The following is a 1,153,433-nucleotide window of genomic DNA, read 5'->3' as shown; positions in this document are numbered from 1 at the left end:
TATGGCAGGATCTATAATAGATTTGGAAAATTCAGTGTTAAACCAGGCAGCTTTAAAAAATCAAACGAAAACAGGCTCCACTGTGGGGGGCACAATATTAAAGAAAAAAACCAGTTCTCTTCATCCAGACTGAGATCAGAGAGATTGAACCTCAAAGGAACAGAGGAAAAAGAAAGTAAAAAAGGTAAAGAAGCCTAAGGCACTGTTTAGCTGGTGGTGTACAAGCAGGTGTAGTTTTTATAAAGTCTGGTAACTATTTACTAAATCAAAGTGAGAAAGGGTTAAATAAGAGGTAGCCCTCCTGTTGAAAGAGAGTTTTTCTGGCAATGGTATTCTGCGGGGTAATCCTGTTTACTTCTCTTTCCTTTTAAAATACAGCATGTGAGCTCCAATATGTCGGGAAACAAAGAAAAGTTATGATTGCAATAATATATTCATCCATGGTACAAAAAGGTGTGTACATTGGTGTTGGGTAAGGAGAGTCATCCTAATGTAAGGGAGCAGCTTCTGCCTTGAATGCACAGGTCACTAACTGAGACAATAGGATAGACGGTTCTAATAAAAGTCTTCTGTAAGTAGATGACCACATATTGACTTGAAAAAGTGAATGTAAAACACCAGAATCCAAATAAGAAATGCCTTTTTTCTTGATTGTCTGTTCCTAAGACAATATTATTATGTATAGTGTATGTAAATCTTGCATTGGCATAGTCAGAACCTGCTGCATTGGTCACATAACTAGCTATTAATCTGCAGTTCATCTAAAATTACTATTGATTCTATTTAATGATAGTAATATTTGCTTTTTTAATAGGATATATAGATATAATCTAATGAGTGATTTTAAAATTACTTTGCAAAACAATATTGATCCTTCTTCAAAGTATTGGCTAGCATAAGAACAATTTTCCCTGACTCTAGGATTGAGATCATACCCCTATCATATTTTTAGTTCATTTTAGGGGAAGAAAGTAATGTAAATTCACATTGAAAATCTAAATACACTGCTGGATATAACCTATAGAAATCTACGATAAAGCTTCTTTTAAAGTATCTTGGGACATAGAATCACAGAATCATAGAATGGTTTGAGACCTTAAATCACATCTTATTCCAATCGCCCCAACATGGACAGGGATGCTTTCTAACACAGTGATCCAGAGCTGAAAGATTCTTGTGTTAAAACACTTGAGATATTTTTTGCATTGTAATAATAAATCACTGTTATGTAGCACTGAAGAATCATTTACTCTGGACCCTTTTTAGAGAGAATTTTCTGTTGAAAACACTCAATGAACATTTAGTCACTGGCTACATCTTACATCTTTTTATATCCTGATGCCAACAATCATCAAATCATGTAAATGAAATGCTATATTTTGCACTGTTATTCCTGTACAGACTCTAATGATTCGTATTTGATGTATTATTTTCCCTAAAGCACTAAATCTTTGAAAACATTATATTTCTTTCACTAGTCAATAATCAGTCATCTTAAAAGAAAAAATAATACTAATATATAGTATTATATAAAATATAATATATAAAATAATACTTTTATTTTATTTATTTGTGTGTGACTTTCAAACTCAAATTTTTGATACCGATTATAACCATACCTACTGGTTTAAGAACTTTTGCATTCCCTGGAATAGTGTGTTGTAAAATTGTTGAAAACATGGCAACCAAACCATTCTCTGCATCTTGTTTTAAGCTTTTTCAATAAGCAGAACCTTAAAGTGTCTTGTAATATGATATTTTCTGTGAATTTCGAAGAGTTATTGTGTATTCTTTCACATACTTTTTCTGTTTTCCTTCCCAATACTATCTCTTAGTGTTCAAAAAATAACGATGAATACAGAAATAATCTTGTAACTATGTTTCTGGATTCCATTCCATTTTCAGACTCATGGCTGAGCAATATTGGAGTGAAATTCTGTGTTTGATAGTGATGATCTTACTTGGCTTATGGCCAGACTCAAATTATTCTTCAAACCTGTTAAAAGACCTAAATATTTGAATTTTACAGAGGGATGAAAATTGGTAGCTACAGTATAATTCAGTGGTTCACTATAGACAATTGTGAACCTTATGACCTCAATATTCTCTCAAACTTATTTATTTTTTTAAATAAATACTAGTACAACTTGGCTTGAATTACTTTCTGAGATATTCAAAGATAAGTGATCTGGAGTCACATTTATTAATTAGGAAATATTTTCATCAGAAGAACTGAAACAGTCAAAATATAGAGAGGTGGTGATAGAAGGATGGCTGCTCTCTACCATGCTTCCATTTTACACCTAGAACAAACCTACACTATTATGCAAGGAATCATGGTCTAATGTTCTTTACACTGCACACAGTATCACAAACTATAATAAATATAAATTCAGATTGGTAGAAATAAGTATTAAGGTATTTTCAAAATAAATCTTGTTCTGTGATGCCAAATCAGTCTCTTGATACAATACATCTATATGTGGTAAATATTCAGAGATGAGACTTTTAAATATTTTTCATAATTCAACAGAAAAATTCCTACCATGATGTTCAGTGTTAGATACTGGTATGGGGGCTTGGTAGATTTAAAAATAGGTAATCTGATGGTTACCTTTCTAAAAGACTGATAAATATGCACAACTCCAGTGTCTGTGACTCCAAGTAGACTGTAACTATCAGTGAGGGTTCTTTCTGGTCTCAGTACATACTAATTTAATACAAATGTCATACAGAATGACAGCGCAAAACCTGCTTAATTCTTGGGAGCTGTTACTTCCCTTTTTTTTTAGAGAAAAAAAATTTTGGACTCTAACTGTTTACAAATATAAATGTAACTCATGTTTAGAAAACGTTGCAACTATTTCATTTACTTCACTTTTCCACTCAATAATTCCCTCTTTGCTCTTACACAAGGTAAAATGTAAAAAGCAGACACATTTTGTCAGTGCAGACCGTGGGTTGACATTCTGTTCTATTCACTCTCCAGTCTGCTCTATTAACCTGCCTTATGTATTCGCAGCCTAGCTAATAAGATGCTTTTATTTCTTTCAGTTTTTACCATACTGGTCATCGTTCTTTTCCCTCACTATGCAAACAGAAAACACCAACATTTGCCATGCTTCAGGCCTAGAAAGTTTAGAAAAGACTCTATAAGGGAACTGAAGGTGAGGAAAAAGTCTCAGAATCACACAGATTTATTTTAGTCAAGATCAAAAATAACAACCAGAGTATTTGTAAAAATACTTGCAAACTGTTACTAGAATTAAAAATTTGCTTTTGAAAGCTGAAGCACACAAAAAAATCTCATTAACAGAGAAATGAGAGAGGCTTTAGACTTACCTGATTTCTCTTTATTGACACTTATTTTATAATTTGTGAGGAGAGTACACAAACACTGCAATAGAGTCAGAGGTTTTAAAGTCTAATTTGACTTGCCATCAGCTTGAAAACTTTTTACTAAAAAAAAACCCAAAAAAACTAGACTATGTCCTCAGCACCATTTGTTATAAACTTTCTATGAACACTTTTGGCAGCCAGGGTGGAGTACAAGACCTTCCACTGTGACTCTTCCTCCACTACTGCTTTGTTCCCATAACTGGGTAATGATACCTCTGCAGGCATCTAGCATCTATGGAACAATTCTAGCAAATTGTTCCATAAGAATTCGGTATTTCTGTTTTCTCTACAAATCCTTTGTGTGTGCTGAGATGCCACCTCACTGTGTGCTATAGGAACACAAGAACAAAGCTGCAGATTCACCTCAAATGAGTTGTAAAGTAAAAGATGCAAGGACCTGTGGGAAAGAAAAGAAGACATCAAAGTTAGGGTTGAGAGAAGGCAGACTGCAGTGCCCCAAGCAGTGGATAAGTTACCTTTTTTAGTTTCTTTTTATCCCCCCCTGGAGAGAGAAGTAGGTGAATTTTTGCAGGGAAATGCAAAGTTACCTATGCAGATTTTAATGGATACTCATCTCAGGTTTGAGGGGCAGGTGAAAGAATGCTTTATATTTTTCATTTGGATCTACCTGGCAATGACAGTTGGACTCTTGGAAAAACAGGCAGCAGGAGATAACTTCCTACATGCTCTAAGAGGACACAGATCAGGAAATACCTTGTAAAGGGTTAGAATCACCTATCCTATCCAGAGGAATGGGAAGCCCTGTTTATCTACCCTGTCTGATTTCTGATACATATAAGAAGATGTACACAGCTGTAAGGGACAGGGAAGGCTCATTTATACAGTTCCTTAGGTGAGCAGGGACCTTTGACATCTTCAGAATTTGGCATGACAGAAGGCATCCTCTGAAAGTGGCTGGAACCCAGTGTCTGGCAGTGAACCAGATGAATTGCATATCCATAATTCCACAGGAGGGGTTGAGATCAAGGGCTTTTGGAAATGTTGAAAATTAGCTCCTAAATGATTGGGTTTCTTAGCAATTGCTTGCACAGATATAGGAAAGAAACTCTGAAAAGGAAAGAAAAAGACTTCTGCAAGAATAGAGGAGTGGTCCTTAGAACTTATAAGAAAATGTTGAACTGTCTTCACAGGTGTTTCTCTTCTAATGCTGAGATTAGTGGGTGAGTTGGATTTCCTCTATTTATCTCCCAAAGTGTCTGTCAAAGACAAAGAGACATCTTGAGATGAAGAGGTGCAAGAGTGGCCCAGACTCACTCACTGTCCCCAGACCACAAAGATTTGAAGACAGGGAAGGAGAAAGCTGTGTCCATTTTCCAAGAAAATAAACCACCGTGGTAAATATTTCCATGTTCATTTCAAGCCTGAAATAAACTTGGTTTGAAAAAAGCTTTTAATCAGACCTTGAAACAAACACCTTATAACACCTTTAGATGTGAAAATTCTCCCTAAAACATTTTCTGTTATGTTTGTTCGCTTTGATACATAAGGATTAAGCCTGAAGGCAGCTTACTTTAAAAGCAAGAGGGGAAAGAATCAACATACTCAAGCTACAACATTATCTTTTGGAGCACATTCACTTTGGACATCTTTTTTGCTCATGTCTTTTTGATCTTTAGTATATTTCTTCAGGCTGCAGGTACACCTAGGAAAAAAATTAATGTGCTGAATATTTTTCTGAATCTTCACATTGGACGTGTTTTACTGAGAAATAAGAATTTTCATTTTTTTTACCTTGACTGAGGCTGTCACAGCTGTGATTCCTGTGCATAAGAGCAGAAGCAGTGAGATAGCTCTTAATATCACACTTTCTCTCCAGTCCAAGCAATTTCAAGGTGACAAGGCAGAAAAAGAGTGTAGGGAGATACCTTTTGCTTGCTACTTCTTGACAACTACATATCAATTTTTTGTATGCATCTGAGCACATTGCAAATATGCAAATCAGCACAATGCCCTTCAACAGCAGTTGCATCTATTTCCTTTAAATCCTTGGATCATGCTGTCTCACTGTCCATGTGTGTGCTCCTGGGATTGTCTGCCTGGCTTCAATGGAGTTTATTTCATCATAGCAGTGCATATAGTTCTGTGCTTTGCTTTTGTGGCTGGGTGGTGTTGATAACACACAGTGTTTTGGCTACTGCTGAGCAGTGATTGCACGTTGTCAAGGCTTTCTTTGCACGCCCTGGGGGTGGGCAAGAGGCTGGGAGGGTACACAGCCAGCACATCTGGCAGACCCTGACCAAAGGAACATTTCCTACATTCCCACGTTCTTGTGCTCAGCAAAGAAAGCTGAGAGAAAGGAAGAGAAAGCGGGGCTACTGGTTATCACTTAGGCTTCCCTAGCATGTGCACACAATGTGTACTGAAGTCCTGCTTTCCTAGAAATGGCTGGACATCTGCCTACGGGTGGAATGTAGTGAATCAATTCATCTTTTTACTTTGCTTCTGTGTGTAGTCTTTGCTTTTCTTATTAAATTGAATTTATTTCAACACATGTTTTTCCACCTTATTTTCTTCCCCTCTTCTGTTAAGAAGGGGCAGTGAGAGAGTAGATGCACCCAGCCAAGGTCAACCCTCTACATGGTCTTTAAAACTATATTTCACAGATTAGTAGATAAATAAATAGTCAATTCTGATGCTGTCCTGTGCAACACTTCTCTGAATTATGATTATTTCTGTCATTTGAATGTTACAACCTTTTAGTATTATTTTTCTTTGATAGTGTATCAATGACAGTATTGGAGCTTCTCAATACACAACTATTTCTGGTAACATAATGTGACAACATATTGTCACACCATAGCTCTGTGAGTATCCTTTCCACCTGTTCTTGCAGCTCCAGTCTTTTAAATCAATCTATTCTGAACTTAGGCCAGGCGTACTCTGTGAAACTCTATGCCATTTTAGTCTGGTCTTTTTTGTCTGTGATTTTGAAGATTTCTAAATTAAGAAATATTACATATATATCTAAAACTATCCACAATTAGATGTGTTCCTCTCTTAAGGATACATTTGCTTATGCCAAGAATACAGCCCACTTCTTCTTTATGATTGTTTTTTAAGGCTATAAAAGTATATTGATGTTTCTTGCTAATGAATCCTCTCTTTCATCATGTCTCTAGTGAAATATTTCTGTCTTGAGTACTGGCAAGCAATGAAGGAGGAGCTGATGTCTTAATTCAAATTCTGCATTGGAAAAAGGAAAAAAAATGAACGGGCTGAATACATTTAATGAAGCACAGAATTGCCAAGTAGAATAATGCTTGAACTATGAAAAAAGAAAAAAAAAAGCTATGTTCTTGCAGTCACTTATGGATGGGCTGTTCATTTTGCTCTGCTATGTTGCAATTACATCCTGCTGAGTGCAGGAAAAGTTAGCCAGCTCTCAGCCTCCCCAGAACAAAAATCAGCATGTTGCCAGTTTTCTTCTCTACCAAGATGTCGTTGTCAGCTCAACTTCCTGCTTGGTTCTTGGTTAAATTTTGTTTCATCTTATTCCTTGCATCACCCAGAGACAAACTGCACTTCCTTCCTTTCTTATCTTTTGCACAGAATGGTATTCTGAACTTTTATGATGTCTGTAGGGACATGAGTAGAAATAAATTAGGTATTTTGCTCCTTATACCTGCTATAATATACAGATTTAATGGAACTGTACAAGCTCATAACAAAAGCAGATAGAGTGCTCTAGGCCACATGAATTTTCTTTTTGTGTGGCTGCTGATTGTGTGGATGGCTTATGGCTTGGGACAGAAAAAATCTGACATGAGGAATTGCGGTATCATTACAAGTGTATTAAAGGAAGTGTTAGAGAAGTATTTTGGAGGTGCAACAAAAAGCAGCAAAACTTGGGGGGTTGGTGTTTTTTTGTTGGCTCTGTTTAGGGTTTCTTTTTGCATTAGGAATACAGCTCGTTTATATTAGTCAGAGCTTGATTTATTGTCGTATAGGCAAATATAGATACACTGCAAAATAGGATTTCAAAATAACTTCCACTGATGTAAGTAGTTTACAAATATATTATTATTGTGTTATTTGATCTAGAAATAAAAGTCTCAGAGAAACACCAATATTTTCCTCAGTTGTAATATTAATTATTTTCATAAATTATCATGAATATGAAAATGATGTCCTCAAGTGCATTTATCCCATGTCTTTAAGGTATTCCTACTACTTAAATAGGGAAACATGAGTTTGACCTTGCAATCACTGAAACAAGCTTTAGCTGTATGCTAAATGCTTGTTATTGATCTCCAACTGAGCATTCACATCATTAAGTTCTGCAGGTGCTTAAGTGTGTGCAGGGTTGGGGTTGATTTCCTTCCTTCTAATTCCTTAAAGAATAGATCTCTCCTTCAAGGTTTGTTCAGCTTTGGAGGAGTGTTGTTATAAAGGTCTGAACTTGCTATCAACTGCTGCTACTGCATACACTAACGTGTAATTAAGGAAAAATGCGTGTAAATATTGGCAGTGTAGGAAGCATGAGCCGAAGCATAGAAAAGTCTCATTCCTCTGTGTGTTAGGGGAAATTTAAGACCATGGGTAAGGTTTTCTACATTTTAAAAACCTGATTGCACATGAGATATTCCTACCTTTCCAGGCTGAGGTGAACATGTAGTCTACACTAGTAAATTAACTCTGTTGAATTAGTTAAACAAATTGCCACATACAGTAAGCTGCACTGCCAAATTCTGTTTGCCAGCATATCTGTTTTAGCAAGGGTAGGATTTTTTTTCAGTTCTATATTGAACAAAGCCTTCTAATGTGGAACAAGATTGGGAAATTCAATTTTCCATTTTAAAGGAAATAAGTGCAAAACTGAGAACCATGAGTCTACCTTGTGTAGAAAATAATCAGGACAATAATTTTTCTCATCCTTTCACAAACAGTGGTTTAATTCTAACAGAAGTATCTATGACATATGACAGAGGTCATGTTCCCAGAACAAGGAATAGCACATGGATGACAGATCTGGGGGAAGAAAAGGGGAAATTCAAAATTTATCAACTTTTTTTTTTTTTATCTGCTCAGTGCACATTTTAAAAGTTACAAGAATGTTTTTTGCATATCTTTACTTTGGTTTGCCACTACCATCACCATCCTCAGCATGTGCGTTTCTAATTAATTCCTCAGTAAAACCGGAATTTTTATTTTGTTTCCGATATTATCTTAAGGTATAATCTATTGCAATTTTTAAAAAAATTATGTAATATGCTGAGTCCTTCTTCAACACTTGAGAAGATACTTTCCCCCACTCATGTCAGCTTTTCTTTCCCAATTTTGCTCCATGATTACTTTCAGAATTGATTAACTTTTAGTTCATAATAATACATCTAGTGGTTGTGAAATAACCGAAATCAGCACTTCTTCCAATGTTGCATCTCTGTGAGCTGATGCAGTCCAATTTACAGTTATTGAGTTGGACATTTTCTCATTACTCAGGGGCTGCCAACCAAGGATTCTTAAAGAACCACAACCTCCAAAAAAACCTTTTTTCTCCTCCTATTGATATTTTGGTGGGTAATTATCTATATCAATATGTAATTTTTTTCTTTACTGAGGTTTGTCTTTGAAGGCCATAAAGTGAAATCTATGAGTACTCCAGAATAAAAGCTCCTAAAAGCAGTGAAATTAATTCTGCTCCAAATAGATAAATGAGCTAGGTAGATGACTTAACTAGATTCTGCATAGATTTCTGTGAGCAACAGGGACAGATGAGAATATTTATTTTTCTTGAAATATTCCAGAACAGAAGTTCACCATATAAAATTGCAAATTTGCCACATCTTAGGAAAGGATCATTACGTATTTGTTTTCCATTGTACTGGCTAGCAGAAAAACATAATGCTAAATACTATATATACTTTAACTTCTTTTCAAACATATTTTAGATTTAATTCCTTTACTGTTTCACTTTTTTTGCTATGGATGTTAATCCTAGCTCCCTGTGGAGTCTTGAGTGTCATAGCTCATTGTTTGGAAGAACCAGAGTCAGCTGAAAGGATCAATCACTTGAAGAGACAATAAACTTGTAGATACTGTTACAAGAATACCTGAGCAGAGCAGCTTCACTGAAAGCCACAGAAACCATTTGCTCATATTGAGTTACTTTGAACTTATGCAATTTTTATTAGACTAAGAATGGACCAAGGTCTTACTCTCTTTCTGACCCCCTAGGCTACAGAAAGAGTAAATGCATGGAAAAAATCATTAAGAAGTCTTTTTAGCAGAATTTGTTTAGGAATTCCTGTGAAGCCAGTCAGTAAAAGGAAAAAAAAAGTGATAATGCTTTCTATATGAAGCCACCAAATAAACTCTTGTTTTGTCCAAAAATCTTGGAATCAGGAGAAATTCAACACAATATTAATTTAAAAAAAAAAAAAATAAATTCTTTAAGTGTTCTAAAATAAACAATTTAAATTTTATTTTCTTCAAATTTGGATTTTTTAAAAACAATAATAAATGTTATAAAAATATTAGAAAATAAAGATTTTTTTTGTGTAAGATGAACTGAAGCAAATTAATTTTTAAATGATCTTTAGGGTAAAAATAATTTCTTTAACTTCTTTCTCAGCTGTTGCAAGACTAGAGAATTAGCTGTTTAGTGCTATAAACTGTGATAATCATCTCCTTGCTTGACTGACCATGGATAGTAGGACCTTCCACAGGAGCCACAACTTGTACTAAAGGTAAACAACAAGCAAAGCACTTCACCAATAACCCTGCCTTACTGCAAATTTACTCACAACTTTTTATCACAAAACTACTGTGTCATTTTTACTAAAATGTAAGAACTGGGGAAAGAGTGTTAGCTATGATTATTCAGCCAGAGCTAAAAATAACCCCTGGTGGAAAGCACACAAGTTGTTTTAACAAGATTATGCCTCTGTAAGGCAAAAAAAAATTCTGCTTTTCAGATGGTGATGAACATCGTGTTCTCTTTGCAGCTGATTTATGTTCAGAAAGCAGCAGATGAACAGGTGTCATGTTGTATTTTCTGGAATTTCTGTATGAGAGAGCAAGCATGATCAAAAGTTCCCAGGGAATTCACTAAACTTGAACTAAAGCATGATCCTTGGTCCCATTTGAATATTCAGAGAATTCAAAATTTATGGCACCATGGTTATAACAATTTGGACTACTATTAATATGAGCCTTGTCAGTTTGTTTAAAATCTGGTAAAAAACATTTACATCCAACAAAGCTTGAACTAAATTGAAGACTATGAAACAAAGAACACCACCATGGCCTACCAGTAGCTACTGACTAACCAAAATTATCTTAGAAATAAACTATCTGTGAACTGACAATTTACCTGCAAAGCAAATGAGAGGTTTGTTTGCTGCTTTTTTTGGTGCCTTTTATTTTTCCTTTTATTAATTTTTTTTATTTTAGACCTAAACTTGTAACTTCCAGTGCATAATTGCTGAGGAAGACCTGATGCACAATAAACAAGTCTTAAAACTTCAATGGAGCTCATAGTAAGCCCATAGACAATAAACCTAATTGCTTCTTCTTTTTTCTCAGCATTCTATGTCTTTATGTTGTGTAGAGAGAGGCACAAACATGCACACATAGGCACAGACTTTCTATGTAAGTACATGCACACCTGGTTTCTTTTGGTTTTCTTCACCTGTTGCATAGTTTTCATATAGTTATAATCTCACTTTTAAACAAACAGTTTTCTTCTATTCTGTTTTTAATATTTTCTTCTTTTTCAGCTTTTTCTTTAAATACACACAGGATCTTTAAAGAAATCGCAAGTCTCTTTAAAGAAATCTGATGGACAGGAGCAGAAATTGCAAGTTTTTTATACAACATCAGTATTTTGACAAATAGCATCATGTACATAATCCCAGTTTCTCTGCCAGCCAAACTACAATGACAACTGTAGTTTAAGTACAGGAGAAAAATAACCTTCTAAATAAAGACAAATATTTTAAAATTAAATAAGCATTTATTAGAAAAAGACATACTATCTTGGATGAACACTTGCAGTATTCTCAGAGAAACACAAGCTGAACACCTAGAGAAGCTGAACAAAGACTGCTAGATTATTTTATGCTCTCTGGAGCTATTCTAGCAAAGTTCTGAGTATTAGAGGATAGCCATAGATTCAAAAGATGTAATTTTGTATTCGATACCTTTTATATTTTTTTTTCTTTGTAAATAAGCTTTTACAGTTTCTGATTATGGTTAAGCCACTTTAAATCTGGATTTTTAAAGGATTAAGAGGATTTGAAATTTGTGTGCTCTCAGTTGTACTGAAGACCAAGAAACATGTTTTAGGCAGAAAGTTTCAGGTAATAATAAAGCACTAATAGTCTGGATTTTGCTGATCCTCACTATTAATTTTATTAATCTGTACATATCTGTTTCCTTTGCATAAAAAATGTTTTCTGCTTTTCTGATTATTGAAAATTGACTTTGAAATGTAAAATAAAATATAGATTCCAAATTTCTTATTAAAAAAAGCTTTTTGAATTAGGATTCCCTGATAAATATTTTAATTACACAATAAAATTTGATTATTATTTCCCATCCGTTTTCATAATATTTAATTGAACATCATAGCACAATCAATATTACTCTTAAAACTATTGCAACATAATCTCTGACTTCAACAGTAAAAAATATTCTTTTCTCAGAATAATTCACATTTTCTTACTAGCAGATAGGGCTGTCTAATCCATCAAAAGTATTTTTCCATTTGAATGTTATTATTTTAATATGCTCCCAAATGTGCTTTGGTTTGTTTTGGTTTGTTTTTTGGTTTCTGTTCTTCTGTAATTATTCTTGCTCAGTTTGCTCATTTATCAACATAGTAAAAAATGTTGCTCAAGCTTTATGTACAAATGTGAGTAACAAGCAAAAAAAAAAATTGTGCTGCAGAGATGGTGGAAATATAAGAATTTAATAGAACCAGAAAATCTAAATTATTTTAAATTGTACTATTCTTTCTCAAGCAGGCCTCCAATGAAGTAATCATATTTTAGCCATGATTACCACTTGATTGTGTTTGTAGTTTCAAATTGAATAAATGTTTATGCCAATGGTATTTTAATTCTGATTTTAAAACTCTCTATTAGGATACTTAGAAGGAAGCACTTAATGCTTCAGAACTAAACTGGTAATGGAAAGAAATATAAAATTTTATTTGATTGAATTAACCATTTTCATTTTTAATTTTTACATCAAGGCAGTGGCAAATGTGTGGCATTTCCATAACTGTGGGTCATTCTAAGGAATCCAAAGAAGCAAATAGAGATTTATAGATCCAGACACTTGTCCTCCAGTCTCAACAATATTATTCTGTATACAAAAAGCTGTTTCACACTGCTCCATTTAACATGCAATAGCATCAATTTGAATAAGTAACAGTGGAAGAGTTGGTCCTTCTATTAATAGAATACACATGAATTTCAAATGCAACATTTGCAGTAATCAAACACTCCTTATATGGCTTTTAATAAGTTACTTTTTCAAATGGTGTTAAATCATCACTCTAACCTGTCAAATTCTGTTTTCAAAGACCACACACATTTAGTGAAGATTAAAGTCCATGTAGGTGACCTTCAACATTTTTTAAGCTCATCTCATAGGCCGTTGTACATATATTACATATAAGTGAGTAGAAATAAAGGTCAAAGATTGTCTGGCTGAACATATCCTGAGAAAATCCTAACTGAGATGGGGGAAAGTCAAGTCAAGTGCTGCACTTGTAACAAAACACTCTGTGGGTTGTGTGCTTAGAATAAAGCCAGTCTTATTTTACATAAAACTGACTAGAAATGGCGTAAGAGTCTCTGGCCTGTGCTGTCCTCAAAACCATGTTGTAAGTCTGAGATGATGCTGGTGGTGGTGGTCCTAAATCATGCCAGGAACAGTGCCAATGAATCAACATTGCACAGTTGTATTACATCTAGATGTATTCACAAACAAATGTTTTGCCTGAACCCTTATCCTGCAATTGCTTACATTAGCAGAAGGAGTTGGGACATAAAGGCCAAGAACACATGCAAGATGAAATTACTATTGCTTATTGTCATGTTTTGTGTGCAGCCCACAATAAATCTTCTTGACATTATTATATTGTTGCAAGGTGCATCAGGCACTCCTCTGCAGCATCTGTCTGTCTTCGCCCTTGTCACTAGTCCTTGAGATCGGTGCTGATTTGTTCTTTGATTTTGTTTGCTCTACTCTGTCAGTGCAGCACTTCTAGGTATATAATTATAGCAGAGGCAATTGAGATGGAATTTCTGATTTTAAAGCTGAATTATCCCATTAAATTACCTATTGACTTTAAGGTATGCTGCAAACTTCACTCATTATGCTGGCTGTGTTGGGAATTTAATTTTTTTTCAAGAGAATCAGACTTTATAAGGATAGAGGTGCTACAAAGCTGACTGATTTTTTTTTTAACAGGATGTCTGGAACCTTCTTGCTCTTAGTCTTCACTGTATATTCATAAACAGCAAACAGAAAGCTAGTTGCAGCTACAAATGTTTTACGGGCTCCAAAACCATTTGGAATTATCACTTGCAAGTGGAACCTGTCCAACAAGATTCTAACTCTATGATTATTAAGGTATTCCAAACATGAAGCTCAAAGAGAATTTTTACAGGTATAAAATTTACAGGAAGTGAGAGCAAGAAAATTGGAAATTTTTCATCAATACATGGCAGTGCCAAGAAATGAATGGCATTTTGTTTTTCATTTGCACTCCTTTACCTTGAGCTGTTTATGTTCTACTAGGAGAATAGTCTTCTGAGATGTCAAATCTTTAATTTCTTTATTTTGATAGATAGGGGAAATTCCTGCCTCACTTTTATGATAAGCAGCTGATGTGATAAAAAACTGCATGGGACCATAAAATAAACAGTTTTTTACAGTAAATATCACTGGTGATTAAATGATCCAACTATTTATAACCCTTAAAAATGCCATTTTTACTTTCTGTTGACCAATTGTGACTTGACTAACTGTGACATGGCATGTGACAGACAGTGGAGAGAAAAGATAATGAGATTAATATGTAATTAATACAAGAGAATTAATTTATTTACTACATATTCTCTCAGGACCTGCCCACTAAAGAACTCGCAAGTAGATCACTGCAGTTAACATTAGATTCCACTGGCCTCTTGATCAAAATAATTATTAAAATGTGTTTGTGATTCTGTGGAAATACTTATTTAACATTGCAGATGTTACGTGGCACATCTTAGAATCTCAGCTGGCAGATATTACAGGTTCAGCATATATATTGTTTGGTGAAATTTGAAGTGAAAACTTGATTTCAAGATTTAGTCCCTCTAATTAATTGGGAGAAAAAAATAAAATTAAACAACATTTTCTCTACTTATATTTGATAAAGTGAATTAGTTTAACCATCAGGAATTCTCTCAAAGTACTACATAGTATATCTACAGTCCATAGTAGTATAAAAGAGGGCTGTACAGAAACTTAAGCAACAAAACTGTGCATTATCCTACTTTGGGTTTTATTAAGGTGGGAAAGGATAGTCAAGAATTTGAATGCATGCCATTGCTTTCTAAAGATTTGGTTTTTTCTTTCCTCAGATTCTTCTAATGATCTAGGGATATAAAGTACAGATATGCCTTAGTTTATCAATAGCAGCTGATGGAAGAATGGCAATTTAAATTAAAGAGGATATTGATCTGTAAAGGCTGGATTGTGTTCAGTCCTCAATGTTTAATTTTCCAGAAATGTGGGAAAACTGGATAAAAGAAGTTGCTTTCTATCATTCCACCCTAATTTCTTTCCTTCAGTACTTACATCTGAGAGCGTAAGCTCTCTCAGGTGATACACTGAAAAATCAAATGAATGCACATGCTCTACCAGTTTGCACTCAAAAAAACCCCACAACTGTATCTCTTAAGTACAGCTTAGCAGCAAGGACTTATGCAAGAAGAGGTTTTTTTCACTTCCACATGTTTCTGTTACTTCTCTAGGTGTCGCTCCCTGCAGCTGCTAAACAAAGGATCTAAAATAATTCATAATCTTTTTGTCTTTTTCAAATGAGTTTGAACTATTTTAGCTTTAAGCTATTTTCATTATGTTTGTTCTGGGCTAGGCAAAATATGACTGCAACTACAAAATAGAGTATCTATTTTTTAACTTGGCTTGTGGATAACAAATATAAACATTCTTAAATAGCCAAAGCAGTGGTCCTCACAGGCTGAAAAGCAGCATTGGAGCTTTACCATGTAGCTGAAGCAATATCTCACAATCCCTCAGTAAACTGAATTTCTTGCATGAACTCCTCCAGTGGAGAGACAAAACTGAAAAAAGAATGGCTCTGAATGGGACAGAAATTTTTCCTTTAGTGTGTGGAGGTTTTTTCTTGTATGTTCTTGGAAGAGGCAAACACTTAGTAATAATTTTTTCTTTTTCTTATCTACATTTCCTTTTAATGCAGCCTTAAATAAAACCCATGAACATCATCTTTTAGAAGTGGCAACATTGCTGCCTACTGCACCATGTCATTGCCTTTATTTTTCTACTTTGTCTTTGCAAGGAAAAGTGGATAAAGGCAAGTTAGTTATCTAGAGGTGCTTTTCTTTACATTTCCTTTAGTTTTACCTTTTTTACCTTTTCTTTTCTTCAAAGTATTTGTGAACAAATTCTTCTATTTGAGATATTATCCATTGCAGCTGAATTTGACCTTTTGTTCTTTTTAAGCTTCACAGGAGAGCCTGAACACCTGTTTTGAAAAGCCAGGCTCCACCTTTTTGTACAAAACAAAGAACACGTCCTTCCTAAAGGAATGTGGAATGAAAGGGAAACTTTCATGTGGGTGAGGGCAGATTACCTATGACGAGATATCCAGATAGCAAAAGATGCTCAGGGAAAAGTAATATCATATTTTCTGAAACAGTTAAATGGGAAATGGGAGGATGAGCATTTGGAAGCAGGAAAGAAGTGGAATAAAAAATATAAGATAAAGCAGACATGAGTTATATGCAATTGCAGTGGGAATAATATAGATGAGGGGCAAAAGTTACATTAAAGCAGAATTATAGAACAATATTAATGTTATTCAATAGGAATAAAGCATCCATGGCATCAGGGAATTAAAAATTAAAGAGAGCATTCCTGGTTATCTGCTGTAGCACATTAACAGAATTATGGAGAGAAATGTGAGAGGACATAACTTTTCAGATATGGACCATATAGAAAAATTGTCACTGATGTAATAGTTTGGGTGAAATCATAACCTTTGTAAAAAGGACCCACATTTGGGACTGGGATTGGCTACAGTTCTTAGACTAACCTTTAGCAGAATGTAAATCAGATGCAAAGGAAAGGTACCATACTGTTGATGAAAATGAGAACATGTGAAAATTTCTATGGCTTGATGACAAATATTGATATTTTCCTGAGATACCTTTAAGCATATTCATATACAACAATCACAAAATTATGTTTAAGTTACTTATACTCTACTTGAAATCCCACATTACAGAAAGAAAAAGGTGATTTAATAATGATAAAAAATAATAACTCTCTAACTAAACATCTCATTACATTTCTGCATTGTTTTTGGTCTTCATATATACAAATAATTTCAGGATATCACTGATTCTGTACCAAGGTGTTCAGTTTGCTTTCACCTTGACAGGTGATATGGGGGTATGAAATGGACAGATTTTAAAAAAGAAACCCTATTTGTATGTGTAAGTTAATGCATATTGCTGAGACAAGCACTCTAAGAGATCAGTTCAAATGTTATTGCCAGTGTGCATCACAGACTAGAGATCACAGCTGCACTAGGCAAGTGCCTACCCAAGGTAAGGCACTTCTGGAAAAAGAGTAACCATTCAAACCAGGTTTTAACATGCAAAAAACCAACCCCCCCACCACGCCCACCCCCACCAGATAAGGACATGTGCTTCATTGTAGGCCAATGATTCTACACTTGTAGAGAGATAAGATTTGTAAAGAGAAATAATGCACAAGTACACACACATGCTTGTCTTTATATGCAATTATAGAATTTAATCCAGTCTTTTGGATAAGCACCATTCCAGAAACAATCTTTAAATGAATTCCTATTGACTTGAAATAACATGGAAACAAATTCAGATTTCAGATGTAACAAAACCACACCTTGGCTATTCTGAAAGTGCTGGCAAATTCCACATGGTGAAAGACTATCTCTGTCTGCATATACTTGTAAGCTTTGCATTAGAAGCCAGGAATTTCACCCCTGAGCATGATTTCTTATGGACTGAAAATCAGAAAAGAGTTACCCCTTCTTATTGTCAAAGGTGTCTGCGTTAATATAAACGATTCCTCTCTGCATTTGCACAGAACTCCCTGACTCAGATATCATCATCCAGAATTGGATACTCATTTGGGAAAAATATTTTTCTATATATACTTTTCTCATTACCTATGCAAAAGTAAGCAGAGATACAGATATTACTGCCTTCTTCAATCAGAGTTGTGGAAATAAAACTTGTCCATTTCTGTCTTGGACAAAGGAAAAAGCCTTCATGCTTCCCATGAACAGGAAGCTTCAGGACAGCATTCTGATATAAATGAGTGTAATAAATTAATTCTTTACTCATTTCTTGTGATAGAAAGCCTCTCCAAGCATTCACATGTGGTTGTGTGTGTCTTTATTCATATGCTTATGTGCTTTGCTAGATGAGAGAGGAAGGCACTGCTATTTGAGGCTAAAGACACAGGGAATTTCTTAAAAAGGGAGAACGGGTTTCTGGGCTTCATGTAAAAGCACTTGTTTTCAGTCTTGAATATTTTGATAGAAGCATTTGTTATTGTATATTTCCACTGCAGAGGAAACTCCTACAGCTGAACATGTGGAGTGATGTAAAGCAGGAGGATGTATGTTCCAGGTATAATTATTTAAGATGTGCTTTACAGTCAGTTTGGCTGTCTGGCACAGGGCACATCTTCTGGTGTCTCCTCGCAGAAGTCACCCCTGAAGTCCTGCCCTGTCCTGGCCTGCTTTCCAAAACCTTGCCTCATAAACACAGCACAAGGTTCCTGACAATGAGCTATATTTTCCTGACTACTGAATCACATTGTTTCTGATGCTATCTTTATTCTGGGCAGGCTCACCTGTTCTGCAGGAGTCGTCCTTATTTAACAGGTGTCTTTTGCATCCAGCCTTCAAAGAAAAACAAAATATAATAATTCCCAAAAGTAAAATAAGGAAGGACAGAAATGTCCCAGTTGCAGAACACTACAGTCTTCAGATTCTTATAAATCTTGGCTAGTCCTGGATGAGACTTAATCTGAGCTACTAAAAACAAAGGGACAAAAGCTGGTAGAAAATGACGGGACAAAGGCATCTAAATTAATAGCATTAAATGAACTTTCTTTAAATGCTCTAAAAAACCAAAGAAACAAAAAGGTGTGTTTACACTTTGACGTTGAGATGTTGGCAAAGCAAAGATCCAGTTCATAGGCTGAGGAAATGCACTCTGCAGATGGCAGAAGCAAACCTTAGTCCCAGTTCATGCTCTAGCAGCTGGTATCCTAAGTTTTGTTTCTCTCATTGGTCTCGCTTCCTTTCATTTAACAGCCAGACTGTTTCTTATTTTCCCTGCTAACAAATGGGGCTTTTGTTCATGTCCTTCCTTCATGCAGCCCCTTCAAGTAATCTTTGTTCCTGAACTTAGGACCAGGTTGTTGAAACATCATTGACATAAAGCACAGCGAGGGTAATGTATGTGAAGCAGACCCCTGAGCCCAGTCCCTTACTGCTAATCCACTTGCATTTGTTCCTGAGAGGAAAACACAGCTTGCTAATGTTATGTGAGGCAGCAGAGCACTGTCAGAGGAATTGTAGCAGAGCCTGCATCACAAATATACGGGTACCATAAACATACTTGCTGTGATCCTTTGTAGGCACGGCCAGGCTTGGGAGGTGGGTGTTCTTTCCAATATCTCATGCTAACTCTTAGAAAAGGGAGCAGCTGCCTCTTCTGCTGCAGAGCAGCCTGGTGACAGCACACGGGAACAGATGGCAGAGCAAGTGTCTCTTTCTTCACATTTAGGCAGTCCCCTTCTCTCCTCCTGCTTCTCACAAACAGCCTCACTGAATTTTTTTCATGGTATAAAGATACTAAATCTTTTCTTTTCACTCCAGGAAACAATTACCCTGGCTCTTTGCAGAGAAAAAAAGAAGAAAGGGAGTAAAATCTAAAGCATTAATTCCACACCCCTCCACATCCCCCCATCCTTCTTTCACAGGTCAGTCAACTGAAAAAACAGAGATGAGCTTTAAGGGGTTTTTTTTTCCTGTTATTGTGGGTTCGTGTATGGGCAATATTCACAGAATTTGGTAGTTTGCTATATGGAGAAGAAATAGGATTGTATAAATCAAACTAGGAAAATACTAGTGTATTCATTCCTTGACTTATGCATCAATGCCAGAGTTTTTCCCTTTTATATCAATAATCTGAAAACATAAATGGCTAGTTTATAGACAGTTTATACTGATGTTTATAGACATAAATGGATAGTTTATGCAGATACAAGCAAAACTTTTGCACAGCATATATTATCTAGTGACTATTGCCTGTCAAGTATTGCTAGATGAGGAAAAAATGCAAGCATAAAAAACAGATTTCAAATATTACATGATTTCCTTCTGATTTAGATGAACAAAACAACTTATTGTCCATATCATTCAGTGACTTGCACCTGCCCTAATAAAAATGAATGTGGAGGTCATAGGGACTTTTAAAGTCAATGCTATGGCTGAACTCCACTGGGACCAAATTAACGTGGCAAGGTGCTCTGTTCTTTGCTCAGAGGAGTCCACCCAGCCGTTCAGAGGCTGCTGCTGACAGGAGTGCCTGGAGCAGCCTGGCTTGGATGGGAGATGCTGGTGGTAGGTCACCGTGCCGAGACTGATTGATTCCGATTGTCTGCAGCTCACTTAGTGCCACTGAGCTGGCTGCACCCTCTCTACCTTTCCAGTGGTAAAGTCTAGAGATGCATGTATTTTTAAAGGCAATTTTAGATTCTGACATAATTCCAAGCCCCCTGGGACCTGAGAAGCTCTGAAGTCACTGTAGTGCCTAGACTTTGATGTATGCTTGCTCTCAGAACCCTATTCCTGCAATTATAGCTGCTCCTATAACTCATACTACCCCACATTTTGAAAGCATTAAACAGCAATCTAAAGCAAAACTCAGAATCCAAATATAGACTGAAGTAAACCAGGGATTAATTTATTTTTGTACTTGAGTATTCCATTTCCTGAAAAGAAAATATTAATCACAATTCTTGATATGCAATGTCTTAATTGAATATAAATATTTTTCAATTCCCTAAAAGATCAGAATATAATACAATAAAATATTGCTCTACAGTGCAAAGGGAAAAATTAAATATTGAATATAGGCCAAATATTTATTTGCATGGAGAAGACTCGAACAGATTGGTTGAATAAATACTCCAAGTAGTGAAGTCTTGTATCTTAATATCAACATCTTTAGAAATTCTCTCCTGTCACCCCTCCCTGTAAACAAGCACTCTACATATTCCATTAATAGGTGTTTTGTATTGCTGCAGGTAAATGTGATGAAACTGGACCCTGGGAGATACTTTTTGTTACATGCTGGTCTCCTCAGGGCTTTGTGGAATGTCATTTTGAAAATGTGACATGATAGAAACTGGTGAGCTGTGCTCTCTCATGCAACAAAGTTTACATAAATATTTAAGTGTTTCTTCTGGTTGATATAACCCATAACTTCTATGACATTGTCCTCAAAGCTACTATTTTTTAAGTGAGAGAAAAAACAATATATCTTGCCTGTGTGGGGAAATAGTATAATGTTTTAAACTCACTTTTGTACTATTTAACTTGCCATTGAAGCAGCAAAACAAAACAAAAATCATCAGGCCAAGAAAGGTAACATTGCAAGTACCAATAAAATATTATAGCTCTGTCCCTGTTTATGGAACAGGCAATTATGTTTGGTTTTGGGGGTTTTTGTTTGTTTGGGTTTTTGATTAGTCATTTTTTAAGTAGTAAGGTTTTCTACATGTCAAATAACCACAGTCTTTAGCTAAGTGAAGGGGCAGCCCAAGAGATTTAGATAGAGGTGTACCTGCAGAAAAGACCCTGATGGCTTTCACTGAAAGCATCCAGAGTCTGAATTGAGGTAGATAGATAAACCAACTATAGATTTTTTTCTGAAAACGTGAAAAGTTATTAAATCTGTTTTCAATGAGCGGGTGGTGCAACTGCTCCTGATGCAGGCTAAAACTGTGTGAACTTCTTCTGTGTAATTTCACTGGCTTCTTGGACTCTGGATTATATTAAAGAACAGAAATAATTACACTGAGGGCCTTGTCCTGCATTCCTCACATAAGCAGAATGCTTATTGGATTTGCAGTGTAGGTCTGTCTTTTGTTTAGGAAAAGCTTTGAAGCTTTTTGAATAAGAACCAAGTCAAGGTCTTTGAATGAGACCCAAGTAGTGTTCTGCATTAATAAGAGGTACACTCCACATACACGAAGCATAATTATTTACATTTTTATGAGGATTCTTTGTAATCAGGTTTTTTTTTTTTTTTTTGTCATGCATTGATTTCATAAATGTGAACTTGCTTTTGAGATGGCAAGAAACACACCACTTCATACTGAGAAGTTGCTTCATATATAAAATATGAGTAATGGGCTTGCTGGTGTCTATATTCAGCACTGTCCTCTACTGGCTGAATATAGAAATGTGCAGCTCTATGCAGAGTAGCACTGGACAAACAGGAAAAGAATTTGCTGTGCCATTTATTCAAATTCAAGAACTAGTCCTGAATCCATCATGCTCACGGCTGTTTTGTGTTCATTCTCCCATAATGTTAGATTAAAATATTTAAAAAAAATAATTTATAATCAATTGCCAGGTTTATAAGAGTGAGATAATACCTTCCTCTAGGCTTGATGATACTGTTAGAAAAAATGGACAACATTTCAGGCACAGAAGAGCAAACAAAATATATAAGCAAAGCAAAGGTTAAAAACATGTGACTTAAGTTTAAGTCACAACTTAACACATCTCTTAATTTAATACAACTGCTAATTGTTTAGATTCCTCCGAGAAAAGAGAGAGTTGATACCTGCAGGTTAACGGAGCTGCAATGGCAGATGAAAGTTCCCAGACACCTGAGAAAATGAGAATACTTCCTGTGACTCTCAAATGCTCCACAGTGCAAAGGGAAAATTAAATGTTGGGATCAGAACATCTAGATGTGGAATTTTGTGGCTTAGATCACTATATAGCACGTAGGGCATTATGCTTTAATTTTGGTTGTCCATTTGGTTAATTCTGTGATAGCAACAGGAATATGCAAAGCTCTTTCCCTTACAGTCTTTTCCTCTAATGAGTATTAGTTTACCTGTTGCCATATTATACTTAAGTATAGAATGTGACAAAGATCTTTCTTTCATTGCAGCTTAAGAATTTTGAATAGTTCAGTGTCTTGATGATTTTTCTAGAGCTCAAGTTTGAAGGTAAAAGAATACAGCATTTTCCTTTTTCACTGATCAGTTTTAAGGACTTCTGTATCTGAAGAAGCTTGTTTTGTGTCCCTAGGGAAAAAAAAAGGAAAAAAAAAGGGATATTAACTTATTCCTTTAGTTTGGGAGCAAAAAGTTCAGTTATCACAGCAGTATTTGCTTTAATTGCATTCAGGAGGACAGTAATGTATGCTGCTGCATTTGGAAAAATGGCTGCTGGGAGACATAAATCTGAGAGATCCCCTGAGACCTCAGTGTGGTGGTGTAGTCTTGATTTCTGTTCTACAGATACAATACAATAAAATACTGTCAGTTTTAATACTGTCTCAAGTCCAAGTAGTATTTTATTTTATTTTATTTTATTTTATTTTATTTTATTTTATTTTATTTTATTTTATTTTATTTTATTTTATTTTATTTTATTTTTCCAGGGTGGCAGAAGAGGAAAGAAATATATTTAGGAAGGATGTTGCTTCAGAAATGTAATCCTGATTATCTGACACTTTTACAGATTCATTTCCATGGCAGAGCTGGAGCTAATTAAGGACCAGTGGCCAGAGGGTAGCAGTGTCAGGGCCACCCAGCCTGGCACCAGGCATCCTGCAGCTGAGCTGCTTCAATGTGGCAAAATGGAGGCATGTCTTCCTAGCAGTGTGCAGAAACCTCAGCAAAGAAGCAGTCTGGTTCTCATGGCAACCAGGATTTCCATATACTGCAGGGGTACACACAGTCTGACATCACTTTGCTGCAGGGAGGATTTCTGTGCATACTCAAGGACTAAATTAAGCCCTTTGTAAATGAAGAATGTGTGTCCATTTTCGTGCATGCAACTTATGTATGTCCTCCAGTGAAAGGGAGAAGAAAAGGGAAAGAAAAGAAGATGCAAAATTATATTTCTCTGAGTCAAAATAAAAATAGCCCTGACACACCCAGCTTCTCATTTTCAGTTTGCATCCCATTTTAAAAAGCAATGATAGCTTGCACAGCTGGGAAGAAGAAAGGATGGTAGCAGTTCCTTTAGGTGTTTCAAAAAAATTGCTTTGCTAATCAGAACATAGGGAAACAGATTTACTGAATGTTAGATGATGCTTTTTGCTGCAACACCATTTATACAGATTTTATCAGGGTAAGTCTGTAATGAAGATGTGATATTCATCATGCATGATACAGTGACATCTGGTGTAAGACATCCTGTGCTGTATGCTGCAGTTCCCAGCTAGGAAGATAATTCATGTGCTTCAGCTTTATCAGACTCTGCCATGCAGCCCAGTGAGAGGTTTCCTTACCCCTTATTTGAGATGACTCATTGTAATATCTTACAGGGCCCTATGTTATTCAATTCTGCATATATATTCTGTCCTGGGGAATCATAATACAAGAAAAACCTGACATGAAATCTCTATTGTTCTATTGCAGAGATTGGAGTTCCCTGAGTGTTGAAGGTCTAGAGTCCCTTTAGATAATTTATAGTATGACTCTGTATGGACCTAAAAAAGCTTAAATTTGGCTTTAGCTGGTTGAAGACATTTAGCATACTGAGGGATCTTTATTTTTTGGGTTTTTTTGGTTTTTTTTGGTAGTAACACAAATGCCAAACTGAAAACTCTTCTCATATAGGTTTTTCTTCTTTTTTTTGCTTGCATTGATTGGAATAATTTTGAACCCTTTCACTTGCAAAGCTTTAGTATGGATTTAGTATGGGTTTTTGTGAATTCTTATATATAGAGATCTAGATGTAGGGCTAAGGCAGATATCTGTTATTTAATGCAAAGCTGTGGTTTTACCCTTTTCCTCACTACAAACTCTCACTTTTTAAAATGAAGATCAGTAGAGCTCTGCATAGGCAGGACTTTCACACCACCATCTCAGCTACATAATTAAAGGGCCTTAGATTTGTTTAGTTTTTGAGCAGGGGTTTACTTTGCAATGTGTTTTTCTGAAGTGCCAAATATCTTTCCATATGATCACAAATTAAGTGAAAATTTTAAACAAACATCATTATATTTCTTGTGAATCTGGTGTATGATTAAATGCATTTGCATATTTTAATCAGCAAGTTTCACTCTGCTTCTGAATTATGGTTCTCTTCTTTCTACTTGGTTATGAATCACAATTTTATTACATTACTCTACTTGATGTTAAATGTGAGACATATTATCACACATCTAATGATAAATGTCCTTTCTTCGTCACCTATGTATGGGGAAGGAAAGAAAGAGAAGAGGTATAAATGAACATAAATGCCAGACCTTGGTATTTTACCTGCTCCATCCTCCAGTGAATTATTTTCATGTGGGCAGCTTCTGGTAAATGTGGAAAACAAAACTGGTGGTTATATAATGACTTCAGAGGAAAGAGAGCCTGCTTTGAACTGACAACAGTCTTGACAGCTTGAACATTGAAGCTAGAAATATCCTGTCAGAAATATTGTCTGGAACATTGCAGAGCCCTGCTGGAGCCCTTCACTCTAGCAAGGAAAGGCGGGTGGCACCTCTGTGTGAGACTCTACTGTGAGAGTGCAGGGCCACTGGAAATGGCTGGTGATAAATCCCTGAGCTCTGCATCCGCATCAGCACATCCCGTGTGCTCACTGCCCCTTCCATGTCCCAGAAGGAGCTGGGTTTTCTGGCCTTCATGTTGGAATATGGTGCCACCACAGTGACAATGAATCAAATGGATGGCTTCTTTTAAGAAACCTATCTATGCTTGGCATCAGAAGTCCTTTTCTTCTTTTTTTTCAGGTGTATCCAGATGTGCATGCAGAATTAATTATAGTTTTCTCTTTGATTGTATTTCTATAATGAAAAATATTTATCACACAAATGGGAGGAGACTTACCTAGGCTGATTGTGAACTAATAAATGAACATAAGTGATCATAAGTGAATTAATCCATTTTTGTCTACCCTTTCCCACATAATTTTTAATCACAATGGGTCATTTTTTAATATTTTTTAATTTACTTGTATGTAATAGTGCAGTACACAAATGCATCTTATTTATTCGGGTGTAATCTTAAATGAATTTCTAGGTAACACACATAGCAGAATTTGGTGGCATCAGCAGTGACCTGTAGATGGCATTGTGCTGTGGACACGGAGAACTGATGTGCTGTCTGAAATCACTGACTTAGAGAAACAGCAAGAGAGAAGCAGTGGGACAAGAGACTAATAAGAGAAGGTCTCATCACTTCATTAATAGAGGAAATATCTGACAAGGGACCATCAAAGTAATCCCTTCTGTTTTGTTTTTAAATATCTTTTGTGCCTAAAAAGCCTGGAATGGCCAAAGCCCTGTGCTAGGCACACTGCACAGTCCCTGGCATCCTCTCAGGGATGCTGCAGCACTCAGGTAACACACCTGTAACAACACCTGCAAAAGCAGCCCATACAGGCTGTGCCCTGTGTGGTGCTCCATCATGCTCCATACAAGATGGTATTTTGATTTGGTACACCTGGAGCAACCAACCTCATTTAGTTACATCCTGATTACTGATGTGCTTGTCTTCTTAGGCATCATGGCTCCTTTCTGTGGCTGAGAATAGGAATAGAGGGGAGATTTCCAGCTCTGGGAGGTTGAGACAAATAAAAATACTCAACATACGCAGTGCATGTGACAATGAGCCTCTTGCACAACAGACAGAACGTCAGCCTGTCAAAAACTTCTACTTACCAAAGCCATGTCACTGCTACCAGTATTGTCAAGCCCAAGTGTCAGCCCAGCAGCTCTCTCCTTGATCCTACCTGATTTTCTGCTGCAGGTATGTTGGACAGTGTTGGGAGCTTGGCAGGATTCCACCAACAATGGTGAAAGCAACAAACAAAATTATATACTGAAAGTACATATGTTTTTTTATATACAATAAGTACTTGGACTTCATAGAATGATTTGACAATATAATAGAAATGACATTTAAAATATTATGCAAATATAATATATGAACTATCTATATGAATATGTAAACAAAAGTATCTCAATAGATAAAGTTGAGACCCACATGAAGTACTGCCTGTCCACCAGAATCTGTCTGTTGTCAAAAGCTTCAGTCCACTCTTTGGCAGTATAGTTCCAACATTATTTCAGTCTCTAGGTCTTTCCTGCAACACTCCAGAAAAACTGTCCTCCATTAAAATTTTATTTTTTTAATCTCCTGTCTTGTTATAAATCAGGATGACAAGTTGAAAAGCTTCTCTATATCAAAAAGCTCAGTGTCTTTCTAATTAAATTCAGAGTTGTTTAACTTAGTAAGTTTTCACCCAATTTTAAATCTGCCTTAAACTTTGAAATGTATCCTTCACAAGTCAAAAATGAAAATTTTCATTCCACCAATATGTTGGTTTTTTAGTTATAGATAACATCATAGCTGAGTGCTATGTCAACACCCTGCCTAGCTGTGGCAAGGTAGATAATTTAGGCAGAAGCTCTGAGATCAACACCATCTCAGTAAGGAAAATAGGCATTTGAAGGATTGGTAGTTGTGTGCCTCATACACAATCTGCTGGGAGCAGCATATGGGATCATATCTCTCATTCCTCGGAAACCCCTCAGGTGATGCAGGCATTATGGACATAGCAGTGCTCTCACTGCCTCTGCACCTCCTCCTGGCAGATGATGGGACTGCTAATTACCTAAATTTCTATATCCTTATTGTTGGTTATAGCAGATTATTTATTTATCCTAATCAAGCCCCTTCAATGGTGCATCTTTGATGTATTTTAAGAATTAGGAAAAGCTGTTAAATGGTCTTCTACCCTCTCTCTCATAGCAGCTTGAGCTGTTCACTTTAAAATTTGATTGCAACCACAATTCTGTGTTATTAAGCTTAACCAGGGGTTGGCTCTGCAAGGTTGTTTGGCATTTGCTATAGGTGGGCTCTGCTCTGAGCTGTGTTCGTCTCCCTTCCACCCTGACCCTTCTATTTTGCAGCTGTAGTTTTCACTTGATCAGATCCTGGTTGTCAAAGTTCTAACACTGCAGTGTGTAGTGTGATCTGTAAAAATGGCCTTCTCTTTCTCCTAATCTCTTATCAAGTCTCTGACTCTTTATTGTTTGTTATTGCTTGGATAATATTCAGTGTAACATACAGCCTAAGGCACAATGATGAGCATAATACTTCAAATGTAGCTTTTACCTAGAAAATAGACTAAAATAAAAAAAAAAAAATCAATCAGTCTTGCCTCAGAAAGAAAGAACCTGTCTAGCAAAAAATACTCAGTAGCATTCAAAAACATCTCTTAAATGGTATTTCCTGGAATGGTCAGTTGGGTAACATATGAAATGGAGGTTTCACCAATTTTTTTATTTTAAATATTTCCAATTTTACTGTATTTATGCAGACAGTTTAAGTATCCATATGACATATTTGAGACAGAAATATGATGCAATTCTTCCAAATTTTCTTTAGACTCTCCAGACAAGGACTGAGAAAACCACATGAAACTTCAGGACCACTGTAGGGAACTGATTTTCAGAGCTTCTGAAGAGGTGTGCTGATCATGTTGAGCAGCATGCACAGGATGGTATATCTCATACCTGTAACTATAGAGTCAGAACTCTTTTTAAGTGTAGCAATTTTTTTAAATTTTTCTTTTTTTGTAGTGATTTCACCAATATTTTATGGATTCTATGATTACAACATGACCTCAACCACTCTCAGATCTGCACTCCTGATCACTTTGAATCCTTTCTCCTGTCTCTTCTCAGGACTAGTAACCATTCATGCCTCTGAATAATTTTTTCTAGGATTTTGAAATATCAGCATCTAAAGGTTAAAGCCTCATAATCTGAACAATTAATGTCCAGGGTTTCAGTGATATTTTTCGGACCATACACAGCTTACCACAGTAATTTTCAGAGTAGTTTTCCAGTAGAAGCAGTTGCATGCCTTGTTAAAATAAAAGGAGCCACATTCACCCTTGTGAGGCAGCTGATCCATGCCCAATTCAAAAGGGCCTTCTGTGTTATGAGCACTAATACCTGGTGATATTCAAATAAATCAAATGCAGCTGGAAGCCCAGGAAAATGAGATAATGAAATCAGAAATCAGTAATTCCTACAATGATGTTTGTAGGAACTGATACTCAGTTTTGACATCGTTATTGACTTTAACATTACTTCAAAACAACATGTGAATGACACAAAATCATCATGTAAATTACACAAACATGACATCTAAGTCCGTTTTTCACTTTTTTGTTTTCATTTTGGGCTCAGAGATTAAAGGTGCCTCTCAGATCATTTAATACGAGGCACTATGTGCAAAAGACCAGCCAAAATTACTGAACTTGTGCACATCTCAGTTGGTAGTGACAGAAGAGGAATTATATGTGCAAGTAGTAAAGAAACACCTTGTAAGGTTAATCACTAGCCTAAAATGCGTTGAAAAAAAGGTGATTACAGTACTGTCCAAAGCTGGAAATATTGCTGATATTCCCCCTCTGTGTTCCACAGCTCATGTTCCCCATGGTCTGGCTCTGGATCCTCAGAAGCATCTAAGGAGGAAACAGTCCTGAAGGTGACATGAAGCTTGGGCTGTGTGAAGTTGGGCTTGCATCCCAGGCCTTGCATTTGAAGCCAGATAGATAGCACAGCATCACAGAGCTGTGTGCTGGTACCTCAGGATTTGCTGTATGGGTAAGATGCACAGATCTCTGCCTTCTTCTTTCATTTAACAAGGGAACATTTGTATTATTGCAGAGACTGATGCTTAAATTTGGTTGATAAGCAATGGAAAGCAAGGACAAATGGCTGTGAGCCTCATCTGTCCAACCTCATTTCTTGATCAAAAGCAGCACCTGCAGACTTGTCGATAAGCCCCAAAGCACAGTCCTTCAGGAAATTCTGAATTCAGATACTGGCTGCCTGACAAACAGATGCCACAGTAACAGAAAAGGGTAATTTGGCACAGCCTCCAGTGGAGTAAGGCCACCTGGAAACTAGCCCTAAAAATCCAAAAGCATAATGGATTGTGAGACAATACCTGGGACAAGACACTGGTTTTTCTTTTGATATGTCCTGTAGCAGATGGTGATTATGGCCAGTTAATAAAGGGGCAAGGATGCAAAGTGAGCTCCTATAATATTGTTGCTTTCCCTTGGAGAGCTTAGACACACCTAGATTATACCTGTGGTTATAATATGACTAATTTCATCAGTCCTACAACTTAGAGTCATGTAGCCTGCACACCTATTATGCATACAGGAAGTGTTTACATTCCTTTACTATTGAGACTATTAGCAGTTCCTTCTGTTATAGATGGATAATGAGATGATTTGCTCTCACAATTAAAAGATAACTATTGTGTGAATATTAAGAAAAGCTTCAATGATGTTGTTGTAGTTTAGATGTCCTCTGTACTCCCCATAGTTCCATTCCCCCCCTGTATTGTGACCATCAGACAGCCAGGGTTGTCTAGGACAGGTAAAAAGAAGGCTGCACACGTGTCCCTTGAATGGGGCAGTTGGGAATGGCAAAGCTTGGTGCTTAGGGAGTGCAGCATGGCAACACCTGACCCTCCAATCAAGTTACAAGAAAGCAGTCTCCACTGATAAATGGCAAAGAAGAGCTGGCTGACAGACTTTGGGAAGGGCCAGGGCTGGCTGATGCAAACCCCAGGGGTATAAAACACTGAGCACCCATCTTGAAGATGAACTGGCCATGTGGTATGCACAAGGGGCAGTTCCCAGCGCTGCAGCTTTTTCCTTATGTAGTCCTTTGTTGTATATTTGTTAAGGTTTAATAAACCTTTTTAAATTTTCAAAGTAAGTGCTTATTTCTCACACTTTCTTGTTCCTCCAGCTTAAGTGCTACAGAGTAATCCTATGGACAGTCTAACAGCTCACTCATAGGAACTGACCACTGTAAAGGGAAGAGTCTCCTTTAGCATCTTCCTTCACAGACAAAATATGTTGCACTCTTCATGATGTCACAAAATATGTTGCACTCTTCATGATGTCTCTTGAAATTCTGTAGGGGTAATATTATTTGCTCTGATTTTCCAGCTAAGTTTCTACTCTTCATGAACTGGTTACCTCTCTATTCATTTTTAAAAATACAGAATAAATTTCTCTAGAAGTCATGCATTTAGATGTCACAACATTTTCCTTAGACCATCAACGTATCTCCTCAGCCCTGTCCATAGCTGTAGGAGGTTATAGAAAGCTAGAACACCTACATGTTAGTTAATCATCGAATTGCCAAAGCCACATTACATGTGGACAGCTTATTTGCTGAGAGGTATATTAACACAAACCCTGTCTTTTCAGCAAGGTTACGTGCCTCATGGCATGTGTTGAAATACTGCACCTAATCTCAGTGTTTGTTCACTTGGTACGAGCACAAGGTCCCTGCAGTAGGGTTTGATATTTGACGTAGAAAACCCCAAAGTATTCCCCAAAATGATAACAGGCCTCTATCTGCTGAGAAAGGAAAGCAATGAAAAAGAAGTGCAAAAATGCTTGTTTATGTTACTTCTGCAGGGAGAGTTGGAACCCAATAACCCTATGAGTGGCTGGGGGAAGGGGAGATCTGAGAACTACATGGAAGAGTGTGGTTTATAAAGGAGTTGGACACAGTTTGGAAAATATTGCCCTTGACTGCCGGCATAAAACTGACCATAATGGACTGGGAAAAGTTGTGGGATTTTGCCTCCACGGGGCCAACCTAATGCTGCCTGTTTGCACGTGTGAATTTAGCCTTCTGCAGTTAAGAGGGAGAATACTTCAGTGAGAGTTTGCATTAATATATCTTAATTTGCAAAGGAATGGCAAAAAGCAGTAAAAGCTGACTGCTACTGTGGCTGTACATGCAGTAATTTTTTATCCAGCTTTATTTGATTTCATCTGATTTGTATTTCTCTACCCTTACTGTGCAGTTAGTCTGCCCTTAGCAGGACTTGCCCTCAAAATATTCCAAGCACCACTGAAACCCAACTTAACAGTGACCATAAAAAAATGAGTCATGAGGAGCATTTTAGAAATGGAGCAAAGCCAGAATGATTTTTCTGAAATATCTTCTTGATACAGCATGCCAGCAAAACTCACTGAAGCCTGAAAATATATGGAGCTTGTTTATTGTAGTACAAGATAAATAGTGACACACCTAATGTGTTACACTGATGTGATAAAGTACAAGTGGTTTATTATAAAGAAAAAAAAACCTTTTCATCTCTGCTTTTTCTCAAGATAATGACTCATAATAACTTGCTAGCAATGCTAACAACAGGATCTTGTGCTTTGAGGAAAAGGAAATTATTTCTCATTAATTTTATTCTCAATTAAACAGCTGTTCCATTTGTTTCTTTTGGGATACATGTACTAAAATTTGCAAAGGTTCAGTGTAATTTTCACTAATTTAATATGTTTATCAATCAATTATATTAAAGTGTTCTGAGTTTTTCTGTCATTGTTCATTCCCAACCCTCAGTTATTCTTCTTGTAAATTCTGGGAAAGATGTTTTGTTTTGTGCTTTAAAATTGATAATTAACTGACCTGGCTGTTGTTCACCATAACTTAAAAAAATAATAATTAGAGAAGAGACCTAAAATATATTTTCTGTAAGAACAAGTGAGGAAGGTGTACAAAGTTGAAGACTAGACACCTGTGCCTAAACCTCAGCCTGCTGCTGTACTGGGTGTTATTTTAGCACTTTTTCTACTGCTGGTGCTTTGTTTAACCAATCTCTGTCTGCTCAGGGATGTCAGTTAAACTTTCTGCCTTCCTGTTTGCTCCTGGCAAGTGCTTCTGCCCCTAATATGGAGTCACAGAAGACATTTCTCCCTCTTCCTCTGGCCGAGAGGCACAGAGCAGGACTGCGAGGTGGTAGCAAGCTTCAGAGAGTGCCCTGATTTTGTTGCTCATTTTTTATGTCTACTTGAAGTAGGATCAGGTGGTCTGAGCAGTCTTGTTGGCTTCTGTGCAACTGTCTTCCACGAACAATATCTGACCTACAGTGTTGCTCTAAAAAGAGAGATTTTCTCTAGTGAAAGACTTGAAAGATCAAAGTTTTGTATAGTTAGGCTGGATAGCTGATGAGTTTTTGACTGCAGAACCTGTCACTTGCTAGAATTTTATCTCAGCTTTTAGGCAGAAGGTGTTTTAAATATTGTAGCTGCTATTTGTAATAGATGCCCTACAAAAAGTCCACAAAAATTTGATGTTGCCCAGGAATAAAGTTTAATAAGAAGTTAATTAAGGCTTCAATCTTAACAGCATTGTGACTCATGCAGGAAGTATTACCCAGTTGCCTTAAGACTCTTATTACTGACCAAAGAAACAAATTTACAGAAAAATGTCCAGAGATTGTCTGTTACCTTTCTAAGACTAACTTATGGTTTGTCACAATGCTTCCAGCTGCTCTAAACCTGAGTTTGTCTGACTTCTGAAGCATTCAGGTGAGGCTTCAAATACTAAGAGTGACGTTTTATTGCAACTAATCTAAACAGCACCATACAGTTCCCGCTACTGGTCATGATGAGAGGTCTAAGAAGCCTGCTTTTATCTTGTTACAGCTATGAAATACACTCTTTGATGCACTCTAGAGGAGTAGATTAAGCACTAATAATAGACATTCCTTCTCATTTTTTCTTTGAGGATTTAAATGCCAAGGCACTGAGCTTGTCAAATGGCAAAATTGCATTGTGCAATACAGTTCTGGAGCACTCAAAATTTTCCTTCCTAAATCACTGTCATTTTCCATTTAGTTTTGGTTATTTTCTTCTCCACCAATTTCCCTCCTGTCCCCATGCAGTGCTTCTGATTCATTATTAGTGGGGTACTGCACTGTCTCCTATCTAATTGCATAATTCAGCCTTTACTGTGGACAGACTTGAGTTGAATGTGTTCAATCTCTTGTCTCCTATGTGTGCTTGGTGATCCAGGAGGGGTCAGTTTGGGGGGCTTTGTGTTCCTTGTGCTTAGGAACATGACTTCTCAGTGTTCTCTGCTCATTTTGTATAGCCATGAAGTGGCTGTTATACAAAGGTGGCTCAAGGCTAGGCAGATAATCTCCTCAAAGCAGTTAAAAATGTTATTTTCTAATACTCTTCAACAAATCCCCATTTCAACAGCCTGGTAAAACAAATATCTTTTAACAAACTAATCCTAATTAAAAAAAATCCCACTGTAAACATTTCTATCACATTTGAAATACTAAAAATAGCAAACGATACTTTTTTAAGCAAAAGTGTTGTTCATTAAATTTTGTCTAGTGAAAAAGTTACGTTGACATACATAAAAAAATAATGATATAAAATTAACAGCAACTCCTAACCAGTCCTTCTTAATATCTTAACTGATGATCTAGATGAGGGGATCAAGTACATCCTTGGCCATTTTGCAGACAGCCCCAAGATGAATGAGGTCTGGAGGGTGAGAAGGGCTCTAGATCTGGACAGGCTCGATTAATGGGCTGAGGCCAACTGTATGAGGTTCAATAAGGCCAAGGGCAGGGTCTGGTCACAACAACCCCATGAAAGGCTACAGGTTTAGAGAAGAGAGGCTGGAAAGCTGCCCAGAAGAAAAGGACCTTGGTCAACAGGGTCTTGGGCAACAGCAGCTGAACATGAGCCAGAGTGTGCCCAGCTGGCCAAGAAGGCCAATGGCATCTTGGCCTGTACCAACAATAGTGTTGCCAGCAGGAGCAGGGCAGTGATTGTCCCCCTGTACTCTACACTGGTAAGGGCACACCTCAAATCCTGTGTCCAGTTCTGGGCCACTCCCTGCAAGAATGACATTATTGAGTGTTGGATTGTGTTCAGAGGAGGACAGTGAAGCTGGTGAAGGGTTTGGAGCACAAATCTTATGAGGAGTGGCTGAGAGAGCTGGGGTTGTTTAGCCTGGAGTAAAGGAGGCTCAGGGGGTCCTTCTTGCTCTCTATGAGTGCCTTAAAGGAGGCTACAGTGAGCTTGGGTGTTGGTTTCTTCTCCCACATAAGTGATAGGACAAGAAAAAAAGACCTCAAATTGCACCAGGTAAGGTTTAGTTTGGAATATTAGGAAAAAAATTCTTTACCAGAAGGGTTGCCCAACATTGGAACAGGCTGCCCACAGTGGTGATAGAGTCATCATTCCTGGAGGTATTAAAAAGACATGTAGATGTGGCACTTAGGGACATGGTTTAGTTGGGGACTTGGTAGTGTTAGATTAATGGCTAGACTTGATCTCAAAGCTTTTTCCAATCTAAATGATTTTATGAGTTTATGATTCTATTCTAATACCATGACTACTGAAGGTAAGAACCATTTTGCATGAATAGAAAGTCCTAATTTCTCTTTTATTTGTACTCATCAAAAGGCAGACTTCCATCATTCAGACACCTCGCTCAAGTCACAGATACTTTTCTTCAGTTCAGTAGTTTATTTACCTAATTTCCAAAAACAGCTGACAAGAGGAAGCTAAATATCAACATGGCTCCTATTTCTTTCCCAAATATCCATGCTTTCCAAATTTCTATTACTACTGTCTCCTGAAGACTCAAAGGTAAAAAATATTCTTGCCTGAAGAGGGAATTTTATGTATTGTGTTGAGGAAGAGTTCCTAGGAAGAGGGAGAAAATTCACTGGGTTTTTTCTCTATCAAGAGAAGGCCCATGCTTTGTCAAGTTAGATAAAAATTGGAATTAGAGATTCATGTTTGGGTCCTAGATAGAGGTTTTGACTCGCTGGTAAGATATGGTTTGTGAAAATCATAAGTTTTTAAGAACAGGGAACTGTAAAAAGATGCAGAGTTTTGCCACCACCTACTTGAACACAGTCAGATGTTTAACATACCCTGAGTGACAAACTTTTTGAAAGCTGACAGGCTGGGTGTACTCCATATCAAAAGGAGCACACTAAGCCTGTGTGCGTGTTCTTGAATTGTGAAGGAAGAGAAAGTGTTTGAGACTAAAACTGTAATGTATACTTCATGCAGCTAGTAGACTAACAAACCTTATAGGAAAGAACTTGTGAGGGAGAAAAAGACTGACAAAAAGAACTCTGTAAGTCTACTACTATTTCTTGCAAAAAACAAGAAAGATGTCTGGATCAGTCCAACATAGAAGATGCAATATTTTTTTTCAACTCCTTAAAATAGACCTCTAACAACAAATGGAGTCTCTTACTATGAAAGACACTACATTTCATGGTTTGAGACTTTAGGGAAAAAAAAGTAATCATCTAAATGTTTGGCATGCATATACCTGTTTAAATCTTTGTGAGAAACTCACACTATAAACCTTAGGATAAATATTCAGCAGGCCTTCAGGGGTGAAGCTGAAAAGAAATTACATCTATATGGTTTGTGGCTTCCATGTTATCTGTGGATGTCAGAATTAGCAGGTTAGAACAAACACTGCTTACATTATTTCAGTATTTGGAATTCGATTTCAGTGCTTTAGTTTTAAAATACAGGAGAGGGTAGGGGAAGATAGGACAATGTGCTTGGCTTTGATCTTGTGACAGTACCCAAAGAAGTGTGAACAAAAGCATGGTCTTGCACAGGGCCTCTAAAAGTCATGTTTAATTTGAGCTTTAGCTGTAGGCTGAGTCAGCAGCTGCTTATGGCAGCGCCTGCAAGGAAAATGCTAAAGCCACACAACAAGTCACCACTCTGGTATGCATAAATTCATCTTGCTGGTTAAAAATTGCAGTGGCAACCTGAGTGGCTGCAGTAATGCCTGTTTATGTCAGTAAATTTATCCTGGATGCTGTATTGACTCTCCTTCCTGAATCAACACAGTATCTCCAGGATGTGCTCTATTTCAGCAAAAATGCAATAGTTTGTTTGTACCAATACTGATTGAATTTGTCTTCTGAGATGGTCTGACATAGACAAAAATGGTGCTAATGACTGTAGCCCAGTAACTGGCCATTTCTACTTCCACCCTCCAAGACCATCCCCTAGAAGCAGCTGGGTTAATTTCACTCCCTCCTTTCCTTTACGTGGTAGGAATAGCTAAGCCTTAGTCAGGTATCCAAAGTTTGCCGGTGCACAACCAGTTTTGATTAAATTCCTGGGAAGCTGACACAGAGAATGCCAGCAGCGTAAGTCTTACTATCTGGCTTATATGTAATTGGCATATAGGCAAGCTGGTTTCAGGGGTTTGAAATGTCAGGATTTCAGTTAGGTAGTAGTTTACCCTCTCTGACCAAATATAATGTAAATGGAATATGAATTTATGGAATAAATATATGGAATAACTGTATAAATATGAAATATGGAATTAGGTCCTTGGATAGCTAAACTGTAGTTGCTCTGTCCTACGTGGGCATTATTCTTTACTTTGGTAATGGGTTGTGAACCAAGTAAGTATAAATCAAGATGAACAGGATAACGTAAAATGTCCTTTAAATGCACCTGTGGTAGATCACAACCACAGAGTGGGTGAGGTTGCAAGGGACCTCTGGAGGCCATCATGTCTAGCCACCATGTTCAGGCAGGGCCACCTAGACCTTGCTCAGGACCATGTCCAGCCAGCTTTTTAATATTTCCTTGAAGGGAGACTCCAGAACTTCCCAGAGAAAATTGTGACTGTACTCAGTCCCCCTCAGAGCAAAAAATTGCTTCCTGATGTTCCGAGGGAACCTGCTGTGTTTCAGTTTGTGCCCACTGTCTCCAGTCCTGTCATTGGGTACCACTAAGGAGAGCCTGGCTCCCTTCTCTTTTAATCTTCCCTCCAGGTATTTACATACATTGATGAGATTCCCATGAGCCTTCTTCACTCAGGGCTGAACAGTCCCATCTCTCTCAGCTTTTTCTCACATGTACAACACTCCAATTCCTTCATCTCCTCTGCAGATCTTCTCTGGACTCTCTCCTGTGCATCCACATCTCTTTTGTTCTGGGGAATCCCCAGCTGGACACTGCACTCCAGATATGGCCTCATGATGCTGAGCAGAGGGGAAGGGTCACTTTCCTGGATCCACAGGAAATATTATGCCTAATGCAGCCTACAATATCACTAGCCTTCTTTGTGGCCAGGGCACATTGCTGGATCATGTCCAGTAGGACTCCTAGGTCATTTTCTTCAAAACATCTTTCCAGGTTGGCGTCCCCCAGCATATATTGGTGCCTGGAATTGCTCCTTCTGGTTCAGGACTTTGCACTTCTGTGTGTTGAACTCCATGAGGTTCTTGTCAGCACATTTGTCCAGCCTGTTCAGATCTCCCTGGATGGCAGCAAAACACTCCAGAGCGTCAGCCACTCCACCCATGTTTGGGAGGAGTCCTGCCCTACACTGTGCCCCATCATCCAGAAACAGAACATTTCTTTCTGAAGAAATTCCACCCTATACCTTACCCTAAGACGAAACCAAGCAATGGTAGAAATCAATGTGAGCATTAACGTGCTAGTGCTTAGGGAGAAAATTGTAGGTCAAAAGTAGTTAGAGCATTTCAAGGATCTTGTTATGTCCTTGGATGAAAGTAGCTTGGACTACAGGACTGGCTAACTTCTCATTTATTTCATACTGATTTGTCCTTTTCAATTCTGTGCTCACACCTTTTTCTTTAAAGAGGCAAAACTAGAAACCTTCACATTTTTGCTTATAAAAACAATGGAAGGAACTCATCCCCAATGACTAATTATCTCTGCAATTTTTACTGGACAAAATGTGGCTGAAATGTTTATAGTTCTAATGAACTGCAAAGCAAAAGAGTTTCACACTCCAGTTCTTTCACTAGTTCTGGTATACAAAAACAAATCATTAAGTAGGAGGATGTGCAGAGGCAAAGGGAAACTGACTTCAAGATTTGCCCAAATTTTGATATGTGAAAGAAACTAGGTTTACCAGCCTAGATAAAATAAATTCTGCTATTTTGGGGCATGGTGTCTCCTTGTCTTTGTTTTCAATTTAATTAGATTGAACTTTATTGAAAACAATCATGTGGAAAAATTTATTCAGGCCAGTGAAAAGAAAACTAGTTAAATCATATTCAAAGAGAAAAGTGGTTGGGTCCATTTGAGATTTTGGACAGATTCTTAAGTGTACTGCAGACTGTCTCTCTTTCTTAACACAAGCCTCTGAGCCCAGGCTTGTTTTGTGGTTTTATAATGAATCAGTGTTGCAGAATTAAAGTTCTCTGGTTCTTGTGTTGTTTGTTTACTTGCTTTGAATTTAATAGTCTCTGAAACTTTTTTCTTTTTTTTTTTTTTTTTTGTAGGAATTAGGCTAGATTATTGTAGGAGCAAAAAAACCCAGAGAAAATTGAGCCCAGTATTTCTAAATGGGTTATGAAAGTGCATGGTGGAAATAATTAAATATACCTATTTCTAAAAAATTTGTAAAAATGCTTTTGTTTAACTCAGCAGAAGTTAGGAAATCAGTTATTCCTACTGTAAGACAATCCTTCTTTGGAAGCTCCCTAGAATTATTCCCTGGCATTTCTCCTAACTTCTCCTTTTGGGAATGTAACCTGTCAGTCTAACTCTCTGCTAAGGAGAGGAACACAAAAGAAGCACACTGGTTAAAAATCAGGCAATTACTTTATAACTCTGGGCTTTCTTTTTTCCCAGTTGCTCTCAGCATTAAATTAATAACTGAACATACCAGATCTATATTTCATACTTTTCTCTTTACTGTCTAAACCACTGAGAAATAGAAGACTACATTTTCCTGTGTACATAGCTGAAATGCCCTTAGAAAGGAGTTCTGCTGTGTAAATGAGGCCAAGTTTGAATAGCTGTGTGGGCAGGCAATGCATACTAGTATAAAAAGTGGCTCAGAAGTCAAAAATTTCATAAAAGGAGCATCTAGTCAGTGGAAATTCTCTTGCCCTTGCTGTACACATGAGTAAAATTGTTACCCAATCTCTGTACATCTTTCTCTGTAGTTCTTTGCCAAAATACTCCTACACCTCAATTTTTGTGTGTTCCCTGTCAATGTTAGTGCTTACTACCTACTATATAAAGCTTGTGTGTAAATGAATGTGCACTGAGACCCCCAGGAAAGATACACTTGATTTTTTTGGCAAAATACTTTCACTTTGGAATATTTCTATACATGCTTTTATCAGAAACAATGTCAGGTGAGGAGATTCAATTTTTGCATGAATAACAATTGTAGTATATGGTAGAGATAATTCATGCTATATATGTATAAAATATTGTAGAATCCAAGCTATGTCTTTGACCACCCTGGCTGGGAGCAGAGTCTTATGTTTATTCAAGTAGTTCCTGGACAACGTTAAGATAATATTGAGTCTGTTAAGGTATGAATGAAACCTTCCCCGACCATGAGTGCTGACTTCCCTGGAATGCCTGAGCCACTCACAAGGACCTGCACCTGGGAAGATTGCATCTACCATACTCAAGCACTGGGTGCCACTCTGCTACATGTGAATGCAGGCTCTTCCGAAGTGCTCAGACATCTGTCTGGACACCTGGACTTTCCTTTGTCTATTCCTGCACATGTATGGCCCCAGTTCTGCATGTGAAGGGACACATAGGAACATTCGTCATTTCTGCCTCAGGCAGAATAAACTGTATATAACCTAGCAGAGTGAAGCAGTCGGGGTGAACCACTGGGGAGACGCTGACACTTTGTTGGTCGGATCCAGGTTCACCCAGTGCCTGCACTCGGGGTTGACACTGCCTTGGCTGTGGTGGTTTTTCTCGAAATTCTATTTTTGTTAACAATCTAATAAATCATTGTTAAATTTTCTTATAAATTTGGCTGCCAATTTGATAATTTATAACAACAGTGTTTTCTTTCTTGCTTTGTTCTCCTGTCTATGGTCCACATACCCCCAAGAAACCCTCCTCTGCCAAAACCCAAATGTGGTGAGAGTCCTGATCTAGACTGAGGAGGAGAAAACGATGGAAGAAAAGAGGCTAAAGACAGAAAATTTTTTAAGAAGAAAGAATGCTATTTTGGATTCCTTTTAGCCTTCTGCCATAATTACTTCTGTCAGAAAAACCAATGAAAGATTGAATCTAATTTTTTTCAAGTGTTCATTAAATAAGTCCATTTTTATAGCTAATGTAGACCAAGTGCATTTAAATCTATTATTTCTAATAATAATTTACTTGTTTATCTTAGTGTTTAGTGGTTAAAGGACCTAGGCATAATAATTCATTGGCAGAACGTGTTTGTTTTTCATGTCTGGACCAAAAAATCTTTCTAAGTCATTCACTTTATACCTGAAAACCCATAGATGAATAAAATGGTGCAAATGTTTTAATTAAATTTCTCATAAATTACACTACACTACACTAAATATAACAGCTTTGGGATGTGCCAAGTTTCAGTGTTCCTGAATATGGAAAGTCTGAATACTTGGAAGTTCTCTAGCATGAATTATTTTAAAAATTAAGGCAGTGAGATCTATAATAAAGTATTTTTGGCTTATGGCACCTAATGTGTTGCAAAACTTCAAGGATTTTGCTTGCTACACAATATTTATGAACATTCTTTGTAATAAAAGAAATACAACTCTTTGGTGAGGTAAAAAAAAATGCACAGAGGGAATAGAAGTATTGTTTGTGCTTCCTGTTACTGTAAGCTCAAGAATGAACAGGGACAGCCAGAAGGAGGCCTTGCAGGGGATTCGTCCCAGTGAAAGTTTTGCAGATCAGGTTTAATTTTGATTTTTTCATACTGTGATCTATGTACCACTACTTTCCTCTGGAGCTGATTGAGGAGGATGCTTCTCTTGGCTGTTGTGAGGGGTGTGAGGTACTGTCATAAGCAGAGCTGCCTGGCACCCTCTGCCTCCAGGCTCTACTCCCCCACTACTGAATTAGATCTCATTGTTTAAGTGAGGCAAGGAGTGTCTTGTGTTTTTATTTCTGTCTGGGGAAACCTAATTTCCCAGGTGCATATTAAGGTAAACAGTTTTTGTATGGGGGGACTTGGTTGGGCTGTGCACCTCCTGCAATTCATCTTTGCTTCAAAATGGCCACTGGGCATTTCAGTAATCAGTTTTTCTTGAGGAGTGCTTAGTGACTGAACTGTATTGCCACAGCTTCTGTACAAATAGGGTGCAGGGCCTATATTTTGACTATTAACCAAAATTATATAATCCTATGCAAAAAAACCACATCAAAGGCATATGTCATACACAATACTGGTGAATAAAACTGCAGAATTTGTCCTCCCTGTCCCCATTCCCCCTTTGGTTTTTGCATTCTTGTTACCATGAATATCATAATTTGTCTTCCTTTTTCAGGAAAAATTTTCAGTTCTTTACAAAGACCTAGTTCCTAATATATTTGTATTTTTTCCATCTTAAAACACTGTATTAAAGATATTGTTTTTACGTGTATGTGAATAACACAGCATAAGAACTGTATTCTTTTCCTACAGAGCTCGCTTTCTAAGCAGTTACTGTTATTTTACGGCATTTGGGAAATATATATGTACATAGATCCTTGCTAAAAGCTAAAATTGTATTCTAGGTTTTCTGTTGAAAATTGTATTAGATTTCTCAGGTTAAATGCTTAGCCATTTACACCTTCAAAAAGCTCAAAAGCAGTGTTAAATTTTCTTGAAACCTTATGAAAGAATATGATGAAGTGATTTCTAAAGCACTTTTTTTGGCCAAAGTGTTTTTGTTGGGATTTATGGAAAATACTAGGGAAGATAAATACTGCTTAAAAAGTAATATTCTATAATGTTAGGCTGATTCATCCAGCACAAAAAAAAAAAAGAAAAATCAAAGAAAAAGGATAATTTGTTGTATATGCTGCATGAATAAACTTCATTTCAGAGAACAATTCTGGGGTTTTTGTTACAGTGGTATTCTTTGAGCAATTTTAGCCTACACTATTGATGTATACATATGACTACCTCTGCTGTCTGAGACAATAATGTTATTAAAAGAAAAAGAAGAAAAAGTTGAAAAAAACATAAGTCTAGGCCCTGGCCTGGGCCCTGCCAGCACCAGTTCTGCTTTTTCTGCTTCTGCATCATACAGAAAAACCAGAGGACCACAAAATGCACTACCATATGCATGAAGTTTTATTATTTTTTTTTCTTCTCAGGGTCACAGATTGATCAAAGGGGAAAAAATCCCCCAGACACAACCCCAAAGTGTCATATTCAGAAGAAATATTTGGGCAATGACTACATAATATTACTGTAGCAATCTGAATAAAAGGAAGCGAAATTTCTATGCTAAACAAATCAAACCTCAATTTGAAGTTTGAGATAAACTTTACTCTTTCTAAAAGTGAGTTCTGCATGATTTTATTCCGTAATTTCCATTAACTTTCACAGTTAATGTATCCCAGTTTTATGTTTCACTTTTGAGTGTTGCTTGTGGAACAGTAGGTATAAACCAAACAGCACCAGTCTTAGGAAGGCACCTCATTCCTAGTGAATTAGTAATTAGGCAGGACTAGCAAGTTGACTTCATACATAGACTATACTCAGCCACACAAGACACATGTGAAATATTCACTTCATATAATGAATCATAAACAAAAATGCCAACAAAATGGTCAATTGTCTGTTCTCATTGACGAGATCCCTGACAATCAAAGCACTACCTTTAAAATCAATCAATATGTATAAATACGTAAATCAATAGGTATAAATAGGCTCCCATGTGGTTACTCCATAATTCTTAAAAGTTCAGCAGTTTTTTTTCCCTTGAAAATATAATTCAATAAAAAGAATTTTGGGCAACAGAGGACTTACAAAATATTACACAACTGCATTCTACAAGTTTCAAGTAGATTCCACAAGTTTCCATAACTACAGAGTACGTTTTTTACATCACTTTGGGGCATGTTGGGTCTAATCATAGGGCTGAAAGTGACCTGAGTAAACAACCTATCCAATGGCTGCATCAAGGAAGTACCAAGTACACCTACATCATTCCTGAGGAAATGTCTGTGTAATATGTTCTTGAGCACCTTCAGAGATAGGCATTCTGTTCTTCTCAAAGAAATTGTAGTGATGCCGCTTGGTGTCCTTACATCAGGGATTCCATGGCCCAGGGTCACCATCACCATCTTTCTCTTTTGCTTTTTGCTCTTCAGTTCTACTGCTTGAAACAAGACACATATACTGCAAATAAAAAGGCCAGGCTGGAAATATTAACATCTGTAAATATTAACATCAGGATATGCCACTGTAAATATAAAAAGTTCTTAGGAAAGATGTCAATTCTTGGTATAACCGGGTAACTGGAACCCGTGGGGAACTGGTGTTGGAAATAAACTCACATCTCTGGATATTTTCTGCTCTTAGGGTGATGGTGAATTAATATGATCCAGACAATGAAAAAATAATCTCTGTTGCTCTTGTTGATCTGCAAGGGGGAAAATCTTGATGGTTTTCAGTAATCAAGTCTTTTAGCTAAGTAAGATTAAAGCAGGATGGGCTTCCACTGGTTATGAATTAATTGTGGAAGGAAAACAGACACCAAGCCTTGAAAAATGTGTTAATGTTTAGCAGGAAAATAAAAATAATCATTGAGGCTATAAAAGTAGTGAACTTCATTAAAAGTAAGCCTAACAAAACACATGCTGTATTATGTGCTAATGGGCATTATATAACAACTCCTTTTTCCCACTTCCTCTCCAAAGTAAAGTTGGAAAAAACTTTAGTTCCTGAGTATATAAAAAAATCTTTCATTTGAAATACTTGATTTGAAGGCATTGAGCCTTTGGTTGTTACCAACATCTTTCAGCTTGTGATTTTTTTCTGTTATCAGAATGGGGCCTGTCATATCCTAACAGATAGATTGCAAACTGAAATATCAATGAAACCATACCACGTTTTAAAAACTTCTAACAGGAGGTCACTGAGTTGGAAATTATGGAAAAATGTCCTGCTATCATTCTGTCTTGACTTCATCCATTATACTGATAGCAAAACTCAGCTGTAAGAGTTGAATTACAATTGACACTCTTATGCAAGGAAAGATGAACATTTTAAGTTTAACTGTGGGTACAGTTTTAGCTTAGCTGTTGGTAACATATTGGAACTCCATTTTCCTAAGAATATTGCTTTCTCCTTTCTGAATAATTTGCCTATATGGTGCACCAAGTAAGAAAATGGATGAAGAGTGATACAGAATGATTCAAAGAAAGTTGAATTATGAACTGACCTATCAAATGTAAAGCTAATTTTTTACACTTAGTAGTCTCTTATGGATCATTTTACAAGATGTAAGTTTTTCTGTCATACTTTAGAATAAATAAGGAAATTCTATTTATTTTCAGCATTTCAGAAGTGTACTTTTTTTTTTTTAAGTGTTAGAACTGTGCTTGTGCTAGAAATAAGTTTTAATTCAGGTATAAGTGAATAAGTGACAAGTTAATATAGGTTCCTGGTCCTCAGAACAGTCACACACACTGGTAGACTTCTGCTTCTGTTTCTGAACTTTGAATCCATTGTTATAAGTCAATCCAACATTACTGAAACAAATTTATATAAATTTTACAATTTGACTTTGGGCATTTATTCAAAGTAAGAGATTTTAAAAATCCAACAACAAAATCCTGTTCATTCCCAGGAGATAAACCAAATTTTGTCTGCAGTTAATGCAACCAGTCCTTGTTAGGTGGGCCCCCTGTCATAGAAAACAGCTAATACCCTTGATAATTACATGCATCAAGGACTGTAAGAAGAATCATATTTTGCTGAAAGGGTGCATTATTTGACAGTTCTACAATTCTGTAACAAAAATTATTTTGAGGACATTACAAATTTCTGTTCTAGCTGAGCTTCTCAGAGCTCCTCCTCTTAGGAGCTCTGAGCTAAAAAGGTAAGTTGATTTAGTGTAGTACAGTGCTTCAGGGTGTATCTGATGCCTTGGATATAAAGAGCTGTACAATCCAGTTTCTGGGGATTTTCACTTCACAGTCCTTCCTTTTGTTTTCCTCAGGGAATCCTTTCACAATGGTGAATTCTTAATGTAGTTGCTTTCAGGCCTGGGAACATAGAATCTCTCCTTGAGTGGTAGATGTTTTACTACAATCATCTTTTTATATACATAGATATGCATGTGTTTTAAAAAATAGAGATTGGAGACCAAAACTCTTTCAAGAAGTCTCAAAATTCAAAACCCCCATTTCCCTGTTCCCCTGTGCCTCTGGGGGTGGAGGTAGCAAAATCGGGAAGGAAGTTGAGCTTAGGGAGGAGAAGAGGTGAAAGGAAGGTGTTTTAAAATATTATTATTTTTTCTTATTGTTTGATTGGTAATAAATTAAACTAAGTTCCCCAAGTGGAGTCTGTTTTGATGGTAATTGGTGAGTTATCATTTCCTGTTCTAATCTCAAACCATGAGCCTTTTGCTGTCTGTTCTGTTCCCTGACCACTGAGGAGGAGAGTGACAGAGGAATTTTGGTGGGCACCTGGTGTTGCACTATGCAACCTGGAAATAAGTAGCTCAATTTCTACATAATACAGAATGGATAATATCACACCTTCCTTCTTGATACTAAGCAGATGAAACTCAACAAGAGCAAGTGCTGGATTCTGCACCTGGGACTGGCCAGCCCTGGATGGATGGACAGACTGTGATATGAGAGGATAGAAAGCAATGCCACAGAAAGGCACCTGGGGGTCCTGGCCCATGGCATGTTCAACCTGAGTCAGCAGTGCCCTGGCAGCCAGGAGGCCAATTTTGTGTCCTGAGGAGGATCATGCACAGCATCACCAGCTGGGCAAGGGAGGGGATTGTCTTGCTCTGCTCTGCGCTGGAGTGGCCTCACCTCTAGTGCTGGGGGCAGTTTTATGTCCTGCCCAAATATGTTTTTCATAAAAAGTGCAAAGCTAATAGAGACTGTTGAAACAAGAGCCATGAAGATGGAGAAAGGTCTGCATGGGAACAGCTGAGGTCACTTGGTCTGTTCAGTCAGAAGAAGAGGAAACTGAGGGGAGACCTCATTGTGGTCTGCAACTTCCTCATGAGGGCAAGAGAATGGACAGACATTGATCTTTTCTCTGTGGTGATCAGTGACAGGACCTGAAGTTGAATCAGGGGAGATTTAGACTGGATATCAGGAAAAGATTCTTCACCTCAGAGGGTGGTTGAGCACCAGAACAGCTCCCCAGGGAACTGCTCACAGCACCAAGCCTGGAAGAGCTCAAGATGCATTTGGACAATGCTCTCAGGTGCATGGTGGGATTCTTGAGGTGTCCTGTGCAGGGCCAGGAGTTGGACTTCAATGATCCTAGTGGATCCCTTCCAACTCAGCATATTCTGTGATTCTTTGATTCTGCCCTGGAAAAACCTACTAGTAAGAAGAAATACTTGCTAAGAATTGTCCTATTAAATATCCTCTTAAGAATGATTTATCAAAATACACTCAATTTTTTTTTGTGTGTATAAATGACATTATTTTGAACATTATGCTGATTTTTAGTGTGTTTATGATCATAACTGAATAAAAATATTGTTTGAGTTTGAAAAATATTCTCTAAAGTTGTACTGACAATCACAGAAAAAGGATCTGAAATAATGCACAGCAGTAAAAATAACTTATATGTGTTTATCTCTGAATTATTCTTCTTTTCTTTTACTGCTTTTATTAAATTTTAGCAAGATGTAAATAGTGAGATCATACCCTCCCTTTCTGATTGAATAATGGATTCTCTGATGAACACTGTATATTTTTTTACTATGAAGAACATATGAAAAATAATAGCCCTTTATGTGGCTGCACTAGCCAAGGTTATAAGTTGGGCAACATGACATAATTTGAAAAGAACAGATGGATGAAGCTCTCAAGCCCTTTCTTAAGCATGCTACAGAGCAAACATTAAAGTGGATAATTGCTCTGGATATCATTAAATTATATTAGTAAGCTAGGAGATATTGAGAATAACTGTAAGAAACCAGGAAGTAAGAAAAGGAAAGTGCCTATGTGCATGCTTATTCTGAAAATAGCTGCTACTTTCAGCATGTTGAGCTCTGGATAATAGGCAAAAAAATGGAGATGAATTTGAAGTATTTAAGATAGGAAGAAATTTCTAGTGTACTATCAAACCCACCATAATTTAGGTCAGAATTTCACTTATCCTGTAGTATTATACGTATTAGTAAGCAAATAAGCTCCTGGAAGTTTAGTATTGAGTTTTGGAAATATTTTTTCCCCCTGAGCTGAAGGCACCCAGAGTAATTCTTTCCAGTGTGTGCTTGACTCAGGTTTGAAAAAGGGCTTGTGTGCCCTAAAATCTTACTCTTTCCCTTATTCTGATGGCTCTTTTTGGTCTAATATAAACTGTTATCTCTTTCCAGATGTTGATTTCAAGGAGTGATGGATTAAAAACCAGAAGAGATGATGTTCAACTTTGTACCACAGAAATAATTTTTAAAATTACAACTGATACCTGTAGAAGCCTGGTTAGATCAGAAAGACTGTATTTTTTTTAATGCTGGGTGGTAATTATTACTGATCACAGGCATTTTCCATTTTCCAGAGTAGTTCACAGTCATGTGGGTATGTACCATTAGCCTGGATGCAACAGGGGAGATCAGCTGATGTGTGAAGCCTTTCCTGAGTTTAATTGGCTAGTTTTGAATTTGCAGATGTTAGATTTCCAAATCAATAATCCAGTAAATGCACACAAGCAGATGTGATGAGACAGGGAATTTGATTTGCTGCTGCTTTTGAAGACAAATCACATTTGCAATGGAAGATGTTGAACTTAAAGAGAATGTGCCCTTGCAAATTCTCTTACCCAAGGGGAAATTATAGAATTGAATGTCAAGGTCATCATGACAGGCAGCATGTGCCTTGCAGGAAATAAAATGGCAACTTTAGAGACTCTGGGTTTTAACCTTTTAAGGAGGCATGGGTTTTGGTTTTTCTCTTTTTTTTTTTGCTTTTTCCAGTCCACATGGCAACAGCAGCAGCTGAGGTGCACAGCTGCATTGGGCATGGGCAGGGACAGCATCCCGAGAGCAGGCAGCAGCCAGGTAGGGACATGCCATGGGCAGGGGTGGCTATTGCAGTGGCAACCAGCCCTGCACCACTGCTGGATATGGTGGCAGTCACTTCCTTTGGGCTCCAGCAATGAAAAAGGGTGATGGCTTCAATTAAACACCATGAAATGCATTTAGTTTAACAATTAAATTAGGTTTTTGGACTGCTTTTTGTCATGTGATTGAGCCAAATCAGACTGCAGCAGCAGGAATTTCAGCAAACACGTTACCTGGTGATTTTCAGGTTTTTTTTCAAAATAATAGATGTCAGTCTGCACATATTTCACACCATGTAATGTTATAATCTTTACACAAAACACTGTGAATATGGAATTGAAGGGAAGTACAGGGTACACACATGATAGCACTTTAATATAAGAAAATACTATTATTTGAACAATATCAGAGGATGAGCAAGATAGAAGGAAGCATATGAAAATTAAGTGATGACATTGAGCTAATCAACTGTTTAACAATTATCTAACAATGTTATTCTTTTGAAACGATGTCTGTCCTCAGTGTACATCCTAGAGTGCATTATTTTTATTCTCTTCTATGTAACTACTCACTACAGTACTGCACAAAATGGCTGGTGAATGTCTTTCATGTAAAAAGAAAGGAAGCATGAAAGTGCAATGGGATTTTGGAATTTTTACAAAGGATTGTACATGGAACCTACCACTGGTTTTATGATGTCCAGTGGACTTCCTAGAATTCCTATTCAGAAATGTAATCTCATTCAAAAGCTAGACTGGTATGTAATTGGCAATAGTAGTGCAGCTACTTCATAACACCATGCAATTCTTTGGTTATCCTATTCTTTTCACTCTTCCTTGTGAATCTATAATTTGCATAACAATTTTACAGTGACTTCTTAATAATGTGTAGCATGTCAAATGTTACTATCCGATTATGGGTAATCTGATTTCTTGAAATCCATGAACAATTGCACTCAATAGCCTCAGTATGAATGTACAGGATCCTTTAACCTGATTGTCTCCTAGGCTGAGAACACTCAGGCAGGTTGCCTGTGACTAATGTGCCTAGATTAGCTTCTTTACTCTCTTCCACTGAAGTCTGCAGCAACCAGAATTTACATGAAAGAGAAAGAAAATGAAACAATTCACCCTGCCTATGCTACTCCACCATTCTGGTATTTACAATGTTGGAGAGAAACATCTGTCTTGGCACGTGCAGAGGATGTGTCTGCATATGCTTGTGAGCCCCATGTCTATATGGGTATGCTGATGTTTATTTTTTAAAATCTCTGAAGACTTTCTTCTACATCTATGTAGCTGGGGGTGGGGGGTGGGAGAAGGAATATATCTAGACACCCACTTTCCCTTCACGTTATTAAAAAATAATTTGAGATCTATTAAAACTGTGTTGGGAGACTGTCCTAAGAGGAGGAAGCCATACCTCTCCTTTCCCTATCCATACACTGTGTCTGAGGGTGGTCCTGGATACCCTGCTGTGCCAGCTGTGCTCAAGTCATGTGTTTGATCAGCTTGGTCCAGATTGTTCTTTCTCAGAAGAGACCTAGGAAGAGATCTAGAGGTTTTGCAATGCTCTAAGGAGTTTAAGTTGCCCATCTCAAACACTCTTAAGGCCATAGAAGGGCTTTGCTATGAGATAAGCACAGAAGGGAGTGACAGGATAGTGTGAACTCCAGGCCTGGAGTTTTGCTCATCCTGGTTAATACATCTGGGCAGAAATTCACACTATGGAAAAGTGTGTAAAGTAACTGCTTGTACACGTATCCCTGGTCAAAGATTACCCCAAGTTATGGGACAGATGGTATCTGTGACCACCAAAGAACATCAAAGCCCACCCAAACATACCTGCTTGTGTACCTGGAACTTGGACAGAAAAAGAAACCCCCATAGCAGGACTTTGAGGTAAGATAAAGGTGGTACTGTTGTCTGGGTGTTATTTCTGCCCTAAGGGGAGGTTAACAAAACTGGGGCTGAGCAATATATCACTGAAAATGGACAAAGAAAGCCAACTCAGCAACTGTGCCAAAAACGGCTTGGACTGGATAAAATGTAATTCCAGTAGGGGAAGATCATCACCAACCAACTGAAGAAACCCAGTGACTCAAAATTAGAGAGCCTGAGCAAGGGAAAATTAGCACTAGAAGCGAGGGAATCATTTAACCAATAGAATAAGAGAACTGTGTAGCCAATGAGCATTAATTTTTTGTTTGTCTAGATGTATAAATAGTGAAAAGTTTCGAATGACCTCAGGACTCCACCACTGAGAAGTTCAGGATAAAGAAGGCCCAATGGGATGCTGCTGGATCCATGAATGGTGACTATCTTATCTCTCTTTCACTTTCTCTCACACACACATATACCCACATACCCACCACTTCTATTTCTTTCCATTTCTTAACCTCACATTCATGCTTAAATAAAATCTGTATTATTGCCTTCAGGCATTTGGTCTCATTTGCACCTTAATTTGAGCAGAGTAATCTCTCACTAATCGGACCTTAACAAATGTAATCAGCAGACTGTGCACCTGCTTGAACTAGCTCATTAAGCGAGCTTAATTGATAAAGAAACCACATCCAAACAAACATAAAACTAAATTATTTGGAGCAAATTATACATTCAGCTGACGTAGCACCATGACTTTTGTTAAAATTATTTCTCGTGAATGCCCCACTGAAACTGGGTACCTACAAAAGCCAAAATCTGAATCTGTATGTGGAACCAAGAGATACCCATCGTTCCTCTCTGGGCAATGTCTGAGATGTTAAATGTCCAGGTCAGTCTCAGAGTTTTGGATTGTGAATTGACATGTAATTACCAGTTTGAGAAGAGCATTAGGAGCTCAGTTACGCTGAAAGAAAGGCATTTTGTTCCAAGGTTATGACTTCTTGTTAACATCTTCGGAAACATCTATGTGTTTTTGGATATGGATAAGCCTAAAGAGTCCCTGTTTATCCTGAGAGTAGCTTTAGTCTAATAAATGTAGCTCTGGTCTGATAAATGTCTGCTAATATAATAAAGATATATATTCTTAATGAGTGTTTTTGTGTGTTAACATGAAAAAACAGAGATAAAGTATTCTCCTGTTGCAAAAGAAGTACAGTGCTTGTAAAAAGGCAGCCAATGAATAGAAAGCAGGCTCTTGTGTAATATCCAAGTCTTTGTTGGTAGTGAACAGATGCTACACCAGCAGTCCTGGAACTTTCATGGAACTGCTATGAACATGTTCACAGCATGAGAATACGGGCAACATGCTGTTCAAATGCTGCTTCCCAAATCCCAGGACTCCTATAGAGCTGTTGTAGTCTGCCTTAATTCAAAGGCATGCTTTAAAAAAGTCCCTTTATAGTGGAGCATTCTGCAATCATGTCAGTAGCTCTGTTTACAGCTGAAGGGCTGGGAAGGAAAATATGCATCTTGCTATTTCCTGACATATAAGAATCCATCTCTGGGTTTGAGATTCTTGGTTCAAGTACTAATAAAGATCCTTTTCAAAAATCATATAGTAACTTAAAGGAGTGTTTTTTTTAATCAGATTTTTCTTGTGCTGCAAATACATGCATTAAGAAGCTACCACTATACAGTGTTACAAGAATTTTTCTGTTTTCATTAAACACATTTTAAACACATGTGTTTAAACACATCGACGCTACTAGGCAAATATTCTTATACAGAATCTATAAAAAATGCAGCATAAAAGAAAAATTTTTGTTTGTTTTTGTTTTTGTAAAGTATTTTCAGGAGCATGTTGTACTACTTAATTCATTACTGCTTGCAATAGCAAAGGAAAATAAACTTTATTTAAATAGAAGGTCTAAAATAATGAAAGGGAATTACTGAGAACCATGATTATTTAGCAGAATATTAAACAAATTCTTCTTTTCTTCTGATGATAATATTTAATGATAGGTACAGTCAGTGTCAGTGATAACAAATACCTGCAAAATCAGGAAGAGGTAAGAAAGAGATTGTTAGAGCTCTGGGCATGTCTTAGATGGTATTATGTATTATGTGCTTTCAAATCCTCAAGTCCTCATGGAGGCACAAATCTAATCCTTAGTCCACAAAGAGAACATAAAACCACAAAGAAATAGTGAGAAAACTTGTTTATTCATTTTTTACAGTAGCAACCTTTTACAATGCATTTCTAGCTTAATGGTAGAGAAAGTATGTCTATATTAGTCTTTGTGCTGCCATTTTGAAGCTTCTTTGTACAAGTCTATGTTTTTTGTCTGTACTGCAAGAGTACAAATTAGGCAATTTCGGTACACTGTAATTACCTCTGAAGTGACTGCATCATGAGCATCAAATCAGAAAAATGTTTTTGGGAGAGAAAGAGATATCTACAGATGCCTTTTTTTGGCCCTGAAAAATAATAGCAGCTACTCTGCACTGTGGGTCACCTTCTAGGCATAGTTGATGGTACAACAATAACTGACTTAATATGCTACCAGAATTCTGGGAACAGGAACATTATGAGGCACTGGTCAATTTCTGAAAAGGCTCATTTAAAAGTATGCACAGCAAAATAATTTTTTTCACAAAGCCAGGACTTTATGTTTGAGTGATTGTTAATCATTGGAATAGGACAGGATAGTTCAAGCGCTTCCAGACTACTCTGAACCATGCAATAAATTACACTAAAATGAAATAATGAAATTTGTTTTTTAAAAGAAACCCTATAAAATGCTAATGTAAAGATGTCCTAATATATCTTCTTACACTGATTAATATGACAATCCCAGCCTATCATGATCAGACTCATAGTGTTGCTGTAGCTAGCTGTCATTTATGTCATGTATGGGCATTTAATAATAAAACATTTATTTTCCTTTGTTTACAGGCCTCAAACTATTCTGCAAGGCTAATTTTTATTCTGGCTACAGAATTATATGACCTTGTTAGATAGCCATTATATCCTTTGTTTGTGAATATGTTTAACACTCAAAGGCTTTGCAATAGAGAATTGAAGAAAACTTTTACCTTGGCCTCTCAAATTAAATGTCTTTCTCTTCTTTCTGTATGTAAAACATAGTTGAGAAAAAATGGAAATATTACTATCAGTGGCAGGACCTCTTTTGTGACACATATTTTCCTGTTTTATTTCTTCTCCCTCTTCCCAGAATAGTGAACAAACATGTCAAACCCCTTTTAATTAATCACAAAAATTACTGAAAATTTTTCCCATACTTGACACTGCTTCTATAACTTACAGCATGGGCTGAATTCAAGCGTGACATAAATAATTGTTACCTTTTTTTGTGTTTATTTAGCAGAGCAGCTGTGTATATCTGTGTACACATGCAAGCACAATACTGTATGCATGCTTTTTTGCTGGAACATTGTTGTGGGTTATTCCATACAGTCTCTGAGGGAGAATGGAAATTGAAATTGCATTGCAACAGCAATTTCAAAGAGGAATGGATCCCTGTGCCTGAGGCCAATTTTGAGGAAAGGAAAAGCTGCTTTGCAAAGCAACTTGCAGTCTATACAGAAGCCTATCATGCATTGCACAGGACTGCACATTCCCATAACCTCAACTGAACTTTTCAAATTTTCTTGGTGTTTTGAAAGCTTTACCTCTTAGAATAATGCATGTTTTGCCTAAAAGTGACTTTTATACTGCTCATGGTTGTACAACAAAAGCTTTGCAAGTCATTTGCCTACAGCTTAATTGTTAAAAGACAAATGAGAAGTACAACAGGACAATCTGTTTTTTTATTAAAAATAATTTTTTGGGTGGAGTTGGCTTGATCTGCTATGTTTGATAGGCAGAACACTTGCAGAACATAATGTTTCCACTTTTAAATCTTTTAGAAATACAGCAAAACTATCACTTGGTTCAGTGATGTTTTCTTGTTGCTTTATATCTACAGAAGTGTGGTTCAGATTTTTAAAGATCAGAAATACTTAAATTAAGACTGTGTACTTTTTACACCTCAGCTAGGAAGGGTCCAGATATCTTGGGGAAGACTTCAAATGAACTTCCAATGATCAGAAAAATTTGTCTTGTACAGATTTTTTGGTGTAACTAAGAGGGAAAGTAAAGCCGAGAAAGAAGCCAAACCCTAAGATGACAAAAGCAACAGTCTGTAAAATAACAACTGTTCCTTGTTCTGAGGAGTCCAGTCCAAACTTTAGAGACCATTACACCTAAAATTACTGGCTTATTTGGATGGTGGAAGTAAGCCTTTTTCACAAACTGTATAAAATGCCTCAAAATACCTTGGCAAGGTTTGTAATGAAAGGGAAAATATATTTGTTAAATGAATTGTTTTGGAAAGGAGAACCAGAGAGCATTTGAAGACAGAGGCACATCTTCTGATCTGCTACTGCAATACACAGCTGTTTTGATGTTACAACTTGTGTATCTCTGCTAATTACCTATAATTTTTGTCCTTTGTAGTGTAAAAAAGGCGAACTGGAGGTTCTTTAGATGAATGATATCCAAATGAAATATTGTGAGGTTCTGATTTTAGAAGTCTGATACCTTGTTCTGATCCAGATACAGATTTCTGAGATTTCTAAGTAATAGTTTGTAGCCTGTGGCTTATAGAGAATATCTCATTTTCTGTCTGCTCTGTCATTTTTTCTCTTTGTTATTTTTCTGCAACAGCTATTTTCTCTGTAAATCTTATTACCTTGTCTGCCAAAGAAGAATTCCCTATCATCATCATCCTCCTGGTTTCCTACTAGAGCTGTAGAAAGCCTGCATACTCTGACATCTATTTTTCAAAATCTACAAGCAAGTAGCTTACTACGAACCAACAAAAGTATTGACTTTAAAATTCAGAACCAAAAGAACGTCTAGTTGATATTTTCTATATATTCATGAAGCCATAAAACTGATAGAAATCCTATGTTAAAGATCTAATTTTTGTTCCCCACCCCAGCCTTTACTGGGAAAATAGATGCTTTTGGGTCAGCATTTTTGCCCTTAAGTTAAAAGCAGCTACTACTGGCACCATATTGTGTAGATAAAAGTATTTGTAGGTGTAATTAGAATCACTGGATGAACTGTCTTCTCATAGAAAGGAGAAAAGGTCTTGTTTCTGCTTCAGGTTCTGAAATAAATTTGGTTTTAGATGGAAGCCAATTGCAGAGAAAAAAGATTAACATTTACATTTTTGTGTACTTGGGAGGAGGATAGATTTTGCTTTGTTCTTGGTTAATTGTTTAGGCTAGGTATTAAAATATCAGAGGGAAGAACTTGTGGAGATAGTGCATTTGCTTTCCAGGATTAATGTGTCCCAGATGTAATTTGGGAACCACTTTAGTAGTGGTCCCTGACATTCTTTTGTGTAGGAAGTTAGCTGGTCAAAGTAGAAACTGACCAGGTCCCCACGATTCCCCTCATAAGTGCATATGACAGAAGAGATGTTAATTGATTACAGCAGGAGAACAAGACAACTTTACTACAAATGATTTTATAACTTTTGGAGTTATTAGATGTGAAAGCTTGAACTTCAGGGATCCCTTGGAATGTCTCAGTGAATATTACAAGCTCCATTTGAAGTCTTGCAGAAGTTACAAGGAAGGCAAGTATGTCTGTGGATTTTTCCTGTCTGAGAAAAATAATAAAAAACAATGTTATGACAACAAGCATTTACAGCATAAATAAAATTTTAACCCATTCTATTTTTCTGAGCTGAAATACCTGGGTTATACCTTAAACTAGGTAAGTGCAGAATTGTTGTGAGACAGGAAATGTGTCCCTGGATATATAATGACTGTGAGGAGAAGCACAGACTCCTATTTCAGTAAAAAGTAACATATTCAGTATATTCCCCTAAATTCCCATATACACTAACAAGTGGTGTCCCTCAGATGTCTGTACTGTTACTCCTCAATGTCTTTATTAGTGACATAGTGGGACTGAGTGCACCTTTCCCAGACTTGCAAATGGCTGAGTGGTACAGTTGATATATGTGAGGGATGGGATGCTATCCCTTGACAGGCTTGAGGTAAGGCCCCTCATGAAGTTTTGAGGCAATCACCTGTACTACCAGTGCCATTACAGACTAGATTTAGAGCAGCTTTGCAAAGGATTCAGGGGTACTGGTGGATGAAACCCCAAATATGACCCATGATTGTGGGCTTACAGCTAATCATATCCTGTGCTACATGAAAGGAGGAGGAGTGACCGGCAGGTCAAGGGAGGTGATTCTGCCCCTCTGCCATTGTGAGCCCTCACCTGGAGTAAGTCCACTTATGGGGCCTCCAGCACAGGAAAGATAAGGACCCATTGAATTGGGTCAAGAAATGGGCCACAAAAATATTTTGAGGGCTGGAATACCTTCCATATGAGGAAAATTTGAGAGTTGTGATTATTCAATCTGGAGAAAAGTAGGCTCTGGGAAGACCTTCTTAGATGACCTCTCAGTATTTATAAAGGGCTTGTAAAAATATGGAAAGGATTTTCACTAGGACTAGTATTGTTGGGGCAAGGACCAACCCTTTTACACTGACAGAGTGTAGATTTGGATTAGATGTAGGTAAGATTTTTTTATTATGAAAGGGGTGAGACACTGGAACAGTCTGCCCAGAGAGATTTGGATCCTCCTTCCCTGGAAGTGTTTAAGGCCAGAATGGATGAGGCTTTGAGCAACCTGATCCAGTGGAACCTGATCTACTCACCCTTGGGTGGGGGAGGTAGACGAAATGACCAGTGATTCCAAGAGTCCACCATAAAGGTCAATGGAAATTATGGAGTTATTCAAACTGTCCCATCTACACAGGGGACAAGTATATCCCCTGGGAGGAAGAATGAAGATTTTATTTTAGTTTCCAGTTAATCAGAGGTTTTCTCAAAGTCAAGTTTAGAATTCATGGGGATAATTTTCCTTTCTGGGAAGTTTCTGTCATTTGCTTTCCCATAGTTCAAATCAACCTTAGGGCTGCCTAAACGCTTTATTGTTTAAAACTTTAGAAAAACTTGATATGACCTTTGTGAAAACAGCAGAATTTTTTTCATTTTTTAGACTGTTACTGAATCTTGGGATTAATAAATAAAAATATTGATCTTTAATGAAAATTTCTGTGGGTAGTTTTAAACATAAGGCAGAAATTGCTTTTGTGCTGAATCACTTGAGTCTCATAATGAAATTTTACCCATTTTTCAAGAAACAAAAGGGTTTTGTCTCTACTTGTGCTGTCTCATAGTTAAGAAATTTCCAACATTTGCTGGAAAGCTAATATGAATTGCAAGTAACTTCTGTAAGAAATGATTGTATATAAAAAAAAAGTTCTGTACAACATTCAGTCATGTTAATTTCTGAGAATAAAATTTGCAGCTTTGTAAGTGGCAAGCTGCAGATTTTGAGTCTTTCTTCTAGTCCTGAAGAAGTCTTGCTTCAGGAGTTTATTAGCTAAAAATGTCAGTTTCCAACCTCTATAAAGAGTTCATCTCACCTTTTCTAACCCTCTCAGATATTGCTCCTGGAAATGTAATTTTTAGTGTTCAGGCTTTCAGCTTTAGATTAGAACTCAGATGTTTCATACTAGAAATTGAAAATCTTAACTGCACTCCTATGTCCCATTAAAGGCATTCCCTATTACATCTCATAAATCTATTACTCCATGACTTTTGAGACATTCACTCTCCACATTGGTTTTGCATAATGTGCTAGAGGCCAGAAAAAAGGATCTCAATTACTAAATTGCATATGCTGACTGTTTTCATATATGGTAGAAATTGATATCAAACGATACTGGTTGATGCCAACCAATCCGGTTTGGAAGAATCTCCAGAATTATGTGTGGTATTAATCTTCTAGCTGCCTCACCTCTCTTTGAAAAGGTTTACTCTGATATTCTAAGGATTAAAACTAGATTAACTCTACTGATTTTCATCAAGCTAAAGCTTGAATCAGCATATGGCCTGAGGCACGGGAGCGCTCGAGTCTCTAGATTTGGTAGGGATCAGTTATTTTCCATCAAAGAAAAGAAGTGTCATCGTGAATTGTGTATAATTTTTCATTAACAACTGACTCCCAAGATTATTTCTAAGTCTCCTGTAATCACTCTTATTTTTAACTAATTCTCATCAAATGATGAAAGGGAAGAAGTTTATTTCTTTGTGGAACTACTTTCACTGTATTTCTTAATTTTTCTGGCTTTAGAAGTGCAGTGTATTTGCCTTTCTGCTTAATGGTTAATACACAACTTCAAAGATCTTTCCACAGTTAATCAGCTGTAGGGAGCTGCCTTTCACTATGCTCACTTAGCAAACTGGTCTGATTTCATCTGGTATTCCCACTGTGGGGCAGATGGCAGAAAAGGCTGATATCTGTGCTACTCAGGCATGGTGTCTTCAGATGCCTGCGTCAGAACTGCATAATGTAGAGGAAGGCAATTTTTTGGCTGCTCACTCAAGATAACTCCCTTGAGTGATGAGGCATGTAAGCCTTCAGGCTCAAACCACAGAATTGTTTTGTTTTCCTTGTCTCTGCTCCCTTCCTCTTCTCTCCCTCCATTTCCCATTTTTGATGAATTAGGATATAAGCTTATTAATTCCATTCTGAAACACTTCTGAATGTGAAATAATATCGACTTAGTAATTTCATTCTGTTTCAACAATTGGAACAAAGCAGAATATTCTATTATGTAATACAAGTCACAGTGTATAATAACTGGCAAATGTTGACAACAATCTTACTGTGTTAAAACAAAACACGTAGGCTGCAATCAATCTCCTTTTTAGCTTTCATGAAACCTTAATGTCTGTGTTTCACAAAAAGCTGCAACTATGATTCTAATGTAAAAAGAAATCTTGAATGAGATTTCTTTTCTTTATGTTATTAATATTATTCTGCTTAGTCTTTTTAGCTTGTGTAGTGACAATAGAGAACACAGTTTGGTCTCATTTCTTTTAATATTCTTTCTATTCTGTGAATATTAGGTCCAAAGCAGCTCAAAGCAAAAAGACCTCTGGATTGCCAGATAAATTTCTATTGTAGAGTTCAAAACTTTAAAGGCCCTAAATGATTCTTTATACTTATTTGCATTGGATTTTAAGTCTGTATGTTATTTGCTGAACTTCATTTTTAAAATCTAGTATAAGATAATAGCTTAAATAAAGTACTGTAAAATAGTGAGGTTCTTGACACATTTCTTGAAGGACTGTGCACTCTGAAGTTTGACTTAGTTATGACTATGTGTCAGCTTTGCCTTTAATATTTACAGATAGTGGATGATAAAGACAACAAAAGACTTCTTCTTTTCTGAGTCAGAAAGAACATATTAGCTCCCTAGGTACTCATTATATAATCCTTCAAAGGTGGAGAAAGGTGTTAAATTCCAACCCCTCCTTCAGCTGAGTCATTTTGTCATTGATGTGCTACTAACAGAGTTACATCCAGTTAAACTGCAAGCAAAGTAATTCAGAGTGTGGTCTGGTGTGAAGGTTGTAACCCCACTCCAGAATGCTTGTGCCCCATGTCCTTTGAATGCGTATTTTTCCTGCTGTAACTGGCTCACTGTCCTTCAAGTTGCCGTCTCTCAAGGAGCTTACTGTTTTCAGCTTTAGGGAGCTAAAATAGCCTGCCAAAACTCCTGCAAAACTACATCTCTTGCCATGGTTTGATTTGTTTCACTGTAGGAAGTCTAAGAAAGGGACCTAAATGTCTAATTCCAGAACAAGTATTTTTTGTTGATTCTGGGATGTCTGATAGCTCTTGACAAACTAAAAGAGGTGAGGGAACAAGAATGAAAAAGAAAGTGGAATCCTTCCTGCATTTTAGAAAGTGTTTGCACTGATTGTAATTACAAGGGAATCTATAGAAATAAATAGATGAGAAATTAATCTGTAGAAATCAATAGAGGATTCCAGTTCTCTTTCTGACTCTCTCCTTTTCTGTTCGTTTTTCACAATCTTCATGGTATATAAGCAAAGATGGCCTTTCAGGTCATCTGCTTTTATGAAAGTTCCTATATAGAGAGAAATTTGGCCTTCGTTTCTGTGTCTTCCTTATACATCAACATGGGGAGAACAGATATGGTGGTGTCAGGGTATGGAAGAATTTTGTCTGCTGATGGAATGTGCAGATAGAGGGAAGAGGAATCATAGTTTGTAGAATACAGAGCTTTGTCATGACTAGGTGTGATTTTGAAGGGACCTACACAGACAGTTAAATTTTTTCAAGTCCAAATTCATGTCAGTGGAAATTCTGCCAATCAATCTACTGTCCCAAATTTGATTATTTTCTGAAATGTTCATTGGTACCTTGAGAATTCAGGAGAAATCAAAGGTCTCCATAATAGGAGCTGCTATAACTCAGTTCTCATTCTTTGGAGGTTCTCCAAGAAGAAAAGTAGCAAACCAGGTAAAGTGGGATTGAAATAACTTAGCAGGATTTATGGAGCTTGATTAAGAAACTAGGTTTCACATTTCATAATTTGGATTTCTGATTACATTGCTGTGAAAGCCATAATTTTATATCAAAAAGTCATATCTATGCCATATAATACCTAGAGAAATTATGAAAAGCTAATGCACAGTTGAAGTGAAAGGTGATGATATGAACAAACATGCATTATCCAGTCTAAGTTTTCTAACAGCATTTTTTTTATTAAACTACATATATTTAATGATTTTAATGTACTTGATTAGGGCTTATTTGTAACAAACACAGACATCTGGCTTTAAATGACATTTGTTATTTGCCATAAACTCTATTGAAGGCTCTTGAAGGTTTTGGGTTGAATTCTGAAAAGGAAGCTGTGTGTGAGACATTTGTCATTAAAAGCCCACAGAAAGTTTGTGTGCAAAAAGCAAAAGCATATTTATGTATGTGTTTCAAGAGTATAAACATAATGGAGATGGTTTGTAATTCACAGCAACTTTTGAGCTACGGGCAGAAATGGCATAAGAGCAAGTTAAATGGTATTTTTAGCTGAAAGGAATGATTACAAATCTGTCAGGCATTTTCAAGGCAAAAAAAAGAAAACTTGGATTTTATTTTAGAAAGACAACTAAAATTTGAAACATGAAAAATGAAATTCACATAGTTTTATAAGTAATCTAATGTGAAATTAAGATATTAGCATTAATATTAGCATGGGATGGGAGATATTTCTTCTGATTTTGATTTGCAGTCATCATTCTGCTGCTAGTTTTGTGTATGCTTAGGCTTTGTACCACATCTGGTGAGATTTGAAATAAAACATCATGGTTATAAAAGATTTGATGGCTTGAGACTCATAAATGGAAGTCATAGAGTTAGAAAGAAAATATAAACCACAAGCCTCCTCCTAATCCCACCCGTCTCCCCCCAAAAAACCCCTAAGCTTTCATCCTGAAGGTGAACATATGAAATATCCTTCAAGATCTGTAGATTGAACATTTCCAATGAGTATGTTGAAAATAATTGTCACAGCTGAGGTTACTTTTGGAAAAATATTGTATTTAGTATTTGTGACAAAACATGTACAGCAACTGGATAGAAAGTATAAACTGCAATATGATAACACACATAGAAATGAAAAATAAATTTAATTACTATGATCTCAAAAACACATAAATTATGTTCAAAAATACATTGCTTAATGGTAGCAAAATTATGTTCAAAAATACATTGCTTAATGGTAGCATAATAACAGAAATTAAATTAGAGTCACTTAAAGAAAACATAGATCAGTTTTCTTCTGAAGTCAGGATTGAGTTTGTTTAAAATTACAAATTACAATTATTACTAACTTCAAATTGTTATGAAATAAGAAGAATTTTATACTGCTGTTGCCATTTTGACTTTTTTACTGTGATGAATAAAGAACACTCCACTATCTATTCATTTTTGATTTTTCCCTTTTACAGCCTTTACATTTTAAGAAGTGAGGATGGGATGATAAAAAGATCATAAAAATTAGTATAAGAATATAAAATACAATATCAGAAACTGTTTTTGTGATTGACAAGAGCTGAGGATAAACAGCAAGTAAATTAGGAATTTGTGCAGAGCTGATTGGAAAGTAGTGTTATATAACTTTTTAAAAACATTGTTTATTCTAATTTTTATCTCAGTATTCTCAATTATCTAATTTCTTAGACTTTAATGAGATCTAGGATGATTATGGAAAGATACATCCATCAAAAACAAATCTAAACTTCTGTTGAAGAGACCTGTTACTCAAAAAGGAGGGAAAAAAGACATAGAGCCATGGCATATTATGCATAAAAGCCTTTTTTTTTTCCACTACCACTTTCCTTGTTCTAAAAGACATATTTGTGTATTTGACAGAAATAGGCTTCTTAGGTAGAATAAGCCAAAAGCAGATGGCAGGAATTTACATGAGACAGCTCCTAGCTGTTTCTTTTCATGCTATGCTAATGCAACTACACTGAATTTGTATCCTCTGCAGTTTGAAGAGCATTTTTGTTTTTTGCATTACTTGAGGAAAGAGTTTCTGTTAGTGTTAAATGTTTTCTGTCTGTTTGAATTCTTATTTTTCTTCACAAATTTTTCTATATCATTTCCCAAATGTTCAGAGTTCCTGTTTATTGATATTGTTTATTTCTCTGCTCTTATATTTCCACATTTTTTTTTGTTCTTGAAAGCTTTTGACTTCCTTTTCATGTCTTTAGGTATTTTACAGGTTATTGGCATGTACACGACAAGTACATATTCTGATCTGTGACGTATCTGGAGTGAAACCTTAAGATGAACCCTTTAAAGCTAATTATCTAAAAGGGGATATCTTGTTATGTGAAACCCAATAGTGTAGTTAGATCTTTATTGTCTTCCTTTAGACTGAAATATGTAAACATGGAAAATCCAAAATACATAAAATGCACTGAAGTTTCTTTTATTTTTAGGTCAAATTCTTTGCATTATCAATCTCTAGCATGTTGTCACAAAAGGAACTGTGAGATATTTATAATAGTTGGGGTCCTTTTTGCTTCATAGTTGGACCTTTTCTCACCTGAAAATGTTCCAAGACCTACAAATATGGTTTTTAGTACATTTTAGTGACAAGACAATATGTAACTGTAATAATAGTCATGCTAACAACAGAACATTAGAACTTTAATCTCAGAGTATTTTGTGGCCAGCCAATGAACATCTTCTGTTAATAAAGGATTTTTCTTAAATGCGACAACTTGTGTTTTTTTAATCATGCTGGAACATTTCATAGATCTCCTTTTTGTTAACAGCAAAAAGGAGATCTATGAAACTTTCATAGTGATAATTAATATTCACTTTCTCCACTGTTTTGAAATCCCATAATGTCAGCAGAGGTAAGGAAGAATCAAGATTTAAAAGACATGCTACCATTACCCACAATGTCACCTCTTTGCCAGCCTGTTGAAAGTGTCAAACTTTCATCAGCTATGCAGAGATTACAAGGGAAGTGTTTGCTTCCCTACAAAATAATATCAGCCATTTGTTCATTAGCACATTGTGGTGGATCAAGGTTGGGCATTCTAGTTTTTGGAAGACCCATAAAGCATGATTTGGAACTACCACTCAGTACATATGTTTTTTTCTTGTAGTGCAGTATTAGACTGTACACCTTGCTCTTTAAATTTCAGCAAAGTGAGTTTGCCATCCTCTGTATCCTTTCTATTTGAATAGATACAGATAAATACATTTACCTATATTTGTATTTTTTAAGGAGAAATTTCTGAAGAGTTCATGTTGGGGAAAAAAGCCAATACATAGTCCAGAAACAGGAAATTTTCTGAATTGGTGCTCTCTCTTCAGAAAAATCACATAAAGAAATGCAAATTGTGATGGTTGCATTGATTGCATATAAAATCTTGTGCAATCTTCAATTGCATATTTTCTATAAACATGTTTAAAAGACAGGTAAATTGTAAAAATTACCCAGTATGATTTAAAAATTTATTTATGAAGTAGCATAGGAAAATGTATTTTAAAAATATGATGAGATTGTTGTTGATCTTTGCTTTACAGACAACTTTGCTTTACTTTCTATATATCAGGTTCTTGTAGCAGATTTTAGAGTCATTCAACCAGCAGGAAACACGTTTTTCACAAAATGATGTGGTAATTGCATTTCTCTGCAAAATACATTGACCAACTTGCTTTAAAATTGCACAGTAATGTTTGTGTCATATGCCATTATATTGTACTCTTTGTGTGTGAATGAGAATGTGAAAGCTGAAGCTAACTTGCTCAAATAGTCTGGATATATTTGTGCTTCAAAAAAGTTATTATCAAAACCAAGATCCAATCTTCAGAAACTCAAACACCTTTAAGAACTCAATTATTAACTGTATTTAGTTAATTATCATTTACTGTACCTAGCTAGCAAGCTTGGAATTGTATGCACAAAAGAAAAATTAAGAATTTTAATAAAATTAGCTCTACAAAAGAATAGAACTACTCATACATGGTTGTCAAAATGTTTTAAAGTGATTAATTTAAAAGAAAGAAGCATCAGCACAATTTGAATTCTTTTACTCTCTCCTCCTACTCATTTTCATTCTTTTATTATTTCTTTTAGCAGTGTCTTTAGATACAAATGCCTTGACTTTCTGAGGTGTTGAAAATCCCCAGTTAACTAAAAAGAAGATAAATGGAAAAGACTAAACTCTGCTGTTTCATATTGTAGTGACGATGTCAGTGTTTAGTGTGGCTTGAAATAACATCTAAGATATGAAACTAAGAGGAGGCAATGACCTGAGATAGGTAATATTTCACAGATAGGGTCACAATTTGTCTTAAGGAATCATTGATTCATTCATCAGAAATGATCAAATTATGTAAATATACCCCTACATGATTTAAATCATGCATTGTGTAAGAAAACAACCAAAAAACTTCATAACATGGAACTTTAATGGATGGATCTTTAATAATAATTTAGCAAAATAGAGAGAAAAATATTTTTTTATTTCTGTGTCTTGATGAATTGTACTTTTGTAATACAATAAATTTTGGTTTTTTCCTGAGCTTTCTGTTTTCATGCTTCCTGAAGAAAATCTTACGCTTTTCTAGATAATGCAACTATTAGTTAAAATATTAATACCTTTTTTTTGTAAGAAATCCATTTTGTATTTTATAGGCTGGACTTTTATGATTTTATAAGGATAAGATAATAAAATAACATAAATAATTTTTTTCTTGTACTTTCGCCCTATTCAGATTGCATGAATACATATTTTAGGTGTTTAATTATTTCATTCTTGATAATTCTGAAGCCTTATTTTTGCCTGACTAAAACTTTCAGTAGCAAACTCAACTGGTTAGGAAACCAGAACAGCTATACTTCACAGAGGAAAACTCTTAACACTCTGTTTACCTAAATTCTGACTATCCTTAAGGCAGTTTACCTCTTTTACTGTCCTTTATAAAAAGGTGTGGCTTGAAAATACTTGCCATCTTATCAGGGGGCAAAAAAGAAGGATCCAGCAATTGAGGACTTCCAAGACATTTTCAGACAAATAGTGTGAAAGATGATAAAATTGTCAGTTTTTCTCTCAAGTCTCTTTGAAGAGCTTTCCTAGTTTACGACAGCAACAACAGCAGAAACCTATAATGACCTTTGATATTTCTGAAGTTAATTGTGTTCTTTGCAAGGAAATTATAAGTATGTAACATTTTCTTAGCTTCAACTTAATTTGCACTGTACTTGAGCAGTATATGCTGAAGTCTTCTAAAGGGAAAATAAAACAGGAGAATAGTTTACCTAATCAGTAGGTTAGTGGAAAGATGGATTTTAATCTCCATGGGCTTCTGAAAAACCTCTGCTTCTAAAACTCTACACACTGAAAATTGGCATGAAACAAATATCACAAATATAGGGATCACTGCCAAGCACAGCTAAAGGAGTCATGAGAAACATGAGTCTAAGTTTGCACCAAATACTTTTCACGTGTTATCCCCTGCTATGGATTTTTAAATCTGTTTTGAGGTTAAAATATTGTCTAATACTTGAAACAAATTGTTGTAAGGTTTTTGAAAATGTGAATACTATTTGCTCCTACTGAAATCACCAGGTAGTTTTAATATGGAGTGAGATTGCTCTGCAGATGGCTTTTTAGGGGCACATCCTAAGCAAAGTATAGTGGAACAATTTCAGAGAAAATATGTTGACATAAGCTTTGTGTTATTTACAAATGCACTGGTTTTTCTTTTTTTTATATTTTGAGATCTAATTTTTTCTTGCAATCTACTTCCTTGTAAGAAGGGAAGCATCCAAGTTCTTACCTTTTATTTTAAGGAGATATTTCCATCTTCTAGACTGATTGCAGCCTAGCTCTTTCTGCAAGCATGTTGCTGCTTATATACCCTTTTATGATGGATGGTATTGTTCAACATTCTAATCCCAGCTAGAGAAGTAATAGGTTCTCTCTCTCATGTCCATCTCTGTACATGCTTCCCCGTTACATACTCTCAAGTAACCAAGGAAGTTGTATTTTGGCACTATGGGAAGAAGGTGCGTACTCTATTACCCTGCTTTTCTTCAACATGCTCTTATGTTTTGAATGTGCTCTTTTTCCTATTTGCTGAAGAACCCTATTTACTAAGAAAAGAAACGAGTAGCTCAAGCCTCGCTTTAGGCTGAATGCAGGTATAGTTAAATGCAGGAATACATCCAGTGTATAGTGTTGGTCTAAAATTAAAAAAAAGAAAAAAATCCCCCAAAGCTGTACATGAGCACAAGGAAAGAAATCTGCACGGATGACTCTCCCTGAGAGCTGCAAATATTATAGGGTGAGTTACCATTCTCTCTGCACTGAAAGATCAGTGAGACCCTATCCAGAATGTAATATTTTAGGCTTATTTAAATAAAATAGTTTGCTCTTCTGTTAAGCAAAGGTGTTTTCATAATTTTGTTATCTGAAATGTTTAGTATATACTGAAGAGTTCAGTGTTTAAAATAGTTTTTCTGGTTTTACCTTTTGCTGTGTAAGGTAGAAAAAAATAAGCACTGGAAAGCAGGCATGAAAGAAAGGTCAGTAGTTTTGCATCTGCAGTTCTATATTTGCACAGGTTGCTAGGCAATGTGAGAAAATCATGGCTCTAAACTGCAAGTGTGTTTTCAGACACCAATTATTAAAAAGAAATCAACAACTGTATTTTGTAATATAGTTTAGTACATTTACCTTTCATTAATGATACTAATCTTTGACAATTATTAGGTGAAATTAATATTATACAGTCTGCATTTACTTCAGAATTGGTGGGCCCCTCCCTTGAAGGATCAGCTTATATTTGTCATACGATGAAAATTTCTTATTCCCTATTTGAACATAGGAGCTTGATCGCTTTTTTGCATTTTTGCTCCAAGAGCCATTGACTGTCACGATACATGTTGTGTGAGACTGTAAGAATGTACCTTTTTCTAGTTTTATGGCTACTGTTGAAACAAAAAGAATGATTTTTGCTGGCACTTGGCAGGTGTAAGCCATCTAATATATTTCTGATAAGGATTGAGGACGGGCTTTCAAAAGATTTACAGACTATAATATCAATGTATTAGGCCTGAGCTGTATAAGAAGGGAGTATAGAAAGAATGCAAATGCAAAGAAAGGGAAGAAAAGAAGACTGGAATCAAAGGAGAGGATGCTGCCTGCCCTGGGGCACTGTCTGAGGCTCTGCCTATGTAGATTTGGAAGCACAGTGACTCAGCAGGGCTCCTGGGGATGCAATCATGGTGGGGCAGAAGGTGAAAGAATTTTTTTTCTGCCTCACAGTGTCACTTCATATTTTACACAGTGGATGAACATGGAGAGAAGCACAAGATCTAAATGCTTTGGAGCCTGTGCTTCATTCCAGAATTTCTGACTCTGTTTTTGGCAATCAAGATCAATTCCTTAAAAATTGTAACAGTGAGAGAAAAGGAAGTGGTTTTATGAATTATATGCTAATTTGCTGTCTCAATATTTTACATGAATAACTAACTTTAAGACAGAAATTAAAGCATCAATTCAAGATTTTTGTTTCTCTGACGTTATACAAAATTCTGAATGTTCACTTTATCTTTTTTCTCTTAATATACTTCGTTCAAAACCACACATGCAGATGTATTCTGCTAATAACCTAGATTCTGCTCATTATAATTAAATGTCATCTGAGACAAACAGTCCCTTATGATTCCTCCCTGTTGCAGCCTGGAGGGGTTCGGTTAATGCTCTGTATGTTTATCTCTCAATGGCTCAGCTTAAATCAGTTTTAAGCAGAAAATCTCTGTCTGAATATGTGAAATGCTTGTGTGGCTACATAGGGTTAGAGTTTTCAAAAACTCGGGATTATGTTAATATAATCCAGGAGGTGAATATGTCTTTTTGTAGCTCACCTGATCACATCAGAAGGCACAGTTCAAAAAATTTGCACCAAGGGGCCCTGAGAGGTAAACCACCTAAATCATCTAAGCATTTGCATAAGTTACAGCTGAAGTGTGAATTTAGTTATTAAGGAAATAAAATGAAGCAGAGGTAAAAATTATAATGTGTTCTACTAAATGGCCAAAACTATTTTTAGAGTAGGAAAATTTTAACAACATAATATAAAGGAATACCAAATGAAACCTCAAGTCTAACATTAGGCTTTCTTAAAATAACAGCAGCGAAGAGAAACCTGGTTCTCTGGTTCTCAGCTCCCCAGGAGACTAAAATCTTTTCAGCTAGATATTATAAGTGCAAAAATAAATGTCACTAATGTTTGACTCTCTTGTACAGAGATAAGATACTGCAATCATGGTCAGCATAGTTTTGCAAACCATTTAAAATTTTGTTCTCTGTGAAAAAAGCAGAACTGCCTCTCCAAAATAACTTCCATGCTATGATAGAGCAATGTTTTAATTGTTTGATACTGCCATTGATACTCCCAAATGACAAAGTAGTTCTGTGTTCACATGCATGCATGCATAATCTAGGACACAAAACACTAATATCTTCTGTCTGATACTTCTTCATTTGGAATCACTAATGCTTTTATTAGTCACTACATCACTTACTTTCTTTGCTTTATTTAGTACTGCATCTCTCATACACTCAATGTAAAACAGAATGTAAAGGCTGCCTGACATTGTACACTTCTGTATTAACAGTGGTTGATACAGAATTCCTTGGTTGGAGTATTTATGAATGAAATGAAATGAAATGGAATGAATCCAATTATATTATATTAACCTAAATATAATCTATGGAGCTAATGCTTTATCCATACTTCTTATTTATTTTTTTCATTTCAATGACTTCAGGAAAATACCAGAGTTGATAAGATAGGAGAGAAGAGATTTCATGTAATATTATCCTAAGTAGCGTAAATTGTAATTCTTTGGGGCATTGACAGGCTGAAGTTTTTAAGCTGAATTTTTTTATCTTCACTGCCTGCTTCATGGCTAATGTGTTTTCAGTTGGTTATATAAGGAAACAAGACCCATTCAATCATGCTGTTGTAATGTTGTTGCATCAGTCCCCACTTGTTTTGCCTCCAAGTGCCGTTTTATAGGTTTAAAGGACATCAAATTATCACAGACTTTGTAAAAACCATCAGCTATGTAAGGGAGAAAAATTAATTTGCTGTCTCAGCTAAGGGGTAGCAGAGGAACTGAACAGACTTTAAACTCTGTTAGCTGCCAGCCAGCTTGCACACAGCTATAGAGCAGCCACAGTACTTGCTGTGCTTTCACCAGTCAGCATGCTAAAAAGGCAGGCAAAGGACCCAGCAGGTGCCTGGGATAAAGGATGTGCCTCTTGGCACTTTGATAAAAATCTACCCCAATTGTGCCATATTATTCTCATACTAGTGCAGTTTTCATATGTGCACATAAAAGATGTTCTGACCATAACTAGAGCTGTACATTTAACCAGGATGAAAACCTCATCCATTCATGAATCCATTAACTCTTTGTTGGCAAGAAAGGAGCTGGTTTTGAAGATTCTGACTCTGCTCATAATCTCTGTCAGATGTGATACTTTTATTACCCTATTGGCCTTATGTGCCCTCTGCCCTGTCCATGGATGGATCCTTGAAACTCAGACCAGGATAGCTGGGCCTTATACAAGCTTTCTTTGGACTCAGGCCTCCTTCACTCACTGGGTTTCCTGGACAAACTTCAAATCTATGTAGTGTAACAGTTTTGTCTCCTCTCTGGGCCTTGAACCTGTTTGGTGGGTAGCCTTGTCTCTTGAATGCACTTGCATCTTTGCTACAGCTTTGTGTCCTGACAGTTCTGACTCTTCAGTGAACCTTGAATGTACATGGTAGGTGGCTTTTCTCCAGCCCTGTCTTTCTGTCTTTGCCCACGTCTACTGCTATTCCTTCCTCTCTGGACTCTGTTGCACAGCCCCTGGGACTGTCTGGAGTGTTCCTTTGTCCTGTCTAGGGGTGCAGATACACCTTGTTACTGTGACCTGGTGTGGGATTGTGTCCTATTGGAGAGAGCCCTATCTGCAAGTGTTTCCCTTGGCTCCCGGGTCACCCTGTCTCTTCCAATGATCTTGTCTTCATTAGTCTCTGGTATGAAAATGTGGTGAAGCTTTCCTCCTTTAGTTTGCTTACCACTAAGGCTAGAAATCTCCTGACATAAAATGACTTTGAAAAAAAAGTTAAGCATGAAGGAATACTAGAATTAAGTTGTTTATGGAGTCCTCATTTGCCAAACTCTTGTAAGATTTCTGTCTGTGTCTGTTGCTATAATTACTATATTTTGCTCAGGGCACTGTAATACGTATTCAGCAAATCAGCAGGCACATTTTGTTGTTGTTTGCTGTATTGCTCAGACCTTATTTCAGTCACATTATTTGAACACAGAGATATGTGAGACAATTTTGCACATATTTTTCTGTGCTAATCACTGTTATACTGCACAGGCATTGCAATAATTATACTAGCTTTAGCCTGAATGTGATTATTTTACTAACATTTTTTCTTGCATATTAACTGTCCAAATGCACTTATTGGGAAAAGATTAAGCAAATTTATTTTTCTTTTAGTGGAAAATAAGCTGCTTAGGCCTACTGCACAGAAAAAGTCAGGTTCATGGACATTTTAGGTACGCATTGACATGCTGTAAGCTGTTGGCTTGCCTCTTCGTATATGCCTTCATGGTGCTTCCAAACCATGAATTTATCAATTTCTTAAGCACTTGTCTTTTTATCCCACTCATTGCCTTTAAAATCTGTCTCCCACTAACCTCATTTGTAGGAGTCAGTATTCATAGTTTCAGCAAACTGAAAATCAGAGTCTCAGTGGCAAGGAATTCCAAGTAGGGCCTGTATTGGCCACTTGTGAAAAGTTTTATTTGTACTCATAACCAAAACCCGGTCCCCAGACCTCTGAGGCAGAGCTAAAAGTAATTTGCCCATGAGCTCTTTTGCAGTGCTGTCTTTTTCCTTTGTCATATTCATGTTTCCAACACTTGTAACAAAGAAGCCAAGTCTTTTCTAGGAAGATTTGTATTATGCAATGCATATTTATTAATTTCTGAGGTAATTCAACCCAGGTTTGGCTCAGAAAAAGAACAGATGTTCCACAAGGACTTGGCCCTCTATAGTTCTTCAGTAGGTTTGCTTTCAAAGTGAAGCAATGTCTGCAGGTAAACATAACAGCTTCTGTTAGGTCATCTGCAGTTTTTTTTTGTTTTAAAATTATATCAAATAAGAAGAAAAAAAAAGGCAATGCATCACCACTGGCAGCTCTGCTAGGGGACAAAATTTATCTGTAGCAAGGCTTTCTGCAATAATAATTTCCAGTGACTTGCATGCAGTATTTTCACTAATAGATATACACAGTAGTTATTGCTGCTGTATGAGCCCTGAATTTACAGCTACTTAGCAGGGGCAGTAAGGGTTTTCTAAGGAATACTTTTGACAGTTTGACATATCTGACTAAATAAGATATGCCTGACACTAATGAGACATGGATTGTTAGTGCCAGCATAAGTTAGAATAAGTTTAAGGATGACCTTTTATCATAGCTATTTTGGAGGAGTTATCTCTGTGTTTGAGGTCAGTTCATGCTATAGCCTCACCCCAATGAAGGTGAATTAGTGAGGAAACTCCTACATTTGTGAGATGGGCATGAGACCATGCAACCAGACTGATGATCTGCCACCCCGATGGGTTCTTCTGCACCGATTCCATGAAATGAAGTTTCTCAAGAGAAATATCTCAGTCTGTGAGACTGCATCATTTTAAAAAGCCCTTGCTAAAAGGGCAGTGTTGAGCTGGGGTGCCCCTTTAGGAGAATGTCTCTGAACTTGGTATTGGGTACAGTGTAGGGCAGAAAAATCAAGATCTCAACAGTTTCTTGCCATTTATGCAGCACTAGTGGCACTTCTGCAATGGCACTTCTGCAAGTGGCACTTTTCATTCCCACCATAAAGCAGCCCCCAGCCAGAGAGTAGTCTGATTTCACAAATGGGAGGAGGACCAATTTAAAAGGTGTAACTTGATGTTTGATGCTGTAGAAATATTCTGAAGAAAATCATCCTTGCAAAACAAATTCGTTCATTTGACTATTGCAGGGGCTGCAGAGTATTTCTTCAGGGTTTTGAGAAATGCAGGTACCTTGTCTGGGACTTAAATAGCTTGGCAACAATAACAGGGGCCACATAGTTCACTATCTGCTTCCAGAGTTGATTACAAGAAGAAAAAAAATGTATCCACCTTATAATAAAGAGGTTCGACACTAATTGTGTAGTATACCTGCTGAATATTTTATAGAGGTGAGAGCTGCACACAAGTTGTCTGTAAAACTTATTTCAACAAATCATTATGAGAGGGCTGGGGAGGAAGTGTATTTGACAACAACATGGATTTTAGACTACCTGTGCTATATTTAAAATTTGGATGTTAGTACTTGTTCCATCACAGCAACTTTTATTACCCGCACTTGTTTAACTTTAAGGAAATATTTCCTAAGCTAATAAGAGACTTCAAGACTGGGGGCATCCTCAGTGGCAATGATTATGGATTGATGGAGTTTGTAGTCCTAAAGGATATGGATCACATATGGAGTAAAGTTAGGTCCCTGAACTTTAGGAATGCAAACTTCCAGCTCTTCAAGGAGATAGTCAGTAGGATCCCCTGGGAGACGGCCCTCAGGGGCAAGAGAGCAGAAGAGAGGCAGCAGATTTTTAAGGAAGTCTTCCATGCAGTCCAAGACCTATCAATCCCCAGGAATGAGAAACTGGGCAAGGATGGAAAGACCTGATATGGTTGAGTAGGAAACTGCTGATCAAACTAAACAGAAAAAACAAATGTATAGACAATGGAAACAAGGACAGTAACCTGGGAAGGACACAAGGAAGGTGTCCTTGTCCATGGCAAGGGGATTGGAAAGAGGTGATCTTTAAAGTCCCTTCCAGTCTAAGCCATTATATGATTCTTACTTCAGTAATTTTATTTACTGATGGAAAGGCAGGCAGTGTGCAATGGTGTGTTTAGATGTGTGCTCTTGCATCTCCAGCGATTATGAAGAGAACTGTGCTAGTAGGTGCAGCTTAGTTTTTTAAAAAATCTATATGCAATTTCATATTTTCTTTACCTGTCTGTGTTATATATTGATGCTTAGGTGGTTTAAAAAAACCCTGCAATTGTACATGGGTGGTTTTGTACTGAATAATCAGTCTGAAGGAAATGAAATTTTTTGTAAGACTTTTTCTCACCTTGACTCAGTTGTAATTCGGTAGATGATTTAGATGCTATTCTTAATCCAGATAATATTTATTGCTCCATTCTGCAGTAATTGGAAAATTCTCATTTCAACAGTGTTTATTTTATAACATAAGACATGTCTTGACCTACTGGTTTGTTCTTATTGAAGTATCTGGAATTCAAATCACATATATAAACTAAATGGCAAAGAACACAGTAGTTCGAGTTCTGACCTCATTCTGGTAGGTTACAATGACTGTGCAGAGGTGGAAGTAAACATATAAATAAAAACAATTTCCTATCTGCTTCTCATTTTCAGTAGGTCAGGATATAGAATATATCCAATATTACTGATTTATAGCATATATCTTTTGTTGTCTAAAGAAGTAAATGAACATCTGTACTCCAAGTTTCTCAGCACACTAATCCATTATAAAATGAGAAACTTGACAGAATATTTGCCCCAAGTGTAAATGCATGTGTGAGTTGTATGTAGGTGATGAAAAAAAGCAACTGAATTATCAAATAAAGATGAAAAAATGAAATTGGATGAAGTGATATACAATATATTTAATATGCTTAGGAAAAAATGATTTTTTTCTTGAATAAATACTTAGGTTAGATCAGTTTTATTTTGCAGTTTCAGTTTCGTACACCAGGATACTGTACCATTTAAGGTCACTACTTAATCTAAGCACAAGCTTATCCCTCCTTTTCTGTGCCACAACAAACATTTATAGGTTTAGAGAGATACACCTAGTGACTATCCATATCTGGACTAGATTTCTACTACCTAAGTTACCATTTCCTATCAATCAAAAAGCTGACTGAATGCATTTCTTCCTTGTTTCCTTTAGTTAGTGAATTGCACTGGTCAACATTGTACCTGTTGAAAGAGAGAACAATGTTTCAGAGAGAAACATATGTGGGAAGCCCTGAATCAAAACTTTTATTTACTGGAGAGGTGCTCATCCTTTTGTAGGTACATGGACTCCTGACTTATTACACGTTTCTTCAGATCAATCCTGTAAATATCTATTCGCCAGAGAACCAGCAGAAGAGACACTTCCAGTTCTGTGGAAGAGGTGAGCAGCTGTTTCAAGCTGCAATTTGAGCATTCTGGAGTGGGATGACTAAGTTGCTCAACTGGAGCAACCTTCTGCTAATAGTGTTAGCATTCCTAACACTATTAGCCTGAGTACAGGCATGTTCCTAATGAAAGAGAGAAAAACTTCTTCATTCAAAAATAGAGCAGTAAATGCTGATCTTTTTCCACTGCCAAAAAGAGATCACTATGCATGCTTTCTTGTAGTGAGATATTAGCACTTTACAATCTTGCACAAGATATGATACTGAAGAGGACAACTGGTATAGATGTCTTGTTTTTCTGGAGAATTCTTAGAAAAAACCAACAACAACAACAACAGCAACAAAAAACCAAACCAAACCAAAAAAACGCACAAAAACCCCCCAAAAAAACAAAAAAAAAAAAAATCCAAAACCAAAAAACCCCAAAACAACAACAACAACAAACCCAACCAAAAAAAATCCATACAATTTTTCCCCTGAAAAGCCCTGTCATTTTGCCACATTTTAGCCTTTGGACATTTTTCTGGCTGGCTAAAATTGCCTGAATTTCATTTTTGTGTTTTGGAGGACCTTTTTGCATTTTGCAATTACAATAGCAGAAGTAGGTCAGGGAGCAGATGCTCTGACTGTGGAGACTTTAATGGTGCCCTAGACAACTGACAGTTCAAATGTCTAAGATCCTGTCCACAAATGTCATGACTTAAACACTTCCTATCATGCTCAGTTTCATAAGCTGGTAAAAAAAAACCCTCAATAAGCAATTTTATGTCTCTAATTTTTGACAGAAGATGTTTTTTCTTCAATCTTTCTTAATTTCTTTATTCAGATAAGTATATTAAAGATGAATGTTGGAATTTTAGACTTTTGATTGGTCCTTTTGATACATCTAATTTAGGAGCTTTTCTTAGTACACTTGAAACAGTATAAATCACCTTTTTAAGCATTGTTTCTCACATGATGAATTTGGTACTTGGTTAGTACTGAAATTTATAATTTTAGGAGATTAAAAGCCTTTTGCTAATTCATAGCTTCTGGTCCACTCAACATTTTAAACAATGGCATAATTTTTGATAATGACTTGGTCAGTCAAGTATGTTCCATTTTGATTTTGAAATAAGAAATTATGAAACTGACTGTCAAAGCAATTATGTAGGAAAGAATTTAGTTTGAGGTAATTATAGCATAAGATTGGCTATCCAGGCAATTATTAACTAACTGCATCAACTTATGGGAAAATTAAGCATTTTTTTCATAATCCAGAAATGAATTTTCTTTACTCTGTGTATGCCTTGTCTATGATATACATTATTTTTCATTAATCTTCTTGCAAATAATCAATTACTGTATAATGCTTGAACATTTTCTTCCTGCAATACCTCTTTCATTTCTTTCACTCTCTGACATTAATATGCTTCCAATTCTTCATTTGCATGGGAGGTTGTTTGTTGGTAGAAACCAAAAAAAGGATATTTTTTGTGGCATGAAAAGACATGTGAAAGCTTGTAAGAACTGGATAGAACCAGTTTGTTTGTTTTCATTCCAACCTTTAAGCAACATAAGTGTTACAGCAGTGGTGATACATAGTGTTGAAGTTGTGTGTTGATGACTTCAACCTCCTAGTTGCAGGTGCTGTTAAGAAGGAAATTGTAAACATTTTTCCAGCAAAGAATCTCCTTCAGTTTTAACATGTGTTCTCCCCCCACACCCACCTTGGCAGTCTGTGAAATACCAGTTGAGATGTATCCATCTGTTTTTTTGAAAATAAAACCTAAATAAAACCTATTATATTTATGATTCAATTAATCTCTGGAAATAAGCTACATAGTCATATGAAATTAGAATGCTCACACTGTTTAAAAAAGTAAATAAATTTAGTAATAAGCACTTTCAATTTTAAAAGAGTTAGGTCAGTAGAAATCAGACATTGAGATGTGACATATCTGAGAGGCCAAAAAGTGACCCCTAAACTCTCCAAATCTGACTAGATAAAAAAAGCATGCACTGTGGTTAATCAAGCAGTGTATTACATGGACCTACCATACACATGATTTATTAGAAATGTAAACTCCTCCTGAAAGATGTGATGTGGGAAAATTTGCTTTTGAGACAGAAATTGTCTGTGATGAATATTTTGACTACACTAATTGAAGTTTGACAGGACATCTGATTTATATGTAATTCTGTTCCAAGCCTGTTGAAAGATGGAATACTGAACACGTAGGCTTGTGATCTGGGTCACAACTTGTAAAATCTCTTTACCTGACAGATATATTTTGTGCTAGCTGCAAGAATTTTTGTTAGCAAAAAACAAGAACTATTTTGCGTACCTCTTGCCTGATGTTTGGAACAAGGCTTTGCTGTGAAGTAGTTACTGACTTAAAAAGTCTATATTGTATAGAACAACGATTTTGTCTGTCCAGAAATGTGGAAAATATTGACACCAGAGATGAGAAATACAGTACATAAAGATGAAGCAAATAAGTTTATTGTCTGAATTTATAATTACTCTTTTGAGCAGAGGAACATTACTCACTTCAAAATACCTATACCTTTCTTTAACTCAATAAATGATTGATTTAGAAGGGTATGCTGTAATGACGTGAATAAATGATATCAGGAGTATAAAATAAAGTCTGGAATTATTGGTAAAAGAGGAATTTCATAGAGGGAGATCACTGAGATATCATGGTTGATTAAGTAAATTAATTAAATTTATTGAGATAAATACATATCCTGCTGATATGTTTCATGGTTTCTTCTTGGTGAGTGTATGAAGTCTGTTAGAAATTAAAAATTGATTTCTATTCATCACTTTTTTCCTTAGCCCAGCCTTCAAAAAAAAATGTTATTGCTCTGTGATTTAGACTACATTTATATGATGACTTTCATTTCAAATTGTGCTGTTAATACCTGTGAAAACTTAATCCTACCACGAAGCACTATGTATCATTTGCTTAAAATTAAAATTTGTGATCCATGCATAGTTTTGACTGATTTTTGGAAGCAGAAGTCATCTATCTAGCGCAAAGGATGATATGAACTCCAACATTCACTCACTATGCAGGAATGTAAAGAATTTAACATATGCAAACCTACCGATTCACAGAAAGTATAAAGAAAATGTTTTATATGTGAAAAAGATCCTTCATGGGAGTTGTCTGTTCTTTGTTGAGGTTGATATTATTTAAGGGTACTGAGGAATGGGAGCAAGCTGACAAACTTCCTTTTAAGTGTGTGGCACAGCTGACCCAGAAGATCCCAGAAGCCACGGTCCAGGAAGGTTTCCTGACAGTTTGACCACCTTTCTTCTTTTCAGACAGTCTACCAGACTGCTCTTGGTTTCTAGGGGATTTTCCATGTTATCCTTCTGAGAACCAGGATATGCCACATAGTAGATATTTAGATTCATTTGTAATTAAAAAATTTGAAATATGAAAATCCTCTTGCTGTTTGTCCTGTTCTAATTTCAGTTGCTTTTTAAATATTAAGATTCTTAAATAAAATAGTTCTAGGGATGTATTACTCACTTCTAATATGAAGTAGATTGCTTATGTCAATTAATATAGGATTATTTCCAAGAAACAAATATGTATCTATCTCAGCTAATATGCTGCAGGAGGTAAAATCCTTGGAATAGAAGGGTAACATGATATTTTACACATGAAGATTGTGGCAAAGGACAAAAATGCTTTCTTGACATAGAGAGAAGGCTGTGGACTATCTGCTTTTGCTGGAATATTGTCCTTCACTAAGTAACATTTTGTAAACTAACTTCTTTTCCTTTTGTAAGAAACATTGAAAGTCTTCCACGACTAATTTGAAGAAATCACAGAAGCATAAGTGCAGGCCATACAAATAGTGGTTTTGTTTACTTTTAATTCTCTTTGGATGCTTACCAGGGAAGCTGGGCACTGGAGCTGGCAAGCTAAAGAATGCTTTTTTCTCCGCTAAAGATTTTGCATTTCAAAATGAAACAAGCCAGGGCAAACAAGAGGACATAGATAGACACAGGAGCATGTTGACAGTACCATGTGGTCATTTAGTAGGGCCATATTTGAGTTGGTTTTATTTTACTTTGGTAGTTTGAGGCTTTTGAGGAGTTAGAAAGCATGAACTTTATATGAACTATGGTTTTCTGGGTGCCTGATGGCTGAGCTGCAAGGCTCTCAAGCTGCATGTAATTGAAAAGACAACATATATTGGTGTGTCAGGAAACATCACTTACATCTTTTGATGCTGCATTTAGATCTTATGGAAACTTAACAACAGACACTCCCTCAGGTCTAGAATAGCCATTATGAATGGACTCCTACAAACAAGTGAACAAATACAGACTTTTTAAAAAAAATATCCTCTGGAAAACAAATTTTGGTAAAGTCAGTGGAAAAGTAGAGCATAATTAACCCAGCATGTTTTCCATAACAACTAGTCCTTGACTTTGTGTTCAGTACTTGAGGTGAGGGGTAAGGGCTGAGGTAAATGACTCTCCTCTTCTTTAGTCATGCTTTAATTCCATAGCTACATGAATGGGGAGGAACAAAATGCTTGAATTTCAGAGTGTGTGAATTTTGACCAGCAAAACATTTTCTAACAGATAGTGCTTAACAGGACTCACAAAACTGCAGAGATCTTCTAAGGTCCAAAAAGTGAAAGGGTAACTTCTGCCTCCATGTTTTTTTTTTAAATAAAATAGATCTTTAACTCTTGGTTTTTCAGAATTAAACAGATATGAAGTAGATTCTTCAGTAGAGTTCACAAAGGTTTAAGACAACATAGGTTTATGACTGGTCTGAAAATTGCAGGATTAAGGGGATTAAAGGGTCTCTCTTTTTGCCAAGGTTGTTGAATTTGGAATGCCAAGAGTCTTTCTCAAGGCTGTCTTAAACATTTTTTCAGTCAGAAAATAAGTGATATTGAAGCTGTTTTTCTTATTGGCAGTTCCTCAGTAAAATAATTTTTAAAAGAAAAAGAAGACAAGCTTCTGCAGCAACAGAACAAAGGGATGAATACTATTTTTCTTGGAGAGGTGCAGCTGAGTTTCTCACAAGAACAAAACTAAATTTACCTTAGTCTAGTTAGTTGATTTTTCTTGACAAGTTTCTGGAATGTAAGACAGGTCTCAAACATGTTAGGGTTGATTGGTTTGTGCAAAAAGAAGTTTGCAATCAAATACTTTGTCCTTTCATATTTTGCAGAGGATCTTCCAGGAAATGGCAAAACAGTATCTTATTGATGAATTAAAGAGGTGTTGCAACTTCATAAATGAAGATCCTCTAACAATTAATTGAAGCTTAACTTCCTACTGAGGCAGCACACACTTTCATGGTACCTCAACGATACTTGTAGAGAGCCATCTGGAGCTCATTAACAGGAATTAGAAATATTGTGAAGAAGAAACATTAAAGAAATACCTGCCACTAAACAACTTGTGAGCAGCAGATGATACCATAGAAGTATTACCTCTCTGCCTTGCCTGGCACTTTCATTTCTGGACTAAGCAACAATCAAAAAGGATATACCTGATAAATGTTTTCAGAATTACATCAGTATCTTAACTGAAAGTGACTTCTTTCTGGATGACGTATTCTCTCTAACTTCTTCAAATAAAGCAGTAAAACCCTAAATCTTCAGTTCTCTCTCCCCATTTCTTTTTTTTTTTTTTTTTTGCATGTGCAGAAGTATTTAATAATCCACATGCTCTTAACTTTCCTCTGTATTTTCATTACTTATTTGTTCTGCTAAACAATGGTATGTGCAATAGAGAAATTGTTCAACCTTTCCAAATACTGAGAAATCCCACATTGGAATAGTGGCGAATATTTTTTTAATCTTTGTGAAAAAGAGTGGTTTAGAAAGAGCTTCTTCAGCTGTATCCATTTCATGCAGAACTGCAGGAGCTGGTTTTCAGCAGGGAAAAAAACAGACCATACTAGTTTTTAGCTTCCTTAACTCATAAGCACTGCAGGAAGTCAGATCTCCTGGTGTTACTTGAGGTCTATATGGAAACAACAAGAAAATGGTTGCCATCAAGCAAAAAAAAAAAAAAAAAAGAAAAACCAGAGCTCTTTCCACATAAGCAGTAACCAACTCTGCACACTTATCTAGCTGCAAAAATAATCATCTGCTTTATAAGTAATTTTTGTTCATTTTGGTTCTCAATAATAAATGAGTGATACATTTCACATATGACAGTTTTTTCTTAATACTCTATAGTACTAAGACATTTTTTTGCTTATTAAATTTTGAGAAAGTAATGCTGGAATTCAGAATGTTTTCAAAAGAGCGGTGGAGGAGATCTCAAGAGTCTATTTATGAGCCTGAAACAGCAGCATTTCCAGGTTAAATAAAGTCGGAATTTTTTATTTTGTCAGTTGCCAGATACTTTTCTAAAGCTGTAGAAATAGGATCCACATTGTGCTTTTCCAGAATGTCTAGATCTATCTGGTGATTTATTTAATTCTAGCTTTGCAATGAAACTTAACACTGATAGGCTTGACTGTAATATTGGGATGCTATTACTCTTACACAATGCAATGACCTTAAATTTAGGAAAAATTTTGACAGTAAAGGGAAAATGAGATCCAACTTTAGTACAGGTTTATTGAAGGTAGGTCATGCCAACATAAGTGGTAGGGGGAGTATGAAATAAAGCAAATACTGTAATCGACTGATGTGAGTAACACTTCATAAGGTGTCATAAAAATGGAAAAGAAATAATAGAAAAGGTCACCAACACTTTTTTTTAAGGAAGAAGACCATTGGTGTGAAGTTTCTGGCAGATTTTAAATATTCCTTCCTCATATTCACTTTGTTATTTACTTTGCATGTTATGAAATTTATTAGTGTATAATGTGTCTCAGGTGAACTCCAGGACTGTAACAGAAGTTCAGTGGTGCTTTGTGGTACAAAAGACACTGACATGAATGCAAAATCTAATTCTGGAATTTCTGCTGTCTGGAATTTACGCTCTGAAGTTAAAGAAGATCGATCTGAGTGTGATACGTTAACCTAAAATAAAAATGTTATGCAGCCATTAAAGAAATTAAAGTATCAGAGGGGGTATTGTCAGGTGCTGCTGCCAATATTCTATCAGTCATGATACCTTCTTGTCTGGGGAGTGGCCATCTGAACTCTAATAAGAGCAGTGGTGGCTGTGGGTAGAAATTGGGAGATTGAAGGAGCTCATCTCATACCAAAAACAGTGTGGCATGGTCAGATCAAGCCAGTGCTTTTTTGGCTTTGTGGGACAATAAGTCCTCTGTAGAAAAGCAATCCTTGGAAAATTGGAATAAATGGGAGGGGGGGAGGGAGAGGCAGGAAGAGTTATTAGTGATCAATGCAATACTTTGTGAAAACAGCATATATAATTTCTGAACATATGTGGGACTTTTGTATAGTGCCAGGAATTTAAAAAGCAATTTACAATGTGTCACATATGCTTGGAGAATTTAAGGAACCTAGTGGAAAGAGACAGCTTTGAAATATTTCTTGATAGTTCAGTAATCCATTGTTTGACTATAAAATGTTAGAAATACCTAAACTATTTGATGTTAGAAAGGAAAATTTTTATACTTTTCCCCTTATCTATCAAGATAGAGATGTAGCCAAAAATTTTAGTAATTAAGGTAAAAGAACACGTAGACTCATGAATTATACAGAAAAGTAAACAAACTGATCTCTAAAATGTTTTTCTTTTTAATATAGTTATTTTTTTTACTTCATCAAGCCATGAAATGAAATGAGGAAAGAAAGGTATTGAGGCATCCCACAGCAAGTCCAACCACAAGTTAACTTCTAATAATCTTTGAGAAGTAATCAAGGATGCTTTAAATACTGCTCAGTGCAAAATGCAAAATTATGTCACTGGAACAATTAATTACTTCTTTGGTCTTTTAAAACATAGCTACAGCTGAATATCTTACTAATTTCCCGGATAAATACTGCAGAACACTTAATAAATTAATTGGCAAAAAATGTAGCTTAGAATCTTATTCTTGAGCTAAAATTGTCAATTTGCAATTTATCTAGATATTAGGAAATAACTAATCTCCATGTGTTGTGAGATATTTGTTTGGTTTTTTTTTTCCCCTATTAATTCTAGTATTAATGAAGGTTTTGAGTGCTGGGTGGGAGAGGGGCATTTTTTACTGTTTATATAAACTATGGTATTTTCTGACATTTGCAGCAACTGCATACTGGTAAACTCTGGTAAACTGTCTGAGAAAGATGACTTTTAATCCTGTCTTTCCAAAGTTCATGCTCAAGTTTATATGGCAAGGGTCTGAGAGCCATTCAGGGGAGTAACATCTGAGTTCTAACTGCATACAATATGAATTGTCTGTGATGGATACTGCAACTGTTCCTGAAGTATGCTTTACCTTGTCGTATATAATGAGAAAAAAAATATTTTGGAAGAATAGACTTTCCTGATTTTGGGAAAGGAAGGCAGGAAAGAGTGAGAAAGAAACAATACAGTAAATAAAGATGATCAAGGTGCATTTTCCTTTTCTGTAATGTTCCTCAAAATAACACTAAACAACAATCTAACATCCCCTCAAAAATAAAAACCCAAAACCCAGAAACCCCTAAAATCCCCAAAAACAAACAGATAAACTGTTGACTTTTACTTTTTGTATTGGTTATATTTCACAATTCATTTAGTAACTTACAGTTTTGATTAGAAACATGAGTTTGACTGAAGGTTTTTCAAAGAGCTTCTTCTCAAAACTGTTTTCACTCTCAAAAGTAATAATAATTTAAGAAAAAATCTACCCCATCCAGCTAAACAGAAAATGACTATGAGTGGTTGTGTAACTATACTCTGAGGTATAAACTTTAAATGAAATAAGGAGCTATTTTAGCAGTAGCATCCAGCTAGAAGACGATTTATGAATTGATATAATATTATACTCTTTTCTTAGTTTTGGCTAAACAAACATGTTTGTTTTGGAAATTTGCCTTGATATGAGAAACAGAGCCTCAGATAATAATAAGTAATTGTCATAGAAGATAATTTCCATTTCAGAAAGCAAATGTTAACTCTAAAGCAGGATTCATTTGAAGCTTTGCTAAGTGGATTCATAGTGGTTCCAAATATAAAGAGCTCATTACTTGCCAGCACACTAACAAAGGAGAAGGAGACTTTGAATCTGCTCAACTGACTTAATACTCTCTTAGAAAGCTATATTACTTCAAGACTAACAACTTCAATATAATTGGGTTTTTTTATTCTAATCTCATTTGACTATGAAAAAATTTAGCTATTTAATCTGGAATTAATTGTTCCATTCTTGAAATGCTGGAAAATTAGCCTAAATTCTGTCTGGTTTGTGTCTTTCAGCTCCAGTCTCTAAAGATTGCTTAGAAGGGTCAGAATAAATTATAATATGAAAAGCAACTTTTACCAAGGTTTCTAAGTACCTCTGCAGTAAAAATAAAACCTAAACTAGCATATTACTTGGTGCATCTTCATATTGAGGAGAATAAGCATTTGTGTCTATTAAACAACAAATTGTAGTAATTAATAAAATATGGATTTTTATGACTCAGCAAGATTGATGTGTCTTGTAGCCAGTGTTGTTTTAATATAGGACAACAAGAAAAATGTAATGTACTCATTTCTCTGAAAAGTGCTCCAAGTTCACATAGTGATGAACTTGCTGGGTCATTTGTTGTTGAAATAAAAATTCTGTGTGGGAGACTGTCTAAACTAATATATCTACTGAAGACTTGCTATATTAACAGTACTTCCCATGGCTATGCTAGCACAGCAGAAAATAAGATAGCCGCATTGTCTTCAGTGCCTGTCATACTTTGAGAAACTTTGAACCAATTTACTTCAAAAAAACAACAAAAAATCTAAAAATCTATTAATTTAAAAATAATAGCACACCACAAATTGTTTTTGTCCATAGAGGACTAGGAAGTACAATACAAGTGTCCTGGTTCTGGACAGTACAGTGTTAATTTTTTGCAGTAGCCTGGGTGGGCATGACCAGGACCCAGAGAGTATTCAGTACCATTGTCATTTTTCATGGATCAGGAAAGAACTCTCTTCCTGGTCACAGAGCATGGCAGCACACTCGAGAATGATCAGGGGTTTCTCTATGGTGGCTTCCACTGAGTGAGTCATTCATCTCTTGAACACTTTGGTATTGATACTGTTGCTGCTACTGTTTGTTTTCCTATCTTATCGCTGTTTTCAGTAGATTGTTCTCATCTCAACCTCTGATCTTTGCCTTTTGTACCTCTAATTCTCCTCTCCAGACCTCCACAGAGAAAATGGGATGGGGAAGGAGAAGTGAGTGTGTGAGCAGTGCATGGTTTGGAGGGTTTCAGTGGAAACACTAAATTGGGAAATACCATTCCTGAACCACAGCATCAAGTTGCATATGCATTTGGATAGTGCTTTGAGCGGGGTTCTTTTTGTTGTTTTCCAAATGTTTTCTTGAGGCTTTTTTCATTTTTGGTTGGTTGGTTTGGGCTTTTGCTTGTGTGGTTTTTGGCTTTTTTTTTTTCTTGGTTTTGGGTTTTGCTTGTTTATTTTTTGTTTTGGGAGGATTTGTTGGGGCTTTTTTTTGTGTTTTTAGCTAGAAGAAAGGATGATGTGACTTGATTTTCATGAAATTTTCCATCCATGGTGTATTCCTAGGACATTTAAGTTAGTTTCAGATAACTTGTCAAAGCTTTGACCTAGATCTAGCCTTTTTTAGCTGTGCTATAAGAAAACCTCAGCAAAGGAGATGGACTGAGTCCCTATAGAATTTCCAGCCTGATTTCTAGTGATTACCAGATCAAAGGAGTGGTCAAAGAGAATGGCAAGTTTGCTTTATTCCTTCAGAAAGGCCTGCCATTTAGATATTAGAAGAATTGCAGCTTCTGAAACCTTCTTGGAGAAAGAAATGTCTTTAAGATCCAGAAATCTCAGCTTGCACTGACATTAAATTTTGGACAATGATGTTTTAAAGAATCACTGAAAATCAATTAGGATTGGAAAAGATCTAAGACATCACTGAATTCAACCTTTTAAATCATTCAATGATATTCAGAAAGTGGCAAAGACAGACCTAACACTTTTCTGTTCAGAAATGGTACTGTCCATCCAATTGTGTCCAACACAATTACTGTGTTTTCAGTATTTATTTTTCCTGCAAAAGAATAAATCCTAAAATATTCCCCCCTCGACCCCCCCCAACTTTTGCTAATCAACAGAGAGGTTTGTGGCTATCAGGCAGCTGCTCTTGTTAACTTAACTGAGAATTGCTTAAACTGCAATCTTTTCTTCAAAAGAAAAATCTACTGGATTTTTAATGTAAGTTGTACAATGGGACCAAGAAATTCAGTGATCTGGGAGGTATCAGTCTGGATTAGTTTTGCTTTCCATGAGCTGTAGCACATTGCAGCTGCTCAGAACTTGCTATACAGGTTTCAAAGGGAACCACATAACTGAAGACAGGTTACTGGCTGCATTGAATTCTAGATTTATTTGGAATACAAGTTCTCTACTGAACATTATGAACATTAAAATTCTAAGCTACTCTTCCTCATCATCCAGAGGAAAGATTTGACTATCATTTATCAAGAGTATTGTTTTCACTGCTTGATATATATATAGACTACTTGATTTGTATAACTATTTTGCTGTACTTCAAGGTATCCTACCCGCCTTTTCACCTTCACTTTGTACTTAAACAGAACTTATTTAATTCATTTACATTGCTCCATGGGAAATTGAGGGAAGGGAAACTGATGGGTAAAACCATTTATGTACTATAAAATATAGGCAGAGAAGAACTCTATCCTGCAAAGAATAATGTGATAGATTTTTGAAACAATCAATCTTTTGTTGCAAGGTTTGGGACATATTTTGCTTGTTGTTTAACCTTCAGTGTTGTCAGAATGAGAATATGGAGCTGTTTAAATCAAAAGTAACCATGGCGTTGATAGTCCTTGGTAATGTTTACACCAAAAGTTTCAGTCAAGTCAATAGTTTAGGTCATATTATTTGACTAGGGAGGTTTTTCTGCAGCATCCGCCGGCTCTCTGCAGCAGAGATGCGTGTAGCTATGGCATGGCAAACCAGTACAACACTAAAGTCAAAATTCCTGCTGTGATTTCATTTCCATGTGTAGAGACTGAACACAGAGAATAGTTTACAATGTATTTATTCCCAATATCTCACTGTTCAACTGCATTAAAGTGAGTAGAGATTCACCAGGTATGCTAAGTGATTTTCATGTGTGTCTCTTTTAAGAAAGTACTTTCTGTCATATTTTCACTGCTTCTTCAGACAGTGGTGGTTCCCTAAATGGTTATAGCATTCCTGAGTCAACAATTTTATAGAATTTGAAATATTTATTTGGCACTTTTGTCCCTAATGCCACCTAGTTCTAATAATATATTTGTCATCTATATAACATAACTAAAAATACAAAAATAACTGTAACCTCCAAAAGTATGCCTAATAGCAGAATGATGAGGCCAACTGTATGTGTTTGAAATTACCCCACTATTTTGTACATTGTCTTGCATGCCATAATATCAAGTAGAAACAGAGTATTTTTTTTTCAAAAATTTCAGGAACAACTAGAAAGTATAGCAAAGAAGCTTTTTTTTCCCCTAAATGTCTAGAGAATCATGATTTAGATAAATCTCTTGTGGAGACAGGTTTCTGAAGAAAACAATATTGAGTAGACAATACTGGAATAATGGAAATGTTTGTTGAATGCTGCACTATTGTATCAAAAGACATAAGCTTTAAATAATGTCCCAAAATTCTAGTACCTCTAAGGACATCCCAGTTCTACATTTACAATGTGTACGTTTTCTCTAAGAGATTCAGTATTTTTTGACTAAAAATAATTACTTTTTTTCCCCTGAAAGAAAATGTATTTTGGTACCAGTAATGATAAATTAAGGGTGGGCAGTCAAAGTTTCAATTTTATGGTCTTTATACTATTTTTAGGAATCCACTGAAGTCCTCCTGTGAAACCTAACTTCACTGATTGGAATTTAGGAGACGTAAAATCTGTGTGAAAACAGGAGTCTCAAAATGGCTTTGGTGGTCTTGACAAATACCTGTAAGTGTCAAACAGATCTCTGATGTGCTTTTGTTTTCCAGATGAATCAGGACTGTGTATTAGTGTTGTATAAGTATCTTGTTCTCTTTTGTTGTCAGTACAGCAATGACAAGATAAATATTAGGTAATTCAATTGACAGGGAATTAATGGAGAACTGCTATATTTCTTAGTAGCCTGTAAAATGAATTTTCTGTTAACATGTGGATGAGGATGGGAGGTGATTTTTTGAAAAGGTGGAAAAGTTTACACAATCTCTTCCTGCTCTAGATACAAACCGTTGTGTCATAGAGTTGGTTTTTACTGTGGTTCTGTTGAAAGGAGATAGTGTTGATGTCTGCTCATATAGCCATTCAGTGAGACAAAATATCTGTGCTATATACAATCTTCATGCTGTAATAGCTTTTTAAAAGAAGAGGCATAATTCTCTTTAAATGGCTTTGTTAGCAAGACTTCCAACAAAGGTTTACACAATAGGGGTATTAAAAACAAACAAAACTTCCGCAATCCCCTCCAGTGTTTTGGCAAGTATTTTAAAATTTTATGAGGCCAGCCGCTGTTGGAGAGGGGAAGGACAGAATATTTTAAAACAAGATTGAGGGCTTTAGTTGTGAAGAATTTTCCAGTGCTTTGTCTGGAAACTAATTTTTGCATCTCTTCTTGCTTTTGTTGCTCTATTAGTGAAAGTATCTTCTGCTCATATATTGAGACTAAGTCCTTCTTGTGTACTCTTTTCCTTTTTCACTTTTCCATAGTATGATTCATTTAGGCAAATGTGACAGACTGGCTATGATTTGAAGTCATATATTTTACAATGGGAGCCTGAGACTTTTGAGCAATATTTTTATTATTAGTTATGGATACCACCAAAGATATCTGTTCTGACTAGAAAATTTGTATAAAGACAAATTATCTCAGTTTCAATTTTGCCATTAATAGAAAAGCTGAGCTCAATGCACTGCCTCAAACAAATTTTTGAGGAGCACATTTATTTCCTGTTTCACAGGAATCAATTGTGAATTCACAGTGGATTCAATTGCACCTCTTAGATTTTTCTGCTTTCTGATTTTAAGATTCGAGAGGGGAGTGGTGATGCTACTCAAATGTGATGAAATTAATGATAAGTGCAGAATATTTCATGGGAAACCTTCCAATGTTTTGAGAAAGAGTCATGCTGACAACAAAGGCATAATTTTATTATAAATGACTTTATAATTGTTCTACTAATAATTTTTAAAGTAATCAGTAAGTTGATTCATAAACCATTGTAAAAATATGAAATTTTTATTGGCTAAAGAAAAGGATAAACAAGAATCTGTTCAGCATTAAAGAAAAAGGAAAAAAAAAACCAAAACAAACACTGAAACTCAGTCCAAAGCCAAATAATTGTTTTTGTATTTTTATCACTTTAAAAGTCAAAGACAAAAACATATTGCAAAGATTGCAGGCTGAAAATACAGTGAGTTTTCCTTAAAATGCCTAATTGTTCCTGATCTGGTTGGTGAAGACTTTCTAATAGACTGAGAAGCCACCAGTGCATGTCTCAGAAACAGGTCATTCAGGAAGGAAAAGAGATGTTTGTTCAGAAATATAGTAGTAGAGAAAAAAAATCTTTGTTAGCTGGGGAGGGCTGAGGACTACTTGTGGAGGAGTACACAAGTGAGATTGGTGGAAGCAAATCTTGTGGGTGTGATATGCTGTTTCAATAGGAATACTAGTGTTAATGAATAATGCAAGAATCTGAAAGGTCTAAATTTGCGACAGAAAAGGTGTTTCAAGGATAAGAATAAAAATAAATGAAGTTAATGACTTGGAGGAAAGATATTTGTAGCTGACAGTGTTGCAGTAATCAAGTCTGCCAGAAAAATATTTAAATTAATCAATAATATTTGAAATTGATTCATAGAATAGTGATGCAGAGAAGTACTGTATAGAGCTTTTAAAGCAGAAGATTATTAATTAGGTGAACCAGTTAAGCTCATAAACCAATTATGTAATAAATTAATTATGGGGAATTGGAATATGGAAATGCTGACAATTAATAATGGAGTCATTAATGCAAAGAAAGGGTTAAGTGAAAAATTCCAGTAAGATATTGCATAATTACATAATTACTTCATTGTTATGGTCTCAGGATGTGGCATGTCTTGCATAATGACAATTGATACCATTAGAAAAATTAGCAAGATTTTCATGTGAATGTAATGGTATAATAGTTAAACATGAGAAATTATTCCAAATCTACATATAAACTGAGTTTAGCTTTTAAGATCTGAAGAGTTGAATGCACAAAATTTTGTCCCATTTGGACTGATAATATCACTTCATTTAGCATCATTTTAATTTTCCTTATATGTCTTACTTATAATCAGTATCTCTGGTAAAGGAAGTGTGAATATATTTCTGAATGCCAGAAGTGTACATTTTGGCTTTATAGCTAATAATTTCTTTATTCAAATAATCTGGAAATTATGTGACAAGAGTCCTACTGTAAATATTTTGACTGTCCTTGCAGATGATTAACATAAATGTCTGCATAAATGTTGACACATTTCTGCTCTTTACCTTCATTTTTCCTTCCATTTTTCCTATGGGTGCTCTTCATGCTGATTAAAATTTCATTGTAGGCAGTTGCCTTCTGGAGTAAAAGAGAAATTGTATTGGAAAACTAAAGATATGGTAAGCTTACTTACTAGGAAAACAATGATAGAATTAGAAATTAATGAATTTTCTAAAACAGAAGACACGTCTCATAAGTTGTGCCCTTGAGACCTTTCTCCATCTTATCAGTCTTCCCCTGGACACACTCTAATAGTCCTTCTTATACTGGTGTACCTAAAACTCTAGGCATCCTGCATGGATTTGCATTTGGGAGTGGGTTTAAGGTATGGCTGAAATTCCTTGGATCACAAACAGACCTTGTGAATGGTGAAGTCGCTTCCTAGTCTTCCTCCCCCACTCTGACCCCAGAACTGCTATTGCAGTGGGGGTTTCTTGCATATTGCTGAAATCAATCTCCTCAGAAAAATGCAAATGTAGTACATCAATTGTCTTCCACTTTGGAAGCAACTTTGGAAAGAAGAAGCCCAGAGATAGAACCTGCTTATCAGCTAGGAAATACAGATTAATTTTCTAAATTAAAGTTTTTCTAGCAATAGTCAGACTCTCCAGTGGCACTCATTATACTACTGTTTCCAATATTTCCCTTATGAGTTCAAAATACTGTATACATGGTTTTCAAAATAGCAAGCAGTGACCAGTATGTGAAACCTGTGGTTGTCACTTGAATAATTTTTATTCATGTATCTTCTGTTCAGTGCACTGAAATTGACTTCAGCCACTCTCACCACAGTTTCACAGAATTATTGACTGTTGAACAATTACAAATGTTACTGGTCTAAGCACTTAAAACTCTCAACAAATTTGAAATTTGAAATGGACTTCTCACATTTTGAAGATGAGGCCATGGAAAAGGAGAACTTTCTCTTTTTAGGTTTTTCTTTATTTCTCTCTTTCTGATGTATTATCATTTCTCTTCCAACCTAAATCAAGGAGCAAGTGTAATCCTAAGAGAATCTCCTTGACCTATTTTGCGAGGAACTACTGATATGAGAATACAAACTATGTGCAAGAATTTCATTTTGCAATTCAGAATGAAATTATTTTACTTGGAATGAATTAGACTTTGAAGAAAAACAGGTGGACTGTTAGTGCTACTCAATTTTTGTGTAATCAAAATATAGCATTCAGTCTTTGAAGCCCTGTGTAATCATAATCTTTCTTTCTGAATCTCTATTACTGCACCTCTCAGGAGGCAAATGAGTCCTCAGGCTACTATCTAAACAAAAAGCAGTGAGCTTGAAAAAAATTAGGCACGGAGGACTGGGGAGAAAGCATGCTTTCTAGTCTATTGGTTCTCAGAAATTCCTGCTGTGACCTTTTCTATAGTACTGAGCATGTTCAAAGTAAAATACCATTTAAGAATTGTCCATTTTGCCCTACAAGAAGGAGTAAGGTCTCCCAGGTAATACAGTAGAGAAGGAAGCAGTGACAAGTGTGTTAGTGTGGTTCAATGTCTAAATCATATGTCCTGTTGAGCTTTCTTTACAATCCTCTAACTTTAATTTTCATAGAGTTATAGAAGGGTTTGGGTTGGAGACAACCTCAAAGATCATCTAGTTCTGACCCATACCATGGGCAGGGACATCTTTCATTAGACCAGGTTATTCAGAGCCCCATCCAACCATGGAAAGCAGCACGACCACCTGCTGATCTTAAACACTCCAAGGCATGGGGAGTCCACAGATTCTCTGGGCAGCCTATTTCAGTGCCTCATCACCCTCACAGTAAAAATTATTTTTCATAATGTCAAATCTAAACCCACCTTCCTTCAGCTTAAGACCTCTTGTCCTATTATGACATGTCCTTTTTAAAAGTCTCTTACCTTCTTTCATGTAGGCCCCTTTTAGGTTCTGGAAGGCATTCTGAGGTCTCTCTTGAGCCTTCTCCAGGCTAAACAGCCCCAACTCTCTCAGCCTGTCTTCATAGGAGAAGTGCTCCAGCCCTCTGATCAGCTCAGTGCCCCTCTTCTGGACTTGCTCTAAATCTTGTCTTTCTTGTGTTGGATACTCCAGAGCTGGATGCAGCAGTCCAGGTGGGAGCTTATGAAAGATGAGTAGAGGGAGAGAGAGAATCACTTCTCTCAACCTGCTGATGCAGCCCAGGGCATGGCTGGCTTTCTGGGCTGTGAGGGCACAGCCAAGCCATGTTGAGCTCCTCACCCATGAACTCCTTGACACCTTTCTTCCTAGAGCTAGTCTTAATCTATTCCCCACCCAGCCTTGCACTTGGCCTTGCTGAACTTCATGAGCTTTGCACTGGCCCATCTGTTAAGTTTGTCAAGGTCCCTTTGGATTTCACAAAACTAGTTCAATGTAATAATAATGACATAATATTCTAGCATTGAAATTGAAAGGATTTTAAGCTCAATCAAATCAATTTAAAAGCTGCCAAATTTCAGTGGAGTAAACCTAGTCTATACTGTTTCTTCAAACCTTCATCAAAAATTGTTCACTCTCTTATCTGGATAGGAATTATATTCCTGGAAGGTGTTTTGCTGTTGTCCTTGTGATTTCAGAGTGGGATTGGCTGGGAACAGAAGCACGCAGTAGATAAGGAATGTCTGCCATGCCAAGAGTTAAAATATACAAAAAGACTTGGAATATAGCTTTTTGTATTATTTGAATATGAGAAAAGCCAGGCTCTCTTGAAGGCTTTATGTATTTCTTTTCCTTTCTTCCACATCCACTTGGTAGGCAACCCTGTCAGAAACAGTACCTCTTATCTATCTCTGGTGACTTGTTGCCTCCTGAACAAGCCTCCACCTCACTTCTTTCTTAAAGAATTTCTTTCAGTATTCTGTCCTTTGAAACACAGAAATCTGTCTATTGAGAATAAAAACCAGTATTTTTCTTGCCATTCTCAATATATTTTTCTGAAGTTATTTGCTCTTTTCAAAAGTCGTTAGGATAAAAAATTTAAATTTATGTTTACTTTTATACATCTTTTGCATTTTATATACAAATGAGGAATTGCCTACTCTATGGCCACCTGCTGTTTATTCTACTCTAGCACCTGCTCTTACAGGGTTTGTTATCTGAGTTTAGGTTGTGACTGGCATTTGGATCTCATTTTAAAATGAAATGTGGAAATACCAAACTTGCTATCTCTCAGTATTAATTTTTAAAAAGTGATGGATTAACTCTAGTCTGTTAAAATTTTAGGCAGGAACCTGTTTTGGCAAGCAGAGAATACAAAAATACATGCTTGTGAGAAATTGTTCATGTTATCAGTCCATTTTTTCCCTTCTCCTTTCTTTGTAACTACAGGTATGATCATGTTTTCTACTGTCCAGATGTTTCAAAAAATTCTTTGCTTAGAAGCTGTGTATTGTAAATTCCAGCTTATTTTTGCTAATACAGAATTTATATTTACAATGTCTCTTTGCTAATTCTTCTACTACAAAAAGCCTAACTGTAGGCAACCTTCTGAGCCTTCTTTTTCCAGTGGTGAATAAGCAGTCTTTGAAAATATGTATTCTATACTCTCAGATCTCCTGATCTGATTGGGAAGATGGAAAGATATATGCCCCATTTTACAGAAAGGGAAAGAGATGGTGCATGAGAGAGGCACAGAATTGCTCTGATTTTCAACTGGAGAGAGATCTTGAAGGACAACAAAGGTCTACCAGTGTCTGGTAGAGGATTAAACCATCTGGCATGACATGGTGACGTCCATTACTGCACCAGTATCAAAACAATTGGAATGCACTGTGTTCAGTATAGGTATAAAATGTGCACTCGAGTGTGGAATCACAACTACTCGCGTCTATTCATGTATGGATGATGTGGCTGAAGCTGATGACAGCCTCACCAGTGTGGCAAATGGGAACAAAAACTAAGAATAGCAAAAAAGATTTGAAATGTGAAGGACTATTGCAAAGCACCCCTCTCTAATGACTCCACTGAACAGTATTCTGTGTGACTGACTTCTTTTAAATCAGTTGAAACATTGTGGGTAGCCGGTACATTTTTTGAGTCCTATTGTGATGATGAGGTAACAGAATAAGATGGAGTTAATATTTCCTAAATGTGCAAGAATTAGTATTTACTTATAAAAGTCAGTATTTTATTATAGAAAAATATGTATGTATTTACTATATGTATTTTACTATAGAAATAGATGAATATAAAATCTACAGTTTTGCTTTCAGGCTTCTATTGTTGTGCTAGTCCTCTAAATCTTTATAGGAAGCATAACATCAAAGCAAATTACAAAATATCTGAGAAAATGTGGAAAAACTCCTGCACATTCACCTTTTAGTAAGGCAAATCCTGCAAATCCTCTTAATGACCTGCAGTAATTCAGGCACTTCTTAATGCAAGAAGGATACAAATACAGCAGGACCTTGTAATTTTCTTATTGAAAATAATTCCAGATTTCATAGAAAATGAGATTGAATTGTATCTTGAAAACCTTCAGCCATGGGGGTTCCACCATACCTCTGAGGAGGTTGTTTCTGTAGATGATTATTCTTTCTGTAAAAATTTCTTTCTTATGTTGAGATGAAACTTTTCCTGGTCTGTACCTTCTCTTCTTCATGTGGCTCACTGCAAAGATTGGGTCTCTATCCTCTTTGAAGCTGCCCTTTAAATACCTGAACATCATGGAAAACACCCCAAGCCTTTTCTTCTTCAAGGAGATAAGACCTAACTCCTTCACCCTTTCCTCACAAAGGCATTCTCTAGCCCATTGCTCATCTTGCTGGCCCTCCTTTGGACTGTCTCTAGTCTGTCCACATCATTCTTTAAAATGGAACATAACTGGACATAATACTCCAGATGCAGCCTGAAAAGCACTGAGTACATGGAGATGACTTCATGTCTACCAGTGCTAGCAATCTACCTCTGAGAATGCAGCCCATGATTCAATTTGCCTTTGTTGCTGCAGCAGAACTGTGCTGACTTATGAGCAATTTTTTGTCTGGCAAGACCCCCAGGTGCCTTACAGCAAGGCTTCTCTCCAGCAGCACAGACCCCAGCCTGCACTGGGCTCTTCTATTCCTCTGTTCTGACTCAGCTGCAGAAGTTCATAGTCACCCTCTTCCAGTCATCATGGACATTCCCTGGACTTCAACACTGTTCAAATATTACAGTCAGTGGGTCTGTAACAGTGTCAGCCACTTCTCCTAAATCACTGGGGTGCATTCCCTCTGGACCCACAGATTTATGCGGGCTGAAATCTTGCAAGAAGCTGAAGACCGCCCCTTCTTCCACGACTGGTGGGTTGACATGTGCTGTATCACCTACCTGATCTTGTGGACTCCATCTATGCCACTAAAGACAGCAGAAAAGAAGATACCAGAAAACTCTGCGTTGTCACCTTATTAATAACAAGGTTCTCTGCCTTGTTTAGTAACCAGTCCATGTCTTCCCTGTGCTTCTGCTTACTGCTCCTATTTTCCTTAACAACTTTGACCAGTTTTAGTTGAACTTGAGGTTTATAAGCCACTTTTTAAGAGCAAAATTATGCAGTTTTCTTTGTGTGTTAAGCATTGGATAATATTTACATTCCTAGATAATCAGTGACTTAATACAGAGCTAAATTAGTGAATGCTGAACCATTCCCTGAATATTTTAAGCATCAAACTGAATCTTTTTATACTAGATTGGAACCAAAATCACAACTGCTTGAAATATTTTTCAAAAGATTTTTCAAAAGTTATTTTTCCAAAGTTCTGACTTAAAAAATGTTACGGCAAATGAAACAGAACTTCAGAAGAATACTGTCATTTTGGAAAGCAAAATAAAGTTTTCTTTTGGGATATGTTTCAGATTTAAATTTTTTTCAACTGACCGGCACTAATCTTTATTTGAACTTTTTACAAGTTTATGCTTGGCAGTCTCAGTTCCCATTAGAGGGGAAAATAAGCAAAAAGAGAGCCTTCTTCATCTAGCTCAACCTGTGAAATGAAGTCATTGGAGAAGTAATCACAGACGTAATACACTTCTGAAAAAAAAATAGGTGAATGTCTACTCATTTTTAATGCCGAGCAATGAAAAAACAAACTACCTAAACACCTTCAAACCTTGAGGAATGTTATTGATAAGACAAACCTAGAGTTAATTTCCCTCATGCCTCCTATTTTCCCTTGTGTCTATTAAAAATCTACAGCGGGTCACACTAGCTGTGGCACTGTCACACAGTGGTGTTGGCTGCAGTGCAGTTCCTGCAGCTCACAGCGACACACCTCCCAAGCCTCCAGCTTTTTTCCTTGGTTGCACATCTCTTCTTCACAGAGAGGGCTTCAGAAATTTCATTATAAAACATAGTCTTTTAGACTTTTTTTTACATTTTCTGTTTGTTAGTGAAGTCACCTGTATATATTACTCAGATTTCAGTTTCCCTATCTTCCTTTTGGTTCATTTTTCCTCCTGAAATTGGATTTCTTTCGGAATGTATGTGGGAAAAATTTGTCTCCCCCTATCTTATTTGTACTCTATTCCCCTCTTTATCCCTTCAATACTATCTATTGTCGTAATGAGGAAAGTGTAAAAGAAAAATGTTTCAAAGAAATTCAGTCTTGATGTTTACAAGAAGTTTTACACCAGCTTTCCAGGCAGTCATTCAGGCCACAGAAGTAAGATAATTGGCTACACTTTAGAATTTTGTAACACTCACAAGACCAAAATATGAAGTACTACTTCTATTTATAGGCAAAGAGGATCAAATCTTTTCTAAATCAATGAAACTAACTTTGAAATGCTCCACTGAGAGGAAACCTGTGAGAAAAGGTTGTAATTTGTAACACAAAAACTCCTGTTAAGTCACACATGAAGGCACTTCATACTTCAAACAGCAGGACAGAGTAGTATATTCCAATGAGGTATTTGAAAGTGCATTGAAACCTGATCTTGACTCAGTGATTCCTGCCTACACCTGAATTACAGCAGCTGGGGGTTCAAAGTAACAAAAGAAAATAAAACAACATTTAAAAGCAGCATAACGGTTTGTTTACCCTATTTTCATTGAATGTGTTCCAAATCTTCAAGACTGTGGTCATGTTTTACCTCTTAGAATGGTGTTACTGTATTATTTGGGAAAGGAATTCCATCCACACATTCCTGTTAGAGTTTCTACATTCTTGTGTTAAAAGAATTTTGGTTATCTATCATCAATAGAAACTACCTGAAATACTTTTCTGTAAACATTTTCAAAGCTATTACATACAATCTTTCATCTTATTTGCATACTTAGTACTGTTTCTTGGAATGATTTCAGGATACAGTTGTTTCTTGGTGGAGCCTGTACTAGACAAGTCTTTGCTGTTATTTAATTTTAAAATTGATCAAAAGGAAGGATCAGTGTTGAGTTCTTCAGCAAAACCAATGCATCACTCACAACATGGAAGGGGTAAAGAGGCAGAAGCCTGCCAAACCCAGCAGGCCTACTTTGGTTGTAAATTGCAGATCCATTTGCTTTGATCACCTTCTGTAAGACTATTTCAAAACAGTCCAGGTGTCTCATGTTTTTTCCATGATTCAAAATATAGTTTCCATGATTTAAATACAGTTCATAAAATACTACTTCTGCAGTCCTGACACACAACACAGAGGCAGAAAAGAGAGACAGAGGCAGCCTTTTTTTGTTATCACTACAAACAACATGTATTATCACATAAAGTTAGGTGGTTCAAACACTGATTAAAACTCTTGATGCATTTCAATGTGAGCATCTACAATGCTCTGTAGTTTGAAGCCTGCCTTCAATATCATTTAGACTATGAACTATCAGTATCTACTTTGCCTCCCTTTCCTCCTCCCAAATTGTGTGTACCACTTGACTCCTTCTTTTTGATGTATTTGAGGGTTGAAAAAATAATAGAATCATGGAGTATTCTGATTTGGAAGGGACCCACAAAGATGGGTTGGACCCACAGTCCAACTCCTGGCCCTGCACAGCACAGCCCCAGACATCCCAATTGAATGCATTGCCCAAATGCTTCTTGAGCTCAGTCGGGCCTGGTGTTTGGGAGGACTGTTACAACCTGGGGAGCCTGTTCCAGTGCCCAACCGCCTTCTGAGTGAAGAATCTCTTCCTAAATCTTCCCTGACACAACATCAAGCCATTCCCTTGGATCCTGTCACTGATCACCACAGAGGAGATTGGTGTGCCTGCCCCTCCTCTTCCCCTCATGAAGACATTGTAACTGCAATGAGGTGTCCCCTCAATCTTCTCTTTTGTAGGCTGAACAAACCAAATGACCTCAGCTGCTCCTCCTACAGCTTCCCCTCTCAACTTTCATCACCTTTTCAGCTCTGCTTTGGATTCTCTCTAATAACTTTATATAATTTTTTTCATATTTTTAATTCTTACATTGTGGCACTCAAAACTGCCCCAAGCACTCAAAGCCAGGCTGCCCCAGAGCAGAGCAGAGTAGGACAATCCCCTCCCTTGCCCAGCTGGTGATGCTGTGCCTGATGCCCCCAGGACAGGGTTGGCCCTCCTGGCTGCCAGGGCGCTGATGACTCACGTTCAATTTGCCATGGACCAGGAGCACCAGGTCCCTTTCCATGGCACTGCTTTCCAGGGTCATTTCTCAGGTTGTATGTAGCTAATAGATAGCTAGGACTGTTGGCAGTACAAAGGTAACAGTGTCTGACAGGAGCAGCAAATAAAATGAGTTGTTTGTTTTGGTGTGGTTTATTTTTAATCAAGAATATCTGTTACTTTTATGTGGTTTGCATTCAGGTTTGGAAGCCAACAATGTCTCTTTTTATGTTTTTAGGTAATTCAAATTGCCAAGATGGCTTTGGAAGGAAAAAGCACTTTTTAAATCTTAAATGTTCAATAATAGTTTGCCAAAAGTTAAGGAATTCTTTCAGTCTAAACCAAGCAATTAATTTCAGTATTTGAAATTTCATTTATGAAGTATTATTTTTATCAAAACCATATTTTTTTAACAACTTTCTCTCTGATTACATGGTTTTGAAAATTTACCTAGCTTTGAAAAAATGGGCTGCTCAGATCTAGAGTCTAATATAATTAAATCCTTGTTCCTTCTGCTATGAAACCTTGCTGTGAGGTGGAGTTTGTTTGCATTTAAAAATTAAAATTCTTGCTCAGACAAACTGGAGTGCCTAGAAGAATTAGCAGTTTTGTGTGTTCCTCAGTCTGGGTTTTTAATTTTGTAGATCTTATGAAATGACCTGGTGACTCAGTTAAAAAGTTTAGACACATCAGTAAAGAACTGAGGATTGTAGAATAAGATCTGTTAACCATTTTCCTAAAATATTTCTTTTATGTTCACTACAGCAGTAAGAACATCTTTGCATAGCAATCATTTTTAAGGAAAATCAATTTCAATTACTGAATCAGATGAGAATTAAAAGTTTTTAAAGTATTTCCTTTTCTTAGTTACCTCCTTAAAATAGAGGAAATTTCCTTTCGAGGCTCTACCACCAGCTATCCAAGGCTTTTCTCCTTTAGAAGTTGTTTTGCACTTAGTCCTTTGCTAGCTGCTAATGTGCCAGAGAGACTTTCCATATGTACAGAAAATGCTTTGCATGTGAATATGGGATTTCTATCTTTGTTGAGATATTCAGTTATATAAATCAATTATAAGTGCCAAAAATTGTTATGTAGCTTTTTATGTAGTTATGTAAATACTTCTACTTAAAAGGTTTTCTTTTGCCTGTGTAATTGAACTTTCTTGGCTTATTTTGCATGATAACCTTTCAGTGAAAAGTCAAAGGTAGCTCTGACCTGTTAGAAAGGGCACAAAGCAACTATGGTCCTGATGCTTAATAGGAAACAAAACATTTTGAAAAAGAAATGTGAAATACTGGTTTGTTGAAGCAGGCACAGATGAATCTGGATAGTTTTAACCTGTCATATTTTTAAATAACTGATCACAGAAGACAAGGTAGAACACCTATTTAATGGTGGGGTTAGTGCGGGCATTGACAGAGATGTTTTGTCTTGCAAAAGAGCTGAAGATACAGAGGGCAGATTGCAAAGTGCACAGAAATTAGTTTGGATTGCTGGATAGCAGGTAATAGAACACAGTTCTCATCTGATATCTCACTATTATCAACTTCAATCAAAGTTTTTCTTGGACACTCCTGTTTTGGTCTGGTGGCTCAACTGAGGTAAGTAACTCCTGAAGTATGAAATTGTAGATAGCAGCATCACTGTTCTGCTATAAGGGCAGGCTTACTCTGCTTTGTTTTGTCTACATACATGGCTTTGTTAATACTGTATAATAAGCTATCAGGAAAGGAGCTGATCTATAAAGATCATTGTTATAACTCATGGATTTCTTTTTACAGTCACAATACTATATACATAAGTTTAAATGTCTGTGAAGAATTGGTGACTTATTCCTCATTTTGCTTGCTAAGAGATGAAAATAACACAAATTAACATTTCAGAAGCAGTTATATGAGAATTACTCTGCTCAGTGTACATATATATATATATATATATATAGCAAGCAGAGTAATTCTGAACACAATTGTGTCTTCTTATTTGAAAATAATTTTTAAAAGTTGAAAAATTTGACACCAAGTGTACCTTCACCTAAGCAAGCCAATTGATCTTTCCTATTACTTTAAACTTCACACCTGAATGTTCTATTTCTTGAACCTAACAGGGCTTAATTTCTTCCTTTTAATGAATGATTAAATTGTAAAGATTTCAAATAGGGCATTCAAACTGATAGTGGTGACAAACTGAATTGTTTAATTTGAGATCACTTAGCTTCTTAGAGAACGCTTATATAATTCACTGTCCAGTCTATTGCTAGTAGCCATCAGGCATGTGTTCCTGATAAACAGTTTACATATGAAACTGCTGCACTAGCAGGAAGGGTTATACTTCACAGTATTTGCTATGAAATATTACTAACAGAAATAAAGAACAACTACATGTTGATCCTCAATATGTTTTTTTTAAAAGACCAATGTTCCCTATTCTTCATAAATCTATACAACTTCTTAGGTCCTCTGTGTGTGTATGTGCAAAGCTGTTTAGATGAAGCATTGATTAACTAATATTGAGCATTTGTTTGCATAATCATTGTTTCAGAAGATTGAGCATGCCTTTCTACATCCTGAATTCCTAGCCTTCATTCAGTCACAGTGGAAAATATTGGAGATATCTTTGCAGGCTGTAATTATACATCTCCTGTCATACCTTCAACATTTCTTTGCACACCCCTACTTTTCCTACACACAAAATGGTTGCAGTGAAGACTAAAGACAAAGGAGACCACATTCCCTCCTCCCTGATGTGTCAATAGGTGTAAAGCATTAGCGCCTCTCAGCAGAAAATAAAATTGTTTCTTCAGACCTAAGATATTTAAAAAGACTGAAAAAACTGGAAGCATCTCCTTCAGCTTTTATACTATGCACTGTAGTTTATTGTAAGAATGATGGTACTATTCCAAAAATTCTGGAATCTCAAATAAAAGCAAAGTTCTGGCTCCTGCTACAACTGGCTACTTGGAAAAATAAATATCGCAAAATTAGTAGATTGGGTAGGGGAAAGAAATAGAAAGGTGGTTTTCTTCAGGAGAAAATCCTAACCTAGATCTGAAATAGTAAAAAGGAGATAACTAGGTGTATGACCTAGAAAAGGTCATATTTCTTCTTTCCAAAATATTGTGGAAGATGAGAGAAGAAAGTGTGAACAAGAAATAATCTTGGACTCACAAATCCCAGAAGAATATAAGATGATACAAAGAAATAAAAGTAGATACCTCTTGATTTAGTCCAAATCTCTGTTCAGTTTAAGCTATGCAAGCTAAGGAGTAGATATAGGACCTTCTGAGAAAGCCATACTTGTATTATGGCTTAAAAAAAGAGATAAAATGAATACTACAAAAATTCAGGTAATGTTCAGAGATGTTCAAAGAGGTGTCTCATTTAAGTACATTATAACAGTGGTAATTTTCACATTGACACAAAAAAGGTAATTTTACTCTCTGAAAGCCATCATCGCTAAGATTTTGTGTTGAAACCAACAAAATATCATATAGCAATTTACTACAGTATTTTAAAATTTACATGAGAGTTTGAGTCCAACTTCATATTTGCTGCACTCTCTCTCTTAGGATAAAGATCGAATTTAATGATTTCACCAATATATACAATCTCTATATCAACTCCCTAATACGACATGACAGCACACCGGAAACATTCCTTGGAGAGAAATGCTAGAGAGTATTAGAGGATTTAAAAATAAAATGACTGACTCAAGTTGACAGACCAGTTATTTTTAAAACAACTTCAGATAAATTTTAAAATGCAAGTGATGCCCTTGCTGCCAAAATCTGTCCTGTATTAGTTATTTCGAGAATACAAGTTATTTGATTTCTTTTCTTTATCAAAACTTTGTATTCTTAAATTTTCCATTTTGTTTAATAAAACTCAGCTTGGTATATTTCTGACCCCACTTGAGTCAGTATCTTCAAGGAGAAATCTAGACTTCTGTCATTTTTGTCAAGGTTCAAATTTACAGGGATTTCTATATGGCTGATTGTACACTTATTTTTTTATTTCTTTTTTTTAATTATTTTTTTGGTCTGTGTGTGTTTGTTGGTTTTGATGCCTTGGACTGGCTACCTAAAACAGAGACTAGACAGAGTTAGAGATTAAAATGGGTATTTATTAAAGGCCTTTAACAGATACACCTTGGGCAATGCAGGAGCCTTGCAGAGGCTACACCCAAGATGGATGAAAGTCACAAGTTTTCAGACAGATTTAAGTTTGCTCTATTTGCATATCAGGAGCTAATTGTCCAATTATAGCTTCAAATAATGAAGTCACACTACCCCAGTTTATGCCTCCCCAATTCACATCTGTTTATACTTTTTGGGGCCTGAGGCTGTGATGGTCACCTTGGTTCTCAGGCTTGGAAGGATTTTTTTTTTCTGGCCAAACTGTGAAGAGAGCTTACTATCTAACGTTATATGATGTTCAGACTTATACACTACTCCAGTACAGGATCTGGAAAATATAAAAGCTAAAACTTAAGGCATCAGTTTTTTTTGGTGTGATTGTTTTTTGATGGTGTTGGGTTGTTGTGTTTTTTTCCCCAGAAACCCAAGAGACTGAATTAATGGAAAAATCCTGCTTGCAAAAAAAAAATTATGAGATAAAGTCACTGTTGTGGTTGCTGCAGATGATTTCATTTAAAAATGTGGCTAATTTGGTAGGCCAACCTATGAAGAGATAAAAGTTAATTTGTTGGCGATATTATTTATGGCAAATAATTTGCCCGCATCATTTTAATAATGCTTTTTAATCATTAGTTATACCCTACTTTAAAATAGGCAATTATGTACCTCTTGAGTTTTGTCCTTTCCCTTTATTGTTTAATATTTACCTGCAGTTGTAAATGGCCCAATGTGTTCCAACAACTGCCAAAACCTCTTTTTTTTTTATTTTTGTATAGTACATTTTAAGATTAATTCCTTGTTCACATTTGTTTTCTCTTCTTACTACAAATAGTTGGGAAAAAAAGAAGGCGTTTCAGATAACTGACTTTCCAAAAAATGGCAGATAAGTAACTGGATACTTTCAGTTGTCTTAAATGCAAATTCTTTTCTGTTATTTTTCTATGTGAGATATTACTGTAAAATGTCTAACATGACTGTGGAAACGTGTCCAAGGAAAAAAAATAAAGGCATTGTTTTTCTATATGTCTGTATTATGAAATCCTTGTAATGGCCTGTCCCCTTTTTTCCTGCTACAATTTTTTTAAACTTCTGCTTTTACTAAGTCTTGTGTTTGCAGTATTTGTTGCCATATTATGGTCATTCTAGCACAGGGGAACTGAGTGGGAATGGAGAGTGAGAAGCTCTCCTTTTGCCAAAGTACATGTGGCATTTTGATTGCCTGCAGACATCAAAGGAGCAAGGAATGACACTGATGGCTTTAGCAGGCAGCTGGGTGCAGCTGGGCACATCTCTCCTGACTTTATCCTTCTGATCAAGGACTCTGCTAGGCTGCTACTGCTCTGAAAAGGTTTCTGCTTCTGCTGCTCCCCTTCTTTTCTCACTAAGTACCTCTGCCAGCACTGTGAGAATCCCTCCCTTCACCATTTTTAGCTTAGAAGCTGCAGGGACAATGTTATCTGAAGGCTTCACAGCAGCACAGGCTATTTGGAAATTCTGCCTATTTTTCACCTGGCATCATATAATAGCTCCAAGGCATTTGAAGCAAACCTAAATGGAAATCTAGTTTTCCTTCCCTTGTGTAGTTCAGACTTTCAGTTTTCAGTCATTTAGAATAAGATCTGACCCACTGAATAATTATTGAAATTTTCAGATGTACAAATATTGTGTCTGATTATTTATTTATGCCATGAGTCTGACACATACTAAAACAAAGACATGTGCTTATGCATAGATGGAAATCAGGGCAATTGGCTGAATAAACATGAAGGCCTGAATGTGACCTCAAAACCCTCCCTTTTCTTCTCTTTGCATCATGCTTTAGCTTTCACTGTATTTGTGCTGGCTAAAAGAAGGAAGATGCATCTCAGTGTTTTGAGAAGGTGGACTCAACCGAACGAGCAGAAATAGGGAACACATCCTACCCCAACACACCAATGCTGTGCAAGGCTGTGTAGTGAAAATGAAAAATCCAAGGTAGCTTCTATGGCTGCAGCGTTGCTATAGTTACTTGCAGTTTGCCATGCTATACGTGGGTCAGAAAAAAAAATAAAATCCTAACATTTAAGATGCTTTTCATGATGATGTGTGTCCTGAAGTTACTAAAACCACCTATCTTAGTATCAAAGCAATTTGCTGTGGAAAACAGCAAACTCAATATCTAATGTTCTTGGCTGTTTGTAAAACACTGAATCAGCATGCAAATCTATCATTCTGCTGAAAAAATAATAAAAGAGCTGAAAAATCCTTTGAAACAGTGCTATTATTCACCAAATCAAGATTTCTTTGTGACAACACTGTCTTACCTTTCCTATAAGGATTTCTTCTCATCACTTTGGGAAAAAACATTATTATTTGCCAGTTCTCATCTTGCTTCTTAACTGCCCTAGTCTTAAATGGAATATAGTCATATGTTTGTCCAGCCCATCTTCCTCTTCTAGTTTGAAAAAGTTATATATAATTTATGACTCACTGAATACGTTAAATCTTGTGGTTTTAAAACTATATTAGTGATTGGGCACATGTCTGGATAAAAACATTTCATTTCTGATAGGAACAACACCATCTCATGAAAAAAATTGTTTGAGATCACTCAATTAGAAATTTATAAATATGGAATGTGTCCAATTTTAATATGAAATAATAAGCTGGGGGCAGGGGGGGGTGAGGTAAAATAGTATTCACAGCAACTATTAATCATTATAGGTTTTTTTAGCATTCTATCAATCTAGAAGAACTTGAACACTGAGAACACTAAAACTGATAACTATTCCAAGTTTGGCTTTTGAAGCTGACTTTATCGACTTATGATGTGTTATTTCATCAAATAGAAAACTATTGAAGAGTTCTATATGTTTACGCTGTTCCCTCCTAAGTTAAGGATCCAAGTAATTTGTTACTGGCTTGTGCTTAAACCACACGCTCTGAGAATTGCTACATCTGTTCCCCCCTCCATGAAACTCCAATGGAAAAAGGAGTGTGGAGAGATATGAGTGACAAGGGATTATAAACGTTAGAGACTTAATGAAACCAGAAAAGCTTCAGCAAGATTCAGGCTGGTAAACTTATATCTTCCTTTGCTGAACTAGGATAGGAAAAATTACTTTGGTTGCCTAGCAACTACATTGCACAAACTAACTCAGAGGAGAATCTATGGGGTTGATAAGTAAATTAAAAATGGACATTTTGTGTGAAGAGAATAAATATTCTTCAGAACTTTTGGTCAACTGAAAAATTAATTGCATGGTATTACCAATTAAAATGGCAATGGTTCGGGGAACATTTTGTCAGAAATTGTAGATAGTCAATATTGTTTAACATCTTGGTAGAAATAGTGAGTTGGCTTGCAATAGCAGGGTACTAAGCACATTCAAAGCACACAGTGTTTGTGGAGGAAAAACAAAGACTGAGAACCTTGGTGAAAAAAAAAGATTATTTTGGAAGATCTTGTTTGCATCTTGTAGTGTATAAGTGCATTTTGTACACTCATGGCATGTCAGTTTAGTGGCTTTTTGGAAATTTAGTCTTAAATACAGAAGGAAGAGGGAAATGGTAGAAAATTAACATTTTCAAATATCAGCTTCAGAGAACTATATTGCAGCAGCCCAATTCTGTTAATTGTTGAGCACACACTTGCAGCAGAACTTGCTGCTTGCCTGAGCTTCAGAGTGGTTCCCCATGTCCTTGAGAAAGAAGCAGCACAAGCTGCATTAATATATGCATTATATTAAGCATTATATTAACATTAATATAATGCGTATAACTGATATTGCATTTGCCACAGGTGTCTCTCTTCCACTTCTTTTCATTTAGAAAACAGAACTCTGTTTTTTCTTTTTTCTTTTACCAACCACTGCAAATAAGGAATGTTTCCTAGTTAGGGCACCTGCAGCAACCAATTACAAGGGTTGCAGGGCTTCTGTGGTCTGTGTTTCTATAATGGTAACAGGTGGCAGTGAGTCTGAGCCTGTGGAACCTGTTATTCTGCCTCCCAGATTCAAACTGCTTGTGGGGATAAACTGAAACACTGCTTCAAGAGCCATTATACCACAACTCTTCTGGATCTTCTAGGGAAGACTGATTTTTTCAAAGTTGCTGTGCATATGCCACTATTTAATTTAAAAAAATGCTAGTATTGAGTTTTTAGGTATTTTTTCACTTCAGAAAAGTTTGACCCGTGGCTTGTAAGCAGGTAAAGCTGGACTCATCCAGTGATGTAGGCAAAAAGCTCATTCTGCTAGTCCTCCTGTCTGGAATAAAGAAATATTTTCATACAATAAGAAGATAGCATATTTCTCTGCATGACAGCATCTTCTCTATGCTATATCACAGCCTTTAGCTCCTACAACCATTTCAGAAGTCAGAGTTGCATGTGAAGGACCTATTAGGGCTGAATTCTTGTGTCAGTGTTTGAAGAAGCATGCAGAAATACATGTATTTATGGAGTGAAGCTCAGAATCAGACATATAGGGCTAAGATTATGATAGGACCAAAGATAACTCCTAGCCATATGAAAACTTTGATGTAAAGTTTGTTTCTGGAAATTTGTTGCTGTATTTTCTATCTTTGTTTGTTTTGCAATTAAGATTTAATTTAAAAAATAAAAGAATTTTAGAGTTGGATTTTAGGGATTATGTGATCTGACAACAGCCAACACAAAGCAGCTCAGCTAGCCTTCTTTCTGTTCAATGCAAAGAGCTATTATTGCAAGGCTGTGTCTATATTATACTTTATTTTTAAATTAAGAAATATTTCCCTTTATTACCTGCTATGCTGTCCGGAGCAGCTACAGTGTACTCATAATGACTTTCATGTTTCAGACAGTGAATGTCAGTAATGTTAATAGCTAGCTGGATCATGCAATTAAGAGAGTTCCTAAAATGCTTTGGGGGCCTTTGGTGCAGGTACTTTAGACTTCCAGTTTATCTTCCATGAGGATTCCTAGTCAGAAATAAAACACAAATATTTTTACTTTGCAAGATTTATTTGTTTCAAACCATGAGAGACTCTTATTATTTATCTTAAACTATGTTCCAATTTAAAGTAGCAATCCCTCCGAGAAAACAAGTATTTTAAATAGATGTGCAGTTCACAGCTGATAAAAAGCAAAACTGACTGTACCCACATTAAATTTTTCAGAAAATCAAACTAAATGAGCTTTTAATAATTAGATATGTCTGCTCTCATATATTTTAGTAGCTGCTTTAAACAGTGTGATTAATCACAGAACAGCAGAATTCATTAGATTGGAAGGCACCTCTGGATGCCATCAGGTCCTGCTCATCTCTCTTGAGGCGGTGAGAAGAAGGGAGGAGATGCTGAGGCAGGTGGTTCTTTTCAGCCCCTGGGAAGGCCCCAGGCTGGAGCAGGGAAAGATGTGAGGAGCAAGGAGAGGAACTGTTCTGGACTGACTGCAGTCACTCATTCCCCACCCCCTGTGTAGCTTAGGGTGGGGTTTGAGGTGGTAGGGGAGTTAGAGACGGAGTGAAGCTGTGCCTGGGAAGAAGGCTGGGATGGAGGAAGGTGTTTTAGAATCTTTGTTCACCAACCTACCCTAATTTAATTGGTAACTAATCAAAATCATTTTCCTTAGGTCAAGTCTGGTTTGCCTATGATGTGAAATGATGATTGATTCCCCTGTCTTTATCTTGACCTCAATAAACTTTTTCTTATTTTCTACCCTGTCCTGCTGAGGAGAGGGGGTGAAAAAGAGAGAGTGAAGGACTGGTAGCCAGCAAAGATCAACTCACCATCATACTACAAACAGGACTAATTTCAAAGTCACATTAGGCTGCTCCTAGCCTTGTCTAGTTAATTTTTATTTTCTTTTTTTGAAATCTTCATTGATCAAGATGCCTCACCCTCTCTGGGGACCTCTTTTAGTATTTAACTTCTCTCCTTGCAAAGAATTACTTTCTTTCAGCATACTTCAGTTTTTAGTCATTTACTACAACATAATCATTTGAAGAGACAGGCTGGGTTCAAACATAATATTCTTATTTTTAAAGGCAGTTATGCAGTGAATCTATCAATAATTGCTTTAGATTACATATAACAAACTAGATGCTTTCTACTGTTATGCAACTATATTTTAAAACCTCAATTTCCATTTTTTCAGAGAATGCTATCTTTGGATGGAAATTTGTTCTTAAACTGGCTTTCCACTCCAAGAAAAATGAAATATTCCATATTTTAAGGGTATTAAACCCTTAATATATGGGGTTAAATAATAACCCTTAAAATATATAACCCCATATTTAACCATCTGGGTTCCCTGTCTCTTCCTTCTGTTCCTCACCCAGCAATTCCATCTCCAAATGCAGCAGAGGCAGGCCCAATGCCTTTTTAGACTTATTAGAAAACTACTTTGAAAACCTTTACTTACAAGAGCAGGTAAACATAAATTATGAAAACTCCATCTTGGAACTACAGCTCTCTGTTTTCAGGGTAAGTATCTGAAAACTGAAGTTCTCGAAAGCCAGTACTAAAGCTGGAAGCTATGTAAAATGTAATTGCAATTCTTTCAATGAGCAAGGTGGTTATTGAATTGGAAGCCTTTAACAAGTTAGGAAATTCTCTGAAAATTTATCCATCACTATTAAAGGGAAATGGATAATTAGTGGTGGCCTGCAGGAACATTTAGAGAGCTACAGAAAAAAACTGAAGAGTAATGTGGAAAAAAAGGTATTAAACTTAAAATAGACTAGAACAAGAGGACCTGAATTTTTGCATATTTCTTGTTCAGATTTACGTCCTACTGCTGAAACTAATTGTGACTTACTCTTTAAAACACATGACCCACCAGAAAAGGCTCAGGGAGCTGAGATTACTTTGCCTAGAGAGTAAAAGGGGAGGTGTGCTGCAAAGGCAATGTAATAGAAGCCTTCCAGTCCTTATGGAGGGTTATGAGAAGATGCAGACAGGCTCTTTAGATGTGTGTGTGACAGGACCACATGGGATAATAGACATAAATTGAAAGAGACAGAAGATCCAGTTTAAGGGCTAGGAGGAGTGGGCATGACAAGAAGACAAACAAGTGTTGGAACAGGCTTCCCAGAGAGGATGCAGAATGTCTGTACTGGAGGTTTTTAAGACCAGACTTTATAAAGCCCTGAGCAACCTGGTCTGACCTCAGAGCTTTAGTTGGATTAGAGAACTTCTGAGGCTTCTCCAGGCTGAATGACTCCGCAATTCATTATTTATTCTATCTTTAGTCTTGCCTCATTAAAAAAGAATTGATTTTTTTTAAAGAAATGTAAATGTTTAGTATGATTTCTGATATTTTTCTTCATATGGGGCTTAGTTTTGCAATAGACTTACTAACAGTGCTGAGGAGCTGCAGAAATGTAAAACTCATTTAAAACTACTTCAGTATAATTTTGCTGACCTAGGCATTCAGACATAGAGTCATACCATTTAGATGCAGCCAAAGACAGCCAGCATCTTGTACTGTCCTCTTATTCTCCTTTTCATCAAAGTTGTGTGATTGACTGGCAATTATAGAGTTAGTTCTCAAACAGAAAATTCAGATTTCTAGTAATTAAAGTAATCTTGTGTGCTGAAATGAAAATCCAAGAGGAGCCCTCCTGTAGAGAAGGCTGACTTCAGATTGATGGCAGACAGATTGCATTCAGTCTGAAAGAAAATGGTTTGTCTCTGTATGCTCCTAGGTTGACAAGTGGAGTGATGGATAGATTTACAGGAAACATTGGTGAAGGAAGTTTGGGCTGGATATAGGGCATTCTCACTTGAGAAGAGTCACACAGTGGAAGAGGCTGCACATGCAGACTGTGTAGCCTTCATACTTGTAGGTTTTCATGGCCTGACTGACTAAGGCATTTAGCAACCTAGTCCTATAGCTGACGAAGTGTAAAGTTGAAGGGGAGACTTCAAGGTTGGGAAGAACATCAGTCCTTACTACTGAAATATGAGTGGTCAGTGCAGGTGAAAAAAACCCATTAAGTGCATGCTATACAATACTCTGGGCTCTTATGGTTTTGCTCACACCTGATGACACTGATGCATTTCATTAAAGAAATCATTTGGAACAAGAATGTGAAACACAGGATTTTAGTTGCTAGGTAAGTGTGCTGTGAGTTAGAATAAACATTAAGATGTGAAGTCAGTCTCCCTGGCTTTATTTGCTTTATTATTACAGAAGAATAGGAAAACCAAGAATGAGAGCATGTTATATTGACTACCTAATAGTGGCACATTTGGGATACACTTAAAATGTCAGGTTTTAGACTGATGATTTGAATTCCTTTTTACAAGTCTTTTTTAGACTAAATGGTACCTATGTCAACTTACACCTAGACATTTTCTTCCACCAACTCTTTTTTACAAAAGGCCATTCCTGGTAAACAATACCTTATATTTCTCGTGTTTCCACAGGAGTTTTGTTTACCAAGCATAAAGAGGCCATATGTGTTCCAGCCTTGATGTGTTCCAGCCTTGATGTGTTCCAGCCTTTTATTTCTAATACCAAGAATTCTGAGGACTTGATGCAGAGATAAAAGCCAAACTAAAACAAAACAAAAACACCCCCACTCGCAGTGAGAGGTTGGTAACAGTAAGACACTGTAGAAATACTCAAAGCAAAATAAAATTATGTGAAAGTGTAATTTCAGGAAAGCCAGGGAAATGCACAGCTGTAAGGGCAGGGCAAATTAGTCCCACCCTTACAGGTTTAATAGAATTGTATCCTTGTACTAAAGGTTTAATAGAAGTCATGTATATGCCAGAAGGAAATAGTTTGAGGACTGTGCCTGGGGTACATGTAAAGAGGTGGCAGTGGTGAAAGCATCAAGTTCAACTGATGCCCTACAGGTGTGGCTCTGTGACACAAGTTACAGAATCTGCAGTCCATTGGCACAGTAATACAGGAGTGCAAGGAATTTTGATTGTTTATATTGATCATTATTTGTTCAAGAATTACCAAGAACTACACAGATTGATAAAACAGTCCACTACAAAAGTTATTCAATTGATGTATTTATTTAGTTGTGAAATGTTTGGGAATCAGTAAAAGTGAAAATAAATAACTGTGAGAATAAACATTTTTCAAAGAACTTGCTTGAAAAAAGTACCTAATCAGAAAGTCTTGCTTGAAAAAATCTGTCACCCAGATATTGACTGGACAGTCTAGGCTGAACATCAGTATTATTTTTACTGTTTTAGGAATTGCAAAAAGAAGTTCAGGCAAGTATCTGTTGACCAGAATTTCATTTCATGTTGCTGGTACTGTAGGCCAGAAGGGTCATTATGCTTCAATTATTTATTGCATAACTGTTGCTTAGAACTAATTGAATGCACTATTAGTTTTAGTGAAAACTCTTTTATGGTATTTGGCCAGACTTGAAGGAGAACACTGCCAGAATCACAAATTGTTGAATTAATAGACTGCATTCATCCAACTTAATACAAATTCTGTGAAGACTGAATTTCTGCATTAGCAATGAATAACTTGATACCAAGAAAAAATATAAAATTCATATGAACAGCAACTCCTGCACTCAATCTTGGAAAATAAATGCAAGCAAAATATACATAATCTTCTACATTCTTCCCTATGGTATTATCCGATTTAATGGCATTATAAAAGTAGGGAATGACAGAGAATATTAGTTAGTTATGAAACACTGAAGGAATCAGATGAAGCTGAAATTAGCTTAATATGTCATGCAGTCTCTGTAATGGGAAACGGAAGAATATTTTGTTGAGTACAGAGCTCAATCGCATAAACTTTTTTTTTAGTAGTGAAGTATTGCATGCATGGCTCTCAGCAGGATAATGAAATCTAACCCCAAACATCCATCATTAGACATTCAAATGAGAAGAGGGGGCTTTTTCCCCATATTACCCATTAGGCACCATCAAGCAAGTAAGCAGTCCCACATTCCATCTCTGCTTCAAATAATTTTGGAGTGTCGGATGATATACTCTAGAAAGAAATTCGTGTTGACATTGAAACCAGACAGTCATGCTGAAGGTTCAATGGACATCAGCTGTCTGACTATTTTGCCCAGAGCTGCATGCTCCTTTTTTATTTCTGAGATTTGTTTGTCATGTAACGTCAGCCCTTATTCGATTTTAGTCATGATTTGTCAAGTTTAGTAGCTTTTGGGGTTTTGTGTCTAACTTTGCTAAGTAAGTATAATTAAAAATTTTGAATGTGACAGAATGCAATTTTCATCCTACCGTAGCCTGCATATCAACAGCACTCTGTTCAAACCTGCAACTTACATGAACTTGAGTGAAGCAGCAGATAATGTTATTTTGATTCACAATTATGATTTTACAATGCAAATTATAAAGAGAAAACAGAGTTTAGGTAGACAGGCTGGTTGGTTGTGACTCAATGGTCATTTTCCATTTGTCTTTTACCATTCTTATTTATCAAGTTTTCTACTTAAGAAAGTAACGATCCTAATTTATTTTCCAGTAAAACTTGACTTTTAGAATTAAAAATCTTTCCTCTTCTTGTGCTTTTAGAGAGGACTAATTATAAAAAGATCTAGACGGATCCACTACAAAAACTTTAATTCATTCAGTTTTTCATGCTTCTGCAACATAGGGCAGTGCAATTACTTTTAAAATATTCTATGTTTTTTTAGTGTGGAATGTTTGTTAAAATGTGCTAAGACATATAGGTATTTATTCTATGTTGTGCCTCTAAGAAATGAAACTAGTATTAAACATCTTATTTATAGATCAGTTATATTGACCTGTTGTATTTTTATCTTATTCTCTTGTGTGTGAGAGAACACTGGAAAATAGAAGAGTAGAGCAAGTATAATTTTTTCATGTTGCAGGTGGAAATAAAGACATAAGTCTCTTTCCTTCATACTCTTTTATTCAGTTTACATACACTTAGCTGAAAGTAGAGTTTCTTTCTTTCTTTGCCATTCAGTAACTTCAGTGCAACCACTCTTAGTAGTACATTTAATTACATATATTTATAACTTGAGTTCTTTGCATTTTCTGCATCTTTATTTGTTTTGATCTTGGATTTCAATAGAAGGTATCTATTAGGATGGTGAAGAAAAACGTGTAAGATCTTTCTTCTTGAAGCAAATTCATTTTGCAAGACAAGTTCTAGCAAAATTATTTTACTTATGAATTTTTCATTGAAATATTGACAGTTTATACTACATAGGATGTATGTCATTTGATAGGTGTAAATTCACAAGCAGTAATTTTTTTTTTAAATGTGTACGTATTTTAAAGATCATATGAACTTATAAATGAACACTATGAGAAGCTTTAATATTTGTTTTCCTTTCTCTTGGAAAATCTTATTTTGCTTTGTCTCCAAAACATTTTCATTTTCACTCCTCAAATACAAGACTTCTGTTTATTTAAATTAAATTTGAATCAGAAGAAAATAAGCTTAAGTCATTAAAAAGAACACTGTCCATCTACAGTTTTATTATCCTTTTTGATTTTAATTTTTTTTTTGGCATCTTCTCTTTTAAAAATCCATTACTAGGCCTCCTGTCTGCTAAGCAGTAAAGATAAGAGTGGGGATAAGCACAGCTCTTGACTTGTACATTGTGTTTGGAAACATTTTTATTGGTTATCTGACTACATACACTTGCATTTGGAATGTCAAAAGCGGGCTGTTAAGGAATCAGCCAGGGTTAACCAAATTTAACGTGTTTAACATGACAACTAATCTCATGGAGATTCAGAACCTCCCAAAACAAGACTGAATGGTAAGGAACACTATACCTGCACCTCTGTTTTACAATTAAAAATGTTCATTGTGCTGCAGAGCTGCAAGGGAGATGTATGGAGATAGGTGTCCGAAAGGCCTACAATTTTCTTGAATTCTTTTAGAATAAATCCTATAGTTAATGAATCCCCCTGCAACAGGGCTGCTGGAACTGTGTCCAGTCAGTCACCACAGGGCTCAGCCCTGCAGCCCCCTGTGGCTAACACCTGGCCCCTTAGACCCAATCAGCCCTGCATCCAACACAGGTCTGCTCCATGCAATCATAATTATCATCTTTGTCACATTACTGAGAAAGGCTTCAGGAAACTTCATCACTTTCATATCCAGACTGTTCACCTCACAGTCAGCACATGGCTCATTTGAATGCACATTTTGGCTAAGAGATGTATACAACTGTACCTTTACACAGGTATTTTTACTTGAGTGGGTGTACATAGATAACTTTTTTTCTGATGAAAAAAGTACTTCTGAGCTATTGCAGGGTTTGGGGCAGTACCATGGCCAGTCACAGTCCAGATTTGTGTTGAATGCTTAAAGCCTAACACTGTTTCACTTGGCTGGGGCCATGAGGAAATGCTGCTTGGTGCCTCTCTGGCATATCCCTTGACAAATCTTGGAGTTTTAGTATTCTAAAATTTACTCCGAACAAACATCCCTTTTCCCCCTTCCCCTCCCCACTTCCAACGTTCCCTGCACCCTTCCAACATCAAAAATGCTTTGGCAGGAAGTATTCAGAGATGCTGTCAAAAGCCCAGAGGGACAACAAGTATTTGTGAAAGAAGGCCTGTCCTACAAGCACCTGAGACAGAAACCCTAATTAAAAATGTCATGCTCTACTGGACATTAGGAAACCAGTTATCAAGTTGATAACTTCATAATTGGCTTGCATTGTACTTAATGATGTTTTTTTTCCATTTATTTTTTAATTTAATTTAATCTTCCAGGATAATTCACAAAAATTTAATTACTGCACTAAGAGTATTCTTGGTGTTTTAGTTTAGTTGAGGGCATTTTTGCTTGGTTTTTATTTGGTTGGTTGGTTGGTTTTTGTTTATTATGTTAGGGTCACTTCATTTACACAAACATTAAAATTAATCTTACATTTTCTGGAAACTGCAATAAAAATATGTAGAGTCTGATTTTTGAATTGACACCCCAGTTGGAGGTGAAGCAGAAAATACATACTTTTCTATATTCATGTTAATTTTATCATGTTCTAGCTCACATCCTGTTTAAATAGAGTTTCAATTAATACTTTGTTATGGAGAACAAATATGGATCATGGAGTGAGATCTGTGAGATGAGTCAATTCCTGTTCCTACAATGAAGCTGCAGATCATCCATGTGAAGAACAGCAGGAGAATTATGAGTTTAATGTACAGCTGATTGTACCAGAATATGAGCATCTAATTCTCCTGCACACATTTGAAGATTTTAGCCTTAATCCCTTGCCAGCATTGCCTAATGAAATATTGATAGGAATTTGTCTGACTTAGAGTTCCTATCATTGTTACTGTGACATTCAATATGCAGATGCTTTCTAAATACAGCTTTTTTAACATTATTCTTTCAGGACCTGGGTTTCTCTTTATCAAAGGAATATTCCCTAGTAGCTATTTACAGAGTATTTTATAACAATGAGGTTTCTCTCTGATAGAGAAGTAAAATAATGTAGTTATTTCTTTATAAATATTGAATTAGAAAACTGACCTCTCATCATCACTTTCTGAGAATATTTCAAGACTTTTGGGAATCAAGTTTGATTGTTTTTTAAAAGTTGTACTGAAATAAAATGCTATGCAATAGAATTATAATTTTTTTCCAGCTTCAAGTTAATATCTCGTTCTTGGAAGAAAGGGCATCAACAACCCCCTGCCTTTGATTTCTAGCTTTTATTTTCTGTTTGATCGAAGCTTTTTATAATTTCAATTCAAGATGTAGTAATAAAACAGAGTCCAAGTTCCTACATAAAGAACCTGCAATATTGGATTTTAATTCTTTGTTGGCTTTCTAACATGCATCACAAAGAGCAAGGATTGCCTTTTTATAACAGTTTGCCATCTTTTGTCAAATAGTTTGAGCCTAGCTTCAGTGGGCTTCCACCCAGTAAGATCAGTATAAGGACTTCTATGTGTTACTAAGGGATTTTAGGAGCAGATCCTCTTTGTTTTCTGCTGACATTTAGCAGACGTGACAAGAAAACATAATCTCCAGCACTGTTTCATATTTATACTTCATTTCCCTCTGAACCTGAATATCTAGCATGTGATGCACTCTGGATATTTTTCCACATTATTTCCAAGTACATAAGACTATTTAATATGTTTATGTATTTACTCTTAATGCAGAACAGATTGAGGGGAATATCAGGAAAAAATCCATTCTTTTTTAAGGATACATGCTTGATCCCTTTGATGTACTTATTACATAGAGAAAAATAAATGACATGTTTTAATGAAAATAATTACCTTTCAGTCTGAACTGAATTTGGTACAAATTTGGCAATTAACAAGAATGCAAGAATTCATAGATGAAACAGAATTCTTCCATTTCAGAAACCCAGATGCTATTTCTATCTATGATGGTTAAAACAGTACCAGGATAATTAACTAAATAAAATTTCAAAGTTTTTTGTAAATCGCAGACTGATTTTAGAAATCAGTCAGCTTTTTGTTTGTGCAGTAGATGCCTGAGCCTTGAAAGGATTTAAGCTTTCATTTCTTAGTAGTAAAATTTAGTGTTCTGATATGAGACTCTTGGATTTATGCCAGTTTTAAAATTATCCCAAGATGTGCTGAAACAATTTCTATTACAGCTTACTTAAACCTTAGAAGGTTATATGCCAGATCAAACATGAATCCAACACTCCTCCAATTTTCCTTCCTCATAACTTTCACAAGTTATGACCTATATAATTTATTTTCATTCAAGTAAACAATTTTAAAAGGTAACTTAAAATGAAACACAATGAGGATTTTTTAAAGTAGTAATCATTTGCCTCTTCAGCTATCTGTGTTCAGCATTGAACACAAAATAAACTAAAACATTTTTAATGAGGCAGAAGAGACACACCTTTAATGCATAAATCTGCAGGATTTATGGCAATTATGCAGTGGACATGAGGTAATTGAATCAATACTCGACTCAAACTATGCTAATAAAAATTAATTGTTTTCTTAGGAATGATTTCATAATTTCTAAGCATAAAGTCAGAAGCTTCCTCAGTCTCTTCAGTAGAAGGAGAAGTCTAATGACATTTGATAATCACTTTCTTTAAACTTCAAACTAAATGTCTTGATGCTAAGTCCTAGAAGTTTTCCTTATTTTTCTTCAGTGAAAACATTCCTATAATCTAAGTAGACATTCTAAGGAAAGATTATATCTTGCACAAGTCTGTCTATGGACTCCCTCTGACTTCAGGGCTAAAGCTCAGATTAAATCCTCAATTGCTAATCTCATCAAATAGATTTTCCTTCTGGAATTTATGCCTCCCCATCCTGTCCACATCACAGCAGCCAGACTTTCTGCTGTGGGCTTAATGCTATGGTGAGGTTTGGATGAGAGGTAAAATGTGAGTATGATTTCAGTATGACAGTGGTCCCTCTCATGCCCATGTGAGTACTGCATGCAGCTTTTGCTATTATCCCATTCTGTGCCAAAAAAAGTAGTTTTTCCTAGGGCTGTCAATTCAACCTGGGTATTAAACGTGCTTAGTTGAAATCTTGAGTCCATTTTTGTAAATTGCTGGAATGCCCACCAGTTACTCTTTCTAACTTAAATATAGATCCTGAGATATCTATTTTATGTGAAAGTTGTTCCAGATTCTACTGAAGACTAAATTTAACAATATATTCTTTTCTTTTTTTTAAATCACATATGTACTCTGGGGTTCATTTGTTATAGTTATCTCTAGAATGAAAGAGGGCATATGTATCCTGGAGATGCAGACTCAGTTTTCAAAAATCTGATAAATCAAATAATATAATCAATCAAATAATCAAATGTATTCCTTTCAAAAAGTGTATGCTAAGCAACACATTTTAAAAGTATTTTTGGTTTACTGTGGAGCTTATTTCTTAAAACTGCAAGGGATCTGTGCATATCAAGGCTAAGATATGAAAAGTGGAAAATTGAAAGCCAGACTGTCATAGAGGCTTTGGACTTTCTATGGTGGCAAAGAACAAGATGTCAGAGAACTCATCAGGCAAAACTGAGCAGAAAGTATATGAAGATGATGAGCATACTTTTTTTTTTTTTGGTAACTCATGAGTATTTATTTAGTGGCTTTCAAAAGATATGCAGGAGATGGCAAAAAAAAGAAGATCAGACAACATAAGTTCACATTTTTAGTCAATGTCAGTGGCAATGTTTAGATGTTCATTTTGGGTTGTACTCTGATTTTTGCCTAGAATTCTATTCTTTATTATTGATTTTATTTAGAATCTTTCTTAGTCTCTGGTCTTGATATTTTGAAATATTTTTAAAAGCTTTATTTTGCCTGTAATAGTAATTTTTCTAATAATTATTTTTTATGTTACTTAAACATTTTACTTGATTTCCATTCCAAGATAAACATTCTCACAAAACTAAAAGTCATGCTGAGGAAGTTTAGAGTTTTTAAGAAATACTCATTTTTACTAGGGGCCAAGATGCTGGGGAAAGGTAAAGGAAAGTAAAAAGGTTAAATGCGAGACCAATGTTTTAGTTTTTTGTAACTTTTCTAATATACAGCAAGAAGGAATTTCCTGAAGACTCATTCTCTCTCTTCAAGGAAGAAAAAGAGGTATTCCTTTTCCCATCTAGATCTTCTGATGCAGAAGTATTGCAAATTACTAAGCAGTTTAAAAGCTATTAAGCTTCTGCCAAATTAAGAATGGGCACTTTCTGAATAGAAGGTTCAGAGGACTGTAGTCTCAGGATCAAGCAGCCCCTTGAAGGGAGTAGCTATCATTCCCCTTCATTGTAGTCACAGTGTCATTAGCACTTTTTGTCACAGTTTTTAACTTGTTTTAGAATGGTAGAATAAGGCTTGTTAATGGATAAAATTAAAACAAGAAGACAAGAAGCCAGCTGTAAAGTTGTGTTAAAACTTATAATTGTAGTGATAAATACAATTATTATCTATTACATATAGTGAAATACTACAGAAGAGAAAGGAAAATTATATGTTTCTGAGCATGGCCTGCACTAGGTCTTTCCATATTTTAATTGGTTTTCCCACCTGTTTAGCTATGCAATAGCTGTTTTTTACTCCAGGAACTTCAAGTGGGGGACTATAAAACTGACTGAAAGTCTTCCTTATCTTAGACACAGTTGCACAAAACATCCCTTCACACTTGGCCACCTGTATGGTCCTAGCTGTCGATACTGCATGTTTGCACCACACTTGTAGCCCAGAAGGCCAGACTCTGCTGTTCTGGGGAGGTGTCAGAGCAGGTTGTGCATGAATCTGTGGATTGCCCTGCGGTGAAAATTCCCTGCCAGTTAGAACTGGCATAGGCATTGGCAGTTCTCTGCATGACCAGTGCCCAGCTGCATGCCAGCAGGTTTTGGAGGATGTTTGCTGCTCTGTATGAAGTTGTACTTTTGAAATATTGTAACAAGAATTTCAGAAAATATTTTTGAGACAGTACTTTACTTTTAGGCTCTGTCACAGCTGTCCTCATAGTAACATCTAGCTACAGTCAAGAGTATACTTCATCATGATACTTTAGAGTGGCTTGAGATCAGGCTGAACTTTTTCTTTGAGGGTGAATTATTGGCATTTTTCATTTCAGAAAGCATGGCTTTGTTCTTCTATATCATTCAGGGCTCCTGTGGGAAAATGTCAAAGATTTTCCCTCAGTGTCATGTTCAAGGCAGCTTCGGAGATGCAGGTCCTGACACTGTCCATTTCCCTGGTGAGGCCTGGAGATGTTTGTGATGGAGATCTTAAAAAGAACATCTGCTCTATAGAGCATAATAATGAATTTATGCCCCAATTTACATCTCTAGGAAATATATGATCTGCATGAAACAATGAATTCAGGAGGTTAACTTGAAAAGCAAACAATGTATCCTTGTTAGCAGGAAATACAATCTCATCAATATGCTTTTCACCTTTTTGATATACTTTGAAGTAGTTTTTCAGACTTGATAGGCCAGATTTTGGGGTTTACGATCATTTGTATATTGCATCTTCCTAAAGTGTCTCTTATAGAGTGCCAGTTTCTTCTTCCATTTTAAAATATTTCTCCTCTTCAAAGAATTTTCTTAACATTGAAGAGCATAAGCTGTTTATTCTTTCTTGCTAGATTAAATTTTCCTTTGCAGAGTCTAGTTCTGCTGAAGAAACAAATTTTTTTATTTGAATTATTTCTTAGAAAAAAAAGTCAATGCACTCCATTGGCTCTTCATCACTTCAATGACTCTTTTGCAGCTCTAGAAGATAAATAAAACCCTTTCCTGCACATTCTTCTCCACTGGATCTGTGTGTTGAACCCTCGCATTTTTTTTATATTGTGGAAGACCCTGATGACACAGTTCCTCCTCTCAGTATGGCACAGTGCTCCTCAGTCTCTGAGCATCCCTAGCTCTGAAGGCAGCTTAGTGGTAGGGCTCTGACTTTGCACCACATCTGAGGAGAACTTGCTCTCAAAACATGAAAGAATCTCAAGTACAGTACCTGGTATAAAAACCTTCTCCATTTCGGAGACTCACTCAATATTTAACTCACTTGCAAAGGACAGGGAATGAACATTGTAAAACCTAGTTTAATGTATTTAGCAATTTTTCTGTTCTAGGCTCAACACAAGACCTGAATTTGAACTTGATCTAAACCAGAAGGACATTAATTTTGCTCACCACTAAAAGACCCTTTCCTGAGGTCATCAGGTCATGCCTTTAGTTTCCACTCATCAGATTTCCCAGTGTAATGTTGGTTACATTGTACAGACACCTGCAGAAGAAATGTTTGGCCATCTTCAACAATTGTTGAGCACGTTTATTTCCAAATTAATGAGTACCCTGGCTTTTTAAAAAATTCTAAAAGCCACTTCTGAGTTCAGGCCTCATGGCATACCACAGCCTATTTGCTGAACAGAAATCATCTTTAGTGTATTTTTCAGAGGGAGGAGCTAGTCTTCAGTCATTTCTCCTGAAAAGGCTCTTAGCTTTTAAGCAATATTTCTTATTCCGCTCTTTTAGTAATTTCTCTAAAAATGTATAGGTTTACAAAAGTCTAGTTTGTATTTTGTTTGTGTGATTGTATCTTTTTGAGATGTCATCTTGAAATTATGAAAGTTGTCACAGCAGATTTAAGAAAAATTGGAATACAAGAAAGATTGTTTTATCATTTTCATGGTTTTAAACCTAAATATAATTAAAGTCTGTCATTCAATGTATAGCTGAATTTAACTCACTTAGTTTAAAAACCAGACCAAAAAAAATTAATAATTTAAAAAATACACAAACAAGATCATGTGCAATTGTAGAAAAAACACAGATACAGCTTATGAACACAAATACATTTGAAGATAAATTAACTATCATTACAGATCTTAGTTATTTTGACAGAATTAGAACAGGTTAATTGAAATTCATCACTCTTTTTCTGCCTGTCCTTTTCTCCCTCATTAAAAAGTGATTGACTTCTGAGCCATTTAGTTCAAACCAAAATGAACGTTTGTTCTTTTTTGATTTTATTAGTTTTGCTTGATGTTACTCTTTCAACAGAGAGGTGGATGATCATGACAGAGTTTAGTTAAGTTTAATAATACTCCTGAAATTGTGATGGCTATGGTTCTGGGTACCTATCTTGTTCCATATTTCAACAAACTTCCAATTTTGTGCTCTAAATAATTTGGCAGCTTCTTGCTATGCACCAAAACCAACATTCTAACACAGTAGGTAAGACGATGCTGTTTCAACGCAGGCACTAATTTAGTCAAGCTCAGCTTGATATTCAAAATTTCACTTGGAAACTGTAATGCAAAGTTGTGCTTGTTTTCCAACAAGAGTGAAATTAGTCACAGCAGTAGTTCTGTTCTTTGAGACATGTATGCATATCTTGTCAAGAAAGATGATAAATTTTTTGGCATTTCACCATCTTTTAAATATCATTCCGTTGTTTTGAAAGTCCTCAAGGATTTTTTCCATTGTGAAATGTACCCACTTACTTCAGTGTTCTGAGCAATTTATTTGATTTCTTTTAATATCAGAGTTAACTATGTCTACTACTATTAGCATATTTTATCTGTGCTAATGCATGTCTGGCTGCTTTTAGTAGACATTAGAGACTATCTACCAGAAACTGCATCTCCTCATGGACTTTCTCATTTTATAAAATTGTATGCATACATGCATGTGTATTATTACTGAGGATCATCATACCTAGAGCTCAAAAATGCGGTAAGCATGCACAGATTTCCATAAAATCTGGAAGATAGAATGACTGCAGCAAACACCTGACTTTTGTACCATAATTATACATAATAGCAAGTATTATGTAATGTATTTTTGTATTAGCTGATAAACATATAATATATGAATATAAAATATTTGTGCCACCAGTACCTACACAAAGATATAGTGAAAAACACATATCGTATGACTGATGTACTTTAATAATTCAATCTTACCATTAAGTATTTGCATAACTGCTTTGGCAACAGCTCAAAAATGAGAATGTACTGAAATCTATCCTGTGAGACAAGGTGCACAGAAAACATCTTTCATCATGCCCACTGAAATTGGAGGAATTTGGGACAAAATACAGAAGCTAGTGGAGAGATGCAATTCTAGCTAAGGCTGTAAAGGAGAGGTTTTGCCCCAAATCCAATAGAGAACTCCCTTGGCTCAGTCATCTTCCTGCAAACAACACACCTTTTGGTCAGAAAACACCTCTATTGCAGGGCTGAATGCTATATTTGATACAAAGATATCCTAAGGAAGGAACTCTTTGAGACTCATTTCAAAAACTGCCTGGTGACCTTCAGGAACTAACTAATAAGAAATCATATTTTAAATCACAAAGACAGAAATCTTTGCTGAAGAATGAAATTTCCTTTCGGGAAGGGAAATGAAATCTTGCAAAACAGAAAAGAAAGTCTTGCAAACACTCTGGAAAGGAGATATGATCAAATGAAATGCAACTGAAAAAAACTCAAAAAAACCAGAAAATTGTGAGATTGAGTGACTACAAGAAAATGGTTTGGGAGGAAATCAGGTGCAGTGCAAAGGACCAAAACCGGCCAAAACTAACCTCACAGATGTTGTAAAAGCAGGGGAAAAAATCGAGAAGGAAGACACAACTTGGAGGGGAAGATATGAGGGACATGGCATGGATACTTAATGAAAAAAAAATGTATTTCCATGATGAACCCTAAAATTTTAATTTTATTTTTGTTATAATTAAGAAGTTCTAAGATAATGCATCAGTACTGGTACTTGCAAAATTGGCTTCAGTTTTGGTAGTTTTAGTATCTGATTCTGATTTTAAAATCACATTTGAAACTTCTAAATAATATAAGTAGAGTAACCTATATTATGAAATTTCTACATACCACCAGATATTTTCATTATTGTGTTGCTTATATTTAATTATCTAAGATTAGTGTTGAGTATTCTGTATTTCATACATTTAAAAATGGCTATTTTATGTCAGGACTTTCTCTACTGATAGTATATAGGTGAATAGACTTTCTGGAAGAATGCAAATGTTGACTAATAAAATAATGTTGTGTTGACAGTAAGATAATATTACATTATTAATAATACGTAGGTGTAGGTTCTGCCTCCAACACTGCATTTAGAGCATTGTCTTTCTCTTAATTGGAATTAAATTGTCATGGAAATAGAAAATATCACAAAATCACAGAAATTTCCACATTGGAAGGATCACATCAGGATCATCAAGACCGACTCTGGCCCTGCACAGGACACCCAAGGTGCCTGAGAGTGTTGTCCAAATACTTTTGGAACTCTTTCAGGCTAGCGCTGTGACCACTTCCCTGGGGAGCCTGTTCCAGTGCTGGAAGTAAAGTGGAGCCGATTCTTTAAGGGGATAAGAGTAGTTGAGTATAGCTCTAGTTTTAGACATAAACTTTGAATGTAAGCCCATGACACATTTGCTTATCCTAATTATAGCCTTTAGGAGCCTTAGAGGTTAAAGCCCAAATTACTAAAGGGTACTTGGCCCCCTGAGGTGCTTATTCCTTCCTGCAAGGAATATATCTGGTGCAGGCAGATTTGTGGTCACTCTGCCCATACAATAAGCTCATTGTAGAGTGACTGTGTTAGCAAAGCAGAGAGCTCGAGTTAATACATTCTGCCTGTTCAGCTTCTGGTTCAGTTCAGAGCTGATTCACATTTAGTTAAGTATGGGCAAAGGGAGCCTGCACCTTTCTCCAACATAATGCTGATGTATCCTGTAGCAAGCACTTAACAACCTCTAAGAAGTGGCTCCTGAAATTACAGTGTGTGAACCATTAGCACTGAGGTTACTTCAAAGCAGTCAGTGCATATTTTATGAGCAATAGAAACCCTCCTGCTAGAGTGCCTAGCCCAGAGCTAGCTGGAATTGCTCCTGTTGCTGCTGGTACGGGAATCCTTATCCCAGAGTGTGGGAGTCTTCTCAGCAGTCATTTTGAGCTGCATGTGATACCTTTCTTCTGAAGATGCACCACGTGTTCAAGCACAGTGATGTTCCTTATTGTAGCTTAAGGTGTTGAAATAAACATCTAAGCCTTTATGTCAGTTCAGTCAGTGAGAAATTTTGTGATTTGTTTTTCTTTTGAAGTGGATGCCCAGAACAGGACAAATATGATGATAAAAACCTGATATATAATTCTATGCTAAATTTTCTTAAGTTGCATTATTGAAATTTAGAGTTGATAAATGCTTGATATGACATAGAACTGGATTAATCACAGTAGAAGTTTCATTAAAGAAAATTGAGAAAACAGTTCAGAAGACCCTCCCCATTTTTTTTTCTTTATTCTCCTGACAATTATTTTAGTAACTTTAAAATCAAGAAAAGCAGAATATTTAGTGATAGGACAAGAGGTAATGGTTTTAAACACAAAAGAGAGTAGATTAATATTGTCTATAAGGAAGAAATTCTTCACTGTTATGATTTGAAGCACCAGAAAAGGTTGCCTGCAGATGTTGTGGCTATCCAATCATGGAAGTGTTCAAGGCCAAGTTGGATGGAGTTCTGAACCACATGGTCTAATGGAAGGCATCTGTGCCTATGGCAGGTGGTTTGGAACTAGATGTATTTTAGGGTCCTTTCTAACCAAAACATTCCATGATTCTATGATAAATTAAAACTATACTACTTTGCCAAACCATTCCATGATTCTATGATAAATTAAAACTACACTACTTTGCATATCATGGCACAGTATGACTCTCAAAAATAGTCTCAATAATTAATTTTGTAGTTTGGCTTAAACATAACTTGAGGTTGCTTTCATATAAATTAAGCATGCTTCTGCTCTCTTTCTTACACTATCATTGCAGTTCAAATGAGATGTCACTAAAAAGTTTATGCAGGGCAAAAAAATGCATAGGTAAGTTGAGTCTGAAAAACCAGGTTACTGCAAATTAGGCTTACAGAACAAGTTTCTTTTGTGTGGCTTGATATAGTGCTTAACTTCACTGTTAATTTGTGGTTTGTTCATGTCCATCTATTTTTGGACTCTATATGCAACTTATTCCTTTCCAGTTACTAATTCAACAGCTCAGCAGCTATATATTTCAACTGTATTACACCAACTGGTCCTGAATCCCAAATTGCTACAGCTACACTTACCACCCTAAGATTAGGGGAGGGATTGTCCTCTTGTACTCAGCACTGGTGAGGCCATGCTTTCAATCCTGTGTTCAGTTCTGGGCTCCTCTCTACCATAAAGAATGAGGTTCTGGAGTGTGTCCAGAGAAGGGTTCAGGTGAAGAGTTTGGAGCACAAGGTTTATGAGAAGCAGCTGAGGGAGCTGGGGCTGTTTAGCCTGGAGAAAAGGAGGCTCACTTAATTAATAAATTAATTTATTGCTCTCTACATCTACCTAGCCATGTGCGGGGTGGTGTTTTCTCCCAAGTAGCAAGTGACAGAAGGGGAGGAAATGGTCCCAAGTTGCACCAGAGGAAGTTTAGGCTGGATATTAGGAAAGATTTATTCATGAAAAGCATTGGAAAAAGCAGGTCAGGGAAGTGGTTGTATCACCCTCCCTAGAGATACTTAAATGATGTATAGATGTGGCACCTGGGGACATGGTTTAGTGGTGGGCTTGGTAGTGTTGGTTTAATGGCTGGATTCAATCTTAAAGGTCTTTTCCAGCCTAAATGATTCTATGATTCTAATAGCATTCTAACAGGTTTCTACTCCTGTATCTCCACTGAGGGGTCACCTGTAAAACAGGCAAAATGGAAAAAAAATTTCTCAGCATATATAAAAGTTGACTCAAATATTAATTTTATACATGGAAAATGCTATATATATATATGCTCTCAGATAAGTGCCATAATACCTTACAGTTGCTATGGTAACTAGAGAGCAGCTGAGGTTTGCTTTTTCTATATTTAGAAAAAATATCTAAAATGTCTCAACCACCTAAAACCTAATATTGCTAAGAAAATTGTACCTAGAAAGGACCTATCAATTATGCAATAAATCCCTTTAATTGATCCTTCTGAGGCATGTCTATATGGGGGCACATCTGAGTAAACCTCCTGACCTGACTGACAGAAGTGTAAGCTGTGTAGCCCATGAGAGTGCCCATGTATTTTGCTGTAGTTTCAGGCTGGCTTGGGCTTCTAGATTACAGTCAGCTTGGCAAGTCTGTCCAGGGCACAGGCTAAGTATGTTTATTTGCAACTTCACCTGCCTAGACACAATGCTGCAGTTTCAGCTGGACTTCTAAATTGCAAAATGGTTGGTCCCGTATGTTGTTGAGGATTGCAGATGTCCAAAATGCAGCCTTCATTCAGCACCATCTGCTGCAGAGAGTGACACAGAGCACACGGGAGAGGTTACAGGTCTCTGAAGCTTGGGGAATGACCGAAACCCCTAAAAATCGTGAAAAATCATGGACAGGCAGTTTAACCTCTAATTAATGCTAGTTGGTCTGGAGCTTAGCAGGGAAAGGCTGCATGTTAGGAGCATTTTAATCTTCACAACTAAAATGCAGAAAATACCCATATTAATGAGTATTCTGATTTTAAACCAGGTGTGAAGTGGAAATCAGTTTATGTGAGGCTGAAAGGCAGCACCAGTTGAAAAGCTCTCCTGTACTCTCTAGAAATCTGGTTGCCTACTTTTTCAAAGGCTACTTCATTGAAAATGTTTGTTAAGTATTTTGGGTACTAGTGTACTGAAAGACATACCTTGACTGAGCACTGATCATGCAACATCTCTTAGTTGTGAATAAACACTTTCCTAAAAATCTTGTATGAACTGCCTTTAAAAATTATATCACTGAGAGGTTACATTAGATGCTTAGTTTGTGAATTCAGTTAAACTTATCAGTACATAAAGACCAAGCTGAGTAAAATCAGGTTTCTCCCTTTAATTTTACTGTAGGTCTCCAGCTGAAAGCCTGCATAGAAGAAGATGCAGCTATTGCTACTTATTGGTACTTGTGCCTATCACCAAGAAGTTTTGAAAAACAGATGGGTTGAGGTTGAAAAGAAACAATATAAAATAAGCAAAGTGACTGCTTAAATTATAGTTATAGTTAATGCTGGTACCCTTAAAAAATCTCTGGAAAGCTGGCATCTAAAATATAATGACCAAATTTATCAGTCTGTTGGTCCACTGTGTTGACCCAATTGAGTTTTGTGAGCAGTGCTGTGGTAAAATACACAGATCTCTATCTTTTCTCCTTTTCTACATTTCAGACCCATGCATGCTTTATATATGACGAAAAGGTAGAGTGGATGCATGTGAATTTAAAAATAATCATAGCATCCTGTTCTGTTCTTTTCTTGATTTATAGCCTCTCTTCATCCAGAGCATTTTACAGTCTGTGTCTCCATGCTTTAAATACAGACAGATACTGAGTGGATGATGTGAAAATAGAGGGCAAGAAATCTGATTTTGAGAAAGGGGAAGGTGAATGGTTTTGCTTTACATGAATTCTGTGTACATTTTAAATGCAGTTTTATTCCAATACAATCTACTTTGTTTTTTTCCTAGAAGAACAGATAAGAAGAATATTCTATTATCTATTTATCTATTGTTCTGTTCCTGCATTAAGATGTATCATCTGCTGACTGTTATCTGAGAAGAATTCTACATTAAAGAGCATGAAAGTGACAGCATAATGTTCATATTCCTTTGTATGAGTATTCATACTTATATCCAGGATAACTGATCAATTAAAATACTGTATTTCAACTGTAAAAACCAGAAGAGGCCAGGGTATGAATCTTAAAAAAAAAAAAAAAAAAATAGATGCAATACTCTAGTATCTTATAAAATCATTCCGAGCCATTGTGTGAAAATGGCAGTGTCATCTACAACCCATTGTGTGCATGGGGAAATAATACCAAACTTAATTTCTGAATCTGATCAAAGCTGACATTTCTTAACTTATTTTATGGAAGGCTAACTTAAAATTATATTTGGTTTTTTACTTCCTCCTAGTCTCTACTAGCATTCTCAGTTTCATAGGGTTACCTAGGAAACTGACTGGGATAGATTTCATGATCAGTAAGGAATAGATTTGGAAAGTACAGCCGCTTTCCCTCCATAGCTGCTGAACTTGCCTTTCTCCACACAAATTTTTTAAATGGAAGTATTTCTCCACCTGCTGGCTCCAAGGAAGATATTGCAGCCTTCCAAGCAGAGAACTACATACAGGCAATGGAATATGTGCATAATAAAAGCCTGTTTGGGATCAACAGCATTTCTATGCTGATACTCTGAAACTGCTGCATTTGTAGTAAGTAGTTTTGAAAAAGTTAGCCTATTTTTAGCTCATTCTCTCAAGGGAAGTGGATGCAATCCAAGAGATAACATAGCCCCACATATCTCTATTATACCTGAGACAATTCTGTGAAGGCAGCCTGTGCTGTTCAATCTCAAAGAAATTTTTCAGGACCAGCTCTGAGGCTTTCCAGTGCCTTAGATATCTATGTGTAGACATCATGCATGGACACTCAATTGCACAACATGCAGAAATATTTACAGCTAGTAAGGCAATATCCATTATCTGATAGGGAGGATTACAGCAAGTGATGCTTTCAAGTATATTCTGAAAAGTGCAAAGCCTACAACACTAGACCAGAGACATGAAAATTATTTGTGCATCGAGAAGCTGCAAGTAGAAGATGAGACAATGAAAGTGGCTGTTACATAGACTTTCTGTGTCTCTGTGCAGATTTTTTTGTTGTTGGTTGGTTGAGGTTTGTTTTTTTTTTAATATTTTTAGGGGACTTCTCTGTTGCAGTACTTTTTATTTTCTGGCTCAATATTTTGAGATTGAACACACATTGTCCTGAAGGCGTTGGTATGTATTCACTACAGCAGTTGGTGCTCTTCACATCATACCAGGCAGTCTTTTATGATGCAGTACCTTGGGATGAGCTTATTTGGTTCAGAAATGATATTGCATGGAAAAATGCAAGAAATATCTCAGTAGATGAGACTTCCTATGGAAGCTGATGGAACTGTGTACATTTTGTTTTGTAACACATTTGTAACCTTGTGGCTTCTTCAGCAAGTCCTTTTGCTGATCACCAGTTTCCAACATATGAAAAAAGTACCTCCGTAAAAGCCCAATATCCTGCAAAACCGCCGTGCATGGTGCAGCAGGATAAAGCTACAGAATGCCTGTCTGTAAACCCTGCACTGTACAGGTGGTGAAAATCACCTCATTTTCCTCTTAGTACTTAATTTCTTGATTGACTTAAATGACTTTAAGCTTCCTGCTATTGAAAATCTTAACTTTCCTGCATATTGTGGACTGATGCTGGTGTGACAGTCAAAATCCGACTTGAGCTAAACCTGATTGGTTTGCTGTATTTCTGTTTGTTTCCAGCATATCATATCTTTAGTCTGGATGGCTGCATAGCTGCATGAGTGGAAGAGCTGGAGGAGGATGGAAAACACAGAGTGCTCAGGGAAGAATACAGAACCATTCCCTCCAGCAACTCAGGTTTAGACTGGCTTTTGAAAATGCATTCTTCTTTGGGCAGAAATGTGTGTTTAATAGAGAACATGTACATGCAGGCATAATTCTTTGAAATCAGTTGTCTATTATGTAGAGAAAAAAAAATTAAAAAAGCTTTTTTAAGAGGATGCTAGTCTTTATACAAGCTCATTTGCCTCATTGTTTGTCCCCTTCAGCAGAAACATAGTGGATAGTAGCCCCTCCAAATATGTGTGTACGAAAATGATGCAAGCATAAATCTTTCAGGTGAATGGCAGTGTTCATTTTCTACAGAGACAGGCAGCTATCTCATTCTCACATCTGGAATAAAGAATCATTATGCTTAGCAGTAATTGATCCCAGATGATCTTATTAACTAGGACAGTGTGTGGTTTTTGCTCAGAATATAGAACTCCTTTCTTCAAAAAATAGGAGAAAAAAAGTAGAGGAAGTCTTTTGTTATCTGTATTGGTTCTGGAATTTTTAAGTTGTCTCTGTGCTCATATTTAATTAGTTTCTGCAAGCCTGAGGTCAAATGAGGTGCAGTGCTGGCACATGAAAAGAAACACCGGAGGTCAATTAAAATCATTAAGTTACTATCAAACTCATCTGGAAAAACAGAAATAATTTTCTTTTCGTTTAGCAAAGACTTTTGGGAAGTAACCATATGCTGAAGGGTACACATTTCCCAGCACTAGCAAAGGGATAGTGCTCTGAATAAAGACTGTTTCATGACAAAACACATTGTATGTTAGTAGAAAGATAAATGGCAAAGTCTTGCAAGCACCTTTTTTTCTTAGCTTAGGTTTCCTATTTTTACTTTCTCATTAAAATCTCTCTCTTTATATACCTCTTTCTCTAGGATATTAGTTTACCCTCTCCTACATTTTCTCTAAACCACTTAATCTATTTTTGTGCAAGTGGAAGCTTCTGGTTGTTTTAAAGCACATCTGCTCATAGTCTTCTTAAATGCATGTGAAGATGTCAATAAGCCCACTAAAGCAGTGTCTTACCTCTTTCTGAGTGCCAGATAGTGACAATGATAGCTGTTCCTCTGGTGATAGCTCAAGCATACAGCAGATATCCATGCTCACCTCAAAACAGATGTTTTGTACCTTCAAATTTGAAAAAAATATGAGATTTTTTTCTGATTTTTCTGTATGGGCCAGACTTTGCTGCTTCCAAATTACTTTTTTCATTCTCCAAAAAAATGGTGTTGATTTAACAGGACTGAATTTCCTCTCCTTGTCTGTATCTCTGCCTTGGTTAGTGTATCTGCAGTTTCTCTAGATGCACGGTAGAAATTCAAAGACAATGTTAATTCATAAACAAGATTATCTTCACAAAAATAAGTTCATGCAATCTTTTGTAGATGGTATAAATTAGGGGGGTGGCGGTCAGGGGGTGTGAATAAAGGCCTAGAAGAAAAAGAAGTGGCATCGAATTGACCCTGGCTGGATATCAGGTGCCTGTCAAAGCTGCTGGGTAGGGGAAAGAAAAGATAACAAAATGTCCATGGGGCAAGATAAGGGCAGGTAGGGATCACTCATCGGCATGGGTAAATCAGAGTTGACTCAGGGAAATTAGTTTAATTTATTATCAGTCAAATCAGAGTAGGGTAATGAGAAACAATAAGTAAATCTTCAAACACCTTTCCCCCCCCCTCTGCCACAGGGATTGAGTTCTTCACCTCCTCTCATCAGAGGCTCTGGGGACTTGGAATCGGGGCTGTGGCCAGTTCATCACATCTTGTCTGTGCTGCTTCCTTCTCATCAGGGAGAGGACTTGTCACACTCTTCCCCTGCTTCCCAGTGGGGCCATGACATATTTTTGACATGGGAAAACTAAAATGTGAATAAAATCCTGTAGTAAATCCTTCCTGCAGCAAAATCAATATTTTGGGGTTTGGTGTTTAATTTATTAATTTATTATTCCTGAAAATATTTTGGCTTTTTAAAATTCCATCCTTGCAGTACAGTTTTCTTCCATTTTTAAATCTACATATCTCATAGAATTTTTACAGTTACTAGTTCACATAATTTCTTACTCATTTAATGGATTTTTAAGAATTTAAAAAACAAACATGGGATGGTATTTACAATACTTAAAAAAAAAAAAAACTCATGAGCAATTGCAGTTCTTTGAAATAAGTGCTTCTTTCTCAATTCTTGGTGTCCTCTAACACCTCTTCTAGTGCTGAACCGAGTGTCTTTTCCTTTTACTTGAAGACAAATGTAACTCCATCTGTTGCATAATTATTTTGGTGAGCATCTTTGAATAGCAAAAAAAAGCTGTTCAGAATACTTCTCATTTTACAGGACTGGTGAGAAGAGGACTGGAGGATGGAACATAAACTGCCTACATCAGTCTAAAGCCTGGAAAGCTTTTAATGGTTTTAATGTGGTGAGTAAATGGTTTTGTGTGAGTGCCACAGACTTGGAGAGCCTGTTTTTTGGTGTCTCTCACCTGAGCTATTTTCCAGGTTTCAATCTGTTCTCCTCATCCAGAAAGGCAAGCACTTAGCTGTACAAGTTACACCATAGCCTAAAACTTGTTCAACCTAGAGATTAGATGTTGCTGGAAAGCTGTTTTCTGTAGGTCACTATGTAGTCATTCCTTCTTGGATTTTGAGGAAAGCTTGCTTTTCTGGGAGGGATGAAAAACAACCCAACAAACAAATCAACCAACCAACAAATAAACCAAACCAAACCAAACACAAAGAACCAAAACCTCAAAACCACCCAAAAAAAATCAAGAAATATAAAGCTCTATGTTTTTTACAAGATCTTACAATAATCAATGCTACATTTCTTCTAAGAAGTGTCATAAAAGCGGTGCTAAGACCTATTTTGCTATTTTGGATCCTAATATTGATTTAATTTTTGTCTGTAAAAACAACACTGCAGGCAATGCGATCAATATAACCAACTGTATAGTGCTAAAATCCAGTTCACAAACTTTTTATGACTGCTGTAGTTGTAGGATTATCTCCCAAGGAAGGTAACTAATGTGTGGCCTTAGAGAGAAGAGATATGAAGATGTGCACAACCCTTTCCAAAATTTTGTCTTTTTTTAGACCTTTATATGTCTGGCTTTGGAAGAAAGTGCAAAAAAAACCTTAGTTAAATTTGAATCTTGGTTTGGGTTAGACAATATGACAGACCCCATTTTACAGTAGGTACAAAATCAGTATTCATTCAACAAAATTTTGTATAATCAGAAGAGTAGCTGAAGTAGGTTTTTAAAAAGAATTCTTGGTAGAAGGGTTTATAAAAAAATAGATTAGTCTTTTATTATCCATTTACACTTTGATTTGGAGCCCTTTGAATTTAAATATGCTAATTGTAAAACAATATCAGGATGAAAGAAATAATTTGAACATATTTATTTAAAAAAGAATGAATATCAATTTATTGTTATTTTGATATAAAAGCATATATCTCACTAATTTTAATCAGAGGACAGAATGAAAACTTGGTGTGTTTGACATACTGAAAAAAAGGCCCAAAGAGTTCCTTCAACATAATAATCTGAAATAAAACTTTAAACTAAGGAAAATTCACTGTTGATAAGTTAAATAGTTGGAATTAAGTCCCAGAACTGTATTCTTCATAGGCTGGAATAGGATAATCACATAGATGTAGCTTGCTACTCAGGAACTTGGAAAGAAACTCCTAAAGGTAATAAAGCTATTCTACTGAACTGAAACAAAATTAAAAAAAAAAAAACAACTGTTTGTTAAAATACTTTGAGACATACTTGGAAAAAAGAAAATAGTAGCTTTGATACTTTGATACTGTCTATAAAGAAAGATGGAACTATTCTTTCTGTAATGAACATTATTTTAATTTATCTGATTGCAAAAAGAGGGAATAAAGAGTTATATTTCTTCAACATAAAACTGCAGACACCTGATAACTCTACAGATGGAACAAGAGGTTTTCTGAAATCAGATTTACACGTTCACACATGAAAATGGAGTATTAAATGTATGTTTCTCAATAATTCCATGATCTGCTGAGATCATGAGTTTGAAAAATCATGTTAAGGGACATAGAAATAAGATTTGCCAAAAAGGGAGGCAGAAAATTTTGCAAGGATTCAGAGAAACTGGCAGAATCTGTTAAAAGTTTAGCCTTTCCCTGTACTATCAGATTTAGGAGATGCTTTGATACTTAACATAGAGATGAAAATATGGACCCTTTTAGGTCAAAATTGTCAATGCCATCTAGATCAGGTTAAGCAGGCAAGGAAGACTCACTGCAGGCTTATATTATATGATTAGTCTGTAGGCTACATGTACTTGCTTGTTGCCATGAGCAGTTCAAATGAGAAAATCCAAAATTTCTGTATTATGTTTCATGAAAAATAAGGGTTTAAATTCTGCTGTTATGAAAATTCTGATCTTTTGAAGATAGGAGTATTATAGTTTAATGGAAGCAGTGCGTTTTCCTAGGGATACTTCAGCATATATTTTCAAAAAGATCTTAACATCAGCATTTTCTTTGTTAAGTGGGCAAATTAAATATAGAAAACATGCACAATTCAGATGCAAAGGAAAAACACATAAGTAGGGAAATACCCCTAGAAGCAACAATTGGAGCTACAGTTGCTTTGTATAGAATTTTTTTTAGCATGATAGTTTTGTGTAGTTACATATCTATATCCACACTTGCATTGAATAAATATGCCTTAAAGACCTGTCCAGTTATGAAGGGAAGCTGTATGAATTGAGCTTCATCTTCTTACTGTTATGTAATTACTGTTGTGAGGAGAGAAATTATTTTTTTATCTAACAATACTTTTCCCCTCTTCTTTTATTTGTTCATTTCTTCCTTTTGTTTTGTTGAAGAGAAAGGTAAAAAGTTGACTGACTTTGTATGGAACAGAATCACAGACTCCCAGAATTAACTAGATTGGAACATACGCATTTGTTTTGTGTGGTTATATCTAGGTTTTGAAATATCTGTATGGAATTCCTAATATGAATCTTATTCTAAAATTTCTTAAATGGTAGTACTTAATGGCCTTGGTTTCCTTTGAAAAAACCCAGGAGGTAGAAATAATGAATTGAATAGATTTATGAACAAAAATCCATGGTGAAAGTTATTAGCCAAACACTTTCTGGGTTTCAGCCTGTGTGTTCCTAGTGCAGCTGAGGGAATATTTATGAAGGGAAAAGATAATTTCATAGCCCACAAAACAGAAAGTCGCAAAAGTGAACAAACTTACATCCCTTCAGTGTCTCCATCAGTACGTGCAATGCTAGGAAACCTGCCTAAACATTTTGGATGGTGTCCTTCATTTTAGGGTGATCAGTTTCAGATTCTATAGACTTAACTGCCAATAGCTGAATGCTCAGAGTTGCAATATAAGAATATATTCAAACTGGGATTGGAATGTATGTAAACAGCAATCTCTTTCAAAATGGGTACACAAAATTATTAGAAGCTCTTAGGATTCTATCTTCAAACTCAGATTAGAGTGCTTCCTCACTTAGAAGGTGTTGTAAAGATATACATCATCTGGCAAAGTCTTCAAATGCTATAATGATGGGGCAGTGAAAAGCCCCAGGGAAATCAACAATTCAGCAAGTCTTTCTTCAAAGTGGAATCAAACAGTGCATGATAAATAAGACTTAGGAATGACACTAAAAAAGAGAATAAACTATATAAAAGCTGCCCATTTAATGAGAAGTGTCCCTCTTGGGAATAAGAGGAAGTGGTAGTTCACTGGCAGATGTGTGCAAAAATATAATTAGAGTGAGTTGTGCACAAAAAATGAAATCACCAATGTTTTTAATACAGTATTGTATATTTTAGCAAGGCATTTTGAGGCAAGCAGACTCGATCATGGTGTGACTGCCAGCTCTAGCTAACACCACCTTGTATGGAAGAAAACAGCATCCATGAGTGCATGTTATGTGTTTTGCCAGATGTTATAAAACTTGCTGAACCCTCAATTTTTATATAGCCAGGCCTTTCTGCCTGCCTATCTTCTTTCCGTGTTACTTTCTTCATCACTATTCCATTGTTCTCATTTTGCAAAGACTGTTTTCCTCTTAGGCTGCTGTTCTAGTCCCTGTATGCAGCAAATCCTGTTTCAACTTAATGATGCCCCTTTTTCTCTGTCAGCCTTTCCCCCAGCATTCAACTGTCTCCTAGTCTGACTTATATTTACTTGCTCTTGCTCAATGCTTAACATCCATTTGGACCTAGGCCAAATTTCCCCCACCAGTTTTTGAGGTCTTCTTCCCCTTAAATAATAAGTCTCTTAAATAATTTCCCAGTATTGTTCAAGTATCTATTTATTTTCCAAAAAAGAAACTGAGTTCTGTCTTCCTAATTTTCCTCAACATATCCATTGCCTCTACTATCCAATGCCTGCTAGCCTGGGATCTGGGTAATCTCTTTATCCACCCTGCAAAGAATCAGGATGTCTCTTCAGAGCCAAGATCTGGGCCACCTGAAGGCCTGCAATCACTGGAAAAAAATCTGCAAGCATAAGTCTGAAACTTATCAGTAAGTATATTCCTTTAAAGAAGGCTGGGGGGAGGGGGAGCTCATAGGAGTTAATTTTTCAAAAGATTATGATTTTATTATGCTTGGGACAGTTTTTTGTTCATCATAAGACTCTACCTGTTATATATCTGTCTTTCAGATTCAGGTTTCAATCCCTGCTTAACAGTGTGGGAACATCTGAGCTTTCCAGGGAGACACCAAGGTTTTAATGGGGTTTTACTGGTGTTTTAAAAAGCAGAAAATAAAGGCATTCTCTCTTGTGTGCATTGCCACAGGTCTCAAATATTTCACTTGTATTTAACAAGGAAACTTGGAGTGCATATTTGCAAGTATAGCAACAAATGAAAGGAAATATTCCAGTAAACCAAGGTGTGATGAAAAAAGGAGGATTTTAATATTCTTTTTTTCTCCCTATATTTCTCATTATGCTTAGGACCCTTGATATGTATATTAAAATTTTTATTCCTTGTGGAAAAGCTCAGGTGTCTCTCTGAAGTTCTAGTTGCGCTATAATATTGAATTAGCAGATCAATTTTTATGATGAAAAGACTGGCTTGGTAGACAAGAGAAAAGCAGGGAATATTGTCTACCTGAACTTGACTTGACATTGTCTCCCCGTAAGTTTTGTATAACTCTTGTTTCCAGAACATTTTCAGCCCAGAGGAAACATTAATTTAAGATCTGGGCATAAGGAAAATTCCCATTTCATCATAAATATTTGCTATTGAAGGTTCTCCTATAACTATTATCTGTTTGCAAATAAGTTATTGCATTGATTTAAATAAGTTGAAATTACATTACACATAAGAATATTCTTAAGGATAAAGCAACAGATGATGCTATGATTTTATAGTTACTCCTTCTTAGGGAGAAAATTTTTGATGAGAAGCTGAACAGTTTTCTCTGACAAAGAATTTAATAGCATAGAAAAAATACTGATAAACTTGAAATTTACTAAAATTAAGGCAAGTGCCATGAAGCAACTGAATAAGATACTGCCATAAAAGGGTTACCACTATTTCCACCTTGGTCTTATATTCCTTCTCTCTCCTTGTTTCTGGCTAGGTGTTCCAGCCCACTTGTGTTAGCTGTAATGGATGTTTGGAAACACAATAAAGTAGATCCAGAATCTCACCCAGATGGAAAATTAGGACAAATTGACTCATTTTGAACCATCTGGCTACATGGGTCCGAGTACTGGCATAAAGAAGACAGGGGATGGGAAGCACCTCTGTCTTAGATAAAATAGCTGTAGAACTGTAAGTTTAAGAAAATGAAAGCAATGTGATAGAGTCTCAGAATAGCAGTGCTAAATAATGTTAGCAAAGCAAGTGCTGAGCAAGAGTTATGGTTTGAAATATTTTCCTACAAATACAGATATATAAAAGTACAGATACGTGAAACATACGACAAATTTTCTTTATTCTTGTTTTTGCCTTTGAAACAACACCTTCTTTTGAAGTTTTTATGCCAAAATGAAGCAGAAGATATTTTTTTAAATTCCATTCCCCCCACGGAAGTTTAGTTATTTGGGTTTTTTCTGTTTTTTTCCTTGTTTTGTTTGGTTGTGTTTTGTTGGGCTTTTTTTTTTTTTTTGCTTGATGGTGCCAATAAATTATTTGCACAGTTGTATTTTACATGTCTGCCTAAATGCCAATCATAAGACTCATCTAAGAGGGTTATGTTGTATCTGTCAGCAATTGTTTTTGTGTTATTTTATAGTTTGAAAGTTTGAGAATAGTCTCTGTTTAGGACAGGATATTAGACTTAATAGTGTGGTGACTGTGATCTGGAAATTCAAGCAAAAGCTCATATACAGACAATCCAGGTAAAATAGCATTAAATGAGGTAAAATAGCAATAATTGACACCTTTACCAGAATTTTTAAAGGTTACTGTAGAAACTACATACCTAATTGTTTTCACTTTGAAACAGTACTCTTAAAGTCCAGTGTGGTGGGATTTATTGGTGAGCTGATATTGCACTTTTCTTTCACCCCAAGATTTATAGCAAGCTTTGTACATACTTATGCAAAATAACCAAAAGTAGCTTCACCTAATTTGCAAAGTTTTTATTCGAATTAGTCTTGTCTTATCATACTTTTTGATTATATTTACACTTTAAATGCTGAAAATAGAGGATTGGTAGGCTGCATCTATAGCTCTAAATTAAATAGTGACCAGGAACATCCTGTATAACCAAACTGTTAGAACAATTTCTTGTGTGCCTCCTGTCCCTCAGACTATTTGTGGGTGCAGTCTGCGAGCTAGAGTGATCATTTCCAGGAATCATTGCCAGCTGGAAGTTAGTATGTGAACCTGTTTCAAAGGGGAAGTAAGTTTAATATTAGGTATCCATTTTTCAAACTACTGCCTTTTTCAGTAGCCTTATACAGTCACCATTTCTGAAAGATGGCTAAAGCAGAAGTCTAAGCTGACTCAGGTTTACTCTGCAGAGAGCACAGCTAGTTTAAGCAGTGGTATATAAGTGCTTTTGCTCATGTGCAGCCTTAATGGTCATACACACTGAGCTCTGAACATATTTTCCAGCAGTGATTTGTTGTTTGTTGGCCATGGCACTTGGCTGCTGCGGCAGTTGTGTGTTCACTGCTGCTACCTGAGTTAATGGCAGCCCCAGCTGGAAGGAGCCTCCTCCCACAGGGGTGAGTGATTGATCATTCCTCCAGCCCAAGTGTTCCCACTCATATTGCACTGACTGCTAATCCTGAGATCTGAAGGCTTCAGGTTTTAATCTTTTGTTTGATGTAAAAGGTCATGTCTTCCTTCAAACACCAAGGAGCCCTCAAAAATTTTGTGAGACTGAATATTTAGCGAATTACAGTGGCCTTGGGAAACTTGATTTGAAATTGCATGTTTTTTGCTAAAGCTGAGATTTAATTCCTCAAATCTATTTACTATTTGTGTTGTCACTCTGCAAAAATACTGTGAATATATATTCATATATTGAATGTATAGTATACTATATTGAATATATAGTACTTAAAGCATTCTTGAGTTATTCACTTTGTTTGAACTGTTCATTGTTGTGCTATATTATTCTTGATAATCTATTGCTCTTAAAATAGACATAAATAATGTTTTTGTTTTTTCTACATGGGGAAAAGAAATATAGAGGGAGGCCTATATGTTCAAACATGTAAGTTACATCTCTAAATAGTGTTTTAACCAAGTTGATACTTATTATATTTGAGTTTTGAAATTATTTTTTCAAACCTCAAATGTGAAGGTGTATCTGTTATAAATCCTCTAGATAGAACTGTGTCCTAGGGTGACCTTATGATGCTTGTATCCCCATTCATGCGTTCTGTTCATGCAGGATATTATGTTCTGTGCCTTTGAGACTGGCTCTGAAGAGTGAATGTTTTGTTTGGGTTTTCTTATCAGCCTGGTGGAACACACAGGGCAATACATAGTGCTGCTTTTGCTTTTTTTTTGCTTTGGCTTTTCACTTTGCTCTCTCGCTCTTGCTTCTGCTTTGCTTCTGCTTGCTTTTGCTTCTGCTCGCTTTTGCTTCTGCTCATTAAGTAGTTTAGCTAAACAGTACAAATTTCTTCCTGGACTGTTTCTCCTTTCCTTTTTTGAACCAACTTGAACCTGCTCCGGACTGGGACGTAGGAACACCGAGAGTTTGCACCTTGTGGCTGCAGCAGCTGCCCCAGCGCTGGAGGGACTGAGAACAGAGCGGCCATCCCCAAGAGAGAGACTTTCTGAATTTGTCATCTTTTTCAGAGCGGTGTCATCCGGTATTGTTCATTTTGTGTGCTGGGGGGGGTGCTGTGCCTGTTAAATAAACAGGTTCTTTCCACTTCTCTCCGAGGAATTCTTCCCAAACTGGTTGGAGGGAGGGGCTGTGTGGGTTTGCTTACTGGATGGGCCCCTCTTTGGAGATTCTCTACCAAATTTGTCCTAAACCAGGACAAACGGTCATCAAATAATACACTACTAAGGCTTGTGAAGTTTTCCTACTCAGTGCTGTGGGTAATGTTTTAGATTCTTTAACCTAATTATATTGTTTCTGTCATTTTACAATAGCATAACAACCTGCAGGCTGTTTTCGGTTTTGGGACTTTATCATCAAAAGTGTCACATTGCATACCTGATAAAAGCACAGAGCTCTGTGTAATTTGTTTGCTTACAAAGGTTTCTTGAGGAGGGTCACAAGAGCCTAACACGGTTGAGAACATGAGGTGTTGGCAGACAGCAAACCAGAGAAAGGGTTTGAGAAAGGGACTGCTTCACTGGTTCCCAAAATGTCTCACTGAAACAAGTAGAAGTAAACAGATAAATGTAAATATGTAGTTTTAAGACCCCAGAGCATGACTATGTAAACAAATTTTAAATTCTGGTTGGCCATATAACAAATTATTAATCAATCACTCCATTTTCCCACAGTAGAAATGACAGCTCTTATAGTATAACATTTCTCCTTACAAGAATATATTTTTTAATTTTCTTGTGCAGAAAGTTCTGTATTTTTTGAACCTCACAAAAGTTGATGAGATGCTTTCATACAGAATTCATATTCTGCCTTCAATAAACCTGTCCCCCAAAACTTTCATTTGCAGTGTTTATATAATGAGTTGGGATAAACAACTTGTTCTAATTCACAGATATCTCAAGATTCAATAATTTCACATTTGCCTCATGTTAGTAACAGAGATAAATGACTTCAGCCAGTGAAATAAGAAAATAAATAAAGAAAAATTCCAGGAAACAGAGATGTGATGACACTATACTCATGGAATGACAGCTTTGGAGAAACTGTAATTTCAAAAAAATCTGAGCCAGTGAGATTTGGTAAAAAAGCAGGTTAATTTTCTACCCTCAAAAGTCCTCTTTTTGATATAGATGGCCTTAATAAGTGTGTTAAAGGGTTAAATAATATGAATGAAGTGATCAAAACAGAACTATACAGGCAATTTTTAAGACTGACTTGGTTTAACACCAGCTAGCAACTAAGCCCCATGGAGCTGCTTGCTCACCCTTCTGGGTGGGATGGAGGAGAGAACTGGAAAAGTGAGAAAAAACTCATGGTTTGAGATAAAGAAAGATTAACAGGGAAAGTAAAAGCTACAGATGCAAGCAACAGGTCTAATTTAAATACTTTGAAATAGGAACATGATGTTGCATAATCTTGTCCTGTGAGACATACAAAGGAAAGTGTGACATCTGAGACAAATTAGACAAGCTTCAAATTTTGAATGAGATAATCTCATGTAAAGATATGCCTCTGAGATACATGTCTTACTTTACTCTTGAAACTCAAATGGAATGTACATAGGAAACACTCTGTGAGTTTCCCATGTGATGCATATTTCATGCTATTAAGTTCTGCAAGCCTTAGAATTTTACTGGATTATTGGAAAAAAAACAAACCAAAACAAAAGCGGGATGTTTATTTATGCTTCTTGCAGGGATACTGTTGCAATTTAATGAAGAAATATGTAAACGATGTGTAAGAACACCACTATAACTGTTTTAAATTTAAAAAAATACTTTTTTAGCTGGCTTATACACTTTGAGAAACACATTTGCATCATTTTTTTTTTCATGTGAATACCACACCATGTTTTTTGAATTTAGTTCAGCTCCATAATTTTTTTTCCTTTGCATGCCTGTTAACATTTTATATAAATTACTTATTGGCATCATTTGTTCTAAAATATTACAAACAGTCCCCATTGTTGACATCCAGGCCTTTCTTTCTGGCAATAAGAAATATAAATATGAACACTCTTTCACACAAAAGACAGTTTAGCATCTGAAAGGAGGTGTCTGCCAGTTCTCTCTTCTCCCATTTGAAGGTAGGTACATCTCTCTTCTTTTCAGACTGTGGCACCTTTCCATGATTTTGTCCATGGACTCCCTACTCAGTTTTTTAAAGCATTGGTTATGATAGCTATTGTATTTTTGTTGAATTATTATTTCTGAGGAATTAAGAGAAATCTATCTATCTATCTATCATCTATCTATCTATCTATCTATCTACTCATTTCTTTATATTTATGCCTATAACTCTGTTCATGGTTTCGTTACTTTTGTTTCAATACAAAGACCAAACCTCAACTGCAATTTTTCACATTCTTTAACCAAACCTTTGTTTTTCATTAAATAAATTGTCCTCTCAAATAGCCATCCTTTAAGAAAGGTTTCCATCTGTTTTGAGCAAAAGAGCTGGAGACACAACATGCACTCTCTTTTTCACACAGATGAATTACATATAGCCATTTCAACCAAATATTCAAAGCATTTTATGTTGAAATTCCTGAGTTGCCTATTGGCACACAGTAAATGTGAGCCGAAAACCACACATTGCTTCTCCAGAAGCAATGGACAATGTGGAGAAACTAAAAATCTTTCTTCAGAAAAGTTTGCTTTTTTTCTGGTCAAGTCACTTTGATATGGTGCTTTGCCTTACCTAACAAGATCATATTCACTTGTGGTTTGGTTGCTTTGGTTTATTTATTTGGTTTGGTTTGTTTTGGTTTTTTTTTAAACATAATGTGTTATACTATACCATACTCCACTCAAGAGGGTTCCTTGGGCGCATTCATTCCATCCTGGCTCATAATCTGAATGAAATTTTTGAAATGCTTATTCCCGTTGATTGATGACCCTTATTGCAGGGTGGGTTACCCTGTCACAAAAGGAAATTATGTTTGATAAGCAGTAAATACTACTACTGTCCGCTTAAGGGAAGAACATAAGTAATACTTACAATTATCACATTGGGATATTTTTTATTCAAAATATGGAGGAGGTCAGTTTTAAACCCATTCAATTTTGTCAAGGTATTAAACTCAAGAACCATAAAAGTTGAGAAATTCAATCTAGCAGTGTTTATAATAGGTCTCAGAATACCTAGCATTGTCCAGGATTGTAGGAAAGAGAGGTATTGATTATTGATGTGCTTACATTTAAATTATTACTGCTTTTAACAGCTAAACTAGTAAAGTAGGTATTGATTCTAGCCAAAAGTCCTTATGAATTGGATGAGTAAAATCTCCTGTTGATCTTCATATGTCAAGGGACTACCCAGCTATTCGAAATCACATTTTCAGGAAGTTCTGCCTCCAAATAAGATCTGAAGGCCTGGAAGTAATCTGAGACATCTCCCAGTTACAAAGATAAATTAGGAGAGATTTAACATTAGATTAGTCCATCCCTATTTAGGACATGCAACCAAAGCATACTCACTGAGATATATCTCTGGGTAGATGCCTTGCAGTTGTATAATCATTCTTTGAAATTGCCAGAGTATGGCATTTTCTCACCAGGGAGTAATATGAGATCATGTATTTCAAAATACGAGTTATTCAACCATAAGAAGATCAGAAAATGATAAGGAAAGAACTTATGAAGTCCAACAGAAACATTCCCTTTGCTGTGTTGAGCTTGTCAAAATTCTGGAAATTTTTTTCTCTTGCCGAAAATATTCCTCTTGTGAGGCCCTAAAGAAATCCTCCTAGATAAGTGCAACCAAAGAACGAAAAAAAATAATGATGTGAATTTATCCTCTTCTGAGCATACATTCTCATTTTACAGAAATTAAACAAAATCTGTCAAAAGAAGAAATGAAAGTTAGGAAAGGTGATTTAAATTAGTAGGAAGAAAGTGACTAAATTTAAAAGACACAATATTCTATAAAGTCATTAAAGTTAGTAAAAATAGAACTAATCTATCTAAGGTTTAGTCACACAGCTAGGAAATGCTGTGGCTTACAATACAAATAGCTAAGAAAAAACAGTGGCATCATCAATAAAAGTCTGTGCAATAGACTGTAAAGCCAAATAAATCCAAAGCAAAAAATTCAGGCTTACTTCTATAAAACTTTTTGTTGGTTTCTTAAATGTTGTGGCTGCATTTTGGGAGTTTGTTCTCATATATAGGAGAGAGACAAACCCAGCCAAATGTGTGAATTAGCTGCTCTACCATGTGTTAAGGGAAAAACTCCAAACCATAAAAGACTTCAGTCAGCAAATGTTTTATGAATTCATCAGTAAAGGCTCAAATGAAAAAATTAAATTATCTGAACATGGTTTTGAAGGGACACAGTACTGCCTCTTGCTAGAAGAAAGGTAATTAGAGACTCAAGAATGCCTTGGTGAGACTTGAAGAATAAGGTTTGGCTCGCCCTGTGATCTGTTTCCAGGTAAGTTCTGCATTGTAACAAAACGTATTCCCTCTTTACAGAAAAGCCCTTTAAACATGAATAAAAGCTTGAATAACTATGTTTTTTATTAACAGCTCTTATTTCCTCCCCATCTGTTCTGATTTAATCCCCAGATGCACAGACTCTAGGTGCTACCTACTAGTCTCTTGTGGTGAACTTGGTCTGTATGGGCAAAGAGTAATTGAGTATCCACATCTGTATAACAGATTAAAAAAATGAAAACAAAAAGGGTTTTCTTTTCTCAGGAAAAAAAAAAATTAAAAAAATGAAAGTTTGATGTTTTCCTTGAATTTCCCAAAGATGTTGGATAGAGAAAGAAATCATCTTCAGATTATGGGTTTGTTGATTACACCTCTGTAAAGCTGAGTAAATATTTTTATACTTCTTAGCATTAGATTTCAAGCTGTAAAAAAGAACTACATAAAATTTTACTAGACTTTCAAAGGAATGCAAAATATATAAATCAATAGCAAATATTTTATTCTGTAATTTTAAACAGTAATACTAAATAAAAAACTTGTAAAAGGGACATGGTTAAAAATCTATGGTGGAGTAGAGTGTAAAAAATACTTTTGCTGATTTTCTTTAGTTGCTACAGTACTACAATTCACAACTAGACAAAATAGTAACATAACCTGCCTAACCAGTACTACGCAAACCCAGTGTTTTTTCTTTCCTATGATAATTTCCTCTTGAAATTTAGTTAGAAAATTAGGTTTTTTTCTCTGATGGAAACTAAGATCTTGTTAGAGAGAGTATTTGAGTCTTTTATCCATATTCACCATTAAATCTTTCGGTTAAGAGCAATTAGATATTAGACATTAATTTTAGAAGCTTTTATGTTCTGAAGAAAGTTTTCCATGGTGAATGTAAGTGGAAATTTTATTTTGTGGGCTATGTTGACATACTTGTACATCTGAGATAAAGAGGGTTTTTTCCTGATTTTTTCAGAATTCAATGTGATATAAGTGATGCCACAGCTGAAGACTGCTCTCTAGAAGAGACAAAAGTCACAGCAGTGTTTGCTAACAAGGTTGTGACTTCACACAATTGGCACTGTAATTTTGAGGAAATTTCAACATGTTGGTCATTTCACAGGCAATTGTGAGTAGTTTTGTTAGTTAAATGTTGATCATTTGATCAGAAGCTAGCTAGCAATATCTATTCGGTATTCAGTCTTGCACTAGAGAAGACATTTATGCTATAATAAAACAAAGTAATTCTGAAAATCAATCTATTGTGATATGAAAATATGGGTGAACCTTATTCAATTCCATATAGGGAAATATCTTGATGACTGAGACATATTTAGTTGCCAAAATCCACTGAATTTCTGAAGCATCTCAGTAAAAAAAAGGAGACTCTATAGTGTGATTTAAAAATTTAGTAAAGCAAAAGGTGCATGTACCAGTGAAGATTATTTTTTGTATTCATTCATACATGAGCCATGGTCCTTAATCATGACAATTCTGAGACTGTAAGCTGGTATTCAGAGATAATGGACATACAACTGACATTTTCTTGCTAAACAGAACCAAATGCATAATCGGGAGTCTAGAAGACAAAGATGGCAAAGTATTGGGTTTGGAAAAGATGAAAGAAAATTAGAATAAAATCGTACATTCACACAAACAATTACATTAAAAAGAACTTTAGGAACCAACCATTAATCCAGCACTGCCAAGACTACCACTGAACAATGTCTGTAATTGCCACATCTACACGACTTTTAAATATGTGATGGTGACTCCACCACTTCCCTGAGCAGCCTTTCCCAGTGCTTGACAACACTTCCAGTGAAAAAATTTTTCCTAATATCAAATATAAACTTCCCCTGATGCAACTTGAGCCTGTTTCCTCTATCTTATTGTTGAACATCTGGAAGGAAGGATCAATACCCAGCTGGCTACAGCCTCCTTTCAGGTGCTTGTACACAGCAATAATGTCTCCACTCAGCCTTCTTTTCTTCAGGCTAAACTACCCCAACTCCCTCATACACTCCTCATAAGACTTATGCTTTAAACTCTAGGTCCTTTTCCACTGGGCCACTTTCCAGACACTGTTTCCCAAGTGTGTAAGCGCTGCCTGGAGTTGTTGTGACCCAAGTGCAGGACCAGGACCCAGCACTGTGCCTTGTTGAACCTCATACGAATGGCTTTGGCCCATCAATCCAACCGATCCAGAGGCTTCCTACACTCCAGCAGATCAACACTGTAGCCCTGCTTGGTATCATCAGTAAACTGACAGAAGGTGCACTTTATCCACTTTTCAAAATCACTGACAAAGATACTTAACAGGCTGGGCCCCAGTGCTGAGCCCTGGGGAACACCACTTGTGACTGGCCACCAAGTGGATGTAACTCCATGCCCCACCCACTCTCTGGGCTCCATCATCCAGGCAGATTTTTTACCCAGCCAACAGTAAGATATGCAGTATTTTGTGGGAAAATGTGTCAAAGTCTTTACCTGATGTCCACGGTATATGTCTAAGGTGACCCCACTCCATATTTGTCAGAGAATCTAAAAATGTCATTTTGTGATCATTGATGAAAAAGTGAAAAGCTGGTCAGCAAATGGAAAGCATTGAAATGTTTACATATTAAAAAATAGTCTTTGTTAGCAGTGTCATCCAGTGGCTATGTGAATAAACTGCAAGGGCCAAGAGACTCATGCAGGAGAGGATTGTTCTGGTAGGAAAGATTTTCCTGGTTCTATCAAAGTATATTTGAAGAATGGGAATCTCAGCTAAAACCAAACTCTCGGCTTTCTGAGCTGGCAATAACAGAGGTGGTCACTCTGTTCTACTTGAGGCTAAGGGAGAACAGGCTTTGGAATATATGTTTTTAATTTTGCTTTCATAAATAATTGATGAATAGCTTTAGTATATCAAAATATTTGGACCCCTAACATAAAGTGGGCTAGTTCAGCTGTCTTCTCACAAACCTATGAAACAGACAAAACAGCTCTGGTTTGTAATGTATTGATGTGCCTCTTCTGCTTTCTAATATTTGTACAGCTATTCCTGGAGAAAGATTAGGACCACTTTTCTGTCAGTCAGATATAACCAGACAGCACTCTGAAAAGTCTGTCCATTAAGTCAAAAGTAATCTAATATTGTAAAAGGAAAGACAGAACAGCAAAGGAGGGAAGGATGAACTAGTCAGCAGCAAGAATGTGGCTATTTTAGTGAACAGAACTACAGCTTCACATTTTGAATCAATGAGTTACAACCATTAGCTTCGCATTTATTCTGAGGAATCAATGTTGAACTGATTGAAGGCGCATATGACAGAATTCTAGAATGATTTTTAGCTTTTTTTTAGCAAGGTATTAAAGTTTTTTTAAAAGAAAACTTTGTCTAAACAGAAGCTTAAAAGGAAAAAAAAATTCTTCTCCCCAAAATTATTTTTCTGCCAACGGTCAGTAACTTAAAGGGGCAACAAGGTGCAAAAAAAAAAGTCATTCAACTAGGGTAATTATTTTGCTTTTTTCCTAAATCTGTAATGCACATCATTAATTACTATAATCTCAAAACTATACATCTTCATCACTATAATCTTAATCTATTTTTTCTCAATTAAACTGGTCATCTGTGAGTAACTAGAGGATTTCTAATCCAAATAAATTTAGAGAGTATTTGTGTGTATGTGTGTGATATCATCTGTACATCATATTTATGCTGTGGTGTAAAACAAGAAAGCCTTGATGAAGTATGTACTAAAAATCCTCTTCATAATATTTTTTTTATTTTAAAAAGATATAATTTCTCTACAGGTTTAATTTGCTGCTTTTGAACTTTTTCATAAAAACTTTTAAATATTTCTCTTAGTGGAGATGCCTATGAACACATGCAACCTTGGGGTGTATAAATAAAATTGATTTGTTTCCAAGGAAACTAAACTACAAGATGCAGGTGGGCTTCAAATGCTTTTCAAATTCTGGTGGAATTGTAAGTATCCAGCCCAAAAGTTGGTCCTGCAGGCAGTGTTGAACAATTTTTCTTTTTGTTCTGCAGACTATTTCTGCTAGTTAGGGCATTTGCTTTTTTTTCTTAGAAAAGACATGTGAAGTCTAACTTCTCAGGTAGAATATAATTATTCACATATAAAATATCTTTTCCTGAAAAAATTATTCATAGCCTTATTTTTGTGCAAAGTTATTCCATAATTGCTTGCTTTTGTTTATAGATTCCAAAATATTCACAGCAACTTAACTCTGGAGGGTTGCCGAGTGAATTCCTTGTAATATACTTCTGGAATATGTTATTTGCTGAAAAAGGCTTTTTCTGCAAAACTACTGGGATGGGTGGGTGGGGAACCAAACCATAAACTTATTGGGAAACCCAAAAGATTTGTTTGAAATTTACCAAGCTGATATAAGAAAATCTTCCATTGTCGTATCCCATAGCTAGCCACTTAAATCTTCTAATTCCCCAAAGATGTGCCAGCTTTCTGAGCCTTTCAGTCATTCCCAGCTAGCAGAACTGAGAAAAGAAGTGGTAGAGTGCTAACTCTTGGACACCACAGAATTGTAAATCCTTTCTAGCCATATCATCTCATTGTGACATAGCTAACACTTCTGATGTCATAGATTAGTTGTAGACCACCAGCATATCTCTTATTTTCATCTGAATCCTAAACCATGCATTTTTCAGCATTACTTGAAAGCATTTAGAAACTTTTATAAATGCCTGAAGTGCGCTGTTTAAAAAAAAAAATCTGGCAATCATCATCCAATAGTCATCGTGATGATTATTATCAAAACTTGAAGACATGAAAAATTTTGACTTAAAAAAATTGAAATATGTTCTTTTTGAAACAAGACCATCAATGGTAAGACCAAAAGTAGAATAAGATATAAGGAGATGAGGGAAAAGTATGTACAGAATGATTGCTGAAGTCCTCATTAGTTGCAAAACAAGTTTGTCAATAAAAGCTGTGCACCTGATGATCTGTCTGCATCACAATGATTAGTGTGTCACAGGATTTCTGGGAAAAACCTCCATTCATTGTTTATCCATATGCTTGAAATCACTGTTCACTATGGAGTGTACTACCACTTTTGGCAAAGAAACTAAACTTTTCTTCCAGCTCAAAAAGCTACATCAGCTTTGTGGCATTAGGAGCCAGAACAGAAATCGAACCCTCATTAATGTTTACTTGTCTGTTTCCCTCCTCAAAGCACATGCACCTTCAGGGAGCTAGTTCAGAATACAAATGTAAGAATTGACTTTGTATACTTATTTCAAACAATGTATTTTAAATTCCACCTTTCCTTATATAAAACTGTATCACCCAGTGGTCAAGCATGTGAAGAAGAAATTAGCTGCTCTATCTAGTTAGAACTAGTAACTGCTAGAATTAGTCATGGATCTTGAAAACTGGTATTAGAATCCTCTAATTAAATGCTTGATTGTATCAAGCCTTTGTAAATATCTCCCAGATTTTTAAAATTGCTGATGCTCGGTATATTTTTAGTACAATGGAAGCTGAAGTCGTTTATTATTATAGATAATCCATCATAGTTATTTTTACCACAAGAAACAATCAGTCCTAGGCCAAAATTACAATAAATAATTTCCTATAAGTAAAGAGCATTACCCCACTAAAATACAACTGTTATTTCTTAGCTGCACTAATTTTCTGAATTTCCCAAAGTTATTACTCATATAGGAACTTTCTTAATTTTCCTAAAAATATATTGTGCATTCATGTTGAAAACTGAGCTGAGATTTAGACCCTATTTGCTTTAGTTTTACTTGTACATGAGAAGTTATTTCAAAAATAGGATAGGAACTCAAAATCTCTGATGCCACAAAGGGGACAACCTTATATAGAAAAACGAGTCAGCACATAACATTTCAAGACAAGACTACCATCTTGTGGCCTTTGTGTACAATGACTGGCTGAAGGCACAGATTTTGCATAAAAATAGAAATAACATTCTCTTGTGCTCCTGTTTGTTTCTAACAGTGTCAGTCTCTGTGCAGACAAAGCTTATATATCTTTCAATAGAAGTTGTTTTGAATCAAACAAAGGCTTATTTGACTTTTTGTATGGCTGCCATAACAGATGCAGAATAATATCCAAAAGCACAACACAAATGCTTTGTGCAAATCAGTGCTGCTGAAGATGTGTCGTGTTAAAAGAGACTAACACATCAACACAACTGTGCTAGTCTCTCTGTTTGACACACATGGGATAACAGGACGCTGCTTCTTTCTCTGGCAACAATACTGTTTGCTACAAATAAGAAACAGGGCAAATACTCAGCTGATTGTCCTCATAAATGCTGCAATTTGTTTAGAATGGACTGCTATGGCTATCTAAGGTGGCTGAGCTAAATTGTTTACTACTTTGTGGAAATGTATTTAGGTGTATTTAATGTGGTATTGGAATGTAACTTTCATTTAGAGTGAAACTTCTGTCTACAGTATTTCATCTGTACTGTGTTTGAGAGATCGGCCTTCTTAGTACAAATGAGATCATAAACTCATGTGATTTATGAAAAATGGGGCAAAACTGTCTTGATCATACCCATAAAAATGCTTAGAATTATCCTTTTCAGGGCAGCGGAAAAAGCTGCTACTTTAGTAGATGACATTCACTACAACCTTACAAATTATATGTTTACAGTTGACATGCTTTACTACTTAATGTCTTTGCAAATTTATACTAGCAAGGCTTACTTCTAGTTAATAGCTCAGGAGAGATGCAAAATTTTTAATCTTATCAACAAGGGTATTGCCCTGCTGTAACAGCATCTAGTGATCTCTGAGTTGAATCTCCTTTCAAGAGAGGAAAGATTTCAGGCTTCTTTGCTCACTCCCACTCTGCTACCAGATGCATGCACCTGGGCATTCCAAGAGCAGGTCTTTCCAGAAACAGCTGAGGGGAAAGAAACCTTTGTGGCCCTCGGGCTTTTCCCTGTCTTTTGTCATGAAGTCACCAGGAGCCCCAGCTGTTCCTTTGTGTTTCACTGGTTGCAGATGTCACCTGAGAATCTTTTCTGGCTTCTTGTGACTTTACTGTGAAGCTGTGAGAAGAGCCTGGATATATCCTCTGGAGGATGTTGAAGGACAGCTGAACAGAGCAGGATGCAGCTTCATCGGCCATTCTTCTCCAGAGCGACTCAAGTCAGTTGTGCAACATTTCCTCACAAAATCCATGTTCTGTCTGCCTGCTCACCAGGGCCTCTTGGGCATTTGCTGAAGCTTGCTAATATCCTTGGTTGTGTGGTGAGTGCTAAACTGGGCTTAGTCCCCCTGCCATGGTCTGGCAAGTCTTAGAATTGTCTTTGCCGATACTAATGGCTTGAGTCTGATGAGCAGTATGGTGAGAGTGGTGAGTAATGGAACCAGAGTGGGACTCCTACCTGAAATCAAGGTGCCTTGAAAATAGTTGCCACAGGCTATAAGGATCTTCCAATAGCTACTGGAGATGGAGTCAAAATTTTTATTAAAATCCATAAAACTTATTTCTACTGCTTTCATCCCATTGAATGAGTCATTTCATAGTAGAGAGTTATCAAGCTGACCAGACTAGGTATAGTAACAGTTTTTAAACTCTCCCTTTATAGTACACAAGACAATCAAAGCTGGTGTAAAACTCTTATACTCGATCCAGATTCTTGTAGGAACATGAACGATTCAACTTTTGGTTGCTGTTTACCTTTTTCTTCTTTTTTTCCTTATACTGAGCCAAAGTAATGTGGGAGAATGTCCTGAAAAGTTTTAACCACTAGTTTGATGTCTTATTTATGAAGAGAACTGCAGTCTTGAGTGTGAGTGTGTATCTTTTTTGCCCAAAGATTTTATTGCTGCTTAGTCTTTGATAGGACTGATTCAAAAAGTATCTATCCTTACTATATATTTCATTTTTTCAGTATGACCTAAAAAGAGTAGGGAAAAATATATTACCAGAAACAAACAAACAATAAACCTTATTTTTAACTCTTGAAAAGTACTTTATATATAATAGAAGGGAAGACAACAGATGCTTATCAGTGTCACTGAAATATAAATTATTATTTTTAATGAAATATATAATTCCAGTTTTAATCAACATTAGTTCTCCAAGGCAAGTGATATTCGTAGGAATGAATTGTCACATGAAAAATTAACAGACCAATTATAATTGCTGCAAAACTGACATTACTTGTTCATAACACAGCATAATCTGAGATTTCATATGATTACCTCACTACAACTTAAAAAAAAATTTCTCTAAGTAAAATATATTGTCTACAAATCAAATAAATTGTTAACTATGTGGTTTTGTAGTTTCATTCTATCTGAAAGATATTCTTGTTTGTCATGAGTTTTTGTTTTCATAGATTTCGAGACAAATCATGATTGCAACCTTTTTTAAAAAAAAGGTTAAGCTAAAAATAAATCAAAAAACCCACAACAAAACCAACTAGGATAATCCAAAGAAAATAAAAGCATTTTCTCTGCACAACTTTCATTACATGCTTTCCTGTGTATTTTCTCTGTAGCTTTTTTAAAGTAGCTCATTTTCTCACTGAAAATGCTGCCCTAGTCCCGTATGATTTCATGTTAAATTCAGTAGTATCTATTTAATTCAGTTTCCTCTACAGAGACATAGGAAACATCTTGGGTTATCAGAAATGCATGACTGTGTGCGCTTTTTATAGGAAGATACAATTTCCAAACATTTAGCTATGTAAAGTGGATTTCAGCTTCTCTGGAGTACCTCTCATTTACCCCAGAGACTGTGTGTCTTGCAGGAATAGTACTGAGCAATACATCAAAAATATCTTTTTTCATCTGTGCTAAACAGATCCTATTAAAATAAATCAGGTACATGTTCACACCACTCTTCTGGGAGCATGAACACCAATTGGATTAAAAATAATAGTTTGAAAAGTAATTTCATACATCTATGTATCCAGAAAAACATCTAAATTAACATCCTTTAAAAAATGCAGTTGCTGGAAGACAGGTATAGTTGGCTTGGTTATTGGAAGGACTATTTTTAATGTAACCTTCCTAAACCTGAATCGTAAGTACATATAGATAACAATTTCTGGAAATGTTAATCAGAGAAAAATGTTACGCTGTCCAATAAAAGTGCTTTATATCTCAGAGGCATAGAGTCATGTTGGAAGGGACCTCTGCTGAAAACCGGATCAGCTAGAGCAAGTTGCGCAGGACTGTGTCTGGTTGGCTTCTGTGTATCTCCAAGGGCAGAGACTCCACAGCCTCACTGGGCTGGTGTTTCATCACCCTCACAGTTAAAATTATTTTTCTGATGTTTAAATAGAATTTTCTGCATTTCAATTTGTACCCATTGCCTGCATCAACATTGAAAAAATTGAAATATTGCCTTCCATTCAGATTTTTTGGTTGATTTTAAAGATGATAGATGCAGCAGCCTACCTGATTTGAAGTAGAGTGCATCTAAATGAGTGAGCTCTATATCTATTCTGAATTATAAGAGATGCATACACATTTAAGGCTAAGTTGTTAAAATGACACAAAGAAGTCATCATGAATTAGTGTTTTCATCTCACCTTCGCTCACACTGGCTTGTCTCTGGCTTATCTTCTGTAAGAATAGACTTGTCATGTCCACAATATTTAAATCTTTTAAAACCATCTGTTCTTCTCTGACAAGGAGAGTAAGTCTATTGCAAATGTTTTATTTATTGTGGTACATCCCTTGTCCTTCCTCCTGTCTTTTTTGTCACCTTTAAAACTAATTCTTCCTACCCATATCCTTCTTCAGATCCTCACACATGGAGAATATCATTGGTAAACAAAAGTCAGAATTTTACTTTTCTAGATACTGAAAGACTAACAAAATTGAAAACATAAAAAGCAAGGCAAAGGAACTTCCAAAGCAATATTTATGGATTTTTTTTTCTTACAGAACTGTTTTAATAGGCCATGGTAATTTTTTCTACAGCTGTTTTAACAACATGCAAAGGAATTATCAATCTTCAGTAAGTAAATTACTGCACTGACTGTTCCCAACCTGATATTAGCAAAAAATATAATTTGAGAATTATATTTCAAAGTTAGTTTACCTACAACAGATTCAGATTTCCAAATTAATTATCATTGATTATTGTGACTAAAGAGATAATTAATTGTCTTACAACCAGCACCTCTTATCTTCTAATGAACTTTACAGCTCTTCTTACTTTCAGCATACTAATCCATTTCATATGACTAAATTTTATTCTGTTGATGAAATTCTCAGGGTTAAAATGTCATATATACAGAAACACCATCAGATCAAATTAGTCAATGATAATATTGACCTGATCAACAGAGTGGAATTATTTTGTTTACTCTCTGTATTAGAGCCAATATTAAATGCTTTCCTCTTTCAGAAATGCCTGCTAACCTTTTTCCTAATTTCTTAGTGTTTGCTTATTTTGATGAGTTGAAAACACATCTATCCCATAAAGTAGCTTTTAAGTAGCATAATATATTTAGAAGAAAAAAAATAAAACTTTGTTTTCTGGCCTAAAATTCTTTATTCTTATAATTATCATTGAAGCAAGTATTGTGAACTGTACAAGCACCATGTGATGGAGTTTTATCTACAAGGATGATGTTAAGATTTTTTGTCTTACAATAATTGCAGTGAATCTTTTGCATTCCTGCTCAGGCTATCCTTTCTATTATTTTTGCTGTCAAAAAGATTACTCATCAGATGACTCTATTCTCCAGATCTGATAATTTCACAGCTACACTTAATTGATATTCTGTTCCTATTCCAAGATTGAAACTTCCTAGACTTATTAGGAAATGGTAGAGTTGGGAAGCTACTATAGGTAAAAGAGTTGAATTGACCGGTGGGCTGAGGTATTTCTGTGGATGCCTGGCCATCAGGATACTTTGTAGTAAAATGTATTTCTTTTTCATATCTTAAATTCATAGATCAGTCATCATTAGTACACACCTGTTTCCTAGTTAAAGCTGGATGAGTGGATGTAAATTTTGCTTCTCTTGCACATATTTCTGACCTGTAGATGTCACTCTAGGGCTGACCAAATTTTGCAAGCTTCTCTCTTACCAAAATAATTTGTCAAGTGGATGAGGAAGGTGCTGAAAATTTTAATTGTTTACTCTTGAAAAATTTATGTTCTTATATGTTAGCTTGAACAGACAGGAATTGCAGTAAAATTCTTGCACTGAATTATGAATTATGGATAGTGGAATAAACAACAGTTTTGCAGTACCTTACTTGACTGATATCTCAAGTATTTTTCAGGAGATACAGTTCTGGTGAATGCTAATTTTATTGCATTCAAAAGTCATCTAAAAGCCAGATAGATGGTTTAAAATTTTTATTTTGTTTTAATCTCCAACAAATCCAGAATTTTTTAACTATGTGTGCATTTAGACAAGTACTTTGAGATGACTCCCATGTGAGGTGTCTGAAGTTGAATGCCATTTAGGTAATGTTAGGCTTGCTGGATATCAGCCTTTGCATTCACTTATGTTCAGATATGTGTATTTACATTAAATTCAAAATTAGAGCACCAAAGAAAATCAATTGCATTTGATAATTTTAGAGCCCTGTGGAGGACAAAACTGGAACCCTGCTGGTATGGAGAGCAAGCAAATTACAGTGAGCCAATTAGCATATTAGCAATCTATTTAAAATAAAGATAGAATTTCCATTAGTCCAGTTAAAATAACACTAGCACATGCCAAAATATTAAGGACAGGCAGGTCCTGGTCCCTGAGTCATCAAGGCAGTACATGGGCTTGTCACACTTCTGCCAGGGCTGGGGCCACTCCTGGCTGGGCTTGGGACAGGTCCTGGCTGCCAGGCCCTGCTGTCACCCACCCAGGAGAGCCCCAGGGAACCACCTCAGTGCTCTGAGAGGTGTCACAGACAGTGCCTGTATTCCAAGGGCTGAGATGACATGGGGTCTGGATTATGAATGGGGTGGAGTTATGCCCTGGGCCCAGGAGAGACAGGGCCAGAAAGCAGCGCCCTCAAGAGCCTGGAAAAGCCACCCTGGAAACACCAGCTATTTAAATGAGATGGTAAAACTGGGTGTTGTGGATACTGAACCTGTTCCTTTCAGATGTTACCCTGCCATATGCCATTTATTAAAAAAAACATCAAATAACTTTAGGATGCATTTGCTTTTATACTGTTCTTCTAAAATCTTCTTTAGGAAAGAATAATATTCAGAGATTTTTATCCCTGAAGAAGACCTCGGGTATTATGGGTGCAGTGTTCCCCACTCCACACTTTCTCATTCCAATATCTAAAATTTATTTCTGAAATCTGCCAAGAGGGTCAGATCTGCTGTTAAATGCGTATCAAGGCTTTTGAGAAGAAAAGAGTTCATAGCAAGTTTAGAGGTCTAAAAAACCACAAAAAAAACCCAATTTGAAGCCTCTACTTAAACTGAAGGAAATCAGAGGTCTGGAAGGCAGGTGACATATTTTCTTAACTAAAATTGTTTGACAATTAGACTCATAAAAGTATATTAAATATTAGAACAGCTTTTTTTTTAACTACTGTACACTTACATGTTGATATATCTGAAAAAGTCACACTAGCTTTGGATTAACATGGTAGAATTTAAGTTTATAGCTTTGGTATAGCCAAATGGATGACTTTTCTAGAGACAAAATAGGCCTTTGGAAAGTACAAAATAGATATGCTTAGAAAATGAGTGAAGGTACTCTCCCATTTGAGTACACAAATACAGGAAACATTTATGAGTATTATTAATCTGAGACAATCTGTATTAATTTTTAATGGGGCAGGTAAAATAGCAGCTTGAAGAGAATATTCATCCTTTTTTATCTGGTTTGCCAGTGCCCTGAATAGTGCCAGTCCAATTGCTATGACTTCAATAACTTTCTGCTCTAAATCAGAACACATGATAAATACGACAACTTCTTTCAGAATACTTCCCAAAGAAAATCAGTGTCTTTAATTATTTATCTCATACAACTTGTACAGTGGTATAGGTTTTCTTTTTTTCCTTCTATAGTGGTCATTCTCTTTACAGTCAGCATGAACTCATTTCTTCTCAGTCCCTTTCTAAGCGTGATTAGATTTTTCAACAATTATACAAATCCTTAAAAAATTCATCCAATTCCATAGGATGAATCACAGCCCTTATTTTTTCCAGTACATCTTCAAAAATGCCATGCTTTTTGAAAAATAATTACTTTCATGCCCATATTTTCCAATAGGAACTCTGGGGGAAAAGCTGTTGCTGAACAGAAAACTGTTGGTCTCAGCATGAAGAGGCTGTGCTAGAAACTCTTTACTGAAAACATATTTGCTCCTCCCTGGCCAGGACTCCAAAGACATTGCTGAGGATCCTTGGTTTGACTGCCTGTGCTCCAGACCATCTGTGATCCAGCCCAGCTCTGGGCCTTTGGGTCTGCTGCTGGAGAAGCTTGCTGCCATGAGAAGCACATGTCTGGTTAATTATTCTTAAATGTTTATGTTGTATCTTTTATTTTGTCTGATCCTTGACCCTTTTAGGCCAAGTAGAAAAATCTGAAGATGAAATCTATGTTTTTGATTCAATTGCATGTGAAATCTTTTATGACTATGTTAACATTTCATGAAAATAAAGAGTCCTATGTAATTTCTTAAACTTTTAAAAGTGACAGTCTGTGTTGAATTATTTTACAATGTGACTTTAAATATACCTCCAGCAGACACCTTTACAGACAGTTTGTGAAATCAATGTGTTAGGTAAAATATCTATATATAAATTTTTGCAACTTTGCAGCTTGTTGCTGTGTGTAATGAAATTCTACACTAGGATGATTCTTTCTGAAAGTAGGCATTTGTACATATACATTGTGGACCTGTCAAAGATGATATTTAGCTGCTCTTTGTGGTGACTCTTGACTGATATGACAATGTAAATGCTAGGAAGTCTTAACATAATTTTCTTCTTAACCTATGTGTAGAGACATGACTTTTCTGAATATAAAGAAATCAGAATGGCATTTAAAATCAATGAGATTCAGGACATATATGCATCATTCTATTATCTACAAACACAATAAGCAACTTAGCTTCCCTTTGCTGCCAACATTTTTTGCTTCAAGAACAATTTAAAACTAACTAACTAAGGAATAGTTAGTTTTTTGGCCCAACAAAGATGCATAATCTTTACATCAAGCACTGGGTGATGAAATACTCACTCATTGCTGTTTTAATAAAAATAAAAATAGTAAATTACAGGAGTTCAGAATCCAGCATTCTTTAGTGCAGGATTGTCTCAGCTTAGTGACATTGACATCAGCTCCAAGTGGCATACTTCCCTGCCCCCACAACATGGGTTTTGAGTAGAACAAGCTTTTGACAGGACACATAGAGAGCAGAAAGATTCCAGCTATGGGATCCTCATGAAGATCAATAAATACTCAGAAAAAGTAGAGTATGATCAAGTTGGAGGTCTTTGGGAGAACTTTGGAGAACTTAACTAATCTTTTCTATTACAAGTCATGTAAATATCAAGAAATTTTTTTTTTCATAAACCAGACTATAACTTCTGAAGCAAATGGGGTACTAAGCATACTAGAAAGTAACATTACTTTGGGGGAAAGTTTTGTTGCAGTTTGTAAGTGTTTTCCCTTGGAGTGACATTTAAATCACTTAAGCAGTGCTTTGTTGTTTATTTTTAAACCAAGTTGAAGATTCATTACTGTAAATAAACTAAATGAAAGAGTAGCATGCACAAAAGTCAATAATTTAGGAGATATGGCATCAAGACTACAGCAAGTAGAATTAACCTATGACATTGTTGCTGTGGTAAACAAACTGCAGCAATCAATAATGAAATTAATCAACTTCAGATAAGTGAACAAAGAGATTTGCCTCAGATTTCAGGTCAAAACCCAGTCAAAGGATTCTTCCTTCAACTGATGGAAAAGTATGTAGGCTGTTAAATCAAATCCTGAATGAGCAAATGACGAGATTAATTCTCATGTACTTAAAAGATGGTGGAGTTCTTCAGCATGGGAACGTGCACCTCATGTCTAAGCTGATCTTACTAAAAATACAGGATCAATTATGGTTGTTGTGCTCCACACTGGTATGGTCCATGGCTATGGTGGGGTTACAAAGGAGGAAACGTTATACTGTGTCAGCTGTGTTTCTCCCTTCCTTCTTAAATATTTTGTGTGTGTTAGATAGGAACTGAGAAAGTGAAGAGGAAGCCCAGGGCACTGTTTGTGAATGTGATTGTGTGCAGATGCAAAGATCAATAGAGAAGAAAAGATAACTCTCACTTAAAGGCTTTGAAATAGAATTCTGTAGTGCTTGGGACTATAGTTGCCCTGCCAGCCTGTTGAAACCATCATGTCAATGGCAAGATGCACTTTTCAGTAAGCACATTTTTGTTTCCTACCCCTCCATTCTGTTCCTGTACTATTAGTGAGAATGCAACTCGGGAAGGCTACTGAAAACAACTCAAAATCTCTATGGGCCTTTCAGCTTTGCATTTGTACTGGGAATTAGGTCAAACTTTTAAAAAATGCTTCATAATTTATATTGGTGGGTTTTCTGTTCATACAGGCATTTCTTTATTGTTGTGGTGTGTTTTATGCTTGTTCAGTTTTCCCCCCATTGTTCTCTCAGAAGGTCCTGCCCTGTTACCAGTTTGTGTCAATCCCCAAACCCCTCCCCAGTTGTCTTGGTTACCAAATGTATCTTTCTTGTTCCCCACCCCTGGCAGCCTGCCTGTCACTCGACACCCCTGCCTCTTTTTCTAGAGAGTTCGGGCCAGGGTGTCGAGTGATTGGGTTAGGGGCCAGGGTCCCTCCCGCAACTGTGTTTGATGGGTTCTCCGATCATGCCAATCCTTAATGTATCCCTCTCTGATTTGCTATCTTTCACCCCTCCCACCCTCTGTAAAACCGAGGCTTTTTCCCTGCCTCGGGGCTCTCAGCTTCTTCCACCGAACCTGCACGTTTCCCTACCAATAAAACCACCCCCCCGAAGAAACTGAGGGTCGCCTCTTCATTTCATCCTGCGACTTCGGAGCTCTTTACTGCGGCCACACGTCCGCAAGGCCTGACATCGCCTTAGGCACAAGCCCCTGACTCCGGGTTGGGGAAGTGCCTGACTGGCTGGAGGTTGGCTGGACACTTATCTAGCCTGGGCGTTTCACTTTTCACCGGCCACTGCTCCACTTTATTTCTCCTAATCTTACCAAAGATCAGAAAGTATTTCTGTTTTTATCCCTGCGGTTCTGCAAAAGCCACAACCTAAAAGAAGATATTTAAGGCTCTCCATCCTCAAACTGAAAAATAGGTAGTAATACTATTTCAATATTATCATTGAGTCTCATATAATTTTCAGTCTTTTTAATTGAGTTTACAGACATTTCTATGTAGAGAAACAAGACACAAGTTTTCATTAACATGGAAGAAAGTAAAAACTGTAACCATACAGGAACCAAAATTGAGGGGTGGAAAAAACCCCTCATGGTTTCTGGTTTTGTAAGAAAAACTTTCAGAATTTTTCTGACTTGTGTTCTAGATCCTGGTTGAAATACTTTATGAATAATTTAGTGTAGCCTTACTATCTACGTTGGCTGACTAAGCAGTTGGCCTCACAAAACAGAGAATATCACCTGTTGGAGAAGAGAGCATAGTCCTTTCCAGTTTAACACTTGAAAGATACACTTGAAACATTTTGAAAATTGAAGGAACTGCAGCCCATTGGGACTCAGCTGGACCAGTCTTTTACTGAACGACTGTAGCCCAGGCTGCAGAGGTTCAGGAAGAATTGTAGCCTGTGAGAAGGTCCCATGCTGGAGCAGAGAAAACTGTGAGGAGGAAGTAATGGCAGAGAGGAACTCTTACAGAAAGACCACGGTCCACATTCCCGATCACCCTGCTTTGCTTCTGGGAAAGAAGGTAGAGGAGTCAGGAGTAAAGGGATAAAGTCAAGCCTGGGAGGAAGGGGAGAGCTTTGTCTTTGGTTCTGACCACCCAACTCAATTTCTAATTGGTGATAAATTAAAATAATTTTCCCCAAGTTGATTCTGTTTTGCTCACCACAATAAGTGTTCCAAACACACCAGAGTATGTATCCTTGTAATCAGTAGCCCTCAGTGAACAAATCCTTGAAAACAAAAGAAAAAAAAAATCAAATTGCTTTGCAACCCTTACAAGAATTTATTGCCTTCAGTCCCCTTTGGCTGTTTTCCAGAATACTTATCCATCATGTGAAGACTTTTGTTTGTAACTGCCATCCATTAGTTTCATCTGATATCACCTAATTCTTTTTTTGGAACTGACAGTGAAAAATGGATTTCTACTTTTTCACTGCCCCTCATGACCATGAAGACCTCTTTCATATCTCCTTTAGTCATCTGTTCTTCCATTTCCACTGTTCAGTGCATAGAAGCCATTTCAAGTCACTCTTGTAATCCCTTCTCTGTACATCTTCAAAAATTCCTTTGAATCCTTTTTCAGAGGTAGGGGATCAGTACCCATAACAGCACTGTAATCAGAATGCTACTGAACCATGGATTCATAGTGTGTCATAAATCCCCTTGTTTCCTTCTTCTTTCTCAATGGCTTCTGGCTTTGAAATGATTATTTTTGATAGCTTTTAAATAGTGAGCCAACATTTTATATCTATCTATTATAGTTCTAAGTTTTCATCTGAGCTGTCAGTAAAATCACCACCTTTTTATATGTAACATATCCAATGGACAGCATCTGACATTTATTTAAAATTAATTTAATCTGTAATTTTTAGAAAAAAAATTTGAAATTCTTCCCTTGATCCTGATTTACCTTTAGTAGCTTAGCATCAATAACAAAATTTGTCATATGATTCACTCCTTTTGAAATTATGTTGAATTGCACAGATTCCCTTGGTGATCTGAGATGCTACTGTTAAGTCCCTTTACTGAAAAAAAAACCCTCCTGTCCCATTTTTCCAAAGTTTTGATTAATTATTCATCCATTCTTCATCCTGAAACTGCCTACATAGGTCTTTATCACATAAACGTGCTGTAAGCAAGTAAATATTCACACTCTGCAGAATGGAGTAAGCCATGTCACAACTCCTGACTCGGCTGGGCTCCAAAACCTAACAGAACCTAGGGATCAGCTTCTGTTTCAAAAAACAGAAATCTGTTTTGACTATATGCCATTCAGCTGATGCACTGATCATGATCAAGTAACTAATTGCAGGGCCCTGTGTTTTCAGCTATATAGGAAAATATTTTCTATGGCAGAAAAAGTAAGGACCTCTTAATGCATTATTTCTGAAAAAAAAGAGACAGAATTAACACTTTTTTGTTAGTCAAAGATTTAGACTACTGGTCTGGCTTCTCCTAGAAAAGGAGATGTCTTAAAAGGAAGAATTTTCCATAGGTCACTGCTAGGTGTTGTAACTGTGTGTGTAGTTTCATAGCAGTTTTATGTGACAGAAGGCCAATTTTTCAGTCATTTTTTGGCATGAGATAATTTTTGAATAGTTTACAAAGCATAATCACTGAGGGAAAGTCATGTCTCAGTTGCCATGCAACTATGTAAATTGCAGGAGAAAAGAACAGATGTTAGTCTTCTTATGCAAAAAACATAGTTAATGAAAAACATGCTTCATGAGAAAAATGTTTGAATGTATGTCATTACTAATGAAGATGTAAATAATTACTGTGGCCTTTTTGTGAGACTTGTATTTAAGTTAAAATGTTAAACAAAACATAACACACATTTCAGTATGTGTTTCACTATGTGTTACCCAAATATGTTATCCAGTTCAAGAAACAGAAAGGCAAGAAAAATCTAAACTTGTTGTTCAGAATGCAAACTGCAATATTGGTGTAATTTGATGCTATATGTGTTGAAATTTGCTATGGATATCTAAGAATATGAAATTAGTGACTCAAACCCGGTTGATTAATGCCTTGTGTTCATGCAGAAATAAATTGACAGACTACAAAATTTTATAAAATAATGTAATACCATACAACTGCCAGCAGTTGTCATATGTTATAGCACCTTCTTCTAGTGTTGTATTTCAATCTGAATGCCATTGTTTGGGAACCAAACAAGTGAAGATATTTAAAATGTAACTTTTAGTTGGAATATATTATGCTAGAATGTAATTTTCTAATTTTAGGTCCAAAAAGTTTTACCAGGATCACTCTCTTCAAGTGAGTTAACACCTTAACAGACACTATTCTGCAATGCAAAAGTGTGGAAGATGAGTTTCTTTTGCCAGTTTAAGAGCCACATGCAGAGCATTAGGTATAACCATAATGTATTTTAAAAATTAACACGTGTGAACCATGATTATTCCACACATAGACTCTGTTATGAAGCAGAGGGAAGAGGAATTCAGGATCCATTTCTTTCTAGTTATTAAACAAAAATCAAACCTCTGGCATCACCTTCGAAGCCTACCATTCATCTCACCTAAAATTTTGGCAGAAGTTCTAAATTTTAGTCACTAGTTATTGAAATGTCTAAGTCCTTAGGTGAGAAGAAATGTCAACTTCAGGCAGAGAATTTTTCTACTTATCCTGGACATCAAATGTCTTTGAGAAATGATGTCTTTTTCTCAGCTGTAAAAGGAATTTTGGAAGCTAGTTTTAAATGGATAATGAAAATTCAGATAGCTGGAAAATGTAAAATCTATTTTGAGCTTTGCTATTTTCACAGCTCTAACCATTGTTTATGTAGATAAGTGTTAGAAACCCTGTGGGATAGTTCAAAATTATGTTTGAAGAGAGATAAATAAAAGTACAGTTCACATGTTCAGGGAACAGAAGATGAATCTCACTTTGAGAATTCCTTATATTGCAGCAGAGTGCTCTTTGGAAAAAAGTACACGGAAATACGAGGATGTGAATGTGTATAATCTGAAACATATTTCCTTAGGGTCTGGCTATGGTTAAAAGACATTTATCCTAAAGCACTTTTTTTTTTTTACTTGCAATTCTTTCTATGAGGTTTATTTGAAACTTTTGTTTTGTGTGCTTCACTGGTTGCACCTACAGTAGACCCATGTATTGGTAGGGAGGTATGTACATGCTCTTAAATGTTTTTCAGACATGGAGTTGAATATGACTGGAAAAACTGGTCTTTCTTTGAAACCCTGATAACTAGTCTTTTTTGCTGAAATGGCATATCTGAGATTTTTCTCCACAGTTTAGATAAATAAATACTTGAGCCTTACCAAGGTTTAACAAAAATAACTTCACAGTGCATCCTTCAATTATCACAGATTCATAGAATATGCTGAGTTGGCAGGAACTCACAAGGGTCATCAAATCCAGCCCCTGACCCTTCACAGGATCATCCCCAAAAGCCACACCATGTGCCCAAGAGCAATGCCTAAACACTCTTGAACTCTGACAGGCTGGTGTTGTAACCATGTCCCTGGGGAGCCCGTTCCAATTCCCAACCACCACCTGGGAAAACGAACCTTTTTCCAATACCTAACCTAAACCTCCCTGACACAACTTCAGGCCATTCTCTTGGGTCCTGTCACTGGTGACCACAGGGAAGACATTGGTGTCTGTCTCTCCTCTTTCCCTTTGCAATTGTAACTGCAATGAGGGCTCCCCTCAGCCTTCTCTTCTCCAGGCTGAACAGACCAAGTGACCTCATACAGCTTCCCCTCAAGGCCCTTCACCATCTTCTATATAGGGACTTGTTTATTCAGAAAGATTTTGATTTTAAGGCATTCCTTTCTTTAAGGAAATGACATGGCATTTTTCTACAATAACTTTTATGTTCTCAATTATTCTTAGGGATTCTATAAAAGAATGAAATGCCAGTGTTTGTATTTAAACAGTTAATAATTTGAAAAGTATAAATCTCACAGTTATTCACTGCTTTTGAGTCAGATTGTTAAATCTTAAAACTGACATTATATTCAAGGTTGGTGCTGTTACCTTTCATATTCTGCACATATTTTTTGCAGCATGCTACATCTTTAATCCTCTATTTTCCTTCCAGAGGTAAATATTTGACATGTGTTAATTCAGCTAGGGAGTTTTTAAGATATAGGATTTCTGAAAACATTGATTATTAGTTTCCCCTACTTCTTCCTGTGTCTTGCAGTTTTAGTTTTATATCTCAGGAATGCCAGCATTATCCTTGACCTGTGGTCAGTGAAAGACCTTTAGAATTCCTCAGCATCTATTGAAGAAGTCGTACGGATATGCTTGTTTTATTTAACCCAAGTATTTGTTTAAGTTAAAATAAAAGCACCTCTAAAAACATTTGATTGTCTTTTCTGGTAAGAAAAAAAGAGCATTTTTAAAGCAAAAATCAGGTTATAGTTAAAGTGGTATTTTTTTCTCTCTAGCTGTGGTTTAACACAGATATTTTATCATGTTAACAAAGAGATGTAAGAAGGTGCCAACAACAAAATTGCAGATAATAGAACATAACTATATGTTTATATAGCTGATTATAATGTTGCTCTTATCAAGCTGAAAGAGGAAGGATAAGCTTGTTACATACCATACCTGATGACTATGACTGTCTCACTGTACATGTTAGTGAGAAATGCCACTGTACTACATAACTTTGCACATGTAAGAATTATATTGAGAAACCAAAATAATGTATTATATCAATAAACTCCAAAGGAAAAATTCTTTTCCACTAATTAGTAACCAGGAAATTTTCCATCATGATTGGACATCCTGGTCAAATAATTAATTGGCTTGGGTTTTATTTATTTTCACAGGATGGAGTTGAAATTGTAGAATGGCTTTGCATTATGTTTTCATGTGTGCCAAATATACTACAGAAAACATATTTTTATTTGTCATTCAGTATCATGGTTTGTCATAAATGTAGGCAGGGCAATTTTCTAGGAATGGAACACAATGTGTGATAGCTCTGGAAGAGCAGGCAATCTGAAATATATCCTAAATCTTGCTTTGTTATCACAAGAGCACCTGGATTACCCTACGAAAAGCTGACAGGTATTATTGATTCAACAAGTTTCATATTTTTCATTCTGTCTATGTCTTGAAACTAATTTATTATGTTAGTGTATGAAAATAAAGGTTTGAGAGAATCAAGGAATGTAAATATTTAGTATTTAGCTTAAGAGGGAACATCTGCAGGGTCTTTGACTTTCAGAGTGATGCCATCAGAAATGAATAAATATTTTCCAAATAAATAATCAAAAATAATATATTAGTATTATATTATTAACATAATACTAATTATATTAGTATTTTATTTTTGTGGTTTCTGAACAAGTAGATATTTGCCAGCAGTGACTGGCAAGTTGCATAATCCAATTAATTTTTGTAACAATATTAAAATGTTGTCATTAAAATCATGTTGCACATTTATTAGTGGGGACACAACTTAGTCTACTCAAGCATCATACATGAGTAATTTAAATTGAAAAACATTTTTATACATTAAATGTATAAAGAAATTCTCCCTAATACTGCAGAACTTTTCATGTTCTATTAGAAATCATAAAATATTAATATTATTTGGGATAGGGTTATACCATCACTTTATAAAATAAATCAAATAAATATGATATTGTATTAGAAATTGCTTTCATTTAACCTTGGGGTTGCAGTTCCTTATTTGCCTTTTATAATAGGAGCGCATGGTATAACAGGTCAGGTAGGGACTCTGTTATTGGAGAACTGTCAAATAAAAATCTACAGTAAAAGAATATTTATTTATTTATTTATTCCTTTATTCTGATTCTAAATATATATTTATTCCTTTATTCTGATTCTTCATTACTTTACAGGAACATAGCATGTAACATTTCCTTTTCACTTAAGAATATATCTGTTAATATATTCTTAATTCAGAGAAAACAAACTTAAACCCTGATAGATTCCTAATGTTAATTTTCTTAGAAAAAATGAGGTTAATAAAGGGCCAAATACCATAAAACGTAACAGTGATTCAAAATATGGTAATCAAAATTATTTCATTAACTGTTTTCAACGTGTCCTTATTGATTTGTGCTGAGAACCATTGATAACATGCTGGAAAACATATTCAGCTCATGCTGTATACAAAGTGTGTCAATGTTTTACAGAGAGCAGCTTATGTAGCTCAGTGCAGAGTTCTACTTAAAAAAAATGATGATACCATATGGCTCTCTGCTGCTCAAAGCCTCAGCCTCCACTTCCACTGCTGAAAGTTGTTAATGTCAAAACAGATCAAGCACAATGTCACTGAAGCAAATTACCTTAAGGCAGAAGGCAATAGAAGGCATAGAAGGCAATCTATCATTTAAATTCTCTTATGCTTATTTAACATTTTTCTGATGTTTTGCAATTTGAGAATTTGGGATTGACACACTAAAGAAAGAATTAAACAAAAGAGTCCGAGGCTTATCTAATTAATGTTTTTCCATTACAAAGGGATTGTCCATGATCAGATGGGCATAGAAGAAGGGTGATGTCCATTCTCATAGTTTTCTGCATGGCAGAAGTCAAGCTAAATTTGTAGACAAGTTAATATGATGACCCCACTGAATGTCAATGCCAGCCCCTAAAATCCCACTCAGCCCCATAACAGAACTTCCAGTAAATGTTTCACACAAGTTTTTTATGGTTCAGTTATATTTTCTGTTAGGTTCAGTAACCCTTAATCATTCGCTGTCTTACAGAACCATGCAGAAGTTCTGCTTCAATGCCAAGCTTCTCTGTGCCAAAACATAGGAAGAAACAGCACTTGCCCTACAGATCAAACTTTCAGAGGAAAGGTATAAAAAATGAAGAATAAGTGACCATGAAGTCATACTATTATGCACTGAAATAGTGCAGTATTCCTCATTATTCTGCTCCATAAAGAACTATTTTTAATATTTCAGTCCATGGAAAGCAATAGATGTTAGCAATGCTCATAAATTACTTAAAGACAAGTTAGGTCTACCAGTCAGAATTTCTTTGAAGTACAGTTTTTAAGAAATGGGTTTCAGGTATGATTTGGCTTCTGATTTGTCCATAATGTACCAGAAGGCAAAGCTGATGTTCAGAGTGTGTAACATCATGGGTATTTTTTAATATATTAGTGCCAATGGAAAATATCTTCTATTCAAATATGTTTTTAGTTGTGCGCTGTGTATTTCAGCATTTCGGTCTTGGAATGCATTCTTGGTTGAAATATGGAATAGGAAAATCATGTTTCTGAGGGGAGAAATGTTTTACTCTTGGTATTTATATTTCTCCTTTCTGCATGACTCCATATTTGTAAACTGAATTTATGAACTTTCATCAATGCAGGCTGAAATCTCTCATATTTACAGTACCCTGAAATCTCAAACTCAGCAGTTGAGTCATGAATCTTTCGCATTTTGTATAATTTAGTCATCAGTGTCTCAATTTCTTGATTGATAGTTCAATATTTTATTATATGTTATATTAGGCTTATAAATGGAATCTTAGATCACTGTGCATAGAGTATAATATAAGTTCTTCAATTTTGATTACAGCAGCCAGAAAATGCTGCATAAATCATTTAAAACCCTGAAAATTAGGTTATATTTTCCCTTTTGAACTGTAAACAAAGATCTAGCACCATAAAAACCCAAAGTCATTTAGTTACAATGGTATAAACTGGACTATGTAGACTTTAGAGATAGCAGCATCAGTTTATAAATTCAGCACATCCTAGCTTTTAGAGGAAAGAAAAAAAGGATATTTATTAAGAGAAAGCAATACTCATAACCAGCGGGAAAAAAATGTGGGGTTTGAGTTAGGATAGAGCGGGTGTTGCATTTGGGACTTGGACTTCTCTTTTGGGCAAGGGTCTACACTTGGTAGGTGCTCTCTACCACCTTCTTGTCCTGGTTATCCTTGTGCATTGTTGCCAAGAAAAGTTGATGAATTTTTTTCTCTAGTAATAAGGTCAGGACAATTACCAATAGTTGCTCAGATCCTTCTTGATTTTCTTGAATGTAGACATAATTCATATCTCCTAGCCCTAAGGGAACTATGCTTTTAACCAAGACCTCACAGCATTTCTAACCATCCTGGGTTCCTTCTCACCATTGAGCTGATTTCGTGGGTTTGTAGAACTCCAGTTAGCTTAAGTGTCTTTTATTTAATTTTTCTGCTGTGGGTTGTTTCCCCGATGCCACACTGCCTTGAGGCTGAGATTTGGAAGGCTTGAGGGCAGATTTATCACCAGACAGAGACAAAGAACCTAGCAAGAACCTTTTCCATTTCTGTGTCTGTCGTCAAATAAAGTTCTTTAAGTATAGGAACATACTATTTCAGTCTGTCTGTGACAGGCAAAAGGACAGTAAAGGTCCTCCTCGTCCTTCCCTTCCACTGACAAATTCAACTCCAGTTAAGCTTTGCTGTTTGTTATTCCTTCTCTTCATGCCTGGGTGATGTTTCTGTATTCTTGGTAGAGCCTGGATCATTACAAACATGTTAGTTTGTGTGCAGCTATTCCAAGAATGTATCATTTGTAAAAAACTCAAATATATTTTATACTTACTCAAGAAAACTTCTATTACAAACTGATGATATTATTGTTGATTATTTTTGATGAATCAAAGCCAAGGATCTCTTAAATGAGTCATCTAATCATGTAGACTTTGTACATATAATGATATTTGTGTTTTGTTAATAAAAGACAGATGTGGAAAATTTATTATAAATATTATACTCACATATGTTCCCCTTTACTTCATCATGTCACAAAGATTTCACAGTTTTAAGTGGATTTAAGCAACATGCATAATTCACAAAGTAAATGAGCTGAATAGTCAGGATGCAAGTGAGATTTAGAAAATGGCTGCAAGTAAGGTTCAAATGTATGACCTGAGACTGTATGTTTAAAACAGTAGTATTTGGCTTGTTTCAGCAAATCTAACATAGAGCAGTGATTGCACTCCTATTTCTGTCAGTGGGCCTGATTCTACATCCATTAGTGGCATTTAATATCCTACTTTGTATGTAGCCTTTGGTGAAATTAAATCTGTATAATTACTCAGTTTAAGTAAAGGTAACGAATTTGAGCCCATTGGGATTGTCTCAAGAGACAGCCTATAATTTGTTGATGTATTGACACTTACTGCTTTCTGGCTTCCATCTGTTTCTCAGTTTAACAAAAAACTCTGTTTATGAAGCTTTTAAATGCTTAATTCTGCTAAATTTGTGAAAGTCAAATTCAAGACATGGCTGAATCAAACAACTGAAATGACAGCCAATTATAAAAGATGAACGAAGTATTTGCACTACAAGTAGTTGATGACTAGTAAATCTCTATTATCCTCAGCATGAGCTTGCATTCCTGACTTTACACTCTGTACAGACCCAAGATGGAATAATCCTTTTTTGCTGATATCTGTTTCTGGTTGTGCTGTATTTGGCTGTAGGCATTTCCTTCACAGTAGGTAGTATGGGGCCATGTTTTGTATTTGTGCTGGCAACAGTGTTGATAACACATTATTGTTGAGCAGGGCTTATGGAGTCAAGGCTTTTCTTCTCCTCATACTGCCCTGACAGTGAGAAGGCTGAGAGTCCACCATCTGTTGGGAGGGGACACAGCTGGGACTGCTGACCCCAGCTGACCAAAGGGACGTTTAATATCATGTGATGTCATGCTCAGCACAAAAATCTGTGAGGAAGGAAGAAAGAAAGGGACATTTTGAATGATGGCATTTGTCATCCAAAGTTGCTGTTATGTGTGATGGAGCCCTGCTTTCCTGGAGATGACTGGACATGGGAAGTAGTGAATTAATTCTTTCTTTTGCTTTGCTTGTGTACATGGCTTTTGCTTTGCCTATTAAATGATCTGCATCTCAACCCATCAATTTGCTCACTTTTCTGATTTTCTCTCACACCCCATTGGGGAAAGGTGAGTGATTGGCTGTGTGGTGCTTATTTTCCACCGGGGGTTAAATTGCAATACTGGTAATGTTCTCCTCTTGTTATAATAAACTTTGAAATTGTCAGATAGAAGACATTATATTGGATATTCATGAAGATACCTTAAAATCATGTATTACAAGACTGAGACCTGTTTCATCTCCATTCTTTTAAAAGACTAGAGATAATTTAACGAATGACCAGAGAAGATACATTGTTCCACAGGAATACTTTAAAATTAGGCTGAAGAAATTCACACATTTTGTGTCAAAAGCAGAGCAGGATAACAAAAAGTGAAATAAATATTCAAAACTTCCTCCTCCTCCACCTCCTTCCCAACACTACCTCTTCCCCTGCAGTGGCCCAGGGAGACAGGGGATGGGTGGGTGTTATGGTAATTGTTCCCGCTGCTGCTCAGGGAGAAGCGTCTTCCTCCTTCTTCAGTGCGGGATGTCTCCCACAGGGGATGGTTCTCCATGAACAACTCCAGTGTGAGTCCATCCCATGGGCAACAGTTCTCCATGGACTGCTGCAATGTGGTTCACTCTTCCACAGAGTACAGTCCTTCAAGGACAACCTGCTTACACCATGAGTGCCCCAGAGGGTCTCAAGTCCTACCAGGAAACCTGGTCCAGCCTGGGCTCCTCTATCCCTGGGTCTACAGGTCCTGCCAGGAGCCTCCTCCAACCTGGGCCTCCCACAGGGTCACAGTCTTCCTCTCAGGCATATCCACCTGCTCCAGAGTGGGTTTCCTCCATGGGCTGCAGGTGGATCTCTGCATCCCCACGGTCATTGCTGAGCTGCAGGAGGACAGCCTGCTATCAAAACTTGGCCATGCAAACCCAATATATAATCTTTCCATGGATTATGTAAAAGAAATTTAATAAAGGATAAAATGGTATTTATTTGGCCTTGATGGAAAAGGTTTGATCTCTTATCTGGAGTCATCTTTCCAGTAGTCTTTATGGAGTAGTTTTATATTTCAGTTTTCTACCCCTGAGTGGAATAAAAATTTTGAAGTTTTACTTTCATTTATAATAGTCCCCTGTATTTCTGTTTCTAAAAGTAAATTTTCATACAAAATTAGAATCAACAGAAGATAAGCAATGATTTTTTTCTGTATTATCTCTAAGGAAAAAAATAACTGTTTATAAAATAGATTACATTAAAATCTAATTTTAGACTGCTAAAATATTTTATTTGCTTTTTATTCCTAATTCTTTCCCCAATGTAGAGGGGAAGAGGTTCTTATGAAGGCAATATTGCATTCAGGTTAACTTTATCTCTCTTGTACTGCTTGTTTGCTTTAAGAAATACCATTCAAGGTGTCATATATCCCTGTTCTCTTTATCTGCTAGAAATCCCTGTTTGAACAAAATTTCTAAGGCACATCATAGGAATCCCTCTGGGGAAAGTGAGTCATCAGACCTGAACCGAACTGCAAAAGGAAGTAAGTATTAATTAGTGTCCTAAATGAACACTATGGCCTGAAATAAAATGTTAATTTTGGGTAAATTAAAATACGGAAATCTTACTAAATATTTTCTCAGTAGAAACGGACTTAATCGAAGCAGTATTTTCCATACAAATCTTGTGGGAAAGCTGTTAACTTGTTCTAATTATCACAGATTGCCTTACTCAGACATTGTTCTGAAACAACATATTTTGAAATAATAAATATAAAAGGCCTCTAATTACAAATTACATCAAAGGCAGTGCTTTGGATAGTGTTTAATTTATTAATATAGAGATTTTTAGCATAAAGGCAAGTGATTTTGCTTTCAATTTGGAAACAAGCATTCTGTCATTCTGTTGTTCTGAGAAGGACAAAATGAAAAAAAAATAGAGTATCATATTTGGACAGGTAGTAGATTTTCACAAGAAAGATCAAACATTCTGGAAAAATTAATTGTTGCATTAATTTCTGCAAGATCTTAATTGTCTTGATAGAATTCATAATTTGCATTTTCCTGAAATATGATGACTTATTAAGCTCCATCTGTCATTTTTGACCTTATTATTTCATAAAGCTGCTCTCAGTAAACTTTTACCTGTCTTCATGACATTGCACTAAAATTTCAATTTCTGTCTGAAACTTCAAAGAAAAAAATAAATCTATGGGCAGCTTGTCAGAGTTGATGATGTCAGCATTTCACATTTATGAGGGAGAAAGGCAATTTGTTGTTTTGGTTCTGGTTTCAGGGTTTTTTTTGGTTTTTTTTTCATTGAAATTAAAATCCATGTTTTGAGCATTCTGTTTATCTTCATAACAGGGTAAAGCAGTGTTGGACAGGTAGCATGGATCTTTCTTTTCAAGTACTTATTGAGCATTTCAACAAGAAATCCAACCCAAGAGACAGTATAGCTCCACATGTGTCAATAGATAAGGGAAATTCATCCAGCTGCACATTCTGACAGTGATTTCACCCCAGCAACACACAGTTCCTGTGTGGTAAACAGAGTGTCAAAATTGTAGCCAGCACTGTCTGCACAGTGCTCATATCTACCCTGCCACAGGCAGTGAGTTGAATCTGTTCCACATTGAGGAACTTCTGGTTTATTCAAACTTATTCACACTTTTAGAGCAATCCCTCATCTCTGTGAGTTTCTGAGTGTTTTCTTTCTCAGTGGGCTAGGCAGATAACTGATTTAAATTGTCAATAGAATACCATTGTTATTAAGAGAATTTTTTTTCCTCACTTTGAATATATGCAACCTTCAGATTTCGTTCTTTGTTTTCATCTTGCTTTTGAAACCCCTTGACAGAGATTCCATATTACAAAACTCTACCAAAGGTGTAGAACTATTTCATGTACATTTCTTATGCTTGATAAACAGACTATGCTCAAATAATCATATTTATGTATTTTCTTTTTAATACCTGTTCATCCGTAATAGCCAATGTTTGGAGCTGCTAGTGGGTAGATACGTGAACAGTTGGTGTGTAATTGACATTCAATATACACATCCGAGATACAACACTGAAACTCTTTTTCTATCTTAGCAGAAGATTGGATAACAATCAAAGCTAGTGTTACTGGAGGGCAAAGTGTCAGGAAAGCAATCAGAAGATGAGCAGATAAAATGGTGGTGGAACGGTATCACGTATCAGATGCAGCTGAGAATAATGATCAAACAAGGCTTGAGAAAGATGGAATGGACGTGGAGAATGCTTCTGTCACTGGCTCCTCCAAACAGCCTACACTTCTTGATACAAGTCTGCTGAAGAAAAACGGGAAAATTACTCCTGCCACAAAGACAGTTTTAGAACTACCCTGTGTGGCACTGAAGAATGCATGGTCTCATTTGGCAAGATTATCCTCATTAGGTGAATGTAACATTATTTGAACTATTTGCTGGTCTCAGAAGTCTGAGACTAACATGTATTACATATATTAACGATCGTTAGTACAAAAAAAGCATCTTACTCAGAAAAAGCAGTCTTAGAATTCTTTTAAAAACTGGAAAATAATTTTGAAAACTTGAATTAGTTTGAAAACTCACACTGTCTTCTTGGTGAAGTATTTAATGAAATGAGATGACTTTTTATATTCAAGAGGTTGATAAATTATTTCTGCAGATTTATTTTTTGACAGTTTGCTACAGTTTGCAATAATTAGCCATTTTGGTGCAAATTTTATTTATCTTACAGGTATGCAACTCCAGAATAATTCCAATCATTTTTTGTTGACTGACTCTGGACACAATGAACAGGCCTCAGCTGCTTTTTTTGAAATAAAGACAAGCAGCTGAACTATAATGAAATATTCTGGTGGTTTTTTTTAATTTCTTTTTTTTGTCTTTGCAGTCTTTTAAATATTAAATGGTTTATAACATATGACCTCAGGTAAAATAATTCCAAAGTTTTACAAGTCAGACCTATTTTTCAGATTTTCCTAGACCATCTGTTATTTCAGTGTTTTGTCTGGATAGATTTATTACAGTAGAAGTCCATGTATCAGGATTTGTACTGACACCTGTATCTTCTATTTTTTTTTTTAATAAATGCACATGAATGTGATAAACTGGTGAGTACTTATGCTTCATATGAGTACTTGAAAAAGACATGAATAAAGAAATTGTATACTACTGTTCCTGTATAATGGAATGTCTACTGGGGAAAAAAAAAGTCCTTCAGGGTTAGGTTGCAAAAACAGAGTAAATAAATTGCACCATAATTTATATACTGCAGTGTATTAAAAAAACTTGTGTGGCTAATCATTAGGACTATGTATTCATCTTTCTCAGTGCAACTCAAATTTATTTCACTTTTTAAAGAAAATACTTACAATATTATTAAAGAAATACCATTATGCTTATATTAATTAATGTTTAAGGCAAGAATCCAGAATATGAAGACATCTGCATGTTCCTAATCTACCTAATGCACATATTCAGTATAATGGCTACCATGATGTAAAATATTCTGGGAATGGGAGATCTGTAAAGAGCTGACTTGGAATTACAAACTATAGAGAAGCATGGATTTAGGCCTAACACAGCAATCACATAAAATCTGGTAGAGCCTGCGTCAGATCCCGTCCTCCCATCCAGGAACAGCACTTCTGAACTTGCAATCATAGAAACACATGCAACAATCCAGGCTGGAATGTAAGCCTAAAGATCATACAGTCCAAACTTTGATGAGAATGACAGCCTGGATGAGATTATCCAGCAATTCAACTCCGAAAATTTTCAGTGACAGGGACTCTATCAAGCTCCTGGAAAGGTTGCTCCAGAGGAAAATCCCTATGTCAGAACCATGGGTGAATTAAATCAGATTGAATGAGTGTGTCCTGCCAAACCTTTCTCTAGAAACAGGTTGTTTTAGGATGACATTTTAATCTCCTAAAATCTGTTTTCTGGATAGTTAACACTCTCAGCAGGTACATGATATGCCTGAGTTCCAGACCTTGTTCCAAGTAGTATTTCCTGATTGAATATATCAATATTAAGGTTTAATGATACCCTGGCAGGTAGTGCATTTTTCTAGGAGTCAGCACTGTGACTTCAAACTTTGTCAGAGGAGAGCATTCAGCTGGAGACTTTAATACCCTGGCTATAGATCCTGCTCAGTATTTATTGAGTGAACAAAAAGAGAAGAGACACTTCTTACCTGAAAAGGTAGTCCATGCCCTCCTATTCTTCCACTGAAAGGCATATCTCAAGTCATATCTTGTACTATGGATGAAAGCCTGTAGAACATAAGAAAAAACATCAATATCTAACATGTAAACTGTTTCTGAATTTAATTTGGGATAATAGTTTGTTATATTTTGGTTTGAATTATTGCTGACAGTTATTAACCAGATCATAAAATTTTAGTTGGTAGTGGTTTATGCATTTATGAGCAAAAAAGGGGAACTTTCCTGTTTCTCCTTCAGCCTTTTGAATGAATGTCTGCAGATTGAGAGCCTAGGGTAGGGAAGGAGCTGCCTCAGGCTTGGCAGGTTGCCTCCATCCTTGGCATGTCTCATGTAGCTCCTTTGTTTAAAAGGGGCCTGAGGACATTGACTGGAGTAATCTGAGAAACATGAAAGGCAGGTTTATCTTAAAATAATTAGCATTACTCCCTCCCAAACCTGTTTTTTCTCTGAAAATGCTCTATGGCAATTTATTTTGATGCTAAAGGTGTGCTTGAAGTCTCATAAATATATGAGAGTACAAATCAATGTATCTGATAATTTAGAAAAACATCTTTGATTTTTGATTTATTATTGCTAAGCGTGGGTATCAACTACATACAGACAGAACAAAGTTTTCTGTAATACATGCACTGAAAATATATTCTTAACAATGTCTTACAGATATAGAGGTATAATCTATAGAACCTACCTAGAATAGACAAGAAAGGCATTTTGAAAGATAAAAGCAGTCATTTAAAATTATATGGATATCAGTTTTAATTTTTCAGTATGACTAGATGGCTTTCTGGACTCATTTAGGATCCTGTATCTCTGTTTTGTATTCAAAGAGATTTGCCCTAAAATTTTTAATAATAACTTCCTCTATTAGATGTCCATTCTCTGACTCTGTAAATCAGAGGACACATGTCTACATTTGGGGTAATTTTTACTTAATAAATAAAACTCATGAATAGGTAGCCTTAACTTGTGCTATGTTGGATGCTGCTCTGTTTGTAGTGAAGATAGACTGAAGACAAGAATCTTTGGGAATGCTCAAATTTGGAAGTCAACTTAATTGTGTTCAATTTCAGATTTTCCTGTCTCAGAAATGAAAGAACAATTGCCCCAAACTGTGTGTAGGCAGGAATATTTTTCTGTTTTCAGTACTTCTCCTGTTCTGATTTTTCTGCTAAAGGAAGAATCTGCAGTTCCCAGCATGAATATATTAATTTGGAGTATGTGCCAAAACATCAGAAGTAATGCTGCTCTTGAGTAAAGGGCAGGATTTTCATCCCTCCTTGATCTCTTATCAAGATAAATTTACCACCAGTCTTCAGAACTACCACTGCTCTTTGCTGTTGGATATCCTTTGAGGGATGGCTAGAGACATCTGTAAGGTTTTTGCTCTTTTCCACTAAGGTGTGGACAGTGGGATTTTTAAATGGAAGGACTAAATGTTTAACTCTTCATTGTCTTATGACAAAAAATATTAATTAACAGGTCAACTGCTTTCAACAGGCTGTGTGTACCTGCACCCTTAGAAGCAAGTCCTCAATTTCGGTTGCCTACAAAAGAAATAGAGATATATTTGAAATGAGAGATGTTTAAAATTTCAAAGATGTATTATTTGATAATGTTCATGGAAGCATTTAAAATAAGCTTTTGTTTTACCATTTCTGAATTTGAGAGATGGTGCTTTCAATGGAAAGTAAATAAGACTGACAGCACTTCTAGAGTTCAGGAAAAAAAAAAGGCAAGCTGTTCAAGGATGTGAAATAATGTAGATTGACATAAATTGAGTCAATATTGCAGCAACCATTTATACAAAGCAAATATCAATCCTATGGTAAACAATATATTGAATGTAGGGGAATGACTATTTTATTGGTAGTGAGTCATACTATTCTTTTCTAATTGTTAGAATTGTAATGTATATTTGATTAAACATGGGAATTTTGGACATCATTTCAAAACAAAACCACTTGCTGTAGAGAAAACTAAAAATTAGAACTAAACTATGTCACTGAGATTGAATGGCTTGAAGTATGACAAAGATAAATTATCTTGATCAATGGAGCAATAGAAATTGATTTGTAGCATGCCAGAATGTCTGATGTTTCATTCTGCTTATCAGGTAAAAAGGAAAGATACATGGATTGAAGATGAGAGTAGAGTTCAAATCACAAAATTTACAGCCGATTGGGCCTGAGGTATTTCTCCAGGCTTTCAGTTTTTGCTATATAACTCTCTGCAGTTAGCTAAATGACTGTACTTCTTGGTACTAAATTTCACTGTCAGTTTTATTGCCAAGTGGCTTCCATTGTACCCTTTGTGGTGCTGTGATTGCTTTCACTGTCTTACCAGATCCTTCCACCTGTCCTCATTAGGGCTAATCCACTTATATCACAGTTAACACCAAAATTCTGGAAGGTTTGCAAAGACTTTCTAATTTATTGATAATGGAAATTCTCTCAAAAAATTACTGTGCTCCTTAACAATGTTTTCTAAAGATTCTAAAAACAGGTTTGAATAGGCCAATTTCAAAATGCCTCAGAAATCTGGTATTTTTTCAGTTTAGAGAGCTATACTTCACAATATTATTCAAGGAGAAGGAGATTAATTTTTTTTCTCTTCTCTATTTTACATTTTTTTTGCCACCAATGTATTTAATACCTGAATGTTGCTTATAGAAACCATTAATTTTTCACAATTGTTTTCTCTTTGGATGTCAAGTAATCTTTGTGATATCAGCAAATTTTGTTACTTTTCAGTTCTCTCTTATTATCCAAATCACTTCTATGTAGAACAGCATTGGTGTTGACATTTAAGTGATATCAATATTGATTATATTCTGATGAAAAACCCAACCACTTTATTCCTCCTATTTTGTATCTGTGAAGTCTTCTCTCAAAACAATTTTCTTCCATGATGTCTGCTTATTTTCCTCTAAATATGTTATAAAGTATTCCATCACGTTTCTTTGCTCCCCCACTAACTGCATCTTCTGTGATAAAATAATTGAAATAATTTGTCATTGGTGGGTTTTTTGTATTTTCTATTGCTGGCTTGTATCTTAAATTCCTGATAAATTTTCAGGGTATAAAACAGATTGCTGTGATAGAACTTAGATTTTTATGGCTAAGCAAGTAAGACTTCTATGGTCAAAGTCAAACTATAATTAGGTAGTAAGAATGACTGCATGTGTCCAAGTACTTTGTGTGTTGTCAGCACAAGAAAATTGTTTAATCACAATTTACAGTTGATGAGACATTAATGGTCTTTCACCATTAAGCCACATCCTAGCTAATGTAATCCAATGATTTACTACAGATATTGCCTGAAAAAAAGGACTACAAGGCAGTCACAGATGAATTCTGTTTGCCTGGTTTTAAATTTCTTCCATTTACCCGGATCTCAAATAGTTTATAATCTTAAATGTACTTCAAACCTGTTCAATCCTATATCATATTTCCATCTGTTTATTAAAAATTAGTAAAAATGAGGAATGGAGGATATTATCCTTCATATCTTAAAGACAAGAAAACTTATGCACCATGATTGCTCTCTCCAATCTCAGTGGGGCAATCTATGACAAATCCAGCACCAGAACCCATTATTTGTAACTTTCAGGGACCAGTACTAGCTATTATAAAATATTGCTTATGTCATTTAAAGCAAATATGCCAGATTTATATCCCACCACATATTTTAAAGGTATAATGAGAGAAGAAGTGTTTTTCTCACTGATAAAATATTAATACTGAAAACTGAGGCAACTCAGGAAAACATAAGAGGACAGTTCTCTCGGAAAACCATCTCAGTCACATTCCACATACCTTCTCTCTTACTGGTTACATTAATAAAACATCATTCAGTGCATTAAGCTTTATGTTTAACAAAAAAAAAAAAAAAAAGGAAATATTACTTCCTTTGTAGAATGGCCAAGGCAATGGTTCAAGAAAAGCATTGCCAGAAAACTTCCTGAATTTTCTGACTGCTGCCTATCTGTCCTAGGGTGACTTTATGATGCTTGTATCCCCAGTTATCTGTTCTGCTTATGCAGGATATTGAGTTCTGTGCTTTTAAGCCTGGTTCCAAGAGCCAAGGGGAAGAGAGGAAGCGTGCAGTTTGTCCGTAGAACCTGCACTTGCTGCCTTGCGCTCCTTCTCACAGCCTGTGCTGCCCGCTCGGACAGTGGGACAGAGACAAGGCTCTCACTGCTCTCTCGGAATTGTTGGCCTTTTGCAGAGAGAGAGAGAGAGAGAGAGAGAGGGAGAGTTTTTTTTCTTTTTGCACTGGTTTTCCTCATTAGCTACGGCAAGAAGGGGTTTTGTACCTTCTTTTTCTGGGACAGGACTTCAGGAGAATCTCCTGGGGACCCCCAAGCTGCACTCTGGGCCTGGCACACTGGGCCCAAGCCCCAGAGAGCGTGAGAGACTGAGCCACATCCACAGAAGGACTTTTGGAATTTGCCATCTCTTCAGAGCAGCGAGAGGTTTTGTTGTTTAATATTATTCTTTTTTTTCTCATGTTTGTGAGTACTTTGCTTGTTAAATAAACATTTCTTTCTGCTTTTCTCCAAGGAAATCTTTCCCAAACCAGCTGGGGGAGGGGACACTTGAATTTGCTTTCTGGAGGAGACCACTTCAGAAGTTTCCTCCCAAATTTGTTCCAAACCAGGACACTGACTCAACTGTATAAAAACCCAAGGTGTGTTCTTTTTTTTGCATTCCCACTTAAATTCCCGTCTTGCACTGGGAAGAAGGTAAAAGAAATTAAATGCTAAAATAATTAGCATACAATTCTTAGGTCCAATTGTATGCATGTCTGTCTGTAAGGTTCTGGAGTGACTAGTAACCATTGTCCCAAGCAAAAAACTAGCCTAGGACTGACAGATGTGAGATAATCTGTACTGTGTTTTATTTTTCCTCATTTTGTTTCACAGTACCTCTGATAGTAGACTATTTTTCATGTACATCTGTGCTTTGGGCAGCTTTGTTACCAACGTTAGTGATGTTAGTGCCATTCTGGCAGTTACCATTGTTAGCATCAAGGCCATTTTACTGCAGTTTTTCCTAAGGTTGTATTAAAGTACATAGGAATACCTTCCTTCATTACATTGCATGATGTTAAATGAGAATGTCTCTGTATTTGACTTAATGAAGTTTCCTGTTATTGGGCCAATTAATGATCCATGCTTAAACATAATTATTTTTATGAAGCTTTATTTTTATCAAACAATTTTCTATAAGAAAATATGTGAAAGAGCCTTGCTACCTACCAAAATCAAAGCTCTTAAAACCTAAATTTTTCACAGATCTCAAAGCTGAAAAGTAAATAATCTAACTAGGTTCTTTTTGCTCGATATTTTGGAGTGATAACTCTTGTCTTAATGAATTTGTACGGATATTGCTGAAACACCAGGAAATTACTGATTATCTCTAAAATACTATGTATGCTTTCCTAAATTAGTGGAAAACAATAATATTCATAGTTAGGTTGTGTTCTGGCATAGATCACCTTTCCCTTTTTAAAATGGATTAAGAGAAAAGACTTCCAATTATTGTTTTCTCTCTTATCTGTAACAAATATCGAATAAATGTAATCTTTTTTCAGGCATTAATTTTGTGTCCAGTGATTCACAACAAACTTCACTATCCTGAAAATTGCATTAAAAACTGTGGTTAAGACCACAAAAAAAAAAAATCAAAAATTAATAATGATTGAATCCTTCCTATGAATAAAACCCCAAGTTTGTGTTTCTAAAGAAAAATTGCCTTGGGAAAATAGGAATAGAAGATGATGGTAAACTGAAATTCCCAACTTCACAAATCTGTTTCTGTGTGTCACTTCTTTCTTTGAAATATCTCCGGGAGAAGACCTTTGGTAAGTAACTTCTATTCATGCTTCTTTATGAGAAAAATTACTGATACTGAACTAAGTAATGAATTAAATGCCTATGATAATTTTCTGTAACAGTAAATTTAGACATCTACCAAAAATACTATAAAAAAAGTAAGAATATCTAAAAGTCAAACATTGTTTATTATTGTAAGAAAAACTTACAAACAAAACCTGCATATTTTCAAGCTGCAATCTCTAAAAGAAATGCATCCATTCTTGTGGAAAAAGAGAATATTTTCTGTTGACTAAATGAGAAAGAAGACATTTACACAGACTTTCAATTTATAGCTTTTCAATCAGCCGCGCAATTGTAGTGTGTAAATAGATTTTCTGTTCTATTAAAAATTAAGGAAGAGTTTGGTGTTTGTTTTCTATTAATAATAAATTACTGTTGTTTATTAATTTAGGAATGTTCATAAACTAATCGCTTTACTAGACCCTAGAAAATTCATTGTGTTGCCAAAATATTTATATGGCTTGAGAGAAACTTGTAACGGGCATGAAATTTGTCAACAAGGCAAATAGCATAACTGTACTAAAATAATTTCCATTCTGTATGTCATAAATATCAGTTCATGTAGTCAGATAAGCTGTAATTAAGTGTCAGTGAACATGAATAGTCTTTTCTCATAGGCAGATATAAAATGACTATTGCAAATAAAGGATTATTTTTTGTTTATCTAAGCTGTAGGTTATTGGTTCATTTATTGGTTTTTGCATGCACTGTTAAAAATTCAGAGAAAGACAAAACTGCTCATTCTGCAGATATGTTCCCTTTTTTAATATGCTCATTTTCATATTTGAGACATAGAAAAGATATTTACATGTGGTATTCACATACTCTTTGAACAGAGAGAGACATAATTGTCTCTCCCAGGTTTTTTCCTGGGGAAGGAAGTGAAAAAGATCAGAAAGAGAAGAGAAAACAATTCTTATCTGTATTTGCTGCTCCTGTTGTTTGGCACGTGGAATGTGTTATGGAGATTGTTTACTGAAGAGTGATTTGTTAATTGGACACCGGTGATAAGGCATTTTTGTAGCCTTCTGAATCATGGAGTCATTGCATGATATTCCCTGGCTGGGGGTCGCCTTGCATTGATATTTAAGTAAACTCATGATTGCCTCCTGAATTTTCATTGTTGTAGACTCCACATTACATTTGACTTCTGCCAGAACAGATTTTGTAAAATAAACCAAAAAAACCCCACCAAACAAACCAAACCAACCAACCAACCAAGCAAAATTTCAAGTTTTGGGAAAAAGGGACTAAAAAAACCTGTAAATATCTTTCTTACCTCATTCTTTGTAGAACTGTCCAATAGTACACCTATTTGCCAATAAAAGCATTACTTTCACCATAGACTTAAGTTGTGGCAGTCTGCATATAGTAGATCAGCAAGCCAAAAATGATCTTAGCAAACCATGTCTTAGTAAGTGTTTTCATATGAAGATAAAATAAAATGTTCCTCTGTTTCAATTTGTTTTTCCTTTTTTTTTTGTCTTTGTGCAATTCTTCTTTTTCACTTCCATTTTCAGTAGTTAGTTAAATTTAATTTCCATAAAAGTTCTAAAACTCAACAAATTAACATTTCTTAAGGTAATCATGTATGCTACCCACTATTATATTAAGGGACTGCAGTTGTATTAACATAAAAAGTAAGAATGATGTGTTAAGAGATGAATGAACTTGAGGGAAGGATGCGGAAATGCTGCCAGAGTGTAATATCTCATTAGGACCCAAGGGCAGACAGTTCCCAAAGTCTGCACATGAATGGCAAGTCTCAAAAGAGATGCCACTATTCCTCACCTCATTTTGAGTGGAGTTGTTTTTACAAGATAATTTTGATCCTGTCTTGGATTATTGCCACTGGTAGCTTTGCTTCATTTTTGTGTGTGAGAAATACTTGGTTGCCTAGTTTATGTTTTACTCTGGCCTGGTTGGATCTAGGCTGAGTTCAGGGATGGAAAGGGAGACGTTTCAGTGATTCAAAAATATTTTGTTTTTGTTGTAATAAGGGTGTCAACATGTCATCTTATAAAAGTTCAGTGGCACTTTTCTGTTGCAATTGAGATGTAGCTAATATGTTTTGTAGATAAACATATGTAGTTAAAGTATGTTTTGTAGATAAACAAAAACAGTTGCTCATGAGCTGCATGGCATATCTACTAATTAATCAGACTTGGTGTGTTGGTTTTGCACAGCCTAGTTTTTGGTAGCAGGGGGCCAAGGAGGTGACTTCTGTGAGAAGCTGCTGGAAGTTTCCAGCATGTCTGGCAGACCCAATCCCTGATGGCTCTGAAGATGGACATGCTGCTGGACAAGGCTGGGCCAATTAGATATGATGGTAATGCCTCTGTAATAACAAGAGGTACTTATAAAACATATGTCCCTAGCCAGGGAAAAGAAGGAAGTGAGAACATGTGAGGGAAACCAGATGGAGACACCAAGGTCGGTCTAGAAGGAGGGGGAGGAGGTGCCCCAGGTGCCAGAGCTGAGGTTCCTCTGCAGGCTGTGGTGAGACCACGGTGAAGCAGCTGTGCCCCTGCAGCCCGTGGGGATCCATGGGGGATGCTGAGATCCACCCACAGCCCGTGGGGGAGGTTCCCATGCTGGAGTGGTGGATACCTGGAAGAGGCTGTGCTCCAATGGGAGACCCAGTGGAGAGAGGGGGCCCTGCTTCCAGCCTGGAGTCCTCCTGGACCTGGAGGACTGCACACTGTGGAAGAGTGACACACACAACAGCAGTTTTGGGAGGGCTGTGTGCCTGTGGGAGGGACTCATGTTGCAGCAGTTTTGACAGGACTGCTGCTTGTGAGATTGGAACCCCATTGGAGAAGCTGACAGAGAGCTGTCTCCCATGGGAGAGACCCCATGGTGCAGCAGGCGAAGGACTCCTCTCCCTGGGCAGTGAAAGAAAACCTTGGGTGATGAACTGACCAAAATCCCCAAGCCCTGTCTCCCTGTGCTGTAGATGGGAAGGAGGGAGGCTTGGGAGTAAAAAGGTGTTTTTAAGGCCGTATTTTATTTCTCATTATTCTGCTCTGATTTTGTTAGTAATAAATTCACTTCAAGTGTTAAGCATTTCTGAGCTGAGCCTGTTTTGCCCTTGAAGTGTTTTCTCCTGCTCGTTATCGCAGCTCATGAACCCTTCATTAAATTTTTCTCCCCTCTGCCCAGCTGTGGCAGAGGAAGGTGAGTGAGCAGCTTTTGTCAGTACCTGGTGTTTTGCCAGTGTCAAACCATGACACTTGATTATAAAGCCTTATACAAAAAGGAGTACTATATGGATAACAAGGTTGATGGGTTGCACAATGGCAGAATCCTTTCCATTTCACTACAAAGACTTCACAAGGCTGATTGCACCTTGCTGCACTTTAATAGAGTTGAAGGCTTTCAAATCCAGTCCTTGGTATGAAATTTGTTTTGTGCTTCCCTGATCCATTTTGCTACCTGCTTTCCCTAAGGGGAAGATTTCTGCTGCCTTCTCAAAGGCTTCCTATTGCTCCTAAAACTTCACAACTTCTGTTTAGGAGAAGCGGCTTCTAATGCAATCCATGACTAAGCAGCGCCACAGGTACCCTGCAGTTGTTAGGAGTGGCAACTGTTTCAGTTGTTTTCTTTAAATTAGAAAAAAATAAATTTGAGATTTATTGCACTTTGGTGTTGTTCGCTGTGTTCTTTCTGTAGTCCATTTTATTTACTAGACTCTTAATAGAAATAATTATAGGCATTATTCAGTTTAGGACTGTAATCTGTCATGCAGCTTTGCATTGATTGCAAAAGCATACAGTTTAGTCAGCTGTGCAGCTAAGATTTAGCATCAAGTGAAATGTGCACCAAGAGCCAAGAGCAAGCTCAAGTTGTACTCTGTTGAGCAAAAAAATAAAATTTTGAAGTACTGTAAAGTAAAATGGATGGGGACAGAGTAGGGGGGAAGTAAAGGAGGAATTGAGTGTCAAGGCATATAAACCAAGAAGTGATAAATGTGAAGAACAAAAAAAAAAAAAAAATCAAGACTACTTTTCTGTTTTACAACAGAGTTATGCTCAAAAAATTATTAATCTTTCATGACCTTGTGAGTACTGAGCCTTTGTAAATTTGCTACTGTGGAGAGCTACTCCCTTTCTTTCCTTAAACTCACATGCTGCTAAAGCGAAGTAGATAGAGGAGTGGGTGGGAGGCTCAAATTCTCTGGTTGTTCATGGTGAGCAGTGTAAAACATGGACAAGAGCAGTGCAGTGATACACAAAAGATGAAACCTAGATATAGAACAATCAGTTACCTTCCTTTAGGCACCTCTCAGGTGACTATGTTACATTTGAACTGAGAGTATGACTCAGCTCAGTTTAGGACTCTGCTGTGTAGTACCAGTATTGGCAATTGCAGCTCCTATGCCCTACAGATGCTAATGAAGTCACTGATGAATAGGGAGGAATCTTATATTTTCCTGGCCATTGCATTCCTCTGAAAGAACATGATCTGCCCTCACTTCAAAATCATAGCAAATACAGCCATTATGATTTCTACATTATACCTTCTGTTTCAATCTTTTAATTGCTTGTAGGGGAGGAGGAAGGGGAGGGAAATGCTGTAGTTCTGTGTTCTTTGAATTGTGCTGCTCCATGGCACCAAATTAATTGTTTCTTAATCAGACAACCCATATATTTTATTCCAATATTGTGACAGTATAGTGCTTTCTCGGGTGGAATGAAAACCACAATTTCTTCTCCTTAAAGATATTATTCAGCTTTGAGGAACGAGTGAAGAAGAACATAATTATCCTGTTAAGATTCTGTGACAGGAATTAGAAGGCAAATGAATATTAGTGCTAATAAGCTCTGAGTTACTCTATCTGTAGGTTACATGTACTGTAACTAATCCAGGCATAGAGCTTGTAATTTCAGGATAAAAACATAATTCATCCTTGGGTTTTTCTGTTTTCAAACTGCTTCATTTATAATATTATGTACTGTGTGAACACTTTACACAGACAACTAATTTTTAAAAAACTTCCTCTTAGAATAAAAAAAGTCTTCTGAGCTTCTCCTGCCTGCAAAATTTCTTCTGAAAATGCCAGTGCAATTTAAAATATTCTTTAAAATAACTATAATCCTGTGTGGATTGTGGTTGTGGAGCTTGTAAAACAAATGAGATTCCTAGATTAAACTCTTCAGTAGTGCTTGATAAATTTAATTTTAAATCTGCATAATTTGTAAGTGCTGTTCAGCTTGAATTATTTATTATGATGAGATGAACATTTATATTCATATACTGAAGAAATAAAAGATGGCTTAATATGCCAATTACTAATAAAGAATTTACAGAAAGCACTGATAACAGGTAGAATTTTTACATGACTGTTAAAACCTGTCCCTGAGAAATAACAGAAAGGTTTGTTGAACTAGGAAATTCATTTATTATAATAATGTGAATCTGACAGATGCAAACAAACTGTATCTGAAGTATTTCCTACCATCTCATTGAACAATTCTTCAGTGTCAGTACAGCAGATACTGCAGCATGCACTCATTCTCAGGCTGGCAGTTCTACAACAATTAGCAAACATTGGGTTGTCTGTGATGTTAAATTATATTTATTGAGACTCAGTTTCATCTGGGGGTAGAGTGTATACTTTTTCTTGAGAGTTCTATGCCCTTTAGGAATATTTCTTTAAAGAAAATTAGTTGCTAAAAGAGTGATATGACAGAAACGTATTTCTGCTGTCACAATTTCTCAAGAGAGGTTTGGGTTTTTGTCTGTAGTACCTAATAAATTTGAACAGAAAGGCTATAAAATGCATAAACAAAAGCTATAAACAGCATAAATTTTAACTAGCTTGATTAATACAAGATATAAGTTCTTATATTAATCTCCACACTGGAGACAGTGTTTATTGAAGCATTGGTTTCAAGTCCCTACTATCAGCTGGGGAAAAGGGAGTGAATAGAACTAAATTTTCTACTCTTTCATTTTCTTCTGAATCTTTCTTCAGACAAATTTTCTAAAACACATACCAAATCTAATTGCTTGATAAAATTTTGATAAGAGTCTAATATATATTAAAAGTCTGAATTAATTAAAAAATTGATTATGACCTCATTTTGACATTTCCAAAGAATATAGTAATTAAAATTTACCTATAGGCATGCCACAGAATTCTTTGTGAATATTTGCAAACTTTAGCACTTGTTTTCTATGAGCAGTAACAGACAAAATTTTGTTCACAGAATTAAATTTAATAACTTAATGTTCAAAACAAAGAAGCAACCAAACCACTTTAACATCAAAGAACTGTTATCATCAGGATAACAAAAAAAAAGTTGCTTAATCTCCAAGAATAGAGATTAAATATAACTGGGAAAATAAGCAACTTTGAATGGACACTTCTTATAAAGAAAATGTGAGAATTTAGCACAAAATCTTTATTGCAATGTAAGATATGTGGAAAGATATGAAGGAAAACGTAAGCATAATTATTGATAATACCATGTCTGAATTTCTCTTAATGTAGTATATATTTACATATTAACCTGTTGTGACCTTTTCTTTTTTATATCACAGTTAAATTGAACAGATAAGTGTGAATAAGGATATGAAATATATGATCAGCTACTACCTGCTTCTTTCAAATTTTCACGTAACTGACATTGTCATTTCCAAGTGATTGATTATGCCTCCTTTCCACTCAAAGTAATGTTAAGAATGAAAAAGTGAAGGTCAATATCTGAATCATCCAAAGTACAGCTATTGATACGAAGTCGACATTTTGAACAAAGTCCTCTCAGATAGCAAGAGAAGCAGGTACTCCTGAATTCAAATCCTGGTGAGACTAGACTCTGGTGTTCTGAGGTGGGTTCACACTAGATGAATTTCAGGGAGGATAATAAGCTCTGCTCAGGCCACAGGGGCAAATACCAAAGAGTCAGCAGAGCAGATGCTGAGGAAATATTATTCAAGGAATTCTTCAATTAAATCCCAGTCAAATTCCTGATCAGCTTCCTCAAGATATCATTCTCTTGTGAACAAAATAATTAGGATAATAATAAAAAGTGATCAAACAGCTAGAAAACCACCGTCAATGATTGCTAAATTGTATACTAAAAAGATACAGGGAAGCAAACAGGGACACACTCATCACACATTGCAGGATGAAAATTTTAGTTCATACAGATGCTCTTTTTCTTACAGAGTTACACACAGAGGAACCAAAATCTTGCTGAGTTGAAAAAAACAGCCTAAACCACGTTTCACTTATATAACAAAAGATTCAGGACAACAGCTCAAGATTTGAAGGACTGGAAGCACCAAATCCACATGATCATGCTTTTATGTCAAGTTAAATAATACCATAGCAAAAGAAAAACATCAGTAGGAATTTTAAAAGGGAAGGAACATAACAAAAGCTGAAAGGAAAAGTAGGATGAAAAATTGACCAAAGGAACAAATTCACAGAGGACAGAAGAAAATTAAATACAAATGACAACTGTAAAAAATGGGCAGTGAAAAACTTATTTTCTGTCCTCTTGAACAGATGAGACGTTCAGCTTGTGAACTATTCTGTTATACATCAGTAAAAACAGGTAGTGCTGCTTCGTCAAGGAAAGTAGAATTGGACAAATTACTTCCCTTCAGATTGTATCAAGAAAACTAAATGCTGGGAGAAAAAAATTTTGTTTAGAATATACAAAAGCTGGGAAAATAACAGCTTGAGCTACATAATGAAAATAATTCTATAGAAATAAGCAATCTCTATACCTCGATCAAAATGCACAATTTTTTTAAAATATGTCTCTATGGATACCTCAGCCTGTAAATTTGTTTCCTTTTTGAGGTTTATTACATATACTGAAGAATATGTGGCAATCTAGTGAAAGACTGAAAAAATACATGAGGATTAAACTAAAGTTATAGTGGAAGACACATGATTTTACCTAGTAATTTGCCCCTTGGTAGTCCAGATATTTGAGCATTCCTATTTAATGAAAAGTAAAAATTATGTACAGCATATGTTCTGGTATTGTGCTTAGTAAGTTACCTGATAAGAAATGAATTATCCTGAATAGTTTTTCCCTGACATTATCCTCTGGATTTACTTTTTTCAAGCAGATCCTGATATTAGCCAGGATCTTGATGTAAGCAAGAGATCAAAATATTAGCAAAAATAAGAAAATAAGCTATTAAACATCATGACACGTTCTGAGAAATTCTGAGCTTTTTTAAAAAGTCCCTTACCAATTTAAAAAGGCAAGTTATCACACAGTGCAGTGTTTTTAACCTGTGCAATATTACCTTCTAGGTTTTGCTCCCAAAAATCATATAGACCCAGGCAAAAGTAAATATAAGTAATTGAACATATTTCCAGTTATTAAATTTTAATTGGATCTCACTAGAGCATAGTAGTTGTTTAGTAGCTGCAGAATACAAAATATAAGCCTGATAGTAAAAGAAACTCTATTGCTGATTGGTGTTCTTGCCTTCCTTTCATTTTGTTTCATTTTCTGTCCTGCTGCTTGAGCATAATTTCTTATAATTTTCCATAAACAAACAAGGTTTTTAAAGCTACTTCACAGATATCTAATAATTTAATTTATAATTTCAAGATCTTTGTTTCAGTGCATCTATTGTGGCAACCAGTTCTGAAGCAATTATTTCATTTGCAGTTATACATCAGCTTACATAATATTTACATAATTAGCATGCATAAACAAGAAATTATAACTTCATGACTGAAATACTGTATTTCTGAGAATGATTAGGAATACAAATATTTCCTTTTGTAAAATGCCAAGTATATGAAAGCACACTGCTTATAGGCCTGGAGGACCAATGGCTGTGAGTTTAACTTGTTTACCATTGATGTACTCAATACTTGAACAGAATCAGATGAGATAATATTGTGTTAATGAATGACCTTTTGTCTGTGTTGTCTTCTAGAAGTTAATGATATATTGACAAGCTGAACTGTATACTCTGAACACAAAGAAATTATTTTGAGTAGTAAGAACTATGGAATTAATAGTTAAGGGCTATGAAGAATGTTTTAAATTTATCTGTGGTCTGCTGGTGCATTATGTTTTTTGAGTTTACTCAAATGGAGGACTTTAGTACCTAGAAAAGGATATCCAGAAATAGATCCATAAGGGGGAATATTCAGAACAGCTTCTTTTCAATCTCTGTATGCCTGAAATTTAGATAAAGGGCATTCATTAGAAATAAAATTTTAGTTTAAGGTAAACATATCCAGCCTTTTTCATAATCTCTATTATTTACAAGCCAGAGATTGTTGCTTGGGCCATTTCTGCAGACAGAAGAAAAGTTGTGTTATTTCTTCTCTAAACAGGATGTGGTCTTTTCATCTGCACAGGTGAAAAGATCTTATTTTTCTGATAAAAGAAGGTAAAGAAGATTACTCCCGGAAAACTTTTGAAGTGTTGAGAATATAGTCAGAAATTTATATTTGGTAAATATATAACTTTCACCATATTTAAGTAGCAGTAACATTATGGCACTATGAAAAAATCATTGAAGATGATCTTCAATTGTAAACTCATTTAGTTACATGTGTACTGTAGAAGTTTTCACAATGTGTCTAAGAGGAATTACAATATAAGATAGAGGCCAGAACATAAGATCAGAGTTCTGTGGAGCCTAGGACTGAATTAGTGATTTGCTAGGAGCAAGTCACATATAACAAGAAGGTTCAGTGCTCTTTTAAAAATTGTTTTCTATTATACAGGATAAGGATACAGTTTTTCTGCAGGCTTTGACAAAATGGATAGCATGCACTGTAGACAGTCATGGCAGGAAGATGTATTTTAACTGTTATTTTTTTACCAAAGTGTGGAGTGTTCTACTTTAAAACAAATCAAACTCTGAAGTAAAATGAGACTCATTTCAGTAGAGTGGCTGAAATTTTCTGTACTAGCAGTGGAATCATCTTCATAATAGAAAGTGTAGTTCCTTTTTTCTTGCAGAATTTACTTTTTCTGCTATCTTGCTGTTGTTTTTACCTTGGAAATTTAGATCTTCTTTTGCCCACACTGGCTTATTTTTCCTTTTGCTCTAAAATGGTTTTTTTCTTCAGAGATAACCTAACATTTGCTTCTGAATGCAAACACACATTCTGAAATGTCAGATGTCTGAACTATCTTAATTTTTAGATAATGTCTTCTGTAAACTTATGTAATGTTCATCAAGAAAATGCTTTAAAGTTCACAGAGAGTTGATATTTTAAATAACCTTTTGAATGAAACTGAAATCCCTATTTTATCTACTGGAAAAGTAGGTCCAAATAGTCGCATTACTTGTATGGCTGGTAATCTGTGCAAAAGAATGGCATCTTCTGATTCTCTGCTTTACTATCCTAATTTTACCATCCTTCCACTTCAGAAAAAGTATACAAATATGGCATTCATTCATGTCTCACATTCTTCCAAGTCAAATTTCCAACATTTTTATAGGGGGATCAGTACTTAGGAAGTCATATGGATAGTGTTTCATTTTTCCAGTATATTCCTTCTGAAAGGCCATGGTCATTATTAAAGAGGTCTGCAAACATGATAGACAGAATTTATTTGATTTGATAGACAGAATGGCTCACAGACTTTATGATTTTTTCATACTTATTTATTAAAATAATGATGTGAAGCCAAATCAATTGATTTTAATAGACCAAAAAAACCTGCAAAACTCTTCAGTAAAAGATAATGTTTGATCACAAGACCAGTAGGGACATTACACAGCCAGAACATGGTTCTAGAAATTTCACCAAAATATCCATTCTAAAGACTGGCCAGACGAAATAGTCATAGTAGCCAGATCAAGGTCATGCTAGTCAGAATCACAGAATATTCTGAGTTAAAAGGGACCCACAAGCATCATCAAGCCCAGCTCTTAACTGAATGGCCTGTACTGGGATTTAACCAGCCACTTTGATATTATTAGTGCCATGCTCTAAACCACCGAGCTACTTTCAGAGTAAAATAATCATTACTTTAAAGCTTAGTCTGTTTATAAGACAGTGTTCAGAATAATTAGTGACTTGGAGTCTTGTGTTAGCTAAATCTAATAAGATTTAATTGAGCTTTAAGAAGGAAAGATTACCATCCATGTCTCACAGAGCTTGATCATGTGGACAAGATAAGACAGGGAGTTCAAGGATATGCTACTTAAATGAATTGTAGGCAAATTATGACCTTAATTCAAATTTTAAAAGAATAAATTTTAATTTATTATGTATTTTATGTTTATATTACATTTGCATTTATCTTTGATAGAGATCACCAACTCATTATGTGCAGAAGTCGTAACTGATATATGCAAATTATATACCTGACACAATATTGAATGTAGGCTCAAGACTGCTCCCTCTCTGTTAAATTTGTATATATTGTTTTAGTAGGGCTCAAAAATTATGAAGAGAACCATAAGGTGGAATCACACAAGAAAATGAGTTCATGTTTTTTAGTTTCTTAAACAAGATAATAAAATGTGAGAACAAGGATTACCAACTTGTTCTTACATTTTATAAATTATGATTATATAAAAATTATAAATTATATAAAATATGATTATAAAAATATGATTTAAAATATAAAAATTATGATTAATTTTGGGAAATATATGGAATAATCAATTACTTTTTTCCTCATATTTTAAGTGAGATGAAATATAGTTTCTTTCTTTTAGACAAGATAAAGAATAACCCTTTTGGCATATTTACCCCCAAAAGCTCTAGCATTTTAACCTTTTCAGAGGTCAATGTGAACAGCCAAGTCACTAGTGTACTCTTGTTAACAAATGTACTGTCTCTTCTACAGCATTTCTCTCAATCCTTAATTAGCAAAACCATGTAACTGAGCTCCTACAATTATCGCCACATTAATCTGAGTTAATTTCTAAGCAGATATAGCTGTCTGGAGCCTTGTATCTGATTGTATGCTGTAGTATTATCTGCAATACATTTTCACATGAAGTAGCAATGAACCAGGCTGACTAATACAAGAGAGAAAAAATATAGCCATTGCTGTCATTTGGATGATAAGTACATTATTCCTATAATGAGCCTCAGTATTTATTTCTTTTCCTATACTGAATGACTTTATCATTCTATAGTTAGCAAAATGATTAAGAAGGATTAAAGAATGCTCAAGAAACTGAAAGTAGTAATCAGCGCTCAGTTTTAAAAGAACAACCACATTAAGCAAAAGGAAAAGTAAATTTCTGTGCCCCTTGAAAAATAAATTTCAGTTTGTACTGGTCTGACATGAAAATTCCCTCATGGTAGTTGGGGAGATACAGGGTTGGCTTCTGTGAGAAGCTGCCAGAAGCTTCCCCCATGTCTCACAGAGCTAATGCCAGCTTGCTCCAAGCTGGACCCACCACTGGCAGAGGCCAAGCCCAGCAACAGTGATGGCACCTTTGGGATAATGAATTTAAGTGGTAATAAACCCCACCCCAACTCCACAGCTGCTGCTGGAGAGAGGAATGAGAATATGTCAAAGAAACATCCCTGCCCATACCCAGATCAGTGAGGAAGGAGGGGAGAAGGTGCTCATGCCAGAGCAGAGGTTCCCCTGCAGCCCATGGAGCAGACTGAGGTGAGGCAGCTGGGCCCCTTCTATCTGTGAAGGACCATGGGGAAACAGTGATCCACCTGCAGCCCAGGAGGGACTTCATCCCAAAGCAAGTGGATGTGCCTGAGGGAGGCTGTGATCCCATGGTAAGCTGGCAGTCAGGTGCGTGGAACCAGACCAAAACCTCTGACAAACTTCAATTTGCAAACAAAACCAAAACTAACCAACAACAAGGGTGATGATGACATGCCAGAGACTTCTGACAGGTGATAGGTTAGGTGTACCCACTTGGGGGGATATTGTAACTGCACAGACCAGAATGATGACAAACACAGACCATGGGGGAGATTCTCACCCATGGGTACTCAGGAGATGGGTTCACCCTCAGAGTCAATGGATGTCCAGCAGTAAAATACCCAGAGAGTTGGAGGGGTGGGGTGAGGGAACTTCATCCCAGGAAGTCTCCCTCCTCAGGTGCCATCCCAGCCCCAAGAAGAGGACACCCCTCACAGACATGCTATAGGACAGTGTAAGGGCCTAAGTAAAACATTTGATTTGGTACTACATGTTAAATAATAAATCTAAAAATTAAAAGGTGGAAAATAGAACAAGAACTGTAAAAATTATCACATGGACTGAAAAAAGTATGTATACGAAAAGGAAAAATTGTTGAAAAGAAAGGAATTACTAGTAGAGTTCCTCAACATTTTATCTTGAAACTGAACTCGTGCATTCTTTAATGACTAGGGAGTGTCCTTCTAACTATAGGCAGTAAAAGCAGAATGAAAAACATCGTGAGTTCCTGAAATGGCCATTGCTTGTTTTTTAACTTTTACTGTTTATTTTCTGAATGCTCAGTGAGAAAAAAAATAAAAATTTTAAAAGTTAATCAGCGATGATAGAAGCACACTCTCTTTAATTAGAATAGAATATTTCTATAAAACAACCCAGAATGGAGTTCCTTTCAATCTTTCAATCTCAGAATCAACTTTCTTTGCTGGAAAAAAATAAGACTTTTCTTCTGAAATCACAAGTCCAAGAGAACAGAAGTATTCTGTTTTCTGTAGGCATGTCTAACCATATTCTCTAACTGTGCTTTTCAGTAGTTTGGGATCTGCTCCTGAAAGTCAATGTCTACCATTATATATGTCCTCCATACACATTACAGTTTGGAAATATGTTGGTCTCATAGCTATGCTACAAAAACTACTCATTCCATACTGTGATACTGGCACTGCCAATAGATGCAGAGTTGTCTGCTCTTGTTCATTTAATGTGCCCTTTAAGTGCTGCAGAGTTGACTTAATACCTTTGTGCCAGAGAAGTGCAGCAAGCAAATTAGTAACTGTCAGAGAAGAATCTATTGAAAAATTCTCCTCTGTGAGTCATCCAACTGTTAAGTGAAGGATTATCATTGCTTGCATGATGCTTACTCACAGAGCTCAGACATGCTATATGGATCAAGTTGACAACTTTCTGCAAGCTGTGAGCATCACCGGCTGAATCATTTTCCTTCCCACTTCTGTCCTGCCTGTATATTTTCAGGCTCAGCACGCACAAATAGGCCATTGTCATATCACTGGAAGTATTTCATTGCTTGTCAAACTATTTTTCATCTGGGCTAATGATCTGTGTGAGCTTGCATTGATCTCCTGGAAGGAGAAATGCAGTATGCCCAGTGAGAAAAAGAGAAATTAGGCAAGGAAAGACAGCTGAATGCCAGTCAGGCTGCAAATCTTCCTTTGTTTAATCACTCTGACCTGTGTTGTCATCAGTGACTTTAACAGGTACTTTTGTGTGCTACAAATAACTACCACACTGACCTTTTTTCCCCCCCTAAAACTGTTGTCCCGTTATTCTCCAGAATCACACAGTTTAAACCATCTGATTATGCAAGCACCTCACAGTTTCTTTATGGAAGGTTACCATAAGCCTTCAAAAGAAAGGATCTTTCCACTGCTTCACAAAGGGACGTTAAATCTATCAAGTGACTTGTCAGATTTAAACAAGAGGTCAGCAAAAGGAGTTAAGAGTTCATGTCTCACTATTTTCAGTCTAGTCTTTTTTTTCCACTGAATCCTTCTTTCGGTGAGCTTTTAAAGTAGTCACACCATATATATTAGAATCAAGGGATTTGGGACCACCATAACAGATATTGAGTTGTGGCTTGATAATAATTCTCAGGAGTTTTGTGTGGTTTTAGTCTAAAATGTTTCACTGGACAATGGATGGCAGTGCACTATCAGAGTTCATCTGATTGTAGCTACCTGTGTGCACTCAGTGCATTAGATATTAGCAACTTTGTTATAATGTACAGCACAAAGGGATCAGTGAGAGAGTAATGATGTCCAAATATTCTTAGTAATTAGACGTAAATAAATGAATTACTGATGGAGTTAGTAAAGTATGTACTTACTCTTTCCTGATACAGTGAAATAAATCTAAAATATTTCATATATACTTTAGTCAGAAGTGAAATAAAAACTTAGCTTATATTGCTGTAGTATATGGTAGAGATAATTCATGCTATTAATGTATAAAATATTGTAAGATCCAAACTATGTCTTTTGACCATCCTGGCCGGGAGCAGTGTCTTATTCATACACATCTAGTTCCTAGACTTCGTTGAGATAAACATGGGGGTTTTAACGTAAGAATAGAAGTTTCCAGGTCGATAATCGTTGGCTTCTCCCGGTCCGCCTGCCGGGTCCACTCAAGAGCGATTATCGCCTCGACGATTACATCTACCAAGATAATCGACAGCGCCACCCTGATAAATGTGAATACTGACTTCCCCGGAGTTGACTGACAACATCGAGACATCTGGACTGAATCTTTGTCCACCTCTGCACATGTAAAGCCACGGTTCTGCATGTGAAGAGACACAAAAAACATTCAGTCATCTCTGCCTTGGGCAGAATAAACTGTATAAGAACTCGCTGCGCGAGGCAGCATTTGTGAACCGAGGGAAAGACTCTGACATTCTGGAGGTCAGATCTGTGTTCACCCAGCGCTGATCCCGGGCTCAACGCTGAACTCTTTGGCTATGGTGGTTTTGATGACCAAACTTCGGTCTCACAGACAAATTAATAAATCTTTGCTAAATCTTCTTATAAGTTTGGCTCTCGATTTGATCATTTATAACATTGCCTTACAATTATTTCAAAGCAAAGATAAACCCCACTAGACTGATGTAAAAAGATTTGGGGTTTTTGCCACTACATGACAGAAAACAGTAATTGCATGACTGTTTTGAGAACGTTTGACACCAGCATGAAGAAAACAGTAATCGTGTGACTGTTTTAAGAAAACATTAATTGCATGACGGTTTTAAGAATGTTTGACACCAGCATGAAGTTGTGTGAAAACTTATATTTTGAAGGGATTTACCCCGTCACTGGAAATTTTAGAAACCTTTTGTTTACATGGGATAAATATCAGGTTATACGCCATGTTTATATGTTTATCTCACAAAATCCTACAGACATGTAAGGAAAGAGAGAAATAGGTTAAATTTTTAATTTCAGAAACTCTGTTGCTATGTGCTTATGAATTGATACAATATTCTGGTTTTCAATCAGAAAAATTGCCAGGAAACTGTCACAAAGGCAATATATACAGACCAGTTTCTTCTATAACTTCTTATTTTCCTGCATATTAGCATGCTAGCTTGGACTTCAAAAATTACTCAAGAGCTGGAAATCCACAGATAATTTTAGTGAAGAATCTGTCTTAAACAGACTGCCAGCAACAGATTAGCAAGTTATAGTACAAATACAGAGAGGTTTGCATATGCCAGAGTCACTGAACTACCAAAATATTGGTTGATTTTCCCAGAACAATGAACTTGCTTTGCATCTGCTTTCTCTTCCTTTTGCTGAAAAGTGTAACGAGCAACTCACAGGCAGGTGGATATTAAAGACAATTTATCAGGTTTTATTCTTATGAATCAGAAAATCATTGTTTCAAAGGCCAGTGAGACTACACTTCTCTTACTTTGTAGGGGAAAATGGATGAACCCTGAATAAACATTGACACATAAGTCCAAAGAGACAACATTAGTCTGCCTGATAAAAACCAAATATATTGTATTGTCAACCTAACCGCTACCAAGTGGATTTGCATGCTTTGTGGTAAGAAATTTTTATTGTCTTGAAGAAGGGCACTTTGGTAACCATTCTCTTGCAACCCAAGCAAGATTCTATCCATAGTGGGATTCTGTGATTCTGGTCTATGATCCTCTGTTCATGAGTCAAAAATATCAAAAAAGGAGATGGAGATACTTTGAATACAACAGTTTTTGAGACTTATGAAAATACAGATTTCACAGAGTATTTGATACAAGTAGAGAATCACACAGATTCTATTAGCAAAGCAGGACTGTGGCAACTGCTGTGATTCTAATGGGCTCAAAGACATCCCAAAATTTATATTCCATTAATTTCTGCTTTATTTACCAGATGCAAAGCCACACAATTATTTTGTTTTCAAAACCAGCGCTGTAATAGCACAGAGTTATGACTAGACCAGGTGAGTAGTGAAACATCAATACAATTTATATGTTCAAAGAAAGTTTGTTGTATTTAGGGAAGGAGCTGTTTCATAACAAACATTTACCATGTCTACATGAACATGGATTTAAAAGATCATGTTTAGTTTTTGTCCTGGTTGCTATTATGGGTGCTAAATTTTATCTGAACCTGTCTTTGCATCAGTGAATTTGAAACATGATTTCTCGCACCATTTCTCTTACAGGGGGTAAGAACTTTCCTGTATTGCAGCCAGAAACTTTTATGCCAAACAACTCTGTCTGAGGTCAGAATAAATACAAGACTTCACTCATTTTTACTACACAGCATAATTAAGTAATCTTGTTTTTTTTTTTTAATCTCTGTGGGTGAAAGTCCTTATGCATATGTTCAGATTCAGTACTGGAAAATCTCCTGAAAACTATATTTAATATTCCTTAAAGGTATAGTGACAGCCTTCCTAGTTTATTAGCTTGAGTAGTTAGTGAATTATGGTTTTTTCTAAGGAATTGATTTGTAACTGATTACTGTTATATCCTGAGACACAGCATATTAATACCATGCAGTTCTTTCTTATTTTCTCATGTTTCCTGGTCAGAGCCTATTTCAAAAGAAGCTTTACAGTACAGAATGATTCATGATTGGTTTGCTGATTTTTTTTTTTTTCCTTTTCTGGCCTTAAGGACTGGTCTCCAACTGTATTTAGCCCAGACTTTCACACTCTTTCAAAGAGTTAAGTTACAAAGGTAACTTTATAAAAATGTAAACCTGGGATGACTTTCCACCCTCATGAGCTGCAGTTCTTAAAACAGATTCGAGTCGCTAATCCCCGAGGGCCAGGCCAATGACAGAACAAAGACTACCTCTACACTCCATCTAGAGTGAGCCTGTGGACAAGGTTCAAGGTCTGGTTATCCACCTGTCATAGTATTACTTGCAGCAGTGCCTGTGGCAACAGTTCAGGGACACACAGGTATGACCTATTCATGAACTGACACAATTGCAAGTGTTTAAGTGTTTTAGAGGGGCTGAAAAATTCATGCAGCCTGCAGCTTTCCCCTCTGCCCTTGCCATGATGATTTTGTGTAGAGATGACAACTGGAGACACTTACTGCAGGTGCTGGTTTTGACACTGGCCATAGCAGAGGTGTGAGGAAGCAGCAGATAAGATTAATTCAAGTTGCCAGCAAAGGACGTGATGGATGCTGTGCATAGTGTCTTAGGGACTGACTGGACAGTGAAGGGCTTCCTGTATGCATTTTCTGTCTGGCACATTAGAGGTGCAGATAATAAACCCTGTCAGACAAATCCCTGCAATTTCAGACATTTCACATTCTCCCTCCAAGATACATCAAGAAAGATAAGGATCTTATTTATGTTCACTTTCACATGCATTCTGTTTTAGCCAAGTCTGAAATGCAGCCACTTATTTTTTTTTACTTTGTACAATAAGTGATTCTCCAATGATTGGAGTTTTTTTCAGCAGTTGTACATAAAGAAAACTCTGTGAGAGGAGTGGGGTTCCATTCACATATATAATGTATAAAAATGATACATGTTTTTATTAATTACATGGCTATTTGAAGAAAATATATGATAATGATATTTAAATAATAACTAAGTATTAAAAAATTACACACAAGCCATTTCTACATAAAATAAACATACCTTTAGAAAAACCTAAATTAACTAAGTAGATAAAATAACCTTAATTATATGATATGATGAAGAAGCTAATCCTAAAAAACATTTCTGGGCATATGAAGGACAATAAATTTACTGGGAGTAGGCAGCATAGATTCATCAAGGAGAAGCCATGCTCAATCAAATTGGGAGATTTCCAGGATGAAAACACTGGTTTGGTAGCTAATGGGAGAGAAGTGAGTATTTTTTTACCTGGACTTAAGTAAGACTTGGACACTGTCTCCCATAAGACCTTAATAAAGAAGAATGATGAATTATGGGCAGCATGAGCAGACAAAGAAAGAGGTGGATTGTGAACTGTTTAACAGCTGGGTTCACAATGTGGTGATCAGTGTACAAAGTCTAGTTGAAGGGCAAGAAATAGCAGTATACCACAGGACTCAATACAGGATTTATTCTTGTTCAATATCTTTGGGATGATGGAGGAGAGTGCTGCCAAAGAACGAGAAAAAACCCAATGAGAAAAAAAAAAATTTTTTTTTCTTTTATCTTTGGTTTACACGTATGTCATCTAAATAATTGGTGCTACTTGAAGATTTTGATATGTACATAACATTGAAAAAGTGATTATTTTATCTTAAGATTTTTATAAAATTATTCTGCTTATTCCAGAATATGTGGAGTTCAAATAATTATGGTTATTTGTAGAAACTTAGACATCTTAATCAAGTATCCTAATTTAATCTTATTAAGACCTCAGGGAGACATATTTCATACTGAACTATGAAATTGATATGAAATTGATAGTACTTTCATATAGATATACAGTTTTGTTTGCAACCTGAAATCACTTGCAAATATGATCTTTTTAGTAATTAAAAAAGATCTTTAAGAAGGTTTCAGCAGAAACAGATATTCCTGGGTTGTGATGAGATAATTTATATTAACTCTTCTCACTCTTAGCATTTGGGACAACTTCTCAGATAATGTATGAATCTTCAGAAAAATATGCAACCTCTGTACAACACCTCTATGAGTGTCTCACAGTCATTTAACTTTTCAGACAGGACACTCTGTCACTGTGTCTGTAACTGAGGCACAAGAGGTGGGCTTCAGTTTATAACCCTATATTGATTTAGTGTTTGGAGCTGGCTTTTAAGTAGCCAACCCAGACAGCCTGTGGACAGATCTGTCTGTTCACAGAGGAGTATGTCAATATGACTTAGAACTTGCTCAGGGACATTTTTGTCAAGATGTCACTGCAGCACTATTGTATGCTTATTATTTAAATAATTAACTTCATTTAACTACAAAACTTAATTCATATCATTCTATTTCAAGGGTTAAATTAAAAATTTTAAATATTTCTGATGGATAAATATTCTGGATTGTAATTTCTGATCAACAAGTCCCCCTGAACAGAAAAGTTTTTAGAAATTGAGGTTTTGTGAACTGAGAAAGGCTTGTCTTTAGTTTACTTTACATATTAGTTTTGTTGCAATTTATTATTGGTCCTGGCTGAAGAGGGAGGTCCCAGATGACCAGAGGTTGGCTAATGTAACACCCATCCACAAGACAAGCTGGGATGAGGGTCTGAGGAGCCTGCCAGTCTGTCAGCTTGACCTTGGTGACTGGCAAAATTGTGTAACAGATCCTCCCAAGTGACGCCACACAACACATGCAGGTCTGAACCAAGGGATCAGACCCAGCCAGCATGGGTTCATAAAAGTCAGGTCCTGTTTGACCAATTCCATCTCTGTTTATGACCAGGTGACCCACCTAGTGGATAGAAGAAAGGCTGGGGATGTTGCCTACCTGGACTTCAGCAAAGCCCTTGACATTTTCTCTCACAGGATTCTCTGGAAAAGCTGTCAGCCCACGGCTTGGAGAGATGCACTGTTGTTCACTGGGGTAAATACTGGCTGGGTGGCCAGGCACAGACAGGGGTGGTGAATGGACTTGAATCCAGCTGGCAGCTGATCACTAGTGGGGTTCCCAGGGCTCAGAATTTGGGCCAGCCTTGTTAAGTCTCTTTATTGATGATCTGGATGGGGAGATTGAGTGCAGCCTCAGTACATTTGCAGACAACATGATGTTGGGTGGGGTGTGGATCTGCCAGAAAGTAGGAAGGTGCTACAGAGGGATATGGACAGGCTAGATTACTGGGCTGAGGCCAGTTGTATGAGGTGCCACAAGACAAAATGCCAGGTCCTACCTTTGGTTCACAACAATCCCCTGAGATGCTATAAGCTGGCGGCAGAGTGGCTGGAAAGACAGACAGTTAAAAAGGACCTGGGGGTATTGGTCAACAGCCAGTTGAACATGAGCCAGTGTGTGCCCAGGTAGCCAATAAGGCCACGGGCATCCTGGACTGTATAAGAAATAGCATGGCCAGCATCAGGCCACAGGATCAGGGCAGTGATTTGCCCCCTGTACTTGGCACTGGTGAGGTCACACCTCAAATCCAGCATCTGTTTTTGGACCCCTCACTAAAAGAAAGACATTGAAGTGCTGGAGAATCCAGAGAAGGGCACCAAAGCTGAGGAAGGGTCTAAAAGGTTAGTCCTATGAGGACTGAGCAACCCCAGTCTGGGGTTGCTCAGCTTGGAAAAAAACAGGCTCAGGGGTAATCTCTACAACTACTTGACAGACGGTTGTAGCAAGGTGGGAGTCAGTCAATTAGTGACAGAAGAAGAAGACATAGCTTCAAGCTGCATTAGAGGAGATTCAGGCTGGACAACAGGAGGAATTTCTTCATGGAAAAGGTTGTTAAACACTGGAATGAACCACCCAGATTGGTGGAGTGGAACACTGGAAGTGTTCAGGAAATGACAGGACATGGCAATTAATGACATCATCAAGTTGAGAAGGTGTTGTCAGGTGGTGATCAGTCCAAGGTAGTGATCAGTCCAAGGATTAAAATACATGATCTCAGAGGCCTTTTGCAGCCTAAATAATTCTGTGATTCTCCTTCAGAGTTAAGTGTTGCATACAAGTAGAGATATTACAAAATGAAGACATTATAAAATATGGTTTAGGCCCTGCTACTCTAGCTAATGTAGCAGTCAGCTTGTGACTTCCCACAGGAATGAAAGCAGTTAGTACAACAAACTATTCTGGGAAGTCTGTCCCATGAAATCAGTGAACAAAATATGTAAACTAACCAAAAATAGAGAGATTTGACAGATGTGCACCCTGGTCATTTACCAGCCAATAAACTGAGTGTCTGTATTGTTAGCCAATTAGGTCTAACACAGTGCCTTCTGATTTTTCCTATAAATATGAGCTTTGTGAATAAACAATTGGCTTTCCTGCATGAAGAAACTGAGCCCTGTCTGCTTTACTGCTGTAGCAGTTAAGCACTTTGCTCTCCCAATCATCATCTTGCAGTCCACTCACTCAGGAGGTATGGGAAGAGAGGCTGCTCTTAAAGAATGAGGCAAAAAACTTGAGTACTCCACTCAGAAGTCTTTGAGCCTTCTCATCTGTAGCTACCAATTTGCCAGCCTTCTTTATCATAGGGAATATGCCTTTGACCTTCCTTTTCTGGCCAACATTACTTTAGAAGCCCTTCTTGTTTTGTTTCCTTACCTTTGTCAAATTCAGCTCCAGTTGTGCCTTGGCCTTCCTCACTTCATCCCCACACAAACAGACTGCACCCCTACAACTCATCCCCAAATACCTATTCTTACTTTCACTGCCCATACTTTTACTTCTTGCCCCTTAGTTTGACCAGCAGGCCTCATCCACTCATGCCAGTGTCTTGTCTTCTTTGCCCCGTTTCTTGTGCCTGGGCATCCCTAGCTGTTGTGTTCTATGGAAAGAGTCCTTAAAGATCTGCCAGCTCTCTTCTGCTCCCTTGTCCCTAAGAATAGTTTCCCAGAGAGTTCTCTGAGTAACTCTTTAAAGATCTGAAAGTTTGCTTTCCAAAAGTCCAGATTCTTACCATGGAATAAAATTCCTCTTCACCCACTGAACACAATTCCCTTCTTATATTGAGAGATTATACAGTATTCCTCATTAAAGTATTTAATAGCAAAACATAGATTTCATTGCTAGTCATAAATGGCATTATGTAAGTAATAAGGTAGGAAATCAAATTATCCCTCCAGAAGGAAAATTATATGTTTTCAAACATAGTAAGTAAAAACTTGGCCTTGATTTGACTGGAGGTTTGAATCAGATGAACCCTACCAGTCCTCTCCAATCCAAATCCTCCTATGATTCCGGAATCACGCACATGAAGTTTCAAGTAAGGAATAATTTATTATCTTTTCACCAAAGATTTTCACAAAGATGATTTGGTCATCTTCATGCTTGTGCCTTAAATAATGGGAAAAAACATTGGTGTCTATTCTGTAAACATGCATTCTATTAGCAGTAGTGATACTGTCTGCAGGTTAGAGTGAGGGTACTGTGAGGCTGCATCTGATATTTGGAGTATATGACTACTGTTACCTTGTGGACTAGCCTAACATAAGGAGGAGAAGTCCTGTGGTGTTGCTGCTACTCCTTCCCTCAAGGCATGTCTTCTTTCATATACATCAGGTCAGTCTTGGGCTGGAACTTTAAGACTTGCTGTGGAGACTTGTGCAATTCTATCCTGTTGCTATTTCCCAAATAAGTGTTTAGTCCTCCACTGGCAGATTTTCTCTGAGGAACTCTTCAAGAAACAAGAGCTGAAGTGAAAAAGATAAATAAACCTCAGTGGCTAATGCCTCTTAAAAAATGTAAAGGAGAGAGACATGGAGCAATACCTTTCTTATAAATTTTATATGAACTCTGGTTATCCTTACAGCAGGTATAAAGGTTATTCCTTACAGGAAAGTTGGCCTAATTAGATGATTAAAACCCCATCACTGGCAAAGGGAGAACTCACTTGGCTTGGATATGAATAAAATGCAGTTCTTCTTGAATTTCCTAGTTTCTTAAAAATAAGACAATAATAAAAAAAAAACCAAACCAAAACAAACAATAACAAAAAAAAAAAAAACCAAAAAAATCACAAGAAAACTCCACCCAAAACCAACAACAACAACAACCAAAACACAGAAAAAAACCCAACAAAAACCAAAAACAACCCAAAACCCAAGGTATTCTGTATTTAGAAACGAGAATGCTCTTTTATTCTTTTACAATCTGACTTCAAGAAGGCAATGTTTATTGGAGAAAGAGGGCAATAATGAGCTTGGAGATGCTTTATGTGCCTTGCTTTAAACTGTGTAATGTACTACTTGCCTGATTAGTATTAAATCAAAGGAGTTTGTTCAAGAAAAGCTAAAAAGAGGAAATAATGAGAGGGTTATTAAGCCTTACAGAGGCAGTGTAAAGAACTAATAGCTGGTGCATTTACTTTTTGCCTTCAGCTAGACTGTCTAGATTTATTCATTAAGGACTGACTCTAGGATAAGTCTAAACCCATGAAGATCCTAGAGCTGGGAAGACACTCATCATCAATTTATTTAGTTAAGGGGCAACCACACAGCTCTGCAATGTCTGATGCTTTATCAGCCCAGGACCAGTAACAGGGCTGATAAAGTAGCAGGATGCCCAAGGCAGACACGAAAAAAAATACCAAGAACAAAGTATTGATAGGTTGCTATAAAAGGTCCATCCACACATACGCAAAGGAAGTTTTATGTTCTAATAACCTTGTCAGAGAGGAGGTCTGTCTGAGTACCAGGAGCTGGACTGGGGTGTGGGCTCTAGAGTTTGCATACCCAAATGCCACCAGAGGATGCAATTATTGGAAAGACCAGCTACTGGAGGGACCTATAAGCTACACATGTGTATATTTTCCACTAAGAGGCTTCACCAGCCTGAGAGCAGAAAGGATGAGGTCATTTGTGCTGTTTGTGCTTGAGTGAGTGCTGTGTTTTGTGTTAGTGCTGATGTCCATGCATGTATATGTATATGTATATGTATATGTATATGTATATGTATATGTATATGTATATGTAAATGTACTTGTGGCGTGGGTGGTTGTGGCTGTGAGGGTGTGTCTGGGAATGCATGTTTGTAAGGACCTGGGAACAGGGAACTGGCAGCCTCCCACCTATTGGGCTACTATTTAGCAACTTTTGATGGGTATAAAATCCCTTTTAACTTTATCTTTAAAAAATACATACCTTTCATCAAAGTACTCAGGGAAGGACGTGGGTGCTGCCTTGCTGAAGTCCCTTCTGCTAACTTGCTATTTAAATCACTTTGTTTTAGAACCTCAGAAACACATTTGTGTCATGCTGTGACCAAAGAGATGTGCTGTTTTAAGAAGATACCCTTCTAATCCAGACACAAGCTGACTAGAATAAGAGAAATCTCATCTGATGCATGGGAACATGCTGTAGTCTCTCTCTGTCTGTGTCTCTTGTCATGCTCATAGAGAGGTGTTTAAATCAACTGCTTTTGCTTGAGTCTGGAGGGCAGACCTTTATTGTAAAAACCCCCAGAATATCAATACTGCTCATGAACAAATTACTTCAGTTCAGAGAGATGTTTGGTGAGATGGAGAAATTCAAGTCTGTAGCTTTAACGGTGCTCTTGAGAAGCGCCAAAAAATTGCCTAAATTTATGTATATCAATAGAGCGAGCTTTCCTCTATTCACATCACTGAGGCTTCTTTTGATATTTTATCATGGGATGCAGCTTATTCTTTGCTGAAATAATAATGCATGTTCATAACCAACAGCTGAAATACTGAGGTATTTCCAATCCCACTAAGCTCATCACTCTACAGTATCACACAACACTTCACTTCTAGCTTTCAGTGACTCAGATCAGCTGTTTTTGCTAGAGATTAATACACTTATGCAGTGTCTATTTGTTTAAAAGATCTGCTAAAATTGTACACTATCTCAGATAGGGATTTGGACCCAACTATACCAGATATATTTATGAATTTCCTGCTTAACCAGCAGCAGATGAATAGTAAAGACCAGGATCTAATTCATTGTTTTATTGCTTACACTTACCAAATACTATTACAAACTGTACAAAGCTAAAGCCATCTATTAAATATTTTGGCACTTATAGATATTCTTTGGGCTAGTTCTTAAAGTACTGAATTTTCTAACTATGTCAGCATTTGTTGAAAGAAGGATCATGGGATAATTTAATGGATTATGTGTTTGTGGTTATTAGTGTCATATTGCATTTCACTACTGGTTTTGATGGTGTCCAGAGCTTCCCCGATATTTAATTTAGTGCAATAAGAGCTATCAGGGTTAAGAAGTGATGGTCTTGATGTAGCAAAATATTGGTAGAGGTGTGTTCTACTTGTGTCATTATGATGTATTAGGGCCAAATATTCAGTCAGAAAAGAATGCTTCTGTCTTTATGCTAAGGGTCTGAGTAGCCTTCCTTTCCAGTATGGAAAACACACAACAGCATGGAAGAGAAAGATCCTTACAAAATACTCTTTATTTTCTGAAATGTTGATTTTGCATTATGTCCCCAAATCCTTGCTCTGTATTTAAGAGATTTTATTGAAGTCTGAAAATTACAAACTCCTCAAAAATTTACACTGTCATCAAGCTTCAAAATATGATTCTTCTAGATTCTTCTCTTTTGCTTTAGAGTCATGTTCGAAATATCTTATGGACTGTATCTCTGAACTCCAGCATAGGATCTATGTGTGACACAGTTTCCCTGGGATCAGAGGAAGCACAGTGATTAATGATCAGGGCAAGAGACTTCTATGCAAGAGAGAATTAAGGAAAGAACACTTCAGCCTGGAAAACAAATAAATGAGAGGAATATTGGAAGCATCTATGGATATATTGAGAAATAGGGATAAAATGTACAGGGTTTAATTTCTTTTTACCTTTTAAATAGAAAAACCAAGGAGAATTTAAGGAATTTATAAAGTAGCAAATTCAGAACAAAGGAAAAGAAGTAGTCTTTACCACAAATTTTAAGTCTGTCATGGAAATAATAGACATAGGATGCTATCAATATTGGTAACCTTCACGGAGTTTAAAAGGAGGATCCTGAATAAATTTATGAACAAAAAAAAAATCTATTCAAAGTTACTCAGTGCTTAGGAACAATCTGGGGAACAAATGCCTGAAGGTTATAACAGTGTATGTATCAATGCAATATAAACATGTAGAGTATCCTAATTCTCATGCAAGTATTCTTATACTCCACAGACTTGGGCTCTTAATCACAGTCTTGGCCTGACTCTCTGCAGATGCTGTTAGGTTCTTTTGTTTCTTTGACTGATATGTCCCTGCAGCCTTATTGCCTCTAGGATTAATATCTTACTTTCACAGGGTGTCTCTGTTTATTCTCTTGCCTGTTAGAGGACAGAGATAACAAAAGAAATATTCCCCCTTTCTTTGTGAACCATCAGGTTGAATACCCTGTCAGTTCCTTTACATATTTTTAATTGATACACACTTCGGCACAATACTAATTAGTTAATTCTTAACATGAATTATAGGAATCTTGGAAGCATTTGAAACTAGAATCAGATGACAGGGTTTTGTCCTTTCTTTTGTTCTAAAGAAAACCATATCCATGTTTGAGCTAGACTACTCTGCTACCTCTGACACTCACACAGGCAGACTGCTCTACGACTGTTCTTTCCATGACAGTAGGTTCTTGGATTTGAATATTTGCTGTCCTTTCCAGTAGCTATATTCTCATGTTTTTAGGCAGAGGTGCATTCCCTCTTCATTTAATTGTGCCAAGATGAATAAATTGAATTTTCTTCATTTCATTCCATGGACAAAATCTTCTAATCTCATCATGCTGAGAGCTATTTTCTCTTACTCCCCTCCTGTTTAAATTCATCTTCTTGAACCCAGTGTATCAAAATTGTTCGGTGTCCATTTCAGGTCATAGCAGCACCTTGTATTTTTTTCACATTAACAGCCCTGTAGATGTCTGTATACTTGACATACTTCAGGATCAATAAAAATTTTCAGTTCCATATTGTACCCATGACACATATTCACCCATTTTGGTTACTTAACACTCGTGGTTTTTCCCTTCCTTGGATTGCAGTGGAAAATCCTAATTTATAAAAGACAAGCTCGATATCAAGCTCTGACACCTTTGTCTCTATTGTCATCTTGTCATGCTATCTTTCTCCCCTGTTCCTTTCAGGTTCACCTTCTCATTGATAATTCCTCCAAGGTTTTTCCTCTTTATCAAATAATAAACTTCCAAATATATGAATATAAAAATTCTAATGCTTTATTTAACTCTTCCTTCATTCATTCAATGCCCTCTTTACAGTGGTCAGTAATTTCATCATGTAGCTCATTTTCAATCAAGCAGGGATGCAACCACCACTCATGTGACAGTTAGGTGAAAAGTGTATGTGTATCTTGCAGAGTTATGTTGAGGGTATTTGTCCAGTTGATTCCATAAATTGAATAAAATGCTCCATCTCAGCAAAGGCACATATGATGGATTCACCTAGTCCTATCTTTTCCCTTTTTATTGAAGCCTGCATAAATCTTTGTGAAAACACTTAACAAAGGCTGTATTTACAATGTATTATTTGACATTCATGAGTTTGACAAAATCTTTTTGTACACAAACAAGATTTAAGGTTGAAGCAAACAGCTTATTCTTTGCAATACCCAAATGCAGTCATGCAACGAATCAGAAAAACTCCCATTACTGAAAGTAAATTAGTAACATTTACATTGTTCTTAAAAGAGATGTTTAATTTGTTCAAGTGGTGTGTTGTCTTTCTCACTTGGCACATGAAGTGTTACAAGAAAAAATTGTTTGAGCAAAATTGAATTTGCTCTGTTTGTATTGGGAAGTGTCTAGTTTTGAAATGAATGCACGTAATGGAACTAGACAGGAAAATGTACATATCTTTCTCTCTAGAGAATACTGCTCAGAGTTTTACATAATTGCTTCTGGCTACTATTCTTTATTTACTCTCTCCCTATTTAAGAAAAGGATAGTTTTGTGATACCAACTGATAGAATATCACATTCTTTTGTATTGTGTGAACTCATAACTCTTTTTGCCAGTTATAATATAATGAGACAAAGGAGAAAATAAGGTTGATAGTACATTGTCCTTGTCTGTTGTCAGTGTAAGTTCCAATAAGATTGCATTGCATTTCCACAGCACCAAATGCTGTTCCATTTATTTAAATAATGTTGAGCTACAAGATGGTTTCATATACAGAGGCAAAATTAATTAATCAAATTAACCACTTTTTTTCCTTTCTCATGCATGCTTAACTTGTTCTATGTTTTAAACAGTAAAGGTCTGGGATTACAGAAATCATAGAAACTGCTTTACCCTCTTGATAACACCAGAAAGATTTGCCCATTCTCAGATAGTGGTTTGTCAGTTCTTTGAGGATAGCAGTGCATCCATTTGGAACAATTTTTTTTTTCGATTCAGATGTCAGATTCCACTTTCCTCTACCTTCCAGAAATTCTTAACTCCAGCCCCTCTCCTTGTCCTTCTTCAATCAAATGTAATCTTTAATTTCTTCTGACATTTGAACCTTTTGCTTCAAAAGCTGTGATCACGCAAAAAAATATTCTCTTAGTTGTTTTGACATGATTCACTATAACTTTAAACATCTTTTTTGTTCCCTTAGTAGACAATAAAATGTAAACCATTGCAAAACACCTATTTTAAACTCAAGTGCTCTCAGTCTTAACTAAATCAAAGCTCATAATGGAGATTTTATACTCCAGTGTACAAATCACCTTGCGTTTTACCTGGACAACTGTTAATAAGTCATAAGTGGAAAAGAAAGCTATGTGATCTGCAAAGCTAAAAAATAATTAACTATTTATGACCCTCATTTTTCATTTTATATTGGTAGTTGACTCACATTGCCAACAGAATTCATACTGCACCAGCTTAATTATTACATTATAAATCATTTTTAGTAGTAATATTAATGGCAAATCTGTGGTATCTGAAAGGAACTACAGCTAATTCAAAGAAGGAAAGTATGGTGGGTTAAGCTTGGCTAAAAGATGAGCTCCTACCTGGTTGCTCACTCCGTTCTCTGCCCTCAGCAGGAAGAGGGAATGAAATACTTTGAAGTGGATCACAAAGCTCCTGGGTCAAGATAAGGACAGGATTCCTTACTGCAACTAATGAACTTAACTTGAGGAAAATGAATTTATTACCAATTAAAATAAATATGTACATGTAGTGGTAAACAAAAGACAGATATTAAACATCTGACATATAAAACCGCATTACTTCATCCCATTCCCAGGTTCAGCTTCACCCTTCAGTCCTGACATCTCTACCTTCTCTCCCATGAAGGGTCAGAGAACGAGGGGTTGTGTTCGCTCTGTAACAGCTCATCTCCCCCGATCCTTCCTCCTGACGCTTTTTCTTCCAGCGTGGGCCATTCCAGGGGCTGCAGCGAAACCCCTGCCGCAATGACCTCCTTGCTGGGGCCGCAGGGCCAGCCCATTCCGGCCGGGCTCTCTCCCAGGCCGCAGGGCCGTCCCTGCCGGGTCTCTCCTGCCCCCGGCCCTGCTCCCGCTGTCCCCTCGGGGCTCGCAGGGCTGTTTCTCGCTCGCTTGCCCTGGCTCAGCCCTGGCTGCCGGGCAGCGTTTTGCCCTCCCTTGCCCAGGCTTTCCCCGGGGCTCAGGGGCTCAGCCGTGCCCTGCGCTGGGGCCGCTGCAGCCGCTGGCACCGCCTGGGGCCGGCCCGGGCAGCCCCGGCACAGCCCCGCCAGCAACACCTGGGCACGTAAAAACCCCTTCGGAGAAAGTAGGCCAACACTGACAAGAGCAACACTTACTTCTTTTTTCTTTTTTCTTTTTTTTTAACTAAACTTTACCTTTCTCATTTCAGAACATGAAATGAAGCTGGTATGCACAGCTCCTTGAAGACAGTTTTGCAAACGTTTCACTAGCTAAGAAGCAAACATCCAGATGAAGAGTTACCTACATATATAAAAAATGTGTATGTTTTGTTGTACTGGACACAAACCAAAAATTAATATATCCCGTCTGTATTACAGAAACAGAGATCTGTGTACTTTGAACCCTAGTGATTATTAATAAAAAAGGAAAGCTTGAAAAGTATGAAAGAAGATAAGATTGGCAAATTGATAGTTTTAAGCTCTACCTGGTTGCATAATCTTCTTTGAATTAAATACATTTTCAGATTAACAGCACATGAGAAAAATCCTTCCAGGGATAAGAGAAAAAGAATATTTTGTTTGAAGAAACTAACCAACCCAAAATTTGTTCATATTACAAAGAAGCTTCAATATCTCTTTAGTGAGAAAATTTTACTTGATGATATGTAAGCATATAGGAATTCTTGTTCTATTCTTGGCAAGCCATAAACATTGTAAGAAGAACAGAGTAAGAAGAAACTTTTCTTAGCATTCCTCTGGATTTTTTCAGCCTCCTATTTATTTTGAATAACTGGCTCCTAATACCATTTGCTCCTAAAAGTGTTCATATTTCTTTTCAGCCTTCAGATGAGTTAATTTTGATCTGCATGTGTTTCCCTTTAAATCTGTTTACTTCTGAGTTTCTGATGTATTCAAGAAAGATAATTTATCCATATTTCTTCTTCTAAAGATTATCCTTGAGGTCCTTTCTATCTTGTGATAATTTGAAAAGTGACTTTTGCATAAATTATATGAAAATCACCTAGTCATTCCTGATCTCAGAGATATTTGAAACACTGGCTCTGCAAATTGGCACTGTATGATAATTAGGGCATGAAGTTGTGCATTGTATATAACTTGGCCACTTTTATCAACATAAACTTTGAATGATTTATATCTAGCACTACTAACAGCTGGGAATTACATCTATTTGTGCTTGGAGGCAATTCCCAGCTGGTGCTAGAGCTAGAAGTACTTTAGACAGTGTGGGAGATCATAAACTCAGTGGATTCTCATTAAATAGTTAGATTTGAAGTTAGAATGTTATCCTGAATTACACAGAAGTAAATACTGAGCCAGGTTAAATTCTAGTAATGTCTGACAGGACTTACTGTGAATCAATTTTTCTCCTAATGAATGAAGACACCAAGGACTGAGTTTCATTAATAGGCTACTTGTCTTCTTCCAATTCTGTTAGGGAGATCTGTCACCATGGATTTATAAAGATATTATGTAAGAATTTTACATAAATAAATAACAGGTTAAATTTACCAGACAAAGTTCTTTATGATAGCCTCAAGATCTTGTTTTAGTTACTTGCTGTATGGAAGACTGCATGGCTAAAATAAGTTTGTGATTTTTTTTTTTTTTTCCCTACAGGAAGGCTTTATTTTGTCTTTTTATGTTGGGATGTCTTTTTAACAGACTGAGTGATTTTAAGGAATTCTTAGGCTAGAGAATGAGCAGTCTTAAGTGATAAAGGTGTTTCTTCTTACTTGTTAATGATTTTTTTCAGAATGTGCTTGTGGGTTGGGAAAGTATTAAGTGAATTAATTCAAATGTAACCCATTACCCTTAAGCTGATTTAATTTCAAGTTGAAAATCAAATTGCTGGCTTCATGAAGTGCCTGCATAATTACAAATATATTTATTGTTATTCACTATGGTACCCTGACTACTTTGTCTATAATATAGGCTGAGAACATAGGCTGTTGAACAGTAATTCAACAGCATGAAAACACAACTTTAATAAGGAAGTAAAAATCTAATTATATGTCTCACATAATCAAATCTAGTTTTTGATCTGCAGCCAGTCAAACAGGGATTAAAAGACACCTGAAAAACATTAAAAAAGGGTAGCTCCACATTAAAAAGGCTATCAAGCTTCCATGCCAGATTGAAGTGCTTGTCACTTCATTTTTGCTACTGAAGATGCAGTAATTTATCAAGAAAGTGTTTTTGAAAATTTTTACTGAAAGATTCTTCTAGAGGATATAAATTGATGAAGTGAGGTTGTGTTGTCAAAAAACAAAGCTAAAATTCAATTAAGTCATAATCATCAACTTTGTGTGTAGTGCACCATATAATTGATGAATGATGAGGAATTGTCCTGCAGATACAAATTTGGCTGCTTTGTTCATAGAAAGAAACAAGAGGAGTTAATATTGCAAGTGGGAGATACTCAGGGTGTCAAATGGGAAAGAACATCGATTTTATTAGGTGGTTAGGTAATATGCAATTTGAATATCTCTGATCAGTGTGAACAAAGAAAAAAGTCTGGTTTTTCTATTATAATATGGGATTTAAAAAGAAGATATGCTAACTTCTTTCATATCTAATGCAGTCTTCAGATATGAAGGCATAAACTAGGCAAATCATATTTTCAGCAAAATTGAAAACATTTTTAAACAATTATAAAATTAATAGAACTGGTGAATTTTTAGATAAAATGAGTCTGTAATTTAAATGCATTAGGAGAAACTAATCACAAATGTATTTTTCCTTAATCATTAATGTGAAAAATTCTTAAGATCCAATTTCTGGTAGAAGTAGGATTTGTATTTGAAACAAAAAGCAAGGCAAACACAGTTTTGTAAGTAAACAAATTTTGTACAGTCCTATATTAGTAGATTCTAATATATATTTTTCAAATCAACATTTTTACCTCCATATGGCTGTTCCATGTAATGTCCCAGCATTATGGTAAACACTGGCAGGAAAGAAAGGTAAAACCAATTCTGAAACACCATTATGATCACTGATATTAAGTGCCCTTCTGTGTACATATGTGTCATTTCTTTCAAAAGCACAGCTTGGCACAAAACACACGTGAAGGTTTAACTCCACATTTACTCTTATGCCTAATTTGTCAGTCCCATCTTTAACTTTCCCGGCCAGCATTTTTAATGTCTATTTCAAAGTTTGGGGTTTTTTTTTCACTGAATATGGTGGCTTTGCCCAGCAAAATACTAGGGTTAGTTATATATTTAGGAGAAAATAAAGAGAAAATCCAGTGAACAGATATATACATAGCTAATTTTTCTGTTTCTTTTTTTTTTTTTTCCTGTTTAGTTTTTATTGGCCATTAATAAAAACTCAAGATGTGTCCCTCTGTATCCAACATCTGACTCAGACATTGGAATAAATGAGATACAGGCCTGAGCCAAAGAGAGGAATTGTTGTTGGACTCAGGCAGAAATGTTCACAAGTTCCAATCTGGACAAAAAGAGTCATAAACAAGTTTTCTTAAATTGTTTTATGTTGCATGTTGGAATTTGTAAATGCAGATGATAGAGTATGCAACCACAAGTAAATCTGCTTATAGGGACTATTCCATCTTGCCTCTTGTGAAATCTTACTTCACATTAACTGACACTCAATATTGATACTTGATCTAAGTCCAAGTACCAGAAATAGGTTTATGTCAAGCAGTAGGTGTTCACCTCATACAGACAGAAAGAGATCTAAAATTTAAGAATTCACACAGATATTTTATTGTGTGCATCCTTTTTTCTACTCACACCTGGTCATCTATTTTGTATTGGTACCTTCCATAGTACATCCTGTGCCCCTCAGCCATGGAGAAAAGAGATGAGAAATGAAACTATCTGAATAAAATCCACCCCTGGGGGCCTTTGCTGTAAAAACTTTTAAAATGCGACTGCTGTAGCATTGGGAAGAAGGGATTAAGAAAGTCTGAGCTGTAAAATTGTCTTGTTCCTATCATTCTCACCACAGGATAACACAGAGAAAATTAATTTAAAATCAGTTGGAAAAAATAATAAAAAAGGAAAAAACAACTCAAACACATTTAAATAAAATCTGAACTTTGAAGTACTACTTTTTTAGAATAAACCCGTAATTTAACTAAAACATTCTATATCCTAAAAGTCTCTCTTTTGCCTAAGTTTAACTCTTTCCTTAATCTGACAGTATGTTGTTCTGAAATCCTTTTCCCTTTTTAATTTTGGTATCTATCACAATTTTATTTTTTCTTTATTAGATATTTATAGTGCAATAAGAAAAGATGCAAGATAATTGATACCTACATTTCTGTGAATATGATGCTCCTTGGAAAGAAAGAAAAAACCAGTAGCAATCAACTAAGTCAAGTAGAGAAAGAAGTCGAAGATAAGATAAAAAATGAGGAAAATTACTTTCACCAAAATATTATGACTTCCATTTAAATTGCTATATTTTCTGAAAAACATAGAAGATAAGATGACAATGTATCTTATATGCGTTTTAGATATCTCATTTGCTAAGTTTACATAGAGTGCCAAAAATATGACATCAGTAAGAATTCTCCTTGTCTAGGGTAAGGCATGATCCATTATTTTCCTGATGACTTATACTCCAAGAGCACAACTCTGAACAACTTTAAGAATAAACTTTCCTTTCCAAGCACATTTGAAGTATACAGGACTGAAGCAAAATTGTAAAAGTAGTTCTAGCTGACACCTCTCTGACTACTGCAGCTTGTTTATTTAATTCAAGTTTGCTATCACCATGCGGCTCTATTGAGTTTCATTTAATGATATACGTATAATAAAGATTCCTTTCACTAGAATCTTCATCTCTGATGGAAATTCCTGTATATTTCTTTCTTTTCTGTGCTTGGTAATAAATTATTAAATTAGGATGACAGAATTATTAAGAGTAATATTTTCTTTTTGTGTAATTCAATATTCCTTCTAATTTATCTTCCTGTGTTAGCACTTATAAAAATATGAATCCAGCTCTTCTGCTTCCAGATGATCAGTTATTTAGCATCTAGCTGACAGCTAAAATGATAGTCAACCCTTTTTGTTTTCAATAATAAAAAAGAATTTGTATGGGGCCACATTAAAAATAGCATTTTTTGTCCTACTGATATTCATTAAAGGATGCAAGATTAAAGGAAAGTCAGCTTGCTTGCTTCCTTCCTTCTTCCCACTTTTCTACAACAAAATATTTCCCTCTGTTTTTTACTACATATTAAAGACTAGTTTGTTATATTGTTGGTGGATAATCCATGAGGGAAGAAACCTGATTTGGCGGGATTATGCCCTTAATGATAAAATGTTTGTCACTATTTATGAGCAGTGAGTAGACTGAATGGACTCAGACACCAAAACAGTTCAATGAGTGTTATAAAAGGAGTTTTGGGAGTCAATAACTTCCATGTTCTTTAAGGAAGATGGCATGAGGCAGAAAGAGAACAGCAAGGTAGGTCTGCCCAGAGGCAGTATGCAGCTGGGACCTGGATGCTGGGTATGTGCAGAACTCTCTGGCCCTCTCCCCATGATCTGTCCTGAGCGTTTCTGTCTTTGATACCCTGGAGCCTCCCTCTGCTGACTGATGAAGTTGGCTATGGGATTGGATAGGGAATACACAACTCCCAGTTGGGTTACAAGTTCTCCAGGCACTGGACACCAACCAGGCTGTAGCTGCTCCAAGACTCTCCACAGCTTTGCAACTACCCCAGAAAGTGGTGGGATGTGTATGCTGCAGGAGCTCCTCTCTTGTACCGAATTACCTTCCCTAGGCTATAGGGTTAGCAAGAGATGATGTGCTTTATATCCTACCACAGTGCCAGCCAGACCTGAGCCATGACAACCATCACAGTGCTGCAGTGCCAGGCTTAGGATGTGATGGATATGTTTGATGGTATTGCCATTACCTGAACTATTTTTGCGACTTGTGTTCTGGAGATATTTAGTATTCTACCTTGGGTTCAGTAAAGCATTTTGTCTTATTAAAGGGAAAGATGAAGGTGGGACAGATAAAATTAATTACTTAGAAGTTAATTCTGCATGTTTTTGGTTATTTCTTTCAGTGGCTCAGATTGGTATGAGAATTATGAACCTTGATTACATGAGCTCCTTTGCTTTTATTTCTAAGGCAACCCTCTGATTTAGTGAGCTTGCTGTGTCATGCATACTCTGTTGACAAAGCTTAATGGTGAGGTCTTGAGAGAAAATATTCTTCTTCCTTTCCAGTGTTCTGTTTACCTACTTCTTTGATCTTTGAGACTCTTTGTCTCTCTTTCTTTTTGATGTCATGTGAAGAGGAGGCAGATCAAAGAAATGTCAAAACAAGTATTGGAAAATTGACAAAGTGGATCTACTGTGACAGAAAATAATATTAGATTTAATCAGTAATAGTATATACCAGACCCTTTCAGATGCTGATATAATGATTTTAATGGAGGGGATAAGAAGGACTGGGCTTGCGGCTAAGTAGGAGTGATCTAGTTGTTAATCACAGCTCTTTAAAACCATCCAGATAGATTTGCTGGTAGTATCAGCCACCTTAGAGTATGTACCTTCTTGTGCAGTGGATGGGTTGAAGTTAAAGGATAATTTTGAGCTGTGTTATAAGGGATTTAAGTAATTTTTGTAAGTAAGAGAAGCAAAAAGCCATTAAATATTAAACCTACCTAAAATTAGTAGATAGGATGTATTCATTAAGAAATAGAAGTATGTAGGAGATATAGGAGATGTAGCCGTCACTTAGGAGTAATTCAACAAAAGTGGTATATTTCCATTTCACACCATTAGTTTAACAGCTATAAAGCAGCAAGGAACTCACTGTCAATGTAATATTTGCTGCCATTATGTTTTGGGATGCAGGTCTCTTAAATCTGGGTTTACACAGCTTTGCTTTCAAAAATTCTCAGACTTAAATTCTTAGTGGAGGCTGTAATGAAACTGTCACTTTCTGTTTGAATTAATCCACAGATTATACTAAATACATTTTTATTTTAAATCTGAGTCATTTTAATGTTGAAATTACTTCAGTTGAAACAGTAGAATAATTTTTGAACCTCTCTTCCACTGTGTTCAGATTCCCATGGGAATTTAACCTTTACAAATATCACCATGTGAAGTGGGGGAAGCGTACTTAAACCACTAGAAAAAAAATCAGGAAGTCACAATAAAACAGTCATCCAGCAGCACTGTTTCATAATTCTTAATATTCACCTGACAGTCAAACTTGGGTTTCATAATTGGCTTTTGTTGATAAGACTGCTGTGCAGAGAAGAAGAAGACATGGGTAATTAAACAGGTGAAAGAAGCTTTATTGAGTTGCCTGCAGTTTCAAGAAGTGAAAGGCACACAAAAGTGAAAAACATTTTTAATCCACATACTCCTCTCTGAAATAAACCATGGTAATAATAGCGAAGAAAACCTAACCTCTAAAAGCCTAGATAGAGGGATTTTTGTCTGTACAAAGTACCTGAAAAATAAAATGGGATTTCTAAAAGAAATTATAAGACTGTAAATAGATTGTGAATTTACATTATCATATTTAGAAGAGTATACTTAGCAAATATCAAACCACATAAAAAATATAGTATTTTTTAAAGGTAATGCTAAATATAGGTTTTAAAAATGAGAGTGACAAAACATAAGTTATTATTTTTCAGTGGAGGTGATGATGTTTGAAATGTTGTTGTCTTTAGATAAATTACAATGTGCAGATTTGGAATTTGATTCAAAGGCATTTCAAATTAAAAGGCATCCTAACTCCTCATCAACTGCAGTCTTACAAGAAATAGAACTAGTACACTGTTGATTCCTTTTACATAGAGTGAGAACATATTCATAAAAAAGGGCAAATATTCCCATTTCATTCTCTGTTAGCAAGGTTACATATGATGGTAATATTATACATTGTATTCAGCAAATTTACAAATTCCTATGTATTCTGCCATCAGAGTTTTAGTGGAAGGGTTCTCCTTGTGCCTTCAGGAGGGGAGAAGAGAGGAGTCTGAAGTACTTGAGGTATAAAAACAGAAGTGTGGAAGGGAAATAAGATACATTCAGACTACAGCTCAATAGCTGCTAGATACAATAAACCCTCTGGCCTTTGGCTCCAGAGTTCACAGCTGCAGCAACTTAGCTGACTTATCTGGGACTTAGTCTTCCAAAGTCTTTGCCAGACTCTGCAAAAGGTTCAGGCAAAAGATTAACGTGTTCACGTTGAGTTTCACAAATTCAAAATAAAAATTTTGATAACCAGCTGTTATTAATTAGAAGTTGTTAATTTCTTTTTCTCTTCCATTTACAGAAATATCCTTCTCTTAACAATTCTATCTAATAATTATTCTGTTCATCTTGTATATATTCATGCATGTAGTGCGTCTAAACATCACAATTCTCCAATTCATTTCCAGCTCACAATTGCTACCTTTTAAATGCAATATTAATCTATTTGGGATAAAAAGCCCAGATTTTTCTTCTGTTCCTCAAGCTTTTCAGATGAACTGTACCTAAATCACAAGAAAGTGTACAAGTCCCCATATTAATTGTATGTGATATTGAACAATTAACAGAAACCAACCATTTGCATTTTAATAACATTCTAACAATGTGGCCAATGAATCCATTAATCTTTATTAGCTGGGTATCAGACACTGGACTGTAGAGCTCACTGATGTGTATAGGTAAAAAGAGGAATGTAAGTAATGTTTGGAATAATTTTTCCAGCAAAAACTACAAGTAGTAAGCCAAGCTTGACTAACATGATGTAAGATACTGGCGTACACTCACATTAAGAAAAAAAGCAGAAGCTATCACAAAAAACAAGTGGCTGGGTCATCAAAATGAAACTGATAATTACCATCTACCTTATGATACTAAAAGAAAATAAAAATTATGGAATTAGAATGAGGCTGTGCTCAGGAAGAAGGTCAGACTGCTGCTGATTTATCATCTAGAGTAAATCAAAGCTCAGCAGAAGAACAGCATGAAGTATATATATTAATGTGAACGAATATTATTTTCTCCCATAGGCCTTGTGGCTGGGTTTGCATTATCTTTTATGCATTATAGTCACAGTTGCACAACCAGAAGTTACTCATTAAATAGCCTATTTTAAGCTGAGGTCTTTGTTTCTGTAGAGAGTAGATCTTGATGTTTTGACCTCTGAAGATGAAATTTGACTGCATATATGATTGTTTACAGTGTTTGCAACCATACTTATTATTTAATTACTGATTAGTTCTCAATTAATCTTCTCAGAGGAATTACAGGAGCAGCAAATTTTCAGCACTTCTTCACTACCCAAGGGAAGCAACTTTAGTCCCATTTCTTCCCTGATACTGAGATGAAAACTGAAAAAATGGAGGACAACAGAAAATAACATAGCCTCACCTTTTTCCCTGAAAAGTTGTCTAGTCTATTTTGCTCATGACAATAATTAATAAGAGATCTCCCTCTGTTTATTTAAATCCATAAACTTTTCCAGTGGATTTCTCTCACCGTCCTCCATCCTGGAAAGGAGAGGGAGTGAGAGAGTGGCTGGGTGGGCATCTAGCAGCCAGTCAAGGTCAATTCACTGCGAAAGCTTGATATCTAATTTGTTTTTGAATAGCTATGGAATATGAAACTGGTATTTTCATTGAACCTAAGCTGTTAAACTCCCTATGTATCCTAACTGGTAGTGGCCTTCTAAAAGTACATTTTATGTGGATCTTCTCAAGCTTGAGAGGTGGTCCCATGGGAACTTCATGAAGTGTGAGGTCCTGCAGCTGGTCTGGGACAGTCCCAAGCACAAATACAGGCTGTGCAGAGAATGGACTGAGAGCAGGCCTGAGGAGAAGATTGATGTGACCCAGCAATGTGCACTTGCAGCCCAGAGAGCCAAATGTATTCTGAGCTGCATCAGAAGAACCATGACCAAATGTCAGGGAAGTGATTCTATCCTTCTGCTCCATTCTCAGGAGAACCCATATGGAGTCTGTGTTCAGCTCTGGGACTCCCAATGTAAGGACTTGGACCTGTTGGAGTGAGTGCAGTGGGGGGGCCAAAAAGATGATCAGAGGGCTGGAGCCCTGCTTCTGTGAGGAAAGCCTGAAAAACTGAAGTTGTTCAGCTTGCAGAAGACAAGGCCCTGGGGAGGCCTCTTTTCAGCCTTCCAGTACCTAAAAGGGCCTACAAGGAAGCTGGAAACAGATCTTTTAGAAGGACATGTAGTGACACAACTAGGGAGAATATTTAAACTTGAAAGAGGGTAGGTTTAAATTAGATATTTGAAAGAAATTATTTACTGCAAGAGAGGTGAGAGTGGAACAGGTTGTCTGGAGAAGTAGTGGATGTCCTATCCCTGGAAGTGTTCATGGTCATGTTGGATGAGGCTTTCAACGAGCTGGTATAGTGAAGGTGTTCCTGCCCATGGAACCTGATGTTATTTAAGGTGCTTTCCAACCTAAGCCATTCTATGATTCTATGAAATTAAGATTTTAATTTTTTTAAATTTTGTGCATCAGTGTGCAACTCTTAGGAATTTCATCTGCCTCTTTGCTTCTGAATAATAATCTTTTAGGCTCTTCCTGCAATTTTTCATGCCTGGTTTTCATTCTTCATACCCTGCATAATTCATTCATCAATACTTTTTTTGACATTGCTAGTGACTCATTTTTTTCAGGTTATCTAAAAGTTATTTGATATATCAAAGTTATTTGACCACATGTCTCTGGGAAGGCCAATAGTGACTTCATCCACTGAAAGAAAAGGCTACTTATTCCTAAGACTGGTTCCTTTCTTTTTACAGATTATTTCTCCCAGTTGAACACTTTTGCTATTTTGACATGACTGCCTATTTTGCAGGAGGCTTATGCATACTTGATTCCTTTAAGATTATTTAATAAGTTGAGATTTCAAAAATTATAACCTTTTTTACCTTACCACATGATAACCTTTATAACTAAAGTTTAACTTAAAACCAATTCATATGTTATTAACAGGTAAATAGTAACACATGACAAGAAAATAAAGCCTACATTATTTTCCTGCAGGTTTTAGGATGGTTTCCTCTTTTGTATTTATTTTTCTTTTATTTTTTTTCTAAGGAGAAAGAATGGGAAAGGTAAAGGCTCCCTTAATCATTATTTTTCTTCCTCATGCTGATTATTGCTATCCCTTCCAAAACAGTTACTGCTAAGTTTATATTTTTAACTTTTATATCCTTTGCACCCAAAAGTCATTGTTGTGGGCACATTGTGTAAAATATTATGCCCTGACCTAAAAGATTAAAGACAGGGATAAATACTTGTATGTATTGTTACTTAAAACAAAAGAGGCACCAAAAAACAGAATTTACCTGAAATTTTGGGTTGAGGCAGAACTGGGAAATTTGTCTCTATAGAATCTCACCAATCACTGCCTTCCTGTTTATATTTTCTTTCATATCAAACTCAGTATCATAATGATGTCAGAGCTTTAATATTGGGTGTTACCTCAGTTTTGTAATGCAGAAGCAAACCATAAATATTTTGAAGAGAAAGCAAGAAATAAAGTGAGAAGTGTAATTTCTTTGTTATCTGATGATAATATTGTGTTGCATGCACAATCTGCCCAAGGCAAACTACTTTGAATATATTATTTTCAAAGAAAACATAATGTCTTGCAGCATGAAAGCTATCATGAAATCTGAACTGAAATTTAAAACACTGGCAAGTAGCTCATTTTAGTTTTCACAGATTATGCACAATGCAACATTATGAGGAATTTCCTTGCAGGTGAAAATTTAATTTTACTCAATGCATGACATTTTCTAGCATCTTCCCTGACATAGTATTTCAGCACTTGGTATTGTGTTTATTGAATCATTATACGATTTCCTTGGGTAGCTTTACAGCACTTAGTGAGAGCTCAGCAAGAATGATTCTGATGCTAGAATGATCAGACTACTAGAATGGATGCCATGGCAGCTCATAACAGCTGCTGGGCTGTGCCACTGCTTGAGACAGTCACCGTGAAGTTGGTTTTATTCATCAGCATTCCTGTTGCAATTTTTCTTTATACTGCATCCCTGTCCTAGCTTTCTATGTCTGTTCTCAGTAATGCTTAATTTCTTTCCATGTTCTTCAGCAGCATTCTGATTCTTACATCCATCCATCTTGAAGAAGTCCAAAAGATGAGACATTAAATAAATGAGAAATTATGATGAAAGCACAATTTCCAGAAAGGCTGACCTTTCCAAGAACTGTCATGGTCATTCAGAAGAAGTTTCAGTAGATGTGACTGTCTTCTAAAACACTTTTTACTTTCTGAAACATTTTTTTCTTGTAATTGCTTCAAAGGTACTTAAAATTCAAGCAGACAAGGCATGGGATTCTGCTTCTCTCCAGTTCTGCAATGCATGTGAAAGAACCTGCCCTCAAAAAGAAGCAGTTTAATACATTATGTATGAGAAAATGTAGCAAAGTGGAAATTAGTGTATACAGTAGGAATGTTTGAAAATTAAAACACCTGGCCATTTTAATGAATAGGATTTTACATAGCTGTATTGGGAAAAGATGTATTAAACAGAATATATTTGTAATATTCAAGTACAAATGCATTTTATACAGTGGGACTATAGAATTATATGTTTCTATCTATTTTCTTGGTGGAATACTATGTGATCACATGGTTCTGTAGAAAATCCTGTCCCTGCTCAGGAGTCAGAAATATTTTTTGAAAAGAAAAAATAGTTTTATGTTTAATAGCAAAATTTTTCTCACGTAGAGGTTTTCTCGTGGAAATTTAAAACTTTTGGAAGATTTAATCCTGAAACAAGTCAGTGTTTCGACATGCTATAGATATAATGAAATTTTTTAGCAAGCCAGAAGGATAAGATATATGTAATTTATAATGCCTCTTCAGTTCATCCCATCAATAATGTCTGAAATTTTGTAAAAGTATAGAAGCACATTTTTCACACATTTTACAAGGCTTTTAATGCATCTTGCCTAAAAGCATCTAGAGAAAGGCAAATTTTTGAGAAATATACAAAAATGTTTAATTTAAGTATAGCTGCAAATTAAGAATGCTTCCAAAACAGGGCATCTTACAATTAATGTTTAAGAAGCCTTCATGATGACATTTGCTCTGTAGAATTTTTGTGGCCATATTGTCAGTAGTGTGTGAAGGGCTAGCATCTTCTTATCAAATTATTTCCTGAAGTCTGTAATTTTTTTAAGCCATGGTTATGAGCTCTTTGATCATAAGGAGAGGCCAGTTTTGTATAGCTATTAATTTATTTTTAGAAAGCAATTTGTGATCCTAATTTTCAATTTTGGCATAAAATTTTATGCTGATTTTTTTCACATTTTTTACTTTTCATCTTAATTTCCTAGTTTTCTGAGCTTGTTCTTAGTAACATAAGTATTGTAGTAAAATATGTAAAAATCAAATCACTGCTGAATATATTTAGTTTTATTACAAAGATGTGAGTACTTATTTTGGGGACTTTACTGTCTGAAAAGCCATCAGCCTATAATATTGTATAAAATTAAAATATGGTTAAAATTATCACTCCATTTCAGGTTATGTCAGTTTGTTTCCTTGGGAATGTGTGGGATTAAAAACATATCCATATATCTAACTGTTTTTCAGGAAGCTTATGAGAAGGGGTAACAATTTGGTAGTATTTGTAAAAAATATCTGTTGAAAAACACCATCCATTTCTTCCATGCACTCAAAACTCTCAGCAATGTTTGCACTGATTTTGATTGCACTTTTAAATGTTTTTGGACTGAGATCAGATCTGGAACATATCACCTGGAAAGTTTTTGCATGATAATGAAGCAGTAACTGAAAGAGTTTGATTATAATAAAAGATGAAATTCATCCATACTACATCCTTGTTATCACAGACGCTATTGAGATCTGACTACAATATTCTTTAGAACTCAAGTGTACCTGCTAAACACTGCATTCATTACAACCTGCATATTACTAATTTGATTTGAAGGAGGACTGATTCCAGTTATGATACCAACAGCTGTGAATGTAAAAGTACAGAGATGACTACCTCCATTACCATTAAAATTCATAGGAGGTGGGTTGAGCAGTTCGCATTTTCATTACATTGTTTTCCTGTAGCAATCAGAATACTGTTAGACTTGATGAAAATGCGATATAGTAAAGAGCCTTAAACTGCCCTAGTATTTCACTTTTAAAGGTGCCCAGTAAAATATTACAAAATTGATTTTTAAATTCCTTTTACTTTTCTAGACAGTAAATCCACAAAAGTCCCAAAATTCTTCCAATTGACCAGTGTATGAGTGAAATGGGTCATCCTAATAGTCATTGGTGAATATATATACACACATATATATATATTGTTTCCATGCACCTTCCCTGCAAAGTTCGGGTGACTGGCAGTGTTTTTTTCTATCTGCATTGGTGGATATTTTACATGTTTTAATGTTGAACGGGACTTGCTTCAACAAGTCATTTGTATTAACAGACTGATTCGTTAAGTTGGAAAACATCAGGAGAAAGCTATTTATTTATTTTTGAAAGAAAAAAGAGGCGTGTTATCACAAAACTCTTGATTCCTTTCACACAAGACAAAAGCATCTCTAGTCAGTTTCATTCACACCAGCTGTTATTTTGATTTTAGCCATTCCCATAACATTGCTCTCCTTCTTTTCCCATTTGCATTAAACTGTTTAATTGGCCAGGGATCAAATCACTGTCTCTAGGTCTATAATGCTAAACTGACCGTTCTCAGGATTGTTAATCCTGTGCTGCTGTCGTCTGGTGTGGAATGGCTGTCAGCCATGCTGCCAAGCTCTCTGTTGGGAATGGTCCTTATCTGTGACAGCTCTTGAGGCACAACCAGAAATGGTTTGAGAGAGTGCAAGCTTGTTTAGGATGAAATCATGACAGGGACTCTTGAAACACTCTGAACATACACATGCACATAAAAGTAACAAAAAAAAAAAATTGTGCCTGTTCTGGCAGAGTTTAATTTATTAATAGGGACATGGTAAAATGGCACTGAACTTAAGTGTCACTTGATCCCAAACTGAACCTTGCAGCCAAGAGATTTCCTCAAAGAACTTTGTCAATAAGGCAGAGGTATCAAGTATCTTTTCATTGAAAAAAGAAATCCTGAAGAGAGGAGCATCCAGCCCTGAGGACAGAAAAGATGCTCATTCACTGCTGTAGGTCTCTTCCACATTGCTTCCTCCTAGAACTAGACATCATCTTTATCTTCCAAAGACAGCCCCTTCTTCCCATTTATAAACCATGGAAGCAGCAAGAATGAAAATGAACTGCTGTTAAACCTCTATATCTCCTGTTTCATACAGCAAATGAATACAGCAAAACTTTACAATAGTGATTTCATCCAAATCTAAGGCAGATCAAAACACATGCCTGTCTTTTAATTAAGCAGAGTAGATGCCTGGTTCTAGAACAGAAATACATGGGCACAAATTCTTGACCAAATTCTGCAGAGAGTAATCCAAAGTTAACTGGGTGGAAAGAGAAACCCCCCTGATTAAGATATTCACATACAGAAAAGAGGGAGATCTGATACCTTGATTACATATATATATATCTAATGTCTAAAAGGTATAGGAATGGAGCATTTTAAGCTATGTAAAATTTTAAACTTATGGAAGCAACACATAGATCTTCAAAATATCCCTGCTTAGCAGAAGACAATAAATCTTTCACAACACGCACAAATAGAGGATGATCTATTGTAACTGCAATAAAGTTACATTGCTTTCAAATGTTCATGCCCTGTTAATGAATACAAAAGATATTTAATGTGGGATGTCATTATATCAAGTATTGTTAAATTCTATCAACTTTCTACTCTGGAAACCAAATGAGCTATTCCTCATTCAAGTTTAATCTTCCTACCCAGAATATCTCTTGCCTGAGACCTCTTCCTCCCTAAGGGAAGGAACAGAGACAACTCTTGCAGCGCAGTTCCTGTTGTGTTTCTCACACAAGATGGTCAAAACCCTTATTTGGCCAAAAATTAGAGCACTATCAATTAAGCCATATTTTTTTGTTTTATCATACCATGCCAGGGATTAACCAAAATGGAGTGATCTATTAAAACAGAATCATTGTTATATTAAATATCCAGCCAAGATCTTTGTTTTAGAAAGCAAGAGGACAACATTTCACACAATATCTGAATAAATCCAGGATAGCCTACTCAGGCCTCCAGCAAGGAATTTGAGCCAATGACAACTGTGAAATTCATTTTCCTCAACCCTTCCAGGTTTGTCCTTAGTACTACACTTATGACCTCATTAGAATTAAAGAACCAGTTGTTAGAGATAGAGAGAAGATGATAGAGTGAACAAGTAGTGTCAGGCTACGCAATCACTGTATAATGGTGCAGGTTGCTGAAAATGAGATGAATTAGCTGATAAAGACAAAGAATTAGCAGTTCTTCAGTGTAGTCTGTTTGTTTATCTAAAGGAAATGGCTTTAGACCTTTTTCTTACTTTTATTTTCTTCACTTCTTGAGTCTAAACAAACAAGGCTTTTCATCTTCATTTCTGTCTCCTGTCTTCCTCAGAAGGGGAGTGATAGAGGGGATTAGTGGACACCTGGCATCCAGCCAAGGTCAACTCATACAGAACAGCTCAGCAGCTCTTACAAGGTGTATAGGTTCATTCTTAGAAAACAATTTCAAAATGTACTTTGCATGCTTGAAGACAGTGCTTAAATTTTTGACTGTCTTGGAATTCAGTGATAAAATATGTAACACTATTCTCAGAAATTTTCATTTAGAACTCTTAAAAAAAAAACAACAACCAACCAAAAAATCCCAACAACAACAACGACAACAACAACAAAACCAACAAATAACCCCAACCCTCCCCCTCAAAAAAACTCAATGAACTTAAAACTCTTACAAATTCAGAGCAGAATATAAAAGTATGGAAGCTAACATTAGACCCTGAGATCAGCTCATTTGGTCTGAGCATGGTGCTTATGACACTAAGTTTGTGGGTTCAATCCTGTAATGGGCCATACACTGAAGAGTTGGACTTGATGATCCTTGTGGGTCCCTTTAGACCGTTCTGTGATCTGATAAGAAGTCCAACAGCAGATGGAGAATTTCTAAAATAATTTGCACTGTGGCTAAACTGAAAGCAAACATTTAAAAATCAGACACTTAGATTAACTTGAAAATTTATTCATAGATTTATAGAACTAGACACCAAAAGGATAAAGTTATTTTCATTGTGTTTGATCTTCTGTAGCTAAAGAATGACAATTCCTGACTTATACAAGGAGGATAATTCTTTGTTATATAAATTGGAGAACAATATTGAATTCAATAACTCATGATTATGGAACCTTGTGTCTTAATGCAATATAAATAATTTTGATTCTGGGAACATTTAATATAATTTATTTAATGCATAATGTTTGACAAGGGAAGATATCTTTTTGTGTCTTACAACTTTAGCTCTTACAAGTGCAAAAATGTATTTGCTTAGTCATAATATATTAATTCATTTAGTTAACACATTTGTAAGTCAACAGGCTCTGAAATTTTTTTGGGTAATGAGGGATGGAGTTTGCATATGCTGGACAACTTTTCCATTTAATGTTAACATCAGAGAGCTAAGAACTGTTCTATTGCACAAGCTGGTGCAATTGAGCTTTTAGTAATAAATTACTTTCAGTCCAATATAACAGTTTTGTTTGATCTTTGGTAATGGATAATGAGCCCAAATAAATAATCTTCAGAACTATCTGAGTAGCACAAACACAATCACATAAAAATAAGACAAAGAAAATGCATAATGGATTATTAGAAAATCAATCTTTTACTAATTTTAAGTCTATTTCTGTTAAATATGTTACCAAAAGAGTTAACTTGGGCCCTCAAGTAGAATTGTTTAATGGGCTGAATGGTAATATTCTCCCCTTATACAGTAAGGCTTATAAAGAAAATTCAAAGGATAGGCTCCAAAAGCTTGGTCCAATATTATAGGTCATGTTAGGAGAAAAAAAATCCATTGAATGGATGGGGTAAAATGCAGTAAATTTAGTTTTACTCTGAGGCTAACGAAATTGCTTTAGGCAGTAACGCAGCAGGGAAGATGTAAATAGGCACAATGACCAGCAGAAACCCCAAGGTCAATGCTATTATCCTTATTAAGGACTCATCCATTGGGACACTACATGGATGGTGCAAATGTACTGTGATCTGGCTACCATGTGCCATTTCCCTGTGTACTCTTAACTATTTCTTACTGGAAAAATTGTACACAAACTTTTATAGATAAGTGAATTCACTAGGACCATATTTACAACTCAGGCTGCAATGTAATGCAGGGATACTCAATCTAGCTTGGAATGAGCTGGCTTAATTACAGGAAACACTGGAGCATTGTACCTGGGTAGGTACAGGTCTGCTGTTAAAGGGGGAAAGTCCGAGGTTCTTAACATTTTCTAAATTCTCAGGAAAAAAAAAGAAAGAAATTGATCTTCAAATTGCCTTTGCTTTTCCACAGTTATTTTGTGGGAGATGTGGTGATAGAGGTCTTTAGAGAGTTAACAAAGTAGTATGTGGAAGGAAGATATGGCAGAAGTTTAATGGAGAATAGGCTAAACCATATTAAATCTGTTAAAAACAAGCACCCAACAAGTCCATACCAATGAGGTAGGCCAAAGGTCAAACCAGAAAATCAAGGAGACATTAGATAGGGATGAAGATAGAGTGGCAATGCAGCCTTTTCTTGTTCAAGAAATTAACTAATATATCTTTTATTCCTTTCATAAGAAGAAAAGGAGTGAAAGGAGTTTTTGGGTTCAAAAGCTCATCTGGTTGTTTTTGGTTTTTCTTTCTGTTTTTTTCACATTTCAGGTTTTGTTTTGTTTTTTTTTTTTCACTTCATTAGCCCTTGTTTCTAACAGATGTTTGTTGGGCCTTCTCACCAACAGCAGAAATTTCAGAATATTTGCAGCTAATTATTCTGCAATCTTCTAGTCTCAGTGAGAACACTGGAATGTTCAACATCTTGTATCCATATTCCTGTTATATCTGTTATATATCCCATATCATATTTGCTTTTTTTTTTTTTTTTTTGTTCAGCATTAGGTGAAGTTGGGGACCCCCTACAATACATGTATTCTTTTTCTTTTCCCTGCTCTGTATTAGCAAACTTGACTGTTTTAAGTGTATTAACTTCTCTCAGTTTCATTTGCAATACTCCCACCTTGTTATCCTAATGTTGTTAGTTCAGTGCTGAAAGTGGCTTTTTTCTTCAACTCAGGAGGGTGTAGGAGCCTCCTGTTTATGACTTAATATATGAGCTAATTTTAATTAGGAGGCACTATGCCATGCTGATTCATAGGTTTCAGCATCCCTGAAAGATCTATGTTTTTTTTCTTGTGATTGATACTACTTCTAGAATGTGACAGAAATCTCATTTTCATCCCCCCAAAAATCAATTCCATTTAATTTTGCATACTCTATTTCAAGCTTTAGATAATTTTGAATTCTAATAGTCCTTTGATATTATTACAGTCCTCTGGTGCTGCTATTTCTAGCAATCATAATAAACACTCCCTGAAAGATGGAATGCATTATTTCACAGATACTGTGTGAGGCAATAATTCACTTGTAACATAAACAAACCCCCCAAAACACAATACCTTAACATATGACCTGTATGACAATAACACAGATAGTATGTTGGAGGAAGTTTTAATGCACATTTTTAGCACTTTTTAGAGTGTTTCTGGAATATTGTATCTGGTTTCAGGTACCCCAAAAGAAGAAATATGTTAATAAATTGGAGTAACCTGCAATTTAGTGGGGCACAAAAGCACTGTTCAGCTTCAAGAAGAGATGGCTACAGAGGCACATATTGAAAGAAACAATCTAAGCTTTCTACTATGGTGCATTTTCAACAAAAAATATGAGACTACATTAGTAAATTTAAAGTAGTAGGTTCAGACTGGGCAGAAAAACAGATTGGATATGTTTTCCTGAGACTGGACTGGCTATTTTGGAACTTTTGGGGAATGCTGCACTTAAGACCTTCCATGTTCCCTTGTCTTCTTTACTCTTCAGTGCTGCTCCTGTTTGATTCCACCTGCCTGGTTCCTGAACAAGCCTCAGGCTGTTTCCTTGATGCCTGAGGTCTGGGATCTGCTGTTTTATTTCTTCTTTGCCCTTGGGATCTTCATATCAATTCTTCATGCTCACTATGGCCAAGGCTTCCACAGATTGCTGCAACCTCACGGTATCATTATTCAACTTTAAGCTGGAGCTCATCATAGTTGATGACCTTTGTGCTTTTAAAATTTGTACTCATAACAGAAGGAATATACTGAAGAGTATCTCCTGCACAACTTAATATTAACTTATTTTTGGGGAATGTTTATTCATTTGTAGAAAATAGAAAAAAAATGACAAAATGACAAGGTGACTGGAATCAAGATGTACACTTGTGGGTTTATTATTTTTTATTTGGCTTGTGATGGTTTTTTTTTGTTTGTTTTGTTTTGTTTTTGTTGTTGTTTTTTTTGTTGGGGTTTTTGTTAGGGTTTTTTTAAATTGATGGAGGACACTAAATGAATATTTCTTGTAGCTGATGTAAATTTCCTCATCTTTCTCCAGCTTTTCGAGAATGAAGTAGTAAGGCTCATAACTGTATGCATGTGCTGTTACAATGCAGGGGGTCTCTGGCTTCTACAGTCCTGTATCATCCTTAAATCATGTCTCCTTGAGATTGTGCGACCCGGCTCTCAAATAAATTGCTTTGTGTGGCAGGTAAAGCATGCTTGACATTGTTAATGATACATGGGGAGGCCATTAAGAAAGATAAGCACTGTTAAATAGACTCATAAATGGGTCTGGTTCATCCCTCACTCCAATTTTATTAATGTGTCAAAGCAGGAAACAATCTCCTACATAAAACAGTGAGTCACAGATCATAGAATGCTAAGAGGTTGGAATGGACTTGAAGATCACCTGGTTCCCACCCCCCCTGCGCTGGATGAGATGTTCATTATGAGTAATTTGCTTTCCTGTTATACAAAATTAAAACCATAAAATTATCAGAATAGAAAGGTTTGGGAAATTATTCATTATAATGAATATAATGGGATCAGGGAATAGTATGTAACTAAACTAGCTTCATGGCCACTTGAATCAGTTCAACACCTTCCAGCAATGTAGACAAATTGAGGGCAAAGTTAAGTTTCTTTCTGCAGTGTTAGCTTATACTAAGCTGTAACAGATTCTCTGTTATATATTGAGGATTACTGTTGTGGTTTAAATAACTTGTATATCATTAATTTCCTACAAAAATGTACTCTATACAACTTTTGCTATTTAATTGTAGAATTTACTACAAATTCATGTGAAATACCCAGCTGATATAAGTTCTTTTATGGTACCAAAACATCTGAGCATTCCTGATAAGAGTTACTCCTTTAAAACTCTGGAAATAAACCAAAACTATTCTCATTTTACAAGGGAGCTTCTGACTGACAGAGAAGTAAAGGGACTTACCACATTTTATATTAATAGGCCAAGGATGAACAGCCAGCTAAGCCAAGTTTTCTAAGGAATTCCAGTGCTCAACAGAGAAAAAGAACAGATCTTTGAACCATGAAAGAGTCCTTAGCAATATAAGATGTCATGCTGCAGTAATTTTGTAGGTATATTGGCCTATATTTTCTGCATTTTGTTAAAAGTGGTCAGTGCCCCATTCTGCTACTGTAGACACCTATCTAGTGGTTCAACTAAATGTTTGCTTATTATAGGAGTGCATTTATCTAGTGTAAAGGAATTGCACTGGTTTTAGTCATAATGTCCCCCACGAGCAACTCCTGGAGCAAAAAAGAGTATTTATTTCATGGCAAAACACTCCTGCACATCTATCTCAGCTTGCTCTGAGTGTACTTCTGCCTTTCTGGACCAACAGAACTAAATCCTTCTCTGAGAATAGCCTATGTGAAAATATTCTGTGCCAATTGCCCTACTCCATGGTGAATCCTTTGTGAACAGATGCTAAGTTATTCATCCGTGGGCAGCACTTTTCCCTCCAAGGTATTTCCTGATGATTTATGCATATTTGCTAGGATAATGCCACCTGCTTTCCTTGTATCCAGAGGGTAGGTAGGCAGGGTGGGCAGACCCCTAACTCTTTCCTCCACAACAACCAGGATATCCATTAGTATCACTTTTTTATCTATGTCCCTCCTTAAAGTTGCCACAGATGATCCAGAAAAAGTCAACTTGATGCTTAGGAGAGTATTCATGGAACTGAATGTGAAGAATTCCCTTTCTGTACAGGCTGCTGTGTTTTGCCTTGGTATGGCCAAAGGTAATAAATGAGGTACTTTTAAATAGTTTTCACATCATGGAGGCAAGGGGACTAGAATAAGCAACCAGTGTATAATAGAAGTTCCCAATTTTTATATGCTGTTTGCCACTGCCAAATAGGATGAGAAAGCGTGCATAGGAATGAGGTATGTCAAAATTAAACTGTGGTGTCAGAAGGTCATCATTACCAGTGACAGTGTTTTTTATTCTTGTTTTTGAAATTTTTCAGGAGTGGAGAGTGGAAGAATGGTTCTCAGGGAACAGTAGGACTGCCAGCTATGGATCATGTGCTAACTGTTAGGCTGGAATACAAATATACTTCCATTGATGAAGATCTACGTGTTTTCATTCTAATACTTAGAGGTTGAATTTTCTGAGTTTTCCAAGTTCCTGAGTTTCATTTTCCATTTCTATCACCAATTAAATACTCTTCAAGAAAGCAAATGGCTATGGTGGACTGTTGTTTTGCAGTTTTCCTCTAAGTTAGGCAAGTTCAATCTTCCAGCTGGGAAGGGAAAAATGAGGGTCACTGCTAATTGAATACATTATAAAGACAACCTCTGCTATGTCAGAAGTCTCTTTGCTTCTAATGTCTCACATGTGCCTTGCTCCCATGGGTTAATGAAAAAATTTTGCTGTAGTTGCTGAGCCTCAATTGTGAGGTGTTTCTTATCACTTTTCTATACAGTGTAATGCTTTATAACATTAAAACATGAAAATATCCCTCTAATGCTATCTGTATGCTTTCTGTTATCTGTAGCTCTACTAAATTATTTTGTCTTCAGCTTAGAAAATCGGTGGTTTTGTAAATATTTCATAGCAGTGAGTTGAGAATTATCCGAATGCAAATTGGAATCATCCATCACTGGATTCAACATTTGTTATCTGTAGAAGCTGGCTGTCTTATCTGTGAACTTTAAGGAGTAAAAGAGTTTAAGCAAACTGCTTCCTGAGATCTAATCAGTTTCCAATGGAGCTTTCCAAATTTCAGCTGTGTCCTCCATTTTCTTCATTCTAATTTAGCTGTGGAAACTAGCAATACCAGAGAGAAAATAAGGACATAGATCCTTCTTCTATTACATCTCCAGCTCATTTACTACTTCATTCACAAGACTATTTCCCCTGCCTCCTCTGCTATGTTTTGTTCAACTACTGTTCCTAGTTTAAAGTCCCTGAGAAGTGCATGTGTCAGAACTTTTGAAAATCAAGTGTTAAGTGGTTTACCCATCTTTCAGAGGAGCACAGTATCTACCAAAGTAATCTCAGAGACCAGCTGCATAGTTTTGAAAACAAACATCACTTCCCATTTGAAGGTTCCTGAAGCTTATATCAGTGAATATTATCTCATTGGATGGCTGCTTTGCAATTGGTAATTGCCTCCACAAACAACAGAAATGTCAGATGAGGCAGAAAAGGAGTCAATAGAATTTTTCTTTATAGGAAACTAAAAATTGAAATAAACTGTTACTGGACAAACTAGTCAACATCCCTTAACCCTTTCCACTTAAGATTAAGGCACTGAACAAATACTTTTCTTATCTTTCACAGTTATTTGCAAAGCAGAGTATTTTCTCTTGTCTTGTGAATATTGGTGTTATTAGAAGTGAGAAAGCAAAGCACAGGAAGTGAACAGTGTTTTCTCTTTAGATCTTATTGTTATATATGTTGGGGTTTTTTTATATAATGTTAAAGAGTTTTAAACAAAAGAAAATGTCTCAGTGACTATAGTATAGTTATCCCTGTCAGGGGAAGAAATTGCACTTCATCAAATACTTTCTCATGGATTTAGGGAATCTCTCACATTATTGTCCTTTCAGCCTCTTTAGCTGATAGTGAAATGATACATCTGGAGAGATGGATATTTGTTTCTAAGCTTTTCTTTAAATATGAAAACAGAGAAAAAAAATTGAAAATTGCTTTGTGTTTCTGTTGTCTTCAACATGAAGGGCTACATCCTTTTTCTCTCCCATTTCAATTGCTTTCTACATGGAGGAAAAGCTATTTAAAAGCTGGAGACATACCAATGTTTTTGCTGAAATAAGTTTGCATGGTACATTTGGCAAATGTATTCAAATTTCATTCCCTATGTAACATTCTGTTGTGTTTATCCTAACTAATATGTTATAATGTTAAATTTTTTTCTGAAAGTAGAATGAAAATGGTAGGAGAGGTAAATTAAGAAACGTGACAACTATTTATAATTTCATGTTGTTTAAGCATGAGCTAATTAGATCTTACTGTGCTTAATCCATCCATAAATGTGAGAACATTCACTGCTGATTAATTGCGTCTCATAAGCATTCGGTTGCTGCACATATGATTTAAAATGTCAAGGAACACAGTAAACATTTGTAAGTTTTCTTTTTTTCAACATGTACGCAATCGTTTTATAGAAGCAGCCAGAAGTTCTCTTTCATAGATAAAAGGACTACATCAATTATGTTTAGAAATATTTTTTAATATTATTCTACTCCTATCCTCTTTGATTAGCATATTGAAAGACTACTACCTTTGAAATATTTTCCTATTTTGTGATCGACAAAATACTGACTATGCTAATCTAATCTCCTTTTTATATTTTAATGAGGTTTTAGAGTGAGAGAGGTAGTAGACTAACATGGACATTCCTTCTTTCAGTTTAGAATAGCATATGAAAATGCTCAGATAGACTTCCTTATTGCGCTCTTGGGAATATAATCCTTTCTGAACATCTCCAGAAGTGGTGAAATACTGACTTACACATACATTCAACTCTTAGACAAACTATGTGTCCTAAGGTAATGGACTTCACTGTAGGAACTTTGTAAAATATTAATTTAGCTGAGAAGACTGAAAATTTATTGATTAGTGGGCATAAGGCTCAGGAATGGCTCTTACTAATTTTTAACAAGCTCTATTCAAGAACAAAGCTGTTTGCATATTAGAGAAAAAAGAGGTTTTTAGAGGAAAACCTCTGTGGAGGTTTTTTGGTTGCTTTAGAGTTAGTATGCAGTATTTGTGAACAATAAGGCCTATACCCTAGTTATAAGTGATGACTAGTACCCCACCTCTCCATTTCCGTGGTTCTGATGAAAAAACCCAGTCTTCTTCTGAGAGTGCTATGCATTAATGAATTCTAATTCAGAGATACAACTAAAAATAGTGATGAAAAATCCCTCTGTGGCCATACTTTCTTTACATGCATTCAAGTAAAAAAAAAAAGTGTCCTTCTAGATTTGTAGATATTGCCATAAACCCTAGAGTTATGGTGAAAAAGAATGCAGAAGCTGAGGTATTCCTCCTCATCATAATATTTAAATGTGTGGAACATAATATTTAGATGTCTGATTATTTGCTAAAGAAAATGTTTAATTCTACCAGACATGAAACTATTTTTTACTCTCAAATAACTTCTTTACACTGCTTTCAAAGATTAAAAATTAATGAAAAAAAGTCATTGGAGAGTTAAAATTGAATTTACAAAAGTAGTAAATTTAATTATCTGAAAGTATGCATGCTCTTGGAAGAAAGTATGAACAGCTCTTGAGGTTTTCACTGATTCATATGCATACTTGCAATGAAGTTTTCAAGAAAATTAAACCAAATTGATCATAGAATTATAAAATTACTTGGGTTGAAATAGACCTTAAAGACCATCTAGCTCCAATCCCCTACTTTGGGCAATAACAGCATTCACTAGACAACGTCACTCAAAACTTTTAACCTGACCTGGAACATTTACAGAGATGGGGCATTTACAGCCTCTCTAAGCAACCAGTTCCACTGCCTGACCATCCTTACAGTGAAGAATTTCTTTCTAATACCCACTCTAAACCTGCCCTCGTTCAATTTTAAGCTACTAACCTTGCCCTATTACTATGCATCCTTGTGAAAATTCTATCTCCAGCCTTCCTGCAGGCCCCCTTTAGGTACTGGGATGGGAGACCACAATAAAGTCTCCCCAGAGCCTTCTCTTCTCCATATAATAAGCTGAATAAGCCCAGCTCTGACAGCTTGTATTCATAGAGGAAGTGCTCCAACAGTTTGATCATCTTTGTCACGCTCCTTGGACTCACTCCAACCAGCCCACATCATACCTATGTTGTGGTTCCCAGAGCTGGACACATTACTCCAGGTGGGGTCTCATGAGATAGGAGTAGAGTTGGGAAAAACAGCTCCTTCACCCTGCTGGTCATGCCCAGCCTGTATTTAAGCCTGGATTGCCTTGATCCAAGTGCAGCACCTCACACTCGGTCTGGCTGAACTTCATGAGGTTCATATGGGTCTACCTCTCAAGCCTGTCATGGTCCTTCTGGAAAAGGGAACATCTAGGATCTCATACACTCCCAGAAGACAGAAGAGGTGTCAAACTATCTGGCATGTTGTTAGTATATGTTATATAAGAGATAAAATGGGAATAAAGCATGTCACTATATTCAGTCTGAAGTGCAGGACCTGGTCTCCAGACAGATGTTTCATATTTTCGCTACCTGTTTTACTCCCCAGTTTTCATGAAAGCTGTGTAAAGAGGGAGGTAGATGGTGGCTAGGTTTTCCTCCTGCTTATGATCATTGACAAGAGAAGCTCAACAAAAACACTTCTGGTGGTGTTATTTTGCTTAATACAGAAAAATTTGATCATGCAATAATGTGTTTGCACAGAAAATAAATATTTGTGGAAGATATTGTTGGTTTTGAGGTTTTAAGTTGGAAAAAAGCCAAAACTGTAATAAGTAGGGAGAAAAAGGAATTTGTGTGGATAAAAGAGAAAAACATGATTTTACATCTGTTATGAATATTACCAGTGCAAAAGGTTTTATGGATAATGCAGAAATATTACTTTTTGATGTGTAGGTTACTGCCAAATTGGAAACCATCACTACAAAATAATTTATTTTGAGCTAGCATTTTTTTATTTTTTAAGTAAATGGCTGAAGGAAATACTTTAAGAGAGTAAATGACAAATAATGTAAAAATACAGTCTAGATGGGTTTCAGATTTCAATGTGGATACTCAAAGTGTCTGTGGGAATTAAATCCGATTCATGCAAGCCTATAGAATGGACAATTAAAGTGACTAGGAGTACATCTCTTTGCAGAAATCTTTATGAACATTTATGTGCTTATGTGGAGTTAGAGTTAGACTAACTCTAAAGTTAGTCTAAAACTCTCAGTTGCAGAATGGCATAAGAAATATCACAAAACTAATGGTACCTAGCAAAGTACAACCTAAATTGACAGTACTGCTCTTCCTTAAATATTTTACTGCATCAAAAATTTTATGCAGTAAAGCACACATTTCTGAAGCTCTGAGTAACAGATTTTAAATCTGGAACTGAACACAAACATTTCCTTGAAGACTGCAAAAATCTTATTGATGTTTAGATCTATTCATGTTGAAAAGAAATGAGGATGGAGAGTATGAAAAACATCATTTAGCTCTGGTTGACTGTTTGAAGTGTCATCCCTCCTAAATTATGCAAAGTGGTGGAAAAGACAAAAAAAAAAAGTCAGTGTCAGACATGTTTCATTACAGAAAAAGCTTTTGGAAAAGGTGTTTGTGCCTTTCCCTGAGAGTAACTGAGCAAGCTCATCTCAGATGGACAAACAGACTAATTTGGAGCCTGCAGAAGGAGTGAAGGAAATGGTTTTTTTAGTAAGTAACATATTATCTGTGGTAACCAGACGGCAAGCAGTGGGGACTGGGTAAAAAACCCACTGTTTTTCTACACAGTTATCAAAGGGTAGACTTGATTTTCAGCTTTTCTATTCAGTCTTTTTCACTCTCATTAGGTTTTGGTAGTCTCGGTCTTAGGTGTTTAATTACTTGCGCTGAAAATCCATTATCTTTGAAAATTATCTCACCTCTAAACCTCACTTCTTGTGGAGTGTCTTGGAAGTTTTAAAGAAAGGCTCAGACAATTGCTGCTCAGGCCCTGAAGCTGTGAGTCTGTATTGCTAGGTCTGTTAGTCAAATCATCCAGAATGTCTTGGAGCAAATTAATAAATATCTCAAAAACAACAGAGGAATATTTTTATTTATGTTGCTGTTTGCAAACATATTAAAGAATTGTTCGGTGTCTGTCACAGACAGCAGTATGCACTTTAGAAGAGTAGAAGAAAGGGTAGCATCATCTTTAGCTTGGGGAAAAGCTTCAGGGAGAAGTGGAGAAAATCCTTCTTCGACTCTTCATAAAAGAAACAGAATTTCACAACTCTACTTTTTCTTGTCTGATCAGTCTTTCCATACACATAGTGCTTGTGGGATTTTGTTAACTGACTTATTATTTCATCAGACTTCTAATAAATTTTTTTAATAATAATTTGTCTTATTTCTGTTTTCATGTTGCGGAGTTCTCGACCTTGCTACTCTTTGTGGCTAGGTCTTAAATTTACAAGAAGTTAGACCATAATAGCTAAGCTGTCTTCAATAATGTTGAAAAATATTGTCTGCCACTTAGTTTAAAAAGTTGTTATAGTTTAAGAAGTTGTTATAGTATCTGTCCAGTTGTTGAAAACAATGAAGAAGTAGCTAAGCAAAAAATAACATATTGAACTCCACAGTGTTTGCTTAGAAACCACTGTGGATGTTTTTACCATCTTGGCTGATGGTAAACTGGATTTGATAAAAATAGATTTCCACTTTCCCAAACTTGATTTGGGAAAAACATCAGCAGTATCCCTCACATGCTTTTCATTCACTAGGACTAACCCTAATTTCCAGCAGTCAGGGTACCTTTATCTGGAATAGCAGCAGTTTTTTTAACACTATATTTACCTTGACTTCCCATGTTGTCCCTTCTAAAAATTTCCAGGTGATTTTGGGTAGGAAACCAAGATGTACTTTAACATTGTTATCTTCCCTATACTGGCAGTCTGGATAAAGAGCTAAGGACATTTTTTGGGCAGCCTTTCCCTCTTCTGACTGTGACAGTGGTCATTGCATACTACCAGTGCTCTTGAGGGATGGCTGAGCCAAAAGGTGCTACTATTTACCAAACTTAAGTATTTTGCTTATGGGCTTTTAAAGCTTAAACATAGACTTTTAGTCCTCAGATGTTTTAGTGCCTCTGCTAATTTCTGCAATTGCAGCAGCTGAATAATAGATAAAATGACCTGTGAATACACAGGAAAGGTTCTTTGCCACTCTGCGTCACATAATTACTCTTTAAGTAGTTTATGGAAGATGCGCGTCTTAAAGAAAAAAATAAAAAAGAACCCTCAAAAGCTGCACAAATAACTTAAACCTTTGTTAACTTGATCAAACTTTGAACTTTAATAGGTTTTTTTTTTTAAGTTCAGTAGAAAAGGAAATTAAATACAATGTAACATATAGCAGTATTAAAATACGACAGAATAAAGATCTTTGAGGCTTAGTTAAGCATTATCTGTTTGTTTTGGAGATTTTTTTCTGATAGTGACAGCTGAAGTTCAACCTTGAGAGAAAGAATAAAAGCCGAACTACAAAGGTGAGTTTTTTTCTCTGCCACAGAAACAGTTAATGTTGGCATTTTGAAGTAACTGGTAATATGATGAAGAAAACAGGTAGAATGCACTTCATGTTTACAAGGTACCTGTTCTCTAATTTTAACTCTGATTTTTTTAAGATATGCTTTCTATCTGTAACTTACCCCTATGTATTTGTAAGGTTTATATCAGACCTTGTCAAAATAAAGTTTTAGAAATGCTGTAAAACTACAGTATGAAATTAAACTCTTTAGGATGGCTGCAGTTTTACTGATAATGACATTTTTAATAGATGCATGAAATACTAGTACAGAGATATAACAGATGTGCATAGGAGGTCTGTACTTCTTTGACTACATCTGATATATTTGTGAAAATCAGGCATAGGTCAATTGCTTTATACACAATAGATAATTAATTATGTATTAGCAAAACGTAGGTTTTCCATTTTGGTTTTCCTCGCACAACTTTGTAGTGGCACAGAAATCTGCTGTTTTTCCAATAGGTCATTAAAACATATCTGAAATAAAGCCTTAAAGTATGAGCTAAAAACTTAGTCTGTAATTTACAAGCCTACACATTACAAAACACTTGCAAAGAAGAGAGGATCTCTTGTACTGAGTAAAGATTTAGTAATATGGTCTTAAATGTTATAAGGCTATGCTGGCTCTGGCACCTCAGGCAGCTTACTTTAAGTTGCAAGGATGCATTGTTGGTTGGAGTGTGCTGAAGTATTATTGAAAAAAAACAGCAGAACACACACAGAGTACAAGAAAGTGTGTTAAAAGCAAGTAGTTAAAACAAATTTATTGAGAAGTCACTGTTTTACCATGATGTAAAGCCCAGTCCAGCTCCAACTCATGCCTGTGCTTCACTTTGGAGTTCTGCTGCTTCTTTCAGAATAAATTCAAATAGGCACTCTGCATTAAGTGTTATTTCATATCATTTTGCATCCCAATTAATGACCTAGACCACGGGACTAGTCTAGAAACAAAATACCTTTCTCAACTGTGCCTCTCACATGCTGGTTGAGCTGAAATATTTTATGTTTTCCCTCTCATCCCATTTTGGAAAGCAATATTACTTTCCTGTATTACTGTTTTCCTTTATGAAATGATTTACCACATCTCAGTGAAATTTACGAGAATCACTGAAAAGTGTGTGAGTATCCATGTATTAATGCTGACATAAATATCAAAAGAGAATTGTGCTTCAATTTGTAATATGGGTTTAAGACATATGCTAAAAATATTGTAAAAATAAGGGCGGTTTTTAACCCTGTACTGGTGAAAAATTGCAAATAGTTCTGGGGGTCATTTGTTTGTTTGTTTGTTTGATTGATTGTAAGCCACTAAGAAAGTTTTAAGGGATTTTATTGGATTAACTTCTATTACCTTTCTAAAAAAATAATCAGTTAATTTACCTACTGATTAAACATCTTCTATGCCTCTCTAAATCATTCTTAATTACAAAGGCTGTTTCCATAGTTACAATTTATATCTTAATTTCATAGTAGATTTCTTTCCATTTATTCAGCTCATTTCATTTATCTACCTTATATTTTATTTGAATTACACATAAACTTCAGAGGTGCTTATCTCCTACAGCTTTTAGGAAGGAAAAACTGTATTAAGGCAGAGATAAAACTGTTTAGCATGCAGCAAGTTCAATTATCATGGATAGACTTCATTCCTTAATAGAAATACAGGCCTTTGAAGAGGATCTATAAGAAAATAAGCCAAAGAATCAATTAGATTCTCCTAGAATTGAATAAAGAGCCATAAGCAGCATTTAAAATGTGCTATAGTTTTTAATAAATAGCCATAATTTTTCCTGTTTGTGAAAAAAAGATTAGTCATGAAGGCATTTAAAACATTTCTAAACAACTTTAATGATCAAAAAAGCCCATAAATATTTTAATTAAAGTTGAAAAATGTTGTTCTTTTCCCCTTATTAAGCACATTTCTTCACAGAGGGCAAATATATTGGGAGCAAACCTGAGGAGAAAGAGTTGAGGGTATTTGTTGACAAAAGCTCAACATGACCCATTGTTGTGTTGTGTCTGTATAAGTTGGACTGTTCTGTTCCCCCTATCATGCAATGGTTCTGCCCTGGTTCTCCCTTCCCTCCCTTGTGCTGCCAGTTATCCCAACTCCTCCCCAGTTGCCTTGGAGACTAATGCGCCCTTTCTCAAATCCCTCCCCGGTGCCCTGTCCATCACTCGGCACTCCCACCCTTCTCTCTAGAACTCTCTAGAAACTTCCTGCTGGAGCATCGAGTGATTGGTTCAGGGGCTGGGGCCCCACCCTCAAGTTATCCCCACTGGTGTTCTCCCTAAGTCAATCTTTTGTATCCCACTCCCCTCTGAAACCCTATTCGTCCAAGGACTGACTCCTCCTTATAAGCTGTTGCAACTTCCCTCCCACTCTTTGGCTGTCGGGTTCTCCTGGGACCCAATAAACCTGGATTCCCCACAGCTGGCGAGCGCTCTCTTATTTCTGCTGACTGTAGCCATAAGCCAAGCCACATCCTACCACAAGGTCACGCTGCTGTCACAGCACAGAGCGTTTGCCTCAGGTGCTGTCCCGAACCACGGAGATCGGGATAGTGCCCCGTACTGCTAGCGGTGCTGGATAGCTGGCCGGGATGTTCGAGAAGGACAATCTTTCTCCAGCTGGACTGCTTCAACCCGTCAAGATTCGCCCACAGCCCAGGAGAGCCAGTGGGCATGACCAGCAGGGTGAAGGAGGGGATTCTGCCCCTCTAAGCCACTCTGGTAACTCCCCACCAGAAGTGCTGCATCCAAATCTGGGGTCTTCAGTAGAGGAAAGACATGGACCTGTTGAAGCAGGTCCAGTGAAGGGACATGAAGCAGGAGCTCTACTCCCTCAAAAGATGAACAGAATGCTGGAGTAAATCTGCTAGATTGAGACTTTCTAGTCCATAAACATTTAATAGAAATGATCCAGCAGCTTACTTGTGAATAAAATATTTATTCTATGGCTGCACACGAAACCTTTAAAATCTGCTTCATCCTTATTGTTACACTATCATAGCCAAAAGGCTTTAAGGTTATTTATTTGCTAAGTTTTTATACACTGAGTTCAGCTTTTGGCAGTCCCTGCTGTTTGCTATTGCAATGTTGAATTAGTCAAGAATGCTGGGAAAGAAGAGAAATGCCAAACTTGCAACAAACCTCCAACATTTTAAGCGACAGTTTATGACCAGTCTCATACTTGGCCAAAAAATAGACTGTGAAAACTATTTCCCACCATCCTTCTTAGTTTGAAAGTTGAATTGTTTCCCGGAATATCAAAACCAGCTGGGGCTAACCTTTTATCAATTTGTTGCTTCGTTAGCAGTGCTGAAATTACTAATGTCCTCCAGTATATCTGAAGGAGGGTACAAAGTAACTCTTTGGTTGCAAGTTTAAGGTGTGAATTCTAAATCTTCCCCTTACTGCTCAGCCAGTCCGTGGGGAAATCCTGTGCCCTGAAGCTTAAACTTTAGGAAAGGTACAGACTGAGCATTCACTGCAATCAGCAAACTGGCAAAACTGTGTAGTTCCAGAAGTCATATCAATCTAGCCGTAGCTAGAATGTTTTCAAGCTGGATTGATAAATGGCATGCTAGATTTTTTGTTTTCATGGCATTAAGTGACTGCATGATGTCAAAAAGGGTTTTCTGCACATTGATTGCAGAAAATGCCATTGTGATGTTGTCTAAACTACTTCAGTTTCCAGCACAGCAAATTGTATTTATTGTCTCTTTCTTCATTTTCCTCTTTATTCAGGTAGTTCATTCTGTGACACATTTATGAGAGCTTTCTTTCTTTGAAGTACCTAGATTTTGCTTTAGGATACATCCCAATAAAAGAGTAAAGCAGTCTGATCCCTAAACTGCTTTCTAGACAGCAGGGAGTAAAGGTGAGGCAAAAGATTTTATTTAAGATTGGCCAAAGGCAATGAAGAAAAAACAGTGCATGCATATTTTGCTGTCACAGCATCCATGGCATTCCCATTGGCATTCTCATGATTTTGTGTCGACAGTGATGTGTGTTCTAAAACTTTCTGGAGACAAATGAGGAATTCTTATTGGTTATGATGGCTTTTTAAATCCTTGCACTTTCAGTTATTCTTGTGATTACATCATGAAAAGATCATCTCCTTCTCCTGATCTTTCTTTCCCAAGAAGGAAAAAGAAGTAGTTTTCTCCAAGGTAAAACCCTATAACTGATAACTTTCCTGAGTAAATCTTTGAAGCAGATATTTTTATTCTCAGATATTCATATGACCATTGTGAGTGTATAACTTATAAGTGAGGTTAAATTCGATTTAATTTCCTCTTCCTTGAGATTTTACTCCCAGATTTTTTTTTTTTTTATTGATAGGATTTGAAAGACATTATATTGGATTGTCTGTAGCATGAAATGTAGGCAACACTCCACACTCTTTACCTTTCTAAATCTAGGTGACTTTCCATAATGAAGAGGCACTCTAAATCATCGTTCTTCATATATCTCCTCTCTGTGTGTTCATGTAATGTGCTTCTTTATGTGGATTCACATAAGAATGAGTGATGTACTGGCAATGGAGTATACCAGTGGGCAACAAACTACTTATATTGCCTGAGTCACCATCGAACATTGTTTTTATTGACTTGCAGTGAGGCTCTCTGATTGACAAAATGCAAGCTATGTGACTCAAATGTTCCTTAAAATAAAATAATCCAATGGAGGATAATCCATCAAATAGAATATTTACTTTAAATCCTCCAGAACTTGATTGCTTTTGTTTTGGTTTTAAAATCACTTAAGAAAAATAAGGGAAGAGCAATATTCCAAATTTGTCTCTAGCACTGCAAAAATCCTTAGATTTGATACTGATTTCCATGCATAGCAATTACTATCATTCTTTTATTTTTTTTGCAATGTAGAGTTGAGTTTGAATGTTACATGTGCAATACATATTTATTAAGGTAAGAGGTAGCATCTTGAAATACTTAGATTTGATCTATAAATTTATAGCTTTCCAGCTTCCTTTTCATTATTGATTTTATGTAAGTCTAGAATGTATGAGCATTTATCTGGTATTCTAATGAAACTGAAAAGGGGACTGGACTAGAGAAAGTAGCAATAGCATTTTTGAAATGTTAATATGTGTTGTGGGTTAATCCCTCTGGCAATTAAAACCCACACAGCTGCTTGCTCACTCCTGCTGTAGGATGTGGGAGAGAATGGGAAGGATAAATGGGAGAATTTTGGGTTAAGGTAAAGATAGTATTTAATAAGGAAAGCAAAAGCTGTGTGTGCATCGAAGCAAAATAAGGAATTTATTCACTACTTCACATCATCATATAACCCCAAAATAGCAGGGCTTTATCATCCATAAGAGTTAATTAAGGAGGGATACGCCGTAACTCTTAATATACCCCCCTTCTTTTTCCAGCTTTTATTGCTGAGCATGATGCCATTTGGTGTGTGATATCCCTGGAATAAAGCCTGTCTGCGTAAATGGAAGTACTGAAGCATGATCCTAAAACAATGTAATTCTCCTAAGGGAAAGAAAGGTCACATTTTTAGTCTCCTCAGCAAACCAGGTGGAGCCAGGTGGGCATCTGAGGTACAAAGTGTTGGGCTGAGTGTTGGGCATGTCCCCGGGGTGGGGGCAGAGTGTGACAGTATCCATGCTTGCAGGAGGTGTGGGCTGGCACACCAGGGCACAGGGCTGCAGGAGCAGGTATTGAGCCTCAGGGAGGATGAAGGCTCAGGACCAACACAGAGGCTCCGTGGAGATGAACTCCTTAACCCCCAGCATCACTGCACAGGCTCAGTCAGAGTCCTTGGCCCAGGTCCCTGCTGGGCTTCCCTGTACCAACTAAGCTGCAATGTGTGCCCAGCTGCACAGGCAGATGGAACAAAGGACCACCTGTCCCAGCTGTGTACTCTTCTAACTTCTTGCATCCCCCAGCCTACTCTATGATGGGGTAACATGAAAAATCAAAAAAAGATGTTGATGGGCTGTAAACACAGCTCAGTAACAGCTAAAATATCAATGTGGCAACAAAATGGCTAGCAAAGCCAAACCACTACTATATCAGCTGTATGAAGAAAACTAACTCTATCCCAGCCAAAACCAGTACAATCCTGCCCATAATATTGCATTTAATGTCTTGCAAGTAAAGTGCTTGCTTAACTTAGGAAACATTTCTTTACCTAGGGGGTGGTCAACCACTGGAACAGGCGTCCTGGAGAGGTGACTGATACCCCAAGACGGTCAGCCAGCCCTCCAGGAAGCCCGTTGAAGAGGAACTTGCTGAAGAGGCACCCCTAAGTAATGTATGCTGGTCAGCCCTGAAGTGTCAGGCAGTTGGACTATTTAATGTTTGTAGGTCTTCTCTGGAATTATTAAGTTCTGTTCTGTTCTGTGAGTTCTTTGCTTGGGAATGTCACCATTTAGTTTCTCATACAATGTTTTATTATTATTTATCTACACTATCAGAATGCTCAAAGCACTTCTATTGTAAAACAGTTCCCTCTAAATCAGCCTGAGTTATAATTAATGGACATTAAGGCAAAGACAAGTCTGCACCTCGGGTGTCAGTTTCAACTCTACAGGTCTGCAACACTCACTTCTTCCTGCTCTCTGGGGCTGAAATGTATGGAGTTACATAGTCAGTCCATAAACCACTGGTCTGTACTGCCACCTGATAAAGCAGGACAAGCTCAGGAAGAGAAAGTTTTCAGCAATTCTTTGTTTCTCAACTAAAGCATGTCTTAATGGTTTCCAAATGTATGCATTTGTAATGAAAATGGGGATTTCAGATTACATGAACTCAAGTTCAAAGGCTAAACTGCAGTCCCTATACCAAAAGCCAGATTTATTCTAATGGAGGTCTTCAAGTATTTATCAATCTTCCTTCTTGTTCACCCCCACTCAACCTTGTTCTTAAAACCTGAACTCTAACAAATGAATGAAGATGAGTGCCCCTCTTTCCTTCATAGACCTACACCTGACCCCTCTTCCCCTGGCTGCTCCAATTTAGCTTAGTCAATATAAACGGAAGGGCCAAAATATGTCAAAGTCATTACCAAACACAAATAAAACCCTGTAATGAAAAACATTAGACAATACTAAAACATGGTCTAGCTTCTTTTTTTTTTCCTCCTGCTTTTGGAAATCTATTTGAAAATCTATATTTGAACTGCTGTCTTATAGCCACATCACATTCTTTGCCATTCTGACTTCTTTTTATCTTTTTTTTCCCCACGGGAGTAAATGTGTATAATTCTATGTCCAGTTCTGTCAGTTCATTACTTTAAAAACAATTTATGTCAACAAGTTATGTATTTCAAATCATCAAGCCTCTTGCCTCAGAATGTAAGCACTTTTCTGGTCACAGACAGTCATCTTATACTACTTCCAAAGAAAAATCTGTCATATTGATCCTACTTGCTGTGATTGAAATTGAAATATTATCTGAAGAGGCTAAGGAATGAATATGTCCTTATTGAGTTGCAAGTAGCAATTATGAACTGTCTTTCCTTGTTTGAGCAGAATATATTATCAGAAGAAAAAACTGAGACTTATGCTCAAAGCAGCTATCATTAAAGTTTACTTCAATGAAACAAACTTTCTCTGTTACCTGCTTCAGAGTGATGGTCGTAGCCTTCATTGCATTTAACTGCAGGTCTTTCAAGTTCAATTGACAAAACTGACATCAAAATGACAAAGAGAGTACTTTATCTATTTTGAGATGTAAGTAAGTTTTTGGGTTTTTTTTGTTCTTATAAAAAAGACTTACTCTATGCTAAACGATCTCATAAATTCACTTTGTCTTATTCATCTTTTGCTATAATATTTTAAGCAAAGTGACATTTAAGGAGTCATATCTTACCTGCCAGCACAGATGAATTAGTTTAGAATGTACATTGAGCGGTTAATTTATGAAGGACTGCCTGTGTCACTGAAGAAAGTTGACTATCATCCAGAAGCTCTGTTCCCAGTATTAACCTGTACATGATGAAGTGTCTCATATTCTTAGCACATTAAGTTTCAGATATCATTCAACCTAATTCTCTTTTTCCTAACTTTTATAAGGATGTTTATAGGCCTTCAAGGTATAGCTGTCAATGTTCTCCGACATGCAGTGAATGGAAGAATAAAATGGAAATGTGTGGCTTGATTGAAATTTTCAGTCAGTTGCACTGTTTTGAATAAGGATGCTGCAGCAGCTGGTGGGTCTGGGTCAGAAAGAACAATAGGAGGAATTGTTTAATTTTGCATACAAATTCCATATATAGGAAGTGCTTTTATATACCTGTCTTTTTACTCTGCCTTGTGGAATAGAAATTTGAAATTGCTTTTACTTGAGTGGTCTCTACAGCAATTTGTCTGCTACTTGGTAGTATAAACTCTGGAAGATAAAATGAACTAGGGTCATGCCTGACGTTTTTCCTACTCAAGTGGGAGGGTTGAAGTATAATCTTGTCTATATTCCAGACGTATTATATGCATATATGTGTATTAGAAATGAGAAAAATAGTCACAGAAATTCCAAAATATTTCATAAGTCTTTCAAACATGAAGTGATATTTATGTGACAACCATTTATTTGCTTTGGCTTACACACAATAGCTGAGCTGTTTTATATGGTCGTCACCAACACAAAATAAAACATGTTTATTTTAAGCATTAAATTTCAGCTGACTAGTAAAAACTCATTAAGATGCCTGGAACATTATACTTCATTAAGATGTAGAAGATCTGATACTTCATGGAAGGGGCTATTGGCTTAATGGAGTGATTGCTGAACTTCCTTATCAACTTACTCATTCTTATAAACTGTCATTTTTTCCTGTTAAAAAAAAATACTTCTTTCCAACACACCTTTTGCATGACTTTGAAAATGTCTTATGGACTACTAAATTCAGCCCAAAAGTGATCATTCCATAATTGAGCATTGTTTGCTGCCTCTCTCTTTCAATAAATGTTTTAAAATTATGTTAAAGGTCCCTCCTTCTCTTAGTGGGAATGGCTGTTTACACATATTACTAAAAGTAAAATTATTGTTCCAGAGGAATAACTGCTTAAGATTTTAAATTTTCAAAAAATGGCACAAATGCAAAAGTAAGAATTTAATGAGAACAATAAAGACAAAAGTTCCATCAGAATTGCAAGTTATAATTTGTTAGTACAATAATATGTTACTCTAACAGGAGAATAAGTGCACATCTTATTCTTCTGGGTAGTATCTTATTCTTACTGGGTAGTAAACCCAGTAAGAATTATATTATTTTTTCAGGATGTCTCTGATATATGTCAGTTTTCAAAGAAAAAGTGCCATGTGGGAGGGTATTATAAATAATTTTTTCCTAGGTTGTTAAAGTGAAAGGACTAGATACTCTACAGCATCGAGCTTTCATTTCATGTTAGCTGTCCCAAAGGGTTTATTTGTCATGCTAGGACAAATAAGGCAAGTATCTAGTCTAGTATTTTTAAGAAGGATTGTGAAGTCCATTTAACTCCTATTGCTGGTATGTTTTCAGACCTGAATTGTCTTTTTGGCTAGTTATTTCCCTTAGCTTCCCACAGTCCTCTCTACCCACTCATGCACTTGGTGTTATTTTGGGTGTGCTCAAAAATTGTAGTGTTATCAACAGACAGGATGAATAACTGAACACTGAACAGCAAGTGAATTTTTTTTCACCACAAGAGATACAAAATCACTTAAAAACTGATGCTTTATTTTTCTACCTAAAAGTTTTGAGTTTCACATAGGAAAAAAAATGTTATTTTGTTCCCTAACTGAATTTGCTACTGGCTGACAGGAAACCTATCTACTGGGAAATAAGCCTATCTTTTTTATCTTATTCTATGTTTTAGCCACACTACTTAATGGCAAAATCTTTTTTAGTATAATGGAATTACATACTAAATAGTCTGTAGTAATTAATGTTTTGGCAGTACATATTTTGAATGCCCCAAGAGAGGTCACATTGTTGGGTCACAGAATAAATTAAAACTAGAACAGCACTCTAATCAAACCACTTCAATATTGGCCTTCAACATAGTAATATTAAGTGACCAGGTTACTGAGACTGTAAATTACTTGTGCAGTCTAAATGAAGGCAGATGAAATTTTCCAGTGCAAGGTGCCATCCATGTTTTGGTCTCTGAACACTGCAGGGAACTCTGGGAGTGCACCTGCCAGTGTTAAATAATTTATGCCAATCTGAACCTACACGGAACCAATGTGTGCCAGGCCCTTTCTGTCATTATGAAATTCTCCATGCAACTGCTGGCAGTGCAGTGTTGGAGGTACCTCCCTTAATTTCTAAGAAGCCAGCTCAAGAATGAGAAGCTGCATTCTGTGCACAAAATCTGTGGTTAAATTGCCCAGGAAGTATGTTCATAAACTAGTTCTCTCTTTCAAGCCATCTGGTTTACAGCAGACACTGGTATTTCTGTGCTACAGTTAAAATTACTGTGTGAGGCCATTAAGAGATGACAAGCTGAGCATTAAGGCAGTAATTTGCATCAAAGACTGAAGAATTTTCATGACCTTGATTTTGCATAATACTACTTGGAACAAACTGAAAATAAAGCCCAGGCTATGTGAAATAATTAAGAAAAAAAGTGAAAAAAAAACCCCAAAAAAACAAATTAAAAAAAATAAACCAAAAACAATGTTGTGTTTTACTCAAATCTCTCTATAAAATGCTATTTGTTAATCATCCCATTTTTTGCGGTTCTTTTGAGAGGCTTTACATTCACATGCATTCACATTTAATTATGAAATCAGTGGCATTTGATTAAGTCATTTCAGATTTCCACCATTTGACAGGTTCTCTTTTGCTCTTTGTAGAAGATTTTTTTTCTAAATATTCCATAACTGTATTAGTGGGAAACTGCTTCTATTTCAAGGTGTGTAAAGGCCAGTCTGTGGATGCTCAGAAAGCTGGGATGGGTGCTGGCTTTTTAAAGGTAAGTTGCAGATAAAGGGAGATGTATTGCTTATGACATTGACTGTACAGCCTGTTTAATGTATCATGTTTTTTTTTTACTGTATAGGGTTTTTTTTCTTAATAGTTTTGTTTATTATCTGCATGTTTACCATACTTTCTGGAGTTGACTGACTGCTCTTAAATTATGTTTGTCTCAGAAAAATAAAGAAGCTTGAAGATAGTTAGAGACTCTAATTTTTAAACTGACAAGAAGTAATTCTGTTTATTATAGCCTTGATGCTGTATGTCACTTTTCACTACTGGAACTGATGTTTCCAATGTTAGCAATGTTTTCTTTATATTTATTTTGGGGGCTTTTTCATTTTATTTCATTTGAGTCCTGTGCACTTAAAAACTTTCATGTTGTAGGGAAGTCTATCTTTTGTTATGCTTGTCTAGAAGCTGGTTTTCTAGTATCTGGGGGTGGAATCAACTTAGTATACTACCTTTATAAATCTAATTAACCGCTTGTCTGCTTGATGTGTACAATTACCAGGCTGATTCCATTTGTGAGAACTACAGTGGCCATTAGGTTTTTTGTTGTACTGATGTCTGTTGTATTTAGAAACATTAAAGACTTCTTCAGATAGATCTAAGACACCTTTCTTCCAGAGTTTCAACTCATGTTGATTCCTATTAGTGTACATGAAGTGAGAAACAGCTTTTATTTTCCCCATGTTTCTAGTGTTTCCTCTTAAACTGCAAACACCTGCTTCTAAGTGAGGTTTTATAAACTGAGGGAACTAAGGGGAAGAGTGAATTTCATGAAACTTATTTCTGGAAAGAACATTGCTGCTAAGTTCTTTTTATTTATTTATTCATTCATTTATTATTTATTTATTATTATGTTGAATGGAATATAACAGGATATTTTGATGGTTCCACATAATTCTAGGTGTTTTCAATTTTGTTTTTTAATTTTTATTTTAAATTAAACTGAGAATCACTCTATTTGGACATCTGTAATACACCATTTAGACTAGTAACTGACCAGCCATCCAACCTGGTTTTAAGGCAGAAGTTTATTTTGAGCTGTTCATTGATGTTTTTGACAATTGCATGTTCAAAAACAAACCTTTTATATTTGGTGGTGACTACAGGTAACAAGGGAATGCTTTTCCACACAATTATTATTTGGAAATATATCTTCCACTCATCTTCTAGCAAGAGTCACATTTAAATATTTGACTGTAACATTAGGATACCGTTGAATAAACAATGTATGAAGCAATTAAATTATGGTGCCTGAATGTGAATATCTGTCCTATTTCCTCAGTCAGCTGTCTTTTTCTGGGCTGAAGAAGCTTTGATGATTCTATTTTTGAATGTACAGTGTTGCCTGATATCAAAAGACAAAAACTCTTGCAACAGTATTAAAAAGGTAAGATAAAAAACCAGTTATTTATTGGAAGCCTGCAGGTGCCTCCCTAGTTATGGTTTGTGGGCACACATGACACTGGATTTCTACAGTCTTTATAAGTTTAACAAATCTGTATATTTTACAAATATTATCCAATTAGAACAGCACTTGGTTATGTAATTTGCCTGCCCCACTGGAGTTGATCCAGGGCTTCTTTGCCCCATTTCTTGTGTCTTAGACTCTGACTAGGAAACAGCATGTTCTCCTTGTAGGTTGTCTTCTTGAAAATAAGACTAAACAGTAATTCAGGAATGTGTTAGAAGGTTAACTTATTACTCTAAAATCTAAGAGAAAGGATAGGAAAAATACCAGCAGCTATGTAACCCCGTATTAATAATCTACAAAGCTACAAATATATGAAAAACATATAAAAGCAGAAATCTTTAGGCATCAACAGAATCTCTTCCAACTTTGGCTGTCCTTTTCCACTCTTCTCTAAGATTTATCCACTCTACTGCATCCTTTTGAAGGCCGGGAAGAGACTATTCACAGTTTAGAGATTGCAGCCACTGGAAACTTGAGCAAGCCCATAATGATGTTCTATCTCTCACAAAGTTCCTTCCTAATTGTCCCTAAAACCTGATTTGCTTCTTAGACCACTGCAGGATCCAGAGTTGATATTTCCATGAATATCAAGGGCTATCTAAGAGATCATAATCTTATTTAAGGGTAACATGACTTGGTGTTTTGGGGTGTGCATGTTTCTTTCACATTTAGGTATTTAGTGTTCTACTGAATCCTACAGAAGTTCTTTGCAGTTCTTCAGGGATGACTTGTATTGTCCCTCTTTTGAACTACTTTATCAGCAGGCATGATCTTACTCTTCCTCTTTCTCAGTTTTTTTACAGTGTGTACGACAGCCCTGATCCTAGCAAAAATTCATAACTCTACTGGTGACTCTCTCTATGGTGAAACAGACAGTTAACTCTCACTTTCTGTCTTTTAACCAATTACTTATCCATGCAGGATCCTTTCTTCGCAGGCCAGAGGCCCTTTACTTCCTAAAGAGCATTCAATGAAAGCTTTCAAGTACAGTCTCATAAATTCAGTCTGCCTCTAATAATTTTGATCTTCATTATTCCTAGACTTGCTGAAATTTGCAGAGGAATCCAGTGATTCTATGACAAATTATTGTTATTATCCTTTTTTACTAAAACTCATGTTCTCATCCCAAAATATAATTTTTAGTCAGGTGACCAGACTTCTGGTCTTTTCGCTCATACCTTCTATTAGGATTTTCCCACTGAGAATGTCAAGCTTAGAAACCTAGTGTTTCTTGAGTCTCTGACTATTTTCCAGTTCTGTGCTCTGAAAGGGAAGAGGTTAGCTGTTAAGCTATTTCATTTTTAAGATCCCTAGGTGATTACCACCTGGCCTTGGCAGTTTGTTTCCTTTTATTGATTTCTTCCACAACCTCTCCTGCCACCACTTCATCTTCTATTCTGCCCCTGCACATAAGGAAAATCTCAACAAGAACAAATACAGAAAGTACATTGCTGGTATGTATTTTCCTCTTACACATCAGCTTTTATATTGGGACTTTTTACTACTCTTCCAGGCTATTTGGTATGTTTCCCTAGCAATTACTCATTTTTTGTCCCACCTGGCAACTGGAAAATGTGTAAACTTACCCAGAAAAAAAAGAAACTTTAAACAGCCTCTGACATTTTATTCCAGGAAGGTGTAAGAACCACGACCAATACACAACTCTAATCTCTCCACTCTCCATAAAACTAAAACTGATTTAAGGTACAAAAATAAGATCCTATATAGAGGTCTGAGAAGTTTATTTTGCATGTGTTGTGGTTGAACTCTAGCTGGAAGCTAAGTACCCCTCAGCTGCTTGTTCACTTCCCCCATCCTCACCCATGCTGGGATGGGGAAGAGACTCAGAAAAAGGTAAAACACATAAGTTCAACAATAAAAATATCAAAATCAGGAGAAGCAATAATAATAGCAAGACAAAATAAGAGTTTCAAATAGTGTTTTTATTGAAGCTCTTTTGATTATATTTTATATGTGTTTAACAATGTAAATAAATTATTCCTTGTGTGTATGACTTGGAGTATGTCTGCATAAGGAATTCTTGGGAAAAATATTTTAAGTTTAAAAAAAAATAGGAAGCTAACAGAGGTGACAGTATTAACTAACAGAAGCTTTATCATCTTGCAGGAAATCCTATTAAAATATAAGAAGAAAAAAAACCCCAAACAAACCTGGTCAAATACTGGTACAGCTTTCTCAGGAAGATTTTGGGATCTTCATCCTTGGACATATTCATAGCCTGAGTGAACATGGTGCTGGTCAACCTGCTCTGGATGATCAACTTCTCAGTAGCAGGACTGGACTAGATGATCTCCAGAAATCCCTTACAACCTCAACCATTGTGTGTTTCTGTAGCAGCAAGTGAGATTACATTTCTTACATTGTGTTGTTTGTCTGATTCATGTTATAGGGACTCAGTTTCAGAATTAATTAAGAAGAGGAAATACAATTGAATGTCTTATCAAGAGAATATATTTCCTGAAAATGAAAAGTCTGAGAGAGCTTACAGCAAATCCATTATTAATCAAATTTTGAAATCTAATATATAATATGATTTTGACCTAAATCATGGAGAATTCATGTTTAATATTTCATTTCAAATACTGTAAATAATATTATAGTTTTGGGCAAAAGCTTTCAGTTTAGTGTTTTTATGCATGTAGTTTATTTTGGTATGGAAGTATAGATCCTGGTGTTATTTTCTGCCTTCAAGAGACCTGAAAGTTTGCTTCAAATATTTATTTAAGATTTATTTAATCAACGGAGGCTTTAAAATTATTTTTCCCGTATCTTTTTTCACCTCAATAAATCACCATGGACAGTTTGTATTTTAATGTGCCTTTCTACCAAATCTGGATTTGCGGGGTTTTTTAAGAGGAGGAAGGGAGAAAAGTGCCTCTAAGAAGGAAGGCTAAGTGGATTAGTAATGATGAATGGTAGTTTTTCTTTAATGTTGTGCTGTTTTTGAAAGTAAAAGGAACAAGGGAAGGGAACTACCATGAAATAAAATAAAATAAAAAGTTGAAATAAAATAAAAGTCTATAATGAAAACAGGGGAAAAATTGAGATTTTAATTTTTTTAGGTTTACAGACTTTTTTTTTACCAATCTTGGTCATAACTGATGCTAGATGGTTTTTTTTTCTTCTGTTGTAGTGTCTGAAATGCACTTTGCTATGCAATTGATGCTTTATGTGTGCCCTCTGCCCTTACACAAACTGAAGTATTGAATTAAAAGCTTTGAGAACCGTCAAGTTCTAATGGCATGGCAGGAAACGTTTTCTTCTTTTGCAGTCATGATACTTCTGTTACAGTGATAATGAATGCTTCTCCTAAGAGATGTTCAAAATTCAAATCAGAAGAATAAAAATTTGAAATCTTGTCATTTATAATTTAAACCACTTTGGCCATAAATATTAGGCAAGGGCTCTAAACTTAAATAATTTAAATTCCAATTGAACTACGGAATTTGATTTGTTACCATAGTAAGCAGAGCACATTTGAGTGGTTTCTGTAGTTTTGCTTTAGATAATGGTGATATGCTTCACTTTTTTCCCCAAGCAATGGGAAATTTTTGAACTCCCTGATTAGCTGAGTAGGTGTCTATAATGATAAAATGGTAGGTGTTAAGTGTATATTAAATGTATGACAATTAATGTGTAGGAGTGAAGTAGATTAAAATATGAAATTTGGAATTCTCTGATGTGGAAAAATATCTTATTCATCTGTATTCTCATCATATTAACATCAGAACTCAGCTGATGGTGATTTGTTTAAAAATAAAGATCAGGAAATATTAAACTAAAATGTTTGAAGTCAAGTTCTAACATTCTCTCCATTTGCCATTTTTGTTCTTTAGACAGACTCTTGTCGGCAAACTCTTGTTTGCTGCAAGGTAGTAGAAAAGATGTGAAAGGAAAGAAGAGAACACATCAGTGATCCTTTCCCTGGGCTAGGAAGCAGGGAAGAGGGCATCTGGTATCCAGGGGAATACTTTGTGTATACTTCCTGAGTGCTTTCCTTGAGTATCCTGTTGGTAAAGCAAACTCACTTGATACAAGAAATTTGGTGAAGGAACAAACCCACAAATCTATCTGTGTTTCTAGAAGTGATTTTCATTTCTTTATGGCAGGCTGTTTAATATATTAAGATGGACAGGATGTTGGCTTGGCTGCCAGTTCAGGACCAACAGACCTTTATTTTTAAAAGAGCCTTAGAAGATGTTTACTGTCACATACATAATAGATTTTTATTTAAGAGTATTTCTTTACAGTCTCACTCCTTAACTGAATTTTACCTAATTCTTGAGTTTACCTTGACATATCTTGGAAAAGTTCAAACTTCACTTTAGAACCATGTAAAAATTGTCTGAGATGAAGTAATGCAAAGAACAAACACAGTCAAAATCACAGGTGCTTTGATATTTCTTGTTAGTTGCAGGCAGGGTAGCAGTGTACTTAAGTAATCATAAAATCTTTGGAAGTCGGCATTTTCCCGTATATTAGGCACAAGTTTTGGCAGCAGGTTGGGTTCTGCCGGGGCTGCCCGGGCCGGCCCCAGGCGGTGCCAGCGGCTGCAGCGGCCCCAGCGCAGGGCACGGCTGAGCCCCTGAGCCCCGGGGAAAGCCTGGGCAAGGGAGGGCAAAACGCTGCCCGGCAGCCAGGGCTGAGCCAGGGGAAGCGAGCGAGAAACAGCCCTGCGAGCCCTGAGGGGACAGCGGGAGCAGGGCCGGGGGCAGGAGAGACCCGGCAGGGACGGCCCTGCGGCCTGGGAGAGAGCCCGGCCGGAATGGGCTGGCCCTGCGGCCCCTGGGACCGAGCGTGTCCCCGGTGAAGCTGCTGCTGGCAGCCTTGTTGGGGGAATTCTGAACGCACAGGGATATTCATGATGTGCTTCTGGCTGTTTGGAAGCTATGTGCACAGAGTTCTGTTGACCTAAACTCAGGGAACAGTAAAGTAACATGAAAGTAAAGCAAAGACCCTTCTTCAGAAATACGTGTTTTCTGAGGAAGGGAGGATAAAGACCAATGAGGGGCAGAAAATACATTAAATGAAACATCAAAATAACATCTTGGGGTGTTTGATGACCATTTCAGCAGCAGCTGTATCCAACTCTCTGTTTCAAGGCAACATGCTGCCAGTGTCAATATTCCATTCTGTAATGCTTTTCTGCTGCACGTTGCACTGGTAAAAGTTAAAGATAACACATTTCTTGCTTATTATGTCAATTGAATCATTTGCCTTACTGTCTCTCTTGTGGGATGGTTATGACTAGTGATGAATTAATGGATTCTTTTCAAATTAAGCAGCTTTTTAAGAAACAATTAAATTGTAACCTTCACCCTGGAAGAAAGTAGAACATTTTCTGTACTGAAGAAAGTGTACTCAGTGCTTTCAGAGGTGGCTTTCTCTTAATACAAATACACCAAGGAAATTACATTTGCTTCAGTGAGGCTGGAATCCCAGGGGAAGAGGGTGTCATATATTAAATTTTATGGGAAAAAGTACCCCAAAACCAAAAAACCCCAAAACCACCAAATACCAAACCATGGCCGGACAATAAATAAAAACCAAAACAAGATCAAGTTTTTAAGCTCCTGCTGGGAAAATTACTGTTTAAGCTTTCTCTTATATAGTTCTTGTAGCTCTATGAAGAGAGTATTTGCCTTTCCATTCCTGAGAAGTAGGAATTCGGTCATTGAATATAGGCAGTATTTTTGGTGGAAAGTCATCTGTTGTAAAATATGTACTTTTAAACAAAAACACTCCTAGCTTATTCAATGCATGAAATGGATGGAATAACAACTTTTTGCATTTGGGATTTATTTAATTTTTCTGTCTTGGAAGGATGGCTGAAAAATAAGTTCATTATGGAAAGTTCATGAAAACAGCTAAAGACTTAGAAAATTTGTCTTATAATTCAGTCTTTAAAAATTATGTGGATATATTTGCTATGATTAGTGGGTTATTTGATGATAGCCAGTACTTCCATGGAGGAAAAAAAATCATTTAAGAACTTCCCATTCTATCAGGAAAGAACATAAGAGAGTCAGTAATGAAACTAATGCTAGTTAACATTCCACATCAATATAGAATACAAAAATTTAAAGATGAGAGGAATAAAGAGAACAATGTTTAGTCAGTTAGATATCCTTTTGACTAACAGCTGATTTGAAGGAAAATACCGCATTGAAACACTTGCACTGTGACATTGATGTCTGGTAAAGCAGAAACAGATCCCAATTCCTCAAGTAGAAATTAGTTTGGAAAAAAAATGTTTTTCAAAAATTTATGCCAGAAGAATTTTTAAAATTTGATTATAATTACATCAACATAGCAAAAATAGATTAGTCACTGAGGGATCTTAGATTTCTTGCAAAGATAATGGTTCTCAAGTTAAAATTTTATTTTGCATTACTAATTTAGTAAAAATCTATTAAAACTGAGCATTCAGAATGGATTTTACTTTAAAACTGGATCAAGAGTTTCTGAACATTGATTGTGACTATTGTATCAGATAATGCTCTCCCAAAGAGTTGCTAATAACATAGCATCATTCTTTAAAATTATTCAATACATACATTTCCCCAAAGCAGACATTCTGTGAAGTATATTTGTCTGCAATATTTTAATAAATCACACAACTAGTTAGAGTCTAATGATTTTACGTAAGCAAATGTGTGCATGGAGGGTAGCCATGCAAAAGATATTTGGTCTTGCTGAATACCAATTCTTCACCAGGAAAACTTGGACTTCAAGCAGTGAAATTTAATGTGGCCTTTCCCAGCTGCCACTTGAAATCTACATTCCCTGGTACATGTTGGTGTCCTCAGCAACAAAATTTTTCTTCAGGATTTATAGTCATGATACACCCCCAGATATGTGATGTGCTGACAAAGTGTAATGTTGGAGCTATTCAGTAAATAACAGTCTTGCAAAATGTGCTGAAAATTCTCTATTGCTGGTAAAAGTGGGCTCTGCAGTGCCATTACTGTGTGATACATGCTGCTTGTCAGGTTGCGTGAAGAGGACAATGAAGACCACTGAAAAAAATGAGAAAAACCATAAACTGAAAATACTTTTTCATGATAGTATTGAATAGTATTGGTCTCCTAATCACAAGACTAATTAGCAAAAATAAAAATCTTGACAGTGAAAGTGCCTTAAATACAAATGGAGAACTGCCATGGATTAAGAATCATACAGAGAGATGGCAGAATATCTCTGCAAAATGAAGAATGTTCTCTTTCCCAGGATGCTTTCTGTGCCCAGCAAGGAATTTGGAGCTTGTGAAGTCAGAAAGAACAATATCAGTGATCTGGTTTTACCTCCCACATAATGCATGATATAAAAATGTCAAATACTAATTCCTGTTTGAAGCTGAACATATTTGAAAAGTTTAAATTTCTAGACTTATTTCAAAAGTCTGCAGCAGTAGAAAAAATTATAACAGTCACTGCCAGATTCAGGATTTTATGAGAAGAGGTTAACATAACTATTTAAATCTGCCTTTGCTATCTCTTGATTCATTTGTTAGGTCCTTTTGTTGGAAACATGTCTCTCCCTTCACTTAAGTTTGCCCCTGAAGCTCCTTACTGGCTCTGTCTTGGAAAACAGAGTTTGTTTTTCCTTTTCTTTTTCTGTTTGACCTCCGATTAAAAGTAGGCTATTTTGATCTCTACCTCTAAGCAAAAGTGTAGTGCACCAGTCATTGGTTTCCCTGGGTCTGGATTGAAGGCACTTGAGACAGTAGTTCATGTTCAGACTCAGGTGTTTATTATGTCTTATCAGTAAAACAGTCTCACTACTGTGAGTTTGGCAGCTTTTCATTGGAAGGCACAAAATGGCCAACAATCTCTTGTTACAAGGTCTTTTAAGACTAAACTATCCAATTAAGAACTGACACCTAGATTATTTTCCCTTTTAACCCAATAACTGATCCCACAGAGCCCCCAATGCAGACTTTTCTGCCCAATTACAAAATGCCACCCAAACCCATGAAGAAGGAAGAAGAAGCATGAAGAAGAAACCCAGGACAAGACCCTGTGCCCGCCATCTTGCTTCCATCCACAACATACTAAAAATCCAAAAACCTAAATTTCTCACCAAGTGATGCACCTACACTACTCTCTATAATCTATTTCACACTTTTGTGGAGTCTAGTCTACCTTGAAGTCTAGGGAACTTTCTCCATGAATGAGGGTCAAAGTCAGTGCTCCCCTGGGGGTCAGGGCACCCCACAGCAGAGAGAGAAATATTCCAGGTGCCCTGGGTTTCTGCACAAAAGAAATCATCAAAATGACACATTATTTTTAGTAAAAACCTCATACAAATTTTATGTTCTTTGATAATGCATGAATAGCTAGTCATCTATCCATTAATGCTGGAAATCAGGATTGAACATCAGATGAACCACTTACTCTTTCCTAATTAAAATTTCTAGACAAATGCTACCAAACAAGTGACATGAAGTTTTGTTTACATGGAATTAAGAAGAATTATACCCAGAACTGTTTGAAAATATTTTTAGTTTTAAGTATAATCACTAGATTTTAGACATTTTAAGTAGATTTAGACATTTTTTAGTAGATTTTAATCAGTAGACTTTAGATTTTTACTGTAGAGTGCAGTGAGTATCAAAATATTGTAAACATACTTGCCTTTAATTAATTCTCTCAAATACAGCATCAGCAGAGAAATGCATACATTTCTATCAGAAATACCAGAAGGAAAAAAAAAGTATATTTTTAAGGAATGACAGTGATTTAGCACACTTTTAATTTATTAATATGAATAATAGAAATCTTAAGGTTCACTTAGACAAGATGTGTCATTTTTCTGACAAATAATAAATCCTTAGCGTATAAATCTACTTCTCGTATCTGGAGAAGCATTTATGGCTAATATTAAACCTTTAATAGTTAGAGGTGCACAGTAGGAAAAGTGGTGGTGAAGTATATACATTTAATCATATACATTTTAATTGTAAGAAATTAGTACAGAAAAGATAATACTATTGCAATAGAAAGAATAAAAACAGATGAGAAAAAAATAAATTCTTTTATGCTATTGCAAAATATATTTTATAAGTAGTTTGGGGTCTGAATTCCATTCAGAATATGTATTCAGATGAAGAGTAGAGAAAATATTTAAAAGAATTGTAAAGAATTGAAATATTTTAGACTTTCTTAGATTTTTCTTATAAAGCCACATATAGATCTATGCTAATTTATTGTGCTTTGACATCACTGCATGTGAAAAAAAAAGGACAAAAAATATTTGAGGTTATTCAGGTCCTGATTTTTCTTTTTTCTTTCTTTTAAGGATATATATCTGAAATCAACACATAGGTATTGTTAAACTGAGTGAAAGAAATATACTAAATTTTCTTACCCCTGACCTGCAAGAAATGGCTGAGAAGCTGTTCTGCAGAATTCTATATTTTTTGGGTACCACTGGGACTGCTTAGCAGACATTTTGATGTAAAGGTCAGGAAAGTTCTCAGTCATTGTATGTTAAATAAATATTTAATATGTAGTATTTTGTGATCAAAATAGATTTAATTCCTCTATAATCCTAAGTTAGTCAGTCTTTCTAAGCCTTTGCATGCCACTTACAGAAGACAGCTTATGATTTTTATTTCTTTTAAAATTATTATTCTACTCTATCTCTCTGGCAGTTCAGAATAGGGATTATTAGTGCATATGAAGTGGAAGTGATCTTTTGATTCTAGTTTTCCAGCAATATGTCATTTAGCCCTCTTCTTAAACTTAGCAAATTCCAAGGAGCAGTCAGCTTTCTGCATGTCATTTACTCTTGCCTTTCTAGGTTAAAGGTTGCGTATATTCCTTCTGTGCTTAGACCTATTTCTGCCATATTTCTGTGTAGCAATTCTTTCCTGTGACCTTGTGTGTCTCCAGGTGAAAACAGTCCTATTCTTTTGGTCTTCACTTACAGGATAAGATTTCCCTTTTTCATATTTCTCTTTGATGAACATGCATACCCACACCTGGACCTGATATCCCAAATAAAACTCTCTAAGACGTCCTGCACTAAGTAATTCTTGCTCTCTGATGAAAATATTTATCCTAACATTAGGATTATATTCGTCTTTGCAACTGCACCAGAACACTAATTTACAGTCATCCTATGCCATGTACCATGTTCAGTGCTTTTCTGTAATTTTCAACTCTAGAGCTTCATAACTGAAGGGTTTTGTGTTAACCAGAAAAGTGAGTTTAAATTTATTGTAGTAGGTTTTTCTTTATTATTATTACAGATCCTGAAAGAAGGGGATACAAGAAATTTTGTGGCTTGACATTTTCCCCAAGCAAAGGAAGAAATGTTCAACACAAAGTCTAAATACATTTAATTGTTACTAGTGAAGTAATATTAAGTTTTACATTTAATGCTGTTGTGATAGAACAATAAACAAAATAGCTATATCTGATTAGAGATGAAGATTTAAAAACTGAAACATGCTCTTATAATATCCTATATCTTTATATAAATATATATGTAGAATTAAATGGTCCAACAATGCTCAAGTCTGGACCCTGAGTTCTTCTTTGGATATGAAGGGAGTAAATAATCTAGAAGAGTTTATTTGGTGCTGACAAAAAAAGTATTTTCAGAAACAAGCATTAATTCTCCAAGTTCAGGCTACTGGGCAGCTTTGACCACTGAGAGTTTTATGCTCTAGACCTACCATGGTTTGCTGATAAAGGTTTGGTTTTTTTCTGCCAATGCTTAATTCAAGAGCTCTAACAGATTAATTTAGCATGTTATATGTAAAGCCTTCACAAATTATGTTGTTTTCTAAATATTTGTATATTATTGTTTTCAGAATATGTTTGAAAATAGTAATTGTCTTCAGTTTTCTCCTACTGTCCTTAATATTTCTTCTCCAAAAAAAATTAAGTATGGTGACAAGTTGTATTCTTTCCAGATTATTTTGTCAATGTTTGTTCCTGAAGCATGTATCATATGCAAAGTGAAAAGTTGGTTAATTGATGTTTTCTTAATTTTTAATTGAAACATTCTTCAGTAACCAGCATCAGTGGTCTCCTCCTGACATTCCTGAATTATGACATTCTAAAACTCAGTTCCACATCCTATTAAAGTACTCATGTGTATCATCACTAGACATATTAAATAAGTTAATTTAGAAATAAGGCTTATCAAAGATGGGGTAAAATGTCTTATCCCTTGACTATTTAGAAATGAGTGGAGGAGAAAAAAGAAATTATGAGTATGTCCATAAGTTTTTTCCTTTGAGTTAAGATTCTCTTTAAATCTTCTGTAACAACTTATAACATCTTTATTTCATCTGATTTAAAATTTAATGTCAATATAAAATGCCTAAATGTCAAGTCATGGCCAAGCATATTTAACAACTGCACAACTGACAACTAGAAGATATTCCTATTTGAGCTCATTCTGAATAAATGGTCATCTGCACATCATAAACCAGCATCTCAGCAGGAAACAAAGCAAGCGTGAATATATCTGTAACTGTATGCTTGAAAGGTTTTTGAATAAATAACAACACTGTGACAGAAATGTTGAATGTTTTCAGCACTTAAGAATGTGGTGTGCACAGTAACTGAATGTGTGTGTGTATGTATTTTTATATTTATATGTGTATATATATATATATATATTTGTGTGTGTCTATGTATATATACATCAGAGATTGTGGGATTGCCTTGATGGGGTGCCTGCAAGACTGACAAATCAAACCATTTAAAAAAGTTAAAACTGGATTGATGTTCATTAAGGATACACATGAGCAATGGTTTGTTTTTAATGACCATCAGTCATTAGATTCTCAGAGAACCAGTCCTTAACTATCTTGCTTTGATCAGTACTAAGTAAAGCTCACCAGGATTGATGCTGGCTCTCAATGCTGACTGTTGTCTTTGGTCCTCATAGGTCTTAGCCATGAAGGTTGAGGTCATCAGGCCTGAGAGCTGGAAACAAAATGCACATAATTTTCCTTCATTTCCTTCCCTCAGACAGTGTAAGGTTCTTATTTGGTTGGGTTTTTCCTTTTTTTGGTTGATTTTTTGGGGGTGTATTTTTTGTTTGTTTTCATTTTGGTTTTTTTGTTGGGTTTTTTGGTTGGTTGGGTTTTTTGTACTTCTTGCATCCTCAAAAGAATAGAGGAAGATCCACCTGTTCCAGGCCTTTTTTTGCTTTTGCCAGATGTCTTTCTTGCTTCTTCCAACTCTTCAGTTCTTAAATTGCACATTTTGCAGCGTACACATTTTTCTGTGCTCTGCTTGTGTAGCTGTAATGCTTTTTAATACGAGTTACTATGAACTTGCCTAATCAACATCTGCTTAGAGGGGCACCAACACCCTGATTTTTCTGCACTTGCTTTATGGAGCTCCTGGAGCTCATTCTCTGTGCCAAGGACAACCAGGGACTACTGATGTGCCCAGTATGCTGTGCTGACCTTGTCCCATCTCTCCCAGGTCATGGCTACTCTGAATGTTGAAACAGAGGAAACTTTCATTCAGTAATGAAATTAATATGCTCAAAATCATCCACAGATTTAGAAACAGGACAAGAATTCCTCCTACATAATTTCAGTAGAAAGAAAGATTTTTTGGCCTTCACACACATATCTACTTCCATGCTTTTTCTTCTCAATTTTGTTTTTGTACTTATGTATCCCCCCGGTATTTTAATGTCTTATGTGGCATTTGAAGAAAGTTGCAAATAGATCCAATAGAGATATATAAGATATTCCTCCCTCAAAATACATTTCCTATTTAAGTAGTCTACTACTACTGGTATTAATGGTAGCTATGTTTCCTCTTTAATGAGCAGTATCTGTGGTTAGTGTCTGAGAAAGATTATGGAAGAATTTAGGAATGAATACACTACAATAAAGAACCTTTTACAGTAGAGACATGAAATAATTATCTTGATTTAAAGGATATTAGACTGATTAAATACTGATATAGTTTTCTTCACTCAAGAAAGCATAAAAAGCTTTTTATATAAGGCCAACTTTTTGAAAGTCTGCTTGAATTTCTTCCAGTCTAATCGGGTCCTTTGGAACTGTCTGACTCCTACAAAGAGAAATGTGTGTTGGATAATTTTTGCTTCCATGGTTCCATCTCCTCTGTAAAATAGGAGCGTTGCTTCTCTAGTGCTACATGTTGCCAGAACTTTACTTTTCTATGTTTTTAACTTGCTATGGTGCTACTCACTGCCAGAATTTTGCTGTGGATTTTAAAGACCGCCAGTGTCACTTGTGTTTCTAGCAGCTGATTATTATTTCATGAGTGAACATTAGAGAAAATGTTTTAGGTGATTCAGCCTTTGGAATCCAGTGTTGTTGGTATGCATATTGTGGTGATGTTCATTTAAGGTTACACTAACATTCTACAGAAAGGCACATGGATAGACATAGTAGATTGGCTAATGGGAAGGAATGCCAGGAGTTACAGTGCTCTAGATAAACAGAAAGTGAAACTGCCTTTTTCAAAATAGACAGGTTTCAAGGCTTTTTCAGGTATGTTATACACAGTAAATGCTAAGTAAAAAGCCTGGAGAATAAGAAGTCAACAATATTAACCTCTGTGGAAGATTTTGTGAGGAATCATCTATTATAATCAGGTTAGCTGACAGTGACATGCTTTGGTTTATCCCAAGCTGGGAAAGGATGGGTTTAACCCATCAACGCTTCGGCGCTTAGGGCATTCCTGTTTGTCTTCTGTTTCAAGTAACAATTTTGCATCATGCATACTGTTGTCCAATCATCTGGATGAAATTTAAACATGGAAAGGAAAAAAAAAAAGAAAAAAAAACCAACTTTACCTGTGTTGTCATTTGGAAACTGTTCATTATTGGTTTTGACAGACAGTGAAATTAATGTGTCAGAATGTTATCTGAATTTTTCAAAGCATAATTAAAGTGGTTTCTAGCTTTAAATTCCAAGATGCTGTAAGTAGTTCACTTTTAAAACTGACACTTGGGAGTATGAATTAATTAAAATTCAAGTATACTGAGGTTTTCCATGCAGCCTGGAATTTTTTCCATTCTCCTATGAAAATGCACAAATTTCAGAGGCGATCAATAATGTTTGATAAAGCTAAAAAATAAAATAAAAAAGAGATAGGTTTGATAAATGAAAATCTAGCTGATTAAAATATAAAGACTAAGGATAAAATCCAAGAGGGCTTTATTTCCCATTACCTAGAATTGTAAAGGATTATATGGAGAAATTCCTTTTCAAACTGATTTTTAAAGATTGATCATTCAGTCCTTTAGCTGCATTGTAACTGATTGTGTACTTTAATGACATCCCCACCTTTTTGCTGGTTTTATTCTTAGTTTTATCTACTGTTTCTTGTTACCCAGTGTACTTATTATCTCTTTCCTACAGAAACAGGCTTTTTAGATGAAATAGTAATCATAATTATTGTATGTTATCATAATCTATTATTCTTCTCTTAAAGAAACAGAATTGGAGCTACCATTGTTGAAGAGGCAGTGGTTGTGTATTTCTAAAGATAACATCACAATGTATATACTTAAAAAACATTTATGTCCATAATTATCTATGAGACTAATCCAGAAAAGTATAGCTTCTTTTCCTCATCTCTGTTCAGAAGGATTCTCATCTGGAATATCTACAGAAATACCCTAAATAATGAGGGAGACATGTTCAGTCGGGATTATTTTAATCTTAAAGTATGCACTTTCTACTGTTGTCTTTCCAAGTCTTCACCCAGCATTTCACTGGTTATGCAGTGGGATGTGTTATTCAATGGTGAGACAGGACAGAGTTAACCATCAGTTTTAATTGCAACAGCACAGATTTGTCACATTTCTGCTGATAGCTCATTGCTCATACTTGTTTTCTCCTGATATTACTAAATGGAAAATGCAAAATGATATAAAGGAGTTTAGAAAATGGGCACTGTATGCTTAATGTTTCATTTTTTAGGACATGAACATGTAAAAAGTAACTAATATACATATAAACTAATGAACATGTAAAAAGTAACTAATCTTTTAAAAAGTGTGTATATTCTGAATGAATGCAAAATTCTAGATCTTCTTAGGTCTTAAAGTGAGATCTTAAATGGTCTTTCATACTCCATCTTCAAAAGGAAACAAATAGACGATACTGAGAACCCTAAAATTATTAACTGTTAACTGTAATTTCAGGTACACTTTTTTCTCAAATACAATTCCATACAACATATACTTGCATTATGTATGAGCCTAAGGAGTAAAGATAACATTTGGTGTGTTTGGTAAGATTTTAAATCAGGAAAAGCAAACAAACAAGCATTGAAATTTGTATTATTGGATGAGATATAATAGTGGAAGAAATGGATGCCATTGATGTCAAGTCAGGAAAACATCCTAGGATATATAGTAGATAACCATATTTTCATTGAAGTATGTCTAATACTGTTTTTGTTAAAACATCAGGCTTTGTATAATTGTCTGTAGTGCTTTCCCCCCTCTTTTAATGAATAAACATCAAAAAGTATGCACTGTAACACATAACAGCTAGCAAAGTTTCATATCATTTCTTTTAAATCAGGGAGGTGAGTTTTTCAGAAACATACCTTTATAGTTAGAAAAAGTGTTGTGTTTTCAAATAATTTTCTTTACATATTTGATTCTCTTTTATTTAATACAGTTTATTGCTGAAAATGACATTAACAAAAATATTACTAGAACCTTTGATACAATCATATGCTTGCTTGGTTCATTTGAATTCTGACTGTTTCTAAATTCTATTTTTCTGTGGAGCAGAAACCTCTGTTCAAAGTCCAAATCTCTTAGGTTTTGTTTCTTAACTACTGCCAAAACTAATGCCTTCCCCCTTTAAAATAGTTTCTCTGTGGAATTCTATATGAAATTACTTAGGTATATTTCAGTAACATTTTCAGTCTCACTCAGTTGAATTTATTTGCAGTTTCTTTATAAGATAATGCCTTTAAGGTAAAGAAAATCATTGGACATAAACTTCATTCTTAATCTGTCCATAGGGATACTATATTAATTTATTTCCTTTAAAAATTATATTACAGTTATATTACAGTTTTACTACAGTTATACTACAGTTTCAGTACTGTTTATAACAATTTTAAAAGTACCATAATAAGAAAAATTTTTAAAAGGTATCTCTTTTACAAAAACTGTATCTGTCAGCTGTTGAGCTGATCTGATTTAGAGATCAGCACAGTTTGAAATTTGTTCAATATATTGGATGTATCAGACAACAAATGATTCAAGATTTACTCCATTTTCCTCAGAATCAGTAATTTCTATTTGCACAGAAGAAAGAGATATTTTTAATAATATATGTTTCTCAATGGAGATTTCTGACTCAGGGTATTTAGGTATGTATTACATTTTTTGCAAATAATTGGCATGTATCTGAAATTATATCAGAAGGCTGGTGTGAATTTGCATGCATCATTATAGGATTAGTGAAAGTTTAGTGGATATGCAAGGCTCAGTTTTAAATAGGAATCCAATATACTGCCCTTGCTGTCTACAGGTTGGATTGTGTTATCTTCTTTGTGTTCTTACTCCATTACCATTATCTCAATATTGAGGAAAATGCTTGTAATATGCATGCTACAAGCATCAAACAGTCTTTCTGAACTATCAGAAACTCAGTGGAAAACTCATAATTTTAAAAAATGTGATGGTTTACATCAAGAGGCAAAATGCAATTGTAAAGGTATTGTATGTTGTTGGATGTAATATTCAAATTAACAGAAAAATATTGCAACTGTTCATAAAAGAATGTTGAATAAATGCCTTTTAATGGAAACTGTCACTGACACATCATTTAAATTTTGTTCATCTTGAGGAACATGGAATCATAGAGTGCTTTGGGTTGAAAAGGGAATTAAAGATCATTTCGTTCCAAATTTTCTGCCACATGAAGGGACGTTTCCACTAGGTTGCTCAAACTCCCATCCAACCTGATTTTGAACTCTTCTGGGGACGGGACATCCACAGCTCTTTTGAGCAACCTGTTCCAGTGTCACAAATTCCTCACAGCAAAGAATTTCTTTCTAATATTCAACCTAAATCCATCCTCTTTCAGTTTAGTATTTAGTTTATCCTCTTTCAGTCATCCTGTACAGTTTATTATTGTTACATTTTCAGCGGGTTTTGGGAAAGCCTCACAGGGCTGTTTGGTTTATTTGTGCCTGTTTGTTCTCTGAATGTTTTATACTGAAAATCCAGAGAGAAAGTCCAATCTATAGAAAAGGTAATAGAAATAAATTACACATTGAGCAGCTTGCTCTTAAATACTTCAAAGAATATTTTTCATCTAGTCAGAAACTTTTGCTTGGAAATGGTTCCCAACATCATTCTATTAACTATTCCAGCCTTAATACTCAGGCATTATTGCTCGTGGCCTTTCCACCTTTTATTGCCTGATATGACTCTTCAAATTTCTTTTGGATTTAGAGAACTCCAGAGAATCCTAATGTCTTTGCAATTGGGAAGAAAATGATGAATCCCTGAAATTATAGTCAGACTCATGTTGTCTGCTTCTATCTTTTTCTAAAAAAAAAAAAAAAAGATTAAACATACATTTCTATAATGTTTCATGGTTTGAAAACTCATGGATAACACCTATATTGAGGATTCATATAGTGCCTGTATATTTGATTCTTTCAAAAGACAAAGTACTCTTGAAATTTCACACAAGACTGTGCCTCTTATATTTGTTAATCAGAGTATCTGTGAAAAAATTAAAATGTGTGAACAGGAGTTTACAGGCAGGAACCTTATAATCTACTTAACAACACAGAGTTTTAATCTGACAGTCTTCCCCTGAAAAAAGAAATATTGCATGACTATATGTGTCATCCTTAATCTCAATTTGATCCAGGTGATGTCTAACAAAAATCCTAACAAAAATAGGATTTGTTCCACATGCAAGGTGTATTGTGTATCATCGTAGCCTGCAATATCTTTCTTCTGTAAAGCTGTCATCCTATTCTTCTGATAAAGTTTTTAAACTTCTGAATTTAAACTTTCTATTCATTTCCACACCTTTGTTCTCTCCATATAAGTGGTTTTTATTGGTTTTGCATTTTCTCCTTGGACATGTAATAGGTATTTTGAGATAGAAGTAACCATGAAATTGAAGCCTGATTTGGCTATTTTTTTTCCCTACATAGTGCCTGATTCTCAGAATAATTTGATTTGACTTATATAAAGGACTTCAAGGAAAATTAAAATTTATGAATTTTAGAGAAAAAGCAAATGTCTCCTAGGAGTGCTTTCCCCTCCAGATTTGAATATTCATGGCAAAATTCTGAATAAATTACCAATATTCTATTAGTACTTCAAAATTTGAATGTTTTGATTATATGGTTTCTTTACCAGAAAATAGTGGTGGTGGGCAAAAACCTTAAACAGTCAAATCCTAAAAAACATATCCTTGAGTCAAGAGAATAGATTTATGCATCTGTGGGTTTTTTTGCTGAGATTTAGAGATTCTGTGTCCTTTTTATTTAGGCACTTTAATATCTAAAAAATTGAGAAGCAAAGCTTACACTACTGAAGGTGTAGTAGCAAAGAGATTGCAAAAAAGAAAAAGTGTAAACAAGGTGATGCATAGTCTGTGACTCCACTGCTCTTCTGCAGTAGCTGTTTTCCTAAGAGAAAAATTGTAGTGAAGCAGTATTATTCTAATTAGTTGTTCTATTACTTTTTCCTTGTACTGCAGTCAGGAACTGACAATTCTCGATTGTTTGCTCCATATGCACTCATAAGGCTTCACAGTAAGTACAGGGAACTTACATTTTCTGCTACCTTATGGAAGAAATTCAAGGACAGGAAGTCTGAAATTTTCATTACAGGCTTTTTTTGCCTCCCCATTAAAATAATCCATGAGACTATAGCATAAACGTAAATCCTAAAAGGAGAAAATAGCACTCTTTCATATAAGCAAAAGATTGTTAAAAATCAAACCCTCATTCTTAGCTGTATCCATATATTCTCTGCTGCTGTTGAATCTATACTATTCTCTTTTTCACAAATGCCTACTGATGCATATATAAATGTATTTGGACACACTTTCTTTCATTGTATTTACCTTTGCATCTTTAGAATCTTAACTGAAGCAAGAGACCTTTCAGAATATTTTGAAGAGATAAAAAAGCTTTTAGGAAGCTCGAATACTAAATAGGTAATCAATCAGTCATATTGAACCTGGACATTTAGTATTAAACATTATTATTACCTATTGTGATGTAGACTGCATTTATATGAAAACAAAATGTATTGGCTTTTCTTCTTGACACATAGGAAAAGGTAACAACTTTGGTGCTTCTTTTGGCTGTAGCTTTTTTATTAGTGAATATCATGAGAAGCACCAATCCAATGCACAACTGAACTTAGGGGAAAGGAAGAAAAAACGGTGTTGTTTAAAGTCTCTTTTTATTTCTTTCCTTGTTGAAAAATGTAATTTGAACATAGCTGTCTGTGTAATCTCAGCTGAAGGTATCTAGATGAAATACTCAGGAAACACTGAGTTTCATTTTGGCAGTCCATTCATGCAAGCTGACACAGATAGGTTATTTTTCATATAAATGAGAAACTCTCTGAGCACAGAAATATTTCCATTTTTCACGGGAATTCTCTAACTTCTGATTTGTAGTACAGAGTGGTAACATTGCACATTGTCTACTGTAAGATAAGCAACTGCTCAGCTTTGGCATGAAGAAGCATACTTGTTTTAAATTATCAAACCCCTTGTAAACTGCTGTCTATTTAAAGTTGTCTTGTGTGCATTAGCAGCATTTACACAGCATTGCCTATAATGACTTTCCCTTGGCGTTTTGCCACTGTAAACTATTTAGTAATTCTCCCTCTTAACCGATTGCCAATGGCAGCTGTCATGCTAATTTACAGTAGATGTAAGCTCCTAAAAGTTAACTCTAAAAGGTAAGTTGGTTCACCTCCTTGAGCAATTGAACAATTATTCCTCTTCCAAGAGGTTCTGCACCTCCTTCCTGCAGTGGTAACTATCAACATCTAGGCCTGTACTTTAAAACTACAGTGTCTGTGTCTGGTTTATGTAAAATCAACTTGTAATTATTGCTTCCATTCTTACTTCCATCTTTTATCTTCCTTGTCTTTCTATTTCATTCTTAAAGTAATTTCCCGCTCATTAGCTGAGTATTTTCAGCTGGGGTGGAGAGAAAGATATGAGGGAAAAATCAGAAAGATTCAACTCTCATGCTGATCCAGAGAGGCATAAAATGGTGAGACAGTCTAAAATAGCCAAGACCAAAGGAGAAAGCCAGGACATCTCAGGCACTTTAAACTATACTTTTTTTTTTTTGCTTAGAATTGAAAAACTGCCTTTAGGTTGATACAACAATATTATGAGGTTTTTAGTTTTTGTTTTCTTTTTTCATAATTTTTCCCCAGGTTACAAGAATTCGACAGTTTTTAAAGTTGAAATTTTGGTTATCTACAGTTTTCTTACAATGGACTATATTGATCAATGTTTAAATGGGCAACCTGACTCTTCTGTCGTTCCTTTTAAAAATGACATGGAGAAGGCAGAGGAAAAAAGTACTGAGGGAATAGTTTAGGCAAATGTTTTATAATTGCTTTGGTGAATGACTTCAAATTATCACCTTCTCAGACTTAAAAATTTTCATGAGGACTCAGAATTGCTACAGCACATTAAATGCTGATTATATTTGCAATGTATTAAAGCTTGATTTCTTTTTGGTCTAGAAGACGTACTAACAGAACTGGATATGTTTTAGGTTGGTAATCTTTGATAGTTACTAATATCCTTACTATTAGGATGAATTACTTTGCATCTCCACTACGCAGCATGAAATTTTCTGATTTTTTCTGATCATGTCATGAGATTTTCTGAGTTTTACTATATTACTGAATCTAGCATTACTTGGAATATTTCAGTAATGCTTCTACAGACATTTAAAGAGGGTGATGCATTTAATGTATTGTGCTGCCTTTTGAAAATTTTCCCCAATTATTCATTAATACTCATTGAGTCACTCAAAGGGTAGACTCCAAACAAATTTTTTGGTCAAATTTTTGCATATGTTACAAAGTTACATAGAGTTTAAGGAGCCGCAAGCAAGTAGTAAAAGTCAGCTGGTGATATGATTATGGACATTAAAAGTTGTGACTAAGGAAATTATTTTTATTTCCACTTTTACTAGTAGACTAGAAAATATTAGACTTCTTACCCAAAAGAAGTAATGGAGAAGGAATTTTCAGACTTTTCTATTATGCCAATGGGTATCTGTTACAAATTTCAGTGAAGTCAGAGAAGTTTCTTAGTTTTCTTTAGGTTTTCTAAGCTTCCTTCTTTGGCTAGGAACTGTGTAGGCTTTTTTTTATCTGCGTTTTGTAGTTATAGATTTTTTTGCTTCACCATGAATGAAGTCTGGAATAAAGAAACTGAACAGGAAAAAAACGAAATATGTTGGTCGTAATGTGGAAACCAGGTAGCAGGTAATAAAATTGAGCGATCAGCACCTATAAAAGTGGAAGAAATGTGCATGTTTTTCCATTACTATCAGATTATATTAGACTCAAGGAAATGACATGAGAAACAAAGCAATTATTAGCCTATAAAATCATATAGAGATGGGAAAAAAATGCAGCAATGTGTTGATATTTCTGTTCAGCCTAGAGCTGAACAGTTTTTGATTGCTGCTAAAAGTTAAAGGAAGTTGATGAGAGAGCAGAGTACTGGAAAAGTTCAAATACTTCAACAACTGACAGTCTACAACATGATATAGCAGTGAGAAAAATGTGTTTGTTTTGTTGCTGTACCTTCATCTTAGCATCCTCACTCCTTTGGTGACCCAGATGAAGTGTTAACAGGATGTATAGATCGTCCAGTAAACGTGTGAGAAGCCACACTGCATCTGTCACTGTCACTGAAAGCAAGTGCTGAAGGAAAGGGGTGGGGGGGAGCGCTTGTTTTGTGGGCAGGCTCTGGACAACGGGTGAGGCAGCCCTGCCACGCCGCTGGCAGCTGCTCGGGAGGTTTGCTCCTCAGCTGCAGAGAGCTTTTCCCGTCACAGCAGGGACAGCCAGCTGACTCACAATACAGGCTTCACAGATCCTGATATCTATCAGCTTTGCAAAAGCTCGCTCCAAAATTCAGTGACCATTTCTTTTAAAAAAAAAACAAGAAACAAACTACCCCAGGAAGAATTTGTTGGAAGAGAGATTGCAGTTATCACAGGTATCAGAATGGGACATTTTGAAAAGTCTGTCTGTGTCTCAAGACCAATATCAGATGATTCAGATGAACTTATTATTAATAATTGCATCTGTTTTTCCCATCTAAAAATCGAAAGATACTCAGTTTCTTGATAATTGTATATTAAGTGCTATTGCAATACACTGGTTTTCTGTAGTTGTCAACAGTGGAAATGGGTTTATTAATTTCATTCATTTTTCTAGTATAACTAACTGTAATCAATAGTGTTTTTGTATAAGATGCATCTATTGCTTTATATTATGATACCAAAGTTCATCCAAGTATTTTAGTCGTACATCTTTTAAAAACATCATGTTTTATTTTTTCAGACATAGTAGAAATCCTTGTCTCCTCTGGAACTAATTCTGATACTGGATGTGAAAAAAATTTCTTCAGAAGATTGCCATATTCTCAGATAAAACTTTCTTAAACTCAAATTTTAAACAAAAAATTTCCTGGAATGATGGCATCACAAGAGACTTTAAAAGCTGTCAATCCTTATTAAGTTGAGCTTCTGAAGCTGATAAAAATGGGACCTTACTCCTACCAAAAAAGGCAATAATTGTTACCATGGTATTTTGTCCCACAAAATCTGCTTGATTGTAAATACTTGCTAGAAGAATAAATACATGTAGAAAAACCTCAATCTGAAATATTTACCACAGCAGAGAGCTAAGAGAAGTTACTCAGAAGAGCAGTCCCAGAGTTTTGCTCCATATAATTTTATGGGTAAGACTAATCTTTTTTTACTGTCTGTGTGGGGAGCCTGCAAAGTCTGGGTGGTTCAGTAAGGTACATAAAATTGAGTAACATGAAACTCTTGATTAAAAGAAATAGGTAAAAATGCAATAAACAATGGCATTATGGATGTCACAGACACTTCAAAGTGTTTGATATAGCAAGAAAAAAAAGGAAAGGTCACTAATATAAATCAGTAAATTTGAATGGTCTTTTAAAATTCTGAGTTATATTCATGAATAGTTCTAAAAATCCTTGAATCTTAGAATAGTCTGGGGAGAAAGAGAACCTCAGAAGTCATCTAGTCCAACTGCCCTGCAATGAGCAGGGACAGGGTATCCACTATTTCTCTGTGCAAAGTGTTCTGGTGTTTTAACACCCTCTCCATAAAAAAAAAAAAAAAAAAAAAAAAAAAAAAAAAAAAAAAAAAAAAAAAAAAACCCCAACTTCCTTATATCTAACTATCTTCTAGTTCAAAACCATTACCTCTAGTGCTGTCACAACAGGCCCTGCTAAAATGTCTGTGCCCATCTTTCTTGTAGGCCCCTTTAAGTACTGAAAGGATGCAATTATGTTACACTGAAGCCTTCTCAAGGCCAAGCAATCCCAATTCTCTTAACATTTCCTCGTAGGAGAGGTGCTTCAGCCTCCTGATTGTTTTACAGCCCTCCTCTGGACTTGCTCCTACAGATGTGTGTCCTTCCACTGCTAGGGCCCCCAGAGCTGGGTGCAGCACTGCAGGTGGGGTCTCACCAGAGCAGAGCAGAGCAGAGCAGAGGGACAGAATCCCCTATCTGGCCTGGCTGGCCACACTGCTTTGGATGCCGCCCAGGACACTTTTGGCTTTCTGGGCTGTGAGTGCACATTGCCAAGTCATGATCAGTCTCTCCTCCATTTTCATCCTCAAGTTCTTGGCAGGGCTGCTCTTCATCTCTTCATCTCTTCATTCCATAGCCCCTATTAATACCAGGGATTACCCCAGCCCAGGAGCAGCACCTTGATAAACCTCAAGAGATTCCCATATGCCCACTTCTCAAGCTTGTCCAGGTCCTTCTGGATGCCATTCCATCCTTCAGGCTTGTTACCTGAAGCACTCAGCTCGGTGTCACCTGCAAGCATGCTGAGGCTGTGCTCTATCCCACTGCCAATGACACTGATGAAGGCATCATCTGTTCCAGTCCCTGTACAGACACCACTTGTCACATTGGGATATTGCAATATTGACCACTATGCCCTGGATGAGAACATCCAACCAATTCCTGATCCCACAAGTAGTCAATATTCAACAATAACTGCTGATTCTTCAGTCATGCAGTGAATTGATATTTTTAAGCTTCCTTCCCTAAACAAAAGAATTGTCTCTAAAAATGTTGTTCATATCTTGCAAATTATATTTAAATAAGTACATTTTTCATTAATAAAGAACTGGTATTACTTTGCATGGTTCAGAAGGTACTTCTGCAGGGACCCTTTTTATTTACATGTCAGGAAAGTGTTCCAGTTTTTCTCATGTGTTCCGATGGCTTGTCATAGCTGACCCTGTCAGAGTTATGATATATTTGGATTTAGTCCTTGAAGTAATGTTTTTATAATCTTTCAGGCAATACTGAAGAGTCCTATTGCACTTTTATTGCTTTCATGTCTTCATTGTAGCTAATACTTTTTGTCTTCACCCCTACTGAAAAGTGCATTGCTCTGACAGTGACAGTAAAAACAGACATTGGTGTGTCAGTGTTGTGAATATGTACACTGTCTCGTTAGCTGCAACACAATTCTTAGCATGTCTTCTGTCATTTATTTTACATGCCCTTAAAGTAACCTGGGTAGAGGCTGAATTCTTTACGGCTCGTGAACAGGGTGCATAAAAGAGTGGCTGCTATCCACACACTGCAGTCAACAGGAGAGGCAGAGAAAATGGAGTTGAGACACAATGCCCCTCTGACCCAAATCGCAAAACAAGCACAGCTAAACTAACATCATAATTTGTGCCACTAGAGGTCACAGCAAACTTACTACCTGCCCAGAGCAAAAGGAAATCAGAGAAATAAATTTCAGAGACAATTATTTTCCTACTCTCTTTTCAGGACAGCAGTGCTACTTGCAGACAATTTATAATAGGTTTGCTGCCATAGCCTCAGACTGATCATGTTGGGAAAAAATGAAAAATGAAACACGTACGTACCTTCTATTTCAGAACTAGAATGCCTAATTGCAATAAGAAAAATGTTACAGTGTTAATTGGGATGCTTTGGTATTTGGCCTTTTTTATGCAACTTAAATAACTCAGAACTATAATGGAAAAATTGATCAAGACAGTTTTCTTCATGACTTTATAGCAGTTTAAATTTTGACCTTAACTCTCTGGCTTTATTATAATGAAATGTGACCAGGCTGTTTTTCTGTAATATTTGAGTTTAATTATTATGGGAATCTGATGCAAAATAGGACCGTTCTAGGTACTTTAAAGTAAACTTGAAAAAAAAAAAGAAGTGTTCTATTAAAAGGTTAACCTTTAACTTCAATTGTTTCTATTTGTTCTCTTCCATTCCTCCATGATGTCTGGCAGGACCTGCAATAAATTAATAATATGTTTTCAGTTAATGGAAGCTCAGTATTTGCAAACTGACTTAATTTTTCCTTTGAATCAAAAAATAACCTGGGATGGAATTGGTTAACACTTTGTATATACTGCACACCAAAATTTCTATGTAAGCAGAAATGACAAGATGAAAACATCATACCTTGAGAAGAGACTATATTTTTCTGTGAAGCAGAAGCAAACAACTCTTGTTCTTGAGGTTGCCTAAGTTGCCCTTAAGGCCACAGATTTAGAGAGGTCTGAGTACTGTGCAGCACCACAAAAAAGTCACTGGACAAATGAAAGAACTTAAGCATAGAGGCTGTGCTTGATGAACTTATAAAAACTAGCTTGTCAATAGGGAATTAAGCTTTGTTCTATTTGTCACTTTTAATTTTTTTTTAATGTTCATTTCAGTAAATCCTTACTGTGTGCCTCACCCTTGATTGCTAAATATCTGTCTTTCTTCTTCCCCACACCAAACAGATTTTAACTGTCAGATAAAAAAAAAAGGAGAAGACTCCTCACACATTCAAAATATGTAAATATTTTATACAGAGATCAATATAAAATAATAATCAATCAGTCTAGATTAAGCAAAAGCCGAAGATGATAAACTTCCTGCCCCGCCACTGATTTTTTAGAAAGGGGTATTGTACATTCCCTTATGCCCAGCCTTTTTTTTTTTTTGAGGAGAAAAACAGCTGACTTCCTCAGAAAGGAAATTATTTCCTTTCCTGATTTGAGAAAATGAAAAGAATAAGAATTTTAAAGAAGGTGGAATTTGGAGATATAAAGTTCTGCTGCTTGTTCAAAATTTAGAATAGTATGTGGGCTGACACTGATTGACAGGATTTTTGTTTCATTTGGTGAATTTGCAACTTTCAAAATTGATAAAGTTAAAGGAAGAATGGAAATGCATTCCTTCAGAGATATTAACATGGGATGAATGAGGCAGATTCTTTTAGGAGCTACCTACATCTTGTTGCTTCTATGCATGTGAGCTTTTTGCAAAATTGTAGCTCATTCCAAAACATATACATAAGCTTCCCTCTTCCACTTGCTTCCTCTCAGCCCTTTCCCTGACATATATATCCTATATATGCAAATGCACTTACATATGTTGAACCCATCTCTGCATTTTCGAGTAAGGTATTCATGAAGTAACTCTCACTCCATGCACAAACAGATCCAGATTGTTTGTAAACCCAAACAGATGACACTCAAAAAGTCTGTGCTGGGGAATTCTGCTTCATCCACATGTTGCCTGCAGAATAACTTCCTTTTATTTCCCTTCAGTTTGGATCTTACTGGCTTAATACAATAACTTCTACTATTAGATGAGAGACAGAAAACCAATTCTCTTCAGTCTATTGTTTATTTAGGATTCAGCTCTTTTACAGGTAGAAAAGTACAGTCCACTTAGCCATTCCCAATGAGAAAATATTCTATAACGTTGATCTTTCTTCTTGCCCTGAATTTACCTCTCTGAGCTTTTGCACAAGTTTTCAGATGGAACCAAGCTACACAAAGTTTTAAGGAGGCAGGTAAATGAGGGATTTATTATAAAGCATAATTACATTCTTTTTTTCCCTCTGTCTTTTGAAATACTTAATAGGATTTGATTTGGGTGTTTTGATTGATGTTAAACAGTAAATTGACATTTCTCATAGAGTTCTATTTTATAATCACATTTCAAAGGTGGTCTCAGAGCTGGCTTTTGCTTCATGAAGTAAATACTTTTTTTCCCCCAGACAGAATTTCTTCATATATGATGACTTTTACTTGAAGTTTTATTGTGCAGTCATTCACTTCATAAGTTTCTCACCTTAAGTTGTTCTCATTTGTTCTTGTCCATTCTGTTCTGAAAAAAAAACAACTTTAGTAGAACACTTCTCCTGTTCCTCACCCTGTTTTTCCAAATGTTAAGCACAACAAACGAAAGTGAAAATTGCCCAGTGGCCCTTCTCCACTCCTGCACTTTACTTCCCTATCTCCTAAGCAATTATTTATCAGTGCAGTGACATTGTTTTTATGAGAGGGCTGTTTCATTCCTTTCAAAACCTTTTGTAAAGGCATTTTAGAAAAAACAGGTAGATGGCATGAAATGGATGATCTCTGTTCCTGTATCTGTTAGACCCCCTCAGAGAATTCTAGTAGGTCTGAAAGTCCTGATGTTTCCTTTATGGCCATTTTCATAGCACCTGTAAAAGATGTCAAGCCAGTTGTTACATGTCTCTCATGTCTAAATTTAGGGCTTCATTTCGTCTCTTTAACCTAAATATTTCCAAAAAAAGTCATTGCTGTTTTCTAATACTCTGATCGTCTCACTATGTTTATTACACTCATTCAGTTCAAATAGGATGATTAAGGTTCTTTTATACAGTTAAGGTTTCTCCTTTATAATTGAAGTCTCTTTGATCTGCCTACAGTAGAAATTCTTGCCCTTTTCAGTTGGGCAGTAAAGAAGACTATTGCACCTTTCAGTATTGCACCTTTCCCATTTAAGCTCAGAATTTTCATTCATATGGATTCTAACTTGCTTGTTGAGTTGTTAGTCTGCTCACGAACTTGATTTTAATCTCTGTTTTAAAATGCAACAATCAAATACTTAATGTATTTCTAGACTCTGTTTAGACATATAGTTTAACACACTAGCCCTTACGTCTTTAAGCGGGACATTTGTTCAGATCAGCAGTCTGTGGGCTTAGTAAAGAAGAAAAAAATGGATTTTCTGATGATTATTGCTTCTACTGTCTTTACAATATAACAATTCAGTCATCACACTTATTGCAGAGAATTGGAAAACAAGCATTCCTTGTCACAGAAAACCCTCACCTTGTTCTCCAGTAGCCCCTATCACCTAAGACAAAGTCTTGAAGCAAAGGTGGATTTAATTTTTTGGTGAAAGTAGGCTTATTTTGTTGATGAAGCTGTGCTATTAAGACTATCAGACTGATGGACCCAAAATAAGATTTGTGATTGAGTGATGTTTTTTCAGAGCATTTAGCCAGCAAAAGCCCTAATTACAGCATTCAGGTCCAGTGCTTGCTTACATACATTGCACTTTACCCCATGGCTGGTAAGAACAAGATGCATAAGCACTCCCTGAAGCAAACAAATTTTTCTATTTACAGCAGAGATCCTGTCATCAGTGTGCCACGGAGTCAGGTTCTCTGCTTTTTGCTTCTCTTTCCTTGCTGTGCTTTGAAATGACTGGGGCCGCTTTTCTTATGCATGATACCATAATCTGTGTTGTCTTTATACACTAATTTTGCTCTGAATACATTTTCTAAATAGGGCCCTGTGGGGGACTTATCTAAGTGGAGGCTTGTTTTGTGCATTTTGAATGATTTTACTTATGCCTAATATGCTCAGAACAGCCAAAGTAACATTGCTTTTGATATTTCCAGTAGCGAAGCTTTACTTGCTTACATAATTGACACAAATAGAGGCAGCAATAGTTTCTAAAGCACCTAAGTTTCCAAGAGGGGATTTTGTGTTTGCTTGTTTGTTTGTTTTCCCTTTAGACTTCGTCTAAACTCCCTATTAATATCTGTTGAAAATTTTTCCTATCATCATCAATTAAATTCAAGTTTTGCCTCCAATTTCCTGTTGTATTTTTGAAAACCTAACTTATTGTGCTTCGCTTGCTCATTTAGCAAATGAATGCACCATACAAATGCACGTATTTGTTTATTACTAGAATATAATGCAAATAGTAATTATGACATTTTTTCTTTTACACAATATAATAAATTTGATGGTTCTGAATTTTAATGCATAGTTTTTGCTGTTTAGAAAACAAAATTTATGCTAAAAGAAAAGTGCCATTCTATTAGTTTTTTCACAGAGGGACAAAAGTGTCATGATGTGATCTTGAGGTGGACTTTTCCTTGTCTTGCACCAATAATTTCATAGAAATAGCTGATGTAGTAGAACCTAGAACACTTTTTTCTGTCCTGTATCTGTGCCAGACATCTCTCATATTCTTCTGTACACACATTTCTAGTGTTCTCTTCTCGTCCTCCTCTAATTTAAAACTTTATTCATACTCTACCCTGAATGGTCCAATGATAATGTGTTGATGTTTATCAAATTCATTGTCTCTTACATGACAATCTCTGCAGAAGAAATTGCTTCAGAAATTGCTTTTAGATGGTAGTGATTTTCTGTGTGCATCTCTCCCCTTGGGTGATCAAACATTACAGATGCTGTGAATTAATTTGGTGCTCTGCTGTGTGTACAACCACTGTGATACTACAGCACTGCTTTAACATTATTTTTTCTTCATCACAGCGTGAATGGAAAAACCCAAACTATTTTTAAAAACCTCAGGAAGAGAGTAAGAATAAAAACATGCATTAGATGTGAATCATGTGTTCTTACAAAAGTAACTATCCTTGAAGTTAGAGGAAAGCTAAAGGGAGGGACTTTAAAGCTTTTTTCCATGTTAAAGTTTCTGGATTAGTCTTTAGATACTGAGTTAAGATAAATATTTCTACACATCAAAAATTGTGGGCAATAGTAATACGAAGAACAATACGAAGATCTGTGAGCTGATCTGTCTTCAAGTGTTCACCTGGCACATATTAATGCTGGGCTATGTAGTGCTGTATGAAAATTACACTGCTTCATTTTGAATGAGTTTCTACTTCTAACCCCAGGATCAGGGAGGCATGGTCATGGTCATCTTGCTTCCATCACCTACATACTCACAACCACTGCTGGGGAATGTCTTTGTGATAATGTATTGCTGAGTGTGTCCTTGGACATAATTTTTTCTTTGTGGTACAAATACGACTTATGGCCTTCCTGGCATTTCTCTGCCTTACTACAGATCACAATCTATTCTGTTTAATCTCTCACTCTCCTTTTGACTTCCTGCACTTTGTCCTCACTCTAGTGATGAAGGCTGCCATCGGCCTCTGCACGTGAAAGAGATGGTAAGAAGCAATGAACCCCATGAAGGTCTTATTTTTACACTTCCAAAGTGAAGATTTGCTGGCATCCGTGCCTAGTCTTTGGCTTGCCTCTGTCCTACATTTAATGGAATCCTCCTCAACTGATTGATTACCTTTAAAACTTGAATTTTCTCATCTGAATGGGAAATCACAAACTGTGACCTCCTAAAGGCAAAGTTTTTCCAAACATTTAAAGGTGCATAGACACATAGATGCATACATATGTTCTTGTGCTTTTCAGACTAATGACAGACCAACCAAATTTCCAGAGTACATCAAATCAAAACATAAATATAAAGGGCAGCTCATAGCTGCATCAAGATAGAACGGAATCTGTTTTATTTTGTGTCATCTTCTAGGGTTTCCATAATGAATTACCACCTTCATTGTCCCAAATTTTTCTCAAATTGTTGAAAATGAAAGGTACATTTCAACATCCAGTGAGCTACAGTGTTCCATTTAAAGTCTCAAGGTCTCAGAGATTAAGACACCATTTCTGCATGACTCATATAATTCTAAGAATACTTTTTACACACTATGATAAAACAGAAAAAAGAGGAATGCATTCTCAAAAAATATGTATGACTGAGTCTGAGTACAGCCATATTAAGAATAAAAATTAACAGGAAAATATTAAATATTCTTGCCCTGAAAGAAAATCCTTATTGCTAGATTTTTTTCAAGAGGATTTTCTGTTTGTTTTTGATAAGAAGATAGTAAAACTTGGAAAAAAATCTTTTCCAAGAATTTCCTCTCTGTACATTTAAGAACCACACAGAAAATTGGCAAGTCTATGCTTTAATGCTTTGCTAAATCTGTATCAAAATCAGAGACTCCCTCATATGTGCAATCCACTTCCTTTTGCCCTGAGGAGACAACAAAGAAACAAAACTTTATGCACTTAGATTTCTGTTTGTTTTCAATTTTCAGTACTAATACTTGTCTATGATTCTCCGTCCATTTGTCCTTTATGAGTCTGACTTGATCGAAACATTGTTCCCTCCAACCTTATTCCTTGTAAGTTAAAGATGGATCAGCACTATTCTTAAATTTTTGAATACTCTATTCTATTGCTTCTTTTTCATGTTAGTAGGACAAATGCTTATAGATCAGGAATGTTTTTAAACTGTCTCTTTCATTTGTGATTGTAATTCTATATAAGAATAGAGAAACAAATACAACCAAATTAATGCTACACAGGCTGGATTCTTTTAAGTCCTAATTTTGCAGAACTGAAAATAATTATGGGTAGCCATCTAGAATCTGAAGCTGTCTGGAATAATGATACCTTTTAAAAGAATATTTACCTAGTAAATGTTGAAAATCTGCATTCTGAGGTATGACAGTAAGAGTGGTTAAACACTCTCTTGTGCATTCAACTCCAAAAAATCTGAAGAATTTGAAGGCAAAAGAAAAGCAGAAATTAAAAAATAACCAGCATGATTGAGAAGAGCAAGGGAACAGTTATAAAATGATCAGAACAATAAAGAGGGACAAATTATAAGACTATCTATTGTTTTTAAATTTTCTGTTAGGTATTTCTTAACTCTGTTAGCTTTTTATCAAGTTGATAATAAAGTTTGAAAGAATCCTAATACTGCTGTAGATTCATTTCTTGACTGAGTTGAACAATACAATCAAAAAAGGGAAAGATTTTTCAATAAATTTTGATTTTGAAAAAAACAGATGACACTGTCATAATGAAAGGTCAGTCAATATTTTCTATTTCAACAATGTTCCAGAATGTTCAAAAGCAGTGGATATATATCAACTATATATATAGAAAAAATCAGGACACAAAGAGGATTTCTATCTAAAGTGATTTAAACATCTTTATGATTTTTTAAAAAAAATTGCAATTAATTAAAATTATTTTTAATAACTTTAGAAACTATGAATAACAAATAATATCTGTATTCCTGGTGGATGTCAAACCTTGAAGTCCTCTTCTGGTGTTCAGATAGGATAGGCACAAGGAGACCTGAAATAAGGGAAAATATTCAATCCAGTGAATAGATCAAGAATTTCAATACTCTCAGACAATTAAAACTCATTTGCCTTGTGTTTAGTGCTGAAGAGATAAGTTTGGAAGGTAGGCTGAATATGCTAAGAGATATCTTCTCTTTTTCTAGGATACAAAAGTATCACTAACAGGACATCAGTGATAGAAATAAGGTTCACCTTTTCAACTCTGAAGCAATATAATATTTGTCACAGCTGAATAAAATTTAGTGTGTTTGCAGTTTTCATTATCTACTGGAATAATGTTAGGATCCCACTCCTGAAATAATATTAGAGTCTGATTATTAGGAGATGCTTTTTCTGAATGAAGGTGTAAACAAGCCCTTATGCCGAAGTCAATAGTATGGATTTTATTTACCAGTATGTGAGAGAGGGAGATAGAGAGAGATAGAGATTATAGGCACCAGCATGTGAGTTTCATATCTCAGGTATCCAGAGCCCTACATGAAGTTCTCACAACTTGGTGTGGCATGTGTGTAAGCAGTTGCTTCCTTTCCTACAGTTTGCCATGGTGGGAATTTTTGTATGAATATAACTGCCAGATCTGCTTCATCAGGCCTGGCATCTTCCTGTGTCTGAGCTTTTCCTACAGTCTGCACAGTGGAATCTTGTCCAGTGTTCTAATTCCAAACCATTCACCTCCATATAGGCCTGAAATTAGCACATTCCTGTTTGCCATCTGAGACTGTTGGAGTAGCTTTTCTTGTGGGAACTTCCTTCTTTTTTGCTATTTGAGACAATTCATTGCATTCTTTAAGTTGTAAGAGTGACAGCTGTCTCTAGCGCCTTGCCAATGTGCTTCAGTTTCCATGAAGATTTCTTTTGTCCAAAGGCATGAGAGAATCATTATTTTTTGTTGTTGTTGTTTTCTATCCTGATCTACTTTTTCTTCTTATGCCACCCTTCCAATTTCTTCTTCTCCTCTGTTTTTACTCTGCAGAAGCAGTACAAGATCCTGTTATGCAGAAGTCTCAATCACCCGCGTCTCTATAACTTTCATGTCTCAAACAGAACCAAGAGTGACAATGTACTTCAGAGGAAATTCAAAAATTAAAAAGGATAGGTTTGCAGTGTCTGGTCTTAATTCAGCATCTTAGTCTTTTTTTATTTTATTCAGCTCCACCTGCTTACTTTGTTTAGATTTAGTACCTTAATTTTCTCAAAAATCCTAGAAGGGCGACATTTCTCCTATTTTGGATCACAGCAATATTGAAAATCATGGTTTTACAAACATCCTTTAAAATGAAAATGAAGAAAATCTCTTGAAACTTTCACTGAATTCTCAGGCAATAGTGCAGAAATATTTATCCCTGCATTTTCCCTGTATCATTCAGTAGGCTTTTTCTAACAAAACATAGGCTTTATTCAGTAAAGATTGCTAAGACACTACAGAAAAATTAAAACAGCCTATTAGGAGTTGCTGGTCATACTTGCCAGGTAAAGGGAGCATAGATAACTCTTACATTTTTGCTAGTTAACAATAATTTAAGACACACAATAAATATACTGTGCCAAGAGCACCATTTGGTGTGAAACACTGTGGAGAGGAGAACTTACTAAAGGCAATAGATAAACTCATGTCAGGTTTTTTAAGGTATAGATATTTAATTTTATTGCCTTGTCCTCATGAAGACTTTTAATCAAATCTCTGTTACAGTCCTCTTCTAATGGGAGGAAAATCCCAAAATTTTGAGGTTTGTACTTTACTTGTCTTTTGGTCTTCCCTAGAACTGTTCATGGCAGCTTAAATAGGTGATTTATTTTTCCATTGAATCCCCATGATTTATTTTCAGCTTGGATTGAGTTTCTTAGCTTGTAGATTAACTGTAGGACAAAAAAAAAAAGAAAAAAAGCAGCTTGGATTAGCTTTGATTATTTTTAAATCTCTTTTTATCAGCTTGTTCTACTTTTCTTACATCATAGATCATATTAAAAAAACCCACAGGTATTGTAGATTAAAATCTAAACTCACATGCCAAAAAAAAAATTAAGACGTTTTTGTCTTTTTCCATATAATTCATTGTTCTGCAATATTGTAGATCTTATTGTAGAACTAATTTTGCTCTCGTCAAATCTTAGGAACAAATTGGATTTTGAAAATTGTTTAAAATAAATTTACATAAGGCATTTATATATCTTTTTTTCTTCAAACAGCAAAAATATTATAAAACTAGGACTATTTTTTTTCCCTTTTCAGCATCTTTGCTTCTTTTGAAAACTGTTCTTGGGTTAAGGTAAAAAGCATATTTTTAACATGGCATTTTTTTGACAGTGAATACACTGTATCATTAACATATTATCAAAAACATCTATAAAATTTTTAAGAGTTAAAGAAGTAAAGTTCAATTCTGTGGATTTTTTGGCATTTTATTTCATTTTCCTGATTCCTGGAGAATTCAGGAAATATTTGCATTTAAAAATATAAAATTACTTCTGAGACACTAAAGTCTTATTTTCCACAACACTTTCAATTTTTTTTCTTTGAAAATATGTATTTTCTAATCAAACCAATTTGAAATACATCTTGAAAACATTTTTTTGTAGATTGTTTACCCATCTCTGCCAAGATGAATAGTCAGTTTGAAATAAAAAGCTCAGTTTACACACTTGGAAAAATGAAGTATATTATAGGAAGCCATCTATGGGAGTTTTTCTGAATTATCAGAGCTCAGTCCTTGGTCTCCATTTTTTTTCAACCTGTACCCTGATATTATATCTTTGTTTGCACATTGGTGTCAGTTCTCACTTTGTTCTTATGACTGTTCTGTGCAACAACCTGGACCCATTTTTGTAGAACATATAAAGTAATATAGCTCCACCCATTTCACTGCAAGGTGAATGACACGTGAGGATTTTCTTCCATCTGTCCATTTATTCATACTCTTCTTTGCTTCCTTATTTGCACTCTGAATGTATTGGAAAAATCAAGCAGGTGACATTTTCAAAAAGTCAAAAATTTGATGAATATATAATAGCAACAGTAATTCTTCATTACATCATCACTAGCCATGTTCATATTTTATTTAGCTATCAGAGGACTTAATCAATTCTCCCATTTAGAAAACATGTACATATTGAAGTCCAGTCTGCCTTAATTTTATTTTCCCTGGTTTGATCTCCACAAATAACCGATAATCATAGAGTCATTTGGGTAGAAAAAGAAGTTTGTGAATATCAGATCTAATTGTTAATCCAGCACTGCCAAGTCCACCACTAAACTGCATCGCAATAGCCACATCTATGTGTCTTTTTAATACTTTCAGGAATGGTGACTCCACCACTTCCCTGGGCATCCTGTTCCAATGCTCAGCAATCATTTCTGTGTGGAATTTTTTCCTACTACTCAATCCAAACCTTCCCTTGAGCAGCTATACGTCATTTCCTCTTGTCCTCTAACTTGTTATCTGAGAGAAGAGACCAAACCTCACCTTTTGACTGCCTTCTTTCAGGTAGTTGTAAAGATTAATAATAATAATAATAATAATAATAATAATAATAATAATAATAATAATAATATCCTTCTTTCCTCTAGACTAAACAACTCCAGCTCCTTCAGCTGCTCCTCATAAGACTTGTACTCCTGAGCCTTCACCAGCTCTGTCCAGAAAAGTTCCAGCACATCAACACCTTTCTTTCAGTCAGGGACCCAAAATGAACATTTCAGGATTCTAGGTGTGGCCTCACCCTATTAACAAAAGCTAGTGAATATAATGCAGAAATTCTTTAGTTTGGCCTAGATAGTTTAGAGAAACAGGTTAAAACTGAAGATTAATTCTAAATTTGATCGACATACACAAATTTGGGAGTTACTCTCAGCTGACTTAGGAACACTGGGAAAATTGAGGAGTGAATAACTACTGTGACACTTTGACTTTCTCGAATGTTCTTTATAGATCAATTCTCAAGCCTCTAAGAAAAGCTTTGTCCTATAGGCTGATGTGCAAGATAAAAATGAATCATGAATACACTGTAGCTAAATAGAATCAGGGAAGAAATTATGACAAAAAAGAATAGTGGAAAATTTTCCTGAGATTTCAAAGATCATTTTAAATTGTGTTAGAATTGATTTCTAGTTCAGAACCTTTTTTCTTGAACTCATTAACTTGGGAGAAAATGAACCATGGGTCTTGAGAGTGATTACATAAAATTGTAGTGAATATGAACAAAAATCCCAAAATAAAACAGATTGTTTTTCAAAAAAGATATGTCAAGTTTTCTGTATTCTAAGTCAGATTGGTGACAGTCATGAGAACACTATAGTGATAACTAAATACTAGAAGTAGAGGGGTACATTGATGTAATAAATCCTTCTGAGCAATGTAGGTTGATTCCTATTAGTAGTGCACAGAATTATTTTCTTTTTGCTGTAGTTTTTGAGATAAATCAAGTATTTTTTGTTATTACTTTAATTGCCCTGTATATTGGATTTTATATCTAAGTGACTGAGTGATTGGGTTCTCTGTTCAGAGTGACATTACATTACCTTGGCTATTTCTTAAAAAACTACTTTTGCTTTTTTGGTTTAGATTAGAAAAAAAATCAGTTCTTTCTGTATAATTTCTTAGTAATAGAATATCTTGTGACAAAAGCTGTGATAACAGGTCTTATCTATACTGCCATACAAACCTAATTATAAATACATTAGGGAAATGAGGGCTACTGTTCATGAACCTGAAGAATGGTGATGTGAAAAGAAAAATGCGTGAGGAAACTGGCAATGGTTTTGCCCAAATGTTTGCTAATCCCTTGCTATAAGAGCAATGACAGCCTGGGGTAAATCTTTCCAGTAGTGTGGGATCTCAGCACATCGTTCCCGATGTCCAGAGATGCCAGGAGAACCCTTGGAGGGTCTCAAAAATCCTGGAATGTTGCCAAGAGTGTTTGGTGGCTTGATTTTGATCCATCCACAGAAGTAACAAGAGTCTGAGGACAAGAGAATCACTTTAGAGTACAAGGTGTAAAAGAGACACATTTAGAGGGTGAGATATAGACTTTAAGGTTTTTGGTACAGGGGGGTTATGGAGACAAGATGGAGGGATCGGGGCGTGTCTTGTCCTTCTTCTTTCTTCTTCTTGTCCTCCATCTCCTGTGATGATGTTGGCACTTAGAGATTGGTTTATGGTGAAGGTGCACTTGCTAACATGGGCGAAAAGCATTGGGAAATAAAAGTAAATATTGTGTACGTAGATTTTAGTATAAAAAGACATGACCGCCCCGTGGGTGGTCAGAGAGTGCCTGTGACTGCTTGCAGATCAGACCTCTGTTAGGCAGACAGAAAAATTTTGTAGATAAGAAATAATAAACAACCTGAAGACCGAAAAACTGAAGAGTCCAGACTCGTCCTTTGCATTGCGCCCACCAAAGAACCACCCTACCCGTGTCGGGGCAGAGACAGACAGCCGGACCCGACAAGTAGGAAAAGTAGTACTGGGAAGCCTGGATAGTCTTAAAATTTGAGCTTGAGGTCTACTATTTCCCCAAAGTGATTTTATAAAGCAGTCTTGCTGGAGCAGATTTCAAAGACTCAGGTGTTCTGGAATACTAAAACTTCATTTTCTCAAAAAACTATTTGGCTAATTACTCTCTTTTTATCAGAGATTTTTTTATTACTGCAGTAATATGGGAAGTGAAAAACACCACAGAAATTGTCCTGTATATCTATTTAATAGATATAAATACATCCCGCAAACACTATTTAAACAATTGGGAGACAGAAAATGAGATGATGCAACAAAGATACTTTGTAATCTCAGTTTTGGAGCTTACTTTATCTAAATTCTGTTACTAATGCTGTTCTCAGTGATCCTGAATGTCATCACTTTACTTTGATAACTAAGATTGGCAGTTCTAACAAAAAAGCTGAGAGATGCATGCTTAATGAGACTGAACTTTTCCCATCTCTGGAGGTATTCCTCTTCAGGTCAGGACTTAGACACATGGATGGGTTAGTCTAAGAGTGTTTGCATTATTGTTTCTAATCTAGTATTCATTCTCTGGATTTACTAGTGCAGAAATTATTCCTCCAAGCTTTCAATCTGGCAAACCTCATTAGTACTAAAGATTTCTAGTATGTATAGGAAAAAAAAATTAACCCTTTGCTTTCATTTACCTTATTGCTAATGTAAGACAGGACAAGTTAAATACTGCAGAACAAGAATATCCTCCCAAAAAGTAACCTTTTCATGGTAATTGCAACTAGAATTGATAAGAGACTCCTAAAATCCTCCTGTTCCTTCCCAGTCAATCCTGCATCTACATCCTGGAGAATTCTTACACATACAAACAATTTAATCTCTCTTTTTAATTATTAGAGACCAAGCAGTGACCTATGATATTATTTATCCACTCAGTCCTGCCCTATGATTCCCACAATTGCCACCTTCTAGCTCTTGAGCATCTGAGCAACACATTCCTCTCCCACAACCTTTACAATCTACTTTCATGCATTTTGTAAAGCACCCCTGAGTCACTGCATGCTTTACTCAATTTACAGTGTTCTCAGCACAAACTTACTCCATGCAAATGTATTGAAACTGTTCATTGAACATTTACCTGCTTGAGGAGAACAGTTTCACCAAAAATATTTTGAAGAAGCAATTAAATGCATCAATTCCAGTTCAGTTCTGTCTTTAACATGTATGTTTTTATCCCTGAAATGTCTATAGTAGACAGAATGAGATCAGACATAAAAATCACATCTAAATTCATTTTTTCTCCATATTAATTTTATTGACCTAGGACTGCTTAAGAAGGGGTATGGATGCACATCTCTTAAAAGCCTAAGGAGTTGGAGGTTGGTCTGGTTGCAGCCACAATTAGAAAACTAGGAGAAAAAATATTTCACTGATCTCTGAGGCTTCTGCAATGGAATGAAATTGGTTGACTGGTGTTGTCCTAACTAATCCTAGTAAACCCCTTCTATTCTTAGTACTGAGAGCACTGTGGGGGGGAAGCAGCTGCCAAGAATTCACCTGTGTGACCTGGCTGCCAATTTTCAATAGAAAGTCAGAGCAAGTATTCTCAACTATCCTCAAGGTAAACACTAATAATCACAGGTACTTGGCATCAGCTTACTGGTTTCATCTCTTCCAGTATCCTGTTGTAGCTGTGCCCAGAATCCCCTGTTTAAAGCCAGACAAGAGAAGAATGAGACAGAATTTGTGAATCCATATTGAATTGCAGAGAGAAATGTCCTTACTGATCTAAGGTAGTGCCTGGCTACATCTAAAATATGTAGTATCTGACTGGGTTTATTTTTCTCTCACCTGCTGACAAATCCTTTCTCCTTCCATCACAAAGTACTACAAATGTAGTACTAAAAAGGACACAGATTCATCTTGTCTGCTACTATCTTTCTGTGAGTCTTTTTTATGTATATGCTACTTTCTGATGAAACTGCAGGATGTGTAACATTCCAGTGGCAGTGGATAAAATCATTCAGTGCTACTATGTGCCATACTTATTAGTGTGCAAGAGTATTTTAATGCATAAGCAACACCACACAAATTGCCTCTCCTAAGAAGTAGGGCACCTTTCACTGCATTTAAGCTTCAGCATAGGAGTAACAACACATTGAGAGAATGGAGTAAATTATTCGTGTAAGTTGGGTTCCTTCCTTCCTTCCTTCCTTCCTTCCTTCCTTCCTTCCTTCCTTCCTTCCTTCCTTCCTTCCTTCCTTCCTTCCTTCCTTCCTTCCCTCCTTCCTTCTTTCTCCCCTCTCTTTTTGCTTATGAATTATGAGAAGTGTAGTTGTACGAACAAAACTACCTCTGTCTTAGTGCTGACTGTGCCAGATGCTTCCTAGTTTTCCATCTGATCCCACTGGGGGGAGAAAAAAGTAAAACAGTCATGTAAGATTGCACTAGCCTCATTGTAGTGATACCTTAAGTTTTAGCTTTCATATTTTCCAGAGTCTGTACTGCATTAGTATAGAACTCTGAACTTCATATAAAGTAAGTCAGGAAGTTCTCTTCACAATTTAATTAGACCAAAAAATCATTTTCCAGCCCAGTAATCAAGGACACCATTGCAGCTTTGATCCCAAAAAAATATAAACAACAGCAAATTGAGGAAAGCAATCTGGGAGGATGGGACTTCAAAATCTGAAGCTGTAATTGGACGATTAACCCCAATAAGTAAATGGACCAAAACTTATAAAAGTGTGAAAACTTGTGAGGCAGTGTCCATCTTGGGTGTAGCCTTGGCCAGGCTCTTGTACTGCCCAAGGTGTATCTTTTGAAGGCCTTTTTTAATACATGCCTACTTTAACACTGTCTAGCCTCTGTTCTAGGTAGCCTCTGAAGGCATCTGTAGCTTTCCACTGTATTTATTCTTTCAATTATCCTGTTATGGATTCCTTAGACTTTGCTGGTTTTATCTGAAAATTACAAGGATTTACACTGTATTTTTTGTGCAATGTCCTAGGGATTGCATTATACCAAACACATTTGAGAAGAGACAGTAAAGTTCAACGTAAGATCTGGGGTTCAAAGAAACAGTGGAGATTGTTGGAAAGCTAGATTTTGATAAAATCAAGGTCAAACCTAAAAAGAGTAAAGCATGATGGAAATCAGCTGAAGAATGTAGACTTCAGAGTCAGCCTACAGACATACGCTTGCAGTCTGTGCTGCATCTGGATTTCCAGTTGTGCCAGTTAAATAAAATGGTTTAAAAACTCAAGAATGGACTAGAATTGTCTGCCACTTCTCACCTGTACAATTGTAGCTCATGTTCACTCATAAACATTTCCTTTAAATGTATCACCAAATCACCTACTGAAAATCAGTGAGTTGGTGAAAGAGAGGAAGGTAACCCTTAAAGAACAAATACAGGAAATGATGTTATGGAGTTCCATGGAAACTGAATGTCTCCATGAGCCGTGGACAGCAATACTGGGCAAGACCTGGGCACTGCTTCCTTTGTCCATTCTGCTCTCAAATCTTCTCAGTTCTGGCCATCCTGCTGCCCTCCTCTCCCCTCCCTTGCCTTCTCAATTTCCCCTTAATGTCTTCATTTCTTGAGAGGGCATTTAAATATTTTTCACATTTTCCAATGTTTCCTGAGTATTCTTGAACCTGGCCATCTTTGATGACATAGAACAAAGTAAACTTTCTGGTTTTTTAGTCAATATTGACTAATTTCTATGGACACTATGACATTTTCCCTGTGTGCCTACATGCCAGCTCCGCATATGTGACAGGAGGTGCTCACATATTAAAAATCTCATCTGCCCTGCTGAAAACCTATTTGTGCTGTATCTGTTACTGCTGAGCTTACTGCTTTGTCTTTGTGAGCCATTATTCTCTTTGATTCCTGTTGCTAAGAAGTGGCTGTAGTAACCAAGCTGTTTATGTACTTGTGCTTTGAAAGGGAATCAGAACTGTTAAAAGTCTTTATTGCTTAAATCCTCCTGTGTAATATCATTCACGTCCCCTCATAATAGTGAGGATTATGGGATCTAATCATAACTCTATGGGCATGAATCTCAACCTTGATATATCTTGTAGCTGAGCTGCATAATGTCTAAGAAGCATTCAGCTCCTGCTGCGCTCAACATCTGAGCAACAAGAGAAGTCTTCCCATAACTCATACTTCTATTGTTATCATTATTGATATTAAGACTTCATTATTTTAATGCTCAGGTAATGACTTTTTTCATTATATTGCTGCTCAATATACAGTTTCTGTCATCATGGAGTTAATGTTTTTTAATCAAATAAGGGAAATGAGAAATTCTTTCTCATCTGCTGATTTTGGTATAATTAAGTAGTATATTTGTCTTTGGATGTTTTACTGCAAAAATGTGGCAGGCAGTCAAGTGTGCCATTTAGGAACATTAAATAATTCACTCCTCTGAAATTTTATCTAACAGCAGTCATTTTGAAACCCATTAGAATGGGCTTCATCAATAAATAAATAGCATATCAGCCAGTTTCTTATTATGCCAAAGGAACAATGTTATATTTAAAAGTGTTCAGATATATCTGCTTTCTGAATTTCATACATCAGAGATCTTTATGCTTCTCCATAACCTAGACTGCATTTTAATTTATTACATTTCTTAAAAACAGAGTACTTTTCCTATGCTTTCTCATTTCAAACTCTTACTTGACTGCTAGAACTATGCAGTTGCCATTTCCAAATAGTCTGTGTTTTTCATTAAAATCATTATTGGTGAAAGCAAAAATCTAACTATTATGGAGCCCCAGACAAAATAATCAAAAGCAACTTTGAAAGGTTAGCCTGTCCAGTCCTTCTTCACTAGGAAAAGGTTTTCATAAATTTTCACTGGTGCTCCTTTCAGTTATATATTTTACCCTGAATCTTTACTGAAGCGAAACTGGACTTTTCATTTTCAGCAGTCTGCCCTTGTCCACACACACACACAGACACAGACACAAAAACACAGATGCAATTATGCAATTTGAACCAGAGTTTCAGAGGTTGTAAAAGAGTTGTACTTATTCTGATCAGGACCACAGCCTGGATGTCTGGAGCCAAAGCCTCCAGGATATGCTGTGGCATTTGTATGCCCTTGGTCAACATGCTTCTTGGAAAAGGCCATGACAGAGTCAGATACAGCACTACCCCACACACCCACCATTCATTTTCTCTCTGCTTTGCCTATCAAGACAGTATAAGTTGTAAGTGAATCTAAGTGGGAGCTGGCTAGCCTATCTCTTTTTTTGCACTGGAAAATGATTTAACCTGGGTTGAGGTAAGGTGGGCAGCTCTCCTGTACAAGAAACAAATAAGGGAATGAGGAATATGTGACCACTAGTCCTGAGTTGAACATGTATTGTCAAAAATTTAGATATCATCGGAGGAGGAGAAAACTGAATTAAGCTTGTCTACTTAATACTTGTCTTCTGCATTATGCTTCACCAGGAGATGTCCAGGTCTAGGGTATTACTTTACAAGTATTTTCAGTATGAAGTTGCAAATCAATGATGAACAGAAACTTCTATTGAAAATACAGTGAGAATTTGTAAGGTAAAAGGCAGATAGTAAACTTTGGTCAAAATTTGCACTTCTCTACCCTATCAAAATGATATACTATACTCGTACTTTTGAAGATAAAGTTCCTTTACTTCTGTCCTTAAAAATGGTGGCTCATGAAAAATGCAGCATTCTTTTAAAAACAAGAATAAGATTTTGTCACCTATGACAAATAATCTTGTATTCCTGCAATAATACCTAGAAAACTGAAATATGCTGAAAGTTTTTCCTTTCCTAAATATGCTGGTAGGTTTCCAGAAGCTGTTTATAGATTTCTGGGACTTGTACATTTTTGTAGAAAATCGAATAACAGTTTTTAAAGTTTGTAACAGTGTCTTTGAAGTAAAGAAATACTCTGCACACTACAAACTGACAAGAACAAACTGGGTTGTCACAGCTTTTATTAGCCTTTCTCCTTGACAGCACATCTCACTGACTGTTAGGCAACCTCCAAAATAATTTTGTGCATGATCTGAGATGTGATAAACTATCTCTCCCTGTTACTGATGTTCTCTTTCTGCTCAGAAGGGTGGTATTAAATCAGATGGAATCTGAAAGGCAGGTTATTCTTTAGCAGTACTAACACTCGGTGTGTCAAACAGTGCAAATCATGAGTTATGAAGAAGAGCATAACAAAAGGGAGTAAAAAACATATGCAAGGGAGAGAAGATTTGTTGATTACTCAGTAAAATCTCACACACCTGCTGGTTTTTTTTTTTTCTGTGGAGCCACAGAAAAGGGTATGAACTCTAAAGAAAATGACAATTATGCATTGAATGATGTTTTAAAGTAAAAAAAAAAAAAATGTATAGAGCATTCAGGCTTTTTACTGGAGACAGCCTGGTATACACTGGCTATACATAGATATATATTGTAACTTAATGACCAGTCATCTCTATTGCTGTAAATCAAGTGTTCTTTTCAGACTCAAACTGATTGTCTTCTTTGGGGGAAACTGGGGGAAGGAAATCAGTTTCAAGGAAATTGATTTATTTCCTGTCTTCTCTTTTTTGGATGGTGGCAACATTTCTTCCCAACACTTTGCAATTTTATTCTCCACTTGTATAAACTGGTAATTGCCTTACCGATTTTCAGAAAGAAGATTTGCAAATGATCTGCAAGTTACTGCAATGTGATGGATATTTTGAAATTGGCCACGCTTTACTCCCACACTGAAGTTTGTGATTAGTGCTGCTTTTGCCATGGCTGTGCCATCCTTGCTGTGTTGGTAAATCCCTTTAGACACAGGTGGAATGCACCAATCAATGTCACTCTGCCAGTGTGGTTTATACCAGCTTCCACAGTGATATACATTAAACAAACAATCTGCCTCACTTGTAAGCTTATCTCTTTACACATGTTTTCCAGAATTAGCATGCATGAACTTCTCACATCTGCAGTAGCTGAGTTTCATATCATCAAAATTTTATACTGCAGAGAGCACATTGCACAAATAGTCTTTGAGAAAATAGGACTCATTCTTTCTGATGGATTGAGGCAGGAAATCCAGTGTTGACACTTCTGAACTCCTGGAAGGACCAGAAACACACAGTTTATGGTCACAAGTATTTACTTCAGTGAATCTGATCCATCACTTCTATAGCTGATAAGCTAAGATGTGATATGCTACTGTCTGCTTTTTTTTCTTGTTTAAACAACATTCAATTGTGAGATTATACTACCAATAATTTTGTTAGGAAAATAGGGCGTTGTCTTAATTATTATTGACAATGTGATATGCTGTGTCATTGATTTTTTGCAAAGATCTCCAAAAATAAGTTTTTGTTAAAATAGCTCCGTATGGCTGAAAAACTTCCCAGCTGCAATTAAAAAGGATTAATGGAATTTTACTGATATGATATTTTTAAATGGTAAATTTTTTAAATCTAATTTTTTTTTTCTTATAAAAGTCCTAGGGATGTCAGGTGCAAATAGAATTAATCTAACCTATTAAAATATGGTTCTTACAGGTCAAACTGTTTCCTGTTATGGCATTATTTTTTATCACATTAACAAAAAGATCACAGAAATATTGTAAATGCAACAGTGATTGAAAATGCCAACATAATCAAAACATGATTCTTTTTATGGCCCATTCTAGCTAAATTTCTTTCCATGTTTCCTTATAAAAACAGACAAAAGAAAATTAATCTTACTTTACTGTTTCTTGTGGCTAAGCAATTAATTAGAAATATCCATAAAATTCTAGACACCTAAATAAATCTTTTAAATACAAACCCATTTATTTTCCCAGTCTCTGTGACTGTAATATATACTAGGTTGATATGCAAATGTGCATGATTTCCTAAATATTTCTTTTGTCTCTCTTCCTGTCCTGATGTGCTCAACAACAGGAAATGCCAAATCTTCTTTTAAGATTTATCTCATTTAATATCATTTTTGTTTGAAGATCGGTGGGTACATGTTAACTATAAACATATCTCCCCCATATGATCCAAATTTTCTATAATATTAACTTTTTCTTTGATCCATGTAGGCAAATCAGCAAAATACCAGTCACTTGGGAGAAAATTTTGAGGAAAAAGAAAATCTTTGGATTTCAAAAGCTATAATTCTCATGTGCAGTAATACAATACTCCTGTACTGAAGGTTTTAGACAGCCTGATCCTACAAATCTGTCAAAACCAAAATTGCCAGCATACTCATCTTATGCTCAAACACTGGATGTATTCAAAATGGGAGTTTCTCTTGGCTGTGCAGTGGCTTATGGAAAGGCAGCAGAACTGGTTGTAAGAGCAGTTAGGGACCCTGAAAGACAAGCTGGTAATGTAAATGGGGTTCTAGAGTGATTGAGTGCTACTCAGTGAGTGAATTTTTTCCTTTATTCTGTAGGCCTGACCATGCAAAATCATCACTTCAATGCATTTTTGCTGTGATTTCCTGCATGCAGCTAGTCACAACTTCTAGCTGTATGTTAACAATGAATACACAACTGACAGCTGACTGTAATAAGCAAACTTAGAAAGCCTGAAAGATCATGTGTGGAAAACTGTACCTTTATAGCATATGTATCCATAGAGGGCACTTTATAAAACTAGATCTCAAGGAGGCAAATTGTTTTAACAAGGCATTTTGCAAGTATGTGCAGAGTCATTGACTTGCAGTATATCCTTAACAGATATTAAAGAAGTGTGTCTTAATTAAACTCTTTTTCATGACCATATTTGCATTTTAGTGTTTGTGTTCCTGCTTATGAAATAAAGCAATGGATGTTTAATGTATTGCAATTCTACAGATGCACCCTTGTAGCTGTTTTATATTCCTGTAGTTAAAATTCCATTACCAGTTCTAATGTAATCCTCTAGTTTATACAAATGTTCACAGAACAAAATGTTGCAGTCTAGTATGCTGTCAATAAAGTAAACACAAGCTCAATATAAAATGTAATTGAATTCACCAGTTACAAGCAGATTATTCCATCTCTGGTTTTTTTTTAAGTAGTTTGCATAAAAATACAAGTATAGTAGTAGAGCTCCACTGTTAATATTGTTTGCCCAACAGTTTGAACAGCTCTTTTATGAGGGTGAAAAACAGTTGTCATACTCTGTTGTGTGATCCTGCTTATGTATGAGAAGTAAAAATGCCTTTTATTTCCAGGAATGCCAGAAGAATGAGAAGGCACTAGGCAGTTACTGACTTTGATCAGCTGTTAATAATGTCGTCTCTGTCTTCTGCTTCTCTTCTTGTTTACAACTGTTTCTTCATGTTTTCTAGTGTCTTTCTCTATCAGACAAAGATTTTATCCCTTATAGAAATCACTATTATGGTGTTCATTTGAGGAAATGTACTACCCTGTATAGTACTACCCTGTCATGTTTATAAATAGTTTTTATTGCTCTGAGTTCATTATCTGAAAAGTAGTAAAAATACTTCAAGACTTTAAAGAGGACCATGATTCATTTTCAGATCAAAGTAAAGATAATTATATTTTTAATGCATACACTAATATATATAACATATATATTTAATATAATTATTACATATTATGTAAAATAAAATAATATGAATCATTATAGAAAAGGTATTGTAATATTTATTATGTTTTGTAAAAATCATAATATGGCAGGGATAAATTATTCTTAGATACATTTTTACATGTGTTTTATATATCATATAATAATATATTATCAACCCTAAATTCCCAAGATGCTACTCATAAGAGATTCACACAAGTATATGAATTTTTGTAAGAAACTTAATATTGTAGAACACACACAAAAAAGAAATATATAAACAATGCTCTCTGATTATGATATTAAATATTTGAATAGTAATTTAGTTCAAAATGTAATATGCTTGATTGTGACTCTTTAAAAACCCTCTCAGCATTTCAGAGGAATAGAAAAAATGTCATCTTTAGCCAAAAGATAATTAATTATTCAGAACTTAAATGAGGCAGCTATGTTTTCTCTCTATATATTCCATATTTCTTCCTCTTTCTCAAATTTATTATATCTTTTATAGTCCTCTGTTACATATGATTTATATGAGAAACAGTATGCTGTGATTTCACAGTGTTCAGCTGCTAGATAGTGATGTGTCCTTGGCACTTTCATACATTTTTCATCCATTTTTTCATATCTGTGACTCATGTGTGTTTCCAATGCTTTTCTTCTAAGAGAGAGACAAACAAGCTTCTGTTTCCAGGGAAATGTGGTTCTCCTGTTTTCATTCATCTATTTCTTAAAAGCCATTAAACCCTTTCATGGGTGGCCTTTTTCTAAGCTTTTTTATCTTTTAGAGTGAGACGTATGTTTTCAGCAGATATTCTCAGCAACTTTTTCATTTACATTGGTCTGTTCCAATGAAGCCAGAGGCTTGAAATTCCTCTTATAAAAAAAATAAATTTGTGTTTGGATTTATTGTGCACTTTTTAAATAAATGATAATACATATTATTTATTTTTAAGTAAATAATTGTTTCACAAATGCTGCCCAAATGGCTAGATTCAGAAGACTTATAACTTATAGAGAAGTAACAAAAGGAAGAAAAGTATTTAAAGCATTTTTTTTTGAAAGGTTTCAAATATGGGATTAAACATTTCAAAAAAAGAGAAGCTATAATTTCATAGGTGCGGAAAGCAAGATGCACACAGAAGAGTTTCACCAGGAGGAGAAGCAAAGAGGTCAGAGTAAAGAGTGCTAATCCATATAAGAAAATAACTGGTGGTGGCTCTTGTTGATTGTATTGGAACTGATTAATTCAGGTCTATTTTTCAATTTAATTATTAACCTGGTTTGTGGTATGGAATGAGAAAAAAGTTATTTTTTATTTCAGAGTTGTGCATTGCATTTCCAGGAGATTCATCTGAGTTGCCAAAGCTCTTATTGATGTCTTTATTAGGGCTGCCAACATTGCTGCTTCCTTTGAAGTCTTTCAGGTTGATGGAAGTCAGCATCTTTCACCTCTTCCTGTGTGCTGAACATGGGTATGGGTCATTCTAGTGGGGTGGTTCAGTCCTGGCTAACAGCCAAATGCCCACCCGGTCACTTCCTCACTCTCCCCCTCAGAGGAGCACATGCAGGAAACAAAATGAACACAGGAAGATCATTTAGCAACTGTCATGGGGAAAACAGGGTCAACTTGGTAAAATTTGATTTACTTGAACAAAATTGATTTAATTTATTGACAACTAAAATAGAGTCAGATGGTTCAAAACACCTTTTCCCCCACCCTCCATTTTTTTTCCATGCTGAGCTTCATTTCTTCATTTCCAATTCCTCTACCTTTTTCTCCCAAAACAACACAGAGGGATAGTTGAGGCTGGAAGGAACCTTTGGAGATCCTTTAACTTAATATGCCACAAAAAAGTGGAAAAAGGCAACCAATTACTGAATCAATATTTGGTGCTTGTGAGTCATAAAAAGAGACCAAAACAGAACATAAACAGCTGTGGGGAGGGTGTGAGTTATTCCTGCTTGATTGGGGGTGTTTTGGGAGTGGGGTTGTATTTGTGGGATGGGTTTTGGGGGGATGGTTGAAAGGGAAGGGTGGTATTCTGAAAATATTAACAGCTCTGTTCTTCTATTTGCCATTTTTTTCTGCTTGTATTGTCCTAGCACCATGCTGACTTCAGCAACCACACAGTGCTTACAGTTCTTGCAGGAGATCTGCTTTGCTCTGTATATTGCCATCTGGAATAAGACACTGAGTTTTTACAGTATCCACCCAAGAGATTTTCTTCTAAGCTGAATTATTAGAGGCTTAGCCATCACTGCAGTATGAAAAAAGGAGAAACTGAGAGCAGAAAGGTGAAAAGATAGTGAAATATCATGTAACTGAATGATAAACAAGTAGCACACCTAAATCTGAACAGTCATGTTTTGCAGATACATTGGAGAAAAGCAGAACTGGGAAGTCAAAAGCTCTTGGCTTTCATAATGAAATGTTTCTGGGACAACATCATCCTGATGCTCAGGAAGAAGTTGATCTCAAGCCCTCTGGTTCTCAGGGATACAGCTGGCACACTGCTGACTCTCCAGTCTCAAACCATGCTGGGAGTCAGCTGTCAATGGTTAGAAAAAAGATTTCATACCAATTTCTGTACTCTGTGATATAACAAGTCATCCCCATGCAGTCCCTTTCACCATAAAAACATGAGTACTGTGAGGTGACCAAAGCAAGGAGATATCTTACTGTTCCACTTTCCCTCATCTGATATAATTAATATGTCTGTAACTGGAGCCAATAGAATACATGAAATGAGAAAAGAACACAATTCAGATTAATGTTGCCATGCTTTAGTAATAGTAATTATTTTTTCACCAACAAATACAGTTTGGATGGTTGGTTCCACTACACATAGTTTCATCATTCCTTGTTAACAATATATTTTGTCTATTCTTTACTCATCCACTGCCGTGACATATCATTCATGTTGTTATCTCCTCAAGAAACCTAGTACTTTATCAATATTGGTTTCATGCTAAGTGTTTGTAGATTGTTTTCTTGGCATTGAATGCATAACTTTTTTTCTTTTTTTGGCATGTTTCCAAATAATTTTATAATGATTTTTGACTATGCTAACTATATATAAACTGCCTGTATACAAACTGAACCTTTTTTATAATCTCAAGTGTTTTCAAGGACTTCTCAATTATAGCTGAATTTTCCAAGTCTTGTATGTAAAAATTCTCCTGCATAATGCTCATCCAGGTGAATGAGCAAAGATTAGTTATATTTAAGTCATCCATTTTAGAGGTTATCAGGTATGGGGGAAATTTCCTTGAATAATTGTTTGTGACAAAGTTGCTGAAATTGTCAATGAACATTTCTCACAACTAGTTGCTTAAGAGTTGTACTTTATGCTTAGTTGTAATATTCCTGCTGAATGCTATGGAAAGCATGGCTCACCATTACTTGCAGCTCTTCTCCCAAAACACATAAAAAGATACAATGTCTGAATGTATTCTCATGTATGATAGTGTCAAAGATATGTCTGGATTTTCATTCATTATCGATTTTACAAGTACAAGTAGCTAGAATTTCCCTGTCACAACCTCCACTTAACTCCTAGATCAAAACTTGGGAGAAGGGAACGGACAGCTTAAATTAATTTTCTCTCTAATCTCAGGTTTTATTCACCTTTCTCACTGTCCAGTAACTTTCTGGGTTTTATTCTCAAAGGAGAACTCTTTTTCCCTTTTTGCAGTGGGTGTCATACAATTAAAATGGGAAACATTCATCTGGACTGGAGTAAGTACACTGCGTTAAGTTACCACATTTTCTACATTTGAAAGCTAAATTTTCAGCAAGTGTAATGAGGTTGCTGATTTATATTACTAGTGGAGAAAGCAATTATGAAAGATAACCTCCCTAGGGCAACCTGCAAATGGGGAATCAATCAATCAAGACTACTGGAAGGAGAATGTTTCTTCTCTGTTTCTCAGGAGGATCTTGCACAGAACAGAAAGAAAGAGACTAGTCTCATCATCAGTCCTCTTTGTTTTGGGGTTTTTTTTTAAGCAAGTTGGCTCATTTTAAATTGATGAGTCAGTTTCTCAGTTCCTTACTTTCTTTTTTCCCACATCTCAAAAACAGAGATGAGGAACCACAGCGCTGCCTGTGCCATACTGCAGGTTTGAGGAGAAGGAGGATAAATGAACAAAGACACAGAAGCAAAGAGATAGGAAAGCAAAGGTATGGAGTATATTTGATATATGAAGGTTGAATTGTCTGGGGTAGAGCAAACACACTGAATTAAAACTGTGGTGATTGTGAGACACATAACTTGCTATTTTCTTTAAGCATAAGACCAGAATAACTTTTCTCTACTTAGGTTTATAGATTTTCATTTTTAATCAAAATAAATGCAGTAAAAAGGAACACAGCCTTGAAACGAGATAGAAATTGTTAGCAACTTAATTTCTATTCTTAGAAAAACTGATATAATGAAGAAATGAGACATTGGTCACTATATTTAGGTTTCTAAAGTAAGTTGTCCTGAGTCTCAGCAAGTAGCTTTTGCCTCTCAATGTTTTCAGTAGTGTGAAATTGAGCTGTTCTTAATCCTGGTTGTCTTATTTTAAGCATCTAAGATATACAAGAAGAAATGCTGTGGAGAAAGCTTTCCTCTCAGGTGTCATTAAAGAAAGCACTGGGACAATCTGTCTTAGCCTAACTTTTAAATGTCTAAGTGAATTGTGGTGTGATCCACTCCACCTCTTAAAGATGTTTAAGCAGACATTGAATTTTCTTTTCAGCTGGCTATTTCATGAGGTACATTAAATCATTACCATGGGAAAAAGAAAAATCATAAAATTATTAAATTTAAAAAAAAAGAGATTGGAATCAATGGCATGGAGATTTCTTCATAAAATCTTCAGTCTTAAGTAAATAAAAAAAAAGTTTAAAAATTGTCCTTATCTCTAATATTTGTTAGACGTAGCTAGTGGGTGTCTGCTTCCTAAATTTTGTGTTGAGTTCTGATATAGTTCTAAAACAACTACCACCATTTTCAGTTCTGAGGAAAAAATAGCCTGTTAGGAGTTACTGCAAATGGGATGAAAGTGAAGACTTCTTTCTTTTTTATCAATAAAGTGCACTCTAAATTTTAGAAAGCTAAAAACCCCATATTTTTCTATGACTAGCATACTTTCCCTTTTTAGCTTATTATCTTTTTTTTTCAATAGCATACAGCTGGAATTTTTAGCTTGTGGTTTAGATTTTTGCAACATTAATATTTTTAATTAAATATGGGATTCATCATCAAGACATGACAGTCTGCCTTTCTTATGAGAAGTGATAAAGATTTATTTAGGTGTATATAGTTTTATATCAGATAGTTCTATATCATATGCTATCTTTCCAAAATGTTAAGGTAATTAGACTTTAATGTTTCTTTTAGGATGCACAGGATAAGAAAATCTGAAAAACACTGGCTTTTGTTCCCAGGAAAAAGACCTAGGAGGTCTCACAATAGACTGAAAACGTAATTCTCTTGCCCTACAAAAGTACATATAGCAATAATTCAGATTCATATCCCTGAAGCCCTAATAAATTGAACACAAAAATCATTGTTTCCCTCACATTGCAGGATTGCAGATTTATTGACCTCTTAATAGTTAACAATCTTCTTGTTTTAGTCAACATGATAATTCTACTTGTTGATCTTGGCATGCAATATAGTTCTTCCAGGTAGATGATAATGAAAAGTTTCTCTGTCTTACTTTTGCTATATTTTTTTTTTATTGTGTATTCCAAATATAGTAGCAGTGCATTTAGCTCTGTATGGTAGTGCAAAAACCTAATTTGGTTGACTCAGTTTGTGAGTTATAACTCACAAACTTTACTGGATTTTTTTTTTCTTGTCATGAAAATTGGTTTGCTGTAGTAAGAATTCCTATTCTTACAAGGGAGGGTCAGGGGCACAGAATAGAAAAGTCATTCACTAAACCAAAGCTCAGATTAGATAAAGCAAGAATAAAACTTGGTTTTGGAACACAACAAAGGGAACAATAATATATTTCCTCTGTGAATCATATTGTCTTTTTATATCTGTAATGTTTCTTTCCCTTTTATTTTTTTTTCCATTTTACATAGAAGGAAATGAAAAAAAAAATATGCAGACAGCAAGTGTGAATCCTCTGGCAAATCAGCAAGCAGATGTATTTCATTGGGCATTTTAAAATCAAGTTTAAAAAGAAAGTAAAGACAAAATTTCTGTGATGATTTTGTTGGAAGCTGCATCAGAAGGACTTTGTAAAATGATATAGTTTAGATTAAAATTTACTTCAGTTTTTTAAGCCTGCTCTACTTTCAGGTTTCTTGCACAGCTGAAATAATAGAATGAGGATACTCTAGATTGGATACACATAAAGGTATGGATACATGGTGCTTTGCCTTTCTTTTTTTTCCTAGTTGATATTCCTATCCCCCTAACAATAAATTTCCCTTCTTCTGAATAAAGCTTAATCTTTTTCAAAGTGTGCATTGTCTGACTCCACTATTGAAAAGCTGAATCTCTGTTTTGAAATGCTTGAGTCAACATGGATATATCACAAGAAGTTTAAGAGCTGCTTCCACTGTGATTAATAAAATTAAAGCTTTCTGAAATGTGCTATTCTCTGTGCAAATCATCAGACAGAAAATGGAGAGAGGAAGTGGCAGCACCATCTGCCATGTTGCAAGCAGCATCAAATAAGGGTGACTAAAGAAAGTGAAAAGCAATTCATTTGCTCATCTCGTCTTACCTCCCCTCCTTCTGCTGAGCAAAGTTGCTGCATCAAACTATGCAACTAGAAGATTTAGTTGAAAGTGTGGTCTTTTCTCACCTGTCTTCTATTTCTGTATAAATTTTTGATTATTTAATTTAGACTAGAATTTGACATGGTGAAACCAGTGGGAATTGGCACCTTCCTTGTTGTCTGTTCCCACTGAACTTATGTTATTTTTTATTATTTAAGATAGGCCAGTCCTCTTAAATTAATGGCAAATGACTACATTTAATACAGAACTCCTTGGAATTTTATATACATGAAGTACTAGGAGAAATTTTGCTAATGCCTTAGAATACTGGAAGAAAGAATTCACTGATCTTGGAATTCATTATCCAGAAGAAAGGTTTTCAAGGGTATCAAGGTTATCAAGGAATCTTCCCAGGAATAGCTTATGCAATTAAGTACAGAAGAAAATCAGGATCACATTTCAGGTAGGGCTGAAATGAGTCCTTGTATGTCAAATGTGCATTTGTACTTGCACATTTTAAAAACTGTTAAATTTTCTTAGGAATATAAGGTCTATGCAATTCTTGATTTTAATCTGGATAGCAGGATTTATTGCAAGTAGTCTTGATTAATACTGGTGATCAGATCAGGAGGCATTTTTTAGAAGGGACACTTCTGGCTGGTCTATTACAGATATTACTGCCAAAACACTGTTCAGAAGCCTATCGACTAGAGAAATGATTGTGAGAGAGTGGGCATAAGAAGCAAAATAAATGTTGTTCTCAGATTTGGTTCAAGGCTTGAGATTCAAGGGAAGGTTTCTGTTGACATAAGAAATGAGAACACAGCTATTAGTATGGTTTATGATGAGCAGTAGAATTTTAAGGCTGACTGATAGCCTTGATGTGAAGCTGGAGGTTTTAAATTTAAAATCTGTCAAGGAGAAGGTTAAGGCTTATGCTTTATTAGGAGTGACAACAAGATACTAGAAAGTATTGTGTGTACAAATAGTGAGCCTATGTTTTGAACATGTTTTTCTGCATAACTTTTGCAGAAGTCTGACGTCATGTTTTAGGGTAAAAAAGAAGTCTCAGTTATTCTTTTCAATGACAAATGACATAAAAGTTGTGAGAAAAGAATTAAATAGTGTGACAAAGATCATCTATGAGATCCCATTAGTTAACCAACTTTTGAAATTCCTTGTTAACTTTTTTTGAGTTATTGTTATGGGATTTTTTGTTGTTTTATATTTAGAATTTATTTTAAGAGTAATGCACTATTTTTTTCCATTAGTTGTCACTGAGTTCATGTACAGAAATATACAAAAAGTGAACTTTCCACATTGTGCACTTCTCACAATGGCAAACTTGACTTAAAAATTTCTTAAAAATTCCTTTTGGGGACACAGCACGTATAAATTTCACTGTCCATAATTAATTACTTTCACTCTTTCTCTTTCATAGAATTAGCATTTTTCATTGGTTGAATGCCAAGTAGTTGTGCTGAAAATTAAAATTGATTAGAAAAGAAGATAAAATATCTGAAGCTCTTCAGCCATGCAGCTGTCAAATCTGAAATCTAGTGGAAAGTATTGTACAATTCCTGCATTTAAAAGAAATAAATGAAAGAATGTTTGCATTGTTTGTTTGCATTGTCATCTTTACTGGTATACAGATGAGCAGACAGTATTTCAATTATAAATCCATTTCAACAACAATAGCTATTCATTTTTGCTCATTAAAATAAAAAAAACCTTAATAACATGTGATGTGACACTTGGATTTTTCTATAATTGCATATTTATTCATGAGGGACAATGCATATGCCAGATGTACAAAATAATAGGACTTTTTTTTTTGCATGGGTTTGAAAAAATATTTCTAGAAATAAAATGCATGCCTATGTGTGTTTTTGTTTGTCACCTGTGTGTTTATAAATACAACATGTGTGAGAGTATTCCAGACACATTCATGTGTGCCTGCTGTCTGTTCACGTGTTTTCAAACTATTGTGATAATAAAGCCTTGTATATATTTAAGGCCTTATAAATACAGCTTTGAAAGCAGTTAGCTGGACAGGTGGCATAGCAGCTGAAAGGTGTTGTTATAGGATGTGAACAAAGTGTTCTTCAAGTTGGTACTTAAAATCATACTCTAATGATCTATTGTGTTAACTGTTCTGAAAAAGCTGTGGTACCTATTATTTTATTGATCTTCCTTAGTGCTTCAGCCTTCTCAACTGTGATTCATAACTTTAGGTTGCATGTCAGATATTTAGAGTTGGTGAGAACAGCAATGAGTTTAAAAATCTGAGCTCACATTACCTATGTAGTGGCTAGTCTTCCAGTATACAGAACCTCACCCCTGACAAACCACACAAGAACTATAAAAAGCTGTATCATTCATGCCTTAATGGACTGTAAGGCATCAGAATAACAACATTAAACCCAGTATGCTTCCTGAGCAAATGGCTTAAGCCTTCACTAGTGGAATTAGTTCCTTTCACTGGAAGAGGAAGCTGCCCGTAAACTGTGAATTTCTCCTTGCTTTTTATAACAGACTTGTGGTTGTGATAGATTGATGGAAGAAACATTACAGAAGTATATGGCTATGTTTTCCATCACTTTCACAGAAAGAAACTGGAAATCTGAATTCTGAACTTCTTTTCAGAATAGACTGCAGCAAGCCATCTTTGCTTCTTTCTCACACATTTGGTTTTGAGTGTGCCACACACAAACTGCTTAGATTTGATATTTGTCCCTTAGCCTGAAAGGATAAACTACAGAAATATATAATATGGATATCATGAAGCAAGGTGTAAGAAGAATGCATTATGTTTTAAGAGTCTTTGTATATTTGAAATTATTACAGTTCCTGTTCATCTGTGTTGTTTTACCTACAGAAAATGGGAGCAAGCATTTGGACATTCCTTAGAAGTACAAAAGCTCAACAGCTAAACTAAGCTTAATCCTCCATTTCACTGGTTAAGAATTTAACATTGTTTTGATTTTATTTAGGACTGGTCTGGATGTTATTTTAGACATTCTGCAAGAAGAGATAATCTCTGACATAATATAAACCAGCTCTTTCTTGTTCCAAATAGCTCTAAGATGTTGTTTCGGGAGTCTCTTAAGACTTCAGTTATTTCTTTCAGCCCAGGCTGATATTAGCAACTCAGAAAGGTGTGGAAAATGTACTTGCAATATTTGTAATCCTAAATGCATTTTTCTTTGGTGAACTTGTTTTGATTACACATTAAATGATTCCCTAGCTTATCAGTAACAGTATCTTGGCTTCACCACCTACCTCTTGCTCATTTCAGGAGCTCCATAGACAAGCAACTACTGTAGAATATGTCTAAGTGTACCTGTCCTACACTCCTTCTGTGCCCCTATTTCTCACTACATATTTGCAGAGCTGAAGGTCTGTTCTCAAATGGGGAATTCTTTGTGATGTACAGTCTTTGATTTTCCCTGAAACATTACTGTCATGTTACTCATTAGGTTCCTGGCACACACACAACATATCTCTGGTGAACTGACCTACACTGGCATGAGGCATGCCTTGCTCAAGTACAGCTGAGTCTTTCACAGCTCCATCCAATTCGTTTTGCTTTGAATGCAGCTGAAGCACTGAGTGCAGCTGTAAACACTCTCTGGACCATAAATCTGGACAGTGCAGCACATCCTGAGTTTTAATATGCCTGCTTTCAACAGCAACATCCTTATGTGACTGTTTTCCATATCATGTGCCAGCTGAGAAAAGGTAAAATTTTCTTGTAATAAGGGTTTGTTTACTTTATCCACATATTAATCTGCCTCCTGCAATCAAAAGAGTAGGTGAAGTGGCAGATGGACAGGGAAGGCTCTTAACTGCAAGGGTACAGAATAGCTCTGGGCATTTGTGATCTTTAAAGTACAGCCAATATTTTCCTCTGCAAATTTCTTCAGAGTCCCTGAGCTGTAACACCTTGCTTCACTGGAACCTCTGCTGCCAACCTTCCTTCAGCAAGTGCACAGAATATTATGGCAAATCATGGCTAATTGCCACAGAATGAATACTTACTGCTTGCTTGTTTTAGTGCTCATATTGAAAATCCTGTCTTGGATGTGAAAGTATGTTAATACCTTGTTAAAGACAGGAGGAAATATTGCCAGGCACATATTTCCAGGTTATAAGGAAGAAGAGCAATTAGACATTTTTCTGTCACTGCAAAGTTCAGCATCAATAAAAGCTTTATCTGTGGAGGTTTACAGGCATGATCACATAAATACTTTGCAGGCTTATTACATTATCAGTTTCTAGCTGCTTGCACAGCCCTCTTCCTGGTAGGTGGAGAGTGAAAAGGCAGTGGGATTTTTCTCATGCATTTCATTCCATAACCTGGAAGTTTACTTTGAGTTGTCACAAAGCCTTTGCTTTCTCTAACATAAATTTGCAGACTTCATACTAAGACGTTAAAAGGTAAAATAGATACTAGTTAATTTTAACTTAAAGCCTAAGAGTTAATGTTAATAGCAATAAAATCCACCAGAAAGCCAGGATATGCAGCTATAGGCATCACCATGAGAAAATTTTCTGAGTTTGGAGGATTATGCAGCATGAAACCTGGGGATTTCTGAGTAGGAAAGCTGGTTCTGTTTAGTGTTTGTCAGTACTCAGGGAATCATTTCTTTGTGCTGCCTTTACTTCACTCCTCCTTAATACCCAAAACTGCCACTTGCAAAGAGATTATCTCCATGTATTAGTACCTTCTCACTTATTTTATAAACTATTCCAGGAAGGTGTCAAATATTGACTAACTTCTCCCAGGAGTAGCAATACTAACAGTTTCTTGTAACTAGCCAGGCAGAAAAAGACAGGAAATTGGCTTGCAAATAATGAAAAGATGGGGGTATTTCTACATTTTCAAAAATATGACTGATTATGCCTTTTTTTCATCCAACCTATCCATGTAACTCCTCTCAATTTGAGTTATTTAGGTTTATATTTTTCAGGGTTTTTTTTCTCTAGGAAAAAAAATACTTCTGTTTCATTGTTCCATTGCTATTTTATATCAAATGGAAAATATTATGTAATTTATTATTCTAAAAATATGGTATTTAAGATGCTCATATTTAGTTGTTGCTACATACTATGTGAACAAACCAATACAAAGAAATCTCATTGACATGAGTGCTTATCTTTCGTTATATTAAAAAAAATGCAATCACAAACTTATTCTCATCTCATAACTTTAGGTACTTGTTAACACCCAGGATTATTAATACAGCGCCTCATATCTAGTTTGTTCCTCACATTGGAACATTGTCACTACAACTGTGATTTATCACTGTTAAGGGACTTAAATTGCTTTTTCTTCTTGTGTTGTCTCATCTGCCAGTGCAAAATTTTTTATTTCTCTATTTGAATTTATTACAAATTCTCACCAAAAGAGCCTATAAAAGGTTTCACCATTCAAATATTTTTCTGTAAGTTCAAGTATTTGATACAAATTTGTTCTAAATTAGGCATGTTTTGATGTTAAAGCTGCAGCCATCTGTATGCATTTTTTAATAGAACTTCTTCAACAATAAAGATTGATCATAAAATGTAAAACATGTGCTAAAATATGCATGATACCATTCTAAAATTAATAGTAAAATCTTATTTTTCTAGTCTCTGATTTATTAATTGATATTTCATCTCATCTTTTGTAAGATCAAAGAGAAAAAAATTAAGCAACAAGGGCTTAGGCAAATTATTTTCATTAATTTGCTGTATCTTTTGTTGGATAATAAAGCAATTCAAGCAGCAAGGAAGCAGAAGGTTTTTTTATGAATACCATCTCATGGAGCCAAAAAATTCTTTGTCATGTGAATATATGTATAATACATGTGAATACATATAAATATTTATATTCATTATTGATGTTTTTAAGTTATGAAATAAACAAGAGAGATAAAACAAATTAAGAAAGGTAAAAACAAAGCCTATATATATATATTTTTGATATAGATATTCTCTATATAACTAGAATTCATTGTATTTGGTTTGTCTCATTCCAGATATACTGCTCATTTTATTTAATTTGACAGTGTAAAAATAAATAAATAAATAAATATCAGTACTGCATTTTTGTGTTTGTGGATCATATCACGGTATCTGAGTGTCTTATGACCTTTTGTTGAGTCTTGTGACTCAAAAGAAGCTTCTCCAGATCCTGATGTGGTATGACAGTCATGTTACTTGAAGAAGAGAGGAAAGAGTAATTTTATCACTGACTGTTTTACATATAGAATGAAAGACAGAATAGTATTTATTCAGATTCACATAATAATCTTATTATGTAACCAAATCTATGTACTTTGTGTCATCTTTCTCAATGATAGGTGATGTATAAACAAGGAACTGATTTATTCATCTTTTTTAATTCCAATAAAGCTGGTGCATGAATTTTTCTTTTCTTTCTTCTCAAAAGGTTATACATTAAAGAAAATGTCAGTAATCCTGGCTTGCAGGCATATGTTATTCAGCTTTGCCTCAAAGGTAATCCTTTCTTGTAAGTCTTCCTCCAGGATGCACAGACAATTAGTTTAAGTGATTTTGAATTGTCAAGTAATGAAGGACTAGAAGGTATTATATTTCTTGGAGCTTATTTTTCTGCTAGCTATAAAAATTCACCTTATATTGAGATTCAGTAGGAAAGATGAGTGCGGAAGAAAGACTTGAGGATATTTGTAGATGAAAAATTAGAGATCAGCTTGCAATGTGGACTTGCAGCCCACAAAGCCAAATGTATCCTGGGCTGCATCTCAAAAAGTTGACAGCAGGTCAAGGGAGATGATTTTCCCCCTTTACTCTCATGTGAGACCCCACCTCGACCTCAAGTGATGTATCTAGTTCTGCAGCACAGGAAAGACACCAACCTGATGGAATGGATCCAGAGGAAGTCCACAAAAATAGATTTAAATTGAATATAATGAAGAATGTTTTTTGCTATGAGAGTGAAGAGACACTGGAAGAGATTGTCCAAACATATTGGGGATTTTCTTACTTTGGAGGTTTTCTGGGTCAGTCTGGATGGAGCTGTAAGCAATCTGACATAGTGAAAGACATTCTTGGCCACAGCAGGGGGCTTGGAACAAAAGGGGACCTACAGGTTTGCCAGTGTGACCTTGGTGTTGGGGAGGGCCATGTGGCAGATGATCTTCCATGGCATCACATGGCACATATAGGATAACCAGGTGATCAAGTCCACTCAGCATGCGTTTATGAGAAGCAGCTGCTGCTTGGCTATCCTGACCTTTTTCAGTCACAGAATCACAGAATAATAAAGATTGGAAGAGACCTTCAAGATTGTCTAATCTGACCATCAACCTAGCACTACCACAGTCACCCTTGGATGACCTACATCTCCCACATAGTGGATGAGAGTAAGGCTGCGGATGTCATTTACCCCGACTTTACTAAAGTGTTCTTCAAGAATAAGTATTTTAGTACAAAACTGTTGGAAAGGAACCATCCATATTAATAGTTTTTCTACTCTTCTGTGGATAATAACTTAGAAGCCAAAAGGAACATTTCCCTCCCTAGAATATCAAATTCGTATTTCAAACCTTGAGTTTTTCTTTCCTGTGATGCCTTTCATAGTAAATGGGCACTTCATAAGAAGTAATAAGGCAGGGTGCATTATATGAGGTATGTATATAATATGCACCTTAGTAGATGTCATTATGTCATTTTATTTCACTGCAGTAGAAGGAAGAGAAATTGACATTTTCTTACTGATTGGGATCTGAATTAAGACATTGTGGGTTTCATTTTAGGTTTTATTTCAGGCTCAAGTTAACAACTATTTTCTATTTTTTTTTCTTTTTTTTTCTTTTTTTTTTTTTTTTTTTTTTGCATTTATGCTGGTTTTCCATTTGGTTACCCAATGAGATACCAGAGACACCTCAATATGAATTTTGGAACCTCATCTACACTCTGTGAAGTCTTAGCCAAAGCTAACTATACCAGCTCTGAGGGAGGGTGAGAGACAACAGTAAAATGTGGAGAGTGAAGAGGCACTATTCAGGTTGAAGAGGTGGCCCATGTTTGATTTACAAAATATTCAGACCTAAACATTGCTTTGAAAAAGTGTCTATTTCCAGCTGAACTCCTTTTAAGGGCTATATTATTTTGATATTTTTTAATAAGAAGCAGCTTTCTTGAACTGTGTGTTGAGTTGATCTTTGACAAAGAACTGAGTACTTTCCAAATTTTGCTTTCCTGCAGGTGAAACAAAGTAATATTTATTTCCTGCTGGTCTTACTGTTATGTTTTTGGATACACATGTCTGAGTCATAAGCCAAATTTCATGTTTCTCTGCTACTACTTCAAAATGATAGTGCTCTCAATGACATGTACCATCCTTCTATCTTCCATTTTCCACTTGCTCAGCATGTCTTCCAGTTACTTTTTTAAAATTATCAGTTTATTCTCTCCTGTGCAGAAACTTTCATACCCAGGGAGAGTTGAAAGGTATTTGACAGCTGTGAATATGTCTCCCTGCTGATGACAGAAAATCACAGTTCACTCAGTTAGGGATGTGTTTCATTGACCTAAGTAATGCTGGTGTCCAGGCTAGCATGAAACTCCATGTTCCAGAGCAGTTCAGAAGCCTTATGCTTGTGATGATAGATAAAGCAGAGGACAGACAGACATCACCAGTGTCAGCAAGAGTAACAAATATGTTAAATGAGACAGACCCAAGAAGAAATACTGAGCAGCTCCAGCATGATCTTGCAGTGAAAGAGGCTTACAATTGACTGAATAGGGACTTTCCACAAGGGCATGTAGTGGTAGGACAAGAGGAAATGGGCTTTAGCTGAAGGAGGGTCGATTGAGATTAGGGATTAGGAAGAAGTTTGTTATTTTTTCTGTGAGGGTCATGAGGCACTGGAACAGGTTTCTGAGAGAAGTTGTGGAATCCCCATCTCTGGAAGTGTTCAAGGTCAGGCTGGATGAGGCTCTGAGGAACTGGGTGTAGAAGTAGGTGTCCCTGCCCACAGCAGAGGGGGATGGAATTAGATGATCTTTGAAGTCTGTTCAAATTCAGACCATCCTACTCTATGAAAGCTGAAAAGTCTTCATGGCTCTGACTGACTTAGGTTTAAGCTGGAGAAAAATTCTTCCCTGTCCCCAAAACTATTGATCAGGTTCTCACTCAAAAGGATACTGTGAGAGATATTACTACAAGTCCTATGTCTCAGACCTGTTCATATATCAGAGCACCTGCATGTCATTTGCTGGCCCTTTATCCAACCGTGCTGAACACCCTTTCCTTCACAAGAAGATGAGAACTGATTTCTCTAATCTTCCCCAACTCATTTGAATAAATTGACATGACAGCTTCAAATGTAGAAGAAGGGAAGGAGAATACCCTTCCTTATCTTTGTAGAAGCAGCTAAAATCTTGAAGTGTGACATGAAAATACCATTTCCTTTTATATACCAAGATGTTCAGTTTTCTTTTCCTGGGCTGGAATGGATGGATGAACAAAAGAAATAGCACAGTTCTGTCTTTGTCATTACTTTACTTTGGTAAAAAAAATATCACACTATCAAAGAGTGTACTTTATTTTGTTAAGAAGTTAATGAGTTATCGTGGACCATTTGATGCTTAACAGCCAAAGTAAGAGTTAATAAGACTCCCAACTCAGTGCCAGACTTGGATACCTTAGATATTATATTACCCAGTGCATTTAGCAAAATATACCTAAAATATGTACCCTCTGCTCATGAGGGCAGGGACCCTGGGACAAGGGAAATGGAAAGGGCTTAGATGTCTTTTGACTTCTTTGCCTTCATTTTCAGAGGAAAATTGTACTCTCAGGCCGGCTGGTCAGAGCCTTTTGACAGAAGCTGTGGGAATGAAACACTCCCCAGAGCAGCAGGACAAAGGGATAGAGTACCCAAGCAAGTTGAACATACACCTATGGGAGCAAATGTGGCGCTGGCAGAGCTCACCAAGGTTGATGTGAGGCTCCTGCTACTCAAAAGGTTACGTGTAATGAAGGGAAGTTTGTGATGGCTGGCCAAAAGCAAACATCTCACCCTCTTCATGACAGGCCAAGAGGATGGGCAAAGAGACTACAAGACAGGAAGTTTTTATACTAGTTTCTTTTCAATTCATATATTACCTTCGGCAGAACTAAATAGGATCCCAAATGGAAGTACTCTTGCTACTTAATATTGGGTATGTGTGTGAGAGTTAACATGCATGTATTCTGTTTTGCTCAAACACAAACTCAAGTAAACTAAACCTTGTGTGGTCTTCTGAAAATGTGCTCATTCTAAGCAAGACAAGGAGTATTGCTTTCTGGATTGTATTCCTAGCATACCTCTACTCTTCTTTTGGGAGCAGGGGAGATAGAAGGGTTGTTGCTAAGCAGCAGCTGTCACCAGAAAGGTCTATATGTAATATTGTGGTAGTGGATTAAGTGCCACTGAAGTACCTCTCTTCTGAAGACTTTCTGTCTGTTAACTGTTGAAATAATTTATAGCCATGGTATTCAGCCTGATGTGTACATCCATTTTCCCCTTTCCACCCATCTATATTGACTGTGATGTCTGGTGACTTAAGAGCTGTCTATATTTCTTGATGTTAGTATTCTGAGGAAGTCTGGCCCTAGAGCCAGGCTGGACAGTGCTGGAGTAAAAGTCTACCTGTACTTACTTGCTACTCACTAATACGATCCCTAGTCCTACCATTTTGTTAAGAAAAACAAAGTTAGCTGTATGAATAGCTCCTTAATCCTTGTCTTTTCCCATAAAAAAAATCTATTTTCTTTCTGACAGAGAGAGTTGTTACAGCCAACTCACAAAATATTATTTGCAGGAAATACTTCTGAGAACAATTTTTTTCTGCTCATGAGAAAGTTATTTCAATAAATACATTTAAAGAAAACTCAAATCAGAACAAGTACCATCTTTCCCACAGGAAAATTATCCTTGATTGGGCACCACCCACTTTTCTTAAACTGACTTTGAGGACTGCAACCATACAGGCATGCTAATGCTGCATAGGTATTTTTAAAAGCTACAAAAAATATGATGTTATTTCTTACAGAACTTTTGTTCTGGCTTTGAATTACTGCCTACAAGAAATTCAGAGGTTTTATTACATTCTGATGGGCAGAAATTACAGAAACACCTATGTAAGACACAGTAATGTGCTTTGGAAAGACAAACAACTAATGCCTTCTCATGCATATGGATAGTTGTGACTAAGGAAAACCCTTCGCCACTTGGAGACTTTTTAAGTTGTATTCAACCTTGATATTTGGCAGTGTATTTTGAAAAGATGTGTTAGTTATGCACCATAGCCCAGATAAAATCTTGGGAAGAAATGAAACATAGAAAAATATCACATCCACAGGGGATGTAGCTGCCTGAAATTTACCTGGGGATGTGGTCCAGATGGCTATGGGAGTCATACTGTCCTCTGACATGAAAAAGCTTTTCTTGCATTAATTGGTATTGGGTGGTACAGACTGGAGGTGTGGATCTGCTTTCTAGACACTCCCATATAATATATATTTTTTTAGCTCTGAATAGCTTCAACTATTGTTGAATTCTAAAACCCTCTTTATGGACACTTTAATGAAGACTGATTTTTTTGTTCTTCTTCAGAGAATTTCTAACTTGATCAGTTTTATCCTGAGATATGTTAAATTGCAGTACAAATTCCTCTGGAGTATGTCTGGCCACTGAAAAAAGCCCCACAAAATATGGATAGAACCAAAACCATGCTCTGAAATCTAAATTGATTTTACAATTTAGTGTCCGGCAGCAAGTGCATAAAAACCTTGACAAGAAGTGATTACAGTAGTTTAAACATTTTATGACTCTGGTCTGCTGATTGATTTAGTCAGAACTTGGGGTACTATTCCTCAGTACATGTTTCTGGAGGAAAATAGAAAGCAAGACCTGCATTTGGTTCCACTCCTGAGACACTGATACAAAAGGCGCAGTATTTCAGTCAAAGCTTACATCCTAACATGAGTGCAAAATATATGTAAACTCTCCCATTTTTAATGTCAGGGCAGGGAGAAATGGATAAAATGCATAAAGCCCAAATCAGATAAAATATACGTTATAGCATCCATCCTTAGTTAAATAATCAGTTATGCTGTCCTAAGGCAGACTTAACCTGACTGAAGGCAACTGTAGTTGTGCATATGTCTGGAAAAGGGTAAAGAGGTAAGGAAACCTGATGTGTGGAAAAATGTATTAAATTACAGTTAGATTCTGCAGTGCCCAGAGTTTTTGTTGTTTTTTTTTTTCCATTCTGTAAACCAATTTCTATTAATCAAAGTCCACATAAACAGTTTGCTGATTATTTGCTTGTTACAGCCTGTCTGTGCTCCCAGACATCGATCACCTTGACAGCCTTTAGGAAGATAGTGTGGGAAGTAAGGAACACTGAACAAAGTGGGTGTATTGACACCCAGCACCCTCCTTTCTGATCACTGGGGTGGCTCAGGCAGGGCTGGAGTGCACAGCAATGAGATCAAGGGGGACTGATACTCAGTGATATAGGAGATGTTTACTCCAATGCATATCCCCTGTTTTAGTTTCCAGTCCATTGTGCTTTAGTACAACTTAGCTTTTTTAAACACTCTGTATATCAGTATATTCACATTTTATTAAATTTGGGAAATTGTGCTTTAGTCAGTTTTTAGACCACAGGGACTCACAGACTATGAAAGCTTATCTTCGTTTACCTAACTTTTTATTGAACAGAACTTATACATTTCTTTTAATTTAAACTGTCACTAGTATTGGGATCATCTCATCATTTAAATTTGAATTAAATATTTAAACAATTTCTCCAGCTGACCAATTTAATTTTTGCCTTAGGGATTGGGGGTTAAATGATGTTTTGGAACTTAAAATGGACAAAAATTGAACTGAGCTCATGTAAAATAAGCTGAAGTTTTTACTTATGACTTAACTTTTGTATTTAAAATAGTATAGTTTTAGCAGAAATGGCTACAGATTTCTAATACTCCTTTTAGGGATTGCAGAGAGACATGACTAGCATATGAAAGATTGTCAGATTAAGATCTTTTGAAATTACAACTATGTTAGTGTGATTATTATTTATTTTGCAATGCACTATGCATATATATATATATAGTAATCCTTCCTTATATTCCTTATTTTGTGATTTAATATTTAGATATATAATTCTGAAGTTATTTAGTAACAATATACTTGTGTAGAACAGGAAAATTATTGACTAAAATATAAACCAAACTAGTAAGTTTCTCCTTTTCGACAACCAATCAAAATCTTTTTACTTTCCTGAATTTCAATAAAATCTTGCATCATTAAACTTCCTATGATTTTCTTTCTTCAGATTTGGAGGCAAAAACTTTTTTAATTCCATTAGAGTTTGTACAAAAAGCTTTCAATTAAATTAATTTCAGTCATCCAGGAGCTTTGTTTGTCATATTGAGCCATTTAATATTTACTTTTCTTGATTATTCGTTATTTATTATTATTGTTATTTCTTATTATTTATTATTTTTTTATAAGTCTCAAATACTCAGACTTGGATGTCTAAATATTTGAGACTTGGAGCTCTCATATTGAGTATGTGATGGGGCTGTGAAATATCCTAGAGTATGTCTTCTTTTGGTAGGGAAGGTGGGGCTAGAGGTTACTAACATTTTGAGATCTGTTGGAAAAATATTGAAAAACCTCTAATAAACCCAAAAAAATTATTAAATGAAAAGTGTTTGGTAGAAAAAAATTAAATTCTTTAGTTGTTGCCAGTGATAGTTCATTATAATTTCCTCTGGTATATTTTGATACACTTGATAAGGACAAGACCCTTACCTGTCCTGTAGTGTCTGGAATGTGGTGGTAAATCAGAGACATTGAAGGTTATTCTGTGAGAAAGCTTAAACAGCACTTAACAAAACCCTTCCTAACTGAAGTTTGGGAGGGGTGTGTATGTGGGTATGTGCGTGTGCTTATTTTTAATAACTCTGCAATATCTCTATCTTTGCTTTACTTTCTCTGGAACCAGTGTAGCTCCTGGTAGTTCTGTGGAGTTTATTGTTGCTTTTGAGAGAAAACCTGGGATAAAGAAGCCTTGCTGTGTGGTTCTTTTCAAGGAGATAATTTGGTTTGTTGCCAAACCAAAGTAGAAAATGACACAGTCTGAACGCCATGTTGAGCTCATCAGGGTGATATAGACTGTGTTCCAGAATCAGACACATGTATCTGCCAATAAATGTTATTGAAAGCAAAAAAAATGAAAGTAATAATATTAGATTTAATTTGAAAAATAGTAACAATTCTTCTTCTGGTGTATTCACACTATCCAAGACAATTTTAAGGTGCTCTATCCTAGCATGCAACATTAACACAGGATTCTAACAAAGCATCAAAGATATTCATTGCTCAATTTCAGAAAGATGGTTTAAAATAAGATAGATATAGCAGCTTCCTTGCTGTGCAAAATTTCAGCTATGATTCTTATACTCCTCTGTTTATTCCCAGGCCTAAAAACTCTTCCAGTGTTCCTGGAAGCCCCTGTATACTCTCCTCTGGTGCAGTGGGATCTCTGCTTAAGCATGGTGTCTCTCTTCTGGGAGAGGCACTTGTTTCACATGCACCCGTTGATCAGGAGCAGCCAGACAAGATTCCCTGGACCAGAATTATTAATATTTTCACCTTCATCAGCAGATGGAAGGTCATGGAAATCTTTGGAAAAACTCTTGACTACCTCATGTGAATTAATGGTATATGGGCTGTGGTAGTTTGACAACAGGGCATGGCATGGAGATTTGTAATCCTGTCAGAACTGTAGTGGATCATACATAGAAAAGACGCTTTTTTTTTTGTTGTAAAAATTAAGGAACTGGAACTCCTGACATATTAAGCTTGCCTTAAATAAATAAAGGCAATATATTGATTATAGACTGAGAAGGTGATTGGAAGATAGAGCAAAAGCTAATCTATTTATTCCCATAGATGAGATCTGCGTACAGTTTATGACACTTCCAAATTTGGAAAAAATATGAATGCAACTGCTTAACTCAGCTTCAAAGAAACAAGTATGTATGGTCACTTGCACTTTGCTAAGATGCTATACCCTCTTTTCTGGTCCCTGGCATATTTCATAGTTAAATTCTCTCTTGCAACACTGTGCAACTTTAATTTAACCTCTGTGATGCATATGTTGATTTTTAACAGTGAAAGAAGACTCTTCCTCTGCAATTACATTTTCCACAGATAAAACAGTAAAGCTATCCTGCAAGTTGTGTGCTACCTGTTCAATAATTATCTAGATATCTGAAGATGTTGGTGTTTGAATAAGTCCTTATATATCAGATATCCAGCAGTTCCTTGTCTTTGATGTTTCTATTCAAGTCTGTGAACTGGACTGTGAATTTAAAAGTCAGTACTACTGGGCAACTGATGAGAGTTAGTGAAAATACCTTTCTAAAGTCTTTGTGGTCATGGTCTCTCTCCAGGTGCTATAACAATTCTGTTCAAAGGTGTTATTTTTTAAGCCTGTATTCCCACGAGGTAGCATGTAGTTGCTGAGGGAGTGTTTTCAAGTTTAATCCCTCACCATGGAAAGCATTGTCATTCTTACATCTGACATTCAGAACAGATTAGGTGGTCTTCTTTTCAAAAGTCTTCCAAAAAAGAGGGAAATTACCAAGGAAAAAATTTGCAGGATTAAGGAAAAATATAAAGGAGACCTGACAAGGATTAACAGACTTTATTATTTATTAACAGTAGGTCATTTCACGTGTTCACTTGTGTTTGCAAATGTAAATAAAAATGGTAGGGTTTTCATTTATTCAGGTTTGTAGATTTTTAAAGGAATGGAATGTAATCAGCAAATGAGTCTTTGAATTAATGTTTAGTACGCACAGAATACATCTGGAGACTTTGTAAGCCTCATTCAAAGTAATTTTGAGCAGTTACAGAGAAAATAAAACCTTCCAAGAGTTTTTTATATTGGCTTTGTTTATAAAATAAAATTATTAAGAAATGAGAAGAGAATGTGGTGCAGTGGGATATATAATTTGCATTTATTTTTTTTCTAGAAGCATTTACCAAAGTAGGTTGGTAACAAAAAAACAGCTAAAAATTTGATTATGTCTCAAGTGGTTTTCAAATTAAATATAGAGTACGAACTTGAAGTTGTCCACAGTACTTGTTAAGGTAAATACAATATTAAATATTGAAGATTAATGTCCCCACAGTTTTTTGATAACACTTTTTTTTTAACTAGGCAAGATAGTCTTTGTTTTCTTTTTCTATTTTTACTTAAAGATTTTTTCACAGAAACAGGATGAAGTGGAATTACATATGAGGTAGTTAAAAAGCAAGATTATTCCAGTTTAGAGAAAGCAAAAATGTATTAATATGCTTTATGTAGCAGAATTACTTGCTTTGTCATAAAATATAATGTTTCCGTTAGTACGAATTATATTAATTATATTAATAATGTCACTGATATGAATGACAGTGACAGCAGACAGTAAAGCAGATATTGGGTGCTAGACATTATTTTCAACCTATTCTCATGTGTTTGTTTTCATTGATGTGCTCTGGTGATTCAGGACAGACACCAATAATTGTAGCACCAAAGCTGGAGAGGGGGGAACTCCTGCTGCTCTTAGGTGTAGAATACATCAGTGCATTGGGTCTGGCTGAGCTGGAGTTAATTTTCTCTAATTTTAATAAACCTATCTAAACTAAATTCCAATATTAAAGAGTTTTTAACTCTTTTTTTTTTCCCTGAGATCACATTTAGAAATCCACTTTCTCACTTGAATCTTTAGAGTATTTACAGCTTTTGTGTGTCAATATTTTTATTTTATTAGTAAAGGTTTCAACACTAATGCCAGAAAAAACCAATTCCTTGGTTCTTTCTTGCCTTGAGTAGTCTTTTGTTCACTTTGAGAAAACTTCGTTTTCCTCCTCTGTCTGTAATAGAATTGCAATAGAAGAGCACTGAACTGTCTTTCTTGTTTTGCCCATTCAATAGCCAATCTAAGATAAAAATTCACCTTATAGATTTTTCTCTTTCTTTGGACTATGTCTCTCTATTGCCTTTCAATGTTGAATTTTTATGAATGAAAACGAATCCCCTCACCTTTCTATGACCCTGTGTGTTTTCGTTTTCTTTCATGTAACTGCAAACACCATCTTCTATGTAGGGCCAAAAAGCAACCAACAAAAAAAGAAGTGGCAATAATCTCTAGGTAAAAACATCAATACAAATGAGCTATACATGTAATTTTCAAATCCTTTTGACTAAGAATCCATTCAGACATGACTTGACCCTCAGCAGCACAAAAATTTGGACAAAACCGTACCAGCCCCCTGTTGCTTTGTGTTCTGGGATCCATTATGGCTGTACTTGCTTGAAGTCTCAATCAAAAACTATAATTGTAAGGAAGTATTGGGGTTTGAATCTGAGATACATCTACTCTTGAATTCCAGAAATTCTTCATGGAGTATGTTAGCCAAGACAGTAGCTGTTGCACTATCTCCTTTATATTAAGTATTACTTTTGGTTTCCAAAAAAATTCCTGCAGTACCAAGGAAAGAAAAGCTATTAAAACACAAACTCATGTGTATTTTGAATATTATATTTCACTAATTTATTATGCCTTCAAAGTATGGAAGGAGAAATATTACTCCTGTCCTATTTTTATTCTTAGTTTACAAGATAACAGTTTTTAAATTAAAAATCACAAATTATATCTTAGTTTTTTGAAAATCAAATAACTGCACAGAGAAAATATTTACAGTAATAAGCTTCTTTCCTCTACACAAAAATTTTGTCTGAAATGCGAAGGTCTGCTTTTGTCACATTAAAAGACATTTTATAACTATCATCCTGACAGGGCAAATGACAGCTTCTATTTAGAGATCTAAAGCTGACTGACCAAATCAGCTGTCTGAACAATTCTATTCACAGGAAAATCATTCCATTACTGCACATGACAACTCTTCAAATAATCAGTCACTATGAGGCAAAACAATCCATAGGTGGGGGTGATGGACAGCAGAAAAGCATAATTATATGGACGAAATGAAAATAAAATAATGGCTTTTGAAATAAAAGGACAATTATTAGTTGAACATATTTGTTTGAAAAAAGTTTTCCTACATTTTTGAGGGACTTGAAGAAAAGGAACAAGCAGTGGAGAAGCTGCATTAACTAGTGGATTAAGGTCACAAATAGATATATGCTTTAAGCCTACTCTTAGTCGTGCATCTAATAAATAGATATATAAAGGAGGTCTTGTAGCTGAGAGAATGTACATATTATAATAGGATACCTCTCTTGTCAGTTTTTGTTCAATAGCACTGGCAATTAACAATTTCTGCTTCGTAAATTTCATAAAGCACTTGCTGAAGACAACTGCTAATGGAAATTACATATGAATATATGAAAACCTGAATGGCAACTGATACTTGTTAATAACTGTTCTTGACATTTTTCCCTGCCCAATTTCTCTTGCCTGGTTCTGAGGCTATGTTTATATTTCTGAACTGATTCTATTAATTAATGCTTTATATGCAAATCAAAATCTGACATATTTGTCTTCCATTTTAGTGAGAGTAATATTGTATCTCAACTGCAGAGTAACTTATTTTATCAAGTTTAGAAATAAACTTTTTACATATCAGATGTAGGAAGTAAAATTTAAGGTACAGAGTAAAAACGTGATTAAAAAAAGGTCTCTTCCTCTTCTTCTTCTTCTTCTTCTTCTTCTTCTTCTTCTTCTTCTTCTTCTTCTTTCTTCTTCTTCTTCTTCTTCTTCTTCTTCTTCTTCTTCTTCTTCTTCTTCCTCCTAAATTCTCCATCATCATTTGCTGAATCCCCTCCTAAACTATGTGCAAAAATATTAGTAACTGAAGGTCTGCTGTTTTCTCTAAAGAGTCATCCTGGCTCAAGCTGCAACAGGGTTAATTTTTGCAGAATCCAGTAAGGGGAATGATCAGGAACCAGAGGCTATTTTATGCCACCTTGCAAAATTTTCAGGGGACAGGGAAAGGCTGAATTCCTTCCCTTCTGAGTCAAGTACCGTGGAAGAGGGAACAGTCAGGGAATTTCCATGGAGGAGGGAACAATCAGGGAATTTCTGGGGAGCAGAGCCATCACATGTGAATCATTCACCTCTTTTCTTATACACTGTCATTAGTGTCATTGCTGTTACTTGTGATTTTCTGAACTCATTGCTGTTTCCAGTAAATTGTTGTTATCTCAACCCATGATATTCCCCTTTTCTGAGTCCCATCCTCCCTTCCAGTCCACCACTGGGGGAGGGGGATGGGAGAACAGAGAATGAGAAAATGGTGCCTGGTTTTAAGTGTGTTTCAGAGCAAATGCTAAATTGGGGACTAGCATTCCTAAATCACGACATAAGTGGGCACACTTAAGAACACTCAGATTTCATCTTTCTTGCCTAACAGAGCAATTTCTCCCCAAAACAAGTCCGTTAAGATCAGTTCGGTAATGCATTTCTGAGATGCTTTTCATTCTCACCAAAGAGAACAAGCATTGTCATTACCATGGTCAGGGGTGGTGAACAATTTTCCATCAAAACTGTCTTTCTAAGGTCTTCAAAAAAATGAACTGCTTGTGTGAAACAGAATAATAGCTCATATACACACATAAAGGAAAAAAAAATCCAAAATAACATTTTTTTTGTGTTTGGAAGTCAGTTTCTCATTGAACTTTTTCAGACTTAATTGCATCAAAAAAGTATTTGCCTTGCATGCTTGAGAAAGCTTATCCAAATCAATTGAGTGTGGAAATAAAAGGGATTTACCCAACATGTCAAAGTAAGATATGAATAAATGATCAACATGTTCCATTTCATTGCAAGACAATATCTTACATTGAACCATCTCTGGAGAAAGTATGTGAGCACAGGTAGCTGCTATTAAATAAGTCATTCACTGTAGGTTTTTTTTACAGTTTCTGCAGTGCCGTGCATGTTAAATGCTAAATGTGTTAAAATGTATTAGCCTCAGTGTAGACCCATATTCAAAATTAAAATGTCCCTAATTTAATTAAGCTTAATTCAGTTTGAAGTCTGAAGTAGGCTATATGGAATTAAAGGCATTGAAAATCTGAATAAAAGGATCAATATGTGGCTTTAATTCATTTAATTACTCCACTTTAAAAGTTACTTCAGATTAACTTTCTTAAGTGTTTCTGCATTGACAAATTCAATAGGTCTTGAGTCTTTAGATGTGACTTTATCATTAATTATGAACTTATCTTTTCCTTCCTTTGCAACCTAAAGAGCTTATGGCTTAAGATGTAACTGTTCTGAAACCAACACAAAACATAGAGAATAAAAGCACAGAATTTTTTATACCCTGGCACTTCTTTTTCTCTGAAGCTTTTCCAATCATTGAAAAGTAAACAGTAAATTTATTTGACAATTAAAAAATAATCTATTAGTAGTCAGAATGTTGCAAGTCATTCAAATTGTTTATTCTATCATCATTTAAAATGGACTGTGTTTCACATGAATAAAAGGCAATATATGATATTTTTATTATGATTTTCTCTCAGCAGATTAGGTTGTTTCTTAGTTTAGGGTAACAATGAATATTTGAATAATTAAATGTAATGACAATATTTAGACCAGAGGCATAAAAAGGTCTTTTATATTATTTTTTTTAAGTACGCAAGGAGTTATTGTAACATTTCACATGACTAAACTGGAATAAAATTTGTGTTACTGAAGTAGTATCACATGAGTAGCAGAAGAATTCAGGATCATTCCTCTTTTCAGGCTTTTGTTTAACCATGATTTCAAGGAAACATATTTTCCCCTTATTTGAATTTATTTGAAAGGCCTCATAATTTAGTTAGGTGACAGAGATGAACCTTGTGTCAAATTATATGTAAAATCATTATTGTTAGCATCTGTTTCCCTTATGCCAAGGTAAGTCTCCAAAGGAATGGTTTAATGGAATTCAGATAGGTGTTCATCAGTTTTTCTTGTAGGATGTCCTTTTCTGTTGTTTACACCATCATAAATCTATCAAATCTTGACCTTAAATAGAGCTCCTGAGTGTTTCAGAGGATATTCTTAAAGAAAGGACATTTTCTATTTGTTGGCTTTATAGCATGGAGGCAGCACTTGTTGGAAAATGTCATTTCCAGAGAGATAATAGGTGTCACTGTTAAAAGAGAAGGCTACGTCAAATTCATACTCTGCACATGTAGTTCAGAGCATGAATTTGCTTCATTAGTATTAGTTGGCCATGTTGAAATATAAATGAAATATAAAATATGCTTACTAAATTTTAAGTTGAAACAAACCTGGAGAAAGGTGCAGATGTGGAGGATAAGAAGATTAGAATTCAAAGCCATCTGGATAGTTTGGGAAATGGCCTGAAAAACTGGATGAATGTACAAAGTACTTTGCACAGGAATAATTAATAGCACATATACAGAAACAGAAGCAAAAGCTTGAGCAACTGTTATTTGAAAAAAAAATCAGAAAATTAGGATGTCATAAGGAGGTGAATAAATGACAGCTATATTGAAAGAGGCACAAAGATTGTATTATGAAAAAAATAAATTAAAAGATATGCAACAAGAAATTTGAAATAAAACTCCTATGAAAAAGAGATGTATGTAGAGCCCTTCCACCGACACTGTCTAGCTTCAAAAAGGCCTAGAAAGCCTCCCTTTAGCAGGTCTCTCATCCTGAACTGACTGTGCATGGGGGCCATACATAGCAGAGCAACATTTACTCTTGAGTACATTGTCTTTGGCCTGCTCTGGATTGGTAATGCTTTCCTGAAAACACTACTGAAAATACTGGGGACTGCCCATTGAGAAGGAAGAGATTTGAACATTCCTTGGAAAATGTCCAATGATTTCACTAAAAAGTATCAGGGCTTGAGAGCACATTAAGAAAAATTAAATTTGTTACAAGAAAAAAGGGATTACAGAAGGGATGAAGCACTCTTCAAGAATGTTAGAAGTTGATGCAAAAGGGAAGGGAAAGGTCTATCTTCCCTATCTGCCATACCTAGAAACATGAAATAATGGACTTCTGTTGCAACAAAACCAAGTCAAGTAAAATATTAGGGAAAAAAAATATTAATGAAACACTGAAAGTGCCTGGTGAAGAGGCAGTCACATCTCCATCACTAGTCATCCTAAGAAAAGGATGGGAAAGGATCTGTGAGTACTGATGATGCCTCATCGGGTATGGGGAAGGGAGTAATGCTGTCTCATTAGAATGGGAGGAAAGAGTAATGAAGTCCACTTGCAATTTTTCATGTAATTTACTGGAACTTGCTGACACTTGTTTGAAACATAAACAAAAATATTTATATTATTAAGTTTTTTTAAAGAATTTTTGTTTCATTCAGGAGTGGTATTCAGCATTTTCTTAAATTCTTTTACTCTTTTTTTTGTTTTTTGTACATTTTAGATACTTGGGATATATTCTCCATGTTTATTTATTTCAAATCCAGTGAAAATATTGATATAACATAAAAGGGGTTTTTTTTCAACAGAGCCTCGCATTATAAAGATGAGGTTTTTTTTCTAGGGTCTTTTTTGAAATTTTTAGATGAGTTCAACAGAAAGACACATTATTATTATTATTATTATTATTATTATTATTATTATTATTATTATTAAAACAAAACATTAGGAGACCTATTTCAGGAGTAAGGATGTTCTGCATTTTTCTTATTCTTTCTTCCATCTTCATTTAGATAATTTAGATAACACATTGTCAGCTTTATTTACAAAATTCTTAAGCCATTGAAACAATTTTTCATTTGCAAAGTATCAGTGTTTGGAATGATTTAGTTATGGATGAAGTATTTGAAAATATATTACTGTTATTTTCTTGTGTTTGGATTGCCTTCTTTGACTCTGTCTTCGTTTAAATTAATTTATAAAAGTAACAGAAACCTCTTTTATACAATTGCCCATTTTGTTCAAATAATTTAAATGCTTGTACATCAAAATTATATTTTCTTGAGAAATTGACTTTTAAGCATAGACAAATTATTTTAAATACTTTTGCCTCAAATAACTTTTTTTGCATTTTATAAGTTTTAATTTGAAAGATCATTTACTTTTATTAAAAATATTATTATAGAGGAAATAAAAACATGTAGAAAATTAAAATATGCAGTTATAGATCACCTGAAATGAGTATGGTTTCCTGAAAGGTATAAAGCACTGAAGTTGTGTCTGGTAGCTCTAAAGAGATTAACTTCTATTTCCTCAGATGTAACCCACAAGGTGCTTATTACATAGGAACCTCTAATGATATGATGGAGCACTATTTCTTTTGAAATTTCACTTTAATTTGAGATTACATTGTTGTCTATTGAAAAGGTATATTGGATCAGGTTAGAAACACACAGTTATAAGGCACTCTTTCTTACAGAATACTTACACATGCAGAATACTTATACTTTCAGTTTAGTGATAATGCAGATAAGTTTGAATACCAATCTGTGTCACAGAATCTCTAATATTGTCTAGGTCCTTTGTTTTCATCTAACCCAAGATGCTATCTGTCCATGAGAAAGACACTGGCTCTCCAACAGAAACCACAGATGTGATTATATGCCTCACTTTTCATGTTAGTTTTCCAGAAAAGTGCAAACCCAAATGCCAAACACAGCTCCATAAATATAAAGTAAATATCCTTCACAGAAATGCATTGTACCACACAAAGCAACTGAAGAATTATTGTCCTTGGTATTTTTATTTAGCAATCCATATATTAATAAGCAGTTTTAGTCACAATGTTCATGAATCCATTCCCAGCCCATGAAATTGAGATGCTGCTATCAATTCATGCTTTGTACAGCAACACTCTTAAGTTGTGTGTTGATTGACTTTGAATAGGAATTTTGAACAATCATTCACTTGTGGGGAAAAATGACACACGACCTTTTAAACTGTAGCTGTAGCTGCAATGAAGCTGCAGTGGAGCCATAACTCTGTCACCTTCTAAATGGCATTTCTTTTGAGAGTTTGCTTTACATCCCTCTTCCTCTGAAACACTTTTGTGTTCTGAACTTTTTTAGTGTTGTATATAAGCTGAATGTCTGCATCAATCATCCTGGTCAGAGGGAAAGGGTTTGAAAAGGCCAGCCAAATTAAGCATTAACCTTTTGTTTGTTAACAATTAACAAATGGCTAAAAAAGCCACAGCCAGGAGTTTGACTAATTAACCAGGATTTGCTTTGAGAGGACTGGTCTACAGCAGGCTGGTCAGGTTTCACCTGCCAGAGAAGAAGCGTCTTCAGCCATGGGCTTGCCAAGTTGGTGAAGTGGGCTCTATCCATCCCACTCCTACCAGTTTGATGTTACAGCCAGAAAGTGATACCCTGAGCCTGGAAAGGGATCACAGATCAGGAGGACAACACCTGAAGGGCAGTAGCAAAAAAAATTCCAGCCACCCCATCCAATAAGTCATTTCACTGGGAGCTCAACTTAAATTCCTCTATGCAAACTTGTATCATGGGGAAAAAAACAAACCCAAGAAAAGTTAGAGATGTGTATAGGGCTGTGATCTTACTGGCATCATAGAGACATCATGGAATGGTTCTTGTGACTGGAGTGTTGGGTTGGAAGGATACAGATTCTTTAGGAAGGATGGGCAGGGAGATGAGGAGGCAGCATTGACATCTCTGTCCATGACCAGCAGAAGTGCATGGAGTGCTGCCTGAGGATAGATGAGGAGCTGACCAAGAGTTTCTGAGTCAGGATTAAGTGGAGGACATGGACAGGTGACACTATGGTGGAGATCTGCAAGGGGCCACATGACCAGGTATATTAAGTGGATAAAGCCCTCTATAGAGAAATAGAATCAACTTCACATTCACAAGCCCTGATCCTCATAGGGACTCCAAACACTAAAATATCCATTGGAAGGACAACACAGCAGGGCATAAGAAATCCAGGGGTTTCTTGAAATGCACTGAGGATAAATTCTTTCTCCAAGTGACAGAGGAGCCAGCAAGGAGAGGTCCTATGCTGGACCTTGTTCTCATCCATGGACATGATGATGAGGAATGTGGAGCTCAAGGGCAGCTGATCACAGAATGGTGACGTTCAAGATCCTTAGGACTGGGAGGAAGTGCACAGCAAGCTCATTCCCTGGACTTCAGAAGAGAAGGCCTTTACCTCTTTGGGGTCTGTTTGGTAGAGTACAACGGACTAAAGCCCTGCAAGGAAGAGGGGTCCAAGGAATCTGGTTACTATTTGAGGATCACCTTCTCCAAGCTCAGGAGTGATGAATTCCAGAAAAGAGGAAGAAAGGCAAAAAGACTGGGAAGCTTACATGGATTAACAAGGAGCTTCTGGACAAATATAAACACTAAAAGTAAGTCTACAGTGGAAGGAAGGACAAGTAGTCTGGGAGGACTACAAAGAGATAGTGTGAGCCATCAAGGATCAGGTTAGGAAAGCAAAAGTCCTATAGCACTTAACCTGGCCATTCAGGTAAAAGAAAAAAGGATAAACTTCTATAGTTGAGCTGGTGATAAAAGAAAAACTGCGGAAAATATAGGCCCTCTTTGAAAGAAAACATAAGATCTGGTGACCTGAGACATAGGCAAGGCTGAGGTACTCAATGACTTTTTTGCCTCAATGTTCACCAGTAAGTTCTCTAGCCACACTACCCAAATCACAGAAAGCAAAGGCAAGGATTGGAAGAATGAAAAACCACATATTGCAGAAGATCATGCTCTTTACTATCTAAGGAACTAAAGCTGCACAAGTCCATTGCACCTGCTGCGATGCACCCATAGGTGCAATGAGATGTACCTCATGGTCCTGAGGGAGCAAGCTGAGGAAGTGGTTGAACCAGTCACCTTGATATTTGAAAAGCTGTAGTAGTCCACAGTGAAGGACTTTTTTCCCCCCTTGTCTTGTGCTCTGCCATTGAAGAGGTGTACAAAAGAAACTGTAAGGCACCATCGCTGATTCGGCACAGGGGACCCAAACTTACCAAAAGGGATATTCCACACCACCGAACACCATAGTGGACACTTTTATGTCCAGTAGTCTATTTTCATTAAAAAAATGTGTGATGCTTTTTTTGAGTTTCCTATGTGTTCTTCCAGTGTTGTTAAAATCAGCAGACATGAATACTATGGTAAATGGATGGATAGACAGACATGGTTTGATAAAGAGCGCATATAGAGAAAACATAAGCTTAACCTCCAGCCCATTTACAGACAGGAAATATTAGTTAAAGCAAAGTGGATTAAATAAATAAGTGCATCAGAATTTTAAGACAGCGTGAAATATATTACAGCATACAAAAATTGCATGCATTGCAGCAGTAAAGAATATCACTATGATTTCTGTCTTAGTCTGAAGAAGTCATACAATTCAGTATGTTTTACTTCTGAGTAATACATACCATTCCAAGAGAATTGTAATGAAAACTTATCATGCTATAACACAGAAATTCTTATTAATACTTTACTTTTTCAGTTTTGGAGGGAATATTTCATCTCACTTTATTCTATACCTTCAGTGAACTTCTGTGCAATGACCACAGGAGGTTTTGGAGAGTTTAAAATAGCTATTTTTGTATGAGTGCTATTGTTTCATGTATATAAGTGAAATATTTGGAGGTCTGGAAGGAAATCCTTTTATGAATTAATCAAAAGATGAGCTGTCTCTCCTTTTTCTGTAGGAAAGCTATACTGTACCAAGAAAAGAGATAATACATCTCTGGCTCAGAACCGAAACTTTGGTGTCTTAGGAACACTCTATTTTTTCTGCTTGGTTGGTTGTTTGGTTGGTTGATTTAGTTTGAAATGCACAAAAAAGATAATAAATGCTCTTTTTGATTTAACCTGCTCTGGTAGTTGATTTGCTGTCAACTGAACTGCTCAAAATTACTCAAGTTCTCAGCATATCTCAATGCTAGGTGATGTGCCAGTGCAAAGACAGGGTTCCTGAGCAGACTTCCACCATATTTATCCATTTAAATGTTTAATCCATTTATATGTAGATTGCTAGCCTGGTCATATTTTATCAGACAGACTTAAACCTCCATAAAAACATAACAAAAATTCAACACTGAACAATTTAGAGGAGATTTTCCACTGTGTGAATATAAAAGCAGGTAAGCAAATCTGTGCTTCCACATACATATTCAAATAATGCATCCCAGGATAGATCTGGCCTGAAACTTGCATAAATAAATTAACCTTCCTCTGTCACTGAAACAGTTGTCACTTTTCAACATACTGGGCTTATTAATGTAGGTGTAATACCTTCATTTAATGTATGCTCTGATGGCATGACATTAATTTCCCACATTAGTTTTAAACTTTTCAAGGTGGATTTTTTTTTGTTTTGAGTAAAAACTTAGCCTAGCAATAGATCAATATTATCTTTTTTGCATAAGGCATTATGTTAAAGGTACAGGAGTATACAGGTTACAGAAAAGGGGTATTTACAGGACAAGAAATTTAATAATGAAAAATTTTTTTTTAGATTTTGTTGAGGGTTTAGCCATATTTATGAATGTCTATAATATGAGAATTTATCCACTATAGTTCTTTCTCAGTTCATTTTTCATTTTATTAATTCCTCAAGATCATCTCCAAAAAAACCTCCCATTTTGAAGAATTTTCCTTAAAATCCTGTTTTCATTGGTGGTATTGTTAGCTCTGATTTTTTTTTTTTTTTTGATTAGGTTTCTACAGGCGTTTAGATGATTTTTGTTTATTCAAAATTTAATGAGAATACTAACACCATTGCCAATTTTAATTATTAAACTTGAAAGGGCAAACATGATTTACACTTATTTTGCCCTCCTCATAACTAACTAGCATCTCAGCCTTGTGGCTATGCTTTCAGACATCTTTGCATTTCCATTTGACAGCAGAAGGTTGTTAGTCACTCTCTGGTGTGAAATTTGTTTCTTATTTTCTGACATTATAAGAGGGTCTTATAATCTGAAGACTAATCAACCTTAACTACAGATTTCATACTCTGCTCAGCTCAAAGCTTTAATTAAATGGCTTGCTAAAAAATATCGTGCAAAAAATATCGTGCATCACTGAGATTTTTTCTATTCCTCCTTTGTATTGGTTCTGTGTTAGGCCAATTACTACTGGTGCATTGGTGAGGAATTTTATATATTAAAAAATACTTGATAAAGATCACAAGATTTCTGTTCATATAAATGCATGTAGATGATGCAAGATAGCTTAAATGGCAAATAACTTTTTTTCAAATATCTTCATTTCTCACAGCATTCATGTACATTCTAGCAGAAAAGAAGTACCATGGACAGTTTCTGCACAATTACCCATTGAGAATTTGCTACTATTGCTTGCAAAAAAAAAAAAGGCAAAAATATGTAGAAAAAAATGAACTCATATTATAGGTATGATTTTAATATTAAGCATTAGAATGATGTTAGTAGAGATGACTTGCGGGTAGAGATAAACAGACATGCCTAATAAGGGGAAGGAAAAGGGTTAGAGCCTTAACTCGAGATGGAACAAACAAGAAAAGAATTGCACAGAAGCTGGAAATAACATAGTGCATGTGTGATAACATAGCTGATAGTATGGAGAGAAACAGTGTATCTTAGACCCTCATTCTGATATGTGCATTTTTGATCCTATATTTTGGAGTAGCTTTTAGATGGGCCAGATAAAAAATGTTCTTGCAGATCTAAGATTTTTTTTTGGAACTGATTTCTTTTTTATCATTTCTCTCCCAGAGAAGGTGGAAACTGGATGTCTCCGATTCTGCAACTGTGTCTGAGCCCATTTTCCCTTTTAGTGATACAGTCTGGGAATTCAGCATCTATGATTCATTCCTCTTCCATGGACATATCATCAATATCATCTTACCTATTCTTGGGAGGAAGATTTCAGGTATGGAGTAAGTATGACTTTCCTTAGGTGTTATAAGTTTCCTAGAACTTATGGTTATTGTTATCATTTTGTAAGCAGCAGATGTAACTAGGAATCCTTTTCTTTTATACCTTGCACAGGTAGCTCTGCATAAAAACCATTAAACTTGAGGAAATTACTATGAATGAAGTAGACTCTATTAAATTTGGCAATTAAGCATGAGTAACTGAGGAAAGGCATGGTGCAAAAGGGAAAAAAGGAACTGAAGTCAGCTGCTATCTTTCAGATTAGCATTTGTGCTAGGGAGGGATATACTGACCTAATAACTCAATGATCACTTTATGATCTTCATAGAAGTCTAGTAATCTAAATAATAGACTGTAGCACTGAATCAATATAATCTGCAATGTGACCTAGACTGCCTAGACAACTGACACATCAAGGTTCTTGGGGTTTGATTGGTTGGTTGGGTTTGTTTGTTTTTAATATTTATGAAAGAAATCCAATCTTTACCATATGGTAAATAAATAATTGAAATAGAATGGTACTTACTTTGATGGGTGACTTTTATAAATACATTTTCAACAAAAACAAGGATGTTTTCTGACGCAAATTCCTACCACAGCTAACCATGTTATTAGGATGTGGGAAAAATGAAGATTAAGGACCTTTAAGAGTATACAATTTTATTTGCTACTTGTTTTTATTTGCCACTCATTTTCTTAAATAAATGTTTCTGTCTCTGCACCATTCTCATATCTGACCATTTCTACCATTTATATTTATGTACTTATTTATTTTTACTTAAATAAAGATAGCATTTAAGTCCCCTCATATTTTCTCAACTCCTTCTCAATGCAAATCCTTATTTGCTTATTATTCCATAATATTTTATCTTCTGACACTTTCATGACATGGTCTTGAATCACAGAATCTTACTGATGTCACATTTCTGTGGTTTATTTAATCTTCAACTGCCCCTTTGTAATTTGGTCCTGTGTCCTGCTTTCTGCTTTGCTCATGTGTTTTCACAACTTCTTCTAACCTCAGATTCTCTCTTGTTCTCCTTTCAGACTCTTTCTCATCTACCCTTTCTCCCTTCCCATTGCCTTAATTTTGTAGTTTTGCTTTATTATTTTTCTTAGATACTGTCCCAAATTTCAACCATAGTCTTCACAGAAATTATGCATTTGGTAATCTGTGTGTAAAGTTTCGACAGACTAAAAAGCCTTTTTGAGAATGTTGTAAGATTTCTCTCTCCACTTTTCATTGTAATTTGCAGCCAATGGCAAATTTCCTAAGGGGGACTGATGCAGGGCTTGTAAGTTTATGCATTGTCTGTGTAAGTCTTGCCAAGTCCACATCACTGATTTCGTGAAAGTGTAGAATCATAGAATTGTAGAATCATTAGGTTTAGATGATACACTCAGTGCCATGTACAGTCATTTCTTGAACACCTCCAGGGATGATGACCACCTCCCTGGGTAATCCATTCCAATGCTGAACCATCCCTTTCAGTGAAGTTGATGCCCAACCTGAACCTCCCTTGGTGCAACTTGAGATTGTGTTCTCTTGTCCTGTTGCTTGCTGTCAGGAAGAAGATGCCGAAACTCAGCTCTCTACAAACCTCCTTTCAGGTAGTTGTAGAGAGAGATAAAGTACCCTCTGAGCCTTGGATTTTCTCCAAACTAAATAAACCAGCTCCCTCAGCTGCTCTTCATAGGACTTACTGTTACACCCCCATCACTCAAATCTAGGGCTAAACCAAAGTTCTTTTGCTTTGGATAGGTGCAAAGGAGAAAAATCCAACCAGATATTCTCAAGAAGTAAAAATACACAAAAATTTACTGGCAAATTATAGAAAATTAAGGAACTTTGGGAAAAGAATAAATACTGCATAACATCCCTTATTACAGCATAGACTGAGCCCATTGAATATAGAAAATCTTATCTTGAATATAGAAAATCTTATTATAAAATATATCTTAATGGAGGACAGTTATCCTCCATTAACCTAGTCGATGTTAATGTTCTGTGAGAAGAGACAAGAAAGGGGCAAAACCAGACAGATGGGAAGGCTATAGAAAAACAGATACATAGCTATTAATTCCTGGTTTAGGAGCATTGTAAAACTCCAAGATGAAGGTAGGGTTAAAGGACAACATGCTCACCTTGTGGTGACCCTTCTTAAACCTTTCTGGCCCATCCTGTGCCTTCCTCCCAGGAGGGACTTTCAGTCTCTTGTCCATTCAGGCACTGGGTTATGCAAATCTGGGGCTGTCTCCAGTGTGCCATGATTGACAGATGCTGTGGGTCTTGGGGGTTAATGGGGGCTGGGTACCACTTCACCAGAGCAAGATCTGACTCACCCTCTGCTAACATTCCAAGACCCCAAGATGTCTTGAAACAGATCACATTTTCCAGTCTCTGAAGCTCATTCACTAGACCCTTTGCCAGCTCTGTTGCCATACTCTGGACATGCTCCAGCACCTCAAGGTCTGTCTTGCTGTGAGGGGCCCAGAACTGGACACGGGATTTGAGGTGTGGCCCCACCAGTGCCAAGTACAGGGGGGACAATCACTGCCTTGGTCCTGCTGGCCACATCATTGCTGATACAGGCCAGGGTGCCTTTGGCCTTCTTGGCCACTTGGGCACATGCTGAATCATGTTCAGCTGCTGTCAACAAGCAGCCCCAGGTCCTTTTCCACTGGGCCACTTCCCAGTCAGTCTTCCCCCAGCCTGTAGTACTGAAAGAATTGTTGTGACCCAAATCCAGGACCCAGCACTTCACCTTGTTGAACCTCATAGGCCTTGGCCTATTGATCCAGCCTGTCCAGATCCCTCTGCAAAACCTTCCTACCCTCTACCAGATCAACACTTCTGCCCTGCTTATGTCATCTGTGAACTTACTGAGGGTGCACTCGATCTCCTCATCTAGATCATTGATAAAGATACTTAACAGGACTCACCTATACGCTGAGCTCTGGGGAGCACTACTAATGCCCAGACCCAACTGTATGGAAATACATTCACCACCACTCTCTGCCCAAGGAATCCAGAATGTTTTTAACCTAGACAAGGTAAACACTGAATAAAAAGGAGGAGACTAGAAGAATCTTTCAAGTAAAAGTGTCTTTACAGTGCAGTATAAAAATCTAAATGCAAGAGAACATGGGCACTAAAATTTACAGAAAAGCTCTGTGTGACTGGATTCACATGTGTGCAAAAATCAAGCACAAATAATTCTATACAGTTCATGTGTCTAACTTACAATGGAGAAACAGCTACAATCATTTATAGTACTTGTCTTTAAAGGATTTGCTGTGCTTTTTGTCATTAAAAGGATTTTCAACCTAGGATGCTGGATTTAATACCTATTTATGTCTTGTTATCAATATATATGACTTAGTATAGGGAATAATTTTCTTAAGCTGTGTCAAGTTGTTCTGATGAATGGTTGATATCTGGGTAACTTTTTTGTGTTCTTAAAGATAACACTTTGATTTATCACTAACTGAAGTGGGTATATGCAGACTTGCTGGAGAAAATTAATTTCTTTTTGACAAGGACATGTAGAAAAAATTAAAACATGAGAAGAGCAGGCATATTTTGAAATATCTCTGTAAGTATTCTTCAAGAAGTATAATTGTAATCATACTTCTAAACCAATTAAAAACAAATTATGTAGTTACACATCTGATACACAGACTATAGATATATTTTTCTGTATTACTTGACTATGAATTTGGTAACAGCTCAGTAAATATTCTCTTTTGACTGGTGAAACTGTAGCCAGTGCTGCAGAAAAGATTGGAACACAAGCAAAAAATATTTTTCTTTAATGAGGTTGTGCCTGTCTAATGAAAGACACTTCAGCATTAATACAGATAGTTTCACATTCAGCTACTTTGTTTGGTGATTAGAATCTGTAGCTCTAATTGGTTGTGCAGGACAGTTATCCTCCATTAGCCAGCACATTCTTCTGATATCCAGCATAAAAGAAAACTACAAGAGCTGCTGCTTCTTATCATCCTGCCTACTGACTCTAAATTGGAATGGGTTGTATTATTTAATAAATTGCACAAAGAAGTCAACAGTCCTCTTTCCCAAAGCTGGGTATATCTTCCATAAAGCTTTGGATAATTTGGTTTATCATTTTTGCTTGGATTTTGCATATGCTGAAAATTGATTTTGAATTTAATTGTTATGCTGCAGATATATTCTAGATTAAAGTGAGGAGAAAAGTAGAAAATTATAGCCATCTAAAGGACTAAACAGTGAATATGTTTCATTTATTTTCTTCTCCAACTGGTCAACATTCTACATTGATCCTACAATTGTATACAACCATAGCATTCTGTATCCCAGTCAAGGAAAAAAACAGATTTGTTTGCCTCCTTTTGTTTTGCATTTGAATGCAAAACCACTGCAATTACAGACACAGATGTGTGCTTAGTTTTTTCAGTTAAAAAGAAGAACATCATGGTGTAAAAGATCCTTGCTGCGGGGAAAATAATAACAAAAACAAGTGTTGTCAATTCAGTCCATTCAACTTGTAGAATAGGTTGTTGGAATTCTCATAAATTTTTTATATTCAAAATCTTTTTTAAAAAACACTGTTTGCACCAATGCAAACACAAGAATTTATAATTAGAATTAAAATCTTATCTCTATAAAAAAGAATTATAATTAGTTTAGTATAAAAAAGGATTATTAATAGTTTGCTAACAGTGATAACAGTATTTCACGGTCAAATTATGTAACGTTAAAAACAGATGTACATGAAGTTTCTAGTGAATTTTTCTTTCTCTCTTCTCAATTCCATCTCACTTGGGTGTGAGCCATCAGTCTGGGGAGGCTTTTTCATCATCCTACGTTCTTCATGAGTGGAATATGATGATGCCGTTAGATCTCCTCACTGCAGGACATATTGGAGGGCACTTTATTTTTGCTAGCACAAGATGTCTTGATATTTATTGGTGTGTAAGTCCACATTATATTCAAATATACCATCTGTGATGTGATTTTTTTATGGAGACTGGTGCTGCAAGTCTCCCAAGGGTGCCTTCCTTTTACCATTGATTATCTCCTGGTGAATTGTTTAAAACCCTGTAGACACTGTGTGCCTGTAAATTCAGATCCCCTGCTGTAATCTCATGCTGGTTTTCTTCCATATTCTATTTTATCAGCATCGTAGATATCTGTTCTCAGAATAACTGCTGACAACAAATAGGCTCGACATCACACAACTGTACAAATCTAAACAAAAGCTAAAGAAAAATAACAGTGAGCTGGTCATTAGATAACTGCTAGTGCAGCCAAAAATAAATCTTCTGACACACACTGAAAAGTCTGGGTGAAACTTGATGAGTCCCAAGTCCTTTCTGTTAGCCTATCACATTGCCTGTGTCCTGTTACAAGCAATGTCAAAAAACACCATCAAAACAAAACAGAACAACAAAACAAACTACCTAACAAAACCCCCACAGACTTGGGCTATTTTTTAATTCATTGTCTACTTCAGGGCATTGTGAGCTGTAAATTTGCTTCTTCTCTTCTCCAAATTTTGCAAGTACTATATAAACATCAAATTGATCATATTTTTCACCTAGGTGATGACTGGATGAGTGTTTCATCACTTTGCAGAAGCTGTGATGTGTACATGACTGCAGTGTCAGCATAAGCTCATAAGTGGGTGAGGGGGGAGCATGAGGTACAATTTTCCTTTACTTTAGCTGGGCTTTCAACACCATCTCAACAATTATTCTTTAATCTAGGTTTTCATTGTAGGGTCTGGATTGCTAGACAGAAAGAGGGGTAAAATTTGTTATAGATTATTGGCCTCAGAGGACAGTGATAAACAGGTGATGCTGGTGACACATAGAGTACAAAAATGACATATCCAGTTTCACAGTGTTACCAGGGACTTGGAGGGGGTTCCGGATAGCACAGTTACCAAGTAGGTGAAAAATGAGAAGCTCTGCCCCTGTGGAGCACCAGTGCAACAGCACAGGCTCATGCCTATTTGTCTGGGAGCTGTTCTGCTGGAAGGGACCTGGAGGCCTTGACCAACAGAAGGTGAATATGAGCCAGCAGCGTGCCCTGGCTACCAAAATGGACAACAAACTGCATCCTGGGCAGTATTCGCAGGGGTACAGCCAGGACACTGAGAACTTTTTTGCTCTACTTGGCACCTATGAGATAACATCTAGGTACTGCATCCCATCTTGATGCCCCCATCCCTGTCCCTCCCAGGAAAGCCACTGACAAACTGAATCAGGCTTGGCAGAGAGACCTTAAACTGGTCAGGGATGGAGAAGTTTCCCCGGGAGAAGAGGCAGAGGCACTGGGACTTGCTCATTCTGGAGAAGAGGTAACACCAAGATGAAGCCAACAGCAGCTTCTCAGCAGCTGTAAGGAGTTAATCAGAGACAAAGCCAGGCTCTTTACTGTGGTACATGGTGGGAGAATGGTAAGCAGTAGGCACTAGAAGAAACAGGTAAATCTTAGACTGAATGGAAGAGAAAACCTTTTCTGCTCAAGGATATCAAGCAGGAAAACAAGTGTTCCAGAGATTTTGTACTTGAGACTCTGTCCTTGGAGATGTCAATATGAAGCTGGATAAGTGCTGAGCAATCTGTTCTGCCCTCAGACCTGATGATGCTATGAGAAGGAGGTTGGACAAGACACCTCCTGAAGTAATTTCCAACCCGTACTTTTTGTGACTTCTGTATCTACTGTCTTAAAGAACAGAACTAGAACAGTATTTACAGAAAATATTGTTATTAAACCTTGTATTTTTAGCCAAAATCAAAGTTATATCCTTAAAATTTGCATATAGAACAATATCTGTTGGAATATCCATGGAATTCTAGCAATTATCTGCAAAATATGTGGTTTTAGATTTGAATAAGACTTTTATATTCTCTTCAGTCACTATAGAATGAAGTAATTAAAATCCATGTAAAATACCTGAGAGTAAAGTTCAATGAATATTCATAGCTTGATAATAAAGTCATTATATCTACTAGTTCTCAAAAGTGTTTTGTACGTAGTAGCATTATGTAATTTTTGGTAAACTGGAATTTTTTCCTATTTCTGTGCATACATTTGAACTTTTTTCACTATTTTGGGGTGCTGCTTTAAGTAAAAACATTCTTTCTTCATGGACTGTTCAGAAGCAAGAACAGGTGATTTTTATACGCAGATTTCAGCTTTTCACAGTTTCAGCTTTTCAGTTTGCTGGATTTACAGAACTAGAATTAAATACACACAACTACTATTAAGATCTGCACCTGGAGAGCTATTAAAGGCTAAGTATTCATTTGCCTGTGTGCCATTGTAGTGGAATCAGCTGTGCTGCAATAGTAACCAGATTACTGCTGATACAGCTGTTGGGAGGAAAGCGTTAAAATGGAAAGATTTGGTGAGGAGGTTTCATTCAAAGGGGCCTTGCAGCTAGGAGGGCTAAGAATATCAGTGTGAGAAAACACATATTGTGCCTATTGCTGATTATCCTCTGTCTGTTTTGAGAAGTAGAATTTCTGCAGAGATAACATAAATGTTATCAGATACTTGAGAGGCATTTTCACAGACAGGCTTGAGCCTCCTGCTGGGAGAGAAAACACAAAAGCCCAGAGCTTGTAAAAAGCACAGAAGTTTTTTGATACAATGGGGCAAGCAGTGAGTCCCCCCCCTCCCAGCCTCTGCTCAGGGCTGGGATGAAATGAGCCTAAGGGAGCCTGTGTGCCCGAGTGTCTCTGCTGTCCAGCGCTTTTAGCAAGGCAATGAAAGAAATTTGCTCTCTGCTTTTCAGTTGTGCCTTGGTGGTCACCCTGGTTACCTTCATGCATTGATTCACACAATAATCAATCAATCAATCAGCTGAATGGGAGAAAGGACCTGGTATTAGACACTCACATAGGAGCCTACCTAAATTCATAAATACATGTATGTTGACTATAGCTTCACAAATGCATTTGAATATTCTGCTATATTGAAAAAAGACATTTTGAAGTTATCAGCCTTCAGAAACCTTCAGTAAATGATGATATTCATGATCTTTTGAGTTGAAAGTTCTTGATGTATTGAATGATTGTGTTTAATAGTTCATTTCTGGCAGATATAAAAGGTAAGTGCATTAGGCTGAGGTGGAACTCTTGAAATACTTTGCTTGTGAATAGCGTTTGTGTTTATGGACAAATCAGTGTTGTAAAATCCATATGCAATATTCTTAGTATAATGTCCTTTATATATGTAGGCAGAATTCTTATTCAGCCTATATTTAGTCCATCACAAATGTAGGCAGGTAGTTCTTCCTTTCACAATTGTGGGCTGCAGGCCAGTGTTAAGTTCATGGGTCCCCAGACTTAATTAGGAATATGTCTGATCATAATAACTGTGAAGTTTATTTTGTCTGTTTGCGGCTGTGGACCACGCTGTAAAACTGTCAGTGGAAACAGAGCAAATAAGCACCCTGAACTTCTTGTTCAGTGCCAAAATTTGATCACAGCTACTGGGTGTTACTTCAAATTTTGCAGAAATCCTGCTGTTTAGTAGCCTATGCTCTAACAATTGACACTAACCATCCTCATGTTAAAGTTCCTTTATCTTTAGGTATGTAACTCATTTGCATAGAACATTTGTATGTTCTCTGTGTTTCCCTCCCAGGAGCTATGGAGTACATCATTATATTGTTGGAGTTGGTAGCATAGTTAAATGGAAAATAATGCTAGAGATAGACACAATAGAAGTCTTTTGTATTGGGGTGACATTTACAGTTAGACCTCAGAATAAACAAACAAAATACCTTGCAATGCAAAATAGTCTAGAAGCCATTGTGTTAGAGTGTATTACTGAGTATTCAGGTACTGTGAGACATTGCTAAATTCCTAGCTTTAGTTGCTAAGGGTACATCTGTTTTGGTGTAAGTCACACCTTTGGTTTAAATATAGTAGTTATTCAAAGAGGAATAGATAGGAAAAAAAAAACAAAATCTGTGCTACGCTGATTGTTTATTAAATCTAAACTTCAAACTAGAGGTAATTGAAGATTTTGATCATTACTCAAGAAGTTTATTGTCCAGTCCTGAAGGAAAAAACTTCAGTTAGGAAACTAGTTTTAGCTCTTGATTTCATAAGTAGGTTAATTTTCCCAGAATTAAGTGTCTGCAGCCTACATATAGATACCACCTTTGGCTCTCCGGTAATGGAATGAAAATGATATTCCAAGAGAAAGTAATTCATCCTGTCTTGTAGTGAGGCCTCTGTGGCATGATGCACTTATTTCCCTGAATTAAATTTCAAGTCTCTGCTATTTTCTTAGCAAAAATCCTGAACTGTTTTTTTTAGCATATCCAGTAGTACAAGTATTCCCAAACTGGTTCCCTAAATTAATTGTTTGTTCCTGCCTATTAGCTGTTTAGCCCCAGCTTGCTGTACTAAAGGACTACAAACAGGAGTAGTAATGTAATCTGAAAGAGCTCATCTTTGGGTTTCATGGCGGGAAATGTAACCTTTAAGATCAAATAATGCCTCTAGGGTTTTCTTCCTAAGACAAGCCTGAAAGAGTAAACAGGTACAAAACAATCACTAGACTTGAAGTGATTCATGATCAAGAGCTGAAGACTCAGTGCAGAAGTAAAACACACACACATTTACTTACAGACAGAGTATCAGTTACTTTTGACAGCTGAGCTTGAAAAATCACCGCACCAAACTCACTGCAGGTACTCGAGGCAGACACCTACACTGGGGTGCAGGGCTAGTAGGCTAATTTCTCTTGAAGAAGTGGCAAAAAATTATTAATTCTGAAGCTAAATTGAGGTATGCTTTGCTCACTGTTCAGGACTCATGATACAGTGCTCACTACTTCACATCTGCTGTGGCCAAGGAAAAGCTTGTTGATCAAAAGCAGGGCCGACCAAGTGTATTTCAGTGAAACATTTCCTAGCATTACATTTCTGGTGTCTGTGTGATAAAGTATGCAAAATGATACAGCTTGAAAGAAACTAATGAGCAGACACACGAACTGAATTACAAAGCAAATTTCAGGAAATAACTTCTTTCAAACACAGGCAGAATTGGGTAATCAGTCACAGATGACAAAGGCAATATTGCTTTTCAGAGTATGTACTGCATTGCAGCACATAATTAACACCTAACATTACAGAGCTCTGGAGGCAATTTTGCTACAGTCAGAGGAAAAGAAAAAATTGGTGATTTCAGACCTGGTTTGTGAACCTGAAATCTAATAGTATTTCTTCAGTGGAATAGGAAAAAAAAAAGAAAGCGAATGCCTAGTTCCTTGGTGCTAGCTACTTCTTTTTCTAAACTTACTTAAAATCATGAAATTGTAACCCCTTCCAATTCCTATTCTAATCTTAGACATTTCTATATACATTTTATATCTAATCTGTCTTTCTCTGGGCCATTTATATCACAATCTATAATTTAAGAAAAATGCTTCATTTTCTCTTCATTTGGACTCTGAAATTTGCCCATTTATTCACCAGCTTGATTCCTGGATCAGTTATGAGGTGTCCCTTGGAAGGCTCCTAATTTTTAATAGATAAATTTGTGTGAGAGGTTTTCCATCCTACTTAAAAGAGAAGTTCAGAACTTCAGAGAAAATGGAATATCTGACTATCAGTCAAACTGCAACCTAGTGAATAAGGGGTGAATTTCTCTAGTGTATTATTTCTTTAAATTTTTAATAGAAACTTACATAAATATGTGCCAAATTATGTTGATCCTAAGTTGTGATGGTCTAAGAGATCAAATAATTCAGACTGTTGATGAGGTTCGTTTGATATATGGCAATATCTTAAACTTGGAAAAGTATCTATTGAAAAATGGAAAAGTATGTTTTCTTTCTTGAAGCAAAAGCATATATTGCATGTGAGCAGTGAGGTCTACTGTGAAATTTAATGACAATAGTTGCTTGCATTTATACACCAACCCTCATTCTGAGTCATGAAGACTTAGAGACTTAAATTTCTGTACACTTCTTACATTTACAAAGATACTAAAGATAACAGAATTTATGTCTTTTATTTTTATTGAAGGTGATTTCCAAAACATTTCTAAAGAAGTGATGTTGTCATTAATTCTGTATAGTATTTAAAATATTTAAGATAATAATTTGAGTATTTTTCATAGTTGGGTTTGTTAAGACAAACCCTCAGAATTCCATAGTATTTACATTTTCACATACTAAAAATGTACCTAGATCTGTCTACTCATGTATTTGGTTTTAATTATTTCAAGTTCTCAGAATTTTGGGTGTTTAGATGGCCATCTTTGGGACTCATTCTTGTTTATCTAATTTTTTACCTTTTGTTTATTTCAAGAAAGAAAAGGTGAAGAAGAAAAATTAACAATGAAAAAAGTTCCTGTCAGAATAAGAAGGCTTAGACATCCATTCTTCCTGGAGGGCAGGTAACCTCTCTCAAACAACTCTCCACCTTTTGCTGTCAATGCATTGACGTGTTGCCAGTTGGTGCCAATGGCACACCTCTGTAATTAGCATCACCTCTACTACAGAACTGACTCTAAAGGTTTTTGTGTGAATGTTTACACAGCTATGTGTGCATGTATTTAAAAACGTATGACCAAAATTACTTAACCTGCTCACAGTTAAGAGCTGGGAGACCACTTGAGAGTGCGATCCAGAGGCTTCTCCAATAGGTACTCAAGTGTGAATATTGATTAAAATCATATTTAAGGGTCATTCATCAAACTACTTTTCTGTTTTATCTGTAATGTTCCCAATGATATATGAACAGAATGCAAAGCAAAGTTCTGAAAAAAAAATGAAAGAAAAATAAATCTATACTTCTGTTAGTATTTTATTCATAGAGTGAAGACCATGATGTGAGTGTAAGCTGCTTATTCATTAAGTCCATCCAATCAAGGACCTTTTGCAGTGCCAAAGGCAACAAGTAAAGAGGGAGATGATAAACAAAATCGTATGGAGACATAAGATCAGTAAATCAGGGACAAAGGATACATGGTCAGATATTAAAGTCACCAGTTGCTAGGGGATAGGCCATCAAGAAACTCAACACACAGCTTTGAAGAGAGCCACATGATAATTTTAACTGATACGAAGAGGGAAATGAAAGGAATATGGGGGTTTGACATATTCAGTGACATTTGTGGGTCCATGCAAAACTTGGAAAGAAATTTTTAAGCGAATGGTCATGAGGAAGAACAAAGTTGCAGTATTTTCGTGAAACTTCTTATTTCTAATGCTGTAGCTTTCAAAGAACAACTCTTTTTCTAACCAAAATACCAAAGACCATAACAATTTTTTCTGGAAGAAGTATCTTTTCTCATAAGAAAACATTTTTTTTTCTCATTTAATATATTTGGTAGTGAAAAATAATGAATATAAAATAATGTAGTGTCAACAAGAGAAGCAATATTAACATTCATTGAAAGCAAATATTTAATTATTTGACAGATGACAAGTATCAAAGGACTTCATCTCTTCCTACTCTCTTATTATAGGGAAAGTCATATATATATATGCAAAATATGCAATTAAAAAAGCTATATAACATCAGGGAGTCTTTTTCCTGTGTTGAAGAATAAATTTCTCTTTGTATTTAAGACTTGTCATTTGTTTCCTAGTGCAGGAATCAATAAGTTCTGTAAAATTTAGAATTTTCCTAGAAAAGAGCACTGTTCCTACTGTAAAATTATATTCCTGAAAGTTGAGACAAAGTTATTGTTGTAATAATTGTGTTGTTTTTTTGGGTTTTTTTTTTGGTTTTTTCCCTTTGTTTTTGGTTTGGTTTAGTTAGTTTTTTTGTTTGGTTGGTTGGTTTGTTTTTTTTTTGGTGTGTGTGTTGAGGGGTTTTTTGTTTTGTTTGTTTTTTGTTGGTTTTGGGGGATTTTTTTGGGGTTTCTTTTTGTTTTTTTTCTGTGTTTTTTTAACTTTTTTTTTACTTCTTTTTTATTAGAAGTTCTATGTAGACTTTTCTGGGGACAAAGTGAGATAGGTAATGTTTTACACTCTTTCAGACTTTGAGCAGAACCTGTTGCTTCTAGCACATCTTTCATTCTTTGATTTTTGGTGTTGACTGCAAAGCATCCCAATAGAAAATTCTTTAAAAAGCATGTTTAGCATTAAGAAATGTCAAGAAGATAGTTTGTAAAAAAGATATGTCACATAGTATTCAATTAGAATTTTGCAACAATGGCTAGAATTTCAAAAATTTACCATTTTACTCCATCTTCAAACTCCTTTGAATTTGAAATCATTTCAAGTTTTCCTTATCTTTCTCCTTATCAATTACTTTGTTGATACTGAAAATCCACTTTCTTGAAGGTTTTTTTATATGTTATATAACACAAACCACTTTGGGTTAGAGTAGAATATCCATCCACCTTTTTAGATTTTAAAATTGGTACATGTGTGAGGCAGAACTCTATCTATCTCATGTTTTTTGACCCAGACTTTAGATGCAAAATGAAAGCTTTATTATTAAAAAAAAATTCTCCTCCTACAGCTGTAACTATTTTTTTTTTCTGGATCTTGTCAGTTATTGATGGCTTCATTTCTGAAAATGTTCGTGTACTTTATAAAGTGAATTACTACCTACTTCTGCTGGTTGAACAAATTTGGAGGCAGTGAACAAATATCTAACATGCAATTTCTGTTGCAAGCACTTTTCTTCCACTATATTTTTTAAATATAGAAATCATTATTAATCCAATTGCGCAAAATTGAACTCCTTACAGAATCTTCCTGGAGGTTTCTTCTTTCTATATATCCTGTTAATCATGTTTGTGCAGAAAAAGGTGGATTATGCCTACAACACTGATATTACTCAACCATGAGTAAAATCTGTTTCAATAGAATGAAAACAAATGCTCCCTTTGGAGAGTCAAAAGTGATCAAAAGTTAGTTTTCCTCATCTCTCCTGTTCTGTGTTGGGAAGTGGACTATGCTACTATGAGAAATACTAAAAGCAGTGAAGCCAATGACACAAAAAGGAATAAATTAAAAACACTGATAAGCAATGAAGTATTTACAATACATGTATTTTGAATGTCAGTTATACCAGCTGGAAAGATGAGGTAAATTCTTTGCAAAAAGCTCTTGTACATTGGTTTTAGTATTATTGAAAAATCGCTTAAATGTGGTAAAAAACCCACACCAAACCAAACCAAACTAAACCAAGCCCTTACGGTAATGAAGATTTTTTTCTTCTATTATTTTTGATCAGTATTTTTCTGCTGTGGAAGAACTGGGCTACATTAGCCAAAATATTTTGCTACTATTAATTATTTCTAAAGCTCTACAGGTGATTACATGGACAAGTAATTTTTCCAATTAAACAGATTTTTAAGTTTTCACATTCTCGCATTTCAAAGAGCATCTAGATCATTGTGAAATAAAAGGTGGAGATGGGATGAGTTACCGAGTCTGCAGATGAGTATTTTTCACATCCAAAAAGACCCATGAGATTCTCTCACTCTCTGGAATAGAGTTGCATACAATTGACAATATTCATGGTTACAGATCTCCAGAAACCTATGAATTGCAATTTTTAGTTTTGTTACAAATTTTCATGTTTCCCTGTTTTAGTGCCCCAAATTATAACGTGGTGACAACCTTTAAAGTGCTTTGTGAGAAAAAACTCTCTCGGTTATTAATTTAGTGTGGTACTGTGAGTTGAAATATATTTTGTTCAGGAGTTCCTAGTGTGAATATTTTAATTGTTCAGCTGTGTTGAAAGGCATTTGATGTTTTAAGGGATTGAGGGAAAACTAATGAAATAACAGTAAGACTGAAGGAAGAGAAGTTTTAATTAGCACTTTTATTCCCACATTTGAGTATGTTCTGTCATGTTGTTGAATGTGACACTTTACCAAAAACTAGAATATTTTTGTTGAGTAAAATATGAATGTTCATTTTCATGCATCACCTCATGGTTTTCAGTCTTCTGAACAAACTGACTGGAGGACGTTTATCTTTATGCATGCAGCATTTTCCATTGTCATTATTAAGCTTCACTTGTAGTTTGGCAGTGAGCCTATGGAGCAGCTGTTAATAAAATAACTTATTTCTTCAGTGTGACAATTCTAAATTCATTTTCTCTTACAGTGAACAAAAATGAAAGAATCAACATTTAGCAACTCATAAGAACATCCATAATTGTAATCTTAGCTTTACATGATGTACCTGTTGTTCACTTTCCAGTTATTATTGCTTATTCCCAGAAAATAGACTCCAGTTTAGAGTTTCCATTTAGAACCACTGTTCTAAATGTAGTGCTCTTATAGGTGTATAATAAGTATAATTCCAAGTCAATATAATCAGTATAATTTCAAGTCTGTTTATTCACAGAATGAGTTCACTCCACTTCAGTGAAATATGAAATGGCTGATCATATATTTTCATACTTATTTCAGGACTCAGGTTAATTAGCAATATGAGTTCTTGTGAACATTTTATACCCATACTTCAAAGCTGGTTTCTCACTGACGTCCCATTCATGTCCATGGGTTTAGTGTCTACCTTTTCTAAAGCTATCTATGCTTTTTAAAGAGCTATTTCATCAGTTCACAGAGTCTCATGGATTCCACAGCTACAAGAAAAATGAAGCTAAGGCTCAGGTTTCAATTAATTTAAATCTCATAAACAACAACAACAACAAAAAAATCCTACTGGTGTGAAGATAATAAGTGTATAAAAGCACTTCATTTGGAAGATGATAGACAACAGAGTGACAGCCCTTTGTGGTTGTTTTGTTTGTTTAACATGTAGACTAATGTTAGAAAATAATACAATTTGGAGTGAATATGTCACTGGAACCATATCTAACATTTTGAAAAATGAGCTACCACCTCTATAGTGTAGATCACAATCATTCTGTCCTGAGCAAAAAAAGGCCTGAGCAAAAAATTGGTCTCAAATTTGAAGATTCATCATGTTTGACTCAAGAGTGCTCAGATTATAGATGAATCACAGTATAAAACATAAGAACATATGTTAAGCTGAAATCTAACACACTCTTAAATATTTCAGAGAAACATATAACCATGAATACTTTCTGGTGCTTATATTTACTATCTCATTCCTCCTGCTCCATTACTTTGAGATACAGCCCTATAATAGGTATTCTGGAAAACAGAGCTTTAAGAATCCAGCATGAGCTACTTGCATCAGGTTATTACATTTTTTCAGTAGCTCATTCCTTTCCAGACTAATGACCCCAGATTCAGACATTTCAGGTATGACTAAACCAAGGAAACAGGACTAACACTCTGGGGGCACTACTTTGCATGCCCCTCCATGGCTGCTCTGCTTGCACTCACCCTGGGGTGATTTTAGTCTCTGTCAAATTGGTGCACTCTGAAATGGTGCCCAGGCATGATTTCAGTGACCAGCATAGGACAGGGGCTATCCCCAGCTTGTAACATGAATTACTTATGTCTGTCTGTTGTAGGAGAGAAAGGTATGTAACTATATGAAGACAAGCTCAATTTCATTATTTGGCTTTACAGGCAGAGAACAGTTGCTGACCTGTTGTACTCAGTACCGTAATTTTCAGCTTTTGTGGAAACATTGATAAATTCCTTTGAGCAATACATTTTAGAGTTTATCTTTTTTGTCCCACAATAGATTTTAATCTGTTTGAAAAGATAATCCCTGTGCCCTGTGTATTCCTTCGTCCTCATGTTAAAAAAGAAGTCCACCCTTTAAAGAAGATGGTTTCCTTGCTTCTGTCTTCTCATTGTTTTCAAGGGTGGCACATCCATCACCTCTCTGGACTACCTGTTGAAATAATTCACTATCCTTATCACAAAAATATCTTCATTGTATCAAATCTGAATCTACCCTCTTCTAGTTTAAAGCTGTTACCCTTTGTCCAGTCACAACAGGTCCTACTAACAGACTTAATCCTTCTTACAGGGCTCCTCTAAATATTGAAAAGACACATTAAGGTCACCCCAGAGGCTTCTCTTCTTCCCCCTTCTACCCTGACAGACAGGCCTAGGCTGTATACGAAGATAGGAAAGCCTACTGCCAGTGAACAGTCACTCTTAAGACTTTGCAGTTGAGGTAAAGAAAGCATGGACATGTTGGAAACTCTTTGAAAGAATCACTACTTGGAAACCTCCACTTTACTAGGACTTTGTGCTGTAGAACTGCTTGAATTGAAATGCTAATTTGTCGCCACATTTCTCTTCACAGAGAAAAGCAAGGCATAATTCTTCCCAAGAATATTTCTGGGTTTCACATTCTCTGAATGTCAGAGAAAGGAAAAACAATTCTTATCATTTGCTGTGCTTGTGTTTGTGCCAAAGTAGAATGCAACATGGAGATTGTTTACCCAAAGTGATGGTATTTTGTTTCCTTGGCCTATCAGGGCCAAGTGTGTGTGTATTGGTGTGACCGTGGTCACAGGGGTTTTCAGCTGAAGGAGGAGACGAGAATGTTGACTTTATGTTTAGAAGGCTTGATTTATTATTTTATGATATATATATATATTAGATTATAAGTATACTAAAAAGAAAAAGAAGCACAGGTTTTCTCAGAATCTAACTGAGCTAAGAATAGAAAAGAAAAGAATAATAACAAAGGCAGCTCTCTCGGACTCTGTCCGAGATAGCTCAGTCTTTGATTGGCCATTAATTATAAACATCTAAGATGGGCCAATCACAGGTAGACCTGTTGCATTCCACAGCAGCAGATAACCATTGTTTACATTCTGTCTCTGAAGCCTCTTAGCTTCTCAGAAAGAAAAATCCTAAAGAAAAGATTTTTAGTGAAAAGATGTCTGCGACATATCGGGACTCTCAGCTGACAGTCACAGGATTCTGTCCAGTGGTGTAGAGAGTTGAGTGCTTGGCAGATTCAGTTTACATGTAATGTAATATAGTGTAATATTGAATAGAATAATATAGTATAGTAAAGTAATTAATTAGCCTTCTGATAAGATGGAGTCAGATGCATCGTTTCTCTCCCCTTGTCAGGGTTGCCTGTGAATTTGATACTCATTGACTCTGGTATTAAAGAAACAAGCATCTATAACCTGTTAAAGTTAAAACCTTTCTTTACAAAGTCTGATATGGATTATTTGATGGGTGTTCTTGCCATGGATGCACAAATGTAAAACTCCTATGCTTTGAAACTTGATCAAAGGAAATGCTCTTAGGTAAAACAAATTCTTTTAAATTGTTTTAACTGATTCACATGGGTTATAGGTAGTCTCATTGCTCAAAGAAAAAAAACATACCAGAAAACTCATGGGGAGAGAGCCTTGAGGAAAAAGTAGTCACATGCTGATATTTATTGGACAGCAGCAACTAAGGAATTGATGAATGAATATTATGAAATAAAACTTCAGAGAGAAGAAGCAAATTACCACAGAAAGAGGCAAATTAGAGAAATCTGATTATATAGTGCCCGAAGAATGTGTAGGCTTGAGAGAAGTCAAGATAAAAAACAACTTGTAGAAATAAATAGAACAATTTCTGAGCAATAGAAGCCATAGCATGTAAAGTAAATTTGAGCAGAAAAGTTCCTGAAATTAATTGGTCCACTTGGATGAACAACCAATGAAATCTGAGAGAAAAAATAGCCAAAATAAAATGTGTCTTTGAAAGAAGCAAGACTAAAAACAACTTCAAAAAGTGAAACAGAGCCCTTAACTTGATTGTAGTGTCTAACCACATCAATTGGGAATGGATGCTAGCATTTCTGAAATGAAGAAAGTAGTTCTTTAGTTCAGTAGTAGGTGTGAATGAAAAAGCCAACCACCACTAATCTAGATTTATACACTTGCATATTAGCAAATCAACTCATAATAAGGGCTATCGGTATAAGTATAAATAGATTTAAATATAATTTAAATTTAAATATATATTTAAATTTAAATATAATTATGCTTAGATATAAAATATACTGCATTGACTTCCACTGGAAATCAATTGAGAAAGTATTTAGTGAGCTGGAAAATTCTTAATATTTTCAAGAATTATTTATATTAGAAAAATTCTTTTCATCTGTCTAATATTTCTCTCCTGAGCACAAGGCATGAAGAATACTGTAAAGTGTGGTGAGATGATACTGTTAGGATGTATTTAGCTGCATAAACCACAAGCACATCCAAGACCCAGATGCGCACTCTATATACTGACTTTTGTGAGAATGGAATCTGAGCATACATATTTTTTCTCAATGATTTAGAAAAATAAAAGTAAAAGCCAGCTAGGGGCAAGTTCTCAAACATGGACTCCCAGAAATGTTTGAACATTTCTGAACAACATTGTTAAAATGGCTGTTTGAGCATAATATACAGCCTCCCTAGTCTTTGGTAGCAGTAGTATCCAAAATGTCTTAGGACATTAAAGGCCACTTTATTAAAAGTACCTGGGAAATTAAAATTAAGAAAACTGACTGGGAATTCTTCAGCAATTGGACCATCATGTGCCAAACTGTATTCTCTTTTAAGTGATGCAGGTCAGGTCTTGTCTAACAAAATGATTTTTCTTCACAATCTTCAAAAGGACAAAAGAATGTTACTTTGCCTTATATTTACAGTTTTACTTTGAAGTGTCTGAAGTTTTCTTGTTACTTTTATCCCTATCCAATCACTTTTAGAGTTCATGGACTTTCAAGTGGTACTGTTACATGTAGACTCAATGACCCCATAAACTTATAAAGAATTTTCCAGAATTCTTATCTCTGGTCCATGAATCTGTTGGCAAAACCTACCATTCTGTGTAGTTCAGACATGCAAGAAACCATATTTTATAAACCTAAAAATTTATTTCAGTATGAAGTATGACCATTAGTTTTTCCCAGTTATGTTATAGGAGATAATTTTAATAGGTCAGAAGTTTGGAAAACCAAAATGCAACAAAAGAAATCATTATCTTTCCACAGACACACTTCAGGCTAAAGGTGGTCTTTGAGTAAACAATTCATTGTGATTTTTTTTGTTCAGCTCTAATTAAGGTTTTCTGCTAGCAGGATATGTTTGCTACATTATAAAGTCACAGATTACACAGAATTGTATTTTCAGCTCTAGTTAAATGCTATAAAGTTTTGGTTTATTTGATTTACATACCACAGAAACTTATTTTTCTTTGGTTTTCATAGTAAAGTATTTTAGTTTAATAGCAATGGAAAAATGTCAAATGTTAGGAAGCTATGTTTTCTTCCTACTGTTTTTGATGACTCATATTAAAAAATTATGAGCATATAGTGTGTTACATATCTACAAACTTTTAAATTTTGTTCTTTATTTAGAGCTACATAGCTGTTTTATTGATATATGGAAGGTGACACAACCTTGTTTTGTGGTGGTGGTGATAACTTGTCATTAGTACAGCAATATGAAGTAAAATTTATTTATCCACGTTCAAAGACAGACCTTCAAAGTGAATTAGCAAAGGCAAAATACTAGAAAATAGTAAACACTACATATACATGATACCTTTTCAAATATGAATCTATTTTTTCCTTCTAATGGCTATTGTTGCTAGGCATTGTGTTCATATAGACCAGTGAGAAATGTGTTAAAAAACTGGTGTCATGGACTTTAATTTATGAGTGCAAAATTTACCAACTTCAATAAATAGCTGTTTTAATTAGCAACTTCTTGAAATTAAAGCAGTTTCTCCATGTTCTCAGCATAAGGAAATAAAAGCATACGTAAAAATTACCCCAAGAAAATTACAGAGAAGGGTGAATTCTGAATACTGCTAGAAAAAGAGTAAAATTTTCTGTGGTGATTAGATGAAACATATAACCTACTGGGTTTTTTTGATTTTTTTGGGGTTTCTTTTTGCAGAGGAACCAATTCCAGAGAATGAAAGGAGATATTACTGTATCTTACCGAGCTAATAACACCCAGTATTTTTTCTCATTATTCTAGATTAGTATTTAACTGTTCTCAAAAAATTTCTGTCTTGCATAGGCACACGTGTACACTCTCTCCTTCTTTAAAAGAAAGTGGTATGTGGCCTAGTTCTGATCCATCAACCTGCTTTGTGCAACTGCATCTAAGAAGAAAAACCTTCAAAAAGCAACACATCTGTCTACTGGGTTACTGAAGGATTCATCTTCAAAAAGAATCTTCAAATGTTTTTTACAATTGCCAAGAAATTTGTATCCTGTTAATTTTCCTGTTCAGTTTTTTACTTTGTGGCAGGTTGCCACAATCTAAACCACCTTTTGGTTAATGAGGCAAAGCTGATTTTCAAACATGGAAAGTACTCACATAAATATTCAAAAGAAAGAGATGTTGATTAAAGAGGAGTTTGGTAATCTATTCCATTACCTCCTATTGGGAACTGTAATCCTAACATCCCCTTTACTTTTTTGAAGACCTGGCAGTTAGAGTTCAGTTAGTGACTTCAATACTCAGGCTCTGCTGTCTTTGCTGTTAAATTAGGCAGCACATAAAGTCAGTATATTTTGAACTCAGATTATATTTTAGCCATGTAAACTAATTAATAAAGTGACATTTTAGTGGTACATTTTTTTCTTTGTTGTAAAAAATGTCACATGAATCTAGAACAAGGAATCAGCAAAATAATTAAGATAAAATTTTCAAATATAATTAGAAAATAAATTTCATAGAATGGTAGAATTGTTAGGGTTTGAAGGACCCTTAAAGATCATCTCATTCCAACCCCCATCTCCCCATGGGCAGGGATGCCACTCTCTAGATCAGGCTGCTAAGGACTCCACCCAACACTCCCTTGAATACTTCCAAGGATGGGGCATCCACAACTTCTCTGGACAAACAGTTCTGGTGTTTCACCATCCTCTGAGTAAAGAATTTCTACCAAAATATATAAAGACATGAAATCTGATCTCCAGTGTGCAAGTCCAGTGATGATTACTGATGTGGGGTAGAAATTTGTGTTTAAAGCAATTCAACCTTGAACCTCTATTGGTACACTATATTTAATATTATATCACTTCTAAAAGACTCATCCTAATTACATATTGCCATTCAAACTGTGTGCACTATTTTCTGTAAATCAATAATGTTCCTCCTAAAATTGATTATATTTTTTTCTCATTGTCTGACACAACCAAAAATGTACACACACAAGTATCCCCTCCATGTATATCTGGCTATTTTGCCTATTTCTAACTAGTAAATATCCCAAACTAAAAGCACCCCTAATTAGAATTGAGGTTTTAAAACTAATTTCAATACAAGATTGATGTTGCAGCTACATTTATGCTGAAATAATTATTTGAAATCGCACAAATTAAAAATTGCTGTTTAACAGTAGTGTCAAAGAAAGCATATCAGTGTTCAAATCCTAAATAACATTAGCTTATTCAATTACTTAGAGCCTGATCCAAAACTTTCCTGAAAAATTTGTTAAAAGTCTCAGTTAATCTACTTTGGATTTATATTTATTTTTTGTTTTGTTTTGTGGTTTTTTTTGGGTTTTTTTTTGTGTTTATTTGTCTGAGGCTTTTTGGTGTTTGCTTTTTCTTTTTTTCTTTTTTTTTTTTTTTTAATAAAGCAAGTTGAACATAATTCCAGTTGTCATAATTGCAGTTTGAAGTTTTTGGGGGAGTACATTTTAAGTCAGGTCAAAATCTGAACTCTTAAGTGTAGTATTGTATTTTCTGAATTATCTTGCTCATGAATCTTATTAAAACATCAGAGATTTTTAAATGTGTGTGTGTGCTGTGTGATATCACTAGTATTTTCTCCTTCCTTGAAGTCACAAATAATTTTGTTGAAATTAAATACGTGGGATTGTATGTTTTTGAAAAAAATTGATCTATATCGCTTATGTATGATGATAATTATGCAGAAACATGGAAAAAGAATTAATAAAGGTGTTTATTAATTAACTGTGATCTTTGTGCAATTGTGTCAAATGTAAAAATTTAAAATTGCAATGTGTATAAAAAGGTAAATTTTGCCCAGCCTTTTGGAAATGTCTATGATAAGTAAATAAAGCTTTCTTAGTGTTTTAACGTTGCATTTCTTCTGAAATAAAATTAAGTAGGTAATGTGTTGGTCACTGACCTTTAGTTAGATATTAAATTTCTACTTAGAACTATTTCAATATTAGCATTCTGATTCTGTGTATTCAGTAGTCACATGCACATATAAATGAGCATTGGAAATGCAACACTTATAGTAACTGTATCTTTAATGTGTCTTTACATTTTTTTAGCTACCAGTTAATAAAAAATCAATGTGTATCTGTACAGGGAATGACAGAATCCTGGTGACATCTTGCAAATCATTAAGATTTCTTTGCAATTGAAGCAGTTTTTTCTCATCTCCAAATACCTGTTTTCCTGACTCCAGAGCTGAACTGCATTAGCCAAGACAGATAGAAGCCAGATAGTCACCAGCTTTATATATATATATAATGATACCTTTTTTTTTAGGCTGTAACTGCTGGTCAGATTGCTCTGCTCTGCTGAGAGTCATTTCTCTTCCCATAGCTTGAAAATCACCCCTTTGATTTTCAAGCAGTTCCATTTCCAAGTTTCAAAGTGACAGGAACATAGAAAAATGTAGGAATGGCCATGATTAAAAGTTTATTTTTCAGGTGGACTTACTAGCATTGGATCTGTATTTACAGATGGACCTGCATGATTCAGATCAGAAATGGTTTGTGCCCCACTGGCTCAGAGCACAGGTGAAATTACTATGACAGCTTCCTCATAAACCTACATCAAGGTCTTTTTTCTTTTCTCATATTTGGCTGTAAATCTTTTTCTTATTTTCAGTGATTTCTTCAAGTCCACAGCATCTATTCTCTTCCACTGAATTTGTTTCTGCAGATAGCACAACACATTTTGGAAATAATATTTACCAATTTCAAATGAACGCACAATGGACATGGGAAATGTGAGAACCTTTAAAGTTTGAAAATTACAATTTGTTCTCACTTTTGATCCAAGAGTCTCTAGTGAAAAAGTTGCACAGAGTTACTATTGACTTTCTAACAGCTCTCTGCTGAAATCCAATGTGTAGGCACTAAAGGCATGGATTGGTTAATTGCAGGTATGAGGCACTGATATATCTTGCGGTGTACAAAATTATGAAATTTTTTTTTGGGTTTATATACAATTTTTTTGATCAAAGAAATTTAAAGACATTGTGTACCTGCTTTTTCTTCCCAAAAATTTTTCCCTACATTTAAAAGCCAAAGGTATTTAGAAAATTATTATTACTCTGGATGCCTGGATAAGTGATAAAGTCATTAAATTCTGTGTATATTTTTCCCTAAGAACTATCATAACTGTTTTCTTGAGTTATGATGCTAACTATGAAAACATCTAAATTGCATCACAGGTAGTAATTATCCTAAGATTTCATTATTTTTAGCCACTTCTATATAAAAATCTTAAGTAGACAATTGCAATTGTATGCTGGCACCTCATTTTGTTTCATTTTTATTTTCCTTCTTTCTCTTTATCTGATTTTAAAGCCTCTTTCATTGCAGCATCTTACTGCTACTAATTTTTTGACACAAACCTGTGTTCTTGGAAGGTCACATTTTAAATTTTGGAGACATTTTTCTGGCCATAAATTGCAATCTGCCATATTAAGGAAAGATCATAGCATACAGTACTGTGTGATTTTTTTTTCCTCTTCATTATCAGTTAATTTTCTGAATTTCAGGGGATTATATCAGGTTCTGATGGCTCCAATTTAATATTTATCACAGCAGTAAAGGTGCACTGAAGTTCCTTATACATGAGAGGAATTTATTCATAACTGATTTCTGCCCTAATAAAAAGGTTATCTGGTATTAGTACACTTATATTTTGTATTTAGGGGGTCTAAAAATGCTTCCTGTGTGTTCTCCAAAACCAAAATGGGATAAACTAAGTCAATGATTTTCTACATTTGTGCAGAATTTCCTGAGTTTGTCATCACAGAAGAATGCTTCCTCTTTTATTCTGTGATTATATTTGAGTATTTAAATATTTGGTGCTGAGGTATTGACTGGACCAAAACCACTCTCTGACTTACACCTGATGAAATGCAGTATTTCTGCCTATTTTAACTGACAACAGCTTTCTCTCAATAAAAGAGCAGTCTACAGAGAGATAAGACCTTTTTTCTGCCTTGCCTCTTTCACCTCCCAGTGCAAAAATGTGATATTTGTGGAGGCTACGGGGGATTATGACAGAAGTAAATAACACGATCTCCATTTTAATAACTCCTTGAAGCAGGGCCTGCTGGTTTTCCCATGCAAGGCACTTTCTTTTTTGGATTTATTTTTTTATGTCCTTCTTATCTGAAGCTAAACTATCTTCAGATTTTAGTTAGTGATTTTTGGGAAATGGGAAGGATAACAATAGTTGTAATACACAGACCCAATTTTAAACTGTGTAGGAAAGTTGTGGTAGGAAAGAAAGGGTCGAGGGGAATGAAATTTGATTGCTCTGAAAAAAGAAAGGGAAAGGAGAAAGTAAGGAGGAAATTCTGCCCTTTGGCTGTTATAGGTCATTTAATCAAAGTTGGAAAAAAGATAAAAAAGCTTCCTAAATATTTGGTTGTAAAATGCACAATTAAAAAAGTTCTTAAAGATTTAAATATCAGACACAATCCTCAAAACCACAATGGAAATCTTTACACATCTAATACCTACCTGTAGGCACTTGAAATTTTGTCAGTGAGTTAGTGTCCAGACAATTTGCTTCCAAATCTTTCCCTATTTGGTAGCACTGAGGAGCTTAATGCATCCTGAATATTTGCCTTCAGCTGGAAACATCTGCATAGGCATTTCACACAGACCAATCCAGAAAGTGTGTCCAGAGTGAGAGAAGCAATGTGCATACCTCCTTTTACTAAAAAAAGCAAGTGGTGCTGCTTTCCCCACCAGAATATCTGCTTCTACCTATACAAAATATAGTAATGAGCATTTAAAATCAGAAACAGTTCTTGTCTGCTGTTGTTTGGACATTTTCAAAAAATTTCTTTTTATTCTGAAATTGACTCTCAAGTGGCTTACAACAAAATTGAACTCTGGCTAATGTTAATTAGTCTAGCAATATAAAGACTTTTTACTGTAAACAATTGCTATCACAGGTTTTGTAGTCACAAGAAAAAAAAAAAAACAACTAATTCAGCTCCAGAACCTCTACCTAGAAGCAGTACAGTCTGATGCAAAATTATGATGTGATATGAGGATGGTTGAGATATGTGCATGGATGTTATTTATCTGAGATCACATAAAGCACAAAAGGATTTTACAGCATGAATGATTACTCTGACTCTGAATTACTGTTATTTACTGCAATATCCTCTTGTAAGATTTTGTGGAGTTCAAAGAAACATACAGGCCTTTAGAAAGGGTATGGAAATGGAGAGTGATCTGTTATATGAACTGTAAATAATAAAATAAAATGAATAATTAAATAAATAAAATAAAATGAACAATTTTTTAGTTGTGTTTTGATGTATGTGATTGCAGCTTATGAGAATACGTTGCTTTTCTAACTTTCCTGGTACTTTTAGAGGCAGTTCCTCACATAATTGTTATCAAGATTATATTACAAAATTATGTAATTTTATATTAGTACAGAAAATTGTTGTTATTTAGTTGGCTCTAGAGAATGGTCCTAGACTGTGCAGTTCATCCCCCAAGCTTGTTTTACACCCTTTGTACTCTGTTGACTTATTCTACCAGATGATTCTCCAGAATATCATCCAATTTAAATTCCAAGAGCAGGGATGGTCCAGAGCATGCCTTTATCTACAGTGAATCTTTTCATTTCATATACAAAGCTGCAGGTGTACTCACTAAAGAATCCCATGCATGGTACTCTACTTTTGGCTAAGGAGGAATATTATTTAGAGGGCAGATATTCCTATGAGCACCATGTGTGTTGTTGCTGGTAATTTCACTGTGAATTTGCAGAATGATTCTAATCAAACCTACTATTCCAAACTTGAAACAATTTTTAAATGGGAAATTAGAGAAATATGATTAGTAATTTCTGGTCATTCCTAAATTCTTCTTCTACTACAATTCATCATATTACATCAGCTTTTTATGCTTACTAACATTGGGGAAATCACAACCTCCCTGTCCCAACTGAATCTTGAAGCAAATAAAAAGCAATCAAAATTGAGAAGAGTTCTCATGCTATTTTAAACAAGAAAAAAATTAATTATCACAAAATAATAACTTTTTTCTAATTGATTCCTTAGATAATTTTGTTTCCTGTAATTTTTAGCAAATATGATTAAATATTTACATACTGACTTAGCTTGCTTCAATTTTATTGTTTCTTTATTAAAATAAGTGCAGATTTACCAATCAAGACAATTCTGCTAGACTATCTTAGTGGTTTTAGTATTGAGTGTCCTTGTTACAGTCCAAAGGCATAACACTTAAACATATAAATTTATATAGTTATTAAGATAGCTGCATTCAACAGCAGAAGTTTTTGATTTTACATATCTTAAGTATCTTAAAACTCTTTGAAATATTGTATCAGAATAGAAAGAAGAAGAAGAAGCAAGTGAAAAAATTGCATTTGTCTTTGTACCTTTATTTCATGTGCTATGTATGACAAACGTGTTTCGTGGTTTTGCAAGAAAATAATGGCATGACAAATAATTATACTCGTTCTGCTTTTATTTCTGGTTTTCCTCTCTGAATTTCTCTTTTAAACTCTTCCATTCCCCTGACCTGACCAGTTATGGTCATTTTCTTTTTCTGTGATGTAGCAAGCAAAGTTTTTGCAGTCGTTGTACAAAATATATCTCTTTGTGGTTGCTCTCAATGTAATTTGCTGCTCATGAGACAACACTGCCACTGAACAATGAATGGTTTGAGCAACACAGGATTTAGGAGAACAAATTAATCAAGTACAGGAGCAGGGGTAACAAACTAAAAATAACCTGCCTAAGAACTATTCCCCAGATCCATCTGAATAATTACAGTCTTCCAGAGCAATATAACCATTGGCAAGAAATATTTTATAATAGTTATGTGAAGGGTTTCCAATTAGCCTATTAAGAAATTTAGGAAAGTTCTGCATTTCTGCTTACTATCACAATGATTTCAGAAATTTTATTGCTTGTGCAGTAATATATGTCTATGTTGTTAGCTGGGTGTTGTAGCAAATCAGCTGCTGATTTGCACAAAGGACTCTACCTTGATAAACCCTGAAATTAAATGTGGGAAATGTGTTTTACCTAGAAAAGCAGGTTTTAGCCAGTTCAGTATGAATTCTGGGTCAAGACTGACATGGTAGCACTTGAGTTTGCTCTACATTGGACACACAATTAGCAATAGCCCTTCTCTTAAATATTAATACAATTTACAGAATAACTTCTTGCTAGTTATTTTTCTTAAGAAATATGTGTTCTGGATTGCAAGAGTAAAATGCCATACACGAGTAGCAACCTGGGCCTTGTCTGATTTTGGGAAAAAAAAAGCATCTTGTTTTTTCAATAGGAAGATTTTTACTCTGTCTTAAGCTCAATATCTACAAGCATAGGCACCCAGTTACTAGTTTTATAATTTTATAGTTTGGAATTACTTTATAGAAACTAGTTTGGAGAATTCTGCACTGCTCATATTTGGTTTTTATTGCTTCTGGGTATATTGCTGTTGTCTTTTTGAGATGTAATTTATACCACATCACATCAGTAGTATTTTCATGAGCGTTGGAACTATACAAAATGGAGTTGTGTTTTCTTTTAAGAAAGAAATCTGTCATCTTATTGTAATGAGAACTCAATATGAAAGGGAAAGACAGATTTTTGTGGATAGAAATAACGTTTTCTTTTTCTGATATATACCAGGCAAAGATTTTACTTTAATGTCATCTGCTTTATGTTTTAAAACATTCCTACGTGGGAAGAGATACTTGAACAGAAACTTTCTGTCTTTTATTTTGATAAAGCCATTGCAATAAATCTTCAGCTGGTGCCAGTAAAGGTTTTCTAATAGTCAAACCCCCAACCAATTGCTGCATATTTTATCATTGAACTTCAGACCAATTAAACACTGGTGATATTTTTGCTGTTTCTAGAATTAGTCAAACAGTGGAATTCTCCTAGAAAAAACTAACACTGGGAAGTTGATCTCAATCATCACTGAGAAGGAAAAAACTTTTTTTCAGTAGTTAGATGAGCTCAAATATTTTAATTGAGTTTGGGGTGGTTTTTGCAATATTTGAGCACTGTATGTTGGAATTATTTTAGTGTATCAGAAATTTAGACCAATAGAGAATAATTGCAAACTTCATAAAATTTCCAATTATTCAGTTCATATAATAGAAGATAGAAAACTATATAAGTAATAAAATTGAAAGAAAAATTATTTAGTTGTAAGTAATTACAATAAAATAGAGTAATTTTTATTACTGTGTTTCTTTTATTTTCATTCATTTTTTGAAGACAGTTATTGAAGTGATTCAAAGTGTCTAACTGTAAAGTGAAGTTTGTGTATTCAGACTCAGACACGTATACAGTGACTGTTCTGGGTTGCAAGGAAGTTGACCTCTCATGGGTCAAAAGAGACCCATGTTAACACAATAATTTTTCAAGCATTCATGAAGATGTAATCACAAATAAGACATGATCTCTGATGTCTATGTAAAATGAAATCAGCAAATCAGTTCTAGGGGAGCCATTTCTGAAGAGGAGTGAAATGTTTCCGACAAATCCCAAATTTTATTCTAAAAGTGTTAAAATAGGATTTTTCCCTAAATTTTCAGAACTGAATGATTTAATTTTCTTGGTCATGGATACACATGTATTAAGGAAATATAACTAAAATGTTTTTTTAATTACTTTAAAATTTGAATACATGCAAACACTGAAATATAAAATGTATTCCAGTAACAGTAGAAGGATAGATGGTATAATATAGAGGAAAACAGAGTTTTCGTCTATAAAACAGAAAGGACAAACAAATCTGTCAGCTCAGATCTCCAGGAGCTGTATTTCTTTATTTTACTATGTAAGGTATAAAAAAAGTAGCTTTAAATATTTTTTTTTAATTTAGCAAGAGATTCTTGTCATTTCCCTCAGAAAAGTAGTATTGCTGCTTAAATAGAACTTGGGATATGTTTGAAATAGCCAGTTCAACTCTCTTGATTGATATTCAACATCAAAACAACACTATTTCTTGTTACACTTTCTTGCATTCTTTAAAATAACAATTTTGTCTTTTGGGCTTTCATCCTTCAAACGCTTATTGATTTCTTGTTTCATTCCAGGCATTAGACAAGCCAGAGATGTGTAATTTTCTAGAATTGTCATGGTTGTTTCTGAAGTCCCCACAGTTTACAAATATTTATCTGGAAGATAGTTTCTTGAACTGAATTCCATATTCCAAGTATTACTCCACTAGAAGTCCCCAGAGAAAAGTGCTGCCTGTTTTCTTTCTCTCAAGAAATCTCTGCATATTCAGCCCTGAATTGGAAAGAATTGGCTTTCCTTTTCCATCGTCTCACATTGAAAACTTACAGTTCATTATCACATGAACAAATTCTTTCTTTTTCTGAGGCTGTCCATCAGGGAGGTCTCCCTATCACACTGATAATTTGTTCTTCACATGGTTGCCTCCTCTTACCCTTTCAGCTCTCTGTTTCCAAGGCTGCATCTCAAAATTTCAAACATAAAGTAAATCAAGAAATAACAATTGTCAGAAATCCCAATACTCTGCATCATATATTGCCATACTGTAGCCATCATATGTACACCTTCACATAGTACATTGTAATAGCCTTGAACAAAAATATGTCTTGGGAAAAACTCTGACCTACATGCCAAAGAAAGAATATTAAGCCCCATTGAGCTGGCTCACTAAACCTGGAAATTTCTCTTGCTAATCTACAAGATAGGTAAAATTGCTTTCTGATTTTTTCAGACTGTGGAACAGAGAAAACACATCCATTACAGAAATATAACATGATCTATGACAAGAATTTCTCTCACACAGATTTTTGGCAAGCTAAAGTGGATAAGTAAAGATAACATCTTTTATCATATCAACTACTGGACTTATCACAAGTTAGAAGGGGTCCATAACTTTCAAAAGCATTCAGGCAGAAAGCAGTGATGGTAGCAAGATTGCACATTTGTTAAGGGATTTACAGGTGTTTTGCAGGTCTGAGTTTCTGTAAAGCATCAGAAACATAAACTTAACAGCAAACACCCACAAAGCATTAAGAAGCCTTTGACAGAAAACAGAAGTTTTAATAGATGGCAGGACTAGAAAAGGGCCTGCCTTGGTTCAATTTCTTGTGATGTATGATTTAACTTTGCTGATTACAGAGCACAGCCTAAACCCAGAGAAGTAATTTGTAGCTGTAGTTGTGACACAGAATGAAATTAAGATAGAAAAGTGGTGATGTTCAGGGGAAACTGAATTTAATAAATAAAATGTCTGAACCTAGATATCTCCTGTGCAAAAAGATACTTTTTATCTATTGACAGTTGTGGGGAATACAGATAAAATTGTCCTAAATACCAGAGATTTTGCAGACTTTGCTGTTTGTAATGTTGCCAATTGAAAAGAAATGCCAAGCACGGTTTCAGGCCTGTCTGAAAACACCAAAAAACAATTTATTGTTTAGTGTTATTTTCTACTTGCATGCTTAAAAAATTAGTAGCACTTAACCTTGTGCACCCTAAATGTATTTGTTACATGACATGTCTACTGAAGTTTTCCCAACTAATATTTCACTCTTACCTTTTTCACATGGAGAAATTTTATTTACATAGATCATTTTGGAAATTAAAGACAGATGGGTTTGCAAGTGGCCTCAATAAAAGAGCTATTTTTGACATGTAAAGTTTTTGTTAGATCTTAGCTTGTGTAAAGCTGTATTTTGTCACCTTAGGCTATTGTGTAATAACCTAAGGTGGCAAAATACAGCTTTATTTTGCAATGCTTACATGGTTTTATCATGTAGCATAGCACAATCCAAAGACATCTTACTACCAAGAAAATATGAGAAATTAAACATAGACTTTTGTTCAATTTGGAAAGAAGATGTCATTTATTCACTGTAACACTGGGTGTGGGCAATGAGTACTAAGGGTCCAGTGTTAGACTCCCCCATTGACTTCAGGTGAAATTTTGTTTGTGATTTGCATTTCATGAGTTTCAAAATGAAAGTAGTGTAATAATCACATGTAAAAGTAAGGGTGAGACTTAATGCATATTTAATGAAATGTTTCCCCAGACAAATAAGAATTTTACACTTGTCTGGATTTGAATTAGTTTTGGGTTAGAATGCGTAGCTTAACAAATATGTGCAAAAACTCTGAACAAATTGCTTCTTGACATAAGGACAAAATAAAGATGACCCCTAAACTGCTTATTGTAAGGTCCTGTACTCTCAAGAATATGGTTGTGACTTATATAAAAAGGAAATATTAATCCTCTTGACAAATATTTACAAACAAGTCTGAATTTCTCTTTCCTTACATGTGAGGAATGAGAAAGATTGATAGACATGAGGAGTTGAGCAGTTCTGTGCTTATCTCAGGACTCATGGAAGCTTTTTCACATTATGCAGGTGGTGATCTGGCAGCTTTTGTGATTGGGAGATCCCTCGCAAAGGAAACTGTAAGGCAGATAGAAAGGTTTTAACATCCTTCTGACAAGCAAACAGCTGACAGCATCCCCTGATGGTGTTGTTTGTGACATAGATTTGCCAAACACTGTCTCATTTACTTGAAAATGTCAGCAGCTGGAACAGGGAACAAGATGGTGACTAATAATCCTGAATTAATTGTAGCCATTAATTTTAATTGGGATTCAAAATGTTCCTATTTGGTGTACATTTAAATTTTAAATTTAAATTACTAATTAAATTTCACTATGTGTATATATCATATGAAGCAATTACTGATACTTCTCTCTGAGATAAATACCTCAAAAGCAAACTGAAGAAAGATCATAATTTCCATCATAAACTGTATGCATTTAAATTTGGCATTCCCTTTATTCCAGTAAGGACTGGAAAGATTTAAAAAACACCAAAAAAAACCCCAAAACCAATTGTTTTAATAAAATACATATTTTTATGAAAAAAAAATTACTCATATATTTCAGTACACTACACAATAATGCTTAGAATTTTAGGATTCTGGGGTTTGGTTAGTTAATTAGTTTGTTTGTTTGTAAAACAATTTGGCACAAAGGGATATCTCCCGATTTCCTGAAATCACATTAGTATTTGTCACCATTTTGGAAAAGTCAACCATCCAGCCATGGAGAATTCTCTGTTATCTAGATGATTACTCCATGCATTTTGAACAATAAAAAAGGAGATTGCTAAAAAGGAATTGGTTTTGAACAGGATGAATTATGCACACAAAACGGTCTGATAAAATATTTACATAAGAAGAAAAGCAATAGTAATTAAAAATAATAAACAATAAAAATATAATGGACTGTCATTACCTAAAGACTCCTAAGGTCCTAATAACATGTTTTCCAAAAAACTGTTGAGGTATAAGTAATAATACAATTTACCACTACAAGCAGCTCATCATATCATGCAGTAAGATGGAGAAATGATCAACCTCTGAAAATAAACAACTGAGAGTAAAAAAATCCATGTTAAAATGTACAAGGTTATGTGGTGATACGGAGTAGAGATAGAAAACTAAAGTCTTCCTTTCAGATCCTAGTAATCTAGTAGTAAAATCAAAATAACAGTCAGATGTTCTTTATGACAGAACCCATCATATAACTTGCATGTGAGATTTTTAATTTATAGTAATATATGTTAGTCAATCAGTTAGTCCTTCTCTTCAGGTGACCATCTACTCATTTTACTATATTGAAAACATTTTTTTTCCTTTTTATTAAAAAATTCTGGTTTTGCTAGGACCTCAGTTAAAAAATGATGGTTGCCAAGCCATGTTATATATCCAGAAAATTTAACAATAGAAGTTGTTTGCTAGAGAGAAATTTACTTCAGATTTTTGGGTTTTGTTTTTTTTGCTCAAAAAGTAAAAATGAACTCTGTAACTACTCCCAAGTTGCTTATTAACTTTTTTTCCTTTATATCTAAATTTACTAGAAAAAAGGTTGCAGAAGCCTTACAGCTCATCTTCTGATTCTAGGTTTCTTACATCTAGCAATATATTTTTGTTGTACTGGTTTTGGCTAAGGTGGAGTTAATTTTCTTCCCAGCAGTTGTTATGGGGCCATGTTCTGTGTTTGTGTTGAAAAGAGCGTTGATAACAAGAATGTTTCAGTTCCTGCTGAGCAGTGTTTGCACAGTGTCAAGGCCTTTTTGGCTCCTCACAGAACCCCATCAGTCAGGAGGCTGGGGGTGCAGAGGAGCTGGGACAGCCAGGACAGCTGACCCCAGCTGAGCAAAGGCATATTCCAGACCACAGGGCACCGTGCTCCGCATGCAGAGGTAGGGGAAAAGGAGGAAGGAAATTCAGAGTGATGATATTTGCCTTCCCAAGTCACCATTTTGTGAGATGGAGCTCACTTTCCCAGGAATGGCGGAACACCTGCCTGCCCATGGGAATTGATGAATGGATTCCTTGTTTCACTTTGCTTGTGCATGGGTTTTTGTTTCCCTGTTATACTGTCTTTACCTCAACCCACGATTTTGCCCACTTTTACTCTTCTGATTCTCTCCCCCATCTTACTGAAGGAGTCAGTAAGAATGAACACCTGCATGGGGTTTAGTTACTTACTGGAGTTAAACCACTGCAAGCTTTTAACAGGGATTTGTGCAGTTCTTTTAATCTATTTATTTTATTTTATTTTATTTTATTTTATTTTATTCTATTCTATTTTATTTTATTTTATTTTATTTGTGGAAACCCAGGGCACCTGGAATATTTCTCTGTCTGCTCTGGGGTGCCCTGACCCCCAGGGGAGCACTGACTTTGACCCTCATTCATGGAGAAAGTTTCCTAGACTTCAAGGTAGACTAGAATCCACAAAAGTGTGAAATAAATTAGAGGGAGTAGCGTAGGTGCATCACTTGGTGAGAAATTTAGGTTTTGGGATTTTTAGTATGTTGTGGATGGAAGCAAGATGGAGGGCACAGGGTGTTGTCCTGGGTTTCTTCTTCCTGGTTCTTCCTTCTTCTTCTTGGATTTGGGTGGCATTTTGTAATTGGGCAGAAAAGTCCACATTGTGGGCTCTGTGGGATCAGTTATTGGGTTAAAAGGGAAAATAATCTAGGTGTCAGTTCTTAATTGGATAGTTTAGTCTTAAAAGACCTTGTAACAAGAGATTGTTGGCCATTTTGTGCCTTCCAATGAAAAGCTGCCAAACTCACAGTAGTGAGACTGTTTTACTGATAAGAAATAATAAACACCTGAGTCCGAACATGAACTACTATCTCAAGTGCCTTCAATCCAGATCCAGGGAAACCAAAAACTGGTACTGCCACATTTTATTTTATTTTATTTTATTTTATTTTAATCTTTTTTTTAATAATTATTAATGAAGTCATGATTATTTAATTCTGTATTGGGCCTTTGTGTTCCTTTTTTCATGCTGTAAATTTGGCGAACCAGTTAGGAATATCATTGTCAACAGCTGAATTCATTTAAGAGCTTCTTATGCAAATTGTGAAGAAGAGCACACTGCCATGTTTAGGTTCAATTAAAAAAAATGATATTTTCTTTCCTTTCCATCTTGGGGTAGAAATAGAAAAATATGGATATATAAGAAGTAGGAAATGACAATGCAGATCTACCCCTGATATATAGAACGAGTATTTAATAGACTGTGAGACTAATACCATAGGCATTAAGGAGTGTAGATGTATATTACATCACCAATAGCATAGAAGGTTTTGTGACTGCAGGAGAAAATCTTACTTCTATTTGCTTGCAACATAGATTGATAGTTTTTGTTTGCTTGTTTACTTGTGGTTTTAATAAAGAAAATAAATGTGGGAATAAAAGTTTAATGGTGGCATAATGCTGAAATTTCAGGAATTTACATATTACTGGGCGTCTAATTAATAGGAATAAAAGAAATGAAGAAGTCAAGATGAATGCTGTTGAGAGAATGCAGTGTCCAGAGAAACCTAGAGAGCCCTTTCTGCTCCTAAAAGACAAAAATATAACCAGCTTATTTCTCTGTGAAATTCAGTGGGTGATGACAGAATCAAATATAAAAACCCTGTCGTGCAACTGTGGAAGATGAACTGTGTGCTCCAGGCAAAACTCATACAAGAAGAAGGGCAGGTTTGATGAGGCAGAAGAGATCACAGATCTCTCCCTCAAACTTCTTTGTCACAAAAAAATCCCCCCATGCAAGTGAACCTGAATTTCAAAGACGAAAAATCAAGGAAATACAGTGTTGAATTAGAAAACATACATGAATAGCACAACCTAAATATCAAACTTTACATTGATAATATCTTAAACCAGAAGTGAATAAATATTTCTCATTTTATTGTTATAAGTTGTATAATTTGGATTTTTTTTCTTCTACACAGATTGTAAGGATCAGCTTATTATTATCATTATCACTATCATTATCTTCATTCAGTCCTGTTCTGATGGGCATCAAATAAGAAAAGCACCTTTTCTAAGGACAGCATTAAATTATGAATGAATCAATATTTTATAGAAGATATTATGCACTGAGAGACATTAGGACACAACTAAGTCTCCTCTATAATTCTATATTTTATAGAAATTTTTGTATCTCCAAAATATTATACAAATTTCTATTTTCAATGGATAATTTTAGTTAATGAATTACCTTGGCTAAGCAGTCTCTGTCTTGGAATAGCTTAATTTCATTTATTCTGCAAAATTATAGCAAATATTTCAACATTAGTTGATTAAAAACTTGCAGGGATTCAGCCATCTCTGACTTCCATCATTTGTTTTTGGGGTTTTTTTGCATTAATCCATTTTCTTCACATCTCTATAGGATTTCTACTCTTCCAAAATAATTTAAGACATTATAGAAATAATTTTTAATTTATGCAGTTTCATTGTGCAGTGTTCTAGAAATAGATCTTTTTGCCCGTGGACCTAAAAAGTCTATTTAACAATATTTAACCAAAAAAAAAAAGGAAAATTATAGTTTTCTTATTATGATTAGCAAAAAGTTAGAGGATGTAACTAGGACACTGCAATAATTATTTAGTTCAATGAATAAACATCAATAGTTACAAAAATATTATAGAAATATTAGAAAAATGAATAGAAATATGAATAAGTAAGAAAAAGCATAGTTTACTAAGTTTTCTCAAAGGAAAGCAAAAATATCTTGTGACCAGGGTACGGCAAAGGAAATAGAAATTCTCAAAACCTCTTTTTTCTTTTTTCTTATGAGCATCTCTCATAAAGCCAGTGTTCATTAGTTAGAATACATAAAATTGTTGGTAAGTATGAAAATGAGAATAAGAGGATCCATAGCAATAACAAAACAATTTAGGTAGTTGCAGAATTTTTTTTTCCACAGAATACCACAAAATATAGAAATTCTAAACTTCAGAAAATTCTGGGCAATAAATGCATTCTATGACAATAATAAATGGAGATCACACTCACAATACCAAATAGAAATTTCCATATTTGCCTGGAAAGAGATGTGGACTGAAGTATGGTCTGGAAGAAGCAGTTTCACAGAGCCTAGAGGCAGAAAAAGAATTTTATACCTACAGCTGAACTATCCACAGCTGAAGTAACTGAAATATTTTAGTGAGTCTTTGCACCAAAAAGTTGATGTTTCAGCTCATAAAATTATTTTTGTCTTGAGTGAACAATCCAACATAGAACACTGCTAATTATTTCTCTGCTATACTCACCTGTACTAGACATAAATTAAAAATAAATTAAATTAAAAATTTTATTGGAAACCAGGGGAAAATAATGTCATATGAATTAATACTTCATTGTAACTGCAATAAGATATTCTGACACAGTCATTATGTTAGATCAACTGCTGTTTATGAACTCAGAATAATGATGTAAGAATCAATAAAAAGGTTCTGAATAGATGCAGACCACATTAGGAAAAAAAACCAAACCAAAGCAACCCACTGAGTACAATAGAAACTTCTGCTTGTTGCTTATTGCATCTGATTTAATTGCTAATTATAATAAATACAAAATTACTTCTAAGTGATTTATATGTAAGAAGTTCATCAGAAGATAAATTTTCCTAGGACTTACAATGCCATAAGGTAAATTAGACCAAAATTGTGGTATTGGAACTAATTAATTCAAATAGTGACAGTGATGACTGAGAATGGATTTTTTCATCATTCCCATTTTAGAGTTCAATAAATTTCATTTCATTATTGTGTATAAAACAGGCTTTTAAGGTAGCATAGCAACCTAATATTTTCTGTTGTCACAGGAGTTTGAAAATAAAAAAGGGAAGAAAAAGGAAAAGAAAGGCAATTACCTTTGATCAAGAATTGCAGTGCTTTAAATCTTAATAAATCTGCACTCAAAACTTTTGATTTCTTCAATAATACAGTGGAAATGGGACGTCATTAAGAAAACTACATCAGAATTCTTCCAAATATAGATAGAGGTAATTGAGAAAAGCCATGGTCTCAATGATCCAGAAGATTATTGCTTCAAGTTTGGCACTGGCTGTGATGATCTTGAGAAAGACATTTAACTACTAAACAACTAACACTTGATGGTGGCTTTTCTAGCTTACATCACTTGATGCTGAGAATACTCTTAATTTATTTATATGATCATTGAATGTGTTGACTTAAATAGAAATAGCATTTATCATATTTTATTTCAACATATATATCAAAAAGCAGTCAGAATTCATATGCAGATTCTTCTACTTTTTTATGGACAAAACCAAAATGTTCTTTCCTGTGCACAAGAGGCCCAAGGAGATGTGCTGCTGACGATGCTTGAAGAATTTATGTAGTTCTTGGTTTGGTGCTTTCTAGTGTCTTGACAAGATTGTGCCTCCAGCAAAGCAAGGGCATGCCTTCTGGAGGGGAGAGCAGGAGTGAGGGGAAAGGCACACAAAATATGAGATATTAATATTTTAGTAGTGGGGTACTCCTGTGGGGTTTACATCTATTTTTGAAAAATATAATTTTGAAGTGCCAAAGCAAAGGGTGCACTGCCTTTATGTACTCAGATAAATATAGGATAACTCATTATTAGACAAGTTATGGGCTATAAGAACACTTCTGGCAGACCCAGCCCAGCCCAGCCGTCACTGGAAACATCTCATAAAAGTTTGTCTGTTGCAAGTAACAGCAAATTTACTGGGCCACAAGGTTATGTGTTCATTTAGCTCTGCTGTGGAGAGCAGAGCTATGAAGCTTTGCTTTCCATTTTCTTTGTTTTCCCACTGATTCATCAACTCTCAGGTCATCTGTCTTACTTTTCCTTAAGTTCAGCCCTTTCCGTGAGACTTTGTTCCTCCCACCTCTCAGATATGGAATACCTGCACAAAGATGATCCTCTCGGTCTTCGAAACCTGCAGTTGGGATGGGAGACAAAATTGTTTGTAGGGATGATACCACTTCTGACATTTCCCTTGTCCACCTTCCAGGCAGGAAGATCATTTTCTGCCAAAATTTGACAGAATACTTTTGCTCTTAAATAGCAAAAAACTGCTTCACTTCCATAGGAAAAAAATCCCTAGGATTCATCTACGGATTAACTGCTCTTAATATTTCAAGCTTTAAGTTCCCTGATGGTCTCTTCCAAAGCTCTGAGAATGTATGCAACTATTTACTTCTTTTCTTACTTCCTTTGGCAGTTTTCTAGAGTTCTAATCAACATGTTGAGTAAGCAACATTGGATAACAGAATTAACTAATTTAATTGCAATTCATTATTTCTTTTTCCTAAATTATGTAGAAAATATTACTATGTCATAAATTGAGAATTCATTTTTAATTTTGATATTTATTTTCCTATAAGACATCTTTGACATCAATATTATTGATGGAATTTAAAAATAGAGATATATAATTTTTGTGGGAAGTGCACTTATTTTAGAAAACAGCTCACAACAGATTCGTGTATGAAAATATTGTGAGAAGCATAATAATTCATCATTATATTTCATAAATAACTGGCAGCAGGATGGAAAGGATGATAAAAATGCCAGCTGTTCCCAATTAAGCATTTCATATGGGCTTATTTTCTGTTGATTTATTTATTCTGTAATTCACTTTTTTTCCTCAAATTTTGCAGTAACAGGAGCTGTAGTCCAACATGAGGAGCAAGGTCTGATTCTGCAATGCAAGGTTTCTTTTGTGGCTCTGAACCAGGTACACAGTGTGTCTCATGATAGCTATCATCTTGATTAAATTTTAATCCTCCAGCCAGGATCATACCTGAGGGTTTGAAATCCTTTCAAAGTGTAGAGATTTATTTGAAGATTTGATATCCTGTGGACTTTTTCCAAGAGGGTCACATTTTAGTTGCTGCTGAACCCCAAATATTTCAGATAAGGTAATGATGTAAATCTATTTTTATTTAATTAAACAATTTAAATTAGCTGTCTTGGCAAAAATTAGTAAAATTCTTGAGAGTATTTTTTAATTTTGATCTTTCTGGTGGTTTATTTGTTTGTTTTGGGGTTTGGTGTTTTTTTTGGTGCCTGTTTGCTTTGAATTTTTTAAGTTCAGTGACGATATATAATTATGTATGATGTTTAAAATTTTAAGTATCCCTAACTTAATTTTTAATGGAGTTCAATGTACAAGTCTTGTAGAACAGGTTAATTGCATATCTCTTGGGACTGAAAAATATATGTATGGGTATATCTTTGCAACTAAGGGAATGCTCAAGGTGACCTACTTGGTGGGAAACAATCTCCTTCCCCCCCCAAAAAAAAAGATAAACACCAAGTAAGAGAAGTTAAGAAGTAAATAAAGCAAGTAATAACAAGATTTGAGATTCTGTAAAGACTCATTTTGCAATTTAGAAAAACAAATTTTGTTTTAGAATACTGAAAAATTAATTCTGCAGTTTTGTATCACACCTGTAATCCATGCAAATCCCTCACACAGGAATTAAATGAAATAAAATTTAAAAATTATTTTAAAAATGCATTTCTGGTGTATGATGCCATGTATAGTCAAGACTAGTTTAATGGCTATCAAGTATTGTAAAAATACTTAACATTGAGATTACCTTCCATGGCCTCAATTGGTTATAAAGCAAAATGATTTTGCAATAACAATACCACCTTCTTGACTAAAATTCTGCAGGGTTTTTATGTTGAATGAATGCTAAATCTATAAGCATATTTCACTCATCAGTTAAGTTCCAGGCAGCTAATTCAACATTAGCTTTGTAATAGAATGTCACATGCTGTTGCTCTGCAGAGCCCTCTGCATTTCCAGTAGCGTAAATCATTTATATGTGCTGGCAACGCAGTTGGTCAACTAACCGAGGCCCAGGTTCTTATTTTCAGGCAATGCCCTGATGTCTTTGCATGTTTAACCATCAAGTTTTTAGCACAGCATATGGTGAGAAACTATTGCCAGCTTGAGTTTTTAACTATTTAATTTATATGTTTTGGTTTTCTATTCTTGATTATATATTCATTTCCCTGTAGAACTCTCATCAAGAATAAAAATCCTGTGTGCTATCCAGTGTTCAGATATATTGCATGCTTGGTGGATAACACATTTGAATTGAAATCAGAATTGTATAGTGTTATGTGCAACTTTTTCTGAATCCATTTCATCTGTATCAAAATTACTGAATTTTATCTCTTATTATAAAGCACACTATGAATGAAACCATTTTCCAAGACTTATAATGACAGATGTCATTCTTTGTTCTTAAGCCAGTAAGAAAGAGTGGAATGCATGTAATGTAGGGATGAATGCACTGAGTCCATAGTCACACACTTGCTCACTGACAGAAAAGAGACAATTTTACCTTGCTCCTGGATTAATTTATAATAAACCTCACTGTACTTCTCCTAGATATAGAACCTTCTCAGAGTATGTCAAGACTTCTATTGTGCATTTGTGGTGGTTTGACAGGAAATGTGTTTTTTGGGATGCTGTGTTTTGGGCCAATGGATATTCAGGCTTTAATATTGGCATTTAACCTGGCCATTGGGACATGGACACGCCTCTGAGAACACGGGGTTAAAAGCAGAGCTCTCCCCTGGGAGGGTCCTCTTGGGTTTCCGGCGGGAAAGAGTTGGGGTCTCTGCCCCGGCCCAGCTGCTGGCTGGGCAGGGGGAGGGGAAAGCCATGTGGCCGGGAGAGGTAGGCCTGAGCCCCGGGGGTGGAAGAGAGAGAGAGAGAGAGAGAGAGAGACACCGGGAGCCATCGGGCAGCCCCCCCTGAGAGACACAGAGAGAGAGAGAGAGAGAGAGAGAGAGTGTGCCTGGGACTGTAACCTTGAAACTTGATAAACATGGGCCTGTGCCGGCAGCACGGCTGGGACGGAGAAGAAGGGGGGGTTCAGCTGGCCACTTGTAGGAGCTTTTAACCCCTTTTTGGAGAATGAGAACTTTACAGATCATTGACCGCTCCTAGAAGATAGAGTGGAAGATGAGGAAGGAATGTGCAAGTGTGAGAGAGGTCTGGGTGAGTGAGAAATAGTGGAAGAATAGAGAAGAATCCTAGTGAGAAGAGATGATGGAGTGGCTTTTGCTGGACTCTTTTTGTACAGCCATGGACAGAACCATGTTCCTTGTGACACAGAGACTGCATTCTAGGGGGAGGCAATGCCTCAGAACCAAGAGGGTTCAGTGTTGGTGCCCCTCGGCCCCAGGGGGTGAAAAAATATGGGGGGGACAGGTGTCCCAAAGGAGAGATTGTGGGGACAGGTGTCCCAAAAGGAGAGACTGTGCCTTTTTTAGATCGGGACAGAGCATCCTTAAAAAAGACACCCCTAGAAGCAGTTCTGGTCCGTGTTCAGTGGTGAGAGCACTGGACATGAAAGGAAGAGGTCACAACGGCAGATGTACTCTGGGCGGTGCCACGAGTGACACAGAAACACACGAGGCTTCAGCTGTGTTTCCAGGGGAAGCCCATGGTACAAGAAGGATTCCTCTCCTCTTGATGAACTGAGGATTGATTGCCTGAAGGGTGGTGCTGGACCGAGAGTTGGTGATTTGAGGAATAGGTGTATTGTGTTGGAAATTTGGTGGGGGGAGGAGGAAATGTATTTGTAAGGTTTTCATTTTCCCTGTGTGTGTTCCTTTTATCTATAGTTGTAGAGTAGTTAATAAAGTTCTGGGTTTTTTTCCTTTTCTAAGTAGGAGCCTGCTTTGCTTATTCCTGGTCACATCTCACAGCAGAAACCAGGGAGAAGGTATCTTCATGGGGGCACTGGCATTGTGCCAGTGTCAAACCATGACAGCATTCTTCAGTAATACTTCTGAAAATATGTATGATTACCACTAGCTGATTACTTTACAATAAAAACAAAGATGGATATTTAGAACTGAAATGTTCTTCATATTTTGCAGTATTTGAACTTTGTCTCTTTCCAGCATGTGCATCATCTTTCAGTGATATTTTCAAGGAGATGCAATATTCAGTCACATTTTCTGGTGCCTTTTTGTTAGGGCATTGCTTCACTAGCAAGCACTGAACCAGCACATCTACTGTCCTACAGCCCTAGGTCTGCTCCTCGCACTGTCAGCTCAGGCCACAGATACCCATAGTTTAATGAGTTCTTTATAGCAACAGAACACATCAGCTTTTTCCAAATACTTTAATACTTCTGAATTCAGAATAGTATAAACTCCAGAAGATTTGTAGGGAAGGCAGGGTAGTCTCCAAGTATTTGATTTTTAAGTAAGAAGATGGTTTTCTCTGGAAGGGTGTTTTTAACTTTCCTTGGCTACCATAAGGTTCAGAATCCCAGTCAACACAAAACCTCACATATGATGAAATGGCTGTCTATAACTGTTATGTCCACACACTTTTCCAGTGTTTTTTAATATTTAGATTTAATTTTTTTTCCTTATTTACTATGTTCCTACTCCCAATTTAAGGTCTTAAGGTGAACTTTTCCCAATAAATAGTTGATCCTTTAAGCTCTTGAATGTAAACACAAAAAAAAGACCAAGTATCCTCCCTTGCATCTAGAATGGGCAATTTCATTTGAAAGGGATATTTATATGGAGGAGTGATATTGAACTGTAAATTTCAGGTTATTGAACTGTAAATTTCAGGTTAAGTGACCATTTATCTTGTTTTTCCATCTACTTCTATTACTCATTCCATTAAATGTAATGCAGCTGCACTTGTTACATATAATTTATAATTGCAGTTTTATTTGGGTTGTAGTGGCCTTGCTATGATGTACTCTATTTGGATTTTTCACTGCATTGGCAAACTGATTAAAAAATTATAAGGAATATGAAGGTATATGAATTTATTTTCTACTTAAAATTTCAGTTTGGAAATACTGGAGGTGTTTTTCATACTTTGCTAGGAAAATAGTCTAAAAGGTACTTAAACTCTTGTCCATATTTGTTGTCAACCAAAATGTATCAATAAAAATTGTATTTTTACCCTAAATACGTATACAGGTTTAAGCTAAGCAAATACTAATACAAGCATAGAAACAGTCTATTTAAGGAAGAAATAGGACCCAGATATTTTTCTTCTAGTTATATTGTTAAATTTCCAATAATTTGAACAATATTTTATACAAAGTATATTCACGTACCAATTAGTTCGCTACTAGACTGAAATAATATTTATCAAAAAGCTTTTTAGTTCAAGAAATTGCAATTGGCTTTTTAAAAATAAATAAATAAATATTTTATCAATAAATTGCTTTAATGCATCAGCAGCTCATTGACTGCATTGTCATTTTTTGTGGAATAAGATGTTCTAATACAAAGCTTCAGGCTGAGCCAAAATTTCTCACCACAAAAAAAGCTTTAGTAGTCATTATAGAGTGTTAAAAAATTCAGTCAATGACTAGGTGATAGACCATCAAGGAGTAATAATATTAGATTAGAGGGTTTATCAAGCACCTTTTTTAACTTCATTTTTTATTATAATGGAGACCCAGCTGCTTTGCTCTGGCTCTCTCATGGTGTCATATGCTTTCTCTGATTCTCTTGCGTTTAGAGCAAAGAGATCAGAAAGGACTTTTTGGACAGATGGTGATGTTGTGTCTGAGCTGTAATTCATAAACAATCTCTGTTCAGAATTACTTTTGTGCCATATGCACTGACTTTTACATTCCCTTTGGAAATGCTTTTAAGAACAGGAACAAGCAAGATCTCAAAATATGTCATTTCTCTTCCCCCTATGGTTATACTAAATGCACTTCTGCAAGGTGCTAATGGACAAAGTGTCTCAAACCTCACATCATATCTCCATAAGGGTGAGACCAGACACAACTGCTGAGGATAGGTCTCATAGGATAACTAGTTGTGCAAAAGATGGAAATTATTTTATAGTGAGATTAAATTAAAATGAAATATTCAAATTTCAGCAAATATTTGGAGCCAGAAACACTATATCAATTGTCTTCCAAAAATCTGTCCCTCTCAAAAATAAAATTGAACAGAAAGCAGGAATGAGCTTTCCTCTTTATGAGCTGTAATATAAGACTACTTCTTTACCTTTAAGCAACATGGAATGTGGTAGTTGTGCTCGTAGTAACTCTTTATAAACAAAAATACAGAAGGGAAATGGGCGAAATACTATATTCAAATAGTGCATGTGTAGTGCAGTTTACACTGAAAGGGTAAAGGTTAGGGTTCTAGTAAAGCAGCAAAACCAACCATAAGTAGGGCAGAAAAGTTAAATTCATTATTGTAAAGGTATAAACAGGCTGCAGAATACAAGGCATTCATTAACTGGTGTAATCAGGAAGAAGGTTCCTTTGTGCAGGTTATGCCATTTTTTACTTCTAGAGATGATTTTTCAGTTTCCATGAATCTCAACTGAAAAAGTAAAACTAGGCAGACAAGACTATCAGGTGAGACCTAACCTTACTCATATTTTTAAAATAGCACCACTTGGTTTAAAAGAAAGGTGTCATTTGTTAAATTTTTTGCAGTTTATGGGTCGAGTCCTTGACTCTTAACAGAGAATTAGGTAGTTCAATGGGGACAGTTTTATGGTCAGTCAAAGATTTCCCTGTTGCACATAAGCTTCACATGATAAAACTTAACTGCTCTCTTTTTCACCACCTTTTTTCACAAATGTCTCTCATAACAGGAATATAACTATAGCATCTCAGAGAGAATTAGCCAGGAATAATCTGTTGGAATTATATGGTTACACAAAATATCTTATTCATTTTCCAATCAAAAAATAGCAATGCTATATTTTTTCTGTTAGGAGAGCTGAAATGATGGCCCCTTGGGTTTCTGCTTTGGAAGTCCTAAGTTTTGTACACTTTTAGAGCAAAAAAGATAATGCATTGGAAAATTTGATCAGGATCCAGGTTGTTCCATATTATGCAACTTATTATCTGATAGACCTAGACACAGAAAAGTGTTAAGTCTTTTCTTTGGGCTTCCAGTAACATGCTAATGCACCATAAGCTGCAAAAGATACCAAAAGGTGCTGTCAGCATGTTAGTGCTTTCTTGATAATTCTGTGCATTTGGAGACCTTTTTGCAGACTTCCAGTACCAAAAAGGGACATGCAGGAAGGGCATGCAGTGATAGGACACGGGGAAATGGCTTCAGACTGAAGGAGGATAGATTTAAATTGGATATTAAGAATAAATTAAATACTTGAAGGTGGTGAGGCACAGAAAAAGATTTCCCAGAGAAGCTGTAGTTGCCCTATTGCTCTCCATGTTTAAGACCAGGCTGAATGGAGCTCTGAGCAACCTGGCCTAGTGGAAGGTGTCCCTGCCTCTGGCAGGAAAGTTGAGACTAGGGGATCTTCACAATTCCTCCCAACTTAAACCATTCTGATTTTCAAAGAGAAGAAAATGTATATAGTAATCTGAAGTGTAGTGGAATATTAAGTACTTCAGACAATGATTTAAAGCTTTTAGAAGAAAAATTCATGTGCTAAGCATGAACAGATGAAGATAAAATAATGCTTTCCCTTCTTAGAAAAAGAAAAACAATGAACTTATTTTTCTCCTTTGTGTCCCCAACACATGGATTTTAATTTTCTCTGAAAAGAGCAGATCAATATAAAGGAGAATACGATTTACTTTCTTTGAATATTGTAGGGTCAAAAAATGCTATTTGCAATGTCTTTTAGGATACATTCTACCACTGCAAAACATAAAGCAATTTAATTATCATGTGATAAAACATCAGGGCCAAGAAACATCATCCTGAATTCATCTAACAACATTTTTTTCTGGTATTCAGATTAAATGTTTCTTTCGGGGTCTTGCTGAATAGAAATTTTTCTATTTGCATAGCAGGTAAAAAAGAAATTAAATAAATAAATATTCTCTATGTATGCGATAGCAAATATATTCCATGGAAACTGCCAGACTATAGTCTATGCTATTTTTTTCCTGAGTGCAGTGAGAAAGCTGAAACTTCTATGGGCTAAATACTTTTTGGGTGGCAAGGACATTCAATAAATCAATGAGAAGTCTCTAAAAAGAACAAATGGTAAAGTTTTATCAGATTTGTAATCCTATTACAGTAATTTTATTTACTACCTTTTAATAATTATCAGGATCTCTAGGGATTGGCATTTTTTTCATTTGTGGTCACATAATTTTTGGGCGGTTGTGTATTTATCCCTGATTTGTTTTTCTTATTTGTTTGTGGGGTTTTTGCACTAAACTGAGCACTAAGGACCTTATCTCACCCTGGCCAGCCTCATGGAATCTGATTTTCCCTCTCACTGAGTTGATATGTTTGAACTATTGCCAAGCCAACTTGATCTTTAATTATTCTGGATAGCAATGCTAGCATTATCCTGATTATGCATTTTGGGAGGAGGGATTGTGTATATATGTTATATTTAAATTACTTCAATTAAATGAAGAAAAAATGTATTCTTAATAATACAAGCTGCCAAAATCTATAAAGACAGAAACAAAGAAGGAATAAAACAAGATGACATTACTTCTAGCCAGTCACCTTTTGTTATTCAGTATATTGTAAATAGCATAGACTTTGCAAACATTTGTTTACATGTGTTTTGACTGCACATTTTCCCATCCCCCTTCTTCCTTCTTGGAAAGGAGAAGGAATTTTATAAAATCTGATCTCTGAAGTGAAAATAGTAAAGTAAATCCATACTTCATTCTTTTATACAAGACTTTCCAAATTTTTCAGTAGTGTTACCTGCAAGAGATCTAAAGAATCAAGGAAAATTAGGCCTTTTCACTAATGGAAATTATCTCAGGACACCATTTATTTTCCTCTCAAGTTAGAACAATGTGTTCTGTAAGTCTAACTATTCTCCAAGGTTGATAAAAATGTCCAACACAATTTCCCAAAAGAGTAAATTCATCATTGCACTAAGGATAGAGTTCAAACTTATATCTAATACTTTTTCTTCAGATGAAAAAAGAAAATGCTAGTAGCCTAAGTTTTTCAAAGCCACCTTAAAGTTATTTATTGAAAAAATGGCAAAATCTCGGAGATATTGCAATCTACTCGACTGTTACTAGTTATCTTAAGAAAACAAAACTGATGCTAGTAGGGCACCTATAACTCAATGGTTGATAATATCGCCAGAGACAATATTAGAATTATTACCAGAGCAATAATCTTAGCAGAGTACCACGGCTAAAATAGAATTTCTTGAATATTTAGGTAAATTCCACCATCATTATTGGAAGCATGCTGTTAGAAAAAATTGAGAGCAAATACTACATTGTAACAATGACATATGGAATAAGAAATTTGGGAACTGGGAGTAAAAAGTAATGAGAAGCTAATGAAGAAACTAAAGCTTAATATACATTCATAAATTGTGCTTCTGTGAACAGAAATAACCCACAGAACAGTACGGTAAATGATGAACAGAATTACCTTCTACAGCATCAGCCAAATTGCCTTTATTTAAATCAGAAACTTTCTAAATTCAAGGAAATGTAAATAAAGTTTTCATTAGCAGTGTGTTGCCTCAGTCAAGATTAATTGATTGGCTGTTTGATGAACAACTGTTCAGAATTAAAATCATGAAGAGCTTGCTATTTCCTTTCTCTGTAGTGTTTCTTTAGGATAACATACTGGCAGAATTAACACTGAGAATTGAAGTGGTAATGCAAGAAAGAAATGATGATTAATATAAACCCATGTGTTGTATTTTAGGAAACTTAAAAAGATATTTTTGATTAGGGATGTAATTGAATAGTCAATGTCTTGAATGTTAATTCAGAAGATTCATAAGCATATTGTAGCTGTATAAGGACATAGGTGTTGATAGGAATACGTGGATATTTGAGAGGTGGAGTGTGGTTTGTTATTGAATGCAATATTTTTTTTACAGCATTATCATATTGGGAATAATGATGAGCCATAAGCCTTCACACGTTTGTGGAAAGAAAGGAAGAGTATTTCTAATACGCATCTTGCTGTTTTTCTGAAGGAGAAGGAAGAATCTTCAATCCATAGTTTTACATATTTAATATGTTGTTTATTTTAATCTGGATAAGAGTACATAGATATATATCTGTACAAAATATGTCCCACTTTGAGAAATTAAAATTTTATTTTACATTTTTCTTTCTCCCCCAACTTGTTTGTATTGAACTGTATACCTGAACAGCTCTGTCAGCTCTAAATAAATGTACAGAGTAAAACTTTTTTAGTCCAAATAAAGTTTCCAAATTATATCCTTTCTCAGTATTCAGGTTGATACGATACCTTGCAGGTAAGCATAAATAATCAGCTTTTGCCCCTTATGACTGGAAATTTATGCTAGACATTCCAGAGAACATCAAACTCTACAAAGAGACGAAGCAAGGTCCAGAAGGTGGTGGATATGTCATGGAATAAATGTTAGAGTAATTTGTCAAAACTTTTTTGTCACACTCAAAATATATGGATTTTAAGAGAAGGTCTCAGATGTGGGATGTTTTGCCAAATAAACAATCTTTAACTGTGGTACTTTATAGTCAATTTCTGCAGCATAGCAGTAAGGCATTCCAATTATGTTTGGATAGGAAAAAAACCTACAATGTCTATTATTTCTCTTGTTGACACATATTAAAATATTGGTTTAAATCTGCATCATTTTAACCAACAAAAAACCAAACTTTTTGACAGACAGTTGCATAGGATGTATAAATGATTGGAATATGAAGACAAGAAAAAACATAATAAGCATTAGGAAACATATGAAATATCCCTCAAATTAATTATTTTTGATAATGAATAAATATTTCTACAAATGCAAGTATTTCAGACCTTTGATGTGGAAATTCAGTGCAAATAAGAATAGCAATGAAAAGGAAAAAAGGGAGATGAAATTAAGTCAGAAAATAAAAAATGTTCTAAGCAAATGACTGACTGAAACTAATCTCATCCAAACATACATAAATATGAAGTCTTGAATAAAAACACTAAGGAAGTAAAGCTTATTTGGAATTTTTAGAATTTCACATCTCATTTGTCTTTGATATATTTTATTTTTAATTTTTAGAAATATTTTTTTTTCCTTCAGTAAGTCAGATATTGAGAAATTTCCCACTGTACTGGGTAAATTCTTGCACACTGAAAAATTTTGGAGGTAAAAAAATGTTTCAGAACTTTATGAAAAAAATATTCCCTCTTTGCCATCACTTTTGCTAAAATTGGTCTCTGTCCTCTGAGAACATGAATCTAATCATTCCTCTGATAAACCTGCTTCCTTTTTCTTATGGAGGGTTAAGAGGCAAAAAGAGTCTTTTTTTCTCACAGTGCTGAATATAAGCACTTCTGCCCATATGGACAACCTTGTCACAAATGGTCCATTCACATATCCACAGGGATGATATCCTGCCCTAATCTAGGAAGAAAACCCAAAAACAAATCAACTTAAAAACAACAACAACCTTGCTTACAATAGTGTTTAGGTATGAATGGCTTGCTTCAAATGGTTGAATATGATTTCCTGTCAGTGCTTCTCTGTCACCAATGTTATCATTACATCTACAAAATAATTTCAATTAAGGCAGCACTGCAGTAGTTTTTCTAAGAAGTCTTTGGCCTGGAGGAGGAGGAGTTGAAATCTGTTGGTGATGGGCACATGATTGATTTTGTCTCTGAAATACCATACAGTGAAGCATACAGCATGGGGAACAAATGAGAGAAATTTGAGTTCTGCATGTTATATTTGCTTTGAGGTGAAGGAGATGTGGTGGGATAGGTCACACAACTGGAATGCTACCCTGAGTGGATATAAGATTTTTTAGAAAGAACATGATGAAGAAGTGAGAATAGGGAGTCAGTCGCCCTTTTGGAAAAGAGCAGTAGGAATTGATGGAGCTCTACTTTGGATTGGATGATGAGCCACTTCAGAGTTCAGGATTAGTGGGCAGACCAAAATGGGTAGTCTTGCAGTGGGTACACCAATGTTTATTATTTCATCTGGCAGAGATTATTTAGGATCAGATGGTAAAAGATGCTCTTCTGAACTTGATATTAAAAAAGAAAAGGAAGTTCTGGTGGGAAATCAGACAGTTGGGTCAGCCTTGGCTGGGATGTTTAGGAGATGGTGAAATTCAAAATTCTGGGATAGGATGGGGAGATGGGAGTGGAAAATGAAGGTAACAAAAGCAAGATCACAGCTTTAAGCTTTTTTACAAGTAGGTTTAGGCCTTTTTGGAGAATTTCATTGTATAAATTTGTAAAGAGAAGAGGTGTCCAGGAAAATCAGATGGCAGATTGGTGGATGAATCAGTAGCTCTCACTGATTTTTGTGTAACTTTTGTTGGAAATTATGTATTTAATGCTAGAAGTAGAGTGCCAACTGCTTTGTAGAGATGAAAACATTACAGGCCAGAGTTTAAATGAAGGGCTATTTTATTTTGATTATGAGTTCCAAATGTTTGGGGTTTTTCTTAGTCTATTCTATCACAAACCCATGCATGGAATTAAAATATGCTGTGAAATTCAGTGACTCAGAGGTACAACCCAGTCTTATTTTAGTGTGTCATAGGGAGTGTACATTTGCTGTTTCATAAACAAATCAGAGAACTGCTGTTTAAACTTTGCATCTGAAAGAATGATAAAGGGTGAGTTGATGAACCTTTTTTTATGCATGACATTTATAGATATAAAATTCAGATACTTTAAACAGTTTCTCCATCATGATTGCAGATACACTTGGAGACTGCACTATTGAACAAAACAGGATTGTATATTCATAACACAATGAATAGCTGAATGTTACTGTGCTATATCACCATTCTTCCACATAGCAATATTCTCAGAATATTGCTTTGTACTTCCCTTGCTGTTAACCAGACTGATCATATATGCATTGATTCTTGCAGTGCTCAAGATCTGCAAAAAATAATGGATAATTTTTTGCATCTTGGATGACTAGATTAGGGACAGTACTCAGTAGAAAAGAGAGATTTGCCACAGTTGAAACTAACTGTCAGAGGCATCTAAGAGTACCTGAGAAATGTGGGATTGTGTCCAGCAATCTCAGGTAGTAGCAATGATGTTGATACAAAAAATGGAAAAAGTAAAGTTAGCATTCAAAACTAAACAAAAAACTGCCCATACAAAAAAAAAAATAATTACAGGACAGTGTTTGAAAAATCAAATTTCATCAAGAGTCTTTTACAATTAAAACTGAGGTCTTGATTTGAGGCAACAGTATTATAAACATGGCAGAGGATGAGGAACGCTTGTGATTGTGCAGAAAACAATGCCTGTCTGACCTGAAAATAAATTAATTAAAAGTAAAAATGATGATGCGACTATAGTCAAGGAATTTATTACAAGTTGAGTTAGTAATGAATAAAAAATGAGAAAAATTGAACCAAAATATACAAAGGAAAATATAAAGTGGAACTAGAACAGCATTGTAAAAGCACTGTTAGAAGGGATTTGAACACTGGCAAAAATCTTTAGAAGGAAAGCACTTGTTGCTTAGGAATTGAAAAATTTCTGAATTGCCAAAAAAATTCTAAAGGGTTTTGAATGGTTTAAATAGTATCAGAAGTTCTTAAGAAATGGAAGTAAAGAGATCTAGTAATGGTAAAATATAAAGTCCGTGCTGTGACATTTGATTTTACAGACAGTCACCAAGATGAAAAGTTATTAAGTGTCAAAACACACTTAAAACACACATATTAAAAAATTCCACCTGTCAACAGCAGGAAAAATATGCCCTTAGCATGACAGGGAACAAAATATGGGGCCATCCAAAAACATATGAGTAGTAGAGATGCTGAGTCAATGAGCACAGATTTAACTAAAGTACAAATGCGTAAACTTCTGTAAAAGGAGAAATCAGAATTGCCAAGCTTTTGGCCCTAGTGTCCCAGGCTGGTTTTGCTTTCATTCCACTGAAAACAAAGGAGAGCTTGAAAACACTGGTAGAGTGAGTCCATGGCAGCTTCCAGAATTTGAGACGGAGCCAATCACAAACAGCACCTGAAGAGTTCATCTCCTACTATGATCATTGTTTTGAAATCCTGTTCAAGTTTTCTTTAAAATTGTCATACTGGATGCCTGACTGTATCACTAAGACATATTCTTCAAACCTGAATATACATGATATCTTTACATATAGTGATAAAAGCCACAATACTGTATCTTTAGTTTGCCTTATATTATCCAAGATTTTGTACTGGGGTAACTTGCTTAGTTTGGTGCAAGAACTGCTATGTCAGGAAAAGTATGTAGGCTATGGCTTCAAAGAATGGAATAAGCATATTTTTTTTATATTGAGAAGGTTCTCCTAACCGTGCTGAAAAATATATCAGTTGTTGAAAGTAATATACTCCAAGTGTCATTTCAGTTATATCTCTGAAGAAAATTTTCTATGTTTCCTGTCAGAATTGAATTGAATAGTGCTCTTTTGTTCTAGGGAGACACAGGGTTTCTATGTTCACAGGTAGTTTAATCCTTCTTGCAGAATTCTGTGTCAAGAGAATTAGTTGTCATAGATATCTCCAGCAAGACAAGTTAGTTTCAAGTGCTCTGAGAAGCTTAGTTTTGTACACATCCTATTTCCCAAATGAAATGTTAGAACCTGATTTTTATATGTATTCTCAATGAGCAAAGAAGTAGCCAATGGTAGAAGGGCTCCTTTCCCCTTGGGGTGGCAGTGGTCCCTGCAGGCACTGTGGCTTTCAACAGTAGCAGCAGCAGCAGCAGCACCAGCAGCAGCAGCTGCTGTTGCCCTTTCTTCCATGACTTCAGCAAGAGTAGCAGCAATTGCAGCTTGATTCATGTCAAAAGGAACACTCTCTTTTTTCCCATAATGGAGGTAAGACTGACTCTACTTCTGTCTTCTGAGGAATTGGCATTTTCTCCTGAAACCATGTCCTCTGCCATGGTGATGTGAGTGGTATGGAATTAAACAGTGCTAGGAAACTCCACAACCTTTTTCGTCTCTACCCAGGACAACAGAGAAAAGTACTAATGTGTGATTCTGTGATTCAGTTTTTATAGCACTTCCCCCTTAAACTTCTATAATGGGACTGTACAGTAGAACAAGACATTTCAGTAAAACAGTTCAGAAATATAAAGTGAAAGTTAGATACATTCCACACGTTTTGTTCACTTGAACATCACCTAGAGTCTCTCCAGAAGTCACCACTTACTGCAATAAGAAAAGACTAATTGTATTGCTTCCTGGTCTTATACAATAGAGAGAGTTAAAAAAATAAGCTCAGTTGATGAAGTATGCTCATTACATATAGAAATCAAACTAGTAGACAAGTAAATCTATGAAGAAAGCACCTAAAATTTCTTTGTGTAACTACTCTTTTCTTTTAGGAAAAAAAGGGTATGATCTGCTATGAAATGTAATAATAAGAAAACACTATTTTTCATTGTTCCATAAAAGAAGATTTCCATCTTACCTGGAAGCCTCTGCCAGTCGTGGACACAAGCTGTGAAGGGTCACAGATCACCACAATACCGAAATCTGAGCTCAACAGGATGAATGTATCATTCAGAGAAACAAACTCTTACCTTGCTCTCAAGAACTGTAGCTGTTGCAAACCAGCAGAATTTAGGGAGTACAGAAATCATGAGATGTTCCATAATCTTATGGGCTCTAGGTCATGCCACTCTCACCTATTTACCAGATGAAAACAGCTTTGAACATATTGGTGGTACCTCAAGGCCCTGCTGCTGTAACTCTAACAACGACTTTGCTCTCTGACCCTTCCAAGGACTCAGAAACAGGCACCTGCTGAGTTACTGAGAGCATTCCATTTGGAACCAGAACCATGAATCAAGAAATAACCTGCATTCTGGATCATGCCATCTGATAAGGAAGCCTAACAGGTTTGTGGCTTCCTCCTGTGCATAAGGTCATCACAGATTTTTTCCCTCTTATTCTGGACTCCAGTGAGACATGCTACACTATTTAAACTCAGAATGCATTTCTCCACAAACATAAATTCTTTAAAGTGTCCTGTCTCTTTGAAGCAAAAGTAGACAGAAAAAAAAAGCAGCAAACTTTATGCAATTGTGATGACCACATATTTTTTACTGCCTAAAGGGGTAAAAGAGCAATACATCTTTTGCAGTTTCTCTTGAACCATTAAAACTAGCACTTCAAGAGCTTTTTATTCAATGAAAAGCTTTTGCAGTGTGAGCACCCAGAGCAGCTCATGTGTTTAACTTACTCATTAGGCTGTGCAGGAGGGTGAGAAAAAGTGCTTTGGGAGGAAGATAAAGGCATTCCACCATCATGGCATAATGTCAGAATGTCCACACTATTGCTCTAAATGGAACTAAATTAGATCAAATTATGCTGTCAAAGTAAAATGGGACTCAATTTTACCTTTTCTTCTTTTTCAAACTATTTTCTTTATACAAAGTAATCATGAGTTCAGAACGTTATTTAAAATTTTGGATTTTCCAGAAAATATAATTTACTGGAAAATGTTTGCAATCTTCAAGGTTAGGAAAGAATGAGTTCTTGAACATTTGGAACCCAGTCATTGAAAAGGAGGCACCAAAAGGGAACTTGCAGCCAGAGAGTCCAAACTGCTGCTAAAAGCTGATGAACTTGGGCCAGGTTGCTCAAGGCTTTATTTCCCTGGATGTGGAAAATATATATTTTATTTCTTTTCTCCTGTTTATTTCTAAATATTTTGAAACTTGAAAAGCAATCAGAATTTTAAAGACTTTATTACGCCAAGTTATACTGTCTTATAGTGTTATCAAATTTAACTGGCAAACAGAACCTTCAGAGTTTAGTTTGCCAATTAACCCACCAATGAAGTTGAATGAGTCCTCTGCAGAATGGAGAGCTCTCTTCAACAGATATTCTCTACTAAAAAGAACCCCACAGAGAGTTGAGCTATTCCATTCCAACTGTCACAAAAAACCAAAAAAAAACCAAAACAAAAAGCCAAATCCACCACCAACCCTTGAAAAAAAACGAACCTAAAAACAAAAACAAACCCTCAAAAACACCAGGAAATAATAGTTTATTTGAAAGAAAAAAAGAAAACCAAAACCCACTAAAACATATATGTTTCCATAGATAAAAATTAATTAAATTAATTTCTTTGTTAACATGCTAACACTTTTTTTCTGCAGCAGTGCTTAATATGACTGCATGTCTACTATAGATAAACACATACAGTATTGAAAAAAAAACAAACCAACAACTTCTGGCATTTTACACAACTCTGTAGACTTGCCTCTAACCTGCTACTCTAACCAGCTAACAATTTGTATATTTTGAAAACATACAGTTAATTTATTAGAATAAAACTAGACTAAAAACAGAGTGAGCATAACAAAACCAAACAATAAACATAACAAAACTAAAAATCACCACTGAATTAATTCAGTAGTGACCCATACTAAGAATCTATTTGGGCCATGGAACTGACCCCCTTTTTAAGAGTTTCTTCTTCTTTTTGGTCTAAAATGAAAAAGAATTTTTTTTTTCCTGTAGTTTATGCCATAAATGATCTGCAAGATACATGGCTTCTGATAATGATTTGTATCTCCAGCTGACAATCAGAGAAGTTCTGTGTCATGTAATGGTTTGCCCAGTTGCATGGAAGTGATTCAGGCATGAAGAGTGGGTACCATTTGGGGTAAATTATGATTGGGATACATGGTTGTTTGATGTGTGAACTAATGTTAATTCTCAAACGAAAACCTAAGACTTTGTTGATCGTGTATTTACTAAAGGTATCTAAAGCCATATGCCTTCTTGCTGTATTCATTTCAATTATTTCTTTATGCATGTATTAAAAGAGGACAAGAATTCACTTAATAGCTTGCTTGTCTTGATAGCTCATCAGTAAGAAATACATGAATTGAATTAACAGCAACCTTCATTGACATTATTTAAACTATGATGCACATAAATGAATATACCCTTTCATTTGTCATTTAACATTTACCATTTTCTTTGATAGTTTCTGAAGTTGTTCCTGAATATCAATTATAACATCTTAAATATAATTTATATCTGTGTCAGAATGCTACTGTCATTAATATGAGCTTGCATGAAAAGATTTTTTTCTTTCATTTTTACCTAATGTCCCTTTCCAGTTATCAATTGTAGAAAGAAAACACCTTGGGAGAAATAAGAGTTCAAATTGCCACTGTAGAAGACTGTATAGAGAATGAGACTTCTTTCCACCTAAAATACAAATAACAATTTTTTTTCCTGGAAAGTTTCAATCACATCTCCTTTGCACCAGTCCTGAATTTCCTTGGGAAAAAAACAGTGATTTCCCATTAACTTTTCCTACAGCTTTGATTCAAGGATATTTCATAAGCCAGAGGGAGACCACTAGTATCTGCCAACACAGAAGAGGTTTGATTACTATTTCAGATAGAGGATGAACCATTTAGAATATAAATATGTTTGCTATACAGTAAAACTTTACAAGCATTATGGTAGACTTTAAAATTACATATATTATGAGCTTGATAATTGATAGAAGCACTTGAAAACTTTCACATTTTAAAATTTTTTATTTTGACAGATTTTTTTTAACTCCATGAAGTATACAGCTTTCTGATTGTGAAAGTATTGTTGGTATCCACAGGGAAAAGAGAAATGTCTGTTTATACCTTTCACATGTGTTTCTAATAAAAAGTTTTCTTCTCTGTGAATTTTAGTCAAGAAACTGTCCCAGGGAGATTTTATGAAGCTTGCGTCCCCAGTCATCTGTTCTGTTTATGCTGGATATTGAGTTCTGTGCTTTTAAGACTAGATCTGAGAGCGAAGTTGGGGGGGGGGAAGGAAAAACAGTGGAATTTTTTCACGGCTGTATTAAGAAACATAGAGATAAGAGCTTCAGCTCTCTCTTCTTGGTGTGTGTTGTCTGCAGCATGGACAGGGGGTGGGAGAGAGTTCTCCTTTGCTTTAATTTAGATTTTTTAGCTAGCTGAGGCAGAGAAGTTCCCTGGACTGTAGCTTTTTCTTTTCCTGGAACTACTCAAACCTGCTCTGGACTGAAAACCCAGAAAAAACACTGGGATCTCACACCTGTGGCCCACTGGGGCCCAGGACACTGCATTCTAGCGCCAGTAGGATTGAGAGATACACAGTGAGCTGAGAAACACCCAGAGAGGATTCTCTCTGAACTACAGGACTTTCTGAATTTGCAGTGAGAAATTTCATTGATTAATATTATACATTTTTTTATGTTTGTGCATACTTTTCTTGTTAAATAAACAGCTTTTCCACTTTTCTCACTTTTCTCAGGAGATTTATGTCACCCGAACTAGTGGGTGGAGGGGCTTCTTGAATTTGCTTTCTAGAGGGACCCCTTTGGAGGTTTCCTCCCAAATTTGTCCCAAACCAGGACAGAAATGTATCAAATTCTTTTCTTTCTTAATGAAGTAATACAAAACAATACCCAACTAATTAACTGCAATAATTTCAGAGAACATACTGACATCTCTCTGTGGTGCCTCTACATAAAAATGCAAGTCTATGGTCTATAATGTGAGAATTGTCAAGTAATACATTTGTCTTTATGAGAAGTTTGCAGGAAAGAGACAAGGTCAAAGATGAGGATCATTATTTTTCTGTGACATTGTTCTCCGCATAGTTCTTCACGTGTAACTACGACCACAAAAAACAGAACGTCAATTTCATTCCTGCTTGTGCCTGAAATGATATGCCCATTCTAATGGTAGTTGTACAGACAAGAGCTATCCAATATAAGGCATAAACATCAGGTAGCTGAATTCTGTGGGGCACTGGCTTATCTTCTGCAGCACCAAGGAGGATGAGACAAAATCATAAAAAATAGCAATAATTCAAAATAATGTAAAACTACTAGAAACTAGGCAATGCATGATTGTCTTAGAAGGAATATCCAGCTCAACAAGGTGAGTCAATCTCCTCAGATCAAGGGCAGACTTTTCACTGATTTTGACAGGAGTTGAGTAAAGTCTATATAGGATGGTTTTATTGCTGGTAGAAGTATGAAACATACAAACAAAAATAAAAGTAAGGAAAAAAGGTAAAAAGGTAAAAGTAAGGAAAAAAAGATGAGACTGTTGTGCCCATAGCAGAAAAAAGAGTGTCTCACTGAAACAAAAGACTGTATTGTATGATGTTAAAATTTGCTCACTTAGTTAAAAGCCACAATAGTTAGGAAATTAAGCCTTTGCTGCCCTTTCAATTGACTAGGTATTGCTGGATTAAGTACTTTAGAGAAAATAATTGACATAATTGTTAAATTAATGACTGGAAGCCAACATCTTTTAAATTAATGCACGTAATTTGACAGCTATCTGTGCCTTGTATCTGTGTGTGTATTGCATTACAGAGAAGTTCAGTGAGTTCACAGCCTTCTGGGAGAGCTCTGTCTTCCATTTACACGAATGTGAGGACATTAGCACTAAACAGAAAACTACTTTGCCATTAATTTTTAGATAAGCAATTTTTATGTTTGTGTTTTAATATGCTTATCATAGTTTTGTGGTCAAGTAAGACTGGATAGTGCTAACATCATCTAACTTGAAAGATCATATTCAAAGCAGAAGGAAGCATGCAGATAATTTTAAAATATTCACTGTATACAACAACAACAACAAACAAACAATAAAATCAAATCAAGAGACATGGATTACAAATAGATATGTTTAAAAATGGTTCATTTTTTAGTTAAAAAAATTCAGGTTTTGAAACTTGCAATCTCGAATTCTATTTTTAATGTAAATACCTGTAGTAAGGTAGATTAACTAAAATCCTTGTAAAACACTCATTATTTACTTCAATTGCATCAATGAGCCTGTTTCTTCAAATGGCATCAGCATTTATCTATTTAATAAATATTATCAAAGAACTGTAGACACTGATAAATGAAAGAATTATTTTGACATTTATGGGAATTTCTGTTAAGTTTCTGAATAATTAATAGGAGTTTAAAAAAAGCACAAAGATATCTAAATATAGGCTTCATTTTTGTATTGGGATACATACTTTTACCGTGTAGCTTTGAAGTGATTTTGTTATCTAGAATTTGTTTTAAAACCCAGCCAGGTCATTAGTGACTAAAATATCTGCTGTCTGTGATCAGACTTTAGTCAAAGGACTTGAATGTGAGTATTTCCAAATCCTGACTTTTCCAGGGATTAAATAATGTTAAGCTAGTATGATCACTTGCTCTTTAAAGATGATTCCACTAATACCTCAGATGAATTGGCAAGACTTACAATGTTCTACCATTCCTTTTATCTCTTTTGTGAACAGATGTATAATTTCTTGCCTATGAGACAAGTGTGCCGTTTGTCAGGGCCACTGGATTCAGCTGAAATACAGAAACAGGGAAGTTCAGCACACATGCAGAAGTAAACCAAGGATTTTAACGTCAAATGTATTTTAAGTGCGTCTTCCTAGCATTTTAAGAAAGACATTGTAACATGGAAATAATTGAGAAAAACAGTCATTCATAAGCATGTAATTTACAGATTTTGAAACTGATCAGTAATGTGTGTTTTCTGTGTAAAACCTTTTGATACTCCAAAGAAAGCAGATAACATTTGTATAATGTTAGCTTATGGAATATCCATTATAAATGTGGTAGTAGTAGTTCAGCGTGGGGGAAGGTTGCATGTGAAACTGTTAATCTTGACCTAAATTTTTGAAGCCCCAACACTGGTAGCATTAAAAGCCAGGCTGGATAAATCCTGGAGCAACCTTGTCTAGCAGAATGTCATTTTTATATTGTGGCACCCAAAACTGGATTAAAGAGTAGCATTTAAGAATTTTCTGGAGAGAGAATCTGAATAGAACTGTGAATAGTTTTATGAGTAGGACCGCCCTACTGTGTGGAGAGAAAGAAACTTGTTATCTTAGGTCATAAGCAAAGGAAGATTTCACATCCCACCATGAACCCTTACTGAATTACATGTTTGAATTTCTCACCAGAAAAATAAAGGTGACTACTTCAGAACTATTTTTTTTAATGTATATTTATAAGCCTTTTTTGAAAATGTATATATATAAGCCTTCAGATCTAGTCTTGTAGTTGATATTAAGTCTTCTGGAATAAATCCTTTGCTTGTTGTACCAAGATGTGTGATGCTGAAGACACAGTGATGTGTGGCAGGATGCTGTACGTATGCCATAAAAACAGCCTGATGTGTTTGCTTAAGGAAACCAAAGGACACAGATGAAATATCATGAAAGGGATCTCCCAAGAGAACTATATCTGCTAATATGTTTAACATAGGCAGAAGATGGGAAATAATTTGTGCCACACTTCAGAGAGTCACTGATGGATGGGAGAGAGATGGTATAGACAAGTATATGCGTAGGGCAGGAATTCTATTTAAAAAATGCATTAACTCTCACACTTTTCCAGCAAAAGCAGATGGCTGTGTAACATATTGCAGTTCAAAGAAAACTCAGAGTGCCACTGGAGGATGTTCCCTTGAGTAATGAAGCTGGTTATATATTAAAAAAAAAAATGTATAGCTTACCAGTTGCCTGAAATAAAGCAGAAGCAGTGAGCAATAGACCTTATAAAAGAGACTGACTAAACTAATGTATTTAATAATGTCCTAAAAAATGGCATTAAAGATAGTAGTGGATTGCAAACCTGCAACCCTGTGCTGTAATTTTGTCTGCAATTTAACATTGCCTTATCTGATGCCTGATGGAAGCTGCATCTTCCCTGAAATGCACTTTCAACTTACGTGTAATTTCTTTTTGAATAGATAAATAGAAAATAACATTTATTTTTTGAAAGACAAAAAATATATTCATAAAAATTCCATTATATTGAATTTAAGAGCAGGTGAAATGATGTGAAGCTGAGTTAGTAATTGAATATACAAAAGCAAGATTAATAAGAAGATTTAGATTGACAGCCTTGAAAAAACCAGAGCTGCCTGTTCACAATGTAAAGGGTCATTGGCTGTATTTATTGCAAACATAATTGTTTTGTTCTATGAAGCAAAGAAATAGCTTTGTTTATGAGTGTGTCTGCATATTTGGCAACATTGTCTACAAGCATGCCAATAAAGAGCGTACAACACATGAATTCCTTTCATATGTAAAAACTTTTTTCGAAAGTTTTTTTTATCTATAAGATAATAAAAATATTGCTGGAGATAACTGGAGATAGAATTTGCCAGACAATGTAAAAGAACAATGGTTCCCACATTTTCAGCTTCAAATTCCATGAGCATCTTTTGAATATACGTATTTACAAAACTCCAGGATGCATAAAAGTATGCTGAATGACTTTTAAAAAGTCACGGCAGTCAGGTGGTACCCCCAATGACTGAAGAAAATGGAATACTGCACACATTTTCAAAAAGGATGTTAAGGAGAACCCTGGGAACTACTGATCAGAAAGGCTCATCTTTGGACCCAAGAAACAAGTCATCCTGGAAGACATGCTGAAGCATATGGAAAACAGGGAAGTGATTAGAGAGAGCCAAGATGGTTTCATCAAGGGCAAATCATGCCTGAGTAATCATGGTCTTCAGCAATGGAGTGACTATATCCGTGGACAAAGGAAGAGCTAGTAACATCATTTACTCAGACTTCTGTAAGGCCACTCATACAGTCCCACAAAAAATACTTGCCTCTAAATTGGCTCTGAAGAACTGTTAGATAAGAAATTGGCTGGATGTTCCCCCTCAAAGTATTACAGTCAATGCCTCAATGTCGAACTTCAAACCAGTAGTGAATGGTGTCCCTCAGGTGTGTATACCAGGACCAACACTATTAAATATTTTCATCAGTGACATGGATAACGAAATGGAGTGCACTCTGCAAGTTTGCAGATCACACAAGTTGAATGGCACAATTGATTCTCTTGAGTGAAAGGATGATGTCCAGAAGAATCTTGACTGGTTTGAAGAGTGGGCTGATGTAAACCTCATGAAATTCAGCAAGGCAAATTTCAAAGTCCTAAACCTGGGTCAGGCAATCCCAAATATTTACACACACTGGGTGAATAACTGATTGAGAATGGGCCTGCGGGGAAGGAGTTGGAGATATTGAGAGGTGAAAAATTATGTATGAATTGTCAAAGTGCCCTTGAAGCTCAGAAAGCCATCATACCCTGGGCTGCATAAAAGAAATGTAGCCAGCAAGTCATGGAGCACAATTCTCCCTCTTTTGTACACCTCATGAAATGTCACCTGGAGTAACAAGTCTAGCTCTGGGATCCTCAATACAGAAGAGACATAGACCTGTTGGAGTAGTTCCAAAGGAAGGATACAAAAATTATCAGGGGGCTGGAGAAACTCCTGTGAAGAAAGGCTGGGAGAATTATAGTTGTTCAGCCTGGAGAAGAGAAGACTCCAGGAAGACCTTATTGTGGTCTTTGAATACTTACAGGGAGATTACAAAAAATATGGATAAAGACTTTTTGCTAGGACATCTAATGACAAGATAAAGGGCGATGTTTTTAAATGGAAAGAGAGTAAATGTAAAATAAATATAAGGAAGACATTTTTTATTATGAGAGTGATGAGCCACTGGAATAGATTGTCCAGAGAAAAAAATAAAAAGTTATTTGGGAAAAAATACATAATTGCTTTTTCCTCTAACAGAATAGACAGGGAATTTCTTTTACCCTCGATAGAATCTAGACAGCTCTTGTCACAAAAGGTGATGGTTCACTAAGTGTTTAGTCCACTTAAAATGTTTTCATGACTGTTTATTAAGTAATTAAGCAGAAGTTTTACTTCTTAGCCATTTATTAACTGTTAATTTAATGCAAATTGCTCCAGTAATGTGTTATTGTTTCCCATAGGTAAAGTTGAGCATGTGATAAAGTGGCCTAATTCTTTATAAAGTGGTTAAAAGTTGTGTTCCATTTCTCTGGGGTTTAGTTGTGTGTAGGTTTTTAAACTTCATTAACAAATTCGTTTTTCACAGAATCTGTGGTTACTCTTGGTTCATGTTTGTTCCTATTCACCATAGTTGATAATTCAATAAAATATGCTTTCCTATCTTGCTAGGTATTTGCTTTGTCACTGTGTATATGGATGAAAAGCACTTCAGTATCATCTCAATGACTTTTACATGAATAGCTGAGTTAACAACCAGTAGTGCACTCAGCAGGGAATGCCATTTCTTGTTTAAAAGACAATAAATTATGCCAAGTCAGAGGTATGACAGAAATTCACTAACATAATACAAAAGTCATTAACTCACACTGAGACCTGGCTTATTTCCAGCGATTTGAGTGGAATTTAGCCAATGCTAAATTTGGCCCATTAACTTCTGCATGGCTTCTGCTACACATAAGTTTGTTCATTCTGTATTCAAACATTTTATTACCAAGATTAATAGCCTCTTTCCCATTGCATTAATAATCCAATAGCATGACAAAGAATAGCTAGCACAATGTAAAATGCATAAACTCATTAAAAATAATGACTTTCACACAGTGAGTTGTGCTACTCAGGGATTGATTTCCTGGCTAAAGTATATTGGTATACTGGCAAAACATCAAAGATTTGTGGGATCTACAACAGACCCTGTAAAACATCTGAATATCATCATACATAGTATCTGTAAAGATTATCTACAGAATATTTTTCTAATTCTAAGAAATTACAACTTTTATTTATGTTATAAAAATTAACATATTGATATGACTAGATGGCTCCAAAATTCTTTGTTAGGTTATGAAATACTTTGATTTTGATGCTATTTGGCCCAAAAGCCAAGAAGACTTTAATTTTCATTGGAGTAGATGAAGAATTGTTTGAATTAAATGTAGGCTTTCCCTTCTTCATTATATAATGTTTCTATTAATACTTTTTCACAAAAAGGTATGGTCCATCTTGAGATAAGGTAATTGCTTAAAAAGAATTTCAGGAACATATGGAATATTTTGCCCATGTTGATATTAGTTTTCAGTACTATTAAGTTTACATTTTATTTTCAAAAAATGAGTTATCTTAATTTAGTTTTGAAAATGGCTTATCTGTATTTATGCAGATCCTGTATTTCTGAGGAGAGCAATGCACAGCTGTAATGATTATCAGGGAAAGAAAACAACCCCACAGGGTTCTGCATAGGGTATGAGGTAAAGCATAGGGTGAAAATTTGTGCAACCAAAGCTCAGTTGGAGATGAAGCTGGCCAGAAAAGTGGAGTCAGTAAAAAGGGTTTTTCTCAAATATATTAACTGCAAAAGTTTGTGTAGAAATAACATTTGGCCATTACAGGAGGAATATTGGTACCTCACAAATAGGGACATAGGCAAGGGAGAGCTGTGTAATGCTTTCTTTGCCTCTGTCTTCAGCACAGATGACAGACCAAGGATGTCTCAGTGCCCTGAGCTGGCAGATCCATGGCTATGAGAATGATGAATTCCCAGTTGTTCCTGAGTTTGCAGGGGATCTGCTGTTCCTGATGGATCCTTACAAATCTATGGGCCCTGATAGGATTCATCCAAGAATGCTCAAAGACCTAGCTGATGCTGTTGAAAGGCCTCTCTCAAATGATGATTCTTAGTGATCCCTTCCAACTCAGCATATTATGTGATCATCATTCCTGTTTCATATTAATTTTACTTATTTGCTTATAAAGGTCTCAGAATAAGGGAAAATCAAGTCTGTTTAATAATTCCTGATGACATTCTCATGCCACAGTCATGTTTTTAAGCACACATTTTCTTACAGCTCATTATTTGGCTACAAAGTAGCTTTGATGGTCCCATTTGTGATATTGTAACAAAGGAAGAAATGTATGGATTTCTTTACCTGTTCACCACAGCATAATTTGTGAATGTCTATTCAATTGCAATAATGTAATGAATGTGACAATGCAGTTTATCACTGAGTTCTACAATAAGATTGATTGCTTCTGATCACTTGAATGGAAGTAGAAATATTAAGATGTCAGCTTACAAAAAGACTGGCGTAGATTGTGCACAGCAGTTGACCTTCATGAACTTATGTAGTAATTCATCAAAACCTCTAAAAATAATGGGATTTCTTTTCCATTTCCCCATTTTGTGGGAATAAAATACTTAAAACAGGAAGTCTTAAATTATATACTATAAATGCAGTTCTTTTGCATGCAGTCATCACTATGATTGCTTGACTTGAAAATTGTAACACTATATGGGCTTGTTTATTAAGGAAAGGGTTCAAGAAAGGAAAAAAGCTCAGCAGACAGAGAAAACATGACATGACTGCATAATACCCATGCATGACAGTGCTTCACTACCACTTAATAAACTATAGAAACAGTCAAAGGGTCATTAGTTTCTAAAAAAAATCAAATACCTAGCAGACAAGCCCCTAGATGACCTGCCAGTCTTCAATTTCAAGTTCTTTACTGTCATTAAAAGAGCTGAATTCAGCATGATTAATTTAAAAAGCATTCTAGATCACTGTTAATCAGTTGTAGTATGCCTTTTACTCACCTGTCGGTGTTTCTTTCTTTTTTGACTAATACACTATGATGATAAGTAGTATGTTTTACCCCATGTTTTGGCAACTATACTTTTCAGAATTTTAGTAATTTATTATCATATATATTTATATTCCATAGACACAGGTGTCATCTTGACAACCATTTTTCAGGATATAACTTAGCAGGTAGACTTTAGATTTTCAAATGTTTGTCCTCTTAAATCCATTTTCCAGATAAGATGATAACTTGAATCTGAACTCTTCTGAAATTGATGGGTCTTCAATTATGTCTAAAAAAGTATCATGTAGGATTTTTAATATCAAAGACATTTTTAAGAAATATGGTCATGTAACGTTTGTGTGGGAAGAATACAAGTGTCATATCTAGATTTTTTGGCATGACTGAAAGCCCAATACATGTGTGAATAGACACAGAGTCCTGCAAAATGGATTCTGACCCAACCATTGCTCTGTCTACTGTTGTTTGTGGGCAGTCTGCATTAGTGACAGCTGGTGAAAATAAGTATGATGAAAATAAGCTACCTGGTTGGAAGAACAGGGAATATTCTCCAAAGCAGGTCAAAAATGTAGTACAGGTTAGCCGAAATCATGAGTAACAAGACTGTTGAAATGTTCAGACATACTTTTGAACAGTGGTGAGACTTTTGGCTGAAAAAATAGAATATGGATGACGGTTGGAAACAATGAATTTCTCAGTGTTTTGAGGCATAACTGACTGGCTTTGGTTAATATGAAGAACAGTTATTTTATTTAAACAGATTGTGTTAAAATATTTGGATATCAGTCAATTTATTTGCTAAGATCAGCTTCCTCCTGATTTTGACTTCCATGTATAGTATGGGCAGAGTGGAATGGGTTTTTTTGTGTTTCACTGGACACATTGCATTACATTTTATGATGAGCATTTGCACTTAAAATAATTTTCATCAAGTATGCTAGCTACTCTACATGTAAAGTTCAATCAGAGTATGTCTCCTATGGTGCAAAATCTATTCTGTTGATGGGATCTTTAGCAGTAAGCAGCAAAACTGCATTTAGAAATATGATTACTATTTAAAGAAATCTCAGAGACATAAAGAGCATGTCTAATAATTTACATCTTTCTTACATGACAGTGAATAAGCATGCAAAGCATAACTAAGTTAAGTTGACATAATGAAGACATTGATCATTGAAGGTTTCTGTAGCCAGATGCTTAATTTGATTTTTTTTTTGGTTTTGTTTTCTAAATGTATTACCCTAATTAGACATCCAAAAATGGATTTTAAAATTGAGTATCAGAGAATAATTCAAGGTTGTTGATGAGTGTATTATGAACAGGTTTTGTTCAGACATTTTGAACATATCTATCATTACACCTGTTTCTAAAAAACATAAAAAAGGGTAAAAAGAATAAAAAAGGAGGAAGACTCCAGGAAGTATTGACCAATAATCCTCACCTCCATGCCCAATAACACAATGGAACATATCTTTCTGGAAGATATATTGAAATATATGAACGATAGAGAGATGATTAGAGACAAGCTTCAAACTAAGAGTAGGTTTAGATTTCACATAAAGGCAAAATTTTTTACAATGCAGGTGGTGAGACAGTAGAGAAGCTGTGATTTCCAGGTCACCAGAAGAGTTCAAAGTCAGGCTGGATGGGGCTTTGAGAAACTTGATCTAGAGAGTGATGTTCCTGGCTATAGCAAATGGTTGAACTAGATGATCTTTAAAGGCTGTTTTCAACTCAAACCATTCTGTCATTTTATACTATTCCTAAAAATTATATTTTTGTGTTGAAATAAATTGAGGAATTTAATTAATCTCCACTATTTTTACTATGATTTAATCTAACTGCTAAGCACTGTAAAATAGAGTCTTGCTATCACTGGGGATAAAAGGAAATTAATACATTATCTTCTACAAGTAGAGAGTGGAATAAAGAGTAATTGGAAGTTGTTAAAAAGAAACTCTTTCAGCTGGTCAAAATTAATAGTTTATAACATAATCTTTTCTAATAATGATTGAAGAAGTTACTGAGCAGCAAATAAAATGTAACCTCTGACTGCAATAGGCAGAAAAAGTAGAAGAATAATGGTCCCCTGATAATCATTTTGACATTGTTATTGTTGCAAATTAGGATTGAACTCACTTTTCCTGGCACACCATTGCAGCTGTACTATAAATCCTTACACTTCTTACAAAGAGAATCAGTTTTTATAGTTTAAAAATTTATTCAATCTTATGAGGGAATGCCCTGAAATGAATTCAATACTGTGGTTTCATAAAGATTAACATTAAATGTCCTTTGTATGGTATGGCAAGAAAAGACAGACTTTAACCCTGATTAAAACCATAGGAAGAACACACATATATGTTAACAGACATAAAACAAAACTGAGCAGAATTTCCTAGTCTGATGTCAGGGCTCAGTATCACAGAAACATGGAATCATAGAACAGTTTGTGTTGGAAGGGACCTTAAAGGCCATATAGTTCCCACTGCTCTGTTCAGGGACACCTTCAACTACAACAGGTGAACCATCCATTCAGTGACCCATCCAAACTGACCCTAAACACTTCCAAGGATGGGACATCCACAGCTTCTCTAGGCAACCTAGTCCAGTATTTCATCATCCTTACAGTAAAAATTTCTTCACTCTATCTATTGCAAGCCTATTCTCTTTCAGTTTGAAGCTATTCCTCTTTATTTTGTCACTACATGCCCTTGTCAAAACTCTCCAACTTTCTTTTGGGCCATTTTCGGGTACTGGATAGCTGCTTTAAGGTCTTCCCAGAGCCCTGTCTTTTCCAAGCTGAGCTTCCCCAACTCTCTCAGTCTGTCTTCATAGCTCTCTGATCATCTCTGTGGCCTTCCTCTGGACTCATTCCAAGGTATCCATGTCCTTCTCATGCTGGTAATCCCAGAGCTGAACACAGTACTGCAGAGTAGAGAGGGAGAATCACTTCCCTTGACCTGTTAGTCAGGTTTCTTTTGATGCACCCCAAGATATGGTTGGCTTTCTGGTCTGAAATCCTACATTACCTGGTCATGTTGAGCTTCTTTTCAAATCACACATCCAAGTCTTTCTCTGCAGAACTGCTCTCGATCAATTTTCTGACCCGTTTGGGATTTGTGATTGGGATTACCCTGACCCATATGCAGGCTATTGCACTTGCCTTGTTGAATTTCATGAAGTTCACACAGGCCCGTCTCTGAAGACTGTCAAAGTCCCTCTGGATGGCATCCCTTCCTTCCAGCCTGTCGGTGAACAGGTTTTGGGACTGTCAATAAATCTGCTGAGGATGCACTCAATTTCATTTTCCATGTCAATAACATGGATATTAAACAGCACTGATCCCAGTATGGGTGGAACACCACTCTTCACTACTCTCCACCTGGAGACTGAGATTTGACTGCAATTCTTTAAATGTGACCATACAGCCAATTTGATATCCACCAAGTGGATTATTCATGTCTCTCCAGTTTACAGACAAGGATGTCATGCAGGACCATGTCAAATACTATGCACTAGTGCAAGTAGATATGATCAGTTGCTCTTCACTTATCCACCAACAATTTCACCCTCCTGTACAAGGACATTAACAACATTTCAGACATAATATTTGTTGCAGACCAGCTTCTGTCTTATATATAGCCCTTTAAATACCATATTTTCCATATGTGCAGACTCCTTCTCTTTAAGTGAAAAAAACATTTGTCAGATGCCTTTGAGTGTCAGATTCCTTCACTATACCAATATCATTCCTTAAGTACTAGAGACATTAGTTCTGTGAAGGATATTTTTATCAGTGTTTGCAACTTATTGAAACTCAAGGTGTACATTTATATGTTGGCAAATGTTCAAATAAGTGACTTCCCTATAGAAAAATTATTTACTTAAACACATATGGTATTATTGTTTTGTTCTGGGGGAAAAAATTAGTACAGTAATTTGGATTTTGCAATTGAAGTTAAAATATTGGAAGTAAATTGAATTTCTGTTATAAATTTGTCTGCATGTGCAGCCTCACGTCATGAAAGATGCATGTCCTGAAAGTACATTTCCTGAATCCTTTGCAAATGCTGTTCTAAGCACTATTTCCCTTTACACTTGTCTCAGTACTTATATTAAAAACTATTTATTCTATATAGTTCTAAATACTTGCCTATACTGTATACTTGCCTCAGTATACAGTATAGGCAAAGTATATTAAGTATTAAGTAAAGCTGAGGTCAAAATTGGGAGATAGATTCTGCCTTCTGGTATACATGATATGGCTTCATTACCTCTATGTGGGTCATCTACATGCCTCTGAGGAGATTTTACTCAATTAAGTAACTTCACACAATATTGCAGGAAAAGAAAATTTCCAAAATTTCAGGTACCAGAAATCTCTGATTAGACTCAGAAGAAAAGGACCTGGAGGAAATAACAGAGAGGGAACATAAAACTGAGACTGAGATAATGTGGGAGTGAGAAGTAAATCTGATGACTAAGGGGATGCACTAACCTCAGTAAGCAAAGTTTCAAACCTGAAAACTAATGGATTGACAGCTTGGCGGTGAAAAAGGAGAAGAAAAAAATCTTGACAAACAGACTGTCTGATGCATGAATGCTGGACCTTATATAATGAAAGTCATTAGAAGGAAGTTTGGAATAAAGAGAAATCAATTGCTTGTGATGAAAGCATGGCAAGAATAGTTTGTCTTGATTGAATGAAGTACCTTGAAAATATTTTTGTATTAGAATCTGAGTGATGACAACACTATGTCAAACAGAAAAAAAAGTTTCATTACTCCTGAGGAACTGAAAAAAAATCTATTAAATACAATCTTCCAGACAAAGAATGACTTTCTGATAGATTTCCCACAAGTATTTTCAAGAAGTCACATACAGATTTTTACTCAACAGATTTTCATAAATTTTGAGCAACTGTATAGCTGTCTTTTGGCAATAAAAATGTACTATAAAATGTAATATTGGAATCTGGAAATACTTTTCCTTGGTGAAGTATCACAAACTTGATGATATTTCTCCACACAAAAATTTCAAGTTCTTGCTTTTTGATCAACAATTAAAAACTAAATTGAGTTAATATACATAGAAATTAAAAAAAACCTGTAAACAAACAAATGCATACATTCTATTCTTTTTTATCTTTATTATCAGTAACATCTTCTGGTTGCTTTTTCTTCTCTCTCTTTCAAAACAGAAGCAGTTTTCAGGCTGCTTTGTGCCTACATGCAGTCACGGTGCTTCATTCAACAACACATGCTTATGGCCTTATTCAGTCCTCAGTGAGCTGACACTCCTACCTCAATTTGCCAAATAGGGCATAATTTCCTACATGTATGAAGTGCATGTTGCATACTGCTTTATCTTAGAAGTAGGTGTAGCAAATAATGTTTCTTTCAAAGTCTGCTTGACATTTTTCATTGTAAAATATAATTTTCAATTGCTTAGATAAATTAAGCATCAGATGAGTGCATGGATAATCACATTTCTAAGAACTTGGTAAATTAATTCACCAAAGCAATGTCTTCCTAAACAGGAGCTCCAGATTTACAGAGAAATGGAACATTTCAAGGATGCAAGAATTGAGCAAAACTTCTCCTCTATTGACACGGATGATTCCCTGCTGAACTTTGCTTAAGTTCAGTCTTGTTTTTGATTGTGCCAACGGAATGTGCTGGAGAAGCATAAAAAAATAAACTCATCTCAAATGTGGGGTGGGATGAGAATAAAAGAATAAATGCAAGAGCTAGAAGTAAAAATAAAGAGAAGGAAGGCAGAACTATAGAAAAACTGTGGGATGCCACTGGCAGGGACAGGATGAGGAGCAAGAAGAGGGAATTTCATTTGATATGAAAGGAAAAAGTAGTTGTGTGGTCTTGATGTACAGAAGTTAAAAAGATAGCTCTGTGTGTTGGTATGACAACAAGAAACAGCTTAGGAATATTCACCAGGAATTAATTTTCTTACAGTATGTCTTTCCTCAGTCCTAAGTGGCTATTTGTACAGATTGCTGTAGTATGTCTGTTTGCAGTCCTGAATGTGAAATATATTTGCAGATTTGAATCTATTCCAGTACCTGGAATACATTTTCATGTTATTTTGCTTGTATTGAGGAAATAGCTGTGAAATCCTTTTATAAAAGCATTCCACTTGCACACCCTTTAGAGGTCCAGTTGCTTAGAGAGTCTTTCAATGTCTGGAGGTATTAAGGTTTTTAATCATAAAAGTCTTCATTGTTGCACTTAAATTCTTAACCTTAATGGCAACCAGAAAATAAAAAATAAAAAAAACCAGACAAAAGTCTGGGTTTTTTGGTGGGTTTTTTTTTTTTTGAAACGTATTTTTGAACACAAGAAATCACATTACAAATCTGTCATAAATGAATTTTGAGATGATGAACTTAAGCACTCTAAAGATGAGATATAAAGCTACCTGTGCATTATAACTTTTGCTTTTTCTTCCTTGTAAAGTGTATTCTACTCTGAGAAGTTTTAGGTAGCTATAGATCAGACATAAATAAAATACCTTCAGTGTAAAAGTCTCACAGTTTTGATGCCTCATAATTATGCTGCAGGAAAGAAATATTATTTCCATTTTACAGGTAGCACATAAAAGTACAGATGTAAGTGTCTTGCCCAAAGCTGCAGAGGAAATCTGTGCTACAGGAGATAATTAAATGTCCCAATATGGCTATTCTTTTGTTAACATTGTACAGTATAATATTGGAATAGGTTCAGACGTTTACACACAAATCCTTGTGCACATACAGACAGGACCTCTGGAAGGATTTATGTGCTGTTTAATATTGTTAAGCAAAAATTCAAAAAGTCAAAAGTTAAGTGTAACAGAGATATTCCATGCTCTTTATTTAATACAGAGGAACCTAATCTCTTGTCCTACTGTCCCACTTTTGAAACCTATGCTTTTTAAACTATGGCACCACTTAACTGAAAGTCTCCTGTTGAAACCTTATACATGAATGCTGAGGGATATAACATTTTAATCCATTTAGACAATAAAGTCAAAATTTGTCCCATGAGAAATGTGTCAGGCAGCTACTTAGATCCTTCATTGTCTCAAAAGGAACAACTAAGATCACTTTCTGAATTGCAAATTTGCAGTAAATGTTACCAAGTTAAACTACAAATTTGTGTTTCTCGTATTTAAAGGATATCCTCAGTTTCATTGATACAAGTTTTTTGGGGGTCAATATTGCTTGTTTAGGGAACAATTTAAGCATCTTAGAAAGAAGAAATTACAATAGAACAATTCTTAGTTCAAACATTGTTACAGAATAGAAAATATATTGTCAGTTCTTCTTGTGTATGATAGTCTCTTGCTTATGTCATTAAAACTATACCACCTCAGTGTTCAGGAAACAATTTTTGTTCACACAAAAGAGAAAAATCTTGTCATATTTAAAGCAGAAAGTAGTTCAATATTTGCTCTGCTCCCTAGTCTATCTTGCCTGGGAGATAATTCAATTAATTCTGCCCTTTTTTTGTAGGAGGTGGCCAATATTGACTGAAACAAGGAGGCTGAGATCGAGATTCCATCACCCATGTTTATGTGTCTGCAGTGCAGGCAATTGCATGCTAGCTAATTGTGCCTAAGCTCCTGCTGCAGTCCAACAGCAATAGAGAGTTAACACAGTCAATGAAGCAATGAGAACTATTCAAATATAGACATCAAAGTTATGGTGAGATAAGCAGTTCCCCATTGTCCACAGCTGACAAGGTCTGCATCTGTAACGAGCAGCTAGCCTGCTTGCTATAAAACCTATACTGTATGTACCTAAACTTGTGTGTGTCTGGATATAGAGCTGAATACTGCTCTAGGAGATCATAGTTACCAGGGGGCAAAGATTCTTCTAGTGGTGCATACTTCAGTCTGTTGTTCATTTGTAGCCATCTTAGCCCATTGGCCAGCTGATTCACTGCCAGAGGAAGCAAAATTCCAGGTGTTAGTCACTTTTGGAAGTTTTACATGAAATGTTACTGTTGTAGTATTAGAAAAGTAAAGCAAGTCTCTAACAAGTCCAGGCCTAAGGACATCACATTGTTTGATAGCAGAAGTTCATCGGTCTCTCAGGACTCAGGCCTTGGGTGACTTTTTCAGACAGTGACTGGATTTGAATGCTGTAGACTGTCTTCAGAAGTCCAAGAACATACTGAATATACCTGTGTCCCTTCTCATACGTAGTGTTTCTTCCTTTCCTAGGAGACCAAGACAGCAGACATCTGCACTTTTCAGCCATTTTTAGCCCAGATGCAGTCAATACTGAAGCATGATCTGTTGCCAAAGATCAGCATTTTGTTACAAATATTCTGTTCCTTCTTCAAAGAAAGGGAATGTAAATCCTACTGGTCAAAACCAAGTTGGTACATAATTTTTTTTTTATTATCTAACAGCTTTCAGTGCAATACAGTTAAAAACATGAAAGTGAATACAATCAAATCCCATTGATATATTAATACTAAGGGGTGGAATAGAAAAAGAAGAGGCCACAACACTCACTAAAACCTTAAATAGATATAAAAATACAACAGATTATTCTGTAGTATATATTATCAATATGAGCACAGGAAATATTAAAATGAATTGAAACTACTGAATTGAATCTCTTTCCACAAGTCAAGAGGTTTTAATCATCCTATTTTTATAACAATATAAAATCTCATTTTACTTTTCGTTTTGTAGGAGTATTCTAGAGAAAGGCCAAACATGTCAATTGCTATGTAGGCAGCAGTATTTTCAGATCTGAATATTTTATCTGGTTTCCGGGTCTTTATGTTTCTTCAGATCTGTTCAGCATGTAGAATTTATACTGAACACTGTGCTACTCCATCAGGATATCTCTGAAGTTAATCCAGTGTCATGCCATCATAATTTAGAGCAAAAAAATGCTTCACCATGCTCTCACAGAGGTTTTAAAAGGTCAGAATTCTCCATTAATTTATAAGAAATGTGGTCATTCTAATTTGTGCCAATAAAGGTCTTTTTATTTCCATGTCCCAGTCTTATGCCATACAATAAGATTCTCTGAGATGGGAATTTATGGAGTAATAATTTATGCCTATATACTGTCGTAGCTGTTGACCTTCAGCCTTACACTCAACACATTAAGTTGGAATTACCGGGTGGTATGTTGAGCTTTATAGTGATTCATTCCTCAGCCATGGTGGTGTAGGTGAGGGAAGGACCCTGATGGCATCATCACAGTAAATTATTTCTCTAAAGGAAATATTACTGCATTGTTCTAGTGAATCTTTACCATTTCTTTATATTACTTTTTGCATATAGAGAATAGAAGAGCAGATTTGTTGATAATATAAGAAAAGATTTGTCCCAATGGTAAATGAAAATGTAAACCAAAATCTTTTTGTTTAAGACTTATATACCTGTTTTGATTCCATCTGGGAGCTGAATGCTTCTCAGTGCTGATCCGACATGGGAAATGTCTTCCATCTTTACAGTCATCAACAACAAAACCATTTCCTTTTCAAAAAATATGTTATCAGCTAGAATTTTTTAGATGCAACTTCATTCTCAAAAAGTAGCATTTCCACAAGTGCTCCAAACATTTGCATGACATTACTGAACTTTTAAAAGCACCACTGTAGGAATTTCTTCACCACTAATTCTGGAAAACTGTATTTCCTGCTATCTTATGTTGAATTATTTTGCTTTTGTATATGAAGTTTCCTGAAATGAGTAATCATTTTTATATATTAACTACATTTCCAATTATAGTTTCCTTCATATCCAAAATTTTTTGGTCTAATATGTTGAAGCATAAACCAGATTCACCATGCATCATAGTACTTTAGGCAATATAGCATACAGGATACCTACAGCTGTTTCTGTTCTCCTGTGTGAGATTTGGAAAACTCTCTCTCATGGGTGAAATTTCCTCTATCTCCCCAGTAAAGCTAGTGGCAGGGCCCTGAGAGTGCCAACAGGCTCTGCAGACATTCTCTACTGTGGATTTAGCCACCTGTGCTCTAGGCTAGCTCTGACTTGGAGCAGCTATTGGACTCTGACTTCTGTGAAAGAGCTCTGAGAGTAAAATATTTGTCCCCATCTCATGGGGTGTGTATGGAATCAAGGGCTCTGATCTTTTTCTTGAACTGAGCTGGGCTGTGATTGTGAGCCTCGCTTTCCCATTTACTGCCCTGACCACCTACAATGAGACTTGCCTCATTCACATTGCTTCCCCTGGCCTGTGGCCGTTCTAGCTCAGGAGGCCTTGTTGGGACAGGATGAGACAACATCCAGCTGGGCAGAGGAGGGGTGAGGTGGGCGTCTGTGTAGCCCTTTGCATGAGCCAAGTTAGCACAGCTGTTAGCATGAACCTCAGAGCTCTAACCAACACTTTCTTAAGCAGAAAAGACAAAATGTGACCAACACCTTTCCCCAAACATCAGAATGAGCCTTGAATAGATTTTGTGTATTCAGTGAAATAGAAATCTGAGCTGTAAAAACAACCTGGTGATCCTCAAGTCTAAACATGACCAGGAATGTCCTGATCATCTTGATGATGGTACTGACAATGGAAACAGCACATGAGGACACAACAGCACGAGCTGAAAACACTGGTCATGTGAGAGCCTGGACTGCCAGTGTTCAGTGACTCAATCAACCAAAATATTCTCAACTCAACCCCATAACTTAGAAAATTAAAGAGGACACTAAAAGGGGAGAGGCTGTGGAGGGAATCCAAAATCAAGGAGAACCTGAGAAACCTTGGGGGTTTATTATTTTTAGACGCAGTTGTGCAATGTCTTTGTTTAGAGACTCATAGAAGATTTTCATAGTGAAATATAAAGGATTCCTGAGTAGTTTTAACCCCACATTTCTTTTTCTTGTTGATACTGAGAGAATTTTTCCTCTAGAAAAATGCGACTTGTGTTGCAATAAACATTTTTAGTGAAGTAATGTTTTATAAATCACATTAATCTACATTTCAACTAATAGCTAGTGTGGAGCTGTGTTTCATTTAGAAATGCATGAAATGAAAGTACCGTTCTCCAAGGAAAGCATATCGCTGGCTTTAATATGGCTTAGGCTGCTATGTTTCAAGGGCTTTGAATACCCATTTTAATTCTTTCTACAAATAATTTTTCATAGCAAAGGATATTGAATTAGGCTATACTTAAAGCAAAAACCAGAATTCCATGTTTTAGAACAAGTTAGATATGTTAGTAGTAAAAGGACCTTTACATATTTTCAAATTCCTTAAATTGGATCACACATGCATTAGAGATACCATTTTGCAAATTCTGTATTTCATGAGAATGAAATAAATATTACTCTACATCAATTTACCTTTGTCTTCTAGTAAAAGCAATGCATTTAATTGTCACAAGAAGTAGCAACCCCTGATTATATTTTTGTTTTAAGTGTAGATGAACTTGTAGATCTTCCCCAAGGGTCATGTGAGTATCAGAACCTTTTAAAAACTCTGCTTCAGTAGTTTGATGGTATCTTGCAGATATTGCATAAATTGCATAAATCTTATGCAGGCCTAGAACTTCCTTGTTACTCATTGAATAAGGTTCAAAGACTAGATTAGGTGATTACAGACCATTAGAAGATTAATATCTTTCCAAAAGGAGCAGTTTCTCTCCCAGAAACACGTCTGCGGGGACATCTCCATCCCTGCTCCCGCTGTCCCCTCAGGGCTCGCAGGGCTGTTTCTCGCTCGCTTCCCCTGGCTCAGCCCTGGCTGCCGGGCAGCGTTTTGCCCTCCCTTGCCCAGGCTTTCCCCGGGGCTGAGGGGCTCAGCCGTGCCCTGCGCTGGGGCCGCTGCAGCCGCTGGCACCGCCTGGGGCCGGCCCGGGCAGCCCCGGCCCAGCCCCGGCCCAGCCCCGGCACAGCCCCGGCACAGCCCCGGCACAGCCCCGGCACAGCCAGCACCTGAGCGTTGGCATTGGGTACAGAATCAAATGCTGAATGTCACTTGCTTTGAAAATCCAATTAAACTGGTTCAGACACCTTCTATGATGGCTGCAAAAACACCCCCAGCCCAGACTGTCCCCGTTGAGCCCCATCCTGGGGGTCCTAGGCCTAGTTTTACCGTACAAATGCAAAAGTTTCCCTGGGTACATCATGAAAGCTGGAAATGGGGCTGTAGGCGATCAAAATGTTACCTAGTATAACTCCTGTCATTGATACCCAATCATAGACCAGCTAAATTTCTTCCTGAAAATCTGTGTTTTCATTTTCATTTTGAAAGACAGATATAGCTATAATTTCAGTCTTTAAATTTTCTTTATCATCCAATACCCAGCTGTGCCTGACACATTTCTACAATATTTTTTTCCCTGAAGGAGGCAATGAGCTATTCAGTGAAATTTCTTGATTTCACAGCAATGTAGCATAATCTCTGTAGAATTCTTTTTTTTTTCCTTTTCTTTCTTCTTTTTTTTTTAATGGGGAAAATCTCCTTCAGTACTCCCCATGGAATGTTTTGCACAAGAGATGCATTTACTGAAGAGTTTTGTAATTATCAATATTTATAAGACCATGGGAATTACTAACACTCCATGGGGTGCCTAATTTCCAAGTCCTTTAGCTTTTTTTTAGACCATTTCAAGAGACTAGTGAGCTAGCTAGTGTGACTGGATCCAACTGAAAGATTTTTGTATGAAACAAAGCTGATATCGAAACATAATGTGGGCTGAACTACTTCCCCTTTTTATTTCTTCTGCATGATAAAAAGGAGTAAAACCAGAAGTGCTATTAATATGTATGGGAATAATGAAGCTTCAAGGAGGAAAACTCTATCATCCAAACACAAGTAAATGTGGTTTTCTTACCAAGTGATTAATATTTGAACAATATAAATTAAAGAAGGGAAGAGTTCATTTGAGTTGCTCTCCCTTCCTGATTATAAATAGAACAGTCAAATAGAGAAGGTAATAGTGATGTCAAGGTGCAGTAGGAAAAATATTAAAGGATATTAAGCTGTCTCTGTGCTGAGCAAGTCAAAGTACAGCAAAATTGTGACATAAAAACCCATGCTGACACATTTCTTTTTCTCTTTAAGATTGGAATTGATGATGTCTTTAAAAAAGAAATCAGTTCTCTTTATCACACAACATTGTTTAAGGGATTTGAAGCTCTGATTTTGTATTATTACAAACAGTTCTAGGTTACTTTTGGGAAACTTTGTTGTTTTTTTTTCAAAACATTTGGAAATTTAAAACAAGCTAAGGAAAGCCCACTCTACAGAGTGAGACTTTACATAGTTCTTTCAAGCTCATATCTCATATAAGTTATAAGCAAAAGAAGGCAGATACTGCTAACAAAAATAAATAAATTAATAAATTTCAGTTCTTCTGCCAGTACTAGAAGAACTGTTAATCATTACTATTTTTATCTTTGATCTTAATTGAATCCTTTTAAGGTTAATTATATTATGTTTAACAAAAACCAATTAATTACAAATCAACCCTTGTTTTTAATTTGTCCTCCTAAGGCTGTTGCACTGATTTCATTTTCTAAAAACAACGATTGAGTAGAGGTAAACTGACATTGAAGTGTAGAACTGAACTGAGCAACTGTTGGTAGTTCTGAAGTAATGTGAACTGCCATTGTGTATAGAAAGTACATCCCTAAGATAAAGATTAACCTATACAGAATCATGTACAGAAATTGATGTTTTTGACAATGATTCTAAGTGGAAAGGTGGGCTCTTTTGTTATTATTTTAATGCAGCACTCATGCATGTAATGCAGCCTCCACTCTGAAGCCCTGGGGAGAGCTCAGAGTGTCTCCCTCATCCCCCTGGGTGTCTCTTGCCCCTCTTTTAAAGCTGTCCTGGGCCAACCACCTTCATGAACCTGGGGTAACACATCCCAGTTCTGCTTCCAGCCCCTGGGTCTGAAAGAGACAGCGATGATCTTGGTAAGGTCAGCATAGGAAACATATAGAATACTATACACATTTTTTTGGGTTACCCAGGACAAATGTCCTTGATGAACAAAATAAATATTTTTCAGTGAGCTAAAACACTTTTTTTTTTCAGTTCTCTATTGAAGTTTTAAGAAAGTGAAATCTCTAAGAATTGTCTTTAATAGCATGCTTTCATCTGTACAGCAAAGTACCTACCACCTGGGAGTGAAAGCTGCCAGTTCTGTTAAAAAAATTTGAAATTCCTTTTTTGTTCTAGAGGACCTAACTAGTTCTACAGCTAACATGAAGATCAGCAGAATTTGCAAAACACCTCAAATGGTGAGTTTCCTATTGTTTCCTTGAAATCTATCTCTGGAGAATTCCTTGAAAAATCACAGCCTTTATTTCAATGTGCATAGATGTTCCCAGTATTTCATTAGATGTTTGTGATAATATCATCAAGTCTGAAAAAGAGAACTAATTTTGTTTTAAAGCCAACATCAATTCCAATCTTATAGAGAAAAAGAAATGCACAGTGAAATCCTGCTACCTCAGTTGCTCTTGTAGGAAAACTCAGCAAAGCATCTGCCCATGTTACCATGACTGCTTTGAAAACACAAAACTGCCAAAACTGTCTGTTGCTTCTTGGACTTTTTTCCTTATTTAGGATAGACCAACTATTCATCTCTTCCACTTTCCCAGTGTAGTTCAGACATAAAATATAACATTACTCTGTTTTCATTTTAATTCAAAGAAAGACAAAAGAAATGGATGTTACTTCATGGTTTAAGGTGTGTCATAGAGGACCCTGCCATCCAAAAGAAAAGTGGAGGAACAATGACTTCGAGTCAGTTAAATTCTCCCATTATCTGAGCTTTCATTATAGTATCTGAGAACCCACAATTTCTGCACTATCCTTTAAAGGATTATCATGTAGAGAATGAAAATAAAAATTATAAATATATATAGTAACATATACATTAACATTAATAATTTTCATTATTATTTTTTAAAGTATGGTTCTTATCTTCAGGGTGCTGATAGTGGCGAGGACATTGAAAAAGGAGCATGTGGTAGTGTTGAGTGCACTTCACGAAACAGCAAAAAACCCCATAGAGATCAAACCTAATTAGATAAGATCTGAAACTTGTCACCTTCATCACTACTAGGGATGGAAATTCTGTTAAAAATCTTCTACAGATATGCTAACTTGCAACTTGTATTGACTAATTATTTTTCCTTTCTGTTTATTGTCTTCTTAGGTGTTCATTAAGTATACTTTCTAAAAAGATAACAGCTTCTATCTCTTTCAAAAGAAGTCTGATGTCTAAAAAGAATTGCCTAAGTGGGAAATTGCAGTTGTACTGAGGTCCTCTCAAAGACTATAACTGGATGATTGCTACATCTGTAGATGGATAGATAGAAAGAAGAGAGATGTAATCTTTTCAAATTTAACCAAAGCTTTTGATGTTGTCTCCCACAGGATCCTTCAGGAGAAATGTCCAGCAAACAGCTGTAAAAACACATCAGGTAGGCATGGAACTGGCTCATGGGTGAAACACAAAAGGTTATACTGAATAGGGCTCTATAAGGTCTGGCAGGCAGTCATCAGTGGGGTTCTTCAGAGCTCTGTTTTAGGCCCTGTGCTCTTTAATATCTTCATAAATTATTTGGATGCAAAACTCAAAGGAATACCAAGAAAATTTGCTGAAAATAATAAATCGGAGGAGCTGTTGATTCCCTTGAAGTCAGAGAGGTCCTTCAGAGACCTCATCAAATTAGAGGGCTCAGCAACCACCAACCGCATGAAGTTTAACAAGAGTAAGTGCCAGATTCCACACCTGGAACAGGGAATCATGAATATTTGGACTGATTGGGAAAGCAGAGGCTGATGAGTGCTGCAGAAAGGGACCTGGAAATCCTGGTCCATGGCAAGTTGAACACGATTCAGCAGTGTCCTGGCAGCCAGGAGGGCCAGCTGTGTCCTGGGATGCATCAGGCACAGCATGGCCAGCCAGGCAAGGGAGGGGATTGTCCTGCTCTGCTCTGCACTGTGACGCTCTCATTTTGAGTGCTGGGGGCAGTTGTCATAAATAAAAAATGATTGCAATGGATCTACTGTTACACAATAATTATGTATATATTGCTAATAGATATTTCTCTTGGCTATTAAATAGATAATCAACCAGTCTGAAATTCTCTGGGATTCTATTCACTTACTTCCTGCCATCATAATTAAAATTTAAATGAATGTATGCTGCATGCAGGTGTTATACAGTTTGCTAAGTTACTGGTTTGTGTCTGTCTCTTGATCTGTTTTAAAACATATTTATTATGCTATGTCATATACTAGGGATTAGAAGAAAAGGCAGGATTACATTGCTGCTTCATGCCTTCATCAGTGTATCCTTCCAACTGGCCTGTGAGCCAGCTGTAATCTTTTTCTCAAGCAGCAACAGTCACTTCTTTTGAATAATTGATCTACCCTGCCACAGAAAATATTGGGTTTAGATGCTGCTGTTGAGTTTAAAATCAAATCAACAACAGTTACAGTTTCTTCAGCACAAAGGCTGTGAGCTCACATCAGGCACACGAAGCGGCAATATAAATACATCAAGGCTTTAGCTCTCACTGCAGGTATACTGGCAGTGCATTCCCTCTCCACAGCACCTATGTTGGCTGCCACACTCTACACCATAGAGAGGTACTGCAGTTCTAATGGACCTGGGAATCTGGCAAGCTCATGAGGTCATCTCAACATCAATGTCATCTCCTAGTCTTTCTCCAACAGTGCTGTTTTCTTTTTGTTCTTCTTGCCAGTTTTTAAATGCCTGCAGCTTCTCATGATTTCTGTGATACCCAGCTGAATTTCTAAAGTACCTTCCCTTATAGATGAATTCTTCCTATTATAAACCGTTTCTCCCATCTCTCTTAGCATGTGGATGAGAAACAGAGATGCCAGAAGGCTTCAGATGAAGAGATGTATGCCAAAAACATGAATAGCTGCCTCAGCAAATGGGTACTAGGAACTGTGGTAGCAATCACAGGTTGACAGAAGCACCCACAGATCTTTTTAACATAATTTTTGGACTCACACATTTTTAGAAGACTTTGATACTCAACAGCAGCCATATAATTTTTGCATATAGCAAGCAGCTTTTCCCATGAGCTTGGCTTTCTGTTTCAGCTCACAGACTCATGAGTGGGATCTCTTCAATACAGTCAGTGATGGGTTAAAGCTACTCTGGACTGACACTACCTTTGGGAAAAAATATGATCTTTCTGACTCATAGCATAGAAACCAAGGACAACAGAAACCAAGATCTTATTTAAAGATGTAGATTAAGCAAATGGCCACATTATATAGAAGAATTCCTCTTGAAGTTAACCTCAAATACAGAGGATTTAGAATTATTTAGTTGAAATCTAAGTCAGAAGATAAAGAAGGGCTTATAATAGTTTCTTTTCTGTCTGTGGGACTGTCCTTTGTGAATTGATTTTTTTTTGCTTTTAACTCATGAAACTTTAAATCAATAGAACACCCAACCATGAATTTTGCAAAACATTGAGTATATAATAATGGTAACCTAGTTTACCTTTTGACTTATACTTCTCTGAAAATATCTAATCTACAGTAAAACTGTAAAAAAAACTAAATCAACCCAAAACGATCAGAAGTAGAAATGTATCACTTTTTAAAGCATGACTGTCCCATAGATATATGTATAATATAAACCAAAGAAGTTCCTTTCCCATTTAGTACTCAGATTTTTAGACTCCATTCCATCTCATTTGAAAATTACTTCAACTATAATTAGCAATTATATTATATATAATAGCCCTTGCAGCCAGGATGGCCAACCCTGTCCTGGGGGGCATCAGGCACAGCATCACCAGGTGGGCAAGGGAGGCCATTGTCCTGCTCTGCTCTGAGCTGGGATGGTGTCTCCTCAAGTCTGGGGGCAGGTTTGGGTGCCACAATACAAGAAAAACATTAAACTATTTGAGGGTCTCCAAGGAAGGGAAAAAAGGATGATGAAGGGTCTAGAGTGGAAACTCTGTGGGGAATGGCTAAGGTGAGTTGAGGTTCAGCCTGGAGGACACTAAGAGGAGACCTCATTGTGGTCTTCGACATCCTACAAAAGGAATCAGAGGGGTAGACACTGATCTCTTCAACCTTGTGGCCCATGATAGGACAAAACAGCATGAAGCTGATTCAGGGGACGTTTAGGTTTGCTATCAGAAAAAAGTTCTTCCCCCCTCTGGAGTGTTTGGGCACTGGAACAGGGTCTCCAGGGAAGTGGTCACAGCACCGAGTCTGACAGAGTTCAAGAAGTGTTTGGACTATGCTCTCAGGACCCTGGTACGATTATTATGGGGTCCTGCACAGGATCAGGAGTTGGGCCTGATGATCCTGATCAGTCCATTCCGACACAGCGTATTCTTGTATTTTATGAATCTCTGATTCTATTTCAAACATGTAAGGATTTGACTGTTACTGTATTTCTTTCTGCATAAAAGAGATTGGGATAAAGAGGCCAGGAGAAAATTGTGGTTTTTTAGTTTTGGTGTTCTTTTTAAGTAGAGTTAGACTATAAATAAGCATGAGAAGTACAAGTGCTGACTCAGACTTTGTTGGGTACTGTTGACCAGAAGAAGAGGCAGCTACTTTCCCTTTATATATACATATACATATTTTCCCTTTTCATAGACCGTAAACTTCAGCAGATACACTAATATTTCTTTAAATTATGCACTTATGGCAGAGAAATATCGTTGTACAAATCTGTTCCTTTCCTAGTGTCCCTTGAATTCTTAGAATTGCCCCATTAATGCTTGCATCTGTCTTAAGCTCATTGACAGGGAGAAGGACAGCATACCAGCAGAGAGCAAAGAAAATTAATATTTTCTAATGAAACAACATGAAGGACTATATCTAGGATGTTTTTACCATATGTTCTGTAATGAATTTTTTTCATAACAATTTTTTTCAAAACATGGAAAAGCTGAAATGACATTTTAATTTTAAGTACTATAGAATTTGAATTAGCCTTCCAAGGTATGCCTTTTCAATATTTAAACACTTTAGTGTTTACACAGTAGACACAAATTAGGCAATTTTGTTCTGTTAAGTTGATGAAGTTGTAGTGAAGCACACATTTTCATGTTCATTCACTTTCCAAATGCCTTTGAAGAAATGTATGTGGTAAAGGTGCAAAATAATGGTTTTTCCTTCCCAGAAAAGTACCATACTCTTTTAGAGAGGGAAATTTTGTTGGTGCTAAGCAGCTCTTGCATTATTTTTGTTTCAATTTCTTTCTCCTGCTACAAGTTTTCTGTGTAATTTTGGATATGCCATATAAAGATAGATCAAAAGTTCTTCCAGCAGGAGCCCCTCTGGTGGAACTAGACTGCCTCCACATTCAATACAAAATTACGAAAGTAATTTTTTTAAGGGGTTCACCACTTCAGTTAACCATTAAGTAATGTTGTTTGTCCCTTAAGGTGTAGTATACTTAAATATCAGCAGTTGTATTAGAAGGTCCGTATCTCAATGTGGACCTTCTAATGTTGTTAAGGACCTCTGGGAATCTGTCAATGTTGTTAAGGACCTCTGGGATCTGGTAACAGGACAACTTTCTTGGGACCTCTCAGCTCCAAACTCCAGTTGTTCTCCACAAAGTCTGAATGACTCAAGGCAACTGTGACTTCAGAGAGGATTGCTAAAGGTTCCTGAGCCCAGCTGCAGTGCAGTTCTCCACACTAATCCCAGTTACAGGCAGGCTTCTGCATCTTAGGCTAACCAACCTGAAGCCTCAGCAAATGTGAGTGCTCCACAGCTGCAGAGACAGAAACACTAATTTTCTGGCAATAATGTACTTGATGAAAAATCCACATAGCATTTCCATGGATGTAGTTGAATTAGTCAGAGAAGTTGAAAGACAGACAGTACATGTTTATGATACCACAAAGGTGACTTCCTGACCTATGACTTCTGACCTCAATCACTAATTATTTTTTCACTAGTTTAATTCCCAGACTAAGGTAATTTTTCTTACCTTCTTGTCTTAACAAACATTATTGTTTCTTTGTTGTTCTGGGTCAGAAATGAACTCTTACTGTTTTTTTTGGAGTATCATAATGGAATGTATGTTGCCTGCAGTTGTGTTGCATCACTCATTTTAAAGCTTTTAGAACAGTTTTAAGAACTTTGTTCTTTATTAATAAAAAAAATATTCTGAAGCAGTATTCAGAATCCATGGTAACAGATATTTATACATAAAATATGCAAGTGGTAATATTTGCTCGTGAGACATAATCACTCATAGTTGATTACATTATAAGTAAAAACTTACCATTTTCATTAGCAAGAAGTTATTTATTATGAATACACATTACATTTTATCAGTGAGTTTATCAGTGAGACCCTTATTTCAGTTACATAACAAAGGAAAATTTATTTTATGGATAGAATAGAAACAGAACAACATTTTCTTTTCTTCCTCTATAAGAGAGTGTTCTCCTACTCTCCTCCTAGTTTGCTCTGACTTTGCTCAAAGATATCTTCTGCTGCAGAATTTGAGGTGAGTAACTAAACAACAGACTTAAAAGGAGGAAGAATGATTACTTCAGAAGGCATAGTCTTTTGAGGAAACACAGAAGTTTTGCATATTCAAAATAGTTTTACAATTCTGCTTTTTTCAAAGTAGAGATGCAACTAAGTCTGTATTGTGGCATATCTAAAACTTTATGTTTATTTTGTATATCTTATTTTGGTAAAATTCATAGAATCATACAATATGCTGAGTTGGAAGGGACCCATTAGGATCTAGTCCAGTTCCTGGCTCTCTGCAGGACACCTGAGAATCATGCCATGTGCCTGAGAACGCTGTCAAAATGCTTCCTGAAATCTGTCCAGCTTGGTGCTGTGACCATTTCTCTGGGGAACCTGTTGCACAGCTCAGACACCCCCTTGGGGAAGAACATTTTTCTAATATCCTGCCTAAATGTTCCCCAGCACAACTTCAGGCCATTCCCCTGGGTTCTGTCACTGGTAACCACAGAAGAGATCAGTGTTTGCCTCTCGTCTTCCCCTTGTGAGGAAGTTGTAGACTTGATGAGGTCTCCCCTCAGTCTCCTCTTCTCCAGCCTGAACAGATCAAGTGGCCTCAGTAGGTCCTCATACAGCTTCCCCTCTACACCTTTCACCATCTTTGTTGCTCTCCTTTGGACGCTCGCTAATGGTTTTGTATTTTTTTTTATTGTGGAACCCAAAACTTAGCAAATTGTATAACAACTGCATGCAGCATACATTCATTTAAATTTTAATTATGATAGTAGGAAATAAGTTAATAGAATTCCAGAGAATTTCAGACTGGTTGATTATCTATTTAATAGCAAAGAGAAATATCTATTAGCAATATATACATAATTATTGTGTAACAGTAGATCCATTGCAATAATTTTTTATTTATGACAACTACCCCCAGCACTGAAAGTGAGGGCATCCCAGTGCAGAGCAGAGCAGGACAATTCCCTCCTTTGCCCGGCTGACCATGCTGTGCCTGATGTCCCCCAGGGCAGGATTGACCCTCCTGGCTGCCAGGACACTGCTGAATCATGTCCAACTTGCCACTGACCAGGATCCTCAGGTCCCTTCACGTGGTGCTGCTTTCCAGCCTCTCATTCTCTAGTCTGTACATACAACCAGGGTTGCCCAATTCCAGGTGCAGAATCTAGAAATTACACTTGTTAAGCTTTATATAGTATATCCCTATTATTATTGAGTATATAAGTTTTATATTAGTGCTGTAGTTTATACTTGGTGAAGATGCAAATGTAGAGAATACGATTCATGTACTATAAAAATTGAATGGCACAGTGTGTTCTGTAAAATTAAAAAAGCGTATAAAGTTCAACTGAATTGTGAATGCACTTTTGATATTCCCCTAGTTGCAGCTATAACAGTGTTGTTAATTAAAAAATGTAAGCTGCAGGTACTCAGTGCCACAACTAACAGATGAATGTGTGATTAGAATCAAATGAAGGCAAATTGAATTAATTCCTCCTGGGGTAGTATGGTGTATCTGGCATATACTCCATAGTCCCAAAGCTTAGAACATTGTCTATTGCACTCTGCAAGACATCCCTGAAATGAAAGAATGTTTGGCAGAGGACCAGAAAGCCACAGGAGAACTTCTAGATTTAGCACTCAAAGAATGGTTGTGGTGCATAACTTTTTAGTATGCTTAAAAATTCTTTTATGCTTATGACAAGGAGTGTGATGTTTCCTCTGAAAAATCTGTTCCAAGTTCATTGGGTTTTTTTGGTGTTTTTCTTTTGTTTTGTTTTTTTGTTAAGATGAGGGAAGGTGAGTAGAGTCCTAAATCTTTGCAATAATTCTGCTTAGCCCAGCAAACAGAAGAAATGTTGACAGGCTGAGTATATACTTTATGTCACTATGAACATATACTTTAAGCCACTATTCACATGTAGTGATCATAGTGGTTTGTGTGATGATGAAAAAGTAGGTCACATGTAAGTGCTGTTAAATCATGATTGATAGTGAGGCTACACAAAAAGATAATCTGCTGATAAATCTTTGCCTCTGTAAAGAAATGAAATGTGGCCACATGGCTGGTAAGACTTACAGGATGGTGTCACTCTGTAATCTAGTTCCCTATCCGGCTAAGCATCTTATCGCCAAGCTGTGTCTTGGAGAGTCTCCTTCATTTCTATCTCTGAGGTAGGGAGTATCTATTTTCTGCCTCCCAGCTAGACAAGATTTTAAATCTGAAAAGCTGGCCATCTTATTGATTCATTGATCTAATGAGATCTGAGTCAAATTCTAAGTTGACTCAATGCAACTCCAGTGTAAATTTGCTGAAGCACTGCTGCTACTCTGTATTTACAAGACATAGCAGAACATGACAGCATTATCATGCCAGGATTGAAACTTTGGTTGTATCCTGATAGTTTTCTGCAGCTTAGACTTAGCAAAAAAGAAAATACAATCATATGATGCCAAAGAAAGTAAACTACTTTACTAGTGTGCAATTTTTATCTTTTTTCTTTAAAAGGTAAGTCATTCAGTAGTCAATCAACCCATGATGATTTTTCAGTGTGATCCTTATTTGACGCATTGGTTTCTTTCCATAGTTAAAAAATGGAAAAATGAAAAAAAAAATAAAGAAACAGAGAGAAAAAGCCCCAAACAGTTAATGTTACGTATATTATAATAATATCTGAATATCACATGGCTGAGGTGCTCAAAAATATTTTGCCTCAGTATTCAATGGCAACCTCTCTCCCCACACTTCTTGAGTGGATGAAGAGCAGGGTGGGGGTTGGGGAAGCAAGGTGCTTTCCACTGAAAATAAAGATCAGGCTCATGACCACCTGAAGACCCTGAAGGTACATAAATGTTTGGGACCCAGAGTCCTGAGGGAATTGGTTGATTTAGTTGCCAAGCCACTTCTATAATATTTGAAAAGTTCCAGTCATCAGGTGAAGTCCCAGGTGGCTGGAAAAAGGGAAGCTTTGTACCCATTTTAACAAAGGGTAGGATGGAGGACCTGAGTTGGGGTAAACCCCAGTATCAACAAATGATGGGGCATGAAATGATCAAGAGCAGCCCTTACAAGAAGGACTTGGGGTTCCTTACAAGAAGGACTTGGGGTGGTTGTGAAGCTGAATGTTAGCCATCAATGAGAGCTTCCAGCCTTGAAAGACAACCCTGTTCTGGGATCCATCAAAAGAAGTGTGGCCAGCAGGTTGAGGGAGGTGATCATGTTCCTCTGCTCTGGTGAGACCTCACCTTGAGTGCTGCATGCATCTCTAGGGCCTCAGCACAGGAGGGACATGGACATGTTGGAGTGAGTCCAGAGGAGAGATACAGAGATGATTAGAAGAATGGAAAATCTCTCCTGCAAGTAAAGCTGAGAGAGCTGGGATTGTTCAGCCTGGAAAGGGGAAGTCTTGGAGAAAACCAAATTGCTGCCCTTCTGTCGCAGACATCTTTCATGAAAAATACTTTCTTAGGATTTTTCCTTGTGAGAAGCTGCAGTTTTCAGTAACCAAAGTAAACAATGGTTATCTGCTGCTGTGGAATGCAACAGGTGGACCCGTGATTGGTCTCCTGTGAGTGTTTGGATTTCTTGACCACTCATAGCAGAGCTAGCTCTTGCTCTGTCTGAGACACAGATCTTTGTTATTCATTCCTTTTCTATTCTTAGCTTAGCTAGCTTCTCAAGAAACCTTTTCCTTTCTATTGCTTTTTAGTATAGTCTAATGTAACATATATCATAAAATAATAAATCAAGCCTTCTGATCATAGAGTCAACATTCTCATCTCTTCTTCACCCTGAAAACCCTTGTGACCACAGTCACACCCTTCTGTACCTGAGGGAATCCTACAAGAAAGCAGGAGAGGGACTTTTGGCAAGGGTGTGTAGTGACAGGACAAAGAAGAATGGCTCCAAACTGAAAGGGAGTAGGTTTAGATTAGATATTAAGAAGAAATTCTTCGCTGTGAGGATTTGAAAAAAAACACCGGAACTAGTTGCCCAGAGCAGTTGTGGATGCCTCATCACTGAATTGTTCAAGGCCAGTTTGGATTGGTCAGTGAGAAACCTGATCTAATAGAAGGTGTTCTTGCCCACAACAGGGGTGTTGGAACAAGATGATCTTTAAGGTCCCATCCAAGCCAAGCTATTCTGTGGTCTCTTTCATACCTATTGATAGTATTTGGACAAGCTACTACTGTATAACAAAAATTTTTTTCAAGAACATGGGATTTCTATGCTAGTGAGTGATTTAATGCCTTGGTGACTGAAGGAAAGTTTAATTTTTAGTTTAATATATTTTTTGCCTCTGGCAGTTTGTTCTGAAATTAGAAGACAGGAAATGTCAAACATACCTACTTGCCTGATTTGTTATCATGAGAGAGAATTGTGACTTGCATTGCTATCGTTTTCCAGTTGAGGTTTTTCTTGGATTCTTATGACAACTATGAAAATGAACCAGTTATATGACATGTAGGTCTAATGGGTTTGATAATATAATCCTGTGTAGTACTAATGTTCTGTTGCACTTCTATCTATTCAATCTACTGCTGTCAAACTTCTGTTTTATTTCTAGTACATGTTTAGCTTCCACAGGAAACTCAGGTGGGTAAAACTGCATCTACAGCTGTGGAGAGAACTAATATGTTGGCAAGATTGTTGTCTACAATCTTTGACAGATTGTGGAGATCCAGGGACTTCTCAATGTGTGGAGGAAGGACAATATTGCCCACAGCCAAAAGGATGATCTGAGGATTTTTAGGCCACCAGCCTCACTTCAGCTCTTGGGAAAATCTTGGAGGAAGCCCCCTTGGAGGTCATTTCAGGGCATATGCAGAAGGGAAAAGTGACTGGGAAGACTCAGCGTGGATTTACTAAGGGTTAATCATATGTGGTTTATTGTGTTCTCAGATTTATATTGTCTTTAGCAGGGCTGTTGCAGTCTGGAGAATTAGACAATTAGGTGAATAAAAGTCTGGGTGGATGTTTGGTCCCCAAGAGTACTGCTTAATAGGTCATACTAAACACCTTTGGCAAATGGAATACTATGGTGGTCTACACTGGAATCTTTTTTGTTCAGTGTCTTGCCAACAGCTTCTATTTTTTCAGCACAGAATCACTGAACCAGAAGTGGGTTTATTAATAAAGTTAACTTTATGGGTCAGAGAACATTCACATTATCAAGGACCAGTGTCTTCTCTGGTAAGTGTGACAAGTGATTTCAGAAACTGGTTTTACTGCAGACTATTAATTTATGGTATCAGACTAATGGGAGGTGTCTCACAACTCATAACAAATAGGTGAAAGTCAGGAAATCCAGCTGTTGTCTTTTGTTTCCCCAGTATCTTTTTTGAAGTGTAGTTGCTGCATCTATGATTTAGTGGGTTTCAGTGAAGTTAGTGCTGTCATATGGGACATTTCAAAGGGTTTAGGTGTGCCTCTTTTGCTCATGTTTATTTGTTAACTGAAAATAAAGTTGCAAAGTTCTCAGCAAGATTAAATTGCTGTCAGTGTCTGAGATGTCCAGCTGTGTAATATGCCCATCTCACTACTCTGCCTCTTACTATATGAAGTAATATAGAGAAATTCCTTCCCTAAAAAGGAACTGAAAAAAACAGATGAATTTTGCCTTGTTTCTCATTTAATTCATTGAAACTTGCACAATTTCTGTGTCTATTTAAGAGCTTCTTTGCCTAGTGTTTCCAAAGAAACAACTAAAGGCCTTCTCTTAATACTTACTAGCTAATTGTCATTGAGCAGTGGAAGTTTTTCCAGGAAGAAGATTTTCATATATTAAATTATGGAACATCTCATTATAATTGTCGTACTAAAAAAAATAAACAAAAACAAAAACTGGGATTTTAGTATGATTTATGTTCATTTATGCATGAGTACCTGGTAATTGGCAAATGTTAACAGAGCAGAGCATAGCAGCAGCAAATGCTGTCTGCAACACAGATGCATCTATAGTCCACAGAGATTAGCAATTTCTTTGAGAAAACATCCAAACAGGTCAACATAAAAAAACTGCCAGATGGTCATGGCACTGGATGCTGATGTCTGACACTCTATGTTATTACTTTTTTGACCTTTCTTAACTGGCACTTAAGAACACCTTAAGTTCTAAAACTTCTTGATCTGTTGACCTGTTTTTCATGTGAGTAATGCTTAACCCCAATTCAGTGGCTGAAGAGCTCCTATACTTATACAAACCTTAGACAACATAGCATTTTTTGTTTTGCTCAGGAGAGATATACGGCTTCAAAACAAATTTTATTTTCACAGAATCAAAAGTTCTTCCTCCTGCCCTTGACCTGCAGAAGCATATTTTTTGAAATTCACATTCCATTGAGCCTTGAAACCTCATATTATCTCCCCTCTTTATGATTTTTAGTTCATATGTAGAGATGCTTGAATATCTCCTGACAGATTTTTTTTACTGTTAATACTGCAAACTGCTCCAATGAAACTGAGATATTTTGTTGACACTAATAAAATAAATAAATAAGAAAATTTCAGGCAGCTGAAACAATGTTATAATTGTGGAACTGAGGTTCTAGAGAAATAAATCAAAAGGTAAATTTTGGTAGGTTATAACTTCCTGCTCACAGAAATCATAATTTTTACTAAATCTCCTCCATGCAAACAGATCTATTGGAGTGTTTGAAAGATCTACAAAATTATTTGATTTTTAAATTATTTTACGAGATTATAAATTAACTTGTATGTTTTCCTAAGGCATAGATAGCATCCTACATGTGAAGTAAAATTAATTGTGTGTAACAATTTTACCATTGAGATTTAAAATCTACCAACTCCTACATGTGAAGTAAAATTAATTGTGTGCAACAATTTTACCATTGAGATTTAAAATCTACCAACTTCACAGGAAACAGCTACAAGTAAGGGCAAGACAACTGCCTCTGAATGTCATGGCATTTCCCAGTTCTTAGCTCCATTTTATTCTTAATGAAACACATAACTTGTTTTCTGTCAGTACTAAAAACTATGTTACATAACAAAAGGGAACCATCTCTTAATTAGTTCATTTAATGGCTCACACTATTGTTTCCAAGGAGTCCAATTCAATGAAATTAAATAAAATTTGCCTTTATCCCGCAATATGTTGTCCTGCTTTTTAGTAAGTGTCTAAAGATTGTTGAACAATGATACAGTGTCTCAGCATATCTATCCACAAGGAAACTCCACTGTTACAGGTGAAAAAGAATACATCAAAATGTCTATTTTTGGCATTTTTTTCCCTTTAGCATAATTTCTCCATTTTATTTTTATTGGTTTTTCAAATTTCATGATGTAACTAAAGTCGTATGCCACAGAAGAAAAAAATTCATTCCTAGAAGAGCTGCACTGATTTCCACAGCTTTCCAATGGAGATATTAATGGTATTTGTTGAATTTATGAGATTTATCTGAGATTTATCTGATTTATGAGATTTATTTATTTATTTACTCTAACTTGTGTTACTTTTTTTTTCTATAAGCAATATCAAAATTTGCTCAAAATATGAAAATAAACTGTAATTTCTGAAATATATCAGCATCAGTATGACTCAGCCTTTAAAGACGAACAGTTTTCATTGAAGCACATGCAGATGTCTACATAAAAAATAAACTTTAAAGAAGTACAGATGTTTAATTTTGACAGTATAAATTATGATTCAAATAATCTACTAGATGAACTGTATTAAAGTAACTTTTAGACTTTTACTTTTCATAGTACAAATGCTTAACAGTTCCATTTTAAGCAGCTCTTTGACTTTCCATAACTTGTCTTGGGAAGTGGCCTGTACATCAAAATAGTGAAGAGATTTTAAATATATGAATTCTGTCAGAATATGTCATAGGGCTTACAGTATGACCCAAAGTTGCATATCAAAGCAGTGAAAGAGAAATATCTGCACCTTTAAAAAAGAAAAGTTTGAACTTTAATTAAATTTAATAATAATTTAAATTTAATAAAATAATGTTAAAAACTAGAACACAAAAGGAACTGAAAATCTTTTTTTTTCAAGAAAATTATAGGCAGAGCTAAAATAGTATGAAATGAAGAAGACCAGAGCTTAAAAAAGAGTACACTAAACACATGAAAGGAGCTCAAAATGGTTTCAGGATTTATGTAAATGATTACAAAAATTGATTATGTATTTAAAAAATTTAAGGAGGAGGTCTATTTAATCCCTTTGTTGAGTGCTTATCTTCCACAGCATTAGTTTTAGTGTCCTCACTTGACTTGATGTTGTTTTACAGTGGTATTCCATGCTGATTTCAGTAGATTTATTCTGTTTCATGCCATGGTAAATTAAATTGAATTCTATCTCACTAAGCTTCTTCATTGCAAGTAAGGCTACTAAAGAAGCAGTGCCCTTTTGCAAGTTATTTTAAATTTTTTATCTAGCATCTATTATGTATGTCAGTAACTTTTTTTCCAATCTGAGTGTCACCATTTATCTGTAAAAATAAATTAGGCATGTTGTGTACATTATTTTCTCATAGCATTATTAAACTGGTTGCATAAGATCAATATTGGCATCTGTATCATGTTGCAGCTTAGATTGTAACTAAATATTTCTTCTTCATGTTTCCCTAAGGATCTTTCTGTACTAAGGAAATAACTAGCTTTATTAAGCATTTGGTTGGTAGATACCAAGAGGAAAACCAAAATTATTTATTTGAGTCAAGTCCTGTTAATGACATGTTTTGTTTTTTTTTTTCTGATTATCTTGTGCGCCATTGCCACTTTTGATTTCAGATCCAATAGTAATAGTGAACTAAGTAAATATTTGTATCTTCTAGTAACAACTATAAATTGCAATCTAATTATACTCTGCATTTATAAGACTTGAGAAGAATGCTAATGCATGCAGTTACACCAGACCTGTTTCAACAGAAACTTTTCACCACACAAATAAAGATTAGATTACAAAATCATATTTTTTTTATTTTATTTTGCAGGATTTTTTTTAAATAAATTATGATGAAATTGAAATAAATAAGAAATCCAGTTGAGGGTGCATAGAAAGATTCTACAACAATAGAAAATCATATTAGGAGAGAAATCTTCACAGAAAAGGTGATTAAGCATTGGAACAAGCTTCCCTGGGAAGTGGTAGAATCACTATCCTTGAAAGTGTTCAAAAAACCTGTGGATGTGGCACTCAGGGATGTGGTTTAGTAGTGAATATGGTGGCTAATGGTTGAACTCAACAATCTCAGGGGTCTTTTCCAGCTTTAATGATTCTATGATTTTATGAAATGTACATCCAAAAGACCTTGCAAATAACTAAAATTGTGATAATTGGTATCATTTTGCCTGTAGACATAGAACAATTTATCAAATAATCTTCACTTGAGATTGGTTTAGACTAGATTTTGGCAGTTAATAAACACAGAAAACTTTACTATCTGCTTTCATTGAAGAGTCCTAACATGAGCTGTTCCCTCTGGTACTTTGATTCAAAGTGAATCTTAAATTACTAGTGAAATAAAGCTTGCAGTATTCATAACAGAACAACTGAAGCTATTGCAGCTTTTTTTTTTAAACTAGCGTTTTTCTTGTTTAGTTGGTTGACTTTTTACTAGATTTAGAGGTTAGAACATATAATTTTTTTTTTCATTTTCTCTTTATGGTCTTTGTAACATTACCTTTTGAAACATGGAATATGTAGTTGCAAATAGCTTTAATGTAAGCCTCTTAGAAATAGTGCCACTGTCATAATGGCCTGAATTAACATAAAAGTAATCCTTATTAAACTGGAAAGAAATCATGAGTCCTTGATATAAAATGATCTGAAATAGAAAGAATTAGCAAGATTTCCAAGGGGTTTTTCCAGTTAACTCTTGTGTCATGTTACATGTATAATTTTATTTTCCATTGCAACAAAATATTGGACTTTGAGATTTTAATAGCTACTAAATGAGTACTATTTTTTCATAATGCACAATTGAGTAGGTATATTTTAATTCTCCCTCAGAAAAATATTCTGTGCCTTCTAACCCTTTCTTTCTTTCTTTCTTTCTTTCTTTCTTTCTTTCTTTCTTTCTTTCTTTCTTTCTCTCTTTCTCTCTTTCTCTCTTTCTCTCTTTCTTTCTTTCATGGAAGCACTGTTTTTTGGGCACACCAAGAGAAGCAGACAAAATAGGCCAAGGTTCAGATATATGGCAGGTCAAAGTTTGCATGGATTTTTCCGATTTTTCTTGTCCAGAAATGTCAGTAACACAAAACCTACATACTTTTTATGCTATTCTTGATTTTTTTTTTTCTGGCCATCTGAACCAGCAACAGCTCAGTTGGACTTACTTCAAGTTTAATCTGACCAGGAGTCTGACCCTTTGTTGTGGTTTAACCCCAGCCAGCTGCCAAGCCCGACACAGTCACTCTCTCACTGTCCCACCAGTGGGATCAGGGAGAGAACTGGAAAGGAAAAAGGTAGAAAAATTGTGGGTTGTGATAAAAAGCAATTTAATAGGGAAAGCAAATACTGCACAAAAGCAAAGTAAAACAAGGAATTAATTAACTGCTTCCCATGGTCAGGCAGGTGTCCAGTTATCTCCAGTAGAGCAGGGCTCTATCAGGTGCAACAGTGACTTGAGAAGAAAAATGCCAGCAGTCTAAATGCCCCCTTCCTCCTTCCCTCCAATTTATATATTGAGTATGATGTCACATGGTCTGGAATATGCCTTTGGTCAGTTTGGGTCACCCGTCCCAGCTGTCTCTCCTCCTAGGCACCCACAACTTCCTTGCCAATGTGGCAGTAAGAAAAGCAAAAAAGACCTTGGCTCTGTGTAAGCCCTGTTCAACAATAACAAAAAATAAATCTATCTTTATTCTGATTACTCTGTTCAAATCAAAAGCACAGCCCAATACCAGTCACTGTGAAAAAAAATTGACTCTGTGCCAGCCAGAAACAACACACCTGTACAATATACTTGGAGGTAACTTCAGCATTTGAGGATTTACTTAGACATATGGTACATCCAATGATCCATTTTACAGTATATTTAGATGAAATTGGTATGCCCAGCAAAATCCTATGAAAAAATTGATCTGTGGGTAACAGTCATATGTAGAGAGAATGATGAGAGGTAGTTGTAGATACCTTGGTTCTACCCTGGAAGAGCCTCAGTCTGGATTTTCTCAATTGATCTGATAGAGTCAGAGGATTTGTGACTTCTCTATAACATGATATTGAGAAGAGAGTCTTATAGTATAAACACCTGTTGGCTCAGGTTTATTAAATGTATGAAGTTGTGTAACTTTTATTTAATAAAATAATTGAAAAAAAGCACCAATACATGCTTAACAAATATCTTCAGACTTCATTTTCTCTCATTTATGTTAATGAAGAAAGTGATGACTTTGTGCTTTTCATCTCAAACCTGAAGTATTAATAAGCAAAAGGATTACAGCTTTGTAATTTTTACTAATAAAATAACTAAAATAGCTAAAATAACTTTATCAATATTGAAAAATAAGGAGGATCAACCCCTAGGATTATATAAAATTCCTGATCTATTGAAAAAAGTATGAGCATTTCTTGATATGTTTGACATGAGCATTTTTTGAAAGCAAATGAATGCATACATATGCAAGAGCTAAGTCTGTGAAATAGGTGACATTTCTGAATTTACAGAAAAGAGCAAGTACTAGTAGTTTGAATTCTGCATTTTTTCTATTTTTTCATTACAGCTATTTTTGGCTTTTTCAATAAATAACTATGCTGCTTGACTCATAAAGCATAGAGAAATTGGAATATTTTAAAAAATCTTTGGAAAAATATTTGTATGCCAAACAGTAACACAATTACTTAAATTAAAAAAAACCCTTCTACTTCATAGTGGAGAGAAGGGGATCACTTTATTAAGGTAGACATAAGATAAGCATTGTTTATTGAGGGAAACTACCTACTGAGAAATTTGTTTTCACTCTGATAGTTGCACAAAGATTTAAGCTCAATGTGATGAGAGTGCCATTAAGAGATCTTCATATGGTAAAAATGATTAGATTTGTGTGGCTTTGAGATCATCAAATAATAGTAACATTCTCTCATTTTCAGTGCCAGTTTTCAGGTTGTTGACTTTTCCAAGATCAAGTGTAACATTATCAAATTAAAATAGAAGTAGAGAAAGACAACAAAACACTAGAAATTTATATTATAGAGCATAAATAAAAATACCTTTTTAATCAATTCAAAATTCAAATACTGGCTGGATGAAGTGCTTAGATATAGTGTGTAATAATGGACTATATATATAATATAGAAAAAATCTAACTTCTCAACAAGACTTTCCAAGTGAAGTTTTTTTGAACATAAATACTATTTGGTAGACTTCATTGCAACTCAACTCACTTCTAATGAATCACACTTTCAGGTGCTCAGTTGGTCTCCCCCCTTTACTATTACCTTTATGAGCAAGCAGTCAATGCAGTCTCTCTTGGCTCTTTCCACCATGACAGACCATTGGATTTAACTCATGATGTTAATCACATGACCTCTTTCTAAGTTTTTGCATGATTATGTATACTGCAACATTAAATAGTAGATTAACTTGCCAAAATTGGAAATTACTGCCTGCTTTACACCATGTAAACGTGTAGAATAAATATGAATTTTGCGTACATGACTTTGCTTCTCTATTTTTCTTGATCCTTGTGCTCTCTTTTTAATCTGTTTAACAATCATATGAATTCAGCTCTATGAATTGGGAAATGCTACTGAATTCTTTCAGAAGGAGAAAATAAATATGAATGGATTGCTACTGCATTCAGACAATGTTTTTTTAACTTTTTATTTATCCAATCTTAGAGGAAAATGAGTTGTTTGAATGAATTATTGAGTATTTCAGATGAAGGTCATATTTTCCCACTTTTAGTCTGTGGCCTGCTTTTATAGACTTGCAGCACTAGCAGTTCTCTTGGTGGTGATGTCAAATTTACAAGGTGTGTTATATTAATAAATATTTTACTTATTTTCCTTAATTGCTTATTAGGTATTAAAATAATAGTACCTCACTTAAGATTTGGTACAATCACTAAGCAGAATACTGAACCATCATATATAATTTTAATAAATAAAATTAAGCACCTATATGTTAGAGCTATCACAACTTGAACAAATACATGTCCAATCTAAATCAGACAACCTGAAAAATATACCTTGAAACTGATTATGGAGCACTTCTTTATTTTCCATTAATTTGAAAAATTTCTTTAAAGATTAGCATTAGAATAAAAAACATGGAAGATTTCTCTTCAAATTCCTGTTTACTTCCAAATCAGGTTTAGTGAAGAGAAGTCAGAGCTTTTCTATTTTGTTTACATCTTATTTGTGAATAAGTGGATGCTGTGGTCCAGCAGTTACTATCACCAGAGTGCTGTTAATCTTCAGTAGCCTATGACAGTTACCAGATAACCAACCATCAATTTCTTGTTGTCTTTCTTGTGGAAAATCAACCTTTCTATAAGCTGCTTAGCTCTTTTCTTCCCAAGCTATAAGGTTGCCATGCTCAAACAGAACTGCACAGTCACATCAGTGCAGTTATATAGTTCATACTTACTTAATTTAGAATTTAAGCGCTGCATAACAAAATGTGATATATGCTTTATCTCTGCTGCATCTATTTGTTCCATAAAGTGTTTGTACAATGTTTGCAATGCACTTGGTCTCTTGTTCCTACATATGTCGCAGGAATGAAAGAAAAAACATTTGAATGTCACAAGAAAAAAGCAGAACCAACCAACCAACCAACCAACCCACTCCTCAAACTCCCCTCCTTCACCCTGCTATTATAGCTAGTGAGAGTGAAAACTCTTTTTTCTGTGTCAAAGAGGAGCAAAATAGTAGAGATCCCTTACTGCAGAGAGAAGGCTAGGAATTGCAAAGCTTTGTGGCTACCAGAAGTGCTGAATCAAGGTATAATGTATTGAAGTATAATGATGTATATGCTTTGTAGTGTATTGATGTTGGAAGTTTTTTGATCTTAGCATTAACTTTCAAGATTTTTTTATAACAGTTTGCTCAGTGAAAGTCCCAAGAGCAAAGTCTTCCTTTCCTTTTGCCTCCTTCAAAACTACTACACTTGGCTTTTATTATTTTAAAGTATGTAACAGAACTGCATAGCATAACCAAAACTATTTTAAAAAAGATCCTACCATTGAGGATCAAATTCAGCAGTGTTTTTCTGTTAGTGATTCATACATTTTGCAAGAGGCAATTGTTTGTGAAGTTCATTTGCATACCAGAAAGACCGACATTCCTTAAAGCTATTCCATTTTCCATGTCTTTTATTTTTGTATTGCTACTATTGCACCTTGAGCACAACTGGCAATCTGTCATGATTATAATCACTAGGTAAAATATAGCTATACCAAGTATTTTTGATTAAATAAAGGGGACAGAATGAAGACATGCATCCAAAGGAATCTAAAAGAATAACTTGAAATTAACAAACTTGGAAAGTTTATTTTATACTCTGAAAAGAGTAAGCCCAAGGCACACATTTTTAATTTATAGAATTCATTGAGGCAGGAAAGACTTTCAACATGATTTCTCTCCTGACACCACATAATTTTCAGGTGCTAGATCCCTTCAAATTACAGCTACAAGGTTGCCAGTGTGCATATGCCCCAGGCTTGGAAATATTTGAGTAAATTGGGCATACCCTAGAGATGAGCTTGCACATCAAGTTAACTGTGAGGTTTCATTATTTATTTGTGCCTGACTTGTCTTTGCTCAACTGCTTCCCATGCCTGCAGCCTTTGCTTCAGTTCTCCAAAGCTGACATACTTATCTATGGCTTTTTAAAATACACATATTTTAACCAGAAGGGGAAAAAGTATTTTAGGAATCCATCCCTGGTTTCTAATATTGTTAAAAAGCAAGTGTGTGAAAAGTTGCAAAGATGCTATAGTGTGTTTTCTGCCTTTAAATAGGGAGAAGAAGGGCGAGAATAGTGCCCCGTCCCAGAGCATCCTCTCTTCTGTGTTTGATTTACAAAAAGATTTGATCTGTCACCCTTTGCCAGCAGACATGGCCATAAAAAGGGCTTCTGTACAACTGCAGAACTGCAGAAGAAGGCCTAGCAGTTCAGTATTTTAGAATAACACATAAAAATGCTGTGGACATGACAGAAATTCAGGTTCAGATTTAAGCTTTGTTGAGTGCCAAATCATGGGGAAATAAAATCACATGCATACTCTTTTCCAGTAAAATAGACTGGGTTTCCATCTGCAGTCTCAGGATCCAGCTTAGTGATGTGCTCAGAACCCTCAAACATCCTTTTGATTAGGCTGCTCATCAGATCCACATGGCTAAAGCAAGTCAGCTTCTGTAACCAGCAGCATGTCATCAATATTTTCAGCATCAGGTATTTTTGCTGTCTGACAGATGAAGAAATTTACCAAAGTACATCAGCAGTAGAATAAATATGAGGAACGGTAGAGTTAAAAAAGGGGGATTCCCTACACAATTATCTTACTGCTTGTTTACTCAAATAAATGAGGATTAGCTTCCCATCTTGACCTTATGTCACGGCACAAATACCCACAGGAAGGAGATATAGAAGGAAAGAAAGGAATGGGAAGTCGCTCAGAAGGCATTACTGCCCTAAGTCTTAAGAGATGCCTTTAAAATGCTGTTCACAATATTTCACATCTGTATCCCCAAGTAGACACATTTCATTTATTTTGGAAGTGGTAGAAACTGGGAATATTGCTTTTTCCACAAAGTTGCTTTATTTTGATTCCCTTACACATAATTAATTGTTTAGCAGATGTCCTAATTTTTTTTCTGGCTTTTGAGGAACAAACCTATAACAATTTTTTTAAGTGGAACCTTTTTGTTTCAGTTTTATTTGTTCTACAAATTCTTTTAATTTGTTAGGAATTTTTCTCTTTGCTATCCATGCTTGAATTATAAATTTATCCAACTTAATAACTGTTAGAAGTATATGTTTACTGTCCAATTCTGACAAGAAACTCTGGCCTAGTAAACTATAGGTCCTACTAAAGGAATACAAAGATGAAATAAGAAATACAGACACACAGTCTATGCATTAATGATACATTAAGGCAAACTATTACAAAAGTCCATACAAAACCAAAATAATTGGAAACAACTCAAGGGTATTCAAAGATAAACAGTTGGAGAGTTTAATCCTTTTTCCCTGATTTCTGTGAACCTTCTCTTGTAGTTGACCAGGTCCTGTTGAAGCAGAGAGTGATGCCTGGAGGGTAGCATGTTTCCTCTTTGCTTAGGAGTTCAAACTTCATGTACACCATCTGAGGATCCAAAACTGAGACCAAAACCAGGAATCACCTTCTCCTTCAGACTCATATTAAATTTCAAATACTCAAATCTCAGCAGACATGTTTCAGACAGTGTGGCTGCATAATTCTCCAACAGCATCATCCCAAGAGTTGTCTTCTAGTGACTTGATTGGATATAGCCTAGTAGAAACCTGGGCTTTTGACTCTGCAGCCTTTCCTTTATTGCTGATCTCCCTAACACTGGGAAAGATTGGAAGATCTGTGTGAGCCTTTTGGTTTGATGGATCTGTTTCTTTACACAGAAATTCTGTGTGATCATCACGTGCTTGCAGAAATAGCACATCCTACTATCTAATGCCAGCTTTTCTAGCTGAGAAATGTCACTTTGCAGCAGATGCTAGGAAAGGAGAGCTATGGGAATCTGAAATACTGGAAGCTTACTATACATGGTTTTGCTTCCACAGCAGGAAGACTGACAGTCATGTCTGTGACAGTGCTGGATGTATTAACTTTCCTTTGACCTCCATCCCAGAAGCCCTGGTGGGACCAAAACCTCTCCTGCTGTATTCCCAGTTCCTTCATGATGCCAAGAACATTCCACAGCTTTGAAAGGACTCGTGGCTTGTGACTGGAATTTCAGATGACAAAGAAGTGTCAAGTACAAATTCACTCATAGGAACCTTCCTCCTTTATAATGTTTATAGCCACACTTGGGAAACAGGACTTCAACCTAGACACATTTTACAAGGGCTACATCATGATCTAGAAAGAGGGAAAAAGAAATGTCTGAGTTTGGGATTGTTTCAAGTAAGTTTGTGTCCATACTAAGTCATTATGATAGGCAAGCTTCTTTTTTTTTTTTTTTTTAAAGTCTGCTTTTAATCCTCATTTTGTAATGAGCTGTGATTGAAGCAGAGATGTTTGAATAAAGATTTGTTAATTTCTGTCCTTTCCCTCACTTTTTTATATCCTTAAAGAGCCTGAATCCTGGAGAGAATTTTGTGACAGTACCTTTCCTTTCTAAAGCATTCTAAATTTAAATTGGAGGACATGCAGTATTATGTAACATCAACTTTATGAAAAGCATGCAATTTTTTTTTTTGTGTTATAACAACCAGGTATGCTTCTATCCCTTTTGCACTGCCAGCATGAGTTGGAGAAATGAAAGACTTGAGATGAGCAAAAAATTTTCCTGAAGAAAAATATATACACATATAACAAAGCAAAACCCCGAAAATTTTATAAAACTAATTAGTTATAAAAAATCATTACCGAGCATAAGTAAACTTCCTCCTCCATACACACCATCTTTTTAAATCTTAACCTTTTTACAAATAATTTTGAAGTGGGTGTATGTAGGAGTAAAATGTGTTTACATTTGACTGCATATGACTAGCAGAAGCAGAAAATTATTTACTTTAACTGATCTGCTAATTATCTGCAAAAATTGTAAAACTCATGTGTTTGAAATAAAAATTCCCCAGAGTAATTTTCTGGAGTTTAGGCCAATTATAAGCTCATTATCATTTGTCTTCAGTCTCATAAAACTAAGTTGATAGGTAAGAAGAAGAAAAAAAAAAAGAGACAAAGAAACCAGTAAAGACAAACATTTTCTTAGATGTGTGTTGGACTTGCTCTGTCAAATTATTAATAATTCTACACCTTCTTGTTCCCTTCTTCCCTGTCTCTCCAGTAATTCTGATAACTGGTGATTATTTCTGTGGGAAGTCTAATAATGACAGAAATTATCTACAAAATCCTTTAGACCTCGTGTGCTAGAAGCAAAATGAATACTGTGTAATAAACCTTGTTTTTCAGAGAATTCATGAAAAAAAAGTTTTTTAATAAAAAACATGAACTTTACAGTATATATGCCACTGGTAGGAGAACGTTAGCATTTGGTAAAAATCACAAACTGTAAAAAGTTACAAAAAAAAAGCAAAAGTTTAACCTAATAGTATATTTAGATTAGTTTTTATTTTCATTTAGTAATTTTGTCAGTTTGCAGCAATCATGTGCCAGTTTGGAAGAACCTGTCTTATTTGCTTAGGCTAACTGACTAGCTGTCTGTAGAGAGTGCCTGACAAGAATGAATCATTTTCACATAGTTTGATTTTAGTCTCTTAATACAATTTAACATGTTATTTCCCTTTACAAGGGAAATACATTTACAATTTAGACCTGATCAAAGAGCAGTCAACTCTAAGGGATTTTTGATGCCTCAGAATATTTTTGACTGCATAGCAGTTCTCTCTATAATTCTGTGGTACAAAATATCATGTTACTAAGGAGATAACCCCCAATAGATTTGTTAAACCAAAAGAGCAGATTTGAAAAAAAAAAAAAAAAGAAGGAACAGAAACATAGTTAAAAAATTGAAATAAATTTCACTGTGTGTCACAGAATATTTCAGGTGGCAGCTTAGTAGCTGACAACACAGCATGCAAAATAAGTGATTTGATTTACAAAGGCCTGCAAAAAAGAAATACCTCAGCTAAAGCTTGGAATCATGTCACAGACATCTTTTCACTAAAAGTTCTTTCTTAAGATTTTTTCCCTTCTGAGGAGCTGAAGCCTCAGAAACAAAATGTAAACAATGGTTATCTGCTGCTGTGGAATGCATCAGGTAGATTTTTGATTGGCCCATTTTAGATGTTTATAATTAATGGCCAATCAAGGCCGAGTTATCTCAGACAGAGTCCGAGCCAGATGCCTTTTGTTATCATTCTTTTCTATTCTATTCTTAGCTAGCCTTCTGAAGAAACCTGTCCTTCTATTTCTTTTTAGTATAGTTATAATGTAATATATATATCATAAAATAATTAATCAAACCTTCTGAACATGGAGTCAACATTCTTGTCTCTTCCCTCATCCACGAACCCCTGTGAACACTGTCACAGAATCTTTCTACCTTTTTATCTTTAAAAACTCAATAAGGTTCAGATTTTGCTTATGTGCTGGGCGTAAATACACAAAAAAAGCACAGTTTTTGTTCATGAACTGTATTAAAAGCACAGTTTCATAGCTTTCTCCATTTAGAATCAGAGGTAAAAGGTTTTGTAACATCACATGTTCATTACCTGTAAAAAAAGAGCAAAGCATAGGTGTATATATATGAGGTTCAAGATGCAGAGTGACGTTAACACTTTTCAATCAGGATTTGTGGAGAGTGAGGCCAGGATGATTTTCACTTCTCAGGTATTTGGTTGACTGAATAATCCATTCTTAATTCTCTCTACCTGAAAAGTGAGAATTATTCTACGCCTGTTGGTCTTCCTGAGTCTGTAGAATTCAAGTCATGAATGACAGAGTCCATAGGGAGGGGTACGCACTTATTAAGAGATAGACAAGAATTGTAAATTACTGTGGACAGAACAGGGTAAATTGCTGTGGACAGAACAAGATCTCCCCAGTCTGTGGCCATTCTAAATTGAACTAAAACTCAGTCATTTAAAGGAAACAAATTTTTGCATATGTTTAAAATCTTTTGCGTTCCAGACACAGAACAAATTTAAAAATGTAAAAGAACCTTTCCTCCTCTCTAAGTGAGCACTTTTCTTTCCTGAACACTTAGGAAAGTCAATCAGAATGGCACACTTGATTAGTTTAACAGTTTTAATCCCTTATTTCAAAATTTAGGGAGTTAATAAAGATAAATCAAATCTGTGTCCTCACAAAAGTTTAGTGCAGTTAACCAATGAATTTTAAATTCACCCTCCAATTTAATTCAGGCTGACTTCACCAAGTGTCCCTGAAGATAGTAGGGATGTTATAAATCCCTCTTAAGAACCCAAACTTCTGATATTTTCAGCTTATAGTGAAACAATATGTTTAGACAAAAATCATGATTGTTATTTTGACTGAGAGCTGAATGTTAAACTTTTGAGGGCCAAAGCCTTTCTATCCTGTTTGAAACCTCCCCCCCCAAAAAAAAACAAAAAAAACACCCCAAATAAAACAACAAAAAAAAAGCAAATCAAACCTTTCTAAGGTTGTGAGACAATTTGAGACCACCTGAACATATAGCCTTTGTCTTTGTTTGCTTTGCCTTGTTTTTTAAATCAGAATTTTCTTTAATCTCATACAAAATCAATACTGGCTTATTTAAGAGAGGTCCTCAGTGTTTGCCACTCACTTGAGCTCTGTTGACTACACACTAAAAATGAAAGTTAAGAGTGTTAGGAAAATTAAAACTGTAGAGTTCAACTGTTGTAGAAATACTCCTTTGCCTATGTCAATTGAATTAGAAGTAATGATCCTCATTTTGATTTCTTATGTGCCCTTTCCCTCCTGTTGAAAAATCAATATTTCTGCCACATACCATCATGTAAAAATAAATATTAAATACTGTTTTCACATAGGATTCAATACTTTACTTACTAACTTGGGAACATGAAGACATATAACAGTAAGCTGCCAACTTACACACAGATGAAACTAAAACAGAGGTTTCTTTGCTAGTTTTGTAGGTGTAATTTAATTATTTAAATATGTGAGGGGGAGATGTAGCTGTACATATATCTAGCTCACATTTCAATACAGAAAGCATAATACTAAATCCATCCAGGATTAATGCTCCAATTTTCACTTTGTGTCATCTGCAATATAGGACTGGATTTCTAAGAGAGAAAAAGAATGATTGCATCTGTATAGCAGAGGTGATGCTAGAAGACACATGGATCAGCAAGAAGATGAAAGGAAAGGAAGGAGGCTGTGCCATCAGGATATAGTTTCCTATCCAAGAAAAAAATATGGGATATAGCCTTAGAAATTATGCCTCAGAAATATAACCTTCAAGTGCATAAATAAGAATATTATATTTTCACTGAATTTGAAGAACTTCAGGAATGTGGGAGGATTAGGAAAGTGAAATAAAGATGAGAGAAATAAGACTGATTACAGGTATCCTTGCAGCATAACTGCTTTTATGCAACTCCAAACTTTCACCAAGTTAGCAACAGAAAACATAACCAAAGATACCATCTCTGTACTATTATTGAACATTGACATATTTGGTCATTTGATATTCTTTGGTCAAAAAGAGAAAGCATGAAAACTTTTCTATAAAACTGAAGCCAACCTTTACAAATTGAATTAATTAAAAGAAAAGGCAAGGGTAATTAATAAAGCAAAATACTCGCTATTAAGGAATATACTGTTATTTAAAGAAAAAACAACATAATCATTAAATAAAACAATCATTAAACAAAAATACCAATTCATCCATGCTCAGTGTCTCAAATTTATGTAGCTGTTGTTGAAGATGTTTTTGAAGAATCAGAGAAAATTTAATAATGAAGCACTTTGAATCCAGTGATAAATTCCTAGTGAAATAATTCTTGAAAATAGAAATGTTTCAACTGCAAGAATCAGGAAATATCAAGGCTTCAATAAATGATGCTTTTTTAGTTCTGCTATTTATGAACATTTCAACAGAAACCACTTCAGTTTAAAGAGAAGGGTTTGTATTACTTTAGTTTTACTTTACTAGAATGGTGAAGGTCTCCAAACATTAAAGTAAAAGTTGATAATAAAGTGCTTTCTGCAACCACAGTAGTGTTTAGAAGTACTAGTAATCATTATGAATTTATAGTCCCTGTGTTCCATATATGAAATGTGAATTTTATGTAGCAGAAAAATATTCATCTATGTGGTATGCTATCATGTTTACTATTTGCCATAAACTTTGTAGGAAATAACAATCCTTTTTATAAAAGCAAAACAACATATGAGCACTCTGCAAGTTTTCTAAATCTACTTTTGCAGAAAGCTCAGAAAACTAGGAATACTTGCCTAGCCTTGACCACAGAAAGGTTATAAAATATAAAGTGTTCTCGAAGAACAAAAGGGAAAAGAGAAGAAAGTGGGGTTTTTTGCTCCTTTCCATTTTCCTGGACTCACTAAGGACATATGCATTGGTACATAACCAAAGACAAGACATCTGAATCAATCAATGGTATGTAAATATATTTACACAATATTTGTTGAACCTGAGGAACTGATTGAGTGGCCAAGCATGGAGTCTACATCTCATTTCTTCCTGTTCTTAAGTGTTTTTTTTCCACTGCTTTGTAGAAAGCCAGTCCTACTGGACTGTGAAATGTCCCTGAGAAGTGCTTTCACTTCTGAGGGTAAACTTTCACTGGAAAGCAGACCCACCACTTCATTCCCCTGCACTCTAATACCACCACCACTACAAGAAATAAAGTACACATTCCATGTGCACATGGATACAGCCTAGACCACAAACTGTTGGCATTGTCATATCCCAAAAGACTACGGTAATGCAACTTCTGAAATTTCCTCACACTGTATGAAACGCAGAGTTCCATACCCTTTAAGTCTGCATAAAAGAAGACATCCTGAGAAGACTTGAGATAGGGTTAGTGACTGGTAAAACCTCTGAGCTTTTAGCTGATGATGGATGAGTGGAAGATGTAGAATATGATCTGGATGGGTGGAGAGAGTAATGACTGATGGGAATGGATCTCATACTTGGCGCAAAACAGCAACAGAGAGAGAACTCATTTCAGCCATGGCTTATAATGGGCAATCCAATGCTATAAAATCTGTGATATTTGAGTTGTGGATGATGACTTTGGTTTTAAAACAGCTTGCTGCATTTCCTGTGATGATAAGGATTTGTGGTGCAAGGCTTATTCCTTGGGAAATGAGGAGAATGATTGTATCAGCACCAGGGATGCACCAGAATTTTGCCTATTGTGCTCTCCCAAGGAAGTTAAGTGAAATGCCCTTTTAAGTAGAGGGAAATGAGAATGTGTCAGGAGGTTCAATCCTAGAAGTGTGACAGTCCGCTCCTTCCTATTACCTATGAAAGTTTTGATATAAAAACCTTTGTCAAATATTTGAGTACAAATTTGTTCCTCTCTCCAAAAGTCCTCGTTCTCTGGGAACATTGAGGTGAACTATTATTATCCCAATTACACTAAAAATTATGTTGGAGTGGTCATGGCAGTATACATCTAGTGGAGGGGAAGAATAAATGGGGATCAGATGGTTACAGAATGTGCAGAAGTTGTGAGTTTTCCATTTTATCATTTTAATTGTTATCAATTGTTATGATTTATGAAGCAGAGGAGTATGAAGGAATCTGGACATAATTTTTTTTATCAAAGATATCCAGGGATGTGATATTTGGAGTATTAAAGATAAAAATACTGAAATAGGGAATAAAGGTCTGGAAAATTAGCTTATGGAAGGACTATTCAGATCTGCTGCCGTGAAGCAGGAATAAGAAATCCAAAATGCAGCTAAGCCATTCTGGTTTGAGCTTAGCTGCACAATTACTCACAGATAAATGTCACAATAAAAAAAAAAAGAAAAGTCTTATGAGGCCTTTTGCACAGAGATTTGCAAACTGATTACTTCACTCAGCCAGTCTTAGCAAAAAGCAAGTTGCTTTTCTGTCTGCCTAATGTCTAACCCTCTAGAGGATTATTATTAATAACATTTTTTTAAAGTGTATCTGAATTTGTTCAGGTCTCTGCGTGAACAAATATATTAAAAGTAATATATAAGTTTTAAATTTCAACTCCTCCATTAGTATCCTCCATGTAACTTCTGGCCTATCACAGTTGTAAATTTCTAACAGTAATCTTAATTCTGCTCAAACACTTTTTCTGCTATCTGAAAAACTGATACTCAACTGCTGTCCTGGAAAAGGACAAAGAATTATCCCCATAGAATTCAAACGTGGAAAGGGTCATGTGGAAAGGGTCAAGAGGAGGGTTTTCTGCATACTTCCAACTTTTTCCTTTAATGACAACAAAACATTTTTCTTTAGAAGATTATGGTAATACACAGAGTTGAATCTGGGATTCTTTAGTATATCACAACTGCTGTGTAAATCAGGTGCTGTGAATCTCTCCCTAGAGAGGTTTATTTCACTGAATATGAGAGTATAAACTTTTAAGCATTCTAGTGTTACGCATTTTAATACCACCACTGTCCTACCACCTCCCCAGTTCATTAAGTGCAGAGCAAAACTGAGAACAACCTGATGTAAATTGATGTAAACATGGTAGCAAGCAAAACTAAATTCTTGCTATGAATAGCAACATGTCACTCCGTAGCATCTTTGACACTTTAGAATTGAAATGTTCATCTGCTGCAAAGCGATTTTCAGAGTAACAAAACCAATGTTTGGTCTTTTCCAATCTGGAAGGGAATAACAAATTGCTCCTCTGTCTTATCTCTTTGGATTAGTGCCCTGCATACCTCATTGGAAACAGTTAACACTTCCAGTCAAAGCTCTGTTAACCTACTCCCCAGGGTTTCAATGAGATTGAGTTTCCTATAACCTACTTTCTCACTCTCTTCCTCACACTGTAGTAAACATGCACATCTTTCAAACTCTTCCTAAATATTTGTTTGGCTGAGAGGTGATTATAGTCATGACAGCAGTTGGAAGTCTTCTGGGCTTTGATACTACTACCATCTGCCTCAAGTAACAACAGTTTCTGAGAATGTTCACTTATTCATGCCATAGCAGCAAGCCAATTTTGAATAAATATTCAGAGAAGGCAGCTTAAGTTATATGCCTGTATTTCACTCACTGATTTTTATTGAAGCAACAGGTATTCTCAAGAAGAAAATAGCAGAATGATGTCCAGATTGTGCTTTTATTGTTTTAAGTGAGTTTCCAAAACAATAAAAGTCTTCTGCTAGTCTGGAATGGTATAATAAACAAACACAATGGTTTGGCTCCAAACCTGACTGAAAAACTGAAAGTAATTCTGAGTGAGTGAGCAGCTGAAATTTAATCAACAAGCAAATTCAGCCACCATCTGAATCCAAATGCAAATCTGTATACATCTGAGGGTTATTGAGAATATAAGGAATAGAATGACAAGAATGACATAGGAATTGCTTGCAAAGTCAGTTGTTGAAAATTAAAAAGAATAGAGTAAGTAATATTTATTTAAAATACAGCTATCAAAAAGCAGTAAGTTAAAAACTTTATCTAAAGACTGACAGAGATGAGTACAGTTTAGGGATTCAGAACGGTTTGTGCAGGTCAAATAATTTCGTTCTCTGGGTGATATATCCCAGAGAACTAAATTATTTTTTGAGGTAATTTTAAACTGTTAAAAACCTAAAACCATAAAATCATTGCCTTTTATTTCTATAGCAGCTAAGATCTGATGAACTTAGGTTCCTATAACAATGTACCCACAAAACTGACTTGGAAATAAATTATATGAATAGCAGAAATTTCAAGTTTCTGTGTGCAGATAGAAGAGAAACAGTTTCTAATTCTGTACAAACTCCATTTTGGCTTGTATCCCCTTGTCTCAAGTTTTCAAATTGCATTTTATTTTATTTGTTTGTACGTTTGTTTAATTTTTATTTGCTCTTTTACATTGCATCTAATTCCTGCTGAGTTCATGAGCTAGATACCCATGAGAAGGCTCCTGGGCATCTAGGAGCCTACATGTCAATCCATTAACAGGTTTTCCCTTACAAAATCCTCAAGAGTATTTCAGTCCTTTTTTGTCCATTGATGCAATCTACTTATGCTAGGCTCTTACACATGAAGATGGAACATTTCAGTGTTTGGGGGATTAGTCCGGGGTTTGGGAATTAAGGTTTCAGTTTCTTCCTTGATCCTGTTAATATCTGAAGCAAAGCAGTTGGTCTTCCTGTGACCCAGGGGATTAAAATAAGCATCTGGATGCTACACTCCAATCCTTTCATATTTAAGTGTCTCAAAGAATGGAGCCATTATATTGTGAGAATAATTCAGCATCAGATAGGAAATACCTAATATTTCAGAAGAATCTGATGATTTCCTGAAGAATATGTTCATGCTATAAGAAAGGATGCAGACTTCCCTCATAAACCTTACCTTCTTCTGTCTTTTTTTATCTGGAAATAGTATTAAGGGAAGTGGTTGGGGGAATCCAGTGTGAAGAGAGAAAACAAAATTGTGAGCACAAAAATTATTTTTGAAAAAACCTAAGCCCTTCTGTTGCTTACAGTAAAACAACCCAGAAAGAAAGACAGTTATCAGAAGAGAGGCTTTGTGACACAAAGAGGGTCCAACTGCATTTCAAGCTTTCTTATCTATTATTTTATTTTGGTAACCCAGGACATGAACAGAATTTGTGGTCAACCTTAGCAGAGAACATGCTGATTTTATGCCATAAATAAGCACTGTAACATTTTTCATCAGAAGGTGAGCTGGACTTTCTTGGATTACAGTACCTCTCTCCTGAGGTAATTTCACTGGAGGTCTGCCCCGTAACCCAACAGCAGAAGTTCCCATTGTGTGATGATAGTCTATTTAAATTAGAAAAAAAAAAAAGAAAAAAAGAAGAGAGGAAGTCTAAGCCGTAAAAATAATCCACTTTATTTCATGAAGGTCCAAATATTGTCCACTGCTTGTGTACAGCTTGGTCATTGCAGCTATACACTGGACAGCATGGTGGAGGGTAAATCTACCTCCCTGTCATAGCATGATTTTAACTTTTGTTGTCAAATTGCAGATTGCCTTTCAATAGTCTAGTATGGTCAACAATAGTAAAGTAGCTGAAATATCAGAAAACTCAACATGAGATGAAAAACCATCTTTAGGATGCTGAACAGTGCCTGAGTATCTTGTCTCCATCAAGTTTGTGCTGTCATGTCCATACTGCTCTGGGTTATTGGGCCACTTAGTGGGAAAACTAACTTAAATATGTCTGTGCATTTTCCCTTACATATTGAAATTGTCAGTCTGCTCATTCAGAAGAAAATAAGTATACATAATGGTTTCTAGGAAGATAAAATTTACTTTGTCTCTGTTCTCTTAACCCAAATAAATTTCTAGCACCGCTAAAAATAAAAAATAATATGTTGTCAATATACCATTTCTATGTTCCCTCTGAAGAAAATATTTCAAATCATTGTGCTCTCTCAGTCTGCTGAAGTATAAAATTAAGGAATGATTTGACAAAATATCCCTCCTAAGTTGGAGAATAAAGCAAAATCTGATGGATTGAGTTTACTGGGTTTTCTTTAAAAAAAAAATTCATTCAATATATTTCAAATGAAAAAAACCCATGTATGTAGTTAGATTCAAAGACCAAATGTGAATAAAGTTTAAGGGATTTTATGTTATATTCATTTATGCTGTCCATTTTACTATCTGCTAGCTCTCTACTACTTTTTTAGGTATGCTGCCTAATTGCAAACAAACCCTAGACAGAGGAGGAAAGGCATTAATTTTCTATTAGGTTTGTGTGAACAGGCAAGGGGAAATGGAAAGTCACATGCTGCAGAAAAGTTTGCTTCAGGAATTTCCTCTTGATTATATGTCAAGCAGTACACAGAGCTCATCCTTGAAACAAAAACAGAGGGAAAATATGTTCACATGGGTGCATTTTTGACTTGAAAATGTATTTAAATGTTTACATTGAAGCCTTTTGCAGATATTTGTTGTATAATACACAATCCCCTAAAATTATATCCATTTAAAAGATTACTCTTTAGAATAGCATCATTCTGATGTAACTTTCATAATTGCAGCTCTCTGTAACATTTAATGTTTAACTTTTTTTTTTTAATAGCACCATGTTCAGTAACAGATTGCAGTGTAGATTGCACTGCTGCTCTACAGGCAGTTAAACACTGATAAGCACACAGCTGAAAGTTTTTAATAACATTTGCTCATTTGTCTGGTTTTAATTTCAAAAATAAACTGTGTGATTTCAACCCAATTATTTGCTTTTTCATGAAATATCCTAATTGGTTTAGAGAGCTTAATGTATTGGTTAATTGAAATATTATCTCATATTAACAAATTCTATCAGATGCCCAAGAAGGCATCATTACACCATGTAAAAACAAAATGAAGAAGAAACTAAGCAAAGATCTGTGGAATGTATATTTTGTATCCTACAGATATTCCTAGGTCGTTCAAACTTCATAAGAACCTTTCAGTCAAGCTATGAAACCTGTGGGGTGTTATCCATGTTAGCATTAGCAATAAGAAATCTGAAAATTATTATATTCCTAGGTTTTCAGAGATCTGTTAGTAGTTGTTACTAACTCATATAGAAGCTTTTTTTTTTTTTTTTTGGTTGCTTTTCCGTGTTCATGTTCCTATTTCTGAGATTATTAGATTGTAAAAAAAGACTTGCTGTGTGGTTACATTTATGGAATACTAGGATCCAGGTTTCTGATCCTACATATAAATATGCAGTGTTGTACATGCCTGCTCTGCTGACGTGTAGCCCAAGAAGGCTTATGAAGTGCATTCCACACTGCTAGTAGAATGAAAATTCAATGCAATCCCAACAGTGCCCTGGGTTTTTGGCCACCTGGATCTCTTGCCCCTTCCTCAAGCATGGCTGGGTCAATAATGTACCAGTTTATTTTTTCAGGTGCAAAGATGTCAGTTTTTTATCTAAACACCAGAGTTTCACATACAGTTGCAATAGCAGAAATTTGTTTATGTTTTCTTTTAAAGCAATTGCAACTCCATAGTTACTTTAACTCCATAATCATAGAAAAAACTCCTGAGTTTAGGTGTAGTCCATATCAACACAGGTAACCAGGATTTTTTTTCCCCTGCAGATATCCCTTATTAACTTTACTGACCTGACTGATTTCTTGATTTCAAATGCAAACAATTGGTAGGAAAATATTATGGGAATCTAACAACTTCTGTTTCCAGAAATGTCCTATATAACTGCTGCACCCAAAGATATATTTCCAACAGCTTTAATACACTTAATTCCAGGGAATAATGTAGGGGAGTGGCATCAGCCTACTCATCCTCTGCCTAGCCAGTGCCCTACATTTGGAAATACCTGCTACAGTCTCCTGGGAAAACAGAATGCTTGGCTAAGGAACAGGAAAAATTTCTGTAAGATCTTTAGTTGATGGCATCTGATACAATAAAAAAATGAAGGGTGAATTTCTTCATGATGCAGAACTAGCACTATAATTTCCACTGATATTCAGCAAAATAAAAAGGAGATAAGCAGATGTTATTTCTCTGATATGAATATACCTTTGGGTTTTCACAAGTACTTTCAACCTTGAAATGTTTTTACCTCTCAGTGTGAGAGGACAAAAAGCAGAAATTTGTTAACTAAATCTATATGAAGATGCAAATGAGAAAAAAATGAGAGAAACTGCTGATTGTGGTTTGTGAGTGTTGAATATTTATAACTAAGCAAAAAATTAATAAATATTATAAACAAAATCATCCCCTGAGGAGAACATATGGAAGAAGGAATAGAAAGTCATAGTTAGTGAAAAAGGAGAGGCTGAGATACAGAATCTGATATATGCATTTAATCAATTGTCAAACAATGAGACCAGTACCCAGAGTAATTTGCAAACACTGATTTAGGTAAATTTACATAACTCAATAGCTATTTAAATTGAAAAAAAAAAGAAAAAATATTAGGAACTGATTAGTAAAATTAAAGTAATATAAATTATACATATCACAATTAAGCATCAATCCAATTATCATAACAAAAGAAATTTTGTCAACTGACAAGCATAAGAAAAGATTGAAATATCTCTCTCTGTCTTCAAGAAGACAAAGCACTTACATGATTTCCATTATTAAACTAAAACTGTATAGTTAATAATTTATCAACTATAAGTTTATATAGATTCAGCATACATTCAAAAATATAATTAAACATAGTTCATATTTAAAAATCTCAAAGGGATATACAGACAATTTTAAAACAGCATATTAATGAAAAAATATTTTAAAGTCAGTATAATTTGAATTTAATTTTTATGTATATATCCCTTTTAATGAACACTCTCATCTTTCTTAATAGCACTTACACTAATATAAGTATTGTGCTCCACAGGCAGAAAGGGCAAGAATCTCAAAAGTAGAATCCTACAATGGGATGGAATATCTCCTTATTTAAACATGACCATTTTCTCAGTCTAAGGGTTTTTATCCATGTTCATGATCTGAAGCTTTCTTATTGCCAGTATAGAGAGATAGACATTTATAAGGCAAGTTCATCTCACACTAAAAGAGATGTCTAAAGTCAGTCAGATGACGCATACCTTAACAACTTTTTTCCCTCTGCTAACTGTGATCTTTCAGATGTATATGCTTGGTTTACCAAGCATATACATATACAAGCAGCCACCACAATTAGCCCATCTGTTAGGAATACATAGAAGAGCAGGACATATTATCTTCCCCAAAATCTTTTCTCAGTAATGCAAAAAATCCCGAAACTCAAGCAAATCACAAAAGCAGACAAATAACCCCAAAAACAAAAAGGAAGAAAAACATATTTACAGTTGAGGTTTCTTTCCATTTATCAAAATGGAAAGAAAAAAGAATAAAATATAAAGAGAATCAAAAAGTCCTGAGGCGTTCGAATATCATACTTGTACATTGCTACTACTCTGCTCTTATATTTTCATTTTAATAATTATTTCTTCTAATTTTATATTTTTTTAACAACATGAGTATCATTGTTAAAACATAAGATCTTTTATAGACACTGCTGGTATTGAGTGAATTTATTGAAATTTTAAATAAATATTAAACATATGTAATTTGTGAGTGACTGTGGAGGAAGCTAAGCATGAAAGAAACCTGTAGCCAAACACAATATAATATATGCTTTGGCCTTGAAACTGATGAAATTTGATATTTTATGGCTCTGTTCCAATGAGATATTCTATGATTAAATGAATTAATTGCATGTATTCATTAGGTAAACAGAGGCATGACCACATCAAACTATAGAGGAATCTTTTCAAAATAATTGTCAGCCTCTTTCACGTGCTCCCAAAAGTTCATTCTTTTCGAATCCATATTTTCAAGCTTTTCCTATAACCATGAAGGCTAGAAACGTCTTTTTTCATTTCAATTCTTGCCAGCATGACAGGAAACAGTTCAGGAAGAGGGGCCTGTGAACCATGTTAAACTCCTCTCCACCCAACTACAAGCTTTATCTTCCAGGGAGTTTGTTCTAGAAATCTGTAGGCACTGTTGGCACATTTTCAGTGGCTAATAGTATGGTGTATTCCAGTACTTAATCTCCACTGTGAAATCCCATGATACCTTGAACACTCTTGATCACAGGAATGAGATGGGAATCAAATGAGAAAAATACAAAATGCAGAAGTGCAAAATGTTTTATTCAAAAAGATTATTTTGCTGTAACAGAACAAAACAAGTAAATAAAAATAATATATAGATACACAGAATATTTAATGAAAGAAATAAAAACAGAGTGTCTGCTTTTAATTTTTTTTTCTTGTATTGACTTAGGTGTAAAAGTAGCAACAGTTAAATTCTTAATGAATTTTAAACTTTGACATGGCCAGCCTGGAAGAGATGAATCTCATTCAAGTTTTAAACGTTGAGTTGTGATGACTTGAGAACCTTCTCACATGTCCCAGTGAAAATTTCAAAATTAACTTAAATTTATTATTAGAGGAGCTAACCTCAGGACAGACCCCTTAATTTATTTTCTAACTGCATTGGTTACTAGCACGATGGAGTCTCAATGCAAGACTAGAAATCCTAGGAACTGCTAAAAGGTCTACAGTTAAGTCTTCAAAAAATCTTCCAGGGTGCTTATAAGCAGTCTGTCTCGAGGTGTGTGGCAGCACCCCAGGTGCCTGGCAGTGACTGGCTTGGTGGGTATGCTCAGAGAGCTGGTGTTCCCTCGGGAGCAGAGGGTAGCTCAGCAGCACTTGGATTGCACTTCGCCATGTGCTGTGTGGAGCACATGAAGGGCAAATATACTACTCTGCTCTTAAATCCACTCTCAGGACACAGGACAGCACAGCCAAACTCACAAGCTCTCTTTACCAAAGCATCAGCTTTCACACCTATAAAAGTGAAAGATGTGCTTCAAGTGGCATAGGCACAGAGCTGAAAGCCAACCAAGTAATCTGGAAATGAGATACTCAAGCTATCTGGGGGGAAAAAAAGCCAGATTAAAAAGCCTATACATAAATCAGGAAAGAAGGGGAAGAAGTGGACCGCAAAGGATATTATCAATAATTAACAAACATATTTCAATGACACAGGCAGCAGAACATTAATAATTTTTTTTCTTTTGTTAGTGCCAATTTAATATTGTTTATGGATCCATAGATTTTGCATTGTTTCTGGCCATACATCAAAATTTTCAGTGTATACCAAAATTGAGCACCAGCTAGCCCCTTTAAGAACACAGTTAAAATCATATCCTTGCTCTAGGTGTTAGGTGCCACAAAGTGATAAGTGTGCCTTTATTTTTAGCACTTATGAAAATATATTTGTAAACAAAGTTATGTCTGGGAGCTATGTGGGCAAAAGACATGCAAACTGACTGATCTCAACTTCTTTCGTGGGAAAATTGCTGAATGCTGGTGAAGTGAAAAATTGAGAAAAATGCAAATGCTGTAAAATATTTCCTATCTGCTTGAACCAGCAGCAGAGCCTTCAGTGGTTAAAGCATGTCTATTGTCACTGAATGCCAATGGGAGTGCTCTGTAATTTGTTTGCACTTGTGAAATAAAATTTACATTTTCAGAATAAGGAGTGGATTCTATTGTTCTTTTAAGACAAGATCCCAGTTATGAATTATAACTCCACAAGGCGTAATTCTGCCTAGACTCTTTTCAATGCTGACATGCAACTTGTAAGAAATTCAAATGTACTGATTATAATAGCAACAACACAAACACTTAAACCTCTATATATACCTCTTTCTAGAGTACACAGCCTCTTTCTCAGTTGAAAGATACCAGCCAGTGGTTCTGAAAGAGATAGAAAACTGCATCGTGGGATGCATGAAATTCAGTGTAATCAGCTGGTCAACAAAGTTGATTATCCCTTTCTATCCAGCAGTGGTGCATCCTCATTTGAGTAATGTATGCAAGTCTGGGCCCCACAATTTAAGAAAGTTGTGGAATTCTTGAATTTGTCCAGAGAAATGCAACAAGGCTGGTAAAAAATTTGAAAATAATTCCCTATGAGGAGCAAATAAGGACTCTGGGCTGGTCTAGTTTGGAAGAAAGGAGCTAAGGGATGACTTGATTGATCTCTGCAGCTTCTTGAGGAGGTAGAGGCGAGAGGGAGGTGCTGAGCTATTCTCCCTAGTATCCAGTGAGAGGATGTGTGGATATGGTTCAAAGTGTGCCAGTGGAGGTTAGGCTGGACACAAGGAAACATTTCTTTACTGAGAGGGTGGTCAAACTGTGAAGCAAGTTTGTTAGAGAGGTGGTGAATACCCCAAGTTTGCCAGTGTTGAAAAATCATTTGGATAATGGTTAAATTGCATGCTTTAACTTTTGGATAACCATGAAGTGCTAAGACAGTTGGACTAGATGATCATTGTTCTATTTCAACTGAAATACTTTATTGTATTCTAAATGATATTAAGGAATATGATTAAGTTGTCCTTAGTCGCTTTTGTTCTGGTATCTTTGACAAGAGCATTCATCTAAATCAACTCGTTTCCTTTAAATTGCATGGTGTGCATGTAAAAGTCATACAAGGTTATAGTTAGTACTTATGTAGATCAACACTAAATTTTCACCCCAGGGACACATAATCTGACATTTTCAGTAGATTTATAGCATTAAAAATTAGTTTATTAAGGTAGTATAAGATTGTAAGTCTATATACAGTATCAAAGTTTCATGCTTTGAAATGGTCTCAGCATCTGATGTTTCAAAGAACTAAAAAAATTTTACTGTACATAGAAGACAGCATGAAAGACTCATTTGTTACAGGGAAGGAGACACGGATTGAAGGATGTGTTGCATAATTAGAAAGAAATGTGATATCAGTGTTATGAAGTGAGTGGAAGTTAAATGTTCCTATTTTCATGAGGTTACTGGTTCAGGCTTTTTGGTAAAAGACTATTTAGGATTTTTGGTATTAAATTAAATTAAATTAAATCATCATGCTTGCGCCAATGTTCCTTCATATATGGCAATTATATAAAACACTCAAAAACTATTTGAAGGAGATAGACTATCAGAGAGACACACAAATCCGTTAGTAACCTTTTATTTTATAGAAAAAAAAGAAGTAAATTTGTTTTATTATATACAAACTGAAAAATTAACCCATATAAGGTGATATTATGCAGGCTGAAGGCATGTAAAATGAAACAGTGATGTCTTGACTGTAGTGGGAAGCATAACTTACAAAAAATCTACTCTGACAGCCAAAATGGGAATCTTCTTAGCCCTTCTTAATGTCCTTTTGCCAGCATATTGAAAAATTTCAGCCATGGTCTATTTTGAAAAGTTCTATTTCTCTTTAGCTAGTACAGCTCTGTTTCCTTCACTAGGACTGTATGACTAATAAGGATTTGAATTACTATATTATTTATTTCTTAGGACATCTGGCCAGGAGACATGTATACAATCCTTAAAGAACTGTAGGCTACTTTTTTTTAATTATTGGGATATTTTAAAACAGTTTAAATATTTAAGAATTCTTAAAATTAAGTATTTAATTATAATTTATAATACATATATATTCTAAATACATATATGCATATTACAGTACCTTCATGTTTCCCAAAATAAGTAAACATTATTTTTATTATAGGGCTAAATTGTATACTTAGCTTGCTTGTTGCAATCAGAGAGGAAGGAAGAGAGCAAATACACACTCCACAGTTGAACCATTCTTTATCAGTATGTACCTGTAGGCTTACCCTGTGTAGACTATGAAATCTAATCTTATTGTACAAAATGACAAATGAAAACCTGAAAAGCTAAGTGTAAAAGGTATTTTCTGTATTATGGGAGTGGAGATGGGGATGGAAGGAGAAAGGTAGGGAGAAAATGTAGGAGGGAAAGATAATTATAGTGTGTAGACAGTGAGGGAAATGTCAAAAAGCACACTGTCAGTCCAAGATTAATAATTGTAGTTTAAAAAAACCCAAGCAACATCTCTCTTTTTTTCTTCTTATCACTCTTAGCTAGAAAGAGTTCTGATTATTTTCTTAATCTGGCAAGAAAAGAAGAAATAATTGTGTTCCTGTCCCTAAGAAAAGAGGAAAACAAATGCTTATATCACCCTTCCAAATGAGATGCTAGCAAGGCTGGAAAGCAGAAATACAGCAATCATGCCAGTACAAGGTTTACTGTGTTAAAAAAATTATTTGCAGCAACATTTGGGAAAAGTGTAGCAGGCTTGTTTCAAATGGGTTATAGTGAGTCGTTTTTAATTTGTATCTATACTAGGATCCAATTCTCAAGTTTCACACAAGATATTACAATTACATTACAAAACCAGCAGGATCCATGGTTTTGACTTAAGTCTGCAAGGTTCAGCTTGTCTTGAAAGCACTGTAATATATTTTGCTTCTACATAAGAAAAAACCCAAACAAACAAAATAAACCCAGATGACTCAGATCTACATAAAGAGATAACTCATTTAACAAAAGTGATGAAAGCAGTTTGCATAATCAAGTAATTGTTCCACCAATATATGGATGTACACTTCTTTGCAAATGGATCTCAGTTTATTTGACTTATTTGATATGGGCATATTTGTGGAGTTGTTAACATGTACATTGATTATAAACAGTGAGAGCATTTAGCATTTTAAATTATTTAATTTAAGCATTTTAAATATTTCAGAAAGATAATATGGGAATAGTGTTGGCTAATGATGTCTGTTCATTCGTGTGTAGCTTTTATTCCTTGACTGAATGCAACATGAAGATCCAGGAGGAAGTCAGAGTGTCTCTGGAGAGCTTGAAAATATTAACTGCAAAGGAGAAGGTCATTTAAGAAATGTTAATTTTCTTTTCTAGGTCAAAATCAGAAAGGTCTGCTTCCTCTTTAGACATGCCAAGCTGTTGTGAACTTACCTGCTTAGTTACATTTCACATCTTACCTACTTTGTCAATTACTAACATGTTTGAGATATAAGCATTTGAGATCTACTCCTAAAGTGCCTTCCTGAGGTCTTAGAAACCCCTCTGTTCGGCCCAACCTTAATTTCAGTCAAATAAAGCCTCATCCTATTTCATGTGACAAAAATATTTATTTTTAAGGAAAGCATTGACATCTTTAGTTTCAAAATTCTTTTTCCAAGTGTCTGTGGTTTTGACTGCATAATGGGCTTGTGAGTAATAAATATAAGCACACACACATATATATACGTATATATACATATGTGTATATATATACATGTGCATAATTCATTCTGCAAATATGAGGGTATGAACTATTTGCCTTGTACATTTACTGGACAGGCATTCAACACCAGCTCATTACTTCTTAATGTGACAGGACTTATCTGGAAGAGGTGATTATTCAATGATCTCATGTTTGCAGCAAAAAAACCTGTGCTTCTTGAGCTGTCTTTCTCCATATATATATATATGGATGGAGATACTGTGTACTAGGTAGCATTTATTGGATATGGTGTGCTGTGTGCTGACCACAATTATTTGCTGTATTATGGTCTCACATTTTCGTCAGTCACAGTGTCTCTGAGTCATCTGAGCTGTAGTATTATCAGGAGATATGATTTTGTTCAGCACAATAATCCTGGCTAACTGCAGTGAAGCACCTGACCACTGTTTTTGCAAACTCAACAGCAGGCAGAGATGAATCTCAATTTTGGACTCCCCTCCCCTGCCTGAGAGGAGAGGCAGTACTTGAATCTGTGCCGGGCTGTGCAGACTCGGGAGGAGTTGTGCCTGCAGACCTGTGATGCCCACTCCTGTTACATCTGCAACTTGCTCATTGCCAAGCCATTCACAAGGAAAGAGATTTGGCTTTTAGTGTGAAATCTGCATTCCAAACACCTGCTCCAATTTTTTTTCCCAGAAAACCAGCAGCCAGGTGGATGCTTATACCTTGTGGGTGGGCTACAGCCATCAAGTCACCTGATGGGTGTCACTGAAAAATACCAGCCCCTAATGCTCAGCAAAATATTCTGGATTTCTCAGAAGTTAAGAAATTCCTCCCTGTCTTCCTTTATTATCATGGATTGTGTGAACAAAAATTAAATAATAGCCTACAAAATTATGAATGTATACGAAGAAAATGGCTACTGATATTAGAAAAAAATTGATTCCAGATTGTCAGTATTGTGGTCATTATGATGATTTATAGTGTAGGTGAGAAGAAAAGGGGGAGGTGTACCTACAAATAAAAATCTTACAGAAATGTGACCTCTGAAACATTTACTGTAAACAACTGTTCATGAACAGTCTTGCATGCATAACTATGAGACAAACAAACCAAAAATTATTACCATTTCAATCAGATTTCAATCAGTTTCAATTCAGCTCAATCTATTTTTGTATAATTATTTTGAAATCCACTCAACTACAATAAACGGTCTACTTGGTCAATTTCTCTGAAAATTACCTTCTCTGCTCTTCCATAGTGCTGTTTGTGATCACATGAATTATTTTCACATAAAAAAATAATTTTTAAATCAGATTTTCAGTGTTAGATTTGATTACCAGTGCAATTCCTACTTTCCTAGCCTGATCTCACAGACACTTCATCAGCTCTTGTGTCTGTCCTTCATTTCTCTGCCAAGGCAGAGAAAATCACAACCACAGGAATGCTTTGCACAGCCTCACCTGACAGCTCACCAGTAGTTTGCTTCAATCGCCCAACAGAAGCAACACCCAGCAAAACTAAAACAAACTGATACAAGACTACTTTTATTTCCCCACTTGATCTACACTGCAATCATCTCTCCTGCTGTGAATTTTCAGGTGGCAGTGTGGGACGTGTTCCCTGTGGACAGGTGAGATGTACACGAGGCAGAAAGCAAGTGTGATAACTCCCCTGTACGAGCCCAGGCAGCTCTCTCGGTACCCGTCAGTGAGCTGCCGAGCTGACACCTTACCCATGGCAAGGCTGTGTCTTCCTACCCATTGCCTGTAGTCAGTGCTTGCATTAGGAGTTTAAGGACACAGTTAGTGGTTGCTGTTCTAAACAGACTTCATACACACCCTTTATTACTCTAGAAGGACAAACACTTTAGATTAAACTCCCCAACTGAAACCTCAAGGTTATTTGGACAGAGAAAATGTCTTTTTAGCAGCTGTTGCATGACACACTCTGTTTTGAATCTCCCAGCTTAGAAGATGGGAAAAGTAGCAAAATGGAACTCACTCCAGCATATATGGCCTTTGTTTAAAGGTTTATTTCTTAACTCCAACTCTTGCTATTAAAAAAAAAAATAGCATGCCACAGGACCAACAAACATCCATAATTTAGTCCAAATGGTTTACAATGGGCATAGGATTTCCACAGATTAAATTTTGACAATACTCAAAAGAAAAAAAAATAGCTTAATCTCACATATACCTGCAAAATGCTGGCAATAGGGCCAGAAAACATTCCAGTCAACACACTGCACAACAGTTTCCTATTTATTGTCTTATAACATTTGCAGAGGGTATATGCCATTTAATGTATTTTTGGCCTGTATTTAGGGCTGCTGACTGCTAACAATGTGGAGAGTCACATTCAACTCTTCTCTTGCTTAGTTGCATAATGTGCATTGCTCAGGGTGCAATGCACTTGGGCAACCTCCACAGCACACCGTTAGCATACCTAAAAATACACCAACTGGCAAAAAGATGTATCCTTGTCCTCTTTCTGTGCTCGTTGTTTATGACATTATTTAGAAATCTAAACATGGAAGCTTGCATTTTGCATTTTTTTTTCCAAATTTGCTGTATTACAGGATTATTATCTCCTATAGTATGCCAAGGAATCCTTTTCTTGTTCTGTATTTCTTTAATCTGGACTTGTTCCTGGCTCTGTCTGGAACAGAGCTTGCTTTCAGAAATCCCTCAGAAGACTTTGTTGCACCAGCCCTTTCTTGCTCATACAGAAAGGCTGCAGGTGTCTGTGCTATCACTTCACTGTCACTGACATGCCAGCAGACACATTCAGCCCATTTTGACATTTCTTTGACAGGCAGGAGTAAAATCCTTCAAAATAAAAGCAACTCTTTCCCCCCCTTCCCTCACTGCAGCAAATTGATTATTTCTTTAATAATAGTGGTGAATTTTTTCCTTAAAATTTTTATTTTCATCAACACCACCAAAAATGAAGAAGGTAAATAAAGCAGTGAGGTTACAGATGCTGATTTTGGGTTTTTTTCTTTATTTTTCTTTATTTTTCTTTTTTTTTTTGTGTCTTTTTTTCCCCCCACTAGATGCATTTGCAGTAAACACAAGCTGTGATACTTTTAGCTTGTTGGTAATAATCCATTCATGATTTGTTTGGATGAGCCAACTTATTTCTAGGACTTTCTGTCCTCACATACTCCTAGCATTCATCCCCCGGGAATTCTGTACTTAAAAAAACTCTTTCATATAATTTCATTAGTACACTTTTCACTAGAGATCTCACCTTAAGCATTTTTAATAGATAAATAGAAAAACAACTTTTCTATACACCCTTGAATTTTTCCCTATACCATATTTACCTCCTTTTGAGGCTAGATCTGGGGATAAATAGTGCCTTTGAATTTCTAAATCAGATATTCTGCAAATTAACCTGTCATTTATGATCCCTTTGAATACATCTGGGAAAATCATCTTCTGTCTCTCCATGGAATCCCAAAGGACTTAAACCACATTTGTATCTCTAAACACAAGCTGGAAACATAAGTCAGACTCCTTTGAAATCCCAGGTTTTTATAAGTTTTCCAGAATAGAACATTAAAGGCAAAAAACAACTAAAAAAACCCAAAAAACCACCAAAAAAAGCCAAACTAAAAGAGAGCTACCTGTGAACTTATAGTCATATATACAATCTGATAAAAAACCATGATTCATTTGATACTTATAAAATAATACTCCACAGGCATTAATGCATTTCATCTTAGCTGGCACATTGGTAGAGAAAGGAAAAGACAAAATAACTCCTGGAGAAAAAGGTTTTCTTTTTGGAGGAAATGGAAATACAAGCTGCTACTAAGAGTTAAAATAGCCCTTTATTTTGCCAAAAGGCTGCTCCTATTCTTCTTGTATTGTGTTGGTCCCCAGAGCAGGTAAAATGCTTTAATATAGGTTGAAAATCCAGCTCATGCCAAGCTGCCTATGATCCCCTGTGTCCCAGACAGGTAATGCACAAACTCACACCATGATGTCTCAGTGTCCATGCCCAAGCCTATGGCAATTGTGTGGAATAAGGTAAAGAAAAGTCAGAAAACCAACCTGAATCTGAGCAGTCATTCAATTATCCACTCACACAGCTCACAGATCTTTTCACAGTATATTTTTCATGCTGAGTCCTGAAAAAATGCAATAGTTTTTTTTTAAGCATGTGTTCATTATCCTTGCCATCGATTGATACAACAAAGATGTGTGGGAGGCAAGGCTTCTAAAAAACAAGGTACCCTTCACCTAGTAAGTAGCCACAGTCAGGCAAAAAGATGTTTAAAGTGCTAAAATTGCATGAAGGTTCAAAAGGTGAACCAAACCCAAAAACCAAGTCAACAAAAAGATAAACAAATTAAACGAAACCAAATCATATGCACACATAGCACAAACAACCACCAGCAACAACAAAATATACAACAGGGAGTGTGGGGAGAAAGAATTATTAGATCACTAAAATGTGGATAGGATTCAGGCAGTCTCAGCCATAAATCACTAGAGACCAGCAAAGTACACTGGAGAATTGTCACCAGAGGTTTCCCAGTTTCCTTTTTCTTCCAAAAGGTGCTCATTCTTTGTGTCATAAATAGAATAACAGGCTGGACCTCTTCTCCAACATACTGCAGCATGAGAGAACTAAGAAAAGAGATACACAGGTCAAAAATGGCAGTTTGGATTGCAAATATCGGCGGCCAGGGGCTATGTACAAATCACAAACGGGACGGGACTGCTGTGGAATGTGCCTTGAGCTGTTTTATTTTTCAGCATCAGTCTCATTACATGGTTATGACAATGGGAAGTGCCACCAGCTCACATCCCAGGCAGCAGACAAAGAACCTAATGTTACAACTTACTTCATAAGTTTTTTGACCAATCATACAAAACAAAAGCCTATTGACAGTAGTTCTATCCAACCACTATAAGCACACCTACCTTTGGTTAAAACAATGCTTGCTTATTTCAAATACAATACCTACTTGTAAGCCTTAAAACACAGTGCACAGAGCTCCATTATTAAGCTTCAAACTTCCTAATATCTTGCTAGATAAACTTTTCTGTAGCTTATGGAGTTATCCTAGACAAGCATTAATACACAGACCATTGTTCTATTTGTCCTTGCTTTTCTACTTTTTAAATAATTTTTCTGCTGACATATCTCATGGCTGCTGCCTAGCTCTAATCACAGTTCTACTGTCTCTGAGGCTTGCCTTTTGCAGCTTTCCCAAAACCCTCTGATTTTGTGGATTCCCACAGCAAACTGAGATTATTGTGTCATGAATGAAATCAGTGATAAATGATAATGAATGGTATGTGGATGTGAAGTCACACTTGCTCTCACTGGTGTGTGCTACAAGTCTTAACCTCATCTATTTTAAGGTGTGCTCCTGGTTTTCAGGTGGAGCTTTGGTGTAAGGACTGTCATTTAGCTTTGAAGCCACAATTTATGCTAGGGACTTTTTTCTTCCCCTTACAACTTCAAAGAGGAAAGATGTTTTAAAGTATCTTGCATACCATAACAGAGGAAAATGAAAACACAATTTTATTTGAAAGTAGAAATACTTGGCAACAAATATATCAGATTATTTTCAAAACCAATCCAGAATGTATTGTAATTTTATTTTCCAAACTGAAATCAATATTCATGGACATTTTTGCATCTGTTATCTATAAAACTTCTTGGAATCAGATTAATGAAATAAGACAGAATTTGGAAAGACAACCCAGAGAGAATATAGCATTTTCCCCAGAGTGTTGCCTGCTCTTAAAGACACTACCTGTCTTAGTTTACAATGTAAGATGTACCCAAAAGCATGTATTCTATCACCATCTTCATAAACTGTTAAAACCAAGTAGAGCAGTGTTCCTCATCTCCTTCGTGAATTATCTTTGATAACTCCAGGGAGATATCTTCTGTTAATGGGCCATTGAGTCTCACTGGATGACTCGAAATTACATCATCCCTTTGTGAGATGCTCTGCCCATGGAGAGGAAAAAGCATCCCTACCTGGATATAATCTGAGAGCTGGAACATCACAGGCAGCCTTTTCCGCTGGATTCCCAGAGGAAGACCAGACCTTTCTACAGGACCATTGCTTCAACAGAGCCACATCTATCACTCCAGAAGGACTGCAGCCACCATTTAATTGGACTGCTACCAACCCTGACCTGTCAGGTTGTTTTCTGACCCTGTCAGTGTTTTTTATACTATTGCATTTATTTTAATTTTCGTATTAAACTGTAGTTCTGACTTGAAGTCTTTCACTGGTTTGCTATCAAACTAGCACACTGCCAAATATATTTTCCTCTTTAAAATACAGTTTTTTAACTGAAGCAACTTACTAGAAGCAAAAACATGTATTTTGAACTTTCAAAAACCTTAATTAACCACCTAGCTACTTAAACTGCAGAGTAATGCTCACAGGAATCAAGAGGATTCTATTCTTATCAGGCGTGAGAGCAGTCATCTCCTCTATAGTATTGCCCTGTTCTACCTGCATATTCCATTCTTGCAGTGCAATAGAATTAATAGTTTCCTTAGTCACACAGGATGAAACACGAATCTGAAAATATGCTAAGAGTTTAGACTGTCCTTGCAATTTGGTACAACTGCTAACTGCACATAATTTTTCCCTAGGAAGAGTGTTCCCAGGTGCACTATTTAAAAACAGTTCCAATAGTTTATGTCATTACCATGTCTCCCTAAATCTGCTCGTTAAGTTGATCAAAAGGTTTCCAATGGCGAGAGCAAATCAAATTCTCTTAAGAAACTCATTCATGAGGCCAGAGTACTAGGTAAAGATCCAGCAATATATTCTTTATTTGCCCTAAATAAGGAAAGGTTAACAGGAGATTTCACAGGGCCAGAACTTCACTTTCCAGCTTCTTAATAGCTTAAAGAGCTGCTTTAGAAAAGGTGATGTTTTTAAAAGAAAAGTTATCACACAGAGTATCTTTCCTCTGCCTACTTTTTCAGCTCCATCTTCTGCTTATCAGATGTCACATATGAAAAATAGTCGTATGAAGATGATGACAAATGAAATCTTTGCCCTAAACTGAGGTAAATTGCTTGTCTTTTTCCTTAAAACCAGACTTCTTTTTTTCATAATCTTGACAGGAATTTTTATATTAGAAAAACTAATTCATGCACAAAAGGCTTAGCATGTGGAAAGATAGCAGAGAGGGGAATCAAAGAGAGATGCAGATGGCTGAGCTGTAGAAATATAATAGAAGAGGAGTAATACAAAAAAATACAGCAAGCATAAAAGATATACAGTAAAATGAAATGCAAATATATAATCAAATGGGAAAGAAAAGGAGAAGTGGACCAACCCCTCTTCAAATATGGTTTTTTTGGGACAAAATCTTCCTGGTGTGCCTACTTATTTATTTGTATCTCACAATATCAGACTGGATTAACTCATTGATGAATCATCAATGTACATAACTTTGTATTCCCATATTCAATAGGGTCAAAAGGATGAAATACCTAAATAATTAGTATTAAAATTTACAGGTTTTTACAAAACCAGACCTATTGTAACCTACAGTACATTAAAGGGAAATCAGGGAAATCATCAAAAGGTGCTTTTTTGTGGTTGTTGGTTTGGGGTTGGTTTTTGTTTGTTTGTTTTATTTCTGTTTAGTCTTTTTGTTGTTGTGTTTGTTTGCTTGTTTGTTTTTGTTTGTTTGTTGGTTTGGCCCACTAAGAACAGAAAAAAATGTGGGAACATTTTTTTATGTGGTGATGCTCTGAGTGCTACTGGACAAGGAGTAACTAGACTAGCTGGAAAATAACACCTCTATTTGCACCTGTGTGAGATGAGGCCTCACCTTGAATGCTGTGTCCAGTTCTGGGCTCCTCAGTTTAGGAAGAACATTGAGATGCTGGATGCATCCAGAGGGCAGCAAGGCTGGTGAGGGGCTTGGAACACAAGCCCTGTGAGGAACGACTGAGGAATCTGGGGTTGTTTAGCCTGGAGAAAAGGAGACTCAGAGGCGACCTTATCACTCTCTACAACTTCCTGAAAGGTGGTTGTAGTCAGATGGGAGTTGGTGTCTTTTGCCAGGCAGCACCTGACAGAACCAGAGGACAGAGTTTTACAGAAAGAGTGATAAAGTTCTGGAATGGTCTGCCTGGAAGGTGGTGCAGCCGCCATCCCTGGATGTGTTTAAAAAAGACTGGATGTGGCACTCAGTGCCATGGTTTGGTTGAGGTGTTAGGGCTGGGTTAGACTCAATGATCTTGTAGGTCTCTTCCAGCCTTGTGATGCAGTGTGAAATCCCCAGACTGTTTCATCATACCAGTACTTGTGTTGACAGCAGTTGATGAGTACTTGACAAGGACAGTGGTTGTTTAAGCTAACACTAAAGTAGAAACTTACACGGAAAAACAGTTTTAAGATCCAAATTCCTTCCTATTTGTAACCGTAGCATGATTTTATGTAGTCAACACCCCTATATGTGTACAATCATTAATAGGGTCACTACAGAAAATTTATGAAATTAGTGAAGATGCATACAAGATTATCTTAAGTCCTGTTGGGTTATTTTATTCCTTTTGCATCATACTGCATTTTCCCTATTCTTATTCCTGTCACATTTCATTGCACTACATTTTAACATATTCAGTTTGTATTGTAACTGGTCTGTTTGCAAAAAAGTTCTCTGTTTAATCTCTAGAGATACCTGTTTCTTTAAAAGAAAATAAAATCCTGTCTAGGATTTGCAAAGAAATGAATAGATATTTTTATTTATTTAAAGATTTTATCAATATAGGAAAAAAAACACTTGGAAATTTAAATTACATAGGAAAGCCTGAATCACTACAGAACACAAAGGTTTTGGATAACATTTATTGCAAGAGGCAAACTAAACAGATAACAGATGTAATAAAAGCAAAAATACACAAAATACAATTTATTCCTCAATGATTACATCAGACTCTTCTCTACAGTACAAACAATAGCCCACAGATCAGGGATCATTAGGAAGCATTTAGCTAGCTCAAGTGCCTAACATAGTGCCACTGTGATTCTCTGCACCCTTAGTGTACAACCAGCTGCTTCTCCACAATGATGTGGGTATTCTCTTGCCTGTGTCTGACAGCCCTGTGAGGATTTTTCAGACAACTTAGAGCACCTTAATTGGCACTGGATATCTCTGTTTGGGCAAGAGAATTGCTGCCCTCTGTCATGAAGCATATCACAGATATGCTTTTACAACAGATGATAGTATCTAATCACATAGACTGGATTTGCATTCCTAGAAGAAGCAATGTAAACAACATCTGTGTTTATAGCAAATGCAGCCTTCATCACACAGCCTAAGCTAAGCTATATATTCTCAGAAATCTCCCATGTTTTAGCTCAGGGACTATGTTCCAGAGCCTGTCTAAGGTCTCCTTAGAAAGCTCTACAGCCCCAGCTACAGAAGAAATAGTCAAGAGTGGGGTACTACCAGAGGGTTTCTTACGAAACTACCAGTTTCTTTTCTGTCTGTATCCTCCCTTCTTGCCCTCACAGAAGTCTGCCCCACTAGTCACCAAAAGGCTTAAGGAAATAATCATTAACTAGTGGGAGCAAGAAAGTGTCAAGTGTGAAATAGGGAAAGAATCAGAAAGTATCTAAGGTGAAAAATTGGAAAAGACATGTTGTGGTGACTCTAACCTGTAGTAATTTGTTTCCTCACCCATGTGTTCCTATATATGTGTCAACATTTGTGCTCTTGATCCAATATAGCCTATTGCAAAAGGCTTGTGTAAACTTCTCTGCATCATTAAGCTATTTATATCAAGGGATGGATAAGAACTAGCAGCATCAAAAATTAATATTTGCTTCCATAAAGAATGCTGGCATCTTCTTAATATTTTTTCTTTGGAGATCGTTATATTTGAAATGGGTGTTCATTCAATATGACATTTTCTGTATGTTTCATTGTTTCTGGTCATTGCAAAGTATTTGTGCATAGGAAGAGTTTATTTTTCTTGTGTTCATTTGCTTCTACTGTCTCATAATCATAACAGAACAATAAAATAGACAAGCATCATAGTTAGTAAGTAAAATAAATTTTAAAGTCTCCATACAGTTTCCATTTCTTCTTAGTGAAACATTCTGAAGCACAGATGAACATACTCTTGTTGGCCATAGAAAAAGTATGGGAATGTTCACAGTCATTTTAGGGTGCAGCCCTTGGTGCTCTGCATGTCTGAATCTCACAACCCCTCCAGGTGATTCATTTCCATAGCAGACACTGTGGTGTATGCAGGATCCTCCTGCTTGTGGGAACCTTTCTCAATCAGATGTGGTTTCCCTGCCTTCCTGAGCAGAGACTTCCATCCACTTCATACCATTCCTCATAGCTAAGAAGATTCCTTAAAAGAAAAGGAAGATGCTACAGTGGCACAGAATCAGCTACCAGTATGCTGAGATGTTTGTAAGTAGGAAATGTTTGTTAGCTCACTGCTGCTGGATCTCATGGAATCATGGAAAGCTGATGCTTCAAATATGAAAAGGAGAACGAGAAAATATCTGGGGAAGCTCATCAAATACTTTGTAATGTTGTAATCTAAAAATCTGAAACAAACTTTTCACAGAAAGAAAGTTATAGTGTCATCACCATGATATCTGTGACCATCTGGCTCTCAGAACTGGCCTGCATTCCAACCACAAATAGCTGAATATTTTAAAGAAAAACTCTGGATTTTGGGCTGTCTCCGTTATTTGGTGTCAAGGACAATCTGTGCTGAAGAGGCCTTTCTGCAAGACTGCTATGTGGCTCCTGAATTATTCTCTGTACACAAGTCAAATCCTTGCTACTGGACAGGAGCCAGCTCTGTGAATGAATGAATGAATGGCTCTGACAACGGCCTTCCAAACCTGAGAGCTGGAGCAGAAAGGTGAGTGTAGAGATATGGGTTATGATATGCGGACATAGAAGGGATGCTATTCTATGCTGAGAGAAGCATCACAAGTAATTTTGGTAACCATTCTAGATTAAGTTGGCTTTTGCTAAGTAGGAGTATGGACAGCATCCAATTTTAATTTTATTTTAACACTGAAATGGTAGTAGTGGAGTGGTTAGTGGTTAAAATCCTCCCATCTCCAATACTTAAAAGATTTATTTCTGACATTATTTACATAATCTAGCAGAGGACTGAAGATTTACCCCATAGCTGCAGTTTAAATACAAGTTCTGAAGTTCCTTACCTCCCTACTTCCTCAACAGTAGTTGAAGTAACTGACCACCAAATCTGGAGCTGCTGTTATATTTCAGCATAAGCACAGGTTTTTCTATCCATCCATCCTAGAGCTAGTGTTTGAAAGTCTCATTATGTGCAACAACTGTTCAAATCCACTTACCAGTTATCCTTTGCTCCAGCCTTTCCATAAAAAAATAAAGATACTGGTAGTTGTATGTGAAGTTTAATCTTTCTTAGAAAGAATAATCAAAGACATCCTGAGAATTCTTTTTTAAGCATTTAGTACATGTTATCCACTGTGATTGTGCTTTTTTGTAATAAAGCTTTCATTGGCATTAGTTGCTGACTTGATAATTACACAGACACAATTCCAGAGGCTGAACTTCACAGCATTTTCCTCTTATGTGATTTATGATCATTGATAATTTCAGTTAGCAAAGGCTGTTCATCTTTAAAGTGATCAGGAGACAAAATTCCAGTCATTTTAATCAAGGAAATTGTCAAAAAGAGAAAGAAAATTAACCTCCGTTTTTCATGTCTGATCACAAGATAACCACAGGGCATCAAATTTCAGGTTATCCTATGGCATTATTATCATCTTCATGCATCAGATTGCTTGGGCACCCTTGTGAATAACAAGAAGTCAGTGATGGTACTGAAATTTAACTTGTTTTTCATTTAGGTAGTAACTCAGAGTTACTTTTAGTAAATACTATTGTCCATTGGATTTCCATATAAAATGCAATAAGCCACATGATGTTTGTGGAGAAAAAATAAAGATTGTCTACAACAAGGTTCAATAAACATTTTTATTACCAGACTGATTTGATTTATTTCTAAATGATTTTTTTAATATTTGCATAAAATGTTTCATGTTTGAAGTTAGCAATGTGTATAAAGTGGTGAATATGAGCTTGTGATGCTTGTATTTTGGGGGATTCTTTTGTATTTTCATTTCTTTATTTTTCTTGGGGCAGTTTTAGACACCTGTTCATACTGATTTATAGCCCCTCAAAAGACAATGAACTGTAATATAAGAAATCTTGCTGTAACATAAATCTGCATGTTTTTTAAAACTACATTGAAATGTGATAATTATAATGAATATTAGGTTAATTAACCTCCTTGTTCTATGTTTATTAGTAATATTTTTCTTCTGCAACTGTCATTATCAGTAAAGGCATAGCCAGTTCATCTGTTGAGTGAGTATCTTTCCACTTCAGTAAAAATACAGAGCATGATAAATTACACAAGACCAAAATGTTTTGAGCTATGATTTATAGACAATCATTTAAAAAGTAAGTAGAAATATTAAATAGTTGTGACAATTAAACAACTATGATTTAATTAAATAAGCGGCTGGATTGTCACATTTACCTTCAAATATTAATCCTCCTCACTAGACACCTGAGCCCAGAAATTTGGTTTAGAAATCTCCCCAAATTCAGATTAGTCTTCAGACAAGGATAAGAGAAGAGTGGGAGAAAGAGGAAAATTATATACAACCTTCCTATATGGGTCAAGGGCAACAGCAAAGAATTTTTTCCTCACATTTCAGTACATCCACTTACTCTCATGGTCAGAAAGAGATACAGCTGGATGAAAAACTGAGTACCAATCAGTGTTGTGGGTTCAGCTTTCTGGGTGTGCTCTCATGTTTCAGTAAAAGAAAAATCTGTTTCAGGAGTTCTGGCAGTGCCTGAATTCCAGCATCTCAAATATTGACAAGTTACCAAATTTGGGAAAGCAGTACTATACCACTTTCAGGTATCCAAGGCAGCAGCAGCACTGAGGGGTGCAGGGTCAGCCCCTGTGTGGAGCAGCTGGAGCTGCCCAATGCCTTACCAAGTTGATTCCAGTGGCTCCAGTGGCCCCACCACAGGCCACAGCTGAACATATCAGAAAAAATATTTGCAGAAACTTATCATCACATTTAAAAATAACATACTCAACAAGTACAGGTATTCATGGGAAAGATAACTTTTCCTGTGGTTAGGATGTATTTTGATTGCCTCTTGAAGCACATTATAAACTTCTACCAGACAATTTTTATAGAAGTTCCTATCAAATTTGTCTTGCCACTGGGTGGTGCACTTTTTTTCTCATCTTTTAGGATTTATTAAATTTTTATGCAAAGGTTGCTGTTTAAGTAGATCTAAGAAGGTCACTCAGTGACAGAAAGGTCTGTATTCCTGCAATAAGGTAAGTGGGAGCCCCTTTTATTTATCACAACAGATGAGCAACAATTAGCAGACTAAGCTTAAATATTTTCTTTGACATTATATTATTTCTTAATAAATAAAACATTTAAAAATAACTAGGAAATTGTTTAAAACCTTTCCATCCTAAAATTTAATATCGTAGGATGAGACGTTCATTAAATTTTGACCAAAATGAAAGTAGTCAGTGACCTGACAGGCAGAATCAGGAGCTGCTCACTGTAGACTATGCAAAGCCGTCATGTCCAGGGCACAGCTTCACATATCTTTCAGGGTTTGCTACTGGTAGGTGGCTGTGGAGCTCGAGTGAGACCACAGGGCTTCTTTCACGATGATCATTGCCCTGGTTCGCTTAGAACACCAAAACAATGCTGCACTGATAAGTGTCAGTTCTCATTTTTAATTGTTTTTACAAGCATCCAACTCTACACTTTCTTCAAGTGCTTGCTTTCTAACTCTAACTGTTTATGATGTTCTGGGTTTTGGTTGTTTTTTGTTTGTTTTTTTTTTTCCCCAAGAGCTGTAAAATGAGAATTGCAAGAGTGCTTGTGAGGGACAAGTTGGTACACAAACACTGACTGTTTCTGAACCCTGCTTCTGTTCCAGAACAGTTCTACTTTATTTTGACAGCCATATTCTCATTTTACTATTTTGATGGAATTTGTGTATGCATGTAATATATCCTGTTTGCTAGCAAGAGGAGTTCTTTGATAGAAGAAATGCAAAGCATAAAGGAAGGATAAACATTTGTCAGTTGTACTCTGCTAATGTAACTTTCACTCTTAAGTCTAAAATTATACGATAGACATATAAAACCTTTCATACACGCATAGTACAGTTATTCATACCGTATCCTCATCTGTGTTCAAGAATGTATAAATATTTGCACTTGTACTTTGCAATTCTCTGCGTATCTATCTATATCTATCTATCTATCTATCTATCTATCTATCTATCTCAACATAATATTGACTATTTCCAAAACCATATATCAGTAATGTCTACACCCACTTTGCCATTTTGTTCTTTCTAGATGTTTTCTCAGAATTGTATTTCAAAGGCTGAGTGTAAAAACCAATACATATATATATATATACACATATAAGTGAACAAAGTACCGTTTAATTAGTCAGGTTTACATTTATCATGTCTAATTTATCTGAGCATGTACAAAAATTTATTTTGGTAACTCCTTTCCCCATTAGAAAATGATGTGCAGCACTAAAATTTTCCAGAGAAAATGTTTATATTGAAAATCCTTTTAAGGCTATGGAAATGGCAGTGTACCACTCTCATGCTTTAGCTCTGACTGACAGCTCAGTCCCATGATCTCTTTGCTCACTCTCCCCACAGTGGGATGGGGAACAGAAAGACAAGGTAAAACAGAGAAAATGTTGAAAAAAAAGCAGTTTAATAGGGAAAGCAAAAGCTTCACATGCAGACAAAGCAAATGAAGGAGTTCATTCATCACTTCTCATGGGCAGGCAAGTGCTCAGCCTTACCCAGGAAAGCAGGACCTAATCACTCATTATGATGACTTACGAAGACAAATGTCATCACTTTGAACATACCCCCCTTCCTTCTTCCACCAGCTTTATATGCTGAGCATGATGCTCTGTAGTCTGGAATGTGCTACGGTCTAGCTGAAAAGGCAGTGTTAGGTTATACATTGGACTCAATGATCTCAAAGGTCTTTTCCACCCTCTTTGATTCTGTGGTTCTGTGAATATCTCTTGGGGCATTTGGGGTCAGCTGCTCTGGCAGTGTCCCCTCCCACCATCTTGTGCATTCCTGGCTCCCCCAATGATGGGTGGTGTGAGGAGCAGAAAAGGCCTTGACTCTGTGTAAGCCCTGATCGACAATACCTGAAACACCTTTGTGTTATCATCACTGTTTTCAGTACCAATCCAAAACACAGCCCCACACAAGCCACTGTGAAAAAAATAAACTCTATCTCAGCTGAACACAATACAGACACAAAATTCTCTATACAGCCACAAAATTCTTACCTGAGTGTACCACATTCAGGCACGTGAGAGATGTTTTTTGCTTTAAAAGAAAATGCAAAGTTTGATAATGTTTAACAGGCAGGACACATTTTTGCACTTTAAAAATCCAAGACTTTATTTCTGGGTGTCTAACTTTGAGGATTCTTTTTTCTGTCAGCATATTCCACTTTACATGGAAAAATCATGGACTCTGCAGTGTGCTTAGTGTTCATAAATAAACACCATCTACCATCAGTGGCAATCATGTTGAAAGTTGGATCATGAAAATGCTGACCAAAAAGAAGCCCAACTGCAATTATCAAAAATAAAAATAAGACGTGAGTGCTGGGTTTTGGTAAGTTTGGTTTCATTTTATTTGGGAGGGTGTTGTTCTTCTGGTTTTTATTTTCCGCAACAAAATCTACCTCTCAAATTTTTCAGTGGGAAAAATAAATAGGAAGGAAGATTAAAAAAAATAATTTTTTTGCCTTCCAAGATCAATTCTGATGTTCCAAGATCACATTCAATAAGGCACATTCTGTTGTCAGTGTAATGACAATTCTTTGTTCATACACAATCTATACTTTTTCTTTTTTTTAGTAAGTTTTCCTTTTTAAGTTGGGATCAAAAGTATTTACACTGTGATTGAGGACTGGTTGGTTTCACAACTTGTGAATTTAATGATGATCCATGTGAGTAATTACAGTATAACATTTATTAATCGTAATTTGTGGTTCACTCATTCAAGCAAACACTGCAGTTCATGGCAGTGTCTCCTGCCCATTTCAAAATGGAAAAAGGGGATTTCATTGCTGTGGTGGTTCAACTTTAGCTGCATGCCAGTTGCCCACCAAGCTGTTCTATCCAAGCTCCATCTAACCCATCCACCACTGTCTATTTCAAGGAGATTTCACTTTCATGGCTCTCTCAATTGCAGCATGTTTCACTTTCATGGAGAATCTGTGTGATGGCCTCCATGGTCAGGCCCATCTCTTGATCACAAGCCCATCTCCACGTGGCACAAAGTAAAGTAGCAGGAATGACATGAACCCAACAAAGAACGAATTTTGTAAGGAGCAAAGAGAACATGATGATAACCCCAGCTCAGCCAGTGTTGTTGCCCAAGGCTCAAGTGTGCTCTTTTCCTGCCCTGACTACCCATCCTGATGAAATGAAAGTCATGACCTGTTTCTGAATATCTGGTGATGTGGAGGAAGCCCATGAAATGGGAAAATAGTATTTATCTGTATAAGGATGGATGGTAGTAGTTAATGACAATGTATAAATCAGTATGGTGAGTAGAGAATAAACCATAATAAACCATTTTTTCTCTTTTTGTTTTTGTTTATGCAAATTTTGTTTTCTCTTTCATAGACTGCTTTATCCTAACCTATGAGTCATTTTCCATCTCTCCCCTGTCTAGCTGGGAAGGTAAGTGATAGAGCAGCTTGGTGAGCACTTGGTGTCCAGTCAAGGTCAAACTACCATAACTGTATGGAAAAGACTATCTTGACAGCATTTCCATTTGTCAAAAAGACACATAAATTGATTTGGTTTTGGTTTTAAAATGAATATGCCAACCATATCTGATAATGTCTAATAAAATAATAATTCTTATTCTAAGGAAAACTAATTAAAATATATACTAAATTGGGGAGTTAATTCCTTTCTGTGAAGAACACAAAGTAGGATTCTGTACTGAAAAGGTTATATTTCTAATGAAACAGCATGTTACAATTTCTTGTGCATGTCTGTTGTGCAAATGAGGAAGAAACATTTAACCAACCTATAAATAATTAGAAAAACATAAAAATCATACCAGTCACAACAAATGTTAAGCATTCTGCCCAATATGTCAGGATGCATCTAAATTGCATTTCAATGCCTGAGATAAAAAACCTTAAAACAAGGTCTTATTATGGGAATACATAAACAATTCTACTCTGTGCTGCAATAACAGGGTCAATATTTAAAGCCATAATTAATTGACAAATTAAATAAAAATTATGTATTGCTCATAAATGTGACAAAATTCTAGCCCATGCTGTTACATTTGAAAAGTAGTGTCCTTCTTGGGTTGATGAAGAGGATAGACTGGGGAAGACAGCTTATTTAGTCTTTACTTGCATTTTGTGAGCTCTAAGAGGGGCTACTTTATGTGGGTTATGGCATGCATTGAAAATCATGGTCTGCACTGTGTTGGAAATGCTTTTTTATCCAAATCCTCAGTAAGATGAAAATGTGAAATTAATATTATAGAGAAGTCTTGGAATCAGGCTGCCAGACCTGCTCCACAGCAATTGCTTTAGCTCTTGGGTGTCTATTCCTGGGCCCTAAACACTTCCCAGAGAGATATTTTTCTGTCTTCTTTTCTAGGATATAGGTTAGGTTTTTCTCCAAAGATCCATTCTATTTGCCTGTAGAAAATTTTGGTATGTGAGCCTGTCATGCTCCAGAACAAAAGAAAACATTTAGGAAGGACCTTTTAGGAAGTGAAAGGTATCCAGGTGGGACTCAGAACAACCTCAAAAAACAAAGTGAAAAATCTACACAGAGTGACATGCAATTGTTGCTTGACTCTAACTGATCTAAACCCAATCTTTTGTTTGCAGATATCAGGTCAGACTTCGCTTCAGTGAACTTCTGATAAAACAGCAAAGTGCAGAGGAAAGAATATTGTCAAGAGGCTGTTAAGATGCTCTGTTTCCAGAATGGATCTCCTGCTTCCTGAACCTTTGCAAAGATTAAAGCTGATTACAGTGAAGTAAGTCAGTTATCTCAGCAGAATCAGTAGGAAAAATATAAACAAACGTGCTGGTTTGGGCTGGGGTAGAGTTAATTTTCTTCACAGTGGCTGCTCTGGGTCTGAGTCTTGAATTTGTGATGAACGCAGGGGTAATAACACAGAGATTTTTGTGTTGTTGCTGAGCAGGGCTTACACAGAGCCAAGGCCTTTTCTGCCTCCCATACATGCCACAGACATACATGTCAAGGATGTTGGGGGTACTTGGGAGGCTGGGAGGAGAAACAGCCAGGACAGGTGACCCAAAGTGACCAAAGGGATATTTCAGACCATGTGACATTACATTCAGTATATAAAGTGGAGGAAGAAGGAGGAAGGGGGAATGTTTGGAGTAATGGTGTTTGTCTCCCCAAATAACTGTTACACGTGATGGAGTCCCGCTTTCCCAGAGATGGCTGAACACCTGCCCACCCAGGGAAACAGTGAATTAACTGCTTGTTTGACACTTGCTTTACCTATTAAATTGACTTTATCTCAAACCATAACTTTTCTAACTTTTACCTTTCCAATTAATTCTGTCCCTGATCCTACTGGTGGGGAAAGTATGTGAGTGATGATGTAGTGCTCGGCTGCTGGCTGGGGTGAAACCATGACAATAATAAGTCATAAAAATAATAGGAAATATCAAGAAAGACACAGAGATCTTGTTTTGAAAAACACTCTCATGTTAATGCAGAATTGCAGAATCAAAACTTGTATGACATTTGGTAAATTTGTACAGGTTAAAATATTGCAGCATGCAAATTTGAGGTGGTGAACTTGTTTAACGGATTGCCTAAAGAAAATATACATAACTGTTTTCTATTACACTGATTAAAGTTTAGATTAATTAAATCATTAAAAAAAAAGGGAAACATGGCATCTCATTAAAGGCTGAGAAATAAAATATTTTGCAATTCAATTTCAAAAGCAGGCTGTTTTGATCGCCAAAGCTGTTCTTGAACTATTTCTTGTTGTGGCTTAATGCATTGCTGTGTAGGAGCTGAAGAGTAAATGGTGATTAAAGATGACTGAGACATTTTTCAGTTCATTGTTTTCCTCAGCAAAAGGTTATCACAGATAAGAGTTTCAGTCCTATGCTGACAGTCATTCCCAAGCTGGAACAGATGATCATTTCTAAAAATCAATAAAAGTAGAAATCTGGGCATTGACTAGACTAATATTGCAGGCTTGGCTTGCAGCTCCTTTAGTATTTCCAGTCAATTTATTAGCAGGTAATGGCACTGTACTCTCTGCAGTTCTCCTGAGCAATTTCACCATATCTCATCAATCAATCTGTCAATGCATTTTAGAAACTCTACATATTTCTCATATGATTGCCTTTCACAATAAAGTTGCTAGAACATTCATTCATTGTCTTCCATTAAAGTCTAAGGACGTCATTAGGATAACTTCCGAAATCCTTCAGGATATTTGCTTTCAGATAATGAGTATTAAATGCCAGCAGACATTCAACACATGATAAAAACTCTGGGCTGTGGAAAGAATGCAGAGAGGATAATGAATTTTAGAGAATGATTCCTGTGAGCAGCATTCATTTTGTTAGATTCTAGTGAAAGAATATAGAGAAAGCTTAAGCTGTTTTGTGTGGAACCTGAAAAGTTCTATTAAAGTAATATTTTCAAATATATTGACTCTGCATGAATCAAAATACTGATTCTTTTTGAAACAATTTAGGAAATTATGTATATAATTTTTTCTGAACTAGTATTTTCAGTTAAAATTGGAGTCAACTTTTGGCTGCATGATTTATTTATATCTTTTTCTTTTTCTTTTTAGAGGAAAACAATGTTAGTTTAGGCAGTGTACCAGACAAATTTAATGACTTCTTGGCTATAACAGATTCACATTCAAGCAAGCAGAAGCTCACACCTGTCCCTAGCTGGTCTGCATAGATGAGTCAATATTTCCCAGAACTATGCTGTATGTAAGACATCTTTTTCATTAATTATGAAGTCTGGCTTGCAGCCCTCATGGAGGCAGCCATAGTAGAGTACAAAGGTCTTGGTTTCCGCTCATGCTACTTTTCCTACAGATATAACAATACCAAGAAACACACAGCAAAATATTTTTTATAAAATATATTTGAAATTAAAAGGGACCTGAAAGTTAAAGATGTATTAAAAATGTATAAACAATGTATCAAGGTGTCTTGGAGATATTATTAAACAATTAAGAGCAATTTAACCTAAAATTGGTTTCATAGTTTTTATGAGCCCAGGGATATAGCTTTTTAAGAATAATGTTTTTACATTTATCACCTTCTCTGTCTTCTGATTCCCAAAGTAAAATATGATTATATCTTTTATTCTCAAAATTATCCTTATTGCATTAAGTAGCTATGAGCTGGTACTGTAAGTTCTTAAATATCTTTTTTAAGTTGTCAACTTACCAGTGTTCTTCTCTGGCAATTTATAAAAAGAGACATTCAGATAACCCACAGGTCAAACTAGTCCAGAAATATTTTCCCCCAGTTAATAAATAGGTCTCTCTGCATTTTCTCACTGGGACATGACCAAAACCCTGAAAATTACATTTTCTATAGCAGGTTGCCCTTATTAGGTCTTTTTTAATGACCGAAATATGTGATTCCTTGCTGAATACAGACTCAGTGTTGAAAATGCTCTGGTATTTTACAGAATAGAGAGGGCAAATCAGTTTTCCTTTCACCTTGAAGTCTTATTTTTTGTGTTATCATAGTTTCCAACACTTCAATAATGACACTGGTCTGGCATGCCTTAAGAGCTCACTATTTTTTATCTTGGATGAAAATTAAAAAGGGTACAGATTTACACTGATGATAAATATAATCCTGCAAACTTAAATACTGTCTTCAACAGGTCTTCTAAATACAATATGAGCATAAGGCTCTCCTTATGCTCAGATTGTATTTATGCTTTTGGGGGGGGGTTGTTTGTTTGTTTGTTTGTTTGTTTGCATGGAGGTTTTTTTTGGTTTTTTTTCTTTTTTTTTGTTTAATTCAAAATAACATTTGTTGGTTGAACTGAAGCATTTGGTCACATGTTTTGCTGAATGCAGTCATAATTAATGATCTGGATGAGGGGACTGAGTGGACCCTTTTTAAGTTTGCAGGTGCAATCTTGTTGTTTGGGAGTATTGATCTGCTTGAGGGTAGGAAGGCTCCACAGAGGGATCTAGACAGACTGGATCAATGGGTTGAGATAGAAAAGACCTGGAGGTGCTGGTTGACAGTGGCTGAACAGCATGTGCCTAGATGGCCAAGAAAGTTAATGGCCCCTGACCTGCATCAGCAATAGTGTGGCCAGCAGGACCAGGGTGTGATTGTCCCCCTGTACTCAGCACTGGTGAAGCCACACCTCAAATCCTGTGTTCAGTTTTGGGTCCCTCACTACGAGAAAGAGGGACTACAAGAACAAGTCCAGGAAAGGGCAATAGACCCGGTGAAGGGTCTGAAGTTCAAGTCTGAGGAGGAGCAGCTGAGGGAGCTGGGGGTGTTTGGCCTGGAGAAAAGAAGGCTCAGGGGAGATCTTAGAGCTCTCTAAATCTGCCTGGAAAGGAGGATATAGTGAAGTAGGGGGCCAGTCTCTTCTTCCAAGTAGCAAGCAAAATGCCAAGAGAAAATATCTTCAAGTTGCACCAGGGCAGATTTAGCTTGGATATTAGGAAAAATTCCTTCACTGAAATAGTGGTCAGACATTGAAACAGGTTGCCCAGGGGAGTGGTTGAATCACAGTAAGAAAACTAACGTAGCAAGCTATATACCTGATGATAGGTAGGCCAGTTTTCATTTTACTGGAACCACAATAATACACTGGCCTCATATACCACAGAAAAAAAGGAGAAAATGGTTCTAAACCTTTGGGCAGAGAGTTACTTAATTTTCCCCTCTTAAAATACAAATTATTTCATTTCAAGTTACAGAGAGAAATTCAGTAACACAGGTTAACTGGACAACACTCAATGAAAATAACTACTGAGTTATTTTCTTGATATTTCACTATTTACAGCCCTCTTACCTGACTGTTTTTTCATGGAACAAGTGCTGCGCCAGCTACATGCTTCTGATTTCTATTAACAGCTTGCATGTAGAGAACTCTGACCTACTGTGCCTTGCTGAAGTTGAACGATAATTTAGAAAATAGTTCTCTGACTTGATGACAAGGAAACACTGCTTCTTGCTAGTAATTATGCCTTATGGGAAATGTATGTTTCTAAATTATCTGTAAAAGAAAACCTAATAAGAAGGCCCAGGACAATCACTGTGACTGTAGACCCATATCCAATCTTTTTCTCAATGTGAAAAATATCCACTTTACATACTGAGTTTAGATTCCCCAATCTGTTTTTGCAAGCATCACATCAATCCCCAACTCAATTAATAAATATAGCATTTGATACATTAGAAATCCAACATTAGAACAGCCTGCAAATAATAATTTAAAAGCTAATAAATTACTGGGATAAATTACAGGGTAAATTACTACTAATAAATTACAGGGATCCCTAATAAAATCTCTTTTTTTTATGTGTCTTGAGAGGTACAAACCTTTCTGAAATTTGTAAATGTCTGTTTCAAAGACCATTACTACCTTTAGCTTATAGAATAAAGTGTCTAATACTAAATTTTTACAGCAAACAACAACCCATTTAAGCAGACAGTAAATATCTACATCTGCAATTAGCCAAACATAGATATTTCAAAGTGAGTTCTCATGTTCACATGAATCTTTGGATGTGACAAACTAATAAGCATGGAAAACATGATAGCAACAGTCATCACACCTCAGGAAATCAAACAGCTCATTAGAGAAGGACAGTAGAGGAGGGACATTAGCAGTGAATGATATGAGTGGAGAGGATTCCTGTGCTACAAGATCACTGAAGAAAATTTGGTGACACAGAAATGGGAACAGCTATTTTAAAGCAAGCAAATACCAGTAAAGGAGTGAAGGAGAAATCAGCAGTATCTGCCAAGCTTGGGAGTGATTATTGACAGGGGCAGGGAGGACTGGGATGACACAGGCTAGCTGATGAGTGTATGAGCACCCAGCTGCCAAAAGTCAGGAACTGACAAGTCATTTAAAGAACTGGAAGAAAAGGTATCAGGACTGAAATCTGTCAGGACTCTATTTGAACAGATATTCACTTTTCATAGAATTTTTCTTTCTAAAGATAATCTCACCAAACAAAAAATGTGAAAGAAGCTTCCTTTTCCAAATAACTTAGATTTGTCACTTGCAACACAGAGTGAATGCCTGTGACCCTGTATGGGAATTCTTCATCATACTGTTCCACTTGTATAAGCCATTATTGTGTTCAGTTAGAGGATTCCAGCTAATACAGTCTCTTTAGAACCAGTCTCTGTTTATTTTTTACTTTGCCATAACAAAACATTTATTATTTTGTACAATTTACAAGATAAGGCATTTGAAAAAAAGCAGACATCATAAAACATATCACAGAGCATGTGTAATATGTACTTAGCACACGGAATCACCATAGTCAGGCTATATGTTTGCAAATATTTACTGAAGAGGAGAGCTCTGCCCTGATCCTGCAATATTTGATCACCAATTGATCCAGTTTATGTTGACTTTTATGTTTTCTTTGGTAGGGACTACTCTGGCATAATGAAATACACTTTATTTGCCCTGAGAAAAATTTCATAAATAAAATATTTAGTTTTGCATTTATTTTCACATTTCTATGTTAGTCTTCTATACTTTAAAAAAAAAGAACCTATAGTTTTGCATTCCTTTGTAAACAATTTTGATGAAAAAATTAGGGAAAAGAATGAAAGACAAATAAAAAATATCAAGGATATGTTAAAAATTAATTTAAGAAATTAATTTGAGCCTTACCAATTGTAAGAGCTAGATTTAGAAATTAGTCCTAAGTTGGAACAAGTCTAAATATGACATAATTACCTCCAGTTAACACTCCTCAAGGTTTCCTTTGTGAATATTTAAACCTTTTTATTTTCAGGGGAAGATTTCCAAAGGTTCTTCTCTCATTTATTCCCACTGTTACTGTTAAATCATGAAGATGTAAAGAGGGATGGTAAATGGTTTCCATTTTGCAAAGTATACTGTGATAACATGTATCCATTGAATAATGTCTATGAAAAATCTTTGGAAAAATAGTTATTTTAGTTTAATTTTTAATATGTCCTTGGAATTCTGTAATAGAACTGACACGAAACAATAGTTACCTTACAGCAAGTTATGAGGTATTGAAAATCCTCCACAATTTCTTTTGTGTTTCGTATGACAAGTCTGCCTAACTGCTCATAAAGCAATGATCATGAAGTGTCAGATATTGCTGGCTGCAGTATACTGTGATATGCATTACTCTAAACAAATCTGCAGTCGTGATCCTGAATTTGGTGCAGATTATTTTGTATTTGTTAACAAAGGAATTTGTTTCCACTTTTCGTCATGACTTTTGTGTGATTTATCCTATTTATTTACAGTAAAAAGTATGACATACCTCAATAGCTATAAATAGGTTCCATTTAATGTGTTCTGTGCAGTAAGATAACACCATACATTCCAGGCAACCTGACATCAGCATTCAGAAAAGCTCCTAAAGCTCACATGTGCACTCCCTTGGAATCAAAGACAATACAGAAAAATTCTCGATGATTGAAGTGGTACTTGGTTATCTTTAGAAGCCTCCAAAATGAGCATTCTTTATAGGTGCGTAGTGTTCCCTTCAAATTGACAGGCTGTATTTATGTTGAAAAGTTGAAAATGCTAATTTAATGTATCATTTCATGGAAAAATGTAACAAAACTGGTAACTGGTATAAAGCTGGGGGGGAGGATTACATTCCAAGAAGTTTAAAGCCATTTTGCTTTTAACTTATGTAAAGTGTACACAACATCCTACAACTGAGACAAAAGCTTGGTTCAAATGCTGCAAAATTCACAAGTCAAAGGTAAATGTTGTCTATAAACACAAAGAAATACTGTGCTATTAAGAACCACAGGTATATAAGCATCAGATAATATACTGCATGTCTATGAATACAATCTTCAGAAGAACTAATGCTTAAGAATAATGTTTCATGGGTATATTAGGAAAAATAGTGGTAAGAAAACAGGCTATGTGTGGTGAAGTATTTAAAACTGATAAATACTTGCTGAGAGAATTGTACAAAGAATTCTGTGGAGAAGCAGAGATCTCTTATGGTTCATTTGTTGATAGGTATTGAGCTGATGCATATTTTAATTTAAGAAAACCCAAACATTTTCCATTTGGGTCATGTTTATTTAAACACTCTTGTGACATGGAGCTTGTAATATCTGAGCAGTGCAAAAAATATAAATTGATATAAAAGTAACCTGCCTGAGAAGACTAACAAAGTTTCAAACATTAGTTCTTCTATGGCCATTTTCTTAAACTTGTTTTGTCTTTCATAAGCATCATCATGAAACAAATTAAGTTAAAAAGACCAGGAAATAAACATGATTTCTAGGCAACTGAGACACTGCAGAATGCATAATTTGATCATTTATCCTCCTCGTCTTACTTTGCCAATAAATTGAAGCTTCCCGGAGTTACAACCTTCTTCATCTTGCTTAGCTGCTTGACACATATTTCTACAGAGTTAATAGGTGCTTGTTTGCAATATTTTTCTCTTTCTATGTAAGGAGAGGTATTTTTTGGGCTGTGTTTTGTTCCAGATATAAGGTACAGTAAATGCATGCTCTTAAATAATTCCTTAAATGAACTCTATTTTTGTAAACTGGATTAGTACAGTGAAAGTGAGGTAGAAGAAAACTAGCCAAAGGACAGAAAGGATTTCTGAATAGTTTCCAAACTGTTAATGCTTTTAACCAGCCCAGCTGGAATTCTTTTTTTTTGAAGTACTGATTCCTAATCGAACCATTGGCCTTTCTGGTGGAAGAACCATGGGAGAAGACTGGCACTAGTAAATCTCCACTGTTCCTTTTGATCTGAAGCTCTATGAATGATGACATTACACCACAACTCATTAAGTAAGAGAACTGTGAAATCAAGAAGTTGGGAAGACAAAGACTGGCTACCAAATGGAGTTTTATCACATAAGCACAAAATGGTTGAGATTAGAAGGGAGCTCTGGAATTCATCTGATCTGACCTCCCTTACACCTAGAGGCATTTGCTCACGACCACATCCAGATGGGCTTTTTTAATACATATAAGGATGGTACCTCCACAACCTCTTCAGGCAACCAGTGTCAGTGCTCAGTCACCCCCACAGTAAAAAAAGTGTTCCTTATTCTTCATCAGGGGTCCCCCACAATTCAGTTTTTCATCCTTGAAAGTTCCAATCATAAATGTGCCTGGAGAAGTACCAATCACAAACACTCAGGAATTTACTCCCCTTTATAATACAATTTTCCTCAGATATCTTTGATCAACATATATAACACACATATATACACAAACACACAAATATCAGTATAAATGTGTATATAATATTGCACCTATATGTGTACGTGTGCATGCATATATATATATATATATATATATATATATGTATATTAGTATATATATAGGATGCATGCATACATCACATATTTACAAATTTATACATGACTCAAAAGGTCCACAACAGCGTGAGGCTAATGTGAAGGGGTGAACTGAAGACTGAGATACTGGTATTAGATTTTGAAGGAAAAGGTTTTTATATAAATTCCTGGGTACCCACATAGATTTTATGACAATTCATTTCTAAGGGTGCCAGGTCAGTTTAAAAATATTTGATGGTATTAGAGTCAGGTGAAAAACTTTTAAGTAGATGAAAATTCTTTAAAATCCTAGATTCTTGTTAGCAGGGAGGTAAGAAAATGTCATTGGTAACTGCATCTTTTTATTGGTAAATGAATCTTTTTATTGGACTATACAATTTATTTAAGCTATTTTAATTATAGTTAAATGATCACAGTATAAATATGTCATCAGTAACAACTAAGAAAAAGAAAGTCTGTAAAACTTAGTGAATTATGTTAACTGCTGTGCATTATTCTAGTACATTTACTTCAAAAAATAATCTATAAAATATTTATGAAATCCATTAAAATATATAAAGATGTACTGTGTGATATAAGCAGCAATAAAAGGAGGCTGCCCGTTGAAAATATATGTATTTCAGTTTTATAAACCATATTTCCAAGGAGAAATTAAAAAATCCATAATAAGCATAATTTAGCTGCACTTTGTGAATAAAATTGTCAGTATTTACTGCTCTATTGGTGACCACATTTGTTAAAATGCAAACAAGAACCTATAAGTATGATCTATGCAAATAAGTAATAATGTATTATTTAAACAAACTTGAGATCTCACTTTCATTCAAAATCTTTTTGCATTTTCTGTGTCTATATGTAGCTATATATTTAAGGCTCAAAAGAAAACTTATTTTTCTTATATGTTATTAATGAATTTGGTTTATGTATTACCCTATACACAGGAAGCATACAACAAATTTCTGTGAAAAGTAGTCTCAGTAGGCACATTAAATATGAGGCTAAACCAGATCATTAACCTTATCTAGTTTTGCAAGATATTTATTCAATCATCAAATTAATTATTTTCTATTTATGCTAGTGTCAATCACATGAAAAGTGAAACTGAATCCAATTTTTATTTTGCGTGAAGTAGAGTTTTTTCAATTTGCTGAAAACATCTCAAAGACTTGGTTCTCTAGAGATCTGATTGCTATATAAAAAACCTGACTTGATTCTCCAAAACAAAGAGCAAAGACACTGAGAAATACTGAGATGCATCCAGCCTTTGAAAAATATACTAAATGTGACTTTTCTAATATATCCTTAATCCAACTTCACGACACTTTAGCAAATCACAGCATTAGCCTGTTTCACAATAATTGAAATTATGCAAAATCATTTAAATGACCAAACGTAATATAAAAACCAGATGGAAGTATCAGAAATGAAACACAGAACTCTAAGCTTCTGAGTAGAATCTCTGGCATCATTATGGGGCTTGAATCTTGCTGTGATGTTCTGCAGTTCAAAGATGCTTGGATTTATCTTGTCTTAAGGCATCAAACTCTTTGTCTGCTCCATATTTCTTTAACTGATCTTAACTCTTTAATTTGTCAAAGCTTTCTATAATACAGAGACATTTCAACAACTTTTTTTCTTGCATCATTATTTGAAATGTCACATTTAAACCAGCATTTTACAGCTTCTTACTGTGCAGCAGTCTTGGGTCCACCTTGAGTCCATCAAGGCTATTAAATAAAAATGAAATCCAGACTTGTTCTTAATGTGATGACAGAAGCAGAAACAAGAAAAATAGAAACTGAAGGCTTATAAAAATAGAATATAAAATTAGAAAAAAATTAAAATTAAAAAAATTAAATGCTTGGCCTGGTTCCCATCTGAATGTATAAATGTCATACTGTTTAATGTTTTTTAAGACTGGATAATTTGTAGGATTTATGCAGATGCAATGATATATGTTTTGCTGCAATTATTCCTGCAATGACTGTCAATATTTATCAAAAGATCCAGCCTTCTAAGATGTTTCCAGCTTCTGTTTGCTGTCTGAGAAACCCTAGATTTTGGTGGGGCTTTTCAGTGCACTCTGAATTGAAACATATTTTGCAGAGCCAGCAGGTAGCACTATTTTTCAGCTTGGGTTCTAGGCTTTGGAAAACAAGTCACAAGAAAGATGGCAACTTTGTAAACGAGGATGTGGCATCTGAATTTAATCTAACTCAGTGATATCTTAAACTAGAGCAAACCCACTAAAAACTGCAACAAGAGGGTAAAAATGTGAAAGACAAACTTGGCTGCCCATGGCAGCAAAATAATTCTTTTGTTCATCTGGAACCTAGATCTCATCTGCGAATCAGGAGTGACTGGCAAGGGCAGGAGAGCATTGTGGTAAGCAAAACTGAGAAAGTCTTGACATAGCAACAAAGAATGGCAAGAACCTGCACTTAAACAAACTACCTTAAATGCTGCCTTATTTCCAGTGGATGATGGGATAATTTTAATGGAAATTCTGTTTGTTGCTTATGAAATAATACATTAAGTAACTGGTCAATAATGTGTGATTTTACTTTAAAGTGTCAGTCTTCAGTGTTGGGATAGCTGTTCCCACCTCTTAAGAGAGGTAGTCCACAGACAGCACTAAGAGAGGTCCAAGAACAGACTAAAATTATTCTGAGATGATGGACACGCCCTCAGGCAACAAGGGTGATTTGTACAGTTCTTACTCCATCAATCAGAGAAGTCTGAAATTCATCACAGATCCATTTACTCAGTGACAGGTTACTCTCTTGAAAACCTGTACCCATTTTTTGGGTTTCAACCTTTTTCTGATAAAAAGTATTATTTCTGAAGCAATCTGTGCTGTAGTCCTTTACAGCAGGAACAGGAGTACTCCAGGTAGAATCATACTGAAAATAGTTCAGATTTGATGGCAGTTGTGTGAACTTGAAATATTTGATGTCTCTATCCTATGTTGTATTATTGAATGTGATATGATGAAAGGTGGACAACCCCAGACACCAGTTCCTTCCTAGTTTATCCAATGTACTTTTGTACACTAGTTTTGTTACCTCCACTTCTAACTTAGTCAGATGATTTAAACTTACTGGTCCAAATGAAGAGCTCTTCCAAAGGCTGATTTTTCTATAGATGGAGGAATTTTTGAGCTTCAAATTATTTTGTTTCATTTATTTCTGTTTAATATCACATCAGTAGTAGGTTTTAATGTAAATAGCTCATTTGCTTTGGATAAATGTTAAAATCAAAATATATATAAATATGAAATTTCCTTTTTACATCAATTTCAAAAGACATACTTGATGATACACTGAAAAAGCATCATAAAATTTTACTGAGAGGAGACTTGGTAACTCTTAGCTTTTCAAGTTAAAATTAGATCATGATGTGAGTAAGGACTTTTCTTTCCCCATACAGTAGATGTAATCAATGATTATTAAATTAAACAAAAAAAGAACAAAGAAGGCACCTATTTTAATGCCAAGTTTCCCTAAACACTCAGAATTTTCTTCACACTCTGTTTTAAAACTACATTTCAGTACAAATCTCAAAAGACTAAAACATGCAACACGTCGTGGTAGGAGAAGAGACGAGATAGCTTACTGACCTGTCATACACAGTAGATTGCATCAATATTTTCCCAGTTATTCTTCTCCGTCAATGCACAACTTGACCTGTGCTCAATGGAGCAGAGAGTACTCATTTACTTTTCAGGTTTTAAAAAGATGTGTATCTTTTTTATTTATGTATATATCCCATATAGATCTGCTTTGGACTACAGAATTGTCACCTCTTCTTTTTTGTGACTGTCCATAGTGGTTTTATGTCTTATTACATCTATGTGGTTTTTTTTGATTATGTGTTTTTTGTGGAGGAATGTGTTCTGCTCAGAAGCTTCTAAAAAAGAGACTTTTAAATAATTTTTGTGGGTATTGTATGGCCTCTTCCATCCAAAACAAAATCTAAACATGGACACTATGAAGTCACAAGGCCAGCTGACATCTATCAGAATAAATCACATGAGACTCCATTTTCTTCATGGTGGAAAAAGCTCATTCTTTATTTACATAACTTGTTTTTATACAGTTTTAGAGACCTTGCATGTGACTCCAATTGGTTAGTAGCTTTCTTGACAATTACTTTATTGGTTAGTAAATGGTATTTTACTTGTCTATCAAATCTCTCTACTCTTGAATTGTTTGCATATTTTCTTCACTGGTTCTCATGGGATAGATTTAATGTTTATGCAGGTGCAAGTTGTTTTTCACCCAGAAATAGATTTTTATGTTAATGAACTGTTCACACCAGGATTGTTTTCACATGGGAACTTGCAGTGGTAGCTTGACAAGGCTAGCCACTGATATGACAGGGCAGGCCTGATTTTATAAGACCTTTCATTATAATTTTTCTATCTTACTGCAACAGACATCCCTAATTTTTCCTGCTATTTTGGTTTGTCTGTGAAAAGGTACTGAATTTTACTTGTCCTCCTATAAGTTTAGATGCTGGGCTGTGCAGCAAGAACTGAGAATCAATCTCATTTAACAAACGAATAGACATTATTGCAATAGTTCAAGTACATTGTTGCAGTCTAATGGTGTCCAGTCTCTCTCTCACTCTTACCATTTTAAGACAGGGGAGAGAATCCAAAGTATAAAAGTAAGAAAACCCCATAAATTGAGAAAAGGACAGTTTATGGAGAAAAAACCCCAAACATGCACACAAAAAAATCAAAATATGGAATTCATTCACTACTTCTCATGGATAGGCAAGTGTTCAGCCATCCCCAGGATCCCACAAGGGTACATTATGGTTAGTAGGGAAGGCAAATGCCATCTCTACAAATGTCTCCCTGTTCTTATTTTCCAGCTTTGTATTGTTGAACACTGGGTATGAAATAAACCTTTGGTCAGTTGGGGTCACCTGTCTTAGCTGTGTCCTTCTCCAACCTCTTATGCACCCCCAGCCTATTCCATGTTGGGATAATATTTATAATAATTCTTCATTAAAATAATGCCACCATTTTGTTAAGCAGTAGAAAAATATGTGTTATATATTTGTCTGCCCCAAAATCTCAACCAAAATCCACGAAGAGCGCAAACAGTAAAAAAAATTTACAAATTAGTAGTCATCTATTTCAAGAAATTAATGAAATAAATAAAGATAATAAATTTGAACAAAATTATCAAGATTGATTCTTGGGTTATTAATGAATAAAAAAACTACAGCTATTTTTTATAAGAAATCTAAATTATTGTTACCATCCTTAAACTATAATTACAACACAATTTGGAGGAAAATATTTTATAAGCCCAGTAGAGCTATATTACAGACTACATTTTCTGTCTAAAAAATATTATCTCTATCTGAATGGCAATGAGCTTATGCTTTCAATGACTATGAACCAAATAATTTATCTTAACTAAATTAGTGATTATTTTTTAAGACAAAATATTTCAGAACTATTGCTTTTTCAGTTTGTACAGCCCTACAATTAAATTTCAAGCATTATTGTGTAAGTAGAAATAAACTTGAAAAAAAAGAGAGCTGTGAATCTCATTGCCTTTTCAGATTTGCCACCTCTTTGTGATTTCTGTGCATTTTCTGAATCAGTCATTTTCATGCAGCTGTGCAGGAGACTCACACCAACTTTCAACCTTTGAAGAATATTTAGAAAAACAAAGCCATCCCTGGATGTTCTCATAGTTTCCCAGAGAAAAATGTGCAAGGAGATACAGCTAAATGCTTTTACTTTCCATCACATCATGACTAAATGGATTCAGAAGTTATTTGGGGTGATGCAGCATGAGGCTACTGGAATAAAAGTGAAGCTCTTCATCAAGTTCTGTGCTACTACAACTGGACTGTTTCTGGTACTTAAGCATGACTAAATCTTTCTATTTTAAAGATCCATGCATAAAGGAGATATGCCTTTCTTATCATGGGTTACATATAACCTCCATCTTTGCCTGTATCTCTCTGGTGTACTCCATAGATAAAGAACAGTTAAAATCTTCATCTATGGAAATACACACTATCATTTCCTATTCCCAAAACTAAATGAATTTTTTTCCCTAAAGCAATGCAACATTATAAGCAAAACTAATCAGAAATTGAAGTATACTTTATATAAAATGTTTCTCTGCATTGCAGTACATATCCAGGCTTTCTGTAGGAGTCTCTGTGGCTAATAATGAGCTCATGCAGCAGCTCTACAATCAACTAGACACATGAAGTCTTTCTCCTCTGCCTAATTCTTATTTTCAGAAAAAAATCTAAACTCCATATCTTTCTTTTATATGCTGTTTTTCCCCAAAAATTTCATCAATTAATAAAGTTTCTGGAAGGAGCTCAAAGGCAGAGAAATTCACACGCCCTGGGTAGGCTAAGTCTGCATAAATGTAGGTGCAAGGGTACTGTGCTCTATATCTGAGATCAAGTACCACAGACTGCTTCCAAACCTTTCTTATTACTGTCTGGACTGCAGCCCAGGGAGCATTAACAGGAGTTATCTAATGTGTATTTCTTTCTCTTCTGTCTATATAATAAATTATTCATAAATCTACTGGGCAGTCCCTTTAAAGTAGAAGAAGGATCAGAAAAACAGATTGCTGCTAAATAAAAAGCTTAAGAAAATAAGACTTAGAGTCAGTACAGTCTCTTCAAACAGGAGTGAAACTGGCAAGAAAAGCATCTTCCTTCACTGCCTACACCCTGTGCTCAGGAGGGAGGAAAGACTACTGCAGTGGAGGTGTTTTCTGTCCCTATTTTAACTTACTGCAAGTGAAAATCAGCATAGTAACTGCTATGTCCTGAACTGACTCGAACATACAGAAATTGTCGCAAAGAGGATGTTTCTTCTCTTGCTCATCATTTGAATATTGAACTGTAAAAAGTGTTAAAATGAACACTGTGTATTTTATTTCAAGAGTTGAATCTTGAACACCATTTTTGTCTATTGGCTTTTGGAAAATTGATTTTGAGCACTAGAGCACTATTCCATGTAGATGAATATAGGCACAGTGAAACCATTTTTGAGGCTTTTAAAAATATGCTGAAGCTATTCAGGACATATAGATAAAAAGCCATGTTTTTTCCTGCAGCATGGAAACAAAGGTAAAAAAAATCCATAATGTATTTATAAAAGAAATAATGAGTTTTCACAGGTTTTATTTTGTGTACCAAAATCAGGGTGTCAATAATTCATTGTGGTTTCCACCAGGTCTGTGGATCGGTGTTCCCCAATTTAGCATTCTGATTGAAACCCTTCAAACCATGCTCTGTTCACTCACTCACCCTAACCCTTCTCTACCCCTGTGGCAGGATGGAAAGGAGAACTGGAGGCATGAAAGGTGAAGGTTATAGGTGGAAATGAGAACAATTTACTGGAAACAGCAATGAGATAAGGCGCTGAGGGTAATGGCAGCAATGTCGATAAAAGTGTTTACCAGAAAGGCTCCCCACGCACAAATGGGTAATGTGCAGAAGGATAATGTGCAAACTGCTGCAACTCTTCATGACCAAAGAGACCCTTTCCTCTTCCCCCACCAGTGATATAAGATTGTATAGGATAGATCCTTCTGGCTACTTCAAATATTCACCCTGTCCTGGCTGGAACCAGGACAAGATGTTGTCCTGCACATTGTAAATCCAGATTCTTCTTGAAGACCTGCATTCTGGATGCTTCAAATATGTATGTAGCCTATCTATTTCTGGTTTTGATTCCTATGGGATTAAAAGGAGGGGAAAAAAAAAAGGTGACATTAGAAGGAAAAATTGAAATGCAAAATATAATTGCAAATTATCTCTATTGTTAACAGTTTATTACTGATATAAATTTTAAAGGTAAGCATAATTTCTGGTAATACCTGGGAACAGAACAGACATGACACTAAAATATACACAAAACCAATAATTTTATGGAGCAGCCCATGGTTTGTTGTATTTTTTTAAATTCTGTTCTTTTATTGAAATATTGTTCTTTTGTTTTCCTATACATTTTTCACCAAAAGCACACTTCCCCAGCTCCCTGGAGTATCTGAAAAAGATAATAAAATGCATCATCTGAAACAAACCTGTCACTTTTAGTTGAAAATCTATTATCAGTTTCTATAACACCTTTTGTTGTAAAAAAAAAAAAAAAGATTCTTTCCACATCTCCCAATACAGCTTTGTAAGCTATGCTCAATAAATGTTGTATTTAGCACATTGCCGTCTATAAAGAAGAAATTAAAAAATCTCTATATATACAACCTTGATACTTTAACTATTTATCTTACAGAAAAACAGAACAAACTGAGAGAACTCCACTTTGCCAATTAGCTTCTCACAAACTCATCCACCACAGCTATATCTTGCCTAATAATTCAAGAATTATATATTATTTTTATACCTCTCTAACTAACTTATTTCTGTATTCATGATCTGTTCAAGATGGTAGTAAGGAACTTTCTTCAGTGGTTTTTTGTTTTTTTGTTTTTTTTTGGCACTTGTGAATTTTAGGAAAGTTTTCTACTTAAACAGGTAAACAAGGAGCTATGTCTGTGTAATACTCATAGGGATATAATATTGTTTTCTTCTCTAAGGTTTCTGGAAAATAAAAAGTTCTGTTTGTTTGGGAAAAAAAAAAAAAAAAAAAAAAAAAAACCAAAACACATATTTTGTCCACAGCTTTCACAGTTATGTACTTGAATATCAAGTTATTATGGTGTCTTCTCAAACTATAAGCAAGTTCTCAATGCATTCTGTATTGTGTCATATATTGACAAGTGTTTTTCATTGTCTCCTAGTGAATCTGTGATTTTATTTCCCCATTTGTTGTCAGATGTTCAAATTCTGAATAATGACAGGGACTTGTCTCTTCTTGTAAAATGGTTAGTATGCTCTTGTTAATAAAAATTAGAAATTTCTTCAAATTCTTTAAATACCTATGTTATACACCAGAAGACCTTGGCTCATTATTCTTAATAAAACTTTATTTACTTGGTATTCTTAGGAAGAAATTTGAAGCTTAACTGTACACAGTGAAGAGTTCCACTTACAAGTTATATGCTTCTTTCCTTTCAGGGCCTGATTTTATTCTCAACTAGTAGGATTAGAAACTTTGCAATAAGTAAGGAGATGTATTAAAGGAAGGAAGCTGTCCAGGGCTATGAAGGTTATATTATTATGTTTTGTGAAAACTGAAGTTGTGCTTCTCTGCACACTCTAATTTTAGCAAAATTCAAGCTACTTTGAAAAAGATAAAGAGAAAAAGGTAGCTGGTGACCACGGAGGTTTGCTTTCACGAAACCATTTTCTTGACTATTTTGTTCCTGCTGTAATTGTTGTTAGTACTGCAACAAATTAATTAGTGAAAAAGGTAGTTCTCAATTTCACAAAGGGAATTTCATCTTGTTCAATTATTTTGAGAGCTTTTTTAGCTTCTTGGGCTTTAATGATCCAAAGATGTAATTTTAGGACAGAGGTTGAAATCAGAAAATTAGAGCTGAATGGACTGTTTCAGAAAAATATGAGCTGATTTTAATAAGCCACAATTAATTCAGCTGAACAAAACATAGATATCATTAATGTAAGTGTTCTGATTCACACTCCTGCAATATTCATGACACATGCTAGGTAATCCCAGCTCTCACTGACACAATTTCACCACAAGCTGCAGGATGGGAGGCATGGCTGTTTTCTCAGCTGCCACAGCTCACAGTTACGCATCTCAAGGTAATATGGAATGAGTGCCAGTGCAAACTGATATTCTGTTCTGGGCTGTCATTTGTGTCTGCTGCAGATGGATGTTTTAACTCTTTGGCTAACATGGTCTGTTGTAGAGGGTGGGCAGGTAGGGAAATATACTGCTTAGAAAGCCTTTGCAGAGATTGACTGAGGTTTTGACTGAAAACCTTTCATGCAAGAACAGGTTGACATTTGCATTATCACATAACAAGTGCAGCCAAGAAAGCTTTATCATCCTAAAAGCAGCCTGTTTATCTAGGGATGAAACAGCCCAGGGAAGTCAACACAGGCAGAATACTGGTGATACCTTTGCTGAGCAAGCAGCAGGTCTCTGTATGTATCTCCCTCTCCATTCAGAGCAGAAATTTGAAGTTAATGTAACTGAGACGTTTATTTACTCATAAAATATATTGTAATCCCATTGACCGAAATTAGAAGTAATCAATCAGTATTTAAAGAGAATTATGTTAGTTATGAAGTAAGTTTAAAGTAAGCTAAGTGTCAAAGCTTAAATATATTTCATATATTCATACCTCTTTCTTACTTCTGTCCCTATAGTACATACAGTATGAAAATAACGAAGCTTATGTAACTAATGACTTTAACTGTTTTAATAGTATTTATTCCATTTCAATCTGTCACTTTAAAGAGTGTAACAAGAGAAATACTTACACTTTGTCAGAAAATAGCAAAGAAAATATCTGTAGTGTAAAGGCAGAAAATATTAACCTTAAAAAGATGTTTGAGGGATAAAATTGTAAAATTATGCTGATGCAAAATTCTATTAAAAATGAATTGAAAATTGCTCATATTCAGTATGTAGAGCTGCTAGTAAGAGGAGAGTTCTGTAGCCTCATGCATTCACAAATTCCCCATTGCTGGCGGAAGGAATCTGAAATCAATGTCATACTCACCTTCTGTCGTGGTTTTTCTGGCTTCGGGCCAGTGGTGTTGTAGTATGTTGTGTCGATTGAATTATTTTTAAATGGTGGTATGAATGACCATGTAATAAGCAGGAACTGTCAGGAAATATGTGCTGTCTTCCTGGTATGCTTGAATTTTGAGGGGAACATAATTCTTATGTGATAAGAATATAATTCCTAATAAACAAGAACGCAAACCTATCTCCATTAGCCATGACCCTTCAACTTAATTCATCCTTAAGAATTCCATCAGAGCAATTACTAACCAGTAAAGAGTGATAGCACACAAGCCCTATGCTGTTTGCTAAACATGTTAAATATGTAACAAACACCATGATTACACCTTTCTGGAAACACATCTTCTGATATGAATTCATACATCTCTCCTGCTTTGATTCTGCAAAAATTATCATGTTTCAAAGGTACATAACTGGAAACAATACATTAAAATTTGTACTTAAAAACATAATGTATATTCAGGCTTCAATTGAATGCAGCTTCCCAAAGTACATACATATAAATATGCATATATATGTATTTCTATATACATTGTATATAAAACATAGTTGGCTTCTTGACAGACGGTAAGTAAAGACTTAATATTACTGCACTCTTAGGTTTATTGCTAATTTTAAATAGTGTCAGTACAGCCTGCAAATGAAGAATAGGCTTTGGCCTTTGCAAAAGGTTTTTCTGTGTCTGTGGAAGCACTAGATGCGCAGTTCAGCAGCAGCTACTGGGAAAAATGTTGTTATGCTTTGCTTATACTTTCTTGCCTGAGGAGTACAGAAGCCTCTCAGAGTGGTGTCAACAGAATGGCTTTCAAGTTAATAGAAAAGTATAGTCAATCTGCTTGGTATTTCTGTCACAGAGCAAAAGGTAGAATTGCATTTAACCAAGCCTCTGTAGTGTTTATGCATGGTGTGTTCTAAGTGTCATGTCAAGCCCTAGATGAAAAGTAAACAGAAAGGTAAATGGAAAGGAATTCCTTAGAAAGAGTTCAAAAACATTTTGATTAAAAGCATTGCCTGCAGAACCTGGACAATTCAGTGCTGGGATGAAGCCTTTTAGGGCTCCAGTTAGGCATATTCAAAAGGGTTCAGTTGACCTTGATGAAATTGTCATCCTCAGACACTTTTCTGGGCTGCTAGCTAAACAAACTCCAATCAAGTCACTCGCAGCATTCAAAGATCTTATTGATTTCACCGGTCTGATAAACTCATCTATCTTTAGCATTTTAGGGTAACTTGGGACTGCTAATATATGGTTGCTCAGCTACTTTTCCTGTGCAGATATTTTGAATGACAAGGAGCAAGTCATCTGATCTGTGTAATTGTTGAGGTACAATGTACCTCTGTCTAAAATTGTTATATGAATAAATATCCTTTCAGGTCTCTTTGAAGGTTGCATATTGCAGCTAGATAACAAAGAATACCTTGGTAAAATTCACCAAATAGCAAAGCCTCTGTTCATCTTTTTATCTTTTTTGTCTCCTATCTAATATATTCCAAGTAATGAGAGTCATACTAAATATTGTAAATTGAAATTTTTATTTACAGCCTTCAAATTTTAAGGTTATTCTACTTTTCTTCCACTAAAGCATGCTCTGAACACCTTAATTTTACTAGAATATAACTTATTTCTCTGAACTGTAATCAAAACTACTTCTTTAGCTGTATGTGCATTTACTTTTAATTCCTGTGTGTCTCTTTTACAAACAGGAATTGGGCTTTTTATGGAGACACAGAGTTTACCTCAATAAAGTTCTACTTGTGTGTCTTAGCCCACTAAATCAAATTCTATAAACTGACAAATGAAATGGTCTTCTTGACAGCAGTGTATCTACTGTTCTACACATTTTTTAACATGAGACATAAATGCAAATAATTCAGCCATTTCCTTTATTGTTATTAACAAAAGTATTTATTTTTGCTCATAAAATTTTAAATATCCAGTGCATTATTGGCTTGCCTTATCAAGCTTGAAGTATGGGAGGAAAAATCATATAATGGGAGAAAAAAGAATATATAGGGGAGAAAAAAAAGAATATAAATTGCAAATAGGATATAATGATTATAGACCCAAATATATTGTCATAAAATTATGCAAATGGGTCATAGATATATGACAACAGGAATATGCATGTACAATGTTGAATGAAAAAAATTGACTTGTACATTTGTCTTTAGATAGTTTTAAAATCTTGAAAATTGACATGGAAAGTAAAAATGTCTAAAAAGCACTTTCTACCTTCTCCCAAAGCATTGTGGGTGACATCTTCTGTCCATATTTTACTTGAACTTGACAGCTGCAATAGAAAGTTTGGATCACTGCTGTTGTCTTTCTCAGGGAAAAAAATATTGTGTTCTGGCTGGCTTATACACTATACTCAAGGCAACAAGCAGTGGGCTATGACACAGATCAATAGAGAACATTTTATTGCACTCACCAATTGTCCTACAGCGTGGGAAGATTTACGCAACACAAAGGTATTTATAAAATAAATAGTTTTTAAAATACTGCTTTTGTGTATGTATCTGTAGATACTCTTATTTTTAATAAAGCAAAATTAGTATTTAAATAAAAATGAAACCAAGAAGAGAGGTGACATTTCATATTTATTTGGTTATTCACGACTCATAGAGCAATTGGAGGTGCACTGTCTTGCTTTCATCAAATTGAGAAGTTGTTTGTCAAAGTAAAACATATATCATCCACTTACCAGAATTTTTACACTTGCCCCATTATCAAGTAGGTTTTATAGATTTTGCTAGCAGTGTAGTCTCCTTGGAACACTTTCAGAGTCTGTGAAGAAGAAATTTAAAAAAACAAAGCCTTACAGACTTTTGTAGGAATTGTTTCATGTGCACAAACAGTAATAAACCAAAGGGAAGAAGAAAACCTGCAGTGGAACCATTTAGATCTACATGACTGTAAGCTTGTACAATAAAAACAAGTATAAATCTTGTACTGAGCTAAATGACAAACTGTGCTAATGTCATTAGGTCTGCCTAGTGAATGTGATGTGGAAATTCACAAAGCTCTCCATGGTACCTCTTTTCAAATCATTATTTGCAATCTTCAAATCAAGAATACTCCAGTGAGGCAAACAGGAATTATATTCACAGCTGTGCAATATTATATGTGTGAAAGACTTTATAGATTGCAGTCCTTACATATTGATGGTAGCTAGCTAATGCCCAGCATGTTGCTTTTTAATGCACTATGCTTAGATGTTTGCTTCAGTGCCTGAATGAATGCATCTTAAATGCACTTTAATGTTGAATTTACTAAAAACTTTATATGGGCATCACCATTCTTTGCACCCTATGGCAGCTTGAGTTGCCAGTAGTAAAAAATATGACAGGCAAGGCCAGTGTCAGAATACTTAGGGAAACTGCCACAGCCAAATGAAGGAAAAACAATGCAATGATTTAAAGTCTGTAGTCACCCAGGCTTTCTTAGGAGAACCTGAGATACTTTGGATGATTTTCCTGTGCAACCAAGTTCATAATATTTGAATTTTCATAATCAAATTTGAAAGGATAAATGAATAAAACTAACAGTGGCATTTAATTTAAAAGATGCAAAGGAATTACTGCAAAGTCAATTTAATGTGCTTGTCTCCAGCATGATAGAAAATTTGCTCAGTCAAAAGTGGGATTATGAGAAAAAAAAAGTGACATTTTCTAAATTATTTGATATAACAATGAAAGATAAGAACAGTCAAGTTCTGACAAGGAAAGAATACCGAAGAAGGAAAAGCTGATGTCTTAGAATCTATATGTTCTCTGTATATAAACTACTGATTAGGTAGTCAGGAATACAATAATTTTCATTATTTTAACAATGAAATCAAACTGAATTAATGAGGAGAAAAGAGTTCCCCTAGCATATATGTGCATGTGTGTGTGCATGGATTATCCCCCTGATTCCGTTTTCAACTTGGAAAGGAAACAACACACACTTTTGACAAAATACTAATATTAATATAGGAGGTAATATAAAAGTGGATTTTCATTGAAGGCCTCCAGGGGCAGTTATGGAAAGATGTCCACAGAAGCCCATCCACCACAGGGGTGTATACAGTTTTATAAGTTTGGTAAATTAGCATAAATGACAAAAAGCACCAATTATGAACACAAGTGGTGATGCAATTCCCCCCTCCTCAGGTCAAGCACCTTCTAAGTCTTCCCCCTCTTGGATGGGACTATACTTTGTTGATGAAAATGTAGAGAGTTGTATTGCAGCCCTGGTAGCCAGGGAAAGATATCCAAGATAGAATAGGGGCCCTTGGAATGTTTTGTCTTTCTGCCCAGGGAAAGGACATGGGAAAACTAGCTGGAATACTATAATAGGCTACAGGACTCCAAATATATGTGTAAAGAATACAGAGAATACATAAAAGAAAAAAAGACAAAAATCAAAACGGCATCACCCCTGATGCCACTGTTGAGCTTCTAGTCAATCCATTTCCACTATATTTGTTAGACATACAGCTCTCAAAGATTGCCAGATTTTCAAAAATTCCTTGGAAAGTTTCTGTAAATTTTTGAGTCAAGACAAAACCAAGTTCTGTTTATTCCAGTGTTCGTGGACCAAGTTGCTTTGGAAATATTTTTGTGTTTTATAAAATTTGAATTGTGCCTTCAACACTAAATCAATTTGGTGGAGATATTGACATTTATAGGTATTGTGTATATGATTTGAAATCTAGAGCCTGGTATAAGAAAGAGTAAATCATGTTAACTTCTTTGGTAGGGATTGAATAGCCTCAGTCTCAGCTGGGAGGCTGTCCATCAACAGTGGTGAATTTTCACTCAGAATTTCACACTTGTCTGAGAGCCAAGGCTCTCCAACTCCTCTGGGAGGGCCTGTACCATCTACCCTGGTGGCTGAAGACTCCACCCAGAGGGAGGTGCTGAAGGGAGAGGCTGCAGTGGGACCATATCTGCCGCCAAAAGGTGTGCGCAAGTGAGGTACCTTCTCTCACAAATGGCTGAGCATCAAGAGGCAGTGAGAAGAGGGCTGTGCAGGACCAGGGAGGCTGAGAGGGAGTTGGATAGCTGGTTCCAAGAGCAGTCTGCTGGACTGCACGTGGACCCACAGCCCATGGCCAAACAGCCAAAACCTCTTCCATCAAAACACAGACAGGAGGAAGCCAATAACACAGAAGAATTGTAGCTTGTAATGGCAAGGAGCTGCAGGAGGGAAGAACCTCTTCACCACTCTGCAGATGGAAAATTAAAGACCTGTCACATCAGGAGAGTCACTGGAGCTGAATAAGGCAGCTCAATTTTCTCCCCCAGGTAACAGCCAATGCAACTAAGGAATGGTGACAGTTAATAGTAGCAGGCAACTCTTCTGAGAGGTACAGAGGCACCTATTTGCTGACCTGATGCAATTTCTGGAGAGGTGTTCTTCTTGCCAGGGTTTTGTATCAGAGATATCACCGTGAGACCACCAAGCCCACTACACTCCACTATTAGTCACTGCTGTTGTTTTTTATTTTCCACTTCTCTTCAAGATACATTTGTACTGTAATGTACTTTTTCCAAATGTAAGATTATTGTCCTTTGCTAGTTAGGAGTGTTCCCTAAAATCTCCACCTGAAGTGTCAGAATTCATCTGACAAAAGAAATACCATTTAGCAGACAATGTAGGTTATGACATTTTGAACATTTAGGAAGAACTGGTATAAAAGACACAGTTCCCATTCTTTCACAAGTCATATGACCTTATATTATGATGTGGTATCAGCTGTCTTCCACTCCTGAGCTGAAGGCAAAGTATATTTTTCTCAGCTGTGCTCCATTTGTGTTCTGCCTTGTATTTAACCTAGTTAGATTTGATTGACATCTACCTTATTGGAGAAAACCCTGCACTTAGTTTAAATTTGCTGCAGGCCAGGACAGGTCAATTACAAATAGTCCCAGTGATTTTCTGCCTGAAAAAGTCACAAGTCAAACCTGGAGTTTGAATTATTACTCTAAAAAAGTTGATGTACGTCTTTGATGTTGGGAAGGAAGTGCTGGATGTTGACTTGTGGTGATGGGCAAGATGGTTTCTTCTTTGAACAACCATGGAAAAGTTAAGTGCAATAAAAAAAGGGATTGAGCTATGTTTACTAATATTTCTCTGGTAACAGATTTATCAAGAATAATGAGTACAACCATAGAGTGACTTGGGTTGGAAGGGACTTTAAATATAATTTTCTTCCAATCCTTGTGTCATGGGATGTATTCAACGAGACCAGGTTACTTGAAGTCCCATCTGACCTGGTCTTGAACATTTCAGGAATGGGGTATACACAACTTCTCCCAACAACCTGTTCCAGGGTCTCTATAGACTCACAGAGAAGGGTTATATTTAAAGTAAATCTATCAGTTGAAAACTATTGCCCTTCATCCTGTCACTACACTCCCTGATAAAAGGAGTGTAAGACCTTTTTTGTAAGAACCCTTTTAAGTACTGAAAGGATGTGATAAGGGCCCTGCATAGTGTCCTCTTTGCCAGGCTGATCTACCCCAACACTCTTAGCCTTTATTCAAAGGAGACATACTCCAGCCTTTGCTCATGTTCATAGCTCTTCTCTGGACCTACTCAAGCAGATCCATGTCCTTTTTATGCTGAGGTCCCCACAGCTGGGTGCAGCACTCCCAAGCGATGTTTCAGGAGAATACAGTAGAGAGGGAGCTGAAGGCCATGCTCCATGATCTTCACTGTCTCCAATAGATGAAGAATCCAAATATCTCATGTTTTCTGATATTCTATCTTGAAAGTAATTTTTGTCATCATTATTTGTTATATATTGTTATTTATAATATTCTGATACTGACTTCTAATGTTTTCTGCCTTTGTAGCCTAATGTGAAAAATTAAAAATTCATTAAGGGCAGAGAAACTTTGTAAAAAGTTCATCAAGAAAACTCCAATTAACAGCATAAATCAAGTGAAGGGCTGCGAAATTTGAATTTAATTTCTGTTCTTTAAAATGTGTATGTACTCTCATTTAGGTGTATGACTTAGGCAGCAGTTTATGCAAGAAATGTTTCACCTCTTTGGAACAATATTTCATTGTTATGGAGAAAAATATTTTATCTTCAATATATTCCCTATTGTCTTTTTCTTCAAAATAAAGTGCTTGTGATACTGTATATTAAAGGCAGCATATTTTTTTACAACATGATGTGAAGGAGAGCTATGTCAATCTTCAATACTAATTTCTACAATAACTTTACGTTGAGCAGCTTCTTGTAGCAAAGAACCTACAAAGTATTGGTAACTGAAGTTGACAGATTCATGTTGTAATGCTAAATCAAAATACAAGGAAATGGCACAGTACACAGTCAAGAAATTTGTATTGAAGAAAAAGCCAACACCAAACCAAACCACAACATACTCAAAAATATTTCAGCAAAGCAAAAAAAAAACTCTTTTCAGGCAGGCAACAGTTGATGCTATTGCAATATGTTTATTGATGCACATGTGTATGACTGATATCCATGTCAGAAGAGTAGGTTAGGTCTTATAATAGAGTTACATAATATTTTTTCTTTTAAGAACTAAAAACAACAAAACAAATAAGTAATTTCTTATGAGAGGTGGAATACAGACTTCTGCATTCATTCTAAGTTGTGGCTTTCTAGATTTTTCAAAGTGACTCTAAGACAATAAGGATTCACACCAATATTTTAAAGGTCTCTTAAAATTGAGACCTTCATTTCTTATTGGATTGGATTGTGTTGCAATTTGCCTTGAAGGAAAAAGGATTATTTGCCTGGTGATTCTGGAAGATATCAAAATATTAAAAGTGTCAAATCTTCTGCCTGCACTAAGATTTTTCATAACTGGTGCAAAGTCAAAGGCATCATTAGTTTTTTCTATACAGGAGGGTTACACCAATATTTCACTGAAACACTTTATGTTTAAATAATCAATAACCTTTCTCTGAAATCAATTGACATTACTATATCTTTGTTAATGAACATGCTAATTTGTAACCATTCATTTAGATATTTAAACTGTTGCTGTGTAAATAAAGATTATTAATCCTCAGTAATGTAATTAAATTCTGTATGAAAATATAATGTCCTATTAACAACAACACAAGGAAACAAAGATCTCACTTTTGTATTTTTTCTTTATCTTCAAAAAGTGGTAATGGGATAAAAGATGCATTAGAATCTAAGGTCATGATTTTGCAAACTCAGACATAGTGTAAATCATCATTGAGGTACATGGCAAAAATTACTTTTTTTTTTCATTTTTAATGAGTCAGAATGAATAGGTTTGTTTGGATGATCAAATCCTGAGAGTTTTAACTAATGAGACCCCATATCTTATAAATGCTACAATTAAGAAATGAAAGAATAAATGCATGAATAAATAAATAAGCTGCATAAAAACCCGTGTTCCTATACAAGCAAAAAGCTGTCACTCTAGATATCTAGAAAAAAATACTCTCATCATATGAATTGTGGAACTCAAATGCAATTTTTTCAGGCTACTCTGTATGCAAAATGACTACAGAATATGCAGCACAATTTCCTGATGTAGATAGGACATCTGCAATGCAGATCAGAGGAAGGAAATTCTGCCTACGTTTACTATATATATATATATATATATGTATATATATATATATGTGTTGATGCATGTTTATGCATTACTTACATGCCTCCTTGCAAAGAGAGCATCTTTCACATAAATAGAGTATTTTTTATTTTATCTACACCTCTAAAAATAAAAAGTGTGATTACTTTGGCACATGTCCACAGCTATAATCTCTGCTAATAGTTTCTACTCTTAGGTATTAAAGGCAGGGAAAGTAGAAACATGTATTCTTCTATAAAGCTTATTTGTTGAAGAGAGGCATAGTGTTTCACAGCTTCCCTTCTTCACAAGCTATTTTTGTGATAGCTAATGCTCCCTCTCTCTGTCTATCAATCCATTTAACTATCTGCTGTAGCTCTCATATATTCAAGGGTACTTACAGTTATTATTCCCTTGACTTACCACAAGGTTTCAAAGCTAAGGTGCCAGGCAGTTTTTTAAGTTTCTTGAGTATAACTATGCAAAATTAATGGCATCAAGTAGCAGATTAGGTTTCAGAATGAATCAAAATCTAAGCCTTGTTTAGATTCCATTTCACTGGTTATCATTACAACGGTGACCTGAAACCCACCCCCCAAACACCAAAGTAAAACCCAACAAGAAAAATAAAAAAAAAAGCCCATATCATAGGCTTATATTTTCCCTTCAGATTTTCTATTCTCTTACAGAAAATTAAGAAATGCATGTTTCTTTCTGAAAAGTTAAATCCACTCAGAAAAGAGCAAAAGCAGCTTTTAATTTAGATTGCATCCAGTGTAAAAGCTACAACAGAGAATCAATAATCTTTCAAGATTGCTGTGTCAGGCTGGATTTTTTCATCCTCAAATTGGAGACTGAATGCAGTGGCATCCTGAGGATGCCTCCTCTCAGAGAAAAAGGAGTCGAAGTATCTTAATTTCTGTATTTTGTCTCTGGGTGAAGCAGCAGATCCCAGAGTTTTTTTGCTGAGTTTGGACCTCCTGGAGATCAGAAAAAAAACAACTATTTCTCATAGATGTCACTCTCCAGATATTATGCTTCAGTGTTCTACCTCCTGTTTTCATTAAAAAATCTGCCTCAGACAAACCCCTCTGTGCTGTCTTTGGCACCTAGACTGGCTGTTAACAGCCCCTGCTATGTCAGCTGCTTGAAAATTTTCTCATCCTTATATTTAAAGGCACTTAAACAATGAACTTTGTATTAGCACCTTTCTCTTATTGTTACCACTTTCAGATCCACTGGTACTATTATAAATACATGGCTAAGTAAAGGAAGTTGTTGCAAGAAAAGCAGAGATAATTAAATTCAAATATTTATTTGATTGTGTTCTGTATTTTCTAATAATTTCTTCATTTCTACTATTTCCTGTCATGTCCTTAAAACCCTTTTGTTTTTCCATTGCACAAGATTCACTTCCATTTCTCATTGAACAGAAAAAATGCTGGGTTCAAAGTTTCGAGTTTATTGATTAGGTAGCTATTTATTACATTCTGGAGGGAATACAGGCAAGATTTACATTTACTTTTTCTTTACTAATGTATGTCTACTCACTCAATTTTTACTAGATTAATAGTAATAGAATATCCTTGACAAGTCTACTCTCAGGAAGATTTAACTGAAATGACCAACAGATGCTAAGGAGATATTTACAAATATACAGAGGGAGAGACAATTTGGCTGCATGCATCTGATTTCTTCAAGAAACTAGGGTGAAAATGCTGTGTTAAAACAGTTTGATACTGCAGATGGTTTACAAACCCTTTCTCCAAATCCTATTCATGGGGTTCTCTGCTAAAAACCTTACTGAAAATGGTAGATCAGAGCAACAATGAAATGTAAAATTTATATACCCATACAGATCTATGAATTCCAATTTAGAAATATGCCTAGGAGACTTATTTCTGAGAGCACTAAAACTCTCCAGAAAGGGATAAAAGGATCAAAAATATCTTCTGCATGTTTTTTGAAATATTTGTTTATAGTCTTCTACTTATGTTAATTTATACTGAGTTATTAATGAAGGGTAGTTGACCAAAGCCTTCTTCAGATTAAAGAAAATATTAAACTGTATGAAGGGAAGCAGAGCACATGGTGGAAAATATGTTCTTTCGAAAACTTATGTACAATTGATTGGTGAGATCAGCAGCTGAAAATTCTGATTGGATATTGGTGTATCTATTCTAGTAAATTAAATAATACCAGGCGCTGTTCCCAAGTAAAGGAAATCTGTTGTTTCTATGTTTTGAAGTTATCAAAATGGCCCACAGCATTACTCTGGCTGATTGTGATTTGCATCCTTGCAAAAAATTCCTGATTGTATTTGGGGAGTCAAAAAGGGTATAAGTAGTTGAGAACAGGCTTTTTTAGTAGAGCCTCCTGCAATGGAGCAAGGGGGTTTGGTTTTGAACTAGAAAAAGGCAGATTTAGACCAGGTATAAGCAAGAAAATTTTTGTGCAATGAGGGTAATGAAACACTGGAATGGGTGTCCCAGACCCATAGATGCTCCATCTATGGAAACACTCAAGGGCAGGTTGGACAGGACTCTGAACAACCTCATCTGGTTGAAGATGTCCCTGCTCACTGTGGGGGGGTTGGACTAGATGACTTTTAAAGGCCACTTCCAAATCAAAATATTCTGTGAGTGTATGTCTCTTAAAAAGTAACTGTCAAAATAGAAATGAAGTATTCTCTCAAAGAATTCAAAAAATGCAAACTCCAGTGATATGATTGTTTCTGGATATGCGTTACCTATCCATTATATGTCTGGATATGCACTACAACACTTCCCCAGTAGATTAAAATAGAACAGTCTTGAAATATATGATGACTGAAGGATCCCAACACTGGAAAACTTGTTGGAAGAAGAAATCATTATGGGGTGCCTGTTTGACAGAATTGTGTAAAATGAAAGTGGCAATACTTATGAAATTAAAATGGCAGTAGCTTTGGGAAATTATTACTGACCTTTGGATGAGCCAATATTATCTCTGCCAATCTCTTCTAGTGGATATCTTTGGAGTGAAGGATGTTTGCTTTAACCATATTTTTTATCCTCTTAAGGAGAGTGGAATAATGATTTAAGAAAGAAGGGGGGGGTGAAATATAAAGATGATGCCCAGTATTACACCTTCTCAGAAGTGCAACTTTTAGAAATAAAAGCCTAAAAAAAAGTCATTAGCAACATGTTTGCAGCCACTCTTTTTTTTTAATAGTATAGACATGGGTCATTTTGTTGTGTATCTATCTATGCATGGATCAGGACACTGGTTTGACCTCTGTGACTCTATGGGCTCATGAGATAATCATGTGAGGAGCAGCTTTTTACTCACCATCATTTTTCCCAATTCAGAATGGCAGAAAAAAAATTACTTTGAATAAACAGTAATAAGCAGCCATTATGCTTTCTTGAGTCATCATGTGTCTCTTTTGATTAAAAATAGCTAAAATCTGACTACTTTGAGTGATACTGTAAATCTTCTACATATAAGAATTGAAAATGAGGGAGGGTATTGGAATTAAATCCCAATATTGCCGGATGGAATGTGCCTGGGCTCGTCTGACACTTGCGGCTTGATCAAGGGCGGCAGCTGTGGTGGTTTCACCTCAGAGACACCTTTGGCTGGCTGGATGTTGCAGCTGGTGCTTGGGACAAGTCCAGGCAAGCAGGAACTCAGGTTTACCTCTGGTGGAAAGGCTTTAGGCGATGGTGAAGGAAAAGGAGACAGGTCCTGCTGGAGGGTTTTGATCCAGAGTTTTATTCATAGCCCACAGACCTTTGAATACTGCAACAGCTCCAACAAAACCTCAAACCGCATGGTCACCATGTCTTTTAAACCCAGGGAGAGGGGGAGGGAAGGGGCAGGGATCCCACCAACCAGGTAGGAGGGGGGAAGTCTCAGGGGACAACTGACACCTGGATGCCCAATGTCCCCAGGGCTGAGAGGCATCTTTTGAACTTTGCCAATCATACGAGGCCCTTGCTGGCATACTGAGATTGACGGACAGCTCTCAGCAGGAGGCAAGGGGAGGGGAAAGGAGAGGGTATTGGCACACCTGGGAAAGGAACTGGGATAGCTGAAACAGGGTATTACATCACACTGCAACAGGGAGGTGAGAATGTATAAGTTTTTTAATGATTTAGAGTTGTATTGATGCCTATTTCAGAAACAGGTTTTTAGTATAACAACAATATTCATATGCAGCAATGGTTCACAAATTATATATACTGGGAGGTTTTTTTCTAGATTTTGATAGATTTTGTTACAGCAATCCCTTTTAATAAATGAAAAATTACCTTCCTAGTACAGACAGTCACATAGAACCTAGATATCATACTTAGACCATAAATGATATACTGGCCCTCCATAACCGAACAGATTTTATGTATGATATGCTAAAGGAAATCAGTAATGTGTTAATGAATTTAAAAAAAAAACCCAAAGTAACAAAATCAAAGCAAAACCAAAACTAAAAAAACCTAACAGAATGAAGGGCTTTGAGTCAATAACTCTTAGTCTTTACTTAAAAGTAAAATGAAGCTGCTTTGTCTTTGGAATTGAATATGCTACAGTTTCTAACTGTGAGTCAAAGAAATAAAAAATGTTACAAAAATGATGTCACTGTTTTCAAGTGACAGATCAGTATAACAAATTTGAAGTGGAGGATATAAAGTTCAAGAAATTTTAAAATGTTAACCATTGGCATTTGCCATCCATGTTGTTAAGGAAAAGTAACTTCCAAATTCATAAAAAATATGTATTTGTCTACTAAATTTATTTTACTATGTTTGAACCCAGTACTTAATCACAGTAGAATAAAAAAAGGGTAAAAGCCTACAAAATATTATCCCTCTCTACAAGCTGAATAAAAACTGGTGCCAAAAAGAGACATCATGGTAATGCTTTTATGTGGGAACTGCTGAATTGTGAGGTCCTTTGTAATCCTCATTCATTTGAGTGCTAGTATGTAGGCAGCCAGGATATATTTACCAGGCCAGGTAATTGTGAAGTAGCTTTACATCAAGGATATGGCATTTACTTGACATGCAAAGAAAGACATAGAGTAGGAAAACAGCTGGGGAGTGGCACCGAGATTGCTGGACTTGTGGAAGTGACCAGAGGTTACTAGGTCCCGTTTAGGGACCACAAGAAGGGATGCTTTCCAGAAAGGGTGGGAAGACTGGTCCAATATCAGTGACATTGCACAGTGTCTTTGGTACTTAAGAACATCTGTAGAAAACAAAGCTTCATCAGTTCTGCTGTTTGGGGAGAAATTTTGGTTTGATATTGTTATGAACAGGGCTCAGTTAATAAACTGAAATACAGGTGTTCAAAATCAGTTAATTTTATGGCCATCTGGCCACAAAAATCCAGACTGTGAGTACCATGACTGCTTCCTAGGGATTTGGATGAGTTACTACTCCCACTCTTAATGCTGGGTGCTTGTAAGTTAAAAAAAATACTGTTGAAAAGTACATTGCAGTTGCTTTATCCAATGAAAGGAATTTATAGAAAATATATAAAAACCAAAAAAACAACAAAATTGACTGGCTGGAATTAAACAAGTAGAGACATGAACACATCTGCAGGGCGATGTTACTGTCGATCTTACTGTCATCACTGAGACATAGTGGGATACCTCCTATGGATGGAGTATTGAAACAGAAAGATATAGACCCTAGGAAGGTCAGGCAGGGAAGATGAGGAAGAATTGTCGCTCTCTACATCAATGATTAGATGGAGTTCATAGAGCTCTGCCTGAGGATGGGTGAGGAGTTGAGCCAGAGCTAATGGGTCAGCATTAAAGGGAGGGCAGGGACATGTGACATTGTAGTGGGGGTCTCCTATGGGTTGCCCAGTCAGGAACACTGAGTATATGCAGCCCTCTATAGAGAGATACGAGCAGCCTCATGTTCATAAGCCCTGACTTCATGTGGAATTTCAACCACACCAATATCTACTGAAGGAAGAATATATCAGGACACTAGTGATGCAACCCATTTCTGGAATGCATGGAAAACAAATTCCTTCCAAGTGATAGAGAATCCCATGAGGATTCTATGACGCTATGCTGGAGCTTGCCCTCAGCAATGAGGAAGGATTTATGGGTAATGTGAAGCTTAAGGGCAGTCTTGGCTGAAGTGACAACAAAATGGTGGTGTCCACGATTCTTAAGGAGAAAGAAGGTCTCACAGTAAACTCCCTGTCCTGGACTTCAGAAAAGCAGACTTTGGCATCTTCAGGAGTCTCCTTGGTAGAGTGCCATGAAATAAAGTCCTCGAAGGAAGAGAGGTTTGAGAAAGCCAAGATATTCAAGAGTCATCCCCTCCAGCTTCACCTGGCAAAGAGGAAGTCAGGCAAAAACACCAGCAGGCCAGCATATATGAACAAGGAAATCCTGGAAAAATCCAAGCAAAGAGGAAGCCTATAGACTGGCAGAGACAGGTAGTCTGGTGTTAAAATCTGACTACTGAGAGATGATTCTACCCAAATTAAGTTGCAAATGAGACCATATGCCAAAGTCAATAGTACGGATCTTATTTAACAGGAAAATATCAGGTAGAGAGATAGAAAGAAAAAAAAAAAGAGGGGGGTGGAGAGACAGATTAAGCAGAAGATAGCTGTCACCATGATGTTTTCTGAAAAACCCTCTTTGCCCAGGATTCTCTCCTGGGAAGCTGAGAAGCCTCAGAGAGGAATGAAAACAATAATTATCTGATTGCTGCTCCTGTGTTTGCTGCTTTGGAAAGTGGCTTGGACATTGTTTACCAACAGGTGAATGTTTGATTGGTTTCATGTGAATTGTTTTCATTTCATGACCAATCATGGTCCAGCTTTGTCGAGGATCTGAGGAGTCACAGGTTTTTATTATTTATTCTTGTCAAGCCTTCTGATGTATCCTTTCTCTTTCTTTAGAATAGTTTTAGTATAGCATTCTTTAATATAGTATAATATAATATAATAAAATAATAAATCAGCCCTCTGAGAACATGGAGTCAAATTCTCGCCTCTCACTTTATCCTGGGGGCCTCACAAACACCACAGATAGCTTCCACCCATGGATCAAGTAGCATCCTGTTGACCCTTTTTCACCCCCGTCTTCTTGGTGCTGTAGGTCCCAAAGTAATTCAAAACTTTTCAGTATTTATATATTTTTGCACAGAAAGGAATTAATGTATGTTGGCTACACACTTCTCTTATTCTATTGGTTAAATGATTCTGTTTCTTCTAATGCTAATTAGTCCTTTTGAGTCAAGGGGTTTTCTTGAGTCAGTGGGCCTCAATGTCCCCCTGACATAACCACTTTTTACCTAAAATGATTTCAGCACAGTTGTTGAGTTGGTTTTCCTTGTGGATTCTTTGTGTCCATGATCAGTGATATATTCTTCTCTCCCAGCTTTGTTTACCTCCCCATAGGATTGAGATAACACTTGGACAATAGTACCACCTTTATCATATCACAGTGGCTTAATTTACAAGTTTCAGGTATCCTTAGAGAAAAATTCAGCAGGCAGTGAGGGCTTCACTGGTCACAGATGAGCAGTTGCTTCTTTACACAGTTTTCCACAGTGGGAGTTCTTTGGTGGAAACAATGAGACAGGCAACTGTAATTTGAGACAGAAAACTCTGATCTTTTAAGTCTTTACACCAGGGAGGAATGGAGAGAGATTGTCTGAACAGGCAGGGATCCGGCATGCCCTGAAAGAATCAAACTTGGCCAGGGATATTAAGGTCAACAAGAAAGATTTCAATAGGTAACTTGGTGATAAAAGGAAGATTAGGGAAAAAGTGGGATCCCTTCAGAAAGAAATATGAGACCTGTTTACCAGTGACATGGAGAAGGCTGAGGTACTCAATGATTTTTTCTCCTCAATCTCCACTATCAAGTGCTCCAACCACACTACTCAAGTTTCAGAAAGGCAGGCACTGGGAGAATGAAGAACTGCACATTGTAGGAGAAAATCATGTTTGAGACCATTTAAGGAAGCTGGAGGTCCACAATTCCATGGGTCCTGGTCATATACACTCACAGATCTTGAGGGAGTTGTTGAAAGAGGTGGATGAACCGCTTTCAATCATATTTAAGACATTTGGCATTCTGGTGAAGCTCCCACTGACTGCAAAAAAGGAAACATAACCCCCCTTTTTAAAAAGGGAAAAAAGGAAGATGTGGGGAAATATAAGCCAGCGAGTCTAGTCTCTGTGCCTGGCATGATCATGGAGCAGATTCTTCTGAAAACTATGCTGAGGCACATGGAAAACAAGGTGGTGGTTGGTCACACCCAGAATGATTTCACTAAGGGGAAATTTTACCTGAAAACTTATTGGCCCTCGATGATGGAGTAACAGCAGTGTTGGACAAGGGAAGAGAGACTGACATCATCTATCTGGACTTGTGCAAAGGAGATGATACTGTTGCACACAATGTCCTTATCTCTAAATTGGAGAGACATGGATTTAACAAATGGGCAATTCAGTGGATTAAGGAGTTGTCTGGATGGTCACACTCAAAGAATTGTGGTCAAAGTGAAAAGCAGTGACAAAAGGGATTCCTCAGAGGTCATTCTTGGGACTCCCACTTTTTAAGTTCTTTGTCAGTGACACAGGCAGTGGTATCAAGTGCACCCTCTGCAAATTTTTGATCATCATCAAGCTGAGTAACACAGTCGATACACTGGAAGGAAGGGATGCCATCCAGAGGGACCTTGACAGGCTTGAGAGGTGGGCCCGTGAACCCTCATGAACTTCAACAAATTCAAGTGTGGGGTCCTGCACATGGGTCTGGGCAATCCCAAATACAAATACAGGTTCGGAAGAGAACAGAGGAGAAGGGCTATGAGAAGAAGGGCTGGGGTGTGTTAGTAGATGAGAAGATTGACATGATCTGGCAGTGCACATTCACAGTGCAGAAAGCCAACCATATCCTGGGCTGCACCAAAAGAGGAGTGGCCAGCAGGTCTAAGGAGGTGATTCACCTGCTCTACTCTACTCCAGTCTACTCTCAGGAGGCCCCACCTGCATTCAGCTCTGGAGTGCCAAGCACAGGAAAAACATGGACCTGTTGGAGCAGATCCAGAGCAGAGCCACCAAGCTGATGAGACAGCTGCAGCACCTCTTCTTTTGAAGACAGGTTGAGTGGGTTGGGGCTGTCCAGCCTGCAGAAAAAAGAGCTTCTTGAAGAACATTATAGCAACTTTCCAGTACCTAAAGGGGACCTTACTAGACAGCTAGAGAGGGACTTTTTACAAGGGCATGTAGTGGTAGGAGAAGGGGCAGTGGTTTTAAATTTAAAGAAGCCGTGCTTAAATTTAATATAAGGAAGAAATTTTTTACTGTGAGGGTGGTAACTAATTTTTTACTGTGAGACACTGGAAGAAGTTGCTCAGAGAAAGCCCTGCTTGGAAGTGTTCAAGGCTGGTTTGATGGGTGTTTGAACAACCTGGTCCAGCAGAAGGTGTTCCTGTCCATTGTGGAGGGATTGAAATGAGATGATCTTTGAGGTCCCTTTCAACCCAAACTGTTCTATGCTTCTAAGATAACATTGCCACTATAAACTGCTGAAAGTCAACTTTCATACCCTGCATTGAGAGTACACCATGTTAACAATGGCTCTTTAATGGTTTCTCACAAAATGGTCGGTATTTGTTTTTAAACATAGCATATACATAATGAGCAAGTTTCCAAGTTGTTTCTTAAATGATTCTGTGTTTATCACAATAAGATGAATTGAATAAAATTGAATATGAATTTTTAAGCAAGAGATTTTTATCTACTATTTAGTTTTTCCACATAAACTCAACTCACCTTGTTGAAAGCATGGGGACTGTTTATTGGCTCTGTATATAAGGTCTCTGTCAATTTCATATGAATAATCATCTTTTCTACCACTCATTTGATTAATGGACTCTGTTCAGGCATCAGGAACCTATAATATGTAAGATCACTCATGATCAGAGCCCAATATTTGTCTGCCAGTGTAATCAACTATTCTTCTTATTATATATAAGAAATATTAATGGATACAGGCATATACTGGTGAAGTAAATGAGAGATTTTCCATGGAACAATTGGCCTGAGTGCAAAGTCTCATGATCTTGCCTAGAAATCCTAAAATCAAATTAAATCCTAAACCAAAACTGAAATTCCAGAAACTGATCAGTCATGTTCCACCCACATATAAAGTTATTATGGATAGCTCAAAACAGCTGTACAAGCTTACACAGATTTATTTTTCAGCTGGTATCACAAGGTTTTAATTGTTCTTTTATATTGGGTGAAGAAATTGTTTACCTTTGTCTAGATAAAAGGGGTTTTTTATTGAAAAGAGTACAAAAATACCTTTTCTGTGAACTCTCTTACAAGTTTTAAACTCTGAATGTTTTTATTTAAGACTGTAGTTTCTAGACGCTTTTACCAATTGCACAAAGACAGAAAACAAATTAATTACTTTATAAAAGAAGTAACTGCTGAATGATTAATATAATTAATATAATTTTTCCTCCAGTGTTATGACATTCTAAGAACACTGACTGCAAGACATTTAATTAGCTTTAAGTTGAAATGAAACATTACATTTTGCTTATTAATTATTCATGTATAGTACTTATTTGTGTTTGTTTATTTAATTACTTTAGAAAGGCATCTATTAATGTGGCAAATGGGAACCTCACATTCAATTTGAGAACTTGTTTTTCCTACTGAGGATGCATTTGGTACATGGGGAAGATTTTAATCCATTGGAATAGAATAAGCTGATTTTCCAGCACAGGACTAGAATGTGAGTAGGATGTAAGAGAAAAAGAATAAGTGTAAGGGACGTGTCATAAACCAGTTTGCCATAAATCCATCTCCTGAAAACTGGTGCCGTGACTGATACAAATGGTATCCTGCAGCAGGAAAATATAGGAAAATCAATTTTCAGCTTCTTGTCAAAACATATGATGGCTTGGTGTAGCAAAGAGTTTGCTAAAATTTGACTCCTGAACTTTTTTTCTTAAATCCAAAAAGTACATTTGAACATACAGTTTTGCAGTGTGCTCCAAACAATATAATTTAAGCTCACTCAGCCATTCATGCTAATCAAGTTCTATAGAAAAGATGATAATTTAGATAAATGCTAGATGGATGCTCTATATCTTTTGCCACTTTTTGGAATTCAGCTATCAATTAATGCTGTTAATTGGTACCAGTATGCAACATAAACCCTGTCATTTAAGAACTTTATTAGAACTTACTCATGTTCTAAGTAGTCATCTCCATTCCAAAATTAATTTGAATTACGTGGAACCTAATTTGCATAGCATTTCCAAGAAAGAGTTGTTTCCAAGTGGATGAAAAAAATGACTATCATTCAGGAAACTGGAATCTAGGAAAGTAGCCAGGAATGTATGTAAGCCACCGAATAACTAACAAAAACTTCCCAGAGAATTTTGCATCAAGAGTTCTAGATATTCTCCTAACAATACAAAATTCTTAACAGCAAGTTCAGTAAGTGATGATGCATATACCAATGGTGCAGAAAACCTATGGAAGAAGATGAAACAATTTATTTCCTTAAGATAATAATTGGAAAAGCAATGAACTTGAAAACTGTATTGGAATCTGGCCTTAAAACAGGAGATAACATATAGAATAGGCCTAGTAGCTGAGGACCATTATTTTACTTTTAATTAATATTAGCCTGTTATCACAGTAATTTCTTAAGCTTTCCATTAGAGTTTTAACTTCATTTGTGCTACTGTTTATTAACAGCATAGAAAGACCAAGGGAGAAAATAAAATTCTCTCATGTAAGAGTAATTTCTAAGTAACCTTGGGGTAGTTATCTTCCAAAAAGTACTTTTGTACAAAGCAAAGCAAATCGTACAGAGATTTAGTTAACTACTTCATGCAGCGCATATAAATACCCTTTAGCCATAAGTATAGACTTTAATGTCTATTATTGTTACTACAGAGCCCAAGAGCATGAGTTTGAAAGAGTTTTGATATGACAGACTACACACCAGGGATCCCTTCTAAGCATCTTTGTAAGCAAAGCAAGAGACAACTTTGTAGTTTTGATCAAAAATACAAACAGAAAAACAAGCCGATTTTTAACATCATGTTGAAATTTCCCTGTGGCACACAGAGAAAAGCTCTGTTACAGTATATTTGGTATATGTATCTGAAGCAGCAATTAGTGCAGAAAGAGAGACATTCCACAATTTCCACAGCTTCACACTGCCAGCATGCTTTTCTCTGGCAATTAACAGCAAGAAATAATACCTTAAAAAGTGTCAAGGGGAAACAGAGACTTTGATAAAAGTGCAAACTATTTTTAAACGAGTTTGACACTATTGAAATAACCTTTCTCTTTTCCCATTTTCAATACTGTTATATTTTAATACCTTTTTGGTGTGCAACTTTGTCCTATCACCTTCAAATAACTAAATAAATCTTTTATATATTAAGTACCATAACTCAAACATAAACATATTTCCATCAGAAAAAAATTAGTTGTGGAATTTTCCAAACACCAGGAATGTATCCCAAGGAGGAAACTCTTTCTTAAATGTTACCTAGAGCCAAAAAAGCTTTAGTTTATCTCCCTATATTTCAGGAACAGGGTGCTTAACAGTCAAGAACATTTCATTTCAACTATGGCTATTCACCATGGAAGTCTTCCAGATTCCAAAATATTCATTCTGGGTTTATCTCCTCAACTCTTTCTCCAACAGTGCTACCTCCACATGGAAATAGCAATTGATGTAAGAATATGAAATATAAGTAAATTATTTTTGTACTCAGTTCTTACACCACCATAGCCACTCTCTATGAGTCAGCTATATAAGATAAGGACAATATAATTTAGTTCATGGAGATCCTATTGGTATAGGCCATCATAATTATCTTCAAAAACACAGAGCTGCTCTACCTACTCCCTGCTATGCACCACTATAACTATAGCCCTCTTGACTTCACTGTCTATTAAAAATGAGTGACCCTTTATGCATGTTTAGGGAGGCTAAATTAGGAAGGAAAAGAAGGGAAATAAACACAAGTGACAGAGAAAGATCAAGGCAAGGGACAAAAATGACATATGTTGAGCTGCTGCATAGTATGGTAGCAGGACTCACTCATGTAAAAACTCATATTTTCTGTCACATGCTGGGTTGAAATCACAGGACTTCAGGAAGAGAGGAGGTCAGGGATTGTTATCTGTCAGAATAGCTTATTCAGCTTGCAAATACATCTGGAGGATCATGAGGCCTTAAGGGGTAACCAAAATCTAATTACATTCCTTCAGAAGGCTGTACCTAGCGCCATACTTAGCTCATCCTATCATATACTCCAAAGAATTATTATAAAAAAGGATAATGCAAATTTTAAAAAGAGCTTGTAATAGAGTCTCCCATTCAAATTGCTATGGATTTTGCATTCACATTCTAAAACTGATGTATATATTCCCTATAATGATATTTATGTTAATATCCTCCCTTCAGCAGAAAGGGACTGAAACTTGTACCCATATTTCACAGCATGTTTATTCTGAATGTAATATTGTTAGATTTAGTGTATTTTATTGTTAAATTTAGGGTATTTTATAAAAAAAGGGAAAGTCTGTAGTTTTTTCAATCATCATGTGTTCTGAACATTTTCATTCTTCCCTGTTTATGAAGAACTTTTTTATCCCTTCACAAAAATAAGTAGACTAAAATACATTGTAACATTTTATTGACAACATATGTGTTCCTTTTTCAGTTCTAATAACAGGAAAAGAAAATTACACAGTGGCTAGTGTATTCATCATCTTTTTGTTTGGGTTTTGGTCTCTTTTTTAATAGGAGTAATTTCAAATAACATAATGAAGAATTTAAGAAAGCAATAAATTAGTATGTCTGATTTTTTCTATGACATTTTAAATACACATGGGATAAATCAGGTGCGTCAGTAGTAATAGGAAAATATTCAATCATCCTTTTATGGATGCAAATTAAAGACTTTTGAAAGCACAGCAAAGTGGGTTTTTTTCTGTTTTACTTGTTGATTAAATCATGGCTTCAGAATGCCTTGTATGTAAACCTCAGTTTTTCAAAACCATTAAAAGCTGTATTTTTTTTTTCTTTTAGTTTAATGATATGTGTAGGTTGCCAAGGAATAAGAATAGAAGTCATAAATGAGAGTTTAACAATAGGAAAACATTTTCCAGCAAAAATTCTCAGAAGATATTTTTTTCCTAGACATTGTAGGGAGGATAACTGAGAAAAAGGAAAACAGGAACTATTCATAATTATAAGAATGAACAGGGGCAATATGATTGCTGAGAAAAAAAAAAACCCAAAACTTGCTAAGTTCAGGCATGTCTTCCTGAAGAGAAAGTAAACTAATAGTTTCTTATCTTGGTTTGTTGGTGAGGCAGAGAGCGGCAATGGAAGAACAAAATCAAGTCATAGGGGAATAAATCTATTTGCATTTAGATCCCTAAAGTCTAACTAAGCAACCTCTATGGGCCAGCCTTATTGTCAAAATATGAAATCTGCTGCCTTTTAAGAGATGGCAAATGCATTCTTGTGCATATGGCAGCTAGTGTAGAAAAAGAGAAATAGTAAAAAGAGCCAAGAAGGTATTACCATGCTAAACTTCACATGAGTATGAGAAGGGAAGATCTGTTTCAGTCTTTCACCTAACAGAAATGTACACCAAAAAAAATAAAATGCATAACGCAAAAAGTGTAAATCAATATTTCTCAATCTGTATACCAGTGAGATAAGTTGCATCTCAAGACTGATTCTATCATTAGAATGGTAAAAGAATTCTTCAGTCAAGAAAAAAATTTCTTGACATTTTCATTCGGTCTGACACTTAGTCTACAGAAGAATTGAGAATCCAAGCACAGTCAAGTATAATTTTCCCATTCCTCCATGTAGCAGGATAAGAAACTAAGTCATAATATTCCTATACAAGTAGTTTTGATATCACACAGCATGAAAACGTCCTCCAAAATGCCCACTACTACTAAACCAATGTCCTAGCGTGACTCCTAAACCAAGAAAACCACTAAACCCAGGACTTTTAACAGATTATTTCTTTTCATTAGCTTTAGCCTCCCACTCTGTTTTCTCTTGGGAGTTCCTGGAAACTCCCTTTACATCAATTTTTTATCATCCTTTATGACTTGTTTTCCCTCTCCATTGCATATCAATAAGATTAGTCATAATGAAGTAATGGAGTGTACAGACAGGATCCAGGAAGGAAATTGATATTCCTCTGAGTCTCTAATTTACTTCTGTACTCTTCTTCCTTACAGACGTTAGCAGAAAATATGTCTTTGACTTGTCTCACCTTTTTTTCCCTTCTGCCAGCTAATCTGGAGCAGTGTAGCCCAAAAAAGAACTTCTCCATTGTATTCATCTGTGATAAAGTTGTGAGCTTCTCCTCCCCAGAAAAATTTAAAATGTTACCTGTACGTTTGAAAGTACCTTCCTAAGAAGTAGGAAGTTGTGACTCCTCCATATACATTTTTTTGGGGGTAAAAAAAATATTCTGGATGTTTTAAAGGTACCGCCACCATTCTGGCAGGTAAAAACTTGTCAGTTTACAGTGCAATGAGAGAGAAAAAGCATGAAAGGAGCAGGAGAGACATGTAAAAGAACAGGTGTAGAAAAACAAGGGCAGGATGGAGTGCAGAATATACAATGAATTACATGGGAGCATCTATACAGATAGAGAACTAGTGCATAAGAACGAGTCATCTCTTCAAACCTGGGAAATGATTAATTTTTTCAAACTTGGATTTGGTCTGCTGTGTTGAATTTTGGGTAAATAACTTGTTTTCAGAAATTTGGAAGTAAAAATAAGATTTTGCACATTCATTTTTATTTCAGAACAGTTTAAGGAAAATCCTGGAGGCTTTTTGAAATTTGGTCTGAGATTCCAAAATGTGTTGGGTTCATGTTCAGCTGGAAAAATGCAAGAAAATGACAAAGCTTAGTGCAAAATAGATTTTACTATTTCTCTAAGGGATGGACTAAAATATGTTCCCGATGTTCTTTTTTTATTCCAGAGTACCTTTGTATGTTCCAAACTTATTTTTATCTACTATACCAAAGTAGATGTTCTCTCTTCTTTCCAATGGAGCCCTATAAAAAGAGACAAGGGGGATATGAAACCACAAAACATGTGCCTAATGATAAGACAAAATGTGTATGGGGTGAATATTACCAGATAGAGAAGTGACAGCTTTGTGACAGCTTGAAATGTGTCAACATGGAAATTAATTACACTGATAATTTCCAGAAACAAAGCAAGTATCCAGTACAGGGAAGTGCTTCCTCACTTCCCTCTAGCTTTACTACATTCAGATACCTCAATAACAACCAAATGGGTTTTTATCAAACTTTTGAGGCACTTCACCTCTGTATTGGACACCAGTGTGAGAAATTTCCTTCTAAGAGTAAATGGCTTGGAAAGATATAAGCAGCAGAAATTAAGCACTTAAAATGGAAATAACATCTTAACCACAAACTGCTAAACTTGTTCCTCTGTCACCTCAAGCTGTGAGTGCACATCTCAAAAAATATGTGACAACAGGCTGACTCAGTGCTCAGATGAGAGCCATGTAGGAAAACACCCAAGCAGAAATTCAGCAGAGAGCAGCATTCCCACTGGGCTACTAGTGAAGTAGTACCTGTGACAGCTGTTTAACCCTATCCAAGACAAGACATAGAATTGTCTTATCTGTCTAGTGATGTAGTTACTCTGACTGTACAGATGTGAAACCTAGTGTCCTGGACTGAGGCCGACTTCCATAGTTTCTATCATCCCTCAACCTCATTTTTTAATGTAATTCTCTGTTTCTTGCTCTGGATGAGTCAAGGTTTAGCCATCAGTGGACAGTGGTCTACACTCTCATTTTGCAGCCATGCAGCAGGAGACTGCTAACTACAGAAGGCACTTCTCAGCCCTTGTCTGTGTCCTCAGACAAGAGATATCAAATGGAGTTCTTAGTCTGGTAGGCATGAAGTTAGGGTTTTAAACAAGACACTTCATTCTAATTATATGACCTCTTTGACTGAAACAGAAAGGCAGGTCTGCCTCCTTTAACAACTTGATTGTCCAATGAGGAATCACATTTACATACTAGTAGGTAAATGGTATGGTTGAGCTTCAGTCAACCTGACTAATATCCTTCAGCCTATTAAGATGACATAAAATTATTTTCCAATTTCCAATGAGCATTTTGATTTAACATCTGTGCACATCTTTAAAGATGTCAGATTGTGACAATTATTATATATGCTGCATATGTAGAAAAGCTGTTAAAACATGGAAAAGATCTGGAGATCTATTTGCCTGTAATTTATTTTGTACATGAAAATGTGTCAAAAAAGTAAAGGACTTTTATAGAGTCTGATTTCCCCAAAACACAGCAACTTCATCTGAAGTTAGTGATTCCTCTCTCTGAAAATTCAAGCTTTGATTATTTAATTCTGTTCTTGTACTGCTCCAAAACAGTCAATAGTAAATTCAATCTATGTTCAGGTGAGAGCCTTAAGGCAAAGCCTTCCCACATGCATTGCCATTTGCCCAAGCACTGGGCTTTTTCATTTTTTTCTGTTTTGCATATGTTTTCTGTGTCCTCCAGATAATACTAGCTCAGAAGAACATTTCATAGAAATTTAATGGCCCTTGTCAAGTAGGTTGTTCCACAGACACACATACTCTCTTAACATGAACAAATGTTCATGCTGCTACTAAAACTCCTGGTTAGTATGCTCCTTAAATATCTGTAGACATTCTTGAACTTTGGTTTTCTGAGGAAATTAAACTTACACATTTGCATAGTTTATTCATCTGTCTATCTATCTCCCTATCCCTGATGCCTACTCTTTATTTAATTTATTGATCAGAGTTCAGCCACACTTGGCAACTGGAAAAGCCATTTCAAACATAAATAGAATTCTGAGCTCATAAACATTAGTCAGAGAGTAGAGCTGCAGTTACTGCAGGGAGAGATGAAGTCCTTGTTTGACTCTTCTGCCAGAGAGAAAGGAATGGAATTAATGCACCCTACAGTGTACATACCTCACCTTAATCTTCTATGGGTTCAGCGGTGAGAAGGAAATTGGGTTCAACAGGCCCTATATTTCTTCCTACCTCTTGACTGAGTAAGTTACACTCTGCTCTGCTGTGTCTCTGTCCATATTTTGCTCACCATCTTCACTGCGGTTTTACTCCTAAAGAGAACTGCACAGTGCTAAATAATATCTGGGACCAGGGTGGTCTTTGAAACTGGAAAATGGACAGGCAACATACAGTAAGACTTTAATGCCCTGGAGAAGTTACACCTCTGATCAATATTAACAGGACAACCATTACTAACCATGACTCCTCCTCTTGTGTAAATGATAGAGAATGAATTTTTTATGTATTTCATTAACTGTGCTACTTAAGCAAGTATAAGATATGAGAATTCTCAACCGCCAAATGCAGGACCAGCACCCACATATAGGATTCACAGTCACACTTCTGCTACCAGGGGAGGGTCCTATGGCAATAATGGTCTGTGTTCACCCATTTGTCATAGCAGGCTGAAACTCATATTTAAATAACTAAAGCTACAATAAAGAACTTCGAATATGAAATACAAAACAAATCAAACAAAAACAAATCCACCAGAGAAATTTAAAAAGGTAATCATCACAAATTATTTAGCAGGTTCAGCCAAAGCACTGTGGTGCACAGCCTGCATGTCAAAGCCATATGACTATTTTTTTTGTGTTCTGAAGAAAAAGTAATGTAGCTTCAAATTGCATAGTTTTTGTTACAAGGACTTTATCTCACCAAGTGGTCTCAGCATTTCAATTCCATCCTCTAAAACCTAAAGGGAATTTGATCAAATAACAAATTGATTTTAAAATCACTTCCATGACTTTCAAAAGCATTGCTCAATTTGGGATCCTCTGTTTATATTTATCTTCAGTTCCATTTCTGCACTCAAATTCATGTTGCTGTTTGAGAATAGTTGGCCATTCTAAATAAAGGTACACACACTTATCTTTGCAGTATGTGCTGACAAAAGGAGTGATTTCTGGCTTCAGGCTGAAATACTCACTAAAACACAACCTAAACCTAATCCTATTTTACTTTTTGATGTTAGTTATTTAACATTATAGCAGAGTTTCCTAGGGTTCGTATTTAACTCTGCTAATCATGCTAAATGCTAGGTATTGTGGAAAGTAATTTCATTACATATAAAAAACAAGGTTTTATAATGAAAGAAAGGACAAGTGTGAGGAAGAAAGGAAGGAAGTGGCGGAAGGAAGTGGCGGAAGGAAGTGGCAGAAGGAAGTGGCGGAAGGAAGTGGCGGAAGGAAGTGGCGGAAGGAAGTGGCGGAAGGAAGGAAGGAAGTGGCGGAAGGAAGTGGCGGAAGGAAGTGGCGGAAGGAAGTGGCGGAAGGAAGTGGCGGAAGGAAGGAAGGAAGGAAGGAAGGAAGGAAGGAAGGAAGGAAGGAAGGAAGGAAGGAAGGAAGGAAGGAAAATTTTTCCTGCAGCTTCTTGGTACACAGATCTCCTCCTAGTGAAGTTAGTGATATTGATGCAGTACAAGGAAAATTATAACGATGTAGAATCTTTGTGGAAGCATCAGTCAAAGGAAATACATTTCCAGGATCATCCCAGCTAGTAAGAGCAAACTTTCAGACAGAGACATTTCAAGGTATTATAAAAACTACAAACTCAAGGAATTTGATTTTCATGGGCCTAGTTAGACTGTTATGATAATAGTTCATTACTCACATGCTATGCAGGGATAATTTTCATGTTGATAGAAAGGTTCATGGTAATTATAATTTGCTCTTGAAATCTCAGTATTTTCTGAAAATATTCCAGAAAGCAAGCATGCCAGATAGAGAAAAGAAAGTCATGTGCAAACATCATAGTCTTAATTTGTAAAGTGCAGTCTATACAGCAATAAAATTAATTTAACATTGCTCTTCCAAGAAGATTAAACAAAAACTTCAGTCTGTATCCCAAGCTACTATTTTCCTTTTAATACTTGAGTGAAATGAGTGAAATTAAAGGTATTCTCAGGAGAAATAGAAGGGCAATTAGAATGCACTTGGAAATAGCTGCATAGGTACCAAAAGACACAGTTCCTCTAAGTAAAATCTGATTTGAAGAAACTTAAAAATTTTACAAAAAAATTCAACATCAGAAATGTATTTTCTTAGGGAAATAAAGGATATAGGGATTTGCACACATCCTGGAGCAAGAGTAAATTATGGACTCCGAAACAGTACCTAAACTCCTCTCTCTCACAATTGCTGCACAGAGTTTTTCACCCTTTCTTATATGTATTATGACCAAGGTGTCAACAGCCTTGCTGATGGCCTCAGCTTTGGCTACCAGCAGGTCTGTTTTGGAGCCAGATGGAATTGGCTCTGTACAACACAGGGGCAGCTGTTTCTTCCCACAAGATCCACCTCTACAGTCTCTTGCTACTAAAAGCTTTCTGCATAAACTCAATAAAAATATCTGTCATTCAAGTTTGAAATAACTTTTTATTAAAGCCATGTACCTGTAAACAGAAACGTAACTTCATTTTCTCATGAGCAACCTACACAGAGGAGGAGGAGAGACAACTGTTGTATTGCATCTGCAAAGTCCTTCAAGACAGAATAAATCAAAGAACAGCAGCAATGAGAGGTATTTATTCAGCCTGGTGGTTCTTCCTGTCTTCTTGGGGGCCAATGTGGATAAATATTCTTCCCTCTGCATGTCTGTAGCAAGTTTCCCGAAGATGTGGACAAGATGTAACTCTGTAGGTTACACAAAAACATCTTTCTTTATTTGCTGTTTCAAAACTCAGGGGCAATATATGCATCAGCTCTTTTCACTAAGGTGTCCTGCTAACTGCTTAAATTATATTGTCTGGAAGATGAGACAATATGAATGAGCAACTATAAAACAGACTGTCCTTTCTGGTTTATTACAGTGGAGGGTCAAATAATACAGTGTGATTCATATAGCTGAACAAAGTTAGACTTTGTTTGCTGTTAGGGCAGTAATACAGTAGACTGCTTACACAGATTTAATTGCACCCAGTTGTAACAACAGCCCTCAGAAAGATATCATTCACATCTATTTTTGCATATGTGAAGGATGATTATGAAAAAAAGTCAGAAATAGAACAATGTGTGAGAGCAAAACAACAGGGTGTTGTTGCTGAGATGGCTTGTATCCAGCAACAGTACACACTTTCAAGTTATTCTTAAAACTATACGATGCTATTTAGCACATGTAAATATAGATGTACATTATATTCAGTATTAGGAAAGCAATACAGATTATGATAACACAGAATCTAACATACTAAAACATCTGTTCAGTGTATTGTATTAGTCCCATAAAGTTAGCTACAAGCCCATGAAAATCTCAGGCTTTTTCTATCACCTGAAAACATTTAATAAGAAAATTAAGGCCCAGGTTTCACATTATTGAAGCAAATAGAAAAATGTGTATTGACTTTGAGAGCATTGGTATGAATATTTCAAAATACTTTTTTTGAAGCTCCAGATATTCAACTTTTTTGAATGACAATAACATTAGGATTAATATATTTGATATCAGAGGAAGGGGTTATTTTTGGATTAGCCTTGAAAAACAACAATCTTTACTATCTGTTACAGCTGAACATACCTCACTGTTGTTAATTACATTCAGAATTAATATTTTCAAGAGTCAGATTCTGTTTTGCTCTTTTCATGTAAGCTTGATTATTGATTATCAAGTGGATAGATTAGGAAGCCTTTTTGATGTTCATTCAAATTCTTAGCTAAATATCATTGTCTAAATATGATGTATTTTTAATATTCCATTAACGTATTTGGAACAGAAGAGGGATTCATATTTATAAAAATATTGAGGATTTCTTATTTTTAAGTAGACATTAATATTTAATATCTGAAGGTAGTCCTAGTGGTGAAAATAGGTATAATAATTCAAAATACTATTTGCAATGTCAGTTCCATTTTCAGTGGTGAGGGAAGTAGTGGGAAAGAAGAAAGAAGAGCTTTGTAGCAGCATATTTTTTACTTTTGTCACGCGATGCAGTAATAGTACATGAAGTAAGATTGCCATTGCTTCCTTAATATAATTCACCTTACCTTTCACTTGTACTTGCAGAAAATCAGTCTTGCTAAGTTACATAACACGCAATAAGTGCTAGGCTTTTTACACAAGTAGAAAGGATAGTGATTGTCTCAGAGAATTTACTTCTTACTGTGTTTATTTCCACTGAAGCTAAAACAAAACTGATTGAAAAAAATAGATGCTGGGATAATAGAAGAAAGGAAAGGAAACCTGAATAAAAAAAAAAATTGAAATTTAGCAAGTTATGTAGTAGAGAAAAAAATAATAGTGTAAAAGAAAGACACAATCTCTATGTAAAGAATAATTATGGTACCATCTCTAATGACCAAAAATTAGACATGTCTCCTTGTCTATCAAAATAGGAAGGGAGGCTAGAGAACTCCCACAGAAGCAGTGTCCTTTTTGTATTTTCTGCTCCTAGTAAGTGTTGTTCTGAGGCTTCACCTCATTGGTGTTTCACTCACCATCATTGGACAAGTTCATCTCCTACAGCCCCTGGGGGCTTTGCAGCATTATAGATACTTATATCTTCACAAGGCTTTCTCAACATCTTACAGATGTTCCAAAAAAGCAGCTGGTGATAAAATCAAAAATTTGAAGGAATTTTACTATTGAGAGTGGTTGTTCTGATCATTTAGGGAGGGAAATATATTTTCAGAGGGCTACTCAGTTATTGTCTACTCAGAGCAAAGAGAGTGAGGTGCATGAAGGAAGGGTGGGCACAGACAAGATGTTGGCAGCAGATTATACAGTAATGGTCCACTCTTTCTATTAGCTCACACTGCCCACATGGGTATCTTATGCTGGATTGAAGATTCCTGGATTTTGGCATTGGTAGTAAAAATAGATGCAGGGCACAGCCTTGTTTTCAAGTCAGAGAGAAATTTATGCAAAGTGATTAGTTCTCTTGAAACAATAATCACAGAAGATATCTGAATTTCTAAAGATGCAAGTTCCTGAGGGTAATTTGAACTGGGAGCTTTTGGGAGTGAGGTAGGGTCCCTCCTGTTGGGGGCAGAATGGGAAAATAGTGTTTCTATGACATACATTTCATACTTAAATTTTATGATTTAGCCTAGAAAAGTAAAATAAAATTGCATCAATTATAAAGCTCAGGAAAGTTAGAAAAGCAAACTATCTGTCTGCAATTTTTCATTTCTTTATGAACTGTTATTGTGCTAGGAAGAGACACCACACAATAATCCACAAAGAAATAACAGTTTAATTTCCCTCTTCCAAATTCTTCCCTTTTTGGAAACAGAAGCTATTTCTGAACAAAAACATCCATTCTGTGATCTTAATAACACATGCTTCTGTCCCAGCATGATATTATGAAAATTGCTTTCAATTTCAGTAGGAGCTGCAATCCTGCAGCACCTCTAAAAATCCATCTGTTTTTTAACCTTTAAAGTGAAACAAAGTGCCCACTTCTGAGCTACTTCAGTGAATTAAGTAAAAATCAATATTCTTTAAAGCAAAAAATTAGGGTGTCTATATTCTGTGAAAACCCCAAACAAATTCACTTAGTTTTCACTGTAAAAGAATAGGAACATGGGTTAAAAACTCTGTTATTAGGGAGGTTTACATTCAAAATTGACAGTCCTCCTTTTAATACCCCAGTCATAGAGGAGCATGAAAAGAAGAAAATTACTAATATTTTTATTTTAGAGAGAAGGCAAAGACAACGGTGGCTGATCTATTTTCAGTGGAGAGGAGATATTAATAATGAAGTCATGTTAGAATATCATTCAGGGTATAAGGGCTATGATTTTAAGTTGTCAGCAGAAACACATGGTCCCAGGAAAGATAAGGAGCAAACATTTTAGAAGCCTGAAGCTGACCCTATGAATACAGGTTCACTTCTCCCAACACTCTTCAACCTCGTCCAAGAAAGAAGCAACTAAAAAACTAAAACAATTATCTGGCATAGGAGCATTTCAGTAATCTTTTCTTGCTTCTGTATAAGTCATACTATTCTTCCAAATATGTCCTGAAATATCAGGAATACCCATCAAAAAAATCTCCTGAAATGCCTACACAATTGTTGGGAACTGTCTTTAAAGGTTTGACACTGTCATGCAGTGAAAAAATGGCTGTGCTATGCAGAACCAATGAAAGAAAAATTCTTTGTAAAGCTAAGAAAAAGGAACTCTATCTTCATTTGTTATGGAGTTATTTCAGATAATTTAGTTACATTCTGAACTAAAAAGGTTAAAAATATTCAGCCAAGCTACAGATCAATCCAAGTCTAAGATTCCCTTAACCCAGTCACACAACAAGATTTCTATACCTTAATTGTTACTTAGAACTGGATATATTGCCCTAAAAGACTCACAAAATATCTGGCCCAGTCACTCATACACTAAGCTACCAGTTCAGCAACTACCCAGGCCTCAGAAATACAAAAGAAATGGTTCAGTCCCTTGAAATCCCAAAATTCAATCAAGTTGTAATAGCCAATATTGTATCTCGGTCTCAAATAGTATTGATTTTAGCTTTGAAAAAAAGAGTAATTACAACTTAAGAGAAAAAATGCTCTAGTTTCTGAACTTGATCCTCATTTTCAGCACTCAAGCAATAATTCAAGTAATATTTTCCTTCCATATATTTTCATAATTGGATTTGTGTGTCAAGGTTTTGGTATCCAGGGAAGGGGCTGTGGGAGTGACTTCTGCAAGAAGATGATAGAAGCTTTCAGCATGTCCCACAGAGCCAATGCCAGCCATCTCTAAGATGGACCCACTGCTGCTCAAGACTAAGCCCTTCAGTCACAGTGATAGTGCCTCAGGCATAACATATTTAAGTAGAGTGGAAAACAGCTGCAAAACTTCAGAAGGACTTTGACAGGCTAGAAAGGTGGGCAGAGAAGAATTATCTGGAATCCAACAAATGAAAATGCAGGGTCCTGCACCTAGTGAAGGATATCCCCATGCACCATGACTGGCTAGGGCTGACCTGCTAGAAAGCAGCTCTGTGGAGATGCACCTGGGTGCCAAGAGCCAGAAGTGCGGCCAAGAAGCCCAAAAGTATCCTGGGGTGCATTAGGAAGAGCATTGCCAGCAGACTGAGGAAGATTACCCAGTCCCTCTACTCAGCCCTGGTGAAGCCTCATTTAGAATATTGTGGGCAGTTCTGGGCTCCTCATCACAAGAGAGATGGATTTCCTACAGTGGGTCCAGCAGAAGGTGACAAAGACAATTAAAGGATTGGAGCATCTCTTTTGTGAGGACAGGCTGGGAGAGTTGGTCCTGTTCAGTCTCTTACAACCTGCATGCCTGAACAGTTATTTTCAGCAGGTTCAAACATTAGCATAAGTTCTTCTAGGCTTAAACTTTCCATATTGAGCATTTAAAAGGAGGCTTTTAGACATTTTGTAATGGAATATAGCATTTCATTGGAAAACAGTCTAATTTGAGGGAAGGTTTTCTTGCTTCTTTCAGTTAAGACTTTGTCATAGCAGGCCCTTGTTCTCTGATTTGTTTGTTTATTGTATTTGTTGGTTTATTGTAAACCAACAGTGAATAGCTGAATATAGGTGAGAAAGCTACTCTTCTCCAGTAGATTGCAATTATAAATGCTAAGAAAATAAAATGCAAAGATAAAATAAAATAAATACAAAGAAACCATATTCTGGGTTTGTCTCATAAGTTTGAAAGTATTTCGTACTAAAGGATCTCACATATATTCTAGCTAAAGTATGGGAAGAATGAGAATTATTAGCATAGTCTTCTACTCAGTAAATTGCTATGATGTAGCAGTGTGAATAGGCTTTCATCTTGATATCTATGGTATTAATTTGTCTTTTTAAATTTAAATAAATTAGTGATAGTGCTATTATTCATACAGCATTCATGGTTTCAAATGCACTACTGTGCTTTGTTTTGTGTAAAAGTGTAACACTAGAGGAACCCTTTGGATGGAGTCCTGATAGGCCATTGATTACAGTATTCTGCAGATCACTTTTATTAGAGGCCACCTAACACAACATAATGAACATTAAAAGTGACTGAAAACATTTAAGCTGCAGAAGTTACTGCGTTCTTTAAGAATGGCTCTCAAACCCACTAAACATCTCTCAGAAGGGTAAGGAGGATGCTCAAGTTTTTTCCTTCAAACTGAAAAAAAAATTACATTAAAAATATTTTGCCTATTTGTCTTGGCCTCTACAAACATTAGGTAAGTTTCAAAAAAATCTAAAACACTAATATGGCTTTCTAATTTCAGCTTGAGATTGATAAATGCTTTAAATAATTATTTTCTAATTATAAGATTTTACAAGTATTCTTTTGATGATTTAATTTTGTCCTTTTTTGGTCAAGTTTTGAGTTCAAAACATCTGGAATGCTTGTGAAAGATTAATTAAAAAGTTTTGGTAAATGTACAATTTCAAACATATTAAAAAAATCTAATACATCTTTCCATATGGTGTACGAATCAGTGGTGATTTCAGTAGATCAATCACATCTGACCAATCTAACTTACATCTCTGGAATAAATACTTAAATAACTTTTCAGTTGTCTGTAGTACACTGAAATATTTCATAGAATTGAAAACAAAGGTATATATTGATTTTCATTTTTAATTCCTTACCTTATCTGTGGTAAATAAATATAGGACAATTGTCCTGGTTCTAGGAAGGACAGAGTTAATTTTTGCATGGCCAGGACCCTGAGGTTATTCTATACTTCCTTACCTCATTTGATGGTGGTGGGGGCAAGGGGTCCCTTTGGGGTCATGCAGTGTTGTGGAGTTTGGGGTCATGCAGTTTCTGTGGGAATCATTTTCCTCTTTCTTGTACCCTCTGTCATTCATATTGCTGCTGTTAATATTCCTTTTCTTACTTATTGCTGCTGTTAATATTCCTAATCTCTTACTCTTAAGTATTACACTTAGGTATTATTTATCCTAATATGTAAATTATTCTTATCTTAATCTGAGATAAGACCTTTTCCTTTTGTGCCTCCAGTTCTCTTCTCCATTCATGCACAGGGAGGAGGAGAAGGGGAGAGTAAGCGAGCAGATTATGGTTTGGAACATTGCAGTAGGATCACTAACTTGGGGAACACCATTCTTAAACCATGGCATCAAATAAATAAATCAAATTCTTCATCTTCAGTGTTTTTTTGGAGAGAGACAGAAAGATGAGGGGCAGCTGAAAATTTCTGCCAGTATGAGAATGTACTTGTTTTTCCAGTAGAGTGAGTAATGCAATTTTCTGTCCTGCAATTGCACAGTAACCCTCATTAAGAGGTAACACAGCTGCTGATTTGAAAAGAAAACATGAATTAAAAGAATTAAAGGAAATTAATAACTAATGTAACCTGTCTACTAAATTATTAATATTAATATTTAAATTGCATTTAATGAATAAATGGTAGCAAAGTGTACCAAAACCATTTTTTAATAAAAGACGAAACAAGTCAAACTGGATCAGCAATAAAACAAACTCAAAACGCCACTTGAAAAAAATCAAACACTATGTCACTATTTATTCAGTACACTAAAAATAATTAGTAAAAATTATTCTGATTTCAACACATTTGCAAATATAGAAAATTACAAGCAGTAAGGTCAACACCAACATAGAGCACCATAATGTATTTCATAAAATGCTGAGAGTTAATTGAAAAATCATGACAAGAAACAGAACTGTTGCATTTCAGCAATATATTAATATGATTTTTTAATAAGCAAGTTTTAAAAAGACACATAACTTATATTACAAGAGAAATGAAAACAAATAGTCACCAGCTCTCTAAGTTCCATGTACAGTTTTCTAATTCATAATCATCCTTTACAGTACCCTCAGTAATCAAACAGTTGTGCTCAGAACCGTGCCTTGACAATCATCAGATCTCAGCTCTTCCAGTGCTGGGGTGAGGGTTTATCCCAAGAATTTTTGCAGAAATCATTTTACTTCCTGCCTGCCACTAAATAAGATAATTGTTTCGCTTGTATACCGCATCTACTATGCCAACAGTGCAATGATGCCAGATTTCCGCCAATTTGGAAAACAAGGTACACTAATTACAATTTTCCTATAAGTTCATCCAAACATTTTGGTGATGAAACCAATAGCCCACCCAAAGTGCATCTGCACCAATGCAGGAGGAAGTTGTAAGTGACCTGCTGTGCCACTTAGGTACTCACAAATCTGTGGGACTGGATGGGATTCACCTAAGGGTACTTAAGGAGCTGTCAGAAGAGCTCATCAATCCATTCTCCATCATTTATAGTAGTCCTGGTTAAGCAGGGAAGTCCCAGATCACCGGAGGTCCCAGATCACTGGTCACTGTGATGTCCATCTACAATAAGGGCCAGAAGAAGGATCTGGGGAACTACAGATCTGCCAGATTGGCCTTGGTGCCAGGGAAGGTTACAGAACAGATCATCTTGAGTGCAATCACATGGCACATACAGGACAACCAAGGGATCAGACCTGGCCAGCATGTGTTTCAGAAAGTCAGGTCCTGCTTGACCAGCCTGATCTCCTTTCATGAACAGGTGACCTGCCTAAGGAATGAGAAAAAGGCTGTGGATGCTGCCTGCCTGGACTTCAGCAAAGCCCTTGACGTTGTTTTTCACAGGAAAAGCTGTCAGCCCATGGCTTGAATAGGTGCACTGTTCACTGGGGTAAAAACTGGCTGGATGGCCAGGCTCAGTGGTGGTGAAAGAAATTCCACCCAGCTGGTATGCAGTCACTAGTACTATTCCCCAAAGCTCTATATTCCACCCAGTGCTGCTCAATATACTTATGGATGATCTGGATGAGGGGAACAAGGGTAACCTTAGTAAGTCCATAGATGACACTAAGGTGGGCAGGAGGGTTGATCTGCTGAAGGTTCTGCTGAAGGATCAGGACAGGTTGGATCAATGGGCTGAGGCAGTGTGCTGTTCAATAAAGTGAGATGACAGGTCCTGCCCTTACTTTGCGAAAATCATCATGCAGTGCCACAGGCTGGGAAGCAGCCAAGTGGAAAAGGACCTGGGAGTACTGGTCAACAGTGGCTGAACATGAGCCAGCTGTAGCCAGGTGGCCAAGAAAGCCAGTGGCATCCTGGCCTATATCAGGAATTGTGTGGCCAGCTGGACCAGGAAAGTGATTTTCCCCTGTATTTAGCACTGGTGAGGCCACATCTCAAATCCTGTGTTTTGGGACCCTCAGTTCAAGGAAGATACAGTGCTGCAGCATGCACAGAGAAGGGCAACAAAGCTGGTGAAGGACCTGGAGAATGAATTATATGAGAAACAGCTGAGGGAGCTGGGGTTGTTGAGGCTGGAAAAAAGGATGCTCAAGGATGACCTTATCACTCTCTACAACTACTTGAAAGGAGGTTGTAGCAGGGTGAGGGTCAACTTCCCAGGCAATTAGCAACAGGACAGGAGTATACATCCTCAGGCTACATCAGGGAAATTTCAGGTTGGAGATCAGGAAGAATTATTTCTATGGAAAGGGTTGTTAAGCATTGGAATGAGCTGCCCAGGTAGATGATGGAGTCAACATCCCTTGAAGTGTTCAAGACACAACTGGACTTGGCACTTAGTACTATGATTTAGATGGTGATGGTGTTCACTCAAAGGCTGGACTTGATCTTGGAAGTCTTTTACATCCTTAATAATTCTATGCTGATGTGTCAAAGATGTAACTTATAGCCTATAAAAAAAATGAATGGCAAATCAGACATCATTAGCCTGCTTTAGTTATAGCTCCATTTTTTGTGTGCTCTCACAACACAAAAGAGAAGACAAAGAAAGAAAGGGGGCCTAAACACAAATCATGTTATACTTTACTTGTTTATCTATTTACGTTCTGAGGGAAAGTGAGGAAAAGGAGAAGGAATGAAGGAAGGCAAAGCAGGCACCATTACTCTAGACTGAGAGCATTGTCAGTTCCAGGAATCAGTGCATTTGGTCACCAAAATCCCGCAAAATTCCTAGCAATTCTTACAAAATCTAAATGAGAAAAATATACTACTGTAGAACTTCTAAAATTCTGGAGTTAAAACATGCTCATTTACATGCCAAAAAAGAGCAAATATCATTAGCTTGCAAAAGACAATGGAAATATAGACTATAATCATTTGCTTTATAATTTACACAGATTAAATAATCCCTGACCTTACATGATACTTAATTTGATTAACACTATATATTTAAGAGCGATAATTCTGTGATAAAGAGAAAATATTCAACTTCAATATCATGGTGGAAATTAATTCTGTCCTGAGCATGACGTGTTATGTCATCCCTATTACTCTGCTCCCTGTTTTTTAAACTGTTCGTCTATTCAGACATGAACCAGGATCTGAATAATTGCATTTTTCACTATAGTCGAGGTAATGATATTATTCACAATTATTGGTTTTTTGTTCAAATGAAGAAATGCAATTGGACATGTACCTTGCAAAAAAAAGAAAAGGGAAGCCTTTGCCCTATTACTAAATTATTTGCAATAAGATAAGGAAATTTAGATAACCCAAATTCTCATCATTTATAACATGTAAATTATAGCAAATTGAATATAAAGCTAGAAAAAATAAAGCACATTCTGGTTATGCCAGCTTAAAGAAAGAAAGATTTGTCTCAGCTAAATTTAATAAAGCAATCTTGGGTCGTCCTAACAAGTCAGACAAAGGAATATTAGAATATAGCCTAACTTCCTGAGGGTTTATGCAGGACCTTGGACAGATTTTACATATTACTCGGAATCCCCTACTGCGAAAAACTGTTTTTAAAATTCCTTCATGCACTTAGCTTAACATTAAATCCCACATACCTATACAACCTTCAGATATGCCTTCAGATTTTGTTGTGTTAATATCTAAAGTATGATTATTTCAGACATTTCTAGTATTTCCCACAAAAGTTTCATAAAGCCATCTGATTGCAACTATATATGGTTTCATCACATGTCTTTTCTCAGGATGATCATTTGCCTTTTCCTAATAACCTTGTGGGCTAGTATTGATCTGAAAAAACAAGTTCCAGTTTGGCATGTTCCTCCATGCACACACCAGACTCGTCATAAAACAGTGATCCTTGTTGCCACGTCCCAAATGAAAATAGCACAAGCTCTTTTCCAGTAGGTTGCCCCATTGCAGAGCCCTTGAGTTGTTCAAGATCTTCTGCTTGACTAAGCTCTGAAACACAAGTATTCTCACAGTCAATACCATCCCCTTCAAAAGTTGCAGCTACCCACATCCTTTTTCTCAGTCCTTCCAGCCTGAGTCATCGCACACCTTGTCCTGCAAGAGCTTTAGGCACTTTAGGGAGTGCTAGAGCAGAAGTCAGGGTTTAATTTGCAAATAAACAACAAATCTGACCTCAGATTCTACTTTGTGCAAGAGCATGCCTGGAAATACGAGCCCATCAGATGTTGTTTAATATACATAATGGTTTCATGCCAGATATTTCATTGCTGATTTATGCTATAGCTCAACTACTGAGATTTCTGTATTGCTGAATACATTAAAGAAGGCAAACAAACTCCCTCCTGTTTCTTAGCACCATTTTTATACATGCTTAGGAATACAAAGGTTTTCTTTCTAGAAACTAGGTTAGAAGTTCACCCAGCCACAAGAAAATTCTTTTTCAGATTTTTCCTCCTTTTACAGAGAAATATTAAACATACTCTCACTGCTTCCCACCTGTTCTCATTAATGAGTCTAGCAATACTATTGGCTTCAGGCATTGGATTCAAAACAGAGGCACTAAACAAATGCCTTGACTTGACTCACAATCTCCTCTCAGATTAAAGCTACATTGTTTTCAACATCTGTGTAAAAAGCAGTAAAAATCAAGGAGCTTGTTCTCTGAGCTTCAAACCAGTTCTGACAACACTTCAGTACAAAACCTCAGTCCCTTTTACTAGGGCTCCAATAGATTGCTGAAAATCTCAGTTATATCTCCTGTTCAATGTAAAATAGTTCATGACTCAGTGACCTTTTAAAATAACCCAGAATCAAATGCAATCCTATTTGTATATTATCATCAAAACCACCGGCAAATTTCAACTTTGCAAGGCTTAAACATGGAACAAAAAGAATACTGTTGTTAAGGGGATTGTTTTGCCTGTAAGCCTATGATTATATTCCAATCAAAGCAGAACTCTCAGTCTACAAATTCATATAGATAAAATTTGACAAAGGATTTGCATGACTCTTACCATGCAGGACTGCAGGATTTTGCATATCAGGTTCACAGGGTGTCACAGTGTGACTCATCAGGATTATGGGAAGACAACAGGCTCCTCATCTGCTGCAGCCACTCTTTAGAAGTGACAGCCTGACTGAGTCACGGAAGCTACTGAAACCACAGCCTGCTTGGTAGTAACAGACAGGGTGAGTTGTTTGGGTGTTTTTGTTATGCTTTTGTGGAGAGCACTGCCTCCTTACATAAGACAAAGATACTCTAATCCTTTACTTTCTTTGGGGCTTTTAACAGAAGAGACCCTTCATCAAACCAAGAAGTCATCTGGAACTGCAACCAAAACCCATTTTGAGCTTTTCTAACTAGACTAATAGCTGAACCTAAAACGTTACTTTGAACTTAAATCATCTAATCATGTACTACCTTCTACATGAAGAAAAATCCCTTGTCTGAAGATAAGAATAATTTACTTTGAACAAAACTAATAATTTTCTATAGTGCAGCACTGGCTAAATTGGATGTGGCATATTTTATTTGCAAAAACTTGACAGATTAGAGGAATTTAATCTGAACTTCTAAACAATCTGAGAAGCACTTTTTCTTTTTCTAAAATAGAGCTGAGCAAACTAATAATTTGAGGCATTTTGTAATTTAACCAGATATGACTTAAAAAGAATTCATTGTTGTTAGTAAACCATAGTAATTATATGGAAACTTGACCTCTTACACTCCTAGAAGGGACCATATCCATGAAGTCTATGTTATGAAGTAATATGGAGGAATATGTGTGCATCTGTGACCTGAACAACTGGCACTCAGAACTTGACATTTCCCATGATTTAAATGATTTAAACCTAACTCAGATCAGCCTAAGTCTGGGGACAAAATGCCCTGAGGAAAAAAATGCCCAGGGGACAAAACCAGGTGCATTCCTGTGATTCATCTGCCAGTTTATTTTTTCCAGATGGGAAATAAGTCCATGTTCTTGAAGTTTATTTTATTATTGTGTCCAAAGTATGGTTCACAGGGGTACCTAGAATATTGATAGAATATTGATTTCTCCCAGTCCTAACTGTAGGTACAGCCACTACTTACTAAAGTGATTCGGTGTTTCAGGTATTCTCTCCATTTTCTTTTTCACATAATCCACTAGCACTTCCACACCACTACCATCAATACTCACTTGTAAATCAGAAAACATCACAGACTTCAGATGCACTAAACAAATGCCTTGACTTGACTCACAATCTCCTCTCAGATTAAAGCTACATTGTTTTCAACATCTGTGTAAAAAGCAGTAAAAATCAAGGAGCTTGTTCTCTGAGCTTCAAACCAGTTCTGACAACACTTCAGTACAAAACCTCAGGCTCTTTTACTAGGGCTCCAATAGATTGCTGAAAATCTCAGTTATATCTCCCATTCAATGTAAAATAGTTCATGACTCAGTGACCTAAAATAAACTTGAATTAAACTTCTTTTAAAAAATGGAAAATATGAGAGAGATAGCAGCTACATCTTTAATTCAGGCTTTTGTTGGAAAACCTGGCCTTGCTGCTCGCAGCTGGGTCTTGAAAGCCTTTTTTGAAACTATTGGAGTTTCAAATGGTTTCAAAATGGTTTCTGCCCAGTGGTAGACTGTGCTGTAAATAAATATCTGTGTACACATTTATTTTTCTTCTTTCACATGCATAAAACTTGGCTGATGAGTTTTAGTGTAACCTCCTTTTTCACTGAATTGTTCTCCTTTCTGCCTCAAAGCAGCATTTTAGCTCCTTTGCGTCACATGCCTTGGAGAGGTAAAGAAAAGTGGAAATAGTGAGGCAGAGACAAGTAAAGGCACTGCTTCTACAGGGAAGAGGGAAACAAGGCTACACTCTCCTTGTAGCTGCCACTCCAGGCAGATGGACCTTTCCCTTTCTTAACACCGGTTTCTGGTATAAATCACATACTGCATTGAATATAGCAAAAAAAAAAAAAAAAAAAGATTCCGATCTGAATTCTTTCTCAGACATGTTGGCATGTATTGACAGCCACAGAGCTGAGTGAAACAATTTCCTAAATTATGTAGATGGGAATATCATCATATATTTAATATTCAGCAGAGTGTTCCTTAATGCACAAAAGAACAGGACAAAATAAACGGTGATGACATGGAAATAATTGTCTGCCTGCAGGCAGTTAATAAACTAATTCAGTTTCTATTAGGCCCTTAAACTTTCAGCAAGTTTTTACTTAATTTAATTAATACTCAACAAATAGTCTACAGCTAGGGAAATCACATCCCAGAGCAACAATGCCAACTGGCATTTATTAATCTATTTGCTGATGCTTAATTAACATCTTTAAAATAATTTTGGTAAAAAACCACAGTAAACATAACCATCACTTGTGGCTATTCTGATTTATCAGGAATTTTGATTCAGTTGTCCTATACAGGTACTTCTTTAAATGACATGTCTTCCAACTGGAAACTTCTTGATTCTGCTCTTACACCTGTCCACTGCTAGATATGGTAAAAACCTTATAAAAATATAGAAATCAGAAAAATTTATATTAGATATGTTATATTTATATGATTATTTATTATAATTTCCTAGAAAAATTAGTTTTAAGTTGCTCAAACATTCTTAGAGTAGAGAGCCTGGTTGGCTTTTGGTTTATATTATTTTCTGCTAAGAAGAAAACCACATAATTAAAAAAGCTTACTTTTTTCTCTGTTCTTAACATCACTTTCCTGTAATGAATTATTACTCAATGCAACATTTGCATGTTGCAACCAACTATGTCTTCAATCTTTCCACAATTTCCTGCAGCATCTTGGTTAGCAAGACACATTTATGACCAAGAAATCACAGTGCCAGAGATGATGAAAACCTGCAAGAAGGAACAGCTAGTGCCTGTATACAAAACCTGCCCTAGTTTAAAAAACCTTTTCTATGTTTGTGGCAACCAGGCAAGTAGCTCTACTTAAAGTAAAAGCAAGTTCAGCACTTCAGCAAGGTTGTTTTTTTTTCCCTTCCTTGACTGATGTATGGCTTACCTTCACTGAGATAAGAGCTGAAAAATTGTGTTCTTGACTCAGCATACACACAGAAGTGCATTAGAGAGGGAAGAAAACTGAAATACATTTGGCAGATTTACCTCCTTTAGCCTATCTCTTGCAGTTACAAGCAGTGTGTTGCATTGAAATTATTTGGTGAGGAAACGATGGCCTGGATTTTGAGACAGCGTACATGAGGTATAGTGCAAAGTACAGAATCTGAAGTTTGGAGACTATATGTAATATATTAAAGACCGGTATCCATAGGCTGAATTTCTAAATAGATCAAATCTTTTTGAATATGCTATTGATATTTGTCTCCAGATACCACAAAAGTTCATGTTTTCACTAGTCCTGTCATTTGAAGTAAGAGACTCATACACTACTTTTATGTGTATCTATATATCTATCTCCATTTGAATTCAATCGTTGAAATCCTTGACAGAAAATAGTGAGATCAAAACCAAAGAATATTCTGTGTCTTAATTATAAAAAAAAACCACACAGAAATGTGTTACATTCAAATTCCTCTCTTTGCAGTAAGCACACTCTTTGTTGAATAAAGTTTTGCCAGCCTTTTTGTGATTTTCTTCAATATTCATAGAATTAAATGGATCCACTAAACATCTGTTGAATTTACTTTCATATGGAGGGTCTTGACAGCTGGCCTGCAGCAAAGCTGAGTTAATAGAAGAAGTAACAATTGATGAATTTCGAGTGTATCCATAGCAAGGAAGAAGACAAGCCTGTCAGCTTGGGAACAGACCAGAAAAGATACATGAAAATTTTTGTAAGTTAGACTATGTGCATAAATAGATGAGTATATGTGCCTTATTAAATTTCTGTAAAACTTTTGCCAATTTTATTGACACTAATTTCTTTGCACCAATGAATATGATAAGTTATTTGATATAATTAATGACTGGAGATCATACTTTGTTAAGAGTACATGAGCTGGAGAACACGCAGAATAAAAACTTTTTCTTCTTGGACCTGATCATGTGTGTATGTCACGTCCGACCTAACGGTGACACTTTTATATGGTTATATGTATACATACAGCCTAAGGTGTCTTATACTATGGTTAAAACTTATTTGCTGATACTCTTTTGGCAAAATATAGTGCTTACAGTAGCAGTTTAGGCAGCTGCACTGTGATGGTTCTGCTGAATAGGATTGCTTCAGTGTGAAGATAATGGTTGTCCTTTTCTTTCCTTCCTCCCACCCAGGCCCGCACTTGCTCTCTTTAACTGTTAGCATACTTTTGGTGCAGATTTTATTTAGCATGAAGCTATGGCATAAAGAAACTCCACCAATCTCCAGTGCTACTAACAGTGTCTGTTAGTAGTATGATGAATGTTAAAATGCTGTTGAAATGCTAGGATTTATCTTTTATTACTTTTCATTTCCTTCATGCAATATAAACCTATGGTGAGTGTATTCCTATCCAGTAGAGCCACACCAGAAGTCTAGCAGAGACATCTTCTGCACTTTGCACAGTCCCAGGATTTGATCAGGAGGTTCCAACAGGTTTTGCAACAGCCCAGCAGGATTTCTGGCATGTGTAACCTGACCAGAAGTCTTATTTGGTGTTGTGATTTAATCCCAGCCAGCTGCCAAGCACCACACAGTCACTTGCTCACTCCCCTATCAGTGGGAGAGGATTGGAAGGGTGAAAGGTAGAAAATCCATGGATTGATACAAAAACAGTTTCATAGGGAAACCAAAAGCCATGCAGGCAAGCAAAGCCAAATGGGGTGTTAATTCACCCCTTCCCATGGGCAGGCAGGTGTTCAGCCATCTCCAGGAGAGCAGGGTCCCATCATGCATAATAGTGAAAAATTACCTTTGATTTTTATTTGCTTTCTTGTCACATAAACAAATGAAGTAAGAGCATCTTACATCTCAGGATCTCTCTTGGCTGAAAAGGCGTATGTGAATCAACAATCTCTTCTTTCTCTCACTCCCTTTTGTTGTCATGGAAGTCTCTTTTAAAAGCACACTTTTGCTGCTTGACCTTAAAGACAAGCAAGCATGAAAATAAAGTAATCAGAGTTGCTTTGGTATTTACATTATCTGTAATAAATTACCTCCACATTTCAAAACATCCATAGCAACACATTAAATACTAAAAGTTCAAAGCATTGGTCCTTTTTATGTTCTGCATGCATGTGGTGGTTTGACAGGAAATATGTTTTCTGGGATGCTGTGGTTAGGCCAATGGATGCTCAGATTTTAATATTGGCACCTAATGTGGCCATTGGGACATTGGCTCCGCCTCTGAGCACACGGCATTAAAGCAGGGCTCTCCCCTGGGAGGCTCTCTTGGGTTCCGGTCAGGGAAAGGCTCAGAGCTCCCCTGCCCGGCTGCGGGCTGGGCGGGGCAGGGGCAGCCATGGGGCCGGGTGAGGTAGGCCCAGGGGCAGCCATGGGGCCGAGTGAGGTAGGCCCAGGGGCAGCCATACGGCCGGGTGAGGTAGGCCGGGGCCTGGACAGAAGGGAGGGGAAGGCCCCTGCAGGATGGAAGGGTGGAGGAGGAGCACTGAGAGGCATCGGGCAGCCACCCCCCACCCAGGAGAGACAGAGAGAGAGCCTGTGCCTGTGCTTGGCCGGCCGAGAAGGAGAAGGGGGGGTGCGAGAAGGTGCCAGGCTGGGCAGCCGTGGGAGTTCTGGACAGACAGAGCCTCAGATTTTTAACCCTTTTCTTGGATGATGGAAACCTTGCGAATGCCAATCCTCCTGGAGCTGAATGAGAAGACCGATATAGAGGAGATAAGAGGAAATGGGCAAGGAGAGAAATAGAGAACTCATGTAGAAGAGATGATGGAGTAGCTTATGCTGGACTCTTTGTGTAGCCATGGACAGAGCCATGTTTCCTTGTGATACAGGGACTGCATTCTAGGGGGAGGCAATGCCTCAGGACCAAGAGGGTTCGGTGTGGGTACCCCTCAGCCCCAGGGGGTGAAAAATATGGGGGGGACAGCTGTCCCAAAGTTGAGACTGTGCCTTTTTGGAGTGGAACGAAGCATCCTTAAAAGTCGACCCTAGAAGCAGCTCTGATCTGTGTTCAGTGGTGAGAGCACTGGACATGAAAGGAAGAGGTCACCATTGGCACAAGAAGGACTCCTTCTCCTCTTGATGAACTGAGGATTGAGTATTCTGAAGGGTGGTGCCGGACCGAGAGTTGATGATTTGGGGGATGTATTGTATTGGGAATTTGGTGGGGAGGAGGAGGAGATGTATCTGTGAAGTTTTCATTTTCCTTGTGTGTTCCTTTTTTTTTTTTTTTCCTTTCCCTTGTAATTTAGTTAATAAATTTTTTTTCTTTCCTAAGTGGGAGCCTGCTTTGCTTATTCTTGGTCACATCTCACAGCAGAAACCAGGGAGAGAGTATTCTCATGGGGGCACTGGCATTGTCCCAATGTCAAACCATGACAATGCATAATAACACACAGGTTCACCAAGACTCTACTTCAGTTACTTTAACAAATAGTAATGATACATGGTATCTATAAAACTGAATATTTCAAGCCAGAAAGGAACACAGTAGCTGGGACACATCTAAGAGTGTTGAATTCCAGGGATGAAAACAGAGAAAGAGACAATCTGTCACTATTTATTTTCTTAGCAATAGAAATACTAGTTATGAACATTTTACTGCTTTAAAAGGCACAGAATGCAACAGCTATCTCATAGGTTGTTATATTCTTAGGGAACTGAGAAGAATATACTTAATTGCTACTTGTTAAGTAAAAGATGACAGTAAGAAAGAAGCACTGCACATATTATGTCTGCTGTAATTAAAGGATTTCAGTAGAGGTCTTGCAGAGCCTTTGTGAAAGTTCAGAAGACTGAACTGAGAGCACTTGCAACAATATTATACCATCAGATACCCTAACTAGACATTTGATCAACTATGTGGATATTTCAAGACTATTTTAAAGGAAAAGGGAATAAGTTTTCTAATTGTTTAATCCCCTCCATCATGCCTTTTAAATTCAGAACTGCTAAGAAGCCAGAAAAGACAAAAAACCCAAAAAACAAAAAAAACCAAACAAACCAAACTAAATTAAAAAAAAAAAAAAACAAAAAACAACCAAAAAACCAAAAATAAAACCAAAACATGAAAAGAGAGATAAAGACAGGATGCTATCAAACAGACATCAAATAGTGCAACTTAATAAGAAGTAATATATCTTGGAAGAGAAGTAATAAAGTGAAAAGCAATGGAGAATAAAACAGATTGGAAAAGCATACCAGGCTTATTTTTAATGGCAACTCGAGTTTTCAACTAAACAAGATTTTCCCAAAAAATCTTCTTTCTGATAAAAGCTTAGCTTTTCCACTGCAAAGTCAAGTCTTTTCAATTGAAAATACTCCTTAGATACCTTATTATTGCAATTTATACTCTCGGAGAGAACAAAACACTGTATGTCATGACTGCCACAATAAACTCTTCTATCAAGGAAAGAGATGATGCTGCTTTGATCTGATTTCAATAAAACCTCATCCCATAGAAGGGAAATGGGAGCATATCTGCTTGAAAATTCCTTCAACATATCAAGGCAGGACTTCCAAATAATAACATTCAATTTTCCTACTGAGTTTTTAATGAAAGGAACTTGGCTTTGAGAAAAGAAAATTTTGCTAAATAAGACTATTTGCTTTAGAGAGTGTGAGATTATCAAGAAAGGATGCATAAAGTAGGAAACACTGTAAGTAACACTAGGGTCCTCAGAGCTTTCACCATATTTTTAATACATTATTATTATTATTATGTAGTTTTACACAATTGGCTACAATGAACTACTATCACAACTACAAAGAAACTGTATTAAAGGCAGAATGTTGTACCCTTACTGGTGATTTTACTAAAGACCTCAAGCAGAGAAAGGAAGAAGTTTCTGTAAAAGATGGTAAACAGAGAAGGAGAAAGAGAATATTCTTTGAAGGTCAAATCTGGAAGAATTTTAAGATAAAGATCTCTTATTGTTCATCAGAACAATATTGGACTTATTTCAAAGAAAGAAATTTCAGGACCTTGCAACATGATATATCATCTAGGACTTCTTTTATTTTTGTTGAAAGACTTATACAGTCTTAATAGTATTGTTATAGCACCTGAAATTCTAGTTGGATATAAGCATCCAGAAGCATTTTCAAGGTGAAATCTTGAAAAGCAAAATGAATACTCCTTCAAATGTTGGTAGAAAAATACTCGGATTCATAATTTGAATTTCATGCTAAACTTCAAAAATTGTTTCATGAAATAGAAGTTTTTTTCACCAATAGAAGTTCTTTTCACTTCTCTTTTTTTCTGCAAAAACAAAAGTACATAACTTGGCGACAGCTTCTGAGCATTCTAACTCTAAAGAGAGAGTTTCCACAGTGAAACTGAGAAGACAATGCATTAATTTCCACTCCTTTTGTAATGTGTGGAAAGTTATTGGTTACAAAGGACCTCCATCTCTTTCTTCTATCTTGCTGTCACAAAGATGTTCTGAAAGTCTAACTCTCCAGACTGCAGCATTCACCTGTGTGTGAAGGAATGCCTGACTGACAGAGCACTTGATCTACAACAGCAAGTTCTGCTTCACTTACAGTTCTATCAGAAACTGCATGTCCTGGCCTCACCCAGGCCACTGCCTCTCACCTCTTATGGCTGTTCATAAAAGGAAGTCTGAATAAATCATGAAGCAGCTCCTGAGTCATCATGGTTTTCTTCTAGATTATGAAGTTTAAATAAAGATTGTGCACTGAGATAAAAACTGTGCTCATTCAGGAACTGTTAAAGATTTCCCTTGGTCAATGCCTGAAAGCAGAGAAGAAAGCTTATATGAGCAGTAGCTATTTAAAGAGGAGGATTTTTATCCTCCTTTGCATCTGTAGGAGACCTTTCAAAAAAGCTACTTTCAATAAGTATTCTCAGTGACTTCATACTCCAGTAAGACACAATGTTTTGTTCCTTCCTGCCATGTCAGCCAACTTAGTCACCAGTAAACTGACTGGCAATTTTATTTGTACCTTCCAGATGATTTATTGACTCAAATACTTTGTGTGTTTTTATAAATAAATGCTATCTACACTGTGAATATTTCTGAGTTTGCTAAGAATACCAAAAGATCTTTTTCCTCCAGTGTACAATATTACTGTGTTTTTGTGCATGGTTTCAAGTGGCATGCAGGATACAGAACAGAAAAGGAGTATATGAAAAGAAAGAAAGAAGTTACATTAATTAAATTATGAAAAAAAAAGAAATTACATGGAAAGTAGAGAAAGGTTGAATTAGGGATATTAGAGCAAGATTTTTCTGTCTGCTTTTATTACAAGAAAGTCAAGTTTAAAAGTTCTTGTATTGCTAACAGCTCCAGGAAAATGTACAATTTATATTTCATATTTTTGAATATTATTTATAGAATGTATTCAAGTTTAACATCTAATTGCCTTGTCAGCCCTCTATTTGGTTTTACACAGCTACTAAATTTATAAAAATTAAGACTTGATTGAAATTGAAGTATGGTGTAATACCATCAAGCCCCACCATATACCAATTTGGAAATAAAAAATAACCAACACACTTTAACTTCCCTTTCCTTTCTTTCCCTTCCCTTCCCCCTCTTCTTTCTCTGCTTCACTCCTTACGCACTATACTTTTCCAGATTCTAAAGACCCTGAAAGTGAGAATTAGTTGTGAAAACTTGCCTCCTGTTGACATAGATAGGATTGATCAATAACTGGTTCTCCCAGTTGTAGTAATCTCAATAAATGCCTCTGTTTATGAGAAACTACATCTGTTGATAAGGAAAGATTTTCCTATTTTCCTTGAAGCATGCAAGGGAAAAAGAAAAACAGAGGGTTTTTTACGAGTAATTAACATAATTTGACTATACACCCAGTGCTTTTATTTCAACCCCAAAGAATATAATTGTTTATATGACTAGCAAATCCTCTTCAGAGTACTTGGGTACAGATTGTAAATATAACAAAGACCTTCAAAAAGATTGATTTTTAGTTCAAAGTTTTGCACAATAGTATCTCAAAATTATGCAGATTTAGCAGTTTCATACCATCAGTTCTATAGCTGAATGAATGACCTCACTAGGGACAGTGGGACAGGCCCTGTCTGATAAGGCCCCTGCAGTGCCAGCCCAGGATTGCTTTGTGGCAAGCAGCCTATAAGGAACACCCAGCCCTTGCATCATTCTGACGCTAAAATATTAACTGCTATTAATATAAACTTCGAGTTTTTGTTTTTTTTTTTTTTTCCTCCGCTATCAATGTTATAAAATTCGTCACAATTTTCCAATATGATTTTCTTGCTCTTTTCAAGGAAAGTCAACAGTGGTCAGAGAAACTTGGCACTAAATTCTTGGCATCCTCTTGAGTAGTCAAACATATCAGGTAAGAGGTAGTATTTCAGAGATGTTTAAGAGGATTTAGCTTAACAGTTTCTACAGGCTTTATCTGCAAGGTGCCTGCATTAACACCTGTTCTGAGTTTGAATTCTTGTCCTTATTAATATTTAGGTTATGTTTTACACTAAGAGCTCCCAGGGTAACTGCTTACATAAAAGGCCATACTCCATTTATTTCATCAGACATTACTGGATAAATAGTGTGCATATTCAGAAACTGGATATGCCTTGTAAATTTGCAATAGAATTGGAAAAATGTGTAAGAGTGATATCAACATTGATATCAACATTATATTTTCATGAAGGAATGTATCTTCAAATTTCTGAGAATATTACCTTATTTTTCTGATCTGGTTTTCAAAACCTCAAGTTAGCATAAACTCAATCCACAGAAGTTTATGTGTACTCTGGAGGAATTGAACTACTACCAACAAGGCAGGTAGAATTTTCCACAGTCACACACAGTCACACCAGCTCAGCTGGGACCAAGGGCCCTTCACAGCTGCACAGCCCACACTCAGTGGCACACCAGGTCTCCTTAATGGCTAGACCCCAGGTGTCCGAGAGCAGAGTCTCAGACATCCAGATCCTCCAGATGATTTAATCTTGGCCAAATAACAAAATAACAGCTCAAACTGAATGACTCCAAGGACGGAACCCGAATGAAGGAACTCCTGGGAGTTTATTCTCTTACAGTCTAAGCTTGGGAAATGCTGGGGGTTATTGGCTCCTGCCTGCCTTTGAGTGTCCAGTCACTTGGCAAGGCCACAGGTCCCTGGCATGGCAGTTCATGGCCCCTTGCTTGGGGCTCCCACCAAGAGCTCAACCTGCAGCTCCACTGTAGCTGCACCCTGAGCTACCTGTGCTATATGTATTCCTCAACACTTGTCTGTATAGGAATTATGTAGTCAATAATTCATTCTGGTTTTTCTAAAACACATGACCTTTTAAAACCCTCACGTACCATGGTGGTAGGGTTAGAAGAATATGCCTAAACCCACAGAACCTGTTGTGTTGCAGAGTGTAGATCTACCAGAGGAGAGCACTTAAGTAGGCATTATGTTTTACTATCATTAGAAACTGAATTATTATGAACCTTTTCTGAAGCAATTAACACCATTTATCACCCAAGAAAAACACACAGGGGTACCATGATAAAAGTTAAAACAAATATTCAAAGTTGGTGTTGGTGAAGTAAATCAGTGTGCTTAAGAGTTATCATTGTCTTCTAAAGCAAGCAATTACCCAAAATTAAGAGCCCTACATGTTGTTTTTCTACAGAGAAAATGAAAGGATGTGGTATAACTTATATAAGTCTCCTTTTAAACAAATGGAGTATCTAGAATCCTAGAATCTAGAAAGAGGAAAATATATTGTTGCTACCAAATCCAAGCTCCTTTATAGTTTTTCATGTCTACCATTTTTCCTTTCTCAGTCAATGCTGCTGGCAATTCAGACATTTCCCTGATATATTCCAAGGTGTTTGTCTTTCAATTTCATGGAACAGTTACAAAAACATGGGTCAACAAAAGTGTTGTTGTCAGGTTTTTTTTCTTTCTTTTGGAATTTTTCTCTTAGGTGATGATCACTTCTCTTTGGAATGGGGTCATCAAGCACTGTTAGCTTGTTACAGCTGTGATAAATAAGGAAGAGTAATCCTACTTATCTGTAAATAGTAGTCTTAAATCAAGAGCGTTTTCACATGCTATTAAGAAGAAAAACTTGCAATAAGGAGAAGATAATGGTGTTGGTGATATTTTCTCCGACCTAATTTTTGAGAAGTATTATCATTGAAGAAAGCTTAAAATACTTAAGCACTGACTCTCACAGTGATTTTCCCTCATAATGCACCTATATCTCACTAAAAATCTCACTTTTTCTTTGGGCTGGTTGCAGGCACAGTGTGCATATGTAATTATTTACATGACGGAGAGTCTGACAGAACATTAGAATTACCAACATTGTATAAATTATTCAGTAATACAGGCAGGAATATTTTACCTGACATGCTGCTGTTGTGGAGTCCTACAAGGAGATTGTAGAGAGGAAAAGAAAAGCCACAGATCAATGTACAGAAGCAAAGATAGGACTGATTAATACCAGATTAATTCAGTAGGAAACAAGACAAGCTTTGTGTTCAAGAATGAAGAAAAAGCCTATTAATTTTATCTTCACAGTTATTTTGAGTCTTACCATCAGAGCATCTTGATGACTCAGACACCAATGCATTTATCCTCACAAAACCCCAGAGACAGGTAGACAATGCTTTGAAAGCCATACCTCAGATATAATGTAGAACATTTATGGCAAAAGGAGAACGGATCTGATATCACAGCATCTTCCTTAAAAAGACCACCTCTTCTCATCCCTGTCTACTTCCACACATGAATTAAAATACATGGAACTGACTATTTGTTTCCTAACTGATTGACATTAAACTCGCTATTTCTTTTCCTTGTACAAGTACATAAGTGACACGTGAACAAGTGAAATAGCTTTGAATTCTGAAAAAAATTTCTTTTTTCTTCTATGTCTTTAGAGACAGCTATGGTAGTCATAACATAAAAACCATTGTACAGACTTTTTTCTCTAAAAAACACTTTAAATGAGAAATCTGATATGCTGTTCTAGCCTTGAGAAAATAAATAACTGCAGGCCTTCATGGGTACCAACTTCACTGTCAGACTTGTTATTGGAAAAACAAGTGTTTGAATAGCCTAGCAATGTGGAATGATTTGTTTCTTCCTTGTGAAATTGTTCAGCATTGGAAAACTTAACCACAAATCCAGCATCTCATCTGCTGGAGATGGATCAGTTAATTGATGGTGTTCAGATTGTTCAGTGTGATGTTCAGTGGGAATGTTCAGTGGGAATTTTCTCATTCTCTTGCTAGGTGTCAAGTCCAAGGTACCTATATCTATGGAGTTAAACACTATGGAGACAAAATACAGCTGCTGTTTCCAACAGAGGCTTCCATTGCAGCAGCAGGACCTGATACACCAATGGCTACATACCTGAAAACTGAGTGCATGTAAGCTAGCACCCCCTAATTGTTTTATTATGCTCTGATGAAATAATGCTTTCTCTTTGAGGTAAAATACTTCACAATCTGGCTTCAGTTCTGGTTTAAAACCCTAATAAATACAGGAAGATCCTTTTGATGGCTTCTAGTTTCCTAGTCCTTTGTGTTTTCAAATAGCAAAAAGAGATTGCTGTTTGGCAGAAATTCTTATTTATGGGGCTTGCATATAGAAATAGATATGGTTGTAAATTAGACACAGTATTACAATTAATTTCTGTTTTCAAGAAGAAAATCCAGATCTAGTTATCATTCATGTACATCCAATATAAGCTATAATTTGTTTCAAATACAGCGTAGCTGGGACAATTTACTATAATATTTGTTTTCAAAAATAAAACTGCTATGTACAAGTAAGAAAACTGACAAGAGCTAAAGCCAGGTAAGTTACACAAAGTGCAATTAGATTAAAAGTGCATATTTTTTAACTTTTTCATTATAGAATGACTAAAATGTCATGAAATCTGTTCGTCAGATTAACTGACATGATAGTTATTAATATATTATCTCATTCAGAACTAGAAAAAGCATAAATCCAGGGCAGCAAATCTAGAGACTCAGAAGTTTAAGTGGAGGGTAAATTAAAATTTCTCAATGTAAATCCTTTTTGTGCACTCAGCCATGTGTCAGAGCTAAAATCAGAAGCCTAAACATCACACAGATTGAAATGTCAATGCTTCAGCTCATCTCTACTTACAACAAAATAAATGAATTCGATATTAAAATATATGAGACGTTTTAAATATTATATTTCACATTAATATGCACTCTGGACCTTTACATCAAAGTGTACTTTTCACTCTTGTTTACAAATCAGTGGAAATATTGATAATTCACAGAACAGAAAGAGAAAAAAAACCAACAAAAACCACCTCAATGACAATGGAGAACATCAGTTGAGAATTTTACCAGCTATCTCAATTTTTGCTTTGACTCACTCATTCCACCAAAATAATTTGATCAAGACTCCACAGATCTTTCAAAAAGACATTTTTCTTCAACTTATTCCAGTGAACAGGAAGAAATTTAGAATTAAATTATTTTCTAGTCCTGACTGTTCATGCACAAGTTTGGGTTTAACAAAATCTTAATATCATGAAAAAATATCATGAATCTCTTTCAGTAAGCAAAATGATGATCATTGGATTAGACAGGAGCTTTTGCATTTCTTTATACTTCTTGTGAGAGACAAACATCTGTGAACATTCTCCCTGTTATGAATCTTAAAAATTCAAATGATAGTAATATCACATAAAGCTGAAGCGATTTAATACATTTGGACTTCTAAAAGACAAAAATACATCAAAAGCAGTAAAAGTAAAAATTATCTTGCAGTAGAAACTATATTTCTGTATATTTATGCACAGACAATGTAATTTATTTATGTATCAAATTGTATGCACAAAAGAAAACCAGATCATTGAGAGTATGAAGCTCATATTAACTGTAATTTCTGCAAGATTCCAATTATGGACCTACAACTTGTCTACAAATCAAAGAGTTTGAAGCCTTTGAACCCAAAATATAGCCATAACCCTGTAAAAATAATTGAAAGGATAGAATTGTTTATTATAGTATGACTCCATTGGTTAAGAAGGACATTGTGTGTTTTCAGTGACTCTGAGAGGATAAAAGTGAAAGTAGACAGGATTACAAGTCCACATTAGGACAAAAATTTTGGAGGCATCCATATACATATGTGTGTGTGCGTGTGTGTGTGTGTCTGTGTATGGTATTCATACATATCTACATGAATTCAAAAATGGAAATCACATTTGCTTTCTACTGTTGGAGGAAACCTATCTCACCTTCTCCAATAGACCCCTGTTCCTTTATAGTATCTGTCCTGGAATAGAATTTTTTCTATTGAACACAAGGAGGAAATGTTTTAACCTTTGAGAAAAGTTCAGAGGAAAAGATGAAACACAAGCAAAAAAGCATTAGCCTCCACAAGCTCAAGCACTGCTCTCTGTTCATTCCAGATCGACTCTAGTGACAACATCTTCACTTGTTACCACCAGAAATTGTCAACCTACTCTTCTTCTGAAGGAGACCCTAATTGCCTTCTGTTCCCCTTTATATTTTCAATATCTGAATGTGATAGCGAGAATAGCAGGACAGTGATGTTTAAGATTCACAGAAATACTTCATATTTTCCTGGCTACTGTGAAAATTATATAAATGATCATACAATTAAAATGGGTCTCTGAAAATTAAATTAATAATAAAGAACAAAAAATACATTTGAAAGCTGTGTTTGAATTTTGCAACACAAAGGAATGTTTAATTAAAAGATTCACAAACTATTTAACTAGTTCATGAGCTCTGTAAATAAAAAATAACAGAAATCTATTAAAAAAAAGTAGCAAAAAAGTATTTTGAAGACATTCAAACAGTTCACCTTAGTGCTATGTGGTTCAGGGGACTTCTGACCTGAAAGGTTATGAAATGAATGCTTGTCTTTTTAACATAGTTCTCCTTGCAGTTCTGTATTTCCCCTTTCACATTTAAGCTTTTAGTACATCTGGTGTAAAGATGAATAGGGAAAGCTGTGAAAACAGTAGTCAGAGGATTAAATACCTCTTACTGGATTTAGTCTTAATCAGTATTTTCTAATTAATATTTTGCTATCCTTGTTGACATCATAAACATCTACCCTCGCCATTCCTTGGCTAAATTGTTTCTGATTCTCCTGTTTCCAGAAACAAATTAACACAATTAAGTATGAAAAGTTACTATCAAATTAGATATGTTAGTTGAAGATAGGAGCAATCTGACAGATGGAGCAAGTGACTCACTGAAAGTCCCTGCCCCAGTTTTCTCAGTAACACAAAGTTTAGAGTTTTTCTCTGAATTTCTCAACCCTATTTTTGTCCTAAACTCAATTTATCTTTCAGGTTTCTACCAAATAACTTCCAAATCTCCTTCAGTCTCCCCAGTAGCTCAGAACATACAACAGATAATAATGTAGCCAATTACGGGATGGAGACTTTTTCTATTTATAAGCAGCTGAGACAAATTTCTGAGGAACTCCAGTCATGCCCCCTATCTAGAAAAGGCCAGATGCTCACAGTGGGTGCTGGATGATTATCTTGTTTCAAAGACCTAACCTCTATATAGACTTCCCTGGACTTTTGCAATAGAACACAGTAATACACAAGTTTATTTTCTGTTTGCCCAGCCATTAACAAGTTTTCTTACAGGTTGTTTTCTTTCCTTGTAATTTTCATGCTTCACCTGGAGAATCTTATTTTTAAAATGTAAAGTCACAAATATATAGCTGCATCAATGGATGTCCTTTTAGGGAAGATGCTGGAATAACACAAAAAAAACACCTGTACTCCCACCCTTTTAAAGTTTTATGTTTGGATTTCTGTTTTTTGTTAAACACTGCGCTGAAATGTATATGGAAACAAAGGAGATGTAATCAAAGGTTGCTGCCTAACATTGCAAAATAAGTTTGATTCATTGATTTGACTTTCTTTTTGTTTATTTGATACAAAACAGAGTAAATAATTTAAAATAAAGAGTTAGTTGCTATTTGCCAAGAATTATTTAATTATTACTCTTTCATGATCTTTTACATAAAACAATATAGTTTTAAATGCAATAATTTAAATCTGCTGTTTTGTCTTAATATTTTTCATACAGAACTTGTGAACTTAAAACATGAATAGGTCAAGCATTTCATGATAAGACAAGCAAAATAATTTTTAGTTAACAAGAGATAGAGTATTTGACAGAAAATAAACCACTAATTCAGTTAAAAAAAGATCAACTTACCAGATGTAGGAGACGAACTCTGCATCACTGGGCTCTAAGTTACAGCAAAGGATAACTTAGATAAGGAAGCAGATTACTGGAAAAATTAATGCTGTTTGATATATGGATTCAGTTCTCTGCAAAGAGAGCACTGGCTAGCAAATATTTACACCCACATTTGTTGTCTTAATATTATTTTTAAGATTGAGTTTACTGGCCACATGAAATATATTCAAAATTCTTCAATTATTTGGAATTGTTACCTCACAATTACTCTTTTAGTGTTCTGAGCATCAAGTTAACTAAATGACATGATACTATTTTCAAAGAGCAGTTTGGGCCAAGCGCTTCTCCCGTTTATTAAGAAACTACCATTCCTAACTGCTAAGCAAATTAGTGTCCCCAGTTCCAGTTTTTTACTTAGATTAGATTTTAGGGAAAAATTCTTTACTGAGAGGGTGCTGAGGCCCTGGAACAGTTTACCCAGAGATACTGTGCATACCCTGTCCCTGGAAGCTGGATAGGTCTTTGAACTGCTTGGCCTGGTAGAAGGTGTCCCCTACCCATAGTGATGCCTCATGTTTTAGCTTGTACATTTTTCAGACTCTGTGATGCTTTAGTGTGCAATTCTGACCTTCACTTTAGGGGATAGTAGGCTCTCTTCACAGAATAGGTAGACAAAACAATTCCTTCTCTAGCTGGGGACCAAGGACAAATGATCCAAATCTCAGGGCTAAGAGCATAAACAATGGCAGAATGAAGACAGGAAACAAGAAGGATGGGACTTCATAACCTAAAGCTGTAATTGGACAATTAACCCCAATATGCAAATGGACCAGAACCTATAAAATTGTGAGACCCTCTGACCGGTCATCCATTTTGTGACCATTTTGGGTTCATCTTGGGTGTAGCCCTCATTGGGCTCTCGTGCTGCCCAAGGTGTAACCATTGATGCCTTTTAATAAATACCTATTTTATTCTTTAACTCTGTCTTGCCTCTGTTCTAGGTGAGCCTTCACAAGGCATCAATAGAAGGCAAGTGGGGAATAGGTGATCTTCAAGGTCCCTTCTAACACAAACCATTCTTTGATTCTTTGTAGTATTGAAGGTAGCCATCTTTTGTCTCTTTGAATCATCCCAAGCAGGGTATAGTTAAGTATCTTTTTATTCCTCTAATTGTTATAATTATAAATTATGCTTAATAAAAGAAGAAAGTAGTTATGGAATATTTCAAAGTAGTTTTAGTGACTTATGAAAATCAGTGTGACATAGCCAATATAAAAGCTTCAAAGTTGTGGGGTTTTTTAAAATATGACTACTTAGAGATATATAGGACTTTGCCAACAGTAACTCAACAAAATTTAAAAGAATTGGCAGCTCCAAGGTTAGCTCCCAAGCTGCTTGTTAAAAAAGGTATTTGTTAAACTAAATTCTCATGCTGCTCTCCTACCTTTGTTCTTCTTGACAGATCTTCCTCAGCCACAAGATGATCCCACAACATGTATGATCAGAATGTGTTTTCCTTCATCTTACTCTCCCATACCTGTGACAGACCCCTAAGACTGGGCCTTTGAGTTTGCATTTCGAGGTGCCCTTACAGGCAATGGCTGTGCAAGGTTTTGTTATCAGTAAATACTTTACAGTTAAATCTATTAAATTTATGATGATTTGATTCACTTTGGGTGTGATTTGTGTGACATTCATCATAAACGCTGTATGAAGAGAATTTTTCAGGTTTCCTAATACATATTCCTGAGAGTAGCTTTATACTTCCATTTTAAAAAAAATGCCAGCTTAACAAAGAGAAATTTTGCCTTGCCTGACACTTTACTAATGGACTGAAATGGAAGGAAAAATCTCTTTTGTAAAGAACAAGCTCATTATTGAGGAAGTGGTTGGAGGTAGGATAGTTCAGATTAACTAAGGATCAAAACCAATTCAGAAAAGCTGATAGAGAGGAAAAGATGTTTCTGTAGTGCCTTAATGGTTCCCTCCTTTTTTTTGAAAAAAGTAACAGCAGTCATCACTTGAAGCGTGAGTCAAATACAGAGTCAGACTATGTTTCTAGTACAAATGGAGTTATTTGCATTTGACTCTGTAAGGAAATAATCTTTTTTTAGGATTCCCCAAAATTCCCAAAAGTGACTGCTGGTATCTGAGAATCTTTATGTTGGTCAGAAATATTTTGTTTGTATAAGCAGAAAAATAAAACAAATATGCAGATAAGAAAATGGGAGTCTAAAACTCTAAATTAATTTTGTGGCAAAGAGAATATAAAATCTCTATAATTATGTCAATGCAGTCATCTAAGTTGAATACAAAGTAGAGGTACATAAAATATTCCAAATACTTTTTACTATTATCGTAATTAGTGTTCCAAGCTTAATGCATACTTCATTATCTAGAAATTCATGTCATTTGCATTTTAAAAGGATTTTATCTGGTTTTGCTGCATCCTTTCTTTGCCTATAATATTCAACAGCTAAAGAGAGTGAATAAAGATTATAGAATTCAAATATACTCACTTGAGTAACAGATTTCTTACTTCTTGTTAGTTAAATTTTGACACACCAAAATCAACATGACATGATACTGATACAGGCAATTGATCAGCAAAATTATTTTTCCAAATTTTAAGGAAATTTTCATCATTTGTATTAGTGACTTAAAATTTGTTTTCCTGAGAGTACACCCTACAGAAATTTTTTTTTGCTCATTTATACGTTATCTGTGTACAAAGAATACACAACAATCACACAATATCTTAAAGAATTTCCATATTTTTAATACACCTCAAGTATGCCATCAAATATATTCATTAATGTCTTTGTAAAAAAGGGGTGTTAGTAGGCTTGCATTTTTAATATCATCATTCATTTTCTACTGAGAAGAAATGTATTTGAAGGAAATTAATGCTTTAAACAGAATTTTATTTTTCTATACTCTGATCCATTTCAAGATATTTCCTGTAACTCTTAAACCAGTATTTGCTCTTCTAAATCTACAACACCTATTCCTGATAATACCAGTAATCTGAATTATGAAAAAAATACAAAATCTGCACTTTATACCTCTGGGCATCAAATTCTATAATTACGAGAGCTATCTCTGTATATGACTATTTTTATCTTAAAAAAAAAATCTGACAGGAATGTACACTGTTACATCAAAAATATGTTTCATTAATAAAAGATTCTTATCTTAAAACTATAATCTCTATTTTTATCTGGTATCTTCTCTAAAATTATACAGTAGCTCTCATTGTAGGTATAACTTCATAACAATGCTGAAGATGTTTTTTAATAGGACAAATATATCTGTTGCCACTGTTTAAAATTAATGGCCTTTCTTATCTAACTGTGGCTCTTCATGGTAAAGAGGCATCAAGGTCATTACACATTAGGGGAGTTATTGTATTCTCTAAAGTTTATATTATTGCAGCATTGCACCATATATATACAGTCAACATTAGTTATTTCCACCATAAACTTGTCAGACACAATTTTTCATTAAAAATCCTGAATACATATGAAGAAAATTTATCAAACCAACCATTGAAAATTAAGAATTATACAAAAGGTACCTTATTGTTTTCTATTTTTTTTTCACCTGTGTTGAGTGAACATTAGAAGGACTTTTCAGTTTCGCTTATATTAAAGCAATGTTTTGAAAACTCATTTCACACATTTCTTGGTGTGTTCTCCAATATTTTTCCCCCTTCCTTAAGGAAGCACACTAGTGTCTTAGATATGAAATGAAAGCTTATATTTGGGTGAATAATTTGAAAGTGAAGGAATATTTCTCTTCTCTAAGTAACTGTAGCTTTCAGTCTTGTGAGAGCTTCCTGTGTATTTTGGAAATCTGTTCTTTAATCAGACACGATATCATATAAAACCAGAATCTTTGTAATTCTGTAAAACTAATAATCTTCCTGAATTTGTTGTTAATGCATTGGTTACTGTGAAAATAGCAAAACCTAAGTCATGAAAGAATGAAAAAAAAATAAAATGCAACACATTTCAGACCATTATTTTCTGCACAATGCTTCTAGACAGCTTTGCTAATATGCTTGCTTCTAGGTTTTTTACCTAAAACGTCTTTAACATAGATAAAAATATTAAAGTTATAAAAAAATCCGCAGATGAATTGCACATGAACTCTTTATCTGTTTGTCTATTCTCTTTATAAAATTCAGGTATATCTATATTATTCAAGGTTTTTGGTTTTAAACCTTGGTATAAGATGCAGGCCTTTTCTGTTTACCTTCCTAGTTTCATAGGCAGCATGATAGCAACTCTACCTCCCTTCTAAGGACCCAGTAGGCTATATTTGGGATTCAAATCAGTGGTATTAACACTGATTCAGTACTAACTAAAGGTTTAATAATTATAGAAACTGGACAGAACATGAAAGTGGAGCTTTTAAGCTAATGCACAACAGGAAAAAAGAGATTCCTGATATAAAAAATAAAAAATTATTATTGTTAATCATAATTATTATCATACCAGAACTTTTAAAAGCAGATGAAAAAAAGGAGCAGGCAAAGCCTCTCTTTTATCTAAATATTAGCCCTTGTTAGAGCATACCATGAAATATATGAGGTTATTACCCTTTTTCAAAGGAAAGATTTGTCTAAAAATCGATTCTATGCCCTGAAATGGCTAAAAATAGAAATAGCTTATTTGCAAAGCATTTTGAACAATAGAATGACCTTCATTCTAAAATGTTCTTAGATAAAATTTGAGAAACTTAAGACCATAATGTATCTGGAAGGTAGCAGAGGTACCCTGAATGGGAAAAAAAACCTGGAAATATTTGGACAAATTTTGACTATCAAATGTTACACCACTTTCTAGTTCTGTTTATACCAATTTTTTGTAATACTAAGGTACAACCATATTTTATGAATTTGAAAGTGAGTTTTGAATTTCACCTACTATTTCTAACTGGTTTTGAATGGCAGAACTCCTCATTGGAGAAACCCCAAAAAAAGAATGAAGCAAAATCATCCAGAAAGGCATGTTTGACTAGATCATGGGGATTTTTGACGGTAACTTCTAATTGAAATGCTAAAATTAGAAATTTATTATTGTACTTTTTGACAGCAGTGAGCATCATTAGAACATTCCTCAACATCCAATCTGTTGGTTTCAGAAAATAATTGCCTGAGAAAGCTCAGTTTGACAACACATGCTGCATGGTATTTTATGTCAAACCTTGTTCTTCGCGGAACTGAAAAGTGGAGAATATCGCCAGTTAACTCAGAATAACTTTCTGAAGCTCACAGATAACAGTATTAAAATGTTTTTCTTGAGATATATATTTAATAGGAAGTAAGCAGCATGACTGTTCTGAGGAACATTCTGTTTCTGCAATAAATGGGTTTTTAGGAGATGGTGCTTCTATGCGGTACTTAGATCCTAATTCCTTTTTCAAGTCATAACATGAAAATCTTGCCCATGGGCAAGTCCAAAGATGTTTACATAAATTTAAGTCTAAACTTTAAACATAATCTTTCTATGTTATACACTTGTTTACTGTTTATGATGCATCAATTAATTTATATATATGGTCCTATTTAATAATGATTCTGAGCTTTCTACCTCATCACTATGGAGACATGACTGGGAAAGGAATTGATTATACTGTGGTGTCTGACTTAGAAAATTTACATTATCTGTGCTCTCACAGCATTTTCTTTTAAAAGTAGCAGTATAAAAGCAAATAAAACCATAGACAATGGGATAAGCCATTTGTAAAGCTTTACACATGAAAATTCTCCAGATTTAGGTGTATAGGTGTTAACTAACTATAGCCACAGTAAATCACTTAAAAGTAGGTAGTTAATGGAGGACAGTCAACTCAATATGATGTTCTGTGATAGCAATTCTCCTCTTTCTAGAGTTGCAAAGCCTGGTCTTTCAAAGTGGGTTAAGAAAACTGTAAGATCCCTTCCAGAATGAGAGAACAGCTGACAATTACAGCTGCGGATTGCTTTGCCTTCCTGAGGCCTCATTCAGATTTTATGGTTCTCTTGCTCTCTTGGTTGCTTTCCTTTCCTGTTGGCTGAAACTGACTGAAGCAGTTGGCGTGTTAAAGAAACAATTAATGCATGAGAACATATGCTGTGTGCATGAACCAAACCTGTGCAGAGCCCCACAGTGCTTCAGCTCCTTGTCATCCCCCAGTATGGCTGTGGCAGGGGGAACACTGGCCTGTGCAGACAGCTGCACTTCCAGAGAGCAACCAAAATGGGGCTGAAGGGCAGCTGTGAAGTTGTTCTGAGATGATGCCAGGACAAGGGCGTATCCCTGGGCAGCACAGCACTTCAGAGCCCTCTCAGGGACAACAATTACAATTTCATCTGCCTGACCCACCTTCCCCTCTACTGCTTGTGAAATATTTCAGCATTTATGTTTAAATTTGATCGCTAACGAAAGACTTGTTTCTGGAGTCTTAAGTTTCTTCTCACCACTTTGTCAGCACACCTTCTTTCCACTCTCGCATCCTTTCTTCTTTGAGGTCTGCAATCAAAGCAGCAATTCTGTATTTTCTTCTGCAGGCAGCTGTAGGGATAAGGAGAGCCCCAGTCTCCAACTGTGAGCCATCCCTTATGATTTGTGACCCAAAGGTTCACAACGGGGATTTAAATCTTGATCTTCCTATAACCCTGAAAATAAGACAGTCAATGCTATAGTTATGTTGGCTTTTTTGTGTGTGTTTATTTGTACTTTTCTTCTTGTGGCTCTTCTCAATGTCAAGAGAAATTGACTGCTTACAAATCATAGTCACCTAGGTTTATGAACTTGCACAGTGTTGTGCCAAGATAAATTTATTTAACTATAGTCTTTCTTCTTTTTTCCTCAGAGTATTCCTGGCACAGACATAGATCTGGATGCTGCATTTGTAAGGCACTGAAGAGCATAATTTATCTTTATTTTTTGAAAGCATGCACATACTGTATAAATAATACAAAACTGCTTAAAGTTAAATTAATATAGTCATATGTAGAAATCTAGCACATAAGCAAAATGAGATTTAGAGTTTTGTTACAAATATAGTTAATAAAATTTGATTATCATTGCTTTAGAAAGAAATAGAACACTGTCAGAAATAAGATATATCCCAGAAAGCATGGATATTATTTTTAAGTATAAATCACCTAGTAAGAATTTTAGTAGGTGAAGTTCAGCTAATAATTTATCATATTTCTTTGGAAATTTTTTCCTGAAGGAACTAGAATTACTTTACTTATAAATTCCTTTCTGTGCTATTCAAATAGTAAATTTAAGATATCCTGACAATAACTCAAACCGATTAATATTGTAAACACTCTGATATCTGATAAAAATACAGAAATTGTTAAGGGGAAAGCAAAACTTTCTCTACCTACTTGTTTCTTCAATCTTTTTCTATCTTATGGGAAATATAAGAATATTCAGAAGAGCTAAGGCTTACCAACAAAACCATTAAGAATCGTGCATGTGATTTCTCCTCTTTTAAATTCCTGTGCTTCACTGTAAAGAGATGACACACATAAATTAGGCTGCACTACATATCTGTGAGAGTCAAATTGCTGGAAGATTTGCAATATTTGTTTTTGGAGATATTCCTATGTGAGCTGAAGCTTAACAAAAGGTGTGCTGTTATTTTCTTTCTATCCATACTTCTTTCTGAAGGTGATAACATTTCAGTCTCATGATAAAGTACTGCCACAGCAATTTACCACATTTTGTGTCCTTTATGATCAGCAAGGATGCAACTTGCAGAAATGTCTTGGTCTTTCTGGATCGTGTCAGCAGAGTCCAAAGTTCACAAAAGCACCTAGCAATCTTCACAAAATCAAACAACTTATCAACAAGCAATTAAATACATATGCATCTTTTTGGTAATGAAAAGTAGAATATTTACCTTGAAGAATGCTAGATGAATATATCAGACTTTGGATAAGAGCAAAAAGGTTAAAATTAATCATTTATTTCTATGATTATGCAAGTTCAGGTAGCACTTAATTCACATGTGAATGAGAACACATATTATTGTCTATTTTTGGACTTATGCCTGACTGAAAATCTAAAATCCTTCAATTATTGCAATCTTGTATTTACATATAAACTTTCTGTGGCATTGTCTTGAAATGCATATGCAGCATTTTTTTGGTAAAAAAAAGGATCTGTGAAATTGCTCTTGCCCTTGCTACTAATGCATCAAGTATCTCCACATGTTTTTCACTTGTACCACTGACCTTCATGAGTAAAATAAAGATTAAAAAGCAATAACATTACTTCCTTTCAGTTCCGCCTTAAAATTCATCTCATGCCACACCTGAAAAATATGGTAGTAAATGCTCCATTGATTTAAAAAGCATTTGTCCAATAACCCACCCACTTAACTTGTGTATTTACTACATTAAACTCTCTATGTTATTCTGTGGTATTCATTTAACAATCAGTACTGCTCTTAAGTAATTTGTTGTTCATCTCAGAAATTTTTTCTATACACATTTCCTAGCACACTGGAAATCTCATTCCTAAAGTCCTGATAAGTATATTTTAGGATTACCACAGATCAAATAATGATTTGAAATCAATTTATTGAAATTAATTATTTAAATAGGGGATATAGTGGTATACAGTTATTGTACTCTCCAGAGTTTAAATTTTAAATATTACCCTCATCTACAAAAGGACTTGGTTACCTACTTGCACAAAAAAGGGAGAAAAAACCCAAACATATTAGTGCTCTGTGCCAACCATATAGAAAATAAGTAATATATACCTTTTTATTTTCTTAAGAAGTCCATTAATTTCTTCTCTATGTTTTAAGTTCCATTACAGTACACATATCTGTGATCTGAATCTTTGTCATTAATAATTTTTATTAGCAGATTTATGTTTTTATCCTCTTAATCAATATCAAAAACTCTGTGTACAAATAAATATCATCCCAGATACCAATCTGTGACTTTGTAATCATATTTTTTTCCTGTAAGATTCATTTATGAAGATGTCATTGTAAAACCTTTCTTCAGCTCTACGAGAAATGCTTCCTTCCAATAGTTTGGCTTAAACATGTAATATCTGCCTGCAAAAATTATGGAGTGCCAGTAAGAAACCCCTGCTGCTGCTCACTTCATATGCATATATATACATATATATATATATATATATATAATATATACATATATATATTATATATACATATATATTATATATACATATATATATATATATTTATCCATGTGTTTGTGCATGTAACCCCACCCCCAAAACAACCCAATAATATAATAAATATTAGAAAGTAATTCAAATAACTGGGATTCTAATTTTCTTCAAATAACTGGGATTCTAATTTTCAGAACTAATTTTCTTCAGCTCTTCAGTTAGGCCACAACGTTTTTGAACATTCGGAAATCTGATAAAATAATGCATTCTTACTGAAAATAAAGATACCACAATGTTGCATGAGGAATTGGCATATATGCTTTGCTCTTTTCTTCAGCTAGCTAGCAGTAGCTGTTATTTGGGGTTTTAGATCAAAATGGACTTTATGAAATAAATGTTGCCTGTGGCAGAGGGAGACAAGAGTAGTTTCTACAACCTCATTGATAATCACTGGTGATCTATTGGACAAGGAAGGAGAAGAAAGGAGATTTTAGAACTATAGACATCCTCTTTTTTAAATTCCAACACAGTATCAATAGCTTCATATATGATAGTCCAGATGATGTCTTTTATACAGATTCTGAATTCAGTTTGGCCTTAGCAGGAGATACTGCGTTCTATTTCCCTGGGTTAAACTTGGACTGCTCAGAATAATGAACCAGGACTTTTACAAAAGAATCCTAGAATACCATAAAAATGCCATAGGCCACCCAGAAGTAATAGATAAAAGAAAAGGAAAAAAGCATCACTTTTCATAAGTCTTTGCAATGTTGAAGGTCTGACACGTAACATGTCCAGAATTCTCAATGCCCCTGTTACTTCAATTCCGTTTTTAAAAAAAAAAACACTTTTCATTACACAGAAATCATGACACATTTTTGTCTTTTATCTCTTTAGCAGAAGAAAAAAAATCAGCTCTAACTCCTGTGAAGAAATAGATAGAAGCTCCTTTACTGGAGGCCAAGACACCCAGATCAAGATCTATTTCTAAAAACTGAGTCACTTGTTTGTCAGATCAGTAATAGAATTCTCGGAGACTCAATTTTTTTTTCTTCCTTTTTCTCATATAATTTTCACAGTATGAGTTAAAAGACTTTAATAAATCTAAGGTACAAAAAGGCTTATAATGAACCTGTCAAGGGGCTTGCTTGTAATTTGCCTGAAAGTATATTATTTCCTGAGAATGTGATTCTGTCTTTATATAATTCTTCCTGAAATGCCCAATGCAGAACCCTGAAAATGGATGTTGACAATTTTGAATACCATCCGCTGGTAGTTGCTATCCAAATATGCTGCCTGAAATGCCTTAGAATAAAGTTCAAGTGTAAATAAACTTCATCCTGCAAAGAAAAGTAATTTGATTTTTTTCTGAAAAAAAATCCATTCTTCTGAAATGGCTGAACCTAGCAATGTATAATGTATTTTTCTAATTCTTAGTAAACTTTTAACACACTTTAAGTACTATTGTTCAAGGTAATGCCATCATTGTTTAAACACTGATCTGTTTAAATACTAATACAAATACTGTATCCCACAATTCATTTTACATAGACAGTATCCAGCTGGTGTATGGATCTGTGGTTATTCTTCACTACCTCTTTCAGTGCAGCACTTTGTTCAGCACACTTTGTTCTGAGAGTTTCTGGGGATGAGTAAGGCTGGTGCTTCTCTCCCTAATATCCTCTGCAGGGAGTAGAATAATGGGAAGATGATCTGGTTGCTTTAGTGCAGCAGTCTTTACATTTTGTAAATCCAAAATTATACTCAGCAAGGAAGAGAACATGGCTGTTTGCCCTTGAAAGCAGTAGAGGAGTGATCTGCCTGGTTTCCTCTTGTTCCTAAAAGAGTAAAATAAGACAATACTTACTGTGTAGAAGTTCTCTCTTCACAGGATGCAGTGGAATTTAAGTTACATTTAACCCAATGGCAGAGTCACCAGATCTAGTCCATAATTAAATGTCTTCAGTTTAACATGGCTTCATAGGTGTTCTCAGCAATATGAATATATTTTCTTCATGTAATATGTTTCCTTCTATTCTAAGTTTTTCTTGATTTCATGAAGAGACAATTTTCAAAATATTTTGATGGCTAAACACTTTTGATGGTTAATCACTGCTATTGAAAAATTATTGCTTCATAATGTGTATTCTAGACACTGAGCAGTCTGAAGCAATCCAATGGCTACAGTGTAACTATCCTCTTTTATTACTGATGCAACTGAGATTTCATTTAGTATCATAGAGAATAGCAGAATTTAAGATTATGACTAATAATGCACTAATAAAAAAAGGCTTACATAAGAAATCAAAATTAGGTGGCTTATCTGATCTGAACCAGAGCAAGATTTTTCAATACTTGGTGAGCATTTTAATCTCATTTCCTTATTCATAAACATGTATGAAGAATCATAGAAGCACATAATATATTGATTTCTGCAATTGCATTTATTTTGGTATTCATATACTAGTATATTAGTTTTTCATGTTGCTTGCTGGGCTCCTGGAAAGTGATCCAGCATTAATTATAAAGCATCTGCACCAACAGGTGAAATGTTTCTAAATGATATATTCTCTGCTTGCTTTTCTCCCCGTAATATCAAAAGTTTGCCAACCAGTAATACAAACCACCCAAAATCTGTCTGGACATTAATGATTGAGCCTCTGGGAAGGTTAAATTCTTTCATAATAAGAGGCTTGATGGATGTCTCAATTCAGATAATATATCAAACACTACGCCTTAACACTGAACCAACTCTGCTGTGGTCAGAGTTGGTTTCCAAATATTGAGAATATTCCAAATATCAGAGTTTTTTCCAAATATTGAGAATATTTGGAAAAAGATTTATAGCTTTCTAGTGCTTTAAGAAAATAAATTATTGTAAGGGACTACCAGAGGTCTTTTCAAAAATAGGTTAGAAATTATTTATTTATTTATTAGATAAGTAGTTGTGAAAGTTTATTTCTCAGACACCTTTTTGCAAATTAAAGAAGGTCACATGACTACAAATATGACAACTCTAAAGGACACTTGTGAGGAGCCAATTCAATTTCGTTATCCTCAACAACAGTTGTCAGAGGCACATCAGGGAGTGTTGCACATGTGCCATGTCCAGGAGGCAGCCAGGAGAAGATGGAGGAAAGCCTTATCTCTGGGGGACTTTGCCTGGCCACCAGTTCATGTCTCACATGGGACAGGCAGTCTGCAGGGGAACACTGAAGGCACTGTACTCCAGAGACACTCTCCAGTCAGATGGCAGAAGTTCTCTGCGCATGGACTGTGCTTGGACATCTCCTGTCAGCAGGCACACTTTGGGAGGAGCCAGGGGCATAAAAAGTAACTGCACCTCAAGCTCCAGGGGCTGGTCTGTCCTTTGCCTTTTGACTCTTTGTGGGGCTTTTCAAACTTGCTTTTGGAGTACTGCCTTTTGGCTCTCCTGCCCTCGCTGCCTCCTGCTTGCCCTTGTGTCCCTGACCAGTGCCCTACCTCCTTCATCCCAGTATCCCTGTTCCTGCATCCAACCCTGCCCTCCTCCTAGCCTGACCACAGCCCATCCTCCAGGCTCCTGGCCCTCCTGCCTGATCCCCCCTCACCTCGTGTCCAGCCGCTGCAGGAGCAGTGCCCAGGCAGGCACTGTGCACAGCCTTGGGACATCAACAGCACTCTCTGACATCCGGGGTTAACGTTCTGTCTCCCCTCTCCCTCTCTCCCTTACATTTTTATTTCTCTTGCTCTGTCTTCACTAGCCCTGTTTAGTAGAGTAACTCCTTTTATTTTGTCCTTTTTTGCTACCAATAATTGGTTCTCAGATACAATGTTTCCCTCATTTGACTTAATTTTGTTCCCAACCATCCATTGTAGTAAACCCCATGGACCTGGGTAAGGCCCCATGGAGAATTGAATAGTAGGAACTGCTGAGACAGCAACATAAGTTCCTGTTTTTCTGACCCCCACCCCAAAGCTTATCTCTGTAACCCTATAGGCTATGTTACCTAACCCTTACTATTGGTCAAGTTTGGATCCCCCTTAACCCTATAAAAGAGGCCTACTTTAGCCCATTCGACGGAAGAAGAGCTGTCGCTGGGACCCTTCACAGACTCTGCCAATAAAACCATCACTGTGGAACGCCAGGACCTCTCCTTCTCCTCTCTTGCGTCTGCTGCAGCCTCAGCCAAGGGCACCCTACCTAGCAAGCAAGAGCTGAGATCCTAAGAGAGCTTGCAATCACTAAAGAGCTGATGATCACCAAGCTTGCTAAGGGGGTTAGGCCGTGGGGTCGGCCTCGAGCTAGCCTAGCTTTCGGGCACCCTGTCTCCCTGAGGACTTGGCTCCCGGGCTATCTTGCACTGCTTGATAATAAGGCCAGAATAGAGGCTTTATTATAATCCATCATTATCCTCACAGTCCCCAACATTGGCATGCAACAGCATTATGCTGTGGATTGATGCAATTTTTCAGCTGGGATTTTTTGTCTCTTCTGTTGAAGGATATTTTAAAAAATGCAGTGAAACAATGGGAAAAAAAAGCCTTAAACCCTCTTATCCAGCCAATAGAAGGCAGCCACACTTGTCCTCCCAGTTAGCCCTCTGCTGATCAGAAGAAGGGCCTGACAGACAATTCTGCACACAAATCTTTTTTATTAATTATGGTCTTTGCTGAGATAATAACACTGAATATCACTGTTTCCTTTTCCTGATACAAATAAAAATGACTGGCAAGTCTTTCTCACCTTGAATGTCAACTTAAAATGTCAGTTAGACAAGTACTAGTTCACAGAGTCTGGCCTGTCTGCTTCCTCCCACCAGCTGATCCATTTAAAGATTTAGATCCATTTCTAGAAAGTGGTAGTACCCTAGCTGTTTGACTTTTTTTTTTTGAGCCCCACTGAGAGCTCAAAAATTTAGTATTTTTGAGCTCTCAGTGGGGCTCAAAAAATTAGGTTTTTTGAGCCCCAGTCAGCAATTTTAGTAAAAATTGCTGAGAGCTATTATTGCCATGTCTTTAATATATTATAAAGTATACCTTAATAATTTGTAGCTGAGTAGTTCACCAAACTCCTAAATATAGATTATTGAAATGATAACACAGAAAAGCTTACAGTTTTGGGGTATTTAAGATAGTTGTACCAAGATTATTTGTTTCATGTTTTTTGACATTGTACTGGAAATAATGATCTGCATTATTTACAAATCTTTCTAGTTATCAAAGGCAAGGGAATTTTTTTTTCTTAGACAACATGTATACTTAATTTGAGAGACCAATGAACTCTCTTGTATCCCATCCATTTGCCGAAGATTAAAATTTTCTGAAAGTCCATAGTTCTTATAAACAATTAAGAGTACACCTAATCGTCTTCTAGTTTATTTTGAAGGCTCAGATCTTGGAAGTCTTTTCAGAATGTATATTTTCCTCTTTCCATGACAGCTGTTTCAAAATTTTTATTGTCCCAAAAGAAACAAAACTGCCTGGATTTTCAGTCCTAATCATATCACTTCGGGGCATGTGGAACAATCTGTTGCTTATTTTTCAGCACTAGCTAGTGGGATTTAGAAAGGATTGGAAAGATCTGTAAAGATGTTCACACAACCAAACTGATGGATTACTTGCACAGATATTGCAATACTGTAGTTCTTCATTCACAGGCACATTAAACAAACACCAAGTAGATCAAGATCACTTGGTGTCCAGTTCTTGGCTTCCCAGTTTGGGAAATATGTTGAGATGCTTGAACACATCCAGAGAAGGGCAACAAGGGTGGTGAAGAGTATGGAGCACAAGCCCTATGAAAAACAACTGCTGAGGGAGCTGGGGTTGTAAGGGCTCAGGGAGACCTTATTACTCTCTAAAACTACCTAAACAGAGGTTTTAGCCCAGGTTGCCATCGGTCTCTTCTCCCAGGTAACCAGTGACAGAGCAAGAGATCACAGAATTAAACTGCACCAGGGGAGGTTTAGGCTGGAGATTAGGAAAAAATTCCTTCACAGTAAGAGGAATTGGACTGGGCTGCCCAGGAAGGTGGTGGAGTCCCGCCCATGGAAGTGTTTAAAAAATGACTGGATGTGGCATTCAGTGCCATGGTTTAGTTGATAATGTGGTGTTAGGTTATAGGTTGGACTTGATAATCTCAAAGATCTTTTCCAACTTAGTTAATTCTGTGATTCTGTGATCACAACTTAGCCCAATCAAATATATGGAATTTAACTCACTGAATGTTACATTTTCTCTTCTTTCTCTTTGTAATGTGAGAAGCACCAAGACCAGCAGTAGCAGAACTCTACTGACAAGGGCCACTGCACAAGTCACATCCTCAGGTGGGTCAATATGAGAACTAGAATTCTCACAAAGGCTTCTTACCTTTTAGCACACACGATTTGAAAATCTGAATACAGAAGTGTGTCATCATCATGTGATGAAGCTGTGGATAGTGAAGTGATTAATGATAGCATTGATTCTGAAACATTTACTTTTCAAATAAAACTTTTTATGAATGGAACTTTTTAACTTCAAAACGAGGAGTGGTGGAAATATTGTTACTGATGAGACATCATGCAAGTTGTAGAAGAGGAGATAAGCAGCCTCTAGTCAGCACTGCTGTAAAAACGTCACCACTGGTTTTGTGCAGAACACTGTACCAGAAGAAGAGTCATAATTCCATTTGAGACAAAGAGCTAACCATACCTCGGGCAGATAAGATAGCAAACATTTTCATCACTTTTTCTGTGGTGAACTCATTGGAGCAAACGTAAATTATGACACAGAGAAACACACTTTACTTAAAAAACACAGATGAGATCACTGCCTCAACTGAGAATCTAGAAAAAAATGCATTCACACAAAATTATTTAAAGAAAGAAAAAACTGCTGTGCATTTTTAACATCTAGTTCCTATATTTTCTTTGTATTTTTGATACAATATGACTGTGGGTATAGAATGAAAAATGGGAGATATCTGTTAATGTGAATATCACACATCATCACAAGTGGTTTGCTTTTAAACTCTATTTGACCAAAGAGGGAGAGAGAAGAAACATCATCTTCAAGGAAGATAAATCATGTCTCAGTCCAAGGCATGAGAGAAGCGAGGCTGCTGCCGCTCCATGTCCACAGGTTCAACTATTGGCACAGCTTACATGAATACAAATATAAACAATGTTTCATTCTGCTCTGATCTCTGTGTAAACATGAAAAAAGTTCACTGGTGAAAATCCATTGACGTACAATGAGGATCTCTCCAGCAGCTGGGCTGAGTCTGTCCAGTTCCTGGGTCCTGCACCCCAGTCTCCCAAGCTGTGCTGGCCCTGGGCATAAAAGGTCCCACTCTGTTGCTGATATGGATTCTTGTACACACACAGGCACACATAAACACTCACCTAGACCTGCCAGGGACTCCCTGGTACCACACCTGAGCCCCTCTGCTCTCAGCCTTAGAGACTCACAGGTGCTCTCTCACACACACAGATGAGCTCCTATGTAACCTAAAACATTGTACCATGCAAATACTTATTTTAGCAGCAGGGAACATGAAAATAACACTTTTGGATGTTTGGTTTTCTTTTAATTTGGAGTAAAGCACCAAAGAAGATTCTTGGGAAATCAGATAAAGGATAACATTAAAGAAGTGGGAGACAGGACTAAAGTGCTTTCTGTAAAAATAAAGAAGTTTTAAAAACCAGAAAAATATTGAGACTTCCATTTAAAATAACATATGCAAAATGTATTTGCATGTTAAAATAGTTTATGCAAATCTGGGCCAGTTATCATGTTCCTGACAGGTTTTTAATGTGAGATTAACTCAACAGCAATTCTTTGTACTGTTACATTGTTTTTGCTATTTGTTCAGTTCTTTTATAAAAAACTTGTCAGTTCCATTTCTTTAATATTTATTATTTTTAATTAGGTCATGGAAATCATTGGTTTCTTTCAATAATGTATTTTCCCTAGAGTTTTCAATAAAAATATAAAAACTTTACTTGCAAGATTCCAACAATACCCAATTATACAATTCAAACTCTAAACTATAAATTCTTTTCAAAGTCAGGAGAACTTTGATTTAGTCATTTCTGCTCTATATCACTCTTGATTGTTTAGGCTACTAAATAGCTACAAAGTCTCCAGAGAAGACATTATGCAAGTTAATCTTTTTATTTCACCTTTGTAGGATGGCCTTTCACTTATTGTTCACACATCTGCTAATTGTGGCATTCCTAAGAGGCAAAAAGGTGACAACTGACTTGTGTCAGGTAGTGAATAGAAGTAAATATTGAATGAGCACTGTCTTCTTGTTGCTTTCTTAGAAATTCAAGCATCTTCCATAGAAAAATATGCCTTCACTATAGTACAGCATAAATCCTCATCAGTTGTCTACCATTAATTAAAGGTTTTTTCTTTTAATTAGACCTGAAAGAAATTTTTATTTTTTAAGTTTTAGTGATCATCCCAGAATAGCCCATCTTACATTTAATTTACCTTGCATTGTAAATAGACCTGGAAATTTAGAAAAACAATGCATTGAACTCATACTTTAGGCCATTTAAGTTGGATTTGCCATACAAATAACATGCATAAACACAAGGATTCGTGTGATAAAAATTTCCAAAGCATGCTGCAACCTTCATCAGGGACTTTACCCAAGGACTCTTCTTCCTCAGAGTGCATCTTCTACCTCAAGATTTGTTGCTCCTCATCACCATGTCAGAAAGGCTGAAAGACAGCAAATCTTAGTTGCTTGGGAGTACATCTGACAGGCTGACTTTCTTTTTTTTTATTTAATATTAGTGTGAATTGATTAGTTATTTCAGAGAGCAATGCTAAAGGAAATCAGATTTTTTTATTAAATAAGTTTTTTAAATTTTTTGCAGGAGAAAACTCTATTGACATCTGTTTGCATTAAAAATCATAACCTCAGTAAGCATAAAAAAGGACTTTTGAAATTATAAACTTAAATTTTCTTCTCAGTCTTGGGCCCACTTAAACTCAACAACTAGATTTATTTATATTTAATGTCATTTTGAGATGATACTACAGTTTATGGTGGTTCCAGGATGCTTATCTGAGAGCAGGCATCCATCTGTCCTGTGTTGATGAGGATAGATTTGGAGGCTAAAGCAGAACAAATGCAGTATTAGAAAGGAAAGAAGCAGAGAAATACAAATTAGGTTTGGATATGGGTATGGGTTTGAAGGGCAAAGAAGGACAGGAATGTTTCATGGGGACATTATCTCTCTGTAAAACATGCTTTCTCTAGCTCAGGAAATTCCTGAGGAGCTGGGACTGACAGAAACACAGATAATAAGACAGATCACCTTAATAAACCCATTTGTTTGTTGCACTCTTTTAAAATATCCAGCACTGGCTATTCTTCAGTACCTACAGGAGCAAGTCAAGGATTTGTTGGGCTTCATTAGGGTCTTACTGATCTGGCCAGTGGCCATCCATGTGGCTCAGACACTGGGCCCTGGGTTTGGCCTCAGTCCTGCTTGGCTGGCTGGAGAAGCCAAGGAAAGGACACATGAGTTTCCAGCAGCCTTTCCCAGACCCTAGGACAAAATGGGAGCATACTTGAAGAGATAGGGAAGAAGCATTTGTGTCTAGCAGAGTACAGCTGTGTTCAGAAAATGCTCTGCTCCAAACCCTGCTCTTCTCCTGATCAAATTCTGTGAAACCTGGCAGCAAAGCATTGCTTTTCATAAAGCTCTTCTTCTGATCTCCATGAACACTTGTTATCAGTGTAGTATATGGTAGAGATAATTCATGCTATTTATGTATAAAATATTGTAAAATCCAAGCTATGTATCTGACCACCCCAGCCGGGACCAGAGCCTTATTTTTATTCAATTAGTTCCCGGAAAATGTTAAGATAATATCAAGCCTGTTAATGTAGGAATGGAACCTTCCTGGGCCATGATCACTGACTTCCCTGGAATGTCCAGGCCACTCAAGAGTGATCTGCTCATCGGAGATTGCATCTACTACCGGGGGCCACCCTTTACATGTGAATACTGACTTCTCCTGAGTGCTCTGACATCATCTGGACACCTGGAACTGGACTTTTGTCTACCCCTGCACATGTATGGCCCCGGTTCTGCATGTGAAGGGACACAAAGGAACATTCGGTCATTTCTGCCCCAGGCAGAATAAACTGTATATAAGCTCACTGAGAAACAGTCAGGCTGAACCACAGGGGAGACCCTGACAATTTGTTGGTCTGATCCAGGTCTGATCCAGGTTCACCCAGCCCCGATCCCAGGATTGACGCTGCCTTGGCTGTGGGGGTTTTTTTTTCTATCTCGAAATTCTATTTTGTTGACAATCTAATAAATCTTTGCTAAAATTTTCTTATAAATTTGGCTTCTGATTTGATCATTTATAACATCAGGTTCCTTATTAGACCAAGTAGCAACATTCCGCATGGAGCCAAGGACTATAGTATTGCTAGTATCCTTCAAGTATCAATGTAATGTTACAAAAAAGAAAACTAAGAAAACTGTTGTCTCAGTGAGGTTTTTAGGAAAAAGTTTAGGAAATGGCACACAAATTCTTTGTGCTGGAGCATTCACCACCCAGGGGAAAAGAAATGAAAGATTTAAGATCCTATATATTCTTAATTCAGAGGCTTATTAGATTTGCATCTTGATTCAGTCTTAATTATATGGTAGCAATGGTCTTTTCCCCTGTGTTTAGTTCTGTGCACTGGCAGGATAATGGTTAGTTAGCAAACAGCTGTTCAATATTTTATTTTGGTCTTGTGCATTTTGTTGATCTATACTGTATTTATTGCACAGTTTTCAACCTCTTTATAAACTCAGAAATATTTATTTACCTCTGGGGTTTTGCATAAAACTAATCATTGCACTATATTTAAGTGTTTCACAGGTATGAAACATTTTCACAATATCCCTGTGAGATGAAGGGCTGTATTTATTATGCCATTGTTACAGATGGGGACAGACAACTTAAAATAAAAAAGTCTGCTTTTTCCTGGAGACCTGTCTGAGACACTTTGCACATGGTCTTCCAAAGTACTCTTCTTTTTCACAGCACTTTACATGTTCAAAGCATAACCCCACTGACCTGGCCATATGTCAAACACCCTGCTGATCCCATCAGTAGATGACTTCTACAGGAGCTATACCCCTAGATCCTTGCCATCCCTAACTCCCAGGCTTTTGTTGGTTGTGGGTTTTTATTTTATTAAAATATAAAAATCTCATGTAGTCATATATCTTTCCCTCCCCCCTTTGTGTCATTTTTGTTGCCCTTCTCCTTAATTTCTGTATTAGTATTCTTGAGTTAGGGAACTCTAAAATAATCTGATATTTTTCATGCTTACATCTATGAGGAAGTACAATTAATTTCATCCATTAAAACCTCTCATTATCTATATTAGATGGTTTTGTTTCTCTAACAAATGAATCAACAGAGTAAATATACATCTACTCTGCTGTCTTTTGCTATTTTTTTCCTGCTGAAGATTTCTAGATCACTTCTTCACTTTCTCAATTTCTATTTATACTATATATTTCCCTATCCACCAAAATACAATGTAAATTGAATGATATCTGATGCACTGTGTTGCATACTCATTGCCCTTTTAATCTTACTGCAAAAGTACTTAATTGGTTGATAAAGACAAACAGCCCTAAACAATTCACAAAATTACATATACATTTGTCATTTGTGTGAAAAAAACTCAATAGTAACAAGGTTTTGAGTTTATTCAAACTTTTAAAAAATATGTATTTTACTTTATTACACAAGATTTGGCAAACTTCATAAGGATAAACATTTATAGCTAAATATTTACTGTTTTTAATTGCTGACAATATGGCCAGCACCTGAGTTAAACACTTGAAGTCACTGAATGTTAGACTAACATTCTAATTGCAATAATGGCATTTGTAGAATATTACCAGTAATTCAAGTTGAACATGTGGAAAAGTGCATTTAGATCTGGTCATTTTTTTTTTAAGAATCGTTGTCTTAAATATGCCTGCTGTCTCAAGTCAAAATCCAAACAACTTTTCCTGTCATAGATATTTTGCAAGATGAATTTTTAGATACAGTGTAAGATGCCAGAATGTTTCACAGGGCTTACAGGATGTATGAAACTGGTTCTGCTGCATTTCAGGCAGGTTTTTTTCTAGTAGTTCTCTACATACCAGAAAAAGTCTTAAATCTTGATGTTGCAGTCTCCATAGGTTTACTACTGTGTGTGACACATACTCGTGTGCTCATTACAAAAACCTGTCAAAAGACAATGATGGAGTTTTCTTCACCCTTTTCACGAGTGCATTTGCCTACAGAATGTGTATGCCATGATGAAACGGTCCTAGTGTGTTTGATGTGACAGTGTGATCCCATATCCTTTCTCTCAGTATGCCCTGCAGTTACAGAGCTCTGTTTTTTCCTCATATCACCAGCAGACGCTTCAGTGGAACTGTGTGCATACCAAATACACATGGCAACACAGGAATCTCAGCACAGTCCTGACACTGGCAAATTAAAGAAGCACAACAACACTTGATTCATGACAGGCACTGCATTTGCAGACAATATTCATGGTCAAATTTTGGAAAATACATTAACTTTCAAAAATTTCTCAGCTTCTCATTATTTTACTAGCCCTAGTTAACATAAGGATAATTGCTTCGAACCCAGACACCTTAAAGATGCTAAAAATTTCAGAGAACACAATAATGTGTGCAACTGAGACAACATAAAAAAAAAAACCCCTGTAATATGGAAATACACTGGTTTAAAAAGGAAATAAAAATATTAAAATCAGAAGTGGACATTTTATTTGACATTCTTGAAATATTTTTTTCCCTGTGAGATTGGTTATCTGACATCTCAACAAAAAACTGTCTTGCATCCCTTTATGAAAACTACTTGTACTCAGATATATAGTGACCTTCTTTTTAGTAGATCTGTACACATATTACTAAAGAGATAAACATCTTTATCCAGAGATTACAGATTAATAGTGAGATACAATAACTTCCCTTCTTTGTTTAAGACCTATATCGCAGCCTTTAAATACACTTGTGAAAGAAATTGCTCAACTAGCAATATTTGTATAAAACATATTCCATATGCAAATAGCCTCAAAAGCAGATATCTGGCTTCCAGTGTATGTTGTTGTAAGAGCATCTATATTAATGGCAGCACCAAATAATCATTATAGGAAGTACTAAAGACAAATATATACTTGCAACATTTAAAGAGTGCTTTAGATTTTACATCAAAAATACTGTAGTTGACATGTTAATTACCTATTTCTATGAAAAATGGGTTATCTTTTAGTTTCTGGCACTTTTTAAATTCTTTAATTTTTCTTACCTCATCTTCCTATTATATCTTCTTTTTATTGAGAAAATATATATAGCAGGATCAAAAAAAATCAGCCCAACAAAGACATAGAGTAGCATTTCCTGAAATGGAATGGATTTGTTTATATTGCATACATATATTCATAGTTCAGCCATTCAATTATTTTTTCTTTTTTGCAGCTACCTGTAGCCTGTTTGGGAATGGCAGACACTACTGTGACTTGATACTTCTCTACTGATAAAAGGCAGAGATTATAACAATAAAATATTAAATACACATGTAGTATTCATTAAAGAAAAAGAATAATACTTTGAAATATATTGATATTAGATTTAAATAATCTAACATCAGAGAATTCAGTCAACCAACAAAGCTGTACAACTAAAGCCTCATTCATGCCCTTTTTCTTGGCCTGTGCTGGTGAACAAGTTGAAAATGAATCAGAATTAGACAATTTTAATGAATACCTTAGAATCATAATTAACATTGATGTTAATTATTGCATCCATTTTATGAAACATTTTCATCCTCTAGAAATTTCTGAATTAGAGAGGTCTGTAAACCCCTTTTACACTCTTCAACTCCAATTCCTTTTTACCAGTAGTAAGAAAGTTTCACTATGACTTGACAAGAAGCCAGGGAGACTCCAATGGTGAGGAGTGTATATACATTGATAAAATGGTTTCTGGAGTCTCCTGCCTGATAACTGTGATTCATCTGCAGAGCTACACATGATCAATGTGTTGACTGTTCAGGTGTATCTCTGACAAGGGAGGATTTTTTTGAGTTAGCAAGTCCATTGGATGTGTTTCTGCACACAGTGCCCTGCATGACCTGCATACAGGCGGTAAGTGGAGCAGTGCTCAGGCTCAAGGCTTGGATTACTGATCAGCTGGACAGTCTCAGGTCATAAACATTCTAACAGAATAGGCAAGGGTATGCACTTGAACAGAAGCATAGCTTGTTCTTTGCCTCTGGAGAGTAAGGAAGGCAGCTGTGAAATAAAAGTGTGATGAAACACTTTCAGCAGCTGCCATGGAGCTAAAGCCTGCTCAGCGCCAAGAATATCTCTGTTATTAATAATGCATGTCAGTGATGTGTGCACTTACCAATACCCTGACAAATTCTACTACCAGTGTTGATGAATGGAAAAAAAAAATTAGGATATTTAAACTTTTCTTATTAATCATGTGCAGGAAATACCAAGTAAATATTCCTCCTCCTTCCTTGATTTGTCTTTTTTAACACTTTCATACAGCTGACTGTATGCATACAGATAACAGCTGATTTTCTGGTTGCAAGCTCAGCAGCTGGAATATAAACCCTACCCATAGTGTGTGCTTTCAAAGGAAGGCTTCAGAGCTAATAAGTTGGCAAAAAGGTGAGAACAAACACGAGACTGCCAAAAGGTGTAATGTTCACTATCATACCCCTAGACAACCTACCAAGCAGTAACATGTCTGACATTAAATCACCATTGCTGTCAGTATTATTAGGTTTAAATCTGAAAGATCTCTCAGTTAAATGGATTTCATACTAATATGCATCCTGATTAAGTGGAGTCTCTCCCTACAGAGACAGAGTCTGAATTTCTGTCTTTTTATGATCCTATCCTTGTAACAGTCTTGATCTTGCAGCTCAGTATGAAGGTAGGACATCACTCGCTTATTTCTCTCTCTGTTAGGAATAAAACTGACTTGTTTCACCCAAAGGTTTAACTATTTTTGTACATTTGTTTGTCTGCATTATTTGGTGCTTCACAGAAACCTTGACACAAAATTTTAAGCAATAGTAAATAGATCCGAGGAAAACACTGCCCACTGTCCAATTTACATGTCCATATCTTCTATATATTGTACCCAAATATTTGCAATAAAATGCTTGATATTGTTTAGCCATTTTCAAAAAAAAAAAAAAAAAGGTAACTGTACCAGAGAGGCAAAAAGAAAGAAAGAACCTGGCATAATGTCACATAATGTTTCTGTTGCTACATTATGTTGCTGCCATAACATTTAAGAGAGACGAGGTCAAATAATATCTGCAATGGAGCACATGGAACAGTAGGAAGAAGAATCCTTAAAAATTTTGATTCTACATTACTTAGAAGAACTATTATCAGTCAGACTTCACAATGGCTAGAGAGATTAGGAGCCTCTAATGCAGATGCAACACATGATCTTACTGACTTAAGTGGGTCTGCACTGATATATTAAATAAAATCATTTAACAGCATTAAAAAGAAACTACGTAGTGATTAAAACATGACAGGTGGCAAGACTTTTCTGCACGCTTTCTGGATTGCATTGAGCAAGTAATCTGGCCTACCTATAAAAAGAAAAGTACATTGAACTTTTGGAAATTATATCATTGCCAAAAGTTAGGAAGATTTGTATATAGACAACTGCTTAGTAAAAAAAAATTCCTACTGCTGAACCAATGAGCCATTAGGATGCACCATTTTAGTCCAGAAAAACATTCCTTCTCAATCTATTTCCCCAATTAAATTTAAGAAAATGAAAAATGCTAAACCTTCAACTAGACATAGAATTAAGTTTTTCTTTATTTTCTAGAGTTATATTCAATCCATGACATTACCGGTGAAGAAACTAAGTTGGTATTCTGTTTGAATGGACTCTGAGTGTTTAATTTCTTAGTCAATGTACTTTGTTATCAACTATTAATTTGCACAGACGCTTTGGAATAGATTAAATACAATAATAGTAATAATGGTTATTGTTCACATAAAGGTGATGTGATTTTGATGTTGTTTGAAGTTCTCTTTTGTTTTTGTTAAAATTTATTTTGGAGAAAAAATCATAGTTTCTATGATTTACCCATTTTTAGCATTCGATTGAAGATTATTGTTCACACTTAGAGATATATGGCATAGTTTAACAGTATCAGCACTTCTGATGTTTCCAGGGTGTGAATGATACATTGATGTTTATGAAAAAACCTGCATGATATGTGCTTGACAGCTTGGGTCTACCTTCCGTGACACTTTTGACAAAACAGCCTTTCTTAAGGCTTTTATTTTGGAAATGACATTGGGGTGTATCTAAAATAAGTAAATATAATTGAAATAGCACGCACGTGGACTAATGCTCCATGCATTCTCTGAGCCAATGAGAAATCTGCTGACGAAGTAAGACTGACATTAGCAAAGTTAGTTAATTCACTACATTGTCCTCAGGGAGTAACATTGATCCAAACATAGTCAAGTGGATTGAGAGATAAAGTAGTTACAGTAATAGGCAGAGATTTCCTGATGTCTCAAGACAATGAATATTCTTGCAGTAATGTTTGACATAAAGGTCTTCACTTCTGCTCACATTCGAATCATTATCCTTCTGACTAGTTCTTTTCCTCTGCCTATGTGGTCTACTGGCTGGAATATTGCATAGATATTACTTTAGTGTGAATCTGGACAAATGCCACACTTCACACAAGGACCGTCCACTGTAGACCCATTACTGTAGGGAGCAGAAGCACAATTTGTACAGGAATAGAGTTGGTATAGGACTCACTGCTCACAGAGTTATCTGCAGCAGTCTCATAGTACATGAACAGGGTGAGCAGATCCAGTCTGCTCATAGTAGTCAGGTGTATCCAAGAGTCTACATCACCAGGCATGTCCATCCCAATGGGGCAGCTTTGGGTCAAGACAGGAATCTGAGTTGGCAAGGGTCAGGATGTGCAGATCTAGAGAAGCAAAACTTACTGGTGAAGCATTACGCTGTAACTTTGTTTTTCCTTGCCTGTTTTGAACATCAAAACCATAATTCTGCACTGAAAATAGAAGAGCGAGCCATGGAAAATAAAATCTTGCATCTATATTACCTTTTGACAACCTTCTTTGAGGTACACTTGCCCTGCCTTCTGCCCAGGTACAAACTCTTTATTTCCAAGGCCCTGAGCAGCAATCCAAAACCCCTGAAGTTGAAAAGCAGAGAAAAAACTTTCCATCTGGTGAGATAGTCTCCAGTCTGACATCTTCACAGGACCTGTTTATGCTACAGTCTTGTATTACCCTTCTCTTAAGCCCACAGGATGGGAGAAATACATTTTGGCCTTGCAGTGAGTGCATAAAACAACCTCTGCATCTCTTGTTGTCAGCTTACACTTGACAGAACTGAGCTTTTTGCTTGTTAGTGGGAAATCTGTCTTCAGCTTCTGCTATTAGGGAAACCTGCAACCTGAGCAACCTGAGCCACTACAGCCTTGCCACCATGGACACATGAATAAGCAGCATACTTGCCACCTAGATGGGCAGTTTGCACACATGCCTGATGTAATTTTATGTTTCAGCACTCACTGCTCACAGGCCTAGCTCTGCATAAGCTCCTTGCCTCCATGACCCCCATGACCCCCATGACCCTTCAATCAGAGTGACCATCTCAACTAGCTGTGGTGGTTTTGGACAGGAAAATGTACAACTAACATATACACAAACAAGCAGAAAACACAGGCAGAACTTCTATTCTCTGCTTAAAAACCATTTCCCAGACTGCATGAGCTTATTATTGTTACTAATATCCAAATACACACTGTCAAATGCTAAAGAGACAATGCATGGAGCCTCTGACATGTGTGTACTCAAGTATTTACAGTGTAAGGGAGAGGTAGCCCATTCTGCTTTCTATTTAGTTGGGTCAAGTCTTTGTATCTCAGTGGAATGAGCTCCAACATATGGGAATTGATAATCCCTCAAGCAAAGAGGTCTCACAGCTCAGTATTGAAGGCATTTTTTAAAGGTGCTTCTCAGTCAAAATTGCCTCTTTTTGCTTGCCTTTTTCTGGGACTTAACAGCACGAGTCACACAGTGTCCTGTATACAGTTCTGTGTGTGGCATCAACAGTGCTGGGATCAGTGATGCGCAGGTGTTATGGAAAGCAGGAAAATATGGTAAAAGTCTATTCGGAAAAGGTGTCGTGATCTTCCAGGGCACCTCAGCCCAAAATACTGTAGGATACCAGAGACTTAAGAGCATTCAGTGGGAAGGCTAAGCTCAGATTTTACTTTTAAAGTACTTTCTTCAGGCCAGAGGCATTTCATTACATGCAGGTTCTGTTACCAGATACACAAATTTGCAATCTGAAAGAAATGTATTCTAAGAGTGATTAGATAAAACATGCACTGCTCTTGGATGTTGCACCTTTAGCAACTCATTGTGAACTGCTCAGTCTAGTTTTCAGACTTCTGAGTTTGAAATGGAATACAGTAGCTGTTTATCTGTGGAATACCAAACACTTAAAAGTTCACCAAGGTCTGATGCATGATTTAATCCTTGATTACAAATACATTCTAGCCTTAAAAAGAGATGAATGAGAGAAGCTTTTAACAGATCCTAAGGCATATGTCAAAAGGATTGGGTGAGACTCATTTTTGTGGTACTCAGTGACAGGACAAGGGGCAACACGCACAAAGTGAAACGCAGGAAGTTCCAACTCAATATGATGAAAAACTTCTTTATTGTTAGGTTGCAGTGAATTGAAACAGGCTTCTCAAAGAGGTTGTGGAGTCATGGAGTGTTCTCTGGAGATACTCAAAACCTGCCAGGATGTGATCCTGTGCAACCTGTTCTGGGTGAACCTCCTTTAGCAAGGACTTTACTAGATGACGTCCAGACTTCCTTTTCAATCTCAACCATTCTCTCATTACATGGAGTCAGAGAATATTACTGCAATCTATTTCAGAGGAACTAGGACTCATTAATTTATAGGCTGTGATTAGTATACAAGATTCATTACTGCTGCTGAGAAGGAAAAACTGTAATTTAAAATCTAACAGTACAAAAAGCAGAGCAAATGAAAGCATTTTCCCAAAGGTGCATGATTATAAGATAAACGTACCTTGAGACTGAAATCATGCAGAGTTTTCTAAAACTTAATTAAGTGAAGGTCCAAGTGGTAGAAGAAAACCCGAGTGGATAAATGACCTTTATTTTGGACCCTGCAGTGTTAGCCTACAGTTTCCTAAATATTAGCATTCAGTGTGGTTCATGTGCCGAAGAGGTGATAATAGAGACAAACTTCAACAAATTTGCCTTCACTTCTGCAAGTTAACTATATAAAACTTCCATAAAATCAGCTGATTTTTCTCTGTGACCAGTACTTTTCTGTTATGATTTATTTTTTTAATAAAACATAGCTACTATTTTATCTTCTCTATATGGTTTATTTAAATAATGAGAACTGTACAAAAGAGGTGGGGAAAAAAGGAATAAAAAGAAGGAAAATTACTTTTCCCTTTAAGTTCTAGGGGTCCCTAGGGTTTGCATTTCAATCTCCAATCAGAAAAATTGACTTCTTATTGCTAAGGGAAACAAGAAAATCCATTATCTTTGCTAGAAAATATGAATAGCTTAATCTTTTTCAATTTTAGCCAAGTGGTTCATTCTGATTGTTAACCAGTACATTTTACAGCCCATTGTTCTTTCTTGAAACTTTCTATCAAGCCTCCAGTTTTGATATTTTATATTCTGTCAGACTAATACTAGTGACAGAGAGTGTATTTTCTCATTTTCATCTCAAAATGTGCAAATAGTAGATAAGAGAGTATTAGCCACAACTCTGATGGTATGTCTGGCTGACTATTGGTTTGGATATTGCTAATTTTGAAATCCTTGTAATTATGTCGGCATCTCCATGTACATTATGTTGCCATGACTTTGTTTTTCTCTGTAGCCTTTTCTTCTGTTTCCCTTTTTCATTTATTAAGTATCAGCCACTGCATCATCCCATGTTTTTATAATACATTGAATATTATATATTGAATAAAACCATATTATAAAAGCTTTTTAAAAATACATACACTCATAAGTAACCTGTGATTGCCTTTGCTTTTTCTGTACAATTTTTGACAGTGAATAAATCACACGTGAGGCTCCTTTCAAGAAGCAAATGTTCTCTTCCATGCACATACCTCCAGTACCCATACATGTATCTTTCAGATCTGGTAGCTTCAAAATGAAGGAAGAAATTATTGAGGTGAAGAAAGAACTTCAAGAAAATCCTGGTCAACTACAACAGATCAGGAACAACAATAGTGGTAAGAGGCCCCATTATAAGAGATTTCTATTCAGTGAAATTAGAAGTATGGAAGAACATGAGATATAGGATTCTTTTATTCTTATTTCAGATAATTCATTTACACTGATTTTAGGCAGAAGAGGTAAATAATTCCCTGTATCTCTACCAGAGGTAAAAAATTCCTTGTGTCTCTCAAGTATGTCCTTGACATGGGTGTAGAAATGCATACCACTATTCTACTTTTGTCCAGTACCTTTCTTATTTCAGTGGATATATCATAATAGCTCAGTTTATAAGGAATAGAGGAAGAACATATAATTATTTATGCAATAATGAAATAATCACTTGCCTTAGAACTCACTGAGAACATTCTTAATTTTCTTTTCTTAAAAGTTAGAAAACCTGCTTATTTTTTCCTTCCCTCCAGCGGCTTAACTTCCTAACAAATCTTACCCTTTTGTACAGTTTATCTTTTCTTCTTCATCTTTTTGTTCTCTGCTTTATATCTAACATCTAATGGTGACCTTCATTTAAAGTCTGTACTGTGTTTGGTCTTTCCCTCACAAATAGTGCTGAGAAGTGGATTTTAACAAAGTAAAGGATTTCCTTTGCAGCAATCCATTAACTTTACAAAGGACACAAAAAGCTGCTTACACTAATGAATGTCACTAAAGAGATAAAAAGAAAAATACTTTTTTTCGTCCAATTAATAACATATGTGTAGCTTTGTCATCTCAAGGCCGCTAATCAAGTTTCTGTCAGAGATAGAAAAAAAAAAGACAATTGTTTAAAAATGAAAATTGACAGGAAAAAACAGACTTTTTAGAAAGGTGATCTCTCTAAGGATTGGTATGAGGTTTACCTGCATGAGAAGTATTTTGTTAATGAGGCTGTACCTTTTAGTATCAAAGGAATCTTTTGTGTGGCAAACCTTGCAATCACAGACTCATAGGATCATTCAGGTTGGTAAAGACTTCTACGAGCACCAAGTCTAATGTTAACCCAGCGCTGCCAAGTCTACCACTAGGCCATATCCCTAACCACTACATCTACAATCTTAACTTTTAAATACCTTCACAACTGGTGACTCAACCACTTCCCTGGACAGTCCATTCTGAAGATTAAGCTTTTAGGTTGAGTTTTTCTTAGTATCCAACCTAAACATCCACTGGCATAATTACAGTCTGTTTCCTTTTGTCCTATTGCTTGTGTTTTGGATAAACCAAAACACCTCAGTACAATCTTGCTTCAGGTAGTTTTAGAGATTGATAAGATCTTTCTAATACGAAAAATATACATGAAATTGTGCTCTTTTTTTTTTCTGTCCAACTTGATCTGGGGAAGATTATTAGAAGTTACACACATATGTAATTCTGATTAATATTTTCAATTCAGTATAGATAATAGCTTACAGTATAAACATTGGTACAGTAAATTTCTTATTTTATTTTTACATGTGCAAGCAAGAAATTATTTTTGAGGGAAAAAAAAACAAAATTACAAAGGCAGTTACTTTGGAAAACAAACCCTTATTCCTACTAAAGCTTAAATTTTATGTCTTAGCAACCTACTACTAAATTAGTATGAGTACATTAAAAAATGATAATAAGACAAAAGTAAAAAATTCAATAAAGAACTTAAAACAAACTTTTCTTTAAATAAATCTTATGTCCTCAGTCACTGAGAGCACTTTGTTTTAAGGTGTTCTGCTGACTGAAGTTGTCAGACAAACCTGTGTTATCTTTTGGATTCTTCATTCCTGGAGGACTGTAAACAAGGCATCACTTTTTAGATATGGAGGACATAGAAAAGAATGGAGGGCATAGAAAAGTATGGATAGCATAATGGTTGCATTATAAGCATGCCTTTCCATACTAAAAAAATCTACATCTGTATCAAGCAGTTCCTCGATTTCTTACCATCATGTAAAAACTGAGCAGATTAATCTGTATGCTGCAATTCTTTTTCATGCACTGAAATCCTAAAACTGCCTTAGGAAAGCCTGGGTTGGTCCAGACTCTAGGATTCTCAGCTTAATATCATCAGTTTAAATGTTTAAAACTATTCTCAGAATGAGATAATGAGGATTCCATGTTGATAACATAATGCTCTGTAGAAGGGAACAGACTCCTTGGGGAACTGGGGACAATGCTTTTACATAGGACATTGCTTTTGCATATGGCTTGATTTTAGGGGTATCCTGCACAAGGTCAGGAGCTGGACTCAGTGATCTTGATGAGTCCCTTCCATCTCCGCATATTCTATGATTCCATGATTCTCTGCAATATTTTTCCATTGTTGATTGGTTAAAGTAAATGAGAAATTACCTGTGCTTAAATTATCTACCCAATAGATAAATTAGTTTGATTAGTGTTTAGCATAGAAAGGAGGAGAGAAGCTGAATCTACAATACAAATCCTTACTAACAGAAGCATAGGACAGTGCTTCCTGAGGAAGTGACATTCAATTTTACAAGAAAACCACATCCAACACTTTTCAGACATGCTTTAGTTCTGGCTTTTTCTAATATATTTTTGAATAGTGAACCAGACAGTGAGATGTAACTTGATCCTCACAGAAGAGAGGCATCAGAGTGAATAGTAAAAGCTGTAAATCTAGATAAAGCACCTTGTTACTTAAGGACATAATTTAAAAATTGTTTGAAAAAGCAGCATGATCTTTATGCTGGCAGGAAGGGAGGTTTTGGTTCATAGTAATGCTGGACTTGAATGATTGTATGGCAGTTTCATCTCATATTCTACACACTTTGTTCTGTCAGGGTGTGTCTCAGTCTTTCAGCATCCAAAACTATCAGAAGAAGAAGAAGCAGATGCTCTTTCAGCTCTGACAGTTGCTTGAGTGGTTTCCAGTGATAATCATAACTGGATGTGACATAAAGATTTTGAGTCTTGCTGGGTGTTCCCTTCCTTTTCTACAAGATCATTAATTTGTTTGGTAAGTACCCATAAAAAACTGTATGGTATATAAACCAGGGGTCCTTCATTCAGCAAATCAAGTTACTTTTCTAAAGGTGGTCAGAAAGGAGTAGAAGATATTTCCCAATCATTTCCTAAATGCAGGCAAAATTGCCTCTGTTTCCATAGCACATTAAAAAGGCTTCAGTATGTTATTCAGGTCATCCAGAAAAAGTTGTATTTTGGTTAGAATTGAAATAAAATGTGTTTGATCTCTTGAAGCTACAAATAGACCTGAAGTGTGGAATTAAAGGAGGATAACTCTAAGGAACTTCCTATAGGATCTGTTCTATCATTCAGATGTAGTTCAGATGGAATCAATGGAACTGACAGTGGAGATGGTAATTTCCTACTCTTCTCCTCTATCCCTTTGTCTTAAAGCTCAAAACAGGTTTCCATAGGTCTCTACAATCTATAAACTATTTGCACTCAGTGTCTGTAAAAATGAAAAGCACCTAGAAATACAGAGAAAGTGAGACAGAATAAGCAACATCTTTGTATTCCTCCCTTACAGAGAAGTAAAGACTGAAGTTGTTCCTGAGGTCCTGACTTCAAGGATAAAGAATAAAATCTCACACTTTAGAGGTCCAGGCACTTTTCTGAAAAGATTGAAAAAAAAATGTTTCATCCACAGAACCTTAACAGAGAAGGTAAAGAGAGAGTGGCTTTTCACCCTCTCTTGAAGTATCAGATGGGAATCTAGAGGTAGAGGTAGGGCACTGAGGAAGGCAGAATCACTGTTCTGGTGAAGTTCATTAAGTGCTATTTCTTCATGACCCAAAATTTTGGAAAATGGATGCAAAGAATGCAAAGAATGGATGCAAAAGCATTGAGAACAAAACCTACCCTGTCTTCTCTTGGAAATATTTTTTTTTGAGGGTATAAATAAAGAAAGCAATTAGCTGAAAAGTAGCTTTATATGGGGTCATGCTATCAGAATCCCTATATGTTAAACACCACTGTATCCTCTTTAAAGAAGCATGAAAAAAGGTATCAAAGACACCAGGTACATGTTCATGTCCTGAGACCTCCTTGGGGACAAGGATAAATGAGAGGTTTTTGTGGAGACAAGTTGATGTGCCCTTAGAACTGAGCCATAGTCTTGATGAAGTTTCTGTGATCAGGCATGATGTATGCAAGGTTGTGAGTAGCAATTCTATCAACAGATGTTTGCTGAGTTCCAATAAAACCTTAAATGTCAACAGATTCTGAGAGATTATAAAAAAAATAATTGCATCATGCTAGGCATCTCAGTCAAAATAATGAATATGGGCTGACATCAGTGTTCATCTATGTCATCTGCAAATGCAGGTCTTACACAGGGCTTCTGTATTTCAAAATGCTAGGCACTCCAATAGAAACTGATATTTTTTTTGATATTTTTATTCCTTCTGTAGGAAGAAATTTTGCAACATACTCAAACAGGGATCTATGCAGATAATTTATTTCCATGGAGAAAAAATGAGAAAACCTTAAAGGTTTTAATTTTCCCTAAAATGTTTTTATTCAATTGGTTTTGGTTTGCTGTCTGTTTTCCTTGTATATACAACAAAAGAGCTTCTCATATCCAGTGATAACTTTATTCTTTGACTAAAGTATGGATTTTTAAAAAAATTTATTAATTAGATTTTTTTTTTTAAATTCAGAATATCAGTCTTTTTTTTTTTTTTTGTCTCTCTTATAATCACCTCTAGAGCTAATAAGCTAATTTTTTAAGAGGAGGCCAAACTAATCACACCCAAAGGAAATTGAATTTCTTCCCCATTTACAAAAATATATATGTACACACTTCTGGCATTTATTGAAGTTATAAGGTGAATTTTCCTTGCCGAACATCCACCACTCTTCCTACATTTTCTTAACCTTTTTTTTTTTCTAAATTTTTGTGTACTTTCTCAACCAAGAATACCAGAAAAAATGTAATAATTATCCTATTTATATTAAATGAGCTTCTAAAAGCTCAATCCTCTCCTGCAGGTGTTGGATCTAGGAAAATGCATCAGTTGCAATGCAGCTGCAGTTAGGCAGTAAAGACGCTGTATAGAAAAAAATAGAAATATTGCTTCAATTTCTATACTTTCATTTTAACAAAAGTATTTTTTGCAGGACTTGTTTTATTACTATAAACAGGTATTTCAGTTGGAACTATTAGGTCTTACTTATATTTGTTGTGAGATAAGATACTTAAAAAAAAATAGATTTGTCCATCTTTCCAGAAAAACATTTTGAGTGTTCAAGGTAAAGAGTAGCACCTATAATTTATGAGATGAGGTATTTACTTATATCCTGTGGCTCATCACTAGCAGTGTCATATCATTATTCCAACTCTAGTCACAAAAAGCACAGAGGAAATAATTCTGCTACAAAACAAAGATTCTGCCAGCTTTGTCACAGAGAATCACTTACTGCTTCTTACCCTCAGGGAGAGCCAGATTCCTAAAAAGTGTCTGATGAATCCCATGTGATCTTTCCAAGCAGGACAAAACTCATTTATGCTTATTGCCTGCTAATTTTGCAGTGGGAACACAAGCCAGTCACCATGGGTCTCATAGACCTGCAAGAACTCATCACCATGATCCATGAACCTAAAAGAAAATTCTTACACTTGGACTGGAAAAGATACCGTATAAAGTGCCTCAGCTCAGTACAGGGAAAAATACTCTGGGACATAGTCACACATTGCAGCAGCAGCTTTGTCTCACAGGTCAGCAAAACCATAGATTTCCATATAAATACTTGTATCCAGGCTAAATAAACTTAGTTACCAGAACTGTAGGTCAATTATCATGTCTAGATTGGTAAAATACTAAGTGGATAGTGGAGCTATAGGAAAATTGCCTCAACTAGTGATCTCAAAATATTTTAAGATCATTATGGCTGGTATTCATCTGGTGCTGATACTGGGACTGTTTACTATTAGAATTAATAGTCTGATGGAGAAGAAAACAACCTCTGGAACTACAAAGGTAAATCCAAGTTGAGAGTAGTGAATGATATGCTGAAAAATAGGGCTGTTGTGCAGAAAGCTCTTGGAAGCTGAGGGTTGAATGTACATCACACAGTCAAACAAACAAAGATATTTTTAGTTTTATCATTACCAATTTGATTTTTCTTTAGCATAATAAAATTCTGAAAACTATTATTCTTTGTGTCCTGACCATAATTATCCTCATAAAGAAACCCATTTTATTTCTGTGAGATATAGATTATGTGATCTGCTAATACTTTTCCCAATAATTGTGAAGCATTTGTCCAATTTCTACCACATTTAGCACAGAAGTTGAGAGCTCACAACTATTAAGTTCCAATAAGTCTCATGAAGACAGGCACAGGAATATAAAGATTATTGCCCCTAATACAAGAAAAAAGTTCTGTTTCAGCTCAGCAGGGTTGCCAGGCACACAGAACATAAAAGCTTTCATGGAGGAGAAAAAGAGTTGAGGACAAAAGCTAAGGTGCTAGAAAGCAAGATTGGAGACAAAGTAGTAACAGTTAGAGAAACAGCTAAAAAGCCTGTGTAATACATTCATATGAGATTGGATTTAATCAGTTCTGCTCCTCATGAAATATCTTGGAGTCGGAAGTTTGAAAACTTGTAGCACAAAGTGAGGAAAAGAACAGACACAGACTAAGCTTACAGAAAATCTAAATAATTGACAAAGAAGAAACAAAGTATTCTCCCCCATCCACAAAGAAAAAAGTACAAAGGAGCTGTCATAGATTGGGTATGAATCCTGATATTTCACAGAATCACAGAATATGGGGAGTTGGAAAGGACCCTCAAGGATCATCAGTCCAACCCCTGACCCTGCGCAGAAGACCCCAAGAGTCACACCATGTGCTTGAGAGTGTTGTCCAAACACTTCTTGAGGTCTGTCAAGGTTGGTGCTGTGACCACTTCCCTGGGGAGCCTGTTCCAGTGCCCAACCACCCTCTGGGCAAACTTGCAATGTGTGATGACTGAACAATCCCAATCCTGGAAAATTTATTGGAAGAATAAATAATTGATGTTACTACAGGGGCTTAGTATGATAAAATTGTGTGAAATGAAAGTGGCAACACTTATACAATTAAAATGTCGGTAGCTTTGAGAAGTTATTACTGACCTTTGAATCAGCCAATATTACCTCTGCCAACCTCTTATAATGGAAATCTTCAGAACTGCAGAGCTTTTGATTTAAATATGGTATTTCTCCTCTTTAAAGAGTGAAATTATAATCTGTGAAAGGAATAGAATGTATACCTGATGCATTGGATTCTACTTTTCCAAGATGCTACCCATAAAAATAAATTTAAAAAAAGTTAAAAAATAAAACAGTATTCAGAATTCTGAAATTTGAAATCCCTTGTTATCTTTCCAGCACACATCAGCATAGATTTTTAATCCTTTACATACATCATTTTCCTTCGCATGTTTCAGTTCTTTATTCTGATGACAGAAAACTTTCCTCTTTGTGGTCTACCAGAAATGACATAGCAGCTATGAAAATGTACTGCAAGTATCAGATACCTTTTCTGGTGAAATGAAAGTACAGCTTGATTCAAGAAAATCATTGAAGTTTTTTAGCTCTGCCAGTTCTTGTCCTTCCTCCCTGGTAATTTAATTATTGTTCATGAGGAGATTCATCTGGATTTTTTTAAAATGGCATTCTTGGTTCAGTGGGCAATTGCAGGGTTAAAGCTGCATCTGCATCTTCATTCTGGCAAATGTCTATCCATTTTCTGCACCCGTAATGAAGCATGCTTATTATTCCATGTTAGAAACACTGCAGCTCACAAGATGGGAGAAGCAGATGTTTTCAGAAAGGTCTGGGGACATGTAAATTGAGCAAGATGGAATTAGAGTCTTTGAAGAAGGAACCCAGAATGAAGATCCTCAATTCCTTAAGGCTTTGTTTCAAAAAAATAAATATCAAGGCCATTTCTTAATTTAGTACTAGAGGGTTTGAGCCGCTACCCTTCTCCCTAGGTATTTAGTAGCATCTTGGCTGATGAGGTCACCACAGCTTGTGACAAGAAAATGTTAAGTGAAATAACAGATGAGTATATGATCAGACAGAGCAAAATGTTTGATTGTCTCTCTTTAAAACATTTTCAGCTTTCTCCAACCTAAAAATTTAATTTTTACTGGTTTGAATTAGTTCTCAAAACTAATGTTTGAGGCAGTCTATATGAAAGGGTAGGAGATATATTCAGATGACATAATGGACCACAGGATTTAATTTAAAGCTCCTATTCACTGGACTGGTTTGGATAATCAACGTGTAAAATTTCAGGGGAGGTTTCCTAATAAGAATCAACCTTAGACACATACTTGTCACATTCTCGACCATTCCTTACAAGCCTATCAGGAATATTTCTGTGCAAAATTCAAACATCATCTGCATTAGTAAGTTCACACTGGTGGAATTTACTTGCTGTTGTTCCACAGTGAACCTACACTGATATATTTTAAGATTTTAAGTATGATTACCTAAGGCTTTCAGTCTTGTTTAACTCCCTCAGAACAGTATCAGAGCAGATTTTTTTAAAGATAGTAACAATTAGTATTCTGCCAGCCTAAGCAGAATAAAATAACAGCTAGAAAAAAAAGTAATCCTTGACAAAACCCCAAACTAAACCAGATGTTCACTGAATGAGATAGTAAAGCATGCTCATAATTCTGTCTTTGTTTCCAACACACCATGGCAACCTCAGTATCCAGTAGAGGGATGTGTTGTCGCTGGACAGCAAATGCTCTAATTTTGGATTTCCTCAGTACTCTCTTTACAGAGTGCATAAAGTCATGAGCCAAAGAAGACTCAAGGATGAATGTGTACAACTCCCATGGTCTGTTCTACAGGCATTCTAGTCATGAACATGAGGCAGGCGCTACACAAGGTGCCAGAAACACAACTCTACAAGAGGGAGAAGAATGAACTGCCTGGACACAAACTTCTACAAATCATTCAGTGTGTGGGCTGCTCAAGGACTCAGATGAGTGTCTTTCTTAATACAGACATAATTTATTTATTTCATGCATTTTTAGATGTCTTTTGGAGATGAGATAGCTAACACAACATTGTTTTTCATTAAATATTCTTGAAGACAGGGAACAGTGATTATTTTTCTGGATTTGTCCAGATAAAGAGAATATCAGAGGACATGAAAACATTGAAGACACTGACTTTAGGAAGAAAAAGTCAGATACGTTTCTAATAATATCTCACATCAAGGTATTTATTGTGACACAAATTAATCTGTCATTTTCCCAGTTGATATCACATACTGGGGGTTTTTATTAAAGTTGTAATTCTGAAGGACAAAAGAATAAAGCAGAAACTCCCTAGACAAAAAGGTATCAAAAAGAGAATTTGTGGTGAAGCAGTACAATCCAATACTTGCTTGAAATCTTATGGATGAGGCCCATTTGGGAGTGTCAAACAAGTAAGACCTCACCCAGAGATATTTGACATCCAGGCAATTTTAGTGTCAATCTTGAGTTCTAAATATTAACTTCCAAATTTGTTGTAAAGATAACTAAATTAGTATAACAAAAATCTAACATCTTCACCCTCTATTCCAAGAGTGAATGATAAAAAGGTTAATTAGTATCTACACCAATACTGACAAATGAGAAATAAATGCTTCTAAATGATGTGCCTGACTTTCTGCCCCTCCATTAAGTTGCAAATTATATTTGTGTTAAAATACATTATGATGCATTAACATGTTTGTATGATTTTTCAAAGTTTATGAGTATGAGAGACTGAGTCCCAAGGAACAGTATTGAACAGTATTTCCTCTGTTCAGTCTTGCAGTGACAGAAATGGAAGGAAAAGGCAATCAGCACTGAGGGCATCATGGGGCTTTCAAAGACCTGGAGCAAGACCTAAGGAAACAGTCCTCTACCAAATAGCAGTTTTTTTGTTTTTTTTTTTTTTAATTTAGTAGTAAGCAATTATTTCCCAGGAAATCCTGCTGCAGGTTGAAATTTTGGAAGCAGAGCTGCTACTGTTAGACTGGCATTTCCTACTCAAGAAAGAGTAGTGTTTCTTAGGCCATTTTAAAAAGCCTCTTTTAATTTTCACCTGCTTCTTTCCTTTGCTCTGGAAGGTCTTGTGCTTGACTTGCAGGATTCAGTTTACCCAAAGCCTAGTTTCTACACATAGGAATGACTTCCACTAATAGTCCCTGACAAGGCAGTGCAGATTCTGGACTCCCTCTTCAGTGAGTGCTAACCTAGTGTAGCTTTGGCAACAGATGGAAGAATGCTTCTTGGACTGCTGCCTACTTGCAATCTTATGCTCTTTTGCACGTAACACAGATTTAGAGAAGCATTTTATCAGGAATTTTGTTTAAGTGTTCATTCATGGTGTGAAATCATGTTCACTTGGTCTGTTCTCCCTCAGATTTGGTTGGCTGATTGTTTTATTCATCTAAAGTCCTTATCTGTATGACACTGTGATGCAATTCCAAATAGAAGACCAAATGCAAGACCAAATACATCCTGTTGAAGCCATTGAAGGATTTTCAATGTCCTTGTCAGCCTAGGAGATCACTGTGAGAAAGGAAAAAAAAGACAAATAAACAAACAGAAAAATCCCTCTTTTTTACAACAGAGGTGTTTGAAGCATTTGCAAAAGGGAGCAAAATATGAAAAATTGAGACAGTAAAAGTCACTGAACTTTGAACTGTAATAAGGACTCAAGGCTCAGTAGTTGTAAATAATTGAAAGAATCTACTAGTTTGATAGGTACGTTGAAGAAAGTATAAAAGTATAACGTAGTTAATGTGATCATCCTTTTTTTAAAGTTACAGGCAGAAAATTGTCTTGCAGGTCATTAAATATCAGGAAGTTCTGCTTTTGTTTCTAAGAAATTATGCCATCCCTTCTAAAAAGTGCAGTTTGGGTCTATTTTTGTTTTCTGCTATGTGGGTGGTATTCTCCAAGTAAGGGCTTCCAACAGAATATGATCTGAAATGGTACGTTCCAGTTGTTTTATATTTGTTTGCTTTAGTTTTGAATTTTAGTTAAATATTAACACATAAATATATTTATATCCACTTGCATTTGGATTTGAGGGGAAAGTTAAGCAATAGGTCTTTTCAGCAATAGCAAAGAATGTATAAAATATAAAATCAAATATATTTTTTAAATTTCAAAAAAATACAAATAAAATTAACTGTAGCCTTTTTAAAGTAGGTAAACATGGAATTAAATCACACATATTTAAACATACCAACAGAAGGAATCTAGGACATACTTATTTTCAAATTTTACATAAATAATTCTGGTGTATTCCTTGAAGTTCTGACAAAATGACATGAAATGTGACTATAGATATTCCACATCATGTGAATTAAGAAAATTTTCAAGGGCTCTTATTTTTGCTGCAGAAACACATGGCATTCAGTGTTCATCACTATGGGCATGGTCGTTTTAAGAAGAATGTGTTTGCTCTGCTTGTAACATTCTGAAAACATCTGAAAGATTGCCCTATAAGCACTGATTAGTTACTTCTCTTATCAGCAGCTACTGTAAAAAAACCCAAACAAAACCAAACAAACAACAGCTAACAGAGAAAACAAAAGAAAAGCAAAAACCACCCCCAGATATTACTGTAGAGGTACCAGCATATGTAGACATGTTGCTCCATATTGACAGAGGTCTTTCCAAAGCAGCTGGTAGGCATTGTCCTATCATGAAAACTACTGGCAGCTATTGGAATCTGCCAATATGGATAAAAAACCTGCTGCAAATGGTGCTTAGAAGTGTGGAGATCAGCAGGCAAAGGATAGCAAGCCTGACACGGAGGCAGTTTGTTTCATGTTCCTGTGTAAAGCATTGCATATTTGAAGTTACCTACTCCATAGCAAAGAACAATGTTTTGTCCATTTGCCCATTATAAATGGAGTCACTCTGGCAAAACGAGAGAAATCACAGGATATTTGGAGAATATCTTGGTGCTTGAACTCTGGTGCCAGAATTGCTATTGCTTCCAGCTGGCTCTCATTTTTATCACAAAGTATGTGGCAAGAAAAATCCTACAATGCATGAAACTAGAGTTAGGTCAAGGAAGATAAAATAACTGTCCATAAGGCTCATCAAGAGAAAATCTTGCTGTGATTTTGAGAGCAGTGTGACCTGGCTGTACAAGTGAGCACATTTATGGCTCATTTATCAAGTAATGAACCATCATATGATGTGATGAAGCTCCTTCCCATCAACTCCACACAAATTGAAGAAGCTCTATAACAGGTCTTGTTTCCCAATGCTTTTTCTTCTTGTCTAAACTTTCTTTACTTTAAAACATTGCCTACTAAGCAGCATAAACATCTCCTATGTTAAACATGATTACACTATTCATAAAATAAACGTTTCACAGACGGCTGCAATAGAAATCATATATTTAGATTTGAAATTGCTGCAATCAGACTGTACTGCAGTTTTAAATCCAACAGAAGATAGATGCATTTTCCTCCTACTCCTGAAAAACAGAATTCACCGCAGAACGAGCTATCTCAGTGAATGGCCACAATTCTAAGTGCAAAGAACAAGTATGGTTTTGTATACAATGCACTTAATTTCCCTTCAAAAACCAGTTGGAAATGTTGCTCTCTGTGATGGGTGGTATCTGATCTGCTCACAGTTAATTTTTTCTAATAAAGAGCATGGCTGGGCAGAAGAGCTCCTGTTTTCCTTGCTCTGCCTGCTAACCTCTGCATCCAGCAAAATCCTCTAGAGAGCAAGGGTGAGTAATACCTCTGCAGAGCATGCCTCACACTGCTCAAGTGGGTGACTCTCCTATACATACAGGGGACAGGCAGCAACAGAAAATGAGCAGAAGAAACTGCAAGACCTAAAGAAAGACTTTGGAGAACAATGGGACAAATAAATAGGCAAATGTCAGAAGTGACAGGATGGAAAAACTGTTAGGGAACTAAACAAAGGGTGGGATTTTTGCTGAAAAATGGTTAACTGAATATAAGACTAGTTAAAATATAAAGAATGAAGTGAGGAGGTGGAATAGTTATTCTCAAGTCATTTTACTGTTTATCTTCCCACTAATTCGTCTACGTCTCTGTGTTTAGAAAAGTGAAATCCTTTGTTGCAATAAATCTTTATGTCCAGAGATGCAGAGCTGTAGTACATTCAATTTATGGAAATGTGTATGAAAATTTTCTGCAGAATTCTGGCATAGTTCTAAACCGATGAACTTCAATAGGCACCTATCCCTGATATGTTTAGAAGATTAAGTGACAGGAATATAAAAATCACTTCCTCTTCAGAGGAAAGAGTTAGTGTAAATGCTAATCTTGTTTCTCTCCCATAGAGGCATCAGGAATAATTGATTATGTCATGCTGCAGTACTCTCCCTCTCTATCTGACAAGACAAATATCCAAGTCATTTCTCAAAATTCATTATCAAAACAGAGTGTCTGACAGTAATTTATAACACGTGACTGTAGTACTGTAGTTTGGCAGCACATTCACCTTAAGAGTTTCACTTCCTTCCTCTACTTGCCAGTACTTACCTTTACAGTTTTACTCGTTTTGTTAAAATAGCTGTAATCCAGACACCTGAATTGATCTTGGTTAAAAAACAAACTGTGAAGAACCAGGGATTGAGGAGAGTTGGTATTACTGTGGAATTCTCACTAAAATATTAACATTCCCTAGGTATCCATTTGGCCTCTGACAAGAAAGAGTAAAGGGGATGCAAACTCCAGCACAGAGTCAGCACTGAGAAGTGATAAGAATTTCTTTATTTGGTGCTGCTGTTGAGTCTCTTGGCTCATGGATCTGCACCTTGAGGTGAGAGTCACGGGACACTCACTTTGCAGTTTGCGAAGAATTGATCTAGGGCAACACTGCTGGAATTCAGTATCATTCACAGTATGGTTGTGTAAAACACCTGTTCATCCCATCCTGAAGTGACTGATGGCACAAATAGGAGATGGAGAGGGGATTATACACTATTTAGACAAATTAGAATTTTATGAGAAAAAAGAATGCTTCATTTCCTTATTCCATCTTAAACAACCCTCAGCTAAATAGCTGAACAGTTTTAAGAAGAGCTACCTCAATCTAAACTGTGATTTCTTTTCAGACAAACATCTACACTAATAAACCCCCATATGTGTACAGTAAGGCCATGAAACCATGACGAACAGTGAATTTCTTTTTTTCTTTTTTTTGGCACAGAAAAAAAATACCAGTACAAAGGGGTTTTTTATATCACTATATTTCTGCAGGGAAAGAATATATCACTTGTAATACAATTCTGTTCAACTTTCCAACAACAAATCCAACAGTCCTTTCATCTTTCTCTCAACTAATTTTTATGCCCCCTTGGTTAGCAAGGATGTGCTTCAGAGTGTCAATTTTTGACCCTCTGTTCTTTTCAATTTAAAACAAAGTTTGGTGCTACTGGTCCTGGCTATTTGCGTTCTGTCCTTTGTCCTTCTACAGGCAAATCAGGCATCAGGTGTTCTGCCAGCTGCTCCCCAAGGGAAGGTGAAAATATTGGCATTTTACCTGCCTTGGAAGAGGTTATGAGAAGTTAATTGTTCAAGATCCCATGCACGGAAGGCACAGTACAGATATAAATTATGAGTCTAGCTGCAGCAACAGAATGATAAAAGGCAATGGCAAGGAGGGAGTGGCTGCGCAGATGTCTAATTGCTTGTATGCAACAGCTGTTGTAATTGAATTTGTGACAAGACCCTGGCATTAATGCAATGATTCTAATAACTGGACACACCAAAAAAACCAAAACGAGGAGTTCCCATTGGCAGGACAAACTGAAAAAAAAACTGCAATTAAATAACACACCAAACAAAAGAGAAATACCACATGAAGGCAGTATTTAAAAAAACAAAAAGAAAAACAAAAACAACTGTGCTGTGCTAGCAGCATCACAAAAGATTAGAATTTTCTTCAGTCTCCTGAGATTTAGAGTACCCTCCCATCATTTTGAGTGAGTGTTCTTCAAATTTCTGAAAATCTTAAGTAGAACTCTGTGTTCTGAAACTGTTTCAGAAGAGGACAAGTCAAGTCCTAGTTATGTCGGTTCACCTAACCTCACCCATCTTAATGTAAAGCAATCAATAGCTCCTTGCAAAAAATGTACATTATAGATAACTTTCAGAAGGCTGTTATCAATTTTCTTGACAGCTTTGTTATAATGACAGTTTAGGTTTATTTTGAATAAAAGTTCTGAAAGTAGTAACTGAAATATAAGAAAAATTAACTAAACATACTGTTTATAGAGGTATATTGTCTGATATTCAGATTATTTTTCTAAAGGAATACAGTTTTTTACTTGATCATAATTGGAACTGCATTTCCTTAACATAAAAGAAAAGAGGGATTCAATAAAATGCAAATAAAGAGGGATTCAGTGAAATGCCAACAAAAAAGTATCAGTGAAAATGAATGAGCTGGAGTGTCCCTCCAGAGACAACATCTAGGATGTACCTAATTCTTAATATTAATTATTGTTGCTCATGGATTTCCTAGTAAATATTTGCAATATTCAACTATAATTTTACTTTGGTGCTTGATTTTGCTTCATTGTAAAACTTTACTTCATTTTCAAACTGTATCAATGCCAGAAGAGACAGAATTTCTTATGTATTTAAAAGAAAACAGGAAACCATATTATTGCCCCAAAAATAAAATCTAGAAATTATCGTTTAATACTAGCTTTAATATAATACTTTTTTCCTAATTTTTTTAGGAAGTAGTATCTATTATTATATCATTTTTCTGTGCAAATGTTTTATTAGTACTTAAACAGTAATGCCATTTCCTCTAGGAGGAGGGTGCAGCCTTACCCCAATGCTCAGTGATGTTGTGCAACAGTCTATCTACCAGCTGTCAGTACTGCTATTACACCTAGAGAGGAGCCCCAGTTTGTCCAGGTTCCTTCTCCAAAATGCTGTGTCTGGCATCTATTTTCTCATGACAATACAAATCTCACTGCAGAAAATACAATTTTGATTACCTAGGCTGTTTGTCTGCCAATGAGTAATTAATGCTGTTATCACCTAATCAGCTGTTGTTTAAATGCAGAATGCAAACTACCTCCGTCCCTGGCTTTGTTCTTTTCACTCTGAACACCAGTAAAGACAATAGGCTCTCCGATAAAAATTTCCCATAGCTCAGACTCCTAAGCTATGAGAAATTTCAAGTGTCAGTACACAGAGATCAGGAAGAAGGTGTATTGTGAGAATTTACTTCTTGCTGTACCTAAAGAATTAAACCCTTAAGTATTTTGGTGTATGCATTTCCAAAGCTGTTTTTTCAAGACCTGTGTGAGAATATTTTTATTTGCAAGAATATTTTACTTACTGGTAAAGACTCCTTATAATACAAAATTATTTTAGTAGACACTTCAAGGAACATTCAGCTCATTCCGGGAGACTGAATTTCTTCTGACATTACGCAGTTAACTTTTAGTTTATGCTGCAGTCTTCTCACTTATTTCACTTCAGAGAACAGCTGATGGATTGCAATTCCTGTGCCTTTTCTAGAGTAAAACCCAGTGCTAACAAAGCTGCAGTCATGAGGTCAGTGACAGCAGCATTAGCCCTGGGGCAGCACATCCCAGACTGGACACTGTGCTCTCACAACACCCTCAAAGTATCTCCTCTGCAGCCTAAGACACTGCCTATCAGCTGTCTGCTCAGTTTGCAGCAACACTGGCCAGGTTTTTCACTGTGGATCATCCTCTTGTGCTCTAAGAAACTTTTTCCACTGACCTGATAAAAAAAATTGATAGACAACACTAAGCTGTTCCTTTTCCCTTTTTTTCCCCTAGAAGTAGAAAGACAATATCTGTACAACAAGGAGTCCTAGTTGGCAGTGTGGAAGACCCTGAGGGAAGATCATATTTTGAAGTTTTCTCACATTTTGTCTTTTATCTATTGATCAGTCAGAATAAGGTCATTCTCAATCTTTGATGCTAGGAAAAAAAAAGTAAAAAAAAAACCCCACCAAAATAATGAAAGCAACCTCTGTCATCTGAGAAGATCTGAGGCAGAACTTAGGTCTCCAATAACAATGACTAACAAATCTGTATGCCTTAAAGACAGTCTCTTCTCTCTTACATCAGATCAATTAATTTGGCGCATTTGAATAAATGTATTTTGATATAGTTTGGAATTTACTCATTTATTTGATTTTGGTGTGTTTTTTTGTTTTGGGGTGGGGGTTGTTGGGTTTTTTGTTGTTTTTTCTTTTTTTTTACAGAATTCTTGACTATTTCCATCCAAGCCTTTTCCAGAGGGATACAAGCCAGGAGCATTTTCATCATCAAGCATACAGACAGTTACTGCTGGGAGCCTCAGATCAGATCTGTCTGGATTCTTGTACTACAGAGGTCTTTGACAGCTTTTCACAGTAAGATGCACTTCACCTCATGTTCAAAACCCTACTATGTGCTTCAGTGCAGGTAACTCAGAAGGTCAGCCACCAGCAACAGGGTGAATTTTCATTATGCCTGGCCATAGGAGGTGACAGTAAGAGCTGGAAGATAACAGTACCAAACCCAAGATTTAACTACTTAGTTGCGTGTAAACCAGATACTTCAACTGAGTTTTTTGAACACTGCAGACTTCCTCAGAAAAGAGACAGGAGTACATTTCTGTTTAACTTCATTATTTATGTTGAGTTTACAGCAAAAAATTTTAATTTAGATACACAAGTTAAATATCTAAAATCAGATTTATAATCCCCATCTCACTGCTCCTCTGCACAAATACTTTTACTTTACTCTCTTTAGTGAAGTAATGAATAGACTTCAAAATATTAGAAAAATCAGAACAATTCAACCACTGCAGACTCCCAGAGCTTAAACAAAGCTCTTAAAATGGCACTGACCAAAAGGCCAGATTGTGAATCTTTCTGGAACCCAAACTGATATAATTTTCATTTTTATAACCAGATTCGCAATTAGAAGAGCTCTTGGTGGTTTATTATTTTGGGTTACAAAGGAAAACAAAATTAAAAAAAAACACCTAATTTCCCTATGCATGTAAAAAAATATATCAAGTTAAGTTTCAGTTAAAACACTGGTGATGTTTCTGACACCTTGCTTTTCTCAAAGATAAGTGTTTACACTTATTTTCCCACCCCTACAATATTGGAAATTGAAAGTAATTCCTGGTGGTTTGAGTCATATTTGGCAATCTTAACAAGAACCACAGGTTTTTCAGTCTTGAAACTATTGAATCTGAATTCACCCTGATACTGGTTGTTTCACATCAGATCTAGTTTTACATAATTTACATTCTTTCTGGATACATGTTTGAAGCCAGGTACGTACCACTGGGAGTTCCTGTTTTCCAAAACTGGTGAAAAAAATGAAAGCATAAAGATAGGAGTGTAAAAGTACGACCCCACTTGTCCACATATACAAGATCAACAGTAAGAAAAACCTCCATCCTACAGATTTCTTTTCAAATTTCTTCAGGAAACTCCAGCAGTGCTATATACAACTAGCACTACCTGGAACATAAAACAATCTTTTTTTCCAGTCAAAAGACCAAGAGAGACAGAATTGTTTCAACAGTTCAAGATATAATTAGTTAAAATATTATGTGCTGCAAAAGACATCACACATTGTAGTGTGGAGTACTGACTAGACACTATTGCTTTCTCTTTTGCACTGTATTTCTTCAGTGTAAATCAGGACATTTGCTTTCATTAACATAACATGGGTGCTAGAAATGCAGATAGGATGTTTTAATAGAAAGGGTTACATCTTTATTGGGGTTGGATCCTGTTCTGCAAGCATACACAACGAGTGGTTTGGTAATGATAATAATTGGCCAAATTTCTCTTAAATAGGATCTTGCTTAATGTCCATGGGCAGTTATTGGAAGAGAAAGTGTTGAGGAACCTTATAAACCACAATTATGTGGACAAAGAAATAACCCCATAGTATCTCTATCCTTTCATTTTTTTAATTAGGCTTAGAAATTCATTCAGAGTTCAGTGCCTGATGTCTGTTAATGAGATAGACTCTATTAACGTCTCCTCATCATTAATATATTTGCTTCAGGCAGAGTTGCTAAATTTGAAGAAAGTGCCATGTCAGAGTTCAACTTCCTGACTTTTTAATTTTTCTCCAGGGAAGAAATGATGTGTGCCAGGCTCTTATCAGGCTTGATTGATTGATAAGGATCCCTTGGTCAGTGTGCTAGAATGTTTTTGCTGGCACAAACAAGTGGTTTGTGCCAGCAAAACAAGCATTTCTATGAACCACAGGAATAATGAAGCCTGACTTGATTTAAATTTATGGTTCAAAGGATTTTCTTACACTCACAAGAAGAGTCTCTATTGTGTGTTACAAAATGTAATGCATCCTTATGCACCAGTGTTACTCTTCGGTGAGTTGGGATGGATTATTTCCCAAACAGGGAGAGCTTAGCTCTATTTAGGGTACCCTCTTGTATCCAGGCAAACAGTTTGATAAAGGAACTTTTAACTCCGCTTGTTCACTTGTCAAATTTGGGTAAAAATCATCATCTCATATCTCTGATACCTGGCATGAAAGTGGTTGTGAGGCAGGGAAATGTGCATAAACATTTATCTCAACGAGGGATACAGTCTCGCTAGAGACTTGCTTTCTCTCTTTCTTAGAGACTCCAGCTTTAACCACTTAGCAATGACAAAGCATCTAATGGGATGCAAAAAAATTAACTTTCTAGAATAATCTTCAAACATTTCCTTACCATTAAATTGAATTTTAACAAATATATAATGCTTAATTTTTAAAATTTTCTTTTGAGTTCTCATTCAATTCCATTCTATTTCCTGGAATAACAAATCCTCCAAATCCCTGAGTCAAAGTTTTTTGCACAGTTAAATGGATCAAGCAAGTAACTCATTAAGCTAAAATTAATACTAAATATCATATCTTACAATCTAAGCTCTAATTTGCTTATCGTGGCATTCACAGAAAAAAGCAAATATATTGAGTCTCCCGTACCTTGTTCCTCATTTCCATTATGTTGCAAAATACTAATTTTCAGTTCTATAAAAATATGGAATACATAGACACTGTTGTCCGGTTTCGCTAACTTAATTACAAATTTAACTAGAAATTTTGCAGTGCGTACATCCTTAAGATTTCATCTGCAAGACACCCTCAGAGATAGAAAAACTAAGGAAATGCCAATTTTTTAACCAAATGTTTAGAGCTAGCTGTGGTTAGTTTAGGCTGTTGTTCATTTTCAGTTTGCTAGATCTCAGCCGTCAGTTTCTGTCCAAGCCATCTTACTATGCAAAAAAAAGTATTATTATGGAGAATATTGCTTTACACCATAATTACCATTTGTTTCACCATAGATCTTCATAATCCAGCCACTATTTGATTAAATGTATCAACTCTAATCCTTTTTCCCCAGCTTCTCATCTTGTCTAAGAAATAAAAGTTGCAAGTAAAAAAAAAAAAACATTGCATCAAGCATTTTAAGAAACATGTGTCTGACTAGACAGTATGAATTGCTCTGGCAATTTCTGTCCCAAAATTACAAACAAACCAAACCAAACCAAACAAAAAATCCCCACAATCCCAACTGATTTTGAAACAAAAGATATAAACTTAGAACTAGAAATTCAAATTCCAAAACAGGAGTATTTCCAACATTCCTTTGACTAACTTGCTTGGAATGTTGTTATTATTCAAGAGTAGTCTGCAGAAAGAGCAATCCATTTAAATCCTTACTTTCTTATTTTTTTTCCTTTATATTCTGTTCTTAGGTTCTGCGTTTTTCTTTCCTTATAAGCAGTTGTCTGCATGAATGTCAGCAATTATCCTTATTTCTTTAAATAATACATTTTACAACAGTAGACACAATTTCACATCCTCAGCTTACTTTTTTTTTCAAAAGCTTCTCAGGCTTTCATTAGAGGGGAGTGTGCAGACAGATTATTTGAAGCAATTGAACTTAACATTTTATAAAAAATACTACAGCCCACAAGAAATGTTGCAAAACACAATTTTAAGTTTTATTGTGACAAACCATAATGAAAACATTAGACTGGGGAATAAGAGGTTCACACCACCATATCTGTTCTACAGACACAGTATAAGAAAAGTGATTCTTGAAATGCTAAGCTCTTTGGCCAACTAATACTTTCGGCAAAACATTTTTGCATGTGCATAAAGGTTCTGCTTCCCATTCCATCCATTAAGTAGTCAAGAGTGGAAATATATAGCTCATTTAAATTTTAAATGCAGTCACTATATCTCCATGTCCCTTAACCACTTTTGCCTCCTAACAAAGGCTGTTAAGTTCAGGACTATAAATGTATCCTGAAATGGATTAACCACACTCATGAGGAAAAATCAGTAAATTACCATGTCTTTAAGATGGAGGGTGCCAATTTTTTATGTGGGAAGAAGGTTGCACAGGAAAAATGAGTGAAAAACAATGGTTGGGTGAATTTTCCTACAACTTTTATTTCCTCTTCCACATGATGCCCTAATAAAGTGGGATAAGTGTATCAGACTTATTCTTCTAACTTGAAACATTATTATTACTACAAATACCAATGCAGAATTTTTTTAGAATGCTAGAACTTGTTTTAAGCAATTTTTAAGATAATTTGCTTATAAAAATATTATGAAAGTTGTGCTTCATTTCCCAATAACGTCTGACATAAAGCTTAAGAATTATTTCAGTTTTTATATATTATATCTGTTCTAATCTGTATTTCCTCAGGAGGGCTTAGAAAGTCAAACTCAGCAAGTCCTCGTTATTTTATTTCAACTTAAAATTACAAACTGTTGAGTAAGTACTACTCTCTGTTATACAGTCACTCAACTAACAGAATGTACTCTTAAAAAATACTAAAATCCTCCAGTTTCATTCCAACATAAAATTTAGGAAAATTTTATCAAAAATGTCTGATTAATGGAAATTGTTAGCTGTATCTGAAATAACGTCACTGCTTGTTTAACTGCAATTTTTTTGGTCAGTGACATTGTAAATATAGAATGAAGGTGCTAAAACATAAAAGAAGAAAACAAGTATGTTTCCCCAGTGTTTTTCTTTTTAACTTTATGCTTTCTGAGTATGTATTATATAAGACGAATTATTTGGTCTCACTGTAATAAACAGTATGTGACAGATTAAAAGTCTGCATGATCAGACTAAAAGTTGCATCTTACCCAGTTTCATACATGTGAGAGTGAACAACTAGAGTTAGTTAAGGAAATACCCTTCTCCTGCTTTATCTTTCTAACTTCTAGTTTGGGGTCTCCTAGAGCTTTGAATTTCACCTAGAGTTTTATTTGCAAAAGTCACCTTTTGGTCTCTCCTCCATGTATGTGTTTAGTACTTTTTCAAATCAGTTTAGACTAAGCTGAAAGTGGGGAAACAAACCTTACAGATTTTTTTAATATGCTCATAAATTATTCCTTACTGATCCTCTCTATGATGTTGCCGTTTGTTATATCTAACAAATATTCCACATCCACCTTCCATGCTGAAGATGCTTAGCCAGTGCAGACTTTCCTCAAGAAATGTTCATTAAAAAATTATTAATTTTGTTGCTACTTCCTTTTTCCATGCATAATTGAAATCAATACATATGAGCAGGGAATTGTCATGCACATCATCAGTAAGATAAAATCACAGAATCATTAGGGTTGGAAGGGACCTCTGGAGATTATCTAATCCAATCCCCCTGTCAAGGCTAAATCACTTAGGGCAGGTTAAAACAGAATGTGCTCAGGTTGGTTTTGCATGTCTGTAAAGAGGGACACTCCACAATCTCCCTGGGCAGCCTGTTCCAGTGCTCTGCCACCCTTACAGTAAAGAAGTTCTTCCTCATGTTGAGGTGCAGCTTGTGTTTTAGTTTATGGCCATTATTTCTTGTCTTGTCACTGGGCACCACAGACAAGGATCTGGCACCATTCTCTCGGCACCTGACTTGGAGATATTTATATGCTCTCAGTCTTCTCCAAACGACACAGGCCCACCTCCCTCAGTCTCTCCTCATCATAAAAGTATTTCAGAACCCTCATCCTCAAGGGAGCCCTTCATTCAACCCTCTCGAGTTGCTCCTTGTCCTTCTAATACTGAGGAGCTCAGAACTGGACAAAGCAGTGGCCTCCTGGCCACAAGGACCTTAAACTGGATTTTACTCCTTTGAGCTCTGTATTCTATTAGTTCTTGACCCACCACACCGTTCATTCATGTAACCCACATTTCCTGGCCTTGTCTATGAAGATGTTATAGGAGACAGTGTCAAAAGCCTTGCTGAAGTCAAGGTAGACAAAATCCACTGCTCTCCTCCAATGGGCAGAATTGACCCATTCTGCCATGACAGCCAGCCCAGAAGGCTGGACCTGGTTCTCCTGGCCCAGTGATTTAAGATTTTGTCAAAAGCCACAGTTGTTGGAACAAAGAGAAATAATGAAATGAAACGAAACGAAACGAAATGAAATGAAATTAAATGAAATGGGTGCTGAAGTTAACTGGAACTGAAGAGGACCTGTGGACAAACTGAGACATAATTGGTGGAGCCATCTATGTGCTAGACATGTAACAAATCAGAGCAGAAACATGGGAGCTGTGAATGACCTGGAGGCAAAATCAAAAGCTGAAATGAGCTGGAGCCATCCACAAAATGGAGCTGTCCATGACCTGTACCCAAAACAAACAGGGGCTGAAACAACTAACTCAAAGCTAACACCTTGATGTCAGAGTTGATAACCAGAGTTAAAATCACTCTGAAGTCAGTTGTGATCATCATAAAGAAATGGTAGAAGTCAATTGCTCCTTAAATGCTTTTTCTGTTCTGTGAGCATCATGTCAATAGAAAGGCATACGAGTGAGCCAATGGATGAATACAAAAAGCATAAACACTTGTATCTCACAGTCTGGGTTTCTTCCTGTGTAGTGGATGATGTGAAGGAAAGTTCAATAGTGCTTATAGAAAAAAATATGGAAAGAGATCATTAATTGTCTTAAAGAGGCTGTCAACTCGGAGAAGCTTATGATTCTTGTGTTTGTTCTCTAGGGTCAGAATAAGCTACAGACTTATAAAGTTTAGCCCTTTTTATAACATCTATTTATGACCTTATTGAAAAATAGCCTATGATATTGATTCACTAAATAGAAATGTTTCATAAGACTATACATTAAAGGATGCCTCATTTTCTCACTAGGAAGTTTCTTAGGGGCTGTTAAATGGTTGCTCAACTTTAAGGCTGCCCTTGCTTTGAATGGGATTTGGAACAGAGATCAAGGTAAATAGTTTTGTGACACTGTAGGAGGACAACTGTTCTGTCAAACCTCCCTTTACAAAATTGGTTTTCTAGCAACTCCCAAAGAAGATGGGAAGCTGTTAGTTTAGTTAAATGCTTCTCACAGTTCATCAACTGAATTAGAGAGCCTGCATATAGGAAACTGCATCTGCATATCTGTATGTGAGATAGAGAGCAGTATCGTATGTTCTGTGTCCACTGAAAGTTTTCTCCTAAAACTAGGTTGTTTACATGGAGAAATAACACAGAAGATATAGGGTACAGAGTCCCTGCACCAGTGGATTGGGACACAAATCAATCTACACAAATCAAAAACATTTGGGAAAGATCTTTCAGATCTAGTCTTGGTATAAAGAGTTTAAAGAATGATTTCTTTCATTTCAGTTTCCAACTGTGTTTTTGGAGTATAACATTTATACTCAGCTGTCAAATAAAGGCTAAAATGCCAGACACCCTTGAAGTTGTTCAGCACATTATAGCTGCTGCTTCAACCTGTGACAAAACCTTTAAGGGGCATACAGGATTTCATCAGACCAACATTATGTGTAAAAATCACAAAACACTGAGACTGTCAAATACTGTATGCAGACAGACAGCATGGCGTAGTGAGAATAGCAACTATCTCAGAACAAAAGTTCCTAGAGGCTTTTGATTAGACAAAGAAAAAAAGAAAAACATTTCAAAAATCAAGAAAAACTGCCAGTGCAGATTGAGAATTGAAGTGTTGATAAATGTAATCTTATCAACAATAATTACATCTTTCAGAGGCTACAGTAAAAAAGTATTGGTTCAATATACTACAGGCAACTTGAACTCTTTATGCTCATGTTGGAAAATGATGGGACACAAAACATTCAGTTTCGGAATATGATAAGACACTCATGGTAACATACCTTGCCTTTCAGCAAGATTGCCTTAGATTTAATGCCACTCTATCTGGCTTTTGAAACTCACACAGAGTTTGTTCAGGCATTTTTGTAATATAACATTTGGACATATCCTTCATGCCTTTCTCATGGGTAGTCTTCAAAGCAAAAAGAGCAGTCCAAGCAAGGAGATGGCTATGGTAAAACAATCAAAGGGAAGAAATAAGGAAGGTAACATTCTTGGTAAGACAGCAACAAAATACCAGACATAACACAGAGAAAATTCTAATAGGATTACACTGAGATTGAGTTTCCAGTAGGGGAGAGAAACAATGGTACAGAGGAAAGTACCGAGGGAGACACTATAGGCAGGCTCATGCCTTAAGTTTTAGCTTTCATATTTTCCAAATTCTGTACTGCATTATTATATAGCTCTGAACTTCATATAAAATGTTTGCAAGTTCTCTTCACAGTTTCGTTAGACAAAACAATCCTTTTCCAGCCTGACAACCAAAGACATCATTGCAGCTTCAGGCCCAAAAAGTATAAACAATGGCAAATTGAGGAGAGAAAACTGGGAGGATGGGACTTCATATCATACCTGAAGCTGTAACTGAGCATTTAAGCCCAACATGTAAACTGACCAAAACTTATTAAAGTGTGAAAACGTGTGACCTGTCATCCATATTGGGCGTAGATGTTGCATTGAACTAAGCCTCGACTGGACTCTTGTACTGCCCAAGGTGTCCTTTGAAGTCCTTTTAATAAATGCCTGCTTTGTTCTTTATCTAGTCTCTGTTATAGGTAGCCTCTCAAGGCATCAAGGCCAGAGGAGAAATACTTGCCCATTTGCTGGTGGTAAAGTGTCAGTTTACAAGGTCTATGTGGATCTTTTCATTAATATTTGGAAATTTCTTTAAAAATAATATTACATACAGGAAATTAGACATACCTTAAAAGAATTTCTTTCAGGCAGGGATAAACAGAAAGAAAGCTTTGCTCTTATCCCTGGGTCCTGGCAGAACCCTGTGTCAAGAGATGAGCAGTACACATCTTGTATGTGCTCTTGCTCCTGCATAAGCCTTTTCCTCTTCCCCTCAATATGTCAGTAGCACAGTGTTTCTGTTGTGCACACAGCAGGCCAGACATGATCTGGGAACAGTGGTACTTTGGGACACCATGTTTTTTAAGGTAAAGGAATGAGTGCTGCAGCCAGGTGGAAAAAAAATACCTAGAAAGACTGGCAAAAAATTTGGAGAATGTGATATAATTGAAATACTGATAAATGTTAGTATAGTAGAAAAGCCATTAAAATCTACTTGTCCTGTTTGCTATTAATGGGTACCGAAAGCACATCAGAACATAACAGTTTGCTTGCTTTTGGAAATCTGTCAAAGGCCCTATCTGCCAGAGACCACCAAAGCAGAGACTTTTGGGAGTTTTTAATAAAACTCAACTAGTCCTTCAGGATGCAATTGGATGAGTAGAACTTAATCTGAAATTGATACTCCGCTACTATACTGCAATGTAAAGGCTCAAAGAATACATTCCAAGCTTATCTTTTTTTTAGATTATATAAAAAAAACCCCAAAAATAATAAAGTAAATATGAAATTTTTGAATTTTCCCTGCATTTCTCAGTTTAATAAATTTGAGAGTGTTTTCTCACTCTTGCCTTCTTACTTATTCAATATTGTGCAATACATACCATGAAGTCATTCTCCTATTCTATATTATTATTTTTATTATGTCATTGCATCTAGGTCCCCTTTAAAAATTCAGATTATAAGAAAATTTACAAATTTATGCAGGAAAATAACACAGAAGGAGCTTAATTGCATCATAGATCTTCCTACAGAGTTAGAAATAGCTTCATTACAACAGCCAAAATAAGATATCATGCAGTTGGAAATTGAGCTATATGGAGTTTTATCAATATTATGAGGAAGAATATTGATAAAACAGGAGAGAAACAGCAAGAAGATCACTCAGAACATTTGGTTCCCCAGATGGAGTGAAGAAAATTAGTTCAAGTTCACAGCTTATGAGGCAGCACAGGGGTATTTGGAAGACATTGCCTTCAGACAAAGGAACGAAGAGCTACTGACAAAAGAACAGGCAAGCTTACATTTGTAGTGTCAATATTATGTTGCCTGCCACACGTTAATTTAAAAATAGTTAATCCATGCTTTAGAAGTTTTACACTCTACCCGATAAATAGAGAGGATCAATAAACCTGTATTTACTCTGTTGTTCAAATCTTCTGAACAAAACAAGGGTTTTGAATGAGACTTCCTTTTTTTTCCAGTTTAAATTATATCACAAAAATGAGCCTCCACCTACTGTTTCATATATTGTACAGATCTAAGCGTACCATAAAAATTTGCCAAAGCCTTTAAAAAACAGTGTTTCAACAGGACTTTTTAGTTTAACCACTTAGTTTGAACTGCTTGGTGCAAAATTTTTCAGTCTTTTATGCATCTATCTTTTCCGTTTCTGCTAGTGTTATCCCTGTGCCTCTAAGCACTGCAAGACATGGAAATTAATAATATTAATTACTTAATGATAATATGTTGCTTCTTATTTTCCCCAATCTTAACATTATGACCAAATATTCCAAACTTGTCTGTTTCTAGCTGATGACTTTTTCGTCACTGATATTCACCCTTACAAAGCATAATCATGACAGGAGAGAAGCATCCTTTCTACTTTCATTAGGTACATCTGAGAGCACCCCACTTTGAAATCCTGGGAGGAAAAACATCAGTGTTGCAAGGCAAAAAAGCATCTTATCTTTCAGAGAAGGCTTTCTTTCAGCTACTGACTGCTTTTTCCAGATTGATATGAAGAATAAATGAATGAGCATGCGATTTTTAAGTTCTGCAAAATTTATACATATAATGGAACCCTACTTTTTTTGCTAATATGTTTTATATGCTGCTTAATGTTTTCCCAAAAAAAGTTATCCAAACCCACATTTATCCTATCCACCAAAATACTTTTGATTCATAAGATACAATAGTAAGATTTTCTGAAGTTTTTGAGGATTTGAGTGATGCATGACAGTATTTTTGTATTCTGTGCTAATATCATTGTACATCAGAATAACTACTGACCCTCCTAGCAGTGGAAGTATACAAATAACCTATTTTTTTGACAGAACTTCATCTTTTGATCTTGCAATGATCACATGATTTACATAATTTAAAAAAAGAAGAAAGCAACCAAAACCAAAAAAACCCCCACAAAAGCCAAGAGAATAGCACCATTTTATATGTACAGTACTAGCAGTATATGCACATTAATTAATAAAAGGTGCCTTTTTTACTAGTATAACAATATAAAAGAACAACCAGAAATTCTGCACAGTTGGTTTAAAAAAAACATATGCACAGAATTTCTGCTTGTAATTTTGGATTACATTTTAAAACAGCAACAGGTTGTATATAAATACATTATTTCTTTCAGCTCCAGACATGTCATCCTCAGCTACCAAGTTCACTTTTGACGACAATAAATAGAAGAGGAAAATTATTATTTTTGGTAGCTCTTTTCAGGTCTCAACAATTATCTCTTAAGCAATCACTAGTTGAGACAGAAATCAGCTTTAATGTGTTCCCACTAGAGCATTTAGTTCTGATTGCTCTGTGATCCACCTCAGTAAAAGCAGACATTCTTAGTCTTTTTCTTCTAACTCAAAATCAGCTGCCAAGTCTTCATGACACATGTATTTAGAGAAGACATCTCTTTTCAGAATTTACAAAATATTACAAATGGATTCTTTGCCTTCTTGCACCATATTTAAAAATTTTGCCATTAGTCTATCTCTCTTGAACTCAGAGGACTAATGCTGAGATAAAACAGACACAAAATTGGAAGTTCTGACTAATTGCTTGTCACAATTACTTGTAGCAGAAATGCAGCAGTTCTTGATTGTATAGTTTAATTTTAAAAGATGAATTGAGTTGTCTGACTAGTTGATTTCCCCTAGTGACTTTTTTGAGGAAATGTTTTACAAGCAAGATCATGTAGCACAAAAAAGTTAAAACAGGAACTGCAGATGAAGAATACATTTGTCATGGTCCCAAGAGGTTAATTGAGTTCTGTATAATAACAAGAAGCTAGCATAAGAAAGTACTTTAATTTCATGAAGACTTTTTTAAAAAATATTTTTAGTTCCCTGAACTATGCCCTTATTTATCTAATGAGATATGGCAGATACAAAATGCATTACCTACTAATAGCTACATTTTTACAGTAGGGCCATTGGCTTCCAAATTCCAGTGGGAGTTGCAAAATAGTAAGCTGAAAAATAGTGAGCTAGACAAGTTGGAAAATTTAGATTTAGACTCACCAGAGAAATCTGAGTGAGGGATACATATAGTCATTGACTGCAAAACAAATTCTGTTTTTTCCTCTGGTAGACAGTATTTGCTGCAGCTGAGAAGAATGAGATGCAATCACCCAACAAAACATCCTGTATATTTTATCAGCTACAAAAATAATGCACAAAAAAATAGCATCTCAATAATTTTACTTTCCATTAAATAACTCATGCATTGTTGTTTTCTATTCTATAGTCCCAGGTAAGACCCCTAATTACTTCAGAGACTTCAATTTGGACTCTTTGTCACCAAACAGAATCCTCTGTGAGCCACTCAGGAAGGACCTACAATGCATTTGCTGATAGACTACCGCAGTTCCCTGCAAACTCTGCAAAATGCCATTTGACAGGAACATTCTAAAAGATCAATAAACTCAAATACAAGCAGAGCAAAGAGCTACATTTGTATTAAACTGAAGATTTTCCTATGCAACCTAAACTTTTGCCATCTTTAAATATCTTCTGAATATACAATCATTCAACTATCTTGGAGAAAGAAAGCTACTTTTGCAACAGAATTATTAACATTTTCTAAGCAGATTAAGAAATTTTCTACATGAAAGGTAGAATTTCAGGATCTAAGGGCTGAATAAAATAATATACCATGATGAAAAAAAAAATGTACAAAATAATATTTCCCACATACACACACAGTACATAAAATTTCATCAACCTGATTTTTTTGTTTGATTACTTTGAAAATACTTGCTTCCCCCTTATGCCCTTGCAGTAGCAGAGCCCTGAATCTTCCTCTTCATCCAGTTGTATTAAAAAGTAAGTTTTTTGCTGCTTTATTGTTTGAGATATTGTATATCCCAAGGCAGTCATATATACAGTCTTAAAAATCTAGAGTCTTCAGTTCTATTTTGTTGCTGTGCACAGACTTGTCCTGTTCCTTATGCCTGATCATGATTCCTGTGCTGTGGCAGCCAGAAGCTGAACAGCAATTACTCACCCACCTGTAAGCATGGAGGTGGAAGAAAAGAAACCTTATACTAGTAGGCAGCACAGTGTACAGTTGTCTTTGAGCAGAGAAGGGTTCAGCGTGTGGAACATAATATAAAAAGGGTCAAGTTCTTGAATCAAAAGTTGTGTATGCCCTGGGTCATGACGGTTGGCTTTAGGGCCAGCTATCTTCAAGATATCTTGTCTAAAAATACTTGAACTCCTTTGTCTATAACTCAGTAATATCAATTGATTAAAAAAAAAAAGAAATTTAACACCACCATAAAAATCCATTTTAAATGGATTAAAAACCACTAGAAATATTAAGAATATCTGCTGGGGTTTTGTTAGAGTTTTTTCTCTGTTCATTCACCATTGCAGTGGACATGCTCATTTTCTTTGTATTAATACATTTTCTGCTTTCTTTGTAACAGTAGCTCATCCTACCTCATAAATAAAGGCATCAGGAAAGCATAACAACCCAACCAATTAATATGCCTAGTGGCTAGTCTGTCTAGGACCTATGTATAAATAAGAGAAAGAGCATCATCTAGTGAATGATTTGGGACACATAACTTCGGCTTCTATCTAAAATTACTCCATAGAGGAGCCTCTCTGCCTTTCAGCAATATCTGTGCCTGCCAGGTTCCAATCTCACAGTGATTAAAGTGAGCTCGTATGAAAGTCCCCTATGTTTTAAAGCAATGCATGAAGGAAAAAACTTCTGCAATCTTAACTCTGCATTTCAGTTTCAAAACTGTTTTTTCTGATTTTTGATTAGTGGCTGCCTAGGTTTAAATATGGGGCAGGGGAGTTATTTTGGGGAATTTTATCCAACAACTGCTGAAGTATGACCTGGTGGTTGCCTAATGCTGCTAGGCCAAGAGTAGCCAAATGGTATCAGTCTATTACCTCCACATGATATGTTGCAAAAAAACCCTAGAAGCAAACCCTGCATTTCTGCTGTCAGTATCTAAAGAACCAATTTCAAAGGAAAATTGCACTTTAACCTGGTTTTGTGAGGTCCTCACTCATGCACAAACATCTAACCTATCATTCCTGTAGTTACTTCTAAGACTCTAAATGCCTGGTGAGCTTCAGATCACATATATTTAATTATTGAAGAACTGTTTTGTTCATTGACAGAGAAATGCTGCCTTTTCCCTTGATACACATCAGTCATACTGAGACCTCATACAGAAAATGAAAAGGTGCATAGGAGTTTTTACACAAGCCATGAAAAAATCATTATGCAGACACAGTACTGATCTTTTATTCCTTTTTCTTGCTGTTGCTGTCATTGTTTTCTATCTACATTTTTGGCTCAATCTCTTGTTTCTTCTGAATAATTGATTTTATGATATCACATAATTCCAATGTATCCTCATTTCCTGATTTTCCATTTAGATGCTCTTTATTTTTATTGTTTTCTTTCAAAATACTAAAAAGTCTTTTGCTTGGGTTTTTTTTTTTTTTAATTTCCTTTTTCCTACAGCCTTTAGTACTGGCCAAATAGTACCAACAAGTACTGCTCAGGGAGGCTTGGCCTAGCAGTAAGACAAGGAAAAGAAATCTTGGAAGAAAGGAGATAAATGCATTTTAATTTTCTGGGTCCTGTAAAGTTTCACCTCTGCTCACATTTAATGCTCCACAGGCAAATGTATTTTATTCCCAGAATCTCTGCAAGCGTCTCTCCACACAGTGAAGTTTCTGTCAAACATTCCAAGTGTCTGGCCTTCCAAACCAGAATGTAAAGAACACTTTGAAAAATTAAGGTCCTTGCCAGCCTACTTATTTCTAAAACATGTTTTGTTTGACTGAAAGAAAGCATTATTCCATCTCTGCCACTGATTGTGGATTTGGCTTATTTCAGATGCAAGTGTTTTGGTATTTTCAAGAATAGGTAAAGAAAACAAAGATAGTGCAGTGTAATTGTGGGTCAGATCAATTGTTTATACATGTGGTGCTATCACATGAAAATCAGTTTAATGTCTGAGTGCCTCCAGTAGTGCATAAGCCATGCATAAATGTTTGTCATATTTACCCTCTCAGCTTCAAGAGTCTGTCCATAGAAATGTTGCAGAATGGGGAAAAAAATAGGTTTGAATTCTTAATATGAGTGGTAGATATTGGGGATTTGTTTGTTTTTTTAGTTTTCATTTTTAAGAAAAATTCAAGGATCTTAAAATTTAAGATTTAAAATATTTTGGACTGACTAGGTCTGTCAGCCTAAGTTTCATTTACTATATATTGTCTTTCTCTTTCACATATTTAGTCAAGCAAAACTGTTGGGTCTATGCCTCATTTAGTTTTTCTAGAAAACATCAAGTCAGGCTAAAAAAAATGTAGGTATAACTTGGATATAAAAGTAGTTTTCAAGAAATGCATTCTGAGATTGTTAATATTGTATTGTTAATCTTTTAAGAAAGGAAAGAGACCTTTTGTGTCTCTTCACTGATTTCTGAAAAATACATTGTCACGTGTACATCCATGTTTTAACTATAAGAGTTCATAACTTAGCTCATGCTGCTCTAAAGCAGAAAGCTCATTGAAAATGTACAATATATTTACTTCCATTTCTTTTAAGTGGGATGATATCTCTCCAGGAACATGACATGCAGCTCAATTGAATCCTTTATGCTCTGCATAGCTAATTATGAATAGTCCAAGTGATTAATTAGTAAACATGTCACAGGCCAAGATTTGCAATTCCAGATAAGTGAAATCTGAATATCTAGGTGTTCTCAGCTACTTAGGCATTTGAAAATGAGATTTGGACTCCTGTGTCAATTACATGTTGCTGTTTAATTTGTCCTAAATATTTTTAAATCTTTTGCCTAGAAACAGTGTGCAGCTTTTATAAAGTATATATATATTTTTTTTTACCTTCTTCATTAGTATTTCAATATATTTATACAGACATGTTGAAAGAATACTGAACTTTAAATTACAAATAGTTTATTAGAATTCTATATATTCATTACTTTACATAGATACAGCTTAATCAGTAATTGCTGATATTTTCTGTATTTCATATGTGTCATTGTGCTAACATAGGTTCTATATAATTACTTTTTGTTATGGCTGCTGACTATATCCTGACAAGCATGAATGTCATTTACTCATTAAAATTAAGAAAAAATAATATAGTAGTGTATCATCCCCTATCATTATTTCAATCTTCACACTGAGCTTTTAGGGACTCTCCTAAATGAAAGAGTTTTTATGGTGCTATAAAAGCCTCACTGGTTTTTTTCTGTTCAAAATATCAAATTTTCCTTTGTTGGGAAAAGCAATGGGATACATAGGTATGTCACACAGTTTTTTATATTTAATATAGGATCCTACAAGATTACTATGAAACATGCAAACAAAAGCCAGATGAAAACAAGAAATTTAACTGCCAGAAAGAAAATAAGTAAATTGTAGTAGAGTTCTTTCTATTTGTAAATATTCTCAAAAAGTCTGTATAATGCATCCAATTTCTGAGATGAAACTGAGTTGCATAATAAACTGAATTCTGGGACACAGAAATGCAAGTGCTTGCAGCTACAACTCTAGAGAGATTTTTGAAAGGTTTATGTAGTAGTTTACCTTTCAGGAGCTTCTTACCACATCATAGTATTGGAACAACACTCTGCATGAATTTAGATGTAGTATGACATCATAAATATTTAGTTTCCCAAACCTAGTACTTTCTTAAGAAGCCATATGTCTTTAAAAAGTAAAGAAATGTTCAATTTTTATACTTGGTAATCATGAAAAAAATTGAAACACAGAAGTATTTTAGGGTCAGACAATCCCATAAGCATATTTTTTTCTTTTATCCTGTTTGATCTGTTCCTATTAGAGCATTAACTTGCAGGTACATCTGCTACATGATGCAGATATAGGTGTAGCTGTAAAGAATTTTGTGTTGGTTTGTATCTTTCAACCAGTGAACATATGACTGAAATCAAGAGAAGGAGTTTTGTTTTATCCTTCTGTCTTACTTAAAGCTTAGGGCTTGAGAGTCTATTAGAAGTACACAGTAGGTGCACATGGATGGTGATGGGAATTTCACTGCTTTCACTTCCAATATGCCCACAAGCCAAAGGCTGTGGTCTAGCAGAAAGCCAGTCCAGAAGGAAAGGCAAGATAAAACCCTCCCTGCCAGCCAGCAAAAAGGTGAGTCAAACCTATTAACTTACAGTGCAGAAACATTATCCTAGAACAACATATCCTAGAACTGTCTTGGATGACACAGCCACCTCTCAGCTGAAGTTCCTCTGCTCAAGTATGAAAAAGCAGTGACAACTGAGTGAAACTAAATTCTGAGCTGCACTGGTGTTCATCATTAGGAAACCAGCCCATTTGTTTTTTCATTGCCAGACACAGCTTATGACTCTGCATCATTATGGGTGACCTTTGCCTTGAAGCATTTGTGATTTTCTGCACACACACATACATATGCGTGTGTGTGTGTGTGTGTGTGTATACATGTATACTATATAAATCTTGTGTGTATGCAAGTGTGTAGTAGAATAATCTGAAAAAGGAAAAGTCTGTTTGTAAAAGCTGGGGAGAATAATGTAAGAAGCAACACATGGAAAAAATTTTAATAATTAGAGAAAGCAGGGGAGACTAGGACTTGTTCAGATGACTCCTAGTGCAGTAAAGAATTGATAAAAGAATAAAAAATAAGATAGAGAAAGGAGAAAGAAGAGAATGAACAATCATCTTCCAGCTCTATTTACATAGACTTAGAATCTGTGCATAAACCTTGGATGAGATGATTTTTAGGACAAAAGCTAAACAATGAAACCTCAGCCTCAAGGAGGCTATAATCCTAATAACATTTTTGTTATTAAAAATCTCGAAGAGGAGAACATTCACAGATATTGTATGTTTCTTCATGTGGAAAAAAAATCACTTTTGCAAATTTATTGGATTTTGCTGAGTGCCAAATTTTAGATCTTTCTCTCAGCAGGATAAGAACAGTAAGATCAGAATGAGATTGTTGCACATTAGCACACATAGGTAAAAATATGTAGTGACATATTCATGTCTGATTTCTGAAGGTTCAAACAGTTAAGGGGGTTAAGGTCAAGTCTGCAAGGTAGCTTAGAGAAAACATCTTACGACCTCTTCCTCCTCCTAGTCCTCTGAGGTATTCCAGACCTTCAAAATGCCAGGTGCTTCCTCCATGCTCCCTGGATTTATGTTCAAAAGTGTGTTATGAGCAAAACCAGAGCATATCTCATATACAGAACCATGGATTTACCAGTGATACGAGTGGCATTATTATGGCTCATATTGCCATATGGCAGAAGCCATTACTTTCTGAGGCAAAGTTATACCTACACAACACACCAGTAACCAAATCACTCAACCAAAATAAGAGGGGAAATTAATCACACAGTTAAATGATTAGTAGTGTACTTTACAGAAGTCACTATTACCTGAACTTCTTTCTCACTTTTTGGTTGCAAATGGTTTTGTGATCCCTCAGGCAAGTGCAGGTGAATGGAATCCATAATGGTCTGTTAACTACATGTTTACAGAGGAAACTTATTCGGGTCATCTTCAAAATTTTTATGTTTTTCTTCTTTTTTATGTTGGCGTTTGTCAATATGCATCTTTTCCATTTGGTCTGGAATTCTATAGTGTAAACATGCTTTACCTATCATTGCTTGCTGGACCTTTGTGAGAAATGGTACAGGAAAGTACTGTCATATATGCTCTTGGTAAGCACTAATTCAAACAATTAAGCATTGGATAAAGCCATTTAATAAAACAAGTTTGAATAAATGCAGAGAGTAATAATAGTGAACAAGGTCTGTAGTTTAACAATCACCATTTTGTTTTTTTGAGTCGACTTTAGCCACACCAGTGTTTCATAGCTAGTGCAATAAAATATTAAAACAAATCAAGACAATTCCAGACTTCAATTTTACATTAATATGTTTGGCACCTTCCCATGAGAGTACAGAATTTCAGGGAGGAGATTCATTTGAATTCACTCAGAGTTGTGTTTTGCTAGTAATATGCAATATTCTGTCCTAAAAATTAAAAACAAGTGGATGAAACTGTCTAAAGAAATCAAGATTTACCCATAGTCTTTGGTGGGAATTACCATTATACGGGAAGCATTAATGTTATGGAAAGTTTCTGCAAATATTTTGTTTGAGTATGATATAGTGTATCATCATCTGGACTTTAGTAATAATATAATCAAATAAACATTCTTTTCTAAAAGGCCACTGCCATCTGGTGATTAATGCCTGTTCAAAGCACAGTGATATTTCTTGTCAAGTGAGCCTTTTTTAAATCAATAACACTTAAGAAAGCCCATCTATTATAAATAACAACCTTTTACTTATTCAGTGTTTTCATTCCATTGAGTTTGTTGCAACTTTACTTACCATTTTAGCAAAGCTGGTCTGACATTCCTAACATCCTTGCTAGTGCATGCATAATTAATAGTAAGCAAACAAGTTCAGGAAAATTAATAGTGACAACCAAAGCGCCAAGACCATTTGCTCATCTCTTTTGCCTGTACACATCCAGAAATCTTTCTTAGAGACTAATGTAGACATAACATGGTATCCGAGAATCTCATAAAAACAGATCTGTCTCCAAGAGAAGAAAAGATTGGAAGGACGAAATGGAAAGTTTGTCTATGCTTTGGGTTTATCTGTACCTAGTGCAGCTCTGGAATAATTTCAATATGAACTCTCTAAATAGGTTCTTTCTCTGACTTTCTGGCTTCTAGAAAGAAGCCATTGTTGATGGCATTTCTTAATTTGTTAAATTTCTTAAATCTGAAAATACATGGAATTTCCACAGGTTTGGTTTGGTTTTTTTTTTTCTGATATGTTTGTCTGTTTTGTTTTGGGTGGGTTTTTTTTGATTGTTTTGAAATATTGATGGCTGTATCTTTAGTTCAAAGAGCAGTGAAAAGACGGAGGACAAAATAAGAACAGGAAACATTTCCAAAAATCTTAAGATGCTGCTTAACTGCTTTGTGGTTTTAATGGAGGTCTTAACCCAAACAAGTTTGGTAAAAACAGTTCATGTGACAAAATCTATCTGGGTTTTTGGAAAATGGTTTTGTGAAATATAAGATGACAGAAAACTAATAAGACACAAAGCACCAGGCATCCAAGAGCAACTGCACTGGAGGCAGAGAATTTGTAAAGCCATGAGTAATGAAGAATCAGTAGTGAGAGTGAGAACTACAGAAGGGTAAAATCCTTTTTCTACAACCAGACCCTTTTCAAGTATTTTTGCATTGAAATGAATTATTAAGGAAGGAATGGTGCCAGCAATGTCTGCAGTTCTATATCTAAATTCTCTTTGCCCACAGGTTCAGGTCATTACTCCAGTCAATAATACCAAAAATCGCATGGTCTCATAGATTAGAACACTAATCTCTAGTGAATATGTGTAAATTGCTGGATTTATTACTATTTTATTATGATTTCTGGGCTATGGCAAAGTATTTAAGCTAATATATTTCACCCAGAAGTGTATTCCTAGAAAAGAACAGATTACTTGCAAATTAAGAACTTTAACCCTTCAGAAGTATGCTTCTGTGTATAAAATTATAAGTGTATAAAACTGTAATGCTTTTATTCACTTTCAGTTCTTTAAGTGAAAAGAATGACATGCCAGTATAGCCTGTATGGGTATATATATGCCTGTATTTCACATGTGATTTTTGTAGCTTTAGAAAACTGTATGAAAAGCACTTCACTATAATGAAGAAGAACGAACAGCAAAACATTCACAAATATCAACTTTAAAAAGAGCTTCTGGGGTTACATATTTGCATTGAAATATTCATCTATTCATCTGGCTTGTTTGTTCCTTACTTTTGAAAAAAAGCAACCAATTTTAGATTTGATTTGGATAGCCAAGTGAACATTTTATGAATTTTTAGGAAAACACTATAGTGTTTCTACAGTGCTTCAGAAACTTTTACAAGTACCATGAATTTATTTTCTGATAATTCTCTTTACACAATTTATAGCATAGATGTAATGTCTACATCATCTCTAAACTAGCCTTATGAGGCATTTTTTACACTTGCATCATTAATTTGACATTATTTCAGGAAAGCATCTCTGATCATCAATTCAGTATATCTGTCACACATACAGTTTCACTTGAGCTGATGACATTTAAATAAATGCACTTAGCATAACATAGAAAGCATGACATAGTGTTCCTGTTGCAGAATAACTTATTCATTAGAAATTAGTGCAAACTTCTGGAGTTTAGAAAAAAAGGCAAGTGTGATACTAAATTTTATCTGAGTAAAACTGCTCAGCTCTCATCCCTGACACAGACTCTAGGTTAGATCAGATGCATATCCTGCAGAGGTAAGCCAGTGCTCCTATCTGGCTCCCTAGGAAAAGATTCAATTTGCTATGTGAAATAAGAAACAGAAAATGTGGCAGCTTTGGCATGTGCAGTTGGTCTTACTATAGAACCATGCTTACTATTTAACATTAATTTTGAGGAAATAGATGACAGCAGACCAATCCATGGCCAGTGACAACTGAAGCAACAGATGTGCCCAAAATACATGTCAAACTGTTTGTGGTAGTCCAAAAAGGCAAGAGGGAAGCTTGCTGATAGACCACAATGTAGGGTGAGAAGTAAGAGGGGCGAGTGCTTTGGTCTGAGGGAGAAGAGTCTTGCTTTATCTTTCCTGTTCAGCTCATCAGCTCCCCTTTCTTCCTAGTGGAGGAGTCTTCATCATCTTTGTGTGACAGAGGTATGGTTGCAGATTTTATCTCTTCATATTGTTTTATCCTCTCCATCATTACCACCCACTTTCCATTTCAATTAAATCAATGTCTCTATTGGCTGTGTCAGAGATTTAATAACTGTTCACATTACAAAAGATGCTTTAAAAATTTTATTTTTACTTCTTTTTGTTTAACTAGCTGTGCTGGAAGCTGAACAAAAAAATGGTTCAATTGATCAATTTTTAAAAACTATCTTGTCACCTGGTTTTCAGCGGCAAATCACTGTAGCAGAAATAGTACACAGAGTAATGATAGATAGTCCTAAAGCAAGTATTTTAAATAACTCAGTCAAAATTCAATCAGTGACAGCTTAAAAACTGAAGCTTACCAAAATGTGGGTATGTCAGAAGGACAAGAGTGTACATATATCAGTTTTATCCACATAATATACTGAGCTCTTTGTGATTTGATTAGTATAAGATATAGGGAGCTTCTTTAAAGGAATATGCTACTGATTTCATTGTACTATCTAAGAAGTTAAAGGCTAATGATCATCCTCTACTGAGTCTCTCTACTACTTTGTTTCACGTAACCTCTGAACCCAAGCAAAAAATTCCACATATATTTGTTTCGGAGGGGACGGCGAAGTGGGATATAGGAGACCTAGGTGGAGTGTTTTTTGGTTTTGTTTTATGAATTTTGTTTTTATGAATTAGTTATAAAGATCTTCTGAAAAGAGTTGATTGTCATCAATATTTCTACAGACTTTTTAAACTTAACCCAGTGTCAAACTTATATCCTTTATATTCAAATTATTTTACAAAAAACACTTCTGCTTCATTTTACTTTACCTTATCTTGCAATAAGGGTATAGAGATTTGGCAGAAACTATATCCTTTTGCCTTACAGATGGTTCTCAGGCATCAGATCAGCCAGGGTGTGGCTGGGCCTAATTTCTGATTATAGCCAATTCATTACTACCAGTCTTGTTGAGTTTAATAAAACTTTCATTATCACTGATTCATGAATCATGCCGTTTACAAATCCAATACATAAGGTCTGGCCAAGTTCCATGAGAGCTTACACAATCTAGATTCATGAATAGTGCAGTTTATTGAAGAAACAGAGCAGCAAACGTTTCTAATTATTATGCAGCAGTCAAATTGATTGCTATAGAAAATTCTATATATTAGGTATTCTTCTTCCTTTTGCTGAAATCATAATTCCCACCAAGATTATAAACAATTTTTTGCACCTCTATGTTCAAGGATATTTAGTGTTCTTTAAATATCAAAGTATTTGTTATCCTGGCTCTCACCCACTGAAGAAGAATTTGCATCACCTAGATATCAAATGCTTCAACCAATCTTATAAAAAGCTCGTTTTTAATAACATTCTTAAGTTACTCTGGAAGGATTTTCCCCACAATGTGGGCAGTTTCTTTCTTGTGACCTGGAGCTCTAGTTTCTCATCACAGATCTGAGGGGAGTGGTGGGTGACTACAGATGCTGCAAGCTGTTGATGAAAAATACATAAAGGCTGTAGTTATTTTCTACAAATCAAACAAATTTTATTTATGCAACAAATCTTTCAAGATCAGCTGGCCACTCAGGAGGTTAAGTGAATTAATTGTCTAGCTGTGAAGGAAATGAGAGTTATCTGTGTCTGTTCCCCCACAACCTCCCACTCCACTGGGGGGTCTGCTTTAAATAACAACCAGCACGGGTTTGGTTGGGTGTTTGCTCATCCACTGAGGCTTCTGTCTGATTTGTTTATGACTGTTTTGCATAACATTGTGCAAAATATCACTTGCACATCATTTTTTTTTTCTCCTTAGTTGATGTTAAAATAGAAATTAGTATGATAAATAGGATTAACAGAACACTAATATAGAGAGAGTCTTGCTGTTTTAGCTGGGTTTGCTTTAATATGAATTCTGAATATGAAGATACATGAAATCACAGTTGAAAAGAAGAACTCCATGAATTTTGATTTTTTTTATAACACAAAATGAACAGATGACTATCATTACCAGCAGAAAAAAAAAAGAGAAAAAAATGTTTTGGCAATTAATTTCATAAATAAACAAAAAAAGATGCTAGGATTAATGAGTTTTTGTAATGCTGTCAATCACAAGCATTTTTTGGTTGCACTACATTTATGTAAATTTTAAATTATTCAGGCTGTGCAACATAAAGAATTTCCAGAAGTGTACTCAAAATATAATAGTCCAGTCCTACAAGTAGTTTGATTAGTCATGCATTATAGCTTATTAAATGTAAGTCCAAAGTTCCTATAAAACATATAAATCAGTTTTTAAAACTATATTATTTATTCATCCATGTTTAAGTTCACAAGCCCAAAATTTTTGCATTTTCAAAAAACAATGATCCATTAATTTTTCAGCATTAAAGGTGAAATGAGAATTCTCTGCCTACCTGCATGAAAAGTTTTGTCTTCAGATAATAATCTAATCTGCAGAAGTCTGACTGCTTTTGGGAGTGGTGACCTTTTAAAGTGATATTTTAGACAGAATTTGGTACTGTGTTGCCACACAGCTGCATATTGTTCTTTCGGATGCAAGCAAAAGTTCCAACTATGCAGTGATGGTGAGACTGCATCAATCAGAAGTTTGCCTGTGTTCAGTGAAGTTCATTGTTTTCTGAACTTACACTATTTTCTTCATCCTAAGAAATAAAATAGTACTAATATTTTGGATATATTTATGACTGCATAATGCTTTTACACAGATGCTTAATCTGATATGGGAACGCATCCTTTAGTAGAATAGACACATTCATGTTATTTTAAACAGCAAATGATAGAATTAGCTAAACAAAACCAGTCATATGTCAGAGATATATCTGGAAACCAGCAAAGGCTTAGAAAATAATTCTTGACTTTATGATTCGGGAGTTACAGAATGAATAATTCAAAATTTGAACATTTTACTTACAATACGACAACTAATTTGTTAACTCTCTTGAGTTTATCAAGTAAATATCAGGTTTTAATTTTAATCAATTATAAAGAAGCTTTATAATTTGTCTTGAAATCAACCATGGCTAAGGTTTTCAGTGCTGAATTTTTTAGATTTTGTGTCCCATCATAAGTATCTGATGAAGCAAGGACTCTACATCGTTTTGAACATCCTCTCTACTGAGTAGCATTACAGTCTTAGCCAGCCCCCCTCCTGCTGATGTGGGCGAAACCAGGACAAGATACAAGGTTTTGTCTTCCAAAAGCAAATTTGGAAGCAGGCTATGAGCTTTGAAAAATGCAGGGGAAAAAAAAAAAGACGCCATTTAAATTATAAAAAGAGTGATCAGTGCTGGAACAGATGTCTTATCCACTTCCAACAATGTTATCATGTTTCTTTCCAATACAACTTATGTTTTAATGTGAATCTTAATAAAATTAAAGAATGTATCTCCATTCTACTAAGTTAATGGAAAAAAATCAGCTGAAATTCAGCTTTTTGAAGTGAAATTAGGGATTGTGTCCTGTTGCTAGTGGGATTTATATGTATTATCATAATATATTGTGAATTTGGTGCTAATATGAATAATAGCTTCCTTAGTAATTTACTTGGTGTTTTCTTCAAAAAATATCCCACAGTTAAGAAAAAAAAATTAAAAGGTAATACCCTGACTTTCTTTTCAATGATCTATAATATTGAACAATAGGTCTTCAACTGCAGAATGAGATCTAATGCCATGCTCAAATACTAGTATACAAATAGTATAACATAACAGAAAATGACACATTATGGTTCTTGCTGGCTCACTGACTCAAAGAAAGAAAGAGGTGATATTAATTAAAACCAGTGATGGTTTAGACAGGAGAGCTGCCAGGGAGGGAGAAAGTATACAGATAGATAATATCCAGAAGAGATCTAACATTGAAATGATTTCCTCTAATAAGAAAATTTGGTCTGTGACAAGAACAGTCCATTAGCTGACATTACTAGACTAGGCTTCTTCATGTTTCTGGCTGTATTATTAAGACAAATGAGAGGCAGAGAAGCTATGACTGCACAGTCAAGCAGATCACACCTGAGTGCATGTGCCAGATTAATACTTTTCACATTGCCTGACTAAAACAAAAGTCAAAGTTCAAGAAAGTCAGTCAAGCAAATGAGGGGATTATAGCTCAGGATGAAAAGATGGGGGAGAATAGGGAGGTATGGTGAATGCTGTTTTACCAGAGGAATTATAAAAAAACATAGGTTTTTTTTTGATAAGTAATTAATTTCCCCTCTTGTCCCAGGTCATTTAACAAATGGAAAAAAAAGAGAAGTATGTTTTAAAACTGCACTTCTTACCTCATAATTTAAGGTATGTGTCAAAACAATTACTGAGTTTTTTAAATTTCCCTCAATATATGAAAAAGAATGTATGCTTTGAAATGAGTTGGAGAAATCAGTGGAGGAAAATACAATCTATATTTCCCTAGGACAGGAAAGAAAAACAATTACGATATAGAAAAACTAAGAAAAACTGTAACTGTTAAAACCTTTTTTCATTATTGATGCCAAATTAAAATCATATCCATAACATAATGCAAATATTACATAAATTGTTGTAAAAATCAAATTATATTATTGTTTTTTCCCATTTAGACAAGGAAACTTTAAACCAGAATTTTAAAAAAGTTTTGTAGTTCAAGATATGCTACAGGGGTGGTGGTCAGAGCTGCTCAGGTATACACCCTTTTGCAGGAAAGTCCAGAATAAAGAAACGAGATTTTTGAAAAGTTCCTCAGAGTAAATAAAACTACTCTAGAATAAAAAATTATCAGAAAAAATCAAGAATTGCTAAAAAAGAAACTATATTAAAAGCACAGCTTCAAAGTACCCCTTTTTTAAAAAATATGGGAGCCGTAATGAGAGATTAGATGTTTTTTTCATGAACTGCAGATGACTATGGACAACTTACAAAGTGGATAATCACATCAACTAAGAAAAAATCTGCAGGATAGCATGCACATCAGGACCAAAAATCAAGGTAACCTCTTTGTTCCCTTCATTTGTCAGAATATTTATTAGGAAATTCACTGACTACTTTTATGAGATAAAGCTCTTCCACAGCTAATGGTTCCAAACATTAATTTTTATTTTGAAATGAATAGAAGATAAGCCATATCTCAGAAAACTAGAAATAGTTCAGCTGGGGCATGAACAAATTCACAGCAGTCCTGTTGAGAGGGATTTGAGGGTGCTGGTGGGTGAAAGGATGGACATGAGTCAGTTATGTCTTTTTGCAGCCCAGAAAACCACTAAACCACTGGTGTCTTGCATCCAAAGCAGTGTGGCCAGCAGGCTGAGGGGGGATTCTGCTCCTCTGCTCCATTCTCATGTGTCCTCACCTGGAACACAGCATCCAGCTCTGGGGTCCTCTGAGCAAGGGAAGATGAGGACCTGTTGGGGCAGGTCTAGAGGAGAGTGAAAAAAATTATTAAGGGAATGGAAAACTTCCTATGAGGATAGGCTGGGGCAGTTGGGGTTTCTCATCCTGGAGAAGGAAAGGCACCTGGGAGACCTTTTTGTGGCCCTTCAGACGTGGGAGTGGGCTTTAAAGAAACAAAGAGACAAAATTTTAGCAGGGGTTGCTGTGATAGGATAAGATGTAGTGGTTTTAAACTGAAATAGGATCAATTTCAATTAGATATTGAGGGTGGTGAGACAGTGGCATATGTGGTATAGGGAGACCATATGTGGTAGATGCCCTATCCCTGGTAATGTTCACAGGCAGAGTGGACTGGGCTCTAAGCAACCTGATCTAGTGGAGGATGTCCCTGCCCTTTTGGAAGAGCACTGGAACTAGATGACTTTTTAAGGTCCCATTCAACCCAAACCATTCTATGATTTGATGATTTTGCCTGTCTGAAACAATCAAACAAAAATACTCAAAATACTATGTATCAATCAGTTGAGGTCCAATTCATAGCAGAACTTTTAAGAAAATAGTCCTACAACTTATTTGTATCAGCCAAAACTCAGTTTCTCTGTCTATCCGATATTACACCTTCTACAATGCATTGAGTTTGATGAATAAGTAAACACTGGGATGCTCTTTCATGTGATATTTGTTGGCAGGTTAGGGGAGCATAACCTGACTGCAGCCTCAATCAAATGCATGCAGAACTTATCAGGAAACTGTTCAGAGAATAGCTAGCTGAACATCACAGTCAAAAGTACAAATAATGGGTTGAGTGCTTTTATACAGAAATTGGACCATAATCCTTTATTATTCACTATTTGCAAGCTCCATAATGATGGAATAGCAGGTACACTTAGCAAGTAAGCAAACTGCTCCAAAACAGGAGGTATTGAAAGCTGTGTTGGACAGTATCCATTTTGTTCTGTTGATTACACAGTTATTAGATGCTCTGCTTACAATGTCTTCCATCGATGCTTTATGAACAGCCATGCCACAGTCACCGATCTGCAGACTGTAACCCTTCTTTTTCCTCTGCATTTTACTCACTGAATGCTCTTTCCATGTAAGCACTATACAGAAAACCTATCATTCTGCTTCTGTTTCCAGAAAGGAGGGATAAGGTATGATGCAAATCACTTAATGAGCTTTTACTTGAGTAATAGCTTGTTGGGCTTTTTCCATCTGGTTTGTTTTTAGTTTGTTTTGGGGTTTGGGTTTTTTTTCATTAAAAGCCTTTATATGGATTAACCTTTAACTGAAATCCATACTGAGTCACCATTTATTTTTTACTTGCATTCCTATATTTAAAAAATCAATAAAAATTCTAGAATTAGCACATAAGCATGTCAAATATATTAAAGTACCTGTATATACATGAAAATTCTGTAACTATACAAAGGGAAAAAAACCTGAAACCTTTTAAAAGAGAACAAAATGTGTTCTGATTTGGTTTAGTATTTAGTTGTTCAAATTGGGTAATGGCCAAGAAAACAGGGGGGGAAAAGTACCCTGATGACCTGCTAATAAACTCTAGATCCTAAAATCAATGGCAGGCAAAGGGTCACTGTCTAATCAAGCCAACTACAGGATTTTAAAGCTTTCAGCTACTTTCAAAAACATGAGAGGCCACCAACTAAACAGAAACAGAGTTTCAACTCTATTGACATAATGAGCAAAAACACTGTGTCTCCCTTTGGCGAACACATTAGTAAAACAGCAAGGAAATCAACTGATGCTTCAGCACAGAAAAATGCTTAAGGAGCTGTAACTTTTCATGACTGTTCTGTGTGTCTATCTGACATGTAATCAATTCACAATGCCAAAGAAGAATATAGCAGGACAGAGGGTTTTTTTCAATTTGGTCTGTGCAAATCTGTACAATTAATTATTTAAAAAGGTACATTTGACATATTTGTACTCTTTAAGTCAGTTAATTTAAGAAAGTGGCTATATTTTTCCAGAAAATGAAGTATGACTTAGGAAAATTGTCTAAGAAATATAAAGCAAGTTTTGAACTTTTATAGAAGTTTATTTTTAAAATTTTTAACAGGTCTGTACATACAACCAAGACAATTCTTTCTAAACTACTTTTCCCTTCAAGTCTACTTTTGTCTTCAAGTTTAGTTTTATTACAGTAGTCTTTTCAACAGTGAAGCAAAAAAATCCCAGTTAAATTAACTCAAAATTAATTACACTCTAAAAGCACAACTTAAAAATGAACTTGCTCCCATTCAAACTGTAGGTGAATATTTAACACTTTTAAATTCTGAATATTACCTCGGTATGCAACTTGAACACTTGACTGGTAAAGAATTTCAGTTGTCCCAGCTGAATGTCTCACATAGTTATCCTAATAATGCCTATAAACAGCCTTAGGTACCTGCTACTCAGAGACAGTGTTCATACACAGAGAATGAGCACTGAGTATGGACACCTTCCTTAAAATGATGTGAGCTGAACGTGTACAACTGTCAGTGTTTTTTCATGGGAACTAACAGAACTACCAGTCCTTGGAAAGACCGTAATCTGAACAACTGCATTCCTTTGTCCGCTGCAGGAATAAATGTGATTTGACAACATTCAACAGGTCATTTTAATGAGAACCCAAAGATGGGTAACAGTCTTCACATTATCACAGTCAGCTAAGGGTACTAGGATGAAGCAGGATACAACCTGCTGAATGAACTTTAGAGTTAGGGGGAGGGAAAGTATGTGAGTGATAAATGGATGCATCTAGATGTCACCTAATACTGTCTCTCAGATATAATGTTCTGAAAGTCATTTCCTCTGTGGCAGTGGGTCAACCCTATTAAATGATGATTTAAGGTACAGAAAAGCAGCCTATATCTGAGGCTTTTATTTAGCACACTTGCATAATGAAATTGAACTGATCCTGACAAAAATACTAAAAAATTTGAGTGAGCTGGAGCAGTTTTTTTTTAAATGAAAGTTAGAGAATTTAGCTTGAAATCTGAATTTCATCACTCGTGGAGCCACTTTACTATGCATCGTTGACTCTTGACAGTGTTAACATATAAAGCCTTTTCCCTTCAGTGCAATACCTGAATTCTATTCAGAGAAGATATTTTTTATTTATGAATCTTGTTCAGGGGGAAAACATGGACTTTTAATTCAAGCTTCAAATGTGTTGCATGACTACTTTGCTAACACAACACATGGGAATAGTAATATCCATCAAGCAAAGCAAAAATGACTGAAACTATCTGAAAAGTGTTGCAAGAGCTTCTTTGAGCCTTGATCACTTCTGTGGAAAATATGAGGTAAAGGAGGCAATGTTTAAAATAGACCAAAGAAAGAAATTTTTGATGTCTTGTTCTCTGAGCAAAATGACATGTGATTTTGTACAATATTCTAAGCAATTAGATTTAAAGGCACAAGAAAATATATCTCTTTCTCTGCCTGAAACAAAATTTATATTGTCTTATGGCAAACACCATTACAAATGGTGATGTACAATAACAACTTTCTCAGGAATTACACCATGTATTATGTTCCAAATACATATTATGCAATATTCATGATTTTGTCCTGCACATGCTGTGGAAGACTACAAAGAAATTTTTCAATACAGAAGGTTTTTTTCTTGTGGGTCATAATTTTTATCATGTTATGCTTAGAGGCTCCTCTATCTTCATGCACACTGAGAAATTGATCACACTTCTGTTTGTGCTACTTCAGATTCAGTTTGAAGTTTACAGGAGTGGCAAAATCTAATGGCAAGGAGAGAATGACTTTTCCTCTCTGCAGTTCTCTTTGGCTTTCCTGCCAAGCAGAAAACCATTGAATATATTCTCTGAGCTAGATGTATTAAATCACATCTGCTGCCCTCAAGCTATGAAAAGCAACAAAATAAGAATAGCTAGGTGTTGGATGCCAGACACCCACCAAAACATCTCTATCACTCCCCTCTGCATCTGGACAGGGGAGAGAAAATATAAGGAAGGATTCATAAGTTGAAATAAGGACAGAGAAAGATCACTCATCATATACTGTCACAGAAAACAACAGACTTGAATTACAGATATTAATTGAATTTATTACTAGAAGCAATCAGGATAATAAAAAGCAAAATAAGACCTTAAAGAACTTTCCCCCTCCCATCCTCCCCTCCATCCCTTTCTCAGGGACAGAGTAGTAGTGGAGTAGTGGTTACAGACAGTTCATTGCATGTTGTGTCTTTCTGCTGCTGATGGAGGGGAGTCCTTCCCCTGCTCTGGTGGTTCTTCACAAACTTTTCCAATGAGTCCATACCACAGGTAACAGTTCTCCACAAACTGCTGCAATAAGGGTCACATTTCCATGGAATGCAGTCCTTAAGGCACAGTTCTTCAGGTCCATCAGGACCAGTAGGTCATAAGTTCTACCTGGAAACCTTCTCCAGTATGGCCTCCACTGTCCACAGGTCCCTGCCAGGATCCTGCTCCAGCACAAGTGTCACACATGTTCATAGACTCCTCTCAGGCATTCTGTTGCTCTGGTCTGGGTTTCCTCCATGAACTGCAGGTGTAGTTCTGCATGCATGTGCTCCTCCATGGGCTGCAGGGGGACAGCTTCTTTACCATGGTCTGCACCACAGACCACAGGGGAATCTCAGCTCTGGTGCCTGAAGCACTTCCTCTCTCTCCTTCTCCACTGACCTCGGTATCTGCAGAGATATTCACCTTACATGTTCTCACCCTGCTCTGCTCCAGCTGCAATTACAACTGCACAATTTTTTTTTTCTTCTTCTTAAGTATGTTATCACAGAGGGTTTACCATCATTTCTGATTAGCCCAGCCTTGGCTGGCAGTGGCTCTGTTCTGGGACTGTCTGGTATTGGCTCTGTTGGACATGGAGGAAACTTCTAGAAGCTTCTCACAGAAGCCACCACTGTAGCCTCCCTGCAACCAAAACGTGGCCACACAAACCCAGTATGCTGGGCAAATGTTGCATCATCTTAAGCCATTTCTTGTCTGATCAGTAAACAGGAGGTAGTTTACAGAATGCAAATTGTAGGCACATTTAATTAAAAGGGCAGTCCAAAAAGCAGCGACATTCTTATTGGCTTTTATAGAAGTTAGCCTGGGCAATATGAGATGAGACAGTCTTTTGGAAATCGCATAGAAGTCTCTGCAAAAGGAATGCAAGGCATATTAGAATCATGGATGAATCATGGCTGTGATGATTCTGGCCCAGATGTCCAGACTTTGACAGCAAGGGTGGGCTGCAGGGTTGATCCCTGGGTGAGCTGGCCAGGATTTGGGCCTGAGAGTGGCTGCTTAGTGGTGCCTGTAGCCAGGAAGTGCAGGGCTGTGGGGAGATGGAGACCATCCCTGCTGCAGCATTGCTGGGACAGGGCTGACCCCAGCGTGTGGTTGTCAAGTTAAATGCACAAGAACACGTTAACATAAATCATTATGCAATTGTCTGCCCAAACTTGATAGAAAAAATTAATCATTAAATTTTTGAAAGCCTTTGAGTTGCTAATGGTTTATTTTCCACAAACTGAAGAATATAAGACAAACAGAGAATTTCAGGAAGTGTTTTTCTGCTCTAGATTTCCTATTTGCTCATATTTCTGCCATACCTGACAGTCAAAGTGTACAGTAAGTTAAAATCAAGTTTATTACAAATAAAAAAAAAAAAACTAGCCAGTGGAATTGTATTAGTGGAGTCTGGACCTTTTCCATCCAGTCTTGAAACTAACAAATGAAATCAAGTCTTCTGTTAAGCAGAGGTCTAAGTGCCAAGCAACATAAACAAATACTTCAGCTGCAGGAGCACAGGAAAGCAGACCTTCTTATTCCCTCATGCTTATATTCCATGATAAGACATCAACAGCCATGACTCCCAAGTGCTGAACTGTGTGACTTCTTCACACAGAAACCTCTTTCTCAGTGCTGTCTCTCTAACAAGTGTGAATGCACTGCAGTTGGATGTGTGACTTACAGCAAAAATTCATTTAGAAAGCCTGCCCTGCTGGGAAGCAGTTTCATTCCATCCAACAATATACAAAAGGTAGCTCATCATGCTGAGCTGCACAAAATTTAGACTATAAAAGAAGAACAATTCTGATGTAGGTCAGGCTACCCCCGTGCTTCTGCAGGACAGAAGGACAAAACACATCATTATCTCTTTTCACAGGAGAGCCTTGATTTATAGGCAATTATCTACATTTTGTCTCATATAGAGTGGTTAAAAGAGAAAATTTTTGAACAAAAAAATGTTTAAATCTCATACATCAGTCATATTTCTTGCATATATAATATTTTGTATGCTCTATAAGGCTCTTAGGTAATGTAGAGACATTAGTCATGACTAAAACATAGATCAGAACTATGGCCACCTCAGTTACTTTGTGCCTCTGAGCACACACCACCCACTGCCATTTCTACCCCAATATGCCCCCAAAATCTTGTAATGCAAAACAATTTTTCTCCAGGAGGAAGGCTATCAGGGTAGCATCTTTGAACCAAAAAAAAAAAAAAAAAATTGAGTCTACTTCAAATGGAAACAGTAGAGCAAGGGAGGCATCCCAGGACTAAGTGCTCCCTTCAGTCTTGTGATTCATCCTAAAAAACAGACACATAAATATAAATACATCACACAGAAATAGTCTAGCTCCAATGTTATCCCCAATGGATAAGAAAGAATATCCCAGTCAGTTAGTATGTATCACCAATCAGAAAGATGTTTTTTTTACACCTGATAGAAAAAAAAAGAAAACAACCTTACTTCTATCAAATAAACAGAATAGTAAAGATGATGTATTGAAACTTTTTAGTACAAGAATAAAACCTGTCTGGTTTGACATGAGTGCACGAAATTTGTTGCTCTGCTATCAGTCTGCTTCTCTCCTCAGGCGACTGTTTCTTACTATTTATTCAAACCAAATTTGTAATTTTGCCATATATTTAATATGTTTAAAATTAAACAGTATATCAGGGGAAAGTATGTGTGGTGTGACTCTGTGGGAGGGGGGGATTTGATTTACTGAGTAAAACTGGATCTGTAAGCAGAATTCTGTAATATAAGGCTCTTACCTTAGGATACTCAAGCTATTCTAAATGAAATAGACAGAGTTATTTATTTACATGATCAATATTTTCGTTTGCATTTTGTGTGAAGCACATTACATACCTTATGTCTAACTGGGTTTTATGACTGTTTTGGCCACGATATTAGTGTGAGTTCTGTATAAATAAATAAGCTGTTAACCATGGGTGATAGCTGTCACATTTGCAAACGACATTGACAGAGCTAATAAAATGCTGTAAGCTAGATACAAGCCTGGGTAGAATGATGAACTTTAAAGACAAGAAACAAATAAATGTTTTACTGATCAAGAAGGAAAGAAGAAATAGGTAACTGCAAAACAATCAATACCCCAAAGAATTTTTGTGTATTAGCAGTAAACTCTTTGTAAGCAAAGAATACAATCTTCATTCTGTAAGAGGTAGTCAGAATTATAAGTTTTAATGTATTTACTTGATATGTTTACATACAGGAAGGCCTCCATAGAGCCATTTATAGTCCCAGTCCCATACATTTATTTTACCATAATCAATATGATTATACTGTCTTTTGTTAAATGAAATGCATGCCTTTTTTTTTTCTCAGTAAGCAACAGGGTTTCTTTGTCTACAAAACAGTCTATTTTTTACATAAGCCCTATAAAATTTTATCAGTGAATTTAACTAAGAGTGATTTTTTAAAAAAGATTAGGCACTGGAAAAAAGATAAGTAATTATAATAAAATCCCTCACTAATTCGCAGGTAAGTAAATGTGCTTTGGCCACACGTGTCTTTTCCTTCTGCATAATATGAATAATTTATTTGCTTATTACATGGACAATGTAAAATTTATAAGTTCATATGCTTCAAATATTAATTTCCTTTCTATCAATTTGTCATATTTGAAGAAGAAGATGTGATAGTTCAAAGTTTTCTTCTAAATTACCACTTTCAACAATGGATGGGTTTAAATGGTTAGTTTGGTTTACTCTGAATTTCTCAACTTTTAGCATATATAATTGGAATAATTAATTTCAGAGTTGGCTTTGAGGTATCCTAATACCAAAAAACCACAGAACTGAATTATTTTCTCAACAGGTATTTTGTCAGCTACAGTCTCATGCATAAAAGGGAAAAACCCCCTGAGCGTCACAGGTGATGTGATTAATAGTTGAGGAACAGAGTGGTTCACATTTCTGCTCTCTTTAAAAATGATTCTCTGAATATTTTATGTGGTTTGTCTGTAATCTCAGCTCTCAGTAATTTAATTAAGTAATGACTCACTTCAGAGCATTTTTAATGGGATAATAGAAGCCATTGGACTGTACAGGGTGAGTGGAGGCCAGCAGTTCATTGACTTCCATTTCATAAGTCATTGGACTTTAAATGAACTTGTGGATTCATTTTCCTGACTAGTTTTATCTATGGATGAGCCAAGTCAGCTGAAGAAGGTTCATGAACTACTTCTTGTCACTGGGTGACTGGCAGATTCAAAAGATGCAGAAGAGGATGCAGAAAAGTATTACAGGGCTGGAAATTAAGTGATGGTTTCTTTGTATTCCAAACTGCTAGGCAGGACAATAGTTCAGGTCAACAACACTGTAGCTAAAGAAAAAAATGCAGCTGTGTGACTTCCAAAGCCACATCTGTGATGGAAAAAAGACTGTATCATCACTTGATTTTACCACTTGGTTGTATGCCATGTGAAAAGCTATCTCATTTTGTTTATTTCAAATCTGTTAACTAAAAGCTTCTTTTATAGGTCCTAGTTTTTTCTTTTCGCTATTCTATTGTAAAAAAAAATAATAGTAGTTTTTCATTTATTTCCCACATATCAGTTGTAATTTTGAAATTTTTAACTTGTTAGATATTATTCCCATCACTCATTTCTTTTCCATATTGAAGAGTCCTAACTTTTAGAAAATCCTGATATGCATGCTGTTTTGCAATTATTAACCATTTTCTTGATTTCTGTTTGGTTTCTCTTGTTTTTTGAATGGCATTAGCCTGTTTTACTGAGTGGTTGAAATACGGGATCACTGAATTTTTGAAATAGCATAATGACACTTTTAATTGTTTTTTCTCTTATTACCTAATACATTTTAAAACATGCCATATTTGTTTATATTGGTTTTGGTCCCTACCTAGCAGATGTTTAGTTAGAAATAGCAACTCAAAAATATTCTCCATGAGGAATAAATTTATTCTGAGTTCAAGGAGCAGGTGCCTTTTGGGTAGGTTTTGCTTTTGCCCATTACCTTGTATTTTTTCCATTTCAACCACAGCTGCAATTCATGCAGTAACGATCCACTGATTGCTTTTCAAGTAGTCACAATTTGGTCTTCTAGATTATCTTTGGCTATATCAGACAATTTCCCCCCTAAAAAATGCCTAGCAGTACTCTTTACACTGAGAAACCTTATAAAGTAGCCCTGTACTTTTTTCCTATTCTCAAATCTATCTTTAAGATCATGTAGTTATAAGTTTGATGAAATATTTTTGATTTTTATCAAAATCTTATTGGAAATCCAAATGACAAAATCATATTACCTTTATTCAAAGGCTTATTCAGTCCTTCAAGAAAACCTAGATTAACCTCCTATATAATTAGGTTTACTCTTAACTTGCATACCTAGGAATTGCCCACTTGATTTTGCTGTTTGTGGCAGCTTCTAGATGTTTTCTAAGAATATTTTCAAAATAGAATGTGTAGGTTTTGGACCCCAGGTTCTTAAAGTACTTAGCAAAACAGGATTTTCAAAGCTGAATATTAAAGTTGAGATTCTAAATCGCTTATATTTAAGGTTCCAGGTTATTGAGAAATTATGACTTGGAAGCTTCTGCAGCTTTTATTTTAGCATCTTCTGTTTAGAGTACATTTATATATGGAGAGGATTGATTTCAAGAAAGCAATGAGGTCTAACAACTTCTGGACTGGAAAAAAAATCAATGCTTTACTAATATTAAGGTATTTTCTTAGGGACAGATAGGGAATCAATTACAGAGGCAGGAAAGTATATTTGTTTATGGATGCATCATCATTTCTTTCTCATGGAACAGAATTTTGCTTTTAGTATACTAAGCTCAAGAAACAGGTATTCTTCTACTGTACTGTTCTTATATACAAAATATTTGGCTTTGACTCTATATCAGTGCATATACAAAGAGCTTTCTTATCAATAAATGAACTGCAGTTTCATGTCCATTATTACTGGATCCATATGGCTATTCCTCTTTCCTGTGTTCATTGTGTACTTATCCTTTATCAATTTCAAAAAAGTGTAAGACAGACTTTTACTCATCCATAAATTTTCCATTGTGAATAACTACATATATCAAGCCACCCAGAAGTATCAAGTTATTTATTCCACTTCTCTCAAAAATGTTTTAATCTTATCTTTTCTTTAGTTCATCTGTCTCTTGGCCTTCAATTCCAAAACATCATCTATTTTATTTTTATTCACGTTGTTTCTGTCAACATTTGGATGAGAGTGTTTATCACCTCTTGTAGACGTTAAGGTTCCTGAGGCAGCAAATTTCAGCTGGTGTTTGTTCAGCAGCAAGAAGTTCAGATCCTTATCACCCATAAATTCTTTAGTTCCACTGTAATCTGGGAACAAGAGCAGTGATATAGCAAGGGTGGAAGCTGGAAATGGAATGTTGAGCTGAATACAGACATAACTCTTTTACCTAAAATTTGGATGTGTCTGTTACAGGACTACTTGTCAAATCCCCTTAGTCAAACAAGAGATTCAAAATAACTAGGAGCAGACAGGCATATGGTGATCATACTGAGTTACTACTTCTTTGGCACTGCCATCATGGAGGTTTTCTGTACCAACACTGAAGTGAGATTAGAAGCAAATTTCCTGTAAAGTAGTCATCTACTGCTACCCCTGTTTACATTTCACATTTCCATGTCAAATATGAACTTGTGACCTTGAAATGAAATGCTCAGACTTTCATGTTAATTCCTTGAACCAAGGACATTTACCACCATACTCTTATTAAAAGGTCTGCCAAGAATGGGGTGCTTCTGATCAGTACCAGGAACCATGCAGCCTGCACCATCAACAGGAACTGCACAAGGTGCAAAAAGACAGATTGACCATCACAACCCCTCACATTCAGGATAAATCCTTTCAAGCAGTGATAATGTCTGTCATAAAATGCCTCAAAAATAAGGAGAGTCTTTTCACTTTCAGAGGCCAAAAGTTTTCTTTTCCACAGAAACACATCATAGGAGCATCTTCCTGGCTGTCAGAATCATGTGGAACTCTACCATATACCAAATACTCTTGCCACTCACTTAAATCAAGATGTTTCTGTCATCTGATCCATTTTATCAAAAGATATTCTTCCTTTCTAAAATATAACTTGACAACAGACAGTTTGAGTTCAAGTGTAAACTGCTGTCCAAAGTCACTCACCTTTCAATTGACACACTGCATCTTAGCATGTACACATTAAAACTATTATTTCATTGACCTGACAGTTGAGAATCCAGTGTGGAGGTTGAACATTCAAGATAGCCTAAGATTTTGCCCCTTTTTCTTTTAGGGATAAAGCTTGGATAGCATAAGGTCATGTATGGTGGATTTATGTTCTGTGTTTCATGTAATGTCTATATTTTTTGTGGGTTTATTTTTTCACACCTAGATCTTTGGAACTTCCTTTTCATGCAAGCTAAATAAAGTGTGAGCAATGAAGTAATATTAGAGTCACCTAACCTTAAATTTGGTTAGATTTGAAAGAAATAGAACAGAGTCAGCAAAGGTTTTCTTATGTACATCATGACCACAGCTTTCTCCAATGCCTTCTGAGCTCTGACAATATTTTGTGTGGGTACAGGCAAATCAGGCAAAAAGTAATTGATTCCTGTAAGTAGGCACATAACTGTTTTCATCTGCAGCCATTTGCACTCTTCCTGCAATCTATAATCTATATCAGAAAAATTAAAATCCTGCTCCAGAAGTGAGGAAGTTGTAGCAGCTTTTCATTAGAAAAGTACAGTCCAAAACTTCCTGCAAAACAAATGAAATACTTTCAAAAATTCATGTCGAATTGACAAGACAAAAACCTAGGCATACCAGTGGGAAAATGCTTTTGTATGAGTGATCCAGTATTGTTATTCACAATATCAGCAAAAAAAAAAATAGCATAACCTGAATAATATAAAGAAACACAATAAGAACCATATAAATAACTTTTAGTTATGTCCATTTTCCACTGGAATTTTTTTCTGTATTTCCTAAACTACCCCAATTTCATATCACATTTAGCTTATGTTTGTATTAACTTTAGGGGCTAGTCATAAAATACTGCAATTTTAGTTCATGAAATTTACAATAAAGATTGTAATACCCCACTGAAAAATCTGACCTGTATCACTATGTACTTCATTTTGTGATGCATTTCTAAAAATTTCTGTGTAATCACATCTGTCCTGTGGTATTTATTGTCTACTCTACTACCCTTCCATTGCTCTTCATGCCTCCTATAATTCTCTTTCCTCCCTTATAAGTCTTTACTTTGTAACACTGAAATCAGAAATCTTGCTTTTAAAGTAAGCAATTACTTAGGGAAATAATATCATTTTCTCTGTGACCTCAGACACTAGGGTCTTGGACAATATAAATGCTAAAAACCAGCAAGATTTTTTAAGTTATAATAAAAAGTTATTTGAATTTTGGAATATCATGCAGGAAAAAAAAAGGTAAGAATTCAGCTGTGATAAAGTCCAATCTAAATGTTTGCCCCAGGGTACAAAAATGAAGATTAGTACATCTGGCATCAGACACCACTGAAAAGTATTTCCATTTTTTCAGAGAGAGAAATTCTTAAATTCCCTGGATATTCTTAACTGAGTTATTATATTTCAGTGCTCCAAGTATTCAGTGCAAAAAGAGGGCCTTTGAGGGTAGGGAAAGAAAAAAAAGGATCAATAAAGCAGGATACAAAGTGAAAAAATGTATAAGTCATGTTTTCAGGATCCCTCATCCCCACAAATCTTGACTGAAAACAGGAATGCTGTTTTATTAAAAAATAATCATTAAACAAATAGTAAAAATTCATTGAAACTTCTAATGGTATTAGAATTTCTAGTGGGATTATGATCAAGAAATAGCTGAAGTGGGAGATCCCCATGTAACATCCTGCTCTGAAGTCTATTTTGCATATCCATGATAAAATGCTTTGATCAGTTAGTTATTGATTAATCCTTGCAGATTTTGGTGAGAAGTTCTATCAAAGAACTGTCCTTCTGATACTGTTTCCATCAAACTCAACAAAATTGATTTCACAATATTCTGAGGAAATCACTAAAAAAATTTTGTCAAAAAATGCAATGAGTCTTACAGAAAAAGTAAAAAAACCCCTATTGATAAAAACATATGAAATAGTCATTTGTAAAGGACAAAATATCAAATAAGCATTAGAGGCCTTTTTCTTTTAGCAGTAAATGGGATTGAATATGTTTATGTGGTGTTGGTCTCTGATACACTTATATAGCCTGAGTTTCTGTTTCACATACAAGATTTGAGAGTTTTACTTTATATTTAGTTTCCTTATCTCAGAAAATCACCTGCTATACTTGCAGTTATATAACCCATTTAGCCAAAACTTAAGGTATACTTTGGCATCCTGCATTAAAAAACCTGCTAAAAACAAGTCAGAAAGAACAGTAACATAATTATTTTTACTGTTACCAATATCATATGCAAGAGACTTGTTTTTCAGAGCTGATAATTCATTTTTATCATAAAGAAATATATTTTCAAGTTTTCTTCTTTTAAATAGTTGGAGCAGCCAGAGATTTAAAAGATTTTGATCTCAATTACTATTCTCCATGTTACCATTTCTCAGATGAAAATTTGAAACTATCTGGAAAATACAAGTTTGATTTTTAGAAAAGGTAATATGATTTGCAAGTAGTACAGGTTATGAGCTATGTTTACTTCTTTTTGAGAAATCCAAATGTGGTTTATATGACATAATCAGGATCATACACTTTTTCACTTCAAGCATTGTTTTTGATCAATAGACCTACACTACCAGAAACAAAATAGTTTTAATAAGAGTGAGCTTTATTTTTCAAACACAAGCAATATTTGATTTTTGCCCAACTCAAATCCAATAATGAAGCTGACTGTTAGATGTTTGTGCTTGAGACTTCAAAACAGGACTGAATTTTAATTGTAGGTGCTTTGTACCCAGATCGGTTCCAGAAAATAAAGGGAAGAATTGCTTTTAAATCAAGGATATAATTCAGATTTAAAGAAACAATGCATAATCTTAAGAATAAAGTAGAGAGCAATCCAATTTGTTTCAAGACAGTTAATGTGGTAGGTAAAGTTGTGTGTAAGAACTGCAGAATATCTCATAATTATGTTGACATTGTTAGCCTGACAAATGTATTAAGACAGAGCCATTCCTGCCCAGAATTCTAGCAGAAAATGTAGCAGTTCTGATATATGAGCAGTTCACTTATTTACGTGTACCTGTAAAGAGCTTTCCATTGAGATCACCAGATATTCAGGCATTGAACATGCATGATGACAAAGTCCACTATGGTGGGAGTTCCTGTGGACCCTGATTTTATTCAGCTTTGGCTACGAATCTATCACCTTCCAAGGTCTTTGTGCCCTGTGATCCTCTAGGAGTGCTAATCCCAATGTCCATTTTTGCTTTGAGGGTATCTCAGCTGGATGAGTATATTTCTGCAGGTACTAAATGCCTATCAGCTCTGTTGCATGTACTTCCAGAACAGACCAGATTACGAGACAGATAGTGTGGAAATTCTGTTGGATCTTTGGAACTTCCTTGGTGGACTTGTGAGGAGTTTCAAGAATACAAAATGCTATATGGAATTGTGAAACCCACAGAAGAAGTCTGCCAAACTCACAAGCCAAATGTTCTAGCTTTTGAAGACTCTCTCCACCTAAGTATAAATGATACATTTGCCACATATATAGAAGTAGTATAGACTCCAAACAAAAAACTAAATCAATCAACTAAAAATCAATTTCAGAACAATATAAGATGATAGAAAGCATTGTTAAGACAAAAAAAATCAATCTTGAATATAAAATATTATCTAAAATAATTATCAAAATTTTTTTGAATGTTTTAACACTTCAACTGAGGACTAAAACAAATACCACAAAACCTCTCTGAACTTGCTTTCAGATTCAGGCTGACAATATTTATCTTGTAAATACCATATCTTACCATAATTTTTTTTCCTCTGTTTGTGGTGAGGCACATGTGAAAATTGCATAGTATAGTGGTATACAATCTGAATTGAGTCATGGACAATAAAGTAGAGTAAGTAGGGTTCAACAAGAAAATTCTACTTTTTTTTCCTGTCCACCCTCACTTCATGTTTGAATTTTATGACAGTCTGGGAAAGACAGACTTGTTTGCAGCAAGTTTGTTGTGAGCTATGGTGTCATTATTTTCTGAGATGTCATTTGTTGATAAAGCCTATTAATTCCTTTGAGAAAGAATGATTGACTCCTGTGCGCTTTCATTACATGTGCCTGAGCTTGAGCATTGTAAATGTCCTTGTCTACTTTTGCCTTCTGTGTCAACTTGGGATAACAACCATGGCTTTTACCACCAATTTGGATTCATAGATGTGCAATTCCCCAATTCATTCATGTGGTTAATATATTCGTCCTACAACACTGTATTTCAGTTTCAGGACAGTGATGGTTGGAGGGGAACAGTTGCCATAAGTAAAAGTAATGAACCATTTACCAGCTATACTGCATCCTGTTGTAAAGTATCTTATGGTGTCTCTCTCCATCCCCATCCATCTGTAGCAATAATCATGTGAGACAGTCTTTGAAATAGTGGCACACCAAGGGACAACAGCAGGCATTTTAGATCCAGTTCAAGTTCCCACACCGTTTCTGACACTGGCCTCATTAATACAACTGTGTCACACCTGGGTCATAAAGATGGAGTGTCCGCAGATGTTCTGGTTCCTTGGTGGGCATAAAATACAGGAGTGAAGGCAAAATAACACATTCTGGTTGTGATGAGGAATACAATAACCCATCACCATAGCAAAGAGCACATTTTATTTGAAAAATACGAATAAAAGATTTTGTCCCTTTTGTTTATTAAAAGAAAATGTAACAATTTTCTATCAGTAACACTTGCATAAGGAGGTATACTTTACATTACTCTTTTGTTAAAAAAAATATATATATTTTTGGAGACTTTGGAAAAATAAGAATGGCCCAAAACTTCTAACACACTTCTAATGTTCCTTAGAATGCACTGTGCCATTTATATGTACTGCAAGTACAAGATCTTAGCACTTTATAATCCACAAAGTAACGCTAGGCAGCATCATTTCATATCCTTCTTTGCATTCAGAATATTCCCTTAGTTACCCTTGTGTGAGTTTATGAGTTTGGTTAATTCCAGACAGGTCCAATACTTATATTTTTTAAAGGATAATTTAAAAAAATTTTTAGACCACAAAAATTTTGTAATTCCTCTTAAATACCATAAATAATACTCTCCCATAGATATTTTCTTTCAGTATTCACAATTTAAACAATTGCATCAATTAGAATTAAAACTCAAAAATGTTTGCAGTTATTTTAGTTTTCTAAAAAAATGCAAAAAAATAAAGTGCATAACAGAGTGAAGTTACTTTCAAATTTTACAGTATTCTATGTGTATGTAATAAAAGGTAACACTGATAAACAAATTAATTTGTTTTCAATGTATGAATCTTAATCTAACGCCAGCTGAATTCAAGCTCTTTCTTGTCTTTAAAGTGCGTTAAACTACATTTTTGACAGGTTTTAGTTTGACAATTAAGTTTCACATTTTTCAATTCTTATACTGACCATTTTTTCAGATTATTTTGACTTGTTAAGATTATAGCATACCAAGTGCCCTCACCATTACAAGCAAAACAGTTTTTTTGAAGGAATGCAGCTAATTATTTTGGTGGAAATGTACTATTAGTTGAATGGTTGCTGTAGAAATCAAATTGTAAATAGAAAAGCCCTTAAGTATCACTTTGCATGTGCCATTTAACTTTACTCAGTATTTTCAGTTTAAGTCAAACTGGCAGTTTTCAGCATTTAGTTGTTAAGCAGCAACAGGATTACTATTTAGGCTAATAGGAAAATATTTGAGAATATGAGTACATAAAAGATCCATGAAAGCTTTAAGCATAGTATATATAATCAGACTTAACCATAAACTGAGAAAAAGTTTCCAACAATACTTTCACTGAATATATGGTGTGTTTAAATCAGCAATGCTACAAAAATGATTGTGCCATCCAGTGTTAATTTTCTTTTACTTCAACATAGAATCTAGGTCAACAGAAAATTTCTCAAAAATAGTTTAAATTTGGTTTGAGGATATAAAGGACTAAAGGAAAAAAAAAAGAGATTGGGTTAATAAAATTTTAAACTTGTTATTTCTGCACTGTGAGGCCTTCTTCTGTGGCCCTGAAGATTTAACATTCTGTTATTTGTCATGCAAACAACACGACACTGTGATGTGTATTTGAATAGAACACAGTAAGCACAGCAAGCATGCAGACATATCATGATAGAAAAGCACATCTGGTGATCACTGTGGGTAGGACGCACCAAACAGGACACACTGCAGCATCACAGAAGCAGCGTCTCAACAACCCTGCAGAGTTTCAAAGGATTCAGGTCTCCTGGGGTATGATGCATGTGCTGTATAGCAGCAAAGACAGCACCAGGAATGGCAAAAAGGGAAATATTATTTCTCTGAGTTATTATTAACTTAAACTGACCATTAGCATAAGGAATGACTATTTGCTTGTGTCACTGCACTTCTGTTGCCTGTAAGCCTGAACGTTCTGTGATGTAAATCAAAAAAAACAATGGCACAAACACTGCTTTAAACACAAAATACAATTGATTTTCCCTGCTTTGGTGTAGGGCCAGAGGGAATAGACATAAAGATAACTAATACCCAGTTCTCAAAACTATAATACAACAATGAATGCAATTTTCATGCAGCTGTGATACAAAGTATTATGGTAGTACTAATGCTGAAAGATTTTGCTTTTAACACGCTACTCATACAGTATAAAAATTTAGATGTTGGCATAAAGCAAGTGTGACTTAAATAAAAAGAAAATTGCTCCTAATAAAATCACACAATACTAGCTGCTTTATTTGGGACAAAACTGAAACATATCCTAGTTCTACCCCCAAAAAAGACAATAAAAGACAACAATTCTCAGCTTGCGTGTAACTCTTACTGCATCTAACTTCACTCTACAGTAAGAATGCCTCCTTAAATGCTTTTCTAAAAGATTCTGTATTTCATAAAAAGCATATAAAAAAATTAACACAAATTATTATACTACTTTCAAATCATCAGCAGAATATCTTAGGGTTCAGGTATAAATTTTCATGTGGGTTCAGATTCTGAAAGAAAGAAGAGTAATTACAAATTTTAAACAAAATAGTGTAGGAAAAAAAATCCTGGAACTACAGTAAAACTAATACTTTTCAGAGTGTAAAAGTTGCTTACAGAGCTGCTTGCTATTTTTTCCAGAAGGCTGTTTAAACCATAAGCAGTCAACTACATCTCAGGAGAAAAAAAAATCTCTTCAAAGTAAACTGATCAGAAATTTCAGTCATGTCTAGGACCTATCCAACCATAGAGTAAAGAAAAGAAGGCTTAATTATCTAGTTCACCTGTGTGGCTCACAGTAGATCAGCAATATAGACTCTTCTTTACTAAGCTGAATATAAGTGGCACCTAAAATGCAGAGGGAGGAATCTAGTGCAGCATACAAATCTGTATCACTCTGCACTCCAAACCGCAGAGTAAGAAAAAAAGTACACAGCTTATACTCTGGATGGTTTTCCAATCAAATGCATACTGAAAGAAGTCAACTTGCCTAAAATGGAGCTAGAATTAGGAGCAGAGGACTGTTGATAATGATTGTGAGTATTATAGGTCATAATCTCTCATGAGATGAGTTCCTGGTCCTCTCACAGTATTATCACCAGAAAGACAAAGAAAAGGTTAAAATTCCAAAAGGAAAAGAAAAATCCAAGTCTGCAAGATGAGGTGCTAATCAGGCTGCTATGTTAAGCAGAACTGTTTAGCAGTTCTGCTGCTGCAATGCTAAAAAAAGAAAAAAAAATAATTGCTGGATTAGGTGTTAAGCAGCTTGCTATGTTAAGGAGAACTATCATTTCTGCAATGCTCCAAAGTTACTAATGTAAGAAATCAATTTACTTAATCCATAGGAACCACAGTAATGGTATATTTCTTTCACTGACTTAAAATGCTCTTGTTTCCATGATGCTTGAAATAGGGAAAAACCATCTTGTTCTGCTGAGGTGGCAAATGCTCTAAGAGAAATAAATATCAGTAGATTGAATTTAAATGAAAAATGCATCATCATCTTATTCTCCTTGCTTCAATTTTCACAATCCCAATGTCTTACCAGCAGCTCTATTTTGCTTTTAGTCACACACAGAAATAGAAAAACATTGTGATTAAGAACTCTGGGTTTTAAACAGACTGTTCTAGCTTCTGGACTCAGACCAGCAAAAGATTTAAAAATCTTCAGCTCTTGACATAAGTGAAGCACAGTGAACCAAAAAACCATGTAGTTTAATGGTGCTGCCATTGTTGTTTTTATTGAAAAAGCCTATGCTTCATCTGCTTTGCTGCATAAAGAGTACTTTGGGCCTATTCCATTTAGATGAATGATGTTCCCATGAAAAGACAAAAAGAAAAAGCACAATACTGGAAACAACAGTTCCTCTAGCACTCAGTAACAGAGCAGGTCTGGGGTTATGGGCTAGAGCTGTGTTTGAGCTACAGATAATGATGCCCTCCATCTGTTAGCTGGTTATGGATGACAAGATTATGAAGGACATAATGAAATGACAGCTTCTCAATGCAACCTGCTAAGCCAATAAGATTAAATCGTTAAAGGACCATTTATTTAAGAGGACAGGTGTGGCTTATCACCTCTATAAAGAAAACAGACTGGTAGCACTTCTCACACTGATAGTAAACGTCATTGTCTACCTCATGTTGGGATCACAAGGCCTAGAGCACAGCTAGAAATGCAACATCACAACCACCTGCAAGAGATTTGACCCTTTTTTAGCTCTCTTCTCAAACAGACATGACCATAAACTTACTGCAGCTTGGAGCTGTTACGCATATTGCAATAAAAATGTCATTTCTTGGCTTTACTTTAGGTATTGTTGCAGATAAGGTACCAGACACTTTAATGAGCAATTAAAAAGAAATACACAAGGGACAATAGATTCTTTTTTCTGTATTTTCCAAAATTTGACTTTCTTTCAATTGGAGAACCCAGTTTCAAATATGAAAAGGGCACTTGTTCTACAGTAACTGCATACAACTTACTCAGTTCCAAGTACTGTATTCACTTTTTTTTTTTTGTTACCATTGCTGTCATTATCTGTCCAGTAGTTTAGGAACTTCTCTGTTCTGGGAATTACAACTAAGTTGTTCCTTCTGGTTCTATTTCCCCATAGAGTTCAGCTAGCTTCTTGAACTCAGGTCCCCAGTCTCCAAGGTAATTATAATCCTGGTCAGAGTGTGTCGTTGCTGAATCCAGAGAGCTGATAGACCCAGCTTCTGATCTATGACCCTCATAGGCATATGTCTGCAGGGAGTCATATGGGGGCACACTGGGGTCCAGATCAGCCTCTGCCAGTCTTTGATTAAGGAACTCCTGAACATCTATACTGTCAAGGCTTGAGGAGGGATGATGCCTGGACAGAGGCTTCACTTCAGGCCGAACATCCCTCCGGTATTTTAGCTCTTCAGCAGCAGATGGATTCCGCAGTGCTGTGATGTCAAATGCTTCTGTGTCTTCCTCTCCACCTCCCTCATCATCGTATGTCACAACATTTTCCCGGACATCTTCTTCTGAAATGATCAAAGGCTCCTTCTTGCTACGTCTTAGGGTGATGAAAAGGACCACAATTGCTAAAGAGAAAACTGCAGATATTAGAGTAGGTTTAAAGTTTACATCTGAGTATGTTACAGAAATAGCAGACACTAAGTCAAAAATACAGAGGTGTAATATTTTCAGGCTGGTATTTTCAGTACTGGTATTTGGGATCATCTGCTACTTAGTTTATTAGGGATCTCATAAAGGAGATAAATGGAGATAACATTCTTTCAGGTAAATGAAAAATGAGCAACTAAAATTAGCATTTTTCAGAAGCATAATCCAGGGCTTTCAGTGCTTCGTTAAAACCAATGTTTAGCATATAAATTTAATTATTATGGAAAACATTTCTTTTTTTCTTATGAATATTCAATTTTGTAATAAAATACAAAATTACAAGATAAATGTATAACTATATATTTTAAAATAGCCTTCTGACAAGAAAATACTGAAGCAAGCTGTAAAGAAAGTAGGTCTTAGAAAATGTAGTCTTTGGGGAAAAAGTCCTCAAAATATCCTCTCAGTTACACTGCAATTGCTATTATCTCTTGCCATCTCTGTGCAGAAAATCACATGAGTAGCACAGTCATGCACGCAGCAAGTTGTGTCTCTGACAGGGAAAAAAAAAAACCAAAACCAACCACAATATTAACTAATGGTAACATTGGAATTGACCTGGAAAAAAAAAAAAAAACCTAAAAAGAGTCAAGAGGAAACACACTTGTAAAGGCATTAATCTTAAGAGTCTGCTTATAGTCTCCTATGTCCCTTGTCCCTGTGGATTGTGTTGTGCATTGCTATTAGTTTATCCCACAAAGGTAATTAAGAAATGGCTTTTGTAGAGTGCTAATGATGCTTCTTACAGCATAATGCATTTCAAAAACCTTTGCCCATCTATTTTCTATAATTTTTCACTCTGTTCAAGACATGGTATTAGAGTCCTCTCTTTTTGAAATCTTTCCAAATTATGGAAAAAAAAAAAGATCTCCAGTGCTAATTACTTGATGGCCTCTGAAAAAATTTTCTACTGGATTCCAGATATTCTAAAATGTACTTTAAAGGCACTTTTCCCCTATGAACTCTAGCTAAACCTTTACCTTCTAATCACAGCTTTGTGTGTCTAATTGCCTTCTACTACAGGGCAACCACTGTTTCAAAAGCATGCCATACTGAAACCTTGTGCCCTGCCAGATTCCAAGAGGCATTGGAGGGACAGCACTATTTAGTATTGCAAATGGCTCACCAAGAAGGATGACAATGCAGAGCAGGATGGCAATTAAAGCTCCCGTGCTCAAGCCAGCTGAGGAGAGGAAAGCTTCAGCATGGCAAGTTCTCACTCGTCCGTCCCTCTCGCAGGCACAAACCCGGATGGTGAGGGTGCTGCTGCTGCTGAGAGGGGGCACGCCACCATCAGAAATCAAAACGGGAAGGTAATAGATATCTTGAGTGGTTCGACTGTATCTCCTTCGTCTTGTCAGAATACTGGCCGTATTATCTACAATATCAGAACAAGAATAACAATTCAGTGAAGTAAAACATGAAAAAAACAAAAGTTATTTACTGTTTGTTTCCCATCAAATGGAAGCATGGGGATTCCAAAAACTAGCAAGCCCTAATCTATGAAAATGCACAGTCTAGAATTAAAATTTTCCAGGAAGCCTTCTGGTCAGTAGATGAAAAATGGGAGGAGTTGAATAGTAACTAACATTATATAAATAAGAGTACTTAAAACTCTTGTATTTTTATTGGAATCAAGAGAATTTTGACAAACATTTTGGGCCCAATTTGCAAGTCTTTTCATCCTATGCTATGCTGTTGGTAGCATATGAACCCTTGTCAAATTGAATATCTGGAATTATGAGGATAACTATAGTAAAATTTTTGCACAACGCAAAATCCAAAATCCTCTTGACACTCAGTAGAATATTAAAACTCATTTAGCAAAAACTAAAATGAGACTTTCATGTTTTAGTGTTTATTAAAGGTTTTAAAGTTTTAGTGAGCTTTCAGAAAACATCTGAAAGGACAGTGACCAAAGACACGTGATTTGAAGAGGTCTGGAGGAAGAGGAAGGCAAAGGAAGGCAAAGGAAGAGGAAAAGAGTGGATATTACATGTTCTAAACTATTAGAGTTTAAAGATAAATAAGAAAGGGGGAGATAGTGACATAAGACATTTTCACCCTTCCGTTAACTATGGGTCCATTTGGCATAGGCAAGGAAAACGTTGTGCTTTATTACACACATATTGCAACAGCATTTGTAGGCACTAAGGAGAGTAGGAAGTTGCCACACATATTCCTTCAGGTCCAAGAAATTAAGAGGCATAAAGAGTATGCAGGGGAAGGAATGTTGCAGCAATAAATAGTTATATGTGTATATAATATATATATATATATATATATATATATTATATATATTCATATGTGTAAAATTTATTTTCAGTTTGTTGCCACCACTATTTAATTACTAGCCTCTGAAAAAAAGTCCAAAATAAATAAAAAAAAATAAATGGAACAGTGAGAATTTGAAGCACAAGCAACAAGCAGTTGTAGAGAGAGAGAGATGGAGCCTGATAGATGCAAAGAGACTTTAGAAGAGCTTTCTTCTTGTATTCCTTGTCACATGGTTTCCAAATTGTGGGGTTATGAGATTGGAGTATTTTAGCAAACAATAGAAGGGTGATAAGTATTGAATACCTCTGCCAGGTTCATCTCCCTATTACGAACCAACAAACAAGAAAATTTCTTATTTTTCCTTACCAGTGTAGTTACACTATTAAATATCTTTATCATAATCTATGGAAAAATGAAATCCATGTAACTCTGTGAAAATCTAGTGCAAAAAAACAGCCAGTGTGGCATATATTTGCCCATTAGACTGCTGCACACACATTTGAGTGAAAGAGTTAGGTTTTTTTTTAAACTGGATACAAGATCTGTTTCAGGTGGTTACTCTTCATGGTATACTTTCTGTCAAGCTCTGTGCAAAATTTTAAAACATTTATTTTAACCCACTTTTGCCAACATTTTATTTTGCATGGCATTTGACAGTGACATTTAGAAAAACTGCCAATATCATCCCACATCAGCATAATATCACAATATATTTGGTAACAGGCTTCACACAAGAAATACATATATTAGCTGGGAAGTGATACAATTGCTGATAAACCAAGAACTCAGCACTGAAGTTCTTTAGCTTTACTTCTGTACATAAGCAACACCCACAACACACCTCCACACTCCCCCCTATTTTTGAAATATGGAATATCCAGCATGGTGAGTTTGTCATAAATTCATTAAGTGTTGTTCTTTTCACTTGGAGTGGGTGCAATATAAGGTATTTATTTATTTACTTATTTGCTGTAGGCCTTGGAGTCCTGCTTCTACTTGTTTATATCAAGTTTAGCTGTTTACATCAAGTCTACTTCTACAATGTTGTATTTTGATGACTGATGACACCAGTCACTTATTACACTGTTATATATACTGTTATACTTTATTCATTCAAGTTACAGAACCTTACTGTAATGAGGTGATAATTCTTTAATCTGAAAAATTTCGAGAGAACATAAGACCATAATGCTGTGGAAGACTATAAAATGTCCGTGATATAACATACTTTGCAAAGTTGTTACATATACATCCTGCCCCCAAAATATTTTGTGTTTTGTTGTTCTGGGCCAACTAGAACTCTCACATAACACTCAAGCACAGTCACTGTTATTAACATACACCAACAACCCCTCTCAGGCAGTATGGACAAGAGTGCACCAGGATTTTTTTTCCTGCCTCAACATTATTCCAACAGTCTGCAGATCCTTAAGCATTCCTAAATAGCCTCATGCAGGCACCATGACACACTGTGGCATGTAAATTCCTTTTGCAATATGATAACAGTATGCTGTTGAGCTGCACTACAACTTTCACATTATTTTGTAAATTCAAAAGAGAAAAACCCATTGATAATGAAGTCTGGGGTCCATTGGGTTCTACACAGAGTCAAGAGGAGGTGCATGGCTGAGCTCTGTGCTTGTTGCCCTTGACTAAAATTTTAAAAAGAGTGAATGATCCAGTGCAGACCTCCAGTATCAGTGATGAAAATGCTTGCTGGCAACAAAAACATCGGAGACTGACATAATGAAGAAAAACTGAAGATTCCTGATCAGGGATCTTGCAGTAATTTTAGCGCAGAGGCTATTGGCAAAGATATGAAGGAAAGAACATTGAGATGTGAGAATGTATGCTACAAGGGTAAATGTGGACAGATGGGAGGAAAATTATGAGGAAAAAATATTAAAGTTAAGAGAAAAAGGAAAGAAGAGAAAAAAAAATGAAGGAATGAGAAAATTATACAATTCAATGTTACAGTGAAAAAAATGTGAAAAAAGCTATAATTAAACCTTGCTTATCTGGGAGGAAGGACTTGTCAAACAAAGAACTGATATTTTTATATTGTAAAGAATAAATACACATTTAAAAAATAGACTTTTCTTCTTTCAGTATTGTATATTTTTCACTCAATATTAAATTGTTTTTCTTGTACTTTTAACATTATACAACTAACTATAAGATACAATGAAATATTGGTATAAGACAAAATTAAGGAAAAAGGGAACCAGTACAAAATTTTTAATTTCAAAGAACTGCCATGGTGAATTTTTGTTTTTTATATTCTCTTGGGTAGTAAATAGATTTCTGTAGAAACAGATGTTGCATGACATACCCAGAAGTTTCTGTAATAACATACCCCATGATAAACATTCTCAAAGAAACAGTGTAAAGTTTTTCCTTCAATGAAATTTTAAAAATTTTGACTCAAATAAAGTATATAAGTAAAATACTGGAAAGTATCTGAACTCTCACATACTATTTTTGTCTCATTAAATTTCTTAAAACATTTTACAAAGAAGATATCTAACATCTTTTCAAAAAAGGAAACTGTGTCTGATTTTCAAAATGTCACTGAGAATCAAGTATAGCAGAAAATTACCAAAAAAAATCATATTGCCATAACTCAGCGATTACATCTCTGATGCTCTATTCAGAACTCCATTCTTGAGGACAATCATATGCAAAGGTATGCCAACATAATGAATGGAGAGAAAAAAAGTTTCTTGCAGCCAAACTGCAATATTGACTGCATCCTGAAAACCATCCAACATGCTGGTGTTCTGAGCTTTCAAATTTTAATTGCTTTTGTTCCTTGTCAAAAACCATTATAGAAATGTGTTGAGAGAAGAGCTAGAAAGACAGTAACTTTTAAGAGCTTTGCACAGAGCAAAAAAATCTCTCCATCTGTAAAAGCTATAGGAAGCCAAGTATAGAGTCTGACACTGATGACCTAGAAAAGAGTTTATTGAAAAGGGGAAAAAAGTTATATCAACAGCAGTAGTTTGAAAGGGAGCCAGGGGGTTATGCAGTGAGAAATTTCTTTGGTATCTGAAAAAAGATACAGCAAATAGTTGGGGAAGGCAAGCATATAGGATAGCAGCAATAGAAATAGGATGAGGAGCACCACAGATCTCATTCTTCTAGACCTGGAAGGAAAGATTTTTTTATCTCAATAGATTTAAATGGTGAACTTCACCCCTGAGGAGTATGATAAGAACTAGGACTCACTGGAGGTTACAGGATTGACGGCTAAGGAAAATTAACAACTCCCACATAGGGAAAAAATATTTATCTGATAGCTTGTGTTATACATTTCTCCATTTAATGATCTAAACTTTCTAATGATCTAAACTTACTCCTGTTTGGGCTGCTATTTGCAAATATATCAACTAGAAGTTAAGCTTTTTCTTAAGTGAATTTGAGGTTACCCATGGGAAATGCTACAAGGCTGTAACACAGCAACTCTTCACACTCTGAAGATGTCATAGTTTACTAATCCAGGCTGTACACTTATACAAGGCTGTTATCACAGTCTTTTTTCCATCATCTCTGCCTTTTTACATTGAGCTTCTAAGCTAAATAAAGAAATGAGGGCATAGGAAAATCAAGGAAACAGAGATACAATGGTAAGGCCATGGAAGCTGACTGCTGGAGTGCATTGGAGGATGCTCATTTATTATTCACAATTTGAGAATTCCTTTGACACATTACGCATTAAATGCAGACACGAGAGAAATGGAGGTAAAAGAAGTAAAATCCTGTTTATATCTTAAGGCATGTTTCAATTTTCAGTTCTGCTTGTGTCAGCAGTTCAACTACTATAAATTTTCTGAGAAGTCATAAACTAATTAAAACCAAAGAAGATATATTGGAATTATTTGCATTTCTTACATTTCTAAAGTTGGAGCTGTTAATTTGTTTATGTGAACTACACTATATGCATTTCTGTTTCATTTCTTTATTGATAGCTCTTGTAAATATTTTTTCTCTTTTGCTGTCTTCAAAGCCATTGCCAATGGGCAAGAAGCTATTGTAAGTTTCTAGTTCAGTGGGTAGCAAAAACGAAAAGTAACATAGAACTCAGTTTTGATCTGAAAATATAGTTATTTGCTTATAGTTGGTTTTTGAATCACCAACAAGTTGCAGTCCAGAAAAGAAATGCAGAACCTCTACACTATGCACTAAAATAACTTTATGATCAATCTTAGAGCTAAATTTTTTAAAATAAAAAAAATTTCAAAGATGTTCAGGGGCGTGAAGAGGGAAAATGTCTCCCCTCTACAGTAGCTGCTCCTGGTTTTCTGTTATAATCATGGTAGAATTCCTTTTTAACTTCCATATGTTGATTCTGTGATAATACCTACTCAGACATTCAATCCATTTACAGTAACAGTACTTCTGTGGACTGTACTTCAGTCACCCTGTGTGATGTTAACTTTGGACTTTCTCAGATATCATTTCTCTCCAGTTACAACTTGTCCTCTTTGCAGGATGTTATTTTACAGAAGGTCAGCAGTAATTCACAGTATCACACAACCAGAACAAGCACGACTCTGTGATGTAAATGAAAGCCGGAACTATGCGGGCGTTTTCCTCTTGTGATGGGCTGCAATGTGGGGGCTTCAATCCAACCATTTTAAAGGCCACTTTAGGTGTTCAGAACAACTAAGTCATGGTCTGGTATCTGGCATATTCATTTGCAACTTGCAAAGCTCTGAAGTTAATTCACAGGCACATTGTCCAATATGGTAGGAAATAAGAAGGGCAGAGTGATAAAGAGAAGATTCTGTGAGAAATTCACACTGGGATGGAATCAGTTACTCTCTGGAGGCTGTTCTCTTTCTAAATAACAGCAATGATGAGTAAAATTGATCTTTTTTGTTTTGCTATTTTTTGATCTGTGACACAGGGAGAAAGGTTAATATATATCACAGGCATGGGTGGATGAATACATTAAAAACTTCATTTCATACAGATGCCATTGAACTCATCATGCTCTAAATTTTACAGAAAAACACATCTCCACTTCTGTGGGTGTTAATGAATCTTCTGACATAAAATTAAGAAAATTGAATCTCCAGAATTATAGTATCAGAAAAATGGCATACCTTTATTCCAATTCCAGAATATTCTCCATCACTGGGCAATAATCAAAGGGCCAGATCTTTGAGATAAGTGGGCAGAGGGGAAAAATAAATTGCAAATGCTTTTGTGATATGAAACCTTTGTCCTGAAGAAATAAAAGAAGAGGAAAACAAATGCTAAGCATTCTCTAGGGAGGTGTTCTTCATTGAAAGTAAGCTAAACTTAGACTGCTATCAGAAGTCAGCAATCTCAATTTATTGAAGTTAGAGAATGCACAGATCTCACTGGCAGTGTCGGGTGAATGTGTCCATTATCTGCATAAACCCTTCTTGTCTAGGAAATTTACAATACCACTAAGCATCCATGGAAAATTGTATATCTTGTGATTAAAAAATAGCACCAGCAAAACAGTGCTTTACAGTTAGAAATTTCTCAAGTGCTCACAGTGAACTGTTCTCTGAGGATTCAATCTTTTTTCATCTCTTGAAAAATATTATGTAAGTTCTGAAAGAGAAGTGACTCTACATATTAATGCTTGGAAATATGATAATAATGACACATTCAGATGCATTTTCCATCAGACAAAAAAAAAAGAAAAAAGAAATATATCCACAATTCCTTAGGCATCTGGAAAAATATTATTATTTTTAGGGTAAGAAAAAAAAAGTACAATTCTAGAATTCATAGAAATAGATGTACTGGGAAGAACTTCTGTTTTCTTTATTCTGATTTCCAAACAGAAGATGGTTTTAGCCCTATATAATTATGGAAAGATTTTAATGGGATATGCAAAAGTAGATATTTCGGATTATAAAAAGTATAAGTTTATTATATTAGAAAAAGGATTGCAAAATTGTCAACAACAATATCCTAAAAAAGAAAGTGAGGACAACAGAGACAACAATTAAATGAGTTATGTAGAATCTGATTTGCAATATAAAAGCACAGAAGAAAAAGTACTTGGCTTTTCAGGTTTTAATAGAAATTGTAACAATTTTGTAGGCAAAATAAATTGCAAACAAACCTGTTTTCATTAAAAGAACTTCATAAGTACAATTCTCAAACAAAAAAGAAAGGCTTCTTCTCTGGGTTTGCTCTCTAAAGCTGCAGAAAATTATTACAACTTAATGCATTTTCTTAGTATAAAAAATAAATTCTTTTCCAGCTCTTGTTCTACCTTGCTTACATGAACACAGATACTGCATCATTTTGTTGTCTGTCCTCTAGTTCATACTTGTAAGCCTTTACTTTCTCTGAACAGTACTTTTCAAGTATGTAATAAAAGTTAAATAGCAACAAAGAATCTCTTGTACCTTAAGAATACAGGAGAGAAAAACTATCATATTCTGTATTTTCCTTTTTTTTTCTTTCAAATTAAAATTGTAGTGCAAACAGAATACAGAAGGGGATCCGAGGAACTCTTAATTTTGCTGGATGTTATATTTGGTATAGCCTTGTCACTCTATCCTGACCTACATTTCCCTGAGGGTTTTAAGCTCTGCATTATGAGGGTGAATACTCCACAAATAGAGATTTCATATTGTGGAAATTTTCATTTAGAAAATGCACAAGTTCAGGCCCAAGAGATAAAAGCTTAACTGGTCAAATGATCAATTACAGGGACTGAGACTTTAATACCTATTAAATTTGCTGAAGGCATAGAAGATTATTGAGCTGAATCATAAACATGCTGGGATTGTATATTGCTGCAGTCTATACAGGTAGATAGGAACAAACTACAGAATCTTTTGCTTGTACAAGCCCTAGATTTCAGTCCAAGTGCATAGATATAAGCATAAATATTTTAAGATCCAGTGCATTGCTGTTGAGTATACTGATAATAAATTAATAGGGGTACATTAATGAAAAGTGTATTTAGGGTTCAAGAACAAAACTGTTGTTTTGGGTTATGAAAACAAAGGGGAAAAAATGTCTATTGATATTTTTATGAAATGGAACCCTTTTTCTGAAGAAATAAAAGAAGAGGATGACTGAATTAGAAGGTAACTGCAAGAGAGATGTAGTTTTGTAGAGACAGATACAGCTACTATTAACTACCATTTTCCATGTGAAATCAAGAATTTGGATTTTATCATTCTACAAAACATTATAAAAATTCTCTTAAAGCAATTTTTGTAGTTTTTTTCTTTAAGAAACATAATAATCAAAAAATAAAACCCTTCCAAAATACCAGCCTTTATATAATTTGGAAATCCAGAGCAGCTGTCTTCTGTTCAGAGTATTCTGATTATTTTTAATGCCTGATGCTCAAAAACATGAGTTTTCAAAAGTGCAAACTTGTCACAGACATAAGAAAAGCCTTTCCTGCCCACCTTCTTTCTGCTATTTCCTATAGTAGAAAGCAAAAGAAATTCTGTTTGTGAATAGAAGTAGATGAGAAATATAGAAGCTGTAAATGTAGATAGCTGCATGTACTTCATAGGTATTTCACTACTATTTTATGAATAGATTGTGTCACAAAGAAAGATCTCAATAAAAGACAATGTTTAAACAATAGATTCAAATTGCCTTGTACCAAGCAAAACATAACTATGTATTTATGTTTAAGATAAATTTCTTGCTATGTTTTGAGTTAAATAGTAATTTTTTAATTATATGGCCAATTTGGAAGTTGCATTTTTGGAGTCTCTGTATGTATAAGAATGTTTATGCAAGGTACTGTAGAAAGTGCGTAATTTTATATGTTCTTTGGTGAAATAAAAACACAATGCACAACAGGCTTTTGTCTTAAAAGACACCTTTTTCAGTTCCTTCCTCTACCCACCCCCCCCCCCCCCCCCCCCGCCCCATAAAATCCAATTTAGGGTAGTCCAGACACTGCTTTCTGTTGATTGCTAAGTAATTTCTCACTGATCTTGGAAAAGTAAAAAAAAAAAAAAAAAAGAAAAGCAAGTGCTTAAGTGCTTTTATCCAAAGTTGAATATTTCTATCCAAAATATAACATTGCTGCATCAAATGTTTGTTAGAAGTTCATGCCCTCTTCTAAATCTGTGTAGTTAAATAATTTATGTAGCAATGAATAGACATAATATAGACCCAGCTTTAAATATACTCAAAACTATAAAACATCTACTTTGTCACAAACCACAGCTTTAGAAGAGCTATTAAAAAAAATTCTTGATATAAATATCTTGTATTGAAATGAACATGCACATGGTCTTTTGCATGAGATCACAGTCTAATACTCAAGGAGTTTATTGGAAACACAGACTAAAATACAGAAATATTTTAGGACCCCTCCTTCATTTGAGGAACAAGAGTCTAGCTTTTTCTATTATGTTCCATCACAATCTGAATCGGATTGATATATTAATCTGGGAAAGTGCTGGTGTCTCACTTAGGGAAAAGTTTGAATATATTATTTAGCCCTTCAATATTTATGATTATTTATAATATTGATATATATTTATTGATCTCTTTTGGAACTTGAATATGAAATCCATTTTTATATGCCAAATAAATAGCATGATTCTTTTTCTTCTGTAAGTATAGTTAAACATTGGAACAAATTCTTTGGGAAGATTAGTCAATCTCCTTCCCTGATTGGTTTTACAAACATAAAAAATTCTGTAGAGTTGTTTCAATATCACTGTATGTACCAAATATAACAATGATGGAGCTAATGCATTACAGAGGACTAGTGATCTGTAAGATCTCAGAATGTATTCCACAGCAGTACTACAAATACATAAATGTAAAACAAGGCAAATCCCATTCACTTCCACATAGGCATACAAAGAAAGCCCCACAATACACATACACAAAATATCAGGAGGATAATTTAGACAAACATTTAAAGTTTACTCTTATTTTTATCAGGTTGTAAAGTGGAGACCACAAGGTAATACTTGATCAAGAGCAAGGCTGAATTAGGTTTGGGTTTTGGAGGTTAGACAGTTTTTCACTCAAGAAATGTTCAGAAACACTTGTTTGGGAGACTCTGAGGGCTGTTTTCCATCTGGGACTACCTGCTATGAATTTCTGATTGCAATGTTTAGGAACAGTTTCTTAGGAAGGCATGAAGAAATAGACTATCATCCAGGGACCACAGAAGGACCTGATCTTGATGTCATATCTGTAAAAGTAAGCATGGATTCCAATTTTTATGTCCCTTAATTTTTTTTCTCCTTTAAGCAATAATTGGCAATAACCTTGACAGTACCCAATCAGTGCTATTCACCTAAAAGCAGAACAAATTTACCCATTTTTCATTAATCTACTTTTCAAAAACATTCCTGAAAGTATGAAGTATAAATGCTAAAATAAAGTAGAATATAAATACAAAATGCAATATATTATTATTCATAGTTTGCAAAATATTGTGTACACATGTCCTTGATATCCAACAGCTCAGTGATGACATGTTACAGTTTTCTGTTTCTGTAAGGAAATGCAAGGAAATTATTCTGTTCGATTCAGACAGCCCAGACAAAACAGAAGCCCATTTCTTTGAGATTTATGTATTTGATTTACCTTCATTGTTCCTTAGAGTAAAGTTGGGATTCAAAGAAAGCCCTTCATCAAGAGAAAAATGGAATCTTGCGCCATTTGCAGAGTTATCTTTGTCAGTAGCAGCGATAGTCTGAATTACCTGAAATAAAAATTAGCAGTGAATGTGTTGAAATTTGAACTTGACCCACATAGTGCCTGACTTCAGCAGGATGCTCAAGTTTACCTTATTTTAATTTTCTACTTGGCTGCTGCTGAATTCAACAGATGAAGTGACTGGGTCATTAACTTGATTTCTCTAGCAGGAAATATTTCAGAAACCACACTTCAGAGCCAGGTAAAAGCATCTAAAGGATCTATATTTTCTGATCTTTTGATACAGTCAAGACCCAGTGTAGAGATTATCACCATCTGCATTGTATCCTGCTGACTTCTTGAATTACAGTTTTAGCTAAATGTCTGTTTTTATGGAGCCAAAATAGAGGCTGAACTGGGATGGTCTATGTGAAATGTCATCTGCCTGCTGTCCTAATAAGTAAATATACTTCAGTATTGGTGAGGAAAAACAACTAAAATATTTCTGCTAATCATATCTCTGCTTAAAATTTCCTGTTAAGAATCAGTTTTAAATTGCCAGAGAACAGAACAGGAAGAACAGAAGCCACTCCTGGTTTTAGTTTAGTTTAGTTTGCCCAAAAGTAACAGAACTGGATGTAGCCAGAACCATGTCTGAGAGAGGTACTTTTGAAAGGTAGGACCTTTGCCTTCGAAAGCCCTGGTGGTGTTTTAAATTTACTTTCAACTAAAATTGATCTAAGTTCTTGGAATGTGGGACCAAACAGTATTTCTACCTCTGCTTTCATTTTCATGCTGTGTCTTGAAACTCAAGTGCTAAAGTGGAATCCAATAAAAGTTCTTCCTGTGATATAGGCAGCGGAGCCCACACAGACTGCTGCACAGAGCTGATAGATATCCTGAGGGAAACATAAAAGTGGGGAGGGAAAGTGCTCTTATCATAAGAATTTTTCTGTTCAATGTTCAGCTATAGTCTGGACTGAACCTGAAACATACACAGCACAGACTCCAGTGGCTTGGTCTGTTTTAAAACTGAAAGACACTACAGAAATCTCTATCTCCATTCACATAAGAGAAGCAAAACAAATTTATTTTTTTAAACCATGCTCTGGTTTAGGCTGGGGTAGAGCCAATTTTCTTCACAGTAGCTGGTATGAGGCTGTGGTTTTAATTTGTGCTGGAAAAAGTGTTGATAACACAGAGATGTTTCTGTCATTGCTGAGCAGGGCTTGCACAGTGTCAAGGTCTTTTCTGTTTCTTGTACGGCCTCACCAGCAGGGGCTGGGGGTGCAGGAAAAGTTGTGAGGGGGCACAGCCAGGACAGTTGACCCCAAGTGAACAGATGGATTTTCCATACCATATGATGTCATGCTGACTTATAAAGCTGGGGGAAGAAGAAGGAAGGAGGGGATGTTTGGAGTGATATTATTTGCCTTCCAAAGTCAGCGTTGCTACACATGATGTTGCTCTGCTCTCCCGGAACACCTGCCTGGCCATGGGAAGTGGTCATTTCCTTGTTTTTCTTTGCTTGCAGGTGCAGCTTTGGCTCTACCCATTACACTGGCTTTATCTCAACCCACAAGCTCTCTCACTTTTACTTTCCTGATTCTCTTCCCCATCCCACTGGTGGGGGAGTCAGTGAGTGGCTGTGTGGAGATGAGATTTCAGCTGGGGTTAAACCATGACAACTCAATAGGGTATAATGCCTATTCCATTTACTATATAGAATAAAGTACATTGCATTGACTATTCACATCTGAGACAACTTACTGTACTTATCATAGTTGCCAATAATATTTTACTAGTTTGTCATAATACTTTTTGCTGAAGTAGAGCAGAGTAAAATCAATTTGAAAGAAACCTGAAATATCTATAATCATGCATATGACTTTTACCTAAGTCATGGCAATACTGGTTGAAAATTTTTGCAAAAGCTAATTTTTCACTACTGAATTTTTCAAAGGTGGCACAACTGTTAGTAACATTATCATGTAAAACCAGAAAGATAGGATTTTCTTAACCGTATATATTTAGTTCATAATGTTGGAATGATATTTGGCACAGTAAGACAAAAAAAGGGGTGATGGAATGTCACAGACATCTTTCATGAAAAATCCTTTCTTAGGATTTTTCCTTGTGAGAAGCTGCAGTTTTCAGCAACCAAAGTAAACAATGGTTATCTGCTGCTGTGGAATGCAACAGGTGATTGGTCTCCTGTGAGTGTTTGGATTTCTTGACCACTCATAGCAGAGCTGGCTCTTGCTCTGTCTGAGACACAGATCTTTGTTATTCATTCTTTTCTATTCTTAGCTTAGCTAGCTTCTCAAGAAACTTTTTCCTTTCTATTGCTTTTTAGTATAGTCTAATGTAACATATATCATAACATAATAAATCAAGCCTTCTGATCATGGAGTCAACATTCTCGTCTCTTCTTCACCCTGAAAACCCTTGTGACCACAGTCACAATGGAACACTATGTTCAAAATAATCGATTTTTGTTATTATTCAAATACTAAACATGTCATTAAATGCCATACACATCTGTAAAAACTTCAGGTAAGACCATAAGAAAAAAATATTATTTTATTAAATATTTTTTGGAAAACCCAGTGTTGTTTCTCAGTGAAATATAAGTCAATTTTCCATGCAGCTTCAGCTTTTATTTGACAGCATGGTGGATAAATTTTAATCCTGTTGCCCTATGCTACATAAAACATTCAGTGACATTTTACAGAATGCTGCTTCAAGAGCATGCCATTCTGCAACAAAAATATCTTTGATCAAGGAGTCCGTGACACATGACTTGTGTAAAAATTATTTGGTTTTAAGGCTAACTTTAAAACTAAAAATATACTGTCTATATTCCCTGATTTCACACATGTAAATACAAGTATTCCCTGAATTCATGCATATATGTAAAAAGTATAGCACCACATGGCATAAAAGTTTTGCTTTTTCACCTAGAAAATAAATATTTTATGTTTACTAGGATAAGTCAACAGCATAGAGTCCTGCTTTTAAACAAGAACTTCACACATTTTCAGAAAATATATCCAAGACATTCATTCACCAGTGAGAAACAAAAGTACACGTCATCTTGACACCCAAATGTACTATTAACCCTTTTCTAATTAATTGGCCAAGCACTTAATAGCCTATTAGCAGACCTTAACATGTACCATGCCAAGCCTGATTAAAATAAAAGACATAATCTCAGCTTCAGTAAAGCCCAGCTGACAACACTGATAGGATGAAACTGAAGGGTCATTATATTTTTTTAAAGGCAAGACATGATGAGAAAAGAGAATTTCAAGAACTGAGGAGAACTAATTGAAGAAGACAGAGAGCAGGTGTTAAATTCTACTCAGAATCATTTTAAAATTGAATCAATAAACAAGCAAATATACACATGACAAACACATAGCAGAGGCATTCCTTGCCAACTGACATTGATTTCCTTTTTAGAAGATGGCAAAATGTCATTTTCCTTCATTGGCTAAATTTCACAGTCAATCACAAAATCAGTAAATGTCGAGAAGTCAGTATTCTCCAAGTCTAAATGTCATCTAAGATCAAATCACAGCTACTTTGTCTACCCTAATATATAATATCAACCAAGCTTCACTTGGAATCTGTTGCAGATGCTTAGTCTATCTTCCCAACTATATGGTTACAAAGTGACCAAAGCTGTCACTTCAGCCTGGAAATGATTGTCTCCTCATAAGCATTTTCTTTTTGACATGCCTTAGGTTTGGTCATTTAGATTTAAGGCTCAAGCATTAAAAAGTTGAAGCTTTTTTTTTTTTTTCCATAAAACAGAGCAGTGGAGAGGAAAAAGCAAGAGACAGGCTCTGCGATTAGATGATACTGTGAATTCACTCCATAAAAAGGTATTTTGATAACAAATAAGCAAAACCAAAAAGTCCTTCAATGACTATTCACAGGTTAGTTTATCTCACACAAAAAAAAATTTCAAAATAGATGTGCTGAGGAAAGAAATAGTGGATCTTATAGGACAGTGCAACATGGAAGCCCAAGTCAAGCAGATGTCCCTAGAAGTACTGAATTTGTTATTTAGGAATAAATCTTATGAAATATTTTCATAGGATGATGGATAACTTAAAGTTATACTGTCTTTTAAGTGATTCAGAGCCACCCAGCTGGGAACTCTTTATAGCATATGGAACATTTGTCTTCTTCTGCAATCAATTTGCCCCTCCCTAATATTTTTGAACACTATTTTATTTTTTTGTTTTTTTCCTTAGACTAGATTGTAACATCTGAGCAAGACACGTCCTTTTGTGTTTGGTTTTGGCTTCTGTTTAGTGTTACAATTTTTCTGAAACCTTGTTGTGAAATGCAAATAAAAAATCTTTCATTACACATATGTAAAGGAGCCCTGTTAGTTGAAGAATACAACATCAAGCTGGTCCAGCCTTTGGTATTAAACTACAGCTTGTAGAGTCCCTCATAGCAGCACTAATCTCAGGTGTTAAATTGCAGTGTGGCTGAGGTCAGGGGTCATTCAGACATGCAACACTAGCTCAGGGAAAAGCACAAGGCTGGCCCAAACAGTGAGCAAATGTTATTGTATCTCTTAAAGATCTTGTCCATAAATTATCATTTGTAAAAATACTATTGGAGAATTAAAATTTTTCTACAAAACATTAGCTACTTACCAGCAACAACAGCCCCAGCAGCCCCAGCAAAAAACATTTCTGAGACAGCTTCAGATTTGCATAATTTACCTTATTATTTATTAAAAGAATTTAATATTTTTGTTTAATAATATATTTTTTAAAATATCAGGAAAAGTTGAATCAGTTGCAACTAATGCTTAAAAGAGATTTTTTCTTACATTAGTTTTTTTGCAAGTTCCGATTATTCTATATTTGCATTTATTTGATGTTTTCAGAGCATTATTTTTAATTTATTAAGCATTTAATAAGAGATATTCAGTTGACAGACAGACATACTTGGATTTTCCAGTGTCTCAATAAGAGCACTAAAGAACACTATACAATCATTAGATAAGAGGGAAGGTTCTTGCACACATAATTGCTCTAAAGACAGGAAATAGGATCTCCTCTGTAAATTGCATATTACACGAGGAGAGAAAGCCACAGTGACTTCCTGCTTATGCTGGGCCACTTGTTGATCAGTGATCAATAATAAATGTGATTTTATAAAGAGTATGATTATCAGCCCACCAAATCTACTCGTGATATTGAATTGTTCAAAGAAGAAAAGAGGAAGGGTTGACATTAAAGACCTTTCAATACTCAGTAGCCAGGCAATACAAAGACAGAGGAAATTCATTATACATAACATAAAGTCTTAACTTCACACACATGATGGTGATCTCTGCTCTGACTATTACCTTTAATGATATTGGTGTTATGGCATGCACAGTTTTGTGCATTCCATGCTCGCTAGTTAAAAAGCAAAGTCATTCTGAGAAATTGCTATGAAAATACTAAAGATCAAAGCAAAGATTATCATATACTATGAAGCATGAAATATTATAAGAATTTTAAATCACTGCATATCTGCATCTTGAATCTTGAGTCTATCTTAAGGTGAATAGAGAGGAATTGGAGAAAGTTTAAAGGCAGAAAAGATTAATGATCAAAAGTCTGGAAGGGCTTTATCACTGTTTGCCCCAGTTAAGTAGGACTGACTCAGTCAGGACAATAGACAGCTAAGGGACAATGTACTAGAGACCTTATGCATGTCACAGTGATAATAAATAGAGATCAACTGCACTCCCTCTTTCTCTCCCAAGAGAACTGGTAAATATTGATTGAAGACAGTATGGAAAGATTAAAAAAAGAAAGGTCTTATTGAAGCATGCAATTAAACTACAATATTTCTAGCTGCATGAAGTAGTAGATTTCAAAAATTTATGTTTTTTTGGAGGAAAAGTTTGACAGGTTCATATGAGATGGTTATTAAAGAATTATTAAAAATACACAAACCATATTTAGATCAGGAAATGCCCTGCAAATTGTCTCATACCAGGGAAGAATTTGTGGTAAGTATCATACACACTTGGTCTTTTCTTATACTGTGTTTTAGGTGCCAGTTTTTGGCTGCTGGTGGAGTGAAGATAACTTTGATCAGGCTACAGTCAGATGATGTATGGCATTTTTATAGTCTCAGCTTTAAAAATAGAAATATGTCACTATGCATTTGTGTGCACTCATTTTAAGGATTTGATGAAAATAATGTTATTACTAGTAATACATTCCTCAGGAAACATATCAGCTCATACTTGAAACATGCAACCTGTGCAATAATGCAAAACAAGCACAGTGCTGCGGGTAAAACTCAGTGTATGCAGAAAAGGAAAAGCATTTTGCAAAACTGTCAAACCCCTGGCTGCAATGACGTGCATCAATCAGAGGAGCAGTGGCTGGAGTATGATTCAGCTATTCAGTGGCAGTTCTGGCACTCCCCATCCTCACAGTTGTGAAAACCCATTCAAGATCTTTTGTGTAACAACCCTTTATAGGCAAGGGCAAGCAACAAGCAAAGAGTGAGGGTGTGAGCCATGCTCACCAGACACTTCAGTGAGCTGCATTTGAAACATTACTACTATGTGGCACTTGGATGAGAGATGTTAAATCTACTTTATTCACTTTGTTCAGGATAGTGGCTTGTCAAATTCTATCCCTTATCTGACAGGATTAAAGTTTTACCTCTCTTTACAGAAGATAGCTTGAGTATTTTTTTTTGCAGCAACAAGAAAGAGATATTGAACAAATGCCAAAATTTTCTTCCTTTTGCCTCATACAATTAAAATTTCAATCAAGTACAAAATGTTAAAGTAAAATCAGAAAGAGTTATGATATTTTCCAAACTTCTGACATATGTGACATTAACAAAGCAATTCTTCTTCATCACTGGAAGAAATATAGCTGTGAGAGTTACCTGACCAGGCTTTGAATTTTCACAGACGACTACATCATAATCTCTGGCAAGCTCGGGAGGATTGTCATTCACATCCAGGATTCTAACACCAACTGGAACATGGCTCACTAGATCAGGATTGTCTGCAAAACACATAGGATGGTATTAAGCCTTTTAAAATACTCAGTATTGCATGTAATCCTCAATTTAAAAGTGGTTTATTAAAACAATAACTAAATGAAAACTGGATGCATCTACAGAAATTTAGGTAACAACATAATAAAGCATGTTTGTTGTGCTTCATTAACTGTTTTGAAAAAATAGCAATTAAACTGAGTGGGAAGTATGGCATGAGTCAAGTCACTTAAATCAAATACAAGCTACTCTGGAAATGAAGTGGGAGGAAGCTGTTGTACTTATACTGTTGCACTGTATGGTGAAAAATGACCACTTTCTTGGTAATTAATGTTAAACTGTCATCATAGTATTGAATTAAATCTAATGCAAAAAATATGAAAGCATCTTTCTTTTTCACAGTTCCTTAAAGGGTTTAGAAAGTAAAATGCAAATATAATAAAAAAACACATAGGCATATATAAACTTTCCCCAAAATTGAGTTCTGGTTTCTCACAAGTTGCTATGGCATTTCACACAGTAGTTAGTAAGTATGGCTTTAGCAGAAAAAAAGAAAGAAAGTTCAGCAGAAGTGAGTCTGGTTTTTGCACAAAGAAAACAATATTTAAGTACCAATGCCTAAGGCTATGATCCGTACTTTCATGGCAGCTCACCCTCAGAAATATTACACCCTCAAAAAAGCACAACAAGAAGAATCCTTTCAACAAGAATACACTTTCCATGAGAAAATGGAAAAAACCACCACCCTATAATTTCTTTCAGTCCATAACACCCTTGTTATTACTTTTAAGTGCTAAGGTAATTTTATTTTGTTGAAAGAATTATGTATTTAAACTTTTTATGGTTATCTAATACATGCCTTCTGGAGTCTGTACAAGTATCAATCAGTTAGATGACAAACTTTATCTTGCATTCACCAACTAAATGAAATTATCAGTAGAAAACTGTAAAGTCAATCATTCAAATGGAATAAAATGGAAGAATGAGGTATTATAGACTGACATTTTAAAAGTTCATGTGTGTGCTCATGAGGAAAAAAAAGAAAAATAAAAGAGAGAGAAAAATTAGTAGTCAAAGCTTCATTCACGGTGAAACTTCATTCACCATGGTTATTTTGATTATAATTAATCCCTACCATGTTTCTGTTAAAAATGGTCATTTAGAAAATGCCTAATATTTGTCACACATTTAATGATCTCTGCTCAGAATTCTGGAAAGCATTGACTTGACACATACTTGGCTTTAAAACCACCAGTGATGTAGGCTCCCAGTGAAGAAATATTTGAGAATGTTAAGGTTTTTTTGAAAAATTAAGAGATCTCTCTTTTTCTTTCATCACATGGGATACTAGGCAAAGGATCTAGGTCTTAGAAGTTCCCTCAGATTTTTCATATTCTCTTTTTTAACTAATATGTGCATATTCACACAATTATTTTAATACTTTTGAAACCAAATAGAAAGGAGATAAAAAAGTCAACAGAAGAATTAACTAACAGAGGAATGCTATTCCCAATTACCGTTAGCATTAGAAGTTAGAAGAACATGCTCAGAAGACATGTATAGGCTTGCAAATGCCATTATCTTGCTGAAATTTTCCTTTACTGTTCTTTCCAGTTTTATCTTGAATCTATAAATATCTTTGTAAGAGGTGAACTAAGAGACAAACTGGACTATCTCCACTGTTTTTATGCAAGAATGAGGCTCTCTATTGCCATCTATAAAACACCTTTAGTAGAAAACTTTGAGGAAAGTTTAAATGCTGGGGATATATATAAGTGAGGGAAGAATTACACTTGGCTGTCCACTAAGTATTTGGGAGAAGGGAGCTATTTATCTACCTTTGCTGTTTTTTTCTGAAGGAAGCAATCTTCTCTCCAGGAGAACATTCACAGTATGAATAGTAATACAAAAAGATGTTTGTTCCTTTATTGAAGGTAGATCAAAAGATTGTGCAGAAGAGCACAGGCAGTACAGATTTAACATTACTTACTGCTCACTTAAATTTAGGTTGCTACTCATTTAGGCAATGCCCTCTGTTAATGTAATCAGACAATGAAATTAAAAAATCCTGTAATTACAATGACAGAATATGATATCCATGGCGGAAAGAAAATTTGGTTTTGAGACTTTGTTGGGGAGGTTCTTGAACATAATTTGTAAGGTATATGAACTATAAAGTGGTATACATGAAGGAAGGACACAATACACACAAAGAGACGAGATTCATAAACTATAATGAAGAATTTGAACATTTTAATACTACAGAAAATCTGGAAGAGTTTTAGCAAGAAGGCAACAGAAGTTGTGCTCATCAGATAATCATAGGATTACTGAAAAATCTTAGTTGAAGGGGATTTCTGGAAGTCACTGGTCCGGTTTCCAGCTCAAAGCAGGACCATCTTCAAAGGTATGAGGGGGCAAAAACATTCAAGAGGATGCAGAAAAAATTAGAGAGGGCACAGAGTAGTGGGTACCACAGATAAAGGACTGCTCTGTAGGCCTGGCATATAGTTACTGGGGAAGAAAAAAACAAACTTTTTAGTCCAGTGCATGATAAAAAGAGTTAAATACTTTTGTTTCAATACAGTGCTGCAGACCTCTTTGCCTCACCTTGAAAGTGTCCTCTTGTATGCCTGTCACTACTACCCAGAGCAATCTTACTCAGTCAGTTAGATTTGCAGTAGTTTTGCAGAGATGTTTTATGGAGATTCAGAAAGTTTATTTCTTTTGCAGCTGTTTTAGAGTATGAAGAATTTATAAATACCTCATCAGTTCAAAAGAGCTCTTTATGCACAAGGTAATATTAGTAACTCCCTGGAAGCCAGTACCTCATGGAATCACTGACATTTGTAGGCAAATTTCCATACTGACAGGATACTCACTACAAAATGCTAATGGTACAGTATTAACACTACTTACCAAAACAGTCTTGAACAGCATGCATGCCTAAATTTGCATGCAAGGCGACAGAACAATTTATAATAGGGGAAGAGAATGAGAAGGAATTGAAGGAAATAAGTTTTTTTTTCTCTTTCTTTATTTAAGTTTTGATTTTGGGAATCAACATATACTCCAGTCTTTTTCAAGAATACAATTTACCTGCAATCTCCAAACCAATCTAATAACTGGCACTTTTAATAGTACATTTTTCTTAATAAGACAAATTTCTTGCAGTAATATGGCAGATTTCCAGTTTTAAGATAATCATTGCTGACATACATTTCAGGCCTGTGCATCACAAAATTCTGTGTCCTATTAGCATTTGCCTCAAGAGTATATTTTTGGAAATGAATGCTCTCTGTTTTAAGGGGCAACTGAAGCAGAAACACTGCTCTGATTCACCTATGCTAGAGACTTATTTTCTTATACTCGAGACTTTTCCCAGAATAAATATTTCTTCTTCCAGAATACTAAACATCTGTAAAGTAAATAAATTTCATTGTCCAGATTCTCATATTCAGATCCTCCATTGGCAAGTCCACTCTAAACATACGGAAGACCCAATTAACAGCCAATGTGAAGCCTTGAATCTTCTATTAGTTTCTGTGGGCAAACTTTTAAATCCCTATTTAGGAAGAAAGATTTTTAATATAGTTACTTATGACTGAGAGTTTCTTTTCACACTAACAAAATTCCAATAGACTTCATAAAAAAATATTCTACCTGAATAATTTTCAGAATAGAAGTCCTGACATTAACAATATTTTGTGGGTTTGTTTATTTGCTTTTTGCTTGTTTTGTTTTCTTGGTTTTGAATTTTATTTTTTTTTAGTAAGTTAGCTAACTGTAGACTTCATTGTGTTCATAGTGTTTACTATATAAGCCTATTTGACATATTTTCAAGACCATACAATGCAAACCAATACTTAGGAAATTCAGCTAGCTCTAGATACCATTATTTCTTAAAGAGAAGTACAAAAGACTCATCACATTCCTCTAATAAAGGTAGTTAGTTTTAAAACATGAGAACAATAAACATAGATCTAGGAAAGATAAAATATACTACCACAAAAAAGCCTAAGTGATGGAAGAATGTCCAACACACAAGTAGGAATGGCAATACCAATAAAATACAGGGTTTAATTCAGGATGATGTATATGTGATAAACTTAATATCCTGGCAAGGAGAAAATTATATCTAAGAATAAGTTTAATGTTCCAGTCTTCATTTTAAGGAAGTGAGTACTTCCAAATAGTGTTACCTGAAGATGGATAGCAAACACTTTTATTTTTTTCTTGTAGCAAAATTTAACTTTTTACTAATAAATATAAAGCTGAAGACACTGCTCACTTCTCTTCTATCACAGCAGTAGTGATAGCAGCAGCAACTACAGAAGCAATAATGATAATCATAGCACTGCAGTAGATCAAAAACATTTAGAGTTTTCAAGCTGGAAACCCTCAATTGCTGTAATTCAAGCCAAATTCTCAGACGATGTTGGTGTTGACTGCCTGATTAGAACAGGGCACCACAAAACATACTGGTTCTGTGGCCAGAAATGTCCTTTTTGACATTTCTGTCACAAAGCTTCAAAGGGAAGTAAATGCCATATGATTCCAAACTCTATCCCTTCTCTAGAGCCTCACCTTGGTAGCTAAGAAGAGCCATGCCCTATCCCCCTTTCAGATGATAACATAGGAATATCTTCATTGTTGCTTTTCCCAAAGAAACAGGAGAAGAAACTCTAGCATGCCTAGAAGCCAATGACTAAGCCAATATAAACAGGGAATAAGCATTGAAATTGGAATTAGAAGCATAATTCCTTGAGCAGGCTAGAGAACTAACTGCCTTTCAACAACTGTTAGATTTTTAAAATAGCTTTTTGGTAGGCTTTCTGTATTGCATTGGTAAGCACATTTGAAAAAAAAACAGCAGATGCTGCTACATCCACATGATTTTTGAAAACATCCAGAAATTGTTATTCCACCGCTTCTCTGGGCAGCTTGTTCCAGTGCCTGGCCACTCTGTCAATGAAGAAATTTTTCCTAGTATCAAGATGGAATCTTCCCTGGTACAACTTTAAACCATTTCCTCTTGTCCTCTCACTTGTTACTTGGTAGAAGAAGCCAACCCCCACCTCGCTGGAACCTCCTCTCAGGCAGTGGTAGAAAGCAATAGCATTTTCCCCAAGCCTTCTCTTCTCCTGGCTAAATGGTTGGATTCAATGATCCTAGAAGTCATTTCCACCCTTAATGGTTTTATGATACTATAAGTTCATATTGCTGTGATGCATTAGTAGGCAGCTTGCCAAGCCTGAAAGTAAACTGTGTATCATTGCTAAGTTTGGACTGGGTACCAGTACTGTGTCCAGCTCTCACCAGTAAAAAAGTAGCAGAATATCCAGGTCATTGTCACTACACCATGACCAATACAGTCTCAAAACCCCATAGTTTTGTTTTTAAAATCTACTTTAACCTCTTACAGATTGAGGGAAAGACTTTTGTAGCAGATTCTATTTTCTGGAAAAAAAAAAGTTGCCAATACCAAAACTCTTTCTGAAACTAAACTAGAAGGCAGAATGCAAGTGAGGTCAAAGATAAAGAATGAATGTGATTTTTTTTTCCTTTGGTGAAGTCAGGGTTTATGGTAAAATTTTTTTTCTGTTTCTATATGGTACCTATAGAGATAATCATATATATATAAAAAAACAATACAAAACACAGTATTTCCCTCTAATGATACTAAAAAAAAATAAAAATAGTGAATTTCATTCTTTAAGTCCATTCTCTATTGCTACTAAAATTTACTAGTTTTGAAAAAAAAAAAACTGAGACCAAAATCACTATGAGGTCATTTTATATTTATTGTAAAAAAAAAAAAATTCATTTCAAAGAAAAACTGAGGCAGGAATCTAGCAACAAACTCACTGGTATTAAAAAAATCATCCTGCTGTCCACCAGATACAAATGTTTTGGACTTTATAAAACTGCAACAGCATTTTGTTCTGATTTAGATGACTTTCTTAAAGATATTGTAAAGGAAACATTTTCTAAAAACTGATTATTTGACACAAGCTATTAGAGTCATTCTTGGTTATGTGGGAAAATTAAAAATGAGAAAACAAAGTGACATAAATTCTTGTTCTTTTATTTTTAGTGTTGTATGCCAGGAAGGTATCCCTCCAAAGACTTATTTCCTTTAGGCAATGCAAATGTTTCTTTCATGTGTTTCAAAATAAGCAAAAAAGAATTGTGTATTTTTGTCTTTTGATTTCACTTTTTGTAAAATAAATCCGCTTGCCTCATAATAGTATTAACAGAAGTACATACTTTATGTCTCCCCTCTAGCTTCAGTTATCCTTCTCCATATGACAGCCTCATGTAGAGCTACCAGCAGTAATATATTTTAATACCCTACCCAAATCTTAGTAATTTCTTTTCTGCAAATATAAAATGTGAAAAAGAATTGTCAAATTATTCTCATAACTTTGCTACTTAATGATGGTAATATGGGTAGCAATATCCCTGTGATTCTAAAGAACAGATATAACCACACCTCACTATAAGAATACACTTTATCTGTTTATTTTTTGCAATTATAGGACTTGCATTATTCAGCAACTCAAGGGGGTTTATATTTCATTGCTGCATATTATTAGTTGTCTCTGTGGATCCCGTTTTCCTCTGAATTATGTAACTGTGTGTTTCTGTTATTGTTTTTACCAACACTTATTAAAAAAAACTACTTATGTTACAATTAGAAAAGACAATTTAATGTTTTGTTACTTTAAGTCTTGTAAAATGACTGCTCCAAACTTTTATTCTGGTGAATTATCCCAACTTTTCACATATTTAAATTGTGAGCAGGGTTTGTTGGCACTCTATTTAAGTGCATTTAAAAGTTATTTCTTTGAGTAGTTTTTTGCAATTACTTTTTCCTGATATCCTTTCCATAGCACATAGGGTATTGCATAGTTTGTCAATTAAGTACTGCCCTACCTCAACACCTTGGCACATTTTCCCCTGAAGTTCATAAGGAATATGCATGGCAAAGTAAATACAGAAGATGTATTAACAAAGACAAATATATTTGTTTGGTCGGGTTGTTTTTTTTTCCAATATCTGAATTTTTTAACACCTTGGAGGTTTATGGGCTTTTTTTTTCTGTAAAATTGACTGCATAATGATGTCTCTTCAGTATTTTGATTTCTAATCCATTATGGTGTCAAAGATATATATATATCCTATATATATATCCTATATATATATATATATATATATATATATATATATATATCCTATATATATATATAGGATCCTTTAACGTGGTAATTTTTTGCTGACTCTTGATTGGATTTCATCAAGTCTGGGGGATCTGACAGAACCTGGCTTGAAACATCATTATTTCAGTTCTCCTCTTCTATACAGCCTCTCCACAGCTTTACAAATTAGGAACTCTTTATTGTCCCTTCAATCACAAGTTTTTGCACCCATTGCATTCAAAGTTGGTCCTTTAAGCAAATAGAGGAAAATTGTCTCATTTTCTATTTTCAGCCACTGCAAAGCATTTTGGAGACATTCAAGAGTACCCCAACTTGATCCCCAAACTGCTGATGATCTAATAAATCCAGAAATACATTCTACACACTGATAAAATAACCAGCTGCATAAGAGAAATATGTGACAACTTCCCAGTTAAAAGGTACCTTTAAAATCTTTAAAATATAAGCACTTATCTTTCTTTTAAAAAATCACATTTCTAATTAGAAGCACAATTATTATCCATTTAAATGTCAGTATTTTATGAACTCCAATAACCTTTTGATGTTAACATCACCTGAAAAACATCAAGAAGCTGGTTTGCTCAATTTTCTTCTTTTATTTTCTTCTCCATATTAAAAACACAGTTCCCAGTATCAAAAAAATCACAGAATCATTGATTTTGAAGGTGCCTTCATAGATCTGCAAGTCCAACTCCTTTTCTCAAAGCTGGGTCCAGAGTGTACATTGCTCTTGGCCATGTCCAGTGGGTTCTGAATGTCTCTAAGACAGAGAATCCACAACCTCTCAATGTGACCTGTTCCAATTTTTGATCAATCTCACAGTAAAACAATTTTTCTTATTTGGTTTAAATGGAATTTTCTGTGCTTCAATTTATGACATTGCCTCCTGTCATTTTATCGGATACTACTCAGATGAGTCTTTCCTGATGTTGATCATCTTTAGTCACCTCTTAGACTCCCCCAACAATTATTTAAACACATTGATAAGCTCCTGTTGAGCCTTCACATCTCCAGGCTGAACAATCTGAGCTTTTTCAGCCTCTCCTCATATGAGATACTCCAGTCTTCATGATTTCATGCTCCTGCACTGGACTTAGCCCAGTAGGTCCATGTCTTTTTTGTATTGAGGAGCTCAGATTCTCGTGCAGCCTCACCAGGACTGTATGGAGGGGAAGGATCACTTCTCTCAGCCTGCTGACAGCAGGTTTTCTCAACCAGTGCAGAATGGCATTGGCCTCCTTTGCCACAAGATCTCATCACTGGCTCACCTCCAGATTTCATCTACCAGGACCTCCACAATAACCTTCTTTCAAAAGCTGCTTACCTGCCAGTTGGCTGTGCATGTGAACTGGTGCATGGGATTATTCCTCTCCAAGTGCTCAACTTTGCATTTCCTGTTATTAAATATCTCTTCAAGATTTAATTTTCCTCTCATCAATCTCTCTTCATTTCCTGTTCAGCCATTTCTCTAGCCTGTTGAGAGCTTTCTGGTTGTCAACATGACAGTCGGATGTATCAGCTTTTATGCCAGTTTTGTGTCATTTGCAAAGAGAGTGAGAGTGGTTGAGAAAGCACTCTATTCCACGTATCACGTCATTAATGAAGAGGCTGTTGTATCCTGTGTAAGCCACCAGGAATACTTCCTAGTGATTGGACCCCACCTGCTATCTGGGCTGCTGGTTGCAGCCCTTTGAACCTGCCATTTCAGGCAGTTTTCCATCCACTTCACCCTTCAGTTATCTAGCTCATTCTTCTATGTGTCTTGTTCTTATATGAATTTCTCTCAATCTTCCTTAATTCTTTACAGCTAGGGAGGTAATTTTGGAATTTGAATCACTTCCTATCATTGAGTGCTATCATTATAATGAATTCTAATTGACAGATTCTGTTAGTCCTTAAAATAGCTCAGCCTTAAGTTTTTCTACTTCCAGAGGGACAGACTGTGTTCTTGGTATTACTATGCTATGACTGTATTTCTTTCCTCTAAATCAGTCTTTCATGTGTTATAAAACATTGTGCATTTGCTCTGTACTTTTCTATTCTCATTGCTCCTGTCAAAGACTTCTTTAAAAACCTTTACTAGAATCAATCAAACTATATCTTCTCCCTCTTTCAAATAGACTTTTCTAATCTTTTTTCAAAGAATTCTAAGTCAATTAAATGGTAATAATTCTATGTGAATCTGTATTTTAAAGTATTAGTACTACTGTTAGTATGACTGCTCCTTCACCCTGCCTCAGATTTAGTCTCTAGATCCTTCAACATAAACTATAGTACTACTTTTTCACCTTATTTCCCTAATACTACAAAGAGATTTCAGGAAGCACCACTATTGAGACAATCAAAGCAAATGCTTCTGGACACAAAAATGCTGCTGTTTAAGAACAATGCATGTTAAAGAAAGAAAAGGATTGCCCATTAATTTTTATAGTAATGGTGTGCTTTAAGAAATAAGAGCACAAACAGAAAAAAGCCTGTGGATTATTACATCAGCATTACTCCCACACAGCAAAGTGGTAGGACTTCCTCAGATTTCAGAGGACACTTGACCAATGTAGCCAGTATATATCACATACAGAGAGGAAAAGTGAAATTAAATATCTTATGAAAGGTTGAGAAAGAATAAGGTTGAAGCATGAAGATATCACACAATTGGGGGTAGAAATATAATGTCGATTCTAAATTTCATTTATGTAAAATAAACCCGGTTACAAATAGTGGCCAAAAGGATGATAGGTGGAAACTGAATTCCATCACTGATATGTAGCACAAAGTGCAGAGAGGAAAACACTTCAAGAAACTAACTACAATCAACCCACAGAGCACCTCTTGTTGTTGAAGGAATATAATCTTTATGGGCCTTGGAGGTTCTGCTGTGTTCTTGGCCAAGCACATGATGTCAGAAACTGCAAATGCCTTCTGCTGTGTCAGATAAATTTGAGGAATACCAGCCCCACAGCTAAATAACATTTTTGTCATAGCCTTTGACTGATATTTCAGCTTTAGTCTTAGTTTTGCAATACCTTGTGCTTGAGCTTAAAAGCAAAAACCATAAGACCAGATATGGGACAGATAGCACTTAAAGGAAGAGCTTTGGCCATACACAACATATGCTCCTTGCTCCACCATAAATTCATTATTAAGTTCACAATGGATTTGGAAGAGAACAGTGTTTTAATTTCCAAAATACTACGAAAAAACCAGAATGTTTGAGGAAGTAGACACAAGGAAAGGCTGTCTGTCATTTAGGCTGCCTGTCTGTCTGTTATCCATCTCTTCCTCACTACATCTTCCTTTTTTCATAAATGAATTGTTTTTCCAACTGACTCTATAGATTTACTTATTTTATCAACCCCAACTTTACTGTAACAAAGGCAGTGCAAGGGACAAAAAAATCAGATTTGTGTCTTCCTGTCAAAATTTGCACCTGAAACAGAGACTTCTAAGCAGAGCACCTAAAATTAAAAATAAAAAGAGAAAAAAAAAAAAGTATAATTCTTATAATTTATTCCATTCTGTTTTAGTTATAAACATAATCCTCCTTCTTCATACTATTCTCAGCATGATACATGTACCAGCTCTCTTTTGATTATGTGAACCAAATAATGTGGAGAAAGCTATGTTTAAGTTTTATGCTATTGAGATTTCTTTCTGGAAAATTATATTTCAATGGTTTCCAAAAAGGGACTCATGAATACTCTTTTTTTCAGTGTCCCTGTGTAGCTTTTAATTTTTATTTTTTTTTAATTAACAGTATGCACCTGGTTATGATTAATCTTTAATTATATTTTATTTCATGCTGAATTCAGTTTTATGCTGAACTGAAATGACATTCCATATATGTCAACACTGTCAAGCACACAGGAGTGTTAGTGTTTGCTTTTTCAAGGAGCTAATCATAAAATTCTAGATCCTATTATTTACTATAGGGAAGTACTTAGCCCAAAATGTCAATTTATTTGTGAATGTTGGTACAATAATAGGAAACAATTTGTTGTCTTTATGAAATAAATTCATGATGTTTATTGTGTAGCATGTGCTAGTGCTGTAGTGGCAGAAGAGATTAAATTTTAACCAAGAGATGAAACAGATGAAAGCAGACCAGGCTAAATAATGTCAGTCAGACCTGTTAGAGGTAAAACCTGTGTTTTATCATTAATAAAACAAAAAAAAAAAAAAAAAAGAAAATTAATATACATGAAAGCATTTCACAGTTTTGATCAAAATCACTGCCACTGAAAGCTGGTATCATGAACACAGCTTAGGAGGATTGAATCTATCAATCCAGAATGGGACTTTTTTTTTCTTCATTTGCCTTGTTGAGTGTTTTAGATTTAAAATTTGACCATGGCAAAATAAAGACTCTGCAATAAAAAAGCTAAACTGAAAAGTTCTTTAAACTCTCCTTGCCTCAAGAAGAAATAAATATTTGTCTCATACTCCTCAGCCAAATGGCTTTTGATCATTGAGGGGCTTATCTGGGGCAATGGAGATTCACCAAAGTTAGAGGACTTTCAAATGCACAGGTAAGTATTTATTATATCTTGGTAATTTGCCTATTAAAAGGCCAGAAACATAATCAGAAACTACTAGGCATCTGTGAAATATAAATTAACATGGGCATACAATTGGCATGCAATTCGCTAAAATAGTAGATGGTAGATACAAGAAGGAAAGATGAATTTCTCAGAAGTACTAAATAGTGTTAACTTCTCAGACATATGAATTGTGAAACATAAATGGCACAAACTGTTGATTTTAGGAGAATGAATGTTTAGAAATGTTGCTGGGTAAGTTGGCAGCCTTCTGTCCCATGCAGAGAAATCTGGCAAATTTACACAGGTGGACTCACATGGGCATGTGATTTTATTTAATTATTCTCTGGAGTTAGAGTATTCACAAATACACAGAAAACTCTCCTTTATCTGGACTAGCTAAAAACCCATTGCTGTTAAAAAGAACATAATATATTAATGTAGTCTTTCTCAAAATCTGAGAGTGATTATTTTCCTTTCTAATTTTTATTTTTCATACCATGTGCCAAATAAATTATTTACCTATCTCAGAAGCAGCCACTGTGATGTTGTACCAAGGTGTCTCCTCTCTGTCAAAGATCTTGGCAGTCTTAATGGTTCCAGTACTAGCATCAATGGTGAAATACCTATCTTCTTCTGTGTTATGATCAATGAAATATCTATGAAGAAATACAACAATAAATATATATTTGTTTTAGTATATATAATCCAAAGTAACAGAAAGCTATATAAGAATATTACTTTCAAGCTTTTAAAATCACAGACATTTAAAAAAACAACCTGAAAAAAATCTATAATTTGGAGAAACCCAAAGTAATACTGTATTTAAGTTCTTTCATAATCTTTTATTTCTTTTGATATATAACAATATTTCCATCTTGAGTGACAAAGATATAAATTGATAACAGGTGGTATTTTGCACAGCAGTATACAACCCTGTCAAAGGTAAGATACACATGTATTTTGACTAAAAATCATGAAATGGAAAAGCAGAGAAGAAAGCAGAAACTAGGATATTATTATTCAGCTTATTTGCCTGTCACTGCAAAGCAGTGTGATCAGCCTTGGTTCCTGTTTCAAAGCATGCCTCGCTGACATTAACTTGATGACAAGGTGACACATAAGCCATTTGGAACATCACCCTTACAGAGAATCAGAAACATCTGGTTCCCAGAGCAGCCATTGACACTACCCTAGAAGCAAAACTAAACTCCCCTGCATTGCTCCCTTGGCTTCTGGGCACTTTGCCTAGCAGGGAAGCTAAAAACCTTGAAAAAAAAGTGGGTAATGGAAGGAGAGGGAAAGAACACAAAAGAAAAGATTGACAAGACTTTTCTCAAAGCTGGAATTATTTACAATGGCTTTTAACGAATGAAACAATTACTCAACCCTTCCAAGCCTTCTTGACTAACTCCAGAAAAAATAATTTCCTTTAAAAAAGGAAAAATATTATTTTATATACCATAACTACTTTTCCTGATAATTTTTCATTCCTCTTTTCATTCTGTGAAATTCCATATATATCTAACATATGGAAGGCATATAAAGGTCAAAATGATTTATTTGTCCCATCCAATTGCTCTTATTTTACATTACCAGAATGTAATTCCTAGCTAATAAAAAGAGTGGCACGCATAAAATTTGCGAAGCACAAAGCAATCAAAAATAAGTTTTATTTTTCTCTCAATGTACTTATTTATACCAGTTGTGTAAACAAAAAGCAAGCAAACAAACAAGTACTTAATTGAATGATATGTTAAAGGCAGAAGTGATGTGAAAAAGTAAAAGAAAGAAAGCACTTAGGGAAAGCAGAAGTCTGAGTGAGTCACCTTAACTGGTCAAAGGATTGGAGACTCAGTGGAAAAGCCAGATAGGATTTGGTGACTTAGGGTAGATCTTCCTTACTGGAGAGAACCTGAATCCCCCTCTCCTACCTGCAAGAAGTATTTACATCTGCCTTACAGAGTGCTGACTTGCCTTTTGGAACTCCCGATTTTCTTGCCATGTCTCAAGTATTTTCAGCAGCTGAAGAACCACAGATCAGTCACTAGAAATCAAAGTATCCAAACCTAGGATAGAATATCTTTCTTTTCGCCTGTTCTCCATCTTTCCTTTCAACATCATGAGGAGTGAAAGCCCTGCTGAATACCTGCTGGAGTTGTTGGAAAGACAGCAGACCTCAGTTCCTACCCATTTTACGTTTTTCTGGAGCAAGGATTGTCCTTGCTGTTTCCCATAAGCTAAGTCAGAAACTATTTTGCAGTTCATTATTACCAACATTTAAGAATACCTCATTCCAAAATTTACCAGAAGTACCCAATAAGACACTTTGGATGTGCAAGATGGCAGCTCAAGTTGCTTCAAACAAGTGGACTAAGAAGATCATGATTATGTAGGTGATGGGGCAATTTTTAAGAGTTTAAGTCAGGAAAATTTTTTCAAAGGACATTATTCACTGTATCGCTAACTGAATGGGAGAAAAGCAAAAACCAAAACAGTGATGTTGCCAGAAAAAAAACAAAAAGGGTAGTGAATTTATACACAGCAGTCATTGCAGACACACTTCTGAAAGTTGGTGTGGCTCTCCATGTTTGGTAAACTCAGGAGAGGAACTAAAAGAAAACTCCTGATGAAAATTCATCAGTCACTGATCATGAAATGCTAGATGGTGCAGACATCCAAAGAAATTGATTTTACTTTGAGGAATATTGGAATCCTCTGAGGACACATCACAAAAAAAGAACTAAAATTAACCACACAATTATCCTCTTGGCATTATTTTATGTGGTCCTATTTGTGCAAGCTATAATCACCTCTTTAAGACTGTGCCAGTCTCAGCGGAAAACTTTTATCTCCCATGTCCACAGATAGCATTTCCTATAACTATTTATAAAAACTTCAAGACAGAGTGGTATCAACCTCTAAAAATCCACAAAGCTGCCATATTTGCTACAGAGTCATGTTGACATCTGAACTTTGTCCAGAAGATACATGCTTAAGGAAGAGAAATGCCCCCATGCCTTACACCTTATGATTGGCAGCATAGGAAAACTGAACTAGGAAAAATAGTTGGAGTGTTTTGATCATTCTACTATTAACACAGAAATAATGAATGTTTGGTTGTGTTGGTCAGTATAGATATACAGATACACAAGCATCTTGTACATGATGAACTAGAAGGTAAAAAGAGAAAGTGTGGGAAGCATAACTGTCCTTCAGTTTTCTTGGAGACCTTTTACTGGTAGAGTTTACAATCAGTTATGCAAATATAAAATTTAATTACTTCTCTCTTAGTATAGCTTTGTTTTTCTTGACTCTCGGAGCCTCCTGAGAACAACAAGGATTATTTGCTGAAAAAAAGAAATCAAATATTCTTTCCTGACCTGTTCTTATGGAATATGTACTGCAAATCCAAATCTTATAATGCAAGAGTCTCATCCTGCAGACATTAATTACTCTGAACACTCTTTGTTTATTATCAACATCAGGCAGTGACTACAGTGACTATTTTGTTAGTCATTACTGTGCTGACCACAGGGCCATAAAAATAAGGCTATGTATTTTTTGTAGACAGTAGCTTAAAAATAGACAGAATTTCATAGTGGGCTTCAATGAGAAAGAAACTTAAATCTATATGAATGTCCAGATGCTGTTGTGTGTATACAACTTATGAAAAAATGTTACCTCTTCCTCTGAGCAAAGTACAGAAAAAAAAAAAATCTGTCCCAAAAATTAAGCTTGTGTAGAAAATTTATACTTGATTTTCTGATAAATTGTGATCATCTAACAATTCATTTTCATAGACATATTGTAAAAGATGGTATTTTTTCCTTTTTTTTAATAGGAACATCTTTTTCCTATATCAGTTATTTAAGTGTGTTCCACAGAAACTCAAATCCTCATTTAAAGAATTTAGGATTGAATTAATAACTTCAATTTTATTTTCTGTGTCATTAATGAGAACAAAATATACCTGTAGTAACTCATTTTACTAACACTCTTACTTCAAATTTTGCTAGAATAATGAATTTTTTTTAATTTTTCCATGAAAGGGAAGTAGCACTTCCCTTTCATGTGCTAACTTTTACATACAGTTTGAAATATTCACAGATTAACAATTATTTTCTTCATCATTAATGAATAAGGGGGTGTACTTTCTTAGGTTTTCCCATGATTAAAATATTCAGCTCTTCTCCTCCACTCCAGATTCTTCCTTAAAACTGTTTTGTGCATCACATCTAAAGTAGCTATTTGCACTTCTGTTCCCCAACTTTCATTAACATGTCAGTAAAACAAGTTACAGAAGATATTCCCACCCAGGAGAAAACCTAGAAATGCTAGTTCTACTTCCAACAGCTTTAAAAATATTTTGTACAAGAACTCTCTTGGTAGGGCAACTCATTTTTGTCCTGTAAGAGGACATTTAGAACAAGTTTCAATGCTTTTACAAAGTGATGAACAATTTAGACCTTTATAAATATTAGTCACTCATTTATCTACATGTTGAGAATAAAGACCGGATATATACATAAATAGAGCGCATTCTTGAGCCAAGGATGCTTTACTTAAGCTTCTGAATTTACTTCATCTGATTTAAAAAAATTACTTTCATCTGGATCATAGTGGCAACAGACAGTCATTCCCTTCTGCTCCTACCCTTCCCTCCACATCTACTGATCTGCTTTTTGATGCTTTTTCTAGACCACACAAAGATATAGTGCAAGTTTTGAATTTCAAAGAGTGATTTCAAGAGAGATTTTTCACCTTAAGTCAGTTGATAGCTTCTGCTCACTTAGAATGCATTAATTCAAAAATTAAAATATCCATTTGAGATATTTATTTATAGACATTTGCTCATGACAATGCCACGTCATAGCATGTTTATAACCACTGCACATTAAATCTGCACATCAGAGCTGCATGGCACATGTTAAAGAGACTTAATAAAGAGACATGCCTAGATAAACAGCTCTCCAAAAACTGTTTACATGCAAAGCAGCAACAGGAACCAATCTAAAATAAACTTAATTAAAAACAATCATGAATATATAAAACTTAATAGTCACACTATCTGAAGATAATCTGAAAGAAATTAAATACCAAAACTGAATCCTGCTAACACTGGGAAATGCAACATATGCCATGTTTTTATTAGGCAATCTCAGTGAATGGAAGTGCATTCCCAGCTCCATCCATATCCTTCTGACCAAAGCAAGCCACTGACTCTTCTGGCTTTGTTCCTCACCTCCTGCCTTTTAGTGAAGCAGTGAGTCAGTGATGACAGATATTCCCCCATTTTTGCTGAAAACTAAAAGCATTTGCATCAATTAGGGTATAAAGAGAAATATATATGAATGATGACCCTTTGGCAGAAGGTCACTATGGAACATACAAATCTGCTTTCAGTATTCAACCTGTCAGACTCCAATAATGCAAAGACTGTTTAAAATGGAGAATTTCAAGGGTCCTAAAGTAGTATAGAAATATTAATTATCTCCAAACCTTTTAGGAGGGCTTCTGAAGCTAAAAGGCATAAGCATTTTCAGAATCTCTCTACCTAAATGATTGTCTTAGCATTAACACCGGTCTATCACTGGATAGACAACAGTAACAGGTTGTTACTGTTCTAGTATGGCTCTCTCTATTTACTGTGTTTTTAAGGATGAACCTTCAGTTTGAACTTTTTAAATAGTTTTGAGATTGTAAGTTGTTTCTTTCTTTTTTTAATCAAATCTTTAACGTACTTATCTTTTCTTTATGTTAATTTTCATTTATTACCCTATTTATCAACTGCAAAAATGAACTCTGTTACGTATTTACACCTTAGCTGCCAATCTCATATTGATAATAAACTTCCAAAGACAAATTTTAGCCAGATGTGAATTCAAAGATCACAGTACTTCCTTGGACTTTGGAGATATAAGAAAATAGTCAGATCTCAAATAACAAGGGAAGCTGCTTACAAAAAATTACTAAAAAAAGTCCATGGGACTGGAACAGAACCTTGTACAACCAATTATATCTTTAAAGACTTATCAGTTAAAAGTCAAATGCCACTGTAAGGAAACCTGTTCAGTTAAAGATTTAAGCAAGGAACTTTACCAGAGAGAGATAAAGTACAGAAATTTTTATTTCATTTTATAAAATGTCTTAGAAAAGGAAGAGTAAGCAACTCCATAGAGTGAGAGAAGGAGGTATACCATGACAAAGACTGAGAGAACCAAACAGCTGACACTCTGTGTTTGACCAGCTGGTGAACAACAAGAAATGGCCCATGCTGGGACATAACTTGAGTGTGTGCCTTTTATCTTCTCTCTGCCTCCTGAGAGAAGCACACATGAGCCTGGGAACCAGCAGCAAAGCCTTGAAGCCAAATGAGGTGGTGGGGAGACATTCTGTTGCCATGACTGTCTTGCACTACAGTAGATCCATTCTGGGGCCAATTTATTTCCCCATAGTTCAAACAAATTCAGCCAGGAGAGAAAAGCAATTGTGAAGTATGAGTCAGAAGTCATGCCAATCAGCAGGTAACCAATTTTCTCCCTGCAGCATGTCTGGTACATTACGGAGACATTCGATGTTCCAGAGCTCCTTGGCAGAAGACTGCTACTGAGAACTACAGCCTTCAACTGTGCTTGCCAGGTGTGAAAATTGAATACATTTGAAGATAGCTTGGAGAAGGTATCCCCTCTGTTTACTATTCCTTTGCTTTCTTTTCAAACAGATGTAGCATAACTTTGAGAAAGATACTGTTCCTCTCACAGCATTTAAAGGAAGCTGATTCAATATGCTGTTCCTGCTGAGTTCTCTCTGGTGCTGGCTGCCAGCTGACATCCACCAGCTGATCAGCAGTACCTTCTTGTTTCCATACAGGACTCCTGGCTCTCATGCTGAAATCTCAGCTCAGCCAGAGTGGCAGTGTTCCATGTCCTGGTCCTAGAGATGTGAGTTGCAGGATCCCAGGGGACACAGGGGAATTCACAGCAGTGAAACACTGTCTCCTAGGAAAGTCCCTGAGAGGCAGCCACTGCTGGTTTGAATTTTATGCAGAAGTCAGCTTCCTGCTCCAGTTCTTATTCCTATCCTCTAGCACACTGCTCACCTTGAACACAGGAAATTTGAAACACTGTTCATTTGAAGGAAATAAATGTCTAGTTCTTTCTAGACACTCATCATTTCTAGCTAGCAGTTTCTATCTGCATGTGTTAATCAGTGATCATTTTTCCAGCTAATCCTGCCAGTCAGAGTAGGCTAAGAACAGGCCATACCCTTCAAGGTATAATTCAGCATTCAAGGCAAAATAAAGGTTTGTCTTCTTTTCATGACTTTATGAATTTCTTCATAGGATTATGACTGTCCAAAATCATTTCAGGTAAATGTGTTGATGGCAGAACTATATTTTATAATATCTGAGTTGCTTTTTATTCAAAATTAACATTCAGATGCTGATAAGCAATAAGGTGCAGTGTTACATGAGAAAAACTTTTATTTTCCCCTACAAGCAAGCTATAGCTACAGCTACTTCTTTAAACTTCTGCCTACTTTTTTACCTACCAGCTAAAAAATGGTATTCTACTTACATACTATCTTTTTTTCCCTCTACATATTATACACTAAACCAAATAAAACCAAGACTGAGAGATTTATGCCTATTTAGGCATAGGCATGACCTTATCAAAATGACTATACTCTAGAGACATATGAAGGCTGACTCTAAAACCATAAAAGACTAAATGTCTGAGACATTCTGAAGTCAGTAAAAATTCTAGAAACATAAAGATGATGTTCTGGTATGAAAAATCTGGTTTTCATTGTCAAAAAGTTGATCTGATGGCGTTTCTACTCTCAGCTCTCAGGGAAGGATGGAGGTGGCTCTGGTTGATGTGGGATTCTGACCACTATCCTAAGCTGGATTTTCCTAGTCAGAAGAGCTGTCAGAACATTTTACCAGTTCCTGCTTGAGGACATGAACATGCTTGTTACTGGGAGACCTAAGACACATAATTTGACAAGAATCAAAACTAATTTGAGGCCTCAGGGGACAAAATAGCAAGACAGCTCTCACCTCAACACTGCAAAGAAAGGTTTTATAATGTTTTCTCACTCTGTAATCAGGTGAAGCATTAGTGAAGAAATTGAAGAAAAATTCCCATCTCTCTCCAGCCATTCAAAATAGGGTGCTCTTCTTCTGTCTCAGTTTAATGACAATTTTAGAGAGAACACTGGAAGATTATGATGGTGTTGTGCTTTGAGGTCTCCTTTGAGGAGGGCAGATTTCTTCCTTTGTTTTTACCAGCACAGGCCTGGCAGAATCTGGAAAATCTCATATATTCTCCCCCAGGCACATGAAGGAGAGATTATCACTCTACATGATGGCACTGATCTCAGCAAGCTGCCCTAAGTACAGCCAAGAGAGAGTCATAGACTCATTTAATCATAGCCTGGGATGGAAGGGATCTTGGATATCATCCAGTTCCAACCTCTCTGACATGGGCAGTGAGACCTTCTCCTCGACCAGATTGCTCAGAGCCCCACCCAACCAGACCTTATACATTTCCAGGTATGTGGCATCCACAACTTCTCTGGGAAACCTTTTTCAATGTCTTACTACTCTCACAGTGGTGAATTTTTTGCTAATATCTAAGCTCTTTCAGTTTGAAGCCATTCCCTCTTGTCCTGTCACTACATGCTTTTGTAAATAGTCCCTCCCTATCTTTCGTGTAGGCTCCCTTCAGGTATTGGGAAGATGCAATTATGTCACCCCAAGCAGTCTAACAGTCCACCCATTCCATTCATCTCATCTCAGTTTAGAGAAAATTATGTTGTGGGGGACTGTGTCAAAGGCTTTACAGAAGTCCAAATAAATGACATCTGTAACCCTTCCCTTGTCCACTGGTACAGTCACTCCATCAGGGCCACTAGACCAGTCAAGCAGGACTTGTCCTTAGGGAAGCCATGCTGGCTGTACACAAGACAGCAGGAAACAAACTGATTTTATTCCTCTCATATGACATTCAAAGAGCAAGTAAGGCAAATTAAAAAAACTAGGAGAAGGGACTTCTGTATTTTTCAGAAGGGGAGCAGCCTTATCCCTTCTCTCTGCTGAGAGCATAGAGACTGAATTGATCTCAGAGAAGGGGGAGATGGGAGGGAACCTTAAAAATATAATTTAATTTTCAGCCCCTCCCTTAGATCCTTTCATGAAGTTGTCTTGCACATCCCTTCAATTTGAATCACAGGTTGAGGTTTTACTCTACCTCTAGCAAATTTAAACTTTACATTAGAAAAGATTTTGTTTTACTATGTTTTACAATCAATACAGCAAAAATTGAAATAAGTTTCTCTACTGAATACAGGAATTGAAGACAAAATTCCTACGCCACATTAATTGTTATAATCATATGCACCAGTAATTCATTAATTTTTTAGTATTCTTACTGAAAGAAGGAAAGAGAAGTTTGTCAATTTAAATCAAAGTAGGAGAAGGGAACTATGAATTTATTGGAGCCTCTACACACCAGGTGTGGTGTTGGAAAGTTTTTGCACTCATTAGTATATGCATGTATTATAACCATTATGATATATCATCCATTTTAAGGAAACAACATAAGACCGTTAGAAAAGTGGGAAGCAGGATCATAGCTGAGATTGTACTCTTATTCTTCACCAAACTAGCACAAAATTAAAAGTCAATTTTTAGGACAAAAAAATTATATATATTAAAATTAATTTTTAGTACAAAATTTAAAAAAGAAAAAAAAATAAAACCAAAACCAAAGCAACAGGTTTATTTTTTTTTCTGACTTCTGTTTCCTATAGCTGATCAATCTTTGTGAATAAAATGCATTATAGCAAGACATATTACAACCTGATTAGGGTCCAACAGAAAATTTACTTGAATTCCAAAATATTAATATAACAAATCAGTCTTCCAGGGACAAAAAAAAAAAAAAAAAAATAAAGCTGGTTTTAGCCAAGCAATTGTAGACCTTCTGAAAAGGGAAGATGCTTATCTTTCTTATTGTTTGACACTGCTGTCACAGGCAGAGTCCTGATAAGGATCTATTCACCAGAAGTTTTCTGTTAGATACCAGGAAAAGAAAAATTCTTCCCAGAAATGCAAGCAACCTAAGTTAAACATAATAAGTGGGTGTAAAAAAATTACTACTGGAGGGTGCAGAGGTCTTATCGTTAATGCTCAAAACAGTGATTTACCTCCTGTATCACTGCATGACAAAGTAGCACTCAAAGGAGTGGTCTGATGTTACTGTATTTCTATAATGGGATGTCTTATTTCTCAAACACTACTCTTAAGTGTATAAAGTTAGCAAAAGCAAAGGCTTTCAGTTCTTCATAGTACGTTATCAAGCCCGGAAGTTATTCTGGGGGAGCTGGTCTATATCATGGAACTACTTTCACTATTACATCAGAGCTGCAGAAAGTGTTATGGTCTTAAAACTACATCTGAGCTCTTTTCTGAATCACTGCCTTGGAGGTGGCTTGGGGAACAGCTACAGCATCACGTTCCCAAAAAACATTCCACTGGCAGCAGACCAGAGGCAGTTGGAAAGCTCCAAGGATCATGTGGAGTATGAGCTGTGCCTGGGCGGACTCACCACCCAAGGATCACCACCTACAGGAGGATGTCAGGGTTTCAGGAGGCGCTGCCCTGCCCTGAGGCAGCACTAACAGACAGGTGCCTTGCCAATTAAAAGCTGTTTGCACCCCTAACCACCACACAGGTTTTCTATGTATGATTACAGAAAGAAAGAAAGATTATCTCTAAGTAGATATACAGGGATTTAAAATGAATAATGGACTAAGAAAATATTGTAATTAGAGCATTTAATAGTCATGCTTTCTTCTGCATTGTGTGGGAAGATACTTTTCAAGATCCACTTGCACATCAGATATTATTATAAGATGTGACTTAACGCTGACCTTTTCAAGCAACAAAAGATATGAGTATGGAGGCAGAATACTTGACACAAAGCAATGAAAGCGGATTAGTTTCTCATAAATGTTCCAACAGAGCTGTAATACCTGTGAATGAATGACAAATAAAGATGTTTTCTGTTGATTTAGACAATAAATTTTAGGTAAATTTTAAAGTGATTTTCAAACTACTCAAAACCCCTTTATATTTAAAATTAATACATTATGAAGTTTTACTATATTTATTTCTTATGCTTTCTGTTATATCTTGCTTTTCATATTTCGGTAGAATAATGATCTTATTCTAAAACAGAGCAGTTTAAAAAGTTTCCCTGAAAATACATTTCTATATTTTTAAAGAAAAAAACCCATCAATCAGTTTGAAAAGAAAAATCCTTTTGAACAGTCCAAATGGCCAGTCAGAAAAGTACTGAATAAAAAGACCCCACTGCTATTAGCTACATTTGTTATTACAGTTCTGCTGGGGTTTAAAGACTAAAACACTAGTACAAGCCCTGGCAAAAAGTCAGTGCCTTCTGAAGACTGCTCAGCTCAGGAACAAGATTAAATCACTGTGATGAAATTGCAGTGAGGAAATAAGGACAAAACCCACTTTGTCTCCCTCTACTGATAGCAGTAGATGATGCTATTTATTTTTGTGTTCAGTTCAAATAACCTAAAAAGATTTCAGCACTATTAATTACCTCAACTATACTTCAACCATTATTCTGTACACAAGAATTGTTCCTGCCATCAAATTAGACTGTTACTTAATTAGGCAGTGAACAAATCAGAGCACTGTATCTCTTTCAGCAGCTGAATAGCAAAGTGAGATGGTTTCTACAGTGTGTGCCTAAATGCTTCATCAATCTCATACACGGCAGCGAGTGTCTTCATAAAGTGGAAAGGATGCACAAGTGGATTAGGAAAGGCTGATAAGCAAATCACTGCTCTGTATCTTGCCCTGTAGCCTCACAGTATTTGGAGATGTATCAGAGCCATTTGGATAAGAAGTGCTGTTCTGTTACTCCCCTGCTACACAGAGATCAGCAGGTCAAGTCCTATCTCTATCTATCTTCCCTGGAGATTGTGGTCTCTGCTTTCTATGAAAAGCCCTTGCCAAACCCCACCAACATGTAACTAAGTGAGAACTGGCTCCCTTCGGGTCTTCACAGTTTGGTATGTTACGCTAGCACTATAAATTTTTCTCCTCTGAGACATAAAGATATGGAAGAAACAACTCAAAATATATGTCAATTGAGGTAAAAACATGATTGACAAAAGTAAGAACAATTTTTTCTCTCAATTATATTAATAATATGGATACTTAATATTCTGTCCTCAATCACTGGTTACAAATACAAGTTTGGAAAACAAAAGGGCAAATACAAAAAGTTTAATATTTGAAAATATTTTTCCTTCTGATCCCTCTGTCTCCAGATAACTGCCTGTTTCACCCAGAAAATCTACTTCTCACCTTCCCAGGCTTTGTACAAACTGCTGCTTTTTCCCTTTTGCCAGATTTATCTCCTTCTAGACAAAATTGTTATGGGCAACAGATAGATGAATTATGGACCAGTTAGTCAAATATGCACTTACCCTTCTTACTCCAAATTTCCATGACAATAATTGGTCTGACTCTGTTAATAGCTTCAGAATCATAGTATTAGAGCTACAGGAATTTGGCAGCTATTTTAGCAAAATTTTATTATGTATGTTACAATTTAGGCACAAATACCATAGTGGAAATTTTTCAAGGGCAATAACTTGCCACCAAGAAATTGCATATATTGATTATCTGACACAAAACATTTTGAATCTTAGACTATTATCACAAAAGAACCATAAAATCTGATGTCTTCATTGCTCTGAAAAGATTGTTTCACCTTAATAAGACTATTACACATACCCAGCAGACTTCAACTCAGTCAGGAGACTAAATCTTCCTAACTACCTGAAGAAAAACTGCTTTCCAAAGATATAATAAAATGATTTTTACAAAGGCTATATTATTATGTCATGGAAAGGAAAAGCATCAAAAATATTTTTGCAGATATTTTTTGGAAACTTTTTAGATCTACTGTCACCTTTGACACATAAAGTTCATATATTGTTCCACAAAATTCATTATTGCACATATTTGATTCTTTTGATGCTCTACTGAAGCTGAAGCATGTAACAAAATATTGGGCTCATCCTTGACCAACGTTTTACAAAAATGATCCTACTTGTCTCTAAAAGGAAGATGTATCTAAACCTATTGCTGTCTTGCACAAGCACCTGGGACAACTACAGTGAAACAAGTGTGCAGAGGGCCAGTGCAATTTTGACAGCAGGGGGAAAACCATGCTATGATATTTTAAAAATTTACAGTAGGACACCACTGGAAAGTCAGGCCTTTGCTCAGACCAATCATGGGAATTATAGTGCCAACCAAATAAAGGATGAAGGTTATGTTACTAAATTTAATCTATACAGCCTAATCATGACACTGTTCTGACCTATGTTTCCCTTTATGTACGAAAATAAACCATGTCCCTACATTCCCGATCTCATTAACCATTAAGCTTGTGAAATTCAATGTCACAATTGAATAATTAATCCCTATAATTTGGATTTACTATACCTCACTAAACTGTTTGCAGCATCAGGATCATGTGCTGTTACTGTGCCAACAGGAGTCCCAATCTTTGCATTTTCATAAACTTCCATGACATAGGAAGGCATAGTGAAGAGCGGGGGTTCATCCACATCACCAACGATGACCTTCAACATCGTTACATCTTTGAATGGTCCCAAGTGCGAAAAACGAAAATCCAGGTGAGTATTTGCTCCTTCTATATTAAGTGTATATGATTTCTTTTTTTCATAGTTGAGTGGCTGTTGGAAGAAAAAAACATTTCTCAGAGACATTCTGTTCTCCAGGTTAGCCTGCTAGCAATTTAACAACATCTTTTCTGTTTAAATTAAACATTTCTTCATGTCACTGGAAAGGGATGATATTCTCTGATATTCTGGCATCCACTGTCATAGCTTGTATATAGAAGGATATAAATAAAGCAGGATGGTTTCAATTTTTCTCTGCAACAGAATATTGAAAAAGATACTAGTTTTGGAAATAGCCCATGGTTTGGAATGAGCCTCAGATTCTATTTTTCTGATAATGTAGTGTCTGAATTTTGTCACCTTTTGGTTTTAATCAGTAAATTCTAAGTCCTGAAAAAGGTAGAGACTGATGTATCCTGAATTAAAATAACTTCACATCTTAAATAAAAAAGTGTCATAGATAGCGACAGGGACATTAAAATTCTTTTGGGCATCTCTTTTATCCTCAAATGAATAAAAGCAACTTCTCAAAGGAAAACACTCACTCAATGTAAGAGAGCAGATGTAGACTGTCTATTTCCAACAGTTTCAAAACATAGTCATATCATTGAAAGAAGTTGCATATGCGCATATTTATTTTTAGAACAATAATTTTTATTTCATTTATGGCATGGCAGAATTCCACTGATACCAGTATCATTCTGTGAGGACATGATAGTCTATCTATCAAAAACTCTTCATCCAAGTTTAAAATGGTATTTCCTGTCACTCCAAGGAGTGGCAAAGTAATACATTAGGCAAGACATACAAGGAACACAATATATATGGCTTTTCAGTGTCAGTGTGCATTTTGTAGATGAAATCTACAATAAATTTGACTAATGGTGTATAAGAAAAATTGGTCAGAATTTATATACACTTTATATATCTGTTTGATTTCTCCTTTGTATACTTAAGGACAATTAATTCATTCTCTGAACTCTAATAGTATAAGTCTTTTGTGACCCTCATATTCTCTGTTTCCCTTTCCTAAACGTAAAAATAAAAAGTTCTAAAGGCATGGAAATTTACCATAGCCTGGTAAATCTATTACTACACAAGAAAAAACAGCTAAGTATGCTACTCAAGTCAATTCAAAAAGAAATATGCATTTAATAAATTCTAACTCAGATGTCCATTAATTTTTTTTTTGTTATGAGCAGCCAAGTATTGACTAGTGATTTTCATTTCTCTGCAGCATGCATATTCTAAGAATAAACAGGTTTAAAATAGGATTGCAACTTTTATCTTTGATGTCTTTTTGGAAAACTCAGTTTATATTGACAATGACTGAATTAACTTGTACAGGAAGACTCATTTCTCTCAGAAAACATGTAAGGAATGACACAAGGTCTTGTAGTTACACAAACTCTTTTATCCAGTTCTTTGATTAGACAATAATCAAACACTTTTTAAAGGGAAAAATCTATGCAGATAATCGGAAAAAGCTGACATTTTAAATATAGTCAGAGTAGTTTTTTGCTTTCATTTGTTTTTTTTTCTTCCTATAACATCTCAATCATTAGATGATTAGTAGATAGTTAGTAGATATAAGATGGGAGACAGACTTGTCTTGTGTCTCTAAATATGGAAAAAATTCTGTATTTACTTAAAATTATCATTGTCTGAAGATCATTGTCTTCCCCAGAAAGAAAGCAAAACATTTATATTTTAGATGAATTAAACAGAATTTTTGTTCATATTTTCTATTTTCCCAATTAATAATATCCTTTCATTACAATTACCAACATAACTTCAGCATGTAGTCATTGGCTATTATGATTTTCATGCCAAACTGAAAATGCCGAATGTAGCTCAAGTGACCAGTTATAGGCTTAACTGGAAAATGCTGCTCTGCACTATACTGCAGTTTGAGTTTCTAATATGAGGCTCCCAAAAGGAATCTCATATTAGGGTAACTGCAACTCCCAAAAAGAGTTACAGAATTTTATGGGAAATAACTATCTGTTTCTTGAACATTTCCAGTTTCATTATGCAAAATTGATGAGACATGGGCTGTTAGACACTTTTTCTGGGAAACTTGAATGATACTTGCTGACTTGAGGTCAGGAAAGTTCTAACACATTTTTCTGAAAATCATGACAAAGGGGGAGCATGATGACCATTCTTTTTTTGAAGGATACAGAGAATAGTAGCTTTTACTGGGCTATTTGTTTGGGTTTCCTCCAGTTTCTTACTCAAATGAGGAAATGCATGAGGTAAAGTGGAAATACTTCATGACAGTTTGTAATCAACCCTTTGTGGAAAGATCTTTGAGACTGAAGAATGGCTCCACAGGTTTGTCAATAAGAAAGATAATGAAAGTACTGGATGTTTTGGGTCAGCCCAGAATGAGACTAAAAAAGATTCTAACACTCCTAGCCTTTGCATACAAATAGAGGCACTGAAAAATTTTATTTATCCATCAGAATCTTACGTAAGGAAATCTTTAATATTTGGATGAGGATTTCAGGTCATTAGACACAATAATATATTTACTTCTGGCTTTTCTGATGTGCCTACTTTAAATTCTTCTGGAGAAGTACCAGAAGATAAGTCATTCTATTTCACTGTTTTAGAAGGCACTGGTATCTGATATGCAAAACCAAAACACTTCTGTCCTCAGTTTAGATTATTTATTTTGGGTGGGGTCTCAAAATTTCAGCTTGAAACCCAATCTAAATAAAAAGCAATTACAGCACACAGCATATAATATACTTATTTAACTGCATAAAAGATCTGAGTAAAAACTAAGAAAATAAAAGTAAAAAAAAAAAAGATCAATTTTTTAATACTGTACAAAGGGATAAGGTATACAAGGAAATAATGGAGGTATTGTACACAAATTTACGTAACTTTCAAGTGCCAAAGTTCTGCTCAACTGGAATATAACATTTCTTAAGCAAAACTTACCTCCTCTTGTCTTGATGTAAAAATTACCTAAATTATTGTCATGTGTACATAAAAGAACAGGCAACGTATGCTATCATCATATTCTAAATAATAGTGAAAAATTTTTTGAAGCTACTTTGCCAAAACCAGTAAAAAATGTGATTTAACAAAGTTTTCTATGTCTTTTATTTTGTTGGAAATTCTTCCTTTCTGCTTCATGTTTTGTATATTAATAAATGCTGTAGTTAATGAACAGCAGCCATGGTGAGGGTATAATGCTCATTTTAAAGAAGAAATACCAGATTATGTTTTTAGCTATAACAAGGCCATCATGAAATAAATTCAGTGATATAAAAATGACAGTTTACATTTATGTGGTTGAAAAAGGTGGGTATTACATAATCTTTACAAAAGACACTGAGTTAAAGCTTTTTAAAATACTGAAAGAGATCTTATAAATATTTATGAATTATAAAAATAATATTTCCTTGAGTTAGAAACTATTTTTGATATCTTAAATACATATATATCTATGCAGAAGCAAAAAAAAAAAAAATCATGGTTTAGATAGTTTTTTATTTATTCTCTTCTTTCATATTTTCTCAGGATTTCATTTATCCAACCATTAATCAAGACCAGAATTCATATTAGTAATTTTGAACATATACTCACTTTTAATTTTTAGGGTGTGTGGTTACATATAATTTATATCTACAAGACTCAATAACAACAAACCCACATAAGAACTCTCAGCTGACTGGGACAAATATAGGAACTACATATAAATGATAACCCTGCAATAGCTTGCCAAGTAACATGTTAAGTCTTTAGCACAATACTGGATCATTTAGATACCAACTGGAAAGTAAATCAAAGAATAACAGTCTATGAGAACTGAATTACACATTCATTGCCACAGATAAAATTTCTATGGCAAGATTTAATCAGGCTGGGGACAAAAGTAGAATTTTCACCCAAATTTTACATCTTCTATGGCTTACCTTCTTCAGAGAGAGAATTCCTTCCCTGGTTTCTTTGTCAGTAGATATGGAGAATACCCCAGCGCCATCACCATTTATAATCGTGTACTTCATGTCTGCATTTGAACCAGTGTCTGCATCATTTGCTTTGATTTTGCCAACTGCTGATCCAACTTGAGCCGACTCAGGAACATACAGTTGATAATGTTCTGAGGGGGAAAAAAGGCAACATAATAGCTTGGACATTTTCTAGTCAAACTAAATTAGAGAACCATTACCTACTTGATAGATGTCTGACTCTGGAAGAGTATTTATGTATTTCATAAAGTGACAACTGAAACCTATGCAACCCTGGAAGAGTTCAAAACTGAATTATATTTTACTTGGGATGCCTTCATTCCCTACTCAAGATTCAAATTACCTAATGTTGGATTTTAGTTTTCACAGCTATTGCTGTACATTGCATAACACAGAAGTCACTTCATAATAGTATTTTTACAAGTTTATATTCTCCATAACCAAAATATATTTATTTCACCAAGTTACAACTAAATGCAGGGTCAAGTGAGTACTTTTGAATTGAAAAATATGTTGCATTTTTTCCCAAAATCAAAACATTTTTGCAAGATTGCATCAAAATTTTCAACACATGATTTTTAGTAAAGAAAAATATAATGAATCTTAATGTTTTATCATTTGCACAAAAATGTCCACTGCCATCCACAATAAATAAAAATAAACACAATGGGTACAAAGAAGTACTACACATTTGTGCCCAGAAACATTTTTCTTTACAACTCTAGCCTCCTTTCAGTGTATTTGTAACATGTTAGGTTAATAACTAGTTAGTGAAATATTTTTTGAAAAACAATTTTTTTAACTGTCTCTATGCTTTTTTGTGAAATTTTCTAAAAGGTACAAAGTTTTCTGGTGGACAAGAAGCTGCCACATGAAAATAAAAGCAGCCAAGAAACATAATGTAATTACGTAAACCTCAATCTCCATCTGCAACTAGGCCAGAAAAACAGTTTCAAGAAGATTTCTCCAATAATGCTACCCTTATAATACAGCAGGGATGATGAAATCTACCAGAACTGAAAAGAATAATTCACATCCAATAGAAGACATGCACATACCAACAACATGCTAATTTCCCATCTAAAAAAACCCAGTCCAAATGCCTCCCTAACAGTCTGCAGAGTTTACATCACAGCACAACCACCAACATAGTAAAAAAAGAAAAAAAAACTTCTGTCATTACAGATCTTCTGAAACTCTACCAGGTTCCTTTTATGTTCTTTGAAGGTATTCTGTGGCAGTCTGTGCAATAGTGCAAAACTGAGCGGCAGGACAGTGGATCAGCAGATTTGAAAGGGGACATGCAAAAGTTAACATATTGTTATGTTTTGCTGGGTTGAATCCAGGTAGCATGACTGCAGAGGTGCCCTTGTTAAGCATGTATAAAAAGAAAGGCAAAATTTAAATTGAATTCAGAGATTAAACCTGAGGTGTGGCAGAAACCCACTACCGGTTGGATGGATTGAAGAAACTATCAACCTACAGAAGCTGCAATTGGAAAGGGAATAGATATCATCACTAAAATATAACTGCCTTTATCGTCACCTGCTAGAAAACTGAAGATCAATTACACATTTATATAATTTCTTGCACAACGGTTCCTAAATGTATTTGTTGTTTTGAATTAATTTTTTCATACTAGCCTATAGTACTAGTAAACATCTAGTGGTGTGACAAGTGCACTTATTTATATTAATCTAATGGAAAGGAGATTTCATAGGAAAAAAAAATTAGTCATTATTCATTTGGAAATCTGAAGGAAAATAAGAAATGTCCAACAGAACAAGGGAAAAATTAGAACTTAACATGTAAAAAATAAAAATATCAACACTGATGTAACAGGACAATTACTTAATTCAATAAAAACTCATAGTTATTACTTTGATGCAATTCTTTGACATGCATGTAAAAGCCACCTATACAAATTTCCAAATAAATGCCCTGCAAAATTTAGTGCTTACAGATGATGTCACCTGACACTTTTGTATTGCTGGTTGCTTTATTTCATACATAAAATTATAATAATGGGACGAGATTAATTTCAAAATTTACTTAGTGTTAAAATAAATGCAAAATATGGTTTTTTAACACTTTTACTCTTCCAAAAAGGAAAAGGTTCGGAATATAAGAATATTAAGAATATTAAGAATATTAAGAATGTTACATAATCAAGCCACATCAGGAACTGAATGTACTATAATTCAAATTATAGGGTGAACTACTTGAGACTTTCAAAGAGTTGAGCTTGTTCAAATATATTTATCTACATGACACTATGCTCTGCTTTATAATCACACCCCAAGTGTTAGCCATCTGCTTCAGAAATTTTTTTACTGATACCTGCTCAAAGATTCTGAAATACTAAAAACTTCAAGCAAAACAAATATTTGAAATGACTCATGAATTATGTCAGTTTTTGTAGAACTGAAATTTAAAAAAATATAGATAGAATTAAAAGAAAATTGTTGAAAAAATAAAAAACTCTTAGGTCAGAAATACCTCCCAACAGGTATTTAACCACTGCTTCATAGAGACAGGCTGACAATATCTCATACAGACATGACCCAAATAGATAAATACAAAAAATACTATCTAAAAAAACCAAACATATAACCACAAAAATGATTATATGTCAGTGCTTTTATTAAGAGCTCTGGGTGTCAGGGGTATTCAACTCAAATCTGACTCCAAATATACATCCGAGATGAACATGTTTTTATATTCTATCATTATATAACTTTCATGTTAATTATTAAACTTATATTGTTCTATTGTATACATAGATTTCAGTCAAGCATGGCTTTTCATGGTTCCCCCTTAAATTTCTAACATAGTTTCTCATGATTATACTTATGATTATACAATAATTATATTTAGTTACTAAACAATCATCACATCTAACAATTATATCATTTATCATACTGCTTACGCAGGTGCAACACAAAGCCTAACATTTCAGAGTCTATTTTAACATTTTCCCAGGTCCCCACTATCAATGAAACTGGAAATGTTAAACACTAAATAACATTATTTAGTTATTTAGTTGTAAGCTATTGCTAGCAAGAGGAACTGACAAAAGGCTCAATCAAACACTGGAACAGACTTCCCAGAGAAAAGATCACAGCACCAAGCTTGTCTGAGTCCAAGATGGATTTGGACAATGCTCTCTGGCACACATTGTAACTCCTTGGATGCTCTCCATTGGGACTTAATGACTCACATGTGTCCTTTTAAACTCTGCATAATCTGTGATTCTGATTCTGTGTAGTTTTCCTTGAGCATTGGATAAAGAAAATTTGATAGGACACTGTAAAATATGGGATGTGTATACTGTGAATTTACAGTTCTGTATTGCAAACTATGAGTCTGTCTCAACCCTCTAAAACAATTGATTGGGAAGATAGGAGCCCTGTGAATCAGGTATTATTAGTTTATAGCAAAACTTTTCCACCAAATCTGACCATGTTGAACAGATTTTTCTTATTCTTCCAGCATTGCAGACTTCCAGGAGCTGTTGTGAAGCAGAAATCTTTTGGGGATGGTCTAATTTTTCTAGAGGAGCTAGCCTGTTTCTTACAGATCAAGAATCTTGGCTGATTCAGTTCTCAGCTTTTATCACATTCATTCACATGCTTTCCCTTTGATCATGATATGAGGATTTTAATACTCTTTTCCAGGTAATGTACTGTATAGGATACCACTTTGCAAGACTTTAACCTATGCTAATTGAAACATTTTCCAAATTCAAGTATATGATCTTCATCTTTCAATAAACTTTATGGCTTATCCATCATTATACTACAGAAATAATTTATTTATCTTTAGAACAATATACTTTAATTTCAGCCTACAGGCAACCTCCAATGCTGTACCTTACTCTCAGAAAAGGGAGTTCTCTCTGTCTGAACCTCTCAAAAAATAAGTGTAACAGTATGTAATGAAAATCAATTACTATACTATTGAAATTATTGTATTCGTTAATCTATTCTATTCTCTTGATAATTTTGATTTATTTTTATAGATTACCATGTCTTCTTGAACAGCAGACATTATCATATTTAACAATGGGAGGGAGAAAAGACAATATGGAACACCAACTTGGGAAAAAAAACCTTTATCACACTGGAGGGCAGGGCTGCTTCTCAGAAGGACCTGGACATGTTGGAGAAATGTGCCAAAACAAACCTCATGAGATTCAGAAACGGCACCAGGGGAGGAGTAGTGCCATTCACCAGTACATGCTGGGGCCAGCCAGTTGTAAAGTAGTTTTGCAGAAAGGGATCTAAAAAGGACCTTTCAAGGCTTTACTAGACAAGACTCTAAGTGAGTTGATCTAACTGAACCTGCGTTAAGCTGGGCTTTAGGTAATTTTTCAAGTCTCACGTGAACCTATGATCCTGTCGTTTACAAAGGTATATCTCGTGTTTCACTGCCTGCCATCTTTGATAAAACTAAAGCAGAGATTCAAATGTGGACTATGCTCAATCCTCCTTGGTAGCTATCTTTGAGAAAGCTATTCTTCATTCACAGAGCTGCTTGTTTTCATTACATATAATAGTTTATTCTGGATTTCTCTTTAGCAACTGCAGTCTTTTTAGAAGCCTATTTGTCACAGTATGTCTTGGGCATATGTCACATGTTCCTTTACTATTCTTATTTTTAATGTAATAAATCCAATTTTAATCCATCATCATTAGAAGTACAGAAACCTTTATGATTGCAGAAGTTCAGTCAATTTTATATCTACTAATTTTGGCCTGAATATTCTTTTTGGTGACAACTTCTCTTTAATGAAACTAAACAAAGAAATTTTCAAGAGGTATGTTTGGCTTACTCTTCTTCCCTGCCAAAATTCCCAATGCTATTGCACTTTCTAAATGTATTTGAATGATAAGTGACATTACTTCTTATTTGCAAATATGACAATCAAAAAACTTCAAAAGTCAAACCCTTCAAACTTTTGCTTGCCTTGAAAGTCTGAAGAACATAGAAACCTTGGGTCAGTTTAGGAAAAAAACCCCAAATATTCTTCTTTGATGCAAGAGACTTCTTTGGCTGAAACAAGACTTGTACATCCAATGCCTCTGATTTTTACATCTCAGTATAAAACAGAAGTTATGATTGTGATTAAGATTTTAATCAGTGATGAGTTTATGTTCCATGACACTTTGCCTTTAGAGACAATAACTGAAAGTTCTTGAAAACTTTCTGACTTCAGAATACTGAACTTTCAATCTTGGAGAACAAAAGTATTCTGTCTTCTTATAAAAATTGTAATGTTTATGCTGCTTATAGCTAAAAGCAGAAACATAAAGAAAACTGAGTTTCTCCTGGATTTTCAGATTTACTACTTGCCTTTAGGTATTGAATCCCCAAATACATATTTTCTATGCAAATGACATGGGAAAAGCAACATATGCACTCCATAATAATCACTAATGAGGAACTTAATTGTTGGGTGTGATCTGTAGCAGTCTCTAGAGGCTGTGCTCTGTTCAGCATATTTTATGCTATTTAAAGGGGAACCATGGCTGCATCAGGCAGCTTGGAAAAACAGAGAGCAATAGCAATACCTGTAAAAGGGTTAAACTCCATTTGGTCTGTGTTTGTTTTGTTGTTTGTATGCTTGCTTTTCCCTGGCACTAGCACAGCAAGGATTGTGATCACACTGGGGTTTAACTTCATAAAGGACATGAAAATTAAGGCTTTCCAAAGAATACTCCTCAAAATGGAGTGGTCCTGCTACCAGTTCTCCACTCTGAGAGAAAAACAAACAACATTCCCTCATTCCCAAAACCATTACAGTCTTATTAAAAAACCCATAGAAAAACAAACAAACAAACCAACAAAACTTGCACTTTTTTTTTTTTCTGTCTAGAGTGTTTTGAAATTATTTTTATATATATGATATATGCAATTAATAATGGATATGATACACAGAAATCCTTATGGACAATATTCAATAAAATGAAATAACACTCCATGGCACTGTTATGAGTAAAGTTGATGCACCTAGGTGGTGCTAAAACTTAGTATGTAGACCACATATTTATTACAAGTATTTAATCTGACTTTGACATAAATATATTTTTCCCCCATCAAACTTCCTGTAATATTGAAATTCCATAAACAATTCTGTCGCCAAATTTTATTGTCATTAATTTTCATTAAAGGAGACTTTTACTACAAGATATTCAATACTCTTGAAAAGTATTATATTTAGTTAATTACATTTTATAGTAAAAACTGATTACGGAAATCACACTTATTCTGCTCAGGAAACGGAACATCACGAGATTTCCTATGTGATCAAATGCCATTACATAACTCATGTCAGATTTCAGTGACATATGAAATAATTTGGTAGCTTTAACTTCAAATATTATGCAAATACCAGAGCATACCATTCTTCTCACAAAAAAAAAAAAAAAAGGAAAAAGACAATTAAACAAATCACTTTAGATAACATTTTCCAGTCTATGGAAGCATACACTCATATGTGTACATATACTTTTATTTCATATGTCTTAACTCCCTTTTGAACCTAATGAACTCATCTCAAGTAATGTATTTCTCATATTTCCAAGGCATCCCATAGATGAATGATTGATTCTAGCACATTACAGAGATACAGTATCTCTTACAAAGAGAAAAATTTTAAAAAATCACTCAGCCAGGCTTGTCTCTTTTACCACTCCCTAAAACAACTTGTTGTCATTGTGTAGCAGTCTTGCTAAGCAAGTGATTTTAAATACTTCTAGAAAATCAAGTCCAAACATACTCGTCTGTTTAAAATTAACACATTCACCAGGTAATATAGGCACACAATGGCAGCTTTCCCCTGTTACCTTTGCTCTTGGTTGTCTCAGTCATGAGGAAGCTTCTGAAAACTGACAGAAATAAAAACCTGATACCTGCACCTCATTCTGTTTCTAATGTAACACATTAGCTACTAAAAAAAAAAAAAAAGTCAGGGGCCTTGGGATAATTCCCTGTAAAGTCAGAAAATCAGTATACTGAGCACCAACTGTACTCACAAAGGAAGTGTCACTCACTAGGCATCCACTTTGAAACCTGAGCATGGACTTTGAAACATCAATCAATTCAACATATATCTACTTTTAAAAAGATGTAAGAAGAAAAATACTTTTCAGCATCACAATTATATTGTGCATCAAAATGTAATAGTCACACAAATAAGAAGTGATGAGCATGAAATAAGGAAAATATATTAGTCTAATTATAATGAAAAAATCTTAATATATAAGCAACGTTTAAAAGTAGAATTTCTGGGCTGAAATTCTTCTTAATCATCACTGGATACTGGATCATTGCTGGACTCATCCACATATAGAATCATAGACTCATACAATGGCTTTGGTTGGAAGGCAGCATAAAGACAATCTGTGTTTAACTCCTCCACAATATCCAGGGACACCTGGGTGCTCAGAGCCCCATCCAACCTGGCCTTGAACACTTCCAGGTATGGGACATCCAAAGCTTTTCTGGGCAACCTGGTCCAGTGCCTTCTGATATCTAGTCTAAACTTACTAAATTGTCCTCCCTTCTGATATCATTACCTGCCTATGTAAAAAGTTGTTCTCCATCTTTTTTATAAGTCCTTCCTATGTACTGGAAGGCTGCAATGAGGTCTCTCTGGAGCCTTCTCTTTTCCAGGCCGACAATCTGAGCTCTTTCAGATTGTCTTCACCAGTGAGGTGTTCCAGACCTCTCTTCACCTTCATGGCCCTCCTCTGGACCCATTCTAGCAGGTCCACATCCTTCTTGTACTAAGGATTCCAGATCTGGACACAGCACTTCAAGTGGGGCTTCACAAGGGCAGAGTGGATGGGGGCAATCACCTCCCTTGATCTGCTGGGTGCAAGTCTTTTGATGTAGCCCAGGATGCAGCTGGCTTTCTGGGCTGCAAGTGCACATTGACTGTTCATGTCCAACTTTTCACCCACCGGAATCTCCAAGTTTTTCCCCTCAGGAGTGCTCTCACTGAGCTCTTCTACTCTGTTTTCATGCCTGGGATTGCCCTGACCCAGGTGGAGACCTTGGACTTGGACTTCTTGAGCTGCATTAGGTTCATATGTTGCCACTTCTCAAGCCCATAAATGGAACAATGAACAGGATCTAGATTATACTGGATATGCAAAAAATATAATTTAAAAAGGTACAGTTGATCAGATGTCAACCATCTTACGAGAAACCAGTTATTGTGTCCTTATTTTATTTAATATCTGAGTTCCTGGGGAAACAAAACTTTTGCAATCCTTTTAACTCAATACTCTTCAGTAATTTTTAACCCTTGTCCAATATCAGGCAAATCTAGTAGGACAGAGACCTAAAACTCATTTTGATTCTAAAAGCCTTAGCAGCTACTGGCTGAAAAAAGGAGAAAGACCTGCTAAAAATAATCAGACAAAATTTTTCTTTCCTCAGTACATTGGGCAGGAGCCAAGTTGTAAAAGAGAAGGCAGATAGCCATGGACCCGTCACCAGGTAGGACAGGACAGGCTGCAGCACATGGCAGTGAAGAGTGAGAGGATGCTGACTTTTCATGACAGGAAATCATGACAGTTCTCATGACAGGAAATAATGAAGACTAGATGTATTACATGGAACTGGACACACAGAAGGGACCACACTGGAGTATGACTTTCAAAAGAAAATGATTAGCAGATACTTTTACACTAAGTTAACTAATGAGTTATATTAACAAGGCCAGATAGTGGATACCTCAATAGCACTGAAACAGAGTTGATGTCTCCTTCTAGGATGTGAGTTTACTTTTTCAGAACTAACAGGAGCATCTTCATATCACATTCCTATTTAAACATGGCTGCACACTTTTCATACAATGATATTGTAAAAAGAGAGGCCAAACTAATTATGCATATACATAATTTCACGTTATGTTTACTATTGCCATGAAACTATCAAAAATCAAGCTTTATAAAAATTGTTTTAAGTCATGAATTGCATTTAAATTCTGCTTTATCCTAAGGAACTGAGCTATTTGTATCAAAAACCAAAACCTACAAATTAGAGTGTAGACACAGCAGCTCTAGATCTTCTATGCACTGGCCAGAATGTAATCATTAGCCCTTGATGTACAAAGCATGTCAATAGAAGCCTATGATGGTCTTGATGCTATCACAATCTCTTCATATTAAACAAAGCACCGATAATTTATTCATCTTAAGCAACACCAGAGAGAATTTATGAAAGAAAATATACAGAATATTCTGATGTAGCTCAAGGCTGATAACAGTGTCATTAGAAGATGGAATATCTTCTACCAAATTAGGAAATAAATTTATGACTATGAAATTAGGGCCCTCAGTCATCAACCACACGGATCCATCAGTGATGAAACTAACAAGAACTGAGAGATGCAAAAATCTTCCTATGCAGAGCACTGTCTGTCAGCTTACATTGAATAGATCATTTATTACTTGTCTCTCAAAAGAAAGGAAATTTATGATGATGTAGGAAAAACAAATCAGTATTATACAAGAGGCACAGGAAGTAATTGATAAACAAAAAATATGTGAGGTTTCCAACTATTCTGCTGAATTCACGACCCCCTTCCTATTTTGGAGACAGTACTGTTTTGCAATCAGAAATTTTCAGCTGTGTTTCCTATACCAGAAATCAGTCAGACTGATAAAATTATCCAGTCCTGTTTCATATTATTCCTGCAAAATTTTTTTCATAAATTGGAAAACTGTTGCTCTTCTGTTAGGACTTTCTTTGAAAGAAAGTCAGGACTTTTAAAATGAATGCAGAGAAAACCACAACAAACCCTTTCAAGCAGATATATTTATAACCTTTATTTCTAAGTTTTAAGTAGGGATTTAAAGTGTTTCTTTAGGGGACAATTCCTGCATATCTTACTGCATTTTGTATGTCTAATGAACCCTGATCTACCAAAGTCAGAAAGGTATATCTTTTAAATATATACAACAAAGTATATTTATAAATAAAACAAATAATAACAGCATCAATCAGATTTACTTCCCAGCACATTCTCAAGTAAGGTACTCATACAGTTAGAATCAGATTCAAAACTCACAAGTATGGTAACGGAGAAAAGGAAACTAACCAAAAGAAAGTCTGTGGTTTAGCTGAGGCTCAGCCTGTCCCAAGGGTTTTACACTCGATATAGGCAGTTTTGGTTAGCACTTCCCTTGAATTCAATTCTGAATGTGACAAGCCTCAGTAAGTCTCATTTAGCATTCCGTCTAATAAGGAAATTGAAGAGAAATTTAACTGAAAATCATGGCACACAAAGGAAACAGATGAAAAATAAACAAAGAAGTTATTCCTTTTAGGGTAAGACTCGTATATAGTTCACAATGGTAAAATGGCCTTTTTAAGATCAACTGCATTTTAATTCTTTATTATTAACATGTAGCTACTGGTCATTGCAAGGGGTGTTCTTGAAAAGAAGTAAAGAAATAATGTCACTCATAACTGTGTATAGGAATCTTCTGTAAGAAAAGAAAGCAATGTATGTATTCTACAATTCTTGTTTTAGAAATAATATTTTATGTTAAAAAGAATAAATATTAAAATGCAATTTTATTCTGTCTTAATAAATTTTCTTTAAATCTGAAATGTTTTGTCATTTTCAATGATATTAGAATCCTTTAGAATGTATAAATTGTAACATGAACATTTTGTATTTCTTTGATTTCTGAAAAAATAATAATACAGATAAATAGATATGGCAATGTACATTTCTGCCTGCCAATCAATTTGCCATCTAAGTCCTTCCATTCAAAATAAAAGAGGCCAGTTCTTGAAACCTAATAGATAGGGATCCATTCCTGCATCCATTGAGTTTGCAGAAAACTTAGGACATTCTTTCTTTTTAATTTAGCTCTTGTTCAAAGATAAGCTTTTCCTTTTGCCTTTCCAATTGTTAGGAAGTATTAAATATAATGATGGATGCAATGAAGAATTTGTGGAACACATATTAAAAATATTTTAATTAAGGGTATATTTCAAAAGCTTTATGTTTTCAAGTCTTTGTGAGGCACAGAGAAGATACTCATTTCTGCAACACTCCTAATAATCCTGCTTGCTGTTTGGCCAGATTTTACACAATGTGTATTGCCAGGGAGCTTTGTTTTTCCTTGGAGCCTTGAGATCTCTACTATTGTTTATAAATCTTTCAATTCAAACAGCTTAAAGCACTTCCTTGTGGATGTACCTTACCTACCAGCCCATTATGTTCTACAACAGCTCATGCAACGTCTGAGACCAGATTACAACATTCTTGTTGGCCTTGAGCCGATATGCAGAGAAAATGCATTTATGTTCCAGAAGATTTTTACATAAATTGTCGACTGAATTCAGAATTCCTACAAGATCCCCACTACTGTGCCAGATCAATGTGTATCCAATGAGCTGAATAGAAATTAACTTCCTATTAGTGGTCACATTAAGATATTCTATTCTGGTATTTACTCTTCATATATTCATGTGATAATATTTTTTGAAATCAGTATCAGCAATTCATTTAACTATGATAAAGTCAGGCTCCACCATTGCTCAACTATAGTGAGAAACATAGATTTTGACCATCTGAAATGTAATAAATGACCTTAAAAGTTTAGTTTGGTATAGAGAAAGCAGAAGAAAAAATTTGATAGATGCATATGGAAGCAGCCAAAGGCATGTTGGGTTAAATATTTTAATGAATTGCCTTTTACTGCTATCTACCATAGGAACATCACAATTACCTCATGAGATCAAAATCACACAATTATCGAAATATGCATTTAAGAAGGGCTGGAGAATAACCCACATATGAGAACAGTATACCTTTGTAACCCATCTCAATATTATTCAGCGGTTAGACTGAAAGAAATCTTTACTAGTTTCAGTATTTTAGCTATGCCATCTCTGTGTTTTATCTGGAAATGCTGGAAAATTAAAAAATATTGGCGAATCCAAATGCTTTCCAAGCTGCCTTTTTGCCATGAATTTGACTACTAACTGGACTTCACTAATAGCTTCTTACTTCACTGAAAATCAACATGATTTTCAAATCAGTTATATGTTGAAATTGTACATACTCTGAGGAAACCTGGGTGGATTGTCGTTGACATCTGTGAGTGTGATATTTACAGTTGTTGACCCTGACAGCCCTCCGACCTGCCCAGCCATATCTTTGGCTTGAATGACAACGGAATAATGCTCTCTGGCTTCCCTGTCCATATTGTGCAAGGCAGTCCTGATGACTCCTGTGAGGGAAAGAAAACAAACAAACAAACAAAAGATCACAATTAGCTTGTTCAAGCAAGAGCAAAGGCTGGGCATAACATTTCTTTAAAGGAAAAGTGGAGCTAAGTGGTTAGTTGTTTGTGTCATATATATACATTTATAAAACACAACTCCAGATGCCTCTAGACAATAAACCTGCTGCATAATATGATAAAATTGAAACAGTATCTGCTAAATCAATTATTATATTATTAAATAATTAATATAACTTATAACTTTCCTGATCCAAAGTTACATTAGCAAAATAAGAGTGTTTTCTCATATAACTCTTCAAATAACTACTTAATAAAAAAACAAATGAATTGGAACTCTTACCCCAAGGAATAAGACACAAGGTGTTTTCTAACCAAAGGTAATTTCTTAATTAATATATCGCGTATCTCTTAAACTATCCAAAAGCTATATTTTCTTATTTGACAAATTTCAAAAAGAAATATTTTTTGGTTTTGGTACATGACAATCATGTAGATTTTTTTATGTTTGACTTAATTAATAATTTTAAAGTAAAAGATAAGATTTTTATTGTTATTACTATGTTAGAGAGAGAAAACCAAAAGGGAATGATCCTAAAATTGAATTATTTTTTATCCATTATCATCAGAATTGCTTTTCACATTTTGTTTCCCATACATGTAGAAGCAAAGATTAAAATAAAAGTAGGGAGAGACAACTTGATGGGCACAGCTTCAATTAGGAGACATTTTCCACCTGTGATGATACCAGTAAATTAAACCCAGCTAATTTCTTTGATCACAGACTGACAGAAAAGTCATGGAATTCAGTAAAGAGAAATGTCAAGTGCAGTGGTAGGGAACTACTACACTCTGTGGACAGACCAGCTGGGAAGAAACTTTTCATAAAAGAATCTGGTGTGGTCCTCAAGTTGAATGAGCCAATGATATGTCCTTGCAGCAAACAAGGCCAGCATCTTCCCAGGCTGCATCTTGAAATGCATTGTCAGCCAGTCAAAGGAGGGGATCCTTCCCCTCTGCTCATCAAATCTGGAGTGCTGGGTGCAGTTCTGAGCACACCAGTACATGAAAGATAGTAATAGACTGGAGTGAGTTTCATAGAAATAAATAAAGAAATATGCAAAATGCCCAATTTATTAACATTACATTTTTATAGAACTAAAATTTTAGCATAACTTCTATTGAACTCTGAAAGTGAGGTCTTGCCACCAATAAGTACATAGCATAACACCATCAGATGTTGCTTCTGGGTAAATTTTAATCATATAATAATTACTAATGCAAAGAATCTTAAGTAGAGCCTTACTCTTCAGGAGAACTTCATGTACAGCACAATTCTCAAGCTTTTTTGACTCCCAAAGTTTCAGATCATGTAAAAAAGTATTTTCCAGAGCATTGTCTTTCTTGTATTTTAAAATTACATTCTTTGCATTTCTTCAATAAAACCACTTAAACATTACTACATACAAAATGGAAAATTTCATGTAGCTTATACCATTGTTTCCATTCATTTCTGAAAGCAAATCATACAAAAACAAGGAGATCTGTGCACAAAGAATTTTTTTAAGCATCCACAAAGTTTTAGAATTATTTTAACACAGTTTTGCACTGTAAGTTTCTTTCCATCAGAAATATAGATTGGGACAAGCTGGCTAAAAATAGTAGACAAGCCTGGTTTAGTACATCAGTGTTTTTTTCCTCAAAATGAAACTGTTTGAAACAGATATTTTTTTCAGAAATTGCAACATGATATATTGAAAATAACCACAACTTATACACATTATAAATTTAGAAAAGGAAATTTACAGAGTCATTTAGATAAAAGGAACTGCTATAATTTAAATATGCATTTTCATAAAAATAAATATGGTTTACAAAATCTGGTACTACTGTTCTGAAAATATATTTTGCTGATAAATAGGAATATGGGAATGTCTTAGAACTGAGAATGCCCTGCTTTGACTTTTCAAATGAATTGTTTTGGTTTTTTACATTGCAACCAAACGTATCATGCTTATGCATATGCCTGTAAGAAATATGGGACTTTTTAAAAGAACCTTCCATTTCAACTTGTAACAGACCAAATGTAACATAGTAGAACATGCCTTCTACACTATCCTCCCTAGTACTAGCCACTTAATTTAAACAAACAAAAATTACCCTGATTTATGGCTACTTTTCGTTGTTTGCTTCAAGGGGTATGACACTTAATCAAGGCTTGGAGATAGCTAATTAGGATTTGTGGATGACTAATCATGACTAATCATTTCATCTCTGTCACTTGCAGAAGATTCCTCTTCTCTGAAAACTGAGAAAATTAAATTGGGCCGGCTTTTAGTTTCAAAACCTTGTATGCAAAGTTCAGAGTAAGAAAACTAGTTTTAAAGTTTTGATGGGCTGAAGGCAGGGGGTGAGAGAAGATTTAGTTTCCTCTTTTTCCTGGGTTTCAGATCCATTTATACATCCTGAAATCATATCATCAGTATGAGGTATGTAACTAATGTGAGGACTCTAATGCTCTGTCCTTGTCACTAGCAGCTCCAACACTTCTGGCAGTGCAGCACTAAAATCATGCATAATCTCAAGTTTCACTATTGATCCAAAAATGTGTAAGGAGAACTTAGTTGCCTTTTCCACTAAGATAAAATTAAATGATCCAGCACTTTCTTTAAAGCAGGAATTGCTCCTATCTTCTGTATGCTTGGCAGGGGTTGGTGTACATCCCACAAGACGACAGGAAGTTAATCTTAAGATATTTTCCTGACTAAAACATTTACCAAAGACACTGAAAAAGAAAGCTGTCACAGGTTTTTTAAATTTAAACACAACCCTAATTTTGCCTCATATTTTTTAGGCAGCACTGTGACCCTGTTAAGTACTTTTCAGCTATGCCTTCAGTATTTATCCATCTTTGGTAGGAAAGGAAAAAAAAAATTAAAAAAAACCAAAATGTAGACGTCATTACAGGTACACCCCATACTATTTCTGGTATTAAGTAAAGAATTTCTACAAAAGTTTGACTGCTATGTCAAAAATCAAATACAACATATGGAAGGGTCAATCTATTGGAATGGAGCTGGGAAGAACACACAGGTTTGGACTTCTGCCCTCACAAATACTCATACCTATTTCCATCTTAAAATTATGAGAGATGGGTTTTTTTCCCACATGAAAGGCTCTCCCAAAAAAACACACTTTCTTCTAACTTCCTTTATAAGCTTTTTTGCCTCTAAAGTACACCAGTTTTGCTAGGGTTTTTTATTTTAATATTTTCTTTTTTTGCTTGTGTGTGACAATTTCAATAGTTTTAGAAAGCACTTTTTCCAATTTGAATTTATCTTTCTTGACCATGTGTGAAAGAAACCTACTTACTTTCCAATTAAGATTTCAATACCATCTTTTTTAATTGCAACATTTTTATTTTTTATATGAAATACATTACATTGATGATTGATCTTTAATTGACTAATAAACCTATGGTATTTCTCCCCAGTGACATTTCCAAATGACTGAGATCAGAATTACTGTAGAACCATAGAATCTCTTAATGTGAATAGGACCAATAAGGATCAAGTCCTACCCCTTGTTACTCACAGGAATAACTAAAATGAAGCAATATGTCTTGTAAGTACTTTTACTATCTAATGCTCTTAAACTTGATTATGCTTTTCTTCCTCTTGCCCATAACCACATAAGCCTCCTTCTCAGAGCTGAAAGTTCTTCACAACCTATTGCAGTTAAGAAATTTCTTCATGATGGTCCTGTATTTATCCTCAAAGTATCAGATAAAACTGAGAAAAAAGAACTCTGAGATGAAATATTGATATATCTACTATCTAGCTCCTTTTCTTTCCTTTTCCCCAACACCTCTGGATTTCAGAAAGTCCTGAAAATGACTTCATTTTTGGCAAGTTTTACTTCCATCTCAGGCTCTGAATTTCTTCTTATTACTGAATTGCAGTAAATGCCTTTTCTTTTATACGAAATTTTCTTAAAGATACTTATATGCTCTGCAGCATCTGACGATGTGTTATGTTGTCTTTTTTAGCATTCTGTGAAGAACCATTTAACTTACATAAAAGAAAAGCTACAACAGAAGGATCCACTGTAACTGAGACTGCAAAAATCAAGACTTTTTTAATTCAAGTGCAGACAAATACTAAGAAAATATCTGCCACAGGCAGGCACATAGCTATGCATTTACTGAAGTATTTTAATATGTTCTTACCCATTAGTCTGGTACACTTTAAAGAATTTATCTTATTACCTACACAAAATAAGAAGTCATTTACATTCAGTAACCACCTCAGAATTTTAGTCATCTTTATTTTACAGCCTACTTCTTCATGATGTCTGAATTGCCCCAGATAAAACATGGCCTATTGTAATATTTTGAGCTTAGAGGTTTTCTATCTAGTGGGCAAAACAAAAAGAAAATAGTCACACAACTCCACTTTAATGGCAAACTGTTTTGTCATGGGGAAGTAAGTATTTTTTTGATTGGAAAATTTTCATTCTGTTGTTGAAACATGAGCATGGTCACTAGATATTTGATGAAGAGCCAGTAAGTCACATTTGACTCCCCATTTTCTAGTTTCTTATATATCTGTCTTGTCATGATCATAGACAATTATGATTCAAATGCAATTCTAAATATCTATTTAATAGCTAACTAAATGTGGGAGTTTACAATTTAGTGAGAGATTTGAAATATTGCAGATGGTAATTTTACTAATATTATTCTTTCTTTTGGAATAAAAGCACTATTTTTATCACTGCTTTTTCTAGGGTATGAATTCAGCCTATTTTATTGCAACTTAATATTCCGAACATCTTGTATGTATTAAAACACATTTCAAATTCTAATATTATTCTACCTTGAAAGATAAACCAATTTTTTCCATTTTAAGACAGATATTGAAAAAGTCAGAAAATACATTTTTTTACTTAAAATTTCAAAATAAAATTAAAATTTAGAACTCTCAATAGACATTGACTTGAATTTGTGATTTACTTCAAAATATAACTGTAAACAGAAATCTGCAATATAAAGTTTATGGTTCAACTCCACATTCTGAATTCTTCTTTAACAAAGATGTTTTTTAATCTAGCCCTTTGACTCAAAACTGCTTTATATAAGTAACACTTTGTTCCTTTACAAAGACGTACCTACACACTTAATGGACGAGAGTCACACCACTATAGAAATGACAATTAGTGGCTAATTTTCTTCTCTGGTCATGACTATAGTACTGAAAGATGGCATATCCTTCCTTAAAGAAAATTAATATTGAAATGAAATACATGAATCCAACATTTAAGGACAACTGCTAAAAAAAATAGTACTGAAAAAATAAGAATACTTTAAAAGGAAAATAGTAAACATTTTAAAGAAATAGGCTAGAATAGCATTGATTTGGTATTAAAAGAAGGATTGGGTTGACCACACTGATTGTACTACAGTGAATACCCCCAAAAAGAAAAAAAATCTTTTTATATAACTGTTAGTAAAAATAACCTTCTCTAACATCTTTATGAGTAACAGACAGAAATTAAAAAATGAAAAAAAGTATTTTGCTGATGCCTCCTAAATTAAGGAATCTGAAGAAATTTTCTCTAACTGAGTGAAAAATACGCCAATTTATGTGGCAATTGCATGGATACCAAATGTAATCACAGCACCTCTCAGTTTTCATAATGGAATAATCACATTAATTGAATTGAAATTTGCTGCCACAACACCTCCAGAAAGAAGACAATAAACTCTGATGTGCAATATGCAAGTGCTGTAATCAAAGGGATATCTATTACAGAAATAGCCATCCGAAATTTTTGCCAATGCTTGTCTTTTGTTTACTTCTAGTCCACACAGAAAGAATCTTACACTGTAGAGTCCTGGAGTGTAATGACAATTCTGTCTTGGTGATAACTTTTTTCCTACCTCCCAGGTAGCCAATTCATAGCCATTTAATATGTGCCTTGTTGCTACTACTAATTGCTATCTATTTAAATAGAATTGAGTGTGGCATGGCAATTACCTTTTCAATATAACCTGTCATTTCACAAAACAAAGAAATAAGGTTTGTTTAGCATGGCCTATTTTCCAGAAAAACACATGGAAATACATTATTGCTATTCCAATCTTTTTAATTGGCTAAATTCTTTCTAACCTCTCTGTTTTCTTTTTTTTCTCTTTGCCTAAATTTGCCAGCCTCAAATTGCAAACTGGTTTTGCTTGGCCTTTCAGAAAACCGACACACATTTAAATTTTGCAAAATTATTTATCTACTTTACTCTGGGAGAATCTCCTTCCCTTCCTAGATTTGGAACTGGAAAACAATTATAGTTCCCCCATTAATCTAATTCTGTTCCTAAAAAAATCAACAATTCAGAGTCAAGAAAAGTGGAAATTCTGCCATGTTTTTTCATGTGCAGATTCTGAAAAGGCTCCAGAAATATTTATTTCCTCAGAAACTATTTATCAATATGCTAAGTCCTGAAAATTTGCAAGTAGTTTCTTTTGAAGTACAAATTGCACATAATTTCCTATGATTTTTCAGATACAAAAATACAGTTAAGCATTCTTTCAAGCAAATCTCCTACCTGAGTGGTTTTGACCTCTTTTAAAATTGTTTTTCTATTTTTGAACAGACATTTTTTCCAACAAAATTGCTGAAGATGTGGTATGGAGAAGCAGAAGAAAGCCTAAAGACAAACTTAGAATAAAAACATTCATGTGTCTTGGTAACCTGACACTATATATTAATTCTCTGCATAATTGTGCATGATTTAATAATTATATTTTCATAGAAAACATCTTGGTGATTTTGCACAGATTCATGTGTTCTTTGGAATTAGAACCCAAATTATTGGCATTTCTGTAGTTCTGAAGAAACGTGGCTGGGAGCCAAAAGGGACAAATGGTCAGATCCTCCACCTTAACCAATATGATGCTCAAACTCTGATGTGTTCCTGCTAATGTAGTAGGCATGTGTCTGAAACAAAGCCTGCATAAAGTATGATGCTACTTCTCTGTTGAAAATGGGGTTTTTTGAGAATTAAATTAAAAATGTACTTAAAAAAGCAAAGAAGAACCTGAACCTCAAGGGACAGGGAACAGAATAATTGTTTGCTCAAAGATGGTAACAAGTGATGGCTGATTGTATAACAGAATGAAATGTTAGGCCAAGATAGCTGTGGAACCTACCTAGGTACAGATATACATGATTAACATTTATCTTAATGCCATTTAGATATTGAGGCATTCTCCACAACAGTTTACTTCTCAGATATGCAAGCAGAGGAACCAAGCAAATGATATCACTGTGGAGGCAAGGGCAAAGAATGCTGGAAGAGATTAAATTACTCATTCAGTGCAATTTCCTCAGATATAAACTTCTTACAGGTATATTTAATCCTTTGTGAGAAGGAACAACCTAATGACACGTGACGAACAAAGCAATTAGGTAAAAAGGGGATGCATTCCGTAACCTCTGAACACAGCAGATTGGAATTAGTACATGAGTCTTCTCAAAGGAAATCACATTTGACATGAAAGAGCTTAAAAGAACCAGAAAACTAACTACTTATATTCACAAACATGGAAATCCTGCTCTCTTGAAATAGAATAGACTGCTAGACTGCTAATATTGAGCATTTCTTCTGTAATGTCACACATCTTCTGGCTTACACAAACATATATTTAATCTACAGCTTGAATGAAAATTACAAAGGAAGATGCAGATGAAGATTAAAGCTGCTAATATTCCAGTAATAATCCAAAACTCCTTATTACTTCCTTCATAATGAAACAAAATAAAGATGAAGCCACAGACTTTACTTCATATTTCCCATCTACTATTAGTAAATTAATTTGCTTTAATGAAAATTAAATTTTTTGTCTTTAATAAGTACATAATAATATATCTAAATAATTGGAGATAATTAACATAATTGCCCATGATTTCAAATTATATTTTGGCTTTTTTTCAAAGTAGATCACCTTGATAAGAGGTCAAGAAGAGAGACAATGACTATAAGCATAAATCCCCCCTTTCTAAGAGGTTCAAAATAGTGTCCAGCTAATAAAAAAAAAAAAACCTGAATTCAACATACAGTCCTGAAAAGATTCCACATCTGGATTTTTTTTCTGTTGAATAATTTGATTACAACTGACTGATGAGGTCAAGACATACAATTCAGATTATCTATTAGTAAGGAAACCTGCTTAGCCAACACAAGCATTTACACATAGGTTGTGTTCTTTTCTCCCTGTGATGCTCTCTCCTCACACACCCACGGAGCATTCTACTGAGCTGCAGTGCTTCACTGACCTTTGCATAATATATTGAGGACAGCAGTAGAGCAGTATGGCATAACATATAATTTTTATAAGTCACTTAGGGTGCAACCTTACTGAGCACTTCAGCATGCTTATTTGCAGAGTGTGAACGAATTACATTGAGACTGGTGTCAATACACGAATGTGAATCATTTTTCCATCTATCCCAGGTACCTGGATTACAAGGAAAGCCATGCAGCTAATGTCCTATGACAGTGGCCATGCAAGCTAATACCTTTCCAAAGAAAAACTTTAATAAATTCAATAACCAGCAGAATTCCATTAATAAAAAAACCAATTCTTAATTGTGGGAAGTGCTAGATTTAGTGCATCAGAGTGTAAATATGTATATATGATACAACATCTGCCTTAAAATATGAGTAATTGGTTTCCTTAGAGGTCCTTGAAAGAAAAATTCTATTTTTTTCTATATCTATGAAAAAAATATTGTCATAATGTTCTCTTGAAAAGCAAAATTAACGACCAAAAAAATTTAGAAATTATTTGAAGCTTCCATACTTGTATAAAAATCCTTATCTATTCACGCAATAAAAATATTAGTTCAAACTATGCATAAGAGAAAAAATATCTAAGAACTGTACTCTGGATAAACAGAAGGCTGACCAAGGAACCATGGCAGATAACACATAGATATTTTTGAATGCTGAAAATGTGTCTGTGGTAGCCTTAGGTGAACCACAATTTTCAGAATTTGCTTATGGATACAAAAGTAATTGTGATATATAAATAAAATTTAAAGGAATCTCATAAAGGATGTGAAACATGTTCACAAATGTTATTTTCTTCCACAGACCTGACATCCACAAAATCTTTGTGTATTAGGTGACATAATAGGTAGCTATTGACTTCTGTAGAGATTCAATCAGGAATTATTGACCTGAAGTCAGATCGATCTAGTCAGAGAAAAGATAAATCTCTACCTGGAAGTACAATAAATCTTACAATTGGCTGAAAACAGCAGTCTTTGTTGTTCATTTGTTACAGTACACTGCTATCAAGAAAATGATTACTGGATTACTGAATTACTGGTGTAACTCATCGAAAAGAGGTACTGTCACACAATAAGTTAAAAAATTTCACAATAAGGTCACACAGAACATAAAATATGACACAAATCAATTTTATACAGCTGTTTCTCTTTCTAATTTGAGTCAATTCATTATTCAACAAAAAAAAAAAGTGCTCGACTTCTGCTGTACATATTAGTATTGAACACCTCTTGAAACAAGCATTGTCTGCATTTCAAATTATTCTGAATTTAGAAAAATAAAAAAATTGTAAATACTAGCTCTGACTGAGAAACTCTTACTGGAGGAAGACTTACAAATAACTCTGCATATATTTTTTTATTTGTCCTGGAAAAGTCATGATTTTGTCACCCAGACTGAGAGAAGTTATACAACTTCATTAATCCAATCACAAGTACCATAATTTCAAGCACCATATATTGCAAACTTCCAGGCTGGATTCTGTAAAAAATAGGCAAGGAAAAAAAATCTTCTTTCCTTTTCTTGTTTCTACTTACCATTCTCATTTCAATTTTCTAAAAAATACACCAGTCTTTGTTTTGTACCTTCAGGTTTAATTTTCTCTATGAGAAAAGAACAAAACCTACCAACTTAAGACTCAATTTACTTGCTCAGTCATCAACAAGCTTAATACACAAAGTGCAAGAAAACAGATCAGTAGCAGTGTCAAACAGGTTTCTTCCTCCCTTGGGGTTCTATGTTGTGAAATTTCTTGCCTTCTGAGGACCTGGAATAATTTTTAAAAGTGGACCTCAATAGCCTCAGTCTGTCCTTTCCAAAGCAAATAAATTTTTATTAAATTATTTTCAATTTCTCCATTTCATATAAAAAATTCAGAGTAGGACAACACAGATAGTAGGCCTACCTTGATTTACAGTTTGGTACAAAAGGTCAATGATTACTCTAAGTGCATGTTCTAAATAATTGCATGAAGATTCATTGAAACTTATTCAAATGTACTTGTAAACTAATCATTACAAAATAAACTCTCAATTACAAAAAGCAAAGCCATATTCCTTAGCGTGGCTGACCTTAAATTAATATATTACTGTTTTTAAATATAAATGAAAAATAATAAAAAAACCCTGATTCCCTACTCTACTAACATTTATGAGGAGTAAGATTATTTTTTAAAGTTCTTGAAGAAGGCTGTTTATTTAATATCAAATCACTCTCTGTTTTTAACTACCTATTGTCAAGCTAAATTATTATTCCTGGCCTAATTGTTCTTAACACCACTCCACAGGATATATAAAAATACCCTGTTTCTAATTCTATGACAAAATGAAACAGCAATTCAGAGCAGTATACAAATTTTCATTCTGAATTCTTTCCAGCATTCTTATTTAATTGAGTGAAACACAGGGACATTTTTACCCAGCGTTTTCTTTATATATGTCTGTATGTCTATCCTCTAAACTGAATCTACTATAATAAGCATTTCTCTGTAGGTGTTGCTCTATTTTCTAAATCTCTAGAATGACCTGAAATAATATAAAACAGCATAAGAAATCTACATAGATAAGCATAAGATACCTACATATCTGATATGTAATTGAAAAAAATTTATTTCATGTACTAGAATAAAAAGTAAATATCCAGGGTACCAGGATGAATGGGGAGCCCCAAACAGAGTGGGCAGGAGGTTTTCAACTGCAGATATTGCACCTGCCATGTTTGGAACTGCCAAATACTTTTCCTGTCCATCCTTAAGACCTTCTTAAAGTACATACCCAATGAGGGTGAGCAGGACCTCATATTGTCAGTTTTGATAAATCCAGATACTTCATAACAAGGTAATGAAGTTATGCTGATTGGCACCAGTAAAGAATCTTATCTGTTATTTTAGGCAAAAAAAAGCTTCTTAATATGATTGGGACTAAGCTGTAAATCCAGTAATCTAGTTGATGAGTTTTTGCTCTACAGGTGTTACTGGTGATGGAAGCTCATATTAGGGAAGAGTGTCTTCTATGAGCAAGGTTGCTCTTACAGTTCCAGAGAATCTGCATAATAATGATGTGTTATTTCTATCATAATATTAATAAAATCACAGGTAAAGAACAAAATACCTATTTGAATCAATGTTTTGAGATCAAGAACAGGATACAGAGACAGCAGTATTTGGGCTATTTGCTTCCTCTTAGGAGCAGGCAATTAAATTAAAATCTCTCTACCTCTACTTTCCATCTTACATTAGACTCTCCAGAGTCTTTTACCATCTTGTCTTACTGGAGAAAGTTCAGCATGCAAGTGAAGCACATGAACTGGTACAGGGTCACAGTGATGCTCCAATACAGCATGCAATAATTACAGAAAGAAGCTTTGTGACTTGTGTACTTCTACCAATGAAATTGAACAAATGGAAAAATTTAGAACTGTAACTTTTGAGAAAATATTTAAGTAAACAAACAGTGTGAGTGTGAAATAAAATTCTGACTTCCTGAAACTCAGCTATTTTAAATTCAATCAAATATTGATAATTAAACAAATCTAAATCAAGAGACAACTACAGAGAACCATGTATTTCCTGAATCTAGGACAGTTATTTGCAAAAATTAGTTGTGGCAACTCAGGAAACTGAAAATTACAATGGAGCATGAGTACTTTAAGGAATTTCACATTTGTACAAATGTTGTAGATATTTTTCTGCTATATTTAAGTAGCTCTACTGTTTCTGTAAGAAAACTTCTAATATATAATTGTCCATTATGTGAAAATGGTGCATGGTAGCTGTTTTAGCATAAGTAGACATTGCCCATTTGTGTCAACGATTATGCCTTAATTTTGTTTAGAAACTCTTGCTTATATTTTTTTTTTTTTTTTTTGTGACAAACATTCTCCTGTATATGGGAAAATCTACAGCTTGACCCCAGAGGATATACTATCCTAACAAATTATTTTAAATACTTCCAAAGACATAACAAAAAGTCGCATTCTGATTTTCAGGAGACAAAAAAGTAAACCTTAAAATTATATTTTGGCATGCAGAAAACTTTCTTATGGTGATCCATAACAGTCATACAATATCACATCAGGGTTTTTTGTGAAATGTGTTACAGAAGTCATTTACAGAAAGATTGAAGAACAGACTTATAGTACCCTTTTCTAAAGATTTCATTTGTCAAAGGAAATGACACACATATCCTCAGGATCTTAAAATAATTTAATGCCCTATATATGCATAGTTTGGAAAAGACATTACTATATTTCTCTGCCTGTAACAAATTCTTTTTTTTTCAGGACAAGATATTTGAGGTTTCTAAAAGTTTTCTCAGCGCATTACATCTATTATTTTTGTTCTAATTCTGAAAAAAAATAAAGCTTTAGCAAGATTTTTTTTTTTAAACAATAGCAAAATAATATAGATAAAAGGTGCAATTTTCAGCTGTAAATGCCTTAAATGGTTATTTGAAAACATGGCCTGCAATTAAGTGTGCGCACTTGTCTCTGAAAAATCAGCCCTAACCCTGGACAATGAAATTTCAAATAATTTTCTTCATCTTTAATTTCTTGTATCTATAAAACTGATTTGCAGAAGAATAAAAAAGATTCAGTCTTTCTGTAAAGAAGGGGACAGCAATTAGGTTAGGGAGAAAGAGAGGTTTGATCATTGATTATGTCCTGTCTAATACTGCTGCTTATAAACTACTGAAAATTTATGACTGCCAAAGTGATATTGACCAAATAGCAGAACATTTAAGGCCAAAGCTCCAGCAGTCCAATGTTGGTCTATAATTTGTCAGTCAGTTCATCTTCCCTATCAGTGCCAGGTGACAATCAAAACCAGGAACTCCCATGTCCATGGAAATAAATGCATGTCCACAACAAACCCAGGGCTTCACAGACCAGTAAATGAACTGACTACTTAGGCACACCCTTCCAATTTTTATGTGCAATACATATCATGATGCATAGCAAATATTTCAGGATGATTAACAAACAGTCCAGGCCAGCTGGCTCCAGAGCAGCATCTTTCACCTGTAGCAATACTCCCTTCATATTTTCAAGTTTTAGAAAGGTGCTGCTCAGACTATGACTGTTGCATATTGTATGTATATAATTCAAACACAGATTACTGTTCCATTTTGATTTCAGGAAAAATGCTGTACTTGAGTGTCCAGAGGCACACAATATCTTCCCTTGCACTCTCTATGGTTGCAGCTCTGTGCCTTTTACAAGTTCTCACTAGTTATTTGAGCTTTACAAATCCAGCACATAGGGAACATTTTTTGAAGTCATTTCAGTTCCACATAAGTTTTTTTAAATACATTTTTGAAAGCTATTTCTAGCAAAGGACAGAAGATATGTCTGTGTATGACAGTCCTGCATAAACACTATAAATTCTCATAAATCTGTCAAAATGGAATTTTTTCTTCTCTTTTCTAAGACTATAGTTATTATACAGGCATATGAAAAGACTGACTTGTCACACCAAGGATGTATGAATTAAATTCATACTTAATAATGGCACAAAGGATATCTTGATAATTATATATCTGTTTACTGAATTTAGTGAACACTATATTCGAAGGGACATATTGAGCAAACAGTGAGAAAATATATGAAGAACTTAACCTTTTCTCATACTTTAAAATGTGTTTCATTTTTTTTTTAAATGCCAGCCCTGCAATTATGAAGTCTGAAAGCTACACAATGCTTTTTTGTATTTGTGCCTTTTTTGTATTGTAGCATTATTAAGGCTACACTTTCTATGGAGGAAATATGGTCTCTTTTTCGTGGTGCAAAATGGAAAACAAACAAATATAATATACTATACAGATATTTTAATGAGCAATTCAAACCAAATGATGATTCCTGATGTTCTAAAGGTGCTTATGAAAATGCACATGAATTTCCAAAAATTTTTAGCATCCTTCAGCTTTACACTGAACAATTCTTGATTGTCAATTGAAGTGAGCTTGTTTAGGAACACATCACATTTCAAGAAATCTCCTGAAATATTCTAAACATTTTAGTATAGATTTTTTTCACATAAGAACTCTTATTAAAGTTTAAACACTGCACTTCACCATCAGCTGTGAGTATTTCTGTATTGTTAAAAGGAGTGTTTTTTCTGTTTTGTTTTTTTGGGGGTTTTTTTGTTTTGTTTTTGTTTGGGTTTTTTTTGTTTGTTTGGTTGGTTTTTTTCCCCTGTGGCTACCTTAGTTTGCAGTGTGGTGATGTCCCCACTTCTCTGCCCCGCTTCTCTGTTTATGGACAAGAAAATGAGTTTAATACAATAAGCTTTTATTATCAAAGAGAATATTTGCTCTAGCATAGAAATGCAAGAGTTGTCAATGACTTATCCAACAAGGACTCAAATAAAAAGGAAGAAAGAAAGAAAACAAAAGAAGGATATTTCAGGCTCCTTTCATGCTGTATATGCATGTGTGTGTACCTGCATAGTGTTCAATCCTTTCCTCCCTCCTTTTGAACTGGGGAAATTAAGGTTATGAAAAGAATACGTTTATCATGTGACAACCTAGCCTCTAATGTTCAGATTTACATAAATTAGAATCTTACACTGTAAACAATGTTGGAAAACTATACTAAAAACTTAGACCAAAAAAAAAGCCAATTTCTAACCAGTGTTTTTATCCATCCTGGGTTTTTTTTCCAAGGTACATTCTGTATAACCTGTCCAAAACTTTATCCTGACAGGCTTTAAGAATTCCGTGCATTTTTCCTATACACAGCAAATCTAACTAGCTGATGGCTTCAGTAAAATATATTCCAGTTTAGATTTACTGTTGAGGTACTAAATAGGTAATAAGCACCTACACAGCCAGTGTCTACACCCAGGGAGTAAAGAGATCTTCCACTGTAAATTAAATTAGATGCTCCACGGTTTGGTGCATCCTGAAAGTGAAGAATTTACTGACAATGCACAGAGCAACTGCAGTTTGTATACACATAGGTGTCTAATACAGATGAATATATACTTCTGAAAGTACGAGATAGAAACAGGAGACTCCTCCCTCCAATGAGTGAGATCTGTGTTTACTGCCTCCTAGTATATCTGTGTTTTGTTCTTTAACTGCTTTTTCCAGAAATCTATTCAGCCCATTCGTTAATAATAGCTCAGGAGCAAGTAGCTTCTTTCCAGGCTAGGCTAATTCTTGCATCTTGAGAGAATATTCATTAGGCTCCTTAATTGTTCTTGGTTGATTTTCTTCTGATATGTTATAGACTTAAAAAAAAAAGAAAAGTTTGAATTTCACATTTTTAATGAAACAGTTACATTTTCCCAGAAAAGAAACCCCAAACAAAATAAGTTTCACTTTTCCTCTGAGATGAGAAATAATCATTTTACTGTGAAAATCACTGTGGAAGCAATGAAATTATTATAGTCTATAACATTCCCTCTCCAATATAATTACCAGCCTGAATTAATCTTTAATTTCTACAGGAATGCACTCTACAAGGATACCATTTTGAAGTATTAAATCTTACTTCTATAAGTGTATCTGCCCAAGTATAAAGTAAAACAATCACAGAGAAACAGGACTTCCTCTCCTAAGGAAGGATCAGCTGTGTTTGAACTATTATTGGCACATGTTGATCTAACATGTTTTAAAGACATCTTTTAAGAAAATTGGCATTTCTTAACAGCCAATGCATTCCAGTGCTTTAAAAATCCCATTATAATTTTTCCTAATGACTAGCCTTAACATGTCTAGTACAAGTTACAGTACAAGTTCATTGTCTCTTGTTCTATTTTCCTTGAAACTGAAATTCAGTGAGATATAGATGGGTTAAAACACACATCACTGACTATAGATATATTTTGTGTGATGTTTTTTGAATTTTTTATTTTCAATTTTATTAAAGTGAGATTCAGAAAGATAATTAAGTTTAAGATAAATACCTTGCTAAAAAAATCGATATATAAGCATACTATCATTAGATAGTATTACCCTCTTTTTAAAAAGTTATTTAATGAGAAGAAAAGCTATTTTTATATGTTTTTTCACAATTTACTATCTATAACTATATTTCACCCCATTCATGGTGGTGTTAGCTGCCAAGAAATTACTGCACCATACACTAACTACGGTGTCACATACAGCTTTTGAGCAACATTGAAATAATTTTCCAGACCATTAGGTGCATTCCCCACTTAAAAGACTGAGATGCTTATAGTAATGCAGAAATAATTCAAACAAGTACACACAGCTGCAAACCTGTCAAATGGCAAAACACCGGAAGGAAAATGAGTTTTCAGCCATCACTTATATTCCTCTACTTCAATGCAGTGTTTGTGTTTAGTGTATGTATTTCCTGATCAGCTGACATAATATTGCTTGACAACAACAGAGTATTTGCAAAGCCTAAAGAATGCAATCAGATTCTGGTTAAATAAACTGACTTCAGAAGGAATTTTGAAGGGAAGCGAAGGAGGCGTCATCACATGTTTCAAGTCTAAATGATATGTTTTCTCTGGTTTTGTGGAAAGTTGTCAGAGTTGCTATGGAATTGCTTTAAGTTAGTGAAGAACTGATGAGTCTTTGCAGGAAAAAACATGAGCTGGGCCCCTTGGTGGTCTCACACTAGGCTCGGGCCATGCCTAATGTTGGAAGGATATCTGGGGTGAAGAAGAGGCCTAAAAGCCTCTCAGTGAGGCACAGCAGAGCACCCACATACCTGTGCTAGCCATCAGCCTCACTGCCCCTCATGGGGCACAGGAAAACTTCTAAATCTGGTCCTTCAAGGAGATTAGGATGCTCACAGAGACACGCTGGAGAAGGTCAGAGAGCCTTTACTGCTGCTTCAGCAGGTGGAGGAGGACCAGTGTGTTTGTTTTACCTTTGTATGAACTGAAAATTCTGACTGAAAGTAAATAAGCAAGTAATAAAGACCCTCATTAAACCCTATTTAGAAATTAACTTTCACACTCCTAAGAATGCAAATGAAGAGAAAAGAGAACATGCCTTACATGTATAAGTCACAGTCACCAAAACCCCACCTACAGCATGTGATCATTCCATCCCTTTGGGAAAGGCCAAAAATTATAATATAAAAGAAGGAATTTGGGGTAAAAAGACAGAGAAGGGGAAAAATAATATTTCTGCTGGATCAGTATGAATTGATGAACTCCATCTCTCCCCATTTTCTAAAATGACAACTTTAGGTGAGCTTTGTGCCTCCAACTGCATTGGAACAGACACAGGAATAGTTGTTACATACATATATATATATATATATATATATATATATAAATATATATGTATAGTGCTAATAGATCTGTTACTATACTTTGTCTCAAAACATATAACTCTGTAGTTACTGCATTCTCTGTAGTTACTGCATTCATCACCAGCAATCCTCGACCTGCCATTCTGTTGCTTCAATAGACTGCAGCATTTGTGAACCTGGATTCTGTAAGTTCTCATTGAACCTGGACAGACCTTTGGCATCAGATTGGCAAACTACATTATTTGTGAATCTGTTATTGCACAAGTTCCTATATACACGAGTTCCTATTGTATACAACCACACCTATAGTGACAAAATTGTGGTATTTGTGAATCCGTGGTTGTGAAAGCTCTGACTGATCTCCAGGAGACTTACAGTACGAGATTGGGTGTAATCAGAAACTAAGTGCAGCTTCATACAGCCTCTCTCATCCCTGAGAACCAGCTGAAATGCAAAGGTTTTATTTTCTGCTACATTTCTAGACCCTTAATGCAAGAGGTATAAACCATAATCTATTTTGTATGAATAAATGAATAAGAAAGTCAACTAGAAATGAAAATCATTTGTTTCATGCACAATTATGGCTTTGTGCCATTATCTCCATTCATCTCTGCAGTGATTTAAAACATGAAATGGAAGTGAAATATCTTGACATATACACTTATGAAGAAACAAAGCGGTAGCACTCAACTTTCTGTATGTCCAAAATAATAAGTAGTAAGAAATCCCCAAAGGCATGATTCCTCTGAAGCTTTCCCAGAGACAACAATTACTTAAGCTTCTTTAACACTAGGGGATTTACAGATTCCTCCAAATTTCTGAGGATCCAATAAATCATGCGCAAAACATCCTAATTATTATTTTGCAAGGGATATCACAGCAGATGAAACACTCAAAATTTTAGGCAGAAATCTTAATTCATGCCTTCTAAAGCAATTTGTTAAAAGTTAAAGAATGAAAAAAAAAAAGGTTTTTAATGACTGTAGCCTTTACTCCCTTTTTTCATAATATGGTTTCTGCTGCCTGTAGGAAAAGAACCAGGGGTGCTGGTTGATAGCCAGCTGAACATGAGCCAGTGTGTGCCCAGGTGGCCAAGAGGGCCAATGACATCCTGCTCTGTATAAGCAGTAGTATGGCCAGCAGCACCAGGGCAGTGATTGTCCCTCTGTACTCATCACTGGGGAATACACACATCAAATCCTCTGTCCAGCTCTGGGCCCCTCACGGCAAGAAGGACATTGCAGCATATCCAGAGAAGGGCAATGGAGCTGGTGAAGGGTCTGGAGTGTGAGTCATAGGAGGAGCAGCTGAGGCATCTGGGCTTGTTCAGCCTGGAGAAAAGGAGTCTAAGGGGAGCCCTCATCTCTATCTACAACTACCTGAAAGCAGGTTCTTCCTTAAACCATAATTACAAATGAAGCTGCCTTCTATTCAATTTCATTATTTTCTGCTCAGTAGGAAAAAAAAGTTTGCTCCCAGATTCGGAGGACTTTCAATCCTCCTTTCTTGTAAAACCTTTATATTACTTCTCAGCTATGCAAATATGTTTGCATGAAGCCATTAGGTAGATATGTCAGAATTTGCAAAAACATCATAATGCATACTTCAGTTACTGACAACTAATCCTTTGTGGACATTGAAGAAATATAGGAAAAAAAGTGTCTGGCTAAGATTCTTGATGTCCTGTCTGATATATATCAAGTATATTTTAAAAATATTTTTCAATGTCTGTCAAAGTTTGAAACAGCAAAATATTTCCCCATTTACAGTCAGAATGAAAAATAAAACAGCTTCATGAATCTTTATGAGAAGAAAAAAAAAAAAACCAAAGATGACTAATATTGAAGATGTTCCTATTATGTCTTTTTTAAAAATTAAATTGGATTCCCACTTACGAACATAAAAATAAAATATTACAAAGACCTTAAAAAAATTTAAAAAATAAACCAAATTATTCACAGAAAGAGTGATTGGACATTGGAGTGGGCTGCCCAGGGAGGTGGTGGAGTCATTGCTTCTGGAGGTGTTTAAGAAAAGATTAGACATGGCACTTAGTGCCAAAAGCCTAGACATGGCACTTGGTGCCATGGTCTAGTGGACAAGGTAGTGTTAGGTCATTGGCTGGACTCAATCATCTCAAAGTTTTTTTCAAACATAGTTAATTCTGTGATTCTGTGATTCTGTAACTGTATGAAATGTTTTGATTTCAGTTATCCAGGATTAAAAAACCAAAAACATATCTTCTAACCTAATCATTGTCAACTGTGACGGAAAATTGTATATACCCAAAAGCTTGAAAGGGATTTTTTCTTTCACAAAATTCTTATTTTTACATCTTGATGGCTTTGTGGGGGGAAAAAAAAAGAAGTGCCAGTGTAACTAAAATGCTTGACTATTGCAATATTCTGCCAGAGGTGACTGTTGGAAAGTGTACAGTTTTTTTTATATCTAGTACAGAATATAGCATGCAGCCTTGAAAAACTGTTCAATTGTCATGCCTGTCTTTCAGGCTGACTGCCTAGAATGTGGTAGAATAACTTTATATTGTTCAAGTTATTTTTTGTTAAAAGCCTTTGATAGCATAGCCCCTAGCAATCTGTCATACTTCCTTCTTGAGTGGTGTCCTGAGAAGGAGCTGCTTATATAAACTTGCTCTCTACAGATCACAGCTAAATCTCCTACTGCATAACAACAGGTGATTTTATCTGTGCTGACACATTTGCTTAGATTTGTCATTCCTATCACTTCCACTTCTACTCACCCTTCCCCATCTTATAATTATAATAATTTTTGTTACCAACCATAGTATTTTTTAATAAGCCATTTCTGACACTCAAGTGTGCTGATTGCGAGTTTTGCTTAGCTTTTAAATGGTTTGTTAAAACAGTAGAATCATTGACACATTTGGGTTGGAAGTGATATTTATAAATCATATAGTCCAATCTCTCTGCAATGAGCTGGAGATTTTAAAACAGATCAGTCTGTTCAGAGTCCTGCCCAAACTAACCGTAAATGTTTCCAAAGGCAGAGCACTCACCACCTCTCTGGGCAACATTTTCCAGTGTTTCCGCACTCTCACTGTACAAAATTTCTCCCTTATATCCAGCCCATATCTACCCTCTTTCAATTTAAAATCATTGCCACTTGTTGGATTGAAAGAGTTTCTGCTTAGAAGTTTCTCTTTCTTATCAGCCTTGTTTATATACTGGAAGGTTGCTGTAAGGCTGTCTTAGAGTCTTCTCCTTTCCAGCCTAAACAGCCCTATCTAAGTCTTCCTTTATAGGAGAGTTGCCCCAGTGCTCTGATCATCCTGATGGTCCTCCTTTGGACTCATCTTAACACGCCCATGTCCTTCCTGTGCTGGGTATGCCAGAGCTGGATGCAATACAGCAGCTGGAATCTCACCAGAGCAGAGCAGAGGAGCATTGTCACCTCCTTTCACCTGCTGGACAAGGAGGGTTGGCTTTTTGGGCTGCAAGGGCATGCTGCCAGCTCATGTCCAGATTCTCATCCACCAGCACCCCCAGTTAGGAATACATTGGCAGTACAAAATATTTTTTTCTAGAGGTGAGAAATAATAGAAGTTGCCCTGGAACATGCAATATTGGAGAAATATAAATTTATAACCAGAGCTTAGCTTTGCAGCTAGGTCCTATTATTGTCTCTGATAAGAAATACACTTCAAAGCCAGAGGTCCAAGACACGGTTAAAACCAAGTTGGTGCAATAGCCTTCAAAGTGATTCTATCAGGAATAACTTCAGCATAAGTGCATAGATGTACAGCTATATAAGTCTGGAAAAAATGAAACAAATGGAAACTCAAGGTCTGCATAAGCTTACTGCTCACTGCAGAACTGGACATGAAGTGCTTTACAAATGCAAAAGAAAAGACTCTTCTCTGATCAGCCTAAATACAGCCTGTAGAAATTAAACCATGTACAGGCTTCAAGTGGGAGTACAGACTTGCAAAGCCATTTAATCTTGTTTATTCCATTATATAAGTCTAATTTCAGCAACATTTGGCTTCATTTTAACTTTCCTTGGTGATATATGTGTACTTAGTCAAAACCATCAAGATTTTTTTGGTTTTTTCTGTTATTAGCAATGCTCCCATGTTATTTATTAGAATCTGGAGGTATGCTAACAAGAAAATGAATGTGTTGCCCTTCACCCCACCCTTCCCTCCCTCACCACCCCCACCTATGAGAACTGCATCTGCAGATTATGTTTTCTTTATCATCCATTATAAGGGCAGGGATGAAGAAACCATAGGTATTGGATAACTGTCAAACACACAGCAAGAGAAGATGATTTTTTAAACCAGCAAGATCAGTTCACAGAACTCTGCTCTGTACAGTGTAGCTATTGTATGTTTGTCAGAGAAAAGGAGAAATTAAAAGGGATTCATGATGGATGGATGAATTTACTCATTCTCCACTAGACCACAAGGTACTGGAACTGAGTTTTTGAACAAGAAAAATTTGGTATTTGTTTACAGAAAACATAACATCTTAAACAGGTCTTGGATCTTACATAAGAATCATTTGGATAACACACAATATCAGCCACTGGTTGCTAAACAATGCTGACAGTGAATTTGCTTAGAAAGAAATGGCATTCATTTTTTAATACTGTAGTGATAGTTTCCAACTAACACTTAGTACTGAAGATAATTTTTATTTACTCTTTTTATTCTCTTTCATCTATCCTCTACTTATTCTCCTAAGCCACTAATGTCTTTGCCCTAAAATCCAGTAAGTTAACCAAAGGCAGGCACTGGCAGATACATTCATCATACTAATTATGTTTTGCATGCTATGTTTCTCCTATCAAGTGCCTCCCACATATTTGACAAAAACCTTTCAAATGAAGAAGAAGAAAAATGGAAACAAGTCTCAAAGCCAAGCTGTGTGATTGAGAAAATCACTTAACCTAGTGTCACTGAACTACAAAATCAATTAATGTATTCTATCATCTTCAGAAAGTGCTATCTAACAGGAAGCCTGCAACAAATTATACTAGATTTCAATGGAAGTAATTTCTTCCATTTAGGATTAGAATGTAAGTAAATTGACCCATTCTCTACATGTTCACAGCATAAGGAAACAGGTCAGTTTTCTTCTGCAAGCCTTTCAAAAAGGTTTTTAAATGGCATGCTAGGAGAAACCAAGGTATAATTGGAATTCTTATTCAGGAACACACAAAGGAATTTTTAACTGAGGTGTAATTTCTATGTAAAGTAGCTTTCCCTAGATGCATTAGGGAAATATAATATAATTGAAATACATATACTTGAAACAGTAGAACTGACCACGCATGTAAACAGATTTAAAGAAAAAGTCACCCACATAGTGTCTTTTCAAGTAAACAAATCTTCACAGTTATTTCATTACCATATTAAGTATCTCTGGGTTTTTTCTGCTTTGGCTTTGCAGATATGAGCAATCATATTAGTATAAATTAGATGTCTGATTCCTTTTCCATACCACTTTGCCAAAATTTACCTGAAAGTGACTCTAAGCTTCACAGTGCAAAACACATTGTATGGATTATCCCTTGTCCCTTTCCTCTATTGATTTGTAAATATAGTTGTTTTTAGAGTAAACAGAAGCAGATTGTTATTATGTCTTTTAAAAAAATGGTCTAAAAGCCCGGAAAAGAATTTTATTGGACTCCCAGAGGGGCTTATGCTAGACACCTAGATACTTAGCTGCAAATTTTGAACATGGCTGTACTTCTATTTTACTTTTAATATTGTTGGAAGGTTTTTTGTTTTTCACTTGTTTCTAAATGGAACTCAAGCAGATAATTTTTAGCTGTAACTCCTCACAGCAAAGGTACAGACTATCTAAAGAATACCTGTTTTTATTTAACATTTTAGTTTGCTGAATTATCTGACTTGAATAAACATATGAAGTTAAAAACTGGTAATTTTCAGTAGGAGATCTTGACTGAAAGCTACACAAACCAAATGTAGTTTTGCTTATGCATATAAAGTGCTGCAAAGCCACTTGAAATAAACTTACCTTGTGTGTTAACTAAGCTAAGACAGTGATATCTAATTGGCACTGTGAAGACCAATATTCTGTTGTACAAAAGAGAAAATATTTGAGCACAGACTTCTTTGCATTCCTTTCTTCTAAACAGGCCCTACAATTTTACTTCTTGCCAGAACCCATTTTCTTGCAGTCATTTCTGTATAATACCACTGATGAGATAGATCGCCATTGACAGGTTTCATGATGTTCTTCAGTGTTCACTCTCTCTTAAATAAAGAGAAATAAAATACCACTGCTCCATACCTTATCTTGGTAGGCAGGGCAAGGAACAGAATATGGATTCATTTCTTCTGCTGGGTCCTTAAGTGCCACTTTTGGGGATAGTTTAAATATATGATCCACTAACATTGTACATGTCTAAATTCATTGCTAAATAAGGAAATACACCAGTCCACCTTTGATTAGTTTTAAAGGGACAGCTACCTCACTTGGATTATCTAAACTAAGAACAGTAAAATTATTTCTAATATAATAAATATGTTAAATATCCTGATACAGATCAAAAATACATCCAAATAAGTACAAATTTAGCAGACAGAAAAACACAAAAAAGACAGTAGATTTCAGAAACCTTTGCATAAAAATTTTGAATATGTTATTTGTGCATTTGGTGTAGTTTCCTCTTGTGTAGACAGTACATTACTATCCCAGGAATGGACTATAAGCAGAGTCAAAACAACTTAAAAATTCTGACAACATTAGATAGTCTTGAAAAATGTCACAGGGGAGAAAAAAAGAAGACCGTATCCAAAGGAAGTGTAAAAGTGAAATTTTTTGCTTACTTCAAAAATAAGCAATGGTTTATGGAGCTCTGTAATTCCTCCTTCATTCTCCTTTCTTCTATCCCAGAGGCCCCATATTACTGTGACCACTGTCCTAGATAAAAGAGCTTTGACATAACTTCAGGTATCTGCCAGAAAAGAGTATTCCCAAGCTCCAAGGATAGATTCAATTTTTCCACAGTAGTGTATGTTCAAAGGGGATTTGCTGCAGTTGAACAAGGAGGGAAATACTGCTATGCATTTTTTTGTTTTTGAAGATTTTTTATATTATGTCAAAAATGATGTTCACTAATCTGAATGAATCACTCAAACAAGTAATGCATTTCAATTTATACACAAGCTCTGTTCATTCATTTTAGTCCCAATCACTCCTGCATGAAAATCCTGTAATTACATTCCATCCTATTTTGAGCCATTGTATCTATTCTTTACATACATACATACATATTTAGACACAAGTCTCAACACACTTCTTTTCCTTCCTTTTTATACTTTTAAGAAGTACCCTCTATAAACTTTTATATAAGTATGGAAGTGTGAAATGGTAACTGTGAAAAACTATATTAGGATTAAAATCCTTACATCTTTGTGTTTTCTATGTGAACATTTACAGGAATGCAAAAACAAGGGATATGAAAAGTCTATGTGATTGATTGCTTAACTGTGAAGTGGATGCCACCCACATCAACAGTTGGCAATTTATTCTTAGTACAAATAGCTTGCAAGTCACATTTGTGTTGGGCTCTTTCCTGTGTAGACAAACACTGTGCTGAGCTGATCTTGTTTACCCAGACCTAATGCCCCAAAATGTGCTTGTTGTTAGTTGTTTGATTTTTGTTGTTGCTGTTTCCATTTGTTTATTTCTTTTCCTTTAATTTTTTATGCTGTGATAAGATATGAAGTGACACAGTGGGAATCTTGATCTTAAGAAAACACTTTTCCTTGTCAAATGAGGCTCCATCTTTTTAAAAACTGGTTACTTGACACATTCATAGCCAGGAATGAATTCTTTACTCAAGGGATGTACACTGGAAAAAACAGGCAATAAATCTGAATGCTCTCCCTTGATGTAAAGGGAAAGTAAAAACTCAGTATTAAAACATTAAAAGTAAAGTATTTACTTTTGTGTTTTTTATTACTGGTAAATTCATACATCTTGGATAGATTAGCTAAAGAGAACAGTGCAGCTTACTGGTCCTATTCTTTTTGCCAGTGAAGGTCTGGTCTCTAGTAAACAATCAACAAATTGACAATCTCATGGTGTAAAACTACTTGATGGATCTTTCATTTTTCCACCATGCTGATGGAAATGGTATCTTATTACTGTGAACATAAAACATCACTGAGAAAACAGAAACAAACATTGATTTATGAACTATTTTTAAAATGCCTATTGACAGAATACACCATTTTTTTCTTAAAAGCTATCTATTCAAATATTTATGTGACCATACCATAGAACTGAAATAAAGATATGCTTGATAGAGACATAAAATATTTTTAATTTCCCTTCCTCTCCTGCCTTTATTGGCATAGGGTAAGGTGTGTAACACTGTAGGCTTCTGTGCAGCAGCAGAACTGGGCTTCTGCAAGAAAACTCTCAGTATAGAGACATCACTCATACTGTGAGAAGTTTAAATACTTATTCCAAGTAAACTTTTCCCGTATTCTTTATGACAGCTCAGATAAACCAGGAGCAACTGTGGCATTACATGTGAAGAGCCTGCTTCTCATTTCTAATGCTGTCATTTCATGTGTTGCCTGATAATTGCAAAAAGCACCCCTACTAACAAGCTATGTAAACTGCATACAACAAATCATGTAGTTGTTGAATTAATTTAATTTACTAATCTTTCTATTCTATATTCTGTAACTTTTTTTAGAATTCTAATATCTCATTCTCAAATTTGTTCATGAATGTTGTTGTTAGTCTGTTTTTCCTCTCAATGCTGATATTATTGTCATATTAAATATAAATTTTAAAAAGTTTATCTAAATGTCAGTTGAAAATATTTCTGTAAAGAGCATGCCACTTTCGGAACAAGGCATATATATATTTACATATATATACACATATATATATATATATATAAAGTCCTTCATTGTTTCCCCATTGCAACTGTGGGGGTTTTTAACATTTGTAGCAGAATGCCTCTTAGCTAATACTTTACTCTACAAGTACTAAAATCATAGAATCATTTTGGTTGGAGAAGACCTCTAAGAACATAATGTTCAACCATGAAGCCAGCACTGCCAAGTCCACTAATAAATCATGTTCCTAAGTACCATATCTACATGTTTCTAAAATACATCAAGAGATGTGTTCTGTTCAGTGAGGAGATTTTTCCTAATGTCCAATCTAAACCTCCTCTTGTGCAACTTGAGGCCACGTGCTTTTGTTCTATTTTTTTGTTAGAGTCTGACTCACACCTTCTACAACCTTCTTTCCGGTAGTTGTTGAGTGACAAGGTCACCCATCAGCTTCCTTTTCTCCAGGATAAACAACTCCAGCAAGGTAGCTTGCTCTGCAGTTCCCCCACTAGCATCACTTTGAGCTTGTGTGCTGGTTTTATCTGGGTTCCAAACCCTTTTGAATAACATGGATAACTTGGATACTGTTTGGCTGAGAGGATTTTCTTTTCCCTGTAAAACCCAAGTTGTTGCAGCAGTTGGTTTTGGATTTTTGCTTATTTGAGTTTTGTTTTGTTTTTCTTGCATGTTTTGGTTTTTGTTTGTTTATTTGTGGGTTTTGCCTCTTTCAAACTCATGGAGCCATAGAACAGCTTGGGTTGGAAGAGAACTTTTGCAAGCCATCTAGTCCAAACCCTACACAATGAGCAGGGGCATCTTCATCCAGATACTGTCCAACCTGACCTTGAATGTTTCCAGGGATGGGACATCCAGCACCTTTCTGTGCAAACTGTGTTAATGTTCTACCAACTTCACTGCAAAAAAAATCAAAAACTAAAAAACAACAACAATAAAAAAAAAAGAAAAAAAAAGAAAAAAAAAAGAAAAAAACCCAAAAAACCTCCCACAATAAAAAAGACTTTCTTATAGCCAATCTAAACAAAAGATGACATTTTATGGAATCTGGACATCCACATTAACTAACATTTCCATACGCAACAGACACAGAAAGCAATTTTCCTTTTACTATAGTCTTTTTTTGGACATTTGAGGACTCTTATGATTTATTTTTCCAGTCACTTCCTTCTGCAAAAACAGGGACAAGGCTCTCAATATGTCTTTTCAGGAAATGTTCCCTGAAATCTTTATCATGCTTGTTAGCTTTACTGGACCCTTTTAGCCTCCATCATTTTTTGAGTAGCAACAACTTGGTGCAAGACTCAAGCTGAGGATAATCAAGGTCAAACAAAGTTGAAAGATTATTATAATGGGTCTTCTAGTCATTTAATGAAAGCTTTTGTTAAGGGGAGTGTTACTATGTAACACTTGCAACAGTGCCCTGTACATCTTTCAGTCAACATTATATTCTAAGTTTCTACTAAGTTAATATTTTGTAACATCTGTATTATACACAGTTCTGATTCCATTTTTTTTTTTCAAACAGGAAATTTCAACTAGAATATAGCATCTTGGAAAATATTTATACAGGTATGATGAGAGGTAACTTTTACACTCATTCAGATATGCAATCATGCTATATTCTAAGCAATTAAATATCTTTTCAACTGATGAAGTGAAACCTTGCCTCTGGGATGCTGTAGACTTTTCAATGGGACAAAAAGTGACAGAAGTACCCATTTCCTTCAAAGAACCATAAAGGAAGTCAAGACCGAGTAACAAAGATGCAGAAGGACATATTTAACTAGATGAACATATACAAATAACAATTTCAGAAGAAAATCTTTCTATAGGAGAAGGAAAAATGGAATCAGAGTAAAAAATGTAAGCTATGCTGAAAGGCTTATGTTTTTGAGGATTTTAATGTTCCCCAGATTCATCAACTTGGGCATGAAAGAGAACAATTTTAAGCTTTTAAATATTTTTTCCTTTGGTATCTCTAATGGGAATTTTCTAAAGCCTTTCAAAATAGTACATTCTTCTAGTATAACAAGTAAATATGGAAAAGGCAAGCAGTTCTCCTAGTTAAATTATTAAATTAAATAATTTAATTTGTTTATCATCTAGGTCATATTAAAATTTCTTAAAGTGTAGAAAGCTAAGCTGTAAAGTTCTAGAAAAGCCATGGAAAAAGAGAAACTATGAGTTTGATTTGCTAACCAAGAGCAGGCTGGAGATCACTGTTACTCATTCATTCCTTGAGCTCCAGTAAATTGTAATCTATAAGGAAGTAATAATTTTTTTTAATAACTCATTAAAGACTGTTAAAGGATAAAGACTGTGGGCTGTTGGATATCTCCAAGGTATTTTTTATAAATAGGGTTTGAATTTCTGCAGCAAATTTTGAAGTGAAAAACATTATACTTCAGTCATTCAAGTGAAAATACACCTGTCACCCAAACTAGGTTAGGACCAGTACATGCTAAAGCCTAATGTAATTCTCCTCTCCATGTTCACTGGGCATTTGTGTACTCATCTGATTTAACTTTAAATACCTTCAATAGTTAAGCTTGAGCTGGTTTGTCTAGATTTTCTATCAAACTAAAAGAATTAGATAGATCTAGGATTCTTTAGATGTTTTGATGAAATGAAAACTCACAGAAATTCCCATTTTCCCAAAACATAAAAGGATTTGAGACTGACTAGCTCAGACAAAGAAAGGTGAACTTGAACAGTATTTACATTCTGTGGTATTTTAGCATATGGCAATTTCTCAGCTGTTCCAGATCACTCTGTCAGGGTCCATTCTCTCTGTCATTTCCTACTCTGTTTGTTAGTATTAAGCAATATTCAATTTATTCGACCTACTGATAAATTTTTGCTAATTTACTGCAAAAGAATCATACATATAAAGATCTAACACCCGAACAAGATCCAACACCAAGTTTTCAAACCTAGTCGACAACATCTGCTGCTATTGTACCTCCCAGAAACAGCTAAGAAAATCTGAAAGGTCAAAAGCTGAGGTTTGCAAGAGCATTCTACAGCAGCAATAGTCTGCTAGGTGTAAATGTTACACTGGTCTGCTAATATGTCAAGAAAGCTGGGAGGTGAAAGGGCGGACTCAGTAGGCGTACTTCATGTTGTTATCAGGGATGTAGAAAAATGCAAAAGGGATGCTCTGGCAGATTGCTCATGGCTTCACAGCAAGGAAACTCAAGCCCTGGGTCTCCATGGAAAACTGCCAGGGTGATGTACAAAACCTGAGATGCAGGTAAGGATTTATGATCTCTTATGTGGATGATAGTGTAGTGTAGATATGAAGAATTTTTCAAACTGGAAGCAGGGAACGTTTTGAGACAAGAGAAACCTAAAGAAAACCATCCGTGTCTATACTTTAATAGTAATGGAGCCAAGCTGCTGGAGCTGGAAACTAAAAAGATCACAGAACACCAACTCCTGCAAGAAGTTTTATAAAAACTTATAAAAACCTGGGCAGAAAGGTGAAAGATGAGCTTTACTGCAGAGAAAGGTACAGTAATAAACTACAGAAAAATTACCTAAACTTTGCCTATGTATACTTGTGGTTAAACTGAGGAAAGCAAAGATGTTAGTTAATGTTGGTGGGTTTAGATCACAGGAATAATGGCAGCTGAAAAAGAGAATTAAATTTTCAACACATTTGGATATGTATTGCGAATAGAAGAGAGGATGACATTGTGCCACTCATTAAATCTTAATGTATCCATATTTTAAGTACTGAAGAAGTTCTGGCCTTCAAGTACAAAAACACACATGTTACAGTCCAAGGAAAGTCAGGAACAGAAATGAAGCAGTAGGTTGATTGTTCAGTGTAAGTACTTTACAAGGAGGAACTAGAGAGGCTTTTTTTCTTTGATCTATTGACTGAGAATTGCAGGAAGCTACACTCAAGGTTTATGAATGGGAAAGGTAATGCATTTTGCTGCAAAAAAACTAGGATTGTTATATCATTTTGTTTGCTTTTTTTACTGTACTATTTTTCAGTATTTCCATCAAAGACAAAGGAGTGAAATCTCAAAGTCAGAAGACAGCACTAAGTTCTGCTGGGTAATAAAATGTAAGAAAATAAACACTGAACTGTTGTTCAGCAAATTCAACAACATTATAATTGAAAACAGCAAATGAAACTCCTGAGAGAGGCTGGTTTGAAAGAGGTAGAAATTACTTCTTTAAAATGCAGGTAGTGAACTTTTGGAACTTGTTACCACAGAAGAGTAGTAGCAAGTTTAGAAATTGCTAAAGTTACAGACAATAAATTCATAAAAAGATATTGTAAAGACTAGGGCAATGTGACAAACTCTTATAACCCTAATGCAACAGCTATGGATGCTGGGAAAGTATTATAGGAGAAAAAGGTGCCCAAGTTACCTCACTGACACTGTCATCCCTACTGTCAATGGCAGGATACTGTGCTAGATGGACCACAAACCCAGAAAGCTTTTATAATATCTTGATTATTTAAGATGGCTTTGTTCAATAGGATTTTCTATTTTACATCTTCTCAGTCAAGACTGAATTATTCATGCATTCATGGTTCAAGTAAAATAAAATCAAATATATCTAATAAAGTACAGGCTTAGGTCTGAGAGGTAAGTTCAGTTCTAAGAGATTATGGCAACTTCTGCCAAAGGCAAGACTTACATAGATTTTCAATTCCACTCACTCATGAATCAAAAACTCTGTGATGTTTTATAGTAATCTAAAAAATACTAACACAATACAAGATAAAGGAATACACACATACACTCAAAGAGACGATAACTGAAGGTTTAAATGTCACGAGTGGGCAAATAAAGAACACTAGAATAATAGAAACAGAGGACAATCTGAAAGAAGACTTTATCTAACTCTTTCCCTTGGGTAGCTACTATGTGTGAAATGATAACCCAGGAACTTTGTTTTCCAGAAGCAGCAGAAGCTGGTAGAGAGGCAGTTGAGAGTAAAAATGCAGCACAAAATTACAGTAAACATGGCAGAGTTATTATATAGGACTTAAACACAGAAAGCAGTTATTAATTTTGTTGAATGGATTTGCTTGTTTAGTTCACATGTATTTAAGTCTTCACTCAGTCAATAATCAATGCAAAAGACATCACCAGTTTAATCAGAAAGAAATTAATTTGGCTGGAGGTGAAAATCAGAGTGTGAAAGGATATTGAATTCAAAATAGAAATGAATTGTGCTCTCTCCTTTTCCCTACATTTTTCTATTTACATGATTTAGTGCAGTACAATCCTATTATTGGGAATTGAAATTTCAGAACCTTGTTTTCTAAAAAATATTTTGATCCTAGGGACCACTGAATTCATAACTTGAAGCAGTACATCTATCATGAAACAAAATCTTAGAATTTCTTGTACTCTACAGTTCAGAAAATTAGTTAATGACAAAAGCTAGGAAATACTGAAAATTTAATATATCAGTTTTTGAATGTATTATAAAGAATGAGGATTAGTTTATAATTATTTATTTTACAGTAAATTACTAAATTATGATGATTATCACTTTTTTCTGGAGTACTGCACCCAGCTGTGGAGATCTCAGTACAAGACATGGTACTTTTGGAGTGGGTCTAAAAGAAGACCATAAAAACTACAAGAGGGTTGAAGCAAAGCACCTCTCCTGTGAAGGCAGGCTTCTAGTATTGAGATTGTTCAGCCTTACTGTGGCCTTACTGTGGCCTTTCTTGAAGGAGGCCTAGAAGAAGGGTGGGAACACATATTTTAGCAAGACTTTTAGCAGTAAGATAAGCACATAGCCATGGAAGTTTAACATTTTCACAAATTCAGAAGGAATAGAGGATACGAGAGAATAAAATGGACTATTTCAGTTGGAAGGGACTACTAATGATCATCCAGTCTAACTGCCTGACCAGCTCAGGGTCAACTAAATTGAAACATGTTATTAAGGTCATCATCTAAATGTGTCTTCAATACTGACAAGTTTGGGGCATCAACCACCTCTCCCAGCCTAAAGCTTTCCTTGGCCAGTTTTGAACCATTCCCACACATCCTGTCACTGATTACCAAGGAGAAGAGCTCAGCACCTACCTCTCTCTTTCAACTCCTCAGGAAGCAGTAGAGAGCAATGGGGTCACTACTCACCCTCCTTCTCTGCAAACAAGATAGAATCAAACTCCTCAGCCGCTCCTCACAGGGCATCCCTTCCAGCTCTATCACCAACTTTGTTTCCTACCTCTGGGCACCTTGAATGACCTTCACGTCCTTCTTAAATGGTGGGGCCCAGAAGTTTACACCATACTCAAGGTGAGGCCACACCAACACTGAATAAGGTGGGATAATCACTGCTTTTACTGGTTGGAGATGCCCTTTCTGATGCACCCCAGGATGCAGGATCAGTCACCTCTGGACTGCCAGGGCACACACTGCTGACTCGTATTGAGCAGCACCCTCAGGTCTCTTTCTACAGGACTGTTCTCTAGAAAATACTCTCCCAGTTTGTACCTGTGTCCAACATTACTCCATCCTAGATGCAGAATCTGATACTTGAACTTGTCAAATTTCATCCCATTAACCACAGCCAAAAGCACCAATCTATCTAGATGACACTGTAAACCTTCCTGTCCCTCAAGAGAGTAAGCAGCACCTCTCACTTGGGCATCATCAGCAAACTTGCTAAAGGTGCATTTATTGGAAATGATTGATAAACAGATCAAATAAGATTGGCCCTAGAATTGCACCAGAGAAACATCATTGGTGACCATTAATGAATCACCAGCCATCTGAAACCCCATTTAACGCAACCCTTTGAGCTCTGGCCCTTCAGCCTGTTCTTCCCTCCTCACACTGTGAACATGCTCATCCCACAGCTGGGGAACTTCTCCAGAAGGATGCTGTAAAGGACAGTATAAAAAGCCTTACTATGGACACGTGGACTTGTCAACATTCATTTGATGCAGCTGATCCCTTACAATTTCAGCATCCACAAATGAACAGTGACTGTTCCCACACTTGCTTGTGCCCCTCTATTCTTCCTTTGACTGCCCAGTCTATTTTTCCTTTTCTTTTCCTTTCGTGACCACACTTCCACAAATATCTGAGGAGTACTACTTTTCAGAGGAAATGTTTTCTTTGGAGATATATTTTCAAGGAGCTGTACTTTGAAATGTTAAAGGTGTTACTCATTGGAAAACAATTCCATTAAGGATACAAAGCAAACATACTAAATGAAGACCAGATCTTTGGCTGAGGGAGGGCTTTAAAATGATAAAAAAATTGCACTCCCTTGTCATAATATTTTTTTTTAATTGCATTAAAAAAAATAATTCCAATTTGCTGTCTGATTGTGGTTGTGTCCAATAAATCATTAATAACTCACCACTCGTTTCAGTGCTGTTTCAATAATTTAAAACATTTTCATTAAACAGTTAATTTTAAATGTAAATATTAACAATTTAATTAATATTAGATATTTGGCACTCTTTCTGAATATAGAAAATATGGCACAAACCTACCGCAATAATAACAAAAGGTTCTAGAATCAGGACAGGTTCTTATAAATGCCACAAATGTCCTTTTCAGAGAAGAGCTTTTCAGAGAGGACAAAACAACCCCATATTTGCCTTTCAATATAAAATATTTCATGAACAGAGATTGGAATGGGAATCTGAGTTGGGACTTCCATCACATGGGTATATTTTAGTAAACAAACTTTTTGATAAACTAATTTCAAAATGTAGTTAAAAATTTTCTTTCTAAAGGTATCAAAACAATAAAATTGCACTGTAGAATATTTTCCTTCATTTTGGGCAAAAATAATCATTGTCACTTCCAATTTTTTACCTGAAAGTGCAGCTAAACAATAACAGTCTGGTCTTTTTAATGATATTCTTTGTATGCAAAGCATAGGCTCAAACACCCTAAGCAAAGGAAAATATGAAACTCCATCTCCTACCTAATTCCTACTAGATAGAATGGACAATGAAATCACCATCTTTCTATTGGCTCTATTGTAATTCCAGTCATAAATTTCTCAACTTTATCATGAATGAACTAAAAGTAATTGTATATTTGGTGTCACAGGCTCTGAACCAATGACTGAAGAAAAATATTTGATGGTTTATTTCCACTGAAGAATGGCGTTGAAAAAAAATCAGTATTACATTAATTTCTTCCATCCTTTTCCCAACTAATTCTGCAATCAAACAAAATAAACAAATAACTCCCTTAATGTTAAATTATCAGCATTGGAAGGACCAATCTTTTTTCAGGCTCACTGCAATGTCCTGCTGTGTTGGCTACACTCACTGCTGATATAATTTGGAGAAGCTAAACAAAGACACATGATCTATGCAAGTGTAAGAAGTATTCAATATGTTCTTTTAGAACTAATTGCACAAGATTTTTTTCAAAATTAAGCAAATGTGTAGCTAAAGGAAAGAAAGAAAATAATACATTATTGGTATTAACAAAGAAGTCAAGACAACAACTATAACAGCACAAAGTCATGACTTCATAGCTGAGAAAAAAGGTTTGATTCAGCTCCAACTTGCATTGCTGTAATACTTACCATTTAACACATAAGCTAGAGTTTTATCAGTATGACATCCCACTCCTACTGCCTGGGATGCACATCCCAAAATAAAGAGATTTCTTCATCAACATACAGTGATAGCAGCCAAAACCACTGCTCCATATCAGAGCAGAAGGTTTTCATTATGTTAGTGGTATCAATTCCAAATTTGTTCTCTATTAGATAATTTGGCAAATGTGCAAACACTACAACATTTATTATCTTTATATCAGTGAAATAAGAATCAACAAAGTGGCAAGCTAAAGGTGTATGTATCTTCATATTGAGCTACAAAAGTCCCTGAACCATAGAATCATAGGGTGTAAAGGTGTTGGAAAGGGCCTTAAATATCACCCAGTCCCAACCCCCTGCCCTGGGCAGAGACACCTCTCACTAGTCCAGGTTGCTCAAGCCCTTTTCCAACCTGACTTTTAGCACTGACAGAAAAGGGGCAGCCATAACCTTCCTGGCCAGCCTGTTCCAGTGCCTCACCACCCTTACAGTAACAAATTTCCTTCCTAATATCTAAGCTAAATTTTCCCTCTTTCAGTTTGTACCCATTACCCCTTGTTCCTATCACTACAGCTCCTGACAAAGAATCCAAGCTATTGTTTTTCAATGGTCTCATTAAAATTACCAGTCATTCACCTGTCTGGTTAATAAGAGTCACAAGATGGAATCACCTACTATTAACATAAAATATGAATGTTAAAGATGATGGCTGTCATGAGGTTTTACTGAAGCATATGTACTATGAATTAAGAGCAAATATTGTGAAATCAGAGTAGTGAGATCATGCCTGGGATATACTAGCATGACTCTATTGGCTTTATTAGTATTGTGAGCTTTTTTCTTATTTCCATGTGAAAATGGAAATAAGTCAACTTTTTTTAATGCAAAAATAATTAGACCATTTTGTACTTGACACAAAAAAAGACCCACAGGAGGTGGTGAGTGAGAATGATGATGTTCTAACACATTTTCTAAGAAATCAACAATAAGTGATTCCTTAAAATGTCAGACAAAATCACTACCTGGGTATAATTGGTATACTGTATCTTCCAATCATACTAAAATTTTTCCTGACCCACTAAGACGCAAAAGAGTATGCAATTGCTCATTACCACAGAGAAGAATGTCTTGTCCAACTAAGACCATTTCTGAAAAAATGACATTTGAATGATTAATAACAGAAAAGGGGAACATTTCTATAACGCGTTTAACAAAAAACGTGCTGGGATTGTCAACAGCAACTCATAAGGTAAATGTCTGCAGTAAAAGAATGGATGCTTGCATGGGCCTTCCCATGTTACACAGCCAACATAACAGTGTCCACTCACATAGTAAGAATGAAAATGGGGTATCTGGATTTTTGCTATGTGTTAAATACACTTCCTGTCATCAGAGAATAAGAATATGCCAGGAAATAAGATACCAGAACATTTAGTATGATCCACTTTATGTCCCTATAAGGACACCCAGAAGCAGGAACAAGAACATTTTTGGTGCCAGTGAGATATTTCTTTTGTACCAGTTCTGATAGGAAAAGATTTTGTGAGGACACATGGTTTCAAAAACAGAGAATATTAATTTCAAAGAAATGTATTGCTTATATAAATACAGTCCTAAGGTACTCACAGATGTAAAAATCATAGACATTATAATGAAATACTACAATTCTACTTCCGATAACAACTGTCACCCATTATTTCATTTTGTCTTGCCTAGACTAATGCAGTAATTTCTCTAATGGTTTTTGCAAATTCCCATTTTTTTAATGCAGACTCTTGAAAGACACACAGTTCATATCTACCCCCAAGATTATTCTTATTTTTCTTCAATATCTCATTAAAGATAGTTTCAGCTCTTGCAATCCTGAAAAGAAAAGCTTTCTAACTTTCTCAAAAACTATTAGATGTTTTTTCCTATTTTCGTATTTGCCAAACACCATTTTGTTCTTAAATACGGTCATCTTGTTACTGGCAATATCTGATATTCCACCCTTTTGAAAGAGCTTTTGCATGCTTTTGTACCTCATGGTTTCTTTTTTTTATAAAACCATGCATAGTGTTTTATCTCCTATTAATAGCTTAGAAGGAAGAAATTTCTAAATCTAATGAAAAAAAAATCATCTTTCACTTGAAGGACATCAAGACTTCACGAAGTGTAGGGGTTCACACATGTAAGACCACAGATTGAAACAGTTAAAAAATCCACTTGCATTATCTTAATCCATTTCATATACATTAGGACATTAGCCAATGTAAACACAGGTTAGTATTAAAGCTAAGCACGCATACAACTGTTTACAAGATCAGTTTTATCTTGGACTTGCAGAAATTAATACACACAAGGAATAACAGCACAAAAACAATCTACATTTACCAGTTCAAATAAGTCTGAATTATGAAAGTCATGAACTATGATTGTTTACCACTGATAATCAGAGATATTTTTTATTATATTTGTTGATTTATTCTATCATGCTGAGTATAAATGTAAACACACAATCTCATTTGAGAGAGTAGTTCTAGGTAGAGATTTCATAGTAGGTATTATAATCACATTATATTGTATTGCACAGTCTCTAGTAAGGCCCTCTGATTACTATCTGTTATTGGCTGTTCAAGCCAGCAGCATCAAAATAACAGAGTAGTCTGAAGGAAATCAAAAGAGAATTCAGGGCTCTGAGACAATTGGTTGAAGAAACAGGAGCACAGATATCCTTTAACAAGGAGTAATATTGATAGGAATAGGCAAATCCATCAGGTCAATGTGTGGCTCTGAGGCTGATGTAGGCAGAAAAATTTGGGGGTTTTTGACCATGGGATGATCTATTCAGTACCGGTCCACTGACATCATGTGGCTTTCTCAGAGGAGGAAAGGAGTTCTAGCACAAGAGTGGCAGAGCTCATTGACAGAGCTTGGGAGGGGGAAAGGGAAAATACCAGGCTTGCTAGTGGTGAAGAAAAGGATGATGTGCCAAACACCGAGGAATGAGCACTGCACAAGGTGCTGTCTACAAAGTACCATACCTGAAATGTTTCTACACTAATGCACACAGTATGAAGAACAAACAAGATGAGCTCAGAGCTTTGGCCCAGTCCTTGAGATTTGATGTCACTGATATAAGTGAAACCTGTGGGTTTTCACTTATGAGTCCAGTGACTAGATTTCCCTGTTGGATGGTTACAGGCACTTTAGGAGAGATAGACAGGGCAGAAGAGCTGGAGGGGTGGCATTGTATGGTAGAAGGGTTAGAGTATAGGGAGCTCACAATTGGCAATGGCGCAGTTGAGAGCCTCTAGGTAAGAATCAAGGGACAAACAACTAGTAATTTGGATGTCTTTGTGGGAGCCTACTACAGAATTCCTAGCCAGAACAATGACACTGAAAAATTAACCTTTGAGGAACTAAGGGACACTTCCAAGTCAACCACCCTTGTCCTTATGCTGGACTTTGGGTTTAGAGTCTTTCATTAGCAAATTTGCAGATGACACTAAGCTGGGAGCGTGTGTCGATCTGTTAGAGGGACGGAGGGCTTTGCAGAGGGACTTGGAACAGTTGGATGGATGGGCAGAATCTAATGGGATGAAGTTCAATAAGTCCAAGTGCTGAGTCCTGCACTTTGGCCACAATAACGCCCTGCAACGTTATAGGCTGGGGACGGTGTGGCTGGACAGTGCTCAGGGGGAAAGGGACCTGGGCGTGCTGGTTGACAGTCGGCTGAACATGAGCCAGCAGTGTGCCCAGGTGGCCAAGAAGGCCAATGGCATCCTGGCTAGTATCAGGAATAGTGTGGCCAGCAGGAGCAAGGAGGTCATTCTTCCCCTGTACTCAGCACTGGTGAGGTCACACCTTGAGTATTGCATCCAGTTCTGGGCCCCTCAGTTTAGGAGGGACGTTGAGATGCTTGAGCGTGTCCAAAGGAGAGCAACGAGGCTGGAGAGGGGCTTGGAACACAAGCCGTATGAAGAACGACTGAGGGAGCTGGGGTTGTTCAGCCTGGAGAAAAGGAGACTCAGAGGTGACCTTATCACGCTCTTCAGCTTCCTGAAGGGTGACTGTGGTGAGCTGGGGGTCGGTCTCTTTCTCCAGGCAAGAACAGACAGAACAAGAGGACACAGTCTCAAGCTGCACCAAGGGAGATACAGGCTAGAATTAAGGAGGAAGTTTTTCACAGAAAGAGTGGTCAAATACTGGAATCATCTACCCAGGGAAGTGGTGGAGTCACCATCCCTCGATGTGTTTAAAAAAAGACTGGATATGGCACTTGGTGCCATGATCTAGTTGAGGTGTTAGAATATGGGTTGTACTCGATGATCTTAAAGGTCTCTTCCAACCTAGAAATTCTGTGATTCTGTGATTCTGTGATTCTGTGATTCTGTGACTTGACATCAACTGGGAGCATCACACTGGCTGGTGCAACCCAGGCCAGAAAATGCTTAAAGAACTTAGATTACAGCTTTTTTGGAGAAGGTCCTAAAGGAGCCAGTTTGAAAAGATGTCCTTCTCAATCTGCTGCTTGTCAACAGAGAGGCTTTTGTGAGTGAAATGGTGGTCAGCAGCCATCTTGGCCACAAGGACCATTAAGTGAATGAGTTTAAAATCCTTGGTGAATGGAGGAAAAGTGCCAGAAAAAGTTCAACTCTGGACATGAGGAGAACCAACTTCAGGCTGATCAGGGAACTAGTGAGTAAAGTCCCTGGGATAATGTTTCTGGAATTCCTAGGGTTCATCAACAGTGGTTACTTTTTAAACATCTCCTTCTAGGGGCACAGGATCAGACTATTTCCAAATGTCAGAAGTCAAGCAGGCAAGGCAGAAGGCTGGCTTGGCTGAGCAGGAATCTTCTCTTGGAATTTAGATAGAAAAGGAAGATGTATGTCCAGTGAAAACAAGGTCAAGTGTGGGAAGAATACAGAGATACTGCTTGTCACTGTAAGGAGAAAATTTATGCAGCCAGAGCTCAAATAGGACATTAAGCTGGCCACAAATGTGAGGGACAATAAGAAGAATTTTTCATATATATTTATGCTGAAAGGCAGTGTAGAAATAACATCTGCCCATTACAGGATGAGGATGGGCATCTCACAAATAGGGACATAGACAAGGCAGAGGTGTCTAAGACGTTCTTTGCCTGTCTTCAACACAGATCCAAGACAACCAAGAGCATTTCTGTGCCTTGAGCTGAATGACCATGGTTGCAAGAATGACCAGCAAGCTAAACATGAGCCACCATGTGCCCAGGTGGCCAGGAAGGCCAATGGCATCTTGGCTTGTATCAGCAATAATGTGGCCAGCAGGACCAGGGCAGCAATTTTTCTCTGTACTTGGCACTTTGAATCTTGTGTTCAGTTCTGGCCCCCTCACTAGAAGAAAGACACTGAGGTGCAGGAGCATATCCAGAAGACAATAAAGTTGGTCAAAAGTCTGGAGGTAATATATGGAACAGTTGAGGGAACTGGGGTTCTTTAGCCTGGAAAAAAGTTGGCTGAGGGGAGACCTTATCAATCTCTACATCTACCTGAAAGGAGGTTGTAGCCAGGTGGGTTTTGGTCTCTTCTCCCAGGAAACCAGTGACAAACAAGAATAAATGGCCTCAAGAAATGGCCTGTGCATCATGGGGGGTTTAAGTCAGATATTAGGAAATTTCTTTGTGGAAAGGGTTTTCAGTCTTGAGAACAGGCTGCTAAAGAAAGTGGTTGAGTCACCAAAATAAGTGTAGATGTGTCACTTAGGTCATGGTTTAGTGGTGGACTTGGCAGTGTTATGTTAATGGCTGGACTAGATGTTCTTATAGATCTTCTTCAACTTAAAGAAATGTATTCTAAAGGATTCTAAATAATTCTATAATCATATACTAGTGTCTTTCCCATTTGGATTTTGGTTTTAGTTTTGTTTTTTGGTTTTTTTTTCTTTAACAGTGGCAGAAGAGTTATTTTGAGCATTCTACAACTTGAGCAAGTTTGTACTGGGTAGATTTTGTCAATTTTTCAGATTCATCTCTGATTTCTAGAGCTGACCTACTACAGTTTCTGAGTCATGGATATATTTTTATAGATCTTAATAGTAAGCCTATAGAGCTTTTGCTGAAATAACACAATCACCAGACATAACAGCTATATAATAGACCATTTCAGCTTAAATAACAAAATGTATCAAAGGCTATATGCCTCATAGTGGAACTGTTACTTAACCTCAGTCATAGGTATTGTTATAAGCTCTTTTCAGAATACAGTACAAAAACCCCAAACATCTGAAAGCTGATCCTTTTTTCCAGTTAGGAGAATTTGTACCTTACATAATTAATTCAGAGTTAACAGCAGTCTAACCTACCACCTGCCACGAGCAATTTCTAACTTTAAACATCTTACTTTTTGTGTTATGTTCTCAGCATTACACCCACATTTCCAACAAGCAGAAAAGCGAAATTAGATCATTACGTATTACTTCATCAACAGTTACTGAATCATGGAACATAAACTAAAAATATATACGAGAATGGCCAATAACATAAGAAATATATTCAAAAGACAAACTATGAGCTTATCTGAAGGTTTTCTGTAGAAATTATTTTTCAAAGATAAATGCACCTTCTAATACACAAGGATGCTTTTCTGCTTTTTCTAGGGCAGGAAAGCAGGTGGTTGAGCAGAAAAACTTCCTTCTCACTTTTCTGCTAGACAGGAATCCCTTCCACTTAACACCTTACACTAAACTATCTAAAAAATAGTGACTGCCAATCTCAACAGAAATTAGTGCAAATCAGAGTTTTGATGTTGGATCAGACAAATTTTATTTAATTATTTCATAAGTGAAAATTTATCCCTACTAAGCACACCACTAACAATTCCATTTTGATTCAGAAAAAAATCTTTTTTTACCACTTCTTGTAAGATAGTTATTCAAATTATCCTCAGCAATAAACAGTTATCTTCAGCTAAAATTATAGGGATAAAAAAAACACTCCATAATATTTCTTAAAATATGTTATCATGTGATATTTATAAAGAGATTGAAAAAAGGAAGGTTTTTAAAAATATTTCTTCTTCAAATAGACTTTTTTTTCTATCTGTTGGTATTTCTAATGACAGAAAGGAGACACTGTAACAAACCAAACTACACATAAAGACAATAAAGTACAGTTAGATCCTGCATTTTTGTCTTAAAAATTTCTGCTTCGGTACTGAAAGGTTAGATTTGAGGAGCTTAATACAAATTTCACTGAATAGTAAAAGAAAATCCCTTTGAAATGAACAGAGTTTAATCAGATTTTCTACCACTGACTTCTGTTACAGCTAAGTCATTGAAGTAGGCCATCAATGGGCAATAAAAAAGGAGCAATGCCATCATATTATATTTTGGATTACACCACAGTTTCCTAAGCCATTCTCTCAGAACAGTATCATTATCTATCTATCTATCTATCTATCTATCTATCTATCTATCTATCTATCTATCCATGGCTGTGAAATTAAATCTATATGAAACTGATTTGGGCTGGAAATCAGAAGACCTTGCTATGGAACCAGATGACATTACAGTGTTGCACAGGCACTGTGATGATTATCACTGGGGAGAAGACCCTTTTTACCATGGATATGCGGACCAGTGATCCTCAGATAGACTCCCTTGCTATTTGATGTATGCTGAAATGCAGATGTATGCTGAAAGCTTCAGTGTCCATGTTATAAGAAACTGGCCAGCACAAACAAGTGCTAACATGGAGTGCAAGAATCATGTAGGCTGGGAGACCTTTAAGATTAATGATCTTAAGACTTTTAAGACTGATGATCTGAACATGACCTGCTTCTTTCCACTTTGACTGGTCAAAAAGAAAAATGCCATCAAAGCCTTTTTCTGATCTTCTGTTGACTATACCAGGCAGGGTTCTGCAAGCAGAGAATGTCCACAAAAGCCCACTGCTGCAGGGAACACCAGTTCAAAGGCTGGTTGGTCCTTTCACAAGCCTCTGCCCCCAGATCCTGCTTGCTCCTGAGGACAGGAAGTACAGATGTGGTTAGGGGACATTGACTGGTTAGCATGTGCTGGACTGTCCTTATGCATATGTAAATTAAGTGAGCCCTAAAGAAAGTCTCAGCTATACAGTGAATTAAGATAACTATGGCACCCTTGGAGACACGTACTCTGATACTCTTTTGAGCCACAGGCACCTTGCAGCACAGCCAACATCATTGGCTGGGTTTTAAAAGTACCACAAAAGTTGCAAGTACTGCAAAAGGCATGTGTCTGGATATTCTTCCAAGTCTTACATCCTGTAATAAAAAAATATTTTCCTCTCTATATTTGCACCAATGAGTATTTCAACTCATGCTCTTCAAGGAGACGTTATTTGTCATAAAATGAATGGTACAAGATTCCTAGCAATCGATAAAAGATAGATAGTAATGCAGAGAAAACGTAAGGTAGATTAAAAAATCTTAAACCTAACATGAATTTAAAACTACTGCTACTTCTTAACCTATTTTTATGTTCTTACCATGTAGTACAGCCCTGTCGAAAATGAAATTTTTAGTTATAATTTAGAATCTTTTAAGTAAAATGGCTGACTTAGGAGAAAATGTAAAGGACATTTCGTTTTGATTTGTTATTCTGCTTCTACCTAGGAATATGTGTCAGCAGCTACATGAATCATTTTTAATTTCAAGGCCTTGAAATTCACCCTGAGGATTCCCATCAGAAAGGATCTTCAGAATGAAAAGAAGAAAAAATTTAAAATACCACAGCATTGTGGCTGTCATTTGGCATCATCTGTTAGTTGTATTATTAATTGAAAATGAATCAAGAAGAAAAAATCTTACTAGATTTTACAGGCAACCTAATGCAGTACTTGATGAATACAGTAGATAACCCACAAAAAAAGGTTTGTGGAGGTTAGGGCATTCCTAAAGTCTTGCCAGGTGGACAAAATTCCTGTGAAGCCAGAATAATCCACTTTCAAATGAAATATATTTGTGGGCATTTCACCTCTTGTGTGGTTAGCTGGTCAAGAAAAATAGTCAGTTCCATGTATCTCAGTGTTTGTTTTGGTGGTAACGTGTATCTGATATATAAACACTACCAAGTTCCCAAACAAGGGAACATATAAACCCAAACAAGTTCCTACACCAGGAGGACATTCCTATGAGAAGCCAGAATTTATAACTCTTCATATCTTTAAAGAACAATGCATCCTAAGATAAACACATGGATGGTAAATATGTATCACCCTCTTTTCATCCTGTAGCAAAAAGTCACAGACTAAGCAACTATATTTAAATTTTCTTTTTTTTTTTTTTAACTTATTTTATATCTGCTCTTCTCTGAAAAGAAGCAACACCAGAAATGGATGTTTCAAAATTTATTAAAATTAACAGATGCTGATTTTAGGTATATTTGCTTAATGTTTTTTCAGCACTCCAAATAAAAAATTCATTTGCAAGACCTTTAGCATGGAAAAACTATCAGCAAAAAAGAAGGTTCTACCTCAAGAAAAGCAGAAATACAGAATTTAAAAGAATGATAACTATCCAAAACCTATGTAAAGAAAAAGAATTTTTAAAACTGTTACACAAGTCAAATTAATTTGTACTACAAGTGCTTCATATTACATTTTACTCACTCTTAGTTTCCTGAATTAATGGGAACAAGAAGATGGTGTGATATGTGTTATTACATTTTTTAATGAATTGTATTATTTCTAATAGCTCAGCATACATTGTAACTGCTGTTTACCAGAGCATTTGAAACTCTTGGACAATGGACTGCAATATATAAATATGAGGTTAGAAGAAAAAAATTGAGTACTTTAAAAAAAAATTGATGTAAAATACATCATTTTTTTTTTTCAGAATCAGAAAATGCAATAGTTAATATATATTATCAGGATTATTGAGAATCTCTTGGAGACAGTATCAGATCTGAAACAAATCTAATCTATTTACTAGAAGAGAGGATTATAAGGAAAAATCCAGAAGCATGATTATATAGGAGTGCAAAGTTCTGTTGAAAAACTTAAAACTTTGTTTAATTTGCCTAATTTAAAGCAGTATTCTTTTTTGTATTCTCTTCAAAAGGGCAAAGTAAACCAGAAATTTACCATAACGGTGTCCCCTTTGAAAATAAAGGATTCCTCTTTAAAGCACAGAATGTTTTAGCAAATGTGAAGGATTACACAAATAAACACACTTATATGTATTTCACTGATGCAGTTATTTTTATAGATGATTTTTACAGATCCATTTTGCTATGAAAGTAATTTTTAATCAGAACTGATATTAATTGGATTAAAGCCTCGACTTGGGACATCCATTGAAGTGAAAGGTTCTATGCTGTGATATCCGCTGTTGCCATTTCAAGTTGAAGACAAAGAAAATCGAGAAAAAGAAAACCTCATCATAAGAGAGATTTCTGAGGAAGAAACAGCCTAACCTTCTGAAGTCCCTCACTGTATTTTCATCTTCAATTCAAGTAAAGTGAAGTCTAACTGACATAGTGGTTAGATATACAGGGAATTGTTGCATTTTCTGTTTGGACACTTTTAGATGCAATCTATTGATCTAAAATGTATTTCTTGGAAGAAGAGTTTGGAAGAGAATAAAATCTCATTTAATCTACTCGTTTCCCTTAGGATTGCTCCCACGATAGCTATATCTGCTTCTGGGACTGCAAGTGCTTCACCAAATTCCAGACAGGTTTTTACTCTTGCACCTTTCCTAGTGTTGCAGATAGAGTTGAACCTTTCCTTGAAAACATCATAAGCATGTTTTGAAAATTCTATGTAACAGAAATACTGAGACTTAGAAAAGGAAGGAAATAAGGGCCTGCTAAGAAAATAGAAAGAGGATCAGCAACTTTAGAATACTTTAACATTGAATCATGGTCATAAATATAATAAAAAATTTCATGCTTTAATCCTGAAGAGTGTACCAAGAGAAAAACAAGAAAAAACTATGTGAAAAGAAAAAAAATACATCCTCAGGGACCTAAATTATAGACTGCAGACAGAACTTTACTCCTCTGCAATGGGTAGTGAACACAGATCTGCTTCTGCCTCTTCTAGCATGAGAATTTTCAGGGGCTTTACCTAATGCTTAAAATATTTCATAAGGAATGTCCTGACTGCAAATTTGAAAAGCTTTGGGGTCTTTTTTTTTTTGGTTTCTTTTTTGACTGAGGGATGGATTTTAAAAATTATTTTTAAAATGCGAAGAAAAACATCTACCTTACAAAGGTTTGTCCTTACAAAAGTTTGTTGACAAGCAGCACTTGCAACACTGTCAGGGCACCAGAGGGGCTGGCAGCTTCTAGGGGCCAGGTGACAAGAGGGTCCTAGGATGGTGGTGGCAGGATCTGGCAGCCACAGCCTGTTCCACGCCCAAACAGGGGCACTGGAGCAGCCCCAGTCCCAGGCCTTGGCACCTCTTGGAGGCAAGGACCTGGGGACAGGCACAGACCACCGCAGCCAGGCTGATACATTATGACTAATCTAATTCTTATAAAAAACCAAACCAAACAACTAACTGTTACTATCATTTACAAATCAAGTTACAGTATGTAGGTGTAAGCAAAGATAAGTTAAAAAAAATTTAAAAAAATAATAAATAAACAGAATCCTCTACTGGAAATACAGTCCCAGAGTCACAGGAAGTCTGGTTATAGTCTCTCCTAAATTTTAATTTTAGAAATATGATGGCAACTCATAAAGGCAGTTACAAAGGAGTGAATTTGCCGGTTACTGAGTTTGATCAGAGCCTATCTTCAGTCTTAAAGACCAGGGAAAGCCTATTTTTACTACTTCTGCTGCTGCTCCTGGGCTTGACATAGTTGGCAAGGGAATGAAAGCACACTTCAGAGCACATTCAGAAAAGATGGACACCACCAAGGGAAACAGACTAAATTTATTGCAAGACTTCACGTTCCCCACTTGAACAGGCACTGATGGTGGGAAGGCAGCAAAGTTGAATATTCAAGAGAAAAATATGCAAATAGAGAAGACACAACTGGCAAATGTTGAATTTCCTGGATAGATCACAAGTTTCTTGGTGTTTTCTGAAAGTAATTTCTTTTTCCCTTACTTGTCAGATATGAACTGAATTATAACAGTCCCTAAATGTCATCTTGGTGGTTATCACTGTAAAACTGGTGTAAAATTGGTTTATATACATATTGTACTTCTTTGTTCATGTATATGGCCAATAGATATGGAGGTTTTGTTAATTTTATCAAGTTTTTGTGCAGTTTTTCTTGAGAGGCATCTCAACTGCAGAGGGATTATTTTTTTCTGTTTAAGATTTCTTGAGGAGCATTTTCTTTATACACATTCTTTGGCAAATCATTGTTATCATACTAGTTTTTTGTTCTGTATGGTTTATTACAAGACAAAGTATTATCAGACACATTTATTCAAATTGTCACTGAAAATGTATGCATTGTTCTAAGAGATGAGACTGATGGGAAACCAGATGCATATATATTTATTGACTTAATGTAGATTATTCATGAATTCTGAGAGTAATTATGTTTTTAAATCACAGGATTTGTAAGAATTAAAAAATAAAATAAACTTATTAATAAAAATTATATACAAGAAAACAATATCCTCAATCAGTTATATATTTATAATTTCCTTTTCACATGTCTACCACCACTGGTCTTGTCCACTCTAATGTGAATTAGTATAAAATATCAAATATGAATAGGAAAAATGTGACCTCACTGAAGCTTATTATTAAAACAATAACATTATTAACACAATATATCTGAAAAAATCCCAACTAATAAGCCAAAAAACTAAAACAACATAAATCAGAACTTCAAGAAATTAGGTCCTTTAAAAATATATTTAACCAGTGTATCACCAACCATAAGCAGACATTTTGACATTACCAAATCAGTAGATAACAGCCCCTGGAATTGAACCTCAATGACACTTTGTCTCATTTTCACTGCCACTGCAAAGTTCCATTGACACCTTTAACTGCATTTCTGAAATTGTTATCCTCAACTATAGCAATATCTGTAACAGTTTACAAAAGGGAAAACTAAGCTGGAAAAGGGAAATGTGGATCAAGAAGGAGAGATAAGTATGAATTAGGATGCCTGTGTGAAGTTCAACTTAATACCTGGTTCTATATCTTCATTTCATCTCCCTAGCCAAAATTTCAAGGGTGTGTGTGGGGAGAATTTTTTTCAATGCCTTGGTGATTCTTTCTTCTAGAGCTACATATGTAAATAATAACCCCTTGTCTAGAAAAAGGACAGCTGTTACCTGAATTAAAGACAATAAAGTCACCGCCTTTTTTTCACAACAAAAGATTGATCTGTGAAAGCATTGTCAACATGTGGACTGGGGCAGAACCTTTTAACAATCTACTGCATTAATCTTCTCAGTCAGTGTCCTGATTCTCATCCCAGTTGAGCTAAAAATTACAGTAATGTATATTTGCTTTAGGGTGAAATTTTATTCATTCCCTTTCCCTAAAGTTAAACACATTTTATCACACATGTAATTTTCATACTTTGTTTGGATGAATAAGCTTTCTATGTTTAAAAACAGAGAACTTAAATTATTGGCTAATATCTCCTGTGTGTGAAGTTCAAAGACACAGAGCTAAACATATGTTTATAAAAATAACTCTACTCTAGAAAAACAGACATTTTACAGGCACTTGAAATGTAATGTTTTCCTCATTTCAAGATCTTTAACTTTTTCTAATAGATACAGCATGGTATTTTAGACCTATAAAATAGAGCAAACTCCTTACATCCCTCAATGCCTCTGAAAATATGTGAATGCCTGGAAGTATGAAAAGCCAAGCCTAACAAACATTAAGATTAGGAAGCTTTTCCAATGTCTAATAGAAAGTAAAAGCCAAGATTTTAAATGGCGAACAAAGAGCAATTTTATATCTAAGAGAAAGACCGTAAAAGATGTGGTGACAGAATCTATCCTACATGATTATGGATGTCTCACTGCTTTCAGTTCTGGACTTGCAGTCTGGTAACACAAATAAAAACAGTGCTTCACCTGTGTGATGATCTTGATTGGGATAGATAATTTTCTCCATAGCAGGTCATATGGTGCTGTTTTGGATTTGTGACACAAACAGTGCTGATGACACAGGGATGTTTTAGCCTTGTTAAGGAGTGCTTACAGCAACGTGGACTTTTCTGCTTCTCACACCATTCCACCATTGACAAGGCTCAGGGTGCACAAGGAGCTCAGAAGGAATACAGCTGGAAGGGCTGACCCAAGGGACATCCCATATCACATGAAATCACAATCAGCAAGAAAAATGGGGAGAAGAAGGAGAAAGAAAGGGCACTCAGAGTTGTGGCATTTGTTGTCCCTGGCCACTGTAATGTGTGGTTATGTAATGAGCTCTGCTTTCCTGGGGAGAGCTGAACTACTGCCTGCCCATGGGAGGTGGTGAATCAACTCCTTGCTTTCCTTTGCTTGTGTACATTACTTTTACCTTCCCTATTAAAATGTCTTTATCTCAGTTACATCACTTCTTTTCTCTCTCCCATTGCATTGTGTGGGGAGAGAGTAAGAGGCTATGTGTGGCTGAGCTGTCTACTAGGCTTAGCCCAGATGAAGATATCATTACATTTTAAGTGGAAAAACATGTTTGTGTATTTACAGATGAAAGATTAAAAATATATACACATGTAAATAAAAGCATGTCTACCAACAAAACTACCAACTACCACAGTACAGTAGTCGAACTCAATCTCCAAAGCACATGGTTCATCTCACAGGAGAAGAAAAACAAGGTTAGAACATCAGGCAATCTTTTTTCCCAGTTTGCTGCCTCTTATACCCATCCTTTTAAACTATATGATGAATGCTGGGAGAGAAAGTATTGGTAGATATCAAACAAAGAAAATACAGTGCCAGAAAACTGCTCCTGATGAGTGACCGATCCATCTTGTGCCCTGCAAAGCCTGCTGCACAAAGTTTTCTGGAGGTGGATGCCAAAAATTGCATAAGGATATATAAGAGGGATGATATACCACCAAATATCAGTAATCCTAAGAGAAACTGAGCTAGACTGAACAGAACATTCTGCCCCTCCTCTTTGTACAACTTTGATTAGCAAAGGACTTTCTGCATTGTTTTCATGATAATGGAAAACAAGGTCTAAGCAACAAGGTTTTTAGTCATACCAATGCCCTCACAAAGTCTCTAACTGTACCAAAATGTTGTCCCCAGAAACCTAAAAGAAGCAGTAGATCGTTCTGCTGTCTGATGGCCTGAGTTATTCTCAAAATGACTCTTGGAAAAACAGTAAGAGTATATCAATATTTTGAACATAAAAGAAAACTGTGAGAATTAAGTCCATTGTTCAGAGAAGTTTTTTTTAAAGTGTCAAAACGGTAGGTGTAGAAAATCCAATATTTACTTTAAACTGAAAGCAAAAGACATTACAATATTTACTCTTAACTGAGAGCTGACAGATGACACTCTCAAACAAGTGTTCATGACAATATTTTTAGATGATGCACATATTTCTGTTCGTTCAGGAATGGAGGAGTGCACTGTACAGTACCTGGTGGAATTAGAAAAACAAGGTAAGACTCTTTCAAATTCTGAGTTTGAATTCCTAGTGATCCTCTTGTCAGTAAAGTGCAGACATTGGAAAAGGTCTACACTAGAGTTGTAATTTCTGTTAGAACATTTCAGAAATTCCTTGAGGGAAATCAAACCTATGAAAACCTGAATATGAAATACAGTTATTAGAACTTCAAGAAAAAAACTTCAGTACCTATGCACAAAATCATGTTATTTTAATCCTACACACTTTTAGAAAAATGTATCATTCATTACAATAACTAAACTTTCAAACTGATTCTTGACTGTGACCTCCCCTTGATATGAGTAGAAACCAATCACATATAACAGAGTTTTCATCAATAGCTATAAATAAGCGTTCTGCAATGCAAGCACATGTAAAATTCAGAAATTTCATCACAGGCATTTCTTTAGCTCAAGCAGAATGTGTCATTAGAAAATTTTATGCTTGACAACCCTTTTGGTGAAGAATTTTTTCCTAATATCTAACCTAAACCTTGCCTGGTCACTTTGTGGCCTTTTTTCTTGTCCTATGACTTGTTACTTGTGGGGAGAGACATACTTCCACCATGGTACATTCTACCTCCTTTTGGGCAGTTGCAGAGAGCAGTCAAATTTCTTTTGATTCTACTTTTCTCCAGACAGGACAACATAATCTCCATCAACTGCTCCTCACAAGACTTGTGCTCCAGGCCCTTCACCTGCTTTATTGTCCTTTACACACATGGTGTCCAATTACAGTTTAAAAGCCTATCTGCAAAAACTGTAGTTAGATGAGGCAAAGTACCCTATAAAATGTCTACAGGAGCCTGGGAAGTGGCTGTGGATTTTGGCATGGATTAGGCATGGATTAGGCATGGATTAGGCATGGATTTTGGGCGTTGTCATAAGATATTCCTTCAGAGCAGAAGCATTGAATTTATGTAAGATAATGCTTAAGCACTGTAAGGTCATTTAAAAATTATTGGAGCCTCTGAGCAGAAAGCAATGGGATTGCTAAACAAAATTCATTTTCACATTCACTTAGCAGTCCAATATGAACTAACCTGCATTTCAGCAGGGAATCACTAACTCCAGTAAACATGTTCATTAAAGAGATGTCACTAAGATATTTCAACTAAAAAAGTAAGAATTCTTCACAAGAAAAATAGGGATGCTTGTTCAAGAATGTGGCAGAAATTGATTTTTTTATAGTATTTTCTTGTGCTATGATTTTCTATGTATGCAGGGACATAGGGTCATGAAATATCATTATTTCAATTAGGACAGTAGATTCTTATCTGGAATACCATGACAGGCTGTTCTACTAAAGCATAAAAAGAGTGCTCTTCTTTTTTGAACTGGAAAGTTTATTCAATTTGTCTTTATATAAATTATCTTGTCTATTATAAGGAGATGCAGTGGACCTTAATTCATTAAATTAATTATTGATATCTCACCACTAAAAGAAATTTATTTCAATAGAATAATTAATTATATTTTTAAGTATTCGTGCTTATTTAGCAGTATTGAGCTTGAGAATAAGTTGATAAACAATATATTTTTCTTGTTTTGCCGAGGAGTGAACATGCAACTTTAAAATTACACTCTAATTATTACAATGCTATAAAACCTGCCATTCCCATATGAACCTTGACCAAGACCTTTAAAAAAAATGTAAAAGAATAGTTACAGATGTGAACAAAAATCTTGAATTTCCAGGATGGGTAATTGGTGTTTATGAGGCTCATCTCTATGTTTGATAGCATCTATTCAGCCATTGACTGTGTTTATTTGCATTTGTATTGTGCTCTCAGTCAGGAACCAAACTAGATAATCAGTGAATAGGTAATTTCTTGTAGGGATCCTTGAAGCTATTGTTCATATCTTGTGAAGACAGAAAGCAGAAGGAGATTGACACTCATCTCACACTTCATGATTACCCCAGACTAATTTGCAGTGACATTCTTTGATAAATAGAAATACATATTTCTTTACTATTTAACATCTTAAAGTAAAACAAAAAAACAGGCAAACAATCTTATACATGACTAAGATCTTTGTAATATTGTTGATGCAACAGCAGAACATTATAAATACAAATATCTGAGGTTTTTTCCATATTCAATTCAATGACAAATGAGTTATCTGTCCTGCCAATGTCTACACTTAAATTCAAAACTGCAATGAATGACGGTTTTATCCCTTATTTTATAACAGTTGCAGCAGAACTGCTGATTTGAAAAGACATCTGCCCTACACATTGCTTCACTCTGTATATGTGGTTCAGAAAGACACATGTACCTGCAAAGAGCTGGGTGGAACTGACATACTCCAAACACGATTTACTATGTAAGCAGTCAAATTAGACTACAGGTTTCTCTTTCATTCCCAAAGCATGTAGCAATAGAAAGTGTGCTGCTATAGCTGCAACTATAAGCCCATAGTCTAACTTGAGGTTTCCTCAGAAAACAAAGGAGCTCCCGGGGCTGGGTTACCAGTCAAATGTTGGCTGCTGCTGTTTGATGAGCCACACTTCACATGAGCAAAGAACAAGCAAGGATCGATCCTAGATCAAGTTTATGGATAGAAAGACCTCATGATTTGGGAAAGGTTGAATATTGAATTTGCAGTTCAAACTCCCCAGAAAAGACTTCATGTGTATTTAGGCATTTCAAAAGATGCTCAAAGTTTGAAGGCAGGTAGTGGAGGGGCTGCATATGTGAAAAGGTGGGAGTAGGAGAAGGGAGAACCATATTAAAACACTAAGTACCTGAATAAATTATTTGCTCCCCTGTTAACTAAAAACTTTGCTTTTTATTTTCTCTTTACAGAGAAGTTAATGATACTCTAAAAGTATAAGTATTTAATGTCTTCCAGGGTTCCCTAAATATTTTGATTTAAGAATAGATACAATCCTATATGTATAATCTTTGCAAATATACATAAGATCTAGACATTAACTCCTTCCCTCTCTTTTGCCATAATTACTAGAACATTCTTAGTTATAAAATTTCAGCAGAGTGCTTTTGCTGCAGATGGGGAGGAAAACAAATAGTAAACACTAGAGGGTATTGCAGGTAATTATTAATTACATAACTAGTCACTATTACACTCCACAGCTAATTACCAAAAGTAATTAATAAACACAAATACAGAGCAGTTAATAGAAAGCCATTCAATATCAAAGGATTTTGAAAGTCTTAAAAGTCTTTAGGTTATGCATGGAAAGTAGCTTTGACATTCACAGCCAAAATTACATAGTTGCAGCAAATTTCTATGCAGAGAATTCACAATTTTTTCCCAGAGGAAAACAAAACAAAACACAGGTCTTAGAGCAAATCAACTGATAAACTAGATTGTTGGCAGCCTGATGGAGATGAGGTTGCTGCACCTTCCTATTTTTAATCCATGATTAGAAGCAATGTGAGGTCAAGCGCTGTTCCCACAAGGCACATTCACAGATGCAACATGCAACGGGTGACACGCAAATGGGATGGCTCAGCACTCAAACACAAACAGCACAAACAGCCTCATTCTTCTCCAGCTGACCAGAAGGAAGGATGATTTACAATTGGAAATATACTCACAACTCAGCATGGATAGCTCCTGTAACTTGTCATATTTGGTCTATCCAGTAACCTTTGCACTCGGCACCATCTGGACATAAAACTCTGGGGCCTTCAACTGCCCTCCAGCTCCAGGTACAGATTCCCTTTTTATCCTCGGTATAGTCCGACATCTCCACTCAGCCCAGTACACTTATTGATCCCCCACAGCCTTACACACTGAGTACATCCAGTAGCAGTGCCTGGACCCCTTGGGCCCTCACTTCCCAATGCCATCCAGCTGACTCCTCGCTCCCTGGTCTCCCCTTGCCTCATGTACAGAGATACACAACTACAAACTGGACTACCAAACCACATACCACACAGTCACTCTAGGCTGGTTGTGGCTTCTCCAACAGCTGACTCCTGAGCTTTCTGGTCTGGACATTGGACCAAATGGATATCCATCACCCAAACCACTCATCCAGACTGCTGACCCTGTAGTAATACCATGCTGGCATAGACACCTGTGTAATTTACTTATGGTCTGCATTTTCCAGTTTCCTGACACCAGACACACACCAGACCCCTTTAACTCATTGTCCTGCTCCAGCTGCTAGCAATTAAATCTCCACTCACACATGCATGCGAGAGAGAGACCTTTTCCTCAGGAAATGGAGCGGGAAATGGAGCTGGAAATGGAGCATAAGAAAACACAGAACAGGCTGCTGATCCAGGGCAGGGCATGGCCAGATAATAGTGCTGAGCAAAGCCATATTGCATATGGCTGGTCCCTTTTATCCTCTTACCTCACCATTTTCTCTTGCTTTTCTCTCCCCACTCCATCTCAATCATCCCTTTCCCTGTCTATGGTCCTTCCTCCAAATATCCAGGAGTAAGTCTGCATGATTCCCATTATCTGCAACTCATAATGTGTCCCATAGCCCTGTAAGCAGTAGCTTTCTCAATTGAAAGGGTGATCAGGGCAGTGCCTTTTGATTTGTCATGATGGGTTTCAACCCTGGCCCATAGGGTGAGGCTGTCCTGGGTCAACCCTAGGAGGAGCTCAGGCTCCAGTCTATTTAGAGCAGGGGGTTTTACTCTCCCTGCACTGCTCCTCTGCCCCACTTTGTGTGGAGAAGAGCCTTTTATCAGGTAAGTTGACAAAGCTCTTCTGCCACGAACACACTTTTTTCCTGCTTCAGAGTTTGTAATTTGGTGCTGTTGCCTTATTATACTTTAAATGTAGGAATTTTATAGCCTTATTCTATAAAATTTAAACTATTTAAACTATTTTAAAAATTTAAACTATTTAAACTATTAAAAAAATTTAAACTATTTAAACTATTCTAACCTAAGCTTCTAAAAATCCATATCTTTAAAGTCTTCAGATATTAAGTTGTTTAAAACCAAGTATAGGCAGTACTAAGCTAGAAGTATCAGACTTTTTAAGATGAGTATTCACACTAGAGCTTGATATCTATTTCTGATAGCTTCAAGAAACTTTACTGATCATGATGCCAGATCCTTAGGCTGCATAAAAAACATTCAGTCATGAATGTTGGGACCTTTCTCTTTGCCACTTTTGGACCTCCTTTGTTTTAAAGGAAGTTTGTGCATGTAAATGTAAATTCAGAAGACTTCCAGATAAAGTATAGTTAAGCTGGAATTGAACAATTGAGGTGTTAGGAAAAAAGTCAAAGAAATGCTAGCAAATTCAGAAGAGTGATGCTTTAAAAACTGAGTCTTAAACCCCAAAAATTCAAAGTGAAATTTTATAGTGAAAAATGCTATTCATCAAGACTTTCCCATCTTTTCCAATATTCTTCTTCCCATTTCATCATGCCAAATTAAATTAACTGCTGTTCTGCAATTATAAAAAGGCAACATATAAAATCAAAAAGCTTCCTCCTGTTTTTTCACTGTCACACTATTTATCTCATTTTCACTTTTTCATAGAGTATGGTTTCAGAATAATTTTCATATTCTACACAAATATCAAAAAGACTTTAACTTCATAAAGTGTTATTAAATCCCTGTCAAAGCCTAAGGCTTGAGGAGTGAAAATAAACTACCATCTGTTGTTTCATTTTACATACAACAATACTATTTCTTGTGTGATATAGACTTGATACAGAGAATTTCCATTATGATTCTTCACTGACTGAATAGCAGCTCCAGACTACAAGTTCTCCACCATTATAAAAATAAAAAATGCAGGCTATTGCTTCAGAGTGCCTGAACAGTTTTAGAAATATGAACTAGTTATATTTCTAAGGGCAAGGAGAACGTGAGGACTGTACCATAGATTTTCTATTCCAGGCCTTTCTTACATGACCCCCCAAACTTATTGAAAATTTTAGGCTGAGACAGACCTTCCTCTGAGGATCATGGAGTTTGGTCTCCTGATTAAAGCAGCACTAACCTCAAAGCTCTCTGAGATGGCACAGATACACTTCTCTTGTAGCAAAACCAGGGTACATTTCCAGGTACCACAGAGACCAGTGTACAAAAGCCAAGAAACTTAAGTACAAAAACAGTAAAATGGAAACCATTTACACTATAGTTAATTCACTCCAGCACTCATTATTATTCCCTACAGTTAACTAGGGAAAACTACACTGTTCTGTGTGCTCTATTTTTTCCCTTCAGTATTAAAGCTTTGATATAGACAGGGAAAAACGGTCAAAAATTTAAATAAAAATATACTCTCTTACATTCTATTTACCAACTATTGAGGACTTTAAATACACACTTAAAATGTATAACCATGTTATTATCATTATCATAATGATGCTCTTCAAAAAATCACAAACTAATAACAATTCCCATCCCCAAAAGAGATTTTTCCTCTCTTTAAATACAACAGTTTGGATACGTTATACATGACTTACACTTTGTGGGAAAGAAAAAAAAAAAGGGTGATGCATAGAGTTTAAGCATAAATATTTCAGTTCATTCTACTTCTCAAGTCATAGAATGAATTTTCAGTTAAATGGCAGTCCTGAGGTTTTATAAAAAACACAAATTGTAACAATTTATATTGGCACGTGTTGAAACATACATCCAATAATCCTCCCAAGCCTATCCTACAGACAAAACAAAGCATTGAAAATTATGTGTTAGGCATACTTGAGTCACTTCCTAAACAGAGGCTTGAAAAGATGAAAGAGTGCTATTGCAGTTTGGCTGAATGGTTCACATCATGACATGATGCAGAATTAATTCTGTACACAGCAGGCTCATTTTAGTACTCAGCAAAACATAGCAACTTATAAATTTCATAGTGCTAAAGTAAGAAGCAGCCTACAAAAACACTGAGAAAAAAAGTCCACATATCACCATTGTGTACATTGCATTTCACCTACCAGACTTAATTAACTGCAACATAATAGCTAAATCATTTCAACAGAAATATAAAATACCCACCTGTTTTGGGGTCAACAGAGAAATATGGCTGTCCCTGAAGAATACTGTACACTACTCTGGCACTGTTTCCATATGTGGGGTCATCTGCATCTGTGGCTGTCACCTGTAGAACAGATGTACCTGTATATATAGGAAAATAAACATTAACTTGCAATAAATAAAATTTTCCAACAAATATTTTCAAATACATTTTAAAAAGCTCTAAAATCCTCACATTCTAAAAAATGAGAGATTAATATCATGCTATCATAATATAATTTTTAAGGAAAAATAGTTACACTAATTTGAAAAATAATTGTCTTTATATGTGTATGTGTAAATTGTTTACACACATACAAACTTAAACAGAAATTACAGAGATGTAAATATAAATAGTAAGTACATAGCATGCATATTTAAATATGTTCTGTACACATAGATCCCAAACTTGGATATTGACTTCTAAAAAACACAGATTAATGGACTTCAGGATTATCTTTATCCACAATACAAATTAACATTGAAGTATGAAAAGTAACTTGTATAAATGCTCCCAAATGAATAAAAGTTGCTAAATGAATATAAAAATCTAGCTATTGGAAGGCATCAAAGATCTGAAAATGAAATAACTTCTAGAACCTATTTGGGGATGCAAATTAGAAAGATGAGTTCAAAAGACAATTATTTTTTATGCTAGTAATAAAAACCACTAGAAGAATAAAATCACAGTTTCTAGCATATCACTAGGTGGGATAAGTTAAGAGTAACCCTTGAGAAAATGAAATGCATAAATACTGCACAGATAGAATGGAGACAAGTGATTTTTTTCATTTTAGTGTACTTTTCAAGGCATGTAATGATGAATCTTTGCTATCACTGCCAAACACTTCCCATAAGAAATCAGTGAGTGTAAGATTGTGAGTTAATAAAAGCTCAGATTGCATTCTATTTGTTTATCTTTATGCAGACACAGCTTTATACAGGCTCCTTGGTCCAGCATTAAAATACTGTAATAATAACAGAACAGGCTGCTCTCACATAACTCTGCATCTGAAAGCAGATTCTAATCTAAATTAACCACTGAGGTATCACATAAACTCTAAGGTGTTCAATTTCACATTTAGTGGAGAGGAGAAGTGTGTTTCTGAATTGAAACCCTTGATCTCCTTCATTTGTTGCACTTTCATTTTCCTTATAGAACTGTTTCAGAGCATGCTACCTAGATTTCTTCAGATGCAACTAAACCAGGAGATGTGCTTCAGCAGCACATCTGATTTATTCTGACTGCTAAAAGGCACATAATCTCAGAGACCAGGCAAGAGCTAATTTAAAACAAGATTTCACGAATATATGTGGCATGGACATCAGTTTCTCTGTTCCAGTTGTTCAGCCTCTTAGATCAATTTCCATTGCACAGAAACATTTGTTAATGTGCACACCCTCAGTATGCTCTTGACTTAGAAGGATGTAAAGTCATGGAGTCTCACTTCCGGTGCAGCAAACTAACCATGCAAACCTTCACAGACTTGCTTTCTACCCTCTTTGAGAAACTCTTAATTCACTTTTACCATGTTAAAAGTGAATACCAAGAGCTGCTGTTTGTATCTCTACTGCAGACCTAGTAAAACTGTATGTATATGCTCTGCATACTTAAATACAGTGTCTTCTGGTCTCTGAAAAGCCCAAGTGTATACAGTCTCACAGATTAATGTATTAAAAAACCAAGTATAAGGATCCTTGGATGACTTTGAAGTGGAATATTGTAAGAAAATCAAGCTGGAGTTAGTTGTATGTTCACAATTATCCAGATGTTAATGTTACAGGTAACTAAACTACTGTGTTTGTGTTCATGTGGAAAGGTAAACAAATTTGAATGAAAGTTCATGTATTTTTTCTTAAAATGTTCTAGAAATCAGTTCAGGCCTATTTATTTGCTATCTAAACACAGAAGAAGAGGTCACTTCTAGGAACAGATATTTCCCCCTGCTAGTCCATTACATTGGAATGCTGTAATGATATATTTCTGTAGCCCAGTTTGCAAATAATTTGGCTATGAAAGAATTTTGTCACTCCAGTTAGGAAATAAAAATGGCATTATTCCCCCGACTGGAGTCTCTGCTTATTCAGAGTACAACTAGCATTTCATATGCTCTCCAGCTACATTTCAGAGCTTACATTTTGGGCATTCTGTTTTCTTAGTTAATGCTTTATAAAGAGCTGTAAAAGATGTCTGTATGCTTTGAACATCACTTTGTATGTTTTGTCATTTTTTTTCCTAGTATTAAAAAAAAAAAAAAATTATTCAATTGGGGAACAAAATTGTATTTTATTTCAAAATATCTCCATTTGTTTTTTCTCTTTTTTTTTTTAATATATATAATTTGCAAAAAAAAATTTGTGAAGCTATATCTCAAAGAAAAGCTGAAAGAGAATATTGCAATTGCTCTCTCTGAAGACAAATTTTTAATTTTTATTGAGGCAGTTCCATAAAATACATCTGTTGAGAATGTAAATATTCATGCATTACTTTTCATAGTTGTCTATACTATTGAATCTCAAATGGATCAATATTTAACAAAAAAATTAAAAGAAATTATAAAAAGATGAAGTTTAATAAATGCAGGGATAGTCTGCCTAACTAAATGAATTCTTAGTACTGTCTCAAAACACTAACAAGTCAACAAAACGTGATTTATTTTCGTAATACAGGAAGTCAAATAGGCACTTCTAATAAAAATCATATTTATGAACAACATTGTCTTCCAGATTATCTGAAATTATGACTACACCACATTGGAATACTCTCAAAAGAAGTTTGGAAATGTCTACTGTGCCTATTAATTTCTTAAGCAGAATTTATTTGGAATACTCTTCTTATCAGAGAATCACAGAATTGTTAGGGTTGGAAGGGTCATGAGGAAGTCATCTAGTCTCACTTCTAAACTATCTCAGCACTAAAAATCTTGCATGGAGATTTTCACTCATTTTGCAGCTGACAATTAGCACATCTGCAAGTCTTTTACTGACTGAAAAATATTCCTATTTTCTTTTAATTTACATAAAGATGACTTTCATAAACCTTAAAGCAGACTACAGGGATCTCAGTGTAACTGAGTTTTTCATACTATAGAAGAAATAATTTCAGATATAAATTTTGGTTCTTGAGCCAAATTTTACAGAAAAGATTCATTGAAGGAAAGGAATAGACATTTTCTTTCATCTCTCCCAGAATTGCACATAAAGCACAAATAGTATGTTTATTTTGTGTCACAGTGAAAACTGTGGTCTAATGTTTGCCAAAAAAATTAACAAAACTTTTCTCTACTCACTTGTCCATGACTTGAAAAAGAAAAGCCATAAAGGTCCTACAGCTTTTACAACTAGATTCAGTTCAATTTGTGGGGAAAATACCAGCTAGGATCCTGAGGAGACAAACAAGAACCTACTGCTGAAACTAAGCAAAATAATGGAGATCAAAAATAATACCACTTAGCGTGAGAACTGTTGCAGAGAGACAGTCTCTTTAAATGATAATATAAAAATCAGAAGAAATATTCAGAGTGAGACCTCCTTAGAAATTCACAGAATAACATCAACAAGTTCAGTTATGTATAGACTCCACAGCTAAATGTCAAAAAGTATGCTAATTATAGAAAGAATAAAAGTGACAGAGGTATCTCCATCATTTGACACAAAGACTGTATCCTGTGGAAGTAGTAATAGAATTAGTCTTCCTGAAATTGCAGACAATAAAAATGCTTTAAGAGAGGAGAAAAAAGAAAATTGATATAATAAATCCACAATGAAAATATATTGTATACCTAGAACAGAATGCCTGTATGCTAGGATATGAAAATTCAGGTTTATTCACACAACACAAAAGCCTTGTGGAATAGATATTTTAATGATTTGCCTCAGGTACAACCAGTAAAGTATTTTATTTATAATACATTGTAGTGGTTTTGCTTTGCTAATTTAAAATTTTATTAATTTTGAGGTTTCCTGGTTAATGTATTAATGAGTGTGGTGGTTTTCAGCATCAACATCAAAATCTTTTATGCAAAACAGAAGCATCAATTTTCTATTTTACTAGTAAAACTTCATTGGTTTACCATAACCCACTCTGTTTTACACCATAAAATACCATCCCAGATAATTCAAATCATTCTTTGGAAAACAGTACCATGTATGATGTAGTTGAATAGTAATACTAAATTCTGATTACTGCAGAATTAAGACTTACATTTATGGAAAAATTCTCAATATTGAGAAGACGAAAGAAGAATAAAACTTTCATGAATATAATGCAAATAAAAAATTATTACATCAGCTACTTTTGATTTTGAAGATAATATTGATCTCTCTTCCATTATCTTTCCTCCAATTCAGAAAATAAAATGCCTCTAAAGGTGAAGAAAATAATCAATTAAAATGGTTTCCATTAAAGACAAAGAAAACCAAAGAAATAGAAAGACGGAGTTACACATTTTTGGAAACAGTTGGTAAAGGAAATGAATTCCTCATTAAGAAAGCTTGTAGTGTAATGGGAGATAACTGAGATAAAAGCTTAGATGATACTGAAATGAACTGCAACTCTAGCAGCGAACTTTGTGCCACAGTGAATTATCAAAGACAGTTGAAGAGGTTTTGTACAGAGCCAGAATATTCTTACTGGAAGCTCTTTGCATTCACTGTGGTAATTCACACAAACATTTATTGTTTGCATTGTCCTGGATTTATGATATTACATTACACAGAAATGCTGCACTTTTGTCCTTGTAAAAAATACTGTTGGCAATTCTTCTATTAGAGGAAAATTTTATACTAACTTCAACACCAGAGAAGTCTTAAATAAAGAAAACTGATTGCATAAGGCAGCATATCATAGAATAAGAATATCTGAATGACGTAACAGAGAAAACCAAAGATTGGTATCTTTTTGAACTTCAGTTCACTTTATAAGAAACTTGATAAGTAAACATATGTCTAAAATAATCTAGGGAACTACTGTTCCTTTGTGTTTAATCCTGTGAATTATATAGGTGCTTATGTAAACCTAAGAGAATGCCCTAAAGTTTGCAGTTGAATGAGGATATATGAATACATCTTTTTTCTAGAATAGAAATTACAATTTGCCAAAGAATTTATGTTAAAACATACATTAAAACATATATGTTAAAACATTCAAGATTAATAGTGACTCTTCTCTTACAACCAGCATGTGTGTGTGCATACTGTTTCCTTACTGTGAATGTCACAAGTAACATATGGGTTGTATTTCATGTTTTCTTATCATCTCTTCTTCTCATCTCTTAACTCCAATGTATTTAACATACACTCAATGATGTGATGATAACTTTGACAAACAGTACGTGGCATTTGCACTTGTTAAAAGACTGTTGAATAGCACAGTTTGTTTTCCTTACCCATTTCAGACATCTCTGGCACAGTAACAATGTATGGTCCATCTGTAAATTTTGGTGCATTGTCGTTGATATCCTGCACTTTGATAATGAACTCAGATTCGGGCTCGAGTGGCTTGTTTGTCCGTCTGTCAATAGCTTGCGCATGAAGCACATAGTGTGTCTTCTGCTCTCGATCTAGGCTTTTGGTTGAATGGATGTCTCCAGTTGTGTCATCAATAATAAATATAGTCCCTGCCCCTTCTCCAGTAAGAATGTATTTGACTGATCCATCACCTTTGTCAGAATTGGAATGCAGCTGTAGAATAAAAACACATAAAACCATATAAAATTTATTAAATATTTCAGAAGATATAAAAATGATAATATTACAGTCAGAACACTTCTATTTTGTTTTTACCTTTCCCAATTCTTCCATAAATTCCCTATGATCTTTCTGGCAACGCAGTCACTTTGTTGAGGGTAATTTTCCACCCAGCATAGTTAATTTCTTAAACTGGGATTTCTTGGTTATGTATCCAATCTAGAAAACTTCCCTAAGTCAAGAATATTCTAGTAATTGTGATTTGTTTTATTTGGTTTTAGTCCTTCTGATCATTATTTTACAGCACTCATTGCTTGAAATCCTGTCCTAACCACTAAACCAGATGCATTTCCACTGAGAATTGCCTACTGCAATGATGGTAATTCAGTCCCACCTACATTTTCCTCTGTGGCCCCAAGGACAACATAATTTACTGTGAAAGGAAACTGCACACTGTGCCAGTGGCAGATGTCAGTCCAGAATTACTCTATTCCACAAGAAAATATTGGTATTTTCTTTGGATTTTGTTTATTTTTAGCTAGAAAGTTATCTAACTTGCTTGTATTTAAATTATTATTGTTAAATGATGATGTTTGACAGGGACTTTCAGCATTTTTGTTGTTCATAACACCTTGTGCTATGAAATATAAATTAAATATATTATACTCTTCTTTTGGTATAGTAAAGTTTTATTTCATTGGGGGAATGGAGGGTGGGTGGAAGGAAAACCCAATAAGTAGATTGGTATGTTAAAAGATAACATGAAATGGCTTCCCACTGCCTCACTGCTCCTAACCTGACTTTAAAGAATTGCCTGTTTATAACCAAATGAACATGTGTTCTTTGATAAGAAAGGTGATTTTTGCATAAACTGAGTTTTGCAAATTTGTTTTTTTTTTTTCCTTGGAAACAACTTTAAGAACATAATGTATTTATTGAGGAGCATTATAAGAACAAAGTGATAATGCAGAAATGAACAGCCTCAGGTATTGTGCAGTTATACTGTGATGGGAAATCAGAAGGGAAACTTTCTTATTTTAGTAAGATATTTTTATTCTTATCCTACTGCCCTGAATATTTTTTAATATCTGAAGTGTGTCATTACAAAATTTTGATATAGAACTTGAGCAAAATAGAAAGAAAATAACAGATATTTTTAATTCACAAGATGCAAGGTGTTACTTTCCTGTTTTCATTCTCAGTTCAAAAACCATAGAGGGTTGAATAGAAAGAAAATAAGATTTCTCTGGTAAAAAACATCTTTTTTTTTTAATTTAAAACACATGATACAGAAGTGATGGTATTTTCTCACACACAAGGTGTATCTTTTTTCTGAGTCTTCATCTTGCCTTTGAAACTACCTTCCTTTTGTAAAAGGAGTAAGCATAAGGTCCTTGATGAGATTTTTAATATTTTCTAATAAATTCATGAAATTATGGTGTTGCATATAATTTATATATTTTATGGGAGGGGGCTTGGAAAAGGGAAATTTAATAAATTGAAGGTTTTCAACTCATAAAAATTTCAGCACAACTTCAGTCAATGCACTATATACTTATCTGAGTCACATGAAGATCTGACTGAATAACCAACACAAAACTGGGTCACAACTGTGGACCCTTTTTATTCTTTTCTTAATCAAAAAAAGAAAGAAGTAGCAAAAGGGTCTATTTGTTTGGCATGCTTTTATAGGGCAGCAGAACAGTCTTACACATTTCATTTACTGTAGTCATTGTCAAAACTAATTTCTTCCTAGCTTTAGAATAATAACGCTGCATTAACAAAGGAATAATTCACTCTATATAAAATACCAAGAATCCAAACTTCCTACAGTATAAATGTTATTTGAAGTGATTTATTTCTAAAAGCAAGAGTAGTGGGTATTCTAGTATTCTAGAATAGCTTTACTGATACTTTAATTTCTCAAAAACAATTAGCATTGTAGGATTCTTTTGGGATAAAATGAGCCCTCAATGCTAGTGATTGCAAATGCCAACAGTAAAATGACAAATTTGATAAGTTTATAAGGAGCCCAAAACTAATCCAAACTGAAAAAGATCTGAAGGTTTTCCATCATACTTCTTTCCTTTTACCTCTATAGGGATATATGTAAAAGTATATTCAGGTATACCAAATAGATCCCAGAAAAAATCACTGCATCTATAACTGGAATTATGAACACATGAATCAATTAAAAAATTGCTAGGTAAGAAATACACAGAATAAGGAATTGCTGTACAATATAAAAAGTAGGTTCTTCAAAACACTAAATCCAATCCCATATGCAGAAAGGCACATTCAAAAATTCATTATGATGGCACAAAATGCATGGACTATTTAAAAAATTAATAACATTAGCTATTTTTTTATTGTGAAGAAATCACTCCTGTCATCAGTGAAGAAAATACAGATTTATTTTGAGTCAGAAGGTTTTTGCATCTAAAAGAAAAGTTAGGAAACACAAAAGATATTCAGCTGCTTTCATGGTCAACAATTTTTATGTTAATCCTGCCAAACATTGTGTTACTCAATAAACTTCAACTGAAAAATATAGGCAAGAGTCTCATCAGAAGAAAACTATCTGCATATTAATAATCACTGAAAGCCTTCCATTTACAACTAGGTATTTTAAACTGCAGTTGTAAGGCAACAACTGAAAAGGAGTAAAAGCCAAAAGAAGTTCCTGCTTCCTTACTTCCAGATATGTCTTATATTGTTTGAAATATAACACTTTGATTTATGCCTTTTAACTTTTAATGCTGAATTTTAAACTCACAAAGGAGGATTTTGCATAGCAAAATGGTATTTTCTTTGTCAGTTGTTTATATTTCAGTTTTCCTGCAAATTAAAGATTAAAGAACTGTTTGTCTTCTTTAATTCTTCCATCTTAGTACAAATTGGTCCAAGTGGAAAAATATCAAGACTTCTCTCAAATGCTTATTTGCAATATGTGTTGTGCTGAGAGAGCCCCTGGGAATCTCTGCTTCAGACAATGTTCACTAGATTAACTAGAGATTTATGTCCCTGAGCATGGTGCACTTCTCTCTTTTCCCTCTGTATTATGAAATCATCTCTACAACGAGAGGTTTACTCCACAAAAACATTTCCAATTAGAAGAAATGTTATTCACCTCTTAGGTTACAAATACATGGTTTGGGAGAGTGTATTTCTGCCGTGCTGCCCATAATAGTTTCTAAAAGACATTGAGGGGGCAAAATCCAGCTGAACAATAGTGGCCTTTCTCTCTGCTTGGAACTGCAATAGCTATTTCTCTTTCAGATTAATTTGGCACAGAGGAGAATGTCACTAAGCAATACAAATGCAAGCCAACCCATGTTTTGTTCAGACCTAACTTGTGTGACCTGGGGAATTCTTCTCAAACCAGATCCCTAGAAAGGGTGTGGCCCAGTTATGAACCACTGGGGGAGTCTCCAGTGTCCCAGTGCCAGGGAGCTTCCTGACTCTGCTGATCTCTGACAGCAATGTCTCCAATTCTCCAAACTGCAGTCAGTGCAGAATTCTGAATTCCCTGTGGAAATGTGAACTCTAGTCTAAGTGATGGGCTGGAAACATTCTGCAAATATTAGCACTGATTTGGTTATGCTTCCAACAAGAATATATCTGTTTAATATTCTGAATCTGTCCACAACCAGAAGCTGCCAGAAAGTATTCAACTTTCATCCCCTTCAGTCATTATTCCTGTCTTTATTTCTCTGATTTTTTTTAGGGAAAGAAGAAGCTGAAAATGAGAGCAAATGGACATATCTGGAATATCCCCTTTGTCAACCTGGTGGCCTACGCTTCGTGACATATTTAGTAGCAAGTTGCTTCCAGGAAGATTTATGATGGTTCCTCGGTCTTTAACTATCCCATATCAGCAGTGTATGACTGATTTTGCAGAACAGTAACCAAGGTGTTCCTGTTTTGCTAAGACTTTAACATTTTTCTTCCATCAGTCCATTTAAAAGCTCATTTTCTTTTTGAATTCCTGCAGAAACTGCAGAAGAGCTATATTAATCAAATTCATGATTTGCAGATAGATGCAAATATTTCAGTTAATAAGTATATTCTTTATATTCGTCTATTAATTTTGACACTATGAATCGTTAAATACTTTTTTTGATGCACTAGCATATTTACTGCTGTAAAATGAATTCACAGATTGAAGGCTAATTACCCACCTAGTAAAGTGTTGTTACTGTTTGTAACTGAAAAATGATCAAGTGGCTAAAGCCTAATCACAACCACAAATATCAGGTGACTGCTGCTTAGTCACTGGCCTTATTCACTACCAATCCAATTCATACATCTGCATTGTATTGGCTGATGCTTAGCCATTTCATACATCCAAATATTTAAACTTGTCAAGCAACAGACCACACATAGGCAGAAACTATTGGACAATAGGAAAGAGGTCTGATGGGAAAAAAACCACACCAATAGGTACTACAAAACCAAAACTCAATCCAAAAATTGAGGAGAAAGCCAACATCCCACTTCCCCTGGGAATGCGGAATGTTAACAATTCACAGTGACCACCATGCTCCCCTGCACTTGCCTCAGGAAAACAAGCTGCAACCAGGAAACCATGCATGACCAGAAGAGAAAAAAGCCTGGATAAGAGGGGCAATTGTAAAGCAGAAGTTGTCTTTTAGTGATTTAACTGCATGACTGCTTCCTCCTGTTTGCTTAGTTGAAAATGTGCATTCTTGGAGTGTAATGTGGGTGGCATTTTAAGTGGACTGCTTATGACTTTTACAGTGCCTTTAATTGGACTACCAATAAATTCCTGATATATGATCTGGATATATCTTGTTCCACAAGAAAAAAATATTATGAAGAGATTGCCTTATATGAACTAAATTAAAATCCAAGACTGATTTGAAAAAATCAAGAATTTGCGCTTATCTAACGAATTTAATCAGAGCAAAAGTGGTTATCTACATAAACACTTAAAGTATTTTGAAACAACTTCAGATAATTGAAATTATTGTTGCAAAATAACAAAAAATAAAATAATTTATACAGGATTCCAAAAGCAAGGCCTGAGTTATGGTAGTAACTCCCATAACTACCATTATGCCTTGAATAAATATTGTGTTCTGTTCAGAGAGCACCACATTCTTTCAAGGAAAGCAGCAGAATGTCCCCTTCTTAATTTTATTGTCCCTGTCAATAGTTTAACTTGACAAGAGGGATCCAGCACAACACTACTGCAGTAATGTCTACCAGTGAGTGCCCAGCCCAGAGGAATGACAAAATTAGCTGAACATGAGGTATGAGCTTTAACAAAACATAGAGGATTGTATCAAGTTACTTTGCTTTTGTTACATAGAACAGTTTATTGCCTCACTAAACATCAAAATGTAGAGAGATATATAAAGAATTAATGGCAGAGCACTAACACACTGAGTAAAATATTTTATTCTTCCCTCTAATAAGAGCTACAATCATACTGACTTCCTTTGATGTTTATGTAGACAAAACTTTTAATTTAAATGTTACAGTAACTTATTAGTAGTAAAAACTTCATTTAAAATTTTTCTTGATGGTACACAATACAAAAACAGAGTCTAGCTGATACTACTGAAATGTTCATTGTGTCTATGCAGTAAAAACATTTCAGATTTGCTGCTGACTTGCTTCCCTTGGTATGAGCTATAATATATATTTTAATGAAAGACACTGCTCTGGGCAATGTCACACATTTTGATGGAATTTTCAGAGGGAATCATTAGCCAAGGAGATAAGTGTACTATCCGTAGCAGTGTCCAAAAATTGACAAAAAGTTATTCCAAACCCTTGTCAAACAGAGGAAGAAAATAGAAAACCGCAATTTCCCCCATCTGCTGAATGAGTTTTCTGAGATAGAAGAAAAATAATTGGATTGCAATCATCCAAGAAAAACACAACTGAAACAATATTAACTTCACAATATAACACTATAGCACACAAACATCTGTTATTTCAAGATGTTTCTGTTTGCAAGCGGCTTCTCTGAAGTCTGCTCCTCTGCTGCAGCCATTAGGGAGACTGCAATGGCAGAAGTATGCAGGTGCATAAGCAATCACATTTGAAACAACATCAGGCATACTAAAGCAGACACAAGTGGTCAACATTAGCTTCTATTTTCTCTCTAAACAAAAGAACTCCAGGGAATGAAAAAGGAAAAAAAAAAGTAATTCTAAAACAACACAATAATTTTTTATATATAAAAAGCCTGTCATTTTGTTTTCAAAGAACACTAGATATTTTTAAGAAAAATAGAATCCCAAATTATTCTTTTAGTGTACTATGTGTCCATACTATGCATCTTCCATATGGAAGAAAAATAATTACACTCTGGTGAAGTTTTTATCTGAGCTCTCTTCACAGCAGTAAGCTTTCATTTCAGACAACTTTTACTGAGGCAAATGCTGTGATGGGCATAGAATCTATTTATTTTTCCCCAGGAAATATGATTTACATAGTATATGGATTTTAGAGTTTTTTAAGAGTTTCAAAGATTTGAACAGAAGCAAATTACCAAAAAATAAGAAAAAAAATCATATTTGGTCTTCACTTTTCAGTGCTCCTTCACAATCACTGTCACTAAATCTCACTTTAAAATCAATAAATCTGTAATCATGGTGATAACTTAGATTCCTAGATCCATTCAGGAGGACCATAAATGTGACGGCTTGAATCCAAGTGCCTTGATGATACATTGCTACTCAAATAGGCCTTGACCACACATCATCATCATCATTGTAAGAAGAATGTTTAGGTTCTGTTTGTGTTACTAAATCATAATAAGGTGATGATAGGCCAGCATAAAGCACTTCTAAAAATCTCACCATCCCTACAGATGGCCACAAGCAGTAATGGGAAATAGAAGCTTTTCAGTACATGGAAGTACTCTTGGGCACAGGTCCTGCAAACCTCTCACTTACTTAGACCATTGAAGCACTTTGTCTGTAAGTGCCTCAGCATTCATCTACACAGTCACAGATGCATTTAACCTCAAAGATGCCAAAAGCAGTCTAGGTACCAATTTCATAACTTGCATTACCTGCTCAAGTCAGCCTGCTTTCACATGAAAGGATGTTTGCCTAAGACATTGAAGAAGTCAAGGTCAGAAAAACAGTAAGTACAAAAAAAAACCAAAAAAAAAACAAACAACAAACTGTAAAATCCCAAGAGATGCAAGTTCGGGGCTTGGAATGTCACTGATGCAGTGAAAAGCTATTCTTCACTGAAAAACATTGTACATTTGTGACAATAATGGAGTAAATGCATGTATAAAAGCAGTGTGCTTCCACACACTCTTTCTGCAGACTTTCTATAGGTGATTTTGACCTTCATTTCTGGTGCTTCTTTTGTCAAGTTACTCTCATCGCACTTTTTTTTTTCATGTGTAAAGAAAATCAAACTCTTATTTTTCTATTTCCAATACAGAAGGCAAAAAGGGAAAAAAATGCCTTGTAATAGGGTCTTCCAAAAAGAAAAGATGCATATCTTTTACTGAACAGGAATGCCAACCTAAGGATTATTTAGGATTTTTCAATATGTGAGAAAGCTATTAGTTCTCTAAAACCCTGATCAATGAATTTTGTACTGTGTGTGATCTCCCTGCATAGAGATTCTCCTGATATTGAGAGTGACAGAAATAGCTCCCTGCAGCACATAGGTGTAAGTATAATAGTACTCAAACTCTTTTTGAAAGTACCATTTATTTGTTGGCTTGTTTGTTTGACAGTGCTACAGCTAATACTGTTTACTCTATGAAAGATCTGAAGACAGCACATTAATTTTTAAGCTGTGGGAAAACAACTCTGCTGTGTACTCATGTGATATTCTAAATTACTTCTTTTTACTTTGCTCCTCCTAAGAAATACTAATAAGAAGAGAAAAAAAAATAAATGTGTGATTTTCTGATGTAGTATTTGTGAGCCATGTAAAATCAGCTAGAAGAAATTTTTTTACCAGGGACCTGATTACTTGCTCAATTACAGAGTTTGATTAGGAAAAAAATATTATGTGGAAAAGATCAAGGAGAGATAATTAATTTACCAGCTTCCTTTTATCCCATTCTTCCACAAAACGTTCACACATTTTTGAGTTTGATGTCTTTGAAGCTAATTTGCTGAGAAATTTTTAAGATTGTGTAAAGAAAACAGGTTAGCAACTGTCCAATGGCTTCTATTTCAGGTGAAAAAGTTATTTCATTCTGAAGAAACTGAAAAGAATGCACTACCATGTGTCATCAAGGACTGCATATATCACTGTTTAAGAAGGATTTAATCTCCATATTAATCTCCATAGGCAGTTTTGTGAACTCCCTATCAAAGCATAATAATGCATTTCCAGGTAAAATATATACATGTTTTTATTATTGAGATTTTTTTTTCTTTTGATCACTTTAGTTGTTAAGACTTCTTTGTTATATACTGTTGAACTATTAGGAAGTAGTATCAGGATATTAACTTATTTCACTGCTTATGCAGTATCAAACCCTTAAAATCATGTTCTGGTTTTGCATCTGGAATGTTATTTCATCTCTTTCATGTGGTCTACAGCTTTTCTTCTTGTTAGGTGAAATTTATATTTGTAAATAAACTGCTTCTGTATAGAGTTTCCATTACAAGTCTCATATCTGATCACTCTTCTGCATCTCTCTTAGAAGAGGCTATCTATTTTTTTTTTCCGTTTACAGACACTTTTCTTCTTCCTCTAATGTAGAATGCTTCCTGTTTGCTAGAAACAAAAAGTACTACATGACACAGTAAAAAAAAAGATCCCCAACATCATGTTGATGCAACGTTTCCATAAATTTAAAAGATCACTTGTGCCTCAAAACCCATTGATAATGAAAAATCCCAGCACTGCTACTTTGAATATCTTTGTTGTGTAAGTCAGAGGGTTCATGATCGGAGCAGAAGCTTATCACCAGCCCTCTCCACAGATATGTCATGTAATGACTGCAATAACAAAGTGACAAAGTGATCCTGACTGTTACAAAGATGATTATAATTTCACCAGTAGGAATAAAAAAAAAAGAAACATATCAATGCCAGCGAACGGGGATGTAAAAAACTTTCCTTAATTTTACGAGGCTTTTTGTGGGCTGTTACAAAAACTTCTTGGATCCCATATGTATGTAAACTGGGGAAATTTAAGAATCTTTTCTGTGTATTTCCCTACTTCACACAAGCATTCCCAAGAATAAATACAATTTCTGAGCTCATGTTTTTTTAATCAGGTAATTCTTACTTTAGCACATTTTTCCAAAGTGTTACTGCTTCTTTTGTCTTTCTAAATTTACCATGACCCACCACAGTCCATAAAAACTCGAACTGCCACTAATGCAAGTTTTTGATTTTAAGATATAACAAACCCCTCATTTTCACATTTACTTCAGTACAACTTTCAGACTAGTAAAACACAAGTTCTTAAAAAGTTTTAAAACAGTTTTATATTACAGTTATTGGCTGACTAATATTTTGAAACAGCACTCGTGTAGGAGTGGCATGATGTGTAAAGTTTTGCTGCATTTTGCACTTGACAATACACTTGCAAGTTCTGCACGAAATTTTTTCAGCACAGTATGGACAATTTCCATCTTTTCATGGACAGCAGCCATTCTTCATTGTGACTGACAACACACAGTTTAACAATAAGAAAATATGCTAGACTTTTGAAATAGCAATCGAAGAGACCAAGCCATCCAAATTTCTAGAGACTCACTGTTAAATTTGGAATATACTTAATTTGTCCTGTGTTTAATCCATGAAATATATGTTTTTAAAAACAGCTGTAGTATATTTTTCTATAATGGGATGTATAAGAAGTATCTGCAGATGACATCATGATGTAAAATTGTGTAACATTTGGTATCCTAGTATTGCTCTAGTAAAAGCAATAACATTTACATTAACATTGTCCCATATGTTAAAAAACATGAAAAGTGTGCAGAAGAATTTATCTTACATATCTTTAGATAAATGGATATTTAAAAATGAAATAATACCTTCTCCTCAAAGTTCTAATTTTCTCACTAAAAAATACTTATGTTCTTTGCTGTCTATTGTAAAGTCACATATGTTTCATGCTTGAACTTGTTTTCCTTTTTCTGTAGGACAGCTATATCTGGACCATGGAATTGTCTTGAATTTAACACAAGAAAAATCTAGTTGAGAACTACTTTCTTCCAGTTACCCTTTGACAGTGTTTAACAGAAAGCATTTCAACAAAGTAAGTTAGAGGTTTATTGTTTTACTAAAATGAACAGCAATATAATCTATCTGCATATTACTTTTAACACAAAATCCATGTTTCTGATTAAGAAAGAACTAAACTATGCTCACTATCATCTAATTCCAATAGGTAGCACCAATGTTCTCTTTCTGTACATGTAAAGAATCCCAGACATGATGTTTCATTCACCACTATCACTTACTAAAGTAAGAGATGAAAAGACATCTGTTAAAATTTGATTTTTCTCCAGGACCAGTATTCAAACTGTATTAAAAGCCAGAACCATACTATTCACACTTCAAGGCAATATATTCCTCTCCTTAGTGTTTCTTATGGGTATGCTGGTACATCAATATAGATGTAATTTATCATGAACATTTTGATGATTTCTCTTTTCAGAGATGCTCTGACACCTTCTCCCTTCTCAGAAAACTGCTCAGGCAGAATAGGATTACAATCCCTAAAGCTATTGGCTGCCAACAACTCTTAGGTACAAATGATTCTTTGAAACAATATGTAAAATGACAGGGAAAGTAATATAAAAATAGTTCATTCTGGGAGGCCATTAAAATGACCATTTATAGATGTCACCACACATTTTTTACTACACATTCAATTACTACACATTCTTGCTGCCAGTACAAGAGAGTGCCAATTCAGAGCACATATAGTCTTCTTTGGATGTATGGTTTATTCACTAACACATTTCCCATAACAGACTGTTTTCTTTACATTTAAGTGCCTCAGGAGGAAGTGCCCATATGTCCCAGCAGAAGATCCAGGGCTATGATTGTGATGTTCCAGTGTCTTTTTTTTTCCTAACCTAATACTGTAAGGTCCAAAAATATTTATTCTTTTTCAGGAAAAAATGAAAATAATAAAACCATATTGCTTGATATTTCAAACACCCACTGAATACAAGTTTTCACTTAGTCATTCTAAAGTGAGTAAATATTACTCATATTGCTAAAATCCTATGTATTCCATGTAAGGAATAATCTAGCAGGTTGCTATGTTCAGTGGTGCTATATAGTCCTAACATAAGAATTCAGGGCAACAAAGATGACTACTATTTAGGCAGCAGAAATAAAAATCTTATTTTGACAAGAGTACAACTTTTTTCCCCCCCTCAAAATATAATTTTCAAATTACATAATCAACTGGAAATATGTTCCTTCTGACCCAAACAATGTTGTGCTCTTAGAACTAAAGAAAACCCAGACAAATGTTGGAAACATAGTAAATATCACTTTCTCTGAAGGCATGCTCAAGAAAACTCTGGGTAAAACCAGGAATGACTCCTGCTTCCCACCTCTTCTGTTAATATAAATAAAATTTTTGTTCAGACATAAATTCACATCTTGGAGAATTTCACATATGTGTGAGAGGAGCAAACTACAGAATAAGTATTCAACATCACAACAATACTGACAGTAGGAGTAAAACAAGAAAGATTGTATCAAAACAGTTCCTCTGTAAACACCAATGAAGTATTCTTTTTCTTTCCTAAGAAGGATAAATTCCTGACTTGATCTAACTTGTAGAGAGAAAAAAAAATCTTCATTCTGAAGAGCAGACACTTGTCATTTCCCTTAGAGATTAGTAATACTAGCACTGCAGTGGTTTTACTTGGGAGTAACTTTTTCATCTATCTGGCTCACAACTAATTCCAAAAGAAATTATACTAAAAAAACTGCATATGTCTTCTATGGCTTGTCATAATGGGTAGGAGATTGGCTTCAAAACTACATTTTTTTTCATTAGTTAATGCCTGACTTTTTTACAATACATAAAATCAGAAAAAATTGATGTGTTTTAAATATTTTGTCTATATAATCATCAAAAAGATGCACCTAAAAAATCATACTAAAAACTTATTCATACAAATATCCTGTAGTCTGAATTACAAAGGTCCTTTTGGCTTACATACAGGAGAAGAGTTGTTTCTTCTTTAGACCCAAGTTTAGATTCAAATTGTGTGAATATAAACAAAAAGAGATAATACACTCTATTCTGAAGATGAGGCCTATTGAGCCAACCAATGATACTCCTTCAGCTTCCAATGACATTTGCAGACATTACATAGTTAAAATACTACTTAGGCCATACCTAATACAAGTCTCCGAAGTTCTAATTCACACCAGGTCATGAATGGCAGGGTAAGATGGCTTTCAAAATGGTTATTATTTAATGAATTGCTCACTCAGGCTCAGCTGTCTGTGTAAGGTCAGGGCAGGAGCAGTGAGCACTCAGGCAAGCTGCAGATTACTCAGTGGTACAGGACATCAAAGGGAGAAGCTTTTTGAAGACTTCCAATTTTTCAGACCAGATTTATTTTTTGGTTTTTTTTTTAAATTTTATAAACTGGAGGTGGATTTTTTTATTGAACCTTTACTCCAAAGAGAGAAATCCCACTCCTCAGCCCAGAATATCACATCCTTATCTGATCAAGCTCTTTTCCTCAGGCTATCTTGCACCCCTCTATTTTTTAAAAAGTTCCACCATGCCTCTTCACTTTCCCTTTTTATGCTGTGTTCTTTTGTGAATCCTAACCTGTAACACCCTTGTTTGCATGCTCCATGGGCACTGCAGTTCCTACAATCCCACCTCCTGCAGCATTTACACTGAAAGCACTGATAGACTGTCATGTCAAGGACATGTGAAAATTTAAACATAAGATTTTGGCATTTAAATTTTTTGCTGAATGATATGGAGAATTTTGGAAGGATCATTGGGTGCAAAACTCTGCAGCGATAGAGAGTTATAAAACATACATATGTTTTCAAATAGAAAAAAGTCCAAAACTAAAGCTGTTTGTTTAAGAATTAGGGCAGCCAATGTGGAATTTTCATTAGAGTAAGTAATTCAAAGTTAAGGAGACCTCTGTTTCAGAATCATCTGTGTTTCAGCCTTTCCTAAACAAATCCAAAGGCTCCACAGGCAGGCAAAAAATGCATTTTCAGTTTAAAAACACAACCTGCCCCCTCCCACCAGAATATCCTCATTTAGATCTGTGAAGACAGGTGTACACATATTTATATATACAGCACACATAGAATCTCTGTGAAGTTGAGAAAGACAGCTTAGATATCCAAGCATTTTAGAATAATTCTCTCCCATTTTGTGGGGTTTTTTTTGAAAGGGGAATTAAGACATTTTCCACAATTCTACATAAATTCCTAATAGAAAGAAGACAGATTCCAGCAGTCATCCTAAAGCATTTGATATGGCTGTGATAACAGCTCTGCAGAAAAACACCAAGGACACATTCAGTAGGGCATGAGTTTGCCTGCCATTTATTTTCTCTCTGGAAGCGGTCCTTTCAGTATCATGCTGTTATTCAAATTAACATGTGAGGGGAATAGTTGCTTGCCAAATTCTGAAAATGCTCAAGGACAAGTGAAGTCTTGTGAAAGCATAATTTAATTAACGATAACAATCCAGAAAGTGGTTTCACAACCCACAGTTGGGATTAGTACACCTAGTTTCTGATTAATTCCATTTATATCTTACAGCAGTAACGCTGTTGCTCTACCTCTGTCTGTGTGGCTTTACCTCTTACACTACACAAAACTCGTGCTTTTTTTTGTGTGTTTTTAAATTTTTTTCCTTCTCATGCAAATAATTCTTTTTCAAGTTCCATTTGATCTTAAAACTTTTTCCAGGGAAAATTGAAGGCCTGTGAAATAGGAACACATTTCTACGTGATATTAAATCAGTAAATTTCTTTCTAGTAAATGTGAATTTTTCCCACTTTCTCCTGACCCACTGCAAGCACAGCTTACTGTATATGAATGCATCTAACAAAAGATTTCTCAGCTGGCCTTCAATGTCAGTTCCAGTATGTATATAATAAGCAATAAAAGATTTTTTCCAGACTAGTCTGATCATGAAAAATACCAATTCTGGACAATCTCTCCAATAATAATGACAATATTGACAATAAAAATACTATTCTTTATGGTAGAGGAATAATTTTTTTCACAGCTCTGTTCCCCTGACTCAAGCAAAAGGAGGAGAAAGGTGATATTTCAAAACCTTGGCTGGTGAGGTACCCAGGCTAGATTATCAGAAATACTCCCTACTAACCAAGTATTTAAAAGAACTATTTTTGGACACTCTTATAAAGGACTTCTCCAAGAAGCCTCTGCAAGGAAGAGGCACCTCTCTGTGCAAAAGATGCATTGGGACAGGGGCTCCAGAAAAAAAATCAAGTGGGCCCCGGAATGTCCAGCATTAATGTTACCACACCAGGGAATCTGTGACATTTTCTGATGTCCTAATAATAACTATACACCTAAAAATCATGCTAAGATAGACAAAAGTTTCAATCTGATTAGTTATTAATATGATTTCATTTTAGTTTCGACTAAAGATTCTACTTATTCCCCTAATAGATCCCCAACTTAATAACATAGTTTCAGTAGTTAATATACAAGAGACTCTGGCTTATGGACAATTGCCTTAGATGTAAAAAAACAAAAAAAGACAACCAAAAAATAAATCACAAAAAAAACAAACCCAAACAACCACCCAAAAGAAGAAAAAAATCACCAAACAATGACCCCAAAATAGAAGAAAAAGCAGAAAAACCCCAGCAGAACCCCACACCCCCCAAAAAAATCCCCACAAAAACACACACAAAAATGAAAACATGAGAGAAAAATGAATGAAAAAATGAATAAAGAAATGAACAAGATGATGGAAAAGATTACTGATTAAATGAGACAAAACTCTGTTAGGAAAGGTTTGGTCTTAGCTGGTCCCATAACAGGCTATCATTATGGAATGAATGGTCTTTTGATGTTTTTTCCTGACCTAAACTTCTGTTGCTTTCTAATTTTTAAAAAGCATTTTGGCTATTGTATGTATAAATCATCTCCTTTCAATCTGTTATCCTTCCTTGATTAGGGAAAGGTAAAGGTTCAATTCTATGAATAAATTAGACTCTAACTTTTAAAGGTAGCATTTATAAAGGGTAGAAAAGGGGTCTATTTTTTTCAGGGAATCATTATTTCATTACACATCAGCAACACTTAATTTATCTTGCAGACAGCAGTGCTGAAATACTACCACAACATATTTTTGTGAATCAAACAAAATCTGCAAAAAAAAAAAAACCAAGCATAGAAACAAGGTAGATAGTTTCTACTTCAAATTTCTAAAGAGGTGTAAGGCTTGAAAAGTAACAGACTTACTCATTTTCTTATAGTTGTTGAAACAGCTTTTTTATTAATAGAATATTTAAGTTTAGGATTAGCCCCATATGAATAAAGGACTTAAATACAAAAATAATGTGTGATCATACCACTAATATTAGAGAATTATCATGTGTTAGTTCTCAGTTAGAGAATTTATCATGTTAATTATTTGTCTTTCTGAATAATATATATGTATATATATACACACACATATAACAGGCAATATTCTGCTGTAGTCTGCAAACACACAATACAAGGTCATCAGAAGAAATTTATCACTTGTGGAAAAGACAAAAAAACTTTTTACTGAGGTGACAGTTATGGAGGAACTTTTAAATAAAATAGTATATTTTGAACTCATAGAGTTACATACTTGTTATATGTGTAATTTTATCTCCTGCCCATCATTTCAACAAAGTGGGGAAACTTTCCTAAATGCTTGGGGATCCTCCCATTTTGAGGAGTTTCATATTTTCTCATTTTTAAGCAAATCATAACAAAAGCTTCTTTCCCCTTTAGAGCTACAAAGCAGAACAGAAAGGAAAAAATCTAAAGCTCTTGGATCTTTGTACACTGCTTAATACCCTAAGCCCAGTATTTTGTATTTTTTTAATATAGGCAAATATTTTTTAACAAAGACAATATTAAAACTGTGAAAGGTAATGCCAGTCAGTAGAACTACTCAACTAATAGATACAATTGAAGATGTAACAGTACCGAGACTTAATTAATTAATAATCCTTTCCATTGTTCTGGAAATCCAAAGATCTCAGAGTCCTGACAGTGTAATTTAAATTATGGTTCAATTATGGTTAAATAATGGTTCAAAATTGCAGTGGGTAACTTAATGGTAAATAAATAGTGAAGCTAAAACTGACTTGAAGCCTTACTCTCCTTTCACAGTCCTCACGCTTCCAGTTCTGGCTTTTATTTCCGACTTGCCAAGTTATTTTGCACATAATTGTTCCTTGTTCTCTCTACCTGTCTTGTGCAATGACTCGCTATTGATCAGTGTGGTGTTGCTCTGGCTGCCCTGAGCTATGAGAGAATGCACTTTTGCACTGCTCCTCATGGAGTCTGCTTAGAGACTTAGCAGTTCCCTTTAGCAGTGCAATCTGCTGTTCCACCTTCTGACTCCAGTTGCTGCCCCCCTCCACTGCCACCCTGTACTCAGAATACTGTACAAATCCTCAAGGCAGAGGAAGAGGAAAAGTATTAACAGGTAGTTTAACTTATTTCAACACGATGAGCATTTGTGAAAACAAAGGAGGAAACAATAATAGTAAGCATCCAAAATTTAAAGACACTGAACAACAAAATAAAGTAGCTCTACAGAAGATAATCCAGTGTAAAAATGTCATGTCAGAATCTGACCCATAAAAATATTCTTCACACCTTTGATAGAATGAGAAACAAAAAGGAACAGTGAAACCTATGTAGAATGTGAAACTGGCCTTCTTGTCATACATGTCTGTTTAGTTTCAGCAGGAAAAGAAAAACTCTCCTCCTAAAATATGCATTTAATTTTGCAGTCATATAATTAAATACAGAGTAGAATGAGGGTTTATTTCTCCTCCCTCATGTAGAGATTCATAAACATGTATGAACAAATGTCCTTGGTTCTCAATTTACCTCCTTGTCAGGAAACAAAATTCACCATTAAAGGCCATAAATCAAGACATTTGCAACTCTCTTAATCAACAAACGTGATAGTTAATTAATTAATCAAGTTCTATTTGTTGTATGTATCACATGCACAATTAATCCAGCCACACAGCTTCTCAGCATGTCCTCTGCTGGGCATCCCACCTCTGCAGAATGGGTGAGAATTGTTCCTTTACACTCTGAAATTCCAAGTGTATGAATAACACAGATTCTTTTATCCATTACCTCATCCAGATCCTGCTACTGCCACATAACAAAGACCTATCGAACAAAAGTCAATTCCAAATTTAGCTTTTGACTGTCAGCTGAATGTTAACAAAAACCATAAAGCATTGATTCGATGCTTAGGAAATTTTCTGAAGTTAGTCAGGGTTCTGTGAAATTCTCAGAAATACTGATTACGATGAAGCCCAAAACTTTAATATTTAAATTTTATTATTTCAGAACTCTATTATCTCAGATTTGCAATTCTTTTGTTTTAACTTGAAAAGAAACAAGGAAAAAATAAATCTTAGTGATCTACAGATATGGGAACTTCAAAAGAATTACAAAAATTGTTCTCCAGAGATGTTAAATACAAGCCATCCATTTTATTCTCATAGGTAAACATTTTAATCTGTTTCAAAATTCAAACATCTCCTATAACTAATACAAAGCCTAAAGACATCTTCTGGCAAAAGAGACAGAACTTAAAGCACTGACCCAAAGCAGAAGGCATTCAAAAAAAGGGATGGAATATCTTAACCAAACAAATTCACTGTCATTTCATGCCTGAAATCTGGCTGATCTGAGATTACACTCTACAGACACTCCATAGTGACTCCTTGGGTCTTTCTACACTTGCACTTTGTCTTACTCCTGTAAGCTCTGTTCTGTATTTCCAATGCACTTTTGCTCCACATGTGATATTATTCAATGGCTAGCAGAAGAGAAACCAAACTCTACATGTCACCTTATAACCACATATGCTTCCATAAGACATCTTACTATACAAAGCTAAGTCATGTTTTCAGCTCTGGGAGAGCTTCACACACTTAATTAACAACTGGTTTCTGTCAAAAATTCTTCAGAGGGTGCATGAAACAAACACCAGTTAGGAGAGGAATTTCAACATACAATTACATTGTATACATTTCCCTACAAATGTGTCAAAATCATACAATGCAATTTAGTGAAAAAAATCCAATGATTTACATTGGCTCCAATGTCAAAATCATACAATGCACTTTAGCGAAAAAAATCCAACGATTTACATCAGCTGAGAAGCCAGTCTGTGAAATTCAGATTATTGTCACATTAGGGTAGATTGCTAGAGTGTTCTCAGAAGCTCAGTGTAACTGCATAAAATTCTATAATATGTTAATGCTACATTAGGTGTTATTAATTATCATAAGGGATGCTACACCTACTCTCTAGAAAGCTGCAGATCTCCAATACTTTAGTGCTTATGTTCTCTTAACAAGACAATAGAGATACATCTTTCTCTCTGCACAAAATCTTCACAAAGAAGAAGAAAACAAGGAAATGGGAGGTGCAGAGCTCCCTTTTATACTGCATGACTACCTATTAATTATAGGCTTCAGTGGAGTGATGAACACTTCAGGGTAAAACTCTGCTTGTTAAAGTCCCTTGTTTTGTGTTCTTGGTTTATGCCTTCAGACATATTAGAATAGACACAGGTAGCAAGTCTGCATCTGTCTGATGTAAAATACATTTGTCTGCTGTGGTGACAAAATCCAGGAAAACTGAAGCCACTTCATATGTACACATTTTTTTATTTTTTTTCCTTTTAATTAATAGATGCTGAAATGGGGAGAAGGGGTTTCTTGATATAGATGAACTAATCTTAAAATTAAGTTTCAGAAAAATGCTGTGAAGGTGAATTAATTGGTATCTCCCATGAATCTTTGGATGCAAGACTGTAGGCAATACAAACCAAAATCATTCCTTTACCTATTCCTTTAGCCATTCCTGCTCCCCTTTAGCAGTACACGTAGCTTTAATATATTAATGCAATATATAGTCTTGAAACATACATTATCTTCCTATTCAGTACTGTTCAGAATGAAAAAGATTTGAAGAAAGGTGCATTGAATAGCTTTCCTTCAGCTTCTAGTGCCCACATACATAATGCTCACATATTTATATAATCTTCCATAAAGTGCCACAGGAGCTGCAGTAATGTGAAGATTGAATCCTCTTAGCCTCCAAAGGGCCCACAAGAAGTTAGAGCAAGGTGATCTTTTGGAGTTACACATGAAACAAGGCAAAGAAAGATAAGAAGAAGGAAACTGGAAAATGGAAACTGCAATGGGAGAAGTTTTAAGTGAATGGAATCCAGCTGAATAATGAAGGCTGAGGACAAAGCATTTCTGCAGATTATGAACAGACTTTTAATTTTGCCTCCACTTTCTTGATAGTACTGACAATGGGGGAGGTATGCAGGTGTTAGAAAATAAAGTAACTGGCAACAATTCAACAGAGGGGAATACCATGAGAAATTAAAAGCATTTCAAAAGAAGTTTATTCAAGGTAAATCAGGAGGGCTGAAAAACTGGAACACTCTCCCACACAGAGAAGATTCCTTTTCTGCACTTGGTATTCAAGAACTGGAATATTACAGATAAATTTTTTGGAATAAGAGTATTGTCTTATTACAGTTGTAAATTGTCAGGCTGTTGGTTGTGTTTTGTTTTGTTGTGTTTTGTTTTGTTTGGTTTGTTCTGGAGTTTTTTTGGTGTGTTTTGTTGATTTTGGTTTTGGTTTCCTTTTTTTTTTTGCAGGGGTGGGAAGGAGGGGAGGAGGATGGGAAGGATATTTATTATAGATATCAGAAATGGGTCTATCAATTTTCAAGAAATTTAACTTACTCATTACCTACTGGGCCAGAAGGGAAACTTCTACATTCCCTCTGGGTTGCCTGTGTGGCTTGATACTTGCATCACAATTCTACCTAGGGCTTTTTAAATCATGGTTTGCAACAAAGGGCTGACAGAGAAAAATATTTCTACTTAATAACTTTTTTTTGTGAAGGAATCAGAAACATTACTCTAACCATCTGATTTCCACTCAAGTACACTTGTATATGCTGCCTAATTAGGTCTTATGCATACCTTCTGCACCTGGAACGGGGAAACCCTGGATGTTTAGACAGACTAGGGAATGAAATTCTGGAAATCAGTGCTGCAGAAAGAGACCTGGGGGTCCTGGTCGATGGCAAGTCGGACATGAACCACCAGTGTCCTGGCAGCCAGGAGGGCTGGGGGGCATCAGGCACAAGTGTGTCCTGGGGGGGCATCAGGCACAGCATGGACAGCTGGGCAAGGGAGAGAATTGTTCTGCTCTCCTCTGCACTGGGGCAACCTCATCTCGAGTGCTGGGGGCACTTTTGGGTGCTGCAATGTAAGAAAAACATTGAACTGTTAGAGAGTGTCCAAAGGAATTTACAAAGATGGTGAAGGGCCTTGAGGGGGAGCCGTATGAGGAGCAGCTGAGATCACCTGGTCTGTTCAGCCTGGAGAACAGGAGACTGAGGGGAGACCTCTTTGCAGTTACAACCTCCTTGAGGGGAAGAGGAGGGACCGATAGTGATCTCTTCTCTGTGGTGATCAGTATCAGGACCTGAGGGAATGGCCTGAAATTGTGTCAGGGGAGGTGTAGGCTGGATATTAGGAAAAGGTTCTTCACTCAGAGGGTGTTTGGGCACTGGAATTGTTCCTCAGGGAAGCGGTCACAGCACCAACCCTGACAGAGTTCAAGAAGTGTCTGAACAATGCTCTCAGGTACATGGTGTGACTCTTGGGATGTTGCTGTGCAGGAGCAGGAGTTGGACTTGGATGATCGTAGTGGGTCCCTTCCAACTCAGCATATTCTGTGATTCTGTGATTTTATTAACCACTGTAATAATTATCAATATCCCTACTGAAGTTAGAGAAGAATACTTGAGGGATGCAGAGGTGTCACTTTAACAAAAACTATCACTTTCTGCAGTTGATTCACCAAGAGAAAAGTAATACATAATAGATGAAAGACAGTATAGTCTAAGGTAAAAGTTAATAGCTCTATAAGTAAGAAGGTAGCCAAAGTGAAGAACAAATTACAGACTTTTCTCCTAAAAGTGTTTTTATTTTGAATAAATATATAGAAGGAAGTGGACTCTGGGTGCCACTGGTTTAGGTTCATATACAGAGGCTTCTCAGTGGCATCTGATTTTCTGACAGTACCGATACCCTAAAGTCAAAACTAGAAAGAAACAAATCAAACAAGATAACAATATGATTTAATTCCTAAACAATGCACTAAACTGGAGCTACTGAGTATCACTAGCACTTGTGAGACAGAAGAGTTTTTTTGGTTTGGGTTGGACTTTTTTTTTCCCCACACACTGTTGCCAATATTTAAAGAAATACTACCATATATTGCACATATTTCAGCTTTTACCTGTAACCTACATTAAAATTTTACATGATCTTTATGATTAATGATTTAAATAAACTTTGAGTGGGTAAATTGTCAGTTTTCTTTAACTATGAGAACTATTCTTTGTTCTTGGAAAGAATCATGTGACTATGTTTTCATGCAATGTAGATAGAAAATCGAGAAACTATTTCTTCCAAGTAAAATGTAAAACAAGACTTGCTAGCAGTCTTTTAGACATGTAGAGGAAAGGTTTTCTAAGAAAGGAGGATGGACTGGAAATTCTGAATTCATCACTGATATTCTCTGACACAGTCAAGCTTGGAATAATATTTAGTATCACAACAAACCCTTGTGATACAGGTGTGTGACAGGCAAAACTGCTTTTTGTTAACATTTATCTGAGCTATCTGAATTTGTGGACATACTGCTCTGATTTATTGAATGCATGGCCTTTCTGTCAACGTGCCATAATTTTTACGTGATGAATTGCCTCAATTCATTATTGAGAGACTAATTAGGAGCACTGATGTAGCATTAAATATCACATAATGCTATACTAAGCAGTTTCACCAATTTCATACATGAACAACTGCATTGTTTCCTTTATTTTTAGGCTGTCACCTTTCTTTTTTTTAGTTGGTCTTTTTTGGTTTAGTTTTTTTTTTTTTTTTTGCTTTTGGGTTTTATGATTTTGGCAGCTTAGTATGACTCTTACTGCTTGTTGGAGAGAAGGGAAAGAAAGTAAAAAAACCATTCCTGATTCATATTACTATATTACTTAAAACTGTCTAGGTCACTACCCAACCCACTTCATTTTATTTTAGCCAGAAGAGTCCTCCCCTATTCAGGTGTTTATTATACTACTTCCAAAGCCATAATTTCCCATAAAAAATCCTGTACCCAGAAAAACAACAGCTGTAAAAGAATATAAAAATTCCAGAAATTAAGCTGTTAATTGAAAATATGGATTTTATCAAATAATGTGCCTAATAATCTAATTAGTCTCTTCTCATATAGAGACTGTTCTATACTTTACATCAGCCTGGTATCTCTTCTCTGAAATATTTCTTTTGCTGTGGAAAGAGATAAGAATATGAAAACCACGATTTGCATTTGGGGTACAGGTGCACTGTGGTTTTAAAGAGTTACTGGTGGGGGATTTTTCACTTCCCAATGATTTCTAATATTCAGTTTGTTCATTGGATTGTTTCCAAGCACTTAGCTGATGGAGTTTTATCTGAGAGATCATGGAACCTCACAGTCCTTTTAATGAGTGGTAACTGTTAGTGCAGTTAAAACTACTCAACTCAGTTGCTGCTCATGTGCCTCCTTCTATCTTTATCTGTACTGAATTTCAGTCATTCTTGGAAGGTCTTTCTGCTAGACTTCATTATGGTTGGTCTTTCCCTTTTTCTTCTCAGCTTCAAATAATTAATAAAATTTGTCACCTAGCTATTTGTCACCTACCTGCTTCCCACAAATAGTTTAAAATGTTAAGTGGTATTGCTTTTACTCACATGAAAGTTTTGGGGATTATTTTGAGATTGTTTTGTTTGTTTACTGTGTTGCTATAACTGCACACTTTGGTCCTCAGGCACCAAAGTAATTTTACATATCTATATTCCAAAATTATTTGGTTAGGTATTTCTTCTTGGGTTACTGCAGCAGGTATGTGTGATAATTACTGTTCATTTGTTGATTTTCTCCAAAGTCTCTCCCACAATGCCTCAGTTTGAGACTTCACCTTTGATACATTCCTCATAAAATAACTGTTCAAGGTCTCCTAAAGAGATTAAAAAGCATTCTTTTAGCTATTCTGCAACAGTCTTGTTTTTTTTTCTTTAGGTGTTTTATGTCTCAGAAATGTCTTCTGTTACAGTAGCCTCTGGTAGGCTTCCAGATACTTATATTTCTAAAGAAGAATTTTTTTATTGCCAGTTTTTCCTCAAACTCACTTTAATGCATTTTTTTGCTTCACAATTAACATGTAACATTTCTCAATCCTTTCTAATTCTCTCATTTGGAAACAGATTTTTTTAAAGGCTACACCTTTATTTGCCCTCACTACTGTATGATTTGGTCATCCCAGCCTCCTTTAGCCCTTCATGTCTTTGTGTCATGGGTATTTTGCATCAGCTTCATGCATTGCTTAAATTTTGATTTAGTTCCTCGTTTTTAGATTGATGACTAGATAACTTCTGAGGCAGATATTTTTTATGCCTACAGCCTTTTGATATTAGGGTTCAAGCTCAATGTAAAATTCAACCTGTGTTCCAGGGAGTAAGTCTCCCATCATTGCTGCAATTTTCCTGTCTTAGAATCTATCTGAACACTCAACACATCATCAGCAACTTTGTTATTTCAGTCAGCAGGATAATGATGATGTTCTCACAGTTTTAATACTACATCTGAAACAACCATACAGATGTCAGATGCTGTTTAATTTGTTGAAAGTTATGTTGCCGTGATTTCCATCCAAGGTATTCAGATAGAAAGTATTCATATATCTAGAGTGTGCAAACATTGCTTCTGTAATAGTTCCAAATTCAGAATTATACTTCTTTAAGCCACTATTGACTTTTACTTTTACAATTAAGATTTATAGTTAATACTAAGTAGTATTTTATATATATATATATATATATAAATAAATATATTAAAAAATATATATATATAAATATATATAAACACTTATTAAAAAAGCTTACTAAAAAAAAGGTAAAAATCAACCATACATTTCAAAATGGATTTTTATTATGGCCATTTATATTTAATGGAAATTTATATTAGTTATAAACATTTCTATTTGCTTTGCAACCGTACACAGAAACCCTTTCCTGAACAGGCTTTCTTAATGTAAAGGAGGGTGTTTGTTTGTCGGATAGCACCTCCTTTATCAGTATCACAAGAATGTCTCAAGCGGGACCTTTGCATATTATGAAAAGATCTCTTCAGTAGAACTGTAGTTACTAGTATGTCTTTCATATGAAACCTTGAAAAGCTCTCCTTTTTTATACTGATAGCTTAAGTATCCATTATTAAAATTCACAGGAAGACAATAAAAAACCCCACACTTTGGCAACAGTTAAGGTTACACATATCTGACAACAAAACAGTCAAGGACATGCAATGATCTCATGCCACACAAATTAATTGTACACTAAGCCTGACTTAAATCCAAAGTGTAAGTTTACGAATACAAACTATTAACTCTGATGACTGGAATTTTTTTTGCTTGTAATCTGATGAAAAATTAAAAAATATTAGAAGAGCTAAAATGAAGACCTGACACAAAGATATTCCTGTAACAGTTCTATCTCCTGTCTTGAATAGCTCCATACAGGCAACAAATCTTTTAGAAAACCTCAACAAAATTCTGGAGAACAGACTTTTTAGCAAATGGTACCAAGATCATGAGAATACAAAGATGACTTTAAAATTATTCTGCTCTAATCTCAGATGTGAAGATTTATCACTGCTCAGGTTCTTGACTGTAAACCATTGTGCATAATCTAAATGCAGACCTCATCTCTGCACTTTCTTTCCAAACAAAGAAGCTTGAGTTTTTCTTATTGTTATTTAAAGTATATTTAAATTGCAGATGATAAACTTGAGGGAATAACTATTTAAATGAGAACCAACTGCTTTCCAAGGACCAACCAGAGCTAATCCAGCTAGGCAAAAAAAAAATTAAAAAAAAAACATTCTGAAATAGTGCTTTCATTTTTTTACAGGCTGGAGTTTTCCACTACAATAAAGATAAAAACCTAGAGTATTTTAGAAATTAAACATTTACAAAAACATTTGATCTCAATATTCATCACTGTGATTGTAGTTCCATAGACTGTGTGTTATATGATTAGAAATGACAGAGAACTTTTAGATTTAAACCTTAGTTCTCCTGCTTTACTTGTTATTATCTCACACATTTTTATTGCCATTAAAAAATGTGCATGTGTTGTAGAACAAAAGAAATTACAATTTGGCATTAGATACAAATTTTCTATGAGAATTGAAGGATAACATCTAGCCAGTGTAACTTCTAAGGCAAAGAAGCAATTGCTGAGAAGGCACCACATTCAAAATCAACAAAACTGAGTAATTATCTTTACAGCTGTACAGAATATGGCATACAAATCACCCTTGGCTACCTCCGCTGAGTCTAGGAATATTGCAGTCTCATAATTGTCTGCTTCTCAGACATTTTGAGAGTAAGTAATAAACTACTAGACCTGAAATTCTTATTCTGTTACAGCATCTTCATCTTAGGAAAGAGGACCAGAAAAGCATGTTCTGCATGGTTTCATTTGTCACATAGGTCTAGATGAAAAAAGACCTAATTTTGATGTTCAATTTACTTCACCTTTTTAAACTTTTTTAGCTTGTTATACAGTAAATGAAATTATTTAGACTACAGTTTGAATCATTCAACAGAAGTATTCCTGTCAGTGTTTAAACAAGTCACATCCAGATAATATGTATAATATATAAGATATAATATAATATATAATTTTACAAATATATCCTGAATGAGTTGATAAACTATATTGAATAGCAAATTGATGTAGCAGAATTTTTTAAAAGACAACAAGGCATGTGGGTGTTGAAAGTTACACAGACAATGAACATGAATGACCACCTCTCTTAAAATAAGGTCAAGAAGATACTTGAGAAGTAACTGGCATGCTAATGAACACTGGAGTTTATCAGCATACTTTCAGCTTCATATCTATTGATTTACAATTAGATGGTAAATGTCCTTTAAAAACAAAGTTACTAAGATCATAATTAATATTAAAATTGCTTGCTACAATTAATATAAAAATCCTTGCTACATCTGATAGATCTAATTGGTGTAAAACCTATTTTAAAAGTTTCTGTTTATTTGTTTGTACTTCTGTTTCTGGGATTTGGTTTGTTTTTTGTTTTTTTTGGTTTTTTTAACAGACACCAATTATATGGCTATTTTACATAGTTTTCATATAAAGACTGTCAGAGGTTAAGAGGCTATGCATTCAGAGTATGGCATGAGTTAAAGATGCAATTACAGAGCAGGCATGTTGTACCACATCAGCTTCATGGTGAGTCAGTCTTGGCTGACTCCTAATCACCAGCCCTGCTGCTCTCTCAGACCTCTTTCTTAATATCACAGAGGGAGAAAATGAGATGTAGCAAAGTTCATAGGCTGGGGAAAAAAACTGAGAGATCACTGACTAGTACCTATAACACGTTTAACACGGGAAAATTGAATTAAATTTCCCGGCAATTAAAATAAAGTTGCATGTTGAGGAAAAAAAATGCAAAAAAATTAGAAACAACTTCCCCCCACACCCGACTTTTTCACAAGTTTACGTTCAGTCCTGACTGGTCTCTCTCTTCTCCCCTGGGGGCACAGGAAGTTGGGGAATGGGGGGCAGCCCACAGCAGCTCCCCTCTGCATCCCCTCTCCTCACATTACCCCTGTTCCAACGCTGAGTCCATTCCCAGGGGCCGCAGGGCCAGCCCATTCCGGCCGGGCTCTCTCCCAGGCCGCAGGGCCGTCCCTGCCGGGTCTCTCCTGCCCCCGGCCCTGCTCCCGCTGTCCCCTCAGGGCTCGCAGGGCTGTTTCTCGCTCGCTTCCCCTGGCTCAGCCCTGGCTGCCGGGCCGCGTTTTGCCCTCCCTTGCCCAGGCTTTCCCCGGGGCTCAGGGGCTCAGCCGTGCCCTGCGCTGGGGCCGCTGCAGCCTCTGGCACCGCCTGGGGCCGGCCCGGGCAGCCCCGGCACAGACCCGGCGCTGCCAGCACTTCGAAATGTTAAACCAATTCATGACCAAAGTAAGGGGAAAAAAGAAAGGCGGGAACAAGGCCGGATTTTCTCTCAAAAAAATTACTGCTAAACCGTTTAAGTGAGAAGTGGCAGTTCCACAAAAAATATGTTGGTTTCATCAGCACCGTTGTTCAGTGTAAAGATTGGCTGCTGGTGTGGCAAATTCATGAAAGAATAGGAAGTAAAAAAGAAAAAAAAAAAAAAGTTCTTCAGTCCATAATAACTTCAGGGAAGATTAGATCACCTTGACAAATTTATTTTGAACCATTAATTTAAATAACAGTCTTCACATTGAGAGCTGATGTTTTGCAATATAGAACTGACAGACTCTATAAAGCTTCCTTGCAAAAACAGTTATTACTTTGACATATTAGACTTAATGTAGCTGTTTTGACTTAAAAGAGCCAGTTTCTTTTTGGTGCAATTTCATGTTGACTTAAATGAAGTTAAACAAGGTAAACACTTTATCCTATGTCTTTGGACTAGGACTGAACTTCAATATTTTCATGCTTTTCTGTTTCTTTGGTTGGTCTGTCAAGTCAAAAGGCCCCTGTCAGTGCCATGCTTCAGGAAACCTCAGATATAGCTGGGCACACTGGAAGAAAGTCAGACTGATCTGGCTGATGAAATGTGTCTGTTCTCTTGGATGTGATTTTCCCCCAGATGACCTTTAAATATTTAGAGATGCCACTTAAAAAAAGCCCAAACCCAAAAATGTAAAGGTCCACAGCATTTTGTGACTTGTAGAATTCAAGTAGTATGCCTTCAACTTTTAAATGTGAAACCTAATTAGATTTCTCAAATGAAAGTAGGAGGCAGCAAAGTTGCCTGTGCAAACAGAACTCCGGACAAAACAAGTACATACTCATGCCTTTTTATTTGGGAAAGCTTTGGGTTAGGAAAGAATATTAAGTTAGCTTTTTTGTAAAAATTACAATAAAAAAGGAGATGGCTAATGTGATGTAAGGCCATATAATGTTGTGCTATACTGACATTAGATTTCTTATTCATGTTGTCCTTGCTACTACATTTTCCCTAGGTATAGAGGAAAATTATTTTATATAAATACATTATTTGTGAAACTAGCAACCCAAAAGGTAGAAAGTGAGATGCATGTTATTTGAGAAGTTGTTTTTGTTGCTGATGACACTTGTCTACCTTACAGAGGCATGAAAATGGCTAAAAAATCATGTGCATATATTTAGACTATGTCATCCAAAATAACCTTTCAATTTTCTCTACTATAAAATAAATGTCCTTTTTATCAAAATAAATTTTGGAACTATGTGCTTGTGCTAAAAATGTTGGAGCGTCTGATATGTAAACCTCTAAAATGGAATAAAAATGTTTTAATTGTTAAACTCCAATTTTATTTTTTTCTTGGCACTTATTCTAAAACATACATGATGCCCCCTTACTGTCATTAAATCAGAGATGGGAAAATCTCTTGATCTAGTCAGGGAAGATTAGATTCACTGTCTTGTATCAGAACCAACTTATTGCAATAACACATCACATATTACTTTGAAAAAATAATTTTGAATGACAAGTCTGTTATGCTGAATTTATGTTTTCAAGAATAAAATGATTAATTAAAAGAATTGCTATCTTGTAAATCCAATATAACACCTGGGATTCCTTTCCTAATCTAACTTTCAGTAGAAACATTTCAAGACACATTAAAAATCGTTATTTTCTTCTCCCCTTTCCTATATTCACACTCATTTCCAACTGTTCCATACTTCCTTATTTCTATCAATATTAATCTGAAACTGTTTTTGCATTACAGGTAACCATGTAAGAACTAAGTGAAGTGTCATCCCCCAAACTAGGGAAGAAAAACACACTTGAAAACCAATGCAGATGTGAATTCCTGAACAGTCATTCTTATTTACTCTTCAGAAGTCATCTGAAGTGGATTAAGAGGTGGTGGTTTGGTATTTCAGAGATCCAAAGGGTTCACAGATAAATTTTCAGTCTTGTGCATCATATTCCTCTGCTATTCAGTCCTAATAGCATGACTCACTCAGCTCCAAATCCACAGTGACCTTCATTTTATCACTGCTTATTTACTTCCCTCTCCAAAGAAAAAGCGCAGCAAATGTGTAGTTATGACTTGCATTCAGTACAACTGATTTTTAGAGATATCCTTTTAAGAAGGAGCAGACCCTCTGGAGACAGAGGTGTGAAGGTTCTAAATGAAGAATGTTATGGACAGAAACACATAGTCTTCTTCATTTATTTCCTAAAATTCTTTTTTTACTATTTTTTCCAAATGTTGAGACATGAGTTATCTAACCTAGAAACATGCAGAAAATGCAAGAGAAATGTAAACTATATCAGCTAAGACAAATGAGAGATGTAAAAGCTTGCAGTACTATAAATTTTTCTAGATTTCTACAGGAAAATCTTCATTCCTCTGATCTGGTGCAGTAGGTACCTGACTCATCATCAGACCCTAGTGCATTCACTAACCTTGCCCCTTTCTGCACTCGTGGCTATAATTTCATTCGAAATTTACATCAGTGACACACAAAAGACAAGAAGTCTCATATAACTGAAAGCTCAGCCTGTGCATTCAAGTTACTTATCCGAGGCAATGATATTTTATCTTCCTTACTCAAATTTCCACAGATTCTGCATTGCAAACACACCCACCCACACACACACACATACTTTCACCTGCAGGTGAATAGTCTCTCTGAACTAACACTTCCAGATACCATGATCATTCAGAAGTTTTCCAGAAACCATCCACAAATAATTAAAAATTTTGGTAAAAGAAGTCACTGTGGTTTTAAACACTTTAAAGATACCTTTTTAAATACAAAACTATTTTTTTTTGGTTCTTTCATCAGTGAACATACTTTGAAACACTGCAGACTTACCCCATGTGCAACAGCAGGGAACCAGCTCAATAATCTGAGAACCTCGGACAATATCTACAGAAGGACCATTTTCCATTTCTACAATAAGCTAATCTTACCAGGACCCGTGTCTCACCATGTTGCTAGAAAAACCTGGTGAGTATGGTTAATAGGGATTAATTCTATACAGAATTCTCCAAATAACATTTTCTCGGAGAAAAGGAAAAATGACTGAGGAATGGGGGGATGTTTGATATTAAAGTATCGTGATAATTTGTTGTCCTAACCCTGTTTTTATGATGATGGCAGTGAATTAATCCGTCCTCTTGACAGTCATTTCACAGTAAGAATGAGAAATCTTACCATTTTCATTGCTGCTGGCCTACCTTATTCTTGTTCTCACTGTGCATTTCCATGACAATGACTGTGAGCATTATAACACCATTGTACATAATGACTCTGCTTTCTGTGATGTTACTCCCAAATTGGGTGTGAAATATGTGAAAGGACAGATCTGAAATGGAACAACTGTCACCAGTGAAGCAGAGTAGTCTACAGAATTAATAATTGACAGAATTGACAGCATGCTACCACCCAACAGAAATCTGGAATTGAGGAGCACTGACTTCCTTTATAACTGAGGGGCTTTGTGTGAAAATTACTTGTCAAATTAAAGGCATGTAAAATGAGACCTTGATGAGGTGTGTACAATTTAATGCAAAATTAGTAAAAAATATATTTTTCTAAAATGTCTGGTTTTTTGTGTTAAATGACCACTACTGAAATTTTGGTAACTATTGATATCATGACAGTCTCAGTTCAGGCTTTCACCCCCCCCCCCCTTTTCTTTTTTTTTTTTTCTTTTTAATTGAAAGTATATGCCTGAGCTAATATAATTGATCTTTTCTTCATATCAGGTCATCGGAATAATAAAACCAAACGAAAAATAGAGTACAGTTGCTTTCAAGTTCCACAAAGCTTTTGCAAAGACAAGCTTACTAATGTTGTGAAGTACTCACAGGAGAAAATTATGAGCACCAGAGGGAATTATTTGAGGAAAATGGGAGAAAAACTGGTAAGTATAGAGGGAGAAATGTTCTCAAACAAGACGTGCAGTCACATTTTGACCACAAAGGATTGAAAGAAATTCTACTCATTGATCTCTGTAAATGTGGCATTAATAGAGTGGTCAGAGGATGAAAGGAAATATATAATAGCTTCATAAGAACAAAAAATTGAAAGGGACCATGTTTAGCTCACTGAATCCAGGCTTCTGTTCTGGCATGCAATCATGTCTATAAATGCTTTCATAAAGACAAATATGCTGTACTTTGAAACACCTTCAGCTTTTATTTTTTTTCTTTTCCTGTTAGTAACCTCTTTCAGATTCTGACTTATTCTTGTTTTCATTCTAAATTTACTAAACGTGAATTCTAAATTAACTCACAGCCACCAAAACCTTATTTTTTCAAGTAAAATTGTAATCAACCTAAATAGCTTTCATTTTTCATTGTGGTTTATTCTGAGGTGTATTTATAGACTATCATGTGCCCACTTCTATTATTTATGGAAATAATTAAACAGACATATTTTGTTCTCCATTACTATCCCAGCCATAATGTTCAATTCTTTCTGTACAGCTTCACATATAAATCATTTTTCTTGGCTAAAAGTAACCAGAATAGCAAATAGGTCAACATTATTTTCCACAATGTCTTCAGTGCCCTTTATCCCTTTTTTCCTATATATCAGTTTTTGCAGCTTAATATTACATTCACCTTCTTTAAGACATGACACTAGATCTGGTAACCAGCTCTTTCTCTTCCTCTCTCAATTACAGTAAATCATTAGTGTATAACAGAAATTCATTACGTTGTTCTCTATTCCCAAGCTTTACTCTTTATTTCTATATCCAAAACATATTCATAATATCTAGCTCTTTCCAGACAATGTCTTCATTCCTCTGCAAAGCTTTGCATCAACAATATTTTTGCAAAATTTTTTTCTATTCCAAAATAATTTATGAAAATGTTAATCAGTGTAAAGCTGTCTGAAGGCATATCTCCTCATCCCCTTACCCCTTTTAAAAGCTTCTTTTTCAATGCAAATCATTATCTCCATTTAGAAAGGTCCTTTCTCAGTTTACATTTTCTTCACATAGCTCAATAATTTTTGGCATTCTGAAATACTTAATATTTTACAAAGTTTGGTATAACAGAACATTTTTTTCAGCCTTTGAGTTAACAGTCTCTTAAATAAAGTTGTTCCACTTCCTATTTTTAGTTCAGAAGATACTGTTCAAATTTGGAAGCCCTCACTACCAGACATGTGTGATTTCAGAGGCTACTGGTTCCCTTGCATCACTTTCTACAATATAAGTTTCAGAATTCTAATTTCAAGGGAAACTAAAATGAATTTTTTTTTCCATGCCCTCTTCCCCATTAACCATCTTACTTTACCCCTCATATTCTATGTATTTCACTGATTTCATTAAGACTCATGTAGATTGTCTAATAAAAAAATTCTATCATAATGCAGCAAGACAGTCTTCAAGGAGAGCAAAACTTCCTCTGTCATATATCATGGGTTAAAGTTATATAGAGAGTTGTGTGTTATTTAATGCAAGTTAAAACCCAAGCTCTACAGACAACATTACCTATGATGAATCAGACTTCAGCTGCCCAGGCTTCAGTTCAATTACATTAGTCTGAACATTATGTCTGAAGCTCACTCTATATATCAGAATATAAATGCAGAGCTTCTTCTTACAGACTTTTGAGAAACTCTAAGAAGTGACACACCTTGTATCTCCTAGTATGAAAAAAGCCACAGGGGATTTCTTTTTGGAGACCTTTTCCACCCTACACTCAGAGTGGAATGAATACCCTCTGGAGCTTAGACTGCATTTGCAATGTTCCCTGAAGCATAACTGAAAATACTTCTGAAATAGTCTGGAAAAGCCATTAGCAGTGACCCCATGCATTTAGGATTCTGGAAATTGATGTAACAGGATCAACTGCACACACTCTGTTTAGCTAAGCTCAGAATAAAAACTATTTTATCATATTTTAGATTCTTCATCCTATATACTTTTATTTATCTTTTTGATAATAAACAAAGTATTCACAGGCAACTGGCAAGTTCACTGTAAATCTATGTAGCAATCCAAGAGCTGTCTTCCCTTAAAAGAGGAGGTGCCATCTAAGGACATAAATGATCTGCCTCTTATCAGGGCCACATTTCTAGGAATGGAAAAAAACAAACCAAAGCCAAAAGAGAACAACCACCTTACCTTTCCTACATACTGAGGATCTGGTCCCATGTGTTCTTCTAAAACAAAGAACTGATTCCACACCCATCCACGCTTTGGACGATGATGCACTTCTGTTTCACCTTCTATGTGTTTGGTTTGGTTTCTGGTCACCTTGATGGAGCCATGGTGAGCAGCTCCATAACACCTCTGTACAAAACAGAGACAAACTAGGACTGGGCAGATACAAGATGTACTTGTAATTCTCATTGTAGGATAGGATTCCTTTTCAAGGTTTTCTTTCTCTTGTCCTTTTCAGCTGTAATTCTTCAATAAGTTCCCGAGAGAGAAGGTGAAGTCTGCTTCAGAAATACAGTCCAAATTAGGTTTTTCTGCTTGTTCATGGTTTAGCTGCCCATTTGGGAAAGCTCAAATTATATTTACATTATGAAAAGCTGACTGGAAAAATTGATATTTCTTCTGAGGTCTTCACAATAGAGTTCCACGGCCGACCATTTTCTATCTAATATGAAAAGGAAAGAAAGACACTTACTCATCACTAAAACCAGCAATTTTCAGTTTCTGACCTTAGATTACACTCAAAGTTGTACTAAGCACTCAGTCAAAGACTGACTGGAACTAAAATTTCATTTCAATGCTTCCTGTAAAAGCATTTCCTGATTGTTTATGTTAAAATACAGTAAGACAGCATGGCTCCCACAAGCTGTGAAAACACTCATAATTAAAACCTGGATGATTCAGAACAGTTCCTTTAGCTTTTACCTACAAATCATTGACCTGGTCTGGCAGTAGAACAAAATCACTGCTACAGTGTCATTAAATAGTGATTGCTAAATCATTTCACATGAGTTTCACATTTCACATTTCACATGTTCTATACACCACACAGATATCCAGCTCGATGAAAAATATCTAGTCTATAATGGGTTTTGAAAGAATGCCACCAAAATGGGCTTTTAAAATTCTCAGTAATACTAGAGCATACTGACAGGAAGCTTCAGTCAAAATGTGCATTTTTACACATTTTATATAAAGCACACCTTGTGCTCTATATAAATTCAAACCAATATCATCTAGGACATCATAAAATTATGTCATACTGACTGGAATTTCGTGTTGTTTTGATATCAGTATTTTCAGTATATTGGCAATATTTTCTCAGCCTCAAAAAGGAAAATGTAACCTATTTTATTACAATAATAAAATGTGAATATATGTGGAAGTTGATGTATGCTAAAGCCAAGTACCTTGAAAGTAAAATTTATCTTCAACCTTAGAGAAACAGTTACATTAAACTAACCATTTGTTCAGTTATCTGATGATGTCAAAGATTATCTCCATATCAGTCAGTCCATCAGGAGTCTGAAAGCATGCAATTGAAACTACAAAAATTGGACTCTTCCTATATTGGTCTTCTTTGAGTATCATAAAGCTACATAAACACAAACATAAACTACATAAACAGAAACAAAATTAAACTAATTTTCTTTCTTGGTTTCACAGGAACTCAACAGAATAAATTCAAAATCCCTAAAGAAGAACCAAAAAAGAATTTAGAAATCAGACAGAAAAAATACTGCAGTGGAAGAAAATGTATTAGGTGTCTTTTGGCTGCAATTTTTTTTTTAACTTCTGTTTCTCTCAAGTCCATAATAATAATGGAATCCCAAACCTCTTAGCTGAAAACAATTCCTCATCAGAACAATGGAAGAATATTTCAAGACCACTGTACATTAGAAATAGACAGAAAGGACATATTTTCCATTGCTAGTACTCAGTTCAGGATAGTGGGTATTGCTGAAGTGAAGAAAGAATTTCAGTCTCTTGTGGTTGTGCAGGAACTCGAAACTCTATACATCATTTTCAACTGAAGAAATAAGTTTTTAGACATCTAGCATTCTCCTACTTGTTTCCAAAGCACTTTAGTCTCCCCTCAATCCTTATGAAGTCCAAGACACCATTCCCTTAAAATTCTGTCATTCCATCTCTGAAAAGGTTTATGCAACATGAATAATTATTATCTCTCGTAAGTTCAAATGTGATTTAATAGGATTTTTTTTACACTTAAATGTTATATGATGTCTAAATTAGATCAGGGATAAAATCCAGCCTTTCTGGGTCTCACATTTGTTTCTGGGTATATTTCTTAGTTTCCTTGCCTTTCTGCATTCTTTGCTGATTCATGTTAGAAATAATTTTTTACCTTGAGGCATGCAGTTTGCTTGTATAGATTTCCATATATACAGATGATCTATTTAAATAGATTAGCCATCATTATACTTAAGATGTACATTAAAATTAAGAAGTGTCTCACAAAATATTAACTCTTTAGCTTTATCCATTCAAGTATTATTTTTCTTCCCTTTGTTTCCATCCTGAGAAATGCCTGGGAGCCATTCATAAGACCAGAAGCAGCGGGTAATAACTTACAATTGGTATGTAAAGTGCATTGAGATTTCTCAAAATAGAACATTTAAAATATATTTTAGATTATTACTACTAAAATTTCTTTTACAAAAATCTGTGGGAATAGTTGAGATGGAAAATTCTTGCCTCATAAATTGTGTGTATGAATACAGAAGCTACCAACAAATCAAGATTTACTAAACAGAACTTTGTTTCTCTTCCCTCTCAGAAGTCATCCTTAGGAAAAAAATAAAACAAACAAACCAAAACAATCAAGATGGAGCCTCCAAACTGTTATGCCACGGTCATATATGAGCCAGAACAAATATTAAGGACATATTATATTAATAGATACATAGATATAGATATATGTGTATATGTGTATAATATATATTGTAAATAATATATATTTATGCATTATAATATAAAAGATATTATTCAAATATATTGGAAAAATAATATAAAATCCTACTGCAAAATATGAAGGGCTTTTTTCATCTTTTGACTAAAAAATGTCTGTTGATCTTAGCATTAACATTAACAAGGAGGCAATACATTTTTATTTAGTAAAACCGCTATTTTATTAAATTCAATTAAGAGATTTAATTTTAAGCATCTGAACCCAAAATTAAAGTTTTAAAATAATTTATTCTGAACAAATATACTTAATAATAACAACAACAACAACAGCAACAATAACAATAACAATAATAACAATAATAATAACAATAACAGTAGCAGGAAAAAACATTGCAATATCTACTTCTTGTTATACTTAGAAGTTGATGCCTTCAAGACTTCCTGAATTGTACATGAAGCCTGAAGAATCATTTCCAAAAAGAAAAATTCAGCAATCAAAAGAGGAGGGGGTGTAAGTGTTGATTCTTTGAAGTGTTACACCTCTGGAAAACATCTTTAAAGCCAAAGCCTAATTAATACTCAGTACAAAGGTCCTTATTCAGCACTCTCCTACTAAAGGTCTAGAATAAGCATTTAATAAAGACCTGACACCCCCACCAAAAGAAGCCTCAAATCTACCTTGAAGACAGCAGTGTGTGTCTGCAGGGGAAAGTTCAGATGGAAACAGCTCACACAGTTAACACAGAGGAGACAGTAAAACAAAGACTAGGCAAGAAACAGAAGAAAAACTGAGGAGAAAAAAACCAGAAATGAACTTTCTGCAATCCTTTGAATCGAAGCTAACATACTGAGATGCTGCCTGCTCATTGCTCTTGTCTGCAGCTTCAGAGTCAGTGTCTTGATTTATGGCTTTTGTTATAAAGACTCATGCAGCTGCAGAGTAGACTTCTGTTATAGCCTTCTCCTGGGAGCCCTCATGAAAATGAGTTGTGTAGCTAAAGAGACTGTCAGAGTGAGTTAAAATTAAAATAAATAATTAAATAAGGTGAGGTGGGAAAGTTCCACTAACATTGCTGGAAATCATTACAGCACGGTAGTTACTGCTTAGTGTAAGAGCCTATAATGAATTCCCAGGAAACTAACAGGAGCATAGTGATGCAAAATGTGTATGTTTCACCACCATGAGGAGATGCATCTTTTGTAATGGATCTTGCCCTGAACCTCAGTGTCCTCTGTCTTCCATCAAATTGAATCCCATTTGAATTCTTCTGAACGATCGAGTTTTGCAGATGCACATTTAGCACAATTCCACATATCTTTTATACCTCCCTTTTAAGTTCCATGGTGACAGAGTGACAATTAGCTATGGAGCTCATAATAATTAAAATTGTTTATATGCTTTCTGACTTCTCTCTATGCCCTCTGCCCTGTAAATCTCCTCCTATCAGAAAAAAAAATCAAAATCTGAACAGTTTCAAATCACTATCATTTTTATTTATATATATGAACACCTGAAAAAATCTTACGTCCTGGATTACCTCTGTTTATTGTTTATTGCCAATATTATATTCTTCAGCAGGGAAGAAAAAACTGTGTATTCACCTGGAGACCAAAGGCAGAATAATGCACTAGGGTCAGAAAGGAAAATTGAATGTGATTTTTTGTTACATCCCTTGAATAAGAGTTTGACAGATTGCCAAGAGAGCATCCAGTATTCCTGAAGATCTCAGGTAACTGGCAGAAAAAATAGTGACATTTCTAGGTAGATGAAGGAAAGTTGTTCATCTGTAGTTGATCTCCCTTCTCTATTCCCAAGGCTGGTAGAGCTGAGCTATGGGAAGTTACACGACAAACGGAAGCACCAAGTTCTTTGCAGCCTAGGTAATAGAGGTAATAGAATGACAATCCATAATTGTCTGTCTTCTGCACATGCTAGTCAGTCTGACAGAAGTAGTGACAAAACTGTCTTGGAATGCATTTAAAACTGTATTGCATGTGACTATGTTGCCTTTTTGTTGTTTTAGTTGTACCTATGTGTATGAGATTGAAAACTAAGAAAACTCTAATTAAGAATTAAAAAACTCTAATTAAAAAACTCTTAATTAAGCATTAAGAAAATGCTCTTGAAATAGTTAAATAGTGATTCCAGTAACCAAAAATGTTTTAACTATAGTTCTATATTGGCAGACCTTCTAGAAATGGGAAACTGGACTCCTTTTTTACTTCAATAGCATGAGGAAATTTCCATTAATTGGTAAGATAATTGCATGAGATATCAAACTCCTAAATTATTGCTAAATTTATTTGTAGGTATATCACTATTCTAAAACATAGACTTTATCACTCTGGAAATTGATCAGTTTCCTAAAGAAGCATAGAGAAAAAAGCATTGAATGACTCTCTCCTCACCTCTTTAGGCCAGCAAATCTAGCTGATGGCTGTGCGGTGTCAAGGGGGGTTATTTCTTGTACTACTCTTTCACATTTATACACAGCATTTGATAAAGAGTATATCTATTAGCAAAAACCCAAAAAGTGTCTGTAGTAATCTAATACCAACTATTAATTTACCTATTAAATTATTCTACATAAACTCCCCTTTACAAAATAAATAGAAACAACAACTACAATTAAAAAAAATAAAGGCACCTCCATGAAAAATAAAGACTGTTCTTTCATATATGGCAACAGAAATTCTCTTGTGTGAACAAAAGGGTGGATAGGGGAATAAAAAAAAAAAAAACAACAAAGAATCTGACATTATAAAAAAAAGAAAACAGCATGAGAAAAATTAAGCTATAAAAGAGACACTGAGAAATCACTGGAAAACAAATCAAGGCAGAGAAGCAGATTGGAAAGTTCAAGTGCAAACAGCTGAAGCTGTTAGTGAAGATGTAAAAAATCCAGCAGTACAATGTTTATGAAATGTAAGAAATATATTTAATGCAGTTCAAGAGAAAGAGTTGAGTTGAATAAAGGAAATATGAATTGGGAACAAAAATCATGGAACAAAATTCCACAAGGAATATGGATTTCTGGGAATTGGTATGCTGAAAATGGCAAGGGAAGTACAAAGCTCATATATTTTTCCCTAGCATTTTTACATTGCATACCCAAAAAGCTTCCACATTTTCACATATAATTCACAGATCAAGGCAACTGCTAACATGTTTGATATCAAAAAATTAAAAAATATATACCATATAAAGAAATGAAACAGTATAAGAATTAATGACTACAAATTGTTATGCAGTATGTGAAAAAAGCTGGGATATTCTTAGATTCAATTTACAATCAGAGAAACACATTATACAAAATTAATTACTTAGATGAGTACATCACTCTTGCTGACATTGCCCAAATGAAAAGCAAGAAGAGGAAAAGAAATGCCCTCCTCTTTTTTTATTTTCTTACCCGTTATCTCCTATCTACCTACAAGGAAAGAAACAGTTATACCAAAAGCTCAGGAAGAAACAAAAATCAGCAGACATATCCTGGAATACTGTTAAAGGGAAATCACATATTTTTGGGCATTCTAAAACGGCAAAAACAAAACAACAGAGAAATCTTTCTCATGGGTAAGCAAGCTAGCTGGTCCTCTGAAAAGAAGTTTACATGACAGAAAGACAATTTGGCATTACAGATGTGGGTTTTACATGCCCTAATGTTGTAATTAGATACCAAAAAATAGTCATTGCAAAGGTAAAAATAGTCATTGCAAAGGTAAAAATCCCATGGGATTTTTCAAAGGTAACAGCAGCATTTAGCTGCAGAGTTATCATTAAGTTGTTTTAAATTATTTCAGATAGCAAAGTGTGATGGATTTTTCAACACCATCCTGACTGACATACACACATCAAATTATCCACACTTGTGAGACTCCATTCCTCTTACTGCCTTGGAGCTCCAAGGAGACAATGTCAGAAGACTCCATTAATTCTACAGGTTGTAGCACCTAGGATTTCTTCCAAAAGTGTTCACAATCCAGGCTATTTTTTAAAGTGTAAAGCCTTTCTCTTTTTCTCTTTCCAATTTTTCTTCCATTTGAGGCATATACTGTTTTCAACTATTCATTTTACCTTCAGTTACATATTACATAAGGTTTATTGACAATTTTTTATAAATTAATATTTCTTGTTTAGTGACTCAGCTCCAGTACCTTTGAAGTAACAGAAACTGATATATTACTATTCTATAAAGACCACAGAAAATAAATCTTAGCCATCTTTTTGGATTAACAACTGCTGAAACTGCTGAATAAGTGAGTAGCTTATAATTATTTCAATAGTTTTCAGAGGCTTAATTGAAAGATAGTGGAATTGTTCATATTTGCACTATATGTTTGGTTTTAGACAGCTTGTACCTAAACCTTTAACCCAGCACAAGTATGGATTCTTCTTTATTTCTAGCACATAAGGTTAGTCAGATGTTTTCCTTTGCAAAAATATTATATTGTGTTAATAATATCTTGAGTCTGAAAAATGAAGAAGATAAGACCAGACATGACTTTTCATTCAGCATTAACACCCTGAACTTTCTAGGGTGTTTTTGTTGTTGGATTTTTTTTTAAGTTCTACTTCATCAAGTTGAAATACAAAATTTCAAACTTTACTTTAAAATCCTAGCTGCAGCCCTAGCAATCAACCAGCATTGGTTTGATTCAAGTCCTAGATAAAAGTTAATTTTCTTTTTCTTTTATTTTTATCTCAAGTATAAGAAATAATTACACTATTCAGAGTCTAGACTGCCTGTTAACTTAGTAAGCATTAAAAACTTGCCTGGTTGGCTGGAACAGGTTGCACCAATTAAAGCTGGGGTCACAAAAGAAAATAGACATCATATGAATAAGAGCTTTTGCAACTTCATTACTGTCTACAACTTCCTCACAAGAGGAAGCAGAGGGGCAGACACTGATCTCTTCTCTCTGCTGATCAGTGACCTGAGAAAATGACGTGTGCTTGTGTCAAGGAAGGTCACAATCACCTGAGGGATGGTTGGGCACTGGAACAGCCTCCCCAGAGAAGTGGTCACAGCATCAAGCCTGTCAGAGTTCCAAAAATATTTGGACCATGCTCTCAGGCACGTGGTGTGACACCTGGGGATGTCCTGTGCAGTGCCAGGAGTTGGAGTTTGATGGTCCTTTTCGGTCCCCTCAAACTCGAGATACTCCATGATTCTACAATTATTAGTAGAAGAAGTATCACATTCCTTACAGAAGGAGGCATGAACTGTAGTTCCAATTTTGTTATGAAGAGAATTTTAAGGACAGCCTAGCAGCACCTGCAATTAAAAGAGCACAGAAATGCTGAACCAGTGCAAGCAGTTCTGGCCAAACCACTTCCCACCTGGATTAAAGGAGATTAGTCATGTGTTTTATCTAGTTGGGCTTCACTGGGAAAGAAAACCCACTGGAATCCTACCTAGCTGTACCATGAAGATGAACGAAGTGCGAAAAGCCAAAAGAGGCTTAGAAGATAAATAGTCACCAAAAAAAAAAAAACCAACCATATTTGGAAGGTTTTTATGTTGGGAAAAGAAACTCCTGAATATTTACTGGGCTAGCATCTGATTTATCATTCGTTTTTTTGAAAAATAAGACAGTCAAGACTGTTGTTACCAATGTCTTAAAATAACAGATTTAATAGGAGTTCACTGAATTTGTAACAATAAATGTGGAGTCATGATCAGGGTACTTTCTTCTGGGACTGTGCATAGCTTATCACTAAACACAAGCTTTAATGGATTTCTTAATGGGTAGCATTAATTGAAGCACCACTCACAAAAAGGAAAACCAGCCACATTACACTAGGTGACTAATCCAGCACCTTACATGGCCAAGGAGATTCATTCTAAATAGTCCAAATAAAGGATACTAGGCACACAGACTCCCAATATAATACAAAAATTAAAAACCAAAACAAAACAACAAACAAAAACCACAAAACCCTCTAAATATTTCAAAAAATGTTATTCAAATAAAAATGGCTTTGTTTTATTCAACAACAGTAATAAAATTTTTTTAAAAGTTGCGGGGAGGGGGGGTTCTAGTGGTTTTTTTGTATACAAAAATATTAAATTTTTTATACAAACAATCAATGCTCCATAACAAAACACTATCAGTCCTTGAAATTTTCATTAGAAGCGGGTTTATCATTGTCAGACCCAAATAGATGGGTCACGTAAGATCCTCACCTGCTGAAAATATATCAGAACCACTATGCAATCAAAGTTGTATTGTCACAGCAGGATTTTTAAAAGTTTATCTAATTGATGCTTTGGTTAGATGATGAAAGACTTGCTTTGGAGCAAGATGAGCTGTGTTCTGCTGTGCTGTCTTTTACACTAAATGTGAATGGTTAACTCTAGAGATTATTTAAAACTCCTTTATTTTTGAAAAAAAATATTGAAGATGGCTATTAGAAAGCATTCTTATATTCATAAATAGGTACAGGAAATTATTAAACACTACTAAAAATCAATGGATTTGGTACCCTGATGACCAAAGACATTTTGCAAGAGTTAAATGAGTTATGAAACAGATCTTTCTTGAACAAAAAGGGATTTGAAAAGTTTGCAAACAAGACTGTAAAAGTTCTTAATCTGCAAACAGCACTGCATGTACACAGGCAGATAATGAGCACTGCATGTACACAGGCTACAATGAACAGATAATCTAAACATGACATTAAAACAATATTAAGGCATTCAGTGCCATCCTCACCTGTCATAAAAAAATATTTTGCCTATCATAAGCAGGGATATGGAAACTACAGGATAAAAGAAGTGAAATAGCATAACAAATGACTGAAGAAATATTTTTGCAACTCTACCCAAGTGATTTGCACTGAGAGTGACTGTCAGAAGCACAACACAGTAACAACACAATTAGTCAGATAAAATCCAGCCACTGTTTCTGTAAATATAATTGCACACACAGTCATGCTAGCCATTACCTGCTGTGAAAGGAACAACTGTGAAACACAGAGAGATAATTCATTAATCTGACTCATGTCTCTCTCTGTTCCTCAACCAGAGAGGAAACTTTCTACATTTATATCTAAGGTCCATGTACTAGTCAAGGGTAATATAGGGATGCAAGGTAGTGCAAAGGTCCCTTTATATTCCCAAAGCAGCAGAGGCTTTTCTTCTGTGCTATTTCTCTTCCCAAGGAACTTGCTAGCAGAAAAAGATCTCACTGATTTCTTGACTCATTCCTCCCATATATTAAGGTCAGGTCACCAATCAGGGAACAAAGCAAATACAAGAGACACTGATGAGCAATTACTTAGTTTAAATAGAAAGAACTTGCAATAACCCACTTGTGTATAGTCCACATGTACTGTTTGTCCTAACAAATTATTTCTCAAAAATGAATAGCAAGAGCTCCTCTGAGGAGTATGGTAGCATCCCATTGACTAGCAAAAAATAAATGGAAGAGAGATCTAATGCAGATGTTTCAGGCTTCAGAAGCAGTTAAAGGCATTTACCTCTTGTTCTTTGCTAGCAGTTCAGCACTGCACTTTAAACTTAAAATCATGTACACTATTAATAATAATCTTGTTACAGAAATCTTAATAATACATAACATACAGTGTTTTTGGGGGGTTTTCTAGGCTGCACACAACTTTTTAACTGCAGAGAAATTTGTTGTCTGGGTTCGGCTAACTGAATAAATGTTCAGAAAACAGCAAATATGGCAAAACAAGAGGCAACAGAGAAGTTAAAGACAGAGCCAAGAGGAATGGCTCAATTTCACAAAGACCTGTGAGAGAAGCAGATGAATTCCACAGATCATCCCAGAAGCATATGGGGGCTCTTTTGGACAGTGAAGACTTGCAAAGTCCACACCGCCCAGATGACTATCTGAGTACAACTCTTTAAAGCTGAGACTACCTAGGTGATGCTACCAGAGATACTGACCTTCAGTGTACTTGTAGAAAAACTAAGGCAAATAAGGAAAAGGTAATTATAGGCCCTGATTATCACATAACACTTTAACTCAGATGTCCTTAAGTCTGTGATTGCTCTTGTGAAATTTCTTCGGCCAAACATACTGGAATCAGAGTTAATCACACAACTTCACTACTCTGAGTCTCCACTAGATATGCATATTGTACCTATGTGAACAAAATTCCTACAAGCTCCCATCTTTCAGTAGTCACACTGGTCTGTTTAACTTTAGAAATAAATCTTCCCTGATTAATTAATTTTTGCCCAGTTTTCCATTTCCAGTACCCAGAGCTATGGACAGGAAAAAAAAAAAAAAAGAAAAGAAAAAAAAAAGAAAAAAGAGAAAAAAGAAAACCCCACAACCAAAAACCTCAATCATAAAAACTGTTTATAGGCACTATCAAGAAGAACTTCTTTATTGTGAGGGTGACCAAGCACTGGAATGAATTGCTGAGGAGCCTGTGTACTCTCCCTCCCTGGAGATATTAAAGAACCATCTGGAGAAAATCCTGTGCAATATTCTCCAGGATGACCTTGCTTGAGCTGGGAGGCTGGACCAGATGACCCACTGTGCTTCATTCCAACCTGGCCCAGTCTGTGGTTCTTTAATCTTGCATTTTTTCTATCAGAAAGTGAAAATTGTCTTGTATGCATGCTGGTTTGCATTGTATACATATATGCATATTTTTTTCTTTAAGTGGAGGGGATCCATAAGCAGGATGAATGGAATGTCTTTTCTGTCTTAAGAAACTGTGCATTAGACAACATGGTATTTGTAAAATAGGTAAAAATAACTATAAAAATGACAGTGTACTTGTTAAATAACAATGTTCAGTTATCAGTGGAAGTCAATATTGACATGAGGAAGACAGTGACATTTTCTTGTGTTTGTCTGACTATTTGATACCTTGTTTTTTCTAACATCTAAGCATATCATCACAACTTTTATTCTCAGGAAAGCAAGATGACATCAAAACAACAACAAAAAATTCAACTCTCAATTTTTATTAATGTAACAGTGTCTATGAACATGTACTATTTCATTATATTAATTAATGAATGCTGTTATATTAATCTTTAAGAAATTAGCTTTGTGCTAATACTAAAACACACAAAATCATGTTCATTCTCCCTCATCTTTTCAGAGCAGAAAGACTTTTTTTTTATTTCAGATTGTTTTTTACTGTTTTTCCTAAGCTTCTTTTCTGAGGCAGAGAGCCTGTTCTTCATTCCAGCAAGGTAGGCTTTTATAACTTTTGTGATTCTCCTTTTTTTTTCTAGATATACGTCACCTCAGTTCTTCCTTAAAAAGTTCTTTGTTATTCTAGAAAAGTTATTTTTAATTTAAACAAAATCAGACCTTACTAATGGTCTTAAGATTCATTTGAGTTTCACACAGTGGACAATTTTCACAAACTAGTTTAAGACTTAAATAGCAAACTGTGTTAAATATACTAATCCCACTGATGGCCACAGACTTTGTATATGCAACTTTATTTCATGCTTGTGAAAATTTTAGCTTTCATTCTTGTCCTGACTGCTTCACAGGAATGTATAAACAGGTAGATAAACAGAGATTTAATGTTCAAGCCACAACACCAGCAAATCCTCAGAAACAGAAGGGGAAGGAGAATCTAGGTTAATCAGTAGGATCATGTCTTAGGTTCTGATTGAGTAAACAAAAAAAGAGTTACTTACATCTAGGCCTATTAAAGAAAAGCTCATTCACATTAATTGGCTTGTCTGACTAAAACTTAGCTTAAAACGGAACATTTTAAAAATCACGTTATTGGTGTTTTATGGTGCTAGAAGAACAGCTTTTATAAACATAAGACTATATGCATAAATTCAGCAGGAAAACTTAAAAATGCAGAATTCAAATTTCAAAATATGTTTGTCTTCCATTGTCACAATAGTAGTCTAACAACAAGTGAAACCTTGTAAGATCATTTTGAAATTGTTCATAAAGGCATGATATGTTATACAAGACTTTCTACTGTGAATTGAAGACTTTCAAGAAATAATTTGCTTTCAGAGAGACCCTCAAACTGTAGCTTGCATGTTTTCTGGAGTTATCTTTGTTTCTGCAAGTGAGCAGGATGAGGGTTTAGTAATGTTGAGCATCACTAAGTGAGCACCAGAAAAAGAACTGAAGGACTAGCAAAATTGCACTCTCACTTAAAGATGGAAAGCATTTCACAGCAAGGATCCATATCTGAGCAAGGACTTGTATCTCATTTCCAGTTCTTATGCTGTGTTCATAGAACTCTATTCAAGCAAGTCCTGAAAATCGTAGACTAAGATGCCTAAATAAACATGAAAACTATCTTTGAGAAGTTGTAATTAGTTATATCCTACTTATGAAAGTAGTCATTCAGCTGAGTTACTAGAGAGAGAATAATTTAAAGAGAGATAGGACAATGAAAAAGAAATTTTAATGTGAAACAGCTTCCAGGTTTGGTTTTGATTTTTTGTCTTTTGTTGTTTTTTTTCTTTTTAATGAGGCTTGGAATATATAGAATGAAAACAATCAAGACAAATAATAACTAAAATTGTGCACCTATAATTTCATCTGTAACCTGCTACTTTTGATTAAAGGTAATAAATATTTCATTGTTAAGAGTACATGAATTTCCACATATTCTAACATAGAGCTACTGTTACTACATATGGATTGGGCTGTTTGTGAGAGTAGTAGCAAAAACTTACCAGCCTTTAAGAATAAAAAGGATTCAGTTATCAACAAGCAACAATCTTCAGCAGAAGACAGATCATTATTAAAAAAAAAAAAAAGCCAAAACCAAGCAAACCAAAAACTACCCAGAGTGATTAGAAAAGCTTAAAAAGCTAATAAAAGTTCATAATCCTGATCTGATGCAGATTGAATAGCATTAAGGAAGCTTTAAACCTCTTTCTTCTTCATAAAGAAATTGTTTGCACAGGAGGCTAAGGCGACTTAGCAAATAGGAGACTAAGGGGTCACTCTTTAACTCCAGCTGATCTTTAACCCCAGGTGATGGCTGATGGAATAAGACCCTGAATAGCAACTATCTTCCATCCCAAACCCCATCCTATACAGGAAAAACAGTCATGAAATATTTTGTTTGTTTGTTTTCTGCGGCAACATCACTTTTCAAGAAGCAGAACAAAGCTGCATTTTTTTTTCATAGTTATGAAATCACCTCCTACACACCATCCTCACCATCATCATCATGCAGCTTGCTGTAAATTTAAAACTTGAATATAAGTTTTGTTTCTAAAACTCTGAATTGTGAGGTGCTGACATTATTGGGTTTGTACACATCTTGATATTTAACAGTTTGTAAAAGATACCCGTGTCAGATTTAAGCAACACTGACAGGTGTTAAGCACTTGTGCCTGCCCCTTGCATGAAAATGAAGGGCTCTTATAGGATTATCGCAATAATGCAGATTTACACATGAGAAGGAAAAGAGACACATGAAAATATACACACTGAACAAAATATCCAGTAAAGAATATTACAGTAAAGAATATTCAGTGCTTAATCCAAAGGCAATGAAAATAAATAATACTGAAGAATTAAAACAATTCTGAATTGACACTGATGAATTATTAGAGTAATAACATTTTGTAGTATTTCCCCTAAATAACAGAAAGCAAAAAAGGAAGTCATCTGTTTTACCATTCCAAAGAATTAAATATTCTGGCTTTGTAATCTAGAGAACCTATTTCTATAAGGTATGAAATTTATAAAAGAGTGAGTTCTAAGTTTTTTAGATTACATTCGTTTTTGTAGTAATTTACTTAACACTTTCTACTACATTTCATGAAAACAGATATTCTTGACTTCCATTAGTTATATAGTTATATTTATATTAGTTATATAGTTATATAGTTATATTTATATTAGTTATATAAATAGAGAGAAAATAGTAAAAAGGAGTTCAATGTTATACTGCACTACAAACATTACTCTTAGAAAACACTGGGGAAAGGATTGAAATTCATTAAACTGCAGTCTTGTCTTCTACAAATGTTTTCATAATCAATTATATTGATCAGTTTGGACTCCAAATTTTAAATTAATAAAAAGTGTGTTGTGTGGGTTTTTTTTAGATTTTGTATTTCAAAATCTGAGCTTATTTTCTTTAGAAACATACAAAGCCCAGTTGAATCACATAATGTATATATAATTAAAAAGAAAAAGGGCAAAAAATAAAGAGGAAAAATGTAATCAGGATTCAAAATACGTCCAACATCACTTCTTGACGTTTACATTTCCAGTTATTCTGTCTGTAAACGGGAAATATGTACCAGAGCAATTCTTTTTGTGAACAGCTTCTCTCCAGCTCTGACAGCAAAGGACAGAGCTTGAGCTCCACAATATGACCAGGCATTTGGGTTAAAGGCCAGTGCTGCCTGCATTGTGCTCAGACACCACATGTACGCTCATACATGTGTAAGCCAATTTTCTAAGAACTCATCCCAGTGTATTTGCACTATACCAGGGATTTTGTCAGTCAGGGACATCTCCCTCTGTAAAAAAAGGTCAAGAACAGACCAATATATTATCAAGAGGCAGAGTTCAACCCTGTTCATTTCAGCATGGGTTCAAACAAATGTCTGAGAAATACAGCCTGCTATGAGGAAACAAGAGTTTATTGCATGAACAAGGACATTTGGTATGTAGTTTTCCCATTTAAAAGAGATTATTAAAGGATAAGTATATGCTATATATAGACTGTAAGATGCCCTTAACGTACCTTGGATAGAAAATCATTCAAATATGCCATGTTCATAGACTACTGAAAGAAATAATTAACTTATTTTAGCTAACAGATAAAAACAAATGCAAAGTACTCATATATGTCAATAATATTTGGTCCTGAACACTACCTAGCCATAACTTCTTCTAGTAAATATTCTATTAATTTTTACCATACCCTCCAAGTCTTTTGCCTTATATATACATGAAAGAAAACAAATTTTCTACTGTCAGTAACTAAATTTTACCAAAAACTCAATTATATAGTTAAACATCTTGTGGATTGTAGTGAGATTTTTTTCCTTCCTTTCATCTTCTACCCTTCACTGTTTTTATTATATGGACTGTAATAAATCAAAATTTTTTTATGCAATCTGGTTATATACATACACTATCTTATTCTAAATACAGGCATTCTAAGTACAGGGAAAAATCTCTCTGCATTTCTAGAATTCACTTTCTGATGCACATCTATTTTCTCTTGATAGCAAAGAAAAAAACCAAAACAACAACACCACCACTTCATAAGCAATATTTTAGAATAAAGAAGTTATAGACAGGAAGGGTTCCATCTCATCTACTACAGCTGCTCTTAGCAATGGTGTTATGAAAGTAAGACACTAGAGACCATGCTTTTTTCTAATCCATTTTTTACTGCATTTTCACCAGGGAGAAAGGAAATGAGACTCCAGGGAAGCTGACTACACGTGCTGGTGGTAAGACACAACCTACAAGATGTGGATCATTTGATATGTACAAAAAATAAATGACTGAAAGCAAACAATTTATGGTACAGCTCTACTTTTATCTATTTTAACATTCGACCATAAAATCCAATGCATCAAAAATTTACATGTCAAAATATCATGAATCACCAGAATAACATCAACACACAAAAAATCCAGCTCATTTTAGTTTATCAGTATTTCTTAAATAAACACGGTAACAGCTATGTACTACTGATGTCAATATACTCCCACTCTGCACAATTACAGACCATCAGAACAACTGTTCATCACTGACTGAACACTCTCAGTAATCATGAGCCTCCTCATATGCACAGACAAGGCCTCAAACAGCTAATGTCAAAGTAATCAGTCTTTATCCCTGACACAAACTCATCATACGTGTTGTGTCCTGAAAAATAGTCTTTAGGGAAATACAGGAGAAAATATTCTACAGGCCTATAACACAAGTACTTTGTAGCATCTCTTCAATTAAATTCTTTAATAAAAGCATAATTAGTGCCAGGTGCGTAGGAAAACCCTTAGATAGCAACTCCTCTGATCCTGCTAGGCAGGGCAAGATTTTTACAAGTAACCTAGCATCAGAATTTTGTTTCTGAAAATAAGATCATCAGCTATTTACTGCTCACAAAATTCTGGTAAAGGGATTATAAGCCTTGCAATTGTCATCATTTTCTCCAATATCTTACTGAAATCTTCTGGTTTCACTTCTACTATACTTGCAATTCAGTGACTGACTGCTGTGTGCAACACAGCCTTGACATTGATTACTAATACAGTATTGCAGCTACATCCCCATGGTAACTTGCTTTCAGATAATTTCTATAAGCCATATTTCTACCAACCACAGGAGATGTCCTATAATATCACAGTAATTCCTAAAATATGCAATATTTATTTAAAAAAAAAAAAAGCAAAACACGCCACGTATTGTTCCATTAAAATCCCACAAGCCTTCTAGCTTGTGTGATTTATCAATTTTCTCACTTTTTCAGTTCCGCCCTTCCTCTCTAGCAAACCAGTATTCATTACTCAGGAGCTGAAGTTAGCTTCCATCCAAAACCCGAGACAGCAGAGGAAGGTGTGCAATCCCTCAAAGGCAGAAGTATTGAAACTAAATTTTGTGGATGGAAAAAATTTGCAGCTAGATAAGACAGAGGATTTCTTTCAACACTCCGAAATGGTCAAATCTGTGGTCCACTTCCTCTGGTTTTCCTCTCATTTCCTGCCATCTCAATTCCATCTAGTTCACTTAATGGACAGAATACCCTTCATGTCTTTTAGCTGAATCAGTATTTCTCTGGCTATTGTGCTGCATATGACTTCCCAAGGAAATAAATGAGCGCCAGACATGGTACAAAAATGAGAGAGAAACATAGATGAGAGCCATAAATATACTAACAGTGAACAAGAAGATTGATTTGACTGGGTCTAATCTGCTTCCAAGGTACATCGACATTAAAAAAATGAAAATACTCTATGCTCTTTCCAGCTAGTCCTATTCCACTAAAACATGACACTGTTCTTTTTATTTCCCACACGCTGCTTGCTGCTGTAAAAGGATAAATATTTTGTGTATTCAAAAATATTCAGGGAGCAGTTTGTTCCACTGTCAGGGAGGTCTTATGGCATTCTCCTTCCCTGCACTTGTGTATAAACAAAATACACCAGAGTATATTAAAGCCATGTTCATATTTCCTCAGCTAACAGAAGTACAACCTAGTGCTATGAACTTCTGCCTCAGCTGCTGTAATATTTTCAATTGCAAGAAAAGCAAGAATTTAATTTTAAACTAATTTGTTCAATAATCAAATTTTTAATGTATTATAGACTAAGTGTAAGGTTTAAATATTTTTCTTGTATTACTATCCTCAAACAACAGTTTAAGTGCAGAATACACTCACAAATACGTTTAAATGCTTCTAAGGCCGAGCCTCACCGATTAGAGTTCATTAGGATAGCTCAGCTTCTCACATCCAAATCTATCCTGTAATATTCATTATTATATAGTGCTTTTTGCTACAGAGATAGTTTCTGCTGTGGAGAAACTGAAAGCAGTTAACACCTGCATTTTGAAATTGAAATTTTAATTTGACATGAATCAAAAAAGCATTAAAATTAACAGACAAGCATGCTGCAAACAAAGCTGACAGTCATTTTTAGTATATAGCAGAGCAGCGTTTTTAATAGCATGCAAATACTGTTGACAGGCATGTCTTTATTCAATTAGTTCCTAGTTTCCAAGGGCAGAGTAGTGTGCACACATCCAAACTGCATTTTCTAATTTTAGAGGCTTTGTATATTGAATATTTCAAACTACTTAGTATCCAAATCAATTTAACAGAATGCCACTTAAGGTACTTTTCAGTTTTGGCTTTCAATAATTTACATTGTATACCTCAACACTGCTCATGACCTGATCCATAATTACATCCAAGCAGATCTCTTGGCCTTCTTTTTGAAGTATTTCAGAGTAGTTACACTTATAGGTGTGCACATTTTTGTATGCCTCTCAGTATTATAAGTTTCGTGCCAATCCATCTGCATATCCTGTTTCCTTCTGTGGCTAAAATAGCAGGTAAAACTGGCACTTACTGTTCAATGGTTACAGGGCACTTCTCCACTCCTCCTTTTCCAAATGGTTTGCCAAATCAAACCTACTGCCTCCTTAGCTGCTGGGAAACAAAAACAAAAAACCCACACACACGTCAGAATTCAAGGAACTGAGGGAGAGGGCATTTTACTAAAAAAATCTCTTAGGGAAAGGAAAGAGCAGTGTAACAGTGGTATTAACACCAACTTTTTCTCATAACAGCTAACAAGAATGTGGACAAAAGATCCCTTCTCAGGAGAGCTGTGGTGGGACACAGTCAACATTTTTAGGCAAAAAGAACAAAAAAATACCAAAAAATTGTATTAAAAATATAAAAAAAGAAGCATAAGGCCAGCTTAATTGTTTGTCTTTTTAGCAAACTGTGAACTATCAATAACTCAACAATTAATTATATTTTTCTAATGCATTCTCCACTGGTCAACTGTATTAAAGGATTAGCCAAGGTTTGTCTACAACCATCAACCATATCAGTATCTTTTTTTTCATTTGCAAATGCAAATGTTTACATCTGGATACAAAATAAAGCTTCTTTGAAAACACTTTTGCTTTATTTTTTTTTATATAAAACCTGAAAATTTCCACTGGAGAAAATTCAAATAAAAAAAAAAGGCAATTGTAAGAAACATATTTTCTGAAGTACCTGAAAGCTGCTGATTGCTTAGCATTCCCCAGAGGTCTGAGTAAGCAATGCAGTGCAAACATTGGCTATTCAACAGAGTTATTAATAGCTGTGATTCTAGAACAAATAAATTGTGCTGGTATTATTCCTATAACACTAGTGTGATGCAGGACCTACAATTTACAGTAAGCCTCATTTACAAAACACCAGATAGCATCTTAAAAAATTAAAGTTTAAAGAGTCATTTCAAACATAATATATATTAGACATGCCACTGCGTTGAGCACAATTCTGTTTCACGAGGTATGTAAAATGCATCATGACTAAAACATGAAATAGGAACAATTTGCTTTCTAAAAGTCAGTATCATTCTCACACTTGTCAAGACCACACCAGCTACAAAATGTTTTTCTATTCACAGCAGCTGGTGGCAATACTGACAGACAACATGAAGACCCCTTCATGTGTTGCACTGCACAATCACTCCTTACACACTGCAAAGAGACAGCCTCTGTACTGCATAGGTGGAAATGTATTAAAAAATGTATTAAAATATGTATTTTTGAACAGAAACCTGCCCTGCATGAAAATGGCTATTATTTCCATATTATAAGCAGAAAAATGAGGCATGCCCAGTTTCATGGGGTAAAATCTAAATGCAAGCAGCAGTCAGATAAAATGAGATCTGAACCTCTACTCACTCTGCTTGAGTAACTTTACACAGGATAGAAACACAGATGAGCTGCTATCAACATCATATCCTTGCAAAGCTACAATTAAATTTTTATCAAGAAAATAATTTTTAATTTATTTTTTATTGACAGTAATACTTTTTTCAACTTTCTGTTATTCACATTTGTATTCTTGCACTGCAGGAAACCTGAATTTAGAGATGAGAGATCCTGTAAAAAAAAAAAAAAAAGCCTCTTTTCTGAAGATAGAGTACTTAATCAAGTGCTTAATTAATTTGCCTTCCTCACCTATTTCAATTTAATGTCATAATTCTCATCTCCAGAATGACACCTGCCAGTACAGGTGTTTTACTTGGCATTTCTGTGTGTGCTCCTGCAAAGTGAAAACAGAGTTGGAGTCGGGACAAAATGGAGGGGCACAAACCAGGATATTATTTGAGTTGTTCCATGCTCTGATTCCCAAGGCTAATCCAGGGAAAATAAAATATTATTGCTACAATATTTTAGAAGAGGCCTGGGAAAAAAGTCAAGGAATAGAAAGGGTGAAATACTTTCGTATCTTTTTTATCAGAACTCCTAAAGAGAAAAAGGCGAAGGAAGTTGCAAATCACCAACAGAAAAACAGAAGAGGCAAAGTAAGGCCATGGGGTTACTGACCAGTTTTGCCATTAGATCACAGGGAAAAGCACAAGTGAGATATGCTGCAAGACTCCTGTCTTCTACTGTAGATAACATTGGGTGATTATAAGAAAGGTGGTGACAAATCTTTTACTAGGGCCTGTTGATATCAAAAACGGGATGGTGATTTTAAACTAAAAGAAGGTAAATTTAGACTGGATGCAAGGAAGAAGCTTTTTACATTGATGTGGTGAAACACTGGAACAGGTTGTTCAGAGAGGTTGTGGACGCCCTACCTCTGGAAACATTCAAGGTCAGGTTGGATGGGACTAGTAAAAAAAAGCATGCCCATTCCATCAGTTAATGTAGCTATGCTTATTTCAATCATATAGAGAAACATTCACCTTCTCACAGTGACAGCAAGAGGTATGAGTTTATAACTTTGTTTACAAACAGTAGGGTAATTCTTGAAGGTTTTTTGGGTTCAGGTCAGTGATTTATCTGTTTGTTCTAAAATGAGAATGGGCTCCACAATTTCTACGAAACACTATTGCAGCATCAAGCATCATCTGTCTAGTTTTTAGAACAATCCACTAACTTTGCTTATTTCTCTCTGGTCTCCAGCTTGCCTTCCTCATCCTGCCTCCTTTCTTTGTTGTGTAAGAGTTTACTGATGTTACTGATATACTTACTAATCAAGACTAGACACTTGCCTTCCAGAAATGGCTTAGCTTTACCAGTGTATATTTTATTCTTGGGCAGAAATAAAAATCTTATTAAATTATTTCAGATACCAATTACTTTATTTGAAAACATCCATGTGTCGCATCTCTTAAAAGATGCTAAATGCTCTGTACTCCTACAGATGTCTTTCATAATCTTGCAATTTGTGTAATTCTTAATGAAGAATAAAGTTAGTGTGAACTGTCCATCTGCTTTGTATCATTATTAATATTTTCTCAATTGTTCTGTTGAAAATTACAGTGTAGCATCACAAATCCAGTTACAATACCCCTAATTATAATCTCTGCTGACAGAATGATCCAAAATGATCCTCTGGAAGTCTAAAATGTTTATAAAATTTGGGCACAGGAGAAAGGAAAACAGTTTAACTAACATATATTTTCAGTGCTTGCTGAGGAAAGACTGGTTATATATTCATCAGTCCTGCTAGTGACTGACAAAAGTAACTTTTAGGAAACAACTTCTGGGAACCAAATTTAACTGCTGAAATGTTGTTTCTGAAAAGGTTATTTAGATTATTTCTTAAGTCATGTCTCCCATGACATGACTTAAGAAATACAGAAGTTATTGTTACTAGGGAGAAACAAACACTGTATGTGCTTATTCCTTTCACTTATGATTAAATAAAAAAACAAGTGTCTGAAACAATTCAGTACAGCTTTTGACCAAGTGCTGGATAAAATAGGGTGCAATCAAAGCCTTGACTTGAACTGTGAGAGGCTTCATTCCTTGAGTGGCTTCAGTAATTGCAGCGGGCTTACTGGAGAAACAGGCTAAAGCTCATTGTACAGAGCAAAACACACAGCACTAAATTTTGTGGTCTGCTACACACCCCTGAGCAGAGCAAGGAGTTATATTTAACTCATATTCCAGTTGTGCCAAAAAAAAAAAGCTCCTGGCAGATTAAGAAAAGAAGTAAAGTTCAACACTACATTCTGTGTCTTGAAGAAAATACAAGATACAGATAACAATTTAAAATAATATGACATATATTATCAAGTAAGTTTGAAGTGAGCAAGACAAGGTTTTTCATTTTTCTCTAATTCTTGCCTGAGATACAGCAGAGTAAGATCACTAAGATCATTTTCCTTTAGCAGAGCTTAAGGTTGGAAGCTTTCAGGTCTCTGTTAGGTGCTTACATCCCCCAGTGTGATGTTCTTGTTTCTATACTTAGCTGGAATCCCACTGAGCAAATGGATTGCATGTGCAAGTGCGGAACAAAGTCAGGCTTTTAGTGTGACAACTTTTCTCCCTCCACTGGCTGGGAGAAAGGAAAAAAGATTTGAAGTATAAAAGAATAACTATAAATCATTTCAGGGAATATATTTACCATGCAAATGTGCAGCAGGTTTTAGAAAGCCATTATCTAAGGGTTACATATAATCAACATTAACTATACGCTTTCAACACATAAAACCATTAAATTTCAAGTACAGGAAATAAGCAAGTCACTTACAAGCTAAGTAAATCACTTAACTCTCTTTTCAGTGTAGTTTAGTCACTGTGAGAACAGAACAAATAAAATTAGCTACCATCTGACATCAGTATTTTTAAATTCTCAGAGCAAGGGAAAAAACCAAAGTACATTGATGTAAAGTAACCTCTGAAACCTCCAGGCTGTTTTTGCATTCCATGCACAGAAATATTTAAACCCAATGGTACTTTGGTGCCTTATGCTATGACACTGAGACATGAACACATGGCATAGGCAGACTTCTAACTCCATGGATATAACACCCACATGGCCTGGAAAACCTGTGATTTACAACACTCTAATAGAAATTCAGGCAATGGTCTACAAAAACTTTCTACGAAATGACTCAAACCAAACAAATTTCTGATTAAGTATTTTTCCTTGAGGCAAATATGACTTCTGCAGCTCTGTCTTTTTTGGAAAACTAGTCTTCAGGAATCATAGGCCTCTTTTTCCAATGGTAAAGTCTGGAGTAAGGAAGACATTGGTGGAAGAGAACCATATTAGGGAAATTTTAAATAATCTGAACATACATAAACCCATGAAGTCTGATAGAAAGCACCCCCAACTATGGTGGGAACTGACTGATGTTATTGTGTAGCAACCCGAAGAGGTTCTTGAAGACTGAAAGTAAGCAAATATCACTCCAAAATTCAAGAGGGACGAGGGGAGAGATCCAGGAATCCACAGGCTGATCAACCTCACTTCCACCACTGGGACGGAGCATCTAATACTGGAAAATATTTCCAGAAACATGAAAGACAAAAAATTATCTGGAGCAGTCAGCTGGATTTATGAAGTGGAAATTGTGGTTAACCATCCTGATTCCCTTCAATAAATGAGGAGACCAGCTTGGTGGCTGAGGGGGGAGCAGTGGGTGTTGATTACTTCATCCTCATCAGGGAGGCTTTTGACACTGCTGTAACATCTTCACAGACAAGCAGATGAAGTATGGGTTATGTAAGTGCAGTGAGGTGGATTGAAACCTGGCTGATGGGCCAGGCAGAGAGGGTTGTGGTGAGCAGCACAAAGTCCAGCTGGAAGCCAGTGCTGTACCCCAGGTGCCACAGCACTATTTAGATCTTCATAAATGACCTGAAAAATGGGACATAGTCCACTCTTCTGGAGATTGCAGATGATATAAAACCAGTGGTGGGTGTGGGGAGCCGAGATGAACCAGATGGTTGTACTGCCACTCAGTAGGATGTCAACAGGCAGGAGAAATTGATAGAGAGCAATGCCAGGAATTTCAGCAAGAAAAAACACCAAGTCCTGCAACTGGGGAGGAATATGTTCACACAAATGACAGATCATTCACAGAAGAAAAATATTTAATGCCCAATTCCCTTAGGTTGGTGTATAGAAGTATGGTATATGCTATAAATATGCTAGATCGTCTCTTGTACAGTCAACTGTTATGCTTGAATTCAAACACAGGAAAGTAATCTTGGTTTCTGCTGTTCTATGAGGGTTTTTTTGTCACATATTGAAAGTTTTCAAGTGACCAAAATCCCTCTGGCAATGAATGCTAATGAATATAATGATTCATGTAATGACATGACTTAGCTTTACCCTTCAAGAGCCAGTGCTGCTCTGTCTACAGACCAAACATATGCATTCTCCTGATACAGAAATTGTAAACTAAATGTGCAGCCTTGCAGGGAATGCCAGGGACTTATCCACAGGTAAAATCTTCTATATAGCTCTGATGATGCAAAGCCTTAGTGAAAAATAGACTATATGGCTGAACTGAATGATTTCTCTATATCATAGATTTTAAACCTTCAAGAAAATATTGTACCAAGAAAGGGATTGGTGAACAGTTCTGATATTAAGAGTACAGTTAGACAGTAATTCAATCAAAATGCTTCAGTTTCTCTGTGTAAGTTCTTCAGAATTAGACACCTAGCATGGTTCAGGCAGGCATTTTCAGCAGTATTGCCAATAAATAAGCAAAACTGGTAATTTCTTCATCAACTTTTTTGCACATTTTCATATATCATGAACACTTGTTGCTGTTTCTTGTGCTCTTGTGCTGTTAGTTTACTTTCACATTATATGTAGATAGAGATGATCTTAGCACATAATACATCTGATCCCAATTAAATATCATTCAGTTATTCTACAGAGATCTTTGCAACACACAGTTTTAAAGTACAGATTATAAAGTGTTAACTTATATGCAAAGAAATGTAAGAGGCCACCGAGTGTGCTTTGTAAATTACCTTACAAAACCTTTTGAGCAAGTGTAATTTGATGTTTAATACAAACAGAAATAGTGTAAGATTGCCTGCCATTTTGACATCATATATATAATTCAGCTCAAGGAGTGAGGAACAAACAATTTGATGCAAGGCTTGTGCAGCCAGGATAACTGCAATGCCTCTCACCTTAGCCTAATAAACTATGTGGTCTAGACTGTTTTGAATGCTATAGACAGATGCAAGCACTTGAATTTAACCTTAAGTTTGCTTTAGTTGGGTTTGATGAGTGGCAACTGAGTAACAGTAGCTTTAATGTGTCTAAAGTCTATGAACTGGGTCCTGGAACAGCCTAGCAAGAACTCCAGACACAGATTTCTTCCTCCTTCTCTGGGGCTGCAGTGAGGAGGATGGGTAAGGAAGGTTGATACTACAGGCCCAATGGAAACAGAAGCACCTCCTGGTGACTGCTCTTGACCTTGAGGAATCTCTGGGACACAGTAAGATTTTCTGGTAAACACTTCAGCCTCTACCTTTATAGAAGTATTACTGTAATAGATTTTACATTGAGGTTTGACATCTAGATGCTTTAGAGCAAATAATGGAATTATAAATGGCAGTAAAGTTTCAAATCGGCTGCAAATATTATTCTTTTACACTAATCTCTACTTTCCCTAAAACAGGATTTACATCAAAGAATTCAGAAAAAGGTAAGCAAAAACTTATTAATGAACATAGTCAAAGCTGGCTTTCTAAACTAATTTCAATCTCAAATGCACAATTGTTCTGTTGACGGAAGCATTTCTACAAAAAATGTCAATCTGATAGACAAAAATTAAATATTATAATTTTATATTAAATATTATAATAATTTAAAATATTATAATATTTTAAATATTATAATTTTTTTAAAGAAAAAATCTTTTAAAAATGTTCTTCAGTGGTGTAAAGTTTTCAAAGATCTTTGTGTAAATCCACAAACCATATACTTACAATCTCAAAGTTCTTAAATCCTACTTTTACAAGTGCTGTGATGCAGAAAGAAAGGACTACTCATATCAATTCAGGCTTGAATAATTAGGGGACAGGCTCTAAAATAATTCAAGATTATTTTAATAAAGATCGCTTAGATAATAACTAAATAACATTATATAAGGTAGAGCTAAAAAATGCTTTCCTGTTGCTAGAAAAGACCATCTGCAAGGATAATTAACTCACAAGGGTGGCTAACTGGGATAGTTAACTAAACACAATTATTCATTAAAGAGGTTAAGTTCTTTTAGTCCTGCTTTCTTATTTTTCCTTATTATTTTATATTGTTGCACATTTTTCCACCAAACAGTAATCTTCATTAATTTTCCAGTGTTTTCCATGCAGTCCTAAAATCACATGAAAAATAAAGATCTGCAAGGAAGATAATTCAGTGACTTGACATGGTGCTCTTCAATGGCACTCACCATCCTAATCTTGAGGATGTGGAAATAGCTATTGTTTTTGTGTTAGGAAACTGCCATTTCAAACAACAGATGAGTTTCCTTGTATATTCACTGTATTGCTTCCCTTTTCTTTGCTACAGTTATGACACAACCTGTTCCTATTTAAACAGTGTGCAAGTCAGATGGAGGAACCTGGTAATGAGTTTTCTTTTCAGCTGAACACAGAGTTGCAGTTGGGATGCAAACAAGATATTGGTTTGAATGCACACCTTGGAAGTTAACCTACCCTCCCTCCTAGTGTATATTCTAACACAGAGACAGCCCTCAAAAAAAGCAAATGCTTTTGCTCAAACAGTTTCACAAATAAGGAACTTTAGACATTATGTCCATAATTTATGATCAAAAAGAAGGGACAAAATGTTGACGAAAGACTTGAATAGCCAGTAACAAAATATGCTGGGGAAAAAAAAAAGAGAAAAAAGAAAATAGTTCCTTTTTTCAATACAACTTCTGTGGTGCTTAGAAGAGAGATATCTGCATAGGTACCCCAAATAACCAAAACCAAAACAAAACAAACCAAAAAAAACCCCAACAAAACACTACCCTGCAAAATGTATTCATTTACCTCTGTATTATGTACCAATTCACAATTGTTTAGTTGATTTTTAAGTTAACAGGCAGGGACTGCCATTCCTCTCTTGAGTATTTTAACTCCATCAACAATTTACCCCCAAGCCTGAAAAAAATAAAACACACAAAGCTTGCTCCAGCTTCTCTTGCTGTTTGGGTCTCTCCATAAAGTGATTCTCCATCACTGAAAATCATCATATATTCTAATGTCAGGTCCCAGAGCCTTATAGCTCAACACAGTAAAAAAATTTCAATCTTAATATCCCTCATAGGGCAGATTCTAAAGGCATTCCCTGTTTCTACCAAAAATTTAATTCTCTCTGATCCAGAAAACCATTCCTTGCCCTCAGCTTACATCCTTGTCAGAGCCGGACATTCCCATCTCTCAGTATAACTCAAAGATAAATGCCCTTGAATTGTACAGCCAAGTTTTTGCATCTGTGACTGAAATTGTTCAGGAAAAGATTTTGACATTCTTTTGCAAAAGCCAGAGAGGCTGCTGGTTCACACAGCATGAAGCTGACTTGAGCTCAATGAGAAAATCGCCTGCCAATTTCAAAATCTTCCCAACCATCAACTAACTCCTCACTCCACCCTCAATGATTACTGCAAAGTAGTTGAGTCAATCAATCAAGTTTACCATTTTGTAAGAAGTTATTAGAGGATTCTCAGGTACACTACACCCTGACTATCATGTCTGAAAGTCATTAGCCCGCAATTTTTTGAGCAAAATAGTGCAAACTGAAAATTGCAGAATACATAATAAAACTGTAAAAAAATAATTATCACATGCTTCTTGATGTTAGAATAGCCCTTCAATATGTATAATTTTAAGACTATTTCTTGTTTCATCTATCTTTAAATTATATTCATTCCACGGAGGGCATGTTCTTAGAAAATTTCCATTCACTTATGGAACTAAATTTCATTGGCTTCACAGTATTTATTTCCTCCCAACTCTATCATTACTTTCATGTAACTGTCAGCTGGATATGCTCAAATATGTAATTTTAGGCTGTACTATAAAGAAATCTGTAAATAGGACATCTTCCCAGCAGATTTTTTAACTGACAGCTAATGGGAAGTAAAATTATAGCTACAGTCTGATCCTCTGTCCTGCACAAAGTCTTACAATAAATCTCACAGTAAGGTCACCTCCCTCAGTCCATCTCAAGGTAGAAAACAACAACACCACAGCCATTAATGTGTCCCCGGCTATAATTTTGACAGTCAAGCCTCTAAGGTTTATCAAGATGCTGTTGAAGTTGCAGTTAACAACACATAAAAATTTGTATCTCCTCTACTTCAGTATCAAGAATTATCAATAAATTTCTATAAATACTTCTTTCTTTTAATTGGCATAAATAATGCTTATACTCCTTTACTGACATAATATAAATACATACGTGTACTTCACGCACATTGAAAGAAATTAAGTTTTATCTACAAAATTGTTAAAGGCTGGACACTAAGTACAGTACAATCATTAGAGTTAAAGAGAAACAAAAACTGTTTTGTTCTTCATAGAGAAATAAACCTCTGGCTATTATTTATGTATTTCCTTAGAGCCCAGAATTCCTGGCAAATTAGCAGCACTGGAATATTTTGTCCAGATAAGAGTATATTACTCAGTTCACTGGATTAAAAAAAAACCACAACAAACCAAACCAACAAAAAAACCTTAATGCCTCTGTTAAAATCCATGTCAGCCTTAATTACTACTGGGAGTTTATTTATTTATATCCTCAGATATTCAGATATTTTACTAGAAAGAAAATTTACTGCTAGAAAAATTAGTGACTAAGAATGCTTACTGGAAATTCATTTTCAAGTTAACCAGAAATATTTTTGTTATTTCTTTCTGTTTAAATTGTGCAGTGAAATGACAAAATGATATTAAAGTCCTGGGTCTACTTCCAATAAAGTCATAATTTTTTTTAATAAGAATGGAGGAAATGGTTTTCACTTAATGATGTTCTGATGTAACAAAAATATTTGTCATACAAAATGCTGTATTGATCTTTTAGCAACTGTGAAAAATCGAAATATGGTCAAAACCCGAGCACTGTATGATTAGTTTTCATTCCATTAATTTGTGGACCCATCATAAATAATTAGCAAATATTGAATTTTTTTGACAGTAGAGTGCAATTCAGATAAAGTCAGAAGCATCTTCAGTGTTTATCTTGATAGTTCTGCATACAGCATTTTTCTGAAAAAGTGAAGGTAAAAGTCAGGAGCTCCTAACAAGAGCTTTTCCATACCTCTTCTGTTAAAAACAAAGTGGCAGTGCTGCACTTCAGTTTCTATCTGGTTTCTCAGAAATACAGTACAGTTTCACATTCAAACAATAAAGCAAACTTTAAGATTAAAAGTTAGGTAGTTTAAATATTTATTTTATATTCATGACACTTTGCTTTGGGTTGTGTTTTTTTTACAGTCAATCTTATTTTAAGCAGTGTCCAAAGAGCAGTAGAGTTATGTAGTCTCATGGGACCTCTTTTCAAAGTAAGGACAAGGAGATCAGGTTATTCAGGTACTTGTCCAGTCAAGTTTAGCATATCTTTAATGTGGAGATTATACCACACTAGGAATCCCATTCCACTATTTGACTGTTCTCATTATATTTATGTTTTTTCTGACCAAAATTTCTCATGCACCAGCTGTACCCATTGTATTTTGCTATTTTGTCATGCACCATTAAGAATCTATCTCCATCTTTGTACACTTCTCTGTAATTTAGTATCTGAAGAGAGCAATAAGACCCTCCCTGCAGCTTATCTTCTTAGGACTGTACAAACCCAGCTCTCTTAACCTCTTCTCATTCATTCTGTACTCCAGTCACCCCCACCATCTCAGTAGCTTCTTCAGTTTGCTCCAAGACATCAATGTATTTTATGTAAATGGGGTGCTCAAACCACACACAGTACTCCAGATGCAGTCCCACAAGTGCTTAATGGAGGTAGAGGTTTACTCCCCTCAGCCTACTGGCTTCTTTCTTACTAATATTCTGCAGAATGCAATTGTCTTCTTTTCTTGGCTTTCTTTACCAAGACCTGCCCATGACCTTCTCTGCAAAGATGTTTTCTGCCCTGCTGGCACTAAGCCCATACTGCTGCATGGCAGATTATTCTAACCCAGATCCAAGACTCAGCATTCACCTTTGTTGAAATTCATGAACTTTTTGCCAGCTTGACCTTTTTCATGTCCTTTGTCATTAAATCCTCTGCCCCACTGCGCAATGGGCCCAATTTTTCTAGGCTGCCTTTTGCTGCCAATGTAGTCACAAAAGTCAGTCTTGTTTCTTTTATAGTTCTTGATCCAACTTAGCTGCTGCTTTCCTAAACTCACCTCTATACGCTTGGGCGACACATCTGTTGGAAATAACCAGGAGCCCATCCCAGATTCTACCTTCTGTGTACATTCTAGTTTTGCTCATCTTCAGTCAAGATTCTGCTGTTCACCCCTATAGGTCTTCTGCAATACCTGTGTGGCTTCTTTCTGCATGCTGGCATAGACCACTCTAACTGATGACATTGTCTTTAAAAGGTCAATCAGCTCCCCATGGTGCTTCTGTTCTCCAGTTCAGACTCTTACAGGATCCTGCCAAGAAGATTCCTGAACAAGCCAAAGGTGTTTCTCCCCAAGTCCATGTAATTCTATTTGCCTTGGTAATTTTGGTTTTTTTAGAATTTTAAACTTTGAAATCTTGTGGTCACTGCAATTAAGGACCCTTCCTATCTTTAAATGGCTTGCACTCTGTCATGCTATGTTTCCCTTCTAGCAGATACCAAATTTGGTAAGATTTTCCATTATTTTCCTAGTCACGGGAGTTCCTTAAGCTGGTCAGAGAATTTATCTACTCTCTCCTTTTGGGCATGTGGTTTGTCACAGATGCCTTCCACTACGTAACCAAGGCTGGTCTGTCCCATGACCATTACCGATGCCATGGCACAGCTCTTTACTGGCTTGTGACTGCACCAAGATGAAGCTCTGTGCAATCAAGCCACTCCTTAGCACAGATATTACTGCTACTGCTAACATAAAATGTCACAGTGCTCATTCATTATGAAAGGAACTATTTCTGCACTAATTAACTTGCCTGAACCTCAAAGACTGTTCTAGCTTCCAAACACTTCTGCAATTGAAACAATTCATTTTAATTCTACAACTCTATGGGAATAGAAACCTCAGGTGCTGAGTTTTTTCTTTCTTTTTGATCCACAGCTGAAATACCATGAAATCACATAGATCTTTTTCTTGTCTCTCAGTGGTTAAAAACATCAAAACTTTTAAACCTATTTCACATAGAATATGACAGGTAAAATTTTACTCAGAGGTGTCATATGGTTAAACACAAGTGACATTTGTATCTGCTTCTATGTATGACTAAAAGATACAGAGCCATTCATTTAATCTAAACTGGTTTGTTAAATCCTACCAGGTACATCACTTACCTAAACCATCTGTCTTTTTAAAATTTGTTATACCCCTTTATTTTATTTTATTCACTCAACCCCCTCAAGTGGCAGGCAGATGGGCAGCTAGAGAAATAAAAAGGATGATGGAGGTTTAGTTTTGGTGGTTTTCTTTTTTTTCAAATAAAATATTTTTCAGTATAAATATAATTGGGATGAAAAATTTGGATTTGTATAACACACGGGAATAAATAAAAGGCAATGTAAATGGCAATAAATAAATGCCCCTCTGTATCTTTATACTGTCTCATACACTGCATGTGCAGATATTCTCCCATGAGAAGTGCACATAGATACTTTTTTCCAGCTTCTCTTTCATTCCCTTTTGCACAGTAATTTAAAAATACTGATGCCTTTTGAATAGAAATATGGATTATCAAGATGGTTACTTTGGATGCCTGAATGTTTTTGTAACTCTTACAGAAGCTAAGCTAACCCAGAGCACTAAATTATCAGAGGTCAGCTTTGGGAGCAAAAAAAAAAAAAAAAAGACGACTACTTTTAATTTGGTTTCCGAGTCTGGAAAGTACAATGAAATAATGCTTTAGATCTTTCTTGCATGCTAAAGGAAATATCCTCTTGCTGTTATTTTTAAATTTAAGCTAGAATTCTAAAATAAATTTTTTGTTGCCAGAAACTGGAGCTTAAGAAAGCACACATAACAGGGGAAGGAAGCATTGATGGAATGTTTTTCTCTCATGCTTTCAGGAGCTGACTAGCCTATAGGCCAACTGATTCTTCCAGAAATGATATTTTAAAATAAAAAATAAGAGGAACAGAGTGACAAAAGTGAAAAAATGTTTATAAAAAATGTATAAACATATTAGTTCCTCTTTTATTCTCAGGGTTGCCCCATATTTAATTTGCTGTTCATTCACCTGTGCAGCCTGGAACACATAGTCTCAGTCTTTGCTGTTTGCTTTCATTCTTTCTTGGATGACCAAGACCCCCTGCATATGGATCTGCAGCTTGCTGCCATATAAATATTTGGTCTGTGGACTGGACTTTGCAGCTGGGCTAAAGAGATAGTGACCATGGCCACAGTTTTAACTGCACCCAAAATACATGTTTAGAACAGACAAGTCTACTCTGAACTCTAAATCCAGAATTGGTGAACCCCACTAAGATCCTCCCTGGGGTTCTGCAGCATCTTCAGAGGCATGGTTAGTGGATAAGAAGCATGAAGATCACATTTGAGGAAGCTGGATTGATTCAGCTCAAAAATGTTAACTAGGGAGAGAAGGATCATTACAAGTTAGCTCAAATAAAGCTAGAACTGTAACCAAGGATGAAAGAAAAAATTATTTTGCATGCTCTTCAGTGCACTTTTTTACTGTATCTGCCAAAGACATAGCCATAAGCAAATCACCTCACAGTCACTTTTGAGTCCACTAGTCTTTTGATAGTCTTATTTATAATGAACATAACTTGCATGGCTTTAAATGTTCAGTAGAAAGCAGTGCACAATAATAAGCTCACAGAAGAAAATAAAATTATCTCGCATATACATTACTTGATGAAATACATTGACTTTTTCAAATAATAAGAAAGCTCATCAAATGTGAGATGCAAAGTGTAGCAACCATGCAGAGAGGTCAAATTATGTAGGTTTAGCCTTCTGTGTGTTTGCTTCTTTGGACTCACTCTAAATTACAGAAATAAAAATTAATAATTTATTGTACCTATACAGGAATACAAATTCTCATTCAGCTAAGCTAGCACACACTTCTTGTGGTTTGCTTTATTTTGAAAACGTTTATAAAATATTAACAAAGGCATCAAAATAAAATTTAAAAAAAAAACAGTGTTATTTTTAGGTCTTTGATATACTCACTTGAACACTCCACAATAAGTAAAGGGTAATGCTAACCATGTTTTCCCTACTTAGAAAAGATCCACGGTGACTTGGGCATAATCACATCCATACGAGTAAGAAAATTTTCTCTTGTTCTTAAGGCTCACCATTAAGGCAAATTTTAGAAACAACAGTGTTCATTTGTCCTTCTTTAAGGACAAATTTCACAATCTGCTGCTGCCATAATTCCTGAAACAAGGTATATGTAAAACAAAAAAATTCCTTCAAGAGATAAATGATATTTTTCTTTGCTTTAACTTTAGATTTTCCCTAGACTGTATCCCGTAACAGAAATAAATATTTGTTTTGTCATCATAATATCTCTTTAACATCTAAGTCTGCATAACAGCAAAGTAAATAGTCATGTTGCAGGACAACACCTGAAAATACAACAGCACACAAGATTCTGTTCATGTATTAAATCTAGCTCACAAAACGAGTTCAAGACAAAAATATCCTCCATCAGAGAATCCATCCCCTCTCTGCAGCTTTTCTTATGTGCATTCATCATATATGACTTTAATTTGGGTGACAGCTGCTGTGAAATGAGGTTATTAGAGAAATATTCTCAGAAGTGATGCTACTTGCTGAGAGAAAACAGAGTGGTATTTTGCTTATTTGGACAAAGCAAAGTATCTTGTGTGTGTAATACTAATCCACCAAAGTTACAAAACATAGATATAAATAACTATTTGTTTGGATTAATGTTAATAACTTAAATAGGCTGAAAGAGTCCTTCAGATTTGGCTGTACAGAACAGAGAATACTGAATCAAGCTAAAATTGGAATCTCTCTATGTACAACAGCACCTGTCTCTTTGTTGTCCACACACATATTAGTGGAAAACAAGGAAATGGGAAAAGGTCACAAGAGAAGGAAATAGTGTACATTTTTTAATAAGCCACTTATTTATATCTGAACATGCACAAGTTTCTATTCATCTATGGGTATCCATTATATATTCTACATCAATTTTATTCAGGTTTTGCCTTCAGACTGTATTTATATTCCTGAATATAAATAGCTTTTCTGTACCTTAGAGTACTATTCTCAGTGGTCTCTCTCCCATTTCTTCCATTCAAATAGAGCAAAAAATATAGGGGCACTCTGCATTTGAATTGGAGGGCTCAGTTACGGGAATATGTAATTGAATTAAAGATACACTTTTTACACTTAATTCTGATAAAGTTGGGACTGAAGCAGTGCATTTCATCCATAGTGAACCCTGCTGCACTTTTGGCAACAGAAAGTTCAGGACGGGGTTCATCCTGCTTCCTCAGGGAGTTGGGTCTTAAAACCAGAATCATGGATCAAAAGGGGTTCCTTCCACTGAGATCCACCTCAGGTCATTTAAAACCTGTCCATTGTTAGTCATTTCAGGAAGCTGAATGAGCAACACAGATCCTTAGCCTGCTTCAGCAGTGACCCTTTCTATGAGGGTGTGGGAGTCACTACTACAAAGGCCGCAGAGTGTGAGCAGACTGAAGCACAGACCTCTTTAGTGCAGAGAAGACTTTTCCAATGTTCTTTTCTCTCTGAAAACAAAGCCAGCTGTTTTCACACTGGCTTAAAAACAGAATGGCCTTTGAAATAGTTTATTATTACTGCAACTTTACCTTTTTTTTCTTTTTTTTCCTCCTGTGACAATATTTTAAGGGAATTAAAAAATTAGAACCCCTTTTATACATGTATACATCAAGGTCCAGTAGAAAAAGGTCTTTCTTCTCCTCAGGCCATTGAAGCGAACTCTTCATGTGTGAAACGCAAATGGAATCAACAAATTCAAGCATAGGATCAGTAAGTATCTGACATTGTCCTTATGAAAAAAGGATCAATATAAATCACATTCTATAAAAACATCTTTGATGATTTTGTGGGGTGAAGGTTTTGGGTTTTTTGATTTTTGCTTCTTTAAGTATCAAATCTAAAATACAATGAGATAATCACACAGGCAGCAACTAATCCTTCAGCTTTCCCTGTTTACAAATATGCATTCCAGTTTGTCTTTTTACGTGTGTTAGACATGTAAAAAGTAGCAGAGAGAAGAATGGAAAATGGTAATAAATAAGGGTCTGTGAAAATCACATTTCTACACAACATCAATAAGCCTCTTAATGCCTCAATGTCAGAGAATCACAGAGTGGGTTGGGTTGGAAGGTACCACAGTGGTCATCTGGTCCAACCCCACTGCTCAAGCAGGGTCATCCTAGAGCACATGGCACAGGATTGTGTTCAGACAGTTCTTGAATATCTCCATAACTTCCATAGTTTCTTGGATGGAATTATGGAACTGCAAACTCTGAACAATCAATTAAGTCAATATAGGGTAAATAGAATTCCAGTGATGGGGCTGCCAAAAGAGAAAAGCATTTCTTTAATGAAGGGGAACAGCAATCACAGACAGTCTGAGGTGACAGCTGTGGTTTTGATGCCTATAATACAGGGGGAAAAAGGTTGTTTTGGGCCAATTAGTTTACAGGGTATTTGTATGCCTAATCATTGTGATTGGTATAATTTAGGAAGCATCTTCTTTCATCTTTTTTCTATATAGCCTGTAACTCCAAAGAACTCGAGAAATTTTTCTATGAATATTATAATAAACATGCTGTAAAAAGAGAAAAAATCTATTAATTTGAATTTTATGAGCTGGTGGAGAAAACCAGGAGTAAATGCTTGTCATGTTGTAATCAGTTTTATTGGTATGATTGACTTCTGTAACATTAACTTAACATCCCTGTTTCTTGCAGGTTTTGTTGTCTTCCTCCCTCAAACAAATTCTGTAGAAATAGCTCACAGCTTTTTAAAAAATGGACGACAAAAGACACATCAGAGCAAAATAGGTTACTTGGTTAATAAAATCCTTGATTCCTTGAAGAAAAAAAAGAAGCCATGCAGATGAGGAGGACCCCTTACTTTGTGCTAGTGACTGTGAAAGAAATTTAATGTGAAACTCAGAAAATATAGTATAAGTGCAAATAGCCAGTGAAGTCCTAAACATTTCATGGGTATAAAAGGAAATATTTTTGAGATTTTGCACAGGTAAAATCTCCACTTTGTCTTTCAGTCATGCTCACACTTCCAGGTAGAGTATAGAGGTATAGGAATGGGAGGGAAGAAAAAGAGTAAAATCTGAGTAGAGAGGGTATAGGAATGGGAGGGAAGAAAAAGAGTAAAATCTGAGAAAACCCCACGTATTATAAGGTTCTTCAGAGTTCTAGGTTAAAGGAAACTGTTCCTGTGATGCCAGGAATCTTGGCTCAATATCCATTGGTCCCAGGAATTTTGGAAATTACTCTTGGCTGACAGATAAGAAGGAGCAAAACTCAAGCCCCACTATAGCCAAATTTCTGTTCATATTAACTAAGAAGGCAACCTGCTTAGATGTTTTCTTCTGTAACAGGTCCTGCAACTGCTTTATCACACAGTGTGTGATTTCAGAGAAAAGAGGAAATGTTCAATGAAGCCTACATTAATGAGCTCAGAGAACTTGCATAGAACTGAGCTGAGCAGATGGAATTTCAGCTCCTGGCTGAAGACAACATTTCAATTCAATGATCCTGTGTTCTTCAAATGTAAGTCTACAATATTTAATCTTGGGATTCCTTGAATTGCAAAGAAGGTACCTTAAAACACAAGTCTGCAGCATGCATAGAATTTTTGCACACACACATTAACAGACATTATATAGCAATGATTCATTACTTTTTAATTGTATTGTACATTCTCTTTTACTCTTATCTGCCTTGAAATATTTCTGATTCAATCTGGTTTATAGGGACACAAAATCCAGAAGAGAAGCTCAAAGCATTACTACATAAAACAGCAAAAAGTACCTAGCTTCCAAGACAAAAAGCTGTTTCATTTCAAACTTCTATTCATCCTTACAATTGCCTTATTTCTCACTAACACACTAACACTATTCTAAAATTAAAGAATATGGTCTTTTAGAAAGAGTGGAAAAAAACCCAAAATTAGGAATGCACATGTTTATATCAGTAGCAGTTTTATCATTCCATTATCCATTGATCCCTGTAATATTCTCTAATATTTAAAAAAAGAATTGTATTAAGTGGAGTCTGAAAAAAAAAAATTTACTTCTATGCCTGTGAAATTATAAAATTAAAGGATTTTAGTTTCCTCTTCATTTGGCCTGAATTCCCAATTTTTTCACCTTAATGTTTTTGGTGTTGTTTTGGTTTTTTTTAACTAAGCATTTGCATGGGGATACCATCAACCTTAATAGTTTTTAAATAAGCTTCTAATTTCTAAGGTTTTTTTACTAGTAATTAAATAAATGTTGTTCCATTTTATAATTTAAGATATTGAGGAGCAACAGCCTAAATAACCATGAAGGGTCATAGCCAAAGTAAATTCATGATCAGAACACTATGTATTTTGCCAAGGATAAAGATAAATCCACCATCTTCAAAAGAAAATTACTACAGAAAATGGGTCCCTGGTCACAATGGGTCCCAGGTCTTTCTGTTTTCCACTCACATAGCCACCAACTGCATCAGGTGAGAATGTTTTTGCTGTGGAATGCTTGAATTCTATAGAAAATTGCTGCTACATTAGAATTTTACCTTCTTATTTTCAATTTTTTTCCCAAAATATTTGAAAATATATTTTTAAGCAAAAATCAATAATCTGATTGTTTCAATTACTAGAAGCTACATTTTCCAGTTTTTATTTCATTCAAAAAAAAATTTTCCCATTTTGATCACCAAAAACAGAAAAAAAAATTAAAAATCTAATGGTTCTAATACCAGACTAGAAACCATGTCTAGTACCAGACATGGAAACTCAGAGTAAAGATTTGACAATTGATAATAAAAAGTAAAATCAGAAACTTTAAATAACCACAAAAAAAATATCTACTTCTGTATAACATTTCAAATCTCTTGTGCTTGGAAAGCCCTTCCTCATTGAAGTCTTATATTACCAAGTAGTTCTTTTGTCACAGACTAGCAGCAAGGTTATATTTATTTATTCAGTAATGCACAAGAAAGAGCAATAATTTTCAAAATAAATAGTTGTATTCTATTAGACCTTTGGAAGTCAGAGAAAAAGGCAATGTAATAATACAAGGTGGGAAAAATGTACTCCATTGTAGAAATAGCTAATCCTGCAAAACAAAACTCTATTATTAGGAGATGAATGATCAAAGAAAAAAATACTATCTACTTCCTTTGTTGTTTGTATTCAAAGCAAATATTTTATGGACATATATAAACTTAGAAAAAGAAATTATGTTCAAATATTTTTCCTATTGAGTGCTAAAATAGGAATGTAACATTATAAGAAATGTTCTAATTATATTGATGTTCTGATAAGAGAGAAAATTGGCTTCCATATGAAAATAATGCAGCTGTAGTTTTCTGTCAGGCTACAGGAAAACACCTATTTTTTCCATAAGTGACTCCACTGACGTTAGGCCCCTCTACTACAGCTTGGGATTTTGATGGTGATCAGAGCACCCTACCACAACCCACAGTGCTCCATGCTCCAGAACGAATGGCCCAGGCTGGATTAGTGCCCAGAGTTTAAGGTATCTGATTTCTATCTTCATGATTAGTGACAAGGAATAAATTGAATACTTAAAGGAGTGAAAATGTTCTCAGACTGATTCTTAGTATGCAAAAATCATCCTACTAAATTATCTTCTTGGCTGACATTGTGAAATGTATGATCTGGCAGAAAGTACAGCTTTAGCTTTGCTTAAATGAATGCATCAACTTTCACAATGTTGTAGGAATGGAACTACTACATTCTGTGATGGTTCTGAAGATAAAGTGTGTCAGTGTCACTATGAGTTATTTCATGCATAGGATGCAGAACAGAACAAGACATTTGTAGAAAATACTCAGGTAATCGCAGAAAAATTTCCACTGTCCAAAACAGAACAGATTATTTATTATTTATTATTTATTTCCACTGTCCAAAACAGAACAGATTATTTATTATTTATTATTTATTCTTTATTCTTTATTATTTATTATTTATTATTTATTATTTATTATATTTATTGAGGAGGAAGATCAATTTTACTGCTGTGAAATAATTCACAATTTCGCAAATAATAATTTTATAAAGGCATTATGCCTGTTTCTGCTCCCCCATTTTGCTTTGGAAGGAAACATACCTGTACAGAACCATGCATTTCCTATGATATACTAACAGTCATAGTAATTAATCAACTCAGCTATGGATAAAATTGAGTTGCACAATGAAGAGTTTACTTACAGTACTAAATGCATAGCCCAAACTATAACCTAGTTTAAACTTGAGAAGACTCAGAGATAGCATAAGGCTTTAGAAATACATATATACTTTAAAAACCAAAAGAAAAACAACAACAAAACAACAACAACAAACCAAAACAAAACAAAGGTAGAAAATGAAGCAAGTAAACCACTGGATATTTTGGCGCACATGATATGTTGGCTACTCTCTGCAGACGTTGTGGGTGAGAAGTCTTTATGAAAGCCTGAGAGAATGTTGTAGAAGTGATAACTACAAGTTAGCCCCTCATGTTCCTGAAAAGATGTGATATATAATATTAAAAAAAATCCACAAAGAAGAATATCCCCTTGTCGATATCCATCCTTGTCTTAAAAGTTTCCATTGCCACTACAAGATACACCATGCAGACTACATTTTTGACTTAGTGTTAGCTTGGCTACCCTGTTATTCAGTAGAAGAACAGTAAATTGATGACAGGGGCTTTTCAAAATTTGGTTGAAGTGTTACAAGTAAAGGCAGAGTATTGGATCTCAGAAATGTAGCTGAAACACTCCTTGTACTTAATTCTCCTCATTTTTCTATGTTTGTTTCTATTACACTTCATGTAATACAGGACTAGCACCATGACCTGTCTCTAGAATATCCTCTTCTCTCACTTTCAGTATCAAGGACAATAACTCATAGAAGTAGGAATAGTTTTCTCTTTCTACAATCCTGATAGTATTACAAAGAGCACTCAGGAAATGAATCTGTTTTGAAACACAGAAAAATACATTTTTTATATGTGTGCATTTTATAGAAAACCATGTTCATAGTAAGTATCTAGGATATGAGGATTTGTCTTACCTTTATTTTTTTTACTAAATGAAAATATTGAATTTGACCTTACAAGTTAAACTCATGATTTGCAATTACGTAAGACATACTGCAGGTAAACACTTGTTTTTATTGGTTGCTATGAAAATTAAGTAGCAGGCTTATTACATAGTCCTTTCTGATTGTTTGCTTCTTTGTTTTTTCTTCTTAATAGGAAAATTGGCCATAAATCACAATCGCTCTCTGCAAGCTATTTTTTTTCTTTGTGTGGTGACAACTTCTGGCTGACATAGAATTTGCCTATTTCCTTGTTCCAATATGTCCATTTAGTTATGCCGGACAAAAAACCCAGCAAATCCAGGACTATTCTTAAACTAATTTGTCCGAATAATAATTATTGTCGTGTCCTAGAAAGTGATATCCAACACGACTTATTCTCACACATATCCTCTGATCATACTCACTTGCTAAATCAGAAGTTCTCCTTATCCCCTTTTACTTACCTATTAAGACTTCACAGTAGCTTTCACCAATCTATCTTTAACATATCTTTAACTGTGTAAGTACAAATCCAACATCCATTTCTCACTTCCTGAAAAGGAGTCAATGATACTACTCAGTCTGGTCAAGTAGAACTATAAGTTCTTTAATAATGGCAAGGAGAGGAAACTGAGGGCTTTATAATACTTTGAAATGATGAGGAGAAAGAAATAGTCCAAGATTTACAAAAATTACCTTGCTTTCTGAAGAACAAGGAAGAGTCTCATAAGATCTACTGTAGCTGCAGATACAGAAACAATTTTTTGAGCAAGGGAAACACTTGCTTAAACTCCTTTCCTGTAACACCTTGCAGTCCATTGCAAATTTGCAGGGTACCTGTGTCAACAGTCTCAATGACAGGAGCTTAAACTTTGTGAGGCATTAAGCTCAACACTGTGGGATCCAGAAAGTATTTCATAAGTAGATTTAAATGCAAGTGTAATTTGGTTAATGATAGCTGGATATCATTCTGAAAGACTGGGGAATCACACATACACAATAATCCCTAACAGCCATAATGCTATCAGATAAAGTTTTCCATTAGTATGTTTTGGTGATAGTGCTATGTTATGCATGCTATCAAGACATTGTTAAGTAACTCTTGCCTATGTTAAGACAGAATATTTATAATTCATTGTCTTGAACAGAACCTTTTGTTTGTATCCAAGAAAAAAATATTTTTAAGCAATACCTCTGTAAATAATATGTTTAAATAGGTATTTGACTGCAAAATTGTGTTTCACATGATATAAATAATGTTTCCCTAACATTTTCCATAAGATATTAAAATTCTTTTTTTAACAGTCCATAAATTCTCATACCTCTGGCAGATACCTTCTCTTATGTCCACATTCACTCCCTTCACCCTATTCTCTGGTGTCAAAGAATAAAGCTTTTCTACTTTTGCTCAATTTTGAGGTTTGTTTTCTGTATTTAAAGCACATTTTCTTACTGTGTTCTCATATCAGAAGGTTCTAAACACTTTCCATATCTAGAATTTGATTTCAGTTATCAGTATTCCATTCAGAATTATATTTTACTTCAGCTTCTGGATGATAAATTCTAATTCATTCAAATTACAATTCTAAAATTTGCTACATAGCTTTTCCGCTACTTCTAATGTATAAACATACTGTAAGAGAAGAAGAAAATAATCACAATAATACTCCAGAAGTTTCAACAAAGTCCAATAAAGGCAATAACAAAATCTCCTTCCATATGTACTAGCATAATTGAGGAATAACTTTACCATTTTGTGGAAGCACTCTGGTATAACATTGAATGGCTTCTAGTCCAGGAATGAATAAGAAAGAAAATTCCTTTTACAATTTTTCACTGGCAAATTAAAAATAACAACAACAACAACAACAACAAAAGAAAAAAAAAACCAAAACCAAAAAACAAACAAAAAAAAAAACCCACAAAAAAACCCCCCAAACCCCCCCAAAAAAGAAACAAAAAAAACCAACCCCAGATATAGAAGATATTTATAAAATCATACTTTTACAGGAGGAATAGCAAAAATGCATCATTTGAAGTCCTTTTTAATTCCCAACCATCTTAACTTTGAAGACTGTCTCTTTGTGATGCAATTAACACCTTTTTTCACAGCAGCCCTGGAAAGATCAGAACTACATAGCTATATCATAATATATAGCTAAACCAAAATAACTCAAGTTTTTTCCCGATTGTGAGATATTTAGTAGAAGGTGTTATCACACAGCAATCTTTTCTCCTAGAAGTAGTACTTATTTTTGTAAACTGGATAGGATATTTTACATCTTTGAGCCTTCTAGCCATCTGTGAAACTTGGCAAGAACTGGCCAATGGTTTAAAAAGTTGTTAGCAGTGGAGGAGGGCAGGATAACAGATAGACATACAGACAGTATGTATTATTAGATTAGGTGTTAGACCATACCTGAATTAGACTATGGGTGTTAGCAATGGTTTTATTACTTGAGAATTTTCCATGTCTGTTAGAAATCATCTCCATATGCCAATAAATGTAATTTTAACTAAAATACAGCTTGCATCTCTTGCATCTGAGTGTCATTGTATGTGTGGTTCCCCTCCTTACAGAAGAAGCTCAAAATAAAATCCATAAAAGAAATTGAATTGTATTAGATTAACTCAGGTATCAACCAAACATATGGAGCATGCAGTCACATTGGCTGAATCAAAATTAGGTTTAGGTCTTTTGGATGCATTCCCTTTACTGATAAAACACGCTCCTGTGTGCAACTAACTCCTGTCTGATCATTACAACTGCAAAATAATCAGAGTATTGCTAAGAACTGCAATACTCAATGAGCACCAAGGATATCTGGTACCCAAAGCAGTCTGTTCCCTATCCAGTAAAGGACGTAATTATGATCTTTATTATGCACAAGCTGCTTCTAGTAAGTGACATTTGGAAGTGGGATTAACTAGGAAATATATATTCAGGTCCTTGCCAAGAAACAGGTTCTGCTGGTAGAAGAAATATCACCTGAAATCGTATTTCAATACTGCAATATAGTCAAACAAATGGTAATACTATCTGCCTCACTTTGTTCATTAACCAGTACAAACCTCATAAATTTTACACAGTTATTTGAGCAATCAGTACACACTATCTCAAGTTCTAATTACCCACTATAGATTAAAAGTTTCTCTGTTCCAGCCAATTTAATTGGTTGAATAATGTTGGCTCTCTTTCATAGTGAGGATTCACAAAATTTCATCAAAATACATTCAGACAAACTCTATTGTTCTTTAATGTCCAGGACAAAACGTAAGAACAAAGTATAAGGGGATTACTATTTTTCTGTTTCTTGGAAGTAACGTACAGAAACATGTTGTATATATGGGACACCATATTACTGACAGTACCTCTTTTTTTTTTTTTTTCTAAGAAAGATATCAAAAATGTATAAATGGAAAAATTTAAAAGTTATTAAGGAATAAGGAGGGTTAAGTATGTAAGGTGCTCCTCATAATTCAAGTCTGTATAAAGATGTACTACTGAATGACTTGAAGAAGATGCTAACAGAAGTTAGCACCAAGAGAGTAAGAAAAGGAGGAAGAGAGACAATCCATGCTGTATGGTTAGTCCAACAGCTCAGGTGCATAACCCCAATACAGATTTACACAGAGAACTTTAGTCTAATAAACTTTTTATGAGCTGTGGAAAAGGAAAAGCAGTGTTATAAAAGAAAATAGGTTTTTAAAAAGTGTCAGGATATGCCTAGCCTTCAAAATTTCTCCATACAAAGATATGTTGAATCCCAAGATTCTGTAGAGGTCAGGAACACTGACTTTAACTAGTGTCTGGAAAATGCATTAAATTTCCCTCTAAAGTGCCATTTCAACAATATTTTCTATCTACTATCAGTGAGAAAATATTCTTTGAAATAAACACTGTACAGGGTCATAGAGAAGAAATTTGCAGAAATAGCAACTACAGCAGAGCTAAGTTAATAAATTGGATGTTCCTGTAAATGATTTTTAAGTTTACACTTTCACTTTCCACCTCTGAAAACTGACATAATTTGCAAACTTTTTCTGCCAGGGAGCTTGTGGTCTAACTCTTTTCATATAGCAGCATTTGTCACAATCACAAGCTTTTCAGGCAAAAAACAAACAAACAAACAAACAAACAAACAAACAAAACCCCCAAAAAAACCCGAAAACCAAACTCCAGTCTGTGTGACAAATAGCAGGATATTTCTAGTGAAAAAACTGCAAATTACTTCCTTCCTGGATCTGATGACTCACAGGACACAACACAAAACCCTTTTCCCAAGCATAAGGGACACAGCAAATGGAGAATAGCAACTTTGAAAAGGTGCAAATTAAGTGTTTTCATTAAGATCTGCTTATCAGAAGTAGCACAGTACTAAATAGTAGCATAGATTCTGCATATCATTCACTCAGTGTCTTTTCAAAACTCACCAGTCTCTTTTTGAAGGTAACCAACAATGGATCAAGAGGAAATGGGCTCAGGTTGCACCTGGGGTGGTTTAGACTGGATAGTGGGAAGAAGCTTTTCACTGAAAGGGTAGTCAGACATTGTAACAGGCTGCCCAGGGGAGTCATCATCCCTGGCAGTGTCAGGGTAATGTTTTGAGTCAATGATCTTGAAGGTCTTTCCCAACATAAATGACACTTTGACCTTTCAAGCCTTTCTCTAAGAAGTTACACATGTACCATCTGTGACCAGAGGCAACACAATGAAGAAATATTTTCTATTAAATACAAAGAAAAACTAAACCAAAACATTTTCCCACAATCTTCTCAACTAATTCTCCCATTCACATATTACAAAATTCTTTAAGGTCTGTCTGACCAAGGCCAACCCTTCCAGAGACATTTCTATCCCTAGATCAGTAAAAGGCAGCCTGTTCCTTTCCTTTCACTGAAATTTTCATATTACTGCCATGCTACTAAGAGTGGCACCTTAAGGCATCATGCTGACAAATACATTCAATTTTCTGTTACTCCTGATTCTATTGACAAACATTTGTTTTCCACACCAACTATGCAGGTGATTTGGTCTCACTCATAAATTTTCTTTCATACTCAGAAAATTAGAGTTTAGATTCATTTTAACACTGTGCTGTAATTATGACAATAATATCATGTCCAAATGAAAGCACTAGCAAGAAGAAATTAATGGAGTTTTAAGTTTCCAATAGCATTTTATCTTTCTAGCAAAAGGAAAACTAGCAAATGATGCAATGTGGCACACAGAAATTAAATTATCAAGAAGCCACTATATGGCTTTCCATTAGTCATTTAACAAAGGATATGTTGGAAAGTTTCAGAGTTCTTATTAGCAGTAATGTGGCTGTTTATGAATATTGACATTATAAGCCATTCATTAGTCTCAGAACTAGGAGGGTGTGGGATCATATTACCTATAAACTTACTTAGACTGCAAAATTTTGCTAAGAATTTTGTATGAATTCATTCTAAATGGTGTCTTTCACAGCTTTATAAAAGAAATTATCTTCTTTCTTGACTCCATTGAAACATATTTACTGAGTTATGGACTCCACAGCATGAAAAATTTAACTGATTGAGTTAAAATTACTAACTATTGATTTCTCTTGACTTTGAAAACATGGTGACATCTGTTGGCAGACATTTCCAGCTTGATAATATTTAAAGTGGCTCTGCAAAAGGAAAGACAAAATCCTGCAATATCATATCCCTATTACAACTATGTCGTTGTGTTGCCAGTAATGTTGAACAAGGTGATCATTTCTCTCTACAGAACTGGAGTGACCACACCTGGACTTCTGGGTCCAATTCTGGGCTCCCCAGTACAAGAGAGACCTGGACATATTGGAGAGAGTTCAACATATTGAGAGACATAGAGAGAGTTCAACAAATGACCAAGAAGATTGTGAAGGGACTCGAGCATCTCTCCTACAAGAAAAAGATGAGAGAACCAGCACAGGCCAGCTTAGAGAAGAAAATGCTCAGATTGGATCCTACCAAGGAGTATAAATATCTGAAGGAAAAGAATGAATAAGAGGGAAACACTATTCTGAGTGCTGCCTGGTGACAGGGCAAGAGGCAACAGGCACAAACTGAAAAACAGGAAATTCCAAATGAACATGAGAAAACACATCTTCATCACAATAAGGCAGGCTGTGTAGTGAGGTAAAAAATCTTCTTCTGTGGAAATATTCACCATCCAACTGGACATGTTCTGGGCAAGATACTGTATCTGACCATGGTTGAGCTGGGGGAGCAGACTAGCTGATCTCAAGAGGTCCTTTCCAACCCACATGATTCTTTGACTCCCTAAATTTAAAAGGTCTTCTCTTAAAGGTATTTCCAGGTACCCATGCACACAGCACCACACTAAGAATTATATTTAAATAACAAATGCTTTAAAGAACTATGAGATGCAGCAAACAAAGGCTTTTAATTTCAATTTCAGCAGTACATTACCCCTCTCCTTGTATTGTACTAACAAGGGCCTGTAGGTGGTATCATAATGCAAACAATGTATAAAAGAAAATGTTAATGGCCAAAAGGTGAAATATTAAAAAAAAAAAAATCTTGGTCAGCTTACCATCTGTCTGTGCATGTATAGAGGCAAAAGTGTGTGAATGTAAGTTTTTACATTGTTTGAGTTTTCTAATTTTTTAAGAATATCTCTATAAAACTCTAGCAATAATGATCCAATGATTACGAGCATGTAGTATAGTGAAAGAAAAAAGTCTTTAAATTTCTTCAGTATTATCAGAATCCAGGTGAAATTTCTCTAAGCTTGGTTGGCATGTGCCAGCAGTCTTTCAAGCCATGCAAACACGGTTTAGAAGTATATACTTCTGCACAATACTTAACTGTACCACAGATAAAACATCAACAACAGCTCCTTACTGTGAGATCCAGGCAATTAATTAGATTGTGCCTTTGGTATAATTAGGCTGATAGACATTATAGAGCAGTTGCACTAAGACTAATGCATTCTATCCCTGCCTAACAGAACAGGAATAATCATTCTGATAAACCTGACTTTTCAGACAAAAAACATTCCTGAGGTAAAATAAAGCCTGCAGCCCCAAAGAATCTGTACATTTGAGAGTTAGACATAAAATTCTCCCAGTATAATCTGCTAGATTTCAGGCTCACATTTGCAGCTCTACTCCTATATCTCTAGAGGAAGACCTAGATTTCATTTTGATCAGGTGACTATAAAATATGATATATAGTTTTAGCAGTAAGTGATAAAACAAAAGAGAACAACATTTAAAATAAAGTGGGTGAACAGTGAAGATGCTTAGAGTTGTGTCTCGATATGTCTGTGATCTTTTGTGACTAAACAAACTTTTTTAGCATAAATATATCTCATTTGTATATACGTACATTGACATTTCCATATATGAAATTCCATGCAGTCGTTGACATAATTTAACACCTTTTGTCATACCAATCAAAAAAGACAAGAGATTCAGAAGCTGACACAAGATTCTATGCAAATATTTTACTCTTGAACGGGATAAATCTAATCATCTCAGACATTTCTGATCATGAACATACCCATTGTTTTTCAATTACAGTTTTACTAGACAGGAGGGATAAAAAAATCCACATAATTACCATAACTACACTTTCAATCTTGTGAATCTATAATTAAAGCTGTATGTTTATGCAGTTTTATTATAAAGCCACTTCAAACATTAGCAGGTTTTCCTCTTTGGTGGGGAAAAAGAATTAAGTAAAACAGACAACTTACTTAGGTTACCACTTCTATGCACACTCGCAAAAAGGCCACTTCCTGAATTATCAGAGTAGAGCAAGTTATGTACTTATTTTCTGGCTTTTTATGTGTACACAAACACTACATCTCAGACACCATTTTGTGACAAAAACAGATAAAGGATGACATGAAGTGTTGACACCTTTCCATATGGTATTTACCAAAAAAAGATATGCTTTTATAGATATGGAAAATATATCACATATACACAGACTAGATTGCTCTTCAGCACCAGCAATCAATGGGGCTAAGAAAATTATTCACTTTACATGTGCTTGCCATCCTAATCAGTAGTAAGTAAAAGATCTTGCTGACAACATATAAGATAATTGGGGAATGAGAAGAATGCAAGTTGTATTAAAAAAATTAAAAGTTTTAAGGCATAATAAAATGTACTTCAAAAGCCAAAACATGTAAACAAAAGTAGAGTGATTAGCAGAGATGACTTTGAACATTTGGTATAGACTGAATCATTTTGCACAAACTGGCCTTAAAGCAAAGTTTGTACAAATCTAATCTCGGTTTGTACATTAGAATACAACTTTGTTTTTATCTTAGTGTTTATCTAAACTCAGGAAACATACTTTTTTCAACTTGAGAAAAAGGAACAAAATGCAGGTTTCTGATATATGAGCACATCATTGCACTTTTGAGAAGACATAGTCAATTGTGAAGCTGTTAATGTGTTCTACAAGTTAGGTAAGAATGTATTAACAAACCACATAATTGGTTAAAAGGAAACAAATTGAATTTAGATAGACATCCTTTCCAAATGCCAACTAGTAAATCACATCAGGATATAATATTTTTTTTCACTCAGAAAATGAGAGCAAGGTGCACTTTTGAAATGTCTGTCTTTGGCTGTCCAGCATGTAATTCAAAAGAACTGTATTTATGACCTACATTCAAGTAGAGAGGTGAAAAACACCATAAATCATCACAATTCACAGTAGTATGTGTCAAACATCTGATTAACTTCATTACATAAATGCTGACTGCCTTTCTTTCAATATTCTGTTCATTTACTTGATAGAGTAAATCCCTGCAATAGATAAACACTACACAAGTTTACAGAAGCATTGACATATGCTACTGAATTGCATCACAGCTACATGACACCAACACCTGAGAGTGTTAAGCTAGGAGCTTGCCTCCTGTATCTCAGGCTTATCTGAAAAGCATATCTCCATCAGCTTTACCCGTCCTTTTATGCAATGGAAAAAATCTACACAAAATTTAAAAATCTGCAAGAATTTCCACAGCCAAGATAATTCATAATCAGTCATTATTAACCCCAAATTTAAGATCTGCTGACAATATATCTGTGACACAAAATGCACCTCTGATTTGAAAACCAAAATGTTGCAATCAATCATAAAAGGTGCAGTCACTTATTTAGATGTATCTAACAAATTTAGTATTAAATTATCCTTCTTTATTATCCTAATGAGAAATGTTAAATTTATTATGTTTTTAAACAATGGTGGGTGCTAGTTACTCAAAAATATACTTTGAAGACTTTTGAAAAAAATAATCAAATGATTAGGCTAAGTCTCCCAGTTCTAGATCCTTTCTAACACATTTCAAACAGTGCAATGGTCTGATTGACCAGCACAATAAAGGAAGAGATATTTAAATGAAGAATTATCCTTGTAATAGTCCAATGTGTAATAATTTCATTTATCATCAGTATAAAATATTAATTACTTTAAAAAAATAATAATTCAGAGTTATTTGGGGGATTGTTTTGTGGTTTTACTTTTGTTAAATGCAAGAAGTCCTTCACAGAGTTACAAGAAAACATATCATTCATTGGTATTTCCCCTGGAAGTGCCTTGCACAGCAGGTCCTAAGGCCTACTCCAAGACTGCAACTAAAATACTACAATTTCATAACAAAATTTTAATCCCTCTGACATAGGGTATTTATGATAAAACAAAAATAAATCAGAAATATACTGCAGCCAAATCCTGAAATAATTACTGATTTTAAAATACTACGAAAAATATTGTTCCATGTATTAAATTGCTTTTTTGCAGCAGTGAGAGAATACAACAAGATTCATTTTTCTCCCTTTCTCTTTTTTGATTACTTTGCTGCTCTTACTGACATAGTCTAATACATACTATATTAATGACCTAACCAAGAAAAATGTTCTACATTATTAGTTACTTTCAGATTTTGAGAAATACTTCTCCTTTTTTGCTCCTTACACAACATTAAGTTTCAAGAATTTGGGTAGTTTGAATTTCCTTCAGTGTTAACCTTAATCAAGACATTTGTTTTCCTTCAAAATATCCTATATCACAAAACAAGCAAAGTGTCCCTGACACAACCTATGTGCTAATGTAGTGAGTCACATTCCTTTTTCTTGACCACTTTGACCAAAAATTAAGACAATGGAAGTGGATAGTTGTTTAAACATTTGAAGATTCTGCAGAAATGTAAAAACTTTTTCCTATATCCTGAATACTCACACAGGTTGTTGCATGATTTGCACATATTTAGGTAGACTTAACAATCACTGCAAGACTCTTTTCTGCTGGTAAGGTTTTCATACAAGTTCTGAAAGCAGTCTACATGAAGTTTTTTACCTTTGAAAGCTGTAGAGAGATCTCTTCTTGGGGTAATCTGCAATCCTGAGCCAGGATAACACACTCAATAAATCCAGTTTCTTCTTTTTTGGTTTTACTTTTTTTAAATAAAACTTAAAGACAACAAAACCAAGAAACCAGTAACAATAAATCTAATTATAAAACTGTACTTGTAAAAGAAAAAATGCTTAACCTCTTTATGGCAAGCTGACTTGCTTTAGGCTCTTCTTACATTGCTGGTTGTTTTTCTCAGACAAAACCTTGTCACTGTATAAGCACTGCTGGTTTTCACAGCCAAACTGTACTTTGGACTTAGGTCCAAAGAACTCAATTTCTTTCCCTTTCAATATGTACTCTTGAAAATAGCTTCTAACCTATCCAGAAGACATGCTTGACATTTTGACATTTTTCACTCTTTGGCATTCCTTTATCATTGTTTCACCTCTTCAGATGTGACTTTGTTTGACAAGGTTATCCTACAACAATAATCAGCTACTTCGGGATTTGTGATAATAAAAAAGGAAAAAGAAAAGCCTTTCTTCTAAAAGATATAACAACAAAAAGATCTTCCATGGAAGAAAAAAAAAGAGCAAGATTTAAAAAATAAATATTTCTTTCACAAGTTTTAGTTGCTAAACCACCTATAGTCAAGGAACCATCCATTTGAGAAGAAAATATGACCTTCCACTCTGTGCCTTTTATCTTGGTCATGCTTTGTAGGTATTTTTATAGATCTAACAACTGAACCTTTCCATTTCATGTCAGCTGTGTCACATATATTGTAAGGAAAGAAGCTACAACATTGAGTCTTAGATGCTCTTTTAGCCTTTGTCACCTACTTGCCAGCAGGTTACCCAGTTCTGATTCTCTGCAGGTTTGTCTGGATGTCCAGCACCAGAGACTGACTTATTCCACCACTGGAACAGAATTAGACACGCTACATAAAGTTAAGAATCCGTGAAAGTAGAGATCAATGCCTAGATCTTTCTCTCTTTATGATTTTCAGTAAGTCTATAACACTTACCAAGTATGATCAGTAATCACTTTTACAAAGGGAATCTTTCAGAACTCTGGTACGAAACTAAACTTGATCTGTATGGTAAACTTTCTGTGATTACAGTGATTGTCAAACATTTGTGTTCTGAAAAACTGTGACCTGAGTGCAAACATAAACATTGCTGAATCTAACTAAGGCATAAAACAGATCGGAGCCAGGAAAGAAATCTCTTATGATTTTATCAGCTTCAACCAGTTACCTGTATCTACTGTTAAAATAAATGAAAATGTTACAGGCTCACAAAAGTGTACTTTTTTGAGCTATAACCTTTTTTTTCCTTTCCTTTAATAACTAGACTGGTACATGTAGCTACAATAACTTTTTCATTATTTAATGGGTCAGCTCTAGACCCATTAGAACATGGAAACTACACATACAGATTTAGTGAATTTAATTTAAAGGATTGTTGTATTTATTTAAAAAAACCAATCATTTGGTGATTATTTATTTAAAAAAACCAATCATTTGGTGAGATAAAGACACACAGCACCTGTGTCTTTCCATGTATTTTTTGTGAGAGTTTATCAGAAAGTCAGCCTCCATACGAGCACATACAAGCATTTGTCCACCAAGGTTTATACCCTCTTTTATCTTCAGTAAGCATGCATTTCTGGAAGACATGCCAATGAACATTTAACTATATTGCCACCACAACATCAGTGGAAGCAAACCATGACCAGTGCCTCAATAACTTCTAGGGTAATATCTGACTAAATATTTTTTTGAGGAGAAAAAAAAATAAATCTTCAGACTCAAAATTATTTCAACTGCCCTGTGACCTACAGATTCAACAATGACTTTTGAAAACAATTATGCAGAATTTCAGGTAACACCAGGAAGTACCCAAAAGTAATTTAAAAAAAATCTGAAGAGAGATTTCTGGCCATGTTTTCAAGCAATTTCCAAGTTACATTCTATGCAGCTGTTTTGACCTCACTGATGTTGCATCAGGAATTAATCAGCAAAATTTCTGGCTCATTATCTTCACAGTTAATTTTTGGGAGACCTGTTCATTAAGCAGGGTTTTTTCCTTAGTTCTCTAAATTTATTTAAAATAAAACCTAATCTTCTATTGAGGCATCACTGCTCACTTGCTTACGGGATAAAAATATAATGTTACAAGGAAGAAAACTTTCATTTGGATCCAATCACAGCAAGACAAAAAGCAAAAAAAGAAAATCTAGAAAGAAATATTTTTATCATCAAATCTATGACATATTTTGCTCATTTTCCACCCATCTTTTCACACTTCTAGAACTACACAGTTGTTGCTAGCTTTCTTTTTGGCTGACAAAGTCAAAAAGCAAAAAGTTACCATTCACAATATGCCCCAGTTGCTCATTAGCATCTCTCTTCTCATGGACCCTCAGGTCTACTAGCTTAACTTCATGCACAGTCAGAGCTGGTACTGATCAAAATGTTTAGTGTCAAATTAAACTTGGCTTTTCAGTTCAAGATATTTGACAGAAACACAGTAAGAGAGGCTACAAATACAATTCTACTGTCAGACAGGTGGCTATAATAATTTCTGGCAGGATGTAGTGAAGAGCAGCTGAGGTATGCTCAGAGCTGTAATCTTTCCACCAACCTCAGTAGCAACCAAGTCAGCATTTCAGACCACAACCTCAAAGTTTTGGAGACAGATGAGAGGAAGAAGTGGCAGATTATCACAAACAGAACCCTAAACCCTTTTAGAGATTGGCTATGACTTAAGAAAAATCTCTGTCTTATGAAACTAAAAAATGAGAACAAAAATCCTCAGTTTTCTATGTGAGCTTGCATTTATGGAATAATCAAAACCAGTAAAAATATGGAACCATGAGAATTCTCACAAGGCATGTAGCAGCATGTAAAACCTATATCCTTACAAGATAAGATTTTTTCCAGGACTGGCTACATTAATACAATGCTACAGGAAGTAGCTGATGTGAAGCATTTACTGGACCCAAGAGCATATAAAATTCACTTTGCAATTCTTCCCTTCCCTTGGTCATCCTATGGTTACAAGAGCCAGCTCCAGAGCTTATGCGTTGGGTACACACAAACCCTGTCTCTGGGAACCCAGGTGTTGTAAAGTCCCACAGACCCTGGGTAAAAGTTGGGCAGTGGTTCAGCCCCTTTGGACATTTATCTAACAAAGACCAATCATTAAACATGAGCAAATGTTGACTACAACACAAGCTAAAAATCTCTCTCTTGCAAGTAAGGAAACAGCAAATTCACATTCTTCTTGGGCTCCAGACCCATGGTTTAGCCAAAACTATGTGCTTCCTCTCTGCTTACTTCAAATAAAATTTATTCTCTGCTAATTTCACAACTAAAAATAAAAAAGATCTTACTGAGATAGCACTGGAAATATTCATTTGACATAGTCACTTTCCAGAAACTGGATTAGGAGATGTTTGTAGTCCTAGTTATGTACAAGAGATCATAAATTTCAGATGGGAATATCAAAGGCACTTGCAAATGTTAGCTCACTAGTTTTAACCCTTCAAGTTAGATAAAAGACAGGCTGTCATTAATTAACACCAGAGAAATACCATGTTTCCTTTCTCCATGGTCTGCAGTCTGTAATATGTTCAAAAATAAAACACACTGCTTCCATGGAAAAGAAAGAAAAAGGCAAGAGTGAAGCTTTTACTTTTATAATTTCCGTCTGGATTGAATACCCTCTGATTTTTATGCTGGGAAGAAAACAAAACTCTAAATTACCATTCTCACTCAAAAAAGTAGAAAAGAAGTTAGGTGTCTCTAAGAGGCACTTAGAGGCACAACACCAAAAATTATATACTCCTGAAGGTATGTGGTCCTTCCAAGAAATAGAAACATTTTATTATTTTGAAGTAGCTGGCCAGAGCTGGCAGTTGAACTCAATTATGATTCTATCAGGTGCCAGCTAATACATTCAATATTATTTGAGAGAAGATGAAATATAGTAGTCCACGCAAATCAGAATGGAAAGGCCTCTCACTAAGCTGACACTGAGTGGCACCTTGTCCATGAATAGGTCAAACATTCCAGATTAAAAAAATCTAATGCATTAAAACTAAAGGATAAAATCAATTTAGCAGAATTATTTAAAAGTCCTTTGTTTCAAAAACACACTCCTGCAGAACTTAAAGCAGAAAAACATATAACATACTATCATTCTTTTTGTAAAAGGTCACAAGTAGTTAAAAAGATTATATTAATGTAATGTCTGCATTGTTTTCTGTGTCCATCTGCGAGACCTATTTTCTCTACACTATTTAGCATATGCTGGGAAGAGATAATAATAAGGTTGTTTGAGATTTCTCCAAAGTTTGCACAATGTAGTACACATGTAACATTTATTTAGGATTATCAAAAGCTACAGTGAAAATTAGGAAATTATTAAATGTATAAAGAAATGGAGCACTAGAGTTGGTCCTTTAGGGCAGTTGATGCTTCCTTATGCTTAATGCCAGCTAGGCCCCAACCCACTAAAAAAAGCACTACAGATTAGTATTTTCTGCCAGGCCATGCTGTAAATTAACTCTCTTAATTGTACTGGCATGGTGCTCGAGGGGGAAAACTAATTCTAAACTCAGAGAAATCAGAAGAAGGACTTTAATTCTGCTCTACTAAGCAAGAGGGTTATCTTAGATAAGGAAATATTTTAAGCACACAAAGAATGTTCCTGTCATCATTATTTTCTAAAATGATCTGGTGTCTATCTGAGCAATTTTGTTTTAAGAGCTTAAACTTCATTCCTTCAGATAATACTCCAGTGCCAAACAAGTCTTTGATTGTCCTGCTCATCACTTTTTTTTTCTGTATCTTACCCCAAGATGATATAAATATTTTGTTTCACCTTCACAGGTTCATCTTTTCCTTTAGCCTTAATGATGTAAAACTCTATACATCAATTCTACTCTTGCCATTATGACAAACAAGATACTTATCCTTCTTTTGCTCCAAGTCTCGAATTCTTCCATTCACTTATGCTCTTGCCTCTCTACAAATACTCTTGCCTTACTCAAAACTATATTTTTTTGGAAGAGGGGTACTTGATTTAATAATCAGTGCACATAAAAAAATATCCTTTAAAAAATGGGTCTATTTCTCTAACCTGGTTTCTCCAATTACTGAAATTTGAAGTGAAGGTTCACATCCAAAGTGACTAGAAATGAGTACTTAATAGATTCAATACATTTCCAAGTCAGGCAAATATAGTCCTGAAGATTTAGAACTGAATTTATCCCTGTGAAATCACCAATAGCTCCACAGACCTCTAAAGATTGCTATTTCTAAAAAAATAGCAAATGATAAAGTCAACACTTACTGCAAATAAGACTGCAGAGTGAGCAATAAGAGTAAAAATGTAGGTAGAAAGGACTTTTGGAGATCAAAAAGTCCAGATTCCTCCCCAAGGCATGGCTAAGTTTGATTGGGTTGCTTTTGGGCCATGTCCAGATGAATTTTAAAAACCTCCAAGTCTGAAGGTCTCTCTCTGAGCAACTTGTCCCAGAGCTTAACCTTGCTCCCTGCGAAAAGTTACCTCTTCAAATTCAACAGGAATCTCCTTCATTGATACTTGTGGCCACTGTCCTCTGCCCTATTGCTGTGCACCTGCCAGAGGAGCCTGGCTCTGACTCCTCCACTGCTGCAACTAGCCCCCTGCAGTGCCCTTTCTCTTGTCTCCTGGCAATACAACCTCCAGAAACTCAAGGCCTCCCACTCATCACTGTATTTTCTTGACCTTCTTCTTCTTTTAGAGCCCTACAAATTTGGCACAGCTGCTCCAATGCAATAGAAGAGGAGAATTCTGTGCCTCAACTCTACTGCTGCGCCTGCCCTTCCTTGGTGTAAGGGCATTTTCCGCCTGTAACCCATATCCCACCAGATTCCCGTGCCTCTTTCCATGTAACTATTGGCAGCTAGGCTCTACCACTGCACAGGGAAATCCCAAATTAGATGCAGAACTTCTGCTGAGCTGTCTTTGTGAAGCATATTTATACAGTTTTAAGGAAATATTCCTGTCCTAAGAAACTTAAGCCTAAACTAGGTGAGACAGGATAAAAATTACCTGTTCAAGAAAGACTACTCATTAAAAAGAAGGCCGGTTAAAAGTTCTGAGATGGATTCTGAGGGACCATGAAGACAAACGAAAATTCAGGATCTTCTGTTCAAAGTGTGGGAGACAGATAACTGAGAAACTCGAATGCAAAAATGGGTGATAGAAATAAATAAAGCAATAATATTAGAAGGCTACCTGACTGTAAGGCATAAGAATAAAAGAAAGATTGAAAGCAAAATAAGATTATGTGCAACCTTAGGCCTGCCACTCATGTCTTCATTCAGCTATTTATTTTTTTCACTTCTGAGATTCCAATTAGGCAACATCAAAGATACCACAAGGCACTTGAGGTACAAAAAGGTCTTCAAAAGGAAAAGTAGTACTGCAGTGTGTCTGTACTATCTGTCAAGGAAGAGTTCAATAAGCCTCTACTGCACTTGAACAATGAGGAGTGAAAAGTATGACCTTAAAATATAAGTGATGGAAAGAAATAAGCATGTGCCTGAAAGGAAATCTCAAATTCATCATCCTAAGCTTTCAAAGACAAACTTTAAACAAAATGGAGAGAGCTGAAAATACCTATTCATTTTGCTTGTGAGAAAAACCAATCTCTCATGCCTTTAGGCAGTACAGAATTATGTGGTCTTTTGAGCTGAAAAAGTGCAAACTGTAGAGGATCAGACTGAATAAATGTTAAGATACCAGTCTCACAGGGCCTTTGGGAATCTATGCAATAACAATATTTTTGAGATGTCACACACAGGAATGGTGTATTTGTTGTAGTTATATACAACTTGCAGAGTAACCAAATAAAAATGAAAGGATGTGTATGCAACAAGGAATAGAGTCAAAGACAAAGGAAATATCTGCATGGGAACATGTAACACATATAAAAAGACCCATCATTTTAAGGTAAGTTTTAAAGAAAGAAGGCAAAACAAACAGGCAAGGAAAAAAAACACAAACCACCCAAAAAAAACCCACGCCAAACTGGTACCTTTCAACTGGGCTAGGCTATAAGAAATACTACATGGAAAAACATTAATCTATTTCAAGTGTTGAAAAGTTGGTCTGGTTAGTAGGGCTCTTTCCCCCAGTTTATGTAAAGATTTGACATGCAGAATTCATTTAGTCCTTATAGCAAGAAGAAATTTCCTTATCATAAATAAAGCAGACACTAGCAACTGGATGAGGAACAGTTTCCTAAATCTGTAAATTTTTATACAGCACTACTGTTACAGATGATACGGAGTTGTAGATATATATATATATATATATGTCTGAAGAAGGCTTTTTGAGTAAGTCCTCCAGTCGACCTTGTTGCAAAGACCTTCCTTCCTGAAGACAAATTTTTGGTGCAGTTTACTCAGGCTACAAAAATGGTGGCAGCTGTGCAGAAGCCCTTCGGTCTCTGTGATGGGAAGGTTAATACCAACAGAGTCCATCTCCATTGCAGAATTTCTTTCTGTGCTGTTAAGCAGAAGTATCAATAAAAAGCTGAAGCCCTTGGCTGAGGATCTCAGTACATCTCAAGGTACAGATTCAGCTCAGTATGCAAATATATTTTGCCCTGGTGGGTGAGCCAAAATTAGGCAGAAGATAGGTATAATTTTCAATATCTAGTATATTGCTTATAATATCATAAAAAAGTATTTACAAACCCTGATTATTTGGTCTAAGCCTGTAATCCTCTTTAGGAGTAAGATATCTACTGCATAAATACCTTCTTGAGGGGGAAAAAAATGAACTCCTTTATGAGGCAAACTGTAAAACTAACTACATCTTCTTGTGGAAAAAGAAGAGATAAGAAGGCATAAAGGAGCTGACTCTAATTGACACCTTTCCTACAATAATCTGGAACAATACTTCAAGAAGAGCAAAAAACAGGTTTAGTCATGCCCTTCTTTTTTTGTATCACATGCCAAAAAAAGGCTTCAATCTCTTTCTTTAATGGCATACTTTACTTCCTTATTGAATTCTTTATTTCATCTCTTTTATCCTTTACTTTTTTTAATCAATTGCTAAAATTGGTCAGCAGAATTGCACATCAGGTACACAACACTTCCTTTTATTGGCATGAGATACATGGGAGACCGGAGCTGAAAAGGCCAGTCATTATGTGCAGTCCAGAAGCTATCATTTCCTGCAGACAATGTATGTTCACAGTTATAGCAGGAATGAGGCCAAATTTGATTTAAACTATCCATTTGAAGTTCCTTTTTTCTGCAATTATTCAAAGTCCATCTTTGTTCCAAATATAATATTCTCTAATGTCCAGATTCTACAAAAAAGGAGCAAAAGAACTTGGACCTTTAATGTAGCTACAGCTAAAATAAAGGCAGAAGTAAAAACATAGAGCGGGCAGTAATTAAAAAGTCATTAAAAAGTGTAAACACATAATGGAAAAAGTGGGGAAGGGGGAAGATAAGAACTCAGCAGGAATAACAAATGCCCCATCCTCAGATGCCATGGAGGTTCACCATTACCTTACTAAGTGGTAGCTGTCTGGTGTTCAGGGACTCAGCAGGACCTCACTCAGAAGTAATCAGGCATTATAACAGGCATTATAAGCTACTCCCATACTACCTGGGAGTAGCTTACCTATCTAATGTTTCTATCAGAAAATAAATCATTGCTGTGTACTCATAAATTCAGTAAATTTCTGCTTGCAAGTCTTTGGGATGATAAGAGTTGTTCAAATAAAAGTGTCACAGTAGAGAAAGAGTATAGAAAAGAAAAGAATGGTTTGATTAAAGATTTATCTATCAGTTTGAATTTACTAACACTGCAGTTTTTAGAATAAGAAAATGAAGTTGACCTTCAGGTTTGCAAAAGATAAACAACTTTGCCAATTCAGAAAATCAGTTGATATTTTTAAGTCTCAATGTTGATAAAACAATATTTTTCAAACAGCCACCTCATTTTGAATCTGTCTTTTGTGGCAACGTCACAAAAGCATAGAGAAGAGCAAAGTGTTTCCTTTAGGGCTAACACTGCATATAGATATTACAGAAATGTCATTATAAAAAGTTTTGCTGCTACAACAAGATCACCAGCAATCTACAACGATTGACTAGACAGACTGACAGGCTAATTGACTTGTCTACAAGTCAATTTGTATGACATTCTTTTTCCAGTTCTTATTTTCCTAAACACAATGTTGACAATCTTCAGAACACAAAAAACAATTCTACATTGATGTGCCTCTAATTAGTTTGCAGATGCCATAAACCTACTTAAATATTAACTAATATTTTCCAAAAAACATAAGCCTGAATCTAAAAATTTACCAAGTTTACAAGCTGCAATTTAATACAAAATGTTTTAATGAAAACACTCATCTTTCACCTGATATAAAGTGTGAATGCTAAATATATAAGCACCTATATTTTGGGACTTCTCCAAAGTTAAGGAAAGTAATGTTCTGTTTTTAAAAGCAAAATTATAGCTGTATGTTGCAAAAAAGTATGTGCTCACAAGTCCCAAAACTTTTGACAAATCCACTTAAATGAACCATGTGCATGGGGACACTCTTCGAGTTTTGCTTTGTGGGGGAGTCACAACAGTCATTAAAATATATTAAGCTCCACAATAAATAGAGCAAGTGCTCATTATATTATAATGAGCAAATTATCACACAATGGTCCTGTGGAGGAAACTCACTGCATTTCAAGAATGTTTTAATTTAAAAAAATTTAAAAAACAAAAAAAACCCAAACAATCAAACAAAGAAAAATCCAAACAATCACAATTGGGGACATCTTCTGTCTCAGTTCAGAACTAGAAAACTTACAGGTATAGCCATGACATAGCATAGCAAACACACTACAATAGCGTAACAATATAATCCAACTGGCTTCAGTAGCACAGTAGGTATTAATAGCTTTAGGAAATCAGTCATCACCTGACCTATATAGTCTGAAAGAGCTCAAGTTCATTAGCCTTCAGGTCACAATGAAAGGCTACATAGTCAGTTGTCTTCCTGCTGGCTTTCCTTGTGAGGTATTGATAAACCTCCTGAAAAGGTTTTCATCTAGGAGGCTACTTTTCAAAGGTTCTTACAAAGGAACATCCCTCTGGTCATCTTTTCCATTCATCTGCCTCATGGCCAAAGAAAGATTATCAAAATAATGGTGCCCTATTTTTCTTTCCCTGCATCCAGGCTGTTGTTCCTCTGGCTTTCTCTGCTTTAGATCCAGAACGTGACAAACCTTCCTATAAAATGACATAGCTCTCTAATCTAGCAGAAAATTAACTCAGGAAAGAAAAAAATACTAGGGAAAAACAGCAGCTTGTTGGCTGAATAATTTTGCATACATTCTCCGTAAGCTCCTTTATGCTCTCTGACGATCAATTCTCTGGTAACACATATCCATCTACTAACTCCTCCTTAATAGAGCAAGAGGTATCCAACATTATGTTTTTCCCTAATAGTTAAAAGCATGGTATTAGAACGATTCTGTTGATTGAGTGGGATCTCAGAAATATAAAGACCTCCTCCAGGAAAATATTCATGTAACATGATCACTCCCCCTAAGTCCTCTAAACCTAATGTCCAATTTATAGCACACAAATGGCATGCACTGTCAAGCCAATGCATTTCTGCAGTCCCAGCAGAAAATTGGGGACTGAACCACAGCACTTGGCCACTGTGGAACCCACTCCCTATCTAAAAGCTTTGCACAGTCTGCATGCCCATGATGGGCCTGCTAAACACCTGGGAAAAGGTAGCTGCTGCTTGAAGGGACTTATGGCAGCAGGTCACATCACCTGTGCCAGGATCAGCAGCCAGCTTCCCACTCTGCTGCCTCTTGGCACAATTCTGGTGCACCCACTCTGTCAATGCACAGGGAACTGTATGCCTGGATAGCTGTCCTGAGAGTACACAACATAACACTGGAAGAAGCCCAACCAGCTAGAAATGTTGAGTTCCATTTGAAAACATGTTAGCTTGCTGGTTGTCTTGACATTTTCCAAAATCGCTTAGAAGGGTTTCTAGTACAAAGCTACACAGGATTTAAAAGTGTTAGTTACACATTCATTGAAAATGAATGAATATAAGAACAAACATTAAACTTTTCCACAACTTTTCTAGAAGAAATTTCTTAGATTATTCATAATGAAAAAAAAATACAAAAAACCAACTAAACATGCAATGATAAATGGACTGATTATTTTACACCTTCCCACCTGCAAATAGAAAAATATTTAAGATCTCTCTAGCCTGAATAGTCAAGATAATAACTCTGAGCTCAAATTCACTAATATGAATGCGAGAATTCATGCTTTAATGAACAGCAAATATATAACAAATTTTCTTCATCAGCAAAGTGTGTGGAAATTGCGTGTAATAAATGATGCGTAGCTTTTTTCTTGATTTTATTACTCCAGTAAGAAAGCTTATTATTTATAGAAAGACAAAATGTAAAGGATACAAGAAATAGTGATTGAGGACTGTAGTTCAGGCATCAATGACTTTTCCAGTATTTTTATATATTGGCAGTTGCCATGAGCAGTTAATGGCTAACATGCTACAGTACTCATGTGCCCTAGTTTTATTTCACCTCTGCTGAAAGCCAAGATTTTACATTTAGAGCAGTCAGCACTTCCCAGGTGCTAATACAATACATCAGTGTTAAAAATACCTTTTTACAGTCAAATTAAATCTTTCTCACCATTGAATGAGCTAAAGGAGCTACCTTCCTTATAGGAACTACTGTTTTCTTCAAATATGCACAAACACATGCATATGCACTCCAACACCCCAAAAAATAATAGCAGTATTATTGGCCCGACACCATCGCTAACCTACGAATTTTTCACTAATAATAGGAAGATTCTCTTCTGAAAGAACACTTGTATTTTACACCTAGAACAGGACTCACAGAGACAGTCTGAAACTTGCCTCTGAATATCTCAAATACTTGCCCTGCAATTATAGAGATTGTATTCATGTTGCTATTTTTCAAAATTATTTGTTCTATCACTTGTCATATCATCAACAGCAAAGCAGGACTTTTGAATTCAACAAAGCAGAAAGTTTGAATATTGAAGCTTGAGATATGGGCTTCAGTATTTAATTCACCCCAACATGAAGCATCATCTTAAATCTCCTTCAAAGAGCTTCCCAATACATAAAAGTTTACAAGTCAAAGACAAAACAAGATTATTTTCTCCAGGCAAAGTATAATTACTGAAAATGAAAGCAACCATAGTGTCTTGAACCAAAAGCTTTTCCTTTACAGCTTTCATACCACCCAGCAAGAACAAGATGTAAAATAAACAGAATTCAAATCCAAATGTATGACTTTTGTAGGACAATATATTACTGATTTGGTTATGTTGACTAATCATAGAATTCAAATAAATCATTTCATATAATAATGAAAATGCACATTCCTATCTGTGACCATAAGACATCTTGCGCCAAAAGATTGCTCAGTCTAGTGCCACACAATGTTACTCATAATTTTTACATGCCTTTTGAGTATCAAACATTGTACTTTTTTAAAGTTGATATTCATTTCTTTGTACCTTCTCAAAGAATATATGTATATACTCACCATATATACACCCATAATTGTGCTGTAAGAGCTTAATGGCAATTAATTACTAAACAACACAGTGCATGATGGAAACACTGGAACAGGCTGCCCAAGGAAGGTGTCAATGTCCCATCCCTTGCAATGTTCAAGGCTTTGAGTAACCTGGTCTAGTGAAAGATGGCTAAACCCATGGCAGGGCAGAGCAGGTTGGACTAGATGTTCTTCAAAGGTCTCTTGCAACCCAAACCATATCATGATTCTATGATACACCTGGAAATACCAAAATGAGGAGTCAATCAAATAGAGTTGGTTATTTTCAACAGGAATACTGCACAGGGAGAAGATGTGCTAGGAAGCATTTAGACCACCTATACTGAAGCATGTACTTCTATATAACTAGCAGGGAGAGGCAGATTTCTCCAAAGAATGGTTCAAAGCAATTGATGTACATGAAAACCTTGAAGATATCTGATAAGGAAAAGCCTGCTGGTCCCTACCACACCACTCATCCCATCTGCTAAGTCAAGACAATGTGGCTGATCCCTCTTGTAAAGTACTTTCAGGGTTCAACATTACAGTAGACTGTGCAGTACTACTGTACAAGGAGAAAAGAACAAAAAATCTCACAGATCCTTCCTACAGTCCTAGTGTAGAAATGCAGCTGGTGCCTCAGCTAGCTTGTGTATTTTTACACCCCACTTCACAAGCAGCCTTGAAAATTTGGCCTTGTAAGCACTGGATAAATTGTACTGAAACCTAGGTAAGGTGAAGTGAGAATGGAATAATTTGTCTGTGACCTAAATATACTACCTTTTGCAAGAAGATCTGCTTAAAAGAAGCAAACAATTTCACAAGGAGTAGGGAGTAAAGTAATGCTTTGTCTTTTCTATGATAACAAACCCAGCTTTACCTCTACCCAGGTTTGAATAAATTCCATAAAAATATAAATGACAATTGCCATCAAGCAAAACTGTATTTCTTACAGGCCTCAAGAAACTGCTGAATGTATTTTCATTATATAAGGACTGCAGATGTGCAAATGCTACCAAGTTGCCTGTCGATTACTTATAAAGCTTCATGATTATGTTATTCTGATTGTGTTCAATCCACAAAGATATTACTTAAAAAAAAAACCCAGTCCCCAAAAGAAACCCCTGAAACAACAACTTCCTCCACATAAGCACAATCCCTAAACAGGAGATCAGCCTTATTCACTCCTTTCAACCTCAAAATTTTTTATTTTAAATTCTGTTGATTCTTAAAACCGGTCAAAAAAAAAAAGTAATGGTACATTATTAAAACCATCTTTTAAAACATTTCAGCATTAACTGTTTTCTGGATAAAACCTGGTTTTGAAGGGAAAAAAAAAATCTTATCATGCCAATCTTTGTTGTCCCTTATACGATACATGATTTGTTTAGCCCTCAATTTAGAAGTTTCTTAAAAATTCCACTTCCTTTCTCTGACTTTCCAAATTCCATGTAGCTTCATTTGCTGGAAATGGATGGCAAAATTGTGTATAATTCAAAACAGAAGGAACAGAGTAATGGAGACAATACACGCAGTATTAGGTTCTGCAATTATTTTTTTTTAAACAGGATCATGTAATATTCATTGTTCATTCTACAGTTATTATGCAATGCTCATGTCATACATGAAGTTATAGAGTGCTTTAGGGACTTGTCCAAGTCTGCCAATCAAGTATATGATGAAGTTTAAGCACTTTGCCCTGATTTATCACCAGATTATACACATACTATTTAAACTGCAGCTCTACTGAAAATGGAAAATAAGTTTTCCACTATAATTATGCTAGTGAGATATATGTGCTGGCTTACATAGACTTGTGCAGGTTATGCTGGGGTTTTCATATGGAGTTTCTTCTCATGACCTTTGCACATGTATCATTGTCTTCTAAGAGAAGATGCATAGAATCTCTTCTATGAATGCAATCACTTTATGTTGTTGGGGGGGTTTTGCTACGTATTTTGTTTGCTTCCTGCCCTATCAGCTGCCACCTTTATTTTGCGTTGCTATCAGCAATGAAACTGTGCTCCATGGTGTCATGATGGCTGATTTAGGCCCCTTTGAAGGACAGGTCTGCCAGGGCTAACTAGCTGTTAGCTGTCCAAACAGGAACTCAGTTCATCTGCATGGAACAGATGACTCACTGGTATTTAGCTGGTTTTATTCAATCTGATAAGACTGAAAATTTTTAGCACTAATTGTATTAACAGAAATGCAGCTCTTAACCAGGAGCAGGAGCTATAGTTAACAGAATTTTTCATACCTTTCAAGTTTCATTTATCAGACAGAAATAAAGGTTGAAATCTTCCATATGACCATATTGAGAACTAGTAATTCAATTGCTCGTATTTTTAATGTTTAGAGCTCATAGAGCTTAAGAGTTCAGAGACAAAATTACAAAAAGAAAAAAAATTAAAGTCACTTTTAAGTACAGATTATTCCCTGAAGGGTATTATGTAAATTTTACGCACCACAGGAATGTCAGCTCTGGTGCAGTAACAACTGTGCCTCTCTGGCGTGCACACATGCACCCTCATACACTAATTTTGGATGTTGAAGACATTTATCCCCAGTTGTTTTATAACTTTGCATATGTTCACCAGAGTTACTACCATGAATTAGCAAAGCATGCACCAACAAAGTGGCTGAGTTACAGTCTCTGCATTGCAGGACAAAAACACTAAACAACATTTTTTAATGTAGGTAGTAAAGAACAATGCTCTCAAATTAAGCTACTTGAGGAATTAAACTAGGCAAAGTATAAAAAATTTTGACTGGCATTTCGTCCTAATAGCAGAGTCAACAATGCTATCCTAGAAAGTCTTTCAGGATCTTCAGTACCTGCAAGTTGAAGGCATTTAGTTTTGGATCTCATCTGTAAATGGTTCAGTCAGCAGCACAGTGCCCCCTAAGACATGCTTGTGCACTGAATTTGCTCCTATTTAAAGGAAAGTGCTGTCTGACACACTATTTCTCCAGTCAATTTTTAGAAAAAAGCAGGTAAAAGTGAATGTGTTGGTTTGGTTGTTTTCTTGATTCGTTTTGTAGGTTTTTTGTTGGATTATTTGCTTTCTGTTTGATTGACATTTTCTAAGCAGAAATGAAAAAAGTTATTTATTGTAGTTCTTAAGTAGGATGATTAGTAACTTTAACTACAAAAGTAAAATATTACATTGTTTCCATAGGTACACATAACAAAAAAAAGAGTCATACCATAATTTGCATTAGGTAACTATACCATACTATGTCTTCTTCAGAAAAATATGAAATGAAATAAAATGAAATATTCTGTCAAAGGCAGTTGAAGTAGGTTAAAGAAGTCTTTTGGTTATTTCTCTAAATCTTCTTACCTTTACAGTTAGGTAAAATGCCAAACATGGCAAACTTTTAAATTAATTTTATATTTGCCCTGAAAACTAACATTTACTATTATTCAGTAGAAGGACAATTTATGCAGAAGGAAGGCTTCAGTGTTTTCACACAACTGTGTATGGTTGACTGCAGCACAGAAGTAAAGATTTGGAAAGGAAGGAGCTATGCCTAGTGTCTTGGAATGAAAAATACATTCTGTACCTTGAATATAGGAAGTGATTTTATCACCTGTACTAACTGAAGTCATAATTTTACCTGTGTTTTCCATTGTATTTCCTTTGATTGTGAAAAACAAATGGGGCATTGATGCACATGAAATTGAATTTATCCCAATCCCTAATCTGAATGATAAACTACATTGAAATATAAGAAATGCTCATACTGTTTTACAGAGATCTAGTCAGAGAAATACATGCAGGCATCTGCGTTTGCCACATTTCATTGGCTTCTGTACCCTGTCCTCCTTGTATCTTGTCACTCATGTACACAAAACAGACTCACAGGCACACAGAGACGCATACACACACACACACAGGTTCAGGACTATGCTGTTTTCAGAGACACACATTAGCAAAGTCATCCTAGGGAACTCCTTGCTTGCCAAAACACTCAGCTCCAGACCACTGACAGTTCCATCAGTCAAAATGTGGTGTGAAGTAAAGGTACATGGTAGTTTTTGTTCATTAGGTGAGGTACTATTGGGGTGTGCTAGGAGGAGATGAAGAGAGGATTTATTTCTGCCTGTGCATTATTTACAGTGCCCTTTACCCAAAGTAAAGTTAGGTGACTGCTTAAGCTTTAACAAGCAGCTAAAGGCAAATCCGCAGGAGGTCTTCTTTTGCTGCAATTTCAATCCTCAGTTATCACACATAATGTTACAAACATGGGGGGGGAGGGGGGGGGGAAGGGGGGGAACCCAAACCCCTGAAATTGCTATTCAAATACCAAGCCTAATGTTCTTCACATATAGTTCAACATGGCATGCGGTTTTATTGTATAAAAAGGCTCACATATGTGAGTTGAGGCAAAGAATAATCTGTCTGCCGTCACCATTAAAATGCATCTGCACATTATCCCCATAAGTTAAGGAGCAGAACTGTAGGTATTACGAACACGGTCACACACAAACACATACACAGAGCGCCGCTACCTTTCTACGCCTGTATTTTGCAGGTCCCTTTGCAACTGCCTCGGATAAGCAAACACGCTCCTACAGCACCACAAGGGTAAGGCTTACGTACCAGCGGCAACTTTAACACAGACAAATTACAGGTTGTGCACCCACTACGACAGCATTATTGCACAAAATATTTTGCGCTACTTAGAAGTCTGTGTTAGCGGCACCGCTGTACAGAAATATCCATGTTGCCACATATTAAAGTGTCATTTTATTTAAGCCTTACCTTGGCTGACTTGCCCTAACTGGTGACAAGGCACTTTAATTTATAAGAAGCAAATGGGGACTTTTCGCAGTGCTGGCGGCACAGCCGCTCGCCGTCCTCAGAGAGGTACCGGGCCCCGGCTCCGCATCCCTCGGAGCCCCGAGCCCCGCGCCGCCGCTCCTGCAGCGCCGGCAGCCCGGGCGATTGGCCGCGCCGCCCGCCCGCCCCCGCCCCGCTCCGCGCCCGCCCGCCCGCCTCCCCTCCCTGCCCGCCCCCGCTCTTCTCCCCTCCCCGCCTTGTTTTCTCCCTTCCCAGCTCTTTGGGGATGCAAGCAGCCTCCTGCGCGCAATGGCAGAGCCGGGCTAGCCCCGGCTCTCGGGCAGATGCGCGATTCAGCCATCTACATACCGATCCATGCATGCATGCATGCATGCATGCATCCATCCATCCATCCATCCATGCATGCATGCATGCATCCATCCATCCATCCATCCGTCCGTCCGTCCGTCCTCCCGTACCGATATAACCGGTGTGTTCGGGCACAGGGATATCTTTGTCCGGTAACTGCGCGGCGGCTGCGAAACCCCCCTGTTCGTGCTTGAGGTGCAGAAGAAGGACGGCTCCAGCTTGGTGACAGCGAGCCCCTAAATTCGGTGCCGGGAAGGGGGGCCGGGAGCCGGGAGGGTTGGGCTGCCGAGCGGGGCGGGAGTGCACAGAAAGGGCGCACCACCGAAAGCGGGCAGTACGGTACTGCTGTGGCAAACCGGCGATAAATTTTCCTATTTCTGGGCAAAGTCGTCACAGCCTGCTAAACATTCCACTGCTGACTCGTTCATCAGCCGTCCACACGGTCCGGCTGTAAGATTCAGACTGAATGATTCCCTTTAATGCCTCCTTCCAATACTGGTGGGGCACAGGAGGTGCCACGTTAGCAACCCGTCCCCTACCAGATCAGTCCCACTCCTTTAAAGATTTCCTGCCCTCTGACATGCCTATATTCATATCACTACACCAGTGACTGTAAGCTGGTGGATAATTTGTGCCCTTTCAGGCTGGTCTGGATCAAGGCAGGCTGGTTGGTGCAAAAGTAATTCAAAAATCTGGACCTTGTATAACATCTTTACTCCAAACACACCTTATTCGGAATTAAGATTAATGGCATTCTCCTGATTCAGGGTTTCAGGAACGGGGCAACCGTGTCATACTCTGCTTACTCAACCTGCTAAAGCAGCATATTAAAAATGTAATTAACATATAAGTGAAAGCCCTGGCACATTCCCTGCTGGTGCAAAGGAGCTTTGCTTCCAGCCAGCAGGACATGTATCCTGGAGTGAGCCATGAAACCAGTGTGCCTGAGTCCCAAAGCTCCAGCAGGAAATGACAGGATGAAAGAAAAGAAAGCTACTGCCTTTTTTTTTTAAATTTTTTTTTTAATGTTTTACAGTCAGAAGCAGCATCTGAAGTATAAATGAGAGGTACCCCATGTAAAAATGATCTAGATTTGAAAAGCAGAGCTGAAAAGAGTAATTCTACAATTTAACATAACCAGAAGGAAAGCTGTTACACCAGATTAGATGGAAAGAACAACACTGCTCACTGAGATCACTTGGGCTGCTGGATTTTGAGAACTTTTCAAACAAAATCGCTCTGAGCTGCTCAGTGACATACATTAAAAATGATTTTGCTAGCAGGATAGGGAATTGAAGGCAAGAAGCAGCTAGTTGTTTGAATTTGGGGGATGTAAGCTCTTGGAGGGAATGAAATGGAAGCTGTTTCAATTTGCAATTTATATCTCCTCTGGCTTGCAGCTGCAGCACATATGAATCAATGCTTTAATACACAGTCTTCAGAGTGTTCTCTCTCATGCAACTTCTGTTAGGTTGTGCATAGCTCCAGATTCAGAGAGATCTCATGATCTGGGGGATGGGCTGCTTCTACCCAGATGCTTTCACTATTTTACTGCACTATGGCAGAAGCAAATTTTTAATCTCTTTGCCAGGGAAGTAGTTGTATTAGTAACAAGGAGGGGAAAAAAGGAGTCAAAAAAGGAGTGAAAAGACATGTTTCCTTTCATTCTCTTAAACTCCAGACAATATAACATGAAAACGAATTCATGTCAAACCATCTTCCAAAGATTCCCACCTCAGTGCATAAACTGAAAGGGATAAAATACAGGGTTACCTTTCAGCCTACCTACCCTTGGATGACATGCTGCTTAGGTGTAACAACCCAGGGATATGGCTAGAAGCAAAACATTTTATTTTAAGGTATTTTCTCAGTAATTTCCAGTGAATAAGACAAAATTATGAATATTCACCAGATACTCAGAACATGTGTCATCAAATAATTTGTTTCTGCAATAAGATGTTTGACAAGCAGAGGGAAGTCTTGATGCTTCGAAAAGCATTTAGAAGGTGAAAATCTGCAATTCTTTCTTCATATATACATATAAAATAAATACATGCACATGCACTTGTATTGACATATTTTAGAGACTTCTCAGAGGCAGGAGTAAAGAATATCTGTTTAAAGGGATTATATCCACTGTTGCAGGCTAATTTGATAGACAATGATCAAAGTTTTCTTAAGAATTCAAAATTATGCCATTTCAAGGAAAAAGCTGACAGTTTGAAAAAACTAGCCTCAATGAACTCTGACATTTCTTTTAAGCCTACATTTTAAGACTAAATACTGAGATTTGGTGTTACTGATGTTAGGTCAATCCTTTCATCAGTTTCAATGCTAAAAGATTTTGAATTTGTCATGGGGAAAAAAAGTGTGATGAAAAGAACCTCAAAATGAAGTTACTGTCTGGGACTCCAGCAGTATTCCCAAAGGGATTCCAGGGAAATTTGGATATAACCCTTGAAGTCCTTGTATGCATGGGTCTTGCCTAAGGAATCCAGCAAACTTACACAATTCTAGCAATATATCAAAATACAGAACTTCATCAATCACGTTAAATAAGTTCCCTTCCCAGACTGAAGAGCTCCTGACAATGATTGCAGGGGTAGAAGAGAAGAAGAGGCTCTTTTTGTCCCTTCTAACTTCGGGACTTGCTATATTTAAAAGCAGTACTGAAAAGGACATAGACTAGTTATGAAGGAAATATACAGCTGTACCAAAAGAAAACTAGTTTCTGCAGATTAAAAAAAATATTGTTTTGCAGCTCCAGTTAATAAGTAATAGAATATGCTCATAAAATCAGTCTCTCTTTGGGGGTGTTTAATATGCTAAACATGAATTGATTGTCTTGCAGGTAACTGCTAGAGAACTAATCATCCAGCTAACAGTCAACCAATTAGAAAAACACTAAGTGGTTCATTTATACAAAAAGTAATGAAGATTCCAGCTCGTTTATAGATTACAAAGTTTCTGTACGCAAGACAGATAGATGAGGAATGGCTAAGATCACATTGGGATAATGATGTTGCCAAGTTTAAGTCCAACTCTTTCTTAAACTTGTGTACTCTAATAGCTGCAGCTGAAGGAAATTTGCTCAGTTGCTGCCAGGTACCTCTGCTCACACACTGAGAGCAATTGCTCTGGGAATTTTCATATTCTTGTTCAAAAGCATCAGGGAATAACATAGTAACCCTTACTTCCAGCAGCGTCTTCTCAGTCTGCACAAAATTACAAACCCCTTCCCTTTTTCCTAGTTTTGAAAGAGTGAAAACAAAGGATTCTACCATTTCCTGCCACAAATTTCACATTCACTAATCATTATTTTTCTTCTCAGCTGCAGCACATAAGAGCTGGTCCCAAACATACGTCTAAGAACATATTTGACACTCTCCAGCAATATCTGTTTCTTGTCTTAGTAGATGAACATTTTAATTTGCTTTTATTAATAAATATTCTTACAGCTACTAATTTATGCAGAAATGAATTTTCTTAAAATTTGTGTGTGGTTTACTAATGACAGTTCTTTAGAAATGGTCATCCAAAAATATATCACCAAGTGGAATTAATATGGGGCCTCGAGTTAAAAAGCGTTAATATGTCAAGTTGAATATAAATATAATGTATATAGTTTGATGATGAATCACAATGAGACATAATTGACTCACCACACTACTGCTATTTCAATTTCGAAGAGGACTTAAATGTAGTAAAATATAAAAAGGCAAAAATAATTTTGATATCAAATTGTTACATTGTTACAATATTGTTACATTCCCATCTCTAGATAGCTAACAGAAAATCATACCAAAATAGATCATGGCAGTAAAAATTTTCATATTCTGATACATAACAGTGGGACAGAAATTTTTAACTTGTCTAGTAAATGAACATACAAATGAGCTATCTTCATGCTCCTAATGAAGACTCTCTGGAGGTTTCTCATATCATGCCTCCATATTTTTAGTTTTAATTTGGTAATGTGCACAATATTCAGAGGAAATAGGATTAAGACAATTTATTTTGCATATGGTCTCTGAATATTCTGTAAGGCATGCATTTCCTCTAGAAAATTTAAATAGTTGATTAGAAAAAGTAAATTTTTAATACAGGTTAGCAAATTCTACACTATACTAATTGCAGAGGGAATGACACTGCTGATACTGCCTTGGCTCCTTTCTACACTAAGCATCACTGGAGTATTTTCTAATAAAACAACAACAGCTGTTCCTAGATATATGATGCCAATAACAGTTGCCAGTCACAAAAACTTGTGATAATATAGTCACTTGCCTTTAGTATTCCATGAAACAGCAGGCAAAATATACTGACAGGACTTGGAGAAAACAACATAATGCCTGGCATTTTGCTACCTGTTACCATAAAACTCTGAGCTAATCAGTCCCTTTCTGAATGCAGGAAAGATGGAAAACAAAATAAAGGGCCACAAAAGAAGAGCATAGTGTGTCAATCTCTCAGTGTCTGCATGGAAACAGACAAGAAAGAAGGCTCAGCTGAAGGCAGTGAAGTACTTAACTTAGACATTAGTAGACCTTTCTGCCCATCCTGTGGAATTTCTCACTAATGTTTATAATAGACATTATTCAATCAAGAAACTTGCTTAATTGGGCTGTTTCCTGGGAAACTAATACAATTGTGTAATTGTGGATCATGCACTGACCAGTGTAAAATGGGATACATCTTGGTAACTGTATAATGTTCATGTGTAATGGGTGACATTTTTGTAAGTTTAAACCTGTCAATGAAATTATCTTGATGGCTTTGAAATTAATGTAGTCAAAAATAAACCTTTTTCATACACAGACCAGTATTAAATCCTCTCAAGTCAAGATTCCCTCTGAATTCTTGTGAATGGTTATTCAGGTACTCTTTACAAAACATCAGATACTAATATGCCCTATTTCAAATTATGAACATTATATTTGGTGGAGTTTGGCTTTTACAGCTGGTAGTGTGATACAACCTTCTTTCCTACTGTAATGATAGCTTTAATAAAGTATTGCTTAGTGGTAGGAAAATACTAACAAGCAAAGGTTTCTGCGATAATATAAAGACAGATTTTCATAATATAATCCAAAAGGACATTATTTCTGGGGCATATTATGTATTTTTTATCTTTACTAAGATAGAGAAATTGCTTCTCTTAGACTCAGCACACAGTATGCTAAAGCCAGATCAAAAAAAGGGGAAATGGAATATGTTACAAGATGATGATGCAACTTCTACTGAAGTTGGAATATCCTTTCCATTGAAACCATAATGCTGAATGATGCTGAAGATATGTGAAAGAAAAATTGGGTAATTTTTGATATAGAATCTTCACTGAAACTTAGCAGTCCTTCTGTACTGTACCCTATTTTCCCTGTACAATAGCTGTATGTTTTTCCAGTCATTCTTTTTTAGCACTTCTTCCAGTATGAAGATGTGTACAGATGTCGTTTTGCTCCTTCCAAAAAGGTGCATGACCAACAAAATACTTAAATATAGCAATATATGCTAATAGTTTCACACCCAGTCAGTGGGCGCCACTGAGAGGAGTCTCGTTTCCTCTTCCTTAGCTGCCCTGCTTCATCAGGTATTTTTTACATTTTGGTAATACCTCCCCAGAGCCTTCTTGTCTCCTGGCCAAACAGCACTACCTCTCTGCTTCACCTGATATGGTGAATATTCTGATCCATGAACGAGGTACATGACTGTTTGCTGCACTTGCTCTAGTACATGATCATGAGTTGGGCACTGAGGGGTTAAGAATGGGACTCAGCACTCCAAATGGTCTCACCAGCACCAGGGCAATGGACAACTCTCCTTAAGCTGCTGGTAATGCTTTTCTAGTACAGCCCAGGATTCTGTTGGCCTTCTTTATCACAAGGGGAAAAATTTGCACTATATTTTAGTAGCCATGTTTTGTAATTATACTGAGCACTAACATAGGACAAAATTGAATTTTGAAATTTGCTGAGCTTTGTAGCAGAGCTCCTAGTTGTTGAATCACCTATAATTTGTGGGACAACAGTGTTTAGTGCAGGGCTGTAGAGTCAGTTAATGTCTAATCCCAGTGGTTCTCTTAACTGGATTAAACTAATTTCCAATTAGAGTAGGAAAAAAGATTCATCTGTGTTTCTGAAAGAGGAAGAAGCAGTGGAAGTGAAACAAAGGATAAACTTCTTGGTCACTTCCAAATTCTGAAAGCTTGGGTTGACAACATTTTTATTTAGAAGTGTCAAATGAGAAAATAAGATTAAAAGCCATATAATGCTGTCCACATCAGCACCCTTCAGCACTGTGTCTGATGGAGATTCTTCCCCATAAAGGCTAATGTGTAGGTACAGCATCCTTCCTATTTTGCAGTGCCTAGCCTTGTGTGTCTATCCCTCTCCAGTGTGCTTAGCACAAGTGGTAGATCATAAGATTTTATTGAAGGTTTAAAAAGTCCAGTGGGGTTAAGTCTCTAGTATCACCAAAGTAAAAGCCCCTCCCTGCTGCCCCTCCATTTCATTTCCCTAGCCAGGCAGTATGACAACTGAAGAAATGGAAATGAGAGTCAAGAAGCAATTTGATTCTGACTCTCCTTATTTTTATGTAAAGAAATACTGCAGTTCCACAAGCCAACTACTTGCTTCCATATAGGTAATGTCATGGCTGCCATTTATTTAATAGAACCACCATCTACTGGAATGCTTCTCAGGATGTGCTTTTCTTTTGCTATTTACTTATTAGTGCCCACTGTAATTAGTTAGAATTAAGAAAAATCAAGTTTATGAATAGTATGATCTGTTTAATAGGCTAAATAAGCAACAAGAAATAACCTCGTGTTAGATGGTGACAAGCAATGAAGCAGAGACATATGTTTTTTCTATTCCCCAAGCATAAACAGAACACAGAGTTTCCCTGACTAATAGATTTACTTTCATTTTAATTAAAACAGAACATTTAGTTACATTTCCTCCATTCTGTCAAAGAATTAAATAGATAAATGGCTAGCAGGAGAAAAAATGGCAACATTTTCTTTAGTGCTCCGACTGCACTCATAACCGATTACTACCCATCTGTTCACTAAAGGTGTAGGAAAGGCACATCATATAAAGTGTTGTTCCCATAAAAAGGCTTACTAAAATACTTTGGTTTTGATCCCATATCTTCCAAAATGAAAAAAAGTTTTTGAAAAAGTAGAATTCGTCAATTCTGTTTTGATATAACATCTGATAAGCTGTTGTCATTGTTTTATTCTTCTGATTCTTTCTACCATTAAATCAAAGCTCATGGAGAGTGGCTCCCCTTGAGGAAATGATTGAAATGGCAATTCTATAGATTCTAGCCAAGAAGGAACCATTAAGTAGGCAGTCACATGCAAGACAAGACAAAAGACTCCACTCACTTTCTCTGGTAGTAAGCCTAACAACTGAGGTTTGATTGATGCATATAGTGCAGGAAGGTTCTAATTTTGCTTTAAGAAACTGAAGAACTGAAGAGCCACTTCTCTTGGTATTCTTCTTTTCTAATTCTAATGGTTAACAGCTCCTGTATTTGGTAACTCAATTTACTGGCTTCAGGAGTTTTTAAGAAAATATGTTCCATCTGCTGATAAAATGCCTCATTCTTTCAATCATTTTAGAGGTGTGGATGTAAACAGGAGAAATGCAAAATGGGACAGGATACATCCAGCAGTGTTGAATGGAGTGACTGTTGTCATTGGGGAGATACTCCCTGCTACAGAATAACTGAAAGGTTTGGTTTGGAAGAGACCTTTAAAGGTCATCTAGTTTAAACCCTCCTGCCATGGGCAGGCACACTTTCTGCTAGATCATGCTCCTCAAAGCACCATCCAAGATAGACTTGAACAATCCCAGAAGTGAGCATCCTCAACTTCTCTGAGGAACTTATGCCAGTGCCTCACCACCCTCCCAGTGAAGAAAAATCCAATCTAAACCTACCCTCTTTTCTCTTAAAGGCACTGTCCCTTGTCTTAGTACTACATGCCCTTGCCATAATCTGCAGGCATCTTTACATACTGGAGGAAGATTGCAGTAAAGTCTCTCCAGAGACTCCTCTCCTGGCTGAACAACCAAAACTCTCTCAGCCAATCTTCACAGGGGAGGTGTTTCAGCCCTTTGATCATCTTCATTTCCAAAAACAGTAAGAAGGAATATCCACAGAACCACAAGGCTGGTCAACCTTACTTGCATCCCTATATAATTTATAAAGCAAGTCCCCAAAAAGCTTTTCAGGACAGCAGCCTGAGTTGGACTGGCAAGTATGGATTTACCAAGAGGAAATCTTGCCTGATAAACTTGTCCTCTCTGATGAAACAAGTGGATGTAGACAGCAGGACAAATACTTTCCTTCAACCTGAGTCAAACTTTTGACACATTCTCTCCCAATATCCCCATAGTCATACTTAAGGACTTTATTGGTTGCATAGAACATAAGGTAGTGAAAGTCTGGCTGGACTGCAAGACTCTCAGAATCACATGGATCAAGAGTCAAGATTGGTCTAGACACTATTTAGCACCTTTGTCAACAACATGAGCAATAGGATAGTATGCAAGCTGACAGGTGAACCTGTATTGGAAGTTTCTTTGAAACTGCAAAACTAAGCTACATATTTTAAAAACAGACCAGTAGTTCCTTTTTCCTTTCCTATATTGACAATAGCAAAAGTATTTTGCACATTAGTCACCTATAATAGCTTTGCATGCCAGTCACCCAATGAACCAGCCAGTCTTATTTCTCAACGTGGTAAGAAATTATTGTCTCAGTCGGCTGTGCTAAAGACCATCAAGTCAAATTCTTATATTTATAGGATCTGCAATGAGAAAAAAAAAGCAGAAATTTTTATGTATTACTAAAAGGGCTAGACTTATCTGTATGGATGCAAATAACAGACTATGCAATAAGAAAACTACTGGGTTTACAATATTCATTTTTAGTGCAACAGAAAAGCATGATCTAATCCCATAACTATTTAAAATCATGATTGGCAAGGAAGAGTTAACCAGTTGTTCCTTAAAGAATTTTTAAGATAAAAATACTTAACACATTTTTCAAAGCTTAAAGTTTATTTATTCTCTCTTTCTAGCCCTTTATAATATAGGGCCTGATCCTTTCTAATTCTTCTGAATGACTCAATAGAAGTGGAGCTTTATTGCTGTAAATGAAAACTCAGTGTACACTATGCATAAATTTATGCATATAACATTTTACTGCCTGTGTTTTAACACTTACTGTATGTGGACTATTGTATATTCAGATGTTTTAAGCTTATACTAGGTAATATTAATTTCATTTAATAATAATTTGATTTTGACCTTTATTTGACCACAAAATTTTTTTGATGTTGTACCACATCTAAAAATATTTTTATCAGTGGCATTTAATGGAATCAGTACATCACCATAAGCACCTAAATGAGTAGGAAAAATCGATCTCCAGCACTATTCTTTTTTGTCCCAATGCAATATCAGTATTAATAAGCAGACATTATTAAATTCCAACACAGACATTATTAAATTTAAAGTTTTACTTCCATGTTCAAGACCTAAGTCCTTTAATATGCCTTTTAATTAATAATGTGTTTTCTAATTTCTTTGTTTCTGCTGTAGTTTTTTTTTAAGCCCATCTACTGTAAAAAGACTCTTAAGTATCACCAAAGTTGGAAGATAAACCACTCTTTATCTAATGTTAGTTATTAATGTGCCTTTGTTAATTTTATGGAAACCTACATTCAAAGAACCTGTTACAGAACATACATTTTCAAAACTAGTCAGGGGATAACTCAGACTTTTCTGCCTGGAAAGTGTTAAACTTTTCTGAAGTCCTCATATTACTAAGGGGAAAGAAGAAAGATCCAGAAGCAGAAACACTCCTTGAGAGCATCTGCCCTTCAAGGTTGTCCAAAACCTTTCCCATGCCTAGAGGGGGAAGCCAGATGATGTACAAAGTGCACCAGCCATCTGCACTGATGTGATCCTGAGGGGCGCTGCACACCTGAGGGCAGCAAGGCATGCAGCAATCACAAAAACTGCTGGCACTGCATGCATTACACCAACCACCACAAGCCAACCCAGGGGTAGGCACACGGGGGAAAGGTGCTTGAATACCTATAGACCATGTCAAGGGCTTTTACTTGCAAGACAGTAATTGATACACAGAAATTTTCTTCTACTTTTTTTCTCTTTTTTTTAACCTGGCCACCCTTCTACTTCCCATGAGTAGGGTTTGCTCCTTGTTTCTACAGTGGAAAACAACTCTTAAAACCTCCTGCTGGGCATTGCGTTCAGCAGTACAACAGAACAGGGAAACACACTGCCCTTAGCTTCTTTAAAGGGTGAGCAAGCACTGGGGAAAGATCTGGAAAGGAGAACACATCAGAAGACAAAACCATCTGGCTTTCAGACCAGCAAAAGCCAGCTCCAGAACTGATAGATGTGATAGCTTTAAACTGCTGATAGCAGGGAGAAGCATTCATATAAATGCATGAATTTAAATAGTATACAGTCAACTTAAAAAGCCTTGGTAGAACTTTGACAGGAGCTAGGAAAAGGGATTTTTTTTTTTTTCTCAAAAAAGTCGCATTTCTTTCACTATACTCTTCCCCCAAACAAAACCAATGATATATAATGCAAAAACTTATTAGATAAAACCAAACACTAGTGCCTGATACAGGTAAGAGAACCATTTTATTTATAAAGCTGCCATCATTTTAGCATTTTAAACAAATGCAACTAAAACAAAGTAATAAGTGTATAATAATCACACACATACAGGAAAATGTGAAAATAAAAACCGCCACTGAATAGTTTTAAAAAATTATTTGTTTTTCAACAAAAATTCACAGTAATTTCTGAAAACCAGGTTTTCTTCTTAGCTATACCTAAGACAAATCTTAGTTGTATTCTGCAATGGAAAGAAAGTCAATCATCTGTATACTGAAATTGGTTCTAGTTTGGAATGTCTCCTATGTTATATGGTTTATCAAAATAGGATCCCGTGTCTTCATTGCTGATGTGATTTTGTGAGTTTTCAAAAAAAAAATCTAATAAACCTAGCTATGAAAAGAATGAGCAAGAAATGATGTCTATTGATGCATAATATGCCAAAATTTAGGACTGTTAAATTGATGACTCATGTCAGTCTACTGTGACTAAAAAATGTTAATTGACTTGTAAAACAGATACTATTTCATAATGTCAAGGAAATACCAAGAACCAGTCATGACTGATTATTTTTAGAGATTCAAATCTTATTAGTGGCTCAGAGATACCACCATTTTTGTGCGCATGGAAGTTTCTTCCCATGCAGTTCTCAGGTAAACATAAAACATTTCCTGAAGACATTTCTGTCATACCTTAAAGTAGATAAAGTGTCTTTATAATATGGAAGGTATCAATATGCTTTAAGCACTGGTCTGTCTTTTCAGCTATCACATTTTCTTGAAGACTAGCATGTTGAACCGATGTTTTGAGTGAGAGGCTCTAGAGAAAAAATGAACAAAATGCTCTTCATTCACAATCTCTTAAAGAACAAAATTTTGTTGATGATTTCAGAGATTATACTCCTGGCTTGCCTGATAAGTTGGATATTACTGCCAGTATAAGAAAGTTTAGTCAGTGTCAATGATGACATCCTGAAAATTGAAGACTCTCTAGACACTCTCCCCCACGTTTCATAGCTGCCAGATGAAAGATGCATGATCATCAACAATACACTTTTGCTTCTTCCTATTGAGATTGTCTTCAGACAAATTCTAAAATCAGTTTATTTCTTTCCTCTGATTTAAGAAGCAGTCAAAACAGACTGTAAAGCCTCCAATTATGAAATTCTTTAGCTTCATTATGACCCTCTCCTTCTTTTGCCTTTTCCCACCATTTGTTTTCTGAGTATCAGAATGTGGGAAAATGGCTGGGGGGTTCAGAGAAAACTGGGAAGTTATATTCACACTCTAACAGGAGTTAGTGTAGAAATTTTCAGGTGAAATGCAGTTGCACTCCTGCATGGGACGCAGTCATCATGCCTGATTTACCCCCAGAAATCATGATAAGGGAAATGAAATGGAGGGTGGAGTAGAGAGGATACACTGCAGCCAGACTTTGTTAAAATCCTTTCAAGGGAGGGATCTCGGTAGCACCTTGTAGCTGATAATCCCTGTATGAGGATATGTTAGTCAAGGATACTGTTAATAACAGTATGAGGTGTTAATCAAGGGAGAAAAAAGATGCCTTGCTGTTGAACCAGCAGCCATGGTGAGATCACAGATGTCATACTGATGCACACTTCTATACCAAAGCTACCTGTCTCCAAGGTTACCACCACCCCTCACAGAGAAGCATTCTATATTTTATTGACTATATCTTAGAATTTTACACCAATCAGTGACAAACATATATAGTACTGGAGTTACTCCAGCTCCATCAAGACTTAGCAAAATAGTATAAAAGTAAGTTAAGAATGGGACAAAATTAGGGAAGACTCCATTGTAATTTTTGGAATCAGTTGATGGGCTGAACCTGTCTTCTTCTCCTTCTATCATGTAAGAACTGTACTCTTATGTGTGCTGAATGATTATCTCAAGCCAGTTTGTGTTAGGGATTAGAGATTCTCATTATATTACTTTGAATACATTTTTCAGTCAGACACTACCAATGGCAACTCGCGAGCCTTAACTTGTCACAATCTCATTAATAAAGAGTGTTCTGTAAACTGTTGGTGTGGGTGCTTCATGGGTGCTGGCAGTCACTGTCAGCAGGTAACATACTCAAATAAAGATGTGGAGACCTGGGAGGGGGGTCTCTCTGTTGGCTTGTGACCCTGATCAAATCAGTCCAATCACTCCCTGATCCAGAAGACTGTTCAGTGAAGGGTCCCCACAACTGCGTGCTGACAGACTGGTTGGGCACAGGATCTAGGCTTTCTTGGGATGCTGACTGTCTTTATCAACACAGAAGATTTGAGGAAATCCCTTTTCAGAGAATCTTTGGTATCTCCTGTATTCCATTGCTAGTAGCAAATGAGAGCTTCAATATCAATTTTTTCAATGGAACATGTGGTCATTATTTTTATCACTTTGTGAAATTTTAAATTTTTTTTATTTAAAATCCACTGATTTCAGGGCTATCATAAGCCACAAAAGAGACACTGGTGCTTTATACAGTTTTAGTTTTTGTCATCATTATACCAGATTAGCCCCTGGATTCTAAAAACTTCCATGTAGATGACCTAATTATTTGAGTGAGCAGCTTCTATGACTGCAGTGACTTTCCATGTGCTTGCAGGACCTCTAAAAGGTTTCTGCTGATCTGCTTGCAATAGTACACTTTTAGAACATTTATATAGTTTACATTTTACAAATGTTATCAAAAACTTCAACTTTCAGACACATACCACTATTTCCTAATTAGATAAAATAATGTTTTCATATTTTGCAGGAATCACTTGTGACAAATAACCTTTTTGTTGGAATCTGTGTATTTCCAACTATGCGAAAAGAAAAATCCCCAGAAACAAACTGGAGATCATTTTGTAGTGAACAGTAGAGATACACTAAAGTAATTTATGTTAAATGTTTTACAAATTCAAGATCAAGTCTAGTATGGTATTACACTGAGAAACCCCATAGCACATTCAATTCACTATTAACGTCACTGAATCTACAATAAGTGAGAGTTTGCCGACTCTTTACTTCTCAGCTAAGATTTAAATCATCTACTTTGAAGTGTGTCAACATGATTAATTACAGAAAGAACTCATTAGTGGGACCTCTTAAAAATACAGAGATTAATGGAATGGGAATTGGGAATTAAATTCTGCTACTGTTAACAAATTTCACTGTTGTTTCTACATGCCATTTAAAAATTTACATTATCATTGGTGTCCATCTAGCAGTTGGGTGACTATAGAAAGATGGAAATGTGTCAGCAGATTAAAGAGAGACAAAATAACACTTATATCTTCAGCATACAAATTAGAGATAAAATAGTCATACTGTGGGGATTTATTTTCTGTATGTGAAAAGTATTACAGTGTTCTAGAAGCAAACAACTGTCAGACAATGTTGCTCTACATGGATACATGTGTATACATCTGATGGCCAAATCAAGAAAAAAATACTTGGGATCACATCATGATAAAATGAAGATACTGAGATGCACTAAAAAAAGTGACTCACTGAAATGATTTAAGGTAACTTCTCTCTATATCTGCCAAAGGATCTTACGCAATAAAAAGTATTTAAGGTTTATTTCATTATTTCTGTCTTATTGCTAGGGTTGAAACAGAGATGTATTTTTATTTTATTCCCTTGAAAAATTATCCCATTCAATTTCCTAGTCTTTCCTATACAGGCTACTTTTTGACAGAAATAGTAAAACCTTATTGTTAAGCCTTTTTGTCTGCCACCAGCTCTTGCACAATTTCAGTGAACTCCATGTGCACTTAATATTAGAATTTCATCTTTATCTTTCAGTATTGATATTTTTAATAGGTGTTAAATAAAGTTAGGTTCAGAACTTTCAGATATTATTGTTATTCATACTATATCCTCTTTGCCTATTTTTAGTATCAATCTAAAAATTCTTCTCAATCACTGTTTTTCATTCTTCCCTCTTTGCATTTTTTCCCTTTGTTCTCTGTATAGGAAATGCAAACTTGAAAATATTTACTGGGTTTTGTTGTTTTGTTGTTTTTTTTTTTCCTGTGGATATTTCTTTCATTTGCTCTAAGATTTTGAAATTCACACAACTTCCTGCATGCATTTGTACTACTGGCACCTTTTTTTTTTTTTTTTGGCTGATTTAGGTTGCTACAGTGTTATTTTATTCCTTGAAGACCAAGAAAAGACCTCTTTTAGCAATAAAAGCTGTGTTGGAATAAAATTCATATTTTGGGCTCCTTACCTATGCTCTTTGTTTTCAAAGGAATGGTTAGATTAAAAAGTTAAAAGAAAAAAGTTCCATCCCTTTTCCCTCTTTGTAATTGTCACTTCAAACAATTGTTGCTGAATACCAAGATTCTTTAAAGTTGGCTGTACTGAAGAGGAGGAGAATGTGATTGACAACTTTAATCCCCAAACACAATGGCCCATTCTATTGCCAAAGTACAGCAAGTTCTTTGTGGTCTCTACAGAGCTTTCTTGAGAATTGATGGGGACCATAAAGTGAGCTACTGCTTTCATTACATTGCACTTCAAATGAAAGCAGCTTCAGCCCCATCTTCTCTGATATAAATACAAACCTAAATTTACTTGTGCAATTCTACACAAAGTAGTACGTCACACAAATGGTTGCAAGATAATGAGTGACAAAACAGCAAGAATGAGTGCTCTTTTTGGCATAAGTGAAGGCTAATGCCAACATAAATGCTTCTGAAATTAGCTTAGGGTGACTGGTCTTTGGGAAATGACCTAGCAGGAAGGCATAGAAAAATTCCATGAATTCAAAACACATTAAATAAAAATTCTCTAGGGAAATGACTGACTGATGAGGCAAGAATGGAATTTCTTTGTCTCACAAGAAGGAAAGAAAGTTTGTTTAGGATGATCTGAAGAGACAGAAACAGATGAAATCATCTCATATGAAACATTCTCTTAAAAAACCTAGAGAAACAAAGATCTCAGCCTCCTCAAATACTTTTTTAGTGCATCCATTTTTACTGAGCCTGACTGACCCCTCAGACTTGACTATCTGTTGCCCAATTTGCAGAGGTACAACAAAAAGGATAAAAAGCTTACAATATAACAAATCATTCTAATTTAAATTGAATAACTGAGAAATTTGACTTGTGATACTGTGGTATACCATGTTCTTCAGATGAAATGATGCAAATCAGATGTTTGGGATATTTATTATCTCTTATCCCTGTATATAATACTAAAGCTCATTCCTTGAAAAAAAGGGGATTTAAATATTTCTTTAAATTGTTTGATGAAAATGCATATCTTCTTTTTCAAAAATAAACCTAAGGGGGGAAAAAAGCAGGTAAGAAAAAGTAATTTACCAGAAGCTCCTTCATCAAAATGGGTGTTAATTCCCAACTAGTTGGACACAATAGGAGCTGATGAAACAGCAAAATTATACAGTGATGATGATACAGTCGTCCTTTGGTAAGTAGATCCCATTTTCTATGCTTCCAAAGCACTGGAGCACAAGGTTGTCTCACTAACATACATATACAGTCTTGAAGGGAGGGTGCAAAGGGGAGGGAGCCCAGTGGTGCCTGGTGGCAGGATCAGAGGCAATGGTCACAAACTGAAATGCAGGAGGTTCCCTCTGAATATCAGGAAACAGTTTGTCAGCTGTGAGTGCTGCGGTGCATGTCCAACCACCGGTGATCTCTGTGACACAGCTAGCAGCAGAGTGGCCAGAGATGGGCTGGCAACAATGCCCCAAGGGATCTGTGGGGCACACAGGGAAACCCTCTGGTCTTGGGAACACAGCGGTGGTGTGGTTGTGCGGCACAGCCACAAGGAAGGGATGGGTACAGCTGAAGTGCCAAAAGTGAAGGTACTTATTAAATAAATAAAAAGGGTACAAATACGGGTGCAAAACAAAACATAAAGAGGCTGCTTCAGAAGACTCTGAAGTGGAGCTGACACACACACACATATAAATACATATATATATATATATATACAGATAGATATAGATGTAGATATAGATATAGATGTAGATATAGATGTAGATATAGATATAGATAGATAGATATAGATAGATAGATATATATACACAGTCTCTCACAGAATGTTCTAGAAGCCTTCTGGCCAACCACAGGCTGTTGATCTTCATGGCCACCCCCAAATGGTCACAGAGTCATTTGCGAGTCCTTTGCTCCTCACTATAAGTTGCCTGGATGTCATTAATTGAGGCTTCTTATTTCTTGAGGCTTGCTGTTGGTCGGCTGTGGTGTGGCTGTATGGCCAGTCTCCAGCCCGTCCCCTCCAGGACAAGTTCCCACTTTGAGAATGGCCAAACAGTGGCAAAGTTTTGCCAGAGAGATGTGAAGTAGCCATCCCTGCTAATACACAAAAGTTGTCTGGACATGGTCTTGGAGAACAGGGTCCATGGATTTTGGATTGGGTGACCTTCAGAGGTCTCAGCAAGCTTGAGCTCTCCTAGGATTCTGTGATTCTGTTGCTTTGATTTAAAGTTGTTTCTGTGTGTCACATCTAATCAGTTTTCATGTTATATCAATTTATCAGATTTCAGCCATTAGCACATGAAAGGCTATCCTCATCTTGGACATTGCAGCCTCTGTGGTGTGTGGTGTGTGCCTGATTCCCCTCCTTGTTCTGATATTATCTCCCTCCCCAAAGTGTGAGGCAAACCTTCAGAAAGTATTCCACTAGAAATTGGTAACTGCTACTACTTCCTGTCATTCCAAAAGTCTTGAGTTTTTCACTATGTTTGTACACCACTGCTCTTTTTTCAGTATTTATTATTTTCCTTTTTTTTCCTTGTTAAATTTCCATCAGTAATTACCCATCAGTTTCCCTGTAAAATGCCTCTTCTCGAGTCATTTAAAAATAAGAGGAAAACCAGAAATTAAATCAAGTCCATGTATCTGTTCCCATACTGTAAGTGAAATGCCAATACAGAAGTTATTTTACAGGGGGAATCTATCAACTAGTGCACTAGTTACTGCACTGGGGCAAGGAGGGCACAAAAAAACAAGGCTCTTCATTTTAAGTCTGAGTAAGTCAAGCAAAAGTTTGAACCCGAATGTTAGAGGTGAAACCCTAACTGTGAGCTTTTTCCCCATATTCTGTCCTACTGACCTGATGTTAAGAAACTCTGGTAAAAGTTTCTGAGAAAGAGATGTGTTCTTAAAGTTTAAATTTGTTTCAAGGAGCAGACATTTCCCAGACTCTCAGGATTGCTACAGACAATTGAAGCTGTCAATTATCTTTCAATATTTAAATATAATCCATGGCCTTTTTCATACTTTATCCATCCAATTTTTGAAATTTCATGTATTTTAAATATAGTTCTATATGTTCTACACTATGATAGAACAAATATACTATACCAAAAATAAACAAGATTTAGGACAAAAGATTTAAAAGGGATTGTTTATTCAACAAATATTCAGTTGCAAACATTCCCTCTCATCCAGTTCTTGAACAATTCACATGTTGTGGAATCTGAAAGGTACACACAATCTGAAAGGTAACCTGAAAGATAGCACTGGATCTTTAGGAAAGCTACCCTGTCTTCTAGCAGATGGTTCAAATACTTTACCAATCAAAAAGCCTTTAGTGCAGAGAAAGCACAGAAAATTTAAAAGAACACAGTATTTTCATCACTACAGAAGTCACCAGTATTCTGTATTTTAGCAATGCTGATGTAGTGACTATAAAGTGCAAAAGCTGCAACCCATGGGCTCAAGGCAGTAAAGGAAAAAAATAAATACAGTGGGAAAAAAATAAACAAGTGATGACTGGTGCAGACAGGAAAGTGCACATAGATATGCAGACTCTGAGCATGCTATGGCTGCTCTGTAGATTTGCATTAACAAAGTCCAGCAGGAATCATTAGATCTGATTCTCTGCTGTAAACTACAGGCCTGTGAGTGTAGAACAAAGCTAATGAGATAAGTATTTTAAGGGAAAAAAAGGAAAAATACAAAATACCAACAAACAAAAAAACACCTAGAACTCTCCCCCAATGCCCCAAACTAAAAAACACACCAAGAAAAGGATTTAAAATTCTCTTTTTGAAATCTACTTCATCTTTACAATAGTGATATGCTTTCTATTTTCCTTGCCTTTATTAATTCAGTTTTATTAATTATCCTGACAGCTAGAATGTGCATAGAAGTAAAATGGTAATTTTGGACAACTTTCAATCACGCACATTGACACACTTTGTCACTAAGGCTGGTAAAACCTGTAATTTTGAGCTATCTTGTCTATTGACACTGTTCCTATATCTAAAGATCATGCTGGACTAAATTGAACTCTTCAACTCTCATTTCAAGGGACTTATTTTTCTCATCTTGGATAATTCTTTTACGTTCTTGTGTTGCATAGCTCTCTTCACATTGTTTTTGGCAATAAGTTGACCTGAGATATACATTATATTTTAATAGTGGCCTTTCTATGTATGCACAGAAATAATATCACTTTTTCCTTTCTTTTTTTGGTCCCATTCCTTCACATTCAAGGGCCAATTCAGGTTTTTTTCCTTTGTCATATTAGGGTATTGAAACTTATTTTTGAGGCAATTTTATGTGATGGTTCATTAGCAGTTTCCAAAGAGAGCAATTTTCAGAAAAAAATGTGCCATCATAAGAGAATACTGGATCATGAAAGAACTTAATTTTGGAGTATTAAATTTCCTTCTGTTGAATTGCTCTACTTTCATTAGGAGATAAATTAGAGGATCATTCTACTTGCTGTGTCTTGCCTTACTCATACTTTACTATATAACCAATATATATTTTCACCTGCATGATCTCCCAGTATTTATTTGACCTGCAATTTACCAATACAAGATTATGGATGAATCTTAATTACTCAGACTTCTACTAAACATGAAAAAGTTGCCTCAATTCCTAGGTAGATATTTTTCTTTTCCCTCAGGTAATCCCGAAGTTTAATGAACAATTTAACAATTTCATTTTTGAATCTGCCTAATATGAGATGATACATAAAACAAGTTTTCTTGAATCCAAGTACTGCTGATAAAGCAGATAATTTAGGGAATTTGAGTAGGCTGTATGAACTCAAACACATGTATCAATTAGATGTTTGACACAGATACCAGAATATCTTGTTTATAAACACATAATTTATGCAACTAAGGTGGGTTCATGTTGATGACAGACAGTATTTCCTAAACTCTATTATGACACTTAAATGATTTCCGGGGATCTACATCACAGTTACTAGTCTATACAGATCCCAAAGCTTTATCTTTTTCTATACTATCCCATCTTCTAAGAATTAAACTTCTTTAAAAAGTAATACTAGCAGTTTAAAATAATTCAAAACACTCTTGAAAGATGTCACCTCAAGTTTCTCAAGGGTTCCTGTTTGAATACCTTTAATTTCTGATGTTATGTCCTCCTTTACTACAGATGAAACTCTTCAGTCACTTGAGAAAGAGGGCATCTGTTCTTCTGTTTACAGAGGTTTCTGCCTAAGAGTAGTCTACATCTGGGGAGTAGTCTACATCTGGGGAGTAGTCTACATCTGACTACAGAATCTGCAAAAGAATTGCAAAACCAGAACAGACTCTGGGTTTCCCTAGGTCTGTCCAGTATCAGTGTAGTAAAGCAAAAATTAATTCTGGCCTTAAGGCAAGGAAGAAGACCAGCTGTCAGTACAGAGATGGAATAAGCATTTCTAAGCGGGAATCAGTTCCTCTTCTGCCTGAAGAAGGCTGCTATAAAAATATCCTAGTCAAATATATTTCTGTTCCAAGAATATATGGCATAAATTTTAAGAAGAGTCATCATATGAAATTGAGAACAGTTTTTTACAAATTTAGGTAGGCAAGAAAATAATGTAATTAGCATACACATTTAGGATAAATTTTATGAATGTTGCATTTGTTTTCAAAATATGTTGACACTTTGCACGTACAAATTACAAAATTGAATTACCCATATGTATAAAAAGTTACATTTAGGAAAAATATACTTCAATCCAGAATTCACTGTATAAAGTGTTTCTTTCATAGGCGCTGGAAGTAATGCACAAGATGTAAGAAACTGAAATAAAATTTACTGATGTCAAAAGTCTTCCCCCATGCCAATAACAGAAAACAAAATATTTTAATATGAAGAGTTCTGTCATTTTTTGAAGGAGAATTCAATTCAGTCTTCAGTCAATCAAATTATGTTTAAAGGCAGGCTATGCAGTAATTTAAAAATTATAATTAAGTTCCACCTAATAAAGACTGTATGCACCAATTTTGAAAGAAATGAAGTATTGATATTCGTCCTATAGCTACAGAAATACTACAAAAATTGAATGTGACAGATCAAACTCTCAGAGTTGGTCTTCTCCCTATTCAACCCCCATTAGGCCAATTTCTGCCTGCAAAATATAAAGCAACCAAATTCAAATAGTGACACATGCAGAGATCTCAAAAAGAATGCTGGCTTACATATACCTAAGTACAGACTCAGTTCTTATAGAAAATTAGACTTAAAAAAAAAAAAGTATGAACTTGGATTTTAGCTACAGATCTATTTTATTACAGCAATTCTTAAGACCTATTAGTCTCTTCCCATAATTTATTTTCTTGATAATATCTTATCTTATATTTTACCTTCACAATAATTTTGATATTCTCTGTGTTGTAAGGAATAGGTACTTTCAGGCTAATTTGTTTTATTCCACTTGGTAAGGTGTACCATTAACTGGAAGAAGGGTGTCAGTTCCTAATACTAACTCTCCAGCAGCTTGTGAGATTTCTTTTGGTAGATTCAGCTTTGATTTTTATGATCTGAATTGTCTTTACCTTTAATGCCTCTTGGGTGCCAGCATTTTTATTTCTAGTGAAGAACAGAAAACACAGCTATACTAGATGACTTTTTAGAGCTCTTTAAACCCTGTACTTTTGCATTGTACCAATCTAGTGGCTGAATGTTTATTATTATTATTAATGTGGAAAAGCAATAGAGGGCAGGCTAATTACCTCTCAGCACAGGTAAGGGTGGTTGTTATGTATTGTTAAGCACCAGATGGTAGATGACATTTATGTTTGTAGCCAAGTGAGAAGTTATTAGCAGGACTGGTTCACTAGGCAGCACAAGGACTGTCTATCACTGCACTGTCTACCTTCAGACAAGAAATAACACTACGATTCCAACTTTCCCATTTAGGCAGAAAAGGGAAAAGATATGATGAAATGTCCATAAGATCTGCAGAATGCTTTTTACTAAACTGTTCTGACCCAAGCAGAAGGAGATAGGGATATCTTTCTGGATAATGACATCAGGATTAAGAATAAAAAGAAAAAACAGAAAAAGAAAAAAAAAGAAGAAAGAGACAGAGACAGGGAAAGGTTAAATTCTTACCAACATAACACAGTCTTTCCAATTCTACACTCTGCATTTAAAAATATGGCTGTTACCACTTTTGCATTTTTTGTAACTTGCCAAAGAGAAATATATTGTAAAAGGATAAGGATCCAAACAATGAAATATTGCATATTGCAGAGTTGTCATAATACCAATGGGCGTTCATCATATCTCACACATGAATCTCTATACTACAAAGGAACAGGCTTACTAACATTCTTAATATAAGTTTATTTCTTCTCTTTTTCTTCCAAATTCCTGGATGCTCTTCCTTCTATTATCTTGAAAATGTAGCAAGAAGTGAGGAAAGAGTATAACATGTAGTCTCAAAGCAAGAATTGCTGCTAATATAACAGCAGCAAACACATGGTAATTTGGAAGAAGACTGACTGGCATCTGCTGTTTTTGATTATACTACTCTGGATTGAATTGGATTTTGTTCTCTGTCAAAAACCTGCTGAAAAATGAAGCATAGGTTCTTTGGTTTTGATCAGTTAATTACTAAAATGACAAAGGAAGTGTTTTGTTTGAAAGGGATTTTAATAGCACATTACAATTGTTACTCCCACTTTTTTATTATAAGCAAGATTTTTCTAATTTCCAAAATCTCAGCAGATACTCCCTTGGAAACAGTCAAAATCAAAGCACATCCAAAGTGAATAGGAGTTTAGGAGTTTAGAAATGAATCCAAACAGAAAATTCTTTTAGACATTCATTTAATCAAAAAACAAAGTTTGTACTACTTTTAGGCAAAGCAACTGTACGATTTCCTTAAGTTCTGGCTAAAGAGACACTGCACTGGTAGAGACGTCAAAAAGTAAAAACTAAAACCAAGGACTAAAGCTCAGCTAAACAGCACTAGTTCACAATTAAATAAAACAATCCTGCATATAACCCCAATTATCCAGACATCTGAAAAGACATAATAAGAAAACTTTAGACAATTAGAGAAGTCTGCTAGAAGGCCTATAAATTCCCTGATCCCAAACACAGAGTCCAAACTTGTTAACAGCCTCTCCTGCTTTTTTGCCAAGGCTCAGTGAAGGAAATTGCGTTTGACTCTGGAATGCATGCCTTGTAAAGAAGATCAAATTCTGATGTAATGACTCAAGTTCATAAACTCCTCTATGGTCATGTCTGACTAGTCCAGTCTTATGTTCTGGACTAAACATAAAAACCCAATTTTCTTCCTACAGATTCCTAACAATTGGGAAATTAGGAATTTGAAGAGGTCAGGAAATGAGAGAGTTTAGGAAAGCAAGAGGGTGACAACAAGTTACAGCCAAAATTATAGTGTTATTTGAATTGATGCTTTTTCTGACACAGACTCCGGTGGAACTGAAATTCCATTCCTGGCGATCACTACTACCATAACTGATTCACTACAATTAGATTTCCAGATGCGTCAGGTACCCACTCACGTCAAACACGCTGACCTGCACATGATCCCTATTTCCATGTGCTATCTACTATCCTTAGAGTACTCTGTGTACCCCATTTGTACAAGACTCCTTCAGCCTACAAAGCTTTGCCTGTTCAATTTGGTTTGGAGGGAATTAGATGGCAGAGGAGCGAAGGAAAGCAAAGCCCAAAGGTCAAAAATGAAACCTAAGGAGATACTGTTCTATCAATCCCCCAGCAAGCCCACGAGTCACCAGCTGTCCAGTTTTGAGCTGAGACCATTTGGCACCTCCTAAGGCAGATGGCTGCAGAAATGTTAGCTTAGACTTAAAGTTTCCTTCACAGTATAATCATCCCAAGCACTAACTTTCTGTTAAGTTTGGTAAATGTCCTCCATGTTTCAAAAAAAGCAGGCTCCTGTTAAAGAACAGAATTCTGCAAGCAAATGTTTTTCCCCTCCTGAAGAAAAGCCAGGGCTTTAGTGTTCCTCTGCTACTATCCAGAATCGATTTAACCTTAAGCCTCCCTTGCTCCGTCTGAATGATAACTTTTGATTTTTTCTTGAGAAGTAAAAAAAAAAACAAAAACCAAAATCAAAAAAAAAACCCAAAAAACCACCCAAATCAAATGTGATTGAGTGATTGATAGTTATGTAGATTATTTCATACCACTAAGTTAGGATGCGACTTTCAATCCTAATGATTTTATTGTATTAAAATACAAGGATGACAAGTTGCCATATGTACAGCACATTCAGTAAATGAAATATCAGTGGATGCTGATCTGTGCCACTCAGTGATGTAAATGTCGAGCACAAAATTCTCCCATTCACGTGAGGAAGATGCAGCCCCTATGCCTTGATACAGTTATGGTGCAGCTGAGACAGGCTGCATGTGACGTTTGGGATTGAGGAATTTAAAGAAGGCAGCTGAACTGTGTTGGGAATAAATGGGCTGATAATATATAGCTCAGAGGTAGAAGCAGGAGGTTAAATCCCTATAACTCCTTCCTAAATTACCTTGTCCAGTAAAGGTACATCTGCATACAAGATCAAACATGAGAAAATGAAGACTAAATTAATATCATATTACCTAGGTTTGCTCCTAAACACTCCTGGGATCAACACCAGACAACTGCCATATCCTTTCCCAAAAGAGTAGCAGACTTCAGCAAACCTATCACGTACAACTTAAATCCCTGTTCCTTTCCCACATTTTTTTTTTTCTTAAAGTGAATGAAAGCCATAAACAATGCCTGAATAAAGTGATTTTTGTAAGATTTCAAAAAAATTAATAGAAATTTCTAAGAATCTTAATCTGAAAAATTACAAGAATGTTTTTCCATCTTCTTGCTATTTTCTTGCTATTTTTGTAGTCCTGAAGTTGGTAGAAACAACCCACTTGATGTATTCATTGTGAAGTTCACACTCAGTACACTTGGGTACAACTAACACTTAGAATTACCACTGCCAGAAGATTTGTATCAAATAATAAAGAATGGTATGTGCAAGATGTGATGTCTCTGCTTGCACAGAAACTTCTTTACTGGACTAAGCCTGTTCCTGCTATCTCTAGAGAGAGCTGAAATTTAACCTGTGCCAAGTACTGGAGAGAACTACTTTAGCTTTTTTAAGGTGAACATCAAATACATTTTAAGATGCAAACTGTCTGAATCAAACCAGAAGCAATGATCTTTTTCTTGCTGCGTGACTGGGTCACTGTCAGTGTTAAGTGAATTAAATGCATAATTTATTAAATGGTCTCTCTGAGCACTGAAATCTGCCAGAATTTAAATAGATTCAGTTTGCCATCATTATATTATAAGGAGAGGATAATTTTAATTATTTTCTTCCTTTTTCTGTTTAATGCTGTCCACAGGATAATTTTTACAGACATCCTTCAACTGCTCTTTTATGAGTGGAAACTAGTGTGTTTATTCCCACAAGATCCAGGTTTTGCAAGTCCTACCTTATAGACACTTGAGGAAAGATCTCCCAAACACTTTGTGGGCATCATGTATTGATTGTCTCATTGATAAATGGTTATGTGCTGAAGGATGAGGTTCAGAATTTATCCCAAATCCTTATTCTATCCAATTCTCAAAATCAAATGATAGTCCTACTCCAAGACAAAAAAGGAAACTTCAGGGGAACAACTCCTGCAAAGCTATAGGTTTCACACTAAATACTATTGACTCTGACAGTGACAACATTCAAGAAAATGTCAGGCTGGCACAATGCACTAAGCCACAAATTGTTTTGATGTAAAAACCCCTCCATGAGATAAGTACTGGTCTTGCTGTTAGTAAGAAAATTAACATAAATGTTTATTGCTGGTTTTAAATTCTCTGAGATTACTTTTGTCTTGCTGTCATGTAAGTAGACTTGTTTTTCCAGAGAGAACTCCCTGTCCCTGCAGAGTTGACATGCTGGGATCAGCTGGGAAGAGAAAAAGAAAGAAGGGAAGCCCACTAATTCAATTAGTGGGGGCACCCAGGAGGACTGACACTGCCTTCCTTTGCTGAAATCTGTTTTTCTCCTGTTGGTCTTTTGCCACCTCATCTGTTGGAAAGCAAAATTATGACCTCAGATCATTCACCTGTTTTCTAATGTCTTAAAGAAATAAATTGATTTTTGATGTTTAATGCAGATGGTGAAAAAAGGCAGCCAGTTTGAAATTAAGTTTTGAGATTCCTAAGAGCAAGTTCCAGCTTTAAAGGGTATGCATACACCCATACATTCTTCCCATACAAATTTCAAGATAAAATTATTCTATATATGAAAAATGTATGTGAAGAGCATAAATGTGAACTTAATATTCAGTGTAAAGTTGAGAGATTACACAGCTCTGTTTTCCTCAGCACATTTTAAAGAAAAGGCCTTAAAGGCCGAAAGAAAAATAGAAGAGGAAGGAAGACCAGGGGCTGAGGAATGTGCCTTCAGAGGTTGTGTCTTTCTTTCTTTCTTTGGGCTTCTACATGGCTTTCTTCCATCATCTGCAGCACTTCTAAACATCCTTATTAATGCAACAGAGCCAGTTCTTCAGAGTGGGTAAAAAATGTACCTTGTCACCTACCTGCTCCTCTGAAGCTCTACAAATCTCTCTAAGGCCAACCCCCAGCCCCAACTTCACAGATGAAGAAATTTTTCTTGAAGATATGAAGTTTTTATGACTGAAGCCACATTATCTTGCTTTGCCATTTAGAAGAGCCACATATTTTGCTCCCATTGCAAGAACCCTAGCTTTCATGTTTTGTTCCTCTTAATATGATGAGAATAAAATTTGAAATTTCTTAGCATATTGTTATTGGAATCAAAGAAATCTCTACTAGAATTAATTGTTAAGAGGTGGCAAAAGAATTAGAATTTCCTCTTTTTAATTTTTTTACCCAAAGAGATGCAACTGTCTTCTCCCACACTTCTGCCCCCTTATAAACACCAAGACATTATCTGGCATTTTGCTGGGAGGGAGATTTTGTTTCTTCTGAGGGTAGCAGGAAAGCAGAATTGTGGGATTTCTTTTCATGTTGATAAACCAGAAATATATAGAGCTTTGGAAAAACCCAACAACCTTCACACTTGAAGATGAAAGCATCTCAGCTTTATGACAGCTTGCCAATATTATAGAAGGAGTAAAACAATATCACAAGGTTATATTTAATTGGCTAACATGTAGTATGTGTGCGCAAATAGTAAATAAAAAAAAAATATTGATATGAAGTAATTTTTCATTTAGGCAAATTGTAACTATTTATACCCTGTTTAATTCCTCTACAGAGGACAGCATCACATTTTCCGATCCTGTAAATCAAATTGAAGAAATTTTTTTTCAACAGACAAATAAATAACACTTGACCAACAAAGTATATGTAATAGCTCCTAAAAATAGGCATACAAATTGTAATATTTACACAGGATCTAGTCTTATCTCAATAAGAGTGAAAAATATGCTTCCTTTTAATTTTTTTTTTTTTTGTGATGAGCACTTTTATGTCATTAGGCACACATCTCTACCACCATTTTCACATTTATGCTCCAGATGCAGGCAAACGGTGTCACTGTGCTTAATTAGAACTGCAGCTGTAAAGTGATGGAGTATCCAAAAGTACAATTACTGTTAGAGCTAGAGGCTACAGTAGTCCGTGAAATTTTCATCCAGACACTGTAGCTGTTAATGAAGCTTCTGATTACCCATATTCTGAATTTTTGTTTGTGAGAAGCTGACTGCAGCAGGAATCAACATCTTTGCATGTCTCTATTGCTCATTTATTTTAATCCAAAGTTCCTTCCTTCTACCCCCTGCAGTCCTGTAGGTTTCTAAAACACCAAGACAATTGTGCTTTTTTCAGGCAAGGTTAACAATCTTTTCACAAATAGCATTACTATTATACTCTTCTGATATCATTATAGAAATGCAAATGCTATTATTCATTGCTACTAAGAGTGTCTTGCTGAACATGAGTAACTTTACAGGTGTTTTTCAGTTTGCAAAAGCAATATTGATTCACAATAGGGTTTAGATATCAGCAGTCTACTTCCAAGATTAATGAGAATATCAAGTTAAAAATGAACCCTATCTACCAGTTTAATTAAGCAAATCATGCTTGCTGATTTTCTTCTCCATTTCAGAGGAGAGCATGGTTGTCTTGCTTAATTTCACTTCTAGCAGCTATCCTCAGTCTGAATACTACTACTTCAATGGGATTGTCTCCAGCACACCACACCATGCTCTGATATGAGGTCCATTATATAACCCAATACAGTACAAAATAATTCAACTGCATTTACTGATTCTTTAGTAATTGTGAATGTATGAATACAGATACTACCAGTCCATCAATTGCCATGTGGGCCACACATTGCCTGCCCTCTCCACTCTAGATACAGAGCCCTGCACTGGCCATTGTAAAACCCCAAGTTAAGTGATAATTCCTATCACTTGCTTGTGATAAATCAAACCCCCAGTGCAGTGCTACTGAAACCTCTGAGAAAAACAACATCATGGCAGTTGCCTTTGACTTTTTAAATTTTTAAATATTTTAAGCTTAGTAGAAAGAGTTAATTATTGCTAGCTCCCTCCCCATCCGCAGCACTACCTTTGCTATCCATTTATACTGCATTACTATGACAACTATAATTCTTTACCTAGGAAAGGTGTGTCTACAACATAGAAAACAAAATTTAGCATTACTCATGTCAGACATCAGTAGAAAATGAAATCTGTAATAGCAAGCATTATCCTAAGAAATCTGCTCAAGAAGCCCTCCAAAAAAGAAATAGTGCTTTACCACACAATTTGTACAATGGATTAAAAAGTTTAATTCCACTCAATTGTCAAATAGCAGAAAATCTGAAAATTAGCCATCAGCAATTGGAAGTGAAGGAATTATTAACAAAAACAATTAATAGAATACAAATGATTCCCTGAACCTTCTGTGGTATTAGCATTAGATATACACTGACAACCTGAAAAATCATATTAAATGAAGATGAAAAAGTTGGCATGTTACATGATAAAATTACAGTGTAACTGAATCTCCATCCAGTGGATCAGTTTAGCTATTTTAATCACATTTAAATAAATTAATGAGATTTTGACCATAAGTCAGTGTTTCTATAAAAAGAGTCAGAAAGAATTACAAGAAACAGGAAACAACCAAATCCAGGCAATTATGTATTTCAAAAGCAAAATTTTGCAAAATATCTATTTTTAGAGTGTGGAGTGATTATCTTCTGTGTAATATGAATTCTGTAGTGGATAATGAAGATATTACACAATCAATTAATTAATTGTCCATTACATTTTTCTTGCTTGTGTGTTTATTTAACCCAATAAAACATTTTTGATGTGTAAAAATTGAATAATAATAAAAAATGTTAAAAAACAGTGTATGCCCTTTAAGATACAGCAATAATTTCCAGTATCAAATAAAGCAATGATATTGGCATGAATTTTCATAGACATTGATTCAATAAACAGCAGCATTCTGTATTCTGGATGCAGTGCCACAACTAAAAAATTAAGCAGTAGACATGAAATATGCTTTTAAATTTCCACATATAAAACCTATGGAATGTTCTTCAGAGATATCACACTATGAAGCTGTGCCCAGCAAAATTTGAACTTCAAATAGGAGTTGAGCCATTTCATTGCTTAGAGCTCTAAAGCAGCACCACAGTCTATCAATTTTCAACTCAGAAAACTAAATGCCTGCTCCAATCTAAGAAAATAGTGAAATAAATTCAAAGCAGCAATTTTGTAATTGAGCTAAAATATACTGATTATTACTCTAAGATGCCATTTGGCAGCTTAACATAAATGGTCAAGATTTAGTAAAGTCCTTTCCTGGCAGTCCATAATCACACAGGGGAATTTTTATTGCTGGCAAGGAAATTCTTATCTTTGGGCTGTTTCTGCTGCTGTTGGGTGGTTCCTACTATCCAGTTCTCTCTCTATTTTTGTATAACACCCAACAGCCACTACATGAAGTATTTTGACCTAGTTAACAGAAAATATCAAGGAAAAAAGAACAAAAGGGTGTGGGGAAGGGTGAGGGATGGGTGATAGGTTCTCATCTGTTTTCTGTTCAGCTTTTTAAACTAACCCATTGTGGTGCCAGAGGAATACCAATGCCAGCAATGAGGAAAGGAACGCTAGAGTGAGACAAGGAGAATAATAAACCACGCTTTTTCAGCAACATCCCACATTTCGCTCTCAGTTGTACTGTAAAAGTACACCAGAGAATGTTCAAGTACCAAGAGGCACATAAAGAGTAAGTGTGAAGAACTCTTTCATCTTAATTCCCTTGCTCTCAGTATTTCATTTTGCCATATTATGTTGCATATTTCTTTAAATTTTAATCACCAGAATGCCATATCTTTGCATTGGTAATTTAATTTTAAATAATCACAGTATTAAAACCATAAAATTATCTATATTACTGTTTAATTACTTCATGCTAAGTAAATTTTAAATACTCTGAGTACCAAGACACAAGTATAACTGGCTTGAAGATCTTGTATTACAGAGCTTTATATGAAACTAGATATGTCAATACTTCATTTTCCCTACTAATTGATTGATATGACATACAAAGAAGAAAAATTTCATGGTAAATAAGATGAAGAAACTGCCTTGTAAGAAAAGAGTTAACAAGCTATGACTGTTCAGCTTGCAGGGACTTGAGAGGGGCACAACCAGGGTTTACTAACTCTCACAGTGGTACGAAGAACATGCAGCTCTTACTTATCCTATCCTGACAAAACCAAAGTACATGGTGCCTGACAAACCATTTGGAGATTGCATAAAGAAAGGGAAGAATGTGCCACTCTACACAGCAAACACAGAATGGCTGAAATGTGGAGCTGTGGAAGGCTCTGAGAGAGAGCTGTATTGGCATGCTCAAAAGCAGATCTGACAGAACCGGCAGAGGAAGTCAAAAAGTGTTAACACTGAGAGGGCACTGGTCCACAAGAGATGGCCAAAGTCACCTGCTTTCCCCCTCTTCCCTTTCAAATATCTTCTCCTGCGACACTAGAAGAGCAGTGATGCAAATGCGGGAGAACATTTAGGCACTTCCAGCTTGTCATGGTCCCATCCTCAGAAGACAAAGCTCTGAATGAAAAGAGCACTGCTCAGACAAATCCCAGAAATCCTGCCTTCTCATCTTGTTCTGCAGTGCTTGCCACAGCACTGAATTACTCTTTAATTGTTAGTTTTTCATAATACTTGAATTTTTTAGATGTGACAGAGGAAAGGCAAAGATTGCTTCAATTATTTTTAAGTAGAAGAGAAAATCTAAACTTTTCATTGTGAAGTTAAGAACACATCTGCATGACATGTTTCCTATTTGCATTAATTTAAATGGTTTTTTGCTTTAATTCATTGGTAAGACAATCATACAGACTGATAAATTATGGACTGTTATACCTTTGTGTTTTTCACTGCAGTGCCATGCCCCAAACCGATATTCTTTTCCACTGCTTTAAGATAAGATAGCTCCTTCTAAAATGCAAACCTAGAATACCTTTACTGTTTTCAGACAGATATAATTTGCTTATTTTTCAAAGTTGATACATATTCTTGTACAGTACTATTCATTCACTAGTGGTTTTCTCTTAGACCATGATACGATGGAAAATATTTCCATGTTTACAGAATTATCTGCCTATTTATATATGTGGCAATTTTTAATGGAAAATTAGCTGCATTTGTTTTGTGGGACAGCATAGGCTGTTACATTCCAGAGTGGTGTACTTTAAAGTTATAGATACCTGTTCACTACTAAATTTAAAATTTGAATTGCCTTTGAAGGAATTGGTTTGGTAAAACTGGACGAATTGGTAGGTAATTCTAGTTTTTAAAAAGGAGGTATTTTCTCCTTCTAATTTTTGTCCTAGGAGTGATTCAATAAGCATACAAAGATAATGTGTAAGATCCCATTCTGATCCAAACATATTCTTCCAAATTCCTTCCATCTACAAACGTGGAGGTGTCAAATCTTCTTTCCATAGGATACTTTTTCTGGTCTTCCACAAATACTCAGAAAAGCGAACACTGTTTTCTATAGGCATGTTTATTTTTTTTCTCAGTTAAATTGATTTTATTTTTTAAAGCCAGGTACTTGTCAAAGCTAAACAGAATATGGAAAATTTAAAGTGCTACAAAAAAGCACTTGGAAATCTTCTTAGAATGATTCTAATATAATTGTTCCACTTATTTTATCTATGAAATTCTTAGCAACTGCAGGAGCTGACCATAGTGATTGAAACAGGGTGCTGTTCTGCAGTAGTCGCACCGATAAATGTGTTTAATTCTGACAAAAAAAGACAAGGAAAGGTGAAAGAGTTTTTTTAATCATGCTTTCCTCTAAGCCCCAGAGCCTAAAATATCTGGCCCAGGAGAACATGGGTGAATTTTTGTTTCCTAAAAGGAGTACTGCACATCGATTGTCTGCATACTTTTCAATTTAAAATATATTACAAAAGTAAAAATTCTGAAATATGATTTACATTCATCACAATAGAATGATTGCATTTTTGTGCCACAATTGACTCCTTTGAAAATAATTGAAATCTTTAATGCAATTTCATAAGGAGTATTTGGCTCAGCAATAGGAATATAGACTAGACAAACTAACCAGGAGAAGAGGAGGAAATCCAGTAGAAGAGAAGGAACTACAAGAATATAGTTTCTGTGCTTTCTGAAGTTTCTATACAATATGACCACTGAAAGCTGTGTTTTCCCCCTTCCTTATTTCCCAGTGGTATTTCTAAGGACTATCTATTTCCAAATCTGCATGACTCAAGGAGTCTGCCATAGGTTAAGAATTATTTCTGTAGTTAATTCTTGACACTGTTTTAGAGAGTACACTTGCATGAATTGCAGCATGCAAATTTCTATGAAACCATAGAAACTCTGACAAACTGTGTCATAAATAGAACTCATGAGATGGATGTCATCACCATAAATGATAGCTGAACATTTGAACTTGCTTTCTGTACATATTTTCTTTTCTCCCGTCTTTGTTCTGCAGTGAATTGTAGTACTCAAGAAGATAAGCTGGGAAACCATGAAGCCCAAAGATAAAGTTTAGAAAATATAATTGAAGCAGACTATATTCTTCTACATAAGGTTATCCCATATAGAAAAAACTGTCTCCCTTGCCCTATGTCCCATGACAACAACAACAACATCAATAGCTGCATAGTAGAAATGGAGGCATTCGTATCTGTCTTGCACCTCCAGGAGAGGGGGAAGGTGGGAAGGGAAAGGAGGAAATGGGGAGGGAAAGGAGGGAGCAACACACAATACAGAACAATATAAAGAAAATAAAATGAAACAATTTACTAGCAAGCTCAGCAACATGACTGACTATAGAGCAGATGCACTGATTTGACTGCACTGGTTTTAAACAAAATTAAAAAATAAAATTGCCAAAAGATACTCAATTATAATCCCACATGTTTAAAGAAATTACAGAAAACAGGTTTAATTACCACCACTCTCACTCTTTAATAACTATGCTTAAAGATGTCCAAAAAGATTTAGATATTAACATCAAAATAAAGAAGAGCTTTTTATTAACAAAATACCAACAAAATTGCCTCAAACCCCTGCAGACTTCTGGTTCCTTCTAAATAACTAACTAGATACATGCTAGTAATCTGACACAGTTAATGGCATAAAAATAAATGTGTTCAAAATTTTATAACATTTTTCTAAATCTTTCAATAAAACTAGGAGCACTGACTTCTGATGTACCAACCAAAGTCTGTTTTTGCTGAGCTCTAAAGGCAAGTATTTGATTTCCATCAATACAGTGATTCTGACTACCAAAGAAATTTAAACCACGCTAAAGGAGATCAGAAAAACTACTGTCAGTGGCATTTCTTTAAACTTGTATTGATGTAACAGGATTGATATATCCTTGGGGATATGATCACACCAGCTGTCTTTCACAAAAAAATATCCTACACAAAGCAATAAGCATAAATCTAATACCATCTGAAAGGACTGAGGTGTCCATTACTGTCCATTTTCTTCCACTTCTCCTGCCCAAATCACAAAACTGATTTCTAAGAGATGATTGCTAAAATACAATCTGCTGCAATGACAATCTTTCTCCCATGAAATTATATGAATATCACAGAAAACAGTATCCTGCATGCTTGAATGTAAAGCAGTTTGATGCCAGGAGCAATCCATGCCTTCATTGCCACCTTCCAATTCACAAAGCTGTTTTGGTTCACATCCTGTGCTTAAATTTCACCTGTAAATCTAGGGCTGAACGGTCTGTCTGATTGGTTTACATTTCCCCATCATCCTCTTGCCATGGGGGTCTCTGTGGAGTGGCATTCTCCATCAGAGGATTGAAATATTTCATTGCAACCAGTGCAGATACCTGCAGGCACCAACAGGCCTTAATTGCCCAGACCCATTTCAGCAGGGACCCTCATTAATGCATCCATGCACATGGGTCTGGGGCATCTAGACCAGAACTGAGCCAGGTGCACTTCTCAGAGGTACACCTTTTCACAGTCCTGCTCCTGCTTGTTCCTTCACTCTCATTAGGATTTTCCAGGCTGGCTTCAGGCCTGACTTGCTAACTCAGCTTTTTTTGGATTGCTGACTGCTAGATGGTCTTGCCTGTCCACCAGAGGGGATTCACTCCTGAATTCCCCACTCTTGTGGACCAGTCTCAAAACCCATTTTGGAGCAACATGAAGAGGGCTGTTCCTCCAGTAAATATAGTCTTATCACCCATCTCATTGTGAATGGGATCTTTCTTGATTTTCAGATCCTTATTCACCTTTACATGTAAAAAAAAAAAAAAATTGAGGAAAAGAAAGGAAAATATATATAATTTTCAAAGTCTTTAATTTGTTAAAATATGCTGTTTATCCTCATTTTATATAAAATACTGATGACATTATATGACAACAAAATATCATATTTAAGTCCTTTGAAATTGCAAAAGATATTTAAAGTTATTTTTACATAAATCCAAAATGAAAAGGTATTGTAAGTCATTAGTGACCTTGTGCAAATCTGCATTAAAAGATTTTCATACAATTGGCATAGATATTACAAAGAAATATATAATCTTGGAACTTTTTTTTTTATGTGGGCATGTTTATGGATAGCTTAGGAACATCTATATTCTACCTTCCAAATGAATCTTTTCATTAATAGAGTTCTAGGGAAAGAAAGAAAATGCTATTAATATTTGCTAGACTTGAAAACTGTTCATGTCCTACTTTCCGTTATTGCAAGTATTTAATGTTACCTTCCAAAACTTAGAAAGACAATACAGTCCATGTAAAGATTCAGAATGAATCAAATTTAACTTTTAAGAAAACCCACTAATTGTATACAGTTTACCAGAAACTGAAGGAGAAGAGAAAATACAGATAAAATTGCTGAAGACTGATGTCATTGTACTCTGTACAAATACTCCTAAAACCCCTCTATGGCTGTCTGGGTACTTTTATTGAAAGCAGAAAGCTGGGAACAATCTTTAGATGATGCTGTCTTCAACTTCACCGGGCAGTTTCTCAATGCAATCAGAATCACAGTAAACTTCCCACTGTGATTAGGGACAGACAGACAATATCTGTAAAGTTTTCATATCTGTAGAAAAAAGAGCATGGGCTGAGTAGGCAAAAGAAAGATCATATAAAATATGAATGCCCTTTGATGCTTACATTTCTTGGGAGGATGGGAGTGAAGCATATTCCCTATTTTTATCAACTAATGAAGGAATACATTTAAGACTCTAGGAAAATATGATGGTTTATGGTCTACTTATGTTTTCACAGATGTTCTAAATACCTTAAGGCTTTTTTATAAACATGCTTGCTTAGAATGCCAGGAGTTGTAAAAATCTGATAAGATTTAATTAGCATTTAAAAACATCCAGAGAGTTATTTGAACCAAATTTTACAGTAATGGTAAGGAACATCTCTGAAAGTATAGACAGCAAGTAGGTACCTAGTTCCTATTTATTGCCTTTGTAGATATGAGGAGTATGCTAGGAAACTAAAAAAAGAACATCACCATGCTGGGCTAAAAAATTCAAATTAAGTGATATCTATTACCATCCTATCACATTCTAGTAGCTTTATTGCTCTTCAATCAGAATTTCAGTAATAATTTGTTTGGAATCTCAACTAAAAATGAGAGAAAATGAGATGGTCGAAAGTGCCTGAGTAAACAGATTATCCTTTCTCAGGTCATGCCATATTTTCATGCTTAAAAAACATCAAACCGTAATTCTGCATGAAGACACAAAAGGTAACTGAACCTTTGAATAGAGAGTTTTTACTGGAACTCAGGTCAAAAAAAAGAGTTGCTGAGCTTTGAAAGAAAGAGCAGGAAAATGAGAACTACAGGGATGTCATGAAGGGGACAAAACATGTAGGGATAAAACTAAATACATAAATACCTAAAGGCCCTAAATAAAATTTTAAATAAATCTGTAAATTCTGTTAATACATCAGCAACAAAAAGGAGAGTTAAGGACAGTCTTCGTTCTTTAATGGATGCAGAGCGAACCATAATGACAAAGAATGAGGAAAAGGCCACCTTCTTTCTCTCAGTCTTTAAATATAAAATAGTTGTTCTTGGAATACTCAGTCCCCTAAACGGAAAGACAGGAACAGGGAGCAAAATGAAGCCTCCATAATCCAAGGGGAAATGATCAGCTACACCACTCAGACACAGATAAGTCTAAAGGGCTGGGTGGAATTCACCCAAAGGTACTCAGGAAGATGGTGGAACTGCTCACAGGGACACTTGCAATAATTTATCCTCCCTCTTGTCTAAATGGGGAGGTTCCAGTGGACTTGAGACTTGCCAGTGTGATGCCCATCCATAAGAAGGGTCAAAAACAGGATCTGGAGAGCTACAGGCCTTTCAGCCTGACCTCAGTGCCGGGAAAGATTACGAGCATCATCTAGAATGTCATCAGCATAGCATGCACAGGACAACCAGGGAACAAGGCCTAGCCAGCATGGATTTATGAAAAGCAGGTTGTGCTTGACCAACCTGTTCTCTTTCTGTGACAAAGTGAATGGATTAGTGGGTGTTCTTTACCTGAATTTAAGCAAAACTTCTGACACTGTTTCCTGCAATGTTCTGGAGAAACTGGGTTCTCATGGCTCATTACACTTCACTGGGAAAAAAAATACTGAATGGCCGGGCCTAAAGAGTGGTGGTGACTGTAATTAAGTCCAATTGGCAGCTGGTCAAAATTATTTTTCCTCGGGGTTCAGGTAAGGGGATAGGAAGTTTTAATACCTCTACCAATGATCTGGATGAAGGAATTGAGTTCATCCCAAATCAATTTGCAGACGACACCAAGCTGGGCTGGAGTGTCGATGTGTTGGAGAATAGGAAGGCTTTACACAGGCTGGATTGATGGGTTGAGGCTTCAACAAGGCCAAGTGCTGCACTTGGGGCACAACTCCAGGCAGCACTGCAGGCTGGGTGCAGAGTAGCTGAAAAACAGCCCAGTGGAAAAGGACCTGGGGACATTTAAAGGACACTCCAGTCTTAACTGGAGGTTTTGAGGGAGCTGGTGCTTCAGTTTCTTCATTATGTTCATATTTCTTCATCATTCATTAGATTTCTGAAACATGGCAAGGGGTAAGACACTGGTTCCCTTGCTGGTATCTCTCCAATCTCATTTCACTTACTGAAGAATTGCCTTCTGTTACTTGATAATGCACCTTAAAACAGTATCAAAAGTAAATTAAAATTCCATTTTTTAATGCAAAATCTTGAAGAAGTTCAGGGAAAAAAATAAGGTTTTTTAGAAAAATATTTAAGATTGCAAACTTTCATCGAGCACTATTTGCATTCCTCAGTATAATCAGGACACAGATTTTTTTTCCACAGATTTGTTTCTTGAAAATATATCCAATCCCAACTGCATGCAACATCAGAGTAAAATTGGAATATTGACAATTCCTGGTGGCCCAAACATTATTTGAGAAAATAAGAGGTAAGATCCCCAACCACGACCAACAAAAAAACCTCACCCAAGAGCACTTTGAAAATTTAATTGTGTGTTAGCAACAGGAGAAATTCAAAATATAAAATTTAAAATACATTATTAGTCTCCAGCAAATGAAAAATTATCACTTACAGTATAAACTTCATGGTTGCAAATTTATATAAAAATTATGCTTTGAAGAGAAAAACAGACAAACAATATTTGCAAGCAAATTAAAATTAATAGAACATGTCACTTTAGTTTGAAGTTAGTCTCTAGACAATGTTTCAACATAAAAATGGTTGAAGATCTTTTTGCTATTTAATGCAGAAGACTAACCAGATCTACTTGTAAATATTCTTGATAAAAATATTCCTCAAGTAATTACATAGCAGAGGGTCACTTTTACTGTAGCACAGACATAAGCATCTCTAGCTGAGGATCACAACTAATTTTTGATAGGGAAGAAGTATCAAAATAAAATTAATCACTCCAAAGATATTTACATGAAGAAGTACGCAAGCCTTTTAGATTTTTGTATGAAATGTTAAATAAATAAGCAAATCCAGAGAAATTTGGTCTGGACCAATTTATTATGATGCACTTGCACAATGCCCCTTGTCATTAGGAGATGGTCAAGGTCTACAAAATGTAGTTACCACAAGTGGTCCTTTTACAAAACAACATTACTATCTTGTTGCTTGAAGCTCAATGTCTTATCATGCTCAAATTCCTGTATCCAGGAAACAGGAATAAAACTATCTCAAACTGCACATACATTGTGATTATAGGGCACTTTGAGGTCTATAAATCCGAATAGTTTTCTACAGCAATTTGGAGATAAGGTGGCTATGGCAAGGAAACATGTGAATGTTGAGGCCAATGAAAATCCACAAGTGTTATGAGAAGGAAATAATCAGGTTTTGAGAGTTTGCAGCTTTATTTACAGACTGCATGCTGTGTTCTTAAGTTCTAAGCCCTCCTGCTTGCATGGCACACTAGCAAGAACTACAGATACTGGCTAGGAAGTGGAGTAGAAATAGATTACAAAGAGAAGCTATTAGTGTTGTGGACTCTATAACCACAATGTACATTTTTCATGGCATCTACTTCTGATTTCATCCTGTGATGAAGCACCACAAAACAGACACAAAATATGGGGCCAGGTGCTTCCAGGGAACACCTTTCAGTTTATTCTTCTCTAAAATGGAATAATGTTGAAAGTGCTCAGGTGATGCTAAACAAAAAGTGACAGTTGTTAAAGACAAACCTGCTTCAAACATACTCCCACAGATATTTTGCAAATAAACAACAGGTTAAATTTCAAATTGTTCAATTTGAATGTAAATATATGTATGAAAACCTCTTAAATTTCAGAACTTCTTGAACTCTTGTAAAAAGGTATAGGTGGATAAGAATATCACCTTCATTGACTAAATTCTGAATGTCTTTAAATAGAGCTCAAATTTTTGAAATGTAAACTGATGTCTACATTGAAAAATTTATCTAAAATTAGACAACTGAGTTCTGATATTTACTTAAGAACAAAAGACTTCCTCCCTAGAACAGATCAAGGATTACCAACCTATCAGTATATATGTACTTAAATTTAGACATCTGACAGTGAAATGATGAAATGTTATTTCAACTACTGCATCTACCGGGTGGAAGGTTTGCAGATTTTCTAGTCTATGCTGAGAATAATAATATAAGAAGTAAAAGCTGTCAATTTATTTAATAAATCCTAGAGAAAGATTATGAAATATTAAGAATTATCTTCCTGTATTGTGCTAGGTACATTAAGAGATGTATCTGGGTTTTCACAAAAACTGATAATTTGAATGTGACCTAAGATCAAAAATGTCTACAATAGGAAAAAAAAATTGAAACTATTCTATATAATTTTATGCTTTGTTTTGGTTTGGTTTTTTTTTTTTTTGATGAAAAGTTTAAAACTACATTAGAATTCAATACTCAATTAAAAAATTAAGTCCCCTACACAACAGGAAATTCTCATTTACTTTAGCACATACCTTTTGCTCTTTATGAGCTAACCTTAAAAGAAGAATCTAGAAACTGAGATGATATGCTTATTATGCATGTCAGAGGAGTCCAAAGAAGATCCAGGGGAACACAACCATTTGAAAGCTAAATTCCAAATTCTCCAGAATTCTTAGGAGAAGAATAAGTCACAGAGAATTTCAGCTCATATCTGGTTTCTAGTTCCTGAATCACTCAGTTTTGTCTACAGCAATTTCAGAGGCATTTTCACTTGTCACAAATTTATGCAGTCTTGCATCTGTATATCTTAGCTGGTCAATAATTAAAAAAAAACCCCAAAACTATCCAACTATGCAAATTTGCTTTCACTGCAATTATACAAAAATATAAAACCTACTGCACTTATATCAGGTTTTTTGCAGTTATTTGTGAAAAATAGGCATTTTCACAAGTGAAACAGTGCCATCTTGTGTATTGTGGACTTTTTTGCTTGTCAAATAAATATTTTTCCCAAGGGACATTCATATATTTTTTTATTTTCCCCTGAGAATGATACCAAGTCCCGTAGATAAATTTTGAAATTTACTTATGAAAATAATAGTTCGAGTTGTTCAGCAAGCCATATTAAAATATCTTCCATTGAAGCAAGTAAAATGAAAACCAGTTTTCAAATGAAACACCACATGGAAGTTAGATTCAATTCTTCACAAACATATTTTAAACATCCAATTTTCTTAGACTGCAGTCTCCCTGCATAATAGTTGAGATTCACTTTTAATTAACAACTTTTAACTTTAATTTATATCGGATGTATCTCCATTTATTTGATGTCCCTAAATACCTATGTAACTCCTTATCATACAATTTTGAAAGTATTCCTGGCGATCATTTAAATGACAAAGCTAGCCAAAAAAAAAAAATCTTATTTTCAGTTTACAGGTACTATCCTAAACTCTTATTGTTGTAGACAACTGGAAATATTATAACATTCATATATCATATAAAAATGAGCAAGTAATAATTTTAATTAATGGTTAACATTTGCATTCCTTTGAATGTAAAAAAAAACCTGAACCTCACAAACAAGCCCATTAAGAAAACTCTGTTTTAAAATATTAATATGGATTCAGAATATTAAATAATTCTAGAGCAGCTCTTGATGAATGCTTTCATAATTTTTAATTTTTGTGGTGACATGTACTGTCTATAATTTGGGTAGTCTTAACAGTTGACAATTCAATGCTTTTTTTAAATTTCAGTATTTCCTAAACATCTTGTAAATTGGAACAAATATTAGAAAACGTTCAAAACATAAACAGTTTTGTAATCACAGACAAACACACTGCATTATCCATACTTCAAATAAAAACAATTATTGTCTGAAAGGAAGATTTCCGGGGAATAAAACAATAGGCAAATGGAAAGATTGAATGTCATGAGTTGAAATGTACCCTAAAGGTAATTATGAACTGAATCATGTTTAGATTAGGAAATAAAAACTGTCTATCACAGGCACAATCTCTGGAGTACTCCATGTCACACTTCTAACTTGCTGTGCTGAAACTGCTATAAATGTAACCCTAGAAAAATTTGTGTTCAAAGACCAAATATAATTTGACACATTGCATATCAAGGAGTTTACTGATATTAAAGAATAAAGAATAGAAACCTTTATGTCTTCTCTCTGTTTCCCATGCACTGCATAATAGACACATTTCCAAACCAATGAAACTAAGGTAATCAAGACTCATTTTCTGTTCACACTTTACTTGCAAATCACAACCCTTAAGATATTCTAAAATTTTCAGAAAAGAAATCTAGCATCTCACTAAGGAAAGTAAGCTCTCAAAAGGTTCAAACTGATATTAACACATTTCCAAATATTAAATATGTCACTGAGCTCCTAGAAGCAATCCTGGTGATGGGAGTTCCAAGCCCCAGAACTGCAGAAGAGCCCTGACACAGAGATGAGATTTCAAGTATTACACCAACTAACTTAATCTTCTCTGGGCATAGCTTGACACAAGGGGTAATAGGTACTGAAGTAGAGTAACACTGAAATGAGCAGCAGTTGCAGTTAACAGGTGAGAGTGCTTGCTGTAGGTAAATAAAATTGCTCTGCATGGAGGTGATGATGAAAGCAAGTGTCTCTAGGTGAAAACTCTAGACCCATGGGCTTAGTTCTCATTTTTGCTAAATTTTTATCACTACAATTGACATACCCACTATATATTTCTACATATGCAAATGCATGTACACGCACACACATACATATACGTGTGTCTTCTGTGTATGCATATTAGGTCATAATGTAAAAATGTTACAACTTAAAGACTTTTCTTTTTCCAGCAGAGGTAATCCATTTAGGCAGAGAGCCACAGATCTTAGGGTCCAAAGTATTTTGAACAACTTGTTCAGTACTTTACCACACCCCTGTCCTACCTGTGCCTCTATTTTTCAAAAGTAGAAATAGGCTTACAAGTCCATATAAAGTTTATGATTTAAAAAGATGCAGTTTTAAAAGTTACTTCGGATATCACTAGACCAAATCAAAAAGTGGTCACTAAAAAAAGTATCCATTAAAAGAAAGCCAAAGCACACCTATAAGTTTGATTTTTCTTTTAAATCACATTCCAGTAATTTCCACACAGGTCATTTTGTTGTTGAAATACAAAAATAGATCTTTAAGGATCAAAAGTCAACTATAATATAGGTAAACAATATAGATTTTTCTAACTGTACTGCATGTACTAGAGGTCGCTACATGCTGATATACCCTAGCTTCTTTGCATAGAATAAAAAAAAAAAACCAACAAACCCTAAACTTTACAGTCACTCAGGATTAAAAACCATTTTGGTCATGTATATACGTTCAATATTAAATTGCATTTAAAATATATTATTAAAATATCTTGTGTAGTTTGCATATTACTGTTTGGAAGTTGCAGAAATAAGAGTAATTCAATTATCTGATTATCTGTGATGACTAACATGACACACAACAGGCATACTTTAGAAAGAAAATAGGTGTAACTCCATAAGCATATAGTGACTGCATTCAGATTTCAATCAAACTCACAAGAAAGTGAGAGCTCCATGTTATTATTATAACACACCCTGTTTTCTGCATCAGCTACCAAATAAGAACCCATCACGATAATAAGCAGTAAACTATATTTTAAGCTTTAAGAAGCATGAAAGTGTTACTACAACCTCAAAACACGAAATTCTAATATTTGCATAAATCATATTCAGCCTAGTGGTTGTGTACCTGGGATATTTGCAGTGACAGGCAACCTCTTAAGTAAAATTTTTAAAATGGATGTACAGGGACTATTAGGAAGCTCAAGAGCTGGTTTTACCTTTACAATTATATTATTTTCCTTTTATGTTTGTGTCTCATATAGTAAAGATTTCTGACCGTATAAATTAATTTTGCAGTTAGAGGAATTTGTATATTCTTGCATTACCAAGGATGACTTAGTAAAAATTCCTAGGTAAATCATTCACATATCTGCCTACTAGTCACAAAAAATCAATTTTGTCTAAGAAGATAGAGTTGATTTTCAAAGAGTTTTCAAAACATTGCTGATTATTTCTTTACTTTTCTTTAGCTTTATTTTACTTCTTTTTACATCTATGGCCTGAAAATTCAGGCAACTTGCAAATAACTTGTAATAACAAGGACATCTGTCTCTTTTCAAAAGTAAAAAATTATAAGACAAGAGGAAATGGTCTTAGATTGCACCAAGGGTGGTTTGGACTGGACGTTAGGAAAAAATTCTTCCCAAAAATGTTTTCAAGCACTGGAACAGGCCACCCAGGGAAGTGGTGGAGTCACTGTCCCTGGAAGTATTTAAAAACAGTGTAGATGTGGCACTCAGGACTTGGTTTAGTGATGAACTTGGTAGTGCTGGGTTAATGGCTGGACTTGATCTTAGAGGTCTTTTCCAATCCAAACAATTCCATGATTCTATGATACTAAGGTAAGATTGTGGTAATAGAGAAGCAAATGAGGCTTCACCAGCTAATAGATTATATCCTTTGTCTTAACTTGAGTAATAAATTATTGGAAAAATACAGTTTAAGTATAAGAACTATCAGGAGAAATTCTTTACTTCCAACTAATTTACTATCTACATAGATCCACTGTGTTCATTGCCTAAGGCAGACAGATGCTCTTTCACACATTTTCTAAGTCTAATCTCCAGTAAAAACAAATTTTTTAAAAGTCAGCTTTGGGCAGGAGGCTTTTAAGAGGGAACGGTAAAATAATTTTTCCATGTAATGGAAATGTAGTCTTTCAGTCACAGCAGGTAAGAGCTTGGTTAACAAAATAATACTGCAGATATTGTGAAAACAGATTTCAGTGCAGGCTGTCAATGAGCCACACACTTCAGAGGAAAAGGCATAATAACATTGAAACCCACTAGATTTAGAGGAGGGAGATATTGCCTGTAATCTCACCTGCCAGTAGATAAAGAAGTGGGTCATATCCTAGTGTGACTGATTAGTAAGCTTCAGCTTTAACTTGAAGATTTGGTTAATTATTTACTAATAACTTTTCTAATTATATTATTTACCAATATTGTGTATAAATCATGTCTTAAAACTATTTTGTAGCTTGTAAAATGAGAGCAACTCACATACTTGTAATAAATAATGCACATCTAATGAATATGCTCATTTATTATTTCAATATTTTGTCAGATAAAATAACCATTGAGAGGACTTCTAAAATGGCAATAGAACTGGAATCTAGCTTCTCATATATGTTTCTTCAATATTTACTTTTTCCCCCCCTTACATATCATAAAGCAGCAAGAAAGAATTAAACTCTTGCATGAGAACCTTATGTGAACTAATACTGTTGACTCAGTAATGATTGCTGCTGCACCAGATTATATCATTTTCCCCCATTTCATTACCAAACCTTAAAATGTGTCACCATCTCACAAAAAATCAGACCATAACACCCTTAAATTTAGTTCATCATTCAGAATTAATGTGTTTTTTTTTAAAATTAATAACAGAATCAGATGAGTTGGAAGGGATCCAGAACGATCACCAAGTCCAACTCCTGGCTCTGCACAGGACACTCCAAAAATCACACCTGAGAGCACCGTCCAAATACTGCTTGAATTCTGTGAGGCATGGTGCTGCGACCACTTCCCTAGGGGCCTGTTCCAGTACCCAGCCATCTCTAGGTGAAAAACTTTTCCCTGACATCAAACCTAAACCTCCTTCAACTCAGTTTCATGGTGTTTCTTCGAGTTCTGTCACGGGTCACAAGAGTGAAAAGATCAGTACCTGCTCCTCTTCTTCCCTCAGTCAGGCTGTTGAAGACCAGAGTGAGGTCTCCCCTCAGTCTCCTCTTCTCCAGGCTGAACAGACCAAGTGTCCTCAGCCACTCCTTGTACATCTTCCCCTGCAAGCTCTTCACTATCCTCACTGCCCTCCTTTGGAAGCTCCTTAGCAGCTTAATGTCATTTTGTATTGTGGCACCCAAAACTGCGCACAGAACTCAATGGGAGGCTGCTCCAGTGCAGAGCAGAGCAGAGCAGAGCAGAGAGGGACCAGTATTAGGTAGTTCTGTTCTCAGAAATGGTTCCTAAGAACTCTGCTTGAGTTGGGAAAAATTGTACAGGACAGTAATAATTCACCTACAGAAGTACCCAAAATAAACAAACAAACAAACATACATTCCAAGAAAACAAAATTCTAAGAAACCAAATAGAGATATTCTGGTTCGAATGAAAGTTCAGCCCTCAGATTTTGTGCTCTTTCATTTAATATTTTCCCTCAGGAATAATGATCAAATTGTTGTCACAACTCCAGTATAAACCAGTATAAACATTTTTTTATCAAAGTAAAATATGTAATAAGCTGTCTGTTCTCACTATGTTACTTGTCAATGAAGACTAAGTGTGTGAAAGCCAAGTGAACATGACACCTAAATACCGGGAAGCCCCACTTGAAGAATGATCAATCATTGTGATTTCTAGAGTGCAAGAGGGAAAGACTGGTAGCACTTGCAGTGCTTTGCTGGTGCAGGGACACGACTGGACCTTCACAGCCTTCCTAAAGAGCACTCACCTCAAGTAGTCCACTACATTTTGGTGAAGAGGACAACACTGAGTTTACGATAATGTCAAACTCCTCCTATATCTATTAGCGAGTTTTCCACATAAATATCTTTCAAAATGCTGAAGAATATGTATGTCAACCTAATTTTCTCTTTTTATCTGTGTTTTGATAACACAATTATCAGCCATTGCTATGGTGCGTTTGATCTGGCATTTTAAGGAGATTCTAATGAGATGCAATAAAGCTTAGACACTGCAGATGATAAACATAACTGAGCCCGTATTTCCAATCTCCTCATCTACCATTCACTACATATCATGTGCTAAGATTGCACAGCACTACACACATAAGTGAAATACTTGAGATCAAATTAGTTCTCATAACAAACACATACAATTAGGACAAATATGCTGATTATTGGAAGAACATCTGGAAAAAAAAAAGAAATAAAACTCTAGGCAATTAAATATTTAAAATATTCATGGCACAGGAAATAGAAAACATAAACACTAAGACCAGCATTGCTGTTGACTTGAAATATCTTCAACCCAGACTTGTGTGTTATGTCACTGAATATATATAGAAACAGTATATCATAGTTACTATCATTAATTTTGTATTTCATAAGGAAATTGCTGTTTAGATCTTAGAATTAAGATAATGACCTACTTATTTTAGAAACAGGATGAAGAGGGAGAAACCATAGCATCTCTAAATACATTTGTGAACACAATTTTTTTTTTGTCTCATATAAATATAACTGAACTAAACCCAAAGAATTTCTACTCTCACTGCCTAATCTATATCTTGTGCAATTATGAAACTGGTCCAGTTTCTCTAATCTCATGAAATTTGTTTCTCTACAAGCAGAGAATTCAAACTTAATTCTAGCCTCATCACTCATCACAACACATTTCTTGAAGAACAGTACCAGAGGAGTATCTTCTCAAAAGGTATTTTTTTAATGGAAAGACAGAAATGTGAACGACAAAACCTTAAGCAAGGTATTAAGGGGGGGGGGGGGGGGGAAGTGATTCAAATTTTACATTAGAATAAAAGAGACTGGAAGCTCCAAACTATAGACTGTAACAAAAGATGTAAAGAGCTAAATGTTCTTCCCAGTGATGTATTTAAACTACTCTCCTATTATACAATTTTATTCACTAAAGGAAAGCAAATTGGAGCTCTAGCTGATGTTCAAGTGCACCTCTAAAATGGGATTCATGCAGTGTTATCATTCCCATTTTTGTAAAGGTTCCAATGTCTTGTTCATCTCACTTTATCATCTTCACATAGGATTTTTTTCCTGTGTATTTTAGTGGATAATGTTAATAATATAGGCTTTTAATATACCATAAAATTCAAGTTCTAAAAACATATTGAAGAGCTTCAAATGTGCCATAAAACAAATTATCGGTCCAACTGTTCTACTTTCCAAGTAAAAGGGCTTCAATTATCTTACACACTATAGCAACCCCTGCTTTGGGGAAGTATTTCTTGGTATTTAGCTTTGTGTCTCCTATTTCTGCAGTGTGCCTCAGTAGTTAATGACAATTTATCATTTCAGGAGTCCTGAATGTTACATCTTTTATTCAAATTAGTGTTTGTTAACAGTCTGTTATCCGAATATAAATGCCTAAAATCATCCCTATTTATATCACTCATGCTTAAGACAATTGAGGCTGTCACTGGAAACACATAGTAGGTAGAGCTTTAATGAGACATGATAAAACAGGTCACCCATTCATTAGAATCCCTGAAAGTCAATTTTAAAATTCCCTGAAGTCTCTCACTATGTAACAGAATACAAGATCCACCAAATATGATGAAGACGGCTTCTCCAGAAGATTAAAAAATAAACTCCTCAGACATGTTCTGATGTAACTCATCCTTTACTATACATATATGTTTAGGTGTAATAATCAGAGTATAAGCACACTGATCAATTTTATGAACTAAATTTCTGAATATTTAATGGAATCTTTCATACCAGTATTTCAGGATTAGTTAAATTTTGAAAACACAGGCTTTATCACCATTTGAACTACGCAGTGTGTCCTACAGCAGCTACCAACAGGGGCACAATCACACACTGGACCTTGGGGTTCTTGGTATCTTCCTCCCCTTTGTCGAGGTGGACAATCAAGGGTGCCCTGAACAACACATATCAGTAGCTGAATGGAGTCCCAAGGGGTCAATGCACTTAAATACTGGTGAAGAGGGCAGTGAAGAAGCCTGCTCATCTCTGTGGTGCCCAGTGACAGGCCAGCAGATAATGGGCACAAATTAAATTGCAATAAAATATATTTAAATCTAAGAAATAACAAAATTTTTCACTATGGAGGTTATTAAACACTGTTACAGATTCTGAAAATATCAATATCCTTGGAGATATTCAGGACCTGAGTAGACATAGCCCCAGAAAAACCTGACTTAGGTAATCCAGCTCTACACTTTCTACTACACTATTTTCTCCTCCTTATCCTATCTATTCTTTATAGAAATCCAAATATCTCAAGAGATTTGGGAACCAGCAAATATAAAAAAAATTATAGGGAGGAAATTCCTTGCATAATAACAACGCCTGAAGCAGTAGGTTAACATTAGCCAGTTCAGTTACATTACCAAAGGACCTGGTCAAACTAGTGAAAAAATACTTTAGCACTTCTGCACAAATCTTCCAATACTGCTACCACATAATGTCCTTCAGATTGAAGAGCTTTACATTTAGACCTGGTGACAAAATTCTTTGAGAAATATGAAAAGTGCTCGTCAGTTAATAATTGCCTTTATTCTTCTTTTTCTTCTTAATACAAAAAGTCAAATGTCATTGTTTTGAACCCGAGTTACTAAGGTTTGTTACGAAGGCTATGGCTCAAAGAAAGGTGGATCTGTGAAAACAGCAATGTATCGTGTCAAAAGGATGTGTCTGTTGAGTGCTGCTGGGATGAGTGCTAGGTCATGTTTTAATTAAATTCCTCATTAACAATGTGAAAAAAAAAAAGTATAAAGACCATGCTAATGAGATTAACAGATCCAAAATGGAAGGTACCTTATGGACCAAGCAACACAGGAGAGTGTGGAATGCTGCAAAGGAAAATATCTTGTTGATTTGGAATATTTTCCATTTTCTGGCAGAAATTTGAAAAATCAAGAGCAGAAATAAAATTTTAACTCAATGGGGTTTTTTGGGGTTTTTTTTGAACCAATGTGAAAATGACCAAGGAAAAACAGTAATTGAATTGATAGATAATTGAGATGTATGAAGAGCATAAAAAAAGTATCCTAGATTTAAACTGGGATTATTGAACTAAGAAAGTTTATAGCACTCCAAGAGGAATTCTATTACAGATTTTCAACATACTTTTTCACTTACATCAGATATTTTAGGAATTAATTCTTGTCAATATGTGTTTGAATGCCTTAATGACAAAAATGCTATGGGAATAGTAAGAAAATACTTTCAGGGGTTAGGTGAAAAACATGTTTCTCTCATGCAGAGATGCATCTAAGTAAATATATAAACAAAAATAAAAATATTTTTAATTTTATGGAAGAAAACAGAACTTCCATGTTTCCTTATTATAATATCATTATATTACCCAAATATTACTAACACTTTTGTTGAATTTCATGTCTACTGAAGTTGAGGGCAAAGCTTACTGGCCCTTTGATTTTTAAAACTTTTTGAAAGTGACAGTTTGGATGAAATGCAAAATTTGGCACTAGAAGTAATAAAAGGCCACCAGTTTTTCCTGAAATACTGAGCAATTATCTTTAAATTTAGTTCACTTTTAGAATTTTCCTTCAAAAAATAAAATTTGAATCAAAGTCCATGACAGTTTCATAAGTGTTTGAAATAATATTAACTGTTATACCAAATAAAAGAAAATACTTAACAAAATGCATGAAAGTCATATAAACTGTATTGATTTATTAAATCTTTCTTTTGCTATTGGTGTGCACAGATGATGAAAATGAATTTTGAATTTTCTTGTCAGTTACAGTTAAAGCAATCTGATTCATGTTACAGGAATGTGGTTTGTGCTTAATTTACCTTAAGCAGAGGCCAAATTCCTATAACCTTTGCAGTTCTGTTAACACTTTTTCTTACTCAGGAACCTTAATGAATTCCTCTTTCTATCACTAAATTACATGGATCTGCATTTAATTATGAGAACACTTACTAATTGAAATAGAGGATAAATGAACTCTCATTTAACCTTAACACCACTTGAAAACCATAGATGTCAAAGATGAATAATAAGTGTTCAAAGCTTAAACCTTCTTCCTCTGTAACTGCTAGAGTCACTCTATCAAGAAGAAACACAATTAGACTGTGAGGATTTGGCAGACTATGCAGCTATGACCAAGTTACTTCTTGTTCCATAGATCATTGATCATGTAATGTAACAAAGTGTAAATTATAGAGGCAATTGAGAAGTATCACATCAGAGAATTTTCAGATCACCTGAGGAAGACCTTGTGGAAGGATAATTTTAATTTGATCCATGAAATGGAAGCCTGGACTTTATATGCTAATTAGAAAACTCTCCATCAAGAGAATAACACAGAATTTTTAAGATGTGATTTCACTAAGTTGATTTAACCTTCAGAGGCTGTCCTTAGTACACATGCATTTCCTCTTTTACTTGCCTTAGCAGTAAATATAGCAAAAGACAGAATTTAAGAAATTCAATGTACCCCAGAAAAGGCAGAATGAAACAATGCTGCTCAATACCAGGGTTTTCATTATTTGATTTATTTTATCTTCTTTAAGATATTTATTTAGCTCTGTATCATGTTCTGATTGCAATTTATAGGCATTCCAGTCTTCAAACAAAACAAAACAAAACAAAACAAAAAACAAAAAGCCACAAACAAAAAAAAAAGCAAAGACCAAATCAGACACCCCGACTTGTTACAAAAAAAAAAGGTCAAATCTCATTCAGTGAAACATCATACTCACTGTCAAATTCTAAACCAAATGACCTTTTAAAGAAAAACTTCCTGAAATACACAAACACTAACAAAAAGGTTTCAGTACAATATATCTGTTGTATTTCTCAAGTAGAAGCTATTTATACACATAACATTCCACACACTTCCAATTTAATATAGAAAAACATATGGCAACATGTTTCCTTCAAATTCTGATCCTTTCTAAATGAAATACCATTCTGCAATTTTTGGGGAAATGGGACTAGGAAGGACTTTGTGTCATGCCTAGAATATTACCAAACCACATGTTCTCAAACTAAAGGAAAAAAAAAAAAAAAAAACAAAACAAAAAAAAAAAAAAACACCCAACAAAAACCAATGGAGTTATAAATGACTCTCTCTTCTCAACCATCACTCACTGGAAGGAAACTTACCTATAATATATTGTCACTTTAAAAGAGTTAGTTCAATGTTAGTTGGAAACAGGAATTAATATATTAGTGAAAGATTTCTGGGATGGATGGGTTTTCCCCCCTTTACATGCTTTAGCTACAACGTTCAGTCCTCTGTCAATTATATATTATTAAAAATATAAGCTAGCTTGATTGCAGAAAGAATTTAGGTATATTTCAACAGCAAAGTCACGTGCATACAGAGCCTTGAGTGGGTGCTTGTCTGAAAATGTTTACATTCTACCCTCATCTGCACCAGTGACCTTCTCTTTCTCAATTCCTGTCTGTCTATTTTTCAAACTTCTAGCAAAGCGTTGCTATTATCAGTACTTTTTATTTTAGAAACTTACTCCTTTATTACCTTTTAAAATTAAGATTAGTCAGTCTCCCCAAAAATAGTCACTCAACCTTTGTCCCACAATGGTTACAATTGTAAGATGATATATGAATCACCTTGGACAATAAATAAAACACATCTGCTTTAGTCATTAATAAATTGCATTAATTTTATTTTTTTAATTTACTGCAAACATTCAGTGTAAAAAAAAAATTGCATCACATTAGGAAAGATCCTGAGAATAATTATGTATTGTGAAACTTGGCAATTCAGAAACTTAGCAATTTACACTAAAGGATCATATCCACTGCCAATGTTCAGTATAAATTTTTTTACCAGGGATTATTCATATCTATCAATTATTAAACCCTTCATGTATAATGCATTTCTTTTCAAATTTGGATGATGTATAAGCCTGCTTTTGAAAAAGTTACTTTTGTGTATCCACTTATTTGTGTATATTGAAACATGAGGTCCAGTTGAATTCAGTGGGACTAAGAGGGGCTAAAATCTATGCAGTTCTGTTCTATTTTCCAGGTATCAATAATTATTTCACTAGTGTAATATAGCACATTGCAGGGATGCACAAAGCCTCTTAATTCAGACACCATGAGGAATTTTGGGATCTAAATCATGAAGAACTAAAATCCTCCATATATTCTGAAAAAGTTTGATATTAATGAAAATAAAAAGCTTGTTACTGCAACTATGTGCACAAAATGTAAACCAAACTGTTTATGAATAGATCACTGGTTTAATTCAATTAGAAAAATTACTAAAATATTCAGTGAAAAGTTGGCATGTAATTTTTTCAACTTAAAATTCTTCATTGCATCAAGGAGAAATGGATTAACCTATAGCAGAAACTCAATAGAAACAAGTCCTGAGGAGTCACATAACTATTTCAAGATAAACCCTTACAAGTAAAAAAAAAAAGAAAACAAAACCAGCATGAAGAACTTGTCACAACCATTGCAAAGCAGTCTGCCAGTCAAGGATAGTCTAGAAAAGCTAAAGATTTCTAAGAAAATAAAACTCTCCTGGGACTTGCTCTTTGGAGAGCTGTACTGATACCAGCCAAAGTTAGTGATGAAAAGTCATTGGGATCCCTTTAACAAAACTTTAGGCACTGCTATAGAAAGTGGGTTTAAAAATAACAAGCCTATACAGACAAAGACCCACCTATATGAGACTGCAGCGAACCTAAAAGTAACTGCTTAATTTATTTCTGAAATGTTGGTACAAGTTGTCCTGAATAAAAGGTTTTAAGTAGACAAATAAAAGCTTGCAGTAGATGACCAGCAGAAATTTATTGGTAATTTTCAAAGACCAATGATTTTCTCTTAGCTGACACATGTGCTTCAGGAGTGGAGGAAGGTGAGAAAGGAGAGTGAGAAATCTCCTGTCCACATGTTTTAAAAAATTGAGGAAAACCATGGAAATTTCTTTTTTTCATTTGTTTTGTTTTGTTTTTGAAGGTGGTGAGGTGGTTTTGTTCTTAGATTTTTTTTTTTTTGCTGTTGTTGGTTAGTTGGTTGGGGTTTTTTTTATTTTTGTTAAGGTGATCCTACATACTTCTAAAAGCCACAGGAACAGAACTAATGATGACATAGACTTATCTAGCTCTCATGTGAATATGTCTTCACAGCATAAAATAGAAATGTCCAAATATTTATATTCATCTCATTAAACTGCATGAAGTATCAAGCTTATCTCTCTTTTTTCCATTCAAAACACTGTATGGCTGGAAATTTTGGACAGCAGCTGTGTTTTCACTCACCCCTCAATTTTTGCTCACAATTTTAACTCTGGAAGAAAATGAGATAAAACCCCTGGCTAATGACTATTAAGATGATCTTTGAAGGGTTGTTAGCATACAGTAGTTTTCCTTTTTAAATTATAACTCATTTCTAGAGACACAAGTTGCAAAGAAACACAAGCAATTTTAGAAGAGACTATTTTTTGAAGCATGGGTGTTTACCTAAATTAATTTCTTCTTTCTCTCCCTCTACTTGATGAAAATGGCAGCTCACGAGATTTGATTAATTCAGCTCTAAAACTGAGCCACAAACTAACAAAGAATTCAGTCTTACATTAGAGTTGAGCACAAAAGAAGGCACTTAGGAAAAAAAAATATTCCAATCATTCTAGCCTTAAAAATCAAATGGATGCAGGTATTAAAAGAAACCCCAAAACTTTGAGACATGCATTGTATCTAATTTCTCCTTCTTCCCCTGTCAGATCCGGTGCCAGTAAGCCATTCATCTTGCTCATTACAGCTTCTGTATAATTTTGGATTAGAGCTTTTAGACTTGGATTAAGCCTATTCTTAGTGCTTCTAAATCAGTGTATTTGATTTTCTTTTTGTCAGGAGCAATACTGTAGCAGAATTTCATAGGGTATCCCTACTATTTTTTACATGTCATCAAACATGACACTAAGACCTCTCAACAGAAAGAACTTCAAAACTTACACAGGCATTAATTTGTCAGTGCATTTTATGATACTAAGAACTTACAAATGGCAAATAGGAGATGAAAACCTCTATGTATGGAACAGCATCAAAATGTTATTTACACAGTGTTTCCTAATTTATTTGAAAGCAAATATATATATATATGTGTATGTATGTGTGTATTTATATATATGTGTGTGTATATATATATAACAGTCAATTTTTACTTCTTGCATATGTATGTCTGAGGACTCTTGCAGGATATCAAAAGGATAAGCAAATTTTTATACGTGGCACACATGAACTAAGTTCTTACTCACAATTGTAATATAAATCTCTGGGATTAATCTCATTCATAAGTATCACCAAAAAATTTTACAAATCTTTATTCTATTCTCACACCCAGGTATTTATTTTCATGCTGCAGCCTGGTGCTATGATCGGGTATGAGTTCTTACAGCCTTGTTTAACCTTTCTCCTTGTAGTCCTCTCAAGAGTAAAGGTAATCTTATATCACTCAGCGGTCTCTCTCAAACACAAATATATCTTAAGACATAATGCTAAGAAAAATATACTTCCTTGTTTTTTCATTCTTAACAACAAAATTCCTTAAATCTCAAAAGTCATGTTTTAAATGTTTCATCATTTAAATTTAAATCAATTTTGAGTAATTACTGTCTCCAAAAAGTAAAAGGAAATAAAAAAAAAAAGGAAGAGACTCCCTAGCAACAAAATAATAAAAATCATTAATGATTGCATCAATCTCTTTCAGCTGCAACATACAGCACCTCAATCATAATAGATTTTATAAGGATGAGTGAAAGGTTCTTGCTGTGTTTTGCAGTGTTACACAGAGGTAGCCTTGTATGTTCAGTTTAAATCACAGTAGATATTTTTAAATAAAGGACCATTCTAAGCTGTGTCCTTTGCTGGATTTTTGAGCTTTCTATGTATAGATATATAAGGAACTTATCTCATTATTTCTTTCTGTCGATGTCTTTGAATCACATGCTCTTTGGATCATGCCAAGATCTCTGTCCTTTTGACCATAACATCTCTCTTCTTGCTTAATCTCAAAGTATCTTGTCAGTATTTAGACTTAGTTTTTCTGCCTAAAAATTTTAAATGCACCATCATTTTACTCACAATGAGTCTTGTTCCAGACTAGTTCTAAAATAGTTTCTTTAAATTAGACACATGGACTGCAAGCATATCTGTTTCCTTATGTGCTCTGTGTTCTTCCTTCCTATTAGTCTCCAGTTGGAGATATATTTATGTGGGTATATTGGTAAATAATTCAGACAGTGTCAAGTCTACAGCTTGTTTAATTAGTTTCTTTTCCCAGTCCAGGAAGCAGAATTTTCTATGTGTCAACATCTTAATCTCCATTAAGTAATGAAGCTGAGGGTGATGTAACCTAGGAAGCTAAGTTCTGATATCAATCAGTCCTGTGACCTAATTACAGACCCATTAAAACTGACATAGAATACAGAACATAAAGAGATGCTCTGTGTCTAGCATATATTTCCTTTCTGGTTTTCCCTCTTTTGCCTCAAGTTAATTGTGTGCTATCTATAGATGGCTGGAACATAATCTCAAGAGCAGGGACTGATCAGCTTCAGCATTCAAAATTGATCCATTAAAAATAAATAGAAAAAATTCCCCAGAGCATGGGCCAAATCTGGGCACTGTGATTTTAGAGTATTAGAAAAAAATAAAGCTAGTCCATATTTCTTTTCAGGCAACCTTACAACTTAATTTAAACAGTTTTGTTTGAACTTGAATGTCTTTAAGAATTAAATTCGCTTCACTGTAAGAGAAGGACAAACTACTCTTTCCATCAGAAGAGACATTCTTTCTAAAAGAATTTCAGATTTTGATAGAGTTATACCACACTATTTAGCTGTTTGGTAAGAAAACAGTGTAAGAAACCCCAACCATAACTGTAAGAAGAAAGCATCAAAAACCACAAGCAATTATTTGCTGGGAAAAAATCATATTGCTAGTAAATCCATAAAACTAGAACGCAGAAGTAATAAAAATTTTGGGTAAAATGGATGTTTGTGGTTTTGTATATACTAGAATTCAAGTGCTGTTAGTGGCACTTGCTAAGCAGCTCTTATATATTCTGAAAGAAAAAAATCCCATATCTGCAGTTTTTTCTCTCCCTGCAATTTCCCTGGAGCAGCTGAAAACCAATAAACACTTTGAGTTATATAGGTCAAGAAAAAACTGGTAATAGAAATCTGAATGTCTGTGTCTTTTTGGATTTGTTTAAATAAATTTTAAATAAATTAAATTAATAAAAAAATAGATTTTAAATAAATTCTTTAAACCAAAGACTGTGAAAGCACAGACAGCAGATCAGCATGTGGCAGTGGTAGCCAATTAGAATCAAACTCCTGTATACAAACTGACCCCTGCAGATCAGATCAGATCACACCCAGTGCACACTTTGCAGGTGAGAAACAAGCCTGCCTTTCAGTCTCAAGCTGCTCCCAAGGGTACAGCTTCTGCAGCAGAGCCCAGCCAAAGCCATTACCAAGGGCCAGGATGGGACCCTGGATCACCACTGGCTGCCCTTGGCAGTGTGGTGGAGCTGCAGCCCTCTGCCTCTGCTGGAAGATACACCTCTTCTACATAGGCAGGTTGACATCCTGGCCATTTCAGGTGGGAATCATATGCTACTTACATTAACTGAAGAAATAATACAATTAATTCTTCCCCTTCTTCCTGATTCCTCCTGCTGTTAACACTTCACGCGCAATTCTCACCTGCACTTCTGCTTCTTTAGTCCTAGAGTGGAAATACCTGGCACTACATTTACAGAGGAAAGCTATCTGATGAGTATATAATGATTTTCTTTATGACTCCAAAAGGGAGCACACAGGCAACTTTGAGCTGTGACTGATTTCACAAAATACCTAGCTTTTCTACTTTTAAACAAGAATGGTTGCAAAAAAGAAAACTGCAGACAGGTTCCAAATAATCCAGCTTCTTGTTCAGACCAGTCATAGTAATGACTGACTTTTCACTAAGTTGTGATCTAGTGTTTAGAAATTTGCCTTGAAATCCTTCTCACATATTTGGATGAGATGGCTGAATATCTACTATTTTAATGATTTTTCAAGAACACTTGCATATTGTGGTTGTTACACAACCAAATTAATAATATTTTCTGACGCACATAAGCAATATGAAATGGTCTCAAAATATTTTTTCTTTTCTCAAGACATACACCGTGAAAATTTTTTAATAATTCCTCTGCCTTTTACATTATTATCTCAAGTGAAATCAAGTCCTTTTAAACCTGAGAATAATATGGATCAATTTATACTGATTTTGAAGCCAAAAAGAAGATTTTGAAGAGAGACAGAAATTTTTTTGTAACACAATTTCAGTTTTTAAATTACTTTCAGAGTGGAAAACCTTGAAAAGCTCATATAGTCAAAATTGAGGTTGGCAGTTTTTTGTACACTTCAGTAAACTTCTCATTTAAAATATTTTTCAACTGCATTTCACAAAAGACTCAAAACATTTTGCAATATTTATGAATTTTCTGGGAAGTAATATACCAATCAGTCTTGCAGTAAGCTAAAATCCAAGGTTGACGCAAAGTACATTACTCTAGGCAATTAATTTCTTCATTTATATCTTGAAAAGGAAGGCAAACATCTAGCAACACCTGCAAGAAGGCTGAGTTCCTTTAGCCCCATCATAATTACACATCTGTCACAAGGTAGCTCTGAAACTTTTGTTTGCATTTATCAAGTCAGGCTTTTAAACAAACATGAAAATATAGGCTGCTCCATGTATAAACTACTTTCATGTAGTAATTTTGAAAGGTAAATATATCAAAAGAATACAGTAGGCATTCAGTACTTTAGCAAAATTGTACATGTGTTTATAACCATATAAAAAGGCAACATATGCATAAGAGCAATGGGAAGATCAGGTAACTTCGTTCTAAATCAGAGAAGTAAAATTAGATATCTGGGTTTGGAAAAGACAAATCTAAGTTGGACTATTAGGCATGGAGCAACATAACTGATATGTATAAGCTACAAACAGAAATATCAGTCGCCTGGTAGAGAGCCTCTGTGGCATTTGCAAGTTTCTATTTACTGAGATCATTAAGGTTTATTAAATCAGTAAGGCTGACACTTTCAAAAGGTCCAGTATGAACTTTGTTAGCAGTTCCTTACACTTCTTGTCTTCTTGTTCAATGCCTGTATCACCAGGAGAAGATTTGAAATTATAGCTTCAGATAACCATAAACTCATTTTTTAAACTCTAACATGGTGTCTCAGAGAAAGATTTTATATATATACTTATATATATATATATATATATATATATATATATATATATATACACACACACATATGTACACCAATTGTTTGCTACTAAAACTACCTCTCCTTTATTCTGAATATTATACACAGAAAGACTCTCACATGGGAAAGTCAGAGACTTCTCTGCCACTGAGGATAATGTTTACGCTTCTATAAAGAGTCAGAAATATTGAACTGCAGATTAAATAATCCACTCAAAATCCATTTGAAATCAGATGGTAACCTGTCCATCACATAATATCTAAAATGACAGAAATACTAAACTGAGTAAGATTAAATAATCTGGCAGATGGAATGAGAAAGGGCAGACATGATTTGCTTCTTTTGTTTTCGCTCATACTGTACTATTTTTTGTCTGTTGTTTTACAATTATTTCTCTATAACTGAGAGAAAGTGAAGATTCTATAAAGGCTTAACAAACATATGATAACAAACACTGTATGCATGGGAACACTCAGGGATCAGACTAGACAAAAACATAAATATCACAAATAGATCTGAAGCTAAAGTAGACTGATTAAAAATTATTAAATATTTTTCTTGGTATCTTGTTTCAGACAGACCTAGTGAAGTGAGATCAATTTTTTTTTACACATTTTTCCTCATGACTCAATACAAAAATATTGCCTTACCATGCTTCTGAAAGCTACAAGTATTTAACACAGATATGATGAGCTTCTATCCTTAGACTACAAATCAAATACTATCTGCAAGACAAATTGTGCCCTGAGGAACAAGTATGTATCTCAATGGGAGTCAGGAAAAGGCCAAGGAGATTTTTCATTTATTAAAAAACACTTTTCTTAGATGTCACTGGCACATGTGTAGAGTCTCATCAAATTTTAACAACAGTTTTAAATTTCTTTCTCCGATACACAATTTAGGTGTGCTGAGAGATAAAAGAATAGTAGGGTAAAATACGTGAATATTTGCTGATTTCCCTCCTGCCGTATATTACTGTACTTCAAATATTGTTTCTCCAGGAAAAAAACCTGACAATAAAAGTGAGGTATTTGTGGTTACAAATGCTAGGAGGCAAAAAAAACGGAATCTATTCACTGTGAATGATGTTACAGAAAGATAGTGTACAGAATTCAACTTCTCAATTCCAAAGGCTTCAAACCTGTTATTGAACATCTAAACATCTAAAGCAAAGAAAAAGAAAATAATCCTAGAGGTCAACATTCCAGCAGGCATGTGGTTTTAAAGGGAGCTGAAATAAATATTGTCTTTGAGGGAAGAGGAAACTGAGTTCGTGTTTGTTTTTTTGGGTTTTCTTTTGGGTTTTCTTTAGTAGAAAATTATTTTTGTACAAAATCTGTGCATCACACTATAGGCTTGCAGAACTTAACAACCATGAGATGTTTGTCTCACTAGCCAAACTTCTACATGCTCCTTCTAAGAGGTCGAATGTGAACAAAATTACACATATCTGGTGGGAATGTAGAAGAGACAAGAGTCTATGCTGGTGAAATATATCTCCTGCAAAACAAAGAAGCTTCAGATGAGGATTGAAGTAACAAAAGTTAGAGGAATTGTGGTTTTACTGTTATGAGAAAATACCTCTCTTGGTCAAAAAAAAAAAATCCTTTGAAATGTAATATATTGAATGAAAGAGAAAACTAGGGATGGAAGGCAGTCCAAAAAAATAAACTACAAAAGAATATTTCCCAAATGTAATAGAAGTAATGCTTTCCAGGCCCTAGTACTTTCTGAATGTATGAAGACTGCAATTTTCTCTGTTTAAGCTCCTGAACATGCTAAGTGATAACTAAACCTAAAATGAAATTAGCATCAGCTCCATTTCCTTAGTTCCCTGCAAGCTTTGCTGGTACATTTACAAAATTGGAATCCAATTTACTGAGTTCAAACATTTTGCAACTGAAAAACAGTGTTAAATAGGCTATTTTTAAACTTGTGAAAAGGCAGTGATGAATTTCTTCAGTTTATCTTCCATTAATCTGTCCACTTACGGATGACTTTCTATTGCCTCCCTTATGGAGTTACTCATAATTTCTTTCTCTACAATCTCTTTAACATCTAACTGATGGAAATGTTTATTGTAGCTATTTAAAACAGAGTAATATGTTTTGCATATAACATTTTTACAACTTTTTCCTAAACATTCTTATTTGGAAATTTTTCTCAGTACCTATGGCACATAAAGAAAGCAGCAATTGTTAAGTCAGAAAGAACATAGAAAGCTTCTAGATTTTTAACTTTGCAGGTAGGTATATCTAATTTTCATGACAGAAAGATAGTGTCAGGTAAAACAGAAGCACATTTACAACTAATTTCCCATACTTATTAAAAAAAACTATATATATATATATATATTTATGTATTTTGGAGTTTCCTTTCAAATGAACTACATTGGAAGATGTGAAATAGTCACTAATGTTCAAAAGCACCATTATTCTCATACATAGAGTCAAGATTAATAAATAATTAGCAACTTTTCCAAAATAAACATACCTCAAAGACACCAGTGTCTTAATTCTTCAGGAGAATTACTACCTCAGCTGCCTTTTTGTCTTCTTGCCTTGAATTTGTTTTGTAGCCTAGAAAAAAAAAAATCTCAGCTTATTTTCAAACTGAAAGCATAAGGCTAGACCCAAGGAAAAAAAAAACAACACTTAATAGCATTGCAGTTAATTCTGCTGTAATCCTACCTCATTATCTTAAGCAAATAAATCTCTAAAAAGGATTACCTTTTTAAAAGCAAATTAGAAAACTGAATGTCATCTGTGCAGGGAGACATTCTTTTAAAATGCAATCAGCAAGGAAGCTCATAAATAGGCCACTATATAAAAATACTCATATCAGGCAATCCTTAGCAGATTTTCAACAGATGTGTATGTAACTATGATTTCACAAATTCCTAAAATAAAATGTGTCGACATCGTTTACCACAAACATTCAAGAGGCTAAAAAAAATGTACTCATTTAGATTCTAGAGAAAGAACAGTATCATAAAGATATGTTCTTTATGTATCTTCAACTGCAAGTGCTCTTGCCGCTCCACCCATGTCAAGAACGGTAAATGCAGGGACTGACTGGGAGAATGAAAATCCTAAACCCACTGTAGAAGAGGATCAGATTCAAGACCAAGGGACCTCAATGTTCACAAGTCCATGGGATACAATGAGATTAATTTTCAGGTCCTGAGGGAGCTGGCAGACAAAGCTGCTAAGCCATTATCCATTATTCTGAAAAAAAAGTGGCAGTCAGATTTGTGCTTACAGCCCACAAACTCAATGGAATCTTTGACTGCATCAAAGGGAGTGTTGCCAGTGGACCGAAGCAGGTGATTCTAACCCCCTACTCTGCTCTTGGGACATTTCTTGGGACACCATGTGTACAGTTCTGGTGTTCCCATATTAGGAAGGACATGCAACTGTTGGATCCAGTCTAGAGGAGGGCCACCAAGAGGACTGGAGAACCTCCTCTATGATGCTAGGATGAGAAAGCTGGGGCTGTTCAGCCTGGAGAACAGAAAATTATGTGGAAACCTCATAGCAACATTCCAATATCTTCCCTTCCAGTGAAGCTGGAGAGGGACTCTTCATCAGGAACTGTAGTGATGGGATAAGGGGTAATAGGTACAAAATGAAAGAGGTGAAATTTAGATTAGATATTAGGAAGAAATTTTTTACTGTGAGGCTGGTGAGACACTGGAACATGTTGCCCAGGGAGGTTGTGGATATCCCAACACTGGCAACATTCAAAGTCAGGTTGGACAAGGCCTGGAGCAGCCTGGTGTAGTGGGAGTTATTGGGACTTGATGATCTTTAAGGCGCCTCCCAACCCTTTAACAATCTATGATTCTATGCAAAACATAGCAAGAGCAGCTATTTAACTGTCACACTTCCCACTCCTGCACACAATTATAATTTCTGATTTACTGAGGAGAATTATAAAAAACTCAAATAACAAGCAGGGTTGTTATGTTTTTACTTTATTTCAAGAGCCATGTAAAATTCAGGAAGCGTAGCCACTAGGTGCATCTTAATACTCATTACACATTTTTAGAAATGCACATGGAGTATATAAGCAGCAAAGAAGCAGCAGACACTATCAAGAGAAATCAAACTACTGAAGTCATTGTCATTGTTAGAATGTTTTAAGTATTCTCAGAAAAAAATTACCAATTTTAAGGTATTTTTGATATATTTAAGTCAGAAATAGAAATCATGGGTTATCGTAGTCCTAAGAAAAAACATCAATACCATTACAAAATAAATTTTTCATTAAGAAGAAAACAGTTTGTGATTGCTTTATTACTAAGTTAAAAGAAAACAACAGACATTAATAAAATAAAATTGCCATTTGCATTTTTAGCTTAATTTGTATTGAACTTCTCAGTTTCACTTTAAAATACTGCTCTTATCTTGATCATCCTGAGAGTTACTCCTTTCTTCAAATGATTTCATTTATCTGTACTAATACAAACAAGTTATGTTAAATAAAAACAACACAGAACACGGCTTGCTTGAAGGAAATGTGTATATAACAAATCTAAGTGAACTCAGCTGTGGAGGTTGACTGTGGTATATGTGGAAGAAACGAATGAAGAAAGTATTTAAATGAAAGTAATAAAAGATAAAACAAAAGCCAAGACAGAAATGAAAAACAACTAAAAAGGGTTAATAAGGCTTTCTTTTGTACCCACAAGCCAGCAATGAAGTTAGGCAGAAAGAAGTCAGGAAACTATTTTCTGTCAATAGCTGCTTCAAAGTCTTTTACTTCAGTATTTCTTAAGAACAAAATATGTAGTCACACATTCATTTGAATGCATGAAAGCCAGTGCATGATACAGAAGGTAAAACAAGGTATCCAGCATTCACAATAATAGAAATAGTGTATATTATGCTGTAATTCAAGATTCTCTAAGGGCTAGGAACTATGTACTTATAGTTTTCAAAATTAAATAATCACACTGTTACCATTAAAGCAAATCTTGATTTATAACTATTTTTTGTCAGAGTGGCCATGACTTGAGGGTTTTTGTATTACTTTTTCAGTGGTAATATAGTGGAGTCTCATACATTTTTTCTTATTCCTCCTTTGATGACAATTTTTGAATTTTGCAACTTTCAAGATTAACTGATGTCTCTTCAATCAAAGTCTATTTTCATCTGAGTGCTAGAACATTTCTATGATACATTGAAAACAAGATAATGGAGGGACAGTGGGAAAAATAATGCTTGCTTGAAGGACGAATATTGCCTGAATATTGCTTTTAATCAATATTTAGGTGAAAAATGTCAACAAAGCAGATTTCTTCATACTTATATCTTTATTTTTTAAATACTAAAAGGATTCAAAAGAGTTGTTTCATGGAACAAGAGCATGTATTTTAAAGCAGTTTCTAGTCTCATAAAAATCCTTCTATCTTTGTATTGTTACAGTAGTTGGAGCATTTTCATCAGATTTATATGTTTTATGGTGTTTGCTGAGATTTGATGTTTGTAATGCCTCTGTGATTACATATTTAAGAAGAAAATCAAACCGAAGTGCATACAGTTTTTGTTCTACTAGTCAGAGAAGAGGAGGAGGAGGTGAGAATATGTGAGGGAAACCACATGGAGACACCAAGGTCAGTGAAGAATGAGAGGGTGGAGGTGTTCCAGGCACCAGAGCTGAGATTCCTCTGCAGGCTGTGGTGAGACCATGGTGAAGCAGCTGTGCCCCTGCAGCCCCTGGGGATCCATGGGGGATGCAGAGATCCACCCACAGCCCGTGGGGGAGTTGTCCATGCCAGAGTGGGTGGATGTCTGGAGGAGGCTGTGATCCAGTGGGAGACCCAGTGGAGAGAGGGGGCCCTGCTTCCAGCCTGGAGCAGCACATCCTTGGAGGACTGCACTCTGTAGAAGAGTGACCCACACCATAGCAGCTTTGGGAAGACTCTGTGTCTGTAGGAGGGACTCACGTTGCAGCAATTTTGGCAGTACTGCTGCTCATGAGGTTGGAACCATGTGGGAGAAGAAGAACCATCTCCCATGGGAGGGACACCACGGTCTCACAGGGGACGGACTCCTCTTCCTGGGCAGTGAAAGAAAACCTCAGGCGATGAACTGACCAAAACCCCCACGCGCTGTCTCCCTGGCAGGAAGGAGGGAAGGTTTGGGGAAAAAACATGGGTTTTTATTTCACTTCTCATTTTCATCCTCTGATTCTGTTAGTAATTCACTTTGTACCTTTAAGTTAAGCCTGTTTTATAGGAAATGTGCCCTCTGTTGACAGAGTGATAAAACTATCCTTTGTCCCCTCAAAAAGGAAAGAAGCCCAGAAGTTTCCCTCCTCAATTAGGTGAGACGACATCCCATAGGGTCTTCACCTCAAACTTAAGGATAACTAATTGGACAGGAGCCAAAAAGTCTCACCTGGGCAATTTACTAGAAAAAGAAGAGAACAAAGAAACTAATTGCTTTTGTGAGGTGTTACCAGGAGCAAGAACCTCTTGCACCTAGCTCAGTTTTTCTCTGTTTGTTACTTTGCCTTTTATTAAACCCTTTTGTTTCCAACACTGCAACAGAAGCCATCCTGCTGATTTTTATGCCTCCAAGGGTAGCTGAGCTATCTTGGGTGTGTTATAGACCTCCAAGAGCTTATGAGACCTGGCTTGAGGAGGCAACTATTACACTGTTTTACCCTTGAAGTGTTTGCTTCTAGTCCTTCATGAACGCTTCATGAAACTTTTTTTTCTCCTCTGTCCAGCTGTGGAAGTGGAGGGTGAGTGACTAGCTTTCATGAGTGCCTGGCATTTGGCCAGTGTCAAATCACTGCATTCGGTCAAAATTTTAAAAGCTGATATTTTGTACCTGCTGTGCTTTCAGAGATACAACTTCAGTACTACATGCATCTGTATTAGCCAAACATTTAAAGATAAATATAAAGTAATTATTAATGATATTAGATTTTAAGAAACCCATGGATTTAATCTAGTCACTCTTGACATTTGAAGATCCATATTTATTGTCAGAAAGGTTTTACCCTTACAAAACCTTTTGGTTTCCTTTCTCCAGTCATTTTATTGCTGTAGTGCACAATTGTGTGCAAGGTTAAAATAAAGAATTACTGATCAATTTGTACCCTAACATTTAGAAAACTTGAATTTTAGTGACATCCGGAGTTCCCCTAAGGGAAATTTCTGCCAAATACACATACTAAGTGAAATGATTAAAAAAAAAAAAAGGAAAAAAAAAGAAAAAACCAACAAAAATACAGAACTGGGTCAGTTGTGTTATGAAGTACAGAAACATAATTTCAAGCATCATTGTGGTACTATGTTCTTGGAAAACATCATTTATTGGTTTCAGTAAAAAGAAAAATGAAGTACTTTCCTTTACAAATTCTCCAATGTCTTGAATCATGTGAAATGTCAAGTTATGGCTTCTAAGTTAGAAAAAACACTATGAGTAAAAACAGACTGATTAAACTCACAATGAATTTATGTCTACAAAGCAAAAAAAACCCCTCCAAACAAAACAGCCAGAAGGTAACAATGTTAATCAGACTATGGGAGTAAATTTACTATTTCTTTTATTGTCCAGATTGTGAGATCTTACTAGCTAGTAGTGTCATCCACCCTTTCTTTAAAGCTCAGTTTGTTTAACCACTGTGAATGTGTAGCATTGCAGTACACAGATGAAAAGGATATCCTCAAACCAACAAAAACTAGGAAAGACAGCTTTAAAATCTCATTTTTATCTTGGTGCTCCTAAAGAGATCAAAAGTCATAAATATCTTGGCATATCTTTACCTACAGAAAAAAGCAAACTTAGAAATAACAGAGACAATAACTAAAGTCTTCAGCTATTGCTTATCTATAAACTAAAATCAATAATCAATTACTTCTTCTCAAACAATTCAAGGTACAATTAAAATCACAAGAAAATTCACTTTCTTGAGGCAAGAAGCTAAATAATTTTGCTGCCAAATATTTGGTTTATTATCACCTGGCAAAGGAAAGAGAAGAAGACCTTAAGCACCAACACAGAAGAACTATGTTTACATGATGGCATTGACATCACTTAGATGTCTATATAACAAAACAAAACGAAACTAACCAAAAAAAGGGCAAATATCTTAAAAAAACAGTTTGATGTCATTAAAGGCAAAATAATAATAAAAAAAGAATGAAAATCCCTTCGAATAACTCTTGATCAGTAACATGTGCTAACCAAGACAATGACAGAGATAGTTTGCACACTTTATCAATCTAAATGCATTTACAGGATAATCTCCTGAACTATAGCCTATGTTCAAAACAGTACCCTCACAGATCTGTAAAGGATTTTAAGCTGAAGTGATGTGAAATATGCAATGGTTGACTATGTATATGGGGTTTTTCTTAGTTTCTGACATTATTTTTCCTTTACATCTGTTAAATAGATAGATTTCTAGTTGAACTCTTAAATTCTTTTATTAATGCCAGAGAAAGCACAGTTCATATGAAAATGTTCCCTGTGAAAATGAGGATAAAGGTTCTTCATACCTATATTTTTACTGCTATCAGCATAATTTTCCTTCTCTTATTTTCCCTTATAATTTGCTTTTCACTAAACACAGAGCTGAATTAGACACAAATGAGTGTGAAGCAACTTAAAATCCTTCATTTTCCAAAGTTCAGGGAGGTGCAACAGATTCTTTCCATTTGTTTCCACTTATAGCAAAGAGTAATTTGATGCTGTTAGAAGGACTTCAAGAATATTTCAATTTTCACTCTAGATGCATATTTTCAGCCAACCTAATGAACACTTTTTTACACTCAAATGCACAATGAGGTGGCAGGTACCTGAGATCCTGAGCAGTGAGTTCTGAGCTTTGCTTGCCACTTTTCAGCAGGTATGTTCAGTTTAATTCCCACTATAATGAAACATCTAAACATACCTAAGATAAAAACTTGCCAGATTTTAAACTTTATTTTACTAATCTGCTTGACAATAAAAGAACTAATGAACACAAATTTAGAAAAAAAAAAAAAAAACAACAAAACACAGTATAGAGTATTTGAGTTGGAAGGGACCAGCAATGATCAAGCCCAACTACCTGACCACTTTATAGCTGGCCAAATGTTAAAGCATATTAACAAGGGCATTGCCCAAACATTTCTTCAACACTGACAGTCTTGGGGTATCAACCACTTTTCTACGAAGCCTGTTCCTGTGGTTGACCACCACCTAAGTAAAGAAATGTTTCCCAATGTCCAGAGCAAACCTACCCTGACCTTCCCATGAGTCCCAGGGAGAAGAGATCAGCACTTCCTTCTTCTATTTCCCACCTCAGGAAGCTGGAAAGAGCCACTCAGCCTTCTTTTCTCCAAACTGGACAAGTCCAAAGTTCTCAGCAGTTCCTTTCTTCCATCCCTTTCACCAGATTTTGTGCATTCTTCTGAATACATTCAAGGCCCTTCGAAAATTTCCTAAATTGTGGGGCCCAGAACTGCACGCATTACTCAAGGGGAGACTGCACCAATGCTGAATACAATGAACTAATCACTTCTTTTGATCTAAGAACACATTTACAGTTAGTTCTTACAATGCTAGTTCCACAGAGCATTACTAACTATAAAACATAAGCTTATTTTATACTTATCTTTCCTGATGAAAGTTCCTCTCTTGCTGCAAGTTAAATAACCTATGATGTATTTTTTTTAAATTTCCCTCTTATTTTAGAAAATTTTATTAAATAGAAATTATTAAAAATATTATAGCTATTATATAATTGACAATATAATATTTATGTTATAAATATAAACTTCCTTTCTATTAATAACATGTTATTTAGATTTTATAATTAAGGACATGCATTTAATAGGGAAAATCCTACCTGTCTATCATTTGATATCCATAAGGCATTAACATCTGTGTGGGTATGGAAGCATCTACAACGGAATACTGACATTAATTTTATTTCTTTACTGAAAAGGAATGAGGCATTCAGAATTTTTACTTAGAACTTCTAATCAATCATTGAACATTTAGCAGGCTTCTCATCATTAAGAAAAACAAATGAAGCAAAGGAGTACTCTTGTTTTACGATATCTAATCTTTGTATTCACTTCTGAAAAAGCATTCTTGAAAATTTTTTCTCCTATGTCTACTTCTCTAAAGATGCATAGAAATACTCATAAAATATGGAAATTAACTCTACCATTTCACCAATTAAGTTTTACTATATGAGATCAGGGACAAAATGTTGATGGATATAAATGCAACTGTATCACTGAAATGGATATGTGAGCATAAGAGGTTCTTGAAAATCATGTGTAGAGCAGTTCAAGAGAAAAGCTGTGTGGAAGTCAAGTGGACCAATAAAATAAAAGCATTTTGAGTAGAAATTAGATCCTGAAAGTATTAAAAGTATTAATTTTAATGTATTGAGTTTAAGGCTCTACAGCCGTACATATTGATTCACAGAAATTAGAGAAGTGCTACAACACTAAGGTGTTCTTTTCAGCTAAATTTTTAGAACCCAGATCTTTTCTTGTCAAGAACATAGCCTTGCTTTTTCTCAAATTTTTGATATAATTATTTCTCTTCATATTGTATTAATATATGATCTCACTTATTTGGAACCAGTGTAGCATCAGAAAATCTTCCTTGACTAAAGAGCAATTCAGTTATTTAGTGAAAGGAGAACAGATTCCTGCCAGAATTCTCTCTCTGCCACCACTGTGGGGAGGACAGCAGCATTGATTTTTCTATTTTGTTTCTATGCATAAACTCAAATTTATATTCAGAGGTGTGCAAAGGAGAAAGGAATTGAAAGGTGAAGGCAGTAATTGCAAATGAATTGTTGAGTCACCGTCCCTGGAGATATTTAAGAGATGTGTAGATATGATACTCAGGGATATGTAGATATGATACTCAGAGGTGCATTTGATTCTCCTAATGATTCTATTACTCTATGAAGATAGAAATTAAACATGACTGTTACAATGTTTTTCCTTCTAAGCAAACATCTGCTTAAATTTTTAGTGCTTAGTAGCATTTTACTGTTTACACATTAATTCTCAACATTGAATGTAAAATGCCACCTACAGATTTAAATACATCTGTATTATGCTTTGTTCATCATTTGATATGATTTCAAGACCTTAATGAAATATCCAATTTTCACTTAAACACTTTGCTTAGAAAAGCAATTAACCATTGAAGTCCATACTATCAAAAACAACTCCTCATGGTCTATGCAAACATGCCCTGGAAGTGAAAAACTAGAAGCATAATGTGGGCATAGACACCAGGGTTCTGGTGTCTGTAACGATGACAAAATTTACTAGAACAAGGTCATTTTCACTAGTACTTACTCATATATAAACTGAAAAACAGCATTTAGAGATCACATTAGAATTCCATTGGAAAATGTGACCCTTCACTTACTAAAGCTTTACATCTAATTTACAAGGAAGCCATACTAAATTAGTTATCTAAATCTCTGGCTGAAATAGATCATAGCTGTGTCTTACCAATTAACCTTTCAATGTACAAAACCCCAAGTGATTTTGAACAATTTTGTTTCCAGCTCATTGTAAATGGAAAGTGTTCTCAAACATTCAGTATAACTCAACTAGTGATCTCAATTCATTTAAAAAAATTCTTCCCTTAATGAGATGGAAAAGAGAAAAAAGAAAACAGATTTTACTAATTTAAATCTAATTTCACTCACACATGTACAGATAACCACCATCATTTTTACATACCTTAAGTCCTTTATAACAAAATCAGATCAAAGTAAAAACATTCAATAGTGCTATTATCAGAACATTGAACAGCTTCCCAAAACAAAATTTGATCAAATTCAGTGAAGCTTACATACAGAAAATTACATTTTCTCAAATGCACAAACAAATATACTCTGTTGTTAAAATTCAAGATTTGCTTACTCCCAGTTCAGTCTAAGACTTCTGTCTGCAGTGACATTTTAATTTACAGTACCAAAAGGATACAACTAAATATCTAGCATGAACAGAAAACCAGACTTACTAAAAGTCAAATACACAAGAAAGTGGAATATAATTGTATTATGCAGAAACACAACAAAATAGAAAGCAAAGGAGCAGCTTTAGGTTCACCATATCAGCACCATAAATTTTCTTCAGATAATGGTAATGAAAGCAAAAACTGGTATGGGCTTATATTCCTGTCAAACAATCAAGACTTATAGCATATAATTTCCCTTGGATATATAGAGGCAAAAGCTCTTCTTACCTTCACACTGCTTGAAGTCTGATAATGTTCATTGCATAGAAAGAAACATCCCAAGATAAAGGAAGAAAACACTTTTTTTAAGCCATGACTTAGAAGATAATTTCTGAGCTCACAGGAGGTCTCACAGCATATTTTAAATTACACACTGACATACATTTCATTTTCATAAAGTGTAATTGGGTCTTGGTCTGTTCAGTGAGGTTAAAAACCAATTTTTGATTTCCCACAAATTGACTTGAGGCTGAAAACAATCTGTGACTTGAAGGAAAGGAAACAGCTTTGAACTTTGAACTTGAAACAGCTGAAGACTTTATTTAGTGTATGGTGCTGACTGTAGTTGTCTGCATATCAGGAGAGCATAGCAGCCTGTGCCTGTCTTAGGAGCAAAAGCAAAAAGATTCAAATACAGCAATCCTTGTACTAGGAGAACATTAAAAAAAAGTTTTGTTTTCCTCAGGCAGGTTTTTTAAATTTCAAAAATATAGTAGAGCAAAAATTAAAACTGTAAAGAAAAAATCTAGACTTCTCTGTCAGCTGGAACAAAATTTTGAGGTGAGAAAACTCAAGGATGAGTAGCCTATTAATAATTTACTGCTGTATGATCATTAGTAGTTTTGGTAGACTTTGCTTCAGTTTTCTAACCTATCACATGTGAATAGAAATTTCTTTTTCCCTTGTCTTGTATTCCCTTTTTTTGGCTCATGAGGTGCTCGGACTCTTGCTGGGGCTTGCATAGGATGATACTAAAAGACTGTCCTTGGGATTTCAGCATACCACAGTCAGAAATGTAACAAACAAAAGATGATTGCTTATTGTGGCAGATAAAAAGACTGTACTCAAGGCTTAAATGTTTATTAAGTCAAATATGAAAATTGGTTAAAAGTAATGTTCTCCTTCAATCTGACATATTCAAAGAAGAAAAGAACTGCAAGCCTGAGGCAAGACATTGTTCCATTAGAGACATCGCATAATGCCTAAAAATGTGAGAAATAGAATCAGACACAGAGATTCTTGTATTATATAATAGGCATGCCATCCCACCTATATTGGGAAGTGCTCTTGTCTTATTTGGAAAAAAAAAAATCAGGTGAAAGACAAAATATCCTCTAAGAAAGTACAAACTCACTTGCTTCACTTATTTTGCTTGGAATTTTCTCTCCTCTACAGCAAATGAGACATACACTATTCAGAAAATCTGAATGGTCTTGGATTGTTTCTGATTTCTAAAGTTTACAAATGCATCCTTCAATAAACCTGGAACTTTCTCACTGAAGAACACACACCTGAGAAGAAAGATTTCTCCATTTTCTGCTAATATTATTGAACGTTGTTATTTCTCCAACTGACCAAGAAAATGGAAAAGATACTAAAGCTCTGCATGTTCTAGCCTATTATTTCTCTTTTTAGTTTGGGACAGTACATATAAGTATCTATACACACAAAATCAGACTTTGTCCTGAGTTCTTGTCAAAAAAAAATTACATTGATTGTCAAGAGAGTGCTCTCAATACCACTATGAACATTTTAGAGCAGTCAGAAATATAAGAAGAAAGATTTAATGTTTAGGAGACTACTAGTTTTATACCAATAGAAAAAGGTATGTCTATACAAGTAAACTATTAAAACAAAGTCACTTAAATCAATGTAAAAAAAAAAAAAAAAACCACTCCCAAACTATTAAATACTTTTAAGAGAAAAAATTCTTAATTTTATATTTAAGACAGTTTTGTATTTACTCCTAATGAAACATTCCATTATTCTATGCTTCTGTCACCAGTGGAATCTTCTGTGTGCTCCTTTCTCCGAGATAGGTTCTATCTGTTAGCTCTGAATCCTTTCATCTGCTGGCTTTGTACTGCTTTTTATCTATTTGTACACAGTTCTTTTTATTGATCTGTTTATTTGGGTTGTCCAACTCTGCTGAGCAGGTTACACCATTTATCTATAACAACCCTCCTAAAACAGCCCAGGGCACCTTCGGCCTTTGTGTTTCACTTTATATCCACCTGTAGTTCCTTCCAACCTGCTTTCCAGCTAATCAGCCCCCTCACATAGTCTTCCTCACTAAACTGCCTTGGTTTATTCCTTCCCCTGTGCATGACCTCACATTTTCCCTTGTTGAACTTAATGAGGTTCCTGTCAGGCCGTTTCTCCAGGTTCCTCCGGGAGTCATCACTGCCTCTGGTCATCCACTGCTCCCTGTGTTGTGACATCAACAAACCAGCTGAGGATGCACTTTGCCCCATCATCCAGATCTTTAATGAAATTATAAGAACAGCTGAACCCAGTGTTGACCTCTGGGGTCCACTGCCAGCAACTGACCCCCAGCTAGACTTAATACCACTGGCCACTACAGTCTGGGCCTTTAGGCAGTTTACAGTCCATCTCAATGTCTGTTCATCCAATCCATTCTTTGTCAGCTTCCCTATGAGGATCTTACAGGAAAGAGTGTAAAAAACCTTGTTGACACCTAGGTAGCCTTAATGACCACCAGTGCTCTACGCTCATTTTCTCATGTAAGGTTATCAGTTTGGTCAAACAGGACCTCCCATCACAGCCCATGGACTTATGTATGTCCATTTGCTTAATCATTCCCTGACCTGATCATCTTCCATGAGTACATTTTCCTTGCACCAGGGTTTTCCTCGACTTCAGTAATTAAGATTTCTGGAGAATGATTTTGCCAGTTAAAACTAAGAGGAATTCAGAACCTCAGCCTTTTCCATGTCCTGTGTCAGCAGGTTCATTCAGCAGTGGGCCCACATATTCCCTATTCTTCATTTCATCACCTATGTACACATTGCAATCCTTCTTATTGTCTTTTGATATCCCTGACCAGATTCTGTTCAGTCCAGGCTTTGTCCCTCCTAACTGCATTTCTGCTCAAATGTTGCCTCTATACTCCTCCCAGATCATCTGCCCCCGCTTCTACCTTCTGTGTGCTTCTTTTTGTGTTTGAGTTTGCTCAGGAGATTCTAGCTCATTTATGAACTGTTGCTGATATTTTTGGCTGACCTTCTGATTTAGGTCTGGAGTGAGAACAATGAAATCTAAAACAGATAAAGCATTTATCAAATGGGTAATGAAATCTAAAACAGATAAAGCATTTATCACCTATGGGTTACACTCAGCAGTGTAACCCATAGGTGATAAATTCACAAAACTATGCAGACACCTTTTAATATTATTTAAGTAAAATATGCAGGAAATCAACATAGGCAGAAGGTAGACTCTACCAGTAGCACCATCTTAATTTTATTCTCAAGTCACTGTCAGAGCGAAAAAACAAAATAAAAAAAAATTAAAAAAGGGAGTGCAGCTGCTGAAGAGATAAGGGAAATTTAATGTTCTGTGAAATACTATTGAAGTATTTCCTCTTGTGTCTTCCAAAAGCCTTTATCATGGTACTTCTCTGTCACTTTTTTCCTGAAAATTCTTAAAAAGATCTCTCCAAGGACTGGTAGAGTCCAAATTGTGAAGCTTCCACAACTGCTGTACAATCCTTCTACCCAAACAGCTAAGAGCTTTCAAAAAACACATACTGAAAAAACTCTCTTATTAGTAATTCACCTTTGCTTAAGAGCACAACTTACTGCTTTTCAGACTGCAGGTAGTTACTTCAATTCCTGATAAAGTGAGACTTTATGTACATTCAAGAAGTACTTAAACTAAAGCAAGTGATTTAATGCTGCTGTCTGAATCATTAGTGTGCTTGCAGGGGACTCCCAAATCACTAGTTCAAGAACTACTACTCAGTCATTAAGGAATTTTTCAAAGTGCTGCACCAGCACTCAGGGAACTTCAAAGCATAAAAAACTTTTTCTGTACCCAGCAAGCTTCTGACACTTTTCAATTACTGTGACATTTTACTCATATTTTTCAAAACTGTGAGAACTGAACAATGTAAGGAAGAAATAAACCACCAAAGCTTCAGTACTCATGTAGTATTTTTGATTATGTATTAAGTTTTTCAACAACTGCAGTTACCCATAATATTATTCAGTTGTGAGCAGAGTTTGTGACCCCCTCGTCAGGGATATTCAATATAGCAGTAGAGCAATGAATTATTACCCCAGCCAGAGTACTAAGTCTGATTTGTGAAAGATGTGTACAAGAGGGGCACAGAATGGTGCCAGTGATTGTTTTCTGACAGAGGAAACTTTTCTCATTTTACTATTTCCTCTCTTGAAATCACATTACAAACATGAAAAATCCAAACAAACTGTTTTCTGTTTGCATCCACACACATTTTAAAACATATACTCCCACACTACATAGACAGCATGCTGATAATTTTGAATGAAATGGTTATGTTCTTAGCATCCTTTCATTTCTGTAGGTAGCATGGGTCTGGCATCCATTTTCACTAAAAATCTTTTATAAAATAAAAATCATTTAAGCTTGGGAAAAAGCATGGCAAAAAAAATTCATCACCACCACCTGCTACATTGAACTCTCCCACTTAAAAAATGATGCCTTCAAACAGACATTCAAATGAATATTACACCTTTTCTATCTAGTTCCAAATTTATATGCTATTTGTATAGCATATAAACATCCCAAAGGCCATTTTTGCAAAGTCTCCCTAAAATCCTTATGCACTCTGGAAGCTGGTCTTATCTTTTCGAAGATCTTACAAATTCCAAGCACAATGATTCCAAATAATTCTGCAGGTATGATGACTGTAGAGAGAGAACATATTTAGTTATCTTTTTTTTTTTTTTTTTAATTAGCAGTCTGAGTTATTGTAAGAACTGCTATTTAGGATATCTCCTGTATTTCTACACTTGTGCTTCTGGAATACCCCTAGCAAGTAGGAATAAAGATTAGGTTAGTTATTAATCACAATATTCTTGCTGAAAACTTCTTAATTTTCTATGGAAGAATGCAAAAATTGTAGGCCAAGAACTTGCTACTGTTTTGCTGGGGTTTTTTTTATAATGGAGTAAGAACTTATTGAGAAAAATACAGCAATGCAGTGTAACTTTCATCTGCATGGTAAATGGGATGCTTTTCATCTTAAGGACTGTCAAGATAGTGAACACCATATGAAAACTAGTAACATAAGTCCTTCTCTTACCCCATGACACTGAAAACTATCAAAAGAGAATGTGAGAACTATCAAAGGAGAATGTAAACAAAAAGTACATGAGAACTCAAAAAATATTGTGCATCTGTTAAAAAAAAGCAAGATCAAAGTCTAAATTCATTCTGGTTTTACTAAGGGTGTAGAACTCCTAGGCTACATTACAGTATCCCCTGTGAGTTCACATAACTCAGCACCATAAAGATTTATTAGAGTCCACGTCTCAAAATTCTCACTGGCACTGAAACAATGGAAAATATCTATACAAATCTTAACAAAAAAATTAGAGTGAATTTTTCTAGTGATTGATTTTCTTGCCATTACAGCACCGACATTTTGTACTGTGTTAATCTTGGTAAGGCACTTCTTAAATATAACCTTACTAAGTACCTGCATTTACTCATAACATTCTTATAATTACTAGCACATTCAAAGGGTTTGGAAAATAGAATCTGATAAGGGTTATGTTTACACACACTCTTTCAGTCTCCCTGAAGTAGCTGAATAGATTAAAGATGGATTAATCTGACAAAATTTAGATCTTTAAAATGCCTTAAGCAGCTAGTCATTTTGACCCCCCCCCCCCCCCCTTTATGTTCAGCAGAGGGAAACAGATATCTCTAACAGGTCAGAAAAACTGTTTACATCTTTCCATCAAATATAAGAGCTCAGCCTCTCCAGCAAAAATGGTTTTTAGGTAAACATTCTAAACATCCTCATAGTGGACCCTGAGCACCTTTTTAACTTGTGAAGCTGAAGTTCTAGCTCTGCCTCCCAGGAATTTCAGAAGAGTGTTACTCCTACAGTTCTGATATTCTGTATTGCCTCACAACAGGTGGAAAGGTTCCAGAACTGAATAGCTGAGGCATATTCTCTCAAATGTGCTTTACTGCAGCTGAATTCAGTCTTGGAAGGCAAACCATACATAGACAAATTCCTCCCCTAATATCACATATCTTTCCCTGCCTCTGAATGACACATATTTATAGAGGTTTTCACTAGGTAGTGATTCCCCTATTTTTAATTTTTCTTTCCCTAGAATTATATTGTGTTATGTAAATTTTCAGGTTTTTTACAAAACACATCTCATTCTAAAACTCTGCATGCAGACTTAAAAGATCTTTCAGAAGAAAATTTAGGTCACCTGCCCATTATTTAAGATAGAAATAAAAATTTGTTATAGCATGCCAATTCTGTAGGTCTGTTTTCTTTAAAAATTATGTGGTGCATCCAGTGAAAGCAGAAGAGCTTTTTGATACCTGTACATTAGCAGTCATCACTAAAAACACAGCATGAACAAGTTGTTTCACAGAGAAAAACATCTAAATTATTCTCCCTTCAGATTTGTATTTGTTCTTATTTTTATGACAATGCCATCAGCTCCCCAACATGCCTACTACATCCCTTCTAAACAAAAGATTGCATATGCTGTGCCTGCAGCTATTTGTGCACTGAAAGGGTAGTTAGAAAAACTACAGTGACCGGTTGATTAGCTGCTACAAATACAAAGTGTGATGCTCAGGTCCTGTCCTGTCTGTCCTCCCCTCAAGGGAACAGCAAAACTACTCCCACATTCAACCCATTAATGAGTTTCCCCACAAACCATGTACAAACCTAATGACCCTCGAGACTTCCTTACTTTGACCTTCACTACATACTGGCAAATCAATTCACCAGGGACTGGCAGGCAGAAGCAGGCAGCCTTACTAAGCCACATTAGGGAAGGAAAACAGGCCAGGAGCGAACGAGGCATGCAGTGGAAGTGTGGATGAAGAATTCATTTTCTACAGAAGTTGTAAAATAGTCGTCACAAACTGTAGGACAATGCACACTGATGGCGTATAATCGCTATGCAGATCCTGTTCTGCCACTCTGCCGAGATGGTGCTGATTGACTGAGCCCAGCACAGCACTGTGCATGAGAAACAGTTACAAAAATTGTTCTTCACACTATGCTTGCCATATGTGCATGCCTTTTGCTTAAATAAGCTATATGAGGTGTCAGTACAATTTTAGCACTCTTGAAAACAGAATGAAAATTCAAAGCCTACGATTGCATCCGTATGACCATATGGCCACAACTATAGAATTTATAGGGGGTGAATGCAATAGGTAATTCAAAATTTTTCCCAGAACTCTGACATAAGTTTAAAAAAAATAAGCTTAATAATTTCTCACTTTAATTTTTATCATTCAGTGTCTTTTTAATGAAATGGCATATGAGTAACAAAAAAATCAATACAGTGTGTCTTAAGTAACAGAGAAAAAAACTAAAAAATAAAACTACAGATCTCAGCATTGCTCAAAGAAAATCTAATAAATCACAAAAGTTTAAAAGAAAAAAACTTCACTTTTCTACTTAAGAACTCATTACAATTCTTCTTAGATCATCTCTTTAAAATTTATTTTTCCCCAACACCAACTGAAGCTGAATTTTATTCTGTCATAAACATTTAAGGCAAAATAAGTTATTTCAAATAATCTAAGATTAATTTTTTGGAACAGCATTCTCATTTTATAATTTAATGTACAAGGTAATAAAAATATATCAATTAGTAACTGAAATGATTTTCTTTCACTTGAAGAGTTTACAAATTATTTTCCTATTGAAGCCAATATGAAGTGCACATTTTTAACTGATTGCAGGTATACCTGTTCTGAATTCTTCAATAATTAATATATATCACTTTTTTTTTCCTAGCAATAAAAAAGTTTTTTATATATTTGACCCATCCTTGCAAAAAACTGGGCAAAATCTAAATAATGGAGTTGGAAGTTGAGCTTTTAATTAAAAATTAATAAACAAAAATATGCTAATTATATTTGATAATATGCTAATTTATTCAGAGAAGATAATTATCATCACAAGCTTACAATAATAACACTGAAATTAAAGAACTGGCTCACTGAAAAAAAATAGAAATATAGGAAGAAATATCTTGAACAGCATACCAGAGTATAAGATGTATAAATGCAAAAATACATTTCTAACACATATTAGAAACTTTAAAACAACATGCTTTTATAATATATTTCTGAATTAAAAAATACCACTTTTGAGATCAATACAAATATATCAATTCATAGCAATCAAATAAATTCCAATTAATTGTCAATATCATTTGCAGACTGTGGGAACATCCTACCAAAATATATTAAAAACTGTACGCAATTAAAAATGTAGTGGTTTCTTTCCTTAAAGAGTTTATATAAATAAAAAATTTATAACAGATAATGAAAATTACTCTTCAAAACCACTGAGTAATCAGCTTGTTTTAGAAAACACTAAGAACATAGATTGCATTTCTGTATGATGGCAGCAGTCCTACTCTGGAAAAATAAGGCAGCTCTGCATTTGCTTCTTCTTGGTCTCTTCTTGTAGGAGGAAATTTCTCCAAACTGTCTCCAACATCTTGTCATTAGACCAAAGGTGAAATACTGACTTATTTTCTTCTTCTTTGAGTTTACAGCGCTTCTGAAAGATAGCTGTTTACCTTTCTAAACTGATTAATCAATTCATTGAAACAAACAAAACATCCCAGGTAGCTAGGATAGCTCCTGATGCTATAAGAAGAATATGTTTATGCTTATAGCTATGTAGCTATATGTAAATGCTTATAGCTTCTGATGCTATAAGAAGAAAAATACAGTTTGCCAAACAGTCTTGATATTCTTGACTTTATAAGCTAAGCAGATTTTCTCTTCCAATTCCAAACACACTTATATCAACTTGTTAGACATCACTACTGCAGCATCCTTCAAACTTCAGGTGTTTCTTGGTCAAAGATAATTACCTTTTCTGTTGGGAGGAGTACTTCATACACCATTATCTCACAACCTTAAAATAAATAAGCAATTCACAGTGGTGAAGGGAAAATTAAGTAAAAGAAGGAGCACAGCTATTAAGAATGAGAGAAGATCAAAGAAACCCCACCAAACACAAACACACAAAGAAAACTCACTTGTGTCTTGAAACCAATCCAGAAAACTGAGTAGTGCTTTCCCCAGAGACAAACTATGAATAGGATAATGAATACAATTAAACCAATTCATTTTCCAGGCAAGTACTCCATTTTCTAAGATGTGATACACGTGTCAATTCAAGTCTAGACTGAACTTCAAATCTATGGCTTAGGTAAATAACTTCATTCAAGGTGTGGAAAGCACACCCTCAATTATGCTACAAACGATACACAGCTGGCAATAGGATTAGTAACAGCTGCAACCAAACTGGTACAGACGATGATTTTATTTTATCTTCCAAATGAATCATACTGATAGTCTAACCAGCTGCACAGTTAGATTCCTTATTTTGTAATACCACCTAAATCTCAGTTTCTAAAGTTTTTAGTTAAGAGTACGTGTTCCTGTATGCTTGGCTGAAATTTATCAGCATAAAATACAACAATAATTAAGTGAATGAAGCCAGGGCATTAACATCAATAGCTTGCATTCTACATTCGTAGTCTCATGAAGGAAACATTAATGATTGTAGTTAGTGAATGATTGGAACTCAAATAACATCATGGCCTTTGAAAAAGAAAAACATTCTCATCAATACCTATGGTTCATCTGATAAATATAAGGCTGAGTCAGAGCAGTACTAATGGATTACTTTCCATGGATCAGTACTTGGTAAAAAGGTAGTGTGCCAGACAAGATACTTTTTTATAAAACATGTTCTTCATTAGAAAACACAATTAAAAAAATATATAAAACAAAGAAAATCCAAAAACTTCTTAAGAAATTAAATGGAATAGCATCAAACTCTCCCTTTTTCCTCAATAACAGCAAAAATTGCTTTTGCATTTCTTGCTGTTGCTCTGCTCAGTTCTGATCACTTTTAAATTTAGTAACATATCACTGAAGAATATTTTTTGAGAATTAGTAATTTATGCTTATTCTTGTATTTTATTCCCAATTTTGAGACAAGGGGGGGAAACCCCAAATGCCAAGTTTTGGTGAGTATTTCTATTCTTAACTTCCAATTAACAGGTTTCACTGGCGGGTTTTAGCTGCTTGACTAAACATAGAACTAGTTTGTACATACAGCTGATTATTGTCACTCAAAAGCTCCTCAGACCCAAGATTTAGATGGGTAAAAATTCTTCATATAATCTTATGTAACAAATACTGGCTATTGCACAGTTAAATCAATTGATAACTTTGATTTTTACTAATTTATTTGTCCTCTTAGAAAACTAAGAAATAAACAAACAATCCCATGTAGCTTACTGAAATCCTTTATACCCAAGATGGATTTAAAAAAAATATATAATCCTAAACCTGTTTTTGGAGCTATGACTTCAGTTTCTTAATATCTGCTTTCTAACTGAAGCTTAGCTTAACATTCTACTTACCTAAGAAAATTCTTACCTCTCCAGCTAAAATCTCAAGGTTTGAAGAAACAACATGTGCTTGACATTGTTATGTGGTCCCAAATTCATATCTTTTTTGTCATTAATTTTTCTCTAGTTATAAAATTGTATACCTCACAAACTTGGCATTATAGAATGGCCTGTGTTTAATATCAAAATTTCTTACCCAAATTCAAAGATACTGGGAGTCTACCTCTCCAGGCTAATTTGAAGACAGTATATTCTTTCCTGCTCGCCATAGATACCAAGTTATTTTAATAAATATCCATAACCCCATCCAGCAAGCAGAAAGCAAACACAGAATTCTCCCAGAAGCCAGGGCATCTCCAAAACAAGAAACACTCCTGAACTGCACTTTTTGATGCTTTCTGTGTGGGATGAAAGGGAGGGGATGTTGTAGCAGCTTGTTTTGCTATCACAGGACACTGGGGCTGGGGAAGGCAGGCCAAGGGGAGTGTGCCACTGTACCAACATTGCTCCCTCCAAACCTTTCTCATCTGGGCCACCCACAGGAACTTGGCCTCAATGCACCTCAATCTTGCATCCAAGCTGCCATTACAGTTAAGAATCCACCAACTCTACAGCTCCAGGGACTCCAGGGCTGAAGGCTTTTGCCCTAGTATCCCCGAATCTGTAGGTTTTGTGACTTTATGAACCCCAAACCTAGTGCATTTTAAATTACAGGTTAATTTACATGGCTGATAAACAATCTTTGAAATAACCTAGACAATAATTTTAAAATGTAAAGAAAGATAAAACTAAGAAAAAAACTATAATATGACCCATTTTATGAACCTAAATTAATTCCCTGCCAAGTAAATTAGTAAAATATCCATTTTACACATTCATAGATATTTGAAGACAACATGAGTGTGAAAAAAATTATTACTATAGCCAAAATAAACATGACATCTCCTCCCAATCTTCGAGTTACTCTCACTTGACAGTTAATTACACCTAAAGGTCTTTTTCTAAGTATTTTAGGGACCAAAATTTTAAAGCTGGTAAAAGTAACTTGTGAACCAGAACAGAATTAGATTAGTTATCATTTGATTAGAAAAAAAATCCAAATAATTTCTTTAGATATTAGTTCACACTTTAATTCTAAATTTACCACTTGTAGACTTTTTGAAGATGCCCTAAGCAATCTGTTCAATTCATTAGTTCCCATTTCTCTTCAAATAGCTGTTTGCTTATTGCAGCTGCTTCATTTTCTGAAGGCAGTGACACTGAAATTCTTTTAAATCTACAGTGCTGTACCACACAAGTTTCTGGTGGGACAAGCATTCCTCCTCCTCCAATTTTTCCTGTCACATTACAAGTAAGCAACTATTAACAGAAAGAGAGGAGACACAGTTAAACTTTACAAGGTTCATAGAACAGATTGGCATGGATTTCAAAGGATCCGGATTTCTTTTCTTAAAAGAAATGCCACTATTGAAAGAGAAGGAAGGGTCTCTATTTTGTTCAAAAACTCCACAAAACTGCCAAATTGAAACAAAAGGTTACATAACAGAGCCAGGACCAAGACTTTGAATAAATTTATAGGTCTGTTATTTAGACAGAAAAAAAAAATTGACTTGCATGACTCTCCTTAACCAAATACAGAGGTTTTTGCAGTTCATATACAGTCAGACAAAGTAGTCTAGAAATTTCTGAGAAAAGAGCAAAAATCATGAAAATAGAGCTTAAAGCTTTCCACTTCCTTCTATATGCAGACTTTCAGACATAATTATTCAAACACTTCTGAATATTTAAGTGTATGTATAAAGTAACCTAGTGGTCTGACTGTAGAAAACAAATCCTTTGCTGAAATGATTAATCTTCTCTCAAGCTGATACACATTATTTTGATTCACAACAAACTGTCTCTTGAAATCTACTCTTTTGAGATTCACATATGCAAAGCTGTTGTAATGACAACACAGAGCTGTGTATCAGCAGAGCATCAAATCAGTAATCACATTGCTTGCCCTGATGAATAAGCTGAAGTTCTGCAGAAATGAGCTGGATACACAAAAGCAGAGAGACAGAAAATTAAGCCAAAACCAGCTATTCCAGTGAAGGTCATTCTTTACTGATATAAATGAAAAAACACCACTGAATATCTAGAATTATTTCAAGACATATTTTAGTAATGATTTGGAAGAAAAGCAAAAATGTATCATTTTCACTGTGTATAAAGGAATAACATATTATTCTACTTGAGCATAACCTGACAGTACTCTCACTAGTCAGTTTGCAATATCATTCTACTGGGCTCATGATCAGTTCTCATCTTATGTGCAGCTTTTTTTAGAAGAAATTTGCTTTATTTTATTCAAAGATACTTTTCCTTAAAGAAAGAACAAAGCATACCAGCAAAAAGAAAAAAGGGTGAAAATTCTTTTTTCTCTATGCAAAACACTGTTGATCTTTCACCAGTGTTTTGTCTAGAATAACCTATAAAATGTTGGTCTAGCTGTCCAATGCATTTGAACTCAAGGAAAAGCCTAGAAAAACTAGTAACATATTGATGGAATTGCAGGGAATTTTCATAGAAGAAAACTAAAAGAACTTAACAAAATCAAGGCCAAGAGGCCTTGATTGCTCTCCAGAATTGCCTTATTGCTCTCCAGAAATTTGTTAAATGTTACAGATTTGGGACAGCAGAAAATTACTCAAAGTAAAAGAAATTAAAGATAGTTAAAGTTAACTTTAAATATAGATTTTAAAACTCCCAATCTCTCACAAACAATCTTCCATTTCTGGCCAGCAGCCATAGTCCATAATGCTAGGGATGTCACCATTAAAATACACTTCCAGTAATCCACTGGCTAGGTAAACTCCTTGGACACCTACAGACAACTTATTAGTGTTCTTGATTAAACTGATATATTCCCATATCCATCTGAAGCCACATCTAGTTCAGACTTGAATATTGACTTCGCAGTTCTCACTGTGTGTTGCTCACCCATTGGCAACTTGCCCATGTCTGTACAATAATGAAAAACACTTTTCCTTGGCATTTCTGCTCTCTCTTCCTTCTTTTCCCACCGGCCTTGGCATACAAAGATTACTGTGTGCTGCCTCCAGCTCCACAGTCAAACACCTGCCCTGCCTTGCCGTGCATGAAGTGCACTGGGATAACTGTGGAATCCACCCAGTGTGCTTAAGGCAAGGCCTTAAGCCTCTCCAAGGCTGCCCACAAGAGCCTTGGACACAGATCGGCAGAAAAGACAAAAGAGAGATAGGTCTTGCAATCATCTTCAAAAAACGTCAAAAAGAACAATCCTTGAAACCTATGAGTTCATGAACCCCAATCTCATGCCTGGGAGAAATCACAAAGGGTGTCCTCTTGATCTGCAGTCCTTCTTCAGCCCTGCAGAGTGAGCCTTGGGACACCAAAGGGCAGGGCAAGGACAATGAGAACATCAGAAAAAGGGATATATTCTTGCAAATTTTGTATGTATCTCATTTTAACAGAATATACTGAACCACAAGTTTTAGCATTTTCATAATTGGAATAATAATAATAATAATAATAATATTGTTAGATTAAAAATTATAATACTCAACAATACTGTCTCCAATTGATGGAAATTGAAGCTTGGATTGGCAACAATTTTATACTCATCATTTTCACTTCCCACTCAATTGTCTTCTTACAGAGATAAAAAAATAATTAAACTAAGTAATAACATGATGATACTGAAATGCTTTATCTATATCTGATAACTTCTCTTTTTGTCTTACATTACTGCCCTATATCAATGCTATTCTAATGAAGACACTTTCCTACTGATAAGCTAAGGACATAGTTGATTTGTAATAGCTTGAAATAAGCAATTAATTTAAATACTTCTATAATGTTGATCATTACTAACTGTCTTATCATACAGTCACTCCTGCATATTTGTTCCTATGCTGCTCCAATCTCTTAGGGAACTAAATATCTGGTTATGCTGGGAGGTGGAGAAAGTCAGGGTTCCATTTCAAAACTCGTTCTCATAGGGGAAGGATACCACTAATAAGCTGAATGATAGAAATTGAAGCAAAAGCTTGAAAATGGGGTAGAGGCATCCAAACATTTCTGTATTCAGAAATCATCTGGGCAATGTGCTGCCAAGGACCACTTCCTGACAGATGCAAGAAATTCTTAGTGAGGTGACTGCATTTTCAGGAACTTTGTGGAAGCAACACTTCAAATTTTTCATGGTCACAATGACTGAACAATTTTCCATTGTGGAAAGGAATAAAATCACACACAACCACTTTCCAGTCATTGTCACAACAAAAAAAAAATCCAAAAAACCTCAAAAAAAGCCCCCCACCAAAACAAAGAAATCAAACCCCAAAACTAGAAAACAAACACACACAAAGCAAAAACTTGGGAAGAAAGATGATGTGGCCAAAGTTCAAATACTGTAAGGATGAACACATATATACTACATATATAGTCAACTTTCTTTTCATCTGTTGTTATTATATTTTAAAAAGTCAAGAATGAGAGTTCACTGAGATTGAACTTTTTATCTGGCATCTGGTATATCTTGTTTCATTTACCTCATAACTCCATATAAGCAAAAAATCTCTCTTTGTTTTTTTATATTCAGAAACAATAAGACTACTGTAAAGAGACAATTTTTTCTCAATAAATGTCATAATTTTTCACTGGGAGAGATTCCTGTATCTTCATACTAATTAAAAAACCCCAAACTAACTCAGCAATATCTAACAGCAAAAACACCAAACACATTGTTTCAAATGAAATTATGGAAATGCTCATGAATATTTCAGGCAAATTTCAGTGTCAAGGGATAAAAGTTCATAAAATTTCACAGCCTGAAGACATGATTAACTTTTAGAAATAGCTCCTCTTTACTAAAACACAAGAGATTAATTCAGTGCTGCAAAGTAAGGAACTTTAATGTGAGAACTGGGCTGTTCAAATTACAGAAAGGTACCCCTCTGAGATCACTAACAAAGGCAGTTGAAGCCAATGGACGTGTCATGTCAATAGTTAATCCTTCACTAACAGCAGTTATTGAGAGACTCTACTGAGGATATAGGTTTTCCACCCTTAGTCCCCATCTCTATGTTGAAAAACCCAGATGTTAACCAGGTGTTTATCTCAAATCCTCTAAAACTACTTTTAAAATTTAAAAGGAAAACTATTTAAGCAACAGAAAACCATCGCACCAAGGCAACACTGAGTTTTAGGTTTGCAAGGCAGTATTAAAGGTTATCTTCAAATAGAATTTGTAATGGTTGCACTCTGTATGAACAGGGACACAATGAAGATTGTGCAACCTGCTTCTTTGGCAGCAAATGCTGCAGCCCCTTGAAATAATAACATGATAAGGAGTTTGGCTGCTGCAAACTCAGAAAATCAGACTTTTTCATAGTGGAATAAAATTTGCTGGTTTCCTGTTATGGATTGAAAACATCCCTAAAAAACCCCAACGTGAAAAACAACTAATATTTTCTTACATATTCTACTCAATGAAACCTTATATGTCTAAGCATCTTCAAAATTGGTACACCATAATGCTTCTTTTTCCACTTAAGATTGGCCTCTCATCAGAAACTTCAATAAATCTGCAACTAAAGAAATGATCAGTACCTCTGAAGAACTGTGACACATCTGTTGAACAAGGCAATAATATTTTATTATATGCACATGTAGGCATAAGATTTAAAAGAAGTTTGGGTTGCAATGTTGGTTTTCCCCCTATCCCAATAGAAATATGTTTCTCATTTAAGTGTTGCGTGATTTCTTTTCTTCAGGGATGTACTTCTGCCCTGTGAAATTCCTTTAACAGATTTAAATAATTGGGTTCTAAAGTTTAGATTTTGACTCTTCCTTGACTGTGTGTGTGAAACGTACAAAGCTAAATTGAGTGTGCTCAAATCCAAAGTTTCTTTTTTTTTTTACTTTTGAAGTATACATGTTTTAAAGGGAGATTGTATTATTGATCAGAACAGATGGCAGTTTATTTTGCCTTTTTAATGTATTAATATTTTTATTACAATTATAAAGTCAGATTTGCTCCATAACTCTTATAAAGAGAACAAATGAGTTTTAGGCACAGAAGTTCACAATTTGTAGGAAAAAACAAAAATAAATTTAGCAATAAAAATATGATTTTTTTTAAAAAACCCATTTCCAGTAAATTATGTGTAGATACATTTAAAATAAGTACTTTAAAACCTACATGTTTAGTATAAAACAATTGCTTCTACAATTAAATTTAGCTTTTAGAAAATAAGTGCAAACCTTATTTATTTAGAGAGGTTGTTTTCAGTAAAATTCCTTAAAAAACTTTTCAGTATTTTTTTTGCAACATGCCATAACTATTTTAGTTTTATTCCTTGTTCCAAACTCTCAGGAATATGTTTGAATGCCCTAATGGAGTTAGTTAAAAAGGAATGCATGCAGTTTTGGGAATTAATCTTTAAAATGGCCTATCCTGCTTGAAGTGTCATAAGTAATAGGTACTTTTATGGTTAATGATATTCCCATTGTTCTCCATTTATGGTTCCATTGAAATAGTCTTTGGGTTGTTTTCTGTACTGGAAAACAATAGTGCTTATTACATTTTCTCTGCTCCAGAGAAGAGACATTCTGTGATATGAGCTAGTTCAGATGAAAGTTCTTTTCTTTATAGTGGTTTCATTTTAGGATAATTTAGTATTAGAATTTTATTGGGTTTTTTGATAGGAACGTATTCAATCAACAACTCTCCATGTTAAAAGTATATCTGCAAGAGTAAAAAGCAAAAGATAAAGAACACATAAAATGCAGAAAAAACCCCCTAATTGTTGAAAATAGCATCCACAGAGTGGCATTGCAGCCATTTAATGACTTATATATGTTTAAAAAAATGGAAAGTGAAGCACAGCTCGATTGTGCTTCTGCTGTGCTTGTTTTGTTTTCCTACACACTGACTCACGTTCCACAAGAATTCCTATCCAATATGCAGTGCCAGTACATAAGTACAGTAAGACATGAAATAAGACAGTACATAAGACATGAAATCAAAACTCACATTTCATTGAGCTTAAGTATTCTTTTGAGCCTGTGCCAAGATGGTTTTCAGTCTAAATTGATAGGATGCCAAAGAGCCTGATGAGAGGTGGACAAAATATTTTTTCTATGACAGCAATCATGTCCTTTATATGACAGAATATTTTACAGGTATTTTGAAAGCTATTTAAAGTTAAATATTAATTTTAAAAGATCTTGTCTTTACTGGGAAAACAAAAAAGCACCCATTCTGTGTTGAAATTAATATTTTATCTCTCTTTGAACCACTCACTCATTTAAATGGCTTTCCATTTAAAAGTCTGAAAATCTGTCCTAAAAGCAATAAAATCAGGAATTGTTCCAATTCTTCTCTTGTTGCAATCTCTAACTATAATCACAATCTAAATGTAATAAAAACTATGATGATACATTCCAGGAACACAAAACACAGCACTGATCTGTGAAACACTCAGGGAGGAGTAAATGAACATAGGCATGAGCATGAAGTCCTAAACACTTTTTTGATAAATTCCTCCCTGAACTGACTAGATGAAGTTTTATGCTTTCATTGTATGAGTCCGCAGGAAGCTCTCTAAACACTTTCCTTATTCATCTATTATGATTCAATATCCAAGAAAGGTGTTTGGTAGAAACACACTAATTATAAGAGAAAGACCAAGTACTAGAGCTGATGTATTTTATATGCTTTGTTTGAAATTCAGAGTAAGATAGTGTTACACACATACACATTGATGTTTTATGAAAATGTTCCCTTGTGCAGAGCCAGGTACACATTTGACAAGCTGAACTGCATTTCTTCTGTTCACAATGAAAGCAGATAACTCAAGAATTGGGGTAGGTGCCCTGCTGTCCCATTAAACTCACTGTGAAATAAAACTAACCACATAATCAAGAGAGTCAATTTAACCTAAAATACATGTGCCAGACCCTTAAGGATGTGTCCACATATTCTGGATTTATTTACTCCCTGCAAGGGCACGTATACAGCATACAGTTGCTGTATGACAAAAGCAATGCAATTTTACAAATTCTTAATTAAAAGACAATGAAAAATATTTTTTTTTTCTTTTCAGTATGAAACCTTGAATGAAAGAATTTAGATGGATTCATCTAAATTCATCTAGATTTCTTGTCTCTCTTTTAACCAATATTTACTTTAAGATGTAAGACATTCTTTTCCTCCGATTTGTTTTCATTCAGTAACACCTTTCCAGTCATACAGCATGGAAGTTATGCAATACTCTACCAATTTTCGTCCCTTTTTTTTTTCATACATACTCATTAAATCTTCATTCCTTCGAACTATTTATCTAAAACTGAAAGTATATACAAATTATGTAAGGTGCTCATAGAACACATATTTATGTCAAGAACTAGAAGCAGCACTTTATGAGAATCTAAAATCCTAAGCCCTACACCTGTTTTAAAACTATTCCCTTGTTGTTTTAATGATTTTTCAACCTCAGAATATTTATTTTATGCCTCTGTTTCATTAAGTATGAAATCATCCCAAATTATTGTGATATTTTATAACCCATATTCTAAAACATACATATCAAATCCTGGAATTTACCAAATGTATTTGACAATCTCATACTGGGTTTATTCTAGTTATCAAGCTGCAACAGAAGGCACTGAAACAACGAAGCAGCTCCAGAAGAAACAGATTAAATCTGAGATTGCTAATATAGGTTATCATTGCCACAAGATATTTAGGAGGTCAAAAGCACAGATGTGTGCAGCTTCATAAGGACAAGATTATCCTAAAGGGGTAGATCTTTTTCATACAAGCCTAAGCCTAAGCATGTATGAACTAAAGAAGTTAGTAGAAGCTAATTAGTAGAAGAATATATGAGGAAGATCCCTTAATCCATGTTCTTTTCTTATATTCCATAATCACTAGGAACTTGTCACTGCCAGAGATATGATAGCTGCTCACATGTAGTATTAGTTTGACAGTGTCTGACAAATAGTAAGCTGCATTTCTACTCCTGTGCTCATGTCATGTCACTTTCTTACAAATGTTATTCAGCAAAATCACAGCCTCAGACACTTTTAACTTTTCAAATGGGAGACCAACACAGCCACATTTCAATATAAACCAGTTTAGCTCCTCCCCAGGTTAGTAAGTTTGTGTATCACCAGCATTTCAGAGCTCTTCAAAGGAAGCTCAGGATGGACATGCCAAAATCATATTTTAACTTTGCAGAAGGACACATTTACAGGGAGTCAGACTATGATTCAATCAAGAAATACATGTTTTTTCCCTGAAAAACCCTCTTCAGTACTCATCAACAATATTGAAAAGTTAATCATAATCAAACTATAAAAATAGGATTTTCAGTCTATAAAAATTGTCAGCCTTAGATGTTTTGTGATCAGTAGGTGTCCTCATTATTAAAGTAACTAAAGTTTCTGGAATAAAGCCACAGATTTTGTCAGCAGAACAGAAAAGTTAATATTACTTCTGAAATACTCAATCCATATACTTTAAAATGGATATCTAAAGAGGCTTCTAAAACTTCCCATTACAGAGAGAAAATAACAATATTATTTGAAGTTTCTAGTCTATCCTGTCAGAGCAGTTAGCAATTAAAATCAAATTAGATTTGACAATCAGGATTTCAACTGCAAACTCATTTTGGGTAATTAATGTAATTAACAGTCTGAAACACAGAAAACAATGTATTAGCATCATGAACATATTGTTTGCTCAGATGAAGCATTTTCACTGTGCTGTTTAAATGCTGTGGCTTTTGCTTAATATACACTACAATAACTGTGTCATGTTACTGATAGAGCAGGGGGAGGAAAATGTCTAGATTACTGTCAATTTTTTTAAAGAACAAAAACTTAATTAACAGTTATACACATTCAGTGCTTACTATTGTGAAGAGCTACACACAAAGGTTGACCATCTACATCTAAAACTCTCTCATTGCAGTATGGAAATACCAAAGCTTGATTATATGCCAAACAACCCTTATTGTAGACAGTAAAACCTCAAAGATTGGCAAGGACAATCACCCTTTTGGAGAAAGAGCATTTCCTAAGAGAAAAGTTCTTTTAAGAGACATATGATTCAGAAAAATGGAACAAGAACTCTGGAGCAATGTATTGATACATTACAAAAATATATATTGCATTAATTATAAAGGCATAACAAAAGTTGTTGCCACCTCATTGTTAGTCAGTACAAACTCCCAGAAGTGTGGTAACTTAAAAATGTAATGCAATGTCTAAAAAAATACCTGTATCTCATAACACATTCTTTTTGTTTCCCTTTTGTTTCCTCAAGAAAAGAACAAAGTACAAGCTGAATCATATGAGGAACACGAGTAAGATTTGCTTCGGCAAACTTTCAGAATACTGTGTCTGTTTTTACTACCACTTACTCCACAAATGATCACTGGGAATAAGTCAGTCATTGTCACAAAACACTAAATATCTACAGTTCAAGCTAAAGAAGTTATGTGTCAAGATCCAGTATTATATCATGAGAAAGGGCCAGGAGACAACATAATCAAATGAAATTAATTAGCTCTGTCTAAAAACCAGCTTTGTTTTCTAAGCAAAGGTCATGAAAGGTATTGGCAGTCTACTGGAAGAAAAGGAGATTGCAAAACTGAATGGAAAGTTTTTCTTCTGAAGGAAAAACCTCCAGTATTACTATTTCAGTGGTTCCTAAAAAGTGTAAATGCTTTTTCCAAACATGGATAAAAACAACATTTATGTCAAAAACATTGCCTTTTTTTCCCCTCCCCACTTCTTTTCTTTAGTTACCTTGGCTGGTGTAGAAAACATAGACGACAGCAAAAATCCAGCAAAACAAATCCATTAAATACATATATACCTTTTTTTCTTTTTTTTTTGGACAAGGAATGGTGAACACTCTAGGTATTTTTCATTAAATTTCAGAGAATGTACAAGCTTTTGTTCTAAATCCAAGTGCACTATAGAGAGTATCTTCTGCCTGGTTTATATACGGATTCTTTCAGCATTTCAGGGATCTGTGTTGCTTTGAAAGTCTACTTATGTGAGCTTGAGTGTTTCTAATAGCTAGCAAACTGCGTCAACGCTAACTCAAGGGAACACTGATATGTTTAAACATGATACTATTATTTTCATGAAGCCCTGAATTTCACAATACTTCCCTTTATAGAAGTAATCCTGCATACTGCTACAACACACCATCACTCTACAACAGTCTCCTGAATGGCCTTCATTGGCTTTTAATTCCATTACTACGAACAGGAAGCTGAAATTAGTTATACAAGCAGCTATCTTCTTTCAGCTCTACAACATGTACCCTGGTGACCTTGATTGATCACTCAGCCCCAGAATTGTGCAAAATCTGCCCTCATTTCATGCAGCAGGAACCCACCCTCAGGAGGCTGCACTGGAGCAGCTTACAGGAACTTCTCAATTTCCTTGCAGAGTTATTTGCTATCACAGCCCTCCATGTTACTGACGTGTTCCACTCAGAGCAGAGATCCCCTCAGTGTGCCCAGCTAGTTCTGCATATTGATGATGATGATGATTTCAACCATCCCAATCTTTGATCTCTGTTCTGATAGTAAATTCCATTTAGAGATTAAATGTTTTGCTGGTCTGAGTGAACAGGTACAAAATGAACGCTTAAAAGCTACTTTGAGCTATTTGAATTAAAAAATGCAAAGAGCAGTGCAGATGAGGCAGGATGCAAGACAATGATATAAAATGGTTTTATATTAGTTTTAGTAGCAGATCAAGCATTGCAGAAAGTAAAAATTAAAAAAAAATAATTCAGTAGCTTAAAATCAACAACTACAAAACCATCTATGATATTACAGAAAGACTGGGGCTTTACAGCAACAGCAAAATGAAACACCCTACAGGAACTGGAGAGATGAAACACTAAATTGGCTTTTCCCAATGTTGGCAGAAGCTGATTTTCATCTCTTCATTTTACTGATAAAGAAAGAGTAGAAATGCCTATTGTTTTCCACCCACAGCTTGGAAAACAAGGCAATTTGAGACTCTGAACTCAGTGATTTTTCTTCCTATCACAAATGATCTATAAGTTTCATTACTCTATGATCTTTGAATCCTCAGGCAGAAGTTCTGTTACATAAAATAAGCCTCCTGGAAACTGAAACAAAGCCAGACATGCACAGAATTCCAAGAAAACATAAACATCTCAATAGAAAGCCTTATTGAATTTTTTTCTACTTATCTGAGCTCTGCCTGTAGAGCTGCTACCCATTGTCAGCTTGCCAGCAGGTTCTATAGTCATACAATTTGTTCATTCTCAAGCGCAAGTACTTTCCGTAAAAGCAAAACAAAACAAAACTCAAGCAAAAAATCCCCAGCTCTTCACAGTGAAGAACCAAGCAATCCAAACAATTCCCCCTGGCAGTGTAAACCATTCTCTTTTCAGTGTCTGTTGTGCTGGAAGCTGGTTTTCATGTTCCTCATATGCTTGTTTTCTTACTTCACTGGAGGGCAGGCACAATGATGTAACTTAATGAGGATTAAGGTAAAAAAATTCTAATATTTGTTGTTCTCATTATTGAAGGGTCATAATAAAAAAAAGGAAATGTCTAAAACCTTGAGATGAGCTGATTATTAGCAGAGACTTATGTCACTGAGGCCTCATTTGCAGGTCATAGTCATGATTAGTAAAGTAGCTAATTTATTGTTCTTTGCTCTTTAGGGATGAATAAAATAATTCAGTAGTTAGAAACATATAGATGGTAAGCGTGGCACAACTGTCGAGTTACAGCAGAACCACATGGAAGCTGTGATTGCTCCTACAATGGTTTTGTTTTCACAGTCTTTGTGAAGTATACTGCGCAAGTCAGAGAAGAAGTTCTTTTAAAGAAAAGTATGAGAAGATAAAAATATTGGGAAGGAAGGGTTCCTAGTGACTCAGATTACAGTTTTAGACATATTTCCATTATAATACAGAAAACCTTCCATGTAGCAAGAGCAATTTTTGCTAGACAGGAAGACGACTCAAAATAGGCACACAGGGTTTGGTGCTTTTTTTCTGTTTAAAGTACAATATGTTGTAACATAAAGCTTATGACCACAGCAAGCAACTAGTACATCCAATTGTTGGCCATATCCTGAGGTAGCTCTAAAATTTAAGCTTTTTTTTTTTTTTTTTTCAAAAAAGGGGAAATAAAACACAAAACAAACAAAAAACCCAAGAAACTTCTAAATTTTATATTTGCAATAAGTACAAAAGTGAAGCAATTCCAGAAACTGACAGGGGTTGAGTCAGTAAAGTGTCCTGCAAAGGACTTTGATTTCAAACAGTTGCCTGCCTCTTTTGGTATGCCAAATTCAGTAGGCATCTTGATTACTTTGGGAATTTCTTAATCACTGGAACATAAAGTTGTGTCTTTTTGCTGACTATTGCTCGGTATAATTATTATAATGCATAACAGAATGAAAAGACCAGAAGCAAAATCAACTTTTATGGAAAGAGCACACATAGTCTTGTATGAAAACAAGACTATGAAAACCAAAATTGATAAGAAGTTGAAAAAAACTCAGGTTCTGATCCTCATTCTCACTGACTCAGTACAGAACTTGAGACTCTCTCTGAGATTCCTGCCTTGATTACTGACTGGTTTTGTGTCTCTGTGCCTTCCATCTGCAACCTGAAAGGTTATGCCCAACAAAACCATTTTTATCTCTCTGCTTTTTCATACTTTTAAATACCTTTTTACATCTATTTATTTTATCTGCCTTTCCCCCCCCAAATTTTCCTACTGAAGAAAGGAGAAAAGGAAAAAGAAAACAAAAACAAACAAACAAACAAAAATACAAATGTCAAACCCACAATGTTAGGAATAATGTAAAACAAAATACATTTAGGTTTTTTTAAAGACAAATTTTAAAGAAGAATTCTTGCAATAAGATACAGGTTATAATTCTAAATATCTAATTGTTCATCTGAAAAATTTTAAAACCCCACCCAATCAACCAAGTTTCAAATGACTTTAAACATTACACTGAATTGAAAGGTAATATCTATACTGCAGAAATAGTAATATAGAAAAAAATTTTGACTATATTACATTCTCTTTCTATTGGTATATAGGAAAGAAAAGGGAACATGAACACAGATTATGTAAATTAGAATTCTGTCTCTATATTAAGTTTTATCATGTATTTTACACAGGACTTAATATCGAATCTAGAGCTACTTTCTTATTTTAGCTGAAGGGTAAATCAACTGAACTTGTGTTTCAATACTTCTGTTTTAAAGGTGGCTTTGTCCTGGCCCTCCACACAATCACTTGAGAGGTTTTCCTTTTAACACTATAATTATCATTTTAAACAAGGCTGTAAAAATGTTAATAATCAGACAGAACAATATACAGTTATGACACCAATACCAACCCTCTAATTAAAAAAAAGAAATTGCTTTTCTGTCTATCAAAAGCTTCACGATGACTTTCAGGCTTGGCATGCTCACTGTGAATATACTGCTCTCTTTATTACTATACTATAATAATGGCGAACAAAATGATTTCATAATTTCATAATAAAAAATACTAACATCACAAATTGTTTTAAAGTCTTACATTCATATTTTAAATTATAAGTATTTGAAGCTCTGAGCAAAGTCCTTTGAAGTCTAATAAAATAAACTTCTGGTATTACTATTCTGGTATTAATTTTGGTATTACTTTTATTAAGCAAAATAAGTGAAAATTTTGGTATTACTTTTATTAAGCAAAATAAGTGAAAATTTAACTTTTTTTTGTTAAATGTAATAAAATGCAGTTATGAAAAGAATATGTTGGAATAATATTGCATTGTGATATTGAGAAATACATTCATTACTCAGTTTATGTTTCAAAAATTAATTCAGAACATAGCACACTCTCAAAGATCTCCGAAAAATTAGTAACGATAATATTTCCAAATGTTCATATCCATAAAAATTTTCCTTGGCCAAATGGCATGTATGGTGCAAGCAGGTCATGGTCCATAGAGACAGTACTCTTTTGTAAAGTGAGAGCAGCTAACTGCATAAGTGAGGAAAACCATGTCCAGCTGCAGACAGGCGGGCAGGCAGTGCTGGAGAATGAGGGCAACAGCAAATGGAAATGTTCATCTAGAGACATCATAAGGCCAACATTTGTCTGCTCTGGAAGAGCAGACAAATCCCACAGCAGTGAAAACTGAACTGTTGGGAGAGCTGTTTCACCAGAAGACAGTCAGGTACACACTGAACTTCCACGATAAACACCTAGAGATTAACTTTCTTCCATTTTTTAAGAGTTTTTTTTATTTGTCTACCACTCTATTACTGAATGAAAGAGAAGGACCACAGACATGAAAATCAAGCTATACATCATAGTGTTGAATCTAGAAGAAACAAGACTTTTCACAAATTTTCAACTGAAATAGTAATAGGATTGAAGCAGACCACATTTTTATCCATAAACTGGTAATGTCTCACAATCTCTAGTCTATGAATATTCAGAGGAGATTTGAGAATCCTATTTCCTATAGGAGCTATAAGGAGAACTGCAATCAAGCCTTTTGTACTCAGTACTGCCAGATAGTCCCTACATTTCACATAGCTGCAGACCAAAAAAAAAAAGGATGCCTCAAAAGCTGGAGAGTGCAAAATTTTATCTAACAAACTATTTATGTCCTCTTCAGTGCAACCTCAACCATTAAATGAAATCAACTAATCAGGTGTCCTATACATCTTTCAGTTAGATAAATTAATGATGGGCAGGGAGCAAATCTTTCCAAAACAAACTAACTATACAGACCTATTTGGTAAATATATCTCTTTTAATCAAGTGTAGACCTCAAATTCACTAAATATCAATCCAATATTCAAAAAGTCATCCATTTTGGTAATTTACAACCATATGGGATGAAGTAAATTCTGCATCTTTTTGAGTTTCTGCATCTGACAAACTTCAAAACAAGGACAAAGATGAAAATATGATGTAGAATTCTTAAAATACAAAATATATACTCCAATATTTTATGTATCATATTGTGTTGAACTCTCATTCTTAAATTTTCTGTTGTGACCATCAAATTATCAGTTACAAAGCAAAAATTAGATAATCCTCTAAAAAATATCATTATGTTTTACATTTGTGGAACAATAGGGCAAGGAAAAGCCAGCATCAGATGTGCAAAGTCTGGTTTAGGAGGCATTTTCTGTTCTATTTATAAGAATATCAATCTATTAATAAACCAACAGAGCAACAACCCATTTCATATAAGATATCATCTAACTCAGTCAGTAGTTACACCAATCCTAACACTTATTTCCATAATTTCCATAAAAGCTGGGATGTGAGATGTGCAGTATGGGAAAAATCAATAATGCATATAAGTACTGAAAAAGTTAATAATACAGAATAGTTTCAGAAGGTAATTCCAGGAAGGAGCCCATAATGCATTCGACAACCACACATAGTTCTACGGCTGTAATCTCTTCCAGCTATCAGTGATGCACAAATTTATCACTCTCCACACAAAGACTAGCAGAGCTTTTTTTGATTTCACTCACACAGGTCCTCCTATCTACTTAGAAATCTACTAGGTGTTATCACCTGTGACAGTGACCCACCCACACGGACCAGTTTATAGGCTGCCTAATTAAACACTTTCATTTACTTGAAATATGATATATTTATTGGAAAGTACCCTGCCAATAAAGCATAAAAAGAGGGCTTGCTTTGTGGAGGGTTTTTTTGGTAACAAGTGACCTTTTGAAACATGACTATAACCTCTGTATGAAACCCACAGTATTTAATATTTCAGTAATAACTGCAAAAGTAAAATTTTCCTAATTTTAAAAGTCAGGAAAATAAATAAAAAGAAGAAAAGTATTTAATTGCCAAAAGAGTTTATGTGCAAGTACCTTTCCATGAAAGAATACAACTTCTATTACATGAGTTATAGTTTAAGATATCTTCATCTCCAAAGTATAACCATCGTGTAGGGGCATGTCTCATTATTTTGTGGCATTCAATGCTTTCAAAATGAAATATCTCCTGTAAGTTTGTAACTGTTTAATCAGGAGGGGAAAAATGATTGAAAACTTTGATTACACAACCTTCAAGATCAAATGATGAATCTCTTGTACTTCCCTCTATTGTGTATTATAGAAATTGAGCAATTAACTGTAAGCAAATATTCATTATAGTTGTCTGGTAATTTATATATGGAGTAATTTCTCAGAAAGTCAAACATATCAGTTTTAGGCTATTATCACAAATCTTATTCATATTCTCTCTGTGTTCTCATTGCTGGTTTGAAATTTTTAACCTGTATTTCAACATAAAACAGTCTCTAACATTTCGATAGGTTTTTAGGAAACATCAGTGACATGAAACAAAATTATGCCCTTTTTCAGTCAGATCTGTCATACCTTTTTGTAACTAAAAGAGGTGCTAAGATTCTGTTGGTAATACACAAAGCCATTTCTTTCACAACCAGCACGACCATTTTTCATAGGTAAATATCAGCAAAAAAACCTAGTTGTCTTTCCACCTTAAACAACTTGTGTGGCTCTGTGACCATGGATCACACTGTTGTATGGTTTAATTGTGTCTGCAGAAGACACATTTTCTTCATTTTCACATTTCTTTGAAACAACTGTAGCTTTTACCATTGTTCAATTTTAAAGATACACCAGAATTATTTTTATTACGTAATGCCATCTTAGAGTCCAAAATGCTGACTTCTTCAGGACAAAGCACAGAAAAAAGCCTTAAAGAAACTATTGTTTTCTTAACTGATCTACTTTTCCATTTTTTTTATGGTTCAGTTTTGGGATTTTTTTCCTTTTTTTAAAAGAAAGTTTCCCATTGCTACATTTTAGGCGATAGAAGTAGATGAAAGAGTGGGAAAACAGGTGGAAAGGAAGATGAGGGTGGAATGTTTCACGTGGAAATGCAACTTAACCAACTAAAAATGAATAAATTTTAGTCTCAACTTCAGCTTAGGATCACAGCACTAAACATCTTTCATGTAGGAGGATAATACAAAGCATTTTATTTGTTTGCATTCCACCACACAAATACTTATCTGTGAAAAACATGCAGTATAAAATAAAAAGCCTGATCATAAAAAGCAATGCTAATTACTATTCTTCTAGATGGAATAAATTTACTGGAAAATTCACTTCAAATTAATTTTTCATTTCATTTAAAGATTGAAAACACTTCCTCTTGAAGTTTCTGATGATACAAAGGAATTTTTGGTTTTAAAACTACTTTGTAATCACTGTTTGAGGTCTAAGACAGAAGGTGATCTAAACATCAGCAAGAAGTTCTTGGAAAAGAGCAAAGTGTCTCATACTCATTTATTCAAAAGTCCTCCAGAAGTGGTAAAAAATTGCAGCATTTTTCTTCAGTATTCCTATTTCTTTACATCACAATATAGCTTTTTTCAGTTTACAAGCAATGTGTCCTATTTAGAGCATGAATCAATCTCTACCAGTCTTTGAGAGCGTCCTTCAACTCATTCTTTCATGTTTTAAGCAATTCTTAAGCTGAAAGCAAGGTAACTTATTTTCCCAGTTCTACTCTGTGGCTTTAACCCCCTCCTATGTAAAAAACCCAGAAAACATTCAGATCACGTAAGAGTGATACAGGGTAACATCCTTCTGCATTGATATTCTGCTGAACCTGAAAGAAATTTCACAAAGAACTCTGATAAGACCTTCACCTGGAAAATTCCAGGGTCTGCTATGAAAAGTTGAGTTGCTACCCACATTAAAAATTCCACTCATGAGCACTCTACTCACTTAGCTTAGTGTCCTTATGTAGAAAAGTATTTATTGATTACAAATTAATTAATTTTAAAAAAGAATTTTTTTGGCATGCCACGTGCTTCTCAAGCAAAATAAGGTACTCAGAGGAAAACATACATATTAAGAGACAAAGAATAAAACATGAAGCCACTGCCACAATTTTATTTGCAATACAAAAAAATTTTTGGTTTTGGGAATATTAAATGAGAACATTCTCTCCCTTTTTTTCCCTCTTTGCACTTTGTGAATTGTATGTTTTGTTAAAAAGCAGTTACTTCAGACATAATTACATGCAGAAAACCTTTTTCAGTCAACAATTACAGTGTTCACTGTCACTCTTCAAAGATTTGATAATCAATACAGCTTTCCCTTATTTTTGAAATGGATGAAGTAAGTTTTTTTCTAAAATGAAAGACGCCTAACAGAACTGAAGAATTTAGCACCCATCCCAGATACCAGGAAAAAAAGTATTCTTTCAGCAGATCTTAGATCTGGCATGAAAGGAAAATATAAGAACGTGTTCCTCAGTTCATTAATAGAAGAAAACAAAAAAAATTACTCAGCTCTTCATTTTTTTCTGTCTTCTCATGTATAAAGCCTTACACTGGTGTTCTCATTTAAAAAATTATACTTAAGTTCTCAGTTTTTCTTCTTCCCAGTTCACCCAACTTATTGATGGCATTTAGAGTTCTGTATCATTTCCCAAATATATCAGATGCAACTCCTTTTCTGATGACAGTTTTGTCCAATACAAATTATTTCTTCTTTTCCAAAAGCCAGCAGGCCAGATATTCTCACCTCACTATGCCATGTCTTATTTATGCCCATATTTTCTTTTATTGATTTTGTATTCTTTTGTGTGAATTGGGATTTGACCAGATTCTTTCAGAATATTCTTTCTCCTCAACAATTAGAGCTGACAGCTAAATAAAATGTAACTCTTTCAGGGTTGAAATTATGGCAAGAGATATTTTTTTGCTGCTTGCTACAATACAAAGAAATATGAATAGAAAAGGAAAATGTGGACTTTTTAAAAAGTGTTTACATTATTTTAAAGTGAAAAATGCCCCAAAACCAGTTTTGTTACACTATCCTTGTAAGGATATGCTTGTACAGATGTAGTGCATTGGGTGTTTACAGGGCAAGTCTGCTACAGGACTTAGTATGCAAAGTAACTCTTTTTGAATAAAAAGGGAATTTATGTGTAAAAATATTCATTAAATAGTAATTAAAGCAATCCTAGAATTAGGCAATGGTTTGGATTGGAAGGAACCTTAAAGATTATCTAGTTCCAACGGCCCTACCATGGACAGGGACACCTTCCACTAGACCAGGTCACTCAGAGACCCATCCAAGCTGGCATTGAACACTGCCAGGGGTGGGGGATCCACAGCTTCTCCAGTGTAACCTGCTCCAGTGCCTCACCACTTTCACATGAAAGAATCTATTTCTGATATTTAATTTAAATCTATCCTGTTTCAGTTTAAAGACATTGTCCTTTGTCCTAGCATACACACCATTGTCAAAAGTCCCTCCTCAGCTCTCCTGCAGAGTTCCTATAAGTACTGGAAGGGTGCTGTAAGGTTTCCGTGGAGCCTTCTCTTCTCCAGGCTGTACAAGCCCAGCTCTCTCAGCCTGTCCTCATAGGAGGGGTGCTCCAGTCCTCTGCTTATCTTCATGGCCCCCCTCTGCACTCACTCCAATGGGTCCATGCCCTTCTTGTGTAACAGTAGGTTATGATACATCTCAGTCAATGTGGACATATTGCTTGCAAAGTTCTTTCAGCCTTTGACTAAAGCATTTTCATAAAACAGGAGTAAAATCACATAGCAAGTCATGAGTACTGCTGCATTCCTTCTGCTTACTTAAAGCAAAGAATAGTATCTCTATTCTCGTTTGTATAAACTTGTCATCTTCAGGATTAACTTCTGTCCTCTGTAAAAGCTAGTCTGAATTCATTTCTACTCAAAGAGAATTACCTAGGACATATCAGAGGTCATAACTGTTGCTTGTTCCCTCTTATGTGAACAGTCTTTTGTTATTTATGTATAAATGCCATTTCTAATTAGCAGATTCCCACACACCTTTTCTCCTTGGTGGCAAAGCTACAATACACCATTCAGATAAACTAGAAAAACCAGCAGAGATTACAAACTGGCAGCTGTCATATAGACAGCTGTGCAGCACCGCTTCACTCAGCAGACTTTCCAGGGGTTCACAATCAGTTATTCACTCTATTTTCTTTAGAAAGAGCAACTTCTGAAGTTATGTGCTATTCTCAGACAAATATGTTGTAAAAGGCAGGAAGATTTAATACACTCTGTCATCATTAGTATTGATAAAGATTTAAGAGGCTGAGTTTCAGAGAAAAAGGTAGCTGGAAGAAACTAAAACAACTGTTGTGCTTCCTTCAATTGAACAAAGAGGAACAAATTCTAACTTTGGTGGTCATTAAAGGTATCACAGTGCCAAGTATTTAAGTTTCTCCTGAATACTTATATTTATGCAATATATATATATTACTGAATTTAATTGTATTTGAAAGTATTGCCAAAGTTGCAATCAAAATCAGTATTTTTCGAGCTTGATGGCCTGTGATAGAGTGACCTTGGCTAGCTACCAGACACTCACCCAGTCACTCTCTCACTCCCCCTGCTCAACAGAACAGGGAGAAAAAATAAACATGAGAAATAGTTGGTTACACTCAAGGTATCAAAGGAGAGCAAATATTTTGACCCTTTGCCATCATTTTTCTATGCTGAATAATATAAGACTCAAATGGAAAGACAGAAGTTCAATTAATCTGACAATCATTTTACAATGGAATATAGAGGTAGTAACACCTAACTTGGACAGGAAGGTAAGCACTGTCTTTCTCTACCTTTTCTGCTGATATGGCTGACTTTTTAAAAATGTGATTGTTTCTGCTTATAAAAAGCAGAACTTTTTTTTCTCCTATTCATTCCACTGGAGTTGTTTCAAACTCCAGGGCTGGGCTATCACTTTTCAAATTATATCCCAGGCCACACTTCTAGGCAAAATATCTGAAAATACTTTACAAACATTTGTTCACACTTCTTGTTTTGGAGGCAGTCATTAAATATTAATGATCTCCTAAAAAAGGAACAGTACTATTAACTTCATTCCAGAGTAGTTATTCTTAAAGCATTTTGCCTCACTGTTATCCACTTCTATCTATTTTATAACATTATGATTTTTTTTCCTACTAATTGTTTCCCACGGTACATTGCATCAAGTGCATTGCTGACGTAGAGACATAAATCTCTAGAATTTCCTTTTAGGTATCAGAAAAGAAGTCAACATCATGTAAATCCTTGCTGCATTTAACCTGAAATAGGATTTATGCCAACTTGCCAACCAATAGTTCATTTTATTGCTCCCAGTTATATCTGATGTTTCAGAGTATATTAATATTTAGGGAAATGTGAAAATTTTTAACTTTATGAAGCACGTCTTTGTGAACAGTTGGAAAATAATATTTTCTTCCCATTACCTTTTAAATTTTGTCACAGAAGGACAGTGGACTACTAAATAGAAATTAAAATGTTTTCATATTGAGAATCTGACATTTATAGTAATAAATTTCATGACAAGAGCTAAAATTGCATTCAGTTCTTTCATTATTTGGTCTAACAAGGCCTTAATTTTTTTTTCTCTTAATGAGCGTGGTTTTTTTGCAAATGAAAGTATCAAATTCAAGTCCAACTTAGAGGTAAAATGTTTAAGAGCATAAATTTAGATCTGTAAGTTAACTTTGTCTGTGTCACATAAAAGCATATTTGGGCTTGACTAAGGACTGTCCAATAGTGATTATTAGATAGCAATTGGGAATTGCATTAAAACTTGGCACAGACACAAGTTGCTCAGAAAGAGTCTGAAGAAGTAATAGGTAATTTGCAGGAATATGTATCCATTTGGTTTCCCTTAGAATTTCCACAGCTGATAGCAAAACCATTGAGTTCAAAACCAACATCACTTAAACTGGAAGATGAAAGTAAGCAAATGTAAGCTGATGGATCAAAGTGTTGTCTTCAGCTGCTTTTGTTTTTCATTCTTGTTATCCTTTACAGACATTACTGAACAGCAAAAATATGTTTTCTTTTGATGGGATTTTCTGGAATAGACAGCATTAAAATAATCTTGCACTAGAATTAGAGCGAAATATTTATTTCAAAACAAAAACTAATTTGCATTCAAAAATAGTTACTTTTAAATTATGAATGAATTTGGCTAATTTTTCTCAATTCTGAGAAAAGGTTTGAATAAGCTTTGGCATAATTCTGAGTCAATACTAATTAAGTTATTGCTTTATTTAAAAAATCCAACCAAAGAAACAAAATGATGAAGGAACAGGTAAGTACATGATACCTTTTTTGACAGTGATCCCACCATCATCAGAGAAGCTGACAAAATAATCATAGGTCTATAAATCAGAAAAAAAGAAAACAAAATCTCACTTCCTTGCAGAGGAATGGCTTACTCATTTATTTTTAAGTCAAAACATTCAAACAAATAACCAAAATTTCTACAATAAGTTGTGAAATGGCCTAACAAAGTGTCCAGAGCAAAAAGGTCTAAAATGATCAACTTACCAAAAGATAATTGGTAAAATACTTCAAACAGCACTTTGAGTTTTGTAATTGATATCTTTGACAATGTATGCTGAAATAAATACAATGAGTTGATGTAGTGAGATATTTTTGCTTGATTTCACCCCATTGTCTCAGAAGCACTTGAAAATCAAAAAAGCGAAGAAATTATCAGAAAATACCAGATCTAGCAGACATAAACTATTGCCATTCAGAGAATGTAGCATTGACAGAACTGATACACAAGATCTAAGATCAGCATTATAAATATTTCAAAAGAAAAATAGACTCAACATTAAAACTAACAATCAAACCCCTGCTAACTAATGACCATTCAGAAAAGAAGCATTCATTCAGCACCTGACAGTGTTGGAGGTCTTTAAAATCAGAACAAGATGTAATTTTCTCTCAATTTTGCCAAGGCAAACTCCATCTAAGACTTGAAAAAATATTCAATTACTTCTAGCAACAGTAGAGGAGTATAGCTAATCTTTGTCTTCCAAGGGAAAGACCAAACAGTAAAATGGTATAAAAGCTAGAACAAAATTAATTCCATGTATATAATTCAAGTGCAAATGTTATCACTATCTAGAGCTACAAATCACTGTAAAACAGCATAAAACCCATGAATTTTGAATAAGTGAAGATAAATACTTGACTCGAATAAAACAAAATATAAAATTCATCAACATTGAGTGGATACATCTTGAAAGTATGTACTGATGTCTTTATGATAATAAATTACCTTTCCAGTAATTAATTACAAATTTGTCCATGTAAATGAAACAAGGGAAAAAAAAAACTTCAGTGAACAGGAATTCCACAGTCTGAAGCAATGGAAACTGTAATAATGCAAGAAAGTTCATCTGCTGTTACTGACTTCCTGTAGTATTTGCAAAATATGATCTTCATAACAGAGAGATTTAACTACAGGAGAGACTGTAAATAAACTTTTTTTCCTATCATGGACCTGGTATATCAAGGCAGCATTCCAGAAACGAGGCATATTATCTGAATTACCCCTAAATGGGATCTGAATGTCTGTTGTCAAATAATGCCTGGAGTCATGAAGACTGCAGTGATTGCAAAATGGTCTTGTTGCTTCTGGTATTTATTAGTATTTATTTCGTGTGGTCATGAAAATCTGTCTTTAGTACTCCCAATGTATTTTTAATAAATTAGTGGTCCCAATCACTTCACTTTCTCCTATTTGTAGGATGTACTACTGCTTCTATATAACCACAGATATTCTTATCCGTTTGAAAAAAGTGAAGTTGTGTCTGCATTTGATTTTAAAGACCAGACAGTTTTAACAATTTTACAGCTTTTATACAGTCACTGACCCACTGCAACCAACTTTCTTCTGTATGTTGCAATCACACATTGAAATGAAATGTGTGGAATTGACTCTTTCCAGTCATATTGCCATCCTACTCACTATGGGAACAGTATCATTTTCACTCATTTTCTTATGATTACATACCAGTCTCAATACTCAGAAAAGGCCAATTGATATTGTTGGGTGCATGTTTACAGATGAAAAAGGAGTATCATTAATCTTTTTCTTAAAGAAAAAGTCACTTTTTTTTGTTATACACCTGCAACCACTACAATTTAATATTAATGAATGCACACATATAAATGGAGACCCCAATGAATACTTAGGGGTTTTTTTTGCTCTGCCTGACATTTCAGAATTGGATTGAAAGATACACTTCTGACATAAATAATAACCATATCTGGCAACATTCTGTAGCCACAGAATACAAAACTAAAGGGGGTAAGAATCCCTGAAAGCAGAGATGTACCAAAAGCATATTTTATTTTTAAATTCGTCATATATCTCATAATAATTTTTACAGAAATAACTTCTTTATATTAAAAAAAAAATCAGCCATCCTTAAAAAAATTACTCAGTAATTCTATAATACACACCCATTTATATTTTTCCTAAATTTAGTTAATAAGGAATTTATCTATTCTGTTGATCTGATTCTCATCTACCTTCTCCCCATAGCATATTGGTACTTTTGGCTAAAAACACGCAACAAAATATGAATTTAGACTAAAGTTTTAACTTAAACAAAATGAGAAAATTTTGAATTAATGGTGTGGTTGATTTTCAAGCATGGTGATAGTGTCAGTTTATGTGGGTTTAATTTTGTTTTCAACAAAATGTACTTCTTTCTGGGCAAGATACATTGTCCATATGTATCAATCAGATCAATCAATGATTAGTTACTGGAATACTTTTTTACTGGAATCTTACAGAATTTCTGAAGAAACAGCCTCTTTATAATTTGTTCAAGAACAAGCATAAAAACAACATATAATTTAAACATTCATTCATATCCTCTCTATATATTTAACCCTATGCATAAATTTCTCATTTTTTACCCAACAAAGTTTATTTAAACTTGGTGCTTTCATTTGTAGAAATAGATCCTTGGTATATATCACAGTTGGACCCTAAGTGCTGGGAATAATCAGCTTTTATTTTGGATAAAGTCTCCCCCCACCCACATCTTACAGGAAGGTTTTCAGCCATTTCAGAAATACACATGGAAGATTTCACAGTATCAAAGAATCTTGATCCACCACAGCATGTCTCAAGAGGTAACAATATCAGGAAGAACATTAATACTTATGAAGAGGAACAAAAGTTCAGATAAATAATTAAAAGAGAGAACTTTCAGGGACTAAAAAGAGAAATATTTTATATATATATATATATACATTGCACACAGTTTTCTCCCTGTCTCAGAACACAATCTTAATAAAAAAGTGACAATTCAATGTGACATGAATTCTGACATTTCTATGTAGCAGGTTTTTTTTTTTTTTTAAAAGCAACACAAGCAAGTCTAAAAAACTACTGTGTGGGAGTTGATGCATGCCTCTGGTGCAAACTCTATGTAAGTCTGTCTGCCACAGACAGCTATGTGAGAAGCCAAAGCTGTGAAAGAAATATTTTTACTTTTTGTAAAAGAATGGGTGATAACTTTTAGTTCAAAATTTTATTCAAATATGCATAAATTATTCAAACCACATACACAGCAAGAAAGGAAGCAAAGCATAAACTAGGTTTACTGACACACAATATAATCATATGTATAAAAGAGTTAGACAGTGACCACTTCATTCTCCCACACTTGAACTAACCTATTCTACTTATGATGTGTATTTCTCTATAATTTCTGTCTTGTAACTGCACAAACCTCTCTGATAGTATGAATACTGTGATGAGTCACTACCCATTTTTATGAAAAAAAACCAAACAAAAAACCCACCAAAAAAAAAAACCAAACAAAACAAATCTCAAAATAAGAAAACCTTTTAAAGCATCAGAACAACTCAACTCTGTCCATGTGAATTTTGCCACTGTAATTTTATTGTGTCATTCAATGAGACCACTGGACACCACTGGTAAGTTTTTCATGTTCTGATGCTGTATTTCTTTTTGCTTACATTTTAAAAACTACTGTGTTTAAACAGATCAGAACATAACAGAATACTTATGCTGCATAGTACCTTTGGTTTTCAATAGAAATTAAAAAAACATCATCTACATTAAGAAAAAGTTAAGTTGAACTTTTGTCAGCAGAAATAAATAATTCTGGCAAATATAGAAAAAGGAAAAAACTGACTAAGAAGACGACAAAAGTTCTTTGGAGGCATATTAGTGGGGAAAGTGAAGCCCAAATGCTCAAACATGCACATATATGGCAATATTTCACATAATTCTGAAGTTTTTCACCTGATAGATATTGAATTACATAATGTTCTATGTAGTTGTGTAACAAGCTGTTTTGAAAACTTATGTACCAACAGGAAATTCTTGAACAGACTTCAGGAGTGGATTACAGAACAGTCTGAAAGATCTGAATTCATGAACAGAATTAACCAGCTTGACTTCGAATCACATTGAAGACGGTAGAAAAAATAATGATTTTCTTTCCTTTTTTCCTCAGGTAAGCAGAGCTCAACAGTGGACTGTTTTGAAAATATTACTGCCTCAGGCAGTATTATCTGTGTTCATAAGTTGACTTATTGAAAGATAAGGTTATAGGGGAAAGATAAATTTTATTTTTTGAGGTTCCACAGATCTGCAAATTACAAGTAAGTTAAAGCATATGAACGTCTGCCACCATGTCTTGGGTTACAATGTAAGATGCAACCAAAAGTATGGATCATCCCACTGGCTCTTAAAACCAGGTGGTGCAGTGTTCTTTGTCTCTTCTATGACCCATCACTCATAACTCCCTCCGAAAGAGTATCTTCTGTTAATGGGCTCTTAATGAAGCCTCACTGCATGACTCCAAAATTACATCATCCCATCATGAGATGTGCTACTCAGGGGAGGAACCAAGACTTCCTACCTGAATATAGTCTGAGGTTTAGAACACCACAAGCAACCTTATCCACTGAAGTTGCAGAGGACAAGAGCTCTATAACCACCACTGGATCTTCAGAGGAAGATCAAAACCTTCTACAGGCTCACTGTTTCAAGAGAACCATATCTGTCACTCCAGGAGGGCTTCAGCCACCATTTAGTCAGACTGCTACTGACCCTGACCAACAGGGTATCAGGGTGTATTCTGCCCCTGTCAGTGTTTCTGCATTACTGCACTTATTTTAATTTCCCTATTAAATTGTATTTCTGATTTGAGATCTCCCACTTGTTTGCTTTCAAACTAGTACACACAAGAAATTAATAATCAAATAATAAAAAGAAAAAGAAACATTTTTACTGGTTACCTAAATGCTCATCTGATTTGAGTTTTAAATTTCTTTCCCAAGAAGACCTAGATACTGTCTGTAAAAGCAACATCTTGAATAACAACAAAAAACAAGTCTAATATTTAAAATACTTTTTAAAAGCAAAGTGCCCATATATAGCCCTAACATTACTTGTAATCAACTATAAAATTTAATGAAACTGATACAAAAGAGATGCATCCATTAAACTTAAAAAACATATTATCAGAAGTGAATTCAAGCAGCTGCCATGCTACTTAGGACAAGACGACCTACTGGGTAGATTTTGATCTCCAGCAAAGAGGATTCCAGCCAGCTTCTAGATAATGTGAGTGAATGTTCATTATTATCACACTGAAAAATAATTTTTTCCCTTGAAATTTTAGTTCATTTTCTCTTGTTCTGTTATCAGTAAATATGTAGATTACTGATAATTAATTTTTTTGTACCAGCAGTTCTCAGTAGGTTGCTGTGCACTAACATGCTGTGACTACCAGAAACACCAACAGTGGAAATATTAATTTCATACCTACATTTCTAAACATCCCTATTATGTTCAGTTTTAAAGGCTTTTTTGCTTTACATTGAACAAATGCAGGTCATCCAACTTTTTCTTATCAACTGATTGGTATTTAAAAACTTTCTCACTGTGTTCAGGTGTATAATGTCTAAATTGCTTCCAGCTCTTTAAAGTACGATGTTTTGTTTTATATAAATTTTATGGTCTAACTTTCCTGCTTTCTGCAGATTTATTACACTGACTTTTGCAGTGTATGTGGGCCAAAGAAATCCACTTCCTGTGAAAGGAAGAATTTAATAGCGGATGAATTTAAACCTTAAGACTGACCAAGTAACTATGATTACCCCAGATTTTATTATTATTATGCAGAAAAGACTGCTGTTACATAAAAAGACCCCTAAATAATGAAATAGTGACACAGTGAAACTTCATATGCAGATACTTCCTTGCATTCTATCCCTTAGTCTTTGACATTAAGATCATTCTTCCTCTGGTCCTTTTGAAATTATGAAAATGGCTTCTTCCTCCTCACTGTAGGACCCTCTAGGGATTATTTCTGTATAACTCCTAATTCTATACACCTTGACTTATTCACTGATCCACATTTCTCTATGACATCCAAATGTACACTTTAAAGCATATTTTACATACACTCATTACTTCCCCACATTACATTTCTGGTTTCCAAACCTGTTTTTTTCCAAGGCTACATTCCTTAAATGGTACTTAATGGCCCACTGGTGAGTGTTTCATAGCTTTGGACACTCAATTTCATATCTATATTCCTTTATCCTGAATTTTTATTCACAGGTCATAGAAAAAATGTTTGTCATGAAGTAACTTTTGTTACTATTACCTATCAACTATAGAAATCTAACTACTTTATTTACAGTACATACTACATTATTAGCAGTACATTTTACACCATATGAACATTTAAGGCTTAGTTAAAAGTGAAAAAATTAGTACAGTTTCCTGACTATTAGACAATATCTAACATAGTAAACCAATATTCAGGAAAGCCTATAGCAAGTCTAGGCAAAGCAAGCTTGCAATTCCTAGCCTAGAGACCTTGCAGACAACACAAAAGGCTGTAATCCAACTATTAGCAATAGTAATCCCTGTGTCTTCATAACACTCCACATAAAATATTATTAGAAATAAGAAAAGTCAAATGATCATCACTTAGGTGTATGAAATAACTATCACATTGTATTAAAGAAGAGAATAACTAATGAGTGACACTCACTGTCAATCTGAGAGTTTTTAACCCACAATGATGTAAATTACTCCTCCCTAGAATGCATAACTCATAAAGGAGAACTCTCACCTCTAGAAAGGTGTCTCTGTCTCTCTTCAAGCCTCTCAGGAACCCTGGGCCAGTCCCGAGCCGGCAGACACCGGGGGGAGCAGCCTCAACACGGCCGACAGTGGGGAGACACTCTCTGTGTGTGCCCCGAGGGTACTGAGGGCACCTGGGCTGGCAGGGAGACACTGTCTGTGTGTGCCCCGAGGGTACTGAGGGCACCTGGGCTGGGGGGAGACACTGTCTGTGTGTGCCCCGAGGGTGCTGAGGGCACCTGGGCTGGGGGGAGACACTCTCTGTGCCCCGAGGGTGCTGAGGGCACCTGGGCTGGGGGGAGACACTCTCTGTGCGTGCCCCAAGGGTGCTGAGGGCACCTGGGCTGGCAGGGAGACACTGTCTGTGTGTGCCCCGAGGGTGCTGAGGGCACCTGGGCTGGCAGGGAGACACTGTCTGTGTGTGCCCCGAGGGTGCTGAGGGCACCTGGGCTGGCAGGGAGACACTCTCTGTGTGTGCCCCGAGGGTACTGAGGGCACCTGGGCTGACAGCAGGGAGACACTCTCTGTGTGTGCCCCGAGGGTACTGAGGGCACCTGGGCTGACAGCAGGGAGACACTGTCTGTGTGTGCCCCGAGGGTGCTGAGGGCACCTGGGCTGACAGCAGGGAGACACTGTCTGTGTGTGCCCCGAGGGTGCTGAGGGCACCTGGGCTGGCAGGGAGACACTGTCTGTGTGTGCCCCGAGGGTACTGAGGGCACCTGGGCTGGCAGGGAGACACTGTCTGTGTGTGCCCCGAGGGTACTGAGGGCACCTGGGCTGGCAGGGAGACACTCTCTGTGCCCCGAGGGTGCTGAGGGCACCTGGGCTGGCGCCTTTGCAGCACAAGAGACACCAGAGACATCGGTAGAAGAGAAAGGGCCGACTCCGAGCAGGGGTTAATCCAAGGTTTTATTAGGATCCCAAAGGAGCTCCTGCACCTCAGGGGCCTCCTGCCGAGAGCCCCGGGAGATGTGCCAAGGTCACATTTAAAGGGAGGTGGAAACCCAAAGTAGATAACATTTTACCAACCAATGAGTGACCCTAAGGGATGGGTGCTGGGGGACAGACATTTAGGACAGTGAATGGGGCAAGGCTTGGGGGGCTGATCCCTGGCCTCTGGCTGATCACTCAACAACTTGGACCGAAACTTCTGGATGGAGGGATGGGATGCTGAGTGATTGACAGAGAGCCAGGGTGGGGGTTTGGGGATGATCTCATCCCAGGAGAGGGATAACACAGGTAAAGGGAGGGGGGTACAGTCTGGGATAAACCATTTGGGAAAAATATGGGAATACAAAACAAAACTACTTCAAAGTATTACAAAGTATAAAAACGCACTACAACAGAAAGGAATGACATTAGGTTTAAGTAATATATATGCTAGAAAAAATTGCATCACACACTGGCTACAACAATCTTCTCATGCAAAAAATATGCCAAAAATGCGGGTATAACTTTCAATAAGGATAGAATTTCTCACCGAGTACTTTTAGGATTATCATTGAGAGATCTTTTAACTAGGGATTCTCACCATTGTGGAAAAAAAAAAGTCACAAGCAGTTGCCCTCCCCTGCCAAAAGCATATAAAACCCCACCTGAAATTTGTTTGCTTATTTTTTTATCTTCACCAATATGCCTAAATAAACATAGATGTGAATTTCAGGTAAATTGTATCTGATCATTAGAATGAAAATAAACAGGTGAACACTATCTTAATGAGGTTCAAATTGTATTATTCACCTACCAAAAACTTAAGGGGGAAAAAATTGTCCAATTGTTAAATTTAATGTTGTAAAAAATATTCTGTATTAAAGAAAAATGCCAAGCTTCTATCACTCTATCTTTTAATCTAGAATGAATTTTACTCTCTAATTAGTCAATTTAGCTCCTAATGGTACTGTTAACAACAAATAAACAGTGTTTTGTTCCCACATTTCTTTCCTCCTAAAGTTAAACATCAACTCTGACAACTGGATGTTAGAAAAGTATTTATCTTGCAGATGCAACTTGTAAAAATGTGTGGATGACTTTTACTTTGTCTTACATTTAACAAATCTAGCAGTGCATGATGTTTGTGCATTCAGGTCCATTCATGATCTCTTCAGCCCTTGTTGCTTTCTTTCTGTACCACAAAATACCCATGACTTTTGTTGTTTTATTACAGGTCTTATGTGGCTAACAAAATTCCATAGTGCTATCATTAGAGTGTATTTTATGTTCTGTGGATGGTGTTCAAGTGACCTGGTAACTTTGCTGAGTTAAACCCTTAATGTGTGTCTGCTGAAGATTGGACTTAAAAGGCCATTCAGTTATTAAGTTTCTCATATTATTTACAGATACTTCTGTTCTTATTTTTACATTTTAAGCCCAAATTACTTAACACAAACATAATTTATGCTTATTTAAATGCTGTCCTTAAATAAATAATGAAATAAAAAAACTAAACAAATAACACATATAAATAGAAGCCAGCTACCATAGGAAAATCTAGTGCCAGATTTTAAGTTTATTGAAAATATTATTAAGAATTATTTCAGAATTATCTATGCACTTTTAAAATTTATATCTGTTTATGCTACTAAAATTCATATTGCTTTAAAGAAGCTATAAATGCTGCACAAAGTCCAGACTCAAAACAAAGGGCAATATGGAGAAAAAGCAACCAAAAAACCAAATAAAAAAAATTTGGACACTCGGCAAATAAAGAGTGGCAAACAAATAAGAAGAACCTGTAAATATTTTCATTAGTAAAAAGAGTTTGCTACCTTTATGTACAAGAAAAAGGGTAAAAGATCTACAATGCCTTTATTAGATTTTACCCTAGGTTTTACCCAATACTGCCAAATTATAGAATCAGAGAATCATTAAGGTTCGAAAAGACTACTAAAATCATCAAGTCCAACCATTAACAAACCATTAAATTATTAATAACCAGTAGAGCCGAGCTAGGTAATGGATAACCTGCATCCTCAGGCTAACTTCTGTCCTCTCTACAGCTGCATTTTGCACGTAGTCAGATGCTTTTTTTTCTAGCATCTTCCTGAGAGCTGCTATTCCTTCATCATGGCATGAGGCTGAGTCAGGGCAGGTTTAAGCTGGATACCAGGAAAAAGTTTGTCCTGCAGAGGGTGGCAGATCAGGCTCCCCAGGGAAGTGGTCCCAGCACCAAGCCTGACAGAGCTCTATCTGTACCTAGCTCTATCTCTATCTAGTGTTTGAACAACTCTCTCGGTCACGTGGTGTGACTCTTGGGGATGTTCTGTGTTGGACCAGGAGTTGGACTCAATCCTGATGGGTCCATTCCAACTCTATAATTCTATGATCTTTTTTGGCAGAAGTTCCAGGTAACTGCATATATTAAAAATCATACTGTTTTATGTCAAGTAAACTTTACTTATATTATTACTAAGTAAACATAAATTTAACCTTTAATTGTTTTTTAAACAATGGAGCATTATGGGTTCAAATCTGCCTCAAACTGTATGGAATTGACAGATTTTTCACTGTTAAAACACACAGGACTGAGCTATAATAACCTAACTGTAATAACCTGAAATATAAGTTTAAGTTTAAAAAACTAGTGCTGCTTTGGTACTCCTCTTTGAGAGGCATATACCTAAAGGGGCCAAAAAATCCAACATGGCTGCTCTCTACATAAACATAGTTTGAATTCAAAAGCATGTTTAGAAGATAAAAGGAAAACTACTCATTTAAAGGAAAGTAATGGGTAAAGTGTTATTTTTATCCAAATAAAACCAAAACAAAACACCTTGAAGAAAAATATATTTCATGAATAATCACAGACTAATTTTCACACCAGGGAAAAAACAGTCTACTGACTAATTACCAAAAGGAAGAAGAGTCATCCTTCCCTAAGCAATGGAGACTTTGGGGATTCACAAAAATCCTGGGGTGCGATGCAAGTCCCAAGGCCTTTGACACTTGACATGTTGTGTTACTCAGAGCCAAATGGGCTCAGATACATGGGGGATGAAGTGCTTTTGGAAAGTAGGACCAGGAAGAATGGAGCTATGTGTGACTTTTCATCACTTGATACCAGTAAACTTTTATCACAATGATGAAATTGAAATCACAGAGTGTGTAAAAATTTTTCCCATGATCAGTAAGTGTTGGAAGACAGCACAGACATCAATAGCAAATTTAGTTAGCATTTATATGTCCTTTATTTAAAAGTAAACTGTTAAAAATCTGGCAGAGAGAAGCATTTTCTTGTCATCTTTATGGCCCCCCCACAATTCTTGGTTATCTAGTAAGAGTTTTTTTTCGAAGGAATAAAAGTCCTAAAGCAATGCACACAATTCATCATCTCAATGGGCAGTCATAAAGAAAATACTCAGCGAAACATTAATATGAGCTATACTTCTGTGTTGTATGTGACAATTAAAACAAGTGGCTTAAGGAAAACATATTACATTTCCAATGAACATTCACCTGTAGAGAAGATAAATTATTTTATTAGAGCTGTGTGATTTTCATTTTTTCTGCTACAATACTTGACTGATATTCTGTACGTAAACTGACTACCACTGGATCATTCATTGTCCTCTTTATTAATTCTTCTAATTATCAATTAACTACTAAGCATGTGAATTAAAATTGTTTACTGTTATGGAACAGACAGCATAACCTCCTTAGAAAAATAACTGAATTGCAGCATGTGTTTCACTGGAAATAATTGTTTTCAACAGGGACAAAACATTCAGGAAAAACAAAATGATGAATGTAGTACATTTGTGATACAACAATGTAATTACTTAGCAAAACATTACAAGAAGATTTACTTTTTCCTTCTGAATTAAATATCCAAATGAAGTTATATTTTACTCTAAGCACTTCATTAATTTTGGTAATTATTTACTTTATTAAATTCCTTCAATACTCCTGTTTGATTCTGCCTGTTCAGTAGTGTTTGCTACTTAAATATCACACAGTAATAAATCTTAAAGGCCAACTACAAAGTAGAAAAACATTAAGACTCTTGAGTGTATTAAGCTTGTCATAGACCATAGAGTTCAACATTATCTTATGTTAGTTATGCTCAGCTAGACATACCCACATTGTGATTGTGTTACATTCACAGTTCCCAAAAACAATCCCAGTCCAGATAATTTCAAAAGCACCACAAGAAATGAAGATCCCTCAATTTCATCCTTTACTATTCAATATTGGACATTTGTAGCCATACAAATCCATTCGGATTGTGGATATTTGTAGATCAAATGTGTTTCTTCCCTCAAATAGTATTAATAATGGAAGAGCAAAATAGGACAATGATATAAAAACTGGTAGAAATCCTCACTTCTTTAGATTAGGTGCAGAACAAAAAGGATAGAGAAGGGTATTTTGTCATTTATATCTGAGATTATATTTGACAACATGCTTCTCAGTTTTCTCAACAGAAAACTGCTCAACCTTCATAATTTTAAGAAAAGTCAAATTATGGATACTGTGAAAAATATATAAAAAAAGGTTTTACTTTGAATGGCAAACTGAAGAAGATGTAAGATTCTGGACTACCAATATATAAAATTTCTTAATATTTTTTGTGTTTCTCATATGAATGAAACACTATTAATTCCAAATATCTCTGCTAAGAACCAGCTGATTATGAATACTCACAAAATGCTGTCATGTGTAACTATGAATACACAGTATATAATCATGAATAGTGAATTATACCATTTAGCCATGAAGAGCTATGGTTGTGTGAACTAATCAAAAAAAGAAATTCCATGTTAACCTACCCACCATGACTATTCTAGTATCACAACATGCAGAAGAAGCATTTGCACTGTATTATAGGTTTTTAGCCTTAAAGAACTTACTCTTTCACACCTGGGAGATACTTCCTATTCCAGCAAAGAGATTATTCTCTCTTTCTTCAAGTTTGTAAAGAGTATGAACTTTTCCCCTTTCCTCCTCATCTCCTCTGCCCATCACATTTTCCTTCATCTCCAGAAAGTAAAAGATGTTCATCTTTCTTTCAGGTAGGACAATGCTCTTTCTCCTCTCCCCTCACCCTCATCCCCACTCTGGCTCTGGTGCAGGTTCTGCTGTAACATTTTAGTGGTCTATCTACTCCACTTGATTTTCAGACACAGACCAGAACAGCACACAATAGTTATAGCTTTAAACTGCCAAAATCTGAAATAGATGTGAAATGATGTTGCCTTGCTCCCAGACATGCTCCTACCTCATGCTTCTGTTATCTTCCTTGACGATGTCCCAGATTTTGTTTCCTTCATTTCTACTTGATTAATGATAATCATCTAGATGTATTTTCTCTCTACTAAGTACCTCAAAGTATTCATAAAAATCTAGTAAAAGCAGTTTTGGCAAAGTGTTATTTTCTACATAACAACCCTAATAAATCATAATCATTACTAGTCTTACATATATTTTATCTTTATTTTTGTGGTGGTAAACTACAGCATTTAAATTCTGAAAGTATATACTTTCCTTTGTTTCCTACAGATTTAACCAAAAATACTTAAATTTTCATGTTGCTACTGGGATGAAAGTAAATGTTCATCTGTCATTTCCCATATGGAGAAAATATGGCGACTTGAATAATTTATAGAAGGTGAGATCCCATTAATTCCTTTCTTTCTGCCCTGAGGTAAAAGAAACCAAAAAAACCCCATGTATTTAATTACTCCATAAATGTGTATGCATTTTTCACCACAGTATGATGCAGTAACATAGATGCTCCTGACATCAGTAGCTTTAAATGTGTTTTATTTTTGAACCCAAATATTTTTAAAGCTACTGTCAGTATTCTCTGAATTGTTTCCCCTCACATTTAACCTTGCAATAGCCAAAATTTTAATCTTTAATTTTGTTTAAAGGAAAAAGGTCTGACAAAAATCTTCATTTTTAAATACAACCAGAGGCCTTCTAGATAAAAGAACAACAACCTTTAATCTCTGTTATTCCCATCTTTGCTGTTGAGGGAAGGAGCTGCATGCACACATCTGTGCACATATTTTCGAATGGAAACTTGCTTTCTGCTCAACACAACAAAATTTGTGGGCATATTCAGTATTACAGCAGCCCCAAGCCTTTGAGAAACTCCTTGATTCATATAGATGAATCCTCCTTGATTCATATAGACAAGGTTGAAGCCATGCTTAAAAACAACAAAAAACCCACCTAAAATAAAAAAAAGTAAAACAAACCAAACAAAACCAAAAAAACAATCAATGAATCAAACAATCCTGAACAAAACAACCACTAACACTCCATTTATTGGAACATCACCTCTTCTGTGCAGAAACCAGACACCAGAAATATTATTTTTCAGGCATATTTTAAAAGCCATGCTAAGAAATAGAAGGAAATTCTGGATAGCTGGTTATTTCATTCTGCAGATGGCCTAGAATGATGTCACCAGTGGTCTACTCCATGTATCCTAATATTTGTTTTGTATTTATTTATTATTTTAATTCTTGAATGTACTAATTGGTACTGATTTGAACATAAAATCCATTTCTATGGAGCTTTCATTCTTTAGGCTTCACTGGATACTAAAACTCTATATTTGCCAGCTTTTAATTTTCCCTTTCTCTGCAGTTCCCACAAACAAGTTAAAAATTGTCAACACAAAACTCAATTGCACAATAAAAATTGAGATGATTAATTTAAAAACAAATAAAAAATTAAAACAAATCTGCCTTTAGTAGAATATTCTGGGCAGGTTTCTTTTAGCAAAGAGTCAAAACCTAATTTTAAAAGGCCACAGAGGCTGATACTTTTATTCTGTAAGACAATTTACACACATATAATTCCAAACATGGTTCAAACCAGTACTAACATCACATCTTCAATGTAGGCTATTATACCATGCAAGGCACTAAAATATTATGGCAGTGTAGAAAGACCCAGATTTTGAGGTGAAAGTTCAGACATTATTTATCTGTGCTCCCTTCACACCCTGTGTTTTTTTACAACAGAAACTTGAAAATAATAATGAAATCACAATCTTTTTATTTCAAAAGCATCATTACAACTGTAGAAAGTGTTTCAGATGTAAAATTAAGAAAAGGGTTTATATATATATACATGCATCTTTGTGTCATACAATCAACAGTATTAACTGATCATGAATCAGTAATGAAACTATATTATAATTCAAAGAGTCCTCCAATGAATTCTCATAAATGAACACATGAATAGTGAGCACATCACTGTACAATCCTTTGGGACCCCCGACCACATTTATGCCCCTGGTTGCAGTCTGCCACTCTGCTGGAATTGTACCTGGAATGCAAGTTACCAAAGAGGAGTAGGCCGCACACTGAAGCTGGTGACTGTTTCTCTCTTGATTAAAATCCTGCATCCCTCTGTCATGAGACTTTGGAAGAGAGGGCTCTTTGTGTCATCATGCAAAGTTAGGTGAGTTCTCTTGAGTGCGGAGAGAACACACTACAGCATCACACACGAGCTCGTAGATACACGCTTCACAAGCCTACACTGTCATCTGCTTTCACAGCAGATCAACATGTCCCTGTGGGTTTGTCAGACAAATCTCTAAACTGTTTCCATTTGCAGTTTGTGCTTTTTCAGACCCTGAGTTTTGACTTTTTACAATGCATAAGTGAGGTAAAGACAGCACTTATTTTGACTTTTCTCAGAGTATAGGTCTTCTTTAAAATTATAATAAGCATTTGAAGTAACCAGCATTTCAAGCAGCAAATAAATTAAGACACTTATGAGGTTAAACAGTCCTATTTCAGTATAGAAAGACATGTCTGAATTAATCCCAGGTGGCTTTTTGAGACTGACAAAATTGTACCTAAAAGGACTTGATACTTCACCTCCACTTCCATATCTTCCTTTAAATAACTCTTATAGAGTTTTCTTTAACATTTTCAGAATAATATCAGAGAGAACATTCCAAAACACTATTAGAATCATTATGCATAATCCTCTCACCTTAAAAGAAACCAAACAAAATAAACCCAAGTCAAAATATACTTATGTAGATCTTTAATTGCTGTCATGATATTGCAAAGCTCCCTTACCTTCTTAGTGATTTCTCATGGGTATCCCCTTGCAGTATTAACTCATTTTTCCTCACAGCAACAAACTCCAACTCCCTCATAAACTGCCTAACCCACTCTTTTATAGCTCTCATCCTCATTGGACATAGCTGTGGCCTGTTAAGGGCAGGCCTGTTCCTAATCTTTGGTGATTAGTACAGCAGCAACTCTTCAGGGGTGAGATTGCCTTCTGCATTATCTTTATTTTCTTACATTCTATGCCCCCACACTTAATCATAGCTGTTTTATTCCTTACAATATAACATGTCATAGTTCTTTCAATCCAACTGTCAGTGTATTGGAAAACAATTTAAAACAAGGAATTGGATTGCCCAAAGGAAGATGTTATATTTTCTACTGTAGACAATAATGAGGATCATAGCAGCAGTTACTATAATCTATTGTCTGACTGGAATCATTACTTGGAAGACAAAGGTCAAAGAGGCATTTAAAAATATAAATTAAGAAGCATAAAGGTTTTTTTCTTTAGCAAACTATTTGCAACTTCAGAAACACTATTACAATAGAGTGGTGGTTCTATGCTAGGTAAGGTTGTTGCAATATAGAAAACAATAACTGACTCAGAAAATATGTCATTTTTCTTTTATAAGTGACCCTTTAGTGGTGTGAGTATTCAGGAAAGTGCAAGCAAAAAAAGGTCCACTAAACAGTTTAATAATTTCCAAAGACTAAGAGGAATGCCTAGTATTGTCCATTAAGCCATGTGACAATCCTGCAGTAATTATTCTTGCACAACTAAGATGCTTGGAGAAAACTAGCCATAAAAATTAAATAAAATAAGAATATTTCCTTAAACACAAAAGAAAACTGAAATGGCTGCCGAAGGCTGGTTGTTCCTGGCTTCCAATATAATGAATACCACAGGGACATGAATGCACAGTTTCACAATCAATCTTACATTTTTCTGGGAATCAAAAGAATGAGGAGTTCTGCCCTTTACTTTGTTAGTTCTTAACTGTCCCTAATGCAGAGGACACTGTGGCAGCAGAACCAAAAAAAACCCTTTTCTGAATTAAAAAAATATAAATATAAAAGTTCAAATCAAATAAACATCATTAATGAAAACCTACTTGAAAGAATTTTGATTCTTAAAAATTTCTACTGCATCGCAAAAATCTATTTGCTAGGGAAGACCATCATGCACAATGTCATAAAGATCTCAAGCACACAGTTACTCCACCATTCACATTTCTTTTCATGTATTTGATATAGAGAAGCCAATTTTGCACTCATCAATTTTAAATCAGAAACTTTGGGAAGTATAATAATTACATCAGGTTCTGAAACAAAGTCCCTGGACATCTGGAACAAGAATTAGGGCACTTACTGTCAGCTGGCTATTCACATGCTGATGTTTTAGAAAAGAACAACTTTTGAAAGGCCACTCTTTCTCTGAGCTATGTTAAGTTCAGGATGTTATTCAGCCAGTCTCTCCTCCACCTCCTTCTTCAACCACTATCAAAATAAAGGATCAGTTTTTGGGAATGGCAGCCCCTCTCATTCAGCTGTACAGTGGCAGTAGTGCTGGTCAGGAAGGAGGCAGAATAACAGTTGAGAGCAGGGAATATCCCTCTAGGTTATGTTTATCTTAAAATTTAAACTAGACATAGAAACTTACAGAAGATGATTTATTTTTAGGCAGTTAAAAGGGAGTCCAAATTCTGCTGTATCCAGGATGTCATTATTGATTGCTCATTGCTATTATTTAAACAATTGTCTTGTAAATGTCAGGATGGGAAACCTTTGGAGTGATGCAGAAGTTTGCCAAAGAGTTATCAGAGAAAATAATTTTAAAAAATGTAAGACTGAAATGCTTAATTGATTTTGCTTGATTAATGGCAAACACTTCAGAAAGATTCAAAGTGATTTTAGAAGCTATCTTTACAGGACATACATGATCCATTTTGAAGTTCCTCAGCAGATACATTGATTTCATAAAACTAGCATGATTTTGTAGCAAAAAGAAAGTATTTCTTGCAAATAACCTATTACTATTTTTGCTATTTTTTAATTGCAGTCATAATTTTATTCAGTATTCAATACTGACAGCTGTGAGGTTCCAGAAATACAGGACAGCTTTAAGTTAAAATATAAGATTTTAGACAAAGGCACCTAATTTCTCTTGAACTCTGTTTTTTATTAACTAGTATTAGTTCATATTTTCAGTCAGCCAGAATCTAAGACCTTTTATCTTAAATATAAGTAAAATGGGCCTAGGATCTGAAATTTAAAAATGTCATGTTGAGGGACTCATGATTACCCTTGAAAGTTGAATGGAAGATCAAAACTGCAGTACTAAGATGTGTATTTACTTTGCAATGAACAGAAATACCCAAACAAACCAAAACTGTTTTGCAGTTTTATGTAACACCTTATGATAAAAACAAAACAAAAAAATCCCCATGCGCATGTAACTCTGAAGAATCAAAGTGCTTTAAAATTAATTGCATAAAAATATGAGTATCTCTGTAGCAATTATTACCAAGTTCACTGACATTGCACACATGGCACAGAAGAGGGCAAAAAAATTATTTTCCTTCCCATGGAAACCTAGAACTAGTAAGACTTGTCCAACATTTCATATTAATTGCATGTTTGTGAGAAAATCAAGAAAATCTACAAGAGTTACATGGCTAAAAGTCATGCTTCTAAATAATTAATATTAATGCATGATTAAATAATCTATCATTCAATTTTAAATTCAGTAAAGAAAAGTCTGATGAAGCTGTATATGACAGGCTTGTAAAAGTCAAATAGTTTCCCATAGGACTGGTGTACTCTCTCAATTTTTTTTTTTTGTTTGCTTTCCCAGTGCAACAGTTGCAACAGGAATGTGAGGGAAAAAGTGTCAATTGAAGACAAATTATGTAACAAAGAAATGTTTTCACATGCTATAAAATCAGTGACTGACAACTGAAAAGTAGTCACAAGTTGCATGGTACATAACCAGAATCACAGTCTCTTCCACCAGTCTTCCTTGGCTGGAACAGGGAATAATATAATAACTCGCAATAATAAAAGTAATTTTTATATCTTAACTGTTTTACATCTGTGCTCAGCCACACTTTTTAAAGTATTCAATACTACAGTGTTCAGATCCTGCTACTATAGATTTAATAGAGAAAAGAATGGGGGGAAAAGGCTTATTCATTGCAGAAGGATGTACTTTTTTCACTTAGAATTTGTCATGTGTATTTGCCAGTAATTTTAGTAATGAATTTGGGAATGCAAGGTCTGTTCAGAATGTATTTTACCTTAAAAAGAACACTAAGCACTTGTTCTTCAATCAATGTTTAAAGAAAAATATCCAAAATGTATTGTTTTATAATAATGAAAATATAAACTGTATCACTAAATTACATGAACTGGTAAATGAGACAGAAAAGAAAATACACAGCAAAGTGTGAAAGTCTGCTGTTGACACTGTTACCCACATAATTAGGACTAAAATTGACTGCAGAGAAGTGCAGAAAGACTGTACAAATCCACATGATTATCATAGAACCAAAAGTGAATGAGGATAAATTTAAAATGTAAGTTTAAAAAAAAAAATCAATCCCAGCTTCACAAATAAAATAATCTATGCTGAGTTACTCATTAAAAATTTAAGACCAAGTTCATGAGTTTTTAATAGAAAACTTCCCAGGAAAAAGTTTTCTTTTTAACAATAATTCACAATTCTACTCAAATATCAAGAAATACAATGATGTTATAGGAGAGGGAAAAAAGAAAAAAAAAACAAGAATAATATGATTCCTTGGAAATCCTTGGAATGGGAATTGTGGATTTCGTAAAACTATGCTGTTCAGTTGTGGTCCCTATCTTAAAAGAATGTAGTATAACAAGAGAGAAAAATGAAAAAGATTATCAAATTATATAAAACTTTATACAGAAAGAATTAGTTTAGACAGATATTCACACTATGTAATAAATGTATGGCCTTTAGGGGATAGAAAATGACAGATTACGTAGTCTTTCAGGAATGAAGGTTTATGAAATGAGGCTTTTAAGGACCATACTCCAAAAATATAAAAGTAGATGCTACATGGAGTTGACTTTAAAAAAAAAGTAAAAAAATTGCTATAGATACATAAAATTTACAATAGAGGAAATAGCAGAGACTTACACTGATGGTAACAAGGTACCTAGATACCACGTCTAGTAACTGAGAACATCTTAAGGATGAGATAATAATAGAAAAAATTAATATAGGCCAAATATTTATGTATTCCCTCCTTACACATTTGTTTACAGGTAGTTTTAGACACAGAACATTGAGCTCTTGGAACTTTGAGGTGTTGTCAGAAGTAAAAACTACAAGAATTTTTTTTTTTCATGTTGAAAAAAATAGCATCTGCTGAACTCTAAACATACTTACAATTATTACCTTCTTTGACTATATGCCCAAGGCCAGCTTTGGAAAAAATATATTCTGCTTTGGGTCTACTTAGTTCAGAAGTTATATGAAAAAGTTGGTAATCATTGTTTTCTCCTCAGTAATTGTAATAACTTTCTTAAATTATTTGAATAGAAAATGAAATCAGATAAAAAACCACAAGGTATTAATAAGAAATGTCAGGAAAACAGGTGTCTGCTGTAAAACCTTAAATTGACTCTAAATTTTACTGTATCAAAGCATTTTTATTCATTAGCTCTGCAAAAATTCTCAGACATCAAGAACGATGATGTTCTGCAAAGTCTTAACTTACTACATGTGAGAAATTACTGATTTCTCAGCCTAGTTTTTGTTTTATGTTATCAAGTACCAGATTTTCTGGTCTTAAGCCAAGATACAACAGAAATACATTGATGCAGTCAATATATTTCCACAGAGCATTTTAACTTTGTAGAATGAGTTGTTAATCATTATAAATAGCCAGGAATTTTTGTCCTGACCTTTCTCAAGCTATTACCTACGTGGTTGGATAAATACTTTGCAATACATAATTAAATTGTTGTAAGATACTATAGACTAACATGATCAATTGAAAGTCACATAAATACTGAAAATAAATATAAAATTAATATTTGCCCAGTCTCATTTCTTTCTTAACTTTTTGCACAGTACTTTGGTCAGAATATGAAAAGCCTTTATGCTATTAAAAATAGACCCTCATAGACATACCTAACATTTCTTAATATTTGCTAACTAAGATAAGAGGTTTTGTGGTTCTCTGCTATAGAAACTTATTCCAGGCCATTTTTGTAAAAGTACAGACTTCCATCATTTATACTTGGATCTAGTCACTTTGAAAAAATAAGGCTTGATGTTTTTAATTCAATAATATATAAAAGGTAATAAAACCAAAACAAACCAATCTAGAGTAAAATCAAAAGTTTCTCAATAGGAGAAAGTGGATTAGATGAAAAATTGGTTGCCACTGGAATTATGTATCTTTTAATAGATGGCACCCAGCCTAAAAAGTCAGCTTACACTTTCATCATGGTGCCATAGTTGGATTACATTGAATACTTCATAGTCATAATTTTATATAACATACACAGTGTAATATACACTTCTAACATGGAAGCAATTTGAACTGTTCAAGGAAAAATTTCTGAAGAAAGAATACTCGAGAAAAAGTTAACATCAGGCACTTAGCCCTATTCATTTACTATATTTTTCAACAGATAATATTCAGCCACTTTTAGTGACTCTACATATATCACAATGGCCTTGAAAACATATGGTATCCTTTACTATAAAAATTATTAACACTGTCAAGGACACAGTAATATATTTAAAAGTCTAACAGGCCCTACACAAAACATACTAGGCCTCTTTTTTATTTCCTTTAGAACAAAACAAAAAAAAAGCCCAAAAGAAGCTATCAAAAACACACATCCCTTAATAATCATGCTAACTTTAAATGTATCTATATTGACAGAAGAGATTTTAATTTCATTAATGTCTTTAATTATAGATTAGATAATTACCCAATGTAATTCAAGTGTACAACTTCATGAGCTATTCTATCAGCTACAAACTCTCTCCCCACAAATTTTCCCAAACAAGACTTTTCCATGCATCCCATAACTGAAAAACAAATAGAACTAATTCTTTTCATAGGAATGTCTGATGAGTCATGGTTAGGAAACTGTAGCTAAACCTCCTCTTTTTAAAATATTGTCTTGTATGTGATATATAGTACACATGAGGGAAACAAATTGACTCTAAGGAAATTTAAAGTATAAAAGATCATAGATATTGTAGCTTGGGTTGGGAAATAATACTACATGCAAAGAAAGTGCTATGGTGCAAATGGAGGCTCTGGTTGATGCATAAGGTGGAGTAGAAGTCTTTTAAGAATGACTGTAAAACAAACAAAAAATATGATAATATTAATTTATAATTAGAATATTAATATTGCAATTAGAACAATACCTGTGTTACTGAGGCACAAGCACTGATGATATTTTTAGAAATGTTCCACTGTGTGTAATCAGGGAAAATTATTTTCTTCATACTTGTTTGCAAATCACAGCCACTTTTTTTCTTTTGCAGAGACTTACAGGTGTTCCCCAGAAAGAACCACATTTTCAGCATAATGGTTCCTGTCACAGTCTATTACTCTCACCATGACATGTCTGGTAGTTCCATTTGATGCACCTCCACCAATCACTCCTCTCTGGCAGGAAAAGGATACAGCATTAAGCTGTTACTGAGATGGTTGTACTTAACAGGACTCCTTCACTTTTCCCTGGAATGCATGTACACACTCACAGACACAATGTGGCATGCATGTACACACTCACACACACTGTGGGATACCTGTACACACTCATACACACTGTGGGATACATGTACACACTCACCCTGTGGGATGCATGTGCACACTCACACACTCTGTGGGATACCTGTACACACTCACACACACTGTGGGACACATACACACTCACACACGCTCTGTGGGATACATGTACACCCTGTGGGATACCTGTACACAGTCACACACTCTGTGGGATGCATGTACACAGTCACACACCCTGTGGGATACATGTACACACTCACACATGCTCTGTGGGATACATGTACACCCTGTGGGATACATGTACACACTCACACACTCTGTGGGACACATGCACACACTCACACACACTGTGGGATACATGCACACATGAACACACACTGTGGGATACCTGTACACACTCACACACACTGTGGGATACATGTACACACTCACACACTGTGGGATACCTGTACACACTCACACACTCTGTGGGATGCATGTACACACTCACATACATTGTGAGATACGTGTGCACACTGTGGGACACATGCACACTCATACACACTGTGGGATACATGTACACCCTGTGGGATACATGTACACACTCACACACTCTGTGGGACACATGCACACACTCACACACACTGTGGGATACATGCACACATGAACACACCCTGTGGGATACCTGTACACACTCACACACACTGTGGGATACATGTACACACTCACCCTGTGGGATGTATGTGCACACTCACACACTCTGTGGGATACCTGTACACACTCACACACTGTGGGATACCTGTACACACTCACACACTCTGTGGGACACATGCACACACTCACACACTCTGTGGGATACCTGTACACACTCACACACTGTGGGATACCTGTACACACTCACACACTCTGTGGGACACATGTACTCACTCACACGGTGGGATACGTGTGAACAGTCACGCTCTCCCCACCTGGCTCAGCACAGCTGAAAGAGAGATTCTAGGAGCATATAATGCCAGTTCCTTGATAACATTTTACCTGATCTTCATAGCTTTTATCCCATGAGTCAGTGCTTGGAAGATGGAGAATGAAAATCAAAGGTCTGAATCACACAGTTCAGAATCATTAAAATAAAACTTTCTAAAGCCTGGTATGCATTCCTATTTTTTTTTTCACTCTGTGTTAATGCATTATATAACATGAGCCATTATCTGACTGGCACAAAATTTCTTTATTTGGGTTTCCATTAGCAGAAGATGATGATTGAACAATATTGGTCTGGCTCTTCCTCTGTCTCAGTGAATATGTTAAGTCATTTTCATTAAAGATTTTCTTTATATCTTTTTGCAAAGAGGCATGTTCTGAACCGTATTCATTGAAATCTTTTTCATAAATAAGATTACGATAATACCTTTTTCTTTTTTTCCCAAAAAACCCCTACACTTAAGAGTTGAAGTGCTCATGAAATATAATTACTTCATATTTTACAGAGAAACTAGAATGCAATATGGCAGTTAGATGAAATAAAATGAAATATAGAAACATTTTTGCATTCCTAATATTCAAATCTATTCTGTGCAAAGCAATAGTCTTTCCTTTTCATTTCTTAATATTGCATAGTATTAGATGAAAGCATTTTATTGCTGCTCCTCTTTTTTTCTTGCAAACTTCTTTCCAAGAAAGTCTAAAATTTAACAATGGATGAGCATTCAGTTTTTAATAAAAGAGAAGTCAGAGTAAGTTATGAGAGATATAGTATATATATTTGTTTAAAACAACACTGATTTCCTGGTTTGTATGATAACATAAATTTTTATTTGAAACCAACAGCCATTTACATGCAAAACTCTACTTGCCACAGAGAAACATTTTGCTGGTTTTCACAGGCAAATACATTTTTGCTACATAAATATGTTTAGTCTGAAATTCTGAATAGGTATCTCAGCCTTCATTTTTAAACAAGAGGAAAATGTGGATCCTTGGCAGCTGTAGTTCATGCAAGAGGGACAAACAAAAACTAATTTACCTGAATTTTAATCTATTGAAAACCCATTTCAGTACATAGACTTTTCTCTTGTGAGACCTCTCACTTTATAACTGTTTCAAACTAAATCAGACACCTAAGGTTTTAATTAACTCAGAACATTATATAACAAAGTACTTCAGAAGAAACCAGACGTTATTTTATGAATTAATAAAGCTTAATTATCTATAAATGTGTGTTCTACATCTCCACAGTCCCTTACATTTCCAAGATCAACTGGTTTTCTGACTCCCTTCAGACTGTTCTTTCTCCACTAGCCATTCCTCTACATAAGAATTCCTTGACTGCAGGCCCTGGCTTCATTACATTCGTCTGTCATACTGGGGTTTTGAGTTCATTCTGGAAGGTACAAGAGTGGGGAGAAAAGTTTGAAAATCAGTATTACTGCGATTTCATAAGTATTTTTAGAAAACTGAGGTAAAATGCGACTCAAGTACACCAAAACCCCCCAAAAATTACAAAATATACCTATGAAAGCAGAATGGTAAGTGTTGTACCACTAATTTTCATTAAGTGTATGAATCATTGCATATGTGTTAAAAAAACCTTTATTGGGAGGGATGCTAATGTGGGCATCTGAAATATTCACACATCATTTTTAGTGTCTGATTCTCACATAATCTATATAAATTAGGATTTTAAATAGCAAAAAACTAAACATGCTTAGTTTATAACTATGGTAATTTATCTAGGTTTGCAAAGTAAATGACTGAATAACTTCAGGTAATAGGACTCATTCTTGTTAATGGACACTAAATCAGATTTTAATTATGATACTTAAAATGTCAATATCATTAACCTTGTTAATTCTTTCACTGTCAAAGGAGGGGTAAAAGCCAGTATGTATCATACTAAGAATAACAAAAGCTACTCTTGCAGACTGCTCTTTAGGGACAGATTTTATAGTAGATGGTAGGGCTGAAGAAGCAGGTACCACATTTTAATCACCCATCCTTAATTTTCAAACAGTCTTAAAATATTACTATTGAATTTAAAGTTAAAATAAATTTGTATCCAGAATTCTAATTAGAAATCTTACTAATTGACTTGTTTATTAAGGGGACAAGTAGACTCATTCAAGGAAAATTGTGTTAGTCCCAAAGACAGCAAAGTAATCCCGCTGTAAGCAACGATCAGGTTCATGACCACCTGAGGAACCTGAACATACATAAGTCTATGATGAGATGCCTCTCAGAGTCCTGATGAAATTGGTTGATGTAGCTGCCAAGCCACTCTCCATGATATTTGAAAAGTCATGGCAGTCAGGTAGAGTCCCAGGGGACTGGAAAAAGGGAAGATTTGCACCCATCTTTAAAAAGAGTAGAAAGGAGAACCCTGGGAAGCCAGCAGCACCACCACTGTGCCTGGGAAGATCATGGAACAGATCCTCTGAGGAGCTTTGCTATGACACATGGAGAACAGAGAGGTGATTCAGGACAGCCAGCGTGTCTTCATCCAGGGCAAGTCTTGCCTGACCCAACCCAGTGGCCATCTGTGAAGGAGTTGACTACCTCAGTGGACAAGGAACAGTTTACAGATGTCATTTACCTGGACTTCTGTAAAGTCAATAATATCCTTCTCTCTAAATTGGCAAGAAATGGGGTTGATGGGTGGATAAGCTTTGTTTGGTGGATAAGGAATTTGTAGGACAGTCACATCCAGAGGGTAGTCGTCAATGGCTCAGAGTCCCAGCTGACACCAGTGACAACACAGGGGCCCATACTGGGACCAGTGTAATTTAATAGCCTAATCAATGACAAACCAATGGCATCAGGTGCACCCTCAGCAAATTGGCAGATGACACCAAGCTGAGTGGTGCAGTTAACCCACCTGAAGGACAAGATGGCATCCACAGGGAGCTGAACAAGCTCATGTTCACTGAGAACATGGGAATCTCATGAAGTTTAGCAAGACTAAGTGTGAGGTGATTAACATGGCTTGGGGCAACCTCCTAGTATCAATCCAGACTGGGAGATGAGCAGCTGGAGACCAGTTCTACTGAGAAGGACTTTGGGGTGCTGGTGGGTGAGAGGCTCGACATGACCCAGCCATGGGTACTCCCTTAGCCCAGAAAGCCAAACAAGTCCTGGGCTGCATCCAAAGCAGCGTGGGCAGCAGGGCCAGGGAGGGGACTCTGCCCCTCTGTTCTGCTCTGGTGAGACCCCACTGCAGTGCTGCATCCAGCTCTGGGGTCCCAGCACAGGAAGGCATCAACCTGTCAGAGCAAGTCCTGAAGAGGGACACCAAGATGGTAAGAGGGATGGAGAACCTCTCCTACAATGAAAGGCTGAAAGAACTGGGATTGTTATGTCTGGAAAAGAGAAGACTTTGGGGTTACCTAATTGCAGCCCTACAGTACCTGAAGAGAGCCTACAAGAAAGCTGGAAATGGACTTCTAACACAGGCATGTAGTGACAGGACAAGGCTTGAGAGTACAGTTGCAAAGACTGATCTTCTGAAATGAGAGTGGAGAAAGCAGAGTTGTCTTTTTCTTTGGATCTTGATCAGTGGACCTAGTCAAGACACAATGGAGGCAGAATAAAACCAGAAAATGCTTGAAAGACTATAAAAGATGGAATGTGAGGAACGCTAGCCTCTCCATGAACTGTGAGGCTCCCAGTCAATCTCAAAATTCAAATCTGAAAGCCCTAAATCTCAAGTAAAGTACTTTTTTTGACATTTGTCTGGGAGAAGCATGTCATGCTCTGGGTCAACAACAGTACAAGATCAGCTATAGTGGTAATGCTGCAGTGCTAGCCTTGAAAAAGTACTCCACAATTTTCTATGGCATTGACACTTTATGTACTGTTGGAGCTACAAGTAAAAGTTACTTTCCAGTTTTGGAAAGTAACTGAGCCTAGAAAGAGACACCTTTCGTTCTGTGAAGAATAAAGAACGACAATGCACAGTTTTACAAGGGAAAGGCGGTATTATTCTCCGTTCCTAATTTTCAGGGGAAAAAAATTTAAAGTATTACAAAGTTGCTCACACTCATAGAATACATATCTAACACCTCTATTCTCTGTGCCAACTCCTTATCACCAGGTATTCCAATAGGAAGTAAAGAAAATAAATAACCTCTCAGGATTCTCAAATCTACTATTATTAAATATAGGTTTAAAAACAATCAATCAGATGAAGAAAAACCCCACACCACCCAGGTGATTACAGGTATACTGCCACAATGCATTTTTTTTTTATTTATTTATATATATGGGATTAATTTTGAGATCAGATTTATTGTAGTCACAGCTATACATATAACTGTTCTTAAGAGATCTGCAAAAAAACCTGTTTTCATTCATTACTGCAAGTGACTTGACTCTGTAACTGTGCAGAACTGTCCGTGAACAACATTTAATGTTGAGAAGAATCAGTATCTACCTATCTATCTAGATAGGTCTATCAACATATCTGTCTCAGCAAAAAATACTTCATGGATGAATTCCAGAATTACTAGAAATATCATGATCAAAATATATTGTGTAAACTTCTTATTCTGACTAGATCCAGGATATATCTTGGAGTCCCACTAAACCAAAATCAATTCACTTTCCAGAAAAAATAACCAAAAAACCCCCCACAAAAAGCCTAGTAGTGTGTAGGTCAGATGTCAATTCTATGAATTTCAAAAGAAATAGGCATGACAGTTGAACATTAGTATGTACAACATTAAAACAAACACAATTACAGAAAGACAATCTTATCAGATTCCTCAAAGTCTTAGAGGAAATACTACATCCACATATAGTTTAGATTATCATTGAGTAAAATTATGCATAAACATGCACAGGACATATATTTGTGAGTTTGCATTTTGTAATGCTTGCTTCTCTCTATTGGTCTACACTTGGACTAGGTCTGTCCAAAAAACAAAACAAATCTGAGTGCACAGAAAAAGAGATAATATCTGTTCATTCTTCACTAGCTGTGGGTCATGATGGAGAGCCAGAGTATCAAGCTAATGTCAAATCTGCTAAAAAAAAAAAATCTATATCTGAGTTATTCACAATACCTGAACTAACGGTTCATCACACTTTAAGAATCCTGCCTTCTTCCTCATCCAGTAATAAAATTAGTAGGAGGCTTTTAAAGCTATAGGTAGCACTGCATGCACTGTTTGTTAAAATGGTACAATAATTAAGGCTTTCATTCGTTATTACTCTTTGAGGAGTCATTCAAGTGTTACAAGAATTTTTTAGTCAAAGTGTTTAAAAGTCACAAATTGTGCAATATGCTTCTGGACATTTTATCTAAAAAATCACCATTCTCAGCAATCCAACCAGCATCACACTAATGATCCCCACAGCTTACAAATGAAGCGGCTATGCCAACAGAAACTTTTGAGTGAATGTGGTGTTCTTTTGTAGGAATGCAGAGTAATTAATCTTAGAAATCCAAAAATTTAAATTAAACCAAGCCTTTGGTTAGAATTCTTTGACTTAATTGAATACTACTTTGTTATTAAAGAGAAATAGCCCAGCTATCAAGAAAACAAAGTGGAGAGAATTAACTAAAGAAAAGAAAAAGACCTTCAGTTATTTTCCATTTACAATAAAAAAAAAATTCTATTTACAAAATGAGAATAATAAAATTTCAAGGCAATATTCTCTGCTACTTAATGAAAAAAAAATTCTTCCACATTCTCCTTTATTTTTGAGACTGTTCCCAGCACTGAAACATGGGATCACCAGAACCCAACTACTTGAACACAGGAAGTCATGTGAGGAGACAAAGGTTACTAGAAATCCTTGCTGTGTATTCTTGGAGAAAAATATACCCAACTGAAATCTTATAGATCCTGAAATAACTATACCAAACAGGTCCTTCATTGAGGAAAGAAGAAAAATATTAGGAGAATAAAATAAACAAAAAAATTACAACAAATTCCAGGTGGCTGTCCTTTACCTGAAATTGTTTACTAAATTTCTAAAAAGAAATAACTGACCTAAATTTAGTAAATATAATGCCACAAAAAGCATCCTCATTAAATAATTTTAGCATGATCGCTGTATAGATAAGATTGAATTGACAAATGATGAATTTTATTTGCTTCCTTTTCAACATACATATGTGCATTAATTCTTACTTTTATTTAATCAAAAGCCATTAAAGGTGTGAAGCAAAAGAATACTTTGTATTTTGGAAAAACTGAAACAAAACATTGAAACATGGTCCAAGAATATTGACTTCTATTGACTTCAGTGATTTGGAGAGTGACTACCTAATGTCTTGCTTGTTTTGCAACCAATGTGCATAGAAAATGGAAATTAATGTAAAAAACCAGGAATGCACCCCTACCAAAATGTAAAATGCTTATATGAAGAGACACTGATTTTTTTCCCCTTTGGAAAGAGATTAATTAAAAAAAAGCCTGATAAATTAAGTAGCAATTGGTGTATAGATGAAAGATAAGAACCTTCTCTTCTCAAGGTCTCTCAACTCAATGAAAAAAAGACATTTAGGTTCAACTCATGAGAAATTTACTTATTGGATGGCTTGAATTTTTTCACTTTTTCATATGTATGCATATATTTGCTTTGCCTTAATTACTATAACAAAGTGTTCGTACACAAGAGTATTATGCACTTTCATATCCTAAAAAGATACAATCTCTTCTGTAATTGTGTATATAGTAAAATCTTTCCAGAAAGCCTTAATAAAATCTACAATTAAAAAAATTAGGGGTTTTTTTTCTGAATATTTTTGTTATAACACTGAAATTCCAAATATGCTCTATATTAAGTTATGACTGACATCAAATGCTAAATTATTCACTCAAAATATTTTAATATGTACCATCAGTTCTAATTTACATTTTTCATTTACCTGGATGATTCACTTAATTGTGATTACAATCAACAGAAAGCTACCTGAATTATTCTCTTTTTACAGTAGTTTTTTAGCTCTGTCTGGATCATTCTTTATACAGATGACATAAAGGTAGAATGTCCAATGGCATCAAGATTGAAAAAAAGAACGTTCCTATTTTGGGAATAAAAACCATGATGTATGAAGTTATTTAGCAAAATGTCCATATGCAATTCAGCCCTTAAAATTTGATTATCTGGTCTACTGGAATTTATTCAAGTGCAGCCTAATGCTGTTACTAATCTATGTAATTTTGATTCAATTTACTTTGTTTATTTTAAGTTTGGTAATATACTGTCCTAATTTTATCTTTGCATTCTCAACTAGTTTTTTCCTAGTTTTTATGTCACTAGTCAGACCCATCTTGAAAATTTTCAAGTGGTTGTATAGTTTGGTCTTTTCTGTATCTACACCCACTTTCAGAAGGTCTTAACTTTAGTTACTCATTATAAATAAAAAAAAGAAATAAATCAAAATAATGAAAATATGAAAACAATTCACATACAATATAATGCCAGCATACACAAGAAAACAACTTTGAAGAATCTTAATGGTAAACAATAAAGTCAGAAAACTAAGTGAGAGAAAACAGATGTCATTGCAAAAAAAAAGACGCCCATTTTGCTCCATTGCATGAGGAAAAAAGAGTGAAAGGAGGTAGCAGAAGAAAAAGTGGAGACACAAGTGAGATGCTGCAATTTTCCCACACCAGATTTTCAGAACATTTAATTCCCCTTAATCTGATCCATGCCATAATCTTTGGTTGCTGTTAAAAGTGATGCTAGTACCTATAATGTGTCAATCTTTGGGTTTGTCTAATCTACAACTTCACGGTCACAGCTGTTCTCAGGAACTGTCAGTGTAGTAATAAGTGGTCCAAACTAATAACAACATATCCTAATATTCAACCTTGTGATTTTTCTGCCCCCAAGTAAGTTTAATTCTAGTGATACATTCTTACAGCAGTTGATTGGCTGTCTTATACTCCAATGAGGAAGCAAGCACTAGACACTACTTCTGTAATAAGCCAGAGAACTTGCAGCCTTATGTAAGTTAAGTGTCTCATTCATAATAATTTATTTAAATACAAATATGTCTGTGAAATCATGATTTGTGGTACACATTACAACTATTGACTGTGGAGCCTTTCAATTTAATCAAGGATTATTTGTCTTCCAGCTCTTCTTAACACCATGTCCAAAATTCAAGAAGTCTTTTCAATCAAAAGGAGAATGGAACTAATCTAAGCCCTCACAGTATTTCTGCTGCATCTCATTACTTCAGATACAGCACCAGTGTTCAGGCTCTCTGGCAAAGGGGCAAGAAATTACATGTTCTTCAGTGCCTTTTGTGTCTCCACAGAAGACAGCTCACTCCGATGCTGCAGCACCCACCTGGAGCCACCCTATATTGCTAACAACTTTACACAGTGACATCCTTCTTTCTATGTGCTTCCTCTGTTAAGACTGACCAGCAGCCACAATATTCCCTCTTGCTGGGTATGATCCATAGATAATCTGAGGGAAGTCAAAGTATAAGAATGGAAGTTTCCATAGTTGCTTGTAACCCAAACTGCCTGCTATAGACAGGGATTTGTTGCTTCTGCTACACTTCTGCACCCTCCTAACCAGGAGTTACAGGCCCACTCACACTATTCCTGTGCCAGTGGGAATAACAATGAGCACAAATCCCCTTACTAAATTCTAGTCTGCATTACAGCTTAAGAGTGGGAGAGAGAATGGAAACAAAGCTGTTAAATATGTGTGGTTTGCAAACAAGCAGGCTGCTGGAAGAGGACAGTCTCTGCTAAGACAGCTGTTTACTATTTAAAATGTAGAAAACAAAAGAATATATAATGAAAAATTCTTTCAGAAAAGACTTTGTTATTAGACAGTTCAAACTCTGCCACCATACATAATTTCTTCTATTAATTTGTAGCCAAATCACTTGCTAATATAGTTAAGTTATGCAAAGCTCTTGAAAAGCAGCGCTACTAGCGACTTCAAAAGCTAAATCATGAAATTTCTTGTGTAGTGATGATGAAAACATAACCATTTTCCACTGAGAAATTGAAGTAATGCAAACATGACAATCAATTCCCTTTCTTATACAGTTCCAGTATTATGGAATCAGAGAATGGTTTAGGTTGGAAGGAACCTCTGGAGGTCATCTGATCCAACTCTCTTCTCAATTTGACACACTTGGAGAAGATTGCTTAGCATTGTGTCCAGTCAGTTTTTGGTTGTTTCCAAGGATGGAGAATCTACAATGTCTCTGGTCAACATTTGCCAGTACTTGGTCACCTTCACAATAAATAAGCTTTTCCTCGTGTTCAGATAGAATCCCCAGTGAATAGAAAAATAATGATATGGTAATATATTTTCATAGATTAATTTGAATTATTTGCTATAAAAGAAAAAAGAAAAAGACACTGGAAGTTAAACAATTTGCAAATTACCTATCATTAAGGAATTTCCCCCAGGAGATATAAGCATGATGGCCAGAGGAGATGATAATCTACACTTATGTTATTCACTAAAGCTTCCCTTGTGTGTATTCAACAATAATGAAATCTAATTAACTATACACAATCCAAGGTTTACTTAAGGTTTAAAAGAAATAATATTCTCTTGAGTAAGATTTATTCCTGTTGAAATTTCCAAATCAAGCTCAGACTACCACAACATATCCAAACATTGAACAGTAAGAGTTCATAACTAAAATAACTTGCAAGAACTCATTTGACACATAAGCAGCTAAAGACTTATCACAAAGAGTAGCACTAAGTAAAATTCTGGAGAGCAAGGGCTGTTATCAAGCTTTTCCTATGTGTCTAATAGAATCGTGCAGAATGTAGAACACACTGTCCCAGGATGGATCTTGTCTTCTCTTCCACATTTGTTATATAGCCACAGTTGCTATTTAGGTTTCCTGCCAGCTTAAATTGAATACTAAAAATAATTCTTGGTTATTAAAGGCCTCTCTTCCAATGTCTTAGCTAGACATATGCAACAGAAAAAGGTTTGCTTACTGATCAGAAACACTATTAAGTCACTTTTTTTTCTAATTCTAGAAGTAAGACATAACTTTTGAGAAGATTGCTTTTACATTTAAAACAATGTAGATATGTAGATAAGGCTCTTGGAATATGATCTAAGTTTATCACTCCCATTTGCAAAGGAAGAAAAAATGTTGGTCTTCTACTGTAGCTGTTACAGTCATGGTGTATTTCTTCAGCACAAAACAAAGCACTGCAAAATAATGATGTGTACCTCATGTATGCTCAGCAGAACTGTAAGATGAAGAGTGGTGAAGGTGAGATAAAATATAGTTACCTTGTGAACAGTGAGAGCAGGTAGTTTTACAGGCTGAAATATTTAATCCACTAAGAGCAGTCCCTCCATTAACTGCACCAAAGAAGGCTTTACTAAGGCTCATAATGCAAATAAACACTTTGAAATGGGTGTTACCTGTTAAAGAGTGAATATATCTCCAAAAGAATTGCTATCCACTAAAATATTCACACTGGTAAAATGCCATTAGCCTACACTTAATATCTGTATGCCTGTATTTTACAGGATAATTTACATATTTCAAGGACACTCATTCCATAGCCAATAACACTGATTAGGAGAAATTAACTTATTTGAAACTGTGTTACAAAAGAAATCCCAACTCATTAATTACATCAAGAATGACCTTGGTATTAAAGATTTATTCACTATCCTCTGTGACATTCAGATAAAGTTGACTGCACTATACATCAAGCACTGTGATACTCTGAAGTGCAGAGTCATAAATCTGTACCTGTTTATGTATTTACTGACTCATATGCTAGAAAACCCAAGTGCTTATTACTTCCAACACTGCTATGCATAAACAGACTCTGAGGAGAATGCATTTATGGTGGACTGCAGCTAGTCAGCAAGAAGTCACAAAGGAGAAACAAAACGTTGCCAGAAATCATCCTGACTGCTCTACAGGACACAAAAGTAATTTTCTTGTGGACAAAACAGCATTTTATGCAGACCATATATTCCCTATAAATTCTTTCACAGGCAAAAAGTAGTGTTTTATATGCAAGATTTGAAAGTCATTCTGCAGAAAAAAACCCAAGAAACAAAAAACAAAACACTGAATTATGTTCTAACAACATAGTGGTAAAGGTTGTTGTTAAATCTGTATTAAAATGTTTTCAGTCCCCCCTGAATTCTTCAAAAACAGAGGCAAAAAAAAAGTCAAGAAAATCAAGACAAGAACAAAGCATAGCAGTGGTAAGACAGTTAAGGTAACAGCAAAGGTAGAAGAAGACTATTACCTTACATAGACTGGGCAGATAGTATGAAGTTCTGAAAAGGCAACATATTCAACAGACAAGTAACCTAAAACAAATAATGTTGAAAGCTATGACACACATCTGCATATATGAGTTGTTTGTTATTTCTCAGCAACCTACAATAAGGAGCCAAGAGGCAGAAAAAGATTATAATTATTACACTAGTCCCAAAAATCCATCTTTTCTGACATAATTTGTTAATGAATATGAATGAAGGTCATTGGGCTCCCTTTATGATTCTCCTTAGGATACAAAACAAAAGAAAATCTCCCAACACAACTTTTTTTCTGAAGAGCTAAAACTTGACCAGTTTAGAAATGTCACCACTGCTATATGGATAAAGTATACAAGATTTTTATTTGAGTTCCACAGACATGTGGAGATATCTTCCACACAGCAGAACTCCATCAAGCAGTAGCTGCACGGTTTTTGACATTAGACTTATTATTAATTTGTAAAACTGTCTATCTGTAAAAGATTCACAATCAGGCATAGTTTATAAATCTCAGAGCTATTAACTCACACGAACTACATGTGTATTCCCAGAGATGTTGGTTAATTTTCTTAAAGAAAGCAGGGCAAAAATTTGCCTAAGTTTCTGCCAGTTTAATGTTGGAAACAAGGCTGTAGGAAGCAGGAGAGTCTTATTTTGGAATTGAAGAAACATCTGAGATAGAAAAAAGATCTTCCAGGATGCACTTCTATTTGTTTCAGCATTACATCACATAATTTCCACAAAAGAATGATTTGATCTTCACTGTAAACAACCAGGTTTTGTGTCCCTCATTATTCTAAAAGCTTAATCAAAGTAAGGACACAGAGAAGAGAAGTAAATGAATGAAATAAAATCATGGCCATCTAACAAATGTGTTCAATTTAAAAGTGCCAAAATATATATCTAAAGAATGAAAATTTACGGCAGAGTTGGACCAATCTCCAACTCTTCATATGCATGCAAAAATGTGCATATATGTGTATGTACACATATATGCATAAATGTACACAGACACAGACACAAATATATGTCATAGTGATATGGAGGCATGTTTTTCTATTATCCAAAACACCTGAAATGCAGAAAACAACCTGGTTCCATATCCTCTTTCTCAAAAGCAACTCATGCAGTTTTCTGAATATGCTCTGCTACCGTTCATGTTCAGAAAAAAAAAAAACAAAAACAAAAACAAAACCTTCTGTTACATAACTCTGTACATTTACCTATTCAGGTATGAATATTTTAGTCCTGTGTTCTACTTCTGTCATCTGCCAGAAGCTCACCTGTCTGTTCTGTTGCTACATACTTGTTGTTCCTCTGTTTCCATTTATCTTACCATTGTCATTGTTATTTTATTCCTTCCCTCCCAAGTTCTGCTCTTCTACATAGGTTGTTGAGCAAATTTAAGGAACAATGCAGTTGTTTTTAGAGATTTTCACATTTAATTCTTCATTGTTTCCAGTCAATAACCACTAACATATTTTCCTACATTCTGTCTTTTAAAGTAGTAAGTCGTCTCCCTCTCTTTCTTCTTCTTGCCCTTCCTTTTTTGCAGTCTAAAATGCAAATATCCTCCTTTATTACTTGGACTTGAGAGCTGTTACTTCTTATATTTTTAAGGCTTTTGCCCTGACTCTTCCCACTGTCAGTGGTAAATGAGATCAGTACATATTTCTCATGCCTTCAGCACTAATGCTCTGTCTATGTATATATAACACAGATTCCCTGTAAAACAGTGCCTAAACTTTAAGCTATAACCAAGCTGAGCATGATCAGAGTTACTTCTGGAGGGAGACGACTTGCTGCTATTTCCTCAAGGGCAAAGGTCTGACACCTGCAGTTCAGAATTTACTGCACTAATCTTCATATGCATAACCTCCAATGTTTTGACAGTGAAATAATAATCATTATAATAGTAAAGATAATAATAATAAATAAAGCATCCAAGAAATTGTTACAGCATGCATGCTGCCTTTTAAGACCTTGCAGCAGTTGTATGGCAAATAGAGACAACTTTCTCCACTAGCTTGTCTGAGGATTCTTTTACTGATCAGTCTTCTTCTCTGGGTGCATACTAAATAGAACACCAAGATCTGATCACCTTTGTAAGCAGAGAGATCCAAAGCTTAACATTAGAGCTTTACTTCCTTTATTAAGCTCTAGGACAAAATTATATTTTTAGCAATTGATTAGAATTATAGAATCATTTACGTTGAAAAAGACCCTTAAGATTTAGTCTAATTGTTAACATTACCAACCTAGTCTTACAGTAGCCTGCTCTTCTGCATGATATAAAATTATATTAAAAAAAACAAACCAAAACAAAACCAAACCACAGTCCTTTCTTCTTGTTGTACTTGTAAGATATAACCTTAGTAATTGTCAGGTAATTTTGTTCCTTGCCTTACAGTAAATTATATCCTCCTCCTGCTGCTGCTAAGTTGCATGATCCCTGCAGTGCGGGTGATTACTCTCTGTGTGCTATTACAATGTACGATGTAGAGAAACATTGAGAGAAATCATAGGAAATGCAAGCTCTTTTTCAATAGAGTTTATTATCAAATTTGTTAGTGTGGTTGAAAACAGACAGAAATGGGATTTAGCCACTGTGGAACAGATTGCTATAGGAAATCTGAGATGCCAACTATAACAAAATTTCCAATTTACAGTAAACACACATGAGGAGATCGAATGGGACTCTGGGACACTTCAAATAATGTGATTATTACACTCTATTGGAAGAACAATTCATTCACTGGACAACAACTTATCTCTTTCTTTACAACAGATATAAAGCAGTATTACACGTTTGCATTAGCACCTCTGAAATGATAATGCAGCAGCAAGATCAGATTATTCTCCACAAATTTTTCATTAGTCAGTAGAAGAAAAGAATTAAAATAACTTTAGGTGTTCTTTTCATAACTAGAAACATCAATCTTTCCTCTCACATGAAAACCATCTCTCTTATGCATGTGTTTTTTCCATTTAGTTGTGAAATTAGTAAATAAATATGTGCATAATATTATCTAAACACATATTTTTTGAAATGAAGACTAAGGCGAGACAAGGGATATGATGATGTTTAAGCATCTCTGAAAATGCCTAGGAGAATTTCTGTTGGCACACTACTGTAAATACTGGCATTTCAATTATCATGCTAAAATTTACATGTCCCCTGGAAAAATTCACTTAAATGGTCTAAGTTTACTTTGAATACATTTAAACATTTAGAACAGAACCATTCTGAGAAGTTTTCTTCTCTTTATTCCCCTAAAGTAGTTCTGATGTAAGTCTTGTGACAGTAGCTAGAATTTACTACAACTAGCATAACGCATCCAAGCAGCTGAAGTGGTAGATTAGATAAAGTTCAACTTCTAAGCCACATGATGATTAAAGTGAGATGGTTAAAGAAGCTGATTGAGTATGTGAGATTACTTTTATCATAGAATAAAATCATGGAATGGTTTGGGCTGAGAGAGAGCTTTAAAAGTTGTCTAGGCCAACCCTCCTACCATGGTCAGGGACATCTGCAATTAGATGAGGTTGACCTTGAATGTTTGCTCGGATGAAGAATCTACCATGTTTCTGGATAGCCTGTTCACGTCCTTCACCACCCTCATCATAAAAAAATGTCTTCCTTACATCTAGTCTGAATCTAGTATTATTTAATTTAAAACAATTAACCCTTGTTCTTTCACAACCAGCTCTGCTGAAAAGTTAATCTCTGTCTTCCTTATAAGATCCCTTTAGGTACAGAAAGGCTGCAACAAAGTCTGCCTGAAGTTTTCTCAAGGCTGAACAAACTCAGATCTCTCAGCCTATCCTCACAGCAGAGGTGCTTCATTCTCTGTGATCATTTTTGTGGCCCTCCTCTGGCCCCACTCCAACAGGTGCATATCTTCCTCTTGCTGGGGGCCCCACAGCTGGATGCAGTAGTCCATGTGGAATCTTATGAGGGCAAAGTAGACAGGAACAATCTCCTCCCTAGACCTGCTGGTCACACTTTGTTCTCTACAGCCCAGGATGCTGTTGGCTCTCTGGGCTGAGAGTGCACATGGCCAGCTCATGTTCAGCTTCTCACCCACCAACCACTCCAAGCCTGTGTCTGCAGGGCTGCTCTCAATCTGTTCATCCCCAGCCTGCATCAGCAGTGCAGTTTGCCCTGACCTGGGTGCAGCGCCTTGTACTTGGCCTTCTTGAACATTATGAGATTTCCCACTTCTCAGGCTTGTCCAGTCCCCTCTGGATAGCCCATTCTTCAGGTATCTAATATTCCCCACTCAGCTTGGGGTCATTCAGCTTGGTTTTCTACAGGCAAATAATTGTGATAGCTATTGTTTGTCATTGTATAAAACAGTAAGCATGGTATACAAATGGGGGTTTTTCCATCTATTTTTAACATTTTACTAACCTTTCATTAAAGTGTCATGTCCTAGTTTAAATGTGCTATTTTAAGAGACAGTCTAGGTTTCTGTCTGGTTTGAATTCCCCTTACCCCCCAGTTTATACTTGGCTCTCTTTTTTCCCCCCTCTGTTGAGTATTTTCTTCTGAAGTTTTCATCAGACCTTCAAGATCACTATGGCAGGTTACCGAATCTGCATCTTCTTTAAACTAAATATTTTATCACAATCTTTTCTAATCACAGCAAAAGTCAAAGAAAGAAAGCTGAAAAATTAGTAGATTGAAACTGTAATCCCTTGAGCTAAATTCTCAACATCTTCAGTGGAAAGAAGGAATGCTCTGTCATTTCCACACCTGCTTTCATCTGCTCTCTCAGGTTCTTCCTGCTGTGAACACCCTAAAGGCTATTTCTCCTCTGAGTACATAGATCTCTTTTTAAGCTGCCATTTTATACACTTAACATTCTGTGCACTTGAGTGCACTTACCATTTGCTTTTTGCTGCAGCTATAAATAATACTACGAGAATAACAGTGTCGAGGTGCCTTATCCACACATATGCAATGGGATCAGCAGGTTTTACAAAACATTTATCAACATAACATTTGGAGTTTTCACTCTGCTTTCATTTGAAAAAACAAGTGCTGCTACGAAGGGTTTGCTCTAGACAAAGTGGTATTCCATTATTCAAATTACTTTAGGCTATATTAATTGTACTAAGCATTGTTCATTTTATTAATGTTGAACACTGTTAACATCTAAACAGCAATAATTCACTGCCTAGACAAAGATTTGTGAGTAAATATAATAAAGTAAACAAGAAGATACAGCTAATTTATTGGACAAATAATATACATGGCTTGCTAAACTGCTAAAGTCCTACTTGAAGTGAAATAATTCTTTTGTAGTCCAGACCACACATTGTATAATATAATTAGATGCTAGTGATTAGTGTTTTTAGTGATGCTAAAAACAACAAAAAAAGTAACTGGCAAAATCCTTTTAAAACAAATAGTTTCTGTAGGGGAGAGGAGGATGGAACCAGTTATTGCAAGCAGAAGAAGGGAAGAAATTTGAAAATTAAGTCAGGGGTTCTGTATCCTGCCTAAAATGGAATTTCTACATATCTGAAGTCATACCCCTCCTACCCTTCAAGATGCCATGGACTTTTCTGCAAAATTCAAACAATGAGGATGTTTTTTACTATCAAAGCTTAATTAAGGTTATGGAAAACCCTATCTTGAAGAAAATAATTCATTTCTTAAGGTAGTTTAAGTTATCTAAGCTTTGGATTTTACTATATTTACTCAGATGGCAGTACCTTATGCCCAGATACCTGGCTTCTGAAGTCTCCCAATTTCTGCTGTTGTTTTAACAGACCCAAACCCCAGCTTTAATTAAATGTTTTGCTTGATGGAACATTTTCAGATCTTTCTGTAATTCAAAATAAAATCGGTCTGTGATTTGAATGGGGTTTTCAAAAAATGCCTCCCACAGATTATAATTATTTATACAATAGAGTAATCTCCTGGAAGATACCAAGCTTTTTTTGACTGTCCATATTACTACTCGAGTCTTTTGCAAGAATATAAGACTTAAAGAAGCAATGAAACTCCCATTTCCCCAAAAGATTACATTCACACCAGTATAAAGAAGAGTGAAGATGGATAATAGTATATAAGAAAGTAGCTGACACTGCCTCCTCTTCCCAAAGGAATAAATGAGCATCATATTTTCATTTTTTCTTTAGACTATAACCTATCAAACAGAGGCTTGCAGCCTTCAATATCTAATCTTTTGAATAACAATATTAAATATATTTAAGTATACATTTAAAAATTGCCACAATCCAAGTTGAAATAGCTCTGAAACACAGAACAGGTGATTAACAGAAATCAAATTGTTGAGAAATATTTATTTCTATTGTGTGTGCTAATACTAAAAATATGTTAATAATGCTTTCAATAATGCAGCTAGTCAAATAGTGTGTATCCTTGACTGCAGTAATAACCTGATATTAAATTTCAGTTAATCATCCTAGCTGTACTTACCATGTAGTTTAAAGTGTAATGGGTCTACTCATTAAAAAAAGAGAAAAAGCCCCAAACCCGAAAAGCAATATTCTGTACTCATTCAAACATAATAGACATTTTCCATCATTTTTCTTGTACTGAAGTTGTTTAAGACTACCTATTGATTATTTCACTTCACCAGGATCATAAGTAGATTTTTTATCTGTATTTATTCTGAATCATACAATCATGTGTAGCTGGTACAAAAAATGTGATTCAAGGACAAGTATCTAGAAGAGATTTCCCTGGAGTTGTTTGCTGATTTTATCAATAGACACAGTGGTATTATGAAATAAATGACAATGATAAGTGTGTCCCATAAGAAGCAACAGATGAATAAAGTTTAAGAAGAAAATCAGTGGTGACATTCAACAATTGTATCTATGTGAGGAAGTTCCTCTACAGTAATATAATGATACAGATAAGCTTTGTAGAATCTGATAATAAAATATTTTTTCAACAGAAAAAAAATTTAAAAATCTGGGGAACCAATATATCTCACTCTAAGCTATTAATGCTATGATAATTTGGGATAAACAGCTGTGTTAATTTTATTTAATAATTCATCTTCTGTTCAACAATATACATTTAATTGTCTTTGATTTTATTTAAAATTTTCACATACAGTTTTAAAAAGAAAATTTTAAAATTGTTGTTAATCCCATATGAAAAATAAAATGTTTCCTTTGTCTTCATGGAAGACTTCTTATGCAGATCTTTATGCAGAAAAATGTAATTTCTCCAAGTTAGACTTCTTTAGGAAATGACTAACAGTAGCATATCCTCTCAATCCCTGGCACAAGAGTTGCATATACATGAAATTTCAGCCTGGGAAGTCTGCCCTCAGTAAATGTATTTAATGTGTGGTCATGGTCTTCTCTATGCTTTCACTCATAGCCATCTGCTAGGTGGGCACTGTTCCCATTCACAAGTGAATTGGAAATTTTCCTTGGAGTATTCATGGCAAGAAACAGGAATAATAAGCCAAGGCTTTCCCCTTCTACCAGAATCACTTTTTTTCCTGTTTATAAACCACTGTCATAAAGGCCTCAGCAGACTGAGAAAGTATGTCTCAGAAAACAATTTCTGAAAAGTAGAAAAGCATGTAATGAGAACCAAAAGTCCTGCTACCAGAAGGTTTTGTTGCAATTGCACTGTAGGGAATAACAATAACCAGTTATGGTGAGAAAAGATATAAATAAGAAAGTATCAATATGATAGGACATTCTTCACAAATAAAATTCTATGGCAGGAAATCATTGGAAAATAAGCTTTATTCTAGAGATAAGGGATGTTCTTCTAGAGATAAGGGACATTCTTCATTTATGGAAACACTGTATGAGTACCAGTGTTTCCATAAATTAATTTGCTATTCTGAACTCCTTCATATCTGTGTAATTAGACATCAGTGTAATTAGATACTGTGTAATTAGACCAGCAAATAGATTCCCAAACACCTTTGAATGCAGGGTCTCAAACTAAGCTGAGTAAAATAAAACTATGGAAAACAAAATTAGTAGGGATCTGCTTGTGAAGATTTTGGTTACAGTGCTAACAAACCAATAGGTCTGAATTCACCAGTGAAGTTACAAGGAGGAAAGTTGACGTTTCAGTGAGTATATGGTAAAAAAAGGAGCTTATGGGAGAGCCATGTACCTTTCTTCCTCACATACAAAATTGCTATTTTCTTTGCTGTGAACTATTTGATTCTGTAAGAGGGTGATGATGACAAATCTTCTAAACTATTTCCACAGCTTTTGTCTTGATATCTTCCAGGCAAAACAGAGAATGAAGTGAATTAGTGTAACTGTGATTAACTTAAGGGGGCAAAACTGAATCTTCTTTTTTTGTAAAGAGCAAAAAGAGGTTAAATTACCTTTTGATAATGAAGGAGTACACAACTGAGGCAAAACCAAATTATAAAAGCAGTGATGGCTAGGAAAAAAACATGAATAAACCTTCTAAAATGGTGTTGTGGGAATTGGTTCTCCAACCATGATTTGATGCCATAACATTTTCATTGCCTAAGAATACATACTGCCTTCAACACTGTTCTACTTTATTGCATTTTATATTCAAAAGCCAAGCAACTTATTCTCAGAGCACTGAAGAAGAAAGCATTACTAATGTTAATACTAGGACAGATTATTTAACTCAATTTCTGCTTCTGGGAGTCAGAATGGACTCACAGGTTTTGGGAAGCTCTACATTTCCAAAATGAACTACCCCACACAGCACCTTGTGAAATGAAATGCAACCATGTAAATGGAAAACAAAATGCTATAATTTTCCTTCCTTCCTTCCTTCCTTCCTTCCTTCCTTCCTTCCTTCCTTCCTTCCTTCCTTCCTTCCTTCCTTCCTTCCTTCCTTCCTTCCTTCCTTCCTTCCTCCCTCCCTCCCTCCCTCCCTCCCTCTCCTCTTTCTTTCACCCTACCCCTTTTTTAGATTCCACTGCTTTGGGTTGATACTATAAGAAAAGGGACTGGTTTATACCAATTTCCATATTGTGTGTATATGTTTTAATAAAATTTTTTAAGTATTTGTGGACCCTCTGACTTTTGCCATTGCTTTTTGACTATGGACATCTGCAAGTCTTGGGTTCTCCCTTCCCCTACTGGCTGAAATGCTCCACTGCCTACTGCTCATTACCATACAGCATCTCTTAAAGCATACTACTGAAAACACAGAAAAAAAAACATTTTAACATGCATTTGGGAGAAACCAAATATAGAAGGCTAATGAAAATATGTTTGAAATTAGGTCACAGCCTTAATGTTGTGTTCAAAAGGCAGTCTCTGCCGAGAAACAGGGCTCTAAAGAAAAATATATATCCAATGACTTTTTCAAGAAGGCTCTGCTTAGGAACTGTTCTTACACATAGGCTTGTGCATGCAGCCTGGAGTGAGTCTCTCTCAGTAAATCTCATCTCATTTAAAAAACATTTTGCATGGGGTATACATCTCTAAGCAAAGCATACCAACATAATGAAATAATTCTGGAACTTCTGTCCCTTTTTTCTCTGTCCCAGAACTTTTCAAGAACCAGAATGCTTCTTATTCTAAATCAGAAAAGTGATTTCATCCGATATATGTTGCAATTATTGTCCACAGAGAAAAGCTAGATTATTTATTCAAATCTTCATTCTGTATCTAGATGTTGGATGGTACCAATTTACCTTTCGGAAGCATAATATCTTTATTATGTTGTCCTGGGGTGACTTTAAGATGCTGAATTGTGTCCCTATTCATCTGTTTAGCCCAGAAATAAGTTTTGCACCTTTAAAACTAGATCTGAGAGTGAAAGGAGAGAGAAGGAGAAGCAATGGATTGTCTGAGGCGGCTGTATTCAAAAACATAAAAATAAGAGCTTTAGCTTTCCTTCTTACAGTCTGTGTTGCCTGCAGCATGGACAGCAGGAAAGAGCTGTCCTTTGCTTTTAGTTATTTTTTTCAGCTAGATGAGGCAGAGAAGTTCCCTGGACTGTGGCTTTTCTTTTTGCTTGGAACTGGTCAGTCCTGTTCTGCACCCAAACCCAAAAAAATCACCGTGAGCTCACGGCTGTGGCCCACTGGGGCCTGGGACACGGCATTTTCCAGCGCAGTAGGAACTGATAAGAGATTGGGTGAGCTGAGCTACACCCCATTAAAAGGACTTTCTGAGTTTGCCATCTCTGCAGAACAGCAAGAGGTTTTATTGTTTAATACGATTCATTTTTTATTCTTGTGAATACTTTGCTTGTTAAATAAACAGGTTTTTTCCACTTTTTCTCCAAGGAAATATTTTCCTGAACCAACTGGAGGATGGGCTGCTTGAATCTGCTTTCTAGAGGGACCCCTTTGGAGATTTCCTCCCAAATTTGTCCTAAACTATAACTTATGTATATTTATATGACTAAGGATTAATTATTTTCTTGTCACAATGTTTAGACAAGGCTAAGCACATATCACAGTGAGCTGTAACAATCTCACAAGAATATTTTCAGCAATTATCATAACTAGATTCAACTCAGGAGTCCATCAAGGGATACTTAATTGGTCTGAAATAATTATCTAATCATAAAGACTGTGCATAATTAATAACAAACAAAATCTGCAAATAGTCAGCTGTCTCCCATTAATCAGTACTGTGCAAATCATCTGTATCATCTACATAAAGATTGTGTGAAGAGCCTGAGGAAATAACAGAATTTTACAATGATATCTTGTGTTAAGTACTCCTTCAGAAGCAATAAACATTGAAAAAAAATCCATGATGATATGATAGTGGAAATGGATAGCCCTCTTTCAATAGCAGGCAGGTAGAGTAACCTAGCTCACTTCCATTCCTCTCATTGGACTCTTCCTGATTGTCCAAAAGACTGAGCCAGGATCAGTGTTAGGAGGGAAAACAGTGGTCCTTCTTTGCCTGAAATTCTGTTAAACTCTGCCTGGAATACAAAGACTCACAAGGCCAGAAAAAGCATGAAAGAGCAAAAATGACATGAAAAATATCCTGACTTAAATTTGGGGTAATAAATTGAATTTTATCCTTCTGTGATTTTTTTAAATGTTTCTCATGGCATTAGAAAAAGTAAGATCAAAAGAGGCAGATATTCCTTAGAAACATAAAAACTACAGGACCTGACTTTCTATCATATTCGCTTACTTTGCTCCTCTATTTTTTCTAACTGCTGTAATTCCTCCTCTCCTGATTATACATTCTAACAAGAACATTCCATTTTTAACCTCATTTAAAAACCAAACAAAACAACTCCCCCAAAAACCCTAGAAATTTGCTTTCTGTAACTCTAGCTGAAAAGCCAATAGAGTTATCATGCTTTAAGAAGCACACAGATTCCCACTAATCCATTTCTAACAATTGTTTAAAAATATAGAGTATTCTTCACATTCCTGTAGGAATACATAGCGCAGACAGATTTTTTGTCAGTAAAGACAGAGGGAATGTTTTAAATAATCAAAACTAAGCTTCTTCTGAAATGCATTATTTTCCCACTCCCAACACACATTGCAAATCAATATTCATTCTGTGTGTTTTTCCCAGTACATCCTCTGCACAGTGTTCAAACAATCTTTAATGAATCCTGTACTCTATACTTATTCACTATGGCTTTCTTTGTGCATCCAGAAAGGGACACACAACTGAAAATTACAGCAGACAGAAATATAAGGTGTGTTAGGAAGAGATAAGTTATTTTCAGAAAAGTAATTTCAATTATTACTAACAATCTGTGCCAGTGTCGCTCTGTAGGCTTCAAAGAGTTCTTGTAAGAGCAAAGACAATGTTTTACTCACTGTCAGCAACCATAGTTATGCAGGAATTAGCTGATATGAACCACCATATAGATGAAAATAGCATTTATACTGGGAGTGTAAAAGAAAATGAGATGCTCTGTTACCTAAATTAGTTGAATTAAATTTTCATTGCCCTCACTGAATATTAATCACTCACACAGTTTGTCTTCATATTGCACCCAAAATCTTCTCCAGTTCTTATACATGTGTACCTCAAATCCCTTTCCTTTTACATATATAAAGAATCATATATCACAGAATGACAGAGTAAACTAGGTTGGAAGGAACCCCCAGGTGAGTTCATCTCCTGGCCCTGCACAGCAGCAGCCCCAAGAGTCACACCATGTTCCTGAGAGAATTGTCCAAATGCTTCTTGAGCTCTGCCAGGCTGGTGCTGTGACCACTTCCCTGGGCAGCCTGTTCCAGGGCCCAAACCCCCTCTGGGGTGAAGAAACCTCTTCTAATATCCAACCTGAACCTCCCCTGACACAAAGTTCAGGCCATTCCCTCGGGTACTATCACTGGTCACTAGAGTGAAGACTTCTCTTTATCTTCCCCTCAAAAGAAAATTGCAGACTGCAATGAGGTCTCCCCTCAGTCTCCTCATTTCCAGGTTGAACAGACCAAGTGACCTCAGCTACCCCTCAAAGGGCTTCCTCTAAAGGCCTTTCAACATCCTTGTTGCCCTCCATTGGACATTCTCTAATAGTTCAATATAAACTGCATGTATTATTCAAGGTGAGGCTGCCCTTGAGTTTAAGCTTAAACACAATACATTCTAAAGGAAGAAGGAATGATACTGTCAAAGAGAATACTATTGTACATATTATTGCAGTTTACAATTCTAACAGTCCTTGTACATTACAGTATTACAGAATGTGTAAACTCGAAGCATGAAAGTGTTTTCCTAAATACAGACTTTTATTTTTTTCTGTTCAAGCCAAAAAAGCTAACCCTGAACAAGCCAACCCCTAATCTAAACAACACATCCTTAGTGGTCAAAAAAGATTGCAATTTCTGAAGAGTGCACCTTATGGTGGAGAAATACAATGTTATTTACTTTTTAAAAAATTATTAACTGATAATTCTTAGGCGCTAAAAGGTAGAGTTGCCTGTCTCAAACACTGTTAAGGCCACAGAAGGGAGGAATTTATGATAGGAAAGTACCAATTCCAGGCCTGGCAGAAGCTTGGCAGAGACCTGGCTAGCTCATCCTGTTCAAGGAAATCAGACAAAATTCCCCCATTGACGGACTGTGAGAAGAAGCGACTGCTCATATGCATGTCATTGGTCAAACAAAGGTCCCCCGAGTTATGGGAGAGATGGCATCTGTGACCACCAATGCCCACAACAGACCCCCAGACTGGCCTCTGTGGATACATGGAACTTGGGCTGTATAAAGGTGGTACTGTTGTCCAAGGGCTCAGAAGACAAATTAAATTATCTAAGACCCAGGGGGAGGTTAACAAAGCTTGGAAAGAGGGATACGTGACTGACAATGGGTACAGAGAATGCAAAATTGAAGGATCACAAGGATATTTGGCATAACTCCCAAGATAAGAAAGAAACTAATAAAACCATCTCAGCAACTGTGCTGAAATCAATTCCAGCTGGGTAAAAGGTAATTCCAGCAGGGGAAGATTGCAACCGCTGAGTCAGGGACCACCGACCCAAGAAACCCACTGACTCAAAAGAAGAGCAAGACTGAGCATGCAGATTAATTACATAAGGAATGAGGGAATAATTTAACCAATAGAAGATAGAATACTAGTTAATAAGGAAACTGTGTAACATGTAGCCAACAAACATTACTTTCTCTGTTTGCTAAAATTTATAAATAGTAAAAAGATTTGATAGTGGTGGATTCTGTGGACTCAGCACCTCTTTCTGCAGAGAACGTACCAGCAGAAGACTGAGCTGAGTCCCTTGTCTCACCACCAAGAACCCCAAAGGAATGGAGAACACCACTCACCTCTCTCTCCCCATCCCTCTTTTCCCCATTTCTGTGCCTCATCTCCAGCTCTCCCTCTGCTCTCTCTCCCTCCCCCACACCCTGCCAGGTCTTCTGCCTCTCCCTCTCCCTTTTCTAGTTCTTTCTGACTCTCTATCTCACATTTATTGTTAAAAAAACTCCATATGGTTGATTTTGGCATATGGTCTCGTTTGCACCTTAATTTGAGCAGAGGCATCTCCTGCTTGTTGTATCTTAGGATTAGTGAGAAGAAAAATTCACTCTGTCATTTTTTATGCCTAGAGGTTTGCAAATGATAATATTTAGCATCCTAGTCAGTTGCTTTATAAATGCTTATGGACAAAATCCAAAACTGTACAAAATTATTTCTCATTATGACTCCTAAGAAAGTGGAAAAGTTTCATGGATGCCAAGCATGAGAGTTGCTATCCATTATTTCTGTGGAGGAGATTATATCCAAAATGTAGAGCATAGGGTCCTAATGTTGATCAGAAACTATGTTAAGTCTTCTTATTTTTTTAACCAACTGAAAAAGAGGTTAATGGGTATATTTCTTCAAAGCTTAAATACATTTCTACTAACTACTTTTCTTCATAAGTTCATTTGCTGAATATACTTTGTAAAGTCAACTGATGAGTTTTGGACTGTTCCTGGCTCTTGCAGTTCATCATCAGAAAGAAGGAAATTAGAAAATCTCTGCCTGCATTCCTTTAATTCAAACTGGTGATGCAGTCTGGATAGGAACAATTGTCTTCTGTCTCTGTTACATATATCATTCAATTAAGTATTCACTATGTTTCTGTGGAACTTCTATGTCTTTAAAGACATATTTATTTCTAGACATAAGATTCTTTGCCTCATTTGTTTTCATACACAACAAGGTACTAGTTCCTAATGTAGCATCCTATGACACTCCTGTGACAATTCAATTGAATTGAAAACACATATTAAAAGTGCTTCCATGCATTCACAATTCACCCATTGCATTTTTTAAATGCATCTTGCTTTTTAGACCATTCACATTTCTTCAGGATGCATCAGAGCAGCTGAGCTACGCACCAGTTCATGGCAAGATGTCCTAAAGAATCTCAAATTATCTGAATCAATACCAAAAAGCCAAAATAGCTGTCCACAGACTAACTCAACCTTCCTGGCCAAAGGTCCTTCAAACAGAGGTGATATAACATTTTTTATAACCATAACAATTCTTCTGAAGGTACGAGAAACCTACACCATAAAAAGTTGTCTTCATTTCATTCATGGCCCATTTGCCTTCAAACCAAAATGAGGGAATGGTGGCCAACAACTACTTTTCCTTTAAGTTCAGGAATTTAAAGTACTACGGTAGTGCAGCTAATGCTTTATTTTCTCATATTTTAGTATAATCTTTTATTTAAATGTAAGAATGTTTTTACTAAAAAAGAAAATATTTGTGAGAGATGGATTATTTATTTCTTTCCTAAAAACACTATGACAGGTATTTACTGAGCATTTACAACCAACTTTTTGTTCACTGAGTATCATATCTGTAAAACTATGTACTAAAATTAATAACGTCAATAGAACTAGTAATTCAAGGTCACAAATCCAAATTTTCTCATTTTCTTCTAAGTAAAAGGAACAGAAAATATGGACCACAGACAAAGTAGTATCAAAGATATATTGAAAACTTTTATTAAGTGTTCAGGGACTCAAATAGAGAAAAAAATTTATAGATGAAAATGAGACTGCTAAGACAATATGAAAGCTTATACTGATTACTTATTACATGCTTCATTACTTAATTAATCTACTACTTGCCTAAACATACTTTCAGAATACATAGCACATCATAATAAAAGTGATCAGGGTCTGTTTTGCTCAGTAAAAAAAGTATGTGAAAGGAAGCCAGCTAAATCTTATTACAGCAAAGCTTGTCTCCTGCTGACATGAAAGGGAACTGCACAGCTAAAGCTCTTCAAAGGTTTTGAAGATGTACAGCATTGTAATAGTAGTCAAAGAGATCGTGAATTTGGGAATGTGTCATCTGATGAGTCCCTCACATCTGAATGCTTTATTCCACCTCTCTGTGTTACACTTTAACCTACTCAAAGAGATCATGCCAGTGTCACACCACTCAAGCAGCAACATCTTTAACCATGAGTCACTGACATCAATCACTCTTGTTTTTTAGCACACCAGAAAAAAAAACAACTGGCTTTGTTCCCTATAAGAGATTTTTCACTTTTATGTTAATGTGATAAAAGAAAATACAAAAGCAAACGAAAATTATTCAACATTTAAAAGAGTATAAAAAAACTTCTTGACATTCAATGACATTGAAAAAGACACCTGTAACATTCATATCCTTAAAACAGTCTTCTCTAATTTGGCCATATATAACTGACACAATGAACACTGCCACTATTTAGACACAGTATAAACAAAATAATGGGATATAGTAAGAAAAAATTAATATTATCTATATTAGATTTCTCAGTCTATAAGCAGGTGTGTGACTGAATGTGTTCCTTTTTTTGTACGTTTGAAGATGGGGCATATGTAAGCATTTTGTGCAACCTTTTGAATGACACAGATGTGCACTCTAATATAATAATTCTGAACTTGTAAATTGATTTAACTTGTTACAAAGCAAGAAAAAATATGTAACTTTTAAATCTATACATTCAGACTGCATTTAAAGCCTTAGAGGCATAAAAAATCCCAAGAATCCCAAATTAATCCAGGGCAAGACTAGCTGTGCAAAATTTTCTAGATAGGTCAGCTGGTTAAAAAACTTAAATTCTATTTCTGTGGTTTCTAGTACTTGAATCCCATTTTATTTTTTTCACTGAGTTAAAGGTAAATTTTGCTTCCAACTTTAGGTTAGATACTGCCTTCAATGAGTGCTAACCAAATTAAACATCTGAGTTTCATCATTCTTCCTCATAATTCAACCAGTTCAATCAACATCTATTTTTGTTAGGTTAAATTCATAAAAGAGCATTAAAATGAGGACATAATTCTCACTCTTGTATTTTATAAGTTAGGCAGCAATGAATGACACAGTCAGTCAGAGCTATCAAATTCTAAAATAAATAAACTTGGTACTTGTTCCTTATAGAGGAATACTTCTTTATTTTTGATACAGTCAAGTGGTAAAATAAGATTATGTTTTTGGACTGACTAATTGGAAATTTTTTCCATCACAAATATTTAATTTTCTGTTTCATCAAAGAGCAAATAAATAAATAAGCATTGCTGGTTTTCATGGACTATGATTTTTTTAAAGCACAGAATATTTTGTAAATGGATTCAAATGCATAATTTTGAGACAAGTTCAAGCATTGCCACTCAGACTGAAGCAATTTTTAACTGAAAATTAAAATAACATTTATGCATTCTTTGAGAAAAATCAAAATCAAAATCACTACATTCTGGTGAGAAGTGACATAAAGAGTACATTAATTCTCTAATCTCCATCAGTATAATTTTTAAAACGTTAAGTCTGTAATCTGAGTAGAATATGTAAGTATAATTTAAATGTTACACTTAGCTTCCCCCTATTTTGCAGTTTTACAGTTTGTGGTTTTTATTATAGCTTTCCTATTTAAAATGCTTTCCCACCAACTCAATTTTTTTCTTTAGGTTTAGAAATGAAGTGAAAGAATAGATATGAAAAACCATTATGCCAGACAACAGGAATAAGAAGATGTAAGAGGATCTGCTTTAACTGAGTCTCTTACTCTTCATCTAATTGAATTAAAAATACTTAAGACTATATGTATGGAGAACAAAGTATGTGATATAGTAAGAATAATGAGACAATCAAAAAGTCAGTCAGGTGGATGATAATAATAGAACCTGACTGTTTGAATACCATTTAACTGGCTTTATCTACTTTAGTAATTGATTGCCAGACACCATTCTTGAGCACTTTTACCAGGCTAATAGCACAACATATTTAGATAATCCAACCAATTCTTAGTTCTCCTTATGCTTCATAGTCTGCAGTAATACAGATCTCTGAATAGCATTCTGAGAGATACTGAAAAGAATACCAAGAAAATGTTCCTTTGGGTTTTGGTTTTTTTTGCTAAAATACTTATAAACACTGACTTAAATGGTTATGGACTGCAAAGGAGCATCAGGCATTAGAGAAAAATGGTTTTTATAGAAAAGAAAGTCAAAATTATGGTGAAATAATTTTTGTTATTTACCTAAGACAGGACAAACACTTCATTGGACCTGAATGAACAAAATATATATACGAAAATACAAGATACTTACTTGATGACTAACCAAGACCTTAGAAATATGTTTTCCACCGAACAGTCTTGCAAGCCTCCACTGAAGACACCAAAATCCTGATAATTCAGTAGCTTTCACTGAAACAGAACAACAAAGTTTTAAATATGGTCAGAAAATATTGTTTTCCTTGGCATGATACTGTAGCAAACAGAAAACAATATAGACATTGGACTTTCCTTTGCAGAAGAACATATAGATGTTAAGATGTTTATCCTGGTAAACCCATAGAGTCTGAATTACAGTAATGCATGGATTTTTATTCTTAAGCAGGTGTTCAAAACTGGAACTCTAATTGAAATAATTAAATGTACAGCAACGGTATTTTCAAGGTTTGTAAGTAGCTTGAGAGTAATACACAAATTCATATTTCATGCCAAATAACAGAAAATGAGTTAATTTGAAAACCTTTTGAATACATCAAATTAATTACTGTCTTAGAGAAATAAAGAGGAATTGCTTCTGAAACTTCAGAAACCACTAAAAGTACTCAAACAATAAAAATAATCTAGTCCTGATTTTGGAAAAATTTAGAACTAAATCTGTTATAGAGATTCTTTTTCTTCATTTATATATGTTGCTTACCAGGCCTCCTCGAATATGCCCTATATCAATGTAATCTCATTAAACATTTTTCTTAGTTATTGTCACTTAACTAATCTCACAGTACATTATGCGAATAATAATGAATACATCATCCAAGAAAAAGATAAATAAAGATCTATTAAATCACCAAGAAATTATTTGGCATTGTTTCTGTAAGGACCCTATCAGAACATCCAATGATATGTATGTACATTCCTAGTTAATGTGAATCCATAATTGGAATCTAGTTATACAATATAAGAACTGAAATAAACTTACCTTTTTTTTTTTTTCACTTGATAAGCTTTAGTGTCTATGGATGTATGACACTGAAACAATCTGCTTCACATGGAGGACAAGTCAGTTTTAAAAAAGCATGTGAGACAGAGAATTACTCACTGTACTGTCAATTCTACCAGTAAAATATGTGAACTTCCTTTACCAGGAAGCTTTGTTAGCTTTATTAAAATGCAGTGCTTGCTTTAAAATACTCATGAATCATTCATAAGAAATAGGAAAACTACAGGCAAGCCTAACCCTTGGTTTCATATGCAGGTGTTTTGTTTTGCCCCCCAACAAGGTATCATTTTTCAAGTCAAGAAACCTTGCTACTGACAAACAAGTTTTCAAATATACCCTAAAGTCTGTGAACAAATGTTCAGGTCAAGGTATCATCAGAAATTGCAAAAATGACTCCACAATAATGTCACTTTTACTGCCTCTCATTTGCCTCCTTGTAATATAACTGGTAAGTATCAGAAATCTGTAGCTATCCCAGAGAAACTACGAATCGTAACAGCCAGAAAACCAGCAGCACCTACATTGCACAGTGTAAACCATTTATAGATAAAGTGCCAACTGTCCTAGAAAAAGACTGCTGATACTTGGTTATAACTGAAATGTGTTACCAGTGACATGGCTTAATTGCACGAGAGCCTGTAATTCTTTCATACAAGAGAAAAAGTATCAGTTTGGAATAGTTTTTCCTTTTAAAGTATTATAAAATTTGCAGTCCTATCTGGGTTTTTTCCATATTCTCTTCAGAATTTGTAAATTCGTTCATTGCTAAATTCGTTTTTAACCTTTGCTGTCGTTTTCTGTCTTACTTCCACTGATCTCTCCCTTAATATTTCTTTCAATATTTTACTGGGATAATTGATCTCTGGCTAGGGTTAATCTTACAGGAACTGTTATCAATATCTTTATGAATTATAATTCTATTAAGAATGACCGCTGAGTTGTTCTTTGATCCTGATGTGTTTCCTATGACTATTAAGGTTCTGTTGAAACACTGGGATATGTATAATTCATCATATCATTATTAATGATATATTAAGTTCATGTGATTGCCATTGTGATTTCAAGCAAATAATACATTGTAGTTATTATTAATATTAATATTATTAACATTAATTTTATTGTCAATACTAATCATCAATTGCTGTTGTCATTATTAATTAGTTTTAGAGCTTTTTTCCTCTAAGCTACAGTATTCACAGTGACTGGAACCCAATACATTAAGCCATTGTGATGTATTTATTTTTTTACTTCTATTAGTGTGCTTTCTTAAGATCCCAAATTTTTCCAAGAGTTTTTCTTCCTGCTCTACACTATTTCTGGGAATTCACAACCAATTTTTTTTCCTTTTGATGTGACGTGTAATTAACTATCTGGTATTAGACTGGTAATGATATGCAAAATTCTATTTTTTTTTTCTGGGTTTGCAAATGTTCTGCTCAATGGCATAATAAATAAGCCTAATATGCATTATAAATACTGAAATGTATCATAATAGGGGAAAAAAAAGCTCTTGGTATATTGGAAATTACAAAGTTTTGGTTCAAAGGGCAAATGGACATTAGTGGTCAGCTACCAACGTCTTTTAGACAAACATTCAGAGTGAGAACACATTATAGGTGAGATTGGCTAAATATGGATGCCTAATGATATCCAAATGGGACAGTCAGATATAAAAGTGGATTCTACTAGCTGACCTTTTGAGGTGGTCATCTGGCCATGATTAAATATCACAAGACATCTAACACGACATTAAGGCAGCTAAATCCCACTCAGCTATGCCGTGATGTTTTGAAACCAGATTTGAGATGAGTCCTGAGTATGCCAAGAGCAGTGAAATGAAATCACTAGAAAAAATATCTGTCCCTTTTAGAGGACAACTCCAGGAGGTGGAGTGTCACAGATTCTCAAGAGGAGATTAAAAACTGGCAGTGAAATGCTTGTGATTTTGAGACAATAGAAAAAAAAAAGAAAAAACAGGAATAAATAACCCCAAAACTCAAAAAAAACCAAAACCAAACCACCACCACCAAAAAACAACTAAGGGACGTTATTAACACAGCAAGCGTGCTTTCCCAGACTAATTTCCCCTTGATTACTCAACTGAATAATATGCTGAGCCCTACTGCTAGCTCTGCACTCTGCCGCCCAAACCTGGTGAAGAATGCAAATCTCCAGCTTCAGGGTGAGATGTTCCTGCCCTTTAGAGCATGGGATACAAAAAGATAATCTTAGATATGTCAGAGTTTGGCAGCATACACAAAACAACTGGTGACCTGAGAGGATGTATACAACCACAGACTTTGTAACTCCTCCCTCTTCATTTGCTTTGAAGTGCTATATATTTGAAGATACTTTTTCTTCTAGAGTTCTTAATATTAAAGGGGGTACTTATCTAGAGAAGACAGCTTAATTACAGAGAATTCATATTCCAGGATTATTCAACATTATTCTCAAAGTAAGTGAGATTAATACTAAGGAACACACAATAGGTTTTTTTTTTAGTTCTGCAAAACACCTACCAGACTTTCAAAGAAAAATTACCTCAACTCTTACCTCTCAGAAGCAAAGCAATCCTCATTGTTTTGTGAAATTCCTCATCAAGCAACACCATATGATATGCTCAAAATTGTTAATTAACTAAGGTAACAAAAAATTATGTAGTCAATTTCAGTTGCACACTTCAGTCTATAAAGTTTATTTACACTCAGTGAATTTCAAGTCTAAGTACATGGCCCTGTAATGCAGTGCTGTCATTGCCACTAAGCAAATAACAAGCCATTACCTCTCCACAGAGCCTGTGCAATCTCCATCCCTAGAATTTTTCAAAACCCTGGTTTTTTTGAGGGGCTCAGCCATCTGCTGTCAACCAAGTGATTTGAGAAACCCATTGGTCTACATGACCTCCAAATTTCATTGATATTAATACAAATAAAATGTACACGCACACCAGGCCATATATTGTCTCTCTGTCTATATTTCCTTATAAGGGATGATAATAATGAAGTGGTAAATATTTTCCTTTTCCTTGTTTTATGAATTTTTTTGGCTGAATTCTGAATTCCATGAAACTGGATGGGCAAATTCCCAGTGAATTTCATGTGAAGAATTTTTATCCTGTTTGCATTAGACAAAGCACAAGTTGAAATCAGGATTTTTAGGTTTTGTTCATATAAGTTCATGTGATTGCCACTGTGATTTGAAGCAAATGTTTCCATATGCACCAAGGCATGTACAGGCATGCCTAAACTGAAGCACGCCGCGTACCTGAACTTTAGTAAGGCCTTTAAAATTATCTCCCACAACATTCCCCTTCAATACAAATCTGTGAGGAATGGCCAGTACTCCAGAGTCCTGTGGAGCTTTTCAGACGTAGCTTGCAAGTTGGAGACATGGGCAGAGAAGAACTATCTGAAGTTCAACAAAAAGAATTGCAGGTCCCTCACTTGGAGGACACGTGGACCAGGACAGGCTGGGACCTGACCTGCTGGAAAGCAGTTCTTTGGAGAAGGACCTGAGTGCTGATAAACAACAAACTGTCCATGAGCCAGCAGTGTGTCTTTATGGCTAAGAAGGCCAATGGTATCCTGGGGTGCATTAGGAATAGCATTATGGGTCAAGGGAGATGATCCTGAATCTCTACTCAGCCCTGGTGAAGCCACTTCTGGAGTGCTGTGCCCTATTCTGAGCTCCCCAGTACCAGTGAGACATGGGGCTCCTGGAGCAGGTCCAGCAGAAGGCTATGAAGATGATTAAGAGATGGGAATATCTCTATTGTGAGGAAAGGCTGAGGGTATCAGGCCAGTTCAGCCTCAAGAAGAAAAAACAGATGGGACCATATACATGTCTGTAAGTATCTGAAGGGAGGGTGCTGAGAGGATGAAGCCAGGCTCTTCTCTGTGGGGCCAAGCAATAGGGCAAGAGGCAGAAATGGATGCATAGGAAGTTCCACTGGAATAAGAGGAAAAACTTCTTTATTGTACAGATGACTGTGCACAGGAGCAGATGGCCTAGAGAGGTGGTGGAGTCTCCCTCACTGGAGATTCTCAAGAACAGTCTGGATGCAACCTTGTGCAATGTGCTCTAGGATCACACTGCTTGAGCAGGGAGGTTGTATCCCATAGGACCCACTGTGGTCTCTTCCAACCTGTCTCATTTTGTGCTTCTGAAAAACTGGATACTTGTGGCTCTGACAGAGGCATTCATCCCTGGGTAAAAAGCTGGCTGAATGACTGGGAGCAGAGAGAGGTGGTGAATGGAGTTGCATCCAGCTGGTAGTTGATCACAAGGGCTCTGTACTCAGACCAGTTCTGTTTAATACCTTTATTGATGATCTGAACAAGGAGATTGAGTGTACCCTCAGTATGCAGATGACACCAAGTTGGACAGGAATGTTGATCTGCTTGAGGGCAGGAAAGCTTTGTAGATGGATCTGGAGAAAATGGCCTCAAGTTGCACCAGGGGAGGTTTAGATTAGATATTAGGAAAAAATTATTCTCTGAAAGATTGGTCAGGACAAGGCCTGGCAGGAATAGGCTACCCAGGAAGGTAGAATCAGCATCCCAGGAAGTGTTCAAATGATGTGTGGCTGTGGCATTTGGGGAGATGGTTTAATGGTGCACAAAGTAGTGCCAGATCCTAAGGGTATTTTCCAACCTTAATAACTCTATGAATCTGTGTGGATGCCTAATACAAGAGAGGGTGTTAACATGCTCAGCATTAGCTTTGGGATGAACTTGGATTCAACAGCAGATGATTCAGAAGTTTTATGTTTAAATAAAGTTCATATTAGGAGATCTGATAGAAAGCAGAGGCGTCACCTTCTGACTAATACAACAAAAGATTTCAAATGCTTCTGATTTCAATTCTATTTAATGTGAAACTATGAAAAAGTCAGTGCAGACAAAAAAAGAGAAGTTATTGACAGCTGTATCTAGTATTTCTTTGCTTAAGCTTTTGTTTCTACTGTCTCAAAAGTGAGTCATCTATTAAGTCAACATTAGAACTCAGATCTCATTTGTATCTGCCTTTCTTTAAGACTTGAAATCTGAACAGGCCAGTATAAGCTGCTCTATCTGCAGGGCATCAGAAGGAATTCTTAGTATGTCTTTAGCATTAACATTTCTTACAAAGCATCTACTGACATCTTACAAATCTTCAGTGCTAAAGGTTTCCTAAAATAAAAACCGTAATGGATTTTTATACACATTACCTTTTAACTCTTCTTTTGTGTGGGAAATACTGTCTGCTTGACAGAAGAAATGGAACATTGAAGAAATGGTGCAGTGGAGAGCATTCGACAACTCAACAATCAAAACAGGTCAAAACAGTAGTGCTCAGAAAGCTCGCTGAAATATCTGAATGTGTTGTTGTTGTTTTGTTTGTTTTTAGTATTGTTCGAGATGTCTTATCAGAACAGAGAAAAAAGACTGATTGACAGAAAAAATGGCCCTAAAATGGAGGCAATGGCAAAAGTTAGAACAGGCTTTCTATACATCTACAATACATACAATTCTCCTTCAGTAGAAGCCTGATAAATATTTTTTAGGAATGGAATTAAACCTGAGCTTACATATTGGATATGATTATAACAGCTTTTTCATGGTGTTATTTCAGATAGGGGTCTGAGAACTGAGGAGAAGAAAGGAAGAACTTATCTCAAAAAAGGCTGGGAAAAAATGGCTCCAACACAGGACCAGAATAGTGTAAAAGAACATCACTTACAATCATTTACACAGATTCAGAAAGGTGATGTTGACAGATTCCCAGCAGTTCCAAAAAAAGTAAGTCCTGTTTAAAAGGTCTCAATTGGACAATCTGCAGAGTAAATCCAGAGAGCAGAAGGGCACTTGATCTACTAGGAATGTGTGGGGAAAAAAAAATTCTAGCAGCTTTAAATTGTCCTTTAAATTGTCCTTTTAATTGTAAGTGTATTAAACAAACAAAAAAAAAAACTGCTGTAAACTGGAATATAGACATAGTTGAACAATACAAACAACAGCGCGTTTATATGTTTCAACACTGTGATAGCACAACCACAGAATAGGCAAGCATTTTGCTTAAGTGACTAATTTGTGTAGAGAGTAACTTACTAACAATTACTTACACAAATTAGGAGGAGAAGCTAAGGGAGTTGGGGTTGTTTATCCTGGAAAAAAGGAGGGTCACAAGAGACCTTACTGCTGTCTGGCAAGGTGGGGATTGGCCTTTTCTCCCACAGAACTAATGACAGGATGAGAGGGCATTGATGCAAGTTGCTCTGGGAGGGGAGGTACAGCTTAGAAATTAGGAGGAATTTCTTCATGGAATGGGTTGTTAAGCATTGGAATGGACTGCCTAGGAGAGAGGTGGTGGAGTCACCACCCTGGGAGTGTTAAAGAAATGATTGGACACAGCACATAGCACTTTGGTCTAGTTGACAAACTGCAGATCAGCCACAGGTTGGATTTGATGATCTTGGCATCCCTTTCCAGCCTTAATGATTCTGTACAACACTGAAATCAAAAATCAATTTATCTACCTAAAGAAGGAGCTAAAGAAATAAAAGTGAACTTTGATGGCATTCTAGTACTTTCTAGAAAAATGAGGCACACTATATAATAAAGAAGCAAAATGTCATCTATAGGAGAATATCTAAAATTCATCACAAAACCAGAAAGTTATCACAAAAAGGGTACTTTTCCAGACAGATTCTAGCAAAGATTGAAACAGGTATGAGTAGTAAAAATATTAAATCAACAAATAGAAATAAAAATTTTTCTGGAGTCTAAAATTATATCAACATCAAACGTTAATCACTAGAAGGAGAAAGGGAGTTTAGCAAGCTTAATGAGAAAATAAATGGATCTAGACCTGGATTAACTGCCAGCAGCGAAGAGCAAATTAGTATTACAGAAAGAGGGATTTAGGCCACTGGTACACTTAGGGAAAACATTGAAGTGATCTCTCTAAGAAAAAAGATATTGTCAAGAAAAATAGCACATAATGTCAAGAGTTGTTTATACCAGAAACCTAGACAATGTAACATAAACGCTTTAAATATTAGTGCAAAACAAACACACAAAGGGCCAGAAAAGGAGGAAAGAAGGAAAGAAAGCAAGAATATAAAAAAACATGGTGCAATGGCAATGTTACTACAGAATTGTTATTGAATAATAAATAACTTTAAAAAATGAAAACCAAATATAAATAATTACTATAAAATAAGAAGAGATCATGTCAAAATATGGATTATGAAACTCAGAACAGTTCATATGGACAGAAGAATCAAGTGAATCAAAATAACTTCAGAAGGAAAAAACAGGGTTTTACCGACAGCTGTATTGTTGAAACCTTCCCTGTCACACTTTTGCTTTGGATGACTGAGTGTTCTCCCCATGCCTTCCTCCTGCATTGTGTAGGAAGCAGGGTAGCTCCACAGAGATGCAGCCCCACACACTCTGGAGGCTGAGACAACTGCACAAAGTCATCTTGCCAAAGCAAGCAGGGCTCAAGCATTGGACCCAGCACTCATTAGCTCACAAGGATGGCTTTAGACTGTACTGCAGCTTAAATGGTTACTCTTTTAAGCTGCAGTAAAGTCTAAAGCCATCCTTGTGAGCTAATGGATGTATGTCTTTAGCTCATACATACATGAGTGAGCTAAACACTGTTGAAATTTTTCCAGTAAGTTGACACTAACCTTTCCCAGGAAATGGAATTTCTTGAAATAAATCACAAAGTTCCTTCAACTCTGAAAACACCAGCTAACATTTTATTATTCTGTAAATCACTGAATCAGTAGGAAATTTTTTCATAAATGGTTTTGAAGAGGACACTAAGGAAGACTTGATTATAGAAAATCCTTCCACAGCTGCCTTGAAAGCTTGAAGGGACTTGCACTGTGAGGGATGTTGTCAAGGACATAGTCTCAGTGTCAAGTCAAACATCCTTACATCTCATCAACATATAAAATATACATCAAAAGTATGTGTCAGAAGGATGGTTCCAGACATTTTCAGTGGTGCCCAGTGACAGGAAAAGGAGTAATGACCATAAACTAAACCACAAATAGTTCCCCCTAAACACAAGGAGGAACTTTACATTGAGGGGTGGCAAAGTACTGCCAGGTAGCCCAGAGAGGTTGAGGAGTCTCCCTCTCCTGAGATATTCCAAACCTGCCAGGTGACCCATTCCTGTGTCACCTGCTCAAAGTGAACCTGCCTTGGCATATGCTTTGGACTAGATGGTTTGGACTAGATGACTTCCAACATTAGGTACCTTCCAACACTAATGATTCTGTGATTTTGTGATCTCAAGCAACAGAGAGAGAGAGACTGAATGAACTACAGCTTAACTGTATATCAAAATTGAAAATAAAAATCATCTCTGGCATCAGAAACCATAGGTCTAATGAAAGCACTTTCAAAACCAGCGATAAATTTTGCAGCTGAAATAAAGGCAAAAAGATTCAGAGCAAAAACTTGAGCGTCATCAATAATGACAGTGGAGTACCAATTAAAAGCCATCTATGTGGTCTGAAAACTAGATTGCACCTGGTCTGTTTGAATGCAATTAATGAAGCAGACTACTATAAGTAGCAGGAAGCAGCAGAAACTTTGCAAGATGAAATGAGTACTAAAATTATCAAGGTTCTCCTTTTCTCATTTCAGAATTCTGAAAGAAATACTATATTAATAAACCCAAATTAGACTCTATTATTTTATCTCAATAGTTTCCTTTGATAAGGCAATTGATTTTTTAATTGGAAAAAATACAATTGGTCTCACCTATCTAGATTTTGGTGATTAGAGTGATAAAATGTTGTTAGGAGTTGCTACCTAAATCTAAGAATATGTGTATCAGTGAAAGAATACTAAGAAGATGGTAAACAGAGAATATTAGGTTAGTGGTTAAAATTAAGGTTAGAGAAGAATTCCTACTCTGCTACCTAAAGGGCTTCTAATGGGACTTGTCTTTTTCATTAACCTTGCCTGAAAAATCAGGATTTTTGAATAAAATGCAGTTTAAAGAAAAGTGCAAGCAACATATTTAGGATTTACTGTCAGATGACTGGAATATCATAACTGGAGAATTTTACAATTTAAAAAGATATTTTTCATCCTGAAAAAGACATTTGCCTTCTTTCTTCTACAGACTTTCTAGTTTCTTTCATTGTTTTACAACAGTTTATATTTGTTTTTACAGTTACACTTATATTTTATTTACAGTTTTTATTTGTTCTGATGCAGTTTTACATTCCTGCATCAGAACAGAGAAAAAAACTGAAGAACTGCCTTACAATGTGTCTACAAATCCTATCTCCATTTCTGGCATATATCCCCCAGAGGTTATTTGCATTTTGTAGTATCTATATGCCAGAACTGTGCTGGGTTTTGTCCAGCAATTAAATGACTTGAGAGTTATGACACTTTATCCACAAAACTACACAAACTGCAGAGGTTTGTTAATAGTTAATAGATAGTTAATATTTCAGGTATGTTTTCTTGGGGAGACCTGTCAATGGCATTTTTCTCTTCATTTCACTGCTGTTGCTACACTAAACAAACTTGAGCAAAACTCTTCAAAAGGGATAGTATAAAAACATGACATCACTCTTCTATGTAAATTCTGCCATTGTGTTGCCTTTTTCCCAGCCTGGAAATGAAACTCGAGACAATTTTAGTAAAGAGGTAATAATACAAGAGCAGATCTTTATTTGAAGGCCTTCAGGGGCAGTTATGAAAAGATGTCCACAAAAGGCCACCCCTACAAGGGTGAGTACATTCTTATCGGTTTTAGGAAATTATCATAATTGATAAAAAGCACCAATTAGGAGGACAAGCAGTGATGCAATTCCCTCCCAGATCAAGCTCCTTCTCTGGAGCCCCCCTCAGCTCTAGCTGTACTTTGTCCATGAAATGTGTCTCGAAGAGTTGTTCTTGGCCTTGGTTCCCAGGAAGAACAAAGATAGCGCTCGGGCCTTGTACCCTCTGGGGCTTGGAGCTCTGGAAATTTTCTCTTTCTGCTTAGGGAAAGGCCATGGAAAATTACTGGGAAAACTAGGCACTTATACAAAACGCTACAGAGCTACAAATATATGTGTGAATGATACAGAGAACATATAAAAGGAAAAAGAGGCAAAAAACAAACGGCACCAATTGCAGGTTTAAATTACTTGGGGAAACCAAACATTTGGTCAGTCATGATGCTTTTATTTTAATATGGCAATGAAATGTTCCTGCTAAAATTTTTAGTTATGAGTAATGGCAAAGCCGGTTTATGATTAATTTTCATTACCATATTATTTAGCTGTATGCTGCAAAAAATTGTACCTAATTTTATATCTAAAATCAATATTCATCTCAACTAGAAAGGAAAAGCAATAAACACCTGCAGCACTTGCTCAAGGACAAATGAGGCAAATCAAACTTATTTCTTTTAACATGATTCAGACTCAATTTTTATCAGAAAGCAGCATCAATATATCTTACAAGCAAACACATCCTCTGAACAAGTACAGGAGAACCTTCTTAAAAATCTAATACAATTTGGAGTTTTTACAGTTTTTGGTAATAAGGGCTCACACTGTTATATAATGACTTTCAGTAGCCAACAAAAGGTCATAATTTAAGATGAAAAATATATTTATGTAGGCCTACATCATCTGAATCTATGTATTTCTATGTGCATGGAAATATTTAGGTTTTAGAAAGTACCCAGAAGAATTGTGTCCTGAACGATCTAAGATTTAGCCTCCTTATTGAACAAACAACAGACAAAAAAACCAAAACAAAACCAAACATCCACCCCAGCGTATCTGAACAACACAGTATTTTATTTCTTTGGTCATTTAATAGGAAATCTAACCTCTTCCCCATGAAAAGCTCTTAAGAGCAAAAGACAGGAATCTCATTATTTGGACTGTATACAGAAAGAAAGGAATAGTTAAAAATGTGATGAGGCTTCGTGTTATTCAAAAACAAAAGCACTGTTCTCCAAGAACATTTTTCATTGTATAACTAGATTGTTGTTTGCTGCAATGACTATATAGTAACATATGAGAGAGTAAGTGCTTTCCAAGCTGTTATTTTATAGAAACAAAGCATTAATATTGATTCCTACATGAAACACCAGCTTATTTACAGAAGAGTGCCAAGAGATTGGTTTTCTCTTTCTCCCTATCTCTGTTTCTCCTTCTTTCTTGGTGTTGTGATCACTGTATATTTTTATGCAAAAACAAGAAAGAATAGAAAGTGAGTTGATACAATTACCAGAAAATTCTGCTTTGTACAAGTACTCAGGAGAAGCAGCTGTTTCTAATAGGCAGGTGGATAAACTATAATACTTTTTTGTCAGGAGTAAATTGTAGCAATGAGAATCTGAGTGGAGACTCCTTGTTCAGACAATGCTCATTTTAATCATAATGCCAGCAGGCCTTATAAGAAATTAGGCAAATGAGTATGCTTGAGTGCCTTGTGAATAAATTACTTATGTAATTCACTTATGTGATAATATAGTGAAGCTGAAGTCACCTAAACTGCTGAAGACTATGGAAGATTAGAGAGTCCTTTCTACTGGAAAGAGTATGATCCTTCCTTTGATTTACCATGCAAGGAAAATAGTTTTGTGCCTGTGAATTGAAAAACAGAAACTGGCTGCCCTCCATATTTTAACATATCAAGTAGTATTTTCTGACTAAGCAATTACCAATTGTTCCAAAAGAAAAAGAAAAAATATCTTTGAAATTAAATTACCAGTATATATCCTTGCTGAGTGTCAAGGAAATTTCAAGTTTGCACTGTAATAAAAATACGGCTTCATTTTCAGTTCCCTAGGTGCAACCATTTACTTTATAGCTCTTACAAATTCTTTGGAGCACCAAAAAGAATTGTCATGGATTAATCAAAACACTAGGTAGAACAACTCATTAGAATGGCATACAGAAGAAAACCCAGCAAAACCAAAACATGAAGAGGTGTTATTGCAGTGTAATGGCTCAAATGAAGAAAGGAAAAAGCTTCATTTTGGCAGTATGGGTTGAAAACTGAGTTCTTCAGTAAGGTCTCCTTTCTTTCAGTCTAACGAGATTCTTAACACTGATTTCAGTGCTACAAGCATGCCAAAAGAGAATGCTGTACATTCAGGGATCATATTGTTTGGTATGTACTATATTTTTCCATACCATAGAGATGAAAAAACAAATCGAATCAGTAGTTTTCCACACTGTTATTATTGCACTATCAAATACTTTTAATGAGAAAGTTTATTTATCATTTATTAAACTTTCATAAAATATTATTAACTGGAAAAAAAAAAAGTCCTGTAGCCCTTGGTGAACTAACCTTTCCTAGACAAAAGGGTATTTGCAATGCTGCTTTAGAATTATTATATTACACTTAGTAAGTGTAGCTGAAAGATTACAGTCCTATTGTCTGAAGCATGCATACATGTGTAATCCTGAAAGAATATGGAGAAGGGTTCACTTAAATGAGAAAGCATATAATTGTTATGTCACATGACACAAACCTGTTTAGGTAAATCAAAAATAGTACTGTTTAGATATAAAGACTCAGTAAAACAAAATGACACTAAATTTTATTTAAAAACTCACAGAGCAAAAAGTGACCTAAGTAATTCTACACTGAATTTACACAAAATGCAAAGAGAAGATACCCCACCATTCTTTTCCAAGTTATCACCTCCTTGGTGCCCCAGAGAAGGGTCTCCTTACCTTTCTTTTGCACAAAACAAAGGTGTTGATAAGGAGAAAAGCAAGCACATCATATCCAGACTATCTTCTCTGCTTTTGAAGACTCAGGTTTAGTAGAAAACAAAAGCAATTGCATTTTTGTGCGCCAGTGCTATCTTTATAAGAATACATGATAAAACCATGCACGTTTTTAAGAGAAACACTTTATATAAAATCAAAACTGTGTAGTTAACTAGACTTTTACAAATTATCATTTAATAACAAAATATTTCATTTAAACTGCACTGACAGTAATGTGAGATCTTGCTTTTCCTCATTTGTTCCCATGCTGGCTATGACAATTATCTTAAGGAGTTTCAGGTAAAGTTACAGTTTTACTGGATTTGTTAAAATTGTATGTTAACCTGTAACATCCTTTGTAATTTATATATTTCTTTATCTAATTGGTAATGTTTCATTATCTTACTTTGCAAATGATCAATTCACTGCTACACAGAAAACAGTCCCTTTGTGTAGCAAGCAGTCAAATCTATCAGCATAGAGTATTATAAGCAAAAGAATTAAACAACTAAACTGTAACTATGAAAATTATTTGAAAATTTGATTAAGAAGATTGTCTCGCAGTACTGATACTCTCCTCATGTTAGAAGGGGGGTGTGACTCAAGCTGACTTCAATGGGAGCTACCATCATTGAGTTCCATGTGCAATTAGACAAATTAAATTTAAACGTGGCCTCAATTTTAATACTATAAATTTTAAAATACTTCAGAAAATATGTGTTGCACTTTCACAGAGAAAAATGCTAACGCATCTCTACAACAACTGCAGAGCCATCTGGAAGATCGTGTTCGTGCTGTAAGCATGCACATCTACTGCACATCTACTGCCTGATCTTTCCTTATATAGAGCTGCAGCTGCTTCACAGCTGCTGAGGCAGCAGCTTCATCAGCACACACAAGGTCCCCAGAGGTCTTCACCTGGTCTAATGTGTGGCATGTTCTATTTTAAAGCCTAGGGAGAATGCTGTTGCCACCAAACTCTATGTCACCCACAGAGTGTTTTCAGACTGTCTTGGCTTCTTCTTTCCATTACGGTGATCAGAATGGAAAACCTCCTGGGCCTTTCTGCTACACAGCTGTAAAGAAGCCTTTTGACTGCTGAGGCCATAATCTGCTGATAACAAGGCTTGCATCCTGCTAGCAATCCTCCTGAAATTGCACCATTTATTCTCCTCCCTGCATCAACATTAACTTTAAAATATGAGGTATCTTGAGTGCCTATGCCTTGATAACAAGTTTATCAAATGTATTTTCCAAATCAAAAAAGGAAAAAGAAAACAGAAGCAATTTATTGACACACATACATATAGGGGATAGGTTTTAGTGTACATGCTGGCTGCATTTCCTACCTATTATATCACACCAGGAAACACATCTGTATCCTCAGGTTTTTTCACTGCATGGCTCTTACTTGCCTAAGGAGGCCATATGTTATATATGGTATTCCAAATAACCACTGCTAATGGGAGGTTCAGGTCTGGGACAGGAAGCCAAGTGAACTAAGCTGCACTGGAAACCTTCCCAAATGCCAGGATGCTCACATATAAGCCATCATTTCCCAGTATTAACCATGTAATTTTCATTCAGTTAAACAAAGTGAATGCATATACTACATTTAATAATTTTCTTTTCCATTAATAAATATAAAGAAACCACTTACAAAATAATTCTCATTCTTTAGAAAGGAAATACTGCAGCAGGTAAAGTCTTTATGATGCCTGATTTCTTTCCAAAATGTGAAACTCTCATCCACCACCCACCATCCTGTAGACTTCTCTTCCCCCTCAAAACCACCTTTTTCATTCTTGCCTGGGATTCTTATAGAGCTCAGCTAAAAATCCATACTGGCAATCTTCTGCTGAGAATAACCTATGTATTTACCATCTGTGATCTCTACAAGTGTCATACCAATATGACAGCAAAGTCTAAGTCTAGATGCAGTGCCTGTTTCTAAACTGGATAGTAAAAGGTTTATGTCTAAACTCTGCAATTCCTTATTATATAAGGGGCTGTGAAGTCATTTCCTGTTCACTTCTCTTTCAAGAAACCATCATGCCACCTTACAGTAAGATACTCAATACGAATATTAGTGTTTGGACTCAAAATATCTCTGGAATAAAATGATTAAACTTTTAATTAGACATGAAAATCATAATCAGCTCCTGAATTATTATTTATTATTATACATTACTTAGTGTTCTAACAAACTACATCATTATATTTTCCATCTGCTTTTCTGCCTTATATTAGAGGGAGCACATAAAGTAACACCTTTATGTGACAGTTTTGGGATCCATTGTTATGAAAGGTACTCCCTAGAGACCTGCAGTATCAGGAAAATACTTTATTGAAATGTACTTTATCACAGTATTTGATTCGTTTAAACTGATGTTTCGATCAGGCAGCATGACTGCCTTTCTTTTTCCTGTCTCAATCTGGATTTTAGAGTGCTGCCTATGGTGCTCTATCATTTAAGCTAAAGTAATGGAAGTGTGTGTAATACACATGATAAATCAGATTGGGCAGGTTTTAGACAAAATTTGTTTTAAAATTGATATGGAAATGTTTTCTCTAATCTTCCTATTAAGTGAAGGGAAAAAACCAGTTTATCTAAACTCCTGCTAGTTAATTCCAATTTAGTTCATTGAGCAGTAATGTGAATGAGTAGATTGGCTCACAAAACAAAGAAGAAAAGAAAAAATCATCAGAAGAGATTAAAGAACAGGAACGTCTCATGGTATTGTTGCAAATAGGTAAAACCTTACAAAAAAAGGTCTTGTAAAATCGTAGGTCAGGCCTGCTACTTTGGCCTGCTAACAGCTGGCCTGACAAGTACCCAGGAGAAAAGGAATTTGTACCTGTGGGAATCATTCTTTACCCATGAAAAAATAATGCAAACATCTTAAGGGAAAAAAGTTTTTGGTGAGCATGTATTCTAGCAACAACTACCCAATGAACTCGGTAGCAACAAGGAACTAATTAGAATGAAACATAATACGTTTAGAAAACAGATAAATATAGCTGTGAACAAGAAAGATGGGCTATTGTTGCATGAAGGAAAGGTGTCTTATCCTGGAATAATGCTATCACAACAACAAATTAGACTTGTATATACAATGGAAAATTTCAAAGATTACAAATGATCAAGTTTATCCCAATTTTTCCCTGAAAATGCGAGAATGGAAAATGAGTTGAATTGCCAGGTCGATTTCCAGAATTAATACTATAAAACCTGACTTAATTTAAAAATAAAAAATGAAAAATTTACAGGCCTTCAAAACTTTTAATGTTTAGGTAAAATATTAGTACAGAAAGGAGAATACTAAGCCCTGGCACAAATTAAAAGAGACAATTAGTGGTTATAAAAATGAATTTTAATTATACTTTGAACAGGTATAGAAGAAAACATGAAGAAGACTGCATTTAGTTCATGAAATAAAATCATATATGTAGAGTAAAAATACCTGTAGAAGTCTGTTGATAACATACTTTGAAGCTAAGCACATTAAAGACTGCACTATATTGAAATTAAATCATCACAAAAAAATTTAAAAACTTGGAACTTGAGCAATGAAGTCCTAATTGTTATAAAAATCTTGTTGTATGATACTGAAGTATGATAATATACTAACAGCCAGAGAGTGTTGAGCAGCATCAGCTAACAAACATGAAGTAAAATATTTCAAGCACTTACTGGAGACCTTTCCAATTTTGCCAACATAACAAATCTGTGCAATCTCTTTGACCTGACAGACTGTTGATGAGTTATTACTAAAATAAACCAAACCAAACCTAACAAAAAAACCCAACCCAAACCTAAACACCTACACAAAAGCAACACATAAATGTCAGGAAAGAACACAGCACAACTTCCCTAATCAAATAAATCTACTTTCCTATTAAACTTGATAGTTACAAAAGACTGATTCTAGTTACATCAGACAAAGTGAAGAGCCTATTCTTTCACAGAATCACAAAACTGAATAGGTTGGAAAATACCTTTGAGATAATTGAATTCCACCCATGAACTAACACCACTTTGTCAAATAGACCATGGCACTGGCTGCATCAAGTCTTTTCTTAAATAGCTCCAGGGACAGCGACTCTACCACCTCCCCAAGCAACCCATTCCAATGCCCAATCACCCTTTCTTTGTGAAGAACAAACATACACACAAAGCTCAGCTAAGTTTGGATTGTCTTACACAATGAGACATCTTCCATATGCAGAAGGAAAGAGAATGAAAAATTCTTCTGCTGTTACAGATTATATGTTGCACAGACCTCTGAAAAGAGACTAAATTTCACAGCGATTCCTAATGCTCCCAAATCTGAATAAATTCCCCATCAACAAAACCAAATGTCACAGGATATAATCAATTCATCTTTTGAATCTGTGACTTGTCAGCTACAACTAACTTGTCATGAAATCCATAACCAAGATAATGAGAAATGATTTTGGGAACAAACTGGAGGTATATCCTAAGGATAGGTATTCTCTCAAGACAGTATCAAATGAAACAAATCTCAGAGATGTACCCAAGACTCAATTCATTGAGTTTGGAAAACCAAAAAGCAACTGTGTCAGATAAATTTATTAACAGCTGAACTGAAAACCAGTTGTAGCTCTTGTACCTATCTCCCCATTTACCTGTATACTACCAGAAGCATGCTATAAGAGCCTTCTACAGAAACCTAAAAACGCCTGGTTTTACAACACAACAAACAAGAGAATCTGTGACAGATTGAGAGTGTGAACAGTCTTCTTTCTTTTTACTTCAGCCTGCTCTCCTGGTCTGCCTTTGAGCCAAGGAGAGCTGTTAGGAAGGCCTTGTACCTGCCTGAAAGACTATTTCCTTTACTGATCTTGGCATTGAGATGAGCTAAAGAGCTCATAATCTGAAGTGTCAAGTTTGAAATATTGCAGGCCATTTTCATTGCAAAGACCTTAATTATGTTTCTTCTTGGAGGTATGAATTAGTCTAAATCACTATCTTTTTTCCAATTTATTTTCTTTTATTCTGTAGGATGTAGATAAACCTGACATAATAATTCTTGTAGAGATTTGAAATAAGACATAAGGTACAAGAAAGGCACATTTAATTGCAGGCATAGTGAACACAAAAAATTGAACCATCAGATTATATGTGGGGACCAAAGAAGAAGCATTATGTAAATCTCTGGATAAATAAGGGGCACCAAATAGAGTAGAAAATAACACACAGTTTATGAAACACTGGAACAGTTCGAACACTAAAATAAATAAGGCAATAAACTTTTTCAGAGGACAATCTAGCTTAGAGATAATTCCCTCTTGCTGTGAACCCTTTACAAGAAATTTAAAACTAAGCAAGGTGAAGTAAAAGGCAGAGCAAGATCAATTTCATTTAATTTCATTTCCACAAAGTGAAGCAACATTTCAAATTGTCATAAACCGCTTGTTGTTAATTGCCATTATTGATCACTTTAGTTGTGTGGCTGTGTTCCAGATAGTCTCTGCTACTCAGTTGGGCTGTAACATGAGACATGTTTTGATTCATGCATTCTTAAATTGAAATTGAGCTCCACATTTTCAATATCTGTGTACCATACCTAGCCCACAGTTAAGGTCTTAGCCCAGCTGTTTAGCTGCTTTGAACCCATCCTGAGCAAATGTTACCTTCTCTATTTAGAATAACCCACCAGTGAAAACAAACAAGCCACATTTGGTTCTCCCTTTCTCGGGGACATTCTGAAACACCCTGAAGATTGATGCCTACAGAAAAACAAGGTGACAAGTCAGTAATGACATTCATTTAAGAATGTTTTTCTTCATGGAAAGTTGCTTTGAATTTTTTGAATGATTTCACTTATTAATATAGAGTGGTGGAACTGGAAGGCTGCAATACATTTTTTCTACTTGATTTCTAGAAGCAAAATAGACTTGGAGATGTCAGAAGTGCTGCACATTTTCATGATCTTTCTGAATACATTAGCACAAAGCTAAGGCAAAGCCTGAGTTTTCAAGATCTTTAAAAAATCATTCTGACAAAAAAGAACTTACTGAATTGAAATTTAGATATGCATTCAAAGCTTAAACCTCCAACAAACATCCAGTATAAGCAAACAGAAAAGACAGGGTTCTTATGATTGAAGCAAAATTCACATCAGGTGAATCATTATACAGAACATGCTTGTGCAAACAGAGCACATTGCGCTGACAGTTATGAAGGCATTTAAATACATGCTGAGATACTTGGGCAGAAATTCTGTCTTGGATTGCCAACAAAAAGCAGGGCAAAGCCTATAAAAAGAGGCATTGACACATGAGTAAAGGACCAGTTCCTAGGTGAGGTACACATCCAATGTGGTTACAAAGAAAATGCATTACCTTTAGATCAGATTCTGCAAAACAAGAAAATGTCCCTTGAACTAGCACTCAATAGAACACAAATGACTGAATATGTTTTTCCTACCTAAAAGTTAAAAATGAGCATAATTTTTGGTGATAAGATTGAAGCTACATAGAAAACAGGAAAAAAAATTCATATATCTCACTAAAAATATTGAGAATTAGGCTGCTCTCCAATTTTGACATTCCAGAGTATCTGAGGAGGAAAACACACATTTTGGGTTGAGGACTTAAAACCATTTTTAACAGTGGAAAAAATGTTTTCTTTTCAAATATTTGTGTAAAAATTGTTTCATATTTCTCCAAACTACAAGAAAACATGCAACTGCCACATAAATCTAAGTGTGTAAGGCATTTTTATTTTGGGGTGGGTTGACTTCATGGCAAAGTCAGGTATGTTTTGGTATAACTTTCCAGAGTGGTTAAAAACACTACTAACCCTAACAATATTTCTCTTAGAATTTCTCACCAAGTCATATGACTGTTGCACACTAATAAGTGAAGAAAGATTAGAGATTAACACTGACATGCTGGTGTACAAGGACAGCTTCTACTTTTTGTCTGTACCGAATGGCAAACAGCTCACCGTGCTGAGTTAGAGATGAGTTTAAGTTGGATATTTTGTACTAAAATCATCAAAATTGCTTTTGCCATGAGTAGCTGTACAGACCTAAGAGCCCAATGTCTCATCTCCAGCCTAATCTGTAACATAGAAGTGGAGGATTTCAGCTCATGATTCCAGAAATAACCAGAAATGCACGGCTATGTGAAGCAGAAACCAGACAAAATGGAAGGACATCTCTTCAGTAAAGTTATGATTTCATGCAGAGGACTTTGCCAGGACTAGATTAACCTACCCATACTTTGCTTAACTATCCTATCACCATGCATGGAAAGAATACTGTTGAATAATGGTTATTAGTCTTCATCAGTTTTACCTCAGCATCCAAAAACCCTGAAAATCAAGTGTGGGCTTTAAACTTTAAATGTAAATGAACAAATGTTGCTTACAGATGTATGAGTCCCAACTTATATAAATAACTCGAATTAAGTCATACATGAAGCATTTCTTTCTCACCTTTCCATCTTTAACATGAAAGACTGTGTGAGCATGTGTTCAGATTGTCTTCATCAGGAATCAGGACATACAGACATACATTTTTTGGAATTTAATAACCTCAGGGTGGCATTTTCTCTTCTGCTTTCACTGTGTCACAGAGAAAGCTGTGTATGCAATGTACTGCCACACAGCTAATCCAGAATCTTTAAACCAGCATGTCATTTTAATTCATAAATATACTCCACAGACTGAATGACTGCAGCTGTCTTCTCAACACCTTCTCTTTTTTTGATATCTAATGCACAAATACTTAATTTAATTTTTGATAATAATAAGAACAAAATGTCATTGTTACATTTACTTTTCCAGAGTAGAGGGAAATGTTGCCATACGACCAGTATAGATGAGTACATATATTTAGGGCTGTCAAATAGCTGCAGAGGTAAAGGAACTCTTTGCAACACCGCTATGAGGACACCATTTACATGCAAGGGAAAATGCAGTTTTCAAGTTAGTCAGTGTCAAACTAGTTTTTAAATTTAGTCATCTAAATCCAGTGTTCCTCTAGTCTATGAGGATGTAGGAAATGTATCTTTTACTGGTAGCAGTGAATTTCAGAGCTTGTTTTGCAGGATTTGGCGTTTTTCTTACACATAAAAACAACCATGTCTCCCATTTTAAGAAGAAAATGAATTTTCATTCATGCTTCATGTGTAAGAATTTTTTTCTAAAATTTCTATTTTTAATGAGGACATATCAATTACCAGACATTGAGCTGTAATCCATGTACTGAACTGAGTTCTAGCTTTTCAAAGAATAAGAAATATAAATTTTTTTCCCTAGTTTCCTGCTGTATTACAAGTTCTCTTAAGAGCTGATCCCTAATAGGGAAGAACAAGGTTAAATTTCTCATTAAACATTAATTCAAGATTTAGGTCCTGAATAAAATAATTCTTTATTCTTTAGCAAATTTGTGCATTGCCCCTGAGGTATCACAGCCCATTTAAACTAGAACTAGTACTAATAGCTTTATGTGTATATCTGCCTATCTATATTATTACATTAAGGGCAAATTACAGTATATCAAGTGCTGTTAGTAATTAACTGTGGTCCTGATCCAGCTCCTCTGAAGTAAATGCAAGTCTTTGATGATTTAAACAGGAAGTTGAGTGAAGTAAAAAGTTTAGGATAAATGTACAAAAATACACAAAAATCATTGTGCTTGAATGGATATAGGGATAGATTTTCACTGTAGTTACTTTGTAGATACTGTGTGAGTTTTCCTAAAATGTATTATTATTCAAATACAAAAGGGTCTACTTTTCATTTTCAAATTAGGAACTAGAACTATCATACCACAACTATCAAAGGTACTTTAAGTCCCTATTTCAGTTTATAGCTGTTTACTCAGCCTCAGCTGCAAAACACAACATAAAACTACTCTTCATATGCATCCTTATTTAAACTGCCTTGTTCTCTGGGGACTGTTCAATTTATGTTACCCATATGATGTATTGAAAAGCCTCTATGTTCACAGTGAGTTTAAAATATAAAGATGGGAATTAAGTGGAAAAATAATGTATGTATGCATCTGTTTCCTGTCTACAGACATAATTGGTGACATTTATGTATACTTTTTTCAAAGATGATCTTAAATGTCATGAAGTTGTGCTGTGTCCCCCATATATGAACCTACAGGAATCAACATAATTTTAGTTTTATAAATACCGGCAAGTAGGTACATACCATAAACCCACTCCAATAAGTGACAATAAGGAGAAAACATTGTTAATGATGGGCTGAAGAAATTAAAATCCTATATTGAAAAGGCACAGGAAACACCCCGTTATGCACATAAAAAAAAATAAATTACTACCTATTTATATATAAAAAGAATTGTTGCCCATCTTCCCAACTATCTGGTCTTCCATTTTATTCCTCAGACCCTGTAGAACAGATACAGTATCTCTTCAGACAGGAGTGAGACACTTGTAATTCCTATAAAACAGCATAAGACTTTACTGTTTAACATACATAACTTCAAGATAATGATTTCTCACCTATTACAATTTAAACAGGTCACAGTAAATTCCATACCTTTGCATAAATATGACCCATTGCCATTTTAGCAGTCATATATTCCAACCTCTAGCAAACTGTCTCATATGAATTTCATTATATTCACTCATCCTGTGGGCATACTAAATGCAGTAGGTGTGTTGTAAATGTACTAATCATTGTCTCAATAAAGCATAAATGATAGCAGACAAGTGTGAATGCAGTCAGGTGCTAGTTCTCTCCTTGTGTCAGCCATTCCTACATTTTTTTTTGACACTGAAGATGCTGGTGAGCCAAGACAATGCCTGAATCCATCATCCAGGCACTTTGCAAAATTCCTGGTCTGGTTCACTCAAATGTTGTTTCACAATAATACTTGCTGCCCATTCTCATTTTACATGTGTGGGAGCACAATACCACAGAAGCACAGAAAGTGGGGGATAATATCAGGCAGCCTTACAGGCATCCCAGAAAAAGACCAGTTAGCACACTTAGTCTGCTTTTTGAAGTTCCAAATCAAGAGCATCCCAGGTCTTCAATGACTTGGAAGGAATTCAACCTCTGTAACAGTTATGAGACTGTGCATTGTATTTTCATTACTAACCACACTGAGAAATTGTGCACTTCAGCACTTACATTTTTACAGAACTTCAAAGATTCAGGTTCTTAATATAGAAAGTATTCAAGCTTAATTACTAATTTTAGTGTGTTTAGCTTAAACACAGTTAATTTTGGGGTCATTCTGAGAGGTTTGGTAAAGATAAAGAATTTTTGAGGCTTTCTAGCCTCAAAACCTTTTCCAGAAGACTCTAATGTTGTGGGGGTTTTGGTTTAGATTTGGGGGTTGGTTTTGGGGGTTGGTTTTGGTTTCTTTTGTGATACAAGCTAGTTTAAGAGAAAATTTTAAAAAATGAATGGACAAAAAGAAAAACAAAAAAGAAATAGATACCACATTCTACTCCATACTCTGTTTTGAAGTGTTTGTGGCTTGTGAGAACTTATGGTTGTGTGTTGTGAGAGTTAAGAACTTATTTAAGTGTACTGTATACATTTAAGGCTCATTAGCCAATACTCTGTGAGTCTAAAGCAGTGGGCTGGCTGATGGGGTTATGGAGACTGTACACTAAAAGACTAACACATGTCTGGTGTCTTTGTTCAGCCTGAGAAGAATCCATAACAAACATCACATCCTCTACCAGTGAGTTGTGACAAATAGTAATAAATGAGATAGGCTTCCTTATTTTCTTAAAGGGAACCAAATTTACATCTCAGACTAGCATTCTCTAATCAATTTATTACAAGTAATTTCAGGGTCATCAGATTAAAAGATTTCATATAGAAGCTCTTCCTGTTTGGCATTATATCTTTGTATACCATAAAGGAAGAGTATAAAGATATTTATGTGTCTAGAGATGCAAAAAAATAAATACAGGCTACAAGAAATACCATTTTGTAGCTCAGATTGTGTGCAATGCCATATACAGAGAGAGAGAGATGACCGAATGTTAGATTCTAGAGACCAGTGGCAGTGAGGTGCAGGTCTGAGTCCAACCCCTTTTCTTCGTCCTTCTTAAGGGACCAAGACAGAACAAGCAGTTACAGCATCTCAGATTTGATGAGTTGGGTGTGGATTTAAAGTCTATTAGGGACAAAAAATAAACTAGTTTTCACTACTTACTAAGATTCTAAATCTGAAAATTAAATAAAAAGCGACAATAGGAAAAAAACCCCAACCAACCAAAACAACAAACCAAAACTCCTTCCTTCCCATTCTCACAGGTAGTATACAAACATAACTCTTCACCCTGTTTCCTTTCAATAAAACTCTTAAATTAGGAATGGCAAAAATTAGTTCAGCTTGCTTTTCCTTCAATTCAGCAGACATTGCAAAGAAGAGTAACTGGCCTGCACTGAGTTGAAACTTATTTGATTCTTTAAATAGACCTTAGTTATTACTCATATTGAGCAAAGTAAAATTAAGCTTGTGTTAATACAGAAGGCTAAAATTTATTAATTATATGTTATGGAACAAATCTTTCTTTTTATCTGCTAAAAATTATCTACAGCCATAATTTTTGTTAGTGACTTCTCTCTGCAATAATTCCTTGACTAAAACTCATTTGGAACACTGACTTTAATTCAAGGGGTTTTTGTCTGGATAGAAGTCCACATGGGAGGTCTGTTCTCTGACTGAATCACAGTAGCTCTGAGAATTGCAATCCCAGCGTGACTACTCCAATTGAGAATGAGAAGATAATTTGTGAGAAAACATTGAATTACTTTTCTTTATTCACTGTGTTTAAAAACAACCCAAATAAAACAAAACCAAAAATCTAAAACTAACAAAAAAGGAAACCCAAAATAAGTTAATGTGCATAGCACATTCTAATTTTAGAGCATGTGTCTGGAACATACACTGTGTCTTATTTTGTTTCTTTAGCTTTTCCTAAAGAAAACAACTTCCTAAAGTCTACAGCTTCAGAATACCTCGGGAAAAAATTCAGTTGGATGCAAACAGTCAATAATTTATTAAGGTACTTCAGCCCTATACTGTGAATGCTACAAATCTACAGCAGTACAAAAAAAATAAACAAAACAAAACAAACAAACAAAAAAAAAGAAAAGAAAAGAAAACAAAACAAAAAAAAAACAACCTCAAGACTCTTGGAAAAATTACTATTTTTCTGCCCATCAACTCTCTGCACAGAGACTAGATTTTTTTAACATATATTTTTCATCCCTGCATTGTATGTTGCTCTAAAAATACAGTTCAAGTTCACACTGAACTTTGTGAATCACCCATATCTATATAGCCCATTAAAACTACAGTTGAAATGATGCTACAAAATATCCTTTGCTAACGAACAGCTAACACATTGAATTAATCTAATAAGGGAAAAGCAGGTGAACACTAGTAGATGGGATCCATGAATGAGGGAGGAATTAATGTGCTTTTGTGATGGGAGCATACCTCTGCCCCACAGCCAACACCTGTAGGTGGGACCTTCTCCCACGTCCGGAAGGGCCAGTGCCAGCCAGCTCCAAGATGGGTCTGCCACTGGCCAAGGCTGAGCTCATCAGTGACAGTGGTACTGGGAAAACATATTTAAGAAAGGGAAGGAAGTTACTGGGCAGAAGCAGTTGCAGCCAAAGAGTGGAGTGAGAACATTTGGGAGAAGGACCTCTGCAGACACCAGGGTCAGGGGGGAATGAGGGGGAGAAGGCTCTCCAGGTGTTGGAGCAGATTTCCGTGAATCTTGTAGTGAAGACTGTGGTGGGACCCGTTGTGCTCCTGCAGCCCACAGAGGTCCACAGTGGAGCAGAGATCCTACAGACCCTGGAGGAGCCCACAGTGGCACAGATGGATGCCCAAAGGCAGCTGTGATCCTGTGAGCAGCCAGTGTTAGAGCAGGCTCCTGGCAGGAGCTGCAGACCAATGGAAAAAGGAGCCCATGCTGAAGAAGCTTTGCTGGGAAGATTTCTCCATGGGTTCCCATGCAGAAGCAGTCTCTTCCTGAAGGACTGCGCCCTGTGGAAGAGATAAATGCTGGAGCAGTTTGGGAGGAACTGCAGCTCACGGGAAGGACTCATGCTGGAGAAGTAAATAGAGGACTGCCTTCTGTGGGAGGGACCCCTTGCTGAAACTGTTGATTGATTAATTGTTGATATCCTTGTCTTCTCCTTTGCCAGGAAAGAAAAAAAAAAAGCCAGACACATTCTTTTTATTTTTCCTGTACTGTTGAATTTTCTCAGAATTGTTTTGTCAGGTGTTTGCATGATAGTGCTACCTACACATTAAATTTTCAGCTTCATTAGCTACTAACCAAACTCATACAAAATACATTTCCTACCTCAGGACAATACTCATGAAAAATGAAAAGCATTGGCTTGAGGTAATACCAGCTAAACTATTCTTCATAATTAGAGTTAAAATTGGCTTATGCTGTGTAAAGTACTACAATAGAATATTTTCACCAGAAGTTATTTGACCATGCAATCACAGGGAAAAAAAATCTTATTTTCAATTTTTAAGAGTACATGTGTAAACAAATTGGAGATGTTTCCTTATGATTTTTTAAATAATTGTTTTCATACTAAATAAAGTGAGGTCTTTATACAGTCAAAGGTAGTCAATCTCCTGAAAACAACACAGGAAGGAAGAAACTACTGCTATGAATATAGGGTAGTTAGAATTCTGAGCCAAGCACCTCATAAATGACTGTAGTAGCAATGGTGATCCCTCCATAGTAGCACCGGCTTTGGCATTGACATAGATTTAGACTGGCACAAAAAGCATTAAATTACAGTGTTCCTTATGTAATTTTGGCACCAGTGACTGAAAAATTTAGCCACCGCCAGCCTTAGGATAGAGGAGATGGGTATGACCCTATCTGTTTCCATAGAGGACAAGTCTTTTTCCTCTGAAGGAAAATGTTTGGTTTAGGTCATTGTGTAATATACAAAACAGCTACAGTAATTGAATATAGTACACAATTCTTGTAAAATACAGTTTAATTTGAAAATGTGTTACTTTAAAAAACAAAAAAGTGTTATTCTTTTGTTGGCAAATGTGTTGGCTCCTGGAGCTTGGTACAAAATGACCTGGTAATGTTTCCTGAAAGGTATTTAAAGCAGATATAACTTTGAAAACAGTTTTGCTTAGCTGAGACATTTCAGTCAGATCAAGTCATCAGTACTGAAAAATGAGACTGGCATGAGGATGCTTTGGTAAACATTGTCATATGTATGATATAATGGTCAGTAATGGCCAGTAATTTCCATGAGCTAAGTTACAGGACAATGATACCGTGTTATTTAATATCCGTACTTGTATAAAAGAACTGGATACCTATTGTGCATGTATTAATATTCTGCAAATTAATAGAGAAAAGAGAATATACTGGATAAAAGAACACTTGCATAAAGGCTTGAAAATATATTACCATTAATAGTATTTCATGGGGAGATATCAGGTTTGTGCTTTTAAGGAATGGAACCCAACAGGGAATTTTATTTACCCCTCTTAGTGTACTTTTCACCGTGTTTAATTACATTTGCATGTAGTGCTTTATTATTCATGATAATCAAAGTGTAGCGTAAAAACTTATGAGTTAAAGTAATAATTACAGATCTAATCAAGCTCCAGTGGTCAAGTAAAGGGAAAAAATGTAAAATGAACTTTGATAAGGACGAGCAGTGGTGATGCCAAAAGGCATCATTGGTGTGAATGTCCTATGAATAGGTTCCTAGATATTTGGATGGAAAAGCCTTTCTGGAAATATATTCTGGAAAGGTATTTAGCCAATGACTGATAAATTCTGCAGGGTAGTGGCTGGAGAGCAGTACTGCAGAAAGGGAGCTGAGGGTCCTGGTTAATCACAAGCTGAACGTGGGTCAGCAGTGCCCTGGCAGCCAGGAGGGTCAGCCCTGTCCTGGGGGGCATCAGGCACTACATGGCCAGCTGGGCAAGGGAGGGGATTGTCCTGCTCTGCTCTGCACTGGGACAGCCTCACCTCAAGTGCTGAGAGCATTGTCCAAATGCTTCTTGAGCTCTGCCAGGCTTGGTGCTCTGACCAAGGAGTTTGTTCTGGTGCTCTGACCCTGGGGAGCTTGCTCTGGTGCCCAACCACCCTCTGGGTAAAGAACCCTTTCCTAATATACAGCCTAAACCTCCTGTGACACAACTTCAGGTCACTCCCTTGGGTCCTGTCACCAGCCACTACAGAGAAGAAATCAATGTCTGCTCATCCCCTTCCCCTCATAAGAAAATTGTTGACTGTATTGAGGTTGCCCCTCAGTCTCCTCTTCTCCAGGCTGAACAGATCAAGTGACCTCACTGCTCCCCTTATGGCTTCCTGTCAATGCCCTTCACCATCCTTATTGCCTTCCTTGGTACAGTCTCTAATAGTTTAATGTTTTTCTTATATTGTGGCACCCAAAACTGCCGCCAGCACTTGAGATGAGGCTGCCCCAGCTCAGAGCAGGGCAGGACAATCCCTTGCCTTGCCTGGCTGTGATGCTGTGCCTGATGAGCCTCAGGACAGAGTTGGCCCTCCTGGTTGCCAGGGCATGCTGACACACATTTAACTTGTGATTGACCAGGACCCTCAGGTCCCTTTCTGCAGTACTGCTCTCCAACCTCTCATTCCCTAGTCTATATATGTGTCCCATTGGTTACCTCATTCTGGGTTCAGGATCCCTTGTTGAATTGTCTCACTCATGGCACAGAGTGAGAGGTGGAGGACAGGGCAAAAGGGAAGCAGGGAGAAGACAAAACTAGTAGCTTTGCTAAATTTTCCAGTTAGCCACAGGCTAAATAAAATTAATAGAAGCAATATGTTCAAAAAAATAAGCCAAAGGAAGATACTCATTCCCTGTATTAAGGGATAAACTAGAGACTGAATAGGATCAAATCTCTGTTGTCCAGTTTATTTCTGCCCTTTAAACAGGATTATCTGGTTTTATGTATTTTAGCCATTTACATGACCAATTCTTTGGTACTTGAGCACCTCATAGCAATAATTAAGCATGCACAAAAGTGATATAAATGTGGCAGTACTAGTAACTGTGCTTCACAATTTGAAAATTGTGGTTTATGCAAATTCCTACAGACTCTGTGCAGGCAGAAAGGAGAGCTGACCTCTAAATGCCACATAACAGGCTGATCAGTAGGTCACCCATCCTCTGTATATTGCTAGAGACACACCTCTAAGTGAATAAATATTTAAAAGCTAGTCTAAAGTGTCAATGACCTGTAGTCACTATCAATCTGATCCTATGCTTCATGTACTTGAAAAGGCCTTAACACAGTCACAGTCCCCTGAGAAAACCCAAATCTTATTTCCTTTCATTCCAGCTGGCATACAGGTTAGACACATCTCTATACTTCCACCAAGCATACACAGAGCAAGCCTCCAAGCATGGAACAATGGCATGTGTATTCCATCCACAGCCAATTTAACTGTACTACCTTCATTTAAACATCTGTTTCCTTCTAATTAGAAGTAAAGAAAATTCCATCAAGAATGAAAATATCCAAAACATTTCATTAGATCCGAAAGGGCTTCTAACCTCCATCAAGCATGTCAGAGACACTTTCCATTTATCTTTTATGCAAAATGACTTGCAGGTAATTACATTCTCTTCAACTAATATAAAAGTATTTTCACTAGAACGATCTATAGTGACAAGGGCATCATTCTCAAAAATTATTTTTGACAGCAATTCAACATCACTTTGAGAAAGAAAATTTAAAATATTCCAGAGGCACTGGTAGAAAGACAGAGTTAGAAACACTTAATATGAAGCAGTCTAACATTCAACTATGAAGTATATACACAGGAAAGACACATGGAACTGATTCACATTTATTGTTTAAATATAGTGACAATTTCTTCTTGACTTCAGTGAAAGAAAAGCCAGATCAAAACCAGAGTCTTCAGCAGCAATTTATTTGTACTGTGCAAAAACAAGTCCCATAAATCAGAAGCACATAGAGAACCAAAAAGAAAGCAACATTTCAAGGACTTTTGAGAAAGAGATGATAAAGCTGTCTGATCATGAACCAATAGATTCTAATACACAAATTCACCCTACGTGAGGGTACCTCCAGTAGGACCCTGCCCTGGGATACAAGAGATTACTTGAGAATCACTGTTAAAACATCAGTCTTGGCTTCATTATTCAGCAGATAGATAGTGTGTCATTGTTGTATGTCAGTAAATTTCAACACTGGCCAAAAATGTTTAACAAATATTTAACAAATTCATCCTGTATTTTTTTTTTTTAAGAGCAATGAAGCTATGCCTGCTTCAAAGTCTTCTCCAGGTACTGGGAAACAGCAAAAAAGCTAGGGAGATATTTTCCATGGACCTACTCTGCCCCTATCATCCTACTACAAATTCTCAGTATATTAAACCACATTCTCAAGTGTTTTAGGGTCCCTGTTACCCTACTGAAGTGTCTCTGCTTTATAATCCTCAGACTCAACTTCATACAAAAGCATGGAAATGATGTATTTTTTTTCCTGATAGCTCTGAGAAGGAGCTGCATTACATAGTAGGAATTAAAAAAGATTTGATTTGGATTGAGAGAGACAGAATTGGCAAACACTCTAGGTTAGGAATATTCTTACAAGAAGACTAAATTTTAAAATATCTATTAGTCCATTTAAGTTACAGTGAAATCCAGCTGAGGTCAATAGAAATACTCTTGCGGATTCCAAGCCTTTGGCTTGGATTCACAGCATTTTTCTAATTTCTGAACTATACACTACTGTTTGGTTAAAATAAATAACTAAATAAATCTTAGGGAAAAATGGAATATTTTTCCTCTTTTTATAGAAAGATAATTTCTCAATTTTGGTTTCACTGTTAACACATAAAAAGCCTGATTCACGTAAAAATAATCAATACTTTTACTGTCAGCTTAGAAAAAGCCACAAAGTACAGCTACTTAACATGTAATTTCTTAGTTTCAGACTAACAATTCATGTAAAAAGATACACTGCAAAGCAAATAAGGTGGTGAAGTAAAATATAATATAATACTAGGAATATATTTTTTCAATTCAACTAAATAATCATGTAATTCCTTTAAAATATTTTTCCTGTTTCACCTGAAGACTCCCTGATTGGTTTTAAGTCAAGATACTTTGACACTGTGTATGAGCAGCTACCTCATTAGAGTGCAGTGGGAGCAAAAGTGTTCATGTTTCAGTCTTCTCAATTGATCCCTTGACTGGCTTCCATTCCATTTATTTCAAATCTAACACTGACATTTTACAGGTAAACTTCAAATCAGGATATTCTACTTTTTGAATCCCATGCACACAACTATTTAGTGTTCTTATCACACATGATTCTTTCCACCTTGGCTAGATTAGATATGTTTTAGGGATTTTTTGGTTGGTTTGTCAGTTGGTTGGTTTGCAAGGATTTCTTGAGTCAGATCTGTGGAAACTACAGTTGTACAGTCCTTAAAATAATGCAATTATCATAGTTTTTTTGAAAAATTACCATCTTACATGTTTCAAAGATGCAAGCCTATTCCTCAGTTTCTCTTGTAATTTGAAAGAGTGGAAAGAGACAATACCTTGCTAACATTTTCCTGAAAATAGGAAAAAATGACAGAAGTTAACACCTGTCTAAGAATTTAGGAGATTTTCTAGATTAGTGTGACCTTTCATTCTTGTTCTATGCATTTTCCTCTTTATTCCACTCCAGAATCAATAATTTTTTGTTGCATTTTATCTGTCCTCAAAGTGTGTGATGTCTTTCAGGGTGAAGATATGAAGGCATAACAAAGACTATAATACATTTCAATGTGCCTTCATTTTATACAGCACAGAAATTTCTCATAGACATATTTCTGTCTTATTAGAAGAAATACTAGATTCACTTAACTGCAGCTACTAGAACTACTTAATTTTATGAGGCAGACATTTCCGTGGAGGAAAAAAATCTGTGAGGTTCTTAGGAGCAGCAATATAATATCTGGTACACCCCTAACAGATCGGGCTTTCAACAGAGCTAAATTTAAGCCCTTCAAGGCTCTTCTTGGAAGAATCCCATGGTAACAGGCCCTGCAGGGAAGAGGGATCCAAGAAAGTTGGTTGATATTCAAGGATGACTTCCTCCAGACTCAAAAGGATGTGTCCCAATGAGCTCAATACAAGAGAGACATGGAACTCCTCTAACAGGTCCAGTGTAGGGTGACAAAGACATTTGAGAGATTGCAACATCTCTGGTATAATGAAAGGTTGAGGCAGCCTGTTCAGCCCTGAGGAGCCACAACAGAGAGAAGAGCTTATAAATTACTATAAGAATCTGAAGGGACAGTGTCAAGAGGATGAAGCCAGCCTCTTCTTGGTGCAGACAAGCAATAGCATGAGAATCAACAGGCAGAAACTGATGAGGAGGAGATTCCACTGGAATAAGAAAAAGATCTTCGTTACTGTGCAGGTACCTGTGTGCTGGAGCAGATTGCCCAGAGAGGTTGTGGAGTCTCTCTCACTGGAGATATTCAAGAGCCGTCTGGACACAGTCCTGTGCCATGTGCTCTAGGATGAACCTGCTTGAGCAGGGAGGTTGGATCAGATGACCCAGAGGAGTCCCTTCCAATCTTACCCAGTCTCATCAGAACTTTTTCCAGATGTCAGTTTTCACACACACATGGGAAAATACTTCTTTGACATAGTTTGCATTCTGGATATAGCTGTACATTATGGTAATTTACTTAGAAAATACAAAAATCAAAACTAAACTAAATTATCCCGCAACAGAAAAAAATGCTCATTTTATCCCAAGGAACAAACAACACCCTAAAAACATTATTACAGCTTCCAGACTTTTTGGAAGTTTGGATTTTTTGCCCATCTCAATATTAGCACTGGGTATGATATTTACTTTTTGATGGGAATGGCCACAATTTATCTTCAACAAGAAAATCAATGTTAACTTTTTCATAGTAAAAGGAAATCAGATAGAAAAGAACATAGAGGAGAAGAGATTTCTCCCTTCAGGCAGTTCAGAGTAGAACCATCTACCAGTCTGTTACTGTGACAGAAGAAATACGATTAGCTTTTCAGGCTCTGCTTGGATTTTATGTCAAGTACTAAATTTACGTCTGGTATACACTTGAATAGAAGGCAAAAAGAATAATGCTTTGTCTTCTGTTTTAGTTTTTTTTACTCTCCTGTCCATAAAACTGGACCAGTTAACTATTCTGTAATATCACCTGAGGGAGAATAAACTAATCTGAATTTCCAACAGAAATCTTCTTTATTTCTGCTCAAAATTGCAAGTGCTCTTAGACTTAGATTTTAAATGTTCTATCAGAATGAAGATTGAATGAATGCCTATTCCTTGCATTCTCCTCCATTGCACAGTAATGATATCAAACTGGTATTTACTACAGCACTGTATGCTACATATTTCTTTCCTAATGAAGGGTTCTTTTCTGTTATCATGGAAAATCTTGTAGACTTACCCTTTTAAAGCCAAACATTTCATCCAGGTTCAGTATCAATAACACTGGGCATGGTTTTGTCTTGTGACATTGAATTCACTATGGAGGGATGTGCTGCTTTTTGTAATTTTCATCCTTGTAACTAGTGAAACATTTTTAGAAGGTATTTGCTAACCTTTAGGATCAATGATGCTTAAAGGAGCACAGATTAAAAATCAGCTGCATTTCAACCCTTTGTAAAACATCATAACATCCTTTCTGTTCTTCCTAAATATTCACATGAAAAGTCCAACCATTTTGAGAAATATAAGCTTTACTATTTCTACTTTATCTTTTGCAGACTTATTTTTGAATTATAAGAATTGGGGTTTCCCCTGTATAGAGGTGTTACTGACTTTAAAATTTGACTTTTGGGGAAAAAAGTCCTCTATTATATTTTCCACTTCTTCCAACAAGCAAAAAACTAAAAAGCCAAAACAAACAAAAAAACAAAACAAAAAAAACCAACAAACACACTAAAACCCAAAACAAGCAAAAAATCTTTCTCTTTTAAGATAACTGTTTAATTTTATGATTGATATTTTGCAGAGAGCAGTTTTATCGCAGTCTTAACCATTTAAAAAAAATCATATATGCTGAATGACCATAAATATTTGCATAAGTATTTAAAAAATTTTGACTTTTCTCTTTCATTCAAAAGTATTTGCAACTTTGAGAATCCCCATTGCATGTTGCTCACAAATCAGTATTACTTATAAGATACCTGGACATTGTCAGTACAATGTTAATACAATGAAAGTTTAACTTTGGAATCCTGCTGAATTCATCTCTTTTGTAATAGACTTCTTGAACTGAGTCAGCAGAAGTTGGTTAATTGTAATAATTAACAAGCTGTGACCCTCAGCTCTCAGCATGGACTTAGTTGGGTCTCCAGAGAAAGTAAGGAATGAAGAAAAAAAAAGAAAGCAGATAACCTCTGAACAAGCACAATTCTCAGGAATGTGAGGTCAGAGTGAGAGTTATCATTTTTTGCTGGAGCACTACTATATGGCAACAGTGAACTGTAAGAACAAATATTTTTATCTGTCAACAAGCATAAGTATCTTTTGAAATTTTGATATGAAGTCAGAACCCACTGTCTCAAGTCTACTTCATTATTAATTTAGATTCTCCTCCTAATTTTAAAAACTGCCTAAAATAGATAATTTGGATTATCACTCAAGTAACCACTATTGGGTTCTCTTATAAAAAGAATATCTTATGTTTAATTTGTTTTAATTATATTTATTTAGATAGGGTTGTGGAGAAGAAAGCTCATTTTGTTATTTATTACATTAATAGTGCGTAAATGCTCCCCCAGGACAACAGCTTCTAGGTAAGTGGGAATGCTGCAGTCATCCTGAGCATCTTTCTTTTTGAGCAGCACAGTGACCATGGCTGGAAGACTATTGTGCACCAAGGAGTCATGATCAAGATACCATTTGAGTCATCCCTGGCTCATGCTGTGCCACATGCACAGCCTGGCATTGAGGTGATATCTCATGGGCACAATATAAACTTCAGCTCCTTGTTAGTACCAGTGATTCCATTTCCAGAAGGGAAGCCCTTTCAAGGCAGTACACGTTAGGGTTACCAGCATCAGAAGGGATGTAATGTTATTGATACTATTCTGTCTTTATAGTTTTATCTCTTAATGGCATTTTAGCAATACTTTACAGAGGCTGAATGTCTTTCTCACTTGGATGACCTCTCGAGATTATCTAGTTCAATCCCTTTGCCAAGGCAGGGTCACTAACAGCAGGTTACAGACAGAAGCATCCAGGTGGGTTTTCAATGTCTCCAGAGAGGGAGATCTCATCAAAAGTCTGTGTGCTAATGGTACTAGACATGGTATGAAGGAGGGAAAAGAAGGGCTAAGAGTCCTTTTTATTCTTTCTCTTCATTTAGAACAAGAAAACTCTAAGTATGACAGCTTCATGTATGGGCCAGGTTGTTTCTATTTTTGGAGGCATCTGGGAAAAAGTCACATGAGAGAAGTCAGAATGATAAAAGATACAGTCATACTAACAGTATAATGAGGCTTAAAAAAAAAGGAAGAAATCACATGTTACCATGAAATTAATGATCACTAAGGATGGGACAGTGAAGACAAATAAGATTGCAGTTTCAGATTCTTTAATAACAGCAGCAACAGGGGGAAAATGCACCAACAAACACCTCCTCCTCCGAACTTTGATATATGAGATTGAATTTGTCAGCAAAATTCCTCTTGCTGTTTATGTCACACAAACTCCCTCTTCCCTCCTATGAACACAATATCTGATTTCTCATTACCATTTTTCAACAGAAAGCCTAATCCAAGTGCCTTTCCCAGGGGCTGGAATGACCACTGCTCCTTTCTCCGCTATGTAGTGTGCCATAAGGCTATTACAGGCAGCCCTGAGAGCAGACCTCATTGCCCCCAGGCTTTCAGCAGGTAACCCGGCTGTTCAGAATTGATTTTTAGTGACTAACACCAATGACCTCTGATATAATGTTATTCATAAGTCTCAGATACTACAGTTCATAGACTGAATGGAAAATTAGGATTAAAATGCAAAACAACCCCAAAACCCAACATGAATGTCTGCTAAGAAAGTGTTATCAACAAGACTTCAATGTGTGTTGTCAATATTAGTGTTCCAAGGGATTTATTAGCTATTATATTGCTAAAAAATATTATAAATTATAATTTTTTTTCTGGTATTTCATAAAGCTGACAAAGTTTTATGATCAGTTTTGGAAAACTATTTACATGTGTTTTCTCTTTTAGAAAACCCAGCACACATTTGCAAACAAGGCAATTGCAAGTACAAAACCATCAAGTAAATTATTATTTTTATTCAAGAATTGAAATACCTGAATAAAAATTAATTCTTCCAAATATATTTAAATTCAAGATTAATTAAATACATGCACAAAGGCTATTTAGCAGGACACATATTTTTCACCTCACAAGCATAGTGATATTCATAGAACCACTGAATATTGGAATGGCCTAAGTTAATCAAATATTCTTGTCAGGATCCTACATGCCGTATCCATTCACCAGTGCAGATCTTGGGTCTTTGAAGATGCTCTCTTCCTCTCTAGCTAGCCTGGCCTGAAATTTGTTAGCAGGTCCTATCTGTGCTAGATACAGAAGGGAGAACAAGGGCACATAGAACACAGACAGGAAAAAAATTAGTAAGAAGGGAGGACAGACTACAGTAGTCAGGCACAGGACTTGGCCTCACAAGCAGACTGATCAGCAGCTTATATGCAGCTGCAACTTTTTCTCTCATCACCTCTTTTTTGCTCATTCCTCTCTGATCCAACTCAGTTTCTACCTTTCCCTGCCTTTTCCCTTTACCTTCTCCTAAAGATCCTGTAATAGTTCTCCACATGTACACAATGCCCTCAGAATATCTATAGAAGTTTTATAAAATCCCTCAAACATCCTCAAAATTCCAATAAAAACAAACTCTTCCCCAATAATTATCTTGTTTCTCTAGTTACTTCTCAACTACAAAGTTCTGATTGAACTTCTTCAAAGGCCTAAGTGGTTTCTTCAGTTTTCCCTTGATCAGTGACCAGAGATATGATTTTTGTTACTTTCTCTGTTATCTCATCTCCCTTTTGGCTTACCTGTCTGGGTATCTTATTTATTACTTATTCTGTCTCTTGTCCTTGCCTCTTACACTGATGAGCTATCAACTATGTACTGATAAATCCCATATCCTTATGTTATCTTCAACAGACTAAGTTATTCATCTTCATGGAGTCAGACTTGCACTATAAATATCACTACAAGACTATGCATTACAAAGTTTTTCTGACATAAAAAATGGAAGTGATATACATATCAATAAAGTGCAAATCTGTGGGAATCAATTAAGTTTCACTTATGAGAGTATAATAGAATACTTCTGCTTTACACCAAACATGCAAATGAAAGGTGCAGTCTACTGTTTTGTCAAACCTTGCTTTACTGATATGATAAATCATTGTCAGTGCCAGGACAGGTGTAATGAAAGATGAAAAAAAATCTGTTATTTCTATTGTGCAGCTGTGTGAGAAGGCAGAATGTTATCTTGCTCTTAGTCTAGATTCGCAAATAAATTAAATATACAGGATTTTTAAGTTAATCAATAGTTTTTGATCCTTCAGGTTATTATCAGTCAACTTTAAGGGTGGGTAGATAATTCAAATCCCAGAATTTGTTTGAAAAACTTCTTAGTAGTTACATATTGAAGAGAGATACAAATCACTGTCCTTACTGAGTAAAGGTAGGAAAACCACAACTGTTTAATACTCTTAGTACCTGGCTACTGAGTTAACCTGTGGCTAACAGTCAACCTGTCATAAAATACCTGGCTTAGCTCCCCAGAAGTCTCAGCTTGTATATTTTCCCTTGTGAGAACATCAAAAGACACATGGGCGATTTTGGAGTTGATACAGCAAAGGATAGAGGTAAAAGGAAGCCAATTTATACCCAAAGAAGTTCCACTAACTTTGGAGATCATGGAATTCATTTATAGTTAACAATCATACTGAGAAAAGGCCAAACAAAAAGCAAACAAACAAACAAACAACAACAACAAAAAAACCATACAAGGAAAAAAAACCCAAAACCCACAAAACCCAGCACAAAATCAAAACAAAAAAAATCCCAACCAAAAAACCTCAATAAACCAAACCACAAAGGAAAATAAAAAATAAAACCCCCCAAAATACTTCTTCCTTTGCACATTTATCTCGAGGGTTTGTTTGTTTTAGCTTGGGAGGTAGGATGGAATTTGTTTGTAAGTGGTTAAATCACTCAGTGTAAGTTATTGAGTAGATTATCCACGACAAATTAATAAAAGACAACATAAGATCCATTTCCATCAACTTCATTATTACTCAGCCTCCAACATTCTGAGACTAATTCAACCATATAACCCATCTGTGTAGATCTACAAAGGCCTTTTTCTGTTGTAGCATTATTGCCTCTTTGCCTTCAGCTACAGAAAGGGTAGAGGAAAATAAAATTACTTCTCACCATTACAAATACAGTTGTTTCTTCTCTGTATTTGTACTGAGATATAGACAAGGTGACACAAAAAATTCACTTATGTAGCTGGCACAATAAAAAATGCATTGTCTGGAATGTCTAAACACTAAAGAAATCAAACTTTAATTTTCCTTTTATCACCTGGAAAAAGAAAAAAGGGCTTGCTGTCATGAAGTATAAAATTCATTATCTGATATGATCTAGGTTTTAAAAAACCCAACAACACATTTCACAGTACAGCACTTGGTTTATTCAGGAAAATCAGGATTAGAATATGTAATATTTGCTTGAGTGCATGCCCTGTCTCTTTTGGTTACAATGATGAAATGAGATCTAGATCTCTTCAGCAAATTTCCTTTTCCTGTTTAAACTGCCAATTTATAATGAAATGTAGAAGCTTAAGCACAAAGTTTGCTGTAAAGAAACAAATCAGTGTATTTTCTCTAAGTACACCAAGTTGAGACACTCTAGGGTAAAATATGGCCCCACACAGAATTATTCAGGAAAACAAAGACATTTGAAATAGTACAATTTATTACAGTTCTGCAGTTACATGTCCTGAAGCTGTATTATACCAAATTGTGGTTTTAAAAAGTGCTGGTTTAAGCAGCATTTGAAGAGGTTCTGTTGATCATGTTTTGCAAGATCTTAAGGTACCTAATAAGGCATCCTCTTCTAGCTAGTGAGAATTCTTTGGTACGGCTTGTATATTTTGGGAATAAGACTTTGAAGCATTTTGCTGTGTTTTATGAAGTACACATATACTGAAATATAATTCAGTACAGAAATAAAAAGAAATTGTGAATTATTCCTCTGAAATTTATTAGGTGATAGATGTTAAGTGTTTTCAGCTGTTGTGGCACTGAGTCTAACAGACCTACAGGAAATCCAAATCACCTCATAAGTTACTTTGTTCTGCATGGATTTATAGCACACAATTATAGCAATGCAATTTGTAGTTTTGTGGCATTTCTCTCACCATGTTAAGCTCTCTCTCAAGAGGCCTGAGACATGATCCACATTATGTCCTACATATTATATCTCCCTAGCTGGCCTTTTCCAGACAAGCCCTTAGTACTCATAGTGCCAATTCACCCAAAGCAGAAGCCACATCAGGGCACACAACAAGCCAGTGGTATCTGTTCTATTTATTGACACAAACTTACCCATATTATGCTATATTGTAATTAATCACAGATGCTGTATGGGCAGAAAGATGAAATGAAAGTGCACAATAGAAGAAAAATAATGTTGCTTAGAAATTTGAAGCATTAAAGAGAAAAGTTAACCAGGGAATATAGAAAAGTTTCAGTCAAAGCTGCAGGTTACAGTAAAGCTCAGAACAGAAGGCAAAAATCATCCTCACACAGCCAGCAATTTGTAAGTGATGCCTTTCATCAAATCAAATGACCGTGTTCTGAAAATATTAACATTTAATTAGCAAAAAAAAAAAAAAAAAAAAAAACAACACCAAAAAAACCCCAAAAAACCAAAAAAAAAAACAAAAAAAACCAACCATAACAGAAATGGTAACATCCTAAAACTGCTATATTTTTAAGTTGAAGGAAGTCCTAGATTTTGCAAGAAAACATTCTTCATTGACATTCAATTTCAAAGGAGTTCCATTTGCACATTGCTTTTTGTCCAGTCTCAGTCCCTTGGAACCTCTTTGTAACCAAAATTGTTCAATGAACACTCAACTAAAGAACAGGACCTGTTGCCACTATAATAATTCATGGGGTAGTACAGCAACTTAGTTCTTCTTTTCATCCTTCCCAGGAGAAAAAAAGTGTCATCTTCTATTTCCTGTATTTTTCTAAGTGAAAGAGACTTACATGAGGTTGGACTGATCTTGCCAGTTACCTGTATACAGGCTTAGGACTGCCTGTTGCACTGTGTTATTTTGATGGATGTTGTAGCGCAGACAGAAAACAAAACAATTACCAGGCAGTACCAAAGAAATCCATTACAGTTCACAGAGAGGGACAGAAGCAGCATAACTCAAGCTAAAATTGTAAAGCAACTTCAAGCCTGTAACACCATGTCTTGGGCACACCACCCCCAGAGCAGACTGAGAAGACCTCCTTAAAAACACAGGAGGGATATATTGAAAATCAGATCCTGTAGCAGCAAGGGGAGATTAGCAGCTCAGGCCATATGTGGGTGCTGCAGGCAGCAAGGGAGGATGTCTGTGCATGAGGAAGAGAACAGCTGCATAGTGACCTGAAACAGAGCACTTTGGCAAATGTCAAGGTGAAATTTCAGCACGATAGCACACGACTGAGCTCAGCAAGGAGGAAAAGATATGTGGCACACGGAAGAGCACGAGCAAGGCACCCTGTCAAATGGTGGGTGGTATGTTATGCTCAAATGAGTACAGTAAGCAGCAGACCATGCTCTGTAAAGAAGACTCATTTCTGATGTTTCTACCACATTTGTAAGAGAACCTTGCTTAATTTCAAGACACAGCTTACTGTTTCACACACTTTGACAAAAGCATATAAATGACATAACTTACACAGGATAAATATGGAGAGAGGGAGATTTTTCTCTCATTTTGTCTCTCTTTCTCCAAACACCTATTAAAACTAAGAAAGATAACTCCTTATGTCTAATTATTTAATATTTTGTTGATTAAAATATATGAGATTGAATTACCATATGTGCAAATGTGCAGATAGAAATGTTCCAACTGATCAAATTGAATAGTCAGAATGGTGTTTGGAGATCTAGGCTAGTTTGGAATAAACCCTAAATATTTAGAAAATAAAAACCTATGAGTAAATTTCTCTTGCTATTGAGAGCCTACTGTATCTAAAACATATTGCTATACTCCTGTTGCCAATGTCTTCATTGAATGTTCTGTGTTTTGTGGCCCTCCCCATCTTTAACTGGTATTACAGAAAGTAAATTACATTCTTTATATTATATTTCACTCTCTGTTTTACAGTCATCTTCTCCAGTGGTTTTGAAGTTCTTTTGCATAATATGTATTATAACTCATATCCATACTACTTAAAATTTAAAAATCCAGCTATCCAGCTATGCAGTTTTTTAAAGCACTACAAAATTTTTTAAAAATATCTGTCAGTACTTCTGTATTTAGAAAACTGATAAATACACCACATGCAAAGGAAAATTTAAAAAAAACAAAACAAAGCAAAACAAAAAAGCAACAAAACCCAAAAGGGCACATGCATATACACTTTCAAGTTCTATAAAAGATCTGCAGGATTCATTCAAGTAGTTTCTGCTCTTAATTCCTCTTTGTATCAGCTATTAAACAAAAGGTAAAAAGTTATCTGTTATTAATTACAGTATAAGTGTGTATTAAAAAAATTATACTCGTAATATATTGTAAATGCATTAAAAATCTGAATGTTCAGATATTTAAACTGCCTTTAAATATGAATTTAATAAAAAACAAAACAGATTTTCTCACTCATAAAAATATGAAAACGTTGCAGTAAGTTGGCAGAACCCAATGAATTTACCTAACTGTGCAGCTATCAAAACCAGAAGAAATTAGTCAGCCAAAGGAAGTCTATATATGTTTTATACAGAGACAAAATTCTGTGAGGAGCACGCATGACCTCTTGCACCTTCAGTGCAGATAGCTTGGAGTACAGCTGCAGTAGGAGCAGCAAGCTGAGCTCTGGGTGGGAGCCCCAGGCAAGGAGCTGAGAAGGGCTGACCCTGGGCCTGGGGACACTTGGCCCAGCCAGGGCACTGGACACTGAGAGATATCAGGAGCTGAAGACCCAAAGAATTTTCTACCCTTGAACTATAAGGGTAGAAAAGCCCAGGAGATCCTTTGTTCTAGGTCCTTCCTCAGAGACACCAGATCAAGCTGTTATTTGCTATTTTGTTATTTAGTTTTTGGACCAAGATTAAATCATCTGAAGGATCTGGATGTCTGAGACTCTGCTCTTGACACGTGGGGCTGAGCCAGTGAGGAGACCTGGTGTGCCACTGAGTGTGGGCTGTGTAGCTGTGAAGGGACCTCAGTCCCAACTCAGCTGGTGTGAGTGTGTCTGCCAGAGGGGCTCCTGGATGGTCAGACAGGAAAATTTCCCTAACACTCACTAAAGTCTAAGGGAAAAATCCTACAGCCAGCATTTTATGGTCAGAATTTCTTTTTAATCCAGGAAAAGCTACCTCCTTGGTGTCACACTCAATTTTCTAAATAGTCACCAATAAAAGCTCAAGGATATTCCATGATTTTTGTGTAACAGTAAGGGTACAAACTTTGCTTGAGATTTCCAGAAAAAAAAACAAAACAATTCCTCCACACATAAAAACAAACAAACAATGAAAACCCAGCAATAACCCAAAGGGTGTACTGATTATCATTTAATCAAAATTGAAAAAACAGTGTTTTATGTAATATAAAAGCATTTATTTCAAGGCCAGTAAAATTCAGCTAGCAATTCTGTCTCAAGTGTGGATACCTTTCTGGCTACACAGAGACAATTATGTCAAAGAGAGAGCAGAGACCATTCTGCTGTAATCATGTTAGTTCCCCACAGCAGTGTGATTTTTGCAGACTGCATGGACTGAATACCAAGTGAGCCCTGATGCTCTAGATACCACCAGTGTGGAACCAGAAATGGATTAGAATAACAAAGGAAAACCTTCTGGCATTCAGTGCAAAATTTATTTTGCTCATGTTGCCACATACCGCTCTGCCACTGAATAAGAAAGGGAAGTCAATTCAATAATAATGTTAAAATTACTGTCATGCATTCTACTTATTAGGTAGGAATAATATATCCAATTTAAAGTTCTGGTGTTTTCTGACCAAATTAATCCTCTTTGTACTCTAGGACCAGTGAAATAAGGGGCATAAAAATGAGACAAACATTGCTAGACATACTAGCAATTCTGACCAGAACATGCATTACACTGCCTACAACATGCACGCCTTACTAGGAGTAGTATAAGCACACTAAAAGTGAGTGATACCCTTGTTTTGTGCCCAGTAGGATGAAATATGTCCTTTGCAATATTTTGCAAGAGGTAAATCCCAGAGCTGTAAAATTGTACTGCCAGACTTCACTTTGGGTGAAATTCCTGCTTGGAAGAAATAATTATAAATAATTTCAGTAGATTTTTAAACTCCTTCCCAATCCTTGTGAATGATAAGGAAACAAAAGCATTATCACTAGGTCAGGGGGGATATTTTAGATTGCCACTTAATAATACAATACATATTAAAAGTTTGGAAATAAATATATTATTTTGGAAGAATATATATATTTCAGGTACTTCTTGCTTATGGATGCAATTTTGGGTGGCAGAGGTAAAATAAAATGTTAGGAACAAATTATTTCAGTTAAAATTACTCTGAAGTCATTACAGTGGCATGAGTGCATGAGATGTTGAAACGGTAACGCCAACAATGATTTAAAGCCTTCTAGTGGTGAGCTGAGGTTGCTCCAGGACTAAACATTTTGATAATTTGCATCCTTTGAATTTTAAAGATGTAATAACTTTGAAATAGATCAACAAGATAAAGGTAAAACATTATGTCATGGAATTTTTTACCAGTTGGATCATGTTTGAGCAAATTCCTCTGTTTTGCAAGGCAGGATTTTTCCCTTACTATTACTGAGATATGGCAGCTATTCATGCTGATAAACACATTATGAAAGATGAGTCTCCTCCAGAAATGATTGCTAATTTTCAGAAGAGTTCTCCAACTCTCAAGGCTAAGTACTTCTTAAAATATAAAATATTGTGAAATGTCTCTTTTCCTGTTTCACAGATATTTTTTAAGTGTTCACTAAAAACTGGAGAAGTCAGAAGTGGGGTGGAGGGGCACAAGCGCAGATTAGTGAGGTAAATCCCTGTTAGACTTTGAACTGCCTTTAAGGAAGCTCACTGAATAGTCCTCACCTGGTCCAAAATAGTCCTTTTGAAACTTTTCACTTGAGAGAACATCTTGCTCAGTCAGAGCTAGAGGTTTCCAATCATTATGCTGTTAAGTTTTGCTGAATGTTGCATCATCATTCCTTGGAAATAATTTCATTCAATTAAGCATAAATTGAACAACATTCTCATCCAGACTAACAGCCAAACTAGTTTTAGTTAAAATTGCAGAAGCTCTACTTCCTGCTCTTCTCTCTCGTTTGCAAAATAGTATGAAAGATGAATTAATATTCCCTAAAAAACTTGCTTCATTTCTTGAGCCTTTGTGTTGTGTTGCATCTGTACAAGTTGGACTGATCTGTTCTCCCTATCATGTAATGGTTCTGCCCTGGTTATCTTCTCCCTCCCTTGTGCTGCCAGTTATCCCAACTCCTCCCAGTTGCCTTGGAGACTAATGTATCCTTTCTCAAATCCCTCCCCGGTGCCCTGTCTGTCACTCAGTGCTCCCACCCTTCTCTCTAGAAACTTCCAGCTAGAGCATCGAGTGATTGGCTCAGGGGCCAGGGCCCCACCCTCAAGTTACCCCCATTGGTGTTTTCCCTAAGTCAATCTTTTGTGTCCCACTCCCCTCTAAAACTCTATTCATCAGAGGACTCCTCCCCGATCTCCCTCCCTCCTTATAAGCTGTTGCAACCTCTCTGACCTCTGTCTTCAGCTGTCAGTTTCTCTTGGATCCAATAAATCTGGATTCACCACAGCTGGAGAGCGCTCTCCTATTTCTGCTGACTGTAGCCATAAGCCAAGCCACATCCTACCTCAAGGTCACGCTGCTGTCACAAGACAGAGCGTTTGCCTTAGGTGCTGTCCCAAACCACGGAGATAGGGATAGTGCCCCACTACTGCTGGATAGCTGGCCGGGATGTCCAAGAAGGACAATCTTTCTCCAGCTGGACTGCTTCACCTTTGTATTATTTATTCTTCAATATGGGTGACAACCTGCATGTATATAGCGGATGTAGCAGAGAAGACCAAGTAAACAAACTGCTTTAGATGTCCTTGAGAACACATGTATCCTGTAAACTCTGCAGTGAGGCCTTGCCTTCCATGATGCTCTCCAGTTTTCATGCTCACAATTTTTCCAAACACAGATGGTGGGGAACAGGGGCAGGATGTGAATGCTTTTCAGCTCTTTTCCCAATGTGCTGCGACAAAGTCAAACTTGGCAGCTGGAGTGTACTCCCCAGTCTGAGTCCAGATACAGACACAGTCTGAGACTGCAACACAGAAAGCTGCTAATGACTTCTGGAAAACCATCATGTTGCCTTCTTCTACAAACTTATCTAAAAAATAGGTGTCATTTTTCATGAGGTAACTGTAAGGTTAGTGAGGTATTCATTATATATTTATAGGAAAGAAGTGTAATCACCAAACACCATACCTAAACCTGTCATTATTTTTTTTATTATTGTGTTGATAATATTTTACTAAGGGCTTGGATGAAGCAAATATGGTCCTTATGATTTTGCTGAGGTCTCCAAATTGTATGAATATCATGTGTATACAGAGTACAGAGCACACTTTCTCTAACTACTTATCTTTCATTCAGTATCAGACAATGGGCCAAGAGGGAATGTACATAGAAAGTGCCTAAGCACAACTGTGCATTCTTCTTGCAAGGAGTATAATCATTCATTAACAAGTGACAGGGCTACTCCTTGTCTAACCATATAACAGACATTTGTTCCATATAGTTTATTGCAGATGAGTGATTAAACAGCAAAAAACCATGATTTTTTAATATCTATGTTGGAGAATTTTTATTGGTAGTCTGAAATTTTTCACTATCTCAAAGTTCTTCAAGTACAATCTTTTTGAAAGATTAGCCACAGTTATTTTAAACAGCAGCTGTGGTATTTAGCTGCATTTGGTTTACTGAGTCACATGGTATTGGTTCTCTTTCCTAATTCATCAAGGCACTTAGAGTTTTCACTTCAATGACAAGACTCATTTGCTAAAGTAGTCAAGTTGTTAACTGCTAAATATTCAGCTTTTGATGCAATATAAAATGTATGAATGTGCATTTTTTATATATATATTATACTGACATGAGAAGAAGGAAGATCCCAAAAAGGTGACCCTGTTACTACTGGAGGAGGGTAACCGCATGGAAGAGGCTGAGGTACTCAATGCTTTCTTTAGCCCAGTGTTCAAAGATCCATATTCCTCGCATCCCTCAGGACACTATACCAGAACACTGAGTTCTGGTATAGTGTAAAGAAAAAAGTTGAGCAAGCTAGCTAGCCTTTTGAGGTTCCTTCCTACCTAGATTATTCTGTGATTAGAAATTTCTGTCATTATAATGCACAGGGCTTTAAAGTATACATCCAAACTCTGAAAGGAAATCCATAAGAGTTCTGGTAACTGTATGAACAGCTTCTGTTAAAAATGACCATGGTATAAATTGTAGTATTTATTATGAATTAGAAGAGTATTCTTAGTGAAAGAGCTGAGCTTTCGTTAATGTCGGTCTGACATTTGCAAAATTGATTTGTTTTGACATTTAGAGCACTTCTGTTGTAGTGTGGGCTCATGTCTGACATTAGGCAAACTAAATTATGGCGGTTTTGCATAAAAGCTTCCCATAAAACACTGTTATTATACAATGCAGGTGACATCTGTTCTAGCAGAAGCAGTTGTGTTTTACAAGAACATAGCAGGTATACTGACTTACGTGAAAACAAAATCCTCATGTGAAGAATATTCAAAGCATTAAATGTTGGTCACTGAAAAGAGATGAATATTCACACAACTTGAAGGTTTAGTCATAAAACTTGGAATTCAATTAAAAGTTTGAGGTAATATGTCAGAAACTTTATCTGAAATTTTATCTTAAGAGAAAAAAGTTGGTTTTATTTTAAGAAGAAATGGGAATAACCTCAGAGGGTGTGGAATAGAGTAGTCCAGATATTGGAATTCTTATTTTAGCAGTATGCAGGTCTTTCACTCACATTGGTTTATATTTGTAATACATAAACAGATCAAGTTAAAAGAGATGGCTGAATTCCTTCTGAGTGAATCACATCTAAATACTTACTGATTATTAATTTTTTCTGATGGTTTATATTAATTTAAATGTTATTTTGGATTCAGTTTTCTATTACATAACCACAGTCTATAACAAATCATGGGGTTCTTCTGGGAGTTGTATTTAAAAGGTACACAACACAGGATCTAAAATGGTAAATCTCAGTGTTCCATGCTTTTTTTTTTAACAGATTAAAACTCCATAAAAAATGTTCAAGTAATCTTTATCATTAATCATACATGCATGGAAAATTCAAACAAAAAAGAACTAGCATGCCTTCTTTTCTACCTACTTTTTCTCCTTCCATGGTAAAGCTGGACGATGGCAGAGAAGCACAATTGCTCCTAAGAGTAACCATACGGGAATTCCCCACCCCTGGGTGGGGACCACGGCGGTACTGGGTACGACGGCAGGGCACACTCTCTATCCATATGAACCAGCACACTCCATCCTACCTTTCTGTCAGCTCAGGTGTGACAACAAAGCCCAGTGGAGCCTTTTACCTCCTTTGCTTTTGGTATTCCCTCCCACGTTATGGTACTTGGCTTGTTTGTCAGTTACCTGGGATTTACAGGTGGTCTCCCAGTACTCTGCTAGACAGATCCAAAATTGTTTCATTTCCAAGATCTGTTGAAATCAAACCAATGTGGCAAATATAGATAGTGCACATGCAGATGTGAAATGTCTTCACTTGCTCCTTTCTTAATGTTTTGGCTCAACAACGTCAATATCACAGAACTCCATGAAGAATTGTGCCAAGCTGGAAATGTACTTTGGTCTTTGTTTTCCAAGCTAAACATTGCAGTGAGTGCCTGTGTGCATGTTATTCTATCACATAATGATCTTTTTCATGTCTTATAACTTATCTCTGTTACAAAGTGCACTCATTTTATATCTCAAAATGGGTTTCAACATTAACATGATATTCAAGGTGAAGTCCTGTAATCAGCTCCATGACATTTACTTTCACCACTGCTTTCCAAAATGTTGTCTTCAGTATTTATCTGCTACATTAATGAACTGTCTGCTTTGACATACAGCTCTTTTGCAGAATTACTGCAATTAAATTTAAGTAACAATTTAAATATAAATATAATTAACTGAAATTATTTTTTCTGGAGCAAACTGCATACTACTGTCAATCATATACACTACCACCACCAGCTTGTTCTCTTTCCTGGATCATCTTTTCCCTTAATCTTTTCCAAATTTAGTGAAATCAGTGTACTTTTTTGAAAGTTATGACTTCTTCCCCCTTAGCCTATTCTCTTTTTGTTTGCAATCTCATAAAAGGATATCTAATATTAAGCTTGTGAGAACACAAATGTCATTTGTTTTATTCTGATGGACATTTCTGGAACCTACATTATCTATAGCCTTGCACCTTTAATACCCTTGGTAAATGAAACAGAAAGATCCTAGCAGTTTATCCTCATCTAGCAGCCTCACCTTATTTTTGTGTCAGTACATTTGCAGTAGTGTACTTGTATTTTAAAAGTGCATGCACAAAAAGATAAAATTAAAAATAAAAGATGAAAGACCTGTCCTATTAAAAATTGAAGTTAAGCCCACAATTAAATTATTTTTCCCATTACATTTACTTAAATAAAATCATGGTTTAATCTCTGAAATATACATTAAAAGAATTACATTTTAAGCACTGTTAAACTTGAAAATCAAGCAAGATAATCAGATTATTCTTAGATGATGGAGGAACAGTTTTCATATCTGGTAGACTATTAAGATTTGATTATGATTATTATTATTATTATTATTTATTTTAGGGATGGAATGAAACAGTTCAATGGCTGAAATACATGAATTTGCATTTTAATGCATTTCTGCAGATTGATATGTCAAGCCAAGGACATGGTATGTTTACTCAGGCGGAGTGAACCAACATTTATTTATGAAATTTCAGTTTTAGAGGGAAAGGACTTCTATCAAAGATGTTTCATGTACTGCTCTTATTTGATATTTTTCACTACTAGTGACATGACAATAACTGAAGTTCAGGGACAGTTGAAAACTCAAAGCAACATTATGAAATATCATTCAAAAACTCTATTAAATTTACAATTACCTTGTCAAGAGTAGCTTAATAAAAGACTTGGTTTTTGTTCTTTTTAACCTGCAGTTTTCATCTTACACTAATGGAGACACAAGAAATCAGTAGTCTCAGCATCATTTCCAACTGTGTTAAATCATTGTCCTCAGGAAGACAATTATTGTAGTAATTAATATGTGCCTTTACTGATCTGAAAGAGTAATACCACTTACATTTTCTAACCATGCTAAGAAATCCATAAACATTCAAAATGTTCCAGATGACGCACTATTGGTTTCCTTGCCATTTTCGCTTCCAGTGACTAATGAACATCTAAAAGCAAAGTGATAATTTGAAAGTCCACAGGTAATTACTGGAAAGTAAACTGAAATATTATTCTATGACTTCTACACCACTCACTATATGATTCTCATTGTTACTCAACACCTGTAGTTGCTTTTTCACAGAACCAATAAGAATATGCAATCTATCAAAATGAGAAAATTTTGGTAGCCTGATACCATATAAAATGTGTATCAGTATTCTAGAAATTACATTTTGTCTAGTGAAGTAGCGCATTTACATTCTCTTAAAAGTTTTGTAAAGAATGAAATGTTAATGGCACTAGATCTTAAAAAATCAAAAAACCCCACAACACCCCCCCAAAACAAAAAAAACCCAACCAACAAACCAAACAAACAAATGAGGACAAAGGATCTTTTAAGTACTTGCTGCTCCCTAAATTCAAACATTTCTAGGAAGTGTCTCAAATCTGCTGGTGCAAATGCTCTGAAGTGAACTTCCTATCAGCAGATTTTGTAGCAAACACTTCCCAGAAAGGAACATCTGTGGTGCTTCCAGTAAACAAACAGAAAAGCTGAGTTTAGCCTTTGCTTATACTTGCCATCACGTTGCTAGTAATTTCTGTTCTCTTTCTCCCACCACAGATTTTAAAAATTCCAGTATTACTTAATTCAAGAGAAACTGAAAATCAACTGACAGTGTGGATACCCATGATAAAATTCCACTTGAAAGTATCTTTCTGTTGAAAAGCAGAAGTTTGAAAAGATTAATTTACCAAATTCAGAATGTGGGGAAATCTCAATTAGCTTTGACACAAATAAAAGTTTGTTATTATTCCATATCATATAATCATCATATTAACATATTATATTTTCATTTCTTCATTTCCCTATTACCATTGCGAAAAGGTATACTTGCCTGTAATAGATTAACTTCCAAACATCTAGAGCTGCTAATTTTTCAGCTAAAACACCTCTGTAACGAGATGCCACTCTAAATATTGTTTTAGAGAGATTACCACAAGTTAGTAATCTCTGAATGCACAGAGCAGAGGCACACATGGATCAACACAGGCTCCATACATATATCCTGCTTGAGTTCCTGGCCTTCTTTTCAATTTGTTTAGGAAAAGGAAGGTAAATTGAAGTATCTCCAAGTAAAGAATCATAAAAGAAAACAGGCCCCCAAATCACTACCCATGCTACCAGTCACAATATTGCCTCTGGAAAATGCTAATAGGTCTCTCAGCTGTCCCCATGCACAGTGGCAGTATTCATACTAAGTTACTTCTTACCAAATCATAGCTTATTCACAAAATGACAGCTTGGTATCTAGAAAAATCACACAGTCAATAGAGTCAATTTAATGTCAAAAAGAAGTTCCAAAATTGTTGTATAAATTGCTCTAGACACACACTAATAGAATACAGGAAGAGAAGACTGGCAAGCTCACATTGTCATCATATGAGCAGGTCATCCACTAAATATATGTATAGATAAAGCAAGAATTTTTAGTGTTATAAAAGCTGAATGTAAATGATTATAGAATTCAGAAGGATTAGTACTTTTTCTTTACATAGTTTCAAAAATAACCATTTTTCTTAATAGTTCTTCTAAATGCACAAGCAGTAACATCTTATGTGCCATGGGAGAAGTTCACTACAAAAAGGAAGAGGAGACATGAGAAATCAGCAACCAGATGTACTTCACAATGATCTATTTTGCTCTGTATTATGAAACCTAGAGTCAGGACTGCAAATCCCAATAGAAGAAAAAAATATTTTAAAAAATATAATTAAAACCCACTTTGGAACGAAATTTTATTCTATTCCACTGGGATTATTTCTTAATAGAAACAAAGGGAATGGTTTTAAATACAACAAAATTTATAATAAAACCACAACTCTTGATTCTTCTGTACTTTACTTTGACAATTGTGTGAACCATTAAAACTGTCACTCAAAAGCTTTCAAGAAAAGCTGCTGATTATCATTACTGGGATTTATACAAACACCAGGCATGTATAAATGAAGTGCATGGAATAAAAAAAGTAGACAGAAAAAGATCTTCTGGCTTGTCCAACTGAAAAGTAGTGGCAGCTGCTATTTCCAAGAAGACAGTTAGTACAAAATATAACAAGTACTTCAATAAAGCAATAGAGAAGCCATAGTCAGCACCTTTCTGACAGCTGGAGGGTTTGGGTTTATTGTCAGCTTTGTGGGACATACAGTCCTAATAGAATTCAGGTATGGCTTCTCACAACCAACACCACCTTCTTTTTTCATTGATGGGCTTCAACAAGTTAAAAACAGAAGCAAAGAAACAAAACCTGCAAAACCAAACAAAAGCAAAAAAAAAAATCAGAAAACCCTCTATCACCCTGCACATTACACTGCTATTACATTTCTAAAAACAAGGCAAAAGTATTCTCCTGCATTTTGACTCCATCAGATAATATCTGCTTCTTTCTTGGCATGAGAATGGCAATCAGAATAAAATAACCCTATCAATTCCATATGACCAATCTGGTGTTGAACTTCAGATTCAGCAAAATCAAGACAATGAAATCCAATTCCCATATTAATTTCATGCTTGTTTTCTTGCCTGAAAATGTCTGCTAAGATGGCAACTAATGAGTATCTCATACTGAATTTTATCATAAAGACACTTTTTTTTTCTAGAGGGTACCTTAAGATAACAGAGAGGTTATTTTTTACTTGATGGACATGTATGGAGAGGAAAGTAAATTTTTTTTTCCCTAGAGAAAGAGAGTAGAATAAATCAATATTACAATAGGTGAAACTATTATAATGATTTATAAAATGTTGATACTTTGTACAATTCCGCATAAGAACTGACAGTTAAATGCATTACTGAAAAGGAGGATATACTGATATGTACATAATGTGCTGGGGGAGAAAATTGACCTATATTTAAAATGTGCACATTCGGTTTCTAGGAATTTGGAAAATCAAGTGAAGTAAAAAGTTTTCACATTACTATGTACATGCAGAATCAAAACCTTTGGAATAAACTGATCTGATCTAAGCCTATAGAGTTTTTCATCCTACTCTAAATTAATACAAATGCTTTTAATTTAATACATTATATTAGATGAGCACTAAAAATACAGGCTACTCGGTCAGAAAAACAATGACCAAAATATGGAACCAAGGAATTGATCCTAATGGCTTGCTGTGCACTGATACTAAAATAAAATAAAGATATGGAAAAAAATAATCTATACACAAAGAAGCAGGACTGGTTCAAAACACATGGAAACAGAGAAATTACTATTATGGAAATCCTTGTTTGGCCCATAAGGAATTCACTCTTAAGTGCAACTTTTTTTCAGTACATTTCCTGAATAAATCTACCTTCTGAAAATCAGCTTAGGACTTCTTCCACAATCTCACTTATTTGCTGACTTTTCACACTCAGCACTTCACTACAACATAATTTACATTTTTATTTACATTTCAGGAATTCTAAAAGATGGACAGATATTTTAAAAGTCAGTCAAGAAAATAGTATAGTCTTTAATGAAGAGTAAGGTTGCTCTAGAATCAATGTAAAATGACTGACACAATGGGCCAGATTCAAAGCCCATTGATGTCAAAGAAAGGTCAGTCTTTTAAATCTTTTTTTTATCACTTTAAACCTCAAAATACAGATATCTCATAATATCTGACTAAATATATAAGGTTTCAATTCACTTAGCAAAATTAAAGTGAAACATTTTGATGAAGATGATTAAACAGCAGAAAAAAATCACTTTGCTAAGATATTTATGTATGTAAATTTTTAAAAATAGTTATATAAACAGCTGAGACATGATTTTCTAGAGATGTAGGAGTGGTTCAAAGAGCCAAAGAAGCTCTAGACTTGTCTCAGTTTAGTGAATGAAATCTGAGTGACCACTGAGTAAGAAAACAACAAAGAAAAACCAGCATCCCTTTGAGACCCTTCAGGAGGGCTGCAGAGCTGTCTTCTCAGACTCTTAGGAAGATAAGTGTATTTTTCTCTGCTCACATTCCAAACTAGCAGGAAGGACACCAGCCAACCCTCCTCTAAAAAAGATGTACACAAAGCTACTGAGACATCAAGACACAGAAAATACAGTTTCTCTTACAAGCACAGTGGCATAGCTCCAGTAATCTTTCACATCAGATAAGTCTAAGCAAACATGATAGCTGCTTCTCTTAAGCCAGTGGGCTCAAATTCCAAGTATATATGAATAGACTGTGATGTAGCTGATATCTCATTATGTATCCCTTTCCTAAGCCAGTACAAATTCTTTATTGCAAACTGTGTGGCAGACTGGGATTTTGAAAACTGATTTGATTATAATGTGAAAATTCCTCACCACCAAAGGCAAGCTTGCCCTACACAGACGGAAACTTCATGATCTCCTAATAGCTAAACACAAATCTGTTGAACTTTTCACCATGTAAGCAGGTCTTCTGCAGCTCATTAAATTGGAATTCCTACAGAGAGCAACCTCTGGGTATGTTGGGTAAACTGTATAGGTTTTAACTGTGTTTCTTTCTGAAGTGTCAAAAGTTACTTACATAACACTCCTATTACCTAAAAAAAAAAAAACAAACCATAAAACAAACTATTAAAAATCACAATCCCAAATAAGCAAACAAAAAATGAAAGCCAAAACACAAACAAAAAAGGAAGCCACTGTAGCCTCAGCAGAACAGATAGCTTTTTTTGCCTTCCCTGTATGCATCATGCATCCTCTCAGAATAATGGATGCACTCGGAGCTGCTGGTGTTAGGACACATTGTTAACCATTGCCAATTATCTTCATTTCCACTAGAGGGAATGGGAGTTGAAAGCAGCTGACACTGCAAAAGACTGAATCTTTAAATTAGGCATAAATTGCAATGCAGTAGGCAGAAATTGCAGTCGTAACAGTCTTAATAAATACTGGCATGTGTTGAAGTGCATGCTACCCACTGCCTTCCACAGTGCAAACAGCCTGGCACTCCCTGGTCACCATGGAAACCACAAGATGCTCCCATTTTAAATTCTGCTGCAGTGCTGAGGCATCATTTCCACTGCACAACAACACGTGCTTATTATCGAAGAATTCTGCTACCACATCATCATATTGCAAGGTCACAAAAATAAGGAAATTTACAGCACACAAAAATTCTGTTCAATTTTCAAGTGTCTGCCTCATGGATACTAATGCTAGACACAGAGTACTATGAATAGAAAATGTGCCACCAACATTCTGGAGTAAAAAAACCCACATGCCATTCCTTCTTTGCTTTTCTGTGGGGAAAGAAAAGATATTTTCTGTTGTTTAATACATAAGATTCTATGAACTGAAATGTTCTATACTGCCCTGTACAGTGTCATTCTTGCACACTTGGAAGAAAACCAACAATCTTTCTTGGTTTTCTTTGCAGAATATTACTAAATACTTTGCAGAAAGTTATTAAAAGTGGTATTGCAAAAATAGAATATATGCTTACTCTCTGAGATCCATGAGACCCACATATGCAATAGCCAGCTTGTCACATATTCTGTGGTTGTGAACTGCTGTGCCTGTGACTGCTTGAACAGAAAGGTTGAGCTCCAAACATAATATTATCTTAGCATGCCAAAACAGAGATCTTTGGTCAGCATACACCTTCCTGTACACACCCGTGTGCATAATCTTGACAATGTACACCATTCATTCATACAGCTCAGAATTTATGATTTTCTTAGCAAATTCAGGCCGCATCCAATTGCAATAATGATTGTGCATGAAAAAAAACATGCCTTTGTCTGGAAGTATTTCTAAAGTTTCATGCATTGCTATTTCCATTCTTACATAATTCTAAAACTACTTCTGCTACTGAGGGCTAAAGTCTCCCTTGGTCTGTCAGACAAAAACATAAATATGTGTGAGGATATGATTATAGTTTTATCAGGGCTTTAAATTTCTTGAATGAATAGACTGCAATATGTAGCATGAATACAAACTTGGATAACAAAAACACTGCGGCTATTCGTAGTTCTTCTCAACAATTTTATTTTTCAACACTTCAACATATACATTAGATGCATAAAATGCTTATTTACTTTTTCCAATCTATCCCTCCACTTCTAATGGGACTTTAACTCCCCAAAACAGTATAGTTGAGCTCAGAACATCAAACATTACTAATATTTACCAATTTGACATGTTTTATCGTCCCTGCACTCCCAGGATACCTTAGATGCTTGCTGCTTCTCTTAACTTCATGTGATGTTTGATGTTAGAAGCCACTTTACATTATAACTCTTTGATGATGTTTCTCAGAGATAAGGAAAAAATTCCCAGACAGTCTCTAGTTAAGCCACCTCAATGAAAAAATCTAATACAAATCATTTATACCAAAAATGCAGCATACTTTTTAAAAATTGACAAAAAAATGGCTAATTTTGATTGATTACCTTCTTGGTGTGAAAATAACTAAATTCCTCAGAAGACCAATCCAAAAAACAAACAAACAAAAAAAAGGGGGATCCTACTTTCACATAACTAGTAAAGCATGAAAAGCATGAAGAAAACATGTGAGTCCTAAAAGTCTCATCTTCAGAATCTTGTTGCCTCCAAACAAAGACTTAAATCCTCCATTTTAAAAAGATATTTTAAAATTCATTCAGAAGCTGTCACACAGAGGTTCAGATGCTTATTCAAATGGTAAAAATTCTGGATTTGGATCCATTCTTCAAAGAGATTTTAACCAAGTAGATATTCTACCCCCATATCTAAGGGAGTATGATATTTGCTATGGTGAGAATTCTTTTTACTCCTGCTTCATTTCTATGTGACAGAGGTAGAATTTTTTGAGTAGTACTCTCTAAACAGAGGTCTTACAGCATTGCTAGTATTCAGTTGCACAAAATTATTTATTTTATATAAATAATATATAAATATTATATAATATTCATTTGCTGTAAATTAAAGCATAATCCAGAGACAACCATTTTTACACAAGCAATGATTCAAAGCAAATTTTTAAAAAAAAAGTTGAGTCTTGCCTGTCCTAGTTTCTAAAGGGGCATAAATGCTGAAGCAAAGAAATAAGATCTCCCATCTTCTGTGGAGGTGACTGATAGGACAGAACACTCTATCACAAGTTCAAATATTGGATTTGTTGCTAATCCCTGCAATATACAGGGACTGCCCCAGCTCAATCAAATGCAGTTTCAAATGTCATTGAAACTTCTCACCCATCAGAGAATGACTCACCAGATGCCAAGGCTCTGAAAACCTGTCTGCAATCAGCAAAAGATTAAGTCCAAAGATTCACCTTTTACACATACAAGGGGGACAGAAGGGTCTCCCAGGATAATGGCTCAATTATCCTCACTATCCTCTTCCCAATACACTCCCTCACACCAAAGCAATCTGGCCATTTGTCAGGTAAGTGTTAAGAAAAAGCTGGTTTCAGAGTAGAAAAGCCTCACTTGTTTCTCCAATGTGGAAGACTGAAAATTATGGTACAAAATTGTCCATTCCTATCACTGTGAGACTGAATACTGAGTATTAAAAAAATAAGGGTAATTTCTTTTAAAAAGTAGCTTAAATAAACATGGAAGAATAGCCTCCTAATGTCCTTGAATACATTCTTTTTTTTTTTGATGAATTACTATATCCTTAGTCTGCTACATCATTTTTTATTAATAAAAAACATGCTAGAACATGAAAAATTGTTCCAACAATAGTTGTGTACTGACACCCAAGATACAGTATTTTCCCTGTCATTTTCTGAAGCAAACAACAGTAAGAGTGATTCTGTAGTCACTGCTTATGGGATAATTTCTATAAAAGAACTAGTAAAAGATTATGTTCTTTTATGACTGTAAATGCATTTGGTTATGTATGCCCTAATTATTTTTAAAATGCTGCTTAGGAAAGTGATGTTCACAGCTTTAAATGGGAAAAAAAAAGCCACTCAAAAATTATTATGCATTCAGAGTTGGCTGTTCACTAAAAGAAGAAGGTGTCCCTGCTAATCTCAAACTTTGTGTCAAAACTTTAGGAATTACCTTTGACATGTAAAACATTCACTAATACAAAACTAACATCTCAGTTTGTGGTCCAATTGATCACTGCTTTTATTGTGAGACTTCAACTGTAAATAATTAACTTAAACGCCAACTACAGGTTTCCTTTTTCTACATGTTTTGGTCTGTATGGATAAAATTCAAACAAATTGAAAACTGAATACATTTCAGAGTGCCTTCTGAAGGCCTCTATCTTCAATAATTAAATAGTGATGCAAAGGCCAAAAAAAATACATATCTGTGCAAGTGAAAGTGTCCTACTGAACTATTCCTCCAATGTATATATGGTTCCAAGAGTTAGAAACCAGTTATCTAATTAGGTAATCACCAATGCAGCAGTTTATCTTAAGGTATCATAATTTCAAGATGCTCTTTTTCAACCTTTTAAATTTACATTCCTTCAAGAATTTCCACATATAAAGCACATCATAATTGCAGAGACTCTGCAAAAGCTGCCCACTAGCAAGACATCAATAAGAACAATTTTGCATGTGTTTCCAACTATTTGAGAAACAGTACAATGACTTCAAAGTTTAGGAAAGTCAGAGTAAATATATCTAGTATTTGTAGATGAGACAATAGGCATTGGCCAGAATTTGCAGGTTTTATTCCTGTCTTTCAAAAATGTTCATCCTCACACTAGAGTTTCTATAGCATCATCATTATCACACAATAGAGAGTAAATATCCTTTGCTCCCTTAAATCACTGCTCCATATATTCTTCTGCAGGACAGAGTGAAGGAAGCAGACACAAAGAATTTTTTTATTTATCCTTAGCTTCTTCTCCAAAGGAAGAGTATGTTTGTCTAAAAGTGCCAGATACACAGAAAATCCTGCTATGATCATGGGCCACTGTGGAAGATTTCAAGCAGAACAGACTATGACAGCTTTCATTTACCCCGACTCTCAGCCCTCAGAACTGTATCAGACTCGACAGGCATGCTCACAGACAGAAACTTAATCTGAAGTAAACTTTAATACCTTCAACTTCTCAATTTTAATTCATCTGATTTTAGTTCAGCAAAACCCTGCATGAGCTACCAAAATATAGGCCATAACATTGGCCTAGGGCTGGTTAGCTTCACAGGCCCCTTCTGCCTCTGAAATCTGTGCACACTCTCCATCTCATTGTAATATTGGCTAACTGTACCTCTCTGTTACTATATCTGCTTTCCTCAACCACAATATCCTATCTCTACTGTCCAGAAAGAGGGGAAATCTGAAAAAAAAACCACTTCCTGGAAGATCTTTTATTCCCAGAACAAGCAGATGGATCTAGACGTGAACTGTGATAATTGTAACAAAGTGTTCAGTTTCGTTATGCAGAATCCTGCACAGAATTTACAAGTCTCCATAGATCAAATGGTTTTATAGGAGCTGTACACATATTTCCACTCACAAATAAAGAAATAATCTTCCGTATCTCCTGTTTCCAGAAAAAAAGATTTCTTCCCTCAGCTGTGTAGGTGACCTGAAAGCCAACAACACAGGTCAAATAGTACCATGAAGTCTCAACTGCATAGTCACCTCCCACCTGAAGAACTAGCTTAATTTATCCAGTGAAACGAAATTAACTAATAAATTTTCAAATGATATTTAGAAATTATGTATTCTTAGAGATTATGTATGTAATCATATTTCAAATGTACTACAATGGCTGACATTATATATTCAAGAAAGAAACAAAACAAATGGCACACTTCATAGCTAAAAAAAAGGCATCAGGTTCCAGCAGTTTTGCAAAAATATCAAAGAATTCTGATGTAATTAATTTTTTATAAGATGGTAAAAAATGTGCTTCTGTTCTTGTTATGATTTATTCTGCCCTCCTGCTGTTGTCTCCTCTTACACATTTCTCTCACATCTTCTTTACAACTCTTTATCCTTTTCTTCCCCCATGGTTTATTTCAAGCTATTTAGAGTGTCCTACTCCTCCTGTATCACCACTGACAGCTCTTGTAAAGTCTTCAATTATTACATTATTGTAAAAGGTCTGAAATATTTTAACAAGAATTTAGATTTTCCTGTTTAATTATTTATCTCTGATAAACTCAAAAATAATGCAAGACATTATACTTCAAGAATACAAAAGCTTTCTATGAATTTTAGTTCTTATTTGGAGTTTATCTTAAGTAAAATTGTCCTTAAGAAGCCCTTTTTACTTCTACGTAAGTGACTTAAAAGTCACTAGAGATATGACTTCCAAAATCAGCAATGAATGACTGAATGATTGACAAACATTTGGAAGTTAAATTGGGAGGCCGTTTTTATCTGCTTTAGGCAGCAGCAAGCATGCTGGAAGGTGAACACACTTGCTAAAGGAGTTTCAGTATTACAACATCAAATTTCAGTCTTCCTGAAAACAAACTTGTCATTTGGATATTAAAAAAACCTGACCAAACAAAAAATCCCAGCAGTTTATAAAAGAAGCAAAGACAAAAAAAAAAAAAACCAAAAACAAAAACAATTAAACTTAGAAAAGCACCTGATGTGCTTTTTTTTTTGCTGAGGTTTATTTTCTTCACAGTAGCTTTTATGGGGTCCCATTGTACTGAACACAGGGTTGATATTACAGAGGTGTTTTTGTTATTTCTGAGCTGAGCTTACACAAAACCAAGGCCTTTTCTGCCCCTCACACCATTCCACCATCAGGGAGACTGGGGGACCACAAGAACTTGGGAGAGGGACACAGCCTGGACAGCTGACCCCAAATGACAAAAGGGATATTTCTGAGTACACGGGTGTCATGCTGAGTATGAAAAGCTGGAGAAAAGAAGGAGGAAGGGGGACATTTAGCATGATGCTGTCTTGCCAAGTAGCTTCTACCTGTGACAGGGCCCTGATCCCCTGGAAATGGCTGAACACTTGCCTGCCCATGGAAATGGTAGCCCATGGCTTTTCACTTATTTATTAAACTGGCTTTAGAAGTGGAAAAACCTGTGGGTTGAGTTACTGTTCTGATTCTCTCCCTGATGCTGCTCATGGGGGAGTAAGCAAGCAGCTGAGTGGTGCTTAGTTGCTGTCTGGGGTTAAATCATGATAACTGATCAATTGCTTCATTATTTATTAAAGGTCCCAGTGCAATATTTACCTTGAGTTGAACAGGGCTGTTTTTCCCCTGAAAGTCACATGTAAAATTTAACACATATAAAATTTGAGAATAGGAAATCTAAATCCATTGAATCTGATAGCTATGACCTCACACTTTTGTAGCTAACCTTTCTTGTACATTTGTAGCTCTGCACAAAAATAGGCCTTTTCTTGCCCAGGGAAGCCTCAACTAACTTAAAAAAAAGCCAACGAAACAAAAAAAAACCCAAAGAAACCTCAAAAACAAAGGAACAAATCAACAAAAAGATACAAATTTTTTGATTAATCAGACTCTTTTAACAGAAAACAACATAATGATAAACTGCATTGTTCTTTATCATAATGTGGTGAAAACTACTGTATCCTTTTGGGAACTATGCACAGACCTACAATATAAATAAGGAGAGGTTTTCTGCAGTAAAATAATGGAACATACCATAATGTACTTCATCCTTCATCTTAATAAAGATCTTTCTTAACTCTTTTTGGTCACAAAAACACCAATACGTTCAGAAACAAGCCCCTCTGGAGATACATCAAACACATTAGCATGTGACAACCATCCAGCATCTTTCATCCAAGGCCCTCATTACTGATGCCCACGTGAAACAGAGAATTTAGTTATTCCCATCCACCTGATGCATTCAAAATCCATCATCTGAGTGATGGGAGAGAACCCAGAAACCCTGACAAGCATTTGTGGAAGTTAATCAAAAGACATTCTTCTTTAAAATCAGTTATTCTTTACATAGTTTCTCACATTCTTTATACATCAAGTAACAAAAAAAATTAATTTCAAAAATAAATAAATATTTAAAACATAAAGAAAACATAAGTGGAAAAGAAATTTCTTTTTTACATTTCTTACATTTCTGGGTTTTAACCCATAAATTTAAGTTTCAAGTGTTTTTCCAACTTTTTTCTCAAACAAAAGCAAAACTACTTTTTATCTAATTACACCACAGCTATTCAAAAGAAAAAAAAAAACAACCCTTCAAATATAAAAATATACATTTTATTGTTGGTTTAAAAAAAAAGAAAATACAAAAAAAACGAAAACTTGTTAGTTTAAATTACTCAAAGATGTAACATTATACTGACAGGTCTAATGGCACACTGTGGTGGCAGAAGATCAAGAGTATAATACGTCTTCATAGTCAATAATTTAAAACAGTTAAGCTGATTTCTTATTTCTCATTTCCTTGAATCTTTTTGTCTAATTTTTAAAATTCTGTACGGAGACAATGTAAGGGATAGGAGGAAGAAAAGGCTGCTCCAGCTTTAGACTGCAAAGCATAACACATACTTTTATTTAGAAAACAGGTTTCCATATCCTTATTTCATAAATATAGTATAGTAATTGTCCATTCCATCTAAAATACTACCAACCTTTTACAGTCTATACTGAAGATTATTCCTTTGAACTCTGGACTATATTATTTGCTCTTAAAACTTCACTTTTACAAACAGTCACAGTGGTTATCACATAACAGTAAATATAAATATTCAATTATGCCCTTAGAATTGATAGAATTAAAGTAAATATTTCCACCCTTCAGCTAAATCTTCCAGGCTTAAATAGATTTATATACTTCATCTGTTTCTTTTTAAGCAGATTTCACTTGAAAACATTTAGGGAAAAAAAGTCACGCAATGATGACTTGATATGTCTAAACTTTTTTCTCTATTCAGAGAATTGATACTTGACAGCATTAGTGAAACCTCTCAACACAAACAAGCAAACCCCAATCCTTGGGCTGAGTTAATGGTGGCTGTTAATGGTTTCCAAACACATTAGAGGACATGATGATATTTTAATGCAGCAGGGGCTGAAGTAAGCCTTCCCTAAGTTGTTTTCACTGGGTAATGTTGCGCTTGACCTTTTCTGTCCTAATACATCAAACCTTTACTTGTATTCCTTCAAATTTTACAGATTTTTTTTCTTTTTCACATTATTAGACCATTACAAAAATCCTTTTATAGTGAACTTGAGAATTTATCCTTTATGGTCATTAAAAATACAGATATTCTTAAAGCACACATCTACATATGCAAGGAGTCACATTTCTGCCTTCTGGTGTAGTGATTTAGGCAGTGCCCACAAGAAGTAGAGAATATTTTTTATTATGCAGAAAATTGCACTGCATATCAATTGTATAAGTAATTTCTTTTGAATTGACATTTCATTATAAAATCTTTATTTTTCAAGAGTTCCAAAAACATTTGAAATTATCATTTCAAATCATTGAAATGGATGTTTCAATGTTGGACATTGAAACATCATTGTTCGACTACACAATCTATTCATAAAGCAGGAAAGTTTAGGAAAAAAAAGGGTTTCAAATTCCACGTGAACTGGAAGAAACAGCTTTTTGTACAACACTCTCAGAATTCTGAAAGATCATGACATATGGGTTACTGTCATGTACAATATTAAGAACTGGTAACAGGTTATGTAGCAGCTGGATCTATGTCGAAGATATCTATTGTCATTTGTCAAAATCTCTAAGCCATCATAATTCAGTTAATGTCAACAAATATATATCCAATATCAAACAACTAACAAAATCTACTTCCTAATATTTGCATAATGGATATTTTCATTATTAAAAACATTTTTAATATATTATGATCCAAAAATAAAGAATAAATAAACAAAGCAATACACAACCTAGAGACCACAATGGATACCAAATACCTCAGCATTTCTTTGATTTAATAAGCTGTATTAACAGGATGTACACAATTTACTGGGGAGTTCCGAAAGAGAACAACACATGCAGAAAAAGTTCTTATTCACTAGCAGGAGATTGCTAGGGCTTCCAAAACAGTTCTATACAGGAATAGTATTTGATCTTTAATGGGCAAAATAAATTTATACTGGGTCTTCTATTATCCTACCTCTGAAGAGACAAGAAGGTGACCAATGGGGAAAAAGGGTTGGAAGAAGGCAAATCACTCAGAGACAAAAAAGTACAAACCAGGGTTGAACTTCATGTTTTTTGACTACCTCTAATTAGAACAAAACATCTTTGAAGACTTTTCTTTCTTCCTAGAATTAAACCCTTGGAAAGGGACATCAGTTTTGTGCTGAACTGTTATTACAGCTTTTTGGCCTTATTGCCAGCAAAACTTAAACTAAAATCCAACTCCCAGTAATGGTATCTTAATTTTGGAGCTGTGGCCCACCTCACATGGTAAACTCATTGCTCAGTGTGCAATTATATAAGGCGGGGTCTTCAAAGTATTCACATTCCTGGAAAATAATCTGGATAAATAATTTTGTCTTATTTCAAATGTGAAAATTGATAGAATTATAATTTTGTTGCTTTTCTTCCAAGGTATAATAACAAAAAACAGTGAATTCTTCCAGTGTGATATGGTCTACATTTCTCTCATCTCTTCTTTCATTCTATTGCTGCTGCTTACAATGAAAATAACTATAATGAAATGGTGTCTGGAAACTTCAGGATGCACAAACAACTGCAATCACTTTTTTACAAGTCGTTTTTTTACAATTTTCCTTGGTTCAAGTTAATGAACTCACTATGGAAAATGAGATGCAGAGGAATGAACCATGCAGAAGTTTAAAAATTTGATGAAATAAATGGAGAAATTAGTTTTCATAAATTACAAAGATGACAGACATGCTTTACCTCAGAAGACTGCTAGGTTGCTAGTTTCATATAATTGGAAAATACTTCACAACCATTTTGAAAATAGGCAACTAACTATTTGTAAAATGTTGTAAGACAAAAATAGCATCTTTGAGCAGAATGATTGGCCAGGAGATTATTTTTTCCATTTTGGCATATGCATTAATATGCTCTTAAAAATATAACAATGAAACAAATAAATATAGGATTATAATAAAGGATTGCTTCCTTTGCTCCCCAAGATAGCATTGGCCAGCTAAGTCACAGAAAACCACCTCACAGATACATTAGAAACCAAAGACAGTCTTACAATTAAGCATTAAATTAGCTGAATTTAAGAAATTGTAAGAAAATAGAGATAACAGTGAGAAAGACTCTAACATTGACAAATTGTCCTTTAGATATTTGCTGACAAGCTTCAACAGCCAAAAAATCTCCTTGGTTCTTGTAAAAATGTCAACTGTATTTGTATGCTTCCTGCCTCCAACCCAATTAACAATACCACCTGTGATTTATCTGTATAGGGGTAAACTCAGCCCAAGGGTTCAATTTTCTTTGTTGTGGGATTCTGTTTTATTTTTAAAGGGTTTTCAGTTGGGCATAAAGGGTTTTTGGTTGGAGGGGGGGAGAGGGTGCTGGCGGTGGTGATTATCAAGTACCATTACTAGCACAACAGGTTTTTTAGTATTTACATGTATATTTAAGGACATATACATATTTAATGACCTATATATTTTTCCCTCCAATATGCAGAAAATTGCTTCTTTGAGAAGTTCTGCTACTCATTGATGTAAGTTCCACATCGTAAAATAACTCTTAGGTCAAAGCTTAATTCAGTTATGTAAAGCAAATTAAAAAAATAAGAACAGCAGCCTTTCCAAATGAATGAATAACAAGACCAGAATGGATTCTGTCATCTAGAGAAAAGTATAAAATTCTATTTGTCTTCAAACTTACACATTGCATACAAAGAATAATTTATGCAACTTAATAATTTACAGCATAATAATGATTTGTAAAACTGAATCATTGATGAAAGAATGCTAGTCTTTAAAGGAATACTAAATGAGAACATTCGCTCCTGCATACAGCAATTTCACCTTATTTACAGAATTAATACTAGAATCAAACCTCCCTCTTAGAACAGTAATTACCCCAGGAGAAGGCTCTTCTCAATAAATAAGGCCCTGTAGCTGCCTGTAAAATAATGTCTACTTACACAACAAAATATATAATACACTATATTTGTTTTCTTTTTCCTACTCCCCAGTGTTCACCTACTTCCATTTTTGTCATTGATGTTTCTTGTTCAGATTGGCTCTTTACACTTCACTCCATGCATTCAGACAGCCCCTAATGAAAGTATAATTTACCCTACTCTAGAAAACTAAGTTTTCTTATAGATTAATTGTGATTCACTTCACCACAAGATTGTATGCTTCAGAAGCAGCAGAATATAAAAATTCCCTTGGGAGCATTGGCAAAATGTACATGTTGGCATATACAGTCATGTCACCATGAACTTTATCTTTGATAAACAGACAAAAAAGTAGAAAACATGCCCCGTTCTGGAATCACCATCCCTGAGACCATTCAAAAAATGTGTGTACATGGCACTTGGGGATATTGTTTATTGGCTAACAGGACTGTTCTGGGCTAATGGTTGGACTTAATAATCATAGAGGTCTTTTCCACCTCAACAAATCTATGGTTCTATGATTCAAAACTAATTTACTGGTTTGGAAATTTCTCTTAGGTCTTGCTATGTATTCATTTATATGGATGAGGAAATGACAATGCAATCATGACCTGATGCATCTCCCCATATCCAAGGAATGGAAAGACATAAACAAGCAAAAAACTTTCAGAACAGGACCTCTGTGTTTCCTCCATCCTGTCCATTCTGTTTGGTTTTGTTTGTTAATCTGAGAGAAGCCTACAAAAGGAAATAAATGTAATATTCACAGATTTCCCAACACTGTCAAGTCACAAAAAATGAAAAATAGGATGATACATTTTCTGCATGTGCAACCTTTCTTGGTCCCAGCAGTTAGGGCTCACAACATGCTTGCAGAACTACATTAAAGTGAATATGCACTGGCCATTTTTCTGGCATTTTTCAGGAAAGAATCTATGTGCTAACAAAAAGATAAATGAGGGAGTGTGGTATAATCCGGTTAAAACAACATATAAATGCAAAACTAAGTACTGAATCTTTAACAAGGTTGTAGCAGAAAAGGTGTCTGAGGTCAGGGATGTGCTAATTAAGGCATTTATTTAAAAAAATATTCATTAGGTAGATGGAAACAAATAAAGGATATTTACTTCCCTTCCCACATGCCATCATATGGTGTCCAATCACAGCAACTAAAACATAAACCAGATTGTTGAATTCTATTTTATGACAACACTGAAGTTTAATTTTATCCTCTTACCCTCTTACCCTTCTTACTGAGCAAAGATAGTCCAGCTAATGAAAATATATGGAAAAATTGTCCTCATGTTACCAAAACTTACATTTATAGTAAACTGAAAAAGGAATTCTAAAATGTTTTATATTTATGTAACTCCTTCATTTCTGCTTTTAAGTAAATACATTAATTTCATCTTTAATACAGCAGGATGAGGATGTTAGCTCCAAATGATTCCTGATTTAATATTTTTCTCTCCCAGAGTGAAAATCCTTGGCAACTGGGCCAGCGGAACATAAACTATTGTTCAGTTCCCCAGTATATAATTTGAGCATCCAGAGAATACACAGCATAGTCCACTAAAAATCAGACCGCTTTGAAAACTGACATCAAGCAGGCTCCAAAAGGAAAAAGAATATTTCAGGAAGATATCACTTGGAGTGACTTGTCCTTCATCATTTCTATTACTGAGCTCCTACTTAGCATTGAAGAACCGAGTAGGAATGAAACAGAATTAACACTTGAAAGAATAGCTTAGTCATTATTTCATCATAAATATCATCACAAAAATGTCGACATGAAAACACATCTCCACAAAATTATACTTTCAAATGCATTTTTTTGACTAAATATTTTCCCACAAAGGATTCTTGACTGAAACAACCAGTTACAGCCAACCATAAAAAGAGTGAAGTTACAGCCTTTCTTTATGCTCTCACCACTCATTTTCCCCTGAAGCATGCATCCCTGAGTGCATCAAGCCCAGGGAAGCAGTGCCACACATCAGCCTATTATATCATGTAAACATAAGAAAGCTAATGATTAAACAGCATGTCCTCTAACAATTCAATTACATGAAAGAGTAGAATAAGCATAATATTTTCTCTGCCTGAATGATTTATAATTGGAAGCAAAAGAAAGAGAAACTTCATTTTGTAACCATTATTTGGTAGTTTACAGAAGTGTCGCACTACACAGGCAAAATTGATCTGCAATTTTCTATGAAAAGACATCTTTCCAAGTGGTTCTGAGCAAGGTGATAATACATAGTATAATGAGGAACAAATGATTTCATGTAGTTCTGGAGGGGCAAGCACTCTTCTCCCCCTTCCTAAATCAGTTACACCATTCGAAGTATGTTAAAACCAAAATGATATAAGCACCCTTTTTAGCTGCTGATTTCATCATGGAGATGGAGGATATACTAGAAGATATTGGTGAATTTTAACACATCGATCTGTTATACAGTTTGAAAAAAAGGTGTAATACTTATGAGAACACACATTGTGAGCATCATGTCCCATCTCCACAACACAAATTCAAAAGTAAAAGGAACTAACCATAACTGAATACATTTGCAGGTTTCACAGTATTGTAGAATCATAGAAAGTCTTGGGTTGGAAGGGATCTTAAAGATTGTCTTGTTCCAACGCCACTGCCATGGTAGCTCAGGGTGGCATCTCAGCTGGATGGCATAATTTGGTTTAGAAAGAAAATAAGAAAATGGAGACGCAAGGGGTGAGACATGGCTGACTCTTCTGATGGCATTGTCTGCTTTAATACATTTACTTAGAATGTTAGTTAGTAACTAACCATTTACATACACAATTAGATTATGGGTATTCTTGGGAAAGATAATAAACTGAAGTTGCACAGAAAACCATTTGGTAAGCACAGAGTTTAAAATTCTGACATTTTATAAGTTATTTTAAAACCCTGCTCTTAAAATTGACACATCAAAATCTGCTCAAGATGACCAACCAGAAAATAGATTAAGAAAGTGAGCATTACAAATTTTGAGACCCGAATCTGGCATATTACAACTACTCTGTCAATTCAATTGTAACCAGGCTTTTTATTTAAGCAATGTTTATAATCTACTCACAATAATGTCTCTAATTTTCTTAACATCATTTCCAACATACAAATGAAGACCCACTGTCACATGAATTTCCAGATGGCTGGTAATCACCCAAAACAGAGAGGTGTGACTGATAGACCAGAGATTGTGTTGCTATCCTAAGGGACTTGGACAGGCTAGAGAAATGGGCTGACAGGAACCAAATGAAGTTCAACAAAAGAAAGTTCAAGAAGACATTCATCTGGAGAAGACCAGCACAAGCTGAGGGACATCAAACTGGAAAGTAGCTTGGAAGGAAGGACCTGAAAATGTTTTCAGACATACAAAATGAACAAGAGCTAGCAGTATGTCCTTTTAGCTAAGCAGGCCAGTAGTATCCTGGGCTGCATCAGGACGAATGTTGTTCCTAGGTTAAGGAAGTTGATGCTTCACTTCTACTCTGCACTGGTGAGGATGCGCCTGGAGTACTCTGTCCATTTAATAGAATCATAGAATGTTCTGGGTTACAAGGGACCTCCAGGGTCTCCCAGTGCAGCAAGAACTTGGACAAACTGGAAAGAATCAAATTAAGGTTCACAGATGACAAAGGAATTGGAACATCTCACCACAAAGATAAGCTGAATGGACTTCCCAAGGTCTTAACTTCAAATGTTAACTGGTACTGAAAATAAGCAGCAAATATTTTCTACAGGAGTTTCAAATTCAGAATCACCATCATGGAAGAAGCAGAGGACTTTTGCTCTGAGAGGCCAAGACTAAAACTTTCCAGGGACATCAAAACTATCAAAACACTTGCCAGAGACCTCTTTTCAACCACCTTATCTTTTAGTGGCCAGTCAGCCTTCTACCCAGTTTCTATGGGATAGCCTCTCACTCAATAGAAATGTTAGGTGTCTTTCTTCTTCATTACTTATACACACCATACGTCCTCTGCAAAAATTTGGAAGGGGTTTGAGCAACATGTAATAATTATGCCTAATAACTTTAAGACTACTGAAAAGCATAATAAATATCTTAATATTTAGAAGTAAAATAAGCATTAACTACATTATAAATATGTTTAATAGATTTTCATGCAATTGCAGATATTTATGTCTTGATTATGTACAAAAAACTTGTATTAAATGGCAGATAAGCTTCAAATGTAGTATAAGCTGCCAAAAAATGGAAAAAACCCGACCGGTATTAATCTTGTTTCTAACTACAAGTGACTTGCTATTTTGCTCAGAATAGCTTGTCTTGTCTAAAAACACATCAGGTATTCCAGATGCAGACAGCAAGACAGAGTTGATACATTTTTGAGGATACATTCTTCTTACAGTCCTTAATCTTGTGAAAAGGTGCTGTCATTTCCCAATCTATGACTAGCCAAGAGCTTCCATGTCTGCAGCAGAAAGAATACTCTCCTAGTGCCTCATAGAGAGTTGTTTAGATTCATTGTTTTCACATTTCATCCTTTTCCTTTAAGATTTGAAACACAAAAAAGAAAAATTGATCATGGTATGCAATTTATGTAAGTAATTTGACATGATCTTAATAGATACAATGATGTCCCTGAAGTTGCTTGTTAAACAAAGTCATAGGCTCTTAACATGGAAGACTTCTTTCCCGAAGAGATTCCTTCACAATTCAGGAAACACTTAGGCAAATTTTACTCTGTTTTAATACCAAAAATTTCTGTAATCTAAAGCTACAATGAAAATCAGAATTTATGAGCACTCTTTTTTTTATTTTTTCACCTCAGGGGTGGTCATATAACTATGGCATTCGCATGTGGTCTTTGATCACAGGATAACAGAAACTGCATACTGTGCTAAGAAAATGCATCAGAAAGAACCAGTGTTCTGTTTCCTCCAGCTCTTTGATCATTTTGATAGATTTCAGAATTTTTAAAAAAAGACCTTTGGAAAGACTCATTTCTAACTCCAAATACATTTAGCTGACTTCATTAGCCAAATAATGACTATTAAAGAAAACACATTAAAAACATGAACAGGAACAAACCAGAAAACAAAATTCTATCAAAAACCCCTGAAAACTATAAGAAACGTAGAAAAGACAAAAGAAAATTCCTGTTTGCTTGGGTTTTGGGCTGTCTTTCCTTTTTGGTGCTATTTTGTCAGGTTTTTTGCTTGTTTTAACTTGAACTATGATTTAATACCTTTATCACCTGAGAGTATTGCAATTCATTATTTCTGTTAATGGTTAAATTTAATGAATAAAACATATGGCTATACAGGAAGAAAAAAGATTTAACACTACATTATAAAATAGTAATCCTTAATAGTTTCTCTTAAGAATTGTTGTTCTTTACAAGTTTTCTTTAATCTACTTGAAATGGAAAGACAGAGAAACCAAGATCATGTATGTTACTTTTTTTAATGCCAGTATTGCAAGGATCCTATTTTTCACATACCCTATCCTAAAACGCATCAGGTTTTATATGAGGAACTTGCAATTAATTAATCCAAACAATTGTTTAATCTATTTGTACCTATACTTTGAGACAACAGATTATTTTATCAGAGACGTACACATATGTATGCATACACATTCACAGACACACAGACATGCACACACACAATATCAAAAAGGTCTCTTTGGATTGTATATGCTTTAAACCCAGAAATATGCACTGCTGCCATTTTTGAAAACAGCAACTTATTTCTAGGTATGTTCAGAGTCAACATCTTCACACAATTCCCTAAATATTTTATCAAAAACTCTTTTGCTATTACCTCTACCCACCTGAGTGACTTCTGAGCTTTTTCTTTCCCAACTTCTTGATTAGGAATGAGCTCAAAGAAACAGATTGCTATTCATGATCTAGGTAAGGTCCAGGTATGGTTCAAGTGTTTACAAAATGCATGCAATCTTGTGAAAGGCAGTATTTTCTTTTGTGTAGTATCTTTTACTGTTTCCTAAAGGAAACTTTAGGCTACTTCTTTCTGAGACATAATGCACAGCAGTTACAGCAGCTGTATTTCAGATGCTACTGGTGAAAATACCTGTTCTAATATTTCCCATATTCAACTTAATACTAAAAGAATTTAAACTATTTATTTGAGATTCATTGGACCTTTTGTATTGAAGCACTGCACCTTTTATTTCACAGACCTGAAACATGAAAAATCCTAATTTGTACATGAGTTAAGAATATATTCTTACATAGAAGTCTACCTAAGTGAATCTCTTATAAAACAATTTGAGTTCACAGTTCTACTCATATTGACTAAGGCAACTGATTTTCACCAACACTAATATACAATTATTTAGACTTTATAACTTTCATGTTTTCATCTCATAACAGGCTTCAGAAGTCAGTGAAACAATCACATATATATATACACACACATATATATATACACACACATACATATATATATATATATATATATAAAAACACCTTAGTTGGCGTCACATTTTCTTCTGAGTACAGGGCATGGTATTTCCTCTACTCCATGTCACTCCAAAACTACATGTTCAAACACCATAAACTTTGATTCCTTATTTGCTTTCTAGACACCTTTATAAGGTGCAGGCTGGCATTCCTGGGTTTGGTGTTTCTCTTTTCAGCAATAGAAAAACCTGCTCCCTTACATTATGCTAGGAGTGTAGGTGACCTATAAGTTTTGGTATTTCTTGTCTAAGTAAATTTGGTGTTGGATAAAACAGAAATTAACCCAGACTCCTACAGTAAAATTTTACAGTGTAAATGTTGCAGTGCTTAATGTTCTAGACAAGTAATCCACTGTTTCCACAGTACTCCTTCTTTTAACTCCCCTAGAAAGATATTTTGTAATAGAATCAAGTTAAACTTCAGTTTAGTTTTAATATCAGTGCCTATAACATTTGCCACCAAATGTGGTAGTTATTGATAACTACATGTTGGAAAAACAAAGAAAAGATGACTGTCTTTTACTAAAAGTTTTGCATCCCTAATTATATTTATTCAATTACTTGTAATAAGGAAAACAATCTCTTTTTAACGAACAAAAAAAAGCTTCAGAACTTTCAGTTGTAGAGTTTGTGCAATGCAGTAACAAAGATTTAGACTTTTAAATTAGGCATTTTGTGTCACCATAACTCTGAGCACATGTTACATTTCTTTAATAATAAATTACTACAGCTTGGTGACATGAAATTTGTTCTTTATAGTCAATTTCACAACCTTTTCTTACTATCATAGAAATCAATAGATTGGGCTTAACATGGCCCAGACAGACAGAAGACTGGGAGATAGAGAAAATGAAAGTTGAACTTGGGTAAAGAAGAAAAAAATTAGGATCAGGAAGAGGAAGGAATAAAAACAGTGTGGGGAGGAAGAAGAAATAAGGCTATGCTCATTTCTGATATTCATTCTTATCTTTACCTTGTAAACTTTTAGTTATTTATTTTATAAAAATATATAGGTTGGATCAATTTGCTCCATCTATTACATGTAAAGTAACCCAATGTGAACCTCAAATTTGGTTGATTTATGTTTTTGGGGGGTTTTGTTTGTTTGTTTGCTTTGTTTGTTTTATGTTTGTTTTGTTTTACTTGTTTTGGTTTGTTTTTTTTTGGCACAACATGAATGTTTCAGGGAAAGTTTTGCTATAGTTAGCATAAATTCAAGAGGAACAAAGCAGGACAAATAAATACTTCAGCAAACAGCCACTCACCAAGCACCCAGGGTATTGACACAGTTGATAGAACTGGTGTTGTCTCAAGCCAAAATTAGGACAGGTGCCAATTAATAATTTTGAGCCAACAAAGTCCAGTAATCCAACAGTTTACCTTTCCTCCTTGAAAAACATGAGAAGTTGTACCATCCTAATAGTTTACACAATATCTGGAAATTCATGGCACTTCTGTAAAGTAGAAGAAGAATTCTCAGTCTTGAAATGTTTTTATTCCTCAAGACCAACTCAATCAAGTACACCTAAGAGATGCAAATGGACTTGGAAAGTAAAGCCATATCTTTATCCCTAGCTCTCTTTGCTTTGTCATGTCTGCTGACATTCACTACGCTTTTCTTAGTGAATAGTTTATCAAACACAACCAAATTTGGGAAAAAAAAAGAAAAAATCAAACTACTTTCACTGGTAGACATTGACTTTGAGCAGTCTACAGGCTTTGAGGGGTATAAATGATAGTATCATTTAACTTCATTTTCCAGAGGAACAGCAGATTGCTAGTATTACAATTCAAAACTGGAAAATTCTACACTACCCAATTTTTAGTTCATATTAAATACTTTATCATTTCTGCCATGCTTAATATGTGGGGTGTTGCAAAAATGAAACCTTTCCCAATCATCACTGAAAACCCTGGCTCATCTGCTTTTTTTAGTCATAAATAATGAGCCAGTTCGCATGATTAATACAGGAAGAAGACTTTGTACAAGCTGCATAGTTTAATTGAAGCATAAATCATGCAGCTGGTTATAACTTAGAACTATTATAATAATAAATGATTATATTTTCTCTACTTGCTTTGCATGCTTAATGTAAAACTAAATTAATGCTCGTCTGGTAGCCTCTACATAACGGTGGTTGTAATCAGCTGCCAAGATGCCATTAATCTAGCTGACAGGTGGTTCAGAAAGTTGAGGTACCTATGCTTTTTAGAAATAATTATTAGTCAAAATCCACAGAGAATCTCATGTTCACTGAATAATTTCAAATCTGTGGTTAATTCTGAACATAAAGGTACTCCTACTGTTTCAGCATTGACTCAGACACACAAATAACTCCCTCCCTCCTAATGCTTAGAACAGCTATTTAATGATGTGGTAAAAAAACCAAACAGTTACTTAGTCTCGAAATTCAGTTTTTGGAATCAACTATATTCAATTCCAATCTCTATTCTTAATCCAAAAGCTATCACAAGGTATGTTTCAATATAGGCCCTACTTTCTGACAGTTTAATGGGGCTTTTTTAGCAATTAAAAAAAAAACCAAAACACAAAAACAAACCAAACCACAAACAAACCCATAGCAAATTGTTTCCTCTGGGAATTGTTAAATGTTAAAGGAGAAAATTCTTGAAATTCACCCACTGTAGTGCCCAGTCACTTAGTAACTTTTTTCTAAATACAGGCATATCATACAGAGGAAAAATCACTACCTTTGGCAGTGTGAAAATTTTCCTTTCTAGCACAGATAAGCTTCCATAACCATGCAAAAATCTCTCTTAGAAAACTGTTAAGAATAATTTTTACATGTTACACTCACTCTTTACGTGGGAGTTACATTCATGTTTCACACAAGAAACCCCAAACCAAGAAAATTTTTTCTCCAAAACATTTCAAATTTTCATACATGCTTATTAGTATCTGTAACACTCCTGCAGCCAATCTTCCAAGTTAATTTTTTGCCTTCATCAAAGTAACACCAAAGATCTTGAACTGGAAAAACCTGAGAATTTTAGAAGAATTCTCCAACTTTTCCTCTTTTAAGAGAAAACCTCTTGTGGATTAAGATAAAGACAGTTTACTAAACAAAAGCAATGGTTACATGTATGCAAGAAAATAAAAAAATAAATCTCCATTTCCCACCAGCAAGGAATGCTTGTCTATTTGCTGGCAAGCACAGCTTCAGGATGTGTAGCAGTTGGTCTGGAAGGAAAATATTGTAAGTATTGAATGCCCCACTTCTGCCTCCTTTTTCTTAACTTTTGTATTTGAGCTGACATCATGTAATGTGGAATATCCTCTCTGGTCTGACTGGGTCAGCTGACCTGGCTGTGTCCTTTCCCAAAATCTTGTCCACTATCTGAACTGACTGGTGAAGAAACAGTGCTGGTGCTGTGCCAGACTACTCAACAGAAGCCAAAACAGTGCCATTCATCAAAACATTTCTAGCTATTAACACACAGCATTCTGAGGGATCCCATATACCAGTAAAAATACCCAATTGAATTAAAAGTTTGAAGTCCTATTTAAATGGCACAGGAAGAAATTCAAAATTCTACAACTACTAAAACAAAGAAACACACTACATTAATTTTGAGGACTTGCTCTCCTTTCTTAAGACTCAAGTTAGGCTGGACTGCAAAGGTTAAGTAAGACCAATTCAAACTTAAACACCATGACTTATTAATTCCATTAACACCTATCTTGATCAGCTTGGCAATATTTTGCATTATTTCTGCAGAGCTCATTCCTCATTTTTTGTCCAGTGCTCATAAAAATAAGCTGAGAAAGATTGGGTGGCTATGCCTACTTTCTAGCATTTTGATTAAGGTATTTCAGACAAAAATCTGCTCCTTTAAAGAGAGCATCCTGTTATTTCAAGAAGCATCAAGAAATTCCAAAGTTTGCCTTAGGATGCTTTGCAAGGATACCGCTGCTAGCTAATACTGAGTTGTCAAACATTGTTCTGCATATACCCTTCCTTTCAAGGAAAAGAAAATAAAAATTAAGCCCCCAAAACATTAAAAATCTAGAGTATGTGTACTGCACAGGAATCTTACTAAGTCAGAGATGAAAAAGGTTGTCCTTCCAATATTTTTAGCATCAAACACAAGCTTCCCAGTGACATTTCTCACATTTCTGTCAAGGTTAAGAGCTTCTGTTACTATCCCTTTTACAGGATCACTAAAGACCATTCGCAGGGTACCTGACTGCAAGGAGCAAGCAAACCTTATAACTCTCACTTGGAGACTTCTTTCCTCATAAGTCTAATGCACATAAATCTTAAATAAAACAGACTTCTTTGACCTTCACAAGTCCTTTCTAACCTCATCTCCAGGTTATTATTACATGAGAAGTGCTATTGAGTAAAAGAACTATCTAACTTAAGCTTAGTGATGCAAGACTACAAAGAAAAAAAATCCCCAGCAATTAAAACAAACAGACCAACAGAGTTGTTTTCTAAATATTCCTATGACTACAATTTCTTTGATGAAGGTTTCTTTGGTGAGCTATAAGGACTTGATTCAACTGATTTTTTTTTTTTTTACTCAAAGTTGAATAAAATAGTAACATCAAATTGCTAAAATAAACTAAGATTCAAGCATGGGACAAATAACACTCTACACACAGGTCAAAAATATCTACTAAATGATAGCATAACAATTGGCTAGAACTAAAATTACTTTTTCAAAGTCACATCTGTCAGATATCAGGATTATAATGTTGCCTTCAATCCACTTTCTAGATTATTATATCATTTAAATGTGAGAGACAAAAAGAAATATTTGATATGGATTGCAATACTAATAGAAATAGTATAGACTTTTTAATGCACTTATAAAATAGAGCCAACAACCAAAAGGATGATTTCATAAATTAAGTCATTATCATGACTAACATATCAACTTCTAGAAACACTGAAATTGATGAATGTGGGAAGTTCCCAGAACATATTTCCAGAATATATTACTTCCTACAACTACCTTCAGCTGTAGGGGCAAGAAAATCTAGGACAATCACTTCCAATTTTCATCCAATTTTGTCTGAACTTCCTCATGTCATATATCTATTGACTGAATAATATCTAAATTGTAATTACAAATTTTCAGCCTTCAAAGTCAACTTTTCCACAACATTCTCTGTCATAATATCAATCAAATATATATATATATATATAAATATATATATATATATATATATATATATATATATTTAACCATACTTTCTTCAGAAAACTAAAAGAATTTCTGCAAGTAATCCCTGCAAGTTTTTAAAAGTATCTGTGACTAGAATAGACTAGAATAAACTTATATCCAGTTTATGTTCATGGAATTGTCCACAGTGCATAATAAAGAATGTCACCACGTTCTCAAAACTTAATTTATTGAGCTATGGATAAAATTTATTGAACTTGCAAGTGAATGTTGCATATATAAACCTTCATATAGAGTTTGTGTGCATTAACTTTTTCATTTATTGTCACTAGAGGCATCCTTCCTAAGCATCCTTCACAAGGTACATGGCAACATTTTCAAAGCACCTATCATTTTATCAGCTTGCATATATATTGCAGATAAGTGAGATTTCTCCAAATTAGCTAGTGACCAAGTTGTGATATATCTAGAATATTCCCTCAGAAAGTAATTAATTTGATTTTACTATTTCCAGAGCCATAGCATTTACTGTAAATTGTCCCAGTCTTCATTGACACAGGTAGTCCAGATGAACTCCATGGGCACTACCATGTTATATTGTAACCACCAAGTGCATTTAATAGAACCAGGCAGGGTTCAACAGAGTTCATATTATATCCTAATCATCACAGCAATGTGAAACATGCATAAGTTATGTCACACATCAAGTTGCATTGATTGTCTAATCCTGTGCCAAATGCATGTTAACAAATTATTGTCAAAAAGGTCAATCTTGTATAGCAAATTAGGTGATGTTCCCTGTAAGTGGCGCTACTTAACTAAATTCACTTGGATGGATATATATCTACAGGCTTGTGTATTAGGAAACTAAGTGATCTAATTTTTATTGAGTCCCTAGAAGATGATGACTTGTGCAATCAGATAGCTTCTTTAAACAATTAAACTTGAACTTGAATGTTAACTTTTGGAATGTTGCTTTGAAACATCCTCATTTGCATGCAACATCATATTGGGCCTACTCAAATTTGGAGGTCATCAGGTAATGAAAAGAAATGGAATTCTAGAAATAGACTTTATCTTTTCAAAAGTTTATCTATGCTCCCAGATCTTTTTCTAAGGATGCCAGCATTGGCAACAACCTCATTTTCCTTCTGGGTAACAAAGCCTGAATAATTTTCTGACACATAAGGCTCTGCAAACACTGAATGGTGTTTCTAACTTCCAAGAAGAAAGAAAGGGGATTCAGAATTGCTAAAAAAATATTTTCAAAATATTAGCAAGATGTGGTAGAATTTACTAACATGAAATAACTGGGGGAGGTAGTAGGAGAAAAAAGGTTCCCCTTATAATATAGAGAAAAAGGAAACAAAAACAAAAGGCAATACAATAAATAAAAGTTTTCTTTATAAAAATTAATTTTTTAATCATTAATTTTATAAAAATTAATGATTAATGGAAGCTCTGATGCTCGAAGGACATATTTCAAAAACAAATTTCCACTGGAGGATTAAATCTGCATTCACTGATATAATAGTTTTTATAAAATTTCTTCTAAAAGTGCATGTATTAAAAAAGTAGGAATTATAATAATAATTATACAGTTGGATAATATCTTTATGCAATTCATTTAAATATTAAAAGTCTTGATCATTTAAATATTAAAAGTCTTGATCAATACTATATGAAGGAAAAAAAAAAAATTAAAAAGTATTGTCTTTAGGATAAGAGACAAGGCTGTACCAAAACATTACCACTCCTAAACCCCATTTGCTCCTGAAAAATGGTGGCATCAATATGTTAGAAATAAGGATAGTTCAATGTATGTTTAAGGTTCAAGGAAGATCTTGGTAACCTTATTAAAAGTACATGAAATCATCTTTTTCAAGTGCAGAAATCAATGTCTGCTTTTCAAGGAAAGAGTCTGTATCAGCATAAACCCAAATTTTGTGAAGCACTATCTGTAATAGACAATACATTTTTAATGGAATTGCAAATTGTTTATTTCCAAAAATGTATCCAGGTATTTAAATAGTTATTATTTGTATAATTAAAAGCACACTTTGTTTTGTAATAAAAGCTGCAAAAATAACCAGTGTATTAATAAAAAAAAATAATGTAATAATTGTAATAACATCGCAGAGAAGGGCAAGAATAAATTTTCCCCATAATTTGATTGTGTAAGTAAATTAAATTAGCATATAAAATGTACTTGCAGGCAGAAAAATGCTCTGCCAAAGAAACCAAGGTATTTGGTTGTTGGTTGGGGCAACTCTCCTATGAAGAAAGGCTGAGAGAAGTGGAAAAAGTCAGTTCAGAAAAGAGAAGGCCTCAGGGAAACCTTATTGTGACCTTTCAGTACATATAAGTTGGGCTTATGATAAAGGCACAGGCACATTTTATCAAAGACTTTAGTGACAGTACAAAAAGCAACAGTTTTAATCCATTTATATTGAACATGAGGATGAAAATCTTTTAAGATAAAGGTGCTGGTAACCTATGGAGGGTTGCCCAGAGAAACTGTGTTCAAGACCGGGGTGGATGGGGCTTTGAGCAAACTGGTCTAGCAGAAAGTGTCCTTGCCCATGGCAGGGAGTTGGAACTTTACAGGTCTGTTCTCACTCAAATCATTCAACCATACTATGACTTCTTGTACTAAAGAAGTGATTTATTTGATTTTCAGAGCTAAAGACTGAAAGAATATGAAAAATGAGCTTTCTTCAACAGAGTAACTTAAACAGATAGTCTTTTAATGAGTTCCCTATTAAGGAAGCATCAAGGAAATTTGTAACATATATAGGGTTACACACAGGACTTCATAACTTTCAAGATTATTTTCCTTCTTTAGTCCTAAAACATGATTAATTTAAAAAAATCATAATCATTTTTCTAGACATATTCTGTGGCAATTGGTATGTGAATCACAGTTCTGTTTTTCCTGTCAATATACACTAATTGATTTTTAAAAATTAGAAATGTAATAAACTATAATCAAGCTAAAAGGTTTTATTTCTATTTATGTCTGTGGTGGATTGACTTTGGCAGACCAGCAGGCTCAACCCAACTACTCTCTTATTCTTCCACTTCAGCAGAGGAGGGGAAAAAATAAAACAAAAAAAATCTTGTGGTTCACAATAAAAACAGAAAAATCACCATAACACCCAAAATCAAGGAAACTTGAGGGAAAACAATTTAATTTACTAGCAACTAAAAATAAAGCAGAATGCTGAGAAACAAAACAAAAACTAAACCACATTTTTTCCTCCTTCTCTCATTTTCCCCAACAAGGATTGAGAAAAACCTGGATGACTGAAGCTGGAAGGGACCTCCTGAGATCATTTGGTACAGCCCTACTCTGCTCAGACAGGGACACACATTGCTGGTTGCTCAGGATAATGTCCAGGCAGCATTGAAAATGTCCAGTGGTCGATGCCACACAGCCTCCCTGGGAAACCTGTGCTCACTCATCCTCACAGTGAAAAATGTTTCCTGATGTTCAGAAGAAACCTTCTGTGTTGTATATTTTGCACATTGCCTCTGGTCAACACTGAAGAGGGAACTGGCCTCTGCTGCCTTTGTAGCCTCACTTCAGGTGTTTTATGCACATTGATGAGGTCTCATGGAGTTTTCTCTTCTTCATCCTCAACAATCTCAGCCCTCTCAACCTTTCTTTGTAGGCAAGATGCTCCAGTCCTTTCATCAACCTTGTGAACCTTTCCAATTAGTTCATGTCCTTGCTGTTCTCGGGAGCACTGAAGTGAACAAAGAACTCCAGGTGCAGTCCCCCCAGTGCTGAGTAGAGGGGAAAGATCACCTCCTTTAATCCAGGGACAGTACTCCTCTTACTTCAGCCCAGGATGCACAAGTTACACATTCGGCATTTGAAGTGCATTTGTGAAAAAATAAAAAGCTAAAGGTCAGCCTCTAGGTTTTTAGCAAGCCATATGGATGAAGGCATATGTGCTTAATGTAGCATCTTATCCAGAGTAATGACAGAAGAATCATTGGGGCATGAAGCCATAACCTCTAGACAGTTAATCACAATCATTAATCACTGTACCACATTCTTTTTTGTTTTCTGTCTTCCAAGATGGAAGTGCTGGCAGAAACAGATTTCATTGTTTGTTTACTGCATAAATTAAATTCAAAATACCATCACACCTTGCTGGTGATGGGGGAAGAAAAGCTAAATAGTTGATTTTTCTTAAAGAGTGAATGTCTCACAAATCTGTTTCACAAGATAAAAGAGCATCTCAACTCAAGGTTGCTGGTTGACAGTCAGATTAGACCAGCTAGCACCAAATTTATCATTATTCCACACTTCTAAAGTAAGACTGGTGATGAATATCCAGGTCATAACAGAAAGATGTTCTAGTTGACAAACACATCCTTTAACTTGCTTAGTATTCTTACAATCAGCAGCAGAGGACAAGGAAGAATAAAAATGGAAGCCTCAACATTCTCCTTGACAGAGGTGAACTGACTGTACAGAGACACTAAATTGTCATTAATCTTGCTATCCTGTTTTCTGAATAACGAAAGGAATCAACTGCATGCTATCTTTGCATGGAAAAAAAAACCCAACCCAAATTTGCAATTTCTCATCTCTGCCAATAACCTCTTAAACCAAAAATTTACTTGGAAAAAAAGAAAAATATGCATAATTCTAAGTAGTAATAAGAGCTGTCTTTGCATAACTAATTAAAAAAAGATAATGCAATATTGTAATGACTATGCAGTTTTAAAAATATGTTCCCTTTTAATTTAAACTTTAAAAGTTTCTATTTTGTGCAGCACGCAGTTATAAAACAGGAGAAGGGGAGATTTATTTTCTTTTACAAATAACTAGGATTGTTAATTGCATTGCATGAATGGTGGTAGCTGCAAGCTTTAGATGGGCTGTGAACACCTTCAGAAAAGGGCTGTGGGTGTGTGCGTGCAGGGATTAAGCGGCGTGTTAATTGTTTGGTTTGTGGGGGGGTTTTCCCAGACAATGCAGAGAGACAAATAACCAAATAACCATCTAGATACATTTTATAAGCTAAGAAAATATGCTTGGTAATGGCTTCGCCAAGAAGCATGTCCTCAGTCCACCAGTGTGCCTGTGTTTCAGATAAATAAATGAATTTCAGGCCAAGCCTAGGAATCAGCAGCACTGATCTTTTTAAGCAAAGAATGAGATACTGCAGTACCAATTAGATCACTTTTCTTCCTCTCAAAGTGTCACAAATATTTCACTCCCAAATTCCACTTGTCTTGATAAAGCCCTCTGTCTCTATGTTCCTAAAGTTACAGCACACTTTCTTAGTAGATCAACTTGGTCTGACTATTGTTTCCTTACTAAGCAGCATCCTTAAGACAATAGCTGAAGGAGGATTCAAAATAATTTTTCAAGGTGAATTTAAGCACTGGTTCTGTTGATAACTAGCTAGGAAGAAAAAACTCCTTTGTTTAGATGTTCAAAAGTGGACCTAAAGCTTTTGCCTTTTAGGAAAGTAAACTGCAGGCACTCATTACTACTTCTTTAATATGGTTTAACAGACTTTTGGCACTAGACAGCACTTTTCTTCTCCCAGTACATAATGGTCATTCATGAATTGGTTCAATATACTGCAATACTAAGATGACTGCAGCCCTCCTCTCTTTGTTAGACCTTTCTTAAAGGTCAACTATAGAGGAAGGACAAAACACTTCTCAGATCTATAGTTTCTATGAAGTTCGAGCCATCATATAAATCAATAAAGATTTACACCTCTTAGTATCAAAAGTCATGCATTAATTATGACATCTTCAATATATTTAGTTTTTTTCAATGTTTATGTGAGGTTTGAAGAGAGATTACAATTTTGAAAACATGTTACTCCTGTGGCTAATTTTTCACTAAATACTCAGAATAAAAATCAGATGATTTTAAACTGTTTCCTCCAGTTCCTTAATGGTTATTTAAATTTCTAATTTTTTTTCCTTCGTAAACTTTAAAAAATATTTAACATCTTTTCCTCAATGCTGAGTTATGCTGCTCCATTTTGAGACTGTTTCAGTCTCAGCTGGGGAGTGGAGAAAGGAAGATATGTGGGGGAAAGAAAAACAAATAAAAAATTTGGAATTCCTGCTACATCACTGAAATCTTAGTCTAATTAATGTGTAAAGCATATACAGAGGATAAAAAAGGACATACATGATTAAAGGAAGATGAAATGCAGGCTGTTTGAGATGTCAATGATATCTGTTTCCAATTGTGAAGGACTTTATCAGAAATAGGAAATTTTATATTATTTAAAAATGCATGTTTAAGTTTCCCACATGGAAATATTTGTCAGTTGAACATTCTACTGAGCAACAGGTAAACATGAGCTTAAAAGAATTGTTTTGCACTTTATTTCAAATTTAAAAGTGACATCAAGATATCACAGAACCTGCAAAAAAAAAAAAAAAAAGAATTCTGCAATGGGTTTCTTAGGACTTTTCACTAACTGCGTGTGTTACAAAGCAATTCCCGAAAACAATATCGTGATTATTAATCATATTCTTTCTCAAAAGATTCAAAATTGACCAGGCTTTCTGTTTCTTTGAAATTATCTTAAACCTACACAGTACCACTGGACATTTGGAAAGGTAGGGCATAGATGTGGGTCCAATGCACAACACATCAATAATTTGGGCACTAAATGCTTTTCCAAACCATTTCCCAACATTTTCCAGATTACAGTAACTAGAGACCAGATGAGGACAATGTAAGAGCATGCAATTGCCAAAGAAATATTAAACTGCTATCTAAGTTTATGCATAAAAATATAAATGTTTATGATTAGACTTGTCATCAGATTTATCATTAGGAAGAAATACTCTCCCAAAATCTAACAGCATGTTATAAGCATTTTTAGTTTTCTTCTGTACCACAAATTTCCTGCAGTTATTGAAGATTTTCACCCAAGACAGGCACATGCTATGTTTGAGCTCTGCTGCAAAGTGCAACAGCTGCCTTTTACAGTATCTCTCTTTTGACTTCTAATTTGCTGCAGAGGATTCCAAAGTATTCTTGGATCATTCGTAAACTCTGTTAGATTGAGCATCTCTTGCCTTCTTGCTTGTGGTACCACAGGACAGGATGAGACAGCAAGGTCCATATGACAGCTAAGATGTGATCAGAAGCTCCAGAGGACTAGTTCATAACAAGGAAACAAGCCATCTGAGGATCTCCCAGTTTTCTGTCTTCTCTATCCTTCTATGTTGGATCTATGTCAAGCTCTAAGTGATACATTTTTTGAGAAAAACTGAAACAATGCCTTGTAATTTTTCATGTTTATCTACTTATTAAGGCAGAAGTGTAAACAATAAATTATTGCAAAGCTCCTTGTCACTAGAACACAATTAATTGATATTCACATTAGCCACTTTCAACACTTCAGGCACCATCCATGGGGTTCAGAATGACTTGCTCTGAAAAATGAAACCCCTGCACCTTAATACTGATTTTGCAACAATGAAATTAGTTTCAGCAAACGTTTTAATTAAACACAAATAGGAAATTGTATTCAGTTTCAGGAAATTACAGTTCTTATTTTACTGTCCATCTTCTGCTTTCCTTAATATGTAGAATGAGAGGAAGCAACTGCACAGGGTCTGCAAGTGAAAGCTGAAAAAGTAGGCTATAAGGTACAGGTACGCAGCACTTTTCATACCCCCTCCCTGTAATTCTCATCTCCTAGCCATGCTAGATGTTGCCCTGACACCACAAGTCATCTTTATATACATGTACATGTGCATGAAGCATTTATCAAGCCATTTCTAGTAAAAATTCCACCTTAAACAAGAGAGGTCAAGATTCACAGACACATGGGGGTAGAGAAACAACTATTGCAGCTGGCCCTCTGCAGCAATAGGACTCTATTTATTTTCTATTTCTTCTTTTGTCTTCCAATTTCCTTTTGTCAACTGGGGCCAGCTTTCCTCTAACAATTTTGTGCATTTCCAGAATTTTGATATCTCAAGATTTGTCCCTATGAAAAGAAAACTGTCCAGGGAATATGTAATCCCAGACTTGTAAAAGCTGCAACTGTTACTTTATGGTGTAGACACAATTTGCTGTACAAAAGTAGTAAAATGTCTTTGAAATGGAAGCAAATAAAACCTGTGGAATGAGTCAGGGATCATAAACACAGGGACAGCTTTACTCACCCACCGTGCATGATTCATTTTGTTGAGAACTGACAACATAACCTGAAAAGAAACCTTTTTCCTTGCAGCAGTTGCTGTAGCATACCTGTTACATTCCTAAGATATAAAAATGCTTGGTTATACTCTTACAGTAGTTACAGCACAAAGCCAAACAGATAATTTTAAGCTTTTGTTTCTTTGTGCACAGCTCTTCTGTTTGCTCTTAATTACTTCTGATGGTGCAAGTGTTCACAGCCATAAAAAATATCAGGCATGAAACGCACAATATCACATTTATTGGGCTGCTGCACTCGAATGCATCTTGCAAGTTTTCCTCCATGTGTTGTCATTTCTGGTGGCATAAACAGGCCTGAGAGTGAAAAGTACTTCAAAGAAAGCCTGTTGAGTCTACCAAGGGCATCTGGTACAACTGAGGTTCTCCTTCGCCCTAAAAATTAATATAGGACATCATCCTGTCTTCCTTCTATATGATTATAAATATTTTTTTGCCTGCCTCTTAATGATCACCTTAAATTTGCCACCAGTAAAATTCATGTCTAGTTTAATAGCTGAAAACCCCCATATTTTCTCATTGAAAACATATATAAACCAGTTTCTTCAATGGTACATGTCAAAGAGAAAAATAGTTATTTTATGGTGCACTCTCAGAATTTGTCTAGTTTTGAAAAACTCCTGAAAGACAAAGCAGCTCAATATATTTTTTTCTGGGTAAAACACTTTTTTCCCCCTGGTAAATTATGCATTTCTTTTCCTGTCAAATACTTGATGTCTGATGATGTTAAACTCCATAAAAGTATCTTTTTAAATTACAATTTTCACAAGAAGTCCTTCAAACACCAGGAGACAGTATTTCTCAAATATTCTCATTATTTAGAAGAAAATCTGAATAAAAATTTTGCAAATCAGATTAAAGAATTCATTTAAAATACAAAGAAGTCTGCCTTCAGAAAGGACTCAATGTTCCTTGTGATACCCTTCCAAATCAGAATATTCTGTGATTCTGTGAAGGTACTTTTGCACATGTCTTCAATTGCCTTCCACCTTCAAGAAAATGGTATGACATAATAATATTGCAAGTACATTGCATTACCTACCTTCTATGAAAACAGAACTCATGGGAAACTGAATAACAGTTGTGTTTTTACTGTCCACAGTCTATTCTAGGAAAGTATTTTAAGGCTTTAATAAGCTAGAATATTTATCTTCATACCCCATACCCCAACATTTTGGAGTGTTAAAGGCACAGTGTAGACTTATGTTTATTTTCCTCACACAGAAAAGCAGACATGATAAAGAAAAATCAACATTTGACAGAGACTCTGAGCTACCAATTCAGAGTCCCCACTCCAGCTTCCTGATTTTGAAATATGTACTTCATTTGCTGATAATATATCTTGTTTTGCCATAAAGCACTGATACAAGCAGCTGAACAGTAGTAAAATAACAGTGAAATTTTTTATCTGATCCAATGATGCTTTTAAAAAAACTCCTGACTGACACAGGGCTGAGCATAAAAAAACATTAAAAAATCACAGGATCTGATCTATGAAGACATGAGAGTAACTATATTTTAGTCAAAAAATTTGTGAGTTAAGAGTAAGACAGAGAAGATCATCATGATTAACTTGACTGATCCTCTTGCATAGCATAGAACCAAAAATCCCAAACCAACCAAAGAACCAAACAAAAAAATCAGAGAATTTAATCTATTATTTCTGCACATATCTCCCAATATTTATATAAACTGTAATATTAAACTCGAAATGTACTCAGTCTTTATATAAAATTGCCATGTGATGAATAATCCTTCACCATAGAAAAGTGATTTAATTTTAACTAATTGTAATTAGTGTTATAATTTCAGTATCAGTACTTGCTTCCATATTTGTATTCTACACATAACTCAGACAAGGTTTGAGCCTAAGGATTAATGTGACTGTAATGTCACTAATGCTGATACCAGTGACACAATAGTGCAGTTTTGCCTCAGAATCTGCTGTTACTTTGTCAAATTTTCAATCCTCCTGATAAAGGGAAATTTGGCAATGCAAACTGGCAAATGTTAAAAGCTTAACATATCAAAATAATTAAAAACCAGCATCTCCTCAAGATCCCCTCATTCATGTAGCATAATTCATAAATTATATTACACTCTGATATAGATTAGAATTTAAATACTAGGTCTACACCATTTTGGAGTTTGTACTATATCAGAATAACTCCACTAGTTGTAGGAAATTGTAGGCTATTATCTTATGCATGTCCAATAGAATATTCCCAGGCACAGACAGAAAGTTTTAAGAGCATGTAAAAAAAAAAAGCCAGATTCACTGTGGGAATTTTTCTAATAGCAACTGCTCTTCCTTATACGCATTCATATGTCCTACTAACTTGCAAAGAAACCCTTTGTTCATAATCCATAAATTTTGCTATGCATACAATTCAGGATTCTCTCTTGTAGGCTGCCACGTGTATCCCAGACTGGAAAACAACACCTGGGTTGCACTGTTACCAAAATATGCAGAGATTTAGCTGGAAAGAAAAAAGAAAGTATTCTACAACAACACAAATATATGGGCAAGACTTCAGTCCAGAAGAAAATTATAACAACAGGCAGCTGTATAAAATAAGACATAATATGGGTAAGTAACAGCTCCTACACTGACCATGGCCCACTTGCCATTTTGATGGCAGAGCTCTATATATTCCACCAGCATTTGGAAATAATTCACAAGGTAATTTAAAAAATTATCATTTGAGTGCTTGGTAATTATATTAAAATCCAGTAGGAAAATTAAATGCTCTTAAGAATAAAGTCCTTTATCATTTAGCTCACAAAAACCTCCTAGACTGCTGGCTTTTTGAATTCAGTGAATAATAGCACTTGTTAGTGAAAAAAAAATCCAAATCCATATAAATATTTTGACAGCCTGTAAACAACACCACAATGAAGTAAAAGCTCTGCTCTCACTTGTCAAATAAAAACCTAAGAGTCACAATTTATATTTAAGTTATGGACCCTTTGCTATATGAAGTTGAAATGAAGAAATATGAAAAACTGAAGAAGTTGATCTTCAGATAGCTGACTTTTCATTTGGCCCAAGGTAAGAGATGACACAAAGTCTGAAATTTCAGTTGGTTTTTGGTGTGGGGTATTGTTTCTTCGATTAGGTTTGGATTTTTTGTCTTTAGAACAAAGAAAGGAATTTATCTTCTTTGATTTACCTAAATCAGGTGCTTTCTACTAATATTGAGTCCATCTGTGATACAACAATTATAGAAAGTTATCCATTTGCATGTATACTTGAAGAAACATACAAAACATACATTTTAATGGCAGCAGAGCAAAGAGATTGAGTTTTTTTTTCTAGAAATCTTGTTTCACTGTCCCACCACAGATAATATTTTTTTTTACAGATTGCTTTATAAGGCTCTGTTGAAAAAAAAATTGAGAACTTTAGTGAACCAGAAAAATATTTAGGGATTTAAAGTCTTATATATATTTGTAGGTGACTCAATAAAGACAGAAATCAAGGAGAACCAGCATATATTTTGAGTGCCTTTTAAGTGGTTTCATCACCTGTCCACAAATCTCCAGTTAGAGGAAAACATGACAAAACTGTATTTTCCCAATCAAATAATCCTAAATAATCCACTGAGATTTAACCCTGGCTATTTCTTTTTTTCAGTTTAATATTCAATAAAGAAGAGGGTAAGTTTGTACCATGTGTAAAGCTTATGTCTAATATAGGTTTGTTCTTTTTTTTTCCCAGTTATCACAGCTGATGTCACTCAGTATTACTAAACAATCATTTGAACAAAACACAGAATTTAATTAATCACTTAAATGTGAGTCTTAGGCACTAGATTTAGGGAGGGAGAACAAAGAATAATGTTTTCACTCCCATTATACAATTTTGTAAACAGTATTTTCAAAACAGTTCAAATGGCATCAGTTGAGTCCATTAATTCATTATCAACCTTCCTGGATCCTTCCCCCTGAACCTGGGAATTGCAGGAAAGCTCTTTCTCTAGTATAGGATAACCTTTTTTTCAATCAATATGACATATTGTGCTTGAGAGATGGGGCAAAATTAATCTCTGAATGTGAGCCTATGCCATAAAGTCATTGTCATTTCATGAATTGCCCATCATTTTTCTACATTTTTGTAAGAGACTGACAGCTTGAATAAAAAATACAAACAATTTTGGAAAACCAAAGACTTCTGAAACGAGGAGGTCATGGATAGTTACCAAAGTGCAATGGGAATTGCTGGCACCAGGTCTGGCAGCAATGAGGAATGACAGCTTGTCCAAGGCTACTCTGGCCACTGTCAACGGGATGGCAAGATTAAGTAAGGCAAAGGCCAGAGACTCCCTACGTCTGCCAGAAGCCTTGCTGAATTAACTCAGCACATGAGTCTGTGAAACATACATCAGCTGCACATCTCTCTGAGGCTCTCTTGATGTTGTTTCCTTTGGATTTGCACACTGAACAAATAGCACTCCAAGCCTGAAACACTCAGATTAGACAGGTTTACCAGCAGCATAGGAGTGCCATTCAACGTGATTTAGTATTTTGGTAAAAAGAGGAAAGGGAAATGGAACAGAATCACCACAACTCCAGCCTTCAGAGCTGGATACTTTTTACTTCCTTATCATCACCCAGAAGTGTCCAAGATACAGCACAGGTCTCAAGCCAAGAATGCACAACATGGCCTTATTTAGCAAATAGTATTGGTACTTGCAACTCTTATGCTACAAGTCTGGTCCTCTAGCACTCCTGCATTCACCACCTCCAGGGTCTGCCCCTACCTCTTCCCCTTTTCTCCTAAATTAGTTCTTATCTAAAATAAGTTAACCTTAGTGACTGGCATCTCATCCACCACAAACAGGTGATGGTTGCAGTTTCTCAGGAAAGTTTCCCTGAGAGACTGCAAAAACCTCACTCTTTGCCCATCCAAGGCTGGCTGTCCCCTCAGCAAGTGCAGCCAGGACCACCAAAATACTCTTCCTACAGAAAACCCATCAGCAAACCAAGACCCGCACCCTGGCACCAGGGCAGGGGGATACAAACAGCAAGGTACACGGCCACAGCACAGTCCTCTCAAGGGAGGGCCCCACAAGAGACTGGAAAGCAAACCAGGCAACTCACAGGGCTCTCCCCACCTCCTCACAGCCCCCTCTTTGCCACTCCTTTCCCTCACAGGACAGGAGATTGCTCCCACAGCCATGCTGTGGCACAAGACTGCCCTCCATCACCCTGGCCCCTGCCCAGCTGCCCTGTGCATGGCATGAGTAGCTCCTTCCCACACCAGCAGCAATGTTCCAGAAGGTTCTAGAGGCAGCCCCAGCCTCGACCTCTGTCCCTCAGCCATGTCAGGGTGTTACTCTCCCCACAGAGAGCCTTCGCAGAAGGCTGAAACAAAGCAACCCTTTGCACCCCTGCAGGGGACATTCAGCTACAGTCAGTGAGATGAGATAAGCATGGGAGACAAAGCTGTATTTTGCTCTCTGCTTCAGTAGAATGCTGGCCCTCAGTTCGTGCATTGCTTCCAACACGTTTAAGGGAAGTAGTTTTCCCTAACTTGAAGCCATCCTAACAGCAGCTTCTTGTATCATTAAACCAATTATGTTATTGATGAACACATCTATCAGAGTCTTGTAGGTTAAAAAGAGATGCTTCTAGTTATTAAGCTCTATTCAAGCAAAATCAGTTTCAACTACAGCCTCTCACTTCTCTGTGAATAGAAAATGTTAGAGAGACTGGTGGATTTTCTCTTTGGTGAATATTTACCAACAGGGGAACAGATTTCCTCAGCTAGAAGAAAACAGTATAGACTAGTTCCTCCCCTGGTTTGCCCAGAAGGGTCATCTTTATAAATTACCTTATTGACTGATGGCTCTGCACAGCACCCCGTGTGCTTCAGTGGTCTGAGTAATCAACATGCTAAATGAGGTAAGGGGGTCATTTGCAGCAAAATGTTACTGCTGGACAGGCAAACTGTTTTATCCAAATGCAGAGTTTGTTTCCATTTCAGTTTTCTTGGTGGATAAATTTTAATTTTTAGAATCCTGGGGCATTGGGACTTTTCAATTTTCAAACAGAAGCTTCTGAGACATGGTTCTGTCTTCTGACATCTACAACTGTAGATATCTATATACACTTGTGTGATTACTTGTAAATAAATTGTAGCTGTAATTCCCACGGAAGTTATATCTTTGCATGTCAAATGCAATTTTCAGGCTAGACAATACATAGGAAAATAGGCAAAGTTTAAATTGAGGCATCTAAAAAACTTAATGGAATTTGATTAAGATTTTATTTTTTCAATACATTAAGGGCAGTATTACCTAGGTAATTTTAAAACTATCCCTGAATCATTCATTCTGTAATTGGCAAAATCACCAACATTCAAAGGAAATTTAAAATGAGTCTTTAGGTTTTGCTCTAAGTAATTTTTAATGTATGTCACTATGTTGAGAAACCAATGCTGTATGATAAAAAAGGAGCATTCCAAAGCTCAAATTTAGGCCTTGAATTTTTTGTTGGTTGATTTACTCCATACTTTGTAGTATGGCAAAAATCTTACATCTCTGATGACATGGAGACATTAAATATTATTTCACATCCTGAAAGTTTTATGCTGTTGTAGAACATTTTTAAGAGTGGGCTTTTTTAGAACAGAACAGAACATTTTTTAACAGGGGCTTCCTGAATTTCATGAGTTGTATCTAGAAGAATTATATTTACATCTATTCTCTAAAAGCATAATACCTCTAGCACTGTTTTCTACCAGAGAAGAGAATAGGAGAAAGAGAGTAGAAATGTCCATTAATACAAAAGGATAGCATGCAGACTTGTAAGAAAATGTAATAGGGATGGTGGCATTATTTCTGTGGTCCTTGTCAAGATTAACAATCCTATGTATTAAAGAATTGATTTATTGTTTGAGAAACAATTGTAAGGTCAAACAACAATAAAAACTAGGGCCTTCTTTACATCTTCCTTTCCATTTCCTAAACAAGGAGCTTTATAGAGAGATATTTTTTAAAATTATTTCTTAAAACTGTGTACAAAATTTTTAAAAATATATATCTTTTTATATCTAATAGTGTGAATAGTGCACAGTATTAGGCACAAGGTACAGCACTTGTGCTCATGATTATAAAAAGACAGTGCAAACACCTCAGTGTGGTACAAAATCACAAAATTAAATTACTGCTGGCTTCAATACTTTAAAATATTATGAACTTAGAATAATTAAAAGTCATGGAAATTATTATGACAAAATATCATCTGACATATAGTACACTAGCCAAAATTTCTATGCCACTTTATGCCAGAAATGTTTTCCTAGCTCAGAGGAATCAACCATTCTGATTCTTGGAACACTTAAACAAATGATTTTTAGGATCTGATTTCAAGAGAAGTAGATTGTCTCTGAGAATTAGGGACTTATTTAGGTAATTTAATAAATTACTTTGATTATTCATGCTAATTTTTGGAGGATATGGATGAAATTTCCAGTGTACTCTGCATTTTATCTGAAATAAAACTAAGAGTGGTGGATCTAATGATTGTTTGACATCTCAAAAGAAAATTTTGTAGTGACTCCGTGCAAACATATGCATCTAAAATAAAAAGAGAGATTTTAAAAATGTCATATAAAACAGCTCTATATCTTATTTAGGTTCAAGATAATACTACCAAGACATTATTTGTGAAATGTGTTATAATTTTGCTTACTATTGTCTTTATTAAAAGGTAACTTAATTTTAATTTTTTAAGTAGACATTATAGTGTCCCAGTTCATCCACTAGCTATAGTTTTGAACATAGTTGTGTTTTTTTATTCCCAAAAGATTATACCTTAATGTTTTTAAGACTTCACGTACTGTATTTCCAAATGTTATCATTACTGAGAGTAGAGCGCATTGGTCATGTTGAATTTTCATTGCTGACACATAATGAGAAAGCACAAAAGTGCAGCTCGATCCAGAGTGGTTCGCACATCATCTACAATAAAAGCATGCTACAGGGTGACCTAATTATATTTCATTTTATACCCAAGTTGATAATTTATTGAAGGGTGTGGAAATTAAACAAACTCATTAATAAAATAAAGCTTATTCAAAAGGCAGAACAGCATATTCTGCCCTCATGAAATATTTACCTAAGTGTAGAGCACCTATCATTTTAGTGACTAGAGACTCATCAGCTAAAAAAGCAATTAAAAAAAAAAACAAAAAAAAAAACCCACCACAAACAAATATAACCAAACCCCTCATATTCTTTCAACATTCTTATCCTCCCAAAATTAGAAATTCCAAATAGCTACAGACTGCAATGGCTGACCTTATGTACTTTTCCTAATAAAAGATAGTGTTTCCTGCCCTGCCCACTTTGGCCCACCATGTTCCCCCAAAAAGAGAAAGGAAAAAAAAATCCTCTCAAAAGAGGGGAAAACTGGAAAAACTAGAGAAAAGTGATGCAGACTTTGATAAACAAATTTCCCAGGGAAGGGATGGGAAGGGACGGGAAGGGAAGGGAAGGGAAGGGAAGGGAAGGGAAGGGAAGGGAAGGGAAGGGAAGGGAAGGGAAGGGAAGGGAAGGGAAGGGAATGTTATACAGCTTTCTAGTCCTGGATACAGGAGACTTGCAAAGGAGTTTTAGTTTTACAATAGGCATCTTTGGCACGGAACATTTGAAACTGCCATCCAAGAAAATACCAATTCTTTTTAGCACAAGTTCTCCACTTGCAAAATTGTGTAAAATCAATGGCAAAAGTATTAGGGACCCATAACCTCTCCAAATACAAAGGTGCAGTGCTGGCACATCCCTCCTATATGGACGCAGCACCGCATCCTGCTGCAGCTGGGTTAGAAGAGGTCAGGCTGAAAGAGTTGGTGCTGTCAGTGTCAGGTAGGGGTTTTTTTACTTTACATATCCATTTTCTACAGGGAATACTTTCCCATACTGTACAGAATTTCTCTCTGGATTTTAGCATAAATCTAAAACATCTGCAGCTATCTTATGGAAGTGAAGATGATGAATAGTTATAGAAGTTGGAAAAACTGATATTCCTGATATATGCATAGATAGAAAGATTGGTCCACGAATCACTGTCTGAAAAATGTTCATGGCTAAAGTAATTTTGGTTCCTCTTGAGGATGTTAATCTATGACAGAGTCAAAGAAAATACATGATGGTAAGCCAGAATGGAGATTCACAGTATATAATTTATTTCTTAGTAAATATCTATTGGCATTCTCTTATGCCAAGATTTATTCAAAGTAATGAAAGATACCTCTCCTTGATGAAAAGAATTTGAACTGTTTTGCATGATAAAAGCTTGTGGATGAGTTAATCTTGACGTCCTGTAAATCTTGACATTCATTCCTCCAACACTCTAGTGTAGATCAACCACACAAAGTGACAGCAGTTCTTGCAGTAGGCTTCTATAAAACTTTTAGGCAGGAATACTTAGTTATAAAAACAGGTGAAGAAGTTAATGAGTTTCAGATACATGTATATATATATATATATATATATATAGATGTACAACAACAAAAAAAAGTAGAAATCTAGATGCCTAAGAGAATTATAGAATCATCAGACAGGATTTTGGTTTAGATTGATATGTAATATTGTTGGACAGGTTTTATGCATGTTTTTTTCTCTGTGTAGTATAATTTCATTTCATTCTTTAAAGTTACTAAGAAGTTTGATATGTCCCAGGCATGCTGCATTTGCTGCACTTGGGCAAGTTATTGAAAAGATGAGCTAGAGTGAGGTTGAGATTGAACCTCACATTGGAGGCAGGGATGTATAATTATTTAGTTGGTCCCCTGGAAAGAAACCCACTAAAGTGTGTGATTTCAGAGTAAGGTACAACTCCATTTTGAACAATTTTCCTAAACAGTACAAAAATTGTGACAGGAACTATTGTATAATTGTATATCTGTATCAATTCAATAATGTTGTCTTCCTGATCCCATCCATCCCAAAGATCTGTAAGCTTTTTACCAAGGTCTTAAAGATATTGTGGCAGCCAAACAGTATATGGATACAGAGTGCAAAAGAAACATCTTTTCCCAAATTGTTCTCCCTGATCTTCAGAATAATGTCAGATGTCTGACACATCTGCTTGATCATGCTCCTGATCATGCAATTCAGGGACAATTTTCCATTTTTGATGGACACTGTAGAGCTTTCATACTTTGCTCCATCTTTGCTGGTAATAAACCACCTCATAATAGCTGTAATCCCAGGCATTGATATTTGTTTTATTGGCATAAGGTAATAAAGAGCAGGTACTGATGACATTGCTGTAATTTTGCTGGTTAGATTCTGTACATATAGACAGATGTATGACAGTGCCTAGAATTAATGGGCAAACATCCAAGACTCAGTCCCTTGAATATCATCCAAGCTCACCTGAAGCTGCCTCCTATTTCCTGTGTCTCCAAATAGGGCAGGGAACTTGAAAGTATGTTTCCCCTTCAGAAGTTACTCATGATTTTATTTAAGAAGATAGGTTCAAATTCTGGTTCTACACACAGTATTAAAAAGTTATAGTCTGTTATAAGTTAATTTTAAAAAGCCCCAATGTGTTTATATTATTTAATCCAGTTCAATAAAATGCATCAGCAGCAGGATTTTTCAGATGAGCTTGTTCTTATTTACACATTAATTTCAGAATTGCCCTTACACATCAGTAGAGCTCTGATGCATAGAATTAGGAACTATTAATGCATCTTAAGAAGCTTGGAAGAGCAAAACACTACAATTTATTTTCAGAAGTTTTTAGAAGTTGGAGAAGTCCATGTACCCCTATGAAGTAGACTTCTAGAACTGAAATTTACAGAATTTAAAGAATATTATATATTTTTACTTTCTGGTATAGATAATTTCCATATGCTGCAAAATATTTATACTGTCATTGTTAAGTATTCTGGGACACAAAGAGTTTCTACCTTCTGATCATTACATAGTATTAAGAACAAAACTATTGTTTCACTATGTTCAACAAAAAAAAATAAAATATCATCATATACTAATTTTTGACAGTTCATTTTGTTTACCTTAACAGCTTGTCCAAAAGTGAATTTGACTGGGGTTTTGATATGGGATATTTTTTGGTGTTTTTTTTGTTGTGGTTATTTAGTTTGTTTGTTTGTTTGGTTTGGCTTGTTTTTCTGTTTAATATCTGATAATTGGAGGGAAGGAACAAAACCTTCAGTTGTACATCTAAATCAGTCACAAAACGTTCTGAGGGTAAAAAAGGTGTATAAATATCAAGGTGTTACCATAGCTTTGTCTCTGCTGTAATATGCTGTAAGCACAATAATTCTCAGTGTTACACATCCACCAGAGGACAATGAATTACTTCTCTCTATCAGCTGCTCTGCAGAACTTTGTTCACTCACTTGATGATCCACAGACCATTGTTAATAGTCACTGATCAGACCAGGATTTGTTCATGTCTTTTTCCAGAGCCAAACGTAATCAGTGTTTTGCAAAGCAACAACATTTTTTGTTCACTTCAAAATATTTTGAAATTCAAACAAACCAAAAAATTTAGAGTTTTTGTCAAAACTGTACCATGTGTTTTAATGATAGTTTGTTGCATGCTGCTCAGCAAAGCCATTCTGTTATCACATCACAGCATTCAAGCAGATTATGTGAAACAAAGTGTTTTCAATATCAGGGAAAACAGTATTTTGTTAGGATCCTGGTATCTGATGATCTGCATTTCTTGGTGACACCTGTCTTATAACTTCTACTTTCAAGTGGCTTCCCAACCAACAAACCCTTTTCTTTTATGGTACTAAAGGAATATGTTTGGGTTTTACATGACTGTATTCCTAAAAATTACAAATTTTCTCTAACAGGGAAACTATATACTTCTGTACATACTTATATAAACTATATATTTCTGTGTGGAATACAGACAGTAAAAGATAGGATTAAATACAGGTACATGCACACATGTATGCAAATATATAATAGACTCATTTAATTTAATGACTTAGGTTGGAAGTGACCCTAAAGATCATCTAGTTCCAGCACCCCTGCCATAGGCAGGGATGCCATCATCTATATATAAATAAATATATGTATATAGGATTGTATATAAATTTGAGGAAGCTGCAGGTGCTGTTTCAGTGCAATTTCATTTGCTCTGTCATTTTTTTTCCAGTAAAAAAATTAAAAACAAACTAAAGATTCTGCTTTTCATTGTATTATGAAGTGTATTTTAAATTACATTGTTATTGCTTCTCTTTGAAATATTTTGACAGTACATGTAATAATTGTTTTTGCAAACTTCTCTACTTCTAAAATCTAGTAATTTGAATTACTGCTTCATATATTATAGAAAACATAAAATAGGAAAAACACCGAAGTATTTCTTATTTGACTACATGTCTGAAGAACTGTTGTTTCTGTCTTTAAACTTTCATCAGAGATTAATTATTTGTTCATGCTTAATAAAGCACACCAGACTCTTGCAGTTTTCATTAGCTGAGGTGACTTCTGTCAACTTTGAGTAACTTCTGTTTGCCATGATAATACTTTACATTTATATAACAGTTTTCATTCAAAAGTATTTCAAACTGCTTTGCTTAGTGTGTTTATATAAGGGATAAATTAACCAACCAGTAAATTAGAGTTACCTCTGTAGTGAAGCTCTGCAGAAACTTTGTGCGAGACTCTTACATGGGTTTAATTTTTTATCTTTTACATAAAATTTCACTGATTTCAAGGAAGCAAAGCATACAATTAAATTAAACTGTGTTTTATAGAGGAGAAAAGAGTCTTGCTACTAGGGTGCTTGGCTCCAGCCAAGAAGTGGTCTCTGCTCCTTGCTTCTGCTATACACATCCTGTCATTCCTCCAGCAATTTGTTTGGTATCATTTGAGCCTTTAAAATGTCACATGATCATAGAATGGCTTGAGTTGGAAGAGAACCAAAAGAATCATCAAAGTTCAACTCCTGGTCCTGCACAGGACAACTTAAGAATCACACCATGTGCCTGAGAGCATTGTCCAAATGCTTCTTGAGCTCTGTCAGGCTTGGTGCTGTGACCACTTCCCTGGGGAGCCTGTTCTGGTCTCCAACCACCCTCTAGGTCAAAAACTTTTTCCTAATATCCAACCTAAACCTCCCTTGAGAAGACTTCATGTCATTCCCTCAAGTCCTGTCACTGGTGACCACAAAGAAGAGTTCAGAGTCTGCCTCTCCTCCTCCTCTCACAAGGAAGTTGCATCTTCAGTAAGGTGTCCCCTCAGTCTCCTCCAGGCTGAACAGACCAAGTGACCTTAGCCACTCTTTGTGTGCCCTCCCCACCCATCCACCTTTCACCATCTTTGTGGCTCTCCTTTGGATGCTCCCTAGTGACTTTATAACTTTTTTTACATTATGGTACCCAAAAATGCACACGATACTCCAGGTAAGACCACCCCAGTGCAGAATAGAGTGGAACAATCACCTCCTTTGACTGACTGGCAATGTTGTGCCTGAGGAATTACTATTAATAATAATGCCATCTCAGCTTTGATGACTGTTCATGTGTACATAATTAATTACTTGAAATGCAAGCAAATCATAGTTAACTTTAGCCACCTTTTAGTAATGAATAAGCCCTCTTCTACAAACAGAAAGATAATTTGTACGATGCTGAATTTGCAATGTGCTAATAATATATCTAATGAAGATCATCTTAGAGTTTGAAGCATCAATTATCTATCTAAGAAATAATGCTTGATTTATTCCATATTGTTAGCAATTTCATTATATTGGATGAACTCCTGTTTATGTACATGTCATGGTTTGACACTGGCACAATGCCAGGGCCTCCATGAGAATACCCTCTCCCTGGTTTCTGCTGTGAGATGTGACCAGGAATAAGCAAAGCAGGCTCCCACTTAGGGAAAAAAAAAAGAATTTATTAACTAAACTACAAGGAAAAGGAGAGAAAAAAAAAAAAAACACACAAGGAAAATGAAAACTTCACAAATACATCTCCTCCTCCTCCCTATCAAATTCCCAATACAATGCATCCCCCAAATCATCAACTCTTGGTCCGGCACCACCCTTCAGAATACTCAATTACTCAATCCTCAGTTCATCAAGAGGAGAAGGAGTCCTTCTTGTGCCAATGGTGACCTCTTCCTTTCATGTCCAGTGCTCTCACCACTGAACATGGACCAGAGCTGCTTCTAGGGTCGACTTTTAAGGATGCTTCATCCCACTCCAAAAAGGCACAGTCTCAACTTTGGGACATCTGTCCCCCCCATATTTTTCACCCCCTGGGGCCGAGGGGTACCCACACTGAACCCTCTTGGTCCTGAGGCATTGCCTCCCCCTAGAATGCAGTCCCTGTATCACAAGGGAACAAGGCTCTGTCCATGGCTACACAAAAAGAGTCCAGCATAAGCTACTCCATCATCTCTTCCACCTGAGTTCTTCTCTATTTCTCTCGTGGCCCATTCCCTCTTATCTCCTCTATATCAGTCTTCTCATTCAGCTCCAGGAGGATTAGCATTTGTAAGGTTTCCATCATCCCAGAAAAGGGTTAAAAATCTGAGGCTCTGTCTGTCCAGAACTCCCACGGCTGCCCAGCCTGGCACCTTCTCGCCACCCCCCCTTCCCCTTCTCGGCCGGCCAAGCACAGGCACAGGCTCTCTCTCTGTCTCTCCTGGGTGGGGGGTGGCTGCCCGATGCCTCTCAGTGCTCCTCCTCCACCCTTCCATCCTGCAGGGGCCTTCCCCTCCCTTCTGTCCAGGGCCCGGCCTACCTCACCCGGCCCCATGGCTGCCCCTGCCCCGCCCAGCCCGCAGCCGGGCAGGGGAGCTCTGAGCCTTTCCCTGACCGGAACCCAAGAGAGCCTCCCAGGGGAGAGCCCTGCTTTAACCCCGTGTGCTCAGAGGCGGAGCCAATGTCCCAATGGCCACATTAGGTGCCAATATTAAAATCTGAGCATCCGTTGGCCTAACCACAGCATCCCAGAAAACATATTTACTGTCAAACCACCACAGTACAGCAATAAACAAAGTATCTTGAGGTTCTGGCTGGAATTTCTAGATGCTGTTTAGTAGAACAAAGTTCTTCATTGATATATCATAAGATAGTTGCTATAAGAGGATGCAAAACTAGGTAAAACCCAGAAATAACTTTTTTTTTTTTCATTTCAACTTGGCTGGATCATACTTCTTCATTGTGAATGTCAAACATCACAAAGTGTGTCAGTCCTTTTTATTTTATTTTATTTTTTTTTTTTCTTGAATGGAGTTGGTAGTATTGGAATCTCCCTAAGCTAAACAATTTAAAGTAGCAAGTTGGTTTAGGGTGGTAAAAAAATTTACCAATGTGGGATTTTTTTCATTCAAGGATGGCAGGAGTAAGAAAATTCTTCAAAACTGGAACAGGGGGACAATTATTTTGCTTGCCTTTTGACATTCATGTTTCTCCTGGCCTCACCTCAGCATGACATTGCAGTGTAAATGTCTTTTTAAATGTAAATGTCTTTAGTACAGAAACTACCTTTCTGTACTTTAGAACAAATTAAATTATTTTCCTTAGCCTGCAGTAGACTATTCTATGGTCCTTTCTGAAGAACCCCAAGTATCACAAGTAATTGTACAAAGTTTACAACCCACAAGAAATAGTACAAACTTCTCAACTGGTTTCATGTCCAGTGATGCAATGAATTTACAGAAACTGAAGGGTAATAGGCAGAACAAAGATGTTGAATTTGGCCCACAGTAACTTCAGTGTAGTTGCTCATATGAGTAAATGTTTTCAGAATTGGAAACTTTTTCACTTTGTGAAATAAAGAGTGATTCAAAAACACTGGTCACAAAACAAGCTGTGTAAGGGAAGATTTTGTCACTTCTAGATACTCTATATATGTATAAGAACCTATGTACTCTAGGTTCTTTTTGGTCCAATATAACAGCGCCCAACAGAATTTTATTTTTTTTTAAGCTACTTGCACCATTATTCACAGTTATTTGGATAAATAGACTTTGGCTTCTTGGACATAAGTGATGATTCATATTCATATTAGTAATCCCAGGGATTACTTCAAAATTTTTGCTGAATGTGTTTCCTGCTTCTCCTTTATGGGACATAAAGTAACTTCTACACATAACCATTAATTGATAGTAAAAGTTTTCAATTATGTGCAATAAAAATACACAAAACAAATAGAACACTCTCCAACAAATGAACAAAAAAATAGAGAGATTGTTAGTTGCTCTGTATTACTAAAATAATCTACACTCAAAATAGATTAATTCAAGAATAATTTATTTTGGTAAAAAAATCTAGGAACTAGCTGTATCTTTGTGTTGCAGCTTGCTGTGTGATAGCATAGGAGGAAAGAGCCCCCTAATGGCTTTAAGTTAGCTAGGAAAATAAAAACAAATTTTGCATTCTGTGACTTCAAGCTGGAAAGGAATACAACATTAATTTCCAAAAGATCAAATTAATCTTTTGAGAAAAAGGTGACATAACTGAATCAGTTTAAAGTGTTGCAAAAAGTCCAGATTAACACTAACAACATCAAAGACCTGAAAGAAAATGCACAGTTTGTAATATACAAACTCTTAACTCATTCTCATTTGTGTATTTTTCATGTAGTTTTTCTGGATCTGACAAAAGAAGATGATTAAAATATTTAATGTGGAAATGAATAACGTATCTTGTGAGAAGAAAAATATGAATGTAAGCTTAACTAATTGTTTGGGTTTCTGATTCTCTTTTGAGCTTTAAATAAATAAATTTAAGGTTCAAATTAAATATTACCATTACCGTTGCAAAAAAACCCGACTTTTTAGTGTTATTTGGAGTTTCATGGCTTAGATGTAACCTGACTAATAACAGACATTAATCTTGAGGGAAAAAAATTGCTGTCTTGGAAATCACAGAATTACCATGATTTTTTTTTCTAATCAGAAAATCCTAAGGTATATTTAAAAAGAACAGTATAGTGAACAAAACTTTTCAGAGAAAAAAGAGAGATATTATAAGAGCTGTAGGAAAGCTTTTGAGCATAAAGGACTTCTTTTGCTAGTAAAACTGCACATGAAATATACCGAGGCAGGCCTTGAGCTTTGTAAGAATACAAAGTGAATTAGACATTCAATTATCTTAGCTCTTTATAAAATACTGTCTATGCTTGGTAAATCTAGCTTTCAATACCCATATCTTTGTCTCAGTGTTACGATTTGCAGTCAGATAATTAAAATATAAAGAGTTTCCTTCCATTATTTATGGTCAGATTCTGCACTCTGACTCCATAGTCAATGTAGGGAGTGCTCACCTTTGGCAGTATTTTATGGAGTAAAATACCACACAATAAAGCTATGGTGGCAAAATGTGCCCCCAAGAGAATGTCTGGCTACCTGGAAAGAGTTTCAGAAGGAAACATCAAAATTGCTGACATTTGTGTATATAAGAAATAACATAAACCCTATTCATTATAGACGATACAAGGTATTAAAATAGTACCAGTGCTATAGTTTAAGTAAGCCTTTAGTTTGGGGTCATCAGTTTAGTTCCTGTTTTGCCAATGCTTATTCATATGATACATTATAGCAGACAAAACTTTCTCTTAAGCATTGTGTATTTTTATCCTTGTGGTCACTTAGATACCCCTTGAACTAATTTTTAGTTTGTAAAAAATCTTTACATATCAAAGGTCCTCAATTCTTATATGTCTTTTAAGAATGATAAATAATCATTTTGACAACTCCACTTCTCATTTGGGTTTTTGAGAAGACATTAATTATTTCAGTATGGTGTTTTATGGAAATTTATTAAAAATTTCTTGGTAAAGGAAGTGAAGAAAGTGTTTTTGTGTAGTTGTGATTCTTTAGTCATTGGATAAATTGGATTACACATAGGTCCACCTCCTAGCAGCAAGACCTTGCTATAGGCAGTTTCCTAACTGGCCAAAGCATTGGAACACTGTACTTGGCTGGGTCAAAGTTTACTTAAATGCTTGCATAAATAGATTGATGCCTCTACTTCACCCAGAGGGAATAATCACAATATCTGGCATATGAAAATCTCTGCAGTATGGAACAAGGAGCAGAGTGCACAAACTGATGAGGAAGGTGGTGCACGTTGTCACAGCTGGAAGCAATGTGCTGCTAATGAAGGAGCTGTCTTAGCGTTATGCTCCTGTGGCCTGTAAACACCCAGTCAATCAACTTCCTGACATACTTCAAATCCAAAAGCTGGGTTATTTCAGATATAGTCTATCACCTTCAAAATCTCAGCAATCTATCAGAACCTATCACCTATGACAGCAAAACCACTTAAAACACAGCTGAAGGAAATAAATAGAAACTTTATGTGGAGCTCTGCAGTTACAAGACAGTAGAGTCAATGTCATAGCAAAACAGGCAATCAGTCCATGGGATGGCTGCTTCAAACATACAGTACAGTGTAACAGAACATCCTAGGTTTCATATTTCAAGTCATAAGCCTTGATCTTTGCTTTGCAGGCAGAATGATAGCAATGAGTACTATATAGATAAAAAATGGCAGTCTAATGATAAATTATTTAAGGCTGACCATATTTGCTCAGCAGTGGCATGTTTGCAGTGAAAAGACAGATACTATTTCAAACTGCTGACAAGCACTGAGAAATCCTTCAGGTAAATTCTTTCTACCTGGCATCACAATATGTACACTAATGGATCAATAATATGGGAGAGCTTGTGTGCCATTATTACTCCAGACTGTTTAGCATGTGTGGGACAAGTTACATTAAAACATCATCCAAGTAGTTAGAAATGATCTTTTCTGTTTCATTCCATTCACCTTAAGGGTTAAGCATGATAAATGCAATGCACAAACCATGTCCTGTGAATTGTCTTTAGGGGTACATAACAATTGTTACATACAGTCTGAAAGTGAAAGAAATACAAGTGCAAAAATGCATTCTGAGAATAAATGCCAAAGCTTGTATTTAACATGCAAGATACAAAAAGAATAATTCCTTTCTTATCTGCTCAGAAAAGCAAATGATATTATCCTTACCTGGAAGATCAAACTCTGTATATCATCAATAATATGTGAGGTAAGGGGAGAGAATGAATTTTTGTCTTCCGTAATAAGCCTTTCTTCAGAGAAGCAGAACATGAGAGATGTAATTGTAAGTGAAACGAACTATTCCAAGATCCAGTCTGTCATCAGTTGCACTGGCTTAGAGCTGGCATCCTCTTGCAAATGAAAAAAGGGTAGCTCAGCAAGTTCTCCACTGAAGGAGCTCAATATCAGTGTTATCAGGCACCAGCTGTCACACGCTGATGCTACAGTGGGTACGGTCTCCCTCTATTGCACGCTTTCTCTCGCTTGCTCTCCCTCTCTCTCACCCTGACGTTCACTCAGCTCTGAATCTGAGCTCCTTCTGCTGCTGTATAATCAATCTAGCCTGTCTCAATCTAATAGGCCTCTCTTTAACCAGCCAATCAATAGCACAGATTCCGCTGCTGCTCCCCAGGGTCTTTACCAGGAGCAGTACAAACAATAAGAGTTTGGCCAGCAGTTTAACTAAGTATTTTTTCTTTATTTTATCTCTGTTAAAGAAAAATTGTTTAGGAGAGCCCAGATCCAAAGCTATCTTTCTCTGTGTTTTTCGTGATAGTTATATAAAACATGCACATTGCATGCAGTAGCATTCTGAACACTTTAAAATTTTTACCCATTTTACATGTTTTAGAATGCATATTTAAAAAGAAAGAAAATAAACACACACTCCCCCCACAGTGCAGTCTAGAAATGAATCTGCACGCCGAGCCTCAGGCTTTGTGGTCGGAAAAACCCAGTTGTGTGTTTTGCAACTGGAATTGTTTATGGCAATTGTGGAAATTTAACATAAACTAAGAATCAGGAGAATTGGGCTTCACAGACTGTGTTCCTAACCCCTGTCAGCTTGAACTAACTTCATCCCTACACTATCTGTGTTTCACCTTGTGTGTCTTGTAGGAGGTTATGTGGGTTTTGTTCTTTGTTTGTTTGGGGGTTTTGTTTATTTCTTTGTTTGCTTGGAGGTTTGTTGTTGTTTGGGGTCTTTTTTTTAAGAATTTGTATGGAAACATCATAAATTCAGATACAGGAGGTGAAGATACAGTATCTATTCAGCAGATTCACATGGGACTGCTAGAATAGTGGTCAGAGTTAACTGATAGCAGCAAATATCTGCAGTATGCTACAAGCACGCCTTATCTTACTCTGCATTTTACTCCCCACATATGCAAGAAGTATAGTATCACAAAATTTCAGGAAGGATATTGTGCAAAGTAAGTATTTTTATGCAATAGACTTGCATGCTTTTTCCATTTTTTAAAATTTAATTTTATTTCATAATTCAGGGACACTAAATCATCAGGACTTGATTTAAGGCCCACTCACTCAGGTTGCAGGTGAAAATTATGAACCAAATCTCATGCTCAAGCAAACTGTGGGAGAATACCAACCATCCTCTGAAGTCCAGAAGGTAGGTTACATCAGTCACAGGTGTTTCTGCATGGCAGAACATTGACACTATTGTGTCACAAAAACATGAGTTCAATGCATTCAGTGATTTTCCAGAGAACATACTGTCCCATCTTTGCTGGTTCCCTCATATATGATTCTTGCAGAAATTCATCTGAATGTGGAAACAAAATGACAGCTTTGATTTTCTACCTTTTCAGTGTTTGGATTATCCATCAGTCTTAGGATCTCTCAATAGTTTTATTGCATTAGGACTTTGTCACTGTGGTCCTGTCCTGAGAACAGAAACTTGCAATCCTGATGTTTATTCCGTGGCTAAAATTGCCTCCTTAGAGAGCTAGCATACGTCAAACCTTTTACCGAAGTATGAACACTGTAGCCTAACATCAGAGTCTGGCATAAGCATAAGCAGGTAAATGTACTCATAATTAAATAAGATTTTCTTGTGACAACCTTGTTGATAGGCATTTCCACTTAACTCATGGGATTTCTTGTACAATCTTTCAGGAACGGTCAAAAAGGGTTTCTTCTTTCCAGTCCCTTTATCAAAAAATCTCTTACTAAACTCGTATCAGGTAGTTTCTGCCTTATATAACCTACCTAGCAGACTATCCAGACTTCTTTGATAAACAAAAACTGGTGCTATTAAGTCATCAATTTTCTGTAAGTGTCTTGAATTACTAGTCAAAGACTGAAGAGGAAAAACAGCAAGAAGAAAGAGACCAGCTATTAAACTGGAGTTTGCAATACAAGAAGGGAATATATGGTGCTCATAAACAACAAGAGGTATCTCTAAGCCCATTCAGAGAAATGGAGCTACCAGGAAAAAATTCCATTTATTCTGAGTGTTTACACAAGAGTGTGTGTAGGGTAATGTGATGACAGAAAATATCAATACATTTATGCACTTGAATCTCTTTCAATGCACATACCAAAAAAAAAAAAAAAAAAAAGGAAACAACCAATGAAGTCGTATTACTCAAAGCAAGTTCAACTCATCCATTCTTCATGTGAAATATCACAGTATCAACTAACAATCTCTGATTTCCCAGATGCATATGGAATACCTCATTAATTGCAGCCTACAAAACACATTTAACAGATGTCTCAAGTGTTTTGAGTGCTCTGGATCAGCTAAGTGATTTTCATGGATAGAGAAAAAGATTGACATGAGAAAATAAAATGAAGATCAATAGAATTGTATGAATGTAGATGTGGTGGTGAAAGTGTGAGAGTCTGTACAGGCCTGCAGGATGGAAAAGGGACAAATAGGGTGTTCTGCCCTTGAAGGGAGGGTAGGAACAGGGAGGTGTAGGACAGGACTAAGTTTTTTGTGGGTCTCAGGGAAAAAGGTCCAATAACACATGATGTAATGGAATAGCTGTTTAAATAGGAGATTATGAAGAAGACTATAGATCCTTGCATTCCTTGAGTCCTGACAACCCTCCTTTCATACAGCACAGACCAAGGGCAGACTTTCCTACAGCACCATGTGCCAATTCCATTCATTGAGAGGTCCTTTTTTCCCTTCCATGTTGGAGAACCCTTTATTTTGCATAACAAAGACAGCCACATACCATCTCCTGATATTTTGTAGTGATATCTCTGTCTGTCCTAACACTCACCTGCACAGCAAAAACTGGTGGGGGAGATGCCAACAGGGGACAATCCCTTAAAACAGCTGCTCACATTAGCATTAGGGCTGCTCAAGCTCTAAGCCTGGGGCCCAACAGAGCAGGCAAGGACTATCCAGAGCCACTGTGTACAATGCAGTGTTATCCACAGGGCTCCCAATACAGATGGGAGGAGCACTGTTGCATGTATTGGAGTAGGAGTTCACTTTCCAAGTGAGCTGATATTCTTTCTGACTCCTTTCTGCAGCTAATCAAATCTACTGCATGCAAACCAAACAGCAATTATATGTGAGCTAGGTACTACTGCAAAATTGTGCATTGTGCAGTTTGATATTTTAGTGTCTGGTTTTTGTTTTCAGGCAAAGGCAGGATTGTCAGGGTCACATTTTTAGAGGATGACTGGGAATCTCAGCAACTGGACTTTTATATAAATAATAAATTAATGATTTAAAAACTATTTACTGAAATATTAATTGCATTTTAAGAATACAAATGTTATCACAGAGTTGTCCAAAGGTAGCTTTAGATTCTACATAGCTCTGTGGAACTTTCATTTGTACTGAATGTATGTGGAAATACCTCTTTGGCCTTCATGTATGTTGTGAAGTATGATAAATTGTTTCAAGAATGAATTGATTCAACAGATCACATCACGATGATTCCAGAACTGCACTTATTTATTTTCAGTGGATAAAAGAAATGGTTGTTATCTAGTTAATATATGTTTAATACTGAAGGGATTCATGTTGAGAAGCATGTGAAACATTGAGCTAAACAATGTCAAAGTAGCCTAGAAAAAAAGGCACACTTTATAAACTTTATTAATAAGCTCTGGGCATCCATCTGGTTTTCATTTTATTTTGCTTGTTCTGGGGAAAAGTAAGAAGCAATTATGTCATAGAACACTTCTATTTGCAATCACCATCTTATCAAGTATAATTCTGTATGAGAAATTGTTTTTTCACTATTTCAGATTCAACTAGCAAGAGGAAATAAATGTGGTTCCTACAGCATGATTCCAAAAATAATCAAAGTAGTTCTTCTCTCTCCAATGATCAAAGGAAAGTCAGAATATTGAATATGCAGCTTCACGAGACTGCATCTTGTGAACATCTAATAACAAGTAGCAGATTTGCCTATAAATAGAGATGCCTTTGATAAATTCCCTCAAAGAAAATAAAAAGTCAGGATTCAATATTTTGCACCTTTCACAGGAAAGAATTAAACGGGCTTCCTAGATTGCACATAAACACTGATTCTATTGATTCTATTGCTGAGTGCAGCATTCAGGTTTCAAGTTCTGCCAAGCTTTAACACATTCTTTAAGTTCTCAGGCTACTCACAGGCTGGAAATTAGGCACTGCATATTCAGCTATTCAATGTAGAAACCTAAAGTATTATTCATTTTTACTGATGCTTAAGAAAAGTCTTTTTCTGACAGTAGAGGGAAAAAATACTTGTTTCAAATTTTTAAATGTAAAGGTACAAGTGCTGAAAGACAAATAAGATAATGATGCTTAATTCTTTGTGTTCTTTATAGTATTTGTCAGTATTCCTCAGTGATGCCAAGCAATAGGACAAGAGACAACGGGCAGAAACTAATGAAACCTGAACATGAGGAAAAACTTCTTTATTGTGAGAGTGATCGAGCACTGGAACAGGTTGCCCTGAGAGGTTGTAGACTCTCTCAAAGTAGAGATATTCAAGAACTCTCTGGACACAATCCTGTGCCATGTGCTCTAGGACAACCTTGCCTGAGCAGGGAGGTTGGACCAGATGACCTACTGTGGTCCTTTTCTTCATAGAATAGGAAACTGTTACAATTTAATTAGATTCTTTTTTTTTCTATTTTAAGATATCGAAGCTAGTATTTAAGTTTTAGAGATACTCAATTCGGTTTTGGTAAATGTGCTGGTGAATTAGGGAAGGCAAATATCCATTTATTAAAGACTTTGACTTCAGCCATGAAAGTTATGTATATCAACATGATATAATGTAATGCATGTCCATAAATCACAATATACCTTATTTTCTATCTGAATGCTTTAGTGAACTTCAGGGTGAGCATTGTTATAAAAGTGCAAACCAATTTAAATGAAATTTTTTGTAGTCATCACTGTTAATATTTATAATATCATTGTTTTCTTGGTCAGACAAATAATTCACTAAAATATGATGCAAAACTAAGTATGTAACATTTCTAGGACTATATTTGCCTTCTCTGTGTAAAGGTCTTCTACTCCAAATTTTTGAACACTTCTCTGGGAATTTACCAGACTTACTTTAAATTGATGTCTCTCTATGATCTATTTAAGACAACAGAAATTGATCTTTTTCACAGAATTCAGAATCTTCAAAGGGCCTCACTGATGTTAGTGAATGAAATGGGCTGTGCTATTCTCAAAGCCTGCTGAAATGGAAAAGCCCATAACCAAACACCTAGGGGTGTTTCTTCCTCAGCAAACATCTAAAATTTTTTCTTCCTCTGAACACCATGTCCATATCTAATCTACTTCTTGGAATGTTTGTAATAATTTCTTAATGTTGCATAAGCATTGCTTGGAAGAGTTAGCCTAGGTCAAGACTTTCTTAGACATTTAAAATACTGGCAATTGTTGAATTCACCTATGTAAAAACTCCTGAGTCCCAGCACAATAGAATTAAATTTCTCTGAGCTTTACAGTAAAACACAGAAAAAATAATTACTGTATTTAAAAATAAAAGGATCTTCATGAAAATTTACAGTTGCTGTAGGGCCTGTAGCGTCAGAAATTAAATATTTGCATGGAGACCTAATTCTCATTGGAAGTAGTTTCTGTTCCCTAAAACACAGATAATAGTGAAGTCAGAAAGTGACTTATATATAGAGAGAGTAACCTTTATAAATTACTAGTATACATTAAATCTCCCAGTACAACCTTCAGCCACTGACTGAAGTTTTCAGCATGACAACTGATTTTTGTTTGTTATTTTTTTTTCAAGTTCAGGATGTTGTTCAAGGGCAAGAATTAAATGCTCTCTCTTCACGTCAGTCTTCGTCCCATCTCTTGGTGTCCCGTGCCCATATTTTGGAGCCTCCTAGGTGTCCACTTCTCTAGGCTCTCTTGAGCTATCTTGCATCATCCTGACTTGATCAAAAATACCTAAGTCTAAACAAAATAACTATTTGAGGCTACTGTGCCTATCAAACTAAGCTTGCCCTATAAAAAGGTAAGTCAAAGAAATTATCTGGGGAAGGAAAATTTCTGCAGTAGTTAACCTAATTAAAACAAAGCTGAGGTTCAAAGTCACACAAACCTAAGTTCTGAGGAGCAACAGGTTGATATAAAATCTGAGACCTGCCTCTAGCAATAGCCACAGTATATGATGGGACTGCCAATTACATAATTTTTCTCACAACCCATATTCTGTAGTTTTATTGTTCTTGATACTGAAGTTTTGCAAAATATAGGCAAATTAAATGTGCTGTTATTATATACAAGACCAGCTCCCCAGTGCAAGAGACACACAGTGAAAGACCTTTGCCTAACACAAAGTATCATGCAGCAGCCTCAGAAAATTGTAAACTTCTGACCCTTAATTTTCATTAAGGGTCAAAAGATGGAGGGTCTTTCAGTAGCATTTTGCTAAGTAACATTGTCCTGCAAGTCTTAAATGGACCAAGCTGGGAAAAAATTGAAAGGACAAATGCAATAGTACAAATGTTGAGTTTGCCAGGAATTTTGAATGTTGCTTTTCCTGAAGTCGTATTCACTATTGGACTGTGTCCTATGTCATCTTGAGTCATTGATGACGTTTGCCGGCACACACTCAATTCTCCCCTATTATGGGCTGTGCTGTCAAAGAAGATTTATGTATTTTTAATTATTAAATTCTTGTTATTTGGAGCTTGATAAGAACTATTATTTTGTTTTGAGTAGTGTATTATGTACATGTTCATACCTTTTCACAACAAATTCTTAAAAGCAATGTGTTTATAGACTGCGCGGCTGTCAGTGTTCAACTTTTTCTGTTTTTAAAAAGTATATTATAGTTTCTTCTTGGTAATGTATAAACATTAAATTTCAGAAGAAAATCTCTATGGAGGAAAATTATTTAAATTTCCTTATTTTTTATTATCATTAGTGGCACTGCAATAATGGTAGTCAAAATGCTATGCACTGTACAATGCATAGAACAGTCTAAATGATGATTTTAAGTTGAAAATGTACTTACTGCACAAGGAGGACCAAAATGTAATTAGTGTTATAGCACAAATAATATCTCTCCCTATGCTTCTGTGAAGTATTTATTGCAATTTGTCATTGCATTAGGCCCACAGAATTTTGCCTATGTGCATCAAAAAAACAGATACCCTAAAAGTTTTTTTTGTTGGGCTTTCAAATTCTGGCAAACAGGCCTATCAAAAAGATTTAACTTTAGCCTGTGATATTCCTGTCATCCAATATTTAAACTCACAATATCCAAATATTTATCTATTGAACAATGCAGAATAGAAAATGCTCCAGGCACAAAGAGCAAGAGAAGCTGATAAAACACAGCTAATACTCAGAACTGAGCTCCGTATTATGTCATCAATTTGAATAGGATATATTATTTTTCCAGTGTATGTCAAATAAAATTTAGAGGAGCTAAATAGAAACTATAAACCAATTTAATTCTTTAAAACAGATTTTGAGTTTATTTCTCTTGCTTGCACAGAGAAAGCCCAGGGAAACATTACCCTGAATTGCTTACTGTTGAAGTCAGGGTTCAACATGTGAATGCCACACTAGTAGTGAAGAAAAAAGATAATGTGCACCGAGTCTCAGTGTACTTCCTAGTGCAGAAAATTATGTGTCCTGTTTAGCAGAGAAGGCTCTAAATGGCATGAGAGAAACTTATCCTCTGTCATGCTTCATTGCAAGTACTCACTGATTTTTTTACTTCTTGGAGTCATATTCATAATCTTTCAGATTTAAGGCAGTTTAAGTTTTCCTCAGAAGTTCACAGGCAAAAAACCACCAAACTAAAACAAATAAAAAACCATAACCAAAACAAATTAAAAAAAAAACCAGGAAAAACTCCAAAAATCCATAGCATGCCAGTCATCTTTAAAATAGAATCACCTGCCAAATAGAGTAGAAATTACCTAGCAAAGAGGTCAGATGATAATATATTTCAATATATTTGCAAATACTTATTTTAATGTACTTAATACAGAGAAGCTTACAAATGTAAGGTGGCAAATACATCTAAACCACATCCAGTGATTGCTGTCATTGAACCTGAAATACAATTAAGAGTAGTGAGAACAAGGTTAACAGGATTTTGATTAACAGAATTATTTTCAATCTTAATTAGTCATCATGTATATTTATTGTCAAAAATACCTATTTTTACATAATCAGGAATATTCAGCACAAGATTAACAACTGCCCATCAAGAAAGTTGATTGAAGTTTGGTAGAGTTTCTGGGCTGCCTAGATGTCTCTCCAGGATCTTAACCCTACTCAGTTATGATGGATTTAGATTTTGATATAAAGAGAGATACAAATGCTTCTTCTTGTGCAGTGAAGGGCAGACTAGCAATTAACCCAAATGAGTAATAGGAAATAAATAAAAATGGAAGAGCAGCGTAAAATATGTCAAGTTCTCTGTTTCTTCCTTGGAGACAAAGAAAACAACTAAACTTGCTTGTATTTGGTTTTGAGTCTGTCTCATCAAATTCTGCTCAGCTGTCTACATTTTTCTCTCAGAAGGTTAGAATATGTTTTCTTGGAGAGTTCTCTCCTTGACTGAAGAATCATTACCTTAATGGGAATTCCTATGTTATGTGTCAGGATCTGGAGTTCACTTCCCTCCTTCTAGGAATTTAGCTGACTGCCAGGCTGACATGTAGAAAGAGCTGCTGTGGAGCTCTGGAAGAAGCCTCAGCAGATGTTCCCTTCCACCACCTTTGCTTGGGACCTGCTGCAAGATCTCCTGTAAGCTGCACTGTGCCTTCTCTGCTTCAGATGCTTTTATGCCTCCCTGATCCTATTCTGAAGGCTTGATTTACTTTTAAATCTTGAGCTTTTCTTCTTACTTTGATCTTACTGAGTGATTGCTAATCCTGCATATTGTCTCAGAATCATTTTCCTTGCTCGGGCACTGTGGACTGTGGACTGTTGGTGTGGTCACTGTCCTGCTGGTTGTGAGAGGGTTCTCTGTGCCTGGCTCACCTTGCTTTGAAGATCAGTCCCTTCCTATTGCTCTGTGACAGATAGTTCAGGTGGGAGACAGGAGCAAAGACATCAGCCTAAAAACAGCAGAGCTGAGCCCCAATTGAGGTTTGTTCTGGCTTTTTGCAATAACTTTAATAATCAAGCTGACCCTGAGTCCAGCAAGGTAATCTTGCTGAAGGGGAAAGTGCACTTCTGGACCTGGCAGTATGTTACCCCAGCTTTTCACTGGAGACAGTAGCAAACAAATACTCTGTTTAAGATTATTTTTAAGTTTCTTTCTTTTTTCCCCAAATTTATTTTTTTTATTTTCAACTTTCCTTACAGTTACAAAGGGCGTGTTGTTTGCTATCTGATTTTTTATTTCTTTTTCTTCATGGAGACTGGTAAAAGGTTTTTTCTGTTCTCCTAGTCAAGGTCATTTAAAGGTATTAAGGTTCCATCCTTGGTGAGGTTTATTTTGGTTTGTTACTTTGGTTTGTTGCGTTAGGGTTTTAGGTTTTGCTCCCAAAATGAGAAAAGCAGAAAAGCAAGGAATAAAATTACTGTAATAGCCTTATCATCTCTTTATTTCATTC

At 35.6% G+C, this 1,153,433-nt stretch overlaps 1 protein-coding gene and 3 long non-coding RNA genes across 19 annotated transcripts; 3 read left to right on the top strand and 1 right to left on the bottom strand.

The window, feature by feature from the left end:
• Nucleotides 1-66,666: 66,666 nt before the first annotated feature.
• LOC139603255 (uncharacterized) lies at nt 66,667-141,990 on the top strand. Of its 3 annotated transcripts, XR_011683633.1 has the most exons (5): nt 130,222-130,432; nt 131,531-131,647; nt 133,960-134,044; nt 138,032-138,162; nt 138,302-141,990. It is a non-coding gene; the product is annotated as an uncharacterized lncRNA (long non-coding RNA). The 3 variants fall into 3 exon arrangements; XR_011683639.1 differs by lacking the exons at nt 130,222-130,432; nt 131,531-131,647 and adding exons at nt 66,667-67,474; nt 88,421-88,535 and having other exon boundaries at nt 138,032-141,990; XR_011683631.1 differs by having other exon boundaries at nt 138,032-141,990.
• A 197,876-nt stretch (nt 141,991-339,866) lies between these two features.
• Nucleotides 339,867-362,994, top strand: LOC139600529 (uncharacterized). Its single transcript, XR_011682597.1, has 3 exons — nt 339,867-340,017; nt 351,347-351,434; nt 360,815-362,994. It is a non-coding gene; the product is annotated as an uncharacterized lncRNA (long non-coding RNA).
• A 286,491-nt stretch (nt 362,995-649,485) lies between these two features.
• On the bottom strand, nt 649,486-1,143,907 carry CDH18 (cadherin 18). Of its 14 annotated transcripts, XM_071453812.1 has the most exons (16): nt 1,143,561-1,143,907; nt 1,038,189-1,038,286; nt 985,286-985,340; nt 941,868-941,953; nt 830,787-830,863; nt 812,005-812,485; nt 778,219-778,513; nt 772,814-772,933; nt 715,069-715,236; nt 702,917-703,104; nt 698,785-699,038; nt 685,746-685,882; nt 673,352-673,473; nt 666,368-666,485; nt 655,638-655,889; nt 649,486-654,441 (listed from the first exon to the last, which is right to left on the bottom strand). In XM_071453812.1, exons 6-16 carry the CDS (start codon nt 812,230-812,232, stop codon nt 653,939-653,941), a joined length of 2,385 nt encoding a protein of 794 aa, XP_071309913.1. In that variant the 5' UTR covers nt 812,233-812,485; nt 830,787-830,863; nt 941,868-941,953; nt 985,286-985,340; nt 1,038,189-1,038,286; nt 1,143,561-1,143,907; the 3' UTR covers nt 649,486-653,938. The 14 variants fall into 14 exon arrangements, with proteins under 14 accessions (XP_071309913.1, XP_071309885.1, XP_071309875.1 ...); XM_071453784.1 differs by lacking the exon at nt 985,286-985,340 and having other exon boundaries at nt 830,787-830,866; XM_071453774.1 differs by lacking the exon at nt 985,286-985,340.
• On the top strand, nt 880,920-885,676 carry LOC139603250 (uncharacterized). Its single transcript, XR_011683630.1, has 2 exons — nt 880,920-881,054; nt 885,246-885,676. It is a non-coding gene; the product is annotated as an uncharacterized lncRNA (long non-coding RNA).
• Nucleotides 1,143,908-1,153,433: the final 9,526 nt, after the last annotated feature.

Source organism: Agelaius tricolor, unplaced genomic scaffold (genome assembly GCF_023055355.1).
Source record: "Agelaius tricolor isolate 1412-34295 unplaced genomic scaffold, bAgeTri1.0.p SCAF_2, whole genome shotgun sequence".
Lineage (NCBI taxonomy): Eukaryota > Metazoa > Chordata > Aves > Passeriformes > Icteridae > Agelaius > Agelaius tricolor.
This window is presented reverse-complemented; position numbering and strand designations above follow the sequence as displayed.

Bases quoted from the DNA above. Each gene is read 5' to 3' on its own strand.
- CDH18 (XM_071453812.1), bottom strand. From the start codon at position 812,232: ATGAGAATTACAAGTACATCTTGTATCTGCCCAGTCCTAGTTTGTCTC. The intron at 772,934-778,218 runs GTAAGGAAAACA...CTATATATACAG, and splicing joins GCCAGAGATGTCTGAAATGG to GTACATCTGTTCTACAGGTG. The intron at 715,237-772,813 runs GTGGGTATTTTA...TTTCCCTCACAG, and splicing joins CTCTGTTGACCCCAAAACAG to GAGTCATCAGGACTGCCTTG.